This window comes from Lissotriton vulgaris, chromosome 10, assembly GCF_964263255.1.
Source record: "Lissotriton vulgaris chromosome 10, aLisVul1.2, whole genome shotgun sequence".
Lineage (NCBI taxonomy): Eukaryota > Metazoa > Chordata > Amphibia > Caudata > Salamandridae > Lissotriton > Lissotriton vulgaris.
This window is the reverse complement of record NC_141698.1, coordinates 387,276,806-388,430,238: the sequence shown is the minus strand read 5'-3', so window position 1 is coordinate 388,430,238 and position 1,153,433 is coordinate 387,276,806.

Sequence of the window (1,153,433 nt, the reverse complement as noted above, 5' to 3'; positions counted from 1 at the left end):
TCTTCAAGGATAGATTACTGCAATGCAATCTACCTTGAAACCAATAAGTACATTTTAGCTAAGCTGCAACTTGTGCAGAATGCATTGGCATTACTTACACTGGAAATTCCTAAGCTGCAGTCTGTTTCAAAAATACTACAGGAACTGCATTGGTTACAGTTAACCCCTTCACTGCTAGGCCTCCCCCCCCCTGTGCTAAGCCTTTTTTTGGGGCTATTTGGGGTAGTGCGCACTTAGGCCCCTGTAACTTTTTTGACCACATAAGGTATCCACACCAAATTTGTGTCCTTTTCTTCGAACATCATGGGGATTCTAACGGTACCCAGGGTTTGTGGATTCCCCTGGAGGGGTCCCAGAAATTAGCCAAAATACAGCTAAATGTTGTTTTTTGGGGGAAAATTGGAAAAAAGAGCTGCAAATGAAAGCGTCTGGGTTTTTCCTTGCAAATAGTATCAAAAAAGGGTTTGTGGGGCTGACATCACCATTTCCTCAGCTTTTAGGGAATGGCAGACTTTTTTTCAGGAAACCAACATTTCTTACTCAGTTTTGGCATTTTTCTGGGACATAGCCTATTTTCGCTATTTTTTGTGCTTTCAACCTCCTTCCAGTTAATAGTAGAAATGGGTATGAAAGCAATAATGAATCCTGGAAAGCTATACATTTGAAAAAATAAGACAACATTCTGAATTCAGAAAGGGGTCATTTGCGTGGATCTATCAAGGTTTCTTTATAGAAACTAATAGTTAAATATAGGAAACATTGAAAATTAGTTGAGTCTTTTGTGTCATCGTTTTCACCTGAAACTTCTTCTAATTATGACAACTCTTTAAAAGCAATATACCGTTACATCCGCTGGACCTTACTTGTTGTGGGGATATATAGGACTTGTAGGTTCACCAAGAACTCAACGAACCCAGAGTAAAAAACTGAGCAGCAGTTTGCAATAGCTTTTTATTATGTACCGGGTATAAAGCAATTATTGTGGGAAAATGTATACATGGAAACATTGGTATTAAAGACACCTATATATTTATGAAATGGGAACAAAATTTAGAGCTGAGAAAAAGTAGATATTTGCACATTTCCGAAATTGGGAATACTCATACTAGCATGAGAATTATCGGTCATTTTTCAAAATGACTTATTTTTTACACAATGTCTTTCCTTTGAAAGGCAGAAATCCATCAAATGTCAATAGGTAATACCAGTTTCTTGACAAATATGAATTACCTTAAGTCACCCAATAAAAATGGTACATCACTTGTGAGGGTAATCATAGTGCCCACGATAGGAAACGGCATAAAACGCAAGGTGGACACACCCGAATTTCACAGTGAAAAATGACCCTTTTTTGGCAAAGTGCCTAGCTGTAGTTTTTGAACCCTACCTCTGCCAGCACCTAGGGAAACCTATAAAACCTGTAAATGTTTCAAAACTAGACACCCAGGGGAATCCATGATTGAATGACTTGACTGCCTTTCACCAGGTTCTGTTACCCAAAAGCCCTTGAAGAGGATCATTATTGAAAAAACATATTTTCCTCACATTTCTGTGGTGGAAAGTTCTGGAAACTGCATGGATCCCCAAACTCCCACCCACCCCACGTTTTCCAAAGTTTTCTGAGAAAAATGGTATCTCACTTGTGTGGGTAGGTCTCGTGCCCGCAACAGGAAACTGCGCAAAACGCAACATAGACACACCCCAATTTCACAGTGAAAAATTACCCTTTTTTGGCAAAGTGACTAGCTGTAGTTTTTGAACCCTAGCACTAAGCATGGGCGGAAAATCCGTTACGCTCGCGGATTTTGCGGATTTTCGGGAAATCCGCAATCCGCGAGATTTGCGAATTTCCCGCAAAATCCGCAAATTCGCACGCAGCGGATTTTTTGGGCGGCGCGCGGCGTTGGTGATACAATTTTTGCGGCGCGCGGCGTTTATCATCGTTTGCCGAGTTGTTTTTTTCGATAGTTTGCGAGTGCTGCGCCATTTTGGATCTTGCTGTGTGATCCCGCGGGAATTGGCGAGCGCGATTACGTCATCGCGGCTTGCCAGCGATAGTTTGTCAACGCGAGTACGGCGAGATCACGTCTCGCGGTACTTCGCAATTGCGAGATTTGAGATGCGGCGAGAGAAAATATAAATTTGCAATTCTGCACAAGAAATCCACCAGCAAGCAGCATAAACCTTCTAGAAATGATGATTTTTATCTGAATAACTCCTTAGTTTGACATTTGCCTGCACTTTTTTAGCGAGGAGTCCATTTTGGGGAGGGGGGCAGGGGGGTGGGAGGAAGGAAGTGCCCCACAGTCTTCAACTTCCTGTTCCTGTTCAGCAGGCTCCTCCCAGTGCTTTGTCCATCTCCTGGTCACTTTTCATTTGGGTCTGGAGCTGGAAGGATTACTTTTTGTGGATGCTGCTGGATATTTGGATTTGAGGCCTTTTTGACTTTCTTTGGATCACTGTTGGATTAGAAATTTTACAAGTAAGTTTGTTTGGGGCATTACAGTTGCTGCAATTAAAATTTTGGAATTTTCGATTTTTGGGCTGTTTTGGGGCCTTTTGCCCAGGGGTACTCAGTGGTGGGTGGACTGAGTCTTTCTGTGGGTTGTCTTGAACTTAAACATCATGGAGGCCATGGATGAATTGGGATTGTGCTGATTTTTCTGTGTTTTTCGATTTTTGACCTGTTGTTGGGGCCTTGACCAGGGGTAGTGAGTGGTGCATGGGCCTAGTCTTTCTGTGGGCTGTCTTGAACTTAAACATCATGGAGGGCATGGATGGAATGGGATTGTGCTGATTTTTCTGTGTTTTTCGATTTTTGACCTGTTGTTGGGGCCTTGACCAGGGGTAGTGAGTGGTGCATGGGCCTAGTCTTTCTGTGGGGTGTCTTGAATTTAAACATCATGGAGGCCATGGATGGAATGGGATTGTGCAGATTTTTCAGTGATTTTCGTTTTTTGGGCCTGTACTTGTGGCCTTTTCACCAGGGGTATTTGAGTCTAGCATGGGCCTAGTCTTTCAGTGGGCTGTCTTGAACTTAAACATCGTGGAGGGCATGGATGGAATGGGATTGTGCTGATTTTTCTGTGTTTTTCGATTTTTGACCTGTTGTTGGGGCCTTGACCAGGGGTAGTGAGTGGTGCATGGGCCTAGTCTTTCTGTGGGGTGTCTTGAATTTAAACATCATGGAGGGCATGGATGGAATGGGATTGTGCTGATTTTGCAGTGTTTTTCGATTTTTGGGGGTGTTCATGGGGACAGGCCATGTGGGTGGGGGCCATTTTGAGTGCTGGTACAGGCAGGCCCTGGCCATGTGCTAGGAGGCAAGTGGCCATTTTGAATGCAGGCTTTGTTGTTAGGCCTCCAACCATTTTGCCTACTTTTCAACCTTTATTTATGCCCAGGGGTAGTGAGTCTTGCATGGGCCTAGTCTTTCTGTGGGTTGTCTTGAATTTAAACATCATGGAGGCCATGGATGGAATGGGATTGTGCTGATTTTGCAGTGTTTTTCGATTTTTGGGGGTGTTCATGGGGAGGGACATGCCATGTGGCTGGTGGCCATTTTGAGTGCAGCTACAGGCACTGGCCATGTGCTGGCAGGCAAGTGGCCATTTTGAATGCAGGCTTTGTTGTTAGGCCTCCAACCATTTTGCCTACTTTTCAACCTTTATTTATGCCCAGGGGTAGTGAGTCTTGCATGGGCCTAGTCTTTCTGTGGGTTGTCTTGAATTTAAACATCATGGAGGCCATGGATGGAATGGGATTGTGCTGATTTTGCAGTGTTTTTCGATTTTTGGGGGTGTTCATGGGGAGGGACATGCCATGTGGCTGGTGGCCATTTAGAGTGCAGCTACAGGCACTGGCCATGTGCTGGCAGGCAAGTGGCCATTTTGAATGCAGGCTTTGTTGTTAGGCCTCCAACCATTTTGCCTACTTTTCAACCTTTATTTATGCCCAGGGGTAGTGAGTCTTGCATGGGCCTAGTCTTTCTGTGGGTTGTCTTGAATTTAAACATCATGGAGGCCATGGATGGAATGGGATTGTGCAGATTTTTTAGTGTTTTTCGTTTTTTGGGCCTGTACTTGTGGCCTTTTCACCAGGGGTATTTGAGTCTAGCATGGGCCTAGTCTTTCTGTGGGCTGTCTTGAACTTAAACATCATGGAGGGCATGGATGGAATGGGATTGTGCTGATTTTTCTGTGTTTTTCGATTTTTGACCTGTTGTTGGGGCCTTGACCAGGGGTAGTGAGTGGTGCATGGGCCTAGTCTTTCTGTGGGGTGTCTTGAATTTAAACATCATGGAGGGCATGGATGGAATGGGATTGTGCTGATTTTGCAGTGTTTTTCGATTTTTGGGGGTGTTCATGGGGAGGGACATGCCATGTGGCTGGTGGCCATTTTGAGTGCAGCTACAGGCACTGGCCATGTGCTGGCAGGCAAGTGGCCATTTTGAATGCAGGCTTTGTTGTTAGGCCTCCAACCATTTTGCCTACTTTTCAACCTTTATTTATGCCCAGGGGTAGGTAGTCTTGCATGGGCCTAGTCTTTCTGTGGGTTGTCTTGAATTTAAACATCATGGAGGCCATGGATGGAATGGGATTGTGCTGATTTTGCAGTGTTTTTCGATTTTTGGGGGTGTTCATGGGGAGGGACATGCCATGTGGCTGGTGGCCATTTTGAGTGCAGCTACAGGCACTGGCCATGTGCTGGCAGGCAAGTGGCCATTTTGAATGCAGGCTTTGTTGTTAGGCCTCCAACCATTTTGCCTACTTTTCAACCTTTATTTATGCCCAGGGGTAGTGAGTCTTGCATGGGCCTAGTCTTTCTGTGGGTTGTCTTGAATTTAAACATCATGGAGGCCATGGATGGAATGGGATTGTGCAGATTTTTCAGTGATTTTCGTTTTTTGGGCCTGTACTTGTGGCCTTTTCACCAGGGGTATTTGAGTCTAGCATGGGCCTAGTCTTTCTGTGGGCTGTCTTGAACTTAAACATCATGGAGGGCATGGATGGAATGGGATTGTGCTGATTTTTCTGTGTTTTTCGATTTTTGACCTGTTGTTGGGGCCTTGACCAGGGGTAGTGAGTGGTGCATGGGCCTAGTCTTTCTGTGGGGTGTCTTGAATTTAAACATCATGGAGGGCATGGATGGAATGGGATTGTGCTGATTTTGCAGTGTTTTTCGATTTTTGGGGGTGTTCATGGGGACAGGCCATGTGGGTGGGGGCCATTTTGAGTGCTGGTACAGGCAGGCCCTGGCCATGTGCTAGGAGGCAAGTGGCCATTTTGAATGCAGGCTTTGTTGTTAGGCCTCCAACCATTTTGCTTACTTTTCAACCTTTATTTATGCCCAGGGGTAGTGAGTCTTGCATGGGCCTAGTCTTTCTGTGGGTTGTCTTGAATTTAAACATTATGGAGGGCATGGCTGGATTGGGATTGTGCTGATTTTGCAGTGTTTTTCGATTTTTTTGTGCTCTATAACTGAACTGATGTTCCTCTGTCTTCCATTTTTTTTAGGTGCACAAGACTCAAGAGAACCACCAGTGCCAGGAAGAAGTCCTGCAGCGGTGTGTGTGTGCAGCATAACGTCACGCGACGTCACGTCTGGCCTCAGACAACTCTACAATTCGTGCAACTGCGGCCTGCTGTCTGACCTGCTCTGAAGAAGATGGCCCCAAAGAAATTTCTCCGTAGCTCCTCTAGCAAGAAAGTTGCTAGTAAGGAGCAGAAGAAGCAAGTTACCAAGGAGGCTGGTGTGCCACCCGCCACGTTTTTTGGGAGCAAAAAAAAAAGTACGCCTGCAGCAGCAGGATCTGCTGGGGACCAAGCTGGGAGCAGCACCCCTGCTCCATTGGGTTCAGTGCCTACACCACCACGCCAACTTAAGTCAAAGCCCTTGAGTGCTTCAGAGGCAGTCAGTGTACTTCTCCAATCACCATCGACCAGTGATGTTGGCTCATCGCAAGAAAGTAGCAGCAATGTCCCTGAATCAACACAGGTTGTTGTAACTCATCTGACAAGTGTTGAACAACCACAGCCGCAACAACAACACCATGTGCAAGTACACGCCCAAGTACATGTGGAAGGAGAGGCAGCAAAAGGAGATGCGCAAGCAAAGGTGCATGGAGGTTCACAAGTGCCCACAATAGTTGTTCCTCCCGAAGTAGGGGCACATCAGGAAATCGACAATGAAGCCGAGGAGGTATCATTGGAAGCCACTCCTCCTGATGATCATTCATTGTCTTCCACATCCCTAGCAAGGAAAAGATCAAGGGGGGTGTCTACATCTTCTTCAAGCCCACCTCCTTCTGATGATACAGATCCAGCTTGGGAACCAAAACTGCGGTCTGACAGTGAGGCACACCATGATCTGACACCGGTACCTAAGCGTAAAAGGAAGGTCGTCCAAAAACTCAAACCTATGGAGTGTGATGAGGCTCAACAAGAAGTGACAGATACTGCTGGTGATGAAGCCTCTCACGATGACGACGAGCCAGTCATCACAAAGGTCACTGCAGCCCCACCGGGCATGCAGCAAAGAGACATTTTGACCCTATCCCGAGAAGCTGCTGAGCGTGATGATGATGTCGGCGAGGAGGCAATGGAAATGGAATCATTAGATTTGGAGTTAAGTAGTACACCAAAACCTACCGCTTCCATATTTCTTCCTCGCAAGAAGGTACCCACCTCGTCCTCGACCTCAATTCGTGGTGGTGAAAGTGCAAAACGTACTGAAGTTCGGCAATCCACATCCTCCACTTCATCTGGCATTAGCAGCAGGACCACCACCACCAGTATCGCCGCCTCCTCCGGCCCCCGAAGACATTTCAAGTCTCCAGTTTGGGACTTCTTTAGTGTTTGCCCAAAAAAGGAAAACGTAGCCATTTGTAGCCTTTGTAAGCTTTGAGTTAGTCGTGGTAAGCTTGGTTCTAACTATGGTACCGGAGGCCAGAGAGGTCATCTTGAGAGAGCGCACCCTGTCCAATGGTTTCCGCACCTAGAGGCGGTCAAGAAAGCCGGAATTGCACGTAATGAAAACGTTGATTTTTCATCTGATGATGACGAGGAGGTAGAAGACGATTCAAACACTTCACTTACACCCAGTTCCCCTGTCAGCAGCAAACCCCATGGGAGCCACCCTAAGAGTGTGGGAGAGAGTGAGACATCAATGCGGAAAAGTTCATCAGCGAGCGTAACTGGGTCGAAGAGATCATCATCATCCCGTAAATCCTTGGTCCAGGGCAACATTAAAAAGATGTTGTTTACAGAAGCGCAATATGAACGCAACCACCCAATGACCCGTCTGTATAACACTAAGCTGGCTAAAATGCTAGCTCTGGACCTTCTCCCTTTTTCTTTTGTAGAAGGGGTTGGTTTTCTAGAATTAGTGACAGCGCTCTGCCCTAAATGGAAGGTTCCTAGCCGGTTCTATTTTGCCCGAGTTGCGGTTCCAGCACTACATGAAGATGTTCTGAAGGTGATTGGGGCAGCTTTGCAGAAGAGTGCTGTTCACACTATACATCTGACAACAGACATGTGGACCAGTGGCGCAGGCGCTGATTACATGTGCATCACTGCACACTGGGTCTCTTTTTCAGGGGCTAAAGCAAAGCTAAACGCAGGTGTTGACACGAACATTGTTTTTAAAGGTGCTCGGAAACATGCAACACTAGCCATGTTTGGTTTGGAGAAACGTCACACAGCAGAAAACATTTTGGATGTCTTTAACACAAAGGTCCTTAACTGGCTGTCCCCACTAAAACGCAAGGTTGGTTATGTTTCCACGGACAATGGCGCCAATATAGTTAAGGCCATGAGGGACGGTTACTATTTCAGAGGGCCGTGTTTGGCGCACTGTATAAACCTGGTTGTCCAAAAATTCTTGGGTAATAAAGGCAGTGCAGCGTACAGTGTATTGGAGACCTGCCGAAAAATGTGCAAGCATTTCAGGCATTCTTTTAAGGCCCGGAAGCAGCTGAGGAGCCTGCTATATCAACGTCAAATGCCAGTGAAAGCACTCATCCAGGAGGTGGTAACACGTTGGAACTCAACCTTCTACATGCTTGAGCGTCTGTATGAGCAGTATACGGAACTCGATCAATATTTCCTTAAAGAGGGTACAGAGGAGCTGAGGATGGGTGGGCCGCAATGGAACATAGTTGAAAGCCTGACACGCATGCTTCGTCCTTTTGAGTTCTTCACGCGTGCAGTCAGCAAGGAGGACTCTAATTTGGGAAAAGCTATCCCATTGTTGTACATGCTGGAGGACCAACTGAAGGAGGTGTGTTCTGTGTTTGGAAAAGATAAAAACCAAGACTCTTTGCTTCTGGCTGAGAAATTATTAGAGCTTCTACAAGGTGATGAACGTCTTAAAAAGATCCACTCAGAACAGCATTACATTTGTGCTACTATTCTGGATCCACGCTACAAAAAGGTGCTGGCAGGCCAAGCATTCTTTCCTTTTGATGATGAACATGTTCCAAAGTACAAACGTTGGCTAGCCTTGTCAGCCAAGAAGTTTGAAACAGAACGGCTGGAAATTGAAGGAAATGGCAGTACATCAGCAGGCCATCCCCAGTCAAAACAATCCACTTCTGCGCCTGTGGCTGTGGCACAAGTGACCTCTCAGCCGTTAAAGACACCGGCAACCGGATCATCTGCACGAAAGACAACCGAAACATTGGAGGCTGAAGAGGATTGGCTAGCTCTGCGTGGGTTTGGTTCTCAAAAGGTCAGAGGCACAGCAAGAGCTAAGCAAAGTGGAGGAACCTTGGATGAGGACCTTGAGTCGATGGTGAAGGACTATCTGAATGACTCAACAGAGGTCTATGTTAATTCTGACCCATTGGCGTATTGGCATGGGAAAAAAGAATTGTGGCCACAGCTCACCAACCTGGCTTTAAACTACTTGTCTTGCCCACTCGCAAGCGTGTCTTCTGAACGGGTTTTCAGTGCGGCTGGTGGGATTGTAACTCCCAAACGGAGCCGCCTCTCGCCCAAAAATGTGGAGAGGTTAACAATGATCAAGATGAATCAGCACCTCATACCACCAGATTTCAGAGTACGAGAGAGCGTGCCGGATGAAGAGGAGGTGGCCAGCAACATAGATGAGGGAATTTCTACTCTGTCAGGTGACACTGAGCTCACCCTGCCTGAATTCGCAGAGTATGATGACGAAGCCTTATTCTTATTCCTGGACCGTGATACCGAGCCCTGAAAATGAGACAACGAATCAATAACTTTCTTTTTCATCCTTATTCACTTTTATTCCTGTGTGTCTGTCTTTCTTTGTTGTGCACAGTTAATATAATTCAAACTTTAATCAGATAATCACAAAAACAAGCCCATCAGCAGAACTGTCTTCACTTGTTTGCTAATTGATTTGAAGGTGCTGCAGTCTGCATTCCTCAGGTTCACAAGTTCAGAAGAACATGCCCCTCTATCCTCCTCCTTCAGACTCCTATTTCCATCAAAGCAGAGGGCTGGTTTACGCCCAATGAAGAAAGACTCAGCACTTGTGGGGGTGTTGTTCTACCTCTCTGCAGGTGAGTTGACGGGTCTGGGGCCATTGCTGGGAAGCACTAAAAGTGGTTTGGACCAAATCCGAGGCGGAAAATTTTTTGTGTTTTTGATGACTTGCTTGCCTTTGAGGTGCTCTTAGGGGGGGTTCCGTCTGTTTGTGGGTGAGTTTCGTGGTCTGGGAGCACTGCTGGGACACTCTAATCTTGATTGCATTTGCTTTTCAGGAAATCCGTCGTGGCAACCCCGACTTATGGCCTAGCTACGCAGTGCGTTTGGACCGAAGGCCCAGAAATATTGCAAGTATGAGATTTTGCTTTTGGCCTGTTTGGGGGTGTTATGCTTCTTGGCGGGTGGGTTGCCAGGTCTTGGGGCATTCCTGGGAAGGTCTAATACCGGGTAGAAGTGGTTGGGACAAAATCCAGGCCAAATTTTTTTTTGGCTATTTCTGACATTTTGCTCTATGTAGCGTTTTCGGGGGCATGTTTGGGGGGCTTCCTGGTGTTTGTGGGTGAGTTTCGTGGTCTGGGAGCACTGCTGGGACACTCTAATCTTGATTGCATTTGCTATTCAGGAAATCCGTCGTGGCAACCCTGACTTATGGCCTAGCTACGCAGTGCGTTTGGACCGAAGGCCCAGAAATATTGCAAGTATGAGATTTTGCTTATGGCCTGTTTGGGGGTGTTATGCTTCTTGGCGGGTGGGTTGGCGGGTCTTGGGGCATTCCTGGGAAAGGTCTAATACCGGGTAGAAGTGGTTGGGACAAAATCCAGGCCGATTTTTTTTTGGCTATTTCTGACATTTTGCTCTATGTAGCGTTTTCGGGGGCCTGTTTGGGGGGCTTCCTGGTGTTTGTGGGTGAGTTTCGTGGTCTGGGAGCACTGCTGGCTATATATACTTTACTTTGCAAGAGGTTTGAAGCAAATCCATGGTGGCAGAGGGGACTTAGGGCCTAGCTGCAGAGCGCGCGCGGAGTGATTTGGGAAATTTGTGAAAAATTGACTAAGTCCCCATTTTTGTACTTTTGCTCTTTGGCTGTTTGGGGGTCTTCTACTCATTTTCTCCTGGGTTGACGGCTCTGGGGCCATTGCTGGGAAGCTCTAATACCGGATAAAAGTGTTTTGGACCAAATCCCAGGCGGAATTTTTTGTGTGTTTTTGATGACTTGCTTGCCTTTGAGGTGCTCTTAGGGGGGGTTCCGTCTGTTTGTGGGTGAGTTTCGTGGTCTGGGAGCATTGCTGGGACACTCTAATCTTGATTGCATTTGCTTTTCAGGAAATCCGTCGTGCCAACCCCGACTTATGGCCTAGCTACGCAGCGCGTTTGGACCGAAGGCCCAGAAACATTGCAAGTATGAGATTTTACTTTTGGCCTGTTTGGGGGTGTTATGCTTCTTGGCGGGTGGGTTGCCGGGTCTTGGGGCATTCCTGGGAAGGTCTAATACCGGGTAGAAGTGGTTGGGACAAAATCCAGGCCGATTTTTTTTTTGGCTATTTCTGACATTTTGCTCTATGTAGCGTTTTCGGGGGCCTGTTTGGGGGGCTTCCTGGAGTTTGTGGGTGAGTTTCGTGGTCTGGGAGCACTGCTGGCTATATATACTTTACTTTGCAAGAGGTTTGAAGCCAATCCATGGTGGCAGAGGGGAGTTAGGGCCTAGCTGCAGAGCGCGCACGGAGTGATTTGGGAAATTTGAGAAAAATTGACTAAGTCCCCATTTTTGTACTTTTGCTCTTTGGCTGTTTGGGGGTCTTCTACTCGTTTTCTCCTGGGTTGACGGCTCTGGGGCCATTGCTGGGAAGCTCTAATACCGGATAAAAGTGTTTTGGACCAAATCCCAGGCGGAATTTTTTTTGTGTTTTTGATGACTTGCTTGCCTTTGAGGTGCTCTTAGGGGGGGTTCCGTCTGTTTGTGGGTGAGTTTCGTGGTCTGGGAGCATTGCTGGGACACTCTAATCTTGATTGCATTTGCTTTTCAGGAAATCCGTCGTGCCAACCCCGACTTATGGCCTAGCTACGCAGCGCGTTTGGACCGAAGGCCCAGAAATATTGCAAGTATGAGATTTTGCTTTTGGCCTGTTTGGGGGTGTTATGCTTCTTGGCGGGTGGGTTGCCGGGTCTTGGGGCATTCCTGGGGAGGTCTAATACCAGGTAGAAGTGGTTGGGACAAAATCCAGGCCGATTATTTTTTTGGCTATTTCTGACATTTTGCTCTATGTAGCGTTTTCGGGGGCCTGTTTGGGGGGCTTCCTGGTGTTTGTGGGTGAGTTTCGTGGTCTGGGAGCACTGCTGGCTATATATACTTTACTTTGCAAGAGGTTTGAAGCCAATCCATGGTGGCAGAGGGGAGTTAGGGCCTAGCTGCAGAGCGCGCGCGGAGTGATTTGGGAAATTTGAGAAAAATTGACTAAGTCCCCATTTTTGTACTTTTGCTCTTTGGCTGTTTGGGGGTCTTCTACTCGTTTTCTCCTGGGTTGACGGCTCTGGGGCCATTGCTGGGAAGCTCTAATACCGGATAAAAGTGTTTTGGACCAAATCCCAGGCGGAAATTTTTTTGTGTTTTTGATGACTTGCTTGCCTTTGAGGTGCTCTTAGGGGGGGTTCCGTCTGTTTGTGGGTGAGTTTCGTGGTCTGGGAGCATTGCTGGGACACTCTAATCTTGATTGCATTTGCTTTTCAGGAAATCCGTCGTGCCAACCCCGACTTATGGCCTAGCTACGCAGCGCGTTTGGACCGAAGGCCCAGAAATATTGCAAGTATGAGATTTTGCTTTTGGCCTGTTTGGGGGTGTTATGCTTCTTGGCGGGTGGGTTGCCGGGTCTTGGGGCATTTCTGGGAAGGTCTAATACCGGGTAGAAGTGGTTGGGACAAAATCCTCGCGGAAAAGCCTTTAGTTTTGGCACTTTTTGTAACTTAGGGTTCGTTAGGGTTAGCCCTAGCAGCAGGATTGCATGTGTTTCGGGGTGTTCTAGATTTTTCCAACTGAGTTCTGGGGTCTTAGAGCACTCGTGAGAATGTGTAATTTTGGTTGCAAGTCATTTGAAGAAAATCCATGGTGGGAAAGGGGGGATTTGGCATAGTTAAAGAAAGCCTTTGCCACTATTCTTAACTTAGGGTTCGTTAGGGTTAGCAGTATTTCTATTGCATGTGTTTGAGTGGGGGGGATTTCGAGTCTTGGAGCGATGCTGGCTATGGCTACTTTTGCTTGGTTGCTTGCAAGTGGTTTGAATGCAATCCACGGTGGGTAATGGGTAATTAGGAAGGGGGTACTTCGGCCTACTTTTACTTTCAAAGTAAGTTTTGTCACCAGTTTTCTGCTAGGCCTCGTTTTTTGAGATTTGATTGGGGGTCTTCTACATTTTTGCGACTGGCTTTAGTAAGGGTCTGGGTGGGAGCACTGCTAGGAAGATCAAATTTTGTTCTAAAACACAGTTTACAGTACACCTAGCTTGAGGGGCAAGATCCGCTACATTAATTTGCCCATACTTATTTATCCTTCAAAAGGTGACTCAGAGTACGCACTTTCAAAAATATTGTACTGTCTACTAGGAAAATCAAATTGTGACTTTTTGCACTCCACAGCCTACATACCTTATATTTATTTATCAGTGGTGTTGTAATATTATATCACTTCCTGTTTTTCGTTGAATAACTACAGGCCGGGTTTCAGTCTCTGCAATGGGGAAAAAAGGATGGAGTCAGGCTTCACAGTAGCGAGCCACAATTCAGCATCAGGCAGGCAGTGGACAGGGTGTCTTCTGGTGACCAACATCGATGGATGAAGCGTCGGCTGCAATGGAGGAGTGCCGCTAATAGGAGGATTTTTTTTCTACAGGCAACTTACTTACCACTTCCAACAGGACCACTACAACCACATAGATACAGTATCCCTTGCCTTTTTCTCTGACTGTGACTGCATTTCTTGGATCTCTCTCTGCTTCTAAATTGATCCCTTAACACATCACTTAGTCCACTCCACTATCACATCTGCACCACACATAGTCATTTGTAAGTGCTCCTACGTAATTCGCAAGTCGCAGCACGCCCCAGGCCGTACAGGACTGGGATGGCCCCAATGATGAAACATGTCACCAAGGGACAACCCTGGTGAGTGAGGGGACACCTAGAAAACAAGCAATTTCTCCTTTTCTATCTACTATACCTTCCAGACCAACCCCACTGAGTGTTGTTGTGAATGGATTTATAGTGACCAGCAAGGCTCTCGGGTATCTGGCTAAGTACAGAGACCTTATGTTGAATATCGTTATCAATAATTCCACACAGGCCCTGTACTGTCGCATTCTTTCTTCCACAGTTGTCGAATGTACTACTTACTTTTCACTGACATGCATGCAGTAGTGCATGCACTTTCAAAGATTGATGGATAGGTTTGTACCCAAAGAATTGTTTATGTTCCATTGTTTGTCTATGCTGTGCTTTTTTTTACAGGGTGTCTTCTGGTGACCAACATCGATGGACGAAGCGTCGGCTGCAAAGGAGGAGTGCCGCTAAAAGGAGGATTTTTTTTCTGCAGGCAACTTACTTACCACTTCCAACAGGACCACTACAACCACATAGATACAGTATCCCTTGCCTTTTTCTCTGACTGTGACTGCATTTCTTGGATCTCTCTCTGCTTCTAAATTGATCCCTTAACACATCACTTAGTCCACTCCACTATCACATCTGCACCACACATAGTCATTTGTAAGTGCTCCTACGTAATTCACAAGTCGCAGCACGCCCCAGGCCGTAGAGGACTGGGATGGCCCCAATGATGAAGCATGTCACCAAGGGGCAACCCTGGTGAGTGAGGGGACACCTAGAAAACAAGCAATTTCTCCTTTTCTATCTACTATACCTTCCAGACCAACCCCACTGAGTGTTGTTGTGAATGGATTTATAGTGACCAGCAAGGCTCTCGGGTATCTGGCTAAGTACAGAGACCTTATGTTGAATATCGGTATCAATAATTCCACACAGGCCCTGTACTGTCGCATTCTTTCTATTCTTCCACAGTTGTCGAATGTACTACTTACTTTTCACTGACATGTATGCAGTAGTGCATGCACTTTCAAAGATTGATGGATAGGTTTGTACCCAAAGATTTGTTTATGTTCACAATTGTTTGTCTATGCTGTGCTATTTTTTCTTGTCTCCCAAAACCTTTCCCAAAAACCCCCGTACCCATCCATTTTTCAAACCCTAACCCTCTTCCCCCGGGCTGTGTGGTTTTGATTGATGTGTGACTAAATGACAGCAATAAATCCACACACTTGCTGGGGAGGATAAGGTGATAGCAACAGGCTGGTGAAGAAATCCGAGGATATATTCTTACTCTGCTTGACAAAGAACCATTGCTAATGTGAAAGAACTTCAACCGAATTAGTAGTTATACTTTACCATTTGTTAGGCTACAATGTGGCACTGTTCTACTGTACTTCTGTCACCTGCTATATTCTCAGTTGTACCGTTGAATTGCTCAGGAGGACAAACCAGATTTCATTTTCTTTTTTTTCATAGGCATGCAACTGCCACTGTGTCACACCACTAGTACCACCGCTATGAGGAAATTTTATCCGACCAAGATTGCCAACCATATTCGCTGTCTCCCGTGGAGCCAGCCCTGGGTCTAGCCCTACTTTCAAACACAAATTACAGGTAAGATAAGCGTTTGGTGGTTTGGGGGTATAATGGAGTATTAGTACGAGAGACGAGAGACTGAAGGTAGTACTACTAAAGTCCTAGGACTCTTGGATTCACTTCGTCTGTGAGAGGCACTTAGTGTTGAAAACATTTGGGCATTTACACTTAAAGGAAGAAAATGGAACTAAACTTTCAGGAAAACAAAGTCAACGTTAAACCCCCACCCACCAGGCAAGCAGTAAGAAACGGGTATGCTCAGATAAAGTTTGAAAAAGTATATTTATATCCCTAACAAAATAATCTCCCGCAAGACCCTCCCTAACCCCAACGATTGTCCTTCAAAAGTCCCCAAAAACCCAACTCCCAATTCCCACCCCCCAAAAGTCTCTAAAAAAGGGGCAAGGGACACTATGGGCGGATGCTGTCAACTTTTTGGGCCAGGGCATCATGCTCCTGGCGGAGCAAGGCGTGCTCTACGCGGAGCCCCTCCAACTGGTTGGAAAAGTGGTGGAGCTCCTGCTGGAGGCGGGACACCATCAGGGTACTGCGGCGCAGGCGTGCCTTCAATGCCTTGTAGGTGCAACGGCTGTGAGAGGAAGCTGTAGCTGTTGTCCTTGCTACTCGGCGGTGGCGTTTGGCTTTGGCAGCCCGGCTCCGTCTGGGTGGACCACTGTGCTGGGTGGCACTGGCAGCCCGTGGGGGAACGGAGGCCGATGCAGACGACGTAGTTGTTGTGGTCGACTGCACACTTTCTTCGTCCTCCAGGGCCACCAGCCGCCGATATTCGGCCACAGTGGCATCGATCCTCCGTTGCCGGGCCGCTCTAGCCAGCTCCTTCCTCCTTGTTCGTTTGGAAGGAGAACCTATATGAAGAAAGAAAGACATAGTCTGTAACCAATGCTCCTTAAGATTAACTCAATCATTCAGCAGAAATTTGTGTTGCACTACAACTAGCAACTTGCAAACGCATTACATAACTATTGAGGCCAGTATCTATCTAACCTCACACTTCTTCATCCTTGCTCTAACATTAGTGGGAGTTTAAGGAACAAATTCTACGAGCACTATGGACTTCCATTAGAGTCGACTATGAAAGTACACCAGTCTTATTCTTCTTCTTGTCTTTTGTTTTGGAAAATTGGTACGTTATCTTCTGCAAGCCGGCATAATGCCAGCGCAGTAAACTTGCACCCGAGAAAAAGAGACGCACGCCATGAGGAGTGACCTAGACTTGCGTTGCGTTACTGTACCCGTCCAGTACATGCAGGTGGTGAAGCTCTTACTTTTCTATTACGGGTGGCACTGAGAATACTCTGTTACAACTCAAGGGCTACTCCTTAATTAATTTAACTTTCACCCTACAGTGGAAATGAGTACTAGAAATGGAAAATTGAAGAAGATAAATAATCTGATTATCTATCAGTTCAAATGGGATGTTTTTGCTTATATATGGGATGACTTTTGGTGCTTTGCTTTTTATTGAGTGACCAGTGATACATCCACACATGAATGACTGAGTACTACTAAACTTATTAAGAGAGGTAGGGAGTGGCCACCGTAATAACCGGATCTATGCAGTGCTTGCAATACAAACTACTGCTACTATTGATGGTAGTATTTGGACAAAATTAAAAGTTCTTTTCCTTGCCTTTCCTACACTGGAACGGACGTGCGGGTGCAGTGTTACATGCTCTTCAAAGTTACACTTAGTTCATCCACTGACCGTCTACTCTCTCTAGATCATGGGTACTCACAAACTTTCTCTCAGGGGCTACATTTACAGTGTAGTTTGGGGCCGAGGGCCGCACTGGTGGGGGCGGAGTCAGAGGGGGCGGGGCTAAAGCAAAACGATAACTTGTGACCATGAGGTTGCACACAGGTCCCTGCAGCAGATGCCCTCACCCACTGAGCCACCAGACCCAGCATTTACATACATCTCTATCCCTCCTGCTCTCCCTCTTGCCCTCCCTCTCCATCTCTCTCTCCCTCCTGCCCTCCCTCTACCTCCCCCTCTGTCATCTCACTGTGTGTGTGTCTATCTGTGTCAGCCTTCAGCCCGGGTTGAGACCGCTTCCTCAACGCGCACACACAGACAACAACACCAAAGTACTTAACAGGTCTTTAAAAGACCATTAACATATTATTGAGGCTTTGTTTGTTGTAGCGCCCCTGCTTCTCCACCCTGACAATCACTGCTTGCCCGGCCCCACAGAGGCTTTGTTCTATTTCACCTCTTTGTGGCCTTGCATCTCCACTCTGCTCTGTGGGGGCCGGGGGAGCAGTGATTGTCTGCAAGGTCTGCGCACCGCCAAGGAAGGCTTGCCGGGCCACCACCGGCCCGCGGGCCGTACTATGAGTACCCCTGCTCTAGATACACATATGCTATCTAAGAGTCAGATAGTAGCATGATCCAGGTATATGGACACATACAGTTTCTGTGTCACCCACCCAGGCTGTTGTCCTTCCACCCATCATTGCTTCATCATTCACCCAGCCATGCATCTCATATTCTTGCCTTCCCAGCTAGTCTTCAATCTCAATAAGTAAGGAATATATAAGAGCTTACCTCTGGCCGCCACCACCACCGTCTCAACTCTCACAGCCGCCGCCTCCTCCCCTGAAGAATCGCCCTCCGCCTCCGTGTCGAGCACCACCACCTCCACACTGGCCCCGCCACCAGATGTTCCACCTACAAAGTACATTTAAGAATGTTAGAATAAAGCACTCACTAGTCTTTGGTCTAGGAATGAAGACATGTGAAAACAATGTAATTTGTGACTGTCTACGTTAAAGTTAAAAAAAATGTCCCTTTTTCAAGGGAAGGTTGTCTTGCTGCACTTTTTGGCACAACTGGTGAAGGCTGTTTTTTTAACACGCACCATTTTTCTCCACACAGACAGAAGATGGACTTCTAACAACAAGATCAAGTTGAAACCAGGTGAGAGCTCGGCTCGACCACAAGAAATGTCTTCAATTAATCGTCAGCACTAACCACTTTTCCATTATCAGTTAAACGTTTAGTTTTATTATGACTTCATTTTAATAAATGTGTTTACTTTTAATAAAGCTTTTAAACTTAAATACAATCTGTGTATTTTGGTCCAGACTAGAGTGACTGAGCGAAAGGTTTTGCAATTTTTGCAAGCATGAGTCCAGATAGAACACTTCAAAAGACATTATGGACAATCCCAGAGGACTGCACTAAGTTGATAGAGCTATTGCTGACTAGAATCATGGGAGTTTCGCCAACCGTGCAATCTTAGTTAGCTACACAGACAGACTAATAAGAATAATCTAGTAATACCACAGGGAGTCATAGTAGAGGCAGGATAAGAATTTAGATACAGTCTACAAGAAGAGCAAAGACAATTTTGAAAAAAATCAAATGAGGAACGCTAGGAAAAATAGGAACTAGTCTAAAATGAAAACTTACTGGGGCCAGCAGAGGAGCCCTCGCCTGCCTGATCCTGGCCCTGTTGAACAGCATCCGCCGCCTGCTGCTCCTGTGTCCTCCTCTCGCCCCTGGGGGGAGCTGACGTACAACATGAAAGAAAGAACAGAAAACATGGATGATTGTTGCTTGTCAATGTCAACCAAATCAAACATTTCAAAAGAACAATAACAAAATATTTCCGCGAAATTATATTGATTAGGGTTAGTTTTCATTTATTTGCGGACCTGTGACTTCGAAAGTCACGTAACTCACTAAACAAAGTACTGAAACGTTCACCTAGGACTGGCAGGCAGCAGTCCGCAGGCAAGACGCAAAGTGACAGACAAACTCCATTGTGATTTCAGTCAGATCAGTGACAACACTAACAGTTGCCTGCTACATTACCAGTCATTGAAATAGTCTAACTATCAATCCACCGCCACTATTTTTCTTATTGTCAGGGGTACAAAGGAAGGGGCAGATTTAAGCCCCTTGCGGCTCTTTTGCGCCGTTCTTGCGTGACTTTTGTGACGCAGCAGCTAAACAAAAAAGGGCGCCATGGTGCGGCGTATAATATTATAACAACGTGACGCATTTGGGAGATGCATCCCGTTATAAAGCCCTGCGCCATCAAGGGGCGTTCCGGCGCAAGGGAGGGCATTCCTGCGCTGGAACACATCCTAATAGTGGCTGAGGGAAATCTACAAAATTTCAATCAGTCACCTTTAGGACAATGATGCGTCACACAAACCCTGCACCTGCTTGAAGCAGACGTACGGCTTGACCCAGCATTGGGGAGATAGGGTACCCCAGAGCATTGCTGGAGCTGCGCCATCGTTGTGACGCAACTCCAGCAGTAAAGCTTCGGTGACGTTTTGGGCCCATGGTGCGCCGCATTGCAAATACGGCGCACCATGTTTGGTGGTGGTAGCGGGCCGCACAATTAATGGCGCATCCCTGCTACTTTGCAGGGATGCGACGGTAATTGCAATTCTGCCCCTTAGGGGCATACTTACTTACGCGTTCTGGCGCATCTCCAGAGATGCGCCAGATCAAATGCGTCACGCAAAACTACCCTTGCGACACGGCAGATGCGCCTCATTTACAATGCGGCGCGCCCTGGCGCAAGGGTAGGCACTTGCGTGACGCATCTCGTCACGTAAGAGCGGCGCATCGCTGGAGTCACGTCGCCAACGCAATGCAACTCCAGTAATGCTCAGGGCCACCCAATACTTAACATGCTGTGTCAGTCCTTTAGCCTGCTTCGAGCAGACATAAGGAATTGAATTGACGTAGCAGCGTCGCAGAAGTGCCTGCGTTAAATCTTGTAGATTTCACGCAGGCAATTTTGCGAGGCGCACAGCCGCCGGACCGCCCACCCTGCGTACTAGGAACGCACCCATTGTGGTGCAGGCCCATGGCTTTATAACGTGACGCATCTCCCTAGATGCGTCATGCTGTAAATGACTCGCAGGGATGCGGCACGTTTACGCCGCTGTTGCGTCACGCAAGGCAACGTAAACGTGGCGCAAGGGGCTTGTAAATGTAATCTGCCCCCTAGTGTCTAGCATTACGCAGTTCTGTAAAGTACACTCATACATAATAGTTACTCAGGCCAATGAGACCACGAAATAGAAAACAAATAAGCATAGTAGCAACGCCACTGAGAAGGAGAGCAGTGCACCTGAAATGCACAGAAGATTTTGAAATATAATTTAACTATAATGTAATCCTCATCAGCGGCATTATTGGCTTGCTCCATGTAAAAAACAAATATTTGCAATACAACAACACAGAGCAGGAGAAAACATCATAGTAGTGAGTGATTAAATGGCTACTACTACTCACCAAGCCCGGGGATCTCCAAGCCGAGCTGGTCCAGCAGGTCGCGCTCGCGGTCCAGGAGGTCCGTCCAGCGATGGGTGACCTGGCTGTAGGTGCGCTGGACCCCGTAGAGGTGGGATATGGCCCAGCACACCTTCTCCCACCGCTTCCGACGCTCCCGCATGTTGTAGCCGCCGGCCGCGATCCTGCCGCCTCCCGCGATGGTCCTGGGCAGGCGGCGCTGGACGAAGTAGACCAGCGCGCCCACTTCCTCCGGGCTGAATATCCCCCGCGAATAGCGCGAAAAAAACCGAAAAACGATTTCAGCAAAAGCAAAAGCAATGAGCAGGTGCAAAAGGTCAACCTCATGATTTGTAACGATTCTTTGTAGTGCTTCCTGAGGGGGCCCTCCAGAATTCGGTTGCCTGCTTGCAATTATTGTGTGACCCTGCTATGACCTTAACTGTATGCCACAAAGGTCCTGATTTACAGCTAAAGGAGCAGACAAGCAGGTGCCAGGCTGGAACTTGAAATTCTTTCAGTGACACATTAATTAGCCCCTAATTCATTATTGTCAGTTGGGGCAGGGCAGGTGTTGTTAATAAACTAACCCCAAATTAATTCATGTCAGTTCAAGCAGGGCAGGTGGGCTTGCTTTTCCCCCCCATCTTCTACAGTGATGATGAACCAGAGGGTGGCATTGATGTAACAGAGGGTGGCATGGGTCAAAGAGAGGGTGCCAGTGGTGAAACAGAGGGTGCTGGGAGGCTGTGATGATGAACCAGACGTAGAAACAACATAGTCGCGACCGTTGCGAGCCGACAAGTAAGTTCGCAATTGCGAACTAGTACCAAATCCTCGCGAACTGGCAGAAACAATTGCGAACACACAAAAAAAAATCTGCAAATTCGCGGGAATTCGCGGATTTTGCGGATTGCGAGTTCGCAAATCCGCAAAATTCGCGAACGCGAGATCTGCAAAATTCGCCCATGGTTACCTAGCACTGCCGGCAACAAGGGAAACCTAGCAAACCTATACATTTTTGAAAACTAGACATCCAGGATGGGCTGACTTGACTGGTTCTAACCAGGTTCTGTTACCCAGAATCCCTTGCAAACCAAATTTTTTTTTCAAAAACACATTTTCCCCACATTTCTGTGCTGAAAAGTTCTGGAATCTGTATAGATCCACAAATTTCTACCCACGATGCGTTGCCCAAAGTCTTCCGAGAAAAATGGCACCTCACTTATGAGGGTAGGCCTAGTGCCCGTGACAGGAAACGCTGCAAAACGTAACGTGGACACACCCCAATTTCACAGTGAAAAATGACCCTTTCTTGGCAAAGTGCCTAGCTGTAGTTTTTGAACCCTAGCTGTGCCAGCACCTAGGTAAACCTAGCACAACTATATATTTTTCAAAACTAGACACCAGGGGGAATCCGGGATGGGGTAACTTGACTGTCTCCCTGCCGGTTCTGTTACCCAGAATCCCTTGCTAACCTAAATAATTGTCAAAGAAAACACATTTTCCCCACATTTGTGTGGTGGAAAGTTCTGGAATCTGCGTGGATCCACAAATTTCCACACACCCCGCGCTCCCCAAAGTCTTCTGAGGAAAATGGTACCTCACTTGTGTGGGTCAACCTAGGGCCTGCGACAGGAAACGGCATAAAACGCAACGTGGACACACCCGAATTTCACAGTGAAAAATGACCCTTTTTTGGCAAAGTGCCTAGCTGTAGTTTTTGAACCCTACCTCTGCCAGCACCTAGGGAAACCTATAAAACCTGTAAATGTTTCAAAACTAGACACCCAGGGGAATCCATGATTGGATGACTTGACTGCCTTTCACCAGGTTCTGTTACCCAAAAGCCCTTGAAGAGGATCATTATTGAAAAAACATATTTTCCTCACATTTCTGTGGTGGAAAGTTCTGGAAACTGCATGGATCCCCAAACTCCCACCCACCCCACGTTTTCCAAAGTTTTCTGAGAAAAATGGTATCTCACTTGTGTGGGTAGGTCTCGTGCCCGCAACAGGAAACGGCGCAAAACGCAACATAGACACACCCCAATTTCACAGTGAAAAATTACCCTTTTTTGGCAAAGTGACTAGCTGTAGTTTTTGAACCCTAGCACTGCCGGCAACAAGGGAAACCTAGCAAACCTTTACATTTTTGAAAACTAGACATCCAGGATGGGCTGACTTGACTAGTTCTAACCAGGTTCTGTTACCCAGAATCCCTTGCAAACCTAATTTTTTTTTCAAAAACACATTTTCCCCACATTTCTGTGCTGAAAAGTTCTGGAATCTGTATAGATCCACAAATTTCTACCCACGATGCGTTGCCCAAAGTCTTCAGAGAAAAATGGCACCTCACTTATGAGGGTAGGCCTAGTGCCCGTGACAGGAAACGCTGCAAAACGTAACGTGGACACACCCCAATTTCACAATGAAAAATGACCCTTTCTTGGCAAAGTGCCTAGCTGTAGTTTTTGAACCCTAGCTGTGCCAGCACCTAGGTAAACCTAGCACAACTATATATTTTTTAAAACTAGACATCAGGGGGAATCCGGGATGGGGTAACTTGACTGTCTCCCTGCCGGTTCTGTTACCCAGAATCCCTTGCTAACCTAAATAATTGTCAAAGAAAACACATTTTCCCCACATTTGTGTGGTGGAAAGTTCTGGAATCTGCGTGGATCCACAAATTTCCACACACCCCGCGCTCCCCAAAGTCTTCTGAGGAAAATGGTACCTCACTTGTGTGGGTCAACCTAGGGCCTGCGACAGGAAACGGCGCAAATCGCAAAGTGGACACACCTCCATTTTGGCAATGAAAAATGACCCTTTTTTGGCAAAGTGCCTAGCTTTAGTTTTTGAACCATAGCTCTGCCGTCACCTAGGGAAATCTAGCAACCCTATACATTTGTGAAAACTAGACACAGAGGGAAATCCAGGGTTGGGTGACTTGACTGCCTCCCACCAGGTTCTGGTTCCCAGAATCCCTTGCAAATCTAAAAAGAATTCAACAAAAACACATTTTCCCCACATTTCTGTGGTGGAAAGTTCTGGAATCTGCATGGATCCAGAAATTTCCACCCACCCCGGGTTCCCCAAAGTCTTCAAAGAAAAATGGTACCTCATTTGGTGGGTGGATCAAGGACCCGCGACAGGCAAGGGCCCAAAACCTATTGAGGCGGCATCAAACTTACCTATCACAAACCAACCTGGTTTTGCAAGTGGGGTCCCATGAGTTTTTGGCCCGGGGCTCGGTGGCCATCTAGGGAAACCTATGTAACCCACACATTTCTAGAAACTAGACACCCAGGGAAGTCAAGTGAGATATGGCTTGCGTGGGTCCCTCATCATTCTCCTACCCCCCTGCAAACCTCAAATTTTGCCGAAAATTATTTTTTTTCCTCACATTTCTGTGGTGGAAAGTCCTGGAATTTGTGTGGATCCACAAAATTCCTCCCACCTAGCATACCCCTAGGTCTCCCAATAGAAATGGTACCTCACTTGCGTGGGTGGGTCAAATACCCGCAACAGGCAAGGGCTCAAAACCTATTGAGGTGACATCAAAATTACCTATCACACAACAACCTGGTTTTGCATGGGGTCCCATGAATTTTTGGCCCAGGGCTTGGCGGCCATCGAGGAAAACCTACCTAACCTGCACATTTATGGAAACTAGACACCCGGAGGAGTCCAGTGAGGTATGGCTTTTGTGGGTCCCCCATCATTCTACTACTAAGAATCCCCTGTAAACCTCAAATTCTGCTGACAAATTCACTTTTTTCTCAAATTTCTGTGTGGAAAAGTTCTGGATTGAAAGTATGAATTCAAAAGGGTAAAAATAAATATACCCAACAAACACAAGACTAGGATTTGTTTGTTTCTCTTAGCTTTGGAGATAAAAAGTTAAGTGTGGGGCCAGCAACTTTTTGTGTATTGAATTATTTGGTCCAGCTGCCCCCACGTCCCAGGACCTCACTCCGTGGTGTTACAAAACCTATTGAGGCCACAACAAAATTACCTATATCAAACCAATCTGGTTTTGCAAGGGGGGTCTCATGAGTTTTTCCCCCGGGGCTCGGTAGCCATATAAGGAAACCTACCCATCCCATACATTTCCAGAAACTAGACACCCAGGGGAGTCCAGAAGGGTATGACTTGCATGGGTCCCCCATAATTCTCTTACCCAGAATCCCCTGCAAACCTCGATTTTCACCAAAATATTCACTTTTTTCTCAAATTTCTGAGTGGGAAAGTTCTGGAATCTGCTTCGATCTACAAATTTCCTCCCACCCAGTGTTCCCTCAGGTCTCCTGTTAAAAATGGTACCTCACTTATGTGGTTAGGCATAGTGGCTGCAACAGGAAATGGCCCAAATCATAATGTGGAGAATTCAAAATTACCTATAGAAAAACTACCTGGTTTGGGGGGGCACCTGAGATTTTGGCCCTGGGCTCGGCAGCCATCTTGAGAAAGTACCAAACCGAAACATTTCTGAAAACTAGACACCCTAGGGAGTCTAATGAGTAATGGCTTACGTGGATCCCCAACATTTTCCTACCCAGAATGCCATGCAAATCTCAAATTTAGCTGAAAAAACGACATTCTCCACGTATTTTTGTGTGGAATAACCATGCCAGACTGCCGGCACAAATGTCCTACCACCCAGTGTTCCCCTTGTTTTCCCGAGTAAAGTGATACCTCGTGTGTGTGGGTGGGCTAAAGGCCTGTTGCTAGGAAGAGCCCAAAACAAAGGTATTTAGCACCGAGAACTCTAAGCGCTACATTTTTTTAAAAATACGTTTTTAGCCAATTCTGCATTGGACTTCACGTTTGTCCCCTTCAACTCAGTGTCCAGTAGATCGCATTCAATTCGTAATGCCGGGGGCCTCCCGATCGGCCAGCCCGCCAGCAGCCACGACAGCACACACCAGGGCAGCGGGGGCCGTAACATGCTCGGGCCAACACAGCGGAGGCTCCCTCAGCGCCTGACACCTGACAGCAACAAAGTGGATAAAAGTCACAGAATCACTTGTGCACTGGTTTGTTGCCAAGCAGTGCGGCTTTACCGATGCGGCTGAGTCTCCATGTGGGCGCCGGAGGCTCAATTGGTAGCAGGAGCCGGTGTCGCGTTCCACAGTGCACAGCAGGACTCTTGCGGTGCCAGGAATGCAGGCGCCTACACAGTCACAGGGCTCCGCGGGTCCGCAATTTCAGTTGTAATGAGTTGCGGCAGGACTCGCAGGCTCGCGACTCGAGTCTATGTTAATGCATGTAGTCTAGGGCAGGATATTTGCGAGAATGTTGCTGGTGGGCTGCCAGAGCCTCACAGCAGTGCGGCCATGTTGGTCATCCGCCACATTTGCCCCCCACAATCACTGATCTTTATTCCTGTGCAGTTCTTGTTACAACAATTGAAATCCTATTTTTAGATCTGCTAGTGCTATACTGCAGGTTCCTAACCAGTCCTGACCCCCAGGTGCTCGTCCAGCGAAGATAAGATACTTGGGACTTCAAAACAATTTAATCAATAAGTGGCCTGCGAATAGTCAGGAGACCAATACCTACCTGCTTGCGCATCCAACCAAGGGGCATTGCTGATTGACCTGACTTTGCAATAGCTTCTGCTATGTTTTTCTCTGCTGCAGCAAATCCTGTTCAGCAAGACCTCCAAGCAATGGTGTCTGACCTCTTAGAGCCCTCGCGAACCACAGCCTGCAGCTTATTCCAGCTGGAAATTTTCTGGAGTATGGTAACTATCTGAAACATCAATCCACAATACCACCAAGCACTCAAATATCATTCAAAGTCCAAAAATAGTAAAGTTGAGATCCTTAAATTTTCTTCTTCTTTATTGCTTCATCAAAGTGCCACAGTAGTTCACAAACACAGCCAACACGTGTTTCGTCTTTTCAGTCTATGACAATTGACTTCTTCAGGGCTGTAAACATATACAATAACCTATGTTAAGGTCTTAACTTAAAATTCACTAAACCAACAGTACAACCACAGAATTAATATCCATGACAACCAATCTTGAAAGTCACTGAATAATGAAACATCAATCTGATTTTCCCGGACCCTGAAGGTACTCCACTTTTTTGTGCTTGAAAAAAATCTCCTCAGTTCCTTGGTCAACTTTGACAACTCTGTTTACCTGCAACCACCAAACCAATCGATACAATGAACACCACAATATGAGCAACGGCGTGTAATACTTCTTCCTAGGGTTTCGAAAATATTCCAGTGTAAATATTTCTGGGTTTAACAAACCAAGCCATTTTTGAGCATTTGTCTCTCTTCCCATGTCTTCAATCTACCTACATTCCATTCAAACACTGAACCTTGAGACCTCACTCTTATTTCTATCATAGTGTTGTGACCTGAGGTATAGGGGGGTTTTTGGTACCCAAAGGAAAGGCTCTCAGACGTCTCTTGTATGCAGTGAGTATTTATTATACAGAGTCAAAGAACAAAACAACTGAAGCAAATGGTCCGGTTAAAGAAGATCCTTTCTCGTGCACTGGTTTCATGATAAATCAGGAGGGCTAGGATCCGATTTGGCACTCCAGTTAAAGTCTGGCTTCAGATAGGTTGAAGGATGAAAAGAAGAAACAAAACAGACCACTGGTCAGTGGATGCAATCAGAACCGTCTATGTTGGGGCGGGGAGTGTGAGGGATACACCGGCCATAAAAAAAAGAGTGACCACCAGAATAGAGAGAGATGGTGTCCTCCCACAGGCCTACCCGTTCCCTCCCCGTGGCTTGGTGATACTCAGTATACGTTGCCGTACCTGATCTGGCCACCCTCTTCCAGGAGTGTGGCAGGACGTGGCATGGTGCAGAAGTCCTCCGGTTGTCATGCCTGGTTCCAGGACCTTTGGTGGAACCTCAGATTGCAGGTACTTGAGTTGCTTCTGCTCTGCTTTTGCCACCATGGCATCTTCTCTCCAAGTGCGTCTTTCTGCTCCTTCACAAACACCTATCCCGTTCCGGACACTTCTTCCTTGAACGGGCCAGGTCCATTGGATAGGCTCCCTGAGGCCGAAGTCACGCCTCTGGACTCCTGCGGCCGCCGGGGGAAATTAAAGAGACTGACCTTGTCCCGTACCTGTGCCAGCAGGATAGCAGCGTCATCAAGAGTTCCCGAGTCCAAATCCCCAGAGTCCTCCCGACACACAGATTCCATTCAAGGTTTATAAATTTGCCAACCACCTAGTTAACTCCTCCTTAGCATCCTCCAACAGAACCACCTTGTTTCTATAGCATAAGCCCTTGCCCATCCCTACCCTCTGCTTTAAAATATTGCAGAGCTCAATTTTAAAATAGTCTCAGGAACACTACCTAAATAAATGCTACAACAAGACCTAACACTTGGGACAGTATTTACAAACTGAAAACCTCTGGTGACAAAAATGCTTTCCTTCAACAACATCAACTCACCTTTCTTTGACTCTGCCATAAACTATAAGTACTTGGACTCATAACTAGTGTGGGCACAACTAGTGTAATTCTCTCTAGCATAATTACTCATAATTATGTGTATTTGTGTGAGATGCATAATCCAGCATTTAGCCCAATATTCTTCATGCAAAAGCAACTCTCATGTCCAAAATTAGCACAAATATGCATTTTGTGACAAGACAATAGCACTAAATTCTACAGGACACGAACAGCAGTAGCTATTGGTCACTCACTCTCCCAGAGTTCATTGCTCCTGTGCTTCTTCTGTAGGATGTGTGCCCCTAATTTCTCCTAATTACTCAATCTGGTGTAATAGGCTAATTCTGGTAATTTCACATCACAAAAGTAATGAGTACTCCGATTACTCTGGCATAGTTAACATATTGCATGGTATTATCATAACTACTTTGTCCTTGTTGCCTATAAAGCCTTGATCCTCAGCACATCTTTCATTAGCTTCAACTGATGCTCCTACTCCTTGTTAATATGACATTAAAAAAATGTCATACTGATATCTGATCAGATAAACACCTTTTTCTCTTAATTTTTTGCCATAGGAAAAATAACTCAGGCAAAACACTAAGGGCCAGATGTAGGACACCAAATACCAGTCGGTAACGGACGATTTCGGCCGTTACCGACCGGTATTTGGTGTTTTACATGTAGGGGGCCTTATATTTACAGAATCGGTACATTTACCGAATCGGTAAATTTACTGATTCTGTAAAATACCGAATCGGTAAATTTACCGAATCAGTAAATCCAGATGTAGGTGGCACTTCAAACAGTGCCACAGGCCATTACCGATTCGTTATTTACCATGTAATACTATTGCATGGTAAATAACGAATTCCTGTGTACATGCACATCTGTGCATGTACACCTGTGCCATGTGGCACACATAAATGCCCTAAGGGCATGTATGCGTGTCACATGGCACACAAGCCAAAATCAGGGGTGCAACAGGGTGTCAAAGTAACACCCTGTTCCCCTTGACAATTCGGTAATTTTACCGAATCGGTATTTACCGATTCGGTAATTGACATTGATTCCTATGGGCCTCAAGGCCCATAGGAATCAATGGCAATTACCGAATCGGTAAATACCGATTCGGTAATTGATTCGGCAAAAAATACCGAATTTTTAGCTACATCTCATTTTCCGAATCTAGAATACCGAATCGGTAAAATTCGGTATTTTAGAGTCGGTAAATGAGGATTACCTACATCGGGCCCTAAGGCCCTGATTATGACGTGGTCAGCATATTTTGACCTGTGCACAAACCCAAGTTTATGCATGGGTTTGAAATACGAATTGTTAGTTATTTAACGCCTCTGATAATTTCTGGAGGCGTTAAATAACTTACCCTTCATTACATTTCAGCAGGTGATATCTGCCGAAATTGTACAGCTGAAAACAACAGATCGTATTTATTGTATCATGCTGATTGTGGTGTGATCCTATTTTTATTCCACAACAATTCATAATGAGTGTTATTAATTGCACTCCATAAATGAAGCACCCCATGGTATCATTATTTATCATGTACAATAAATTCTACCTATGCTCATGTCAGGAATTTAGTTTGTAAATTGTAAACTTACAAAATGATACTGCTTATTTGACCATCTGATTTTAAAAAACAGCGATAGTCTTCAAAAATATTTGGTTCGGAACTGTCCTTATGGGTCAGGTGATCTTCATCAGGACCGGTATGTAAGAGGATTGAATGAATGAGGAGCATTTAGAATAGTACACAGCTCCTCAAAATAGAGTGTCCTGGCGCTGGGATTGGACAGTGGGCAGGTCTGAAAACCAGAGATTAGTTCTTAAAAAGCCATGTTTTGAGGTGTTTCCTGAACGTGGAAAGGTCAGCTGTTTCTCTCAGTGAGGACAGTAGACTGTTCCATGCTTTGGCCCCAAGGAACCCGAAGGATCTGCCTCCCAAAAGAGCCAGGCTAATTTTCTGAGTGTGAACGAGATCGAAATTTGAGGAACTTAAGGTCCTTGTTGGCTTGTAGTGACCCGTTTGTTAAGGTCGTTTGCACCTGTGCCATGGAGTGCCTTAAAAAGGATTACCAAGGCTTTGAATTTGAACCTTTCCTCCATACTTAACTAGTGCAGGGATTTCAGAATGGGCGCCATATGGGTTCTGGGCTTGGGTCGAAGAATTGCCCTAGCCTCAGCGTTTTGTACCACTGGCAGACGCTGGAGAAGGTAGTCAGGCAGGCCTACGTACAGACTGTTGGCATAGTCTAAATTTGATGGCACCAATGCTTGAACCACAGTCTTTCTACTGTCCAGAGGCAGCAGTTGGAGATTTTTTTTACGTTTAAGACAATCTTTACATAGTGTAGGTAAGTGGCTTCACTTACCACTCTTTGTCAGTGACCACCAAAGCTTGCACCGGTCTTAATGTTATGGGGGCAGACTTTAGCCCATAACTCTAGGGAAAACAAAAAATATAGTAGGTTATTTACTTCAAATAGTCCATTAATTTACACTCCTTGTATCAGTGCATACATTGTAAAATAAAACAGTGCTATGTGAATAATCAATCTCAGATAGGAGATGCGCAGGGGAACGTACTCACAGAATATTATGGGCCCTATTAAACAAAAATTCTGTGCAGTGCATCACATAGTACAAAGATAATGTTATGCTAATATACAGTTATGAATTATTTGAAGTATCCAGCCTAGATGTTTCTGTGCTTTGAGAAAAGACATATATTCCTTTTGTGAAGTCAAAGGAACAAATTCATCAACAGTCTTCAACCTTTTTCTTTTATACCAAAAAAGGATACTTTCAATAACCATGTTCTCCTGTTGCACGTTTACGATTGCTCCCTTCCCCAGTATCTGAAGTGCCTCTGTGGCCCAGTTTGTGAAAAAGTCAACGTATCCCTCATTTTTACCAGTATAGTCATAAAAACTATAATTGATCTTTAAATCGTGGCCAAAGCCTATTTTATTATCTGTGACCTTCTGTCTCCCACCCCAAAATAAGAAGGTACTGATTCTTTACACTCATACTGTTGAGACAGGCAATTACTGTGCAGTCTTTCATTTCTTGCTCCTGAATATCTTTTCTTTGAAGGAAGATGCCTATTGCAGCTTGAAAGCCTCTGAAAGCCCTCTTCCTTATAAGTAAAATGGGAACATTTTAAACACCGAAATGGTAAACTTCCCCTTCTTCAAATGTTGGCATTTGCTCCCATAAACTCTGCCCATGCTAACTTGTATGTTATCTCCGGCTTTAAAGGTGGATAAATCCTTACCTACACTTTTCACGAGATCCCCACCAACAAAGGCATTTTGACTCTGCTTGTTCCAGTTTAGGTGAATCTGCACAAGAACAACCCTTTGCTTCTTAGAAATCCTCACAAAATTGGGAACCATGACACTAAGCAACATTTTTAGCATTGTTCCAAAGAAGATTACAGCCACCTCCACAGGTTTGTATCTGGTCTAAAAGATAATTGATCTCATTAGATTCTAGCTCAGGAGTTTCCCATAATTCTTATACATCTTTATTTATAGATTTTGTCCAATAAACACATCAATCACATCAGATATATATCCTTGTCAAACAATACATGTTTCTTAATACGCTCACAATATTCTTCAGTAGGTATTCAACATGTACATAAGACATCCTTAGTGTGGTCTTTCCCCAACTTTTTGCCTGCATCCCTCCACTTTTTGCTGTATCATTTTGTTGGCCTTAGGATTTTGAGCACTTTACCACTGCTAACCAGTGCTAAAGTGCATTTGTTTCTCCCCTAAACATGTTGATATTGGTGTATACCTGATTAGCATATTTATGTTACCTGTAAATCCCTTGTACAGTGATATACCATATACCCAGGCCTGTAATCTAAATGCTACTAGAGGGCCTGCAGTACTGGTTGTGCCGCCCAGACAAATACCCTTTCAAACCTGACTCAGACCTGCCAGTGCAGGGCCTGTGTGTGCAGTTTCCTGCCCCTTCAACTTGGCATTTAAAACTACTTGCAGAACCTTAAACTCCCCTTTTAACACACATGTCACTACAAAGGTAGTCCCTAGATTACCCTAAGGGAAGAGTGCTGTGTAACTAAAAGGTAGGACATGCACTTTATTTTTACATTTCCTGACAGTGATATACAGCTAAATTTGTTTTTCACTACTATGAGGCCTACTCCTCCCATAGGCTAGCATTTTGAATTCCTTAAAACACTTATTAAGTTGTAATTCCTGATTACAAAGGAGTAGCTAAATCATTTTTCATTTCTGTTAAATTAAATTAAAGTTGTTGTATAACCTGTATTTCAACAACTCGTGTCATAAAAGCTATAAAGGAGCACCAATTATAATACAAGTAAAAATATATATGAATGTACAATTCATGCAGTACCTATTACATTAAACATATATACAATGTATTCCATCCACAGTAGTATAGGTTCAATATACTGCCTCTTATACTGAGATGTCGTATTAAAATGGCATATAATAGTAACTTGGAAGACTCAGTGCATTTGCATAAGATGCCTCTGGTGGGAGGCGGTTCAAATTATAAGGCAGTGGAGCGGCGCCAAGTCCATCCAGCACATACCATAGATGTTCGCCACCAAGCTCTTTCTTACAACATGAATACAAATTCATTTGGTTTGTGACTACAACAATTTATGAAAAAGAGAAATTCAAAAAGGCAGTATTAAAAACAAATAGAACATCATAGCAAGATTAAGAAGTACTTAAAACGGTATGGAAGGGGAAGAGAGACCATTGCAGTATAACAACATTCAGAGTCTCCTAAATTGATCTGCATACCCAGCAGTCATAATGGTTACCTTTTCGACCCTCTCAAGACAGAATTACAAAGTGATTATATACAATATACAATAACGTGCATGTGCATAACAACTGAAGGAATCAAGAACTTTGTGGGTTGGCAACCTATTGAATCCTTGGAAAACTAGGTATAGAGATCATCTTGCTAGTTGCTGTGGCACTCCTATTAGGCCATTCCTCCTAGTAATGCACATATGGCTTAAACACCTAGCCACTCCACAGGCGAAAAAGTAGTCTGGGATCCAATTTTACAATACGTAAGGCTTCCTGATGGTTTTGTGTGCCCAACTGCCAGTAAATCGGTTTTAGCTTATGACCTAGGTTTGACATAAGCCTGACAGGCAAACATAACTTGAGCAAAGGACTCCACTGGCACCTTGCAACTTGGGTAATTGCTTGCAGTTGGGTTTTGCCACTTTGCTGTTACCTCACAAAAATGGAGGGTACCAAACCTAAAATGAATATATAACATCCTGTTCTGAGGAACATGTATTATGTCTAAGTAGGGCTCCAGGAACCTGGACTGTTTGTAGAAATTAAATTCTGGGGTGAGTTTTCCCTGGTTGAGTTTATTAAATTCTTGTTGCTCAACCCATTCCCAATACTGTCTTTGAGTACCTCCTCTTGTGGTGGATCTTGTTTATCCCATAGGGCCTGAAGCCCTAATTCAGACATCAATTTCTTGGAATTTCTGATTCAGGCTACTATATCCTCAATAGAGCACCTGCCCAAATCAAGCAATAGGGGAGTGAGCAGGGTACTTTGGGGCAGCATCACAAGGTCCCTTAGGAATTTATGGTGTGATCTGCAGAGCTCAGATATCTTTTTGAAACCCCACAATTCTTCTCCGTACAGAGCTGGTCTGACTGCTTTTGTATCATAGACCTGGAGGGCAGGAGCTATGGGTCTACTATGTGAAGAATGATGTTTCTTTCCTAGGGTCCCCGTGACTCGCTTATGACCCAGGAGAATCTTGATTAGATGAGGCTACCTTGACATTCTGTCTGAGAGGCATACACCTAAATAATCAAAAGTACTGACTCTTTACAAGGTTGTCCCTCCTAGCATTGGATTGCCTTTATAAAACTTGTGAGGGTTAAAGCCATACATTTAGTTTTTGTGGTATTTATGACCAGTCCCCTAATGTTGCAGAAGAGATGAAAACTATTGAGTAGGGGCTGTTACCCTGTCGGGGCTTCCACACCAGCCGGGTGTCATCTGTGAATAGGAGAGTTGGAACCTTATCCCCCTCCTATGTTGGTGCGTCGGCTGTTTCTTGTTGCAAAAAGCTAACCACTCCATTCATGTACAGAGAGAATAGGGTGGGTGCCAAAACACAGCCTTGTTGAACTCCCCTGCTGACTGGAATAAGCTTGGTCAGCGGTCCCTGCGCACCGATATGATCTGTGCATAGTTTCCTTCATGCAGCTGAACTACCAAGCCAAGAATAGGTAACGGGATGCCCATGTCTTTGAGAACAAGCCAGTTTGTACCAGGGGACTAAATCGAAGGTAGTCTTTAAATCCATAAAGGCTAAGTAAAGGCTACCCTTGCCAAAAACTATTACTTTCCTATAAAGGAATAGGAGACGGCATGCCTGATCGATTGTCCCCGTCTTTACCCTAAAGCCGGCCTGGTATTGAGATAAGATTGCATTATTATCTGCCCACAGCTCGATCTTCTGCAGGAGAGCTCTACAGAAGACCTTTTGCAGGGCGTCAATCAGCCTAATAGGCCTATAATTGTAAGGTTCTTCTCGAGCTCCTTTTTTGTAGATTGGAACAATCTCTGCCCCCTTCCAAGACCCTGGGACTGGGGCACCGCTGGCTACTGCATTTGACAAAAGTAGAATATAATGGGCCCAACTTGAGCTATCAGCATTAAAAGATCCCCTGGGATACCATCGGGCCCTGCAGCTTTAGACTGAATTATTCATCCTATAGAGGCCTTGATTTCACCCAGAGTAAAAAAATCATCAATCGAGGGATGACTATAAAAGACAGCCTTAATTCACACACAAGAGGAGGGGTGAGAGTAACAGACTCACCTACTCCGGACGCCCATACAATACTTTAATACACCTGAAAGGTAGGAAGTGACAAAAGTGTCTCTCTTTCGTGTTGGGACGTGTTCTGTGTCCTAATACTACCCTCACTCACATAGTTGTGTGACATGCTTCATCATAGGGCTGCTACCAAACACCCCTGCGCAGCCAACGCCTGGGGTGGAGCCATATGGTAGGGGAAGACAAACCCAACATAAAAGAACTACCAAGCCAAGAATAGGTAACGGGATGCCCATGTCTTTGAGAACAAGCCAGCTTGTACCAGGGGACTAAATCGAAGGTAGTCTTTAAATCCATAAAGGCTAAGTAAAGGCTACCCTTGCCAAAAACTATTACTTTCCTATAAAGGAATAGGAGACGGAATGCCTGATCGATTGTCCCCGTCTTTACCCTAAAGCCGGCCTGGTATTGAGATAAGATTGCATTATTATCTGTCCACAGCTCGATCTTCTGCAGGATAGCTCTACAGAAGACCTTTTGCAGGGCGTCAATCAGCCTAATAGGCCTATAATTGGAAGGTTCTTCTCAAGCTCCTTTTTTGTAGATTGGAACAATCTCTGCCCCCTTCCAAGACCCTGGGACTGGGGCACCGCTGGCTACTGCATTTGACAAAAGTAGAATATAATGGGCCCAACTTGAGCTATCAGCATTAAAAGATCCCCTGGGATACCATCGGGCCCTGCAGCTTTAGACTGAATTATTCATCCTATAGAGGCCTTGATTTCACCCAGAGTAAAAAAATCATCAATCGAGGGATGACTATAAAAGACAGCCTTAATTCACACACAAGAGGAGGGGTGAGAGTAACAGACTCACCTACTCCGGACGCCCATACAATACTTTAATACACCTGAAAGGTAGGAAGTGACAAAAGTGTCTCTCTTTCGTGTTGGGACGTGTTCTGTGTCCTAATACTACCCTCACTCACATAGTTGTGTGACATGCTTCATCATAGGGCTGCTACCAAACACCCCTGCGCAGCCAACGCCTGGGGTGGAGCCATATGGTAGGGGAAGACAAACCCAACATAAAAGAGAAACAATAATGTCTAAAGTGACTGGTATCACCGGAAGTGAAAGTTCAGTGTAGATTAAAACTAGCTCTGAGGTGTCGCTGTGCCTATACTTTATTCCTGGACCCTCTGGCCAGTATTAAAAACGTGAAGGATGGTGGTGATTGGGAGATATATTGTGCGCCTAACACCCCTCCTTACTGCCAAATCATCGACATGTTATAGTCCTGTGTTTGCACCACTCGTTCAGTGTCACGCCGGCCTTCCTCAGGACACCGCTGGCCCCAGAATATATCTCTATGTATCTCTCACCTCGAATTTTGAGATAAGAGGCTATCAGAACCACCTGTTCTGGCTCAGAGGTCTCCTCTCAGCAGTACACTGTTGTGGTACTAAATGGGAACAAAAGGACAAGAGACAACGGAACCAAGGAGTCACTAAAAATTAAGTCCCCCTTCGTGGTTCCATGATTACAAAGACATATTAAAAATACATTCCACCACAGGCTTGGGTAAATTACCCTAGTTGTATTCCTAATTAAGGAATCAAGGCAGTAGCATGTAACAAGCAATTTGTTTATCCTACCCAAAGAGTAGGTGTAGATCTAAGTGACGTGTACACCAAAGTACGTCTTCAAACAATCAAAAATAGGGAAGCATAGCGTCTCATCACTTACCAAGTTTACCCCAAAAGAATGTTAAAACTGGCAAGCGGCAAGGAGAGACCCCCTGTAGTCACACTCTGGGGGGATAAAGTTAAAAAGAAAAAGAACAACATCGGCATAGTCAATGTTAATAATATAATTTCATATTGGTGTCTGGAGACATGTTTGCACATACACGTGTAGTTGTCTGAGGCATCACTGTCATATGGGGTATCGTTTTGGCCATAGTGATAGATTACATGAAGTAAGCAAGGCCTATATAATGAGTGCTGAGCGTACTGCACTCAGATATAAATCAACGAGCCAGGTGTTTAAATATCGGTATGAGCAAGGCCCAGGAGTCTCTCAAAAATGCTCCCATGTTCCACTAAGGGTAGAAGGAAGATTACCGGCTTGTCGGCCCCATGGGAAGAGGCATCCTCTTCAGAGATTAAGTGAATGGGGCAGAGCACATGTGGAGTGCCCCGCCGCGCCAGACTCCTTACTTCATCAAGGTGGGTGCCCCTCTTTAGGAATGCTCGTCTGCTCTCGCTGTGTAGAATTGTGGGAGGACGGCGAGTGAGTCCTGATAAAGTATCTTTGGATCCTAGTCTGCCTGGAGTGTTTCCGGTCATGTGGGCATTGTAATGATGTGCACGTTGCCAGTGGCTAGAGTGAGGAGGCACTGAGCGTCCTGTTTCCAAGGCGACCAGGCGGCTTGGTCACTTGCGGTGTAGCGAGGCAACTAGTTTCTCAACGGTGCATTACAGTGAATAACTTGTGTTTTTTTCTCACTAGAGTTGTTACGAGACAAAGACATTTATATTGGTGTATTTACAGTAAATAGTGGTAAATTACATCAGTCATCTCCTAGCAGGTGGGGGAAGACCTTGGCTAAAAAACGTGTGTGGATGGAGAGGCTTAGCTGAACACTAACTTGCGGTGCCAATGAGGTCTATTAGAATGACCCAAAGAAGACTTGAAAAAAATGCAGTTAGCAAACCAGAGTTGTAGACCTCCACTTAGTTGGTGCTGTCCAGAGTGTTAGTCGACTCTCTAGTACCTCATTGACAGAGACCCTTATTACTTATGCCAATACTTATATTGTGTGCTAAACCCTCACAACGGTGTTAATACTGTCCTGGAGACTACCCCAATTGTTTGTTCGGCATCCCCGGGGTAAGGATCCACACATCCGAAGAATGGTTATTATATCTGTGTACTGCAGCTGTCAGCGCTCCATATAGCTGTATCCCACATCATATTTTATCTTGTAATTCCACAAGTCATAGTCAAAGTTGTTGGAGCCTCATAAATAGTAGAGTGCACATGAGGTCCTCAAGTTGGCCAGGGAGTTTACATTGTGACAGGTGATCTCCAGTATCTCTATGTGGGGAGAACATCTACCTATTCAGGGTATGCCAAAGAATGTCATCGTTAAGACCCACCAGATGACTTTTCTGACAATATACCCATTTTTGCTCTCTAAGGAGGAAGCCTCTTGTACTTTCTCCAGCGGCAGGGTTCAGCAGGGTTCAGAGCAGGTTTTTCGGTTAGTGTCCAGGTCAAGTCATCGATGGTGTGGTGTTTCTCTAGATAGTGTGCTGTGAGCTTAGTTTTGGATTTCAAACACCTTATTGTGCTGCAATGCTCCATAATATGTGTCTTAACCTTTCTACTGGTCATGCCCACATATTGCTTGTGGCAGGGACAAGTAACAAGGTAGATCACAAAATCGGAGTTGCAGTTGGTCTGTGATCTCCGCTACCATCGATAGGTAAGTCCCACATCTATTGTTTTTATGTTTTCAGTGAGGTGACACACATTGCACATTGCATGAACCACATAATGAGTGCCCTTGTACAGGAGTTAGTCCCCCTGGTTTTATGGTCCTCCTCTGCTGTGCTGTGGTTGGTCTTGTGTGCACCAAAAGGTCTTTTAGGTTTGCGCTCCTCTTGAAGGAGAACAGAGGTTTAGCTAAATTCATACCATTGGACTTCATTATGCGCCAATGTTTTAATACCGCTTGTTTGATCTGATGAGAGGCCGTATTGAAAGTAGTGATACACACAGGTTTTTCTATTGGTGGTCTACTGGTTTTCTCCAAGAGGTGTTCCCTATTGATGTTGGTTGCTCTTTTCCTGGCTCTTGCAATTGTGTGCTCAGGATATCCCCTTTGGGTCAGCTTACTTGTGAGGAGTGCGGCCTCTCCCTTGAATGTGATTCTCTTGGTGCAATTTCACCTTAATCTAAAGAATTGTTCCACAGGCAGGTTATCCCTGAGGGATTTGGGGTGGAAGCTGTTGTATGCCAGCAGCACGTTCTTATCAGTTGGCTTGTGGCAGACTTTGGTATGGAATCTTCCTCCTTTGGGTTCGATCACTAGATTCAGAAAAGGTAACCCAGTCTTAGTTACTGTAGATGTGAAATGGAGCAGGGAGTTCCTCTTGTTTAGTCAATCAAGGAAAAGGGTGACCGATTATGCATCTCCTTTCCATATCACCAGGAGGTCATCAATATACCGACGCCACAGTCTGAAGTTATCCGTCCAAGGGCACTGAGGATTGTACTTTGCGATCCTTTCAAAAGCACCCACATACAGACCTCCCAGGCTCAGGCAAACGTATTGCCCACCGAGGTCCCGTGGGTCTGCAGGTAAAGTGTTCCCTCAAACTCAAAAAAGTTACTTGTGGCTATCTCCACCAGATTTGGGATGAAAGCTTGTGGGGCTTAGTATCTCCACACCTCCTCAAAAATGATCTCCACCAGTACCCTCAGAGTTTCCTTCTGTGGAATGTTGGTGAACAGGGCCTTGATGTCTAGGCCTAGTAGAAATTTGCTGTCTGGGCCGAAATCCATCTCCTTGATAAGATTAAGGATATCCAGAGTGTCCTGTAGATAGGTTTTTGGACCAATGGTTTCAAGTAAAGATCACAAAATTGTGATAGTGGTTCAAGGATCGATCCGATGCCCAACACTATGGGTCTGCCTGGCAGGGGTCTGGTTGGTTTATGGATTTTTTGCAAAATATGGCATCTTGAATTGGTCTCTAATGAGGTACTCTGCCTCATGTTTCGAAATCCAATCATTGACCAACCCCTCTTCCACCAGTGTTGCGATGTCCTTGGTTATCTCAGGTGTGGGGTCCCTGGCCAGGAACCTGTAGTTCCTTTCATCCGAGAGGAGGTGATGACATTCATTAGTATAAGTTGTTTTGTCCAAAATATCTATACCTCCCCCTTTGTCCGCTGGCTTGATGATGATGAAGGGGTTCTCCTTCTGTTCCTTGAGTGCCTCCTTCTCAATTTTGCTCATGTTGGCATACGAGCGTGTGTCCCAGCTTCCTAGCTTTTCAAGGTCATGGATGACTGCTTGCTCAAATGTGCCTACCTACTGTGGTAGCGTAGCAATATGGGGTGTAAACATCGATTTTGGCCATAGGGGTGTGTTCCCTGTGGTAGCATTTCTTTCTTCAGCATCTTCAAAGAAGATCTTCAAACTCACACTTCTGAAGAACGTGGCCAAATCCTGGCGCAATAGAAAATTACCTCAGCCACCTCCGCTGAAGGCACGTCCCCAGAGTCTGTATAAAGCTTCCAAAAGTGGTCATACCATGCCTGGCCAGTGATGTGATTGGGGATAATTGAGCCCCTGATCTATTGCCCCAGGTAACTAGGGACCCAAAGGACTTAGTGTTTTCCTCAGCATGTGATTCCTTAAGTTATTGCCACCGGGATTTATCCTACACCCTTGTTGCTTGTAGCAAGATTGCCGTATAGTGCTTCCTAAAACTCTGATTAGGGCAACATTTTTGGCTTTGATGGCTGAGGCTAAGATTGAGCAATCGCGTCTACAATCCCTTTTGTACCACAAGTACGTGCCCTCTAAGAAGATGCTATGCCTTCGATCTGTCCTTGGTGGTACATAACAAGAATTGGTCAAAGATTCAAGAGTGGGCTGTGACTACATCAGCCACTCCATCAGTGCTTTTGGCCAGAGACTGAAGCAGCTCCAGGGTGCCCTCTATCAAATCATGCTACATGTCCTTTTTAATGTTAATGATAAATCCTCTTAAGTGGTAAAGTTGGATTTAATATTACTATTTTAGAAATACCACATTTGGAAAGTGGACAGTTCTGTGTGCCTACAGTCTGTCTCCAATTCACATCTGAGGCAGGTGACAACTACACTGTGTGCACTCCCTCTAGACAGCCGCAGACACAGGAAGAGTGGATGTGACAGAAGACTCATCTGTATTCATCTACATTCTGGGAGAAGGAGTTGACACTTGCATCTGAACAGGCTGTGTCCGGAACCCACACAAACAACTGATTAATTCCTACAGGGCTTTGATCAAAGGGGACCTGTGCACTTCAAGAAACTGCAGTGAAGTCACCCCATTTCAAAGGCACATTTGGGTATAAGTACTGGGGCTTTGACCCTACCAAGACAGTACACTACTGGACCTGTGAAGAACTCTGCCAGGAGTGAGGACTTCTGTGCTACAATGATTGCCACTCTGCTGGACTGACTGTTCCAAGTCACTGTGCTAAGCTGTTCCTGCTGATCTCTACCCTGCTGAGGACAAGGACTTGCCCAATCTCACATGCTGGCTTGCCTCCTGTTTTTTGAAGTCTCTGGGTCATGAAAGACTTCTTGCAACTCTACTGGTGTTGCTGGACTCTGATAAGGTACCCCCTCTAGTCCAGGGTATCAAAAATTTATTCAGGTCCTCCAACCATGCTTCAGATTTGGGAGCAGCTCCTCTGCCCCATGTCATGGCTACTCTGCACTTTTCTAACAGTATTAAAATGCCCACAAATACCTATTTGTTTTAGGAATACTTTTTACATTTCCCAGCAGTGCCATATATGGATATAATTGTAGGACATATGATCGGGAAATATCTATCTCCAGTAGCATTCCCATGCTAAATTACCAAATTCCACTCCAGTGTACGCTGCTTTACTCACCTCTAGTCCACTCTACAATAATCCACTCTATGACATTAGAATCAGCGCCGTTCTCTTGTGCACCTCCAAAACAAACTCATGTCACCTTACTCACCACACTACGTTAACTATAACTCATTCCTTTTACATGCACTGGTTATACTCTTGCATGCAGTATCACTTATAACATGTGAAATCATAGCATTCATCACACTTATATCTTCTCGAATGACATTATTTGTCAGAATACAGTGCATGGTAGAATGGCGAACTATAGTTAATGTGGGCTGGTTAGAGAGCTGAAAAGAGTGTGTATTGAAGTGCTCTACTTATAATAATTTGAAGGTGGTGTATGAATTGTAAATGAGAGTTATACTTAGTACTGTAGAGTTTTTAAAGTTTGTATAGTTTAAGCTTGGTTTGTATTGGGAAAAGTCATTTCTGAACTATATCTAAGCTTTAACCTTTGTATTGTATTGAATATAACTACCTACTGGCGGTCGCCAGTAGGTAGTTATAGTTAGGACCTAGTTACCATCCGAAAATCACAACATTCTATTCCAAATAACTTTGGCGCTGATTGGCAAATCTTCGCGAAATTTTAAAAATGAATTCTGTGTTGATATCAGCTCCTATGTTGAAACTTTGGGGGTGATTTGTCATGGGGGGGCCGAGAAGAAATGGGGTCACAAAACGTGTTTTCTCCATGTTAATTTCCATAGGAAACTTAAGACAAGGCTACAGGTCGAACGAGTGAATGGAATTACCCCAAATTTGGCAGGGAGAAGGGTATTGGTCTAAAAAGCACGCTTTTGTTTATTTAGTGTGAATCCGTTCAGTAGTTTTTAAGAAATATTGAAATTTACAGATATAGATATTTGGGAATTCTGCCATCTGATTGGCTGAGGCTTTACGAGCACGAGCTTGCTGGTGATTGTGTGCGAGCGGTTGCAACTAGGAAGTGTTGGCCGCCATTTTGTGATTCTGTTGAAGCGAGTAAGGGGGGGAAAAAGGTCAGAAAAAAGTGGGAAAGAGGAGGGTAGGAGCACTGTGAGGTCTGTAGGGTGGTTAGGGTGTGCTGTAGAGGGAGAGTGAAGCGTAGTATTTACCCCTACCGGTGTGAAAGTTCTGTTTTGCCCACTGTGAGATGGTGCTGAGGTGAGGTGCCGGTACACTCCGGGAGGAAAGCGTGTGTTTAAACCGTGAGCTAAGTGCTGTAAACTGATGTGCTCTGAGTGGTGTAGCATACTGGCTGAAGCAAAGTATTTACCTCTACTGGTATGAAAGTGCAGTTTTGCCCACTGTGAGATGGTGCGGAGGTGAGGGCCCGGTGAACTCAGCCATGAAAGTGTGTGCCTAAACTGTGAGCTGAGTGGTTTGTAGCATACTGACAGAACCAAAGTATTTAACGTTACCGGTGTGAAAGTGCTGTTTTGTCTAGAGTGAGATGGTGCAGAGGTGAGGTACCCCTAAACTCGGGGATGAAACCGTGCACCTAAACTGTGAGCTGAGTGCCGTAAGCTGATGTGCTCTGGGCAGTGTAGCATACGGGCTGTTGTAGCATATGTGTGCAGGTGGTGTTAGTATGCGTTTAGAGAATAGCGGGAGTGGGAAGCAAAGTACTCACTGGTACCGGTCTGAAGACTCGGGGATGAAACTGTGAGTGTAAGTTGTGAGTTTATTGCTGTAAAGTGATGTGCTGTGGGGGCTGTAGGATACTGGCCGCTGTAGCATACCTTATAAGTAGTGTTAGTATGCGTTTATACTATACAGGGAGTGGGAGGCAAACTACTCACCCCTACCGGTCTGCAGACTCGAATGAAGTGTTTTAGGAAGCAGGAATAAAGAAATAATTATGAAGAATATAATGCAGAATGTTGCAATGCCACAGAAGAAAAAAGGTGAAATGTGTTGTGTCTAAGAAAGTGGCTGTGTGTAATAAAGGCATAGAGTTTGCAAATTATGTAGAAAGTGTCTTTATTTAAGTGCCATAATTGGACCCACTGGTGTAAGAGCTAGGGCATCCAGCTGATGCAAAGTTGAACCACTTCTGCTGTATTCAAACATAAGCTCTGCATCAGTGAATTGCATATTACATGTTACAGTTGCATGTGACATAAGCAATAGCTATTACACTTGAATGACTACATTCTATAAGGAAAATAACGTTAGGATACGATTACCACATGTAGGCTTTAAGAAAAGAAAGAAATAAAAAAGAAATTGCCAAAATGTAATCATTAAACTTTTTAGGTACCTTGGCAGTGCTTTTTGTAACAGAAATTATCAACAGTAGAATAGTTTAATTTCAATTTTAGTCTTCATTTGATCATAAACAATCATAAAATACACATATAGACAAATACAATCTGACATAAAAGGCATAAAATCTCATGCAAAGCATTATATTGAAAGAGCATATCATTTAAAATCCCAAGGGTAATTAAAACAATATTAATTAAAACAATGAATATGTTTAAAAGGGAGAATTCAGGAACACAGGATATTCAGGTCAAAATTAGATAGGCTAGGTTTTGGTCTCCAATATTTAACATAACTGGCTAGGGGGAACATAGGGACACCGAGATATAAGAAGCAGGTTATAGCTGCCTTGCGAGTTTTTCCTTCTGAGGACCCAAGTCCAACTCAGAAACTTAGCTATAGCAATGACTATGACTTCAGTAGTTCCGGTTTTTAAAATGCGCAAAGCAGTATGGCTTGATCTTGTTCCAAGGTTTTTACAAACTGGCTTGAGCCATTTCTGTCATGGGCCCTTGTATGCAGGGCACACAAACAATACACGTGATAAAGTCTCGTCCACTGTTACATAGGTATCACATTTTGTATCCCGGGCGTCCCCCCACTTTTTAGTGAAGGATTTTATGGGTAGTGTTCCTACTTTAAATTGATGATAGAGTTTTCTATCACCAGGACGTGTGATAGTGTCCCAATAGGCCTCCAGCTAATACTCATATTTAAAATCTAAAAACAGGCATGTAAGGGAACCACTAGAAACAGAGGACAAAGACTTTAAGTTAACCCTGCCCTTATAAAAGGTTTTGACATCGTTTTGTGATGGGAAAGAATTCCCTTCTGGGTCCTCCCACAAGTGGATGAGGCCCATGTCTAATAACAATGCCTTGATCTTTCCTAGCCAGGGGATTTTGTTTGCCTTGTCAGCATCCCCAATAAACTTAGCAGCTTTTGCATAGGGAGCTAACTCTGGGGTAGTCCAAAGTCTTCGCCAGTAGGCAAGTGGTCTAAAACCCGCAGCCTCCTCAAAGGGGATACATCCTAGGTCTAATAGTCGGGGCCTGAGAGTGGAAGATTGAGGAAGGCTGATCAATGCCCTCAAAAAACTTGTTCTGGGCTAAGACTAATGATGCTAAGTTTTCGAACCCCCATAGTTCCGCCAAGTATATTATTGAAGCTCTAACCTTCCCTTGGTATATGGATAGGGCCGGGCCAACTGATTTGGTTTGAGACAACCTAAATTCTTTTAACAAGGCCCCTGATAATTGGTTATGCCTTAAGACTAGTAGATCTAATTGTGGCTTCCAGTTCAGACGTTTGCCCAAAGTAACGCCCACATATGCAAAGGAGTCAGTTTGTTCCAGGGGCACATTATTCATTTCCACTCTAGCTTTCACTACTTTACGTTTATGCAAGACCATGAATTTTGTCTTGTTGATGTTAACTACTAAATCATGGTCATTGCACAACAAGGTGAATCGATCAAGGGCACGTTGCAGACCAGATTGCGTCTTGGACAAAATTAAAGTGTTGTCTGCAAACATTAAGAGCGGAAGCCTAGATCCCGCAAGAGTAGGTGCATCCATAGGAAAATCAATATAGTATGAGATAACATTATTAATGAACAATGAGAAAAGGGTAGGGGCCTGGACACACCCCTGCCTTACTCCCTTGCTCACAGGAAAAGGGTCTGTTAACTCACCCTGCTGACCCCAACGTACTTGGGCATATGTTGATTCATGGAGTTTTACAATAAAGAATAGGATCTCAGCAGGCATCCCTGCCTCCCTAAGGGTATCCCACATCTTGGGTCAGGGGACTAAGTCAAATGTAGATTTGAGGTCTACGAATGCTGCATAGAGTGTCCCCCTGCTAAGACCACTGTATTCCAGTATATCAACATGAATCTAAAAACTTGGTCGATAGTGCTAACATGGGAACGAAAGCCTGCTTGATAAGTGGTTGGTATTTCATTCTCATCTATCCACCTGTTTACCCTGCTTAGCACTAAACTCGCCACAATTTTTTGAAGAGTATCTATAAGGCTTATGGGCCTGTAGTTGGAGGGAAAAGCGTGATCACCTTTTTATATATGGGGATTATTACAGCCCCTCGCCAGGAGTCCGGAATAGGGGTACCTTTGGTCAAGCCATTAGCAAGGATATGAATGTATTTTACAAAGTTCTCCCGATCTGATTTATATATGTCCGCCGGAATACAATCCGGATCAGGTGCCCTACCTGCAGCCACACCATCAAGGGCTCTCACAATTTCCACTAATGTGAAAGATAAGACAGAGTCAGTCTCTACACAAGGCAGGTGCCCAGTACCTTCTTCGGATGATGAAAATTGGGCCTGATAATAAGCGCCCCAAACTTCTGGGGGAACATTATTAACTGGAACCGGGCCAGCACTGCTATTACCTCATTTTATTATGTGCCAGAACCGACACAAGTCTTTCCCATTGATTGCATCTCGAAGGTCCCTCCATCTATTTTCATCAAAGGCTTTCTTTGCCCTGTGTTGGGTGGCCTTATAGTCTGTCTTGAGTTTCCTTATCTCCTGCGTGTAGCCCACCCTTCGCTTGAGACAATTGTCTAAAAGCTACCCTACATGCCCCATCATACCATTTCACAGCCTTGTGGGTGGGAAGGAAAATAGACCTTTTAGTATTTTTTGTAAAATAACTTTTCAGCTTAGTAAACAGGGACTCATGGTCTAGCCTCACTGGAATTAAAATGCGGATAGGGCTACAAGGGACTCATCAAGAGTAGACCATATCTGTGCCATGATGCCCTCATCCTCCAATACCCGTGCCCATTTTAATCTTCGGCAGTCAAGGGACATAACAACATCGGCCATAGCACTCTCTGAGCCCAACCACAACAGTGGGCAACCCTTTACCTCTATTGTCAATGAAAATGGATAGTGGTCGCTCTCTGGTCTATTGAAAACCTCCATATCCTTTAGTCTCAATTAGAAATCTAAAGTAATAAAGATGTAGTTGATCATGCTACTTCTTCTCCCATTATTAAAAGTGGGATTTAGTTCACCCATTGAGTGCCCGGAACCCACCCTCCAGTGTCAAACTTTTTAATTGTAGAGCTGCCTCCGTCCATTTATTAATTAGAGGGAGGATTAGAGACGGGACAACCCAGCTCACATACTCTTCGCTAGTAAGACTAGCATCCTCTAAGCCAAGCGGCTCAAACGTACAGTTGAAATCCCCTGCAATGACCCAGTTACTTGATCCTTCCATTAACTTAATAAAGTGCTCTAGGCTAGTGATGGTTGGTGAGGCTTTCCCACCAGTCATACCTGTAGCGTAGACGTTAATCAATATAAAACCAGGGTCATAATCAAAATGTATTTCAAGTGCCTGGATATATGGGTTATCAATCCCAAGTTCTTCTACCAGGAGACCCACCCGCTGTCCTTATCCTGCTGGTGAAATTGTCGTCATTACACCAGCAGGAGAGGACGCTTTACGGATTGAGCATGTTACCGTATCGGCGCTCATTACAGTGCTGCTATAATCCTTGAGATAGCCTGAATCCTCCAAGGGAAGGATCTACCCATTCGTTCGAATTAGCTCCCACGTGCACAGTGAGCCATCGTGCGACTTTTGTCCCCCGCCTCTCCTGCAAAACCACCAGTATTTGATACTCCAGAGTCGAGGGGCCGACTCCATCATCAAATTGTTCCACTTACTTCACCCTCACCAGGGCTCCCGGCTAGGATACCTGTGAATTTTTTCCTTCACTACAATATCACGGTGCCACAACTCTTCACACACAAAAATAGCCAGACCCTTTCAGGTGTCCCCACTTTGTTCATTCCTAATGCAACACTACATCTCTAAGGGTCGAAACGCCGTTGACAGTTGAAAGAGGCAGACCGCATAGAACATTTGCCCACTTTTCAAATTGTTGCTGTTCTATTATATTTACTACATGGCCGCCTCTACTGGATGAAAACAAATCAAAAATAGAAAGCTCCCTTTTTTCATATTTGTCACTACAGATGTTATTTATGTAGTTTAGGTTCTTTTGATATTTTCACTGGGACACGCTAACACTTGTCAAAATTGTGTATGTATATTTTGTGCATATTTTGTAAAGTTTTCTTTATGCCTATAAAAATCATGAAATGAAATACCAAACTGTTTCAATGTGTAGACAGCTTCTTTTTCTGACATCCAAACCACCCCCCATATTGCCATTGTGCATTATTCTTATCATAAGGTTGTCTGTATTTTTCCACTGGAGCCATTGTTCTTCTTCCTAATCAGTTACAGATGAAGCTACAGGGGGCAGTCAATTGCATGAGTCAGCCTGACAAGGGAGCAAATCTATTAGCAAGGTTAAGATTGAGGGGGCCACCTGTAGAAAGTTGTGGTGCGGAACTATTCCTGCCCGCTTGCAAAGAGAGATGATTGTTTCTGTAGAAGAAACCTAGAGGCAGAAGTGAGATTTTCCCAGAGGGACGCCAATGGTTTCTACTCTCAAGATGACCCAGTAGAAATCTAACAACGTGAGCATTATTGAAGTTGGCAACTACACAAACACCCCACCCTTCCTTTATAGAGTGTTTAACCCAAGGTGCACGTCTAGCCATAATCATTTGGTTGCAGATATCCCATCCCGGTATCCCCTCCACCTTCAATTGAGCACTAAGCCATTGCATTGTTTTGGCCATTAGCTGCTCAGTGGATTCCACCTGCCCTTCTTGTAGGAGTGGTACATTCTTTAGGACCACCACCATAGGAGCAGCAGCCGGTGGGAGGAGTAGGGCCATAGAGCCATTGCTACAACCCAAGGGATTATGAATGGCTAGGGGGGTCAAGGTTATTATGCCCAGGAGCAGAACTGGGCTGGTTTCCAATCCCACAGTGAGAATAATGTTGGGTGTGATTACTCAGAGCCCTGGGTCTACTGCCATCCCCCCTAGGGGAACTCGGAATCAGCTGAGCGAATTCACTTGACATGTTCCCTAACTCACCCTCCTGATCCCCCAATGGGACTAGGACATCCTTAGGAGCAGTGCCCACCTCACCGTTCCTACAAAGGGGCACAGGCGGAAGATTAGGTGAGGGAGGTATGATGGGAGGGGATCTAAAGTTTACTGGGCCACACAGAACATTTGTTACAGTATCAAGTGGCCGATTAATTTTCCCCAAAGTGTCCTCAATCGAACAGAAATTATATGCAACATTCAGTTCAAAGTTGGTTAAAGAAGGTCTGTCGAGGATCGGTGACAAGGAGGACCAAAAAAGAGCCCCAACTTTAGCCAACGAAGCCTCATGGGCATTGGACCAGGGGCCGCTCAATAAATCTGCAGTAGAGGTTGCATATAGAAGAACTGGGGGCAATGGGGATGCTGTCCTGCCATTTCTATTGGTCCTTTGCACCTTGGGGTTTTTCTGCCTTTGAGGGCCCCCTCCCCTCTTCCTCTTTGTCGCCTGCTCCGGTGTTGCGACCATGGTCACAATAGAGGGTTTAGGGGCGGACATTGTGGCAATACGTGGATGTATGCCACCGGACACGCCCTCTTTAACCACCTCCACAGGTACTGGGCTTGTTGGCTCAACCAGTAATGATTAATCTTCTGGGTCTTCCTGCAAGGACTGACTAGTGCCTCTTGTTGGGTCATGGGAATCAATCACTATGACCAGGGGACGTTCAGGAGAGCGTGCAGATACCAAGCCACCCTACGACAAGCGTTTAGTTTGTAGGGGATCAAGAGAGAGTTGTTGCTCGCTCAGAGCAATTTTGTGAGCCAAGACAGAGCTGGCTCCGATTAAAAATTGGTCCAGGGTCTCAACAACACTTCCCCCAGTCAATGCCAATCTACATTTACCCTCAGTAGAATAGTTAGCAATCTGTTGTACAGTAGATTCAATGTGGTGCGTGCCAGAATTGGTACTAGTTCTACTCACATTGGAACTTTGAGGATGAATACAAACATTGCGCTTCTGAGAAGCACATTCGGTACCTTTATAGTCAAACCATACATTAGTGTGTTCAGCTTTTTTAAAAAAACATTCCTGTGTAGAGAGCTAAAGCATCGAGCTGAGACAAACTCCAGCCGCTTCTGCTATAGTCAAATTGAAGCTCCTGCATCAGTGAATTGCACATTATATGTCACAGTTCTATGTGACCTACACAATAGCTATTAGACATGAATGAATACATTGTATAAAGAAAATAAAGGTAGTTTACGATTACCACACTGTGCCAACCAGTTCCTAAACAAAGTCGTATTTTTTCATTTTTATTGTGAGGTTCTGAGCAGAGGTTGACTTTGAGTACATTTCTTTGAAAGAGCTTTGTGAATAACAGGGAGGCAGAGAGGAGTGTGCACAAAGAATAGATGTGGTTTCTAAATGAGTTTTGGGTTTAGGTTAATTTAGGAAGTAAATAGCGTATTTGCCTAGGCCATACATCACCGATACCTGGTTAAAGTGGAGACGTAATGGGCAATAATGAAGATAGAGTTCAAATGTCTGAGTATATTTAGAAATTTGTTATATCAAAGTAATAGGATTGAAGTGTATTATAAAAAAACTCAAGGAAAAAGTATAAAAAGATGAAAAAAAATCATTCAAGAATAACGTGAGTTTCTTTCAAGTCTTGGAGATTCCAGTACAGAAGTTCTTCAGCGGCTTGAGATGCGTAATGTTCCAAGAGGCCATTGTTGCCATCGTCTGAGAACAGTGAAGCTATCCAATTCATATCCTCGAAGGGACAGTAATGTTCCTCGAATGTTGGAGTGGCAATTTGAATTGACAGGCAATCTGCGATGTTGTGAAAGGTCACACTTTGCAGGAGATCTTTTGCGGCTGAGCAGAAATCCCATTCCACTGTGATTCCTTTTTGCATTGCATTCGTCATTGCTCCACTGCCAGAACAATCACGTTCATGGTTTTCAAAATAATGCATTACCGGGAAATATCCTTTACAACGTTACTGGTACAACGCAGTACCGTTACGACGCAGCTTTAACAACGAAAGTCGTTACAATGACTTTCACTGGAGGGCGCTCTAGGATAGGGGATAGTTTAATTTACTATCCAACACCTTCCCTACTATCCACGGGGACTGGTGTTGGAATAGTAAATTAAACTATTCACTATCAGAGCCCCCCCAATGCAAGTCGTTGTAACGACTTGTGTTGTTAAAACTGTGTCATAAAGGGGCGCGTTGTAACGGTACGCATTGTACCATCATACATCCTGCATTACCTGTTGGATATCGGGAGTGATTGTTGGGATGTTGGCATGGCATACATCCATTGGCAAGTCAAATGGGCAAGTTTTGCAATCAAACGATGGTTGTACGCATATTGCATAAGTGTAGATAAATGTTATGTTGTAGCTAGCTCTGATAATAGATAGAAGCAGGTAGCCGAAAAGTTCTTCCGTTTTTTTACAGTATTGATGTAGCTTGGCGTAGAGGCGTATTCTGTTGGACAAAGTTGTTACCACAGAGAGCGTAGCCATTTCTAGAAGTAGAATTAGTAGTAGGATGGCCGCAAAGAGAGCGAGAATTATGGGCACCGCTCCTGTTATTATTATTATTATTATTATTATTATTATAGAGGCTTTTGTAACGCGCTCTGCTACTAAATAGTATAGTATCCTGGCGCGGAGAGAAAAGGAAGGGGGCAGATCACAGTAAATGCAAAAGAGGGACAGCCATTAGGCGTTGGTGTTAAAGAGGTAGGTCCAGAGATGATCGAATGAATGTAGTCTGGTATTAAAAGAAGAAGTTTGAAAGCATGTTAGAAGGCTGTAGGAGACCGTGTTAAAAAAGTGTGCCAGACCTTGAGTGTGACATGTGTTGAAAATTGTGTAACAATTCACAAAGTGTAATTGGTGGTTCATATTTAAAAGGGAGTGTATTTTATTTGAAGTTCGTGGTATCTGCAGTCGATACATTTCTTTTGCAGAAGTGAGGGAGACTTGTGTTCTGAACAAAAGCACATTTAGTTTGGTTTGCTTCTTGAAATCTGTTTTCAAACTAAGAATTAAAGGCCAAGTTGAAGTTTGGGATTTGGTTTGTGTGGGTGGGAATAGACATTGCCACAGGAAGTTACTTTGTTTGAAACAGTAAGGACATGCGGTGTGCCAACTCACATTCCATAGGAGTGCATGTTATTGAGAAGCAGATAACTGCTGTTAGAAAGCTGTGCGAATGTTAGTCGGATTGTGGGAGTTGGCGTTCTCTCAAGAAAGGACGCAAGGTTGGGGGATGGAAGCTTAGAAGCACCGTGTAGTTGGACATTCTTGGATAGTAATGAATGACTGTCATTGTGGTCACACATTTTTTACCTGTGAGAAAAACTTCTGTATGCTCTTTAAGACAGTGATATGTAAATGGGAGAAACCACTGCTCGTGAATAAACACACTACCTTATATAATCACATACAACATGAAAAGCAACATGTGCACCTAGCAGACACAACAACACTACATACTGTGGGAAACCTGGCTATCCATGTACACAAACTAAACATGGCATGGCACATCTGCCTCACAATGCAGAATGCGGGGAGAGATGGAAGCAAAGTATGTGCGAAGGTGGTAAGTAATTATCGATTATAAAAGTATATAATGCAAAGTCTTGAGGGGATGTGCCGGACAAAATTGAGTATGCAGAGCACAGATATCTACATATCAACATACAATGATGGTCTATTGAGTGAAGTGGACGCAAACATTATAGATAGTACAGTCAGTAGGGAAGATTACGGAATGGTAGCGCATACGTCCCCGCCCCTAAATGTTTAGGGTAGTGGGCTGGCTCAGCGTATGCAAGGCTAGCATAGGTGTTTGAAGAAGAGGCACATTTCTCTGGGTGTGGTTCTCTTCCGGATTGGCAAACGTGTCTGCCAGGTCTGCACAGCTTACACCGCCACGAGGCTGACGCCGTGAGCGAAGGTGGCTGCATGAATGATGCTTTAAGCGTGCTGGTATCTAGAAAGCGTAAAGGCTGCTGCGATACATATATGCTCCACAGTTCACCTTTTGACACCGCTGAATGTGAATGAAGGCCCACCACGTGCCAGCAGAAGCTCCTGGGCAAAGGTCTCTGAGCTCGGAAGGCTCCTGAGATTAACGCTGGGTACCGCGATACAGGCACAGAGCACCCAGCCTGAGGCCCAGCACCATATACTACTAACACAGTAGTCCGACAGGGACCAAGAGTGGAACAGTGTTTTTGAGACCATAGTGGGCAATGCTAGAACTGTATCTGAGAGTGGAGATTAAGGTACTCCCTTCAAGTAGGTGTAAGAAACTCTAGGTCCCAACAGTGGAACAGTGTGTTGATCACACAAGGGAAGATGTCTGATATTACCTGTTGCTGGTTTTTCACAGAACTCCCTCTATTGAGGTGCATCAGACTCTGTGCTTCAGTAGTTAACTGCTGCACATGGGTATTGGGCTTAGTTGACTGCTATCGCTGGAATACACCGCGGTACAGCAGGTCCAAACAGTGAAACAGGGTCTTAATTCTATGATGGAGGATGTCAGAAGTTAAAGTTTGTGAGGATTTCTGTGTACCCTCTCAGATGAGGTGCAAGCAACTTTAGGTCCAAACAGTGGAACAGTGTCTTGATCCTACAATGGATGATATTAGAACTTTATCTGAGAGTGGACATGGAGGTACTCCCTTCGACCAGCAGCAACCAACTCTAGGTCCCTACAGTGGAACGGTGTCTTGATCCCACAATGGACGATGTCCGATATTACCTGCTGCTTGCTTTTCTCAGAAGTTCATTTGTTGAGGTACATCACACTCTGTGCTTCCATACCTAACTACAAAGCACACAAGATGATGGACAGAATGTTGCTCATTGGCAAAACATTCACCCCAGTCACAGATCTGGGTTGAATCCATCGTTATTTTGCTCACCACGCCACCCCAGTTTAGACATGGCCATATGCAGATCAATCTTGACACTGTGCCTGATGGGAATAGTCCAGCCTGGACTGCCAAGCCCTGTCTTCCCTGGACCAGAATCAAGCATCCTAGGACCGGTTTCTGGCTATCAGCCATCATCAGCCAGGATAGCTTGACCCCAGTGGCGTAGTGAGCACGGTACCTATGTCTGGGCATACCCTTCCCACATAGGGTGAACATAGCTAACTGCTGCACATGATTATTGAGCTTGGTTGACAGTAGTCGGTGGAGTATACTGTGGTGCAGCAGGTGCGAACAGTGAAATGGGGTCTTGATTGTATGATTGAGGATGTCATAAATTAAAGTCTGTGATGAATTCTGTGTACCCTCTGTGATCAGGTGCAACCAACTCTGGGCTTTCGGATCGAATGGTATGTGGCTGTGAGGTGTTAATGACCACTGCATGTGTTCTAGTCTGTGGTTTGCAGGGTTCACAATTTAGATTGAGTGGTGATTGTTTAATTACAGAATCCAGTAGTTAAGTAATTAGAACGTCTATTGAAACATACACAATATTGTTTTATTAGAACATTGGAATGTTGGGAGCTCCATTGAAAACAATGGAATAGGTCCGTTCTTATAATGGCTTGTATATGCCTTGAGCTCCAACTTTGCAAAGTTTTTTTGTTTACAGCTCTGGTTGTGAACAAATGCATCAGGGAGCCCGGACGGATTCCAATCCCCTTGCGCTCTCTTAAGGCTTTGCTTTATTTGTTAAAACATTCTACCCTCTAGTGGCAGAATGTTTAAATAGCCTTATAGCCCTTTGTAGCCGGGCTATAGTGGCTACTAAAGTCCTCTCCCTTGTTAAAGGCCCTTGCCTTCAGCTTGGGCCTTTAATGCTGGAGAGGGCCTTTAATAGCCGGTATAGCCTGCTACGGCGGGCTATATGTCTATAGTATACTTGCATGAAGAGGTTTTTTTGATGAGTTATAGGTTTAGTAAAATGACCAAATTCATCTTGCAAGTCGAAAGGAATAGTGAATAGTGTAGACAGATGACAGACTCTGGACAGATGAAATCCCAATTCGAATTGTTTTTATTTCCTTATTGTAGAGTTTTATGTAATTTATGTTGTTGTATTTTGTAAAGAGGGAGTGAGAAAAAGTATTGATGGTTGTGTGTGTGAGTTCTGTCTGCAATTAACAATGCAGACAGTAGTGTTCACAATTCAGATTGAGTCACTATTGTAGATGATGCAGTCTTGTAAGAGAAAAGATTGCTGTAGTGTGCTCTGGCTGCACCAGTTATACGCATCAAAATCAGAAGCTTAGAATCAGACCACCACCCAGTCAAGAGGGGAGTACCCCAAGGTTCAGTGCTCTCCCCCCAACTCTTCAACATCTACATGGAACCCCTCACCACCCTACTCAGAAAAGCTAATATGCCCTTTCACATCTGCGCTGATGATACACAACTTTGCTTGGAAATCTCCTCTTCTAAAGACATCCATAGACTTAATGAGCCACTAAAGGATGTCCAATGTTGGCAGTCAAGCAACCATTTAAAGCTTAACCCGGACAAAACCGAACTTTTCCTCATCTCGAAGAAAGAAGAGAACCCACGAATGATCAAATGGCTAAAAGACATTGATGCGCTCAATAGGAACCTCACCTTGGCTGACTCTGTTAAATCATTAGGCATCACGCTAGACTCCAAACTTGACTTGACCAAACACATCAAGATCTCGGCAAAGAGTGCCTTCCTTAACTTGAAACTACTAAACAAAATCAAACCTTTCATTCCATTCAAAGATCTCAAACAAGCCACCCAAGCATTGGTGTTGTCACAACTGGACTATGGAAATGCATTCCTCTCGGGAATAGCCAAAACTCATCTTGCTCCTCTGTAAATTGGATCACATCTCTTCGGCCTTAAAAGAAATCAAGTAGCTACCAATAGAAATGCGGGTGAACTTTAGAACAGCCTGCCTCACACACAAAGCCCTTCACACAGGCAACCCCGAATATCTGGCGTCCAAACTCAGAAAAGCGGGTCAGAACAGGACTCTCAGAAGCTCTAACACCCTACTTCTTATCCTGCTAAAAGCACGAAAATGAAAAAACTGCGGTCAGGTCCTTTGCCGGAAATGTTCCCAAAATATGGAACTCTATCCCCCCCACATCAGAACTATTCCTTCCTTCCCTAAATTCAAAAGCCAGCTCAAAATCCTTTTCCTTGACCGCTCCCTATCGAACAGATAGGAACTGCTCGGAGTTTTTAGAACGCCACTGCTCTCCTCTCCAATGCGGTTTGTCAAGACCTTGTTTTTGGAACTTGTCAGCTCCCTCTCTACTACGACTCGTACCCTGAATGTCTTGCGGACTGTATTATGTTTGCTTTCTTTTGCACTGCTCTGTACTTGTTGTGAAGCTCTCCGATACCTTTCGGTCAGGCTAGCGCTATATAAAACTTCTTAAATTCATAAAAATAAATAAAGCAATTGCAGGCTCTGCATACGTTTTCTTTGCTTCGCGTATTGCAAACTATAGAGCTCAAGTCAATGCTACGTGGCTGTGGGCCCTTGGAAAACGCTCTATCTTGCCTGTACTGCAGACTTCAGTTGTCACATTTGACATTGAACTGGTATTGTAGATGATGCAGTCCTGTAGGACAAAACATTGCTCCCGTGCGCTCTCTTCACCACTCATATGCATCATTGCAGGCTCTGCACACATTTTTTTTGCTTCGCATATTGCAAACTGTAGAGCTCAAGTCAATGCCACGTTGCTGTGGGCCCTTGCTGAACGCTCTCTCTGGCCTATACTGCACACTTCAGTGTTCACATTTGACATTGAGTCGGTATTGTAGATGAGGTAGTCCTCCAGGAAAAGACATTGCCCCAGTGCGCTCTGTCTGCACCACTCATACGCATCATTGCAGGCTCTGCACACGTTACTTTGCTTCGCGTATTGCAAACTGTAGAGCTCAAGTCAATGCCACGTGGATGTGGGCCCTTGCTGACCGATCACTCTGGCCAACACTGCAGACAGCAGTGTTCACAATTGAGATTGCGTGGCTATTGTAGATGAGGTAGTCCTGTAGGAAAATACATTGCTCTAGTGCGTACTGTTTGCACCATGCATACGTATCATTGCAGGCTCCGCACATGCTTTTTTGTTGCTTCGCTTACGACACACTGGGCAGCTCAAGTCACCTTATGTAGGTGTGGGTCGTTGCTGACCGCTCTCTGTGGCCAACACTGCAGACAGCAGTGTTCACAATTTAGACTGAGTCGCAATTGCAGATGATGCAGTGTTGATGGCAACAGATATTGCTCCTAGTACGGCCTGTCTACAGCAGGCATTATTGCTGGCTGTGCACATGCTGAATGCTTTTGATGTGGCTATGCGAGTGCACTAGAACTGATGGAGCATTTATGATATAAGTTTTTTGTTTATTATTTCAAATCTATTGATTGTCTGTCAGTATACCACAAGTTGTGGTTCTTTTACGATATAATTATTTCTGTATTATTTCACATCTATTGTCCCTACCTTACTGCAGCAAAAATTATCGATTCTTATAATATATTGAATCTCTGTGTGTGGTTCAATGATTACTGTTGTAGTTGATGCTAGTGGCAACCATTCCCTGAAGGCTGGTTTACATTCAGCCTACACGCATCCAGCACAGACGTCACTGGGTATGTGACCCTGGCAATAAAAAGGAGTCAAGCACATGTGCCTGTACCCACTTCCACTATCTATCTGTGTCCGTGTGTTCATTATCTATGCATGATACTGTCTCTGGGCTGTACTATATTACGTTGTGCCGTGGACAGCATATGCAACCATGTTACCTCTAGTATTGGAGAACATTTCGGTAATGTAACTTTTAGGTGTATGGCTATCACAGGTGGAAGGCTACTTTACAGAGCATGAATATTGATGAAAATGATGGTTGCATGTTGTGTGTACTTTAAGATATGTGTATATTGCATAAAGTTTAGAACAAAGCTCTCTAAGCAGAAGAGGTGTGTCTCATGAAATGCAGTACAGATACTGACTACAAAGGGTGGCATTTTCGAACTCTTACAATGGGAAATGTTATGAACTAATAAAATGTTTTTTTTTATGGTCACATGGCAATCGCGCAGCCAGTGCGCAATGAGATCGCACCCGATGTGATTTTGAGAAAATATATTTACTATAATATAAGTTTATTACAGTTAGAAATATATAACTGTTTAAAATATGTTTAATTATCGCTTGCTCTCATATACACTTTAAAGTTATTTAGATATAGTTTTGAGACAAAAATAAATGAAGGAATGTTGTATGCGGCGCAATAGTGTATGTCTATGACATAACACAGGGCGTGACAGCATGCATTCATCGCATTTGGAATGCGCAGTGATTGCCACTCCATATGTACATGACGTAATGCGCTGCTTGGTAGTGCGTACCGGTCACATACCAGAGTAGCTGCTGGCGCAACCTCATACGTACATGTTGTTAAGCGGGACGTGGTGTCACAAACCCGTCATATACAATATGTGCATCATTTAAATGTGGTGGATAGGATTCATGTCCTGATTGGTAGACTACCGGTACGGGACTGTAGTTTTCCCCAAAAAATAAAAAGTTTGATATGCATATTTTTTGGGGAAAGATATAAAACATTACATAATTTTTAAAGTTAAAAAAAGGATGGATAATAGAGTTGCAAAATATTAAATAACAATTTGAAAAAATATAGGTTTTATAAATATTAAATTATATGAAATTAACATTTAAAAAACCTTTGAAATTCACTGAAAAAAGCAATAGGTTTCAGGGACGTTATAGTTAGTTGGACATTTGACTCATATAAAAACATAGAAATTTGCCAGTTATCGTTAGTTGAGCTAACTATAACTTGCGCGCCTGCAATGCACTGCTGATGACATCACATATTACATCACTCATGACATGGTCAGTGACATCATGGATGACATTACTGATGAAATCTCAAATGACATCACTGATGACATCATCCACGTGTTAATCTGATGCACATACTGATGCCCTAATATAAACTATGATACACACACTCTAAAATACAGACTACTATTTTTGAAACCATACACACAAAAATGCCAGATACTACATACCACCGACTATTACCTAGGTCTATACACACATTCAGTGTCCTATACATACAGTTACTCATCAATACAGTACTATATTATGTACTGATACACCTATACATACAGTCACACGCTACCTCACATACCTAGTCAGTCATGCAAAGAATGAATTACATACTCATTTACTCATGTATACAGTGATGTACAGCAACTGAGTTATTGATATACACACCGCATCACTTATTTATGCAGATACTAAGACATACTTAATGTCTTATACAATCACCGATACAAGCAGGCAGTGATTTATACACCTACTCTTCAAATAGCTTACTCTCATGTATACTCATTTATATACTCTAACACTGACATACACTGCCTAAAAACATATGCAGTTATTTACACATATTCCACTGAGACATTCATTCACACACACCCCCAGCCATCCACACAGACACTCAGGCACCCATACAGATACTCAGACAACAAATCAGTAACCTATATGGACACTCATGTAGCTACTCATCAACTCATGCAGCCGCTTACACACCAACTGAGAGACTAATACAGACTTTCACACAGTTTAGTCACTAACCCCATGCATTCAGCAAGACACGTTTAATCAATCACTTATACAGTCAGTCATGCACCTACTAAATAACCCATTCAAGCACTAGTAAAACCACTCATTCTTCAAAACACCTTGGCATAGATATATATGAAAAATATTTAAACTTTACAGAAACACACATTCATTGGATGATGTCATCAGTGATGTCATGAGTGATGTCACTAACCATGTCATGAGTGATGTAATATGTGACGTCATCAGCAGTGCATTGCGGGCACACGAGTTATAGTTAGCTCAAATAACTATAACTGGCAAATTTCTCTGGTTTTATATGAGTCAAATGTCCAACTAACTATAACGGCACTGAAACCTATGTTTTTTTTCAGTGAATATATATATAGATAAGTGTAGCTTGGCATTTCAATTTCATGAACATCATCACAAAGGTAAATTCAGTCTTATTCTTCCATATCTGACTCAATTTATTAATTTGTGCCTTCCAGGAATTCACAATCAGATTATTGGCATCCATAAGCTCACTTATGTGTGTGGAGAGCTGTGACAGATGTGGAGAGTTTTCTTCACCCCTAAGTCCCATTCGAAAAATGGGAAAGTTGGTGTTTCAAGATGTTGATAGCCTTGGAAGTTTTCAAATGCTCACAAACATGGACATTTTGCTGACATTCATGAGATCCTCTTCCACTTTGGAAACAGTAAATTTGTGCTCAGTCAAAAGACTGGCCTATTCCCTTTCCAGGATGGGAGGGGAATGGATCACTACCTGATTTAGTAGGAGTGTGTGTGGGGGGGGTTGTTCCTATAGAGAAGAAAAATTGTGTTTACACAAAGGATCATGGTGCTGCTTTTTGTACATTTTCCTCGGAACGTGTTTGAGTTCCAAAAAGTAGGTAAATCTATATATACAGGTAGGTGTAAATCTGTGAGGACAGATGTACTACTTTGTTTGTGAATGGGGCCCTCAATATTCAGGTTGTTTACCAAGGAAGGTCATTATATTCCTACCACTCAGTTTGGAGGTTTATAGCACTGTTTAAGGTATTGACACATTTTATTCCATGTATTTATTATTTCATTAATTGCAAAAATGCACAGATTTCCTACAAGAAAAGCCTTTCTGAATGGCTAAAAAGAAGAGAATAACAAAGTCAATCCATTAGTCTAGAATATTATTTAAACTATGAATATACCTGACACTGAAAAGCGAATGTCAATATATGCAATGTACTGCTGTGGCTAGGACAATGACATGGTTCAAAGTGCCCGAATAAAGTAAGACAATCATACACTGGATTCTCTGATCTTGATAACAAATAGGCCCTATTCCCATTAATGCCTAAAAAGAGATTTGAGCCTGATTTTGACCTAAGAATTTTCAGCTGTTTAAATCTGGTGCAAATCATAGGGACGAATTATGCAGAAAGGCACTTAGTGCACCTTGCATTCATGTACATTTTGTACATAAATCTCCATTGGGACATGTTAAACTCAAATTGTGCTGCAATGTGTGCACCTGAGTTTCATCATGTAGCTTTAGGGTGGTATTTGGAATTTAAACCCCTTACAAATAAATGCATTCTTGACTTGGTAGTTGTGTGCGTGGACACTGAGAAGGGTCTGATGTGTCTGTGTTGGATTCTATTGTCCTGATTTCAATAAGAGGGTTTAACTTGTTCATTTTTTGGATCATAAACATATGTATACATACTGACTAATTTCCCAATAAATTGTGAATCTATGCCTTATAAATACTCTTGGAATGGATGCAAATGTATTGTTCTTTTGAATTCACAATCATTGGCAGTAGTAGGCTTGGAAAGCTGCACCAGTCTTAGGTTTCCTGGAATCCTACTTGCAATTAAACACCAAATCGTTGATGGGAGGAATGCTTGCAAATATTTTAACCACTGTCAATAACTCAGGGTAGTAGCCCAATTAATAGTTTTTTTAACACTGTGCCACTCTAGACCAAGGGTTGGATTTAGGGTTTGGCAGACAGAGTGAAGGCAGATAGAGTTGTGGAGTACTTTACATTAGAAATCCTGCTTTTACTGCACCCACCAAATTCAGAGATGTCTGCCACCCTCTGGACATCTCTATATATTGTCAGGAATGTAGCAAACATTTGCCGGACAGCTTAATCAAACATGATGGTAAACTGTCAAACGTTTCCTATTTTGATTTTATTTTTTAAAATTAAGTTAGAGTTTTTATTTGCAAAATAAACAGAAACTAATGACCTCCAGTTCATCAGAATTTTTTCCCATGGTTTGGGAGTTATTTTTCATTTTATTTGATGTCATTCATGACCATGATGTACCTGGTGATGACAGATAGTTAAAAATAAGCCACCAAACCATCCACTCTAAGTAGGGTAGACACTAAGATGGCTTACCTACACTAGCTTGAAACATTAAGAGGTGGTACATGGCATTAGAAAATAATACCAAATGTATACTTTGTGATGATAAAATTGTAAATAGGGTGGAAATAGAGATTTTTGAATAAAGCTTAAGGGGAGGGATCATTAGACAATGAACTAAAGAAAATTGACTGAAACCTGACGTGGTGTGATGATCATCCCTTTTGCCTGGCCAACCAGAATTAGGAGTTCTACAAGTTGAAACATTAAGGGGTGGTACGTGGCATTAGAAGAGTATAATTGAGGTAATTTAGTTAATTAAAAGGGACAGAGAAACCAGAATGCTGCGGAGCTCGAGATGCTGTCGGAGTCTTGAGTGAAAGCTGAAGAAGAATCCTATTACAGACTTAAAATTAAAGCCAAATAATTAGAAGAAGTTCGTGGAAGAATCGAGGAGGAAGATAGTGTCAGAGGGGGTTGTGAGGCAGACGTTGGATCTAGAAGAGGTCACCTTATCCTGTCCTGAATTCTGTCCTGAATCCTGTCCTGAAACCTGTCCTGAAACCTGAATCAATTGTCTCCTGTCCTTTACCCGGGGACTTTTGCCAACCTATTGGCTAATGGGTTGGTTCTCACATCATTCTAGGTAACTATAATGTGCTGTAGATCTAATTTGTGCTGCTCCCTCGATCCTCTCCTTTCTAAGTACCGCCATTGAAAGTCTTATTAATTTGAATCTTTTCCTTCCATAGGTGACGGAGACCGTTGTGTACTTAGATTTTGGCTCACATGAATTTCATTAGATAAACATTTAACATTTTTCCTGAGTCTGTGATTATTTCCATTACAAAGAAAGTAGATTTTATTTCATGTCATTTCACCATCAACTAGTTCAAATAATGGTCCATTGACCAGAGGAAATAACTTTCTGATCTGTGAAAGATTTAGTTAGAAGTATTAAATAAATAAATCTCAGACGGACAATTATAAAATTGACCCCAATAGATTAAACTGGCCTCTGTGAATGTGTGTGTGTTTATGGGCCCAAGGTGAGTATGAGGTATTAGAGTATCTGAGGCTGGTTTACCGCTGGATAAGGTGGACAGGGGTATCGTTTTATTTTTTTACAAGATCTCCATCGAGACACGAAGACTGTGGTCAGTTATTCTAGTGGTTCTAATGTTACTTGCTCTTTTTCTGTTCAGAGAGGGGTCCGACATTGAAGTAAGCAAGCCTCAGCTAGGCCTACCAGTGCAAGGGGTTCGGCCTTCTCTGCACAAAGCCCTCAGACCACAGGAAGAAGTTGGCACAGAAACTGGAAAATACAAAAGCGTAGTTTATTAAACCTTAAAAGGTGGTACTACAGTCCACACAACACCCTTCAGTATTGCATAGAGTAGCACCCCGAACTAAAGCACATGGCCCCTTTTATACACAATGAGGGGGCTCAAAAGAAGGAGGTACAGAATACAAGAGCAGTTTTATGTACATATAAGGGCATATTGGAAGGCACAATCGATGAGTGGGCGGAGTTAACAGTTTCCAGAAACCAGTCAACACATTCCTATCTGGAACTAATTAGTAACAGCTGCAGACCGTACTGGGAATGTCTGGGCATGCTGAAAGTGGGGGATACTAAATATAGCCTGTTGCTGGGCAGAATTCAAGAGCAGTTAACAAGGAGGTAGGACAAAGCACATGGTGAGCACATGGCGATGTATGGCATACAAAATGGCCGCTACGAATACAAAATGGAGTCGGTTCATTTGCTACAACAATGGTTAAATATAGCATGTCTTCTGCTGATGCTTAAACTAGCCGCTGCCAAATTACAAGAACAGGGCTGCATCTTGGCCCCTTTTTTATTTAATGTATATATAAACAATCTTGAGAAGGTGTTTTTGGAGACCAAGGTGGATTATCTCCAGGTGGGACAGCGTGGCCTTCCTGTTCTGATGTACGCAGACGACGCAGTCTTGATGGCCAGGACTGAGAGGGGTCTGCAAAGGCTGTTAAAACTCTTTTGATAAATTCATGGAAGATCAGGATCTGCTGGTAAACAACTCAAAGTCCTATGTGATGTAAGAAGGTGTCCGCTCAAGTAGGCCCTACACCTTCAAGTTTGGGTCCACCCTGGTCCCGAGGATGAGTGTTTTCTCATATTTGAGGCATTCTGCTGGATGCTAAGATGAACAGGGGACCTACTACAAATCAGTAAGAAGAATAACCTTACCAGGACGACTGCAGCTATTTTTAACTTTGTCTCAAGACTGCGAAAAACGCGTGTTGGGGCCCTAATACAGCTTTATAGGGCCAAGTTCATAACAAAAGTGTTGTATGGCTGTGAAATCTGGGGCTGCACCAAGTTTGATGACCCCAAATTGCCAAAAATAGCATTTTGAGACAGCTTCTAACTGTCCCACAGGGTACCCCCACCTTCATTGTACATGAAGAGTTCGACATGACTTATCTCACCGACCTTTTAGCCTATCGCCCGCTGTCATTATGATTAAAAACTGGACCAGCAAGGGGCCCACTTTTAAATAAAATTATCCTAAGGGACTGTATGGCCCTTGACCATGACTCCCATGTCCCTTGGCTCAAATACATCAAGGAGCAATATGTGATCCTGGGGAGAGTAGATCTTTTTGCTCACCCTGGAGTGAGCTACAAGAAGGATCTGGTTGACATTAAGGTGGCCTTCTGTAAACAGCAGTCTAAAGCCAGGGAAGACGAGGTGCTTTTGAAGCCCAACGTATGTCGCTTTATCATGTTAAGAACATCTGAGACAGTTGAACCGTACCTATCAGAGTTTGTGAATTTGTATGATTGTTTTTTACTGACTAGGTTCCGGTTTTACCTCTTTTACCTTTTACTCGCCCACCCAGGGGGCAGTGCAAGGGAAAAAGTTTGTTGCCCTGTGGCGGCACAGAAAAGTCTGCACAGGACATGCTCTATTTATTGTTGCTTTGTAGTTTTTACAACCTACGCAGAAAGTCCTTCATCAATACGATTTAGAAAAAGGCTAATTTTAGGCAAGTGCGTCCCACCTACATTTTTTTTACAAATGCTTATGGGTAGCCCAGTTTTCCATGTGCTTAGTTTTTAAAAATCTGCAGTCAAGCTTAGTAGGTCCAGTTGTGATTAATCAGTGTGCTTTAAATATATTATTTATGGCACAATGCACTTTGGTATGCCTTGCATAATTTTCTTGCCTCTTAACTGTTTTTACAGAATGTGAGTATCTGTTGTTAATCCGAGCTATTCTTCCTTACCTGGCCATGCTTGTGTGACCTTGGTGTTACATGTACCTTGTTCTTCACATTTAGCCTGGGTCACTTTCTTAATAGAAATGGTTTATTGAGGAATGTTTTATTTACACTATATGTGTGCTTTTATGGTTTTAACATATGAAACAAAATAAAGACTAATTTGATTTGATATGAGTGACCGACTGGGTTATTCAATGAAATTACCTAAAAAAGACAGGGAATCAAAAACAAAAAGCAGGAAAATAGAAAGAGCACAGGTTATGAACGAGTAAAGCAAATTCTCAATGAGAGAACAAGTTGACTGTAGTGATGAAACCCATAGGTTTGCAACCTGTGAAAAAATGAAAATGAACAAGAAAATGAAGACCAAAGGTCAAGCACCGATAAACCGAGTGCAGATGCAGTGGGCAGGGCAGTTCAAAGGCAGTGAATAAGCAATATGAATTTACTAAGCTATGTTTAATGTCCTATGCCACTATGAACTTTGAATCACTTGCTTCCCTGATTTTCAAAGGATTTATATTATTTTCGGAAAAATATGTATTCTCTTTCAAAATGTGTGCTTCATTCAGGCCCTATCAACTCAACAAAATTTGGTGACACTGAGAGGACACACCATCTTTTCATTTTCCTTACCCCCAATATTTAAAGCGGAAAAAACACAAATGATTGTTGCTTCTTTTGACACCTCTGCTAAAGTAAATGCTTTTCCGAACTACAGTGAATAAAAACTGAGAGGTGGTTCAGCTTGGCTCCGGAGCTTTGTTCAAACCGAAACAGCACACAGCGTGCTTCCACTCAACAAATCATAAGGGACATCTCTTAGGATACATTAAAAGACAAGGGAAGATGCCCAAACCTTGTAAGGAGCTGCGTTTCTCCGTGATAGACAGGTAACATCTGTGGGTATTTTGCTGGCTTAACAATGTGTCTGTCAGAAACTTGGCGATTCAGAAAATTTGCTAACACTCACTTAATGATTAATTACCCGTCTTTTGAAGAAATGGGAGATCTTCATTAAGCACAATGTCCCAAAAACTTCATGTTCTGTAGCAAAAAATAGCATCATCATGAGGAAATATAATAAGCCTAAAGGAAAAAAAAAGTTGAAGTTGATAAACGTTTATTTCGAAATAGAGATGTTAATCCATATTCTTTGATTATTCTTCAAACTTTAATAAGGAACAAAGGGATAAATAAAGAGTTAAATAGAATGCCTGTATCAGAATAATTTGTCAGTTAAAGTGTTTTGCATGGAATAGCCAGCACAGCTATAAAGCGGGTGTGAAATGTTTATGCTAAACATCTATAGGCCTCATCATCTATTGCCATATATTGATATTCTAGCTTTTTTCCCCAATCCTTAAACTAACCTAACTACCTCTACTTTTACGACATGCTGTTTCTTCTACAACATCCTACCTTGCCATGACTGGTCAATTCTTCATTCTAACATGCTCCTAGAAAGAATCCTGCTAAAGAAATCTGAATTTTTATTCCTAATACAAGAATTCCTTTAATTTACACATAAAGACAAACTTACACCTAAAACATGTTTACTCTCATGGCAATCGTTTCAGTATTAAAACCTGTTCATAATTAGAACTATAAAAAAAACAATGACATAATATCTCTAACTTTTATATAGTTCGTTGCATTTCAAACTTCTTGCTATGAACTAGTTCGACAAAGCATTCTTGCATTCTCAAATGGCCTGATTTGGGATGTCCACGACTGCAAAAATGCTTTTTCTGATGTACAAAGCCCAAATTGGTATTCGAACCGCAATTTGAGGTTTGCGATACGGTATGTGGAAGGGGCGTATTGAGGGCTTCCCTTCCTATTACCAAATATTAGTTTTATCTACAAATGTTTTATAGCCGAAAGGTGCTCGCAAACGATTGACAATTTACCGTCAACTCCAGCTTGGTGTTAACCCAACAGCAAATAGTAAGGGGTCACCAAGAGACTCCTCCTTCAAGAAATATTTTTTTAAGAGCAGGCAGTGGTCGAAGGGACCATTGCCTTCTATTAAAAAATTAAACTTCAGTTTCATTTTTTTTCACTTTAATTCTATTTAATTCTATTTCTATTCTTTTCTATTGCATGCTGATTTCCTTCAAGGAAAGCATGCTGTGATTAAAATAAGTATTCCTTTAGTTAAAAGCAATCACAGACATGGAGAACTGCTGAGCCCAACAGGCTACTATCCCTGTGATGGCAACAACTCTCATTGGGTTAGAAATTGCGACCTACCTCATTAATATTCATGAGGTAGTTCTATTTGCAACCCAATACGAATGGCTAATGAAATGCAAAATAGTTTCATAAATAAGGAATAGAAAATTCCAAATTGTGATTCACAAAATAAATTGCAATTAGGTAATCACTGTTCCTATTTTTGTACATCTAGCTCTAAGACACTTTTTACTACTGCATGTCTCTAAATAGATCAATGAAGTCATAAACTTTGCATTCCTCTTTCATTATATATTCCACATTTGCCCTACATGCAATATTGTTGTTGTATTTTGGGGCTGGGTTGTTTCTCTCCTTTATATATTTATCTAAGCTCTTCACCCTCAGTTATATACTTTAGAAACATAGGGCCAGATATACAAGCCTTCCGAATTGCGATTAGAAAATCCAGATTATTTGCAAATTGCTATTTAGTAATCACAAATCAGAATGTACGTAAGAAGGCTGCTGGAAATTAGCGACTCATAAACAACTCTCTTCCTTAGCGATTTCCTAAATTGTGAATGCAGTCACAATTAGCAAATGCAATCAGCAAGTAGTGCACATCTGAAGTTAGCAAAGCAGCCAGAGTGAGGATGGAGAACTGCTGTGCTAGTAAAGTAGCCTGGGGACCACCAAATAATAACTCCCTACAAAAAGAATGGCCACCCAAGACCCGGTGATGGCGGCGGGGGGAAAAAGTGCAAATTGAAGTGCTCAGAAATAGAACTTGAAATTCTAATGGAAGAGTTCTGCAACAATCATGACCTCCAGTTTGGTACTGTCATCTATGACTGTGCCAGAGACATAAAAGCGTAAACTCTGGCAGGAGATGCAGTAGAAAATAAATGCTGTAGAGGTGGAGCAGCACTCCGTTGAAGTGATAAGGAAGAGTTGGTTCAACCTCCAGTCCTGCACTAAAGAAAATGTCACACCACATGAGTGAGTCCCCAGCAACAGCAGGTGGACCCTAGATAAATTATGTCTACAGTTGGCAGAGGACAATGCAAATCAAAGGCGCAGCAATAGAAACAGTGCTGGTCATACAGATGCTTTAACAAGGTCTATTGGAAGGCTAGCGCATGTCACCTCTACCTAATCAATGCGGACTGTAACACTAGCGGTAGAAATAGGCCACTTCAGTGGGGATATATCCAGGTACCTCTGGCAGATTACCACTACAGCAGAAGCTACACAAACTGCACAAATTGCAAATGGGGTAGGTGCCGAACATCTTGATTGTGAGGAGTTGTACAGTATCAGCAGCATCTCTGCCACAGGTGCACATGTGCTATGACGCAGTAGCAGCCATACTCCTGCACTTCAACATGATGGCCCATCCCACTCTGGACGCAGTCACAAATAACATTGTGGGGAACTGATCAGGGAGTGCCTAAATTATTTTTTAAGTCACTGTTATAACCAACCTTCATGATCACATGCCTTTTCTTGTGAAAAATACAGATTGTTTCAGAATTGTTGTGAAACACCAGACATTAAAGATCATTGTGGTACCATTGTTTTTAGATTTTGTGGAATCATATATGACTTACCTTGAGAAGTAATGTGTGGCGATGGGGTCTCTGCACCTTCTTGCCTCCAATGCACTACTCTCATCTGTAGCTGCTGAACAGGTGGGCCAAGGCCTCCATCCTGTGAATCTGAGTTCGAAATTGTTATGTGTAGGCCTCTCCTGCTGGCAATATTGTGTAGGAAGGCCCATGTTGCAACTGTCTTACATAGAATTTCTGGTACATATTGAAGGCAAACCTCACTCTTATTTAGGCACCAGAAATGAGATTTCACGAAGGGTATATACACTGTCACCAGAAAAACATACATTAGTGTGAGTCAACAAACATTTTGCAAAGATTCATCAAAAACATATCTGTATTTACAATTGTTTTCAGAACCTAATAAGTATCCATCATCAAACTCCACTCTTTGCTGCTGTCTTTATATTCCACTGTTTCTAAACATAAAGAACTTATGGGTGCTTTCTGGATATTGTGGCACGATATCAGTTATTATATGGTGGCCATTTTATACCACTTGAAAATTGAAGGAATGTGTATTTTCCTGTTCCTAAAAAGATATTCAAGATAGGATGGAGAACATTTCGGCATGTGTCCCATCTATACACCCTATGACATGGGGAAATTTGGCAATCCTCTAAAATTATATTTGGTACTCTGCATTTCCCGATCATTCATGGGTAGGTATATGTGGTGGTGGATATAGACAACCAAGGCATTTAGAAAGTAACAGAAGAAACCTGAAAGCACACTTTGAGAGACCCCTCCTGCAACCGCAACTACTCCCTGGTAACTGCCAAAGGCCAATAGGTGTAACAAGCACAACACCTGAACATTAGTGGGGAGAAAATTGCTGGGCAGAGTACAGATTTAGATGTGCCTTTGAAAGGGCAACTAACTCCAATAGCTCATTGCTAATAGAGAGGGTCGTAGGGGAGGAGGATTGGGTATTCTCTACCTGCCGCATTAAATCTCTTTCCTCCCCTTCAGATTCCTTTCAGGCCACTTATTTTTCGATAATCTCCTCTCCCGCAGCTTCCTTTCCTGGTCTCCTGATTTATAGACCTCCGGGCCCTAGAGCTGGTTTTAGTCATAACTTACTTAAAATTTTAGAACCCTATTTGGGTAGATCCCATTTGACTGTCATGGGAGATTTTAACTTCCACTTAGAAGATGTAGGCTCCAGTGACACTCTTTCCCTGGTGGACTCCCTGGCCGCTTGCGGTCTCCTGTAACTGGTGGACAGCCCTACCCACCTAGCTGGTCACACACTGGAAAGGGGTTTTTTCCAACGACACCAGACTAACAACGGGTCCCGTCATTCCCCTTGTGTGGTCTGACCACCTGGCCGGCCCCTTGGAATTAAAATCCCCCTCTTTCTCCACTCTGTCGTGTTACCCGGGGAAAAGGGAACCTAAGCGGAACTACAGGAGAATTTCCAATGATACTCTGGCCCCTCTTATGGCCAATACTAGCATACCCCTTCGAGGGATGTCTGTGCCGCTGCGCTGGATCTCTTTAATGCTATTGCAAGAGCAGTGAATCTCTTGGTCCCCATTTCATACGGCTACTCTGCCAGAAAGAGACCCTCGCCCCCCTGGTTCTCGGAAACACTCAGGCTCTTAAGGCAGGGCTGTAGGAAGCTTTTGGATTTTTTTGGCCAATCCACCTGTTGTTAGATGCAGTATCTTAGCGCTGGGAGACCCTCACGGGTAGCTGTTTGCGCTTTATAAGTTTAAATAATAAATAAATAAAATAAATAGGAAGCAGGAGAGGCTCTGGAGAACAAGCTGGGATCCCAGGGAAAGGGAAAAGCACAAACTCCTGCTTAGAGACTATAAAGCGAAGGTAATTGAAGAAAAGCAAGCCCATTTTTCCAACTTAACGACTTCCCTTACTTCCCCTAGGGCATTGTTTAAGATTGTTGATTCCCTCTGTACCTTGCAAACACCAGACCCCGTAGTAGGTTCTCAAGAGTTGTGCGATAAGATCTCTTTGTTCTTTCACTCAAAAATAGTTGACATTTATGCCACTCTTGAATCACAAAGGGACCTGCTGGGCTTCCATCTTCCCCTGGCCCGTCTCTTACATACTGTCGGCCAAAGGATTCCCATAGTAGTTTGTTAAATTTTCCGCTTCTTACTTCTCAGCAGTTATATCTGCTTCTGAACAGGATTAACTTGGGATCCCCTTTGGACCCTTGCCCCCTTGGGACCCTGAAGGACTATAGGGAAGTTCTGCTGCCTCACCTCCTCGAATTGATGAACTGCGCTATTATTGAAGGCACTTTTCCATCCTCTTGGAAAAAGGCAGTGGTCAAGCCTTTGCTGAAAAAGCCGACACTAGATCCGGAGATACTAAAGAACTTTCGACCAATAACTCTGTTGCCGGCCCCAGCAAAGATGCTTGAGACACATCTCAACCAACATCTGACTGCCTTCCTTGACACCTCTGGCCATCTGGACTCATCACAACATAGTTTCCGGAAGTTCCATAGCACTGAGTCGGCTCTCAATGTGGTCATAAATAACATACGCTCGAAGGTCGACCAGGGCCAGACTACTCTTCTAGTCCTGCTAGACCTGACAGCAGCTTTTGACACCCTGTCTCCCTCCACTTTAACAGCTCGTCTCAGGGAGATAGGGGTGAAGGGCCGGGCGCTGAGCCTGCTGACCTCTTTTCTCAATCAGAGGGAGCAGAGGGTCAAGTTGGGAGAGTACCTGTCCCCCGCTAAACCTGTGCAGTGTGGGGTTCCACAGGAGTCAGTTTTAAGCCCCACTCTCTTTAACATCTATGTGGCCCCACTTGCCAGGTTATTAAGATCATTCAGGATGGAGGTGGTGTCGTATGCCGATGACACCCAAATTATGGTCTCTCTCTCCCACTCGGTGAGTACCTCCGCGTTCAGCTTCAGAAACTGCATGGAGGCAGTTTCACAGTGGATGATTCTGAACTCACTGAATCTGAACGGAGAGAAAACAGAGATATTGATCTTCGGAGGAGATCAGGATATTTGGTCAAGCTACTGGTGGCCCCTATCCCTGGGAGCTTTCCCATTGCCCGCAAAATCCGGAACCTGGGCGTGATGATTGACACCTCGCTTGCTATGGTTCAGCAGGTTAATAGAACGGTTTCCACTTGTTGGGGTGTTATCAGGATCCTGAGGAAAATTATACACTACCTTTCCTTGAAAGCCCATAAACAGGCTGTGGTTGCCTTAGTCATATCACGGTTGGACTACTGCAATGCGCTCTACTCGGGCATCAACAAAGGCCTGATACAACTCCTGCAGATTGTCCAAAACGCGGCTGCTAGGTTTGTCCTTGATGTCCCCAGTCTCTCTTCTGCTAGATCAGCTAGGAAGAGCTTGCATTGGCTCCCGATTCAGGCCAGGATCTCCTTTAAGATCCTGTGCCTTGTCCATGGGGCCCTGTTTGGAGATGGTTCTGAAGGCATAGGATCTCTGTTGGTTGCATACACCCCCAGCAGAACCCTGCGCTCCCCCAGCAAGAATCTCCTGTCTGTTCCCCGGGTTCGTAGAGTCAGGTGGGGAGGAAGGGCCTTTTCTTATCTGGCCCCTAAGCTGTGGAACACCCTCCCCCCGGAACTGAAAGCACAACCCTCTATGGTGCTCTTCAGGAAAGCATTAAAGACGTGGCTCTTTGCAGAGGCTTATTTGTAATCTGGTATTCGGCGCCCAAAATATGCTTACATTTATGTTACCTATGCCTCTATATGCATAATTACCACATTTAATGATTAACAAAGAGAAAACCACACTGTTAGTTAACTCAGACAATTGATTTATGTCTATTATTTTTGAAAAATTCAGAAATTGTACATTACTTACGACATGAAAGAATACATAGTCAACTTCACATTGAAGCACACTACAAACATTTTTTGCAAGGAAAAAACACAAAAGACAAGTGTGTAAACAATTATTGTGTGAATTGTGGTGAACATATCAACATAATGTACATATATATTGTACACAGTGATGAGCAATTATCTCGAAAAACAGTAGAAAACAGACTTGCATACAGTCAAATAAAATAATGAACGTTTGGGGGGTACGTCTTATTCAATACCAGCCCAACTTCCTGTGACACTATTTGTTGTCGTATCGTAATTGTGTGAATACAGGAAAAACCTAAACATGAATTAGGAAAAGCCAATAATTTTGGGCGAAAACATAGATGCTAAATGCCAACGCGTTTCGAATGCCAATGAGTGAATCATCGGATTCTCATCAGGGCGTGGAGTGTATCCATGGGTACTGTTTAGGGAGAGATAACAGGGAATTGGATTTAGTTTGGAGCTTTTTCCAATTGAATGCATCATCCGATGCAGCATACCTTATGTGACCAATGTTATGTTATGTTATGTTATCCGGATTTATTACGCGTGCAGCTGCCCCAGCAAAGGGGCGTCCTGGCGCGAGAACAGAACCAAGGGGACCGGACAGAGGGAGAGAACACAACACAACAACAACGGACCTAAGGTGCCAAGGGGAAAAGGAAGGTTTTTACCGCCTTCCTAAAAGCGAAGAGCCCCTCAATGGCCCGGATATGGGCAGGCAAGGAATTCCATAGCTTGGCAGCAAGGACTTGGAAGGAACGTCCGCCAATCCTAGATCTCTTAAAACGAGGGATAGTGGCAAGATGGAGAACAGAGGACCTCAGAGTGCGAGTAGGCACATAGGGAGAGACAAGTTGCTGGAGAATTGGAGGGGAAGAGAGTTTAAGAATTTTGAAAGTCAAAATCAAAGATTTAAACTTTATTCTCTGGGCCACTGGGAGCCAATGGAGATTGTAGATAGTTCTCCTAGCTGAGCAGAATTTGGGCAAGCCAACCAGAGCCCTGGCGGCGGCGTTCTGAATGCGTTGAAGGCGGGAGAGCTCAGCCTGGTTAACTCCAAGAAAAAGAAGCTGGCATAGTCCAATTTGGACAGGATCATGGCTTGCACGATAAGTTGGCGGGTGGGAGCGTCAAAATATTTAAAAGTGGACCGAAGCTGACGCAAAATCCCAAAGCAAGATGCAGCAGTCTTTTTAGTGTGGGTAGAAAAACTCAACTGGGAGTCAAACCACACCCCGAGATTTTTTACTTCAGTAACGGGGGTAGGAGTGGAGCCGAGCTCTTGAGGCCACCAGCTATCGCCCCACAAATGAGTTTGTTTTCCCACAATGAGCACCTCGGTTTTCTTAGCGTTCAATTGCAGGAAATTGTCATTCATCCACTGGGCCACGGATATAAGTCCCTCGCGGAACTTGGCTGCCTCGAGATCGGAAGCCCCACTAATCGCAACAGCCAGCTGAGTGTCGTCTGCGTAGGACACGATGGAAAGGTTCCCACGCATGGTGACATCAGCTAGCGGCTGGACATAAAGATTAAATAGAGTGGGGCTTAAAGCCGATCCCTGTGGAACTCCCTGGGCAATCGCATGTGGTTTGGATTTGAAGGGGGGAGTGGTGACCCTGAAGGAGCGATCAGATAGAAAAGATCTGAACCATTCGAGAGCCAGCTTGTCCACCCCGGCCTCAACCAGACGTTGGAGTAAAGTGTCATGGGAGACAATGTCGAAGGCGGCACTTAGATCGAGGAGCACAAGTGCCGCCGTGTGACCCGAATCCACCAACATGCGAAGGTGTTCAGCCATATACAGGAGCGCAGTCTCAGTACTGTGACCGGGCCTGAAGCCATTCTGCGTAGGATCTAAAATATTCGCAGAATGGAGATGGTTTACTAGAATGGTATTGACGTGAGCCTCAGTCAATTTGGCAGCCCACGGGAGGAGAGAGATGGGGCGGTAGTTTTCTGCTTTTTTGGGATCCAGAGCAGGTTTCTTCAGAATAGGGACCACCTGTGCCTGTTTCCAGGCATGGGGTACCAAACCCGAAGTCAAGGACAAATTAATAAGCTCACGAAGAGGGGGGAGGCAGAAGGAAGGGGATTCTCTAAATTGTGCAGGCCGCAGAGGGTCTTTTGGAGAGCCTGATTTCACTCTGATAACAAGTTTATCAAACTCCTCCATGGAAAGCTCTGAGAGATAGGATAATGACATAGAGGTTTTAGAAGTAGCTATGGTACTCTGTCGAAGATCAGTAGGGTTGGGAAAGGCGCGATAGATACCTTCCACTTTGTCAACAAAGAAAGTGGCCAAATCCTCGCAATGGGAGGGAGAGCAGATCACAGTGGTAGAGGTTCTACAGGTGGCAAGGTCTTTCAATGCTTTAAAAATAAGTTTGCTAGGGTTGTTACTAGTATTGAACTCACGAGCGAAGTGAGAGGCTCGGGCCCTGCAGATGGCTCTGTGATATTTCTTGGTAGTGGCGCGGTATAAGGCTTTGTTGACCGGATCATATGACTTGCGCCACAGTCTTTCGGCTTGTTTACACGATTTTTTTAGTAGCCGAAGAGTGTCATCATACCAGGGGCTGGAATGAATGCGCTGTTGTTTGGTCAGGGTGAGAGGAATAAGCTTGTCTAACACATTGGTGAGCCAACTACAATAAAAGTTGTAGCCGGATTCCACATCTGTAAAAGGGGCCAAAGGGACTTCATCTAGCAGCTGATGGAAATCATTGAGTTTCAACTTTTTCCAGGAGCGCCTAAGAATGGCAGGAGTAAGGGCGACTGCAGGAGGATCCTCAAGTAACAGATGGCATTCGATTAGGTGGTGGTCTGTCCAGGCCATAGGTCTAGGGGGCAATACTTTGGCCGATGTTATAGAAGTAAAAAAAGGATCTAGGATATGACCACCAGTGTGCGTATTATGTTGCACTAATTGAAAGAGTTGGAGAGCCTCTAGGTCAGCACATGTGCTACTGGCCGCCGAGGGACAGGGAGAATCAAAATGCAGATTAAGGTCCCCGATAATATTAAAATTAGCAGTTTTCAGGGCCAAAGAGCTAACCACGTCGGGAAGGGCGGCCCTGAAGGCAGCATCGGGGCCCGGAGGCCGGTAAATAAGAAGGCCCGAGAAGGTAAAATGCGGATTGACAGAGACTGAAAAGTAGGCGCTTTCGCATCCCGCAATATCCATGGCCTTCCATGTGCATGAATATCTAGTTTTAATAGCGGCAGCGATGCCGCCCCCTCTAGAATCACGATTGAGGGTATAGATAGTATACTCTGGGGGGAGTGCAGAGTTAATGGCAACTGATGTGTCGTTATGGAGCCAGGTTTCAGACATAAAAAGAATGTCAGGGGACTCATCGAGTAGGTCGTGGATGTCAAGGTGGTGTTTAACCAATGATCTAACGTTAAGATGAAAGACCTTAAAGATTGTGGTCATTTGAGTCATTTAGGGAATAGTCATCATATGTCATCATATGCCGTGGGCGTCAACCTGCAATGTGGTGACATTGGCAAGGTGAGTATTTAATGAAATATAGGCTTGCACTACATGCGAACATTTATATGGCCGGAAAGGATTACCTCTGTGTGTGGAGCAGCCGCTCCGAGGTCGAGCCCGGGGAGGAAACGGATCTCAGTTCAGTGATACCCCTTTGTAAAGAATCTACAAATACAAGAACATTGTGTGGTCTTAGCGAGGACGGGTGGTATATCTTAACCCCAAAAGAAAAGGAAAAAAGTGGATTGCTTACTGTTCTCCAAGAATTTTGACGATTAATTGTTTCTAAACATGTCCTGAAAAAAAGACAGGCGGGAGATTCAGAATGCCCTATCTATATTTATCAGAACAAGACGAAAACAAATTCGGTTGTACGCCGTGAGGCGTCTTACCGTGAATAGTGACCCTCGAGGTATCGGGTCACCCGTGTACTTGAGGGCAGGGGTCTTGGTCAGGAATAAATCCTAAAAGGGAAGGGAACCAGGCAGGTTAAAACCCGGTTGCGCCTGAGTGTGAGCGCGTGTATGCGCTAGCCACAAAGCGGGTCTTACCTTGGGTTAATAGATGACCGCGTTGTCTTTCGGAATCAGGGTGAACAAAACAGCTCGCCACCGCGAGTGAAAAAGACTAAGTTGTGTCTAGTGGTCACGTGATGCAGAGAACCAATCAGCATGGGGGTCCTCTCGCTAGGAGTTATGGTATTTGTAGTTTGTGGAAATACTGGTCTGTAGCAAAGGGAGGGGAGGAGAGTTAAATTCTGGTGACTTCACTGAGCACATTTAGCCCGTTATTGACAGTGTTGAATTTCATAATGAGATAAGCCTCCTTGCGTAGCAGTGCCGCCTCAATGTCATGTGCATACTGTTTTGGATCCGCCCATGTAAGGACCGTCCATTTAAAATCATTTTCACCATGGTTGTGATTTGTAAAATGTTCAACCATGGGTGCAGAGCACACCTTTTTCTTTATTCGGGATCGATGTTGTGTGATGCGGGAATTAACAGATTGACTGGTTTTGCCTATGTACACTTTGTCACAGGGACATACCACGGCATAGATGACATTTTTTGTACGACAGTTTGTGAACATGTCATGCTTCCATGTGACCCCGTCATGGTCAAATATATTACCTTCCAAGGTGGAGGAACACGATATACAGTTGCCACACTTATGGTGCCCGCTTATTGGTTTTAGGTTCCATTGCGAAATCAAATCACTTTTGGGTTTTGGAATATAACTGTCCGCTCTAATCAATTGTTGGCCAATGCTTCTATTTTTACGCATGGCAAAAATGGGTTTCTTTAAGGGACTTGGCAAATCTTCCAATAGATGCCAATTTTTCAGAATAATGCGTTTGAACTGATTTGTGTGTGATCCATAAGTTGTGACACACACCAGCTCAGTCAATTCATTTTTGTCTTTTTTTACCAAGAGATTCTCTCTCGGGGTGCATCTGGCACGTTTTTTGGAATGGTTAAGAAGTTTTTTTGGATAACCCCTTTTGGCCATTTCTGCGCAAAAATTTGTAGCATGGTGATCAAAGTCAGAAATTTCAGTACAATTCCTTCTTATTCTCAACATTTGCCCAAAAGGGAGATTTTCTTTCAGGCACTGTGGATGTGAGCTTTTAAAATGAAGAATTGTATTCCTGTCTGTTAGTTTTTTGTGTAAGGTCGTTGTTAGGATATTTTCGCGGACGCCTACTGTGATGTCCAAGAACGTCATTGTACTTTTACTAGATTCTATAGAGAAACCAATGTCTCTGTGCCTGGAGTTTAGCCAATTGTAGAACTGGTCTAGGTCAGTCTGGCTCCCCTGCCACAGGAGCCAGACGTCATCAATGTATCTAAGCCATTGGATTATATGGCCTGCAAAAGGATTGTTCTCATATATGAATCTTTGTTCATATTGTGCCATATAAAGTACCGCCATCTCAGGTGCGTATGGACAGCCCATAGCGATGCCTTTTAACAGGTCATGGCCTTTGAACAAGCCGTCCTCTCCTCCCTCTCAAAACTTGAAAAACAAAAAGATTTTGTACACAAAAATATGTCTAAAGGGTTAACATCCGCCATTCAGAACCTCAAATCGGATACGTCCATCTTAATCAAACAAGCAGACAAGGTAGGGGCAGTCGTTATATGGCCCCGCACCATGTATCTGGAGGAAGGAACACCGCATGTTAACAGCCCAGACTGGTACAGACCAGTCAAGGAGGATCCTGTGCATGCCATACAAAATAAAATCGCAACCATCACCAAGACAGGACTTGATGAGGGATTCCTAGGCCCTAAGGAATTTGAATTTCTGAACAAAAAATCACCAAGGACGCCTGTCCTGTACTTTTTACCAAAAATCCATAAGAATGATAAAACACCGCCTGGCCGACCCATTGTGTCGGGGTGCGATTCTGCACTGGAACCGGTCTCAAAATACGTTGACTTTTTTCTAAAACCCTTTTTACCGCAGGTCAAGTCATATCTCAGGGACACAACTGATTTAATCAACAGGGTAGAGGGACAAGCATTCAATGATGTCACCCAGCTGATGGTGACCTTAGACGTCACCTCACTATACACCCAAATCCCCCAAGATGAGGCACTACAGGTCTTGGAAATATACCTTGAACAACGAGAAAGACCGCACCGAGTCCCCACTTCTTTTATCCTTTCATTAGCTGAAATCACGTTACGCAGTAACTATTTCAAATTTGAGAATGTGTTTTTCATCCAAATAAAAGGCATCGCTATGGGCTGTCCATACGCACCTGAGATGGCGGTACTTTATATGGCACAATATGAACAAAGATTCATATATGAGAACAATCCTTTTGCAGGCCATATAATCCAATGGCTTAGATACATTGATGACGTCTGGCTCCTGTGGCAGGGGAGCCAGACTGACCTAGACCAGTTCTACAATTGGCTAAACTCCAGGCACAGAGACATTGGTTTCTCTATAGAATCTAGTAAAAGTACAATGACGTTCTTGGACATCACAGTAGGCGTCCGCGAAAATATCCTAACAACGACCTTACACAAAAAACTAACAGACAGGAATACAATTCTTCATTTTAAAAGCTCGCATCCACAGTGCCTGAAATAAAATCTCCCTTTAGGGCAAATGTTGAGAATAAGAAGGAATTGTACTGAAATTTCTGACTTTGATCACCATGCTACAAATTTTTGCGCAGAAATGGCCAAAAGGGGTTATCCAAAAAAACTTCTTAACCATTCCAAAAAACGTGCCAGATGCACCCCGAGAGAGAATCTCTTGGTAAAAAAAGACAAAAATGAATTGACTGAGCTGGTGTGTGTCACAACTTATGGATCACACACAAATCAGTTCAAACGCATTATTCTGAAAAATTGGCATCTATTGGAAGATTTGCCAAGTCCCTTAAAGAAACCCATTTTTGCCATGCGCAAAAATAGACGCATTGGCCAACAATTGATTAGAGCGGACAATTATATTCCAAAACCCAAAAGTGATTTGATTTCGCAATGGAACCTAAAACCAATATGCGGGCACCATAAGTGTGGCAACTGTATATCGTGTTCCTCCACCTTGGAAGGTAATATATTTGACCATGACGGGGTCACATGGAAGCATGACATGTTCACAAACTGTCGTACAAAAAATGTCATCTATGCCGTGGTATGTCCCTGTGACAAAGTGTACATAGGCAAAACCAGTCAATCTGTTAATTCCCGCATCACACAACATCGATCCCGATTAAAGAAAAAGGTGTGCTCTGCACCCATGGTTGAACATTTTACAAATCACAACCATGGTGAAAATGATTTTAAATGGACGGTCCTTACATGGGCGGATCCTAAACAGTATGCACATGACATTGAGGCGGCACTGCTACGCAAGGAGGCTTATCTCATTATGAAATTCAACACTGTCAATAACGGGCTAAATGTGCTCAGTGAAGTCACCAGAATTTAACTCTCCTCCCCTCCCTTTGCTACAGACCAGTATTTCCACAAACTACAAATACCATAACTCCTAGCGAGAGGACCCCCATGCTGATTGGTTCTCTGCATCACGTGACCACTAGACACAACTTAGTCTTTTTCACTCGCGGTGGCGAGCTGTTTTGTTCACCCTGATTCCGAAAGACAACGCGGTCATCTATTAACCCAAGGTAAGACCCGCTTTGTGGCTAGCGCATACACGCGCTCACACTCGGGCGCAACCGGGTTTTAACCTGCCTGGTTCCCTTCCCTTTTAGGATTTATTCCTGACCAAGACCCCTGCCCTCAAGTACACGGGTGACCCGATACCTCGAGGGTCACTATTCACGGTAAGACGCCTCACGGCGTACAACCGAATTTGTTTTCGTCTTGTTCTGATAAACATAGATAGGGCATTCTGAATCTCCCGCCTGTCTTTTTTTCAGGACACGTTTAGAAACAATTAATCGTCAAAATTCTTGGAGAACAGTAAGCAATCCACTTTTTTCCTTTTCTTTTGGGGTTAAGATATACCACCCGTCCTCGCTAAGACCACACAATTTTCTTGTATTTGTAGATTCTTTACAAAGGGGTATCACTGAACTGAGATCCGTTTCCTCCCCGGGCTCGACCTCGGAGCGGCTGCTCCACACACAGAGGTAATCCTTTCCGGCCATATAAATGTTCGCATGTAGTGCAAGCCTATATTTCATTAAATACTCACCTTGCCAATGTCACCACATTGCAGGTTGACGCCCACAGCATATGATGACATATGATGACTATTCCCTAAATGACTCAAATGACCACAATCCATTGGTCACATAAGGTATGCTGCATCGGATGATGCATTCAATTGGAAAAAGCTTCTTTTTTTATGTGCTCCAAACTAAATCCAATTCCCTGTTCTCTCTCCCTAAACAGTACCCATGGATACACTCCACGCCCTGATGAGAATCCGATGATTCACACATTGGCATTCGAAACGCGTTGGCATTTAGCATCTATGTTTTCGCCCAAAATTATTGGCTTTTCCTAATTCATGTTTGGGTTTTTCCTGTATTCACACAATTACGATACGACAACAAATAGTGTCACAGGAAGTTGGGCTGGTATTGAATAAGACGTACCCCCCAAACGTTCATTATTTTATTTGACTGTATGCAAGTCTGTTTTCTACTGTTTTTCGAGATAATTGCTCATCACTGTGTACAATATATATGCACATTATGTTGATATGTTCACCACAATTCACACAATAATTGTTTACACACTTGTCTTTTGTGTTTTTTCCTTGCAAAACATGTTTGTAGTGTGCTTCAATGTGAAGTTGACTATGTATTCTTTCATGTCGTAAGTAATGTACAATTTCTGAATTTTTCAAAAATAATAGACATAAATCAATTGTCTGAGTTAACTAACAGTGTGGTTTTCTCTTTGTTAATCATTAAATGTGGTAATTATGCATATAGAGGCATAGGTAAATCTTCCCCCTTTTTGGCATTAACAGGCCCTACCTACCCTCTTCCCTACAGGGCCAAACCCCTCCTTTCTTTTCATTACATTTATGTTAGGCGCCTTGATGCCCGCAGGGCTAAGTTGCGCAATATAAGACTGCTTTCATTTATTCATTCATTCATTCATTCATTCATTCATTCATTCATTCATTCATTCATTCTTTCATTCATTCATTCATTCATAATTAGTCAGTATTTGTCACATATTTGTCCTCTGTTTGTTGAAAATGGTCAGCCTGCCTCTGAAAAACCTCTCTTTTCTCTGCCTCCTCCTCTGCTGTGCAACCAATTTTCACATCGTCCTTGCAGTCACTTACAGAGCAGACATTGTGAAAAAGATGTTATACTTGGCACCCAGTTGCACCCAGGTGCTGCTCTGCATGAGAACATAAGGAAACCTCTAGAGTATTGAGTAACCAATCCATTCATACACCTTTTTATGGAGAAGACTTTATATATTTTACATCATTTTTTACATCACTCTATTTGGCCTAGAATTACACTCAGATGACTTACAGTATGTGCATGAAGACATGTTTTAAATATAAGCACCATAAAGCATAGTCATTTTTGTTTCAAAAAGTATGACCAAAGCCAGGGAAGAGAAAAACAGACTTTGTACCCCACTTTGGGTGCCGTTAGGTTGTGTACCCCCATTCTGTACTCCAGCTGTTGGAAAGCCCACTAGACACCAGAATGTATTTTTTCTGGGGTGAGAGGTGCTTGAGCAAGAGCCACTTTCCACCCACAAAGGGCAAGATAGTCTATCCACACCTTCTTGCAGGAAGATTAGAGGTTTATGTCCAAACTGCCCCCCATCCCCAGAAGTTTGTCCACTAGACAGAAGGTATAAGAAACAAAAATTATGGGGCAGCCCACTCTGGCATAGAGCTTTGCCCCCAACCAAAGGGATCAGTAGAGCTTCCTTCCCCCTCTGGGAGACTGATTGGGGTGTTAGCCCCATATTTACCAAAGGGAACAGAAAGTCCACTAGACCCCATGGCTTAGAAAAAAGGTGGAAAACAAATGGGGTCTGTATACCCTGGTGTTTGGCCATACACCCTCCACAGAAAGGGAAATACAGTTTTTCTGCCCTCATGAGAGCAGACAAAAAATTTGAATTGATTGAGGGTTCATCCGTAGGATAACCCCCAGGGAGTAGAATGACTACTAGACACCAGGTATTTTACATTGCTGAAAAAAAGTGGTGGAAGTCTCACCCAGCCATTAGGCCATCTTCTACTTCACAAGGGGCAACTGAGCCTTTCTTCACCCTTGTGGGAGATAAGGTGTTACCTCAGTAGATGCCAGGGATTTTGAAATAGCACCCAAAATTATGCCCCTCCCTCACCCCTGATAAAGCAATAGCTTCTTTCAGCCCTTCGGGGACACATACGAGGTTTACCCAGTTGGTGGTTCGCCCCTAATCTGCCCCTTGGTGGGTAAAAAGCCCACTACACAAAGGAAAAACTGTGAAAAAAAGGACTGGTGGAGGGGCCGCATGTCAAGACACATCAGGCTGTGACAATACCCCAGAATCAGCTAAACATTCTTTCTGCCCCTAGGATGTTGATAGGGGATTTAACCCAAATCTGCCCTTAAAGAGAGGTGTAGTGCACTGAGCAACAGGGATTTTTTTGTTTGAGTAAAAGAATATATGGGGTGTGTGTGTGCCGACCAGTTGTTTTTGGGCCTATCCTCCACTCCTAAAGCCCCAACAGTGTTTCTGCCACATGAGGGGCAGAAAAACCCCATCGCCATGGTTTTGATAGACGATGGACAGAGTGGGGATGAATCAAATTTTCCTCTTACTTGCAATGTTGAATGACTGCACTATTTAGGCCCTGGATCAACAGCCACCCAGGAAAACACACTAAACTCAAAGATTTCTGCGTGTGATTTGTTTGGTTTTTACAACATTTCCTTACCCATAATGCATTGCAAACCTCAAACTTTGGCTAAAACACACATTTTCCTCACATTAATGTGAGAGAGTGTTCAAGAAGCTGCAGGAATCCATGCATTCTTACCACCCAGGGTTCCTACACTTCCCTTTATAAAAACAGAACCCACTTGTTGGGGGTTGGCCCAGTGCTCCCTTCAGTAAAGGTTCAAAAACACAGTGTAGTAGAACATTTGGTATTACCATTTAGAGTTCTCTGCAGTTATTGCTTTCAAACGTAAGCTAATGTGCACGAAAAAAACACATGAATCATGATAGTATGGATAACTCCAAATTTAGATTTGTACTTCAGTCATACGTGGCAAAATGTCATTGGCAGGGAAGGGGGATGCTGAATGGGATACATCTGGCTCACTTACCAAATAGAGCAAGTCAAGGGAGTAGAACAAAGAATACAACGATACCCCTCACTTAGAACAATAGCTTTGAATGAGTACCCTAACATAAAACAAGTAAGCAAAATAGGTGAGGAGCATGATCCTGATAAGAAGAGCTGTTGTGCTTATTCATCTAAACAACCCAAATATTCATTCAACCTTTCATTCTAAGTCACCCATAGCCACCATGTTTAAGCTTTACCTTCTCTCATCCATTTTCCCCCAAATTTAAAATACATTATCCATCCGTTAAATAGCCACCCTTTCTTTAAACCATTCTTTCACCCACCCATCCCTTTGCCCACCCACGCACTCTTTCACACACCCACCCTTTCACTCATATAATATTTATTTTATTTTAAATTTCCATTCTTTCATGTCTCCCTCAATTCATCAACACTCATTATATGAGCTTTTGCTAAGTTGCAGATAGAAGAGGTCATAGTATTAACTCGACCACTGCTGTGGCAGGTGAAGCTGGTGAGGGTCAATTCACGTTCATATGTTGATGACAACGCCCAGGTACTAGTTCCTGAGCATAGTAATTTCAAAAAAGTATGTGATTTTCCAGTACCCATCCCTGCTGCTGCTTATCCCCCTCCAACTGACCATCTTGTCTTGCAGCAGCACTGGAGCAGGCATCACAGATGTTCTGTGTGGCTAGAGTAAAACATTAAACATATTTTAGATGCCAGATATACAACCCCAAATTTCACTGCAATACATCACTAGAGTTCAGTTAGCGCTACAGTATCTTCTAAATATGACTATGGGCATTTGATTGGTTGGTTCACAAAGTTAGATAAGCCAGGAGTGAAATAATGGTCAATGAGAGACATATGGTGTTGGTTGGCAAATGCAAAGAGAGTGGGGCCCCACACCTTTTTTCCAGCCATTCTGAACTGTTATGAGAAACTGCTGGTAGACTGTAACTATAAATGAATGAGACAGCAGCACACTACCTTAAGGGCAGGTGGTTCATGATGACCATGGCCCCTCTCTCATGAACTCAACTGTGTCAGAGCATGAGCAGCAAAAATAAAGCCTTCTCAAGAAACATAAATGATGAATTTTAGTTATAATACTATCTTACTTAGGCCTGCAATCTGAACCTTCACAATAGACAGCACTAACATTCCAATATCTGAAGATTCTACCATAGGAAGTCCACAAAAGCCATAAAAGGATTTAGTAGGGTCAGCAGAGCCCTAGGCAGTAACGCTGGTGGTCGGTGCCGGTTGACCAACTTCTCCTGGCCCTCAACAATGTCCCTCTTCTTGCCCTTGCTTGTGAATGTAAGAAATTGAGAAGATTAAGAAAACATAGATCAGTGATTCAGTTAATAATCTTCACACAATGTTTGATGACAAGCAAATGCAGTCACATTGTACTTTCCCAAAAACAGATGTCCTATAGTACAACTAGGTTCCACTTGAGTATATCGACTATCGTTGAGTTGCCCATACTAATCCTGAAATCCCTACACCAAATTTACTTAACAAAAACTACATTTGGAACTAATGCATTGCAGTAAAGGAACATTGATTTTAGTTTCATTTCCCAACCCCTTTGATGGACTAACTCAGTCTCTCTTTTTTGCAATGAATAGATGTATGCTACACATCACTCTGAAATAAATAACTTGGAATTGTACGGGCTTCATAAATAAAGTCACAGAGAGAATGCCCTATTCAGTGATTCACTCTAGTGACAGGAGAACAGTCTGCAATGGCTTCTTAATTAATCAGCCAAAGTTAGCGCAAATGATGAATACAATTGCATTGACGGTAGCATTGAGCACCTGCCTAGCAGAAACTAGAAACTGGATCACACAATATTATACCTGCATAAACTAAATATACCTTACCTCTGTGTGTGAGCAGCATGCTATTTGGAAACAAATGTTAGTATTGTAGAACACAAACACAACAAATAATTAATGCTCACCAAGTCCCGAAAACTCGTTGCTTAGCAAGTCAAACAGGTCCTATTCCCAGTCTAGAATGTCTGCCCAGTGGTGGGCCAGCTGCTGCATGGTATGCCAAAATTGGCTGATGCGCCACACATACTCCTCCAGTGCGGCTCCTCCAGCGCTGCAACGCTCCTGCAGGGGGTATCCGCCACCAGGCCTGCCGCCTACTACCAGCATGGAAGAGAGGTGGTGTGCACAAAAAAAATAGTGCTGTCACCTCCTTCCCTCTAAAGGTCTCCCAGGATTGGAAGCTATCCTTCTTTTCTGCCATGGCACTGGGTGGGGTAGAAGAAAAGAAAGAAAAGGAAGAGAAAAGGAAGGAAAGGAAAGCAAAGGAAAAGAAAAGAAAGGAAAGGAAAGGAAAAGAAAGGAAAGGAAAGGAAAGGAAAGGAAAGGAAAGGAAAGGAAAGGAAAGGAAAGGAAAGGAAAGGAAGAAAACAGAAAGGGAAAGGAAAGGAGAAATAAGGAAGTAAGGAGAAATAACAAACATAATATAAAGTCATAAAAACTGGGACAAATTTTCCAAAAACATACAATACACAAACACAAACATACACACTAATATAACAAATAAAAATGATTGGTAGATAAGTTTTAAAGGAGGAAGATTACAGAGATTAAAGAGAGGATAAGATTTAGGCCCTGCACCATAACTAGGGGTGGGGGGAATTTGCGAAATTGCCTTTCGCAAAATGTCGCAAAACGTCAGAAATTCTCTGTGAACACGTGGAATATCGCGTACTCGCAGAGATTTCAGGGGCAGGGCTTCTTTGCGAGTTCACATGCCTCTCTTGTGTTTATAAAAGGTCAGAGACCGATCAGAGCAGCAGATAAGGAGAAAGAAGCTCCTGGTGACAGGAACTGCACAGGGATTGAGCTCGTGAAAGTCAAGGATGCATAGGCCTCCATCAAGCATCACAGCTAATTTTCGACTGTAGATATGGGGAGAAAGCACACATGCCCAACCTCGACAAAACTCACAATTCTTTTGGGCTGATTAATGAGTTACTGAATTTGAGTTTGAACTCAGGCACCGGCTTTATTTATATCTGGACTGTAATTGCTTCCTGTTGTGACAGGAGCCTCGTGCCAGAATGAATCCTGCCATACATATTTATCCAAGAAGACGCCACCATTTTGTTCGAGACCTCTACTCAACTGGAGTACTTTCTACTGGCTAATCAGTAAGTGCTACCTCGTTGGGTAAATGTATAGTGCTTTTCCCACACTACAGCAGCGTAAGGGGCCAGAAGAGTTGGGTCCAGTGACCATGTGCGTGTGTAACTTTGCCATCATGCCAATGGGCACCAGGGTCCCTTGAGTGAGCGGTCCATCATAGTGGGTAAAGGGCGGGAAGATGGTGCATACTGCTAGTGTGTGGGGCGGGGCCAAACGGACAGGCTTCTATGCAAGTTCACATGCCTCTCGTGTTTAAAAAAGGTCAGAGACCGATCAGAGCAGCAGATGAGGAGAAAGAAGCTCCTGTTCACAGGAACTGCATGGGAATTGCGCTCATGAAAGTCAAGGATGCAAAGGCCTCCATCAAGTATCACAACTAATTTTCGAGGGGAGATATGGGGAGAAAGCACATCTGCCCAGCCTCGACAAATCTCACGATTTATTTTGGGCTGATTAATGAGTTACTGAATTTGAGCCTAAACTTGGGCACCTGCTTTATTTATATCTGTAAGTGCTTCCTGTTGAGCTTTAATTTTTGTGACAGGAGCACTGTGCCAGAAAGAATCCTGCCCTGCATATTATCAACGAAGATGCTTCCGTTCTGCCACGGATCGCAGAAGTTTTTAAATTTTTATGTTCCACGCGGAACACGAAGATGCCGAAATTTCACACGTTCCGCGAGCGGAACGGAATTTGCCGCCCATCCCTACCCATAACAGAGAGCAGAAAACCAAGATGGCGGACCGCTTGATGCCATTTGTGTGCGTTTTAGAACGCAAGAACCCGCTTGAGAACTGTGCAGTGCAGTTCACATGTGATTGTAAAAAGAAAAATGTAAATTGATACTTGTATAGTGCACTACTCACCCGCAAGGGTCTCAAGGCGCTTGTTCGAATACCGCTGTGGAACCCATCCTGGCTTTCCCTGTGAGGCGTCCACTCTTGGGCACCCCCAAGGTGGAGGCCAGGCATCCTTAGCGTTGTGGGGGCCGTTGTGGAGATTAAGCAAGCTATTGCCCAGAGTTGCAGAGTGGGACTGCATGATTGGAATAGGCTCCGAGGCGAGAATTATCAGGTCCTTGGAATTTTGAGCCCAAGACTTGCCGAGGCAGGGAATTGAACCCTGATCCCGGGCTATACCTCTGCATCAGGGTCTGCCACTCTAATCATTGAGCCACACTTGATTTGGAGTGCTAGGACACACTCCACATTCCTATCACAACATGAACTAGTGTGCTAATAAACTGAACCCTGCTAGCGGGATTCTTCCTAGCTCAGCAGAGTATTTTTGTGACTCTGAGGATCTCCATGTAGCAAAACTCTACAAACTCCACCCATGCCTACTCACGAGGAGACCTAGAGACCCTGTCCAATTCTGGGTTAATTAATGCATTCATATCAGCCCCCAGTATAAAGATGCATGTCAATCAATAGGGCACTAAGTGCTGACACTGTATCAGCATGACGTCTCTGCAGAACATACGACAAGCAAATGTTACATGTGTAGCCCTCCCATGTGCCAGATTGTGCTACATATCTGCCAAGTTGATCACCGTATGTGCATCCTAGAGTGTAGGGCACTGATGTTTTAATAAATATACATGTATCCCTTTGCCAATAGTGAAGCCTGCATGAGTTATGAGAGTATAACAAAATCTGTTGATCACCTTGTAGTGCTTGCTTTTCAAATGTGTTTCCTGCAGGAGGATCATGTCTGGAGCTTGCCTCCTAAGATACTGTAGAGCTATTGGTCATTTGATTCTATTGCCTAGGCCATTGATGTTTTATTACATGACATTGAAGGATGAGAATGGATGGGTCTCTATATGGCAGGGGTCTTCAAAGTGTGGGGCGTGACCCCCAGGGGGGCCGTGAAGTGATGGAAAGTGGGTCGCGCATTCCCGATCACACTTCTTCCCCGGGCCCATCTGACTACAGGGATTCAGCCCCCTCCTCCCCGCAGTGTGTCTCAGCTCAAGCTGCTGTGACCTCCGCTGGGCTGTGTCTGCAGTCTTATCTCCAGCACAGCCCCGCACCCCTGAGTTTTACACAGTTCGTTAACGACCATTTGCATATTTACATACCTTTTGAAAACTGGTTAGTGAGGCTTAGTTTTTTTTTATAGTTCCAGTACCCCCTGGGCCCCAACTTAGCCTTTTCCTTAAATTTGTATTTTACATTTAATGCAATAGTGTGAGAATGCATTCCATGAAAAGAAATAAAAAAAGTAGGGTTGCCAGAAGAAAAAAATACCAGCCATTTATTTTGTAACACACTGTTTGCTACCTCTCACATTTTGTTTGCTTTATATACTTGCACAAGTGCCACCATTGCATACGTAACGTTTGTTCTTGTGTTTGAGTGTCTGCCATTTATTGCAGTATTATACCTCTATTTGTACTTTGTACGCTTTTGTAACCTGCACACATATCACTTTTTCCTCCTGTAATGTACCGTTTGCTACCTCTTGTATTTTGGTTGCTCACTATTGTCACTATTGCCTCATGTGACTTAACGTTTGCTTTTGTAATTTGTTCACTTGTAATTTTCTCCTCATGTAACATTACTGTTCCTATTGTGAAGCGCTCTGACACCTTCGGGTAAAGTCCGCGCTTTATAAAAACGCATAAATAAATACATTCGCAATGTGACTTTTCTGTCTTTGTTCCCTTTAATTATCAGTCACGGATCATCGAGGCAGCCCTAGAACACAATTAAAAGTACTTTCCATTTAGATTTGCTGTTCCAAGTATGCACAGATCAGTGCTGAAATATACAACTTTAGTTGACTGCTTATTTTTGTACCTACAGGTTTAGAAATGTTTGTCAGGAGGGGGTCCTTACGACTAAAAAAGGTTGACAGGGGGTCTCGGCACCCACAAGTTTGAAGACCTCTGCCATATGGTTTTGCCTAAGCATAACAAGGCTCCTCCCCACAGGTAGGCTTCAAACCCCTTCTTTATGCAATCAAGTGACTCTCCCTCTGGTCCCTGTTGTCTAATGCCATTGAGTTAAAATCAAGTAAAACAAATAATCACAACATTGTACAGTAACAAATCTGTCACACCCTAAAGAACAACCCCCAGCCTGCTACCCTGCACTTTAGGACAAAAACTGCCCACTACCCCAATGTTCCTGTTGCCCAAACAAAAGCATTTAAGCTGTCTAGGGTTGGCCGGCACCACTATGTCCAGACAAGCAGTGGCACAACATACCCCATCAGCATAACAGATTATATTTAGAACTGCAAGAACTTGTTGATTGAATCCCTTCCCCAACCCCTTTCCAATCACCCTCATGGGCCTGATCACACTTGGAGTACCTGTGAACCATGAGTGTTCACCAATGTCTCACAGTGACTGGTCAGTCAACTCAGCCATGGTGTTATAGCAGCAAGAAATTACAATTGCTCCATGGGGACCCTTGATCAGCTCTCTTGTGCAGCCCTCTCCCCTGAGTGGTCATCACTGTGTGTAGGATGTTCATCCTCTTGTCTTTTGCCTGAGTTCCCCTTCTGCACCTCTCCTTATGGCCTGTGTCAAGGCATGTGCCAGCCCTTGAGCCAGTCCCAAGCCTCTTCCGGCGTGGTGTAGTGCCAGGATTTTCCCTCCACCACCGCTCGCAGCCTCACAGGATAGAGCATCATTTACTTAAGGTTCTTAGCTTGTAGCACTTTTTTGACTTTGTCAAAGCTGCATCACTGGTGCTGCACCTTCAGTGTGAAGTTCAGAAAGAAGAACATCTTCAAATTTAAATATGCTAGGTCCCCCTGGGTGTGAGCGGCCAGTAGGATCGCATCTGTGTTATAATAATTGAAGATCTTCGATATAATCTTCTGTGGTGGAGCGCCAGGTTTAGGTAGTGGTATCAGTGCCATCTGTGCTCATTCAACCGAAAATAAATTCAAAAGGCTCTTGGGTCCCAGGCTGTTAACTATAATGTCTTCCAAGATGAGATCAACACGGGGTCCCTCTGCCCCTTCATGGACCCCCACCACCCTGATGTTGTTTCTGCTAGCTCCACCTTCCTGATCTTTAAGTTTTGCTGCCATGGCAATTTGTTGTGTCAGCAGGTACTGGACTTGGTCTTCCAACCTTTTTGGAGGTGGACTGTAGCTGGTTTATATGAGTCCCTGCTGGAGTGAAATCTTCTGTCTTTTTCTCAAAGTCTCTCTTGAGGAGAGATATGTCTATTGTCACTGCATCTATTTTGGGTTCTGGGGTGCTCTTCAGGTCACTAATTGCTGCCAATATGGCCCCAAGGAAGGTCTTTGTCACCTCTGAGTGATCTGCATCAGGCCCAATCACTTCCGCACACTCTTTGAGCACTTTGTATTTGTCCATTTTTTTAGACTGTGTGTGTGCCATCCCTTTGGGCCTGACCATAGTTCCAGAGGAAAGATGGCTGGGGGGCCCTCCTCTCTGTCCGATCTATTGTGTTTCCTCAGCTGCTTACATTGCTGCAGATAGCGCCTCGTGGGTGTGGGGTCCCTAGCCTGTTAGGCATTCTCCACTTATGTATGTCATACAGGTGTCTTAGTCTATGGTCCCAAGGCTGCTCAGTCCAAGCTGTTCATCCTACCACGTTTAACCATTCACCTGGCACTGTGCATGGTTAAGAGGCACCAGCCATGATGGGTTCTTTGGTCTACCTCTGTTTCCCTCTGTGAGGCTGGGGCCCTCGCTTCCTCCTCCTTGGGTGCACAATTCTACAATCCTCAGCCTCTCAGTGGACAATACGGTCCACAGAATGAGCTGGCCCTGTATTGCTGTGTTAGCCTCCTGTGAAGCAGGGCGCTCGACTTCCAGAGTGTGGTACCAATTAATCGAATCCTCGTTTATTCTTGGTGGGACCCTTTGTGTTAACTACCTCTTCACAGCAGGCAGGTACACTCCCAACCCCACCCCTAGGGCAGCAGCAAGTCTGCAAGTAAGCATTCCCCCTGGGAGATGGCAATCCAAACACCTGTGTGCGGTGGCCTCCAGGCTCTATCCACTGGGGGCAGTACTTTCTGTTCACAAGGCCTCAGACTCCTTAGCAAGGCCCACTCCACTCAGGGCCCTGCCGCTGCTCTGGCTCCACGCCGGGCAGTTGTTTCTCCTGCAGTCAGGGCCAGGAGGAGTATGTGCCAGGGCCCTCATGTTTGCCACTCCGGCAGTTGCGTCTGCAGCTCCAGTCAGTCACAGCCATACTTTTCAGGATACCAACTCAAGGCGCCCTCTGTCTCCTACTGGTCGACTGTCCTGGTGTAGACCGCCTCTCCCTCCTAGGATCAGCACAGGCAGCTCTCAACAGAGCTGGGGCCTGCAACTGCAGGACCCTCACTCAGGCCTCTGTGCCCAAGCTAGCAAAGCGGGGGTCAGATGGAACCTGCCCAAAGCAGGAGCAAGGATGTCCCAGAGGGTTTGAATCAGTGCAACCACCTCTGCTGCTTCTATGTTCTTGCAAGTGGAAAGCCCTCCCTCTATGTGCTACAAGGCCTCTACCGAGAGGCAGACACTCAGTGTCCAGGACCTCTGCACTTCCCCAGTTGCGGCTTAGGGTGGTAGAAAAACACCCTCTCCCAGGGGCCAGACACTGTTGTTCTCCTTCGAGGCACACTTTACTCTAACAATGAGCGGAGATTTGGACGGATGATGGGGTTTATTTCAGTGGTCGCCATGGAGCTCTTTTAATGTGTAGCCATCATGGCTGGTGCCAAGCCATGTCATCTATGAAACATTTTATGTGGGTTTTTATATATGAATGATGTCTTTTTTAGCCTATTACATTAATTGTATTCCTATGCTATTTAAACCCTATGTCTGTTTGTAATTTTTATGTTGTATCTTGAAAACACAAACATATTTTATGAAGAAGGGATGATTCTCTTAAATAAATCCAGTTCCCGCTATAACACATTCAGCGTTTCCAATAATATAGTGTTGCTATTAACTTGAGAAAATATATTTTTTACGATATTTCAGACCTGGTAGTTGTTGCTAAGCATATTTTGATGCTAATAACTTGAGAGAAAATGTCATATTTTATGACATACTAAATTGTGCTTGTATGTATGATAGATGTCCTACAACGTTGTGGAACAGACTCAAAATCATCTTGTTTCCTAAAGCATATTTATTGAATGCAATGTATTTTTAAATATGTGTTTTTATGGTCAATGTTACGACTGAATAAAGACTAATATCAAACAAAAATAACTATATTCGGTTTTCTTGTGTGCAACCATAAAAGTTTCCAATATTCAAACACAAAACTTATACAAATTTCATAAAAGTTTACACAATTCATCACATATAAAAACCAAACCCTGTTGGGTTCTCATGCAAATCATAGACAAAGTACAATACAAAATACTTGGCACCTAAAATAAAAATTAAAACAAAACAATAGCTAGATGACTCCCAGGATCCTATCTGATAATTATGTCTCATCCGGGGGGACTAGATTAAGAGTGGACCCTCACAAATACTATCATTTAATCTAGGTAGGCTCTAAGCTTCAATGCAGATTTAAGGAAATTGAGGACAAATAAAATAGAATCTTCATGCAAAAGCTGTAGATAAATAAGAGCTGGTAGAGCCTGGCTGAATGTCATCCTCTTTAAGATAGGGAAAACACAATTTTTCCAAAGGAATCACATACAACCTCCAAAAACAATGGAGAGAGGTAGGACAATTATATCACGGGCCGTCCTTGTCCCAATGTAGTAATCAAATAGGCAACAGAGACGGGCCCCTTAAAGAGTGACTCATTTTCAAAGTGGTGTCAGACATCACAGAGGTTGTTTAAAAGAACCCTCACACAACAACCTAGCTGGCATCATGTTTCATCATCAGATTCTCAGTTGGGTAGCCGAATGCTACCCAACTGTGCTGTGACACCTGGTTACAGTGGAGCAGGTTTTTGTTTTTTTATGTGTGATGAAGTAGTGAAAGTGGTGAATATTAAAAATACCTATGGGAAACTCACTCTATAATACCATATTCCCAGTGGCCCAGGGTATGCTTAAAAATGCTGTGAAAATTAGACACTCTTTAAGTGGTCTGTTTCCGTTGAATATTTGATCACATAAAACCTACAGAATAGTAACAAATTAAGCAAGTCCTGGGAAGACTCACTGTCGCAGCCAGAAGATGCTAATATCTGTCATCTACTTCTCTCCCATGGCAAAGCCAGCAGGAGGTGAAAAAAACCCAGGCGAACCATAGTCAACAAAAAACTTTCACAAGTACTAAAAGATCCCAGAAGGTATGGCTCAGTAGTTAATGAAGTTTTAGTATTATCATTGTTCAAACACTAGGTTTCCTCATTTCCAACTCTTACCGCTCCGATTTCCTTAGACTGCAAAAAGACTATCTTGCCCATCCCAAATCCTTTTTAGATACTGATTATGGGTTAGTACATAATTCTACTCTACCTAGTCTTTCAAAGCTACTCTTTATGTATCTAAGCCATGGTATGTGATGGGCCTAATCAAGGGACATACACTCTTTCAATATCAATTGGGTCTAAGAAAATTCTTAATTCTGACAAATTTTTAACCAAAATGTTAGTGGACCGAGAGCTTATGTGTCCAAAAGATAGGGGTCCCAAGTTCTTCATGTAACACCATGTTGGAAGTTCCACTGGGCATGCCTAATAGACGATTCAGGAACGTATTCTCAGCCACTTGTAGAGCTTCTATAACTACATGCCCCCATATTTCACTATCGTACGAGGCCATAGTGCACAATTGGCCTAATATATCTTTGAAAGTGCAGCTATCGGTCTTTTGCCTCATTTAAAAGCAAAACCAAAACTGGCCGTATTTGTCTGCACTAAATCACCCCTCTTTCTCTGTTTGAGTAGGCCTCATTTCATCTGCTCATCTAATGTGACCTTCAAATACGAAAAGACATCAGTGTGGGGGGCCTGAGCAGTGCCTACCCTAAATTGAAAGGTCTTTTTCGTGCAAAGGCCCACCTGCATCACAAAAGATTTGGAGTCATTTATGGATAAATCCCGGGCCGTCATAAAGGCAGAGAAGGAGTCAAGCAGAATTTGTAACCCCCGGCAGTCCTGGATATAAAGACTGCGTCATCCGCGTATAATAAAATCAGTAAACCACGTTGTCTTACATGCGGGCAAATTTGCAGCTCTATAGACTTAGATTTATATTGTTCATCACCTAGGAAAAATTGGGGCAATTCTTTCTACTTCTGGGGGGCAGAATATACCCATCTGTAACCCCCCCCCCCCATATCTTCCTAGGGGTCAGGCAATGCTCCCTCATTCCCCTTGTATTCATCTATCACTTTTTCAGGATACAGTTTTGGTGCCTTCATCTTTTAATGGCCACTGGAAGAAAATTAAGCTGCTGGTGCCAGATTTTTTAATCATCCTCTTTGTAATATGTAACTTGTGCACAAAATACAATGATTGTGACCTCTAAATCTTAAAACTAATAAGTGCCACCACCTAACAGCAAATTGTCATTAAATGAAAATGCATACTCAAACCAGTAAAAAAGGCTACATTCTGAGTTTATTTTATTCAGTGTGAATATAAAATATAAAATAGGAACAGGAAATCACCAGTAGTGAGTCCTAGGTCCAACAAGCCCTGTGATAAGATTGCCTTGTGCAGGAGTGATTGGCCACCTGTGGCGTGTTGGGTGCAAGGTCCAGCCACAGGCCAGGCCTTGCCCCCATTCTTGCTCTCCTGACCACGGTAGGAGTATGCTACTGTTACTTATCAGGCTTTACATCAAGAGTCATTACATCACAAGACTGCAGCAGGAGTCATTACTTCACAGGTAAGATTTATTACCTTCACTTTATAGTCTTTTACTTCATTTAAATTGTTCTATTGCTGTAGTAGTCTAAATTAAATGTAACTAATTAATATGTTTAATTGAAGATATTTAAAAATAAAAGGTACAGAAAATAAAAAATAGGTTTTAAGGATTTTTAGGGTTCAGGAATAGGTCTTGTGTTGGGGGAATTTCAGGATTGGGGTTAGGTTGATGTTTGGGGTAGTCGGATTTAGGGGACATGATTGAGAAGGGGTTCAGGGTTAAGAGATATTTTTAGGGTTTTGGGGAGTGTTTGGATGTAAGGAGTTATGTTTTTTGGGCTTAGAGCTGAATTGTTTGTGGGCTAGTGGGATTTTTTATCATTTTAGGGATGGACAGGGTTTTTTAGTAAGAGATTTATAGGGTTCAAGGTTAGTAAAACTTCAGAATGTAGGGGGTAATTACAATGGCAGACAGATCACCACCAACGGGCAGGCAGTGGTGATCCACCTGCCATCCCAACTGGATTTACCCCGCCACATTATCATGGCAGGGGGTACCACGGCAGACGGAAAGACCATCCACCGTTTTTCCGCCAGTCGGCAATCGTTACGATTGCCAGCTGGGCGGAGCTGGGGCATAATATGGTGGAGGTGCCTGGAAGGCACCGCCATCCATATTATGATCCCTGGTTTGAAAGGCCTTTCCATGGCAGCTAGGCCGAGATGGAAAAGCTGGTGGGGATGTGCTTTGGGGGCTTGTTGCGGCTCCCTGGGGGTTTGGGGGCTGCAGGCACCACCCTTCATTGCCATGCACAAGGTGGCAGGCACCACTCGGTGCCTGCTACGTTGTACATGGCATTGCACAACATGCCTCTTTGGCATTGCGCGGGTGCTGCTGCCGCATGTCAAAGATGCGGAATGCGACCACCAAGGTGGCGGTCGCATCCTAATTGGTGGTGCAGGACTGCGGCACCGCGGGTGGCCGGTCCCAGCACCGCTAGGTTGGCGGGCGGACTAAAGTCTGCAGCCATCCAGATGGGCCCCTAAGAGTTTGGTGAAAAGAGGAGGGTTTGGATATAATGTGTAATAGTTTTTTTTAGAGGTAAGAGTTTTTTAGTTATGGCTTAATGGTGGTAGTGGGATTTAGGGTTCATCAATATTATTAATTAAAATATTTTTTTTTTAGGTTTCATCAATATAATTCATTTAAATAATTTTCACATACTAAATTAAATATTTTTCTACTTCATAATAATAATACTAATACTAGTAGCACTACTACTACTACTACTACTACTACTAATAATAATAATAATAATAATAATAATAATAATAATAATATTAATGATAATGATGTATTATTATTATTATTATTATTATTATTAATAATAATATTATTATTATTGTTGATGGTGTTGTGTTTGTTATTATTATTATTATTATTATACAGTCTTTAACTTTAGTTTATTAAATCTTAGAAATACCATTAGAAAAATATTTTATGGTAGCCCCCAGAAATGCAAGGCTGAAAGCTTTGGCTTGAGGGGTTGCCCACCTGTGATAGGTTAGGGTACCATTTGTAAGTTATGCTTAAGGCTAACTGTGCAGTCCACATCTCCCACAGGAGCAATGCAAACCATATTTCACACATCAAATACAAAGCCTATGATCTCATCACATTTAAAAACAATGCCAAAACATGTAAAATACAATGTAATTAAATACCATGTTTGTTGTCTTGATTTTTTCCTCTGGATTTGGGATGGTGAGTGTGTTTTCATTTGATGTTAGTTTTGTGGATGCATTCTTACTAAGGCTCCCTGTTTTCTATTTTTACTGATGTTTACAGATAAATAAAGACAGAAAACCATTTATTTTCTTGTCTGTATTTATTTTTAAATGTGGATAAAAAGGAAAATTGGTGCTTTTTGAGTGATTTTAAATAAACTTTGCTATGACTAATAACTGGGCGGATTGATAGGTAAAGGGGTAAAAAAATAAGGAATTTTAGTAAAGATGCTTAAACAGCAGTAGATATGCACAAGGCTGTTAATGAAATGTGCAAATTCTCATCTAATATATGGTTAAATACACATAAAGTTGTCAAAAAATAAATATGGATACATACAGACGGAAATGTCAAAAAAATATATGCCATAAAACCGGGAGCCCTAATTATAACAGGTATGTTGGCTTAAGATATTGGTTGTCTGGATGTATGCATGATGTGTGTGCACGCATATGATGTTGTTTGTGATGGTGCATGATGATGATTGTATTAGTATATGATGTTGATTATGTATATGTATGATTGTGGCAGATGCATCCATTTGTAGCATAACACAAAGTTGCTGCTCTACATTATGCGAGAGGGAGAAAGTAAGCACAGTCCTATATTACAAAATATGGCCTGCTGATGCTCTCATCCACTAGGCTGGCCTGGCACTAGGCACATTCTTTTGTGATTTTTTGCATAGGTTTTGCACTGGAATTGTGTTTAGTATTTATAAATATATATAAATATGCTAACAAAATTGTGCACCATTTTGCTTCACTTTGAATGAATTAGCACAAGCTCAAATCCTTAACAAATCTGCCAAGGGTGATTTGGCATATCATGTTTAATCAGTTGGTATATGATATTTTTTTCTAACTATGTTGATGGTTGTCTTGGCATATGATTGTGGTGCATTGGTCTATGAGTTTGGTTGTGTGAATGTTTGTTGTTGGTTGTGTGGACCTAAGATGGTGGGTCTGGTGCTAAATTATACTCAGTGTGTTGGTAGTGGTAAAACAGTGACAGTGAGGTTGTTGATAACTGAGCGAATTATGACATAATATTGGTGGTGGTAGCGATGGTGGTAATGTTGCTTGTAATGGTATGAATTTTGGTCTCCATGTTGGAGACATAATAATAAAGGTGCAATGGTTGTGATTTTTTATATAAATAAAGGTGCTTGTAATGATAGTGATAGTTAATATGGTAACAGTGAAGGCTCTAAAGGTGCTTGTAATGGGGTAACAGTGGTAGCACAACCCATTGTCCTGGGAAAAGGTAAGAGGGGAGCGCATGTAATGTGCCTCAACAGTTTTTATAAATGCCCCCTAATTGGCAAGCTTAAAAAAAAATGTTTCCAATTTTCTTCAAAATTGAGAGAGATTTTTAGAAAAACTGAGTAAGAAATGAGTGGGGACGTATTATTTCAGCACCAATCGCATATTTTTAAAAAAATGCCTGCTGCTGTTTATGAATTAAAATGTTCTGAGGGGTTCTCATTTATTTTCTAGCATTAAAGGCTGTTATCCCTGCCTTGTTTAGGGGCATGAAGGGTTCAGGGAATTAGGGAATTTTTTATCTTAAGTAACCCTTCCCTGCCAACAAAAGGAGCAGAGTCCACCCCACCTTGCCCAAGAGCACACATTTATATAATGTTACCAACTCCCTCCTTGCCCAGGGGCATGGATACTGTGTCCTGCCATGCCTCACTTGTTATCCTCTTTTTTAAGCCAAGAGCAGTAGCTGAGGTTATTAATGAAGAATCTGTGAGCTGTCACGTGATACTCTGCAGTGGCTGGCAACATCACACCGGTGCAGGAACCATGCGACTTTATGTTTGTTGACCCACTGCCACAGAAGAGTGGGTGTCAGGTGACCTTTTCCTCCATTGTTGGTGCACTGTGAAGCTCAGGATTGAGTCAGCTGGCACCCACTTCTGTACCCTGTTTGCCAGTTAGAACCTACCAAAACCATGTCACGGTCATTAAAATCCTCTTACACCTTAGTTATCCAAAGACTATGAGGTTAGGTTCTCAAATGAACTACTCCCACTTTCTAAAAGAGGGAGCAGATAGTGCCTGATTCACCTAGCCTTTCCCCTAGAGGGTGTAGAGGGGCTTCAAAACAGCTGCCACATGCTCCTGTCTCTTCCCATTAGAAAAACAGCATGTAGGGGTATGTGGCTAATGACCATCTTCTTTTTTTTAATCTTTACTAGGGCATCAAACATAGATACAAATAACTCAAAAAAGAAGAAAGCATACAATTAAACCACTATGCCTTAAGTCCTCTTTATCATTATTATAAACCCTAACCCAGTGGATCCCCACAGGGTACAGAGGACAGATACCAACATAAACTAATCAAGCTGAGCATTATTGTTCCTGATTCAACCAATTAGTAAGAGATCCCCAAATCCGTTCTCCCTCCCTCCGAGCCCTATTTCCTCTTATACTATATACAGAAATTTCCCAGTTATACACACATAGAAATTTGCAAAACCATATGTGTATCGTCGGGGGGACCGGGTCCGGGTCCAGCCATACCGTGGCTAAACAAAGCCGTAACACAGCCATTGCTACAAAAAGCATCTTTCGCTCTGGTTCAGCCATATTTTGATTAGAAACACCTAACATAATAACCTGAGAGGTCAATGAAACTGAATATCCCAGAACTTGTCCTAAACACTGTTCAATTTTCTCAAGCAGTTGACACAAGCTGGGGCAGGTGGCAAACATATATGTGCTGTCCACAGCAAGTTGCCCACATCGAGAGCAATTTGTCACAGAGGCCCCCCCCCCCCATTTGTAAATTCGAGCAGGAGTTATGTACAAATTGAACCAAGTCTTAAAACATTGTACCTGGAGGTTTGCAGAAATACAGGGTGTTTGGCTATACATAAGAGAATCTTCACACTCGCCTTGTCCTGATTGTAAATCCGATTGCCACCTGTCAAAATGCTTGGTTAAATCATCACTTCTTTTCTCGTTTATTATTTTATATATAGAAGATATTGATGCTTGGTTCCCATTAATCAATTCAACTAACAGAATATGTGCCCAGGTAACAGTTCTTTTACATAGAAAATCTCTAATCTGTAAATATTTAAAGAACTGTTTGTTCTCTATCCCATATTTCTGTTTTATAGCCTTGAAGGTCATAATACTAGTATCAGGTATAATATCCCCTATACACTTAACCCCTTTAACTGTCCACTCTTTAAAATAACATCACGGAAAATTTCTGGAAAAAGGATATTCCTTGTGAAAGGAGAGTAATTGTGAAACCGTCCAATTTCAAACATTTTACGGACCGCCATCCAAACTTTAAATGCGCTAAGCAAGACCTTAAACCTTACCCTTTTAAAATACGCAAAATCTACATGGCGAAACAAAAGTCCCCTAGCCTCTGCCCCATAAATTAAATAATATATTGACGTATCAGGACAATCCGAAATTCCTCCGTCCAATAAGTCCCCTATTTGTTTTAATGTGATGGGCCAATATTAGATTTGAAAATCAGGTACTGCCCACTCTCCCCTGTCTCTGGGCAGAGTTATAAATTTAGGAGCCCGTCTTGGGCATTTCCCAGCCCATAAAAACCATGAAATGATCCGATCTAACTTTTTGAACCAGGTTTGGTTTATCAACAAGGGAATAGCTCTAAAACAATATAGAATTTTAGGGAGGAATATAATTTTGATAACATTAAATCTGCCCATTAGCGTCAACTGCAAGGTATTCATTCGACGGGCATCCATTTCTAATTTATGTATAAAAGGCTTTAAATTAATCTCCACAATTTCCTCGGTTTTGAACTAATTTCTATGCCTAAATAATTGGCATTTCCTACCAACCGATGATCCATTAACCTAGCTCTGGCATTGCAGATTATGGGAGTTTTACCTTCATTTAGATGGTAGCCAGAGATCTTACCAAACTGTGATGTTAAAGTTTTAATTTTTGTAGAGCTAACTGCGGGGAACTAGTCAGAATCGCTAAATCGGCAGCATAGCCTAAAATGTTTGTGTCCCCACCTTTAGCCTGCACAGGTTGAATTATTGGGTCATTCAATATCTTCTTGATTAAGGGATCAATATAGATGGCGAATAACAGGGGGGAACAGGGCCACCCCTCTCTTGTTCCTCATAGTATATTTATTGTTGCCGATTGGGCCCCATCGCCGATACTTGGGCAGTTGGTTGTTCATACATGCTCCGATTACTCGAATATATTTCTCCCCTAAGCCATAGTGCTTCAGAGTAGACCATAAAAAAGGCCAGGAGACCCTATCAAAAGCTTTTTCTGCATCTAGCAGACTTAAAGCCATAGGGTCTCCTGTAACCTTGGTGTAATCGAACAGTGTGAGAGTTCGGCGTATGTGATCAATAGTTTCTCGCCCTGGAACAAAGCTATGTTATTGCGGAGAGACAATTTTTTTGATGACCACTGCCAGTCGGTTAGCAAATATCTTGGAATAGATTTTTATATCACTATTGATCAACGTAATTGGCCTGTAAGAACCAGTGTCTGTCGCTATCTTTCCTTTCTTTAAAAACGTTACTATCCTAGCCCTCCTCCAAGATTCGGGGGACTTGTCTACACACTGAACCACTCTGAACATCTCTAACATGATAGGAGCAAGCTGGAGTTGAAAGATCTTATAAAACTCTCCAGGTAAAAAGTCTGGGCCCACGGCCTTGCCGGATGGAAGAGAATCTATAGCTAAAGATAACTCTTCTGGATTGATCATAGCATAGAGCATATCATGGTCGTCAGATGACAATGAATCTACCTCGATCTCGCTAAGGTACCTTTGTATTGCCGCCTGTGTCTCATAATTATCTCTAATATAATTTTTGATAGAATTTCTGGAAAGCCAGTAAAATTGTTCCTTCCTCTTTGACCGACCCAACATCCGGATCCATTATTCTGGCTATCCGTGAAGCGACCGCTTTTTCTCTAGTCCTTATTGCTAACATTTGACCCACTCTCTCACTATTTTCATATATTTTGGATCGCCAGGCTAAATATTTACTTTCGGATTTTGCTAAAGAAATTTCAGTTATGTCAGCTTTTGCAATTATTATCCTAGTTTGTGCTCTTTCAGCCTCCCCACCCCCTGATAAAACCCTAACAAGATTGATCTCAGCATCTTCCAATACTCTATATAGCTCCTGTACTTTTTCCTTCTTCTTTATCTGACTCTCCCACCCATACCGAGTGGTCTCGCCCCTGATCCCGGCTTTAAGCGTATCCCCCACATTCTGTATATTTGTGCTACCAATATTTTCATTTAGAAATCTAGTTATCCTTATTGCCATGCATTCAATATACACATTATCTCTCAACAAACCCCGATTAAAAGTCCAGCTATCTTGTTTTTTTTCCCTAGATTGTATATTAACCACTAGTACCAACGGGTTATGATCGGACATTACTCTGTGGTATTTAGTTATTCTGGCACCCTGTGTCAAACTTTGAGAGATAAAAAATAATCTAACCTAGAGGGAATTTTATGTGGTGCTGAAAAGTAGGTAAACCCAGGGTCATTTCTCCTAACAAAAGCCCACATATCAATCAGGCCATGTAATTATTTCATTTGAGCCAAAGACTTAGAAACTTTAGGTTTCCGCCCAGAATACCCTATATCTGGGTGATTAGCTACTTCACTAGCTATATTGATATTAAAATCACCAGATAATATGATCGAAGCGGGCCAGCCGACCAACTCTAAATTAAGCCAATTATACAGTTCCGGGTCATCTAATACCGGACCATAGATAGATCACAGTGTGAATATTTTATTATGGATATTACCTTGTATAATAACCCACCTACCTTACTCATCGGCAGAAGAGCGAACTATATTAACCAAACCCGACGTGCCAATATTGCAACTCCTTTGGTTTTTGCTTCCAGCTTTGTCCAAGAAATTAGTTGAAATCCCTCAAATTCCAGAAGTTTATTACGGCTGGCTTCGATGTGTGTCTCCAGGAAGCAGATAATATCTGCCTTCAAGTATCGGACATCTTATCTCCCCCTACGCCGTTTTACTGAATCGTTTAGATGCAAATATTGATAGAGGCCATCCTAATGCATGCCATTTTGTATAAACATCAATTCCTTACAGAAAACCAAAGCTGTAAAAAAAGATACCCCCCGTGTCCAGACTGTCCTCTTACCCACAAAATGCCCAGCTATTAAATTGAGACTCCCCTTTCCCGGAAATGGATCCACCACCCCCACCCTGCCCCCCACAAGCTCCATTAAGGCAAAAAAGGTCCTCAAATCCTTGCGATGCCTCACGCGGTCCTGTGTGTCGCCCTGTCATTCCCCGACCCACAGAAAAAAAAGAAAAATGGGAGAAGACAAAAGAAGCTGTTAGACAAAAGAAATCCAACCCAATTAGGATCAGCAAAGACTTCAAATGAAGAACCCCACCAAAATACCCCCTGTCCATCATATACCCCTTCTCTTCTAACATTCTCAAAATTCAAACATCACTACATCAGAAACCATAAGAAAAAACAAGCCCCCCCAAGCAGGCCACTGATAAATCCAATAGGTTATAAACAATGCATAAACAGCTTGAGTCTCTTAGCCAGCTGTTAGTTCCATCAAATCGCTTTCAGCTTGAATTTCCGAAGTAAACACCCAAATCCTCCCTAGGTGTATGACCTTCAGCCGCACAGGGTTCATCAAATACATTTTGCATCCATTTCTTTGGAAGGGGGTAATCAACTGTTGGAGCCGCCATCTCCTCTCTACTGTTGCGTGGCAAAAATTGGGCTGCACAAAGAAAGTCTGGCCCTCAGCTGATTTGCTGGCGTCTGGCCGTGCCTTTTCAAATATGGCCTGTCTGAACAAAAATGTACCCTAAAAAATTAAAGAACCTGGATTTTTTTCATCATTAGGGGAAATCGGTGAACTCTCTGGATCTCGGTTTCCCAGCACCAGTGTGCTAGTTCTAGAAATGCAAATTTAAACAATCTCAGTACAAACCCTCTTACATCATCCCCTTCAGCTTTTTCATCAATCCCTAATAGGTGTAGATTATTCCTGCGCTGTCTATTTTCAGAGTCTTCATGCTTCCACATTTTGTCCACCAACCTTTCATCATTTGCAGTTGTCTATAATTTTGCATTTTCCAACCCAGCCTCCAAGCCAACTATTCGCTCCTCAAGGGCAGGTGTTCTAGCGATGAACTCTGAACAAAATTTGGTATTTTTACCAATCGCCCCTTGAATCTTCTTGGTGGCCAGCTGTTTTCTTTTATGCTCTTGACATGCTTCTATTTGCATAGTTTTGAGCGTAGCATATATCAGGCTGATTGAAGAAGGTGAATTTGATTTGTTACCGGGGGCCCCTTGATCATCTTCCTGCATTCCCCGCCCGCCTGTCCCTGCTAGACTAGTTGTGGAATAATTCCACTGAGAGGCTCAAACTGGAATGGCATGGTGAGCAAAAAAACGATGGATTTAGGCCCAGATCTCTGTACTTGGGTGAATGTATGACATTGTTCTGCATTCCGTCCATCACCTGTTGTTTTTGCATTTGTCACCCCGAGTGGGACGGGTATGCTCAGACGTGAGTCTCGTGCTCTCCATGCCACTGGAATCAAGCTATCCAGGCTGATGAGGGCTGAAAGCCCGAAACTGGTCCTTGGATGCTTGTTTCCAGACCAGGTAGGACCTGGCTTGGCAGTTCGGGCTGGACTGTACCTATGGGGCACAGGGTCAAGACTGATTTGCATATGGCTGGGTTCAAACTGGAATGGCATGGTGAGCAAAAAAACGATGGATTTAGGCCCAGATCTCTGTACTGGGGTGAATGCATGACATTGTTCTGCATTCTGTTCATCACCTGTTGTTTTTGCAGTTAGATTTTGAGTCACAAATCTGAAAATGCAACTTATAAAAAGTTGAAAAGACAACAAAACAGCTGTATTGCACTCAGTGTTTACAACATAAACAACTTGAACAATAGAAACAAATAGAATTCAATTCCAGTATGCATCCTTTGAAGCGGTTCTACCACACCAACTGTTCAAAATTGAGGGGGAAGGAAAAAGGACAAAAGACTTAGACAGAAAGGGCACTACTACCTGCACTCAATAGAGTGTCTCACAATTGTTACATTTCACTTAAATCAATTATTAAACAATACACATTGTGTAAGTTACGATGTAAACAGAAAACCCTTGAATAAGACTCCCAAACAATTGTCCATGACACAATCAATTAATTTCTTCATAAATCTCAGTTTATTCAAAGTCAAATCTTTCAAAAACAAGACTCCTTTATATGACATACATATGTTTCAAGTGAGGGTCAAATAAATCCCAATGCATTCCGGTTGATGAAGACACCCTTCATCAGGGGATCTACAAACAGATGATGAAACTAATGACCATGTTTCGAATGCTGTCACAATAATACATATGATTAATCAAAGGTTCTTAGTCCGGTGAGGTACTTAAGAGTAGGAAATGCCAAACAGGTCAGAAAAAAGCCCAGGTTTAGTATAAGCCTATAGGACAAAACAAAATTCAATACAGTGAATAACCCAAAGGAGGAGTGTGAAACAAAGAGAAAAGGAGAGAGTAAAGGAAAGTGAATCTCATGCAACTGATCGTACTCTAATGATCCAAGTGAAAGTGACACCCTGTCAGTGAGCATGCTCACCCTGACGCAAAACACTATTGCGCACAAGCTGCCCAGAATTTTAAACACGATGGGTGATGCCCGTAAACAAGTAACTGTGCACTCATGCTTTATGATGAAACAGCGTAATTTCATGGTAAGAGTTGTCAAACAGAATCTAAATGTACCTCCACGCCAAATATCCTCTCTTATGCTGACTGGAGTATTTGTATACAGTGCTGAAAACGACAATGATGCTGCAACAAGAGGTAATTATATCATTTGTGTAGCTGCCGGTAATACGTGTGGATTGACAAAACCTTTTCCGGTGTCACTCTGTAAATACAGCAATGCCTCATGAACTCTGCAGTGCTCCTTCTCGCTGAATTTCACCCATCAGTAATATTGTTGTAATAGTGATGCGATAACACCTGTTTTGAACACTGGGCACCTCCCTCTGGTTTAAGGGACACTCATAAGAAATACAATCCTCCTCAGCAAACGGACCGAACTGTTGGGTAAACAGTATTTCATAAGTATACTACCCTCTATACATGTATACACCATCATCTACACTAAAAAAACACTTACCTGACAAGTGTTTTGGGAGCATTATCAATACCACCATGTTGTGATCTGTATACTGCATACGAACTGGTGAGCCCGCCGTGTTTATAAGCGTAACCCGCCTCCTTTCATGAACGCTTCCTGACAGTGCATCATACCCCTTCACCAGTAGTAAAAATAGAGGACAGGAGAATAGTAGACCAAGTCAAAGCTAGGCAACATGTCCGCCAAAGCGGAGTTCGATGCCCTTACTCTGCTGTGCCTTGTGCTAATGCAGGCTTGTTGATTCCTCAATTATTTCTGAAAATATACGTCACAAAATATTGGTTAATTATTACCAAAACACTTAGGGCCCAATTCCTATCCTGCTGGGAAAGCCTTACGGCCCACTCGCGCCCGTAGAGCTTTCGGACCGGCTTGTGCTCCTGGGCTCCAAGCGACAGAGTATGATTCGCTGCAGCGCTGATGGACTCAGGTCACTCTGAGCCTCATTAAAGTCTATAGGATCCTGGTGTACATTGGCTCCAATTGACAAAAAATGCAAGTCTCGGAAAAGGGTGCCCCCTGTAGTGGGGAAGCCTTGGTTACGCTCGCACCGTGCATTCATGTTCAGGGGGGAACCATGGGCCCCCCAGTGATCGAGTCCCAGGGCCCCGGGTGAAGGAGGGTCTGCCACCGACCCCCAAAGTCTGCTTCCTGGAGCTTTTTTGAGTCAGAGGGTCCGAGTCGATCCAGCTGCTCGATGTGCGCATTGTACTTGGTCACTCGGGAATCGGACCCATTGCGCAGTGCCTGTCAATGAAGTCGGAGTCCTCCAGATGGCGTCGGTGACAGGTACGAGTCAGTCAGAGCGCGATGTTATCCTCGCATCGTACTTGCTCGCTCCTTAAGCCTGCTATATATGCCACACTGTTTATCTAACAGTAACCTTGTAACTTATCATCAACCAAGGTTAAATGCATAATACATCATTTTCAAATGAAGTAAGATTAAAAATACACTTGTTAGATTTTTTTATACAGGTTATGGTGAATACAATTGCATTCTACATTGCTTAATGCCCAGTCCTATATACTTGAAGTGCATGTTAAAGGTATATGTTCTCAAGGTATCCTGGCTTAAATAACTCTAAATCCACTAAAGCAGTAGTATACATGTTACCCCAGGTGTCTGTGATCTGAAATGAGAAAAGAATTGAATGGAACTATATGGAAACAATAATAAGTGAAAAGAAAATCTACAAGAAACATGCTAGTTCCAATTTGTCGTTTAGAGCCTTGGGCATTAGGGTATCCAGAAATCGAATCCAGACACTTTCTAGCTGAATTAAAAATGTGTACGTATCACTGTCGTGTCTGATCTTTGCTACTTCCAACCTTGTGAATCCGAGTTGAGCAATGGTGTGATGATTGTCAGCCCAATGACTAGCTAAACATGAGTAGCTTTTTTTTTATACAGGTCATAGTGAATACAATTGCATTCTACATTGTCTTAGTTGCAGTGTATGTTATGTATGTATGTTAAAGGTATATGTTCTCAAGATATCCTGGATTTAATGACTCTAAATCCACTAAAGCAGTATTATACTTGCTACCCCAGGTGTCTGTGATCTGAAATGAGAAAAGAAATCAATGGAACTATATGGAAACAAAATAGGTGAAAAGAAAATCTACAAGAAACATGCTAGTTCCAATTGGTCGTTTAGACTCTTGGGTATTAGGGTATACAGAAATTTAATCAAGAGACTTTCTTGCTGAATTAAAAACATAGGCGTATCCCTGTGATTTCTGATCTTTACTACTTCCAACACTGAATCTGAGTTGAGCAATGGTGTGATGATTGTCAGCCCAATAGCTAGCTAAACATGAGCTTGTAGTCCTAGTTCTAATCCTGCTTTTGTGCTCTGTTATCCGAGTTCGCAAAAATCTCTCAGTCTTACCCACATAATACGGGCTGCATGGGCATTTGATGGTATAAATCACATTTTGTGCATTGTTATTAGCAGTGAAATGTGAATAAACAGGTTTCCCTGTCCAAGGATGAGAAATAGAACAACCAAATACTACAGTGTTATAATGTGAGCAATTGTAACAGTTCTGCATCCCTCTGTGTTAGAAGGTTGGCATTGTCCTGTCCCAGCTTTTGTGCATTCTGCCAGAGTCATGGGTCACATGATTTTAAATGGCTCTGGGGATAGGGTTTGTATATTGCTTCCAGTCAGTCACACAAAGAAAACTGGACAGGACGAGCAATCGTGGCAGGATGACTGTGTTAGAGCTGTACCCAGTCCCACTTACAATTCAAAGGGCTTTGCCTTCTGAAAAACCAAAGGTATCCAACATTGGACCTGCCCTGTTTTTCATCACGTAGACAGTTTGGAGTTTTGTCAGGAGAAGAGGAGGAACTTTCCAGAACCAAATATTGTGGTAGGACAGGGTATCCCCCTACACAAAAGCTAGCGCTGAGTTGAAATATTGGAACTCCAGAGCCACTCATAAGAACACTTCTGTGACTGTGTAAGTTACAGAAAAAGGACTGTCTAGCTGACAGAGTTCTGCCTTGATGCTTTGAGGACTGTTTTGCTGTCTCAGAAGGAATACAGGATATGCTTACCTTCATCCAAGGATGACCAGAGTTACTGCAGTGGTTAGCTGGCTGGCCCCATGTGTGAGCAACAGATACCCACAAGATTCAAAGGCTTTTTCCTGAAACTACCCAGCTGACCTGCAGCAGCTGGACCTGGCTGGACCTGCAACTGTAACTGCCTGAGCCCTGCAGGCCTTTGCTGGAGTGAGTCCCTGACCCCCTAGAGGTGCTTCCCTAGGTCCTGGGGTGGCATCACAGTGTAGAAAACAAAGCAAAAGAAGGGGGCTCCCCGTAGGGTTTCTTAGTGATATAGGCAAGCCAAGGGGGGAAGAACAACTGTATAGAGAATGAGAGAAGGCACCCTGCCTGGGATTTGTAGAGGTCCTAGCTAGAGGATCCAAACATGATAGGAAAAAGGGGGGTGGTTAACCCAGAGGCTGAAGCTGCACAGGACAAGAACCAGGTCAATCCAAACAGACTCAACAACATATATTGGACGAATACATATTTTTTATTTTTTCCTTTTTAAATATATTATTTGTAATTTTCAAAAGACAAACATGTATAAATTAAATAGTCACAGTGATATTTTACGAGACACATGGCAAAATTCTTTTCTGAATTAAGATCTGCCCAGTACTAACCACACTTCAAACAAACAACCACACAGGAACTTAAAAAATTGAATGTCGCCCGTTCTACTGATAGGATTTCTGACATAATTTTGTTTTATAAAATGTCCTCTACTTTTGTAAATTGGATTCGCAATTTTCTTGTGTTGTGTTTACTGTATCACTGTAGTATTGTTTGTGTGCTGCATAAACACTTTGCATATTGCTTCTAAGTTAAGCCTGACTGCTTTGTGCCAAGCTACAAGACGGTTAAGCAAAGGGTAATAGAGGGCCTCATTACAATGCCGGTCGGACCGGCTGTCTTACCAGTGCGGCCGCGATCCTATCCCAACCACTGAGGCCTCAAAAGTTCTCCGCCCGTGTTATGTTGCAACTGGTGCTGCTGCATCAGTCTCATCTATAGTTGTGCACATACCCTCGAATATGTCACTGCAAGTGAGTATGAAATTTACAGGGAAAGTGATATACACACAAATTCAAGACATGTGTGGATATGCCTTGTGCTGCATGTACCCCATTGTGGGAGTGTGGTGCTCTATGCATAGTTCAGTCAATGCCATATACAGACATGCCACTAATGGACTTACCTGCAATCGAGCCCCCATACGTTTGTAGTCCTTGGGGTTCAGCTGCAGCGGTGTAGGGGGTACCTGGAGAAAGGGATCCACACTGGGTGTTGTCAGAGAGAAGCTGACTTGGGTGAGTGTGCACCCCAAATCCTCTCTTTCCATTGAGTCGAGGTAGCTGGTCAGTCCGCCATGGTCGGCTCATCAAAAATGCACATTGTAATCCAGATGGTGGTTGGGACTCTCTGTACAGCTCTATGTTTGCGTTTTTTTTCAGACCGCCATCTCAGCGGTCATAGAAAGGCTGCTGGAGTCGGTGGTCGGTCAACAGTTGTACAGAGTATACAATGCATGAATTGTAATCCGGCGGTCGGATTGACCGATTCTGATAAGACCGCATCAGTCTGACCACCTCCAAGAGGACCGCAGGAGCCGGTCCAACCGGCATCATAATGAGGTCCATAGTGACTTTTGTGATTCAACCTGATAAGGATTGTGGTAATTACCTGAGTAGGGCTCCCATTCCCCTAAGCCAATAACCCAATTTCTTACACCAACCAAATACTCCTGTTTAGTAGTGATTGTTATGAACATGATGATATCTTAAATTATGTTTCTTTCAATAAACAACAACATTAATGGCAATACTTTTATGTTTATGAAAATAAAAAAGTGAAGCGACGGATACTTGCATTAACCTCAGACATTGAGAAATATTTTGGGAGACATATCAGTGGTTTGCTTTTTTTGCCCAGTAGTCCAGTCTAATGCAAAAAGAACAATTGATGGACAGAATGCAGAACAATGTCATACATTAACCCCGGTACAGAGATCATGGCCTAAATCCATCTGTTTTTTGCACACCATGCCATTCTAGTTTGGACCCAGCTAAATGCAAATCAGTCTTAACCCACCACTCAATGGGAACAGTCCAGCCCAAACTGCCAGGCCAGGTCCTCCCTGGACTGGAAAAAAGCATCCTAGGACCGGTTTTGAGGTTTCACCCCTCTTCAGCAAGGATAGCTTGAATCCAGTGGCATGGAGAGCACGGACCCACGTCTGGGCATACCCGTCCCACTCTGATGACAAATGTACAAAGAACAATTGATGGACAGAATGCAGAGCAATGTCACACATTCAACCCAGTACAGAGATCTGGGCCTAAAGACATCGTACTTTTTGCTCACCATGCCATTCCAGTTTGGGCCCAGCCATATGCAAATCAGTCTTGACCCTGCGCCTAATGGGAACAGTCCAGCCTGAACTGCCAATCCAGGTCCTCCCTGGGATGGAATGGGTATGCCCAGACATGGGTCCCTTGCTCGCTGTGCCAAAGTTAGCCTGGCTGATGAAGGGTAATACTCAGAAACCGGTCCCAGGATGCTTGTTTCCGGTCCTTGGAGGACCTGGCTTGGCATTTCATTCTGGACTGTTCCCATGAGGCACAGTGTCAAGACTGATTTGCATATGGCTTGTTCTAAACTGGGGTGGCATGGTGAGCAAAAGTACAATGTAATTAACCTAGATCTCTTGTCTGGAGGTGAATGTATGTTTTATTCAGTGTTCTATCCATCATTTGTTTGCGGTCCACTCTAGACAGAGACTATTTATATGTATACTAGTTTTGGTTCTTGAGAAATAGTCCATCCCAAGTTACCAGACTAGGCATCCTCCGAAAAGGAAATCTAGCAACTCCAGACCAGTTTAAGCACCTGATTCACAATGTCTTGAAGGGCAGAAACATTCGCGGTTTGCTGGTGTATCCTCTACAGGGATCTGAACTAACAATTTTGACTGAATTGTCCTATTGAAGCAATGGCATCCATACCAGAGTAAATACAAGCTACAGACTACTATTTATATCTGGTCTTATATAGAGACATCAATATTCAAATGATTCATACATTTTTTGAGCCTTAGTCTGGCCACTTCTTTTTCATTTTGCCATCTGATAAGCAGTTGTAAGAGGTATCTAACTTTCCCAACTTCCCAAAATAATTTCAGGAAGTTTTAGATATAAATGTGCCTTCTCATTGGGTGACATAAATCTTTTGATTAACTGTACACAACTGGTTAACACGTCCAGAAAACCAGAGATAATATACTTAACCAACATACCATAAATCAATATCATCTGCTTCCAAGTAGGAAAGCTTAGTTCTTCCTGCATGTGCTACCTGTGCCAAGGAAAATACCACAATTTGGAGACCCTGAAAATATTTCTCTCATGGAAACAGCTGACATGTCTCCAGTATATCCAAAATGTAGCTTTTCAGCTAATATTTCTTAAACAAGATAGAGATCTCATGTAGAACAGGCACTATATTGATATTGATCAAATTCAAGTATATCATTAAAGGTACTTACTTTAATACATAAATGCATTGTTCTCTACCTACATTTCTAGACTCATTGATTCTATTTTATTGTCATTGTCACCTTTTTTTCAAAGCATTCTATTTTTGTTGACATTTCCTCCTTCCAAATAGAGATGCAATAGGGAGGAAGATTATACATGATAGATCCTCATATGCGAAATTGCCTTCCAAATCAGTAGAAAGAAAGTATTATTTAACTATTTTGAAGTTAGGTTTTAAATGATGTTTCTTCTAATTTTCTTTTGTTCTTTATCAATCAATCAATCAATCAATCAGGGGGTTTATAAAGTGCACTACTCACCCGTGAGGGTCTTAAGGCGCTGGGGGGGTGCAGCTCCAGATCAGTCGAAAAGCCAGGTCTTGAGAACCCCCCTGAAAATGTGCAGGGTCAGGGAGCATCTGATGTTCACTGGGAGCTTGTTCCATGTCTTGGCTGCGATGTAGGAGAAGGCTCTCCTGCCTGTTCTGCTTCTACAGATGCAGGGTGTCTCTGCCAGGGCGAGTTTGGCGGAGTGGAGGTTCCTCCTGGGTTTGTGGAAGGAGACTCTCTCGTTGAGGTATTCGGGTCCGATGTTGTGGAGGGATTTGTAGGCATGGATGAGGAGCTTGAAGTAACCCTCTTCTCGAAGGGGAGCCAGTAGAGGTTTCCTAGGTGTTGGGTCATATGCTTGTGATGCGGAGTTCCGAGGACAAGTCTGGCTGCGGAGTTCTGGATGGTATGGAGTTTGTGTAGGAGAGTTCTGTTGATTCCGGCATAGAGGGTGTTGCTGTGCTGGTTATGAGTGCATGGGTGGCGGTATTTATGCATTTTGGCGGGATCCATTTGAAGGTCTTACAGAGGATGTGCAGGCAGTTGGTGGAAGCGACAGCGTTAATCTGGCGGGGCATGGAGAGGGAGGAGACGAGGATGATGCTGAGGTTTCGTGCATGGTATGTGGGGATGGGCGGACTCCCAAGGGAGGGGGGCCACCAGGTGTTGTCCCAGGCAGAGGTGGAAGGTCAGAGGATGAGGACCTCGGTTTTGTTGGAGTTGAGCTTCAAGCAGCAGTCCTTCATCCAGGCTTTGATGTCCTTAATTCCTTCCTGGAAGCAGAACCTGGTGTTCTCTGGATTTTTCAAGAGCGAGAGGATGAGCTGGTGTCGTTGGCATAGGATACTATGCTGAGCCCATGCTGTCTGACGATGGCAGCAAGGGGGGCCATGTAGATGTTGAAGAGCATGGGACTGAGCTATGATCCTTGGGGTACTCCGCAGTTGATCTCCCTGGGTTTGGAGAGGAAAGAGGGGAGTCTGACCCACTGGGTTCTGCCGGAGAGAAAGGATAGGATCCAGTTGAGGGCGGCTCCTTGAATCCCTACATCGTGATGTCTGGCTGTGAGCGTGCAGTGTGAGATGGCATTGAAGGCTGCGGAGAGGTCTAGAAGGATGAGGGCTGTGGTGTGTTCCTGGTGGAGTAGCATGCAGATGTCATCAGTGGCGGCAAGCAGGGCAGTCTCAGGGCTGTGGTTGCTGCAGAATCCAGACTGGGAGGTGTCTAGGATGGAGTTTTCTTCAATGAAGGCGGTCAGCTGGGAATTTATAAGGCTCTCGTTGACTTTGGCCATGAAGGGGAGGAGAGAGAAGGGCCAGTAGTTTTTCAGGTCCATTGAGTTTGCTGAGGGTTTCTTGAGGAGGGGGTTAACCTCCACCTGCCTCCAGTCATCTGGGAAGGTTCCAGATCTGAAGGAGGCATTGATGGTCCATTGTAGTTCAGGTACGATGGCAGACGAGGTCCTGTGGAAGATGTGTTGAGGGCACGGTTCTGTCGGGCTCCTGAGTGAGTTTTCTTCATGGTTGTGGTGAAGTGTTCGGTGGTAGTGGGGCTCCAGGTTATGATGGTTGGCTTGTCAGTGGGGGTGGGGAGGGGGGTGGTATCCGGCATCCATTCACTGAAGTTGTCGTAGAGGGCCTTGATCTTCAGATGGAAGTAGGAGCGTGAGCTTGTTGCAGAGTTCCTGGGAAGGTGTGATGTCCGTGGCTTTGCTGGGGGGGTTTGGTGAGATGCTGTATGATGTTGAACAGTTCTTTGGCGTTGGTTGCTTTGGTGAGGACTTTGTTCCTGAGGTTCTGTTTGGTGTCTCTTATGCAATGGTGGTATCCGCTCCGGGCGCTTCTGTGTTTGTTCAGTGCTTCTGTGGTTTTCTGGTTTTGTCAGGTTTTCTCTAGGCGTTTGCAGGAACGTCTGACTTTTTGTAGTTCTGTGGTGAATCAGGTGGCCTTCCGGGGACGTTGTTTGGCGGGTGGCAGAGGGGTGCGAGCCTGTTGGCACAGCTGGTGATCCAGTGGTGAAATTCTTTGGCTGCAGAGTTGGTATTGGTCTTGGTGCTGAGGGGGTCTTGGAGGAGGGTGGTGATGAGGTGTTCCTCTGTGACCTTGCTCCAGTTCATTTTTAGCTGATGCAGGGCGGGCTTGGGTGCAGTGGTGGTGTTGAAGGTGATGTGTACATAGTGGTGGTCCATCCAGAGGGGCTGGGAGGTGTGGCTGAAGCAGGTGTTAGCACCTACTACGACGAGAGGGTCAATGGTGTGTCCAGCTCAGTGGGTGGTCGTGTCGATGAGCTGCTTTAGTCCCCGGTTGTCAAGGTTTTCCAGGAGTGTGGTGGAGTCAGGGTCGCTGAGCTTGTCCAAATGGAAGTTCAGGTCTCTGAGTAGGATGCAGTCCGTGGACGTGATGGCATGGGGTGCGACAAGCTTGGCAATGATAGTTGTGAAGTGGGTGTGAGGTCCGGGGGGTCTGTAAATGGGGGTGCTGTGTAGTGTGGTCCTGGGGCTTGTCTGGATCTGGAAGTAGAGGTGTTCTGTGTTGGAGTGGGGGTCCCTTGCGCTGGAGGTGGAGAGTCGGAGGGAGGTCTTGTGTATGATGGCGTGTCGGTGTAGAGAGTGCATGTTGAATAGGATGCATGTCAGGACTTCGGCAGTGCGTGCGTCTGGTGGGGTTTTGGCGGTGGGGGGCATTGTTGATGGTGAAGGAGCTTCGGCAGAGTCTGCAGGAGAACTGTCTGTGGGTGGTGTTTAGTGAGGATCTTTCCCATCGGTGTGTCTTCTGCGATTGAGTGTGTGGAGGGTGGCTGTATCATATCGGTAGGGTCATGGAGATCCAGGGTCCCTGGCGCTGGCCACGGTCGGCACACAGACGAGCGCAGACGGGCTTTCCTTTGGCACGCTGGTGGTGCAGCCGAGCAACGGCTTCCATAAAGTAGGGAGGGGGGAGGCTGGAAGGCAGGAACGGCGATTGGGAGGTGTGCGGTACTGAGTGGGTGCCAACAGGGAAATGCCGCCAAACAGCACTTGGACTTAGATTACAAAGAATTAATTATCCGCAGAGGCACTGAGACTAAGAATAAAAAAGAAGTAAATGTGCAGAGGCACTGGGACTAAGAATAAAATTAAGTAAATATGCGCAGAGGCAAGCAGATAGAGGAGCGGGTCAAGAGCAGTCTCGAACCCTGTTTTCCTAGTTTGGCGGCAGAGATGGCTGGGTGGTGCTGTGTGGAGGGGGAGCAGTTGCCCAGGCTGGGAGGTCAGGGCACTTGCTCTTTATGTATGTATTGTAAGTTTTTTATCATTTCTAAATATGGTTTCGTCAGCAGTGTGCCTTACACAGTTCAAGTTTAGGATGTGGCCCAGGAAACTAATGCACTATTAACACATGCCTAATTATGAGTGAATCATGTTCAAAGCAACCACAATGCATTTGCTGTCCTCTCAAAATACTGGAATGGAACATGCTGTCTATGCTTACAAATGTTTATTCTGGGAGTTATTTAACAATATAAAACACATACACTTTGGCACCTGAGTGATGTAAAAGCATGCATGCATGAGAAATCCCTGCAAAGGGAATCAGATTAACTCTGTTAAACATTAATTACACCAGCCATCTTTGGTGAGCCACGGATGTACGGTAAAATACCTGGTCATTCTGCTGGCTAGTCCACAACATGTTTACCCGATGAGTCTGTGTCAACAAGGTTGAAATGTTCCAGTTCAGAACTTTTCCTTTTATAAATCATTATTGTCAGATTTCTTAATACAAATGGGCCAACAATGTGCAATCAGACAACACTTCCCAGAATGTGTTAATTAATTAATAAGCCCCAAGAGTGAAACAATCCATTGTATGGGACAGAATCAGCAAAGCAGCCACTATAGCAGCTTACAAAAGCGATGGAAACCTATCCCAATGGAAATCTATCCCTTGCACCTATTCCATATATTACAAACAGATTGCGATGTGGTTCTCATTAAGGGTGGGTGGAGTTCACGTAGCAATGGTACGCAGAACTTTTAAAAGCTGAAAAAAACTATTGCTGTGCTACACAGAGTTCCACGAGTGGGCAGAGTTGCTTGTCTTGCCCATTTGAATGATGTTTCTGCCATACAACAACACGGATTGCATGGTTGATGTAGTGGAAAATGGTATGAACAGATACAAAAAGTTAAAAATGTAAACAAAATAAAAATATATAATTTTCCAAGTAATAACAAAATGGAAAGCATTAAAATTTAAGAAATTCAACATAAATGAAGTTATCCTCTAAGATATAACAATAAGTTATTAAACTGCTATCTCATTGCTCTGCTATCCATGCAGCCTATGGCAAAGGGCCACACTGGCTCGATGCACAAATTGGCTTCCAGCCAGTGCCACACTGTCATCAACAACAACAACACTGAGCAGGAAGGCATTGGGAACAAAGAGAAGACATGCAGGCCCATAGAGAAAGCACACTGGCTGCCTACACAAAATGGCCACCAAACACATGGTAACAAGATAACACATGCAGGCCTATGTGGAAAGCACACTGGCTGGCTAGTAGTAACATAAAATGGCCACCAGTCGAATGGCCACAACACCAAGAGGCAGCAAACTGCTATCTCATTGCTCAACCACCCATGCAGCCAATGGCAAAGGGCCACACAGGCGGGATGCACAAATTGGGTGCCAGCTAGTGCCACATTGTCATCAACAACAACACTGAGCAAGAAGTCATTGGGAACAAAGGGAAGACATGCAGGCCTATAGGGAAATCACACTGGCTGCCTATACAAAATGGCCATCTACCACAGGGTTAAGAGAACACATGCAGGCCTATGGGGAAAGTACACTGGCTGGCTAGTGGTAAAACAAATTGGCCACCAGTCACATGGTCACAAAAACAAGAGATAGGAGGGAGTTAGGACTGGAACCCAAGAACACATGCAGGCCCATGGACACTGACTGCATAAAAATGGCCCCTTGCGACATGGCATGTGGAAAAAAGGCAAATGGTGGCCTATGGCAAACACACACACTAGCCAGACAAAGGAGACATGGTAACACCGAGAAAACAGCATTATTTCAGCAATGCCAAAAAGAGAAATGAACAGGGCTAAATGTGTTTACAACACCCTTCCTCCAAAGGCATTACCTACACAGTGTGCATAAATAGTGAAATACCACAAAAAAAACAAATTTTGTATTTCAATCCAAATCCATCCGTGGAGTAAAAAAGCTGTTTCAACCAACAGACAACAGAGAAACACTTGTTTCATGCACTGATCGCTAGTACTGGACCTACTGGCTGTAAGGCCCACTGGCAGACTAAGCCACATAGTAAATTAAACTAAAATATTATTGCATATGTATTAGGAAGCAAGGAGAAAATGTACTAAACTGTGCACCATTTTTCCTGGACAAATAAGGAAAATGACATGCATAACAATAATAACAACCAGCAAGGAGGCATGGCCACAAGCAAAGAACACTTGTAAGGCTATGCCAAATGCACACTGCCTGCTGACGCAAAATGGCCACTAGCCACAACAAGAAGCAGGAGGGTTAGAAATCAAAGAATGCATGAAGGCCTATGTCAAAAGCACACTGGCTGCCTACACAAAATTGCTGCCAGCCACATGGTCATAACAACAAGCAAGAAGGCATGGCCCCAGAAGACATGCAGGCCTATGGCAAAAGCACACTGGCTAGAAACACAAAATGTCTGCCAGCCACATGTTTACAACAAGAAACAGAAGGCCTAGAAAAAAAGAACCAATTCAGGCCTTTAGCAAAAGCACACTGGCTGCCTACACAAAATGTACACCAGCCACATGGTCACAACAACAACCAGCAAGAAGTCATGGCCACAACAAAGAAGATATGCAGTCCTATGGCAAAGGCAAACTGGATGGATGCACAAAATGGCTGCCAGCCACATGGTCACTGTACAACAAGAGGCAGGAGGCTTGTAAAACAAATATCACATGCAGGCCTATAAACAGTCCACTGGCTATACAAAATAGCCCCTGGTCAGTGGCAACACGGCACAGGGAACAAAGGCAAATGGTGGCCTATAGCAAGCACACACACACTGGCCAGACAAAGGAGGCATGGTAAACCAGAGAAACAACATTAATTCAGCAATGCCAAACACAAAAATTAATAGGGCTAAAAGATTTTTTTACAACAACACACTTCCTTTGAATTCATCCATGGCCTAAATGCTGTTTAAAATTCAACAGACCCCACAGAAACAGTTCTTTCATGCACCCATAACTAGCACTGGGCCTACTATCTGGAATGCCAATTGTCAGACTAGGCCACTTATTGAATTAAATCAATATTGCAAATGTAATAAATAAAAACTGTAGAAACGGTAGTAAACTGTGCATAATCTTTCCTTTACAATAGAAAAACAATTAAATGCAATGAAATGAAATGCAAAGGCCACCCACCGTAATATTTTTCAAACATCCACTAAACGTAGAAATAAATCAAGATGCATTGCCCCAATCAATCACACAACACAAGTTTTTCAACTTACTTGTAAAATCTCAAATACAAAGTCCTTAAATCCAATGTGCAGCAGACACAAAGAGTGATTCTTCCAATTCCAAATGCAAAGTGACCAGGAGATGAACTTTGCATTTGGAATTGGAGCCATATCGTCAGTTCGGGAAATGTTTATGTTTCTCAAGGAGAGAATCTTCCCCAGTGTCAGCTGCAGAAGATCCTGCTCATTTGGGTTGCGAATGGCTGAAAACATCTGCAAGAAGTCGCTGGCATGCCCGAATGATGTCTTGGTGACTGAAAAATCTCGCTAGGGCATCCGGCTGGCTAGCAAATCTCATGGTGCCTGTAAACAGCCCTGAAAATCTCATGGGCGATCGCAAGCACCTGGCAACTCGCTCCCGCGTATGCAAAAGGACATATGGCTGAGATACCCGCCACCCCCTCTCAATACAAATCCCCAAAGATGGGAAGACGGAAACGGTTCTGAACTTTTGGAAGGCGGGAGGTAGTTACCCTTCCCGGCCGTATTTATTAAAATATGAAACAAAATGAAAATATTAAAATAACAGTTTCATATCATGTACAATTTCATTTATACAGTACGATGTTCTTGGCTGACCTTAACACATCTCTAATACAAAGGTTCTCCTAGCCGATACTAAACATCCTGCAAATGCATTTCTGAACATTGAAATTGTACATCCTAACGTTACGGGCCAACGGCAAGGTCGTAACCGGTGTCAGATCCCCAATACCAATTCCCCCCTCACTTGTGAGGGGCGGGCGCACAGAGGACTGTACCTCTGTGCCAACTTCCAATTTCCCTTGCCTTAGCGGGGGCCCCCTGTTAACTCGAAGCCATCTTAGTGGTCGTCCGAGGACTCGTGTGAGGTGTCTAGAAGGTAGCGTAGACCCCCCTCCCACCCCACACAACTTACCACACCTGCCGTCGCAGATGTCCGGGCCCCGGGAAATTCCGAGGAGGGGTCCGTAGCCCCTCCTCCCCAGTGAAGGGGCCTATGGCCGCCTTCCCTTTCGGCGTCCCATCCTTAGATGGGACCGCCTCCCGTTTGAGGGGCCAATGGCCGCCTCCCCCCGGGCGCTCCCATCCGTAATGGGTGACGCCCAAACCTCTAGGGATCTTCCAATTACTGCTCACCGATCATGACCTTACCGCCCGACCAGAAATAAATACGACATTTTGAACTAAGCTAACGAAAAGGAAATTATTACATTCAAACGATTTCACGTAGAACTCTACTGAGCATCACCATTAAACTTATTCGCCAACATTTCTGCTAAGAAAACATGTTAAAAACGAAAATCATCCTTTATTACACAACACATTATCAACTTTATTCCAAGACAACCTGTAAAGAAACCAATTCACGTCAATCAATTTTATTCCAACAAATTGCTGTCAACAGGGGCTGGTGGGTGGGTCAAAATTGGCTCTTCGTTCCGTCTCGCGCTCACGTGCAACGCGGGGGTGCAGCTTCAGAGCACAGGAACAAGAGGATGCTTCCTTGGCTTGTCGCTCCTTTTATCCTTCTTCGGGCGGGCGTAGACCCTCCTCCCATCCGCCCCCCGGGCGTGGCTGGCGGTGTCGGTGTCTAGGACAACCCCTTCTTGGGCGGGAAAAGGCGCGCCCCAGCTACGCCGCTTCGGGCATACCAGCCGGGACACGCCTCCCGCCCAAAATAGTTTCCCGGGGGGATCGGGGTACTCCACCATACGTTCGGGGGGACCGAGTGGTCGCCCCTTTCCATATGGCTGAGATACCCGCCACCCCCTCTCAACACAAATCCCCAAGGATGGGAAGACGGAAATGGTTCTGAACTTTTGGAAGGCGGGAGGGAGTTACCCTTCCCGGCCGTATTTATTAAAATATGAAACAAAATTAAAACATTAAAATAACAGTTTCATATCATGTACAATTTCATTTATACAGTACGATGTTCTTGGCTGACCTTAACACATCTCTAATACAAAGGTTCTCCTAGCCGATACTAAACATCCTGCAAATGCATTTCTGAACATTGAAATTGTACATCCTAACGTTACGGGCCAACAGCAAGGTCGTAACCGGTGTCAGATCCCCAATACCAATTCCCCCCTCACTTGTGAGGGGCGGGCGCACAGAGGACTGTACCTCTGTGCCAACTTCCAATTTCCCTTGCCTTAGCGGGGGCCCCCTGTTAACTCGACGCCATCTTAGTGGTCATCCGAGGACTCGTGTGAGGTGTCTAGAAGGTAGCGTAGACCCCCCTCCCACCCCACACAACTTACCACACCTGCCGTCGCAGATGTCCGGGCCCCGGGAAATTCCGAGGAGGGGTCCGTAGCCCCTCCTCCCCAGTGAAGGGGCCTATGGCCGCCTTCCCTTTCGGCGTCCCATCCTTAGATGGGACCGCCTCCCGTTTGAGGGGCCAATGGCCGCCTCCCCCGGGCGCTCCCATCCGTAATGGGTGACGCCCAAACCTCTAGGGATCTTCCAATTACTGCTCACCGATCATGACCTTACCGCCACAGGCCCGGATAGTTGACCGGCTATCCGGACCCCCCACAAAACTTCTACTTAAAGGTCATGGCTACAAATTCTTCAACCAAGCTATGAAGTCTCCTATGAGTAAATCATTCCCCACCCGGGACAAATGAACCCCGTCCTCCAAATACATCTGATCCCCCCTGATACACCCATGCGGAATAGAATGCAATGTATTTGTACGAAACAATCTACCAAGTTTGTTATTTACTTTCTTCACAGAATGATTTAAAGCAGACACAGAATTAGCCCCCCGCCACACCTTCCGTGGGATCATGTGGGACCATGCAATTGTGCACCCAGGGACCCTTTTTGCCAACCAACTTACAGTGGATAATATTACCTCGAGAAGCACTCGCCTACCAATGGTCACCAAATCATTGCCCCCAAGATGCACTATGAGTATAGATGGCGGAGACCTCGTCCGCCGTAACAAACCCTCCATAAAATCCTGAAACTGGTCAATACAGAGCCCGCCCCTTCCGTAGAAGGTCACCCTGCACCCGTATTCCCCAGCCATGTGAATCATGTCACCTGCTTTGAATACGTCTGCGGCACGCCTCACGTATGAGTGTCCCACGACCCACACCACTCTGTCCACAGCCGGTGTCCTTTGACCGCTGGTCCCCTGGTGTCGGGTCGACTGCACAGTCTGCCCCGCCTCGTAAGCTTGCGAAACTGTAAAACCAAACAAAACAAGAAGGGTGAGTTCATGATATTAGCTTCACAACATGTGCAACCGCACGTACCGTTTATAACAGTTCGAGGACCAACGCCCCAACTGTTTTACTTTATCAACACTCAGACCCCTGGCTGTGGCCTCAGTAGCAGCCCCTATCCTGAAGGAATGGGTCCCAAACTCGCACGGGTTCAAGCCTGCGGCTGTAATCGCCATCGCCAGCACCCATTGGAACTGAAACCTCGTCAGTGGGGTGGCATCGGCGTGCCTCAGTAAGCTTCCCCCCCATGATTGCCGCCCTCTGCACCAAATATTCCTCAACGCAGGCTACCGGGCACATGGGCGATCCGGGAATCCGGTGGACTACTACACAATCCCCGTTTGCTCCCTGATCGGTCTTGGACCTGGCAAACGAGACCACCATTGATTCCCCTTTAATTCGGATGTGCTCTCGGCACAGTCCCCCCCCCGTATCCTGCTTGTTCCTTGCTACCAGCTCGCTTATCCTCATAGCCCCATGGAATGCTAATGAAAAAGCGGCTCTAAATAGTACTGTCTCAGATTGAGATGAACATGTTGCAGGGAGTACTGACATCAAGAGGGCCAACCTTTCCAGACCTATCGGGTGCCTGTCGTCCACTCTGCGACCCTCCAGGCGTTGCCACCCTCGCAGCGCCTTCTGAACCACAAAAGACGCTGTGGGGTCCTGGATACCATGGGCCCGTGCCATGAAAGAAATAGCGGCCCGGTGCCTCTGTGCCGTGGCTGCTGATTTGCCTGCCTGATGTAAGGATAACAGAAACTTCCGGACATACTCCTCTTGGCCCCATAGCTCCCCCCCAGCAGACCCCAAAAAGGACCAATAGGAACGGAACGCCCCTTTGTATGCCTTCCTTGTCCTGGGAGCTAGACTCTCTCCCACGAGGTCTTGTAGTCCGGGGCACCGAGAGACCAGAGAGCTTCGGGAAAAGGTGCCGCCACCGGGTCCGCTGAGGGTAGGAAACCCCAGAAGGCCTGCATACGGGAACGAGAAAGCGCATCAGCTGCATGATTTAACACCCCTGGCACATGTCTTGCCCTAAAGTGGACGTTTAGCCTCATACACAGCAAAACAATTTCCTTCAGCAATCTCAGGATCCATCTGCAGCGGGCAGCCTGACTATTGATACACTCAACAACGGTCATATTATCAGACCAGAACACCACAGCGCGGTCACGAAATCCCTCGGGCCATGTTTTCAAGGCCACCAGAATAGGGAACAGCTCAAGAAATCATATGTTACCTGTGAGCCCATTCTCGTGCCACCATGCCGGCCAGGTCTGTGCTGACCAGTGATTACCAAAAATGGCGCCAAATCCGACACTCCCTGCCGAGTCCGTCCACAACCCCAACTCCTCCGAGGAGACCCCGGGTTTGTTCCACACGACCCGACCGTTGAAATCCGCCAGGAATGCCAACCATATGAGCATGTCCTGCCGAACCTCTGCCGAGAGCCTTGTGCGGTGGTGGCCTTCCTTAAGGCCAACCATGGCCTGCGCAATAGAGCGGGAAAACGGGCGCGCCATTGGGATCACTCTCAGGGCAAAATTTAGTTGACCCACAACCTGCTGTAGCTGATGTAATCTCACTTTCGTCGCGCTAATACATGCTTTAAGCGACGCCTCAAATTTTGCCACCTTTTCCTTGGGCAAGCGGAAGCACCCCTCTTCGGAATCGAGCTCTATTCCAAGAAACTCGAGCGAAGTAGACGGCCCCACTGTCTTACCGGGTGCCAATGGCACGCCAAAGCGCCTCATGAGATCACAAAATTCATTCAAAGCTCGTGCACACTCTATGTCCCCAGCTGCCCCCAGGAACAGAAAATGATCAAGGTAATGCATCACATGAGTAAACCCTGTTATTCTTGTGAAGGCCCATTGCAAAAAACAACTGAATCTTTCAAAATAAGCACAAGAGATGGAGCAACCCATTGGCATACATTTATCCATGTAATAGCGACCCTGAAACATGAAACCAAGGAGACGCTGATCGTCTGGGTGTACCGGGAGCAACCGGAACGCTGACTCGATATCTGATTTAGCCATCAGCGCTCCGGGCCCTAGGCGATTCAAAATGGCAACGGCCTCATCGAAAGATGCGTACCGCACCGAACAAACTCTCGGGTCAATCGCATCGTTCACCGAAAGACCCCTTGGAGCTGACAAATTATGTATCAACCTGAATTCCCCCGGATCTTTTTTGGGGACTACACCCAGGGGTGAACAAACAAAGTTAGCAACTGGCGGGTTGTCATATGGTCCAGCAACCCGACCTCGGGCCACCTCCTTACCAATCTTTGCTTGTACCACCGCCGCATTCTGCTGCACCGATAGTTGGTTCTTACATTGTGCTTCACCCTGAAAATCCCCCGCCGGGATGCGGAAACCATATGAGAAACCATCTCGCAACACCCCAGCGGAGGTATGATCTGGGTATTCGTTTAGCCAAGGGATCATTGCCATGATATCAACCGGGGTCGGTAGCGGCGCCCCCTGGACCATTTCAGACCTGTTTGGCGCTACCCCTACTCCCCGTATCACTAGTCTTGGCTCTGCACGTATTCTCCGGATGGGAGGACTGGCCACACCCCGAACATTCGTGCCTGAATTTACAAGAACCCTGTGGCCTAGTACATTTTCCCCTGTTAAAGCTCCAGCAGACCCCTTTTTTCCCTGTGCTGCCGCTATTCCTTGAGTTCCGGTCATTGCTGGAACTTGCTCGAAAGGGCGTCCCTGACGAATGGCGGGAATACTCGCCCATCTCACCCCCCAATGCTGGTGACTTCCCCATTTCCATATTTTGCCATGTAATGGAGTCAAAACAATCCCATGTCAGGGATGAATCATGTTCCTTGGATTTACGAAATATATTATCATAGGCAAACCATTGATTTCCTCCATAAGTTTCATAAAAACCCATGATACGTGTCTGATACACAGCCAATTCCCCCAACAAATCAGGCCTACGTTCCCCCATAATTGCAGTGAACATTCCGAACGCTCTGCCCCAATTGCCTATCGATTCATCGACTCTAAAACCGGCCATCCTGGCTCGCCACACACTTGGATGCAGAAACTCTTTCAGGTTTTTTACATGCTCGATTTCGTAGTGATCGGTCAACAAGGAAAATATGTTTACATATTTGTCTGCCCATATCCTCTCCTTTACCTCCTTCGGGATATGCTGCACAATTTTCTCCCTCCTCGAAGGTACCGATCCCTCCCCAACCATCGGCAATGGCTTACCTGAAGCTGCCGCTGTAACTGTCGACCCCGCCGTACCAACGCCTGATCCTGGTTGACCCAGGGCGCCTGCGGGGAAACAAAAGGACAAGGTGGTTTTGCGGCCTCCCGTGATTGCCGCAACTGCCTCATTAATTGCTTGGCCTCCTCGGCCGTGTCCCCTGGAGCAACGGAACCCACGCTGTTACTACCCAACCATGCCGCCAGCTGGGCGGCCAACTCCGGGGGCATGTCCCCCTCGTTCACAGGGGTAACCACAACAGGGATCGGCTGCCCCGCGTCGGGAACCGACACAAGAGCCTCCACCGGTCTGGGAGGGCTCGCCGGGGGAGCCTCCGGAACTGGGACCTCGTCTTCATTTACCCCGTTCCTGGCCCTCTTTCTTCTCCCGGCAGGGACCGCCCCTGGGATGGTTCTTTTTGGCCATCCTGTACCATCCCTGGCCGCCATTTTCCTCTTCATCTCCGCCATGTCTTTCATCAGCATACGGAGCATTTGGTCGGTGCTAACCTTCTTTGCGACCCTTTTGCCCGGCATTTTCCTCACGTAGATGGAAGGTCCTGGACAAGACTTGTAGCGCTAGAAGAGAAAAAAGAGAAATTACAAATTTCAAAATTGGCTCTTCGTTCCGTCTCGAGCTCACGTGCAACGCGGGGGTGCAGCTTCAGAGCACAGGAACAAGAGGATGCTTCCTTGGCTTGTCGCTCCTTTTATCCTTCTTCGGGCGGGCGTAGACCCTCCTCCCATCCGCCCCCCGGGCGTGGCTGGCGGTGTCGGTGTCTAGGACAACCCCTTCTTGGGCGGGAAAAGGCGCGCCCCAGCTACGCCGCTTCGGGCATACCAGCCGGGACACGCCTCCCGCCCAAAATGGTTTCCCGGGGGGATCGGGGTACTCCACCATACGTTCGGGGGGACCGAGTGGTCGCCCCTTTCCATTTAGAGCTTGCTAACCAAAAAAGAACTCCACTTCATTGCAGAGTGCAGAGGTAAACAGTAACTACGCATTCTCTGTGGAACACGGAGTTACCGAATTCCGCAAACTACATGAACTGGTTGGAATTTTACACCAGGGCTTAGTTCTGATTCGGTTCATTATCTCATCCCAACCTTGAAATAACGTTCTTCATTCTTTCTCCTCACATCCCAACCTCTAAATAGGGCACAATATGTGCTACTAATCAGGGCCAATTCTAGGGTGGTGTGATCGGTGCACCCCACCGGGCGCTAACTTGGGATGGGGGAGTCTTTTTTGAAAGTATATTCTCCTCTTAAGAGCACCTGATGCACCAAATGCCAAGATAATTCTGGTGATTAATCGTCTTCAAGGAAAGAGAACGGAAGTTTGTCTAGTGGAAGTTTTGACTCATTTTAAGGTAGTGCAGAGGGTTAAGATGCCTGCTGCTAAGAACGTGTACCATGCACATAATAAAGTGCACATAATGCAAATAGGTCAGTGCATTACTGATTCTGTAAGAGAGCTCCTTTTGTTACTTGTTTATAAGTAAAACTCCTGATATAGAACATTGAACTATTATCTGTCATCAAAGAACTCTGTGCAAACTGCAAGGAATATGTTAGAACTATGTTTGTTTGTAGAGTCTTCCATTATCCTAACCTTGCCAAATGGGTTAATTTGGGTAGAAAACAATTCTTATTATTAAAGAGAACCCCTAACAATGGTAATATTTTCAATAAATTCTGAATTTGAGCTTATCCACATTAAGGACTCTTAAACTATTATTGCCTTCCGTTATCGATGGCATGTCACTCCTACACAACACCTTGTAGTCTTGTCTGATGTAACATTTACTATGCACTAATTTAAAAATATATGATTGTCTCTGTGCAAGGTGTCCGTATGATGTAAAGTGCTCTGACTGAGAGACAGTGATTATCTAGACTTAAGGGGAACTGTTAAAGAGTACTAGTGAGGAAGTATTGTTAGGCGCCTTGATACCTGCGGGTTATTGTTCTGCGCGTTATAAATTTAAATCAAATCAAATCAAATCAGGTAATAAGTGTCAGTGGCGGTCATTGAGGGGTGGATAGGGTCGCCAACAAATATTGTCGTACGAGGCGCCACCGGTGTTAAAGCCGGCCCTGCTGCTAATAAATCATGGAACCTCCGACTTCTGAGGATATGTCTACCTATAAAACTGTGAAAATATGGAGGTCTGGCAGAAATACCACACATTATATCGACCTTATTACCCCATGTGAAATAGTACAGTATTTGCACCACTGGTGTCAAGTTAGTTTTTTGGGGGGCAGAAGTCCTATTGCCACCGTCTGTCCGTGCATCCATTAGTCTGTTCAAATAGGAACCATGGCTTATCGACGCATACCTGCTTGATTGCTGTTGGACAGGCTTTAGAGATTCCCTGGAACTTTACATATCAATATACATGTGTGTCTGTGTGAGTGATGGGTCTGTATTAATTGGACCTTTATTCCTGATTATCTTCCTATATGTAAGTGAGTCCATCTATGTGTATTTGCATAGATGTCTATATAAAATGTATTTCTGTCAGTCCATGTGAATATCATAGTGATTTATGTCAGATATTCGCTTTGGCAACTGGCTTTGAAAATTATGATTTTTTAGTCTACACTTACTTACACAGACGTGCCATTTAAAACCATATTATAAATTACAAGCAGGTGCTATTTTTTCGTTTTGCTTTGTTGGGTACACTATAATGGCAACACAAGTGAATGCTCGCATAATGGCAACACAAGTGAATACTCGCATATTGTGCACAGTGGGAAAAATACATTAATTGAAAAACATCACAGACGCACTGCCCGACCTGTTTATGTATTTCGACACCTAATACTAACATTACTATATGATTAAACACAATGGGAGAAATAAACTGCATTTGCCGATTGCTTAACTTTGCTAGAAAATAAATTGCATTTTTGCAAGCACAAACCTTCCTGTTGACTCTGTCCCCAAGCGTAATTAATCAATAATGCTTTAAACAGGTCACCGAACGGAACAATAAACAAATGACAGGAAGAGGTAATTAATTGCCAGCGGAAAGATGAGATGTTCACTCAACCTGGAAGTTTAGTCTTGTAAATAGGCTTCAGTTGGATAAGACACAATACCCGAAATATCACTACCATAGCTGGCATGCTGTTGGCTGCTGCTGAATCTAGGATGGAATGTTCATGCGTATGGCCACCATTAAAGGATTTATATTTAAAAACTTATAATGATTCTGTGCGTGGAATTTACATTGAAAACGTATGGCTATTTAATTAAACAAATATATTCCTTTTCAGTATGTTCTCCAAAGCAATTTATCCGATTGTTATCCGTTTATATAAACTTTTGTTGTGATTTTAAGAAAGCATGTATAAAGTAAAACCAAGAAGTGCAAGAGTAATACTGACCATCCAGAAGAAGCATGATTATAGGCCTCCCAAAACAAGTGTCCCGATTGGGGATCAATATTTCCCCTCACCCAACACACTACAGTGCCATGGGGTTCGTAATTTACCAACTGCAGGATGTAGAAGCTATTACAATCAATCAATCAATCATATCATTTGTAAAGCGCACTACTCACCCATTAGGTCTCAAGGCGCTGGGGTGGGAAATGCTGCTACCGCTTGAAAAGCCAGGGGCCTCATTTATGAAAAGTGACGCATCGCTGCGTGAAAACAGCGATGCGTCACTTTTCACTGCGCACTCCTTGCGACACTAATGATGCGTCATATTTAATGTATGACGCATCATATCGCAAGGACTTACAGATACGTCAGTATTTCTGACGTATCTGTAAGCGCAAAAGTGACGCATTTCTAGAGTGTGTCACAAAAGTGACGCAACTCCAGCATTGCGTCCTTTCACATGGGGAAAGCCCCATGTGAAAGGGCTTGCGTCAGTCTTACACCTGCTGTGAGGCAGGCGCAAGATTTTGACGCAACAGCATCCTAAAAGTGACGCAGTGAAATCTCATAGATTTCACTGCGTCACTATTACGAGTTTTTTTGCGGGGGAACGCCCCCTCTGCATACATTATACCTGATGCAGGTATAATGTGGCGCAGGGGTTTAAAAAGTGACGCATCTACCTAGATGCGTCACTTTTTAAATATGGCGCAAGAAGGCGCATATTTTACGCCGCTGGTGCGTCACAAAAAGTGACGCACCAGCGGCCAAAACTGACGCAAGGCCTCATAAATAAGGGCCCAGGTGCTTCTGCTCGAAAAGCCCTCGTGTAAAACTGGGGATTGCTTGTAAGTTTTTGGTGCTTTCCACACCAAAATGTTCAATTACGGGTAAGTACTCAAATACTTAAAATACTGATCCCTGTACAAAACAAGCATTTGCAATCCAATAGGTCTCGCCATTGGAGTGGATATCACAATATATTTTACTTATGTTTATAGTGTGTATATATGTGTTGTGCAGTGGAAATAGGTGTGCTGGATTGAAATTGTTAGTTGTGGAATTGTGTGGTGTAGACTAGAGTGGAGTGAGTTTTTGTAGTGGAACTATGTGGCGAATTGTGTGTGGAGTTATATTGATAGTAATTATGTGGTATTTATTGCAGTGAAATTATGTAGAGATGGATTGTGTGCCATGAAGTGTAATTGAGTGGTTTGGTATTTTGTGTTGGGAAGTGGAATGGAGTGGAGCTGTGTGCAATTGAGTTTTGTGGGATGATGTGGAACTGTGTGCTGTGTATTGGATGCATATGGTGTGTTATGTAAAGAAGGAATCAAACTGTACCTTGATCACACATTTCTTTTAAAATGAGTGTTCATTAAAAGCATGTGCTGCAGAACTGAGCTGGGAACACCATTAAATTTCCTCTAGAATGGAATAGATTTTTGTAAATGTGAATGTTCAAGGTATTCCAACAATTAAAACCAACATTGGCATTCAAACATTTTTTTAATTTGGAGATTAAACAATTGCATTTGTTTGAGGTAACTGCCCCTCCCTTGATCCACAGCACACGGGTCCCCCAAGGGCCTATAATTTACAGAGTGCTAAGTGCTGTTTGTGGTGTAGCCAAAACTGCCAGAAAGGCACCTTCCTGATGAGTGCCAAATTAACAGCCAACTATTTTCATTCTGCTATTATTTATGTAAAAGTGCAGTGTATCCACGTGCCCTGAAGTAGTCAAAATGTTCAACTTTGGTGCTATTTAAAAACACGCAAATACACAAATAAGTCACGTTCAGCTGCAGTCTTCATTCAGCTATATCAGCACAATGCTCTACTGTACACCTACTGACCTGGCCGGTATATTGCTGTAATAATTTTTGTACTTCTTCATTTCCTCCTTGTATAATAAAGAGCTCTGAAAACAATTGTTAAACATGTAAACTGAAATATGAATAAACGAATGGTAGTATTTGTAAAGCGCAACGTTCACTCCAAGGAGTATCTTGGCGCTAGAGGGAGGAATATGAAGGTCAATGCAGTAGTGCAGCGGGAGGGTCAGATCTAAAGGAAGAGAGAGGCTCAGATTAGGGCGAATACCAGATTATCAGGTGTAGAAAATAGCCAGGGGACATATTATCAAGGGGGTTTATCTCCGCTTTTATGGCTTTAAAAGCCAAGAAAGCGGAGATAAAATTATCTCCCTATTACCTAGCTGTCGCTAACACCAGTTAACGACAGCTAGTAGGAGATAGCGACCACCTTGGGCCCCACTTTGCATGTCAGTGATATTTATCACTAATGACATGCAAAGTGGGTGTGCCAAGATGTTAGCGACTGGAAACAGTCGCTAACATCGCTATCTCCTATTACCAACTTTTGGAGATATTCGCGCTAAGCGCGAATATCTCCAAAAGCTAACACCTGCCCTGAGCAGTTCTTAGCCATGTTATCCAATGGGAGGTGGATAACATGGCTAAGAGCATTAGCTCGGTAATGCAGGAATATCGCTGACTTTTCAGCGATATTCATGCATTGCGGCTGATTTTTATCACACTTGCGATAAACCTTGGTAATACCAAGGTTTATCTGCGATAAAAATCGCCGCAGCTCAGCGGTAAAAATATTGCCGCTAAGCCAACATAGCGATAATTATCGGTAGTTGTTGGTAATATGCCCCCAGGTTTTTAAAAGTTTCCTGAAGAGAAGTTCTGATTGTGTCAATCTCAATTGTAGTGGAAGAGAATTCCAGGCTTTGGTTCCTAATACCGCAATTGTTTTTTCCTCCTTTTGTCTTCAAGTGGTAACTGGGGTTTGCTAGGTAGTTACCTGAGGACGATCGCAGCAATCGCTGAGTAGAGTATGGGTGAATTCTCTGCCTGAGATAGGAAGGCCCTGTTGCCTTAAATGCGTGGTACATGATTGTTAGAACTTTGAATAGATTCCTTTTGTGGATAGGCAACCAATGCAGTTGATTGAGTGCTGCTCCAGAGGAGAAACCCCTTGGGAGCCGAAGTACCAGACTGACAGCCGCGTTGTGGACTACCTGCAGTTTTTTCAGCACTGATTTATTAGCTTCTGCAAAGAGGCTGTTGTAATAGTCTAAACGAGACAGGACCAGTGCAACAGCCACTTACTTCCTAGCGTTGATTGGAAGTAGGTCTAGGAACTTTCTCAGAGTTTTAATTGTGTGAAAGCACATATCTGCCACAGCAAGTGCTTGGCTATGAAAAGACAAGGTTGAATCAAACTTGATTCCTAAGATCCGTGCTGTGGCCGCAGTATTAGGCAGTGGAACAGTGATAATCGGCCACCACTGGCTGGGCGTGAATGTGTTAGCCTTCCCAAACAGCAGATCTCTGTTTTCTGACTGTTGCACTTCAGATGGTTGCATTACATCCAGTTAATGACTGCCGTTAGGCAGTGATGGAATTTCTCTTCGGCATCGGTGGAGTTTTTGTCTAGGGTAAGAATAATCTGGGTGTCGTCTGCGTAAGTTATAGCTTCAACACCAAAGGAGTCAATTAAAATAAGCAGTGGTGTCATATAAAGATTAAATAACGTCGGACTCAAAGAGGAGCCCTGTGGTACTCCGGCTGATAGATGTTTTTCGGGTGATTTGTGGTAACCAAGGGTCACAATGTTGCGTCGGTTATCTAAAAACGATGAAAACCAGGCAAGTGCCTTGTTAGTGATGCCACTCATCTGGAGTCTGTCTTTCAGAATGTTATGAGAGACCGTATCGAACGCTGCTGATAAATCCAACAGAATCAGTACTGCATTTCTACCATGATCTAAGGTCAGCTTTAAGGTTTCTGTGGCGTGGAGCAGCACGGATCCTGTTGAATGGACTGATCTGAAGCCAGATTGTTTGGGATGTAAAGTAGTTTCTTTCTGCAGGACGTCATTTAGTTGGTTATTAGCCAACTTCTCCACTGTTTTACTCATCCAGGGCAGCAGTGAAATGGGTCTATGGCTGGATAGAGTAGTGAGGTCTGCAATTTTCTTTTTTTGCAGAGGGTTTACCGCAGCAATCTTCCAGTTATCTGGTAAACAACCAGATTCAAATGAAGAGTTAATCAAATGGTTTACAGTTGGATTTATGATGTCAACAAGTGCATGTAGTACTCTAGGAGGGCAAGGGTCAAATGGAGAACCAGATTTACATGATAGGATGGCTTGTCTAGATTGTTCCATACTAATTTCGTGAAAACAAGAAAACACTCCTGTAGTCCTAGGGAGTGAGGAATTATTTGTCAAATATCTCATACCTAAGTAGTTAGATAAGACTTGTTGTTAGCAACTTTGTATTGTGGGACTTAAACAATTTAGCTTGGGACATATATATATATCGTAAAATATTGAATTGAACAGGAGGAAATGAAATTTCAGAAAACCATAGGCACAAGAGCAGAACACCAAAAACACAGAAAAAAACTAAATGCAAAATGCTCCTCATAAAATGTACCTGTGGCCCTATAAACATGCATGTGACAAATAATAAACAAACTATTCTTAATTTAAAGCAGGCTACGCACTGAAATGTAGGTGCACAGAAGCAGCAATACATGGAATTAAAATAAAACAGCAATCTGCAACATTTTGCCTACCTTGGAGGGGCACGCAGTATCAGCAATAAATAGATGTTTTGAAATTTTAAAACATACCCACGCATACTTTTCCTTCCTGATTATGTACACAGCAGCAACTGCCATATGAACCCCAGAACTATGGGGGAAACTGAAACAAGTTGCTGCAGCAAAGTGCACAGAAAGAATTTCAACAGGAGGAGGCACAGACCTTGTTTTCTTTCTTCATGGGTCTCTTTGATCACAGGTAGCCCCACATTGTCTGGGACATTTTTGTTTGCTCTGTGGAGCTGCCGCAAGAAGTGATAGGAGAGTTGGCTCCGGTTTCAGGGCCTGCCCCAAGAAGCGATGAGGAAATGATGTAACCGCAGTAACCGCCTGATTCATCATGCTCCCGTTTTGCGAGGAACTAATAGCGATTCATAGCGAATCGCTATTAAGGACTCGCAAAACGGGATTCATGTAGGAATATGCAATAAAAATGCGATTCCTTACAATTCCTTATTTGCGATTAGCTAATTGCTAATCGCAAATAAGGAATAACTCGCCATTCATTCCTAGGCCCATAGGAATGAATGGGGAGTATTCCTTATTTGCGATTAGCAATTAGCTAATCGCAAATAAGATTGCGATTTGAAGGGTGCCAGGGGTGTCCACAGGACACCCTGTAGCACCCCTCAAATGAAATTTCACACAGGTGTTGCACACACACATGTCCAAAGGACATGTGTGTGCGCAACATGCAACTTAGAAAAATGCTTTTAAAAGCATTTTTCTAAGTTTTCGCTATTTACCGAGAGGTCTGACCTCTCGGTAAATAGCGGCCCGAAATTGCGAATTAGCAATTTAAAAATGGTTGATGAATTGCATTTAAGGAATCTCAAATAGAGATTCCTTAAATGTAATTCCTCGCAATTTAGCGAATTAGCAATTACCGATTTTTGCATTTGGGATGATGAATCCCAAATGCAAAAATAGCGCTCGCAAAGGGCCAGATTCTCAGAATCTGACCCTTTGCGAGCCGATTTCAGCTTGATGAATCAGGCTGTAACTCTTTTTGTTCAAGGTGTCACTAAAGGAGGGAATGTGGAGACCACCGTCGAGAGGCTAGTTGGAAAACAAAGCACTCCCAGCCCTCTTGTGTTGTGGTAAATAGTGCATCTATAGTAAGTTACCCAGCCTATCCAGGTCAGCAGTTTTTTAATTGTGCCCAAAGATTGCCGAAATGGAGGTTCCGTAATCGCCAAGCCTTTTGCAACCAGGATGCAGCCTCTGGGACCAGGAGAACCTGGGAGGTGTAGCAATCGAAAGTGTTGGACAGATTTTTGCCAGCACTGAGAGGAAAAACACACAATAATAATGCAATCCCTTCCCATTCTAGGAGGCAATAAGCAGGATGGGTAGCAGCATGGGGACACCTCTCTTGACCCAGCATGCAGCTTATTAGAAAACTCCAGGGGCCTTATTTATGAAGGACTTGCGCCACTTTTACGTGACTTTTAAAATGGGAAAAAGACACGCACCGGTGGCGCATGGCCTTCATAAATAAGGCCCCAGGGGCGTAAGCAATATGTCTTCGGTGAGGTGAAAAAATAGAAAGACAGCAACTATTATTCGTAATTAGACATGCGGGGTAGCCCTACTGTTCAGCACGCCGGCATTGACGGCACATTCTTCATGCCGGATCATAAAGCAAGGCTTGTGCTGCTTTTATAAAAGTTAAAGCATGACATGACGCGCAGGGAAACATAAAAAATCAGATATATGGGGTAAGGTTGATGGGGGAGGGGGTTGTACAGGGCTGTCTCCCCAGCAGAGCTCTGTGAGGTAGCACAGAGAACAGAAGCATAGACAGCCTGCATCTTTCGGCAGTGCTATATTTGGAAGCTTCTGCTTAATTGAAGAAGTCCACAATGGAACAATAAAGCAGCTACAGCGTAAAGGAACTGTAGTTGGCTGGTGCTCCTGAGTCCAAAACAGAAGTGATGAATTGGCTGTGAAAACCAACGTGGAGCAACTAAAGAAGACCCATGCAGCAATCAGCCAATGGTAAACAGCAGGCACAATTTCCCCTTGGTATTGTCCTTATAACAGGTCTTGCAGACAGCGCATGCACTGTCAAGGCTCAACCTAAAAACGATTACTCAGATTGGATCTGCCATCAAGACATTAAAGAAAGTATGAATGGTGGATAGATTAATGCCTAGGATGATAAAATGATGAGAATGTATCATTTTCAAAATGAATAACAAAGGAAGGTATTCACAAACTACATTTTGTAGTGCATTTATTAGTACTCAGTCATTCAGTCAAAGTACTATATTTCGGTAACATACCATAATAAGGCCATATATACACAATAAGCATAACACAGTAGCAAAGGATAAAACAAGTAAAACCATGTATTAAAAATCACATACAAACAGTTCCTGCAAATATTAAAAGACATCGGATATTACACCGAAATGACGGTCTATAAAATATCAAAAATTGGATAAAAAGTGTGGCACCTCCTAAAAGTAGCCCTTAGTGTGAAATATGAGCTTCCAGCTTTAATATTGCACATTTCATGTACCACATAGATTGAAGAAATCTTGCTGTGGCAAAAACTATCAGGGTGGAAGTGTCGTTTTTAAGGATCCTGAAAAACCTCCCTGTAATCCCTAAAGCCCCTAGCCCTACATAGCTGTAAAATCCATTTCTCCCTAGCCCTAGCGTAAGTGGGGCAGAAGAGCAGACCGTGCAGATCTGTCTCACTGCCGCTCAAACACCCCGGGCAGGTGTTTGCCGATGAGGAGGCGTTCGCCATTTGTGCGTTACCCCCCTCAATGGCAATGCGCTGTGTCTGAACTGGGTGTAAAGTTTCTTACCCAAGGGGGGGGCTGGATATCGTCCAAAAAGACTTCAAAGCAGGGATAAGCCTTGATGTTCAGGAAAGTGCCCGTTAGCCTACCCGTCGAGAGATTGCTTGTTGTAGACTCCATGCGGTACCTCCTAAGAGCTACATTCAGTAGTTTTTTTAGAAAGCAAAGGACAGGAATCTTGGGGAAACGACCACATGTCTCCTCTGTCTGAAGCATGGCAGAGGTGCTTGATGTAATTCAACCAGGGTATTTTCCCTGAGGTCCCCCTCTGCAGAATGTCTCTCAGGTCATCCCTATAGCTCGAAAGCTCAGGAGTCGCCCAAAGACGCCTCCAGTACAGGAGAGAATGATTTGCTACGATTTCCAGGATTGGGACCAGGCCCAGGTCCAACCTCAGAGGGATCAAAGGCGAGCTCACAGGAAGACGTAGCAAGCGCCCAATAAAACTGTTTTCCGTGAGCATCAAAGGGGCAGCTGATGTATGGCCCCAAAGCTCTACGCCATAGAGTGCGCCCCCTCTTGCTTGGGCCTTATAGATCTCAAGAGGCGGGCTCAGGAGTTTCAATGAGGTGTCATTAAAAACCTTTAAAATACCACCCGATGATTGGGCCAGCTTTAAGTTGGTATTAGTACTTCAATAGTGCTATTAAAGTATTATACAATGGTATTCACAGACCCATAAGTGTACATCTCCACCTACATCTCCCCTATATTTTTCGTTTGGAATGATCCACACACATGTAATTTTACTATGAAGGGCCTGATTAGAGTCTGGGGGTCCAAGGCCCTCAAGAATCACGGGTGCGCAGCAATGGCGGTCTTCTGACCGCCCTATTACAACAAGGGCGATCGAGCTGCCATTGCTCCATCACAACCGCCAGGGATCAGAGATCCCTAACTGTTACGCAGTGGTCTGGAGGCCGCAATATGCTTGGCAGGACCACAGCAGTACCACCAAGACTATACAAAGATACTCTCTGCCACGGTTTTCATCAAAGTTTCTCATCCATAAGAACCGTGAAGGAGAGGAAACGCCCCATTGTCAGATGGACATAGGGTGCATGCAGGGGGGCACATGTTGTGCCCCCCTATGTGCTTGCACCCCAGTACCTGCACGGCATGGACTGCATTAGTCCATGCCGTGCAGGTACTGCCTTTGACGTTCCCATTGTGGTGCTTATTTCATAGACAGACAACGCCATGGGAACGCCAAAGTACCACCTGAGAGTGACTTTAAAGGTCATAGTATGACGGACAGTGCACAGACAGATTTGGCGGTGCAGTGGGGGGGGGCAGTCCTGCCACCTCACTGTCAAACTCACAATCAGGCCCTTAGTAGTAAATTTGGCAGGAACCAGCTGGAGTTGGGGAAAAAAAGTGGCGTACCCTCTACAAAATGGCAGGGTTTTAGGGAGGAGTAAGGAGGGTTTGGGAACAGATGTGCACCCGCCCCCAAAAGAGTAGGCTCATTGCTATTCATAAACTGCACATTAGAATTTACTAACACCAAAAAGGGACCCAAACAGTAGTAAATTATTCCGGGTCAGGGCTGTAGTAAGTAAAGCACCTCACATGGATGGCCACCATTACTGTGACACCCTCCCATAAGAAGTAATGGAGGTAGAGACTGAAGTGCTTTTTTATGAGACCCCTGCATACTTTTTTCACCCTGTAAAGTGGTGAATGCATGATGCAGGGACCTCATGAAGATTAATGAAGCCATTGAAAACCACCCTGTGTGGCTTTGAGTGGTGATTTAATTCATGAGTATGGAGACACAGCACAAATCCTTGCATCGATTACTCTGCACTGGGATGCATTCCATGGATGATGCAGTGGGTTTTCCCACACAACATCCTTGTATTTGACACTGCCACAGATTTACAAAGTGATAGAAACCTGGGGAAGCGTCAAATCCGTATGCCCCCCGAGGTGAAGAGTAGCATGAACAAATATGTTTATTTCTCCTAGTTGTTTCCTATTTCCATGTGTGCTGAATTCTGCAGCACACATCAAAAGCGGAAAATACCTCATAGGATTGATTTTGTGCAGGAAGGTGCCCCTTCCTGCATAATAACAATCCTGATTGCAACAGAGACAAGCTTGAATCATGATGCAAGGGTGCCTACGCTGGTACTAGGCTGCAAAAATGGCACCATCACAGGAAGAAAATACAGTGCATTCCTTCCCTTTCACCTTGGTGTACGGCAGCACAGCAAGGTGCTATAAATGAGGCCCTGAACGTTTAGGAAATAAAGTTAAATATATTTAAATGTATAAATAGATACAATTTAATGTTAACAATCAAATAATATTACATGTTTAGTATTTATAATATTCAAATAAATTTTTTTGAAATGAAAACATATTTTAACATTACTGTTTCATTAAAATATAATTACGTACATTCAATTACTTCTATACATTGCTTTTATAATTATTAAAGCTTAAAACAAAGGGGCATTTTATCAAGCCACCGCGTTAAAGAATTCCTATAGAAGGCCATGTTAACACCAGAACATGGGCTTCTATTGGAATTCTCAAGGGCATATTATCAAGCCCATTATCGCCGTTTTAGCGGCAGTTTCCTGCCGCTAAAGCAGCGATAATTTTAACTCGGTTCATTGATAATATGCCCCATCATCTTTTTCATTTTAGGTCGGAATTTATTTTTTAATTTAAACATCAGCAAAATCATTTTATTTAATATATTTACATTATTTAAAGACGTAATTGAAATTTAAGTTGTGAGTCCTGTATCATTGTTTTCTATCATTATACATTTAAAATAATTACATAAAATTAATTTACATTCATAAATCATATACAAATATGTGTGCCTTTTTTAATGAAATACGTTTGTTTACTTTTCTCTATGCATTAACAGAGGGAGACTTAGCAGTTGCATAGTATATTGTGTTGTTGTATCATAGGACACATGTTACACTGGACTTCACACATCATTTCTCACGTAATTGAGATCTCAAAGTCAAAGTCAAATGGTCTTTATTCGGATATAAAATATCCATAAACGTACAATCATCACCGCCAATAAGACATAAAATATACAATCATCAATAACAAAATACATAAAAAGTTAAAATAGGGTAGGGTAGGTCAGATCTAGCAATCAATAGATGGCATAAAACCAGTGTGCAAAGGATAGCAGTAAAGTGCAAATAGAATGCCATATAAACATGTAACACATTCAAAATCTAGTAGCATCATTGTGCAAAATCACAAGTTGTAAACTTTGAACTCATTGCAAAATAACCTCAGTATAAACTTCAAACTAAATGCAAAATAGGCTATTACATATTTGTTAAATCCTATTAAAAGAGCGATTACAAGTATATAACATGTTTTAAAGGTGTATTCATAGAGCCTCGTGAACGTACCACAGCTTGCAAAAATGAGCTTACTCGAAAAATCATGTCATCACATCCTAGCTGCAGTATTTCTTGATACGCCAGAGTATAATCAATAATGGCATTTTCCTTAAAATAGGGGATTAAGTATTGTTTGGTGTATCTCACATAAAATTAGCAAAAGAACAAAAAATGTAACAGTGTTTGTTTGCAACCAATGCCGCATGGACAACACAACTCCTCCAGATCATTATTAAAACCAATCGGGAAACAAAGTGAATATTTTATGCTGTTGTCCCTGAGACGGAAAAGCAAACTACTGTTCCATCTCCCAATATTTTTCCTGAGATAGTCCTGTGGCATATGAAAATCATTGCTTGATAACACCAGAATAGGAATATATCTAATAATTGATGGTTTGCAAAGCTCAGTATTTCCTCTTTCTTTACGGTATAGGTCATACAATGCCCCTCTCACTGTTTTTAGATTTATACCGTCTACAGCTAAGGGGTGATGAAAGGTATGCTCTAGCTGTACACTAGCTAGGCTGTTTTGAACTGCACTGAGCCAAGGTATACTTTTACCCCTATCACATTTAAGGCAATCTATAATAATTTCCAGAGTTAAAATTGCAGCAGGATTTTGCCATATCTTTAACCAGAATAATGCAGGTCGGGATTTAATAGAATCCTCCACATAATGTAAATTTAATTATTTGTGACATATGTAGGTAGGCAATGACATTTGTGCCCCTAGTACCTTTCTGCAAAATCTGTTTTCCTCGATTTGTGTCCCATTACAATTTACATGCCCCATGGGCATTGAAATCCCCCCCCCAAACAAATTCCATCCAATTTGCCATACTTCTCTTCGTCTACCAGATTGTCAATAAATTCAAATAAGTTAATAAAATTCTTATTGGGCAGTAATGTAAAATCATTTTTATAAACATTTATTAAGCATAACGTAATCCCCTGCGAATAGATCTTAGCTTGAAAATTCCCATCGTATGTCTCCAGAGGTTTTATATTACTGCCCGCAGTAATCTTTATCCATATGGATAGTCCCACCACTAGGTCGGCCAAATTCAGGGCTGGATACAATATTATTGTAACAGGCGAATCCCTCGAGTAACAAGCCACTAGTACACCATGTCTCTTGCAACATTAGGATGTCAAAATTACTAACCAGAATAATTCACTCCGCTATATTCAGTTTAGCTTTTAGACCTGCGATGTTCCAGCTAAGTATATTTAGGTTTTGGTCTAAAGGTCGTGGATCAATAGTGACAGGACAAATTGATGGCGGTTCTACCGGGGCAAACTTTTTGATCGATATCAATGGACCTAGATACAACAGCAGCCGAACAATCCAACAGCAGGACCACTGACCCTACTACAATATTCAAAGGTTTATTTGGTAGTCAGTCCTGTCTCTCCAAATCAGACAAAAGGGTGAACCTGTTATGTGTAGAATATAGCGGAATGGCTGAATTGCATGTTCTCGGGGGTGGGGGGGGGGTCTGTAAAAGAAACCCAATCATAGTACGGTAATATTTGAAGTGGTACTAAAAAGGTTGGTTGGGGTTTTCAATAGCCGTTTCACCAGGGAAGGGTGCCTAAAATTCACGACTATACAGCCACCCGTGATGTTCTTAGTTGAAGGTCCTACCCATCCCACCCATCGCACCATCAAAATATCGTTGGCGATCTCCCACCCCCTTATACTTGCATACCCAATCAATGCATTTGTTTTTGAGTTGGTCCCAAGACTCATTTTGGTCATCTTTAAGTGGAGGTACGCCAGCTAAAATTATGGCATAGGGGCATGCTTCAGGGGTAAAAGGAGAACAGCCTCAGCGAGTTTTTTAACCTGTGTAGCAATAGTAGGCTTATTATTTAAGTCTGACATCGGTTTTATGGGGCTAGCATGGACAATGCAGACGGGACTACTGTGGGGGATAGATAATCGCTAGGGGGCCTGTTCTCGACAGGTGCATTTAACAGAGGCGGCATACTAACCACAGTACTAGACATGACATTAGATAACAAACTGTTCTTTTTCCCATTACATTTTTCACATGCGATGTTTAAGCCAGAGGATGTACAAGTACCACTCCCCCCTGCAGTGCATTTATTAATTGCTTCCATGTCCTTTAAAAGCCGTTCACCCCTGATTTGTTCGATAATAGTAGCCCCTTTTCTTTTGGCATCCTCTTTCTTTTTTTAAGTTTGAAGTTTATTAAAGCATAAAGAAGCAAAGACAGTACCTGAAGAAACAGTCATAAGTTATAAAAAACAAGAAATCTCTCTTACAAAAGGATGGAATTGATCAAAAGAAATATTGTATACAGAAAAAATATGATAAGCAATAAATGTTCAGGGATATTGGGGATAAAAGGAAAACAATTGGAGTAATAAAACGCATAAGTGATATAAAAGAAACATAGGATGTAGTCAATAATCAGTACATATAATTAAAATAAATGCACCACGGTGGTTTCTGAACTTCAACATTACGTATCGGAGAAGTGGGAGAAGGCCTGACAATTCTGGATAAATATTCGGTTAGGGGAAGCCATAGAAGGTCACGTTTGATTGCTAGGGAAATAGGGGAAACAAAATTGGTGTCTAGGCGATGATTAAAACAAACTGCGTTCCACCAAGCGGAGAAGGAAACATCCTTAGCCTGATTCCAATGCGATGTGATATGGTGAAAGGCAATGGCTATCAGGAGATCAAGTAGCTTGTGTTTGTGGTGGGGCCCAGAAAGATCAGGAGAAAGGGAGCCTAGAAAAATATGAATAATTGAAAAGGGGAGAGTGAAGTTGAAAATTTTATGAAATTGGGACCAAACTAATTGCCAAAAATGTAAAATGGGAGGGCATTCAAAGAGCATGTGTTTCAAATCAGCCAAAGGGCAGGGACAGGACCAACAAGTGGAGGGGGTGTCTGGGGAGAAAGATGACAGAATTAAGGGACTAAATAGTGTACGATTATAGATAAAAAAATAAAGTTTGGGTAGTGTTGGCAGCTCTAGATGTACTATGGATTTTAGACCAAATTTTATCCCATATAGTAAAGGGCCAAATTTGAGAAAGATCTTTTTCCCAAGCCAACTCAACCTTAGATTTAGTGCGTTCAGCAGATGATTGTATAGATTTATATAGAAAAGAAGCAGAGGGGACTGGTCAAGAGCATTAGAAACAGAAAGGTGTGCTACAGGAATAGAGTTGGTAGCAGGGAGAGAAGAAAGGTACTGGGTAAGGGAAGGAATCAGCGATAAATATTGTTTTCGAGAAGAGGATGGTAACGAAAATTGGGTTTGGAGGAGGTGGAAAGGAAGAGTATCAGTATCAGAAAGAAGTTGAGAAATCCATTTTAAACCACGGGAGAGCCAAGATTTCCAATAGAGTGAGCGATTACGAATGTTAAGGTGTTTATTATGCCAGATAGGTTGGGAGTGGGTAGAAGAAGTAGACGGGTAGGAGGATAACAAATAAGGTTGAAGAAGAGAACGTGAGTGAGAAATAATAGGGGATCGGAGAGATGTTACATTGGAGGAAAAGGAAAGAACCTCAGTGAATTCATAAGGATGAAGGAAAGAAGATTCTAACGTCAGCCATAGTGGGGGAAAATAGGGAAGATCTGAAGAGAGCCAACGCAAGGCTTGTTTTAAGGAAAAGGCATTATGATATGATTTAAAATTAGGAAATTTGACTCCACCTAGAGATTTATCCTTCTTCAAAACAAAGAGAGCTAGTCGAGATTTTTTACCTTTCCATAAAAACTTTAACAGAATAGAGTCTATCGACTTGAAATAGTGATCAGGGATGCAGATGGGAATCATAGAAATAGAGTAGAGGACCAAAGGAGCTAGCATCATTTTGATGGATTCCAGACGACCCCACCAAGAAAGAAAGAGAGGGTTCCAACGATCGATAGATGCAGTAAGCTTGGTAGATAGAGAGTCGAAATTGAATTTGAGCGTATCGGAGAGACGAGGGGCGAACCAGACACCTAAATATTTAATCTTAGAGGGTTGCCAGGAAAAGCAGACGCATCAAATAGATGTTTTTGACAGAGAGGATTTAGGGGCAATATTTCACACTTCTCTGTGTTAAGTCGATAGCCAGATACATTAGAGAATGAGGAAACCTGATTAAGAAAGGAAGGTAAGGTTGTTTGAGGGTCTGAACAGTAAAATAAAATATCATCAGCGTATACCGATAATTTAACTTGCTGCTGGGGACCATATTGAAAACCTGAAATATTATCATCACGTCTAATCCTAGTTAAAAAAGGTTCCAACGCTAAAATAAACAGAAGAGGAGATAGAGGGCAACCTTGACGTACACCTCTTTGAAGCGGAAAATAATCAGAAGTGATACCATTAGCAAAAATAGAAGCATGTGGGCTAGAATAAAGTAAAGAAATAAAAGAAATGAATTTAGACGGAAACCGAACCAGTGAAGAGCTTGAAACATAAAGTCCCAACCTATTCTATCAAACGCTTTTTCGGCGTCAAGAGAAATAGCAGCTAAAGGAGTAGGGAGGGAGGTGGCCTTACTCAAAATGTTAAAGAAAAGACGAGAATTATCTGATGACAAACGGCCTTTAACGAAGCCAGATTGCTCAGGACCAATAAGTTCTGGTAACAGAGGATCTAATCTGAGGGCTATAATTTTGGCGAAAATCTTATAATCTGTATTGACCAGGGAGATTGGGCGATAGTTTTTACATAAGGTATGATCTTTATCTGGCTTGGGTATTAGACAAATTAATGCTTCTTGGAAAGTTCCCCGAGAAGATCCAGAATTAGCAAAGGATTGAAATAATAATAGTAGTTTAGGGAGGAGAAGGGAGGAAAAGTGATTGTAGAATTCAATGGTGAAACCGTCTGGTCCTGGAGCTTTACCGCGACGGAGGACTGAAACAGCATGTGAAATTTCAGAGAGGGAAATATCTAAATCTAATGATTGAAAATCAACATGAGCAGAGTGAGGGGAGGGAATATCTTGAAAATAAGCAAGAAGATCAGTAGGATCAGGACTAGATTCAGGAGTGTATAAAGTTTGATAGAAAGAAACAAATTGAGCTAATATGTCCTTGTCTTTAAACAGAGAAACACCAGCCGGATCTTGTATAGATTCAATCTTTGTTTTCTCTTTGCGTATCTTGAGATAATTAGCTAGGAGTTTGCCCATTTTGTTTTGGCCACCGTAGTAGTGGGAATTACATTTAAGGAGAGAGTTTGATGCTGCATTTGTGGTAAATTTATTAAACTCAAATTTGGCAGAAATAAGTTCGCGAAGAGAAGATTCAGAGGTAGAATTATAATAGGTATATTCTAACTTCTTAATTTTATCTAAGAGTAGAGTTGACTTGGTGATTGATTGTTTTTTCTTTTGAGAAACGAAATTGATGATAAAGCCTCTAGCAGCTGCCTTGAAGGAATCCCACACCGTGACAAAGGGAGATTCAGGGAGGTGGTTTAGTATAAAGAATTCAGAGGCAAAATCTGTAAATTTAGTGCAGAAAATGTGGTCGAGAAGTAAAGAGTTATTAAATCTCCAGCGTCCTGAGTGAGGAGAGAAGGGGATAAGATCAATATCAACAAAGACGGGGGCATGGTCTGAAATTAAAATGGAACCAATGTCTGAGTGGGTGGTAAGCTGTGCTAGGGGTTTGCTGAGGAAGAGGTAATCAATTTGAGATTGGGAATGATGGGTGGGGGAATAAAACGTATACTCTCTAAGGTCTGGATTACATAGTCTCCAAATGTCAACTAGAGCATTATTTCGAATAGAAGTAATAAATTGGGAATGCATTTTGGAGGGAATAAACTTAACTTTGGAATTCCTGTCAAGAAAGGGGTCCATAACTTGATTGCAATCACCACCGAAAATAACATATTGTTCATTAAGTGTAACCAGTTTGTCAGAAATAGCAGGCCAAAATAATTTATCAACACCTGTGGGAGCATAAACATTGAAGATAACAATAGGAATTTTATCGATAAGAAGATTAGTAAGAACCCAACGGCCATTAACATCGTTTTCATGAGATATAACTGAAACTGTTAACTTTTTATGACACAATATAACAGTACCATTTTTCTTACCTAAAGCAGGAGAGTGAAAAACATGTCCCACCCAGCAACGTTTAAGTTTGTTAGCCTCTTTGTCCGAAAGGTGGGATTCTTGGAGGAGGGCTACGTCAGCTTTAAGGCGTGTCAAGTGTGTTAGAACACGTTGACGTTTAATGGGGTTATTTAACCCCTTAACATTCCAAGTAACTACACGGAATATGAAACTTTAATAGAATGATATAAAAGAGAAGATATAGTAAAACGTGAGTTGGGAAGATAAGAGAATAGTAACGAGAATGGAAAAATAGTATTCGTAAGAGAAAGAAATCAGAAGAGAATGAAGAGAATATAGTGAGAAAGAGAAGAAGAAAGGATTGAAAAAGAAGATAGAAAAAGAGAACAGTAGAAAAGATAGAACAATGCATGTAGAGAATATAAACATCTTAACAGATATAAAACAAAACAAAGAGAACTGAGGGATGACGACGTCAGAAGAGGACGACATCGACAACGGAAACTCACACCGTCGAACACCTGAGGAACCAGCAGAGGATCAAAATGAAGGGGAGAATAGGTACACCGGGATGAAAAAACACGGGGAGAGGATCTGTAAGAAGATAAAAAATCAAAAGGGAATATTAGAGATACATATGGTATGCAAGATAAAGAAATTGCACGATAACACTGCACAAATTAGGCCAAAATACACATGGGTAGGAAGTACTCAATCATAGATAGAAAATAGAAACAAGATACGGTAGGGAAACAGAGAGGCAGACAAGTATTGAAACATGGTAAAACAGAGATGGTTAGACAGCTCTTGCAGTGTCCATGTTTTCGGTCTCATGACGACGAAGGAACTCTTCAAGGACGAGTGGATCTTCAAATGTTGTTGTCCTGCCTTTGTAGGTCACCTTGAAGAGACATGGATGAAGGAGTCCAAATCTGGCACCGAGGGCTCGCAGACGTGGTCTCAAATCAAGGAACTGCTTCCGACGATCAGCTGTCACTTTAGCGACATCTTGAGAAAGGTATAACCGATGACCTTCCCACATAACTTGCTTTTTAGCTTTTGCTGCTGAGAGTACCTGAAGGAGGTCAGTATATTTTAGGAACAACATGATGACTCCTCGGGGTTTGGTGGAAACTTTCGGGCCAAGTCTGTGCGCACGTTGAATGTTAAGTGAAGAGGAAGGGGGAAGATCCAACATTTTTGGTAAAAAGGTTTGGAAAAAAGCTGTTGGATTGGACCCTTCTGTGAGTTCAGGAAGATTATAAAGGCGTAGGTTGTTTCTACGGTTGCGATTTTCCAACTCCTCCGACTGTTGCTTCAGAAGAGAGACATCTTTTTCTAAGAGTGAGATTTTTGCGCAGGAAGATTGAAGAGTCTCTGTAGATTGTTCCACCAAAATAACCCGTGATTCAAGAGTGGACCATTTGTCATGGAGAAACTGCAAAGTTTTAGTGGTTTCGGCCATGAAGGGTTTGAGTGCACGAAGTTCTTCCAGGATAAGATCCATAGATGCTGAGTGCGATGAAGAGCCTGGAGAAGGAGGGTCTTTTTTCAGACGTTTCGTTGAACCAGGTTGTAAAAGCTTACTTGATGGAGTAGCCTTTGGAATTGCGCCGTGAGCGGCGTTTGGCTTGAGGGGAACAGGATCATCCATATTTTGTGCAGTGGAGTCAGAGTCTGAGGAAAGTTGCGGTTTGGCTTTAGAAGCAGTAAGTTTGAGGGTACAGAGCTTCCCCATAAAAGGCAAGAGAAGGAAAAAGCAGTGCCACCACAAAATCCAAAGGAGAAGTTTTGTATATAAGAGGCAGGAATTACGCTTTATGATGAAAAACTGTGAAAAGCGTATAGAAATTGCAACGAGCAATGATGAGATGCAGCCAAATGATAGTCGTAAAACATACAGTCTCTCCGCAGAAAAAACTTCCACAACGTTAAAGAGAAATTGTGTGAAAATAATATCACCTCATGTCAAGGAATAGAAGATTGATACGCCCATGTCAACTTGAGAAATTCTGTAATTGTCATGCAGGTTAGCGTATCATTATATTGTGAGGAGAAAAGGCGTCATACATGAGGAGTGAGCGCTGAGGTTATTTGAAAGAAAATGGCGCTTGCTCGTCAAAAAATAAACAATGAGTGTATCAAGTGGAGAGACATGATATACGTAAGAATTCTATTAAGGCATGAGGCTGATGTTGGGGATTTCTGCAGAAAGAACGCTGAGGCAGAAAAGCGGCGTTTGCCAGTTGAAGAAATATCGCGGCAGAATGGGAGAAAATGGCGGCCGCAGAAATAGCGAACCGCGTCACAGATGAGAGGAGCGCATAACGCTGGAGTAGAGGAAAGCAGCTTAGATCTTCCTGCTCACCTCATGTTCCGACAGCGAAATATGCTAGTAGTGTCCACAATTATATTTCGGAGAAATTCGCCGGCTCCGGTGCTCGATTAGCGGAGCTCCGGTATCAAGCCGCCATCTTGTGTGGCGTTCAAGCCACGCCCCCGGCATCCTCTTTCTTCACCAGACTTTCCGGTCTATCCAAACGTTTAAAAATTGCATTATTTGTTTATCCATTAGACTTTTCAAATGATTAAAAGTGGAGTCCACTATAGTGTCAATTAAGTTTTCATTTGACCTTTCTTGTGGGCCGTTTATAGATTTTGTTTCAGTTTGTGTACAAGCAGAAAGGGAAACAGCTTCTGCTATGGTCAAATCTACAGTACTATTGTTTAGTTGCACAGTCGGACTAACTGACACCCCACGTGTTCCAGTTGCTCCTCCTGACCACATGCTCAGAGGGGTAGGTGGAGATTTAATGCGGGGGGGTTGTTTCCTCTTATTAGTAAACAGTTTTGCAGGACCTCTCTTTCTTTTCTCCCCAACATTCTTTGTGGTTACAGCAGCAGATGTAATGCTGTTTTCAACTTGGAATCCCTGCTGAGAGTCTGGTATATCTATTACAACTTTGTCAGTCACAGAGACCTCAGGTAACTTTCCATGATGGGTAGGTTTATTAATTATTATAGTAGGTGATAACAGAGGAGGCACCATTAAGCCACCCTCCTCTAGTCCATCAGACATGTGTGGGTGAGATGTTAGTTGACCCATAGAAAGTATCCTCTCTGTGATTTCGATCTTCGTGTTAACCATGTTAACCGCGTTTTCCAGCATACTTTCAAATGAGGATGTGAAAATAGTGGCACTCTTGGGGACCGAGGTAGTAGTAGCAACTATACGTTTTCCCATTGTACTTTGTTAAGCACTCACCTTGCTCCCGTCCCGAGGGAATGCCTCCCTCGGGACGGGAGGCATTCTTTAATGGCGCCTCCGGGCGCAGCCAGTGATATCCCGGGTGCGCCACTCGTCTCTGGGGCACCTGGGAAATGTAGTTTATGGAGTCCGCGGTGTTGCTGCGGTCGTTGCCCTCACGGCGCTGGAAGGCTGCGCAGGAGTGTAGGAGTCGTTGCCCTCATGGCAGGATTACCGGATGCAGAGCTGCTTGCTCAAAATGCCCCCCATCTATAAGGTGCAAGCCCGATCTGCAGCTTTGCAAGGACCAGAATTATGGGGCCTTTAGGAACATTTTAGGAACACTAAAAGCTGCAGAATCGATTTTGGGTTGACCCGAGTGCAAATTTGAGACCGCTATTCTCCTGGGTCCTCATATGCAGAAAATCAACCATTGCCATGTGTGAAATCAAAGATATTGGAGACGCAAACATTCACCTATAGTTTTCTTACATTTGATCTATGTGTGAAAGACTGGGATTTTCACATCTTTGGCATTATCCAGATTCAATAAACTCTTCATCTAAATGTCTAATAAAACAATCCTGTTTGGCCTCTGTTGCAGTTCAAATGGGTGCTCCATAAATGGCTTTATCTTGCCTTTCTTATCTTTTAAAGCTATTCCCACTTTTGAAAAATGTATGCGGCATCACTCCAGCAGTACTGTCTTAGTGCAACTCAGAGGCTTCTCTGTAGGTTGCTGAATTTTCCAATGAAGAATACGTCATGTTAGGGCCTAGTAGCACAGCAGACCTTTGATAACCATTTAACAAAGTTTATCAACGTTTAAATCCATTTTAAAATCATTAATAAAAATAATAATGACGAAATGAGGACATCTTCCTATATTATGTGAAATATTTATTTGTTGTTGTGGTTCTCCAACAGTCTGATCTACAGCTGGTAGTATCAGTCCTGCTGTTCACAACCTTCATCCTGTTCCCTGACGTGACTCATGCCGTATCTACGTTAAATTGTAAATACAATGCTTTCGGTTTTCACCTGGGATTGCTGCCTTGCTGCCCTTTGTCCTTTTCTGCTTAAAATGCAGGCAGAGACTAGGATCACAGATACCACAGCAATGAAACATATAAATTAGTTATAGGCTGCTGTGCTAATATTGACATTTGACACAAGTATGCAGGTCTTTTGCTGTCAAAACCTCATCTCCAAATATCATTTGCTGTTCACCAAAGGATATCATGCATGCTTGAGCTGAGCAATCTGAAAATGAAACTTCTTTTGCTCGAGAGAAAATGGCATGCCGAAAGCCATCTGGAATTGGTTCGCTAAGAAACAGCGGCATATATGCTTGAAAGTACCGGTAATATGTCACTCCGTTGAAAAATTGATAGGGAGGTCTCTGTGTCATGTTTTTTCATCTATCAGCCTCTCAGCTGTGCTCCTCTTTCTCTAAGGTTATCATTCAATTAGGTATTGTGTGTAGCATTCCAGCGCAGTAGAGTGACATTGTGGCTGCAAAATAATTTCAGCTCCAAGATAGAGACGGCTCGTGGCCCCCGGATGCTAAAAGCAGCGTGCCTGAGATAAAATAAAAAGGAAGAGATAGGTAATAGGAAGAATAAGTAGAGATGCACCCACCAGATAAATACCCTACTGATATTCGGTATAATCTTTGAAGAAAGGTAGGCACCTCGCTATCATACTGGCCTTTTACAAATTCCGCAGGCCAAATCATAATAAACAAGCACTGGCAGAGCAATAGCCATTGCCTTGAATGCAATATTTTGACTTTGTCAATGCTTATTTGGTTTTGTCAGGGTATTTGCAAAGCGTTATTGTTGGGGAAGCTGGCCCTCATGAACCTAAAACAAAAAACATTTACTAAGAGCCAACTTAAGGCCTTATTACTATGTCGGTCGGAAAGGCTCCAAACGCCATTCGGATTCTTCAAAATCCTTTTGGAATCTATGCTTCCGACGGACTTAGAAACATTTTCGACTGACTGATTACGATGGAGAGGTAGCTGTTTGGTCAGTCCGTATTGGTTCGGACACGGCATTTGGAGACTCTGAGTCATTCAAAGCTGAATCATACAGCTCTATGGACCGCATTTCTGACCGACACATTACGACGTTGGATTCGGACAGTCTTTCGGAATCGGTCCGTCTGACACGGAACGGCGGTCGGAAACTGAATTTTGGAGCCCATAGCATGGCCCCCTTCACCCTGAGGCCTTCGGTTGGGGCCCGTGGGGGTATCCAAGGACCCCCCTTTCAAACCATGCACAATGTGGCAGGCACCATAGGGGTGCCTGCAACAGGGTGCAAGGTTTTACGCACCCACCCACCCCTTTTTTCAATAGGATCCTGTGTTGTCAGTCGGAAAACAGGCTCCATTGAAGTCAATGGGAGACTTTCGGAATGGTGTTCAGAACCATCGTATTCAGTTGGGAGAACCCGCTGAATGCGAGTGGGTCAGAACCAAATCCGAAACGGTGTTGGTCGGAGGTGTTTCTGACCAACATCGTAATGAGGTCCATAGTGTTTTCGTCTCAAAAAGCACGTTATAGTAGTGTCTGGCATTGAAGCCAAATATTTTGTAAATGGACGTGCTCCTTCTGAAAGGACAGAATGATGTCACTCACAGTTAAGTTAGCCAATGATTGACGAATCCTGACCTACTAGCTAATGGAGTATGTCGTGGTGGGCAGAAGAAAAATGTAAATGACAAAATAACAGACCATTGGATGAAGACAGCTATCTCAAAGTCCCTATGTGTGTATTATACATATCATTTTAGTAAAATCAAAAGGCCTTAGGTAAAGCTAGACCTAAAATAGTCACTTTTTAATAGGCATGGAAGATGAGAACAAAATAACTATAGAGAGGTGCAGAAATGTATATCTTAGACCGAGTTCCAACTAATATGCATCTTATGGATCATAATTTGTTACCAGGTCTTTCAACATTGTGAAATTTCTGATTGTTGGGATTTGCAGGGTATGAAGAATCTCCTGTTGTCCTTTCGGCTTCATGTGTGCATACTTTGTGTCTGCAGATAGGGTAGTGTGTGAATATTTTTCACATAGAGCAGGTGAAGAGGTTTCTTGCAGACACCGGATGTGCAATTGTTTTCTGTTTCTCTACTGACTGTACAAGATGTGCATTATATTTCCTTGTGAGGGTTAGCATGGTACTCAAACTTCATATGCTGTTTACTCACATGTTTGCTGAGAAGCAGAGTATATGCTGCTGCTCTTGCTATATTGTCCTCACAGATTTGAAACTGGAGTGTCATAGGAGGTTTACCTATTAAACTTCATTTTGTTATATTTTTGCGTGAGTTTCAATAGCAAAGCACAATTTGTAAATGTATACACTCACATCTAATTAAAACCTTTTTTCACAACTAAGAAGGCTCTTAAAGAGGAGAATGTGGTGGTGCATATACACGGGCACAGCAGCACCTCAGGTTGAGGAGCAATCATAATCAGAGGGGCTGGTGGTTTCACGAAGATTATTATTTATACATGGTTGAAATCGATTGCATTACTATGCTTTGCCATAAGCTTACTGCCAATTAGTTTACGTATTACGTGTAATTTGGGTCTGCTCACAATCTATTTTTCCTCTATCCTCACTTCTTCCTTTAATATTCATTCTTTCTCTTGGATTCCTTGATGTTCTAGGGGACGTGTACAACCCACATATATTTTCCTAATTTAATTTGACAATCTAGTCTGGCTATGGTTTAGGTTTGCTGGATTGTCTCCACTATTTGCATCTTGTGCACTAGTTCATCTCCATGATGCTCCAGGTACCCATCTTGCCACATATATATTACTTCTATCCAGGTGTTTGCTGGCTATGTATATATCTTTTGAATTTCGTGTGTGTGTCGTTTTTGTGTGACTGCTTATTAATTATTTAGCACCATTTTATTACATTTTCAAGTTTTCTTCTTGGAGTTCTGCTTGTGGTTGGGGCCTTCTGGTGCCAAATGGGAAGTTACTGAAGTTTATTTTATTGTTTATTTTTCTTGTTATGGTTCCTTGTTTGGTATCAGCCTTCTAGAGCCCAGAGATATTCACCAAGATGTTCCTGAATTTCTTCCATTTTTTATACCAGGGTCTTGCACTTTATGGACTCTGTGAGTGGTTCTAGATTTTCTCATGAATATCTGGGGGATGTATGTCAGTACAATGCGATCATTTTGATTGCGGTACTTTACATTGCGGAATCTACAACATAAGTCGTTACAACGACTTGCGTTGGAGGGCGCTGATTGAGGAATATTATAATTTTATATTCCAACACCAGTCCACGTAACAGTAGGGAAAGTGTTGGAATATAAAATTACAAAATTCCTTAACCAACGGCGCCATCCAGCGCAAGTCGTAGTAACGACGTGCGTTGTAATGGCAGCTTGGTAAAGGTCGTGCAGTGTAAACACAGCGTTGTAAACGACGTTTACCATATCTGGGTGTCTTTGCTCCAAAAGGCAGTACCTTGCTATGTGCGCTATGATATTTGTTAGCCTGCAGTTTGTCTGCCCAGGCAAATGATTCATTATCATGTGTTTGATGCTCCAGATGGTCATCAATTAACATGGATTTATTTTGGTCTTGTGTTTAATATGAAGGAATCTCATAGTGCAAATCTAGACCATTGGCCCATTAATTAATTTCCCCAAATTGTATTCACTTTTAAAGTCTTACAGCTGGAACCATAGATATAGAGGTAACAAACCAGGTGTGCCCATGTTGGAAAGTAGCCTATTATTAGTGGCAAATATATATCTGCCACTAGCAATAAGTCCACGAACACAGCATTGGACTCACAATAGGTCTTAGAAAATTATTGACAAATATCAAAAGGAGATTGAGGAACAGAAGTGGCTGGTTCACTTCCCCGTAGGAATATGATGATAATCAAAAAGAGCTAGCTGTACTGGTAGGGCTCATGTAGTGTGTGCAGAAAAACATATTTGTTTGTATGAAGGCCCTCACCCACCAACCTAGTTGGTGGCATGCTTCATCATCGGGCCCCACCCAAGGCACTAAGTGTGCCTCGGGTGTGCTACGATGTATGTTTACAGTGAAGCCGAAAGTGAGTGTGCAGTGATGGTGTTAAGGGTGTTAGTTAAAAAACTGTCCTAAGAGTCCCAAGATCCACAGGATAATTTATTTGTGGGCCCTTGGCAGTATTTAAAAGCAAGGCTGGAGGATGTGGTTGGAGAGACTTATGGGCTCCCAAATCCGGTGCGGTCAACTAGTTTCAGCCTGGCCTCATGTTAATTCTGGCTTTCATCAGGACCTACGTGTGAAGGTGAGTTAAAAAAGGGTTTACGAAGTATGTATATGCTCCTAAGTGACAGACTCGCTAAGGTGCGGTAAGTGTCAGAGGATGGTTTCCTCTAAGTTTGTACATGTGAAGATAAAAGGACAAAACAACATAAAGACACACACATATAGATGAGAATCAGGCTGGGCAATTATATTTTGGTGACTACATTGCGTCGTGCCTTAGTGATTTATCGGATAAAAACTTAAATGTTTGCCGGTTTGTGTCAGCTTGTGAGTTAAAATGCCGAAATGAGTGATTATGCGTTACTTTGGTAAAGGTTAAAAAGGCAGATTGGTAATACACTTTTTGTGACAAAGGTCGCTGACCGAACATCGCACACATTCCCTACATCAGCTCCCGTCATTTCATATGAACGACCCTTATAAGGACATTACCTCAAATAAGGAAAGATTGCCTTGTATGGACAAAATGCCTTATAAGGTCTGCAGCCTTTTATGGACTAAACCTTTCACCTAGTTCATGACGAGGGTGGGTTCTGCCTGATCGATACTGCTAAGACGTCATCCTTAGCACATATGAATAATTAATGAGTGTACTCTCCAGGAGGTACACTTCACATCTCCCATCGACTCTCAAGGTTTAATCCCCAAACGTCATCTTCATACTGAACAATGGGTAACACATGTACATAAACTGTATAAATACAGCACCTCTTGCTATCAGGAAGCAGGAGGGACCCGAGACTTCAAGGCCGACATTCTGACCAGAGACGCTGCGGCTGAAGCATAACATCACTCCAGCTGAAAGTGGTCTACCATCCATTGGGGGGTGTCCAACTCGAGACCAGGACAGAGTCCCACACTCTCACTGTCCAGGCATGGGGATTGGACTAAATCCTAGCAGGATTCTTGGCTCTTAGATTCTAGGATATCAGGCTATTAGTCTATTAGGATCATTAGCTCTTTCGCACCTAATCACATGCTCGGTACACTTAGTTATGACTAAACAGGCATCTTAGGAGCACAGACTTAATTTTAGAAATGCATTTTATATACATGTATAGGTTTGTGACCATTGCAAAATGGTAGAACAATACTATTTCTTCTTATTCACTGTACTGCTGGCTCTATATCTCTGTTACTGTGTTACAGTCGTAACAGCACACTTATTCTACATGAGAAGAACTACTGTACAATAAACTCCTATTGTAAACACTTTCAACTGTTTCTTCTCTGTATCTCAGAGTATCTAAAAAAAGCAAGCATGAGTGACTGGATAAAAAGTAGTATTTTGTGTCCACGAGTCTGAGGTTATTGTGTTCTAAAGTTGCACAAACTAATCTCTCTGATAACAGGAGATTCTGGTGGCACTGTGAGCTAGCTAATGCAAACCATAGGCGGCAGAGCTGAGAGGCTCTGCCCCTCTCAGATACTTTTTCCATGTTTTCTGGGTCAAGCAGGAGGGCACTCCTGTCTAATGAGGTGCAGGGCAACACTCAAAGGTAATACCTCATCTTCCAAAGTGTGGCACCGTCTTCTCCCAGGGGGGCACCAATTCCACAATATTAATCATGGCTGATTTTCCAGCAGAGTCAGAATAGCTAACTAAACCAGCCTACATGATGGTTCATCTACAAATGCTCCCTCCCTTTTGCATCTGGAAATGTCTGACTGCCATCTGGTTGGATTCAGAGGGTATGGCTGTAACAGGACCTGACTTGCAATGTCTGACGCCTCCTCTCTTTGAAGAAGTTGTTTGACAACCCCTCCCCCACCATAGCATTCCTATGTAACGGAACCCATAATTGCTCCCAACCTGGGCTACTTATCTAACTAATCTATCAACTTAGCAAAGCAGCCTGGCTAATTCACTTGTCTGTGGCCAATCAGATCAGAGCACTAGAAGGCTACATTTTGGCTTACAGAGAAGAAAATATTATAACTTCTTGACAATACATATTAGGAAAAAATCAACAATAGCATATTGTTGGAATAACCCCTTCGCTGCTAGGCCTTTTCCCCTCCTGTGCTAAGCCCTTTTCTGGCGATTTGGGGTAGCGCACGCTTAGATTCTTGAAACTTTTTGACCACATAAGGTATCCACGCCAAATTTGCGTCCTTTTCTTCCAACATCATGTGGATTCTAAAGGCACCCAGGGTTTGTATATTCCCTTGGAGGGGTCCCAGAAATTAACCAAAATATAGTGACATTTTTGTTTTTTTCAGAAAAATGGGAAAAACGGGCTGCAAATGAAAGCCTCTGGGGTTTTCCCTGAACAAGTTATCAAAAAAAGGGTTTGTGGGGCTGAAATCTCCATTTTCTCAGCTTTTAGGGAATGACAGTCTTTTGTCAGAGAACCAACATTTTTTACACAGTTTTGGCATTTTTCTGGGACATAGCCTATTTTTGCTATTTTTGGAGCTTTTCACCTCCTTCCAGTTAATGGTAGAAATGAGTTTGAAAGCTATAATGGATCCTAGAAAGCTGTACATTTTCGGAAAGTAGACAAAATTCTAAATTCATAATGGGGTCATTTGTCTAAATCCATGAAGGTTTCTTCATAGAAACTAACAGTGAAATATTGGAATAATTGAAATTTTGTTGAAAAAAAACGCCTTTTGTCTCAACGTTTTCACCTATAACTTTTTCTAATTTTGACAGCTGTTGGAAAGCAATATACCGTTACATTGGTTAGACCTTCCTGGTTGTGGGGATATATAGGACTTGTAGTTTCACCAAGAACCCAACGAACCCAGATCCAAACACTGAGCAGCAACTTGCAATGGTATTTTTTCATTTACTGGGTATAGAGCATTTTGTCTTGGAAAATGTATACATGGAAAAATCTGTATGAAAGACGCCTGTGTATTTCTGAATTGGGTACAAATTATAGAGTTCAGAAACAGTATATAATTGCACATTTTCAAACTTGGGAATACTCATACAAGCATGAGAATTATTGGTCATTTTTCAAAAATATTTGTTTTTTTACACAATGTCTTTCATTGAAAGGGAGAAATGCATGAAAGCTCATTTGGTAATAACAGTTGATTTACAAATCTGAATTACCCAAAGTCTCCCAATAAAAACGGTACCTCACTTGTGTGGGTCGGCCTTGTGCCTGCGACAGGAAACGGCGCAAAATGCAACGTGGTCACACCTAAATTTTGCAGTTACAAATTGACCCTTTTTTGGCAAAGTGCCTACATGTAGTTTTTGCACCCTAGCTCTGCAGGCACTTAGAGAAACCTAGCAAACCTATACATTTTTGAAATGTAGACACCCAGGGGAATTCAGGATGGGGTGACTCGACTGCCTACCACCAGGTTTTGTTACCCAGAATCCCTTGCAAAGCTAAGAAATTGACAAAAAAAACACATTTTCCTCACATTTCTGTGGAGAAAAGTTCTGGAATATGCGTGGATCAACCAATTTCTACCCACCCAGTGTTCCCCCAGGTCTCCCAAAAAAAATGGTACCTCACTTGCATGGGTAGGCATAGTGGCTGCGACACGAAACAGCGCAAAATGCAACGCGGTTGCACCTCAATGTCCCAGTGAAATCCTGCGCTCTTTGGACAAAGAGACTACCTTTTGTTTTTGAGTCCTAGCTCTGCCACCACCTAGGGAAATCTAGCAAACCTATATATTCTTGAAAAGTAGACACCCAGGGGAATTCAGGATGGGGTAGCTCAACTGCCTACCACCAGGTTTTGTTACCCAGAATCCCTTGCAAAGCTAATATTTTGACAAAAAAAACAAAGTTTCCTGACATTTCTGTGGTGGAAAGTTCTGGAATCTGCGTGGATCAACAAAGTTCCACCCACCCAGAATTCCCCCAGGTCTCCCGAAAAAATGGTACCTCACTTTCGTGGGTAGGCATAGTGGCTGCGACATGAAACAGCGCAAAACACAACATGGTCGCACCTCAATTTCCCAGTGAAATCTTGCACTTTTTGGACAAAAAGACTACCTTTTGTTTTTGCGCCCTAGCTCTGCTAGCACCTAGGGAAACCTAGCAAACCTATACATTTTTGGAAACTAGATACCCAGGGAAATCCGGAATGGGGTGACTCGTCTGCCTACCTCCAGGTTTTATTACCCAGAATCCCTTGCAAAGCTAAGATTTTGACAATAAAAACACATTTTCCTCACATTTCTGTGGTGGAAAGTTCTGGAATCTGCGTGGATCAACACATTTCCATGCACCCAGCGTTCCCCCAGGTCTCCCGAAAAAAATGGTACCTCACTTGCGTGAGTAGTCATAGTGGCTGCGACATGAAACAGCGCAAAACGCAACATGGTCGTACCTCAATTTCCCAGTGAAATCTTGCACTTTTTGGACAAAAACACTACCTTTTGTTTTTGCGCCCTAGCTCTGCCAGCACCTAGGGAAACCTAGCAAACCTATACATTTTTTAAAACTAGACATCCAGGGGAATTCAGGATGGGGTGACTCGTCTGCCTACCCCCAGGTTTTGTTACCCAGAATCCCTTGCAAATCTAAGATTTTGACAAAAAAAAACATTTTCCTCACATTTCTGTTGAGGAAAGTTCTGGAATCTGCGTGGATCAACAAATTTCCACCCACCCAGCGTTCCCCCAGGTCTCCCAAAAAAATGGTACCTCACTTGCGTGGGTAGGCATAGTGGCTGCAACATGAAACAGCGCAAAACGCAACATGGTCGCACCTCAATTTACCAGTGAAATCTTGCACTTTTTGGACAAAAAGACTACCTTTTGTTTTTGCGCCCTAGCTCTGCCAGCACCTAAGGAAACCTAGCAAACCTATACATTTTTGAAAACTAGACACAGAGGGGAAATCGTAATGGGGTGACTCGTCTGCCTATCAACAGGTTTTATTACCCAGAATCCCTTGCAAAGCTAAGATTTTGACAATAAAAACACATTTTCCTCACATTTCTGTGGTGGAAAGTTCTGGAATCTGCGTGGATCAACAAATTTCCATGCACCCAGCGTTCCCCCAGGTCTCCCAAAAAAAATGGTACCTCACTTGCGTGGGTAGGCATAGTGGCTGCGACATGAAACAGCGCAAAACGCAACATGGTCGCACCTCAATTTCCCAGTGAAATCTTGCACTTTTTGGACAAAAAGACTACCTTTTGTTTTTGCGCCCTAGCTCTGCCAGCTCCTAGGGAAACCTAGCAAATCTATACATTTTTAAAAAATAGACACCCAGGGGAATTCGGAATGGGGTGACTCATCTGCCTACCTCCAGGTTTTATTACCCAGAATCCCTTGCAAAGCTAAGATTTTGACAATAAAAACACATTTTCCTCACATTTCTGTGGTGGAAAGTTCTGGAATCTGCGTGGATCAACAAATTTCCACCCACCCAGCGTTCCCCCAGGTCTCCCAAAAAAATTGTACCTCACTTGCGTGGGTAGGCATAGTGGCTGCAACATGAAACAGCGCAAAACGCAACATGGTCGCACCTCAATTTCCCAGTGAAATCTTGCACTTTTTGGACAAAAAGACTACCTTTTGTTTTTGCGCCCTAGCTCTGCCAGCACCTAGGGAAACCTAGCAAACCTATACATTTTTAAAATCTAGACACCCAGGGGAATTCGGAATGGGGTGACTCATCTGCCTACCTCCAGGTTTTATTACCCAGAATCCCTTGCAAAGCTAAGATTTTGACAATAAAAACACATTTTCCTCACATTTCTGTGGTGGAAAGTTCTGGAATCTGCGTGGATCAACAAATTTCCACCCACCCAGCGTTCCCCCAGGTCTCCCAAAAAAATTGTACCTCACTTGCGTGGGTAGGCATAGTGGCTGCAACATGAAACAGCGCAAAACGCAACATGGTCGCACCTCAATTTCCCAGTGAAATCTTGCACTTTTTGGACAAAAAGACTACCTTTTGTTTTTGCGCCCTAGCTCTGCCAGCACCTAGGGAAACCTAGCAAACCTATACATTTATGAAAACTAGACACACAGGGGATTTCGTAATGGGGTGACTCGTCTGCCTATCAACAGGTTTTATTACCCAGAATCCCTTGCAAAGCTAAGATTTTGACAATAAAAACACATTTTCCTCACATTTCTGTGGTGGAAAGTTCTGGAATCTGCGTGGATCAACAAATTTCCATGCACCCAGCGTTCCCCCAGGTCTCCCAAAAAAATGGTACCTCACTTGCGTGGGTAGGCATAGTGGCTGCAACATGAAACAGCGCAAAACGCAACATGGTCGCACCTCAATTTACCAGTGAAATCTTGCACTTTTTGGACAAAAAGACTACCTTTTGTTTTTGCGCCCTAGCTCTGCCAGCACCTAAGGAAACCTAGCAAACCTATACATTTTTGAAAACTAGACACACAGGGGAATTCGTAATGGGGTGACTCGTCTGCCTATCAACAGGTTTTATTACCCAGAATCCCTTGCAAAGCTAAGATTTTGACAATAAAAACACATTTTCCTCACATTTCTGTGGTGGAAAGTTCTGGAATCTGCGTGGATCAACAAATTTCCATGCACCCAGCGTTCCCCCAGGTCTCCCAAAAAAAATGGTACCTCACTTGCGTGGGTAGGCATAGTGGCTGCGACATGAAACAGCGCAAAACGCAACATGGTCGCACCTCAATTTCCCAGTGAAATCTTGCACTTTTTGGACAAAAAGACTACCTTTTGTTTTTGCGCCCTAGCTCTGCCAGCACCTAGGGAAACCTAGCAAACCTATAAATTTTTAAAATCTAGACACCCAGGGGAATTCGGAATGGGGTGACTCATCTGCCTACCTCCAGGTTTTGTTACCCAGAATCCCTCGCAAAGCTAAAATTTTGACAAAAAAAACACTTTTCATGACATTTCTGTGGTGGAAAGTTCTAGAATCTGCGTGGATCAACAAATTTCTACCCACCGAACATTCCCCCAGGTCTCCCGAAAAAGATGGTACCTCACTTGTGTGGGTAGGCATAGTGGCTGCAACATGAAACAGCGCAAAACGCAACATGGTCGCACCTCAATTTCCCAGTGAAATCTTGCACTTTTTGGACAAAAAGACTACCTTTTGTTTTTGCGCCCTAGCTCTGCCAGTACCTAAGGAAACCTAGAAAACCTATACATTTTTGAAAACTAGACACCCAGGGTAATTCAGGATGGGGTGACTCGTCTGCCTACCCCCAGGTTTTGTTACGCAGAATCCCTTGCAAAGCTAAGATTTTGACAAAAAAAGACATTTTCCTCACATTTCTGTGGTGGAAAGTTCTGGAATCTGCGTGGATCAACAAATTTCCACCCACTAAACGTTCCCCCAGGTCTCCTGAAAAAAATGGTACCTCATTTGCGTGGGTAGGCATAGTGGCTGCAACATGAAACAGCGCAAAACACAACATGGTCGCACCTCAATTTCCCAGTGAAATCTTGCACTTTTTGGACAAAAAGACTACCTTTTGTTTTTGCGCCCTAGCTCTGCCAGCACCTAGGGAAACCTAGCAAACCTATTCATTTTTAAAAACTAGACAACCAGGGGAATTCGGAATGGGGTGACTCATCTGCCTACCTCCAGGTTTTATTACCCAGAATCCCTTGCAAAGCTAAGATTTTGACAATAAAAACACATTTTCCTCACATTTCTGTGGTGGAAAGTTCTGGAATCTGCGTGGATCAACAAATTTCCACCCACCCAGCGTTCCCCCAGGTCTCCCAAAAAAATGGTACCTCACTTGCGTGGGTAGGCATAGTGGCTGCAACATGAAACAGCGCAAAACGCAACATGGTCGCACCTCAATTTACCAGTGAAATCTTGCACTTTTTGGACAAAAAGACTACCTTTTGTTTTTGCGCCCTAGCTCTGCCAGCACCTAGGGAAACCTAGCAAACCTATACATTTATGAAAACTAGACACCCAGGGGAATTTAGGATGGGGTGACTCGTCTGCCTACCCCCAGGTTTTGTTACCCAGAATCCCTTGCAAAACTACGATTTTGACAAAAAAACACATTTTCATGACATTTCTGTGGTGGAAAGTTCTGGAATCTGCGTGGATCAACAAATTTCCACCCATTGAACGTTCCCCCAGGTCTCCTGAAAAAAAATGGTACCTCACTTGCGTGGGTAGGCATAGTGGCTGCAACATGAAACAGCGCAAAACACAACATGGTCGCACCTCAATTTCCCAGTGAAATCTTGCACTTTTTGGACAAAAAGACTACCTTTTGTTTTTGCGCCCTAGCTCTGCCAGCACCTAAGGAAACCTACCAAACCTATACATTTTTGAAAATTAGACACACAGGGGAATTCAGAATGGGGTGACTCATCTGCCTACCTACAGGTTTTATTACCCAGAATCCCTTGCAAAGCTAAGATTTTGACAATAAAAACACATTTTCCTCACATTTCTGTGGTGGAAAGTTCTGGAATCTGTGTGGATCAACAAATTTCCATGCACCCAGCGTTCCCCCAGGTCTCCCTAAAAAAATGGTACCTCACTTGCGTGGGTAGGCATAGTGGCTGCGACATGAAACAGTGCAAAACGCAACATGCTCGCACCTCAATTTCCCAGTGAAATCTTGCACTTTTTGGACAAAAAGACTACCTTTTGTTTTTGCGCCCTAGCTCTGCCAGCACCTAGGGAACCCTAGCAAATCTATACATTTTTAAAAACTAGACACATAGGGGAATTCGGAATGGGGTGACTCATCTGCCTACCTCCAGGTTTTATTACCCAAAATCCCTTGCAAAGCTAAGATTTTGACAATAAAAACACATTTTCCTCACATTTCTGTGGTGGAAAGTTCTGGAATCTGCGTGGATCAACAAATTTCCACCCACCCAGCGTTCCCCCAGGTCTCCCAAAAAAATGGTACCTCACTTGCGTGGGTAGGCATAGTGGCTGCAACATGAAACAGCGCAAAACGCAACATGGTCGCACCTCAATTTACCAGTGAAATCTTGCACTTTTTGGACAAAAAGACTACCTTTTGTTTTTGCGCCCTAGCTCTGCCAGCACCTAGGGAAACCTAGCAAACCTATACATTTATGAAAACTAGACACCCAGGGAAATTCAGGATGGGGTGACTCGTCTGCCTACCCCCAGGTTTTGTTACCCAGAATCCCTTGCAAATCTAAGATTTTGACAAAAAAACACTTTTCATGACATTTCTGTGGTGGAAAGTTCTGGAATCTGCGTGGATCAACAAATTTCCACCCACCGAACGTTCCCCCAGGTCTCCCGAAAAAGATGGTACCTCACTTGCGTGGGTAGGCATAGTGGCTGCAACATGAAACAGCGCAAAACGCAACATGGTCGCACCTCAATTTCCCAGTGAAATCTTGCACTTTTTGGACAAAAAGACTGCCTTTGGTTTTTGCGCCCTTGCTCTGCCAGTACCTAAGGAAACCTAGAAGACCTATACATTTTTGAAAACTAGACACCCAGGGTAATTCAGGATGGGGTGACTCGTCTGGCTGCCCCCAGGTTTTGTTACCCAGAATCTCTTGCAAAGCGAAGATTTTGACAAAAAAACACATTTTCCTCACATTTCTATGGTGGAAAGTTCTGGAATCTGCGTGGATCAACGAATTTCCACCCACCCAGTGTTCCCCCAGGTCTCCTTAAAAAAATGGTACCTCACTTGCGTGGGTCGGCATAGTGGCTGCGACATGAAACAGCGTAAAATGCAACATGGTCGCACCTCAATTTCCCAGTGAAATCTTGCACTTTTTGGACAAAAAGACGACCTTTTGTTTTTGCGCCCTAGCTCTGCCAGCACCTAGGGAAACCTAGCAAACCTATACATTTGTGAAAACTAGACACCCAGGGGAATTCAGTATGGGGTGACTCGTCTGCCTACCCCCAGGTTTTGTTACCCAGAATCCCTTGCAAAGCTAAGATTTTGACAAAAAAAACACATTTTCCTCACATTTCTATGGTGGAAAGTTCTGGAATCTGCGTGGATCAGCAAATTTCCACCCACCGATCGTTCCCCCAGGTCTCCTGAAAAAGATGGTACCTCACTTGCGTGGGTAGGCATAGTGGCTGCAACATGAAACAGCGCAAAACGCAACATGGTCTCACCTCAATTTCCCAGTGAAATCTTGCACTTTTTGGACAAAAAGACTACCTTTGGTTTTTGCGCCCTTGCTCTGCCAGTACCTAAGGAAACCTAGAAGACCTATACATTTTTGAAAACTAGACACCCAGGGTAATTCAGGATGGGGTGACTCGTCTGCCTACCCCCAGGTTTTGTTACCCAGAATCCCTTGCAAAGCTAAGATTTTGACAAAAAAAACACATTTTCCTCACATTTCTATGGTGGAAAGTTCTGGAATCTGCGTGGATCAACAAATTTCCACCCAACCAACGTCCCCCCAGGTCTCTTGAAAAAAATGGTACCTCACTTGTGTGGGTAGGCATAGTGGCTGCGACATGAAACAGCGCAAAACGCAACATGGTCGCACCTCAATTTCCCAGTGAAATCTTGCACTTTTTGGACAAAAAGACTACCTTTTGTTTTTGCGCCCTAGCTCTGCCAGCACCTAGAGAAACCTAGCAAACCTATACATTTTTGAAAACTAGACACCCAGGGAAATTCGGGATGGGGTGACTCGTCTGCCTACCTCCAGATTTTGTTACCCAGAATTCCTTGCAAAGTTAAGATTTTGACAAAAAAAACCACATTTTCCTGACATTTCTGTGGTGGAAAGTTCTGGAATCTGCGTGGATCAACGAATTTCCACCCACCCAGTGTTCCCCCAGGTCTCCTTAAAAAAATGGTACCTCACTTGCGTGGGTCGGCATAGTGGCTGCGACATGAAACAGCGTAAAATGCAACATGGTCGCACCTCAATTTCCCAGTGAAATCTTGCACTTTTTGGACAAAAAGACGACCTTTTGTTTTTGCGCCCTAGCTCTGCCAGCACCTAGGGAAACCTAGCAAACCTATACATTTGTGAAAACTAGACACCCAGGGGAATTCAGTATGGGGTGACTCGTCTGCCTACCCCCAGGTTTTGATACCCAGAATCCCTTGCAAAGCTAAGATTTTGACAAAAAACACATTTTCCTGACATTTCTGTGGTGGAAAGTTCTGGAATCTGCGTGGATCAACAAATTTCTACCCACCCAACGTTTCCCGAGGTCTCCCAAAATAAATGGTACCTCACTTGCGTGGGTAGGCATAGTGTCTGAGACATGAAACAGCAGAAAACGCAACATGGTCGCACCTCAATTTCCCAGTGAAATCTTGCACTTTTTGGACAAAAAGACTACCTTTTGTTTTTGCGCTCTAGCTCTGCCAGCATCTAGGGAAACCTAGCATACCTATACATTTTTAAAAACTAGACACCCAGGGAAATTCAGGATGGGGTGACTCATCTGCCTACCCCCAGGTTTTGTTACCCAGAATCCCTTGCAAAGCAAAGATTTTGACAAAAAAAACACATTTTCCTGACATTTCTGTGGTGGAAAGTTCTGGAATCTGCGTGGATCAGCAAATTTCCACCAACCGAACGTTCCCCCAGGTCTCCCGAAAAAGATGGTACCTCACTTGCGTGGGCAGGCATAGTGGCTGCAACATGAAACAGCGCAAAACGCAACATGGTCGCACCTCACTTTCCCAGTGAAATCTTGCACTTTTTGGACAAAAAGACTACCTTTTGTTTTTGCACCCTAGCTCTTCCAGCACTTCAGGAAATCTAGCAAACCTATACATGTTTTAAAACTAGACACCCAGGGAAATTCAGGATGGGGTGACTCCTCTGCCTACCCCCAGGTTTTGTTACCCAGAATCCCTTGCAAAGCTAAGATTTTGACAAAAAAAACACATTTTCATGACATTTCTGTGGTTGAAAGTTCTGGAATCTGCGTGGATCAACAAATTTCCACCCACCCAACGTTCCCCCAGGTCTCCCTAAAAAAATGGTACCTCACTTGCATGGGTAGGCATAGTGGCTGCGACATGAAACAGTGCAAAACGCAACATGGTCGCACCTCAATTTCCCAGTGAAATCTTGCACTTTTTGGACAAAAAGACTACCTAGCGCCATGAAACCGCTGGGTATGCGAGCGCTGTACTAGTGCCATTAAACCGCTGGGTATGCGAGCGCTGTACAAATGCTTTTAAATTCAAATTCAAATGTTTGCGCCCTAGCTCTGCCAGCACCTAGGGAAACCTAGCAAACCTATACATTTTTGAAAACTAGACACCCAGGGAAATTCAGTATGGGGTGACTTGTCTGCCTACCCCCAGGTTTTGTAACCCAGAATCCCTTGCAAAGCTAAAAATTTGACAAAAAAACACATTTTTCTCACATTTCTGTGGTGGAAAGTTCTGGAATCTGCATGGATCAACAAATTTTTACCCACCCAGCATTCCCCTAGGTCTCCCGATAAAATTGACATTTAATACCACCAGCTTTTGCAAGAGGGGTTACCTGGGTTTTTGGCCCCGTGCTAGACGGCCATCTAGGGAAACCTACCAAACCCACACATTTCTGAAAAGTACACACCCGGGGGCTTCCAAGGAGGTATGGCATGCGTGGGTCCGCCAACGTTACTTTACCCAAAATCTCTTGCAAACATCAATTTTTGCTTAAAAAAATCAGTTTTTCACACTTTTTTTGTGTGGGAAAGCGTGGCATCACTGGGCTCACAAAAATTTCCTCCCACCCAGCGTTCCCCCAGGTCTCCCAAAAAAATGGTACCTCACTTGCGTGGGTAGGCATAGTGGCTGCAACATAAAACAGCGCAAAACGCAACATGGTCGCACCTCAATTTACCAGTGAAATCTTGCACTTTTTGGACAAAAAGACTACCTTTTGTTTTTGCGCCCTAGCTCTGCCAGCACCTAGGGAAACCTAGCAAACCTATACATTTATGAAAACTAGACACCCAGGGGAATTTAGGATGGGGTGACTCGTCTGGCCACCCCCAGGTTTTGTTACCCAGAATCCCTTGCAAAACTACGATTTTGACAAAAAACACATTTTCATGACATTTCTGTGGTGGAAAGTTCTGGAATCTGCGTGGATCAACAAATTTCCACCCGTTGAACGTTCCCCCAGGTCTCCTGAAAAAAAATGGTACCTTACTTGCGTGGGTAGGCATAGTGGCTGCAACATGAAACAGCGCAAAACACAACATGGTCGCACCTCAATTTCCCAGTGAAATCTTGCACTTTTTGGACAAAAAGACTACCTTTTGTTTTTGCGCCCTAGCTCTGCCAGCACCTAGGGAAACCTAGCAAATCTATACATTTTTAAAAACTAGACACACAGGGGAATTCGGAATGGGGTGACTCATCTGCCTACCTCCAGGTTTTATTACCCAAAATCCCTTGCAAAGCTAAGATTTTGACAATAAAAACACATTTTCCTCACATTTCTGTGGTGGAAAGTTCTGGAATCTGAGCGGATCAACAAATTTCCACCCACCCAGCGTTCCCCCAGGTCTCCCAAAAAAATGGTACCTCACTTGCGTGGGTAGGCATAGTGGCTGCAACATGAAACAGCGCAAAACGCAACATGGTCGCACCTCAATTTACCAGTGAAATCTTGCACTTTTTGGACAAAAAGACTACCTTTTGTTTTTGCGCCCTAGCTCTGCCAGCACCTAGGGAAACCTAGCAAACCTATACATTTATGAAAACTAGACACCCAGGGAAATTCAGGATGGGGTGACTCGTCTGCCTACCCCCAGGGTTTGTTACCCAGAATCCCTTGCAAAGCTAAGATTTTGACAAAAAAAACACATTTTCCTCACATTTCTGAGGTGGGAAGTTCTGGAATCTGCGTGGATCAACAAATTTCCACCCAACCAACGTCCCCCCAGGTCTTCCAAAAAAAATGGTACCTCACTTGTGTGGGTAGGCATAGTGGCTGGGACATGAAACAGCGCAAAACGCAACATGGTCGCACCTCAATTTCCCAGTGAAATCTTGCACCTTTTGTACAAAAACACTACCTTTTGTTTTTGCACCCTAGCTCTGCCAGCACCTATGGAAACCTAGCAAACCTATACATTTATGAAAACTAGACACCCAGGGGAATTTAGGATGGGGTGACTCGTCTGCCTACCCCCAGGTTTTGTTACCCAGAATCCCTTGCAAAGCTACGGTTTTGACAAAAAAACACATTTTCCTCACATTTCTCTGGTGGAAAGTTCTGGAATCTGCGTGGATCAACAAATTTCCATGCACCCAGCGTTCCCCCAGGTCTCCTGAAAAAAATGGTACCTCACTTGCGTGGGTAGGCATAGTGGCTGCGACATGAAACAGCGCAAAACGCAACATGGTCGCACCTCAATTTTCCAGTGAAATCTTGCACTTTTTGGACAAAAAGACTACCTTTTGTTTTTGCGCCCTAGCTCTGCCAACACCTAGGGAAACCTAGCAAACCTATACATTTTTAAAATCTAGACACCCAGGGAAATTCAGGATGGGGTGACTCGTCTGCCTATCCCCAGGTTTTGTTACCCAGAATCCCTTGCAAAGCTAGGATTTTGACAAAAAAACACTTTTCATGACATTTCTGTGGTGGAAAGTTCTGAAATCTGCGTGGATCAGCAAATTTCCACCCACCGAACGTTCCCCCAGGTCTCCTGAAAAAGATGGTACCTCACTTGCGTGGGTAGGCATAGTGGCTGCAACATGAAACAGCGCAAAACGCAACATGGTCGCACCTCAATTTCCCAGTGAAATCTTGCACTTTTTGGACAAAAAGACTACCTTTGGTTTTTGCGCCCTAGCTCTGCCAGTACCTAAGGAAACCTAGAAGACCTATACATTTTTGAAAACTAGACACCAGGGTAATTCAGGATGGGGTGACTCGTCTGCCTACCCCCAGGTTTTGTTACCCAGAATCCCTTGCAAAGCTAAGATTTTGACAAAAAAAACACATTTTCCTCACATTTCTATGGTGGAAAGTTCTGGAATCTGCGTGGATCAACAAATTTCCACCCAACCAACGTCCCCCCAGGTCTCTTGAAAAAAATGGTACCTCACTTGTGTGGGTAGGCATAGTGGCTGCGACATGAAACAGCGCAAAACGCAACATGGTCGCACCTCAATTTCCCAGTGAAATCTTGCACTTTTTGGACAAAAAGACTACCTTTTGTTTTTGCGCCCTAGCTCTGCCAGCACCTAGAGAAACCTAGCAAACCTATACATTTTTGAAAACTAGACACCTTGGGAAATTCGGGATGGGGTGACTCGTCTGCCTACCTCCAGATTTTGTTACCCAGAATTCCTTGCAAAGTTAAGATTTTGACAAAAAAAACACATTTTCCTGACGTTTCTGTGGTGGAAAGTTCTGGAATCTGCGTGGATCAACGAATTTCCACCCACTCAGTGTTCCCCCAGGTCTCCTTAAAAAAATGGTACCTCACTTGCGTGGGTCGGCATAGTGGCTGCGACATGAAACAGCGTAAAATGCAACATGGTCGCACCTCAATTTCCCAGTGAAATCTTGCACTTTTTGGACAAAAAGACGACCTTTTGTTTTTGCGCCCTAGCTCTGCCAGCACCTAGGGAAACCTAGCAAACCTATACATTTGTGAAAACTAGACACCCAGGGGAATTCAGTATGGGGTGACTCGTCTGCCTACCCCCAGGTTTTGATACCCAGAATCCCTTGCAAATCTAAGATTTAGACAAAAAAACACATTTTCCTGAAATTTCTGTGGTGGAAAGTTCTGGAATCTGCGTGGATCAACAAATTTCTACCCACCCAACGTTTCCCCAGGTCTCCCAAAATAAATGGTACCTCACTTGCGTGGGTAGGCATAGTGTCTGAGACATGAAACAGCAGAAAACGCAACATGGTCGCACCTCAATTTCCCAGTGAAATCTTGCACTTTTTGGACAAAAAGACTACCTTTTGTTTTTGCGCTCTAGCTCTGCCAGCACCTCGGGAAACCTAGCATACCTATACATTTTTGAAAACTAGACACCCAGGGAAATTCAGGATGGGGTGACTCATCTGCCTACCCCCAGCTTTTGTTACCCAGAATCCCTTGCAAAGCAAAGATTTTGACAAAAAAACACATTTTCCTGACATTTCTGTGGTGGAAAGTTCTGGAATCTGCGTGGATCAACAAATTTCCACCCACCCAGCGTTCCCCCAGGTCTCCCAAAAAAATGGTACCTCACTTGCGTGGGTACGCATAGTGGCTGCAACATGAAACAGCGCAAAACGCAACATGGTCGCACCTCAATTTACCAGTGAAATCTTGCACTTTTTGGACAAAAAGACTACCTTTTGTTTTTGCGCCCTAGCTCTGCCAGCACCTAGGGAAACCTAGCAAACCTATACATTTATGAAAACTAGACACCCAGGGAAATTCAGGATGGGGTGACTCGTCTGCCTACCCCCAGGGTTTGTTACCCAGAATCCCTTGCAAAGCTAAGATTTTGACAAAAAAAACACATTTTCCTCACATTTCTGAGGTGGGAAGTTCTGGAATCTGCGTGGATCAACAAATTTCCACCCAACCAACGTCCCCCCAGGTCTTCCAAAAAAAATGGTACCTCACTTGTGTGGGTAGGCATAGTGGCTGGGACATGAAACAGCGCAAAACGCAACATGGTCGCACCTCAATTTCCCAGTGAAATCTTGCACTTTTTGTACAAAAACACTACCTTTTGTTTTTGCACCCTAGCTCTGCCAGCACCTATGGAAACCTAGCAAACCTATACATTTATGAAAACTAGACACCCAGGGGAATTTAGGATGGGGTGACTCGTCTGCCTACCCCCAGGTTTTGTTACCCAGAATCCCTTGCAAAGCTACGGTTTTGACAAAAAAACACATTTTCCTCACATTTCTCTGGTGGAAAGTTCTGGAATCTGCGTGGATCAACAAATTTCCATGCACCCAGCGTTCCCCCAGGTCTCCTGAAAAAAATGGTACCTCACTTGCGTGGGTAGGCATAGTGGCTGCGACATGAAACAGCGCAAAACGCAACATGGTCGCACCTCAATTTTCCAGTGAAATCTTGCACTTTTTGGACAAAAAGACTACCTTTTGTTTTTGCGCCCTAGCTCTGCCAACACCTAGGGAAACCTAGCAAACCTATACATTTTTAAAATCTAGACACCCAGGGAAATTCAGGATGGGGTGACTCGTCTGCCTACCCCCAGGTTTTGTTACCCAGAATCCCTTGCAAAGCTAGGATTTTGACAAAAAAACACTTTTCATGACATTTCTGTGGTGGAAAGTTCTGAAATCTGCGTGGATCAGCAAATTTCCACCCACCGAACGTTCCCCCAGGTCTCCTGAAAAAGATGGTACCTCACTTGCGTGGGTAGGCATAGTGGCTGCAACATGAAACAGCACAAAACGCAACATGGTCGCACCTCAATTTCCCAGTGAAATCTTGCACTTTTTGGACAAAAAGACTACCTTTGGTTTTTGCGCCCTAGCTCTGCCAGTACCTAAGGAAACCTAGAAGACCTATACATTTTTGAAAACTAGACACCAGGGTAATTCAGGATGGGGTGACTCGTCTGCCTACCCCCAGGTTTTGTTACCCAGAATCCCTTGCAAAGCTAAGATTTTGACAAAAAAAACACATTTTCCTCACATTTCTATGGTGGAAAGTTCTGGAATCTGCGTGGATCAACAAATTTCCACCCAACCAACGTCCCCCCAGGTCTCTTGAAAAAAATGGTACCTCACTTGTGTGGGTAGGCATAGTGGCTGCGACATGAAACAGCGCAAAACGCAACATGGTCGCACCTCAATTTCCCAGTGAAATCTTGCACTTTTTGGACAAAAAGACTACCTTTTGTTTTTGCGCCCTAGCTCTGCCAGCACCTAGAGAAACCTAGCAAACCTATACATTTTTGAAAACTAGACACCTTGGGAAATTCGGGATGGGGTGACTCGTCTGCCTACCTCCAGATTTTGTTACCCAGAATTCCTTGCAAAGTTAAGATTTTGACAAAAAAAAACACATTTTCCTGACGTTTCTGTGGTGGAAAGTTCTGGAATCTGCGTGGATCAACGAATTTCCACCCACTCAGTGTTCCCCCAGGTCTCCTTAAAAAAATGGTACCTCACTTGCGTGGGTCGGCATAGTGGCTGCGACATGAAACAGCGTAAAATGCAACATGGTCGCACCTCAATTTCCCAGTGAAATCTTGCACTTTTTGGACAAAAAGACGACCTTTTGTTTTTGCGCCCTAGCTCTGCCAGCACCTAGGGAAACCTAGCAAACCTATACATTTGTGAAAACTAGACACCCAGGGGAATTCAGTATGGGGTGACTCGTCTGCCTACCCCCAGGTTTTGATACCCAGAATCCCTTGCAAATCTAAGATTTTGACAAAAAACCACATTTTCCTGACATTTCTGTGGTGGAAAGTTCTGGAATCTGCGTGGATCAACAAATTTCTACCCACCCAACGTTTCCCCAGGTCTCCCAAAATAAATGGTACCTCACTTGCGTGGGTAGGCATAGTGTCTGAGACATGAAACAGCAGAAAACGCAACATGGTCGCACCTCAATTTCCCAGTGAAATCTTGCACTTTTTGGACAAAAAGACTACCTTTTGTTTTTGCGCTCTAGCTCTGCCAGCACCTCGGGAAACCTAGCATACCTATACATTTTTGAAAACTAGACACCCAGGGAAATTCAGGATGGGGTGACTCATCTGCCTACCCCCAGCTTTTGTTACCCAGAATCCCTTGCAAAGCAAAGATTTTGACAAAAAAACACATTTTCCTGACATTTCTGTGGTGGAAAGTTCTGGAATCTGCGTGGATCAACAAATTTCCACCCACCCAACGTTCCCCCAGGTCTCCCAAAAAAAATGGTACCTCACTTGCGTGGGTAGGCATAGTGGCTGCGACATGAAACAGCGCAAAACGCAACATGGTCGCACCTCACTTTCCCAGTGAAATCTTGCACTTTTTGGACAAAAAGACTACCTTTTGTTTTTGCACCCTAGCTCTTCCAGCACTTTGGGAAATCTAGCAAACCTATACATTTTTGAAAACTAGACACCCAGGGAAATTCAGGATGGGGTGACTCCTCTGCCTACCCCCAGGTTTTGTTACCCAGAATCCCTTGCAAAGCTAAGATTTTGACAAAAAAAACACATTTTCATGACATTTCTGTGGTGGAAAGTTCTGGAATCTGCGTGGATCAACAAATTTCTACCCACCCAACGTTTCCCCAGGTCTCCCAAAATAAATGGTACCTCACTTGCGTGGGTAGGCATAGTGTCTGAGACATGAAACAGCAGAAAACGCAACATGGTCGCACCTCAATTTCCCAGTGAAATCTTGCACTTTTTGGACAAAAAGACTACCTTTTGTTTTTGCGCTCTAGCTCTGCCAGCACCTCGGGAAACCTAGCATACCTATACATTTTTGAAAACTAGACACCCAGGGAAATTCAGGATGGGGTGACTCATCTGCCTACCCCCAGGTTTTGTTACCCAGAATCCCTTGCAAAGCAAAGATTTTGACAAAAAAACACATTTTCCTGACATTTCTGTGGTGGAAAGTTCTGGAATCTGCGTGGATCAACAAATTTCCACCCACCCAACGTTCCCCCAGGTCTCCCAAAAAAAATGGTACCTCACTTGCGTGGGTAGGCATAGTGGCTGCGACATGAAACAGCGCAAAACGCAACATGGTCGCACCTCACTTTCCCAGTGAAATCTTGCACTTTTTGGACAAAAAGACTACCTTTTGTTTTTGCACCCTAGCTCTTCCAGCACTTCGGGAAATCTAGCAAACCTATACATTTTTGAAAACTAGACACCCAGGGAAATTCAGGATGGGGTGACTCCTCTGCCTACCCCCAGGTTTTATTACCCAGAATCCCTTGCAAAGCTAAGATTTTGACAAAAAAACACATTTTCATGACATTTCTGTGGTTGAAAGTTCTGGAATCTGCGTGGATCAACAAATTTCCACCCACCCAACGTTCCCCCAGGTCTCCCTAAAAAAATGGTACCTCACTTGCGTGGGTAGGCATAGTGGCTGCGACATGAAACAGCGCAAAAAGCAACATGGTCGCACCTCAATTTCCCAGTGAAATCTTGCACTTTTTGGACAAAAAGACTACCTAGCGCCATGAAACCGCTGGGTATGCGAGCGCTGTACTAGCGCCATTAAACCGCTGGGTATGCGAGCGCTGTACAAATGCTTTTAAATTCAAATTCAAATGTTTGCGCCCTAGCTCTGCCAGCACCTAGGGAAACCTAGCAAACCTATACATTTTTGAAAACTAGACACCCAGGGAAATTCAGTATGGGGTGACTCGTCTGCCTACCCCCAGGTTTTGTAACCCAGAATCCCTTGCAAAGCTAAAAATTTGACAAAAAAACAAATTTTTCTCACATTTCTGTGGTGGAAAGTTCTGGAATCTGCATGGATCAACAAATTTCTACCCACCCAGCATTCCCCTAGGTCTCCCGATAAAATTGACATTTAATACCACCAGCTTTTGCAAGAGGGGTTACCTGGGTTTTTGGCCCCGTGCTAGACGGCCATCTAGGGAAACCTACCAAACCCACACATTTCTGAAAAGTAGACACCCGGGGGCTTCCAAGGAGGTATGGCTTGCGTGGGTCCGCCAACGTTCCTTTACCCAAAATCTCTTGCAAACATCAATTTTTGCTGAAAAAAATCAGTTTTTCACACTTTTTTTGTGTGGGAAAGCGTGGCATCACTGGGCTCACAAAAATTTCCTCCCACCCAGCGTTCCCCCTGGTCTCCCGATAAAAATGGTCCTCACTTGCGTGGGTAGGCATAGTGGCTGCAACAGGAAACGGTCCAAAACGTACGGTGGAGAGATTACAATAACCAATAGCAACATTACCTTCTTTTTGGGGGGGGGGACTGACTTTTTGGACCGGGGCTCGGCGGGCATCTTTGGAAACTACCAAACCCAAATAGTTCTGAAAACTAGACACCCGGGAGAGTCCAGGGAGGTATGGCATGAGTGGGTCCCCCAATGTTTTCCTACCCAAAAATCCCTGCAAACCATAAATTTAGGTTAAAAAAAACAGTTTTCCATACATTTTTGCGTGGGATCTCCGTGTCGGCACAAATGTTCTACCACCCAGCGTTCCCCTTGTTCTCCCGAGTAAAATGATACCTCACTTGTGTGGGTGGGCCCAAGGCCTGTGACTAAGTCAGGGGGGCTTAACTTGTAAAACTTAAATACTAATTTTTCAAAATTGAATTTCGGACTATTCTGCTTTGGGCCACCCACACAAGTGAGGTATCCTTTTACTCGGGAGAACAAGGTGAACGCTGCGTGGTACGGCATTTTTGCCGGCACCGAGATCCCACGCAAAAAAGTTTGGAAAAGTGATATTTTTACCTAATTTTAAGGTTTGCAAAGAGTTCTGGGTAGGAAAACATTGGGAGACCTACGCATGCCATACCTCCCTGGACTCCCCCGGGTGTCTACTTTTCAGAACTGTTTCGGTTTGGTACTTTCCAAAGAATACCACTGAGCGCCGGGCCAAAAACTCTGGTGCCCCCCCCAAAATCAAGGTTGGTTTGCAATTGGGTGTTGTAAATTCACCACCATACGATTTGAACCGTTTCCTGTTGCAGCCACTATGCCTACCCACGCAAGTGAGGTACCATTTTTATCGGGAGACATGGGGGAACGCTGGGTGGGAGGAAATTTGTGTGAGCCCAGTGATGCCACGCTTTCCCACACAAAAAAATGTGAAAAAACTGATTTTTTCAGCAAAAATTAATGTTTGCAAGGGATTCTGGGTAAAGGAACGTTGGAGGATCCACGCAAGCCATACCTCCTTGGAAGCCCCCGGGTGTCTACTTTTCAGAAATGTGTGGGTTTGGTAGGTTTCCCTAGATGGCCTTCTAGCAAGGGGCCAGAAACCCAGGTAACCCCTCTTGCAAAAGCTGGTGGTATTGACATTTAATACCACCAGCTTTTGCAAGAGGGGTTACCTGGGTTTTTGGCCCCGTGCTAGACGGCCATCTAGGGAAACCTACCAAACCCACACATTTCTGAAAAGTAGACACCCAGGGGCTTCCAAGGAGGTATGGCTTGCGTGGATCCTCCAAAGTTCCTTTACCCAGAATCCCTTGCAAACATCAATTTTTGCAGAAAAAAATCAGTTTTTTCACACTTTTTTTGTGTGGGAAAGCGTGGCGTCACTGGGCTCACACAAATTTCCTCCCACCCAGCGTTCCCCCAGGTCTCCCGATAAAAATGGTACCTCACTTGCGTGGGTAGGCATAGTGGCTGCAACAGGAAACGGTCCAAATCGTACAGTGGAGAATTAAGTTTTCAATTTGAGAGCATGTGATTCAAGGAAATTGTGACAGACAATTTCAAGTTTGCAGGAGATTCTGGATAAAAATCAACAATAGAATTCACCAGAAAGACATGACCATATACTTCCATGGTTTAACAATAATAACTAAATTTAGTAAGTTATTTATAGCTATAATGTACACCGTAACAGAGTTACTCAAAAGTCAAACATTCAAGGCACGGCTAACTATTCCTCAAAGACACACACATACAGGTTGGATTTGGCACGAGGGCGAGTGATGGTTCAGTACATACAATTTTATTAACAAGATATTTCAAAAAATGAAATGCTCTGTCAATAAATAAATGCATAAAAACCGAACCAGTGACTCGCAACTCGTGAGCTGTAAAGCCACGACAAGGCACCAACTGTTTTACAGGCCATTCACGCACCTTTCATACCTGATACAAACCAGACCATTGACACCATCCGGAAAGAACAGCAACACATTACAACAATCACAATAAGGGACTAGGTACACCCTACTTCAGAAAAAGATAAAAGACAAACATTACTGCACAGCCATCTAATCCGCAAGCACACACACATTCTGGTTGGATTTGGCACGAGGGTGAGTGATGATTCAGTACATACAATTGTATTCGCAAGTAATTTCACAAAAATGAAATACACTGCGTATAATTGAAAGTATGATAAACTGAACCACTGACTCACAGCTCGTGAGCTGTAAAGCCACGTCAAGGCACCAACCTCTTTACAGGCCATTCATACACCTTTCGTACGTGTGACACATACAAAACATTCACACCGCCGCCGCGGACCCATCACATTTCAACACTCACACCAGCAGACAGTGCCATTCAAGGGCCCATCACTTTCACACGCCCACATTTCTGACATTGCAACAACACAAAATGATGGACTGCGTGGAGTGTCACTCACCTAGCAGTGTGTGTAGTGACCAACAGAAAGTAACTACTCACACACCGCCAGCCGAGCGCCAGTCCACCGACACCACCATCCAAGCACCAGACCATGCACACCACTAGCCAAACACCGCTCAGCGTACACCGACAGCCAAGTACCACTCCACACACACCACCAGCCAAGCAACACTCCACGCACACTGCAAGCCAAGCGGCACTCCACACACAACGCCAGCCAAGCACCACTCCATGCACAGACAGCCAAGTACCACTCCACACACATTGCAACAACACAAAATGATGGACTGCGTGGAGTGTCACTCACCTAGCAGTGTGTGTAGTGACCAACAGAAAGTAACTACTCACACACCGCCAGCCAAGCGCCACTCCACGCGCACCACCATCCAAGCACCGGACCATGCACACCGCCAGCCAAACACCACTCAGCGCACACCGACAGCCAAGTACCACTCCACACACACCACCAGCCAAGCACCACTCCACGCACACCCCAAGCCAAGTGCCACTCCACAAACACCGCCAGGCAAGCACCACTCCGTGCACAGACAGCCAAGTAGCACTCCACGCACACCACCAGCCAAGCGCCACTCCACACACACCACCAGCCAAGCGCCACTCCACACACACCACCAGCCAAGCGCAACTCCACACACACTGCCAGCCAAGCACCACTTCGTGCACAGACAGCCAAGTATCACTCCACGCACACCACCAGCCAAGCGCCACTCCACACACACCACCAGCCAAGCACCACTCCACGCACACCACCAGCCAAGGACAAATCCAAACACAACACCAGGCAAGCGCAAGAGCACACACACGGCCAACAAAACACCAGACCACGCACACCGCCAGCCAAGCACCAGTCCACAGACACCGCCAGACAAGCACCAGTCCACAGACACCGGCAGCCAAGCGCCAAACCATGCACACCGTGAGACAATGGACACTACACGAAAACCAACATCATACTTTAGTTTTTTTTTTAAAATAAAACAAAAACAAAAACAAATTGCAAATTGATACAAATCTACTAACTCAACAACTAAACTAAAAAGACTACACAAATGCAAACTTTGAAACTGAACAATAAGACCAACCAGTTCACTTTACCACTCATTGATACTCCCAAAAATTCATTTGCGTGTGGTACAATCTAAAACAAGCAGGTACACACAGCCCGGGGTTTGAAGGGCAGTCAGGGCAGTACATACGAACCTCCTTCCGCAAACCTCTTCGCCAACAGACTCTACATCTCCGACTGGGAAAGTCTTTTGAGGTTGTAGGAGGAATTGGATCAGGAAAGTGGCGATCTTTCAATCTGGCAATATCCTCCACCACTCCAACTCTAGGAACACTTGCCTGTTGCACTAAAACAAGGCTGCCTATTACAGACTCCTGAAATTTTTCAAAAGACAACTTTGACTGGGGACAAGATTTCTGGAACACAACAAAAGCATTAAAGGTTGCCAAGTGGAAAAGATGGATAGCCAACTTCTTGTACCAAATGTAAGCCTTACGAAGAGCAGCATACGGTTCCAACCTCTGATCTACTCTGTCAACACCACCCATGTACTTGTTGTAGTGCATTATGCACACAGGTTTGCGCACTTCTGCAACCTGACCCCAAACAGCCACCGGTTCAGTGCTTTCATCATGTATTGTAGTCAACATGTAGACATCTCTCCTGTCTGAAAACTTCACAGCTAGAAGCTCCTCACAACACAATGCACTACACTGTCCCCGAGCAAGCTTCTGACACACAAGTTCTTTTGGGAAACCTTTACGGTTTGAGCGGATTGTGCCACAAGCAACAGTGTCCACTTTGCCCAATTCCCTGAACAACCGCACACCAGTGCAGAAGTTATCGACATACAAATGATGGCCTTTGTTAAAAAATCCATGACCAAGTTCCCACAAAATTTCCTAGTCACTCCAAAAGTCGACGGACAACCAGGGGGGTTAATCCTGGATTCCTTACCAGTGTACACCCTGAAATTAGAGACATATCCAGTCTCACTGTCACACAGCATATACAGTTTGATTCCATAGCGTGCCCTCTTACTAGGAATATATTGCCGAAATACCAAGCGGCCTTTGAACAACAGCAAAGACTCGTCCACTGCAATTTCTTTCCAAGGATAAAAGATCTCAGAAAATCAATCAACGAAATGATCAATGACAGGCCGAATCTTGAAAAGACGGTCACAATCAGGGTGATCTCGTGGCAAAGCAAGACTATTGTCAACAAAATGCATCATCCGAAGCAGAAGCAAATACTGATCACGACTCATGACTGCCGGAAATATAGCTGTTGCCATCAAGGGACTAGGGGAGGCAGGAGCTTTTCTCTTGGGGCGGCCGAGGCGTGGAATAAACTTCCTCTTGCGCTCAGACAAACCCAGAATCTGATGGCCTTTAGAAGAGGTCTAAAAACATGGCTCTTTACTCAGTAAGCTCGCTCCTTCACACCAGTCTATCCTCTAGCGCCAGGACACCTCCGGGTATTAGAGCGCTCTATAAATATGCAAAATAAATAAAATAAATAAAGTAGACCAATATGAAGCCATTGATGGTTTCCTAAGCAAGCCCATCAAAAAAGTTAAACCCAAAAACGTGTTTTCATCTCCTCCAAATTTGTGGGAGTCCACCGGGTAGCTCTAGCGTGGGGCTTAAGGCTGGCACTGTTCACCCTCAAAAAAATTTCAGCATACAAATTAGTCTGCTCTACAATCTCTGCCAAAAACACATCATCCATAAACAACTTGAAAAAATCAATAGGCAAAAAGTTTTCAGTGTTCACCCTACACCCTGGAACACCAGTAAATTCAGGCAATGCCGGCTGCACCATGCCTGGTGCAACCCAGAGGTCAGAACTTTCACCGTCAAGTCTTGCAGCCGCAGGCTGCCGCCCAGCTGCCTCTCGTCTCACTGCACCAACTGGAAGTCTAGCAGCCCCAGGCTGCAGCCCAGATGTCTCTTGCCGCACTATTGGCACAGGAATGTCCTCCGCAACCACAGGCACAACAATGTCCTCTGCAACCACAGGCGCAGCAATGTCCTCCGCAACCACAGGCACATCATCCACACCAAAAGTAGCTTCATCAGCACTCAGAGTGTCTTCATCATCAGATGAAGCCATGTGTAGAGAAAACTCACTACCTGAATCTTCACCTCCCAACTCTGGATCAGAATCAGAGTCAGACTCTGGACCATGGTCAGAGGAAGAATCAAAAAGCAATCCAACAACTTGCTGAGCAGTAATCCGGTGGCTAGCCATTATCCTTACAAATAAAGGAGTCTGCACAAACAACTCAACAACCCCAACACTGCGCAAAGTAAGATAAAAAATGTAAGCCTTTTTAAAAAAAAACTAATTTAGAAAATATATACAATTCACTTACAAGACACAATTACACTCACCAGCACCTACTCTGCAAAGACACAGCAAAGAGGCAACGATATCCCACTAGAAAGAAGAAGAAAAAAACTTACATCTACAGAAGGACACATCAAAAACAAATGCAAAACATGTTTTACAATCACAACAAACAGAAACCAAACATACTCGTATTTTACTACACACTTTGCAAAAAATACAATTACAGTACAATTGAACAAAAAAGAGGTCTCTTACCAAACACATACAACTACAGAAACAGCAGAACAGCAGAACCACCAGTAACGGAACCGCACACTGCAACACTCTAAAGAGAAAAAAAACAATACACATTAGAAGAAACAAAAACAACACACATTACAACAGGCTATGTCACAAATGGGGGGTCTGTCCCCAAGGGGGGAAGATTATAAATCATTATAAACGTGGGCCCCCTGGAAGCAACCCTACGGAGGGCAGAGAGCCCAAATAAAGACACGGCAGAACATACTTTTGAAATGGGCACAAGGAAGAAACCCTTGGCCAAGGGGTCGCTCCCTATAAAAAAAAAACCCTGAAGTCTAGTGGGCTTTTCTATCCCCCCTGGGTCCAGAAACGGTAAAAAAAATAAAAGTCGAGGGGGGCAGAACAGTCTACAATTTTTATAATGCCCCCTGGAAGCGACCCTTCCCCAAGGGGTCGCTTCCTTATCAAATACAAACAAATCCCTGGTGACTAGTGGGCTTTTCTGCCGCCCCCTGGGTGCAGATCGGCCAAAAAACGGCCAATCTGCCCCAGGGGGGGAGCAGAAAAGTCTGAAAAATATGTTATCCCCCTAAGGAAGCAACCCTTGCCCAAGGGGTCGCTTCCTTTATAAATATAACCCAATACCTGGTGTCTAGTGGGCTTTTCTGCCCCCCTGGGTCCAGATGCGGCCCAAAAAATGGCCAATCTGCCCCCGGGGGGGGCAGAAAAGTCTAAAAAAATATTAGGGCCACTAGGAAGCGACCCTTCCCCAAGGGGTCGCTTCCTTTTCAAATAAAAACAAATCCCTGGTGACTAGTGGGCTTTTCTGCTCCCCCTGGGTGCAGATCGGCCGAAAAAACGGCCGATCTGCCCCAGGGGGGGCAGAAAAGTCTGAAAAATATTGTATGCCCCTAAGGAAGCAACCCTTGCCCAAGGGGTCGCTTCCTTTATAAATAAAAATCAATTCCTGGTGTCTAGTGGGCTTTTCTGTCCCCCCTGGGTCCAGATGCGGCCCAAAAATTGGCCGATCTGCCCCAGAGTGGGCAGAAAAGTCTGAAAAATTATTTGCCCCCAAAAGGAAGCGACCCTTGCCCAAGGGGTCGCTTCCGATTTCAAAAAACAAAGTAATCCCTGGCTCTAGTGGGCTTTTCTGCCCACCCTGGGTGTAGATCGGCCAAAAAAATGGCCGATCAGCCCCAGGGGGGGCAGAAAAGTCTGAAAAATATTTTGGCCCAAAAAGGAAGCGACCCTTGCCCAAGGGGTCGCTTCCTACACACAATTGCGGCAAAACAAACAGTCCCTGGTGTCTAGTGGGGCATTCCTGGTGCACGATCGCGACGCTGTGCGTGATCGTGCACCAGGAATGCCCTGCATTGGGACATCAGGGGAGAGGAAACACAGTTTCCTCCCCCCCGATGCCTCAAGGCACCGAAAACCGCCCCCCACCCCACCGGAGCACCAAACACGCACCTGGATCCTGGACGCGCTGGAAACAAATGGCTTCCAGCGCGTCCAGCGCTTCCTGAAGACGTCGGCGCGCGCTGTGCGCGCTGACGTCACCAGGAAGCGTGGGGGGGCCAGGGGGTGGCAGCAGAAAGTCTTCCGCTGCCACCACTGCAAAAAAAAGAAAGATCACTGCACAGGGGGGGAGCGCCAGCGCTCCCCCCCAGGGCTGTACTGATGATGGAGCGGTTCCATCATCAGCACAGCCCAACCGATGCTGATGACGGAACCGCTCCGTCATCAGCATCGAAGGGGTTAATCAATAGCATTCGACTGAGTTCTTGAAGGATATTTTTATCACCTCTTTAACGTTAGTTATTATTTAATGATGTCTTGCCATGTTACTCTATGTGGCCTGGGATTTGCAATGGAAAAAATGACGAGCAATTCTTCCAACACCAGGGCTTATAAAATATGTTTTATAATGACCCTACCTATACCTACAGGACCCCACACCCCTGTAACACCTAATAGAGATGTTAGTGGTTCTGAATATGTAGAAATCTTGCGGATCATCACTCCACGGGGCTCCTAGCACAAAAGTCGATTTTGGGAAACACTTTGCCACAATGTTGGGAAAGAAATGTGCAGTTTTACTTAACCCAGGGCATATAAAACTCATTTTATAAGGTCGCTCCTTATAAAATACATGACCCCCACCCCTGGGATACCACGGGGAGACCCTGGGGGTACCTAATATGCTAAAACATTGTAGTTTATTAAGTTTTAAGTGACCCATTCACTAAAATTGAGTTTGGGCACAATTTGCATTTTAAAAGCAGACCTGGCACACATGGCTGCTTTAAAACTGACCTCAGTATCCAGCTGTTGACACATGCAAGTGCAGAAAAGCTGCTGGCCTTTAAACTGCCATGCCCTATTATACGGTAGGGTCTTAAAGGTAGTTTTAATCCCAGCCCTATTATATACTGGGGCCTTAAAGGGGTGGGCATGACTATCATAGGGGTACCCTAACCCAAAGGTTACTCTATTGTATGTTGGTGTTTTCACTGTATTCTAAGTGTCTTTTCAGCATTGCACTGGCCCCGGGCCTAATTAGGCAGAGACCAGGGTCAGTCAGAGTAAGTTACCACCAGTACCTGTCAGCTAAAAGTTGGAGATGCCCAGGGCACAGGATGACTTTGCAACAGCCCAGTATTCTTAGGTTTCAGTAATAGTCCTTCTTTATACTCTGCCCATAGTAAACTATCTATGCTGAAAGCCTATGTGTGTGTGTGTGATGGGCAAAATGACTTTCAGACATGGCCACACTACTTTTATTATTGTAAAAAAACAAAAATGAATTCTTCTGCAACATGTGATTTAATCCATTTCTGCAAGGACCAGGTCTGACAGAATGCCTTCTTGTTTCTTCTGGCTCTCTCTCCCTCACTTAGGGTGATGTTGGGACTGCTGGTGCTGCCAGTGAACATCTTTGACTTTTTTGTTTTTCAGAGTTTTGATATATCGCAAACTCGACCCGAAGGTATCAGGGCACTTTACGTGAGCACAAGTTGCATTACAGACAGACACATTCATTTTGGTAATCATGGGTAGATTAGGTGATTTACCTAGAGTCACAGGATGTTGAGCGTCTCTTGCCGAGACTCGAGCCCAGTTCCCCTGCTTTGAGGTCAACCGTTCTAGCCATTAGGCTTCTTGATGGAATGTCTACCTCTTGGCTTTCTAGCCATTGTGATAGACACCCACCCTTTATATGGAGGCGTAACTATCAATAGATTACCCTGCATGAGAACACCGTGCTTGGCATGACTACCACAGGTAGGGTAAAGAACAATCAGGGCCAGACTTGGAACCCAAAGCAGCCCTGGCAATTTTATTTTGAAACCCCCCCATATAGAGTATAGCGAGCGAATATATCGAGTGAGCCTGACCACTTCAAAGGGGCTCTCCCCCAAGAGCATTTAGGAAAACATGCAAAAATGGTGCAATCTACAGCACATCTTTTCATTTTATATTTAATTGTATTAGTTAATACAGCATAGCAAATGATGACCTCACAGTGCACCAGTATATAGCAATCTTTATTAGAGCTCTTCAATGATTTCCTCACTATCACCCTCCAGCAGTGCATCTTATCTCTCCATAGCCCCTATTTCAAATGTATTTAATTTGTTTTATAGCACCTCTCATACTAGTGTAGGGTCATCCATACTGGTAAAAGGCAAAACCAAAGGGGATGATGGATGGAGTGTTGAACAATGCAGGCACTCACCCCCAGTCAGCTGATTTGGGTTTAATCCATAATTTTTCTTTAGCTCACTTTGCCACCCCAGTTCAGACATGGCCATATGCAAATAAGTCTGACCCTGTGCCTCATGGGAACAGTTCAGCCCGAACTGCCAAGCCATGTCTACCCTGGACCAAAAACAAGCATCCTGGGACCGGTTTCTGGCTAATCAGCCATCATCAGCCAGGCTAGCTTGAATCCAGTGACAAAGTGATCAAGGGACCCACGTCTGGGCATACCCTGCCAACTTCAGGCGAACAAAGCAAAACCAGAGGGGATGATGGACGGAGTGTTGAACAATGATGCAAGCACTCACCACCAGTCAACTGACCTGGGTTTAATCCATCATCATTCTTTAGCTCACTCCACCACCCCAGTTCAGACATGGCCATATGCAAATCAGTCTGACCCTGTGCCTCATGAGAACAGTCCAGCCCGAACTGCCAAGCCATGCCTTCTCTGAACTGGAAACAAGCATCCTGGGGCTGGTTTCCGTCTAATCAGCCGTCATCAGCCAGTCTAGCTTGAATCCAGTGGCAAAGTGAGCAAGGGACCCACGTCTGGGTATACTCTGCCAACTTAGAGCAAACAAAGCAAAACCAAGAACCAGACGGACCCAGAGCCAATAACTGAGCAGAGTCTTGCAATCGGTTTTATTATGTACCGGGTTTATAGCAATTAATTTGGGAAGATATATATGGTGAAAAATTGGGATGAAACACACCTATGTATTTCTGAAATTGGAACAAAATATAGAGTTTATAAACAGTATCTATTTACTCATTGCCAAAATTGTGAGTACCCATACAAGCATGGGAACAATAGGACATTTTTCAAAGTGACTTCTTTTTTTACACATTGTCTTTCATTTGGAAGGCAGAAATGCATTGAAAGTCGATAGGTAATAACAGTTGCTTTACAATTCTGTGTTATCATAAGTCTCCCGATAAAAATGGTGCCCACTTGTGTGGGTAGGCCTAGTGCCCGCAACAGGAAATGGTTTAAAACGCACCGTGGATACACTTCATTTTTACAGTGAAAATGTACCCTTTTTTTGCGAAGGGCCTAGCTGTAGATTTTGAACACTAGCTCTGCCGACACCTGGGGAAACCTAAAAAACCAATACATTTTTTAAAACTAGACACCCAGGGAAAACCAGAATGGGGTGACTTGTCTGGCTCTCGCTAGATTCTGTTACCCAGAATCCCTTGCAAACCTCAAACTTTGTGCTCACATTTCTGTGATGGAAAGTTCTGGAATCTGTGTGCATCCACTAAATTCTACACACCTCACATTCCCCAAAGTCTTCCGAGTAAAATGGTACCTCACTTGTGTGGGTAAGTCTAGTGGCCGCAACAGGAAACGGCCTAAAAGGCAACGTGGACACACCACATTTTCACAGTGGAACCTGACAATTTTTTTGCAAAATACCTAGCTGTAAATATTGAACCCTACCTCTGCATGCACCTAGGTAAACCTAGCAAACCTATATATTTTCAAAAAACTAGACACAACACCAGTTTGGAGCGCCATTCCGCGCCAATCCGTCGCACAGCATCAATGCCTTCTGGCACATAGTCCATCAAGTATACCATAATATATTCCCTCTTAACATGCTTCTCAGTTCATCCATTATTAATCTATTCATGTTTTTCCATTTTCCTCAATCGGAGTGTTCATGCCATTTCATCCAGGTTACTAGTGATCCCACCGTGTCCATCCAGACCTCTCAGAGAAAACACGACTAGAGCATTTTGCATTCAGGACAGTGTTTATTTTGTAAAAACCTAATGCATTTCGAGCATGATTGCACTTCTTCAGGGGTCACTATAAATGCAAAAAATAGTACACGGACATCAGTTTGTTATCTTTACACCAGTGCACAGAAATTACCTACTCGTTACACAGAGCTACTCTTAGCACTCTACCCAATATACAGTACTTTTCTTATCAACTCACAGACTACAAAATAATTACTCTTGCTGCCTTCTACTAATGTGCGTAATTCTGGGATTGTATACCATGTTTTCTCATCGGTATCATTATCGTAGCATAATCGCTGTGAACTAACGCTTAACGTTTCCCTCTTCCCTGCATGCTTAGATGGCTTATATTCGGCTTCTCGTGCTGCAGAACTAATTAATAAACGCTTTAGATGCTGATTATTTATATCACAAATGCCCGACCCTAGGACTGAGTTGCTATGTATGCATGATGTAATCATAAACTGTTTTCACGTACCTGTGCTGAACGCTTATAAAGAAGCACCTTCCGTGTCGCTTACGGCTAAATCTTTTAACGTTCGTTAAATCTGCCTTAAAACCTTCCCTGTTACCCCACCCAATTCACACATCAGTTAAAAATCTCGCGCTCTTTCTAGGTTTCAATTGCTAACTCCCTGTTCAATTGTACTTGTATACTACATTTCCCACAGTTCCTCATAACACATATACTTGCACTCTGTAAGACTTTGTCCATGAATTTATGCATATAAAATAAAGTGTCCTCTTTTTAACTAATATTCTCTGTCCTTCCTGAATACACAATGTTATTTCCGAATGAGTAAATTACCATGATCTTAAAGAGTCTTTGATTTAATCTTAATCTTGTGGGTGCAATCCCGTGTAGGACATTCATCGTGAGTCAACATTCGGGGGGAACGGACTATGTGCCAGAAGGCATTGATGCTGTGCGACGGATTGGCACGGAATGGCGCTCCAAACTGGTGTTGTGTTCACAAAAGTGCATTTGGGCATTGCGCTTTAGAAGTCTGCGCGCAAGAAGATGGAAACATTGAATAAATGGTTTAAAATGTTGAAAAAGTGGATAATGTGAAACAGAGGAGTGCACCCGTTCCCCACGAATGTTGACTCACAAAAAACTAGACACCCAGGGGAATATAGGATGGGGTGATTTGTCTGGCTCTCACCAGGTTCTGTTATCCAGAATCCCTTGCAAACCTTAAACATTGTAAAAAACACATTTTCCTCACATTTCTGTTGTAGAAAGTTCTGGAATCTGCGTGATCAACAAAATTCCACACACCCGCATTCCCCAAAGTCTTCCAAGAAAAATGGTACCTCAATTGTGTGGGTAGGTCTAGTGGCTGTGATAAGAAAAAGCCCAAACGCCTGGAAACACCACATTTTCACAGTGGAAACAGACTCTTTTCTTGTAAAGTGCCTATCTGTAGATTTGTAGCCATAGCTCAGCAGGCACCTAAGGAAAACTAGACACCCAGGGGAATCAAAGATGGGGTCAAAAATATCATCATGCTATACTTATAATTTAAAGTACAAAAATATCAAACAAAATTATATCGTTGTCATTAAATATCATTTTCAAAATACATAAACTTAAAAATACAATATTAAATAGTAACATTAATTTAATAAAAATAAAATAGATTTTATATATATTTTAACAAATATAACAAGTAAACTTATTTTAAAAAAATAGGGATTGCCCTAAAAATTATAGGCCCATCTCTCTCTTGCCCTTTCCCGCTAAAATTGTGGAACATGTAGTTGCAGCACTCTCTCCAAATTTTTGAAACAATACAATTTACTGGAGGTGGTCCAGTTTGGCTTTCGGCCGTCCCATGGCACTGAGACGGCCTTGGTGACCGTGATGGACGAACTTAGAAGGCGGTCAGACAGGGGTCAGCCAGCAGTACTTATTCTGCTTGACCTGTGGGCTGCCTTCGACACAGTCAACCATGGAATCCTGCTGAGAAGGTTGAGAGAGGTGGGGGTAACAGGGTGTGCTATGAAATGGTTCCAGTCTTTTTTACTGGACAGGCAGCAAGCAGTGTCTCTCTCCCGTTTTCAATATGCTTTTACCAAAATCATGCATCTTGTACCGCAGGGCTCGGCCATCAGTCCCATTATATGTAACATCTACATGAAACCACTAATGACGGTCATCAAAAAGCATAATATTAACATCATAAACTATGCTGATGACAACACAGCTGATTTTCTCTCTTGAGGAAGAGCAGTCAACTTCATTGGAAGTGTTTCATAGTTGTTTGCATGACACAGCGTTGTGGTTAAGGGATAATTCGCTGCAATTTAATGCTGATAAAATGGAGGTGCTTTACTGTACTACAGAAAGGCTACCCTCCATGCTGCCCAGTAACTTCTGGCCCATGGACACCCCGGCTCCCATTCAGCCTGGAAAGACTGTTCATAACCTGGGCGTGACTTTTGACAGTAAACTAACTCTGGAAGTGCAGGTGACAAAAACAGCGGGCTGCTGATTGGCCATTATTAGATCATTTAGAAAGATTTTCCCTCTGCCTCCCCCTTTGGCTCGCTCATTAATAGCACGCAGTACTATTCTCAGTAGATTAGACTACTACAATGCCTTGTTGCTTGAGTCTCCTAACTTTTTATTGGATAGGCTGCAGAGGATCCAGTCAACGGCAGCCAAATTAGTGCTTGGCTGGCCTTGAAGGTCCTCCTCCTCCTTGGCTTTGGCTGAATTGCATTGGCTCCCACTGAGACAAAGAGTCCAGTTCAAATCTCTCTGCCTAGTGTTCAAAGCTTTGAATGGGTTGGGGCCCGTGTCCTTTCAAAATAAATTTGAATGGTATGTCCCGATGAGAACTTTGAGCTCATAGGGGGAAAAGTCAAAGTTAGTAAAGGTACCCAGATTCAGGAAAGTGAGATCAGGTGGCAGATCCTTTGAGTGTCAGCTGCGAAGCTCTGGAATGCCTTGCCTCTGGAACTGAGACAAGTTAGTGATCTCCTCCTTTTTAAAAAGAGGCTAAAAACTTGTCTGTTTCCGAAAATTTAGTTGGTTGTTTGTAGAGCATCCCTATACTTGCTATGTCTCTGAAGGTGTTAGCGCCAGGATGCCTGCCAGGTGACAGTGCGCTTTAGAAATACAATAAATAAATATATAAATAAATATATACATATATATATATATATATATATATATATATATATATATATATATATATATATATATATATATACATATTAGTTAAAAAACTATTATTAGACTAATACTTTTAATTTATATTATAATTTCTAAGAATTTCTTAAAGAATGTAAAAAATCTCTGGAATCACAATTTAAAAGTCAGATTTTAAATTGCTGTTTTGAAAATGCCAATTTTAGGAAGTTGGCTTTTCCTAGCCTTAATTACCAAATCTACCTCGCTGATAAATTAATTGAAAACCTAAACAACATAAGAAATCTCATTAGGAGTGTGGATACCCATCAGTCACCAACCGGTGCCACCCTTAGTCATCATCCAGGTCTCCTTTTGACAATTCCATAGTGAAACGTTGATGATGAGCATGGGACCTGTTGATCGTGTCCCACACCAACTCACGAGTCACTGGATGACCTACAGATGTAAACTGGTTATCATTTGCGATAGGAAGAAGCTAAATTGCAGTGTGAAACTCCATTACAAAAAGTGAATTAAAATTGGGCAAAAAAGAGAAAAAATATATTTATTAATATCGCTCAGTGCCCAAGACTAAAAACAGTGCAATAAAGGACAGCTTTCAACAAATAACTGCCATCAAAAATTGTGGGGTCGACATGTTTCAGCAAAAATGAGGACAAAGTATCCTCTGCCTTCTTCGGGACCTCAATATAGTTGCTACTGCAATGTGCATAAAGAATAATAATAAGTGAATAAAAATGGTACAACCATGTCACCTGGGATCCTCCGTGCACAGCAACACATGAAATGCCTGCAAAAGTACTTACGTTTGAACAGGCGGTGGGAAAAGAAGTCATGACACTGTGCCAGAAGAATAACAGACCTTACTGTAATCTACCTAAATCTGAACATCAAGCCCTTCTTGGCCTCACATCAGACAATGAGTTAACGATCAAACCGGCCGATAAAGTTGGTGCGATCCTGACTCAGTACTAGTACATATCTAGCTGAATGTTTGAGACAACTCAGCGATAGAAAATCATATTGCCTCTTGAAAGTTGACCCTACAGCTAGAATAAAAACTATAATTTCCCCTCTGGTGGAAGAAGCTGTAACAGAAGGATGGATAACTGTGCAAGAAGCTGGAATTTTACAAATGGAACATCCAGTTATGCCTTACTTTTATGTCTTACCAAAAGTGCATAAGACTCTGAGACCTCCACCTAGAAGTCCTATTATTTCAGGACTGGATTCTATTTTGGAACCCTTGTCCACGTTTGTGGATCATTTCTTGAGACCAATGGTGAGAGAGACGCCAACCTTCTTACAAGATACGAAAGATGTTCTTCGGCTATTACCGGAGGTTGATTTTGACATGACAACAGACTTGCTCGTATCTTTTGATGTAGAATCGTTATATACATTGATTCCTCAGGATGTGAACTTATAGGCCATCACAATTCTATTGATGGAGAGAAATTTGAGTTCGATAACACCTCTCCACTTCATCATGGCATGCACTAATCTTGCAATGAAAGAGAATTTCTTTAAATTCGAGGATACAGTCTATTTGCAGGTCTCTGGTACGAGCATGGGGAGTGCTTTTGCTCCTAGCCAAGCGAACCTTTACATGCACAGCTTTGAGCAGGAACATGTATTAACTCCAGTCAATCACTTTTGTGAATCAGTGTGTTTATGGAGACGCTATATAGATGATATTCTCGTCATTTGGTGAGGAACCATTGACAATTTACATCTTTTTCTGACGTGGCTTAATAGCTGAAATGATTTCTTGCGATTCACTGTGGAATACAGTAAACACAGACTAGCTTTTCTGGACTTATTAATAGTAGCCACTCCTTTGGGTCTCCAGTCTGAACTGTATAGGAAACCAATGTCAAGTAACTCACTGTTATGCTATGACAGTCATCACCCCAAATCATTGAGGGATAATCTCCTGTTCGGTCAATTTTTGAGGGTTCAGAGAAAATGTTCCACCAAAGAGGAATTTGAAGAGCATGCAACATTACTCTCATCACAACTTTGTGCAAGGAAGTATCCAGAGAAGTTGGTGCGCCGCTCTTTGAAGCGTGCAATGAACAACAACCAAGAAACTCTCCTGGAGCCACCGATGCCGAAGGAAGATCTCTCTAGGCTCACCTTTGTGAACACATTTAGTACAATGTCCAATGACATTGTAATAGCTGAAATGATTTCTTGCGATTCACTGTGGAATACAATAAACACAGACTAGCTTTTCTGGACTTATTAATCGTAGCCACTCTTTTGGGCCTCCAGTCTGAACTGTATAGGAAACCAATGTCAAGGAACTCACTATTATGCCATGACAGTCATCACCCCAAATCATTGAGGGATAATCTCCTGTTCGGTCAATTTTTGAGGGTTCAGAGAAACTGTCCCACCAGAGAGGAATTTGAAGAGCATGCAACATTACTCTCATCACAACTTTGTGCAAGGAAGTATCCAGAGAAGTTGGTGCGCCGCTCTTTGAAGCATGCAATGAACAACAACCGAGAAGCTCTCCTGGAGCCACCGATGCCGAAGGAATATCTCCCTAGGCTCAACTTTGTGAACATATTTAGTACAATGTCCAATGACAATCAAAAGATCATGAAAAAACACTGGTCTATACTGAATACTTGGCAGGATTCTATTCCGCCATCTCTTTTTTCATTTAAAAGAAGCACCAATCTGATGGATCAGTTGATCCATAGGAGACCGAGAAGTAGGATGTCTCACTCAGTGGGCACCATTTGGGACTTGCCTGCAGTACAGGGTCACCATCCTTGTGGCACATGTGCAGCATGCCCTCTAACACAAAAATCACTGACGATCGATATAGGTACTAGTCGCCCTTGGGTACAGAAGAAGTTCACAAACTGCAATAGCGACAGACTTATATATATGATAACATGTCCATGTAAGTTGAAATACGTGGGCATGACGACTCGAAAAGTGAAACTGAGAATCTCAGAACATAAGAGCACTGTGAGGTGTAAGAAGCAGGCAACAAGACTGACCAGCCATTTTCTAGAGACTAATCATGGCCCAACTGGTTTTCAATGGAGGGTTCTAGAACAACCATTCATCCCGGATCATGTCACAGATATTTCTAAATTTCAGTTGATCAAGGAACAGAAATGTTTTTTTAAATTGGGATGTTACAAAATTGGTCTTAATGACGAAATTCCTTGGGTGTTATTGTGGAAACTATGCTGAGTTGGTTTCTTACTATTCACACATCCCAAATACCATGAGAGACCAGTCTAATAGTAATATGACTAGAGTGTACCCAAGAAGAAATTGGTTCTCCTTAATGTCACAACAAGGGTTGTCAATAAAGTTTTGTTTGAAAACCTTTTTTCGCTATATAGAAATTATACTCTAAACGACACTTCCCAGAACTCGTTTGGTCTGTAGTCACCAGATGTAGGCTTATGTATGACCGTTGTTTGCCCCTTCGTAAGAATGGTGTTGGGCTGAAATGTTAACGCAAGGAAAATCTATGTCGATGCCTTTACCATCCTGCCTTTACCATCAATATACATTGAGCAAGGGGATATGGATTGGTAATGATCAGAATCCGCCCTTTAGCAAAACTGGGTGGTTCTTCTAAATTCTAACAATGATTGAAAACATTTTTCAATCAGTACATCTGACAGTAAGACTGGGTCTGCTTTTAAATAATAACAGATGCTGTAAATGGCTCCGAACTACGTTTCCCAGAGTCATGAGCTACTACACGACGCTGAGGAATAGATTTGTAATGATCAGAATCCGCCCTTTAACCCAAATGGGTGGTTCTTTAAAACACTGACGAAAGGTAAAAACACTATGTAATTACAGTAATTGACAGCAAGAATGGGTCCGTTTGTTCACAATAACAGATGCCTAATGTAGCTCTGAACTATATCACCCAGAGGCATGAGCTATCACATGACGCGATCATGTGATCACACACCGAGTGATAGAGACGTGCACAGGAATGAAACATGGCTTCCACAGATAACAAACACCTCCCGAGACGGCTTGGATGACCGTCTGGAGTACCGACGGCCTGGTGAGGGTTATACTCCTTTTTTATGTATCCCTTCTTTCATGTATTCCTTTTAGTGTGAACTGTTGGTTGGTGTGCAATACATGCGCAAGTCTGTCCAAGTTGGTGGTATTGTTCCGAGACTCTCGTGTTTTACAGTGCCTGGGGTACTTTGGCGAGATAGGATGTCACACTCACGGGTACACCCTCTTTGGTAACTTTTCATGCTAGTACTATCAGGTGAGGGCTATGCGCCTTGCCTAAGAATTCCTCTTAGCTTGCGGGGTTGGCTGTGGTGAGCGGTCTTTAAGTCATATTTACATGAGTCTCTCCATGCTGAGGGCATTGTTCAGAAACTCTTGTGGTGGAGAGTGCCTAGGGGACACTTGCGGAATTAAACAGCATTCTCACTGAGATAACCTCAGGACAATTATACTTGCTAGTGCCATCAATAGCACAAGTCTTTCATTGCACTTTGTTGAAGGAGGGTGGAGATAGGAGCTGGATTTGTAAAACCTCAATATGGGAGTCATAGCAGACAATAACAATGAGTTTGCTCTGATGAAGCAGTATGATGATTGTGGTATTTAAACATATAACCAATGTGATTTTGGAAGCAAACAAATATGGGCATTTCAGGAGAAGCAGGGCTTTGTTTACAATAGTTCTGTGTTTTTCTGATTTTTATAGAGCGGTGCTTCGTCTCCCTGAGCCGCACCGAGGTGAGGTGAGGTTTAATCCTCCTGCTGAGTAGGTAAGCTGGGAGGAATAATACATTACTATATAATGACGCACATGATGTTAATATTTACCAGTGCTAAAATAGATGGACATCTAGCCGTGATAGGATGTTGATAATTGTGGACATCTGATAATTTCTACCTAACAGATCAAAACAACTGAAATTTATAAAATGTATTTATGTTACAGTGGTCAATCAGTCCACATGCAGAGGCTTTGCTGTACACCTAGAATCCCAGGTGACATGGTTGTACCATTTGTATTCACTTATTATTATGCTTTGTGCACATTGCAGTAACAACTATTTTGAGGTCCTGAAGAAGGCAGAGGATACAGTGTCTTCATTTTTGCTGAAACATGTCGACCCCACAATTTTTGATGGCAGTTATTTGTTGAAAGCTGTCCTTTATTGCACTGTTTTTAGTCTTGGGCACTGAGCGATATTAATAAATATAATTTTTCTCTCATTTGCCCAATTTTAATTCCCATTTTGTACTGCAATTTATCTCTTTCTGATCGCAAATGATAACCAGTAACTCTTGAGTTGGCGTGGGACACGATCAACAGGTTCCAGGCTCACCATCAATGTATTACTATGGAATTGTCAAAAGGAGAACCAGATGATGATTAAGGGTGGCACAGGTTGGTGACTGATGGGTATCCACACTCCTAATGATGTTTCTTATGTTGTTTAGGTTTTGAGTTGATTTATCAGAGGTAGATTTGGTAATTGATTTAGACCCATGGACATTTTTGTGTAGTACATGTTGAATATGGGGATTATATTCACGCTAGGTCTTTAAATATTTCCTAGGACACTCCTTTAATTGTTTGTGTAATTTTATTTTAGTTTTTTTTCTTTCTAGCCTTAGCCATTTTGTGCCTGCAGCCTGTCTCTGAACCCATGACTGAGTGTAGTTGTCAGTTGGGTTTTGTGTATTTCTCCTAGAAAACCACACACAATGGAGAGCGTAAGTGTCATGCAATGAGCCATTGCTGCAGGATGAAAAGGAATTGCTGGGTACAGCCCAACTTTCACTTGAATAGGTTGTGTCCTGTCTCCACACAATAGGCCTAATGACCCTGCATTGTCTTCTCGGCCAGATTGGAGCCAAGGTAGAAGAGGCAGAGAATTCATGCACTTTAAAGCCACAGTGTAGAAGGTTCTCCCATCTTCCAGAACCAGGAGACCAATGTATATATGAAAGAGCTCAGACACCAACTTTCCAGTACACTTCAGGACCTGTGGAGACATAAAGAAGGATGGATGTGCTGCTGAAAGGACAGCCACTCTGCGTGACTGCTACTCTGAAGGAGCTATTGCTCTGCTGTGCTAACCTGCAGCCTGCTGCCTTCTTTCTTGGGGAGGAAGAACTGGACCTGCAGCTCATCTTGAAACCGGGATCCCAGCGTGACTCTAATGGCTATCCCACTGGCCTCTTGATCTGAGCCTTACTGACATAACAGGCTCCACTACAGCTCTTGAGCCCATCTTCAGTGAGTTCCTGACCCCCAGATGGTGCCACTCAAGTCATAGACACTTGTTGTGGTTCAATGGGCTCTTAAATCAAGCTTATGGGCTCTTCAAAAACTGGCCTATTCACACTGAACCATGCCACTTCCACCAAACATCAGCATCAGCTGCCACCAGCCTGTCTGTTTGAAGAGCAAGCATCAATCACCACTGCGGATCTCCAATACCAGGCTCCAGCCCAGTCATCCGGGATGCCAAGACTGCTTCTCTTGAAAGGTTGACAACCACCAACAACAATCTTCTTGTTCCCTGCGTACCTCTCCAACTCGAACAGGACTCTTGCCACAAATTTTGAGGAGGCAAACCTTTCCTTACACCAATCTGGGACTGTATCCGATGTGTTCTCCATTGCAGTTGGCATGATCTATGCAATGTGTCCCACAACTGTGATTGGTGCTTTATGTTTTTAGGGGCTATATTGCAGTTTATTTTAAAGAAAATCATAACTCTGGTTATTATGAATGGATTTTTGTCAGGTTGGTCTTTTTTTATTTATTCAATTAAGCTCTATTTGTCTCTTGGTGTGGAGTCTTTTTGTGTAGTATTTGCACTGTTCTACTGCTTGAAGTGTTGCACAAACAATTTACTCATTGCCTCTACGTTTAGCCTGACTGCTCTTTGCAAAACTACCTGAGAGTTGAGCACAGGTTAATTTGGGGTATGCTTGTACCTTCCCCGGACTAGGATTTTGTTTTCTGCCTGACCAGGACTCACATCCCAGTTAACTATTAACCCAATTTCTAACTGGCGGCAGTGCCTAAAGTCTGTATTTCTTGCTGTAGCAACTGAGGGTCTGCTTAGTACCTAGATGCAGAGATGGAAGGAAGGTGCCTGGCCCTGCAAGAGGAGAAACAGGCTAGGATGAGAAGCCCTGCATGTTGTGAGCATTAGGAACTAGATGAAAATGAGAGCACATTTGAAGGCAGTTGTGACCCACATTCTAAAGGGTGCCTTGACCAGCTCCTCCTGCAAACAGGCTAAAGAGTCTCAAAATTGAAGCATCTACGTATTGTCTGGCATCCTGCTGTGTGGCTGGGAGACTGGTGCAGCTGCTGAACAATGTCAAAGTTGAATATCCCTCATCACCATCGTGCCAGGTGCGCTGATCGACCCGGAGTCCACAGGTGCCGAAGATGCACACTTGCTAACCTGATCTAATTAATAAGTATACCCAATCTACATTTCATGGCTGTAGAAATTAGCAAACTCCTATAGCAGGGAGAGGGCAACTGAGTCTGTGTGGTCCCTCACTGAAGATTTAGATGAAATTAAAAAACTGTACGTACAATCTCAGTTGAACTGTGGAGTATTTCATGTTGCTATAGGCTTAAATTACTTTGTTATACCTAGAAGAGTAGCACTTGCTGAACAATACATTACTATGGCTATTTGTTGACGTTTGTGTTCTGAGCTCTAGCCATCCGCACTAACTCCCTGGGAAGACGTTAACTGCACCTCCTCACCATCCTAGTAGTTAAGTGCAGAAATAGTGCATTTGACCTAGTTTTCCAAGCCATAGTAGGACACACCACAAGACACCAGTAGCAATGACCCATACATGGATTGTGGTCCAGTCACCATCTGCCCCACGGCAAGGTTTGACAGAGGTGAATTGTTAAGATTCTGTTAAGATATCTTTCTATCATAAGTTTGATAAGTTCAGTAGGCCATCAAGTAAGACTAACAGGAAGTGATGTACAGTTGTCTCTATGGACAAATGGACATGAAAAAACCATTTTACAGTGGATACCCCTGTTACTACCTAAAGTAAAACAGATAGGGCAACCATGGCAGAGTATGCCTGTTATGTCTTTCACGGGGGAGAAAGCAAGAGACACACAACTGATGGACGGAATGTAGAACATATCAAAAACATTCACCCCCCAATCAAGAGATCTGGTTTAAATCCATCAATCTTTTCCTCACCATGCCACACCAGTTAAGACCTGACCATATACAAATCAGTCTCGGCCCTGTGCCTCCTGGGAACAGTCCAGCCCAAACTCCCAAGCCAGGTCCTCCCTGGACCATAAACAAGCATCCTTCTACCGGTTTCAGAGTTTCACCCCTCATCAGTCAGGATAGCTTGATTCCAGTGGCACAGTGTGCCCAGGACCCACGTTTGACAGGTATGCCCAGAGGTGGGTCCTGTGCTCTTCATGCCACTGGAGTCAAGCTATCCTGGCTGATGAGGGCTGAAAGCCCTAAACCGTTTCTAGGATGCTTGATTCCAGTCCAGAAAGGACCTGGCCTGGCAGTTGAACTGTTCCTATTGGGCACAGGGTCAAGACTGATTTGCATATGGCTAGGTCCAAACTGGAATGGCATGGTGAAAAAAACGATTGATTTAGGCACAGATCTCTGTACTGGGGTGAATGTATGACATAGTCCTGCATTCTGCCCATCAATTGTTCTTTTTGCATTTGTTATGTCATTCACAGCATAGGGCCACTCCAGTCACATTGATAATTTTCAGTTGAAGTCAAGTTTTGTTTTCTCACCGAAACCTCATGTGTGACTAATTCAGTGAAAGGGTTATGCATGCAAAATGCCTGCTCAAGAGGAATTTTGATCATAGCCTTATCTTTATATATATTTTGAGCGTGTCAGGCCACAGTGTGTTATTTGTTAGGTATAGTGTAAAACATTAGCTGTAAATGGTTTTGGGCAAGCAGAGTCTGTTACATGTGTAAATGCAGTTGCCTGTTAAAATTTGATGCACATACAAAGGTTTGCATCCATCACAAAATATGTAGAATGTTGCTAATTTAAAATGGCAAAACACTGCATTTAATGGGCATCAATGATGTATTTGCCTGTCTCATAATTGCAGTGAAAACGTAGATTAAGAGAGAAATAGGTCATACCTAGACAAAATGGAGGCAATATGTAAAGAACAGTTTAGCACCTTTATTAGGATATCACAAGTGTATCATTACCTTCATCTTCGGTATGAGAGACTGATATTTCAAAAAAGTGCAGGTCGAATTAGCTGCAGGCATACTTCTGAGAGACTGAGAACTGCTCATTATTTTGCGCTTCAAACAGAGCCAAAAGGTTAAAATATGAGCAGTTTTCTTAACTTTCACAAATAATTGCATTAATAGGAAATGATAACATTATGCCTAAAAAAATTAGGAAATGAAGAGACCAGTAGCATCACTTTTATTCTTTCTTTCATTTTTACAGTGATGTCTCATCTGTGTTTATTAGTGACTGTAGGTTAAGCATAAAATAAACAGATTTCACATATACATCTAATCGTAGCATGCATGGACGCGTACCCTTTGACTTTTTTGGGGAGTTTTTATATAGCATGAACTGGACCCGAAGGTATCAGAGCGCTTTATATGAGCACCAGTTACCTTATAGACAAACAAATTCATTTTTGTTAGGGACCGGTAGAATAGGTTATTTGCACAAACTCACATAATATTGAGCATCCCTGCCGAGACTTGAATGCGGTACCCGAGCTCCGAGGTCGACCGCCCTAGGCCCTTGCCGTTAGGCCACTCTCTGCCTATAAAAATACATTCTCAGTACCCTGGTCTTCGCACGGTTGCACATCCACTCAATCAATCAATCAGAACATTTATAAAGCGCACTACTTACCCGTGAGGGTCTCAAGGGGCTGGGGGGGGGTGCTGCTCCTGCTCGAATAGCCATGTCTTAAGGAGTCTTCTGAAGGTTAGCAGGTCCTGGGTCCGCTGTAGGAGGATGGGGAGGGTGTTCCAGGTCTTGGCGGTGAGGTGTCCTGGTCTTCACACAGTTGCACGTCCACTCGAAGCTGGTGCCACACAAACACAATGTACAGCAGCTCCCTTCTAGCAGCGCCATTAGCTGGTGAAGGAAAGGGAGCCATATTGCAGCTTAAACCTTTTGTTTTAGGAGGAAGGGTCGGCTGGCAAAGTGCATTTTTTCTGAAGGTATCAGAGCGCTTTACATGATCACCAGCTACCTTATAGACAAACAGAGTAGAATAGGTGATTTGCGCAGACTCACAGAATATCGAGCATCCCTGCCGAGACTCGAATGCGGTTCCCAAGCTCCGAGGTCGACTGCCCTAGGCCCTAGTCATTAGGTCACATTCTCTGCCTAGAAAAATACATTCTCAGTACCCTGGTCTTCGCACGGTTGCACATCCACTCAATCAATCAATCAGAACATTTATAAAGCGCACTACTTACCCGTGAGGGTCTCAAGGGGCTGGGGGGGGGGTGCTGCTCCTGCTCGAATAGCCATGTCTTGAGGAGTCTTCTGAAGGTTAGCAGGTCCTGGGTCCGCTGTAGGAGGATGGGGAGGGTGTTCCAGGTCTTGGCGGTGAGGTGGGAGAATGATCTGCCACCGGAGGTGGCTCTTCAGATGCGGGGAACTGTGGTCAGGGTGAAGTCGGCGGAGCGGAGCTGGTGGTTGGGTGTGTAGAAGCTGAGTCATCTGTTGAGGTAGGCTGGTCCGGTGTTGTGGAGTGCCTTGTGTGCGTGGGGAGGAGCTTGAAGGTGATCCTCTTGTTGAAGGGGAGCCAGTGCAGGCCTCTCAGGTGGGGTGTGATGTGGCTGCGGCAAGGGATGTCGAGGATCAGGCGTGCAGAGGCGTTTTGAATGTGGTGTAGTCATTTCAGGAGTTTGGCCAAGGCTCCTGCATAGATGGCATTTCCCTAGTCCAGCCTGCTGCTGATGAGGGCCTGGGTGACCGTTCTTCTTGCTACGGTGGGGATCTTGTAGAGCATGCGGAAGGTGTTGAAGCAGGAGGATGAGACGTGTTGACCTGCTTTGTCATGGAGAGAGTAGAGTCGAGGATGAACCCGATGATGCGTGCATTGGTCGGTGGGTGTTGGAGCTGCTCCCAGTGCGGTTGGCACCAGGAGTCATCCCAGGCCGAGGGGGTGGAGCTGAGGATGAGGACTTCCATCTTGTCTGAGTTTAGCTTCAGTCAGCTGTTCTTCATCCACTCAGCGACGGCTTTCATTCCTTCGTGGAGGTTGGTGCAGTCCCTCTGGGCGATCTTGTAGCCGTCCAGGATGGCTATGGCAATGTCGGGTGCCGAGGAGGGGTTCAGCCAGGTCTCTGTCAGGAAGGCGATGTCTGGGGAGGTTGAGTCGAGTAGGTCCCAGAGTTCAACAGCGTGTTTGTGGTCGGAGCGGGTGTTGAGAAGAATGCATCTGAGGTGGTTGCGTTCTTTCACGGTGGGTGGGCTTGTGGATTGGATGCTGGTGAAGCTGCATTTCTGGCAGGAGAAGGGTCCTTGTGTGCGTTTCGGGGCGGCCAGGAGGCAGGTGTGTAAACTTCCGATGTTGAGTGCCTGGAGGGTGCTGGCAACGTAGCGGCGTCGGGGCGTTCGCCAGGGGTCCTGGCGCAGGGCCAAGGGTTCTGGCGCAGGGCACAGTCAGGCACAGACGGGTGCAGACGGGCTTGCCTTAGGCGCACCTTCGGCGAAGCAGCAGGGGAGGCAGCAGCGGGAAACCACAGTAGGAACAGCGAGAAGGCAGAGAAGGGCGCAGAATGGCACAAGAGGCAACAGGAGAATTAAAAAGAAACAAAATAAACAATTACAGCAACAGAAGCAATACAATACGATCACAATGAGCAACCTACGGCTGAGGCGCAGGTGGTAGCCGTGGAGGAGGTCCTCGAACTTGCGTCAGAGTCAGCAGCAGCAAGCAGGGGACACGGGCAGACAGGTGGCACTGCTGTGTAGTGGGGAGCGACCTGCCAGTGGAAGGGTCAAGGGTTGCGCAAAGCTGGTGCACCCCAAACACAATGCACAGCAGCTCCCTTATAGCAATGCTATTAGCTGGGGAAGAAAAGGGAGCCATATTGCAGATTAAACATTTTGTTTTAGGAGGAAGGGTCGACTGGCGAAAATGCATTTTTTCTGTGGTGCTCATAATCATGCCCATGCCAGATTTCCACCTAACCTCAAATCGCACCTGCAAATCTCCTTTGGAACTGAGTTAAATGTTTTGATTGAAACACATTCATCCCCTAAAAGTGTGTTTCTCTGAGTTCAGCCTAGCTGTAAACTCTGAAATATTTTTATAAACACTGGAAATACCGGGGGCTATTTATGAGAGCCTTGCACTACTTTTGTAGCACCTAAAGTGGCACATGTGTGATGCAGATCTCTGAATCAGAGATGAAGCCGGCAAAAACCACCCTGCATGGCTTTGAGTGGCCTCATAAATCCTGAGGAAGGTGAAGCAACGCAAGTCACTTTGTCGCCGCCTTACTCTGCTCGGGCTGCGTTGGATGTTGCTGTTTCCACGCAACAACCATGGATTTTGATGCTTCCCTAGATGTAGAAAATCATGGAGACCCGGGGTAGAGCCAAATCCTCACGCCTCCTGAGCTGAAGAATAAGGAAGAGGAATATCTTTATTTCCACTCGTTTTTTATCGTTCTATGTGCACACATTGAAAGAGGAAAACACCTTTTAGAATTGTTTCTGTGAAGTAAGGTGCCCAGTCCTGCACAAAAAAAATCCTGCATGCAGAGGAGGCACCTTTACATCATGGTGCAGGGATGCCTACATTGGCGCTAGGGGAGAAAGGACAGGAACACAGGGCCCGATTCACAGAATGAACTTAAGACTCAATCCTAAACTTACTACTATTTTGGTATTCACAGAATGCACTTACTACATTTGGCATTCACAGAATGAACGTACTACTTTTGGTATTCACAGAAGTTAGGATTATGTCTTAAGTTTGTCTTAAGACAAACTTAAGACAGACTTAAGACAGACTTAAGACAAAATCCTAACTTCTGTGAATACCAAAAGTAGTAAGTGCATTCTGTGAATACGAAAATAGTAGTAAGTTTAGGATTGAGTCTTAAGTTCATTCTGTGAATCGGGCCCACACCGTCTTGTATAAATACGGTGCATTCTTGCCCTTTCACTTTGGTGAAGAGCAGCGCAGCAAGGTGATTTGCTCCACTGCCTTATGCCAAAACCCGTAAATGAGGGCCACAGTGCTTTGGAAGAAGCCTCAAATTACACGGTACATACACAAATTCTGTGAGGATCCTAATAAAGTAATCAGCATCGAAGCACTAATAGGGGATAGGTCCCTCTGTTCAATTTTTTTGTGTGAGTGAGTATTTCTAAGGTACAACTTTAATTTGTTTATAAAGCTTCCCAGGTAATGCAATACATTATTGTGACCGAGAGAAAGCTTTTATTTTTGAGTTTCATGTATACAATGCTCCTATTTTGCACAACAGGCTGCAGCAGCATGGCATCTCATTTTAATTGAACGCTCTTTTCATTAAGCTGTCTATGAAGCCATATTACACACGTTGCTCCCCACTGAGTCACGGCACCGGTGGCAGTTCTTTCAAGAACCCGTTAAAAGAGAGATGATTGTGCACTTTTACATAAGAATGAAAACATCTGCTTCAGTTTGAACAACTTCATCATTTTTCTCATTCTGCTCTTTCTCCCGTTCCTGCCGTCATCAGCAATATTTTTGAGCAGGGCACGGCATGACCTCCAGGAATTAGCAACCTGTTCAGTTCCAAATATAAACGCGAAGGCCACTGCTGAGCTATCAAAGGCACGTTTTTTTTTTAATCAACAGTGAGCATGTCAAAGAAAGCACCTGCGCTATTGCACACAATGGCAAAAGCGTGCTCGGAAAGAGGCAATCACTTCTCCACATGTTCTTGCGTTTTTGAGTTTTTGTTCGCGTGGCTCTGTGACGGGACTCTTGGTCCTTCTTTTTCCGAACGGTGCAAGCAGCCAGACTCAAAAACAAAACCACAACTGACGAATAGCAAATCGAGACATGTTCACACATGGGTATCCTCTTTTTTTTAAAGACCAGAAAGGAAACTGCTTCCGAGCATGTGTTGAATGTTGACAATTACATTTTGACTTCCGCACTGTATGCTACTGTCAAGGGACTCTGTTACGTGCATGCATTAGTACCAAGCTCTGGGAAGCAGAGTAAAACTTTGCTTTTCAAACATCAGGAGCCAAAAAGATTGCTTAATCGAATTCTAGCATAAAAGTAAAGTAAAAACATTGTCATTGACATTTAAGATGGAAAATTGGAGACTGCTAGGAACAGAAAATGTCTCTCGGTGAGATGTTTTCTGTGTTAACTAGTCTCTCTCTGGCATTTCATCTGACTAAAAAAACTGTTATGCAAAATCTCATTTTTTGTCAAATTTTGAGGAATTTCATATATTTTGTTCGGCCTGGGTGGCTCAACCACTTGAGCGGAGCATCACCCCACAAGCCCCAAAGATGTGAAATAAAATAGTAATAAAGTTGATTTATTACTGTTTTATGTTTCAGCAGCCGCCCCTTGGCTCCCTCGGTGCCGCAGCCCTGAGGCATCCCAAGGACCCTGTGAGAGCCTTCCATCTACCTTCTAGTACTTTTCTCTTTCTACTAGCTTCTTTGTGTTTGCTCCGCTACCCTCTCTCCCTTATGGCTGCAAAGCCTGTTTTTTCTTTTTTTAGATGTGGGTGGGTGGGAGTCTCGTTTTCTCTCTTGCAAGATGGGGGAAGGGATTGTACTCTCCTCTGGCCGTTGGCCCCTTCTTATCCCCCCTTGTACTTCCTAACCCTCCCCCTGATTGGGAGGGAGGTTCTCTTTGTCTATGGGGGCCGATCCTGGCTACCGCCAGCCCAGCCGGCATGCTAATAGGGGGCGGGCTCCTGCCTCCGGTCGGAGTTCTACCCCGGCCCCTATCGGGTCTGGCTTTGTCTTACCAGCCTGGGTCCAAACCCCTTCCAGGCAGCGAGTCGTCCTGCCTGCTCCCCTCCACTGTTTCCATCAACTGCACGCTTTTACCTTAAATCACCACCGACAACATTCTTTGGTGCCTGAAAAGGTTGCAGTTTATTCATCCAGATGACAGTTGTTATACATACAACTTTTTCATTTCAAACGTTCATGGTCATAACCACATTTAATGTCAATGTTCTTTCTTTTCCTCTGCTGCTCATTGCAATTCTTCCTCTTGCATTATGGACAGAGCCTCCTCAATATCCTGAGAGGGGCCCCTTTCCCTTGGCTTTGATTCATGTATCTGGGCTTCCGCTTACTACCCATTTGGAGGGTGTCCGTCTGGACCTGCCTGGGCTGCAAGTGCCCTCCCACTCACTCTGAAACCCTTTAGTGGGACCTCCCTTCTCCCAGGAGTCCCTGCCATGTTTTATCCCAAGGACCTTACTTGAGCATATGTAACAACCGGATTTTTCGGACCAGATAGAATCAGCTCACCAAGACACCACTAACCCAGCCGAAACGTAACCACCTCCCTCCTTAGGACCTATTTTCAACAGGTATCTGTGTTCCTACCTAAGGATGGGGAAATAGCAATATACAAGCTTAGATCTTCTAAAACACCACACTCATACAATATAGTCTCGCGGCCACATGGGACCAGATTAATCTACCCTGAGGCAGTTCTGAATACTTACCATTACACACTGACTACACCCAGTGATCGCTCAAGCCACAATCTTGTGGGTATATGCACTGTATCCTCCCAGTGCTCTCACTATTTCATACATACACAAGCCACAATCTTGTGGCTATACACATTGACTACAATCAATGCTCCCATTAACGCCGCTACACAACGACGATCACTTTCCTATGAATACCTTCAGCTCTCTCTCTCTCTGTTGGGAAGTTTCTCTCATACATCTAATATCTACTGGGGATGTAATTGTTATATTTTATGTGGTACACAAGAATGGCCAAATCACAGTATGCAAAAGTTATTATCAAATACAAGCTCTCCTCTACTCCCTTACTCAGTTACCATTTACCTGGACGGGAGTCGCATTCGTTCACATAACAGCATCTGGCTAGAAGAAAGGTTAGCTTTATTGTAAGAACAACATCTGCACAGCTGTTCATTAAGAACTGGGGTTCCTTTATTCACTAATAACATCAATAATATAACACTACAATATCACACATAGCCTGAAAAGTAAAAGGGGAATAGACACATACACAGATCTGCGGGGTCTCTTTATTATAATGGAAAGCTTTATTACTATAACACATCCACATGTAACTGACAGGGACTGTAGATAGCTAAAAAGGGAATGGATTATACTGCACACCGCTGAAAGAAAAAGGATTAGCAATATAGTAGGGAATCTAGCCTAGGAAATAAAAGACAAGATCAATGTTTATGGGCACTAATATAACAGGACAGATATCACCTGATTAGTATGAAGTCTTGCTCTAGCTGTCATCTGGGTTCCTCTCTCGTCTGTGCCTTGGCTCATCTCAGATTCTCCCCTGCACTCTTGGACACGCATCTCCGCTGATCACTCTGCACTGGATTCCTCTCCCCCACGAACTGTCTTCACCTTTCAGCTTCAGTCTAATGATATAGTTTCTGCCGCTCTGATAACCGTTCGCTCCACTAGCTTCTTCACTCTGTCTGATTATCCCAGCTCCAATGTCCAACTCACTCCAGCTGCTCCCACAGACTAATCCACGATATAACTTCAGTCTCTTCCAAAAGGCATCACTCCAGACTCCAGCTGTTAACTGCCTGCTCCAGCTGATCACAACTCCTTCTGATAAGTAACTGCTTCTGACTGCTTTCTTCAGCTCCAAACATCATCTGCCTTCTCTCTCCGGCTCCAAACACCATCTGCTCACAACTGCTTCTGACAACTCCAGCAACCAACTGACTGCTCTCTGTTCCAAACACCAACTCACTGACTGTTCTCTTCAGCTCCAAAAAACCATCTGACTGACTTCTTTCTGTTCCAAACACCAACTGACTGACTTCTCTCTCTCCAAGAACCGACTGACTGCTCCACCTCTTCTGCAATTCACTAATATGGAATGCTCTCTCCTCATGGAAAGTTCCAGTCATCAGCCTGCCGCCCATCAGATCCCTGCACCACTCCGTGTCAAGGACACACACCCAGCTGGCCGGCCTTTTGTGGTGTCTTCGACACAAAGAATAATACAGTCTACCGATAAGGGCCGGCCCAGGCCGGTTCTCTCCAAGTGAACAATACCTCATAACTAAAACATCACCTTTACCCTGCAAGCATCTCAGTCTGCAGGGACAGAAAGCAACATGGAGTCTCTCTAGTTCTGGGCCTTGTAGGCCCGAAAAGGATGAAATAACACTTAGCTCTGTCAGAGTACATACACAAACCATACCAATATGTGATATAAAGTCAGGACTACAGGATCCACCCTCTACTATAGGTAGGATGATGAAAGGACACATAACTATGTCAAAGCCAATAGGCAATAGATGGATTAGAGTCAGGAATAAGGGATCTATCATCATATAAAGCGGCTATCCTCTAGTTTATGCTTCTAGGTCTGAAAAGAGGCCTAAAAGGACCAAAACAAGCTAAGAATAAGGATCTAGGATGGTAGCAAGCTTAAAGTCCCCATCACTCAGAAATAGAGCCAAAAACCCGGTCACTACAGCATCTAATCTACCTTTCCAGAGGCTGAGTCCTTGCCATCTTCTCCCTTTGTACCCCTGCTGTGAGGCATCCCAAGGGTCCTGCGGGAGCATCACATCTACTCTTTCTATGGCAGCACGCCGCCCCTTGGCTCCCTCGGTGCCCCTGCCGTGAGGCATCCCAAGGACCCTGTGAGAGCCTTCCATCTACCTTCCAGTACTTTTCTCTTTCAACTAGCTGCTTTGTGTTTGCTCTGCCATGCTACCTATAGTTTTCCCGATTGGACGGAGCTCCCCCCTACCCCGGCCTCTCCTCTTTCTCCTACTTGAAGCCCATCTGCTCCAATCTCCCCACAATGTTCAGCAGGAACATGTCCACTGCCACCCCGTGAGGTGTACCCCATCTTCCAGATGGTACCCTGGAGACCTCAAGTTTATAAAACTGTGTCTCACGAAGCCCCAGGCATTAGCCCCACACACTTTGGCCATGATGATGTAAAGTTTTCTCCTGGATTTTTCCACTGCCCCCAGGTCCACTACCTCACCATGCCTTCCTCCCTATGATCTCCAAAAAGATTACTTCTGCTGAACGGATCAGGCGTGCTAAAGCTGTGAGGCTTTTTTGCATGTACTCTAGTAGCGCTCGCCTTCCCAAAGCTGCCAAGTCATTCCCCCCAGGTGGACCACTAACGCATCTGGGCTGCCTCCTTGTCTCAATGCTTCCGATGCCACGGGAAGCAGCTGGTCCCATCTAATTCCTGAACACCCCCACCATTCTATTTCAGTGTCCCGCAGCCATATCTGGCGGAATTCGCATCTGGCCACCGCACACTTCTGCACCCGCGTCAAATAAGAGTGTCCCATGACCCACACCTTCTTTTGCGAATCTCTTGGACCTAAATGGGGCAGGAGAAATCAGAATCAGTACACCGTCAGGCGTATGTAGCGCTTGAATGTGCCGGATGTCTAGCGCCCAATCCCCTTGAATATGCCATCCTTCAACCCAAGCCCCGCTGCATCGTGGCTGCCCCTATCCTGAAAGAGTGGGAGCCATATTCGGGCGCGGGAGACCCAAAGTTCCCAGGGTCCTCTTCATTACAGCTATTAACTGAAAGAGGCTGAGGAAAGACCCAACCTTGTGCCTGAAGAGCTGCCCCTGGCTCAGCTCCCCTTTCCCCAGGTGGTCTTTCAGTAAGCACACCGGGCAGCAATTTGCCTCCTTGGTGCATTATATCCTGGTCCACTTTCCCTTCCCTGCCTGGTCTGTCTTGAACCGCAGCAGCAGCACGCCCATGTGGCCTTCGCCTATCCCTACATCTTTTCTGTGTTTGCAGGCCGACCCTGGGTCATTCACTGATGGGGCCACTAGCTCTCTGACCCTGTAGGCCCCAAAAAATGCCATTGGGAAAGCTGTGCGAAACAGAGCTCCCTTGTGTCTCGAAGAGCACACTTTTGCTAGTGCTGCTGGCATCCTTTGCAGCATGCTAAAGTGGATGGGTCGCCTTGCGTCTTTCTTTGGCTGCTGAAATCTACCACAGCCTTTCATTGCCATTCTGCATTTGAAAGCCCTAGTGGGGTCTGCCTGCTCCCCCATTTTTGAGTAGTATGCCACTGCGTTTAGGTGTGCCTGAGTCCAGTTCTTTGTCTTACCTGACATAAATGCTCATTCAATGAACTATATGACCTCTTCCTGCGAGGCCCCATGGTCTCTTTCTAGCCCTGTCTTGGCTCTGAATGTGTCCCAGCACTTACTGTAATGGGTGCTTGTCTTTGTGGCCAGTGCATTGTTCATCAATGTTTCCAACCCTAATCCACCCATGACCACACCTCTTCTGGCATTGGGGTCATCCTTTTTCCAGCTGCTGGGGTGAGCTTTCTGATTCTGTCCCACTGAAAATGAGAAATGGCATACGCTACTGAGTTATCTGTCCCTGGGATGTGTCTTGCCTTATGCTCGATGTTGCCCTTCAACTGGAAGCCAACTAGTTTTCGGAACAGGGATGCGACTGCTGGCCATTTGCCTGCCCCTGTGTTAATTGTTTGTACCACTGTGTGGTTATCACACCACAGCGTAATTTGCCTATTTGCCACCCGCTGGTCCAGATGTGGAAAGCTACCACTATGGGAAACAGTTCTAGTGAGGATTTGTTTTTTGTCAGCCTGGCACTCTGCCATGACTCTGGGCACTCCCCTGCTGACCATGTGGTCCCTAGGATTGCCCCGAATCCGTAGCCCCTTGCTGAGTCAGTGTAGAGTTCCAGTTCACTTGCTTGTACCCAGGGGTCTCGCCATATCAGGGTGCCATTGAAATCTGCCAGAAAATTATCCCATTGCTCCAAGTCCCCCTTCACCTCTTGTGTGATGAGGACTCTGTTGTGTTTTTGTGTCATGCCCCTGGTTAGCCACGCTAACCGCCCTGCAAATGTGCGCCTGGCTGGGATCACTCGTGTAGCAAAGTTTAGTTTCCCTAGCAGCTGGTGTATCTTCCCCAGTGTCGCTTTTCCTTGCTGCCTGAACTTTTGTATGTTGCTGCGTAGGTTAATCACCTTTTCTGGTGGCAACCTGCATGTCCCGGCTACCGAGTCCAATTAAATTCCCAGGAAGGACAGCTTTGTGGTAGGGCCTTCTGTGTTATCTCACGCCAGGGGTTACCCTAACTCCTGCGCCATCTGTATGAACTTTTTTAGCAGATTGCCACACTCTTCTGTGCCTGCTATACCGATAAACAGGAAGTCATCTAGGTAGTGGACCCGCCTGCCCTTTGGTGCTGTCGCACCCAGCTCCCACTCTAGAAAGCTACTAAATGCCTCACATTGGCGCCTGAAATCGAGCAGACCATGGGTAGGCATTTGTTATAATAATACTGGCCTTCCAACTTGAAGCCCGATAGATGGTGGCTGTCTGCCGTTGGCCCCTTCTTATCTCCACTTGCACTTCCTAACTCACCCCCTGAATGGGGAGAGGCTCTCTTTGTCCATGGGTGCCAATCCTGGCCCCTGCCAGCCCACTCGGCCTGCTAATAGGGGGCAGGGAGGGCTCCCGCCTCCGGTCGGCGTTCTAACAGGGACCCTATCGGGTCCTGCTTCGCCTTCCTGGCCGGGTCCAAACCAGCTGGTCATTCCAGCTGTCTTCCGACAGGCTCAAGGAGCCCATTGGCCAGTTGGAACCAGCACCTAATCCCAAAGGGCGGGCATTTCTTTCCTTGGGATTACGTTGCACTGCTTCTGACATGGTTTACATGCCGGCCCGTCCAACATGAAAACCATTTCATAAAATATGTTTGGGGCCCCCAGCAGGACCCCCTTGTGTGTGCGGCCTCTGGTTCATGGCTGAGCATGCACCTATTGTGCATCCCGTTGATTCAATGTCAGATTTTGCCATCAAGGCGCCCCTCCCTTCCTGCCTAATCAGATCCACTGCATCATCTATGGACGTGTATACCACCGTGCAGGTGCCCTGGTCCAACCCATCATTGATGAAGTCACCTTCTGGGTGGGACAGATGGTGAATGAGCCAGAATTTTCCCAGCTCTTTTTTGGGCATTACCCCGAAAGGTGAGACCACCAGGTCTTTCAAAGGGGGAATCGAAGGGGCCGGCCACCTGCCCCAGATGCACTTCTTTCTCTACTTTTTCATTTGCCACTGTGGGGTTGTCTCTTACAGACTTTAGGTTCTGGCTCTCCAGTGTCCCCCAGGGCCCTTTGTAGGGGATTGGAAAACCCTGCGTGAAACCTTCTGCCAGCAGTTGTCTATCAGGTGTATTGTGGTAACCATGTAGTAACTGCAGTAGTCTGCTTGTCCTGATGGGTGTTGGAAGCGTCTGTCCTTTGCCCCTTGCCCCACTGCACCTGCTTGAAGGGTCCTGTGACTCATTTCTTTGCGCCCATCTTGTCTTTGTTTGTCCCTGGCCCTGTATTCCATCTGCAGCATATGGTGGGGTGTTTTCCCCCGCACGAACCACAAGCGTGATTCAACCTGCATGACATTCCCCAATTGCATTCATCTTTGTTGAATTTCCAAAATGGTTCATTCGACTTATTCCCTGCTTGATTCTTGCCCTTGAACTGTTTTCCTTGGCCCTCAAATCTGCCCTTACTCCCATAAGGACAACATTTACTCTCTTTGGAGCCGACCCTCTCCCTGGCCGCCACCATGTGTTTTTTGAAACCTTCCATGTCCTGGCAGTCCAATCCCTTTACTGGCTATTCTTGCATTTTTTCCCTAAAACCCTCATCATACTGCAGCCATGCATTACCACAATATTACTGCTGTGACTCATGTACCTTTTGCTCATATGAGATAAATGCTGCCGCACTTTGGGGGAATTTTTCAATGAACACACATGCTTGTGTTCTGAATGCCTTCAGACAGTTCTCTATTGATCTTTCCACTCTGGGTTTTGAGGGGCCCTTCTGTCATCATCTTTTTTGTCCTGCACCATCAGGTCTAGCCCTGCCTGGATCACCTCAAATAGTGAAAAAAGTGTCTATGAATTCTTTTCTCCAAATCCTCTCTTTTACTGTAAGTGGGATGAGGTTGGCCAGGCCTATCATTTTTGTTGTTGTGGGAGAATTGCTCGGGGAGGGACACAAGTACTCGCTGGCAGGCTTAACATTAATCTCTTGCCCTTCTCCAGCCTTGTTTCGATTTGGGCTCTACCCCTCTTGGGCCCCTGTACTCCTTTGCGGGGCTGCCTCAGTTCCTGATGCTTTCCCCTGCTGCACCAGGTTTGCCTCACCTTCCTCCTTGCTTGTTGCCCCCCCTTTGTGGCATCCCTTTGTCTGCACTTATCTCTGGTACCAGGCTGCCTCCTTGGCCCCCTGTACCCCATGCGGTGCTCCCAGGATATGGAGCCCCCATCCCTGGCCATTGCCCCAGGGCATCCAGGACGGTGGCTGTGCTGCCCCCCTGGACCAGGATTCCCCCTGGAACTCTGGTCACCCTTGTCCTAGCCCTGACTGCCACGGGGTTTGAATGGGCCATACTCCCTGCATCGCTACTTTATTCACCCCCAGTTGGGTGCACATATTAACATTTTTGGCTAGGCTTGCAAGGTGAGGGAAGGAATTGTGCTCTCCCCAGGCCGTTGACCCCTTCTTATCCCCCCCTTGCACTTCCTAACTCGCCCCCTGATTGGGAGGAGGCTGTCTTTGTCTATGGGGTCCAATCCTGGCCCCAGCCTACATGCTAATAGTGGGTGGGGGAGGGCTCCCGCCTCCGGTCGGCGTTCTACCCGGCCCCTAATGGGTCTGGCTTCCCCTACCCTGCCCGGGTCCAAACTGGCTGGTCATTCCAGCTGGCTTCCGACTGGCTCAAGGAGCCCATTGGCCAGTTGGAACCAGAACCTAATCCCAAAGGGCAGGCATTTCTTTCCTTGGGATTACGTTGCATGGTTTCCGGCATGGTTTCCATGCCGGCCTGTCCGTCATGGAAAGCATGTCATAAAGCATGTTTGGGGCCCCAGCAGGGCCCCCTTGTGTGTGCAGCCTCTGGTTGCGGCTGAGCAGGCACCTTTTGTGCCCCCCAGTGGATCCCGGCACCCCATGGCAGGCACCTTGAGGTACCTGCCTTTGGTTGCAGGGATGAACAGAGCCTCCCATTTCCCTATGGGAGGATGTATTTCGTCCGGTTTATGGCCGTAATGCATGTTCCCATAGGGAAATGTAGGAATGCGTCCGAACAGTGTTTGGTCGCATCCTAATTAGGCGTTTAGGACCACTGACTGGAGGTCAGTCGGTCCCAGTACCAAGATGTGTTGGGCAGACATTGTAATTAGGCCCTTAGAGTCAAGACGGGGTCGGGCAAGGGTTGCCCAGTGGCAGCAGCAGAGAGATATGGTTTTAAAATGTGCATGTCTCTTTGGCCAGGCAGCTAGACATGTACATTTCAAAGTTCTCTAACCCAGCTGTCTTAGACATCTGGGTCAGAGAGAGTCTGCTCTATCCCATCCTGGCACTGCTTTCATGTTGTGAAAGCAATGCCGGGATTGGGTAGTGCAGTTTCCTGCTCTTGGGCCTTCCAGAAGATGCTGGAGGGAGGAGGATGTTGTGTGGTGAAGAACGGAAGGTACGTTTTATTTTGTGCATCCCTCCCTGCCCCTCCACCCTCGGTACACGACAGCTGCCACTGTTAAAAAGTTAAATTGGAATTTCAAAAATGTTGCAGAGGTACTTAAAATTTCACCCAGGATTAATTATCATGGGATTCAGCACTATGCGATGTTGTCACGTTCAGTACAACACTCGCAACAACTTTTTATGCAAATGTTCTTTTCATACCTAAGTAGATCATTGCTGCCCATACATGTCATGTAGCAGTACTGTATTAAATCACACAAGTGCCTGCATTAAAGTTTAGTATATCTGGGCCTTGTTGTCAAGGACAATCTCTTAAAGCAAGACATACTAGGATTTGATTTAAGGAATTCTGCTATTAGTGTGCACGATCGTGAAATTCTGCACACATTGTAGGTAGGGAACATTTAAGTTTTAAGTAGGACATCCTGTACATAGGAAATTATCTCAATCCTGTCTTGAGAGGAATGAGTGAATGAATGAATGGATGTTTGTATTGCCTTCTGTCACCCTAAGGGTTTTCACTTAGACTTGAACACATGAAAAATGGATTGGAGTAGATGGAAAACAACAAACATTGTAAAACCTTCAAAAATTAGAATGGTCCCAAACATATCATGACACTTGTACCTCCATAAACATTGTAAGCTGCATTGAATATCCCTGTAAAAGGCTGTTTCCAGGCATGACTACTGAGGAGGAATGGAGGAGCATTCTCCAACAAGCATTCTCCAACACCAGTGTAAGAAAGCGGGTTAATAGTTGGGATGGATGTGGGGTTCTTCTCAAGCTATAAGTCAGCATCATTCTTTCTACTGGGAACCAGTAGACAGAACTAATGTAGCACCTAACACTCTTTGATCAGCGAGGAAAAGCAGTTTGAGGCCTTTTGTGGGAAGGTAGTGTGGTCTATTACTTGAGTCTGCTGGCAAGCAACACACGACACCCAATAAATCATTGTCTAGTCAGTGCTTTCACTTATAAAAAGAAAAAAGGGAAAACACTTTATTACATACACACTACTCAATGCTATGCATTAATTTACAATTATATACATGATGGCAGGTGTAAATGCCTAAGGTGACACCCTCTTAGCAGTTGACATCCCTAGTGAGCCATGAACTCCAAATTCACAATACCACCCACATATAACAGAGGCATTGAAATGGGGTACAGTTTTCAAAAGGCAGGCCTACTAGCTTTTTCAGTATGTCACCACATTAAACCAACACACACACACCAACACACACATTTCACCACTAAAGATTGCAGCATCTTAAAATGACATTCACTAAAACATATATTGATTCACTGTTAACTTTGTCATTGCAATCATGCATTTCAATCACCTTTATTAAGACATGGAATGATTAACTTTAACTTTGTCAATAAAACATTTACATTTTCAATAAACTGTGTCATTTAGTCTTTGTTCTGCATTTACACATGCTGCAAAGCAGCCTTAAGTCTCACCAACAGATGTCACTGTTAAAAAGACGAAAACACTGCATAAACAGAAGGAGTCTTTATTCAGTGTAACCACCACCACAGCTTCCAGTCAGCTGAAGGCAGCTGTAGAACCTTCATTACTTTAACAGTCAGAATGTTTCAAGGGAGAACAAGAGGGGTAACATAAGAGGGAATGAACCAAGTGAATTACAACACACCTCCTTGGGCAGGGAAAGGAGAAAGAGGGATTCGAAGGAAAACAAGGAGAATTAAGAGGGAAATACAACTTAACAAAATACTAAACATTACAGAAAGTTGAGCCAAATACAAGGCAGATATAATAAGATTACATGACAGAATTATCAGTATTCATAGTCTCTATGTCATGCAGGGTGAACAGTATCTCTCACAGACTACCGAGGAAAATCAGTAGACCATTCTAAACACCTACCCATGCCAGAAGATCCATCAAGAAGTGAGTGAGGAGGCTTGCATGCTTTCAACATGTCCATCCCCCATGTCTGTCGATTCGCTAACTGGACAACGATTCTCCCTACACTTACCATCTTAAAAGGTTCAGAAAAACAGCAGTAACCCTTCCTTCTTGCCTTAGAAGATCGATTCGGACCAAATCACCTTGTCTGACGAACTGAGCTTTGACACATTTGCCAGCATCATATCTGGTTTTGTATTTTTCCTGATGCAGTTCTATCCTTTTGGTAAGATTTGGCCTGTACACCAAACAAGAACTGTCCTTGCGTAACCATCCTGCAGTGAGATTAGGCTTCCTCCCTTTCAGGGAAATGTAAGAGGACACCCCCTGCAACACTGCTGGGTGTAGTGCGGAAGGCCCAAATAATTTCTAGCAAAGCCAACTTAGCAGGTACATATGTAATTTCAGCCCTCTGCACACACTCTTTTACCACTCTGTTCTTTTGTTTCACCAACCCATTTGCTCGGGGGGGAAATACAAAGATGTCCGTTGGTGACAAATGTGAAAATCAGATAGGAAATCTTTCATAAGATCAGAAGTAAATTGAACCCCATTGTCTGTGACTAGGGTGTCAGGTATGCCTTCTTCATAGAAAGTGTCCTTCAAAAATTGAATGAGGGATTTATTTTCTAATTGATGTACACATTTAGTAATAACATAACGTGTGATAATCAAGGAGAACTAAAATGAAATGTTCACTTAAGAATTTTAGGTTTAGAGGGCTAATGATATCCAATGCAAGTTTAGACCATGGTGTCATTGGTACTTGTACAGGGGATAACGGGATTTTCCTGACAGAAAACATTTTATCACTTTTACCACATTTGTTGCAGTTTTTGACAGAATTTTCTATTATGGTGTCCATGCTTGGCGACCAGAATTGTTCTCTTACTTTGTTCTTCGTAAGGCTGCGGCCTAAATGTCCAATATGTGCCAAATTGACAATTTCATTTCTAATGTCTTTTGGAGGTACAATTATTTCCCCTCGGTAAATGGTGTCCCCAATTATACTCAATTCCAACCTTACTTCCCACAACCCCCTCAGAGCCTCAGGTAGATTAAGCTTGTGGTCTGGCCAGCCTTCTGTAATGAATTTATTTTTTAAGTTAAGGCGCAGTTTCGTCTTGTATGATACAATCATCCCAAACATCCTTTTCCAACACTGCTACTATCAATGCAATGTCTCCTTCCTCCTCCTCTTGGCTGTCAAGACTCAAATTTAAAGGAGCACAAAAAAGAAAATCAGCTACTACATTTAGTTTGCCTCGCACATGTTCCACTCTACAATTGTAACCTTCTAACCCTACGATCATCTTAAAATCCTAGGGTGGTCCTAGTCGAACCTTTGGTTGTGAAAACATAAGTGAGGGGTTTGTGATCAGTCATGACAGTGAACCGTATGCCCCAAAGAAAAAAAGTAAAGTGTCTGATAGCCCAGAAACATGCTTGAGCTTCTTTTTCTTCTACTCAGTAGTGATGTTCAGCTCCCTTCAATGTCCTTGCAAAAGTAACTACTTGCTCCTTATCTCCTACCTCCTATGTAAGGCTGGCTCCCAATCCTTTATTTCTGGCATCTGTGGAGCGAGATGTGGCTTTATTGGGATCAAACCTGCCTAAAAAAAGGAGCGTTGGTGATACAAGACTTGATGGCTTCAAAAGCAGCTTGGTAGTCTTCATCCTATTCAAATGAGTTTTTGATTTGAGTAAGTTACATAAGGGATCTATCATGCTGGCATAGTTTTGTATCAATCAATCAATCAATCAAGGCATTTGTATAGCGCGCTACTCACCCGGGAGGGTCTCAAGGTGCTGGGGGGGGGGGTAGGTTACTGCTCGAACAGCCAGGTCTTGAGCTGCTTCCTGAAGGAGAGATGGTCTTGGGTTCGCCGAAGGTGGGTGGGGAGGGAGTTCCAAGTCTTGGCTGCCAGGTAGGGGAAGGACCTTCCTCCGGCGGTGGCTCTGCGGATGCGTGGTACAGTGGCGAGTGCTTGGCCGGTCGATCGTAGCTGGCGGGTGGGCATGTAGAAGGTCATGCGGTCGTTGAGGGACTTGGGGCCCAGGTTGTGGAGAGCCTTGTGTACGTGGGTGAGGAGTCTGAACGTGATTCTCTTGCTGATGGGGAGCCAGGGCAGGTCTCTCAGGTGTCCAGTGATGTGGCTGTGTCGGGGGATGTTGAGGATGAGTTGTGCGGAGGCGTTCTGGATGCGTTGGAGTCTTTTTTGAAGTTTGGCTGTGATTCCGGCGTAGAGGGTGTTCCCGTAGTCTAGTCGGCTGGTGACGAGTGCCTGGGTGATGGTCTTCCTGGTTTCCGTGGGGATCCATCTGAAGATCTTGCGGAGCATGCACAGGGTGTTGAAGCACGAGGATGAGACGGCGTTGACTTGTCTGGTCATTGACAGGGAGGAGTCCAGGATGAAGCCCAGGTTTTGTGCATGGTCCGTTGGTTTGGGAGCGGTGCCCAGGGCCGGGGGCCACCAGGAGTCATCCCAGGCGGAGGGTGATGATCCCAGGATGAGGACTTTCGTTTTGTCTGAGTTCAGTTTAAGGCGGCTGTTTCTCATCCAGTCGGCGACGCCTTTCATTGCTTCATGTAGGTTGGCTCTGGCGGTGGTGGGGTCGTTGGTGAGGGAGAGGATGAGCTGGGTGTCGTCGGCATAGGAGATGATGTTGAGGTTGTGCTGGTGTGCAATGGCAGCGAGGGGGCTCATGTAGACGTTGAAGAGGGTTGGGCTGAGTGAAGATCCTTGTGGTATGCCGCAGATGACTTCGGTGGCCTCAGATCTGAACGGAGGGAGGCGGACTCTCTGGGTTCTTCTGGTGCGGAACGAGACGATCCAATCCAGTGCTTTCTCTCGGATTCCGACGTTGCTGAAGCGCTCGACTAGGGTGCGGTGGCAGATGGTGTTGAATGCTGCAGAGAGGTCCAGAAGGATGAGGGCCGCTGTTTCCCCGTTGTCGATCAGGGTTCTGATGTCGTCGGTGGCAGCGATGAGGGCGGTCTCGGTGTTGTGGTTGGCCCGAAACCCGGACTGCGAGGGGTCGAGGGATCCGTTCGTCTCGAGGAAGGTGGCAAGCTGTTTGTTGACGGTCTTCTCGATGACTTTGGCCAGAAAAGGAAGGAGTGAGATGGGACGGTAGTTCTTGAGGTTGGTGGGGTCCGCCGTTGGTTTCTTCAGGAGGGCGGTCACCTCGGCGTGCTTCCAGCTCTCCTGGAAGGTGACGGTGTGGAAGGAGGAGTTGATGGTTGTATGAACTTGGAATACTACTCTGAAGGGCCTAAAAAGGACTTAAGTTCTTCAACACTGGTGGGTGCAACAGTATTTATGATGGAATCTACGAGATTCATTTTAGGTTTTATGCCTTCACTGGAAATTGTGTGACCTAAGTATTCTACAGAGCTCACCGCAATTTGGCACATTTCTTTCTTCAGTCAGTCAGTCAAGAATTCTTTATTTGATAAAATTAATATCATAAAAGACATGGTACAATCATTAATTCTTAAATAGCAAAAAAAAGGAGAAAAACATTTTCAAAAAGTTAAAACATTTCACTGGAATTATTGAGAAATACAATACAATTCATTCATTATCATTATTAAAAAATACAAAACATTTTAAGAAGAATTTATAGCACTAGAAATTTGGACCTTTAAAATCAGTTTAAACTGCAAACCTTACTACGCAAGTATATTACATATTTTTACAAAAAGTGTTACTCAAAACAACTTTGGATCTGTGGTAAGCTGATGTTGTTTTTCCTTACACGAATAGCTGCCGTCAAAAAACTAGCCACAGAAAACATAATGTAAGGGCTACCCAGTTGCATTGAATATACTAGAGCTCGTCTAACCTGAACAAAGCCCGCCTTCTTCAGGAGTGGTAGTAAATATTTCCGTCTACACTGTTCATAATGGGTACAAAACATTACAAAATGAAGCGTATCTTGTAATGAAAAACAATCACAAGAACAAGAATCTGCCTTGTCTGCAGTACACCAAGTGCGGAAGGAGCCCAAAGAGTAATACATCAGATTTAGGCGGAATCTCGTCAAAAGAAATCGGTGGTACCGATTATTTACCACAGATAAGTATGGTTCAGGGCCTGGGCAACTAACCAGCCCATAATTAGCTCTTACAAGAGGTTTTCTCAGCTCCATCTCCTCCCGGTCTAAAGTTAAAAGATCCATTAAAGCGTTTTTTGTTAGGGCAATGTCTTTTTTGGTTATTGTGTCGGGGGATTAAAACATGGCTGAGCGGCCTATCTTCTGGAAACCCTTTTTAATGTAATTCAACCATACAATATTATCAGCCCTCTCCAAATGTAAGCAGTCATTGATAATAGAGTGGTTTAGGGTAATTTCTTCGTTGAGCCAGACTTTTAGCCAATACAAAAGGGGTGCTATATTGATTTGGTCTGAGATGTAACCAATCCCCACTTCAGTTTGTGTGGTAAAAGTGGGGGTAGACTGGGGAACTGAGAGGAGCCCTCTTAGGAATTTATTTTCCACCAGTTGAATTTTATCTGTTGGGGTATGGCCCCATATTTGGCATCCATAAGAGGCCACCGCCAAACACTTTGCTCTATAGACCTTAATAATAGCTTCAACTGGTCTACTTCCCAGTTTTTTAGCAAACCCCATGAGGCTCGAAACACTTCTGCTAAAAGCCACACTACGGCTTGTGTTTTGTTGGCGCCATGTGCCCTTTTCATCGAATACTACCCCAAGATAGGGAAACGAGGGGACTCTGCTTACTACTTCATCATTACAATAAAAACTTTGTAGTTTCCCCTTATTTTTGCCCCTCCCTGCTATTAAGACCTGGGATTTTTTCGCATTAACTTTGAGATCAAGGTTACTCATGAAAGCACCAAAGGCGTTCAACAGTTTTTGGAGGCCCACCCCGGTACGAGCCATGAGTACAGCGTCATCCGCGTATAGGAGAACAGGTATAACCTGTTCCCCTACAAGCGGAATGTCCTGAGAGACCTCCCCAAGCTCCGCCTCAAGGGCATTTATGTACAGGGTAAACAACAGAGGTGCCAAAATTCACCCCTGTCTCACCCCTCTTTCAGATCTAAATGGCCTAGTGCATCGCCCCTCAATGTTCACTCTAATTTTTGCAGAGAGATTCATGTGTAGGTTCGCCAAAAAATGTACTAGGGGAGGGTCAAGACCTAGCTCAAGGAGTCCTATCCAAAGCTTCGACCTATTAACTAGCTCGAACGCCGAGGATAGGTCCATGAAACCCATATATAGGTTACCCTCCTTGGCCACTGTATACTTGCTAACTAATAGATGCAGGTTTAAACATTGGTCAATGGTGCCTCTCTTTGACCTAAAACCATATTGCATATTAGACAGGACCCCTTTCTCCTTCAACCATTCACTTAGTCTATGCAAGACCACCCGTCCCAAGACCTTTACTGAAGAGTCAATCAATGAGATTGGTCTATAGCAAGAGGGATCCTGCCTAGATCCCTTTTTGTAGACCGGGATGATAGTTGAAGTTAACCATGATGAGGGAATACTGTCTTTGCTAATGGAATTAAAAAGGTTTATTAAGATTTTTGACCACAAACTAGGGGCAGCTTCAAATAGATCGGCGGGCACCCCATCCGGTCCTGGCGCCTTGTTTTTGGACATTTCCTCAATGGCTTTCGTAACCTCTGCGGTTTCAAATTTCATCGGTGAGAAGGTGTTTTCAGAGAATTGAGCCTCAGTATTATGACATTTGGAGGGCAGGCTATAGATCTCCTCAAAGTGTGCAATCCAAACCTCGTCTGTGATATTGCAATCCAGGGACGCATTGTCTGAATTTGCAAAGAGAGGTTGATTGACTGCTATCTCTCAAAACTTCAGGTGACAATAATTTATGCCAAGCTTCGTCCCTTAATACCCGCTTTCTGTCAGATATCGCTGACTTATATGCCAGTCTGCACTTGATTACTAATCCCTTGTCCCTGGGGGTAGCTTCAAGGGCTTTAAGAAGAGCAGCATGCGCATTTGAGCATTTTTTGTCAAACCACCTCTCACCATGCCCAGTTTTTGGCTTTCCTTTAGCAGTTAAATTATCTTTTACATATGAGCAGATAACATTATAAGCATTAACAATGTCAGAACCATTTGCCTCATTATCTAAACATGTTGTTATCTCTGCCCTTGTTTTTGCCAACAGGTCCGCTATAAAGGTGTCAGGTACCACTTTCGTCCATTTCAGTCTTCTCCCTTGATCTTTTAAGACAATATCACTTTGTACCCTATGTTGTGAATTCCTAAAAGACAAGGATTCCCCCGTTACCAGATCCATTACCACAGGATTATGGTCGCTGAAAGTCGAAACCTCCACAAAGCATTTTAAAACAAAACATAACAAATAAGATGTACCAAAAACATAATCAATGATTGTACCCCTGTCCTTCCCCTTGAACGTGGGGTTCCTAAATTCTCCCATCCCACAGCTTGATTCGTAGAGGTTCCAATTAGCTAGGAATATTTCCAGGTTCTCCCCCTCTTTAGTGTGTTCAAAGTGGGATGGCACAGAGAACTGTGGACCCTCATATTCCTTGCTCTCACATTTGTTCAAGCAGGGGTGGATGTTTAGGTCCCCCATAAACAGAATCTCAAAAGAATATGACTTCCTACTATATCTGTAGACAAATTGATCTAACAGATCAAAATTATTATCTGTTTCTGCAGCATTATAAAAATTTAAAAATAATAGCTTATTTGCGTCAGACACAGAAAGTTCCATCGCTAAGCAGTTCTGACTACCCGTGTCTAGCTGCTTAAGAGAGCCTTTGAGCTCCAAGGAGAATAATGTCAGCAATCCACCCTTGGCTCTACCTGCAGTGCTTTGCCTAGCGGGAGCATACAAATTGCAAAAACCATCCAGTGAGAAGGAATTATGAGCGTCCCAGGTTTCTTGTAGGGATATAATATCAAATCCAGAGATATATTCCCTCCATATCTGGTCCCCCATTTTGGCCTTTAAACCAGCTATATTCCAGCTTATCATTTTGCATACAGGGTGCCGTGTTGCGGGGTCAATCAACAGTGGGCCCGGCTTATTTAGTCAATCGTTCTCCGAGAGATTCAAAAGTGGAGCAAAACGATTAGTCAGAGTGCAACCCAAGGGGTTAGATGTCTCCATACTGGAGGTGCCATCCCCCAGCAGTGACCTCTCTCTTAGATCAGGCTGGGTATCCAATGGGATGTATGTATTCGATACTTTTGCCCCACTCTCTGGACGGACCACAGTTAATTGAGGCCTCCTAAATCTATGGTGAGGGGGTGGGTAAAAGTAGCCAAGGGGGAGAGGTCTGATACCCGGATGCAATAAATCAGACCCATCCCAGAAGAGCCGATCCGCTACAGAACATGTTTTAAAATTTATCACTACACAATCTCCTTTTGTAGTTTTCTCCCTGGGTCCAAGCCAGCCCACTCTTCTTGCAGTGATTATGTCAGATGCAATGTCCTCATTCCCGCTACAATATTGTTTACACCATTTTTTAGTTCTTTCCAGCAGATCACTAGGTCTCTCCCTCATATTGATTTGCAGGGGTGGGACACCCACCAACACTGCTACCAGGGGAGCGGCTTGAGGCAGGAGGTGTAACTTGGTGCTACACTGTGTAGTCCTTATATTCATCTTTCTAGCTACACTCAGTGTAGATCCCTCTTTGGTAGCGTTCTTGTCTAATGGGTGTGCCCTTGTGGGCTTTTCACATACTGTCCCATCTACTTCCCTTGTGCCTAATGATAGACAATGATTTTCCCTTGGAGCATCGTTGGCAATAGCTGCAGTAGGGCCCCCCTCAGGCAGAAGTGATACTGCTAGATTATGTTTTAGAAGGTCCCGCTGCTCCTGAATGAAAGAATCAATAAGGTTACATTTCTTTAGCAGGCCTGACACACATGTATTAAGGACATCAACGATATCCTTGGCTATGTTAGTGAGTATTGGTTCCATATGGAGGTTTATAAGCCCTTCAATTCTTTTACTGAGTCTGTCTACCAGGTCCTCTTCCATCGACTCTGTAATGTTAGTTAGGTGTTTAGTCTTTTTGTGACACTTTTTAGAAGATTTGGCCCCACTGGCTTGTTTGATCGGTCCACTACCAGACACCCAGCCTTCGAAATTTCTCCTGAATGTCCTTCAGGCAAAGTTACGGGGAGAATGTCATGCTGTGTATCTGGTGATATAAGCACATTGTCTTGTGTATCCTCTATTAAAACAGGCTCAGGCAGCTGTGGAGCAGTGGGTGTAAATCCCAATCTTTTTCCGCTTGGGCAATCTCTTTAGTAATAACCCCGACGGCTGAAGTCAGATAGGAAAAAATTGTGTCAGCCTTTCGTGGGATTTTAGCCTTCTGCAACTGTAGGGACCCATTACACAAGTTTTTGCGCTTACCCATATCAGCGTCTTAGGGGGGATGCCCGTCCCATCCCCTGTCGTCCCCGGATGGCCACAGACGGCCCGCCCTCTGCCCGGGCTCCGCCCGGCGCCGTCCACGCGCGTCCGCGAAAGGAGGAAGGAGGAAGCCTTGAGTGTTTATGCGCCTCCGGGAGCGCTGGTAGGGAAGTGGGCGTCGGTGATCTGGCGCAGGGGTCGCTGGGAGCCGTAGTTCTTCCCCACAGCGGCCGGGTTTGATGGTAGCATCGGCAGCGGGAGTGAACTCACGGCGTGACCCCACCAGCACCCAGCGATGTCTCCTGTGCAGGTAGGCTCCTTCCTCGCCCTCGGGTCTCCTGCAAAGTGCCCCCGCTCCTCAGTGGGAGCCTTGAGTGTTTATGCGCCTCCGGGCGCGCTGGTCAGGAAGTGGGCATCGGTGATCTGGCGCAGGGGTCGCTGGGAGCTGTAGTTCCTCCCCACAGCAGCCGGGTTTGATTGTAGCAGTGGCGGCGGGAGTGAACTCACGGCGTGACCCCCCCAGCACCCGGCGATGTCTCCTGTGCAGGGAGGCTCATTCCTCCCCCTCGGGTCTCCTGCAAAGTGCCCCTATTTCTTTCTTGATTGTGAGACCTGCCTTACTTAATTTCTAATTATTTTAAGGATAGTGAAGGCGCACAATCACAAAGTCCAAACGAGCAGAGTTTATATGAAAATTATTCCTTCTTTATTTGTTAAAAATTGTAGAAAAATTCATCATTTCAATCATGCAAGAATCAGCCATGGACTTGGTGATTGTGCGCCTCCACTATCCTTAAAATGTTCTATGATCTGGTAACACAGTGAAGTCACTCAGCAGCATACGTCAGGGTTGGCATCACATCTACCAATACTTATTTGGAACTGGGACTAAGGTGCAGCAATTCTAAGGCCCGCTGCTGCTTTTGCTGTAAAAATAATTTCTAATTATCTTTCATGTCTTTCCCATGTATGAGAATATCGTCTTGGAAACATAAAATGCCTGGAATATCCTTGGGAATATGCTGCATTATCCTTTGAAAGGTAGCAGCGGCTGATGCCAGTCCAAAAGGCTTACATAGGTATTGAAATGCCCTCAAGGGCATAATTAATGAAGTAAGGTTACAAGAGTCAGGGAACAATTCCACTTGATGATATGCCAAGGATAAATCGGGGACACTGTAAAAACTAGCATCCTTAATGAAAGTTAATATTTCATGAATCCTCGGAAGTGTGTGTCTGTCCACCCAGGCAATCCTATTCAAATCCCCAGGAATCAATGCAGAGCCTCACATCATTACCCATAGATGTGGGAGTAATGATAATAGGAGCCAACCATTGTGAACTTTCTATGGGTTCAATCACACCCAATTCCAATAGTCTGTCTAATTCCTTTTGAAGGGGGATCTGAATGAGGTGAGGAATGGGTCTGACTTTGTGTGCCACAGCTCTGGCCTTGGCTTTGAGTTTTATGTGATGTTGTAAGTCCTTTAATAACCCTAGTTTGTTCGCAAAAAGTCACAAATGTCTTTGCCACACAAGGAGCTGTCCACTAGAAGTACTTGATCTGGGCTGTTGGGATCTAATTTGATGCCAAATTCCTTTTGGTGTTTCCAACCTAAAAGATTGGAACCCTTTTCAGTGATGTAGATTTTACCCACTGTGTTCCTACCCTTGTAACTGACAGCATAGTGGCCATCCCCACCCAAAGAATAGGATCCCCATTGTCCCCCATGGCTTAATATCTGCTGTCTGAAGAATTCTTAGTCAGTTGAGATTTTTTGGGGGAAAAACCTTCCTGTACAGGCGAGTGTCAGGAGAACAGGAATTCGCATATACATTGAGCTGTCTATTAGCCAGAGTGATGCAACGCTCAGGAAAACTGATGCTTTCGTCCTTGTTTTCGACTTGAAATGCCAATTTGGTTTCCACTGGGGTTGTAGCCTCTATCATAGATACAGTCTTCTCATGCAAGTCACGGCAATCCCTGGCCAAATGTCCCTGTGCCCACAAAATAATACAAACTGTAACAGGAAAACACCAAAAACAACGGTGAAATTTGAAGCAGAAGACAAAGTGCAAAGCACAATACCCCAGAAAAAAAAAATAACTTGTTTTCATAAGGACAAAGTATAGTTAGACAAAGAGAATGAAGAGAAAATGAAGAGAAAAAGTCTAGCACCAGCTGTGCTAGTCAGCGTAGGGATACCAATGAACTGCAAGAAGAAAGCAATGCCCGTCGGCAAGAATTTATTAGAATTGATCTTGCAGAGCTTATACAGGAAAAGAAAAAGAAACTTCAAACAGGTGAATGAAAAACAAAAATGTATTGTTCAGTTACTAAAAACTTACAATTAAAACAAATTTATACAATTCTTCTTATATTTAATACATTATTAAGACCACATAATTAAAAGAAACTTTTCATAAATGTATAAAACCAAATATAAATAAAACCATCCTCATTGTCCACAGTTAAGCAATTTCTTCTCCACTTTTCTATACACTTCAAAAGTCTACCCATAAATTGCAAGCTTTCTCCTTGTAAACTGGCTATGACTGCTTGTCGGCATGTTCATATAATTTGACTATTAAAGTCCGACCTTAACTGCCTCCTACGTTCCTCTGTTAGCAGTGCAGGGCAGCTACAGATGATATGACAAATATCTTCCCTCTTGTAATAACAGAGGCGACACCCTGTCACTACTCATCAATTTCCATGTAGGGGCGTCTCCAAGAAATTGGCTACTCCAAATCGGAGATTCATCAGCTTCAGCTTTGCCCTTTGGCTATTTGAGACTCCTAAATATCTTTTGGGTTTTAGCATACCGTACGAAGCAATAACTGTCCATGCATGGGATCTCTTTGCCCGTACTGCTTTATCCCATAAAGAGGACAATTTTTTGATGCACCCATTTATAACTTTATTAAAAGCCACCTGTGAAAGAGGTAAGGCCCATAGTTGTTCCGCATTGAACTTATCTATCGCCAGTTTGAAATATTCATGTGCCTGCTTATGTTTATTATCGTATACTGCCTCCCAAACCACTGTCATAAGCGAGGAATTATTATCCCTTCTAATTTTGTGGCAGAATTTTAAATAAGTTCCTAAACTATTTAGGTTCTGTCGTTTAAGTCCGAACTCAAGTCGGATTCGTGCCAGTGAAGAATGTCGTAGAAGATTAAACAGGCGTCGGTAGGTCCTAGCTTATCTATGATGTTGTCAGTACAACCTCTTAAGGTCTCTACTCCGTATGCAAGAGTTGGCACATGTTTAACTGACATAATTTGTAATAGTTGGTTAAGAGGAAGCCCTTTTAAGTTATTCTGAAGTTTGGAAAATGCAGCAATTAATGAGTTGTTTCTTCTCTGTAGTGCAGCACACTGGTTTTTACCCGAGCCCCTAGCATCTATTATAACACCGAGATATCTATATTCAGTGACAGATTCTAATACAGTCCCCTCCATTCTCAATTTTGGTCTTACAGCCAACCCTCTAGTCAACAGCATTGTTTTTGTCCTTTTTAAGTTAATCTTTAGGCCATGAGTGGAGGCGTACTGTGCACTTTCATTAATTAATCTCTGCAGACCCACCTTGGTATAGCTTATTAAAACAATATCATCGGCATAAAGTAAATGTGAAACATTAAAACCTGCAACAGTCAGAGAGTGAGAATTAATTTTACTAAGCCTTGATGAAATCCCAGCTAAATACAAGTTAAATAAGGTTGGGGCCAAAACAAACCCCTGCTTCAGCCCGTCCCTTATCACCATTTTTTTGGACAAAACTGTGCCCAACCTTACTGTCGTCCAAGTATTAGTATATAGCAATTGTATCGCTCTCAACAAACTTGGTGAGATTCCCATTTTCGTTAACTTGTACCAAAGAATATTTCTGTGCACTGTGTCAAAAGCTGAGCTAAAATCAATAAAACATAAGTAAAGGTTCATCCTACGGCTTCTGGCCATTTCCATTATAAGAACTAGCATTTGACTATTAATAATCCTCCCCATGCCTTTAATAAACCCTGTTTGGTTTTTTGGGAGTAAATTACTGGCAGCAACCCAGTCCGTGAGTTCTGTTAGCAGACACTTAGCAAAAAACTTTGCTTCGCAATCCATTAAAGCTATAAGTCTATAGTAAGTAAAGATCCGAGACTTGACCAGCTTTGTAAATCAGAGCCAAAATTGAGCTACTCCATTTGTCTGTTCTTCCTTCCATAAAACATTATTGAACAAGTTTGACAAGTTCTTTGCCCAATATTGTGGATTTTCTTTAAATAGTGCTTGTGGGAGGCCATTTGGCCCTGGTGCACTACTCCGTCTACTGGAACTTATAATTATTTCCACTGTTGTCCACTGAATCATTTGCTGGGTGTTTTTCCTTTCATTATAATTTACCTTTGTATTTTCTACTGTAATTACTTCTGTTGGCTTTATCATATTTCTAGTGTAACCTGTCATTGATCCCAAATTCTTCTCCCAGATTTCATCCGATATATTTGACATCAGTTGTTGTTGTTTCCCACCATTGTCTTGATTAACCAGTCTCCAAAATTCACATACATCCTTACATTTTGCTGCATAATTAATTTTACACCAGAACAGATCAAGCTCAGTTTTTGTTTGTATCCATACTTCTTTTTTATAGAGTGGCCTCACTTTTGGTAATATCGTACTCCTGACATTAGAGGATGGTTGATTTCTAAGGACCCTCAGTGCATTGTTCAATTTCCTTTTCTCTATCTTAAGTTGAACGGTCATTTTTTTGGAAAAGATGTAGCCGATGTTACCATGCATTTTGAACGCACAGCATTTTTTTCCACTAGATTAGTTATGAACTGCTCTGAGACGGTCAATGGATTTTGATCTATTCTATTTAACTCTTCCTCCCACTGGTCTTTTGCGTGCTGTTCGATCTTTTGTATATTATTTACAGTCCAGCTTATCCTTCTATAGGTCAGACCCATAGGTTCCCCTAACTCAGGGGGCGCTTTGTTCGTGTCGGGTAATATGAAGATTGAGGCTGATCATTTGTGGTTGGTGATCACTTTCCAGTCTATTTCCCATATTATAGCTTATTATTGATTGGTATAATGGGAGAGACACTAAAGTGTAATCAATAACAGCTTGGGATTGTGCCGTAAAATGGGTCGCCTGAGCTGGGATGTCCGGATCCACTCGGCAATTGAAAACTCGAAGGCCATGATGCTCCAGGTTTATCGCTGTATCTTTACCCATTTTGTCTAATCGTTGTTTAGTTGCATCAATTGCCGGGATATGCCAAAATTGATCCATCTCCTCCAATATTTGATCCCTAGGCGCCCCATGGGAGAAAATCATATTGAAATCCCCTGTCAAGATTATCCAAGGCACTGGATTCATTGTGCTTAATGTTATTAATAGGTTCAGTATTATCTCTATTGTTTCTTTTTTTTGCTGCCAAGAGGATGAATGTATACATTTATTATCATCAAAGAAGGGATCTTATTCCCTGTGCTAACTGGCCAGACCTTAATTGCTTGAATGTTTGAATGGTTAATTTCCACTTCTTTGATCTTTCATTTTAAGGCCACTGAAACACATATGGCCAAACCTCCTGCTGCTCGCTCCCTCAATTTTGTTTTAATTGCTGGTTTACTATAGCAGTAAGTATGCTGGTAACCTAATTTCCTCCCGTGCCCATGTTTCTTGAAAGAGGATTATCTGATATCTCCCAATATATGTTAGGAATTCACGATCGTCCACTTTTGCTGCCCACCCTCTATGTTCCATGAGCAGATGTCTGCATTTAGTGTCAGAGCCTCTACATTCCATGCACGGGCGTCACCTTTATTTTTGTGGTCAGCGAGACGGTTTATATCCTGTCATTCTCTTACACCTTTGTCTGTCCTGACATTCAAGGCACTCGGTAGCCAGGACCAGTCCGACTTTAAGTAAATATTTTTGCTCTCCTTGGCTTTAGTGTAGTTATCAGCCTTAAGGGTTGTATTGTCCCTTAAAGAGGTAATTGAGCTACTCCTTGCCCCTTTCAAGATCGTCATTGTACCCAATTGCTGATTGTTATTGCCCGTTTGTGGACTTTTTGTTAGTTTCTGTCTTCCCTTATCACCTTCTTCATTGACCCTCTTAAACTGTTTGTCTCCACCCTTCGGTTTTAGGAACTGTGGATAGGGTTCCTCCTTTTCTCTTATCATCTCAATACCCCATGTTTCAAATTTCTCCTTTTCAGCCCATAGTCGATCCGCTACCTCAGCAGTCGTCCATGTGATCATTGTCGCTTCCTCACCTCCCCACGACGGGTTACTTACAAATGTAACTGAATGTATATCCGTGGACTCTATGTGTTGTAAAGCCATTATTTCCTTGGTCATTCGAATCATAGACCCTCTATTTATTCGATCAAAGTGACCACTTGATTTATATTTTGGCACAAATGTCATTTTACAATGAATATCCTGGCAAGCTGTGCCGTGTTGTCCTGTCCTTTTGACCCTGCTGGATCGTGCAGACTATATCCTGCTGAATGTTCTTAAACTGCACTGTTTCATTTCGGTTGTTTCCCAATTGACGTTCCTCCTTTGATCGTTGCCTCTGTTCCCTTTGGGGCTCATCATCATTCCTTAGCGATTGTTCACATACTTGTTGCATTCTGATTTCCTTTGCATCTGTTCCCCAACAGGTAAATGAATAGCTGTGCCTGTCAGCAAACACAAACAGAAAGTCAAACTGCCCATAAATAGCAAATCAAAACAGAAGTGCTTGTGGTCACAAGACTTATTGTGCCTCAATGGAGTTGACAGGTTTGCTGTGCCTTTCAGCGTGAGGCAGGGTGAAGAGACAAGCGAAACTCTTAAAGAAAAGGGCGGAGAAGGACTGTTGCATCCGCAAGGTTTATCCCCCCTATGAAGAGTTGACAGGCTTGCTGTGCCTGTCAGCGTGAGGCAGGGTGGGGAAAACACCAAGGCGCTCCCTTGATGAGGAAATGTGTCAGGTAAGGCAGAGCCAGGAAATGCTCCAAGAAAAGGCAACAACTCGGTGACTCCCTCGCGGAAGACCCTCCTCACTGGTAGTCCAACGGTAATAAGAAGAACATGCCATCAAGGACCAGTAAAGTGGCTTTCCACACAAAGGACTTGCATCTCAGGCAATCTGCACTGGTAACACACGCAACTCCCAGCGCACGCAGCACCGGGGCAGAAGGATACAAAGGAAGCGTCCCCTCATGCCTTTCTACCAGGCATCTTGGAGAAAGTAAAGCACCAGGATGATGATCGAAGCACAGCACACAGAGAGACGCAAAAGTATTAATAAATGCTAATTAAAATACTTGACAGTACCTCAAGAACTTCAAAGAGGAATGAAGTAGATTCCAGGGGAAAGGATCTCCTCACCACGAGAGTACGATACGGCTGTCACTGGATGAAGACTGTATTCAGTAATAGATTACAGTTGGGGGTGGTGGTGTGGCTGTCCCCACACAGCAGGTCATTGCCAGTGTTAAAAAGACGAAAACACTGTGTAAACAGAAGCAGTCTTTGTTCAGTGTAACCACCTCCGGAGGTTCCAGTCAGCTACAAGTAGCTGTAGAACCTTTGTTACTTTACCAGTCAGAATGTTCCACGGGAGAACTCGAGTGGTAGCATAAAAGGGAATGAACCAAGTAAATTACAACAGTCACTTCACTCCCTCTTGAGCTCCTAGACTACAAGCCTATCTCGGAGTGATCAATAGAATTGCTTGGGAGACGTAGGGCTACACATTCGAATTGAGAAAACTGTCTCATTGCTCTTGGTGGTGGCCTCTAACCACCAGAGAGTTAATTTGCAATCTTCTGGGCTCTAACATTCACTTGGGCTTCCAGGAGCTATTGTTCTTCTTTGCTCCTCTCACTGAGGGAGAGATCAGAGCCTGCCTTCCTCTGCATAGCTACTGGTTCAGAATCTTCCCTCTGTCCAGTACCCTTACTGTGTCCATGCCTTCCCTCTCTAGTATATGATTCAAGCGTGTGTTTACCTTATTCAAAAACTGATGTGCCCCTGGCAGTCCCATACCATGTGAAGGAAGTCTACATGTATGTGAGAGCATCATGGGTATGTTACTGTGTAAGTGCCCTGGAGACCATTAATTGTTACAGGTTGTCATATAAGTTTTGTGTAAATACCTGAACTATGTGTACTTGAGCCTTGAATTTCAGGTCACCCTGTAAGCATATTCACTCGGTTTAATGGAGTTCCCTCCGCAGAGTGGTCTCCCAGTCTTCTTTTAAGCCCTGCACATTATGCATGTTCATTGAGAGAAAGGAAAACTAAATCTATTTTACTAACCTGTGGCAGTTCCCCAATTTGTGGAGCCGTGCATGCATTCATGTGCCTGAGGTTCATTTTATCTTGACCTCTGTGTCTCTTGTATAAATTAGATAACTGCATCATATGTCATAAACTTTGTGGCTGCGAGAGTATACTTTACTCAGAGTATCTCCAATGTTTTCAGCTTTCTTTCATAGAAGTCGTTTCTCACTGTAGTTATACCAGTCTCCATCCAAACTCCAAATCAACAAATTCTAAACACTCAATGCCCATTGGATACACTTGGAAGGGGAAGGTCCAGTGAAAAGAGCAGGATCAGCAAAGTTTTCTATCTGCATCTCTTCCGGCATTTAAATGCAGTTTAGACTAGTCCAAATTGGGCTCCCTCAGGTTTCTAATTTTCGAGAAGTGTTTCTATCCTCCCATTCAAAAACCTCATCTTTCCCAATTATTCCACTTTCCTCTGGTTTGGCCCAATAATACTACCAGGCCAACACTTTTGTATCTGAATTGTGAGACAGTCAAATATGAAACACCACTATCTTTGTCTACCACTGGCAGCTGTAGTTTGTCCAGAGTGGATCTGTGTCTGCCAATCTCCCATATTAGGATCCTTAAATAGATTTTTTTAAATAACTCTGAGGTACACACACTGGGATGTGGTGAAAAAGAACTGGCAGCATATTAAATTTGGCTAGGGCAACTCTTTCTATTACTGAAAAAGCTAAGGTCGTACAGAATTTGATGCATCCTTTGGGAGCTCAAATCACTGAGCCCACGTTTCCACTCTGAAGTCTTTTTCCATGTGAGACACTCTCAGTCCAAGGTAACAGAAAGTATGTTGTAACCAATGTTATGTTTAGGTAATTGCAGTTGCTCAATTCCCTCCACACCAAGTTCACTCTCAATCCTTAGATTCCCCTAAAGTCTTCAAAATATTGTACTATGGGTACTAGACCTGAACCCTTCATCTCTTAAAAACAACAGCACATTTACAGCATATAGGTTTATTGTTTGTGTTTTATCTGCTAAAGGTATGCTGCCTACTTTTGTCTCCCATCTCAATATAATCTTAAAGGGCATAGCCAGAATGAAGAGAAGGGGGGAAAATGGGTGGTACTGACTAGTCCTTTTGTGTACGTTGGATATTGCCTTCTCCATTCTCATGCTAATAGGATGCTTGTATAAGACAGAGATACATGATACTCATTCCTCACCCATCCACATTCAATTTAGTATGGTCAAAAGGTATCACCAATTCAGCATGTCTAATGCCTTTTCTAGGTCAATTGACGCTAGCATAGCACTGTGTTGTTAATGAATCTGAATAATCTCCTAATATGTATCTAGATATTTCTTGTGGGTATAACCCTGTTCTGATCTCTGTGAACTAGTGACATGGTACGGGGATATAGCCACCTTGATAACACTTTGCTGAGAATTTTGTAGTCCAAATTTAACAAGGGCAAGCGCCCATAGGAAGACATGTCCACTGGATCTGGTCATGGTTTCAACAAAGAAACTATCAAGTTCTTTCTAGGTGGGTCTGAGACTTATCTCTGCTGCCTCACAAATGTAACATCCGGATGAGTTCTGGTGCCACTAGGTCCGCATAAATCAAGTAAAATTTAGTTGTCAGGATGCCTGGAGTGTAGGCTATGGCCAATTTCCTTCAGAGATTCTTTTATTGTAACCTCATGTGCAAAGGCATTGAACGCCTCTAAGGCTTCCTCAGTGACCATCTTCAATGGTATTCTTATCGAGGTAGACTAAAATATTATCCTCTCCTGTTTCCTCTCTTTTTCCATCTATTTTGGGTAATACTCCAGAAATGTTTTGTTGATATCAGCCTGACAATAACAAATATACTCTGTTTATTAATATTCTGTATCAAAGACAAGCCCAAGCAATTCAAATTTATATTAGGGCACCTTTTGTTTTGTTAAATATTGATTATTGAAGATTCAAAAGAAGTTAAAACTGCAATAATGATACACAATACAAACAAGTTAATAAGAATTACAATTATATAATACAATAATTATTTTTATTGTAAGGAGAATAATACAAATCTAGATAAATAAATTAGATAGATTTTTTTATGAAAAGAAAAAAGAAATAAATGGAGGAAATTACATGGAATGGGAAGAGATAAGAAAATGAGAAAAAGAATGGAAGAGAGAAAGGGAAGAAAAGAGAAAAAGGAAGAAAAGGATATAGCGAAAATACAAGAGATAAATAAAGGAAAATAAATGATATTTAATGTAAAGGTGAGTGAGAAGAGAAATATGAAGGTAAAGGTAACCAAATAATAACAGGTTTATTTCCTTAAAGACCATTCCAATATAATCCATCGTGATATGGGAGAATCTTGAAAATCATTAGATTAAGCATAACATTGTAAAATTAAGAAAGAGGATTGATACAACTTAAAATTAGGAAAATGGACATCACCATTCTTTGAACATTTAATTTCAGATAAGGCTAGACGTGCATGTTTATTCATGCAGAAAAAATTGGTACAAATGGAATTAGTTTGAGAGAAATAGGAAGTGGGTATTTTGAAAGACAACATAGACACTATATAAAGGACGTGTTGTACAATCATCATCTTGATGGTAGAATGCAAAAGATGAAAAAGGCATTATTGTAAAACCAGAAATTCATAGGGTTTTAATCCCACAGAGGATGGAGAACAGTGTTGACAGAAAAGTTAAGTCTTTCACTCAGTGGTGTTGTAGATCCTTTAATTCATTATTTAATAGGGATGGGTGTAATTTGCGTAAGGGACTAACGTAGAGAGGCACGGAGATGGAACCAATCTCCGCACTGTCCCCATATTGCCGTTACGCACCGCCCGCCTCCCGCCCGCCTCTCGCCCGCAGTATTAAATAATCTTAAAAAGGAATAAATAACCTAACCTTATCAGCGGCATCCCCGGGCTTCCATCAGTCTCCATCGCGCCTTCTTCTGGGAACTGCGCATGCACGGGATCCCGCGCATGCGCATTCCTCACCAGGATTGTTCATGCACAGGCTCCCACGCAAGCGCAATTCCCAGAAGAATGCGCAATGGAGACGGATGAAAGCCCGGGGACGCCGCCAATAAGGTAAGGTTATTTTAAATGCTATTTATTGTGTTTTAAGGTTATTTAATACTGCGGGCGGGCGGGAGGCAGGTGGCGGGCGGGAGGCCAACTTCCGTTACTCCCCGAGTGTTCGGAGATTTACCTTGTTTCTCTGCCTACATTGCGAAAGGCGGAAGGGGCAAATCTCTGCACATTCCGTGGGCGGAACGGCGTTATCCGCCCACCCCTATTATTTAATACTCAACAGCCAACGCGTTTCACCCTGGCGGGCTGCTTCAGGGCAAGTAAGTAGTCCACACAGTTGAGATTGGGATTTCCTAAGGGTAGTAGCCCAAATCGATCAGCACTTTCTTAAGTTTTCTTTCAATCGGAGAGTCTAAAAACGGAATTTCAATGTGTCAAGATCCATAATGACTGTCCTATTCAAGCACCAGGGTGTGCAGAGTGTTGCACGCTCAGTCGCTGGCCTAATCATGCGGCCATCGTAGAGACTCCTGTTAGGTCGAGTGTTTCAAGTGCCGAACGATTTGGGCTACTACCCTTTGGTAGGTACAGCCACCCTGGTCATTTTCCTTTGACAGGAAACTATTGCTCGAGGAATCCTTTGTTAATCATATTCATCAGTGGTTAAGTCAATTCTTGGCAAGTAATTGTAATACTTCCACTTATATGGTAGTTTGGGATGCATTAAAGGCAGGACTTAGGGGGGGAAATTGTTAGCTTTGGTTCACATAGGCAGCGACAGCAAAGGCTGCTAATGCAGGGCTTATATGAGGATTTTCTGAAGGCAGAGCAGAGACTTATACAATCCTTGCAGGGGAAGTCTGATATCACCCTGACACAAACTGAAGTGGCATGTTGAAGTGATGGAATCAATGTGTACTGATCCAAGGAGAATGCTAAAAAATACCATCTTTTTAAAAGGGAATATTATGACTATGGGGAGGACACTGGTAAAGGCTTGGCAAAAAGGATTAGGTGGAAGAAGGCCGTGCGTGTATTTACCACTATTGACGATCCATCTGGGAGGTTGGTTGAAACACCCTCTGAGAATCTCAAAGTGTTTAAGGGATTCTTTGTAGACTTGTTTACTGAGGGCCACAATGGTAATTGTCACAGAGGCCATTAGTTCTTTGGCAGTCTGTAAGGCTGCAGGCCCTGATAAGTTGCCTCTACAATTCTATAAATCCTTTTTCAAGAGCTAAAATCATACATATTGATTACCTTCCAGAAGGGAGCAAAAGGGCCATATTCCAGCATCTTGGGAGTCAGCCAATATTATGATCTTTACAAGAAAAAAGAACAAGCCTCCTACAGTACCAGGGTCGTATAGACCTCTGTCTTTATTAAATTGTGATGATAAAATCTACGCAAAGATTATGGCAACACACCTAACAAGAGTTATTTCTCCTTTGGTTTCAGCCCATTAACACATCTTCATCCCAGGAAGAGGCACTGTCAACCATATTAACAGGTGGGTAACCCTGTTAGATTTGGGCAATGTTCATCAATCACCATTTGGAATGGTGCTACTCAACGCCGAAAAGGCTTTTGACGTGTCTCTTGGGAACTTCTATGGGCAACTATGCATTGGCAAGGCTTTAAGCTGGGCTTTTATCAATGTAATAAGAGTTATGTATAGGTCTCCCGTGGCTCAAATTTGTGCACTGGGGTTAGAATCTTAACCAATATCGATCTCCAGAGGAACTAGAGAAGGCTGTCAATGCCCCCCTCTATTGTTAGCTTTATACATAGCAATCCATTTTTCAATATGCTAGAAATTGCCCAAAGATTAAATTGGTACAACATGGACTGGAAGAGTAAAAGGTGCTAACCTATGCTGACGATGTAGCTAATGTCGACCCTGAACCAGCTGCCGCAATATCTGAGATTGAGCAGGGCTCTGGTTATAAATTAAATATAGCCACAACTCTGATTATTTGCACCAATCAAGCTTCTTTTAATGATTCTAGGATTACAGAGAAAAGACTGTATCTTGGTATTCGAATTAGAACATGTCTGGACAAAATGGTATCTGTTAATTGGGATCTTATGCTGAGAAAAGTGTGAGCTAGATATGGAATATTTAAACCTTCCACTGGTTGGAAGGTCTAATGTATTAAAAAGGAATGTACTACCCAAGGTCCTCTATTATTTTAGATCAGTACCCTTGGAGCTCAATAGAAATCAGCTTACGAAACTACAGGCGATTTGTAATAGTTTTATATGGGCCCAAGGGAAACCACGCAGGGCAATAAAATATATCAGTTTACCCAGAAGTCATGGGGGTTGGGCAGTACCCAACTGCACGTTTTGTTATTCGGCCTGTCTTCTCCAGCACCACAAGAAGACTCGATTTAAGGTTGTTCTATCAGCTAGCAAAGTATGGCAGCAGGTCCGAAGATATTTGCTGCTTAGCAGTATTTGTTACTATACGCCCACTTCAGCATCTCTATTACCACCTTCTATTTTTTGGGGTACCACTATGGCCAGATGGAGACAAAATGGTATAGTGATATTGTTTTTTTTAAAGATGGTATTCTGACTTATTCTATATTGGCAGCAAAGCACTCTTTATTAAAAATGGATTTCTTAAAGTATTTGCAGATCCGGGACTATCTACAGAGAAATCTAAATCAGGAAACTTTAGCCAAAAGAATAATTTGATTGAGGCAATTTGAGGTTGTTGGATGTTTGGTATTCTTTATCAAGGTCTTATTGAAACACAGCAGGATGACTAAGAGGTCCAAAATTTCAAATGAAATACCAGATTATCCCAAGGTAGAGAAATCCTACAGGATTCTATCGCAATGGGTGAGAAGATTTAGAATTCTTATAATCTTAAAGCATAGCATTTCAAGTCCATCTTCAACTCTATTACACTCCATTTAAAATCTCTCAATGGGGTGGGTCGAATATTAATAAATGTACACGGTGTGGGGCTGATTAGGTGGATAGCCTGCATTTGATCTTCATGTGGCTTAAATTGAGAAAGTTAATTAGGGGGATTGAGTCCTTTTTGACAGAAATAACTGGGGTGCAGATTTCTATCACACCTACAGTCATGCCTTTAGGAGTGCAAGATGAGTCTGTGATTAGCCGGAAGATGTATCAATACAGGTACTGATTTTTATTGCTGAGCAGTGGATCAGCTATGCATAGCCTCATTTTAGTTGTAAAAAGAACCTCTGTCGTTTGAAATATGGAGAGGAATATTGTATGCCATATGCAATCTAGTGTACAGTCTGGATTCCCTTCTTGCATAAACTTGATATAAACATCTGGGGGTGCAATGTTAGACCATATAGGATGATGTGATAATATACATACTGAGGAATGACATTTTCTCTTGCTATCTCTGAATCCATATTCATTCTATTATGTTTAATAAGATTGCATGAATTGTATTATACATGAAATTTACATATTAATGCTGGAAATGCAATCTTGACGGTTTCATGTATTTGCTCCAATCTTACATTTTTTATAATTGTGTTATTTATTGGCTTAGAAGAAAACATTTTAAGAAGAATTTCACCAGATAATATAATGTGATCTGGTAGTAGTAACCTTTTGAGGGGAATTAGTCTCTCTGGCTCCTCGGTGGAGGGGGAACAAGAAGGAGTCTACAGATTTTCCTCTCCCACGCCATATTTCCGATTGAATATTGCTGATGTGGGGAGATTGTGACTGTCTGTAGCAGGAGGGGACCGGAGGAAGAGAAAGAAACACTAAACTAAGGTTGCACTCATAATTCGGCTTGTCAACTGAGTGGCCAAAGACCCATAGGCCAACAGAGTCATAAAGGTCAAAACTAATAGGGCAGAAACAGCCTTCAATACTAGGAGGAGGAAAGAAAAGGCTGCAAAGCAGAATTCCTTCAACTAGCATTTGTGTTTTGATTTCACTGTCACTTGCTAGCCCTAGAGAGGAGTTGCACTTTATGTGCTTCTCATGCTAATAAAGTGTTTCTGTAGGTTATACGTCTCAGATTCTATATTCACCAAGAGCATAGCAAGCTCCGAGCCAATCAATATAATCATATTCTGCATGTTAAACACTTAAAAATGTCCTTAGCCATTAGTAAAATTTAAAAAAATTATAGTGTTGTCACTCAATTGAGATCCAGAAAACTTTTTTTTAAATCCTTAATGTTTTGATGGAAAATGTCTATTGTGGTAAATGGAGTGTATCTAGATAATTGTTCAACTAGCACGCAGGTATTAACAGGACTTCGGGCTTAGAAATTCAAGAAGAAACAGCAAAATGTCCTGTCTAAGAATGTTCCGCCGTGTATACACCAGTCAATGTCACACAATTCACCATTATTTTTCCCACCAAATCTGGTACACAAAATAAAAAACCTCAAAATCACCTAAGTGTAGTAATTAAGATGTCAGATAATGGGACTGTAGTCAATCTATCCAAAAACTCTGAATATTTGGCCTGAAAAATGCCCAGGAGAATTCCTTTAACATGGAATCTGATTTAACTGCGTGTAGTACTATATAAAAGGAAGGTCTAGAGGTAATTTCTATTTCTTTTACCTAACTACATTATCAGGTTTTTCAGTTAATAATGAATCACTAGGCTTTAACAGTTGCAAAAGGTGGAATACACATAGCCAATCATTTATTCATATCACGTGACACTAGTGCTCAGCTGGCTGATTTGTATCTTTAAATAATCTTTGAAGGAAATCACTGATGAGCAGGATACCCTCGTACTAGTTTACATAGATCATTTGTCTATGATATCCATGCAACACAGAAGGAGTTGTAAATATTTCCGGGTCACCTCCTGCCTAGTCTGCACTGGATCTCCCCTTAAAAAGGGCAAAGGAGCGGTGAGATGGTCTCTTTCTCCGCTCACCACTCATGTGAGCAAGACTCTGCTGGTCCCCAAGGATGGGGTATCAGAATCATTTTTTTGTCTTTCTGTTTTTTTACTCTTTAGGCAACTTCGTTGTACACAACGGCTGTGCTGTACATCTCGGACCAAGAACAGCTGATCTAGGCATCAGACCATTACTGCTGGGAGCAGCACAGGCTTGAGTGCTTACTTGCCTGACCTGTGTTGCCTAGCACATGGTGGCTGCTCTGGTGTGGAGGCCCAGGTGAGGGGGCAGGGAAGTAGGGTGCTGCAGTGTTTTTCATACATAAGTAGATGTGCCTGAGTGCAGTGCTGTATTTTTATTAGGCTATTTGGCAATGTTTTCTGGCAAAGTTTTTTTGCAATGAGTGGGGGCAGTTTCTTCTGTTGGCCCTGTGTTTTTTTAAATTGTTATAAAAAGGGATCATATTGAAAGTAGTCCCATTCTGTTTGGTGGCATATGGGTTATTTGTTTACATTTACTGGCCAGGAGCTGGTTTGGGGGCACTGGGACTGTTTTCCTCCTGTTTCACCCAGGGCAGAATGTGTGTGTAGGGATGGCAGGTAGTACACAGATGGGTGCAAAGCACGTGCACATGGAGGTGCTTTTGGAAGCTATGATGCACAGAATGGATTCCATGGATCAGTTCCTGGCTGAGTTGAAGAACCACCCTCCTGTGGGGGCAGGAAGCAGTGGGGGGCAAATGAAATGTCTAGGTGGGCAGGAGTTGCCCCTGAGGCAGCATTGCCCCCTGTGCCAAAGAGAGCTAGAGGAAAGTCCAGTAGGAATGGGGGCAGAGGCACCCAAGGCCAGGCTTGGGGAGGAGATAGCATGTCCCGCTGAGCTGGGTGAGTGGGTCCCAGTCGGAGGGGTCCTGGAGAATGTGCCTCCAGGGTCTGGGCCCCAGGTTTGGTGTTGGCACAGGGCAGTGTGTCTGCTGTCATGGGGCCAGCAGCTGGAGGGGGGATTGTGCTTAATGGCAATGGCTGTTTGGCAATAAGGGTGACTCCAGTGGGTGCCCCCAACCAGCACAATTCAGTGACCAATCAGGCCAGTGTCCTGCCGTAGCTTTCTAAATTTGGAATGTTACTTGCCTCTGGTTGGGGGGGTTATGGCCACTGAAGGTGATGATTTGGAGATGGCCACAAGGCTAGTTACACAACTGGCGGGGTCTGGGCTACAGGCCATCCAAACAGGCCTGCTGTTCTAACAGGGGCCCAGAGTCCAGAGGGGAATCAGGTCACAGGGGCTACTCAGCCAGTGACCCAGGGGCCATCATTTGTGAGCAAGACACATATTGAAGAGTGCAAGGTGGTGCAGCAATGGCAAGAGTAGCTCCCAAAGCACAGGATTCAGTGACTTCAGGTACGAAAACTCCATTGCCAAATCTAGGTTTGGGGGAGTTACAGACAGGGCATGATCAATTGGGCATGCACATCCCGTCTAGGGTGAAAGAAAAGCTTTGGAAGGGGTTAATGTTGATATTTTTATTTACTCCTTGACAAGCCTAATAGGGAGGAAACAAAACAGTGTAAAGAGTGTGCTCAGTCAAGGGACTGTGATCACTGGCCATGCAAGAAGAGTGTGGTGAAAATGTTTGTTAATTGGATTAAGGGGTTTTCCATTTACCAGGCAATCCTGGTTGAGCATTTTAATGGTTTGGGTGTCCAGACCGCATGCTACCAGAATAGGATTGCGTGCGCACATTGTGGTGCGGGTTGGAAAGGGTATGACAGAGAGTTCAGGAAGTTGAGGCAACTAGCAACCATTTAGAGTGGGATAAGATTGTTTCATGGTTTCACCATATGAAGTACTCGTGCCTGGATGCTGCCTTCAGTCAGCCCTTACCTTCAGGTTCCTCCTTCAGTGCAGGAAGGGGTGGGAAGGAATAAGCTGGGATATCAATAAGCGTTCGTGTTCCAAGCCTCTCAGGTTGTGTAAATTCAAGCATGCCTGCTCATTCTGCGGCCTGTCTTCACATTCCAAATCAAAGTACTTCAAGAGGTCTAAGGATAGAGGGGGCAAAAAGCAAGATTGATGACCCACTCTTAGTCAAGTGCCCCTCCCCAGTGCTTGGCGGGAACTGATCCCATGGCTGAATATGTAAGGTAGCCTGGTAGCAGCCCAGGTTCTATCAGAAGATTTTAGGGAGGGTTTCAGGATACCAGCCCTGGGTATGTGGGCATTGCTTATTGCAAAAACCAGCTGTCCCTGAGGTCTAACCGAGAGGTGGCTGCAGCAGCGAATGTCAAGGAGCTGGGCCTGGTAAGAGTGGCCAGCCCATTTGAGTCATTACCTCTAGAAAGGTTTTGTCCGCTCTCCTTTAGGGGTGGTGCCCAAGAAGGATCTGAGGAAATGTAAGTTATTACATAACCTCTCTGCTCCTAGGGGGTCAGTCTGTAAATTAAGCTATTGATGGGACCTTAAGCTTTGTCACATATACGTCCTTGGACCAAGCAATTGTGATACTCCAGGAGCTGCGGCTCGGCAACCTCCTTGCAAAGTCAGAAATAGATTCAGCCTTCCTAATCCTCATTGTGCACCCTTATGATTTTCACCTGTTGGGTTTTTAGTTTGAGGTCCATATTATTTTAATAAATGCATGCCTATGGGTTGCTCGGTCTCCCCCTCCTGCTTTGAGAAGTTCAGTTCTTTCCTCAAGTGGATGTTTGGGTAGAGTACGAGACTTCAATGGATCTTGCATTAGCTAGATTATTTTCTTTGCCTAGGTCCGCCCGGCTTACTGCAATGCATTGCGGTCTTTCTGTGCATTGATGAGGGAGTTTGGGGTTCCCCTGGCAAGAGACAAGACTGTGGACTGTCATTGAGTACCTGAGAATTGAATTGGACTCAGATGCTGGTGTGTCATGATTCCCCCATGAAAAAGAATCCACCTTTTCCCTGGCCTTGCAGAATTGTTTGCTTGCAAAGTAGGTCACGTTGCATCAGTGGCAGCTCAACGTTGCTTTAATGTTCATTCCCATGGGCTGCCCATTCCCACGATCCATTGCACAGGTGAAGTTGGGCCTGAGGGAGAAGCACCACCTCACCCCAGGTTGTTAAGCGAGGTGTGTCAGGACCTGCACTTTGGGGTAGAATTCCTGCACGACTTCAATGGCACTGTGGTGTAGCTCAGCGCTGTTGTTCCAGTGAGGAACTCAGTCTTTTCAGAGATGCGGCAGGCAGTGAAGGTTGTGGTGCCATCCTGGGCCTGGCGTGGTGAACGCAATGCTGGCCTGGTGTCTGGGTGGAGCCTGGACAGGTTACCAACATACGTTTCCTGAAGATCTTTACCATCCTGCTGGCATTGTCCATTTTGCTGGACCATTTCCGCAACCAGTTGGTCATATTTGGTCTGTTACCATGATGTTGGTTGAGTGCATTGACCAATAGGATGTCAAATGTATGATGATTCAGGTTATTGAAGGAGACCATGCTGCAATACATGAAACGTAATGTATTGTTTAGAGCCAAGCATGTCCCGGAGGCAACAGATGCTCCAACATACTTTCCGGACCATCTGTGGTGGCTTGGTGCCCAAACTTATTGGGCCTCATCACAGCAAGTTTAGCGCCCATGATGAGACAAGCCTATAATGTGGCATTCAGTGCATATTGTAGTTTCCAGCTTGTGCGTGATGCCACATGGCGTCAATTACCTTTCTCTCTAGAATTCTTGGCCACCAGGACATAATCAAAGCATTCATAGTGTAGAGGGCCTTGGGAGCACCATTCCCTCTAGGCCACGTGCGCACTTTCCCTGGCGTCAGCGCGCACCACCTAGCGTGGAGCGCGCACACAGGACGTCACTAGAGAGTCGCGCCGTCCACCGCTTTTAAAAAGCGAGCGGCGCGAACATGAGGCACTTTTCCAGTGGTGGCGGCGAAGCGGGCGTGAGGTGTGCAGGTAAGGAGGCGGGGGGGCTGGTTGGGATTTTGGGAATTATGGCGCTTGCGGCTGTGTGAGAGCGTGGCAGACTGTGGCCTTTTGTTTAAATATTGTTGTTAATCAGAGCCCCCAGCGTACTTTAGCACACGCTGTGTTTGGAAAGTGTCTACGCTTTTGATAGTAAAGCGCGGGGTAGACTTTGGCATTTTGTTTAAGTATTATTAAGGGTTCTACCTTTTGGGACGACGACGTGAGTGCTGCCTGCCTCTTGCTCCACATTTCATCCTTGTGTCCAGCGCCAGCAAAACCTTCACGCCTCGCGGCCCCCGCTCCGCGGGGGCCGCTCGAAGGCAAGACTCTTTCCGTGCACAGGAGCACCAACGCGATCTGAGAAGAGCAAAAAACCAACCCTTCTCCTCGAGGCGGGACTGCGAGGACCAGCGTGCAGCGCGGCGCTGATCGGCCGCAGCTGGTCCTCTTCCCGCCCCCTCCACCGTTAAAAATCGAGCGGTCTGACAGGAGTGTGGGTTCTACCTTTTGGGACGACGACGTGAGTGCTGCCTGCCTCTTGCTCCACATTTCATCCTTGTGTCCAGCGCCAGCAAAACCTTCACGCCTCGCGGCCCCCGCTCCGCGGGTGCCGCTCGAAGGCAAGACTCTTTCCGTGCACAGGAGCACCAACGCGATCTGAGAAGAGCAAAAAACCAACCCTTCTCCTCGAGGCGGGACTGCGAGGACCAGCGTGCAGCGCGGCGCTGATCGGCCGCAGCTGGTCCTCTTCCCGCCCCCTCCACCGTTAAAAATCGAGCGGTGTGACAGGAGTGTGGGTTCTACCTTTTGGGACGACGACGTGAGTGCTGCCTGCCTCTTGCTCCACATTTCATCCTTGTGTCCAGCGCCAGCAAAACCTTCACGCCTCGCGGCCCCCGCTCCGCGGGTGCCGCTCGAAGGCAAGACTCTTTCCGTGCACAGGAGCACCAACGCGATCTGAGAAGAGCAAAAAACCAACCCTTCTCCTCGAGGCGGGACTGCGAGGACCAGCGTGCAGCGCGGCGCTGATCGGCCGCGGCTGGTCCTCTTCCCGCCCCCTCCACCGTTAAAAATCGAGCGGTGTGACAGGAGTGTGGGTTCTACCTTTTGGGACGACGACGTGAGTGCTGCCTGCCTCTTGCTCCACATTTCATCCTTGTGTCCAGCGCCAGCAAAACCTTCACGCCTCGCGGCCCCCGCTCCGCGGGTGCCGCTCGAAGGCAAGACTCTTTCCGTGCACAGGAGCACCAACGCGATCTGAGAAGAGCAAAAAACCAACCCTTCTCCTCGAGGCGGGACTGCGAGGACCAGCGTGCAGCGCGGCGCTGATCGGCCGCAGCTGGTCCTCTTCCCGCCCCCTCCACCGTTAAAAATCGAGCGGTGTGACAGGAGTGTTGGTTCTACCTTTTGGGACGACGACGTGAGTGCTGCCTGCCTCTTGCTCCACATTTCATCCTTGTGTCCAGCGCCAGCAAAACCTTCACGCCTCGCGGCCCCCGCTCTGCGGGTGCCGCTCGAAGGCAAGACTCTTTCCGTGCACAGGAGCACCAACGCGATCTGAGAAGAGCAAAAAACCAACCCTTCTCCTCGAGGCGGGACTGCGAGGACCAGCGTGCAGCGCGGCGCTGATCGGCCGCAGCTGGTCCTCTTCCCGCCCCCTTCACCTCTCTTGCTCATCCAATAAAATCTGTGCAGCCCCAACGCGCACGCGGGACGCGCGCGGGGCGATCACCGGGGCGAAGACCGGGCAAAGAGCGGGCCGTTTAAGGCCGTTCAAGGACGGCAGAGGACGGCCCTGGCCCTGAACCCCAGCCTTTTCGCCCTCAATCATCATTAACGTCTAAGATGTCGGCCATGCGCAATAGAACCAGGAGTTGCGCGAAAAAAGCTACGGCGGTAGCACAGGTGACTGGACCTATAGATCTTTTTATTTCCCGTGTACATGAGACTATTGACCAAAGTATTGTTTTATTGGAAAAGAGAGTCTCCATGGACCTTGCAAATGCTAAGCGTTCATCTTTGGGTTCTCTGGCAAATGTTAAATCTCCCGCTTTGCAGTCTTTGAATAATTGTTCCCTACCCCTAACCATGCCCACTAATAGTGCTTCTACTGTACCAAATACTGTTGATTTATCGGTTGCCCCATCAGACTCAGACCCGTCTTTTGTTGACTTGGAGGCTACACCAGATCTAGAAGCCTGTCAGTCACCTGGCAAAGCGGCGCCGAGTCTGAGTGGGCCTAATGATGATGTGGAAACAGCTCCTGTACCTAAAGTTCCCCGGGGAAGGGCTTCCAATCTCCCAAAGGCTATATCTAAGGGTAAAAATAAAGTAAAAGCCTCAGTTAGGAATCACAATCTGATTTCCCCTACCCCACAAATGACAACGGGTATTCCTTGTTGGGTGCAAAACATGGTATCAGATTTAAAATTAGACCTTGAAGCCACATTAGCAGCACAAATCAAGCCTTTAATTTTTAAATTGGACAGGCTTACATCTTTAATACATTCTAAATGGCCACACAAAACGAATGGGCAAGGGCCTGATCAGCTACAAGGGTTCACAGAAGTAGCCCCCAAATGTTCATCGTGTATCCAGCCCCCTAAAGATGTATTAAATAACGTTCAAGTAACCGCAGCCCCTGGGAACCCAGTTATATCCCATCTGTCGCAAACAGGGAACAACTCTGTCCAATCCACAACTATACCCACTTCGAAGGTGAGGGCTCCTGTTTTGAATCACCAACACCCTGTTGTTGATAATAATACCACCACTATTCCAGTAAAAGATGTTGTAGGGAAATCTAATACACCTTCAGTACCTCTTGCCACGAATAAACCTGAAGGTCCTAAGCCAAAGCAGATACGTTTTAGGTCAATTAATCTACCACCAGAGGTTTCCCCTTTTGTGGTTGTGTTGACAGCAGTCCCCCCGTTAAAGGAGGGAGTAAAAGAAACCTTCACTGAGCTTAGAAATAAATGTGCTCAATGGCTCCACTTACATAAACCTCTACCTAACAACATGAACGGTGAAATTCTTACCGAGCGTAGAGGGGACTGGGTGGGCAGAAGCAAGAAAACAATAGCAGGGGACGTAATTACAGTTAATTTTAGGGATGTAGGGGCAGCTAGCTATATATGTAATGCACCCAAAAGTGGTCCTGCGACTCAAATTAACCCACTTCCTTTGTCTTATTTTTTACCGATGTCTTCAAGACCAAACCCTCCTTGTCCCACTTTTCAAAGTAATAGAGGATCTGTGTACCCCCCGCAACATGCTGCCAAACATTGGCAGCAACCACTACACCCGTCTTCTTTTCTTCCACATTATGTTAATTTTCAGCAGCAGCCATTAAATGCTCCATCTTTTCCCCTGCACCATGTTAATTCTCATTGGCAACATCCCCCCCATTTTCCACCACCCCTACTTCAGTCTGCCCATCAGTGGCAGCAATCCTTTCAGCCACTACAACCAGTTAAACACCAGTGGCAACAAACATGGCAGGACTTGCCCCCTCCCCAAGATCCCCTGTTTTCACAATTCGCCCATCCAAACAGATATGCTGTGTTAGACGAGGTAGATTGACTCAGCCCTACTGAAGCCCTGGATTCAAACATCTCTACGTCCTATTTAGATATGGCGAGTTCTTCTCCAGTCACACCTTTAGCTGCACTTCTCGAACCCTTAATGGTGTCATCGCTAATACCCCTCCCACGCATAGAAAATAGGGGTAGCCTTGATGCATGTACAGCTATTGTTAGCCCCAGACTAAGCCCAGATACCATCTCCCAGGAAGATGGTCCTGCCCTATTACCAGCAATTCAGCCGGAGTCGTCTGTTGTTGGCGATTCTGGTAAACCAGCAGGACTCTCTCTTGTTTCCTGGAACATTGCTGGCCTTGCCAGCAAATTAGGTACACCCTTCTGGACCAGCTTTTTGGAGGAGGGATTGGACCTAATTTTACTGCAGGAAACTTGGTGTCTGGACCCTATTAATATCGAAGGGTACGCATCTTACTGTCTTAGAGCAACCAAATCTAGCTCGGGTAGGGCTAAGGGGGGCCTCTTGTTGCTTTTATCCACCAAGCTGTGTGACTGTACGGTTAAATACAGTACGACTGTGGGGACTCACAGCCAAGTTATAAGGGTGGAATGCAGGAAGAACATTGATTTAGTGGTAGTAAACTTTTACAACAATATTTTTGATGCTACTAGAGGGGATATTTTACTGCCTCTAGAAAGGGAAATTGTCAAGGCCCTTGGTATCTCGAAAAGAAAGGCCGTGGTTGTCTGGGCAGGAGATTTTAACCTGCAGCCCTGCCATTTGTCTAACGGGAACATCTGCGGCTTCGGTGCAGCAACGAGTAGCCATTGGGGGGGCCTGGGGGTGAGGGAGGATTCTCCTCACTTCCAACATTGCAGTTATGCTTCCACATTAAATAATATGCTAGTCACACTAGATATGACCCTGTTAAACTGCAACACAAACAACCAGGCAATAACATGCCCTACATTTACAGGCAGAGATGCAGGATCATTTATAGATCATATTTTGTTGTCCAGTAGTGGAGACTTTACTGATCTGTATGTAAACGAAGAAAGTCTCAGTGACCATAACAGCCTTCGTGTTACCCTCTTGGGGCATGGTACCTCATTTGTCACAGGTGGAAAATGTTCAACCGACTTAGTACCTATTAGACCAAAGGGTCTAAGGATCAAATGGACTGGATTAAACTCTAAGGTTAAGCAGAAGGAGGTTCTTACCCAATGTAAGAATCAAATTAGTTCCTGTTTGGATGTTGATTGCGAATCCGGCCGCTTAATAGCTCACTTTGTCTCCATGAATAGTATTATTGATGGTATTTTTACTAAGGTCCCGTCAGCTAATAGTGGTCCGAAGCAGGGGTGGTTTGATAAGTCCTGTATAGTCGCCCTCCGTGATCTAAAGAATGCTTTAGGCACCAAACCACGCGTTAAGACGGATATACAATATTTTAGGGCTAGATATAAAATAGCAATTAACACTAGGAAAAAGGTGTTACAGACTGAGGCTTGGGATAAGTTGAAGGAAGCAGCCGAGACTAAAAACTGCAAACTGTATTGGGAAACAATTAACAGCCCGTTTCTCAATAAAGAAAATGTCCCAGAATTAACTTCTTATGTGGCTTGCAGCGAATGGGTTAGTCATTTTTCCAAAATATTTAATCCAGAAGGGTTATCCCTTGAGTCACTATCACCCGAGCCTACTCCATGGCTACCCCTTCCGTTGGGAATAACAATAGAAGAAAGCCATGAAGCAATTTCTTTAAGCAAAGGAGGCAAGGCTCCTGGCCCCGATGGGGTCCCGCTGGATCTATATAAAGATGAAACGGCTTTATGGGCTCCCATCTTGGCGAGGATATTTAATTGTGCGGCAGAAATTAATTTTCCATCCACTTGGGGCCAATCGGTCATTATTCCTTTACATAAGAAAGGGGATAAATCAGAGGCCTCTAACTACCGTCCAATTTCATTATTGGACGCCTCTGTTAAGGTGATGAGTAGGATTTTGCTCAAGAGGCTGGAAGACTGGGCAACTGATTTTAACATCTTAACTAGAGTCCAATATGGCTTTCGGAAAGGCCTGGGCACATTGGACCAATGTGTAAATCTGGACCTGTTAATCAACAAATATACTGTGGCTAAAAATGGCAACCTCTTTTTATGTTTTGCTGATTTGAGCAGCGCTTTTGATTTGGTTAACCATAACATTCTTTGGGGGGTTTTGCTTGATGCAGGGGCCCCAAGGGAAATAGTTCATTTTTTGGCCAGACTCTACGAAAAACTCTCCTGTAAAGTCCGCTATGGCACCCTTGGCGAATGTACCCCGTTTTTTAAAGTGTCTCGGGGCATACGTCAGGGATGTGTTTTGGCCCCGCTTTTATTTTCCCTCTTTATTAATGACGTCGACCGTTCCTTGGTTGACATCCCAGCAGATGCCCCCTTGATTGGTGGTAAACCTGTTCCGCTGTTACTCTACGCAGATGACGCTGTTCTTTTATCCCGAACACAGATGGGCCTTCAGCGCCTAATCGATAATTTTATGCAGTTTATTCAAGTTAGGCGGCTTCGTGTGAACAAAACCAAGACGTATGTAATGTCATGCGGTCAGGCAGCAAAGCAGGTAAAGCATGCCTTTTTTCTGGATAAGGAAAAGTTGACTTCTGTCAAGTCCTTTTGTTATCTAGGAATTACATACAACAATTGTGGGTCCTGGTCCTCGGAATTTGATTCTATCAGACTAAAAATGCTGCGGTCTACAAGCAGTATTTTTCGTTTTGCCTCTAAACTTGGCTCACGAAGCATTTTAGACATGATGAACATATACAATGTATGCTGTGTCTCCTCTGCTCTGTATGGGGCAGGGGTGTGGGGACATAGCGAGAGTATATCCCTGCAGAAGGAGGAAAATAAGTTTTTAAGGAGGTTGTTATGTGTTCCCCCTTCTGCCTCCATCCAGCTGATCCATGAAGAAGTCGGGATCGAGTTCATTTCTGACTTAGAAGCAGTCCGGCCACTTTTATTGTGGCGTTCTATTTGGGCTAAGCCAGAGACTCGATTCACTCAGGATATTATTCTGGACTGTATAGGCTTGGACCACTCTTCACGCATACTGTGGTTGAGATACATTCACCGCTGGTATCTCCTTCTGTTTAATATTGATGTGTTTCGTGAGCCTGAAGAGGTTGTTACTATCTCAAAAAAAGAAATCAAGACAACGTTCCTAAACTTCCGGAAGGCAGAGCGAGATAAAATCTCTGGCAATCTTGTTACCGTGAAATTTTATAAAGATTTAAATCTAACTTCGGGATTCCAATCCTATCTTGCGTATGTGACTCGTCCCTCTCATCAGTATGTTTTAACACGTGTCAGATTGGGTATTGTTCACCATCTGGTAGCTTTCCCAAACACAAGAACCAGTTCAGACATACCCTGTCCGTGTGACAGTATTTCCCGGCAGAGTAGTTGCCATTTCTTACTTTTCTGTAAATTTTTTCATTTTCTCAGGGTAAAATACCTTAAGCCAATTTTTATTAAATACAATATCCGTACTACAGAAACAGCACTGATATTTTTAACCTCATTAGAGAATGAGGAGATTTGCTTTTTTCTGGCTACTTTTATTTTGAAATGTACAGCTGCCAGGAAAAGTATCGTACTATAATATTTCTTTATACTTACCTGTCTGTACTTATGTTATACAGCTGCCAGGAATTGTTTTATGTTGCTATTATTGATTACATTCCTGTCTGTATATATATGCCTTCAAATTTTATCAAAATTCTGTAATTAAGGTATTATTCATATTTGTAGAAGCCCACAGTATATTATAATTATTTAAAACTTTGAATGTACAGATGCCAGGAAAGGCCTATTGAGTAATCCTTACCGATCTCCTGTCTGTTCATTTATGAATGTCTTGTATTTGATAATAGTATGTTGACTTATAGAGATAAGATTACTTATTCATTATTGCACTCTAACCTTTTGCACATTGTCGTACCGTCTTTTTCTATAAGTGTTCATATGGTGATTTTAAATATTTTAACCATGTACTTCTTTTGCTTGTATGATTTGTGTGTACAAATCGAATAAAAGCTTTTTGAAATTGTTTAAGTATTGCTGTTAATCGGAGCCCGTGAAGGGGCTCTGACTAACAACAATATTTAAACAAAAGGCCACAGCGGTTGGGGAAACGAGCAGAACAGAAGGCAAGAGGGCAGAAAGGCACAAAAACGAGAGGAACACAGGACAGAAAGGCAAAAAAACGAGTGGAACACAGGACATAAAGTCACAAAAACGAGTGGGACACAGGACATAAAGGCACAAAAACGAGTGGGACAGAGGGCATAAAGGCACAAAAAACGAGTGGGACAGAGGGCAGAAAGAGTGGGACAGAGGGCAGAAAGGCACAACAACGAGTGCAACACAGGACAGAAAGGCACAAAAATGAGTGGGACAGAGGGCAGAAAGGCAAACAAAACGAGTGGGATAGAGGGCATAAAGGCACAAAAAACGAGTGGGAGAGAGGGCAGAAAGAGTGGGACAGAGGGCAGAAAGGCACAAAAACGAGTGGAACACAGGACATAAAGGCACAAAAACAAGTGGAAGAGTGGGATAGAGGGCAGAAAGGCACAAAAACGAGTGGAACACAGGACATAAATGCACAAAAACGAGTGGAACACAGGACAGAAAGGCACAAAAACGAGTTGGACAGCGGGCATAAAGGCACAAAAACAATTGGGACAGAGGGCATAAAGGCACACAAAACGAGTGGGGCAGAGTGCAGAAAGAGTGGGACAGAGGGCATAAAGGCACAAAAACGAGTGGAACACAGGACAGAAAGGCACAAAAACGAGTGGGACAGAGGGCATAAATGCACAAAAAATGAGTGGGGACAGAGGGCAGAAAGGCACAAAAAATCAGTAGGGCAGAAAGGCATTAAAAACGAGTAGGACAGAGGGCAGAAAGGCACAAAAACGAGTGGGACAGAGGGCAGAAAGAGTGGGACAGAAAGACATAAAGGCACAAAAACGAGTGGGACAGAGGACAGAAAGGCACAAAAAACGAGTGGGAGAGAGGGCATAAAGGCACAAAAACGAGTTGGGACAGAGGGCATAAAGGTACAAAAAAACAGTAGGGCAGAAAGGCATTAAAAACGAGTGGAACACAGGACAGAAAGGCACAAAAACGAGTGTGACAGAGGACATAAAGGCACAAAAAATGAGTGGGACAGAGGGCAGAAAGGCACAAAAAACCAGTAGGGCAGAAAGGCACAAAAAACGAGTGGGATAGAGGGCATAAGGGCACTAAAAACGAGTGAAACAGAGGGCATAAAGGCACAAAAAACAAGTGGAACAGAGGGCAGAAAGGCACAAAAAGTGAGGGGAAAACGAGTGGAACAGAAGGCAAAAGGAGCAGAAGAACGAGTGGCACAGAGGTCAGACGGGCACAAAAAACTAATGGCAAGGAGGCAGAATACAGAAATATAGGGGCAGCTAAGAGCAGAATGGGCAGAGAGGCACGGGGCAGCGAGGGGAACAGAAGGGAAAACTGGGCAGAGACACGGGCAGCGAGGGGTACAGAAGGAAAGACCTGGCAGAGAGAGCATGGGGACAGCGAGGGGAACAGAGGGAAGAAAAAGGGCACGGGTTTTCGTGCTGTCTGTTTGCTCACTTTATTATATTATTATTATAGGGGTTTGTAAAGCGCCTGGTGACGCCTCCCGGCGTGTCCCCGCGCTGTGGAGAGAGAGTCCTTTAGGGAGGAGAGACAGAGAGCCTACATCTAAAGAGTAAATAGAAGGGTTTTCAATAGCTTTCTGAAATTTGACTCATTTTTTTCTTGCCTGATGTTCATGGGGAGGACATTCCACTTTCTAGCTGCAAGAGTGCGAAAGGACCTACCCCCCATTCTAGCCTTTTTAAAGAGCGACGTTTTAAGCAGGCCCGTTCCTTTAGATCTGAGAGATCTGTTGGGCTCGTACGGTACTGCAAGATCGGCCAGATATGAAGGGGCTTTTTGGTGGATAATCCTATGGCACCAGAGGAGAGCTTTAAAATGTATCCTCTTACTAATTCAGTGAAGGGTGGTCAGGGAAGGTCTGGAGGGAGCTCTACGAGGAAGTCTTAGTACTAGGCGAGCTGCTGAGTTTTGCAGGACCTGTAGTCGTTTAATGTTTTTTTCTGATGTGCCCAGCAGCAACACATTCCCATAATCTATTCGGGAAGTGATCAGTGCCTGTGTCATAGTACGTCTGGAATTCAGCGGGAGCAGATCCAGGGTACGATTGAGGGTTTTCATGACCCCAAAGCACTTGCCTACTGTCTTTTTGACATGGCTGTCGAAGGAGAGCTTATTGTCTATCCAGACACCCAAGTTTTTTGCTTCCTGATTGGGGGTAGGTAGGGGACCCAGACAGGTAGGCCACCAGTCCTTCGTCCATTTAGTGTCATTTCCACCTATTATTAGAACCTCCGTTTTTGTACCATTTAATTTAAGACAGTGTTCCGTCATCCAAGCAGCAAGCTTGCACATGCAGGATTTGAAATTTTCAGCCTCGGAGGAGGGGGCTTGAGACAGGGAGATTAAAAGTTGAGTATCGTCGGCGTAGAAGACAAGCTCTACGCCGAACTATTGTACCACTCCTGCCAGCGGTGCCATGTACAAGTTGAACAGGGTGGGACTCAGGGCAGAGCCCTGAGGTACCCCCTGTTCTAACGTCATACTGTCCGAGAGGAAGGTGCCTCTTTGGACCTGAAAGCTCCTGTTCGTAAGAAAAGCTTTCAGCCATCCCAGTGCCTTTTTGGTGACCCCCGCTCTGTTTAGACACTGTAGCAAGATGGAATGTGCTACAGTGTCAAACGCGGCACTGAGGTCCAGCATGATGAGGGCCATGGTCTTGCCCTCATCCGCTCCTTCCCGTAAGGTTTCAGTTGCTCTCAACAGAGCTGTCTCGGTAGAGAAGCTGGATCTGAAACCTGACTGAGAGGTATGAGAGGCATTCTGGGCTTCAAGATGAGCCATGAGTTGGACATTGGCAACTTTCTCCGCTACTTTTGCTAAATATGGTAGCAGAGAGATTGGGCGTAAGTTCTCCAGTATCTCCTGGCTCATACTAGGCTTTTTTTTTAATTGGGAGCACTATGGCTTGTTTCCAATCAGTAGGTAGACAGGCAGTTGAGAAAGAGACTTGAAGCATGTGTCTAAAATGGGGCTCTAACACGGGGATGGTCTCTGCCAGGATTTTAGATGGTGCAGGATCTCGTGGAGAGCCAGATTTAATGCTCTTGCATACTTTAGCCAGAGTTTCAAAGGGAGGAACAATAAATGCACATAGACATTCTTGAGTACATACAAGGTCTTCGCTCTCTATGAATTCGGTGCCAGGTATTATGTTATTGGAGAAACTGGCGTAGATGTTAGTAATTTTTCCTGAAAAATATTTAGCAATCTTATTACAGGTTTCTACAGAATCATTCTGAGAGGTGGAGTTGGAGTCAATTATTGAAATTTCTTTATAAATCTGATAAAGCTCCTTAGAGGAGTTTTCCGCCTCCAGGATACGGTTGTTATAATGAGCTGCCTTGGATAAGCGTACTTTTTTATTGTACTCTTTTTGCGCTGCTTTGTACTGGGCTTTGATTTCAGGACTGAAATTGTGACACCAACCTCTTTCGAGCTTTTTACATGCAGTTTTAAGAGTCTGAAGCTCCTTACTAAACCAGGGAGCGTTTTTTTTCGTTCTCAAGGTGTTGGTTACAGTACGAATCGGGGCTGTAATATCTAGAGCCTTGGTGATGCAGTGACAGAGGTGTTTGTAAGTTGTCTCACAATCAGTCCCTCTAGGAGGCCCTGCCTCCTGAACAATTTTACTAAATGAATCTGCCGAGAAGTTCTTCCATTTCCTTCGTTTATAGCGTTGAGAGTTTTGTTTTTGGTGCTCGGTCTTCTCTAATTGGAGTCGTATGGGGACAATAAAATGATCAGATCATGGTATGGGTTGGGGAGATAGGGTCTGAACTCCCTCCCAATTCCCAAAGACTGGGTCCAATAAGTGACCTAGTTGGTGAGACGGCTCGTTATTTTTTAAGTCTAGTTGTAGGGAAAAAAGCTCAGAGGTGATATCTGTAGCCTCCTTATCAAGAGGGTCATCAAAATGGACATTTAAGTCTCCTAGCACTAGTACACGATTTTTCCTTAGTGCTAGATGGGTTAAAGCTTCCATGAGAGTAGGAGTAAAATCATATAACCTGCCAGGAGGACGGTAAACAAGAATACCTGAGATGGAGTGGTTGGGACTGGTATTAATGGTGAAGGAACCTGCTTCACCAAGATAGGGGACAGGGTACATACTAGAGGGGTTTTAGTAGCAATAGCAATGCCACCACCTCTACCGTCCTTTCTATCCACTCTGGAGAGAGAGTATCCAGGAGGAAGGGCCTGAATGACATCGGGGTCTGAATATTCATCCAGTCATGTTTCCGTAAGAAACAGTATGTTAATGTCATCGTCTTCGAGTAAATGAAAGATTTCTTGAGGGTGTTTACGAAGAGATCTGCAGTTAAGCAGGGCTGCTGTAATAGTGTTGGTGGATGTACTGGTAGTCGCAGGATTGAACGGGATAAAAGAGCATATATTGCAAGGTTTTAACAAAAGGGCATTCATTGTATGTATGCAGCAAGTGGGTGTATGGGGTTGGAAGTCGAGCAATTCCTGTCTACCATACCTAATGGTGGTTGGTGTAGGAGAGCCAGGGTTTGTGGCCCCGCGCCCCGTCCGGCCGCGGACGGGCGCAGACGGGCTTGACTTTGGCTCGACTTTGGCGCGCTTCCGGCGCGCACGCTGCACGCGTCCGCTGCGCGGTCGCTGACCAAAGCACATTTATAGTTTATGGAAGGGGTCGCTAGTGCGCTGACCTGTGCTCCCTGAGCCCGGAAGTGCAAGGCTCCTCCTCGCCCTCCGCATCAAACGCCCATGATTGGACGCGGCGGACCGGGGCGGGAGTGGGAGAAAGACTGAGCAGCTGACGTAACTTTAACAAGAATACAGGAAATTTACCAGGTATAACCCACACTGAACGTTTTAAAATAGCCTACAATCGCTAATTAAAAACAGTCGCTATGGTAACAGCGCGAGCAGTGCAGTTATGACAGGTTAAAGCGCTAAGTGAATGGAGGCTGCCTCTGCCACCGGCAACACTCTTCTCCACAGCGCGTTAGGAGCCCATCTGATCTTAAATAGACTTTTACCTTCAGCGTCGCTAGAGCGCTGACCTGTGCTCCCTGAGCCCGGAAGTGCAAGGCTCCTCCTCGCCCTCCGCATCAAACGCCCATGATTGGACGCGGCGGACCGGGGCGGGAGTGGGAGAAAGACTGAGCAGCTGACGTAACTTTAACAAGAATACAGGAAGTTTACCAGGTAAAACCCACACTGAACGTTTTAAAATAGCCTACAATCGCTAATTAAAAACAGTCGCTATGATAACAGCGCGAGCAGTGCAGTTATGACAGGTTAAAGCGCTAAGTGAATGGAGGCTGCCCTTGCGTACCAATAAATAATACACTGCTGTATGCATACATGCCCATGCCAATAGAGCTAATTCAGGCTGTCTCCCTCTTGAAATTGCTTCTGCTTCAAAAGGTGTTTTTAAAAGGAAATTTAAATTGTACAAATTGCTTGGGGGTCCCCGGCTTCCAAACAAGTCAAGTCAAGTCAAGTCAAGTTATTTATATAGCGCACTACATACCCAGAGGGTCTCAAGGTGCTTGAGGAAGGGTAGAGAATTACTTGTCGAATATCCAGGTTTTAAGCTGTTTTCTGAAGGCTAGGTGGTTTTGAGTAAGGCAGAGGTGAATGGGAAGGGAGTTCCAGGTTTTAGCCACTAAGTAGGAGAGGGATCTTCCCCCCATGGTGGTTTTGTTGATGCGTGGAACAGCAGCGAGGGCTTGGTTGGAAGAACGTAGCTGGTGGGAGGGTGTGTAGAAGGATAGTCGCGTGTTGAGGCATTCGGGTCCAAGTTCGTAGAGGGCTTTGTGTGCGTGGGTGAGGAGGCGGAACGTTATCCTCTTATTGACGGGGAGCCAGTGGAGGTCTTTCAGGTGACCGGAAATGTGGTCTTTGCATGGGATGTCTAGTATGAGTCCGGCTTAAGCGTTTTGGATGCGTTGGAGTTTTTTCTGAAGTTTTGCGGTGGTACCGGCGTACAGGGTGTTTCCGTAGTCCATTCGGCTTGTGATCAGTGCGTGTGTGACCGTTTTTCTTGTTTCGGTAGGGATCCAGCGAAATGTTTTTTTGAGCATGCGAAGGATGTTGAAGCATGATGATGAAACGGCGTTGACTTGTCTGGTCATTGAGAGTGAGGAGTCCAGGATGACGCCCAGGTTCCGTGCGTGGTCCGTCTGGATGGGTGCTTTGCCTAGGGCCGCTGGCCACCATGAGTCGTCCCAGGCGGAAGGGGAAGTACCTAAGATGAGGACTTCTGTCTTGTCCGAGTTCAGTTTTAGACGGCTGTGCTTCATCCATTCGGCTACTTCTTGCATCCCTTCGTGTAGGTTGGTTTTGGCGGTGTTTGGGTCTTTGGTGAGAGAGAGGATCAGTTGAGTGTCATCAGCGTAGAAGATGATGTTGAGGTTGTGTTGACGTGCGATGGTTGCGAGGGGGCTCATGTATACGTTGAAGAGGGTAGGGCTGAGAGAAGATCCTTGTGGCACGCCGCAGATGACTTTGGTGGCCTCTGACTTAAACGGTGGGAGGCGGACTCTCTGAGTTCTTCCGGCAAGGAACGAGATGATCCAGTCCAGTGCTTTTCCTTGAATTCCGATGTTGTTGAGGCGTTGTATAAGGGTGCTATGACAGACTGTGTGGAAGGCTGCAGAGAGGTCAAGGAGGATGAGGGCGACTGTGTCTCCGTTGTCCAGTAGTGTTCGAATGTCATCTGTTGCTGCGATGAGGGCGGTTTCGGTGCTGTGTTTGGCTCGGAAGCCGGACTGTGAGGAGTCGAGGGATTTGTTGGTTTTGAGGAAGGCGGCGAGCTGGTTGTTGATGGCTTTCTCAATGACTTTCGCCGGGAATGGTAGGAGCGAGATGGGGCGGTAGTTTTTTAGTTCGGTGGGGTCTGCTGTGGGTTTTTTCAGAAGGGCGCTGAGTTTGGCGTGTTTCCAGCTTTCCGGGAAGGTGGCGGAGTTGAGGGAGCAGTTGATGACATCTCGGAGGTGGGGTGCGATGATGGAGTCTGCTTTGTTGAAGATGTGGTGGAAACATGGGTCTGTGGGGGATCCTGAGTGGATGGAGTTCATCAGGCGAATGGTGTCCTCAGTGGTGATTGGGTTCCAGTCATAAAGGATGTTCAAGGGGGGTTAAGGTTCGGAGGTAGGTTGGGTGGGTTGGTTTCCGGGTTGGTTGTCGAAGCTGTTATGGATGTCGGCGATTTTGTCGTGGAAGAATGAAGCTAGGGAGTCGCAAAGGATTTGAGAGGGAGTGATGTCGTTGGAGTTGGCAGTGGGGTTGGTAAACTCTTTGACGATGTTGAATAGTTCCTTGCTGTTGTGGGCGTTGTTGTCTAGTCGGTCTTTGAATGCGGATTTCTTGGCTGTCCGGATCAGTTGGTGGTGTTTACGGGTGGCGTTTTTGAAGGCGTCTCTGGTGCTAGTGTTTGGGTCTTTTTTCCAGGCTTTCTCAAGGGAACGACAGAGTTTCTTGGATTTCTTAAGGTCATCATTGAACCAGGGGGCGTTTTTGCTGCCTAGCTTGATTTGATGTTTTTTCAAGGGTGCTAGGTTGTCGGCGCTGTGGGTTAGCCATTGTGTGAAGTTGATGGCTGCTTGGTTGGGGTTTGACGAATAGGCAGGGGGGTTTTGAAGAAGCGATGTGGAGATCTGGTCAATGGTGATTTTGTTCCAGTTTCTTCGCAGAGTTGGTTGAGGGTGGTTGTGGATCGTGGTCTTTTTGTTGTTGAAGTGGACGCAACTGTGGTCCGTCCAATGGAGAGCTGTGGTGTGATTGAAGGAGATGTGCTTGCTGGAGGTGAAGATAGGGTCGAGTGTGTGTTGTTGGATGTAATGACCTCACACACCCTTTCAGGTGTCATGCTTTATCATCTGGGCTGCTCCTTGTCGGGTCGGCGGTGCAAAACCCAACGGGCTCACTTCAAATAGGTGCACTTTACCGGAGATCTTTTATTCAACAGCCGGTTTGTGAAGTGCGTGTGTGGAGCCAGAGGTGTGTAGACAAGATAGTGGGTTTAAAATAAGGCTGGGAGTACCAGTGAGAAGTTCTATTCTGGGGGTCTCCTGCCCTAGTTAAAATAGGAAGCTAACCGGCACTTAATGGAATACAATGTTTCCTACGTATGTGTCAGTCAGTGTGTGATTATAACGGTCAACATGTTTCTCGCGCTTGTGTTCAATAACTCGCGATTCATCAGGACCTAGAAAAATATTATTGTAATGGAAACTGTCTACACTAGAGGATCTACATAAGTATCCAGTAGGCTAAACTGAGTGTCACAAAAAGAGAAGGTGCTTAATGTGTCAATGTACCTGTGATGATCTGAATCTACCTAGAACAAGGAGACACAAAGGCATATAAAAACAGGTATAGGTTGTAGACCATAGTAATAGTGACACTGTACATTGTTCGGAACACGCTATTAAATGTGCAAGTAGCATCTTGATTAAGTAAAAACAGATAAAAAACAATGTGAAAATATATCCTCAGTGAGCAAAGGTGGACAGCATGCCCCTGTGGATAATACAGCAGAAAGGTTGTTGAAGTTGGCTACAGGACTCACCTGTTATGTCTTATTCCCAGGCTTCAACAGTACCCAGCGTTCTGTACAACAGGTTAGGCTTCCATAAAGTATGGCTGTGTATGGAAGGATGGAAGGATGGTTGGGATCAATAGAGTAGTAGTGGAGTCATGGTTCTCTCTTTCATTTCACTCTATTACTCTACTAATTAGAATGGTATTTGACAATGGCTTTCAATGTGACGGAAGGGGTTCTCTCACAAAATGAAGTTCGTGGAAACTGAAATTGCTCAAAAATGCGGTGCTTAGTTGTTGTACATGAGTTGGACGGATTCATGCTTAATGGAATGTGCCTAATGAGGGTGTCACTTGTTCCTATAGTACTGGCTGAAAATCAATCCACAAGGGGCATTGTGCCCCTCATATTGTGCCCCCTTAAAAACTGTATCTTACTTGGCCCATTATATGAAAGTCTCCAGGGTCTCAGAACCAATTAAGATGCAACTCGCAGCATCTCGGATCTGTCTCCGTATAGAGCCGTGTCTGCTTATGTCTCCATGTATAGCACACGGGTGCTGTTTACCATTGGAGTCGCGTTAAGCTTTACGGATCGCCACTCCTACCCGCAGTCATGGGACACTGTAATTTATGTCGGAATCTGTAGAAAGGCAGGGGTGGCCGGTGGCGGTGCACCGCGTCTATCATCCAAATGCGCATGCGCGGCCGCCCGCGCTTGCGCATTTGGATGTAAGATGCGGCGCGAAATAGAAGAGGGAGCCCCGGGACGTCACGGACCAGGTAAGTGCCTTAAATTTACTTTTCAAGTATTTTTAAGCAGAAATTAGTTAAGTAGAAGAGGGTGGGTGGGAGGCGGGTGGCGGGCAACTACGCTCCATCCACGGAGCGTGCGTAGTGTTGCCTACTATGTCTACTTTGCAAAATGCAAAGTAGGCAACACTACGTACACTCCGTGGGCGGAGCGTAGTCTTGCAACCAGGGTTACTTAATACCATAAACACATATGATCCTAATATTCATGCTGGAGTAACTAATAATTGAAAATAAAATTGACAAGCTCTGTTTGTTCAAAAGGAGACACTGATTAGACTGATACTTTCATATTTGGAGGACATTGCCAAGGACAACAACACTGTACTGTTATTCCTTGTTAATATTTTCCATTCTGAGGACAAAAATTCAAATCATTAGATTTTGAAGCAGGATACTACCCTGAATTAATGATTTAGCCTATCTCAATATCCCCATTCCAAAATTGGGCATATTTTTAAGGGTGTCCTTAGTAGGGGCTTAACTGCTGCCTTAATGAAAGTTTTGCTACATGGTAGAGCACTTTTATCAGCCATGTGAAACTGCAGGATTTTAGAATTAAGCCAGACAGGCACACTGGTGTTACAGAGGCTATGCAGTTTTAACTTATATAGGTGGGTAGTGATTTTTCAAGAAACTGCACCAAAATACCCACACCTTTCTCAAAAGTTGGACTGGACATCCGAAAAGCATGGTAGCCCTGTAAGCTTAATTAAAACATCTTTATTTTCTTGTAGTTAAAATATTTACAAAATTTCAGGTCTAAATATCCATTGTTTGAAGTACACAGCTCAACAGTGGCAACTGAACTTTGGCCAATAAGAAATTTGAGCTCAGATTGACTAAAAGGTAATGCAACGCAGCACAGCAACTAAAGTTGCTGTGCTGTGTTCTGTTGCATGAATGGTAGAGATTGGACCGGCCCCTTTTCTTCCAAGATGTGGTGCTGTTTTCCTCTCTCTTCCTGCGCTGGCACACTTTTGGCTGCCATGAGCTAATACACACATCCTTATGACATAGTGATTTTTGTAAGGAATGTTTTTTGTAATGGAAGAGGAACTGTCATGTTCAAAAACTACCCTTTAACACTTTTCCTGCTTTGTATGTGTGCTGTACAATGCAGCACGATAAAGCTAGCACAAATCGCTGAACTGCGTTACTGTAACAGGAAGGTGTGGTGCAGCGGCCTGAGCAGCTGACTCTGGAGCACTGGGCTCACTGTTCGATCTCTGGCACCAGTGGCAGCTCAGCTCAGTACACTGTGACTCTGGGCAATAGTTCAATTAATTTTCTGATGGCTCCCAGTGCCTTGAGACCCCTAGTGGTGATTTGTTCATGCTTTACAAATACCAGATACAGGAAAGCATTCTATGGGCGGAGCCTGGGGGTTCCCATGGATCCACCCATGGATTTTGGCACATTCCCATATTTGCCTGTATTGGTAGACCTGTGAATGTGTCAAAATGCCGTGCCCTCATTGAAGAATCTTATCAAGGAGAAATATGTTTATTTCTCCTCGTTGTTGTCTCTTTCTATGTGTGCGGCACACATAGAAACAGGAAAATGCCACAGAGGATTGTTTTTGTGCAGGAAGGTGCTGCTACCTTCACAAAAACAATAATGCCTGCAGTGCAGGCACCCTTACACCACGGTGCAAGGGTGCTTGTGTTGGAGCTAGGCATCAGTTTGTGTTCCAGTGCAAGGAAAGAACAGGAATGAGTTGTATAATGTTAAATATTGTGCATTCCTGCCATTTCAAGCAGTGCAGCAAAGTGGTTTACTGTACCATGTGAAAGTTTGATAAATCTGCCTCTTAGTTTGAAAATCTTTGAAAAATACAAGCTACCACTTTCTTTTAACGGACTCTATTTGGCTATAGCATCAGCCTTGGCAATTACCTTGTTGTGATATTACTGTGACTGGTCATATATGCTATTCTACCTCTATTAACAGAGGCAAATGTGATATTGGTCAAAGTTTGAATTGTACCCTTTCTTTTCATATTGATGTCAGCGCAATGTTGTACTAACTAAGAGTTTTAAACTAAATCTGATCTCCAAACCATCTTTAACAAATGTTATATTAACCAATAAACCTTCTATGTCATGGTACAATTATTGCAAACAAGGCAAATATTACTTCCCTTTTCGTTCCTTATCATTAGTACTAAAAGGATTGCGCTTGTTTCTTTCCACCAATGCGGCCTCATTATGAGAATGCCAACAGTTTTTGGTGTGGGTAGATCGGAGGGGCAGAATCCCTGATTCCGGAAGCTATTCCTGCACTAAAAACTGGAGAAGATGACTTTCTCTCCAGAATCGGGAATAACTGAACAGAACTGGTGACATTGAGGGCCTCATATATGGGGATGTGGAGTAGGTCAGTACAGCAAGTCACCTTTCTACACTGTCCTAAGTCAAGTGAAAGGACAGGAATGCACTGTATTTATCCAATACTACCAGCCCGCCCCAGCGTTGCCTGGGGCAGAAAGGGGCTGGGGGAAGCATTTGAGGCTTGCGTGCACTTCTGCCCCCAGCCCCCTCCCACCCCGGCCCGGCCCGTCCCGGCCCCCTCCCGTCCCGGCCCCCCCTCCTGCCTGATCCTTACCTCAGCCGCCGGTCCCACACCAGGTCCCCAGCCCGCACAGGCTGCCACTCTCCAGGCACCCCGCCCGCACAGGCCGCCACTCTCGAGGTGCCCCACCCGCACAGGCCGCCACTCTCCAGGCACCCCGCCCGCACAGGCCGCCACTCTCCATGCGCCCCGCCCGCACAGGCCGCCACTTCGCCCAGCAGCAAGCAGGGCCGCGGCAGTCCTCCCAGCAGGTCGCGATCTTCGGCGCCGTTTCCGGAAGTGTTGCCAGGGAGCGCAAACGCAAATGATGTCATCAAGCAGACGAAGTGGGCCGGTGCTACTTGCAAGGGACTACTTTATTTTTATTTCGACATTTTTTAAACAACATATATTTTTTATTTTTAATAGCCTATGCCCTTTTGCTTGCCCTGAGGTTTTCAAAGATGTCTTGGGTGTTTTGATTGGTGGTGTACTTTTCGAGTTTACCTGGCTCAAAGGTTTGTGTTCTCTCTTTATAATAGTAGTATAGATAGTGCATTCCTGTCCTTCCTCCTGTGCTGGCGCTGTTTGTGCAGTACCATGGTCCAAGGTTGCCTGTGTTGCCAGCAGGATTGAATTTCTGCAAGAAGGGGCATCCTCCTGTACAAAAATAATCCTGGGAGGGTTTTTTGTCTTTGTGTGCTGCACATGGAAAGAGGAAGAAACAAGGAGAAATACAATTATTTCTTGCCTTTGTGCCTCCCCTGGGTAGGCATACAGTTTTTGACACATCCCCAGGTTTATACAGTTTGTATATGTAGAGAAACATCAAAATCCATGGGTGTTGTGTGGGAACATCAACCGCAATGCCCATGGAACACCTCTCTATCACAGATTATGGCAACACAGAGATGTGTGCTGCTTTGCCTTACTCCATATCTATGAGGTAATTCAGAACCACACAAAGTAGCTTTGCTTGACCTCGTAAAAAATATAACTTTGCAGCTTGCATCGCTGGAGCGTCATAAAAAGTAATGCTACAGCAGCGCAAAGGGCCCATAACTATGTCCCTGAATCCTTATCTGTGTGGCCATCCCTGATCCAACTACTGACATTTACCATCTCAGAGTCATAGCACATGGAAACTGGGAGGGACAGTGGGTGAAGGAGAAGGGGATCAGGGCAGGATTCGCCATGTCTGAGGGGAGCAATATCTGCTGCCCTGCACTGCTTCAGAGGTCTTGCAGCACAGAAATGTGTGGGTGTCTATTGTCCAGGAATTTTTGAGTTTGTACCTGATAATTCCAAGGCCAGAGACTATCTCATTGCAGGTGGCAGAATACTCCAGATGAAATTCTGCCACTTGGAATGAGGGCCTTATTTCAAAGCAATGCTATTATGCAGTGGGTGAACAGGCTTCTTCATCACCCCTGGCAAAACTAAGGGTGGAGGACATTTTAATTCAGTGGCCACCTGCGTAAAAATTACGCAGTCATACTTTACATATAAGAATTACTGTTTGGGAACTGCTTTGATGAGAAAATCTCTTGTGGCTATTTCAAACATCCGACTTACAGTTCCAGAACTATATTTTCTGCTCAAAACGGTGTGCCACTGGTGAGAATTATAAGAAAAAGCAGAACTGGAAGGAAAGCAAAGACTGTGCAAAATACATAAAAATCAATAATTGGGAAAACTCGAGGTACTTTCCTCGGGTAAAAAAAAAAAAAAATACTGCCAGGAAAGGAAAAAACTGATTTCTATAAAAATGTTCATCATTTTTTTTTCAATAGGCTGAAATAGCCATCCCTACTCCTTGTATTCGGGTGTATCAGTTGCCCAAATCTGAACAGCCTCCATGCTAGGGAAACAGTACTATTCAGCGATTCATTGCTATAACCAGAAAGCTAAATTCTGGCTTTCACTCAGATTGTTTAAAAATCACCAAAGTTATAATATGTTACTTTAAAATGAAAGACATCAGGAACTTATTACATGAAAAGAACAAAGAGCGCACAATGAGTGTTTTATAGTGAGCTGGACGAAGGTAGATCATTCTTCCCTAAAATGGATTTAAGGGGGCGTGGCCAAGAATGGCGGAGTCATTCCTCTGCTCCGATCCCGCCGGGCCCCAAGCATTATCTCCTGCACACCCGGGCTCGGACTTACAAGTGCTCGGCGGACGTGGCAGTGAGTCCTGAGTCGCGTTGTTCTCCCGCGACGGGCCTCTCCGGGGGTTCTTTGGGCGGCCTGCAGCCTCAGCGCTGTGCATGGAGAGTTGGCCCGCCCTGCTGACTCACGCCGGAGCTGTGGTGCGGCTGTGTGGCCCCCCTCCTTCCTATCGGAGGACACAGGAATTGGACTGCACCATGTCCTGCAAGGGTGCTTGCCGACGCCTTTTGCGTCCTTGCTCTGGTTTCGCGAGGTGACCCGGTGTGAATAGGAAGTGAGGAGGTGCCCGCCCCTGGATAACGGCGGGGCGGCGCTGGGCAGAATCTGAGCGATCCCGTGGGCCTGCTGGACGTAACACCCCGGGCCTGCACTAGTGGTTGGCGCCTTCCATGACCTCGGGGAGTCAGGCAAGTGTCCCGTTGTGGCCCCCATTTTGTACTCCTGTGCCTGGGGCCCGCGTGAAGCATACCCTCCCTGTTCCCATCTCTGGCGGCCTGAGTGAGGCCTAGCTTGGGCCTGCCACTTTTTGGTGCATATCCAGGACATGAGGAGGCCTTCACCCATGGCAGACTCCGGTCCACGATGCGTCTGGCAGAGGGGTTCTGGTGGATCTGGCAGGAGGGGGCGCTGTCTGGTCCCCCTTGTGTGGTAATTTGGCCCCCGCTGACTTCCTGAGACTGGCGCATGGTCTGCCTGCTAGTGCTGGGGAGGGCCAGGTTCATCGGTGGAGTGCCATTTTCCCTAGGCAAAGCAGAACCTCAGACTTTTTTGCCCTGAGCTATACCTCAAGTGCGTAAGGCACCTTGGGTGTTGAAGAGAGGCACTTGTCAGCTGGGGTCACCGTGGATGGTGTGAGGGCATCACGATAGCTGTTGTGGCAGGGCACAACCGGGTCTTCTTCCTGCTTCTATTGGTATTACGTGGGTTTCCCCAATGTAAGTACTGTTTGCAGGAACAGCAATGGCCACCTCCAAAGGTAGAAAGGACAGGTCGGTGCGAGACCTCCTATTTAAAGCTGTGGGGGACGCATGGGGTGCTGGTTCGGTGCCGGTGGAGGGCAGCCCTGAGAGCACTGTCACCCGGGATATCCGGAGTCTCTCTTCGCCTCGCAGAGGGAGGACATTCTAGCTGTCAAGACCGACCTGCAGGCGGATCTCTGAGAGGTCAGGTGTGATGTGGATGTGGTAGGAGAGCGTGTGGCTGCTCTGGAAGGCTCCAGCATGGCGCAGAATGAGGAGATCATGGCGCTTAAAAAAGAGGTCCTGAGACTGCAGGAACAACAGCTGGACCTCCAGACACATTCAGAGGACTTGGAGAATCATTCCCGATGGAACAATATTCGCATCCGAGTGGTTCCTTCAGGGGAAGAGGGCGAGGATCTTGTGGGCTATGTGCAGGACCTCTTCGGCAGGATCTTGGGCTCTTCCTCGGATTCCACTGTTAAGATAGATCGATGCCATAGGGTTGGCCCTCCCCTTCAATCAAATCACCCTCCTGCTGACATCTGTATATGCGTTCATAACTTCACAGTGAAGGAGGGGATCCTCAGAGCTGCACGTGCCACGAAACCTCTCCGTTTCAGGGACCATACTCCGTAGCTCTTTCAGGATTTGGCAGCTAGCACGCTCCAAAAGAGGAAAGATTTTCGTCCAATCACAACTCATCTGCGCTCACAGAACATTTTTTATGCTTGGGGCCATCCTTTTCACCTTATTTTCTGGCTTGAAGGGAAGCTCATACAGGTCTCTTCTAGTTCTGAAGCCTGCAGAGCATTGAAGTTGTACCCCAACGACCTGCCCTCCTGTCCAGATGCTGCGGTGCAGGGCTCACAAAGATCTTGTTGTCGCGGTCCCCGGAACGCCGGGACTGCTGACCATCTTCACCCTGACCTGGCCACTATCCTCAAGGAACGCTCTGCTGTACTTTGAACCCTGACGGGCACAGATGGGTATTCGCCGGACACTAATGACTGAGGGTAATGTGCCTGGTGGTTTATACAATTTGTGTGCCTGGTGGGGGCGGACGGGATGTTTTTGTTCCTTGGGTGGAGATGATTCTCACTTCCTTGGCAGTCTCCTTGGAATACTGCCTAACATCCTCCTTGGACTCTGTGTAGTTTAGTTGTTTGGAGGTTTGTTTGTTTTGCTGTTTTGGGGGTGGGTAAATCCTCCCTATGGTTAGCTTTTTAATCATGTACGCAGTGCTCTATCTTGTTGTATTTCTATCTAGGACCCTAATTCGATATTCCCGATTCATGCCCTTATGTGGTTTTAATAAATAGTACCCTTATAAAGACATAAGAATCAGATCCATATTTAGTAAAAGCCCATGCAGTACAAAGCACGGCAAGGCTACTCCCATAGACTCCTCGAAAGCACAACGTGTTCTTTAAACACACCAAGCCTCCAGCAGCCTGGGAATCCCCCTCCTGCTTTTGTTTTGATTTGCACAAGAACTCCTAGAGTCCAGCAAGAACTGTTAGTTCTTAATGACGTCTTATGTCCAACCTTACGTCAAACCCGACACCTTTCAGGTATAAATATACCAACGTTGCCTTAAGCAAACACACGGTGGGAAGCAGAGCGGCGTTCTACTTGTCCGAGAGCCCAGCTGTTGCCAGAGCCGAAGGAAGCCGCCCCTCCCTTTTTGACGAGCTGGAGAAGCTGCCTTTTCTCAAGCCGAGAAATCCAGCTCTGGTGTTCCCGAGTTACCCTCGCGGGTTGCTGGGAGATCGAGTCCTGAGAAGCGAGATACAAGACCTCCTTCATTCTATAACCAAGGTACGGAGCTGATTAAAACCTTAGAGAGAATTCTTGATTCCGATACTTGGCAAAAACCTAACTTTAACTTAAAACTGCTACTTACTTACTCCTTCCCACGTATTAGGCTTAGGTCAGGTACACTGGGGTAGGCGTATCTTAGAAGCACCAGTTGAGTTTGTTTAGTCAATGTTTTTATGTATATATATATATATTTTATCCATTTTAAAGTATCATATGGCTAAGAAACCATATCAATGCTTTTACAGTATTATTTCATAATACTACTTTTACTGTACGCACTTTATTTATGATAAGTATTGCAATTGTGGCAATTCATTTCTCTTGCATGAGAAAGAAGACTGCTCAATAAAATAACACCTTTTAATGAAAACGCCCGTCTCTCTATTTCTCTGCACTCTGGTGAAACTAAGCATGCACGATTGACTGAGTGAAATAGCCGTCTATTGTTTTCACACAACTCTAGAGATACACTCTTTATTCTGAGGGAGCAAAGTTGTCATGTTTATGCGGTCGTCAGAAACAAATCCTTTCTTGTCTAAATCAGGACGGTTAACCCTTTCCTGAACATTCGAGAAAGCTTCTAGTGACATCTGAGCTAGCTGCCAAAACTAATTAAGTCTAACATAGTCAGTCGAGACCTAGATGACCTCAGTCCTACGTCTCCACTGCTGTTTATGTTATTCCAATGCACAGAGCCTATTGGGAATATAGGAACTACCCTACATGGCGCCCAACGTTTGGTAAGGCGATAATCTAACACAAGACACTAGAGTAACTCAGTCGTGCTTTTCACACAGACCCCCTTTTCCTGTAAAAACTCCAATAGACGTCTGGAGTGGGTGAAAGGTTAATATGCGCCAGAACTTAGTAGGATGAGAATCCTATGTATTAGTTCTTGGTTTAGTCAATGTTGAAGGATACAGTGTTCCAAAATATTGTGCACCTAATCTTTGTTTCTTTGAAACTTGATCTGCAACAAAACTTTCTGTCAGTAAAATGGGAGAAAGTGAAGACGAAAGAGAGAAAGAAGCATTAGCAGCTCGACTCTTAGCGGAAGACTCAAGTCTTCAAGAAAATGACCCAAATGCTATAATCATTCCGGTCAATATAAGAAGAACTATAACTCTTAAACTTATAGAGAATGGACTATCACCAAGTGGTGGTACAGTCATATTAGTGATAGAGGCACATGAATTTCTGCAGACAGAGGTATTCTATTCATGGATACATTTTCCAGCAACACAAGCTGTGACAAAAGACTTCCACTATTACAAAATAGAGGAACCTCCGGATATATACACTCCTTTCGAGGACGTTGAAATCCCACTAACATACCAAGAGCACCTGCTCTGGTTTAAAGGCGCCCTAAAACATCAAAATCACAACACAAGACACGGTCCGCTAGGTAGACCAGGAGCCACGCGGCCGGTTCTAGCCAGCTACACACCACACCCAGACATTGAAAAAATGTCAAGCGAAGAACTCCTAGTTAAACTAAAAGAATTAACCAAAGCATACAGAGAATTAGTTCAATTGGCAAGGGACGATATAAAGCACCTCCAGAAATTGAAGGAGACAGATATAACAGACCAACCATTTGAGCTTGCTAAAATCATAGAAAAATCCTATGAAGAACTAGGAAGATATAGTTTGGGTGGTAAACAGGTAAAACTCCAACTAATTGAAAATCCTGAAAAAACCTATATTAAAAATAATTTAAATACTCCAAAAAAGAGCTGGGATGGTAATAAACAATCCACTCCCAGAGAAAAACAATTCCAGTCTCCAACGGAGGAATAAATCACTGGTTGGAAGAGACAAATCTCCCCAAAGGGAACCGTCGGAAAAAAGATATAACCTTAAAGATAGGGATAAAATAAGAAAACCTGACAGATATCAAGACATGGATACATGTCCCTCTTGATCCTTCTCACTCAATCTTTCTCGATCTTCCTCACAGAAATTGGAAAGAAGAGGACGGTCAGAACACAAGGAAAGGCACGTCAAGTCCAAAGACAAAGAACCTGCTCATCAAAGTAAGAAAACACAATTTCCCAGAAAGAAGGTAGCAAGTATTAAAATTAAACATTCTGAGGATTCTGAGGACACAACTGAAAAACAGAGAGTGGGCCCAGACAATGCTAGACAGCGCAGCAGAAGTGACCATAGCTCGCAAGATCCTGATGAATCTTCTGGAGACAGTGGACACGAATGAATACATTTAGGTGGAAACTGCAGACACACGAGTTAGTGTGCCCCATAAACAATATGAAATAACATTGCGTATAGAGGGAGATAAAACTAAGAAAATTAAAGGTCTCTTTTTGGAAAATCTTTCTAAAGGCTATGACATCCTGTTAGCTGAAAAAGACTGGCCACCAGATTTTGTCAGGGAGTGCCCTCATGGCGAAGAAATGATTATGCCTGCCTACTCAAATCATATCCCAATTATTAAAAAATACACATTTGCAAGAAAATGGGTGGTGGCCCAAGCCCCTGCATTATATAAAAATCATGTAGGATGGGATGAGGACTCTCCTCACCACAAAATCCAGTTAAAAAATCAACCGACTGTACAAAGACAGTACCCAGTTAAACAAGAAGCTAAAAAGCAAGTCAGGGAGATCTCAGATTAACTTGAATATCACGGGGTGATTGAAACATGCACCTCACAAATGAACAATCCTTTGTTTCCTGTCTCCAAGCCAGACGATTCATAGTTTTGGACTACAGACATTTAAACTCCTGCTGTAAAACATTTGCAGTACAAAATTCACACAGTGCAGCACTAATGAACAATATCGTGTGCAAAAATATAAAACAACATTAGACATTTCAAATTGATTCTTCTGTCAAAACATAGCACCTGAAAGCAGGTACTTCACCGCTTTCTCAATAATGGGGTCGCAAAAACAATTTTGCCGACTCCCACAGGGATTCAAGAATAGCCCAGGATTATTCTCAGCAAGGGTAACAGAATTCCTACAAATATATGATGATGAAGCATTATCATATGTCGATGACATCTATCTGACAGACGATGACCTGGAGACTCACTTAAAAAGAGTGAACACCATAATTCTTGGGTTTGCATCAGAGGGTTACAAATTCAACTTTAAAAAGTCAAGAATTGCCCATCTAACAGTCCTATTTTTAGGATATTAATTATCAAGTGAAGGCAAAAGCCTGGCAGACAACTTCTTAGAGAAATGTGCAGTACTCCAAGCACCAAAAATGCTGAGCAATTTACAATCAATACTAGGCTTCCTGAATTTCGGAAGAACATACATTCTAAATTATGCAGAGAGGGTTAAACCTCTCTATGAATTAATAAAACCTGATTTCAAACCCATACATTGGACTCAAAAACACACAGAAATTTTGAGATCATTACAGACAGACACGTTAACTAAAACAAAAGTGCAAACTCGCGACAACGTACGCAACCTTGTAATCCGGGTAATTCCAGGAAAATGCGGATTCACATACCTGACCTTCAATGAAGGAGAAACGGTACCTATAGCTTACAAATCACACTTGTACACTCAAGCTAAAATGAAATTCAGCTCTACAGAAAAAATTCTGACAGAGGTTCAAACTGCTGTAGCAAAAGAAAGAGCCCTAGCCCAAGGCAAAAGAATACCTGTTTATACAGTAGAATCAGCCCTAGAGGCATTAACAAGTCCACCGAACTTGAAAACAGTGGCATTAGATCCAAAATAGAAACAATAGGAAAATTATCTTGCTACAGAAGAAGTGAAATACTATTTTGACGCGAAAATGAAAAAGACTAGATGATCTAGAATATGAACAAGAATATCCTCTGCCAATCGGAATTCTGCCTCTCGAACAATATACCTGTGTAATCTATATAGACAGATTTGCACACCATTACGATGTAGAGAAAAAATCCTACAATGCAGCGTGCGCGAGTGTTAAAGTTCGCTGGCGCTGTGGCAGATTTAAACCCATGATTACCAAAACTGAATCACTCAGAAACTGCTCAGCTCAGCAAGCTAAAATAAGATCTTTAAAGATGGCGCTTGAACATGCCGATCGCGAATTTCCCACACTAATAGTGTGCGATTCACATTACTGCGTCAAGTCATACAACAGTGATATGCAGACATGGAGCAAGAGCGGGTACAAAGATGACACAGGTGCCACAATAAAGCATAAAACGCTTTGGGAACAAGTAGTTCTTTTACAGAAAGAACTACAAAAGACTCACGTGATACATACACTGAGTCATCGACGTGATGGCGTTCACGATGCAGGGAATTCATTGGCTGATAGAGCCACAGCGGCGGCTGGTCAACCGGCTTCCGTAGCCACTAAAAAGCGTTCAAAAAAACAAATAGATGGGGAAACCATGCTGGTGGTCAAAGCCTCATTAAAAGGCGATTATGCAGCATTACCTCTCAACTATCCACTCAATAATACATTTGATGCAATACAATTGATGCAAACTCCTTTCCTTTTGCTCGAATCCCGGGAGTGGGGGATAGAGTAATTCCAAACACAAACCGGAGAGTTTTCTTGATTGAAGACGCACACATGGGATTGGGTCTGAGGCACCAAGAGATCCTGAAATCTCTGATAGAATTACAATCAAATTATTGGCGGCCGGGAATGAGCGTGGATATCTACAATTTTGCAAAAAATTGTGAGGACTGCAACAGTGATCGCAGTTGTGAACCGGACCAGACAACAGCCCATACACCACTATTAGACAACATCAGGCTATCTATGCGCAGACGTCCGACCGGACAAATGCGGTCCCATACTTATTAAGATTTGATTCACTAAAAATGTAGGCCCCAGCGCTCGACTGACGCCAGAACTGTTATAAAAGATTCGTGAGTCTTTATTGGCACATACGCAATTGGCATGCTACATTCTGACCAGGGTCCTGCGTTTAGCTCTCGAGCTTACAAATAGGCCATGACCAACATGGGCATTGCATTGCGGTACTCTTCTCCCTTCCATCCTGAGGGAAATGCGGTAATGGAAAGAAAAAACCGTGACATAAAGCAATCTATAACGGCGAGGGTATTAGGTTCGGGTGACGGGTGGGTCAAACATTTAATAAGTGTCCAACGTAGTCTTAATAACATGCCAAGAGATTCTCTAAAAGGTTTCAGTCCGTATGAACTTTTGTTTGGAACTAGAATGATTATCCAGGATTTGGATCGTCAGACTTCAGTGGTAGAAGAAAAATCTTTTGATATCAAAGATCGTTTGGCTGTTTTACAGGACTTGAATGAAACAAGAAAGAGTCTAAGTAACATAAAAAGAGTAAGCCAACAACCACTGAAGAACCACCTGTCCCAGCAAGAACTGTCTGGATTCCAAAGATTGGGGATCTGGTCAGAGAAAAGATCGTGGTGAAGAAGGAATTTGGGCCTTCTTACAGAAAAGCAGTACCTGTCTTAGCTATCAGCGGAACAAGATCAGTAGTACTACCGCCACTTGCTGTTAAGAAAGAAAACAGAATTGTTTCAATCGACCTGGTGAAACCACAAACATGTGGCCGATAATAAATAGCAGGCCCAGTGGACTCCCAAGAAATAGCAGAAGACCAAACTTTGCTACAATCCAAGAGGTTCAAACTGAGAGACTAATCACATTCGATAAACCGACAGTAAATAAAAAAGGACTATGCAACAAAGCCATGGAACTTGTGCCTCTTGAAACCCAAATTGCAACAATTTGTGAAGGTACACCAATCTACAACGATGTAGCTTCAGAATGTACAAACGTAACAAAAGAAAATGCAAAGATCGATGGAAATCCGGAAGCGATCCCACCAATTGACAGAAAGGCATCTGGCTATTTTATCAACTTTGATGACTTTTCCGATGATCCAAGTGAACATGGGGACAAGCCAGCAACAAAAGCTTTCAAAGACAAAATGACCGAGCTGTTTCACCAACTGAAAGAGACATATCTGATCTCACCATGGATTGAATTGTGGACTGTGTTAGGTGTACTTTTCCTCCTGCTTTGGCTCATCATGGTTTTATGTTTGGGTAGATTCATTGATGGAAAAAAATAGTACAATAGGCACAGCAAGTCAGAACATCAATTTGGTCCTAAAGTCGCACAGATCCTCTCACATCGAGAAAAGAGAACTATCATCAGTGAACATCACAGCCAATCCCATACCTGGGGGTATTGCATGGGACAGAACTGACTATGATATTTATGGCCTGATTGAGCTCTTGAAGTATCCACACCAGTTCAAGATTTCCTTAAGTGATTTTGAGAAACCAAGTTCCTTTTCAGATGATTGGGATTTTGTAAAATATCAATAATATGATGTCAGATTTAATAATGTCGGCTAATTTTACAGAACATGATTATTTACAGGGTTCATCAAATAATGAAGAATTATACTGTTACAATCACTGTGGTCATCACTATTTGCATAAATCTGCACAACCTAGAAATGTTTTTACTTATAATCAATGGGAACATTGTCCAACACCACCAAAAGGAAGTTCGAAAACATTTTTTGAGAAATTTCCATACTTCTCAGGGTTTACTAACAGTGATCCAGAAATGTTTTATTTTAAAATTTTAAATGAGACAGGAGTTAAAAACATGCTGACAAATACTAAATTGATTTATTCTGAAAAATTTTATGACAAAATGTTAACATTTGGTTTTGAATTTTGGAAAAACAACATTGAAACAAAAACCATCTGGGGAAAGAAAGACTGGCAGGTACATGGTCTAGAATCATTATTTAGAGCCTGCATGATCCCAGAGCAAATAATTTTCCTGAATGATACCATTCAACAAACTACTTGTCTTGGTTTAGCTAAGATAAAAGATTTAAACAAACCGTCTATTCCGAAGCCCATACCTGATAAAAACAGTACTACTGATATGGAAATAGACGTATCCCATATTTTTCACCAAAACAGAACAAATCCTGATTGGAAAAAATGGTTGATCTGGCCCATAGACACAAACAACTGTCAAGATAGATTCCTGAACAAACAAAAGACAGGGTTCAAAATGACTAGGCCAGACCCAAGATATTCCCAGAGACAACATCCAAGGATAGTTACAACACACAGTGTAGGGAAACTATGCCTTGAGTGGCTACAAACATCCACACTGGCTGAAATTAAGCAACACTTGACTTTACTTAAAGAAGGTGCTGACTTGCGAGATTTCATAATGGGACCTCGCAAACAGCGTCAAAAACGTTTTATAGTGTCTCTTTAAACGGGGCCATCTTTTCTTCAGCGTACTTTGTTTGTCTGAAGAATTAGAGCCTGACATTGACCCCTCCTCTGAGCTAAGATCGCTATTTCGAGTTTTATCTGTGTCCTCAAAGGGTGAAAAGAAGCATTCTCCTTCACCATAAACACCATTGTCTCTCTTTTCAAGCGTAGCATTACTCCCCCAGGTGCCTATAGCCTGCTGTGGCGCTTTGAGCTCTGCCTCAACCAGTAAGAGGGCCTCCAGCATGCCTGCGTTCCCTGTGCTGTTATTCACCGTCCCCACGCCTGAAACCATGTAATTTGCCCCCCAGTGGCCGTGCCCTTCTCATTGAGGTCTGAACATTCAGATTCAGCCTCTTTGCTCGCAGGCGCGCTGCTTCCAGAGCCATGATCCGAGACGGAGCGTTGCCTAGCAACTGCAACTTCTGCGTCCTGAACGTCCTCGAGGACGTTTCCTCTCTGACTCAACTTTCCATCGACTGGTGCAGTGTGTCTCGGAGTGAAAGCCTCAACCAGGGTAGGCTGCCTTAACCCCGTATCTTTGTTTGTTATTTTTTGAGTCACTTTCCCCTGCTTTTGTTTGACAGCAGAGCCGCTTTGATCCTTGGTAGGGCTGCGTTGTTCCGTCCGTGCTTTCTCCTTCGCTCGATTCTCTGGCTTTTTCTCTTTGGTTGCGGGGGTTATGGTCTTTCGGATCGCTCCCAGAGCCCGCTACGGGGGCCCGACAACATCACTGCCAGCCTTGCTTCCTACGTTGTTACTCGCGGTTGATCTTGCCGTGCTCGGCTCCATTTGTGCTTTTGTCTTCTCTTGCCTCGTGGATCGGGGAGGCAGGGGGGCATCTTTGCCAATTTGTATTTTTCCCCAGAATCTGATGACAGTTACCCAGTTGTTTAGTCTTTCTTTAAGCCAGTTTAATCCTTGGCTGACCGGTAGTCGATTATTCAAAGGCTTCCAATCCGATAATCTTGTCTGTATCCAAAGTGTTAAGGCCATCAGGTGCAGCACAGCATCCTTCTCAGTATTCCATCAGCGAGGGAGAGTGGCTTGATGCGACTGCTCAGCACAACCTCACGGCAGCCATCTTGCCCCCACACCCTTGTTCAGGTTCGGGCTCGGTGCCCCCTAATGATCCTGGGTGCAAGCTGGCATGGGATTATTCTGCTACCTCGCAGCCGCATCAGGAAGTCATCAATTCCTTGGATGTTTTTGAGAAAGCGCACCCCGAGGATGTCCCCCTCCAGGCCCCCTTTGACATAAGACTCAACACACTCAAACAGATGCAGGGGGAGGCAAGAACAGAAAGTCGCAGGGCAAGGCAAGCCACAAAAAATATACACAACACTCTGAAAAAAGTTAATAAACCATACGATGAAATGGCTGTTAGAGTCACCAAGGTAGAAGAGAGAACAGGGAAACTGGAGGAGGATATGAGTGCCTGGAAGGACTTTAAAGAAACACAGGAAAAGCTAACAGAGGACCTGCAGTGAAAAATCGAAGACTTTGAAAATCGCCAGAGGCGCAATAACATTCGCCTTTTGGGTGTGGAAGAAGGGTCAGAGGGACAGGACATTATGAGCATTGCGTTGAAATTACTAAGGGGTGCTTTCCCTGATTCTGAGTGGCAGTGGGAGAAGGAGGTTCGACGCGCCCATAGATTTCCCTTCACGCAAAAGAAAGAGCGAGGAGCAGGGGGTGGCGGGCTGGCGGGTCTGCCTAGTGCAATACTCATAAATGTAGGGAATTACCTCCTTAGACAAGAGATAATGGACAAGGCAAGACCGGATAACAAACGAACATTTGAGGGCATTACCTTTTTTGCCAGGCCCGACTTCTGCCACGTTACGGTGGAAAGAAGGTGGAGCCTTAGGCAACTAATAAAGCCATTTCAATCTATCGGTTCAGAGGCATACCTCCTATTTCCAGCCAGGCTGAAGGTAGTTATTAGGGGGAAGATGAGGATGTTTCTATCCTAGATTAAAGCACAGCAATTTTTGGAGGAGCTCAAATCTCAGAAGGGGGTTAAGTAGTTCAGTATGAATTAAGTACTAGGAAATCTGAAGAATGACAGAGTACCACAGTTCTGGGTACGGGCTCTTTTATAGAGGGGTGGGTCTATGGACTTAGCAGAAGAATAGGGGCACAAGGCACAAAGAGTGGGGAGAGCAGAGGGGAGCACAACGCAGTAGGATGTGGGGGGGAGGGCGGCGCGACTTACACAATCCAAAGCAGCCACACATAGGTCATTTCTGACATATTTGCCAGTAGAGGGGAGGGAGGGGGGTGGGGCAGATTGGGAAGGTGGGGGCAAGGGGTGTAAGGGGTGGAATGGAGTAAGGGGGGGAGAATTCAAGCAAGAAAGGATATATGTTGTGAGGAACAGCACAGAACAGGAGACAGCAGTTTAAAGACAGAACAACAAAAGCACTATGGCACAGCTTATTTATTCTCTGGAATTGTAACTATCTGTCAGTACAAGTATCAAGAAATGTGTTATGAATGGTTTTCTATGATGGGCAAGATCTTTGATGTATTTTAATGACCTGTAGAATAGCTACAATCAATGTCTGCGGACTTGATCTGCCTGCAGGAAACACATATTGAGGCATCAAGAGGAAACCTGCTGGACCATCTGGTGTTTACTGTACTGGCAAACTCTAAACAGTCACTAAGAACTAGGGGGGTCGCTGTATTAGGGAGAAGAAATGATGTGGTGATGATAAGAAAGAAAGAGGATTTATTGGGTAGATGGATGCTACTGGAGATAAGATTTAAAGGAGATAAATTAACACTTGTCACAATATATGGTTCAACGGAGGATGACCCGGAAGTCTTTCAATATTTAGATTCAGAGCTGGCCCAGTGGCCAGAGCCTATAGTATGCTGTGGCGACTTCAACATTCATGACCCTTGTAGTATCTTTCTTCACCCACAGGGCCATTATATAGGGAGGAAGAAGAGGGTACATAGAGCACTTTCGGATATGGTGGTGCATAACTCTCTGGATGACCCGTGGGTTAAGACCCACCCTAATATAGATGGAAGTACTTTCTATTCATTTCCCCATAAAGTTATGGTTAGGTTGGACTATTTTTTGATCACCAACTCCTTGATGACTGATGTACAAATAGAAAGGAAACCCCAAACCATCTCTGATCATAGCCTATTTATTTTGACAATTAGACTAGGGCAGGCACAAATAAGGGCCACCCAATGGACATTCGAAAGAGCACTATTGAAGGACGAGACTTATAAAAAACACATGGGCGGATGGATTAAGAGTTACTGGGAGATCAATAGAGGAACCGCTCCCCCGGGGCTGGTATGGGATGCCTTTAATGGGGGAGTTAGGGGCGAGACACTGAGCTTTGTACTCTCCAGCCAGAAAAGGGAAAAAGATAGAATAGAGGAACTTTCTAGAAACCTGCTCAAGGAAGAGGATGAATTAGCATTAGCTATACAGCAGCACCTACCCCTAGATCAGCATCTGCTGATAATAACAGCTCTCAGGGCAGAAGCTATGGAAAATATTGCAAAGAAGGCAGCAGAGAATTACCTGATTAAAAAAGAGGCCACATACGAGCTAAGCGAAAGGGTGGGCCACATACTAGCCATAAGAACCAGGCAGAGGCTAGCGGCGGCCGACATCAAGGAAATTGAGGATGGGCAGGGTAATACAGTCACTGAAGCAGATTCGGTAAGGGAGGTTTTTAGGCAGTTTTATACGGAGCTATTTGCCAGTGGTAACACAGGAGGACTAGCAGAGATAGATAGCTACCTAAGGGATATTCCCCCGCCATTCATCACAGAGGAACAAAAGGAGAACTAGACTCTCCCTTCCGCCTTGAGGAATTTATGCTAGCCTTGGTTAGCCTCCCCCTCTGGCAAAGCAGCGGGCCCAGATCAGCTGCCGGTGGAGTTTTATAAGATCTTACAAAGAGACATTGCTGAAGACAAGTTAAATGTTATGCCGCAGGCACAAAAGGGGGAGTCAATACCTGAAACATGGGGAGAAGCTGACATTATTGTGATTATAAAAAAAGGGAAACCAGTAACTATACCAGGTTCCTACAGACCGATCACATTAATGAATGCTGATGCCAAAACATATTCCAAAATGTTAGCTATGAGGATTACTGAGAATATAGAGGGGGTGGTAAGCCCCATACAACATGGGTTTATTCCTGGTAAGGGCACTACACAACATGTGAGGCAGCTGATTACAATGTTCGATGCAGCAGATACCCTAGGAAACCCTATGGCAGCGCTTTTTCTAGACGCTGAGAAGGCGTTCAATAGGGTCTCCTGGGATTACCTGTGGCAAGCATTGAAATTGAGTGGCATAGGAGAGGGCTATATAAAAGCTATCCAGACCCTTTACAAGGAGCCAACGGCAAGAATTAGGGTCAATATGGGACATTCAGCAGCAGTTAAGATATATAGAGAGACTGGGCAAGGCTGTCAATCATCCCCCCTGCTGTTTGCGATATATCTGTACCTTTTTCTACGGAGATTGGAAGGCAATCCTGGGATTCTCCCCATGAGAGAAAATGGTTGTGAAGTTAAGTCGTTGGCTTACGCAGACGACGTGGCCATTTTGACACCTAATCCATCTGCAGCTATCGGAGAAATAGAATATGAGGCGCAGCTATTTCTGCAGGTATCAGGATATAGTTTAAATAGAACTAAGACTCAGGTAGTAGGCAATAGGTTTGTAGACTGCAACAATCAAAGGGTGGTAAGCTCAGCAATATACCTGAGAGGGGCAATCTCAGCAGATTTCGATACAGTGGTACAGAGCAATATCGCCCCCCTAATGGATAGGGTAAAGCTAGACCTAGAAAGAATGAGCAAACTGCACTTATCTCTAGTGGGCTGTACCAATGTTATCAAGATGTTAATACTGCCAACATTTTTATATCTTTTTAGGGCGATTCCGTTATTTTTTGAAAACAGATGGTTCAATGCACTCGAGATAATCTTAAACAGATTAATATGGGCACAGGGAAAGACTCGGAGAGCCTATAGGTTCATATCCCTGCCAAGAGAAAGGGGGGTGGGGTGCACCAGATTTTAAATTATACTACTGGGCAGCTGCCATACAATATATGCAGGGGTTGGTGGGTGGTGATGGCATCAACCAAAGAATCACGAGCTATTCCACCAAATTCTACACTGCAGTGCTAGGGGCGGAGGCGGAAAACTGCTTTTTAAATTGCATCGACTTTGGATATTATAAAAGGACAAAGTTTAAGACAGTAAAGGCCGCCATCAAAGTCTGGAATGCTTTTCTAAAAATATCTCGCCTCGGGAGGTTCAATTGGTATACCAGACTGTATAAAAACAAGTCTTTTCCAGTAGCAGTCTTTGCAGATATGGTAATGGCAGGATGGGCAGAGAAGGGGATTCATCAGGTTGGCGACGTGATGGATACGGAGGGACTCGTGCAGTTTTCAGACTTGGTAAATAAATTCGGAATAGACAGGAGGGACTTCTTTAAATACTTGCAAGTGAGAAGCTTTTTAAACACTAAACGGGGAGGACCGGCGGGCTTTGCCAAAATAGATATACTGGAGAATATTAGACTAGGGGGGGAATGTACTATTCGTAGTTTCTATGCAAGTCTCTTAGAAGGAAAAGCTGATGATAGAGAGAAATACAGTAAGAAATGGGCAGAGAAACTGAATGGAGAAGAAGGCTGGTTTGAGGAGTCCTTAGATTTGGGGTGTACAGTTCTTTGCTCTGCCCCCCTACAATCACAACATTATAAAACCCTATATTCATTGTATTTTACACCAGCAAGAATAGCAAAATGTGGTGGTACTACGGGTACATTATGTCCACAATGTAATTCAGCAGAGGCAGATATGATACATATCTTTGCTACCTGCCCTCAACTGCACACTCTAATTAGGGACATAGAGAATTTCCTATATCAATCCCTAGATATTCAAATATCGCTTAATCCTACGAGAATTTTATTAGGGATAGGACCAGAGGCAAATGAGCCCCAGAGAGAATTTATGTTTATCGCTATGGCAGTATACAGATTAAGTATAGCCAGGGCTTGGATGGATAAAACCCCCCCAGCAATGCAAGTATGGTTGGCTAATCTTCTGGCGACATACAAATTGGAAAAGCCCATTTATGCACGAAAAGGTAAGAAAAGGAGCAGCTAGGCATAAGAATATGGGATCCCATTTGCAGATGGAAACAGCATCTGGAGATTAACTACTCTTCCGGATATGTCGGTCCTACGTCTTAGGGGTATCTCCTTCATTATCCAGGAGGCGGTGCCATAACTAAACAAAGTTGATGTAATTAATTGTAATGAAATGTAATTGCAAACAAAAGATACTGTTTATTAACTGCGGAGAAAGTAGGACAGTAAATGTGTTATGATGTGCAACTTGGAAAAATAAAACATATATTAAACAAACAAAAAAAACATTTCATAGCGGCCGGTTTATACGCTGCATACAACAAAGCTTGGAAAGTAACGCAAATTGAAACAGCAGAAAAAATACGAGAAATTGATCGTATAAATTTAGAAAAATCACTTTCTGTTGTGGACAATGGGTTAACGACTCTGTCTTCCAGAATTTATTCATTGGACAGTATTGTATCATCTGCCTTTGATATAATAGAGCAATACTTGCTAATGTTACAACATGGTCAGTCCCAATTGCGTTCTATTATACAGCTTGGCTGGACGTTGCAAAACCTACGTTCAGGCTACGTGCCATGGCGTCTATTCAACATAACGTCAATATTTTCTATCTTTAACCTTACTGATAAACAAATCAGTTTGGCACAAAAAGGAAAGGATTATACAATTCTGAGCATTGAAAAACTTGAGAGATTACCATTGACAATGTCATAGAGACCTGTCATTGAATGGATAATACACGGAACAATTACAATTCCAATAACAACTTTCCAGTTTAAATATTGCCAAGAATATATACCAGCAGGCCAGTATGAAAGGTTGGGTAAAGGTTACATCAAATCAACCTGGGATTTACCTTACACACACAAATCTTACAGTGAAAGGAAAAAGGAGGTATTCGTTAGTGGTAATAATTGTAAAAAATCTCTAAACGGTACACTTCTGTGGCAAGGTATTAACTTGTATGGAGCCTGCGAAGGGTCTTCAAATAACCTTTCATGTCACCTGCAAGGCACTCCTGCAACACAGATAGAACCATTCTTCAGACAACTCTCCAACGGTAGCTACATTATAATAACTGACCACAGCTGTTGTGGATTGGTGCCAGGAGAATGTTATCTCGTAACTGTTACTTCCAGGGTTGTTTGCTGTATGCAAGTATTGTATCCAAACAGCAATCCAGACATGGAGGCGGCAATATGGCCTTATGTGAATATCTCTTCTATTCGAATTGATACTTTAAGCAGAATGAAGTCTATTCTTTTACAGACAACTGTGCCTTTGACATCATCCAAAGAAACGTATGACCTGCAAGAGATACATACCCTTTTATCGACAAATTGCCCCATGCATTTTGTAGAAATGTTAAGTCAAAATTGTAAACATGTCTGATACCAGTGGCCTCGCACATGTATTGAAGACAATTTTTTGGGGACTGTTAACACCATTTGAAACAGTTCTGGGCATCTTCCTGAATTTTGTCCATTCTGTCTTTGGCGGCCTACCTTTAATTTTAGGACTCGTAGCAGGATTTTTTTCTTTTTTTGCTCCTTCTGCTCCGATATGGCAAGCCAATCCACAGACAAGACTCCAGCAACGATGGAAGAAAAGATCCTAGCAATACGATACCGAGACCGTATCACTAAGGTCCTCGGATTGGACCGGCTAAGAGATCTGAGTACAACTTGGCTTCTTTCATTCAGACCAATCTGGCAGGATTGCATCTTACCTGTGCTTCGATGTCTGCTATGCGGAGAAGAATGCCTGTTGGACGTCTGTCTTACACTACCATCAGCAGTACCAATGGATATCGATACTTCGCTAGGTCCGGTAAAGACTCATGCAATGTGTTGTCCCCAACGGCTACCTATTCTGATGACGGCATTCGTTGAGACTTCACCACTACGAGTAGGTGGCGGTGAATTACGAGAGGAAAGCAGCACCAAACAGGTACAACCTTCTGTGAGCATTGCTGATCCAAACATCGATGATAGCAATCATGCAGAGAACTGCACAATTTCAGCATTTTCAAACTTGGTTGAACTTTCACCTGATGTGGTAGACCAATTTTTTCGAGTCTGTCTGATATGATGTTCTCCCCTGAACAACGGGAATAACTTTTTAGAACAACTCTGGTATCTGCTTGGGAGGTGCTTAAGATATTTGCACGGTGGCTCTTATCTCAAGGGCGGCCTACGATAACAGCATTAGACGGGAGAAACGTCAAGAACTCGAGAGCCGGGTAATGGAACTTGAAGCCATCCACAAGCGCACGGGTGCCCCTCGTATCTGGCGCCAGTTAGAGAGGGAGCGACACCAGCTGAGGCGCTTGGACCTGGATAGGGCCGAATATGCGGTAATACGACAGAAACATAAGTACTATGTTGTTTCTAATAGGGGAGGCCGCATGCTGGCACACTGTCTCCGTTGTCAGCAGCAGATTCGGTCAGTGAAGGTGATCCGAGACGCCCATGGGTCGGACGTGACGGAGGATCGTGCTATAGCGGCTGCCTTTCGGGCGTACTATGCGGGGCTATTCTCCGCCGAGTCCCCAGGCCTTCTTGATCCTCTTAAGTACTTACGGGGTGCAACTGTCACCCCCCCTCCCGGACCTGGATGCGGAGGGGCTGGAGGCTCCCATCCGAATTGAAGAGGTGGTATTAGCCATAGCTCGGTTGAAACCTTTGAAAGCGCCGGGCCCGGATGGGTTTAGTGCCCTTTTTTATAAAACATTTTGTAAGGAGTTGGCCCAAGTGCTTAACCACTTGTTCAACTCCTTTTTGGACACAGGCACTCTCTTGACCTCTATGCTACAGGCCACGATCTCTGTTATCCCAAAATCAGGGAAAGATCCAGCGCTTTGCAGTTCCTACCACCCTATTTCCTTTCTAAATATCGACACAAAATTAATTTCCAGCATCTTAGCTCATAGCTCAACCCTCTTATGCCCGGCTTGATAGACCCGGACCAGTCGGCTTCATTCCGGGGCGGCAATGTGGGGATAATGTGAAGAGGATCTGCCATTTAATTGATAATGTACACCGGTCGAGGGAAGAGGCACTACTGCTGGCGGTAGACGCCAAGAAAGCCTTCGATCGTGTGCATTGGCCGTACCTATTTGCTACACTAGAATGTTTTGGTGTAGATCACAAATTCCGTAAATGGGTGGCTAGTATCTATAATCCCCATTCCGAGCAAGTCAGGGTCAATGGCGTACGTTCCAAAAGCTTTAGGATGGAGAGGGGCACCAGCCTTATATATGGAGACCTTTGCTCACCGGCTTTGGGACAATCCGCAAGCGCAGGGAATTCCATTTGGTGCCGAACGCCATCTTATTAGCCTCTACGCCCATGATGTTATTTTTTCATTGGCACATCCCCAGGCTTCCTTGCCGTCAGTCGTCTCAGCCCTGCAGGCCTTCAGCCAGGTCACTGGGTTTAAAGAAAACCTACAGAAATCGCAGGTCCTGAATCTCACCATGGGGTCCTCTGTGGTAGCGGACTTTCAAGCCCACTTTGATTTTGACTGGGTGACGGGAGGCCTTACCTAGCTTGGATTGACTCTGCACTCTAGCTTTGATAGGACAGCGGAAGCAAATTACTCCTCCCTACTCTCTTGCATTAAGAAAGACCTTGCTCACTGGAAACGGCTACCCCTGAATTGGCTCAGCAGATCAGCTGCGATAAAAATTAATGTCTTACCTCAAGCTCTCTCTGTTTTTCAGACTCTTCCCCTACTACCCCGTCGCATGCACTGACACGTATCCAGACTGAGATTGAGCGCTTTCTCCGGGGTCCCCTTTCACCCAGGCTGCTGAGGGTTGGCCCTACCTAATCTCATTCATTATTACCAAGCTTCGATTTTGCGATACCTTGTCGAGTGGAACCGCCCCATGACAGAGAAGCACTGGGTATTTATGGATCTGTCAGTAGTTGGTAGGCATATCTGAAGGGAATGTTGGTTACCCAGATCAGCGCGAGCATGGGGTCTTTACTCCTTACCTGTCACTCGCCCTACTATGTTGGCAGGGGATCGGTGTCTCAGTGTGTAAACCTTACCACTTTCCCCTCCCCCATGTCTCCCATCTTTTCGAATCACGATTTTCCTCTGGCATGGATAAGGGCGTTGGCTCACATTGGGTAGAGGGAGGATGTAAGCGAGAGGGGCATCTGTTTGACTTGGATGGCCTTATCCCTTTTCAGGAACTTCGAGAGGACTATCGCTTAACTGTCTCGGATGCTTTCCTCCATGCCAAAATGTGCCACTGGGCTTCAGGCCCCCTGCTGCGGCCTCTGGTCAGCAGGCCATTGTTTCCATTTGAGAAGTGGCTTTTCCTGAAGAAGGACCACCGTAGGCTTATTTCAGAATCCTTCGACTTTCGCACGCCTGGGTCACAGGGATTCCATTCTGCTGGACAAAAGCGGTGGGAGGTAGAGCTTGGCCGCCCCTTTACAGATAAGGGGGGGGACATTTTCTATAGATCGCATCATTTTGCACACTCAATGGGGCACATAGAAACTGCATACAAAATAGTTTCCTATTGGTACCACACCCCGGCCCGGCTTGCCAAGTGAAACTCCTAGACTGATGGCCTCTGCTGGCATGGCTGTGGGAGCCCTAGGACCATTCTTCACTTGCTTTGGAACTGCCCCAAACTAACACGATATTAGGACATCATCCTTGATAAGATTGATCGGGCCTTTGAAACTACTATTCCGAGGTTTCCTGCTTACACCATACTAGGCCTTCCCAATGCTTTGACTTTCCCCTTGCGTTCACTTAAAGGCAAGCAGATCGCCTTGGCTTTAAATGCTGCTCACCGGATTATGCTGTCGGCCTGGAAGACTGACAGGATCGCCGAGCGTTCCCATTGGCTGCTCCAGTTGTCGTCCCTTTTGGGTATGGAGCACTTATCCATGGCTCTTCTAGGGGGCACATCTGAATATTCTAAGATCTGGTCTCTTTTCACAGCTATTTTGTCTTTTGAATTTCGGGAACTAACTTGTCCTACCTATTTACGCTTGCTGAAATTGATTCCTGAGGATGGGGTCGTGGAGCAGGATAGCCGACCCTAACGTATCTGTCCTTTGGTTGGGGGGGTCTGTTCTTCCCTTTACAGGCTCAAGTGGGTAGGCTTTAGCTTACGGGTGGCTCACCATGGGGGAGGGAGGGTTTTGTGGGGTGGGGGGCCTAGGTTTGGATGTTTCTCCTTTTCCCCTTTGGTTGTATTTTACCCTTAACGGTAGTCATCCTCGCTTTACAAGTGCTACAGAGTGTTTTATTGGCACTTTAGGTAAGCATGGGTGGTGCCTTGGATCGGGCATTGTTTTTATCTTTACGATATTCTGCTTGTCTTTTTTTTCAAGTTGTCTCATGCTGCCAGCCCAAGTTGGGTTGTAGGTGACATGCTGTGTTTTATGACGAGATGATTGTTGGATAGACCAGGTACCATGCCCTCTTTGGCATGTTTGCTACTTCACCCTCCCATGGGGTTGTAGGCGCTAATGCTTTGTTTGATATTTGTCACGTGTACTGCCAATAAAAAACTGATTTATTCTAAAATGGATTTAAGTGCTAAAAATGATAAATGTGTTACAAAAGTCCTGTTTTATTTAGTCGCCCGTTTCCTCATTATGTTTATGTTCCCATCACCTTAGATAAATATTAAAACATGAACCGTTTTCCAAAAGAAATGTACAGTTGCAGAAAATATAGGTGCCAAGAAAAAAATAACTTGTGCCCCAATTACACTGAGTGCTATGGATAAGAAATAGATAAAACTTCAAATAATAGGTGTTGTGGGGCTTGCATTTATATTTTATTTGTTCATAAGATATTTGGATTGAAAGCAGTGAGTCAAGCAAAAAGTTCCATTTGTGCATTCATTGTTGCTTTGTACATAGCACCTCTTGCTAATGTGGGACTTTTTGCAATATTCCTATTTTACATGGTGTCCCAAGAGAACAGCTATGGTGAAGCCAATAAAGGAGACAATAAAGCCCGCATCAATAATGCATGCAGGGCTCTGAGTATCATTTTATTTGTGTGTACAGTGCTAGTTTAAGCACTCCCTACTCGAAAGTGACTGGACATAAACCATACTACATGACATGTTTTCCAATATTGCAGCATGCATTCTGACTTCAGCGTTTTGCCCTTTTTAGATCAGTTTGTTTGTTTAACACGCCGTTAATTTATTGTATACACTACGAATCCTCTAATTTGATTACTATGCCTGTAACATATAGAATTATCGATGCACAGGTATCAAAGACCGAGCTGCTATCAACAAGAGGTTCAACATGGAACCGCGAGGTCAAAAACTATTGACATCTACAAATGGACAATTTAAATTATGCATGCCCTTTCCCCCAGTAAAACCCCCGCTAGAGATCCAATGTACTAGGTATGTTGAGAGAGACGAGTCATTGCAGAGACAGGCAAAGAGTGTCTTTGTTTTACCTTCTTTAAGTTGCACATCCATCGTCCCATACTTAAGAAATACGTTATGAAGAGCTGCCACCCCACACCTCTGCATAGCCTCCCCTCCATGCTTCAGTAAATGTTCTTTAATATAAACAAATATACGGAATTATGACACTATTCGCTCCATATTCAGAAGTCTTCCCCTGTAAGGACACAATCTTTCTATTCACCTGTCTTGTTGAATGACATTCTGCCAGAGTCCCCTGCCTCATTCGGATCCGTCACTCCTGTATTCTCGCCCTGTGTGCTCCCCCCTCCATGTGAAAGCATTCTGATAGTGGCTGAAGGTGCTGTTCTGGCATTGTCCGAATAAAAATCCATGTGCTAGCAGTAGTTGTGGGAGAAAGAATGCTACCATTGAAATAAGTTGCAGTCTCCAATGGATCTGCTCAGACCACGGGTAGAGAGGGGAGACAATATCTGGTGGATCCCGGGTGTCTCCCTTCCTCCATGCCTTGAGTCTAGGGAAGCCTGACGGTGGCTGCAGAAGGCACTGAGGGCCAGACGTAGGTAAATATCAATTACCGATTCTAAAATACCGAATTTTACCTATTCGGTATTTTAGAATCGATAAATGATATGTAGCTAATGATTCTGTAAATTTTACTGAATCAGTAAAATATCCTGAATCAGTATTTACTGATTTGGTATTCCCCATTCATTCCTATGAGCCTCAATGAGAATAGGAATCCCTGAGAATTACTGATTCGGTAAATACCGAATCAGTAAAAGGGGGTAGACTGACAAGGGTGGCAGGGTGTTACATTGACACCCTGTTGCACCCCTGTATAGTGCATGGGTGCACATGTGGCACACATACATGCCCTAAGGTATTAAGGAAAGTACTTGGAGCAGCGGAAGCAGGTTTTGGCCGGTTATTTTATTTTAAAGATTTTTTAAGGTGATTGCTAAGAGGGCCCCTCACCTTTGAATTGTCTCTTTTTGTTGGTCATACGACCCCTTATTGTCAAAGATTATTCCTAGGTATTTATACTCTTTGACCACTTCAGGTTCACTCTCGCCCAATTCGCTCGTTTTTTTGCGCCACGCAGGTTTAGCACCATAATTTTTGACTTTTCTAAGTTTATTTCCATCCCGTTGTTTGTGGCAAAGTTATTTGTGGTGTTAAGTAAGTGCTGTAAGCCAACTTGGGTTTGGCTGATTAATAATAGGTCTTCAGCATACAGCAAATTTGAAAGGGGGAGGCCACCCAAATTTGGTGCATGATGATTACAGTTGTCTAGTTCAATTGAGAGGTCAGCCACAAAAAGGTTAAATAGATTTGGAGCAAGGACGCAGCTCTGCTTTAAGCCTCTGGTAGTTTGGATCCGCCTGGACATGGTCATGCCGCTCCCCAGTTTTATTTGAACCCATGTCTCAGTGTGTAATAAAATGAGAGTGATTCAAGAGAGCGGAGGGGGTTTCCCATCGAGCTAGCTTTGACCATAATTTTCCGCGGTCCGGTGGCTTTATAGTCAATAAAGCAAACAAATAATGGTTGTCTCGTTGCTTTTGTGGAGTCGGCTAGGAGAGAGAGGGCCATAATATTTGTAGTGGTTCCCAAGTTTTCCTGGAACCCTGTTCGGTTGATTGGGATTCATGTTTTTTCTCTGGCCCATTCCTGTAGTTCGGCCAATATAAGGCCTGCGTAATAATTAGCCTCAATGCCAATATGAGCTATAAGCCTATCATTTTTTTTGGGTCGCTCTTACAGCCTTTTTTATAAATAGGGGAAATAATTGAGCCTTTCCACGATTCTGGGATTGTTCCTGTGTCTGCGATGTTTTGAAAGAGGGGTAGTGATGCTCTGGACCAATATTTTGGGTCTTGTTTGTATAATATTGGTGGCAAACCATTGGGCCCTGGCGCTCCCTCTTGGTGGCTTTACTTAATTCTGCTCTCAATCATTTTAGGAGAGAAGCTGAGTGGTAATCCGTTCTCTTGGAGGGAGCGGGGTGGTTGGGCGCTGTGATACTCAGCTGTTTTTGTAAATTGCTGTGTGGTTCTAAATTGAAATAGGTTTGTAAATGTTTTGCCCAAACGTTCTCCGTTATATGTGAATAATCCCAGGTGCCAATGGGTTCTCAATGCTCTTAACTGTTTGCCAGGCTCTTGCGCTGTTATTCACTTTTGCGTCGTACAATAATTTTGCCGAGAGAGATTCAGCGTTGTTCTTTTTCGCGCACCAAATGATTTTGTTTTTCCTAGTCCGAAGCTTTCTTAGTACATCTGCGGTTCCGTCGATTGGGTCGTTTTGGCAGAGGATACGGATTGCTCTGTTTATATCCTCCCTTATTTGTCTTAGTTCTGTGTGCTGACTTAATGAAAGATGGATACGCTGGCTTTTTTCCACCCTAACGCTTTGTTTTTGCTGGTGCTCTCTTTTTGTGAGGCTGCTGAAGAGGCGGATTGACCTAGAGCTTTAGTGAAGGTTTGCCAGGTGGGGACGATGTTTCCTTGGGAGGGTTTAGTTCCCTCCCACAGGGTTTTGTCAGCGGCTGACAGCTTTTCTGGGTCTTGTATTTTGCATCTGATTCTCCTGTGTTGATATCGCATCATTAGATGGGAGTCCGGGATTGCATATGATAAGGCAGTGCCCTGGATGCCAAAAGTGAGCTCTTGTGGTTGATGGTCGCTGTGGTCTGACACCCCGATCCTAAAGTCCTTTGTTAAGCCAGAAAGTGGTAAAGCAAGGAAGGTGTAGTCAATTGCAGTATTAACTAGTTTTCTATGGAATTTTGGTGCTTGTGGTCTGTCCCCTAGCGTGTGGCCGTTTAGCGCTACCAGCGATAGGCTTTCCAACTCTCTCAACAAATCATTTGAGGTCTTAGTTGGTTTGCCCCACTTGCATTTATCCTGGGAGAAGATCCCCCATGCTCGGTGTTTGTTGTCTCCTGGGCTGCCTTGATCTGTGCCCTCGGTGAGAAACATATTAAAGTCACCTGTTATAATATAGCTCTAATCTTCCTCTTCCGTTATTAACTTTGTCAGTTCAACTATTAACTGCTGCGCGCCATTCCTCTTACACTGAGGGTGAATATAAATGTTTACCAAAATTAAATGCTGTGGTTTACGATGGCCCTGCATTTCGAGCTGCATTGTCATTATTTCAAGAGATGTAGTGTTTTTGCTTATTAGTTCTTTTCCTGTAGATATAACTTTGATCGAAGCATAGATGGTTAGACCTCCTTTACAGTGACAATAATTTGAATTTCGAACTGCGGGGAGATGGTAGGTCTTAAAACCTTGGAGATGGTGGGGATCCTCCAACCAGGTTTCCTGTAGGAGTACTAAGTCAAACTTTTGAAGATATGACTAGTGAGTGAGCGGTGATTTTGTTCCCGAGGCCATTTACGTTCCATTAGCAGAGGTTTAAATTCCCTTCATTGTTTCCAAGTTCGGTGTTGGGTCATGGGGTCCCTGTTCTTAGATTTATAGTTTTAGATATCCAGGACCAGTCAGTTGGGGATTGGCTTCCTTCTTGACTCCGACGACCCTCATTTGTGGTGATGAATGCATCTGGAGCTGCTATCGAGGTACTGAGGGCTCCCTTGAGGGCGGAGATGGCTTTCCCGCGGCCTCTCGAGCTACTGGGTAACATCTTGTTGGAGTCTAAATGATGTTGGAGGAGCGGGACGGATAACCAACTGGTCGGTGTTGGCCCACTCGGATCCCCCAAGCTTCTAATTGGGATTTTTCTCTTAGGATTCTCTCTGCTAGTTCTGATGTTACCCATTCTGTCTTGGTTGTCTCTTGATCCGGAAGATGCTTAAAGGTTTCAAATTCTACTGACAGTAGATCTTGGGTTCTGGTCCCAGCCAAACTGCTGATTACGTTTAGAATTTGAAGAATATTACCACGGTTTAGGGTGTCCCTTCGTCCTTTTGACTTGTACTCTGGGACGAACAGGAGGATTTTTGAAGTCGTTGTTTGACGGTTGTTCTCTGAGTTTCTGCTGCGTTGGCGCTTGCAGCCTCGGTCTTCGCTTACAAATTTAGTTTGTGATTTTTCCATTTTGTTGCCCTTGCTGGGGCTTCGCACTTTGGGATTACATTTTATGCTGGTATTGGGTTGTGGAGGAGTGATTGTTTTGATTTTTGTTTCTAAGTTGGATTTGACAGCTCAGGGTTGGTGCTGATTTATGTTGGGTGCTACTGGGTGTCCGCCCGTTGTGGGGTCCTCACTTCCATGTGTGTTAGGCTGATGGTTGCATGTCCCTTTTTCTTGATGGTAAATTGGGTGTTGGTTGCGATCATTAGGGTGGTCCTCTGCTACTCCTGATGGACTTGTTGGGGTCTGAGCATTAATTGAGTTCTGGTCCGATTGTTGGATTTTTAACATGCCAGGTCCTGTGTGCTCCTGCTGAGAGCCGTTCTGGAGGTTTGGTACGATTTGGAAGTATGATTTTATAAGCAAGTTCCTATGCCTCCCTTTTCTCCTTTGTTTCCTTCGCTGCTTGGAGGATTGCTCATTATTCTGCATAGCCTTTCCTTCTTTGGTAGTTTCTTCTTGTGTTTTTGGGCTACTGATAGTGGCTGCCTTTGGTTCGAGATTTGTGGACCCCACACACACTGCAGATTTGTAAAGTGGCAGGTTGAGTGATCCGGGAGGACCTTTGATTCCAGCTTCTGTGACTCGGCCGGCCTCGTGAGGGTTTGGGGCTGTAGAATGAATTGGTTCATGATTTGTTCTTTTGGCTGACCCTTTACCATTTCTAAATGAGTTACAAGTGATGGTTGGATTGGGGTCTTGAGTGGCCATTGCTTGCATCTCCTTAGATGCTCACTTGTTGGAGGTGGTTGGGCAGTCGGTTGCTGGACCTCTGATACAGAAGTTTGAGTTATCTCCGTCTAATTTGGAACTTGTGCCTATTTCTTTAAGTCGGTGAGGAGATCACTCATCACTGTCAGTAGTTTTGCGATTTTTTCCACTATTAGATGGCAGGTACAGCTTGGTGGGAGGATGGCCGCTTCACATTGGGCTCTTTCCATGAAGTTATTCATGTCTGAGAGCTTGCTGTCAATGCTGGTGAAGTGTAGTGTCTGACAGCGCCAGACAGTTGAGAATGGTGAGCTGTATATCCATTTTGTCAGAGTGGTATTCCAGGGCTTAGGTGGAGAGTTGCATGGTGTTTAGGAGTGAGGCCCATATTCCTGTTTCGCTTGGCTGAATGATAGCGTCGGCCTTTTTGAGGGTGATTCCCGGTCCTCGGAGGACCGTTTCTTTTTTATCCTCCGATGTGTATGTGGTAACCAGGTTTTCCCATTCTTCCTTTGTGAGGACAGAGATATTGTGACCTGCTAGGATTATAACCTCGGGTTCACCTTCCGCGGTTACCGTGCTGTTGGTTGGCTTGGGTAGGGGTACTTCCGAGTGGGGTACTGCCGAAGTCAGATTTGGGAGCTTGTGGTTTGTACTATTGCTGATGGGTGGGCCGTCTGCTATCGTCTGAATAGCTGTGGTTTCCTTACATTCCAGATTGAGTTTGTGATTGTTGAATTTGTGATAGCAATCAGTGAGATTAAATTTTGATTGTGGTGGAATAAATGTCACTCTGGATGGTTTTGTGTGAGTTTTGTCTTGAAGAGGGATGGTCGTGAGGCCTGTGAAGTGGAATACCTCTGACGTTGGGGCAGAGAATGCGGGGGGTGCTGCAACTGGGGGGGAAGCTTAATGTCTGGTGGGTCAATACTGTGATTTCGGGTTCTATGGGATCCTAGATGGTACAGTTGAAGCTTCCATTGATTCTTCTTGGGAAGACGGGGGATCTGGGAAAGGCACGGTTACATGACGCGGTGTGCTCTGTTCAGATGCACCCTCAATTGTTTTTCCGAGATGTGTTGGAGGGGGTACGGTGGCTAGCAGTGGCCCAGTTTCTTCTTTTAGAGCCCCTGTGGTGGAAATGCTCAACATGTTTGTAGAGCTGTGTCTTCTCCCCCCTGATTTTGTTGAATGCGTAAACAAACCAGGAGCTGGTGGGGCTGGTAGAACTGGTACGATTTCTGAGTACTGAGGGTTTAACGGAGAGGGTAGAATCAGTTGGTTATTGATGTTAAGGTTTAGTTAAGTTCCTGCGTCTTTGATGAAGGAAAATTTAGAGTCAATTTTAGGTTGATGTTGTTTTTTCCCTTGGGATGCTAACTGCTTCTGGGTACTTATTACTCCTTCTTCTCCTGGGTCGAGATCTAGGTCTACTAGCCTAATTCCTGGTGTTACGGGGTCCTTGTGGGCAGCCTTTTCCCTTACAGTCGGAAGGGTTGATATTTGGGAATTGCTGTTGGTCGACTCGTTTGAGGCCTTGGTATTTTTGATTTTCTTTTTCCTGGTATTAGTGGCGACTGTAATAGCTCGCCTCTCCTTGCCAGGCCTCATAGTCGGCTTGGCACCTCCTATGGCGGATTTGAGCTGAGATGATTGGGGGTTTTAATCCTTAGCTGTTTTTTTTCTTCATTTTTTTCTAATTGTTGATGATGTTTTGATGGTGTTCTGCGACACTCGGCCAATTCTTCCGGGCCAGTTCGGCTCCTGATTAGCAGTAACATGGCAGCTTGACGGCAGTGATGATGACGATGGTTTGATTTAATTATTGATAGTTGTTGGCGGGTCTTTCTCCCTGTTAGTGCTACTTTGATAGAATACTTTTTTCTTTTCCCCCAGTTTTTTAACGCTTTTTGGATGCTTTTTTTGATGTTTTTGGAGTTTGCGTTCGTGTTTGAGGAGCCTTTGTCGATGTTGTTACCCTTTGGTGCATTAAGGGTCTTTACATTGCCTTCCAGTGACGGCTGAGAGGATCTGGTTTTTAATTTTGGTTTAGGTTGTTATTCTGTTGATTTAACCTTATTTTGGCTTTGAGGTTTAGTTTGTTTAACTTCCAGAGATGTTCCTCCCCCTCAGTTTGCTCAGTAGTAGTTTACTTGCTGAGCCTTGCTTTTTCCTTTCTGGTGCCTCAGCCGTAGCTCAAGTTCTGGGCTCTGAGGCTTTCACATGTCCAGGTTGACCGGGTTGGCCGAAGTATCTGGGTTATCCTGATCCGTAGTTCGTGTCCCCCCCCCCCCCCACATCAACCTCTCCTCTGCCTCACGAAACGGGATAACAGGGATAGCAGAGACTCCCAGACCTACGGGCAGGGGCAGGGATAGGGCTGCGGTGTAAAGCACTGGTTACTCAAGAGGGCGGGGACTTGGCTACTCACTCGGCTGCATCGTCGCACAGACTTCAGCAGACTTCAACCGGGGGCCAGGGGTATGCCGCTGGGGCCGGGATTAGAGTGCCGAGAAGCGCTGAGAAACACCGGCCGCTCACCACACCCCAGTTCAGCGAGGCGCAGCACTCGCCCACTCGTCTCTTCAGCCCACTTCTGTCTGGGTTCTGCCCCTGGAGCTCACTGCCACGTACTTCGCAATTCACAATTCCTCCGGAGTTATGGCGACCCGCCAGTCGAGCCACGAACAGCGGAGCAGCAGTGATGGGGTCAACAGCAACGGCAGCGTCAGTTCATAACTCCTCCTCTTCCTGAAAGTCACATTAAGGGAAGGTGGCACTGGCACACGAACCAATTAATACATTCATAACACAATCTTAGACTGTGTTGGTACAAAAGAAGTGATAACCGATCTAAGTTTTCCACTTTTAAGGTCAGAGTAATGCTTATCTAGGTTTCAAATCCAATGTGTGGAAAGGCTTCCAGTGAAAGTGTAACATAATGATTGATTTATGGATTGTGTTACGATATTATGAAACAGGTTCAATCAAAAATTAAATATAAGGAGAGTCAAAGTTTTGGGACCGTAAAGTCCCATGCATGGTGACAGACATGCAGCCATGCCCTGAGTGTCCCAATATCTGGATCCTTGATACCGATTTTTGGTCATTGGCGAACATTAGACCTGCTGGGGTACACAACGTGCTATCACCGAGGTGAAAATACTGACCATACCAAATATTAAAAAGCACGAGGGTGGTGGTGGCATCATATTGCTTTTGAAATAGTGTTTAGTAGTGTGAAAAGGCCTTTTTTGCTGTGTCAATGGAGTGAGGCCTACTGGCCTAGTCATATGAAGTTCTGCTGCTGTATGCTTAACTTACCTTTGGCCTACAATATGTTAGTATGTAGCACAGTACAGTGCATGTGTGTGCATGCGTGTGCTGCAATGATCGTGTGAACGTGTGTGGTACACTACGTAGAAGCCTGTGGGACCCATGTTGAAAACCCAGGGTCTTGGAAGGGCATATGAAGGAAGATACAGTCCCAGATAGATTTGTGGATTGCCTACATTCCTAAGATCTGGGTTGGACACACACACACACACACACACACATACACACTGGAGTAAGGGAGAGCCATGCTCTCCTGTGCACTTCAAGCACTCTGAAACTGGAACATTCACTGGTCATTGGGGCCTGAGGGATGATGGGACTTTCATTTCAAAGATGGCAATACTAGATTACATTTGTGTCTGGAACACTATGAAAAGAGGAACTTGAGCCTCCCAAATTGTCCCATGGCCAAACTACATAAACTGTTTGGTTGTACATCAGTGTGGAGAATATCAGCACAGCGTCTGCCTGTTGTGACTAGGGTCCAAGATCTGTTAGTCTCTGCTGGGAGACCAGTCATCTGCTAGGACTATCACAACCACTTAAGCTGCCTACCTGCTGAGGCATTCGACTTTGTGAGGACAAAGAGAGTTCCTCAATCGAGCAAGATCCAGTAGGGATCCTGTCAAGTGGATTTCTTAAGCAAAGTGTGAGATTCACAGTCCAGTTGAGACCACAGCGCTGATACATCCATCTGCCCTAGTGCTGCTGAAGTCAGTAACCTCATGTGCCAAGATCAAGCCTCTGAGAAGATTGACCTCTACCCTGGTGCATTGCTGAGACAAAGGAGGGATGTCACTCTGTGAAGTGCTGTGAACTGAGACAGCAATATCTCTGTACTTCTGCTTCACATGACCCCCCCACATGGCAGGTGGCAGATGCGCAGATGATAGAGGGGTTTTTTGCAGACCTTGTGCAGTGTGTGACAGTGAAAATACAGAATTGTGACCCACATATCAAAAACATTTACTTTGCCATCAGGGACAAAAAGCTGCCTAAGTCCTGCAGCACAACTGTAGAAGTGCTGTGGACATCCAGCCACCTTGCCTGCAGCAACAGGACTACAGTTCATTGCCAGGCACCTATTCACATCAACTGGAATACTGAATTACTGGATGCTCCAGGACACTGAAGCGCCCAGCGGCTTCCCATATAACAACCCCAGGAGGAGTTGGTGAGACTGATCACTGGGCCGCAGAGCCCCTGGGGGTTCTTACTCTGACTAGAACATTACTTTTACTTTGAATGCCATTGTGGATCCTCTAACATTCTAATTTTCAGTAGCATGGTCTAGCCTCAATATTGCCTCACACGAATGCAGAATAACACAGTTGGTAACAAAGGAAGTCAGATTCAAGATGTTGCCCCAGTAAAGCTAAAGTGCTGGCCTCATGAAGACTGTGTATAATATTTGCTGTTTGCCGTATTTCACTTAGTAGTGATATATATAAATACGACCTTTTTCATAAAAGCAAGTATTTGCCTGAGCATTTGTATATGAGGGCTGCTGAGCATATTTTGAGTCCTGAGCCTGTGTAAACCTTGCAGCTACCTCCCACCAAAAAGCCTTGGACTGCTTGACCAGCACTAACGCTGGGAGTCAAGTGTTCCAGGACATAAGGAGTAAAAGGACTCATCCCTCACGGTTGGGCCGAGTTACTCCTGCTTGCCCTCATGGCCCTCTGAAATAAGCTAGGTCACAAACCAATTTCATTCAGATTCTGCTTTTAAAAATGCATGTTTGTTTATCATTGGAAATATTGGAAAAACTTTAAATAAACTGCAGATTTTCAAATTTTCTGAAATTATCCACAGCTTTTTTATTTTCTCCTGAATTGTTAGACTTTGCAAAGTGGGAACCTGGAGGGTCCTCCTGAGGACAACAATTATAAAAATACATATTATGCGTTTGTATGAGACCTAATGTGAGCCGTTGGATCCAGACCAGGGTCCATTGTCGCAAACATTTTGATCAGCTGGTCTCAACTGAAGCATTTCTATTACACTTCCATTACAGGGAAAAACTGCAAGATATCTGAATTGGAAGAGGGTGTATCCCGCAACACACAAGATAATGTGGGGCAGCATGAAGAAGCAAATACAGCCCCACATCTTAAAGAGTTTATACCAGCAAGTCAGTAGATCCTAACATAGTAACAATACAATAAATACAATTGTAAGTGGGTAGATCCTTTTGTGGCATGTAGGGTGGATTTGAAGATCTGACTATAGGCTAGGCTTTGTAGTCAAAGAATACCTCCAAAGTGTACAGCCGGTGGTGATGGTGGAGGTTGGCTGTACAAGCAGTTGGTTGCCTGCGCCGGTCAAAGGCCTCTCACAACAGGTGTTGAGCACACAAAAGGTTTAAATGTAGGCATGGCCCATGGCCATACTTGTGATCAAACCCTCCTCTGCATGCCTGAATGCTTTGCCAAGTGAATAATTGCAACATGGTGGACCTTAGGCTGTGCACAACAGAGGCGAGCCTCACAGAAGTTGGAAGCTGGACTTGACCACAATAGTGAGGTGGTATGTAATGCCATCATTGAAATGTGGGTCACCAGTAATGTCATTAATGATGTAAATTGCGATGTCATCTTTGGTTTCTTGTGTGAGGCCATGAACAGTGCATTGGGGTAAGTAATGACACAATGCTGAAGAATCCTACATTGCTCCTAAATCTTTCTAAGACCTGCCACTACACATAAGTGCATCTTCTTTGCTTATTGAATTCCACAAGAAGCTGTAGACCAGCTCTAGGTTTGGCTAGACTCACACCTGCTGAGCACCGGGATAAACTCCTGGATGATAGCGCACTCTACAAATATCCATAACATTACATAAAATAACTTGTCAATCTCAGTGTGTGTTTTTTGTTTATCATATCCCCATAACACCCCTTTATGTGGGAATATATAATATAGACACACTGACCGATATATATGCATGTTCACACAAACACACATACATGCACAAAGAAACACATCTACAAAAGCATGCACACACATATGTTAAAGATTGCAGGGATCGCTGTTAGCATGACTTTTATACTTGGCAGCCATCTTAGTTAGCCATGTGCTTGCCATGTGCTTTTTTCCTCTTCCAGACCTTTGCACATGCTCAGAAAGGCCTAGCTATTAGAATGCACCTGCTCCTAGTATAGAACTGTCAGGCTATTCTTGCTGATGTAAGGAGAAATGTATCTCCTCCCACTTTGTTGAGCAAGCACATTTTGTATAGCCATATTAGTCAGTAAGCATGCTTACATGTGCCTGGACCTCCCCTTAGTTTTATGCTGACTATGTAACCTATGCATATATAAGGCCCTTGTTCTCTGTACTTCTTAGAATGCCTCCTACAGTGGCCTGAGGGTACTGTATGACATATTCTTCCTCATCTGAGGTTCATAAATGCATTATGTTTATATTAGATCTTCTGTGCCAATCTCTTCTTTGTTGGTTAATAGGACCAGGTCTATCAGTGACCTCATTAGTAAGTTTATATTTCTTCAAATGGCGCCTGACGTGGACCTCATCAGAGAAGCGGCTATCCAGGGGTGTGGTCTTGACAGGAGACTGGAATCTCCTGAGGAGAACAGGACAGGAATCTACTAAGGAGGTACCCTGTGCACGGAGATTCTCTGTCTCTGCAGCCCAGTATATTTCTGGTCTTCCTGATTTGATCCTCCAAATGTTTACCGCTCCTGACTGAGAACCTTTTTGGTGTGAGCATTCTAAAATTACCTTTGGGTCATTCGGAACTTGGCAGTGAGAGGTTGGAGATTTGTGTTTGGAAAGGTCGTCGACATGTGATTTACTTTGGTTCGGCCAAAGATTTTGGAATTTGGAAATATATGAATTGCAATTTGGGTAGGCAGGTAATGAGGAGATTTTTCTCTAACTTTTTTAAAACTTGAACGGCACACATTGAGTTAAGTGCTACTTGCGAATAATATTGTATATGCTCCAATATTTTTGGCATGCCTGTTTCAAACGCACATCGAAGAATGTGTTGCTTTTTGGAGGTACCAATTTGGAATTTGAACGGAGTTAACCGGCTCCCCTAGAGGGGATACCTAAATAGGTTTAGGTATAAAAAATGTATTTCTTCCTTGGTGACTCAGTACCCCATGGATTTAAAATATGTACGTAAAAAAGGATTCTGTTCTGTGCACTTAGTAGTAATATGTAGAGCATTTTGGCATGTTCTGCCAGTCAAAACTAGGGAATTTGGTGTATTTTGGCTTCTTGAACATGGAACAGTCTTTGGGCTGTTTTTGTCCAGTCTTTTTGGGCTATTTTTGAGAGCTTTTGTTTCAAATATGACTTATAATTAGTATTTACAAATGGTTTGGTTGAAGTACAGTCTGTGGGCTGTCTTTTGTTTCTGTCCTAAGTGTTGATTTGTTGGTTAATTATGTGTTTAAATGTCTATATGATTTTTGATCTGACATTGGTGGTACTTGTGTGAGTAAGGAGCGATTGTGTTCTTTGTGCAAGAATTACTAGCTTAAGTGTGCTGTATTGTGTGTTCTGAGTGTATGACCCCCTTCTGTAAATATCTGAAATGAGCTCAAAGTGTTTTGTTTTTTTTGTCATCATTCTGTTATGCAAAATATCATTAATTAAAATACATTTAAAAAAAAATACAGCAATGAATTATGTAGCATATGCTAAGTAGCAGCACTCTATCATTAAAATTGACGAAGTAAGACACTATACATGTGTGCAAATTGCCACAATGCTACAGATAAAATTAGAATTCACATTCAATAGGATTAAAACACGCCTCATACAGAGGAAGAAATAGGAAATTGTGTGCTTTGCAATAAATCGACTAAAATACAAAATGTTACAGCATTCTCCTTAGAGATATTATATTGGATATTAAAAGGCATACCCATCATCTGAGTAAATTGGTTGTTGCTGAACTAAACACAACATAATAGAACAATAGATTTTGACCACCTTGAAATGCCTCCATTTTTAAATAGACTGTGACATGCTTACTTTCAGCACCAGAGTAAAAAAGCTTTTCAACAGCTGTGTTTAAACTGTCTCAATGGAGAAGAAGCTGTCTGACACAACAAATGGGGATTAAACTCTGTCAAGACATTACAAATACAGAAAAGGGTTTTTTTCTCCAGAGAAAGGTTCAGAATCCGATGCCTGCTGGTCAGAGCCACTGCTGGATAAATAGCACATGGCGTTTCCTGACCACAGGCCACAGAGGGGAAAATGCTGAGTCAACTAGATTTTAGGTCAGTGTAAACCTGGTATAAAGACCTGCATGATTTTAAAAGTTACAAAAGACAGCTTCATTATTTTGGATAACAGAGAAAAGATTAGAAGGGATTTCCTTTCTTAATGCCTTTTTACGTAAGCACATCCATGCATCTGATGTTTAATAATAACTGTCCTTTTCATATTTCAAGTAAGGCTTCTGTGCTTAGGGTTGTAAATTAGTACTTTTTAAAGGCAAAAAGGAATGAGGCTTGCTTTTCATATGTGCAACTGTCAAAAGGGTTGTCGTTATTAAAAAATAAATTAAAAAAGGGAAATTTTGATTATATGAAAAAATATTTCATTAAAATAAGTGCACTAAAAACGTTTTTATCTCTTTACTGCTTAATTATCATACTGTGAACTCCTTGTATCAAAGTTGAATTTAAATGACGTTTTATCACAATGGCAAGGGCAACTAAAATGTGAAATGTCATTTTACTCAGGCATACAAAACCTTTTTTTTATAAGGGTGTACCGTATACATTTCTGATCCCCCATTTCTGGGCTATCTAGAGAACACTTTGGGGATTCCTATTATGCAAACATATTGTAGGATATTCATTTTTAAGTGCCCCTTACATTAAAGTCAAAATTGGGCAAAATTCACTATTTAAAAGCAGTTCTGCCACTCAGAACAGTTTTCAAGCTGATCTTAGGCTTCAGTAAATGCACACATGCAAATATAGAATCAACAGCTGTGATCTATACTGCTAGAGAAACACATCGCAAACACTGCTTACAAATGTAAATAAATATAAAAACCAGCAAAAGTTATTTTCTTACCTCTAAATTACTGGCAAACAGGAATGAAACTGGACTGCATTTCAGCGTGATTCTTCATAGTTGCTTTGAATTGGAAAAACCACATTGAAAGCCTGGCACATAATAGGACAGCTGGTAAGGGTTAAAGGTCAAGTTCTGCATTTAGCAGCCTAGCAGGGCTCAGAGCAAGGTTTGTTTTGACACTTTGACCCCTGAAACTTTTAGAAACACGAGATGACAGCCGAGGGAGAGAAAGAGAAGTTTTGCTTACTATTTTTGGCAAATGCATGTTTTTGTGCATCCATATGAACAGAAGGAAATATAATGGTATAATGTGGGCTCTGATTAATAGCGTAGCTCTGCCATGTATATAGCACTAATGATTTTATTTGAAGATTACTGTGGAAGGGCTAAGATAAGTAGGCAATGGGATATAGTTTGAATTCATGCACTCTCATGTTACAACTAGTATAATTGTTAAAGGAATTGGTGGTCGGTTATTGATGTTTTCTAGCTATCTACATGTGCTATGTATCTCCTATAACTTTGTTTATGACCAGTTGCTACAAATAGGGGTTGATAGTATCGACAGAAGTGAAACCTGTTTCAGGTTTTCCTACTGTCAAAATGGGGGAAGGAGGCTAGCTCCTCTACAAATTAAGGGTAGGCAAATTTACATTTTCTCTCTCTTTTTCTTAATTTCTTTTGAGCCTGTCTAAGCTGTCCGTGAAACAGCCACGGTACATTTAATTGGCTATTCAGTAATACTGTTTTAAAATTGTTAGCATTATTAAAATGAATAAAATATATATGCTATGTTACTGCCCATCCTGTCTGATGAAATTATAAAAGGATGAGTAGGCTAGATTGCTGTTCCCTTGTTTGACCTTTAAGGGGAACTAGATGTGGGTAGTTTTTATTCTAAAATTCTCAGGTGATAACACCATTATTATTAGATAGTCTGTGTAAATAAGCTGACAGTCCTTATTAGAGCTGATGTTGCATAGTTTGGATCGTGAAAAGTAGAATGCAGGAAAGATGCCCATGGGATCCTCTGCAAAAATTTTTTTAAAGAAAATATTGTTTTATAGGAGTTTGTTTGTCACAACATGTTCTGCTGGAGAAATCTATGTATCCACTATGTTGACGTTTTTTTTTAGTTCTTTATGTAATGTGAATCCCTGTTAAATTAGCAGTTTTAGATTTTCCTGCTTCACCTATAACATGAGATCATGGTCCTAAGCGTACAATGTAGGTGCTTTTATTAAGAGAAATAATTTTAGAAGTGTCTGCAGTCCTGTACAAGTAATTTAAAGTCTATGAGTAAAAGTGTAGAACATTTCTTTTTTTCTTGAGGGTCTTCAGATGAAGAATACACAAATGTAAGGATTTAGAGTATTTCTGTATTGTTTTCTCTTTTCCTCAGAATTTAGTAAATGAACGCAGACTTCCTTAGCTGCTTCAAATAGAGTAATAGGTCCAGGTTTTTTACTCTCAGATAGATGAAGTGGTTCTTGGGTGCCTTGCTAATAAATGGGGCGTCCCAAGCCTAGGAAGTATTCTGAGACTATCCTCTCTGTTAATAGATTATTTGTATGACCTTTTGTTCTGGCCACCATTAGATATTTGCTGCCTTACAACCATTGCCAGAGGGGCCCGGACATCAAATCCAGCCTGGGGAGTTAGCACCAGTCCAGCTTGAAGTCAAGGTGAAGGTAACCAGCACAGGCGTTGCTGGCAACTAGGACCTCTGTGAAGGCGGAAGCATTGGTATGTGGAGTGTGCAACCCTGCCACTGTCTTGGGCAAAAGACAGGGTCACAAATCAGAAAGGAGAAACTGTGGATCAAGTTGTTGATGCCCAGCTGAGTCACAGACCGACAAGAATGGCAAGGAGGCTTTTACTTGAGGTGACCCCTTTTTAATGAGCGTTGCTTTAAAGATCCCAGTATTAGGCCCCTGAATCCTGGTCCCAAAATGAATGCAAGTTTGCACCTTTGTTTGTTGATTAAAATATATCTGGGCACACAGGATAGAATTTGTGGCCCCAACAAAAGAGCAGTGCGCCAGCAGAGCAATATAGGAGTTAGGAAAGGACTTAAGTTTAGTGTACAGATGCTGTGCCCTTGGTGCCTGTTAGATTGAAGTGAAGAAAACTGGTGTACTGCCTACGACACTGGACTGGATCATTGAAAGACTTTTTTCTTTTCAAACTGGGCTGTGATTCCTGATTTGCGAGTTGTGCAGTTCCACCATTGGAACAACAAGAGCTTGCCTGTGAGGCTCAAACGGACACAGGGAGAAGACTCCGCTCTGGCTGGTTTTACAACGGCTTCAATTTCCCAAGGACTTCTTTTTTTTTAATAGTATACCCTTTTGGACGTCCCATTTTTGAGGAGGAGCAGCCCTTTGCGGCTCCTCGTCCAAATTCCTATGACCCTGTGTAGTTCTCCTGGTCCCTTGGAGCCAGGATATTTTTGTAATAATTTATTTCACTGCTTTAATATGTGTATTAGGCATAATAATTGTTTTTGAAAGAGAAACATTATTCTGAGCAGTTAACAAATGTTACTTTGCCCTCCTCCTAAAAGTATATTAATTAATACTCTAGCCCTCATAAAAGGAACACTAGAAAAGAAAATTGAAAATGTTTTTACATAGAATTGGACTAGATGGTTCTAGGATTTGCTTTTTGCTTAGGGCTAGAAATAATTGATAATTCTGTTTGTGATAACAGTTATTATTTTCTCATGCTATCTGTACGTTAATTATGACCCAATGCTCTGTTCCCTTTGTACTCTATACCTTATATATACCCGCTTAATGAAATGTTTAGAATGAAAAATGCCCAACTAGCAATGAATTAGGATATTGATACATTCATGAGAATAAATGTGCAAAATATGTTCTATGTTCCTACTAGATCATAGGAATGTATTCAGCTCATGCTAAAAGGACTATCTGTTAAAGAATGCAATGATCGCTGTTAGCATGAGCTGAAAGCCATTTTGTACTTGGAAGCCATCTTAGTTAGCCATGTGCTTTCTGCCTCTTCCAGAGCTTTGCACATGCTCAGAAAGGCCTAACTATTAGAATGCACCTGCTCCTAGTATAGAACTGTCAGGATATTCTTGTTGATGTAAGGAGAAATGTCTCTCCTCCCACTTTGTTGAGCAAGCAAATTTTGTATAGCCATATTAGTCAGTAAGTATGCTTACATGTGCCAGGACCTCCCCTCGGTTTTATGCTGACCATGTACACTATGCATATATAAGGCCCCTGTTCTCTGTACTCCTTAGAATGCCTCCTACAGTGGCCTGAGGGTACTGTGTGACATAGTCTCCCTCATATGAGGTTAATAAATGCATTCTTTTTATTTTACAGCGTCTGTGCCAATCTCTTCTTTGTTGGTTAAAAGGACCAGGTGTATCAGTGACCCCCTTAGGAGGTTTATATTTCTTCACATGCAGATAGACACACACATTCACACACAAACATGCAAGGTTAACTGCATTTTTCCCCACAGATTGATAATATTTGTACACTTACATAAAATGACACACAAGCACACATATAGAAAAAGAAGTGCACACATACACTTTTGAAAGTGAACATACTCCCAATACTTGCATACTCTCAGAAAATATAATGTAGATGTTACTCTAAAACTAACACACATCTTGAAAAGAAAAATGTTTACCACTGAGCCAATTGAGTTTTACATAGTTACAATAAACGTAAAAATGAGAACACCACTGTGCCATGAAGAGTTGGGTTGAGGACTCAGCCACAGACTGGACCTTGTAGTAAGCCTCCACTCTGTACAGCCAATGGTCATGGAGGAGGTTGGATGAATATGCAATTGGGTGTAGGGCCCAGTCAAAGGGCACTCACAGCAGGTGTTAACCACAGAGAAGGTTGTGTGCAGGGCATGGCCACATGCCAGATTTGTGACTAAACTCTGCTGTGCATTCCTGAATACTATGCTAGTGTTTAACTGTCACATGGTGAGCCTTAGGCTATGTACAACATGAGTTGGCCTCACAAGAGGTTGGTGCAGGGCTAGGCCACACCCTTGAGGTAAACTTTGATGCCACCAGTGATATGTAATATCAACAGTGATGTCATTGATGTAAATTGGGATGTCATCTACAGTGTCAATTGTGAGCTCATGAACACAACGCTGGGGTGAGTTATGTGTTTGCATGGCTAAACATCAACACACATATTCATAAGAGAGCATATGCCATTGAGCACATGCTATTTCAAAATTAAAATATGGATATTCCCAACCTTCCGAAGGTACATGCAGAAAATCACACAAAAAAATGCACACCCTTACCCAAATCTAAACACATGAAGACATGTGTGCACATATGCATGTTTGCAGTGTGGATGTGTCAAATCATCATTCAGATGATTGCAAAGATCTCACACTTACTCAAAGACAAAAATGTTTATAGAAACATATACATGCACATACATGCAAGGAGGGGGGAGGTGCTGAGTGCTCGCATCTCTAGTCTGAAATTAAAAGGCAGATGATTGTCTGCATTACAAAACAAATCTGAAAATAGAAACAGAAACACATATCACTACACATACAAAAATGCATTCATATGTCAATATGTATAAGCGTACTTGTGCCTACTGGGCGCATGCTATGTATAAAAAGAAAGCATAGGTGAGGATAAACATCAAGCCAAGCAAATACAAATGAGGCACCAACAAACACACTCAATCCTACACAAACAAACAGACAGATATGGCACTTATAGCAATAAAATGCATATTATCACAAACATGTACACATACATACAAAGGGACATACACTTATGTATGCTCTCATTACTAAAAGAGCAGACAGACGCACACACACACAGTCACAAATAAGCCTGTGGCCATTTGAACCATGCCTTTATTACAAAAGATAAGTTTGATGTTCATAAACATTATTACTGGCGTATACTATGACATACAGATAGTCTGATTATCACAAACATTGAATAGAAAATATTTTAGTGTTCAGAATTTTTATTTAAAAGTTTGATTTTATGCCAATAAGGCAACACACATACTCTGACCATGAATTCTATAAAACATGATCATACATTTCATTGCTTAAAACCTAATACAATTACACTAATACAAATTCATAGTAACTGATACACCAAAATATATTAATAAAATCTATAAAAAAGATCAATTCAGGATGGCCAGCCACTCCGATACCAAAAACAAAAATGTACCTACAATGTGACACGATCACATGTTGTTGCATTTTCAGACTACTTTCATTAAATCACAAACCTGGTGGACCTGTACAATTTTAAAAACAGGCAGTATTTAACCTCTTCTTTCTTTATCGAGACATGCAAATTACAAATACCGACGATAGAAAGACAGGCACCTGCCCAAGCCGGGCCTTCAATAACCACTTTCTAGTGTTGGTGCTTTTTAAGTCACATAAATACAGCTGCCTATCCCCACCATAATCTCTATCCATTTAATGAAGAAGTGTTTCTTTTCCCCACATCTTCTAGGTCAGACTTTCCAGATTTGTCTTTTATCATACCTCTTACTGCTAATTTCTGCTGCAGCACTGACATACTCTGCAAATCTGGCACTAGTGGTGCATCAAGGCACCCCTGGATGATTTGAAGGTTGGCAGGTCATGGCAGGTCATAGGCCTGTATAATTCACCTATAAAAAAGATTAAATTAGTTGAATAGAAAATGGAATGTAACGTGCGTACAAAAATAAATCTAATAAGTTGGGACTGATAGGATAAGGGTGAAATGCATATGGGAAAGAGAACTTAAAGTTATGACTTTCGCTCTCTGCCATGCTTTTAGGGCAAAAGATAAGATGGGTGTCTGTACCATATTCCCAAACATCATCATTTGCTGCAGCAGAGCAGAGCTTGTCTTGCCAACGTTGTAGACCACATTAAACAAGCTTTTAAAATGCAATCGATCTCACCTTTGGGACCTTATATGTATTTAGCTGTGCAACACATTGGCCTGGGTGCTGAAACATCTACTGTTCTTTAACATGGAGAGAAATTAAGCACCAAACTGCGTGAAATGCCAGGTATGGGAACACATGGAGAGAAATATTGCCTTTCAGCAGGAAATGGTATAGTGCAAAGCTCTGTTTTTTAATATAAAATCAGGGCCTTCGAAGGTCATATCACTGAAAATACAATATTTGAAACAAATAGTATTGTCTACTGGTGCTTGTGAAAGACAATTTCTATGGACTGGAATCTAGAAAATGCTAAAGTGATTCTAGTATTTTACTGACCTCTGCTAGTCGTTTACTATCAAGAAAGTTAAATAGAGAGAGTTGCCAGAAACATAAAAAAAATAAAGTCCCTAAGCAGAAAGCAATTCTGGCATTTTACTGGCCTCTAGTGGTCATTTTCTATCAAGACAGTTAAATACGGGGCAGTTGAACAAGCAGAAAGCAATTCTGATATTTTACTGGCCCCTTCTGGTCGTTTTCTATAAAGACAATTAAATAGAGGCAGTTGAACAGAAAAACAGGCCTAAGCGGAAGCAGACAAGTCCTAGGGCTGATCTCCAAAGCCCACAAATCACATACACATATAAGTATATAATAAATTATATACAAGACGTCTCAAATACTCGACCTACAAACAACAAAAGCTGCAGCTAAACTATCAGCCTTATCCTTTGAATACAAGTTTGAAATAGAAAAAAGACATTGCAAAAACTTTCAAAAGAACTGTAGTTTTTCTTCCTGAGAGGCAAATGTAATTAGAACATGTGTGGAAATCCTTTGTAGCTTTCATGTACATCACAGGAAAATACAGTTCTTTTTGTCGCAAAGAAAATATATTAATGGCTTTGAAATACTGTAACTTAAAGGCATAGTTCAAACATAAAAGAATGATTGAAAAATATATAAAAAGGGTAAAGAAAATAAAAGAGAACAACATTTGCCAAGATAAGCAGTTTGGTCTACAGGCCCTGGCACTGAAGCACACTTCTTTTTAGGCAGACGTGCATGTGACTGGGGAAATAATATACCATCATACATTTACCATACAAAAACACTAAGAGAAAATCACAAAATCTAAGGAAGCCTGTGTCTTCCCTGAGTAAGTAGGGAATCTTAGATTTTCTGGCTTGTGTGGAGGTAGAAGCATTCATTGCAAAATTTAGCAGTGGTGTGTGATTGGTCTGTAGTTATTCTGGAACTGTCTAGTTGTTTTTGCCCACATAGCAAAGCCATTTCTTTTGGAAGAGTTTAGACCTGATACAAAGTAAAATTGATTAAATTGGTCAGAATCAAAAAGCTCGGTCACACAGACATCTCAAGATTGGCAGGTACATGCTTGAATAGCTCACTCTACCAAGTATTTTTCTTTGCATTCTGAGACCTGTAGTGCCAATTTTCAAACAGCTATCCAGGACTGTGGTTCCAGAAGGCAAAGAGAAACCCTAGACTGAATGCTCTACTTACGCATGGGCCTGGGAAGCTTGAAAGCTCTGAGTCAAGTCCTGAAGCCTGGATTTCAACCCCAGTGGTTAAAATCTGAAAATTTATGAGGCAGAATGTGTTGTAGGGGGCTAGCAACACCCGGGTTGATAAATGTTGCACATCTGTTCTGAAGGGCTGAATGTAAGTTTCTTAATTCCATGCATGAGTAGTTGATCCAGTCCAATTCTTTTTATTGCATCCGGGGACTTGAGGTCCTGTTGATCCTGTTATAAAAGTAGCATTATAAGTCTTAGGATGCAAGATAGTCTTTGACTTGAAGAGCTACACAAGCATTGACCTGGAACAGTGATGTAACGCAAAATGATGGGGCCTCTCATGCAAAATGTGATGGGAGGCCCTGAATCTTCCATATAGCACAGATATCCATTTTCTTTGGGCTGAATGGTGACCCCCTGAAGGATTATGGCCCCCCTCCAGGGTTGAAGGCTTCTCTGCACCGCAACGGCTATTGGAGCCTGCATTACGTCACTGACCTGGAAAACCGCCTTTGTGGGAGCTGGTAATAGAGGCACTACTCTGTGATGTACTGCGGGCTGTGGAAATTTTTGATGGGACTTCGGCTACAGGGAATGCACACCGGAGAAAGAATATTGCACGGGGCAGATACGACTCAAAGTATGTGCACTAGACAAAGAGACAAATTTGTTTTGTTTCCATGGCAGCTTCTTATGCAGAGGCAAGGCTCACACATATGTGACAGAGGACGGAGGTGCAAGCCCAGGGAAAGCTGTGCCTATTTTAGTCACTTCTGGGCTGCTCCCTCCCATGCTGTCAGTGGAATGTAGAGCAGACCAGCTGTCGGGGTTAGATGGGATAGTATACAAGTTAAAGGACCATCCTTTCAAAGTATGCGCAAGCTGCAGGGTTCTCACAAGGGTTTAAAGGGTACCTGGAGACATGTAGTTAAAAGCGGTGCCTCTTTAAATGACTGTCTCACCCGCTTGCCCTCTTCTCCCTCCAATCTGGTAGGAACTGAAGTTGGCATTTCTCTCTTAGGTCTGGTCTGCCTAGATATTTTTTATGTAAAACCTGTTCCTATTGTAGTCTACCCCATCCAGTTTGCTGCTTTTACTTTTATTTACACAGTGGCATATCTTACTTTTATTTGCAGAGTGGAGGGGTATTGGGGAGGTCGCTGAGTTATGTTTTAATGATTGGAATGGGTTTACTCTCCCGGCTGTAAAAACCTGAGCCGTTTTCTTTAAATATAGCATCTAATATCAGGCATGCTCATTTTTCCGTGAGCTCTTGGTTTTGACATTTCAGTGGGATGAAGCACAGGGAGCTATCGAGTTATGCTAAAGATAAAGCCAACATTTTAATTTGCACATTATAATAAAACACTGATTTCCACAGCAGACACCGCAAACACCCTGGGGAAAATTTTAAACCTGACCTTTCCCACCAAGATGGTGCATGGAGCTAAAAGAAGCAGCTAGCCGGGCATCCCTGCTGTGGGAAAGAAACACATGGGGGGTGAACACACGTATGTGCGGTGTTAAAAAACAGACCCCTTACCTTTACATGAAATCCTACTACATCACGTGGGGAATAAAAATAGCTAAAAATCACTTTACTTTCACTTTTTTCTACAGCTTCGGGTTATATAATGACAAGCAACAACAAGCATTTGCAGTGCAATAGGACTCGCATTTACGCGAGCTCTAGTGCATTGCAGACGGTAGCCATCACAGCCAATGGGAGGGAGGGGGAGGGAGGCACAGACAATGGGAGTGTGGGCAGAGGAGGGAGGGTGAAGGCACAGACAACAGGAGTGTGTGTGGGGGAGAAGGCACAGACAGCAGGAGTGCGGGAGGGGGATGGGGTGAGAAGGCAGGGACAATGGATGGAGATGGAGTAGAGAAGGCAGTAGGAGAACCTCATTAAAGGAAATAGTGTTCACAGTCTAAATAACACATACCGTGTAACACTCAAAGAAAACGGACCAGTAACTATGGGAGGATACAAATGATGACATGGCTGTAATAAGGAGGGACTAGCAAGCCTATAAACGAATCCAAAGGGAGTATTTACGAAGGACAAATACACAAGTCAATTAAAAATATGGGCGCGGGAGTGGTGGAGGCTTCCCTCACGTACTGAACAACAGCAGACCTTCACCAGAGCAGCGCTTGCGCGCTGACTCTTGGCTCGACCTAAAAAGTGGTCATAGTCATCTCTATTTCAGTCCATTTCAACAGATGGAGTTGGTTTATGACCTGCAGACTTGGACACATGGGGGCTATAGCAGAAGAGGACGGTCCATCATATTCCTCCACTCACATTTTTGTATGGCTGATGTACGCCAAATCAGAGACTTTTTAAGGCATGGGCAAACTGGCCTCTGGCCCAGGGCTGCAGCCTTTCGGTGGGGCCTCTGATAGAGCCAGTTGTGTTCTGTAGAGAGTCTTACCCTGATGACCTTGAACACTTCTTAAACATATTGTTTTAAATACCGTTTTTCTTTAACTTTTTAATGTGGGTGATGTGTGACAGTCTTTCACAGATATTTTGCCGAGAAATGTTGTTTATGATTCATGCAACAGCCATAAAAAAAAGTTATTTTCGATCAGAACAGGATTTCAGATATGAGAAATGGGAGGGGGTCACAGAGTTTATTTGCAGTTAGATCAATGAGTTGCTACTGTGTTAAAATATTGAAAACACACGTCACCCTCCCTGAATATTATGTGTAAACACATTTAGAATTTGGATGAGTGTGCATGTGCACCGTCAGTGACGTGACTAGGGTCAACATGAAAGTGTCTGTAGTGTCTAACGAGTTTTATGATGGAACTCTTTTAGTTCCTACTCAACTGCGTAGTGTGACATAGTTGTTAGAGCAGAATGCAATGAAAGCTTAGTTTAGAATGTTGAGTTTGCAGTTACATGCAGTGGAATAAAGATGTGTAATATTGAATTGTGTGTGTGGTATATTCATTGGTGGGTGCCCAGGCTTCGGCGGAAATTACACTGTCAGTGACCTGGCCAAGGCATGAAAGAGCTGAAACTGGATATTAAATTTAAAGCGGTCCTGAACATGTGCCCTTGAAATATATTTGGCCCAGGGCCCCAAAAATCCTTATGATGTCCCTGCACCAACCAGTTCTTTAAAGCCAGGCGATCAACATTCCTCTGCACCTGTGAATGGAAACTGAATGTAATGCAACCGCAGTAAAGTGATTGCACATGTCTTAGTATTAAAGTGGTGTCAATATGGTAAGGTTTATAGTTTCCAGATATTCAACACTTCGCCCCATTCATTTCAAATCGTAGATACTGCCAGTTGCCATTACACATTCTGCACAGAGCAATATAATTGTCACAGACAAGAATTAGTAGTGCCACTTCAACCAACAGTAGATGTTGCTGGTCATACACTCTTGCCAGAGCTATGGGGGGCACATCAACATCATCCTCACCTCTTGTTGCAGCACTTCATCATGATCTCCAATCTGTCCCAAAATGCAGTGCAATGCACCACAAGTCATGCAATTCTCTCTGCATTTGGGGTAATCTGCTACTGCAATCAATTCCTATTAAACACGTATAACTGGTTTCACAGACTTTTTTTTTAAGTTCCCTCCTTAAAATATTACAAAAGTATCAAGGTTTCAGCAAATCAATGAAACTAAAAGCAAATATATATTTTGACACAAAAGATCAAAAATTACAAAACACAAATGCTTTGGTCAAAACTGACATATTCTAGTTCTCTATTGCACACTGCCGAGTCAGTTTCACTTTGAAAGACTCACAGAGCACAAAATCCTGCTTATGTGCATTTTTTTTTTTGCTTCATGCAAAATTTGCATAAATTAAACATACATGAATTCTTGAAGTGTTCTAAATATAATATACCCATATTTAAATTGAGATTCGAATTTAAGAAAGATATATTATAATCCTATATTACTGTATACTTTCTTGAATAAAAAAATTGTGATTAATAATGTTGGCAATTAAGTATCTTTTCTTTAGTTTACACGAGATAAAATAAGCTCAGTTCATTTGTACATTTATTCATGTTTCCATACAAACTAAGGGGAGTTATTTATGAGAGCCTTGCATCACTTTTGAACTAGGTAAAGTGGTACATGTGTGACCCACAGCTCTGAATCAGATTTGTGAAGCCACGCAAAGCCACCCTGCATTGCCTTGAGTGGCCTCATAAATCTTGAGTAAGGCGATGCAGCGCAAATCGCTGCTTCACCTTACTCTGCTCTCAGGAGGAGTTCCATGGGCGTTGCAGTAGATGTTTCCACAAAACACCTATAGATTTTGCAGCTGCCCCAGATTTACATAACCATGTAAACCTGAGGTGAGGTGAGGTGTTATTTCATCTTTCCATGTATGCGATAATCCTGAATGAAATGGAGGTACCCTTGTACCATGGTTCAAGGGTTCCTACATTAGTGCTAGGCTGCAGAAATGGAGCGAGCACAGGGAGAAAGGACAGGAATGTACCGCATTATATATATACTGTGCATTCCTACCATTTCACTTTGGTGAAAGGCAGTGCAGCAAGGTGACTCACTGCACTGCCCTATAGCCAAAAATCCCATAAACGAGGGCCCAAAAATGTGGCTCTTCGTTAGGGATTCACCGAAAGGTTTTACACTATTTTTTTAACTGCAGCTCACACAAAACACCCGGAATTAACGTTCTCACTATGCATTGATTATTACCTCTTATTTTCCATCACTTATGATATGATCTATGAATTCATTGATAACATCACTGCAATATCCGAAATTACATTGATGATAATAGCACTGTTCTTGGTTGGGGTGCGAGTTAAAGTTACTTTAGGAAATTAGTTATAATAATAACCTTGAATTTGTAAAGCGCACAGCTACCTCCAAAGTGGTTTCCGGTGCTGAGGGCCCTTGGGAAGATTAAGCAAGCTATTGCCATGGTGCTAGGCTGACCTGCCACCGGCGCCGGGAATCAAACCATGAACCCCGTGGTCCGGAGTCAGGCACCATGGCCGCTGCGCCACACCTCATGGGCTGACAAGAGTGTGTTAAAAGGTCTACTACTTATAATAATTTGAAGGTGGTTAATAAATTGTAAAATGAAAGTTAAAACTTTAACGTAAGAATTTTTTACATTTGCGTAGTTTAAACTTGGGGACTCATTTTCAGGTTTTTGATACAGGGCAGTGCATCAAGTCACTTTGCTGTGCTGCCCGGTATCAAAAGAAAAAGGCAGGAATGTGCAGTATCTTTGTGATCCTATCTTCTTACACACAGTGGCACATTTTGGCTGCCTTGTGCCATTGCAGGCACCCTTGTACCATTCAGCAAGGGTGTCTGAATTGTATGAATTATTGTTTTTGTGCAGGGACACCTTCCTGCACAAAAATAATCAATGGGGTGTTTTCCTCCTTCTATGTATTCTGCACAAAGTAAAAAGTTATTTCTCCTCTTTACACCTCAGGCTTTTGATGCTGCTCCAGTTTTACATGAATTTGTAAATCTGGGGCAGTTTCAAAATGCATAGCTGTTGAGTGAGAACACCCACCTCAATGCCTATGGAACGCTGCTTTGACACAGAGTAAGGCAAGGCAGCAACTTCTGCTGCTTTATCTTACTCCATATCTATGATGTCATGCAAAGCCATGCAGAATGGCTTTTTTTGTCACCTCATATATATGATTGAGAGGCCTGTGCTGCTGGAGTATCAAAAAAAGTGACGCTCCGGCGGTGCAGGCCTCTTGTAAATTAACCTAGGTTTGTATAGAGAAAATACGTTTTCCTAACTATAGCTAAGCATTAACCTTTGCTTTTTCATTGCACTTTAATGTTTTTTTTAATAAAAATGTGTTTCAAATTCTAGAGTTCAGTGTTGCAAGTGGGGAGCTGTTTTGTAGAGTGTCATACAGTATAGTGAAGGAGAGTGTTGTAAAGTCCATTGTCATAGACTGTAGTATAGTAGATTGGAATTGACTCGAGTACAGTAGAGTGTAGTAGTAGTATATTGTACAGTGAAGCAAAGGTTTATATAATGTAGTGGCATGGTCCCTCATATAGTATAGCCAAGTATCGTAGACTGGATCAGAGAGTTGTACAGTGGAATGGCATGTCGAACAGTAGAGTAGGATGCCAAAGACTGCCATAAAGTGGAGTTCTGTGTTTTAGAGTTAAGTGGTGAAGCATATTGTCAAAGAGTGCTTTATAGCCAAGTGGAGTGCCATAGAGTACAGTGGAGGAGAGTGTTGTAGAGTGGAGTGCAGTGTCATATAGTGGACTGGTGTATCATAGACAGAAGTTAAGTGGCATGTTGTTGAGGGTCATACAGTGTACTGCAATGCTGGAGTGTGGATGGGCATAGAGTGAAGTAGAATGTCATTGGGTGTCATAGAGTGTTGTACAGTCTTGTACACTGGAGTTACATACAGTGGAGTAGAGTGGCGGACATTGGAGAGGTGTAGAGCGAGGTATAGTACATGCAAAGAGTGGGATAAAGTATAGTAGAGGAAAGTATAGTGGAGTAGGGTACACTGTAGTGGGGTAGTGTAGAGCAGAGTAAAGGGTCATAGAATGGAGTGGCGTATCATATGCTATGTAAATGTAAATGTAAATGTGCTTCGATTTATATAGCGCGCTTTAACCCAGGGGCCTCAAGGCGCTTGCTTAGGGAACCCGTCCTGGTATTCCCGTGTGAGGTATCCACAAGGTGAAAGCCAGGCATCCCGCCGCGAGGGGCCGTAGTGGAGATTAAGCAAGCTATTGCCCAGAGTCGCAGAGTGTGACCCCGTGAGTTGAGTAGGCACCAGAGCGAGAATTGTCGCCTCCGTGGAATTTTTGAGCCCGAGACCCGCCAAGGCGGGGAATCGAACCCTGGTCCACGGCCGATCTCAGCTTCTGGGTCTGCCGCCTCTAACCACTGAGCCACACTTCTCCACTATAGTGGCGTGGAGTGCAGTAGAGTGGCGTGGATTAGCATACAATCATAAGTTAGAGTACATTGTGATACAATAGAGTTTAGTAGGTTGTTGTACAGTATTAGACATTGATGTAGACTATTGTAGAGTAGAGAGGCATACAGTCTAGATGATTTTATAGTAGAGTAGAGAGGCATACAGTCTAGATGATTTTTGTAGAGTAGAGTGGTGAACAGTGTTGTAGAGTGTGGTAGAGTGGATTGGCATACAGTGCTATAGAGTACAATAGGATTGAGTGGCGTGAGTGGAGTGTCATACAGTGGATTAGTGAAATAGAGTGGGTACTGTATCAGAGTAGAGCGGAATATAGTGGGGTGCAGAGGCATACATAGAGTTGAGTACTACGTCCTATAGTGGACTAGATTATTGTAGAGTAGAGTGTATTGTACAGTGACATATATTATAGTGAAGTACTGTACAATAGAGTGAAGGAGTACAGAAGGAGTTAAGTGTTGGAGAGTGGCATACAATATGGTAGAGTGTTGTAAGTGAAGTTGCAAAGAGTTGCATGGGGTGTATTCTCGTACAGTAGAGTTCAGTGTTGTGCTGTATAGAAAAGTGTGGTGTACTGGAATATTTTTTTTGACTCTTTTATTGTATTTAATTTCACAGTACAGGTTCTGTTTTTATTCTGATCTTCAATGAATATGAAAGTTCAAGGCACCCAGGATTTAGGCGGTTTGGTGGAAAGGTGACCATCTATTATAAGGAATAATGTACCCACTGCTGCACCTGATAAGCACAGTGCAACACACCTCAGAATTCCATGGCCATATAGTTAATCTATATGATCACTGAACTCCTCTGTGACTTACAGTATCCTTATAATATGCAGCAGCGGCTACTTTATTTCACATAAAATACAGTTCTGTAATAATAATATTAATTTATTGGTCAGTTGGTTAAAACCATAACAATATGACATACACTATTGAGAAAAAGAAAATGACATAAAAATTACATTACTCTTAAATATTTCATAAAATATACATAATTGTAAAAGTATTCTTCAGGTTTTATCATTGAGCTGCATTAGCTTTCAGTTCTTGGTCATGAATGCGTAAAAACGTAATCAATTTGCAGTTCATTTGGGAATCGGTAGAGTCAAGTCCTCTTATAATAGCGGTTCTACACGACTTTGTGCCTCTGTCCAAGAAAGCTCTCCGTCATAATGCAATTTGCGCTGGTTGCAGTATCTTACAGTGGCATATAAGATGAACCAAATCTTCCTTTTTATATCCACAATACCTGCATTTTTCGTTCTCCGTATGCATTCATTGCATCCGCAAGAGTAGGGAACTGTCCAAACCACACTGCAATTAGTTGTCTTTTTACGTGGATAGGGAAAGTGGAGTGCAAATAGGCCGCTTGTTTCAGTGTTTTATAACTATTGTTCACTGTCCAAGAATGAGTTCTTTTAGAAAATATGCCTTTATCAACCAGCAGCGAATGGAACTTTGAGGCCTTGTTTAATGTTAACTGTTAATCAGTAGTGCAGATTACCTTTAGCGCATGTTCCAAGAATTTTTAGGCTGTCAAATTTTTATCCTGTTCCATTTTCTGCTATAAGTATTCGTTGAGACTATTGTCCTCTATATTTTGTTTTATCTGATACTACACTTTTATGTATGTGTAGAGTCTGCCCAATGTTTTGTTCAGTAACCCAAACTCTAAGCGCATTTGCGCTGATGAGGAAGTCTTTAGGAGCTGTAGAATCTTTTTATAAATACTTGTTATTAGTTTGTTTAGGGTTTCTTAATGCTTCCCATGCATAGCAGCACTGAGGTATGATGGTGTTGGCAGTGCTTTAGCAGAAATAGTCATCAATAATGGTTTTAATGAAGCTCCCTCCAGTTTCTTTACAAGTACTTTAAGGGCAAATGTTTGGGCCCCTGCTTGCTGTGTCATATCTTTTTTTCTGTTCTCGAAATGATAATCTATTGTCTACATAGAATCCCAACTATTTGTAGCATGATACATTCTCTATTAAATTACCTTTTAGCCTAATGTTGTGATGAGAGGCTGTTCGGTTTGTAATAAGCAATGATTTTGTTATATAAAATGTTATTTACAGTTTATTTACAGACAGAAATTCAGAGAGTTTGTTTAGTAGTCTTGTCAAGCCTACCTTAGTCAAGCTCAAAAGAACTATATCATCTGTGTAGGCAAGATGCGACAATTGTAGTTTGCCCAACTTCGGTGAATGTGAATTAATTCCATCAAGCTTTCCCGATAGTTAAGAAATGAATAAATTAAATAGGTGCGGAGCCAACAGGCACCTCTGTTTTAGTCCTGTATTGGTATGCACTTTTCTGGATCTCCTAACTCCATTCCCAAGCTTCACACATACCAAGGTGTAGTGGAATAGGGTGTTGTACATGGGGGTGTACTGGCATAGAGTAGAGTATAGAATTGGACAGTGTAGTGTGTGGGGATAGAGAGGAGTAACATGTCACAGAGTTCAATGAAGAGTGGTAGACTTTTACAGAGTGGAGCAGAGTGTCATACAATGGAGCGACCTAGAGTGGATTGGCATGCACTGTAGTGGAGTAGAGTGTATTATTTCAAAGAGGAGTAGCATAGAGTGGAGTAGCGTACAGTGGCATATTGTACAGTGTAGTGTAGAAGAGTAGAGTGTTATAGAGTGGAATAGAGAAGAGAGGAGTGGTGTACAGTGGAGTGACATAATGTGGAGTAGTGTGCAGTGACTTATCATAGAGTGAGCTGCCATATATTGAAGTGACAAATAGTAGAGCTGTGGAGACTGTTATAAACTGAAGTTGCGCCTCATGCAGTAGAGTGGAGTGCTGCCTAATACAGTTTTGGAAACTGTTGTAGAGTGAAGTAGAGCATTGAACAATAGAGTGTATAGACATAGAGTTGAGTGTAAATTTGGACAGTGGAGTGTACAGGGATATAATGTAGTAGAGTCATAGAGTGTAGTAGAGTTTTGTAGAGTTGAGTTATATAGAGTGGAGGAGAGTACACTGGAGTGATGTAGAGTGGAGTAGCCTAGAGTGGAGTGGCACATATTGGAATAGCATAGAGTGAAGTATCACAGACTGGAGTGGAGTACAGTGAATTGGTGTAGAGTGTATAAGTGTATTATCAGTGTACAATGTAGTAGAGGACAGGACTAAGTGTAATAGTGTATAGGGTAGTAGCGTACAGTGGAGTGGCTTACAGTGAACTCGTGTAGTCCAGAGTTGGGTATTGTGGATGGGGTAAAGTGTGATAGCATACAGTGGATTGGCATACAGTGAAGTGGGGTAGAGTGGAATATCATACAGTAGGGGGGTAAACATTGACAGTGCATTCAGTGTAATAGCATAGAGTGGGGCGACATAGAGTGGAATTGCGTAGAGTGGAGTATTGTGAAGTGGCGTAGAGTGGAAAAGCATAGAGTAGAACAGCATAGAGTAGTATAGTGTAGAGTGGCATAGAGTGGAGTGATGTAGACTGGACAAGTGTACAGTAGAGTGTTTTTTACATCAACGCATCAATGACTTTTCTCGACTTTGGAATCAACGCATCACCTGCAACAGCAATGCATCACCACCATATTTCACTTCATCATCCCCGAGCATCGGTGCATACAAGGAACTGTCAGTGGGTCTGCTTGACTCCTAAATTTGGCTTGTGCTCTATTGCGGTTGGACTGAACTTTTGGATTTGTGCGATCAGATAACCCCAGTTGGACATATTGCATCTATTGACTTCTAAGCACTTCATTTATATTTGATCTTGCAAAATTCATATCTTGACTTGTGTATGTTGGATTTTTGTTGTTGTTTTGGTCTTGTTTTTCTCAGATCAATATTGACTATTTGTCTAAACTGGTGATGAGTACTTTTGCAGTGTTTTCACTGTGTTACTATGTGCACAAATACTTCGCACCTTGCCTCTTTAGTTTAGGGTGATTGCTTTGTGCCAAGCTTTCAGAGGGTGAGGACAGGTACACTTTATTGTGTACTACACTTACCCTCACCAACATTGTGGTTCCAGTTTGGACAGGGTTTCTGCCAACCAGAAACTTAATTTCTAACAGTAAATCTATAATTATACAGAAACTACCAGAGCTGTTGATTTACACAGTTCCAATGACACTGACTGAAGAGACTCTCTTCATTTCTGTTGAACTAAAATATCCAAATTTGGCCTGTGGAAATGTGTAATTTCCTGCAGCATCACTTACAACTAAAGCATTCTCTGAAGACCTATTGGAAGAGCTCTGTGTTATTTCACTTCTCAGTTCAAATGCATTTATATAATTGTAGCACATCATTATTACTCCTGCCTTGTTTATAGACCCTCATTTGATGCATAAATTCATAAATTGCTTTTATCTGAAGTTCTTCTCGATAGCATTACACGTCTTCTTATAGGTCTTGTCACTTATGCTTGGTAACTTTCCCTGTCACAAGGTTTTCTGTAGTGCTCCACGCTTCATCATTCATGTTCTAAAACCATATGCAATTAACTTTTTATACATTTGTTAAAATACAAGCTAGATATTGGCTGATATTCAGCCATTTCCACATCCATATTAGTAGAGTAAGGACCGTATTTAACTGAAGACTATACTTTTAAAGCATCTAAGCCACCTGACCTTGCCTGTATTCCTGGAATCCCCAATAGGTTGCTCTTATTACTGCCATGTATGCCAAAGGACACTGCTCATAAGCAGCAACACCATATTCAGATTTGAATAAGACAACCCTGTCAGCCTAGAATTGCAGCAGGTGGGCAAAATTTAGATATTTCTACCATTTATCCCCAGACATTTTAGCTCACATGCTCCTCTTTATTAGTAGCAAAGTTATTTTGCTCATATGCTACTATACCCAGGCTCAGGCTAAGGCTCAGGGACATAGTATTCTCCATTCAAACTGCTGATCCCTGGAACCCTTTACTGAATCATACGTGCTCAGAAACATTTCTTGCATTCGAGAGGCAGTCATAAAAAAAACCTTAAGCCAAAAAATCTTGAATTCCCTCTATGATCATTTACGATTCAGAAAGTCTCAGAAAATTAGGTTTTTGATGGAATGTCCTGATGATGGAAATGTGGTTTAACCCCTTACTGTTCAAAGGAAATTCTTGTCATTCCAACTACCTGTGTGCAGGACGCAAATGTTATGTCCTCAAACCAAGTATGAAGAAAGACAATGGAGCTAGCACTAGAAAGCTTCACTTAACAGACCCCATCGTGTACTGCTGGGGAAAAGCCTGATGCTTTTTGCTTGAAAATTATGATCATTATGTATGGTGCACTGACGTTTGTTGGACGTTTGAGTAGGAGGAGCCTTCCAGCTGCTCCTGTTTACAATCTGTGCAGTGCTCAGGGTCATAGCTCATCACATGATCACTGCTCATACTCAAGAGGTGCTGTTGTAAAAGGGAAATTCTTTGAGCATGATCCACCCACTAGACACCAGGGATTTTTTAATATGTGGGAAGCAGCCCACAGTATGGTAAAATGTTCTGCCCTCCAAAGTCCCCAACAGGCTTTCTCCTCACTGGGGTGAGCAGATTGCATGCTTCACCCCTCAATTTGCCCACTTCATCAGCAGAAAGGTCACTAGATCCAGGGGAAAATATTTGAATCTGTGGCAAACCATTGTGTCTTGGTTTCCGACAGCCTCCACAACATGCCCTAAAAAGTCTGTCTGCACCCCAGATACCAGTAAAAATACTTTATATAAATGAATTGGGTGTGGTATCAGCCACACTTTGGTTGCAAAGTGGGGGCAGTTACCCCAATCTGCTCAACCTAGTGGGGGGACAAAAAGTGAAATGGATACCAGATATAACATTTTAAATCAATTTTTTGCAGCAGTTTTCACACTTCAGTAAGCTACTAGGTGACATTTGGACCTCATGCAAATGGGCATTTGGAGACTTTAGGCAGGGAAAGAGTAACTTTCTAAAAGTAACTTTTCCTCAATAAATTACAAATTCAATTTTACAATTCAATGGAGTTTTGAAAACTATAAAAATAGTCTTTGACTTATATTGCTAACCTTTTATTAACCAAAATTAACAATATTAAGTGTAATAATGCAATCCAGTGCTTTCCTATGGAACAGCCAGGCTTGTTACAGTGAAAATAGCTTTTGAGGCTTTGTCACCATAAGGGCATGTGTAACATTAAAGGTCCTACTTTTAAATACAAAGTACCCTGTCTTATGGGGAGGAGGGCTACTTAGGGGTGACTGATTTATATTTAAGAGGAAGATTTAGGCTTGTTAAAAGGGATTATTTTGGCAGGTCTAATTTGCTGCTTAAAACTGCAACAGCCAGGGTACAATGGTAGGGCTGCAGTCATGAGAGCACTGTTACTGCAGTGGATGTGACAGGTTTATATCTGCATTTATCTGCATACGGATGTTCATCCTGGGCTTGGAGAGAAAGGGGCTTCCACACTTTACATTTGTATAGGCGGTGTCCTGCCAGCACACAAAGCACTGGTTTACCCCCTATTAATGTCTGGAGCAAGGGCTGGGGTTGGGAGGGAGTGTTGTGCACTTCTACGGTTTCTTTTGAAGCCATCTCTTAAACAAAGACAATTTTGAAAGTACAGGGGCTCTGACCGCATGCTGTTATGCACTGAGTGGAACTTGTAACTAGCGTCTACTGGCTCTACATCAGAATATTTCCAAAAGAGCTGCTGTGCTGCTTAAAGGACTCATTTGGGCTTCTTTTCCGCTCGTTGCCCTGCTCCCTGCTTCTCCTTATGACTGTTTTGGTGCTCCCCCTAAGTGTTCTCCAGGCACTGGATGGTTTGCCCCAACCCTGGTCTTATAGAACCTTTAAGGATTCAGAAATAGTTTTCACTCAGTGCGTGGTAAGCACTGTGATATCTCTGAGGGTCTCTGTATGAGTGTGCTGAGCAAGTGCTTTACACCTTGCCTCTGATGATAAGTCTGACTGTTCTGCACCAAGCTGCCAGGTGCCATATTACATAAAGTGCTTCGGGGACGCAACAGGTGTTTGCGCCCATTTTGAATGCCCAAGGGGCACTTTGGTATTACAGCAGGGGTCCACAGATTCATGTGCATCCCTTCTGTAATACTGAAAATGCTGGTGTACATACAGCAACAGCACTGTCTCAAAAGGCCGTTCCCTCACATATTCACTAGATGGCGGGTGACACACTGGAAACTTCACTGTCTGTTCTCACGTGGAACGTCCATGGACTGGGGGACAAAATCAAGCGGGGGTAGTTTTGCAATATCTCAAAAGACATGCCCTAGATCTCATTCTCCTGCAGGAGACTTACCTTGTTGGAACAAAATGTCAGGCCCTATCATGGTGGGGCTACAAACTCCTGGTCCATGCGGGATTCACTTCCGGTTCCAGAGGTACCTAAATCCTTGTTTGGAAAACCCTTGCACTCACTCCAACCCGCACGTGGGCAAACCCCAAGGGAGATTCGCTGTCCTGGAGGCCAGCTGAGAGGGGAAGTCACTCACTGTGATTTCAGCATATTTGCCCCCGAATCTGGGTAAGGAGGTGCTTGTAGACTTGGGAAAACTTGTGGTGGATCTCCCGGTGGGGACCCTAATCCTGGGAGGGGACTTTAATATGACGATGGATGAACAAATGGACAGACAACCCCGACGCCCTCCTACCAGTCAGACAACGCAAATGATGGATTTCACCCAAGCCATGGGCTTGGTAGATGTGTGGCGCTCCCTAAAACCCGACATGACACACTACATGTTTTATTCCAATGCGCACAAGAGCATGTCTCGCATAGACTACTTTCTTGCAAACCTGGCAGATATTGGGCACTTTAGACACCCTCTGGCTTTACCAAGGGGTATCTCCGATCACTCTGCAGTGTGGGTGGAGCTCACTGATTTTCAGTACAGACACAGTAGTACCATATCTATTAATCTGTGGTTATTTAAGATCCCAGACGTTAGGGAGCACTTGACTACCCAGACAACCCGCTACTTTACTGAAAACGTTGGCTCCGTGGAATCGGCGCAGATTCTGTGGGAGGTGTACAAAACAGTGGTGATGGGGCAGGTGCCGGCACTGAAAGTGGGTTATATCCAGCAACAAAATCAACAATTGCTTGACCTGGAGATGGAGCTCCAACAGCTTGAGGAGAAACACGCACTCACCTTGTGAAGCCACTGCCCATCAGTTAGCCATTACACAGTTGGAGTACAGATCTCTGGCCAGGGAGAAAACTAGGGCCAAGTTGTTCTGAACACAGCACATGGTCTTTGAGATAGGGGACAGGGCGGGAAATATGTTAGCATGGTTAGAGCGGCGGGAACAGGGAGAACGCTGGGTGCCCAAGCTGACCCTGCCGGTAACTGGGCAAATTACTGACCCGCAGGACATTGCAGAGGCTTTTGCGGACTATTTGTAAGGGGTCTTTACCTCTTCTTCTACAGATACGTGAGAAGACTCCCATCAATTGCTAGCTGATTTGACACTACCTGCCTTATCTGATGTTGATAGGAAGGGGCTGGAGGAAGACCTCACAGAGGAGGAAATTTGCCGGGCAATAAACGATATCCAGTATGGGAAAGCAATGGGGCCCAATGGCATCCTGATTGAATTCCTTAAGACTGTGGCCACACGGGTTGCCCTCCACCTTAAAAATATGTTCACAAAAAGCTTTGGCAAGGGGATCTTACCTGATGATCAGCGACTTGTTTCCTTAGTGGTCATTCGAAAGCCTGGGAAACCGGAGGATAGCTACGGTTCCTATCGACCGATCTCCCTGATCAATGTTGAAGCCAAAGCCCTGGCCAAACTTTTAGCTAACGGTCTCATCCCAATACTGTCATCCCTAGTCCACGCCAACCAATCGGGCTTCATGCCAGGGTGGAACACAGCATTAAATATCTGCCGTCTCCACAATGCTTTGGGTCACCAGCAATACATAGGAGAAGATGCAGTGGTGCTTTTTCTGGATGCCTCTATGGCATTTGACTCCATAGACTGGCCCTATCTCTTCCAGGTGCTGCTGCGCCTTGGGTTTGGCCTGAAATTCTTTGATTGGATCAAACTGTTATACACGGGCCTGGGCGTCCTAGTCAAGCTTAACAACAATATATATTCCAAATGTTTACATTATGCAGGGGCATCTAGCAGGGTTGCCTGCTCCCCCCTCTTATCTTCTCTTTGATCATGGATCCATTGGCTTCCTGTGTGCGAGGAGACGTGCTTCTCAGGGGCCTGAAATGGGATGAAGGACATGAGGACAGAATAACTTTGTATGCCGATGATATAATGGTGTACTTAGAGTCCCCCCGTGTGTCCCTACACAGGTTCCTCAATATATTTACCAACTTTGGCAAATACTCAGGCTACGCCATTAATTGGACAAAATCATTACTATATGTCCTCCATGGCCAGACTCCCCGACTGCCCCGGGGCTGTGACTTGGAGGTGTCCCTTGACAGCTTACGTTATCTAGGGATTTTTATAATCCTCGACCCTCGCCTCTCCTATGAAAGGAACTTAGCTGTGCCATAGGCTCACAAAAAATGTTACCCACTGGAAATCCCTACTGCTGTCTCAATTGGGCCAAGAGACCCTCTTCAAGTTGCTTGCCCTCCCGCGGTTCCTATGTGTTCTCCAGAACTGCCCATACCCAATCTATGATTTGTATTTTAAAAATATTAATGGTGTTTTGAGGTCACTGTTATGGAGCAGAGGGACGCTGCGTAATGCACTACATAAACTGTCCAAGGTGTGGTACGATGGAGGAATTGCCCTCTCGGACATGCAACTCTACTATTGGGCTTCGCAGCTTGTAGTGGTGAACCACTGGTTGTACCACTCTCCGCTAGACCCTGCCTATATGCTGGACCGGTACCAAATGGGGCGGGAAGGGTATCTGGGTGCCCTCTACTCGAAGGTTAGGAAGGGGAGGCCCCACAGCATGTATGGTACATCTCTGGCACCAAGCGACCAAATGATTGGGCTGGACGGATGTACTAACTCCGTTGTGGTACACCCAGAAATTAAGACTCCTGTGCCATCAACAGGGTTTGACAAATGGGAAGCAATCTGCCTTTCCAATATAGGGCATCTTGTTAAAAAAGGCAAGATCCTCTTGTTTCAGGAACTGCAAGAGAAATACGAAAGGGCCCAGGCGGAGGTGTTTGCTTCCTGCAAGTTCGTCATGCTCTAACGACTGAGCTCCCAGACTTGAGCAACCTTCTGGAATCGGGTCCACTTGAGGACCGTCTACTTTCTGAATCACTCCCTGGCAAGGCAATCTCCCTAACGTACCGCAAGTTCTGTAATAACCTACATGACCCTTTCCTAGCTCTTTGCAGCTGGCGGCAAGCCGACATTGGTGACATTGACGATGACGATTGGCAAACTGCACTAACGTCGCCGGGGGGGGCATTTCACTTCGCTTAGGATTGATCCAACTAAAAGTCCTGCATAAAACGTACCTCACCGGGGTGACATTGGCTAAAATTGGAACACGACAGGATGTATTTTGTTTGAGCGGGTGTCACCAAGTTGCACCCTTTTACCATACTATTTGGAATTGCCCATTCCTGCGTCCCATGTGGTAGGGGGCAACCACACACATGCAAGATGCACTGGGCAAAACAATCAGCCTCACTCCACCACTGGGGCTCCTCAATATTTGGGAGCCAACCGACCTTACTGAAGTAGAACAACAACTAGTTACCTTGGGCTATGTGTTGAGAGAGCCATCGCGATGAAGGGGGGGATGGCAGGGCGACCCTTCATAAATGTCTGGGCGGCTGAGCTGAATAAATGTATGGTAGCAGAACAAGAAGTATTCAAATGCAGAGGATGACCTAAGAAATGGGAAAGAAAATGGAGTGGGTGGAATGCATACCCTGGAAATTCTTGTATATCTCCAATTGTAGAATTGGAAATGGCTGAGGGGAAACATCTCACATTTTAGATGACTGAATACATGTATGGTTATGTTCAGTAATTCATGCCTGGTATTTTAAGATTGAACTGTCTGCAATTTATACCTGTGATGATTGGAATTTTTTACTAATAAAGAGAACCTTTTTTTTAAAACAGGGCATTCCCTCATTTGCACGGGTTGTGGACCCAGGCAAATGAGGGAATCCCTTTGCCTCTGTGCCCGTGCGGTATTATAGACGCGGGCACAGAGGCAAAGAAGCTGTCAGTGGGCGCACTGTCAGTATGCCCCCTGATAGAGGGGGGAAAGGACATCCTCTTGCATGCGGGTGATATAACTCACTGCACCTGCCTTCAAGGGGATCTATTATCCCCTTTAAAAGTTCAGCGGGTTGCTGCCTGCACAGTGAAACACAGAGCGGCTGTTTTGTGTGCATTACTTGGTGTATAACATGCAAACTGTATCTGTACATCCCTGATAAGGCCCAACAAGGCTGATAGTTGACTCCAGTTGTTTGTAATCTCACAGTTTGAGCTGGGCGTTTTGTTTGTGCATGGCAAAGACAGCTCAGAATATTGTTAGCCCAGTAGCGGCTCGCAGAGGTAACGCTGTGGGCAGGGCGGGGGGGGGGGGCGGGGTGGTTGGTATTAGTGGAGTCGGACATATGACGGCAAAGGTGAATGTAAATAAATATCTGCTGTCGTATGTCGGACACCAAGACGCCCCCACCCTGCCGCCTCACCACCCCACAGCGTTACCTCTGCGTGCCGCCACTGGGTTGGCCCTTGTATGAATTAGATCTAAAAAATGCTATCCCATAATATTTACCAGTTGCCCCTCTGTGAGTTAACATTTGCATCGATAGTTTTTTCTGGTGTCTTTCTGGGGCGTGCTAACTAGGGTGACCAACTGGCATTGGTGCAAATTCAGGACGGTGAGTGTAAAAATTCAGGACAAAGGGTCAAAATTCAGGACACAAATTCAGGACAGGAGGTCAAAATTCAGGACAAAACTTCAGGATAATAGGTACGTTTTACAGACACATCAAAGGTCGCGCAATAGTATATGAGTAAGCCCAGCCATTTCCAAACATATTCAACCGTTTGCAAACCTATCCATCATGTATCCTTCCATCTATCATTTCACTCATCCATCCACTCATCCATCCTTTCACACATCTCCATTATCCATCCATCCATCATTTCACCCTATCCATCTGTACACTTATCCATCCACTCTTTATCCCATCCATCCATTCACTCAGCCATTCAGCCATTTACCCTTTCACCAATCCAGCCATCCTTTCACTTACTAATCCTTCCATCCATCCACTATTTTAGTCATACATCCATCCTCCCTTTCTCTCTCCATTGACCCTTTCACTTAGCCATCCTTCCTTCCATCCATCCATCCATCCACCCACCCACCCACTCACCCACCCATCCATCCATCCATCCATCTACTCATCCACTCATGAATCCATCCATTGATCCTATCACTCATCCATCTATCATTTCACTCCTTCACACATCTATTCATCCTTTTGTCCATCTACCCTTCCTTTCACTCACTCATCCATCCTTACATCCACCCTTTCACTCATACATCCATTCATTCACCCTTGCACTTATCAATCCATCAATCCATCCATCATTTCACTCATCCACCTACCCACTCATCATCCACCCAACCATCCACCCACCCACTCATCCATCCTTTCACCCACCCACCATCCAATCCACTGATCCATCCTTTCACCCACCCACTATCCACCCACCCAATCATCCATTCATCTATCCTTTCACCCACCCACTCATCCATCCATCCTTTCACCCACCCACTCATCATCCATCCATCCTTTCACCCACCCACTCATCATCCATCCATCCTTTCACCCACCGACTCTCCATCCATCCTTCTTTTCACCCACCCATCATCCATCCATCCATCCGTCCTTCCCCTCATCATCCATCCATCCTTTTCCCTCATCATCCATCCATCCTTTTCCCTCATCATCCATCCATCCTTTTCCCTCATCATCCATCCATCCATCCTTCTACCCACCCACTCATCATCCATCCATCCATCCCCTCATCATCCATCCATCCTTCCCCTCATCATCCATCCATCCTTTTACCCACCCCCTAATCATCCATCCATTCCCTAATCATCCATCCATCCATCCTTTCACGCACCCCCTCATCATCCATCCATCCACCCTTCCCCTCATCATCCATCCATCCATCCATCCACCCTTCCCCTCATCATCCATCCATCCACTCATCATCCATCCTTTCACCCACCCCCTCATCATCCATCCATCCACCCCCTCATCATCCATCCATCCATCCATCCCCTCATCATCCATCCATCCATCCATCCTTTCACCCACCCATCCATTCATCCATCATTTCCCTTTATCTATCCCCTCATCCATCCATCCCATCCATCCATCCCCCCATCCATCCATCCCCTCATCCATCCATCCCCTCATCCATCCATCCATCCCCTCATCCATCCATCCATCCCCTCACCCATCCACTCATCCATCCATCCCCTCACCCATCCATCCTTCCCCTCATCCATCCATCCTTCCCCTCATCCATCCATCCTTCCCCTCATCCATCCATCCATCCCCTCATCCATCCATCCTTCCCCTCATCCATCCATCCTTCCCCTCATCCATCTCTCCTTTCATCCATCCTTCCCCTCACCCATCCATCCATCCCATCCATTTATCCTTCCCCTCATCCATCCATCCTTCCCCTCCATCCATCCACTCCATCCATCCATCCTTCCCCTCATCCATCCATCCTTCCCCTCCATCCATCCATCCTTCCCCTCCATCCATCCATCCTTCCCCTCCATCCATCCATCTCCTCATCCATCATCCTTCCCCTCATCCATCTTTCCCCTCATCCATCATCCAGCTACCCTTCCACCCATACATCCAGCTATTTACATTTTCTCTCCATCCTTCCCCTCACTCATCAATCCATCCATCCTCTCTCATTAGCCATTTATTCAATCTTTCATTCATCCATTCACCCTTTCACTAATTTATCCAGCCATTCACCCATCCCTTCACTTACTTACTCGCCGACCTTTCCATATTAATTTTGAGCTGAGCCCTTTTGAGAAGAGGCCCATCAAGAACTTCACCCTCGCTCCAGGACTGGGACAGAAGCCACCCAGGGATGAGACAGGATCCACCACAAGGGGGGACAAGAGCCACCACAGGTGGGGGTGGACTGGAGCCACAACATGGAGGAACAGGAGCCATCCCAGGCGTGGGGTGGTCTGGAGCCACCACATGGGGGGACAGGTGCCATCACTGAGGGCAGGAGCCATCACAGGAGAGGGAACACAGGGGTGGGCATGCAGTATTCTAGTATCATCTTGGGCTCCTCTCCTGCACAAGACAACGACAAGACAGACTCTCTGTCCAAAATGCAATCTCCCACTGTGATGTACAGTACTTACAGGAGATACTCTAAGAGAACTGATTGTCCTCCATACTTTGTTAATCAGTGTGGGTGCGATTGTGCCATTTCTTTATTTTCTTACATTATAGACTGCATGTTTGAAGAACCGAGGTTTGCTTACAATTTAGTGACAGTAATTAAGCTCTGTGAAGAGAACCACGTGCTGCCTCGGTGTAATCAGGGGTGTAATCTGGCCGAGTCTCAGATGTTTGGGGCCCTGGGTTGAAATGGAATGTGTGAGCCCCCCTCTAAATAGCAGAGACATGACACATTCAGGGCTGTTTTGCATGTGAATAGATGTCGCTGCTCCTGACCCAGCAGCCCCTCCCTCTCAGTCACCTTCGAAGCACCTCTTAACGGGTCATCAAGGGCTGGAGGTGTGAGGTTTGCCCTCCCGCTGTGACGCTTCAATGCTGCGGGGCATCTGAGGAGCTTTGGTGCAGCATCAGAGTGAAGAAAAGAGGTGGGTGCAAGCTGTGCCGGCTTTAGGGTGGAGCAACCGGTGCCCTGTTAAAAGGACGGACAAATGGCGTCCGTTAAAGATTCCTTCACGGACAACGGACAGACGGCCGAAATTACGGACTGTCCGTGAAATTTACGGACGGTTGGTCACCCTAGTAACAGCATTAGCATTTGATAACTTACCTACGTGCCAGCGTGTCTTGAAACAGCGCTACTTTTTAATTGGACAGAGCAAAAGAATAACCGTTATTTCTTTTTTAGATTATTTTCGTAATATAGAATAATCCCTGCATCATCTCGGAGAACACGTTGTTTTCTCGGCACAATTCTTTTAGTTTTCCCTTTGTATGCAGACGGAAACGCCAGACAAAAGTGGCTACTTCAGCACACTTTGAGCCCCTGAGAATTCGAACACAAGGCAAGCTACGGACTAAAAATAAAGTGTCTTTCAACCTTTGAATCGCGGCTGTCCCGCGCGCTGATATTCGCTCAAAGTGGAAATGAAGCACTGCCGCCTTTCACCTCGTTCCCCGGGAGAGGTTTCTGGGCCGCGCTGATTCTGAGGAAAGTTCACGCTCCAGGAGTCTCGCGCTCCTGTGTGTGTTTACGCCACACCGCGGGCCAGCGCCATTTTTCTTAGCTGATAGCATGTTCATTAAATATGGCTGCAGCTGTTTAAGTTATTGGTATACCATTGTGAATTATTGTTAATTGTACTCCCCTCCTAGAATCAGTTATCGGTTTTCCAGAGGTCAGATCAGTTATAGGTCCTTGGAGCATCAGTGCATTTACTTCTGAGGCCTTAGATCAAATAGCAGTTGGCTATTTGACTTACCCACGGGCTTTGTTTGGGGATTATTGCTTATTCGTGTTTATATATTGTTTTCTGTCAGCGCATCTGAAACAACAACTACGGTTTCCATCATTGCTCGGGTGGCGTAGGGATCAATAGTTCCTCGCGCGCAATGTCAGGAAACATATTTTAGTTGTGTCAACTTGTTTGGATAATACCGGGGCAGCATGCACCAAGGGAATAGCTATTTAAACTTTGAGCTTCCAAGGAGAGGCCTCGCCATCAACTTAAAACCAGACAACTGAACTGATTTGAGCATCTCATCCACAATTTACCTTGTGATATACATTTGATATTGTTTTTGTCCATGCTATTTATTTTTGCGCATTTCTTTTTTACGTACTTTTAACACAATGCATGCATGTTTTAGTTGGTGTGAAAACTTTAATCTTATTTAGATGTTTTGTGATAAACCCTAATAAATTATTCATAGAAATTAAATTAAAGGACACACCTTGGAAGCTTCCAGAAATCTGGTCATGACATAATACACTGTGAACTTGTTTTACAACATATGTTGTATGCAAGTAGTGTAAATTACTCTAAAATACATGACTGATAGTAGTTACTGCGTGTGTTGGCTGCAATGACTGCTAAGAGTATGGAGTATGCTCTTTCGTAGCATCATCTTTAGGAAGGAGGTAGAGATATTAATAGTTCAGTGCATGAGTTCGTTGTCAGTGGGTCTATCCCATAGGGGCTACCAAGGCCTGGCATCAAGAGAAATGATTTCACTGGATACCGTCCAAAGAGGAAAGGCACATATGGAGTGGAATGATGCACAGGAAGCAGGTCCGATGCTTTCCAGCTGGGTTACCTTATTAGCAACGTTTATCATGTAAACTCTGGCTACACTCTTCAGAACTTTTCAAATATAGCCTACTATACACCTCCCCATCTCCCATGCTCGACATACACGCCTGCTAATTCAGAGTACATTGAAAAGTAAATGTGAATCGTTTTCCACCCTGTGAGCCTCCAATTGTTTGCAAGCTGTCACATACACTATAATCAAAATTCAATCAAGACCCGACGACCTGCAGCACCAATCAGGAAATTTGCACAAAAAACATGCAGAAATCATAATAGAAGCATATTAACCACTGAAATTTAGCATATTTTCAGATTAAAACAATACACGCTCTATGTACATAGTAAGTGGACCAATAAATGAAAGTTATTGCATGTATTACGATGTACTCATTAAAAGTGTTTTTAAACAATTTTTCCAATTAATAGTCGTGCTTCCTTATTTTTTCTCTCATTCACTAAAATATACGTGCCTTAATAGTGCCATATGTCAAGTATTTAGCACAGTAATAGACACGAGAGCACTGCTTTCATGTAGTGCAGAACATTCAAACATTGTTTGAAGTTCAACTTTTGTTGTTGTTTTATTTTCGGTGTCAAAAACAAGATAATTGGTCTGCTCCTTTCAAATTGTAGCATGCCCTGCAGCTATCCACTCAGGGAATTACCCAAACAGAAGGAGAAAGCGCTCAACGGTGTGCATCAAGCGAATGGTAAACCATAGAACATCATAGGAAAGTGCATTATGGATCAGTCTATGCTGTGCTGTTAACGATCCCCTGCATGTATCTCTTTATATCAATTCATGTGGTTCCTTTAGTACTCTTTACATTCATTGTTGGACTTGGCTACAGACAGCTTTAGCTGCTTATTGGAGACGAACTATTTGGGTACAAGGACATGCATATACATTGCACATACTTTAATTTGCTTTGTGTCAGAAACTCACTTTGATGTGATGCCTTTACTCGCTACAGTCTTGTGTTTTCCTGCCCTGGAGCACTTCCATATCATAATGTTGTGATTGGATGATGTTTCCCTGTACTGCTAACATCAAACCTTGCAAAACGGTGCTTCTGTCTTATCGCCTGGCAAACAACCATGTGCCCCACTAGCCACGTTGAGCTTTGAGGAGCGACAGCCACGCTAATGGTGGTAGGCTGTAGTAAAGGAAGGATGCAGAGTCCAACTGTGTAAGTAAGTAAATCCTTTATTGTAGATCCCTTCTAGGTTAGATGAGTAGGAGAAGATAGGAAGTACAGATATAACAACCCCACCAGGAGCCAGCTGTTAGCAGCTCAGCCTGAGTTGACCAACTGCCACAGTGAGGTAGAGAGAGACACTATGAGCCAGAGAGACACCCAGGCATTCTATGATGTCACAGATGTCATAGTACAGTCTATCAAGTGGAGGACAGTGCAGAAGTCATTTACTACACATCCTCTCTCCTTAGGGAATGACAACAGAATAGAGGAAAACATAGGCAAGATACCTCAAATATAACATTCGCAGAAAAGTACAAAAATGAGATAAGCAAAATCTAATAATGTACGATATGAGGTATCATTAGTATGAGCAGAATTACGATACGATGCTAAACATTAAATTAGCAAAAATACACAAACATGCCACATCCCCATCCCTTAGTGAAACAGCATGGTTTAGATGAATCAAGACCAAAACAGCTAAGAAAGGTGGTCACACTCACAACCTCCCCATACATGGGTACACCACAGGGTAAACACCCTTGAAACAAAAATGAGTGTAGACACAGACACTTGAGAGAGATACAACAGGGGTATAAGTGTAAACCCCATAACAAAAATTCACCAGAGAAAACACTCTGGAGAAAAAAACTAAAGAAAATTCCCCTGATAAAAACATGCTGACACTAAAAATAAGATAAAGCTCCCAACTCAAAGTCCTACCAACATGAAACCCTTGGCCACAAGTTCCAAGAAGGCAGACTTCGAGCAGAAGATAGTGCCCAAACAATCTCCACATGAAACAACTCAGTGAACTAACTTAGTAAAATACGAAAACCTCCCCTAAGTAGGATACGCCACAAGAAAAAAAATCCTGGGAACTAAAATGGGGCATAGACTACCTGCAAACACACAACCTCCCCTGAGTAAGGTACACCACAGGACAATAATCCTAGGAACCAATAATCCTGGGAACCAAAATGGGGCATGGACTACCCACAAAGACACAATCTCCCCTGAGTAGGGTATACTACAGGACAATAAACCTGGGAACCAAAATGGGGCATGGACTACACGCAAAGATACAATCTCCCCTGAGTAGGGTACACCACAGGACAATACCCCTGAATAGGGTACACCACAGGATAATAAACCTGGGAACCAAAATGGGACATGGACTACCCGCAAACACCACTACCACAGTAAAGTAATATAAATAGGGCATTGACTACCCACAAACACACAACCTCCCCTATGTAGGGTACACCACAGGATACCAACCCTGAGAACATGAATGGGGTATTGACTACTAACAAACACCCTGGAAAACCAAGACTACAACATCCCCTAAGGAGGGTACAACATAAGGTACAACACGAACAAATGCATCGGCACACCCAAAACATGCAGAGAGGTGTTAACCAGTACAAATCATGCAACGAAATGTCAACTATTACTGTAATAATGAATATCATCAGCTCCGGTGAGCGACCTCTCACCCGGGGTCTCTGTACACAGCTCCCTGCAGACGCAGCTGAGCTCCCCGCAGTCGCCGTTGAATTTCGCCAGAAAAGTAGAATGTCATCCAGTCTATGAGGAAAGTCCCTTCCACTCCGTTGCTCAGCACTGTCTCCAAACCATACATCTTGTTTGACAAATTGAAGGAAGATGTCCGATAATCAAACATGCACCCCCAAATCCATAATGGCGGCACGCTGCCTCACGTCGTGCCGAGTGGCTCACGGCACGTTAGAGCAGTAAAGTGTTGGTCAGCAGCACGTGAAGAACGGCGAAGTGTCACTGACGATGTCACGAAGGGAGCATAACAGAGGTAATTGCGCGCGCTATGGCGTGAATGAGGATATTTGAAAAGTACAGCTCGCACTGAATTTTAAGTTCAAACTACTACGCCGCAACGGATTTCTGCAAGCACCATGCGCAAAACGGAAGTTACCTTATTAACACTATCCAGGTCAGACAGTCACAGCATCAGTCTCTGCCTTTTTTAAATGTTGCGCAACATCTGAAAACAATTCAGTGAAAATAAACAAAACTCTCGTATGACACAAGTCCCTGAATGCGCTCACCCAGAATAGTGCTGCGGCGAGTCTTCCTCCAATAAGCGCCCGTTCCGCAAGTACTCGCCAACAAAGTGCCAAAATGACAGAAAATGCTACGCTGTTTTCTACCTCCCACAAACTCGAGCACAAGTCACGCTTCTCACCAGACATGATGCCTTCCTCAAAGGTGCAGGGGCAGTGCTTCGATTTTAGACAGAATGTCTCTCCATTAAGCGCCCGTTTCCAGACACAGGGCAGACACAAGCAGAGGCTGCTGTGAAGTCTCTTAGAACACAAAGCGCACAGTTTGCAGGCTGTCCATACACAAGCAGACATCAAAGTAAAGAGACACATGCCCAGGGTGCAGGCTGTCCAGGTGGAACAGGACACCGGTGGGGTCAGCTGGGCATTACCTTTTAGTTTCAATTTGAAGTTTTACTAGTTCTTGAAGTCTAAAGTTTCTTTCTTATAGTTGCTTAATTCCTTATTTGACCTTTGTCCTTAGTTCACGCGTAGGTTCATCTAGTTAAAATCATCTCCAATCAGGGCCGGACTGGGAACTGAAAGCAGCCCTGGCAAATTTCACCAGACCAGCCCCTGTCCCGCGCATTGCAAGTGAGCGCAGCGAGCGAGCACCACTGCTACTAGGGGGGTTTTCCCCCCCAAGAAAATTTTGGAAAATGACAGACCAAAATGGTGAATTTTACAGCACATTTGACCTTATATTCAATTATGTCAACTTTCAAAGCACAGTAAATAGTAGATGATGACCTAAAAGACACTGGGGAATCATGCGATTTTGAGGCTGCTGTGTTTTTAACAACAACAAAGAAATTAAGTTCCCACGGAACTAAAGTTAATAAAAATGCAGAAACGCATTGCAGCACAGTGGAGGGTCTTTCCTAAAGTTCGACTGGTCCCCTTTATGTTCCTTTTTTCTGTATTTGGAGTGTGAAACTGGTAATTCTGGTAATAATGAGGTACAACATTTGAAAAAAAGTGTTTACATGTGTTAAAAAGCAAAAATATTAAGCTTATGCTAACACAACATGTGCAGCATTATTTGCCTTATGCTGCCACATAATTTAGTCAACCTACTGCATACGTTGGTCCTCTCCTACATATAATTCCATTAGCCCTGGCTACAATATAACAGTTGTAGAGATTGGGTACAAGTAAGGGGACACCATGAGTTCCAGTTTCTTATAAAAAAAGAATGACATTTCCGACTCAAGCTGAGGGGGGCAGTGTCCGCTCTCTAAAATTAGTGAAGGCTGGGGACTCACTCTGTCCACCCAGGTCCTCGCCGCACTTGACTTTGATTCAGGCAATGCCAGCATGTAAGTCAACGAAGACTAACTAAGCGTCCCATGATTCCAAGATTTGTAAACTTAATAACAGCGAACGGGGTAAAAGCAATAACTGCTAATGAAAACACTAAGTAAGAGAAAAGTGTGTTAAGGAAGCACTATATAAAACAAGCATTAGCATAGCCAATAGGTCTCGCCTTTGGGACCTTATAAGTGTTTAGCCACGCAACAGTTGATGTTGTTCCACCAAGAATATTGTGCTGCGTAACTACATACTTATAAGGTCCCAAAAGCGAGACCTATTGGCTATGCCAATGCTTGTTGTTAAGTTGCATTTTGGGGGAATTGAGGGGGGTTGGATGGGCTGCTCTCTGGCGCCCACATTAGCCAAATACAGAAAACATCAACTAGCCACAAAACCAGCCATGTCCCTACCTCCTGTTGTCAACAAGCCATGAAGCCACGCCGCCTCCCTGTTTGTGTGTGTCTGTTTATGCGCACCAGGGAGAGTGTTGTTTGGCACATGGCTGCCAAGTGCCAACTCCCTAGCCAAGCAGAACTGATTGGGGCTGTTTTTGTTTCCCCACAGCAAAAGAGCAGGCCCTAGCAGGAGGCAGCGCCAGCACCCCGCATTAAACACACAAGTGCGCATTTTGACAGTGCAAACTCCTTTCTTAGAAAGGAGCTTTCTTGTGAAATAAATCCGGACTGAAATCCGGACAATTTTAAAAAATATAGGTCACGACACGAACTGAGCCAGCGTCAACTTGTCTGCTTAAAATATATTTTTCAGCACAAGCCCCAAGTCGGGGCTTGTGCTGAAAAATATATTTTAAGTAGACTTGCGGACCCCAACCTTCGCCCCAGTCTCTTACAACAGCATCACACTCACAACCACACCCCTGGACATTTGGTTCATGAACACAGAAGTGTGGTCTTATTTTGTTTCTATCACTACTGATAAAATGTGCACATTGCACTCTTGTATAATTCCACTGTTAATTTATCATTTTCACATTTCTATTTGGTGATAGAACTGAGGGGTTTCCCTATTTTCAATTACAAGGTTGTCGCTAATGGATTATGGTGAAGGTTGTTATGCAGAAAGAATGGTTTATGCCTACAAATGTCTTGTGATTGTTCCTTCACAGCCTGGCAAAAGCTCTGTGATAAATGCCAGCGTGATACACATGTTGCCTGCTGTTTTCTTCTAAGGATGAGTAGCAAAATCAACTTTGTCAATACTTCAATTACCAACTTTTTAGGCAGTACTGAGTGGAGGGCTACAAGTCTTCATACCTAAAATGTCACACATTATGGGTTTGAAAGGCAACTATCAAAGACATCACATGAGGTGCACCGAGCTCATTGACTTAAGGAGTTCAGTAAACAGTCAGCTTAAACTTAAAAAATATACGTTCATATACAATGCAGGTATAGATGCATGGATGGTTGGATGGGCAAATAGATAGATGGATTGGGGTGTGGCGGGATACACAATAGGCGCAGAGAAGTTGGCTTAATTTTTAGACCCCCTGCAGAGGAAGTAGTATTTTAGGTAGATAAAGGAATGGTGTGTCTAATCCCGCTGTCTTTTCAGTGTCTTGAAAAAATATCTTCTATTGAGTGCTAAAAGACATAGCCACACCGGCACTCACAGCTTAGCAAGAATACCTTGATAAATGGGCACACAGGCATTTGTGCATGCAGATCAGCAAGCAGACACAACCCGTGCACACACCTACAGACAAAGACGTACTCTGTTACTGACAGAAAAACACATATACAAAGACACATTGCAACTTACAATGTGCATCTAATCACAAACACAATATTACAGCATACATGGATTGACAGTTGAACAAAAGAGGGGGTGGATGGTGATAACACATCTACAGGCACCTTATGCACACATGCAGATGAACACTAGAGATACCTCTTCACACAGACCAACAAACACAGTCAGACAGGCACCTGGACACACAAGCATACACGTACATATGTATACCAGTGAAAAAAGACCAATCATCAGAAAAGTACCTATGTGCAGAGGCAAACATACAGGAGCTCAACCACACACAAAAGCCAAAAGATATACAAGAAGACCTCCATTCATGACGTATGGGTACTTATTCCCACAAACAGTACATGTACCTATACGCATAATCAGACACACATCATGCACCCATGCACGGAGGCCAAGTCAACAAGTATAGAGGAATTTTTGCACACATGCGAACAGGCATAAATGTTTCTATGCACAAAGAGAGAACAAAATATCGTGGCAACACAACATCCTTAGATAGAACACATGAAAGTACACTTTCGCTCACATAAAGCACTAATAAGGGCCCACATACAGGCACCCATGGATGGTGTGATGGAACACAAAGAGCGATACCACGGATGGAAACATGAATGGACAGCTCATTGGATGTATGCAACATTGGTGTTGGGCTGATGTATAAATGGAATTTAAGGTAGACCAAAGAGTGGATTTTCAACACCAATTCACTCTTTGTATAGTCACTGGTGAACGTACTTCTACAGGGAAATGGAATGCTTCGGTCTCCTTGCCCTTCCATGGCTCACACACCCGGGAATTATCACCTGTAAGCAACAAACCTCGCCATGCCCATTTGATCCCTGGTGTACCTGGTGTAAGCGTGTTCAAGTTGCACTGCTATTCAGTGTCCGTATCTCTTTAATAGTAACACAACAGGGATTCCAGATCACGCCATGTACCCAGAGAGGAGATTTCACATACCATTGTTATTAGACGAGTTGGGTCAATTCATGCCTAGACTACAACCCCCAGAGTACAATAAATTTTTAAATGAAGGCACATACGTGTAGCATAGTGCTTCTATGAGGGGCGATCTATTGATCAGGCGGTCATAGTTACAATGCATTCTGCATGCATCAACTTTAACAGGCTTAATTTTCTACTTAGAAGATATGTTTGGCGTGTAAGATATTGACCATTTCACATGTTTTCGTTTTCTGATCTTACAGGAATTAAGTTTATTTTCCAATGGCAGATGAAAAAAGTTAATTTGCTCCACGAACTGTTTCACTTTGCTCTTTTCTAAAAACATTCTGATCACCCCGCATTTACATTTCCTTACAGACGAGATGGGTGTGATGGAATAAATCTTGTCAGTGAGGCAGAATAGACAAGTTGTGCCAATTTAAAACGCATTTACTCCAATCTAGTAATACAGTAGTATGCACTTCGGTCAGCTGGCTTCAAATAGGTACTGGATGGACAGGAACCCTTTAATTACCTTGCTTAAGAAAACAGCAAATACCACAACAGCACAGCACATCTAAGCTCCATGCATTATGCCTGGCCTTGTGTTCCACTCTATAGTAAAACATATAATTATACAACGCAAAACAAGTCATTTTTCTTCTATCTTCAAAAGAGGTACAGTGGATGCTGCAAATATAATTTGTTAAGCTGCAAGTAAATGATGTACTCAGCAGCTATAGCATATAGATGACTTCTCTCTGCAGTCAGGGAAAAGAGAGAGTGGACAGTTCATCAGGTGAAATGAACTTTTAATAATGTATTTCTCTTCTCAACGCTAAGAGACCTGAACAACTCGCAGCCTCGCGCCAAAAACTAATTAATGCAGGTTTTGTGTCAGACGCTAGTTACGCAGATAACACTAGACACAGGTCGTTAATGTAATGTTTAATAACCTCTCTTTCCTTCACGGCACATCCTCGCCTTTGACTCAGCGTGCATAGCTCAGTGAGCGGAAGACTTGCCTAAATTAACGAAGATTCCATGAATATGCCTCTGAAAGATGCAGTAACTTACTCACCAGCGTGCGGCAGTCGGCAGCAGGCAGGGGCCAGGGAGTGGGACAGGCAGGCACAACAGGGCCTAGAAATAATGGTGGTGTGCCTGAGGGGGCTAGAAATAGTTAAAGTTTGGGGTGCCTCTCTCACCAAGTGTCCCCGTCTCAGTCTCTGATCTGGCGTACTTCTGGAATGCTCCTCGACCTGGCCTCAGTCACGGGTCACGTGCACTTTTTTGCCATAGCTCTAATGCGCATGATCACCACCAGCCACCCCACCCTAGGTTGGGTCAACTGAATAAACAGCGCAGACGCGGTGGTGACGGCATCTGCGTGGTGCGCGCTATCCATGCATTTAAATGGTGCACAGTGCTCGCATTCCATTATTTATGCAGATTACAGTGAAAGAATAGATTCCAGACTCGGAGATTAATAGAGTTGTGCTTTTTTCCCCCGCACAGAGCGCAGAACGAAAAGAGATGCATGCAGAGAGTGACTGGCTACTGTATTGTGAACTTCTGATTTTCTTTTCTGACTAACGCAGAGCCGCTGGACCTAAAACAGGCCCCAGAAACAAAACCGGCCCCCTAACTAAAAACCGGCCCCACCCCATCCAGCCTACCGGGGGATTGCCCGGTGCCCGGCATTGTCAGTCCGGGCCTGTCTCCAATTTGTAGTAAAGGAAGGATGCACAGTCCAACTGTGTAAGTAAGTAAATCCTTTATTGTAGATCCCTACTAGCCTAGGTTAGATGAGTAGGAGGAGATAGGAAGTACAGATATAACAACCCCACCAGGCGCCAGCTGTTAGCAGCTCAGCCTGAGTTGACCAACTGCCACAGTGAGGTAGAGAGAGACACTATGAGCCAGAGAGACACCGAGGCATTCTATGATGTCACAGATGTCATAGTACAGTCTATCAAGTGGAGGACAGTGGAGAAGTCATTTACTACATAGGCCTTCTTAATTTGCATTTTTACCCATTCCATGATGGCCGCTCATGAGTGGGCATGAGCATTCTGGCACAGTGAGCAAACTTCCATGTATTTTGTTAATAATTTATCAAATACATCCAAAATGCATTCAAAGATGGCCGCTAAAGATACATGCACATCCATAATGAGCTTATCAGAATGTGTTATGTAAAAGCATTAGCAAAATACATTTAGATCTTGCTGCCATTTATGTGTTCAAATCTACAGTGACTAGCTTTTAATGCATTATATCAAAGTATTATCAAACTTAATTCAAAGATGACTGCAGCAGATGTATATCCATCCATTGTGTGACCACTTTAGCCTAGGCAGAGTTGAGCCGAGGGACAAAGCCTGAAGTGTAAACAGCAATGGCAACGCTGATGAGTTTCACAACCTATATTACTGGATAATTCAATACTCTTTTAGTGGACATTAACAGCAATAGACAGTGAAAGAGAGTTATAGGGAAGATTTATTTAGGTCCTTTGATCTGCTGTCTCCATTGTCCCATTTTTAAGAAGGACAAAGTTCTGAGACTGGAAAGCGGTCCGGGATGCATGTTTGGAACGTCATTATCAGAGGTAGTTAACTTCTGGATGTGCTAAGTTTTCTGACAATTGCAATTGAATTTATATAGTGCTTACCACCCCTGACGAGACATTGAAGTGCTTTTTGGTGAGTAGCACACTACTCTAGAACTCAAAGGTGGATTAGTGGTCGATTAGTAGAGGGAAATATAAATTGTGTTTGGGAGTCGTCGGAGTCATAGACTTGTGAGTTTGTTAGTTTGATGAATATGATAAAGATGGATAGAGGAGGGAAGCGTTTAGAAAGCATTATTTGGGAGCTCATAGTAGTAAAAGTGTTTTGGGATTAGTCTGAGAGTGGAGGTATTTTGGAAGATGACTATTGTGAGTCTTTCGGTGGTGGTTTGGTGAGATTTAGGGAGAATGGTTAACTTGTTTTTCTCTGCAGTGGGAGGAAAATATTGAAATATGTACATACATACCCACAAAAAGAGGTATACATACATAGAGATATGAACATGATACTCGTATAAGAAATAATCAGGAAATATAAAATTGTACTAGATAAAGTCCCATTTGTACATGCATGAATAAATATTTACATAGTCAGGCTTTTCAATTTTGCTGTATATTAAGATTTGTTTTATTTTAATTTGCATAATTTTTTATTATTTGTTTTCTAATATTTCAGTTGTGAAGCACTTATCAATACAATTGCTATCATTATATTTACACAATGTGAAAGATATGTGTTATTACAGTAAAATAAACCTACTACACAAAAGAGAGGGGGGGCAAGGAGCTATTACAAGGTCCAGTGTCCATGCTCCCTATTTTTATATTAATTTCAAAAAAGGGACACTGTTCCTAATGCAGGGTGCAAAAAGTCACCAATGCACGAGGGTGCAAAAAGTCACCCATATGTGAAAAAAGGAAATGAAAAAAAGAGAAGAAACTGAATCCCTAGGTAAAGGGACCCACAGAAAACAGGGAAACCATTTTGTGTCCTCTGTTGCCCTCACACACCGCGAAAGGTGTCATGCTTTATCATCGGGCAGTTGCTCCTCGTAGGGCCGGTGCTGCAATTCCCTATGGGTCCCCCGAAGGGTCTCTTTGTCGGATATCTTTTGTAGGACGGCGGGATGGTGCATGCGGGTGTGCGGGTCGGGGGTCAATTGAGGGTGATAAAAAGTGCATGCAAGTGTAATGTGAAATTCATAATGGGTAACCATGCAGCGAATGTTTGGATCATGTACCCTAAGCAGACTCATCTGCTGAATAAAATCTAGCCCCAGTGGCATACTATGCCCGGGTATAGAAAGACATAGGTCAACATGTTTCGCGCCTGCGTAGCTTTGAAGGTCATTGGCGCTTCTTCAGGACCTGAATTATAAAATGTAAAGTGCACGTGAAAGACAAATTAAAATACCCTCATAATCGATCAGGGCGGGCAGTAACCTGTATACCCAACATCTGGCTACAGCTGCATGTTGTAACCGCTCCTGATCAGTACCTAGAAAACAAGACAAAACAAAATAGGATACAAATTTAAGCACCAGGAACACCTTGATGCCACATAATGTGCCACCACTGTGTGCACATCCAAAACATCAAAAACATCAAAAATAACAGGTGCATGAGACACAAGTTTACACCAGGTAATCAAAGATGCCTTGGCCCAGCAAAGCATAGGCTTTTGCATATGGGTGGGCCCTACAAAAAGGAAGCAGGCCCCTCACATGCACATTATTGAAATGCTGGGTTGATGGAGGACCCAATTACACCCATATATACTCTGTAACAAAAGGTCTCAACCACTATATAACAAGATACTCAAAAGGCCTCGTCAGAAGTAAGTGCTCTAAAGATGTTGTCTCTTAATGCGTGCTCCCCTCGCTATGCTGAGGAAAACCATCCGCTGGCACCAGGCAATGGACTCCCCCAATATACCAGGCTGTAAACATAACAGATCAACGGGAGTTTAAAAACAGACACGGGACGTCTTACGGTGGTGGTTTGGTGAGATTTAGGGAGAATGGTTAACTTGTTTTTCTCTGCAGTGGGAGGAAAATATTTAAATATGTACATACATACCCACAAAAAGAGGTATACATACATAGAGCTATGAACATGATACTCGTATAAGAAATAATCAGGAAATATAAAATTGTACTAGATAAAGTCCCATTCGTATATGCATGAATAAATATTTGCATAGTCAGGCTTTTCAATGTTGCTGTAAATTGAGATGTTTTTTATTTTAATTTGTATTATTTTTTATTATTTGTTTTCTAATATTTCAGTTGTGAAGCACTTATCGATACAATTGCTATAATTATATTTACACAATGTGAAAGATATGTGTTATTACAGGAAAATAAACCTTTAAGCATACGCTCATCACCTTATATGTAATTGGTGCATTGATCCATTTATATGTGATATAAAAACAAATGTATTTATATGTATGCATGTATATCATATATATTCTTTTAATTTCTTCCTGGTTTTGTTATATCTTTTTTTTCATTCCTTTTTGAAGTATAAATATATATAGAGACAAACATACCCATATTATATGTTTGTTTTCCCTAATTGATTAGTTAGTGTTGTTTGTTTTTACGTATTTATAATTTTTAAGTAAAAAGTGTATTGAATAGTTAACATTAACACATACTTTCTGGATATTGTGTATATGTTATGTTATGAATGATCATAATAAATTGAGGCTCATAAGCACATGGTCAAGTACTTATATGTTATTTATGTATTGACTATATATGATTTAAGCATACATATGAGGAATGTATAAAATTACCTGTAAGTAATATATACATTTGTTAAGCATAAATATAAAAAAGTATATATATTTTTAGTCAAAAGTAATATGCCCATTTGTATGCATATATCTGAATAAATACATATAATCATACATGTATAGTTGTTTACAAACACACATGTATGCACCTCTGGTGTCTTGTGCATTCTGTTGTTTATTGTTGTATTTGGAATTTGGTGGTCATGTAGGGAAGAGTCAGCTCTTGACTGTGTATTTTATTGAGGGTGGTCATCAGAGGCTGAATGCAAGAATGAGTCATTGGATTAATACATGGTTGCATGAGTGCATTTATGAGTGGCGTGCTAGATGTATGATGAATTATTCAGAGCCTAAACCCATAAACGGCCCAAAAGGCATTTTCATTCATAAGCAAGCTCTATTGGCATTGTCAATGTTATAGTGCCTGTTCTGGCCACTCAACAGCTGCTCAGCCTATGCAGTGCCAAGTGATAAGATGTAGTGTCCCTTTGAGACCACATGTTGATGGGTCCAAAAGTCCACCCTGGTGCCTGGAAGTTTCTCTTCCATCAACATTGCTGCCCTTGGCGGTCAAATCACACCCTTATCTCTGCAACAGGTCACGGGACATAGTTGCATTTACTGCTGTCTGAAGCTAGATTTGCCAGTACTGGGCTGCTGTAATCACCCTTTCTGCTTCCAATATTCCACCAAGATGCAGATGCTGTGTGGGCAGAGGTATTGACCCATATGCTATGAGGAAATGACAAAGGATTATCAAAAAAAGAGGAACCCTTTCAGACCAAAGGAATAGGGCACTATACAGTAATGAGAAAACAGTTTCCTTTGGACAATATTATATCATCTATACATCATCTGTTCTATATATACCATTCAAACCTGATTTCTCTCATCCAATTGCACCTAGTACATACTCAAGAAGTTAAACCATATATCCCCAACAGATAATCTGAACACATAAAGTTATAGAAAAATACAAATCGATTTATTGATTAAAAACACTTAAAAAACACAGTTTTAAAAAAAAGGTTGACATAATCCATAACATAGTTAATCGACAACATTCCGTTACAAAGTACACTGTCACAAAATGTTAAATATAAAGCTATAATCAAGTTAAAAAAGAGAGTACATAACATAGACAAAAACAATATGTCATTTACGTGATACACATCCATGGTAAAACAATTGCATGGCATGGAGCCTGGTACTTTTGAATTTATTAGATACTCGTTGGCCACAGCCCTTTTCACAGATTGTGTTGTTTTCAAAGTGTCGACGCGTTTCAATGGATATCTTATACCACCATCTATTTCAAGACAAAGATTTTGACTCTCTTTGGCATAAAACTTTAGCTTGATCAGTTAAAAATTCCTGTGTAGTAAACACAAGTATCAATCAATAACCCCTGAGAAGCAACGTGATTAAGGCTATCATATTACTGCAAGCCTATGCATTCTATGAATTGAGAAACAATTTATGACAATGCCTTCAAGTTATTTAGGCAGTCGCACAGGTTCCTATGTACCCTTATTCAAAAACATAATGCATAAGAACCCAAACATTACTAACCGGACATGCTAAGATGCTCCTCATAATTTATAAACATTTACTTTGCACACAGTATAAATCAATCCCCCAGAGATTATCTTTAGGTATATATGGCAATCTTCTCACCATTCATACACTCAAACTCATATATTCAAAAGTCTGTTTGAAACCACTCATGCCCTCGTATTACCCCAAACATTGCAACCTCTCTCTCAATCTAGTAGCATGGATATTTTAAGTAAAAGACCTCACTTCTCATTGGTGAGGAAAGTCACTTCAGATATACTATACAGATTGTTTCCACATATATTGGGGTGTTGCCTCCTGTGTTTTATCTAGGTTGCACTTTAATTTATCTATAAACAATGAATAATGCAATTGTTGTAATCTATACATTCTCATTGCCTATACTTGTCAAGATATGATAGGGCAATTAAGTCTCACCTTTGTATCCCTCAACTTAGCCACAAAGATGTACTAGTGCAACGTGGTGTAGCCAAAGGGCATATAATGCTCCAGGCCCGTTGATTTTGGCAATTCTGTAAAGCACATATTATATGGCTGAGTAATCCATATAGACATGGTGGGAGTTATTTGGGTAGGTTAAAGCGAAGCAAAACTCCTAAATGTACCTTTTAATCAAGGACCGCAATATCAAATTAAACTTTAGGCTCCTTAGAATAGGACCGTAATGGCGGTTACCTCGTATGCTTGGTCAAAATTATCGTATGCCGAAATGCCCTTTCATAATTAGGGTCTGAAAAGTGATTAAAAATTAATAATAAAAATCAATCAAATTAGTTAGTGGGACTTTTATCTTACTAGAATTGAACCCCCCTTTATCTCTTCTCTGAGGTGGCCCCAGGACTGAAATTACATGTGTCCTGGAGGATGGCTGATGCTGGGCCACTACGATTAATATACTTTGGTCGCTTACGTTATGTGTATTAACCGCAGCTACCCATCTCCCTCACCTTTTTATACCCACTTTTACATGATCTATGCAACATCCCGTAATATAAATACATTACAAAAGTATTTCTATTGAATGGAAATTGTCAGATAATTCACTCTGTTGGACCCTTCTCAAGCAATAGTTCTCTACATGCCGCCTATATTTTTAGAGACTAAAAGGAAACGATAACTACACTACCACTGGCCAGATACTATTGCCTAACCACTTACTTGAATAGATGCATGCTCCTGCATGATATTGTCTCAACTTTTTCTCTCTGCGTAACACAAAAATAGTATCCACAATGGTGTATTTATACCTCCAGGTGTCAGAATAACACTTGATTACAATCAACAAGGTGAATCCCACTCCCATTCACCGTGGCCACTGATTACGGATTGCAGCTACTTCCGGGTTATTGTAGACATGGGTAGACATTGTAAAGTTCCTTCCTCACATCTGCTGATGGCAGACGCCATCTTTGAACATGTTGAGTTGATATTCTCAGCATGCCTGTCTAATCATATTAGTGCAAATTTGCTCCCAACGTAAAATTTTATTGGGATCCCACTTTGTTATATTGATATAAGTGTAGGCAAATGTGCTCCCAACCTAAAATATTAATGGGATGCCACTATGTTATATTGATATAAGTGTAGGCCAGCTAGCGTTAGTGTTAAACTGAAACCCTTCTTTATGGATCGCAACTACTTCCGGGTTATCGTTGATGCGAATGGCCATTATATAATTCCTATCTCGGGTCATTTTGTGACAGTGTCCATGGTGACCTCTTTTACATATTTGGGGGTCCTTTTGATGACAGATGCTCTTGGGTCCCCCAATAGAAAGCTAAAGGAAATGCAGTTGTTAGATCAACAACAGCTCTACTGGGGTTTTCACAGCGTTTAGGAGCCAGGCCTTTTGAAGCTATACTTTCTATCTATAAATCTAAATGCCTGGCCATTGCTACATATGGTTCAGTCATGTGAGGCTATAAACAATTACTAGGTGTGCAGTTGGCCAAAAATAAATGTTTACATACCCTTTTGTGTGTACCACAATCAACCCCAACTTTTGCTATCCATCAGGAATTGGGGTTGGGCTATGTGACTGACTCACTGAGAGTGGCCCCATTGGTCTGCTGGCTTAAAACTTGTCTCAAGCCAGATATGACTTTGAATCACCAGATTTTGTTGGATTGTGCTTACCTGGATAAAGCCAGCAGTGTTCCGTGGCTGTCCTACCTTAAGCTTATGTTTCATAAACTGGGGCGACCCAAACTTTTTAACGCTCTGGACGGGATAAAAAAAGATGCGAAATGGGTTAAATCTCAATATTTGCATATGCTGATGATGAAACGGGAAGAACTGGAGCTACAAAAACCCTTGGTCAGGGCTCATTATTTGATAAATTCCTCCCGATTACTTGAGCCTTATTTGAGAATTGTGACCAAGCCTTTCCACCGCTGGCTTCTGACTGGGTTCCGTTTTAATTTAATTCATTTTTCGCGGGGTATCCTTCCAGGGTGGTGTAATCCAGAGGATACAGGCCCGTGTCCGTGCGACAATTTTTCACCTCAGGATACATTGCACTTTATGATGTTCTGTGATTTTTATAATGACATCTGGAGGAGGCTTTTAGTCCCCCTATTGAAGGGGAAGAGTTTCTTTCAGGTTAGACCAACATTAATTTATCTCCAAATGCTAAATGACATTCTGAATATTTTTAACATTGCTAGTTTCCTTGTCGCTGCTGTACTCCTCAGAACAAAATATATCCTATGCTTAATGATGCATGAATTTTCTATTCATATCACAATGAAATTGTTTTATCTGACATTTTTTAGCCTTTATCAATTATAAAACTGCTGCAGATGTTTTTATTCTACTTCTTTTATAGCATCGCTCATATGTATTTATCAATAACAAGTTTTGTATATTGCTTTGTGTATTGTACTTTAATTAATCGAATAAAGTGGTTTGACTGACAGTGTACTTTGTAACGGAATGTTGTCGATTAACTCTGTTATGGATTATGTCAACCGTTTTTTTTAACTGTGTTTTTAAGAATTTTTAATCAATAAATCGATTTGTATTTTTCTATAATTTTAGGTGTTCAGATTATCTGTTGGGGATATATGGTTTAACTTCTTGAATATGTACTATGTGAAATTGGATGAGAGAAATCCGGTTTGAATGGAATATATAGGACAGATGATGTTTAAATGATATATTATTGTCCAATGAAAACTTTTTTCTCATTACTGAAATGACAAAGGAAACAGGGTGGCATGGGGACTTCATAGCAAACTGCAAAATTACAGACCATATCTTTGTCATCTAGCGTGGGGCACAATCAGGAGCATAGCTCGGGGGGTGTTGGGGTGTAACATTCCCCTAATAAATATGTGTGGTTGGGTCCAGGGTCCTCCAGTCAGTGTCTACTGTCTGGTTTCCACTCAGATTAGCGGCCTTCATAGAACAGACACACAAGTTCATGAAACATTCCAGAGCTAATATACACCCACCCCACATCTTCCCACTCACACAAAACAGGCTAAGAATAATAAAAGGAAAATGATGCCTCTTTTGTGTTTCAGAGAAACATTTTACATTTATGATTATTATCATACGTTTTGTCATTGGAATGACAGTAATGGCTGGGGAATCTCTGTTTCACACACCCTGAATCTAACTGACTAAGCCACTCCCCTGGGCACAATGTTTTCTCAGAAGAAATGTTTAGCAAAGTGTTGCAGCTGCAATATGGATTTTGGACAGCTGCAAAAACTCCTCTGGAAAAAATGTCAGTTAATTTCAATTTCATCTTGAAAAGCCATTAGACATATACAATGTGCTAACGTATTGGGAACCTTTTGAGATTAGAAACATTTTTGTGTCCTTATTGGACAATCTACAATATTTTTTGATACTTGCAGATTCTTGCATCCAAGACAATGATCATTCCTGTCTAAGTGCCTAACAGAAGCTTTTTACAGGACATTCTGAAATGCAGCATACTTAGAGAAGTGTGCACATCTTCAAAGCTGACACCTTTGTCTACAGAACTACAAACGCTCTTCAGAGTGGATCAGAGATGCCCCAAGACTTTGAAGAAGGCATGTTTCTGAGTGTATGGCCAAAGGCATTGGAAAAAAATCATGGTGGTGTAGAGGTCTCAGACACACAGTCACAAAGCAAGGATCTAACACTGGATTTGCATGAAGGCTCAAAATATTTTAGGATTCGAGATTCGAGATGTTCCTGAGCATTACCCTTCAGATGCCCACCTTCTGCCAACACCAACTCTGCAACACTAAAGTAACCAGAGGTTTGGAGTTGCCAGATGAGGGGGAGGAGATTTGAGTTTAGGTACTGCACGGACGGAGATCTGCAAAATGATGGTAAATGAATCATCTGCCCAGCTGTGTTGGAAATGGCCCTTTTTGCAGGGTTATCCTGAAACTTTTGGCTTCTTTCTCCAATTTTTCCTAACCTGTCTTTGTTGGTTTTAGGGCTCTGAGCACTTTACCACTGCTGATCAGTGCTAAAGTGCATATGCTCTTTGTGCAAATTGTGGTATGGATTGGTGTTTCCATGATTGGCATATTTGATTCAGTGGTAAGTCACTAGTAAAGTACACCGAGAGTGCCAGGGCCTGTAAATCAAATGCTACTAGTGGGCTTGCAGCACTGATTATGCCACTCACAAAAGTAGCCCAGTAAAGGTAACTCAGGCCTCCCACTGCATAGTCTGCAAACAGTTTGTAATTGCCAGGTTGACTTGGCAAGTGCACCCACTTGCCAGGCTCTCGTCTTCCCTTTTCTTACATAAAAGTCACCTCTAAGGTATGCCCATGGTACCCCTGTGGGCAGGGTGCTGTGTATTTCAAAGGGAGGACATGTACTGGTGTGTGTGACATGTCCTGGTAGTGATTTTCAGTGCATTTCGTTTTTCACTATGGAAAGGCTATCTGTCCCATTGGGTAGAATGGGAGCTTATTTATAACATCGTATACATATAACTTTTCTTTGGGACAAGATGGGATGGTAAAGTTTAGTATGCCCAAACTCAGAATGGACAAATGCATCTTTTAGTAAAGATGAGTTTTATGTTCTGTGTTTGAAAATACCACTTTTAGAAAGTAGGTATTTTCTTGCTTAGCCATTCTATGTGCCTCTGCTGGTTTGTTTTTTGGACTGTCTGGATTTGGAGTGACACAGGTTGGGGAGGTTGATTCTCTCAGATTACCACACGGGGTGATGTGTGTCTTGCCTTTCCTGAATGAGTCAAAGCTGGGCTGAATAGACCTGGGCTGCATTCAGAGCAGTGGTAGGAGTTTTTACCAGCACCTGAAAAGGCATGGTCTGCATTTAGAGTGGTGGGAGGAGATTTCCCTACACCTGAATGAGCCTGGTCTGCCATGAACATTGCGATCTCCACCTCCTGCCAGGAAGTTGGGCCTGAGAGGACAGAACTGGTTTGGACTTTTGGAATCATTTTAGAACTCACTGGAATCAAGGATCCTGCCAAGAAGAAGAGCTGTTGGAGCTGCCAGGGGGAGTACTGCCCCTTTGCTGTGTTGTTGCTTTCTTGGGTTGGCCTTCAGTTGCTGCTTCTACCTTGGGCAGTGAAAGGACTGGACTGAACTTTCTTTACTTGTGCTGAGTATCTCCAAGGGCTTGAAGTAGAGTGTGCCTCCTGTTCTGAAGTCTCAGTGTCTGCAAAGACTACATGAACCTCCAGCTACCCCTTCTGGAACCTCTGTTTAAGTTGCCACGTAGAAGGGAAAAGCAACTGACTCAGTTGCTGGCTCTGTGTCATGATGGCACAGCAGAAGGCACCATCCACATCTTGCACTGCAACCCTGTTCTCACCGACGATGATGACCTACGCCGCAGACACCGAGCCACTGGTTGCATGCACCATGGGTATGTAACTGTTACCACGGATTTTTTACAACGCATACCATTACCACGCATACTATTACAACGCAGGTCATTTTACAACGACTACCTTTACAACGCATTACACTACAACGCACATACTATTACAACGCATACCATTACAACGTAAGTATAATTATAGGTAAGTTTATCTTACATTTTATTTTACATTTTTTAGTGGTATTTGGTTATGGGGTACAGGGGTATTTTTAGGTTTTAGGGTTGGGTTTGGGTTTTGGGGTACAGGGGTATTTTTAGGTTTTAGGGCTGGGTTTGGGTTTTGGGGTACAGGGGTATATTTAGGTTTCAGGGCTGGGTTTGGGTTTTGGGGTACAGGGGTATTTTTAGGTTTCAGGGTTGAGTTTGGGTTTTGGGGTACAGGGGTATTTTTAGGTTTCAGGGCTGGGTTTGGGTTTTGGGGTACAGGGGTATTTTTAGGTTTTAGGGCTGGGTTTGGGTTTTGGGGTACAGGGGTATTTTTAGGTTTTAGGGCTGGGTTTGCGTTTTGGGGTACAGGGGTATTTTTAGGTTTTAGGGCTGGGTTTGGGTTTTGGGGTACATGGGTATTTTTAGGTTTTTGGGCTGGGTTTGGGTTTTGGGGTACAGGGGTATTTTTAGGTTTTAGGGTTGGGTTTGGGTTTTGGGGTACAGGGGTATTTTTAACATAAATTTACAAATAATAAAATTTAAATAAATTTTATTAATAAAATTATTTAATAATTAAATAAAAAAATTAAATTAAATTATACAAAAATAATTATTTACATTATATATTGTTATTATATACTTACCTATACTTACATTGTAATGGTATGCGTTGTAATAGTATCTGCGTTGTAGTGTATTGCGTTGTAAAGGTTTCCGTTGTAAAATGACCTGCGTTGTAAAAAATGCGTGGTAATGGTATGCATGCTAAAAGTACGCGTGGTAACATCATATATCCTGCACCATGACCTGTTGGCACCACATTGTGCACCCCCTCGCTTCACTTCGTCATGCTGGTCTCATCGACGCTGTAGCTGCAGCTGACCTCGACACCTGGGATCGCATTGTGGCTGGGGGCACTGCTCGTAAGTTTCACGATGCACCGCCTCATCCCTCACATCAGTCTGGTCTGACCAATGCCAGCTCCTGCTAACCGATTCTGTCGCTTGCACAACAACCTACCAGCACTGCAACAAGCACCGTCTCACCCTCAACCATAAGCCTTGGTCTCACCGACGCCATCTGGATGATCATCACCGAGCCTCTGCCTGCACCGCATCATGAGGGCACCGCACCCTGCACTGCTTCCATTTTGAAACGCACACACAACAGTTATTATGACCTCCTCGCACCAACGTGCCAGCCACAATGAGAAAGGTACCGTTCATGAGTCTGTCCACGCTTTTGCTGGCCTGTACCGACACCGACGCAATCGGCTGGAACCGTTTGACTCAGCTGTTTTCAGCATTGCGGTAGCCCCGGACAGAGCTACAGACTCGTAAGAACTGTTTTTTTAGATATTTCTGCAATTTTAAAGCTATCTATAAAAGTATATGTTTTTGAGTACTGTATGTTGGCTTGTTATTGTTTTGGTCTTGTTTTGGATATATAAAAATATTGGATTTTTTACAAAACTGGTGTGGTGTCCTCTTGTTGTGATTTCACTTAATTACTGTTGGTTATGTGCAAATGCTTTATACACTCTCTCTGAGATAAGCCTGACTGCTCATACCAAGGGGGTGAGTAGGAGGGGAAACATCCTTTACAACTCAACTTTTACCACGCAGTGCCTTTACGACACAACTTTTACAACACAAACCATTAGAACGCATTACGCTGGGGGACGCTCTAGGATAGGGAATAGGTTTAATTTACTATCCAACACCTTCCCTACTATCCACGGGGACTGGAGTTGGAATAGTAAATTAAACTATTCACTATCCAGTGCCCCAAAGCACTATGCGTTGTAAAGGCATGCGTTGTAAAAAACGCATTGTAAAGGCATGCGTGGTAAAAGCATGCATTGTAACATCATACGTCCGAGTAGGAATTATTTTAGAAGTGTAACTCCCTCATCAACACTAGGAAGAAGGGTCCTTACTTGGACAAAGGTGCCTACCTCTGCCAACTAGAGACTCCCATTTCTAACAAGCTGTATTTTCATAGATGTATTTTCTCTAGTTTCTCTGAGCCTGCACCATTTTGATATTTATGCAATGGACTACATTTGTATATTCAAACACATGAGGGAGCACAAGATATTCCCAGGTTAAGGATTGCAAGTGGCTCATTGGCTTGCTTAGAAACCTTCACTCAGTAGCCGATGCCTTTGAGTTTCAATGGAAGTAAAAGCCAGTTCGATGTAATCACATAGTCTACCAAGTAAGCATCCTCCTGATATGACTTTAAGGAGATCAATACAATGTACCAGATTCTGGTTCTTAGCAACCCACTCTGCAATGTATAATGTATCAGAGTAAATATCTGGAAAGAGTCTTACTTTGATTCAGGGAGGTGGGGTGGGCTCACAAGCAAGAGCTGAAGGAGTAGGTTGCCTCAGGGTAGCACTACCTGACCCACACTAAATCGCGGTGCCCACAGATCACCATCTCTGGCAATACCAAACATAGGGCTCTGCTCCACTGTGAACTGCAACAATGACTAGTGCTGGAATACGGAAGCACTAGTTCTTTTAAAGGCGTAGAAAACGTCAAAGATTGTATCTGAGGTTTCACAAAATAACGTGAGATCTTGCTACTCCAAAGCATCTTGCGAGATCTTGCTAGGCACCGAGGTAAACAAATAAGAAATGTGCAAAAGGGTTAGTGTAGTAGAAAACATAGGCTCAGACATTGAAATAACTTGTTGCAACAGGAACAGCTTATCTATCACTGTTCTTCTACTACCAGTGAGTTGACACTATGTGCCTTTTGTATGACCGAGATGGGCTTTAATTCCCTGAAATGTGTCTTACTAACCAAAGGGAGTGTATATGGAGTATACTGTTACAGGGCACAGCAACACGTGTGAACATGTGCAGTGTATGGTGACCTTGAAAATCACTGCCTATGGCCTCCGCTTTTTGGGAGCAAGATCGGCCACTATGTTTAGAAATCCTTGCACAGGAGGTGGAGATCTCTGTGCCTTCAGTGGAGCCACTACTGTGCTGGTTCTGTCTCAGGCATTGTAGCCTTACTATGAGGTACAATTTTTGATTATACTGCTCTACAAAATATTTCTTATTTCAAAAACAAACTACACAAATTAGAGTTTGTTTCTTACTAACAAATAAACAATGGCCCTGATTTGCAGAGAGGTTTCTTACTGCGCATGGTGGACTATTGTGTGTTTTCTCTACTTGGGGATACCATGCCTTCTATGGGGAGGTTCTAGTTAGGAAAAATAAGTGATGCTTGCCTATCCTTAAATAGCCAATGGTGACCAATCCTTAGACATGATGCCCCAGTGGCAAATGGATCATTAGGTCAAACATTTTCAATGGTGGAGCCAGCAGAGGGTTTGCCTGTTGAACAACGTGCTCCCACCAACTCTCAATAGAGTGTTGAGTTTGGTGAGGTGGGAGTATATCAGAAATGAAAATGTGCTTCCATTCTGCCAAACTCTAAATGAGACATTAAAGCATTTTGGGCATGATTACAAATAGCCTGTTAAATTGCACACATTCTTGTTTGTATAGAAAATGCAAATACAAATGGATGTGATGTTTATGTACCCAGTATTTCGCAGGTTTAATAAAGATCTCACAATTTGTTGACTTTGGGCAGGTTAAGCCTACCAGGATTTAACAAGGGAAATGACTGTCTTTCCACAGGACATGCATATTTAGTGCGGTAAGCACCAACACCTGCATGTTAAACCCTATAAACTCAAATATGCAATAATTATACCAAACAATACATTCTGAAACTCTCAGTATCAGATTTTTATTGAAAGTAATTAGTATCCTGTTTGACTGGGTTTACTCAAAATTAGGCACATGGGAGCAAAAAGTCTGAAAACAATTAAGCTTTATTTAAAGTGGCTGGGATGCTATTGGATCTCACATTCTTGACCTGGTTTCCTCCAACGTTTTGCATTCCACTGAATTTGATTTTGCTGGCTTTTGGACTTTACATACTTTACCACTGCGAAACAGTGCTAAAGTGCCTATGCTCTCTCCTTTAAATATGATAACACTGTCTTACACCAAAATGGCATATTTGATTTACTTGAAAATCCATATTAAAATGGTATTACTTGTACCCAGGGCCTGTTTATTAAATGCTACCGGTGGGCCTGGAGCACCCATTGTGCCACCCAATTAGGTAGCCATTTAAACACGTGTCAGGGCTGCCACTGCAGCCTGTGTGGGCAGTTTTGAAATGCCATTTCGACCTGGTAAGACAAACCTCTTGCCAGGCCCAAACCCCTCTTTGTAATACATATAAGCACACCAAGGGTAGGCCTGAAACTGCTCAGTGGGCAGGGTGCAGTCTATGTAAAAAGTTGGACATGTACTGTTAAGTTTTATATTTCCTGGTAGTAAAACACTCCTCAGTTTGTTTTTTACTACTGTAATGCCCACCTCACCCGTTTGACAACATTGGGTTCCATTATTACATTTAAGAAGTGGTAACTTTCAATTGGAAGCAGACATGAATGTTGTGTTTGGTGTCTATGGAAGTTTAATTTAAAACTTTACTTAAAGGTAAAGTCTGATTTTAAATCACATTTCTGAAAATGACGCTTTTAGAAAGTTGGCCTTTTCTTGTCCAAATCATTTGGTGCCTGCAGCCTGCATCCAGGGTCCCATGACTAGGCATAGATTGCAGTTAATTCTTGTATATTGCTCCGGGACAGTTAGAAAAAGGCAATAGCTGTTGGCAGGATAGGCCATCTCTTACTTTAATAGGGGGTTAATCTGTCACCTCCCACCCTTGCACATCACAAAGGCTCTGCCAGAACCTCCTCACAAAGTGTTTGACACTAGTCCTTTGTGAACCCAGGCAAGCTGGGTGCATGCCAGGGAGGCTAGAAATGTCAAGAATCTCTGGGGGTGAAAGCCTCTAGAAACTTCTCCTTCTTCAAAGTTGGAACAATGTATAAATAATGGAACCTCAGACCCAACGTTGCTGTATACCTCTGAACCTGTGGATGCCTCAGAGGGACAGCTGTGTTACTCTACAAAAACGACCACCAATACTCTGCTGCCCTGCTGCCTGACCGAAAGGACTGGACCTGCAAATTGAACCCAGGACCACCAGAGTGACTTCAATTTCTAATTGGCTGGTCTCCTGATCAGAGCATCAGAGACAGAAAGGACTCCAACCACCAGGAACCCAGCCCCAGGACTTTTTCTGCTTTGTGTCCAACCCCCGAAGTGGTGCCACCCCAGTTCTGTACCGTTCAAAGAAGGCCTAACGGTGCTCTTCCAGCTTCTCTGTGGTTCTATGAAGCAGAATCAATGCAGCACAATATATCTCCTTGCATCTGCATCAGAACCATTACAGTGTGATGCATCCTCTTCATAGGTCTTTGTATCACAAGCCCCTCATTGACAGCATCCTCGATGACGAGGCAAGACTTCACAAATCAGCCCGCAGCTTTTTCTTCAGAACAATGGGTGCGTGATGCATCTTCAGCACAGGAATTTGCATCACAAGCCCCTTATTGACAGCATCCTCAAAGATGATACCGGACTCTGCATCCTCACCTCGCAGCTTCGTTGGAACCACTGCTGTCAAACACTTCTTCGACATGCAATCCAGGATTTAAGGTACTTTGTTCAGCGGGCCAAACTAGGTTCATTTATCTGACCCGTGCTCCATCGCAGTCAGGCTGAACTCGCGACTTTTTCCTGTTCTGGTGCAACCAGAGAGCCACAGCTGGTGCTTTGTGCTTCTAGGCACTATTTTTTACTTAAAACATTGAAATTTGATTTTTCTGGTTCTACTAATTGGATTTTTGTCATTTTGGTCTCAAATAATTTATTACATGTTACTCTATCATTATAAACTGCTCTTGCATTTTTATTGTGTTGTATTTTTATTTTATAACTATTTGAAGTGATGCATACATATTTTACACATTGCCTCTAAGTTAAGCCTGATTGCTAAGTGCCAAGAAAGCAGAAGGTTAAGTACAGGTTAAGTTGTGGTTTGCTCATGTTTTACCCTGACAGATATTGTGGTTGCTGCTTGAGTTCGATTTCACTCCCTTCAACCAGTAACCCAATTTCCTACAGAGTCCATCGTCCAGCTAGCAAAGTTGCATTCGGATTTGGCTGCATCCAGAACTTGTTTGTCTCAGTTCAGTAACTAAATTTGGTTCATATTTATCCAGATTCTTCTTTTGTGTGGAAATGGGTATCACAAGAGTCTTCTGGCCACTCTTATGTAGCAAAACAATATCATTCTCACCTGGTTGTATCTTTCATTGTACAATAAAGATGAGGCTCTGTCTTTGGGGGGTTTCACTGATCAGGGGCCTGATCTATGAAAAGGCAAGTTGCAATGAGTGGATACAAATTGTTTACGAGCGTTTTGAGACCTCCTTTTCAATAGTTATGCAATCTGTGTACTAATAGATTGTGTTGCAAAAAGTCCAATCACCGGCACTTACAGAACTACCTGCTTTGTGAATAGAAATTGGATCGCATTTTGTAGTACCCAGAGATGGGCTACTAACACACAGCTTCGGACTTGAAAGGTTTAGCAGACTACAAGGCCTGAGCTTGCGCTCCAAAACAAGAAATAGTTTATTAACCACTTGGATGCTAGGCGTTTTCCCCCCCAGTGCTGGAAAATGCCATTTTAGTGGCACCATGACGAGCTCAGCTCGTCATCAGCACACGACACCCGTGGGTGATGACGAGCTGAGCTCGTCATCAGCATCGAAGGGGTTAAAGCAGATGCTTCTTGAAAAACTGAAAAATTCCTCATTAAGGAAGACATCAGTTGGAGCATGCAGTTGGCCGCTAAAGTTCACACGGTACACTTTCCAAAGGGGAGAACCTCTCCGAAAGCAATACATTACCCATTGCAAATTAGTTACCATTTCCTTTCGGAAGTCACCAAGGGGCAGATTATCAAGAACGTTGTTAAAAATTATCGCTGGATATGTGTCAGAAAACTGCCGATAATGGGCTTTATAATATGCCCTTGAAAATTCCAATAGAAGTCCATGTTCTGGTGTGAACTTGGGCTTCTATTGGAATTTTCCAGGGCATATATCAAGCCCATTATCGCCCCTATAGCAACAGTTTTCTGCCGCTAAACCTGCGATAATTTTAACGCCGTCCTTGATAATATGCCCCCAACTTTTCAATGGTTTGAGACTGTGATTGCAAAATATTGCCCCATCTCATTGCAATTTGTAGATAGGAGCAGACACCAGTTTCATGCCACCTTCTTATTGCGCTTCGGAAATAATTCAAAAGGCTTTTTTCGAACTACAGAGGAGTTTAGATCATCGAATGAGTGATTTTGCATTTACAAAACAGATGTTTTTGTGAATCACAGGGTTTGCAACCACAAACTGGTTTTGTACCTCAGGTCCCAGGTTACCGAGCGGCTATACATGTAATGAAAATAATAAAGGTAGAAGCATCCCTATGATCCTCCTCCTCTTTCTATCACATTTCACCCTAATCATTCCCTCCATTTCTTTGCTAAAATACTTCTCTTCTTGCACCACTACAGTTACACTCCTTTATCTTCCCCGACCATTTCTTATTTAGTCTCGCCATCTATTGTGTCCACTATTTCGCTCAACATTTCTGTTCCTCTGTTCTTTTCTATCTTCTTTTGCTGCTTTTTCTTTTTCTCTTACCTTGAGTTATTCTTTCTCTCCTCTTTTCTTCCGACATTTTTTGTCTCTATTTTCGTTCTCACAATTCTAGTCTATTTATCTCTCTTTTTGTTCCACTAAGCATATTTCACCTAATACTCCATCACAATATTCAACATTTTATCAGACTTCTTCTATTACACCCAATTCAAATTTAAAGTATGTGTGTCCTGTCTGCGTGTGTTTTTCCACAAGTGATTTTGGTGCCATTCCGCAGCGTTGGGGAAGAGCAAGGCACCAAGAGTTGTTACCCCAGCAATAAGCTCTTATAATGTGTGTTCATGTTAGGAAATAAAAAATTACAGACCCATATGTCATGGATTAGTAGCTGAAGGGCTTTCTTTATAAGGAAAATATTTTCCAGTTAAAAAAAAATAAAGAAAGGACAAATTGTGCATTTAAACTTTTTGTACAAATGTATTCAAACAGAATATCTACTATGTAGGTAATCCACTGGAGTACACAGGGAGAACTTGATGAAACACATAATTTGGCTCCACACAATACTTCTTGCCGCCACTTGCAGATACTTTTCTCTTACTCCTTCAACATTATTGCTTCATACAACTAAGAGGAAGGCAAAAGTGTGGTCTGTGGTCTTCTGAGTGTTCAACGACTGAAGGTGGCTTGAAGCAGTGGAGATGGGCCAGAGTACACAGTGCCCTGCGACACGTTTCAGAAGGCAGGGCAGAAATACAGTATGCAAACTCTCACCCATGTCACAGCAATGAAGGTTGAAAAAAGCACCTTCCCGACCCATAGTGGAATGAACATCTCTACCACAGAGTGACTGTGAATGAATATCGCATTGCAATGGGACGCGAAGCACACCACATTTGTATCATATGTTTCTCAATTCAATTACCTTTTTATTATGATTTGGAGCTCCAAAGAGTTCCACATAATAATGTACAAGAAATACTCCAATATACCAAATCATCCAGAGCTTAATAACAGGATAAAATACATGCAAAGACCTAATAGTTGCAGATGTCATTGTAAAGTGCAAAATTCATAGCAGCATTAGACACACTCCACATACAATAAAAATACAAAAGGTCGAAAGTGCAAGTGCGCAAGTATAAAACCAATTTCACAAACCCTTTAAAATACAATGTTAAATCAGTGCAAATGGGATTATACCATTGGGTACTCTAGCAACTTGAACTGTACACTATAAAGACCCTAAAATTCTACTTATATATGCAAGGAAATTTGCCCAAACGGGACCCCTGTTCAACATACCACAGATAAGCAAAACACATTAGTTCTTTTCTTTAATATATTTAACAATTGTTTAAATATGTTTCTTCTAGCTGAACTGGTTAGTAGCACATATTATAAGGGTAACCAATAAGTACCATTTAGTGGATATGCCAGAACAACAAAGTACAGCAGGTGTATTTTTAACTATCAGACAACCGTTTACTGGGTGCTATAACTCTAGCTTCAGTAATGTGGAATCCTTTTTCAAAGTTGCAAAACTGGAATATTCAAGAATAACATCCATGCCTTATGTTTCCTTAGCCCATTAATCGTTTCGCCTATAGCCAATGGCCACAGAGCTAAATGCAGTAAATTAGAACTTTCCTCTCGCCAAAGGATTCAACGAATACCTTATCACATCTCTTTGGTAATATACTGTTAGATAATATATATGTTAATATCCTGAGGGTAATTGCCTATAATTGAAAATATGTTATTAAGATTACAGATATGTCCTACACTTCTCCTTAGCAGAGGTTTCATACTTAGACATCTGTTAAAAATCATTTTGCAGGATAATTGAATAGTGTCTCTTCATTTTTTACTTTTTAAAGAATAACTGTCAAAATGATATATTATATCATTGAGACGCTTGGTATTATGTACTTATGAAGGAATTGTGGCAATAAAAATCTCATTTGATTTATCATTATGAGAATAACAGAAGGGGAGCAAATGTTTATTATTTAAAGGCAACATTGTGGTTTAATAATTAGATCCTTGTTATCAGGTAAAATATATTAGAAATTGCCTTTTTTGAGGCGATAAATGAAAAATCTATGACGTTTAATTAGGGGGAAATCACAATATTTCAAGTCATATCGACGTGCCATGTGTATCAAGGCGTTATTATTTGTATGTGCACCTGAGGAAGTATCGAAATGCATTATTTGTGAAACATTTCTGATGTGAAATAAGCAGCTTCATTTTTGTTCATGATCAGTTTTCTCTTTTACATACATTTTAAAAAGGACTCTTTAGTTTGTACTCAAAGCAAAATAACAGTTTTTTAAATTCATTTTTACCGTTGGGTAGGACGCTTTATGTGATATGTGCTGGGTCACATTGTAATTGCTTCTTTCTCTGTTATGCAAATGGGAGGCGGTGCAAGGAGCATTGCTTTATGAGCACCGGTGCAAAGACAAAGAACAAGAGCGCTGGAGATGCTTGTATTATTAAGAACGGAAATACCTTTAATATTATGGCCGCTTGCATACACACTAGCTACCAGCTATACACACAGCTTAGCAGCTGTCCTGTTTTCCGCACATTATGTAAACACTGTTCACCGAACAAAAAGTAAAAACTAAAACTTTTTGCCACGTTTCATGCAGGCGCGCAGTCCGATTCCAAAAGCAATTCCAGCATTAATAACCAAGGGACGAGTGGGCGGGTGGAGGGGGAGTCAAACAGAGCTCTGATTTCAGAATATTGTTAGGCTGTCTGCCATGATCGATGATAAGCCCCTATATTGTGGCTCGGTTTCGAAGTGTGTTCTGGGTAGAAAAATGATCTTAACAAAGTTCCGTGAGGTTTAAACTGTTAACATAGTCTTATTTCACACACTGTACCTCGCTTTTGTTGGAGGAGGGCCGCTCTACAATTAGGCTGTTTGTAGCCTTTGTATTGTCTTCGGTGAAATATTCTCCCCGAAATGTGCCTTATTCTTGCACAATTTCTTTCTCAGCCTTATTTTGTATGTTTTAAATAAATATAAAGTAAGGATATGCGAAGATGCAAACATTTCTTTCTGCAAACTGTAATTTAAGAAAAAAAATAAAGGCTGTTATGTGGTAACGGGTTCCCAAGGCCTACATGCTCCGTAGATAACCCACTTACACTGAAAGAACTGTTGGCACGGAAACTGAAAAGTACAAAGAACAAGTTTATTAAGACCCCATGGGGTAGTGGTACATTCCTACAGCACCCTTCGGCAATGCAAGAAGTATCACACCGAACGTTAGTGTGATTCGTTCTTTTATACAGTTTACAGGTAATAAAAAGATAGGCGGTACAAGGTTTACAGAGTTTATGTACATATATGGTCATTTTTGGAACACAGCCAACTCATGGGAGGGGTTACAACCCCACTGGTCAGTTTGGCGGCACATTCCTGAGGGGTGACTGGTCAGTTGGAACTGCGCATGTACAGGCTTGACCGTTGCTAAAAATAGCCTGTTGCTGGGCAAAGTCGAGTGGTCAGTAGCACTGACAACGGACTAGAGGGCATGCTAACCACGAGGCGGCTCATTCTCTAAAATGGCCGCCGTACCATACAAAATGGCGTTTTCTAATATGGCCAAGTTAAGGAAAAGAACGTGTAGCACAGCTAAGCGCTAACTCGGCCATTGTCAAATTACGACAGACGACCCTTTTAGCGTTTAGCTGAAGCTACCTCATAATGGACGTAGTCGGGATGTTCATCTTCAATATCAATTAGCATTATTTGAGCTACTTCTTTATGAAGCATTATTTTGTTTTGAGCAAGAGCTCGTCTTGATGGTATGCAAGCCGATAAACACATGGAACATAAAGCTGGGCCACATTGTATACACAAACATACAAAAAACAGTATCCTAACAATGATACATAAAATCGTCAGCAGTTTCCAACCCCAAGTGGTAAGCATCGACCAGAACCACCCTGAGAGAGTCCAAGTTCCATTGTCCGGGTGTATTTCAGCAGCTATTTTGTGCAACTTAGAAATAGCATCATAAACAGAAGGCGAATTATCAGGCACATATACACAGCAACTGCTTCCAATAATTCTACATGCCCCCCCACGGTCAGCTAGAACCACATCTAGAATCATACGATTCTGGAGCGTAACAATCCTAGAAATTTGGAGTTCTTCTGTTATGTTCCCCAATGCAATAGCAGTATCATTGGCTACAGCCTCAACAACACGGGTCAGCCGTCGTATTTTCCGGCTATTCAATGCAGCCCCCACAAAGGAAAACAGTCCCTAATTAAAGTCCACATATTGCTGAAAGGCAGTATCAGTCTGATCGATGTCATCTAAGATCATGGCACGCTTAACACGATTTAGTACAAAATCATGGTAAAGGACGTAGTCATTATGGTACATTGGTGGGGCGATGAATACAGGGGGCAAGACACAAACGATATATAACATGTGCCTAACCATCCTAAAGGGAGCTGATGGTAACCTTTATTGCCACAAATAAAGTATGTATTTCGGGATGCCACAAATGATATACCGGTTGGACTGTCAAATGTAAGTGTAGTGTTACATTCACTTTTCCCCACCGGGATCGTGCCTTTATTACGAATGCAAAGGTCTGCCTTAGTAGTAATAACATTAATAACATGTGTACTGGACATATTAATGTTCCTTTGATTACTGTAAACACGAGGTGCAGACACATTATCGGGGCGGTACTCTTCCCATTCAAATCGAGTACCCTCAGCTCGTGGATACCCATCTCGATCATGGTAACAGACTTTGTTCAAACGGAAAAGCACCCCCCTTTCGTTGGCCATCGCAATGTGAAAAGAAGAGTGTACCAGGCGTTACAGGAACCATTATGCGAAAATGGGAGTGGAATGAGCGGAGTGCCCCCTTTTTTCTGATGCCCAGGCAACATCCCACACACCCAACAGTTTGAAGTGTTCGTCATATTGTGAGAATGATGCAAAATCTGAATGAAGCTATTGTTCAAGTAAGTCTGTCGGTGCCGTTCTTCATGGTAAGGCAAAGTGAAGTGAAAATGTTCAGATGGAGCCGGGGTAGTCGGCAGCAAATGTTCACGTACAGGCACCACAAGTTCCACTACCCAGGCTATTACCGCTATCACCACAATTGTCAAGACAAACAGGATGGCACCAAGTATTCTTTTGTCTCGTGATGCAGAAGACGCCATAGTTCAAAAAGTTCACAATGTCTCAAATGTATACCTAAAAAAAAGAAAAATACGGTGCTGAGCTCCGAGGTAGCCGTTGTTTTCTTCTCCGGGGTCAAGACGGGTGTCGCTACTCTTGGCAGAACTGACCCCCCCCCTTGAGATTCCCGGCTTCCGTTTCACAAACCCCAGAGCGGTAACCAACTAGTCTCGAAAACCCAAAAAAATCTTCTCCTTATCGTGGCCGCAGATCGTACCGCTGTCGTCCAGAAGCAGTGTGGTCCGGGAAGGCTCCTTCGACTTCGGCCGACGTCACAGCTGGGCTCTTTTCTTTATCCAGAATCTCCTTGTAGTCAGTCAGCACGGCAGGATTCACCAGGTCCGGAGAGACACGCCGGCAGTGAGTTGAGTGTACCCACCGCTTTCTGTTGGTCACTCGTACAGCTGTTCGGGTAGCCGGGAGGACCTGCTCAGGGCCACGCCACCTCGGTTCCAAGCTGTTCGCCCTCTCAAACGATCTGACCATCACAAAATCCCCAGGTCGGAGATTATGAGCCTCTCCAGTAGAATTGTCAGGGAGCGCTTCTCGAACCTGTTGATGAATAGAAAGTAAATCATTTGTTAATCGTGCCAAATAGTCATTCATCATTATACACGGCACATCATGTATCAATCGCGGCTTAGGCACTCCCCATATATTCAGAGGCCTTCCAAACACCACTTCATATGGTGTGAGGCCTGTTCGAGAGTGGGGCACTGATCTAAGAGAGAGCAATGCTAGCGGCAAGGCATCCGGCCACTTCAATGACGTGGACGCCACAATCTTAGCCAGTTTCAGCTTCAACGTAGCATTGTACTGCTCAACAAGACCTGCTGACTGAGGGTGGAACACAGCATGGAACTTCTGCTGGATCCCTAACCCCTTCAGCACATACTCCACAATTTTCCCAACAAAATGAGGCCCATTATCGATCCACAAAAATTTGCAAACTCCAAAGCGAGGAAAGTACTCCTTGAGCAACACCTTAGCTGTTGTTAAAGCTGTATTGTCTTTCGTGGGGAAGGCCTCAACCCATTTGCTAAAAGCGCATACCAACACTAGGATATACTTAAGGTTATTGCAGCGCTCAAGCTGGATGTAATCCATTTGGAGTACCTCAAATGGTGCAGAAGGTGGAACGAACCCTCCTTTCGGAGTATGGGTCCCTTTCGCAGGATTGTGTTGTAAACATATCAGACAGGTCTGCACTACTCTCTTGGCTGTATTGGCAATCTCGGGATGCTCCCAAACTCGTGATAACAATCGAGTGATCGCAAGAGCTCCCACATGTGCTAATCCGTGAGTCATCTGAACCATCGCTTGCAAGTAAGCTGCAGGCAATTTCCATTTCTCCATGTCTTTGCTTCTCCAACAACCCTCATCATCTAGCACCCCATCTGCTGCCCATGCCGCAAGTTCTGCTTCAGTCGCTGACTTTTGGATATCTAGTATCTCCGCTCTAGCATCGTACCATCGCTCAGCTTGTGATTTTGTTACGTACATGGGGGAATCAGTTCGGGACATAGCTGTTTGTCTCGCTATACTGTCTGCAAAAGCATTTCCTTGACCCACTTTATCAGTGATCTTTTTATGGGCACTGCATTTAATGATCGCTACTTTCTTTGGACAAAGCAACGCGTTTAGGAGATCACGCACCAGTTCTCCGTGCATAATGTGTACTCCATGAGAAGTCAAAAACCCACGTTCTCTCCAGAGTAGCCCGAAGTCATGTGCTACTCCGAAGGCGTACCGGCTGTCTGTGTATATGTTCACACAGAGGCCAGCACTCAATTTGCAGGCTCTCGTCAAAGCTATCAGCTCTGCTGCCTGAGCTGATTTTTGTGGTATTCGTGCTGTTTCTACCACTGTCTTAAGTGTCGTGATCGCATATGCTGCGGAAGTCATGCCATCTGGCAGCCTCAAACACGATCCATCAACCCACAGCTCCCCATCCACATCTGGAAGTGGCATATCCTGCAAGTCAACACGACCCTTTGTCTGTTCCTCGGTCAGGAAAACACAATCATGATGTTTTTCTTCCTGACCCTCCTCAACCGGATAGGGCAATAAAGTGGCAGGGTTCAGGGTAGCACATCTTTTCAGTGTGATGTGTGGCGCCAAAAGTGTAAGCTCATATCCTGTTAAACGTGCACTGGTAAGATATTGAGTCTTTGTTTGATTTAACAGGGCATCTACTGCATGGAGAACTAGCACCAACAGTTTGTGCGATAATACTATCCCCTCACTCTGCCGTATAGCTACTGCTGTTGCTGCAACTGCTCGAAAACACCCAGGTAATCCTAGTGCTACAGGGTCAAGAATGGCTGAAAAATATGCGCATGGCCTCTGCTTATCCCCGTGTGCTTGCACTAACACCGATAACACGCACCCATCTTTCTCGTGTACGTACAATGTAAAAATCTTGGAATAGTCTGGTGTACCTAACACGGGTGCAGAGCAAAGGGCCTGTCTCAGTTGTTCAAAAGCATTTTGACATTCATCTGTCCATTCAAGGGGCATTGGTGTAGTTTTGTACAGCAACGCTAACAAAGGTTTAATAATATGCGAAAACCCCATGATCCACTGTCTACAGAAGGACGTTAATCCTATAAAAGCAAGTACATCTCTCTGTGTGCAGGGGACTGGTGTATCTAAAATCGCCTGAATTCGATCTGATGTTAATGCACGCCCCTCCTTAGACAAAAGATGACCGAGGTAGGTCACCTTGGGTCTACAGTATTGGAGCTTTTTCTTTGAGACTTTGTGATTGTGCTGAGCCAGAAAGGAAAGTAAAGCAAGCGTACTCTCCTCACATTGCGCATAAGTGTCAGCAGCTAACAAAAGGTCGTCGACATACTGGATAAGGGCAACTCCAGATTGCAATTGGAAAGAATCAAGCTGTCTCTTTAAAGCCTGGCTGTAGATACTCGGACTCTCAGTGTAACCTTGAGGAACACGACAAAATCTATATGATTTATTATTTAACGTAAAACCAAATAAGTATCTGCTATCGGTATGGATGGGAATGGAAAAGAACGCATTTTTCAGGGTGATGACACTAAAGGTCGTCGCCGTTGGGGGGACCAATGTAAGCAATGTTGTGATATCAGACACCACCAGGTATTGGGGAATGACAATTTTGTTAATTTCTCTCAAATCAATAATAAATCGATAGACCTTGTCGTCAGTATCTTTCTTAAGGATTGGAAGAATAGGGCTATTGCAACCATTATAGGGGACTTCCTCCACTACCCCTGCAATGATCAGATCTTGGACAATGTGTGTCAAAGCAATTTCACCTTCCCTGGAGATCTTATACTGCGGTACACGTGGCAAAAGCACTCCCTCCTTTACAGTAATGCGAATAGGTGGAATGAGCATCTGTCCCACATCCGTATCTGAGGTCGCCCACAACGTATGAGGGAGAGAGGCTAATGCTTCACATTCTTGTATAGTAAAAAATCTGTCTGAATCTGGATAGTTATCATTCAAAATAACTCGCACTCCCTCCGGAGCGCAACGTATCGTCGCTCGAAAATATTTGAGCAAATCAATACCCAGAATATTATCTGGGGTATAAGGTGACAACAAAAATTGGCCAAAACTGAAAAATTTATCGAGACAAAGTGCAAGAGGCTTCGATAATGGGCTGGGAGTGGGTGTGCCGTCAAACCCAATACATGTAATCATATCGCCAGACAGGGGAGCCCTCGGAACCAAGTTTTTAGACAAAGCGCTACGAGTAGCTCCTGTGTCGACTAGAAACTGATCAGTAGAACCCAGGATGCCCGCTGATACATATGGACCACTCTGATCTACTGGCACTTCAACTGATTCCGTACCCCATCCTATGCAATCCTATGCATGTACATAATCCTGATGCTCCACATTCTCGCCCTCCGATATCTGGTACTGGTTCCGTCTATCAAAGGTATTACGCTCATCCTGGCCACGGCCACTCTCCTCAAACCTGCTACGATCACCTCTGCTACCTCTTGCCCCCGAATAACTTCCCCTCGACCGTCCACCTCCACGACCACGCTGACTACGCTGCTCACGAAGTACCGGGCAATCATCAGCCCAATGCCCAAACTCCTTACAATAGGCACATTGATCCTCCGCTATATCCGTACGCCCGTACGACGCATTACCCCCTCCTCGTCTGCCTCTATCATTCCCTCTAGATTGCGTTCCCCGAACCTGTGCCAACATCACCTTCGTTTTCAATTCCTTCGCTTTCTTATCAATACTTTCCTTAGCCTCCAATTCCTGCCGCTCATAATACTGAGCCATAGTTAACAAAGATGCAGGGGTCGCCGTGGCCCAGGAACTTTCACTCGATTTTAATCTTTTGGCAATCTCCGGTAGGAGATTAGCCACGTACTTATCTACAAACAAATGCCTACCCGTATCGTCTGTTAACGATTGACCACTGTAATCATGAAATGCCTCTTCAAAGCGTGTAAAGAAATCTGACACCGTTTCATCTGACTTTTGTTTGCACGAAGCTAACATGGTCCAATCAATCTTTTTAGAAGGAACAAGCGTTTTCAGTTTAGTTAAGATGGCCGCTGGGAGGTCTAAGATCAAATCACATGGCTTACATGCAGGTTCCCTGTTTAAATCAGCCTCGTTTATTTCTTTCCACGTTCCCCCGAGCAGTGTTTCATCATTGTTTTTACGAATCAATCTCCACATATCAGGCGGAAGAATTAACCCAAAAAATAGATCTATATCAACAAGAGTCATGACACAGGACGAAATAGCCCCTTCCACCCCTTCATAAAATGCTGCTGGATTTTTCCGAAGATCAGGCAAAGAATTTTTAAGCGCCATAACATCTGCTCTATTCCAAGGCGTATACACCCAATTATATATAAAATACCCCTTCGCATCCTTCGACATTTTATCCTCATCTGTACCCTCCCCCTTAGGGGGAACATACAGAGGTGCGGCTTCATGCATAGGCATAACATGCACAGTAGAATTCTTATCTGAACCCCGGAGAGAACACTCCTTAGCCTGTTCAGTGGTCCCCGGCCCAGACTCCTTATTCTTTTTCCGCTCGACCCGCAATCTGGACGTCTCATCCCGCAGCTGGATCAGTTGCTTGTAAAAGGCATCGACATCTGCAAGATCAAATAAACCTTTATCCAAATTCTCACGATGAACTGACACAGCCTTAGGTTCTAACGTGTCCGAAAATTTACGAAATGTAGTAACAACTTCATCAGCCAAAGTAGCCAAAAAATACAGCAATTCTCGCTCTGTCCATTTACCCCTTTCGGCAACAACCTCAGTCAGAGTAACAAAATTTGTATTCACTTTACGGGCCCAACTACGCAAGTTCGCGGCTTTCTCCGCAGAGAACCTGACACTGGACTTATCCCCTTTTCCTGGCTTATCCTGTCCTTCATCGTCAGATTCTGCAGTCGGAGCCGTAGGCAAAACGTACGGAGGCGGTGATCGATCTAATAATGAAAAATCATCAATTTCATTAGTAAGGACAGGATAAAGTGGTCGCCGAATAGGAAATTGACCGGTCGTTTGCAAATTTTGTTCCCGTTCCTCCCTTTCTTTCTTTTCCTGCGCCTCCTTTTCCTCAAGCTGTAAAGCCTTATCTCGAGCAGCCTTGCGCTGCTCCTTATCCGCCAAGGCAACTTCACGCTTCATACGTTCACGCACCGCTTTCTCCCACATTCGTACACAATCAAACATATTCTGTCTAGTCCTACGCTGAAACAAACATTGCTCCACAAACTGAACCTTTCGCAAATCAAACGACCCATGTAGTGGCCATTGCAATTCAGGATCTGTTTTGGTGTATTTATGCCATAATTTGCTGTACATTATAGGGGGAAGGCCAAATTTTATGTACATCTCACGATTTGGAGTTCCTTCTGGGGGAGTGATTCCGCTAACCTAATTGAGGTACCATTTCCAAGACAGCACATCCCTCGGAGTGTGCTTAAAACAGGCATGTTCGAAAAGTATCACGAAAGCGTGATACCGTACAAACTGGCACTTACAGTACTTCACACAAATGTGCCGCTCAGAGGAAAAAAAAACAAAATTAGAGAAACATCTCTACATGCCTGCCTATGTGAAGTGCACTACACATATGATTCAAAGGTCACAAAGTCACAAATGTTAGCTAACTCAAATCATAGACACAAATCATAGAACTTCGGCAAGTGTCCGAAGACTACCTTACCGATCGCAAATCATAGAACTTCAGTAAGCGTCCGTTGACTACCTTACCGATCACAAATCTTACCCAATTTCAAATATCCAGATTCCAACTGCCAAGGTCTTTAATCGAATCAGCTAAACAGGCACTGCACAGCAACGCAGACGATCAGATCTCAGTCGGGGACCGGCGCCACCTGGAAGGTCAGATCAGAAGGAAAGGAAAAAACACAGTGGGTGCCAAGACTCGGGTCACTCGGTGGCAGCGTACGCGTCCATGGCGAGTTTCCAAACCTTCGTCACGACCTCTCCTACGGGCATCCGAGTCGCCGATGAGTCCCTTTGTGGTCGCCAATTTGTGGTAACGGGTTCCCAAGGCCTACATGCTCCGTAGATAACCCACTTACACTGAAAGAACTGTTGGCACGGAAACTGAAAAGTACAAAGAACAAGTTTATTAAGACCCCATGGGGTGGTGGTACATTCCTACAGCACCCTTCGGCAATGCAAGAAGTATCACACCGAACGTTGGTGTGATTCGTTCTTTTATACAGTTTACAGGTAATAAAAAGATAGGCGGTACAAGGTTTACAGAGTTTATGTACATATATGGTCATTTTTGGAACACAGCCAACTCATGGGAGGGGTTACAACCCCACTGGTCAGTTTGGCGGCACATTCCTGAGGGGTGACTGGTCAGTTGGAACTGCGCATGTACAGGCTTGACCGTTGCTAAAAATAGCCTGTTGCTGGGCAAAGTCGAGTGGTCAGTGGCACGGACAACGGACTAGAGGGCATGCTAACCACGAGGCGGATCATTCTCTAAAATGGCCGCCGTACCATACAAAATGGCGTTTTCTAATATGGCCAAGTTAAGGAAAAGAACGTGTAGCACAGCTAAGCGCTAACTCGGCCATTGTCAAATTACGACAGTTAAGTTTGAACCAGGATTTTGAAAATATGTATTTAAGAGTGTTTTTGGCAAAAATATTCATTTTAGAGTTGCATGTTTTAGTTGATCTTCTGTTATGGATCAGTACACGTTCTTCTTACTGTGGGTCCTAAAACTACTATGCATGGGGAGTAGCTTCAATTGCAGTAGCAGGTTCAGTGGCACTGGGGCCCAAGGGCCCAGTGAGACCCTATGAACCCTGATTTGGGGTTCATTACACGATTTTCAGAGCAGACAGAGGGCCCATGTCTTTCATTGCACTGGCGTCTAGGACACACCGGCTACGTCACTGCTGCGCATACCTACTACTACTCGTCTGTCACATCCGACCACGCGGTATTAAGGTATATGGGCATAAGAAGAGAGCAAAAATGTATAGCTGTGCCTAGTGGAGGCTAGTGGATTTTCAAAATGGTGAGGCACAATTTTTTGTACCCGAGTATAATGAGGGAGCGACTGCAAAAGGAGGGCGCGGGGGGTTTCCCCCCGCAAGAAAATTTTGAAAAAAATGGATTCAAATTGTGGATTTTACACCACATATTTACTGCAAATTGTTAAAAAAATGGGATCCAAATATAGCATTTTACAGCACAAGTGTGAAGAAAACATTAGAAACAAAAAATTTACCAAATCCTCAAACTGGTCTGCTTGCAAAATGACCCCAAAGCCAAGCACACCCAACCAAGGGAAACAGGCCAGCCTGAAAAGCGAAGCATCTCTTATACTGCTAGATGCCATGTGTGCAGTGCAGCTACTGTAGGACGCAAGTGAAGGCAGGGTGAACAGACCAAAAGTCAGTGGCCAGATCAGTGCCTCTGAAAGGCTGGAAGGGATGGTATGGTGTCAGTCATATGTCAGATCGGTGCCTCTGACAGTCCAAAAGCCTGGGCAGGTTCAGCTCCTTTGTTTACATCATACAGTCTCTCAGATTTACTGAGGTTGAGGCCTGACTTGGTCTCCCAATCTTTGTGTTGGAGGCAGTAGTTATTTTGATGAGCCTGCCTGGTCCAAACATTGTTGTGCCCTATACTAACCCTTTAGAGGTTTTGAGCCTGGCACTATCCTCATGAGCTCAGGTGGGTAGCCGCCCTAGTGACCCGGGGATGCATCTGGTAAACATGGGGGCGATGCGGCCTTTCCTCTGGACTGTTTTTCTGAATTCTTGGTACTCTAGTCAATGCTTTCTGGTTTATGTCACAATAGTGCGGGATAGGGTAAGCTGCAATGGGTTGACAGGTCCAGTAGGTTAGGGTACTGCAAAGAAGGAGCCTAAGATCGCCCTCGGACTGCACATGATCGCAATTCGTTTGTGCACATTGGTGCACAGCAGTGTGCAAGCAAAGACGTGTACCAGCCAAGCTCAAACTGTGAGCTTACTTGACACATCCTTAAGATATTTGAGGGATAGTGTAATTTCATTTGTCTCAAGTTTTACCTCAAAATGAAATCACTTAGAATTTCAATGTCTGTAAATGAACTCCGCAAATATTTCAGAATTAGCAGAGCACAAATCAACCGTGTTTGTTTGTAATCCTGAAATTTGCTGGAAGCAAATATTTTAATACGATCAATACAAATGAATACAGAAGGTGCTGCCATTTCCTCAAATTTCTATTTTACCAATGCCTGTTTTTCCAATAGACCACAACAGTCACCTTAACATGCACTTACCCTCCCTCCAAATCAAAAGCCTTCAATGGCTTTTGTCGCCGGCCAAAATTGCCTTAAAGATTTTAAAAGTCACCAACAAAAGGACCAGGACCCAGCTACCACCTGAAAAAACCTAAAACAGTACCAATCACACCCAGTCTGATTAAGCCACCATCCTGTAGATCCACAGGAACACAAGGAAAAGCAAAGGAGATAAGTGAGTTTTGGATGGTGGTCCACATCTCTGGATAAACTTTCCTCATGAGATGAAGGGCAACACTGAAAATCCACATATCCCCTTTCATCACCAGAGTTCTGGATACAACATGTAAATCCTATTCCAGGTAAGAAGTCTATCATATGTCATATGTTATGACTGAAAAAAAGGAAGCATGACCTTTGTTTTGGGGGGGTTATATAGCACAAACTAGATCCGAAGGTATCAGAACACCAGTTGCGTTACAGACAAGCACATCAATTTTTCTTTTGTTTTTCGTTAGGCAGGGGGAGATTAGGTGACTTGCCCGGAATCACGGAATTTGCTGAGACTCCAACCTGGGTCCCTAGCTAGGAGGTTGACCGCTCTAGCTGTTAGGCCACATCCTCTGTCTGCCCTTTTAGCTTCTCCCACGTATCATTTAAAGATAAGACCAAAAAGAACAATACCTCATGCTCCCTTGACCACCCTCCAGTGGTCTAGGCATGGCCCACACTATCTCCCCAGATCTCTCTCTTTCTATTCTCACACCATCTTTCTTGTACACCACATCTCTCTTGTGATCTCTTACCATGTTCACTCTCTCAGGCGCCTGTCCCCCTCTTGCTCTCTTTGTACCTGTTCTGCCGTATCTCCCGCTTTCTCCTCCTCTTCCCTCCTCTCTTCGCCAATCTCGCTGCCTTTCTTCTCCTCTTGTTATTATCCTGCTATCCCACCTCTCCTTTGCTCGCTCTGTTACTCTCAGGCTTTATCTACTTTTGCCCCTGCTCCCTCTCCTGTCCTCTTGCTGTGTTCTCCTTTCTCTATCACTCTCTCTGTCATGCCCTCTCCTGGGACCTCATTTATGAAAAGTGACGCATCGCTGCGTGAAAACAGCGATGCGTCACTTTTCACTGCGCCCTCCTTGCGACACCAATGATGCGTCATATTTTCAGTATGACGCATCATGGTGCAAGGAGTTACAGATACGTCAGTATTTCTGATGTATCTGTAAGCGCAAAAGTGACGCATTGCTGGAGTGTGTCACAAAAGTGACGCAACTCGAGCAATGTGTTCTTTCACATGGGGCAAGCCCCATGTGGAAGGGCCTGCGTCAGTCTTACGCCTGCTGATAGGCAGGCGTAAGAAATTGACGCATTTGTGTCCTAGAAGTGGCGCAGTGAAATCTTATAGATTTCACTGCGTCACTTCCATGACCCTTTCTTGCGTCAATACACCCCCCTTGCATACATTATACCTGGCGCAGGTATAATGTGGCGCAGGGGTGTACAAAGTGACGCATCTACCTAGATGCGTCACTTTGTAAATATGGCGCAACAAGGCACATTTTTTACTCCGCTGATGCGTCACAAAAAGTGACGCACCAGCGGCGTAAAAATGACGCAAGGGCTCATAAATGAGCCCCCTGTTCTTTAATCTCTCCCCCGCTTTACCTGCCTTCCTTCTTCTTCTCTCTCCATGTATTCCTTCTGGTCTATATTGAATCCCGTTTTTTTTCTTTAATTGTCCGCTCTCCCGCTCACCACTCCCTCGATTTTGCTCTCTTTTTTCTCCATCGCGCCGTGGCAGAGGCAATAACAATTCTAAAAGGGACTTATGCAAATTACTCACCTAACACTCACCCACCTCTAACTTAACTAGATTGTTGTGCCTGGAGCACCTGCAGGCGAGCAACACCCATTGGACTCACAGGGCTTCAGCCCCCATCCCCCGTCGTGTGTGGCAGCCCAGGATGAGACAGATCCCGGGCACACACACAGCCGCACCCGATCGTTTAACAGGTCTTTAAAATACCATTTGAATGCTAATTAGGCCTTGCTGTTGTTTCACTTCTTGTTGGAGGCCCTGCAGCTCCACTCTGCCTACTGATTAAAGGTTCAGCCCCCCCCCCCGAAATATTTCCTTAGCCCCCCCCCGTGAAATTCGGCTCTAGTTGCGCCTCTGAGCACCTGTATTCCTGCCGTCTCCTTGCTTGCACGGCTGCTTTACCTTACATTTTTTTTTTCAGAAAGAGGTTACAATCACTTAAAACATTTTTATTTCATGTCCCTGGGTTTTACGGTTTTTCACCGGGCCCATCTCTGCTCCTGGAAATGGCAATATAGTGCACATCAGGTTACTGTAATTGTTCCGGTCATGGGCAGATGGTACATATATCTTCTTTCTCATCCCAGCAGTGGAACCGCTGCACTTTTTCACATACGATTCAAGGACACTCAAAAAGAGTTTGCTCTGCCATAACTTCACAATATGGTCTTTCAAATCCTGCACAACTAAAAACAAGCACTTGCATACTTTGATTAATAAGAATGTCACTGCTCAGGTTGTGCACAGCTTTTAGAGTCAGTGCCAAACCCTTGCCTCTTTAATGTTTATTTCAAAGACACTTGCCTGAAATGTATGCGTGTGTCTGGGAAGGGTCATCGGACACTGGGTAACGCTAAAACTCTGCAGCACAATCTATTCAGGAACTCCAGGCAGCATGATTGATAACGAGGGAAGCTGTGAACTGGCGTCTGCGCAGTGAATTCCATGAAACTCGGGTGGATTCACTGTGCAGAATCCAGTGCTCAGCTTCTTGCTTCCAGACTCTAACCCCAGCCTTGCCCAACTACTAACAGAGTGAGGTGGGGTCAGTGAGGCACCCTGACACCACCCCATTCTATGACTGGGGTGGGTGGAGTCGCGAGACTTCAGTCCTTGACTGACTTCAGTCCTTGACTGACGTGAAGTTCTGATGCTGCAGGGCTTTAACCTGAAGCGTCCAGGGCAAACTTCTACAAAATGTCATCAAGGGGTGGAGCCCAGCACAAGTGGATGGCAGGGGCGGATTGGCACTGCGGGCATTCGGGCATCGGCCGAAGGGCCGATGTTTCAGTGCCCTCTGTGATCCGTTTTTTTTCTCCCCTTTCCCAGTCCACAGAGAGTGCTCTCTGCTGTCTGCTCTCTGTCGACTGGGAAAGAGGAGAAAAAAACGGCCCACAGAGGGCATGGAGAAAGAGACAGAAATGAAAGCTCTTCACTGTGCGGCCATACAGCGATTATCAGCTGTGGCCTCTACTGCACCCCCTGCCCTGCAAAGCAATCACGCTGAGGCCGGGCTGGGGAGGGGTGATGGTTTACATCAATCGGCCTCCCTGGGGGCCAGGTGTTGCTCAGGCCTTTTGAGCCATTTTCACTTTGGCCCCCCTGGGGCCCCCGCACTGGGAAACAGTGTTAGTCTTAACACCTCGCCCACAGCCCCTCACATTCAGGGTACAGTGGGCGAGGAAGAATGGGTCTGGCTGTGGGGGGCAGGTGATGTTTTGAAGGCGCACAATCTTCACCTTAGCCCCCCCCCCTGGCTACTGTGGATGATCCAGCAGCTGTGTTTTGTGCTGATTAATTTACAAATTGCAGGGGCCTTACTGTTGTTCATGTGCTCCCGAGCTGAAGGTCTGGGGAGGGCTGAGTATGTTTAGTAATAACAGGGGCTTTGCTGCTTTTCAGGTGCTCCTGTGCTGGAGGGCTCGAATAATTTTGTGATGGAAAGGGCCTTGCTGGTTTTTCAGTTGCTCAGCATGTAGGCCATTGTCACCCTGGCCTTGTGTCCTGCGCAAGAACAGTATCCTCCCACTTTCATTCCTTGTCTGTGCATAGGCATAGGTGGCCTAATGCCAGAGTTGCAGAACTGGGGATTCAAGTTTGAGTCCCAGCGTCTGCTCAACAACCTGTGATTCTGGGCAGATCACTTCCTCGCCCAGGCCCTTAAATAAAAAATAAGATCATGTGTACTGTAATTTGTACTCATGAATAGAACTCAAATAGCCATTGTCTTGGGCTGAATTTACACTATATAAAACTGCCAAATGGTAAAACAACTATAAAAAATAACCATTTGTTCATGCTTTATGATTCTGCAAAGGGACCATGACAATTAAAGAGGACACTTTATAAAAACATGTCCATATTTTTTAACATAGCTTTTCTGATGCATTTTAAAAAAATGTAATTCCCCTTAGTGCCTCCCTGTCTGGTTTTCTTATGTTGTGGAGGCTGCGCTCTGACCCTTAAGTCATTCTGTACCTCTTACCCGATGCACCATTCTACTTCTATGTTCTTTTTGTTATTCTGGGAGAGTCTAAGCTTGCACTAAGATAACATTTCATAGTATTCATAATTTCCAGTGACTCGCTCCTCACTGGGGTTCTTGTTGGGTGATGTTTGTGGCTTTCCTTTCCCTCCCCAGCTCCTGCCTCACCTCCATATGGACACACCCCTTACTCACTGCCTGCATGAGTGGAAAAACAGCAGGCAAATAGGTTTCTGACTCACTGCTCTGACCACACCCCCTTTCTCGGTCAGCGAGTAAGACACACCTTCTGGATTGAAGAGGGGGTGAGAATCCATAGATTTCTTTCCCGCCTCCTGATGACCAGGCCCACGTTAGCCAGGTGAAGGACATAAAAGCAGCTTGCCAGCAGCTTTCATCAGACAACTTCAAATTGGACTCTACAGCACCCACCACCAGGAGGATTGTATCAAGAAGTTGCAGCAGGAGATCAAAGCAAAGACCTGCCCAGCCCTCAGGTGCCCAGAAAATTTGCTTCAACAGGCTGCTGCTTCGTCTTCATCTCCTTAGGTGCCAGTCTTTTCCTATCCTTCCCAGGTGAAAGGAATACATGTGTAGCCCTTCAGTGACCCAGTCCAACTCCTAAGACTCAGGAAGAAGACAGTTCTGACTAGGGTGACCAACTGACCGTAAATTTCACGGACAGTCCGTAATTGGAACCTCACGTCCGTTGTCCTTGATGATCCCTTTTACGAAGGCCTTTTGTCCGTAATTTTGGCTTTGGGGCACAGCACTGTTCCCCTGCCAGAAGCCTCAACTCCCTGATGGGGCCGCCTGGGACTCCTCTGAGCGCAAGAGCAGCCCGACCCGCCCATTTTCATTCTGTATGCGGCTGATTGCCACATACAGAATGACAATGGGTCAGTCTGGGCTTTAAAGCATGTGGTGGCCTTCTACTGCCTCGGGCATCCAGTCAGAAGGAAGAAATGCACAATAACATCCTTGCTGCTACAAGAGAATCCAGTTAATCAAAATAAGGCGATGCAAGAAGTTAAAAAAATGGGTTATAGTTCTTTCTCAGTGTCATCATTTTAGAACTCATGCATTTTCAATATTACATTCAAGGAAGTAATGGCTGCAGCTTTTCTATTTTATGCAACTAACAACCATTGACAAAACCTATAGTTCTGGCTTGTTGTAGGTGTAACATTACTTGCTGTATTATATCTGAATGCAATAAAAGAAGCAGCAAAATACCAGTCGGGCGGAACACTATGCTAAGCACAGATTTGTAGCTTAGGGGGCAGATTTATGAGTTCTGGCGCATCTCTGCAAATCAGCAGGGATGCGCCAGAACTGATGCGTCACGCAATTCCCTCCTTAGGGCACCATGGTGCAAGGAAGGGCAGATGCGTGACACATCTTGTGGTGTACGGGCGGCGCATTGTTGGAGTAGCGTCGCAAGTGCAACGCAACTCCTGCAATGTACAGAGGCCACCCATACATAACGTGGTGCGTCACTCCTTACGCCTGCTTCAAGCAATGGCAGCATAAACGTGGCGCAAGTCCGTCATAAATCTGCCCCTAGGTGTTTTAAGCTATGCCCTTAATTACATTGAACACCCCCTTTGGAGAGACCCCTCAGTTTTGTCATCCCACTTAAAGCCCTGGAAACAACACCATGTCACAGACACCTCAGGGCCTGGCATTGTGCATCATGCATGACTCATGACTTCCAAGGTTTCAGATTGACTATGTGCAGGGGCATCTTGAACCCCTCCCTTTGCTTTAGGAACTACAACGAGGGGTGAGTTCCTGATGAGTCTCTTCTGTATGCAACTCTGCGGACAAAGGCTGAGCTCACAATTATTGTGAAAAGGGGGGTGAGAGAGTAAGTGAAGGGATGGCTGCATGGATCAGTGAAAGGGTGAATGGATGAATTTCAAGGGTGAATGGATGGATGGTTAGAGAGAATGGGTGGATGGATGAGTGAAATGATGGATGGATTGGTTAATTGATAAGTGAAAGAGTGAATGGATGAACAGATGTGTGAAAGGGTGGTCGTAAGTGTGGCTGAGTTAGTGAAAGGAGGGTACATGGGCTAAAGATTGGATAGATGAGTGAAGGAGTGAAAGGATGGATGAGAGAAAAGATGGATGGATGATTGAAAGGATGGATGAGTGATAGGGTCAATGGATGGATGCATGAGTGGATGAGTAGATGGATAGTTGGGTGGATGGAAAGAAGGATGGATAGCTAAGTGAAAGGGTCGATGGAGAGAGAAAATGAGGATGGATGACTGAAAGAGTGAATAGGTGGAAGGATGAGTGACTGGGTGGATGGATGAGTAAGTGAAAGGGTGGCTGGATGGGTGAAAGGGTAAATGGATGGATGAGTGAATGGATGGATGGTTGGAAGAGTGGATGAATGGGTGGATAATGGATGGATGAGTAAAAGGGTGGATGGAGGGAAGGATGAGTGAAATGATGGATGGAAGAATACATGATGGATAGGTTTGCAAATGGTTGAAAATGTTTGGATCTGGATTAGCGGCATCTTATGTTTGCCACTTTACATATCATAATGACTATCCAAGCAGATCTTCCTGACCATTTCTCTCACCAAACATGCTTGCTCAGAGCCATGAATTGTAAACAAAATATCAGACTGGACAACCCAGTGCTGTAACCATATATATAGATTATTATCATATGAAATATCACAAAAAGACCTGCACAGTTGATCAAAGCTGCGTGCATACTGAAAAACCGTGAAGTACACGATTAGTTCAACCTGAGATAAACTTATTTTGACTAGTGCTTAAATGGTTGTCTATTTACTTACTTACATAATAATGCGCAATCTCCACTGATGGGTCTGTAAAACATACCTTTTGTCCAGATGTTTTGTTCTGAATTTTGACCCTTTGTCCTGAATTTTTACACTCCCCATCCTGAATTTGCACCGATGCCAGTTTGTCACCCTAGTCCTGACCCTCCCATACAGACCTACAGAGTGTTCACCCTGTTTTTTCTATTTGGTTACTCTTCTAACCAGATGCACCACACTGCCAAACTCTAACTCAAGAGGGGCCATCTAATCCCCTTGGCATCACACTCTCCACAGGGCTGACCAAAGTAGGCTGAGTAAAGCAGTACTCAAAGCTACATCTAGTGTGCCTCAATCGTCGTCCCACCGAATCCAGAAAATACTGCACTAGACTCAGTGCAGTAGGTCTTCCTCAAAGGTTTACTTGACTTGCCACATCCAGCACCCAGAAATGCAATGTGTTGCTAGCCGATCCCTTCCTCTGAAGCAAGAAGGAACAGGTAGGAACCATTTTGTTTACCATTTCTTTGCACAATTTACTGATTCATTTGTGTGCCAGTTAACAATGTAACTTTATTTTAAAGGCCTCATCCAAAATGTGCACAAGGGGCATATTTCTCTATATGCCCAAAATATTAATTAGTAAGTTTTGGTTAGTTTTTGTTTGTTTGTAGTGTGTAGGTCTGACTGCACTCTAATGTGGCAACATGTTTGTGTGTTGATTTCAGGACATGTATAAGACTTTGTGTAATGTGCTTTCTCAAAAGAGAGCTGTTTAGCTTCATTCTAAGCTAAGCCTTGTTCGAGGCTTAAGCAAAATTTGCAAACTTGGCACTTCTTTCTCTGTGCAGAAGAATTCACTTTTCTAGCATGTTCAGGTTAGAATTTCTTTTTGCAGATTTTCTATCATTTTCATGGTTAATTAGAGTAATCCTCAGTCTCCTCATGTCCCAGACTTGAAGGTAGCAACAGATTTGAATAAAACTGTGTTTTTTGTATATAGACATCACCTGCTGGCTGTGAAATAAATGTATGACTAGATTGCACAGATACAGTTTTTCAGCATTCTTTACAACCCTGACTGCCTTTACCTCATTTCTGAATTCTTACTTTTCTTTTGTTATTACATGTTCTGTTCCCAGAGATTCCAGTCTTACCCTGTCTCCTTGACTTTGTACTAGATTTCTGATTTATGTGATGATTAGAGTCTAGGACATATCTGGTTGGGAAAGAGTATCTAACGACATTGTGCAGGGCGTTAGGACTGCAAGTAAGTATTCAGTTATCAGAACTGCAGTGCTCCTAGTCTTTACCAACGTTACTTGCTCTGTACGCTTTAAAATGCTTAATTTACTAAATATTTCTCTACGAATTAGACCTCAAAGAGTAACCAAATAGTGTTTCATGAAAGGGCATGCCCCTTGAATGTGGGCCACGCCCCTTAACTGTAGGCCACGCCCCTTAAATGTATGCCACGCCCCTTGGACGTGGGCCACTTTTTTCGTCAGTGCCCGGGCCAAATTGTGATCCCAAACCGACCCTGGTGGATGGTGCTTTGCCGAGCTGATGACCTCACAGGCTTCAGGGCGGTGAGATCATCAGCCTGGCAATTTGTTCGGTAGTAGCCCTGTGCAAAGTGCGCATGCGTACCATCTGTTCATTTTAGGGATGGACTGGACTGATGGTGAGTTTTCTGCATGCATGCGTGTGTGTGAGTGAGTTGCTACGAGTGACTGGCCAAGAGTGTGAGAGACTGTAAGCGTGTGTGTGTATGTGCATTTTCCTTTTTATTCTCCTTTACGTTCCCCCCCCGTTTGGGACAGGAGTGTGTTTGAGACAGGAAAGCACCGGAAATAAACAGGGGGGGGCGCCACTCCAATGCCCTCTGGGCCAGCCGCCCCTGGCTGTGCTTACGATACCTTTTAAAGAACACCCGCCTCCGAAGAGAAATGTGTGTGTACTTTAATAGCTCTGCTGCTTTTTACAAGTGCACACTTCTTCTTGTCCTAAAGTAAAATAAAGTTAAATAATTTGATTAACTGAGTTCAGTGTGAAAGACACAAGTTGCCTGAAAGTTGCACGCATGACACTGTCCTTCATAAACTTTAAACTGCCCACCAAATGTTGCAAGGTGTTGTGGCTGTATTGAGGTAACACAAAGCACGTCTCATTGCACATTGCAGAAAATGGAAGGAAAGAGATAACTCCAAATACTGAAAGTACATAGTGAAGGTGTTATAGTTGAGTTCGGCCCAACCAGCTCAGAATGAGGAAACAGAGATGTTTATTAAAAAAAAAACAAAGGAAGTTGATATAAAAAATGTAGGGCATATTCACAAGGAGCTGTCACCGAATTATCTACACTTTAGCCAAAGTCGGGTTAAATTTACCTCCCCATTCACAAGCTGGTGTTAACAGCCCACAGCACCAGTTTTCCCGTGATAGCAGCTACAAAAAACATCGCCACAGAGGACATCCCGCAACTATCACTAGTGAGATGCAACAACACCACACCTCAACATTCACAATGACCAGCTAGATCGGCGATAATATCACGCAATAAGGCGCGTTAGCAGCAGGAAATTTACAAATGATCTGACCTGGTGTAAATTTGGACCACAGCGTGCTACACAAAAGGGAGCATAGCCCATAGCCACACCTGAAGCCAAACAGATGCCATGGAGCAACTGAACATGCAGCATGGGTACATGTCGAGGGTCATAAGAGGGCTACCACACCCACCAACACCACACACAGGCCTGCAACCCCACCCGGCCCACCCCCAACCCCGGACCAAGAAACTGCACAGCAACACCACGAATCTCAAAACAAACATTGTGCCTGATGTCACACAAGGAGGAAAATCAACATACATGCGTGGCCAGTAAAGAGATTCAGTCATACAGCAATGCAATCATCAACACAAAACACCATACAAACAAATGGCAGAACAACCATTCAGATGTGGCCTAGAGGATCCTCACTGGACAATAAGTACAACACAGCCTGGATCACTAAATCCAAGAGAAGAAGGTGTGCCATGCGCCCAAACAAGGACAGAAAGAGAGGGAGAGAGACAGAGTGAAATTGCAGAAGCAGCGCAAGGTCTTGCAGGGCACCTGGCTCCACATGCCAAGATGTGTGTTTGTGTGTTAGAAATGGGTAGCATGGTGCAGAGCTGGTGGGCCAAACTCCAGAGGACATGTGTGAAGCATCTACGCAGTAAACACAGGCGACACACAAGGCACACCACAAAAAGAGACCACACCAGTTTGGGTGAAAATAATAAGTGTATTACCAGATGAACACAGTAGAATGTAATCACAGTGGCATGTAAACGGTGCCAGTCGGCACTGGGTAATGGGTTGCTCGGGGACTATTTATAGGGCAGCGCCCAACGGCCCCCTGCCAGAACCATCGCTGGTACAGTTCGGGTGAAGGTGAGGGTAAAGGACGAGGGCACCGTCTGTCACAAAATATATAACATGGCAATGGACACAGGGCCTAAACATAAGGCTGGTACAACAGGCATTACAACTCTAGCGCATTAGGCATAGATGTATTGGCGTAACTCATGAGGCAAGAAACACAGTGCGCATAAAAATGGCATAACCACCTTGGGCATAACCTTATGCAGGTAAGTACATCATACCTTATACCCACACCAGTACCTTGGGTTGCTCCTCACTGGGACCATAAGGCCTTCCAATCGTGCAAGGCATCTAGCATACAATAAAAACATTAGGCGTAAATAAACAGTGGGTATGACAATAGCGTAAGTCAGGTTAGGCCTACACAGGTGCATGGGGCAGTAGTACAAGCCCACTAGGTATAATCACAGGAGGTCAAGCACCATTTGGAGGTCGGGAAACCCTAGGCCCAAAACCTGCATTGGCATGAACACATTTGGCATGAAAGTAGTGGGCCTGACCTGTGAGCATCATCTTAGGCAGTAGGCATAATTAGGACATAACCAACACATGTATGCAGCCTATCAGCATCTGACATCCTTGACCTAAACACATGAGGCCTAGACACACTGAGATCCAGCGGAAACCTAGATTACCACAGCCTGATATCAGGCAGACATGTTAGGCACAAATCCTGGGCATGAAGTATCCAACGGATTAGGCAGAGAATCAACATGGCAGCACCTAGAATAAAACGGAGCTCCCTATAAGTGTCTCCCCCTTGGAAGTCTGGGACACTATCCTGCCCACCGTTGCAACTGCCCACTGTCCAGCGGGGCAGTTTTATAAAGTACCATCAGTACCGTGCCTCCAGAGCCCCTGCTGGGACCCTAAGTACAAGTGAGTGCCACGTTGCAGCCGCCCCCTGTCCAGTGGGGACAGCCGGAGGAACCATGCTGGCCAGGACACTCTCGGTGTCTCCTGGGAAGGACCAACGGGGGGCGGGCACTGACACTGTGCCCCATTACCACCCCCCTCCACCAACATTTCTCCACTTAGGTCCTCACTCACGGGGGCTCCTCTCTGCTCATCCGGATTCCTGCGGCTGCTGCTCCTTCTCGTGGGGGTGCGGGCAGGCGAATTGGCTTGTGATGTCCTTGCGGGCAGGAAAGGCACCGACGCTGTGCCTCGGCTGTCCCTGCCCTCCTCTCTCCACACACGGAGCCTCCTACTGCTTAGGCTGCACACGTGGGTCTCTCCTCAGCGCATGAGAGCCACGCCTCCCGCAGCACTCTCCTCCGGCTACACGCAGCCGCCACTACACCCGCGGGGCTCTCCGACACCAGCACTCCTGCAGGCTTCCCGGGTTCCCTCCTGGGACCCGGGGCTTCAGTCGGCCTCTTCATGCTTCTGCCCATACAGGACGGGACTTCCTGGAGTTGCTCCCGCCTCGCCCAATCCCAGCGCGGCTCCTGTGACGACACGGGAAGCCCACGTTCCCGCGCCGGCGGCGGTGATCCCGGTCAGTGGCTTGGTATCTCAATGAGGGGTAGACTCCCTCCAAAGGCGAGACGCACTTGCGGGGTGAGTTCCCGCCTGTCTCCACAGGAAGGCGGGACTCGGCTCTCTCCTGTCTCCTGTCCTGGGCTGCGGCGGCGATTCTCCTCTCGGTGCCAGTGACAGTCGATAAGTGCAGGATAGATGCCCGTCGTGTTTCCAGGCAGCAGAGTGTCCTTACAGTGGGTAGGCTCCCGCCGGTTTCAATTAGACAAAAAGTGTGGCAATACGCGGGGTGGGCGCCCGCTCATTAGATATGCACACCAAGCGCCACCACTACTCAGGGTGGGCAACCTCAGCGCTTTCAACTAAACAGTTCCCCTTGGCCACATAATGATTCTAGATCCTGCAGTATAGCGCTTAACGGGCGCTAAGCAGCCTCACCAACTTCAGGAGCAGCAGGCAGTGCTCCTATTCTCCTGGCCACTCAATACCCAGTGCCGCCTTCACCAAGGGCCAGATTGCAGGCAGGACACAGTCCCTCCAAGCGTAGCGCCCACCTTGTGCAGGGAATGCAGACAGGGTCCCAGGAGGCGCTAGGGTCCAGGCAGGGAGCACAGTCCAGTCCAATATAGCACTCTCCTTCCTCAGGCGCTAGTCAGCAATCAGGGCCCAGGGGTACCAGAGCAACAGGCACTACTGGGCAAGGTCAGCAGTCAGTGGGCACTCATCAGCACAGGGCGGTAGGCTTTAGAAACCATCCTCCTCTGTAGCATGGCACTCCTCCTGTACAGCAGCCTTTACTCCTGCAGTGGGGATTTCACTAGCCCTGTGGACAGCAGAGGGGTTTCAGTTGGGTGCAGGGTCCAGCACACAGGCCTAGGTGGCGGTATCCCCTGGCAGCAGGTCCCCTCATGTTCATGTCCCTGCTCTGTCTGAGCACATGGTGGCACAGCCCCCCTACTTATACACCCCTCACCCCACCTCCCAGACAGTGCCAGACGCTTCTAGAAGCGGCCTGGGGAACTGGTTTTAACTGGCTCAGGGGGAGGAGTAGAGCACCCTGGGTGCCTGGCTTTCCTGCCAAAAGCTAGGATGGCTGGGAACTAACAACTTGACTGCTAACCCAACACAGCCAAGTGGCACAACACACAGCCATGGGATCCATTTTAAGAACAACATTTCACCAGGGTGCATTTTTACAATGGGGGGTTAACAAGTGCGCACAACAGGGCTAAGTATGGGCGAATTTTGCGAATCTCGCGTTCGCGAATTTTGCGGATTTGCGAACTCGCAATCCGCAAAATCCGCGAATTCTCGCGAATTTACGGATTTTTTTTTATGTTCGCACGGGTTTCTGCAAGTTTGCGAGGGTTTTGTACAATTTCGCAAATTGCGAAATTGTACAAAACGCGTGCGAACTTGCAGCAACCCGTGCGAACACAATTATATGAAGAGAAAGAAGCTCCTGGGCACAGGAACAGCACAGGGATTGCGCTCATGAAAGTCAAGGATGCAAAGGCCTCTACCCAGCATCACAGCTGATTTTCCACAGTAGATTTGGGAAGAGGCACACCTGTCCCGCCTCGAAGACGCTCATGATTGTTTTTGGGCTAATGAATGAGTCACTGATTTTGAGCATCAACTAGTTCGAGCGACCATGCAAAGGCCGCCATCTACCCAACATCACAGCTGATTTTCCACGGTAGATTTGGGAAGAGGCACACCTGTCCAGCCTCGAAGACGCTCATGATTGTTTTTGGGCTAATGAATGAGTCACTGAATTTGAGCATCAACTAGTTCGAGTGACCATGTGTGTGTTACTATGCAATCGCCCTGAAGGGCGCAGGGGTCCCTTGAGTGACCTGTGTAAGGCTGTGCCTGTAACTATTTTACAATGGCGCCAGCAAGCTGCCAGCGCCGTTGTAAAATAGTTACAAAGTTAGCTTGCACAGGAAGCACTTAGATAAAATAAAGCAGCACCTGCTTCGTTTTATCTAGTGGTTCCTGTGCAAGCTAACTTTGTAACTATTTTACAACGGCGCTTGCAGCTTGCTGGCGCCATTGTAAAATAGTTGCATGAGTGGGGGTTCAACTTTTGAACCCGTTACGCTCGCGGATTTTTTTTTGCGGATTTTGCGGGAAATCCGCAAAATTCGCGGATTGCGGATTTCCCAAAAATCCGCAAAATCCGCGAGCGTAACGGATTTCCAGCTCATGCTTAACCAGGGCATTACATTTACTATGTCATCTCACACCACACATGGCCTAAACAACTCTCTACCATGGGGGAGACATCCTAAAATAGGGGGGTGAAAAGCAAAATATTTCGGGAAAATGGGCCAAGTCCAACAGTGTGCATCGCCATCCGTACAGCATGAGCCCAAGCTGTGTCCCAATCTCAGCACCAAAGCCACATCACATTCCAAAAACGCAAGTAGAAGACAGACAAATATCAGGGATGAAAGCTCCATTGTCCCAATGCAGAAGGTGGAAGGACACCTGCACCTCAGACCTTGGTCCAGAATGGGCCTGGAACACCCTGAGAGAGATGCCATGGCAGCTGTGGACAACTCCCACACCAGGCATAGCCAAATTAACTATCCACACTCCACACAGAGAAGTCCCTGCCAAAGGTACCCCAACATGAGATGCCCTTGACACTCACGGAAACTGAAACCCATTCAGCCTACCTTTGCACACACATTCAAATCATTGCTCAGAGCTGTGGCAAATCCTCCACGCAACTGCCACAGTACAGAAGAGTGCGGGTTTCACGAGACGCACCAAGGCAATGGCAGGCCATACCGGGCACATGCACAACCACTGTCACGTGGAACACCACTGCGCACGTATGCTGCATTTTTCTGGGTGCAGTGCCACTGTCAGTGCTGCAGATCAGTTACCGGTTCAGCTTCCACATTGCCTACGTCACCTGCGTCCAGCCCTGGTTCAACAATCGAGTGTTCCATGGATGACTGCCTATCCAACACAACCGTAGATGAATTGGACCGTGACTTGAGTTTGCACTCCCTGTTGGAACACGGACATGAGTGTAACCGAGACAGCCGTGCATGGGATGCCTTGACATACTGTGTATGTATTGGCAGTTGTGCATGGGCGATTGTACAACTCCTCGTGTGCAGTGACCACATAGAGGCGCTGCCCTATTGGGCAGTATTGCATATTGATGAAACTGGGTGTGCTCAGTACACCTGCCTGGACCTGTTAATGGATTGGCTCATCCTTGTGTTTCTTGAACAGGACAACGACGTACTATTGGAACTCAGAGCACATGAAGCTACGCATGACATTCATGGACGAGTAACTACATCCCTGCAGCCACATCAGAATGTTACCCACAGCACTTGTCCCAACAACTTGTTGCTTCGTGGGGATTGTGCACATATCCCACCATAACAGAGGACACGTCTGCCATCGTCCAGGCTCTGGATGCTTGTGCGAGGCACAATGTGTGTGTGCACACACTCGTGCAAGGTGATGCAGGTCGATGGTCGGAGCAACACAGCGTCATTTACCAACGTTGCCAATTCGGACAGACTGCTGGGGGGGAGCACACACATGGCAATGTAGCACGACATGTGACCCTGTTGGACTCGTTCACCTGAAAACTGTCAGCAGAACAGACAATTGGAGCACTCGGGTAGTAGAGCACTATGCAGATCTCATGGGCAGTGAGTTGTGCCTCCTCACAAGGGGCAATGGGCAGACGTCAAGCAAACACATGACTCATCCTGCAAGACAAGGTGGGCTGGGAGCGTTGCCATCCGTGATGATTGTTGGACATTTTTGCACTACCATTTCCTGAACCTCGACATGTACCCATGCTGCGTGTAAGTGTCTTAAGCATGTTCCTGCCTTTTGTGGCCTTTGCCTCATCCACACTGACACGCACATCCCAATAAAGTCTATGCCACCCCACTGGTGTCTAACTTTGAGGTGTTTTGATTTGATTGTCCACTTGTGTGCTGCAATGAGCATCGTCCCTACACAGGGAGGAACTGACTGCCACATGTGCAATGGGGGTGGTACCTTTTGCAAGCTCAACCTCTGTGAGCCCAACATTGTTTGGGGATAGGTACTGGCCCACGTGTGCACTTACAAGACTTCACCAATGTGAGTATGGTGTCCAACCTCTGACCATGTGGAGCAATGTCAGGTATCATAACAGAATTTGTCCACACAGATGTGTGTAATAGGTATGCGTCGTGAAGTTCTATTGTCTCCTGTGATGTAGGACACCACTACTGGCCTGCTACAGACTTGGTCACTCCAACACCTAGCCCTATTCAACACTTGGACGTGTGCCTATGTTGGGGGTTCATGAGATTGTTGTTGATGTGCAATGGGGCCACATCTACTACTCATCTTCACAGTCATCCAATTTGTCATGTGTCTCAGGGATACACATGTGTACAGATGACAGTTACCATGGTGTACCTTCATGTGTAATCATTGTCCCTATATCCAGCCATACATCCATACGTGAGTGAACATAGTAATGACACATCTGTGTGATTCTGAATGTTTTATTCACATTCAGGAGATTAACGGAGCAGGAGCTGTACATGGCCATTCAAGCCTATATCACATGGAAGCCCAGTGGTGGACAAACCCCAGTACTTTGGGGATTGAGAAGTGATTAGGAAGTGGGGGGTACAGTTCACAGCAGGATTGCTGTGGAATTGGCCAGCAGTGTTGAAATGGAAGTCTGTGTAGGGGTCCGGGTGCATGTCGCTGAGTATTCCGGCGGTCATGCTGCATAGGTCATCACCAGGGGTTCAACAGGGGATATAGCAGTGATGAATGCTACTGCCACCTCCTCACACAGTAATTCCCCCTTTTTACTCTCCTGATATGGGTTCTGTGTCTGGTGTGTCCGGTGTGTGTGGCAGGGTGATGGCTGCATCACTGTGTGCAACTGACACAACAGACTGCGAGGGTGATGGGGCAGCATCACTGTGTGCCATGGACACATCAGGGGTAGGAGCTGTGTGTGTCGATGTTCCCACTGCAGTCATCTGGTGGCGGGTCAGTGGCAGCAATGGCAAGATGAATTAATGCAGGGTGTGAGAAGTTGGCCTAGTATATGATGTCCACTATTCTAGTGGGCACCTTGCACCAGTCCAAACAACATTTCTTGATGGTAGGTTGTAAAGTCAACCTTATAGAAAGCTATCCTAGTGTTCGCTGTGGAGAGCAGCCTTCAAGCTAAGACTTAGTGGCGAGTTAGGCAAGTTGTTTTTACCAATTATAATCTCTTGAATGACCAAATGAAAGCACACCACACAAGGTATATATCAAATATAAATGTATGTAATCTAAACACAACCCCTCTGGTCTCTTTATGAGGTCAGAGGTAAAAGTACAATACAAGGAACTTAATTAGCATACAATAAGTTGCACAGTATACGTTATGCATTACAGGCCTCACAAACCATATACTAAAATAGTGGTATAAGAACCACATGAGAGTTAGAAAGCAGGCCTAGGGCCTGGAGAACCAATGGGGCTACCTGGAACCATCAAAGGTTAAGATGCAGGAGTCCCACGGGGGGCACGTGAAGCGTCTAAACACAGCCGCGGATAACCATTGACTTTCTATGGAGAACAAACAAGTTGCCATTTTAAAGATTAAGGACACCCTGGGGCCGAACTACGATGGAACCCTTTGAGACTTAGATACTTCAAGAGTCAATACCCACAGGAGCACCAGAGTACTTGAGTTACCTCACCCATGGAAGCCGGGTGCATAGGTGTCTTTTGATGTTGGGTTGCGTCGTTGATTCCAATGGAGAGCTGGGAAGAAATGCTGCAGGTGACAAGATGAAAAGTATCCAGGTGGATCCAGGGGTTGATCAAAATGGGAAGAACCTGAAAGCAGAAGGGACAGAGTCTGAGTTACTAGCCAATGACCAGGATGGTGAGGAGAGAATGCCAGCCAATGTTGGGTGATTTCAGGTGAAAGAGGTGAAGCTTGACTCTTCAGCCATGAGGACCAGGAGGCCTCGACGATGGCCAGGAGCTGAGTTCGAGCTTTTCCAGTAAGAATGTCGAGTGCTGTAGCATCAGAATCTGTATTGGGTCCAACAAGCCTTGGCAACAGCAACCCACAAAACTCAAGAAATCAAAGATGGCCTTTCTTGGGGGCTCGCTAGCCAACGGACTAGGAACCGCGAAGGGGCCTCAAGCAGAAATTAACAAAGTGGGTCCACGGGACACTCGTGGAGTGTAGGTCTCTAAGCTTTGGTGCAAAAGGTGCTCGGTGCAAGGGCTTCAAATACTCCAATGCACAACTTTGGGATGCCTCGAGAAGTAGGTGCAGTTGCAAAAATGCAGGACGTCTAGGAGTTCCGGTCCCACGTCTCTCGTGTCCGCTACAGGTCTCAGCTTTGCTGGGAGTGTAGGTCAGCGTCAGAGATGTCCGGAAGTTCATGTCTTGTGTCACAGATTCTTCGAGATCCGGCGGGAGATTCGAAAATGCGGATCAGCAAAGATGCTGTTGGTGCGTGTTTGAACAGGGTGATCACACCTTGACCACAAGGGAGATTTCTTCCATCTTCAAGTCGATCTGGAATGTCCCCATGGGGCACAGGGTCAGAGCTGATTTGCATATCGCCATTGTCTAACCCAGGGTGGTGTGGAGTGCAAGAAAACGATGGATTTGGGCCCAGATCTTTGGACTGGGGTGAGTGTGTGACATTGATCCACATTCGGTCCATCACCTGTTTTGTTTGCATATTCCGCCCTAAGTGCGCTGGGGATGGCCAGACGTGGGTCCCAGGCACTCCACACCACTGGAGTCAAGCTAGCCGGGCTGATGAGAGGTGTTACCTCGAAACCGGTCCGGTCCTCGGATGCTTGATTCCGTTCTGGGAAGGACATGGCTTTTGTAGTTCGGACTGGACTGTTCCCATGGGGCACAGGGTCAGAGCTGATTTGCATATCGCCATTGTCTTACCCAGGGTGGTGTGGAGTGCAAAAAAACGATGGATTTGGGCCCAGATCTTCGGACTGGGGTGAGTGTGTGACATTGATCCACATTCGGTCCATCACCTGTTTTGTTTACATATTCCGCCCTAAGTGCGCTGGGGATGCCCAGAAGTGGGTCCCAGGCACTCCACACCACTGGAGTCAAGCTAGCCGGGCTGATGAGAGGTGTTACCTCGAAACCGGTCCGGTCCTCGGATGCTTGATTCCGTTCTGGGAAGGACATGGCTTTCGTAGTTCGGACTGGACTGTTCCCATGGGGCACAGGGTCAGAGCTGATTTGCATATCGCCATTGTCTAACCCAGGGTGGTGTGGAGTGCAAAAAAACGATGGATTTGGGCCCAGATCTTCGGACTGGGGTGAGTGTGTGACATTGATCCACATTCGGTCCATCACCTGTTTTGTTTGCATATTCCGCCCTAAGTGCGCTGGGGATGCCCAGACGTGGGTCCCAGGCACTCCACACCACTGGAGTCAAGCTAGCCGGGCTGATTAGAGGTGTTACCTCGAAACCGGTCCGGTCCTCGGATGCTTGATTCCGTTCTGGGAAGGACATGGCTTTCGTAGTTCGGACTGGACTGTTCCCATGGGGCACAGGGTCAGAGCTGATTTGCATATCGCCATTTTCTAACCCAGGGTGGTGTGGAGTGCAAAAAAACGATGGATTTGGGCCCAGATCTTCGGACTGGGGTGAGTGTGTGACATTGATCCACATTCGGTCCATCACCTGTTTTGTTTGCATATTCCGCCCTAAGTGCGCTGGGGATGCCCAGACGTGGGTCCCAGGCACTCCACACCACTGGAGTCAAGCTAGCCGGGCTGATGAGAGGTGTTACCTCGAAACCGGTCCGGTCCTCGGATGCTTGATTCCGTTCTGGGAAGGACATGGCTTTTGTAGTTCGGACTGGACTGTTCCCATGGGGCACAGGGTCAGAGCTGATTTGCATATCGCCATTGTCTAACCCAGGGTGGTGTGGAGTGCAAAAAAACGATGGATTTGGGCCCAGATCTTCGGACTGGGGTGAGTGTGTGACATTGATCCACATTCGGTCCATCACCTGTTTTGTTTGCATATTCCGCCCTAAGTGCTCTGGGGATGCCCAGACGTGGGTCCCAGGCACTCCACACCACTGGAGTCAAGCTAGCCGGGCTGATGAGAGGTGTTACCTCGAAACCGGTCCGGTCCTCGGATGCTTGATTCCGTTCTGGGAAGGACATGGCTTTTGTAGTTCGGACTGGACTGTTCCCATGGGGCACAGGGTCAGAGCTGATTTGCATATCGCCATTGTCTAACCCAGGGTGGTGTGGAGTGCAAAAAAACGATGGATTTGGGCCCAGATCTTCGGACTGGGGTGAGTGTGTGACATTGATCCACATTCGGTCCATCACCTGTTTTGTTTGCATATTCCGCCCTAAGTGCGCTGGGGATGCCCAGACGTGGGTCCCAGGCACTCCACACCACTGGAGTCAAGCTAGCCGGGCTGATTAGAGGTGTTACCTCGAAACCGGTCCGGTCCTCGGATGCTTGATTCCGTTCTGGGAAGGACATGGCTTTTGTAGTTCGGACTGGACTGTTCCCATGGGGCACAGGGTCGGAGCTGATTTGCATATCGCCATTGTCTAACCCAGGGTGGTGTGGAGTGCAAAAAAACGATGGATTTGGGCCCAGATCTTCGGACTGGGGTGAGTGTGTGACATTGATCCACATTCGGTCCATCACCTGTTTTGTTTGCATATTCCACCCTAAGTGCGCTGGGGATGTCCAGACGTGGGTCCCAGCACTCCACACCACTGGAGTCAAGCTAGCCGGGCTGATGAGAGGTGTTACCTCGAAACCGGTCCAGTCCTCGGATGCTTGATTCCGTTCTGGGAAGGACATGGCTTTTGTAGTTCGGACTGGACTGTTCCCATGGGGCACAGGGTCAGAGCTGATTTGCATATCGCCATTGTCTAACCCAGGGTGGTGTGGAGTGCAAAAAAACGATGGATTTGGGCCCAGATCTTCGGACTGGGGTGAGTGTGTGACATTGATCCACATTCGGTCCATCACCTGTTTTGTTTGCATATTCCGCCCTAAGTGCGCTGGGGATGCCCAGACGTGGGTCCCAGGCACTCCACACCACTGGAGTCAAGCTAGCCGGGCTGATGAGAGGTGTTACCTCGAAACCGGTCCGGTCCTCGGATGCTTGATTCCGTTCTGGGAAGGACATGGCTTTTGTAGTTCGGACTGGACTGTTCCCATGGGGCACAGGGTCAGAGCTGATTTGCATATCGCCATTGTCTAACCCAGGGTGGTGTGGAGTGCAAAAAAACGATGGATTTGGGCCCAGATCTTCGGACTGGGGTGAATGTTGTGACATTGATCCACATTCGGTCCATCACCTGTTTTGTTTGCATATTCCGCCCTAAGTGCGCTGGGGATGCCCAGACGTGGGTCCCACGCACTCCACACCACTGGAGTCAAGCTAGCCGGGCTGATGAGAGGTGTTACCTCGAAACCGGTCTGGTCCTCGGATGCTTGATTCCGTTCTGGGAAGGACATGGCTTTTGTAGTTCGGACTGGACTGTTCCCATGGGGCACAGGGTCAGAGCTGATTTGCATATCGCCATTGTCTAACCCAGGGTGGTGTGGAGTGCAAAAAAACGATGGATTTGGGCCCAGATCTTCGGACTGGGGTGAGTGTGTGACATTGATCCACATTCGGTCCATCACCTGTTTTGTTTGCATATTCCGCCCTAAGTGCGCTGGGGATGCCCAGACGTGGGTCCCAGGCACTCCACACCACTGGAGTCAAGCTAGCCGGGCTGATGAGAGGTGTTACCTCGAAACCGGTCCGGTCCTCGGATGCTTGATTCCGTTCTGGGAAGGACATGGCTTTTGTAGTTCGGACTGGACTGTTCCCATGGGGCACAGGGTCAGAGCTGATTTGCATATCGCCATTGTCTAACCCAGGGTGGTGTGGAGTGCAAAAAAACGATGGATTTGGGCCCAGATCTTCGGACTGGGGTGAGTGTGTGACATTGATCCACATTCGGTCCATCACCTGTTTTGTTTGCGTAAGTGAATTTAAGGCCTATTGTACTCTGGTTGAGGGCTTCAATGTATTCAACTAGTTTTTGCCTTGGACCTTTCCAAAGGACAGAGAGATCATCAATAAATCTCAACCAAAGTACCACGTCCGTGGTATACTCTTCATATTTTCCCCCCCTAGCTATGGTTTTCTCCCACCATCCCATGGTGAGATTAGCATAGCTTGGGGAGAAAGACACCCCCATTGCACACGCGATAATCAAAAATAAAATGGACACTGGTATCTACAAAACCTTTGGTTTGTATTCGAAAACCCTCATAGACATCCTGGTTTAATCGTTGCGGTGTATCTTTTTTCCGCCCCCTCAGGAGTCATGGCGTATTCATAGGGTAGTCGATTAACGTGCTGGATGCCTGCCTCACCCGAGGCTACCTCCGGTACAGGTAGAAGTGTCCAGAGATAAGGAAAATGTTAAAAAAGTAGGATAAAAATAGTGTCTCACCTAAGGATTAATTTATTGGAAAAAAGAGGGGTAGGCACTATTGATAAAGGAATTGCGATATGATGGTAATCGTGTTACTGGATTACCACATGTCTTAAAGAATGTGTCAAAAAAACTCCCATTGCACATCCACACACTTGGGCGTAGAGATTCTTGTTAAAGAGGAAAATGTTGTTGGTAAGGCAGAATGTTATCATTTCGATTAACATATTTGTGTGTTTTATTTCTGAAATTGGACGCTGCTGTAAAAAGTATGTTATTGCCTGTAGTCAAATGTCGTGCTGGATTGACGTATACAGTGATACGACATCTATAGTTGCCAACCAATATTCCTTGTGCCAGTAGGTGTTCATGATGTTACGGAGAAAATCCCCGGTGTCTTTTATGAATGAACTTAAGGAGGGGACAATTGGTGCCAAGAAATAGACAACATGGGAGATCCACAACTTGAAATAATCGGTCTAGCCGGCGGGTTTTTCAATGTTTTGTGGATCTTCAGTAAGAAGTACATTGTGGGTGTTGTAGGATGTAGCACTGTTAGAAATTCTTTTTCTTCTTTGTTTAGTAAGCCTTTTTCATACCAATCATTGATTTTCTTGTGTAGTGTAAACATCATTTCAAAACCCTGATTCTTCAGCAGTAATTTGTAGTTGTTTGAATCAGTTAACCGCCTCTCCGCTTCCTTCACATAGTCTGTTTTATTTTGAATCACAATATTTCCCCCCTTATCAGCTGATTTGATTTCAATAAGGGGGTTTAGTTGCAATGCCTTCAAAGCTAGACGTTCTTGTTTGCTTATGTTCTCTCTTTTAGTTGTCACATTGGTCATTGATTCTAATTCTGCGATCACCAGGTCATGATATACATCAATACGATTACAAGGATGTATAATGGGACAGAATTTGGATTTTTTCTTAAAGTTAGTTTTTGAATGCGAAGCTATATGGATTCCCATATCGGTTATTATTTGGGTGTTGGTCATGTCCATTTCTTCAGTTTGATTCACCAACTGGTAAGCTGTCTCCAAACTTGTAGCATCAGCTATCGTAAACGTTTCAAGTTGTGGTGTGCTCGGTTCTGTTACATCTCTATTTTTTTGGGAGAAGAACTTTTTTAACTTCAATTTACGTATATATTTATATACATCGATGCGAGTTTCCACATCATCGTGATGTTTGTCGGGACAGAAAGATAATCCTTTACTAAGGACTGATGTTTCATGTTGGGACAGGACATGATCCGATAGGTTCACAATTACTTTGGGATCCATTTTTGCAGATTTATTTCTTGTTTTTAGTATTTTTTTTAGGCTGTCCTGTTGCGCAGCGGATACTTTTGACTTCCTGCTTTTCCTGGTTTTCCTCCTTGGTTTGTATTCAATGTTTGTCCTCTTCCTCCTCCTCGTGTAGGTTGGTTGCCTCTGCCTCTTCCTGCTGTTTTTGGTGTTTGTTGATCCTTGTAGAGGATATCCATCTCCTCCATAAAAGAAAACTTTCTAAAGCCCGCAGCTATTTGCTCACCATCACTAATTTCCGATTCTGGCTCGCTTACTGATGTTGTACTGTCTGAGCTTTGAGGTACTGTCAATTTCTGTTTCTTTAAGACCTCGAATCGTTTTGCAAATGTGAAAATAGTTCCATTTTCAAAGTCGGATTCATCACGCCTGAATTTGCGCTGTTTTCTTTCTTGTATTTCAGAATCGTATTTGTCAAGATTTTTATCCTTTTGCGACCTCAGATTTTTTATTGTGTCTTCATTTTCACCAGAGTTTTGTATCTGTTGTTCCACATCATTTATTTTGATGAGTAGTTCATCCACACTTTTTTTGGCATACTTGTTTATAATGTGGATCATCCTTCTAGAACATTCCATATTATTTTGTCCCCACTCTTCAAGCATTTCCGGGCTTGTATCAGGATGGTTAGGCAGAGAAAAAATTCTTAATCCTCTGGGTACTAATCTGAGTTCAAAACATTTTTCCAACGTTATTATTTCCCATCCACGTGGTAATTTTTCCAATTGCTGGAATAATTGTTTTATTGTGGCATCTTTGCTTTTGCCGGTGGTTGTTTTATTTGTGCCATCCGGTTGGGTTTTCTGTTTTGAGAACATATTTTCGGCTTTTTGTAACCGATCAGCTGCTCGTATTTCCATAGTGAGGCAGCAGTATTATTTTGCAGGTCCGGCAGAAACTTTAGTATAGTTTGAATGTGGTTCAATTACCTTGACTAGTTTGTGAACTCTTGTGGGAGAAAGTTTTATGTATTCACATGAATAAAGGTTCAAATTGGCGCTTTATTCTTTGTAGCACTAATGAAGGTAGCGTTTTCTTAGGCTTTCATTATAGCAAAAGTAACTCTTCGGATTGGAAGTCAATATCGTTGAGCTCTATTAACACTCGCTACAGCATTCAGCAGAAAAGCGTCTGATTTGGACAAAACAAATGTACAGTCGTTGTCACTTACCATAAGACTCCTGTAACTGTTTGTGTCCTCCTACATTTCCAGTCGGCGCTCTACCGGTTGCACTATGTATATATATATATACATATATATGCTGATGATATCATTCATGTGATAATACGATGCACCTCCTCACACTCTAATATAACCTTTGATACACCCACTGTTAAATACAGACTACCATTCTTGAAACCATTGACACACCAATACCAGTTACTTCATACGCATTCAAAGAGCTAGATCACAATGGTTAAAACCAGTATGCAGGGAGTGGGGAGTTAGCGACTATAGGGTTGCCCTACGCATCCTCTCTACAGACACAACATCTCTGCTTATTGTATGTGGGGCTGAAAAATACTTATCAAGTGCTTGGCTGATACGTATGAGGTCGATAAACTAAAAAAAAAGCTGTGAATTTGCCTGTATAGAAAGTCCATATGCACATTATTATCTTGCACTTTATTCCTGTTATCAGGGTTTTTTAAAACAAAAATTGTATATAGATTTTTTTAAAGTCTTTTATTGTCCCTATATTTGTGAATTGGATATACTTTTGTATGGTGTTTTATGTATAGAATGTATGTACTTTTATGATATGTAATATATCGAATAAAGTAATCCAACAACAAAATGACATGGGGTCCACAAATTGACAAGGTGAATCTGAAGCTCACACAGGCAATTGGGGGACTACGGAAAGTGCAGAATGGTTGTGCTTCGAAGGCAATTAGTCCTCCCTCGGAAATCTATAAAGTGCAAGCATGCTCGGTCTCCATGTATGGGGTGGAACTTTGGGGGCACAGTAAAACAGCTATACTGACCATCACTGAAAATAAATTTGTTAGAAGAATTACAGCTTTGCCAACTAATGCCCCGTTGGTCTCACTTAGGATGGACCTGGGTATCCTCCCAGTAGTGGACTTAATCTCGAGCCGGCCATTGTTATGTTGGAGTCGGCTATGGAGTACAGTCGAGTTGAGACACTATAGGGAGGAACTCAAGGCATTATTACTGCTACAAGGAGCTGTTGGTGGTATACCATGGCTGTCCTTTGTGAGGGACTCCTTCCGTGCCATCGGCAGGGAGGATCTATGGGTCTCTCCGGAGGAGGCATGCCTAGCTACCCCCAAAAAAATCTAAAGAGTTGAGAGATTTCAAATTAACAAGGCTAATTCAAGTGGTTAGTGCTACAAGTCTGACTTACGGGTTTTTGAATTTTAAATCACACTATCATTTTGAACAGGCTTTGGATACAATATATCCCCTGCCTATAAGGACGCTTTTCCTTCAATTCAGATATGGGACCCTCCCACTATTTGCAACAACTAATAAGTGGTCGGATGAGGCCTGCTATCTTTGCCCTGGATGCCATGTGGCGGAGGAAACTGAAACTCATGTATTTTTCTTCTGCCCGGCTTATAAGCAGGCTAGGTCCAAATGGATATACAACTGTGTAGGAATTTGGGCATTAGGGATTACTCTGTTTTCTTTAGAATTTTAAAATCTGACATGGACCTATTGTATGTTACTGTAATCTCAAAATTCCTCCAGGCAATGTGGCTGAAACAAAGGCATCTCCTGGAAATTGATATTTAGTTAAATATGATAGTAGTAATCACTCTGGAAGTGGTTTTAACAAATCCTCTCAAAATGTTTAATAATTGTTGTAATGCTTTTTATTCTAAATTATTTTTTAAAAAGGGATTTAAATTTAAAACTGTTTTATTTTTTTGAACACCTCTGGAAGTTCTTTATCCTACAAGTTTTAATGCCATCAACTGAGTCCAGGTTACTTGTTTATGAAATTGTACTGCTGATTGCTGTTAATTTTTGTGCTTTTATGACTGTAATAGTTGCATAAAGTTATGATGATGATGAAAACAAGAAGATGTTTTCAGTTTTGGAAAACTTCGGGGAAACGTGCCGAGCTCGTCTGAACAAGCTTCCTGTTCCACTGAGTCTGCCAACATGATTCCAAAGGATGGAGAGGTCTTAAGAGGACTTCTTCCCCTTTATGAATCATGTAGGCATCCCAGCTCAGACGTCAGTAAATCATCAATGTTTGGTGCCCTCAAATGTGGTCTTAAATCATTGATACATTTCTTTTTCTACTGGAAAAGGGAGTGGGACGCCCTTTTTTACATACACTCTTGTTTGGGACTCAGTAAGGATAGCAAAAGTTCTTTTAAAACATGTTCTCTTTCATAAGAGGTGTTTTGCACATAAATAAAAGATCTTTTGTGGTTGTAAACCATGTGATTTCACGAATCATAGAGTTTAAGATTGCAAAAGGACTTTGTACATGGTGTCTTTGGTCTTTCTACATTGCTTTACATTTGTAGTAATATCAAATATGGTTTTACTTGTTCACATCACCATTGTAGAGTTATAACTAGCACACCTCCATTATTTTTTCATTGTCAATTTTTCATAAAGCAGTGCACGAGTGGATCAAAGTGCTGACGGTACAGAGCACAGATAGTGACTCATGAATAACAAGATGGTGAAAATTTGTGCAACAAGTCCCCAGGTTGAATCACATTCTGGATTAGCGCGCAACATTTCATCATCTGTCAGTGCTCATCTATATGGTATGTATTCAGTCAGAGGTGGCTATATTAGTAAACTTTATAAAACTCTATGGGATAGTCACAACCCTCATAGCATAATTTCCTATATTCCTATAATTCCCTATAGGAGTAAATGTACTAAAAGCTTAATAACAAGGGCAGTGCAACTTAGGTTGGTATTGATAATATGTGTTAACCTGGTTCTTCTATGGTAATGCACAAAATGCCCCAGATTCTGAATTTGAAGTACTTTACAACGATGTGTTAAAAACAAAGGATTATAAAACTGGGATTCATACTCAAACATAACCTCACTTATAGGTGATACCGGAGTCTCAGCCCTTACCTGTAATTAGCAACATTTTTCCATCATATCCATTTCCAAAGTAGAAGATAGCGGTTACAGATAAGGAAAACCCAAGTGTTCCTCCAGGAGCCTGCCCATCTTAAGGTTATTAAAGGCGGTCATACTTATTTCTTTATGGATGAGAGGGAAGCTGAGATCGCGCTTTCTAAATTTGTGTAGTAAAAGAGAGAACTGACATTTCGTTTACCAGAAACTTCTCTCCCACTTTTATTTCTCCTCGTTTTCCCTCCCTTTTTTTTATTTTCTCTCTTTTTTTCCTCCTTTATTTATGTAGGTTTGTAGGTTGAGCTCCAGGCTGCTCCTCTGTATGGCTGCCCATTCAGCGGCAGCAGAACAGAGAGGGATGTTCCCCCCGGAGGGGGAATAGTGAAGGGAGGGGGGTGGTTCCCTGGGTGGGAGGTTTTTTGAGGGGGGTAAAATTATGGAAAAAAATAACACGAGAAAGAGGTTTTGTCAAAACTGATAGAAGAGAGATTATTATTTGTTTGCTCATGCAGAATGGGAAAGACAACATATTTTTTGAATGTTTCTGTTAAGATGTTTAGCATGGAACGTTGCGAGCCTTAATAGTAAGATCAAAAGACGGTTGGTTTAAGAGGAATTAAAAATATTTAACCCACATTTGGTTCTACTGAGACCTATATTGCTTATAAGGGTAAAAAACTACTTGGCCAGCTGGGTTATGATGTAATCATTTGTTCTACATTAAATGCTTCAATTAGAGTATTTTAACTGCATAATGGACTATGATTGGGATACTACTAGGCATGGTGCTTTTCATTGTATGTGTAAATCTCGTGCTGCTATTTTAGACTTAGGCCGTATTCATAATATTAGGGATATCTGGCGAAGCATCCATCCGAATATAGCTGGATACATATACTAATCTGCGCCACATAAATTATGTTCTCGTATCGATATGGCCTGGACCACAGATAGGATATTGAAGACTTGCTCCATCGAGATATGCCCACGGGTCACCTCAGACCACAATCCTATTCTGCTTAGGTTTGATACCCCCTCGGCAACAACAGGGTCTTAGGTTGTTTTCCTTTCCTAGGTAATTATTATTGGATTTAGACTTTATTTCTCAGCTCAAGTTACATCTTACAGAATTTATTGAAAGAAATCTTAATTCTACTTCATGTACTATAGTTTGCGATGCCTGTATGGCGAGTATTAGGCGGTTCACCCAACAATTTGTTTTTAGATAGAACTCTGAGCATCGTGAAAGAAATAGAACACTGACCACTAATATCTTATCTGTAGAACAATCCATGGCCGATGCTTTACAGTCAGGCTCCACGAATGCTGTTGAATTGGGGTTAAAGGTAGGGAACTTCAAATCTGAGATGAAAACAATATTTAGGGAAAAGAGCTGTGTGAAATTACATAAGTATCCAGTATCACAATATGAGAGCGGGGATAAAATAGGGAACATTTTGGCTCATAAGGTTGCGGATGATAAAGCGAAAACATTTATTAAAACTTTAAAAGGTCCCAACAACATCATTTATGATCAGCCGGCTCAGATACTTGAACAATTTGTTGAGTTTTATAGAACTCTATATACCCCAGAAAACCACCCTAGCCTGGCTCAGTTACAAGACTATTTGGACAGTAGATCAACTGTCCGATAACATTAGTATGATCGTGATTAGGCAAGCAATTTTCTCTTTATCATCGGGAAAAGCGGCTGGGGAGGATGCTTTACCTATAGAGATATATAAAATTTGGATTGAGTTTTTACCCCTTTTCTATCAGGTAATCAAGTCTATTAGTGAGAATGGGAAAGCCCAGAGCTCTTGGAATACTGCTAAAATTGTATATTTTTTAAAAAAAAGGGTAAACTACCCAATGAGTGCGGGTCATACACACCCATTTCACTTATAAATACTGATGCTAAAGTTTTTGCCAAAGTTATGCTACTCGGTTGGCTCCATTTATACCGATGATTGTGAACCCACAACAACATGGGTTTGTTATTGGAAGGGATACCACAGCTCATATTAACATGGCCATTACTGCTTTTGATATAGCAGAGACGAATTCCACTCCACTCGGTATGATATTATTGGATGCTGAGAAAGCTGTCGACCGAGTGGGGTGGGATTATCTCTGGTCAGTATTGACAGTTTTCGGTTTTAATGGCCAATTTGTAAGATGGATACGAGCCATATATGATTGCCCTATAGCCAGAATCAGTTATGCAGGTATGATGTCAACCACCTTTGCTATATCCCGGGGCACTCTGCAAGGGTGTCCTTTGTCACCCTTGCTGTTTGCGCTTTCAATGGAACCTTTTCTTCATGCTTTAGAGAGACCGTCTCAAATAACACCGTTTCAATTTGTCCCTCATTCCTTGAAAATTACTGCATATGCTGACGATATAGCTATCTATTCCACAGATGTGGCTGAGGTATTACAGGGGATAACGGCTGAAGCTAATAAATTCGGAACTGTGTCCGGATACAAACTAAATATAAATAAAACACAAATAGTGGCAAATTATAAACCAGGGGTTCCTATACAAGGGATTAGTAGGACTGCTACCTATTTGGGTGTCAAAATCTCTTCCAAAATAAGTGAGGTTATTACATCTAATTATGATGCTTTAGTAAAATCAACTGCTCTTTTATTAAAAAATGGCACAATCTCCCGCTAAATATCATTGGTAGGATTAATTTGATTAAAATGAAGGTACTGCCCAAATTTCTTTACTTATTCCTTTCTATTCCATTATCTCTTAGTAATTATTTTTTTAGGAAACTTGATGGGATCTTTAGTAGTTTTATCTGGGGATATCGGAAAGCCCGTAGGTCAATGGTGTTACTTAAGCGCTCCCTAGATAATGGTGGGCTCAATTTTCCTGATATTAAATTATATTTTTCGGCAACCTTTTTCAGCCGTCTTCGTAGTTTACTTAATAGGGATAATCAACTTTATTTTCATACATTCATGTTAAATTTTGACTCTAATATGTTTCTACTAAGAGTCAATGACCGAGTTTTGGTCGGATCTGGACAAGATTTTGAAACAAAAACTTATTAAACCACCTTTACTTACCGCTTCAACTGTATTATTAGACATACATACAGTCACTATTCCGCAGAAAGATCTAGTAACCATTTTATTGTCATGTGCTAAATTGGTTGTTGCCCGAGCATGGATCTCCCCGAAATCACCCCATGTTCTGGAATGGTGGTCTTTGGTCAACTAAATATATACTATGGAGCATGCTTTAGCTAGAATTAGAGGTGTCCGCTCATTAGTGAAATGTGATAAAATATGGGGTACTTTAATATAAATTCTGCTATTACATTGTAAATTTCTTTCTTTCTTCTGTTTTAGGTAATCTTGATTATTGAATGTATGATTTATTATTTTGATTTTTGTCCTGCAATGCTCTTCATTATTTTATTATTTTGTTATCTTACTATTTTACTATGTTCTGATATTATTTAGTATTGATATGTACAGAAATGATTCCCATTCAGCTAACTGTTTGCTCCAAATGTTGAAATGTATTTTGTTCTGTTTTTCTTCCTTTTTCTTGTTGCCAATTAAAAAAAAAAAGAAAGCAACCAGTCAAAGTGAAAAAACCCTCTGAAAAGCAGATTGCTGAAGGTAGGCTACTCATGGATGTCTATTGTCTATATAACGAGTTGCTGTTTATATATTTGTATCCTTCTAACGTTCCACTTGCTGTACTTACAGGCAATATTTTATGCCTCTTGAAAGCACATCGGGCCCGGGTTTACAGACACTTTACATTGGGGATGCACTACTTTTGTACTTTTGTAATACAAACCCAACACAAAGAGTAGTGGGGGGGTTAACACTCGAACACAAATTGTGATTTGTGTTGAAGTCTAACCAAAAACAACGCAAAGCTGCACAATGCACTGTTTTGAATGACTTTATATCAGAGGGACATTCCATGGGTGGTGCGTGGCCATGTCCAGGTATCCACCCATAGGTTTTGACGCAAATCCATATCTGCAAAGATTTGTAGTCAGGGATTTGTGCCAAAATCCTGCGCATTCTTGAGAAGGCATAACAAGAAGAAATTCTTTCAGCTCTCCACATTTTGAACACTTTGCATGTATGCTGCATTGTGGGAAAACCATTAAAGCATAGTTGTTGTACTGGAAGAGACACCAATGCTTGCCACAACACAGACACACTTGCACACTTGAATTTCCATAGTTTCCTATTACTTGGATTCAGCTTTAGAGGTTTATTGCCTAGTGAGTGGTACATCATTGGCTAATCAACTGTACCCTTAAATATGTTTTTGAACTTATCTAAATCAAAAACAATATGACTGTTCTGAATTACATGTGCATAGTCAAGGTTTGCTGAGACATGACAATAACAAAATTGTAATTTTCTTATTTGTCTAAGACTTAACCAAGTGCATTTATCAACTAAATCTCATCTCATTGTATAATTGGATTGATTGCTACAGAACATGTAGACCAAACATTTATTTTAAATGTACAACAAAATAAAACATGCTACAGCACTATTAACTTATTTTGGAATAATTGTATTAATATAAATATATTAAAATACATTAACAATACTTTTTAAACATGTAATAATAAAACGCAGAAAGTTACTTGTTTATATGTATTTATTATGTGGTACCAAAAGCAGGGCGGTGAGGACAAAAAAAGTGTGCACTATAGTCACTGTTCAGTACTTTTCTTCAATGTTTCCAAAGAAGACGCTCGACTCTCCGTAGCCCACCGCTCCTGGCCACAATACTCAAAATGCAATCACAAAAATGGAAAGGAAAGTCTTATAGTAATGTTCATAGCAACAATTCATTAATGTATTTCTACAGCAAACAGTCAGCAGGCCAAGTTCCAATAAAATATTACAATTTTTATTCCAAAATTGTAGCAGATGAATCAATATGTTACATATTCATAAAGTCTTTTCTGCCTACGCATTTTGTCATATACCGGGCATCATTAGGGCTCTTTGTTCAAATATTACAACCAGTGTTGTTAGATTTCAGTCTTAATAATCATTCAGTTGGTTTCTTCTTGTACTCCAATCAATTAGGTCTAAATGATGAACAATTCTAATTATATATATTAAACTTTAATTATTCAGTCTTCTGGTGATCTCCACCGTAACTTGCTTTAGATGCAAGCTGTGTGTTTTGTATTATATGAGATTTAGAGACTGAGATCCCAATTGACAATGGGAATCAGCACTCGTGGCATCATAGTCATGGCAGGGGGCCCATACTCGAGGTGAGATCTCCGCAGTGAGAAACTGAAATGTGGAGGTTCCGTCATGAGTTGGGGGCCCTGAGCACGACAGCTTGGGCCTCTGACATGAGTGCAGTGGCCCTTCATGAATCAGGCTCCATAAGCGCATCATGCAATTGTGTAAGGAGCAGGGCTAAAGCAGTTAGTTGATCTTATTGGTAGTGTGTTGTAGGAGGCAGTTAGGCTCCTCCATGGACCTGGCCATTGCTAGTGCTTTCTTTTCGTACCATAATGCCTTTTCAGGAGCCATATTGAACATGGAGGAAGTCAGAAAATGGTTGTGTTCTCTCGTCATTATGTTATGTGATGTAGTCAAGGCGCAAAATGATATCTGCTCTTATTGCTTTTAAGATTCATAAGAATGAAAGAGAAACATGGTTTTCTTTTCTGACAAAGGTCTGTAATACAGTTCAGACATCGGGTGCTATCTTCTGTAAAGTTGCTCTAAATATTCCTATTGGCATGTGAACAAACTGTAGCTGTCTTGCCAGACTACTGTTTTTCAAAACGATTCATACATAACATACCCACCCCAGCCCTGGCAAAGTGCTTGGCCGGCCCCCGGGGGTTTGGGGGTGCGGCCGAGCTGTTTGCCAGGGCCGGTTTCGGCTGATTTTGTTACAGGTGACGATATTGCAGGCCCTGTAGGACTTGGCCCTAAACTTTTTGCTTTCCTTCTAGACCTTTGACATAGTGTTGCCAACTTAGATGCTTTGGACACTTTGCCACTGCTAAACAGTATCAAAGTGGAAGTGTTCCCTGTATAAAGTAATGGTAATTGGTTGTTCATGAATGGTATTTTTGCCTTACTAAGTGAATTCCCTAGTAAAGTGCACTATGTGCGCTAGGGCTGATAATGCAGCTTCTACTTGTGGGCATGCAGCACTATTCTTGCCACTCATATAAGTAGCCTTAAAAAGGGAACTCGGGCCTGGCATTGCAGGGCCTGTGCGCAGTTTGTTAAACTGTCATGTTGTTCTGTCAAGTGCATTCACTGTCAGACCTTACCCTTCCCTTTCTGTGTACACCAGACACCCCTATGGTAGGTCTAGGGTACCCCCTGGACAGGGTGCAGTACATGTGACAGGTAGGACATGTACTAAGGTGTGTGGCATGTCCTCACAGTGAAATACTGTCCATTTTCATTTTTCACTGTTGAAAGACCATCATTCCTATAGGATAGAATGGGAAGACTGTGTAATATGTTTTCCAGCCTATCTTCCTAAGGGCTTGAGATGGAAAGGTGAGGTTTAGTATGCCTGAACTCACAATTTAATAACATCTTTTTATGAAGGTGGTTTTTGCATTGTGTGTTCAGAAGCCACTCTTTTAAAAGTGGGTGAGGTTTACGCTCTAACATTTCTCTGTGTCTCTGCCTGGCTGTGCATTGACTGGATTTGACAACAATAGAATCTGGGGAATGTCTTTACCCAGGGGAGGAGGTGAGATAACAACAGGCTGACCTGCATCTGGAGTGTAGGGGGAGGAGAAGCCCTTAGAGGTGAAGAGGCCTGGGTTGCTGCTATGAAACAATTGGCTAATCTCCTGCCGAATGATTAAGAATCCAGACCCCCACTAATCAAAGGAAGAAAGGTGTCACTGGCAGGGAGTCACCCAGAACTGGTTTGAACAGGGGTCAGTGCCCCCTGAAGCACAATGACTTCAACGCCATTGAGGGGGTATAAATATGAGAGCTGAACGCCCTGAATTTTGGAGAATGGCTCGATCAAGTGTGAACAAGACTGGAGTTACTTCATGGTCAAGAGCACCTTTGCCAAGGAAGTAACAACTGAAGAGATTGAAGGATAGGACTGACCCTTGCTGTGTGATCTGGGGCTGGCCTGCAGTTTGCGGTGTACTGTGTCCTACTGCTTGAAGGACTTTGCTCTGTGCTGTGTCCTGAAGTAGCTATTCCCAAGGGCCAGAGGTGAGCTGGCTCCCTGTTTGGAAACACAGGAACATAAAAGTTTCCAGGACAGTCTCAGTGGTGCTGTGGGAGTGTGCCTTTTGCAGTCTGAGACCCTCGAAAGAACTGCCTGTGATCATGGGCACTTGGTGTCCAAGTCAGTCTCAGTGACGCTGTGTGAGTGTGCTTTGTGCTGCACTGAGACCTTCAGGAGGATTGGCCTGTGATCGGTGGCACCTGCAATCCAAGCAAGAATCAGCAACGCTGTGTGCGTGTGCTTTGTGCAACCTGAACCCCGTTGTGAAGATTGTCCAGTGATCGTGTGCACCGAAATCCAAGTGAGTCTCATTGATGCTGCGAGCGTGTGCGATGTGAACTTTGAGACCTTCAGCACAATTTGCCTTGTTATCGTGTGCACCAGGATCCACGGGGGTCTCATCGCCCCTGTGTGCGGGTCCGTTGTGTACCAGGAGACTTTCGGGTGGATTCCCCTTGTTACCGTGTGCACCGGAGTAAAGGGAGTCTCAGCAACGCTGCATGTGTGATATTCGTGCAGCCTGAGACCTGTGTGTGGAGTGCCCAGTGATCCTGCATCCGGAGTGAAGGAAGACTCAGCAACGCTGTGTGCGTGTGCTTTGTGGCGGCCTGAGATCTTCGTAAATGGAGCGGCCCGGACCGGCAGTCCTGGAGGAGCTGTGCTGCCAGCCAGAGCCTCCGTTGCCATTTCAAAATCTGCTTGGAGGCCCAGCCGCTGGACAAGGAGGGGAGAGTGGGTTTGTGCCCCCAGGTAATGTGTGTCGACTTCTGGGGTGGGGTGCGGGCTCAGAGAGAGTCATTCTCTGGCTCTCTCTCGTGTTGGCAGTGAAAGCCTCTGCTTCAGCTTGTGTTGTGGCCCGTATTGCCAAAGGGATTGGTGGTACAGGGGCCGGAGTGCAAAGCTGCACTTTGGAATTGCATCATACTGTGTTGCGGGCAAACTGTGAGAGGCTGACTGAAGGTCAGAAAAGGAATCGGTGAGACCTCCTAAGGCGCGGTGATCGGGCCTGAGTGTACTACATAGTATTCCATTTCTAAGAGCGGAGTACCTGACTGACGTATTACACATTGCAACATTTCTGTATAACGAACTACTTGATTGTTGTATGACGCATTCCCTTGTTCCTGCACAACGAACTACCTGATTAGCGTATTGCACATTGCATTATTCCTGCATAATGAATTACCTGATTAGTGTATATGCAGTGCCTTATTATTGCAGAACAACATATCTGGTGGTTGGATTATGCATTGCATTGTTTTACCTTGCAAAGTGCCTGATTGTTGGGTTACACATTGCATTCTTTTAATTGCAGAGTGTCTGATTGCTACGTTGAGCATTACAGTATTTTTACATAGCAAAAGTACCTGATTCTAGCATTATGAACTGTATGACATGTGGTTAGGAGTACAGGAGAATGTTTAGAAGTGGTCATTGACATCGCCGGAACTTACAAGGGCTGGCTGACCTATCAACCGGCCAGGAGAAATATTACACAATCTCATATGTTGGTTTTATATTGTTTGGTCTTATCGTATATCTTTTTACATAAAGTTTATACTTGTTTTATAAAACTTGTGTGGAGTCTATTTGTGGTGCCATCATTGGATTATTGGGAGGGAGTTTGCAAATACTTTACACATTTGCCTTGAAGATAAGCCTGGCAGCTCATGCCAAGCTACCCCGAGAGTAAGCAGGGCTACCTAAGAAGGTGACCTTCCTTTCCCTGACAATGGAACGTGGTTACCTACTTGGCCCACCTTACCCACCTCAGCCAACCAGGGATTCTGGATCTAACAGGCCCTGTAATAAAAATTGCCCCCAGGGGCCCAAAACCGCCCCTACCCTGGCGGCCCACCGGGGAAATGTTGGGGGCCTGCTACGCCCTGTCTGCCCCTGGCTGCCGCCTAAAACAATATACAGCATGGTGCATTTTGTCAACCAAATCTCTTCAGTTTGAGTGACTCCATTACGCAGGTGCATATTATTGCTCACATCCCGCTAAACATAGTTCCTTCCTTTTAATGACAAAGATGTTGCAAAATGTTCTTTGTTTATCAGTTTTTTTAGTTTAACTTTAAATATCAGATAATTTTTTTGATAGTACTTCTGTTGCACAGTTAGATTGTGATTTAACTGACTGCTTTTTAAAGTTGCTTTATAAAGTGTGTAATGAACAATGCAACATTGTGGCTCCCTGTGATTTGAGTGGATTGTAAATTCTTTGTTTATTCTTGGCTTCTTAACATACAAAATAACAATATGCATGGCACAGTTGAAAGACTGCTTCTTTAAAAAAACATGACTGGTAATACTACAACATCAATGAATGTTTTTCAAGTTTCTCATATTTAATAGACATAGGGCACCTTTTGGTGGCAGCATATTGTTTTCTTTTTCTGGCACATGCTTGAGGTAACAAATAAACAACCATTGCACAAGCTTTCCAAGCCCATATATTTTTACTTTTCCAATTCTTATTTAAACGTGAGGGCTGACACTCGCCGTCTGCCAGTAAGTGTATTTCTCATCTTGGATTCATACTGAACATTGTATGTTAAAATATTTTTGGTAGAGGACGTAAGTGTATTATTTCAAAAGGAAAATAATTTCATATTTTAAACTTGGTGTTAAGGAACATTCAGAAACATTAGACGAGGTTTTTGATTTGCACTGGCAGACTTCTAAGTGTATGAGTACAGAAAACATTGCCTCACCATATTCTCCATGGACATGAAAAAAGGATATGATTTCGTTACTTATAGCCCAGAGCTCTGCAGTCCCTTGAATAGACTGGGGGCCAGATTTATCATCATTTGACACAGTGCAATGCAGCAATACAACTTGCCTTCTGATTGAGCACCCGTACTGGGGAAGTAAACAGCAGGGCAATCTATTAGTAGGCATAGGTCGGCATTGTTCTCCCCACCTAGCGCAATTTCTGTGTTTGCGTTGCACTACATTTTGATTAAATCTGCCCCCCAAGTTTCAGAGTAAAGCTATACATCCAGCACGTGCACTGTATGATTCTATGGAAATGCAGATAACAAGATAGAGTCACAATTTTTTGCTTTCAGGACATGGACCAATATGTCTAAAGAAAACAAGGTAATGAATCTATTAAGGATCCTATTCTCTTGTGGGCTAAATTGTCTTATTTTGACTCTTCAATGACCCTTTTTTGGGTGTGGGAAAACTATTCCCGTCTTTGAATTGTTATTTTAGCTGGGTGTGCAACAACCCACTCCTGAAGGAGTATCCCTGCCCTAGTATAGTTGGATTAGGTCAAGTAGATGAAGATATTTAGAAAAGGGAAGTTTTCTGCTGTTTTTTAAAACCTTCCGAGATCTAGGCAGCAATGTATGTAAAAAGGAAGGCTATTCGTTGTGTGTTCAGGAGGCCTTTATCTATGGATAACAAGGGGCATATTATCAAGAACAGCTTTAAAAATGATAGCCGGTTTAGCAGCGGAAAACTGTCGCTAAAGTGGCGACAATAGGCTTGATAATATGCCCTTGAGAATTCCAATAGAAGCTCATGTTCAGGTGTGAACATGGGCTTCTATTGGAATTCTCCAGGGCATATTATCAAGCCCAATATCGCAGCTTTCGCAGCAGTTTTTTCCCACTAAACCGGCGATAATTTTAATGTCACTCTTGATAATATGCCCACATGTTTCCACCAGGACAGTGTCAAGAAAGCCAAGTTTGCAGATATGTGGAACTATTCCTGAGATGTGTTTTATGAATAAGGCACCAGAGTTTGAACAAATTGCGCGTTCTTACTGGCAGCTAGTGTGGTGCTCGTAAGGGGGGTACGGAATGGGAAACAGAATAAAGTTTAAAGGCCAGTTGGGCTGCAATGTTTTGTACCATATGTAATTTGGAGAGTAGAGTATCATTCGCTGCTACCAGGAGTGCATTCCCATAGTCTTGATGTCTCATCATCAGGGCCTGGACCAGCGTTTTCCTAGACCTCATACAAAGCCAAAGGAACAATTTTATAAGCAGTCGCAAGGTGCTGAAACAGTCACCTCAGGCACTATTGAGATAAGACATTGTTGTTCCATGCAAATAATTAGACATTTTCTAAGGTGCTATGATTTTAGGCAACACTATGGAGGTCCCACAGGAAAAGAATATGTGGAAACCCTGGATGGATTTGAGCTAAAGTAACAATCTCCACCTCTAATTTATGCGATTACAGGAAGATATAAGATGCTTTTCTGTAGGAAAAGGGTTTCTAGTTGAAGTCACACGAAAGAGAATTCCCTAATGACTTTAAACCAGTTTCAATTTAAGCAAGTAGAGTGACTCCGCTTTATATTTAGGTATCTAATATAGGGGGGAGGCAAGATGGCCGCCGTAGCTCTGTAGAGGATAGTCGCTTATTCTCCTCTCTCTCATCCTATGATGTGAATGGACTCGATTTAAGAACACGGGGATACGGGTCCTGGCTGGATTACTGACTCGCATCAAGGCAGGAATATTCAGTCCAGGTTTGCTAAAAAGTTTCTCGGTTAAATCAGGTGCGACTTTGTTTGGCTGCTGGAGAAGAATAATCAACACGGCTAAAATACCCCGCAAAATGTCTCAGCGAAGCAAGCTGGATAAGGATAAAGACAAGACTGTATCAGCTGGGCCGACCAAAGGTTCAGCGGTAAAAGAAGGTGCAATCCCTAAGGTATTAACCGCTGCTGCTGTCACTGCCAGAAAACAAACGGAACAACTTAACCGATCTTCTAAGAATGCCTTACTTAGGAAAACGGAGAGGCAAGAGAAGAAGACTGAAGTGAAGCCAGGGACCCGGTTAGCAGCAAGCAAGGCATCAAAAGAACTAATATCGGACATAGAAGGAAAAACCCATCGCGTGCAGATGGTGGCAGCAAAGGAGCAGTTACGACAATCAACCTTACCGGAATCCTTTTCTTCGAAATCGCTTCCATTGATTCAGATCCAGGCGCCTGACCAGCGGCAAACCGGGGGTGCGAGTGGAATCTCACCGGGAGAACAGAACAAAAACGAATTGGGATCTCCGAGGCCTCTAGCTGAGCTGAACGCGGGCGCCGGAGAAGCAGCAAACCGCGAGGACGCCAGCGTCGTGGACCCGGTTGCTGGGCAACCACTGAATGCTGCGGGAGACAGTACGCAGCAAGCGTTACAGAGCACAGAGGCTGAGAGCACAGAGGCTGAGAAGGCGGACGAGGGGGAAGAAGTGAAAGTCGACCCAAAAGGTAACGCGCTAGAGCGGCTGGAGAGGCAGAACAATTGTCAAATGCTAGACGCATTACTGAATGTCGAATTAGACTTAAATAAAAAAACTTTACAGCACCTTGACCCGAGTTGGGGGAGTGTACAAAGCTTAGGAGATCAACAGGGCTGTATGTATGAACAGGGGAATGGCAAAGGAGGCACAGAAGACAGAGCTATGAGGGGAGGTTCCCCTGAATTCTTTTCAGTGAATGAGGGTTCCGACACTACAGACATCAGTGAACCTGAAAATGAGGAAGAGGGGAGTAGCACGGACCAGTCGTCAGGCTCAGCTACAAGCAAAGACTCTAGAGATTTAGCGACCAAGAAGAAAAAAAGAATTGGAGTTAGAAGAGACGGAAGGGGGTCCAGAAGCAGTATGAACAAGAAATTATCGTGGGACTACTCAGCTACGTCGGAAACTTATCAAGAAAAAGATCAGAATGAGGGAGGAAATGAGGAGAGGGCAAAAACTCAAAATGTAACTCTGGAAATGCTGTTTGGTACTTTGAACATAGAAAAAATTGCCTATGCCCCCAAGTGAATTAAAGTACAAACTGACTTCCAGTACGAGTAAACCACAATTTGTTAGTTTACACAAAACATTTTATGTTTGTTAATTGAATGCTCAGTTTACAAGAAGAGAAAAAATCACAATAAGCAGAACTCAGATCACTATCAACCTCATGGTTGAGTCATAAACACGCACGCATATTCTTCTTTGAAGTGCTTCACATGCAGTGACCCGAATAGCCCTAAGGGGTGTCTAAAAATTACCACATGCACAGATGATGCGACCTTCTGTAAAACAGAACTCTCTATGTCAGACGGATTTTTGAATGCTCAGAAGACATGCTCGTCTACCTGTTCGCAATCCAAAGTCCCTGGTATTGCGGCTATGTGTTGCAGTAAAGACCTTTGTAACAGGGGGCCCGAATCTGGGCACAAGAAGATGAAGTCCTGAATAAGTAGAACTTGTCATTATACACCAACTTAAAACAGAGTATAAACGGTAAGGAGGGCACTGCAGCCTCTTCGCTTCTTTCTGCTTTTAGGGGCCTCTTCACAAAGGTAAATCACATGTAAATCTATTCCTGCACCTTTGTGCAAGTCTCCCCTGGAGACACCGAGTTCAATTCACAGTGCAAGTGGCAAATCTAGATTTAGGAAATGCATGGGTACAGATTTATGACTAGTTTCATTCTCAAAACTTTACAAAAGAAAGCCCTCAATGCTGCAATAGTCACAGGTGTTTGGAGAATACTCCCGGAAATCTTTAAAACAATTGGGGCAATATAGAGGCAAATGGCAAATGGTGAAGACCGAATCTCCTGAGACGGAAAGCCGGGAGAAGCACCAATTGCTTTTTACTGTGTTTGCTGTGTTTTTAAAACCAAACCTTAATCTGTTGATAAGCAGCACTTCCGGGCTCGGGCGGACAGGTCAGCGTCCTAGTGGCCCCTACGGCCTATAAATGTGTATAGGCCAGCGACCGCGCAGCGGACGCGTGCAGCGGGCGCGCCGGAAGCGCGCCGAAGTCGAGCCAAAGTCAAGCCCGTCTGCGCCCGTCCGCGACTGGACGGGGCGCGGGGCCATAAACCCTGGCTCACCGACATCGACCATCACAAGGTATGGCAGGCAAGAGCTGCTGGATATACGCTCCAACATCCCTTTATGTGATAAACAACCGATGCATGTCCTATCGCTAATAAACTGCTCCTCTTGCACTTTTTCCCCTGTCACCCCTGTCACCATTCAGAAACCGGCCAGTGATATTAATACAATAAAGTCAGCTCTGTTAAATTGCAGATCCCTCCGAAAACATAGCTTAGAAATTTTTCATCTACTGGAGGACGATACTATCCAAATTCTGTTTCTTACAGAAACATGGCTGGATGAACACTCCGAGCCTGATATCATACAAACCCTTCCTCCTGGCTTCGTCCTTTCCAGATTGGATAGGAAAGATGGCAGAGGGGGGGGCATTGCGATAGCCACTAAAACCCCATTAGAATGTACCCTCTCTTCTACCATGATTGACCACTGTGAAGCGGCCACTTTCACCATCACCACTGGTCCCAATCATTCCCTCTCGGGTATTCTGGTGTACCGACCCCCTGGACAACTGTATGATTTCACTCCTACTCTGGTAGAAGCCATCACTCATCTTGCGCTCAAAAAAACCCGCATTCTAGTGCTTGGTGACTTTAACGTCCATTTTGACGACCCACTCAATAAAGAGGCGGCGGATATCAAATCAGAGCTACTCTCCTTAGAACTAGAGCTAAAAAATACCGATCCTACCCACCACCATGGTCATCTACTAGACCCAGTATTTGGAAATTGGAAGGGAATTCAAACCTCTGCTCCTCAGCCAATTCCTTGGTCTGATCACTTCATAGTGCCAATATCCATTCAACTAGAAAGGTCTGAGCAGTACAAACAAAGCTCTCAACGTTTCAAGCGTAGAAGATGGAAAAATTTCTCCATTGACTCCTTTTCTAACATCATTCAGGATGCTGGCCCCCCAAAAGGATCTGATAGTGAGACAACCTATGCTCACTTACAGGATAATATCACTAAAGCGCTGGATGCTACCGCTCCCATTCGTACTACCACCAATGCCACAAGAACTAGAAAAACTGCCCCATGGTTTAGTCAGGAGCTCCAGATCGCGAAAACAGCGTGCAAAAAGCTCGAAAGAGATTGGCGTGTCAATTTCTGCCCTGAAATAAAAACCAGATTTAAAACAGCACAAAAAGATTACTACAGAATGGTACGTACATCTAAAGCTTCCTACTATAATAAGCGGATCCAGGAAGCTGAGAACTCCTCTAAGGAGCTTTTTCTGATCTATAAGGAGATCTCTATAGTTGAGTCCAACCCCACTCCCCAGAATGATTCAGTGGATATTTGCAATAAGATTGCCAAGTATTTCTCCGACAAAATCACCAACATCTATGCTAATTTTTCTAGCAACATAAAATCTGGCAATGACTTCATAGAGAATGATGCTTATATAAGCACTCCCATCCATCTAAGTACCTTTTCTGTACCTCCAACCGAAACTCTAACTAAAATCTGTAAGAGTATTAAGTCTGGTTCACCACGCGATCCCGCCCCTCCTAAAATTCTAACGGCCAGTCTCCCGGCCCTGGAACCGCATTTCAGACATATGTTGCAAGTATCATTCTCTACAGCTACTCTCCCCGCGGACTGGAAAAGAGCTATAGTATTCCCTATTAAGAAAAAACCTAACCTGAGCCAGGATATATTGGAGAATCTACGTCCAATTTCTCTACTCCCTTACCTCGCTAAATTAGCTGAGAAGGTAGCTAATGCCCAACTTATGAGACATCTTGAAACACAAGAAACCTTCCATCCCTCACAATCGGGCTTTAGATCAGGCTTCTCCACAGAGGCAGCACTCCTAAGAGCTACTGAAACTCTGCGGGAGGGAGCGGACATAGGCAAAACCATGGCCTTGATCATGCTAGACCTCAGTGCCGCGTTTGACACTGTAGCCCACTCCATACTGCTACAGTGTCTAAACAGAGCGGGAGTCACAAAAGAGGCTCTAGGATGGCTGAAAGCTTTTTTAACCAACAGAAGCTTTCAGGTCCAAAGAGGGACCTGTCTCTCGGACAGCCTAACCTTAGAACAGGGGGTACCTCAGGGCTCGGCCCTGAGCCCCACCCTGTTCAATTTGTATATGACACCTTTGGCAGAGGTGGTCCAATCGTTCGGCGTGGAGCTTGTCTCCTACGCCGACGATACACAACTCCTGATCTCCCTGTCCCAATCCCCCTCCTCGGAGGCCGATAACTTCAAATCCTGTATGTGCAAGCTGGCCATATGGATGAATGAGCACTGTCTCAAATTAAACGGAACAAAAACAGAGGTGCTCATTATAGGGGGAAACAACACCAATTGGACCAAAGATTGGTGGCCTACATGTCTGGGACCAATACCTACCCCCAGTCAGGAGGCCAAGAATTTGGGTGTCTGGATTGACAACAAACTCTCGTATGACAGTCATGTTAGAAAAACAGTTGGAAAATGTTTTGGAGTTATGAAGACGCTCAGCCGCACCATGGACCTACTCCCATTGAGTTCCAGGCGCACCATGACACAAGCTCTGATCACTTCCCGCATTGATTACGGGAATGTGCTTTTGTTGGGCACTTCTGAAAAAAACATTAGAAAGCTGCAGGTCCTGCAAAACTCAGCGGCACGCCTTGTGCTCAGACTCCCGCGCAGAGCTCCATCTAAACCTTCCTTGGATGCTCTGCATTGGCTGCCCATTAGAAAGAGGCTAATTTTCAAGGCACTCCTCTGGTGCCATAGGATCATTCATCAGAGAGCACCCTCCTATTTGTCCGACCTAGTTTCCCGTTATGAACCCTCCAGATCTCTACGTTCTAAGGGAACAGGCTTGCTTAAAACCACACGCCCAAAAAAAGCCAGACTTGGAGGCAGGTCCTTTCGCACTCTTGCGGCCAAGGAGTGGAACACCCTCCCCATGAATATTAGACAGGAAAAAAGCGAAACATCTTTTAGGAAACTTCTAAAAACACATCTTTTCATCAGCTAATTTCACTGGTTGCTGCCTGTCTCTTCTTCCGCCCAAGTAATACTCTCTCCTAAGCGCGGGGACACGCCGGGAGGCGTCACCAGGCGCTTTATAAACTCCTATAATAATAATAATAATAATAATATATACATTCACAAATAAATCAAAATCACAAGTGCAATACCCAACAAAATAGTGAACAATTTACAAAAACATTAGCATATTCACAAATGCCAACATCACCTTGAATACATGGACCGTAAAAACTTATTACATTTGAAAAAGCTGGGTTCTTTGTAAGTGTCTAGGAACCCAGAGAGAAAGTGAGAAACATTTATTTGAACCAATTGTTATGCTCACAGAGCCTGAATGGGAGCTATTCAAATGAATTTCAGGAGAAAAAGAAATTTCCGCAATAAATGGCAATTTCCAAAATAAACGACTGCCGACGCGTTTCGAATCCTGATTAACAGCTTGCAGGATTCTCATCAGGGCGGATTCTATCTAGTCCATGGGCACTGTTTAAAATGAAAAACAAAAGCATATTTTTACTAACTGGCGCGACTTCTAACCATTAACCTCCAGGCAGTTAGGTAACACAAACAGTTTGTACCTTGTCTGATTCCTGCCCACAGTTAATCACGAATTGGAAGAAATGTCGTCTGTGCTCGGTGGCCCGCACTGCAACAAAGTAATGGAGTCAGTGAGTGTTGGCCAGATGCGCAGGGAGGGGAGGTTGGATAACCATATGTTACACAATTACCTGCATTTGTGTGGGAGCCAAACCACATCTATGTCGCTGATGGTGAAGTTCTTTTAATTTTCTGTAAAAAAAGGGAGGGCGGTGGAATGCGTCTTAGTGCACTGTGTATTCACAACTTAAATGCACGCATGGGCCCCTTGGTGTTCAGAAAAAAACTTACTTAGACGGTGGTCTGCAACAGCCTCAAGGTGGGTTCTGTTATGTAGTCCCTGTTCTACCATGCAGAGAGACAGTTGTACCTCTGTTGGGAAAAGCGGAAAGTGTCCTGTTACCGCTTTGCTATTTAAATTCTATTACCCGCACTAGTCGCGTTTAGATTGGAAAAATCAAACCACTTACTTGAGCCAAAATTCACTGTGCCCAATATGGGGGTTCTGTTACAAGTCCTTCACCACGCGCTCGAATCAAGATCTGCGGGTGAATGGGAGGGGGATGCATTACCGCATTGTAATGTCAATGTTACATGAAAAGTTTTCAAAAACGGCTGCTTCCATGCTTACCACAGTGTCAGTTCCAAACAAATGAACTTGCTCCACAGCGTTGTCTCAGAGATGTGAATGTCTCAGGGCATCGCCGGTCAGGTGGCCGAACCAACACACTTGTGTTGGGCCAATCAGGCGGAAGGCTTAGTAATGGGGCATGCTGGGACCTGTAGTGTGAAACGTGAATTCAAGTTTTGGCTGACCATAAAAGTGCATTGTGGGACATGTATGCACAAAATGATTATGCTCTATTGATTTCACTGAGGCTATTGAGACCCCTATTTACACTGTCAAACTTTAGGATTAAGTACGCTTCTTTGCGCAACAACATTGTATCCACATCACGAAAGTGTTTAGGGTCAATCCATGCCAGTACAGTCCATTTGAAATCAGACTCAGAGTGGCCATTGCTGGTAAAATGTTCCACCATGGGGGCTGTAATGACTTTTTTCTTAAGCCGGGAGCGGTGCTGGGTAATCTGGGCATTAATCGGTTGGTTTGTTTTGCCAACATAGACTTTGTCACATGGGCAGACCACCGCATAGACGACATTTCTAGTCTTGCAATTTGTGAAGCTGTCATGCTTCCATCTGATGCCATTGTTTACAAAAACGTCACCTTCAATGGTGCTTGAACAGGAAACACAATTGCCACACTTATGATGTCCGCATATGGGTTTCAGATTCCACTGCGTGACTAGATCGCTTTTGGGTGCTGTGATATGACTGTCTGCTCTAATTAAATGTTGTCCTATGCTTCTGTTCTTACGCATCAGATGGAAGCATGACAGCTTCACAAATTGCAAGACTAGAAATGTCGTCTATGCGGTGGTCTGCCCATGTGACAAAGTCTATGTTGGCAAAACAAACCAACCGGTTAATGCCCGGATTACCCAGCACCGCTCCCGGCTTAAGAAAAAAGTCATTACAGCCCCCATGGTGGAACATTTTACCAGCAATGGCCACTCTGAGTCTGATTTCAAATGGACTGTACTGGCATGGATTGACCCTAAACACTTTCGTGATGTGGATACAATGTTGTTGCGCAAAGAAGCGTACTTAATCCTAAAGTTTGACAGTGTAAATAGGGGTCTCAATAGCCTCAGTGAAATCAATAGAGCATAATCATTTTGTGCATACATGTCCCACAATGCACTTTTATGGTCAGCCAAAACTTGAATTCACGTTTCACACTACAGGTCCCAGCATGCCCCATTACTAAGCCTTCCGCCTGATTGGCCCAACACAAGTGTGTTGGTTCGGCCACCTGACCGGCGATGCCCTGAGACATTCACATCTCTGAGACAACGCTGTGGAGCAAGTTCATTTGTTTGGAACTGACACTGTGGTAAGCATGGAAGCAGCCGTTTTTGAAAACTTTTCATGTAACATTGACATTACAATGCGGTAATGCATCCCCCTCCCATTCACCCGCAGATCTTGATTCGAGCGCGTGGTGAAGGACTTGTAACAGAACCCCCATATTGGGCACAGTGAATTTTGGCTCAAGTAAGTGGTTTGATTTTTCCAATCTAAACGCGACTAGTGCGGGTAATAGAATTTAAATAGCAAAGCGGTAACAGGACACTTTCCGCTTTTCCCAACAGAGGTACAACTGTCTCTCTGCATGGTAGAACAGGGACTACATAACAGAACCCACCTTGAGGCTGTTGCAGACCACCGTCTAAGTAAGTTTTTTTCTGAACACCAAGGGGCCCATGCGTGCATTTAAGTTGTGAATACACAGTGCACTAAGACGCATTCCACCGCCCTCCCTTTTTTTACAGAAAATTAAAAGAACTTCACCATCAGCGACATAGATGTGGTTTGGCTCCCACACAAATGCAGGTAATTGTGTAACATATGGTTATCCAACCTCCCCTCCCTGCGCATCTGGCCAACACTCACTGACTCCATTACTTTGTTGCAGTGCGGGCCACCGAGCACAGACGACATTTCTTCCAATTCGTGATTAACTGTGGGCAGGAATCAGACAAGGTACAAACTGTTTGTGTTACCTAACTGCCTGGAGGTTAATGGTTAGAAGTCGCGCCAGTTAGTAAAAATATGCTTTTGTTTTTCATTTTAAACAGTGCCCATGGACTAGATAGAATCCGCCCTGATGAGAATCCTGCAAGCTGTTAATCAGGATTCGAAACGCGTCGGCAGTCGTTTATTTTGGAAATTGCCATTTATTGCGGAAATTTCTTTTTCTCCTGAAATTCATTTGAATAGCTCCCATTCAGGCTCTGTGAGCATAACAATTGGTTCAAATAAATGTTTCTCACTTTCTCTCTGGGTTCCTAGACATTTACAAAGAACCCAGCTTTTTCAAATGTAATAAGTTTTTACGGTCCATGTATTCAAGGTGATGTTGGCATTTGTGAATATGCTAATGTTTTTGTAAATTGTTCACTATTTTGTTGGGTATTGCACTTGTGATTTTGATTTATTTGTGAATGTATATATGACTCAACCATGAGGTTGATAGTGATCTGAGTTCTGCTTATTGTGATTTTTTCTCTTCTTGTAAACTGAGCATTCAATTAACAAACATAAAATGTTTTGTGTAAACTAACAAATTGTGGTTTACTCGTACTGGAAGTCAGTTTGTACTTTAATTCACTTGGGGGCATAGGCAATTTTTTCTATGTTCATATTGTGAGGCCCTGCCTACCCTCCTTCCCATTGGGCCCAGCCACATTTGTGTGTTCCTGTTTGGTACTTTGAAGCAGATGCAGTCTGAGGCTAGAGCAGAAAGCCGAAGAGCAAAAAGAGATACAAAAAAACTTCAAGCCTCTCTCAGAAGGGTAAACAGAAAACAGGAAGAGGTTGAACTGAGAGTAACACAAGTAGAGGAAAGGACTGGCAGAGCAGAAGATGAGATAGCGGATTGGAAGACTTTTAAAATGGAACAAGAAAAGGTAGTGGAAGACTTACAATGGAAGCTAGAAGACTTTGAAAATCGCCAGAGGCGCAACAACGTAAGACTTTTGGGACTTGAGGAAGGACGGGAGGGGCAAGATCCTAGAGGGTATGTGATCAAAGTGCTATCAGAAGCCTTCCCAGAGTCAAAATGGCAGTGGGAATTTGAAGTACAAATGGCCCACAGATATCCTCTGTTTGTAAAGAAAAACCGGGGGGGACAAGAGAATGCCTTACGAAGGGCAATGTTGGTCTTCTTAGGGAACTTTTTGGCAAGGCAAGAAATAATTGACAAAGCAAGACCTGATTCTAGAAAAACTGCTGATGGTAACACATTCTTTGCCCGCCCAGATTTCTGCCACGTTACCGTGGAGAGAAGGTGGGAGCTAAGGCAGATGAGAGCTCCCTTCCAAAAGCAAGGAGCAGAAGCCTATTTGTTGTTTCCGGCAAGACTGAAAGTTACTAGGAAGGGGTACACAAAGATGTTCACTTCGGAGATAAAAGCGGGGGAGTATCTCGCAGAGATCACGGAGTTAGACAAAAGAAAGGAAGGTAGAGCCAAAAGCCCACCAAAAACCCCAGCAGACAGCCCACAAAAAACCCCGTAATGGTAAATGCAAACTAAAATACGGATAAAAATGGATAGAAGTATCTGATAGTTGTGGGAGCAGGATGAGAGAGAGTAGCGACTCTGCAGACTACAGGGGCTACACATAGGTCAGGATTGACCTATTTGCCTGTAACAAGGGGGGGGTGTTCCAAAGGGGAGGGAAGCGGAGGGGGAAAGGGGTGGAGCTGGGGGGGGGACAAGACTTGCACTTAGGTGGAGGGTACAAGCACAATACACGTTGGAGAGTAAAGAATGACTTGGGGGTAAGGTAAATAATAGTGTTGTAAAAAAATCTATTGGCAAGGAAGGAATGAAGCTTATTGAGTATTGTTGGTATAGGTGTATGCAGAAAATAGGAAATAATAAGAACTATAATGACTTGTAGGATAGTCTCGATAAATATTTGTGGACTGAATGAGTTAAATAAAAGGCTTAAAGCTGTTGCCCTGTTAAAATCATTAAATCCCGACCTGGTGTGTCTTCAGGAAACACACATTGAAGGAACTAAGGCTTACTTATTAGACCAACTTGGTCTTAATGTATTAGCAAAAACTAACCAAAATACAAAGACGAGAGGAGTGGCTATTTTAGGCAAAAGGTATGACATACAGGTTAAAAGAAAAAAGGAGGATCAGTGGGGGAGGTGGGTCATAGCAGAACTAATATTTAGAGGAGAAAATATTACGGTTGTTTCGGTTTATGGGTCTACAGGAGATGATCCTGATATCTTTCAATATTTAGATACAGAACTAGCACATTGGCCAGAGCCTATCATACTATGTGGTGACTTGAACATACATGATGCAGATAGTAGTTTTTTAGACCCTGGTAGGAAATATTCAGGGAGGAAAAGGAGGACCTATAGAGCCGTAGCAGATATGGCAATGAATAACTCGCTGGAAGATCCATGGTTAAGATGTCATCCCAATTTAGACGGGAGTACTTTCTTTTCAGCCCCCCACCAGAGAATGGTTAGGTTGGACTATTTTTTAATTTCAAGAGCTCTAATGCATAGAGTAAGGATAGACAGGGAGCCAAGGATTATTTCAGATCATAATCCATTAGTTTTAACTGCAATAGTGGGACAAAGGAGAAATAAAGAGATAAGACAATGGACCTTTGACAGAGCATTATTACAGGACCAGTCCTATAGAGAAAGAATGAATATTTGGATTAATGAATATTGGGAGATAAATAGGGGTTCAGCATCACCAGGGATAGTGTGGGACGCTTTTAAAGCCGGTATAAGAGGGGAAACCCTGAGCTATGTTATTAAGAAGCAAAGGAAGTCAAAGGCAAAAGCTGAACAAGATAATAAACTAATCAGGGAAGCAGAGGAGGCACTTACTTCAGCTATACTCAGACACTCTCAAATAGACCAGATATTATTGAAAATAATCGAGTTAAAAAATGAAGCTATGGATGGGATAGCGAAAAAGACAGTGGAGAAGTACGTAGCAAACAAAGAAAAAGTATACAAACTTAGTGAACGAGTGGGGCATATATTGGCAGTGCGAGCTAGGCAAATGGAGTGGTTGGCTGACATTAAGGAGATTAAAAACTCTCAGGGAGTCACGGTCAAGGAAGCTGAACAGATTAGAGAAGTTTTTAAACATTTCTATACGGAACTCTATTCCTTAGATGGTCAGGAAAGGGATGAAGACATCAGGACTTACTTAAGTGAGATAGAGCCCTCAGCGCTAACAGAGGAGGATAGAAATGGACTGGAAGAGACAGTGCAGTTGAATGAACTGGTGGAGGCTTTGAGGGATTTACCATCTGGGAAGGCAGCTGGTCCGGACCAAATACCGGTAGAATTTTACAAAATCTTTCAACCATCTCTTCTGAAAGAAATGTTTAATGTAATGTTGTTAGCACAAAAGGGTGAGTCTGTTCCAGAATCATGGGGCGGTGCAGACATTATTGTAATACCAAAGAAGGGCAAACCTGTAGATGCTCCAGGGTCATATCGTCCCATTACTTTAATGAACGCAGATGTTAAGGTATTCTCCAAAATTTTGGAAAAAAGACTATCCAGGGTAATCGAAACAATGGTAGTTCCTTCTCAGCATGGCTTTATACCGGGCAAGGGAACAACCCAGCATACTAGACAAGTAGTCACGGCATTCGACGTAGCAAATACCCTAAAGGATCCTATGGCTGCTTTGTTCTTGGATGCTGAGAAAGCATTTGACAGGGTCTCCTGGAGGTATTTGTGGGAAGTTTTGAAATGGAACGGTATAGGGCCAAGATATATAAAGGCTCTACAGTCCCTATATATAAACCCGATGGCCAAAATAAAGGTTAACAGAGGACAGTCAACGGCAGTTAACATTCAGAGAGGTACAAGGCAGGGGTGCCCTTCTTCCCCCTTGCTCTTTGCTTTATACCTTGATCCCTACATAAGAAAGTTGGAAAGTAATGCTCAAATTCCACCACTAGTGTTAAACGGATGCAGATTTAAAACGCTAGCATACGCCGACGTCGTGGCCATTCTGACTGCAAGACCTACAGTTGCTTTAAGTATAATTGAGGAAGAGGCAGGGCGATTTGGACAATTTTCAGGATATAGTTTAAACAACACTAAAACCCAGATTGTAAAAAACCAGTGGGTAGTATGTATGGATGATAGAGTGGTGGGAGAGGCAACCTATCTAGGGGTCCGAATTACAGAAGAGGTAGATAAGATTGTTAAAAATAACATGGACCCTTTGATTGTTCAAGTTAAAAAGGACTTGGAAAAAATGAACAACTTACATCTATCACTGGTAGGATGTACAAACATCATCAAGATGATGATTCTACCTAAATTTTTGTATTTCTTTAGGGCCATACCTCTGTTGTTTGAAGCCAGTTGGTTTAATGGTATAGAGGCCTTATGTAACAGGTTTATCTGGGCACATGGTAAGACCCGGAGGGCCTATAGATTTATGACACTTCCCAGGGAAAAAGGGGGCTGGGGTGCACCAGATTTTCGTTTGTATTATATGGCCACTGTTATGCAATATATACAAGGACTAATTGGGGGGAATACTGATGATGCAAGAATGCAAACTATGTCTACTGAGCTACATGCTGGTGTACTTGGGCCTAATGCTTGTAATTGTTTTCTAAAATGCACAGATTTCAGCTATTTTAAGAGAACCAGGTTCAAAACTGTTATGGCGGCAGTTAAGGTATGGAATGCTTTTTTAAAGAAAGTCAAGATGGGGAGATATAATAGATATGTCTCCCTGATTAATAATAGATCACTCCCAGTGGAAATATTCGCTGGTCAAACTATGGCAGAATGGGCAACAAGAGGGATTACGCAAATAGGAGACTTGTTTACTCAGGATGGTTTCAAACAGTTTTCAGAATTACGCAGGACATATGGTATAGATAACAGGGGCTTCTTCAAGTACCTGCAGATCAGGAGTTTTTTAAAGAACAAAGTGGGAGGCCCAGCAGGCTTTAATAAAACAGAAATAATGGAGAAAATAAAACTGATGTGGGATCGCACGATAAGGTCCTTTTACGCAGCTCTGCTGAAAGAAAAGCAGGATGATAGAGAAATTTAGTCAGAAGTGGGCAGGAAAATTGGGGGTAGAAAGTAATTTGTTTTTGATTCTTTAAATCTAGGATGCACAATATTAAGTGTAGCCCCTTTGCAGTCCCAGCACTATAAAACATTATATTTTCTTTATTTTACGCCGGCAAGGATTGCAAAATGGGGTGGGAACACAGGAATTAATTGCCCCCGGTGTAATGAGTTGGAAGCAGACAGCATACACATCTTCGCAACCTGTCCTCAGCTGCAATCTTTGATTAAGGAGATAGAGGGGATCTTAGCAAGGCCCTTGGATATCGCGATCTGTCTGACCCCATCCTGGATTATGTTAGGAGTGGCTGACCAGGAGCATGAGCAATACACAGAATTTCTGTTTGTATTAATGGCAGTTTACAGATTAACAATAGCCAGGGCTTAGCTAGATAAAAATCCCCCAAGATTCCAAAATTGGCTGGCAAATACTCTATATGCTCACAAGATAGAGGAAAATATGTATGCCCGGAAAGGGAGGAGAGGAAGACGTTTGAGGAAAAGAATATGGGAGCCATTAAGTAAATGGAAAGAAAAGCAAAGAAAGGTTGATTAGGGGATGGATCGGAAGACTGGTTAATTTGTGCCTGTTTTATTTTTTTTAAGTTTAGTTTCAGACTCATTTACTGTGTAAAATGTCCTAAACTTATTTTGGTGGAAGCTACCCTTTGTATGGCATATTTCAAATATGATATTTAGAAATTAGAAATTAAGTAAATTACTGTAATTGTTCAAATGTAATTTGTGTTAGTAGAATTGTGCTTATGTTTGTAAAAGAAAAATAAAAACTTTTAATTAAAAAAAAAAAAAAGTATCTAATATAGTACACATAAAGCTCAAGGTGAAGTGCAGTACTTTGAACAACATTTTTCTTTTAGCAGGAACATATCATTCATGACTTGCTGCACACAGAGCAGTTTTGTGCATAGGGTGTCAAAAGAGATCAAAACATTGAAACCTATATTAATTGGGAAGGGTGAAGGATGTGAAATAATCATTTTGACGACATGTAATGCAGAGCTCTTTGTTAAGTAGGACCAAAAACACTTGCAGACCAGTCATCTCAATTGGGCCAGAACTATTTATCGAGAGTGTTTTGGTCTGTTAGTATGAAGGATCCCTTTCTGTTACGGGATGTTAATTTGGGCCTCAACCTTCAGGTGAGTTGGACCTTTAATGGCAGTCATTCTTTAAACAGCCATCCACTAAGTTAACTATGTTATTGTGGTACATCTGTTTTTTATCTTGTCTGTAGTATGGGCTTTTAATTGCATACAGTACGTTTTTTTTTATCCCAGAAGAGTTGGTATTTTATGGTCTAACACATACACCATGTCATCTTCTATTTCGTCCCTTACAGTCTGAGCTCTTCCTGAGGGGTGCAGAATTTTTTTATTGTTGTGTCTTTAGGTTTCAAAATCTTTAGTTATCATTTTTTTCAATTTCTGCTGTGTGAGTTGCAAAGAGGAGTTATGCTTATTTTTCACCTCACTGTCTTTAATAGAAATAAGAACCTTGCTGAAACTTTGAACTATGTTCTGAATCCTAATTGATAATATAAATACGCATCTGAGCTCCCTTCCAATGTTTAAGCTCCACATTCATATGAGAATGATATTTTGGGGTTCTTGCATTGATTGCAACCCTCAGTTTTAATATTAGGGAGTTCGATACTGCTGCATAGATTATCAGTTTTAATAAAAGGAAAATTCCAGTCAGCTTCGATTTTTGCAGTCTTCAGCTTCAATAACAGTGAGATCCGGTAATACTGTTATGTTGGCGGGTCTTCAGTTAATGACTTTTGGGATCTGACCTGCTACTAATGTCTAGATGTCCCTTTTTACCAGCTCCTGGGTTCTGAATTCCTGCCACTTTCTGCTAGGTTTATTTTTGAAGCAGGTGTGGTTCTGTCGTATGTTTGTGTTTGGAGCCCTTTTTTCATTGGCAGTGGGTTTCAAGCCAGCTGACAGTGTATGTGTGGACATCCAATTTACCAAGAGGAGTCTCATCTCTGAGCCCCTTGGTTTAAATGACAGTTATAGTCCTGCCTCCACTGTTAGAACCCACAATAGTTTGTCATAAGAGCAGTTCTGTACTGGCTGGCAAGTGCATCTATTGCTATAATGTTTAATAAAACTGGAGTTCTGGCCTACTTCCAGTGTTTCAAGCCATCAGTCTTAATGCCAGGAGGGATCTTTACAGCTTCCGGGGCTACTGTAAACTGATTTGGGGATGTGGAGGAGACGGGGACACCCAATCCGACTAAACATCTGGGTGCTACATCATTGGCTTCTAAATAAAGTGTAATCCTTTATCTGTAAGAAAAAAAGGTCAAGGTGTCAGAGTATTTTTTCTTCAGTACATCAAAGGGAATTTCGCAGTCTTGAGCGAAACCGATCAATGATTTCAAGACGGCAGTTCAAGCGCTAGTTATCCCTAGGGTGGATTATGGAAGTATCGCTCTTTGTGGCCTCCCCAAAGCGACAACAGCACCACTAAGAGCCTCCATAAATGGTGCAGCAAGACTCATCACGGGTTCGAAAAAAGGTCCCACATCTCCCCTGACTTGAAGCCAGAATTCACTTGAAAATTGCCTGCATGACTCATAAGGTTATACACCACAATGCACCCAGCTACCTCACTCAGAAATTGACAATCTTTGGCGGTATTAGATCCACAATAAGTGCTGAAAACCTACTATTGAAACCACACTGATTCAACAAGACGAAAACTTATAAACGTCCCTTCTCAGGGATGGCATCTAGGATTTGGAACACTCTACCCGTAGAAACCAGACGTATCACCTCTATGGCATTTTTCAAAAAGGAAGTAAAAGCGATAATCATGGAAAAATTCACATGATCGATATCTAAAGAAACTATGAGTTCACTAGTACCTCCTCCAGTAGTACTTTTATGACACGGTTCCAACCAGACAATCTAGGCACCACAGTTGCCACTGCCGTATCCCAACCGGACTTTTCTGTTTTGTACCTTTTTGCTTTACTTTGCACAATATGTTATGTATACTTGATCTACCTGTTTCTATATTGTGTATAATTTTCTTCACTTATTGTGAAGCGCTCTGATATCCTTAAGGGTCTTGTTCGCGCTCTAGAAAACTTTCAAAATAAATAAATACATTTAGATAGCTCCTGTTAAGGAAAATTTGTTTCTTGTGGCATCACAAGGGCGCTGATTCACAGAGAGCCCCCGCACTCATGACAGAGGCTTCACAGTCATAGCAGGATTTCTGCACTTGTGGCAGGATCTCTCTCAATGCAATTACCCATTGCCTAGATCCTGCAACAAGTGCAGAAATCCTGCCACGACTGCAGATCCTCCACCCTGAGGGCAAAGACTCTTTGAGAATCAAGACCAAGGCTTTTAGGGGGCTGGAGGTAGTGTTGGAGTACCTGGGCCAAGCCTGGCCGTGGCGGTTGCCAGCACACAAAGGTGAGGTGTTAAAAGTGCTGCCTGATCCTGCTTGACCACCTACTTGAATATGGCCAGTCCTCTGACCAGGTCCAGCTCTTTTGGACCTCTGCTGCTCACCTGAGGCCTCCAGTCGCCTCTTGCATTCTTTCACCTCTCTTTCTCTCTCACTTTTTACCCCACTTTCAATCTTTCAGCTCTTTTTTGATTTGTCAGCTCTTTTTCTCTTTGCTCCTCTAACTTGTAACTCTTGCCGTCCTCGGCTCTTTTTCAATTTCTAAGCTCTTTTTAAAGTTTTTAGCTGCTTTCTGTCCTTCCTGCCTGCCCTAACTTGTACCCACCAATCCCCACTTCCAACGTGAATCACACACACTACCACATTATGCCATAGATTATGGGGGAAAAAGCAAGCACACCTGCCCTGCTTCAACTGACATGAATTAATTTGGGGTTGATTTATTAATGTGTCACTGTTTTAAAATTCCAGTCTGGCACCTGCTTCCTTATCTGTAATTTGCTTTCTGTTGCAGTGCAATTTTTTTTCCAGGACCTTTGTGGCCTACTTGTAGCTATTCTATGATCTGGCTGTGAGGGTCAGAGCAGGGTCATACAATTGTTGCAACTAGCAACTGAACTCTGGAGGGGCCCCAGTCAGGAAGCACTACAGGGAATGGTTACTAATGATGAATTTGAACTTTTGCACCTGCTGAGTGCTTTCAGTTTAGCAAAACTCGTTTTTCTGCAGAACAGCAAATGTAATGCCCCAAACAAACTTACTTGTGAAAGTTGATTTCTAATCCAAAAGTGATCCAAAGGAAGTCAAAATGCCTCAAATCCAAAAAATGGCAGGCAAATGTCAACCTGATGAGTTATTCTGATAAAAATCATCATTTTCAGAAGGTATATGCTGCTTGCTAGTGGATTTCTTGTGCAGAATTGCAAATTTTGTAATTTCGCGAGTGCGAGATTGTTGCTGCCTGCCGCACCTACATGTGCGCAATTGCGAACTTACGCCGCACGCCGCAAAATTGTATCACCAAGAAAAAAAAATCTGCTGCGTGCGAATTTGCGGATTTTCGGTAAATTTGCGAGAGTTCGCGGATCGCGAATTTTCCAAAAATCCGCAAACTCCGCGAGCGGAACGGATTTTCCGCCCATGCTTAGTCATGAACCCTTTCGCCATATGTCTACAGGAACCAGCAATCCGAAAAACAGTTCGACATCTGCTAAGGTCATTACAGCCGATGCTGCAGCTTCAGTTAGTTCTTTATAGTAAGCGGTGGGGTTCTTACGAGGGTCAGGCAGTTGTGATTTTAAAGCAAGGACCTCGCTTCGTTTCCATGGTGTATATACCCATTTTTCCTGAACCCGTGCATCTACTCGAGCTCTTGTAACTGGATTGTTATCATCACGTGCTTCAGGCACTTCAGTATGGAAAATAGGATACACTTCCCCCATGGGATGTTGAAAATCTCAGTTGGGACATTTCACAAACATTCTGCCCCGGTATTTCACCAAGGTTTCTACGTTTTTGTACACTTCCACCGGACTCAGATCAAACTTATGAGCTCGGTCCAAGATGTCAGACAAGATTTGAGGGGCTAATCCGTCCTGAAAGCATTGTTCCCATGCGTCAATTAGGTACCGGGACATTTGATGCAAAGCATGTTGCTGCATAACAGGTTCGAGGTCCCTTATGGTACTCCATAAATTGGCCACTGTATATACATCCTTCCGCACCCATTTGACTGCCTGTTCTGCTATATCCTCCTTCTCACTATAGCCCAAAGAGGCTCTCGTAAACAGCCGCCTAGCGTTCTTTCCACCTGGATCCACCAATGGAGTACGCTCCCTCCCCTCAGGGGTCGCACTAGCTGATTGAGATATCCACATGGGACTCGGGGTTGCCAGAATAATACAGGTAGTACCCGGGGGTTGCCGTGTGTCAGGGATAAGGGTAGCCGTGTCTCTCAATGAGGTAGTGGTGGCACAAGTAGTACCTAGGGGGTTGAGAGACACGCCTGCCTCCAGGGCATAGGCTAAAGAGGCAGTAGTCGGATGAAGAGGCACAGCGGGGTATATGCGCTGAGGCGCATAGGTGGCGAAGGCCGAACATTCAATAAATCCTCTATCTCATCTTCTACTTCATTTTGAGTCACATAACTCTTGTCTACCTGCAACCTGAACTGTCTATCTAAACATTCAATATTTTGCTCGGTTTGATTTTTATCATGAGCAATGGCTTTCTGAGTCACAGTTTATCCTTGCTTTATCTTTATTAATTTCTCTGCCCCGATACGTCTCTGCTTTGCCTCCTTCTGCCATGTATTGAGAGTATCGAACATGGCCTGTCTGCTGTGTTTAGCAAACAGATGGTCTTGCAAATACTGGATCTTTTTCTCATCAAAAGATCCTGTCAGCGGCCACTGTAGTTCTACATTATCTTTGGTGTACTTATTCCATAAAGTATTGAATAGGAGTGGGCCAATCCCATGTTTACAATACATATCATGACTGGGACTTCCCTCTGGAGGGGCTGGTTGGCTTTCATCCAGTCTCGTACCTCTCTGGCAAATAAAGCCGAAGCATAACTTACTAAAACACGGCATTGCCCCTCCTCTAGAATCTAACTACTTATAGGTGAAAAGGAAAAGGTTAGTTTACAACCCTCTCACACACATGGACATGTTTTCAATCAAAGTCAATTACACACAGATAGATCGACCACAACCTTTACATCGACATAAAAAGACAAACAAACTTATATCAGACAGAAGGTGGAGCCCGTCGACTCCCACCTATGGAGAACTCTTTCCAATATTTCCAAAATGAAAAGACCCAAAATCAAGCATCAGAATCAAAAAGTCTTGTCCTTAGACTGTCCAGAGATAGCCACACAGGTTTCTTCAAACCACTGATAGACCTAAGGACCTTCGGGCAACCTTCATGGTTCACCTCCCGGACTATTCTGGCTGAGCCCGCTTTTCCAAGCGCTGCTCCAGATCTGTCCAAGGGCTACCCAATCTCAGCTGTCAGCGTTTCTGAGAGCAGTCCGGCCGGGTGTACACTTCACAAGTTACACCAAGGCGTCTGGTTCCAATCTCTATTACCCTCCATATTATTCCAAGACAGGAGCGTCTGCCCGTGCAGTCTCAATACTGCCTCCTTAGACCCCCTTCTGAGTTCTCCGTGGCCTGAAACCACCAAATTCCAAATTCAAATCCAAAGGATATCCAACAAAAAACAAAACAAGTCACTCACCTGGTGCACTCAGGTTTGATTACGCGATCTCCACTGCCAACTCCTGTAGACCAACGTGGTCTGTTCCCGGGTTACACCCGTAGGACTCTGGCGTGAGGTCACTAGCAGCTGGGGCTCTCTCAATCAGGAGAGCGGAGCAACCCCCAAACTTTTCGGTTGATCCTTCCCCCCGATCAAGATCACCCTTCCCAATGTCCCGTTCCTTTCTGATTACAGAGGGACTACCCCAACGCGGAGTCCCGGCGGAGTCGCCAACTGAAGTACCGAAAATTATTACAACCCAATAGAGCTATACTTACAAATAGCCCTAATACCATTTACCAATAATCAGTCAGTTGGCAGTGCAGAAGGTCCAATCGTTTCTTATACAAGCAAACTCTGCCAGAGGAGCCTCTCGCGACCTAACCCCTCGAGGTCCGCCGAGAAGACTGCTGGTACATTATCAACAGATCGCATATATACTGTTACATTTCGAAACCGTTACCTAAGAAGGAAAAATACAACTTGGTACAGGTTGGTGCAAAGGAAAGACCATATATGGCACACAAAGCATCCTTAGTTTTAGCTCAGCTCGTTATAGCAAGGTGGAGGAGTGTGACTCCCTTCTGCCAGCTCTAGGAGAGTCCGCACAGTGCCTCCTGAAATGTGCTTATCCTGCCTACCCCCACCTACAACCTTGACAGGCCTGACGTGCAGAAGCAGCAGCTTGTTACATTTGTCAGACTATTTCTAAGGAGAACGGCTCTTACTAAGTGTAATGGTAGGTTTCCACTAATGCTGCAAGTGGATTAGGCCCCAAGATGGCGCCTGTTGAATCAAACTATATTGTTAGTGAGAAGACGAAAAGCGAAATCATGTGTACGTTAATCCCAACGATATTACATATGTGAGCTTATTAATACTCGAACACCTACATTAGTCTAATAGGTACATCACGCTAATTTCTAACCGTTTTTATGTGTTTTACTAGGCCTAATTCAGATTTTGGTTCCTCACCCTTGGGTATCATCCCCAGCTATACACAGCTCAAGAGACTCTTGTGGGACCAACTGTCCAGAAATCAATAAAATGTTGACACATTCAAGACCACCCCAGCTCCTTATTGAACACAAGTTGGTTGAATGAACTTACACGAAATATCAAAAGCACATTTTCTGAGTGAAGTTCTAACTTTTTCCAAATTTGACGCAATTCTGTTCAACAGTTTTTTGTATTGCTTCCCATAATTTCAGTTGCCACTTTTTAGTTATAGTTTGATCAGAGATTCCATAAATATCAGCCATGCATTGTGGGCACGCGAGTTATAGTTAGCTGAATTAACTATAACGGGAGAATTTCAAAGGTTTTGTATGAGTGAAATGTCCAGCTAACTATAACATGTATGAAACCTATGGTTTTTTCAGTGAATTTCCAAGGTTTTTTAAATGCTAATTCCTAACTACAATGTGTGTCAAACCTATGTTTTTTTCAGTGAATATATATATATTTATATATATATTTCAGGGGCGTTATAGTTAGTGGGACATTTCACTCGTACAAAACCATAGAATTTCCCCGTTATAGTTAGTTCAGCTAATTATAACTTGCGGGCCCGAATTGCACTGCTGATGACGTCACATATTACATCACTCATGACATGGTCAGTGACATCACTCATGACATCACTGATGACATCATCCAGTGAATGTGTGTTTTTCTGAAAATTAAATATGTTTTATATGTGTATATCTCAAGGTCGATGGAAGAATAAATAGGTATATAAGTGTCTAAATGGATGATTTTTTTTGTAAAATTGATTGTATAACTGACTGATTACGTGTATCTTAGTGAATACATAGGTTAGTGAGTAATGCTTCAATATGTGCATATCTGTATCAGTCTCTCACTTTGTGTATAAGTGGCTGCATGGGTGTGGTAAGTAGCTTGTGAGTGTCTATATGGGTTATTAGTTGGTTTTTTGAGTATCAGTATGAGTGTCTGAGTGTCTGTATCGTTCAGTGGAGAGTATTAATTAGTGCATAGATGCATGAATGAGTGACTCACTGTTTGTATGTGTTGAAGACAGCATATGTGCAGGACTTTATGGGTGCATGAGTGTGTGGATGAGTGTGTCTATGGGTATGTTAGGGTGTGAATGACTGTCTCAATAGTGTCTTTATGAGTAAATACATATGTTTTACACTAGTATATGTGAGTATTGGTGTAATTGAGAGTAAGAGATTGGAAGAGTTCCTGTATAAATAAGTATGTGTTTCTATAAGTGATTGTTTAAGAGAGTATGTGTAAGTTTCTCTAGAAGTAAGTGTGTTGGTGTGTGTATAACTGTATATGCAAGTAAATGGATGTTTGATACTTGGTTTGCATGTGGAACTATGTGTGTAAGTAACTCTATGAATGAGTGTCAGTGTGTAACAGGATGTACAGGTATATGAGTACATATGATGAGTGAGTGCATGTATGAGTGACTGTATAGGACTGTGGGGGAATGAGTGGATGTGTGTGTAGATCTTGGAATTACTAAATAGGTTGTTTTAACTAGTATTGGTATGTCCATTGTTTTGAAAATGTTCATTTCTATTTTTGAGTGTGTATATTAAAGGTTATATCAGCGTGAGCGGAGGTCTGCCACTCTATCACAAGGATGATGTAATAAGGGATGTCATTTAAGATGTCATCAGTGATGTCACTGACCATGTCATGAGTGATGTAATATATGACATCATCAGCAGTGCATTGCGGGTGCACGAGTTATAGTTAGCTCAACTAACTATAACGAGGGAATTTCTATGGTTTTGTAGGAGTGAAATGTCAAACTAACTATAACGCCCCTGAAACCTATGTTTTTTTCGGTGAATTTCAATGGTTTTTTAAATGCTAGTTTCTAACTATAACATGCCTGAAACCTATGGTTTTTTCAGTGAATTTCAAAGGTTTTGTAAACAATATTTTCAAACTATGACATGCCTTAAATCTATGGGTTGTAAGTGAATTTCTAAGGTTTTTTAAATGCTAGTTTCTAACTATGCCTACAGAGGTAGGCCATGTGAAGAAAGAAGAAAAAACGCACAGAAAGAAGCAAAAGAAATGCAGAAAAAATCAACAGAAGTCCACAAAGACGAAGAAAATGGCAGGAAGAAGCAAGATGTGCTGAAAGAACAAACAGAGGAGCGGAAAGAGGCCTTGTTGCAAAATCATCCTGTGCCCTCAATTTTTTCAGATGGGAACTGGTGGTAACTGACTCTGACTAACCAGGCCTAGAGCCAGTGCTATGTTAAAAGACACTGTAAAACTGTGAAAACACCTACATACACTAGGGAACACTATGCGTTGGGGTATCCCTGTGATTAGTAAGGCCCTAGTACATAATAGGGCGGGGATTAAAACTACCTCTAAGTCAGAGGTGCAGAAAGGACCACTCTTCACTACTGTGCAAATGTGCCCAGTGGCATGTTTTAAATTGGGGGATTAAGTCCCCTTGAATCCTGAGGGTCCCTCGGGTCCAACTAGCCCACCAGGTACCTCCAGTAAGCGCCACAGAGCTGCGTTGCAGAGAGGTGTAAAAAGGGGCGTGGCCTGGACCACCTCTCTGCAACGCAGCTCCCTGGCACATACTGGTGGTTCCTGGTGGGCTAGTTGGCCCTCAGGGACCCCCAGTATGCAAGGGGAATTAGTTCCCCATCTAACAACCCGCTAGTGTAACGAGAAAAGTGGGAAGAGGGGCCGCATGGCCCCCCTCCCTGAGGCTGAAATATGCCCCGGGGACCCCATCCCCCGGGGCATGGCCACATATATGTATTTATTTTTTTTAGAAAGGAGGGGAGCCACGTGGCCCCCCTCCTGAGGCCTCTGTTAGTTACAGGGACCCGATCCCCTGGGGTTCTGCTTTGTTTTTTTATTATTTAATTTATATTGGGGAGGGGGGCTGCATGGCCCCCTCCCGTGCCACTTCTAGCCCCGGGAACCCATCCCCCTGGGCCTGGCCCTCTCCGTGGGGTACCGTGGGGGGAGCCCCAAAGCCCCCCGCGGTCCTTGACGGCTCCCCGCATCCTGCGGGAGTCAGCATTGACATGCAGCTCCCCGTGTGGAAAAGCAATCTGGTTTGCATTTTGGAAGAGAGAGCAGGTTTCCTGCTCTCTCTTCCAAAATCCAAACCAAGTTTGCTCCGCCCTGCCAGAGCAAACAGCAGTTTCCCGGGGGTGGGCATCCTGGGACATTGCAGAAGCCAGCCCTGGGGGTGGTGGTCCCTAGGACCATCACAGGCTACAGGAGGGGGCCTCACGGCCCCCTCCCAACATCTACACAGCCCTGGGGGGTGGTGGTCCCCGGGTCTTGGGGGGTCCATTATGGACCCCAAATTTGAATAATTAGTGCCAATCCGTCGGGCATTTGGGGGGGCTCGAGCCCCCAACACCGTTTGTTATTTTTTTAGAAATAGAAGCCCCCAGGAGGTGGCGGTCCCCAGGGCTGTGGGTGGGCCATGTGCCCCGCAAATATTTTTAAAAACCCCAGGGGGTGGCAATCTCTGGGGTTTGAGGGGGCCTTGGAGGCCCCCCATAGATTAAAAAAGAAGCCCCGGAGGTGGCGGTCCCAGGAACTGCAGGGGGCTGCATGTCCCACAACTCGGTTATCTTGCCCTGGGTTGGTGGCAGTCCCCGGGGCAGTGTGGGGGTTTGGGACCCCCCACACTTTTTTTATTCACTGCTCTTGGAACCTGGCTCACCCGGGGGCTAAATATTAACAAAGCGCGGGAGCCTGCACTTCTCTGCCGATTTTCTTTTTTTAAATGCCTTTTTTTGCCTTAGTCTCCTTGTGGGACCCCCTGAGCAGGCCTAGGGGGTCAGGGTGTTTCTACCCTACCCCCTTTTCTTGTTTTACGCCTTTGTTTTTCTGTTTTCTTGTGCCTCGGTTACCGAGGCATAAGATGGCTGCCAACATTTCCTGGTTTGGAGTGTTGACAGCCAATTAGAATGCAACTTGTGATCGACAGGGTGCGCCGATCCACAGCGCCTCTATATATCAATATTTAAATTTTTTGATTTTCTCAGCAACTACTAAACGGATTTACACCATTTAAGAAAAAGACTTCTTTCTGAGGCAAGGGCTACCTTTATGCCAAATTTGGTGTAATTCCGTTCAGCAGTTCGAGCTGTAGCCGTGTCTAAAATTTGCTACGGGAAATGCTTTTTTTTAATCTTTTTTTTTAACTTCTCAGGAACTATTGAACAGATTTACACCATTTAACAATAATAGTTCTTTTTGGATCATGGGCTACATTTTTGTCAAATTTGGTGTACTTCCATTTAGCAGTTCGGGCTGTAGAAGAGTCTAAAGTTTCTTGTGGGAATTAACGTGGAGAAAATAAATTTTAGAAACCCCCTTTTTTTCTCGGGCCTTGCTTGCCGAATCACCCCGAAACTTCCAAGATCGGAGCGGATCAGAGCGCCCCACTAGTTTTGAAAATTTTGCAAAGATTCCTCAACCAGCGCCAAAGTTGTTGGGAAAAGAACAAATGCATTTTGAATAGAAACATGGTCCTAACTATAACTACCTACTGGCGATAGGTAATATATATATTTTAATCACTCTTGCTGTCAGTGCATTGTACACCAGTATTAATCATTTAGACAGTCTACGGGCAGCTGAATTTTATAGAAATTACTAATTGAAAAATGTGTTCCCAATGCAATGATTCTAGAAATTATAGACTTTTGGATCCATAAGAAGTTCTTTTTATTCAACAAGGATGTTTACCAACTGCTCAGAGGAGTTGCCATGGGAGCCTGCTTCTCCCCCAGCTATGCATGTTTACATGTGGGTTGGTGGGAGCAGCAGGTCCTAAGGGAAGTCTACAGGAAGGACTGGGAAGCTCATATTTTATGTTGGATGTGTTTTATTGATGACATCTTAGTTGTGTAGAATCCTATCTTATGATAGGGCTACAGCGTTTATTAACAACATCAATGACAATAGATTGAGTTTACAATTTAATACACTTATAGACAACAGAGCAATAGACTTCTTGGACGTGCATGTAGAGGTAGTAAATAATTCTTTGGAAACAATGTTGCACAGAAAAAGCACTGCTGACAATTCTACCCTGCATACATCCAGTTTTTACCCACACCACCTAATAAAAAGCATTCCTTACGGCGAGTGCTTGAGATTGAAAAGAATATGTAGTACAGAACAGGAATTCCATAAATGGGCTATGACTGAGGCTATGGGTAGATTTACAGATAGGATCTACAATAAGCACAATATACACTCAGCCTTAGACAAAGTAACTTATATTTCTAGAGAGAATTTGTTAATGCAGAAAGCCTCGAGGACTCCAGAGATGTCCATAGTGGACGAGGAGTCAATGGCAACACCATTGAGACCCGCCTCATAACCACATACAGCAAACAACACAAAATTTGAGGGAACATTTTAGGGAACATGTTAACATCACAACCCACGTTGACCTTCAGAAAGGCAAAATCTACGACCAACACTCTGGTCAGAATTAGTCCTGAGATACCACCCTGTGACTCTAAGCCCAAGGCCACATGGCTAGTGCTAATGAATAGTTTCTATAAATGCAGCTTGTGCAAAGCCTGCAAATTTGGCAGCAACACAACCGAGTATACATCTGTGTTTTGACCTGCCATTAATCAACTAAAGGTGGTTTACATCTGCCATACTGAATTTGCAGTATATGTGTTGACCTGCTCATGTGGCCTGAGATATGTTCGGAGCACAACATTTCAAGTGCATGTCAGGATCCTCCAACTTTTAAGGGCAATAGTGAACTTGGACACCACATACCCTGTGGCCAGGAACGAGATATGTTCGGAGCACAACATTTCAAGTGCATGTCAAGATCCTCCAACTTTTAAGGGCAATAGTGAACTTGGACACCACATACCCTGTGGCCAGGAATTTTAAAGCGGTGCACAACAATTATCTGAGCTGCCTTAAATATTTTGTAATAGTTGCAGTACCTCCATCTAGAAGAGGAGGCAATAGAGAGAAGTCACTCTGACGTTTGAAGTCAAAATTCATACTGGAATTTGACTCCAGCATACCTAAAGGACTTATCACTTGTGAGGAATTGTACAACTGCCTCCAATCAACTGACTTAATGGAAGGTTCTGATGAGTCATAAGTTAGCTGATATGGTCCTTCTGCTAGTCACAATATCTGTATTTTGCTATAGCTGAATAGGAATTTAGTGCAATGCCCCCATATGAGAAACCGTAAAAGGAGAGGGCCGTCCCCATTTATTTAATCTAAATTCAGTAATAACACCTCAATAATATTTTTTAAGTTGTTTAATAGTATTGGTGCATGGGGTACCTTTTCACAAAATTAGGGAGTTTTATCAGGGCTAGTTGCCTTATTTGAATATACACCATACTGCTGCTCCATCCATTCCCTGTAGTTAATAGGGTTTTTTGAGCACTCAAGCATTTTATTACACACTTTCGCACTTTATAAATATTCACACTGATTTTAAGGAGAATATAGGCAGGTCTATTTTTGAGAAAAGTTATGTATCAATGTTGGTTCTCATGATTAGTACGTTTCTTTGAGCATAGGCCTTATTATAGCAGGGAATGTCATGTTGTTATGCTCTAAGTGGGAACACATTGTGCGTATAATAGGCACAGAGGCTCTTAAACAAGGGACAGGCAACATAACCAATGGATTTTAAGCACTAGGCACTTTATATCAATCCATTGTGGCGAAGGGCACTATTTCATTAGATGTGTATTTATAATCAATTCTGCTCAGCTGTGAAAGGTTGAAGTAATTTGCTGCTATATCTAATGTTCATGCATTTGAGCAATTTCAGTAAATTTACCTCGTAGCATATTTGCGCATTATTTATTGATTATTGAAGTGCATGACAATTTTGTCAACAGTAGTGCTTATATATGGGTGTTGCATTCCGACTATATTCCCAGGAAGGAGTGATATCTTGGATCAAGAAGTATTTTCATTATACGAACATATGGGCACTGCCTCCAGTAGCGAATGTATTAAACTGTCATACTGATTAAGTATGGGCGTAAAATTTATTCCGCTCGCGGAATTTGCGGATTTTCTGCAATTTTCACGATCTGCGAATCTCGCAAAATTGCAGAAAAATCAGCGAATCATGCGGAATGAATTTTGCAAAACTGAAAGCACTTAGCAGGTGCACAAGTTCAAGCAAATTTGTAGCCATTCCCTGTAGTGCTTCCTGAGGGGCCCCCCCCAGAGTTCAGTTGCCTACTTGCAACTTTTCTCTGACCCTGCTCGGACCCCCAAAGCAGGGTCAGAGAATAGTTACAAGTATGGCACAATGCTCCTGTAAAAAAAAAAACTGCAACAGGAAGCAATTACAGCTAAGGAAGCAGGTGCCAGACTTGAAGCTCAAATTCAGTGACACATTAACCAGCCCCAAATTAATTCATCTCAGTTGAGGCTGGGCAGGTGTGCTTTCCCCCCATAATCTACAGTGATGAACCAGAGGGTGATGTGATGAACCAGAGGGTGGCAGTGCTGAACCAGAGGGTGGCAGTGCCGAACCAGAAGGTGGCAGGGGTGAACCAGAGGGTGCTGTGATGAACCAGAGGGTGGAAGTGATGAACCAGAGAGTGGCAGTGGTGAACCAGAGGGTGGCAGTGGTGAACCAGAGGGGGACAGTGCTGAGCCAGAGGGTGGCAGGGGTGAACCAGAGGGTGGCAGTGGTGAACCAGAGGGTGCTGGGATGAACCCGAGGGTGGCAGTGGTGAAACAGAGGGTGACAGTGGAGAACCAGAGGGTGCTGTGAAGAACCAGAGGGTGGCAATGATGAAACAAGGGGTGCCAGTGATGAACCAGAGGGTGGCAGTGGTGAACCAGAGGGTGGCAGTGTTGAACAGGAGAGTGGCAGTGATGAACCAGAGGGTGGCAGTGGTGAACCAGAGGGTGACAGTGATGAACCAGTGGGTGATAGTGATGAACCAGAGGGTGGCAGTGGTGAAACAAAGGGTGGGATTGATGAACCAGAGGGTGGCAGTGGTGAACCAGATGGTGGCAGTGATGAACCAGAGGGTGGCACTGATGAACTAGAGGTTGCCCGCAATGAACCACAGGGTCGCAAACAGGCTGGACACATGGAAACAACATGGTCACGACCGTTGCAACCACACAAGTAAGTTCGCGTTCCCGGACTTATAAAAAAACCCTTGCGAACTGGGAAAAACCCTCGCAAACTATCTGCAAATTCGCACGAATTTGCGGATTATGCGAATCGCAAATTCGATTTTGCACGAATTTGCGGAACGCGAATTCGCAAATTTTGCCCATGCTTAATACTGATGCATTAAAGTACTTTCAAGTACATATGTACACCGTACAGCCAATTTGCACTTGAGTCATGTTCACATTTGCAGCAGTACTGTCAAAACTAGCATTGAATATTGTTAACAAGTATAATCTGTTGTGATTTCACTTTCAACAACAGAAGCAAAGGGTGAACAGAAATTACAATATTCCTCATGTTATAGTCTGTTTTTCATGACCATACATTTGAGTTATCACGTGGTGTGTTTTTTTAATTTTAAAATGGTGGTTTCGTGGTGCATCTGAGTATGTGAACAAGACAAGTGAGGTGGGCTAAACACGTAATCTCATCGTGTTGCTAATAAAAGAAATCTAAGCACAGCACAAATTTAGAAGTCTGTGTCCCGTACTTGCAAGAAAGTGCATTGGGATCTAACACATATAAATGTATGTATATATATATATTCACAGAACAAACCATAGGTTTTAGGAACGTTATAGTTAGTTGAAAATTTCACTCATACAAAACAATAGAAATTCAGCTGTTATAGGTAGTTGAGCTAACTATAACTCGGCCCCCGCAATGCACTGCTGATGATGTCACATATTACATCATTCATGACATGGTCAGTGACATCACTGATGCCATCACTGATGACATCTCAAATGACATCACTGATGACATCATCCAATGACTGTGTGTTTCTGTAAAGTTTAAATACATTTTATATACATATTGGCTAAGGTGTATTGAAGAATGACTGGGTGTATAAGTGTCTGGATGGAAGATTTAGTAGGTGTGTGACTGACTGTATAAGTGAGTGAATAAATGTGTTTTAATGAATGCATGGGTTAGTGACTAAACTGTGTGAATATCTGTGATCGTCTGTCTTTTGCTGTGTAAGATGGTGCATTGGTTGGTGAGTAGGTAAATGAGTGTCTATATGGGTTATTGATTGGTTGCTTGAGTATTTGTATGGGCGCCTCAGTGTGTGTGTGGATGGGTGGGAGGTGTGTGACTGTGCATAGATTTGTGAGTTCTTTATTTATTGGGTATATGGGTTCAAAAGTGCAAAAGAAAACAGCTGTATGGGTGGTTTAATGGGTATGTTGGTGAGTGGATAGATATCTCACTGCAACATGTCCAAGTAACTAAATATGTAAAACACAGTGCATGTGAGAGTTGTAGTATATAAACGACTATACATGAGAGTCAGTGATTCTGAGAGTGGCTGCGTGGATGAGTGTGTACTTATATCAGTGATTGTATAAGAGAGTAAGTATATGTTAGCATCTGTATGAATAAGTGAAGTTGTCTGTGTATAATAGTATAGGTGAGTAAATAGAAGTGTTTTGTATTCTTTGCATGAGTGTCTAGATGTGTGAGTAACTCTGGATGAAGGAGGCTTGTGAGTGTTTGTATAGGTGTATGACTGCCTATAATAGTATTGTATTGTTGAGTCACTGCATGTATGAGTGACTGTATGGGTGAATGAGTGGATGTGTGTGTAGACCTAGTATTCAGTGAGTGCGTACATAGTAACTGGGATTGGTGTCTCTATTATTTTGAAAATGGTAGTCTATATTTTAAAGTGGGTGTAGCAAAGATTTTATTAAGGTGTGAGGAGGTGCATCAGATGTTCATGTGGATGATGTCATCAGTGATATCATGTGAGATGTCATCAGTGATGTCACTGACCATGTTATGAATGATGTAATATGTGACGTTATCATCAGTGCATTGCGGGGCCGCGAGTTATAGTTTCAAAGTATCAAAGTTTATTTATTTATGATTTGGAATTCCAAGGAATTCCACATAAAATACAAAATAAAAAACAGCTTATACACATCATGTTAGTTAAAAATCATTCTCAGAGTTACACTTATTAATACAAAGAAGTTAATATCAAAAACGCCATTACAAAAGAACGAAGAATGTTTTACCCACAATTTTCCTTACTTTTATAGCAATTATTACTAATCTATAGTGTCACGATAAGGGGCATGATATAGCATTAACCTTGATTTTAACAGAACAAGTACACTTATCACCAGAAAAAACAATTTCAAGAGTCCCAGAATGTCAATATTTAATTTGCTTTGGAGGAGACCATTAAAAAGAGAGAACCATGAATAATTTCCAACAGTACTTACTGAAGTGCAAGCGCATCAAAAGAAAAGTAAGAGTGTTTAAAATACATCATAAAAAACATCAAACAGAATCAAACATCATTATTACAGGTACAGTAGAAGTAGTGTGGGCAAGTTTAGGATATTACTCTTACGGGTCTTTTAAAGTGTCTATAGTGCTTCGAAATATGTCACCTTAAAAATTAATTAGATAAACACAAACATTCCTTAAAGATCCCGAACTTCACACAACCCATACCATTTTCAATAGACATTTAAAAATTCTTTAAAAAAACAAAATATTTTATAACACATTAATTCAGATGGAGGAAACATGAGGAAATTGCGAGCCTGTACTGCCGTAGAGATATTATACTGAAGAAAACCAAGCCTTAAGTATTTACGACGGACAAAATGGAGTGCCGGACATATAATTAAAACACGATTAAGATCTTGTACACCACCATTACAAAGATTGCAAAATCTTTCAGTTTTGGGGATACCTTCCCAGGCACCTGTCACAATCCTTAGAGGAAGAATGTTCAGTCTCAATAAAAGGAGCACTCGACGTGCTCCATGATACACATTCCAAAGAACGTATGGCTGAGGTTTTTTAACAATGGAGCTCCCTGAGATGCAATCAAGTCTTCCATTCATATTACATGATTGCTGATCTCTTTTACATGAGATCATGTATATAGATTTTTTAATAACAATCTTTAAGGATAATTTATCTAAACGGAGTACGTTTTCCATGTCAAGTTCAAAAATATTTAACGATTTTAAAAAGTTCCTAAAAATTACACTTTTCTTTAGCAGATTTTCAAAAATTTCCTTGTGCAATGCAGCCCTTAGTAAATTCTCCTGGCCATTCACCAAAGCATTACACCACCGCAAGCAAGCTGCCATCGAGAGCACATATGTTGAAAGAAGACCGAATTCAAGTCTAAGTGCTGCAATGGGCGCAGAAGAATTTAAGTTACATATTTGGCGCCAAATTTTACCTTCGACCTTCTCAAATAAACCCCACTCCCTTTCCTTAATAGTTTCTATCGCATAATTTAATGTGGGCGGAATCTTTATTTTATATACCGCAATGGTATGAGAGAAATGTCTTTTTCCACATTGCAGATAAAGTCGATTAATACCAGCTGCTTGAGAAATGGCTTTACTTTTACAGTGGCCCAAATGTCTTTTAGCAGAGCACCTATTTGTAAAGATTTTTCCTAAGTACTGATAAAATTTTACAATTTCCATTCTCTTGTCTCCTATAGACCATTTCAAATTTGGTCTCACCTTACATCCACTATAACTAAAAATCATCACTTTGCACTTTGAAATGTTTATTTTTAAAAAGTTTTCTTTAGTGTACCTAATCAGTTCCGTCAATCGCCTCTGAAGTCCAATTGGAGTTAGATCCATTATTAAAGCATCGTCCGCATATAGCAGACTGCTTAACTTTAGATCACCCAGTTGGGGAGAGTCCCCCTTACATTCCCCTAACCGGCTCGGTAAATCATTTATATAAAGTGAAAAAAGCAACGGGGCTAATAGGCACCCTTGCTTTAAGCCATTATTTGTGGGAATTTTCTTTGATAGTCCCTGAGACCCTCCTAACAAGACTTGAGTCCAAGTGGCTGAGTGCAATGCTATTATTACGCGCAATAGGTTCCCCGGTATACCCAGAGCGAGCAGTTTCCTCCACAGCGTCCCACGGTCCACCCTATCGAACGCTGTGGAGAAATCGATGAAAGCAGTATACAAAGGGGACCTACGACTCATCGGATATTTATCAATGAGAGTTTGTAAAACAGATATATTATCCAGCGTTCCACTATTCTTTCTAAACCCCGATTGCTCTAGAGGGATTAAATTATTTTCAGAGGCCCACTCTTGCAGATGGATTAGAATACTTTTTGCAATAATTTTCCTGTTGCGTCTAGCAAAGAGATTTGCCTGAAGCTAGATGGATAATTTTTTGGGCCCTTTTTGTAGAGTTGGACTATTACACTTCCCTTCCATGAGTAGGGGATGGTCCCGTGGCTATAACAATGAGCGAACAATGGATACAGTAATTTTGCCCAATCGGCACTATCATTCTTTAGGATGGCCACGGGAACATCATCTGGACCCATTGCCCCTGAATACCTTGCCCCCTTAATAAATCCCTCAATTTCCTTTATTGATGGAGCTACAACATCAGCTACCGTTTGTGGGATATTACACGGTCCAACATCTTCTTCAGACCCTATATTTGCAGCATACAATAAGGAGATGTAGGTAGACCATTCTTCCTCCGGAATTAACATGGGTTGAGATTTTTCTATACTGTCACAATATTTGGCAATTAACGCCCAATATTTCCTAGTATCCCCTGAGAGCGCCACTTCCCGGAGTTTTACCCATTTTTCATCTTCTGCCGCCCTTCGGACTGCTATTAATTTCCTTTTCCGTACCTGTTTTAACCTGTATATCTCCCGTTGTCTCAATGCCGCTGGAGTTTTAAATTGAGCTCTTATTAACTCATTTATTTTCTTACTTAATTTTTTACTATCACTTGACAGGATTTTTGGGGGGCCACCTCCATCACTATGCTGCTTTTTACCCAATGCTTTTATGGCACTCATAAATTTCTCATATCCCACGATCAAGTTCTCCTCAACAAGGCCAGGTAAAATATGTTCAAAGACCCACTGAAAATTCGGGAGATTCTTAAATGACCAAAAAGTGCGACCATTCTTTCGAGAGTAAGATATATTATCCTTCCTCTGATTCCAGAGTTCTGGTTTCCCTAAGCTTATTGCTAGGTTTACCATCAAAATGTCATGATCACTCAGCTTTGTTGGCATCACGTTAAATTGTGAACATTCCCCAAACATTTGGAGAGACACGGCCATATAATCAATTAAAGAGTGGCCAAATGCCCCATGAAAAGTTAATGCTGCTGGTTGATCTTCTGCAAATCTACCATTTAACAAAACAAGATCTAACTCCCTAAGACTTTGTAGCAATAATAACCCTCTTTTAAATTTGGCGGGAGAACGAGATCGGGAATGCACCAGACCTCCTCCAGATCTTCATTGGAGAACGTCTTGATAGAACTACCACTTATTTTAGCGTTGAAATCACCAACCATTAATATGTCTCTGTCTTCGCTCCTACATAAATCATATACATAAGCGCAAATGGAATCAATCAAAGGGGTAGAGGCCTTTCCCGGAGGAATATACACGTTTACCAAAAACAGGGACCCACCATGATCCTTAGAATTACTATCCAACCTCAACTTAGCACACATACAACATTTTGAAGGGTGTATATCTATCACTGCATCCCATACAAAATCACAACTCAACATAATTGCTAGTCCACCACTTGCGCGACCTCTCTGTGATTTTTTTGCAGCAACACAATGCACATAATAGTTCTCCAGCTGGAATTCTTCCCTTGCCCATGTTTCCTGGAGGCAGATTATCTTTGGGTCCTGGGGGATCAATGATTTAAGCTTCAGATTATCTTTACCTAGCCCAGCAATGTTCCAAGAGGCAATGGTACACGGCAGGCTACCCCTGCGTCTTTAATTTTATTGAAGCTGGATTTGCCCCATTAAGGGTGCTTGCAATCCAACTCCATTTGGACACATCATCTGCTCTGTCTGCACCAATGACCTCTTGGACCACCAAGTCCGGGAGCTTAATTGATCTTACTCCTACTGCCCTACCCACTGTTATTTTAATATTATCGTATTGAAAGCACGGGCTTTCTCCCTTATTTTCCCAGTTTTCAATCCCTAGCCGACTGCTAAAAACCATGTTATTTTTAATTGAATCATCAGATGAAAGTGAACTAGTAAGGACGTCGATTCCTCTCTTCCTAAATCCATCCGCATTCGCTAGGATGAATGAGGACACTACCATTGATGAAAAAGTAACTTTTGTTACATATGACTGATACCTCCGGTCTATGTGGACTAATTCAATATCTTTACTAGAGATTAACTTTAGATCTTCTATTTCGGAGATGATTTTTAAGAGGACACTTCTGTTTAGAATTAATGATTCGGCATCGAAAAGGGGAGTGAAGATAATAACCCTATTCGCTTGCCCAGCACAAGTCACTAAAGACTTTGCCTGATTAGCATCATACTCACTTCTATGTGCATCATCATCTAAATTACCCCCTTTATCCTTATTGCTAATTAGGCACATTCTCCGATTGCCACCCCCATCTTTACTTATGTTCAGAGTCATTGTCAATGGAGTTTGAGCAACCGGATCATGTGCGGCACCATGTATTTCTATTCTTGGGCTGTTTTCAGAGCTGTTTATTTTAATACTATCGTGCAAATTAGAACCACCTCCGATATTTTCTTTGACTCCCCCAAAAATAACCGGAGCTGTAATCAGCCCACTCGATAAGCAATCCAACTGGTGCCCAAGAGGTTGTGCGTTACCAAGATTCTTATTTAAATTCTGATTATCTACAGTTGTTCTACACCTTTTGTCGTCTAGGCTAGGGATTGATGTTTCATTAATACTTATCGGTTCAAAGCGCAACTTTCTTTGTTTACGCTTTGGAAACCGACGGTATTTCATCGATTTTTTCCTCCTCCTATGACCGTTTCTACTGGATCCTTTCCATGCTAGAGACTCCCCTGCATCAACAGAGCTCTCTGCAATATCAGATACTTCGACAAATTTTTGAGGTGAAGTATCCTTCTGCTTGCTCAAATTGAAAATTGCGTCACCCAGATCTACCTTTTCAACTATGCTCACTAAGTTAATCTTTGATTCATCCGTTTTTTGTACTATTGGCTTATTTAACTTACTCTTAACAAAGATCGGAAAAAAACGTACAGCATTTTCCTTAAGGCAGGCATCTACAGATGTTTCATCCCCCAACAGGGGGACTTTTGCAGACTCATTATGATTTACTTTAGATACACCTAAAGTTGTTTTTCCTTCGCATGATATTTTTATTAAATCTGCCTGCAGAGCTTCTGATTTATCTGGCTCTAAATCTCTGTCGGAATTAAAAGGTACATTTAGCGTTTGGGCTGATTTACAAGCAGTAGAGGTGACACGGTTCTCGTGTACCGGTCTATGGATTTTAAGATCCAAAATCCCTCCTAGGATTGGCGTAAGGACTTTCAAGATGTGATCTGAATTTAAAGTACTTTTCTCCAAAAGAGACAAAATTGCAAATAATATTTTTTCTAAATTGGAGAATGTACTTAATAACCCATCTACCCCTACATTCTCATTTAATAACGAAGAATGTACGGGAACCTTTACTTCATTAATAGAAGTCATTAAAGGGTCTACACCTGATAGATCCTGTAGGTCCGAAATCATAGACAAATCTGTAGGAGTACTACTATACAGAATGGGCATGTTAGTTTGCGTTCCTATATTGGTGGACAATAGATGTTTATTTGGGAGCACTTCTGAACCCCCACCCTGCGTGCGCAATTTCTCTAAATATCTTACTCGTTCAGCGTTCCTTTCTAATGGAATTGCTAAATCCGGGACGGTGTAGTCCTCGACTTTAGCCTGCCCATTTTGCGTACTATATTCTTTCAAATCTTCTAATTTTTCAGAAACACCATCTAGCCTTAATAGTGAACAATCCCTCGGGCTCCTATGTGTAACATTTACATTATCTTTACTATTATCCATGTAAGTAATTACGTTTGCTAAAGGAGAGTATGATACAACATCCCTGATTTCAATTTCTTTCCCCTTAGCATATTCTATTACCTCTGATTTTTGATGGTCCATTTCCATTTCCGTAACAGATTTATTTTCCTCGTTTACTACATGCTGTATATCTTTCATACTAGCTACCAAAGTGGGCGACATTATACTATTACACCCATTCCCCTTTAAAATGGTAACAACAGGGTAGAGAGTCTCCCGCCCTGTTGTACTACCATCCAGGCTTAACTCTTTTATATCATCTGTGTCCATTGACCCCACCATTAAATTCCCGTCCAACTCTCCATCACCATTATTTTGCCCCATACCACACTTATAACTCCTTCCTTTTTTTGCAAAAATTGATTTTACTGATGGATAGGATTTTAGTAAAGACAGATGTGCGCCTGATCTATGACGTTTAATGGTTTTTTGAGGTTTGATAGGACACAAACTGCTCAGACCAGAATTACTGAGGGGTACTAAAGAGTCTGCCGCTTTAGCTTTAGTCTGTGAGCGTAATCACCTCACAGACATTACCATTACGAGAAAAGTGTAGCAATAACTAAAATATTTGACCAACCCGCTATGGATAGCACAAATTCGCTGGGAACAGAAAATGAGCACACAAACAATTTACAGCACAATCCCCATAAAATTCCGTGAAAAAGGGTCACGTACCACTATGTCCAAGGGCTAGACCAATCCGCAATGACCTAACACGGCCAAGCGTCGACCCCTGTCTAGCAACAGGGACTAATGCGAATATAGTCACCGCTAGAGGATAAAATGGAATTAGTACACAATCCGAGTCGGAAGGGAAACGTCAATGGGGTGGGCCGACCGGCCTCAGATAGTCTCTGAGGGCCTCAGAAGGCCCGCTCTTTGTCCGGTCTTAGTCCCGTGCTAAGTCCCGTGCGTCCCGCGACACAGTAGGCCTGCGTCAATTAAATACGTAGAGGCTGGGGGTGTGGCCACCGAGGGAAGAGGCACCAGCTCAGCAACGTGAAGGATGCTGGTCCTCGCAGTCCCCCGGTAGGTCCTCGGCCAGGTAAAGCCTCCGAGTAGTTCCTGCTAGGCACTCTCTTGCTGGGAGCGTTTGTTAATCCGCCGACTGCGGATGCGCTCACACCAGCGGCGGTGCCTCGCAGAAAGAGCAGAATACTTCGGTAACACTTGATGGATCTTGCAGCACTCCTTCAGGCGGCAAACAGCAAAGGCGACACACAGAGGTCAGTGAATGAGCGGCACCGGCGCAGCAGGTGTCGCGAAAGGTTAAAAGGCTGCAGGCAGGCGGGGGTGTGGCCGCCGGGGGAAGAGGCACCAGCTCAGCAACGTGAAGGATGCTGGTCCTCGCAGTCCCCCGGTAGGTCCTCGGCCAGGTAAAGCCTCCGAGTAGTTCCTGCTAGGCACTCTCTTGCTGGGAGCGTTTGTTAATCCGCCGACTGTGAACGCGCTCACACCAGCGGCGGTGTCTCGCAGAAAGAGCAGAATACTTCTGTAACACTTGATGGATCTTGCAGCACTCCTTCAGGCGGCAAACAGCAAAGGCGACGCACAGAGGTAAGTGAATGAGCTGCTAACTAACTATAACAGCGGAATTTCTATTGTTTTGTATGAGTGAAATATCCAACTAACTATAACGTCCCTAAAACCTATGTTTTTTTCTGTGAATGTCTAAGGTTTTTTTAAATGCTAATTCCTAATTATAACGTCTGTAAAACCTATGTTTTTTCAGTGAATTTCAAAGGTTTTTTAAATGCTAATTTCAAACTATAACGCACCTGAAACTTATGGTTTTTTTCATTGAATTTCAAAGGTATTTTATATGCTAATTTCTAATTATAATTTTCAATAAACATATCTTTTTTCTGAGTTTTTTAGTTATCATCCCATTTGCAACCTGGTGAAAACTGCAAATCTCACCACTCTTCCATTGATACCTTCTGCCAACTAAATCGCCACAAACGAGAGCCACAACTAACACTAAAGATATGCAAAGTAAGTGTTCCTCTGCAAAAAAAACACAAAAACACCACTTCCCCATGTGTTCAACAACCAGCCAAATCTGCAATGCGATCTAAAAAGCAGACGATCAGCTGACTTACCAGTAACAAATTGACATCAACCTTTAACTGGTGTAAGGAGGTTGACTATCTACAGCGTGAATTAGACCCAACTCACTGCCACATCTAAAGACCAACATGTGATAGAGCTACTGATCATGCAGCTCCCACACCCAACAACACCACAACACCCAGCGCCACCACACCAGAACCTCACCGGACCACCCCCCGCTACTACCACAGAGGCAGCGCAAAACAGGACAACGGACCTTCCCAAAATACCATGGCTCCTCAGCCACACAATAGCTGCATGTTGGGATATGTGGCAACCAACTATATATGAAGAAGGCAAGTCACCCATCACTAATAATGCACACAATGCCAAGTGTAACACTGATGTGCTGCACAGACATCACTATGCAAACCACAAACATGCTAAGTACTGCAGGTGCCATTAACTGTACAGCTCAACTCAATGCCACGTGGCTGTGCACCCATCCTGACCGCTGCCTCCGCCCTACACTGGGCTTACACGGTCAAGATTAGTAGCAAAGTAAATTGTGTAGGAGACTATAATGGGTAAAGAAGACCAAAATGCTCCCAAATTGTACAGCTCAAGTCAACATCACCTGCCTTTGAGCATTTACTGACCACTGCCTCCGGTCTACACTGTGGAAGACCGGCAACACCTGGTGCCAACTAACCCTGTTCAATGCAAGCCAATCCCACATGTGTAACTGTGTCCTGAGTCCTGAATAGCAGTGACCCCAACTCTGTGAGATAACTACAGCAGCAGACTCCATTCAATCAGTGAGGCATATTAACATATACAACGGCGGCAACACGTGGGGCCACTTACTTTATTCAACACAAACTGATACCACATGTGTAACTGTGTCCTGAGTCCTGAATTGCACTGACCCCAAGTCCGTGGCAGCGACCACAGCACCACACTCCCTCCGATCAGTGAGGCATATTTTGATATGCAAAGCCGGCGACATGAAGTCCCGCTAACTCTCTTTAACACAAGTGTGTCCTTAGTCATGAATTACAGCGACCCCAACTTCGTGGCAGCGACCACGGCACCTCACTCCCTTCAATTAGTGAGGAGCATTTACAGATTGAAGTCTGCTGACAAGTGGTGCCACTGAACCAGCACTATGCAGGCCGGTGTGGCCACAAACGTATGCACATGCCTGTGTACACTACAGTTAGCATGCCTCACAATTCATATACAGTCCTGATCCCACATGATGCAGTCCAGTACGCAAGACACATTGCTTCCAGTGCGACCCGTCCACATCAACCATCATCACAGGCTCATACAGTCTCAATGCTTCTGGTACCACTAACCCTAGTTATCACAAACCAATCCCACATCTGTAACTGTGTCATGAGTCCTGAAGGACAGTGACCCCCTACTTTGTGGCAGCGACCACATCACCAGACTCCCTTCAGTCTTATTTGTTGTTCTTTTCTTTAAGTAATTTTTTTATATGTAAATCTCTACATGACTTCTTCTTTCTCCAACCGCACAGGGACACTTCTGGGCCCAAGAAGGTTGTTGGGGGTATGTTGGTAATGAGGGAAGAGGGTACGTTAACTTCTAATGTGGGGAGTGGGAGCATCAAAGGGGTATCACTCACAGATAAAACTCTGATATGTTTTCACAAATGCCTCGAACAGATGCCAGCTGACGGACTGAATCACAAAATGTTCTTTTAGTATTTATATAGTGTGAGTTATCAACAGTTTGAACCCAGGCTGGCAGAGGGAAAGTTGCGGCCCTTTTGCTCGACTCCCAGATGCAGTACTGTGAGCCGTGTGCGTCATTGTGTCTATCCGTGCCCTGTTCTGTTGTACGCCATGCCATGCCATACCACTCTGATTACGTTCTAACGTTGGCCCCACATAGCTACCTGTCACAGGCTTACTCGCTGTTGGTGTGCAGGTCAGTGGTCTAGTGCTCAACATCTCATGGCCACCCCGAGAGGGCAAGTTTGCACACACACCACACCCATCCGGCACATGCGGTACAGGCCATGTGACCACGCTAATATAATAGATCGACAACGTCACATCCTATATTGCCGGTGCTGACTAGCTGGCGATCGCTCCATGGGTCTCAACTATAAAGAGTCCATGAAAAGTTGCACAGAAAGTTAGTCGCACCCTCGGCTGTATGGCCGGCAGCGGCCTACCATCCCCTTGGCGCGGACGTCATATGCATAGGGTTAGTGCTACCCCAAACCCATGTGGCCATTAGGAGCCTACCACCACTTGGCATGAACTTGAGTTCCACAGGCTTAGCGGTACCAAACCGTCTCCGCCATTGATGAACTCAGGACTCAGCGGCATGTGTGAGATCTGCCAGGCCGCGTAGAAGCTGTAGTGGTCTCCACCATTCAGGACTCAGTGACATCTGGGAGATCCGCAAAGAAGCTTATGTGCTCTCCGCCATTCAAGTCTCAGCGACATCTGGAAGATCCACGCAGAATCTGGTGTGCTCTCCGCCATTCATGACTCCGGACTCAGTAACACATCTGAGATCGGCGGGGTTTTGACGGGCACGTGGACTCGGCCTACTGGCACGTGAACTCTGCCTACTGCTGCACTCTCCGCAAACACCAGGTAATTATTTGCTTATGGAAGCCCAGAGGCGACAGTCTCTCTCTCTCTCTCTCTCTCTCTCTCTCTCTCTCTCTCTCTCTCTAAATTCCCTCTCTTCTCTCTCTCTCACTATCTTAATTCCTTTCCTTCTATCTCTCTCTCTCCCTTCTCCCTTTCTCACTCCCTTTCTTTCCTTCCCTCTCTTTTTCTCTCTGGCTTGTTTTTCCTTCTCTGTTTCTCTCTCTCAGTCCTTTGATATGCGCATTACACACGTCCTCATTTTGTGCTTTATTTTCCAAGCTCTGTTGTCGACATCCATGGTCCCCACAGCACTCTTCCATCTTGTTCTTTTCTATTATGTTTGTTACATTTTGTTTAGTAGTTTATTTTTTTACATATTTATTAATAAAAAAATAAAATCTTACCACCAGGAATTTTACATCTGCTTTCTCCTGGTGTTAAGCAGGCCGACTACTTGCAGCATGAAAGAAAACACAGCTAAGAGACACACCAGAACACCCACAGGTGCCATAGAGTCAATGAGCACGATACAGGGATACCCATGAGGGCCACAAGACTCATCGCAACAACACCAGGACCACCAACGCTCCCCAAACCTGCATCTGAGCAGGTGTGTACGTGTAGTCATTGTGTTAACATGATATGAACCGCCCCTGCAACATCACAGTGTGCAGTCTTCAGCAGTCATTACAATGTCACCTCAGCATTGGCAATGACCCTGGACATGTAGCTATGCACGCGTCCTCTAGCAAGCAAAATACACGTGTGCTGGTCCGGCGTACACAGATCAAGAGTGTGCATATCTGGCAGGGGAAACGGGTGTCTCTGACATGTCCGTGTGCATGACGTGTGGTGAGTGTGTCTCTGTGTTCTGGTGTGGCCTGCCATAAGAGCCACAGCAGATGATATTGTAAAGTGGGATACACCACCGCCAAACGGCACTCTCATGGTGTAGTTCGAATGCCGCAGGACATGCCGGAATTGACATTAGAATGCTGTGCCATATGAGTGCACGGGATGCAACATCGCAGAGCACAAAAAGTGTGGGGGCTGGCAGGAGGGAGGAGTAGCTGTTTGGCAACGTAACACACAGTGAACCAGCCGATGTGCCAGTGGCTGGGCATCTCATTTGTGATGACCACAGTCGCACATATCCCACAACACCCACGACCGGCCTTTCTACACATCCTGTATGAATGCAGAGTGGTTTCCACTTCTATGCTCGTTCAGTGGTGTGATGTTCCTAGGTTGTGTGACTTATGCTCCTTGTTGGTGTGTTTCATTTTGGCCATTCTTTGTCTATACTTGTGCTGTACTTCATTGTACATGTGTGTCATTGTGCCCATCTCCCCTTCCCCCTACTCCCTGCTTCTTCCTCTTCCTGGTGCTCTTTCTATAATTATGTTCCTTTATACATAAATACAAGTAACAAACAAATTAAAATACTTCCTTGATTCTTTTACGTTTCAAATCTTCTCTCTATTAGTTTCGTTTTAATTTTCCATATAAACTGTTTTTTTCATATTCAACGACACATATCGAAATCAGCAGTGCAACGTTTTCTATCAACACACATTCTAGAACATTCTACAACATGTTCAGGTTAAAAGTTCATCAATTTTTTTAAACCTAACGATATTTTTTTGCAACATTTTCTCGAACATTTAACGGCATGTGAAGGTTAAAAGTTCTTGATTGTTTTAAGTTCGAACACTGCCTTCCAAATGTAAGTAGCAGGTGTGGTTGAGTTAAACAGATTTTATCAAACAATATGTACTCCTAGTTCAAACTGCTTTTTCTTAACTAATCACAAAGATGCTTTTCCACAAAACGAATATGCAATCTACTTTTAAAAAACAATGCTTTTCATCTCCCAATCAGGTATTGTTTTGTATGTGAAAAAAAACTAGTTCTTCATCTTTGAACATATCTCTTATTCTACCTAGGAACTGCATGAGCTACAGACATCTTTCCGTTACTTTCAGCCATACCTTCAAAATGCTAGTGTGGATCATTGGACATAGCTAGGTTTTCTGGTGCAAAAGGTATGCAGAACAGAGACGTATTGATTTAGACCTAGGTTTACAAAATGTGGACATTAATTGGTTTCCTCAGAGAGGATTGAAGTGGCACCAATTGTACCCTTTGGTTAAAACCTGTTTGCATCTCTAACGCCCTGATCTCATGACTGTGCACTGTGGTGCAAACCACCGAGGCACATTGACTGGGGTAGGTTTGGAAATGCTTACGAAGGACACCTTTGGACAAATGATGTTTCTTTTGCTTCAAATTGTCTTTGTATATTCCAATATATGCCAAAGACAGAAGTGGAAATGGTCAAAACAATTTTGTCCTCAGATTGAAAAATCTAGGAAGAAAATCAACAAAGCTGTCTCTGCATACCTCAGAGACCACAAAATGGGGTCCATCTACAACAAGAACATACATTTTGATTTGGCTGATATCTACAGAAATGATGGAGTACACTTCACAGATCAGGGAAATCGAGTTTTCTTAAATAACTTGAAGCTGTGCATCCACACTTATATGTAGCTCCAACTAATGAACACAAGGGCTCTTGTTAGAGCCACCCTATAACTTACAACTTAGCCCCTCTATTTTAGGGCCAGGTAACGGCAACTCCCAGACCCTCGCTAAAATGTATTCTCCACACAGCTGTGACACAGCGGCCACACAATCTCACTTTTCAGCACAGAGCTCTCGCTTTGATCACCGGCTTTACTCACCCATAGGGGTCAGTAGTTTGCACTTTACAAAATACCGCACTCCTTATACAACACCACCTAAGCACAATATACAAGTTGGAGAGGTGTGGCACAGCGCCCAGAGCACATGACTTCACAACATAGGACACACAGTTTGGGCTCGTTCCTTATGCTGCGGCGATTTTCAGCACCACAGCAGGACGTCCAGCCCGACGCGTTTCGTGCAAGTAGCACTTAATCATGGGCTAAGGGCTTGTAGCTAAGGACCTCTGGCATTTTCAGGCTTATAAAAGTCACGATACATGCCCCACTGGGCGTGGCCACACAATGGCTTCATGGTACTCGTAGTTTAATAATAACTCATGTGAATCGCCTCGTTCATAGCAAGTCTTTAAGAAGTATTACCCAAGTGGGTGGGTGTTGTTACCATCTTGCTGCACACCCCTCGTAGTACTCTGCATCACTGGCATCCCGTTCCTTATGCCGCTGCGAATTTCAGCGCCACAGCAGGACTGCTGACAGCAGCAAAGCTCTCTCCGCGGCCCAGGGGTGACCGCTCCATATCCACTAAACTTTCGCCCACAAAGGAGAGGCCCAAACAGGATTGGAAATCAGCCGCACTTTAATGGAAGCAGGTTAGGTATGCTGGCAGTAATTAAAACTTCACCCCAAAGTGGAACGTCCAGCCCGAAGCGTTTCGTGAAAGTAGCACTTAATCATGGGCTATGGGCTTGTAGCTAAGGAACTCTGGCATTTGCAGGCTTATAAAAGTTACGATACACGCCCGCTGGGCGTGGCCACACATTGGCTTCATGGTACTTGTAGTTTAATAACAACTCATGTGAGTCGCCTCGTTCAGTACAAGTCTTTAAGAAGTATTACCCAAGTGGGTGGGTGTTGTTACCATCATGCTGCACACCCCTCGTAGTACTCTGCATCACCGGCATCCCGTTCCTTATGCTGCAGCGAATTTCAGCGCCACAGCGGGACTGCTGACAGCAGCAAGGCTCTCTCCGCGGCCCAGGGGTGACTGCTCCATATCCACCAAACTTTCACCCACAAAGGAGAGGCCCAAACAGGATTGGAAATCAGCCGCACTTTAATGTAAGCAGGTTAGGTATACTGGCAGAGATTAAAACTTCATCCCAAATTGGAAGGTCCAGCCCGACGCGTTTCGTGCAAGTCGCACTTAATCATGGGCTAAGGGCTTGTAGCTAAGGAACTCTGGCATTTGCAGGCTTATAAAAGTCACGATACACGCCCCACTAAGGCAGAGTTTTAAGCATTTATGACCACATACAGTAATAAAGTGAATACACCACAAATGGACACAACACAGAAGGTATTATAAAAATAACGATGTTTATATAAGGCTTAGCAAAAGACCAAATAACGACAAAAATATACCACAATCTCAATAAATACTCTTTGGAAGGTTAAATAATAGTTCAGGTAAAGTTTCTTCTTAGTAAATAGTTCTCTAGCAACAAAAGTAACTCTTGTTCTTTAAAGCACAGTTCTTGGCAACAATGTTACCCCCCACCGGAGTCACACAACGATGAGGCAAAGCTATTCAAAAGGTTCGGCGTCAACCGCGAGGAGCGCTAAGTCGAGCCCGGAGTCGAAACAGACTCCAACAACACAGTACCTTTTAGAATGAAGAAAACGATGATCCCCGGCGTTGAAAAGTGTCGGCGTCGAGGCGTCGGCATCGATCGAGCCTCGGGGTCGGGGCGATCCGCAGCGGCGTTGAGAGATGTCGGGCCGGAGCAGAGCTCACGGTGGTGAAGCAGGATACGGCATCATTGTCGATGTCATTGGTGCAAGAGTGAGCAGCGCTCACGGCGTCGAGAAGGGCTGCAGCGTCGATGCGATCAGCAGCGACGTCAAGACGGGGTCACTGGAGCTGGAGCCGAACTCGCTACTCCTTGGCGTCGCTGCTGGCGTCGATGGGGCCCGGCGACCGGCATCGAATGTGCAGGACACTGGAGTCGTACTCACAATGTCGAGCTGGATTCGACGCGTCAGCAGCGCCGTGATTGCTGATTTCGTTCTGCCCACTGGAATACCACGTCCCAGTAGTAAGCAATTCAGCAGATGGTGAGGTCCTTTAACCCTGTGACTTCAACAGGAGACTGGCACGCTTCCAGCCCTTGGAGATTTTCTTGGCAAAGCTTGAGAGTACAAACTTAGTTCCGCTCTCCTGGTTCCTTAGCAAAAATAAAGAAGCAACTGCAGGGTTCCCCCCAGCAAACAGCACACTGGCAGAAGGGGTAGGCAAGTCCTTGGATCAGCAGGCTTCTCGTCCTTGGTAGAGATTTCCTTGTCAGAAGTGATCTAAATACTTTGGTTCAGGTTTCCTTCTCTTATACCCCTTTTCTGCTTTGATCCCTTTGTCCATGCAGGGAGATTTCCCCCATCCTGGGTCTGCTGTGGGTGTTGCCGGGCCGAGGCACCTGGCCTATTCACTGCGCAGGGCAGGGTCGTCAGCCGCCCGGCAGAAGGTGGACCCAGTATTGTCACTGGCAGGGGCAGGGCCATCAGTCGCCCGGCAGGAGGTGGAGCTAGCATTGTGTCAGGCAGGGCAGGCTATCAGGAACTACTCTTCCCCCACTCTAAACGCACATTCCTCATTCACCCCACACTGACTCATTCAGACTTCTGGAGCCCCCCAGCTTCTGTCACACACACAAAACCAGCAGAGACCGGTAGATAGTTAGACAAGAAACTAGTCACTTTCTAAAAGTGCTAGTTTCAAACCCAGAATCTAGAAACCATCCATCCTAATGGATGCGTTATCAAATTCTGAGTTCAGGGATACTAAACTTAACTTTCCACCATGCTCTCTGAGTCTGTTGGGATTGTATAGTGTAATAATTCCAGCAGCCCATTCTGGCCTAAGGAGAGCAGGTAGCCTTACAATAGTGAAAAACGAAGATGGCTGTAATTCACTATTAGGACATGCCACACACATCAGGGCTTGTCCTACCTTATGCTTACAATGCACCATGCCCTTGGGCCTACCAAAGGGGTGACTAACATGAAGTTAAGGGAAGGTGTTAGGGACTGGCAAGTAGGTGCACTTGCGCAGTCAGCATGGCAGTACCAGACTACACGCAGGTTCTGCAATGGCAGACCTTAGACATATTTTACTAGGCCTCATATGTGGGTGGCACAACCAGTGCTGCAAGCCCACCAGCAGCATTTGTATTAACAAGCCCTGGCACTCCTGGTGCACTATACTAGGGACTGACAGTAAACCAAATAAGCGAAACATGGAATCCAATTAATGTACCAACTTAACATAGGGAGAACTTGCACTGTGGCACTGATCAGCAGTGGCACAGTGCCCAAAGTGATATTCCAGCAAAACGTCGTAAACAGAGGAGGCAAACAGACAAAAAATGGAGGAGAGACTCATGCCAATGATGCCAGGTCTAACAGGAATGATTTAAAGATTTGTGACCTTAAATATGGTTGCAAACTAAAGAAAAAGGACTACCTTTCATGTTGATTTGGTAACCAAGTGTAAAGTGTGCAAAAGCTTCCCAATTTGGCAATTGTGTGGAATGGCCTCAGAACAGCAAGCACTCTCCCAAAAATGTGTTCCCAATAGGTTAACATTTATGTTAAAGCATCGCTAGTCTATTTGCTGGATGTGAGTTGCTTTCAAAAACGTTTCTCATAAGATAAAGTAAATGCATTTGTCTTGGTCTTACTTACCACAATGCCAATGAAGGGGCACTTCGCAGTGTGACCTATTAGTACACAGTGGGCATTGCCAATTATAATGCAGTTTGCATACCAATTGGCATAAGATTTACACATCACTGGTTTATGAACAAGGACAGTACACGAGGCCCATTCTGAAACAACGACATAATGCTTAATATGATGGTGTTGCTTTATGGTGCCAATGAAGCCAAAACAAAAAGGTTTTTCAACACCAGTTCTTTTGGGACCCACCAGTGGGTACACAACATTCTTGAAATGTCAATGGAAATCTTCTGATTGAAACATGGGATGCAAGGTGACTTCACTTCGACTTGTAAGCCCATCTTGAAAGTTCGGGCATTAGTGATTTCAGACAGCATTAAATTGCTTGCCATGATATGGTTGGCATTAAGGTTATGTCTACATGACTCCGAAAGCACAAAGCTCTCTATGGGCTAGATGTACAAACGTGTGGATTTGTGGTTTCCTAATAGTGAATTCACTATTAGGAACTCTTAAACTGCGGTGTATTACAGTGTGTTTAACACTGCCTGCGATTCCCAAATGGTCAAAAGGGACCTGCCTTATCAATATTAACCGTGGGCGGAGAGCTCTGCTTCGCCCATGGAGTGTGCGGAGATTTACATACTCCGCGTTCAGCTGAGAACGCGAAGTAGGCAAATCTCTGCACACTCTGTGGTGGAGTGGAGCTGGCCAGCCCCCGCCTCCCACACACACTATTTACAATTAATGCAACTTTCAAAAAAACGCCTTTAAAATAAATAAAAAGAACCTTACCTTATGCTTCTGTGTCCCTGGGCAGTCCTTCATATATTCTCACGAGAACTGCGCATGCGCGGGTACTAGCGCATTCGCAGTTTTCACAGATACTACGATGAATATGAGGAGGGCTGCCCAGGGATGCTGCAGCATAAGGTAAAGTTCTTTTTATTTATTTTAAAGGCGTTTTTCAAAAGTTGTATGAATTGTATATAGGCGGGTGGGAGGCGAGTGGCGTAGCGGAGCTACGCAGAGCGCCACCAATTTTTTTCTCAGCTCTGTGGCGCTCCGCGTAGCCCCACTACGCTAGGCTTAATCAATATTCACGAGGCACGTTGCAATTTGTAACCCATTGGGAACAGGCTGCACTCACATGGATGGTGGCCTGCTGGCGTTAGCGGTCCACCCTGACTGTGATCGTTTTTTCAATAAAGCATTTATTTTTTTGTAATACAGCCAGTTTTCCTTGGAAGAAAACAGTATGCATTTCAAAAATAAAAACGAAAGGCTAACTTTTCTTTTATAAAGAGTAGGCTGTGGCCCATGCCTGCTTCTAAAAAATGTTGGCACCCACATTCACAAAAGAGATGGGGTCCCTTGGGGACCTCTTATCGTTGGCGAACGAGTTGCCATCTCCTTCACGGAGTCTGTAAAATATGAATGTTTTGCAACAATATTCCGGCCACATAACGTACAGTCATGCCTCTATGACTTGCAATTCGGAAGGTACATTGATGAAACGCCCCTTCCTAATACCGACTTGCATACCCTATAGGGTTAGTACATGCCAAACTACTCTTTAGCGGTCACAAACGGCCCAATTCTCTATTTGCGACAGCTAAAATGTGTTGTACATCTGGCCCTATATTCCTGTGAATTTCTTTTACAAGTAAATGTTTCAGGCGTTTTAGTTCACGTGGCTCAAATGAAGGGACCATGTGTCACAAGTATCAGAATGTGTTAGCTGTCAAACTAAAACCCAGGACATCATCCCTGCGTCCTTGTTGACACTGTTTACACAGGGGTATCTGATAAACCTTATTTAGATAGGTAGTTAATTTAACTTCAAACCAGCAGGTTAGATTACCTGGGGGTATGTGCTTCCCTCACTCTAAACATGTTTTAAATAATATATGCTGCGCTGAAATTGTGGGGAAAAGGTGTTGAGTCTTTAGTTCTTGTAAGTTTTTAAAGAACATGTATATCTCTGTATGTGGCTGTCTTCATGCTAGATACACGTAGGAAGCGTGCCCATGACACACAATGAAACATAAGCCATATATGGCCATTGCATCCCTCCAACACCGTCTAGATTCCAGTGTAATGGTGTACATAAATAAATAAACGAGAAGCCTTAGGGTGAGTGCAGGGAATGTAATACTGAAAACAGCAGCTTAGAGAGCAAGGCTATTTAAAAAGAATCTGAGCACCACATAATAAAGGCACTATCAGCAAATACCAGGCTAGCATCTCGGCTAGCAATACGGAGCTATGAGTTATTGCCGTGGTCAATAGATCTCTTTTCAGTAGCATGCTGCTTATGTCGGTGATACATCTTAAAGTCTTATGTGAATAGGGTCAGGCTTCTGCAACACTGCCCCATTATTCTCCTCCTGCATCATTTAGAAAACCGCTGGAATGGACCATTTTTGGTGCATTGGCTTTTTGTTCAACTATGTACAAAATTTTATTGTGCATATTAAATATTGAGCTCGAGACCACTCTTTAAAATGTACTTCGGGGATAGATGAGGGAAAAATGGAAACTAATAACCAGATAAGCGTGAAAAATGGAAAATAAATGCAGCATTTTATGGTATGGCGCAAATGCTCTTGAATAAAATGTAGCATCCATTTTGCTGACTTAAGTATTGTGCTTTCCCAATACTTCATGGAAACATTATATTTATGATTGAATAATATAAGGCAGTGACACCAGCACAATGGTTAAGCTCATTTTAACATAAATCCATCGAAAGCTGCTTATAAAAATAAAATGATACCTGGGCTTGACTTTTTCATTCTGCAGAAATATTATTCCATTATAGATGAAACGCCATCGAATGTATCGCTGCCGTATTTTCGACTGGAGATGTCAAGTCTCCAACTTAATGTGAACAATGTTTATTTTGCAAAGTTATGGAATTAAGAGACATTTTTTTCATTCAGTATGGATACATTCACAACATGTTATTTTATCGGTACTTATATTTAAGACCATGTCGCATCTGTATGAAATGCCTGTAATTTTATATTTACCTAAAAGTCCATTGTTACTGAAAATAATATTCGAACCATAACCGAGGAGAAAGGATAACAAGATAAAAGGCCCGGATTTGTTTTAAGGGAGCTTATAGAAAGAAGAGATTGCCAGAAAAATAGACAACATCATCCTCACCTCTCCCTCACCTCAGCCCTATTTTATTGGCAGCTCGCTGTCATCATATGGCTTCCTGTTCTCCTTCAATGCCACAAGGCTTCTGCACGCTCTATTAGTCACAGTTGCCACAGTATTGCTCCCTGATGTGCCGCTGATGGCTTCTTCTTGCCATCTCTCATCTCATTCCCCCAACACCATTCAGCCCTGACCCTTAATGGACCATCTCTGGGCAGCACTCAGACTCAACTTGCTGTCTAAGCCAGCAGACTTTCTCCTGTGGGCAAACCATCATGGGCATAGGAATTGGAGGGCAACAGGGGAGATTTATCCCCTCCCATATTTTGGGGTGAGCTGGGTGTGGAGCGCAAAAAAAAGGGCCACATTTACAATCTTTTCAATGCAAAGCATTGAAGCAATGTTTGCTCTACTGTGTTGTGTGAGGGGCAGAGAGCAGATCAGTGCCATACGTAAGAAATGGTGCTGTTTGTCTCTCCCCTGTGCTGGTGCACTTACGACTGCCTTGTGCCAATTGTACCCTTCCTGTGCAAAATACTATGCTTCAACATACTTTGACACATTTCCCACTTTCCAAACATGCTGTACAGTGCATCACACAGGTAAAGTTAGAAAAGTTTTGATAAAATAAGACTTTTCTCAAGCTGTATGCCTGCCTCAAGGTGGAATTATTTTTTGGAACAAAAACCTGTCTATCAACGTTAGCAAGAAAGGATTTGAGTCAAAAGACGCAGGTGGCTGCATGGGAATAGCCATGTACCATCTATGGAATACAACCGTGATTCAAAGTATAAGAAATATGTCCAAGCAAGAGGCTTTGTCATCAAGAACATGCTAGATGAAGTTCTGATGAAGATCTCTACCTTCAGAATTAGTCCCTTTTTTGGAAGTCAAAAAATCTCAAGTTGAACAAAGCTTTAGGCAGTATCCGATGAGTGCTCCAGGATGCCAGATACCCTTCAAGAGAGGTGCAGCTGAACTGGATTTGCTGCTGCAGAGAAGAATGTAGAAGAAGCTAAGCTATGGTAAAGTCAGCCCAAGCAGCAATGCACCTTGGGTGGATTAGAGAGCAAGTAGGTTCTGGTCTCCTCTTAGTTCTCAGACAACATTTTGGCAAAAATATTTCCAATTCCCAAATTTTGGATTTTGACTGGTTGAGCACCTTTAGACACCACAATGATCAAGGACTGGGGGGAACCTGCTTGGAGGGTCTGCACTTTATAAGTTGTTGGTGCATATTGTGTAAACAACATAATGTCCATGGGTCTAATCAAGCCTAGAGATCACTCTTAACACACTGGCACATCAAAAAGACTGGGGAAAAGAAAAAATTTGAACTCTCCGGTGTTATCTTATGGAGATCCTTTTAAAAGGATGGAATCCCATCACTCACCGTGGTGACATGCTTCGTCATCTGGGATATCCTCTTGGTTGCAACCTAGTACAACCAAGGGCTACAACCACTTCTCTGAGAGGGAGGAGCTCAGGGATGTTTTGAAATGAGAAGTCTCAAGGATTTGCTACAATCCATCAGATGTGAAGGACAGAGAGTTCTAAGAGTGATGGCTCAGTGCAAAAGTATAATTTGTGATGTGCAGATTAAAATCAGTTAGCAATAGAGTACATCTTTATTCATCATCTATTGATAACCAAATAAAAAATAGTGCAAAAGCAGTTTGATATATTAACTGCAGGAGTTCAGATCAAGGTCCACATGTTTCAGCCATCTAGATTAAATATAATCTTGGCCTTCCTCAAATTGGAGGAACAAGACACCAGTTCAACAACACCCCCAGTGGTGGCCCCAACCCAGTGGAGCTACCAGAATACGCCTTATCCACCACGGATGGGACACTTTCAAACAAATTTTCAATATCCCCCGCAATTTGTTAACAACCAGCCTTTATTTAGGGTTTGGCCGCGGTCGCTCCATAGGGGGGAGACGGAGTCAGCTCAGGTACATTGGAGCCCTCCACCCTCACCGAGGAGCCTACACAGCAACAAGAATACTCAACAGCAACCAGGGGCCAGTACAGAAACAACTTAGTGGTAAACCTCATTAATCACACTATGTCACTAGACGAACAAGCAGTACTAAACTGAGGGCTTGGATTCATACCTACTTTCAAAGGTGATCCATTCCAGATCCAATGCGAACTGGTGAAAGTCTTTGAGAAGATACAGCTGCACTTTTTCTTTAAAGACAAGAACCAAGAGAACATCAATACAGAAGAAGAGCTAATCAACACGAGCCTCAAAAAATGCTCTGTATTCAATCCATCCCTCCCATACCGTTCCAGCTCAAGTCCTGACTTTTTAGAAGGCAGTAACAGATGAGGTGACTACACTCTGTTCTAAAGAACAGGGTCATTTTCAGAACTTACCCAAAAAAGAACGGCAGGTATTACGGACGCTTATTTTGGATGAAAATATAACTATCAAACCGGCGGACAAAGGAGGTGTATTTGTCATCTTTGATACCAGCACCTACCGCGCGGAATGTCTCCGCCAGCTGCAGGACAGGAGATTCTACAGACCGTTGAAAACAGATCAAACTGACAGGTTGAAACGTGAAATCACCCTCCTTGAGGAAGAGGCAACCAATGAAAGTTGGATCACCACCTAGGAGGCCACATTTCTGATGACCGCTCATCCATTAATGCCTTATTTTTATGTACTTCCTGAAGTGCATAACCTTAAAGAACACCACTGGGTCGTCTGAATATATCAGTATTTGGCTCCCTCCTGGTACCCTTATCTACTTTTGTTGACCAATTTTTAAGACCAATGGTCAAGGAGATGCCCATGTTTCTACAAAATACAAAGAACATACTGAAATTTTTACCAGAAGTGGACTTTTACATACATTAAGACTATTTAGTCTTGTTTGATGTCGAGTCCCAATACACCTGCATCCTCCCAAGATGAGACATTAGATGCCATCGGATTACTTCTGGATGAGAGAGATCTGGATACCATTTCTCCCTTACATTTCAATATGGATTGTGCCAGACTGGCCATGAAGGAAAACTTCTTCAGGTTCAAGGACACTATTTATCTTCAAGTATCTGGGACCAGCATGGGAAGCGTTTTTGCGCCTGGTCTGGTGAATCTTTATGTTCATTTGTTTGAATAAGAACATATACTTAAAGATTCCAATCCATTCCACCAATCAATTTGGTTGAGGAAACTCTATATTGACAACATTTTTGTCGTATGGCGAGGAGATCCAAACAGTATCAGCACCTTTCGAACCTGTCTATATTCAAGAAATTAATATCTCAAATTCACGGTTGGATTTCACAAACACAAATTGCCATTTTTAGACCTATTGATTTTCTCAACGCCCCCTGGTCTTGAGAGTGAACTCTACAGGAAGCCAATGGCAAGGAATTCTCTTCTGTGTTGCGATTCCTACCATCTTAAATCACTACCTGACAACCTGCCTTATGGGCAATTTCTTAGGATATGGAGGAATTGCTCCACTAAAGATTCTTACAAGACTCATGCAAAAGCACTCTCGAAACAACTTCAAGAAAGAAAATACCCCAAAATTCTGGTACGAAGATCCTTATAAAGGGCATCTAATAACAACCAAGATGCTCTTCTAGATCCACCGATACAAAAACCTCCCAGGACAAGATTGACGTTTGTGAACACTTTTAATACCTTATCTAATGGGATACCAAAATGTGTGCGGAAGAACCGGCGGATACTCAACATTGGTAATGAGAATATTCCTCCCCCTTTGTTCGCTTTTAAACAAAGCTCTAATTTACGAAATAACCTGGTACATACTGGATCTAAAGATAAACCAGCTGGTACTCAAGAGACCCTTTGGAACTCACCAGAAGTCCAAGGACATTTTCCTTGTGGGTCATGCGCTCCCTGCTTCCAAATTAAGCACACGACCACCATAGACATTGGCTCAACAAGACCATGGGTGCTACATAAACATACCAGCTGTAACAGTGACAAGCTTATCTATTTATTCACATGTTCTTGTCAGCACTGATATGTTGACATGACCACATGGAAAGTTAAATTAAGGATCTTGGAGCACAAGGGCACGATACAGTGTAAAAAACAGGCCACCAGGCGTAATCAGCATTTCATAGATCTGAATCACAATGCCGATCAATTGAAATGGACTGTATTAGAACAACCATTTATCGCTGCACATATTACGATGTGTACACATTTTTTTTTTAATAAAGAACAAAAATGGGTGTTCAATCTCCGGAGTGATAAAATTGGTCTTAAAGATGAAATTCCCCTGACCACATTGTAGGAGGTCCAATAGGTTGAATATTTGTGTACTCTCCCTTCCTCCTCTAGTCCAAACGAATGCACTGAACACCATGAGTATTTTTGGCCCTGTGACAAAATGCATTTGTAAAAGCCTACTTAGGTCAACTACTGTAATGCCAGCAGGAAAGTGCACACAAGAGTTGCAGTAGGCTTTCCTTCATTTTCCGCACCCCGTAAGTGTAAACGGGTGCCATCATTCAGAGTATTCACAACATTCTTTCAAAAGCAGCCAAGTCTCGTGTGAACGAGCATACACGCAAGGGATTTATAAACAGAAATTCATTTAACTTGCACAACATTGAATGAGACTGGTATACACCTGTTACAACGCAACTTTTACAACTACCTACTATTACAACGCAACTTTTACAACGCATACCATTACAACGCATTGCGCTGGGGGGCGCTCTAGGATAGGGAATACGTTTAATTTACTATCCAACACCTTCCCTAGTGTCCACGGGGACTGGAGTTGGAATAGTAAATTATACTTACCACTATCCAGCACCTCTAAGCGCTATGCGTTGTAATGGTATGCGTTGTAATGGTAGCGTTGTAATAGTAGGTAGTTGTAATGGTATGCATTGTAACATGGTACATCCAATGAGACTACATTACCCATCATGCCAGCGTTTTTTGTAGTCCAATAGCAGTGTCTGTTAATCAACGTAATCTGTCAGAGACCTCTGACCACTAATGAGTTACCGTGGAGTTTCTCCAGGCACATAGATAAAACGCCTCCTCCTCTCGCAAGTTACCTCCTGAAAAATGTCTCAGACGCGGCACGAGGTACCGCTGGAGAGGTAGGCTCTACTATCATCATTCTTCTTTGTTTATTTAATGGCATGTTACACTATCATTGCTTCAGCATCTCTGCTGTGCCGCGTAAGCATTGTTACATTCCAATGCCACATTTTGGCTTGTTGTAAGAAGTCTGTCAACTAGCGCTCTAAGTATAACATAGTTGTATTCAAGTTCACTCCACCACATGTGATATCCGGCATCTTTACGCCCCAGATACCGGCCACTCACCTTGTCTCTACTAGCGTATTTAGACCTACTCGTGGGAAAGATCAGGGCAATTGAGTACTTTCAAGCTTTTCTCAAAGGGCCCCATATCAACGGATACATGACATTCATATTTTATAAACACAGCTCCCTCGCTTGGACCCAGTGTTGATTGCCCTCAAGGAGGGTGCTTTGTTTATCACACTGGTTTATCCACCAAGTGCATTATGGAGCCTTCTACCAGCACTTAATAATGTCATGCCTTGACAAATACTCACATCAGAATATTGAATTGTCCAGCTACGCACTATTGTTTGTTTTTTAACATATACAGGTGGCATAGGATTAAAAGACCATGTGGCTTGCCCTACGCCTCATTATCAACTAGGTTTTTGCTTCTCTCTTTTCTTTTCTGCTTCTTAGAGTGGGGCCTCCTTTCCTGAGCTGTAACCAGGGGAGGCGAGGCTATTCTGTTGTGCATTATAGGTAAGCATGAGATGTTTTATATTTTGACGAGCTTTCTACACTGATAGTAGACATGAAGGGTCATTTGGACCCCCATAGAGCATTTGGCACGCACATTTGACTTTGTTGTTATTTTCTGTTGCCTTCTCTCTTTTTAGTTTAAGTGCCATCATTACGCCATATTTCACAGAGAACCAATGTCAGGTCACTGGGTTGTAATCTGTCCAATTTATCATGATGTTTTTTCACGTTTGACACGCAGTAGCATATCTTAGCATACTTAGGTTCTGAGGAAAGCCAAGATTACATTTAATCTAGATGGCTGAAACATGTAGACTTTGATCTGGACTCTTGCAGTTCTTCTTTCAAACTGCTTTTGCACTATTTTTTGGTTATCAATAGAGGATGAATAAAGGTGTTCTCTATTGCTAACTAATTTTAATATGCACATCACCGTTTATACTTTTGCACTGTGCCATCACTCTTAGAACCCTCTGTCCTTCACATCTGAGCACCTCCCTCTCAGAGAGGGAGTTGGAACCCTTGGTTACACTAGGTTGCAACCAAGAGGAGATCCCAGATGATGAAGCATGTCACCATGGTGAGTGATGGGATTCCGTCCTTTTAAAAGGATCTCCATAAGATAAACCAGGCGGTTCACGTCTTTTCTTTTCTTCTGTCTTTTTGTTGTACCAGTTGCGTTAAGAGTGATCTATAGGCTTGATTACACCCATGGACATTATGTTGTTTGCTATTTTACGTTTGGGGAATATGTCCATGCAGGGTTCTTAAAATGTTCCCTTAGACCCTGCACCCTCTACACTGTTGTTGTTGGTGCATTTTGTGTCACTGTAGCTCTGAACAGGAGGCTAGCTAACTAGCCCATTGATTCACTTTGATGGACATGGGTCTAAGCAGAAAAGCAGGTCTCAATCATCACAGCAGTCCTCTGAGTTCACTGGGCTGGCTTCAGGCAGCATAGCAGACCTCTTGGAGCAGCAGGGCAGTTCCCTAAAGTACACAGCAGGACTCAGACTCTGAGAGTCCTCCACATGTCCAGAAGTGAACTGAGGAGCAGATCTACGGGTCAGATTTTATACCTCATTAGCATTTTGAGTATTCATAGGGGACCCCTCAGCCATTATGTCCCGGCATAGCTCCCTCCAATGCCTTAAGACATCTTCTAACTTCTCGTCTTCCCGACATTTCTACATGTGCATCTCTTTGGCCAATGTCCACTCGTGTACATCTCGCAACCATGCCTGATACTCCAGTGCACGCATTCCCATCCACACTATTGCAATTCTACGCCTTGCCAGTACCAAAAGCAACTGCTGTAGCCTATATCCCGTTTTGCTTTGTTTTTTGCTTTTGCGCTTCAAACCTAAGAGTTAGTGTTTTGACATCAACTAAATTTTGCTGTTCAGTTTTCCCTTTATTAGCTCCACTACTTCCGCCCAAAAGCTGCAGACCTCGGGACATTCCCAAGCAAAATGTAAGAAGTTTTTCCTGCCTTAAGACATCTTGGGCATGAATTAGGCGTACCAGGTGACATGCAATATATCCTCACTGGGGTCCTGTGTGTACAGTGAAGCTAATTGTAATGGATCAGGTGAAACAGTGCATTACAGGAGATTATGTGTGTGAGCGCTCCTACCACCTTTCAGCAAGTAGGGAGGCACCCGTGTCTGCCCTCATTGACCTATGTAACAAAGATACGATGTGCTTGCCTGTCCACTGGTGAGTAGGGTATATAGTGTTTGTGTGAGTTGTGGTAACTGTGGGTATGTGGGCCATATCTCTTTGATTATATTGGCTAAGGCTGCATGTTGTAAATATTGTCCCTGTCCTAGCCCAAAGTCCCTGCAAGCCTGTTAGAATGTGATGAAGCACTCACTCAGGTAAAGGTCCGCAAGCGAGTTACAGCCCCACTCCTGCCATGCCCTGAATGACACGTTGGCCACCACTGTCCAGATTGCTGCAACTCCCACACGCTTAATTCCCAATGGAACAAGGCATGCCTAAGGATTCGTTCCACAAATAACTGCCAAACAGATGCCGTCTGCTTGACTACGGAAGGTGCTGTCTCCGGGGAGCCTGCACCTTAATAATAATAATAATAATAATACTGAGCTTATATAGCGCCTGGTTACACTAGCCAGTGTGTCCCCGCGCTTCCAGTGGCCCAAGTACTCCCAGCCAGACTACTGACCCAAGAACAAACTAAACCCTAGGAAACCGCAGAGTTTTAAGCTCCCTCCTGAAGGCTGACTCCACAGGCTCCATACGGAGCCTGAGGGGAAGAGTATTCCAGCTCCGCGCCGCCAAATAGCGGAAAGATCTGCCTCCCATTCTCGCCCTTCTAATCTTGGAGACCTATAGCAAAGCGGCACCCTGCGACCTCAGTAGCCTAGTAGGCTCATACGGTGTTAACAAGCTGTGCAGGAAACTGGGACCGGTTCCCTGAACAATTTTGTGACTGATACACATGACCTTGAACTGAATCCGCTCTTTAATAGGCAGCCAGTGCAGTGCCCCCAGCGCCTGTTTGGAAGAGCGTCTCCTAGGGATCATAAGTATCAGGCGTGCAGCAGCATTCTGTATATACTGCAGTCTCTGGAGACACCTCGCACTTGCTCCCAGATAGAGGGCATTCCCATAGTCCAGCCTGGAGGTAACCAAGACATGGACCAGGGCCCTCCTAGTTGACATCGGGAGCATGTCGAGTGTTTTCCTCAGACTGGGAAAAATGCCAAAGCAGGTTGCTGCCTCACGCCTAGCATGGTAGTCGAACGAGATTTTAGAGTCGATCCACATGCCAAGGTTTTTTACTTGATCCCTAGGAACCGGCAGGGGCCCTAGGTCCTGCAGCCACCACGCAGAGGTCCAGACCGATGGGGACTTGCCCACTATGAGCACCTCGGTTTTATCCCCATTCAGTCTGAGGCAATTCTTGGCCATCCAGCTAGCCAAATCCTGCAGGCAAGACGCAAACCTACCCGCCGCATGCTCAGCCGGCTGTGTCAGAGCCACAACCAGCTGAGTATCGTCGGCATAGGTTACAACCTCCACCCCATACTGTTCTGCAATAGATGCTACCGGACCCACGTACAGATTAAAAGGATGGGGCTGAGGCTCAAGCCCTGTGGGACCCCTTGATTCAGGTCAAAAGCCTCTGACCTGTGGGGCCCCTGCTGAACACAGAAGCTGCGCTCATAGAGGAAGGATTCCAGCCATTTCCATGCCAACCCCGCCACTCCCCCCTGCCTCAGACACTGTAGCAGGGTGTGATGCGCCACAGTGTCAAACGCGGCACTGAGATCGAGAAGAATCAGTGCCACTGTCTGACCCTCATCCACGTGTTTGCGCATGGCTTCCGTGGAAAATAGGAGCGCAGATTCTGTAGAGTGGCAGGCTCGAAATCCTGCCTGTGTGGGATGTAAAAGCCTGCGAGCCTCAATGTGTGCAGAGAGTTGCTGGTTGACCATAAATAAGATCAGCAGTTCAGATGCTGGCACTCTGTCACACATGAGCCTCTTCTCCCAGTTATCCTCCTCAGCAAACTACTTAATTGCGTGCTGCAGCTGAGCCACATAGTGATATAATTCCATTCTAGGGGCTTAAAGCGCTCCTCCCTCATATGTGCGATTTAATGTTAAAAACGATACTCTTCTTCGTCGTCCCGCCCAGTAGAGGTCTATCAAAAGGGAGTTTTTAATATTCATCTTGGTATTGGGCACATTGTGTTCTGTAACATATGCAGGCAGCGAGGTAGCACCAATATTTTGGCTATTACCAGTCTTCCCATTAGGGATAATGATATAGTATTCCAAAATTCAATCAACCTCCTTAGAGCCTGCAAAGGTTTGTAAATATTCAGTTGCAACATTCGGGAATCATCACTTGCCACCTATATGCCCAAGTACCTAAAGTGCCCAGCCTCCCATTCCCCTGCCCGCCTGGTCAACTGAGCCTGTGGAAAAAGTAAAGATTTACTCCTATTGAGACTCAAACTAGAGCATTTACCATACTCCTCTAGTAGTATCCGCAACAGTTTCGGAGCTGCTTTTCGGGGTGTAGAGACAGAGAATAATGCATCATCCGGATACAACAATATTTTTAGGGGTATTATACCCACTGGGATGCTCCACACAGACAAGTCCCTCCACACCCAAATCGCCAGCGCCTCTATTGCTAGTGCGAACAGGAGCGGCGAGTGCGGGCAGCCCTGACGTGTACCCCTCTCCAGCCTTTACTCGCCTGACCTACTCCCTCCCACCCTTAACCTTGTGATAGGTGCGAATATAGGATCTGCACCCATCTTCTAAACTTTGGGCCGAACCGAGCCACCCTTAGCACCTCCAGTATCCCTAGTCTACCGAATCAAAGGCCTTTTCAAGGTCAAGTGACACATAGGCCAACTCCTCGTCCCCGTGTCTCGTTTCGTGTATGATATGGGACAATCCCCGAATATTCATGCCGGTATTGGGAGATGGAAGAAAGCCACATTTATCCTCGTGGACCAAACGTGTCAAGTGAGGGGCCAGTCTAGTAGCCAGGACTTTACAGAGAATGTTCATGTCCGAATTGGTCATCGTGGTTAGTTGATAAGCTGAGGGATCCTGTGCGTTTACCCTGGCTTAAGAATCATGACTATTTCAACCTCACCCATTGATGGAGGCAGGTCCCCCAACTCAAAGGCCTCCTCATACAGAGGCTGCATCAACTGTGCTGAGTATTCCTGCAAAAAAGCCATTGAAAACCCATCTGTGTCCAGGGCCTTACATCCCCGCATTGCTTGAAGAGCCTCCTCCATTTCCCCGACAGTGATCTTGGCATCTATTTTATCCAAGACCTCCAACGGGAGCAGTGTTAGTGCAAATGTCATAATTGTGGGAGCCTGCTCCTTTTGTAAAATCCATGCCAACAAGCATCTCGACATGTCGCCCTCAGCATGTAGCCATTGGCGATAGCGCATTAGCGTTTATCTGTGCAGCCTGTCCCAAACATCAGCTAAACACTTGCGCCAAGCACAATCGCTATTACCCTTCTCTGGGACTGCTGGGTTTTCTGCCTGTACTGCTGCCAGAGGCTTCTCCTCCCTATTGAGATGCCAGAGTAGTGTTCTCCTTAACCCTCATACAAGCCCCATGCCTACTCCTAGTAACAGCCTTTAGAGCCTCCCACTAGGTAGCCCTCCCAGTCTCACCCCCTCAGTTCAGGTCCAGATAATCTGTAATAGATTGCGGTAAAGTTGCCCTCCCCACTTGATCTTCCAAAATATCTGGCGGGAACCTCCAGCGCCTGGGGCCCAGGGCAGGAGTTCCCCACCTCACCGTGCACTGCACCAGTGAGTGATCAGACTGAATATGCGCCAAATGAGTCACCTCTGCCTCAGGGTACCCCGGCTCCTCCGACACTAGCACTCTATCTAATCTACTCTGAGTTCCATGCGTCAGGGACTGACAGGTAAACAGTGGGAGTGTGGGATGCATCTCCCTCCAAATATCATGAGCTTCTACATCCTGAATGATCCTGCTGAACATTTGTGTCATCCTTGGTTTCATGCCAACCTTTGGGGGGGCTCTATCAAGTGCCAGATCCAGCACGCACTTAAAGGCGCCCATCCAAATAGACGGAGCATCTACTACATTAGTGAGTAATTCCAGTGTGGCCTGGAAAAAAGAGGGGTTATCTATGTTGGGGCGTACAAATTCAGAATGACAAAGTCTCCACCATCCAGGGACCCTTGCAGCAATACGTCTCAGCCTCTCACATCAGAGTCACTGTATGTCATCGTAAATGGGTTGCCCGGGGCCACCCAAACCATAGTGCCCCTATCGTAGTTAGAATAGGAAGAATAGGAAGAATGATACAACTAGCCTCGCCACTTGTTAGCTACTCAAGCTGCTCTGCAATCTTCCAGGTGCATTTCCAGGAGGCAAGCAATCAAGATATGGTGCAGATTAAGGGAAAGTTAATACCCTGTGTCATTTGGTACAAGTGCCCAGCCCCTGCACATTTCATGTCAGAATTGTATACTCCCTGCCCATTGTGGAGTGTACTTACTTCGGGAGCCACTGTCGACTCCTGCCCTCCCACATCCGCCGCTGTAGTGCACATCATTAAAGCTAACTAACTAAAAAATACAACTCGGCCCCCCCTCCCTACCCCATCCCCCCATGGACATTTTACACACAACAAACTGGTCAAAAATGTCACCCCCAAAGTCGTGCCAGGCCACATGCCTTCTCTTATGACGCCTAACGGGGCAATCTTTCTCAAGCCTCCTTCGCTACAGAAATCCGAAAGCATCGTCCCCCCCAGACATTTGTTCATTTTTAACACTCCAAGATACACTGTGTCCTACTAATGTTCACAGCAGACTAAGTAAATGTCTTCTTATTATTGGGTCCCCTACCCCTGCAACCCTCTCGAGCCCCGAGCCATCTAATAGTGCATCACATGCCAACTTGCACGCATTTGATCATCAATACACAGATTGAGCCAATTCTCTGCCACCCCTACACTTTCAACCCCCAGCTCATCTCTTGCATTCTCTTCCTGCTCAAGCAGCATCTCTGAGACCACGTCCGCTGATGTATTTTGGCACTCTGATGCTACACCATTGTCTGGAGCCCCAATATCTCTTTCAGCTTCCTCACTCATATGCAAAGCTCCATCGCTTCCAACCCTGATCCTGTTGTCTGAGCCAGCATTCTTAACAGATGACCCCTCCCTCAAGCCCTCCTCCTGTGACCCTGACAAGGGTCTGGTGCCTCATCCCTCAGTGCGAACTCTAATGCTTATGGTGTGAGTAAGTCCCCCCGTAACTCCAGCAATTCCCACCCTTTGTCAGTAGTTCAAAGAAATATGCCTTCCCCTGCATTAGGACCTTAAGCTTTGCGGGATATAGGAGCATGTACTGCAGGTGGAGGTCTCTCAGTTTACTCTTCATCCCTAAGAATGATTTACGCTGTTCCTACACATGCCTAGTATCAGGGAAAATAGATTTCTTATTGTTTTCAAAGCAAATGTCATGTCCTTCTCTAGCGGCCCTCAGCATACAATTTCAGTTTTTATAATTCGAACTTTTTGCAATATGTATGCAGGGAGCGGATCTCCAGGAGGCGGATGAGGCACCAGCACCCTCTGTGCTCTTTCAATGACAAACACATTTGGCAAGCCCTATGGGCAGACCTGAGTCTTAATCCAATGCTCCAAAAAGGATTCAATCGACCTCCCCTCAACTCTTACAGGAAAGCCCAGTATGCGAACATTACTGCGCCTGGCCTGGCCCTCCGCTTCCTCTGCCCAGCACTTTCGTTGTGGAGGAGAGCAGTGACACCTGCTGCTTTAGAGCAATCACTTCACCCTTTCAGCCCGATAAATCTTCCTCCACAACTGTGACCTTATCTGCCACCTTGTGAAGGTCCGCTCGCAATAGGGTAACATCTAGAGATACAGTGTCAATCGAGGACTCAACTGCTTTTTGGGACCCCTGTATGTTGGCTAACGGCTCTGCCCCCCCCCCCATCCTCCTCATCGGTGCAAGAGTCTGGCACATCAAATGCTGTGAGGGTTGTCGCAGCGTAGTATACTGGGTTAGAGTATTGGAGGACCCCACTCGAGCTGCTTTATCCTTGCCCATGATGATGGAGAACCAAGGACTCCTGGAGGCTAGCTATATCCCCGCACTTTTTACTGCGCTGGCACTTTGATGCAATCCTACTTGAGAGTCTGGTACCCAATGCCCTCAGGTCCCGCTGCCAGGTTTCTCAGCCCGATCCCATGGGGGTCTGCCTTGGATAGGGTTCAAGTGGGTATTGCCTGCCTCACCAGAACTCTGACCCAACACAACTGCTTCTGCTTACCTCAGGGTAACTCTGGCCCCACTTTCATGTCCTGCCTTCATACCTCGCTGACATTGTGTTCTTGGATGCCCAGGTCCATTGCCCCTGCGCCTGCCCTGGACGGTTCCACCATTCAGCAAGGTCGGCTTGGAGCTTTTAAATCACTCCCCAAGGGCTCTGGACTTTTTACTGCTGAGTCATCTGCATACAGGTCCCTCTTTGAAGCAACCACTATGCTCAGTGTTCCCTCGTGGAGCAGGCCGGTACCACCGTCACCTCCAGAGCCGTGCCAACAAGTGTTGATACCCCCTCCTCAGCTCTTCTCTTGCACCAGAGCTGCACTTACTGCTGCCTGGTGCCCTCTCAAGTCTGCTCCTCCCCTAGGCCCCTCATGGACCTAAAGGATGGTTTCTCTGGCATCTCTGTGGGCCAATTCTCCTCCAAGCGTTCTCTAGTGTCCCCTCTGGGGCTCCAGGTGAGGTCAAACTCGAGGCCCTGCTGCAAATTGTCCCTACCACCGGCGAGTGGCCACGCAGCTTCCCCGCACTGCCTCACAAAATGGCACCCAGTTTGAAATCTGCGATCAGGCCTATCTGGCCCCAGCACTGCACTGCTCACTCACGATGCCCCCCTCCTTACCACCATGCCATCACTTTTTCACAGCAAGCTAGAGAGGGGGGAAGGAAACCTGCTCCGGGACCCTCTGCGCTCCTCTGACGCGTACCTTGCTCTGATGCAGTCTCCTCACAGCCACCGAGGGTCCCGCTCCACCGGGGTTCTCTCTCTGCTGCAGTTGCACTGACTCCCTGCCCGCAAGAGGGAGAGGGGAGGTAAAAGCCCCTGACTAGCTGTCCGCCTGCCGCGGTCCACAGTCGTCTCTGGCCGACGTCTTCTCAGACGTGCTTCCGCTCATGGCTGTTCCCCATTTGGCCCAAGTGGCATAGCCTCTGTGTCTGCTTAGGCCCAACAGCAGTACGTCAGCTGTTCCTTTTCATAGCTGTTCTACCTGGGAGAAGACTATTCCCAGATGCGCTGAAGTCTGCTGATCACGGCACAGTAATCTAGGGGGTTGGATGCCTCTGGACTTCAGGATGACTCTGGATTTTCACACCGGGCCGGCCAGGAGCTCAAGAGCTCTCATTCTGACGGCCATGCTTCCAAGCCATGCCGCAATATTCGACCTTCCTTAGACAACAAACATTCCCACATGTTCCCAAACAAAAGTTATCACTTATTAAATGTTATTATGTTACCCAAGGATATCTTGTGGGGGAGGTAAGCATCACAGTAGTGAAAAACATATTTGTGAGTTTTTCACTACCAGGACATGTAAATCTTAAAAGTACATGTCCCACATTTTAAATATAAGGTTCCCTGCCCTAAGGGCTCTTCGGGGCCTACCATAGGGGTAACTTAAATGTATTAAAATTGGTGTTTAATGCCTGTTAAAGAATTATTTCACCAAGTCAATGTTGGCAGTATAAACTGGCAGACCTCAGACATGTTTTAAGGGGGTATTTGTGGGGGTGGCACCATAAGTGCTACATGCCCACTAGTAGCATTTATTTGACCAGCCCTAGAGATATGGTATACCACGTTACTGAGGACCTCTAAGTAAATTTAAGAAGCCAATCATGTGTAAGCTGATTTTACCACAGTTTAGGGAGTGCTCACATAAACACTTATAAGCAGTGGTACAGCACACAGAGCTCTAAGGCCAACAAAAAGAAATTCTGCAAACCTGGAGAGGAGAAGACAAAAAGTTGGAGGAAGTCCAAGTTAAGGCTGACAGGTATAACAGCATATAACTCCAACATAATGCATCGAAAATCTAAAGCTTTGAAGTTCTATGGCCCAGGCCATTCACAGCATTTCAGAGTTAAAGCTTTCTAGTTTGCATGCAACTGAGCATCTGAACATTTGTAGTTTGTCCATCAATGAAAAACAACAACAGAGTAAGATAGTGACAGAGAGAAATAGAAAGTGAAATGGAGGGAGAGAAACAGCATGCAAGAGAGAGAGATACATTTGGAAAAATACATTGAGAAAGTGGCAGAGAGAGCCAGGTTGGGGTGGAGAGAGAGGTTGGGGAGAGGCAGAAAACAAGGAAGAGGGAAACATGGAAATAGAAGCAAGGAGGTAAGGACTGGCAGAGAAAAACATTTGGGTCCAGTGCAAGCAAATAAGAGAGCGAAACACTCACAAAGGCAGGGACAAGGAAATACATATTGAAAGGCAGGGCGAGGCAGGAAAAGACAGATGTAGGAAGAGAGAATATGAGATGGGAGATACAGAATAGACAAAAACAACAAGATACGGAGACAGGAACAGACTGAGAGATAGGATGAGAAAGAGAGAGAAACAGTGAGAGACAAAGGAGAGAGAGGGATGAAGAAAGGCAGAGAAGCCATAAACAGGAAAATAGATTGGCAAAGAGAGAGGCAGGAAAAAAGAAAGACAGGGAAAGACAAGGAGCGAGATAGAGAGAGCAGGAAAACAGATAAGGAAAGACAACGACAGAAAGAGATGAAGAGATAGAAAATGAGGTATAGACTGGAATTAGAAGTGAAAAAAGAGACAGGGAGTGATAAGGACACACATAAAGACAAAGGGTGGCCAAGCCTACATAGTAATTATAGATCTAATGGCAATGTTTGACCTCATCCGAAGGGGACGCCTATGGGCCTTATTAAAGAACCAAGACATTCCAGATGATATTTGACCCAGAAAATCTGGTTAAATCAAGGCAACTATGCCATCTTTCCAAACCAATTCCCATTAATAGGAGAGCCAGGCAGAGATGCATACTTGTACACAACCTGATCTCCCTTTATATTAACAATGTTGTCGGCCATCTCAAACAATGTAGTCATGATTCCCCCAAGTTACCCGGGACCCTATCCCCACAGTCTTTTTTTGAGGATGACACCATCCTGGCTTCACAGCCATCATGGGGTCTTTAAAATCTACTCAGCAGCTTTCACATCTGCTGTATCAAAAAGGGATTAGCAATAAGCATCAGTATGACAAAATACATAGCAGTGAAACCCTGTAGGACTTTTAGGAAAAACATCACAGTTGGCAAACTAAATTTAGAGCACATATTCAAGTTCAAGTATTTGGGTTTAACACTAGAATCTACATTATCGTGGAAGTCTCAAATAAATTACACAAAGATGGTTATAACATAAGGTTCAAGGGCAATTTCCAACAAGTATATTATGTCCACCTCCAAGCCAATTACACCAGCCTTGGAGATTTACAAACACAAGGCAAAAGCAGCAGCATTATATGGGACTGAGTTGTGGTGACGTTATTCTAGAGAACAAGTTTTTGAGAGGGATATTAGGTCTACCAGTAGCAGCGCCATTAATATCTATGCATTTTGACCAAAATATCAAACAGATAGAGCAAACTGCTGCCTAGGGACCTGTTCTCCAATGGATAAGATTGTGGACAACACAGGAATTTGCCTATTCAGAGTAGGTCTTAGGGAACTTCTGGAACTAGGCAAAACCCTAACCTTCCCCTGGTCAATTTAATTTTTAGTCTGAGCCGATATTTGCTTACAGTTGGATTTGTACGTAACAACGTTCCCCCAAAAGATTGGGTTACATATTTTCAGACCCAATTCTCTTCTAATACATACAACTCAGGACAGTATCAGTGTGCAGTTTCAGATGTAACATTAACGTTTACCCCATTAGAAATAGAGTGTGCTTTCAATGGAGTGGCTGCAGGCAGAGCTGCGGGGCCGGATGGCATCCCTGCAGATATATTTAAATCTGACTGGTAGAACTGGTTGAAATAGATTCTTATTCTGGTCAATGGTTTAGCTGGAGGCGCCCCCATCCCAGAATCATGGCAAAAAATCAAAAAGTTGGTGGCTAGATTAGTGCTTAGTAGGGTAAATAGGTGGATTGATGATAACGAGATACTATCCACCTATCAAGCAGGATTTCGCTTCCATGTTAGCACTATTGATCAAGTCTTTAGATTTATGATGTTATATTGGAAAACCGTGGTATTAGCTGGGGGCACCCTTTATGTGGCATTCATAGATCTTAAGTCTGCATTTGATCTAGTGCCCCGCAATAAACTTTGGGACACTCTTAACAAAGCTGGGATGCCTGCAGAGATCCTTTCATTCATCATTAAACTATATGACTCTACCTATGCCCAAGTTAGATGGGGACAACAGGGGGAGACACCAGAGCGTTTTTTGGTAAACAAGGGGGTGTGGCAGGGGTGTGTTTTAGCCCCTACCCTTTTCTCCCTGTTTATCAATAATGTGGTCTCATACTTCTCTGATTATGCCACGGCTGCTCCGTCTCTCGCCGGTTCGAGGGTTCCCATATTAATGTTTGCAGACGATACTTTAATTTTGTCTAAAACACAAGCTGGTCTGCAAAGAGCCCTTGACCAATTTGCTCTTTTCTGTGATGACCATGAGCTTGTAGTCAATGTTAATAAGACCAAGTTTATGGTCCTGCACAGAAGTAAATCAGTGAATGTCAGAGTAGAAATGAATAAGATGCCCCTTGAACAAACTGATTATTTTAGTTACTTTGGGGTCACAATCGGCAAAAGACTGAATTAGAAGCCACAGATTGATTTAATGGATGTAAATCATAATCAACTAGCTATGGCCCTCCTGAAAGAACATTGTTTATCTTTAACCAAACCAAACCAGTGGCCCCGGTTATGGCTATTTATCAAGGGAAGGTTAAAGCCTCAATAATTTATTGAGCTAAATTATGGGGATTCGAAAATTTATCACCTTTAGTCCAGACACAGAATACTTTTTTGAGGGCACTGACTGGTCTCCCGCTGTCTACACCTTTATGGCCATTATTGATGGATCTGGGGTGCATTTCTTTCGAAGAGGCAGCAGGTTTTAGAACTCTTACCTACTGGCGACGGCATTGGACCACCCCGGAGTTGGCTCCCTCTGCGCAGGCACTCAAACACATCAGAGATGCTGATTAATCTAATACAATTTACATTAGATTAAGGTTACATTATTGGACATAGGCCTCAATCATTTATGGCTGGACCCAGAAGGGAATTCTTTCCCCTCAAAAATGGAATTCAAATCACTATGCAGGGAGATGGTTTGGCAGAAGTCCTTTTCTCAGGTGAATGGAGATTCCTTAACAGGCCTCTTTCTGGGTCATAAAATCGAGTACCGAATGGAGGCCTATTGGGACACCATTACCAGTTTTGGTGACCGGAAGCTTTACCACATATTTAGAGTGGGAAGCCTCCCTATAAAATCGTTCACCAAAATCTGGGGGACTGATCTAGATCTATACTACCACTCCTGCCCATTTGTGGAAGAGACCTTGCCGCACATCCTCTTTGTCTGCCCTGCTTATAAGGTGCCTCGCCAAAAATGGCTTCAGTCAGTTTGTGCCCAAATGGGATCAAGATCCTCCCATCTAGCTTTGCGTATTTTAAAGTCTAACACCAGCGAAGTTATAATTGTTGCCATGGCTAAATTTTGGAGCTGGACATGGGCCATAAGAAGGATCAGGTTGCAGGGCATCAAATAATCATGTAATCATCTTAACACCTATTTGACATCCTGTAATAGGAGCTTTTGAGCTTTGGTGCTTTAGCATTCTCTAACTTAACCACGCTAATATGTGCCTATATGTTTGCAAATCCATGTCATATCCAATTATGGTTTTACTCTTTCGTCATGATTTTATTAATCTTTGATGATTAAAGTCTTTCTACATGTATTTGAAATTAGATATGTAAATGGATTTTATTTAGTTTTATCTTCTGCTACTATATATGTTTTATTAAGACAAATCTGGTTTATAATGTTGTTTGTATATGCATCTTTTATGATTGTTTATAATCGAATAAAGACTAACTGAACTGAACTGGATTTGTACGTAAGAAGGTGGGCATGGATGTTTAATATGTAGTTGATTGATTATTTATTCATTTTAATCAGAACATGTAGGCATGGCATTTGGCTGGCTGGATGAATATTCAGAGAATACTTAATCTGCGTGCTCTTTTTTCATGTGCAAAAAGTATATTTTTAGGTGCGCTTTTAATGGTTTTTACCTGAAATAAAAGTATTTGGGCTGACAAGGAGAAGGAGAGAGAGAGGAAGGAAGGCACATGGATACCCTTCAATGCTTCTTTCTATCTATCTATCTATCTATCTATCTATCTATCTATCTATCTATCTATCTATCTATCTATCTATCTATCTATCTATCTATCTATCTATCTATCTATCTATCTATCTATCTATCTATCTATCTATCTATCTATCTATCACTCTCTGTTCCCCATGCATTTGTAAATAAAAATATTGGACGCAGCTGAACCATTGGGGGCTGCTGGGAGGACCTCACACCCCAGATCACACCGCACCAAGAGGACCACCTAGAAATTGCTTGCCACTTAAAAGTGCTCATAAACTCCCGCAGTGCAGGACACAGCTAAACTGCTGGGGGATGCTGGGGGGTACCAAAAGCCCCAGATCACACTGCGCCAGGAGGCACTGCCTACAAATTGCTACATGCTTCAAAGCACACAGAGCTAAAGCACTGGGGGCTGCTGGCGTGACTACAAACCCCAGATCACTCCATTTCAGGAAGAGCCACCCATAAATTGCTTTGCGCTTAAAAATACTCACAAACTTCAGCAGCGTGGGACACTGCTGAACCATTGGGGGCAGCTGGGGGAACCACCAGCCCCAGATCACGCCACTCCAGGAGGCACAACCCACAAAATGCATTGTGCTTAAAAGTGCTCACGAACTCCTGCAGTGCAGGATGCAGCTGAGCCATTGGCGGCTGCTGGGGGGAACACAAGCTCCAGATCACACCATGTCAGGAGATGCTGCCCACAAGTTGCTTTGCACTTCAAAGCATTCATGAACTCCTGCAGAGCAAAACACATGCAGGATGTGCCCGGGCAAGCCTGGGCCAAGGGTGAGCTAGTGCAGGCCCATCGAAGCCAACGAGAGGCTAGGCTGGGCAACCTCTCTCACATCTTGCCCAAAAAAGTACTACAAGTATAACTTTATTTTAATTTGTCCTTCCTGATCTAGGTATGCTTTTTTAAGAGACTGTGTAATAGTACAAGTGAGTGCTCATTGTTGGTATCTCTTTCCTGTTTTATTAGTGTTTACAATGTGAAATACTAAATGGGTGAGAGGAAGGTGGCAGACGTGGCCAATGGCCCCCCAACTGCGAAGAAAGGTCCCAAATCAGCAAGAGGGAACTACTCTATGAACAGAACTGATGATCTTTTGGGGGAAGTAAAATGATACTGAACTAACTGTTTCTCCAAAGACACATCTCCACCCTGTACAGAAGAAAAGGCCAAATAATAGGGTCCCAGACATGCTTACAAAGACAAAGAATCTAGTCTTATCCCCCTAAAGCTCCCTGAAGGTCTTTTGAGAACTTATATATCATTGATCAGGGGACTGGGGTCAATGCCTTGGTTTTAGTTAATTCAGAAGTATCATGTAAAAATAGGTTCTCTGTTCTTTGTACCCAGGGTGATGGCGAGTTTGGAGTGGAAAACAGGGTAACCAGCAGCGATGATAAACAGTCTAGTGTGTCCTTAAAGGTTGACAGACTAGTGGAGAAGATTGAGGGGCTAAGGTATGAGGTTTAGGACCTAAAGCTGGTCATAAAAGCTTTGGAAGGGAAAATTAACAAGGTAATGTTCTGAAGTTGTCAAAAAGTCCTACCAAGATGGTGTTGCTTGTTGAGGCCCATAGGTTGGACATGACTCCAAGACCCCGCATTCCTCTACCAGCATAGGTGAATATGCCCTCAAATCTCATGTTCTCCACCCTGCACAAGATCATGCAGCCCAGCCAACTTCTCCCCATATTGAAAGACCAGAGGCGATATCACATATGCAAGTGTTCTAACTGGGAGGGATGGGGAGATGCTGGTTGGATAGGTGTGACCTAGTCTGGGGTCCAGGCATACACAGTGGGACTTTAAATGGGGAACATAATATCCATGGCAAGTCCTCCCACCATCATTTACTGAGGGGGTTAGGGTCCAATGAAATCCAGCTACTTAGGTTACAACTCCTTAATAAGGGAACAGATTTTTCTATCTCAAGTCACTCAGTGGCATGGGGAAGGCCATGATTCCTTAACCAATTAAGTTATCTATTGGTTTCAGAATGTAAAGAAATGCTATTCAATCATCAGGAGAGATATTGTGAGAGTTGAGTGGATTGTGACTCCTGTAAATCACTCTGACCTTCTGAGAGTAACTTTGCGGACCAGGACTTAATCGATGTTCATCGGTCTACGAATGCTCAGAGAATTTGCATTGCTAACACCCAAATCCAGATTAAATATGGGATGACTTAGAAGTTCAACATGCCCCAAGATTAACAGTCCAGGGTTCGCACTGGCATATCAGGTTGGGTGACATTGATTGACCGAGCAAAACAGATACTTGGTTAAAGCCTGTATATAGCCTATCTAGTGGGTCCGAAGCTTTAGAAACAGAGCCCATGATAAGTGTGACAACTTTGATGGCTGAAGAAGGTCAAAATGCAGTTAGATTAAGAGCACCTAGCTCATCAGTGATCAGCCTCCAGTCGACCTCTGATACCTTGGTTAGATCTTAAAAAATAGAGGGGGGCTTTTGATCCTTGAAACCAGGTAGTACCTTTAGATTGCAACAATAAGTTAATGAACATTCTTTCTTGGATCTTGGCTGGAATCGGGCCTAAGCTGGGGGACATATATTGGGGCAGTTTATAGATGGGTATGACATATGCCTCCTCCAGGAGACTTGGAGCACTTTCCCAGTCCTAGAAATGGGTATACCTCATTTTGCACCCATGCAATTCAGTTACCAAGGTGAAGACCTTCGAGGGGCCAGGTGATATGGGTAAGGCCAGTACTGCAATCCTAATTAAGGGGCTTATTGGTGAGTTAGTCAACAAATACTTTATTTGGCTAATTAAAGCCATACAAACAGCATGAAACCATACAATTAAAATGAAAAAACATTAAAAAAAATTCTTACACATCATCATAAAACATCAGGTGAGCACCCTCAATAAAATATTCATCACAATATCTACAGTACAATATAAGAATATAAAAAATGCAGATTTTAACATGTATCACAATGCTTTTTGACCATAATTACATAAAGATTTCATGTCACCCAACACCTTTTCTGGATTATTAGTGCTCCAGCAAATAAAAACTTGTCACTCCAAGACATACCAGTGGGCTATCAAGCATTTTCAAATATATTATGGCAGGTTGGACTTGGACAAAATATCTCCCTTTTACCAAGGGGACTATATACCTTTACCTTAAAGTGGTCCTGTCCTGTGGTGAAAAATTGTCACATGCACGTAGGGCAATCTCCTCTACTCTGAAATGAATGACAATGTGACTCAGCCAGAAACCGATGTATAAGGTTGAGCCTGAACCTTGTCAATAAATCCCAGTGATGCCGAATATTGACCATCACTAGATAAGACCCTAGTGATGTAGATGTTCTTAACAACATCTGAGTTTGCACTGTGGGTTTTGCGATTTCAATCGCTTCTCTCTCTACCAACTTATACATGAGGAACTCTTTTCTTATCTCCTTTAAATCTTCTTTGGCAATGGATTTTGGGTTTTTAAGAAGGTTTGGGTGTCCCAGAATACATGCTTTGTTGATAATGTAGTTAAACTAAGGAATGTAAGGAATGTAGGTAACGCCCTCTAGAGTTCAGCAGTCCTCAATTACTCTGATTGAGTTCATGCTCAGGGTTCACCTATATCCTGGTCCATATCCTAGTCCTTTACAGTACAATAGTGTGGCCAGGGGCACAAGGTCAGAAATATAGCCCATACCTGTTTCCTCATGTACGGTGTATGAGGGTACTCCCTAAGGAACAGCTTGCAATGTTTGCAAGAAATTATTCTGCTTTGGCATTCTAAAAGTGCTACGTAAGATCTGGGCCTTCTCCCTGAAGCAACCAGGAAAATGGTAATCCAGGCCCTATGGATCTCTACACTGAATTCCTGTAACATGTTACACCTTGGAGCCACTCAAGGCAGTGTAAGGATGCGCCAAAGGATGCAGAATACAGCAGCACGGGAGCTGCTGAATATCCCTGGATTCTCTTCTTTGGGCCCGGCCTTTGCCAATGTTCAGTGTTTCCCACTCAGAAAAAATGCATCCTTTAAAGCTTAATGCTTTTCTCACAAAATCTTGAAAGATCCTCGATATCTTCATCCTTTGATTAAGCCCTATCGATCTAACAGATATCTAAGAAGCAGTGCTCACTGTGCTTTCAAGAGTGGGCAGAGCTCTCATGGGCGGCTGCTCATTCAGTTTCTTGGCCGTAAAACTGTGGAACTTCCTCTTTGTTAATCTGAGACAGGAACGCTCTGAACTGGTCTTTTGGAAAAAACTCATGGCCTGGTTATTTAGACAATCTTAACCAGGGCTCAGTCTCGTGGCTCTGGGCAACTATGCCTCTCGAAATACTAGCATGGGGACACTCCCAATGGAGTAACCAGGTACTTTACAAATATCTTTATTATTATTCTTACTATTATTAGTATTTGTAACTCACTGATACACCATACATCACACCTGAACCTCTCCATTGCAATTCATTGGCTTGATATACCTTGAGCAAGGCCTGAACTGGCTTAGCCCCCAATCTTTTTGCACGGTCAAACACAGCCCCAACAGCTCTGATTAATATATTTGTCCTGAGATGCTGGTCCCCATTAAAATCGATAAATGAGTCCAGCAAATGCTGGAGCCCTACCAGCTATCTCTGAAATCGACGCTGCCTAACTCCAAAATGGCGCCTGCAGAGGACATAATGCCTCCTGATAACTCCGGACCATCTCAACAGCCAGTCCCTCGCCAAGGAATATTTTCCTGTGCTGCGTCCCCCCTCTGACTCTATTCCATGGAATAATGCTCTCTGTGTTCTTCTTCTGGATTCTTGACTTTCCTGACTTTTGTGCTTCCCACCTGAGATGGTCTCCGTCTATACCCACGACCCAGACCCCCCATTTTGTCTGACCTTTGTTCCCTTCCTTCTTCCATCAGGACTCCTCCTGATGACCCTTGATCGTTTTTCTCTTTTTTCCTGGGGGGCTTTAAATATATATGTAAATATGTATTATATAATTATCCAAGCCTAATTGCTGTTAAAATGTAATCCTGCGTGAATTTACTATTTGCTTATATAGAACTCTAACCACTTGTATATGTAGTAGACTTTTGTACTTACTACCATTCCCATGTGTTTTTAGAGTTTATGTTTGTATATTTTCCTTGAGTGACTTTTAACTTGTACATGTGCAATTATTTCCTTTTTTTATCTCTTCCTTGAGTGACTGTACACCTTGTACATTTGCAATTATTTTCTGTTTGTATCTCTTATGTAACTCATGTAATCCAAAGTCCTTATGTAACGTAACTGGTTCTTTTGTCAAGCGCTCTGACACCTTCGGGCTCTATTAAATCGCATTAAATAAAATAAATAAAAATAAAAAAATTAAAATCCTCATTTAAAAGTGCAGGAATGAGTAGGGAACCTGTCAGGGGGATATCCTTACAGGCTGTGCCTAATATTGACCCCAGATTGTTAATATTAAGAATGAACAATAACAGAGACAAATTGCACCCTTGACTAACCCCTCTTTGGACTTTAACTATAGCAGAGAGGCACCCATCTGTGTTATACTTAACTGATGCCTGTGAGATCAGGTGAAACTCAAGTAAGAAATGTACTATATATTTGTCCATACCCATCTCAATGAGTAGACCCCAGAGTTTGAATCTATTTACTCTGTCAAAAGCAGACATCAGATCCATAAACTCTAGATAGAGTCAGTTCCTTTTAGATACAGTATACTTGCTAAGAATCAGCTGGAGATATATACATTAGTCAACCGTCCCTATCCCTGATCTAAATCCATATTGAAGGTTGGAGAGGTCATTATTTTGCTATAGCCACTCATTCATTCTTGCTAAAAGTAAACTCCCCAAGATTTTCACAGCCAAATCCATTAGTGATATTGGCTGGTAACACTGGGGCTCAGCACTTGATCCCTTTTTTTAAAAAAAAATGTTTTTTTATTGGCATTTGGTTTACACATCGTTACAATACCATGGACCATGGCCTTTCTCTTTGAAGTCTATACTAATTAATGCAGAGTTTCCAACATTATAAAGGCCTGGAATATTGCAGAAAGGGCAAAAAGAAGCATACATACCCCACTCGTCTTTATTTTGTGAACGTGGAAGAACCCTCCCTCTATCCCTTTTTAAATATCAGGACTAATATGGACCTTGACCAAGATGATAGGAGGCCTTTACTGCAAGCAGCAGTAAACACTTGCACAAGTATTTTTGCCCAGAATGGTGGCTCTGCCTTGAATAAGTCTGCAGGCAACTTATCTGGACCTGGTGCTTTGTCACTAGGCATGGTTACAATGGCATCTTAAACATCCTCCTCCCCAAACATTTTAATGAAAGTACCCTTGGGAAAACATGCTCAAGTTTAGGGGTCCTCTGTTGTGGGCTTGCCATGCATACTCTGGATGTGCCTGACCAATTATTCTGGGGAAATGGTGTAGTCCATACCTTTCAGCCTGGCCCCTGCAAACATAGGTCTATTAACTATTTTCCAGAATGTGACACTATTATTAGTATACTTATTTCTATTTCTATTTAAATTTGTAACACACATGATCACTCAGAGGTTTCTAAGCGCTTGACAGAGGGTCCACACTGACTAGAAGGGGGAAGGGGGACTGCTAGGACGTACCCCATGCTTCCAGGAAGCTTTTGGCCGCCATAAGTGTGGCAGGGTATGCTCAGACGTGAGTCCCTTGCTCACTCTGCACCTGGATTCAAGCAAGTCGGGCTGAAGACGGCTGGAATGCCGGAAACCAGTCCTCGGAAGCTTGTTTCCGGTCCAGGGAAGACATGGCTTGGCAGTTCGGGCTAGACTGTTCCCATGAGGCACATGGTCAGACTGATTTGCATATAGCCATGTCTGAACTGGGGTGGCAGAGTGGGCTAAAGAATGGTGATGGATTAAACCCAGATCTTTTGACTGGGTGTGAGTGTTTGATTGATTCAGATGCTCCGTCCATCACCAACCCTTTTGTACCGCTTTTGGCCGCCATAAGTGTGGCAGGGTATGCTCAGACGTGAGTCCCTTGCTCACTCTGCCACTGGATTCAAGCAAGTCGGGCTGAAGACGGCTGGAATGCCAGAAACCGGTCCTCGGAAGCTTGTTTCCGATCCAGGGAAGACATGGCTTGGCAGTTCGGGCTGGACTGTTCCCATGAGGCACAAGGTCAGACTGATTTGCATATAGCAATGTCTGAACTGGGGTGGCAGAGTGGGCTAAAGAACGGTGATGGATAAAACCCAGATCTTTTGACTGGGTGTGAGTGTTTGATTGATTCAGATGCTCTGTCCATCACCAACCCTTTTGTACTGCAGCAGGTATGGCAGCGTTTTGCGGGGTAGGTTGGGAGACGGGGCTTCTCAGCTCTGTGATACTGCTTGTTTGCCTACCCAAGTGACCGCAACAGTACACCTCGCTATCCTAGTGTAAATATACCCTCCCTCGCTAATACCGACACACCAAAGCACTAAGAACTGTTTTCATTGTACAGCACAGTATCACTGGTGTCCCCGTCACTTCCCCGGTTTCCCTTTGGGCAAGTAGATAGAGAGTCACGTTCCTGACAGTCTGTTTCTAACTCTCTTCACAGGTTGTGTCCGGACGGCATCCGAGTCCAGAGCCCTGAGCGACCCAAGAAGACGGTTCCAGTATAGTTACCAAGGGAGCAAGGACTGTGCCTTAAGCCACCATGGATCCCGGGGGGTTTCAGAGGGACAGACTTACAACACGATATAAAAAAACCTTAACAAAAATAAAACCGTACTTACCTCAATATAGTCTTCAGCCCCTTTCTGGTACCATGCCACAACTTACAAAATTAGATGTGTCAAAACATAATGCCACTTGAAAACAGGTGCTAAAAATGAGAAATGCTTTTATGTCTCATAACATTTCTCTCTTTGCTTGTGATGCACTGTATATCAAAGTGGTAACATTTTTAAAGCTTATCTATGCATAGTATTTGTACTGGAAGAGCACACTACCAGTAAAATACCCATGGTAGACTCACACAAACACCTTTGCACTATAGCACAAAGATGTGTGTGTGGCGTTTGGCAGCCTAATTGTGCACCAGCACTAGTGACAGAGAAGAATAGTGCCATATGTTTGAACATATGGTACTTTCCTGCTCTACCTCTCATGCAACACACTGCAGAAACTTTGAGTGCTCTGTTATGGTGTGTGAAAGTTTAGATAATCTGTGCCTACATATTCCAAACTGTGAACCATTTAACTCAGAAATTTTCACATTAATATATGCACTGCAGACAGTAAACTCAAAACGGTCAGCAGTGTTTACCATTTTGCTGTTTCAGAACTGTGCAGTATGCAGTACATTCATTAATTATCTAACATCCCAAATTAAATGTATTTGCTTTAGTAAGTGAAATTGCACACAAAAAGAGCAACAGTTCTTCCATGCGTTAGAACACACATTTAACATTCTTGTCCCATATTCAGAAGGTTTGGACCATGGGATTAGCTCGGATCAAAATATTGAAAAATCTATAGACAAAGCATAACAATTACATCAATCTAAAATATAAAAATCCCAAGAAACATTGCAATAAGAAAATGCTCCATGAGCATCAATAGACCACAAAAATCACATTAAACAAATTTAACATAAAAAATGTGAATTGATTATGGAGAAAGCTTTTATGAAAACAATGAGGCAATAAATTATTTTTTAGTGATCAAGTTATATGATTAATTTGTTTAAATGTACTGCAATTCGGAATAAGGAATACAAATACTTATGCGTATTCAAGGGAACAGAAAGGGTACATTGTTGATGAGTAATTAATTTTTATAGATTTTGTTTTTACTCCAAACTGAACATGATTTGCTTGCTAATGAACTGAAATAGCAAAGACTTTAGGTAGATAAGGATACGGAGGAGGCATTGATATTTACTTCTGCAATGTAAACCCTGCCCTCAATGTGAAGGAGCTACTACCTTTAGTCAAGATAGTATCTAGTATTACACAGTGGTAAAATCATTTGCCATTCCCCTTTCCACATTGTTTTCTGAATGCACATTTTCCCATGTAATACGTGGAGAAATTTCCTGGGAGAAACCCCCCAGGCGGAAAAGTATATTGTACTAAACACAGAATCTGAAGTATTTTGAAAACCTCTGTCATGATTTTTTTCAGAATTTGTTTGTGGCTTAGATTAAAAATGATTAAATTCAAGTCAGCATATATTGCAAGCCTTTGACATATCGGCCGGATACTGTGTTCTGTAGCAGATACATAAATCCACTAAGCAAGTTTGATGAGTCAAAGCTGGGAAAACAGATGCCGATTTCTCTAGCAAGTCTGTTAAACATCAGATGCATACCCAGTGCGTTTAAATGTCCGCAGCAAATGGGTAACCATCAAATTCATCTCAAAATGTGGGCAGTTTGTAACTAAGGGCCAGGTGTGTGGCCATTTACTTTTGCAAAGTTGTATTTTGGAGCAACTAGTTCAACAACAACGAGTACACTAACAATGAGGTCTAAACCACGATTTATTTTTACCAAGCATTCCTTTACCACGATTGTTCGTGGTAAAGGCATGCATGGTTAAAAAAAATGCATACCAACTACTTCCCCGATTTCCCCAACCCCTCATGCCCTAAAAACGAATCCCAACCCCCACCCCTTAAAAATGAAAAAAAATCACCCACACCCTTAAAAACTAAGACAACCCCCTGGAAACTAAAAACTAATCCCAAACCCCGCACCCCCTAAAAATTAACCCCAACCACTCCACCCCCTAAAAACTAATCCCAACCCCCCCTAAAACTAACCCCAAACCCATACCCCCTGAACACTAACCCCAAAGTCCATGAAAACTAACCTGAACCCCCTAAAAATTAACAAAGAACACCTCTTACCTGTTCCTGTGGGACGCAAGCTGAACTCCGCACTGCCTAAACACTAGACCGACTCAGCCTTAACCACGCACATGCATGGCTAAGGCTTTGTCGTTGTTCGGCTTGCTTGACTCCGGAACTCTTGTTCCGGAGTTGTGGCAAAGGTTTGTGTCCCCTTTTGCAAGACGCTAATTGCAATTTATTGTGACTCTCAGTTAGAGACTCGCCAAATAAATGTACTAATGTGTTTCCGACACATTTAGTAATTCCCAATGGGATCGCAAATGACCTGCCTCAATAATTTTTATGAGACAGGTTGCAATTTGCGACACATTAGGAATGGCCTGCACTCACAGGGATGGTGGCCTGATGGGGTCAGCAGACCTCTGTGGCTGTGATTGTTTTTCAAGAAGCCATTTTTTTTAATACAGTACGTTGAAACTTGAAAGGAAATTGGATACATTTAAAAAGAAAAAAGTTTCTTTTCACTTTTTAAGAGTAGGCACTGGTCCGTGGGACCATGGCCTGCTTTTAAAAAATGTTGGCGCCCTGAATGACAAATGGGAAGGGGTCCCTTTGTGACCCATTCCCGTTTGTAAGCAAGTTACCACCTCCATCATGGATTCGGTAAACTATGAATATTTTGCAACCACTTTCCCGTTGCAAAACATTCAACATGGCTTACAAGAGATACCTCACTGGCTACATGCATTTATTTGCAGCAGGCCCATAGGCTATTTAACATGAATAGAAACTTGTAAATAATATAAATAAGGATCTCTGCAACAGAGACATTAACCCTCTATTGTGAACTTGTAAAGCTGGAGCAATGGTGTTTCACGAGGACAGATTTGTTTTCACTTAAAGCTCTGTTTAGCGTTCCTTTCTTAGAAACTTTAATTTTCATCTCCACCATACACATATGTTCTGTGCTCATCTTTGATAATGTTTAAAATAGGGCTTATTTTCACATTTCCAGGTTCCTTTTTTAGCAAGCATATGAGCATCTATTATGAAGAGCTGCTAATCAATGAACATCTTCTGAAGCAACCTGAACACCTCATTAAAGTTACTGTAGGAAATAAAACTGACAGTCTGCTGGTCTAGTCTTGTGCAGCAGGACACGGGCGCAAGGTCTAGACCAGCTGTGAAGAGCATTGGTTGATTTCTAAACTGCGCACTTCACCAACGGAATTTCAGAGAGAAGTTGCTTGAAGTAAGGTATCCTGTTAGATAGGAACTAGAGTAGAAAATTCATGCCAGGCTTAGGCGTAGGTTAGAGCGCCTCATAACGTTGGTTAGTTAGACAGGTTTTAGGACTTATTATTGGAATTTACAGTCATAGAATAAATATTTATTTATTTATTTAAGGTATTTATAGAGCGCGTAATCACCCGTGAGTATCTCAGCGCTATACCAAGTAGTCGGGCAGGGACACAGGACAGGAAATTAAGAGGGTTTGGGGAAAAGGAGGGTTTTGAGTGATTTTCTGAAACGGAGATGGTTGGATTCCGTTCTAAGTTCCCGGGGCAGCGCATTCCACTGCTTGGCCGTATGCAACGAGAATCGGCGGCCTCCCGCCCGGGCTTTCTTCACCCTCGGTACCACTAAGAAGTTTTCGTGGTCCGATCTCAGTGCTCTGGCCGGTCTGTAGGGGGTGATGCAGTTTTTAAGGATTGGAGGGCCTTTTTCGTGCAGCGTTTTGTGGGCCAGGCAGAGCGCCTTGAACACCACTCTTTCCCTGACCGGGAGCCAGTGTAGCTTCGTCAAGGCGGGTTTCGCAGATGTTCTGGCCGGTGTGCCCGTGAGCATCCGGGCAGCAGCGTTCTGAATTTTCTGAAGAGTGTGAAAAGTTGCTTCTGGGGCTCCCAAGTAGATGGCATTACTATAGTCCAGCCTGGACACAATCAGGCCCTGGATCAGTAGTTTCCGAGAGTTAAAAGGCAGCAGGGGGAGAACTTTCCTGCATGCCCTGAGAAGGCCGAAGCAGACGCCAGCCGTCTTCTTTGCCTGTGTTTTAAAAGTGAGATCCTTCTCCAGCCATACTCCTAGGCTCTTCACCTCAGTTTTGGGGGAAGGTGGTTCACCGAGGCAAGCCGGCCAGATGTTAGGGGGGAGGGAAAGGTCTCTGTGCCCCAGGAGTAGGATCTCCGTTTTAGACCCATTGAGTTTGAGGGCTGAGTCATTCATCCACTGATGAATTTTGGTGAGACAGCCGTGAAGGTCCGAGGGGTCTTGCTTCGGGTGGGAAAGCGTAACCACCAGCTGTGTGTCGTCAGCATAGCTGATGGTGGTTACTCCAAATGGGGTAACCACTTCCTCCAGTGTGGCCATATACACGTTAAATAACGTGGGGCTAAGTGACGAGCCCTGGGGCACGCCACACTGGAGGGGGATGGTGGGGGAGCGGCTGTCACTTTCCCAGACTTGAAAGGAACGTTGATCGAGAAATGACGTCAACCACTCGAGAGCTTTGTCCCTCACTCCGACCTTCCCCAGGCGTTGGATGAGGACCTGGTGGCTGACAGTGTCGAAGGCCGCACTGAGGTCTAGGAGGACCACTGCCACTGATCCTCCCGAGTCCAGAATGTCTCTGGCCTTCTCCACTGCCGCCAGCAGTGCGGTGTCCGTACCTTGGCCCGGTCTGAAGCCGGTTTGAGAGTTCTTGAGCAGATGGTTGGTTTCCAAGAACTCCGACAGTTTTTTGTTAACCAGCTTCTCCGCGACCTTACCCACCCAAGGGAGGAGGGAAATGGGTCGGTAATTGGATAGATCTGTCGGGTCAAGGGAAGGTTTCTTAAGGAGACCTTTAACGACCGCCGCTTTCCAACTCGGCGGGACTTCTCCTAGAAGTAAGGAGGTGTTGATTAATGCGGTCAGTGGGGGCAGTATGGTCTGGATGATTTTTTTTAGGAACCGTATGGGCACCGGGTCGCTAGGGGCGCCGCTCTTGACCGATGCAAATGTGGAGGCTACTTCCTCGGTAGTAACCGGTCCAAATGAAGACAGGACCGGGGAAGAGGATTTCCGGGAGTACGGGGGGGGGGGAGTGGCGTTATCTCCTTCATTGATAGCGGCAGTGGTCGCGGGGAGGGAGGCAAGAATCTTTTTTATTTTGTCATCAAAGAATGAGGCCAAATTAATACATTTGTCCTCCGCTTCTTTAGGGCTCAGATGTTTCTCTGGGGGGTCAGGGACCTGAAGGAGCTCCTTAAGAATAAGGAAGGTTTCCCTAGCAGAGCAGGAGGCATTTTTTATTTTTTCATCATAGAAGACGCTTTTGGCTCTGCGGAGTGCCATTTTGTAATTTTTCAAGGCTGTCTGGAATACCTCTTTTTTATTCGCAGACCCATCCTTCCTCCATGACCTTTCTGACTTTTTGCATTCCTTTCGTAGGATATTTAATGCAGGGGTGTACCAGGGGGAGGGGTTGATCCTCTTGGTATGTTTGAGCGTGCTGGTGAGGGGGATGAGCTCATCTAGGGAATGAGTCAGCCACTCGGTAAATTCCCTGTCCGCAGTTTTGGGGTCTAAGGAGGGGGAGGGGGTGGATTCTCTCAGCTTCGTTTCCCATATCTCGGGTGCCAGCTTATGCCATCGCCGAGCAAGGGTCCTGGCTTTGGGGGTTTGCGTCGGAGTTGTTTTAAAACACCAGTGCATGGGGATCAAAAAGTGATCAGTCCATGGGTAAGAGATGGGTGCATCAGTATTAAAATTATTAAGATTCGTGAAAATCGGGTCCAGCAGCTGGCCTTTTTCATGTGTGGCTTGTGCATTCATAAGATGTAGGTCGACTGAGGAGAGGTCTGTCAGAAGGTTGGCTGCCGGGTGGTCCGTGGGGTCGAGGAAGTGAAGATTAAGATCCCCAAGGAGGAGAAGATTAGAGGCAGTGGATGCCTTTAACATCACATGCTCCATCAGGGAGCTGGAGAATTCCCCAAGTGGGCCTGGCGGTCGGTAGACTAGCAGTCCGGGAAGGGAGATTGTAGGCGAGATCTGTAGGGTGAAGTCGCAACTTTCACAGTCTTTGATATTACCAATGTCAATCCTACAGGTGAGATGGTCTTTGTAAAGGATGGCTAGGCCTCCGCCTCTGCCGACCGGTCTATTTGCGAGACGTATTTGGTATCCGGGGGGGACGGCATTGACTATATCGCAGTCACTGTGCGGCGTTAGCCATGTTTCTGTAAGAAACAGTATGTCCAACAGAAGGTTTTGGGCAAGTAGGTTTATCTCATGGGCGTGTCTAACTAAGGACCTGCAGTTAAGAAGTCCGAGTCGGAGGGTCTGTTGGTGCGCCAAATCCTCCGGTGGGTTGCATAGGGTGCAGCCTCGAAATGGATTGTCATCCCTGAGGATGTATGAGCAATTAGGGTGTTTGTTCGGGTTCAAGGCACGGAGCGTGTCCTGCGAGTAGGATATGTGGACTTGGGAGTCGGGTATAATGACTGGGCCTAAGGCCGTCTGGGCCCGGACGGGCCCAGACGGGCTTGCCTTTGGCGCGCCTTCGGCGCGCAGACGGCGCGCCCGCTGCGCCCGTCCGCTGCGCGTCCGGTGGAGACACATAAGTTTATGGGGATGTCGGAGGGAGTGGCTTCAGCGAGGGAGGCGTGTCCTGCACCGGGAATCCCTCTCCCGCGTCAGCGCTGACCTCGGCTGGGCGGGGGGGTCAAGTCTGAAAAAGTGCCTAAGTGTAGCAGCGTTTTTGTCAAGAGGCAGTAGTAAAAACACAGTATACACAAGTAAAAGCAGACAATTCTACAATTTAAAAAATCTCCCGGCTGTGCCTCAGGAGTCTACCAGGTATTGTGGCGCGGCTCGTAATCAGCGCGTTTAAATACTGGAAGGGGGCGTGGCTTAGCTCAAGGGGCGTGGCTCCACGGCGGGCGGGAACTGTGCCTGCACCGGGAATCCCTCTCCCGCGTCAGCGCTGACCTCGGCTGGGCGGGGGGGTCAAGTCTGAAAAAGTGCCTAAGTGTAGCAGCGTTTTTGTCAAGAGGCAGTAGTAAAAACACAGTATACACAAGTAAAAGCAGACAATTCTACAATTTAAAAAATCTCCCGGCTGTGCCTCAGGAGTCTAATAGGAAATAGTAATTAAGAAAACCACAATACTCACCTCCCGGTTCTTCAATTCCTGATCTCCTCCGCTGTCCTGTTGGCGGCGAAGGGTCGTGAAGAATATCTATGGAAGAAATTAAAAGATTACAGAAGGAAAAAAAGTAAGTCAGAGAGAGAGTGGGTGTATTTATGAATGTGTGTTAATAAGGGATATATACGGTTATAGTAATTAAGAATCCTAAGGTTTTGAATACAGGACACAGATGTAATTATCTTGAATAGAAGAATAGAAGAGGAGCAAAAGCCATAGGCAATCTGGGTAAGAAAGGAGAGAGAGGGATAAGGAGCTAAGAGTGGGTTGAAAAGGGAATGCAAGAAGAATTATAATGTTGTGCTTTCTGTTACAGTATTATCCACGGATGCTAAGAAGAGAGAGAGAGAGAGTAAGAAAAGAAAAGAGCATACTGCAGGAAGAAGGAAGCAGAGTGGAAAAAGGACAGGAAGCCTTGCAGTCTCTTCTCTGTCCCATTCCCCTTTCCCCTGACAGGGTTCGCCCGGCCACTAATTTTAGTTGGTGGCAGTGGGAAGGTCTGTGGTGGGAATCTGGAAAATCTCTCCATTCTGCTCCTGGGAGTGTTGGCATAGTGAGTACCATGAACCTTGACAGAGTAAAGTGCCCACTGCCTTACTCACCCAAGCAAAATGGCTGAAGGGTTCGATTTAAAAAAAATGTTCTTAAGGAAATTCAGCAAGAGTTAATGACTGTTAGGGAATCAAATTTGAGATGGAGGCCACTAGATGTGAGCCAAAAGAAATGACAGCCCAGTTGAAAAGTGAAGAGTCTGGGAATAGGTTCCATTCATCTCCCTGAGTATGTTCAATCAGAGTTCAGCAACAAGTGTGGGGTCCTCTACTCAGGTTGTTCATTCTTTGGCCCCAGTAATTCCATTGGCCCCCTCCAGAGTGCTTCAGTTGGGATCCCCAAAAGGCTCACATTTTCTTGATTCAGTGCTCTTTGCATTTCATGAGTCGGCCCACTGTATTCCCAGATGCACAGTCTCGAATTGTCTTTATCTTATCTTATTTCAATGGAGACGCAGCTTCGTGGTCTATGCCCTTGGTCACTCAAGATGCACCTATTTTATATAACTTCAAGGAATTCATGAAAGAATTTCTGCGCATTTTTTGATCGTCGGAAGGTCGCACAGACTACGGATAATGAATTGCTGGAGAGGGTCACCGAAGTTGTGAGGGGGCACACAGACCTACCTCAACACTCCACGCTCCTGGGGCCCTGACGTTGTTTGTCTCCCCTGCTGCTGCTGCTTGCATCTTCGCACGGTCACAGAGGGGGGAGACTACAGCTCCCAGCCTGCTTTGCGCCCAGCACCGCCCACTTCCACATCAGCGCGCCCGGAGGCGCTTAAAGATAGGCAGCTTCCTCGGTGGAGCGGGGGACACCGAAGTTGTTAGGGGGCACACAGACCTACCTCAACACTTGCTGCACTCCACGCTCCTGGGGCCCTGACGCTGTTTGTCTCCCCTGCCGCCGCTGCTTGCATCTTCGCACGGTCGCAGAGGGGGGAGATACAGCTCCCAGCGTGGTTTGGGCCCAGCAATGCCCACTTCCACATCAGTTCACCCGGAGGCGCTTAAAGATCAGCAGCTTCCTCCGCGTCGCGGACGCGCGCGGGCGGCGCCGGGATAAGCCTGGGGAAATGGCGGGCCGTCTGTTGCCGTCAGAGGACAGTAGAGGACTGGACGGCACACCCCCTCTTGGCCAATGTACTAAGTTTTCCTTTGGCCAAGATATTGGAGGACAAATAAGCCCGGAAAAGAAGGTCTAGAAGGCTCACTGATTGGGACTCTGAACATTGTACCGACCAACACAGTAAGCCAGAAAATTCAAGGGGGTTTTTGTACTGTGCGTTTAGGCTTTGCCTTTAGTGACTGGGCGTAGTCGTAAAATTGGACTCTTGGGTGGTTGTAACATGGCCCCAAAGGTTAACACTCGTGCCACAAGACTGAAATCAACTATGCCCTTAACCCCCAAGGTAATTGTGTAGGACTGTAACTTAGGGACCCCCTTCGGCATACAGCCAACTGCGATTGATCTAATGCTGCGGAAAGTCAAAAATGAAATAGAGCGCACTGAGAGAAGATTGTCTATACCTCCATCATTAGATATCACTACCCCACCACAGGTCATTATTTACGAGCTGACAGTCAACTGCTCAAATGCTGCTATAGAGTCCCTAACCCAAGAAATTCCCTGTGCCCAACTAGCCACTTGCACACCGGTGATGACAGTTACATTAGACAAGAAAACATCCGCTAGTAATAAAAGAAAACTGCCAGAAGACTCAAGGCCCCAAAAATTCCAAATCCCGTTCGCTAGTCGAGCAAAGGAAACCCAATGAGGTAGAAGAAACTGAGGTTACCGAGGTGCATCAAATAGGTCCCCCATCTTGGATGGCTGATGTAGTCATAAGCCTACAAAAGTCCCTTGAACTTCTCATAGCAAGTCAGATCAAACCCATCATTAGTAGACTTTACAAAATCATAAATGAGTTAAATAAGAGAGGAATGACCCAGGCTAAAACTGCAAACAACTGTGTTAACAGCAGTATTGACACAACAGTCACTAGCCCACTCATTCAGCCGGCCACAGCAAACGACCACACCGAGAGCAGACAGCATAGTGGAGTGCATGACATCACATTAGATCCTGTACCATCGATGAATGCAGTATCATGCCAGGGCAAAGGGTCTAGTGTAACTGAAGGGGGGCCAAGCTCGTTAACAACATGTGCACAAACGGGAAAACGAGTACCGCAAACAAGATGTGATGCTAATGTAAGAGTAGTAAAATCCCTCCCCAGCATAAATCTGCCCCCTGAGGCTTGTCCTTATGTAGTGGTTCTCGGGGGTGTTCCAGAACTAAAACCTGAGCAGAAAGAATCTTACCTCAAGCTTAAAAATAAGACAATTGCATGACTAAACAAAAATAGACCATTAGGAGGGAACGAATGTGCAGAAATTATGAATGTCAGAAGGGTGCACTGGATAGGCAATAAAAATAAAGATCTGGCAGGTAACTTCATAATTGTGAATTTCCGGGACAAGAGACAGGTGGATTATATATTGTCAGGGAGGATTATCACAACCACCAAGTAACATCAAAACACTGCAATTGGGATACATTTTCCCCTCACATCGAGGCACTTTTGAATCTAGAAATTTCCCGGGGAGAGCAGGCATGAACCATCTCATTTATGGGAGGGGAGGGTTAGATACTAACGCCGTGAGGGCGCAAGTACAAGATGATGCCATGCGGGAGAATAGATTCAGCCCCCTACTGAGCCTAGATAACTACGATTGACCACGAACACACCAAGCATCAGTCATCGAGGGTTTAGACACGAAGGGTGAGACAACCACAGACAGGGAGATTGCCAAGGAGGCCGAAATACATCAAACCCCCCGAATTATTCGAACTCAGGAGGAAAATGGGAGGGGTCATTAGCTCAGCAGCAGATATATAACTTTGGAACTCGCAATACATCTAAAAGGTCAGAGGATAGACCATTGCCTGACTGTCAGAGAAATAAAAATCCAGCAGCGGACCATGAGGGAGAGCTAAAAATGTTATCTTGGAACGTGGCGGGCCTGGCCGGAAAATTCCATAACAAAGAATAAAGAGAGTTTATAGGGGGGTTTCAGATAATTTGTCTGCAAGAAACCTGGGCACTTGAAAATAACCCTTTTCATATGGCGGGTTATAAAATGTTTCTTTGTGCCAGCACAAAAGGCTAGCTCAGAAAGAGCTATTGGAGGCCTGGTGGTATACACAGACCTTAACATGAAAGGCGCATGGTCAAGCCCCCTGTGGATAGCTCATAATATACAGGCGCTACGGTATATAAGGTCGGGGCTCAGACTAACATTATTTAATATATATAATGCAGGGACTGTGAACTGGGAAAACCACACATTACAGGAACTAGATAACAGACTCCAACAGGAGTTAGATCATAGAAAAGGGGCCATGGAAAAATCTCTGATAGTCCTGGGGGACTTAAATTGTCACCTGTGCCCAACACTGTTCCCACTGAACCCAGATTGGTCTAGATGCCGCTTGGAGAAGGGCCCACACTTTGAACATTCCACTGAAGGTTTAGCTCTTAGTAACCTTTTAAAGAGTTATGACCTGAAACATACAATTGATTTGGTAAGCCTGGTAGAGGACGGGTCCCTTACCCCAACTTTTAAAGGTAGAGGTTGCTCCACCTACATGGATTATATCCTGGTGTCAAGACACGCAAAACAATCAATTAGTACAGTAGGGATTGAGTGGAGTGGATTTAGTGACCACAACCCCTTAATTTTAACTTTCAAACAGTGGGGCCGCTCTAAGTTTTGTCCCCCGAAGGATAGTGTGTTGACAGTCACAGATAGAGGAAGGCGGCTTAGATGGGCAAAAATTGATGGAGAAGAATTTTATAAAGAGCTAATATCACCATGGACTCTCCATTGTATTATGAACTTCCTGAGGCTTACCGTGAGGCTAAGAAATACAAGAGGAGTTAGCTAAAACTATGTGATCTTTAAAAAAAAAATGTGTATGTGCCTTTTTTAACTTTTTAACTTTTTTATCTATTTGTAATGGTAATTCCAGATGACTGTTAGCTGTAATTTAATTCTATTTTTATCTTGTATATATTGTGTACTTTTATGATGTATATTCTTCATTGAATAAAGAATTACTGAACTGAACTGAATTGCTGGAGTTGAAGCAAGGAAATCGAGAACTAGTCACATACCTTGCCCAATTCAACAAACTTGTTGTAGAAGCTGAATGGCCGGAGGCCTAAATGGCGGCCTTGTTCTATCGGGGCTTGAAAGATGACTTAAAGGATGCCTTGTCACAAGTCCCAAATCACACTACAGTAGTTTCAGCCTTGATTGATCTGGTGTTAGAGATAGACTGTCAACAAACTGAAAGAAGGGGCAAATTTTGTCCCAGTGTACCTCGTTTCGATCGGGTTAGATCCGAAGCAGTAAAATCTGGAGATAGAGAGCATGGTGTCGAACCTATGCAAATAGAAACAATTAGAGGTCCTCTTTCCAAAGAAGAGAAGAAAAGCATTGACTAAATAACCTATGCCTTTATTGTGGAACTAGTGGACACTTTGTAAAGAAATGTCCCAAGAAGCCAAAAACCTCCAAGAAAGAAAAATCTCAGCACTGCCAGTAGAGGGAGTTGGGCTGGTGGTTGCTAACAAGAATACAACTCAGATTTCTAACCAAGTTGCTAATACACTACAATCTTCCTCTCCATTCCTAATTCTGACGATGACCCTAAAGTTTTGAGATTGTGTTCTATCTGGAGTGGTCGTGAAGCTGGACTGGAGCAACTGGGAACTTTTGTGACCTTAAGTATGCCTTGAGAATTGGTTTGAAGGCTTTATCTTCCGGTCCCATTACCAGTCACACAGAGGTTGTGGAGGTTGTCTCTGTGGAAGGTCATAGAGAAGAGATTCAATTCAATTTAATTGATGCCCGCAGTTTGGAATCATATTGGGTCTGCCTTGGTTGACGGAACGTAAACCAACGATTAACTAGAGTGATCGAACTGTGAAGTTTAACTCATGTTATTGTTTGGAACATTGCTTTGGCAAAAAGCATAAAGAACAAGATGGAGACCCAGCAGCCTTATTATGCGAACAGAGGATGATGGTGTGTGCGGTGCAAACTGTGTGTCTACCAGTTGAATACCAGGAGTTTGCAGACGTTTTCAGTGAATCGGGAACAAAGAAGTTGCCCTCATATTGATTATATGACTACAAAATCGACTTGGAACCTGGATCCAATCTTCCTTGTAGTCCAATGTATGCACTTACCGAAGCTGAGAACCGACATTTGAAGGATTACATTCAGAAATATTTGGAAAATGGATTCATACGACCATCCCAGACCCCTGTTTCATCTCCATTATTTTTCGTCCCGAAACGAAACAAAGAATTGAGAGCTTGTATTGATTATCGTGCCTTGAACAAGATTACTATCAAGAACCGTTATCCTCTCCCCCTGATTCCTGTTCTTCTGGACCAACTAAAAGATGACAAAATCTTCACGAAGTTAAATTTGAAGGGGGCTTACCATCTAATCCAAGTGACAAGTGGTGACAAATGGAAAACTGCCTTTAGAATGAAGTATGGATTGTATGAGTACCAAGTCTTGCCCTTCAATTGAAGGAACGCCCCTGCAGACTTCCAATACTTCATTAATGATGTCCTGAAAGAGTTCATTGATCAATGGGATATAGTCTACGTCAATGATATTTTGATTTACTCTTCATCAGAAGAAGAACATCTACAAAAGGTCAAGAGGTCTTACGTTGTCTGAAGGAAAACCAGCTCTACATAAAATTGGAAAAATGTGCTTTTGGAGTTAAATCTATGGATTTCTTGGGATTCGTGATTGCACCAGAAGGCCTAACCATGGACAGTAAAAAAAGTGAGGCAGTGTTAAATTGGCCTCCACCAACCTCAGTGAAAGAATAACAGAGCTTCATCAGGTTTGCAAATTTCTTTTGTAGATTCCTTTGAGATTTTTCTCTGAAGGTAGCACCCATCACTAGGTTGTTACGAAAGGGAGTCCCTTTTCAATGGACTTCAGAGCAGACAATGCTTTCCAGTTCCTGAAGAAGAGCTTTACCTCGGCACCCATTTTGCTACATGCGGATCCTCCTCAACCATTTTACCTGGAGGCTGATGTCTCCGAGCAGGCCATCGGAGGGGTGCTTTCACAGAGAAACAAAGAAATTGGACAGTTGAATCCAGTGGCATACCACTCCAGAAAACTACAACAGGTGGAGATAAATCATACCATTTCAGATTGAGAGGTCCTCGCTATCAAAGACGCCTTCCAAGAGTGGCAACATTACCTTCTCGAAGCTAGACATGTGGCTAGATATGTGGTGTCTGAATTCACCGATCACCAGAATCTCCAATTCCTGAAGTTAGCTAGAACTCTCATGCCACGTCAACTTATGTGGTCCCTGTATTTCACTGACGATGATTTTGTAATAACTTATCGGCCAGGAAAAAATAACCGGAAGGCAGAAACTTTGTCACAAATTGACACGGATGGAAAAAAGAATCTCATTTGTGAACAAAAATAATTCCAGAAACTAAAATCATTGGGACCACTTGTGAATAGACTCTAGCAGACAAAGAAAAAGAAGTCTTAACTTCAGAAGACATTTGGAATTGGGCTCTGAAAGATTACATTTGAGAAATTCTCAATGGGCTACAGTTTCATTCCAAGGCCTTGTATTTACCAATTCAAGACCTTCAACAACAAGCGTTAATCAACTGCCATGACTATCCTTTGCCTGGTCATCCTGGAATCCATCGAACTAAGGAGTTGTTAAAGAGACAGTTTTAGTGGCAAGGGTTATCCAGAGACGTTCAAGGTTATTTGGAGGGCTGCTAGATTTGTGCAATGGGAAAGACAGATAAGCGGGCTCCTCAGGGTTCATTGAGGCCTTTGCCTACTACTTCATACACCTGGCATACAGTAACTATGGATTTGATAGTGGAATTGCCCTCATGTCAGTGGATTTTCTTCAGTATTGGTCATGGTTGACGCCTTTTCAAAGATGGCACATTTTGCTGCCCTGAAAGGAAATTCATCAGGAAAACAAATTGCCACACAATTCAATCAAAGTGTGTTTAAGATACATGGCATCCCAAAGGTTTTGATTACTGATCGTGGTACTCAATTTCTATCCCATTTTTGGAAAGCTTACACTAAGGGTTTGGGAATTGAGACACGATATTCTGTGAGTTTTCATCCACAAACAGATGGTCAAACGGAAAGGGCCAATCAAGAACTAGAAAAGTATTTTAGATTGTTTCTTTTGGATCAAGAGGATGAGTGACTTGATCTTCTTTGGACTGCAGAGTTTGCGCATAACAGTGCAAAGAATGCCTCTACTGGTTATTCCCCTTTTCACTTGAATTACAGAAAGCATCCAAATTCTGTGGTTTCCTCTCAAGAAGTGTTGGTGCCTGCGGCAAATGAGTTTGTACAACATCTTAGTGAGGTACACGAGTCTGCCACCAAGAACTTAATGAAAGTAAAGGAACGTTATAAGCAGAGTGCTGACAAAAAGAGGAGACCAGAACCAGATTTGCGTGCAGGAGTCAGGGTTTGGTTAAATACTAGAAATCTAAAACTCAAAAGAAATTAAAAATTCCAACCCAGTTTTGTAGGCCCATTTCCTGTGGAACAAGTAGTGAATCCAGTGACCTTCAAACTAAAACTACCTCCATAGCTGAAGATACACACTGTGTTTCATGTTTCCCAAACTTAAAAAGGTTTTACCCCATTTGAAAGAATTGAGGAGTAAAGAACCCCTTTTAGTAAAAGGACAAGAAGAATTTGAAGTTAAAAGAATCTTAGACTCAAAGTCAGTTTGAGGTAACATTTTCGATCTTGTAGACTGGAAAGGTTATGGCCCAGAGGATAGGTCCTGGGTGGAACAATCAGATGTTCATGCTCCCCAATTAACCAACATTTTTCACTTGCAGTATCCTCACAAACCTCAGCCCGGAGGCTTAACTTTGCGGGGGTACTGTCAGGATTCAGAGAAGAGGAGCTTATAAACTCTAATGCTCCTCTGTATCTACAAATTAGCCTGTCTTAAAAAGATCACTTGCTCGTAAAAGTCACGAGTGATCGTTGCGCGCAACTGAGCATTTCACCCAGTACTGCCAAAATGGAGTACTGCAGAGGCAGTTGTCGGTCTAGTCTTGTGCACCTGGACACGGGCACGAGGTCTAGACCAGTGCTGAAGAGGGCAATGGAAGAGGTAATGAGGCACTGGAATGACGTCAAGCCCAAAACCAAGCTGAAACTCGTCAACAACTGTAAGGCAGCAATGCCGACTGAAGGTGGCAGTCCTGCACTACAGGAGGAGCTGGATGATATGGAGGAAATGGTGTTCACAATCATCAGTGGGGAGCCAGTGGCCTGGAGTCGGGGGACCAGACACTGCTCAACGTGACCGGACACAACAGCAGCAGGGTGAGTATCGACCAGGGACTGGGGATACGGGGGAGATGGGCACAATGGTACACATGCACAATTGAGCGGAGCACATCTGTGGACAAACTGTGCCCCAGCCCCTAACTCCCACCAAGAGACCAATATACCCAAGTATGTAACATCTTAGCACTGTACAAGCACAGAAGTCAAAGGCACATCGCAGGAAAGGGATATGGGGCAACAAAATCAGATCAGCAGGGGCCACTCTCCCAAAATGCAGCACACACACATTACATGCAGAGCACATCAACACTGACAATAATGTGGCACAAACCGCAACACCTCCATGACTGAACACAGGAAACAAGTTGTGCCGACTGGGTGTAGATACTGGCCAATCACAAGTGGCATTGAAGGGAAATGTGAGTTGTTAATGTACACGTACAAACACACACACGTCTGTTGTTGAAATGTCCACTGTCCCCATAAAATAGGCTGCTCCTCCCAAACAGCCACGATGTACACAGTCATGAAGTCTGTATGAAAACATATACAATGCCACAACATACATGTGAACACATTGTTAAACTGCATCTCCTATTCGCATTGAAGTGGGACAATCAACACCTCCTGCAGAGCAGCCCGAACCTCTATTCTCTGATGACAAAGAGGACCACCACAGCTTCAACTCCGACGCCCCCCAAGAGTTCATTGACAGCATCCGCAGCCCACCTCCAGGAGCAGGGCAGCCCAGCTGCAATGATGACACCCCACTTCCTGCACAAACCACACAGCAGGCAGCTCCGACCACCACAGCTGCCTCCCATGACCCCCACGAAGAACACATGGCCTTCCAATACTGTATGTTGGGGTGCCAGGAGCAGCTGGCTGAAAAGGTGTGGGCAGGCTTCAAAAGCATGGCAGACTAGAGATATACATGGGTGTCTAAGTCCATCAGGGACCAGTCACAGTCCCTAACGTACATCCACAGTCTACTCCATGCTCTCTAATGGACCATGGCTGACATCGCCGGAGCCCTGACTCAGAGACTACAACAACTGTCTAGTCAAATTGGCTCTAGCGATGTCACACAGGAGTTGGGAAACATGCAGAGGTTAATGGAGATCATGGAGCGGGCGAATGCGGAAAGAGTGGCTGCCACAGCTGCATACCAGCGAGTGGTAGCTGGATTCCTCAATGACCTCAAGACCATCCGCATGGCATTGCTGCCACAAGGCCTGCCGCTGATGCATGCTGCTGCTACCACTCCATCCACATCTCCACCCCCTTAAGTGTCAATGCCACACAGTGCGGCAGACATTCCACCTCCAGCCTCTGAGGTGTCACTGCCATGCAGTGCTGGAAAAAGGACAGCACCACCCACATGTGAGGCACATAGAACAGCAGAGGACGAAGATGCGGATGAAACCGCCTTCATGGTAAAAAGGACGCAGTTGCATGCATCTCCACCATATGGCTGGTTTCAGCTTGGTTCTGCCCTCTGCATCATCACTTTCCACTGTCCCCTGATGCACTTTGCGACACTCACCTTGGACCTCGCAATGGGCTGCCATATTCTGTTTGATCGCTAATGACACAGCAATCAGACTATGGACTGAACTCTTCCTCGTCCTTTGGACTTGTCATTCCCTGACGTCCTCTGGCTGGCCCTCCATGGGCCAACATCGTCATGTGGGGTTTGCATGGCCCTGTACTGCGCCAGATGCAACACTCCACTGAATGTGCATTAAGCATTCCGAATCACAGATGTGTTGTGTCTTTGGTCTTTCAAGTGTGGTAGTATGGATGCATGTAGGGTCAGTAAATTCTTCTTACTTCTATGTGGCTCATGTCGTCGAACTTGGGTCACAGGGTGACAGATTGCCGAATGTTGTCCGGGTGGCGCTGATGAAACAACAGCGACATACATCATTTGTTACTTCCTTGTCTAGCCCTTACGGAACAATGCCCAGAGTCCCGGGGTCATCGTTCAAACACTTATGCTACACTGGCATACGCCAAGCCAGCCCACGACGGTTACGCACACAGGGGGGATGACAACCCTACATGTGCCAGGACTTCCCTGTAGTGATCTGCTCACCACAGGTTTAATTGTCAGCATGCCACAGCCACTCCCTCACGGCAGGTTTATACCCACACCACATCCATGCAGCACATGCATCACAGGACATGTGACCCTGCCAATAAAAATGGCTGGGTGCACGTGCTCCATGCCATTTCAAACCTCTCTTGGGGTGTATCCGTGTGAGGTGTCATGTAGGCATGGATGCCCAGGGACCTACTAACATCACATTCCGCCGGCCCGGAGGTGACACGATGGCATCCGCTCCACGATACTCAATCATAGAGGGTCCATGACTTGCGAGGCACAGACTTAGTGGCACCAGATGCTCTGCGACCGGCACAGGCACACCGCCACGGGACAGTGACTTTCAGTGCACTGAGGTAGAAAACCTTAAGTGCTGAGCGGGTGTGCAGCCTGCGATGATGCCCCATCCCAGCGGTGCAGACTGCTCAAGTTTTGTGTGCCCTTCTGGACTGCAGTATAGGCCTGAGCCAGCGGACAGTGGGGATCTACCGCAATGTGGCATGGGCTCGCTGTTCACAGAGTTAGTGGCACCTCAAGGGCTGAGCAGGTGTGCAGCCTGCAATGATGCCTCATGCACTGGCATGTCCTCTGCCATGGTGAAATCAAGACCCAGCACCAAATGTGAGACCTGGTGACCTGGGGAGTGGGGCTGCATGATGTGGAGGGTGCCATGTCCTTGGGCCCCGGGCTTGGGGCTTGCATTGGCACGTGGTGGGCCCTCTTTCCTACACAACGGTGGTGTAAGGTGAGCAGTGAAGCCTGGGTGCGCAGGGGTGAGCATGTACCGCTGGGTGACAGGAATGGCTGGGGTGTAGCTGCCTGGGTGCGCAGGGGTAGGCATGCACTGCTGGGCGGTGGGAGGGGATGGGGTGCAGCTGCCTGGGTGAGCAGGGGCAGTCATGAGCTGATGGACAGCGGGAGGGGCTGGGGTGCAGCTGCCTGGGTGTGCAGGGGCGGACAGGTGATGATGTCATATGCAATTGTATCTCCTTTGCCATTTATGTATCTGGACTCTGTTTCAGATGGCGTATCTGTTTCAGATGTGGGACCAGGTGAACTGCACTACATGCCGGCACTTGGTTGGAGACACACCAGTGGCAGCAGAAGAGCAAGTGTGGCCTCGGTGTGCAGTGCTGGCACTCTCTCTCCCTGTCCATCTCTTCTGTTATCTGTGTCTCACTCCCCCTCTCTGTCTGTCTATCTTTCTCTCTCTTCTTCTCTGTCCATATATCTCTCTCTCCCTCTCATTCTCTCTCTCTCCTTCTCTCTCTCTCTGTCTCTTGCTGTGCGCAGGACACACCTTCTAATCATGATTTTTGTCTTGCAGGCTATTACCTATGGATTGTCCCGAGGGGAGCCACCATGTGTCTTCATTTCTGTTCTGTGTTTCTTTGAATGCATTTTCATTTGTTGATTCGAAGGTGAATGTGTAATGCTAATTTTTGTGACGAAACATGCATGTCAGCAGATGTGATTGTGCGACATCAGGCAGATTATTTGGTACATGCTTCCGTGAAGTTGATGTGGCATGCCTCTGGCCGGGGAAGCCCGGATTGGGGGGTTCCTGGGGGTGGTGGCGGTGGGTGTAGTGGTCCTCTTGGGTGTGCGGCATGCATGATCAGTGGCTCCAGGGCATCTGTTGCCCTTCAGGTGTGGCTCTTACCTTGGCTCTATTTTGTGGTGCAGACTGTGGTCCGACTTTATACCAGGTCAGAGCAGTTTCCAGCTGCTAACTGTTTTGTCTCAAGCTGGGCTTTCACAGCTCGAGCACTCGCTTGTGTTTACCTCATGCCTGGGTAGCGCAGTAGCGCAGCTCGAGTACTTGCCATTTGCATCTTGTGCTGCCTACTGTCATCCTTGCTCATGTGTTGACAATTGAGTTGTATATGTGATTCTAGGGTTTGCAGTTGAGATATAGAAAGGAGGGTTGAGAGTGAGACGGCTGCGTCCGTGCATCATGAGCTGTTCGAGGGTTTAAGCAAATAAAGAATTATTGTACTTCAACTGGTGTATATCATCTTTACAACACAAACGTGCCTTATTGCATGTTTTGTGCCGTATCGCCAATCTGGATGGTCGTTGCTTTTTGCACGGGAACCCCTACTCTGCATCTCATTAGCGATAGTTACGGGGGCCATCTGTGGGGATGTTTTTTGCAGCTGCTATCACAGGTAAACTGGTGCTTTGGGCTGTTAGCACCAGCTTGTGAATGGAGTGATAGATTTATCGCGACTTTGGCTGCGATAAAGTGCCGTTAACTCGCCAATAGCTCCATGAGAATATATCCCACAGTGTTTAGAGACAACACTGCCCCTTCTAACTGTAATGAAATACATTATTACAAATCAGAAAATGTTTTGGATCCAGTCAATGATTTCATTAGTTGTGAAAATATTTCATACGTGTGAGCCAATGGGCAAAGATATGATTAGATTGTGATTGATTGTTTTTGTGTGATGTCTGCCATAATGGTATCTCAAGGTTTACGAGCAGAAGCAGTGCAAGTTTCCGGCACACTCGTGTGTACACACACTTGGTAAAGACTACATGGAACGTGGCGCAAAATATACATGCTTTGATCATAACCAGCGGTACAAAAGGGGGTGGTGATGGATGGAGCATCTGAATCAATCAAACACTTACACCCAGTCAAAAGATCTGGGTTTAATCCATCACCGTTCTTCAGCCCACTCTGCCACCCCAGTTCAGACATGGCTATATGCAAATCAGTCTGACCCTGTGCCTCATGGGAACAGTCCAGCCCGAACTTCCAAGCCATGTCCTCCCTGGACTGGAAACAAGCTTCCGAGGACCGGTTTCTGGCATTCCAGCAGTCTTCAGCCCGGCTTGCTTGAATCCAGTGGCAAAGTGAGCAAGGGACTCACATCTGAGCATACCCTGCCACACTTATGGCGGCCAAATGCGGTACAAAAGGGGGTGGTGATCATAACAAGTGCATTTACCTGCCTTCATAAATTCAGCTTTAGTTATTCATTGTAAGTCCCTTCATTGTGTCCAATCCTTATTCTTAACATAAACCAATTGTTGAAACATATATTTGAGGATTGGTTGTGTGAGAGCAGTGCAGGGATGTAAGCGTACATGAGTGGTTGAAATGTTGTTAAATATTGTTCTAATGCCAAAAGTGAACGATAAGCTAAATATCAATAAAAAATGACTTTAAAATATAAATAACAGTGATTTGAATTAAGTGTACTTTATAATAAGTATGTGTACTTCATGATTACTTAATAAACAATGTCACCCTGCTTTCCTGAAAACAAAGAGGTGGTGTATTTGGTCGGAAGTGCAACTGGCTCGCACCACAATATATTAATTTAACTTGTTTTTCAACTTCTTGCAAACTATAATCAGAAGTTTGGTTCACCCTTTCACATTGTCAGAAGGGAATATTTTGCATGGAGCTTCGGTGTTGACCCTTTGCAGCAATTAGGTTCCATGGGTGCTTGAAGTTTCTTTATATGTATAAATTGGGAGTGTAAACTTTCCTCCATGCCTTTTTAATTTTAGTAATGAATACACTTATTCGGAATGCCCTTTTTGAGAAGCGGTAGTGAATATTTAGCAATTACCACATATACATAATCCTATCTACTTTTGTATCACACGCCCCCTAATTGTCTATCCTCCTAACATCACCATTGGAACATTTTTGTATCTATGATCTGTTTACTTGCACTAAGTACTGTTTGCTCTTGACAAGCAACAATCCACTTCTTTATGTCCCTAATATTTCTGCTTTGCTCATCATTCTGTTGACTGCATTCCACATTGAGCTCCCGGTTAGACCTAGTCTATACTAGGCCTCTACATAGCAGTTTCATTCACAGTTGTGGGCTCAACTGACCACTGGGTAGCTCCCGATACAGATAAATACTCTCATAAAACATTACTGAAGTCTGAGATTAAATAGGTGTGCAGGCTAGATCCTTACATTGCTGGATTCCACATCAAACATAATTATGCAGTTAATGTTAGTCGTTGCCAAGCAAGTTGCCATTATTTTGCAATCAACTTTTCTGTTGATATGTATTTGGGACCAACAAAATGTTCATATATATTTTTATAATTGTTAATGTTTGTCGTTTATTTTTAAGCAAATTGCACTTAGACACTACGTGGGTACTATGCCATTAGCATGACATGTGTAAGATGTATAATTTTATCACAGACAGACCAAAGTCAGCATTTCCTTGCTGTAGTGATGTTGTTTTTTTAACAGAAATTAGGTATAATTGTAAAATTTCATTGTGAGAAACCAGAGCTTTTGCTTTGTCCTCCACAATTTCTGTCCCAATGCTTGTTTGATGACTGTTGTGCCCTGGGTTCTGCAAACCAGACCTAGGACCTGTGCTCTGATTAAAAGTACATGGTGATTAGGTTTAGTTATAATTAGAACTGACAGCCTACCTGTAAATCCCTAGAATATGGTAGGACATGCATGTTTAGAAGTCCAGTAGATTTAATGCACTTACTTGAGCACGGCTGTGTTCCCTGTTGTAATTTTAAAGGCAGCCCACCTTCCAATAGATTATATGCAAATTGAACTTTAGAATTAAAGCTACTTCTAAAGTCTTAAACGACCTTATTTTTTACAAATGAGACACCCATAGGGTCTCCCCTACCTGCCCGATGGGTAGGGTGCCTTCTAACTATAAGCAGGTACATTACAAAATATGTTTTATATGCCCTGGTGAGTGAAAAACTGCCAATTTTGTTTTTCCCGGTTGTAGTGCATTAGCTCAATACCCTAACATGGGAAGGTTTTAATAAACTTTCAATGATTAAAACTATTGACAGAAGTGAGCTAAAATGTTACTTCAACGTGTCTAAACGATAGTTAGAATAAAACACTTTGCTAAGGTTAGATTTATTATAACTTTGAAATAAAATAAGCTATAAAACTTGATTTTCTTTTGTGTCACAATCAAACATTTTAGCAGCCTCTCCTAGTTGGCCAGCCTTTGAAAGGCTGAGCCAAACTGCTCAGATGAGGTGTGAAGTGGTCTACATTGAGACAAAGGAGACATCTGGTGGGAGGAGGACAACTGCTTCCGAGCACAGGACAGGAAGGGGCCTGGGTAGTTGAACTGGGCTTCAAAGAGGGAATAATAGTTTAGGGCAGGAACAGACCCGCTCCCATTTGTTGCACTCCCAGCTAGGTGGGAGTCCCATTATTTGAATTAGCAGAGAGACTGAAAGGGAAATGTTAGGGAAAGTTAACCAAGCCATTAGGATGGCTTAGCCTGAGCCTGAGCTCCAGGACAGATTTTCTCCATTTTAGATTTTAAAGAATAGTGCTTTCTGGGACATGAATATGTCACACGTTGGTGGAAGTTGTCATACCTGAGGGTGGTACCTTGCACTCCATTGGTCAAAGGTGCCCCCCTATTAGTCACCCAGAAGCATGGATAAATATGAGAGAGCTGCCAAGCAACTACAAGAAGAAGGCCTGCCCTTCTGGACCTTTGGACTGCACAAGAGAGGACTGCTTTCATAGGGACTCTACCTACTGCACACTGTGGTCTTCAGCAAGAAAAGGACTTTACCTTGCTCTGTAGGTTGGAGTGGACTCCCTCAAAGCAACAGGTTAAAAGAGCTCTGCCTGCATCATCTCTACCAAAAATAACCCAACTGGACAGCGTTCAGTGGCCTTTTAAAGATTTGACCAGGTGCAGTGTGGGTGATATAGTTCCAACTTCCCAAGGAGCAAATCAGATATTTTAGAACCTTGGATTGGTGTTGTGAACTCTCAAAGACCCAAAAGAAATGTCTGGAGAAGAACAACTGCCCTGCTGGATCATTGGTGGTTATGACGAGTTTTTGGGCCCGTCAAATCGGGCACTGTTCACTTGGCGCTCCGCGCTTTAAATATTCTTGACAACTTTTTCACTTTGTACTTATTTTTATTGTTGTTATCTTTAAATTTTTTACTTGATTTCTCTTTTCCTTTTTTCATGAATTATTTGCATTTATCGTAACAAAAACATTTGATTCAATTCATCAGTGTTAACATTGGTTCATGATAACATATTCAATAATTCAGCTTCATTCCTTATATATGCTACAAACAATGTGCAAACATTTTATCACAAAAGAGCCCTATGCATTTCGGCGCCTCTGCGGTGCCTTCATCAGGGGCGTGTCTGGTATTTAACCTGTGTGATGATAAAAGGACTACGCCTCACTCGCTGGGTTTGGTGTTCAGTTTCTGTAAAAGACGATCTATGCTCGCTTGTCTTCAAACGGAAAAAATCTTGTCTTCGAACGAAAAAATCTTAACGACCAAAGATTCCCGCCGTATAAGGGGCTCCTCTTGCTCTCGATCCGGAAACGGATCCCCTTATACGGCGGGAATCTTTGGTCGTTAAGATTTTTTCGTTCGAAGACAAGATTTTTTCCGTTTGAAGACAAGCGAGCATAGATCGTCTCAGGTTCCCTATATTGGAATTTTGTTGTGTTGGTGTCATTTTAATAATACAAATATTTCCTATGTTCATAAAACGGTGTTGGATTAATGTATTGGTGTTTTTAAATGGTTTGCACACCTCTCCTAAGTTAAGCCTGCCTGCTTGCAGCCATCTACCAAGGGTTGAGCAAAGGAATATTTATTAAGACCTTGACTTGTCCTTATATTGTGATTGTGGCCTTGTTACTAATGGTAGGTACCTACTTACCTCTACGAATAAACCACATTCTAACATTTAGTAAACTGTAGATGAAAAATGGGTTCAGTTCAGAAATATTTAGGTCTTTGTTTATAATTTGAGTGTACAGTAGTAATTCTATATGTGATGTGTGTATCTACAATAACGCCATATGGTATCCCTTCTTGTGATACCACTGATTATTATAATTATCACATAGCAGCTGAAAAGCTGTCTCTGTCCCTAATATGTTAGTGTCTCAAATGCCCAAGCATGCCCAATTCACTAGACCTGAAGAGTTTGGGAAAGCAAAGTTGGAGCTTGATTTAATTACTTAGATCCACTGCCTCCATTCACTTTGTCCTCCTGTCTTATAGGCACTTTTGACCTACATGGTTTGCCTTGAAGCATGCAAGAAGCATCCATTAGTCAGTTTATTAAGCCTGCCACTCTGCCTCTACATCCCCACTACCTAATCTGACACATCTTCCCTATAAAGTGTCTGATCCTTGACTCTCTACACGCTGAAACCATGACACCACCCTAAAACATTATGGCTTTAACCCTCTCCGGATTTTGCAAGGCCTTGCCTGCCACTGTCCCAGCCTGCACTAGTACCATTTGTTTCCACCAATGTAACAGACTCTTAAAAGTGCCTTTATGTACTCAGGACAGACGCTTCAAGTTACCCACCTGTAGGCTATTATATCAGTGTTTTTGTTTCTATGCCTTTAATGCCCCCCCCCGCAGAAAACAGTCACCACTCTAGTCCTTTCAGTGTACTCCTAAAGAAAGCCCAATTCCCTTTTTTTAGATCCATATCTGTCCATTTGTTTAACAGATCCGTGCAAAATCTCCAATGAACCCCGGCACCCCAATCATTCTGATACTGTAAACAACCTAAATGTTATTTCTGATAAACAAATTTGAATGAGCAAATCACTCAACTGAAGCTGACAGTTTTGATAGAAAATCCTGTCCAACTTAAAAGAAATATTCAGACTGAGAATGTGAATTAGAAAAATGATTAATTGATATACATGGTAACTAGTGAAAATATTGAGTTTTTAATTTCGACTAGACATAATATTGAGTCAAAAATATAGAATAGACATAATATCGACTAGACATAATATAGACTACAAAAATATCGACTAGAAAAAATGAATATCGACTAGAATTGAAATAATATCGAATCAAAAATATAGAATGGACATAATATCAACTAGACAGAATATAGACAGCAAAAATATCGAATTTAAGGTAAGTTAATATTAATGTTTAATTTTTGTGTAATATAATTCTGTAGCGGGTTGTGGGTTTATAGGGGAATAGGGTGGGAAGTAATTTAATTATAATTAATTAAATATGTAATTTTATTTATTAGTATTTAGTTAGAATTAATTATTACATTATTATTAATTGGTAATTAATTAAAATATAATTGCTAATTAATTTTAATTGATTAATTGATTAATATTTTATTTTTTGTAATTTATTTTCTGTAGCGGGTTGTGGGTTAATAGGGGAATAGAGTGGGAAGTAATTTAATTATAATAAATTAAATATGTTATTTTACTTATTGGTATTTATTTAGAATGATTTTTGAATTAATTGAAAATTGGCAATTAATTAAACTATAATTGGTAATTCATTTTAATTGATTAATTGATAAATATGTTAATGTTATTAAATTTTTTTATGTAGCGGGTTGTGGGTTTACAGGGGAATACTGTGGGAAGTAATTTTATTATAATTAATTAAATATGTAATTTAATTTTGGGGTATTTATTTAGAATTAATTGTTAATTAATTATTAATTGGCAATTAATTAAAATATAATTGGTAATTCATTTTAATTGATTAATTGTTAAATATTTTAATGTTATTAATTTTTTTATTTAGTGGGTTGTGGGTTTATAGGGGAATAGGGTGGGAATTAATTTTATTATAATTAATTAAATATGTAATTTAATTTTTGGGTATTTATTTAGAATTAATTGGTAATTAATTATTAATTGCCAATTAATTAAAATATAATTGGTAATTACATTTTTTTGATTAATTGATAAATATGTTAATTTTAGTAATTTATTTTCTGCAGCAGGTTGTGGGTTTATAGGGGAATAGGGTGGGAAGTAATTTAATTATAATTATTTAAATATGTAATTTTAATTATTGGTATTTATTTAGAATTAATCGTAAATTAATTATTAATTTGTAAATAATTAAAATTATTTTTGTTATTTATTGTAAGTGATTAATTGATAATTATGTTACTTTTATTAAATTAATTTCTGTAGTGGGTTGTGTGTTTTTAGGGGAATAGCTTGTGAAGTAATTTAATTGTAAGTAATTACATTTTTGGATAAAAAATGTATTGAGTTAATTTTTAAAAATACTTTTAAAATTGTTAAATTTTTTATTTTTAATAAGTAAATAATTACTATTAGTAGGTAATTCTTATTATTACAATTGTTTTATTTGTATTTTAAATTGATTATTTAATATATTTTACACAATTGTAAAATATTTTAATTAATTTGTAATTTGTGTTATTATTTATAATATTTATATTTAAATAAAAAGTATTTAATTGCCCTACTGTTGCACTCACTTGAGTGGGAATAGTAATTTTTACCCCCACGCTATCCAACGCTTTCCCTACTGTTGCACTCACTGGAGTGGGAATAGTAAATTTTACCCCTACGCTATCCAACACTTTCCCTACTTTTGCACTCTCTGGAGTGGGAATAGTAGTTTTTACCTCTACGCTATCCAACGCTTTCCCTACTGTTGCACTCTCTGGAGTGAGAATAGTAATTTTTACCCCTACGCTACCCAACGCTTTCCCTACTGTTGCACTCACTGGAGTTGGAATAGTAATTTTAACCCCTACGCTATCCAATGCTTTCCCTACTGTTACACTCTCTGGAGTGGGAATAGTAATTTTTACCCCTACGCTATCCAACACTTTACCTACTGTTGCACTCTCTGGAGTGAGAATAGTAATTTTAACCCCTACGCTATCCAACGCTTTCCCTACTGTTGCACTCTCTGGAGTTGGAATAGTAATTTTTACCCCTACGCTATCCAACGCTTTCCCTAGTGTTGCACTCACTGGAGTTGGAATAGTAATTTTACCCCTACGCTATCCAATGCTTTCCCTACTGTTGCACTCTCTGGAGTGGGAATAGTAATTTTTACCCCTACACTATCCAACGCTTTCCCTAATGTTGCTCTCTGTGGAGTAGGAATAGTAATTTTTACCCCTAAGCTATCCAATGCTTTTTCTACTGTTGCACTCACTGGAGTTGTTACAGTAAATGTAACCCTTTCGCTATCCAACGGTAAAAATATTGTACATGTTTTGTAAATCATATGTATATATATATTCACTGAAAAAACCATAGGTTTCACACCAGTTATAGTTAGGTGGAAATTTCACTCGCATAAAACCATTGAAATTCCCACGTTATAAGTATAAATAAGTATAAGTATAAGTATAAACCGTTTTGTAATGCGCTCTGTTACTGGTGAGTATCCTGGCGCGGGGAAAAAGACAGAGAGGCAGAGAACAAGACATCAGGGGATCCTCCTAGACTGCACTCTTGAATAGGTGAGTTTTCAGGTGTTTTTTGAAAGCAGCCACTGTCGGCGTGGAGCGTAGATGGAGAGGGAGGGCATTCCAGGCCCGAGCCACCACAACAGACAGCGACTGGCCGCCCAGTCTGGCACGTTTAAAACGGGGAAGGGACAGTTTAAACAGAGAGGCGGATCTCAGGGTGCGTGCCGGGATGTACCTTGTGAATCTCTTTCTCAAGTACGAGGGGCCCTGGTCATGAATTGCACGAAACGCCAACACCAAAGATTTGAACAGAATGCGTTGCAATACGGGAAGCCAGTGAAGCGAGCGCAGCTCAGTGCGAACGCTCTTCCACCTGGGGATGTTAAATAGCAGGCGTACAGCCGCATTCTGAATAATTTGGAGGCGTTTGACCAGGTATGCCGGAATGCCACTGAACAGTGCATTTGCGTAATCGAGGCGAGCCAGTATGAGCGCTCTGGCAACCGACTCTCTGGCCTCCCTAGGGAGCAAGGGGAAAAACTTGCGGAGCATTTTCAGAGTGGCAAAACAGGTGCCTGTAAGTTTTTTGATGTGATGCTCAAATCTGAGATCCTCCGTAAACCAAATGCCCAGATTTTTTGCTGGTCTCCCCATCTCTTTTGGGCAGGGAATGTTAGAAGGCCAAAGTGTGCTCTTAAATGAGGGGGGGAAGGAGCCATAAAAGAGCACTTCGGACTTGTCCTCATTGCACTTCAGCTGGGCCTGTGTTAGCCAGCGAAATACCGAGGACAGACACAGATGGACTGTAGACGTGTCCAGATTGTCATCTGGCCAGGTAAACAACAATTGGGTGTCATCAGCATACCCTAAGATTTTAGCCCCAAACTGTTCAGCTAGGTATACCAAAGGTGTAATGTACACATTGAACAGTAAGGGGCTAAGGGTGGACCCCTGCGGGACCCCTGTAAGCAAAGGCTTTTGCTCAGAGGCATGCGGAGGCATCCAGACCTGCTGGGTCCTATCAGATAAAAAAGAGGACAGCCATTCCAGCACCACTCCCCCAATACCTATGGCAGACAGCCGACCGAGAAGGAGGTCATAGGGGACAGTATCAAAAGCGGCAGAGAGGTCCAATAAAATTAGGACCGCTCTGCCACCTCCGTCTAGACATTCCCGAATTGCCTCGGTCATCTCCACCAGGGCCGTCTCGGTGCTATAAGCAGCCCTAAAGCCCGATTGGGCAGGGTGGAGGGCATTAGATGTTTCGACAAAGCTCTCCACTTGTTGAAGAACTACCTTCTCACAGATTTTCGTGAGAGCAGGTAGAAGGGAGATGGGTCGGTAGTTTCCCGGAACCGACATGTCCAGTCCTGGTTTCTTCAAGAGTGGAAGGAGTTTGGCGTGTTTCCAAACCTGGGGAACCGCGCCTGCGGCCAGGGAGAGGTTCACCATCTGCGTGATCTCACTACAGACTGTATCCGCCACCTCCGAGAGCACTCGGGCAGGGCACGGGTCGGCAGGAGAGCCCGATTTTAGGGACTGGAGAAGATGGAGAACATCACCCTCCGCAACTTGTGCGAAGGTAGTAAGTTGGTGCCCAGAGGATGAGGGAGAGGGTGAACAGGGGCCAGCTACAGAGCAGTCGGCAGGAAGTGCCTCTAAAAGGCCCTGCTGAATCTTCGCTATTTTAGTTATAAAAAAAGTGGACAGCTCCTCGCACCATTGCGCAGAGGACGGGAGGGGCATAGCTTCCGCAACAGGGGACACAAAGCTTTTAACAATCGCAAAGATCTCTCTGCTGTTGTTATCGGCCTTGTTAATGCGCCCAGCATAATAGTTACCTTTTGCATCCCTAATGGCTGCATAGTAGTCTTTTTGAGCAAGCCGTAGGGCGGACTTAGCCTCGGGGCTGTACTCTCTCCTCCAAAAACGTTCTAATTTTTTGCAGCCCTGTTTCATCTCTCTTAGTTCAGGGGAAAACCAGGGTTGGGAGGGCGAGCGTCTGGCTCTAGTCAGCATAGTTTGCTTAGTAGAGGCAGTCGCCGCCTGCCGTATCCATTCATTAAACTCCCCAACTGCTTCGTCCAAACATCCCTTAGGTTGTGGACGAGTGTTAGACAAGGCAAGTCTAAACGCGGGTAGGTTAATTTTTTGAAGATGGCATGTAGGGGGCGGGGGGCTTAGCTCTGCCATCTCCCAGCTGAACCTGACCAAGTCATGGTCAGACCAGATTGTTTTTTCCACAAACACTGACTGGATGGGGGAAATTCGCGCACACCAAGTCAAGTAGATGGCCACCCGCATGCGTAGGACCAGAAACCAATTGTTCTAACTGGGCAAGCTCAAGAATTTCCCCAAGCCTGCGGGCTTCGGAGGAATCAGGGGCATCCATGTGAATATTTAGGTCACCGACCAAAAGAAACTTAGGAAAACCTAAGGCCCGCGGCACTAAATATTCCTCTAAGGAATTCAGGAATTGGGTAGCCAGGCCCGGGGGCCTGTAAATCAAAGATCCACCTAAGGTAAAGTGGGGAGAGGTTTTAATGGAGAAGTGAAGAGCCTCACCCCCTAGACTCTCAGTCAGAGGCTCGGATTCAAAACTCCATCCCTCCTTGAACACCACTGCTAGTCCGCCCCCTCTACCCAGGGGGCGATCCACTCTAGCTATCTTGAACCCCCTGGGGACCGCAAGTTCAACACTAGGAGCGGAGGTACAAGTCATCCAAGTCTCCGTGAGGAACAGCAGCTCCAGTTGGCCGTCCGAAAGTAGTTCAAAAATATCGGCCGCATGCTTAACCGCCGATCTAGCATTAATCAGTCCCGCCCTGATGTTGGTAGTGGTGGCGTTGCTGACTGAACGTGGGGGGGGGAAGGGTTGGGGCTGGAATGCACACGTAGCACACTTGCACAGAGCATTGGCTAGATTTGCACGTGTGCAAGGCAGGCCCTTACTGTGAGGGGCAAGTCTCAGAAGATCAGCGCGTGAGTATTGCCGCGTCTCTGAGCTAGTCAACACCAAAGGAGGCCGGGCAGAGTAGCTGGCCCTGGGCCCGTCCGAGGCACGGACGAGCACAGACGGGCCCTCCTTTGGCGCTCCTTCGGCGCGCAGACGGCGCGCCCGCTGCGCGCGACCGCTGCGCGATCTAGGAGGCATCCCCATTTGACGGCCAAGCCCCTCCCCGAGCTGGAGCGCTAACTCCGTTCCAGTAGGGGTCCGGGACACCCAAGATGGCACCTAACCTGTCCCTCCACACAATCGGCACAGGCAAGCCGCGGTGGACCGGGGACCAAGGGGACCGGGGAGCAACAATGAGGTATGACTATTCAAAAAATGGCAGACAGTTTAAAAACACCACACAATTATTTAAATCAGTTGAATCAGTGAAAAACGCGAGCGTTTTTAAACAGGTTAAAAGAGCATTAAAAGTGCCAGCAGCGATCGTGCTTCACAGAAAGGCAGTGCAGAAGAGCTTAACTCGCAGTCTGCCCGCCTTCGTTTCCCAGCGCTATCGCAAGGCGCTGCCACCACCTCGTTCAAACGCACAGGACTGCCCAAGCCGATCCTATTTGACGGCCAAGCCCCTCCCCGAGCTGGAGCGCTAACTCCGTTCCAGTAGGGGTCCGGGACACCCAAGATGGCGCCTAACCTGTCCCTCCACACAATCGGCACAGGCAAGCCGCGGTGGACCGGGGACCAAGGGGACCGGGGAGCAACAATGAGGTATAACTATTCAAAAAATGGCAGACAGTTTAAAAACACCACACAATTATTTAAATCAGTTGAATCAGTGAAAAACGCGAGCGTTTTTTAAACAGGTTAAAAGAGCATTAAAAGTGCCAGCAGCGATCGTGCTTCACAGAAAGGCAGTGCAGAAGAGCTTAACTCGCAGTCTGCCCGCCTTCGTTTCCCAGCGCTATCGCAAGGCGCTGCCACCACCTCGTTCATAGTCATTTGAGATGTCATCAGTGATGTCATGAGTGATGTCACTGACCATGTCATGAGTGATGTAATATGTGACGTCATCAGCAGTGCATTGCACGCGCAAGTTATAGTGAGTCCAACTAACTATAACGTGGGAATTTCAATGGTTTTATGCGAGTAAAATTTCCACCTAACTATAACTGGTGTGAAAACTATGATTTTTTCAGTGAATTTAATAGGTTTTTTAAATGCTAATTCCTAACTATAACTGGTGTGAAACCTATGTTTTTTTCAGTGAATTTATATATATATATATATATATATATATATATATATATATATATATATATATATATATATATATATATATATATATATATATATATATATATATATATATATATATGTGTGTGTGTGTCAGGCGCTGACCGGTTCCTATAGCATCCAAAGCGCCTACATTGATTCCTTCCTGCGTCCTGAACTACAACTCCCAGAATTCCTGGCAGGGGAGGAGCAACTTCTATATAGCCCAGTCAGGTCTGGGAAAGGATGCGCGTAATCTGTTGATTCTTCGTTGTGTTTGAGCCTCGAGTCTCACGCTGGCTGCGTGGAGACTCTCTCTCTGGAATACACTCTGGATCCTGCTGTGAGGGAGCCGTTTCGGATCATCACTCCGCGCTGAAGGAGTCTTCTGCCTTTTTTGTTGATTCCAGTAATTCTTTCCCACGGACGATGAATTAGTGCACGTTTCATTTGGAGGAGCCCTGTCAGGAGATGAGGCGGAGTGACAAAGACTGCTGTTGAGGTATCGTGCCGCGCTTTAGAAAGCGCTTCTCATTTCCTCTCTCTGACATTTCTGTGTGGATTGTGCAAGGAAGCCTCCTGTATAATTCCAAACACTGAAAGGGAGTTTGTTTGTTTATAGCACTGTGGATGCGCTTTGACCCTTGGGAGTCAACACGAAGACTACTGTGAACCTAGCTATCGTCCTTTGCTCTAAATCGGAACTGGTGGCTGGGTTTCTATATTCTGTGTCTCGGTTTCTTCCTGCTTACTGCTGCGCTGAAGGAAGCATGGTGGGCTTGTACATTGCAGTGGAATTCTGTTTCTTCACTTTATGGACCCTGAGTTTATTATTTTCAGTTCTCATTTCTCTGCTCTGAACGGGCGGAGAACTTATGTTACGGGCTCAACCAAATCTCTTGCTAAGTGAGAAGAAAGCCCTATTTCTGGGAGATGTGTTTATGTTAAACTCGGATAGTTGGTATATATGATGAAGTACTGCAGTTTGTACGTATGTGGTATTCCTGAGGTATATGTTTTATCAGTGTAGTTTCTTGTTGTAGATATCTAAGCTGATACTGAAGTCCCTACCTGTGAGAAGTACCCTACAGGAAATCACTGCCAGTGGAAAGGTATTAGCAAGTGCTAGCGAGAATACATGAGAGTAGTAAGTTGGCTTGTATATGTATTAAAACTATGTTTTATATTGCAGGTTCTCCCGCTTCCCACTGGTCCCGGCCTTCTTTACTATTTTCCCTCGCCTGACTACCTCACTACTCTGAGTTGCTTCTTTCCAGAGTTGGGGAAGTCTGGAGGTTGACCCCATTTGGTATCACACAGGAACCCGGGGAGTGGTTTGATACTGACAGAATTACGCGCCCAAGATATATCGCTCCTTTGGATTCTGGTGATGCGCAAACATGGCTTCCTTAGACGATGTCTTAGGAGCGCTTGTGCTGGTACAGCAAGAGTTGGCAGCCTCCAAAGCGGAAACTGCCGCTCTTAGAGAGAAAGTCGATAGACAGGCAAGAAACCCTTTTGATGCCAATAAAGGGTCTTCACAGATACAGGTGAATGTACCCCCTCCCATTCCATTGGCTAGCCCCGAAAGATTTACAGGTGATCCAGCCAAGATACAGACCTTTCTCACACAAATTCTGCTGCACTTTTCGTGTAAAACTGCTTCTTTTCCGGCTAACCATTCCCGAGTTGCGTTTGCCGTTTCGTATATGACCGGGGATGCAGCCAATTGGGCTGTGCCCTTGGTTAAATACGATGATCCACTCCTGTCTGATTGGGACTCTTTTCGTCGTGAACTGGAAAGAGTGTTTGATAGGCGTGCTACCACAATGTCAGCTGACAGGGAATTGCTAGAATTAAAACAGGGGAAACAGGACTTGGTTACCTATCTGACTAAGTTCAACAGGTTGATCGCAGAAACCGCGTGGCCAGAAGAGAAACGTATGTTGTTGTATTATCAGGGGCTGAGAGACGACATGAACGATGTTTTAGCGCAAATAGATCCCCAGCCCCATACGTGTACGGATTTGATGAATCTGACACTGCGTCTGGATCATAGAATCGCAGAAAGGAGAGGGGAAAGGGTTTATGGTCAGGGGGAGAAAACTGAGAAGAATACCAGACATGTTTCCTCCACCCCTGATCAGAAAGCTGAGCCTATGGAGATCGGAGCCGTTAGAGCCCCTTTAACCAGAGCTGAGAGAGAGAATCGCAGAACGTTGGGGTTGTGCATGTATTGTGGTAGGAAAGGACACTAAGTGAGAGACTGCCCCACGAAACCGAAGAAACGAGGTACATACTCCAGCAGCAAGAAAGTGGCCGTTACTACCATGTCTCCTCAGAGACGGGTCAGTGTAGAAACCTTACCAGAGAAGGAAACAGAACCTTCAACCGCGTTGAGAGTCCCATCTCTGGCCGGAGTTGAGGTTGTTCCTTCTGTGTCTCACATTGTACTGCAGATGAGTCTCGCAGATAACAAGGGCTCGCATAACATAGAGGTGATGGTAGATTCAGGAGCTACTGGTAATTTTATTGATAGCGGGTTAGTGCAACGTCTGGAGTTACTTCGGGTACCTAGGGACACTCCTGAAAGGGTTTTAGCTGTGGATGGGAAGCCGTTGAAGTCAGGGCCCATTACTGAAGTTACAGAAGAACTAGAACTGGTCAGGAAAGGAGAGGAGGACATGCATATGGAAAAGATAACCTTAAACATTATTGAAGCACCCCAATATGAGGTGATATTGGGTATGCCTTGGTTATGGAAGCATAACCCCAGAATTGATTGGACAAGGAAGTTGTTATATTTTGAATCAGAACAATGTTTATCATCCTGTGTCCAACCGCTAAGCACTCATGTGCTAGCCCTCACACAAGTCTATCAGGTCGCTACCGCTGCTGAGAAAGAAACAGAACTACCCTCGGCATATGCAGAGTTCAGAGAGGTGTTTAGTGAAACGAAGGCGGAAATACTACCCCCGCACAGGGAGTACGATTGTCAAATTGATCTGATTCCTGGAGCGGTACTGCCTTCTTGTAGGGTGTATGCACTATCAGACCCCGAGACACAACACCTTAGGGAGTATCTGGATCATTATGTTGACATCGGGTTTATTCGTCCTTCCCGCTAACCGGCAGCTTCACCTCTGTTTTTTATTAAAAAAGCTAATGGTGAATTGCGAACGTGTCTGGACTACAGGGTGTTGAATAGGAGCACTGTAAGAAATCAATACCCTCTTCCACTCATCCCCGTTTTGTTAGATCAGGTTCATGAAGCAGTCATTTACACCCGACTAGACTTGAGAGGGGCTTATCTGGTGGGGATCTGAGAAGGAGATGAGTGGAAGACGGCTTTTAAAACCCGTTATGGCCTTTTCGAATATATCTAGTGATGCCGTTCGGGCTTTGCAACGCCCCAGCGGCTTTTCAGTTCTTCTTGAACGATGTGTTAAAGAGTTATGTGGACAAGTTCGTAGTCGTCTACATTGACGACATTTTGATCTACTCTCCAGACACAGACAGTCATGGTAATCATGTAAAGCAGGTTTTGCGAAAATTGCAGGAGAACAGACTGTTCTGCAAACTGAACAAGTGTGAGCTCCATGTGCAACAGGTAGAGTTTTTGGGTGTGATTCTGAGCCCCTCTGGGTTGTGTATGGCTGAGAGAAAGGTTTTAGCAGTGCTAGAATGGCCTATTCCAAAGAATGTAAGGGATGTGCAGTGCTTCCTTGGATTTTCAAATTACTACCGGAGGTTCATTGCACACTTTTCACAGTTGGTCTCCCCTTTAACACGTCTGCTAAGAAAGGGACATCCTTTCTGTTGGACCCCAGAAGCCAAGAGAGCTTTTGAGTACCTCAAGAAGGCATTCACATTGGCCCCCATTCTCCAACATCCGCAGATCGAGGTGCCTTTCGTGGTGGAAGCAGATGCCTCAGACATTGCTATTGGGGCGGCGCTCTCACAGCGAGATCGCCTCTTGGGACAATTACATCCAGTAGCCTTTTTGTCCAAGAAGTTGAGTCCAGCCGAGCTGAACTACACGACGGCCGAAAAAGAACTCTTGGTCATCAAGAAAGCCTTTGAAGAATGGCGGCACTACTTATGGGGAGCCAAACACCCCGTCACGGTCTACACTGACCATTGTAATTTACAATATATGAAGACTGCCAGACATCTAACATAACGTCAAATGCGATGGATGCTCTTCTTCGCAGAGTTCGACTTCGTAATCACGTTCAGGCCAGGGTCAGAGAACAGAAAAGCGGATGCCCTATCCAGACAGGAAGATGTGCTATCAAAACAAGACATTCCACCAGAGGCCATCATTTCACCCGAGAAGGTGTTGTGTTCCCTTACCACAGAGAATTTCCTAGAGGAGGTAAAGAACCAGAGAAACCAGGCAGAGTGGAAACTGTGGGCCAATGATAGTGCCTCCCGAACTCTTAAACATGGGTTGCCATTCGTGAACAACAAGTTGTATCTTCCCTCCAAGGAAATCAGATTGAAAGCCTTCAACTGGTGTCACAACGCTGTAATAGCAGGACATTCTGGTGTAAAAAAGACACTACAACTTGTACAGAGACAGTTCTGGTGGGAATACATGAAAAACGATGAAACCAATGGATTAAACAGTGTGATGTGTATGCTCGAGCCAAAAGCGAACATTGTAGAGGTAAAGGCAAACTGGTTCCTATGCCTACACCAACTCAACCATGGCATACCATCAGTCTGCACTTTGTGGTAGGCCTGCTGAAAGATCAAGGGTGCGAAGCCATTATGGTGGTGGTGGACAGTCTTACGAAAATGGGACATTTCGTCCCATGTAGAAACCTGCCCACTGCCGGACAAACCACCCAGTTGTTGCTGTCACAGGTGGTGAGGTTGCATGGACTCCCAAGGGTCATTGTTTCAGATCGCGGGCCACAGTTCATAGCCCGGTTCTGGAAAATGTGGTGCAAGGTTCTCCGAATCGAGGTGGCTACTTCGACGAGTTTCCATCCGCAGACGGACGGCCAGACGGAAAGACTAAACCAGACCCTCAAGACATAACTACGCTGTTATGCTAAAGAGGCGAGTGAATCATGGGTCGCTATGTTGTGGTTAGCGGAATTGTCATACAACAATTCATGGCATAGCTCCATCAAGGATTCTCCCTTTCGGGCCAATCATGGTTTCCATGCCAAAGTGCTACCTCTTTCGATACCCCGTGACATTACCAACCAACCCACCGTGGCTACGCTGATCAAACGCCTGCAGGATATGCATCTCAAGATTCGTCGCAACCTGGAGGTTGCAAAAAGACTGTATAAGTCGTGGGCTGATGGCAGACGCCAGGATGGTCCTACCTACAAGGCAGGCGATAGAGTGTGGTTGTCAACCAAGAACATCCGTTTCCATTACAGGAGTGTTTTTCATCCCCATTTCATTGGGCCTTATCCGGTGGTGCGCCCGGTGGGTTCGGTGGCGTACAAACTTAAGCTGCCTGCTTCTTTGCGCATACACCCAGTCTTCCACTGCAGTCTGTTGAAACCGGCGTTGGGAGTGACTAGACACACCGTGCCGCCGGTGGTTCGGGAGGGTCAGCTGGAGTACGAAGTTCGTAAGGTGCTTAATTCTAAGATCAGGAGCGGGCAGCTCTGGTATCTCATCTCTTGGAAGGGATACGGGTCTGAAGACGATTCGTGGGAGCCTTCATCCAACGTCCATGCACCCCGGGCGGTGCGCGAGTTCCATGCCCGTTGCCCTGATAAGCCTGGATCTAGGAGGTGCATGGGAGGAGGGAATTCTGTCAGGCGCTGACCGGTTCCTATAGCATCCAAAGCGCCTACATTGATTCCTTCATGCGTCCTGAACTACAACTCCCAGAATTCCTGGCGGGGGAGGAGCAACTTCTATATAGCTCAGTCAGGTCTGGGAAAGGATGCGCGTAATCTGTTTATTCTTCGTTGTGTTTGAGCCTCGAGTCTCACGCTGGCTGCGTGGAGACTCTCTCTCTGGAATACACTCTGGATCCTGCTGTGAGGGAGCTGTTTCGGATCATCACTCCGCGCTGAAGGAGTCTTCCGCCTTTTTTGTTGATTCCAGTAATTCTTTCCCACGGACGCTGAATTAGTGCACGTTTCGTTTGGAGGAGCCCTGTCAGGAGATGAGGCGGAGTGACAAAGACTGCTGTTGAGGTATCATGCAGCGCTTTAGAAAGCGCTTCTCATTTCCTCTCTCTGACATTTCTGTCTGGATTGTGCAAGGAGGCCTCCTGTATAATTCCGAACACTGAAAGGGAGTTTATTTGTTTATAGCGCTGTGGATGCGCTTTGACCCTTGGGAGTCAACACGAAGACTACTGTGAACCTAGCTATCCGCCTTTGCTCTAAATCGGAACTGGCAGCTGCGTTTCAATATTCTGTGTCTCTGTTTCTTCCTGCCTACTGCTGCGCTGAAGGAAGCGTGGTGGCCTTGTACATTGCAGTGGAATTCTGTTTCTTCACTTTATGGACCCTGAGTTTATTATTTTCAGTTCTCATTTCTTTGCTCCGAACGGGCGGAGCACTTATGTTACGGGCTGAACCAAATCTCTTGCTGAGTGAGAAGAAAGCCCTATTTCTGGGAGATGTGTTTATGTTAAACTCGGATAGTTGGTATGTATGATGAATTACTGCCGTTTGTACGTATGTGGTATTCCTGAAGTATATGTTTTATCAGTGTAGTTTCTTGTTGTAGATATCTAAGCTGATACTGAAGTCCCTACCTGTGAGAAGTACCCTACAGGAAATCACTGCCAGTGGAAAGGTATTAACAAGTCCTAGCGAGAATACATGAGAGTAGTAAGTTGGCTTGTATATGTATTAAAACTGAGTTTTATATTGCAGGTTCTCCCGCTTCCCACTGGTCCCGGCCTTCTTTACTATTTTCCCACGCCTGACTACCTCACTACTCTGAGTTGCTTCTTTCCAGAGTTGGGGAAGTCTGGAGGTGGACCCCTTTTGGCATCACACAGGAACCCGAGGAGTGGTTAGATACTGACAATATATATATATATCAAATTTCTATGGCAAAATGAAACCCCTCATTTTGTTCCTTTTCATATTAAATGTATTAAGTGTTACCACTATATTCCAATCAAGATGACTTCAGGTGTGCCATACTTTTGTCATAAGTAAGACTGTAAGCGTTCCAGTTGTTCTTTAGAACACTCTGGGACATTCTGTCATTGGGCTATAGTTGGGCTACATCTGGCTGATATTTGGGCTACATTTGGCCTCTTTTGTCTCTGGTGGCCATGTTGGGAGACTGCATATCAGAATTTTTTTAAATGAAATATAAGAGGATTTGAGAAGTCACTCAAAATGTGCCCTAATTTTTCTTTCTTCAGCACTAATCATAATTTCTATGACAAAATGAACCCCCTCATTTTGTTCCTTTGCAAATTAAATGTTTTAAGTGTTAACACTTTATTCCAATCAAGATGACTTCAGGTGTGCCATACTTTTGTCATAAGTAAGACTGTTAGCGCTCTAGTTGTTCTTTAGAACACTCTGGGACATTCTGTCACTGGACTATAGTTGGGCTACATCTGGCTGATATTTGGGCTACATTTGGTTTTTTTTGTCTCTGGTGGCCATCTTTGGGCAACATTGGGCTACATTGGGCTACATTGGGCTACATTTGGGCTCTAACATATATATAGCCCAATGTAGCCCAATATATATTTTTTCAAAGTTAATTTTCGTAAAAACCACTGGAGCACATATGTTGAGACATAGAAAAGGCACATCAGGCTACCAGTCCCTACAATTTTGCCAAGTTTGGTGGAAATCTATTCACCCGTTCGGGCTAAAAGTGAGGTTGACCGCCCTATAGAAATTAACATGGGAAAAACATGTTTTGGGACCCCCCTTTTATCTCGGCCCCCGCTTGACAAATCCCCCTGAAACTTTCAGGGAAGGACCGGAGCTCCGTGAAGCAAATTTGAGGACATTTTCAGGCAGATTCGTCAACCGGCGCCAAAGTTATTCACAATAGAATTTTGAGATTTTGCATTGAAAAAAATCCTAACTATAACTACCTACTGGCGACCGCCAGTAGGTAATATATATGTATTAAAAATATATATTTTTTTTAAGTTACATTAATTATTTCTCAATTTTACGTTTATTTAAGTATTTTAAATATGTTTAAATTAATTTAATTTATTATTATATTACTTTGAATTTACTTTTAAGACATTTAAAAAATTCGATATTTTGACAGTCTATATTTTTTACACTTGATATTATGGAGTCGATATTTTTGTACTTACCTGTTTGAAGATAGGAAGTCGATATTTTTGCAGTCAATAGTTTGACCTCGATATTTTGTCCTCTCGATATTTTGTCTGTCGATGTTCTGTCAGTGATCCGATATACATGACTGCAGCTTAAAAAAAACAGTGACAAAGAACAGAAAGAATACAATTTAGACAGACAGAGAAAATAACCTGAGAATATTGCACTACTTATGGATCTTCATCTTGTGAGTTTTTTTAAAGACTCATGCAGAAACCCCTACAGAACCTGAAACCACAATCATTCTGATAATGTGAACACTTTTAATGAAATTTCTGCTAAACATACTTTGAATAATTAAATCAATGAACTAAAGCAAGCAGTTGTGTTAGAAAACATTGTCAAAGATGAGAGAAATACAGTGCTTAATTTGAGCAGGTGGTTTCGATACTCAGTACCAGCACTTTATTATCAACACAGTCTCTAATGACAGTCTACCACATGGTGGCACTTTCTATTACATATTTTGATGAGCAGACAAAGAGAGCCTGATTCACAAAGGGCCTCCACACTTGTGGCAGAGGCCCTGCAGTTGTCGGGGAGTCTCTGCAATCAGGGATGACTCCCCCAAGACTGCGAACCCTCCACCACAAACGTGGAGACGCTTTGGAAATCAGTCCCCCAGTGTTGAGTGATTCAATATACTTTAAAAATAAATACAATCGGCCACTAATGCCATTCTTGGGTGTTCAGAAATAGTCAGAAATGCAACCCTTATTGAACTGAGAAGGCTATTAATTATGTTGGTACTGTCACCAGTGGCACTGATACAGACAATTGGTGGATCAAGTTGCACCTCTTGAATAACGGCCGAAAGCTATCAAGAGGTGCAACCTGGCACCAAGCGGAATTGTTACTTAACCAAAAGCCTCAAGTGCGCTCCGGCACTGACATATATTGATATCAGGAATTAAACCATACAAGGAAGGCCCATAGCCCATTGATGATTTAGTGGCTGTCAGCCCCTGTTACGGATCTACTGGGCCGTATTACAAGCTTGTCATTACCGTTGAACCTTGTTCATCCTTCAAACTAATGCGATATAGGCAAAATATGTGAATAAGCTTAAGACAACAATGAACTATCCCTTGTCCTGCAGATGATGCTTTATATTGTTGTGAATAGCATCGAAACGTCGTCGACACTAAAAGCACCATATGCAATATGATTTCATAATATCGTAATGATCAATGGTGTGAAAATGGATATTTAAGTCTGTCATAGTGATTACAAACAAACAGACACATCTTATACCCTGCCTTTGGCCATTCTGTTTTTCGTTGGTTTGTCTTGTGTTCTGTGGGTCACGGCTGTGCCCACTTGTCATTTAATGTTTTGAATCACAATCAACTGAACTTATATAAAAATAGATTCATGTCCGGCTGGACGAAAGACATTCGATCTATTTAAGCATATGATTAAAGGAGGTATGGAATGCAGCTCAATTTTTAGTGCGGTTAATGTTTATTTAGAGACCTTCCTGTTTTTGCTTGGATATAATAAAAGGCCGATACGGCCCTGCCCAATAACATTTTTTACGAACTGGTTTGGACATGCTACTGCTGCAATTGAAGTATAAGAAGACCTGACTACAAAATATCCCCTGCATGAGCTCAGTCTTGTGATGCCTTCATGGAGGGTGAGGCAGTCGTGGCAAACATAATTAGTGAGGACATATATGCATAGAAAGGCAGCTCGGAATGTGGGCACTCTGTGTCTGATCGTGGACTTCCAGAATTCCGCCTCCGGACATAAAGCAGAGGTTTTTTTCCATTTGCGTGCTCAACATTTTTTTGAGCTTGCTCGTAAGCACCATGATATTCTCGGGCCACTAGAGAGTGATACCAAGACTTCGTTCCTGCTCACACTGCACCAATGCAGTACAAAACATGGTCGCAAACGCACCACTTGAGTATCTTTGCCGTAGAAAAGCAGATAAAGAGGTTTTAGAGTGGAGTTTGTTTTGTGTGAAAAGCCTTTTTTAAACTTTTTTTTCTAACAGGAAGGATGTTCCTAAAGACTTAAACTTCCTGTTCCTGTTCAGCAGGTTCCTCCCAGAGCTTTGTCTCACTTCTTGTCATTTATTGTTTGTATTTGGAACTGGAAGGATCACTCTCCTTGTATGCTGCATATATACAATTGGATTTAAAGACTTTGTATTTGAGATTTGTCTAGCAGGTTCAACAACTCTTGCATGAGGGCGTTGTTTCTTTGATAGAGGGCATGTACTAGCATTTATTTTTACCTTTATTCAATTCTGCAAAGTTATTGTGACAGGTAGCCTGGATTTTCAACAGGGGCTATTGATATTTTTACATTACATTTTTCTTCTTTTGTAGAGGAACAATGTTGCGCAGGTCAGTACATTTTCTCCATGTTTGTTAAATTTGCCATATGTATATATTATACTCTATGGCTTAGTATGCCAAGGTGCCATCCAGTAGGCCCAGGCCATTGCTAGTCATGGGTGCATGACACACCTGTTTCTGTGGTATATGGTTTTAAGAAACAAAGTAATAGTAGAAACAATGTGGACAGACCCACAAAAAAGTGTTACCACTTGCATTGAATTAATGACCAGTAGCAGAGTACATACATCCAATGGATTTCTAAAACGACCCCTCACCCATCAACCTAGATGGTAGCATGCTTTGTCATTGGAGTCCCAGCTGGGCTACTGAATGCAACCCAGCTGTGCTTCAACGCCTGATTACAGCTACAGCAGAGCTGGCTTTTTATTCAGTGAGGTGGGTGCTCTGGGAGTTGGGTGCTCAGAGATTGGTGAGATTAAAAATGTCTCTAAGAAGTGCAGAAGGTAAAAACTTAATTTAAAGGTTCTTAGGACCTGGTTAAAATAAAGTTGGGAAATAGTGAAGATTAAAATTATACTTCAATATCCCTTATATGTAGGTCAACATGTTTCAGCCTTTTAGGATACTCGTAACGTTTTCTTCAGGACCATAGTTTGAAAAATGGTGAGGTAGCTACAAAAGTGGAGGAAGCCCCGTGAGTGAAATATCAGCACACACGCTAAGGTGTGCTGTGAATGTAGTGGGCAAACCATACTTCAGAACCCACTTATTGGTTGAAATCTGTAAGAGAAAACACACAACATAAAGGACATACAAAACATATATGTATTGAACATGTGACTTTCCTTACCTGCATGCTGCGTGTTTTACATTGCTTTGATGCTCTTGATGAGTCGAAAGTAGCCGTGAAAATACCCTATTAAATGTGTTGTATATGCTGAACATAGGTATATTCAAAATGTCGTGCATGGTGATAAGTTTAGCATGCATGATATATGTACTAGCAGATACCATGCATGGTCACAAGTATGCGCAAAAATATAGGCCCATCAGTAATAGTTTAACTGGGTTAACTTAATTAATGCGTGAGACCCAGGAGTCTATAACTTAGAGCGCAGGAGAGTGGGCACGCCTATACCGCCAAAAAAAGGAACCAGGTATTCATAGCAGATTAATGCATGAGACACATACGTTCTATAACTGTGAGCACTGTGGAATTGTAGCACTTATGCCAGCAAAAATAAGCGCAATGTTCATAGGAACAACATTGGTGGGTGGGTCCAGGGAAGACCAGATTAGAGAAGAAGAGAGGGAAAGAAGTCATACTTCAGCCAAGTTTAAAACGATCAGATGGATCCTTCAAGGGGGAGTCTCCTGTAATCAGGCGTTGTAGCACAGCTGGGTTGCATTCTGTAGCCCAGCTGGGACTCTAATAATGAAGCATGCCACCAACTAGGTTAGTGGGTGTGGGGTCTTTTTACAAATCCATTGGATGCCTGTACTTTGCTACTGGACATTGAGTCAACGCAAGTGGCAACACTTATTTGTGGGTCTGTCCACTTTGTTTCTACTAATATTTTGGGGAAGAGGATGCACCCCGTATTTTTCCTCACTGTCCTGGTGTTTTCTGCGTATATGGTTTTAAAAAATCATTTAGGGCTGAGATGGCAATGAGTCATTGAAGTGCAATGTAGGTAGTTTAATAATAATGGTCAATGAAAGACATATGGTGTTGGTTGACAAATGCAATGGGACCTCATATTTTCCAGTCATGCTGCACTGTCATGGGAACTGCTGGTATACTGTATAAATTAATTACACGGTACAACATTGAGGGTTGGATGAGGGGGTTCCTGACCATGGCTACTCTCTTGTTAACTGTTAGAGAAAAAGAAAGCCTTCTCAACAAACATAAATGGTGAATATTATTTACAGTACCAGTTTACTTGGGCCTCCAATAAGAGGTTACAACAAGAGAACACTGTTCCTATGGTCGGGTGTAAATAGTCACCCAGACCTATCAAATGAAAAAAAGATAAAGGGAGAGACAGAACCCCAGGTATTGTGAATGAACCCACTAGTAGAGTGGGCAAAACACATCCTTTTACTTGTTGCCCTCACACACCAGAAGGATGTCATGCTTCATCATCAGGCAGGTGCTCCTCGTTGGGCCGACGCAGCAATTCTCAAAGTGTCCCCCGAAGGGTCACTTTGTTGGAGATCTTTTAAGGACTGCCGGATGGTGCATGTGGGTGTGTGGGGGAGGACCAAAAATTAGTTTTTAATCTTACAGTACCACAAGATATATAGGGAAGAGGGAAATTTGAACAACAAATCACAAGAAAACTACAGACTAATACAGACCAGGAAAAGCCAGCTAAACAAATAAAAAAACACAACATAAGGAAATAAAAAGATAATGCAGGGATAACAGGATTGGATAGGGGAGTTGGAAAAAAGGATACAGAATAAAAAAAATAAACAAAACAAAATTAAAAGTAGTATATTAGTGGGCTGAGGTAAAAGTTAGGGAAATGTAACTTACCTTTGATTGTTAGCAAAAATGTTATCATTGTAGATTTCAAACACAAAAAATAATTAAAACTCACTAAGCACTCTTCAATCTCCATGCCTACCAGGTTGAGCAGGTCTAGCTCCAGGTCTAATATATCAGCCAGCAGTGCATCAGCTGATTGGTGGTGCGCCACACACACCGGTGCGCCCTCTCCAATGAAGCTGATGCTTCTGCAGGGGGTACCCAATGCCAGGCCTGCTGATTGCTGCCCACATAGAGGGGAGGTGGTGCTGCGCTCACAGAAGATTGCCCGGGACGGAACCCTTTGGCGGAGCTGCCGTCCGCAAAGTGGGTGGCTTCTGCTGGCTGTTTGGGCTGCCTGGCGCCATCACTCCCCTGGTTCACCTTCTCTGTCATGGTGCTGTGTGAGGTAAAGAAAATAAACAAGAAAAGAAAGGAAGGAAGAAATAAGGAAGTAAAGGGAAAAATGAACAAAATTTTAAAAATCATGAAAAAACATTAGGATTGTTAAAAAAACATAAAATATACATACACAAAAACACACACTAATACAATGAATAAAAATATGGGGTAGATTAATTAGGAGGGTGGATGACTGAACAGATTAAGAAGGGAATACAAATCAGACCCATCACCATGAACATAGTAAGAAAACAAGATGGCTGCACCCATGCAAACCACGTGCTGCCATTCACGCACGATTTTGAGCTCATGGTCGTACTCATTAAGTTGGAACTTAAAACCGCAACACAAACGGGTGCATGGGGAATCTTTGCAGAGCACGGCTGAGTTTTTGACCACTCTGCAGAATATTGCGTAGCACCACTCCGCGATGAATAATCAGTAAGCCAGACTAGGTTCTTTTCATTTTTTTGCTTCAATTAACATGGATTAAATCTGTCCTTGAAGAGCATACAGTGTCACCTCAGGAGTCGGTCATATGAGGATTAGGCTTTTAGGCCTGTACATGTACCGCACAAGTCTGTTCAGTGTGCATGAGGAGCACTGGCGAGTGAATATCTGGCATTTCCTATTCAGGTCTGGCTTTTGAGACCGCATTAGCTTTTGGAGATTTTGGTCAGAAGTCTTCATTCGTTGGTATGTTAAATTGCATTCATATTTTTATTCTGCCCATCACAGCATGCTGTTTGAAGTTATTGGTCAGTCAACTTTAGCCATTGGATCCTTTCACTTTGAATGACTGTACAAAGCCTGTGCACATTGTTCGTATCCAACTATAATAGTTGTTTTAATTTTGTGCGTTTATTTTTGTATATTGACCTAAATTACCAGCAATTTATTTTGCCTGTAGTTTGACCAACCAGTTAAATGGTAATCCACTTTGGTATTTAGACAGAATATTGGAAAAAGAAATGTTGTGGACCAAAATATTGTGTCACATGTATTAAGGTCACAAATATGGTGAAGGTAACTTTTTATTGGTAAGCTAAGGTTTACTATATATAACTCCACATATATGTACCTTCTCGATATATGTCTTCAGGGTATGTAGATGTAGCATTAAGAATAATAAATCTATACTTGCCTATCTGCACTTACATTCTAAATATTTTGGTCCTCAATATTTTTGATAAGATTTTATGTCCACACTATATTTCTGCTTCAGATATTCGGTCAGTGATCTATTTACTTTCCATCTATGTGTTATACTTGGTATTACAAAGAGTTTAAGAGACTTTGTAACATTGTATCTGCCTGCATTTTGAGTGCTCGGTTAAATGGTGAATAACCATCACAACAGCTTGATAAGAGCTGACCTATTGGAACTGGCAATGCTTGTTGTCAGGAGTTATTGTGTCCCCTTGAAGGTAATCCTAGGGATTAACATCAACCCTTGAAGTGACTTGGACATGGTGAATCTCATATACACTGTATGTATATCATACAATGTCACCGCATGAGTGATGAAGGCAAACTCTTCTGTCAGTAGTAGAAGAGCACAATTGCAGTGGCGGTTTTTCCTGCAAAAAAGTAAAAACGCTAGCAGCAACACATTTTTACAGTTTCGGGGCCAGAAAAAGAAGCATAATTCACAACAACAACAAAATGAAAATGCAGGAAGCCATACCCATTATCGATTGACATAGTCATATCCTAATTTGACAGCCAGAGAAGCCTGAGGAATATTGCCAGGACCATTGATGATCTGAAAAGGCACCAAGTTTTTGTTTCCAATTGCAGACTGCATATTCATCTAGTTACTAACATTAATGGAACATGTTTTCTTAGCTTCTTATTTTTATAAAATGCCAGGACTGCAACAAATTATCCTCTAGAGTCATTTATCGATTTATTATTTGCAAGAACATCCTTTTTACTAGCGTACATTCACGATCAAATAAAGAACTAGTTTTGCTATTTTTAAAATTGCCAAAAGGCTTGACCAGCTCCCCATAGATTTAGATTACTGCTTTTTGAAAGCAGAAGTTGCTGAAGAGATATAACAATTACAATAACATTGACAATGTGTTCAATGTTAAGAAGAACATGTGCAGTTATTTCTGTGGCTGCCACTTTAAGGAAGTTTCACCATTTCATTGACTTATTATTCCTACTAACTTCACGCCCACTAAGCTGATTTCAAGAGGAAGCTACTGTGAGAAAGTTAGCTTGTATATTTTGTGAGGAAAATAGGGATAACGCTAGCATACGAGCGCCATGATCATTCTCAGCTCTAATGGAACATTCCGGAAACGACCACAATATGAGACCTCATGCATATGTAATCGAAAGAGAACCGAGCAATAGCGATAATTATCCCTATTGCTTAGAGACAAAAATTTACCGCTGAGCTGCGGCGATTTTTATCGCAGATAAACCTTGGTATTACCAAGGTTTATCGCAAATGCGATAAAAATCGGCTGCAATGCATGAATATCGCTGAAAAGTCCGCGATATTCATGCATTACCGAGCTAATGCTCTTAGCCATGTTATCCACCTCCCATTGGATAACATGGCTAAGAACTGCTCAGGGCAGGTGTTAGCTTTTGGAGATATTCGCGCTTAGCGGGAATATCTCCAAAAGTTGGTAGTAGGAGATAGCGATGTTGGCGACTGTTTCCAGTCGCTAACATCTTGGCACGCCCACTTTGCATGTCATTAGTGATAAAAATCATTGACATGCAAAGTGGGGCCCAAGTTGGTCGCTATCTCCTACTAGCTGTCGCTAACTGGTGTTAGCGACAGCTAGGTAATAGGGAGATAATTTTATCTCCGCTTTCTTGGCTTTTAAAGCCAAAAAAGCGGAGATAAACCCCCTTGATAATATGCCCCTAGATTGTTGGACTAATGAATATCATAATCCAAGAGCAAGTTTGCAACTGTTGGCATGACTATATTAGAAATCAGTGGGTGCCTCTTTTAATATGTCTCCTTAAAATCTCATTGGTCAGCGAATAGGAAAATTTAGTGGGCAGGTCATGTACCCACAGTGTATAGACCTATTATTCTGGCCCACAGCAGTAGTCTGATCCCTATTCCATGGTAAATTTTCTATGAGTTGGAAGACTTTAAGCCCACAGAAATGATTTCCACGTCTGGTCCAAAAGTTTTATACCCAGAATCTTGAAGCAAGATGGCCGCTACATAGGAGCTCCGGTGAGAGCTCCTGGGTCAAGGATAACTATTTCTAGTTTAAATCCTTCTAAACCCAACCAAAAAGTCATCCTTGCCCCCTCCCAACGCCCCCACAACACAAGGAATAAGTAATAAGCGTCAACATACCTCGGGTTGACGGGTGGGGAGAGACGAGTGTCCACCACGATTGACCCCTGCTGGACCGGACCACCAGGGCTGCGACTCGACTGCCTGGACGACCGACCAGACTGCCTTGACGGAGGACCGACGGCCTGGAGGACCGAATGCGGCGCTTCAATGCCCATTGACTCGTGAGGGGAAGTGGACAGGGGGGCACCGACCGACCCCCACGCTGGAGCGGTGGTCACGAGGGAGGTAACGTTCAGGGCGCCCTAGCTGCTCGATGTCCCCGGAGGTGGTCGGGAGATGAGGGGCATTGGCGCCGACGACAGAGCGCCACTGATATCGGAGGTCCGGGACCGGGGTCTGGCTGAGGTGCGAGGCGGTGAGGGGCGGTGACAAGTGAGCACTGCCGGTGCGGCTTGAGACGCGGGAGAGGAGCGGGAGCCGGGAGCGGAGGAAGAACGAGTTGAGGAAGCGGAGAGAGCCAGCGGGTGAGCGGCACTACGGGAGGACAAAGGGAAAGAACTTTGCCTAAGAAAACCAACGCGGGAGCATTCAAAGCGGCGCGCCTGACCTTAAAATGGTGGCCGCTTGAGACATCGAACCTTGCCCACACTGAAGGAAGTAAACAAACGGAGAACTAGAAACTGAAAAAGGACAAAAGAACAAAGAAACACTAAAGAACACTGAGACATCGAACCTTGCCCATGCAGAAGGAAGTAAACAACCAATAAAACTAGAAATTGAAAAAGGACTAAGAAACACCAAACAACACAGAGAAAGTAACCTGCAGTGTCACCAGAAATTACAACATACAAGGCTCAAGAAATGTATTGGAAGGGGAAGTATCAGCACTGACCCATTGAATAAACTAAAGTTAACCAAAGCCAATTATATTGTCATATTGAAATAACGAAATGGAAATGAAAGTATCACCATTGCCATATTGAAAACACTAAAGTTAATTATACTGACACAACGAAATAACCATAGTCAATATTCAGTCTGGAATGAGTCACAACAGTGAACTACTCAACCCTAATAGGCAAAGGGCTGCTGGAGACCCACAACGTGAAGGAGAAGCGGAAATGGAGGGCAGATACCACGGGTCGCCCGGATCGCATGCAAAATATATAGAATATCCTTCCACCCTATCAAAAAATGCAGCCAAAAAATTCAAACACGCAACTCTGAGAAAAAACCCGGACACGTTGTTCGTGGACCCATACTTTGATAGAGTTAAAGGTATCATGATGAATGACCTAATATTCCACACAGACAAAACAGCTAAATGGCGTAATATCATTACAAAAAGACTGTTCATAAAAACGGTAAAAAATATACCACATGGCACGAAAATAACGACCTCAATAACTCAAAGAGGTAATACAGAAGTATGCGTTACTATATACAAAACGGGAATAGTGCTTATACAAGGAACTAACAAAGAACTTGAGAAATTTGAGATAACTTTCCAAGCCTTAAAGGAATCCATAGTAGGACCAAACCGCCTGCAAAATACAGTGAGACCAAGTCACCAACAAAACGTGACCCCTCCTGAGACCACATCTGACAACAACTACCCAGTCAGTAGAGATGTCAATTCAACTGACAATCAAACATCTTACGCCGGAGATCTACCCGGAATTGTGATGACAATACCGGAGAATGGTAATGAAAGGATAACGGTAGATAATATCATTGGAAACGAAGAGAAGAACTTGACAGTCCTAGAAGGACCGCTGATACCATCACGCGTGGCCACTCCAACGGCAGAGGACAACTCTTATCAGAGCGAGCCCCCCGATGACGAGAATTACGAAAGGAACATAGTAGAGAATATATACCTTCCCCTACACCCTTCGAATACGAGACTAAAGGCCCACGCATCCTCACCCACAAAAACACCCCCCAAACTTAACAATATAGAAAATAATGATGCCACCCTTAATAGAATCAGGAAGCACAACCAAATTAAGGATACAACGATAAATTATGGGACACTGAGAACAGACCGATCACGGAGGAGATCCAAATACAGAACGCAAACTGCCAGATCTATCTCACTTAAGAAGCTACCCCGAACACAGAAAGAAATGAAAGAGCTTAGAAAACTAATAAGCAACATGGCACAAGACTCAATAAAAGTCTCACAGACAATTGAGAAAATCTGGGAGATGACGATAAACACGAACTCCAAGATCACACACATCCAGAATATAATACTACGACCCAACCGACCGAACAGGACCAACCCCATTCCAAACGAAGAAGCTCATGCCCTACTTCGATCTTACGAACAACAGGCCTCGAAAAAGGAAGAGAGTATCGAAGTTGTACCTATTGACCCTAATAGAAAGGCCTCATCAAAGGATAGGAAAGCAATCCTCCACAACCTACAACCCATCCAGATAAATTCAACCGAAGCTGAAAACGGAAACAACTTCAACTCACTGAAAACATTGAAGTGCCTACTACTTAACTGTCGATCGGCTAATAAACATGCATCCGACATAGCCGCTCTAATAATCAACAAAGAAATCGACCTGGCCATCTTCACGGAAACATGGCTCAATGAATCATCTTCCCCAACCATGGATCTTCTAGTACCACCACAATATAACATTATCAGGTTAGACAGACCAAGGAAAGTGGGAGGAGGTATAGCGTGCATTCACCGCTCAGAGATAAAGGTTAACCAATTCCAATCAGACCCTATAGAATCATGTGAATACCTTGGCCTTAATATAAGATCACCAAATAATCAAAACTACAACCTACATGCGTTCTACCACCCACCTGGAGATAATGCAAAGTTCACAGAGCATCTCATGGAGATCATAACTGCTAATTCTAACCCAGACGCTAACAACATATTCCTAGGTGACTTTAACCTCCACTAGGACGATGGCAATGACAAAATGGTTAAATCGATCAAAGACTTCCTCAATGAGCTAAACCTCACTCAAATATGCACCCAGCCTACTCACTCACTAGGAGCGACTTTAGATTGGATAATTTCTAGAAACAAAGAAATTCTAATTACCGCTATAGGCCCATGTGACTGGTCTGATCATCACGCTATAACTTTCATGATACCTACAATGAAAAAGGGCAGGAACATGCAACCGCACAGGGTCAAAAAATTGATACGAGATACTAAAGAAGCTAATATTGAAATGTTGGTTGAAAGATGTGAGAAAGACCTCAAGCCTCCTAACAACTGGCAGAGTGTGAATGAGCTGACTGACCACTATATAACCTCAATCGGTAATATTGTCAATGACACCTTGCCTCAAAAAATGAAAAGAGTCTCGGAAAAACCCAAAAATCCTTGGTTTAATGAGGCTCTGAACGAGGACAGGCGAATACTGAGAATGGCTGAAAGGAAATGGAGACAACATCCCGCCTCCCCTGAACTGAAGGACCTCAGAAAAACGAGGAAACAATATAACTTAAAGATAACCAACGCCAAAAAAGAATTTATAAGGGCTGAACTGGACAATGCCACAAACAGACCCCGAAAACTCTTCGAGATCCTAAAACAACAGTCAAACAAACTAACTAAAACCGTCCAAGAGAACCCAAAAAATCCTATAAGCTGTGAGAAATTCTCCTCATTTTTCACGGACAAATCTAAATTGCTAGAAGCTGAGCTCAAAAAATCAGCGGCTAACATCACGACCCTTCCCCCTTCAAAAAAGGAGACGAATGCGCCATCGATGGATTTTTTCACAAAAAAACAAGGCAAGCTGGGACACATTTGAACTATACAACCAAGAAACGATCGCCAAAACGCTAGCGAAACTTAAACCCAACAACCACTACCAAGACCCGCTACCCGCAAAATGTGTAAGAGAAATCAGTCACACTCTAGTTCCAATCTGGACGGAGATAATAAATGCCTCACTAATACAAGGGACCCTTCCGGACTGCCTAAAAACGGGGCAGGTAGTTCCCATTATCAAAAAACCGACAGCTGATGCAACAGACCCGAACAATTATCGACCAGTGACCAACATCCCGTTACTGGCTAAACTTCTTGAGAAATGTGTACAAGGCCAACTGAGTCAACATATCGCTAAGTTCTCACTACTAGACGACTGCCAATCAGGTTTCAGAACAGGTCACAGCACGGAAACTGCGATATTACATATTGTTGATGACGCTCTACAAGCCCTCGACCAAAATCATGCTTGCCTACTGATTCTACTGGACTTGTCATCGGCATTCGACGCGGTAAATCATGCGATTCTGATGACCAGACTACAAGACAGGATGGGTTTATCTGGTAACGTACTGAAGTGGTTTAATTCCTTCCTGCAGAACAGGACTCAGCTATTCTTGGTCAACGAGGCAACCTCTTCTCCTCGCCCTAACACAATAGGGGTCCCTCAAGGCTCAACGCTATCCCCTGATCTATTCAACTTGTATGTAGAACCTCTCACAGAGATTCTTCGGATCTCACAGATATCTTACCACATGTACGCAGACGACACCCAAATATACATGAAGATTGCCTGCAGTGAAGACATTGATCTTATGAATGAAACTCTAAAGAGAGCATTGCAGTGGCTTACAGATAATCACCTGAAACTGAATGCCAATAAAACTGAATTCCTGTTAATCTCACCGACAAGGAGTTACACAGAGGCAAAGGAATGGGCGAAATTGGTGACAGCACTGAACTGCACCCCGACCCTAGTTAATTCAGCTAAATCATTAGGAATTACACTAGACAAGAACTTAGACATGAAAGAACACATCAACTTGATGGCCAAGGGCGCCCGCTTCCATTTAAACTATCTAAGGAAACTGAAGCCCTTTATCTCTGAAGCAGACCTAAAACTTGCCATCCAATCGTTAGTTATCTCGAGGATCGAATATGGCTGTACCACATTAGCTGGCCTACCGAAAACATCCACTGCACCACTAAAAGCCTGTCTCAACGCAGCGGCAAGACTCATCACAGGAACTAGGAAATTCGACCACATATCTCCTCACCTGAAGGCTCTAAACTGGTTACCTTATGATGCTAGAATTAAAATGAAGATGGCCTGCATCACACATAAAGCGGTCCACTACAACATGCCGAGGTACCTCGCCAAGAAAATTAAGATATCGGGAGGCAACAGAACAACAAGAAGCTCTAAAGAGCTACTATTGCGGCCGGCATTCTTCCAGAAAAAAAAGACTTATGACCGAGCTTTTTCAGGAGCGGCCCCCAGAGTCTGGAATTCACTCCCTCCTTACATCAGGAGGATTCAAAATACCGCAGCTTTTAAAAGGGAACTGAAAAGCCACATGATGAGTAAATACCATATATAGAGATGCCCACAGACTTGTGATACGAACATTTCTGCCAAAAAGGACTGGAGTCACCACGAACACTTGGAAGACCAATAAGACAAACGACTGATGCCACTCAAGCATCGGCTCTACAACCTATTACTACCTCACTATTAGGTGATATCTATGCTATACCGTTCACCGGAAGATATCACCCTTACCTTGAACTTGTTAATATTTATGTTCGATGCATCCAACTATTCCCTCACTACTCTTATGGCTTATTACGCCGATATTGACTTGTTAATAATATACAATACTACCTCATAGAACTTGACTGCATGACTATGACACTACCTAAACATAGGCACTCCCTAATACTAACTACTTAGGCGTTAGGAATATATCTTACCTTAATCACCGTAGACAGCACATTACCTCCCACACCTGATTTGTTTTTGCTGCTATAATTGCTATTATAATGTCAACTGTTTAATTCTTCTATGTCCCTAGGTAATCCCCTTTCTAACCTCCCTGATAGCTCTCTGCCCTACCTCTATATATGTTTTGTTGCTATAAATGTTACCACTATGTCAATCTGTTTTCCATATGTTAAGCGCTCTGATACCCACGGGTCATGTCCGCGCTATATAAAACACTATAAATAAATAAATAAATAAATAAAGAGGTACATTTTTAATTATTAATGAAAGCCTTATGACTAAAACGTGAATTTTTTTAACCTCAGAGTATATAATGCTGATTTATAATGGAGTAGAATTTGTAACCCAGGTCCTAAGACCCCTGGATGTCAATCCTTAATAGAGAATTGCGATGTTGAATATTTTTCTCTAGTGAAGTATGCGTAATTCTTACAAGAATAGCATGTTTTATGCACAAGAATGCAAAATTGGGCTTCAATGTTCAAATCTATACTTTTGCAATGCTTTTTTGTCACAAGAGCTAAATTTTCATCGGTCATTCACATGCAAAGTACCTCGAAGCATAAGGTATGCTAAACAAGACTTTGCAGCAAGTGAGAATTACCATTCATAATCAGTAATTCACACATAAAATATTGCTAACAAAACGCATCTTAGTGATACGCAAAATAAGCAAAAAATTGTGAATGCAATTTAAGGGACAGGCTATAATTTTAAGCGTGTGATTGGCCACAATAAAGAGACGCTTTCTTCTTTTCACAGAAATATAACCATGCACCCATCCTATATGGTACAATTCAGATATAACAGAGTCCCTCTAATTAACATACTGAGGGCCAGATGTATCAAGGCTTTTGCGACTCGCAAACGGCCTTTTAGCATTTTCTGGTATGTATGAAATTATCGCAATTTAAGGAATCGCAAAAATTGTGATTCCTTATTTTGCCATAGCATTTAAGAAATTGCAAATTTTGCGATTCCTTAAATGATATGTATGAAACATTTGAAAATTGCGATTTTGTGTTAAGAAATCGCAAATTACCACCAACTTGTAGTTGGTGGTAATTTGCGATTTCTTTTAAAAATGCCCTATTTGGCATTTGTGAGGGTGGCATGTGACACACATACATGCCCATAGGGCATGTATGTGTGCCACATGCACACACATGTAGATTTCAGGGGTGCAGCAGGGTGTCTTTGAGACACCCCTGCACCCTTGAAATAATTCTCAAATTGCGATTAGCAAATTGCGAATTCGCAATTTGAGAATTATTGCACTCTCATTCCTATGGGCCTCCTGGCCCATAGGAATGCATTGGAAATTATTCTTTATTTGCGAATTCGCAAATTGCAAATTCGCAAATAAAGAATAATAAGGAATCGCAAAAAAATAGAGATTTTGTACATACATACCGTTTTGCAAATTCTAAATAGCGATTCGTAAAAAAATCGCTATTTAGGATTCGCAAAACGGAATCTTGAAACATCTGGCCCAATATCTCATATGAACATTGTCATGTGAAATTGGTTTAGCCACTAATATTGTTTCAATCAGCAAGGATAATGAGGCTAAACATGAAACTTGAATGCATTACGTCATACTTAACCAACCTGTTCCAATATGATAATCTTTGTCCATCTTTCAATCCATTTAATCCATTTAGCCCAATTTTTATTCGGATTATCCTATTTCAGCACTAGTACATAAGATGCATTCTCCTCATTCACTAAAAATGATTAATGCCACTGTGAAATTATTCTACCGGTCTAGGTATTTTCCTTCCGGTCTACAGATTGGACAATGTCTTACCTTTATAAAATAAATCTCATTTGGTTGCTGAGGATCTCAAAATTCATTGCTCAAGTAGTTGGTGTCCCAATATTGGACAGATTCATGAGAAAGTCATGTATTTGCAGCTTCTTTTGTTCTTTGAAAGTTATAGGGTTTTGCTAAGATTCAACATTACATTAGATATCAGTGTACATGATTTCGGTGCTAGATGACATCTGGGCCATTCTGGATAGTTAAAGTGCCTATATATGTATGTTGCTTGATTTCTTAGCATCTATGGTGGCATATGTGCTACTGCTTTCCATTCTTGTGGAATGTATTTGGAATCCTTCTAACCTCAAATGACTTGCCTCCTTTTTGCTTCGAATACTTCAACGTGTTCATGCTGGTGGTTTCTGTCTTACCACATCCCTAATGCAGGTGTCATGCCCATGGCTCTACAGATTTAACATCTTTATGCACTGCTTCTTGGGTGAGAGGTCTGTCTCGATTTTGCAGAATGACAGTAGTATCCACATTTATCGTAATCAATAAATAATGATGAGTAAAATATTTGGAAACCTCTTGGTCACTGGCAATCACTCAGGGCACTTTCTAGTTCATCTTTTTGACTGTGCCATTCCAGAAAGGTAGTAACAATATTCAGATCATCTTGGTAGGAGCATACCAGCCAAACTACCAAGCCAAACCACTTCTGAATGAGAAGGGAAGCGACCTCCATAGGTTTTCAGATTTGTTGGGGCTCATAAGAAAATTGTTGCTTGGACCTTATGACACAGCAAACATGGCATTCACACATGGGCTTACCCATCACACTAACCGTGGAATTCAAAACAACAAAAGGCGATGAGCCTAATGCTTGCAAAACGTCTCAGCTCATTGCAAGAGCTGGGGCTGTATTCAAACTAATCCAAGTGTATTCTAAGAAGTTATTTCAGTCTGAGGTACACTAGGTTGCCTTTCTGCTGCTGAGTCTAGAGTAGCAGATATTTTATCTACATTTATCACAATCACATATGAAAATCTTAACTTGTCTTTGATCATTACTCACAAGAGTCTCACTAGTGGTGTTTGAAAGGGATTACTTACACAAGTGATACCCTGGAAAAGTCCCTAGACTTCCTACTTGATGCTCTGCTTTCTGTGACAGTTCAGATTACAGCAGTTACTATGCCAGTGTCATCTCCTTAGACATAGTCATTTATCCTGCCTTAACCGTTTTGATCGGTGGTTCAGACATTGGTTCAATCTCAGTTATACAGGAACAGAGATGTTCTGTTCTGCATAAATTATACCTCACCTCTTTCTGCATGGTTTTATGTCACACATGTCTGTAGATACAAGGAAATAGGAGCATGCCACCCATCCATTGTCTTTCTTTTGATCAGGTATTGTCCAAGGTGGTGTGCTTTGTGCTTTTGTATAGGTATTTGCTAACAATTTGGGGAAGCAAACATTTTGCTGGTAAGTCAGTTACATGGTGGAGATTCTACACATAAAGTAAAACTTGAACCAAGTTTTCTCCTGTGCTCATCATGGCTTTAAAACAGTCTTTCATTCAAATTGCATCTAGCTCCATTACCCATGGAATTAAGTTTTTTATGCTACATAAGCTACTTTGGCCCCTGCTATCAGATTCTTTGGAATGGTTTGTGAATGTTTCTTTTTATTAGCATTTGTATTAGTAATGTTTATTTTCGAATTGTTATGTATTCACTTTATAATACATGGGATTCTGTAATACCTATTTACATGGAAGTAACTTATTTCTTTATAATCAACAACTTGTGATGCATCAACTCAACAATTATAAAGAAAATATGTTAGAACGCCTCTATTAAAATGATATTACAGTCGAGGTCTGAGGTCGCAATGCCTGCTACCACAGCCTGAAGTAGAGGTGAAAGACAGGTTAGGTCTTTAATTATGCATAATTAATGCAGCTCTTTAAAGCAACAAACAGAACATTGCTTTTCTTTCTTCAGCTCAATTTTAATAGCTTACAATGACAAGCAGAGAGAATATGTTTATTTGTTGCACTCCTTAGATAGAGAAAAGCTAGAATCTCTCTATATGTTTCCACATGTTCTGAGCTACTGTAGCCTTTCTTTTTTAAGTTCCTTTTAAGTAACTGCTCAGTGACTTGCAATATCCTTATAATTTACAGTAGGGTACACTTTATCCCATATGTAATATACAGTGGCTCTGTTGTGTTTGGGCTGATTTCACATGAGAGTATTATAAAAGAAAAGAAAACGCCTGGAACCTGCCCACATTAACACCACCATCTCAAACCTTCGAAATATGTCATCTGCATAAAGAGCCCATCTGTCCTGCTGATAAGTCAGCAGAACATGGGGGATATTTACAATGAAATGGGCAGTGCGTCGTCGCAAATAATTTTGATGTGCCAAGTTGCGTCATTTAAAAAATGCAGGGATGCGCCTTATTTACAGGAATATGGGGAACATCTCTGCTCTCCCCTGTACTGGTGCTAAAACAGCTGCTGTGTGCCAACGCAGGCACCCTGGCACCATGCTGCAAGTGTGCCTGCATTGCAGGGGTGATTGTTTCCCTGCACAAAAACAATCAGTAATGGAGTGTTGCTCCTTCTATGTGTGCTGTAGAATGCAGCAGAGATAGAAAGAGCAAGAATCAAGGAGAAATAAAAGTATTTCTCCTCGTTGCACCACTTTAATGCCTCCCCCTAAAAGGCGTTACTTTTTGGCGATACCTTAGATTAACCAATCTTTGCAAATCTGGAGCAGTATAAAAAATCCATGGGTGTTGCATGGGAGCTCCGCGGTAGCACCCATGACAAGTCCCTAAAATGCAGAATACTGCATGGCAATGTAAATATGGGACAGCCACAGCACCACGGAAGCATGGATATAAGTGTTGTTTCTGTGACACTAGGGGTTTGTAAATATGCCCGCATTTCTTTATTCTCTTCCTCTGCAAGGCTGACCGTTCTTGTACTGAATATGCTGCCATTACCCATCACCTAACATGTCACCAAAAAACACTGCAAGTACATTGTCACTTCAAATGTATCCATTCTTTCAAAGCCTCAGATATACCAAGAAAGCATTGTTACAAGTCCACTGGAGAAGCAGTTATTAAGTAGTATACTAGGTGTGTGTGAAATTGTGTCTTTAAAAAAAATCTTAATCAAATTTTGGAAAGTTCGTGAAATACGCTTCATGATTTCTTAAGTGAAAATTGTGCAAATTATGCTAATTACAACAGTGTCATGGAAATGTTGTACTGTCATAGAATATTTATTCAGATGGTCAAACAGCTTGCTTGTCTGTATTGTTTTTTTCCTGCATGCACATAATTCACCTGCTAGTATGAATATATAATGTAACAGCAGAAAAGTCCTTTCCACTTGATCAGTATTGTAAATAACATACAGCCATGAATGTAAAGAAAGACAAATAATAGCTTTAGTTATGATATGTTAGAAATTGATTAAGTGTGTCATGAAACCATAACATTCTATTTGAAGCTTCTGCTAATGCAGCCAACTTTAGGGATCCAAATGCCACAAAGTAATATCTAGATTTTTTATTAAGTATTTGTCTTTCTTTGATCATAGCTCTGTACCCCAGAGATGATTGTCACTTAAAACTCATACATTAATTTCAACCTCCACCTCACTTCCTTACCAGACCAGATCATTCCACCTCATGTGTTAAAACGACATAGATGATATGTACAATACTCTAACATTAAAAAATCATAAGAAATTAACAAATCTCATGACACTAGTGCAGCCAAGATATTTGCTACTGATGGTCAAACGTTCTTCCTTTCAATATATTGCATTGCCTACAGTGCCATATAAGGGAAAGACTCTTAGTACTCACAAACGAAATTTCTAAGTACTCTCAGTACACCCTACACAAGCGCCTTGGCTCATCATACATCCCTGGGAGAAAAGATATTGGTGGAACAGCTTTCAGTGGAGGCAGCAAAACTATAGAACCCATTATCATTCAAAATATGAAATATACAAGATCCTCTAAATTGCAGGAAGGAAGTAAAACCTGGATCTCCCAGGGATGCCGCTGAGATTATTGGGACACCATGACATCAGAACCGCAAAACATTATTAGCCAGAACACCATGAGCAAACTGCCTGACAGTCACAGGAATAACACAGTTGGACTGCCAGTGGTGGCCAAATGTCACATGAGTAATCAAATCAAGCTGACCAGCAGTTATGTCCATTAAATGGTCCTCATAAAGCCCCTCTAGCTCCACTGGTGATTAACGTAAAATACCAGACATGCATTTGGAAATGTTTATTCCTTAGCAGAAGCAGTATTTATCCATTGGAATGGAATACTAATGAGGAAAAGCACCAATGAACTGGAAGAGATCTGTCAATTAAGACTTTAACCGCCATATTCATGAAAATCGGCATTTGCGATTCTGAAATAGCGAAAAAAAGCGAATCGCTATTCAGAAATCGCAAATCCGAATTCATGAATAATTGCGATAAAAAAAAGCGATTCGCACGCGATCGCAAAATCCGTTAGCGATGACCGAAAATCGCAGAATAATCGCTATTTCCGGCTACCCTCGCCTGGACTGCGAGCTCGCAAATAGCGATATCACTATTTGCGATATCGCTATTTGCGAGATCGCAAACTCGCGAGATCGGGAAAACGGGAAGTCGCATTTCGAGCCCAGTGATGACATCGCAACCAGGAAGCTGCCGGTTCTCACCACCATTTTCCACATTGAGGCAGAGAGAGAGGGAGCATATTGGAGAGCTGCAGCTGATCTTGAAAATTACACTCATCCACAACCCTATACCATGGCTGAGGAACCTGCACCTGGCACCAGCAGCTCGTCTGGGCGCAAGAGAAAATTGAAGTTCTCTGAGCAGGAGCTGGAACACCTAATTGAGGGGGTTGTGGCCAACTATGACCGACTGTTTGGCGCAAATTCTCGGAGGGTCCCTGAGCAGGAGAAGCGGCGCATATGGCAGGGGATAGCCTCGGCAGTGAACTCCGTGGGAGTGGCGGCCAGGTCCCTGGAGGAATTAAAGAAGAGGTGGTACGACCTCCGAGGCTGTGCCAAGGAGAAGGTGGCGGCGCGCCTTGGGGAGTCCTCGGGCACTGGAGGAGGAGGACCAACTGTACCACCCAACACTCCCATGGAGGACGAGGTCGAGAACACCCTGGAGAAGGAGGCCTGTGTCGGTTTTACTACACTGGACTCATCCCGCACCACCCAAGACACCCAAGGTAAGTGGCATGCGACTGCGACCCTGCCCCCTATGGATGTCCATGACCAAATAGGCACCCCCAATGTCCCAAAGGCATGCCATAGTTGCACATCAAGGAATGTCCTGAAGCATTGTGGGAGATGTAGTCTGGCCACAATGTTGTAGTACCACAATGCAGCCAGACAGGTCCCAAAGCACACAAAGCCACTGCCATTCAGGGAATGTCACCCAGCATGCATGTAGCAACTGCACGTCTGCCAGATACAAGCAACTAATGATCCACCACTTACTCCCACAGGTGGCGATACCAGCGACAGCGATAGGCTGGAGATCGATGAGGGCGTCCCGGAGGTGGAGGTGCCAACACCAACCCAGGCACCAGCCCCTGCCGCTGCATCTACACCAGCAGCAAGTACCACCCGCAGCGTCCCCCCTGCAACTGGTGCAGCACCCACATCCGCTGGCAGGCCAGCCCCCATTGTGCCTCGTGCCACCGCTGCTCCTCCCACAGCCGCAGCCAGGGCAGTCACTCCTGTGCCCCCTGCATCGACTACAACAGGCGCACCAGCAGTCACACCCCCTGCGTCTGGCGCACCTGCAACACCGGCGGTCATACCCCCAGCAGCTGTCGCCTCTACATCCGGGGCTGCGCCAGTGTCCACACAGCGGGCAGCCTCACACTCAGGCCAGCAGGGCAGGTGTGGCAGGTCACGCCAGCACTCCACAGCAGCTAGCAGGCGGGCCAATGCTCAGGGACTGGCGCGGCTCAGCTTCGAGAGACGCATGCTCCGCATTCACCAGCGCCAGGCTCAGCAGCAGGGGGCTATACAGCTGCAACTGCACATGATAGGATGCAATGTGGCCACTGTAGCAGGCCACATGGAAGGCATGAGGGCAGAAATGGCAGGTGTGGGAGAAGGACTGGTCTGCATGGCTGCAGCCTTGGAGGCCAACACCGCGACCATGTCGAGAGAGCGCAGTGGAACACGCCGGCGCCACCGCCAACTGATGACCCGGCTTGACACTAACAGCAGGGCAAGTTACGTGTCAGCGAATGCTGCATCTCTGTTGGCGCGGCGCGCCCTGACCCACCAGCACCAAACCATTCAGTACAGCGAGGACATGACAAGGGTGCTGGAGACCCTCACCACGGCAGTCATTGCTCTTCACACTCCAGCTATTCCATCTGTTGTGGGGGGTGATGATGCGAGTGAGGGGGCCTCCAGCGTCAGCTCTCAATCTGCCTCACAGGCCCCACCACACACCAGCAGCACCATGCCCCCCCCCATTGCCTGAAGCCCCGGAGGAGGATGCCCCTCAGAGGAGCTATGGCGGAACGCGCACTAGGCGCTCCTAGAGAACTGCAGTTTATCTATGGCACAGGCTGAGGTTAAGCCTGCCATGTACTGATGCACAGCAGTATGGCGTAATACTGTTTGTTGGGCTTATTTGGACAGGAACCTTATTTTTATTTCTGTGAAATTAACAAATACATTTCTTTTGCTACACACATTAGCGTTGTGTCATCATTACATTTTGCATGCATTGTTGATTTGTGGGGTGATGGAAGTGGTTGTACTAGAAACTGTTCACTGTGATGTGGTTGCGACGTCTGTGCCCTTCTGCTGGGTTCTCCCCATGTGCATTGCGCGCTTGTGCAGGTGGCCGGTTGTCCCCCTCAGATTCACTGCCGGAGATGTCAACAGGTATCCGGCGCTTGGTTGCAATGTTATGTAGTACTGCGCAGACAGCTTAATGCGGCAGCACTTTTCTGGACTGTAATACATGGCCCCACCTGTCTTGTGCAGTATGCGGAACCTGCTCTTGAGCAGGCCAAATGTCCTTTCTATGCAATTCCTTGTCCGTATGTGTGCAATATTGTAGCGCCGTTGCTGGGGTGTAGCAGGGTTGAGGTATGGGGTCAGGAGGTATTCACGGAGGGCGTAGCCACTGTCACCTGAATGAGAGGAGCAGATGGTGATTGCCTGTGCTGCGCTGTTACATCTTAGCAATGTGACATTTACAACAAAGTGTACTTACCAAGTAGGTGTCCTTCCCCAAACTCTCCCCTGACCAGTCGTGTGTGGAGGCCGCTGTGCCGGAAAATGAAGGAGTCATGGGTACTCCCTGGGTACTGTGCGACAATGTCAGTGATGTATGTCTTAGCATTGCAGACCATCTGGATGTTGAGGGAGTGGTAGGACTTTCTATCGCGGAACATATACTCCATGCCAGCTGGTGGGCAGATGGTGACGTGGGTACAGTCTATACATCCGAGCACATGTGGAAAATGGGCTACATTGTAGAATTGTAGCTTGGTCATGTCCAATTCCTGTTGGCTGGCGGGGAATTTGATGTGACGGTGTAGCTGGGTGAGCACGGCGTCAACAAAAGTGTGGAGGCAGCGTGACATGGTGGGCTGGGATATCCCCCCAGCAGCCGCTACTATCCCCTGGAAACTCCCGGAGGCCAGGAGGTGCAGGCTACACAATACCTGCACATGTGTAGGCACAGCATTGGTACGGCTTGTTGGGTGCTGCATCAGGGGGTCAAGGTCCTGTATTAGCTGCATTATCATTTCCCCATTCAGCCTGTATTTAGCATATATCTGCTCTCTGGTTTGGCCCAGCAAGGTGACCCGCTGGCGGAATATCCTGTCCTGGATCCTGCGTCTCCTCCGTGCTAATCGCTCTAGCCTGCGACGCCTCACCACCATGTACATTCCTGGCATTGTGGGACTCCTAATGCTGCTGCTGATGATGGTCCTTATGTGTGATTGGTCAGGCCAGTACCTGTTGGTGATAGGACAACGGTTTTTTGAAAGTTTTTTTTCCATGGCTTTCATGGTTACCACCTGCTTTGAGTTGTCCTTTTTTTGCGCGGTGCAAATAGCGATTTTGGGTTTTTTCGCTAATTGCGATTTTTCTTGAATACCGATTGCGATTCTATAGCAAATTCGCAATTTCTTTCGCAGAATCCGTGGTTTCCCGCATTTTCCGAATCGCTAACCCTTCTGCTGGGTTCTCCCCATGTGTATTGCGCGCTTGTGCAGGTGGCCGGTTGTCCCCCTCAGATTCACTGCCGGAGATGTCAACAGGTATCCGGCGCTTGGTTGCAATGTTATGTAGTACTGCGCAGACAGCTTAATGCGGCAGCACTTTTCTGGACTGTAATACATGGCCCCACCTGTCTTGTGCAGTATGCGGAACCTGCTCTTGAGCAGGCCAAATGTCCTTTCTATGCAATTCCTTGTCCGTATGTGTGCAATATTGTAGCGCCGTTGCTGGGGTGTAGCAGGGTTGAGGTATGGGGTCAGGAGGTATTCACGGAGGGCGTAGCCACTGTCACCTGAATGAGAGGAGCAGATGGTGATTGCCTGTGCTGCGCTGTTACATCTTAGCAATGTGACATTTACAACAAAGTGTACTTACCAAGTAGGTGTCCTTCCCCAAACTCTCCCCTGACCAGTCGTGTGTGGAGGCCGCTGTGCCGGAAAATGAAGGAGTCATGGGTACTCCCTGGGTACTGTGCGACAATGTCAGTGATGTATGTCTTAGCATTGCAGACCATCTGGATGTTGAGGGAGTGGTAGGACTTTCTATCGCGGAACATATACTCCATGCCAGCTGGTGGGCAGATGGTGATGTGGGTACAGTCTATACATCCGAGCACATGTGGAAAATGGGCTACATTGTAGAATTGTAGCTTGGTCATGTCCAATTCCTGTTGGCTGGCGGGGAATTTGATGTGACGGTGTAGCTGGGTGAGCATGGCGTCAACAAAAGTGTGGAGGCAGCGTGACATGGTGGGCTGGGATATCCCCCCAGCAGCCGCTACTATCCCCTGGAAACTCCCTGAGGCCAGGAGGTGCAGGCTACACAATACCTGCACATGTGTAGGCACAGCATTGGTACGGCTTGTTGGGTGCTGCATCAGGGGGTCAAGGTCCTGTATTAGCTGCATTATCATTTCCCCATTCAGCCTGTATTTAGCATATATCTGCTCTCTGGTTTGGCCCAGCAAGGTGACCCGCTGGCGGAATATCCTGTCCTGGATCCTGCGTCTCCTCCGTGCTAATCGCTCTAGCCTGCGACGCCTCACCACCATGTACATTCCTGGCATTGTGGGACTCCTAATGCTGCTGCTGATGATGGTCCTTAAGTGTGATTGGTCAGGCCAGTACCTGTTGGTGATAGGACAACGGTTTTTTGAAAGTTTTTTTTCCATGGCTTTCATGGTTACCACCTGCTTTGAGTTGTCCTTTTTTTGCGCGGTGCAAATAGCGATTTTGGGTTTTTTCGCTAATTGCGATTTTTCTTGAATACCGATTGCGATTCTATAGCGAATTCGCAATTTCTTTCGCAGAATCCGTGGTTTCCCGCATTTTCCGAATCGCTAATGCTCACCTGCCGGGATTCTGCGAATATAATAGCGAATTCGCTATTCTGTGTTTGCGATTTCGCTATTTTGATGTTGAATGCGATTACGGAAATTGCGCCCGCAATTGCATTTTCGCAGCGATTGCGGGCGCAATTTTACTTCATGAATCAGGCTGTAAGATACTGCATGCCAGCAGATCCTACCTCCACCCCTTCCAAATGAATAAACTGGACACCCTAAAACATTACTTACATAACGATTGTGCTGATGCAGACCATCCAGGTGCATGTCTGTCCTCTCTCTTCATTCTCTCTGCCCTATCCTTCATACTAAACTCACAAGATAAACATTCTGAAAGGCCTAAATAATGTACACAGGAAGTGGATTGAAATGTGTCTATAACCTCCGTAAATTCAAACTGGGACGTGGAGAGCAAGATATAACTTCTAGCATATTTTAGAAGAGGTATATTTTTTCTCTAATTTATTTTACATTTATCACAGCACAAAGTACTACGTCCCAGGGCACAAGAAATAATGAAAGCACCACTCTGGTCACTCACACATGTCAATAAAACAGTCCACACATGGGTTCACAGAAAATACAACACATTTCAAGTCAAGCACTCCCCCCACACAGTAGAGTGCGTCCTGTCCAATAAAAAGTTTGTTAGCCCCCTGCAATGCTTTATGAATCACCATATAAAGGCAACTACAGTGAAATACACTACCCATAGATCAAAATGTACCATCGCTGTAGTAGAAAAAATATGACATGTTTTTCATACTTCATGTAAGAATTATCCTTAGTTGCACAGGCAGGCAAGTTGTCTTCACCACCCAAACACAAGCCAAGTGTCTGTAAGCCTGCAGCCACAAGGGCGGCCTCTATTGGTAACAATGACCTAGGCTCATGTTGCCAAACATTAAGGCCTAGCTTTACTGACTGTTTGCACTAGGTTTGCGTTACTTTATAATACAAACCCTGCACACATTACTCAGTTAGTTTTTACTTTCCGGTGCAAATCAGGTTTGCTTGGAGAGTTGTCCAAAGTCACATCAACCACTACTTTGTGCTACTTTGCATCAAGGGAGAGTTCCATGCATGATACGTTGGCATTCCCATGGAACATTCCATGGATTATGACACAGATCAGTATCTACTAATAACTGTACAGAGGAATTGGAGCCCAAACGTTAACTTTGCATGTATGCTGCATTGTACAGCACATTTAGAAAGTGTGAAAGGCATTAATGCATCGTATTTTTTATTCTGGAAGACAATCCTTCCAGTACAAAACCCATGCTTTACAGAATGTACACACCCTTGCACTATGATGTCAAATGTGTTTTGCTAGCATAAGGCAGCCAAAAAGGCGCCACTTCAGGGTCCAAGAAGAATAGTGCCATATCTTAGTAGGTATGATGCTGTTTTTCTCTCTCCACAGTGCAGCAACACTGGTTCCTGAGCTGCGTAGTGCCATAAATCTGCCCTTTTCTCTATAACATTAGCCTCTGTGTATTATCGGACAGCTGTCAATCGGGAGCAAACACGTGGTACTATTAGCTAAGCGGAAGTGCACTTCCAGGTAGGTATTGACTGGGGAGGATTCGGAGTTTCCCAAATGGACTGCATGTTGCTGTTTAGCAGATCTTTAATTTAAAGTGTTTCCAGTGGTATAGGCTGAAGTAAATGAGCCTTGAGGTTTGAGGTTTTAATGCAGAGGTGGTACCAGCTGGTTAAATATATGTGAGGACTGGTATAGAGTTAAATTAATTAATTTATATTTTAAAGGGCTAAAATAGATAATAAGAAAGATGCGTACCTTAATCTATCACCTCCCTTTCCACATCTGTTTCCTCACTATCATCTCACTCACTTATACTTTCTTAAATTTAAAATAGTAACATTTTGGTAGGTGTTTTAATATTCCATGTAAATGTGCAACAGTGAATTTTATTGACGTGCAGGATGCTATTTGCAAACTGATCTCATTTATAAAATGAATGGATTTCTGTTCTTATCAGTAGTGGACCCTTCAAATGGGATGGTATTTGGATGTTTCATTTTTCTTTTTAACTTTTTTTCCACTTCAGAGGCGTGGCTTGATGAGCCAAGATGGCGGTCACACCCTGAGTGCACTCCCGAACCCCTCCGCCATCCACCCGTGAATCCACCCGCCAAGAGAGCTATCTTACCTCCTTTCAATGGCGGGGTCACTGTTGTGCCCCCAGCTGAGATTCAGGCGGTTCGTAATCCATCTGCGAGGCAACTCCGCGCAGAGATCGACCTGCCCCCGGAGACCGGCACCTAATATGGCGGGCACCCATGATGATCGGGCCTCCGGAGCAGCTCCATTGCCTGTGTTTTGTGTAGGGGCCGGGGCGGGCCCCCTGACACTTGGAGGACTGCAGGTGTGCCGTGGAGCCCGGAGCGGTGTGCAGTAAGTAAGTGCTTTATTGTACAGTTAATAGAAACCATTACAAGTAGCCATTGGTAATAAAAAAAGAGCAGGTTGTAAAAAAAAAGAAAGAAAAAACAGTTAAAAAACAATTAAAAAGACAGAATAAAAAATTGGAAGTGGGGGAATGTCCATCCTCCACGAGATACATATGTGTTTCTTAGAAAAGGAATTTGTGTGTCTATCCTGGGTCTTGCTCACTACTGGCGTGGTGTTCTGTCAACTCCATTCCCCATTTTGCCTTTTGAGGGACAGTCTAGCACTCTCCCTAAGTGTTCATAACTCTTTGAGATTGTCCTTCAGTGTTGCGGGTCAGTTTAAATCTCAAGGCCGGCCTGATGTTTAGAAGCTGACGATGTTGGCGGAGTGGTGTCGGTATCCGTTTGGTCTTAAGTTGTTTTGGGCCTTGTTTCTACCACTCCGAGGTATTTTTCCAGTCGGCAGGCCATTTGCATATCCCCTCCGCTGAAGCAAGTCAAGGTTGCTTCTCTGCAAGACCTGATTCCTTTTTTTATAAATAGGGGTCTCAATAAGTTCTTACGGTCTTGCTGCAGCTCTTTGCAGATAGTAATGAGGTGTGTAATGTTTTCCTCGTGCGTACCTCACAGGCGGCATCTTGCAGGTGTTGTTGGGCGCAGCCACGGGGCCATGTGAACAGCTGCTGGTAATACTCCCAGTCGTAGTTTTAAAAATGATTCTTTTGTTGTTTTGGTGAAACTGGTCAACAGATACGCCTGTGGAGTAAGTTTGTTGTAAGTTTGTACTGTCAGCCAGCCATGTGCTCTCTTAACTAGTGAAGCTTTATCTTGAAGGAGGGATTATTTCTTAACAATTTTGTTTACAGTTTTTTTAAAACCCGCAAGGTTCCCTTGCAGTTCCCATAGCTGCCTTGCCCCCAGGTGGTTGATGGCGTCCTCCAGAAAGAGTTTGGCTGGACAGTCATTTTTGCTTTGTAGGTCTTTCCAGAGGAGTGCGTTAAGGGTGTTTGCTTCCCCTCTGCTTATTTTGTACCAGGTCTTGAGGTATGTTCCTTTTCGTGCAAGCTCTTCCTTAACCAACCCAAATTCAAGACGGATCTGCGCCGGAGAGGTATATTTTGGGAGACCGAACATTATCCGCATTGATCTTGTGCTTACTCCGTTCAAAGTTCCCGTGTCCCTACCTCTCATTGCTTTGCGTCCATAGGTGATGGATGGAATCAGTTTTGCTTGGATCACTTGGAGGAGTGGAGTAAAGTTTGGGCCAATGATTTTGTTTTTGAGGTTCCTTAGAGATACTGCTATCATTAGGCCTCTCTTCTTTACCTCCTCCAATTGTGGTTTGAAGCTACCCCTATCATCTATGATCACTCCTAGGTAACAGTATTTGTTTGTAATTTCCAGGTTATTTGAGTCCAAATGCCATCTGAATGATGGTTTCTGCTTGCGATGGTTGAGGCGCATGACTTTTGTTTTGCTATAGTTGATACTGAGTTTGTTTGATTTGGAGTATTCCGCAGTGATGTCGAGAAGCCGCTGTAGACCGATCTGAGGCCGGCTAATTAACACCAGGTCATCAGCGTAAAATAGGTTGGATAACTGGATGCCCCCGAGTTTTGGAGCATGTGAATTGTTGTAATTTAATATAGTTGATAGTTCAGCCATAAAGAGATTGAATAAGGTTGGCGCTAACACGCACCCTTGTTTTACTCCTGTGCAGGTTGGGATTTTCTTAGTTAAGAAGTCTCCGGAACCTAGTTTGACCTGGATCCACGTGTCACTATGCAGGAGGATAAGTTGGTTCAATAGAGCTGCTGGAATATCCATTCTCTTCAGTTTTGTCCACAACAGATTTCTATCTACGCGGTTGAATGCGGCGATGTAATCTATGAAACACAGATACAAGGGATAATTTCCCTCTAGCGCTGAGTCGATCAGTAGTGACAGGGCTAGGATGTGAGTGGACGTCCCCATATTTTTCCTGAAGACGGTTTGATTATATGGGATTGCTGAGGTTTCTTCTGCCACAGAGGCCTGCAAAGTACTTAGCCTCATTGTCTAGAAGGGCTATTAGCTAATAACTTCTTGTGTCTTTTCTGTCTCCTTTTTTGTAGATCGGTGATATTATGGTCCCCTTCCATGATTGTGGGATTGTCGAAGTTTGCCAGATTCTATCGAACACTGGTTTAAGAGTGGTGGCCCAGTCGAGGGTTCTTGACGTGGGGACAGATTTTCGTTAACTTTACCAGTTTCTTTCCCTGTTTCGTTAGTGACACTGAAGTGAGTGCTGAAGTGGATTATCCAGTCCTCTTCTGTCACCTGGGATACTGTCCCTCGGTTTTGTTAATTGATCTGGCCATTGATCTTTTGTCAGAACTGTGCACTGCGGTATGATTTGGCGTCATATAGGAGTTTTCCCCAAAATGCCATATTAGTTTCCTACGCTCTCCTTTTAGCTGTGTAAGACATTGGTAGGAGGAGGGGTCTGTTTTTGCTCTTCGTAGGGTCCGATTAATCAACGTCTTCAGTGTTTTTAGCCTGCTGTTGTTACAGAAGTTGTGATGACCCTTCTGTGTCGTGTTACAGAATTTCCTAGATCGTATTGTGTGCTCTTTTCTTTCGGCAGAGTCTCTCATTTGTTTTATGAACGCCTCCCAGCTTATTATCGGATTTTGTGTGGTAAGTTGCGCTTCGATGAGAGAGCGTTTCGCTAGCTCTAGTAGATTTTGTGGGTTGGTGACATTGCATTTTACCCGTCTTTCGTTTGATGCAAAGTCTATACCTAAGTTGTTCAAGCTAGGTGGGTTTGGTATTGCTGATATGTTCATTGTTGTTTTCTGGGGCAGGTGGTCGCTGCAGTCAGTTGAGCCAATGCGAAAGTCTTTAACTCTGTGGTATAGACTACGAGAAACAAAAGTAAAGTCAATAGTGGAGCTTGCCTGAGTGCTATGGTATGTTGCTGACTGCGGTCGGTCTCCTGGGAGTCTTCCGTTAAGTGTCCTGAGGCCCAACTCCTCTAATTTGGCCAGCAGGGTCCTTGAGGTTTTTGTGCTTCTGCCTCCTGAGCTGCGGTCTTGACAGTTAAGTTCACAGGCGAATGGGTCCTCGTCATATTTGGTGTCCGTGTCCGTGTGGCTCAGCATATTTGGATTGAAGTCCCCTGTGATGATTATATTGTTCATGGGCTCGGTTTTCACTAGTTTCACGAGTTCTTCCTTCAGTTGTTGTGCTCCCTTCTTTTTCTCCCTTGGGTGCAGGTAGAGGTTTATTAGAATGAAGTCCTCTTTTGGGTCTTGCGCGCGAAGTGAAAGTCGCAAAGCTTGCATTGCGTTTGGGGCGGCTATGGTGTAGTCTAACTGGACTACCTTTGATATCAATGAAAGAGCGCTGTATGTGGCAAGGCCACCTTTCTTGTGGCCGAACAGAGAGCTCTGGGTGGGCGGTAGCGAGTTCAAAGTGTACCCAGACAGCACTGGAGGCGATTCGGTCCAGGTTTCTTGTAAAGAGATAATACTACATTTTTGCAGATAGTTACCTAGGTCAGTATCTGTGAGCTTATCGCCTGTGCCATTAATATTCCATGAGCATATGCTTAGGAGGCTAAAGATGTTAGCTGTTTTTGTTTTAATTTGTCATTGACTTATCTCTTTTGCATTTAAGGACTTTGCGAGCCAACTCCAGTTGGGTGAAGAACTCGTGTTGTTGGCCAGTGATCTAATTTCAGCATGGTTTGAGTGCAGTTGTCTCTCTGGCGTTTTACTTCGAGCTCCTCTTAGGACAGTTCTTTTAGGAGATGGCTCCTTGGGCTTCTTTTGAGGACTGTCATGTAGTAAGGGCTCTGGGTATCTTGAGTGCGGGAGAGTTTGCAGTTTTATTCCCCAAGAGTCGAACTTTACCTTTTCTTTAAATATTCTCTCTTGGAATTCTCCTGTGGTCCAAGTAGTTTTTGTTGACTCTACGCCAGGGTGCCTCAGAGATTCAATGAATTCTACGGATTCCAAATCGGCCGATGTGATTGTTTTGAGGCTTTCTATTGTTTTCAATAACCACAGGAGGTTTCCCCTGTTCAAAAAGTCTGTTGGGCCTCTTGAATGATACTCTGGGTGGAATATTACTGTCGTTGTTGTACCATTTGGTCCTTTCTCGATTGGCTGAGTATTTTCGCGGTCAGTGGATTGGTTTTCCCTTTATTTGGGCGATACCATGGGTGCTGCTTTTTTAATTTGGTCATTCGTTGTACTGCTTTTCCGTGGTTCTTGTCCTGGGGGATTTAAACTCGATGTTAAAATCAGCTCGGGCTTGCTGAGATTTGTTTTTCGCACCTGTTCTCCGGGGATTTTTAATGTGGTTTGCCTTACTCTGTCTTGTTCTTTCTTGTTTTTCTCTATCTGGTGAGTCTGGAGTTGTTTGTGAGTTATTCCTCTTGTCGGTCTCGTCTATACCAGTGTTTTTTCCCGCTTTTAGCATGCTCAGCGAGTCTTTCAGAGTTTTGGGTGAGGTGCTGTTAATAGGACAACTATGTGGAGCTGGGCCTAATACAGGTTTATTCGCTGGGCTGGCCTTTTCACGGGTTGTACTCTTGGGGATTGGTTCTTCATCCTTCCCTGACGTCCCTGCTTGTGGGAGGTGTGAATTAATAGGTAATTTTGGAGACTCTTGCTTTGTGGACTGTGGTGTGTCTTGCCCAGGTACTGCAATTTCTTGCATTCTCTCCGGTTGATTATAGGGATGGCTGTTTTTTACTGCCATCTTTATGTCAGATAGGAGGTTGTCCAGAGCTGTTGGTAGCGTTACTAGTTTGTCCACTATGGTGATACAAGAACAGTTTGATGCTATCAGCTTTGTCTCTGCTTGCGCCCTTTTCATCAGTCCATTCAGGTCTGCTAGCTTACCGTCTATGTTAGAGACGAATATTGCCAGGGAGTTGAGGACAGAGAGTTGCAAGTCCATCTTGTCAGATTGGTACTGGATAGCATTTACTGAAAGTTGCATTGTCTACAAGAGGGATGCCCAGATATCTCCATTGTTCTTAGTTCTTTCTTTTCCCTGGCTGTCACAGATGCTGGCTCTTTGCTTTTCTTGCTCCGATTCCGCTGGACAAGATGCAGCCAGAGCTTCCCACTCTCCCGGAGTGAGGGACGGGCTATCCGGATTGTGTGGCCTGGGTGTTGTGAGTCCTGTGCTGGATGATAGAGAGGTGGCTGGGTGGGGCAGAATATTTGTGCCGGGTGGTTGTGGTGCTTGCTCACCGCCCGCCTTTTTCGGCTCGATTTGTCATGGTTCAGATGTTCTTGATCAGTGGTGAGGGATGTGCTTCGACCGTTTTCCATTTGCTTCTGTTTTGTTTTATCAGTTGCTTGCCTGGCCTTGTCATGGTCCGCCTCTTCTCTCGGATCATGCTTATTGCCGCGGGCAAGGTTTGCTTGTGTCTCCACTGCCATTTTCCATGTGTGTTCGCAGGGTGATGATTCCCTTTGTCCCTCTAGGGCTTTGGTCGTTGGAAGTTTGATCGTGTCGACCCAGAGAGGTTCATCCATGGACCCCCTATTTTTTGCGCAATCTGGCGCCATTACTGAGTCGTCCAGAGCCTCAGCGGTCCCTGGGGGTCCCTGGGATCTCAGCTGGGGTGCTTGATATTCGCATTTAGCTCCGTCCCTCCCTTTGTTTGTTTCTTTTTGTCTTACTGGAGTTATGGGGGTTGTATTGTAACTCCCATTGGTTGCTTTTGCTGCATGGTTTGTAGTTGGGCTCTCCGTTGAGTCCACCATTGAATCCTCCTTGTTTACACTATTTGAGTTGTCTTGCACATTGCCCTTTGCAGTCGCTTCTGGGTCGCTCTTCTCTTGTTTTGTTCCGTTCTCCAGTTCCAGTTCCGGTTCCAGTTGGCTCGCCTGGATTCCTGAGCTTGCTTCGTCGGACTGCGATGGAGCCCACTTTTGGGGATTTGCAATATCTCTCTCCCCTGACCCCGCTCTTTCCTGCCTCTGCTCCGTGGAGGTTATTCTGTGTGTTTTGGATGGGTTGAGTGGTGTCGGTAGGTTGGTTTTGCTGGCATTATTTAGATAGAGAAGCGTGTTGGGGTCTTTGATGAATGCGAAGTTTGTATACATTTTTGGTTGAACACAGAATTTATTGCTGGTCTGGTTGCGTAGGTGCTCTTGTGCTTCCGAACCTCCCGGCCCTCCGGGGATGGAGAGCAAGGCGAGCAAGGGGGAGAACTGAGGGAGTTCGTCCTCTCCTTCTTTCTCCCCTCCACCCTCCGTGCATTCATCACTCGTGTCCATCAGGTCCTTCTTAAGCTTCTTTTTTGATTGCCTTGCCCTTTTCGTGGGATTTGGGGTTCCATATTATCCCTTTGCCTCCCCGACCTCATTCTGTAGTTCCTTTTTTCTTGAGGCCACGAGGCCACAAGTCCAAGTGTCTTATGTCTTTTAAGCCTTTGTTGTTATGTCACTTGTTGTGCTGCTTGGGGACCCACTGCTCGCCTTTTTTGCCACCTTTTACCACCACCCTTCTGAAATGGGTAGTGGGTTAGTGGAGGATTTGTGGTTGATAGTAGCGGCAGGTTGTAAGAGGCTGCAGGAGGCTGTAGGAGCGGCTGGGGGGCTGGGGCAGGCTTATTATTGATTGCAGGAGTGGGGAGTGGCACCTGCTGTCACTACCGCCTCTGATTTAGTCCTTAGGACTCTGAGGTCGCTAAGTAGGCTCTGCCAGGCTGCCCAGCTTGAGGCTTGAGTCCTGGGGGGGCCAGAGAGTCTGAGGGGTGATGGCTCCTTACCCTGCTCCTGACCTCCTGACCTCTGACCACTGGTGAAAATGCTCGGCCGCTTCCCCAGCCCCTGTCGCTCAGACTGCTTGTGGCTCACCCTCTCTCCGTGCCAATCTCGGGACAGCTGCAAACTCCGGGCCAGGTCCTTTGACTTAAGATCTCACACACAGACAATTAGTCAATTAGTCAGTCAGTAAGGAGAGCTGTGCGAGCTGAGCGGGGTTCTGGACAATGGGTAATGAGGTCTGAGGCACAGACCGAGAGTGCCTAGAGTGCTGAGAGTGCTGAGGTGACCTGCTGAACTGACCACCACCAGAGTCTCGCCGGGTCTCGCCGGGTCCTGTTTCTGAGCTCCAGGCTTCTGGCTACTGTGTGAGTATGTGATGTGGGGCAGTACGAGGCGATACGAGAAGCCTAGGGGCAGCAGGGCTTGGGGCTCTTTCCTCTTCCCGCCCGCCCCCGCTTCTCACCTCTCCTCTGGTTCTGAAGGCTGCCGTCGCACCGGATGCCGGGTGCCGGGGGGGGGGGGCGCCGCCACCTCTGTTTGGCCTGGCTCAGGCTCGGGCTGGCTAAGACTCAGGCTCCGCGGCACCCACGCGGCTCTCACAGCTTGTGGCAGTTCACCCAGTCCCCCCAGTTTTCACCTGGGTTTCGTCCGTTTCGCCCGGTCTCGCCCTCACAGACGTGGACGCGGCTTCACTGCTCGTTCTGCTGGCTTGCTGGCTTGCTGCTCTCTAGCGCCACCGGAAACTGCTGTATGCGGTATGCGGCGGGGCTGGCAGAGGCTGTGTGGGCAGTTGGCCTGGCGGGTCCTCTCACCTGGGACTCCTGTTGCTGCTCCTGGGTCTGCACCGGGGGCATCATCGACTGCTAACTTGTAAGCTGGTGGCTGTCTGGACAAGGCGTGTGCGGCGCATCAACTCACACCAGATGCCGAGGGTCCTCTGCCTGCACCCGTGCATGCCTCTGCCTGTATCGGCTGTCGGAGGGGGAGTCCATGGCCTGAAGGCCAATCGCTGCCCTGCACTCAAGCGGTAAGTCCCAGCGGCGGGCAGGAGTCCCGGCGCTTTCTGTGGGGGCCCCCCTGCATGCGTCGGTAGCCCATCGTGAATGCTTGGAGGTACTACCTGCACCTTGCAGCCCTCTCTTGGGCTCCTGGGAGGCCTTAATTCAGCAGCGGGCCCCGGTCCTGGGGGAAAGGGAGCTGTGGAGTTGTTTTGACCGCTTTCTCGAGCGGCGTAGGAGGAGATAATGGTGGAGACACGTTCTCCCTGCCCTCTGTACTGTGGCCCTCGGCTTATCGGCCCTACACTCTCCCGGTCTGGCTGTTACATCAGGCCCGCTTCCTCTGGCCCCCGGGTTGGTGTTACAGGGTTTGGGTGTGTTTGGGCGAGTTTGTCCAGCGGCACGGGGGTCTCCCTCTTGAGTCCTCGCCACCCACGGGCTCAACGAAATTGTGTGCACCATCCCCCCCGGAGGCTCGACTTTGCTCCCTGGCCCACTTCTCTGCCCTCAAACCGGGCGACTTCAGGTCGGCCGCAAGTGTCGTGCGGCGCAGGTCTATTTGGATGGCCTATATGTTCCTGAGCCTTCCCTGGCGGGGCATTTGAGCCCTGTGATGTGCCAGCCCTGAAACAACTGGGGTGACACCATGGGCCGGACCAGATCAGCCAAGACCCCGGCCAGCCAGACTAAAATAGACCGCTTCACGACCTGGCTCGGACACCGGTGCGACAGGTTCTGCAGGTGGAGATGCACCACCGGCGACGCACCTATCCACCATCCTCCAGGCCATCCGCACTTCACAGTCCTCGACAGAGGGCAAGATCGCGGACATCCGGGTGGACATGGCCCTCATCTGGCAGGACCTCTGGAACACCACGGCCAAGATTAAGGAGCCTGAAGCCTGTATATCTTCGGTAGGGGACGAAGTCCAGCAACTTGAGGGACAGGTGTTGCGCCTCCAGTCAAACACCCAGGAGCTGCACCGAAGGGCAGATGTTGCAGAAAACTGGTCCCGCCGCAACAACCTCCGTCAGGTGGGATTCCCAGTGGGGGCGGAACAGGGCCGCCCAGCCAAATTCATTGAGAAATGTTGAGATCCTGGCTCCCAGAGGGTTCTCTTTCCCCCTGGTTAGTAATTGAACAGGCACATTGATCCCTTGCTCCGAGGCCTCCAACGGGGGCACCGTCCGACTGGTCAGTATGCACATCCTCAACTACAAAGATGGAGACTCTATCCTGGGCGAGGCTTGCAAGCAACAACACCTTCCCTATGAGAACCAATTGATCATGATCTTTCGTCAATGGCGTTCGTTTGGTGAGGTCAAACAGAAACTACGAGCACTCAACATCTAGTATCAACTCCTCTTCCCGGCACTCCTGCGTATGGTATTCGCAAACAAAACTTTTCTTTGACTCTTCGATGGAGGCATGAACTGGGGCCATGAAAGAACGTCCTCTTTGGCCCAATGGTCAGATTCCTCTGTGGGACAGTGCAGAGGATGGGCCCGCTTCTACTGGACCTCCAGAGCCTCTGCGCAGCACCTCCACTCACGCAGGCATCATGGGCACAGGAGGGCTCGCTCGGACTCCTCATTGACTCCTTCTCAGCTACCTGGGTCGCTGCGGGGGCATCACCGGACTGTGCGGTGCTCAGGCTCCTCCGGTCATCTGTGCTGTGGGGGACCTTTGCCTGCTTCCTCTAAGCCTGGCCTCCCAGATATTGACCTCTCCCACAGCCCAACACTTCTCAACTGCCCTGCATGAGCCCGTATCTGCCCGCTGGGCCTGACTCCACGGCCGGAGGCATGGTGCTGGCTCACCTTTGTTCTCTCTCTTGTTGGCTTTGAATATGAACATCCTACCATGAGGAGGGATCCTCCACACTTCACAAGTTCCCAAGAGTTTTAGTTTGGTTCTGTGATGTTATTGTTGATAGGGTGACAGAGAATTTTGTTTCCGTAGTATTGGGTGGGTGGTGGGGATTGGGTATTGGTGGGGGGATCATTGTCCCATATTTGTTCTTTTTTCTTTTTTTGTTGTTCCTATGTCTCACCCCACCAGCACTCACAAGGTGTCCTATTCCACACATCATTGGGCATGGTAGCTGACCTCTGGGATCCCAATCGTGCACCTTGGCGTCCCTGCCGCTAGCCGAGCTTCCCTCCGGGGCCTCCCCCCTCTTCCGCGATAGTCTATTGGGATGGCTGATATAAACCGAAAGGGTATATCGTCATGCCTCCTGTCATGGAATGTCAATGGTTTCCTTGACCGCCTCAAGCGTATAGCGGTACTACGATATGCACAGAGCCTGAGGTGGAGGTCTTTATGCTGCAAGAGACACATTTACTGGGTAACCATTGCCCTTTTTAGCCCGCTATGGGTACAACAGGGTCGGGCACTTGGGCTGCACACACGGTTTCTGGGTGTGGATATCCTGGTACAACACTCCTTTCCCTTCGTGGCCACACGTATCGTACTTGATGATCAGGGCACATTATTGGCCCTGTCAGGCACCCTGAACGGCATACCCCTTAACTTGGTGTCATTGTATTCTCCCCCATTGCGGTTGAAAGCGACCCAGGCCGCTCACGTTGAGCTCCTGGCTTCCCTACCCCTGGGCTCCACCTTCCTGGGGGGGGACTTCAACACGGTCTCATCTCCGGGCCTGGACATGACTGGGGCCCATTCCCATGGCAGACTGGTGCAAGCGAAACACCTAACGCATTGGGCTGAATCCCTTGGTCCTTGTGACGATTGGCGTACATAGGACCCACACTCGTAGCAATTCACTCAGACTTCGGCAGCGCATCACACACCCTCGCACATAGATGCCATTTACATTCCCTCAACTGACTGCCTTATGCTTCAGAACGCCACTATCCTTCAACGGGGAATATCGGATCACTCCCCGGTGCAGCTCACAGTGGTCGCCCCCCCCTGCCTTCATGCGTCAGACATGGAGACTGAACACGTGGTTCCTCCAGGGCAAAGAGTTCCAGAAAGTGGTAGGGTGGGCACTCCAACACTACTTTCAAACTAACGTGGGATCAGTGTCGTCGCCCGGTATCTTATGGGAGGCCGGCAAAGCCACGATTCGTGGAGTCGCCAAGGGGCACCTCAAGATCCAACCGCATGTGCAGCTAGACCAGATCACCTCACGCGAGGCTCCGGTCTTGCACCTTGAAAGATCCACCATCCTGAACCCTGACGCCTCAGACGTGTGGTTCGTTATACAGATCCGCAAAGAGATTCAGCAATTGTCAAGCCCTCCTCTGTTGCCAGGGTGTATGGTTGGGGAGACAAGAATGGTTCACTTCTCCATAGACTGGCCACCTACTCCAGAGCGAACCGCATAATTCCTGAGATTATAGATTAGGACTGTCTAATATGCAACTCCTCAGCCTCCATGGCCCATGCCTTCGCTCTGTATTATTGCTAACCATACAAGGCTGGGACTCCCTCCCTGTCTCTTTCTGACATGTTATGAGCTAGAGCCAGCCATCTCCCTCACCTGGACCCAGTTGTCGAGGATGACCTGGACCGTGCCATTACCCAAGATGAAATTGGATTAGCGATTACCCTTACCTCGTCCGGCAAGACACTGGGTCCGGACGGCCTCCCCAGGAATACTATGCCCTATTCTGTGACACCCTCACCCCTCACCTCGGTCAGCTATTCAGTGAGACAGTGGAGAAGGGTTCCTTTCCATCCAAGACTGAAATAGCCACCATCGTGGTCCTTCCCAAATCCCAGCCCCCCCCCAACAGATGCGCGGACTACCATCCCATCTCCCTTATAAATACGAAGCTAAAATTGTATGCCACAATACTTGCTCAGCGCCTTAAACTGTACTTGCACGCAGTGTTCCATCCAGACCAATGTGGGTTCATGCCATTGCGTGGTACCCGGCATTGTCTGCAGAGGCTTCACTCAGCCCTGGCCCACTGTAGCACGCTTACTCCCTACCCCCCTACCAGTGAGTTGGGCCTGTCCAATACCCAGTTGAGGATGTATGGGGCCCCGGTCCCATCCTGTCTGACGGAGGTGACGCGTTCTGTGTTACTGGCCTGGCGGACTGCATTGCGTCATACCAAGTGGACCCACACACTGACCTGGTGCACTCCCTTGTGGCACGGCACCTGGCTCAAGGAAATCAATGGGCTACATGGCTTCAGGTCTTGGGACCTTATAGGCATTTCCAAACTGGGTGATGCTTGGGTGGGTGACCACATGCGTTCCTTTCAGGACCTCCAAACTCGGTTTTCCCTACATCACTCACAGTTTTTTAGATATTTACAGCTGCGACATGCACTTAAAGCGCACCTTACAACCAATAAAAGACTCCCAGACCACAGCCCTCTTGAGGAACAAATCCTGCTGGGGATCTGGGGAAGGGGGGCATTTCACGTATTTATCGTACACTCATTAACAATACCCCCACATCACCTGATCTACTGCGGATTCAATTGGAGGGCTGGGTGGGCACCTTGGAGGAGGAGGATTGGTGCGATGTCCAAATGGCCCCCAGGACAGTCACTGCCTCCGCCAAACTGGGCATGATACAGCATTTTTTCCTACATGCCGCCTACCTGACACCGGCGCGCCTACATCGCGCGTGGCTCCAGCCAACCCCTGCTTGTGCTAGGTGCGGTCACGAGTCGGCCGACTTCTTCCACATGGTGTGGCAATGCTCTGATTTGGCACAATTCTGGGGGATATAGAGGAGGAACTCACTGAGGTACTGCGGTGGGAGATCCTGCACAACCCGAAACACGTGATCCTAGGCATCATAGATGGGCTGGATGGGTCCACAAATGACAAACTATTTTAAACCACGGTAATGGTGGTGGCCAAGAGAGATATAGCGACTGCTTGGAAATGCAATGACCTCCCCACCATTGGGAAATGGTGGTCTGGGGTTCACTGGTGAGCCGTGCAGGAGAAGACAATGTGCGCAGCATATGGCTGCCCCAAGAGGTTCCGTAGGGTCTGGGGAAAGTGGTTGGGGGGCATGGTTTAATTTCGCCGATGATGTTCAGTTATGTCCTTTTGATTCTATTTGTTCATGATTTTTGGGTTTTCCTGATTAGTGCATGTATTCATTTGTCTTCCTGGAATCCTGATAATTTGCGGTGCTCTTTGTGAAATCAATAAAAATTTGTTTGTCAAAAAACAACTTTTTCCCACTTCCTTTTATCAGTAATTGCATCTCCTTGCATGAGTGTGCACTGACTTCGAAAATATTTTTATTGTGAGTTAAATATGTGATAACAGAAATTAAAAATATATGTTTATTGTCTGTTATCCTTAAAAATGTTGCACTGTATACCTTATAAATGATTTCATTGAATGGTAATGGAAATTAGCATGTAAAGTGCACATTCACACTTGGTGCATCTCGGTGCCAAATGACAGGAGCTTATTGCTACCTAACTGCAACAATATCATTCATTAGCATCAGAAGAAGGAAAGGAGGAGTGGAACTGCAAGGATTTGACCATGTGATGAACTTAAACACAAGTTTTTAGAGTGGTGCAAAAGGGCCATATGTATGAACACATTTTCCCATAGACACAGAATGGGTAAAACCCTTTGATACATCTGGCCCATAGTTCATTGAGACAAGAGATTCAGTTTTGCTAGTTAAAGCATTTTAAAATAAGTAACATAGATCAGACAAACATAGAGGAGACTTTTTTTTAAAACAGCTGCTGATGTATAATGAATGATAATCCATTTGCGACTTACCCATGCCACATACATTTTGAGTGATGAACATCAATCAGTGCAAGGTATGTCTATTGGTATATTCTATTGAAACTATCCTCTGAAATATACAATCAAACTTCTTGTCAAAAAGTCATGGACAGAACATATGAGGTCACATGCGAATTCTATAGGCACATCTGTAAGTTTGCAAAGGCCTTCAGGAGGATGGCTGCCAAATACCTGCAAGCAAAGGCCGGTGGGAGCTAGAGGAGTGGGACCAGGTCACCAAACACAGCACCACCAGCCCCAACAGGATTAGAGGGTGCCAGACAGCAGGCACATCCAAGTACCCAGCCCAGAGCTGGACCCTCACATGTGTCTACCGTGCCGCATACTACAACGTAGGCTTCAGCAGGCCCCTCTACTCTGCAGTACCAGTGAATATAACCAGGCCATGCAGGAATAACAACATCCTCAGATAATTATGGGATGGTGTGACGGATGAGAAAGCTTAACCAGGGAACGGGTTGCATAGAGAGGGAGCAGGACAGCATAAGAGAAATAATGCTAACTCTACAGGAGGCCATGGAGCAGATTTCTGGGCAAATCTGAGACTCTCTCCCTCTTTCCATTGACTTCCCCAGTATTGTATGTGGTAGTATTAGTTATAGTTAGTTAGTTTAATATTAGTTTGGGTGTAGTATAGGAATAATGTAGTTAAGTGTTAGAAGTTAGTAGTTTTTTAAGTCTGTTTTTATAATGTCAGATTAGTAAGTGGATTACATGTATAGGTAGTATATGTTTAGGATGTGGATGCTGTTTTTATTCTACAGATCTATGTGTGTTGAGGGGGTGGGAGGGTAGGTGTTTAACTTGTCATGTGTGTTATACTTAAGATATGTTAAGATAGTTTAGGCTAGTGTTCATTTAGTTAGTCTAGGCTAGGTAGGTAAAGGTAGGTTTAAGAGTTTTGATACATCAAATATTAAATATTTGTCTACTTTCACTAGTTCATCATCGGTACATATGTAACATTTGGCACCATTGTATGAGTTGAGTCGAGTTGAGTACATGATTGATCTGCGGTCTATGAAGGTATGTGTAGCTTTGTCAGAGGCCTATGGACCACTTGTAGTCTACCTCTCATTTGAGTAATGTATGCACCCTTTTCCATACTTTAGACAATGTAAGTGGGGCTCAGTTGGTGATTACACACAGCACAACACAGGTAGTTTCTCACTGTTACACCCTGTGTGTAAGTGATAGGGCAGGTATAGTTAGCATACTTTTGTCACTACAGTTTGCTGCTCCCTGGCCGTGCTCGAACAAAACACTGGTGCCTTGTACTACCGCACAAACCCTTGCACCAGTGTGCAAGGGGATCATTGTTGTTGACCGATTACTAATTGTGAATGTAGTCATACCTGCCAGGAGAGTCAGGAGATTGTCCCTCATCAATGGCATTGACTACTTGCTAAGTGTGGCACATCATGTAGCTAACGTTGGTAAACTAATTTCAAAGTTGCATGCCCATATATCTCCTATTTGCTCTTCCCCTGGGGAGGTGTAGCAAGGTTTATTATTACGTGATCTGGCACTTATATAACAAATGTATGCAAAATGTACACTATATGGAATGTGTAATTGCACTCACACTTAACAGGTATTAGACCTATCAGGGTTAGAGGAACACATTTTCTCTACTTAAGCCAGAGTAGTATTTTTCAAAATGTATCAATTGGCATGGGTCCCCAGCAGGAGCACTTACATTTCTTGGTTACTCACATTCAAGATATTGGATTGGCCTTGTGCATCCTTGTGTTGCACATTTATAATGCTAATTTATGAGGCATATGGGAATGGGTATCTTTCTAATATTAGTAGAACCATGCAGATTTATGTACTGTAGAATCTCTTCAGTGTGAGCTGTAAGGTTATCATTTTAAGATGGCAAAGTTGTTATGTTCACTGAGTGCCATTTATGTGGATGAGTGGAACAGTGTTATGGCCTCACATGCCTGAACCCATCCCGTTTATAGGGTGTTAGTATTTGTGTGATTCAAAGGAGTTTCTCACTGTTGGTCAGTCAAGTAACTGCAGCTTGTTGTTATACTCTGACATTCCATTGGGAGACAACACATTGCTAATTACAACATTGCAGTGATTGAATTTTGGTGTAGGTGCATGTCCAAACACAGCATGTTCAATTAACTTTAGCTCACTCTTCTTGAGATGCAAACAAGTGAGTTAGGATTTTACACGTACACCTTGGTATAAGTAGTCTTTTCAACCCAAAAATTACAATACTCATTATGGATTTCCCAAAATTGGTAATTATAAGTAAATTATACTCAAGATTTAAGCTCCCTCATAAAGTTTATTGTGAGTCTAAATGTAGTTTTTTGGGCTACAACAACATTTTGTAGAAGCTAATGATGACCAGATGGAGTCCATTTGGGTAATATGTCACACAACATGTGGATGTAAGTAGTATTTACGTGAGGAGGTACAGATTGCCATTTGGGATGGTAGGCTTGGTGAAAAGTCCACAAGTGGATAATATTAACAAGTGCATAAACAACAAGTACAGTACTGGAGGTGGCATGTTATAAAACAAAGGACAACTAGGAAACTGGCCAGGAGGTGCTGACATATTTTATCTGCCAGTTTGCTGACAGAAACTGGTGAAGTTCACCTCTCCCTCCTCTAATGGGTGTTGTGGCTCCCCTGCAGTTGCTGGTGTTTTTATGGGAGGCATCTGAGGCACACATACATCAGAGGCAAAAGTCAGATCTGGCTCCCCTGTCCCCCATCAGCATTTGTCTGTGCCAGTAAGGTAGCCTTGAAATCCCTAGAAAAGGTTAGGTGGCTTTCCAACAAAGCACGGACGTTGCTATTGAGGACACCCATTGTTGCCATGTAGGAGTCCAGCAAGCAATCCAGGGATTCCATGATGCTACTGATGACCCCCTCTGCATGGCAACTTCACTGGTATCAGATATAATGGCTGTTGTTGGGCCATCTGCATCATGACACCAGTGATGTCAGCTAAGGAGGCATCAATCCCATGGAGCCAAGAGTAGGTGTCTGAATTAGCCTTTGTTATACCCTCATTAGGGCTCAAACACTTAGATTCCTTCTAGGATGCCCGCTTTGTTCTTCATCACTGCCCGCACCTCACCAACTATCCAGTGTTAGACTCCTACCACTTGCCATTGAAATTCAACTTGAGAGACCTCAGAGTCCTCAGCTGGGATTGTACACCCTGTGGGTGACAGTCCCTCTGGAGACCCTGCAACATCACCTTTCCTTGCCACCACCAGAGGAGGAGTTTCAAAAGAGGCCAAGAGTTGTTAGAAGGTGCCATCATCCATAGGGGCCAGGACTGCATTACCAGCAGTTTGGTCATCAAGGACAGGCTGCTCTACTGGAGGTGTTGTTTGTCGCTATTGAAAGAGTTAGAAATATGTCAATAATTATACATGATAGATGTGTACATAGATGATTTTGGTGATATTCAGACTGATTTTGTATTCACTTTTTCGTACACAGGGACATCTGGAACATATGTTATTGCAGGTTAATGAGGCCATGTTACCCTATTGGTGTCTTTCACATGCATATAACTTTACATTGTTCACACAACCTCTGTATAAACAAGGGGTCCTATTTGTGTAATGACACACAATGCAAGGTAGCTAGGCAGCTTGCTGGCCTGCTCTATCTGGAAGAGCGAGTGCGAGTAAGGGCATCATTTGACATTATACTTTGCCTTTCTGGTTTGTGCCTACATTGATGTGACATTAGCTTCTTGACACCAATATTGAGAACATTGCACAATGTCACCAGGGTGACTGTATTCCATCTAGCCTCCAGTTAGCACTGACCAAGTAATGTTATTTTGGCATGTATTACATATAATCTGCAGTGTGACTTTAACACAGTACAGCCCACCAATCTGGTTTGCTGTACTCTCTTGCTTCCAATGTGTGCGATATTATGGCCTGGAGGTCATATTTGACTCACAGCCACACAGCTCCACACAGCAAGTAACCTTGCTACACTGCAGAAATGGGTAAGGGCATGTATATACCATACTTAGCATATTTTTGTGGAATCCAGTCCTTCCCTAGTGCACACAGTCATCTCTAGAGTCCACTGAGAAAAAACTCTGAAGGCAATAGCCAACGTCACAATTTGAAATGTGCAGCAGCTCAAGCTCACTTAATTTCCTCAAGACCCAAGATTGTAATCTGCAGAGTCCCACAAATGTCGTCACTCAGCCCCACTCATTTGTACTTGTACATGACTCCTCTGGCAATCATCGTTTAGACCTAGAAACTCACTTTCATCTGACACACTGACATCCAGATCATACATTGACTCTCAGGAGACAGTAATACCACCATTTGTTACATTATCCATCGATCAACATTCCTACCTGTATGTGAGAGCAATTGTTCATACTGAACCTCACAAGATGGTAGTGAAGATATTTAGCAACATGCAGCTACCCTGGTTGTGCACACGGCTAGGCCCAAACACTTCACCCTACAATGATCCCAGAAACCTGACCCTCATCCTGGACACCTAACCCACTCTGAGACTTCACCATTCCCTGTTTCACCTCCACCTTGTTTCACAAATTTAGCATAGTAAGACTTTTTTTCTTAAAGCTTCCTCTTAACACTTGTGAGACCATTGTCCAGGCCCTAATAACATGAAGACTGTAGTACACCAATGCCCACAGCATCTCTGCACAGCTGCTACACAAGTGGCATACTATCAAATACATCTCTGACAGACTATTGCTCAGCATACATTGTGGCGCACATCACAATTCACCTCGTTAAGATATAATGGCTCTCCATTCAGTCACACTGCCAGTTTAATATGCTTAGCCAAGCATACAAGGCACTACACTATGAAGGGCTCACCTAGCACGCATACCATCTATGCTTCCAACGCCTTCTGTGAATCACTTGCATTTCCCCCACCCCCATTATCAATTTGAGCAAAACAGGAGGTGTGGTGTTCACTTACATGGCTGCCAACACACAGCACATCAGGACAGCTGCATGCAATATGGTTTAGTGCTACTGACTTCACACCTGGCTCTTCACATGATCCTATCTGGAGAGCCTGCACATACTCCGCACCTGGATACCTTTCAGCTGAGAAGGTAATCCTCGGGCAAACAGCATTACTTTACTTTACATTCCACTTTTGCCTGCCTAGCTTCAAGACAACCACAATTGCTTCAAGGTACAAGAGGGCCCTCATTGGCACTGACATATCTGAAAAGTTTCCAAGGTCTATGCATGATGTGATGCTCCAGCTCAGCTTGTTTCCTATGCCTTTTGGGCTGGACAGAAATTGATTTGACTGGACAATAACATCACAGTTATGTGAAGGAGGAGTTAATATGTGAGATATTCCAGCCCTTTCCTTTTTCCCACATTGCAGCGCATTGCAGTCAACTGTTTTGTTGTGCTGAGCTGCATGATAGTTTGAACCATATGGTCCATTTTTTCCACTTACCCTATAGTTCTTACTGGTCCTCAACAACAGGACTGTCCTGCCTGGCAACTCCTACCGCTAACTCTGCTGGGATGAGTGACTCCACCTGCTCTTCCAGTGGGTCCAACTCCTCCTGAAAATCAGGTCCTCTTCTTGTTCCGATGGCTGCCCTAAGGTTTCTGCCCAGTTTCTCTGTGGTCTTTTACTTGTAATCATGGCACCTCTTCTCGCACTCCAGCACTGTCCTTTTTGTTTGCCCTACACTGTTGATTGTAACCACTATGGATTGCCAATAGCTTCCTTCTTCCCTAACGGCAATGTTGAGGTGACAAAGAGAAGGTGTTCATTCTTTTCCACCTCAGAAATTAATATTTAGTTCTCCTCCCCTCTGAAATTGATCTTCCTCTTCCCCATGGATGGTCTCTGGTCATCTTGGCTGGGTATGGTATTGGGTCCCTCCATTTTCCCTTCTATTTTGGTATTCAGAAGTGCTATGGATTGAAATGTGTAGTTTTTTAGCTTCCTACCACACAACACACTCCTGCATGATGCAAAAAAAGATTTTCGGCATATAAAGGTGCTTTGAAACATGTAAATCAGCTTTGTGTCACATAGGGACCAATTACATTAAAAAACTTTGTGCCATTTTTCTGACCGATGCGTCAAATTTTTGACACACCTTAAGTACTTGCGACATGGTGCACCATACCATAAATATAGTGGATCCGTGTCGTAGGGAAGTGCTGAAATGTAGCATACGTTTTTCTAATGCAACGCTGACGCAACACAGTTTTGCGTCAGTTCTCATAAATATGCCCCTAGAATCTTATTATCTAAATTTGTACACAAATATAATTGTGTTAGAAAAATTCATTTGAAACAGTCATTACAATATATAATTATTCATTTAAGGCAGTACAATTACTTGTTGATCCTAGCTTACTCTGGCCTAGCTGATACAGGATTCAAGCAAAAAGCTCTGGGCAATTTTTTCAAAGTCTTCAAGATTTCCAAATTATTAAAATTGATTTGAGTTGGTGGGATTTTGCCCAAACATTCGAAACTATCAACCTGTTTTTAGTGTCCTTTTAGTATTCATGCTTAGTGCATGCTTTAGTTGTGATCCAGTTTTTAATCCCCATGCTGTTTCACTTTAATGCCACCAGCAGCCTAACCTTTGTAACCAAGAGATTCAAGTGCAAAAGTGCAACTGCACCGAAAGTGCTCTTAAAAAACGTTTTTTTTAGAGAAAACGAGCTGGATTTCCAAAGAAACATTTACAAATATTGTATATTTGAGTACAAAGCAACCCTTACCATACTGCTCCTTAGCAACCTAGTGCAAACTGATGGTGTTAATTCAGCATGTAGGCAGAGATACCCATTCGCTGCAACTGCAATGTAGCACTTGGAATATATCACAGTGGAGCAGGTGCTGTTCCTGCCAAGTGTGCTTGAAACGACCACACTGCTAGACAGGACATTTTGCTCTTTAGCGCTTTAAAGAGCAGGTAGGTTGCAGTCAGTACATTAGCATCATTTTTCATTTACAAGGACTGTCGGTCTACATTCTCATTGACACAGTTGCTTTGTTGTAAATGAAAAATAAGCCCTGGGCATGCTTCTGTTTGGGCACAGATAAGGAACACACAGTGCTCTGTACATCTGTTCCGTTTGACACTTTGCTGTCGGCTATATCTGGTTGGATGATGGATTTCCACCTTTTCCCACTAGTTTTCTTTGCCTTTGGGTATTGATGTGTTAAACTCCTTCCCTGTCACCTATTCTGTTGTTTTGTAAAGCACTCACAAAGCGACACAGTTAATCGTTTTTAGGACTGTTCTTAAGATACATTTTTTGGAAATACAGATTAAGCTTTCGGTATAGCAGTATTGTTTGCGGTTTATTGAGCAAACATGGCCCCAGTGGCATAACAAAACCTTAAAGCCCTTCCCTGCAAAGAATGGTGAAGGGCCTCCCAAAATGCCATACCCTCACAATTGTCATCCACCCTGTAGAAGGCTTTCACCTTCATCGCCTCCATCCACCTGAAATAACCAGGAGATTATGTGACACATTTAAAGTCAAAGAGAAAACATTCTGGGGTGATTATGGTCTACATACATGGACCCTGAGTTGTGTTGATATTTTTTATCATCATATTATTATTAAATTTATTAACAACATTAAACGTCATGGCCTGGTGTATGCTCTGTGATGCTTAAATAACAGAGTCATTTTGTAAGGGATGTGCAGAAGCAAATTAAATCCAGCCACCAAAAGGTGAAGATTGGGCAGGATCTTTATATTTTGACAGAGGAGCTGGAGCCACTCATTCATTAGCCAGTGCTCTAGGCAAGGAGCAGCCCATAACGCCCTGCAACAGTTTTTAAGTGATATATTTTTGTCCTGTTGGGCATCAACCAGCTTTTTTTTTAATATTGATTGTTAGCAGGGAGCACGGCAGGCCCTCTAGTAACATGTAATAAAAATCACAGTGAGTCTCCTGGGTGATCCCAAGAGAGCTTACTGTTATTTTTTCAAATATTTGAAGCTGGAGCTATATGCTCTTCAGCCAGAATGTAGATTCCTTTGTGGTTGGTTCTACTGCTGCTCTTTGTTGCCTGAATTGGTTTTTTTTAAACTTAAACACATGTTTATGGCTGTTTAAAAAAAATACCTAATTAGAAATATTTTGTTATGATAAATATTGTAGTGTGCGCATTGATGAAATATTTATTTGACAATATGTTAGTGACTTTTTGACAAAGTCAATAGGTCTGTTTTATAATTGTTGATATGCTCAACTCCTGAAAAAGCATATAGTCCTGCCTTTTATAATTTATAGTACTGACCCTTTGACAACTGGAATAGATCTGCCTTACTAAAATGACACCACTTTATATTGTTACATTAAGTTAAGTAAACACCTCTAAAACTGAAAGTTAAAGTGATACTATAGTTATTGAATGGTAGCTGTCATTTCAAAGGATTGCACATCTACTAACATTATTGGTATGTTTGTCCCAAACCAAATACATGTCCAAATTAAGAAGAATATCTAAAGGTGCTCAAAAACTGTGTAGTACACTCTGCCACCATTCAGGTGTAAATCAGATTGGACAAAACAATTCCAGACAAGTAAATAACATATGACACTGACACAGATATTGTGTACATATATTCACTCAGACACTTCAAACAGGGTCAGCTCCTTCCTACTCTTGTTTATCATTATACATGCTGGATTTTTTTCTTTATGGGCAGTTTTAGGCTTTTATTTTTATATTTCCCTTTTCATGACGGTACTAATATATTCTATATATATTTTTATTTTTCTTCACTATTTCAAAATGGTGACACCCCCTGAAAACCTTATGACCACATCCGGTAGGATCCTAGTTTGATTTCCTAGGACCATAGAATCTTTCCTGATGTACACTACCAACGCTGTATACTCTCATTTGGACGTTTTATGCAAGTCTGTGCACATTGATTTTCTCTTTTTATCCTATTTTCCCTTTTTTCAAATGTTATAGCACCTGATGCTAAAAACACCTGCAAAAATCTGTACCCATCTTTGAAAAAAAATCACGGACCAAGTCAATGCAGTGTTATCATCATCCACGTGTGGAGGATGATGTCAAGAAACATTATTAGGAACTGAAGAGAGGGATATGTAAAATTCTGTCGTGGAAGAATGACACCATGGCATGGACGCCATAGATATGTATTTCATACAGGTATATTCTTCCTAACATTTATCCATTTGTTTAGCTAGTAATGGCTACACATTTATGACTTGTCTAATTTTGGTCTCTTTTGTACTTGTTCTTTGTACTTGTATGGATAGTACTTGATTTGCTTTACTGAAGGTAAGGCTTATCTATCTTTGAGCCCACAACGATAAGAGCATGCAGACACACTTTTTGACAGGTTATTGATAGCCCTCTATCAATGATTTACACTGTGTGTTCGGCTCCCTTGACTTGGGTAAATGCAGGTGGCCTGATGACTGTCTGTCACCATCAACGTGTTTGTATCATTCTCCCAAGATGGTCACAGTTTCTGCTGGGCTTCTAGATAACTATTGGCTAGTTTTGTTCCTGTAAAGGGACTTTGAGGGCATGTAGTTCTTGGTGGATCGTTGAAGGCAGTAGTGCATATGGTGTTCTTCACAGTAGTGGTGTGCACACCTGTTCTTGAGCAGATCTGTGCCAATGCCTTAAAGACTTATTCTTCTAACAGTTTGTCTATAGGGTACTCATCTTTCCGTTCTAGTGATTTTTCTAGCTACTGCTACTTTTTTCACCGTTTTTGTCTCTGCAGCAGTACTAGTGAACACTCCAGTGTGTTTGTCTGTCTCTCCCAGGATCACAGAGGAGGGTAGGTTACATGTTAGAAGTGATTTTTCCTTTAATTGAACTGAAGATGTAACCCTAAATGGTCTTGCTCACAACTGTGCCTTTGACAATGCAATGGAAAACGGTGTCACTAAAATAAAGGGTGACACTAATGCAACAGCATACATTAAATTATCCATGCAACAACTTTGCCAGATCTTGATGATGTATAATATGCCTTCCTCTTAGTGGCAGGAATCAGTCAAGTGTTGCAACCATAATTGGCTCTGCTTCTAATGTTGTCTTCTTAAGTTTCACATTTGTACAAGGAGATCCAGAGGGCTCTTCATTGGTAGTCGTTATACTGTAGATGATTCCAGGTTGAGAATTGAGTCTTCATAGACTCAGATGATTGTCAAATAGGAATTGAATTCCTTCTAGCTAATTCCAGGACCAAAGATGTGAAACTGTCTGTTTATGAAGTATTTTGGAAATTATGGATTTGTTTCAATTTTAGGCTGAAAAGAATAGGATGTTGAGTGATATTTAGGGCTACTTAAAGGGTTAGGATTGGTATACCTATGCTGATGGCAGTAAGGTTTGAATTGCTGGACTGGTACTATGGTGATCTCTTTGCATTAAAATAGTGTCCATGTTGGGTATATTCTTAAAGTATTTATTTCTTGCAGCTAAAGATTTCAGTACACAAAAGTCAGAATCTTTGCCTCCTTTTTTTAATAGAATCCAAACATCTTGTCACAATAGTGAGGGATATCATTCACACTTTCATGTGAATGAACATACAGAATACACACTTCTACTGGTAGGTTTTCTACTTAAGACATGGTTGTAATTTGTGCATAATATTGCAGAGCATAATGTGCATAATATTGCAGAGAAATATTGCACCTGTTATTTAAAGACATAGGGCAATTTTGTGATCGCAAACACCGAAAATCGGAGAATTTTGGCGTTTGCGATCGCAAATCAGCAGTGTCCAATGTATGAAACAAAACACCCCTCACAAAATAAGGAATCGCACATTTTGTGATTCCCTATTTTGCGATTGCATTTAAGGAATCGCAAATTGCGATTCCTTAAATGCAATGTAAGAAGCACAGAAAAAGTGCAATTTGGACATAGGGAATCACAAATTACCACCAACTTCTTTGGGAATGTATGTGCGCCACATCTGTACCCATGCTCATTTCAGGGGTCATTTTTGGCCTTCATCGTCGGACTAGTGCCTCTAATCTTCTTGCATCCCTCCACTGGCTTCCGGTGCGGAAGAGGATACTGTTTAAGACCATGACTCTCGCCCACAAGGCCTTATATGGCACTGGGGCCAAGTATCTTCAGAGGAGGCTTGATTTTTACCGACCGGCACGCTCCCTTAGGTCAGAAACCTTGGCCTTGGCTCGGGTCCCACGTATCAAAAAGGCTCGGCTAGGCGGCCGGTCCTTTAGCTTTCTTGCTCCTAAGCTTTGGAACTCGTTGCCGTTGTCCCTGCGGAGCATTTCTAATCTGCTTGTCTTCAGGAAAAACTTGAAAACTTGGCTGTTTGCCGGATTATTCTCCCCTCTGTGGCCCTTTTCTCTGTTATTGTTATGTTTCCTGTCCCACTTTTGGTTTGGAGCTCAAAGCGCCGGGACACTCCTTTGGAGTAGCCGTTGCGCTATACAAGTCCCAATTTAACATAACATAACATAACAGGGGTGCAACAGGGTGTCCTTTTGACACCCTGGCACCCATGAAATTGCATTTGCAATTTGCGATTCTCTAATTGGGAATCAGAAATTGAGAATGTCTTCCCATTCATTCCTATAGGCCTGTAGGCCCATAGGAATGAATGGGGAGGTATTTTCTAATTGCTAATTCCAATTTGCGATTCGCAGTTAAGGAGTATGTAGGATTCGCAGAATGTATTGCAAATCCTACATACATAGCGTTTTGCGATTCTCAAATAACGATTCGCAAAACATCGCTATTTGACAATCGGAAATGGACATTTTCATACATATGGCCAATAGTGGTATAAATAGTGTGTGATTATGACTTTTTACCATACCCCCAGACATTGTTATTTAACTGGTGCATGAATCACTGCATAGGCTAAATATGTCATCACAACAGCAGGGGTTTTCTGCGTTTGATTGTTAACTCAATGCGTAAAATATCACATGTTGAAAATAATGTGCCTGCACTAAATTACGGGAAGTAGTAACTTCACAACCCATATTACCAATTATAAGGTTCTTTATAGAACAATAAAAAATGTGCATGCACACTTTATTTTATCATCTGGAGCCTGCACAAATATCGCAACATGACTGGATAGCAATATTGGAAGGAGGCAGCCATTTTGTTTACCCATTTGAAATCTACATTCATCCTTCCAGAGGATTAATCTGTTCAGCAAATAAAGGACATATATCATTAGGATAGATGGCAGAAAGCCATGTATACATACATTTTCAGAGCATAAAGCAATTGCTAATAGTAATAGTAAAGCACCGGAATCGAACTTTATGGCACCTAATATAAAAAACACATCCCAAACTAAGTACCCATCTTTCATAAAGAAATCGCAGACCAAGTCAATGCAGGGTTATTATTATCCATGTGAGGTGGGGGACGTGAAAAAAACATTACTAGGACCTGAAGAGTGAAGAGAGGGGTATGTGAAATTGTGTTGTGAATGAAGAAAGACGCCTTGGCAACTGGTGGGGGTACCCAATGTAATTCCCTTTAAAACCTTGAGAGTAGAACGTGCTTTCTACAATGAAGATGTCAACGTTCAAAGTCATTAATGGTAGATTAGAGGTTGAAGGCTATGAAGAAAATACGGGTAAGATACAGTCTTAACTTCAGCAACGTAATGTATGGGGATGTTTTTTGTATGAATTATAAAATACATACTGACAATAGCGCATCCAAATTCGCATTTATGGTTGCAGATGGTAATACATTTAGATATGGTACATTTTTAGTTATTGTAGGCTTGCACAAAAAAATCATGTTTTGTTGTTATATTTTCAGTTCGAGATATAAAATCACATTCGGAAATATAATTAATATTTGCCCATCATTACAAGATGCCTGGCTCTATGCAATATGTGTATTAGTTCCTTGGCTCACAAATGGAGTACGGTATGACTTGTTGCTTGATATGCAGCTTTTTTTAAAATGTTATTTCATCATTAAGTGCACCAAGCATCTTTTGAATTTAATTTTTTGTACACATTTTGCCCACTAGTTTGTTCAAGAAGTAGGGGCCACATTTGGGAGCATTATGTGAGGAGTTCGAATCAACAAACTTGAGGAAAAATGTGCTAAATGTTTATTTTTAATTGACCGTTCATGTACATTTTTCATTTTTCTTTTCCAGTTGAAAGTTGGCTGAAAGAAATGCAACTTATCTGTTTCCTCTGATGCACACGTTTATGTAACCATAGTATATAATAGTGGAAGAGTAAGCTTGTAGGACTATACATGATGCACGCTGCTTGTTACATTGGCAAAAGATGGGTGTGTGGTGCTAGGCAACATAATTATTCACAGCTGATAGTGAGTGAGCACAACAGTGGCATATGTTAGTAGATATGGTGCAGTCCTTCTCATTTAGTCTCATGCCGCATAGCGTCATACAGCAACGTCATTACCTGTGTTATGTGGTGTGTGCACTATGAATATTTGGCCTTAGCCCCGTTCCTCATCTGTAAATAGGCTGATTTCTAAAAAAAGGTGGTACAATATTCATAGCAAAACTAATTATCCAGATCATTGCATTGATTGTACTCCCAAAACGCAAATATTGAAATTTTTGGGCATTACTTTCCTATATTACTTTAAATAATAATATGTGGTCAGAGCTTTGTAGTAATGTTTATATCCTTCTACAGAGCACTGTCCCCTGAAGTCGAGGATAAACATGGCGTGTGTGGCTTGACATCAACAAGTGGCCCATACTCAGCTGTTATGATATCCGGCAATACTACTACGATCATGTCAGCGAAGAAGACAGCTGCTACTTCATTGCACACTTCCAACTTCATCACAACAAACAAATCATGAGGTGCTTTGGGGATAAAACAAAGAAACAAATGTCTCAAGAAAATTGTGCCATTTCAAAGAAAAATAAAGATTCTGCTGAAAAGTCCATGACCGATTTGACATCACAGACAACACATTTGAAGAAACAAAATTACCCACCACCAATTTGCAAACAATGGAAATGTAGCAGAATGCTGTTTTGTGAGTATGTGTGAAAATACAGTACATCATAAAAGACTGCATCAATACAACTTAGTGATGACTAACACAATATCACCAATAAAGGTAATTACAGGAACGGAGGGACTGTTAGCACTAAGGAAATTATCCCAGTTGAATTTAAACATGCTGAGCCATAACCAGAGTGCATAGTTGACATCCAACTAACTGATGAGGAATTGACCCACCACTATTTCAAAATGAAGCATTATATAGATAAGCAGCATGAAACAACATCTGGACAAATGCATCAAGTTCTAAGCCAACACAGAACAAAACTAGAAGAAAGAGAAAAACAATTTTTGGAATCTTTCAAAAGACTTTAACAGTCACATTCTGCTATTTCTCAGATCAAAGATACCCTAAAGGAACAGCTGCAGCACATGAAGCATTCAGATGCACAACATGGGCATCTTCTGAGGAACAACACCCGTACCATAAAGCGCATGACAGCATCAGAACTCACTATCAGTATTTCGATGGTGTAAGGACATACTTTTACTGGGTTAGCCTTAACTACCTTGGGCCAACTGCTGGAAAGATAAGAAATTACAAATGAAACAATTTGCCATCCAGCCCTTCTACTACATCCACATCTCCATCCTCTCAAACATCTCCACAAAGAATACTTAGGCAAGCAACAACAACAACAATCAATCAATCAATCAATCAATCAATCAGGGGAATTTTAATCGCGCTACTTACCCATGAGGGTCTCAAGGCGCTGGGGGTATGCAGCCCCGATCAGTCGAAGAGCCAGTTTGAGTGTTTTCCTGAATATGTTCAGGGAGGGGGCGTGTCTGATGTTGGTCGGGAGCTTGTTGCAGGTCTTGGGCACGATGTAGGAGAAGGCTCTTCCACCTGTTCTAGCTCTGTGGATGCGCAGGGTTTTGGCGAGGGTGATGTCCGTGGATCCAATGTTTCTCTTGGGTACGTGGAAGGTGATTCTCTTGTTGAGGTAATGGGTTCTGGTGTTGTGGAGGCATTTGTAGGAGTGGGTGAGTATCTTGAAAGTAACTCTCTTCTCAATGGGGAGCCAGTGGAGGTTTTGCAGGTGTTGGGTGATGTGTTTGTTTCGAGGGATGCTGAGGATGAGTCTGGCTGGGGTGTCCTGTATGGTCTGGAGCTTGCGGAGCATAGACTTGTTGATCCTGGCGTAGAGGGCGTTTCCGTAGTCCAGTCTGCTGGTTATAAGCATGTGGGTGACGGGCTTCCATGATTCAGGAGAGATCAATTTAAAGGTCCTTCAGAGGATGCGGAGGTTGTTGAAGCAGCTGGAGGTGACAGTGTTGACCTGTCGGGTCATAGAGCGAGAGAAGTCGAGTTTGATGCCAAGGATTCGGGAGTGGTCCCTGGGGAGGAGGGCTGCCAACAGCGGTGGGCCACCAGGTGCTGTTCCATGCAGAGGGGGAGGGCGAGAGGACGAGGACCACTGTCTTCTCTGAGTAGAGCTTCAGGCAGCTGCCGCTCATCCAGGATGCGACTTCCTTCATTCCTTCCTGAAAGTTGAGTCTGGTGGTGGTAGGGTCTTTGGTGAGGGAGCGTATGAGCCGGATGTCCTCCGCATAGGATACTATGCTGAGTATGTGCTGTCTGATGATGGTGGCGAGGTAGGCCGTGTAGATATTGAAAAGCGTGAGGCTGGGTAATGATCCTTGGGATACTCAGCAGTTGATTTCCGTGGGTTTGGAGAGGAAGGGTGGCAGTCTGATTCTTTGTGTTCTGCTGGTGAGGAGTGAGCGGATCCAGTCGAGGGCGGTTCCTTGTATGCCGGCATTGTGAAGTCTGGCGGTGAGCTTGCGGTGGGAGATGGTGTTGAATGCTGCCGAGAGGTCAAGTAGGATCAGGGCTGTGGTGTGTCCTTTGTCGAGGAGGGTGCAGATGTCATCTGTAGTGGAGAGTAGAGCGGTGTTGATGCTGTGGTTGCTGTGGAATCTGGATTGGGAGGGGGCGAGGATGGAGTTTTCTTTGATGAATTTTGTTAGTTGTGCATTGACAGTCATCTTGTTGACTTTGGCCGTGAAGGGGAGGAGGTAGATGGGTCAGTAGTTCTTGAGGTAGAGGGATATGCTGAGGGCTTCTCGAGCAGGGGTCTAACTTCTGCACGTTTCCAGTCATCGCGAATGATGACGGTCTTGAGGGTGGCGTTGATGGTGCATTGTAGTTCTGGCGGCGCTCTGTGGAAGATGTGCAGGGGGCATGGGTCCAGCGGGGCCCCTTAGAGGATGCCATTCATGGTCAAAGTGGTGTTTTCAGTGTTGATTGAGTCCAGGAGGAGATGGTGGGATGGCTGGTGTTGCTGGAGGAGGAAGTGGTTTCGGAGTCAGGTGTCTGGTAGTTGAAGTTGTTGCAGAGGCTCATGATTTTCAGACGGAAGTAGGATCCAAGATTGTTGCAGAGGTCCTGGGAAGGGGTGATGTTCGTGGTTTTGGTTTTCGTGGTCGGCTGTGAACCGGGTGACTTTCCACGGGTGCTGTCAGTCGGGTTGACATAGGTGTGCAAGCTTGTCTGTGCAGATGGAAATCCCTCGGTGGAGTTGTTTGGCTGCGAAGTTGGCGTCAGTCAAGGTGGTGGGGGTCGCAGTGGAGGATGGAGTTGAGCTGCTTCTCAGTGACTTTGCTCCAGTTCCTTCACGGTGGGCGTAGTGCCGGTCTGGCCAGCGTGGGATTGTTAACGTGGAAGTGAATGCAGTGGTAGGTCCGTCCAAGGTGGTTGCATAGTGTGGCTGAAGTGGATGTTGTTACCTCCTGCGAATATGGGGTCAAGGGTGTGTCCTCTCTTGTGGGTGGGTGTGGTGATGAGCTATTTCAATCCGATGTTGGCTAGGGTGTCCAGGAGGGTGGTAGAGTTGGGGTCACTTGGGTTGTCGAGGTGGAAGTTTGGGACTCCAATGAGTATGTAGTCCATGTAGGGGATGGGGTGGTGTGCGATGAGGTAAGTAATAGTAGTGGTGGACAGAGTGAGGGGTCTGTGGGAGGTGTAGGCGAGAGTGCCGCAAAGTGTGGTTCTAGTGCTGGTCTGTATCTGGAAAGGGAGGTGTTCGGTGTTGGAGAGGCAGTCACTTGTGGTGGAGGTGGAAAGTCAGAGGGAGCTCTAGTTTGCAATGGCGAGTTCTCCTCCTGGGCAGTTGGGGCGGTCCTTCCTCTAGATCTTGTATCCGTTAGGGATGGTGGTGGTGATGTCGAGGTGGAGGAGGCATTGGTTCAGGTTTCTGAAAGAAAGGCGACGTCTGGTGAGAGGGTGTCGAGGAGGTTACAAATTTTTACAGCGTGTCTTTGCAGGGGGAGCACATTGAGGAGGATGCACCTCAGGGCTTCGGCATTGTTGACGTTCAGTGCGGGGGCAGTGCCCGTGGAGCCGTGGACAGTGGTGAAGGTCTGGCAGCAGTGATGTCAGGAGAACTGTCCGTGGGTGGTGCTCAGCATGAACCGCTGGCAGTTGTTGCTCGTTCCCGGGCTGAGTGCGAGGAGGGCACCTGAGTTGTAGCGGTGGAAGATCTGTGAACCAGGGTCCCTGGTCGTGGATGGGCGCAGATGGGCTTGCCTTTGGCGCACCAGCGGCACGTCCACTGCGCGACCGCGCATTGGCCACCATTAAATAGGGGAGGTGGGAGGGACGTGCAGCTGGGAGGCAGGAGAGGGAAACCAGCAGGGGGGAGTGGCTGCAGGGGCAGCAGAGGCAGGGAGAAAAACTGGCACAGAATAAAACAAAACTAATAAGGCACATTAAACTGACAGGCACAATAGCTGAAAAGCAGGGACAATCACAGAAGTAAACCAGAAAAACAGGACCAGAGCAGCAGGAAAACTGGCACAATACCGGGCCTGGGCAGTCTCAAATACCTACAAGGGGGAGATAAAACGGGTCAGCGGCACAGACGGCGGAGGAGCCGCTGGGGAGCGAGCAGGTCTCAGACCAGATGTCATGCTGGCGCTCGCCCGCAGTGGCCGCAATTAAATAGGGGAGGGGTGTGCAGATGGGAGGCTGGAGCAGTAAACTGGCAGGGGGAGAGGCCACAGGTGCAGAAGCGGCGGGGAGGTAAATGGGCATGGAGTAAAATTAACTAACAAGGCAAAATAGCTGAAAAGCAGGCACAATCACAGAAGTAAAACACAAAAACAGAACCAGAACAGCAGGAAAACTGGCACAATACCGGGCCTAGGCAGCCTCAAACACCAACCAGGAGGAGGTGAAATGGGGCAGCAGCACAGATGGTGGAGCTTCTGGAGAGAAAGCAGGTCTCAAACCAGTGGTCAGAGGTCTTGCACCACAACACCACTACTTGACCCGGTCTATGAGCCTGCTCTCAAAAAAACACTACTTGACCCGGTCTATGAGCCTGCTCTCAAAAAATGAATCGTGTACTTTGTTAGGTTAATATTGCTTCTCCATAATTAAAAAACTTTGCAAGCTATATATGCCACAAATTATCTGACTTTTGTTCAAATCCATATATCTCCGGTTTGTTAAAAATAGCTTTTGTGACTTGTTTGACATTGGTGACAATTGTGCACATATGTTGTTTTGCAGTGCACTAACATGAATAACATTGCACATTTAATTAAATGTTATCAAAATATTACTATGATTTTTTTTCTTTTTTAGCTTGAAAGCATACAGATTCATTATTAATTCATGAGGAGATGTGTTACAGCACAATGTTGTCCAAAATGTAGTGTCTATTTACACATGAAATAATTAACACACAACCTATTATAAATAGTATTCTGAATTTTTTTCAAAAATGCAAGACTTTAAAAAAAATGCAACCTGGTTATTGGTAATAAATAGTTGTATTATTTGGTGCTACATTTCGATCACTTTCACAGGACCACCTCACTTGGAATTGAGCTTTATTTATTGCATGCGAAAAAACGAGTCACGTGCTTTATCACATATGGTAAACATTGGATGCAGTAACTAAAACATGCAACAAAATGGATCACTCAACATTTTGAACATATTAATTTACAGAATGTGAAAATTAACATGTAAATATGCGCAGTTTAACATATGCATATTTTATTTAGACATTCGCTAATATTGATATCACACAACTCATAATCAGGCCCTTAGCTTCATCAATTACTGAGAATTACAGCTGAATATAATAGTGATCAACTACAATTCACACTTCGCTACAGACGTTACTTTGCTGAGAGTAGCCAAAAGCATTAATCACAAATAAAATTACTCAATTTATAAAGCATCGAATTCAACCGATTTTTGTATGATGTAGTGGCAGGCTATATGAGTAAGGGAGGCGGTGAGGTTGATTGGAAGTGCCTCATGCCGGGGAAACCGGTCCATCTATATTCCTATTCGTCGTATCTGTGGCGCTGCAACAAGGTCTCACACGAGGGTGAGTGACGCTGTTAATAATTACACACACTCTGGTCATAGGGTTAGCCGGAAAGACCCCGAGCGGTCTTCCGCATGTTTATTTATACCCCCGGCGCGAGCCCGCCCCTGGGTGTGTGTGCATGCGTGCAGGCAAAGGGATACAATGTAGGGGAGAGCCCGAGTGGCTCTCTACATCCCTCCTTCAATTTAGTTCTGTTCACGCTGCAGACACCGGACTTCGTTTTACGGCGATGTCCAGGCAAAGTCTCTCAGACGCAGGTTAGGTCTTGGGTTGGGCCTCAGACTGTATCTTGGGTTTCGGGCCCATGGTGGCTCGACAACCCCGGCCAGGGTTGCCCCAGTGCTTTCACTCACATCAGTCGCCCTTGGTTGACCTTGCTCTGCGTCCGGGTCCTGTGCTGTTGGCCTGGGCTGACTCTCATGCCGTTGCTGTATCACAGTTGACCTTGGGGGGCTCCTGCTGAGGTCCAGATCTTCATACTCCCCAGCTTCCGTTCCTTCTTCGATTCTTTGTCCTCCAGTTGTCTCGGTTACTTTTCTGAAGAATGACACGTTCTGCGTCACTACTTGTCCATTCCGTTTCGCCGTTACCATATTCCCTCGGACCTTGTCCACTCTCCACACTTCCGACTCGAACGGAGTTCGGAACTTCCATCCTGGATGGCGGTCTTTGACGACCACCAAGTCTCCTTCTTTTATGTTCGGTTCTTTGGCACGACGATGTTCGCTCACCTTTATGTTGGTGTTCTGTCTCCTGGCTTGAATGGTCTCGGCATTTCTCTCTGCTGGCACCCACGTGCTATCGGTCGGGATGCTGTCCCGGGGTGCTCCCTTAAACAGCACATGGGCAGGAGCGCACTTTGTCGTTGAGTGGGGCGTTTGTCGGTACGCTCCTAGGAATTGGTCAAGGGCTGTTTCCGGGTCTTCCCCGTTGTCCACCGCAATCCGGAGTGCTCTGTTCAATGTTCGCATTAGTCTTTCAACTTCCCCATTTGCCTGGGGCCACAGCGGAGTGATGTTTCTGTGTTTGATCCAGAGGGTCTCCAGGTATGACTGAAATTCTCTCCCTTGAAAGGGGGGTCAGTTGTCGGACTTGATTTCCTCCGGGAGCCCCATCGTTGCAAAGACGCGGCTCAGCACCCTCTTGACTTGCGGGAATGCCGTTGACGATATGACTTCAACTATTGGGAATTTTGGGAATGAGTTTACTAACACCAGCATGTGTCTTCCGTCCGGAAAGCTGCCAAAATCTATGCTGAGGTGTGTCCAGGGTGTCTGAGGGGCTTCCTCCGTGATAACAGGTGCTGGGGCTGTGTGTAATTATTATCAGCGTCACTCACCCTCGTGTGAGGCCTTGTTGCAGCGTCACATTGGCGACGAGGCCGGTCTGCCACCACGCGTGCCCTGCAATATCCTGTGGCACCGTGTCGCCTGCCTCCAGCTGCGGTGCCCACCCGCGTTGCTGTGCCGAGCCCCTAGTCCCGAGACCCACCCACGCATCTCCCGCGAGGGAGCGCCTTCAGCTGGCAGGGCTCGAGGGTGTCGGCGTGCTGCCTGGAGATCCTGCGGGTGAGTCTGCCATCTGCCCCGCTTGCGCGACACCCGTGTGTGTCTCTCCCCCGGCCTGCGCGGAGGCGTGTACCCTGGGATGGGTCCCCCGCCCGCCGCGAGGGAAGATCTCTGCACACGGCTGCACCACGTGGCCGAGGCCCATCGCGGCCCCCGCCCCCTCCTCGGCAGCGAGCGCGTGTACTGCTCGAAGAAGACCACGTGGGAGCCCAAGCCTCTGCCACAGCGACATCGCGCTGAGCCTCTGCGCGCACCGTCTCCTACTGCAGGCTCCCAGCGGCAACAAGCACTGGCAAAGGCAAATCGCCTCCTGCTCTCACAAAGCTTCCCAAGCACCCGGCCTGCAACATACTTGGTCTACAAACAAAAATAAAGAGCAAACAAAAGGCCACATCGCTCACATGGTGATTCACACCGCAACAATCATTGGCAAAACCAAGTGACTTTCACACGTGCCATAAGGTACGCTTCGCACTGCAGTGACAGAGCCCAGTCACCACACAACGCCACGACACCGGAAAGTTCCAGAACCACACAATTAAGGCCGCACCATGAATACAGCCACGACAGGAGTGGCCCAGGACGGGGCGGGTCAGAACCCACCTCCAGCAGTCCAGCCGCCGCCAGTGGTACCAGCACCACAACCACAGGCCGAAGCCCAGACGGGAGCCCCCATGCCAGCGGCGCCTGCCCACCTTCACTCCGGCGCGGCGCCCATTCCACCCTTCATTGAGACAGCAGACCCGGCGACAGCGGCGCTTAGGTGGAAGGCGTGGGTCGGGAGGCTCAACCTCTACTTTAAGGGCACCAGGGAAACAGATGGTACGGTGAAGAGGTCGCTCCTCATATTATACGGGGGACCTGAAATCTACGATTGTCTGAGGGGCTTCCTCCGTGATAACAGGTGCTGGGGCTGGATCTCCGCCCGTGATCGTGCAAGCATGGCAGGACCGTATCATGGCATCTACTTGGCTGTCCATGGTAGGAAACCACACTTTGCTCCTTAGACGTGCTTTTGTCTTGGTCATGCCTTGGTGTCCCACATGCGCTAGACTCAAGGCTCTCTGTTGGAGGCTTTCCGGTATGACGATGAGGTGTCCTCGTAAGATGATTCCTTCATCCCCCACGCTCAATTCGCTGCGTACCTGCCACGGTTGTTGTCTTGCGTGGCTCACCTCCGGCCGGAGGCTTGAGGCACCATCGAGGAAGTGGACCCATCAGTTTTCATCCAGAGCTCAGCGGACTTTCATCAGTGTCTCGTCCACGGCGGTGGCGTCTCCAATTTCTTTGAATCGCTCCCCAACACAGGGCCTGAGCACGACTACAATGCCGCGGTCGCGGCTTTAAACGCGCCCTTTGATCCCCAGCTCAATAATGACTTTATAAAGTTTAAGTTTAAACGCGCCTGGCAGACTGACTCCGAGTCGGTTGATATGTACTATGCCCGGCTCCGCCGGCTAGCAAGCACGTGCCCGTTCACCAACCCACGGGAAGAAATAAGAGATCAGATCATAGTGGGGTGCAAGTCAAAGCTGCTGAGAAAGCTAATCCTCAGACAACCGGGCATATCGCTCGACGAGATACTAATCCTAGCCAGGTCGCACAAATTGTCTGACGCCAGGGCGGAGGAAATGGAGGCAGCGCTACGCACGCTGGTGATTGCCCCGCCTGCTGCGAGAACAACGCCGATCAAGGAAGAAAGGATCGACGCGATACAGAGGAGGTTCCCACCAGCAAGACAACGGAACACTCCGCCGAGAGGGAACCAATGCGGATATTGCGGAGAGGATCACCCGACCACAGCCACATGTGGCGCGAAAGGAAAAGCGTGCCTCAAGTGTGGGCGCATGAACCACTTTGCTGCCATCTGTCGGGGAGGGAAGTTCAGGTCAGCCAGTCCATGAGCCAGGGCAGTGATGCAGCGCATCCGACAGCTGTCCCTCGACCATGAACCGCCTCCTCCGGACACTCAGGCCCAGGAAAGACGACCACGGTACGAGGACGACGAGGACGACGAAGTATACGTCGTCTCTTACGTAAGCAGAGCGTCCACAAGAAGGAGGCCGCCGCCCATGTGCTCCATAGCAGTGGATGGCACCGAAGTCAGTGCCTTGATAGACACGGGGGCGTCCGTGAATGTCATGGACTCGGACCAATACGAGAAGATGTCTCCGAAGCCCATACTGGCACCCTCCGTAGCGAGGATCTACACCTACGGGGGAACAGAACCGCTACCACTAAGAGGAGTAATTCAAACGACGGTAGTCAACGGCGAGTATTCCACTGAAACCAAATTTCACATCACTGAAGGAAAGAAAGGTACACTTCTGAGCTGCCACACGGCAGAGGACCTCTGCCTGGTATTCTTTGCCAATCAAGTGCACCAGGCGCATGCGGATTTCATGCTGAAGGATTTTGCGGAGCTGATCAAGGGCCTAGGAAAACTAAAGGGGCGAAGATTCAAGCTGCACATAGACACGTCAGTCAGGCCTGTAGCACTCCGACACCGGAGGGTGCCCTTCAACCTAAGGCCACAGGTCGAAGAGGAGCTCCGGAAGCTCGAAGACCTAGGAGTAATCGAGAAAGTGTCGGGGCCGACACCCTGGGTCTCCCGCTGGTAGTCGCACCAAAGCCGAAGCAGCCAGGGGCAATCCGTCTATGTGTGGACATGAGGCTACCCAAAACAGCCGTCAAACGCGAAAGACATATCACTCCTACCATGGATGATATAGTAGCAGACCTAAACGGGGCGAAATGGTTTTCAAAGTTAGACCTTAACTCAGGTTCCCATCAGCTTGAGTTGGAACCAGCCAGCAGGTACATCACCAACTTTTGGACCCACGTGGGGTTGCGACGCTACACCCGACTCAGCTTTGGTGTCTCCTCCGCGGCGGAGGTCTTCCAAAATGCCATTCGAGAAGTACTATCGGGACTGAGGGGGGTGATCAACCTTAGCGATGATATTCTGGTGTACTCCGCGACCCTAGAAGAACATCACGTCAACCTGAGGGCAGCCCTTCAAAGACTTGCGGACAGTGGCCTGACCCTGCACCGAGCAAAATGCTCCTTCTACCAGGAGTCAATAGACTTTTTTGGGTACATCTTCACGAGGGAGGGCCTGAAAGTAGACCCCAAGAAAGCGGAGGCGATCAAGGCAGCCAGCACTCCCAGAAACCCAACCGAGGTACGCAGCTTCTTGGGCATAGCCACTTATTGTGGTCGGTTCATACCCAACTTAGCCGCGATCGCAGAACCTCTCAGAGCACTCACCAGAGCCGACCAGAAGTGGGACTGGAATGGAACCGCAAACAAAGCGTTTCAAGCAATCAAGGCCAGCCTTCTGGATGTTACCACCATGGCCTACTTCCAGCCACGTCGCCAGACCGTGTTAATCGTTGATGCCAGTCCCGTGGGCCTGGGAGCAGTACTCCTGCAAGAATACGGACCCGGAGAGTGGAAGCCAGTTGCATATGTCAGCAAAGCACTGTCAGACACCGAAACCAGATATGCACAGATAGAAAGAGAAGCCCTGGCCATCAAGTGGGCATAACATGAGAGAAACAAGGACCCCCTGGGTAGTGATTATGGAAACTCCTAGGGCAGGGTGAATGAAATATATGTAAAAAATTCCTAGGCAGTCTCAATAGTAGACAACAAATTATATGGACCCAGTAGTAATAGGAACAGGCAGTACAATTTAAGAATAAACAAAGAAACATTAAAAAATATGAAACATGTTTTTAATATACTTGATAAAAATCATATAAAGAACAAGAGATTTCAATTTATATGACAGTACAATAAAATAATATGCATTTAATACATACATATACACAATCTACAATCTTTATATATAAAAATATATGGGCCACCATGCAGAGTTCAATGGTGCCCACAACCAGAATGAAGAAACAGTACTCGACGCGCCTTTCGGCGGAAAACGCCTTTTTCAGGAGACAAAAAATTAAAATTACTAGTCACAGGATATAGCGACAATGAGATCTTCTAATAGTCACAGGATATAGCGACAATGAGATCTTCTAGGGGTAGTAAGTACACACTGTACCTGTTAGAGAAGGTGCACAATATCCTTGATAGAGGTAGTACGAATTGGTGGCAAAATAGTCCCAGGTTCGTAAATATCAATGTGATAATAACCTTACGTATTATCTCACGGGATTAAGAGCTGGAGGTAGGTCCCGTGTATGTCACTACTGAGTGCCAAGGTATAGTGCTGTATAGACACTAAAGTCAATGTGTGTAGTTGTTGTTACTCGAAAACCACGTGTTAAAAGGATAAAACAAACGAGGTATCAGTGCTTGGCAGGATGATAACTAAAATCAATGTACGTAGTTGTTGTTAGGTGAAAACCACGTGTTAAAGAATAAAACCAACGAGGTATCAGTGCTTGGCATGATGATAGCTGATAAAGAAGGCACGAAAAAGCCAGGATATGGCGTGCAGGGATGTCGAGATGTGGCGTGCCGTGGGTCGAAGTAGTGACATACACGGGACCTACCTCCAGCTCTTAATCCCGTGAGATATTACGTAAGGTTATTATCACATTGATATTTACGAACCTGGTAGAAGATCTCATTGTCGCTATATCCTGTGACTAGTAATTTTAATTTTGTGGCTCCTGAAGAAGGCGTTTTCCGCCGAAACGCGCGTCGAGTACTGTTTCTTCATTCTGGTTGTGGGCACCATTGAACTCTGCATGGTGGCCCATATATTTTTATATATAAAGATTGTAGATTGTGTATATGTATGTATTAACTGCATATTATTTTATTGTACTGTCATATAAATTCAATTCTCTTGTTCTTTATATGATTTTTATCAATTATATTAAAAACATGTTTAATATTTTTTAATGTTTCTTTGTTTATTCTGAAATTGTACTGCCTGTTCCTATTACTACTGGGTCCATATAATTTGTTGTCTACTATTGAGACTGCCTAGGAATTTTTTACATATACATCAAGTGGGCATGCCAGCATTTTCACCTCTACCTCTGTGGGCAGGAATTCACGGTGGTAACTGACCACAAGCCACTGCTACCCCTCTTTGCGGGGTCATCCCGGCTAGCACCCCCACGCATTGAACGCTGGGCAGTCCAGCTGCAGGGATACCACTTCAAAATCGTGTTCCGCCCAGGGGCCCACAACCCGGCCGATTACCTGTCCCGGCACCCGGATGTCATCAACCAGTGTCCACCCAAAGAAGAAGGCGGGGAAGTCGAAGAATTTGTCCACATGATCACGCAGGCCGCGTGTCCGGAGAACATGTCGCTCAAAGAAATTGGAGACGCCACCGCCGTGGACGAGACACTGATGAAAGTCCGCTGAGCTCTGGATGAAAACTGATGGGTCCACTTCCTCGATGGTGCCTCAAGCCTCCGGCCGGAGGTGAGCCACGCAAGACAACAACCGTGGCAGGTACGCAGCGAATTGAGCGTGGGGGATGAAGGAATCATCTTACGAGGACACCTCATCGTCATACCGGAAAGCCTCCAACAGAGAGCCTTGAGTCTAGCGCATGTGGGACACCAAGGCATGACCAAGACAAAAGCACGTCTAAGGAGCAAAGTGTGGTTTCCTACCATGGACAGCCAAGTAGACGCCATGATACGGTCCTGCCATGCTTGCACGATCACGGGCGGAGATCCAGCCCCAGCACCTGTTATCACGGAGGAAGCCCCTCAGACAATCGTAGATTTCAGGTCCCCCGTATAATATGAGGAGCGACCTCTTCACCGTACCATCTGTTTCCCTGGTGCCCTTAAAGTAGAGGTTGAGCCTCCCGACCCACGCCTTCCACCTAAGCGCCGCTGTCGCCGGGTCTGCTGTCTCAATGAAGGGTGGAATGGGCGCCGCGCCTGAGTGAAGGTGGGCAGGCGCCGCTGGCATGGGGGCTCCCGCCTGGGCTTCGGCCTGTGGTTGTGGTGCTGGTACCACTGGCGGCGGCTGGACTGCTGGAGGTGGGTTCTGACCCGCCCCGTCCTGGGCCGCTCCTGTCGCGGCTGTATTCATGGTGCGGCCTTAATTGTGTGGTTCTGGAACTTTCCGGTGTCGTGGCGTTGTGTGGTGACTGGGCTCTGTCACTGCAGTGCGAAGCGTACCTTATGGCACGTGTGAAAGTCACTTGGTTTTGCCAATGATTGTTGCAGTGTGAATCACCATGTGAGCGATGTGGCCTTTTGTTTGCTCTTTATTTTTGTTTGTAGACCAAGTATGTTGCAGGCCGGGTGCTTGGGAAGCTTTGTGAGAGCAGGAGGCGATTTGCCTTTGCCAGTGCTTGTTGCCGCTGGGAGCCTGCAGTAGGAGACGGTGCGCGCAGAGGCTCAGCGCGATGTCGCTGTGGCAGAGGCTTGGGCTCCCACATGGTCTTCTGCGAGCAGTACACGCGCTCGCTGCCGAGGAGGGGGCGGGGGCCGCGATGGGCCTCGGCCACGTGGTGCAGCCGTGTGCAGAGATCTTCCCTCGCGGCGGGCGGGGGACCCATCCCAGGGTACACGCCTCCGCGCAGGCCGGGGGAGAGACACACACGGGTGTCACGCAAGTGGGGCAGATGGCAGACTCACCCGCAGGATCTCCAGGCAGCACGCCGACACCCTCGAGCCCTGCCAGCTGAAGGCGCTTCCTCGCGGGAGATGCGTGGGCGGGTCTCGGGACTAGGGGCTCGGCACAGCAACGCGGGTGGGCACCGCAGCTGGAGGCAGGCGACACGGTGCCACAGGATATTGCAGGGCACGCGTGGTGGCAGACCGGCCTCGTCGCCAATGTGACGCTGCAACAAGGCCTCACACGAGGGTGAGTGACGCTGATAATAATTACACACACTCTGGTCATAGGGTTAGCTGGAAAGACCCCGAGCGGTCTTCCGCATGTTTATTTATACCCCCGGCGCAAGCCCGCCCCGGGGTGTGCGTGCGAGTGTGCAGGCAAAGGGATACAATGTAGGGGAGAGCCCGAGTGGCTCTCTACAGTATCAAATACTGCAGAGTTTGCTCCCCCTAAAAAACAATGTTTTTCAAAAGGCCTCCCCGCTGCCACCATTGCAGCTACAATTGTAGACAAGCTGCGCCGACGCCCTCTCTCTCGTCTCCACTAGGTGTAAGACATTGCAAACACATTAAGTTTGCATAATATACATTTTTGACTTTTAGACAAGCAGCATCACTCCCCTGCTCTTTCTAGATTATGTACTAGTTAACCAAGTATTATCATACAGGTCCGCTTATTCTTGCTGTATTGAAGAAAGAATTGAACTTTCCGTTCATAAAAATATTTAACTTCATCAAGGTATAAAGGTGTCCTGACTTACAAACAGATAAACTTCAAACTTGAAATCTAGAGGAAAAATATTTCACTTAAAAAAGTAAGTCATTATTTTTTACTGGACTCCAGATACTCCTTATTATTTAATGGTTCTCATAAACGGTCTTAATAAACAAGATCCTAGCAGAGTTACCAGGGAGTCTCAGAAGCAAAGCTGTGGAGGCTATTGCATTTAAATGAGGAAATAATTAGCGTCATGAGGAAAAGATGTCGAAGTGCTCTTAGCTTCTTAATTCTCATAAAAACCCCACATTTTAACAGGCAAAGAAAGACAATTACAAAGAGCCCCGGTGCCACGGAACGGCTAAAAATAGGACATTTGATGTCAAGAATGTTGCTCTCCTGGCGCTGAACCTATTCCCTTAGTAGGCTCCTTGGAGTGAACAATTAAAGATATTGCTACCACTGGTGGGGATGAGAACTCACACAAAAATGAATGTATCTTGAAAGGCAAAAATAAAATAAAACTTAGATTGCCTCACAATGAATTTTCTGAATTTCTCAGCATGTCAGGCTGTGGGAAATTGTATGTTCTTTTTTTATCACAAATGAACGAGTAGTAAAGAACGTTAGACTGCTGCTGTATATGTTGTAAAGCTCACCATATAGAATTTAATGAGGTTGACACAAAGTTAGCATGAGAGGGGATAGGAAAATATACTGCTGTTGATTTAAAATTGCTGTTCTGTTGAATCCTGACAACTTAAAGGCAAGCATTGAGGGGCACACTTAAAATGTGTTAGTAATGTGACACAAAAAAACTTCGACTATATCATGACCTTATGGTGCATATTCTTTAATGACTTGCAGCGCAAAACCGGTCCCCAGATAAAGGGCACATAGAAGGTGAGACAGGGATGCATCTTTCCTCCCTTCCTTTTGTAATATTATTAATGGAATTTCTAATTATTTCGCAGAGGTAGGGAAGAGCATTCCTCGAATAGGTAATCAATCAATCCCCATTTTACTTTAGTGGATGATGCGGTGCAAGTAGCCCACACGGAAATGGGCTGTAAATCTTAGTGGACGCTTTAGCTTCATATATGGGAAATGTAGATCTTAGGATATGATACTCTATTTTCACAAGGACACAACTCCAAATTATCCCCACTGTAACACAACAAATGTGGAGCTAGATTAACATCCCATTCACAAGCTGGTGCAAACTGCAGACATCGCCTGTATTCCAGCGCTAACTGCCCCAAAATGTATCTGCACGGTAGACACCACCGAGTAACCCTAATGAGATTCAGAGTAGGTTTACCCATGCAGAATCACACAAAAAAACCACAGCACCACTTTCACAACAAAATGCAAGATCTGCGATGCGAACCGCAGCAGGTATTTAACACCACACCCGAAGAACAAACAACGTCATGGAGCTACTCATCATGCAGCTCGGAGCCTCAACAGGCCCACAATACCCACCGCCACCACCCCCAGGACCCGGACCGCCCACCCCCGGTCCACCACAGAGGCAGCGCAGAGTAAGATAGCGTAAGATTAAGACCGTGGACCTACCGAAAACGCACCAGTCTCACAGACCTAACGCCTGAGGAAATCATTTTCCACTACGGGCTCAAAAGGACAACCAACATCCACATCATGACCCACATTACCCACAGGTTGACGGTCCCAACACAGCAGAGAATCAACATCCCTCCGCAGACAAAGCTGCTGGCTATGCTGCACCTGTTGGCCTCTGGAACCTTCCAACCAACAGCTGCCAGAGTCGGAGGGGTCTCACAGCCAGCCCTATCAAAGGTCATCACACCTGTCCTGGATGCCATCCTCAACTTCATACTCCAGTACCTTCACTTCCCCCACACTACACAGGAACAGCAGGAGACCAAGCAAGGCTTCTACACCATAGCCGGATTCTTGCCCACTGTGGATACAGCACACCACTACCGTAACAGAAAGAACAAACACATTCCATCAATGTGCCGGCAATAGTGGACCACTGGGGACTCTTCCCCAATTTCGTCGCAAACTGCCCAGGCAGTGTGCACAATTCCTACATCTTTCGACAGTCCATCATCAACCAGCGCTTCCAGGATGGCACATATGGAACCTGACTGCTAGTTGGTAAGTGCCAAATCAACACACCACACACCTCAAAGCCACCATCACACAACACACAATTGTGGGAATGAACACGTGACTAAACCACATACAACATGCCAAACAACATGCCCACCTAGCAGACATAACAAGACCACTCCATGGGGATCCTGACCTAACCCTTGACACAATACTGACATATCATGGCACCACAGCCACACAACAGCTGAACTTGTGTAGATGCGGAATGTAGCCATGTGCGAAGTGATGCGTGAATGGCAATGTACACAATGACAAGTGAGGCGTGGAGGTGCAGGACAGACATGAGTAGGCAATCCACAGATATGTCCATGCAGACCACAACTGCTGGTGACTGGAGAGTAGCGAACAGTGGACGCAACCATGTCACACCAGGCCGGGGCACAGATAACGGAAATGTCGCTCTCTTCCCCACTCCCTGTGTGCATGAGCGTAGTGGGTGGGCCCTGAGTACGCCAGGCCTGGTGTGACCTGGTGTGACTATGTGGACAAAAACTCTGGGGCACAGAGCGTGGTTCTCTCCCGGAAAGGCCAATGTCACTGACAGGGCGGTGCCTCGCAGTCCGTCACAATGCCGACGCCATGAGCAGAGGGACCTGCGACCCTGTGCTCCTGCTGCACCCTAGGACGCTGAATCCCAGACCAGGCATGCCCACACCAGTGCCCCAAGGCCACACTGCTCACCTGCCGACACCGTTGTGTGTCACAGAGGCCCCCCCTCGAGCCGGGGCAACCTCAACACCCCAGTCCCGCAAGCTCTGCAGCCTGCACAGACTATCGGTGGCCCCCAAAACACTGGCCCGCATTACTCCTTTCTCATTGACATACTCAACCGGCGTCCCCTTTGTCACAGTGGGCCCCACATGTGGAACTGTGTTCTGAGTCCTGAATGGCAGTGACTCCAAATCCGTGGCAGCGGCCACAGCACCAAGCCTCCCTTCGATCAGTGAGGCATAATTCCATATGGAAGGCCATCAACACGTGTTCTAGAAAGTTGTGAGTAGGGAGCTACCCTTTCTAACAGGAAAAGGATTGGGTCAACAATCATACAAAATACAGAACTCCTTCTCCTGGATTTAATAAATCATAGGTGATGTACATCCCTAGAGGGACGTTCTTGTTGGAAAAAGGGGGATTTGCAATATTGTACGGGTTACCAAATTTACAACTAAAAGTCTGTTGGACCCACAAGTACTATGGAAACCTCATGCACACGGACAAAATTATTTGTAAAATGTCATTCATTTATTTTATAAAAGTTAAAAATTCATAATAACACAGAACTGTTATATGAAACAACAAGAAATACACTTTCAATTTTTGCAAAAATATACACTCAAATGTTAAAAAGTGTTATGAGATTTAAAAAATGCTATCATAGCATTATCTACATCAACATGTTAAAACATCACATTTATTGATCAAACAATGAAAAAGGAACAAACTGTCGACGCGGCGTTTTGGTGCCCTTTTTTTTGTTCTTGCACCTTCTTCATGACTCGTTCCCTGTATTGTCACATCTACAAAGATCACAGTACATTTCATTAGGTCCCATTTCATTATAACATCAAATGCACTTAGATTGCTACATCTATTCGGTTTTGCCCTAATATTTGGTAACCCTCACTCATTACAATCCAAGGTTCATTTATATTGTTCTAATGCATCTCTAGTTTACTGCATATTTTCTTAAGGATTTATATCAAGGACATATATCATGGTCTTATACTCTAGATACATGTTAGATGTTTGTTTAATTAGCATCAAGGGCTGTTTGCCTTATTGACTATGCAGTCCCACCCGTATGTTGACTTACCCAGGTAAATTAGTATCCTGGGTCTCTTGTGTTAGTCTCTATGAGCCTGTTGCTATCCGCTCTTTTCACTGTATCTTTGTTTGTACTAGAATGAAAAACGTTATCGTTTAATTACTGGTTCTATCTTATATAGTCGTTCATAGGAAAACCTATGGTGCTGGTTTTTACCTTATATGTTGGCATTTTCGTGTTTTCACTCTGTTTATATGGAATGGACCCACTTCAATCCTAATTGGGAAGAGACATCCTTTTGTAATTCTATACTTTTCCCTACATCAGTCAGACATACTGATATTCTCAGTTCTTACCGGTCCTCTTTCCATATCCCTTTGCGTGGTGGGAAGAACGCCTCTGGGAGCTACCTTTTCTTCTTTCTTTATTGTTGCTTTATCTAAGAGACAATGTTTGTTCTTAATCTAAGTCATTCTTGTTTACTTGATACTATGTCTCATAATTACATTGATAATCTTACCTCACTGGTTAGACAAGGAGTTACTTTCTGCTTAGTTCACTCTCTTATTTGTCCAGTTTTTTGGATTCTGCAGTATCTCAGTTGAAGCTTTTTTTAAAATTGGCTATCAACTCTAGAAACACAAATAGATAAAAGAATAGGGAAAATTATATTTTGTTTGTGCCTACTCTCTTTCTAAGTAGAGCCCCCTCTTTTTGTCCTACTTACTTGATGCTGGTAGCTGAACTGCGTGGCGCCTTCCTCTTCTCCGGGAACTGGTTTACTCACATCCTGTCTCCAGTTTATATATCCTTGTTAATTGGTTCATTCTTTCCACCTGGAATCTATTTATTATTAGCTAGTTGGTTCGATTTGGATTCTACAGCCGCCATCTTGTAGTGTGTCCATTTGTTTACATTTGTGGTGGCAGCCGGCCTCTATGGTTTATATTGCATACTTTCTGACTAGGATTTGCTGTTTCAATGATTTTTAGTCATCCGATCCTATTTATATAGACTGGATATTTGATCGTTAATCATCTCGTGGATGTCGTTATTATTTCGAATGGGATTTATCTAATTATATTTGCCCTTTGTTATTGTGTTTTTACGTCTCTCAATTGGCGCATTTCACCTTCAGGGTTACTGTCACCCAGTTCCTGAAGCGTTTTTTTAAACCCGGTTTCCCGAAACGGACTTTGCTCGTATCCGCCATTTTGGATCGGGCAATCGACCTTTCTTTAAACGCGGCGATTATTTAACTCCCTGTAAGCATCTAAATGTTTTAGTTAATATATACATGAATCTCGTTGTTGTTCAGTATTATTTTGTATCAATCCTAAGCCCCGGTGTCCCGTTGTGGGCGGCGCTCGTTGTGTTTACATATCTACCGCGCCATTTTGGTTTGGGAAAGGCGAAGGGATGGTTGCCTCTTATATTTGTTTTAATTTATCCCTGTTTCTGATGTCATGGCAAAATAATTTTGAATTATCGTTCTTTGTTGGGACCTCTTATTAATTATAGGATTGTTCTTTCCGCAAATGTAAATTCGGTGGTTTCATTATTAACTCCCCATATTACGCTAATTAGTTGGCGTTCTTTGTTGGGACCTCTTATTAATTATAGGATTGTTTTTTCCGCAAATGTCAATTCGATGGTTTCATTATTAACTCACCATATTGCGCTAATTAGTTGGCGTTTATAGACGCTTGTTTTTAAAGAAATTTTATGGAAATTTTATTTAGTGTCATGGATGCTCGGGTAACGGTTATAGTTCCGATTGACTAGGGGGTCTGCGCTGCTCCTTAAGGGATAGTGCCCTTCCGTTTGGCTATTTAAAGATTGGAAGGGGGTTGTTCTATTGCATCTCTTATTGCTTACATCCCTATACCTCATTAGTTATTCCAAAAAGGATGTAGGTCTACTGATTTCCATGTTGGCCAATTCAGTAGGATGGTTCAGTTCTGGCAAAAATCAATAGTAATGTGGATATAGACTGAATCTACACGTGTTGCCACTAACCCTGTTCAATGCAAGCTGGCGACACATGGTGCCACTAACCCTGTTCAGCGCAAGCCAGCAACACTTGGTGCCACTGACCCTGTGTGCCGTGAGTGACCGTCAGCCTCCGGCGGAACATCATTGGAGTCTGAGCCTGTGGAATGGGGGTTGTCATCAACAAAGGGCAGGGACATACTTGGTGTTTGGCATAAATCTGTGGCATTCATTTCCTACATGCTGCAGGATACAGCTGGCATATGCCCTCTGCACCATGCCCTGGGGGTACACATTCCACTGTCCACCGAGTCAGTCTGCGACACGCTCCTTCAACTTCAACGAGAACCTGCTCCAGTCTCCCGCAGGTCAACATCCGATGGCGGTGGGCGCGTGTCGGCTACTGTGCATTCAGGGCCCCTAACCCTGGCGACTCAAGTCATTCCCCTTGCATGTCATTCTGCTATTGCTTGTATGAGTGCCTGATGACTGTTGGAGTTGTTGCCAGCACATGCTACTCCCTGAGGGCTGGCTTACACTCACCCCACACACAGCCAGCACAGGCGTCACTTGATTAGTCGGCCTGCCATCACATCCTGCTGAACCAAGTATTGACTCTTTTCTCCCTGCACTGTCACAGGTGATCAAGGATATGCACTCTGCCCTTGGATGATGACACCCCTCCGAGACCTGAGCACACCTGCCTAGAGGCAGTACAATGTGGCCCACAAACATACGAGGGGCATCGTTGAATGCACATTTGGCGTGTTGAAGTCACGTTTCAGGTGCCTGGACGGCACGGGTGGAAAGCTCCTGTACAGCCCAGAGATTGTGTGCAAGATGATCGTTGCATGTTGTGTCCTGCACAACATCTGTGTACGCACCAATGCCCCTTGGATCACAGTTCCAGAAATCACGTACAATGATGATGACGATGGGGCAGGTGGCCCACATCCGACTGCAGCTGCGGCAGGATGTGGGCCACTACATTGACAATTACTTCTCATGAGCATGTGACATTGTTGCCGTCCCTGGCAAACATGAACAGTACAAAATGTCAAAAATACAACATGTGTGAATGAAACATATTTGCAGTTTACATGTTGTACTAGTACATTATGATGTCATGGTTCCCTGCTGGGCAAGATATGATTTGCCATGTGGAGCACATTTGCAGCACCAGTTTTGGCCTGTGTTCTGTTGTGGAGGTGTTGCTATTTGTACCGGGATGTTTTCAATGTCGAGGTGCACTCATACTTATGTGCGTATTATGCACTGTCAGTATTTTGCTCCTGCGGCCTTGATTTGTCTGCCACTGGTCCCTGTCATGTGGTGTACCTGTCAGTTCAGTGCCTCCATGGTGCTGAGATGTTGCAGACTTGGTTAACTTGTTCCCTTTGTTGAGTTGTGACACTTGCGCATGGTTTGTCCACAGATGTGCCATTGATGTCAAGGGTTGTTTGTGCAGGTGGTTGTGTCCGAGTGTGACCTGCTTCATTCCGGTTGTGGTCCGCATTCAGCCACCTCAGAAAGAACCCTTTTTTAAAATGGTTTAAATCCGTTTAGTAGTTTCAGAGGAATTAAAAAAAGAAAAGGTTCGATATCTGAGCACCGAGGAGGAGTTGAGACCTCTCCCGGGCACAAGCTTCACTCTGATTGGCCTTTGGAGGGGGGGCCACATGGTCCCACTCCGCATAATAAAAAAAATAAGGGTGCCAGACCCCGAGGGATGTGTTCCCCAGGGCCAAAAGTGGTCCCCCTCCCAATTTTTTTTTAAAGTAAAAAAAAAAGGAACCAGCAAATCCTTGGATTCTCTGCCCCCTCCCTGCACCACCGTGCAAATGCCTCTGTGGCACATTTTAGGTGGGGAATTCATTCCCCTTGAATCTTGAGAGTCCCTGTGGGCTATCTAGCCCACCAGGTACCTCCAGTACTCTCCACAGCGCTGCGTTGCAGAGAGGTGGTCCGAGGCCATGCCCCTTTTTAACGTCAGAAACCATGTCTGTAGAGTGTTGTAAAAAGGGGCATGGCCTTGGACCACCTCTCTGCAACACAGCTCTGCGGCACCTACTGGAGGTACCTGCTGGGCTAGTTGGCACTCAGGAACCCTCTGGTTTGAAGACGACTTAATCCCCAAATTTACAACGTGCCAGTGGGTACATTTGCACACTTGTTTTGTTAGGCCCGGCCTCCTCCCTGCACCACTGTGCAAATGCCAGACACTTACACACCCACTCATTCTTCAATACAACTTGGCCAATATAAAACATATTTAAACTTTACAAAAACACACAGTCAATGGATGATGTTATTAGTGATGTCATCAGTGATATCATTTGAGATGTCATCAGTGATGTCATCAGTGAGGTCACTGACCATGTCATTATTGATGTAATATGTGACGTCATCAGCAGTGCATTGTGGGGGCGCGAGTTATAGTTAGCACAACTAACTATAACCGCAGAATTTCTATGCTTTTGTATGAGTGAAATGTCTAACTAACTATAACGTCCCTGAAACCTATTGTTTTTTTCAGTGATTTCAGTGATTTCAAAGGTTTTTTACATGCAAATTTGTAACGACAACATCCCTGAAACCTATGGTTTTTTCAGTGAATTTCAAAGGTTTTCTAAATGCTAAATACTAATTATAATGTTCATTAAACCTATGGTTTTTTCTGTGATTTTAAATTATCATTCCATTCTCAACCTAGTAAAACAGCGGATATCCCCAGTTTTCCAGCAATAGCTTCCGGAAAAAGAAATTACACAAATGAGAGCAACAACTAAAGGTAATAATATGCAGAGTAGGCATTCCTGTGCAAAAATGATACAAAAACACCACTTCCCAATATTTTCAACGAGCAGCCAAATCTGTGGTGCAATCCAAAAACAGGCAATAAGCGAATCTAACATTTGCCTTTGACTGGTGTAAACCAGGATGACTACCTGCAGTGTGAAAGGGAGGCCAGCCTAGAATCATATCTGAAGGCCAACACATGTCATAAATTTACTGATCATGAAGCTCTGCCACCAGCCTCAGGATGTCCTCCCCGGACCACCCCCCTCCCTACTACCACCGAGGCAGCGCAGAACAGGTATAGCGATCGCTACCATCGACAAGGCCAAATGTAAAAGATTCCGTATGGACAGTCCCTTGCGGAAGTACTACAAGTCCCAGAAGGCCATCCGGCGCTGGGGGTTGGCTCAATGGGAGGACCTTATATAAGCTCCACCTCCGGAACACAATGGGGCTTGTCAATCGTGTTCTGTCAATGCTCATAGCAGATGAGCCATCTCTCTTCGAGTAGTATTCTTGAGGACGACGCCGAGGAAAAGCCAGCATGGTCAGTTGTACTCTGTTCTGCACGTCGCCGAGGAAGAGCCAGCGTGGTCAAACGACGTTGGAGTATTCAACGCCGATGAAGAGCCAGCGTGGTCAAAGTATCCGGGAGAGTCTCTGTTCCAAGTCATATTCAGTCGTGCAAGTATCCCTGAGGAGTGCGGGCTCACCTCCTGTTCTTTTGTATACTTTTACTGTTTAAAGCGGTACCAAGTCTGCCGCCATTTCTTGTTTACATTGCGGGGAAGTTCCTTGTTCTCAGTCAGTGGTTGCTGACATTACCTGATACTTGGTCTATACAGTTCCACAAGGATTATTGTGGTTCCTGAAAGCGTGACGCTTTTAACGCTTGTATTTCGTAGTCCTGCAGATCTACTTTGTGCCTACTACGGGGTAGGCAGAGGAGTGAAGTTAACTTCTCCGTACTTCTGGTAAACTTTTCATTAGTGTGCTTTGCGTATGCTTGGAATTCCTTCAAGGATACATGGGGTGGATAAGCTGATGAGTGTGGGACCCAAGGGGGGAATTCTTGGTTCACATAGTTACCTCTGCGGCATTAATCTCTCGCTCTCTGTCTCCTCCTCTACCTGCAGTGTCACAGTACCAGTAACCTCATGGTGTAGCGACCAGACAATACCAGAATTACCTTTCCCCCATTGCCAATCTACCTCCCGGCCCCTGTCCGTACAGGCTCAAACAGTGGGTAGATTCCATTGTTGGGGTTTGTGTGGTGCGGAGTCGGAAGGACTATCGTCTATCGTCTCTGCTGGCCATCAGAGTAAGGTTAGTGGCGCTTGCGTATTCTTGCGCCGCTCTCAATCCCGACAGATTGACAAGCCCAAGAATACAGCCCAGCCTAGACGATGGATACGAATGCTATTCTCACCTCCTTGTTGGAGAGCTTTACAAGCCTTCAACAGGAGGTTCAAAACTCCCGTGCAGAGAACCAGGCTTTGTATAAAGAGGTCTCTGATTTACGCAAAGACGTGTCAGACCTTGCCATGAGAGAGCCGGTGGTGAAACCATTGATTAGACCGGCCACCCTGCAGCCGCCTCCTTCCTTCCAAACAGGGGGTTCGCTGGCAGCCCCATCCACTTCTACCGAGACCACTCCCACGGTCCATATAATCCAAAACCATGGGATACCCCTAGCTCCCCCCGAAAGGTTTTATGGAGACCCACGTAAATTTGAGACATTTCTGAATCAATGCCGTCTGCATTTCCTATGCAAACCTATGGTCTTTCAAGACAAAGCTTCCAAAACTGCTTTTATGATGTCCTATATGGGGGGGAACGCGTCCAGCTGGACTATTCCTTTATTGGAAAAGAATGACCCTGTTTTACATGATTTTTCTGCCTTTTGCCTAGAACTCCGTAAATTGTTTGATCGGAAGTCCCACATGTTGCCCCTAGATCATGAATTAATGACCTTGAGACAGGGGCCCCAAGATCTGTTGTCCTACATCACCACCTTTAACCGCATTATCGTGGAAACAGATTGGCCGGCTCAGAAACGGATCTCCTTGTTTTACCAAGGACTCCGGGGAGAACTGAAGGACGTATTAGCTCAGGTGGTGCAATTACCTACTACCTGTGAGGAATTAATAGACTTGACCGTCCAACTAGATCACCGGTTGTTGGAACGAAAAGGGGATAGAAAAGGGGGGGATTATAGATACTCTTACCCCTTGGTCAAACCCCGGCAGAAGGGTGAAGAAAAAGTTAAGACACCAGAAGGACCGGAACCCATGCAAATAGGGGGAATACGTGGTCCACTCACCAGGGAAGAAAGAGACAGGAGACGGCGGCTCAAACTCTGCCTATATTGTGGCAAAGGCGGGCACTTCATCAACGACTGCAGAGCTAGGAATTACGTTCCAGGAAAAACCTCCCTTCCCCGAGGGCAGGCTGCTCTTAGTTCCAGTGAGCCGGCGGAAAACTGACGGTCTTGGATCAGATAGAGACCTCTGATTCGAGACAACCTCTAGATGCGGTCTCCCCCTATGTCGCCAATACCCTACACCCTGCAGTCGCCCATATGAACGTGAGTGTTTCGCTATGGGTTACCAATCAGGACCCTGTAAGACTAGATGCCTTGTTAGATTCCGGTGCAACTGGAAACTATATAGACCAGACCTATGCCTTCAGCATGGGTATCCCGTGTGAAAAGAAATCGATACCTGAAACCGTTAAAACCGTGGATGGTACGGTACTAACTTCAGGCCCTGTCTCCTACCATACGCTGGCCCTGTTAATGAGATTTGGTGAGGATCACTGTGAGTACATCCAGTTCGACCTGATCGATGCCCCTCAGTTCCGTCTCATTCTAGGTATGCCTTGGTTGACATTGCATAATCCTTTGGTGAGCTGGGCGTCCCGTACAGTAAGTATGACGTCCGAGTATTGCAAGGAACATTGTTGAGAAGGTATACACCAAGACTTCCCCCTTGTTCCCTCACCCGCTACCTTCCTAGCAAGTGAATGTACCGTTGATTCCTTTTGTTGTGCCACTGCATTACCTGATGAATACAAGTCTTTTCACGCCTTGTTCAATAAGCAAAAGGCTACCCAATTACCTCCTCATCGCACCTACGATTGTCGGATTGACCTCATTCCGGGTGCGGACATCCCTTGTAGCAGGGTATATGCCCTGACAGAGAAGGAAACACAGTATCTCAAAACCTATATAGAGGACAATATAGCGTCTGGGTTCATAAGACACTCCACCTCCCCTGCCTCGTCACCCATGTTCTTTATACCGATGAAGGATTGTGAGGAGTTGAGACCATGTATTGACTATCGAGCCATTAACAAGGTGACCATCAAGAACCGCTATCCTCTGCCCCTAATTCCTGTGTTGATGGATCAGTTGAAAGGTGCTCGATATTTTACAAAACTTGATCTCCGCGGGGCCTACCATCTGGTCCGCGTAATGAAAGGGGATGAATGGAAGACTGCTTTCAGAACTAAGTTTGGTCTCTACGAATATCGAGTAATGCCCTTTGGCCTCTGCAACGCCCCAGCCGCCTTCCAGTTCTTTATGGACGAAGTGTTAAGGTGGTGTTTGGAGACATTTTGTGTGGTCTACATAGACGATATATTAATCTATTCTGTGTCTCTGTCTGACCACATAACCCATGTGAAAACTGTGTTAGAAAGGCTCCAACAAAACTCCCTGTATGCCAAACTGGAGAAATGCCTTTTTCATGTCCAGCAAGTTTCCTTCTTGGGTTATGTTATTGATGCTCAAGGGTTTCGAATGGACATGAGTAAGGTGAAGGCCATCATAACCTGGAAAACGCCACGGAACGTCAAATCTGTGCAAAGCTTTCTCGGTTTTGCCAATTACTATCGGCGTTTCATTCAGGATTTCTCCAAAGTCATCCATCCCATCACTTCCCTTTTGAGGAAAAATGTCCCTTTCAAATGGGGAGAGGCTGCCGAAACCTCATTTCAACTCCTAAAAGAGAGGTTTACACAAGCTCCCATTCTTCAACATCCGGACCCAAAGATGCCATTTGTGTTGGAAACTGACGCATCTCAGTTTGCTCTGGGTGGGGTCCTGTCCCAACGCCACCCTACCACGGGTCAGCTCCACCCGGTGGCATACTACTCTAAGAAGCTCACCCCGTGTGAGGTTAACTACACCATAACGGACAAAGAGCTCTTAGCCATCAAACGAGCATGTGAAGAATGGAGGCACTACCTCCTAGGGGCGTTACATACTGTCGAAATCATCACAGACCATCGCAATCTGTTGTTCTTAAAGACGGCGAAGGCTTTGACTCCTCGACAACTGAGGTGGACCCTCTTCTTTTCAGACTTTGATTTTGTGATCAAATATAGACCGGGGACTCGTAACGGAAAAGCAGATGCGCTCTCCAGGTTGGGTGAGGAAGAAGCGGGAGTCTCAACAGAACCCCCTTTCATTCTAAAGGGGATCGAATATCCAGAAAATGCTATCGCCTTGATCACCTCTGAAGATTTTCTGGATGACGTTAGAGTCGCTCTAACGGATCAGGATATCACTGCTTGGGTACAGGAAGAGCCAGGTAATCAATGCGAAAAGGATCAGTTAGCATATCATTTCCATGCCTTATATGTACCCTCATCTGCGTTGCAACACAAGGTCCTGGAATGGGCACATGATTCTGTTCTAGGGGGACACATGGGCATTCACAAAACAACGGCTAACGTGGAACGATCCTTTTGGTGGCCTGGGGTGAGACCTGATACTAAGAAATATGTTACGGACTGTGCGATCTGTGCCCAGGGTAAAGCCAGTCACATCAAACCACCGGGACTATTGCAGCCTTTACCGATTCCACCCAAGCCGTGGCACACTCTGTCCATGGACTTTATCGTGGAAATGCCCCCTTGTGAGAAACAAACGGTTGTTCTGGTGGTGGTGGATCATCTTACAAAAATGGGACACTTTATCTCTTTACCTGGTCTGCCTTCCTCCAGTGAATTAGCCAAAGTCTTCCTACAACACATCGTCGATCCACACGGATTGCCAAGAGTGTTGATTACGGATCGGGGGACACAATTCACCTCTCGTTTTTGGAAATCTCTATGTACCATTCTGCAGATAGATGCTCGTCTCTCATCAAGCTATCATCCGCAAACGGACGGTAAAACGGAACGTCTGAATCAGACGCTGGAACAATACCTGCGTTGTTTTTCGTTACAGAACACCACTGATTGGACCATCCTATTGTGGTTGGCGGAGTTCGCCTACAATAACGCGGTACATACCACCTTGGGTTGTTCTCCGTTCTTTTGCCTTTATGCATTCCATCCGAACATGCTTCCCTTTGAATGGCCGGCTGAATCCTTGGTTCCTGCCATCCATGAACATCATGCTCATCTTCGGGCTATTCTGATCGAGGCTCGGAACAATTTGGAAAAAGCCCAAGCAGCCCAGAAGCTGTTCGCTGATAAGAGGCGTACCCCTGAACCCGAATATAAGGTGGGGGACAAGGTTTGGCTTTCTACACGCAACCTGCATATTAAGGGACTTACGAAGTTGAAGCCTAAATATAAATATGTTGGTCCCTATGGCATTTGTGTGGTGATAAATGCTGTGGCTATGAAACTCTCGTTGCCCGTGTCATGGGCAATTCATCCTGTATTTCATGTATCGCTCCTACGTCCTTGTCTTCCGAGCGTGAGGTTGCCTGATCGTCCTCGTCCGGTGGAAATCGAGGGCCACGAGGAATATGAGGTACAGTCTATTCTGGACTCTCGCTTGGTCCGAGGCCGGATCCAATATCTTGTGGATTGGAGAGGGTTTGGCCCTGAAGACAGGACCTGGGAGCCCGTGGACCATCTCCATTGTCCCGATTTGGTGGAACAATTCCATGAGGGGTTTCCTGGGAAGCCGGGACGTCCGCCGGGACGGCGGTCCACGAGAGGGGGTTCTGTAGCGATCGCTATCATCGACAAGGCCAAATGTAAAAGATTCCGTATGGACAGTCCCTTGCGGAAGTACTACAAGTCCCAGAAGGCCATCCGGCGCTGGGGGTTGGCTCAATGGGAGGACCTTATATAAGCTCCACCTCCGGAACACAACCGGGCTTGTCAATCGTGTTCTGTCAATGCTCATAGCAGATGAGCCATCTCTCTTCGAGTAGTATTCTTGAGGAGGACGCCGAGGAAGAGCCAGCGTGGTCAAACGACGTTGGAGTATTCAACGCCGATGAAGAGCCAGCGTGGTCAAAGTATCCGGAAGAGTCTCTGTTCCAAGTCATATTCAGTCGTGCAAGTATCCCTGAGGAGTGCGGGCTCGCCTCCTGTTCTTTTGTATACTTTTACTGTTTAAAGCGGTACCAAGTCTGCCGCCATTTCTTGTTTACATTGTGGGGAAGTTCCTTGTTCTCAGTCAGTGGTTGCTGACATTACCTGATACTTGGTCTATACAGTTCCACAAGGAGTATTGTGGTTCCTGAAAGCGTGACGCTTTTAACGCTTGTATTTCGTAGTCCTGCAGATCTACTTTGTGCCTACTACGGGGTAGGCAGAGGAGTGAAGTTAACTTCTCCGTACTTCTGGTAAACTTTTCATTAGTGTGCTTTGCGTATGCTTGGAATTCCTTCAAGGATACATGGGGTGGATAAGCTGGTGAGTGTGGGACCCAAGGGGGGAATTCTTGGTTCACATAGTTACCTCTGCGGTATTAATCTCTCGCTCTCTGTCTCCTCCTCTACCTGCAGTGTCCCAGTACCAGTAACCTCATGGTGTAGCGACCAGACAATACCAGAAGTACCTTTCCCCCGATGCCAATCTACCTCCCGGCCCCTGTCCGTACAGGCTCAAACAGTGGGTAGATTCCATTGTTGGGGTTTGTGTGGTGCGGAGTCGGAAGGACTATCGTCTATCGTCTCTGCTGGCCATCAGAGTAAGGCTAGTGGCGCTTGCGTATTCTTGCGCTGCTCTCAATCCCGACAACAGGACAGAAGACCTTCCAAAAACAGCATGGTCCCTCAGCCACACAATACTTGAATGGTGGCAGATGTGCCAACCAAGTATGTGTGTAGGACGCAAGTCATCCATCAATAATAATGTACATAATGTACGGTGATGTGCTGGACAGACCTCACTATGTGGAGCACAAACTTCTCCATGTGTACATATACTGCTGGTACTTGTAGTGTTGTGGACAATAGATGCAACCATGTTACCTCAGGTCAGTGGGAAAGACCTCAGTAATGTAGCTGTGTAGTCCCCCCTGGAAGCGGAAGCGGAGTAGGCTGGTCCAAAGTACACCACTCCAGCGTAGGAGTTTGAATAAAAAGGCTAGGGCTCTGGGCGTAGTTCACTTGTGAGAAGGCCAAAGCGCCTGCCAGAGCGGCGGCCCTAACCCTGCCAGTGGCTGCTGCCATGACTGTGGGCCTCCTCGACACTGGCCCCCTATGAACCCAGCACCACAGCACCGCAGACTTATGTCTGTACAGACTACTGACTTGGATCTACACTGTGTACAGCAGGGCTCACAATTCAGATGGACTGGCAATTGCAGATGACGCAGTCCAGTAGGCAGGACACATTGCTCCCAGTGCGGCCCACTGGACCATGCATCATCGCAGACTGCGCACAGTGCCACTAACTCAGTGCACCAGAAGTCAATGCCACGTGGCCTTATTAAGGCAGAATTCATTAGACAAAAGACATTGCTCCCAGTGCGGCCCGCCCGGACCACGCATCATCACAGGGCGCGCACACGCTGAGTGCTTTAGGTGCCACTAACTCACTGCACCATAAGTCATCGCCACATGGACTTAATAAGGCAGAATTCAGTAGGCAAAAGACATTGCTCCCATTGCGGCCTGCCCGGACCACGCATCATCACAGGGCGCGCACACGCTGAGTGCTTTAGGTGCCACTAACCTACAGTACCATAAGTCATCTCCATGTGCCCTTATTAAGGCAGAATTCATTAGACAAAAGATATTGTTCCCAGTGCGGCCCGCCTGGACCACGCATCATCACAGGGTGTGCACACGCTGAGTATTTCAGGTGCCACTAACTCACTGCACCATAAGTCATCGCCACATGGACTTATTAAGGCAGAACTCAGTAGGCAAAAGACATTGCTCCAAGTGCAGCCCGCCTGGACCACACATCGCAGGGTGCGCACACGCTGGTTGCTTCAGGTGCCACTTACTCAGTGTACCACTTGTCATCGCTGGCTGCACACACTCTGAATTGCCAATAACTGTGCAGCTCAACTCAACGCCACATGGCTGTGGGCCTTTGCTGAATGCAGCCTTCTGCCTACTTTGCGGTCATCAGGGCTCACAATTAAAATTGAGACTTCATTCATTAATTACAAAGTGCAGTAGGCAACTAAGTATAACGTCCCTCAATCCTACACAATATCCTTTTAGTATCCTTGCTTCAAGAACTTGTCTTATATCAGTTATAGCTTTACTACAATGAACAAATTAATCTTGCAAATCCAAATGAACACTGAATGGCAGTCTACGCTGCAGACAGCAGGGCTCACAATTCAGATCGAGTTGCAATTGCAGATGACGCAGTCCAGTAGGCTAGAGACATTGTATCACCGCAGGCTACACATAAGCTGAGCGCCACACCTAACACTAACTCAATGCAGCTCAAGTCAACGCCACGTGGCTGTGGGCTTTTCATGACAGCTGCCTCCAGCCTACACTAACATCAGCAGGGCCATTAGGCAACTAACGACAATGTCCCAAAAATCTACATAATATCCTTTTAGTATGCTTGCTTCAAGAACTTGTTTTATATCAGTTATATCGTTCCTACAATGAAATATATACACATCTTGCAAGTCCAAATAAACACTGAATGACAGTCTACACTGTGGACAGCAGAGCTCACAATTTGAACTATAACGTCCCTGAAACCTACATATTTTGACTGTGTATTCCATAAATGTTTCATCTTTTGTTCCATACACCTACACTGCGGTCAGCAGAGCTCACAATTTAAATTGAGACATGATTTAATTATTGCAGAGAGAATTGAACTCTATGTCCTCAAATTTTGTCAAGACGAAGTGACTAAAAGCATTCCTTGATGTCTGTGCTGACTACTGCCTTCGATCTAAACTGCGGATAGCAGGGCTCACTATTCACATCAAAAGCAATTGTAGATAACTCAGTCCAGTAGGCAACAGACATTGCTCCCAGTGCAGCTCGCCTGCCCCACGCATCATTGCTGCCTGCGTACCGCTAAATGCTTCTGATGCACTATCTCAGTGCAGCGCAAGTCCTGGACCCTTTATGATACAATATTTTGTGTATAATTTCACATCTGCTGCCCCTACCTCAGAGTACCACAAGTCATGGACCCTTTACGAGATAATCTTTTGTGTATTATTTCACATCTGGTGCCACTACCTTAGGGTAGCACAAATCATTGACCTTTTATGATTGAATCTTTGTGTCTGAACCAATGATTTCTGTAGTACTTGTTGCCAGCACCCACCATTTCCGGAGAGCTGGCTTACACTCACCCCATATGCATCCAGCACAGACGTCACTGGACCCTGGTACCCTGGTAATAAAATTACCCTGGTAATAAAAAGGAATTGAGCGCATGTGCCCGTACCCAGTTCTACTATCTATCTGTGTCCGTGTTTTCATTATGTATGCAACATGCTGCCCCTGGGCCCTACCACATTACATTGTGCTCTGGACAGCATATGCAGCCATCTTACCTTTGACAATGGGGGAAAACTTTGGTTATGTAACTTTGTCTCGGTCATTGTACAAGTCCATACGTAGAGACTGGATCATTAGAGTACTACAAGGAGAGTGTATAGTGAATTTATAAGTGTGTGGGGATTGGCTGAGTGATTGTATAAGTACATATGTTGGCGCAGCCTAACACCAACAAATAGATTTTCTCTAATTGGCTGCCCTCCATGTGCCAAAAACTGAAACTTGAACTTTCCATGGCCCTGTATTGCTACAGCTGCAACACTCCACTGAATGTGCAATAAACATTAATATCCACACAGATGTGTCATGTCCACCATCTTTCTTGTGTATAACTATGGATGAATGTAGGATCACGTATTCCCCGTACCTTTAATGCTGGTCATATTGTGAGACTTGGCTCACAGAGTGACACATTGGGGCTTGCGACCCGGGTGACGGAAGCACTATAACACGGACACCCGCATCAGTTGATTCCTCATACAGCTCACAATGGCGCCATGTCCATAGCTCTGGAGTCATTCTTCACAGCCTCAGGAAGGACTGGCGTACGCCAGGCCAGCCCACTCCGCTTACGCTTACAGGGACAACAATGCTACATGGCCCAGATTTTCATTGTAGTGATCTGCTGGTCACAGGTCCAGTTGTCCCTATGCCACAGCCACTCCCTTACAGCTTGTATATACCCACACCACACCCATCCAGCACAGGCATCACAGGACACGTGACACTACAAATAAAAAAGACCGGGCACACCATTTTAGTGTTGCTCACACCGGATGTATTGGGCGCCGGCACAGGCACACCGCCAAGGTGATGCCCCGTCCCGGTGGTCTGTACATCCATGTTTTGTGTTCCCTGCTGGACCACAGTGTATCCCTGAGCCATGGAACAGCGGGGGCCTACCACGATGTGCGTGGCCTCACTGGTCACTGAGTTAGTGGCACCACAAGGACTGAGCAGGTGTGCAACCTGTAATGATGATGGGTGCAAGTAGTATGTCCTCTGCCATTGCAAAATCAAGATGCAGTACCAAATGTAAGACTTGTTGGCTAGCGGATGGGGGCTGCATGATGTGGAGGGTGCCCTGTCTGCAAAAAGGTGAGCAGTGAGGCCTAGGTGCGCAGTGGTGGGCAGATACATCTGGGCAGAGGGAGTGGATGGGGTGCAGCAGCCTGGATGCACAAAGGCAGCACAGCAATTTAGGCATACGCAGTCGTATATACTCTGCCATTACTAATTCTGTAGTATGCTTCATATGTGGGTGCTCGAGGGCTCCACTAGGTCCTGGCACGTGGTTGGAGACACAGCGATATCGTAAAGGTGAGCTGTGAGGGTTTTGTCCACAGTGTGGGCACTCACTGTCCCTCCTCTTCTCTTCCTTTCTCTCCCTTATACTCTTTCTCTCTCTCTTCCTCTCACACTGTTTCTCTCTTTCTCTCTTCCTCTCTCACTCTTTCTCTTTCTCTCTTTCTCTCTCTCTTTCTCTCTCTCTCACTCTTCCTCTGTTTCTCTCTTCCTCTTTCTCACACTCCTTCTATCTCTCACTGTTTCTCTCTCTGTTCATCTCTCTCACTCTTTCCCTCTTTCTCTCTGTCTTCCTCTCGCCCTTTCTTTTTTTCTCTCTCTCTCTTCCTCTCACTCTCACTGTTTCTCTCTTTCTCTCTGTCTTCCTCTCACTCTTTCTTTCCTTTCTTTCTTTTTCTCTCTGTCTTCCTCTCACTCTTTCTTTCTCTCGCTCTCTTCCTCTCTCCTTTGTTGGACGCATGACGCACAATCTTATCTTGCTTTTTATCTAACAGGCTGTGATTCACAAAATGGCGTGCCGCCAACATGAAACTCCCACCATTCAGTGCCACCAAAGCTGAACGTGTGTGGAACCTGCGATGATGCGTGGCCATCCTGACAATTAACACCCACTCAGACTTGTGCGCTCTGCTCTACCGCGGGTACGCAACGCCTGAGAAGTTTGCTTCCGCATGTGGTGGACCCTCTTACACACACACCGGTAGCAGAAGGTGGTACAAAAGAGGGTGGTGATGGACAGAGCATCTGAACCAATCAAACACTCACAGCCGGTCAACAGATCTGGGTATATTCCATCACTGTTCTTTAGCCCACTCTGCCACCCCAGGTCAGACAAAAGGTTCAGCAGAAGGGGAGCAGAGAGGCTTCTTTCCGCAGCAGTGGGCAAGCACCTCTGGGCCATGGAAGTGGATAGTGTGCAGCAGCCTGGGCACACAAGAGCGCCCAGACACCTCCGAGCATTGGGAGTGGATGGGGTGCAGCAGCCTGAGTGCGCAGCGGTGAAACAAAGAATTACACTTGTGCATTTGTATGTACTCTACAATTAATAATTGTATACTATCTTTTAGATGACTAAACTTGAGGGTGCTTTATGTCCCAGTACATGGTTGGAAACACATCAGTGGCAGAAAGGTGAGCTGCGAAGATTTTCTCCAGTGTCAACACTCCCTCTCCCTCTCCATCTCTTCATTTCTCTCTCTAACACTTTCTCTCTTGCTCTCTCTCTTCCTCTCTCTCATTCTTTCTTTCGCTCTCTTCCTCTCTCTCACTCTTTCTCTCTCTCTTCCTCTCTCTCGCACTGTTTCTCTCTCTCTTACTCTCGCTCATACTGTTTTTCTCTTTCTCTCTTCCTTGTATCTCACTCTTTCTCTCTCTCTCTCTTTCTCTATCTTCCTCTCTCTCACTCTTTCTCTCTCTCTTCCTCTCTCCCACTCTTTCTCTCTCACTCTTTCTCTCTCTCTTCCTCTCTCTCTCACTCTTTCTCCCTCTCTTCCTCGCTCTCACTCTTTCTCTCTCTCTTCCTCTCTCTCACACTGTTTCTCTCTTCCTTGTATCCCACTCTTTCTCTCTTTCTGTCTTCCTCTCTCTCTCACTCTTTCTCTCTCTCTTCTTCTCTCTCATTCTTTCTATCTCTCTTCCTCTCTCTCACACTTTCTCTCTCTTTCTTCCTCTCTCTCTCACACTGTTTCTCTCTTCCCTGTATCTCACTCTTTATCTCTTTCACTCTTTCTCTCTTCCTCTCTCACTTTTCCTCTCTCTCTCGTCCTCTCTCTCACACTGTTTCTCTCTCTTCCTTGTATCTCACTCTTTCTCTTTCTCACTCGTTCTCTATTTGTCTGTCTTCCTCCCTCTCACTCTTTCTCTCTCTTTCTCTCTCCCTCTGCCTCCCTCTCACGCTGTTTCTCTCTTTCTTGTATCTCACTCTTTTTCTCTTTCTCTCTCTTCCTCTTTCTCTGTCTTTTTCTCTCTCACTCTTTCTCTGTCTTCCTCTCTCTCACTCTTTCTCTCTCTCCCTTCCTCTCTCTCATCTCTCTCACTCATTCTCTCTCTTTCTTCCTCTCTCTCACGCTGTTTCTCTCTTTCTCTCTTTCGTGTATCTCACTCTTTCTCTCTTTATCTCTCACTCTTTCTCTGTCTTTCTCTTTCTCTGTCTTTTTCTCTCTCTCACTCTTTCTCTGTCTCCCTCTCTCTCACTCTTTTTCTCTCTCCCTTCCTCTCTCATCTCCCTCACTCATTCTCTCTCTCTTCCTCTCTCTAACACTGTTTCTCTCTTTCTCTCTTCCTTGTATCTCACTCTTCCTCCCTTTCTCTCTCTTTTTCTCTCTCCCACTCTTTCTCTTTCTCCTTTGCGGGACGCATGACGCACCATCTTATCTTTTTTTTTGTCTTTCAGGCTGTGATTCACAAATGGTTCAGTGATGACACGCCATGGCTGTACATAGTTTTATTTGTTGTTGTTTTGTTTTAATAAAATATTTTATATGTAAATCCATACATGTCTAAGATTCTTATTTGTCCAATCTCAAAAGCATCTTCTTATTAATAATTGTACGACATTACCCAATTTTTTACTTTCCACATTCCCTAACCTGACTGTCACATTTTGTGAGGGTGGGGGTGAGGGGAGATGGCGGAAAAGGAGCTCCTGCTGCGGGATGTCGGAGCAGTGTTGGGTGTAAGAACTGCATGATCGTTGCCTCCACTGGATCTGTTCTCAGAGACTTATGAGCGGGTAGGCTGGCTCGTAGATGAAGAACTGCGAGTCAACTGGCTGGCTCATAGAGGGAGAACTGCAGCCCATCAGTTCGCAGAGGGAGAGCTGCGGGCCCGCTCGCAGAGGAATACCTGCGGGCCAACTGATATAGAGAAAGGTGCGGGCCATCGGCTTCCAAAGGGACAACTGCGGAACAGTGATGTGGGGAGAGGGAGCATGACGGAGGTATCTTGCAGAGAGAGACCTGCGGTATATTTCCTGTCTTTGCTTCACAGATACAACAGCGGTCCAGAGAAGTCACACCCGAAAACCTGCAAGCTGACAAGTGGTTCGCAGAGGGAGACTTGCGGGCTTAAGATGGTTTTTGTGGGTATGCTGGTGATGTTGGAACAGGGTGCGTTACGTGCTGATGTGGGGAGACGCAATGTGAAAGGGGTATCTCGCACAGACAGAGCTCTGGTATGTTTTCAGAGATGCCTTGATCAGATGCCAGCTGACGGACTGAATCACAAAATGGCTTTTCAATGCTCATGGAGTGTGACTTATGAACAGTTCACACCCAGGCTCGCAAAGGGACAACTGCGGCCCGTGGGCTCGTCTCCCAGAGGGAGAACTACGGGTAATCCGCTCCCAAAGGAACAGCAGTGTAGTAGCTCACGGAGGTAGAGGCACAGCAGCGTACTAGCTCGCAAAGGTAGAGACCTGTGAGCTGACGGACTGGCTTCTAAAGGCATAGCTGCAAAGTGGTGATGTTGGGCAGAGGGAGCGTGAAAGGGTTATTTCACACAGACAGAGCTCCGGTATATTAAATTGCCCCTGGGACCTTTCTTTTATATTTTCACTCGATGCGAGGCACAAGATGGCTGCTAACACTTCCTGGTTTGAAGTGTTAGCAGCCAATCAGAGGACACTTCCTGGTTTGAAGTGTTAGTAGCCAATCGGAGGCAAGCTCGTGCTCGGGAGTTAGGCTGCGCCCAGATATATATATATATATATATATATATATATATATATATATATATATATATATATATATATATATATTTTTTTTTTTCCTTTAGTATCTCAAAAAAACTACTGAACGGATTTACACCATTTCAACAAAAGCGCGTTTTCTGGATCAAGACCTTTTCCCTGCCAAATTTGGCATATTTCTGTTAAGCAGTTTGACCTGTAGCCTTGTGTAAAGTTTCCTATGGAAAATGCATTGAGAAAACACGTTTTGGGACCCCCTTTTTTCTCAGCTCCCACTTGACCAATCACCCTCAAACTTTACAAAATAGGAGCTGATCAAAAAAGAGAAACTTTTAGAAAAATGTTGTAAAGTTTTGTCAAATGATGCCAAACTTATAAGCACATGGAGGGCTCCAGGAGGGGGGACGCGCAACCCCCTCCCAACATGAGTGAAGCCCTGGGGCTGCAGGGACCCTAGTGGGCCCCTGCAGTCCCAGAAAGCCTCCACTATTATTTTTTAAGAAATGCCCCCGGAACCTAGCCATCCCAGAGGCCTCATTAAAATAAAGCTCGGGAACCCGCGACCCCAGTGCGAATTGCGCCAATTCTTTTTTTTTTTATGCTTTTTTGGGCTCTGGCGTTCCTTCTGTGACCCCCTAAGCAGTCCTAGGGGGGCAGGGTGTTTCTACCCTGCCCCCTTCTCTTGTTTTATACCTTTGTTTCTCTGTTTTCTGGTGACTCACTTCTACTGAGTCACAAGATGGCTGCCAACACTTCCTTGTTTGGAGTATTAGCAGCCAATCACAGTGAAGCTCATGCTCGGGACTTAGGCTCCGCCCAGATATCAAAACTATTATTTTTCTAATTTCTCAGCAACTACTGAACGTATTTACACCGTTTAAAAAAAAGGTCGCAAAAAAAAGTCGCTTTCTGATCCAAGCACTACCTTTTCGCCAAATTTGGGGTAATTCTGTTCAGTAGTTTTGGCTGTATCCTTGCCCAAAGTTACCTATGGGAAATTGATTTTTTGACTCTTATTTTCTGATTTTCTCAAAAACTACTAAATGGATTTACACCATTTAAAAAAAGGTCACTTTCGGCACCAAGCTCTACCTTTTTGCCAAATTTGGGGTGATTCCGTTTAGCACTTTGGGCTGTACCTCATCGCAAAATTTCCTACGGAAATTAACATATGGAAAACGCGTTTTGGGATCCCCATTTTTTATCATCCCCTGCTTTACAAAGACTTTTTTTGGGGAGAATTTTGAAAACATTTGTCAAACGACGCCAAAGTTATTAGCAAATCAATAAATGCTTTTCCTATGGAAACTAGGTTGGAACTATAACTACCTACTGGCAAATATACATATTCACTGAAAAAAACTTAGGCTTCAGGCATGTTATACTTAGAAATTAGCACTTAAAAAACCTTAGAAATTCACGGGAAAAACCATTGGTTTAAGGGACATTATAGTTCGTTGGACATTTCTTTGGTACAAAACCAAAGAAAGTCCCCCGTTATAGTTAGTTCAGCTAACTATATCTCACGCCCCCGCAATGCACTGCGGATGACGTCAGATATTACATCATTCATGACATGGTCAGTAACATCACTGATGACATCTCAAATGACATCACTGATGACATCTTCCAGTGACTGTGTTTATCTTTAAAGTTTAAATATGTCTCATATATATGCCAAGGTGTATTGAAGAATGAGTGGGTGTATACGTATCTGGATGGAGGATTTAGTAGGTGTGTGACTGACTGTTTAAGTGACTGATCCATGTGTCTTACTGAATGCATGGGTTACTGACTAAACTGTGTGAATGTCTGTATCAGTCTGTCTTTTGTTGTATAAGCTGCTGCATGTGTTGGTCAGTAGTTACATGAGTGTGTATATGGGTTATCAATTGGTTGCCTGATTATTTGTATGAGTTTCTGGGTGTGTGTGTGGGTGGGTGGAAGGTATGTGAGTCTGTACATAGAAGTTTTAGTGGTTGATTCACAGTGTGTATGGGTTCAAGAGTGCACGTCGAAACAGCTGTATGGGTAGGTGAGTGTGCGCATAGGTGTGTTGGTGAGTGAATGGATGTCTCATTTTTACATGTCCAAGTAACTACATATATAAAAAGCAGTGGTTGTGAAAGTTGAAGTATATAAATGACTATACGCTAGAGTCAGAGATTGTGAGAGTGGCTGTATGGATGAGTGTGTACTTGTATCAGTGATTGTAGAAGAGAGTGAGTATGCATTTGTTTCTGTTTGAATAAGTGAAGTGATGTGTGTATAACTGTATAGGTCAGTAAATGGAAGTGTGATTGATTCTTTGCATGACTGACTATGTGTGTGAGTAACTCTAGATGAGTGGTGGTGTGTGAGTGTCTGTATAGGTGTATGAGTGCTTATGATAGTGTTGAATTGATGAGTGACTACATGTATGAGTGATTGTATGGGTGAATGAGTGGATAGGTGTGTAGTCCTAGGAATCAGTGAGTGCATATGTAGTAACTGGTATTGGTGTGTCAATGGTTTCGAAAATGGTAGTCTGTATATTACAGTGGGTGTATCAAAGGTTATATTAGAACATGAGGAGGTGGATCAGATTTTCTCGTGTATTATGTCATCAGTGATGACATAAGTGATGTCACTTGAGATGTCATCAGTGATGTCATCAGTGATATCACTGACCATGTCATGAATGATGTAATATGTGATGTGATCAGCAGTGCATTGCGGGGTGCAACTTATAAATAGCTGAACTAACTATAACGGGGGGATTTGTATGGTTTTGTACAAGAGAAATGTCCAACTAACTATATTATCCCTGAAACCTATATTTTTTTCTGTGAATTTCTAAGGTTTTTTTAAATGCTAATTTCTAACTATAACTTGCCTGAAACCTATGTTTTTTCAGTGAACTTCAAAGTTTTTTTAAAAGCTAATTTCAAATTATAATGTTCATTAAACCTATGGTGTTTTTAGTAATTTTGGATTTTTTTAGTAACATTTTGTAACTTAAATATCTCAACAATAGTTTTGTAATTTTTTTTGTTTGTTATTAAAATGATATAATGTCTTCTGTTTTCTTATATATATATATATATATATATATATATATATATATATATATATATATATATATATATATATATATATATATATATATATATATATATATATATATATTATTTTATTTTAGAAAAAAGTGAAGTTGTGCACCCATCGTGTATCTATCTCCGTGGGTGTGCGGATAAAAAACGCCATATTGGTAAAGTCGTGAAGGATGCGCATTTCAGCCAGCCTACACTTTTACTCTTACAGGGAGGGCACACCAATGCTACATGTCCCAGGTCTTCCCTGTAGTGATCTGCTAATCACAGGTCTAGTTGTCAGCATGCCACAGCCACTGCCTTGCCGCTGGTTTACACCCACACCAAACCCATGCAGCACAGGTGTCACAGGACATTTTACCCTGCCAGTAAAAAGGGCTGGGCACACTTGCTCAACGCCATTTCCACTCTCTATCTGTGTGTATCTGTGTGCTTACTATGTTGGTGGCAGCCGAGGAACTTTGGCCGACATGGGCCTCAGCAACGTGGTAATGACTTGAGGTGCACAGAGTTGGTGGCAGCGGAAGCACTTTGCCGGACACTGGCCTCCTGCCACGTGGCTATGATTCGAGGTGCAGAGTTGGTGACAGCCGAGGCATTTTGGCCGACGGGGGCCTCCTGCCACGTGGCGATGATTTGAGCTGCACTGAGTTAGTGCCAACAGAGCTGAGCGGGTGTGCAACCTGCGATGATGCGTAGGCCTCGATACATCCTCTCGGCAATCAAGACCCGAATTGAATAGTGAGCCTGGCTGGACCATGAGTACGCCAAAGGCAACTGGCTGTACAGACATGACTCCTCGGCACAGTGCAGCAGGATGCCCTTGGGGCCTGTGCCGCAGAATCCAGTGATGGCTGAGGAGGTTACTCCGGCACGTGGTGAGCCCTCTTGGAGACACGCCGGTGGCAGCAGGTGAGCCCTGAGGTCAGGGTGCGCAGGGTCAGGCAGTCATCGCTTGGTGGCGGATTGGTCTTGGGACCAGGGCTGGGATGGTTGTGAAAGATGTAGGAATCATGTACACTACCTGAGAAGTTTGGGACAACATTAGTGTACAGGCCCTGGTGGTCCAGTTTTGCCTGCACATTGTTGGAATGCGTGCGATTTCTGTTGCGGTGATTGTGTGCAGTATCAGCAGGGGGCACGAGTAGCAAATGTGTGCAGTTAATTGCTCCCAACACGTGCAGGAAGCCTGCTATGTTGGGGTTCCCTTGCTTGGACTCCAGCTGTTCCTGCGCAGTGTGGGTGAAGTGAACATGCATGTGTATCAAGCTGAAACAAACCGCGATGCTTACAGGTATGATAAATCCTGCATATTGATACTGTAACAGAAGCTTTTGTCGCTGTACCATTTCTTTTCTTTACAACATGGCAAAGACTTGAGCTGCACTGAGTTAGTACCACAAGAGCTGACTGGGTGTGTAACCTGCGATGATGCGTAGGCCTTGATACATCATCCTGGCAATCAAGACCCGATTTGAATAGTAAGCTCGACTGGACCGCAAGTAAGCCAAAGGGAACTGGCTGTACAGGCATGACTACTCTGCACGGTGCAGCAGGATGTTCTTGGGGTCTGTGCCATGGAATCCAGCAATGGCTGAGGAGGTTGCTCTGGCATGTGGTGAGCCCTCTTGGAGACACGCCAGTGGCAGCAGGTGAGCATTGAGGTCTGGGTGCGCAGGGTTGGGCAGTCATCGCTGGGCGGCAGACTGGCCAGGGGACCAGGGCTGGGATGGTTGCGAAAGATGTAGGAATCATGTACACTGCCGGAGAAGTTTGCAACAACATTAGTGTACAGGTCCCGGTGGTCCAGTTTTGCCTGCACATTGTTGGATTGCGTGTGATTTCTGTTGCGGTGATTGTGTTGAGTGGCGGTCGGGGGCACCAGTAGTACATGTGTGCTGTCAATTGCCCCCAACAGGTGTAGGAAGCCTGCTATGGTGGGGTTCCCTTGCTTGGTCTCCAGCTGTTCCTGCGCAGTGTGGGTGAAGTGAACATGCAGGTGTATCAAGCTGAAACAAACTGTGATGCTTACAGGTATGATAAATCCTGCATAATGAGACCGTAGCAGAAGTTTGTGTGGTTGTAACGTTCCATTTTTTTCCTACGACGGTTAAAACCACACAAACTTCTGTTACAGTCATTTTGCGCAGGATTGATCATACCTGTAAGCATTCCTGTTTGTCCAAGTGCAATACATTGTACCATATTACATTTGTGACCTTACTAACGCTTGACCATTGTCTTCATTTATCCAACAGATTTCTAAATATGGAGTTTTGGGATTTCCAGGAAGATCTACAGTTATTTCGATCCACAAGTTGATTTTTCCCATTGGAAATGTCACTCGTTGTTTGATGTTTTAACAGTTCTGTTGACTACTAGACTTCATGTCCTGATGCACCCCCATTTCAGTGACTACAATTGTGGATCTGGAGCACAGAGGCATCAAACAATGGCATGGGTTGGGGTTGGTTGTGCAGGAATACTACAAATTGGGACGAGCGGCTGGTGCGTATACAGGGGCCCTACGTTGCTTTTGTAGACATGCATCTAAGACGTGTGAGGAAGTTTATTAGGGCTGGCTGTGACACTTCTCCAACTCTCGCAGTTGTTAATTGGAAGGTAACAGAGGCCAAAAGGTGCAGCATAGCCAGTAGCTTTGTCTGCGGAAGGATGTTGATTGTCTACTCTGTTGGTACCGTCAGCCTGTGAGCAATGTGGCAGTGTGCACCAACATGAAAATTGGGCGATAAATCCTTCACCAATTTTGCTGCGCTAAAGTGCCGATAACTCGGCAATAAGTCCCCACTGTTGGGTTATAGGGGGACTCTAAAATGAGCCCTTGTGTTTATTAGGACTTTGTTGTAGCTACATGTGAATCACAAGAAAAAAATGAAAACACAAGAAAAGTGGGCAGGGTACAAAAACCAAGACCCCTAGGCCTGCTCAGGCGATCCCACAAAAAGCCCTAAGACCCAAAAATGACTAAAGCATTTTTTTTTTAAAGCGGCTGGGTGCACAAATCCACACAAAAAAACCAAAGATGTGGCGTATTCTCAAGGACTTATCCATGAGTTATCAGCATTTTAGCGCAGCAAAAGTGGCAAAAGAGTTATCATCCCATGCTCAACCTGGTGAAAACTGCAGATTCACCAGTTTTCCTGTGATAGATTCTGCAAAAATATTGACACAAATGAGAGCGACAACTAACGCTAATTATATGCAGAGTAGTCGTTACATACAGTGCAAAAAAAACACGAAAACACCACTTCCCGATATTTTCAATGACCATCCAATTCTTCAATGCAATCCAAAAACAGGCAATAAGCCACGTTAGCTGTAAGAATTTAACATCTGCCTTTTGCTGGTGTAAAGCAGGATGACTACCTACAATATGAAAGGGAGCCCACATCTGAAGACCAACACATAGAGCTACTAATCATGCAGCTCTGACACCCAAGAAGGCCATAACACCCACCGCCACCACCCCAGGACCTACCCCGGACCAGCCCTCCCAATACCACTGAGGCAGTGCAGAACAGGACAGCGGACCTTCCCAAAACAGCATGGCCCCTCACTCACACAATAGCTGAATGTTGGGAGAGGTCAGAACCAATTATGTGTGAAGAAGGCAAGTCATCCATCAATAACAATGCACACAATGCCAAGTGTGGTGGTGATATGCTGTACAGACCTCACTATGCAGAGCACAGACCTCTCCATGGGTACATATACTGCTGGTGCTTGTAGTGTTGTGAACATTGGACACAACCATGCTACCTCAGGCAGTGGGGAAGATCTTGGTCATGTAGATGTGCCATCCCCCCTGTAAGCGGAAGTAAAGTAGGCTGGTCCAACGTACCCCACTCCAGCGTAGGATTGTGAATAAATAGGACGGGGCTTTAAATGCGGTTCACTTCTGGGAAGGCCAACGTGTCTTCCAGAGTGGAGGCCCTCATCCTGTCAAAAGGCCACTGCGGTGACCGCCGGCCTCCTCGACACAGGCCCCCTGCAAACCCAGTGGCACAGCACTGCAGAGTTATGTCTGTACAGACTACTACCTTCGATGTACACTGAGGACAGCAGGGCTCACAATCCAGATCGAGTCACAATTGCAGATGACGCAGTCCAGTAGGCAACAGACCTTGCTACCAGTGTGGCCCTCCCAGACCACACATCATCGCTGGCTCTGCAAACAGTGAGTCGTTCAGGTGCCACTAACTCAGAGCACCAAGAGTCACTGCCACGTAGCCTTATTGAGGTAGAATTCATTAGGCAAAAGACATTGCTCCCAGTGGGGCCTGCCCGGACCACGGATCATCACTAGCTGTGCACATGCTAAGTGCTTTAGATGCCACAAACTCTGTGCAGCTCAAGTGAATGCTGCATGACTGTTGGCCCTTGCTGACCGCTGCATCAGGGCGACACTGTGGTTAGCAGGGCTGTCAATTCAGATAGAATTGCGATTGCTGATGACGCAGTCCAGTAGGCAACAGACATTGCTACCCGTGCGGCCCACTCGGACTACGCATCATCGTTGGCTGTGCACACTCTGAGTGCTTTAGGTACCGCTAACTCATTGCAGCTCAAGTTAACGCCATGTGGGTGTAGGTTTTTGCTGACCGCTGCCTCCAGCCTACACTGTGGTCAGCAGAGCTCGCAATTCAAATGCAGTCTTTATTTATTAATTTCAGAGTCCAGTAGGCAACTAACGATAACGTCTCCAAAACCTACATATTTCATCAATGTATTCCATACATATTTCATCTTTTGTTACATATGCCTACACTGCAGTCAGCAGGGCTCACAATTCGAATTTAGTTAGGTTGTTTTTTTTTAAACCTTTATTGACATTTAAATCAAATACAAGTATGGGCCTACAACCCCGGGGGCCGGCCGCTAAGCAGTTAGATTAACAGAGAGCAATTTTAATCACATGCAGCACCTCGGCTAGCAGAATCTCCACGCTAGCGTACTCTTGGCCACTGAACAACACAATTAGAAAAACAGGATATAAAAGGTTTTCATTTTATAATATAAGATGGAAGGATCAGGTGCCGAACAATTTCCCAGCAGCGAAAATGGCAGGCAGAATAGTAAACGTATCGACAATAAACAGTAATCGATCAAATCAATGGCGCTGAAACAAGAGGTCAGGATGTGAAGGAATATTACGGTCAATTCGCGCCTGCAGTTACCTGCCCTAAGACCCCAAAAACACCACGAAAATTGAGGCACAGATGAAAAAGCAGGGATTGATACCAAAGGTAACCCACTGCACTGACCCAGAAAAGAAAAAGACAAAGAAAGATAAGAGAAGAGAAAAAAGGCCATAGAAACAAAAATAAAAACGAAAGATCCCCTCCCCCAACCCCCCACCCTGCACCCCTGCAGATGACTACGGCCCACCCCTAGCAGTGTGCCTGTCGCCCGAGAACCAAACCCGAAATATAGAAGAAGAAGAGAAAAAAGAGAAAGAAAGAAAACCCCACCTAACGGGGAAGCGGAGGAGGGCGATAGTCTTTGCGCTCCCGGTCTCTCCCCCCGCCCTATCAAAGGGGCCCCCCTAAGCCAACACAAGTAAAATTGTCCCCCATACAAAAATACCCCGGGGGGAACCACAAACCCCCCCGCCCCGGAATCCATCCGTCGATGAAGCAGTCCCGTTACCAATAGATCCATCGTAAACGATTCAACCCACAATCTCAGCCTTGGCCCCGTCTAACAAAGTTGCTGTGTCCCTCGGATAAGAAAAGCCACATCCCCGGAAAGTTAAAGTTCACACAGAAGCAGCCGGAGCTTGAGTCAGCAATTAGGAGAGGAGTAGCAGGTCCCAACGCACACAGATTGCACCAACGATGTCCCTCCCCGTCCCCGAAGCCAAGCATCGGTCCATCCGCCATATTGAGAGACCGTTTGGGGAGGGGGTACGACTCGTGTTGACACAGATCAAAGTGTGGGCCAACAGTGTCCAGGATGGGGGAAGCAGTGGAATGCTCCGATAACTGTAGGACCGATGATTCCGAGAACTAAAGAGAGTCACCAATCTCAGCACACACGATGAATTCCGTTTCTTCGGGGGCAGGCACAGCTTCCAGCACCGGGTCCAAACACACCAGTAGGGCTTCCAACAGGGGGCAAGTCGGCTGCCGGGTCTCAAAGAGCAAGTCAGGGCTCGTTCCCGGTCCTATGATTCCATCTGTTGCCGACAGCCAATGATTGACCTGGGCCCTCACCATCGCGTGAAGCGCCGCAACTTCCGCCATTACCATCCACAAGGAAGGGCCACATTGAGTCCGTTCCGCCGGGTTCCATTCGGCCGCAGGCATAAAGATCCCCACGGAGAGCCGCCCTCTCCGGGGCAGGATACACTGGAGCAGAAACAGGCCGTGAGGGACGGGCCAGCAACATGCAGCAACGCGCGGCGGGACCCCTACCCCGGGGCACCAGCGGTGCTAATGCCGGGCCTCCGGGCCGGGGCCCCCCGCGACGCACTACCGCGCACCACCCGTCACCTCACCTCAGGTACAGCACCAGGCAGCAGATGGTTGCAAAGTAGTTCAGAGAAATTTTCGAGAGTTCCATGGACCGGACCCAACCACCCTCGGCAGTCCGTTGTTGTTCACTTTGGACCCGGGTAGACCAGAAATCGAGACCCCGGCTTCCAGTCTGGGTTAGGCCTCAAAGCATTTTCGATGTTACTTCACACCAGAACATCAGAAAAATTCCGCGATCACACCATCGGGATGCAGACTAGTTCACCCACACGAATCCGGGGCAGGAGATCAGGATATTCGACAGGATAAGCGAGCGGAGGACGGGGGTCAGCGGAGCAGGGAGACTATGCGGCCATCTTGTTTGGTGTCGTAGCTCCTCCTCGAATTTAGTTTTGATTCATTAAATGCAGAATGAATTGTGCTCTATGTCCTCAGATTTTGTCAAGAAGAAGTGACAAAAAACATTCCTTGATGCCTGTGCTGACTACTGCCTTTCATCTACACTGTGGACAGCAGGGCTTACAATTCAGATCGAGTCACGATTGCAGATGACACAGACCAGTAGGCAAACAACATTGCTCCCAGTGCAGCCCGCCTGCACCATGCATCATCGCAGGCTGCGCACATGCTGAATGCTTCTGATGACACTAACTCAGTGCACCACAAGTCATCACCAAGTGGCCTTATTGAGGCATAATTCATTAGGCAAAAGACATTGCTCCCAGCGCAGCCCACCCAAACCACGTACCTTCGCTGGATATGCACACGCTGAGCGCCACTGTTGCCGCTAACTCAGTGCACCACAAGTCAACACCACGTTGTTGTGGGCCCTTGCTGACCGCTTGCTCCAGCCTACACTGCAGTTAGTAGGTCTCACACATATCCAATCAAATCCTAACCTGCAAGGACATGCCATCATCGCTGGCTGCGCACACGCTGAGCTCTTCAGGTGCCACTAACTCTGTGCATCACAACTCATGGACCCTTTATGATTGACTTTCATGCTGTAGACACCGGACGCAACAATGTCACCTCAGGCAGCAGGAATATCCCGACATTAACAATTTCCTCACATGAGCCCAGTCATCCCTGGTGCCCCTACCTCAGTGCACCACAAGTCATGGACCCTTTACGACATTCTTTGGAGTGGGACTTAAGATCTGGTGCCCCTACCTTAGTGCACCACAAGTCATGGACCCATTTTGATTGAATCTCTGTGTGTGATCCGATGATCACTGTTGTAGCTGTTCCCAGCACCAACCCTTCCCTGAAGGCTAGCTTACACTCACCCAACACGCATCCGGGGGGGGCTAATTCTTCCAGTCATAGGCAGAGTGGAGATGCAGGGGCTCTGAGAAGAGGTGAAAGATCACAACAAAGCCTCATTGACAGGTAAATGGTCTTTTAAAGACATGTGAAGTACTCATGTGCTGCGCTGAGAGCCACGCACCCAGCGCGTTCTCACTAGGGGGTCGCGCTGAGTGCCGTGTACCCAGTGCATTCACACTAGGGGCCGTGCTGAGCGTCAGGTTAGGATCGCCACTCCAAACTTTTCTAAAAAAAAAACGGTCCCCTTCCATTAATTTATATTTAGCCTGAGGATCCCATTTCACGGGGCATGCCCAATTCTTGAATGTTTTTATTAATCATTAGGAAGGGGGGCCGCGTGGTCACCCTTCCCATGTCAACTTATGGCCCCATGTTCCCGCCCTGTCACAGCAAACAGCAATGTCCTGGGGGTGGGCTCCCCGGGACATTGCAGGAGCCGGCCCTGGGGGTGGCGGTCCCCAGGGCAATCAAGGGCTCCAAGAGGGGGCAGCGCGCCCCCTCCCTCTATTTTCAAATCCCGGGGAGGCAGTGGTCCCCGGGGATTCTGGGGGTGTGAGCCCCCCTGCATATTTAATGAAAACCCCCCAATAATTATAAAACAAGCCCCGGGAAGGTGGCATTCCCTGGGGCTGCTGGAGGCCCAAGAATTGACAACGCTGTGACTTGAAAAATATCTAACTTTTATTTGTCGGCTGATATGGAAGAAGATTTATATACACTTTTAAAATTAGTGGCTAATAAAAACCATAAAGAAAAGGGCACTGGAGAAGTATATCTGGACGAAAAGACATGGATAGACCACTTTACTTCCTTATATGCAGCCCCGAAATCCGAGGTTGAGTGGGACTGCCCCGCAGTGTCCAACCAGAAAGAGAGTATCCTGGAGTTTAACTTAGAGGAAACAATTTCAGCAATAAATATGGTGAAAAAAGGTAAAGCCCATGGCCTAGACTCCATCCCAGGAGATCTGTACAAACACGACCTGAGTATCTGGGGGCCGTACCTTAATTATTTGTTTAATTTTATAGCTGCGGGAGCTGATATACCTGTTTCATGGAGGGGGGGCAGAAATTATTTGCATCTATAAAAAGGGGGACAGGAGCGATCCCGCTAACTATTGTCCTATTAGCTTAATAGACATACTGCAAAAAATGTATGCCAGGCACCTTCTAAATAGAATTAACTTATGGATTGAAGATGGGAATGTACTTTCTAAATTCAGAACCAAAATTAGCACAATAGATCAATTGTTTAGGTTTTGCTGTTTGAGCTGGAAATATGCCAGCTTAAGGAATGGCCATTTGTACTTGGCATTTATTGACCTAAGAGCCGCTTTCGACCTCATCCCCAGGCATCTGCTCTGGAAAAGCACTTGACAAACAGGGATTACCCACCAATATCTTAAAGCAGTTAATAAGATTACATCATGACAACTTTGCTAAGTTAAGGTGCGGCCCAGGAGGCGAATTAACTAGTTCTATCCCTATAAAAAGATGAGTGCGCCAAGGCTGCGCCCTGGCACCTACCCTCTTTTATTTGTTTGTTAATGATGTTCCCATTTATTTAAGTAAATGCAGAAACAATTCACCTAAATTGGGGGGTGAGGTGGTGTCGGCCCTATTGTTTGCGGACGACACCATTTTAATATCTCAAACTGCAAATGGTTTACAATGTCTCCTCAACTCCTTTGCCTCTAACTGTAGAGATAAAGGATTAGAAATAAATGCCAGTAAGACCAAATATATGGCTATAAATCCCCACAGTTCTTTTAGGGGAAATCTGGTCCTAGGCAATCAAAAATTGGAACATGTACAACATTTTAATTACCTAGGTGTCTCGCTCGATTCCAAAATGCAGTGGAAAACTCAAATTGAAAAAAAGTAAGCTGCTCCTCAAACAGAATAGTCGCCCAATACTAAAAAGGCACGGGGACAGCCAGAATAAAGCAGTGCTACCTGCACTCGAGGTGTACCGAGCCAAAGCACAAGCGGCTGCCTCATATGGGGCAGAATTGTGGGGCCCTGCATGCAAAAAATCTTTTGAGGTGAAAGAAAACATATTCTATAGATCTCTCCTAAAAATACCTGTGCGCACCCCTATAATTCCACTGATGACTGACCTTAATATGATGCGCGCTGATCATTATGCCATACTCAGACCACTAATGTTCTGGGTACGGTTATGGACCACACCTGCACTCCTTCACTATAGAGCAGCTCTAGAGGAGTTAAAATACCTGGATATCTCCAACTGCATCACATGGTTTACACACATAAGAGTATGGTTTGAGACGGTCAGACTGCTAAATTTTTGGAAAAGTCCTACTGTACTAACCCCTTATTCGAGAAGGACATTAAAAGTTTTTGGGTCTATATTAATGAACATAGAACCAATGATATATCAAATGGCTCCCTAACTAGAGAATTTCTTCTGTTCAAAGTAGACCCTCAATATGAGTCCTTCCTGAATGAAGTGAATCCACCGTTAGCCAAAACCCTATACCTTAAATTTAGGTATAGAATACTCTTGTTAAAAAGTTGTGTTGCAAGGTGGAGCAAAAATAGTGACGATAAATGCACCATGTGTAGTGGAGGTGGGAGGGAAGACCTTACGCACATTCTGTTCTTCTGTCCTGCCTATAAGGCCCAAAGGAAAAAGTGGATTAAACCTCTATGTATAAATCTAGGAGTGCGGAGGTTCAGAGAAGCAGAAAGAATCCTACTAACAGGCATGTGCCAGGTTTTAGTTTTTGATATTAGCAGGTATCTGCTTGCAGTGTATTTCATAAGGAAAAAAGCGGGAGAAAAACTGAATTTTTATAACTCTCCTAAATATAGCTGGAATTGATTATGTCACTAGGAAATGTTTACATAGGGCTTTTATAATGTAAAAAAATCATTCTTAAACTATGTTTTTATACCAGGATTAATCTGACTATTCAGGTCATAATGTAACACCCGTATTAAGACTAGCACTGATGTATACAATGGTTTTATAATACTTTTTAACTGTATTTTACTGTATTGCCTATGCACTTTTATGATACTTTGTATCGAAATAAAGTTAACTGAATTGAATTGAATATACACTTTTATTAATTCTCTGAAAATGTAATCAGCTAGAACCATTGTAATAGGCAGTAAGCTCCTCAAAAATCTCTGTTCCTAATTTTTAATATTTTGTTATCACATTTGCAAGTATTGGTTACACTAATGACCTTCCAGTACAGAAATGAATTAGCTTGAGGAATAATGTTGGCCCACTAGGGCTGTATTAGCTCGAGTTTGTCTGAAGCATATGAGAAATAAGCCTATTGGGGCATAATTGTTAAGAGGGGAATTGCCAAAGCTTGAATCATTGTTATAATTTCTGCACTATGAGGCCAGAAGCCTAAGGAAGGTCCTTTTAATGGCCATTAGGCTTCAAGCTGTGTCGCGAGTATTATGGTAACTGCTGGTTTTGATATGTCCATGCAAGATGTTGGGATCAATAGTGAAATTAACTGATAACGCATTAATTGGAATCAGAACGGACAGTTTTTCTCCCAGTGTATTTCTCATTATATGTAGCCAATTAATTTAGTTTGGTATAACATTTTTGTGTAATGCACGGCTGTTTTGAAAAACTTCTGCGAGCGTGTCTCTCTGTTTTCTATGGTACTGTGGAGGTAGTTTTACACGTGACACATCAAATGCACAACATTAAAAAAATGGTTGGTTTTGGCAAAACGTTGTTGGTGAGCAAGCCTGCTGGTACAGGTGAAACGAGTCCGATCAGCCGACAAACAAAGGTTTGATATTTGTCAAGACATGGCGTCGCCAATCCTTGGCTGCTGAGGAGTGTGCTGTGATGTCACATATTACATCATACATGACATGGTCAGTGACATCACTGATGACATCTCAAATGGCATCACTGATGACATCATCCACGTCAAAATCTGATGCACCTCCTCACACTTTGATATAACCTTTAATTAACCCACTGTAAAATACAGACTACATTCTCGAAACCATCCCCACACCAATACCAGTTACTACATACACACTCACTGATTCCTAGGTCTACACACACATCCACTCATTCACCCATACAATCACTCATACATACAGTCACTCATCAATACAACACTATCATATGCACTCATACACTTATACAGTCACTCAAACACTGCCACTCATCCATGGAGTTACTCACACACCTTGTCAGTCATGCAAAGAATGATTCACACTCAAATGTCCTTACCCATACAGGTATACACACACCACCTCACTTATTCAAACATATACTAACACATAGTTACTCTCTTATACAATCATTGATACAAGTACACACTCATCCATACAGGCACTCTCACAATCACTGACTCTCATGTATAGGTGATGAAGCTCAGGAAAGACTGAGCTTGTACTCCCCAGTAACAGCGCACTCAGTTGGGGCCCCCACTTCTGGCCATCCTCAATGGGCACTCCCCCATCCCCCTCCCAGTCAGTAAAAAGCATTGGGGTCACTCTTTGCGCCGACCTCTCACTGAAAACCCAGGCCGGAACAGTGATCTCCTCCTGTTTCTTTCAGCTAAGAAAGATTAAGAAAATCGCCCATCTGCTGACCCATTCTGCTCTCATCCAGGTAGTACTCGCATTGGTTCTCTCGCGATTAGATTTTTCCAACTCCATCTACCTGGGCCTACCCCTCGTCATTGCCAAACGCCTGCAGATTGTTCAAAATCAAGCGGCCAGATTAATATTCAAGAGCAATCGCAGGAAGTCAGCCAAACCTTTGTTGCCTCCCTTCACTGGCTCCCCATAGCCCATCGGATTACCTTTAAGATAGGCTGCATAATTTTCAAGGCCCTCCACGGAAAAAGCCCCAGGTTCGTCAATCAACTCATAAATAAACACGAACCGACCCGAGACCTTCGCTCTGCCCACCTGTCCCTCCTCACGGTGCCGACATTTAAAAAGAAACGACTTGGCGGATCCTGTTTCGCATACCTCGCCCCAAAAACCTGGAACTCATTGCCCTTGTCTATTCGGAACTGTACCAAGCTGACAGAGTTTAGGGGAGCTCTGAAGACCTGGTTATTCAAACAAGCGCACGGTTAGAGCACTGTTCCATCTGTCTCTTCATTTACCATCTGTTTCTTTCAGCGCCATGAAACCCCTGGGTGACCGTGCGCTTAACAAGTTCCATATAACATAACATAACATAACATAACATATACTCCAACTCTGACATACATTGCCTTTTACATATGTAGTTACTTGGACATGTACACTGAGACATTCAATCTCTTACCAACACACCCATATACACACTCACCCACCCATACAGCTGTTTACACATGCACTCTTGAACCCATACACCCAGTGAATCAACCACTCACACATCTAGACACAGTCACACACCTCCCACCCACCCACACACACACTCAGTCTCCCATACAAATACTCAGTCAACCAATCAATAAGCCATATAGACACTCATTTAGTTACTGACCAACACATGCAGCAGCTTACACAACAACAGACATACTGATGCACACATTCAGACAGTTTAGTCACTAACCCATATATTCAGTGAGAGACATTTAATCACTCACTTATACAGTCAGTCACACACCTACTAAATCTGTCATCCAGACACTAATTCACCCACTAATTCCTCAATACACCTTGGCATTTATATAAAACATATTTTTAAAAAATATATATTTTTTATTGAAAGAAAAACAGTTCCATATAAATACACATTTTGGAGCAGTGAAAAAGCACTATTAGCTTACAGTGTGAAAATCACTTCAGTCCAATCCTAAACATTCATTGGGATGACCCACCTCAAATTCAGTGTACCCTCTAGCTCGACCCCAGCCTTCAGTCCAACCCCTGCCCATCTAACTGACCCTCCCACTGGATCCTCCCTCCTCCCCTTCCCCTCCCGCAGAACTTCAGATCGCAGCTAAGCCTTAAAACCACAGCCTCCCTGGAAGCAGGGAACACAGGCATGTCACGGGCTATGCCCGATAGGGCTGGGCCCCACTATTCATCCTCCAAGTCATCCAGCCACTCTCCTCTGTATCTTCTCCAGGCCTGCCAGATCTTCTCCCACTTTCTGGGGCACCCCCTACTGTTAGATATGACCCTCTCCACCCTCTGGCACCAATCCAAGTCCCTTTCCCTTTCCTCTATCGTTGGCAGCAGGTCACTCCCCCAGAGACGTGAGATATTTCTTTCAATGATAAAATGTGATTGTATACACTAATAGTTCATGCTAGTGTATGTAACCATGTATATATGTACATAGTAAGAATCTTCTTCTTATTTCCTATTTCCTCTCCTTGTCACCCCTCCCTTCTTGTTTTTAACCAAGGTTTTGTAAATATTGAAGCACTGAATGTATTTGTAAACTTTACTAATAGGACACTGTACTGACACTGATATGGATTTTTTATGTATTTTGTATTTGCATAGGTACATTTGGAATATACATCATGGCTTCCTGATGAAGGCTAATAGCCGAAACGCGCGTAGCAATTACCAATTACCTCTAGCCATGTTCTCAGATTAATACTAAGCTATTTTGCATTTTTGCACTTCTTCTGATCTATTTATCTATTGTATAAACATTTGAAATGTACTGTGACCTAGAGAAAAAGACTACAAACTGCACAGTAAGAGATCCACAGTTGAATCTAAAATAATGAATGTGTACAATATTATGTATTTATAAATTATATATTATATAAGAAAAATTTCATTCTCAAGAATACTACTAAATAAAATAAATCTACTTTTTCTACTATGCACACTGTCAATCCATAGTCATTAATTTCTGATGTCAGTCCATGTCCATATGAAATTTATGTTCCTAATTTCCTGTTTTTTCAAATAATATTTCTTTTTGCCACCATGCTCGCAAAGGCCAACCACACCTTATCTCCCTTAGGCCATGTTACCTCTCCAGTGACTCCTAAGATATGCCACCTAGCCTCAAGCGGCACCTCCGCCCCAACCACCTCCTCCATTATGTCCTTCAGCTTGACCCAGTAGGAACGAATTTTGGGGCAGTCCCAGAGGATGTGGAAGAATGTGCCCTCGTATCAGTACCCTCTCAGGCAGAAGTGTGACGTTGCGTACCCTATTTTAAATTGCACCGTGTGCGGGGTGTAGGACCTGTAGAGTATACGGAGCTGTACCAAACGTTAACGTGCCCGGATCGCAACTTCCCTGGGGCACTTCAGGGCCTCGTTCCAGTCATCGTCTTCTAGTAAGCCCAAGTCCGATTCCCATTTTTCCCGTAGTGGTCCGAGAGTGTCTGGGAGGTTATTGATTAGTTTCTTGTAGGTGAGCGAGATAGCCTTATCATTCATTGGGTCCAGAAGCAGCCTGTCTTCGAGTGGGGCGTATTCAGGCAGTTGGTCCCCCTGTGATAAATGCACATGCAGGGCATGTGTAAATTGTTGGTAGTGGAGGAATTCTCCATTCCCCATCTGGAATTCAGACTGCAGAGCCGTGAATTCCACTACTCGCCCCCTCTTCCAGACATCACCCAATAGATCTATGCCGATAAGGCTCCATGGATGCAGATCACAGAGTTTAACTACTTCTCTCAGGAAGTCGCCCCTCCACTGGGGCGTCTGGGCCATTAGTTTCTTCTCCCAGCCGAGGAACTTTGTTGCCCGCTTCCATATCTGGACCACCAGCGCAGTCTGGGGGGGCAAGGGCAGACTACGCCGCATTCCGGAGTAAAGGGCCGCCAGATAGGTATCCGTGCCCAGGGTTGCGCGGTCCACCCGATACGCCGGCTCCTCTTGCGGGGCAAAGACCCAACCGTTAATGTTGGCCAGCTGAGCCACCCAGTAGTAGAGGCGGATGTCAGGGACCGCCAGACCTCCCTCATAGGGACCGCTCTGCAGCTTACTAAGGGCAATCCGCGGGCATCCACCGCTCCACAGAATGGAACGTTGCTCCGCCTCCACTGTTTTAAAAACCTGGTTCGGGAGCGGGAAGGGGGAGCTCTGCAGCACGTACAACAGTCGTGGCAGGGCCATCATTTCGAAAAGTACCGCTCTCCCTCTAAGGGAGACCGGGAGGGCACCCCAGTGTTGCACGTCTCCGTGCAAACGGTCAAGTAGCGGCTGTACATTAAGCCGGTAGAACTCCGAGGCCGTTGGGGTAATCCAGATCCCGAAATAGCGAAACGCCTCCTGCCACATAGGCCCTCACATCCTCAATCAAAGGCATTTATATAGCGCACTACTTATCCGGAGGGTCTCAAGGCGCTAGGGGGGGGGGGGAGTGCTGCTACTGCTCGAATAGCCAGGTCTTGAGCTTCTTCCTGAAGGAGAGGTGGTCTTGGGTCAGGCGCAGGTCGGTCGGTAGGGAGTTCCAGGTCTTGGTGGCCAGGTAGGAGAAGGACCTTCCTCCTGTTGTCGTTCTTCGGATGCGGGGGACAGCGGCGAGTGCGTGGCTGGCTGATTGGAGATCCTGCAACCACGGGCGGTTGGGGTCCCGACAATACATAGCCAAGGGATTTACTCCAGTTGATCCAGTACCCAGAATATTCCCCAAAAGTGCGTAATATAGTCATTAGGCGCCGGATCGATTCCGCCGGCCTCCGGGTGTATAACAAGATGTCATCGATGTAGAGCGAAATACGCTCTTCCCATCCACCATCTATTTCTTTCCCCCACACCCCAGGGTCCGTCCTTACCCAGTGAGCCAGCGGCTCCAGTGCCAGGGCAAAGAGGGTCGGTGACAGGGGGCATCCCTGTCTCGTGCCACGTCCCAATCGGAACTCACGAGACGTGGCCCCGTTAACTCAGACTCGCGCCAATGGTTCCGCGTACAGCAGTTTCACCCACGAGCAGAAGTTTGCTCCGAAAACCAGTTTCTCCAAGACAGCGTAGATGTAACACCATTCGGCACTGTCGAAGGCCATATGGGCGTCAAGGGAGAGCAAGGACGCCGAAGCTCCCGCGGGCTTGGAAACTGTCTATAGAACCACAAACAGCCGGTGTAGGTTAAGTCTCTTGTTTCGGTGGTGCATGAAGCTCGACTGATCCGGGTATACCAGCGACTGGATCATCGCTCCCAGGCGTGTAGCGAGGATCTTTCCAAGAACCTTCGTCTCGTAGTTGAGGAGGGAGATAGGCCTGTAGAGGCCACAGGCGCCCTGCGTTTTCCCCTCTTTGTGGATCACCACGATCGAGGCTAAACGAAGATCCCTCGGGAGGGGACCAACATCCCGCGCCTCACGGAGCATACTGCATAGATGTGGCGCAACGCGGCTGGCCACACAGCCGAATGCCTCCGCCGGAAACCCATTGGGTCCCGGGGCCTTCCCTGTTTGTAAATCCCCCATAGCCTCTCCCACTTCCTTGACAGTGATGTCGGCCTCCAGCACATCCCTATCTACCACCTCCAGGACCGGAAGTTGCAAGGGGGCAAGGAATTCACAACATTCCTGGCCATTACGAGACGAATGGGAGTGGTAGACCTCTTTGTAATAGCGTGCAAAGTCCTCCGCTATGGCCCTGCTCGTGGTGTTCACCAACCCATCTGGGTGCTCTATATTCGGCACCCAACTACGGTCTCGGTCACGCCTTTCCAGCCGCTCGATCATTCTGTTCGCCTTATTGCCCATATCATAGACTCCACGCTGGGTGGCTAGTGCGTGCGCCCGTGCTTGTTCCGTCTGGAGATCCTTCACTTCCTTGCTAAGTAAGCACGCCCTATGCAGTCTGGCCCTGTCCCGTTCCGAGGTGAGCCCCGTCTCATTGTTCAGAGCCATAATTTCCGCCTCTAAACGCTCCACCTGTGCATATTTATCTTTGCGCCTCCGCCCTACTTCCGCCTGCACAAAATCCTTTGCCACTGTTTTATATGCCTCCCACACTATCCCGGGGGAGTCCACAGAGCCTACGTTATCAGCAAAATATTGATCCACTCTCTCCCCGAAGCGCTCTTGAAAGTCCTTATCTGTAAAGAGAAAAGAGTCAAGCCAAGGGGGGACGCCCCAGTCCCGGGTGGGGCCCAACAACTGGACCCCCGCTGGTGCATGGTCTGAAATACCCCGAGCATGGAGGTGCCCATCCCGAAACAGGTTCATGCTGTCCACGCGCGTGAACATATAGTCAATCCTAGAGGAGGACCCATTGGCCGCCGACAGGTGTGTGTACTGTCTGAGGTGCGGGTTCTGCGTCCTCCACAAATCAAGGAGACCCATTGCTTGAGTAAAGTCCCTGATGTGGTGAGTCCCCCCCCACCCAACGTGGGTGACGACCTATCTATGTCCCTAGCTATTATATCATTCATATCTCCACCCAGTACTAACGTCCCTTGGGGCAGTTCCAGCAGCAACATCCCTCCTTCCGGAAGAGTGGACGTGTGTAATCTCGGGGTGTATATAGTGAGCAAAAGGTCGGAGGGCGGCCCTCCCATTGCGCAGAAAGTGCCACATAGTGACCCAGGGGATCGTACCAGCTTCGTCCCAGAACCAATGGCAGAGAATTTTTAACAAGTATACTCTCACCCCTGGAGCCTGTCGTGAACCCAGAGTGTGCCCGGAGTGTGTACCCGAACCTGTCCAGGGCCCTACAGTGATTCCCCAGCAGATGTGTCTCCTGTAGGAGGACGACATCAGGAGCATATCTATGGAGGTACTGCAGAACGACCGTCCGCTTGATTTTATTCTGCAGGCCTTTCACATTCCAGGATAAAATGTTTATATGTTGCGTCTTGTGTGAGTGCGCGCCTGCCATGTCTTCCACCAGTCCTGAATGTGGAAGGTCCATCCCTTCCCTCCACCCGCTCCTCCCTGCCCCGCACGTGTGTCAATGGAATCAAAACCATGATAGAAAGCGGAAACCACAAGTAAATAACTGAACCAAACCCCCTGTGTCCCCCATAACAACCCCCCACCCTGCTACCCTGCCACTCCAGCCAACATTGCCGGACAACCCCAATCAGCAGAGCGCCTGTAGCCGTTAAAAAGGATAACCTTAGGGGTGAGTGGTGCAGCCAATCCCACCTTCCGGGGATTTCCCCTCAGACCCCCCATGAAGCATCATAAGTGATCCAACAAACATCCCCGCCAGAACCAAAGGCCCATGACGGATAAGGAGCCCTCCCCTAATGCAGACAGCACCCATTCACTTGGGCGAGGGCGAGCCTCCATCACCAGCACATTAGTCCATGCAAAACCCCGTACATACAGGACCCCTGCTCAGAACAGTTCCACCGCCTCCCCCACAGGAGAGAGCAACATGAGGAGTATGCATAATCACGGCCAGTATTACAATGTCATCATACATTACATGTCCATAGGAGTACTGCAGCCAGAGTTGAGATAGTTAGACCCCCGCACTCCAGATCTGGAGACACCGAGAGGCTGCGGGTCCGCCTCCAGGTCCCAGGGGACGGATCCACCCGGTGCTGCCGCTTGTCCCCTGGCATCTCCATGGAAGAGGCCGGAGACCGGGGGGCCGAGTCTCTCCAATTACCCTCACCATCCGGGCCTCGCCGCCGCCCACGCCCCTCCAGCCAGGCGTGCGCATCCTCCGGGGTTGTGAAAAAGAAGGACATGCCCTCCGCCAGCACCTTAAGCAGTGCCGGGAAGAACATCATGTAACGAAGGTCGCACTCCCTCAGTTTCTTCTTGACTGCGTCAAACGATCTGCGCTCTTGCTGGACCTTGAGCGTAAAGTCTGGGAAGAAACATATCGAAGTGTTCTCCACCCGCAAGTCCCCGTGCCGCCGTGCCGCCTGCAGGATTGCATCTCGGTCGCGGTAGTTGAGCACTCGCGCAATGATGGCCCGCGGCGGGAGCCCCGGGCGCGGAGGTGTGACAGGCGCCCTCTGCTCTCATTCTATGACAGAGAATTTAGATAGCCTCTTGGGTTTTAGAGTGTTCAGAATGAGGTCCTCTAGGAACAGTCCAACGCAGTCCCCTTCCATTTTAAGGTTGTTCCTTCGGGCTCTCCCTTCCTGGTCCTCCAGCCGAGCCGTCATCTGTAGGTGTTGGTGCGTGAGGCGCTGGACCTGCTGTTGCAGCGACTTGTTAGCCCCCTGTAAGTCTGTAATAGCTGCCAGGTTCTGTGCAACCTTTTATGACGCTTTGTTCAGGTCAGCCCTCTGAAGCGTCAATTCGATCGACATTTTGTCTATTTTAGATTCCAGCGTGGTGCCCAGGGATTGAATGGCCTGTATAATGGAGGAGAGGGATGGCTCACAGGGCTCCTCAGATGGTCCAGAGTGGCGCAAATCGTCACCGGCCGGGCCCGCCGTGTAGTTGTCCATCGTATTAGTTTGAAGCGCCATGTTCTTCTTGCCCCGCATGGTCGCAGTGGATGTCAGGCGTTTGCTCACCAGCCATTCCACCAGGTCGCCACCCAGACAGGGCCAAGCAGTTCTCAAGGTCAAAACGTGCGTTACTGGATTCCATGGCTGGTATGGGTCCACTTGCCCGCAAAGCGGGCCCTTCCCGCCCGCCAAATTGAGTATCAGAACGAGAGGACCAGCCGGTGCAGCGGACCCCAGCAAAGGCCCCCCGTCAGTCAGTAAGGAGCGCGGGCATCTTGTCAAATCTGCCTTCACGTGGCCCACCGCACATATATGGGCTCAATCACAGGTGTCCAGTGATGTGACCAGCTCTCCTTGCCACAATGTGCTCTGCCCACCAGGTCACTCTGCTCTGGCCGGGGCTGATGCCCCCTCTCCACTGGGGCCCAACACTCCAAGCATAAGGGCCAGCCGTACCAGCCCCACAGGTGTAGCACCTCGTCCCCCGGGGCCGGCAGGTCAGGAGCCTCCCGCCAGCGCCCCCGCTGTAGGCCGCTGAGCCTTGGCGCCAACCAGCGGGCAGAGCCCCACTCAACTCTCTCGGCCAGCTCTCAGCATTTCTAGGCCCTCCAGGAGCTTCGATGGATCCTGCGCCGCATCAGCCGCCCCCAACTCGGTGGGACGCACAGCGGCCAAGGGTGAGTGCGCCGTGTGTCCCGCATGGGTCCTTTCAGGAGGCACGGGCCGCGAGGCATCCACAGCTTTTCCAGCCATCCAGGCCACTCGCCGGGGGCTCAGGCAGGTCGCCTCCCAGTTCCTCAGCCGCCACTATTCAGGCCCGGCCCCAGGTCAAGGCTTGGTGGCAGAAGGTGCCGCGGTGTGGGGCGCCACCCCCGACCGCCATCCAACGCTCCCTCTCCGCGCCCCCACTCACGCGAGGCCGGTGCTCCACCGCCGGGCCGCAAGGCAAAGGCCGCGGCAGGCCAGAAGATCTCAACTCCCGGCTCTCCGCTCCCCGGGCTCAGTCCCACTCCGGTAAGGGGACAGCAGGCGTTGGAGGAGAAGGGCTCCTCAATTCTGGCATCAGACGCCGTGCATTAGGTGGATTAGTGCCGGATTGTGGGGGCCGATAGGATCGCCTCCGGAGCGCCTCGCAACTAGGCAGCCATCTTGGCTGCTGCCAGGCCACACCCGCTATATAAAACATATTTAAACTTTACAGAAACACACAGTCACTGTATGATATCATCAGTGATGTCATCAGTGATGTCATTTGATATGTCATCAGTGATGTCATCAGTGATGTCACTGACCATGTCATGAATGATGTAATATGTGATGTCATCAGCAGTGCATTGCGGGGGCGGGAGGTATAGTTAGTTGAACTAACTATAACTTGTGAATTTCTATGGTTTTGTACATCCACTCATTCTTCAATATGTAAGACATATTTTAACTTTACAGAAACATACAGTCACTGGGTGTTGTCATCAGTGATGTCATCAGTGATGTTATTTGAGATGTCATCAGTGATGTCATCAGTGATGTCACTGACCATGTCATGAATGGTGTAATATGTGACATCATCAGCAGTGGATTGCGGGTGCGCGATATATAGTTAGTGCAACTAACTATATATGCGAATTTCAATGGTTTTGTGCGAGTAAATTAAGGTTTTGTAAATGCTAATCCCTAACTATATATGGTCTATAACCTATGGTTTTTTCAGTGAATTTTCAAGGTTTTGTAAATGCTAATTCCTAACTATACATGGTCTATAACCTATGGTTTTTTCAGTGAATTTCAATGGTTTTTTAATAGCCAATATCAAAAGCTGTAAAATGTCAAGTACGTGGTAGGTAAAAACATTTTCGTATTTATGCACGCTGATGTGCTTTGAACGCTGCCCCCCCTCCTCTTTTCTGTTAGGAGTATTCTCTCTTTGCAGATAGTGAAGGGTAGGTAACCCAGGCCTTTGCCCCCGTTGTAATCCGTCGTGCCTGCTTCCCTCTCCATTTGATTGATTGTTTCCTAGCATTTATTGGTTTGGAATTGGTTCTCATTGGTTCATTCTCTATTTACAAACAAGCACAGAGTCGCAATACTCTGTTTAGTCTTTGCAGATAGTGAAAAATCGTTAAAAAAACAAAAGGAATCAAGCAAAATCAGTAGCCCACTAATGGGATTTCTTTTTCACCTCGCTAAAATAGAAACATTATGAACAACCCCTCATGACAAATACGAAACTAGTGAGAGGAACTGAGCTCGACACCATGATGGCTGCAAGACAGCTCGGCTCCGCCGCCCACCCCACCCAAAATAACGACAAACACTATGCAAATATTATAAATATATACAACACACCAGCAAAGTAACAGGGTAAATTGTTTTATTAAATAACTATTTACATGACAGCCTGCTGCAACATCGATCCAAACAAGGCTTTGTATTTTGGGCTCAAAATAAACCATCAATAGTAAGATTTTTATAGGTGAGTGTAGGTTCATGGTTTTCCATCCACAGACTAAAAGCCTGGAGTGGCAGTGAAAGAACAATAACTAGGTAAGAAGGAAGGCAGAGGTTGTGGGAAGGACTCTGGATATGGTATGTTGCTTGGTCCCTGAGATGCTTCGATGTCACTGCCTTGCACAAATGGCATAAGTCCTGGATGTTGGGTGCCATCGTTGAGGGTTCGGAGTAGCGCTTGTAACACTGTCTGAAGCTTATTTGCACCTGCTGCAGCTTCATTATTCTCAAAGTAAGTGGGGGCTGTTTGTGGACCTGACTGCATTGGAAAACAATGTGATGCGGTGCCTCCCTGAACCGCTTGACGGAGGCCCCCGAGATAATTGCGCCTGCTCCACACCTTGTCCCACAATCCGTTTGACCTGAAGACACGTCCTGCGGTGCCCTGGTCCGACCATCACATATACCTGCGCCAAGAGACGGCGTGGGGTGCAGTAGAAGGGAGAGGCGGCGCGAACGAGCCTCCCCCACCTCCCCAGGTGGAGGTTTCTCAGCTACACCCCAGCGCTTCACTCGACCAGCTGACTTGCGCCCGCTCTTGCGACACAGTGCCTCGCTCGGCCAGCTGAATTGCGCCAGCTCTTCCTATTACAACGTCTCACCCACCATCCAACGGAATTGCACCCAATCTTGCGGTACAGTGACAGGCGGCTGCTACGGAGCTCACGAAATGGCGGTCGGCTCCACAGACTTGGGCCTGGCCTGCAAAGATGGCTCTGGGCAACCGTGGAACTCAGACACTTGACTGCTAGGGCATGGGCCCCATTCCCAAAAAAGTCCCCTCAGCCTTGAAGATTCTACAACAGTCACCGGGACCCCCGACTCCCGTAGACTTCCGGTGGGGAGCGACTGCCATGATTGCTCGCGGAATGGCCATAACGTAGCAACGAGATGGTGGTGCTCTCATGCTGACGCCAGCTTCAGTCTGAAACATCCAGAAACACTGTAGACTACCAGTTCGATCAGTTCCGGTGGAGCCCCAATGTGACCCGGTAGAGAAGAACTTGCCCTCCCCTCTTTGACTGATGGTTCTTGTTGCCTGTCCCTTCTCTTGCCATTTAACAGAACTTTTTGGACTGCTGAAAGGGGTTGTGTTCCGACCGCTGGTTGGTGGAGACATTTTGACTATATTCTGGACCTGCATTGTCGCGTAATGCGTCATATGACGCGCCGCGTTAGCGCACCCGGAAGTGCTCCGGTGCGCGAGGCGCAGCTTCCCGGAAACGATCCAGAGTGCGGCGTGCAGCGCGTAACGTAAGCATAACAGGTCATGTGACTTGTTAATAAAACTTTTCATTGGTTCATTTTACTTTTGTTATTCTAATGATAAAAGGCTTGGTCATATGACCTAAAAATAACACTTTTCATTGCTTTCGAACATTTTTTTTTCCCAAATGATGAAAGCCCCACCTTTTTTTTTCTCACTCTGACTTGTAAAGCAAAGGACCCAGATGCATTTACAGTTTATCACTAACAATGTTCCAGGCTAATGTATTTTCCCGGGAAATTTACAACTGTCCTGCAAGTAAAATATTCCTATTTCGAGAAAAAGGGCGTTTCTTCGTCCCATGAGGGAGCCGTTGAACAAAAGAGGCTTGGCCTGCTGTCTTAGTCGCTGATAGGCATGAATATCGGATTCTTATCGATCACTTTATGTTGCAGGAGTGGAAAACACAACAGCCCTGGACCATTTATCCTTACTGCATTCCTACGTATTATACCTTTTAACCGTCATGTAATTGGGCTGCTTTATTTCACTTGCCTTTTACTGATTCGAAAACAGTGGCTATTATTCAAAACTTTACCAATCTAGGTACTACTACCATGTTTTGTTTTAAAAACCTTTATTGTGAAAATGTCAGTATACAAATACGGGCCTATAACCACGTGGGCCGGCCACGGAGCAAACTGGAATCGTATATGATGAGGGGACATTTACACTGTAGAAGAACGTAACGGGCGACCCATTAGGTTGCAAGAACTAAGGTGTCTAACATTTGCGGAATCGGTGGACGTACATTTTATAATTAAAGTACGACAGGGCCAGTTACAATAAAATTATCTAGATATACATTTGCGGGCAAGTACCATGGGTGACGTTAATTCGAACTTTCAATAGTACAGTAATCAATAACACATCAGAACTTAATATCAATAGGGATGTGCAAATGTTCAATCAATACTCGTCCCCGCCCGCCATGTGCCTCAAAACTGCATATGTATCTCGTGATATCAAGGTTGGGCAACCAGTACACAACAAGGAGTTACGAGTCCCATTTATACCGGCGCCATTTTGGGCGAGGCCGGGCAGGTCCAGGATATAGTCAAATGTCTCCACCAACCAGCGGTCGGACCAGAACCCCTTTCGGCAGTCCAAAAACGTGCCGTTAAATGACAACAGAAGAAATAGGCAACAAGAACAATCAGTCAAAAGAGGGGACGCTTTAATGAATGGGGCCCATGCCCTAGCAGGCAAGTGTCCGAGTTCCAAGGTGTCCCAGGGCCATTTTAGTGGACCAGGCCCAAATCCAAAGAGCTGGCCACCATTTTGAGAGTCCTGTTGCAGCCGGCTATCGCTGCACTGCAAGAGTAGCCGCAATTCAGCTGGATGGCGGGTGAGTCACTGTACCGCAAGAGCGGGCGGAACTCAGCTGGATGGAGGGTGAGGCACTGTGCCGCAAGAGCGGGCGGAACTCAGCTGGAAGGCGAGTGAAACGCTAAGAGGCGCCCCACTGCAGATGAGGTGCCTCCACCTGGGGAGGAGGGAGAGGCCCGTTTGCGCTGCCTCCGCCCCCCCCCCTCCCGGGCACCCCACGCCGTCTTTCGGCGCAGCATTGTAGGATGGCCACACCAGTGAAAATTGCTGGACACCACCTCGGTGCCATCCAGATCTCGGCGCTTTCGAGTCACTGTACCGCAAGAGCGGGCGGAACTCATCTGGATGGAGGGTGAGGCACTGTGCCGCAAGAGCGGGCAGAACTCAGCTGGAAGGCGAGTGAAACGCTAAGAGGCACCCCACTGCAGATGAGGTGCCTTCACCTGGGGAGGTGGGAGAGGCCCGTTTACGCCGCCCCCCCGGGCACCCCACGCCGTCTTTCGGCGCAGCATTGTAGGATGGCCACACCAGTGAAACTTGCTGGACACCACCTCGGTGGCATCCGGATCTCGGCGCGTTGTGCTGCCTTCGGCCTACTGTAGCAGCAAGTGCGGGCGCAACTCTGGTGGACGGCGAGTGAAACGGTAAGGGGCGCCGCACTGCACAGGAGGTGCCTCCACGTGGGAAGGCGAGAGAGGCCAGTTCGTGCCACCTCCCCCCCCCGGGCACCCCACGCCGTCTTTCTGCGCAGCATTGTAGGATGGCCACACCAGTGCGGCAACTTGCTGGACACCACCTCGGTGTAATCCGGATCTCGGCGCGTTGTGCTGCCTTCGGCCTATTCGCACATCGGTCCGCTACTGACCCCGCCTCACAGGCCAACAGATTTTGTAGGCTTTTTATAGTTCAAAGCTGCATAACAGGTCATGTGACTTGTTTATAAAACTTTTCATTGGTTCATTTTACTTTTGGTTTCCTAATGATGAAATGCTTGATCATATGACCTAAAAATAACACTTTTCATTGGATTAAAACATTTTTTTTTCCCAAACGATGAAAGCCCCACCTTTTTTTTTCTCACTCGGCAATCCAAAAAGGTTCCGTTAGATGACAACAGAGGGGACAGGCAACAAGAACCATCAGTCAAAAGAGGGGAGGGCAAGTTCTTCCCTACCGGGTCAAGTTGGGGCTCCACCGGAAGTCATCGAATTGATAGTCTACAGTGTTTCTGAATGTTTCAGACTGAAGCTGGCGTCAGCATGAGAGCACCACCATCTCGTAGCTCCGTCGTGACCATTCTGCAAGCAATCATGGCAGCCGCTCCCCACCGGAAGCCTGCGGGAGTCGGGGGCCCCGATGACTTTTGTAGAATCGTCAAGGCTGAGGGGACGCATTCGAGAATGGGGCCCAAGCCCTAGCAGGCAAATGTCCGAGTTCAAATGTGTCCCAGGGCCATTTTAGTGGACCAGGCCCAAATCCGAAGAGCCGAACGCCATTTTAAGAGTCCTGTGGCAGCCCCCTATCGCTGCACCGCAAGAGTGGGCGCAATTCAACTAGATGGTTGGGCGAGACGCTGTAGCCGCAAGAGCGGGCGGTAAACAGCTGAATGGCGGATGAGGCACAGTGCAGCAAAAGCGGGCGGAAAACCGCTGAATGGCAACTGAAACGGTAAAGGGGCGCCCCATTGCAGCAGAGGAGCCTCCACCTGGGGAGGCCCATTCACGCCGCCTCCCCCCCCCGCCCGGGGCGCCCCACGCCGTTTTTCGGCGCAGCATTGTAGGATGCCAAGACCAGTGCAACAAGTAAAGGACATCACCTGGGTGCCGTCCAAATCTCAGCGCGTTGTGCTGCCTTCGGACTATTCGCACAACAGACAGCTACTGACGCCACCTCACAGCAGCCCATTGTTGCTTTGTTTTGAAAAAATTTTTTTTACGTGTTTACTTTGTTGGAGCGTTGTATATATTTATAAGTTATTAAAGTGTTATAATCCTACTACTTTGTTGGAGTGCTATATATTTTTAATGTGACACATAATTGTGAAGACTTTGATGTACAAAAAGGCACCCCTGGAATCTTCCGCTTCAGGCTCGGTCCCACACACCCTCACAGTGAGAATCCCCTCCCCAATCACAATACAGGATCGTTATCAGATAGTAGGAACGCGTGTGGTGTGACGGATCTCATGGTGTGGGGTCCTTGATCTACTGTAACTCCTTTAAAGAGGGGTGATTCTTTACAGTTGGGGCCATAAACTACATCCGCAGGGCTAGGTGATAGCCTGGGACCAGCCTGGACAATCGGACACAGAGGAAGAGGAGTGTCAGAGGGTACGGTTTATGGCCCATGCATGAGAGAGAGAGTGGGGGTGACCAGTGCGTGGGGGAGATGCTTGCGAGGGTGGGGAGTCATGCTGAGGATCGGCGGCGTGCAGAGAGTGGGTCTGGTCAAGGCATCTAAAATGGCTGCCGTGCACGACAAAAGTGTGGCATTGGAAAAAAAGCAAGATGGCGCAGACAATGTTTATCAATACGGATTAATTTATAACAATTATTTTTAACAATATATTTACTCGCAGTGTCAAAATGGCGGTCAACACTTCCTGATTTCCTTCTAATCGAACGTTAACAGACGTCACGCAGCAAAAAAAAAAAAAAACGCTCACGCGCAGCCGCTGGAAGACAAGTATCAACATATATGAGCATCCTCAGCCACCCTCAGAAAACATAGGGGGTCAGGATACGTCTCCCGTACCCCCTTATACCCATTTCTCACATTGTTTTTCCTCCATCTTGTAATTTAATTAAAACGAAACACAAGATGTCGAATTCCCGTTTCGTGACCTGGTTCGCTACCCGGTTCGCGAACCGGAAAGCGCTTCTACCGCGAAAAATCAAATTTTTTTTATTTGCCCCACGGGACCCTTTAATAACCCCAACATCATTCCTAGGGGGTCAAGAAGGGTCTACCTTGCCCCCTTTCATTAAATTCCCCCCTCGTTTTTCTCCTCCTCTTGTCTCTCGATCCTACCGAGAGACAAGATGGCGGCCGTTCCGGACTGTTTAGAATGTTGACAGACACCGGAGAGCCAATCAGCTTCGCTTCGCAAAGTTCCGTAACGCGAAAAGTTTGCGAACCGGAGCGCTACCCGGGACGCTGTTACAGATATATCTGTTTTTTTAAACGTTAATTTCTCAAAATCCACTGGAGCACATATCTTGAGACCTAGCAAAGGCACATCGGGCTAACAGTCCCTACAATTTTGCCAAGTTTTGTGCAAATCCATTCAGCCGTTCGAGCTAAAAGTGAGGCCAAAAGCCCCATGGAAAAATGAATGGGAAAAACGCGTTTTGGAACCCCCCTTTTTTGTCGGCCCCCCTTGACAAAACCCCCCCAAATTTTCGGGTGCTGCACAGAAACAAAACGTGCCATTTTCCTGAAAATTTCAGCCGATTCCGTCCACAAACGCCAAAGTTATTAGACATAGAATTTTCAAAAGTCCCATAGAGAAAAAATCCTTACTATATATACCTACTGGCGACCGCCAGTAGGTAATATATATATATATATATTCACTGAAAAAACCTTAGGTTATAGACCATATATAGTTAGGGATTAGCATTTACAAAACCTTATTTTACTCACACAAAACCATTGAAATTCCATATATAGTTAGTTGCACTAACTATATATCGTGCACCCGCAATCCACTGCTGATGATGTCACATATTACATCATTCATGACATGGTCAGTGACATCACTGATGACATTACTGATGACATCTCAAATGACATCACTGATGACAACATCCAGTGACTGTATGTTTCTGTAAAGTTAAAATATGTCTTACATATTGAAGAATGAGTGGATGTATAAGTGTCTGGATGAAGGATTTAGTAGGTGCATGACTGACTGTATGAGTGAGTGATTAAATGTGTCTCACTGAGTGCATGGGTTAGTGACTAAACTGTCTTAATTTGTGCATCATTATGTCTGTTGTTCTGTAAACTGTTGCATGTGTTGATAAGTAGCTATATGAGTAACTATATGGGTTATTGATTGGTTGCCCAAGTATTTGTATGAGAGACTGAGTGTGTGTGTGGGTGGCTGGGAGGTGTATGACTCTGTGCATAGATGTGTGAGCAGTTGATTCACTAGATGTATGGTTTCAAAAGTGCATGTGGAAACAGCTGTATGGGCGGTTGACTGTGTGCATGAGTGTATTGGTGAGTGAATGGATATCTCAGTGCTACATGTCAAAGTAAGTACATATGTAAAACACAGTACATGTGAGAGTTGACATATATAAATAACTGTGCATAAGAGCCAGTGAATGTGTGAGTGGCTGTATGGATCATTGTGAACTTGTATCAGGGATTGTATAAGAGAGTAAATATGTGTTAGTATATGTTTGAATAAGTAAAGTTTGTATAACTGTATAGTTGAGGAAATGGAGGTGTGATTGATTCTTTGCATGACTGACTAGGTGTGTGAGTAACTCCATGGATGAGTGACAGTCTGTGAGTGTCTGTTTACACTGATTGTATCTAAGGTTATATTAGAGTCTGAAGAGGTTCATCGTATTATCACATGAATGATATCATCATTGATGTGATCAGTAATGTCAAATGAGATGTCATCAGTGATGTCATTTGAGATGTCATCAGTGATGTCATTTGAGATGTCATTAGTGATGTCATCAGTGATGTCACTGACCATGTCATGAATGATGTAATATGTGACATCATCAGCAGTGGATTGCGGGTGCGCGATATATAGTTAGTGCAACTAACTATATATGTAATTTCAATGGTTTTGTGTGAGTAAAATAAGGTTTTGTAAATGCTAATCCCTAACTATATATGGTCTATAACCTATGGTTTTTTCAGTGAATTTTCAAGGTTTTGTAAATGCTAATTCCTAACTATATATGGTCTATAACCTATGGTTTTTTCAGTGAATTTTCAAGGTTTTGTAAATGCTAATTCCTAACTATATATGGTCTATAGCCCGTGGTTTTTTCAGTGAATATATATATATACATACATATATAAACATATATCATCTGTATATCTATATAAATACAAACATAAATGCATGCATACATATACTTATATGCATACAGATGCATGTTATTTACATGAAAGTTGAAAAAACACTAATAAAAGCAAAGCTAAAAAGCCACCTCATTACAAACAGAATGGCTTTAACTTAAACGAGGGCGAGATCTATTGCATTTTCAATGCTTGTTTACTTTGGTTCCATCAAGAAGGCATTCAGATGTGTCACACATTTGCCATAAATTCTGAATGTTAGCACTCTAGTTGCACATTAGATCACTGTAGTAAAGCTACTGCTCACCAGGGACGTCTGCTGCTGGTATTCAAAGTGCATGTTTCAGTCTGCATGTCAGAATCTTTTTAATGAAATAGAAGAGGATTTGAGAAGTCACTCAAAATGATCCCTAATTTTTCTTTCTGAATCACTAATCATACTTTCTATGGCAAAATTAACCCCCTCATGTTGTTCCTTTTTAAATTGAGTGTTTTCAGACTTACCACTTCATTCCAATCAAGATGGCTTCTGGTGTGCCATACGTTTGTCATAATTAAGACTGTTAGCGCTCTAGTTGTTCTTTAGAACACTCTGGGACATTCTGTCATTGGGCTATACTTGGGGTACATCTGGGTGATATTTGGGCTACATTTAGGCTCTTTTGTCTCTGGTGGCCATCTTGGGAGACTGTATGTCAGAATTTTTTAATGAAATTGAAGAGGGTTTGAGAAGTCACTCAAAATGTGCCCTAATTTTTCTTTCTGCAGCACTAATCATAATTCATATGGCAAAATATACCCCCTCATTGTGTTCCTTTTTAAATTAAATGTTTTAAGAGTTACCACTTTATTCCAATCAAAATGGCTTCAGGTGTTCCATACCTTTGTAATAAGTAGGACTGTTAGCGCTCTAGTTGTTCTTTAGAACACTCTGGGACATTCTGTCATTGGGCTATACTTGGGCTACATCTGGGTGATATTTGGGCTACATTTGGGCTCTTTTGTCTCTGGTGGCCATTTTGGGAGACTGCATGTCAGAATTTTTTAATGAAATAGAAGAGGATTTGAAAAGTCACTCAAAATGTGCCCTAATGTTTCTTTCTGCAGCACTAATAATACCTTCTATTGCATAATATACCCCCTCATGTTGTTCCTTTTTAAATTAAATGTTTTAAGAGTTACCACTTTAGTCCCATCACAATGGCTCCAGGTGTGCTATACCTTTGTAATAAGTAGGACTGTTAGCGCTCTAGTTGTTCTTTAGAACACTCCTGGACATTCTGTCATTGGGCTATACTTGGGCTACATCTGGGTGATATTTGGGCTCTTTTGTCTCTGGTGGCCATTTTGGGAGACTGCATGTCAGAATGTTTTAATGAAATAGAAAAGGATTTGAGAAGTCACTCAAAATGTGCCCTAATTTTTCATTCTGCAGCACTAATCATACTTTCTATGGCAAAATATACCCCCTCATGTTGTTTCTTTTTAAATTAAATGTTTTAAGAGTTACCACTTTATTCCAATCAAGATGGCTTCAGGTGTGCCATACCATTGTAATAAGTAGGACTGTTAGCGCTCTAGTTGTTCTTTAGAACACTCTGGGACATTCTGTCATTGGGCTATACTTGGGCTAGATCTGGGTGATATTTGGGCTACATTTGGGCTCTTTTGTCTCTGGTGGCCATTTTGGGAGACTGCATGTCAGAATGTTTTAATGAAATAGAAAAGGATTTGAGAAGTCACTCAAAATGTGCCCTAATTTTTCATTCTGCAGCACTAATCATACTTTCTATGGCAAAATATACCCCCTCATGTTGTTTCTTTTTAAATTAAATGTTTTAAGAGTTACCACTTTATTCCAATCAAGATGGCTTCAGGTGTGCCATACCTTTGTAATAAGTAGGCCTGGTAGCGCTCTAGTTGTTCTTTAGAACACTCTGGGACATTCTGTCATTGGGCTATACTTGGGCTACATCTGGATGATATTTGGGCTACATTTGGGCTCTTTTGTCTCTGGTGGCCATTTTGGGAGACTGCATGTCAGAATGTTTTAATGAAATAGAAAAGGATTTGAGAAGTCACTCAAAATCTGCCCTAATTTTTCATTCTGCAGCACTAATCATACTTTCTATGGCAAAATATACCCTCTCATGTTGTTTCTTTTTAAATTAAATGTTTTAAGAGTTACCACTTTATTCCAATCAAGATGGCTTCAGGTGTGCCATACCTTTGTAATAAGTAGGACTGTTAGCGCTCTAGTTGTTCTTTAGAACACTCTGGGACATTCTGTCATTGGGCTATACTTGGGCTACATTTGGGTGATATTTGGGCTACATTTGGGCTCTTTTGTCTCTGGTGGCCATTTTGGGAGACTGCATGTCAGAATGTTTTAATGAAATAGAAATGGATTTGAGAAGTCACTCAAAATGTGCCCTAATTTTTCATTCTGCAGCACTAATCATACTTTCTATGGCAAAATATACCCCCTCATGTTGTTTCTTTTTAAATTAAATGTTTTAAGAGTTACCACTTTATTCCAATCAAGATGGCTTCAGGTGTGCCATACCTTTGTAATAAGTAGGACTGTTAGCGCTCTAGTTGTTCTTTAGAACACTCTGGGACATTCTGTCATTGGGCTATACTTGGGCTACATCTGGATGATATTTGGGCTACATTTGGGCTCTTTTGTCTCTGGTGGCCATTTTGGGAGACTGCATGTCAGAATGTTTTAATGAAATAGAAAAGGATTTGAGAAGTCACTCAAAATCTGCCCTAATTTTTCATTCTGCAGCACTAATCATACTTTCTATGGCAAAATATACCCTCTCATGTTGTTTCTTTTTAAATTAAATGTTTTAAGAGTTACCACTTTATTCCAATCAAGATGGCTTTAGGTGTGCCATACCTTTGTAATAAGTAGGACTGTTAGCGCTCTAGTTGTTCTTTAGAACACTCTAGGAGGCTGCAGTAGAACACAAAGGAATCAACTGACAGTCTCTGTCCTTGTTGGATGTACATGTTTTACTGAGAATGTCAGACTTCATTTTCACATGACTGAGAAAGATAATGTGAATTTACAGAAAACATGCTTTCAGTTTAGCTTATAGATCCCCTTCCAAACCGCTGTGGGAAAATCATGAGATATTAGGTTTCTTTCAAACAATATTCATGATATCACAGCAGAATGTTTTTTCACATGGTAAAATCACCTTAGAACCCACCACAATTCCTAAAACGAGTATGGTACCATCAACAAATGATTTATAATGTAACTAAAGTCTTAAAACCCTCTATTAACTATAATGCTTTTTAATGAGGTGCTATCATGTATATTGGTCCCAAGATGGCTGCCAACACTTCTTGGATGAAGTGCTGACAGCCAATCAGATCAGATGTGTGGTTAAGCTCCGCCCAGATATATATCTTTTTTTGAACCTAAATTACTCAAAATCCACTGGAGCACATATATTGAGACCTAGCAAAGGCACATCGGGCTAACAGTCCCTACAATTTTGCCAAGTTTCGTGCAAATCCATTCAGCCGTTCGAGCTAAAAGTGAGGCCAACCGCCCTATGGAAATTAACATGGGAAAAACGCGTTTTGGGACCCCCCTTTTTTCTCGGCCCCCCCTTGATGAAACCCCCCCAAATTGTCAGGGGCTGCTCAGAAACAAAATGTTCCATTTTCCTGAAAATTTCAGCCAATTCCGTCCACAAACGCCAAAGTTATTAGACATAGAATTTTCAAAAATCCCATAGAGAAAAAATCCTAACTATATATACCTACTGGCGACCGTCAGTAGGTAATATATATATATATATATATATACATATACATATATATATATATATATATATATATATATATATATATATATATATATATATATATATATATATATATATAACCTACTGGCGGTCTCCAGTAGGTAGTTATAGTTAGGATTATTTTGAATGCTGAATCTCAACATTCTATTGTGAATAACTTTGGCGCCGGTTGAGGAATCTGCCTGAAAATTTCCTCAAATTTGCCTCGAGGCGCCCCGGTCCTTCCCTGAAAATTTGGGATTTGTCAAGCGGGGGCCGAGATAAAAGGGGGGTCCCAAAACGTGTTTTCCCCATGTTAATTTCTTTAGGGCGGTCAACCTCACTTTTAGCCCGAATGGCTGAATGGATTTCCACCAAACTTGGCAAAATTGTAGGGACTGGTAGCCCGATGTGCCTTTGATATGTCTCAAGATATGTGCTCCAGTGAATTTTGAGTAATTTAGGTTCAAAAATATATATATATCTATGGCCACGTCCCGGTACGCGCACCAGGGAGCGCACCGGGCGCGCTATGCGACTTGCGCGCGGAAAGCTGATTGGCTCTCGGGTGTCTGTAAACATTCGAAACAGTCCGGAGCGGCCGCCATCTTGTGGCTCAGTATGATCGAGACACAAGAGGAGGCAAAAACAAAGGGGGAAATGACCATAAGGGGGCAGAGTAGACCTCCCCTGATCTCCTAGGTTTGATGTGGGGGCCATAAAAGGGCCCCGCGGGGCAAATTATTATTATTTTATTTTCGATTTGTGCGGGGGGAGCCCCCGGTACGCGCACTGGGGAGCGTACCGGGGAGCGTACTAAGGGAAAACCCAGTGAAACAGTAAAATAATTATGTAAAGTGCTTAGAGGTAGGGTAGCTCTGAATAGAGTTGTTGTGTTGTGTGGGTGATATAAGTACCAGCATGTAGGTACCAATGCAGAGTCTTAAATTCAATGTAGACTGTCTCCTCTGTAGATAATTTGAATGTTGTTACAAAAGTTATTGTGGTATATGGAATCTATACTATAGTCTGTCAGGAAAGCAGAAACAACATGGAGGCAGGAGATGAAAAAGAGATGTAAAATACACACTGGAGATAATATAGTGGGAGAAAGGAAGTAACTATGAGCAAAATTACTATGTAACACAAAAAAGTTGAACAGTATAATATAAGTTTCACTTTATATTATATTCATTTTTGTACTACTTCATGATTTACATATAAAAAAGAATAATGTCTCGAACAATTTTTAATTATTAAATAAAAAATGTTTGCTGTGATTTTTCATAATTTAAAAGAATTTCCAACATTATATCATCAGATATGTCCTCATTTTGATTCGATGATTCCATTTCTTCCACACAATTAAGTAACTCTTAGTCCAGAGACTGATCCAAAAAGTCTAAATCATCAATCTCTCCCTTAGGATTGTTCTCCAGATCAATTTCGAATGAAATATTAAATTTGTTTTGTTCTCCTTCCATTTTCTTGCTGTAAATTGCATAATAAATACATATATCAGTAGAGATAGGGCACTGTTGGGTTTAAGTTCAGACAGGTACCTGTGAGTTTCTAACAGTGAAGTTATCTTTGGGCAGTGTATGGTATGAGGCAAGAAGTAGAAATATAAAAAAGTGTATGTGAAGAAGCCTAAGAAAATTCATATTTATACCAGAGAAGCCTAAGTCAATCCATAATTACACCAGAGAACCCTGTCAATCCATAATTATAACAGAGAAGCCTATCTCAATCTGTAACTATAACAGAGGGACAGTAAATAACTGTCAGAAAACGTTTTTACAAATGATCTTAAAGTGCCCCTTACAAATGTATAACTTACCTTATAGAAAGGTGATGAAGATAAATGAGAAAATCCTTTAAAGATGTGTTTCAGGTAGTTGTAGTCAAAATGGCCATGTTTCCCTCTCATTTTTCATTTATATTCATGTACATAACCAATCAAATGTCAGGAAAAAAAGTAGAAAATGAAAGTAACATTTTAATTGGTTGTAAATTGTAACTCTTCATATGTGTTTTTGTCATGTAATTTACCTCAGTATATTTAGACAGGGCTACAGCCTAAATGGCTCAATGGAATACCACCAAATTTGGGAAAATGGTAGGGACTGCTATGTAGTAGGGCCTATTCTATATTTGGTGTAAGTGTCTCCAGTGGTTTTTATGTAAATTAACTTCCCACATTTTTTCGGGGAGCGCTTACCGTTGCGCGTCCGGTACGCACACCGGGAGCGCTACAGGAGTCCGCCATCTTGTGTTTCGGTGCAATTGAAACACAAGATGGAGGACAAACAACGTTGGGAATGGGTAGAAGGGGGCACGGTAGACACTTCCTGACCCTCTAGGTTTTCTGAGGGGAGTTTAGGAGGCCCATATAGGCCAAAATAAAAAAAAAAGAATTTTGCGGGGGGAGCGCCCGGTACAAGCACCTGGGAGCGTACCGAGGAGCGTACTTTGGTGAAAAATAGAGAAAAAAGTTAGAGAAAGATAATAATTTTGAGTGATCATGGGTAGGGTAGCTCTGAAAAGAGCTTTTGGGTTCTGTGGCTGATTTAGGTACCTACAAGTAGGTTCTAATACACAGTCTATTCCCCTCATCTGAGAAGTGCACACCATCTCCTCTGTAGATATCTTGCATGTTGAAACGCAAGTTATTGTTGTATATTGAACCCATTCCAAAGTCTCTCATGTAAGCAGAAACAGATTTATTCACATGTTTCCGTGCTTTCTCAAATTGTGGACAAAATTGGTTGGACCAGTTCCATTTCTGTATTTGACATATATTGGAATATACCAAGGTAGTTTGTGGAAAAAGTGCCATCAATTGATCAAAGGTGTCCTTTAAAAGCATTTCCAGACCTACCCCAGTCAAAGTGCCCAAGTCATTTCCTCCACAGTGCACTATTAAGAGGTCAGGGTTTGGCAGATGCAAAAAGGTTTTCACCAATGGTATCAATTGGTGACATCTCAATCCTCTCTGGCCAATCCATTTGATGTCCACATTTGGTAAATCAAGGTTGTGAAAATTTCTGCTAGCTGCATACCTTTGAGCCCAGTGGATGTAGCTATGTCCAATAATCCAGAATGAATACATGGTGAGAGAAGGTTCTGGTGCAGTCAGATGAAATGTGGGAATGAAATGGCAGTTGGAACAGTAGGAGTTTAGAAAAAAATAATTGTGGAGTTTCACTGCACTTGAATCACAAGCAATGATTGGTGGTTTCAGATAGTTGAAAACTAAATGTTAGGGTGCATGGTTGTGTTTTGTGAAAGAAGCAATTTGAATGGTTCAGAAAAGTCAATTAAAGGAACATTTCATCGGATAAGCTGGTGTATTGAGAGGTCAAACATCCTTGCTTAGTTCATTTGCAACATTGTAGAATAAAGTTTTGAACCTGAGAGTTCAGTAAGGAGGGAGTTGCTATGGTAACAGATAGAAAGGCCTGAGGGGGGAAGGGTGTTGGTTTGAAAATAGTGAGGGAAGAGTTTTGATTGGTTGAAATGAGGCATATCTGTGTAGAATTAGAGGTTTTCTGTGCCAGTCATGGTTGCAGTGTGTGGAGTGCATACCTTTTGCTCTGCTAAAGAAAAGTTGGTGTGTGTGTCTGACATTGCTCTCTATCTCCCGAAGCATTTGTAAAGGTAAGAAATGATTCATTTAATTTAGATAGATACTTGTATGCTCTTTGGAGAAGATTTGGAAGCAGATTGTTTTTTTATGTTGTTTTGTGTCATGTTTTTAGATAATGCTTGGTTAAAACATTTTACTGCATAGAGGAATTGTATTTTGTGAAATAGTGAAGTTTCAGTAGTTAAATTGAATGCTTGTACATAGGACCTGTTTTGTGTTTCTATAGTGTTATTTAAAAAACGATTTTGGGGTAAATGAAGAGTTTTATATTTTTGAGAAGGAATTATTAGTGTTTGCCTCATTAAATAAATATATTTGAACCTTTTAAAATGATGTCACCTGCATTACCTCAGATTAGGATGCAGATTGAGTTTCTTTCTGGTTGGTTTGTGTCATGTTTTTGGATAATGCTTGGTAAAAAAGCTGACAGGCACCTGCTTTGCCACGTTGAAAATGCTCCGCAAATTTTTTCCTCTGCTCCCTAAAGAGGCTAAGGAGACGGTTGCCCGAGCTCTCATACTGGCAAGGCTGGACTACGCGAATGCTTTGTTCAGCGGTATTCCGGCCTATCTGGTGAAACGCCTGCAAATCATCCAGTACGCGGCCGTCCGTCTGATTTTTAACATCCCCAGATGGAAGAGCGTACGGGCTGAGATGAGCTCCATTCATTGGCTCCGGTTGCGCAGCGCATCCTGTTCAAATCTCTGGTGCTGGCATTCAGAGCCATTCACGACCATGGCCCCGTCTATCTGAGAAAGCGATTTATTTGTTATGTTCCAGCACGCTCTCTTAGATCATCCACGTTGCTGAAACTGTCCCTTCCCAGTTTCAAACGTGCCAGACTTGGTGGCCAATCAATCTCTGTGATTGTGGCCAGGGCCTGGAATGCTCTACCTCTTCATCTGCGTTCCTCCCAAACTGTGGCGCTATTCAAGAAAAATCTAAAAACACACCTATTCAAGAGTTTAATATAAGTTGTTCTCTCTGTGGTTCTGTTTCCCGCCTTTCCCCTTCGCGCCAGGATACTCCCAAGTAACGGAGCGCGCTACAAAATAGTTTATACATACATACATACATACATACATACATACATACATACATACAAATATGTTTTGCAGCATAGAGGAATTGCATTATGTAAAATTGAGAAGTTTCTCTAGTGACATGGAATGGTTGTACATAGGACCTGTGCTGTGTTTCTAAAATGTGATGCAAAAAACGATTTTGGGGCAAATGAATAGTTTTTACTTTTTTGTGAAGGAATAAATAGTGTAGATGAGGTGAGGCCTGTCCAGGGGTGTAGATGAGGTGAGGCCTGTTCAGGGATGCAGATGAGGTAAAGCCTGTTCAGGGTTTTAGATGAGGTGAGGCTTGTTCAGGGGTGCAGAGGAGGTGAGGCCTGTGTTCAAAAGTGTATTGGGAGAGAAGTGTGTCTAGGGGTGCAAAGGAGGTGAGGTCTGTGTCTAAGAATGCAGTGGGGGAGAGGCTTCATGAAGTCAAGTCCACTGCATTCTTAGACACAGGCCTCACCACCTCTGCTCCCCTGGACAGGCCTCACCTCATTTGTGCTTTTGGACAGGCCTCACCTCATCTGCACAATCTGCTTCCTAATCTGAGGAAACACAGGTGAAACGTGCATTCATGTACACAGTTTTTGAATCTTGTGAATAATGTAAAACCAATTCATGTGCTGTAAAACAATTTTTACATAACTTTTAAAAAGAGTGCACAGGTCATATGTAGAAACATTTCATTACACTACTGAAACCTCACTTTTAATAAAACAATAACAAAAACAAAAACATGACATAAACCAACAAGAAAAAAGCTCAATCTGCATTCTAATCGGAGGTAATGCAGGTGACATCATTGTAAAAGGTTCAAATATATTTATTACATGAAGCAAACACCAATAATTCCTTCTCACCACATCTGCACCCTGTCACCATTAATTATACCCAATACATTGTGAAAGGGGGCACAGAGGAGGTAATGCTTGCCCAAGGGTCAGAGGAGGTGAGTCTTGTCTATTGCACTATTGGACACAGGCCTCACCTCCTTTGCACCCCTGGATAGGCCTCACCTCATCTGCTCAATCTGTTTACTAATCTGAGGAAACACAGTTGACATGATTGTGAAATGTGCTAATATATTTTTTGAAACATGCAGATACTATCTAATCAATCTTTTTCTTTGTAATATTCTCTTTTTGATATACGCCCTATTACACCTCTTGTTTGTTTTACACCTTCTCTCCCTCTTTCTGATTTTTTTTCTCTCTTCCTGTTACACCCTCTGTGTGACCTACTTCTTGTAACATCCTCTCTCTGATTTAGTTCCTCTTACACCCTCTCTCAAACTTACTCTCTGTCTCTCCTTTTACAGGCTCTCTCTGTTTTAGTCGCTTTTACAACCTTTTCCCTTCTAACACCCTCTCTCTGTTTTACATCCTCTTTCATCCTCTCTCTGTTTTACACCCTGTTACATCCATTTTCTGACTTACTCCCTTTTTTGACTTACTCCTTCTCCCTATTACATCCTTTTCTGTCTTACAACATATTATACACTCTCTCTGTCTTAGTCCTTCTCTATGATTTACTTCTCTACCTGTTTCTTTGTCTGAGTCTCCCTGTGTCTTTGTGTTACTCCCTCTAGCTATTTTTCTCTGTCTTACTCTTAGTTATATAGTTGCTGTAGAATAAACTTAGATATGTTGTAAATTAGTGTTTATATCGTTTGTTTATTGTCATTGCTTTGTTGTTTGCTAATAGTGGTCTATAATGTGTTATTTTTTTCTTTACCACAGATTCAAATTACCATTTCAAAAGTAAGCAAATATGCCGTCAAGGCAAAGGAGAAGGAAAACTGCCATATGGAAAAAAACAAAAACTGCAACGGAATTAAAGGACTCACCTACAACAAGTACTTCAAGAAACACAAAAAAAGCTCCTGGTAAGACAACTAAGTCTTTTTTTGGAACATATGTAGAGGAAAAAAAATGTTAAAGAGAATGTTAATATACCAAAGGAAAGAGCAAATTTGAAAAGGAAGGAGAGGCCCCTCAAAATTTTTAATACTGGAGCAGGAGAGAAGAGTATGGATAGCAATAGAAGGCAAAATCAATTTAGGGACATTCGTAGACGAATGTTTCGCAATAGAATAGTTTTGAATTTGTTAAAAAATATTAAGAAAGGTAAACAGAGAGCTGAATTTTACAAAAAAAAGAAAAGTATAGAGAAGATTGTTGATCAGGCTTTTGAAGTTAAGAAAAAATTATTTATTTTCGTAATCAATAGAATTAGGATACTTAACAAGGCAATTGATGTTTTGAAATTGAACAGTAGATGGAAAAGAATAATTAATCGGACTAATTTTTGTGAAGTATTTTCTGGAGAATGGATGCATAGTTCAAGTTCTTAGCCATTTTTTAATGAGGAGAGTTACTTCCAGGAAAATTATTTGGTGCATGCAGTTGACACCAGTGGTCGAGCATATGAGCTGAAAGACGGTTGTCCAATGGAAAAAGAGAAACTTGTGTCTAGAGATGTAGAAGAGGTGTTAGCTGATGAAGTTTTAGGGAGACGTACTAAGGGTACAGTATACACATGGAAGTGTAGTAGTATTTGTAGTGTGCGACAGGATTCAATCGATTTGCTTAGTAATTTCTTACGTACATATAGTAAGAAAAGTGTAAAGCAGAAAATGAAGATTTTGCAAGAGTTAGATCCTTGCAGAGTGAGAGAAAACACAGGTTTGCATGGGCATTCATTGGCTTGTCTTTCTAGAAAAGTATGTAAGAGTGTTTTTCATCATTTTAGGATGTTAGCATTGCATCATAATAAAGTGAGGAAATTAGTGAGAAGGCTGTATTATGCAAAAAGTCCAGCACTTAAGCTTAAACAGTTAAACAGTGCTCTTTTGCATAGATCTGAATTAGATGTGAAGAAGATTTGTGAAGAAATTGAGTTTTGTTATTTTGGGGACAAAGAGGACAGTGTAGAAATGAATATAGTAATAGATGGTAATTTGGAAGACAATGTACAGATTTCAAGTATAGAAAAGTTTGACGAGGAAATTACCAAGTTTAAGGTGAAATCAAGTGAAAGGCCTAATTTAAATTGTGTGTGTTGTCGACTGACTCATTATAAGATTCAGACTAGGTTAGTTGATTTATATGCAAAAAGTGAAATGGAAAACAATAGTGAATGGAAGGATTTTGTAACTTATTTGTTGGTGGAGAATTCTTTTGATTTGAGTTTTGATCAGCGTATTTGTAATTATTGTTTTAAAAAATTAAATGAAAACAGAATGCCTGCTAGAGCTGTTCATAATAATCTTCAGTTGATAGATATTCCTTCTGAATTGATGGATTTAAATACTTATGAATCTATTTTGATTCAATGTGTCCATCCTTTTCAGGCTATTGTTCGCATGGAGCCTAAGATAGGGAAAATGCCTCCTACAGATTTTGAGAGAGGATTAAAGGGAAGAGTTGTTTATTTGCCTCTAGATGTCAAGAAAAATATTGATACAATTGGTGTAGAAAGAGTAGAAGAGGAACCTCTGGTTATTCTAGTTAAAGGGGTACCGACAAAGAGTAAGAAAATCTGGCAAGATTTAGTGGATGTTAGTTAAGTCAAAAAGGCAACGTTGTATTTGGTCAAAAACAATGAGTACTATAAACATGTATGTGTTGGAGTAGAGGAAACAGCTACAGAAGAAGACAGTGAGTGTTCAGCCGGCCAAATTGAAAAAGTTGATGTGTCTAGAAGTGAAGAAATATATGAACATTATACTGTTCATCCTTTGCATTCCAAAGAAGTAATGGGGAATGCAATTGACTTGTTTCAAATGAAAGCACCAAAAGGAAGTCCTATTAGTGTATGGGAAGAAAGTTTGGAAGCTCGTTGTTTTCCACAGTTATTTCCACCAGGTCGAGGTGGACGATATGACGATCAATCAGTTCAAATTCCTTTAGCTGAATACGGGACTTTAAGATTATATGCTGAAGATCCAAGGTTTTGTCAATGCATTCCGTATTTGTTTCTTCTACTGTATGAAAGTGACTTGTCTGTGCTTTCTTATGCAGTTAATCATATACTGAAAAGTGGAGCTAATCTGCAAAATGTTTCGGCAAGGGACTTCAGGAGAAAGTCAATCTGCAAGACAGTATTTTGGAATCTCAGCTAATCAATATCATGGCATGTCAGCGTGGAACAAACGAGTATTGGTTCCGTCGTCATGGGGAATTGAAATATATTCTATGAAACTTAGGAACTCCTACATGGTTCCTCACTCTTAGCTGTGCTGAGTATGCATGGGATGACTTACTTCAATTTCTACGAGAGGCAAATGGAACCATACAAAATATAGAATTCAAAACACCTGGAGAACTGTGTTCTTTGGATCCAGTGAATGTATGCAGATATTTTAATCATAGATTTGAAGCTATGATGTCTTTTATTACCAACAAAAAAATCCTCCCCTTGGAGAGGTTTTGGATTTCTTTTGGAGGAAGGAGTATCAAACGAGAGGTGCTCCTCACATACATATGTTGTTATTGATTAAAGATGCACCCAAATTTGGAACTGATTCGGATGACACAGTGATGAGTTTTATTGAAGAGTATTCAACATGTGCTGTTCCGAAAACTACTGAAGCAAATAGTTTAAGGCAACAAGTTTTACGCTTTCAATCCCATCGTTGTGGAAAGTACTGTCATCGAAAATTTAGAAACAAGGATAGGTTCTACACAAAATGTCGTTTTGCGTTTCCACGACCAGTGATTTCTAAAGGAAGAGTAAATAATTTGATGTCTTCTCTGCGACATACTGTGAAGAGGAAATCACCAACAAATACATATAATTTAAAAAGAAACGAAGAGTCCAAGTATATTAACGACTACAACCCAGTAATTTTGTCCATGTGGAGTGCTACCATGGATATTCAGTTTGTTGCTGACAACTCTATTGCTGTAGATCGATATGTGACGTCTTACATCACAAAAAAAGAAAAGACAGAACTGAAGGAAATGTGTGAGGACATTTCACATGAAAAGAGTATAAGTAAAAAATTATACAGTTTCAGTCTGAAGATGTTGTCGCATCGAGAAATTGGAGCATATGAATGTTCTGATCCGTTATCATCAGCAAGTCTCTATGCCAAATCTAGATCAATCCTTTGGGTGAGTCTAGGTCTTACTGCAACATGAAACCGAGTATTGAAATCTGTACAAGAAATTGAGTATTTGGCGGAGAAAGAACCAAACAGTACAGATATTTTGAAGACAAACATGTTGCATACATACTATCCAAATAGAAGTATTCACCTTGAGAACACTTGTTTGTATGACGTTCTGCAAAACTATAGTTATAAGAGGAACATCACAGAAGATATCAATAATGGAAAATATGCTGTCATTGGGTATGAAGGATGTCTAGTGAAGCAGAAAAAAGACCATTTGATTAATCATCGGAAATTGAGTTGCGAATCTCCGGACAAAAAATAATTTTACTATTTAGCTCTTTTGCAACTCTTTTAGCCATGGCATACAGAAGAGGAACTACTTAGAGATTTTCTCTGTTACAAAGACTTTTTTAATGCAACCAAGGATACCATAGAATGTCCTGTTTTTCCAAATTATCTGCAAATGTTGAACGAAGAAATAGAGCAAGAAGCCACAATTGCTGAAGAGATTGCAAGAGACAGTTCTCAAGACAGGCAGAGTTCTACTTCATTGAGTCAGGATCCACTAGGAGGACCAATTATCCAAAATGAAGCTGCCATTGCCATGGATGAGGTGGAAAGAGCTATGGAACAAGCTCAAGAGGATGTAGTTAAATTAAAAGATTTGGTAAAGCAACTAAACATTGAGCAGAAAAAGATATATAACGAAGTCACAGAACAGATAGAACATGGATTCAGACATGAGAAAAAAGAGTGCTCATGTACATCATTTAAGCCTGTCCAACTGTACATAAGTGGAGAAGCGGGAACAGGAAAAGGTTTTCTGATTAAAGCCATTTCAACTTATCTGCAGAAAAGGACTGAATCACCGCTGTCTTGTGTTGTAACCGCTCTAACTGGACTGGCAGCACATAACATTAAAGGGATTACTCTACATCGTTTACTGATGCTGCCAGTTGAGCATGATAATAAATTGCATTATAACAAGCTATCTGGAGATGCGTGTTCTGAAGTTTCCAGAGTCCTGAAGAAAATGAAACTTCTTATCATTGATGAAGTAAGCATGGTCTCAAATCTAATGCTTGCTTTCGTGCATTTGAGAATGCAAGAAATTCTTAGAACAGAGTATGCTGTGTTATTTGGAGGAAAACACATTATTGTTTTTGGAGATCTACTGCAGTTGACTCCAGTAAATGGACAGCCAGTGTTTAAAATGCTCACGCATGAAGATACCAGGAAGTCCCTTGGAAGCATTGAAAACGTTAATATATGGTTAAATTTCAAATATGCAGAACTGCTTCAAAATATGCGACAGGCAAAGGATGAAGATTATAAAAATATTCTTCAAGATGTAAGAATTGGAAAAGTAAGTGAGCATGGGAAAGAAGCTTTACATGCTCGATTAATTTCAAATTTGTATCCAAATGAAAACATTCTTCCAGAGAATATTTTTAAGAAAATTACTGAGAAGAAATCTGGGATATGTTTGATGCCAACTCTACAAGAATGTTACATCTTCAACAACAAAATGTTAAAGTTAGAAAATGAAGAGATTGTGAAACTGGAAGCAATAGATAAAATAGAGCATATGGGTGCAACAATTATTTTGTCAGAAAATGTAAACACAAAATTGGATTCATTAGAGAAGAGTATATCTAAAATAGCTGGTTTTGAAAAGACTCTGAATGTGTGTTTAAATTGTCGTATCATTTTGAGAAGAAATTTAAATGTTGAAAGAGGTCTGGTAAATGGAGCTATGGGTCATGTTGTTGATTTTGTGAATTACCGAACTAGAGATGGAATTGAATTTTTTAAAATTAAATTTGATGGAATTGAGCAAGTACAACAAATCAGTTGTTGTTCTGCTAGATTTTTGCTTGTAAAAGATTTATATGTTCGCTGAAAACAGTTTCCTGTTTGTTTGGCATATGCGGTGACAATTCATAAATCTCAAGGTTTAAGTGTAGATTGTGCTTTTTGTGAACATTGGAAGTTCTGTGTTTAAAGAGGGTATGGCATATGTGGCATTATCACGAGTCAGAACTTTATCAAGAGTGTACTTGATTGAGTGTGATGAGACAAAGATTTGTACAGATTTAGATTGTGTTAAAGAATACAATAGGTAAAGAAGAGAGTATGCTCCACATTTGCCTCAATATCCTCTGTTTGAAAAACGTGTGGAAAGAAGAAATGAGAATAATTGCAGTGAGGTACTAGCAAAAAGACAAAAAGTAGATGAAACTGTAAGTGTAAGCAGAAAGAAAAATAATTCTGTTGAAGATGTTGTTGGATTTCAGTCTGAAAACAGTTCTGGTGTCAACTGCTATGCTAATGTAGTGGTTAATGTTGTTTTTTTCCTTAAAACTTTACAAGAACAGATTGTTGAAAATCGAGATCAAAGATTCTGTGGTTTATTGAATTCTGTGTTTCAGAAATGTAGCAGTGATAGAGCAAAAACAGAGAGTGTTTCAGAAATTAGAAATCTTTTAGACATATGTTCAGGTCAAAAAATAAATTCACAAAATATTCAGCAGGATTGTCAGGAATTTTTAATGTATATGTATGGTGTATTGAAAGAAGAAGGTGTAGATGTAGAAAATCTTTTTAGCCTTTCTTATCAATGGCAGCATGACTGCGACAATTGTAGTTTATCAAGTAGTACTAGAATAGACACTGAAAGATTTATATATTTGACTTTACCAGATTGCAAATCGATGTCTTTTAAAAATCTAGTGAAAGCAGCTGATCATAATATGGTGTGTACCCAATGTAAGTGTCCAATGCTGTACACATTATTTATACAAACTTATGGACAGTATGTCATTTTAATGTTTCAACGATTTAGACCTTACGGAACTAAATTGACAACTTATATTAAAAATTTTGTGGCTTCTCAGTTATCAATTTCAGGAAGAACCTTTGTAACTGTAGCTATTATTTATCATGACGGTCCTTCAACAACATCAGGACATTATACAGCTTATTTAAAATGTCGAAAAGGTTGGTCTTTCTGTAATGATACTCATTTGACTTTCAAACAACGTTTGCCTTTTGACTTAAAAAATTCTTACCTAGTGTTTTTAGAACCAATATTTAACTGAAGGTAATTGGCCTATGAAGACGGGAGCAGTTAATAAAAGTTACTCTGCTATTTAAAATTATATTGTGAGTAAAAGTGATGAACATAATATAAAAAATATAGTTCTCATATAGGTACTGTAAGTGGATCTCATAGTAAGTGATATCAGTATTATAGGAAATGTTGAACATGAGTGATCCAGAGATGGGAATATGAATAGTTAATCATTGTGAAAATGTTGTATGAGCTTTTCTTTGAAAACATCGGGTAAACGGTAATTTCAGAGTTTGAAAATAGACTGATAAATCTGACACTATTTGGCCGTAAGGAATAGTGTTAAAATGAGCAAAGAGTCATAACTTAACACAAGGAGCAAATGAAAAAATTGAGACATATTTCAGATGTTCTTAGAGTTTTTTTTATAGGAAGTCGATGAAATGGAAGTTTTAGAGAACAGCAGAGTATTTTCCTACAAAAAGGACCTTCACGAGCTACTATTTGGCCTCAAGGAAAAGTAAGTGAATGAAAGATTAGTGTAAATATGTGATTTGTAAGTTTATATGGGTTTTTTTAAACACAATCTTTTAGATTGTGTTTTTTTCCCCCGCTGTTATATGATGAATAGTTTGAACTCACTGTTTTTAGTGAAATTCAATAAATTCTGAGAACAGCAAAAATAAGCTATGTAACATGTTGTAGAAGTTATTATATAGTTTATTTTGTAATTTATATTGTATTCCCATTGTCTCACACTCACTTTCCTTTTTCCTCCCATTTTCTGCTCTCTTTACTCACTCACACTGCCTTTCTCTCACTCTGTTTCATTCCCGTTCCTTTACTCCACTTCTTTCACAACCCCTCAATCCTATTTCAACTGTCTGCATCCCCTCTGTCCTTTGCACCACTTTTCAGCTTTCAGTCTCTCTGCTTTACTTCCCTTTTCCGTCTTTTCCTCCTTTGTTCTTTTACTAATTCCTCTTTACTCACTCATCTCTTTTTTCATACTCTGTCACTATAACTTACCCATTCTCTCTCACTTATCTTTCTTTGCTTCTTACTTTCATCCTCTTTTTTCGTTTACTACCTCTGTGTCCTCAGTCTCACACTCTCCTTGTGTTATGATCATTTGTGTTTATCTACCTTCTATCTTTTCTCTTACAACAACTTAACTGTTCCTCTCATCATTCTTCACCCCAGTTCTTTTACTCCGGTTCCGTTACTACCCCGCATTTCCTATCTTTCAGTATCCTTCTCTTTAGTTTCATTACCGAATCACATTCTCTCAGTACCATTGCTTTAGTCCTCTTCCCCTCTCTTTCCTTGTTTTGCTCCCTTACACATTTTCCTTTCCTTACTCATTGTACTCCACTTCACTCACTCCTTCCCTTAGTCCCTCTGTGTACTTACTTCCTCACTCCTTTTCTCTCAGTCCTTCTATATTATCGTCACTCCCTTCATCCCTTCATTCTGTGACTCCCCTTCACTCACTGTCAGTCATCTTCCATTCCTCTTTCTTGTAAATGAATTCTCAATCAGACTCCTTTCCTTCTCACTAATTCCCTTTTACTTACTCTTCTTTCTTGATTTAGTTTTGCTAACTCACATTCTTGTAGTCTCTTACTTACCTTCACTTCATTTCTCTCATCTTGTCTTCCTCTCTGTCACTGAATTTATCTGACTTACTCTTAGTAATTTGCTCTTCTTCTATTTTTTTTCCCTCTTTTTGTCCTTCTACATTACTTTATTTCCCTTTCTGTATCCTTCACTCTTGCTTTATTTCTTAGTAGACTTTTATGATTTTTAACCTCTTCACCTGTCTCTTTTATTTTAATATATATTCTACTAATTATAACTTATTTTTCCTTCTCTCTTTGACAGATACAAAGTGTAGAAAAAAATGTAATTAAGTTTACATTAATTATATGGCAAGTATGACTAAAAAATTTAGTTTGTCATCATCCTTTGCTTTAACCTCACTACTTTTCTCTCACCCTACCTCACCCCTATTTCCTTACTCTGCCTCCCTCACTTATGCTTATCCTCCATGTTTACTTCTCTTTTCCTTACTTTCCTACCACATTCAACTTCTTTCAGTCCTCCTGCTCACCCACACTCCCTCACTTTCCTTTCTTTTCTGGTTCACTCAGTCCCTTTCTGTCACTCCTTCCTTTTCTCTCTCTGTCCTTTGTCTCTCTCACTCCCCATGTCTTTCCTTTTCTCAGTTACTTCCTCTAACACCTTTTCTTTGTCTTACTATCTATTACACATTCCCTTTGTGTTCCTCCCTCTAGCTCTCTTTATCTTTACACCACTCTTTCTGTCCCCTTTTTTTATGCTTACTTGTTCATTCTTTTTTTTCTTTTTTTTGGGTGATCTAACAAGACGCGCCCCGGTACGCGCACCGGGGCGCGCCGGAATACTGCGCTCTCTGGTGCGCTCACAGGTACGCGCACCGGGAGCGCTCCAGGGCAAAAAAAAATAAAATATATATATATACATTAAAAAAATATTATTACATAAATATATATTATAGGACTCATTTTAAAAAATATTACATTACATATGTATAGAAATTTGCTAATAAAAAACCTTTGAAATTCACTGAAAAAAACACAGGTTTGAGGCCCTATATATATTTAGGAATTAGCATTTAAAAAACCTATGCAATTCACTGAAAAAAACATAGGTTTCACACCAGTTATAGTTAGGAATTAGCATTTAAAAAACCTTTTAAATTCAATGAAAAAACCATAGGTTTCACAACAGATATAGTTAGTTGGAAATTTTACTGACATAAAACCATTGAAATTCCCACGTTATAGTTAGTTGGACTCACTATAACTTGCGCGCCTGCAATGCACTGCTGATGATGTCACATATTACATCACTCATGACATGGTCAGTGACATGACTCATGACATCACTGATGACACCATCCTTGTGACAGAGTGACAGACCTGTTTTCAGTGTAATGTAACCCTTGAAACACATATTCAAAAATAGAAATTAAAATTTTCAAAAAAATTGAGATACCCATACCAGTTACAACAACCAATTCAGTAATTCCACCATCTAAATACACATCCATTCATTCACCAACAGTTCAATATAGTCACTCATACATATACTCACTCACCACATGTAGTGATATACCTATACATCCTGTTACACACCGACAGTCATCCAAAAGTTACTCACACACATACTCACACATGCAAATAAACTATTGAACATCCATTTATTTGCAAATACAACTATACACACACACTACCACCTTACTTCTAAGGAAACTTACACATATTTACACTCTTAAACAATCACTTATAGAAACACATACTTATTTAAACAGGAACTCTTACAATCTCTCACTCATACTCATTTATATACATCAATACTCACATATACTAGATTAAAACATACGTCGTTACTGATAAAGACACTAGTGAGACAGTCATTCACTCACTAACACACACATATACACACTCATCCACCCTTACAATTCTGCACATATGCTGTCTTCAAAACACATACAAACAGTGAGTCAGTCATTGATGCATCTATGTGCTAAGTAATGCCCCCACCAAACCATACAGACACTCATACTGATACTAAAAAAAACATCTAATAACCCACATACACACACATGTAGCTACTCACCAACCCATGAAGCCACTTATACACAAAGTGAAACACTGATACATATATTTAAATATTTAAAAATTACTCGCTAATATATGTATTCACTAAGATACACTTAATAAGCCAGTTAACCAATCAATTTTTATTAAAAAAAACATCCATTTAGACACTTATTTAAACATTTATTCTTCTATCGACCTTTACATATACATATATAAAACATATTTATTTCTCAGAAAGACAAACATTCACTGGATGGTGTCATCAGTGATGTCATGAGTGACGTCACTGACCATGTCATGAGTAATGTAATATGTGACGTCATCAGCAGTGCATTGCAGGCGCGCAAGTTATAGTGAGTCCAACTAACTATAACATGGGAATTTCAATGGTTTTATGTCAGTAAAATTTCCAACTAACTATAACTGTTGTGAAACCTATGGTTTTTTCAGTGAATTTAATAGGTTTTTTAAATGCTAATTCCTAAATATAACTGGTGTGAAACCTATGGTTTCTTCAGTGAATATATATATATATATATATATATATATATATATATATATATATATATATATATATATATATATATATTACCTACTGGCGGTCGCCAGTAGGTATATATAGTTAGGATTTTTTCTCTATGGGATTTTTGAAAATTCTATGTCTAATAACTTTGGCGTTTGTGGACGGAATTGGCTGAAATTTTCAGGAAAATGTAACATTTTGTTTCTGAGCAGCCCCTGACAATTTGGGGGGGTGTCATCAAGGGGGGGCCAAGAAAAAAGGGGGGTCCCAAAACACGTTTTTCCCATGTTCATTTTCATAGGGCGGTTGGCCTCACTTTTAGCTCGAACGGCTGAATGGATTTGCACGAAACTTGGCAAAATTGTAGGGACTGTTAGCCCGATGTGCCTTTGCTAGGTCTCAATATATGTGCTCCAGTGGATTTTGAGTAATTTAGGTTCAAAAAAAGATATATATCTGGGCGGAGCCTAACCACACATCTGATCTGATTGGCTGATGTCATCAGTGATGTCATCAGTGATGTCACTGACCATGTCATGAATGATGTAATATGTGACATCATCAGCAGTGGATTGCGGGTGCGCGATATATAGTTAGTGCAACTAACTATATATGGAATTTCAATGGATTTGTGTGAGTAAAATAAGGTTTTGTAAATGCGAATTCCTAACTATATATGGTCTATAACCTATGGTTTTTTCAGTGAATTTTCAAGGTTTTGTAAATGCTATATATATATATTTATATGTTACACCAACACTTCCTCACTCGAGAGAGATCACCACGGACACCTCATATGGTTTGCAGAGAGTTTAATCATAGACTGCTCAGCAACGCGTTTCGACTTAACGTCGTGATCAAGACATTAAGTCGAAACGCGTTGCTGTGCAGTCTATGATTAAACTCTCTGCAAACCATATGAGCTGTCCGTGGTGATCTCTCTCGAGTGCGGAAGTGTTGGTGTAACATTGTACAGGGCTCCGGTGCCCTGACCACGGACCGCCCTGCAGACGGCTTCTTCTATACCGGAGTTGGGTTGCTTTATATATATATATATATATATATATATATATATATATATATATATATATATATATATATATATATATATATATATTTCACCCGATGGAAAACACTGACTGAGGGGACTGGATAGCGGCAACCACTATTTATATGATACCAACTAAGAACTTCATGTACCAGAATGCCGAGTTGGCGGCATGCCCATTGGGGTGGATCAACACTCACCTGAAAACGAACAAAAGAGACATGGCCACTCTCTTCCCACATTGCAATTGCCAAGCCATGATTAAGGAAGACATTTTTCCGAAACGCGTAGGCATCATTTGGCAGACACTGTTTGATGGCGAATCCTTGCACGCTGCTGCTACCCTGCGATAAAAGGAGGTAACAAACGCTGCAAGGGTATCTTCATTTGCAGGGCAAATACTTTTGAAACATTTTATGGCCGGTCCGGGTCACGAAGATCACCCCACCGCCGCCTGGAGGATCTGTATGCTTCATGAGAAACACGAGATGCGAATCAACGTGCCTTGTGGGGATCAGCGCAAGGAAAGCAGTTGGTTTGAGTTCGCCCCATCAGTGACCCGATGGAAAACACTGATTGAGGGGACTGGAGGCCATCCCTCCTCCCACCCAAGAACAAGTTGTTCCCTTTACCAGGACCCATTCACACTTCCTTGCAGGATGTCAGCAGACTGCCAGGTGACAGTTGAGCATTAGCTCTGAAAAGGCTACCAGAGACTTTAGCCAGAAAATGGTTAGAAGTAGTTAGACAATTGTGGCCATGGCATTAGGTTCAGGTTTTGTTGAACTATACAATTGTGTGGATGAAATATTTTTCGAGATAGTGAAATTAGCTATATTGATTTTAATAAGGTAACAGTATGTTTTCTATAGCACAACCATAATATAAGGACATGTAAAAACATTAACAACATTTTGCCTACTTTTAAATTCGAGCGAGATTGGCACCCCTAGCATGATTTTTAAATGTGCGTAGTTGCAGGTGGTTGTGAATGGTCAAGGTCAGAGGGCTGTTTGTGAGTAGATTTGCTGGTGCTCAAGTAGATTTTCTATCAGAGTGGCAGAAAAATTCACCCGAATGACTGTGCGCTCTTGCATACTACATGGTGCCATTCGTGCTGATTTTTCAGCGCTACTCACTGTATCGCTCTAAATTGCATCACAACATCATATTTTTTACCCACTGGAGAAACTATATGGAATCTGATTGAGTTTTTAAGTAACTCTGTGGATTTATAAGGAGTTTAATTCTGTGAGTTCCGCCCACTCCTACTCTAAGGATGACTCATTACTATTTAAAAGGAAGGTCATTGACAGGTCGAAATCATAGTTTTAAAATCAACCAGCTAGGCTGCTGTGGCAGGCTAGGTGATGTTTTATCCTGTCACTTTAGTGGTGGCACAATAATTGCTAAAGTCCATTAGTGACATTTAAATTACAGGTCCTGGGCTCAAGGGGCACTATAAACCAGAGGCTTACATTTAAGTTAAATGTGCCAATGAGGGATTTTAATCAATTCAACAAGTTAGTGGTAAAAGTACATGCACAGGGATCTTATTAGCAAGGTCACACAGTTCAAAATAATGAGGGTGACCAGGCCAAAAGAGTAATTTTCTTACAGTTGTGGAATAAGCAGCACTTTATTGTTAGACCAGAGAGCCTCGGGATTGTTTTCCCCACAATATTTTCCCGTTTTCCCTCCTATTTTTGCTGAAATACATTTTTGTTGGCCCTAGAACTCCCTGCACTATACCAATACTAAACAGTGCTAAAGTGTTTGTGCTCACTCCCTTAAACATGGTAAAAATCACTTACACTTAATTTGCCTTCTTAATTTTCTTACTTATAAGTCACTTATAGAGATATATACTATATACCCAGGGCCTGTGAATCACATGCTACTTGTGGGCCTGTAGCATGTATTGTAGCGCCCACTTAAGTAGCCTTTAAAAACATCTCCAAGGCCTGCCATCACAGTTTGAATTTAGTTTTAAACTGTCAACTCAACTTTGCAATGCACCCCCTTTCCAATCCTCAACCTCCCATTGTTTGCATATAAGTCACCCCTTAGGTAGGCCCTAGGTAGCCATGGAGGGCACTGTAAGGTTGCATATGTACTTTTAAGTTTTATAAGTCCTGGTAATGAAAAACCCCTTAGTGCGTTGTTCACAACTGTGAGGCCTACCTCTCTAGGATAATATTGGGTCACCTTATTACAATATTATTAAGTGCTAACATCTAATTGGGAACAGATATACATTTCATGTTTGGTGTCCGAGAGTTGTAATTAAAAATCCTCTTTAATGAAAAAGTCGGATTTTAGTTACAATTTTCAAAAATGCAACTTTTAGAAAGTTGGCATTTTTCTGCCTTAACTACTTGGAGCCTGAGCTAGATCACATATAGGGGTATAGTTGGTAGCCAGACTTTGTTTATTCCTCCCATACAGCACTACAACAGAGGGATTAAACCCAGGCCCATACTTGCCCCAATCATAATGGCAGATGGTTTAAATAAGAGTCTGGAAAATTGACATCCCCATTAGATTGGCAAGTTTTCAATTTAGATAACTAATTTATAGGTCTTGTAACGTATCACAAAATTTGTACAAAATATACGTAATCAATTTGAACAGAATTTGGGATTATTAAGAGGACTCACAATAAAGAGAACATTATAATGTGTATGAATTTAATTCTAATGGTATTTAAACAAATCACAGTATAAACAGAATTTAGAAAGCACCCAAGCACAAACAATGCAACACAATACACCAATGTAAAACAATACTAGTGCTGTGAACCTGTAATTTCACAATGAGAACTCTAATCTCATGTTGATACCGGCCAGCAATTACAGTAGATGTTAAACATTACAAAGAAATGCAACTCCATCACAGCAAAAACAACAATACAATGTACATGATTACCTTGATTGTCTGTGGCTTCAATAGCATGGACTTTGTTGCTTGTAGTCTGATGAAGTAACGTACACACCTCACCGGAGCTTCTAGATCAACAGATTGAGTAGGTATTTGGACATGAAGATGCAAACAAGGGACCGTTCCTTAACATTACCCTAGAACCCAGGTAAAATTAATAACAGGTAAGAATGGAAGCAAAGCACACACTCTATATTTACCAGTAAAAACATTGATTCTGCATATCCTTCATACTAATCAAGAACATACCCTTACCTCCCTATTCCCTTTCATGACTCATTTCATAATGGCAAAGAAACAATTGATGGACGGAATGCTGGACAATACAGACATTCACCCCCATTGATAAGGATCTGGGTTAAATCCATCATTCTTTTGCTCACCACACCACCCCAGCTTGAACATTCCAGCCTGAACTGCCAAGCCAGATCCTCCCTGAACTGAAAATAAGCATCCTGAAACTGGGTTCAGAGAATCACCCTTCATCAGGCAGGCTGGCTTGAATCCATTGGTGTAGTGAGCACCGAACCCACGTCTGGGTATACCCTACCCACTTAGGGTGAACTATGCAAAAGAAACAATTGATGGACGGAATGCTAGACAATGCAAACATTTACCCCCAGTCACAAGGATCTGGGTTAAATCCATCATTCATTTGCTCACCACACTACCCCAGTTTGGACCCTGCAATATGAAAATTAGCCTTGACCATGTTTCTTGTGGGAACAGTACAGCCTGACCTGTCAAACCAGGTCCTCCTTGGACCGGAAACAAGAATCCTGGGACTGGTTTCAGGGCATCACCCTTCATCACCCAGGCTACAGTGAATCCAGTGGGGTAGAGAGCACCGGACCCTCTTCTAGGCATACCCTTCCCACTTATGGCGACATATGCAAATGAAACAATGAATGAACGGAATGCTGAACAATGCAAACCCTTACTTCAGTCACAAGGATCTGGGTTAAATCCATCATTCTTTTGCTCAACACACCACCCCAGCTTGGACCCAGCCAAATGCAAATCAGTCTTGACCCCGTTCCTTGTGGGAACAGTCCAGCCCGAACTGCCAAGCCAGGTCCTCCCTGGACCAGAAACCAACATCCTGGGATCAGTTTCAGGGCATCACCATTCATCAGCCAGGCTAGCTTGAATCCGGTGCTGTTGTGAGCACAGGACCCAAGTCTGGGTGTACCCTTCCCACTTAGGGCAACAAATACATAAGGAAAAACTGATGGAAGGAATGCTGGACAATGCAAACATTCACTTGCAGTCACAAGGATCTGAGCTAAATCCATCATTCTTTTGCTCATTACACCACCCCAGTTTGGACCCAACCATATGCAAATCAGTCTTAACCCTGATCCTTCTGGGAAGGGTCAAGCTGAATTGCCAAGCCAGGTCCTCCATGGACCAGAAACAAGCATCCTGGGACCGATTTCGGGGCATCACCCTTCATCAGTCAGGATAGCTTGAATCCAGTGGTTTAGTGAGCATGGGACCCACGTCTGGCCATACCTTTCCCACTTAGGTTGACATGTGCAAACGAAAAAATTGACGAAGGGAATTATGAACAATGCAAACATTCACCCCCAGTCAGAAGGATCTGGGTTAAATCCATTATTTATTTGCTCTCCACACCACCCCAGTTTTGACCCAGCCATATGAAAATCAGTTTTGACCCTGTTCCTTGTGTGAACAGTCCAGTCTGAACTTCCAAGCCAGGTACTCCCTGGACCGGAAATAAGCATTCTGGGAGCGGTTTCAGGGCATCACCCTTCATCAGCCAGGCTAGCTTGAATCCAGTGGTGTAGTGAGCATGGGATCCACGTCTGGGCATACCCTACCCACTTAGGGCGACATATGCAAAAGAAACAATTGATGGATGGAATGCTGGGACAATACAAACATTCACCTCAAGTCACAAGGATCTGGGTTAAATCCATCAATCTTTTGCTCACCACACCACCCCAGGTTTGAACCAGCAACATGCAAATTAGGCTTGACCGTGTTCCTTGTGGGAATAGTCCAGCCCGACCTGCTATGCCAGGTCCTCCCTGGGCCAGAAACAAGCATCCTGGGACCGGTTTCTGGGCATCACCCTTCATCAGCCAGGTTAGCTTGAATCCAGTGGTGTAGTTAGCCCAGGACTCTCGTCTGGGCATAAACTTCCCACTTAGGGCGACATATGCAAAAGAAACATTAATGGACAGAATGCTGGACAATGCAAACACTTATTCCCAGTCAAAAGGATCTGGAGTAAATTCATCATTCTTTTGCTCACCACACCACCCCAGCCATATGCAAATCAGTCTTGACCTCTTTCCTTGTGGGAACAGTCCAGCCCGAACCGCCAAGCCAGGTCCTCTCTGGACTAGAAACCAACATCCTGGGACCAATTTCAGGGCTTCACCATTCATCAGCCAGGCTAGCTTGAATCGAGTGGTGTAGTGAGCACAGGACCCATGTCTGGGTGTACCCTTCTCACGTAGGGCACACATGAATAAGAAAAAACTGAAAGATGGAATGCTGGACTATGCAAACATTCACTCCCAGTCACAAGGATCTGGGTTAAATCCAACATTCTTTTTCTCAACACACCACCCCAGTTTGGACCCAGCCATAGGCAAATCAGTCTTAACCCTGTTCCTTGTGGGAACAGTCAAGCCTGAATTGCCAAGCCAGGTCCTCCATGGACCAGAAACAAGCATTCTGGGACCGGTTTCAGGGCATCACCCTATATCAGCCAGGCTAGTTTGAATCCAGTGGTGTAATGAGCATGGGAAACACGTCTGGGCATACCCTTCCCACTTAGGGCGACATATGCAAAAGAAACAATTGATGGATGGAATGCTGGACAATGCAAACATTCACCCCCAGTCACAAGGATCTCGGTTAAATCCATTATTCGTTTACTCACCACACCACCGCAGTTTAGACCCAGCCATATGCAAATCAGTCTTGACCCTGTTCCTTGTGGCAACAGTACAGCCCAAAATGCCAAGCCAGGTCCTCCCTGGACCAGAAACAAGCATCCTGGGACCGGTTTCAGAGCATCACCCTTCATCAGCCAGGGTCGCTTGAATCCAGTGGTGTAGTGAGCATGGGCCATATGCATAAGAAACAATTGATGGACGGAATGTTTGCCAATGCAAACATTCACCCCCAGTCACAAGGATCTGAGTTAAATCCATCATTCTTTTGCTCACCACACCATTGCTGTTTGGACCCAGCCATATGAAGATCAGTCTTTACACAGTTTCTTGTGGGAACAGTACAGTCCCTACTGCCAAAAGCCAGGTCCTCCCTGGACCGGAAAAAAGCATCCTGTGACCGGTTTCAGGGAATCACCCTTCATCATCCAGGCTAGCTTGAATTCAGTGCTGTAGTGAGCATGGGACCCACGTCTTGGCATACCCTTCCCACTTAGTGCGACATATGCAAAAGAAAACATTGATGGACGAAATTCTGGACAATGCAAACATTCACTGCCAGTAACAAGGATCTGCTTTAAATCCATAATTATTTTGCTCACCACACCATCGCCGTTTGGACCCAGCCATATGCAAAACCGTCTTGACCCTGTCCCATGTGGGAGCATTACAGCCCGAACTGCCAAGCCAGGTCCTCCCTGGACAGGAAACAAGCATCCTGGGAACGGTTTCAGAGCATCACCCTTAAACAGCCAGGCTAGCTTGAATCTAGTGCTGTAGCGAGCACTGGACCCACATCTGGGCATACCCTTCCCACTTAGGGCAACAAAAGTAAAAGAAACAATTGATGGACGGAATGCTGGACCATGCAAACATTCACCCCAGTCACAGGGATCTGAGTTAAATCCATCATTCAGTTGATCACCACACCACCCCAGTTTCTACCCAGCCATATGCAAATCCGTCTTGACCCTGTTCCTCATGGGAACAGTTCAGCACATACTGAAAAGCAATGTCCTCCCTGGACGGGAAACAAGCATCCTTCGACCGGTTTCAGAGCATCACCCTGCATCAGCCAGGCTAACTGGAATCCAGTATTTGGGGTGTGCACAGGATCCAGGTCTGGGCATACCCTTCCCACTTAGGGTGACATATGCAAAAGAAACAATTGATGGACGAAATGCTGGACAATGCAAACATTCACCCCAAGTCACAAGGATCTGGGTTAAATCCATCAACCTTTTGCTCACCACACCACCCCAGTTTTGACCCAGCCATATGCAAATCAGTTTTGACCCTGTTCCTTGTGTGAACAGTCCAGTCTGAACTTACAAGCCAGGTCCTCCCTGGACCTGAAATAAGCATCCTGGGACCGGATTAAGGGCATCACCCTTCATCAGCCAGGTTAGCTTGAATCCAGTGGTGTAGTGAGCATGGGATCCACGTCTGGGCATACCCTACCCACTTAGGGCGACATATGCAAAAGAAACAATTGATGGATGGAATGCTGGGACAATACAAACATTCACAACAAGTCACAAGGATCTGGGTTAAATCCATCAATCCTTTGCTCACCACACCACCCCAGTTTTGAACCAGCAACATGCAAATCAGTATTGAACGTGTTCCTTGTGGGAACAGTCCAGCCCAACCTGCCATGCCAGGTCCTCCATGGGCCAGAAACAAGCATCCTGGGACTGGTTTCCGGGCATCACCCTTCATCAGCCTGGTTAGCTTGAATCCAGTGCTGTAGTTAGCCCAGGACCCTCGTCTGGGCATTCACTTCCCACTTAGGGCGACATATGCAAAAGAAACATTAATGGACAGACTGCTGGACAATGCAAACACTCATTCCCAGTCACAAGGATCTGGAGTAAATTCATAATTCTTTTGCTCACCACACCACCCCAGCCATATGCAAATCAGTCTTGACCTCTTTCCTTCTGGGAACAGTCCAGCCCGAACTGCCAAGCAAGGTCCTCTCTGGACCAGAAACCAACATCCTGGGACCAATTTCAGGGCTTCACCATTCATCAGCCAGGCTAGCTTGAATCCAGTGGTGTAGTGAGCACAGGACCTATGTCTGGGTGTACCCTTCTCACTTAGGGCAACACATGAATAAGAAAAAACTGATAGATGGAATGCTGGACTATGCAAACATTCACTCCCAGTCACAAGGATCTGGGTTAAATCCAACATTCTTTTTCTCAACACACCACCCCAGTTTGGACCCAGCCATAGGCAAATCAGTCTTAACCCTGTTCCTTGTGGGAACAGTCAAGCCCGAATTGCCAAGCCAGGTCCTCCATGGACCAGAAACAAGCATTCTCGGTCCGGTTTCAGGGCATCACCCTATATCAGCCAGGCTACTTTGAATCCAGTGGTGTAATGAGCATGGGAAACACGTCTGGTCATACCCTTCCCACTTAGGGCGACATATGCAAAAGAAACAATTGATGGATGGAATGCTGGACAATGCAAACATTCACCCCCAGTCACAAGGATCTCGGTTAAATCCATTATTCGTTTGCTCACCACACCACCGCAGTTTAGACCCAGCCATATGCAAATCAGGCTTGACCCTGTTCCTTGTGGCAACAGTACAGCCCGAAATGCCAAGCCAGGTCCTCCCTGGACCGGAAACAAGCATCCTGGGACCGGTTTCAGAGCATCACCCTTCATCAGCCAGGGTCGCTTGAATCCAGTGGTGTAGTGAGCATGGGCCATATGCATAAGAAACAATTGATGGACGGAATGTTGGCCAATGCAAACATTCACCCCCAGCCACAAGGATTTGAGTTAAATCCATCATTCTTTTGCTCACCACACCACTGCTGTTTGGACCCAGCCATATGAAGATCAGTCTTTACACAGTCTCTTGTGGGAACAGTACAGTCCCTACTGCCAAAAGCCAGGTCCTCCCTGGACCGGAAAAAAGCATAGTGTGACCGGTTTCAGGGAATCACCCTTCATCATCCAGGCTAGCTTGAATCCAGTGCTGTAGTGAGCATGGGACCCACGTCTTGGCATACCCTTCCCACTTAGTGCGACATATGCAAAAGAAAACATTGATGGACGAAATGCTGGACAATGCAAACATTCACTGCCATTAACAAGGATCTGCGTTAAATCCATAATTATTTTGCTCACCACACCATCGCCGTTTGGACCCAGCCATATGCAAAACAGTCTTGACCGTGTCCCGTGTGGTATACACCTGTTACAACGCAACTTTTTCAACTACCTACTATTACAACGCAACTTTTACAACGCATACCATTACAACGCATTGCGCTGGGGGGCGCTCTAGGATAGGGAATAAGTTTACTTTACTATCCAACACCTTCCCTAGTGTCCACGGGGACTGGAGTTGGAATAGTAAATTATACTTACCACTATCCAGCACCTCTAAGCGCTATGCGTTGTAATGGTATGCGTTGTAATGGTAGCGTTGTAATGGTAGGTAGTTGTAATGGTATGCGTTGTAACATGGTACATCCGTCCCGTGTGGGAGCATTACAGCCCGAACTGCCAAGCCAGGTCCTCCCTGGACAGGAAACAAGCATCCTGGGAACGGTTTCAGAGCATCACCCTTAAACAGCCAGGCTAGCTTGAATCTAGTGCTGTAGCGAGCACTGGACCCACATCTGGGCATACCCTTCCCACTTAGGGCAACAAAAGCAAAAGAAACAATTGATGGACGGAATGCTGGACCATGCAAACATTCACCCCAGTCACAAGGATCTGGGTTAAATCCATCATTCTCTTGCTCACCACCCCAGTTTCGACCCAGCCATATGCAAATCAGTCTTGACCCTGTTCCTCGTGGGAACAGTTCAGCATGAACTGAAAAGCCATGTTCTCCCTGGATGGGAAACAAGCATCCTCGACGGGTTTCAGAGCATCACCCTGCATCAGCCAGGATAACTGGAATCCAGTATTTGGGGTGAGTACGAGATCCAGGTCTGGGCATACCCTTCCCACTTAGGGTGACATATGCAAAAGAAACAATGATGGATGGAATGCTGGACAATGCAAACATTCACCCCCAGTCACAATGATCTGGGTTAAATCCATCATTCTTTTGCTCACCACACCACCCCAGTTTCCTAATAGTTCACCTCCTCGGACCAGGCACCCTGTGCAGGCAGAGGCAGTTGCTACCTGTTAGCAGCAGTGGGGAATGGGGGGCCAAATAGGCTTAAAAGAAATCACTTAGCTCCTAGCCGGCCGGCTGGCCATCAGCCTCTCTGATGTCTTCTTCCTGGCTTCTTTTAAAAAAAAAAAAAATCTTTTTTATTAACATTGCTCAAGAGAATTGAAGACACAGTATGCCTAATCAAGGTTACACAATCAGGCGCAGATACCATTTTGCAAGAATGATACATTCATTGAAAGATAAGCGGTATACAACAATTTCTGCATGGGTCAGTTTCTTAAGTTCACCCTCTATATTTCTGTCGGGCCCCCAGATTTTCCCCCATTTTTTAGCAGCCCCCTGCTTTTGTAAACCCTTTCTTCAGCACGTTGGCACCAGTCAAGGTCGCATTTCCATTCCTCCAATTTTGGGGATAGAGGCCCCCCCACATTCTGGCGATGTTCCTTTTTGCAACCCCTTCTGCAAAGAGCCAACCACATGCCCTTGTATCTGGACCAGTCAGCCAGCGTCTGTTGTAATCATCAACAGTAGCCACTTTGCATCAATGGGGACTGTCACTCCTATTACCCTAGTCATAATATCTGTGACCCCACGCCAGTACTGTGCAACCTCAGGACATTTCCATAGGATGTGCAGGAAGGTTCCCTCCCCCTGACATCTCCTAACACACTTTGCATCAGGGTTTTTCCCCATGTGTAAAGGTGAATGTGCGGGTAGTAGGTGCGGTGCAGTATCTTAAGTTGAACCAGTCTAAATCGGGGGCACATCGCTATTTCTCTGGGGCTGTAATCCCCTCTTGCCACTCCTCCTCGTCAATCGGCCCCAGGTCCTTTACCCATACATTTTGGAGAATCGTCAGGGGATCTGGCAAGTTATTTATCAGCTTGTGATAAATCGTGGATGTCGGTTTCTCATTAATGGTGTCAAGGAGCACTCTGTCCTCCAGTAGGAGTAGTGGAGAAGTGTGGCTCAATGCTTAGAGCGGCAGACCTTGATGCAGAACGCTGGCCAGGGACCAGGTTTCGATTCCCGCCTCGGCGGGTTTTGGGCTTAAATTCCTCAGACCGGATATTCTCGCCTCAGTGCCGATTCTAAGCATGGGTCCCACGCTGCAACTCTGGGCAATAGCTTGCTTAGTCTCCACAAAGGCCCCCTGATACACAAGGGATGCCTGGTTTCACCATGGGATGCCCAGTAGTGGGCACCCCACAAGGAAAAGCCAGGAGGGGTTCCCTTGTGGTAGGAATACAAGCGCCGGGATGCCTCCGGGTCACTGTTCGCGCTATACAAATACGCCACATTTACATTTACATTCTTGGACAGAAGTGCCACGGTGAATGTGTGTGCGCAGCGTGTGGACGAGTCTCAGGTGTTGGTAATTCTGAGTCTGGTTTAGATTATATTCCACTGAAGAATCTCGAAGGTAAGGGGAGAGTCGCCCTTCCATACATCTCCCAGGTATGCAATGCCTATCATTTTCCATCCTCTGAAGCCCAAAAGGGCTGCTACTTCGCATAAAAAGTCCCCTACCCAAAAAGTGGGGTCTTACCTGTCAGCGTCCCCGCCCAACCAAGTAACTTATTGGCCTCCCTCTAGCACTGTATTACCACCCTGGTGTGATCCAACCACTCTGGTCTGGACTTTCGGGAGTAAAGGAGGTGCTCCCAGTTTCCTCCTGGCATGGCAGCTCTGTCTGCTTGGTACACCGGCTCATCCATGTCCGAGTACACCCAGTCATTGATGACCTGCAGCTGCGAGTCCCAATAGTAGAGTCTGATATTGGGGATAGCCAGGCCACCGTTGTAGACCCCCCACTGCTGTTTATGCAACGCTATTCTTGCAAACCCCCCTGCCACAAAAGTGTTCTAACTTCCTGCGCTATCTTTTTAAAGACCATCGGGCGGACCGGTTATGGAATGTTCTGGATCACATATAGAAGGCATGGCAGTGTCATCATTTTGTATAGGGCTGCCCTGCCTATAAATGAGAGTGAAAGGGAGCGGCAGAGGCCAACATCTGCACAAAGGCGTCTCATCTGGGGCCCCAAGTTCCTGTCGAGGAACACCTTCTGGTCCCGAGTTACATAGATTCCCAGATATTTGAAACCCTCCAGCACCACCAGGACCACACACAGCCTCAGGATCCTAGGAGGGGAGCCCGACAGAGGAAACACCACTGACTTGGACCAATTAGTAGCGTAACCTGAGTAACTGCTGAAGAGCTCAAAATTGAGGAGCTAGAGTGCCATGGAATAATATGGCCGCACTAGACATAGAACAACATCGTCAGCATTGAGCAAAATTCGCTCTTCCCATCCACCCCGTGCAGCTATGCCCCATATCTCTGAGTCCCGTCGGACCCAGAAGGCTAATGGCTCCAGTACAAGGGCAAACAGGAGCGGGGACAGGGGGCATCCCTGTTGAGTACCCCTGTGCAGTGGGAAGGATCAGGATAACACCCCATTTGCATGCACCCAAGTCGTCAGCGCCTCATATAGTAGTCACACCTACAGAAGTTAGGGCCCAAGCCCAACCTATGAAGCATCGCCAGAGGTATGACCACTCAATGCTATCAAAGGCCATTGACGCATCTAGTGCCATCAAAGCCGTCTGCTGAGCCTCAGGGTTGCTTCTTCCTGGCTTCTTTAGGGAGACGTGAAGCAAGAAGCATCAGGGCTTCAGGCTTCCCGCAGCCAATCAAAATGCTGCAATACAGCATTGCGATTGGTCTGAGTGCCGTGACATGGCACACAGCCAGTGGCTGGAGGGATGGGCAGGTTCACCATGCAGAGTGTAATGCAGCCTGCATGGGGAACAAAGTATGTGCACATGACTGTTTTGGGCAGCCCAAAAGGCCCGACCAAACCATGATTGCATACTCAGGAGTGGGCAAACCACTCCTACCCCTGCTCGGAGAGCAGCCCCGCCCAACAAAGACAACGCAACAGGGAAAACTAAAATGATAATAACCTCAGGTTATTTTCATTTTACTCTTCCTTTTTCTACAATGCAAATTACAGTGGGGCGACACTTCTCGGCCTTAGCGGAGCAGGCGCCACTGCTTGCAGCGGTCCCTTAATCCCTTAAAAAGTAGACATAAGTCTTTAATTGGAGTTTCTAGAAGTGTGACATCTGTCAAACAGTGGCAGATGACCCATCCGCCATACTGAGTTCAACTAACACCAGTGCCCTCTTAATAACTCAGAGAAAACACCTGCCACGTTTTAGCAGATATCCTGCATTTGCCAAATTATAAATAAGACCTGTAATTTTATGCTGATCCCACACTTCATACATGGCTGGTAAAGTGTGTGTGGTACCTCTTAACGAACTTAGAGGCAGATTTCCTAAGCTTTTGTGCTGTGTTTACTTCACCAAAGCGACACAAAACAAAGCAAAATCTTTTCTTGGTAATTTACTTTCCAGGACTAAACTTATTTAGAGCTGGAAATAAGGTAAAAGTAATGCAAAGCAGCGTTACTTTGCTGGGGGGGGGCGTACCCCTGGGTGGTGCATGGGCGTTCCCATGCAACCACCCAAGGTTTCTCATGCTAAAGCCAATTTACTAAAAACAGTAGATTGGGTTTAGCATGAGAAAATTGCGCCCTTTTCAACTAAGCACAAGGAAGGAGAGATTCTTTTGTCTCTCCTTCCTTTTCCGAATTTGCATGCATGCTGCACTATGCAGCACGCATACAAGGTGGGAAAAGCTTTCCTTTGTGGCGAGCATAGTATTTTGTACAGGAGTGGTACCCTTCCTCTACAAAACCTATGCTGGACTCATGCACACACACTAGCGCTGCATGCATGGTGGACGGCAGCTGTAATCAGGGCCGGCGCAAGGGAATGGGGAGGAGAGAGCCATTTTAGATATGACGCTCCCCTGCTCCCTTCATGTCGCGCAACGCAGCGCATACTCGCAGGGGCTGCGTAGCATTGCACAATTTTTTTGTAAATCTCCCCCTATGTGCCTATACAGCTCTAAGCATAGCTCAGGATGGGAGGGTAAATTAAGTAGTGGGACAGAGAACGGTAAATCAGAGTTATGACGATTACCGTAGTCTATTCAGCCTTTCTTTACATTTGAAGAAAATACGGCTTACCAGGAGTGAGTTAAAAAAATCTATCAAATGCACAAACCTGATATTTGCGTAGTTAGTGAAATGCCATGACTCCTGCACATTTTACAATGCCTTAAAGGATCAACCTTGGTGTTCTGGAGTTATTTGAAAACCTCAGGCACCGCGAGGTTAAGCTACATTCAATCAGGTTCATTGATCTGCTGAGGCCAGAAGCATGAGCTGTTTCTGCTATCAGAGCACCTTCCTTAATTTCCCACTCTATACATAGCCCTTTAGCCTTTTTAATGCTATCCAACGTGCACATGCTTGACATACAAAGTAAACACATTAGCCTTTAACATCGTTTTTCCCTTTCGGAAAAATGTGCTCAGAATGCTGATTCTTGCGAAGGTATAGGCTCTTGTTTCTTTTATTCCACCGAAAGCCGCATAGGCTGCAATCAGATAGGGCAGCTTTAAACCTTATTGTAAAACACTCTCAATCCTCTCTTATAATCATTTAAATCGCCTTCGCATGCTTTCTTTCTTTGCTTGTCATATTTGATGTCCTTTGCCCAGCAAAGCATTCTTATTTGTGGATGAAAATGTAAATGTTTAACCTTTTGCGCGGATGATAAATACTTAGCTTTCAAAGGCTTTCACACGTGAGCGACCTTTGAACCCACACAGCTCTCGGGATCACGCGGGGTCAGTAAGATTGGTATCCAAATCCGTTGAGAAAGCGCGCTCAGCTGTTTTTTTTTATTTCCAGCAAGGCTTATGTGAACTGCAACCCAGTGCTTTGGCTGCCAGAAAAATGACCTACTTAACAGAGATATTGCAGTGATTCAGTGTTTCTGTTGAAAATATAAAGTCAGTTTGTTCTCAGATTTCCAATAATTCCTTTCATATTATAATCGCATGAAAGTATTAGTTAATAAATCCTTTCATTTTATAATCGCATGAAGGTTTTAGTTTTAAACATACCAAATAAATGCATGGTGTGGTGGAAAGCAACAAGCTAATGTCAGGGCTGGATTTCTAACCTGCTACGAACAGGTGCCAAATGTTCGTTGGACCCTATAGGCGAGGATAATGGTAGTAGGACAGCAGTGCTTAATTTGTAAACAACCTTAAGTGTTAGGGCCCTCGTCAGGAGGCCACTGCAGCTTGCACCATGTATTGCGCCTGTCAGCGCTGCTAATGACAGTAATATCACAACCACTGACCATCACACTGATTCAAAAGTGACATTTCATACTATTCCAAACCCCCAAAGCTATAAGAGAGACTCGGGTGACAGGTATTAGTCATTTTTTATGAATAATACATTACTAAATAGATGTCATGGTACTCTGTATTAGACAACAGCACCACCTTGTGTACCAATGTCATAAGAACCCGTGTTGATAATTAAGTGCAGGTGCTGAGCACTGGAAACCAGCGTGCTCAAATTAAGAACTGAAGGGGCAAGTTTCCCCATCCATAAAAAAAAAACAGGAATTAAGTTTCTATGTTGCTGAAGCCAAAGCCTCATAATGTCTCTGGCTGTACTTACAACCTGGAAATATAAGGTATGGTTTTCCCTTACCCAAGAAACCTAGTAAACTCAGTACCAAATTATGCACATTCCGTGTTTGCACCGAGTTGCACCTTTCAAAAGGAGCGTTGGGTCAAACAGGGAAAGTGTGCCCTATTACAATGAATGCACTGCAGGGGGACCTTTCTGCACCAAGGAACTGACCTGGGAGCTTTCCCCTGGGGTCCTGGATCGCCGCAGCTCCAGCGCTGCTTCACCGCTGCCCATACCGGGCTTCCTGCTTCATTGACGCCGGAGACCGGGGACCACATCCCCCAGCACCCCTTGCGCCGAGGAAGGCGCGCACGTCCTGTCCCGCCCCTGGAGGTGCTCAGAAGTACAGCGTGAGCCCCTGGGGAGCAGGGGGACCTTTCTGCACCAAGGAACTGACCTGGGAGCTTTCCTCTGGGGTCCTGGATCGCCGCAGCTCCAGCGCTGCTTCACCGCTGCCCATACCGGGCTTCCTGCTTCCCTGATGCCGGAGACCGGGGACCACATCCCCCAGCACCCCTTGCACCGAGGAAGGCGCGCACGTCCTGTCCCGCCCCCGGAAGTGCTCAGAAGTACAGTGTGAGCCCCTTGGGAGCAGGGGGACCTTTCTGCACGAAGGACCTGACCTGGGAGCTTTCCCCTGGGGTCCTGGATCGCCGCAGCTCCAGCGCTGCTTCACCTCTGCCCATACCAGGCTTCCTGCTTCCCTGACGCCAGAGACCGGGGACCACATCCCCCAGCACCCCTTGCGCAGAGGAAGGCGCGCACGTCCTGTCCCGCCCCCGGAGGTGCTCAGAAGTACAGCGTGAGCCCCCGCATCGCGGGACCACGCGCGGGTCGGCGCCTGGGGCTAAGCCCGGGCAAAGGGCGGGCCCTCTGTGGCCCTCCGAGGCCTGAGGAGGAAGGGACGGCCCATTCCATTGCTTTTCAATTTGTTTTTATTTTGACATTGTTTGGTTACCTTATTGCCGTATCAATCGACCAATATTCTCTATATTCTATCACCTTGGTATCATGACACGCAAGGGGCCTCACATAACATTATTCCCCCAGCAGTGCACGGGCTCGGGACAAAAAGATCGTACCACGAGCTCGAGATAACTGCCCACCCCCAGTGGATCAGACAGCGTTGATCCATGTCCCTCCTCAGACAGCACCCAATCCCCTCCACTTACCTCCGATAGACCACAAAACCTGTCCATCTGGGAGGAACTTAGTGCCTTGTGCGGTACTAAGTATGTCCCGGTGTCATCACCCTCACCCACAAAAGACACTATTTTAGTAAACTCAAATGGCAGTCCGCGGGAACTAGCTTTACCACCTAAGAAAGATAAAACCCAAGCTACAGTACCGCCCCAGGGTCAAAAGACCAAAAGGAAGTATGATGGGGTAAATGACAACGAGAATCAATTAAAAATTCAAAAACTGTGCGCTAGCCCCACATTACCCCCCTATAACTCCACTGTACCTGAGGTGGATGTGGGAAAACCAGAAGAGCCAGTATCGTCTCCCCAACTGGCTTTACTGTCTCAGTTTGAGCAAATGCTATCATATCACCTTTGATGATAAAAATTAATAATTTGGGGGATAGGCTGATAAGCATCGAGGAAGCCATTAAAGCGAACTCCACACCTACTAATAATATGGTAACATCTAATTGCCCTTACCCACCTATTGCGGGTAAGGGACACAATTCAGGCATGCATGCCTGTTGCACCCCTGGAGCACAAAGTATAGTACAAAGTATAGTACTGCCTGTAGGAAGGTGGATATCTGACTATGGTTACCCCCAAACTTTTTGCCTGGTGTTTAGCTGGTTTTTGACATAGTTGGCCTGGGATCCTGCTATTCAGGGCCCCAGGCTAATCGCTCTCTCCTTAAAATGGACTCCATGTACCTTAGGTGCATACACAATTGGAACTGGTTCACCTTATAGGCCCCTGTAACAGTGTACCATAGGTACCCAGGGCATAGGTGTTTCCAAGGCCTACCCGGTGCTGCAGCATGTATTGTGCCACCCCTGGCCTGGCCTCCATATTTGACACAACTGGCTGATCACTCAGCTGGGGTAAGTTGGTGTAATCACCTCTTGCTTAGATATAGTATCCCTATATCTAACCTTAACTGGACACATATTAACTTATAAGCCATTCCTATGGAAGGCCCCTGCAATCCTGGGGGCAGAGTGCGTGGTTTCATGTGAGATGGTGCTCTAGCATGAGCTGAGCCTGTCTGTAGCTGTCGGGAACAACTCCCTTAGCTGTTCCGGGATATTGCCATACCATATACTCTTAAGTGCATTATAATCCTCGCGGTTATATGCTAACTTTGGTTTGGCTTTATCAAAACATGTCGAGTAAGGTGTCATACGATTTGGAATACTATCCCCTCGACAGTTCTGTCGAAGGGGATAGCATTCCATTCTTCTAGAGGAACACAACATGTACCTAGCCTTAACCCCTGTTAAAGTTAACCAGAGCCTCAGCATCAGAAAATGGATGCTGCCACCACAGACACAAGTCTGACCTCCTGCTGCTGGGAGTCCTTCCAGCGAGGGAGGCTTGGACAAAGGGTTTTCTGCCTTGGGAGGTGCGAGCACCACCCCAGACAGGATTTTGTGTATTGGGTAGGACACGGCTGAATAGAATCAGACATGCCCGGGGCACACAAGGTGTCCCCGTGCATAAGCCAGTCCAAACCGGTCCTGGGACTTTCCAGACCCAGGCCTGGCGAGGAGCTGGACAAAGGAAAGGGGATGTAACCGCCCCCCTTCCTGGTCCCACCCAGAGGAGGGACCTAGCAGGTGATCCACCCCTCAGATTGGGAATAAGAGTGGGAGCAGTGCCATAGCACCTCAGATCATCCTGAATCAACTTGAAAGTAAGAAGACGACTGGACTTCGACATTCTGCTGCACAGAAGACTGAAGGGCATCTCTCTTGTGGCCTAGGAGTGGCCACCCTGTGAACACAGGCACCATCCAGCAACTCAATGTCTGCTTTGCCGCCTCCTCCCGCCAAAGCCCGAGCCCAGAGCCTGACAAGACCCAGACTCCCAGACTTCTCACAGCCCGATTCACAGTCCCTGCAAAGAAGGGACATGTGGAGGCACTGAGAGACGTGGGACCGGACCTCTTAAAAGACCCCTGAGACGCTGACTGCGCAGCACCCGAGGCACCCTCGATGCTGTGCTTTGGGGTTTAAGAAGCTCCACAACCGAGCAGCCCTTGCACCGAAGATCAGCCCCTCAGCATCTCCACGATCTGCGTGGGGCTCTTTTGCATCGTGCCACTCGACGCGCCATCCCGGCCACTTGCCACGTGGTCAGCGGCCATCTTGGCAACAAAACCTACAACTTACACTGCGGGTCCGGTTGCTTTAGACTTGCCCTCACTCCTGTAAAAGGGAGCACCCGCTCTGACCTTGCTGGTCCGAGTGATAAGCCTTTTTTGATTCCTGCGTGGCTTGCATTAGCCAAAGCATGTTTGCTCCAATCAAGTTGCCAACACCGCCAACAGCGAGAAGCCTGCGTGGGACAGTTCCTGATTGACTCCTGGACGTCCTCAACCTCTTCGTGTCCACGTGGCTGCAGAGAGAAGCTACACCTCATCACCTGTTTGCACCCGACATCGCCTGGTTCCATCCTGGTTCCCAAGGTCCTAGGCCTGTTTCCTTTTTGAATGGTATCTCTTATACCACTTTCTTAGTATATGGTTTAGGTGGCCCCTAGGGCTCATCCATATTGTGCAACTTTTTTGTATTTCAACTGTGTTTTGTTTTAACGCTTGTGCTTCTGTGCTCATAAAGAGTCCAGGGGATATTTGTAGTTAATAAATATATATATATTTTCAATATATATCTGTGTGGTGTCCTTTCATTTGGTATTCAAGGGGGTTGAATATGGTAAAACAGCTTGCTTCACATGCCTTTCGGAGTTTAGCCTAAGACTGCTTTGTCCACGCTACCACTAGGATAGCTGGTCTATAAGGTTGACTTACAACCAATCATCATAAGTGTTGATTGGCATGGTACAAGGTGATCACTAGAATTAGTGAGCATCACATACCATGCCAACTTCTCACATTGGTGAGCAGCGGATTGGGATCTGAGCTTGCTGTTTGTTTTACCATTACAATCTTTGAGAGTATCATTTGAAAGATCATACATGTACCTGTTAGGTACATATAAAACAAGACTAGTATACTTAAGTTCTACTGAACTTAGTTGTTGTAGAGGATAGGGAGTAGCACACCCTGACTACAACTACTAGATAGGTCTAGTAGGTAAACACCAGTGTAGGTAGATTGCAACATATCCACCCACACTAGAGCAATGTCTGGAGCAGAGGGTTCCACTGGGAATGTCTCTGTTGAGAGTGACCCTCCAAGGGCACCATCCAAATTTGCTATATTTTCCTTTAAGGAACTAAGGCAGCTTTGTGCCTTAAGAGGTCTGAAGACAGGGCCTTCCCCTACTACAGACCATCTTAGAGAACTCTTAGACCAGTCTGAGACTCTAAAGACCTCTAAAGCAAACCCCACAGGGAATGCTGAAGGAGGCTCTCCCACTGAAGATGACAATACTGATACCCCTGTCCCTGTAGTCCAGTTAGATGAGGATAACAAAGTCACTGGAGATGTTTAGCCTAATGAGGAGGAAGATAAAGAAGAGACAGAAGGGGGAGCAGTGATTCTGATGATGGCAGAAATAGCCAGGTGCTAGTCAGCAGGCTTAACCAGGCTAACTTAAGTGTATTTGGGACTGAAGCAAGGATGACCTTACCCAGACACCCAGGTGGACTTAGGAGCATAGGAGGAGGAAGAATCACTCAGGTGAATCCAATACCTCCCAGGCTTCTAGAGGTTCTCATGGTCACTCCAGAAGGGGGTTGACTAGCCCTCAGAGAAGGGAACATGAGGCCAAAATGAGAGAGGCTGAACTTAGGATCCAGAAGCAAGAGTTAGAGGTTGCCCTGGCCCAAGAGAAACTTGCTAGAGGAAGACAGCCTAGAGAGAGCGGGGTAATAGAACCCACTGGTGGCAGCATTATCCACAAGGATAAAGACAGGTCTTTTGATAACAGAAACCTGAGCAAGATTGTGCCCCCCTACAAAGCTGGGGATGATATCCACAAATGGATGACTAACTTGAGAGAGCCTGTAAAGTACAGCAGTTCCCTCAGGAGCAGTGGGCAGCAATCTTATGGCTCTTCTTTGAAGGTAGAGGCTGAGACAACTCCTCACAGTTAGTGATGGGGATTCTAGAAACTACCTGGTCCTGAAGAGTGCTCTGATTGATGGGTTAGGCTTAACCACTGAACAGTACAGGTTAATGTTCAGAGATACCCAGAAGACACAGACTCAGGACTGGTCTGAATTTGTTGAATGTGCCACTAAGGCTCTGGAGGGCTGGTTGCTGGGAAGTAAGGTTACTGACTATTAAGCATGGGCGAATTTTGCGAATTCGCAATCCGCAAATTTGCGGATTTGCGAATTCGCGATCCGCAAAATTCGCGAATTTGTGCGAATTTGCGGATTTTAGTTTTTTTGTGTGTTTGCGGGGTTTTTTGCGTGTTCACAGGGTTTTTTGCATGTTCGCTGGGCTTTTTGCGTCTTCGCGAGCCGCTTGCATAGCGAAGTTACCCATGCAGTCGTTTATGGGAGAGGGAGAGAGAGATAGATAGATAGATAGATAGATAGATAGATAGATAGATAGATAGATAGATAGAAAGAGAGAGAAAGAGAGTGAAAGAGAGAGGGAGAGAGAGAGAACAAGAGAAAGAAAGAGAGGCCGGATCTCTGAAGGGCCAGATTCCTGAGTTGCCCCTACAGAACATACAGCTTTTTATTTTTAGCAAAATGCATATGAAAATTGTGCTGTAAAGGTCTCTTTTAGTTTAACCCCTCCTGACAACTCAAAATGGGTGTATTTGCCATCCTCTCCCTTCTTCCTGTTTTTTATATCTGTAAGTGCTTCCTGATGAGGTTTAATTCCTTGGACAGGTGCCTTGTTGCCTACTTGTAACTATTCTCTGACCCTGCTTCAAGGGTCAGAGCAGGGTCAGAGAATAGTTGCAAGTAGGCAACGAGGCGCCAGGAAGCAATTAGCAGCAGGTGTCCAAGTTGAAGTTAATATGTTTGTAACCCTTTTGTAAAAGGTTACAAAGAAATTAGGTTCAACTTTTGCACCTGCTGCTGCAACCCTTGCTTGGCTGAAAATTCGTCCCTGCTGATTCGCGGATTTTACCGCGATTTCGTGAGATTCGCGGATCGCGAAATCGCGGAAAATACACAAATCCGCCCGCGAAACGGATTTTACGCCCACCCTTACTGACTATACAGGATTGTATAATTTAATTATGAGAGAGCAAATCTTAAGTAATTGTCCAAATCAGCTTCTACATCAGCACCTGGTTGACTCTGATCTGACCTCCCCACAAGAATTGGGTAGGAGGGCAGACAAATGGGTCAGAACCAGGATCAGGCCTAGGAACCAGGGTGGTGTCCAAAAGAAATAGACTACCAAGCCTCAAGAGACAGGTGGGGATAAATCCAAAAAGAAGACTTCCCCGGGGCCCCAAAACTCCAATGGAAAGGGTGGGTCCCAGAACACTTCCTCTACAGAGAAAAAGCCTTACTGCCATGCCTGTAAACAGGTTGGACATTGGAAATCAGACAGCTGCTGTCCCAAGAATGGTAATAAGGAAAATATACCTCCAAGTAAGGCTCCAACACCTCATGTCACTGTCAGCAGTGGTCCCCCAGGTGGTGGGAGCACCCCCAAGAATTTGGGTGGATTTACCTTTGGAGCTCAGGTGGATTCTGGCCTATCCAGGTCCCCGATACTCTTGTCTATGAGACTGGCATGGGGTTTGCCAATTTCACTGCTTGCCCAAACACTTTGAGCAAGTATAAACAGGAGCCCCTCATCAATGGCTTGAAAGTTGAGGCCTTCAGAAACACAGGGGCTAGCATCACCATGGTGGCTGAATGCCTAGTCCCCTCAAGGCAACTTTTACCTGATGCCACATATCAGGTGACAAACATTGATGGCATAGAAACCAATCATCCCATGGCAGTAGTCAATCTTAGCTGGGGAGGTGTCACTGGCCCAAAGAGAGTGGCAGTGTCAGCAAACTTGCCTGTAGATTGCCTACTTGGTAATGATTTGGAAGTCTCAGCCTGGGCTGAGGTTGAACAGCAAACCCATTCTAGAATGGTAAATCTCCATGGAAAGGTTAGTGGGGCTGTGATGGCCACAGCCCCAATCCAAGATGTCCTTCCTGAAAAGGTTGGGAGGGCTGAGCAAACCTCAGCCCCATCTTTAGCTAACTTCCCTCCTGAAAAGATTAGCAGGGCTGTGATGGTAACAGCCCATACCCAAACTGAGTCTCCTCCTGAAAAGGTTGGTGGGGCTGTGATGTCCACAGCCCAAACTCAAACTGATACATGGGTAGTGAAGCCTGAAATGATGGATCACTCCACCCAAACTGAGAGCATGGAGGAGGAAGAGAAATCTCCCCCTCACCAGACATTAGGAAAGGATCAGCCTCCTCAGGGAACTGATCTTACCCCTGATGAAGGAACTGTCCCAGAGGTTGTTAGGCCTGGCCTGACAGAGCCTCTGATGGCAGTGGACCCTTCTCAGGTGGGACCCAGTCTGGAGCAGGTAACCTGCCCCTCTCTACCTTGCCTTAGTCAGCCCAGGGCTGCAGAGGACAAGAAGGATAGTGAGCCCCAAAGGGCCCCCTGTCAAATAAAGCACCCCGATCAACAGATTAGGGGCACCAAAACTAGTAGCCCTAGTGAGGTGAAAACTTTAAAAACTCCTGAGGGAGCCCCCTTAAAAGTAGTTAGGGATCTCCCACAGATGGATTTTGTTGGGCACAGCCAAACCTGGGACCCCAAGGGCCCAAACCCGAACTGTCCCTCCAGTAAGCCAACAAGAGGGACCCAGCCTCCAGCTTTAGGTAGCCAGAGGTTGACCCTGAGAGCACAGTGCAACTCAGTCAAGGAAAGAAAGGCACACATGGTGGAGAGTGATTGGAGGAAGCTGAGTCCTACAGAGGAATCTCACTTCAGTACTCCATCCCAACACCAGCCTTTAACTTTGCAAAGACACCCCACAGGTAGAGATTCCCTATGGTGGAGACCCTCAGATACCCTTAGGGTGAGGTATTGCTTAGTGGACCATGAGACAGGGGGTAACCTAGCCAGAGCTGGTACTTCCTTATATGGCCACTAAGGCAATATAGGCTTACCTGGTCAAGGATAGCCTTATCTCCTTTCGTTTGGGGGGGGTTGTGTAGGAAGGTGGATATCTGACTATGGTTACCCCCAAACTTTTTGCCTGGTGTTTAGCTGGTTTTTGACATAGTTGGCCTGGGATCCTGCTATTCAGGGCCCCAGGCTAATTTCTCTCTCCTTAAAATGGACTCCATGTACCTTAGGTGCATACACAATTGGAACTGGTTCACCTTATAGGCCCCTGTAACAGTGTACCATAGGTACCCAGGGCATAGGTATTTCCAAGGCCTACCCGGGGCTGCAGCATGTATTGTGCCACCCCTGGCCTGGCCTCCATATTTGACACAACTGGCTGATCACTCAGCTGGGGTAAGTTGGTGTAATCACCTCTTGCTTAGATATAGTATCCCTATATCTAACCTTAACTGGACACATGTTAACCTATAAGCCATTCCTATGGAAGGCCCCTGCAATCCTGGGGGCAGAGTGCGTGGTTTCATGTGAGATGGTGCTCTAGCATGAGCTGAGCCTGTCTGCAGCTTTCGGGAACCACTCCCTTAGCTGTTCCGGGATATTGCCATACCATACACTCTTAAGTGCATTATAATCCTCGCGGTTATATGCTAACTTTTGTTTGGCTTTATCAAAACATGTCGAGTAAGGTGTCATACGATTTGGAATACTATCCCCTCGACAGTTCTGTCGACGGGGATAGCATTCCACCCTTCTAGAGGGACACGATATGTACCTAGCCTTAACCCCGGTTAAAGTTAACCAGAGCCTCAGCATCACAAAATGGATGCTGCCACCACAGACACAAGTCTGATCTCCTGCTGCTGGGAGTCCTTCCAGCGAGGGAGGCTTGGACAAAGGGTTTCCTGCCTTGGGAGGTGCGAGCACCACCCAGACAGGATTTTGTGTATTGGGTAGGACAGGGCTGAATAGAATCAGACATGCCTGGGGCACACAAGGTGTCCCTGTGCATAAGCCAGTCCAAACCAGTCCTGGGACTTTCCAGACCCAGGCCTGGCGAGGAGCTGGACAAAGGAAAGGGGTGTAACCGCCCCCCTTCTTGGTCCCACCCAGAGGAGGGACCTAGCAGGTGATCCACCCCTCAGATTGGGAATAAGAGTGGGAGCAGTGCCATAGCACCTCAGATCATCCTGAATCAACTTGAAACTAAGACGACGACTGGACTTGGACATTCTGCTGCACAGAAGACTGAAGAGCATCTCACTTGTGGCCTAGGAGTGGCCACCCTGTGAACACAGGCACCATCCAGCAACTCGATGTCTGCTTTGCTGCCGCCTCCCACCGGAGCCCGAGCCCAGAGCCTGACAAGACCCAGACTCCCAGACTTGTCACAGCCCGATCCACAGTCCCTGCAAAAAAGGGACCCGTGGAGGCACCGAGAGACGTGAGACCGGACCTTTTGAAAGACCCCCGAGACGCTAACTGTGCAGCATCCGAGGTACCCTTGATGCTGTGCTTTGGGGTTTGAGAAGCCCCACATCCGAGCAGACCTTGCATCGAAGATCAGCCCCCCAGCTTTTCCACGATCTGCGTGGGGCTCTTTTGCATTGTGCCACTTGACGCGCCATCCCGGCCACTTACCACGTGGTCAGCGGCCATCTTGGCAAGGAAACCTACAACTTACACTGCGGGTCCGGTTGCTCCAGACTTGCCCTCGCTCCTGTAAAAGGGAGCACCCGCTCTGACCTTGCTGGTCCGAGTGATAAGCCTTTTTTGATTCCTGTGTGGCTTGCATTAGCCAAGGCCTGTTTGCTCCAATCAAGTTGCCAACACCGCCAACAGCGAGAAGCCTGCGTGCAACAGTTCCTGATTGACTCTTGGACGTCCTCGACCTCTTCGTGTCCACGTGGTTGCAGAGAGAAGCTACACCTCATCACCTGTTTGCACCCGACATCGCCTGGTTCCATCCTGGTTCCACGGTAGTCACTGGCTAGTGACTTTGAACATTGTCCCCTCTGCTTTCAGGTCTTCACAACTTCAGATCCACCCTTGGATCCACCGGAACTCTTCACATCGAGCCGCCTGCAGCATCTTCAGCTCCAAGCACCATCGACCAGCGTGACGAAACCCGACACTACTTCGACCCTATGCACCCGCGTCCTATGGGTGAGGTAACTCAGCAACGCCGGTGTTCCCACACTGGTACACACCTCTAGTGTATTTGTCTCTAGTTTCACTCCTCTAGGTCACTCGGAAGGTTGCTAACTAACTAACTTTATAACTTTTACGCTCCATAGACATTGCATTGGTGAGTGCCTGCACTTTAAACACTGCACCCGAGTCCCGCAGGCCTTTCCCGACGTAGTCACTGCTAGTCCCGATCAGCTCCAGCGATTCCCAAGGCCCTAGGCCTGTTTCCTTTTCGAATGGTATCTCTTATACCAGTTTCTTAGTATATGGTTTAGGTGGCCCCTAGGGCTCATCCACATTGTGCAACTTTTGTGTATTTTAACTGTGTTTTGCTTTAACGCTTGTGCTTCTGTGCTCATAAAGAGTCCAGGGTATATTTGCAGTTAATAAATATATATATATATTTTCAATATATATCTGTGTGGTGTCCTTTCATTTGGTATTCAAGGGGGTTGTATATGGTAAAACAGCTTGCTTCACAAGCCTTTCAGAGTTTAGCCTAAGACTGCTTTGTCCACGCTACCACTAGGATAGCTGGTCTATAAGGTTGACTTACAACCAATCATCATAAGGGTTGTTTGGCATGGTACAAGGTGATCACTAGAATTAGTGAGCATCACATACCAGGCCAACTTCTCACACTGCCCCAGGTGTGGAAAATCTTTACCCACTCTGAATCAGTCATAGGGAAATGTTATACAATAATTATGCTTAACTGACTTAAGTATCAAGAAACATGGTTGTGCTCTTTTTTAAGGACTCATTAGTAAGTACCATGCTGGTGAAAAACTTTTTGGGCGGTTACGTTCTTTAACGCCATATGTGTCACTCTACAATGTCCAACTACTAAAGCACAAAGATGCTGCAGCATTTATGGACAATTCAGAAAAGGGGGTGGTGATGGACAGAGTGTCTGAATTAAGCAGACCACTCCTACCCAGTCCAAAGATCAGTGCTTGATCCATCACCGTTTTTTAGCTCACTGCACCATCCCAGCTCAGAACCTGGCTACATGCAAATTAGTCTGTTCCTGGCCCAGTGCATCATGGGAACAGGGCAGACCAAACTACCAAGCCAATTCTTTTACTGGAACGGAAACAAGCTTCCGGGGACTGGTTTCTGGCATTACAGCCATCTTCGGCCGAGCTTGCTTGAATCCTGATGGTGCAGTGAGCAAGGGACTCATGTCTGAGCATACCCTTCCACGCTTATGGTGGACAAAACGATTCAGAAAAGGGGGTGGTGATGGACAGAGTGTCTGAATTAAGCAGACCACTCCTACCCAGTCCAAAGATCAGGGCTTGATCCATCACCGTTTTTTAGCTCACTGCACCATCCCAGCTCAGAACCTGGCTACATGCAAATTAGTCTGTCCCTGGCCCAGTGCATCATGGGAACAGGGCAGACCAAACTACCAAGCCAATTCTTCTACTGGAAAGGAAACAAGCTTCCGGGGACCGGTTTCTGGCATTACAGTCGTCTTCGGCCCGGCTTGCTTGAATCCTGATGGTGCAGTGAGCAAGTGACTCATGTCTGAGCATACCCTTCCACGCTTATGGTGGACAAAACGATTCAGAAAAGGGGGTGGTGATGAATTAAGCAGACCACTCCTACCCAGTCCAAAGATCAGGGCTTGATCCATCACCGTTTTTTAGCTCACTGCACCATCCCAGCTCAGAACCATGATGCACTGGTCCAGGGACAGACTAATTTGTATGTAGCCAGATTCTGAGCTGGGATGGTGCAGTGAGCTAAAAAACGGTGATGGATCCTTGAATTGATCTCTGTTCCTGGTGATTGCTCAGGTTGCAGACCAGCCCATTGTTTTTCAATTACTCTGCCATTCTGGACAGTCACCTGCCATATGGTTATCAGTTTTGGTTCTGCTCCAAAGGAATTAAGCAGGTGGAGGAGGCAGAACTTTGAGTCTCCCAAGAAGGCCGATGGCTGTTAGAGCTCTGTGATGGCACCAGACTGTATCCCCCGTTCACATTCCTGAATGGCTCACGGGGTTCATGGATGCCACTTTGACCTGGGGACATTTGCTGCCTGCTCCGCTACCCTGAAGGACAAGCTTGCACACCAGCCACTGCCCAGTGGGTGGGTCTGTGTCCTTCAACTAATCCCGGCTCACAATCTCTCCCATACACTGTCAGAGACCTGCTCCTTTGGTTCTACACTGGGGTCTACCCAGCCACAGATGCATGCTTGCTCTTCTGTTTCTTGGAAGTTGTGCAGAGCAGGGGTCCTGCATCCAATAATGGCAGGTAAGGGTAAAGGGGCTCAAGGGTTGTTGTGTGGCCTTGTTTTGTCTGGCCCACATACCACTGCCATTCTTCTATGGCCTGGTTAGCATTGCAGGCACAATTGGTCCCTGGACCCTGCTTCTCTAGAAATGCTGCTTCAGCCCTTGGAGATCCCATAAAGGACTTCTGGCTGGGAGTGCACTATGATTACAAGTTGGACTTGAACACCAAACACCTCTTCCTCCCACTGACTTCTCTCCTGCTCTCCACCCTTCCACAATACCTCTAGGGTTCTGCCCCAGGCTGGAGGCCACTACAATTACTCTTTGTCTCTATTGGACATGCAGGACCCCCCTCTACACAATGCTGATTCATCCCTTGGAGTTTTCAAGCAGGGGCTCCCAGATAGGAGGGTCCCTAAGCTACCAGGGGGATGCAGCCATCAACTGGGAAGCATTGGCACTGCTTATTATCACTGCAAGGTTGAAAGCTTCCTCTCAGCTTTCCATGTCCATATCCCTGCCCTCAACCCTCACAGTGTCTTTTTGAGGGGGCAGGAGTGATTTCTTTCATGCTGTGTTACTGAGTGGTGCCTCCCCTTCTTTTTGATCCAGGACACCTTAATGTGGGGACACCACAACCCAGCAATGCCTGGTTGTATATGGATTCTCATGGGAGCATACTACCTATGGCAAGTTGCAGCCTTTTGTTTGGGCACGGGCCCTGAAGAGCATCTTCCATACACACCAAGGGATGCTTTTCTTGTTTTGTCTACTCCTCCAGCCTCCATTGCAGGGACCAACATCCGGATCCTCTCCTCTGTCTCTTAATCCCTATTGCTTTGATCAATAAGGGCCCTCAAGCTGTTGGATAGCTGGGTAGAGCATGAGTTGCCTCATCAGGCCTAGATGTTGTCCCTAAAGCAACTAGAACATCTGCTACATTTTACTGAAGTTGTAAGACACTCTCAACTTTCTTCAAAACCTACCTCCGTGGCCTCCTTTGACAGCAATATGGGTGCACTCCTCTAAGATTTTTTGGCCATTAACACCACTCTCTCCATGATGGACTTAAAGACAATGGACCTTACTTCATAGGTGAAATCCATGCTGCAAGAGATGTCCTCCATACATACCTTCCTGGCTAGGAAGTAAATCATAGACTGTATGAGGTAGAATCTCAATGCAATTATCTATCAGATTGGAAGAAAGATAATACATTCCTGCATTGTAAAGTGTCAGAGTTGGAAGATAGAACGTGGAGAGATAACATCTGGATTTATGGTGATCGAGATGGGACAGAAAAGAATGTTATACCTGGGTACCTAACATCATAATCTCTAACCTCCTTCATCTCCAACTGCCTGAACGCCTGGAATTTCAGAGAGCCCACCAGGTCTAAATCCATTCAGTCTCCCATTCCAATGCTTTTGCAATCCATTATAGCATGTGCCCTCCATCACCAACACACTATGGCCATCCTCTTGGTGGCCAAGAAGCTATCAGAACCGTTGCGTATTGATGGCAACCAAATCATCTTGTTGGTGGACTTTTTCACAGCTGCCAATGCCAAGTCCTCCACAGTCATCTGACAGACAAATAAAATAAACTTGGCCTGATAGAACCAGCAAGGACGGTGTGTTGACCTTGGACAGTAAAATGCGGGAGTTCACAGATACGTCGGATCTTGATCTTTTTCTGGACACCAGTGGACTCCATGAAGGACACAACTGTTAGTGTACTGCTGGCTTCTGTGCACCAGGAGAACTCCCTATCCCCAGTAGCCCACTTGATACTAGCCCAGTCTTCGGCACATGGGTGAATGCCGAGGAGAACATTGGATTGAACTGACCAGCACCAATTAGTGGAGGCTTTACACAGAGACAGTTAGAAATTGAGGTCTCCTCTGAAGCCAAAAATGGGCGCTGTAGGAAGCAGAGGAGAGACCTGAACATATATATTTCCTGGAAGCCCTTTGTTACCGTTCACTTTATGGCAATTGATGTGTCTCAAATGTTCATCTCCTACCATGTTATCTCTGTCTAAGCTGGGTTGCCTCCTTATCCTGTGTCCCCTGTTTGGGGTGCTGTCTTCCACCCTCCCCGGTGGGTGGAACTTAACATCGTACCCGATCGGCATGTAGACATGCATATTCAAAATGATAGAGCCCTATTCAGAGATGTTGCAGAAGATCATGCATTGATGGGCATCTGGCGTCTGCTACACCCAGGCAACAGGGAATACCAATTTCTCTCTTGTCCTCATGAGATCTAATCTCATATGGACTGCTACCTTTTCCATGAGCAGCTCCTGCTGCATGTTTCCCAGTACAACATTCTAGAAGCAGGTACACTGGACCACAACCCACTTCTATTGGGCCTTGACATAGGGTGAATGGCACCAACCACAGTCAAATGAAGGCATCCACCTACCACTCACCCAAGAGTAAAGATCAGAGGCATGGTCACAAGTGTCTTACCTGACAGAAATGAATGGAAGAAAACTCAACAAGAAAAGGTTTAAAAAAGAAAACAAAAGTTTGATAATGAAGAGGCTGTCAGTCACACTAAAGTAAAAGTAGGTCATATGGTGAAAGTGGGACTTGCACAAAAAAGTGGGGTTTAAATGTTTTCCTCTACATTCTTGGTTTAGTCTGAATTGTTTTGATATGTACTTGCCCAGTTAATGAAGGTGTGCATTTGGACATGGGCGATGACAGTGAACTAAGACATGTCAGACTTGTGGTGCTTCCCCCTAAATCCAGGAAAGATTATGTTTGAATGTTATTCAATATTTTTATGGATTTTATTATAGTTTTTTAAAATAATTTTGTGTTTTCTTGTTTTCTTCCCTTTTGTGCCTAGAAAGAAAACAATTACAAAGGGGAGAACTGTGTGGTATATTTGCCAGTGCTTGGTGTATAGAATGTTTACTAAGAAACATAGAGAAATGAGAATTTAGACTGTGAAATTTATGTGAAGAGACAACTCATTTTAGTTAGTCTCTTGCTGAATTAGGTTGCTCATTGCGCCATCAGGATTCAAGCAAGCCGGGCCGACGACGGCTGAAATGCCAGAAACCGGTCCCCGGAAGCTTGTTTCCTTCCCAGTATAAGAATTTGCTTGGTAGTTGGGTTTGCCCTGTTCCCATCATGCACTGGGTTAGGAACAGACTAATTTGCATGTAGCCAGGTTCTGAGCTGGGATGGTGCAGTGAGCTAAAAAACGGTGATGGATCAAGCCCTGATCTTTGGACTGGGTAAGAGTGGTCTGCTTAATTCAGACACTCTGTTCATCACCACCCCCTTTTCTGAATCATTTTGTCCACCATAAGCATGGAAGGGTATACTCAGATGTGAGTCCCTTGCTCATTGCACCATCAGGATTCAAGCAAGCCGGGCCGACGACGGCTGAAATGCCAGAAACTGGTCCCCGGAAGCTTGTTTCCTTCCCAGTATAAGAATTGGCTTGGTAGTTTGGTTTGCCCTGTTCCCATCATGCACTGGGTTAGGAACAGACTAATTTGCATGTAGCCAGGTTCTGAGCTGGGATGGTGCAGTGAGCTAAAAAACGGTGATGGATCAAGCCCTGATCTTTGGACTGGGTAAGAGTGGTCTGCTTAATTCAGACACTCTGTTCATCACCACCCCCTTTTCTGAATCATTTTGTCCACCATAAGCGTGGAAGGGTATACTCAGATGTGAGTCCCTTGCTCATTGCACCATCAGGATTCAAGCAAGCCGGGCCGACGGCGGCTGAAATGCCAGAAACCGGTCCCCGGAAGCTTGTTTCCTTCCCAGTATAAGAATTGGCTTGGTAGTTTGGTTTGCCCTGTTCCCATCATGCACTGGGTTAGGAACAGACTAATTTGCATGTAGCCAGGTTCTGAGCTGGGATGGTGTAGTGAGCTAAAAAACGGTGATGATCAAGCCCTGATCTTTGGACTGGGTAAGAGTGGTCTGCTTAATTCAGACACTCTGTTCATCACCACCCCCTTTTCTGAATCATTTTGTCCACCATAAGCGTGGAAGGGTATACTCAGATGTGAGTCCCTTGCTCATTGCACCATCAGGATTCAAGCAAGCCGGGCCGACGACGGCTGAAATGCCAGAAACCGGTCCCCGGAAGCTTGTTTCCTTCCCAGTATAAGAATTGGCTTGGTAGTTTGGTTTGCCCTGTTCCCATCATGCACTGGGTTAGGAACAGACTAATTTGCATGTAGCCAGGTTCTGAGCTGGGATGGTGCAGTGAGCTAAAAAACGGTGATGGATCAAGCCCTGATCTTTGGACTGGGTAAGAGTGGTCTGCTTAATTCAGACACTCTGTTCATCACCACCCCCTTTTCTGAATCATTTTGTCCACCATAAGCGTGGAAGGGTATACTCAGATGTGAGTCCCTTGCTCATTGCACCATCAGGATTCAAGCAAGCCGGGCCGACGACGGCTGAAATGCCAGAAACCGGTCCCCGGAAGCTTGTTTCCTTCCCAGTATAAAAATTGGCTTGGTAGTTTGGTTTGTCCTGTTCCCATCATGCACTGGGTTAGGAACAGACTAATTTGCATGTAGCCAGGTTCTGAGCTGGGATGGTGCAGTGAGCTAAAAAACGGTGATGGATCAAGCCCTGATCTTTAGACTGGGTAAGAGTGGTCTGCTTAATTCAGACACTCTGTTCATCACCACCCCCTTTTCTGAATCATTTTGTCCACCATAAGCGTGGAAGGGTATACTCAGATGTGAGTCCCTTGCTCATTGCACCATCAGGATTTAAGCAAGCCGGGCCGACGACAGCTGAAATGCCAGAAACCGGTCCCCGGAAGCTTGTTTCCTTCCCAGTATAGGAAATGGCTTGGTAGTTTGGTTTGCCCTGTTCCCATCATGCACTGGGTTAGGAACATACTAATTTGCATGTAGCCAGGTTCTGAGTAGGGATGGTGCAGTGAGCTAAAAAACGGTGATGGATCAAGCCCTGATCTTTGGACTGGGTAAGAGTGGTCTGCTTAATTCAGACACTCTGTTCATCACCACCCCCTTTTCTGAATCATTTTGTCCACCATAAGCGTGGAAGGGTATACTCAGATGTGAGTCCCTTGCTCATTGCACCATCAGGATTCAAGCAAGCCGGGCCGACGACGGCTGAAATGCCAGAAACCGGTCCCCGGAAGCTTGTTTCCTTCCCAGTATAAGAATTGGCTTGGTAGTTTGGTTTGCCCTGTTCCCATCATGCACTGGGTTAGGAACAGACTAATTTGCATGTAGCCAGGTTCTGAGCTGGGATGGTGCAGTGAGCTAAAAAACGGTGATGGATCAAGCCCTGATCTTTGGACTGGGTAAGAGTGGTCTGCTTAATTCAGACACTCTGTTCATCACCACCCCCTTTTCTGAATCATTTTGTCCACCTTAAGCGTGGAAGGGTATACTCAGATGTGAGTCCCTTGCTCATTGCACCATCAGGATTCAAGCAAGCCGGGCCGACGACGGCTGAAATGCCAGAAACCGGTCCCCGGAAGCTTGTTTCCTTCCCAGTATAAGAATTGGCTTGGTAGTTTGGTTTGCCCTGTTCCCATCATGCACTGGGTTAGGAACATACTAATTTGCATGTAGCCAGGTTCTGAGCTGGGATGGTGCAGTGAGCTAAAAAACGGTGATGGATCAAGCCCTGATCTTTAGACTGGGTAAGAGTGGTCTGCTTAATTCAGACACTCTGTTCATCACCACCCCCTTTTCTGAATCATTTTGTCCACCATAAGCGTGGAAGGGTATACTCAGATGTGAGTCCCTTGCTCATTGCACCATCAGGATTCAAGCAAGCCGGGCCGACGACGGCTGAAATGCCAGAAACCGGTCCCCGGAAGCTTGTTTCCTTCCCAGTATAGGAATTGGCTTGGTAGTTTGGTTTGCCCTGTTCCCATCATGCACTGGGTTAGGAACATACTAATTTGCATGTAGCCAGGTTCTGAGTAGGGATGGTGCAGTGAGCTAAAAAACGGTGATGGATCAAGCCCTGATCTTTGGACTGAGTAAGAGTGGTCTGCTTAATTCAGACACTCTGTTCATCACCACCCCCTTTTCTGAATCATTTTGTCCACCATAAGCGTGGAAGGGTATACTCAGATGTGAGTCCCTTGCTCATTGCACCATCAGGATTCAAGCAAGCCGGGCCGACGACGGCTGAAATGCCAGAAACCGGTCCCCGGAAGCTTGTTTCCTTCCCAGTATAAGAATTGGCTTGGTAGTTTGGTTTGCCCTGTTCCCATCATGCACTGGGTTAGGAACAGACTAATTTGCATGTAGCCAGGTTCTGAGCTGGGATGGTCCAGTGAGCTAAAAAACGGTGATGGATCAAGCCCTGATCTTTGGACTGGGTAAGAGTGGTCTGCTTAATTCAGACACTCTGTTCATCACCACCCCCTTTTCTGAATCATTTTGTCCACCTTAAGCGTGGAAGGGTATACTCAGATGTGAGTCCCTTGCTCATTGCACCATCAGGATTCAAGCAAGCCGGGCCGACGACGGCTGAAATGCCAGAAACCGGTCCCCGGAAGCTTGTTTCCTTCCCAGTATAAGAATTGGCTTGGTAGTTTGGTTTGCCCTGTTCCCATCATGCACTGGGTTAGGAACAGACTAATTTGCATGTAGCCAGGTTCTGAGCTGGGATGGTGCAGTGAGCTAAAAAACGGTGATGGATCAAGCCCTGATCTTTGGACTGGGTAAGAGTGGTCTGCTTAATTCAGACACTCTGTTCATTACCACCCCCTTTTCTGAATCATTTTGTCCACCATAAGCGTGGAAGGGTATACTCAGATGTGAGTCCCTTGCTCATTGCACCATCAGGATTCAAGCAAGCCGGGCCGACGACGGCTGAAATGCCAGAAACCGGTCTCCGGAAGCTTGTTTCCTTCCCACTATAAGAATTGGCTTGGTAGTTTGGTTTGCCCTGTTCCCATCATGCACTGGGTTAGGAACAGACTAATTTGCATGTAGCCAGGTTCTGAGCTGGGATGGTGCAGTGAGCTAAAAAATGGTGATGGATCAAGCCCTGATCTTTGGACTGGGTAAGAGTGGTCTGCTTAATTCAGACACTCTGTTCATCACCACCCCCTTTTCTGAATCGAATTAGGGGCTGGGACATTTCATATGAACTGCTGTATTTTTAATACAATCTCTTTTGACTCTACTCCCTGTGTGTGTGCGCCATCTTCATCACAGCATACTTATATTATTTCACGGAGTACAGCAAGGCACCTTGCTGCGCTACTCTGTGTGAAAGGGCAGGAAAGCACCTTAATAGCATTGGTGTCCTGTCCTTGAACTAGCACACAATGTACTGCCTTTTGCTTATACATGCACCATTGCATCATTGTGCAAGGGTGCCAGCATTGTAAGCAGGATTGTTTTTGTGAGGAAATAACACATACCTGCACTAAAACAGTCCTCTGGGGCATTTGCCTCTTTCTGTGTGTGCTGTAGACTGCACACATAGAGGAAAAAGTGAGGATAAATAAAAATATTTCTCCTCATTACACCTCACCATGGAAGGCGTAGCATTTTGACACATTCCAAAATCTACCAGTAATGCTAAATCTGGATATCTGTAAAAATCCATGGGTGGTTGCACGGGAACACTCATGCTACACCCATCAAATGCCTTCCTGGGGCAGAGTAACACAATGCAGTGATTTGCACTGTGTTGGGTTACTCTAGATGTATCAAGCCACTCAGGGCCACGCTAGGTGGCCTTGTATGGATTGAGAAGTTTGACTATAGTGTTGTATTGCCCTGGCCCCCCACCGCGTGTTGCAAGGGCAATGCAGCACTATGATGAATTTGGCCCTTAGTCTCCCATGCCTAAAAATGCAAAAAGATGAATGTTGCCTGGTGTCATTTTGCATAAAAAAATGTTATGCTGTCAGTAGGCCAGACCTAAAAATAGGGGTGGGTGGTAAACTCCGCTCCACCTGAGAAGTTTGCAGAGTATTGCCCAGTCCGTCTGGAGCATGGGGTGCCAGAAGAACTCCACAAAAAACAGCGTGGGAGAGTATTTCTCGCATGCGACTCACAAACGTTAAGTTGGTGAGTGAGAAAATCAAGCACTATTAGGAGTCTCAGAACAATTGGGAGTCTGCAAAATTTCTAAACATGGGCGATCATGGTAGGTCACTACTGTTCGTGTTGAGACAAAAAGAAGAATTCTGGAACATGCCAGAGCAATTGAAAGCAAGGACTTTTCATACCCCGTGGCAAGGCACTTTGCCCAATATCACAATAGTGATAGGAATCTCCTGAAATAATACTGCGTAGATCACATTCCTGCAAGTGACCGCAGTGAAAACCGCGAACTGAAACTACGCAGGCTTGAGTGGGGAATTATCATAGACAAGCAAACTGTGATCCCAAACTGAAAAAAACCTTAGGTTTCAGGAACGTTATACTTAGTTGGACATTTCACTCGTACAAAACTAGAGAAATTTTGCTGTTATAGTTAGTTGAGCTAACTATAACTCGTGACCCCACATGCCCTGCTGATAACGTCACATATTACATCATTCATGACATGGTCAGTGACATCACTGATGACATCTCAAATTACATCAATGATGACATCATTCAGTGACTGTGTGTTTCTGTTAAGTTTAAATATGTATATGTGTACATATATATATATATATATATATATATATATATATATATATATATATATATATATATATATATTCACTTAAAAAACCATAGGTTTCAGGCCTTATATAGTTAGGAATTAGCATTTAAAAAAACCATTGAAATTGCTCCTATATAGTTAGTTGTACTAACTATATTTCGCGCACCCGCAATCCACTGCTGATGATGTCACATATTAGATTATTCATGACATGGTCAGTGACATCACTGATGACATCTCAAATGACATCACTGATGACACAGTCACTGGATGATGTCATCAGTGATGTCAAATGAGATGTCATCAATGATGTCATCAGTGATGTCATCAGTGATGTCACGGACCATGTCATGAATGATGTAATATGTGACATCATCAGCAGTGGATTGCGGGGTACGCGCACGGTACGTGTACCGAACGCGTACGGTGCACGTACCCCGCTATTTTGGGTTTTTTTTCTGGGTTTTTTTGTCCTTGGGGGTCCTTTTGGGACCCCCTGAGAAGGGCTATAGGGTTGGGGTGTCTCTACCCTGCCCCCTTTTTGTGTTTTCCACTCTTGTTTTGGGCTCTCTTGTGCCTCAGTTCTCCTGAAAAACAAGATGGTGGCCAACACTTCCTGGTTTGGACAGTGGAGGGATTTTCACCAAATATAGAAAAGGCACTACTGCATACCTGTCCCTACCATTTTGCGAAGTGTGGTGAAATTCCGTTCAGCCGTTCGGGCTGTAGCTGTGTCTAAAGGTCCCATAGAAAATGCCATTTGAAAAATTTCAAATTCAATTTTCTCAAGAACTACTGGAGGGATTTTCACCAAACATAGCAAAGGCACATCTGCATACCAGGCCCTACCATTGTGCCAAGTTTGGTGTAATTCCATTCAGCCGTTCGGGCTGTAGCCATGTCTAAAGGTCCCTATGGAAATTAACATGGGGAAACACGTTTTGGGACCCCCCTTTCAGCCCCCGCTTTATGAATCCCCCCAAAAGTTTCAGGGAAGGAACGGAGCGGAGCCGGCCACAATTCTGGAAAATTACACACAGATTCCTCAATCGGCACCAAAGTTATTCCCAATAGAATGTTGAGCGCATATAGATATATAATTTGCTCAAATTCAATTTTCTCAACAAGTACTGGAGGGATTTTCACCAAATATAGAAAAGGCACTGCTGCATACCTGTCCCTATCATTTTGCCAAGTTTGGTGTAATTCCGTTCAGCCGTTTGGCTGTAGCCGTGTCTGAAGGTCCCATAGAAAATGCCGTTTGAAAAATTTCAAATTAAATTTTCTCAAGAACTACTGGAGGGATTTTCACCAAACATAGCAAAGGCACATCTGCATACCAGGCCCTACCATTTCGCCAAGTTTGGTGTAATTCCATTCAGCCGTTCGGGCTGTAGCCGTGTCTAAAGGTCCCTACGGAAATGAACATGGGGAAAACACGTTTTGGGCCCCCCCTTTTTTCTCAGCCCCCGCTTGACAAATCCCCCCAAAACTTTCAGGGAAGTAGCGGAGCAGGGCGAAGCAATTTTAAGGAAAATTACACGCAGATTCCTCAATCGGTGCCGAAGTTATTCCCAATAGAATGTTGGGGATTTCCTATGGTAACTAGGTCCTAACTATATATACCTATTGGCGACCGCCAGTAGGTAATATATATATATATATTCGTCACATGTGGCCCACTTTCAGGCTCCCGGGTGCTCTTTGGCCGTGAATAAGTAGAGCGGCAGAGCCCAGCCACAATTAAATCGTACTTAGTTTCCCCCGCAGGGCAGTTTTCTTTGTGAACTCCCAAGCTTACAAACGATATTCAGTCGATGTATGGAGTTAAAATATTTAATAACAGCAAGCCAGCAGCATCACCTTACGATATGGTGATACTGCTGGCTTGCTGTTATTAAATAATTTAACTACATACATCGACTGTATATTGTTTGTAAGCCTGGGAGTGCACGAAGAAAACTGTGATCCGTTGAAAACCGAGTATGATATATATATATATATATATATATATATATATATATATATATATATATATATATATATATATATATATATATATATATATATATATATATATATAGATATAGATATAGATATACCAAGGTGTATTGAATTATGAGTGGTTGTATGAGTGTCTGAATAGATGAGTGAGTGATTAAACGTGTCTTACTGAATACATGGGTTAGTGAGTAAAGTGTATAAATGTCTGTATCAGTCTGTCAGTTGGTGAGTAAGTGGCTGCATGGGTTGATGAGTAGCTTCAGGTGTGTCTGTATTGGTTATTGATTGGTTTTCTGAGTAAATGTATGGGTTTCCTGAGTGTCTGTGTGGGTGGGCGGAGGGTGTGTGACTCTGTACATAAATGTTTGAGTGTATAATTCACTGGGTGTATGGGTTCAAGAGTACATCTGTGAAGGACTGCATGGGTAGGTGTGTGTGTGTATGGATGTGCTTGTGAGTGAATGGATGTCTCAGTGGTAAATGTGTGAGTAATTACATATGTGAAAGGCAGTATATGTGAGTGTTGGAGTATATAAATCACTACATGTAAGAGTGAGTGATTGTGAGAGTGGCAGTATGGATGAGTGTGTGCTTGTATCAGTGATTGTATAAGAGAGTAATTATGTGTTAGTATGAATAAGTGAGCTGTTGTGTGCATAACTGTATAGGTGAATAAATGGGTGTGTGAATGATTCTTTGCATTATTGACTAGGTGTTTCAGTAACTCTATGGATGAGTGGCGATGTGTGAGTGTCTTTATAGGTGTATGAGTGCAAATGATAGTGCTGTATTGATTAGTGACTGCATGAATGAGTGACTATATGGGTAAATGAGAGGATGTGTGAGGAGACCTAGGAATCCGTGAGTGGGTATGTAGTATCTCGTATTGGTGTCTATGGTTTCGAAAATGGTAGTCTGTATAATTTAGAGTGGGTGTATCAAAGTTTATTTTAAGGTGTGAGGAGGTGCATAGATTACCACATGGATGATGTCATCAGTGATGTCATTTGCGATGTTACCAGTGATGTTACTGACCATGTCATCAATGATGTAATATGTGACATCATGAACAGTGCATTGCAGTTGAGCAAGTTATAGTTAGCTCAACTAACTATAACAGGCGAATTTCTCTGGTTTTGTACGAGTAAAATGTCCAAATAACTATAACGTCACTGAAACCTATGTTTTTTTTAGTGAATTTCTATGGTTTTTTAAATGATATTTTCTAACTATAACTTCCCTCAAACCTTTATTTTTTTCAGTGCATTATTAACGTTTTTTAAATGCTAATTCCTGACTATAACACACCTGAAACCTTTGTTATTTTCAGTGAATTTTGAAGGTTTTTCTAACTATTCCCACAGAGGTAGGACATGTGCAGAAAAAGGAGGAAAAGCACAGAATGAAGAAAGAGAAATGCAGAAAGAGGCAACAGAAGTCCAGAAAGACAAAGAAAGGTGAAGAATGAAAAAAGGAGGTATGCAGAAAGAACCAATAGAGGTGCAGAAAGAGGCCTTGTTGGAAATTCATCCTGTGTCCTCAAATTTTTGCTGACTTGAACTGTTGGTAACTGACTCTGACTATTCAGGCCCAGAGCCAATGATATGCTAAATGACACTTAGAATACAGTGAAAACATCTACATAACTAAGGTAAGGCCCTAGTACATAATAGGGCGGGGGGGTTTAAACTACCTCTAAGTCAGAGATGCAGAAAGAGGCAAGAGAAATGCAGAAAGAGGCACGAGAGATGCAGAAAGAGGCAAGAGGGGTGCAGAAAATGGAGATAGAAGTATAAAAAGAAGCAAAAGAAGTAAGGAAAGAGGCAAGAGGGGTACAGAAAGAGGTAAGAGGAGTGCAGAAAGAACCACGAGATGTGCAGAATGAGGCTAGAGATGTACAGAAAGAAGCAAGACAAGTACAGAATGAAGCAAGAGAGGTGCAGAAAGAGGCAATACAAGTGCAGAAAAAAGCAGCAGAGGTGCAGAAAGAGTCAAGATGTGTGCAGAAAGAGGAGTGAAAAGTACAGAAAGAAGCAAAAAAGGTGCAGAAAGAGGCAATAGCAGTGCAGAAAGAACCAAGAGATGTGCAGAATGAGGCAAGAGACATGCAGAAAGAGGCAAGGGATGTGCATAATAAGGAAGAAGGGTACAGAAAGAAGCAAGAAAAATGCAGAAAGAGTCAAGTGAGGTGCAGAAGAAGGCAAGAGACCTGCAGAAAGAGGAAAGAGAGTTACAGAAAAAAGGCAAAAGGGTTGCAGGACGATGGAACAGGTTTGCAAACAGAGGCAAGAGAGGTACATAAAGAGGGAAGAGAGGTACAGAAAGAGGCAAAAGGGAAATAGAAATGTGAAACTGAGGTGCAAAAAGAAGCAAGAACAGTGCAGAAAGAACCAATAGAGGTGCAGAAAGAGGTGAGAGGGGTACTGAAAGAGGAAAGAAAAGATCAAAAAGCAGCATAATATGTGAAGAGGCAAGAGAACTGGAAAAAAGGCAAGAGAAGGGCAGAAAGAACCAACAGAGGTGCAATAAGAGGTGAGAGGGATACAGAAAGAGGCAAGAGCGGTGTAGAAAGAAGCAAGCGAAGTACAGAAAGAAGCAGCATAGCTGCTTAAAGAGGCACAGGGGGACAGCAAGAGGCAAGAGAAGTGCAGAAAGAAGCAATAGAGGTGCCAAAAGAGGCAAGAGAGGTACACATATAGGCAAGAAAGGTACAGAAAAAGGGAACAGGGGTGCAGAAAGAGGTAAGAGGGATACAGAAATGTGCACAAGAGGTGCAGGAGGAAGCAAGAGAAGTGCAGAAAGAAGCAACAGAGGTGCTTAAATAGGCAAGAAAGGTTTAGAAAGAGGCAGGAGAATTGCTGAAAGAAGCAACAGAGGTATAGAAAGAGGCAAGAAAAATGCAGAAACAGGAAGGAAATGTACAGAAAGAGGTAACAGGGGTGCAGAAAGAGACAAGAGGGATAAAGAAATGTGCAAAAGAGATGCAGAAAGAAGCAAGAGCACTGCTGAAAGAACCAACAGAGGTACAGAAAGAGTTAAAAGGTTGCAAAAAGAGGCAAGAGAAGTGCAGCATGAAGCAAAACAGGTGCAGAAAGAGGCAATAGAACTGAAGTGAAAGGCAATAGGGGTGCAAAAAGAGGAAGGAGAGGTGCACAAAGAGGCAAGAGGGGTACAGGAGGAAGTAAGAGAAGTGAAAAAAGAAGCAACAGAGGTGCTGAAAGAGGCAAGAAAGGTGCAGAAAGAGGCAAGCAAAGTGTAGAAAGAAGCAACAGAGTTGTAGAAAGAAGAAAGAAAGGAGCATAAATAGGCAGGTGGTGGTATCGGGGGCTGGGGGTCCGTAACTGATCCCAGAATTTAAATAAACAGTGCCCTGGGGTGGTTTGGTTGAACCCTCCCACACATATTATTTATGTCATCCCCAGGGAGGTGGTGGTCCCAGAGGCTAGGGTAGTCCTGGGAGGCCCCCCACCAAATTTTAATAAAGCCTCGGGGAGGTGGCAGTCCCCAGGGCTCTGGGGCCATGAGGCCCCCCCACCCTATTATAATAAAGCCGCAAGGAGGTGGCAGTACCCAGGGCTACAGGAGGGCCACATGCCCCGTGCATAGATGATAAAGCCCCGGGGAGGTGGTGGTCCACAGGGTTGCAAGGGCCCCTGCGGGACCTGCTGCAGAAATGAAATAGCCTACTGGACTGGGCCCACCCAGGGGCTTTAAAAAAACAAAGCACAGAAGCCCACGCTTCATGTTTTTTTGTTCATTGTTGACCGGGTTTACGCACCTGAGCAGGCCTGGGGCGTCAGAGTGTTTTTACCCCGCCCCCTTTTCTTGTTTGTAATTTTTCTCTCACCTTGTTCATTTTCACTCGATCTGAGACACAAGATGGCTGCCAACACTGCCTGGTTTGAAGTGTTGGCAGCCAATTAGAGGCTAGCTTGTGCTCGGGGTGCTCAGCCAATCAAATCTCACAATTCTTAAATATCGATATCTGTAAATCTTTAAATATCTCAAAAACTACTGAACCAATTTACACCATTATAAAAAAGTGTGCTTTCTGGACCATGACCCATCTCTTTGCCAAATTTGGTGTAATTCCGTTCAGCTGTTTAGGCTGTAGCCATGTCTAAAGTTTCCTATGGAAATGAACATAGAGAAATTACAGTTTGGGTCTCCCCCTGTTTTCTTGGCCCGCTTGGCAAACCAACCCAAAACTTTCACAACAGGAGCTCACCAGAGCGAGCCATCAATTTTGAGAATTTTGTGAAGATTCGTCAAACGCCGTCAAAGTTATTGGCAAAAAAAAAAAATTGTAGGTAATGTATGTATAAATATATATATATATATTTCTCTCGCAATTCCTCAATCACCTCCACATTCAGTTTTCAAAGAAAAACGGCACACCAGGTAGGTCCAGGCACAATTAATTTTTAATGTGCACTCTCCAAACAAAGACGACGCGTTTCGGATAAAGGCTTCACCCCGAAACGCGTCGTCTTTGTTTGGGGAATTGCGAGAGAAATACAGTGTGGAGACTGCGGCCACCCACGGCACCAGCGTTGGGAGGCTGCGGATCGCTGAATGCAGTGGTGTTTGGGAGATATATATATATATATATGTATATATATATATATGTATATATATGTCCTCCTCTAGGTACCGCCCATACAGGAAAGCTTGTAGCTTCCATACTCCCCCCTCCAGGAGGAGGCGGCTCTCCCCTCGCTCTCTTGGGAGTCCTTATTTTTGGCCATTTAGCTTCCCACTTCCCTAATTCACTCCAAATTTGAATGTTCTGGATTATTTCTTTATTTCCAGAATTTGCATCTTCATACCTGGTACTCTCATATGGTCTATGTCCTGACCACTAACAGCGAGTCGGTGAGTCATCTGTAAAGCCTTTGTCCCCTCCAGTTCTACCTCATATTTCTAAGTAATTTGTCATGGGCTTGTCTCCCTCTTTTAGAAAAATCCGTATTTGTTAAGAAATGTTCACTCTGCTGATAAGTTTCTATTAAATCCAATGCAAGAGAACCATTTATCATTTCATCCAATTCCAACTTCAATTTTCCAAAATCTACCAAGTTTACTTTCAAAGTGGACTGTACAGTTCCCTGACTCACATCCATACTCCCACTATCATTTGATGTAACATTAAGAGCTTTCAAAAAGATTTCCAACTCCTGGATATTAAGCCCATGTTGTGCCTTTGAAGCTTTAGAATCTGCCTTTACTTCAGGTGCACTGCTGTGCATATTTAAAGGTGGTTCCCTGGTAAGTGAACCAGACCTGGTAACCACCAGGAATAACCTGTTTGATGCAAAGATGGGTTCTCACTTGTACTACAAGAAAACTTGCATTAATATGACTTAAAGGAACAAATTCCCCTACTCTCTAATGCCTGGGTGTATTTTTTGATGTTTGTTGTTGAGCATGAGCAGCTGAGTTTTGAATCCTGTTTTCCCCAGGACCAGGTCCATATATAGAAACCATTGCTCCAATGGTAACAGAAACTGTACGTACATCTGGGACTGTACGAATAAGCCTCCGGGGCCTGGAAGTCCCCGGATACCCTATTGGGTGGTTAGTTGTACTTTATAAATCTTGATTGATTGATTGATTGATTGATTGATTGAATCAAGTACCCTAATTTCCTTCTATCATGTTTAGATTCACTGTGATAGTTCCATCATACTCTGGTCCTTTTTCTTAGGAGAAATCGCTATCATACCAGAACTCCTACTGGTGCGGTTGGAAACCCAGGATTCACAACTACAGCGTCACTTCCACCTCCTTCATTTTAAATCTCATTGTACAGAGATGGTCGCTCAGATATTCAGACACCTAAAAGACTATCACTAACATCACTCTCTATGTTTTCATCTTTGTCTCCAGATTCTCATATTTTATCTTTCTTTCTCTTTTCAGTCCCTCTTTCGACTTCTCAGGTTGACAATAATGGGTATCATTTTACTCATGCTATCGTTCAGTTCTCCACATTTTCTGCTCTGCATCCCACCTCGCATCTGCATAAGTACTCACTTCATTTTTCTCGTACAATGGCCGGGCACTCCCAAGCAAAAGGCGCTTTAAATTTCATTGGTCTATGTTGTGGCTTCATCTCATATAAAATTCCCCTCACATTTTCAATGATTCTCAACTTAAATGTACCATAATGTGGAAATGCCAGTACACCTTCTTTCTCAGTGATCTTGTACCATTGTTCTAGAAAAATACATGTGTGTTACCTACATTTATCACCATAATATGCCATGTAATGTCTTCGGGCAGGACTTATTCCACCCACTATATCTTAATGTCTACTCAAAACAAATCTCATACAACCTTAAAACATCTCATGGTCAATTAGGATATGTTTGTTTTGACACAAGTATCAATATTTTCTTTAAATCTCTCTTTCAATATTCAGCCAATACCAGCGTGGCACTACATGACATAGACATCCAATAAATGTTTGGCTTCACACCAACCAACCCATCCCAGGGCAGCACACCTAACTGCAGTTCACCCTCCTTTACAGTTTGTGCGTACCCACTCTTTTCAGCAACGCCCTTGCAATTAAATACAATACAATAGCAATAAACAACAATTTTCTGCTTTACTAAAGAATTAACAGACATCAATCATACAAAGTAACACAAACACACATTCAAGTGAGACACCACACAATTTCCACAAACACAGTAAGCTAAACATAAGCCGTTTATACACAACTTTATTGATATTAACTCCTCCACTGGTAAAATCTGTTCTCAAACCACTGGAACATCACCAACACTGATTCTCTAAGTTGAAACATGGGTACTAGGGACTGAGATTGGATCTAGGCCAATCTAAGGTAACAGTTTTCTAATCCTTCCACTTCAGGTACTAACCGTCCTCTTTATGCTACCATCTGAGAATACTCTGGAACACTTCTTCCAATTCAAATCAGGTTAATAGGCCTTTATAGCAGACTGAGAGGAGAAGGGCTTAGCTACAATTTAAATCCCAAAGTACAGTGTGGATCATTATGGCCACACATTAAAAGTCCCAGTCAGTAACTTAAAGGTAAAAAGATTATTAGAAAGTCAAAGCCACCCTAATATAGATCAGTCTCAATAACATAGTATAAAAGTAAAGAATAACCAAAGGGAGACCAAAGCATCTTAAAATATTGGGCCTCAACAGTAATGAACATATAAGCATCTCAGTAGCCACAATACAGAAAATAAAGAAAGGAGTTTGACGACTCTTCAAACTATTTTGCTCCTTCTCATACATGGAAAATATTTTCAGCATCTACTAAACTACTAAATCCTACACTAACCTAAAGATAGGGTAAACACTATTGATGCAAAATAGCAATAAAGGTGTCAGCATCAAAGCCTCTTTAGATGTTCTGTAACAAAATAATCATGGCATAAAGCCACACAATCAGAAATGTCAAGAGAGTTCTGTGCCGCTCCAAGTCTAAGTGGAATCTGACGTAACCCAAGGTGGGTTTACTAACTAAAATGCACAAAGAAAAATTGAAAACATATGACCTCATACACATCACACTACTCACATTTTCCAGTCTCCACTTCAAAAGCATCCTTGGTTCTTTCCTTCGTCTAATAGCACCTACTGGTAACACTCCCATTGTTCTTCATAAAAATCATTTGAGCTTGCCCGATCTTCCTCACCTCTCTCTATGAAATCTAATGTGCTTTTTGACTAACTAGCAAATGCCTTTAGTCTGTACCTAAAAGAAGAAAAGCAAGAATAAAAACTTTCACATTAGTATTAACTATCTCGACTGTAAGCTGAGGGCATACAATCACACTAACTTAGCATTTCTCTCTAAAATACATGATTTCTACAACCTACATGCAATCCAATAAATTAAATCTTAAATAATCAATCAAGCTATATTGTGCTGTAATCTTATATGTGGCACAATATGCAATTCATTTTATTAAGCAAAAACAGCAACTAGTCACAATATATAGGGAAAACATTAACAAACATATGATTCATTTTAACTAATAAATGGTGAATGCACTGTATTAAATGCATTTTACAATGTAAACCTTAGGAAGATTAAAATCAGCAGACAAGATGTTTCTGAAAAGAAAAATGTCAATATGCACACACACACACACACACCCACACATATATATCAAAACACACAATAGATGCACTTCTATAACTTCAGTGCACCAAATCTCTTTGGTGTTACTGTGTCACTCCAGTACATGAGCCCAAGTGTAAATACATATATATGGGGCCTAGCCAAATGTAGAAGGATGGGGCTAAAATGATGCTATTCCACTAGCTTCCCGTTACATAAAGGTGCGGTTGGGTGGTTGCGTTTTTTAGGGCCACCACTGCCTAAACAAGCAGTAGTAGCTTGTATTTTTCTTTTGTTTGTGATACCACTGACACAGGTGACTTAAGGAGAGATTGACGAGGGTAAGACTCAATATGCATCTTGGAGGAATAATATTATGTGGTGAAGGCCTCTGCATCTGAGTCTTATACCATTTGGAGCTGGCTGCTTGCTACTCATAAATAAGCCTCAAACTGTAGAGGATAACCTTTTAGTATCCAAACACATAAAAGAGGAGTAGGAGTATAAACAGGCAGACAAATAATGTAATTAGTGGCAGGCGCTTTGTTTTTTGAAAACTGCCCTCACCCACAAGTTGTGGTGTGCTTTATAATAGTGCTTGCTAATAACACCCCCTGCACAGAACAATGCCCGAGTTGGAGCAACTGGGAGGGGCAAGATACTACAAACAAAAAAGTTTAGGCGAGGAGTGTTGTTTTAATTCGGAGCATCGAGGTGCTTCCTCTGATTTTTTCTTTTGTTTGGTTTGAAGAGAGCGGTGCTCCGTTTTACCTTCACTATGGCCAGGTGAGGGGGGGCAATATTCTCCTGCAAATTGGGTGAGTGTAAATACATATGTTTATAAAGTTCATATGATTAATAGATACTATGGAGATCTAGCTCTCATGGCACACCAATACAGGGTAACATGATATTTTGCAGTATGCATTTGTGACTGGATAAATTAAATCAGCAGATGCTTGTTGAGATGATATTTCCATTAACGATATGTACATTTCTCTCTTCTATGTGTATGTGTGTGTCTGTCCATTTGGTGCACTCCGACAATTTGAACACAGGAGATTCTCAGGTGATATTTACTTTGTTCTCCACATTGTTTTTCACTTTGATTCACATCACCATACCTAGCAGTAGCAAAATAGGTCCTCATGAAGCAGTAAGGTAACCCATGGGCCCATTATAAAACTGCAGAAACATGTCGACCACTTTTTTCATCTGCGTAGTTATTTGTTAATACTACCATTTGCACTGTTTTTATCATTGAGAAAAAGGAGGCGTTCATTACAAATATTTTCCTCCTTCTTACTCAATTTTAGATACTTTCACTTCACACACTTTTTGGTTTACACAATTTAGCACTGCTATTCAGCTACCTCCTGATACCTAATACATATTACATCACAGACGGTTTGGGATTGATGTGTTAGATTCGGCTGAGTCTGGCCAAATCTCGCACTGGGTACTTTGTTCCCCATGTGCTGAATGAAGGTTCCCAAACGATGTAGGGCGGTACAGGTTGGGAGTCTGATGGGATCTCTTTGAGCACCGATAAGGGACCCAGTGACAGATTTCGCTATTCATTGGTCATAGCATAGATCATCACCTGATAAGACACATGCCACTCATTACTTTCTGACCCCTTGCTATTCTTTAGTTGGTATTCATGTAGTTATTAGGGCTGTAGCATTGGCTGGTCGTAAAATATTCCCTTGGACCCCCTTTGTTTGTTATAATTAATGATTGGTCTACACCTGTTTGGCTTATTTAATGTACTAATAACTCCCTTGAACAGTGGTATCCCATACACCCAGGGCTTCTCAATTAAAACTTCAGCGCTGCTTGCACCACCTACAGAAGTAGCCTTTCAAACCTGTCTCAGACCTGTCACTGGAGGGCCTACAGGCGCAGTTTACTGCTACATTGACTTGGCTTTTGAAGTTACTTGCCAAACCCAAACTACCCTTTTGCTAGTTGTAGGTCACCCCTAATGTGGATCCTAGGTAGCCCTATGGGCAGGGTATTGTGTAGGTAAAAGGTAGGACATGTGTCTTCATTGTGTGGCATGTCCCAGCAGTGACAAACAGCCTATGTGTTTTCTCACTGCTGTGAGTCCTGCTCCCCTCATAGGTTTGCATTGGGAATTATCTGATATGTTTCTCAGTGGCCTTTTCTGATCTGAAAGGAGTAGCATTGAAATGTTTGCTATGTTTGGAATAGTGGTGGTAAATCCTGCTTATTTGTGAAGGTGGGTTTTTCATTACTATTTTTTAAAGGCCACTTTTAGAAAGTGAGCATTCTATGTGCTTATTACTATTTGTGCTTTTCAGCCTGACAACAATCCATATCTAAGGTAGATTGACAACTGTGCTTGTGCTTTCCAGACAGCCATCACACAAGAAGGTTTGGGTGTAACAGGATTGCATCTGAATTGATCTACATACTGAATGGTCTTCCTGGACTGGGAGAGAGGGAGGTGAACCCTGCCCTCACACAAAGGACTCAATTACCCCCTACTGATATCTGGAGCCAGAGCTGAGATTGAATGGATACTAGAAATAATGCAAACAATCAGACATGACATGAAAGCGAGCTTCAGCCGACAAGCAGCCATTAGCATACAGGGCAAAAAAAAATGCATTGTCAAATTACTATGTCAACACATATGCAACAATCTGATTGTGAAGATTGTTGCATATGTATTGACATAGTAATTTGACAATGCATATTTTTGTATATGTGTATCAATGTGCGGTACCAAGTTGTTGGTTATTTGACTGCTTGATTTTATTAAATCCATTATTCAAGTTAGCCTTAAAAACAAGTGTGTATGAATAGATCATGGTCTGAGTGGTCTGTCGGCGCCATATATAATACTATACAAACTGAAATCAATGCACAGTCTGATGTCTCTTGCAAAATGTCCCAAAACCAGTGCAGAAACTCACGTAGGGCCAGATGCATAAAAAAAATGTTTTGCGATTCCCTAATTGTGAATCTTACGCTTCACAATTAGGGAATTGCAAAACGGCATGCATGAAAGTGTGCAGTACACTTTCTGCGATTCCTTAGGGGTCGCAAATTACCTACCTCATGAATAATAATGAGGTAGGTCGCAATTTGCGATCCTCTAGGAATCACAAAAATCACAAGGATGGTGGCCTGTTGAGATCAGCAGACCACCATTTCTGTGATTGCTTCTAAATAAAGCAACCATTTTTTTTGTAAAGCAGCCCGTTTTCCTTAAAGGCTACCAAGATGCTTTACAAAAATAAAAATCTTTTCATTTTTTAAGAGCAGGCAGTGGTGTGTGAGACCCCTGCCTGGTCTTAAAAATGTTTTTACAAACATTCACAAAGGGGAAACGGTCCCTTGGGAACCTCTTTCCATTTGCATATGTTTTACCACCTACTACTTGAAGTAGGTGGTAATATGCGAATATTTGCGACCGGTCACAAAACATTCATGCATACAGTCAGGATTCGCTATTTGGAATGGACGCCCTAAACAACCTCCTTCCAAACAGCGAATCACAAACCCCATTTTGCGATTAGGTATAATAATAATACTTTTATTTGATTTGCTAAAATCATTAAAAAGAGTGAGACTTACCACCATGATGAAAACGATATATTTCAGATACAGAATAAAAATTGCAATAAAACATTTTTAGTAGTCATGACCCTAACATGATATGATACCAAGGTACAACAGGTTATTGTAGCAGCAATGTAAAAATGTCAGTGCTTTCTATTGTAAATAAAGTAGAAATGCCAAATGGGGAAAGAGGAAAGTGCAAAACTTCCACAAATAACCTTCTATCCAGTTTGTTTTATCACTATGGCTTTTTATCCCAGAACATTTACTAGTATGAACGTGTTTTCCCTTTGCGATTAGGTAAAAGGTTACCTAATCGCAAAATTGGGTTGGATACATCGCAAAAGCATTTTTTGCAATTGCAAAAGGACCGATTCTGCGCATCAGCCCATTTGCAAGAAGAAAAATGCTTGATGCATCTGGCCCTTAGTAACTTGTGCAGCTAAATGAAGGCAGGTGCCAAGACAGCCTTGACACTAGACTGTGACCACAACATTCTTTTTGCTTCTCTTAAAATATACCACTACTGTGCACCTCCTTCTGCCACTGCAATTGAAAAAGCCTGAGCCTGAAAACCAAAGCCCGTATTTACTAAATTATCATGCAACGTAGTGCAGCAGCCACAAATGCTGCACTGCACTGTGTGAAATGGAGAAAGGAGGAGACTGCCGTATTTACAGAAATATGGCTCGCTCCACTTCTCTCCCTAGCGCCAGCGTGGAGCTGTGCTGCTGTGTGCCATGCACGCACATTTGCACCATAGTGCAACGGTGCCTATGATTTGACTAACTTTAAAACTTTTCCCACCTTGTATGTGTGCTGTATAGTGTTTCACACATGCAAAGTCAGAAAAGTAAGGAGAAAAAAAAGCATTTCTCTATGATAGCGCCTGGTTGAAAATGGGCGCTATTTTTTTTGTAAAAAAACCCTATCTACTTCTTTTAGTAAAGTGGGTTTTAAAACAGAAACATTGGGTCGCTGCATGAGAACACCCATGCTCCACCCATGGAACGCCCCCTTGGTGCAAAGTAAAGCAAAGCAGCGCTATGCGCTGCTTTGAACTACTTTCAAGTGATTTTCCAGCTCAAAACAATTTTTGCACTGAAAAGTAAATTAGTAAAAAAAGATTTTGCATCACTTTTGTGATGGAAATACGGAGCTAAATCTTAGTAAATATACCCTCAAGTGTGCATGGATTGAACATGGTCTCTACTATCTGTCTGCAACATACATAATACTTGCCAAATCGACATTAGCGCACAGTCAGTCCAATGTTTCTTGTAGTGTCCAAATACAGCGAAATTTGAGAAATATTCTTGTGGATGGTTTCGTGTTGGTGACTTCCAAGGCAGAGATCAAAGGCCGTTGACCAGGGGGCTGGGAGACACAGTCTGGAGCTTTTTTTTTTTTAAGTTTGAAGTTTATTGAAATAAAAAGAAGCAAAGACAGAAAATGAAGAAACAGTCAAAAGTTATGAGAAACATGAAATCTCTCTTACATCATGGCGAAACTTATTAAGGCTATCTTATACATAAAAGTAGAATAAGCAATAAATGTCAGGAACATAGGGGAATGAGGGAACATCTTGAATTATAAAAGTATATAAATGATATGATAAACAGTAGATGCAATGGAGAACAGTATAAGCAAATAAGAAAATGCATTCACGGTGGTTTACAAACTTCAACATTACGTAGCGGAGAAGTGGGAGGAGGTCTGGCAATTTTAGATAAATATTCAGTAAGGGGGAGCCATAAAAGATCACGTTTGATTGCTAAGGAAATGGGGGAAACAAAATTAGTGTCTAGACGGTGATTAAAGCAAACTGCGTTCCACCAAGCAGTAAAAGAAACATCTTTAGCCTGTTTCCAGTGCGATGTAATATGGTGAAAAGCAATGGCTATAAAGAGGTCAATTAATTTATGTTTGTGGTGTGACCCGGTAAAAGCAGGAGAAAGGGAACCTAAGAAAATGTGTATGATGGAAAAAGAAAAAGTAAATTTGAAAATCTTTTGCAATTGGGACCAAACTAATTGCCAGAAACGTAAAATGTGAGGACATTCAAATAACATATGTTTCAAATCAGCCAAAGGGCAAGGGCAGGACCAACAAGTGGAGGGAGTGTCTGGGGAGAATGATGACAGAGTTAATGGAGTGAATAGTGTACGATTGTAAATAAAGAATAAGGTTTGTGTAGTGTTTGCAGCTCTGGATGTACTGTGAATTTTAGACCAAATTTTATCCCATAAAGTAAAGGACCAAATTTGAGACAAATCTTTTTCCCAAGCCAACTCAACTTTAGATTTAGTACGATCGTTAGAGGACTGCAGAGATTTATAAATAAATGAAGCAGAAAGAGATTGGTCGAAGGCATTAGAAATCGAAAGATGTGTGACAGGGATAGAGTTGGTGATCGGGAGCGAAGAAAGGTATTGGGTAAGGGATGGAATTAGTGATAAATACTGTTTATGAGAAGAGGAAGGCAACGAAAATTGCCTTTGAAGGTCATGAAAAGGAAGAAGTTGAGTGTCTGAAAGAAGTTGGGAGATCCATTTTAAACCAAGAGAATGCCAGGTTTTCCAATGTAAGGATCGGTTACGGATTTTGAGGAGCTTATTATGCCAGATAGGTTGGGTGTGAGTGGAGGAAGTAGAAGGGTATGTGGATAATAAATAGGGGCGAAGAAGAGAGCAGGAGTGAGAAATGATAGGGGAACGAAGGGATGATACCTTAGAGGAAAAGGATAGAACTTCTTCAAATTCATAAGGATGAAGAAAAGAGGATTCTAACGTGAGCAATAGAGGAGGAATATGAGGAAGATCAGAAGAAAGCCACCGCAGGGCTTGTTTTAAGGAAAAAGCATTATGATATGATTTAAAGTTAGGGAATTTGACTCAGCGGAGGATTTATCCTTTTTCAAAGAAGAGAGTGCTATTCGAGATTTTTTACCCTTCCACAAAAATTTTAATAGAAGAGAGTCTATCGACTTGAAATAGTGGTCTGGGATATGGATGGGAATCATGGAAATAGAGTAGAGAACTAAAGGTGCTAGCATCATTTTGATGGAGTCCAAACGACCCCACCAGGACCGGAAGAGAGGGTTCCAACGATTGATCGATGTAGTAATTTTATTGGAGAGAGATTCGAAAATAAATTTAAGAGTGTCGGGGAGACGAGGAGCGAACCAAATACCTAGATACTTAATCTTAGAGGGTTGCCAGGAAAAGCCAGAGGAGTCAAAGAGATGTTTTTGACATAAAGGGTTTAAGGGTAAAATTTTGCATTTGTCAGTATTGAGGCGATAGCCTGAAACATTTGAGAAAGAAGAAACTTGGTTAAGGAAGGAAGGGAGAGTTGTTTGGGGGTTTGAACAATAAAATAAGATATCATCTGCGTAAACCGATAATTTAGCTTGTTTTTGAGAACCATAATGAAAACCAGTAATATTATCATCGAGTCTGATTTTAGTTAAAAAGGGTTCTAAAGCTAGAATAAACAAAAGAGGGGATAGGGGGCATCCTTGACGCACCCCTCTTTGAAGGGGAAAGTAATCGGAAGTCATACCATTTGCAAAGATTGAAGCATGGGGGCTAGAGTAAAGTAAGGAAATAAGAGAAATGAATTTAGGGGGGAAACCAAACCAACGAAGTGCCTGAAACATAAAATCCCATCCTATTCTATCAAAAGCCCTTTCAGCGTCTAGGGAGATGGCAGCAAGGGGAGTAGAAAGGGAGGCGGCCTTACTCAAAATATTAAAGAAGACACGAGAGTTGTCTGACGATAATCGACCTTTAACGAATCCAGACTGTTCAGGGCCAATAAGTTCCGGTAGTAGAGGATCTAATCGAAGAGCTATAATTTTGGCGAAAATTTTATAATCAGTGTTTACTAGGGAGATAGGTCGATCATTTTTACAAAGGGTATGATCTTTATCTGGTTTAGGTATTAAACATATTAATGCTTCTTGGAAAGTACCCTGAGAAGAACCGGAAGCCGTAAAGGATTGAAATAACAAAAGTAATTTAGGGAGAAGAAGGGAGGAAAAGTGATTGTAGAACTCAATGGTAAAACCATCGGGCCCAGGTGCTTTACCTCGACGAAGGATAGAGACTGCATGTGAGATTTCAGAAAGGGTAAGATCCAAATCTAATGATTGGAAGTCAAGATGAGATGAGTCCGGAGAGGGGATATCCTGAAAATGTGTAAGAAGATCGATAGGGTCAGGATTTGATTCGGGAGTGTAAAGAGTTTGGTAGAAAGAAACAAATTGAGCTAATATGTCCTTGTCTTTAAATAAAGAAACACCAGCTGGGCCTTGTAAGGATTCAATTTTTGTTCTCTCTTTTCGTATCTTGAGATAATTGGCTAGAAGTTTGCCCATCTTGTTCTGTCCACCGTAATAGCGGGAATTGCATTTAAGAAGAGAATTTGAGGCAGCATTGGTGGTATATTTATTAAAATCAAATTTGGTGGATATAAGTTCACGAAGAGAAGATTCAGAGTTAGAATTATAGTAAGCATATTCTAGCTTCTTAATTTTATCTAAAAGTTGAGTTGATTTAGAGATTGATTGCTTTTTCTTTTGAGAAACGAAATTAATGGTGAAGCCTCGTGCAGCCGCTTTAAATGAATCCCATACCGTGACAAAGGAAGATTCTGGAAGATGGTTAAGTGTAAAAAATTCAGTAGTAAAATTTTTAAATTGGGTGCAAAAGTTGGAATCAAGGAGTGAAGAGTTATTAAATCTCCAGCGTCCTGAGTAAGGGGAGAAGGGGATAAGGTCAATATTCACAAAAACGGGAGCGTGGTCTGAAATTAAAATGGAGCCTATGTCTGAATGAATGGCAAGTTGTGCTAATGGTTTGCTTAGGAAAAGGTAATCAATACGGGATTGGGAGTGATGAGTGGGGGAATAGAAAGTGTATTCTCTGAGGTCCGGGTTACATAGCCTCCAAATGTCAACTAGAGCATTGTTCTGTATAGATGTGACAAATTGGGAATGCATTTTGGAAGGAATAAATTTAACTTTTGAATTCCTATCTATAAAAGGATCAAAGACTTGGTTGCAATCACCGCCAAGAATAACGTATTGTTCATTGAGGGTAACAAGTTTATCAGAAATAGCAGGCCAGAACAATTTATCAACACCTGTAGGAGCATAAATATTGAAAATAACTATAGGTATTTTATCAATAAGAAGATTAATGAGAACCCAACGACCATTAACATCGCATTCTTGAGATAAAACTGAAACAGTTAACTTTTTATGACATAATATAATTGTACCATTTTTCTTACCTAAAGCAGGAGAGTGAAAACGTGACCCACCCAACAACGCTTAAGTTTGGTAGCCTCCAATTCTGTAAGGTGAGATTCTTGGAGGAGGGCTACATCGGCTTTAAGTCTGGTCAAATGTGTTAAAACTCTTTGACGTTTAATGGGGTTATTTAACCCCTTAACATTCCAGGTAACTACTCGGAATATAAAGTTTTAGGAGAATGATATAAAAGAGAAGATGTAGTAGAAAATAAGTGGAGAAGAAAGGAGAGAAGTAGTAAGAATGCAAAAAAGAATCTGTAAGAGAAATAGTGAAAGAGAAAAGGTTGAGAGTAAGGTAAGTGAAAGGTTGAGAAAAGAGTAAAGAAAGAAAATAGTAAGAAGAACAATAGAAAAAATAGATAGCATAGAGAAAATAGAAAAGGGTGGAAAGAAAAGAGAAACATACCAACAAATACAGAAGAGGAAAGAGGGGTGACAACGCCAGAAGAGGACGGCACGACAACGGAAACTCACGTGACCGAACACTTGAGGGACCAGCATAGGAGCCATTGAAGAGAGCGAAAATACACCAGGGTGAGGAACATGAGGAGGGGATCTGTAGGAAGACAAAAATTGAAAAGGGGAGGTTAGAGAGACATATGAGAAACCAAATATGTAAATGCACAATATTAGACACAATAAATGAGGACTAGGTGTAATCACTGGGATGGAGGAAACAAAAACTAGATACGGTAGGATAAGAAAGAGATAAACACTCTAGTCAAACAGGGTAAAAAACATGAATAATTAAACAGGTCTTGCAGTGTCCATGTTTTCGGCTTCATGATGACGGAGAAACTCTTCAAGGACGCGTGGTTCTTCAAAAGTCGTGGTCTTATCTTTGTAGGTCACCTTGAAGAGGCACGGATGAAGCAAACCAAACCTGGCACCAAGATCCCGAAGTCGTGGACGTAAATCAAGGAACTGCTTCCGACGGTCAGCTGTTACTTTAGCTACATCTTGAGAAAGATATAAACGGTGACCTTCCCACATAACTTGTTTTTTTGCTTTTGCTGCTGAAAGTACTTGAAGGAGGTCAGTATATTGCAAGAACAGCATGATGACTCCGCGGGGTTTGGTGGAAACTTTCGGACCAAGTCTGTGTGCGCGTTGAATGTTGAGTGAAGAAGAAGGAGGAAGATCTAGAATTTTCGGTAAGAAGGTTTGGAAGAACGCAGTTGGATTTGACCCTTCCGTGAGTTCCGGAAGATTATAAAGGCGTAGGTTATTTCTACGATTTCTATTTTCCAACTCCTCTGTCTGCCTTCTTAAGAGAGAGACATCCTTCTCTAACACCGACATTTTTGCACAAGAAGTCTGAAGAGATTCCGTAGATTGTTCCACCAAAAGAACCCTTGATTCAAGTGTAGACCATTTGTCATGAACAAATTGCAAAGTTTTAGTGGTTTCGGCCATGAAGGGTTTAAGCGCACCAAGTTCTTCAAGGATAAGATCCATGGACGCTGAGTGCGACGAGGAACCTGGAGAGGGAGGATCTTTTTTCAGACGTTTCGTAGAGCCAGGTTGTAAAAGCTTACTGGAAGTATTAGTTTTAGGAATTGCCCCATGTTTAACCTCCGGTTTAAGGGGAGCTGGATCATCCATGGTCTGCGTCGTGGAATCAGAGTCTGAGGATTGACGAGAAATGGTCTTGGAAGCAGTAAGCTTGAGGTTGCGCAGTTTCCCCATATAAGGCAAGGGAAAAAATACAGCAGTGCTACTACAGAATCCAAGAAAAAAGATTATGTGAGGAATGCAGTCTTTGAAGTGATATTATAGAAGAAAGAACAAAGATTGCGTGAATCGAGGAGCAAAAGTTAGTTATATCATGTGGCCTCTTTTTGTATGAAAATCCTCTTCAAAATAAGTAAAATAGTATAGAATGCGCCAAAAGCATGAATGCCGTGAAGAAAAGGCGCCAACCACGTTGAGAGGTCATTGAGGTGAGGAGGCAAGTTAGTGAAAACAGCGTGGAGCCTTGAAAACATAGAAGACGAAAAATTGCAGCTTTATAGGCATGTTGCAGTAATATGAGGCTGATTGAGGAGGAGGATTCATATGACAGTCTCTAAGAAGGTAAAACGAGGCTTACAGAGGCGAAAACCGCTTGTGAAAGGATCGCGGTAAAAGAAAAAAGGCGGCCGCCGGAATAGCGGACCGCGTCACTTGTGAAAAGAGCGCATTCTGGTGGAATTGACAGACAGGGAATATAGCGTCCTGCTCACCTCACATTCCGACTGCTGATTCTTTGCAGTGTTCCAGGGAAGTCCCGGTGTAGGCTGAGAAAATTGCCGGCGCTCGTGTTTCGTCAGCGGAGCCTCGCCGTCAAGCCGCCATCTTGTGCGGCGCTCAAGCCACGCCCCCAAGCTTTTTTAAAATAGAAACTAAAGCCACAGGTTTGAAACATTGGGATTTTCGAAAACATATACATTTGTACTATGGCCAAGCAACTGTTTCACCTATAATATTCACCTGCAATAAACTAATGTACCTACAATACACGTATTTGATTTGCCCAAAGTGATCCAAAGTATAGCTGGTGGAGTTACCAAATATCAAGTGCAGAATATCGACTTCCCTCAATATTGTTTCCAAAATATTAAAGATCCAAATAGTGACAAGTAAGCATATATAGGTAAGTATATGTCTGCTAAACTTATCTTCACGTTCAAGTATTCTTTAAGGTAAGTAGCTGTGGATTTGAGAATCTTATATGTATACTTAGCTGTGTGCACTTACCTTCTCAGTACTTTGCTTCGTGATATTTTGGACCTTGATATTTTGTGAATGATACTCAGGTGAATACATATTCCCCACTGGATAGTACAGACTACAACCTTATGCCTTGCAGTCATACAGATATTAAAAAGTGTGTATTCTCCATTCACCATGTCCAGTTAGAAATCCTCTAATTTAGAGTATTGTGTTTTATGTGCCTAACAACCAGGGCTGCTGTAGTGTCCAACCACAAACAATGTCCCACTTTGCAGCTCTATTAACGTTGATATCAGCCTTGCTAGCTGGCATTACTATAATGACAATTGACTATTTTGGAGCACAGTACATGGGTTTTTCTTTTTGGGAGTATGCATAACTACATCATCTTAACAAAACATAATTTTCTTAAGTCGCAGCACAGCCCAGTAGAAAATTCTGTTTAACCACTGGTAACTTTTGTGCAAGCAGCAGACATTTTCCCAATGAAAGGTCTTATAGTTCAAACTGTACTAAATAGCATTCTTTTTGAGAACACAACCCAATATGGTTCGAAAAACAATTACATCCTTTGGATATTTTAGATGACACAACATGGTTGCAACAGATAAAAGAGAATAGAGGTATGCATTTTTCAAGTTTTAGCGCAAAAATGTAAAACGATGCCCAAACGAACATGGAAAGTGTAACAGACACTTTTAGTCTGCGTACATCACCCGGAACTGCTCTTACAGCCAGAAAGAAAAAATAAAAGAAAAAGTTACTTGCAACTGTTCTGCTTCACAGAGGTTGTGATATAAATGGTCAGTTATCTTTCATGATGTTAACGTTTCAGTCTTTCTGGCATTCTTCTGGCATCCAGTCAGAGCTGCAATTGTAAGATAGACCTTTATGCCACTACTTCTTGATACACTCAAAAGTGCCAAATTCTTGAAGATGTTTGAATAGTCACTTCCAGTCTCTCTTGCAGCTCCTTAATGAAAGGGGCAGACTTCTAAGCCTCAGGTCTCTCCCCAGACAGGGCTCCCACAGTGTCAATTGCAAACCTCTTCTAACTGTAACTTAAATAATGGCTCAAAGTAGATTTTGCTACATAATATGAAATATGGTATTGCAGTAATATGAAACCCTATCCAGCCAGGACATAATGGTTTTCTTAAAGCCATACATTTCTTTGAAATACATTTGAGTAGTGTAAGTGTACACTTCAGTCCATATTTGACTTTGAACTACTGGTCCACTGACGCATTACCTGTGCCTATATACCATGGTCTTCCTGTAAAGATGAATTTAGTATAGTCCAACCAATTTTATCTAATGTTTTAAGGGAAATAGTCCCTGCGCCACCAAAAAACAGTCCATTAACCCCTTCCCTGCGGGGGTTTTTCACCTCCTGTTTGGGGGGGGGGCGCGCGCGGCTCCACCGTGCTGGTGACGAGCTCAGCTCGTCATGAGGCACAGCGGAGCTGCACTCATGGCGAGCCGAGCTCATCACGGCAACACCGATTTTTCGAACGTTAAGCACAGCGGGGAAATTATCCCCGCGTGCGAACATTCCAACGACCGTGACGAGCTCAGCTCATCTTGAGTGCAGCTCAACCGTGCCTCATGATGAGCCGAGCTCGTCATTAGCACGCAACGGGTTATTATGAAACCAATCTCATGAAATCATGAAGTAAAGACTATGGGCCATATTTATGTGTTGGCGATGTATATACTGCACACCTCAGGTTTGGCTACAGCAGTGACTACTGCGCCACTGCGATGGACGAACCTCTCCAAAAGATTGACAGAGATAGGTGGGCATTTAGCTATTTTTTCACTTTCTGTCAACGCCATGCAAACCCTGGTGGTGAGGGTCAGAAAAATGCAAATAGTACTCCTGCGCCAAGGGCGGTGACTCCCATGGCGAGGGGAGAGTTACTATCTTTTATTTTCTAAAAGGAGATCCTGTTTCAGGATTTGATTTTTGAAAATAAGAAAAGGAAAACTGTTTGGTGTAGGGTTACATCATGCTAATGCTGCCCTACACCTAACAGTAATTGACAGGAACCCCTGTGAAAGCAGTTCCTGCCAACGCATGAGAATTGAGCGCATGCTTGGTTTTCATTTATAAATTCAACGGGCTGTCCCTCCATCTTGGTGACATAAGAATTTTCTCTGTCCCCATGTGCAGAATGGTGGGTCATCCGTCAGTATATAAACCTGGCCCTAAATTGATACCTTAGAAATTAACACTTCATTTGTATTCACCTGCATGCAGAAGTTGGAACATAGTGCATATACAAGTCTATTACAGCAAAGGTGTCTGACACGGAAGTGCTATGCTTGCCTTATATTGTTCAATATATAACACATCACCCCATGAGATGGTTTAAGGTTCCCACCTTATGACTGAAGGTAATGGTAGATTGTGTGATACGAGTGGAATGTGATGCTTGCAACTGAAAGCTGCCACTCTTCCATATGCACATGGATGTGTTGAGCATAGGTGGTGGAGGCAATGGATGCAAGGGCTATGTCTACCAATCTCTTGCCCAATGTGTCTCATATTGGTTCTACTGGAGACCTGTGTAGTGTGTAGAATTGCTCTTGGTACAGGCCAAATATGGGTAGCACCAAAGTAGCTTTCAAGCACCTATGCTGACTTAATGCAAGGAGTCCTCTGGTATGATACATAACAAACCATGGATCTATCATTGTAACTGTGTTTGTATATGAGGTAGTTTCTGCTGAATGAACCAACTCGTGGTCGAAGAGTTGTGTATTTGGTAGGCAGGTAAATGGTGGTATTTTTTTTGGTGATGTCAGCTCCCCACTTCATTGTACTCAATTTTTCTTTAGTTCTTTTTGTGATTCTTAATAGTTTTCTTTTTTCCTGTTTTTTCCTGGCCACCAATTTGAGACATTATTTTTGAACCTATAACTACAAATTTTCTGTTATACAGAAAGATTAAAAATTCCATTTTTTAATGTAATGTTGGCTACGCTGTGCGTTAATATTATGTTTATGCTGGTGTTATTCTTACTGCTCTTTTCTCAATGAGGGCCTACATTACGTTTTTCTTACAAAAAAAGCTCTCCCTACTGCTACCGCTGAAGTGTAGCTTACGATCCTACTTGGAAAGAAAAAATCGTTTTAGTAATTCCTTTAGTGAACCTGTGCTCCCTGCAGAGTATGCCTTGCAGTTTTCAGTTTGCTTTGATAGGTCTCTGGGGTGTTGGTGGATAGTTCTCTTTTACTTGCTATGATAGCAGAGTACCTTCTCCTCAAAGGCAACTTGAAATTTACAAGTTAACTTGGTTTGGTGTACTATGATGGGAAATGTGAAAAGCTGATAGATGTTCCTAACGGATGAGACTGTTTTACATTTTCCAGCAGTGTGTGGTGACTTGGCAATATGTGTTTTACTCCAATTGGTTGTTCAACAGGTCAGGCAATAAAGGATCTGCAAGAGACAGGAGTAAATAGAGTTAAAGGGCCTGTCCGTACATATCATTGACAGTGATAATTTAGAGTTGTGGAGGTCTGATAAGTGGGGCCTCTCGCAGGAATTCATGCTGTGTGATCTGCATATCTACAATATACAAGCAGTGTGTATTTGTTGTCAACATCGTTTTCACATCTGTTCATTAACTCTAACCTCGATTAGGAATGCAATGGGATCCCACATAGATGTGGCTCCGCAAATAGTTGCAATATTTAGAAATCTAGATATGTGCATTGGCAAATAAATGCTCTTTCTTTGACTGCAAGCACATGATCACATTTATGACTGCACAACCACCAGCCATGTGGTCATTACATTTCTTCATGTGTAACAGGCAGACTGGCCCTCAACATTCCTCACTGCAGCCACATCTCCGAACACCTACTAAAACTCAGCTGGCTCCCAGTCAACAAAAGAGTCACATTGAAGCTCCTCTCACACGCCGGACCAGCATACTTGAACCACTGCCTCTCATTCCACGTATCCACCAGACATCTCTGCCCTGCCTAACTGGTCCCTGCCACCATCCCTCGGATCCGCAAGACCAGGACTGGAGGGAGATCCTTCTCCTAACTCACCACCAATTCCTGGATAGCTATGCCTCTCCACCACAGGCTCTCCACATTACTGACACAATTCAGGAAGGATCTCAAGACCAGGCTCTTCAAATGAACCACAGTGCCCAGTCGGACCTGAAATCCCCCCTCTCCCCCTGCACCTTGAGACCCTCACAGGTGAGTAGATCCGCTCATCAAGTACTGATTGATTGATTGACTGATTGAAGTTTGGTCTTTGATGCAAGAGTACTACCATGACATATATGCAATGGTCATGCACCTCGAAGGGCATTTCTATGTGTGCAATGAATTACTTTGTCAATAGATTTGAAGTAGAAAATGTGGTTATGTATGTGCTCCGGGTTATTGTGGTCAAATTTGGAATTATCTAGGTTATGTGACTTAAGATCACCGATTCACAATTTTTTACATAAATGTCTTTTGTTGATATTCATGTGTGTCCTCTTGTCGGCCAGTTTGTTACTGCTGGCATCCCAGAAATGTAAACATGCTTCTGCACAATGATGAATGATATTCAGGGTTGTAACAAACACCCCTGCAGCCCCTGCGGCACGTGGTAGCCCCAAAAACTCAGCGGGCGGGCCCCATTCACCCAAAGACCAATGGATATCTGTAAGGCAGTGGAGACTTTGGGGCCCCTCATCACATTCTGCAAGGGGGTCTCATCATTTTGGGCTATGCCACTGGACACAAATGTGTTCTACAGACAGGCCTTCCTGATATGTGGACAAAATGAGAATGCGTCTCCTGGCGTTGACCTCAGGACCTACTGGTCCCAGGAATGCCAAACATACATGCAAGCAGGTGCCCTGGGAGTGTGGCCTGTTGTTCCACATGTTGATATACTGCTTGAGCTGCTTTCAAATTGCGTTCCTATTAAATCCATTTTTTGCTTGTGTTGCAGTGAAATGCTTCTCTCTTAATGATACTTAATATAAGAAGGCTGTGCACTTTGAAGTTATCTTGTCGCTTGTTTGATAAAATGTGTTTCGTTCCCACCGCTCTTTTTGGCTTCGGCATGCCTATGCGCACCTACCGATGTAAAGCATTGCTTTGACCCTTTAAATTTTTCTGGTTAATAAGCAGCATTACATTTTCATTACATATAATTAACAGCCTTAACAACATAAGCACAAACCAATCCTCTAAATCTTCAACAATAAAATAGACAGCAACCGAAAAAAGTCGTACAATATTTATATCAGGCTAAAATTGCACAATTATTAAAGAAATTAATTATTGTTAGTCATAACACTTCTTTACTATCAATTTAATTTCCTTGTAACATATAGAGCTCATAGAAGTAACACAATTATGAATTGCAATGCGCATTAAACATATTACAATCATGAGCTCTGTTGGTATCTTTAAAAAGGACATAATAACAGACATCTGTGCCAAATCATATACCCCTAGATTCATCATCGGCATGTTTTGCGAGTCTGTAATAGTGATTAATGAGGAATCGCTATTACAGACTCGCAAAACGGGATTCATGTAGGAATCGCAATATTTATTGCGATTCCTACAAGTTCCTTATTTGCGATTAGCTAATTGCTAATCTCAAATAAGGAATAACTCCCCATTCATTCATATGGGCCATAGGAATGAATGGGAAGACATGTCAATGTGCGAATCGCTATTAGCGATTCGCATTTTGAGTTTACGATTTCAAGGGTGCAGGGGTGTCCAAAGGACACCCTGTTGCACCCCTGAAATGATATTGGATGCTGGTGTTACGCACACACATGTCCCAAGGACAAGTGTGTGTGTAACATACAACTTAGAAAAATGCACTTAAGTGCATTTTTCTACGTTTCCGCTATTTACCACAAGGTTTGACTTCGCGGTAAATAGCGGCCCAAAATTGTGAATTCGCAATTTTTAAATGTTTCATGAATTGCATTTAAGGAATCTCAAATAGAGATTCCTTAAATGCAATTACTCGCAAATTTGCGAATTCTGTAATAGCGATTTTTGCATTTGGGATGATGAATCCCAAATGCAAAAATTGCGCTCGCAAAGGGCCAGATTCTCAGAGACTGGCCCTTTGCGAGCCGATTTTCCGTTGATGAATCATATTCCAGCAACATGCATATTTGGTTACATTTTCAAACACCATATCGAGTAATTAGCTCTAGATAATAGTAAGCTTCTTCATTCTATGAGCGTCATTTACCTATGGATCTACCTTTGCACACACAGAAATATACCTTACTGAAGTCACCTCATCTAGACCTTGGTAGATCCATACAATTCACGGTCATCTGGAGGTCCATGATCAATTGTCGCAAAGTTAACCGCTTTCCTACAGTGATGGAAGCCATGCCAGTGGAAGCCACTTCAAAGTCTGCATCCACACTCTAGAATCAAAGAAGAGCATACACAAATAATATGGGTAAAGGGTTCCGTTGCATCACACAAAACCTAGCATAAAATGCATCTTTGTGTCCAAAATGGAAGGGATCAAAAATAGTATGATATATATTTTGTGCTAAGAAATAACATTAAATACCAGACAGCATTTCGCATAATTTTATATAATTTACTGGTCATTTTACTTAATTTCCTTGATGAAAGTTAGGTGAATTTCGCAAGTCCTTTTTCCCACATAGCCGGCAGAGCCCATCTACATGTGTGCTTAGTGTCCCACCCTCTCCTGACCTCCCAAATTGAAGTCGACAAAACCGCAATTGTACAAAAATCATTCTTAATCACCTTGTAGAGTGTATCCCCCATATATGGTATAACGTTTCCCACACAATATCTTGAATTAATATATTTCCTCATGATCTCCCAAGCAAGAAAGGGACATGGGAAGCATTGGCCAATACATTTAAGAGGCGAAGGTACCTTGCAGCTCTCGTGTATCCACAACCTTAAAGTCCCCAAAGGACTAATTTAGAAAATCAGTCCAGAGATTACAAGTTTAATTTATTTTATAACCTCTTTGCCGCCCAACTCAAGATGTTATTAAGCTCAGGGGGAAAACATGGAGACAGTCTTTAATTGGCACCAAGAGTTGTGATTTGCCAATTACACTTTGTATAATATTGTTAAACTCAAAGGTGCAATTGGGCCTGAGAGCTTGAAAGGCTCATTTATGAGCCCTTACAACACTTTTGCGCCATCAGTGCATCACTTTTTGTGATGCACCAGTGGTGTAAAAAATGTGCCATGTTGAGCTCTATTTACAAAGTAACACATCTAGGCAGATGTGTCATTTTGTAAACTCCTGCACTACATTTGATCCCGGTCAGGTATAATGTATGCAGGGTGGGCGTTACCCCATATCCAAGCCTCATAGAAGTGGTGCATTGAAGTCTATAACCCTTCTAGGACGCCATTGCATCAGCAATGCCTCAGTTTTGAGCCAACAGATCCATCAGTAATACTGACGTATCTGTCATTCCTTGCAATATGATGCGTCATACAGTAAATATGACACATCCATCATGTCGCATGGAGGGTGAACTGAGAAGTGATGCATTGCTGTTTTCATTCAGCAGTTCACCACTTATAAATAAGGCCCTGAGTTTTCTACAAAAAATGTCAATACCTGCCTCCGCTAAGTTTGCAGAAGTACTTTTTTCGCAAATGTATGTATCGCTATCACATGCACTTGCTCCTGTTTCATTAAGGCGTTCTGCCACCTTTCATGGGTTCAACACGTAGAAGGATCCTTGGATTAAGGTTTATTTGTGTTGTTTCTATTCTAATATTTGATGTTTTTTTTTGCATGATGATCTTCTGCTCATTGCATCGACCACAGCTTGCTTGTTTAGTTACAAGAGGCAGTGATCAAATACAAGAACTATTTTGACGACAATGTGTTGTTACTAGGTGCTCCAAGTTAGCTATGAGTTTGGCTGCACAACAGTGAGACAAAATATTGGATTTTAGTTCCGGCTCACAGTCGCTTGACCTAGCAGGTAACTGCAGTTTCGCGAAATTGATATTGCCTTCCTGTCGAAGGGAAGGAACATTTTATCGCTCATAAAATAATTTGCTGCCTGCCAGAGTGATGTCATAAGAAATAAGAGATCAATTTACAACTACTTCCTTCTCTTCCATCATATTTAATTTCCACAAGTGGAGACTCCGCCATGGAAAGGCATGCAGTGATCACTGTGGGGGCTTGGTGCGGGCCCCCGGGAGGGGTCGGGGGCTGCACTTGGGGTCTTCCTATGGTTCCCCCTACATTGGCATTCAAAAGGTGGCAAGCACCGGGTGGTGCTTGTCACATTGTGCATGCCAATGCACAATATGCATATTGTGCAATACGGTGGGTGCTGCTGACAGCACCACCAGCCACAATGCATAATATGCAGGATGTGACTGCCAGGGTGGGGGGTGCATCCTAATTGGCACAGCTGGACCACCCCACCTCTGGCGGTTGGGCCCGTTCTCTGCTACGGTTTGTCCCCCTGCCATCGTAATGGGCCCCTTAGTGTTTCATATGTCCAAGGTCGATAACTTGAACACTATTGAGTCACCAGATCATCTGTTACTTAAGGTGCCAGCATGTATTGTATTGTATTGTATTGTATTGTATTTATTATTTGTAACGCGCAACTGTCACCCTACGGGTATCATGTGGGCTGCACACTCTTTTTTGGGGGACACAGGCTTACTTTTAATCATCAGTTTTTGACCAAGAGAAAGAGTGAGAAAGACAGAAAAGAAAGACATAAGAGGAAACTGGAAAATAGAAAAACTGTGACGAAGGGAAACAGGAAGGATGAAAAGAACCTGCAAAAATGAGGGAAAGCAAGCAGTAAAGCAGCCATTTTAGGACATCCTCAATACCAGCCTAGTGAAGCATAGCTATTCATTATTTTTCTCTGAACACCCTGCCCCTATAATTGTCAACCCCATGGGTTTTTTGTCCTTCGTTGCTAAAATGTATTTTGATTGAAAAAGTACACTATCTCAGCGAAACTCAGTGTAAATCTGAAATTCTTGCCAAGTGCCATCATGCTTTGGTCAGTGGGGAATTACCCAACCAGTCTAAGCTGTCCATGGCCCTGTAGCCTGTTTCTTTAGAAAAGTGAAATATTTTAGCACAGTCTGAAGACTGTAGATGAGATATTTTTCATATCAAAGATGGCTTTAATTTGATATCATTGTCTATGAAGGTCACCATCAGTCCAGCCAGCACCAAAGAGTGTGTTGCAGCTATGCCAGCTTGTGGCGCGGAGAGTGTTTGCAATTGGTGCCTCACTTCAGACTATACAGATGCTGTACGGTTTGCTGCAGGGGACTAGTAAGGCAAACTAAGAAAAGAGTCAATAACATCTCTTTCCACCTTACGCTTGCTCACACAGAGCAACCCAATGTTGCCAGGGCAGCAATAATGACTGTATGAAGCCCTACCTACCAGTGCATTGCAACCATCAACAGTTACCTAATCATTATTGTTGGTATTGGATGTAGTACACCAAGGCCACACCCCTCAAATGGACTAGAGATACAGTAGCATCATGCTATGTGCCAGATGTATTCTTTGAGGCTAAGCCTGTCTCTGCTATGACATACAGATAATGAATTAAATCATTGGCAAGATCAGCTCCTTTATGTCTCTTTATCCTTGGAGACTGATGAATTTATTGCACAATATTAAATATGCTAAGAGTAACTTTTGAAATGTATAGCAGAAGCATGCAAATATGTCCTTCTAGCTCTTCTGTCAAAAATAAGCACTGGCAATTCCAATCCATTTTATGTTTAGATAATGTAAAGATTTGTAATGAGTTTTAGTTACAAATGTTTAGAATGGACAATGGGTGAATAAACTTCCCTAAGTCAAAGAACAGATGCATGGCAGATGTCACATTAGTCTATTTTTTTCTCACACATACACTCACCTGCCCCCACAAGTAATACAAAAGAGGTAGCTCCAGTAGTGCTGCATAATTCATCACTCACAAAGAACGGGTAGGGCATGTGTAACAAATGTCTATACTTCATTCTCAGTAATAGCAGCAGCATTGCAAGTGTCCTCACACCACATTGATCATGTTTAAAATGTTCAACAGCAAAGTAACTAACTTTCCCTCCGTGTTTGAGTGTGTGGTGTTCAGATGTTATTACTATGATGGTGTGTGTTGATATGTGGTATCATGTTTTGGTGTAGTTTTGAATGTGTAATTCTCTAATTGCTTGTTTGTATTGTGGTGTGATGGATGTGTGAGTGTGAGTGTATGTATGTGTTTGTGCAAGTGTGTGCTTAGTATGTGTCCCCTTGTCATGTATAGATTTTGTTATGTCTGGAAGATTGTGTTTGAAAAGCTGCATGGTGGTGCAATAGTGTGATGTAATGCCTGCATGAAGCTACCTGTTTTGATGTATAAATGTTGTGTGTGGGGGGGGTGTTTGTGTGTGATTGATGGCGTGTGTTTGTGAAGGTGTCATGGAAAATATGATGTTTGATACACGGACTCTCACTTGTGTGGAAGTGAAGCACATCTTCACAGCTGGTGTATTATGATGTATGGGTTAGTTATAAAAGAACAAGAACATGGGATAGTGTGGGAAAATGTCTATTTGTGCATGATTTTGTTTGGACTGCTTCTGGTTTTTGACCCTATGCTCAGGGACTCTGCTAACCAGGTCCCTGTGCATGTCTTCTGACAGATAAAATATTGAAATTGACTATACTCCAAATTGTCAATTTAACTTCCCTATCAGTCCATACTATATAGTGCACACTGGCCCCATGGCCTGTAAATTCAATATCAATAGTGGACTACAGCACTCATTGTGTCACAAACTAAAATGAATGTGCACAAAGACTGTAGGTCTACCATTATAGCCTGTATGTGCAATTTTAAACGGAAAATGTGACCTGGCAAAACAACTTCTTGTGACAGGACTAAACCCTGGTTTTAAATTATAATATGTCACCCCCTAAGTAAACCTTACTGGTACTGGTGATAAGGTAGGGGGCACAATATTAAAAAAAGGAGGACATGTAAAAGTCGAATGCTTATCATGTCCTTACAGTGAAAATATACTTAAAGCTATTTTCACTGCAGCAGGATGAAGTGTGCCATAGTAAAGCACTAAGATAAAAAAATTACATTTAATAATGTTATCTCTGGCTAGGAAATAGGCACAACATTTTTTTGTTGTAACTTGTTTGAAATACTTATTGCAGGATAAATTCGGTGGTGAATCTGGATTTGTAATACACATTTTTAAAAAGTTACTTTTAGGATTTGTAATAAATATTTTAGTAAAGGTACTTTGAGAAAGGTACCTGTCCCTAGCTTAAAGCCTCTGGAAGCCCATTTGCATGAACTTCAACTGTCACATAGAAGCTCCTAATATCTTGAGAAACCTCGGATGTTTTGGCTTTAAAGACCTACCGAGTACCGGGACAAACCTTCCAGATCAATCTTAAAAAAGTTTGTTGCCAATCGGCCAAAGAATCACGTTGCTCCCACATGAAGCTTTTTAGCAGCAGTACATTTATTTCAATGGGACATCAAAGAGAGGGTATCTGGCCTTGTGGAACCCTATTCGGCTACAACTTGCAGCCTTACTGGTTGGAGAAATCCGGAAGCCAAAAAAGTGAATACGTCCAGACACAGAAATCTCCCTGGGCGAAGGGACTAAACGCCCCCGGCTGTGAGGGACCTTTCTTGGATGCAAATTTTGACAGGATCTCATTTGATAGTTATACAGCTTGATAGAGCCATTCTCAGCAACAGCATTTTGCCTTTCCTTGCTGAGGTTGTTTGACCTCCTTTTCAGAGACTAAGTCAGAAAGTAAATCTTCCAACCAGGATCCTGGTTTCTATAGCTGACATGATCTCCATTGCAGTTGGCCTTAATTCATGCCTAGGCACCAGTCAAGCATAAAAAGATGACTGCTGTTGGTGCTGAACACTTTTTGTGTTATTTTTCAATATAAACTTTAAAAATTAATATCTCTGTATCCTTTATTGGATACTTGTTGGTTTGATGTCATTTTGTTCTACATATTAATCTATATTTTTATGAATTGAAGTAAGATTGTTATTGTGTTGTGTTTTCAACTTTTTAACTGTTTTGTTACATCTAAATTCTTTTCACAGTTTCTTAAGTATGGCCTGGTACTTTGTACCACAGCAATCCAGGAGTTGAGCTTAGGTTTACATTACTGAAACTTTTACTGGACCTAACAAGAAGATTGACATTACTACTTGTAGTGAACTACTGCCATCCAGACTGATTATTCACTTTCTCATATATAGAACACGATCTAAATTTACAAGGCAGGAGTAGTGCAGATAACAATATTTCTGCTCTGGATGTTTCATGCAAAAGCAAAACACTGGTCCAGTGATAGAAAGATTAAGGGAATGAGGAGAATGCGAGTGAGAGAGAGAGATAATGAGAAAGGAGGCAAACGTTGAAAGAATGTAAGTACAATGAACAAACAGATAGAAGAAAAGAAGAGCTGAAGGAAATTGTAGAGAAATCAATGGAACGATAGGGGTAAGGTTAGTAGTATGCAGGAGGTAATGTGAGAGAGTGGAAGGAGAGAGGGTGCAATGCAGAGGATGATGGCGGTAAAAGAAAAAAATAGATTTGCATGAGAGCAAAGCAAACCCGTCAGGCTGGATCAAAAGAAGGAGTGTTAGGTCCTGAATCTCGACGCATGATATCATGTCTGTCATAATTAATGTGATTATGGGAACCATATTTAAAATTGGTTTATTGCGTCCACCTATTTCTCATGATCCCATGACTTGCTAATCTATATCAGTCCCTTGCTTCTCTTCATTCTTGTGTTTGTACCACCCAAAGAACATTTTCGTCTCACTGTGTTTGTTTGGAAGGGCTGTATGCTTTCACTGCTGTTGTCAGAACTTTGTGCTGCAATTAATTAGTTGGTATGTGTTATCCCTCTGTCTCTCCATGCTACTCCTCCTCTTGGACCTCCTGCTATTTTAATAAATAGTTAATGCCTAATACCCCAGGGTCTTTGTGTTTCTATTAAGGGGAAGGGACACACAGTTCCCCTCTATGAGTCACTAAGGGCATTTTGTTTTTAGCTCAGGGGAGGGATGTACACAGCACCATTCTGGGGTTAGTAGTGGCCATGAGACCCCCACCCCCTTTGGTAACAAAATATATTACTAAAGGAGAGGGGGACCTGCTGATCCCTCCTCGAGCCACAAAGGGCCCCGGCGTTACTATTCCGTAGGGCCATCTTTTAATTACAGGGAGGGGGGCCTGGCCCCGCTCCCCAATCCTCTCCTGTGGGGCCAAAACATATAGCTTAAGGGGAAGGAGCATGCAGTCACCCTTTGAGACCATCTACAGGCCCTGAGGACTGCATCCTAATGCTTTAATTATTTAAATGGGTGGTCTAGCTACCCCCTCTCTGAGCCTATAAGGGCCCCAGAGACCCCATCCCCTGGGTCTTATAGTGCTTACACACAGTATGTTGGCGGCTGTGTGGAGAGCCCCTGGAAACATCCTGGGTGCTGTGTGGGCTGTTTTTGTTTGCCTCCACTGGGAGCAAGGTGTGTTTTTCTGCGCACTAGAGGCAGAGAAGGCATGCCTGCTCCCACCCGGCGGGAGCTTTAAAAATGCACCTGCAAGGTGGACACAGACATATGTTCCCTGCCCATGCTATTGCAGGCAGGAAAACTGCTGTGTCCCAGGGTGAGCTCCTTGGGACACAGTCATTGAGGCAGCCCCAGGGAGATGGATTCACCAGAGTCTGTACAGGATCAGGGAGGGAGTACTTGCTCCCTTTCCCCTTTGAGTTAAGATCGGCCCTGGTGATGGGGTCCTTGGGGCCTAGTAAGTCATGGAGAAGGGAGTTGTGCGCCTAATTCCAGTTTTTAATGCAATTAGGCCCCGGGGTATATTGAGGCTCAGGGGGGAGGGCCGTGAGTGTTCCTGGGGTCATGACAGCCTCAGGAAAGAGGGTCCTTCGGCCATGCCAGATGCCCAGGGAGCGGGGTCCATTTGCCAACCCACCCAAAAGAATGTTTGAAACTGTCCTTGGGCCGTGGTCCACCCTTGGTTTTTTCCAAGTAGTAGCATGAGTTAGTGGCAAATTATAAAAACATTTTTGGCACCAGGTGAAATGTCTACCCTGCCAACTTGTGTCTTTTTTTAACCTTTTTTTAAGGGCTCAGGACTGAGTCCCGAGTGTTTAGATGGCTGTTGCCACATGAATGGATTTATATCAAAGCGAAAGCACTTAGGTACTTTGGGGCAGATTTATGAAGGACTTGCGCCGCCGGTGCGTCACTTTTTCCCATGTTAAAAATGACGCACCGGCGGCGCAAGGCCTTCATAAATCTGCCCCTTTGCCTTTAGCTGTGTCCAACCATCCTATGGAAAAATTCAAGTGAAAGATGCTTTTTGTGAGATCCCCGTTTTCTCAGCCCACATTTAACCGAACACCCCAAACCTTTGGTCCTAAAAGTTTAGGCCTCGATATTTCGGCCCCATGGTGTTCTGTATTCTGTGGGGTGCACTATGCATATTTACTATACGCCATTTGTATATCACTTTTTCCTATTTCTCACGATTAATTGTGCGTTTGTCTGGATTTATTAGGCCTTAACTCACCTTTCACTTTCTGTGGAGCTGCCATTCCTCAAACAGTGGAGTAGCCACTCCGGTCAGTTTGAAGGACCAGGAGCCATTCTGTTTTGCCACACAGGGTGTAGGGTGCGACCTTTTCCTCGTGGTTATATCTTGGAATTGTGCTGTCAACAAGATACAAGTCAGACGCAGCATTACATTTTCACAGGAGGAGCTCCCTCTTCCTGGTAATATAATTTTCTAATAGGTAAAAGCATGCTTATACAATGTAAGCAGTGTCCAGTAGCAGAAAAATGCTTATGGATGCATTTACACTTCAGATATGGTCTCCGATATAAAACGATCATATTTTCCAATGATTGCTTTTATTGTATTTTCAAAATCAATTTTGAATGTACAAGCTCAGTGTAATCAAATGACATCCTGCCCATTCAGTTAATATAGTTCATCTCGAAGCAATACATATAATGACAAATATTGTGTTCCTTTAAACGTACAATTAGGCTGTCTAATTTACCGTTCCTTTCGTCTCAATTCTTTGAGTATCCCACTGATTATATTGTAAGGGTTTAATAAACCTTTTCCCCTCACCCTAAGAGCTTATTTACTAATGATGCTGGGGAATCATTAACCACTACAAGAGCACAGCGTTCCACTAATATAATAAACGCCCAAATTGGCCTAAGAAATAAGTGAAACAGAAAAATGAATCCGTTCCAAGCCGCTTAATAACTACTTTCTGTACCAATTAGCTGTGATGAACAGTGTTAAATTGTATGATTAGACTGTTGCACAGCTAAAGCAAACTTGCCTCGTTGATGTTTACTTCCATGACTCGCTCGAAAAGGCTATGTACAAAGAACTTTTTTTTAAAACAATTCTTGTGTTTACTGGCTCTGAAATAGAAGCACTAGAGTCTGAAAACTATACGAAAAGAGACACTTTCCGCCGATCTTCCAAACCACGTGGGCCTTCGTTATGAGTAGCCCTGTATTATATGGATAGGGGGGTGAGGTATAATAAATACCACGGCGTGTGTTGACCCGTATTGTCTGTACTGAACATACTGTTAAAACATGGAGATCTCAGGTCGTTTCCATATAAGCTCCTATGCACTGGAGAATGCCATTGGTGTTTGAGAACCTATCACCCAATGTGAACATGTAGGGGTATGTTTCCTAAAATTTTGACCTGTTTGCGTCACAAAAGTGACGCAAATTGATGCAAAATCTTTTTTAACCTATTTACTTTCCGATTGCAGAACTAGGGATGTGCTAGAAAATCACTTGGACGTAGCGCAAAACAGCACATAGTGCAGCTTTGAATTAGTAAGCACCAACCACCCAAGGTTTCGGGCACAAAACCCAATTTACTTAAAAAAGTAGACAGGGCTTTGCACCAAAAATCTGTGCCCATTTCAAATAGGCGCAATGCAGTTTTCAACTTTGCATGTGTCTTACACTGTACAGCACACACACAAAGGGGGAAAAAGTTTAAAGTTAGTCTAAACATAGAATTATGTACTGGAAGTGTTGTGTAGTTCCTTCAAATCTATATAGGAACTGCATGTTTAGACAACATAAACTAAGGGATTGATATCCAGACTGATTCCAGACACCCCAAAAGGATATGTTAGTCTGTGGGCCAGCCAGCTCACAGTGCCACTATAAGCCCTACAACCTTACCAAGGAGCGAATAGTTTTTGGCAACTATCAAGCATGACAACCCTGACCCCTCAGGGATTGTGGAAACAGTAAAGTATTTTTCGCTCAGTCACTCATGCTCCTTTTGTCCCAGAGAGATGCACAGAATAAAAGGTGGGGACATTTTCAATAAGTATTTATTGAACCAGCGTCATTCTAGTATAAAATACATGTGCTGCAACAACCATGACACAGAAACAGATATTGGAGAGAGGATATAGCCTAACGGCTAGGGTGGATGATCTCTAGTCTGGGAAACTAGTTTTGAGTTTCAGCATTGACGCTCAACATCCTGTGATTCTGGGAACATCATTTTATCTCCCCTTCCCTAACAAAAATGAATGTGTTCTTGTGTAAGCAACTGGTGCTCATGTAAAGCTCTCTGATACCTGATACCTTTGGGTCAAGTTTGCGCTATATAAAGCTCTGAAAAAAAAGATATAGATGAATACAAACACCAACAGAGTAAATAAAAGGCAGAATTCTATATTAGTGCCAAACAGTGAATATATGCAGGCATATAAACACATAACAGTAATATTGCTTACTTCTATGATGCTAACCCTTACTATATGTACCTAACTGTACCTAGCAAAAGGTAGGTGAATAGCCAAGAATCACCATGGGAAAGAGCCAACCCCATGTCCTGATGTGAGAGAGCGAAAGACATCGTCTTGGTCTCGAGTTTGACACCCCTCTAGGGATGTTAGACCACTGCGCCCTGGAGTGTCTGTATGCAGAGACTTCAGCGTCTCGTGTCAGCATGTATGTTTCTTTCTTCTCTAGTTTGCCCTGTGAAGATGTGGTGTATATGTACCCGAAAGGTATCCTCAGAGGTTCTACCTAGATGTGTCATGGTACTGTGGGTATGTCGGTCAGGGATGACGATAGTGGTGACCTTTATTCAGAGTTAAATATGCAGATGGTAATCCTGCTGTGATACTGAGAATCCTCATGCATAATAAATGAGGCTAGTTTTCGGAGGAAACCACACAAAATGTATGCAGCATCTAACTAGATAAAAGGTCAGTGCCATACCTGTTATGTAGAACAATGGTAGGACAAATGTAGGTAAAAGGTTGTGCAACTACCTAGGCCTATATAGGGATACATTGGGGTTCATAACACACACTCCTCATTTGACTGGACAACAAAAAACCAAATGCTAAAATATGTCTGTTTAAAAAGCATAAAAGAAATTGCTAAAATATGAGTATAATAATATCTAAAAACATGGAATGTGTTAAAAAATAATGTGAAAGTTAAAAAGCTCTATAAGTCCTCCAAATAGTCAATATACTGTTAGGACAAGTTAGCACGCTGAAAGCCTTAGTGCTTAGTAAGATCAAAAGAGGAAAAATAAAAGAAAAATGATGTTTTCAAATTCCAATTTAGCTTGTTTTTGGAAAAAAGGCCAAATTGTTCCCTTTACACGGAGAGCCAAATGTTTATGTGTCCTGTGTGGGAGTCGCAACATCACTGCAACTTGCCTTTGTAGATGACGGTCCCTGTAACACCTCTTGGATCAGGTCAATGGAGCAAAGGTGATCTTCTCCGGTTCCCAGAGCCATTGCTGAAGAAGCACTAGATGCCTGTAAGCCTGGTATAGAGCCAGTGTCCATTCCGACAGGAGCAGAAGCTTCCCATGGTGGCTCTAAGAATGCTGACATCATGATTGGAATACGCTGAGGACAGTGCACTACATGGCCCTTTAAGGGGTCCAGCAGTGCATCCACGGCCAGAGGCGCAAATGATGGAAGTGTTAGACAGATGTCCAATATGTATTTGTGTCCACAGAATAAGTAGCAGAGTGCAGGCAAGACACAGTCGGCCCAAACTGATCTGAATGACAGAAACCAATGTTCGCTTGGTCTCCGAAGCTGAGTTGTGCTCAGATGGAGTACCGTGCATTCAGGGCAATGCCGCTCCAAGAATGCTTTTTTCATCTCTTTGGAATTTGGGTCGTGCATTGCGTAGCAGGAAAATTACAACCAGGATACGCACTACAGGTAGTAGGACCAGTGGAAACCTTCCAAAAACGCTTCCCAACACAGAGTGTATTAATGATGGAATTACTCCGAAGATCATCTCAAAGGTGCTTAATTGCCCAGAACCTATGCTCTTAAATAGGTGTCTATCCCGCTTGTATCAGAAATGTTAAAGATACGATGTACAATTTCCCTGAAATGGAGCAGGAAGTTATTTTGGACTAGTGCCTGTATCTCAGCTGAAGTCCTTCAACCTGGAGATCAAAAGTCACTCGAGCTGAGGTTAAGGCCACCACCTTCTGAAAAAAGTATGTCTTTCAGTCTGCTGAGAGAATCATTCCGTATAAGAGAAACATTCAACGAAGGCCATGGCAGCACCTCCCTGACTCTTCGGGTCATTGGAAACAATGCCTGCATACAACATGTAACCTTGGAACTCATTGTAACCAGATAGGCAATGCCTGGTAGCATCTCACAACAACCTTGATCATTTAGCATCAAATAACTCCCATTCGAGAGCAGTTTGAACAACGGATGAATCACAGCTGGTGGCGATCCTTTTAAGTGACATGGTAAGTTTCCAATTGAAGTATTACAGGCTTTGTGAAGCATGATATCCTGTCAAATTAGAGATCCACTTAACAAATTCTCACAGTCAGACCACTGAGAAAGACTTCAGAGTCCCCATTCCTGAATCTAAATCTGCACAGTAATTCCCAAGATTCATGGATGTATTCCATACACAATGCTTCATACCTGCCTACTTGGCGGTACTGTAGGCAATATTGAAATATAATGTTGTGACTGGCAATGTAATATGGCCATGGATTAACCATTCTGTGGAAGGTGACTCAGCCACGGTGAAAGGTAATTGGTCCAATTTTTCAGTGTGCAACATTGTATACTTTGCATCTCTTTGTACTATTGTTGCATGCCTTTCTGTTAGATTATAAACAGAAAACAGAGACATACTGTTGATATATCGCCAGGGCACGTAACCAGAGCACAATGATTGCAGCGTCCGACTTAATAATAGAATGGATCGTAACTGCGATTGCCCATGTTGAGGAATGAACAGATCCTGTTCCATTATATCTAATGCAACAGACACAATATCACAGTGTATACATCCTGGATAGTAGTGTGGTCATGTCACTGTTGACCACTGCCAAAGCCTTTTCTCAGTTAACCCTGTCAATTTCATGCACTCTCTCCACAGCTTCCTGTTGAGAGATTTTCCATACTTCAGTGTAAATAGAGTATAAGAAGTGCTTACGACGTGATTTCCAGGGACCTAGCAAAAAATTCCTTAGATCCATGTAATCTTAAAGTAAGGCCAAGTATTATTCCACCAGGGACAGTGTTGAGGTGCCCAGCCACTCTAGGCATAACTTCTCAACACTGGTGGATGTCACAACCCCCGGATGTTCTCTCGAACATAGTGTTGGTCAGGCCTATGGATACCCCTGAATCTTGACTGACACCCATGTGTGTCGCTAGGCTAGACCAACCATCCCTTCCGATTGAGGTCTGAGGAATTGTATAACCCTCATGTATAATGTCATCTAGTGTATCCTCACTATGTTTTGTATAGTTTTGCCATCCCTCAAAGTGTAAAACCGAGGGAATCTGAGCTGTTCCAAAATCCTTGATCTTAGCTAGTCCAAGACAGGAAGTCTGTTGCACTGTGTTGTTTAGGAAGATAATCTGCTGTGGTGGACATGCACTAAATAATGCCTCAGTTTCCTGAACTATCTTAAGTCCCCCAGACATATTTTGTGTCTATGTTGTCCTTCCAAAAGTTGAAACCTTGTAAAGACAGCTGGGAATGAAAGGAAGCAGAGTATATCTCTTTTGTATTAGTGAGCATATTTTTCTCTGCAGGTGTAGGTGCAACAGTATAATAATATGTGGTCAGGTCTGAAGTGTTAAACCCAGATAAACAAGAAAACGTTTTTGCAAACATTTGTGAACTACCTTTCGGTGGTGTTGGGCAATGTTCCCTTTGATGGTAAGTAACAACATTGTGCATGAAATTATGACCATAATGTTGGTAACAATACACAGCATCAAAATCAGATGTATCATCATACATCTCATTTTTAAAGAATGCAGCAGATTGTTCCAAATACCGACAGCGTACTATTCACAGTTTCAAAGTTCCAATCATCAGAGAAAGGACTGGAGGTGATGATATCATTCAAAGAAATGTTAAATACATCAGTTTTTTTCAGTGGGATCAATACATCATATAAAACCTTTTCCCAAACTATTCCTTCAGGAATCAGAACTTCTGTAATGTTCACAAAGGACAGGTCTCTTCGTTCAAGATAAGATGATGTCTGTGGTTTCAGGACCAAGTTCACATGAGAGATTTTCCATACTTCAGTGTAAATAGAGTATAAGAAGTGCTTACGACGTGATTTCCAGGGACCTAGCAAAAAATTCCTTAGATCCATGTAATCTTAAAGTAAGGTATAACCCCAGGCATAGTGTGCGTAGCGGGGATACGTGGAGGTCCACGGAGTTGCATACAAACTCTGTGGAACTCCGCTCCCCTACGCTCTCCGCCTGCACCCTCCTATGAAGAAGTAAGTTAAAATTAATTAAAAATAAACTTAAAACACTTACCTCTGTACTGCGCTGTCCCCGGGATGCCCTCCTCGCAGTACTGGTAATGCTTCAGAAAACTGTGTATGCACGCATGCCCGCGCATGCACTTTGTCGCAAGAAATGCACATGTGTGGGCGCGCTCACAAGTGCAATTTTCTCAAGCATTACCAGTATGACGAGAAAGAGGAAGATGGCAGCCCGGGGACACCACAGTATAGATTTAAGTGGTTTTAAGTTTCTTTTTAATTAATTTTAACTTACTTCCTAATAGGGGTGTGGAGGAAGGGGCTGGCCAACTCTGCTCTGCTGTGGAGTGTGCAGAGATTTGCCTTCTCCCCGTTCTCCGTGGAATGCGGAGAAGGCAGAGCGGAGGTCTCCGCCCTGGTTAATGTTGTACTGTGGAGCGTTCTGGGAGGTAATGTCCATTCAGGAAGAGGAAAAAAAAGTCAGCACACCCATCCAAAGGATTAGGAAAATTAGACCAATTGCCTTCCAAAGCTGTAGCCAGTGATAAACAAAGTAACCCTTGTTCAGCCAAAGATAGAGCTTAAATATTTTTTCTTTGAAGGAAACAGAAGCTGGCGGTGACTCAGGTTCACTCTCAAAATCAATGAAGTAGCCAGACGCTATTTGGTCTATCCTTGAAAGCTCAGCAGGTTTTGTAGAACTGGCTGCTGACTCCTTTTGAGACATGTTCCCAGGAACCCACATTGCCTGCTATTCGGTATTGGCCACATAGTGTGGTTTGATCAGATCATTGGAGACAAATCTTTTATCATTTTTGGCAGCAAGGGGCAGAAGAGTACTGTTTTGTTTTTTTGACAGTCAGGAAAGTTACAGATCCTCTGTAAGATGGCCCAAATTCTTTCTTGTCCCCAATCTTTCCTCTGACCCGGTCCCCGATCTTCGGGACCCAGGCAGGTCTTGCTGAAACAGCTTTTACTTCCCCAGTGGCGGGGCGTTTTACTTAGATGTTGTTTTGTAGTGCCTGGAATTCATTGAGTTTTTGTACAACAGCCAAACGATTATTGATGCCAAATGCGTTTACATCCGCCACTGTGCTGCCACAATTTAGGTTAGTTACCCACATTCTTATCCCAAACAGGACCGCATATGGTGTACGACCTCCTAAGGAACTTCTTGGCATGGTATTTAGTGATCTCTGGACCCCGTACATGTGAGTGACCAAACTACCACTCAAGCCTAATACCCTTACTTTTAAGGATTGCTTTACGTCCTGTTTTTTTCCTCTCAACAATTGAATTTCCCTTGGGATGATATGGAGAGGAGTACCGCAATGCAACACCCCAACTTTCCATATCTTCTTTTTAAGCTTTAGAGCTAAATGCCAGGCCATGGTCACAATGTAATATGCCAATTGCGTATGTCCCTATAAAAACTTGCAAATCCTTTATAACAGTTTGAGGGTCACCCGAGTGCTGGGGTCCAACCCACAGGAATCTAGAGCATGAAAACACTGCCACCAAGATGTGCTTGTAAGCCCCATCAGATTGTAAGGGGCCACAGTGGCCCAAATAAACACATGAGAGAGGTCTGTCTGATATCACTAGTGGTGTTTGTGGCGGTCATGCTACGGTGGAACCCTTCATCTGCTGACAGATATCGCACTTAAGGACAAAGCCAGTGGTCTGTTTCGTAAGACCTGGCCACCAATAACTTTTCGGTAGTGAAATTGTTGCAGTAATACCTGCTTGTGCTCAACCCAGACCCTTGTGTGCAGCTAGAAATAAACCTAATCTGTGATCATCATTTAGCATTACTCTATCCTCCCACTCTTGGAATTTGAGCATATGGAATATTTTGTGCATCTACACTATAGGAGTACTTAAGTAGAAAACCTTTTGGCAAGCTGAGCTGTTTTTACACAAAGCAATGACATCTACCAGTATCTGTCATCTATCCTCGTGCTAGAACAAGTGATTGCAGCAATGGCAGCAGCCTGCACTGTCACTTTAGCTGCTTCATCATTCAATGAATTCCTTCAACGTGTACGCCAACACGCGGATGAATCATATGAATCACGTGAGCCTGTGGGAAGCCCTTTTTCAGCTCTGCCACTTGTCCCAGAAGTAATTTGGGCTTCATTGTGCAACCTTTTGAATCATTAAACCCATTTTGGCACCAGTAGTTAAGATATTCATTGTAAGACTCGGGAAATATGAATTGCACACAATAAGTGTTGGGTATTCTCGATCCGTAAGTTTTAGTGCCAGTATCATGGCTTTTAGTTCTGCCAGATGTGCTGTGCAATCTCCTAGAAACTACAGCTGCTGATTGCTAGGATGGAACTTACCGTCCCGCATACGTCCCTTTACAATCATGCATGCAGCACTGTATTGCTGTTCACTTCCTACGGCAGGTTGAGCAGACTGTCAGTGTAAATAATATATTCATACTGATCTAGAGGCATTATTTAGTTTGGAAGAGGATATTATTGTTCGTGCTGCAGAAATGCCTGTGTGTTTAATGTAGAATCAAATTTGTAGTCTACATATTTTTCAATGAGATAATTAGCCCTTTGTGTCCATTGTGAATGCAGTGCTTTAGCATTTGGAACGCTTGCTTTCGTAACAGCCTCTTAAGTTGGTACTGGAGTTACAACAATTATTTGTTTCCCCAGAGCAAGTGCTCTTTCTCTCACTACAGCAGCCTGTACTGCTGTCAAAATCAACAGTCTGTACTGCTGTCAAAAAAATGTCAGTGGATTCATAGCGCATCTCAGCGTTAGTGTACAAATGAGATTTGTATGCAATGGGTACAGTTTCGCCTTCATTGAAGGTGAGGTAAGTGTACCCAGATTGACCCGTGATTACATGGATCACCCATTTCATACCCCTCCCTTATTCACGTCAAATATTGTGGACCAGTGCATGCAGGGCTCTCCACACTCAGGGCTTAGAACACGGCATAAATGATTTAGAGAGAAAAGGCAGGCAGATATTTCTGGCAGGAGATTAGTGAATAGCATTTCTAAGTACATAAGCTAGTAATACATAGTAACTAATTAAATACTTAAAATGCTTTGCAGATTAGACTTCTTAGGTTTTTGACTTTGTCACTGTCTGAAAAGAGCTCAGCAATTTAGTCTGGACACCAACGAAAACTAGCCATATTCTGTTTGGATATCCACATTTTAGAAAGGCAGCCGTTTACATACTGCACACCAAGCTGAATTTCTTTTGAGTCTTTTATATTTTTTACTGTAAATCAATGTGGGCATGATACCTAGAGTCACTTAAAAGAGGTTCAACTATTAAGCTCTGATGCAAAATCTCAGGTGTAATGAAATTCAAAATCTCCTTGGTGATACAGGAATGTCTTTCAGAAGATGGTGTCCTAACCAACCCTAATATATGAATAATATCAGGCTGATTGTTACTTCACCTGAATTTATAATTTGTAACTGTATATTTAAAAAGAAAACATTACAAATCTATATCATTTGAGTGAAATCGGTCTTGGGTTTGTGGAAAATACCGATCGGTGGTAAGCTATACCATGTCCGGATCTCACTGTCATAATGTCTGCTTAAGGAAAGATTTACAACTTGTTTGGCGATTTTAACAAAAAGGTGCTTATCATGAGTTAATGATTATTAGTTCTGCCCTGGCTGTGTCAGCTATAATATGTGACATTTTTGAGAGATATTTCTTAGACATTGTGATAGCGGATTACTGGGCAGTGAACGAAACCAATTTCTTTTCAATACCAAGCCTCAGAGAACTAGAAGTAGTTTCTTTATTCGATTATTGAACAGATAATCATAAAAGAACAATAAAATACAGGCATTAAAAACCACAAGCATGTCCAAGCAGGATTAAAACATCACAGCATTTCGATGGGCCACCTCAGTTTTCAAGACACTCATAAGGAAAAAGCAAACCAAGTTGTGGCTTAGAGTACGTACAAAATAAAGTGGAGGTTTATAAATAAATAAAATTGTGGCGGACTGAAATCACCCGGTTTGGGGTTAACACAAACACCATATCCCCTTACAAGCAAGGAAGGAACTCTGATATTCTTGGAAACTGATTAGTCTAACTTTGCCCTCTACTTTTGTACTCCTGAGTTTTGTAAGTCACTCTAGGTTTCGTATTGCCCACAGCAATGTACTAATCATCTGGTCTATGGCATTAAAGAAAGTGGATTAATAGATCCTAGGAATCATGTTATATTTGTTATATTATATTGCTGTGAGTTGTATTTTTGTAAAATAACGCAATGGGAATAGTAATGAAAACAGAATTATCAGCAGAGTTAAAATACCGCAAAGTAACTGCACAGTTCTGTGACTAAGAGAGAATAGAATATTGGCCGAATACATTCATTTGTTTGAGACAATGGCTATGAAATAAAAATGTAGCCAAACACTCCACCTCAGGGACTTGGGTAAAAACACCACTCAAATGTCTGGCACATCATGGGAGCGTAATTTCCTCAAACTATATATGGTGATGTGTACCTTAGTATCCCCCTAGGGCGTAGTCAAATGAAGTTATTTAGATTGTGCAGTTGTGAACTGATACAAGAATAATGATGCATGATTGCATTGTACATTGTATGCTGTACTAAGGTAATAATGAAACTCATATACTAACACTTTCATGTGTTAAACTATTAGCAAGATGTTAGGGTGACTCTCACATCATTTCTGGTAGTAGGAGTATACATCCCATATACAAGAACATGTTTTATAATATTGAAGTAAATAACTGCCTTCATCCTATGACATGCCATACACAAACGTTTCATCCGAGTTCCATCAATTGGCATTATAGTTTTACGTTTAAATCAACTGTAGTCAACAATAGGGGATGCCAAGAAAGGGATGAAATCGGCCATGTTGAATAACCATTTTTCAGACTAAAGCAAAATGGCAGTGCATATCAAATACACATCTATGTTAGTATGTGTGCTGGCCTACAAATACTGTCCTTGTGAGAATTCCCCAATGCACAAGTAAGTTCTTTCTAGCATCACCATCCCAATAATTAGAATATTACTTAAAGATTTCAGTCTTTTAGGTTATTCTTAAGCCCAGAAAGTTTTGTGCGTGCCTTTATTGCAAAAGCCGATTGTTCTGCAATATATGGAAATCAATCAGAGATAAATACATTTCCACGTCAACTTATATAACTAAATATTGATTTTTGCCTAGAGTAGCAGTTCTCACAAGTTTAATTGGACATTTGTTCATACTGGTCTTTCCCTCATAGGGAATACACAGTTGTTGACCTAACATTTCTCGTTTTCAATTCGAAAAGGTGCATGAAAAAGGACCTCCAATAGTGTTCAATCTTGAAGGAATTGTTTTAAGAGAATCAAGCAAAATAATAGTGAATTTAAAGTATGCACATCTATTTCTCCTGTAAAGGTAAAGCAGGCAATCCAACAGAATAGTTATTGAGGGTTCATGAACATATTTTATATTTATCATGTTTATAATGAAATTATATTTGAAATGATTTGATCAACCCAGGATCTTAGAAGTACTGCCGGATGAGAAATGCTAATTATGGGGTATGTTATGTGACAATAATGAATTAATGAGACATCTTCTGTTGCATATATAAGTTGACTATTATTACACTGTAACACGTTTATTTATTGCTAGAATACAGAAACATTCCTTAGAAAAGGATTTATTCTATACATATGTATTAGGCAGCGCACAAAATATTTGACAAGTACACATTTTTTTGTATTACAAAGGTGGACTTCACTGAGTCGGGCATTCACTGCCATATATTAAAGTCTGTCTCGTTTGGGTCATGAGGGCTTTACTTTGTTATCGCAATGGAGAGTTTAGGAATTTGGCTTTCTAACAAGAAAAAGCTTTAGAAATATGACACAGTGTGAGTAAAGTGTGCCTATCTAAGTGTAAGGCTTAAAGCTGATGACCATCACATCATCTGTACCTCCCCTGTCATTTTAATTTGCACTCAGATATTCTCTTGGGTTTAGCTTCTCAAGGAAACCTCGGTGTGCTGTAGGAGCAGGGAGACACCCTGTTGAAATCTGAAGGTCGCAACCCTCTTTGATGCCCCTCTGCACAACCTTAGCTGATGACAGGTGATTATTGTGTTTGGGTTGCCTGGCTGCAGCAGGGGGAGCTGCCTATTGGTGTGCCGATGGAAACTGATGTACATAAGAATGGAATAAATAGAAGTTGAAGTAGAAGTTGAAAGTACTTAATAGAGCGCACTGTGACCAAGCGGCTTCCTGGCTAGTACTCCTTCCTAGTTAATTTGTTATGTGTAAATAATACTGCTAATGTGATGTATAGCTACCACTGCACTGGCAAACATTGGAACAAGCCAGTAATGGTTTGCTAACATGCTGTAGGACCAATATGGGGACATTTCTCTTTAGGCTTGTCTGCAATAGTTCTGAACATTTACTTCAATGTAATAAAGGTATTTCCAAGATGGAGAACGAGTGCTGTCTACACAGGACTACTACCTCATCTTCTAGTGTCCTGGGGAGACTGTGTCCTCGTTTAGAGGAGAAAGGTGTTGGTGTAGCGAGCGGCGGCCAGATATTGCCTTTGCCCACAGGCCCTCACCCTCCTCACCTGTGGTTTGACCAATTCTCACCCAAAAACACGAGGTCCAGCATTTTCCGACACATTACATTAAAGTCTGGTAACACCTAACCATCCGTTGCATGGAGGATATCCTTCTGGAGTATAACTCTCCAAACATCTCATAAAGAAGGTAACAACTGTTAGCACTATGGGAAAGGCTAGATATCTACTTACAGAGGTGGGCTTTCAGTGACCTAGTGAACTTGATAATGTCAGTTTCCGCTTTTTGATTCCGTGATAGAAAATTGGCGAAATTCCAAAGCAATGACCATCCTCCAAATTTCCTGTAACAGATGAGTAACTTTCGATTCACACACTCAAGTGGGTGAGGAGGAGAAACTCCTACTTCGACCTCCTCTATAATTAATTCATCACACTAAAAGAAGTAGGGGTGGAAAAAAGATCGCGTAAAGAGTTACACATGGCAAAGTCAACATGTTTGAAAAACTGCCTTGTAAAAACGAAAGTGCCACACAAATGCGGCACTTTCATTTTCAAAGAGCCAGTAGACTGACTTCAGGGCAGATGTGATGTACTATCGATTTAGGCCTCAACGAAGGTGAGCAGCATGATTCTCGATTCTTTGAAAAGGCTAGTGAAGAGGCTAATATTGAGATAATCAGAGCAAGGATGAAGGTTTTTTCTAAGAGAACTGAATGAGTGTTAGAAAAACTCTTGCCAGAAGTACGTTGTTGAAAACATGTTTGGGAACAGCAGCCTGATTTAGAGTTTGATGGATTGGTTATATCCTAATACAATTGTAATAGTGCTGGGGAGATGCCCATTACATTTATGACTGAGTATCCATCCCCCATACTGTAAATCAGGTCCTGTGTTTTTGGGGGGTTTGATGAAGAGTTCAGTTTCGAAATTCACAAGATTCAAGGCTTTCTCTAAAGGTTGTGAGAAGATTTCAAGGACTCAGACCCTGTCAAAGGCAGGGACTGGGGTGACAATCTGCAATAACAGAATTTCAGTTTTCTTACCACCCGACCGTAGATATTTAATCTGGGCTGAGTGGTAAACTTGTTATAGTCTGTTTGACAACTTGAAAGGTATTTTGACATTTCTTTTCACAGCAAATCCAGAGAAGAAAAACAATCTACATTTTTTGTTTTATTACATTGCACTTTAAAGTCCTTTTTTGATTCAACAGGTGCAGCCAAGGAAATCTGGATGCGTAGCATCAGAACAGCGGTATCTTTGGTCTTGATCCCATACTTCGTCTAGTCCTACAGAAATGTCCATGAAGAGCCGTCTGATGACTCTAGGTATATTTACGCTCTGGGTGCAATGACATTTTACAGACAATGAGGGGGTGCAGTTTTTGGCATGATAGCACACATTTTGTTTGGACTGATGTTCCTGTTTTTTTTTACTCTGTGCATGTGGACACTGACACTCATGCCCCTGTGCATGTACTCTGACCACTCAAATATGGTAACACTGGCAAATTCTTAATTGGCATATTTAAAGTTCCTATAAGTCCATTGTATATGGTGAAAAAATACACCTATAACAAGGCGTGTAAAATGTCACCTGTGGATTTCAACACTATTGTGCAATCCACTAGTATGTAAGTTAGAATATAATTCCCTTTGGGCGAATTACCGTAGAAAGACAGGTTCTTACAGACAAACACAAATAGACTCACCAATATCAAATCATAACAAGGAAACAATATGAACAATGTAAAAAATGTGAAAACACTATATTAAAAATAAATCTGGACAGTTTATTAACATACACTATATTTTGCTAAAAAATGGGAAACATATACAAGACGAGACATTATAAAATGAATACATCCAACATTCCAATAAAAAGGAGCTACAGGCAAAGGACTAAATTCCAACAAAAAGTTCCGAATTTTTCCTTAATTTCTTATTCCAGTATTACTCCTTAGGCATCGACGCGTTTCGGCGGTATCATTAATATTTAACCACCTTCATCAGGACAATTGCAATAAATGTTTCCCAATTGGTTCTGAAAATTCAAACAGGACCAGTCTTAGTTACATATAATAATGAAATAACATTTTCTTTTCTTTAAAAAAACACAATGTATACAAATTATTTAAAACCTAAAAAACACATTGACATTGCTTCCATGTTACACTGAACAAACAGTACATTCTGTTACCACATAACAATATGCATATCTATATATATAAAAAACCAACCCATAAACAGTGCATTCATTTAGTTTGGTCACACTAGGATATTACTCGTGTTGGAAATATCTCATAAAGCTTATAAAAATTAGTCATCGATCAATGCATGCCCTGTACAATGTTCAAGTCACCAAAACAACTGCATTACATCCACATTGATATACTACATGAGAGCACAAAAGGGCTAATAAGGTTTATTTAGGCCAGAGAAGCGGCTCTTTGAAATGAGCAAGGTATATCACCTACCTCAATTATTCAGTATCGCTCAGAATTTGATAAGGGGTACTCTGCCTCCTTCTCAATCAAACAAAAGATATTCGTCCAGTGAGTTATCTCCTCAGCATTAAAAAACAGTTATATTCTACATAGGGTAGATAAGTGACTTGTTTTATTATCCTCATAGAACCCAATGTTTAAAGAGAACGATGTTTATCGACAAACTAGGAAAAATTTCAAGATAAGCGGGTTAAATTTGATAGTAACTTCAAAAGATATATGCGCGTCAGATTCATAGTAGGCTGTATTAATATCAGTCCTCACATATGTTTAAAGGTAGCAATATCAATCCTACCGCTTTAAGATTTGATATCACCATATATCGTACATCATAGAATCTATGCATGCTAGTAGTCTGAAGGTTAACGCCCTACGTACTGCTCAAATGACTAGAGGCTTGTGAATTGGTATCTTTTGTTTGATTGAGAAGGAGGCAGAGTACCCCTTATCAAATTCTGAGCGATACTGAATAATTGAGGTAGGTGATATACCTTGCTCATTTCAAAGAGCCGCTTCTCTGGCCTAAATAAACCTTATTAGCCCTTTTGTGCTCTCATGTAGTATATCAATGTGGATGTAATGCAGTTGTTTTGGTGACTTGAACATTGTACAGGGCATGCATAGATCGATGACTAATTTTTATAAGCTTTATGAGATATTTCCAACACGAGTAATATCCTAGTGTGACCAAACTAAATGAATGCACTGTTTATGAGTTGTTTTTTTATATATATAGATATGCATATTGTTATGTGGTAACAGAATGTACTGTTTGTTCAGTGTAACAAACATGGAAGCAATGTCAATGTGTTTTTTAGGTTTTAAATAATTTGTATACATTATGTTTTTTTAAAGAAATGAAAATGTTATTTCATTATTATATGTAACTAAGACTGGTCCTGTTTGAATTTTCAGAACCAATTGGGAAACATTTATTGCAATTGTCCTGATGAAGGTGGTTAAATATTAATGATACCGCCGAAACGCGTCGATGCCTAAGGAGTAATACTGAAATAAGAAATTAAGAAAAAATTCGGAACTTTTTGTTGGAATCTAGTCCTTTGCCTGTAGCTCCTTTTTATTGGAATGTTGGATGTATTCATTTTATAATGTCTCGTCTTGTATATGTTTCCCATTTTTTAGCAAAATATGGTGTATGTTATTAAACTGTTCAGATTTATTTTTAACATAGTGTTTTCACATTTTTTACATTGTTCATATTGCTTCCTTGTTATGATTTGATATTGGTGAGTCTATTTGTGTTTGTCTGTAAGAACCTGTCTTTCTACGGTAATTCGCCCAAAGGGAATTATATTCTGAGTTACGTCAATTGTGGAACCCTATCCCTTTGGTTTTGGGGTCCCTCTCTCTTTTATTAGAGACAATCCGCTAGTATGACAGAGGAAACATGGTTGCAGACTGACCAGTGTAGCTGAACTGTTACAGTTTAAACCTGCAGTCCAACATTTTTGACTGGGAAAAACCTCCTGTGGCTCCAACGGCGTGCAAAATTTTCCTTGTTTGTGCCATACTGCACAACATCTGTGTGCGGACTAATATCTCATGGGACGAGCAACTAACAACAGAGGGATCGGATGGACGAGGAGGAAGCGATTGGTGGGGACATCTACAATACAATGGGTGGAAATCATAGAGGCACACACACAGGACCGTGAAGCAACATGTAATGAAATTTCAACATGAAAAGAAATGTTTGAAACCATAACTTGTCTTTTCATTATATCATAGTTCCTGGACTCATCAACTCAACCACCTCTCGACAACTAAAAGTCTGCCTCAAAAATCTACATTCATGTGATCAGCAATACATGTGGAAAACAGGCATAAATAATTTAATGATTTGACGTAGGACAGTGCTATGAGTCTTTTCGCTGTACTCTGCCCTATGCCAAATGGAAAGGGCAGGAAAGCACTGTATTTACGAGAGTCCAGTCCTTTCAGCCAGCACCGGTGCACAAAATGATGCCTTGCTCCAAAACAGGTGTCAGCACTGTAGTGTGTGGGAACACACAACGCAATGCCCATGGTACACCTCCCTGACGCAATGAGAGGCAACACAGCAACTTGTGATGTGTTGCCTTACACCATATGGAAGGGGCATGAAAAGCCATGCAAAGTGGCTTTGTGGGGCCTCATGGATATGGGTTTGCACTCCGCACCCTCAGAGCATCATAACATCTGAGGCACCAGTGGCGCTAGGGCCTTGTAAATATGCCCCACAATGTGCATGCATACAAACTCAGGGGCTTCTTTTACAAGAGGTCTGTGCTGTTGTAGAGTAAATAGCTTTTTCACTCTCCGGTAGACCAAGCCTCTCAACCATAATCATGGGCTATGCAAATACACCCTGTGTGGATTTGCATGGCCTCATATATATGGAGTAAGGTAAGGCAGCAGAAAATGCTCTGTTGAATTACTCTGTGTTAAGGATGCATTCTATTGGCATTGTGTGGGTTTGCTCTTGCAACACCCATGAACCTTGACCCTGCCACAGTTATAATAAATCATGTACACCTGGGGCCATGCCAAAACTTCATGTCTCCCCAGAGCAGGCATAAAGAGGAGAAATGTTTAGATCTCTTCTCGTAATTTTCCTCTTCACATCTTTGGTACAATCTGCAGCACACTTAGAATGAGGAAAGCACCACTTGAGACTGTGTTTGTGCAGGAAGGTGTTCCTTCCGGCACAAAAACATTCACCCCTGCAATGCCAGCAGCTTTGCACCAAGGTGCAAGGGTGCCGGCGTTGGTGCAAGGCAGCGAAACCTTCCCTGACAAATGGGGAAAGGATAGGACTGCACGTACTTCTTTAAAACCCTGCTTTAATGCCAACATCACTTTGGCATGAAGGAAGGGCAGCAAGAAGACTAGCTGCACAATCCTACTTAAATTAGCCATAAAAATGTCCTTTAGTAGGTCACAGAAGTCGCCCATTAGAACGTATTGATATGTGCATAGCCTTTGCATACAACACCGATATCTGCACACATCGCAAAAGTACTACACAGCTAGCCACTTTCACCCAAGCATTATACAACCCAATTGACATAATGATAATGTAAACCTCTCAATAACACACAACATGTCAATCCATTTTGTATTGATATATTGCAGGTCCCAGTCTCCACACCAGTAATGCAATCAGAAAGACATATGCGTACTCTTAACATACACATGCAACACACTCCAAGTCATCAAGCAATGCCAGCCCAGGCATTTACTGCCAAAACACTTATCCCTAGGAATGTTATGATACATTGCACACTACACTACACTTTAAAACACACATTTGGCCAATTGTGTCAATTACAACTGATGCATTAGCCTAATGCATAATGGATCGCACCAGTCACGTCATCGAGAAGACACGCATCCACGCCAATGGATCAAAAATGAAGTACTGTGCATAGACATGCGTTGTGCGTAAATCACGCATGGGTTAAATTTGCAAGAATGCATCAGAACAAAATGATGCTTTATGTGAAAATTTGACGCATCTTTCCAGAAAATGATGCTGTTGCTCTGCCGTGCTGAAAACCAGGAAGTATGAAGTTATGTTCACTTTCACTTACAGTCTTTTTGTCTATACTGATTGCTGGTGTTGTTTTTTGTTTGCTGGAGAGTTTGGTATTGTTTTTTTGGTCATGATGGTGTCACTTTTATGTTCCCAAACTGTCATTTTTGCCTTGTAACTGCATTTTGTGTAGTGTATTTTTGGTAATGACCAAACAATGCATCAGCTTTAAGATCGATGGGCAGAGGTGGTCAGACGGAAGGCTTACTTCACAGATCATCTCAGCCTTGAAGTTGGCGGAGCTGTTGGAAGGTACATATATGCCATGAGCTCATATCTTTCTCTCCTTATCTAAATTCTATTATAGTTTTTATGACTCTAAGCATCATATATGTTTCATGGTTAGAATGCCATACTATAACCTAACTCTGTTAAGAGAAAAAAGCATGCAGCAGAGGCTCGTTAACAGCGGTCTGGCACTGGCTCGTGCACCCACCGGCACAGTGCAGGTAGTGCAAACATGTGTGGTCCAAACTTTATGTACTGGGGAGCACACTCGCATGCAATCATGCCAAAAGTTTTACAAGCTGTTTGGGCCACACCTAACAATTTTACATATGTGTAATTGGACAGATCTTCACAATTTCTTAATGTGCCTGTACAGGGCATGAATGGACAATGTCTATTGACTGTGCAGTATTAACATGTAATGAGCATAGAAGCAAAGAAGCATGGCTACTGTCTCATGTGTGGAGCATTCTCATGGACATCTATAGATCTGAAAAGGTGACAGCTAAAGTGACACCTTGCAGAATGTGATATGTCAATTCATTGTGTTTACAGACCCATTCAAAGAAGGCACACTTGCACCATTGTGTAAGCATTTAGCGAGGAATGATGTATTTGAAGTTTGCCTACACTCTGTGCACCTGATTTGTGATTTGACAGATACTATGTCAACTGTGCCATATGCTACATGTTCAACGTGCAAGCTTAAAAAGAAATTTACAAAGCGAATGTACTGTGCTACTTATGTATACAGTGTATGTGTTAAAATTTCATATTGCTGTTTACCATGTCAATGTTTTATAGATGGACCAGCACCCTACACTATGGGCAAGGTGTACACATTCAAGGATCAGAAGGCTACCAGTGAGTGTCACCTGAATGTTTTCTGTGTTCTGTACGGATAGGTCCATCGTCATCCCCCTGATACATGTTTTTCCATACATTTTACATCACAAATAAAGTTGGACAAAGGGACATGTGCACTAGATAGGGACTACTGTTATTGTGCCTACAACCTAAGCAGGCCCACATGAAAGATGGGGTGACAGTGGAGCAATGTTGGAGCAGAGTTCTCAGTGAACAAAGCTTTGGATGGTTGTTCTTCAAACTGCCTGTCAGATGCACATTGCTAGTGTATTTGCCCACATGGCAACCAATATACATTTAGTAGGGCAAGTCCAGACAGGATGTGAGGATTCACATATCAGTGCAGACTGCATATGTATGGATAGATGGGCCAGATGTTAGGATTCCACCCATGGTAATGCAGTTAAAGTCCTCACTCATGTTGTCTTATACCCCATCTTTCATATGCGACACATATTCATACCCTTGTGCGGTTTTGTTACGAAAAGGCTGATGCGTGAAGTAACGAAGGCATGTCTGCACCGTGTTGTCAGCATACAATTGATTACACAGTAAGCCTACTGGTGGTGTTACCCATACCAGATTTTAAAAAGTCACCTTTGATAAACATTTGCCAAAGACGTGCAAGATACAACACAAGACACTTGTACATATGAGATGTACAGCATGCATTCACACATTCATCACATGGATATGCTGTGAGGTGATGTGTATCATGATGACATTCCTTGCTGACATGTATTGACAGACAATAGGCTGTATAAAGCGACGAATGCTATCGCTTAAATTGCATGAAATCAGCCATGTAATGGTCCTGCAGGTAATTCTATTGTTCACTATATAGAAGAAGTGTGAAACATGTCTGTTTGATGCGAGGAAGCTAGCCAGCCACCATCCATGTTTAAAATACCTGGCACAGAGTAAGTCTATGAATCAATGTGTGTGGACTTGTGTCCCTGCTAACTTGAGGATTTACTCCTGGTTTGTGACTCCAGGCCGTGTTTTCGTGTTTGCTCCAGCCAGCCAGCCTCGCACTCGAGCAAAGAGCAAAGAGGAGGAGGCCGCTGCCGCCGCTGCCCATGCCTAACCTTCACCTTTGCCGCTGACCCCCTCAGAGCCCCGTAGAGCCCTGCAGATCCCTGCTCTGCTCTGCTGCAGTTCCTGCCCCCGCCCTTGCTTGCTCTAAGGTGGTGCTCTATGGTGGCAGATACGTGGCGAGGACGTGAGGATGCAGGCTGCGAGAGAGGGCTCAGGTGGCCAGGGTGGCGGAGCCAGAACCGGAGGTGAGAGGGGAGAGGGTGCTTAACCTTGAAGAGACTGTTCTAGTCTCCTTACAACACCTCCTCTCAGTTTCTCGCTTCGGCTTCTTCAACGGCACGGTCCACTGCGGCATCTTGGGGGGGGATCAAGGTTGGCACGGCTGGCAAGGCAACAGTAGTGTGTGAGGCTCACTGAGGCAGTCCAACTAGTTCAGGTGTTTCCTTGCTGTTCCTCTGCTGTCCCTTCTGCTGCCGTTTTTCCTCTTGCCTTCCTTCTGCCGAATTAACAGTAAATACCAGCGGTCTTTCAGTGAGCCCCAGTGACCCCCCTGGTCAGATAAATTCCAAAAATCCAACTTTCTGTGACACCTGAAGGTTACTGATGGTGCTACGGAGGAGTGATTGACACACCTACATGTGCTCCTTCATTCAAGACTTTCCCATTGTTTTTCTAATTGATTTCTCATTGAACGGACTCACTACAACTCAACTGAATCTCCATAGCCCCTTGAGCTTAAAGAAAAACCAAAAATAATTCAATTCAAACAGGGGAAGTTGATAAGCTGGTCGAAAAGGTAGTCACATTAAGGTGGTCATCAAGGCTATCAAGGCTACCAAGGCGGCCACCATGAGATCCGGCAGAGTAAGGAAAGCACTGGCGAAATCTAAATCACAACCACAACTTAAGGCAACCAAATGAAAGAACGAAGGGAGGAGGGGGACTAGCCCATTGGACCTCACCCAAGATAGCTCCAAGACAGAATGTAGGAAATTGACAACTAGTTTGACGACATACAGAACAATTTGCAAAATAATCTCCCACTTACCTGCAACCTTAAAAAACCATCTGCAACAGCAAAGGGCAATGTAGTTAACAAGAGCCAGGGATCAGAGGCCCAGGACATAATCTATGAGGGGGGGTTGTTGCCAAGGAGAAACCCTTTCTTCTTTCAACCGAAAATATATACTATATTCACCTTCTTGAAAGATCCTGGCACAGTAATATTCTCAAAAAGTACCACCATAGAAGGATTACAATCCCCTCTCCTACCTTTAGCTCCACATACCCTTGGCCAAGAGTTGCAACCTTTAACGCCGAAGGTGATTACTCCATAAATCCACAACAATGGGAGCCCCCAAACAAGCCCAAAAATTAGTCTCAAGGGAAATATTAGAGAGGAAGAGCTGCCCTTACAAAATAACCATAATGGTAAAAATGGAGTAACACAAGGTACCTTCGACCCAGCCGAACTAAATGCACCAAACACACAACAAGGGACAAAAGAGCTTGAAAGGATGCTGGAGCACGTCCCGCTGGAGCAACAACCTGCTCATCAAAGGGTTCAACAGAGGGACAACCACAACAAGCAATTAATTTCCTCACAACACAACTCATTGGTTAGCTTACACAATAATCAAATTCCCCCTCCCATTCCCATTCAAATTCTCACTCTGTATTCTCATTAGTTTAGGCCTATTGAGGACCAGACAGAGACAGTAACTTCAAAATCAAAGCAGCAACGCAAATTTACTTTGGGCCAAGACCTTCAGTGCTTTCAACGTTCTCCTTATACCGCAGAGTCTCACTTGAGTGAGGACCTAAGTGAGGACGCTGAAACCCAGATAAATCTAATGAAGCCTGACACAGTATCTGCTACAGCGCTCCATCAATGCCTCTTACCGACAGCACAGACAGCATACCAGACAAAGGAGCATAATACAAGGGAACTGGCACCACAACAAAATAATCCTTCCCTTCAATTGTCGCCGGCAACTAGCTCCGATCGAATAATTCCGAGGCCAAGTCCATTGGCATTCGACAAAAATAAAGGCAACTTCAAAGGCAATTCCAATGGCTTACCCTCTTTAGAGCAATGTCAATCACCGCATATTGAAAACTTGCCAGCGGCAACTGGTGACGTGTCCTTCCTAGTTTTCCAAGAGTGGGAGGAATTAGTTGCCTCTTACAGTCAAAACTACAACATTCCATCAAAAACTGTACAGAAACGAAGAAGCAAAATCTCTGATAGCAATGAATCTTTAATATGGGAGTCAATACTAAGTACCATGCAATGTTTGACTGTAGCCCTGCTATATCTCCAACTTACAGTTCTTCAAACCCTAGCTGACTTTACCTCAGGGATCGATAGGCAACTGGGTGAGCTAAATGGCCTAATAAAAAGAGGGCAAGAAGGGGCTTTCAAATCACAGCCCGTGCAGCAGGAAAGCTCCTGTGCCCCAATAGTGGACAAACTATTACCGCTCCCGACAATACTTGGTGACATGTTGATCGTCCTGAAACAAACAGCTACATCCCAGAACACAATCTGTTATAAAAATCTCCAGGTCGTCGGCAGCATTCATGGTCCACAAATACCAGGGCAGCACTCGCCAAATAATGACAGCATAACAGGAGGAAGCAGCTCCGCGCAAGGCAAAAAAACTGGACTGCCATTAAAATCTGGACGCAAGTATAAAAGGAAAGACAGGAATAAGAAGTTAGCAACTCATGCTCAATACCTAGCGACCAACTTACAGTCAGATCCAGCTGGAACTGACCTAATAAGCGATGAAAATTTAAATTCAGCAACACCATTGGTAGCTAAAAACAAAAGGGTTAGGCCTACAAGACCTAACCCCACAAAGGTACAGCTAAGGGGCCTAAGCCACTTGAATAGCGTAGCAACAAACTGGAGGACGGACATGAGCCATCTGGAAAATTATCTGGTAGCACATCTCTTTCAATTCTTACACATCCGAGGCAGCTTCCGGCCTATACCAACACAAGGCCTGATCTACCAACAACGGCTCCAGAAAGAAAGAAGCCAACAGAAGGAGCACAAGTGGCAAATTTGAAATTGGGTTTAATCCCACAGGAAGTCTGCAATGAGCCCTTATTACTCTTAGGCCAAACTCATGGGCAAGGCATTAGCTTGCATGACACACCACGACCCTCATCTGACCACTTGTTAACATTACACATTAGTAGTAACAACAAAATAATCAAAGTACATCCTCCTAAACAAGGACTGGAGGACCGCATAGAATTATCCATCACTGGATATCAGCATCTTACTGAGGGAACACTTGGCCACAAAGCAACCAGCAGTGGCAGTATGCAGACTCAATGCCAGGATCCAACTCTGGCAGAAGAGACTGATGCAATATTATTCCTCCCCCAGGATCAGTCACGAGGTCGTGTGGACATTCTAAATAGAGGGAACATGTTACTACGCCTACATTCCAACACATCCCTAGCTAACTTTGAGACTTCTAAGTTAATGTCAATTGAATTTTTGCCAGGATACAATGGTCAGAGTGCTGAAGCAACCAAAACAACGTGGAGATCTCTAGTGGTTGCTGACAGGATTCTACGTGAAAGAAACAGATTCCAAAACTGGGGATAACTCTGATACAAATACCTAAGCCATTTTATCCAACAAATTTTCTTAGTCTAGAGACAAATTCCAAAAGCCTGACAACTTCTTCGGTTCTAAAAGGAGCAAGGAGTAGAACTCCAGGCAGAATGACTGAGGCTAACTTGAAAATCGCTCTGTTACCAACTCAAAGTCAAACATCACTATCTCATCCACTGACAAGTAACAACTGGTCTGCCACACACCGATTAATAGCATCAGTATCCCCAAATTGACAACAGACGGCAGCAGCATATCCATTGCTGACAGATCAAGATGGAATCTCCATATGCACTTGGATCATTAATGGCTTGGCATCTAAAATGAACGACCAGAAGACCTTAAGCTACATGACATCTTTTGAAATAATATTGCTACAGGAGACCTGGGACGACAAGCCCTTCCACTTGCAAGGTTATACCTCCTATTCTCTTCCAGCAACCAAGGAATCTGCCTTTGGTTATCGCCCGGGTGGTCTGTTGCTTCTGGCCTCAATAACCAGAATAGGTGAGCTTTCACCAGTAACAATACACTTAACACCTCCAAACTGCATTTTGGCAGCAAAATTAATGCTCAGGTTAAACCAGATCAAACAGGACATAGTAATAATAAATGTATACCTACATCCTAAACATAAAACCAAAGCAGCAAAGGAGCTTTCTACGGAGCTACAGAGAGTGATGGATGATGAGGCAACAGACCTCTTCATCTTGGCTGGTGATTTCAACATGCATCTCTTAGGGCATACTCAGGACAATGATTCAATACGGGACCTCTCAGGTGCATGGGGAATCCCAATGCAGGGCAAAATAGAGACCAGGCATCAAGCCTTCCAGAATAGCAACAAATCTGCTTCGGGATTTGGAACATCTACATATGAGAGCTCTAAATGTCCGGTTTAAAGAGGACAACCCTCCAGCAGCCACGTACCACTCTACAACATCATCATCCCATCTAGATTATACCTTCACAACTTTGGCAATGTTTAACGAAATTGTCACCTTTAGGATAGGCAATTACGAACTCAGTGATCATTTGCCATAGGAGCTGACCCTCCAAACTGGTCCATGTTGTACGCCGTAAACTATCAAGACCATTTTGCAGGAAGAAACTAGTAACTTAAAAAGAATAAGGTGCAAATCTAACAACATTGAAGAAATATGGTCTAAAGCTAAAGACCTGTACACCCAAGGAGGTGTTAATTTAGAGCAGTCCGAGGAAAGTTGGGAAAACTTTGTTACATCCTTAAGAGGAACACTAATTACAAGTCAAGGCCCAAACCAGAGGGGAGCTGAAGTCAATCCAATTAAGACGGCAAGGAGTAAATTCTCAAAAACACTTAAGCAAACAATAAATCTAAATTTAAAGCAACATCGCAAATTCCCAAATGATTGGAGCCTACAAGATACCCTCCGTACGCTAAAGAAAACTTTGAAACAGAGGAGATGGGCTAACAAAAGAGCAAAAGATAATGACCAATTGGCCAAACTCTATCATGATGCAAGCAAAAAAACTGCGCAAAATGTTGGCATTAAGTTAATAAACTGCAGTGGCCCAACCATCCAGGCATAGCCTCAAACATCACTGAAGCCTCTTGGGTTGACTATCTTTTTATTCACTTTTATTACTTGAATGACTCAACTGTAGAAACTACCATCCCCCTTCAACCAAGAAATCCCTTCCCCAACAACTTAACACAGGTAGACTCAAACCAGCATGAACAAATTGATGACGACAGAGGTTCATTAAAGTTAATGCTTCGAGAGTCGGAACAGCGAATGGGCTCCCAATGTCAACTAAATGCAGCAGATAATCAAAACGGCCCCCTGGCTACAGCTATAAGGAAGCAAATTACAAGAGGAAGACGGGCGGGAGCACCAGGCCCAAATGGTATACTGCAAAAGGTGTACAAGCAAGACCCTGAGTTCTGGAGAAACGCTTTAGAACCAGTGTTATTATATGCATTAAGAACTACAAAATTCCCTGAGTCATGGAGAGGCTCAGTCATCAGCCCAATATACAAGCAAGGAGCAAGGTCGGACTCAAACAGCTATCGACTGATAGCCCTCATGGATACAGAGGCCAAATACTTTGCAGGGATCATTTTAAACAAATTGACCAGCTGGTCCTCTATGAACAATAAAATACCCATCACTCAAACAGGCTTCTGTCAAGGGCATGGCACAACAACCAACCTCATGGCCATAACCATGCTTATGGATGCTGCGAAGCAGGGAAAATACCCCCTATACCTACTTCATAGACTACTCAGCAGCTTTTGACCACGTTGATCGCATTAAGCTCTGGCAAAAGCTAGACAAATGGGGGATACCACCACCTTTATTAGACCAACTGATCCAATTGCATACCAACACCTAGATTAGAATTAAATTAGGCGCCGGGAAGCACCTCTCAACGAGAATTACAACTACAAAGGGTCTAAAGCAAGGCTGTGTTCTAGCCCCCATGCTATTTAGCCTTTTTTTGGCGGATTTACCGGGGGAACTGGATAGCTGTCTTTCACACGCTCCGAAGCTAGGGGGCATGACATTGACAAACCTGCTATATGTGGATGATCTAGTTCTGATCAGTAGGACTCCCATTGGTCTCCAGCACCTCCTTGATGCAACATACAAATTTTCGAATTTGAACGCACTGGAAATTAATTTAAAAAAATCTAAAATCCCAGCAGTAAATCACCGGAAGAAGGCAAATCCAAAGTGGTACTTAGCAAGCAAATGTCTTGACCAAATAGCAAGTTACAAATATATGGGTGTCCTGCTAGACCACAAGAACTCTTTTAAGCCTCAGCTAGAATCTCTAAGAAGAAAGGGAGCCACAACTTACCTAGCACTAAAACCTTTAAAGAAGCTACTGCCGGACCTTACGCTCGATCCTTTCTTAAAAATATTGCGAGCAAAATTGCAGCCTACACTCAATTATGGCAGCGAATCACTGATGGGCAGAGATGCGGTAAATCTCAATATCATATTAGCAACTGCCTATCGAGCGATCTTCCAGCTCCCTAAATATGTTTCACCGGCCCAAATCAGGTTGAAATTCGGGATCCAAAACCAGGTGAAAGAAACAAAAGGGGCTTTTGTTGTGTATTTTGTCACTCTCTATTTGTAAAGAATCAGATAACCTTACTACAAAGAGCTTATACCACTAGGACCTTTCACTGCCTGGTCATCCAGGAATGCCTCCTTTAATCATGAGATATCTAAAATAGTTAATAGAAAATAATGACTCCTTTTTGTTAACGGAGGCAGGTGAACAGGTCCGCTGTTGTGTTTAGGCCCACCTGAGAGGTTTACAATCAAGGTTTAGTATATATCTGGTTTCAAGTTTCCTGAGGGTTCCCTCTCTATCTCCTCCTCACCTATTGATTGGTACATCGCCTAGTAGGTAGTATGATAAGTACACCAGATTACTTTTATGTATTTCATTAAAGTGGCATGCCACTGGATACGTTGGATCTTGATTAGTAATGGCCAGAATGTGCTGCAAAATTCTTTTGTTTGCCGGTAACTTAGTGCTTCCTACATATTTTCGATTGCAGGGGCGTTCCAGCACATATATGGTGTGGTCAGTTTTGCAGTGTAGGTGTTTGGTTATTTTGTGTTGCCTTACACAGAAAGGAGCTTTATATGTTGTTTTATTGATTCCATAATGGCACGCCTTACAGCTCTTACATTTAACAAAGCCGTTGCCTAGCTTCAAGCAAGTGTGATTGCCTGTTGTTTCCGGACTGCTCTTGACCAAACATGAGCTCATAGATTGGGCACGTCTGTAAGTGATTCCCATATTATGTGGTAATGTCGCCCCTATAACTGGATCACTTTGTACAATAGGCCAATTGTGTCTCATGATATTTCTGATCTTTTTATCTGGTTTATTGTATGCCAAAATTAGTCTCAACTTCCTTAGGGTCTTCTATTTGACTACTGTTTTTGTCATTGGCAATTAGGAGATTAGATCTATCCAGGCCAATAGATTTATTTATGGCAGCATCAATTGTCTTTGTGGAGTATCCCCGAGCTAAGAATCTCCTTTTGCTTGCTTGTTGTGCGATTTGTAATTCTTTGAGGTTACTGCACACTTTTTTAACCTAAGCATTTCCCCGTAGGGAATGCTTTCAATTAAATGTCTGCTGTGGAAACTTGATGAGTGGAACACTAAATTACCAGCTGTTTCCTTGCGGTATATTTTTGTTTCTATTTTGTTGTTCTTTACATATACTTCTACATCTGAAAAATGTACCCTTGTATCACTGACAACTGATGTAAAGCTTAAATTGATACCGTTACTGTTAATAGCTGAAACAAAATTTGTGGCTTCCGGAAAAGTTCCATCCCACACATTGAACAAATCATCAATGAAGCCTAATAACTGTTTGACATTCTTCTCCATGTAAGTTTTATGTGTGTTGCCCAAGACCAGCTCCTCCCACCAACCCATGTGTAAACATGCGTTGCTGGGGGAGAAGCTGGCCCCCATGGCAACACCACACATTTGCTGATGATATGTTTTACCAAACATGAAGATGTTGCTATTTAAGCAAAAGTTGACCATGCTGACTAGCATCACACTGTGTGCGGTCACGGTTGTCGTACTTTTCCCCAGATAGTTTTCAAGTGCTCGTATTCCATCTTTGTGGTAAATGCTGGTATACAAAGACCTTTTTAATAATGAGAATAACTGAGTCAAAAGATGAAAGACTAGTTGCATTGTCTCCTAAATCAAGAACACAGTAAATTATATCTTCTCTTGCTTTCTTTGCTTTTGTAGCCATTTTGTTTTCAGGTTCTGTGGTCTCCCGTCATCTCTTTAATTGCACAGTCAGATCCCTATAATAGGATTTCAACGTATTGTTATCTAATAATTGGGAACATATTCAAGTGCAGGCTTGCAAGCTCTTTACCTTGCTACAAATTATATTGTTGTACCCCATTACCAATTCCAGCACTAAACTGCAACTCACAATTAAATTCCTCAGATGAGATGCCACCTACTCCTTCCTTGGTGCAAATTACAGTCTACAGGATCAATTGAAATTAAAAGGTAACTTATCGGGACATGCTAGTGAACTATCACTGCTGTCCGGTATGGACGTCACCTCAAATTTGTCAAACCTACTAAAAAGCTATAGTGACCAGTACAAAATCCACCATGTAGAATACCACTATACACTGGTAGATGGCGATTTAAAGATAGAGAGTTGTGTCAGAGAGTCTCTTATATCAATCCTGACATCATCTATCTGCATTATTGGTAGATTCCCAATATGCCTCACCTCATAGTCTTTATCAGTCCTTCTGCAGGGCGAGTCTTTGCAGGAATGAGTAAGATATATGGTTTGGAGTACAGGCCTTGATTCGTATTCCATAGAGGAACTAATTCAACAGGTTGATGGAAACTGTTCACTGTATTAACTTTTGTGCTGAAGGACCACCGTGTGTCATGATGGAGTATGATCTGTCAGCCAGTCCTCAGTACTCTGTCCTCTGTTCCACAGACCACCGTGACATATAAAACGTTGTCTACTTTGGTATACATTCACCATATTTAGAGTTGTCTACCATCACAGTGGTAGAGGTGGAAAAACCCAATAGTCCAGCAATGTCAGACATGTTTTCAGATGGCATGCATTGCTATAATACTCGTGAATGAGTCCATCAACACATGCACTCTATATCAACTTACCAATCGCACCTGCACCTCACACTACAAAAGCCACTACTATAACTAAACAATGTTTGCCACTCTCAGTTCACTCCAGCAGAAGCAGCAGCAACCTGTTACCTGTTTTCCCTTAAGACAGCTTTTAACATAAAGCAATTGGCACAAGTCAAACATTCTACTTTGAGCATACTTCACGCACTCTCATAATCAAGGTAGTTTGAAAGAGGACTTTTATGAGGTGTGGACAAGTATCACTTCAAATAATAAGACACCCATCTCACCTCTTGGATGTAACACAAATAACAAAATTGAACCTGTGCTCATTCCCTCATGATATCACACAAAGCAGTCCGGTCTAAATCAAAGCTAATATATTAATTGGTTAAGCAGAACATAATCAGCAGAATTTTTGTTACAAGCCTAAATAACAGGAAAAGTAAAACAATCCTTAAAGGAGAATGAGAGATATGAATTAAAAAGTTATTACATTAAAAAGCATCAAGAGAAATATAGCACCCAAATTAAGTTAATGAAGTCAATGGTTATGGTGGCCTGGAAGTAAAAGTAAGCTGCAATTTCTGTCGATTGCAATGAAGGTCAGGTCGGATACAACAAGTAGATTGGTCCTACTGAAGCCTGGAAGTTGAAAAGTTCCAAAAAAATATGTAAGTCCCAATCCAGAAACTAACCTTCAGGAAATTTCAGCTTTTTTCTTTAAAAATGACAAATTCCCAGTGTGTCCCGCTCTGTTGCACAATCGTTTCTTGTTTTGCTCAATAAAAAGATTTAAACCTAAAAATTACAAATTTCCTTTATCCATTGGGACTGGACTTAGGGCCAGATGTACGACCATTAAGTTTAGCGAGTTGCAAATTGCGCAAAATTGCGACTTGCAAGTTGTGACTAGCTAAACTTATTGACAACAGTGCCTCCGACACTGTTTGTGATTCCCAATGGGGTCGCAAATTGCATGCCTCATGAATATTATTGAGACTGTCGCACTTTGCAACCTCATTGGGAATGGCCGGAACTCCCAGAGATGGTTTCCTTCTGGGGCCAGCAGACCACCATGTCTTTGACTGCTTTTGTAATAAAACAGTTTTTTTTAATGCAGCCCATTTTCCTTAAAGGAAAACAGATACAATCAAAAAAGGAAAATTAAACTTTTCGTTTTTATTTTTTAAGGGCAGGCAGTGGTCCCAGGGAAAATATATTTGCAATCCTATTCACAAAGGGGAAGGGGTTCCCTGGGGACCCCTTCCTGTTTGCGAGCAGCTTAGCACCGTTTTGTAAAGGGAGGTAAATTGCGAGTGTTTTGCAACTGCAAATGCGGTCACAAAATAATCATACATAGGTTTGAGACTTGCTATTTGGAAGGGACGCCCTTGGCATGCCCCCTCCCCATAGCGAGTCGCTAACCATATTTTGCGAGTCGCTAATAGGTTAGCGACTCTCAAAATAGCGGTTAGTACATTGGTCAGACTTTTTTTGCGGTCACAAAGGGGCCAAATTCCCCTTTGCAACTGCAAAAAAAGGTCGCACATCTGCCCCTTAGAACTTTTTTTCACTAAAATCCTCAAGTGCTCCTGAGCTGCAGGGGGACCTGCTGTAAAAAGTATCTGAACTGCAGTTTCACAGCATTAGATTGAATTTCATATTCGTCCCACTCCTGCGAAAAAAAGATAGATCTTTCTGAACAAAAATCCTCAGAAGCCTCAGAAGGGCCCGATCCATTTGGCGTATCTGACCCACACTCAAATATGGGAGTATAGCTCCCAGTCTGATTGGGTTTTTGCCCTTTTAGGTGCTAGTTGTATCTATAACTTCATAAACCATATCTCCTTCTTGTTTTTTTTTTTGCATTTTGTTCTCATTTTATTCTTTCTATTTTTATTTCGATTTTTCTTGTTTATGGTTTTAACTCAATACCATTTTAGTACACATTGCCTTAATTTACAACTGTCTACTATGTACCATACATACCAAGGGACTAAGCTCAGATTCATTTAATTTTCACCCTGGCAAGATCTTTTATTATTTCTTGAAGTAAACATTCACCCACTCTAAATAAAAATCCTTTTTTATTTTTTTTTATCAAATTCTGTTTATTGTTTTTTTCTTTGCAATTGATACAGAAATGCAGTACACATGCAAAAGTTGTCAAATGTAAGCCAAGAGTTACAGAACTCACATGTAGGTTACAGCTTGTTCACGAGGTCTGTGGCATAGAAAACGTATAAATCATTACAATCATATCTTGTTGCATTTAGTATTCCGCAACCTGTCTGTCAATCCACCCTCCGAAGAGAGTAACATGAGAAGGAAACTTACCATACCTAAAAAAACAACAAAACAGTGATGTCATGGTGCAAATAATAGTGAGGTGGTCATGAGGGTTGGGTTATTGGGCCCCTACTAGGGAAACCTCCGAGCTGCCCGTTGCCAACTGTGCTTATGTGGAATTAGATATGGAACAGGATGAGAGCCCTAAGCCCTGGGGCGCAAGCCGTTATGGAAAGCCTTCCGACAAGTAGCTCACCAGCGGGGACCATATATCTTCAAAACCTTTTCTGGTGTTGTCTACTATGTCGGCCATATGCTTCAACGCCAACACCCTCCACAGCCTTGTGTGCCATTGGTTAAAGGTGCTGCCTCTTGGTTCTTCTACGCAGCAGCTACTGCCATTTTAGCAGCCTCCAGGCAAAGCCACATAACTCACCTATCACTCTGTGTTTGGCGTTTCAGGGTTGGGTTTCTCACCCCCAGCAAGGTGTCTTCCAGGGACATAGGAATTGGGTAGCCTACAATGAGTTTAATTTGGGACAAAGTTTCTTTCCAAAAAGGCTATATGGAGGGACAGTCCCACCAGATATGGCAAAAGTTGCCCAGCAGACCACAACCCCACCAGCACCTATCTGAAGTGTTGGGGAAGATCTTGTGTAGTTTCTGAGGGTATAGGTACCAATCGTACATGCTCTTATAGTGTGCCTCCCTTAGATACAACGAGCTGTTAAATTTCACTATATCCTTACTTAAATGCTCCCACTGATTGTCCGCTAGAGGGGTATCCAAGAGTGCATCACAAAAGCGTTTATAACGCAGGGTCGATCTGGGGCTCAGAGTTTGTATGAGAGCATACAGAAAGGAAATGCATCCCTTGGAGGTGGACCAAGATTGGGCAAACTTCTCTATTGGTAGCAGGTCCCTGGCGGTGGCCAGCTTCACCAGGAGCTGCTGTACCCACTGTTTACTCTATGAATAGCAGGGGAAACCCATTAAACCAAACGGTACCTGAGTAAAGAAGACTAAATTAATATGAAATTGGTACCTTGGTTCTCGGTATATATTCTGAATTGAAATAAGGAATAAAGAAAAAGTATTCCCTATTTAGTATTTATATTACTATGGCCACACTTTATCTATTTTTACCTTTTACAATCTCCTGTCTCGTCATGAACCACAACTACGCCTTGGAATATTACTGAATGATTTTTTATTTTATCAAATAAAAAGATTTTTGAATATTTCTTGTTTTCAATTCAAACACATTTGTATATACAAGTAGTTTTTACATATATACAATAGAAGCCCTTCATTTCCAAACTAGGATGTCACAATGAAAAAATAAATCTTTCCGTTCGCTTTTGGTAGCTTCCTATTGGCCTAGAAAATCGAATTCTTGTACTTCAGAGATCTGAATGATGTTAAAAAATATTCTCGAATCTTGTATATGAAGGATTAGTGTTAAAAGATCTCCCTGCCTGAGGATGGTCGGCAGGGCTCTCTATATGTCCGGTGGCGGGTAAGTACGTCTGGCAACAGCAAGCGCGGGGAAATGATACGTTGCTAACAGATCATATCATAGAACGGAAGCCTAGGCTCAAGATATCAAGAAAACATTGCAAACTTAATAGATACCCAGAATATCCCTGGAAGAAGTCAACCTTGAATATTATCCAGCACTATTCTATATAAAGGGTTCCGGTTGGCGGGCAATAACTATTTAACTTCCAAACCAATCAGCTTCGGCAACACCTGACGTTGAAAGAATCATAATAAGAAGCAGAAACCTTACTTGACCGTTTCTTTAAAACAAAAATTTCCTACTAATATTACGTGGCTGCTCGAGGAAGAAGGCGCTGGCCGCCGAAACGCGCGTAGAGACTTATATTATTTTTTTGCCACCTATCTACTATAGATAAAGAATCCTTTTATACTGTTTATTAACTTCTGTGTAATGGTGTTTATGATAATGTACATTGTGAATTTTTAACCCTAATTTTGTGTTATGTGAATGATTTGTCAACTGTTTTAATTACTAAATAAAAAACTATGTCTTTTAGTCAGCTGTAGCCAACTATTCATCATTTTTTTACCATTAGGGTATTTTAAATATTAGTTGCCTAGGTTGTTATTTTTCAATAGTAAATGGATTGATCACATTTACTATTGGGGGCGGTTTATAGATGACTGCCTCCTTATTTGGAGAGGTACAGAGGATGAACTTCATGACTTTTTTAATTACTTGAATAATACTGACGTTAACATGAGATTCACAACTCCTTATGATTTGGATCGCTTAACGTTTTTAGATATAGAACTGTTTGTTGAGAAGGAACATTTTTGCAGTAGGATGTTTCACAAAGAGACCAGTTGTAATGCTTTACTGCATGCCGGAAGCTGTCATCCGAAGAGTCAGATTAATGAAATCCCATATGGGGAAATGTTAAGGGCACGCAGAAATTGCTCAGAACAACGTGACTTTGAGACCAATTTGGAGGATATGGTATCCAGGTTTGGAGCTGGGAATATAGTAAGAAAATTATTGAACAGGGCAAATCGAGGGCACAGAAACTGAGGAGAGAAGAGACTCTCAAAATAAAGAAAAGACCTTTAATGTTGGGCCATAAGACAGAGAAAATCAGAGTAATCACAAATTTTGGAGATGGGAGTCATAAGTTATGTACAGTACTTGACAAATACTGACATATTCTGAAATATGATAAAGACATCTCACCATTTTTGAAAGACAAGCCGAGCATTACTTTTAGGAACGAAGTTACACTGTCTAATATTGTGAGTCCTAGTTACCCTAGAGTATTGCCTAATGAGAATTGGCTAGGCAATCAACTGAAGGGCTTTTATTGTTGAGGAATATGTAGCTCATGCAGGTGGGCAATGAAGAAAATCAAAGTTTTTAATTACAATGATACAGGGATGTACAAAATCAATTCATTTATTAACTGCGATACGACATTTGTTGTATATGTCATTGTGTGTACTTGTACTAAACTTTATGTAGGAAGTACCATTAGGCGGTTAAAAGTCAGGATGGTTGAGCATTTTCGAGCATTGAGGAATGGGGACACAAGGTACCCAATCTCAGCGCATGTGGTGCACAATTGGGAGGACAGTGACAATCATAAATTCAGTTACCATGGAATTGATCATGTTAAATTGTATAGGAGAGGTGGTAACAGGATTCTTAAACTGAGACGGAAGGAGGCTATGTGGATTATGAAATTAAAAGCAGTTGAACGGAGGTTGAATTTTGATACTGAACTGCAATATTTCTTAGGACAATGAGAGTGAAAAATGTATGCAAAAAAAAGGGGGGTTGCATTACTTGTGGAATATATACGGCAAGCCCTATTTGAGATGTAGAAATGTATTTAAGTTGTTTTTATGATGAACAGGTAGATGTTAGCATTAGACAGAAAGGTCTAGTATGAGAACATAAATATTTGAATGCCTGTAAAGGAAATGTTTGAGAAGTAAAATTAATTTGATCTGTGTTTACGGTGGAGAGGTAGATGCCAGTATTAGACACAAAAGTTATAAACATCTGAAATACTATATAAGAAATGTTAAGTAAATATTGTTTGCTGGTATGTAATATGCTTCATATTCAGAAGTGTTATAAGTTTTATTTTCGTGCCCTTGTTACAAAATTTATCATATATGTTCGGAATATTCTTCCTTTCCATTCTACTCCAATCCTAACTCTTTGATGATATTAATCTAATAAAGTTGTGGTTCTTTCCCTTACCTTTACGTTTATAGCATGTGAATACCAGCCCGAGTAGCGACTATTAGATAGAATTTCTTAAGTAAGAATATTTGAGAGCTTTGGTTGAGGAGATAAATCTGTATGGTGCATTGGATATGACCTTGCCCTTCATACTAGAGGTTCCAAGTTCGATACTGACCAGCGGTAATGGTCGGTGTCGTTTGCATTGAAATAAATATAATTTTTTGGTTTTTAGTTCAAGTTGCAATAATTGTGTTTATGGATAATGAGGATCAAAATATAAGTGGCAAATGATATTATTCAACGTAGAAAGGTACCGTAGTTGTACTACAGAAATGGATTGTTCTTTTTCTACGAGTGACGGCTGCAGGCATAATAGAAATGGACAACGGAAGATAAACAATAAACTTCGGCAGATCGTACTAATGGGACAAATGGCTAGTAAATGTACAACATTTTGAAGGATAATATAAAAATGTGACTGGTATTGTAAGGGATTGTAATAAATGGTGGATTAAGGACAGAAGTAGTGGATTTCAATGTTGAAATTATCTACTAACATTCTCAAATATGGCGCCCATCATGAGAGTTCATATAAAAGGGATTTTGTTGGACCTTCAGCCCACTCTCTGCCATTGACCGATCCCTAGTCGCTTTTGCTGCTTTTCCCCTTCTGTGGCCCTTGAAGCTGCAGCACCATTAGGCACAGGAGCTGTGATTCCCAGGATGTCCATCTCCTCCAACAATTCAATGCAGTGCAAGTGTTTGTTTACCCATTGGAAGGCAATCCCAAATGGGTAGGTCCACCTGTACTTGTAAACAACAAAGGTACCAGAGGGTCTCAAGAGATGTGCCCAGAAGTATAGAAAAGCCACCCAAACACCCAAGACTCTAAAAAGATGCGGCACAGAAGGCTCTCAAAGGATGAGGAAAATACCCATCAGTCACCATACGGATCCGCCTGTACTTGACCTTCTCCCTCAGGTAGTCAGTGATCGGTTGGAACTGCTGTCGTCGGAGGAGATTGACTTGTGCCACAACGTGTTAGAGTGTATAGGTGTTGTTCTGACCAGCGACTGCATCGATGTTTCTAGCTTTTTGTAGGACCCAATTCTTTGATTTTAAAGGAGCAGAACATTGCCAGAATGTCTCAGGGTCTCCTACCCTTCTCAGGGAGTCACGGCCCCACTCTCTGTACTTTCTACAGCTAGATTCCGGGGCTGCCCTCTCTCATAACCGAGAAGAAAATGCCCACCATGAAGGCTTCCAGATCCAGTCCCTCACAGTCTTCCTCCAGGCCATGGACTCGGATATTGTCACGGCGGACCTGTTTTCTAAATCCCCTCACTTGAGCAAGGTGGTACGCAGCTGTTCACTTAAGTCCACAGTTCCTCTAGGGGTTGAACGCGATCTGTCAATTCCTGGATTTTCGCCTCGAGGTCCAGCGTTCTGGTGCCCACCGAATCCATGTCGGCCTGCAGAGTCGACACCTTCTACCTCTTTTCCTCTCAGAACGACTCGAAGGAGGAGCCCATGTCAGTCTTAATGTCTGTGCAGAGCTCCTTTTTAAATTCCCGCGGGGAAGCCAAGAGGTCCTTTGTGGTGAGCACCATTACTCCTGGGGATGGTGTCAATTCATCACCATTCGCCCTCGTACCTGTGGTTGCAAAGTAATTGGAGACCTTGTTGTTGGGGGCATTTTTTGGTAGCACAGGTAGTTGCTGTGCTTGGTCAGCTCCTGGCTGCCCTTACATCACATGGAACCAGATTGTGCTCCCTTCATTTGGCTTAGGGGCTTACGTCTCGCCGCCGGCCCCTGCGAGTGGATCCCCAATGCTCAATGTATAGGCTCCCCAGGTATGTCAGCGGGACTCCTCAGGGATGACGGTCTGTGTGCTCCTGTTTGGTCTCCAGAAGAGCGATGCTTTTCTCTGGCTCCACTCAGCGTATGAGAAGACAGGAGGCCTGCTTAGTTATCCCAGTAATGCTGCTGGTGTTCTTCTATGTTAATCTCAGTGTTCGGCGGCCATATTAGGGTCAGGCAACAGGCACCCAGCGCATCTCAGAAAAGTTGGTTTTAGGCCCCCTCCACTAGTAGATTCCTCGAGGGGACAGGGCTTCCCATGCCCAATAATTCTGGACCCCGCTGCTGCTCTTGCCTCACCATCCAGAAGTTGCTGCTAGGTGACCCAACCAACAGACTCAGGGGCCGCGCCTTGCCACCAGTGCTATGAGAGAGGCCCCCCTACTGCATGTGTCATCCCATGCTGGAAGAGGGGAGCCTGCCCCCAGCCTCACCTTGTGCCTGTGGGGGCTTCTGTGAACCGTCAGTCAAGAATCACTTCCCCCGGCATTCATCAAGTCCACAAACACCCTGCTGCCGGCCGTCTGTGCATTTCTGCTGCTGCTTCTCAATTGGGGGGTGTGAAGTCTGCAGCATGGAGCTCAGCGCACCTTCAATCCCCCTACTGTGGGCCAACGGACCCGACGGGGCACTCCACCATTTTGTGCAGCGTGTGAGTCCGCCCACCACCTCTGATGTCCCCACAAGGGCAGAAAATCTCCTGGAACACAAGCAGGGTCCTCTCACCCGTGGTGGCCGGCGAACCCGATGCTTAGGTCCATTAATAGGGGCCCCGGGATCTATGACGCTACTTCTCTCAGTGTCTGCCGTAAATGCGGCCACCATTTTTATCTTCTCTCTGTGCCTGGCTAGCGCATCACGCTGGAGCTCCTCCGCCACACTGCGGGGACACCACTGGGTTTCAGGGCAGTCCCCCATCATCACTGCACTTCTGGCTGCACAGTTCGGTGGTCAGGATGTCTGGAAATATGCCTTGTACTAGGAAAGATACGGGGCCTGGGACGGAGTCAGATTCACGTCCGGTCGGCCTTGTTAGTTGGCCATGCCTCCAAAATCCAATTTTTTACATAATTCTTTTCTTTTTCTTGGCTTTCTTTTTACAATTTTCTGTGAATTCAGACATGGGTGAAAAACATTTGGGCACAGCTACATGGCAGCAGAAATTGCTAGGCCAGATAATAGAAATTGGAAGGGTTCGGTGTGAACTCCTGAGGGCCCAAAATGATCTACCGTAGTGACGCTTGAGTGTCCTCACTTTACCGTCTGGGGCGGTGCAGTATTTCTTTTACCCACTGCATTTCCACTGCCCCTGTTGTTCCCAAGGGGCGATCCAAATGATTACAATCAAATCTTCTTCCCACTGTGGATTGCACCACCTCACACCGGTAACACAAGTACAAATCAATTAAGAAATATCCATCCAGTGTTGTTATGATTTAACGTTTTCTTTTAATCTTCTGTTATTCATATGAATTTCATCGGGCAGCCAACACGTTTCGTTCTTTCAAAGAACTTCGTCAGGGCGATGTCAATATCCGATATTCACTGATCCCGGAAGTGTCAGCATTTGCTTGATAGCTGCATAATATATGGCTACTGTGCCTGGATCGCGGCGTGTCCTTGTGGCAACAATGTATCCCCTCAAGCATTCAAAGAATAATGCTATCGAATATAAACATCGCCCTGACGAAATTATTTCAAATAATCACCATCTAGAGATATACCATATACAATTTTACTTAATATGCCCATCCTTATTCATCACATTTTAAGTATATCATAAAGTTCTTTCAATAAATTTGCCCTAAAAATGTTTTCATTTATGTAAAAACAAAATATTCGGTAAACATATTATAGCAATAGTAGCATGGACTGTAAAAGAAGATACGTCCAATTTTTATGTACATGTTGTCATTGTATTTCAATACACTTACCATCAGGCAACTGAGTTTTCAAGGAGTTCACACCTGAGATCACTGCTTTCGTCTTCATCACTGTCACCTTGCCGAAACATCCCACCAGCATCACACTGGAGTTCCCATTAATAGTCATCATCAAGGATGAATGGGATGTTCCTCTTCAGGGCACTGTTGAGTAGCATACAACCCAAAACCACTATGTTGCTGACATTCGCAGGAGAGCATAGGTGAGCTATCCCAGAATTGACCCGACACCTGAATTGGGCATGCAGGAGCAAAATAACCAGCTTCACATGCCCCCTTGTTTGCACATGGACTCCATTGAAATTGATTCCCCCTGGCATTGTTGGCTTTCACAGTGGTGTAAAAAGCTATGTGCAGCTAGGCTAAGCTGAGTACCCTGAAATACAGAAATCAAAATGCAAGCATAACGTTAACTATGCATGAATACCAACATTTGAGCTCATAATATCACTATATTACTTACCGACAATCCAGGATTACAGTGCTGAAAAGTTTGTCATCTGTTGTGGTATGCAGCTGTTGTGTAGCACTATCAACTTATGGGTTACGCCAGTAAATTTTGGACACACACACTAGTTTTATATAGATGTGGCATGCAAACAATGAAGTGGTTGTGCTTCCTATTGCAATACACTTACTTTTGGTCTTGAGGTAGTACCAAAGCAATATGAGTTTTATCTGTGGAACCAACAACATGAGGTGTTCCTTCCAAACCATTGAGTAAGCCCTTGATATTGTACAGTGTAGCATTGCCTGTAGGCACTTGGATATACTCATTCATACTTTTGAGCACAGCATCCAGATCTTGGCGGAGGACAACAGAAAAACTCGGCCACATCGCATTGGAATTGCCAACAATATAATTGAAGGTGCCAGTCAAAAAGAAATGTAACTCTGCCCTTATCTTAACAGAAGTGGGGATGGCAGTTAACTTTCTATTATTCAACATCAGTTCTGATTTAAATTGTAGAGCTAAGGCTTGAATTGTTGCATGGTTGAGCCTATATTTGATGATTTGCAATTTTTGCATGGTTTCCAGATCAGGAAGTGCTTTGTAGACCAGTAGCAGACCAGTAGCATCTTCTCGGGTCACGGGGCGGGGGAGGGGCAGGGTGGGGGGTAGTAAACTTGGCATACGGCCAAAGGGAGTTAAGTAAAGTAATAAAACGAATTGCAGTGGGCGTGCTGCAATGCCAAATGCCACTGCCCCGCCCTGCCACACCGCCGCGCAGCGCTCCCTCAAGGAGCAGCCATTGTTGTAGACTCTTTGTTTACTTTGCCTTCTTTGCAATCTTCCCTGTACTGATAGATGCACATTTCTGCAAAATATACAGTGTACACTATGTAAATATTCTATGTTTACACACCAGTGTTAAACATTAAAAAATAAATACCCAATTATTCACAAATCATCATTAATACATATAACATCAATTTTCACATAGGTCACTTACTGTTTTTAAAGAAAATTATAGTTTTCAACTCTGTTTTGCAAACTACTTTTGAAAAACTGATATTATGGGCTTAAAATCCGTTTCGCGGGTGAATTTGCGGATTTTTGACGATTTCGCAATCCGCGAATCGCGCAAATTTACCCAAAAATCCGCAAATTCGCAAGCTATGAATTATTTGGCTTGGTCGCGCTTGAAAAATACAATATCGCGCGCGCGGCATTGACTTACCGTGATTCTGACTCGTTTTTCTCCTGGTTTTGCGTGTGCTGTGCCATTTTCGATCTTGCTGCGTGATCGCACGAGAGTTTTTCGAATACAATTACGTTATCCCGGCTTGCCATCTTGCACAGCGAGAGTTTGACAACGCGTGTATGTCATAAAGGCCCGTGATCACGCATTGCTGCAGTAAACAATGCTGAACACGTAGATGCAGCGCGCAACTGACTTCCGGCGGGAGATTTGAACAACTCGCGTTCCCGAAATTGCAATTCTGCACAAGAAATCCACCGCAGTAAGCATAAACCTTGTGAAAATGATGATTTTGATCAGAATAACACCTCAGATTGACATTTGGCTGCACTTTTTGGTGCAGGAGTCCATTTTTTGGGGTGGGGTGGGGTGGGAGGAAGAAAGTGCCCCAGAGTCTCCAACTTCCTGTTCCTGTCCAGCAGGCTCCTCCCAATGCGTTGTCCATGCCCTGGTCACTTTTCATTTGGCTGTGGAGCTGGAAGGATTTCTTTTTGTGACTGCTGCTGGATATTTGTATTTGAGGACTTTTTGGACTTTGGAGTTTGGATCACTTTTGGACTTGAGATTTTACAACGTAAGTTGGTGTTGTTTGTTTGGGGCATTGCAGTTGAGGCAACTACAGTTCTAAAACTTTTTTCACAACTTTAACAAAATATATATTGTAGTGGGTAGCCACAGTATCCAGTAGGCCCAGGGTTAGTCATGGGTGCATGATACAATTGTTTCTGTGATTTTTTAAAAACTTTTCTCTCATTTATGTCATGGAATTTTAGTTCACTGTTATATGTTGATTTTTTTTAATTTTGGGGTGCCTGTAAAGCCTCACTAGCCAGTAGGCCCTGGTGTAGTGAGTGGGGCCTGGGCCTAGTCTTTCTGTGGGGTGTCTTGAATTTAAACATCATTGAGGGCATGGATGGCATGGGATTGTGGTGATTTTTGAGTGTTTTTCAACTTTTTTGGGTGTTGTTGGGGCCTGGCCATGTGGGTGGGGGCCATTTAGAGGCTTGGTACAGGCTGGGCCTGGCCATGTGGTGGGGGTCAAGGGGCCATTTTGAAGCCAGGCAGTGTGCTCAGGCCTGCACCCAGTTTGCCTTGCTTTCGACCATTACGCCCAGGGGTACTCATTGGTGCATGGGCCTAGTCTTTCTGTGGAGTGTCTTGAATTTAAACATCATTGAGGGCATGGTTGGCATGGGATTGAGGTGATTTTTGAGAGTTTTTAGACTTTCTGGGGTGTTGTTGGGGCCTGGCCATGTGGGTGGGGGCCATTTTGAGGCCTGGTACAGGAAGGGCCTGGCCATGTGGTGGGGGTCAAGGGGCCATTTTGAAGCCAGGCAGTGTGCTCAGGCCGGCACCCAGTTTGCCTTGATTTCAACCATTATGCCTAGTGGTACTCAGTGGTGCACTGGCCTAGTCTTTCTGTGGGGTGTCTTGAATTTAAACATCATTAAGGGCATGGATGGCATGGGATTGTGGTGATTTTTGAGTGTTTTTTTACTTTTTGGGGTGTTGTTGGGGCCTGGCCATGTGGGTGGGGGGCATTTTGAGGCCTGGTACAGGCAGGGCCTGGCCCTGTGGTGGGGGTCAAGGGGCCATTTTGAAGCCAGGCAGTGTGCTCAGGCCTGCACCCAGTTTGCCTTACTTTCAACCATTATGCCCAGGTGTACTCAGTGGTGCATGGGCCTAGTCTTTCTGTGTGGTGTCTTGAATTTAAACATCATTAAGGGCATGGATGGCATGGGATTGTGGTGATTTGTGAGTGTTTTTCAACTTTTTGGGGTGTTGTTGGGTCCTGGCCATGTGGATGGGGGCCATTTTGAGGCCTGGTACAGGCAGGGCCTGGCCATGTGGTGGGGGTCAAGGGGCCATTTTGAAGCCAGGCAGTGTGTTCAGGCCTACACCCAGTTTGCCTTGCTTTCAACCATTATCCCAGGGGTACTCAGTGGTGCATGGGTCTAGTCTTTCTGTGGGGTGTCTTGAATTTAAACATCATTGAGGGCATGGATGGCATGGGATTGTGGTGATTTCTGTGAGTTTTTTTACTTTTTGGAGTGTTGTTGGGGCCTGGCCATGTGGGTGGGGGACATTTTGAGGCCTGGTACAGGCAGGGCCTGGCCATGTGGTGGGGGTCAAGGGGCCATTTTGAAGTCAGGCAGTGTGCTCAGGCCAGCACCCAGTTTGCCTTGCTTTCAACCATTATGCCCAGAGGTACTCAGTGGTGCATTGGCCTAGTCTTTCTGTGGGGAGTCTTGAATTTAAACAACACTGAGGGCATGGATGGCATGAGATTGTGGTGATTTTTGAGTGTTTTTCGACTTTTTGGGGTGTTGTTGGTGCCTGGCCATGCGGGTGGGGCCATTTTGAGGCCTGGTACAGGCAGGGCCTGGCCATGTGCTGGGGGTCAAGGGGCCATTTTGAAGCCAGGCAGTGTGCTCAGGCCTGCACCCAGTTTTCCTTGCTTTCAACCATTATGCCCAGGGGTACTCAGTGGTGCATGGACCTAGTCTTTCTGTGGGGTGTCTTGAATTTAAACATCATGGAGGGCATGGATGGCCTGGGATTGTGGGGACTTTTGAGTGTTTTCTTACTTTTTGGGGTGTATAACTGATGTTCCTCTGGCTTCCATTGCTTTTAGGTGCACAAGAGAACCACCTGTGCCAGGAAGAAGTCATGCAGTGGTTTGTGCAGCACAACGTCATGTGACGTCATGTGTGGCCACAGACAAGACAACTCTGCAACTCGTGCAACTGCGGCCTGCTGTTCTGACATCTCAAGAAGATGGCCCTAAAGAAAGTTGGCCGTAGCGCCTCAGCGAAAAAAGTTGCCAGTGCCACTGTCAGTAAGAAGGAGCAGAAGAAGCAAGTGGCACCACCTACCAAGGAGACTGGTGTGCCCACCGACACCTTTTTTGGGAGAAACAAAACTACGCCTGCAGCAGCAGCGGTGTCCGCTGGGGACCAAGCTGGTAGCAGCACCTCCGCTTCATTGGGCTCAGTGCCACCACGCCAACTTAGGTCCAAGAACATGAGTGCTGCTGCAGCAGCCTCTTTGGTTGTTCAATCACCATCGACCAGTGATCCTGGCTCATCACAATAAAGTACCATCCAATCAATGCCGAGTGGAACTCAGCTGACGAGTGTTCAACAATCACAGCAACAAACACAGGTGCAACTAGTACAAGCGCAAGTACATGGGCAAGGAGAGGCGCATGGACAGGTGCATGGAGAGGTGCGACTAGAGGTTTATGGAGATGCACAACTGCCTGCAACGCTTGTTCCTCCAGAAGGAGGGGCACATCAGGAAATTGATATTAAAGAGGAGGTATCATCCAAGGAAGCCACTCCTCCTGATGATGATTATCCATTGTCTTCCAGATCCCCAGCAAGAAAAGGGCGAAGGAGGGATACTACTACTAAAACAAGTTCTTCTTCAAGCACCCTTCCTTCTGATGACCTTGATCATGATTGGAACCCAGCCATGCAGTCTGAGAGTGAGTCACGCCATGAGCCGACAAAGGTAGCTAAGCCTAACAGGAAGGCTCACGCAAAGCTTCGACTTATGGTTGATGACGATGAACAAGAAGTGGTGTCTTCTGCTGCTGATGAACAGTCTGACGATGACCCAGTCATCACAGTCGTCACTCCAGCCCCAGCAGGCATGCAGCAGACAGACATTTTCACCCTATCCCGAATGGCTGCTGAGCAGGATATGGGCGGCGTGGCACTGGTACCACCACCGTGAACTACAACACCAACAAGACCTATAGCTTCCATCTTTTTTAGTCAGAAGGGCCGGCATGGACCTCCATCCAGCTTGACCTCAAGTAGTGGTGCTGTAAGTGAACAACAGAAACGAATTCAGCCACGCCCATCCTCCACTTCATCTGGCATTGAAAGTCAAAGTAGCACCTCCACCTTCAGCAGACATCACCAGTCCCCATTTTGGGACTTCTTTACTGTTAGTGCAAAGTCAGAAAACATGGTTGTTTGTTCGATTTGTAAAGCATGCGTTAGTCAGGGTAAGCTTGGTTTCAACTATGGTACCGGAGGGCAGAGAGGTCATCTCAAAAAACACCACACTATCGAGTTGGAGGCACACATGAGGAAGATCAAGGAAGGTAAAAGAAAAACAAATCCAAATGTATCCATTGATATTACATCTGATGATGACGAGAGGCTGATCGTGCAGGGGGGAAGTGAAGAAGCGACAGACATTTTTTCTGGTACACCCAGTACCCCTGGCAGCAGCACTGCAGTGGTATCGCCCACACCCTCTACCCCTGCAACATCTATGAGACACACTAAGAGTGCTGGAGAGACACCAATGCGAAAAACTACTTCACTGGGCCTAACTGGTTTGAAGACGCCATCATCATCATCATCACGTAAATTGATCCAGCCCACCATTCGCAGAATGTTGTGGTCGTAGGCGCCATTTGAACACAACCACCCAATGGTACGTCTGTATAACGCAAAGCTGGCTAAAATGCTAGCGCTGGACCTTCTCTCTTTTTCTTTCGTGGAAGGGGTGGGGTTTCTAGAATTAGTGCCAACAGTCTACCCTAAATGGAAGGTTCCTAGCCGGTCCTATTTTGCCAGAGTTGCGGTTTCAGCACTACATCAAACATGTGGTCCAGTTGCCAAGCCCTTGATTACATATGCATCACTGCACACTGGGTCTCTTTTGCAGGGTCTTTTGCAGGGGTTAGAGACAAGTCAAGTGCATTTGTTGACCTGGACACAGTTTTTCAAGCTACTCGGAAACATGCAACATTAGCCATGTTTGCCATGGAGAAAACTCATACTGCAAAAAACATTTTGGAGAAGTTTAACAGTAAGGTCTCTGAATGGCTGCAACCAAGAAATTGCATAGTTGGTTATGTTTCCACGGATAATGGCAGTAAAATAGTTAAGGCCATGCAGGACGGTGAATATTTCAGAGTGCCGTGTTTGGCGAACTGTATAAACCTGGTTGTTCAAGATTTCTTGAAAAATGAAAACCCAGTCAAGAAGTTACTGACCACCTGCCGAAGAATCTGCACACATTTCAGCCATTCTTTTAAGGCCCGGAAGGAGCTGAGGAGCATTCAACATAAAGTGCCAGTCAAAGGACTCATCCAGGAGGTGGCAATACGTTGGAACTCAACCTTTTACATGCTTGAGCGTCTGTTTGAGCACTGAATGGTAATGAATGACTATATCTTTTCATTGGGTACTGCTATGAAAGACATGAGGCCAGAGTTGGAGGAATGGCAGCTAGTTAAAAGCCTGACAGACATGCTTCGTCCTTTTGAGGTCTTCACGCGTGAAGTCAGCAGGGAGTACTGTTCTTTGAGCAAAGCTATCCCATTGATGGTCATGCTAGAGCACCAACTGAAGGCGGGGTCTTCAACGTTCAGAGATGATATTGGAAAATAAGATGCATATCGGTTGGTGGAGAACTTATTAAGCCGCCTAGTTGCCAATGAAAGGCTTCAAAAGATACAAACAGAACAATATTACATTTGTGCCACTATTCTGTATCCACGGTACAAAAAGGCAGTGGCCAGCAAAGCATTCATTCTTTTTGATGAAACAGATGTCTCAAAGTACAAACATTGGCTAGCTGTGTCAGCCAGTCGGTTCAAAAAAGATCGACAGAGAATTCAAGGAGCTGTCAGAAGTCCAACTTAATCAGCAGGCGATCAAGCGTCAAGTCCCACTTCTGAATCTGTGGGAGAAGGGAGTCACTTTCCCTCACAGCCGTTAACGACACCAGTAGCAACCATATCATCATCCTCACCTGCACCAGGCCCAGCCATAAAATTGTCGGAAGTGGATTGGCTAACTCATCAAGGGTTTGCTAGTTCCAGTGCTGAGAAGGCCACAGATGGTACGCAAAGCCGAGCAACCGTGGAGAACCTTGAGTTGATGGTGCAGGCCTATCTGGGTGACCCAACACAGGTCTTTGTTAATATGAACCCATTGCTGTATTGGTACAGGAAAAGGGCTCTATGGCAACTGATCACCTTCTGAATGTGTTTTCAGTGCTGCTGGTGCAATTGTAACTTCAAAAAGGACCCGCCTCTCGGCCAAAAATGTGGAGAGGTTAACACTGATCAAGATGAATCAGCACTTAATACCACCAGATTACAAAGTACGTGAATGCACGCAGGAAGAAGAGGACACCGACTTAGGTGACGGAAGTTCTTCTCTGTTACCTGATGTACTCCTGTCTCAATTCATGGAGTTTAAGGACGAGCTCTACTTTCCTGACACCGAGCCCTGAAAATGACTTCCTTTTTTTTGTCCTTATTTACTTTTATTCCTGTGTGTCTTTCTTTGTTTTGCAACTTTTACCACAACAAAACTCTAATCACCTAATCACAACAAGTCCATCAGCAGCACTGTCTTCATCTTATATTCCTTTTTGATTTGAAGGTGCCGCAGGCTACATTCCTGAGGTTCACAAGTTTGCAACTCAATCATGCTCCTTTATACTCCTCCTCCAGACTCCCCCTATCCATTTCCCTCAAGGCAGATGGATGGATTACGACGAGTCCCCTCAAGTGGGACTGAAATTACTGACTGACTACATGCTTGCTGATTGCTGACCGAGTTACTTCTGATATTGACAGGAGAGGCTGCCCTGTGGGCCCTCACTTTCCGAAGAAGATGCGGACAAAAAGTAGAACAAGTAATGAATAATTGAGAAGATGGCATGCAGTGGACAGCAATGGCTGTCTGGCTCAATTGCTGTTTGTTTTTTGTGCATGAAATGATGATTCATATGTCTTGTCTTAGTTATTATTTAATCTTTCACACAGTAATTGTAACTCATGTCAACAACTCTGTGTTTTTTACCTTGTGTAATTAAAATTGTTCTTCAAATTCAGGGGCCACTATATTGCATTTCACAAAATATGCAAAATGTCCTTGGAGCGGACTCACTTGCCAATATACCATGATGATTGATTAAATAATATATATTTTTTCTTCACAGTCACTCACTGTGAGATGGATCATCAGCGTCAATTTACGGAAGAACTATGGCCAATTCTTGAGTGGCAAACAAGTAAACCAGTCTACAACAACTACTACAGCAAGACTACATGTCTGTCTATTCGTGGTATGTATTGGTCGAGGGTGAGGCAGTGTACTGTTGTTCTTATGCCAGGCAGAGTCCACTCCAGACAGTAGTTCATGTAAAATTGGGGCTATGTGGCTTGCTGCATACAATTAAATATGCTTTGCCTGTCTGACAAAGAGCCTAGGTATGCTACATCAGGTTGCTTCACTCACTGGTGCCTGCCTTGATCCTCTGTATGGCACTGCCTCAAGCTTGGGCCAAACATCTGTTATGTTTGCAAAATTTGCTGTTTTTCGGTATTTCGCAAATCTTGCGAATGTACAGAAAAATCGCAAATTCTTGAGCGGAACGGATTTTTGGCCCATGCTTGCAGCAGGGCCATGCAGACGATCAAGACAGGCACCACTGAGTGAACCATCCTCCTGATGTAGCATGCCTCGGCTCTTTGACACAGACAGACAAAGCATAACTACGGTTTAGGGTTCAGTGCGATTTACTAGGGTTTTTGCGTTGAAGTTGGTATGGTTCATGCTGATTCTAGGGCTCGGGCCCAATGCAGGCTCGTTCATAATGATGTTGGCAATGTTTTAGGGGGGTTTGGTGTTCTTTGGTCCAGAATTGGCAGGATGTTTGCCTTTTTGGGTGTTTTGCGGGCGCGGGTTTTGGGTGAAAACTAAGTGAAAACTAGTCGTAGACCTTCTTCTTCTTCTTCTTCTTCTTCAAAGAGCGCAGTGGTTCGATTTTGTTCTGCTTTGCTGAGATTCTTGTGAATCACTGGAACAAGTGACTGTCCAGGTGAGTTTCAAGAGGATCGAAGTAGTGGGAGTGCTGAAAACAGCAATGTTTTGTGAACAGCGCAATTTGCCATGTTTTGAATATACCAGTATTGCATGTTTTTAGGGGGCTGTTTGGGGGTGTTCTAGATTTGTGGGGGTCTGGGAGCACTGCTGGGATAGCATAATTTTTATTGGAAGTGATTTGAAGAAAATCCATGGTGAGAAAGAGGAGTTACGGCCTAGCTGCAGAGCGCATTTGGACCGATGTTGAGATTTAGCATTTTTGCTTTTTCCCTGTTTAGGGGCGTTCTGCTTTTTTGCGGGTTGCTGCACGGGTCTGGGGGCATACCTCGGAAGGTCTAATATCGGAATCAAGTGTTTTGGACCAAATGGTGAAAAGGTTTTTGCATTTTTGCTCACTTGCCTGTCTTTGGGGGGCTTCTAGGGTTTTGTGGGTGGGTTTTTCGGGTTTGGGAGTACTGCTGGCACAGTCTAATGTTGATTGCATTTGTTTTTCAGGAAATCCATGGTGGAAAAGAGGAGTTAGGGCCTAGCTGCAGAGCGTAATTTGACTGAATTGAAGGTAGGCCCATTTTTGCTTTTTGCCTGTTTGGGGTGTTCTGCTTTTTGGCGGGTGGCTGCAGGGGTCTGGGGGCATAGCTTGGAAGATCTAATATCGGAATCAAGTGGTTTGGAGAAAATCGGAGGTGAAAAAGTATTTGCGTTTTTGCTCACTTGTCTGTCTTTGGGGTGCTGTGTGGGGGGCTTCTAGGTTTTTGTGGGTGGGTTTTGGGGTCTGGGAGCACTGCTGGCACAGTCTAATGTTGATTGCATTGTTTTTCAGGAAATCCATGGTTGAAAAGGGGAGTTAGGGCCTAGCTGCACAGCGCATTTGGACTGAATTCCAGGTAGGACCGAAATTTGCTAAGTCTCACTTTTTATGGTTTTGCTTTTTGGCTGTTTGGGGGTGTTAAACTTGTTTCCGCCTGGGTTGACGGGCCTGGGGGTCTTACTGTGAAGGTCTAATACCGGATAAAAGTGGTTTGGAGAAAATCGGAGGTGAATTTTTTCTCCATTTTCAGGCATTTCGCTCACTTTAGCGTTTTCGGGGGGCTGTTTGGGGGGGTTCCTGGTGTTTGTGGGGGGGGGGTTTGGGGTCTTGGGGCAACACCAGGTATGGATACTTTTGATTGCAAGTGGTTTGGAGAAAATTCATGGTGGCAAAGGGGAGTTAGGGCCTAGTTGAAGAAAGCGTTTGACACTATTTTTAACTTAGGGCTCGTAAGGGTTAGCAGTATTGCATGTGTTTGGGGGTGTTCGAGATTTTGGCAACTGGGTTCTGGGGTCTACTCTTGAAGCACTTGTCGAGATGTAGTAAATAAAATATTACCCTGTTGGAATTTCTATACTTAAACAATGGGTCATGCATATAATGGGAGGCAAAGTCCATGGTGTCCGATTCAAAAGGGCTTTATTTCAGTAACTCGAGTTAAGGGAGAATCGGGTTCCATCACCACTAAGGTTCAGGAAGGGTCTTCTGAACTTTATTCACAGAGTACAATATTTATACATGGGATATACATTACATTGCATAGAGCAGGAGGAGCGCTCCAGGCAGAGCAAGAGAAAGAGAGAGATAAGAGCATATGGGCGTTCAAGAGGGCGCGTAAGAAGGCGTTCACTTGAGAAGTCATAGGTGAGTCATAGGTGGGTGGATACATGGAAGGGGTCTGCATGGCCAGCTGGAACCTTTATCCTACTTGTGTGTGCATCTTGGTCATGGCGTGCAACTAACGTGTAACTGGGGGAAGCTGGGGGGAGCTGACTTTCGATCTAGTAGAGAGACCTTCAGTGTCAGGACGACCTGCTCGTCTGGTATTATCTGATATCTTGGATCCGGGGATGTATTATCTGAAGTAAAGGTCGCTCAATCAAAGGCTTGGTCATCACTAACAGCCAGTGTGTGCATATATTTCTTCGTGCATTGCGTGGGGGCCATGGGCTTTCTATGGATGCAAGCTCTGTAAATCACTTAAACGGAGACAGGAAGGCTAGGCTCTATCTCTGCAGACGGGTTCTGTTTAACTTCTTCACTAGGCAGGAATGTGTTTTCTGTGGAGCAAGCAGATAACTGTGTGCAAAATACTGTCTTGGCACCCCGGGCTGGGCCCCTCTCGGCTGAGCCAGAAGTATGCGAGAGGTCAGGGATACGTAGCTGAGCTGCAGCTTTCAGAGTGTCTGGAGGCATGGAAAACCTTAATTCGGAAACTGGCTCAGGCTGAGCCACAAAACGGGTTCATCTCAACTTTTAAACGTGCACCATGCAAATACATTGGCAACATAGGCCTCAATGCAGAATTAACGTTTCTTTCATGGAAGGCTTGGTAACTGACATTCTAATGTGAGACGGAAATGCAGAAGCATCCTTATTACAGGCATGAGAGGGAAAATGCATAGGTGACATACGTATACACTAAACGTGGGGTACAAGCAGGGGACACATTGACCACGTAAAATTTCTATTTCCTCATTCCCTCCTTGTCCCCTACTGTGCCCTTCAGGACACATCTATATTCATGAGACCGTATATCTGATCATACAGCATCATTTGTTCGTCTTTTTTCTTTTGTATACGTGGATGTGGAACACAGGCAGTGGCACACAAGCCGCAAATCGCCGGGCCACATTGCAGACAGAGACAGCAGCTGAATATCATTAGCAGTATCATTCCTAGGAACGACAATACTTTCCATCCCCATGCTGATATTACACTCCAGAGCCAACCGGACCAAGTCCATGTGCCTGGGTCTTGATGTATCTCGTGCTACCAGTGTCTGTCATCTATTCTCGTGCTAGAACGAGTGATTGCAGCAATGGCAGCAGCCAACACTGTCACTTTAGCTGCTTCATCAGTCAATGAATTCCTTCAACGTGTATGCCAACACGCGGATGAAGCATATGAATCACGTGAGCCTGTGGGAAGCCCTTTTTCAGCTCTGCCACTTGTCCCAGAAGTAATTTGTGCTTCATTGTGCAACCTTTTGAATCATTAATCCCATTCTGGCCCCAGTAGTTAAGACATTCATTGTAAGACTGGGGAAATATGAATTGCACACAATAAGTGTTGGGTATTCTCGATCCGTAATTTTTAGTGCCAGTATCATGGCTTTTAGTTCTGCCAGCTGTGCTGTGCAATCTCCTAGAAACTACAGCTGTTGATTGCTAGGATGGAACTTACCGTCCTGCATACGTCCCTTTACAATCATGCATGCAGCACTGTATTGCTGTTCACTTCCTACGGCAGGGTGAGCAAACTGTCAGTGTAAATAATATATTCATACTGATCTAGAGGAATTATTTAGTTTGGAAGAGGATATTCTTGTTTGTGCTGCAGAAATGCCTGTGTGTTTAATGTAGAATCAAATTTGTAGTCTACATCTTTTTCAATGAGAGAATTAGCCCTTTGTATCCATCGTGGATGCAGTGCCTTAGCGTTTGGAACGCTTGCTTTCATAACAGCCTCTTAAGTTGGTACTGGAGTTACGACAATTATTTGTTTCTCCCGAGCAAGTGCTCTTTCTCTCATTACATCAGATCGTACTGCTGTCAAAATCAACAGTCTGTACTGCTGTCAAAAAAATGTCAGTGGATTCAAAGTGCATCTCAGAGTTAGTGTACAAATGAGATTTGTATGCAATGGGTACAGTTTCGCCTCCATTGAAGGTGAGGTAAGTGTACCCAGATTGACCCATGATAACATGGATCACCAAGTTCATACCCCTCCCTTATTCACATCAAATAATGTAGACCAGTGCATGCAGGGCTCTCCACACTCAGGGCTTAGAACACTGCATAAATGAGGTAGTGAGAAAAGGCAGGCAGATATTTCTGGCAGGAGATTAGTGAATAGCATTTGTGAGTACATAAGCCAGTAATACATAGTAACTAATTACATACTTAAAATGCTTTGAAGATTAGACTTCTTAGGTTTTTGAATTCATCACTGTCTGAAAAGAGCTCAGCAATTTAGTCAGGACACCAACGAAAACTAGCCATATTCTGTTCGGATATCCAAATTTTAGAACGGTAGTCGTTTACATACTGCACACCAAGCTGAATTTCTTTTGAGTCTTTTATATTTTTTACTATAGATCAATGTGGGCATGATACCTAGAGTCACTTAAAAAGAGGTTCAACTATTCAGCTCTGTTGCAAAATCTCAGGTGTAATGAAATTCAAAATCTCCTTGGTGATACAGAAATGTCTTTCAGAAGATGGTGTCCTAACCAACCCTAATATATGAATACTATCAAGCTGATTTTTACTTCACTTGAATTTATAATTTGTAACTGTAAATTAAAAAAAAAATCATTACAAATCTATATCATTTGAGTGAAATCTGTCTTGGGTTTGTGGAAAATACCGATCGGTGGTAAGCTATATCATGTCAGGATCTTACTGTCATAATGTCTGCTTAAGGAAACATTTACAAATTGCTTGGCGATTTTAACAAAAAGGTGCTTATCATGAGTTAATGATTATTAGTTCTGCCCTGGCTGTGTCATCTATAATATATGACATTTTTGAGAGATATTTCTTAGACAATGTGATAGCAGATTACTGGGCAGTGAACCAAACCAATTTCTTTTCAATGCCAAGCCTCGGAGAACTGGAAGTAGTTTCTTAATTCCATTATTGTACAGATAATCATAAAAGAACAATAAAATACAGGCATTAAAAACCACAAGCATGTCCAAGCAGAATTAAAACATCACAGCATTTCGATGGGCCACCTCAGTTTTGAAGACACTCATAAGGAAACAGCAAACCAAGTTGTGGCTTAGAGTACGTACAAAATAAAGTGGAGATTTATAAATAAATAAAATCGAGGAGGACTGAAATCACCCGGTTGTGGGTAACACAAACACCACATCCCCTTAGAAGCAAGGAAGGAACTCTGATATTCTTGAAAACTGATTAGTCTAACTCTGCCCTCTACATTTGTACTCCTGAGTTTTGTAAGTCACTCTAGGTTTCGCTTTGCCCAAAGCAATGTACTAATCATCTAGTCTATGGCATTAAAGAAAGTGGAATAATAGTTCCTAGGAATCATGTTATATTTGTTATATTATATTGCTGTGAGTTGTTGTATTTTTGAAAAATAGTGTCAATGGTAGTAATGAAAACAGAATTATTAGCAGAGTTAAAATACTGCAAAGTAACTGCACAGTTCTGTGACTTAGAGAGAACAGAATATTGGCCGAATACATTCATTTGTTTGAGACAATGGTTATGAAATAAAAATGTAGCCAAACACGCCACCTCAGGCATTTAGATTGTGCAGTTGTGAACTGATACAAGACCAATGATGCATGATTGCATTGTACATTGTATGCTGTACTAAGGTAATAATGAATCTCATATACTACCACTGTCATGTGTTAAACTATTAGCAAGATATTAGGGTGACTCTCACATAATTTCTGTTAGGAAGAGTATCCATGCCATATACAAGAACATGTTTTATAATATTGAAGTAAATAACTGCCTTCATCCTATAACATGCCATACACAAACGTTTCATCCGAGTTCCATCTATTGGCATTATAGTTTTACGTTTAAATCAACTGTAGTCAACAATTGGGGATGCCAAGAAAGGGATGAAATCGGCCATGTTGAATAACCATTTTTCAGACTACAGCTAAATTCGTTAGTATGTGTACTGGCCTACAAATACTGTCCTTCTGAGAATTCCCACATGCAAAAGTACGTTCTTGCTAGCGTCATCGTCCCAATAATCAGAATATTACTTAAATAGTTCAATCTTTTAGGTTATTCTTAAGCCCAGAAACCTTTGTGTGTGCCTTTATTGCAAAAGCTGACTGTTCTGAAATATATGGAAATCAATCAGAGATAAATACATTTCCACATCAACTTATATAACGAAATATTGATTTTTGCCTAGAGTAGCGGTTCTCAAAAGTTTAATTGGACATTTGTTCATACTGGTTTTTCCCTCATAGGGAATACACAGTTTTTGACCTAACATTTCTAGTTTTCAACTCGAAAAGGTGCATGAAAAAGGACCTCCAATAGTGTTCAATCTTGAAGGAATTGTTTTAAGAGAATCAAGCAAAATAATAGTGAATTTAAAGTATGCACACCTATTTCTGCTGTAAAGGTAAAGCAGGAAATCCAACATAATAGTTATTGAGGGTTCATGAACATATTTTATATTTATCATGTTTATAATGAAATTATATTTGAAATGATTTGATCAACCCAGGATCTTAGAAGTACTGCCGGATGAGGAATGCTAATTATGGGGTATGTTATGTGAAAATAATGAATTAATGAGACATCTTCTGTGGCATATATAAGTTGACTATTATTACACTGTAACACGCTTATGTATTGCTAGAAAACAGAAACATTCCTTAGAAAAGGATTTATTCTATACATATGTATTAGGCAGCGCACAAAATGTTTGACAAGTACACATTTTTTGTATTATAAAGGTGCACTTCACTGAGTCGGACATTCACTGCCATATATTAACCCCTTGTGTGCTTGTGACAGAACCGTTCCGTCACAAGCCTCAGGTGGGCTGTGCTGGTGACGGAACGGTTCCGTCACTGCGCGCTCGCCGCACCTGCGCGGTGCAAATTCCGCGCCTGTGCTGGATGTTCTATTAGGCGGGCGGGCCGTGACGGAACCGTTCCGTCACAAGCACAGCCCACCCGAGGCTCGTGACAGAGCGGTTCCGTCACGAGTATGGGAGTGCCGCGCCACCCCCCTCCCCCTTAGCACTGCGGCGGAATAGCCGCCGCAGTGAAGGGGTTAAAGTCTGTCTCGTTTGGGTCACGAGGGCTTTACTTTGTTATCACAATGGAGAGTTTAGGAATTTGGTTTTCTAACAAGTAAAATCTCTAGAAATATGACACAGTGTGAGTAAAGTGAGCCTTTCTAAGTGTAAGGCTTAAAGGTGAGGACCATCACATCATCTGTGCCTCCCCTGTCATTTTAATTTGCACCCAGATATTCTCTTGGGTTTAGCTTCTCAAGGAAACCTCGGTGTGCTGTAGGATCAGGGAGACACCCTGTTGAAATCTAAAGGTCGCAACCCTCTTTGATGCCCCTCTGCACAACCTTAGCTGATGACAGGTGATTGATGTGTTTGGGTTGCCTGGCTGCACCAAGGGGAGCTGCCTATTGGTGTGCCCATGGAAACTGCTGTCCATAAGAATGGACTAAATAGTACTCCTTCCTAGTTAATTTGTTATGTGTAAATAATACTGCTAATATGATGTGTAGCTACCACTGGTGCTCCCTTTCGCAAACATTGGAAACATTGGAACAAGCCAGTAAAGGTTTGCTAACATGCTGTAGGAACATTTCTCTTTAGACTTGTCTGCAATAGTTCTGAACATTTACTTCAATGTAATAAAGGTATTACCAAGATGTAGAACGAGTGCTGTCTACACAGGACTACAACCTTATCTTCTAGTGTCTTGGGGAGACTGTGTCCTCGTTTGGAGGAGAAAGGTGTTGGTGTAGCGAGCGGGGGCCAGATATTGCCTTTGCCCACAGGCCCTCACCCTCCTCACCTGTGGTTTGACCAGATCTCACCCAAAAACACCAGGTCCAGCATTTTCCGACACATTACATTAAAGTCTGGTAACACCTAATCACCCGTTGCATGGAGGATATCCTTCTGGAGTATAACTCTCCAAACATCTCATAAAGAAGGTAACGACTGTTAGCACTATGGGAAAGGCTATATGGCCGGGATGCCTGTCACCCCCTCCCAACACAATCCCCAAGGATGGGAAGACGGACACAGTTCTGAACTTTTGGAAGGCGGGATGGAGTTACCCTCCCGGCCGTATTTATTAAAATATGAAACAAAATTAAAACATTAAATAAAAGTTTCATATCATGTACAATTTTCATTTATTACATTTCGATGAAGACATGTTCATTGGCTAACCTTAACAAATCTCTAATACAAAGGTTTTCATAGCCGAGTCTAACATCCTGCAAATGCATACTTTCTAAATTAAAATTGTACATCCTAGCATTACGGGCCAACGGCAAGGTCGCAACCGGTGTCAGATCCCTACTACCAAAACTCTCGCCCTCACGGTGTGAGTGGCACATGCGCAGAGGACTGTACCCTCTGTGCCAACTCCAATTTCCCTTGTCTTGTTGGGGGCCCCCCATTTCAACTCGACGCCATCTTAAAGGTCATCCGAGGACCCGTGTGAGGTGTCTGTAAGAAGGCAGCGTGGACTCCCCCCCCACCCCACACTGTCTATCACATCCGCCATCGCGGATATCCGGGCCCCGGGAAATTCGTAGGAGGGGCATATAGCCGCCTCCTCCCCTGGAAGGGGCCTATGGCCGTCTTCCCCTAGGCGACCCATACTTAGTGGGTGCCGCCTCCCCGTGGGAGGGGCCAATGGCCGCCTCCCCCGGGCGCTCCCATCCATAGTGGGTGGCGCCCCCCTCTAGGGACCTTGAAATTACTGCTCACCGATCATGACCTTACCGCCACAGGCCGGATAGTTGACCGGCTATCCGGCCCCCCCACAAACTCCTCCTAAAGGTCATGCTTCCTTAAACCCCTTAGCCATGCTGTGAAGTCTCCTATGAGTAAGACATTCCCCTCCCGGGACAAGTGAACCCCATCATCGAGATACATGTGATCACCCCGAATACACCCATGCGGAATACTGTGCAATTGCGCCGAGCGAAACAACCTACCAATTTTGTTGTTGACCTTCTTCACTGAATGGTTCAGTGCTGACACCGAGAGGCCCCCCCGCCATACATTCCTGGGAATCATGTGGGACCATTCAATCGTGCACCCCGGGATTCTTTTCGCCAGCCAGCTAACGGTAGACAAAACTCGCTCGAGTAATACTCGCCTACCGAGTGTCACCATGTCATTGCCCCCCAGGTGTACTATGATTACAGATGGCGGTGACCTCTGCCGCCCTAAGAGTCCCTCGACAAAAGATTCGAACTGGTCAATACAGAGCCCGCCCCTTCCGTGGAAGGTCACTCTGTACCCGTATTCCCCAGCAGCGTGAGTCGCGTCACCTGCTTTGAATACGTCCCCGGCCCGCCTCACGTATGAGTGGCCCACGACCCACACCACTCTCTCCTCAGCCGGTGATCTCTGACCGCTGGTCCCCTGGTGCCGGGTCGACTGCATATTCCGCCCCGCATAACATGCTCGCGAAACTGTAAATCAAACAGAAGACAAGAAGCGTGAGTGCATGTAACTTGACTTCACAACATGTGCAACCGCACATACCTTTTAAAACAATTTGATGACCATCGTCCTAACAGTTTCACCTCTTCGGCACTCTGACCCCTGGCTGTAGCCTCAGTAGCAGCCCCAATCCTAAAGGAGTGGGTCCCAAAATCGCACGGGTCCAAGCCCGCCGCTGCGATTGCCAATGTTAGCACCCTCTGAAACTGAAACCTCGTCAGTGGGGTGGCATCGATGTGTCTCAGCAGACTCCCACCCCATGTATCTGCCCTCAGCGCCAAATATTCCTCAATGCACTTTACCAGGCACATGGGGGACCCTCGCATGCGCTGGACAACAACACTGTCTCCCATAGCTCTCTGGTCAGTATTGGACTTAGCTATTGTGACTACCATTGAATCATCCCTAATCAGGATGTGATCCCGACACAGACCTCCCTCCACATCTTTCTTATTCTTTGCGACCAGTTCGCTCACCCGCATAGCCCCATGGAACGCTAATGCGAAAGCGGCCCGGAACAGAACTGCTTCGAATTGGGAGGAACATGTCGTGGGTAGTATCGCCATAAGCAGGGACAACCTTTCTAACCCAATCGGGCGCCTCTCGTCTACTCTACGACCCTCAAGGCGCTGCCAGCCACGAAGGGCTTTCTTTGCCAAAAAGGAAGATGGCGGGTCCTTGATGCCATGCACCTGCGCCATGAATGAAATGGCCGCCCGGTGCCTATTGGCCGTTGCCACTGATCGGCCTTCCCTGTGTAATGCTACCAGAAACCTTAGGAAGCAATCCTCCTGACCCCATTTCTGATCCCCTGCCGGACCCAAAAATGCACAATAGGAAAGAAACGCTCCTTCGTATGCCTTCCTCGTCCTGGGGGCTAAGCTTGCTGCCACGAGGTCTTGTAATCCGGGGCACCGAGTAGCCAGAGTACTTCGGGGAATGGTGCCGCCGCTAGGTCCGCAGTAGGTAGATAACCCCTGAACGCCTGCATATGTGAACGAGAGAGTGCATCAGCAGCATGATTCAGTACACCCGGCACATGTTTCGCCCTGAACTGTACATTCAGTCTCATGCAAAGTAGTACAATTTCCTTCAACAATCTCAATATCCACTTGCAGCGCGCTGCCTGATTATTTATACATTCAACAACAGTCATATTGTCGGACCAAAATACCACAGAGCGATCTCTGAACTCGTCCGGCCATGCCATCAGAGCCACAAAAATAGGGAATAGCTCGAGGAACCCAATGTTACTTGTGAGACCGCTGGTGTGCCACCATGTCGGCCATGTTTGCGCCGACCATCGGTTACCAAAAATGGCGCCAAATCCCACGCTCCCCGCCGAGTCAGTCCACAAACCTAGCTCGTCCGAAGACGCTGGTGGCTTGTTCCATACCACTCGACCGTTGAAGTCCGCCAGAAATGCCAACCAGATGCGCATGTCCTGGCGAACCTCTGCAGACAGTCTCGTGCGGTGGTGTCCTTCCTTGAGACCGACCATAGCTTGTGCAATAGAGCGTGAAAAGGGGCGGGCCATTGGTACCACCCTCAGGGCAAAGTTAAGCTGACCCACTGCTTGTTGTAACTGATGCAGGGTCACTTTCTCCTTACTAAGGCACAGTTCCAGGGAAGCCCTAAATTTCGCTACTTTCCCTACCGGCAAACGGAAACATCCCTCCACAGAATCGAGCTCAATTCCCAGAAACTCCAGTGAAGTAGATGGTCCAACCGTCTTACCTGGTGCCAATGGCACTCCGAATTCCTTCATGAGGATGCAAAAATCCTGTAGCGCCTGCGCACGTTTTGTGTCGCCGGCTGCCCCCAAGAACAGAAAATCATCTAAGTAATGCATCACATGGCTATGCCCAGTGGCCTCGGTGAATGCCCATTCCAAAAAACAGCTGAATTTCTCAAAATAAGCACAAGAGATGGAGCAACCCATTGGCATACATCTATCCATGTAGTAACGTCCTTGAAACACAAAGCCTAACAGACGCTGATCCTGTGGGTGTACCGGGAGCAACCGGAATGCCGACTCGATATCTGACTTCGCTATCAGCGCTCCGGGCCCCAGGCGATTCAACATGGTGACGGCATCATCGAAGGATGCGTACCGCACCGAACACACTTCCGGGTCAATCGCATCGTTCACCGAGAGACCCTTCGGAGCTGATAAGTTATGGATCAGCCTAAATTCCCCTGGGTCTTTTTTGGGGACCACTCCTAACGGGGAACAGATGAAATTTGTTACTGGCGGGTGCCCATATGGGCCCGCAATCCAGCCCAGGGTAACCTCTTTTGCAATCTTCCTCTCTACCACCACTGGATTATGCTGAGCCGATAGTTGGTTTCTACAAAGTGGTTCCCCACAAAAATCCCCCGCCGGGATGTGGAAACCATATAAGAATCCATTCCTCAACACCCCAGCGGAGACATGATCAGGGTATTTGTTTAGCCAGGGGATCATTGCCATGATATCAACGGGGGTAGGTAACGGTACACAGTGGTCCCCTTCAGTCTTGTTTGGACCCTCCTCTACCTCCCGACCCGCCATTCTTGGATCTGCACGAACTCTCGGGGTGCGAGGAATTCCCACAACCCGCACACGCATGTCTGAACTTACATGTCCCTTGTGGTCTGGTGCAGTTGCTCCTGTTAAAGCTCCAACAGACCCCCCTCTTTCCCCCATTCCCACCGGTCCTTGCTTGGTGGTCGCCACCGGTGCCCGCTCGAAAGGGCACCGCGGGCTGTTGGCGGGAAAACCCTGACCCATTCCCGCCTGGCGAGGACGTCTTCGTCGCGCTCGGCAGGAGCTGCTTCTGCCAAGAAATCGAGTCGAGACAATCCCACGTCAGAGATGAATCGTACTCTTTGGCCTTACGGAATTTCATGTCGTAACCCATCCATTCATTCCCCTCATACGTTTCATAAAAATCCATTATTCGTGCCTGATAGCAAGACAATTCAGGCAAAACCTCGGGCTTCCGTTCCCCAATAATTGCAGTAAACATCGCAAAGGCCTTGGCCCAATTTGTTATTGTCTCATCAACCCTGAATCCCGCCATCTTGGCTCGCCAGACACTCGGGTGCCACAAATCTTTCTGCGTCTTAGCATACTCCATCTCGCGATGGTCAGTCAGAAGAGAAAACATATTAACATACTTTTCAGCCCATATCAATTCTTTCATGGCCAACGGGATATGTTGAACCACTCTCTCCCGCCTTGAGGGCAATGTGCCCTCCCCCGCAATTGGCAATGCCTGCTTACCCTGTTCGGTTGTCGTTCCCGCTGTTTTTCCGACGCCAGCTGCCGGTCCTTCCGGGGTCACCTGTGGGGGGACAAGAGGGAGATTCGCCTTTGCGGCATCTCGCGACTGCCGCAACTGCTGAATTAGTAACCTGGCCTCTACGGCCGTGTCTCCAGGTGCCGTAGCACCCCCTGTTTTTCTGCCGAGCCATGCGGCCAACTGTGCGGCCAATTCAGGTGGCATGTCCTCCTCGTTGGCGGGCGTAATCACAACTGGAATCGGCTGACCCGTGTCCGGGATTGGTACCGGGGCCTCGACTGGAATGGCAGGGCTTGCCGGGGGTACCTCGGGGACCGGAACCTCCCCCCCTGCCGCCCTATTCCTGACCCATTTCCCCCTACCCTCGGGGGCGACTCCCTGCAATGCCGGGCCTATTACCTTCTTTGGTTTACCCGGATTGTTCATCGCAGCCATCTGCTTCTTCATGTTCGCCATATCTCGGCCAAGCGCTGAGACCAGAACAATGTTTCGTTCGATCTTCGCCATTCTGCTTACCAGCATGCGAAGCACCTGGTCAGTCGCAGACCTCTTTCCTGCCTTCTTGCCAGACATCGTTTTCGAATATTCGCTCCAAGTCGATCAACACGGTCCTGAATCCTTAGCCTCGAAGTCGCTGAAAGAGAAACACAAGAATTATAAGTTCTCAAAATTGCTCCTTGTTCCGTCGAGGGCTCACGTACAACGAGTGGGTGCAGCTTCCAAGCACAGGAACCAAGAGGATGCTTCTTTGGATTCCCGCTCTCTTTATTCTTCGTCGGGAGGGCGTGAACGCTCCGCTGGTACGCCTACTGGGCGTGGCCATCGGTGTAGGTGTCTAGGACAACCCCTCTTGGGCGGGAAAAGGCGCGCCCCGACTACGCCGCTTTGGGCATACCAGCCGTGACACGCCCCCCGCCCAAAACGGTTTCCCGGGAGGATCCGGGCCCCCAACCATACGTTCGGGGGGACCGAGTGGTCGCCCCTTTCCAGATATCTACTTAAAGAGGTGGGCTTTCAGTGACCTAGTGAACTTGATATTTTCAGTTTCTGCTCTTTGATTCCGTGATAGAAAATTGGCGAAATTCCAAAGCAATGATCATCCTCCAAATTTCCTGTAACAGATGAGTAACTTTCGATTCACACACTCAAGTGGGTGAGGAGGAGAAACTCCTACTTCGAACTCCTCTATAATTAACTCATCACACTAAAAGAAGTAGGGGTGGAAAAAAGATCGCTTAAAGAGTTACACATGGCAAAGTCAACATGTTTGAAAAACTGCCTTGTAAAAACGAAAGTGCCACACAAATGCGGCACTTTCATTTTCAAAGAGCCAGTAGACTGACTTCAGGGCAGATGTGATGTAGTATCGATTTAGGCCTCAACGAAGGTGAGCAGCATGATTCTCAATTCTTTGAAAAGGCTAGTGAAAAGGCTAATATTGAGATAATCAGAGCAAGGATGAAGGTTTTTTCTAAGAGAACTGAATGAGTGTTAGAAAAACTCTTGCCAGAAGTACGTTGTTGAAAACATGTTTGGGAACAGCAGCTTGATTTAGAGTTTGATGGATCGGTTATATCCTAATACAATTGTAATAGTGCTGGCGAGATGCCCATTACATTTATGACTGAGTACCCATCCCCCATACTGTAAATCAGGTCCTGTGTTTTTGGGGGGGTTTGATGAAGAGTTCAGTTTCGAAATTCACAAGATTCAGGGCTTTCTCTAAAGGGTGTGAGAAGATTTCAAGGATGAAGACCTTGTCAAAGGTAGGGACTGGGGTGACAATCTGCAATAACAGAATTTCAGTTTTCTTACCACCCGACCGTAGATATTTAATCTGGGCTGAGTGGTAAACTTGTTATAGTCTGTTTGACAACTTGAAAGGTATTTTGCCATTTCTTTTGACAGCAAATCCAGAGAAGAAAAACAATCTACAATTTTTGTTTTATTACATTGCACTTTAAAGTCCTTTTTTGATTCAACAGGTGCAGCCAAGGAAATCTGGATGCGTAGCATCAGAACAGCGGTATCTTTGGTCTTGATTCCACACTTCGTCTAGTCCTACAGAAATGTCCATGAAGAGCCGTCTGATTACTCTAGGTATATTTACGCTCTGGGTGCAATGACATTTTACAGACAATGAGGGGGTGTCGTTTTTGGCATGATAGCACACATTTTGTTTGGACTGATGTTCCTGTTTTTTTTTACTTTGTGCATGTGGACACTGACACTCATGCCACTGTGCATGTACTCTGACCACTCAAATATGGTAACACTGGCAAATTCTTAATTGGCATATTTAAAGTTCCTATAAGTCCATTGTATATGGTGAAAAAATACACCTATAACAAGGAGTGTAAAATGTCACCTGTGGATTTCAACACTATTGTGCAATCCACTAGTATGTAAGTCAGAATATAATTCCCTTTTGGCGAATTACCGTAGAAAGACAGGTTCTTACAGACAAACACAAATAGACTCACCAATATCAAATCATAACAAGGAAGCAATATGAACAATGTAAAAAATGTGAAAACACTATATTAAAAATAAATCTGGATAGTTTATTAACATACACTATATTTTGCTAAAAAATGGGAAACATATACAAGACGAGACATTATAAAATGAATACATCCAACATTCCAATAAAAAGGAGCTACAGGCAAAGGACTAAATTCCAACAAAAAGTCCTGAATTTTTCCTTAATTTCTTATTCCAGTATTACTCCTTAGGCATCGACGCGTTTCGGCGGTATCATTAATATTTAACCACCTTCATCAGGACAATTGCAATAAATGTTTCCCAATTGGTTCTGAAAATTCAAACAGGACCAGTCTTAGTTACATATAATAATGAGTAACATTTTCTATTTTTTAAAAAAACATAATGTATACAAATTATTTAAAACCTAAAAAACACATTGAAATTGCTTCCATGTTACACTGAACAAACAGTACATTCTGTTACCACATAACAATATGTATATCTATATATATAAAAAAAAACAACTCATAAACAGTGCATTCATTTAGTTTGGTCACAATAGGATATTACTCGTGTTGGAAATATCTCATAAAGCTTATAAAAATTAGTCATCGATCTATGCATGCCCTGTACAATGTTCAAGTCACCAAAACAACTGCATTACATCCACATTGATATACTACATGAGAGCACAAAAGGGCTAATAAGGTTTATTTAGGCCAGAGAAGCGGCTCTTTGAAATGAGCAAGGTATATCACCTACCTCAATTATTCAGTATCGCTCAGAATTTGATAAGGGGTACTCTGCCTCCTTCTCAATCAAACAAAAGATATTCGTCCAGAGAATTATCTCCTCAGCGTTAAAAAACAGTTATATCCTACATAGGGTAAATAAGTGACTTGTTTTATTATCCTCAAAGAACCCAATGTCTAAAGAGAACGATGTTTATCGACAAACTAGGAAAAATTTCAAGACTAGCGGGTTAAATTTGATAGTAACTTCAAAAGATATATGCGCGTCAGATTCATAGTAGGCTGTATTAATATCAGTCCTCACATATGTTTAAAGGTAGCAATATCAATCCTACCGCTTTAAGATTTGATATCACCATATATCGTATATCATAGAATCTATGCATGCTAGTAGTCTGAAGGTTAACGCCCTACATACTGCTCAAATGACTAGAGGCTTGCGAATTGGTAGCCTCATAGACTAATCGGATATGCTAACCTTTGAATGAGATTTAATAATGATATACTTCACATAATTCAAGAGGTAACAATAGTCGTGTCTACCCCCTTTGACTTAAAGGAAGCGATAACAGGTTAGCAAAACATTTTTAATATTACTAGCCACATAGAGACGCTCACCTTTTAGATAGTCTTTATTGTAAATCAGAAAGTAACAGTGATGTTGTTTCAGAGCTTCATACGAAACAACTTAAGTCTGTGGGCAAAAAAAACCCCATTATAGGCTGCCGAAATTACATAGTACAAACAGCTATTCTTATCCCTTCCATCATTGTACTTACATAAATCTCGGGTAATATGGGCCAAACACGCGGTATTAGTGTGGTTATATACACACACTTTCTGTAGAGTCTGTATTTAAAGATTCACTGGAGAAGGGGAAGAAGAGAAAACGAATCCATGTCTTACTCCTTTCCTTATGCTAATATTAACACTATCAAGAACAAGCCCAAAACATAAAGGAAATAAGGCTTACTTGTAGATAAGCAGTCACAGGATAAGGAATCCTTAATCGCACGTGATTCTAATAGCGTGCATTCCCTGAGAAGTATAAAGATAAACACGGCACATATTAGGGGCTTACTTTAGAGATCCGTCGCATTTAAGCAGACGTTGCAACTAGACTAACGGTATGACATCCATTCCTTACCAGTCGGGGGTGAAATAAAAGTGTCCCGCGTGTAGGCATCCAAGGCTCGAAACGGCAACCAACAACGCCGTCCCCGCCGCCAGTTTAAATACCCTGTCTCTTCTGCTGATCTGTGCAGAGTTCCTGTCACATGATCAGATGTGATGAAAACAAATAACGGACTATAGAAGTGGAAGCATAGATGAAAGTACACACTTCCTTTCGATTATAGACAATATGCCCTACCTATGATGCGCATTAGATATCAATGACGGACTGCGACATCGAGGTCGCGCTAGAAATACTCACTCCCTCGTCTCCTCCTGAATTCGAAAAGGAGCTATAATTGCTGAAAGCGATCATTTATGTATAACGGACTGTAGAAATAGAGGCATAAATGAGAATACTAACTTCCTTTCGATTATGGACACCGTGCCCTATATTTAATGTGCATTAAATATAAATGACGGACTACGACATAGCGGTCGCACTAGAAATACTAATTTCTTCGTATCCTCCTGAATTCGAGAAGGAGCTACAATTGTAGAAAGCAATCACTTCTATATATTGAAAAGATAATACACTGGGGATATTAACATAGATATTTTTATGGGTATTCAAAATATAAAGCAGCAACCAATAATCTACTAGATTTTTGCTTTATAAAAGAATGGTTTATATCTAATTATACAATGCAATAGGAGTGGTACACAGAACAAACCTTTCAGTGTACCCTGACATTGGTGTTTAGTAGGATTGCTAAACATTCCCATACTCATCTTCATGGAGAGGATGAGTAGATAGTAATTGAACCTCAGTCTGAGATTGAGTATGGATCAATATCCATCCTACCCCCAACAAATTTTGATTTCATTATATTATAGTCCAAATCGTGGATGTCGGGACTAGTCCGACAATCCTGTATATAATTCTCCTATCAAATTCTCTTAAAACAGAGAATATAAAGGAGATTGCTTTCTACAATTGTAGCTCCTTTTCGAATTCAGGAGGATACGAAGAAATGAGTATTTCTAGTGCGACCGCTATGTCGTAGTCCGTCATTTATATTTAATGCACATTAAATATAGGGCACGGTGTCCATAATCGAAAGGAAGTTAGTATTCTCATTTATGCCTCTATTTCTACAGTCCGTTATACATAAATGATCACTTTCAGCAATTATAGCTCCTTTTCGAATTCAGGAGGAGACGAGGGAGTGAGTATTTCTAGCGCAACCTCGATGTCGCAGTCCGTCATTGATATCTAATGCGCATCATAGGTAGGGCACGTTGTCTCTAATTGAAAGGAAGTGTGTACTTTCATCTATGCTTCCACTTCTATAGTCCGTTATTTGTTTTCATCACATCTGATCATGTGACAGGAACTTTGCACAAATCAGCAGAAGAGACAGGGTATTTAAACTGGCGGCGGGGACAGCGTTGTTGGTTGCCGTTTCGAGCCTTGGATGCCTACACGCGGGACGTTTTTATTTCAGCGCCGACTGGTAAGGAATGGATGTCATACCGCTAGTCTAGTTGCAACGTCTGCTTAAATGCGACGGATCTCTAAAGTAAGCCCCTAATATGTGCCGTGTTTATCTTTATACTTCTCAGGGAATGCACGCTATTAGAATCACGTGCGATTAAGGATTCCCCATCCTGTGCCTGCTTATCTACAAGTAAGCCTTATGTTCTTTATGTTTTGGGCTTGTTCTTGATAGTGTTAATATTAGCATAAGGAAAGAAGTAATACATGGATTCGTTTTCTCTTCTTCCCCTTCTTCAGTGAATCTTTAAATACAGACTCTACAGAAAGTGTGTGTGTATATAACCACACTAATACCGCGTGTTTGGCCCATATTACCCGAGATTTATGTAAGTACAATGATGGAAGGGATAAGAATAGCTGTTTGTACTATGTAATTTCGGCAGCCTAAAATGGGTTTTTTTTTGCCCACAGACTTAAGTTGTTTCGTATGAAGCTCTGAAACAACATCACTGTTCCTTTCTGATTTACAATAAAGACTATCTAAAAGGTGAGCGTCTCTATGTGGCTAGTAATAATAATAAAAAATTAATAACCTGTTATTGCTTCCTTTAAGTCAAAGGGGGTAGACACGACTATTATTACCTCTTGACCTATGTGAAGTATATCATTATTAAATCTCGTTCAAAGGTTAGCATATCCGATTACTCTATGAGGCTACCAATTCGCAAGCCTCTAGTCATTTGAGCAGTATGTAGGGCGTTAACCTTCAGACTACTAGCATGCATAGATTCTATGATATACGATATATGGTGATATCAAATCTTAAAGCGGTAGGATTGATATTGCTACCTTTAAACATATGTGAGGACTGATATTAATACAGCCTACTATGAATCTGACGCTCATATATCTTTTGAAGTTACTATCAAATTTAACCCGCTAGTCTTGAAATTTTTCCTAGTTTGTCGATAAACATCGTTCTCTTTGGACATTGGGTTCTTTGAGGATAATAAAACAAGTCACTTATCTAACCTATGTAGGATATAACTGTTTTTTAACGCTGAGGAGATAATTCTCTGGACGAATATCTTTTGTTTGATTGAGAAGGACGCAGAGTACCCCTTATCAAATTCTGAGCGATACTGAATAATTGAGGTAGGTGATATACCTTGCTCATTTCAAAGAGCCGCTTCTCTGGCCTAAATAAACCTTATTAGCCCTTTTGTGCTCTCATGTAGTATATCAATGTGGATGTAATGCAGTTGTTTTGGTGACTTGAACATTGTACAGGGTTTGCATAGATCGATGACTAATTTTTATAAGCTTTATGAGATATTTCCAACACGAGTAATATCCTATTGTGACCAAACTAAATGAATGCACTGTTTATGAGTTGGTTTTTTATATATATAGATATGCATATTGTTATGTGGTAACAGAATGTACTGTTTGTTCAGTGTAACGTGGAAGCAATGTCAATGTGTTTTTTAGGTTTTAAATAATTTGTATACATTATGTTTTTTTTAAAAAAAGAAAATGGTATTTCATTATTATATGTAACTAAGACTGGTCCTGTTTGAATTTTCAGAACCAATTGGGAAACATTTATTGCAATCGTCCTGATGAAGGTGGTTAAATATTAATGATACTGCCGAAACGCGTCGATGCCTAAGGAGTAATACTGGAATAAGAAATTAAGGAAAAATTCGGAACTTTTTGTTGGAATTTAGTCCTTTGCCTGTAGCTCCTTTTTATTGGAATGTTGGATGTATTCATTTTATAATGTCTCGTCTTGTATATGTTTCCCATTTTTTAGCAAAATATAGTGTATGTTATTAAACTGTCCAGATTTATTTTTAACATAGTGTTTTCACATTTTTTACATTGTTCATATTGCTTCCTTGTTATGATTTGATATTGGTGAGTCTATTTGTGTTTGTCTGTAAGAACCTGTCTTTCTACGGTAATTCGCCCAAAGGGAATTATATTCTGACTTACGTCAATTGTGGAACCCTATCCCTTTGGTTTTGGGGTCCCTCTCTCTTTTATTAGAGACAATCCACTAGTATGACAGAGGAAACATGGTTGCAGACTGACCAGTGTAGCTGAACTGTTACAGTTTAAACCTGCAGTCCAACATTTTTGACTGGGAAAAACCTCCTGTGGCTCCAACGGCGTGCAAAATTTTCCTTGTTTGTGCGATACTGCACAACATCTGTGTGCGGACTAATATCTCATGGGACGAGAAACTAACAACAGAGGGATCGGATGGACGAGGAGGAAGCGATTGGTGGGGACATCTACAATACAATGGCTGGAAATCATAGAGGCACACACACAGGACCATGAAGCAACATGTAATGAAAGTTCAACATGAAAAGAAATGTTTGAAACCATAACTTGTCTTTTCATTATATCATAGTTCCTGGACTCATCAACTCAACCACCTCTCGACAACTAAAAGTCTGCCTCAAAAATCTACATTCATGTGATCAGCAATACATGTGGAAAACAGGCATAAATAATTTAATGATTTGACGTAGGACAGTGCTATGAGTCTTTTCGCTGTGCTCTGCCCTATGCCAAATGGAAAGGGCCGGAAAGCACTGTATTTACGAGAGTCCAGTCCTTTCAGCCAGCACCAGTGCACAAAATGATGCCTTGCTCCAAAACAGGTGTCAGCACTGTTGGCAGGATTGTTTTTGAGCAGGAAGGGGCATCTCCCTCTACAAAAAAAATCAATGGAGGCTTTGTCCTCTTCCTCTGTGTGCTGCAGAATGCAGCACACAAGAAAAGAGGAAAAAAGGAGAAATTAACATATTTCTTCTCCCTGTGGCTGTCCGGGGAAGGAATACAGTTTTGATGCATTCTGAGCTGTACAGATCCTTGCAAATCTGGGACTGTCACAAATCTCATGGGTAGTGTGTGGGAACACACAACGCAATGCCCATGGCACACCTCCCTGACGCAATGAGAGGCAACACAGCAACTTGTGCTGTGTTGCCTTACACCATATGGAAGGGGCATGAAAAGCCATGCAAAGTGGCTTTGTGGGGCCTCATGGATATGGGTTTTCACTCTGCACCCTCAGAGCATCATAACATCTGAGGCACCAGTGGCACTAGGGCCTTGTAAATATGCACCACAATGTGCATGCATACAAACTCAGGGGCTTCTTTTACAAGAGGTCTGTGCTGTTATAGAGTAAATATCTTTTTCACTCTCCGGTAGGCCAAGCCTCTCAACCATAATCATGGGCTATGTAAATACACCCTGTGTGGATTTGCATGGCCTCATAGATATGGAGTAGGGCAAGACGGCACAAAATGCTCCGTTGAATTACTCTGTGTTAAGGATGCATTCTATTAGCATTGTGTGGGTTTGCTCTGGCAACACCCATGAACCTTGACCCTGCTACAGTTATAATAAATCATGAACTCCTGGGGCCATGCCAAAACTTCATGTCTCGCCAGAGCAGGCATAAAGAGGAAAAATCTTTAGATCTCTCCTCATAATTTTCCTCTTCACATCTTTGGTACAATCTGCAGCACACTTAGAATGAGGAAAGCACCACTTGAGACTGTGTTTGTGCAGGAAGGTGTTCCTTCCGGCACAAAAACATTCACCCCTGCAATGCCAGCAGCTTTGCACCAAGGTGCAAGGGTGCCGGCGTTGGTGCAAGGCAGCGAAACCTTCCCTGACAAATGGGGAAAGGATAGGACTGCACGTACTTCTTTAAAACCCTGCTTTAATGCCAACATCACTTTGGCATGAAGGAAGGGCAGCAAGAAGACTAGCTGCACAATCCTACTTAAATTAGCCATAAAAATGTCCTTTAGTAGGTCACAGAAGTCGCCCATTAGAACGTATTGATATGTGCATAGCCTTTGCATACAACACCGATATCTGCACAAATTGCAAACGTACTACACAGCTAGCCATTTTCACCCAAGCATTATACAACCCAATTGACATAAAGATAATGTAAACCTCTCAATAACACACAACATGTCAATCCATTTTGTATTGATATATTGCAGGTCCCAGTCTCCACACCATTAATGCAATCAGAAAGACATATGCGTACTCTTAACATACACATGCAACACACTCCAAGTCATCAAGCAATGCCAGCCCAGGCATTTACTGCCAAACACTTAGCCCTGGGAATGTTTTCATACACTGCACACTACACTACACTTTTGGCCAATTGGGTCAATTACAACTGATGCATTAGCCTAATGCATAATGGATCGCACCAGTCACATCATCGAGAAGACACGCATCCACGCCAATGGATCAAAAATGAAGTACTGTGCATAGACATGCGTTGTGCGTAAATCACGCATGGGTTAAATTTGCAAGGATGCATCAGAACAAAATGATGCTTTATGTGAAAATTTGACGCATCTATCCAGAAAATTGTGCTGTTGCTCTGCCGTGCTGAAAACCAGGAAGTATGAAGTTATGTTCACTTTCACTTACAGTCTTTTTGTCTATACTGATTGCTGGAGTTGTTTTTTGTTTGCAGGAGACTTTGGTATTGTTTTTTTGGTCATGATGGTGTGACTTTTATGTTCCCAAACTGTCATTTTTGCCTTGTAACTGCATTTTGTGTAGTGTATTTTTGGTAATGACCAAACAATGCATCAGCTTTAAGATCGATGGGCAGAGGTGGTCAGACGGAAGGCTTACTTCACAGATCATCTCAGCCTTGAAGTTGGTAGAGCTGTTGGTAGGTACATGTATGCCATGAGCTCACATATTTCTCTCCTTATCTAAATTCTATTATAGTTTTTATGACTCTAAGCATCATATATGTTTCATGGTTAGAATGCCATACTATAACCTAACTCTGTTAAGAGAAAGAAGCATGCAGCAGAGGCTCGTTAACAGCGGCCTGGCACTGGCTCGTGCACCCACCGGCACAGTGCAGGTAGTGCAAACATGTGTGGTCCAAACTTTATGTACTGGGGAGCACACTCGCATGCAATCATGCCAAAAGTTTTACAAGCTGTTTGGGCCACACCTAACAATTTTACATATGTGTAATTGGACAGATCTTCACAATTTCTTAATGTGCCTGTACAGGGCATGAATGGACAATGTCTATTGACTGTGCAGTATTAACATGTAATGAGCTTAGTGAAGTCAGGAACGAAGCATGGCTACTGTCTCATGTGTGGAGCATTCTCATGGACATGTATAGATCTGAAAAGCTAAAGTGACACCTTGCAGAATGTGATATGTCAATTCATTGTGTAAGCATTTAGCGAGGAATTAGCGAGGAATGATGCATTTGAAGTTTACCTGCACTCTGTGCACCTGATTTGTGATTTGACAGATACTATGTCAACTGTGCCATATGCTACATGTTCAACGTGCAAGCTTAAAAAGACATTTGCAAAGCGAATGTACTGTGCTACTTATGTACACAGAGTATGTGTTCAAATTTCATATTGCTGTTTACCATGTCTATGTTTTATAGATGGACCAGCACCCTACACTATGGGCAAGGTGTACACATTCAAGGATCAGAAGGCTACCAGTGAGTGTCACCTGATGTTTTCTGTGTTCTGTACGGATAGGTCCATCGTCATCCCCCTGATACATGTTTTTCCATACATGTTACATCACAAATGAAGTTGGACAAAGGGACATGAGCACTAGATAGGGACTACTGTTATTGTGCCTATAACCTAAGCAGGCCCACATGAACGATGGGGTGACAGTGGAGCAATGTAGGAGCAGAGTTCTCAGTGAACAAAGCTTTGGACAGTTGTACTTCAAACTGCCTGTCAGATGCACATTGCTAGTGTATTTGCCCACATGGCAACCAATATACATTTAGTAGGGCAAGTCCAGACAGGATGTGAGGATTCACATATCAGTGCAGACTGAATATGTATGGATAGATGGATGGGCCAGATGTCAGGATTCCACCCATGGTAATGCAGTTAAAGTCCTCACTCATGTTGTCTTATACCCCATCTTTCATATGCGACACATATTCATACCCTTGTGCGGTTTTGTTACGAAAAGGCTGATGGGTGAAGTAACGAAGGCATGTCTGCACCGTGTTGTCAGCATACAATTGATTACACAGTAAGCCTACTGGTGGTGTTACCCATACCAGCTTTAAACAAAAGTCACCTTTGATAAACATTTGCCAAAGACGTGCAAGATACAACACAAGACACTTGTACATATGAGATGTACAGCATGCATTCACACATTCATCACATGGATATGCTGTGAGGTGATGTGAATCATGATGACATTCCTTGCTGACATGTATTGACAGACACTAGGCTGTATAAAGCGACGAATGCTATCGCTTAAATTGCATGAAATCAGCCATGTAATGGTCCTGCAGGTAATTCTATTGTTCACTATATAGAAGAAGTGTGAAACATGTCAGTTTGATGCGAGGAAGCTAGCCAGCCACCATCCATGTTTAAAATACCTGGCACAGAGTAAGTCTATGAATCAATGTGTGTGGACTAGTGTCCCTGCTAACTTGAGGATTTACTCCTGGTTTGTGACTCCAGGCCGTGTTTTCGTGTTTGCTCCAGCCAGCCAGCCTTGCACTCGAGCAAGGAGCAAAGAGGAGGAGGCCGCTGCCGCAGCTGCTGCCCATGCCGCTGACCCCCTCAGAGCCCCGTAGAGCCCTGCAGATCCCTGCTCTGCTCTGCTGCAGTTCCTGCCCTGCCCCTGCTTGCTCTATGGTGGTGATGTATGGTGGCGGATACGTGGCGAGGACGTGAGGATGCAGGCTGCGAGAGAGGGCTCAGGTGGCCCGGGTGGCGGAGCCAGAACCGGAGGTGAGAGGGGAGAGGGTGCTTAACCTTGAAGAGACTGTTCTAGTCTCCTTCCAACACCTCCTCTCAGTTTCTCGCTTCGACTTCTTCAACGGCACGTCCACTGGGGCATCTCGGGGAGATCAAGGTTGACACAGCTGGCAAGGCAACAGCAGTGTGTGGGGCTCACGGAGGCAGTCCAACTAGTTCAGGTGTTTCCTTGCTGTTCCTCTGCTGTCCCTTCTGCTGCCGTTTTTCCTCTTGCCTTCCTTCTGCCGAATTAACAGTAAATACCAGCGGTCTTTCCCTGAGCCCCAGTGACCCCCCTGGTCAGATAAATTCCCAAAATCCAACTTTCTGTGACACGTGAAGGCTACTGATGGTGCTACGGAGAAGTGATTGACACACCTACATGTGCTCCTTCATTTAAGACTTTCCCATTGTTTTTCTAATTGATTTCTCCTTGAACGGACTCACTACAACTCAACTGACTCTCCATAGCCCCTTTAGCATAAAAAAAACAAAAAAAAATTAATTCAATAAAGGGAAATTGATAAGCTGGTCTAAAAGGTAGTCACATTAAGGTGGTCATCAAGGCTACCAAGGCGGCCACCATGAGATCCGGCAGAGTAAGGAAAGCACCGGTGAAATCTAAATCACAACCACAACTTAAGGCACTCAAATGAAAGAACGAAGGGAGGAGGGGGACTAGGCCATTGGACCTCACCCAAGATAGCTCCAAGACAGAATGTGGGAAATTGGCAACTCGCTCGACGACATACAGAACAATTCTCAAAACAATCTCCCACTTAACTGCAACCTTAAAAAACCATCAGCAACAGCAAAGGGCAATGTAGTTAACACGAGCCAGGGATCAGAGGCCCAGAACATAATCTGTGAGGGGGGGTTGTTGCCAAGGAGAAACCCTTCCTTCTTTCAACCGAAAATATACACTATATTCTCCTTCTTGAAAGATCCTGGCACAGTAATATTCTCAAAAAGTGCCACTATAGAAGGATTACAATACCCTCTCCTACCTTTAGCTCCACTTACCCTTGGCCAAGAGTTGCAACCTTTAACGCCAAAGGTGATCACTCCATAAATCCATAACAATGGGAGCCCCCAATCAAGCCCACAAATTAGTCTCAAGGGGAATATCAGAGAGGAAGAGCTGCCCTTGCAAAATAACCATAATGGTAAAAATGGAGTAACACAAGGTACCTTCGACCCAACCGAACTAAACGCACCAAACACACAACAAGGGAAAAAAGAGCTTGAAAGGATGCTGGAGCACGTCCTCCTGGAGCAACAACCTGCTCATCAAAGGGTTCAACAGAGGGACAACCACAACGAGCAATGAATTTCCTCACAACACAACTCATTGGTTAGCTTACGCAATAATCAAATTCCCACTCCCATTCCCACTCAAATTCCCACTCTGTATTCTCATTTGTTTAGGCCTATTGAGGACCAGACAGAGACAGTAACTTCAAAATCAAAGCAGCAACACAAATTTACTTTGGGCCAAGACCTTCAGCGCTTTCAACGTTCTCCTTATACCGCAGAGTCTCACTTGAGTGAGGACGTAAGTGAGGAAGCTGAAACCCAGATAAATCGAATGAAGCCTGACACGGTATCTGCTCCAGCGCTCCATCAATGCCTCTTACCGACAACACAGACAGCATACCAGACAAAGGAGCATAATACAAGGTAACTGGCACCACAACAAAATAATCCTTCCCTTCAGTTGTCGCCGGCAGCTAGCTCCCATCGAATATTTCCGAGGCCAAGTCCATCGGCACTCGAGAAAAAATAAAGGTAACTTCAATGCAAATTCCAATGGCTTACCCTCTCTAGAGCAATGTCAATCACCACATATTGAAAACTTGCCAGCGGCAACTGGTGACATGTCCTTCCTAGCTTCCCAAGAGTGGGAGGAATTAGTTGCCTCTTACAGTCAAAACTACACCATTCCATCAAAAACTGTACAGAAACGAAGAAGCAAAATCTCTGATAGCAATGAATCTTTAATATGGGAGTCAATACTAAGTACCATGCAATATTTTACTGTAGCCCAGCAATATCAATGTAACAAGCTGGATCTCCAACTTACAGTTCTTCAAACGCTAGCTGACTTTACCTCAGGAATCAATAGGAAACTGGGTGATCTAAATTGCCTAATAAAAAGAGGGCAAGAAGGGGCTTTCAAATCATACCCCTTGCAACAGGAATGCTCCTGTGCCCCAATAGTGGACAAACTATTACCGCTCCCGACAATACTTGGTGACTTGTTGATTGTCCTGAAACAAACAGCTACATCCCAGAACACAATCTGTTATGAAAATCTCCAGGTCGTCGGCAGCATTCATGGTCCACAATACCAGGGCAGCACTCGCCAAATAATGACAGCATAACAGGAGGAAGCAGCTCCACGCAAGGCAAAAGAAACAGGGCTGCCATCAAAATCTGGACGCAAGCATAAAAGGAAAGGCCGGAATAAGAAATTAGCAACTCATGCCCAATACCTAGCGACCAAATTTCAGTCAGATCCAGCTGGATCTGACCTAATAAGCAATGAACATTAAAATTCAGCAACATCATTGGTAGCTAAAAACAAAAGGGTTAGTCCTATAAGACGTAACCCCACAAAGGTACAGCTAAGGGGCCTAACCCACTTGAATAGCGATAGCAACAAACTGGAGGACGGACATGAGCCATCTAGAAAATTATCTGGTAGCACCTCTCTTTCAATTCTTACACCTCTGAGGAAGCTACCGGCCTATACCAACACAAGGCCTGATCTACCAACAACGGCTCAAGAAAGAAAGAAACCAACAGAAGGAGCACAAGTGGCAAATTTGAAATTAGGTTTAATCCCACAGGAAGCCTGCAATGAGCACTTATTGCTCTTAGGCCCAACTCATGGGCAAGACATTAGCTTGCATGGCACAGCACGACCCTCATCTGACCACTTGTTAACATTACGCACTAGTAGTAACAACAAAATAATCAAAGTACATCCTCCTAAACAAGGACTGAAGGACCGCATAGAATTATCCATCACTGGATCTCAGCATCTTACTGAGGGAACACTTGGCCACAAAGCAACCAGCAGTGGCAGTATGCAGACTCAATGCCAGGATCCAACTATGGCAGAAGAGACTGATGCAATATTATTCCTCCCCCAGGATCAGTCACAAGGTCGTGTAGACATTCTAAATAGAGGGAACATATTACTACGCCTACATTCCAACACATCCCTAGCTAACTTTGAGACTTCTGAGTTAATGTCAATTGTATTTTTGCCAGGATACAATGGTCAGAGTGCTGAAGCAACCAAAACAACGTGGAGATCTCTAGTGGTTGCTGACAGGATTCTACGTGAAAGAAACAGATTCCAAAACTGGGGGATAACTCTGATACCAATACCTAAGCCATTTTATCCAACACCTTTTCTTAGTCAGGAGACAAATTCCAAAAGCCTGACAACTTCTTCGGTTCAAAAAGGAGCAAGGAGTAAAACTCCAAGCAGAATAACTGAGGCTAACTTGACAATCGCTCTGTTACCAACTCAAAGTCAAACATCACTATCTCATCCACTAACAACTGGTCTGCCACACACCAATTAATAACATCAGTATCCCCAAATTGACAACAGACTGAAGCAGCATATCCATTGCTGACAGATCAAGAAGGAATCTCCATATGCACTTGGAACATTAATGGCTTGGCATCTAAAATGAACGACCAGAAGACCTTAAGCTACATGAAATCTTTTGACATAATATTGCTACAGGAGACCTGGGACGACAAGCCCTTCCACCTGCAAGGTTATACCTCCTATTCTCTTCCAGCAACCACTGAATCTGCCTTTGGTCGTCTCCCGGGTGGTCTGTTGCTTCTGGCCTCAATAACCAGAATAGGTGAGCTTTCACCAGTAACAATACACTTAACACCTCCAAACTGCATTTTGGCAGCAAAATTAATGCTCAAGTTAAACCAGCTCAAACAGGACATAGTAATAATAAATGTATACCTACATCCTAAACATAAAACCAAAGCAGCAAAGGAGCTTTCTCCGGAGCTACAGAGAGTGATGGATGATGAGGCAACAGACCTCTTCAACTTGGCTGGTGATTTCAAAATGCACCTCTTAGGGCATACTCAGGACGACGATTCAACTCAGGACCTCTCAGGTGCATGGGGAATCCCAACGCAGGGCAAAATAGAGACCATCATGCCCTCCAGAATAGCAACAAACCTGCTTCGGGATTTGGAACATCTAAATATGAGAGCACTAAATGGCTGGTTTAAAGAGGACAACCCTCCAGCAGCCACGTACCACTCTACAACATCATCATCCCATCTAGATTATACCTTCACAACTTTGGCAATGTTTAACGAAATTGTCACCTTTAAGATAGGCAATTACGAACTCAGTGATCATTTGCCGTAGGAGCTGACCCTCCAAACTGGTCCATGTTGTACACCGTAAACTATCAAGACCATTTTGCAGGAAGAAACTAGTAACTTAAAAAGAATAAGGTGCAACTCTAACAACATTGAAGAAATATGGTCTAAAGCTAAAGACCTGCATAACCAAGGAGGTGTTAATTTAGAGCAGCCAGAGGAAAGTTGGGAAAACTTTGTTACATCCTTAAGAGGAACACTAACTACTAGTCAAGGCCCAAACCAGAGGGGAGCTGAAGTAAATCCAATTAAGACGGCAAGGAGTACATTCTCAAAAACACTTAAGCAAACAATAAATCGAAATTTAAAGCAACATCGCAAATTCCCAAATTATTGGAGCCTGCAAGATACCCTCCTTACGCTAAAGAAAACTTTGAAACAGAGGAGATGGGCTAACAAAAGAGCAAAAGATAATGACCAATTGGCCAAACTCTATCATGATGCAAGCAAGAAAAACAGCACAAAATGTTGGCAATCAGTTAATAGACTGCAGCGGCCCAACCATCCAGGCATAGCCTCAAACATCACTGAAGCCTCTTGGGTTGACTTTTTTTTAAATCACTTTCATTACTTGAATGACTCAACTGTAGAAACTACCATCCCCCTTCAACCAAGAAATCCCTGCCCCAACGACTTAACACAGGTAGACTATAACCAGCATGAACAAATTGATGACGACAGAGGTTCATTAAAGTTATATAGACACTAGCTCATTGGACATATTGGCACTAAAAATCACAACCAGTGAGGGCAAATTACTTTATCTAATTAATATCTATGATAGACCCGCTCCAGCACATAAGAAATCATTAACCTTGACAAAGCTGGATTCCTTCTTAAGTAGAATAGTTGATAAAGAAGCAGCCATTATAGCTGGTGATCAAAATTGTAACTACGAACCAATCCCAGGGCTGAGTGATGTTTTCGATGAAGAAGACCAGGCAAGTAACATTCCCCTGCTGGATAATAATAAACTGTACAGCTCTGGCAGTTCAATTAGTGAAGTTGTCCGCGGAACATGGTCTCAGGGCCTGTAACGGTCGTCTTCCATCAGATACGATCAAAAAACCAACATTTCATAGGAACAGTTGCAAAAGCAACTTAGATTTTGTAATTGTTTCATTGACTATTTGGCACCGTATGATTTACCTAGAGGTGAAGGACAGGATAGAGAGTGACCATTGTCCTTTGGAACTTCAGCTAGAAGCATGTTTGGTAATAGGGGCTGGGAGTGTAAAGATAACTGATTCATATACTTGCCAATGTGATGAGATTCTTGTTAGTAACAACAGACGTGCTTTAAAGTGGTCCCACATACTGGAACATGGTGATATTCTTGCTGAAATGTATCTACAATTTGCAAGCTCATTGTCGACCTTTATAAGTTCACCATCTAAGGCAGCTAACCCTGGCTGCTTTATTGCTCTTCACAATGAGCTCTTTAATACCTTAAAACTCCTCGTCACAAAATTACCAAAAAAGTGCCACCAGAAATCGCAAAATCTGTCTCATTGTAAAACTTGGTATGATAAAACGTGTAGACAGCACAAAGCAAGTCTCCTACTAGCAATTAAAACCAATTCCTTGGACCAGGTTAGGTTGGCAAGGAAAGCATACAGGGAGGTGCAGGTTGCTTCAAGGAAAGCTTGGTAGGAGAAAAAATGGGCGGACATGCTGGTAGCTGTAAAGGCCAAAGACAATATAGGCTACTGGAGGTTAGTTGCTAATGGGAACCATGAGGAGAGAATTGTTAAAGATGTTTACCTTGACGAAGCGACGTGGGTTAATCACTTTACTACTCTCTACAAGAAATATGATGATACCTCCAATGTAACCAGCGAGGAGGTTTTATAGTTTATACCTTCTGGCGCTAGCATGGATTTTACTTTAGAGGAAACTGAGGCAGCTATTAATTCTGTGAAAAATGGTAAAGCACCTTGCTTAGATAAAATCCCTGGGGACCTCTACAAGCATGATTTAAAGGTCTGGGTACCTTATATTAATCATTTGTGTAACACGCTGTCTTGTAGTGCAGATTTCCCTGAAAGCTGGAGGGGAGCTGAGATTGTTTTAATTTTTAAAAAGGGTGATCAGTCGGAGCCCTCTAACTACCGACCAATTAGCCTAATGGATATACTTCAGAAAATCTATTCTAGGCATATTTTAACTCGTGTTAACTTGTGGTTGGAAGATCACTCGGTCCTCACAAACTTCCAAGCTGGGTATAGGAACAAAGTGAGCACCATTGACCAAGTTTTTAGACTTTGCTGTCTTTATTGGAAATATGTTCAGATCAAAAAGGGACTTTGTCGACCTCAGGGCAGCCTTCAATCTAGTGCCACAAGATCTTTTATGGAGGTCACTTCATAAGGCAGGGCTTCCCAACTGTCTGTTGGTTCAGATAATTGGGTTACATGCCAAGAATTTCGCCAAAATAAGATGGGGCCCAAATGGGGAATTGACCCAGAATATACCCATTGAGCGTGGGGTTCGCCAAGGCTGTGTTTTGGCCCCCACTTTATTTTCCATCTTTGTGAATGATATTCCTGCTCACTTGGAGGATTGCAAAAACGACTCGCCAAAATTAAATGGGGAAATGGTACCGTTATTATTCGCAGATGACACCATTTTAATTACCCAAACTAAGAAAGGTTTACAGGCATTACTACATTCATTTAGCGAATATTGCAACAAGAAAGGTTTGGAAATTAATGCCAAAAAAACTAAATGTATGGCCTTAAACCCCATCAAACCAGATAGAGGTCACCTATAATTAAATGGCCAAAGACTTGAATCTGTCTAAAACTTTTCCTATTTGGGGGTCACAATCGACTCTAATTTCATGTGGAGACCCCAAATTGAGAAAAGTAAGTTAATATTCACCCAGAACACCACACCCGTTCTGAAGAAGCAGGGTGCAAGTATTAGCAAAGCTGTGTCACCAGCACTTGAACTGTTTAAATTCAAAGTTCAATCAGCTGCACTGTATGGTGCTGAGATCTGGGGGCCAATGTCAAAGGATGTGTTTATGACTTCCGATAACAAATTTATAAGAAGTCTTGTAAGGGTTCCAAAAGGCACCCCCCTAGTACCATTACAGTTGGATCTAAATGTCAGAAGAACTGACCACTATACCATTATCCGACCGTTAATGTTCTGGGTAAGACTTTGGCAAACACCAGAAGTGCTTGACTACAAAAATGGGATAAAAGAGGTAATGGGCATAGATGGATCGAACTCTAATGTGTGGCTAAAACATGTCAGGTTGTGATTAACTAAAATAGGCTTATCACAATTTTGGGAGAACGCGGAAAGGTTGCCACATAATTTGAAAAAAATGGTGAAAATGGCCCAGTGGTGGGACACTAGTAAATAACTTTCTAAGGTTCAAGGATGAACCATTTTTTGAGAACTTTTTAGATGAAGTTGAGCCTCGCTAGCTAAAACCCTTTTTTTGAAATTTAGATATGGGAACCTTGTGACCAACACAACCTTGGCACGCTGGTCTAGAAGGGGTAATGTTGATGAGGACAATATGACTAGTGAAACATGTACTATGTGTGAGGGTAATTACAAGGAGGATGACCAGCACATCCTATTCTTCTGTCCAGCCTATGTGTTGGCCAGAAGGAAGTGGATTAAACCTTTATGTAACCTATTGGGAATAAGGTCCTGCACAACGGCACTGAGAATGATCAAATCTGATACAACGCAAGTAATTGTATTTAGTGTCAGTCGTTTTTTGCACTCAATCTACATTGTGCATAGGAAAAAAGGCCTAAAGCTATAAGGTCTAAATCATTAACCAACTGTTCACTCGGTTTTATCTGTTTTGTGGTGTAAATGTATGTATTTATATTGTATATTTCTCGTCTCCGCGCCCCTTTAAAGCTAGAGATGTACCATTTTTCACATTTGTGTTCTTTTTAAATCCATATTGATTTTAATGGCACATCAATCAATTGTTCTAACCAGGGGATTTAATATGTATATTTTTAATGAAATGTATATGATGTGTAAATCTTTTATGGCAAAGTTTTGCCGAAATAAAGATCAATTGAATTGAATTAAAGTTAACACTCCGAGTGTCCGAACAGTGAATGGGCTCACAATGTCAACTAAGTGCAGCAGATAATCAAAATGGCCCCCTGGCTACAGCTATAAGGAAGCAAATTACAAGAGGAAGACGGGCGGGAGCACCAGGCCCAAATGGTATACTGCAAAAGGTGTACAAGAAAAACCCTGAGTTCTGGAGAAACGCTTTAGAACCATTGGTATAATATGCATTAAGAACTACAAAATTCCCTGAGTCATGGAGAGGCTCAGTCATCAGCCCAATATACAAGCAAGGAGCAAGGTCGGACTCAAACAACTATCGACTGATAGCCCTCATGGATACAGAGGCCAAATACTTTGCAGGGATCATTTTAAACAAATTGACCAGCTGGTCCTCTACGAACAATAAAATACCCATCACTCAAACAGGCTTCTGTCAAGGGCACGGCACAACAACCAACCTCATGGCCATAACCACCACCTTTATTAGACCAACTTATCCAATTGCATACCAACACCTGGATTAGAATTAAATTAGGCGCCGGGAAGCACCTTTCAATGAGAATTACAACTACAAAGGGTCTAAAGCAAGGCTGTGTTCTAGTCCCCATGCTATTTAGCCTTTTTTTGGCAGATTTACTGGGGGAACTGGATAGCTGTTTTTCACACGCTCCAAAGCTAGGGGGCATGACATTGACAAACCTGCTATATGCGGATGATCTATTTCTGATCAGTAGGACTCCCATCGGTCTCCAGCACCTCCTTTATGCAACATACAAATTTTCGAATTTGAACGCACAGGAAATTAATTTAAAAAAATCTAAAATCCTAGCAGTAAATCACCGGAAGAAGGCAAATCCAAAGTGGTACTTAGCAAGCAAATGTCTTGACCAAGTCGCAAGTTACAAATATCTGGGTGTCCTGCTAGACCACAAGAACTCTTTTAAGCCTCAGCTAGAATCTCTAAGAAGAATGGGAGCCACAACTTACCTAGCACTAAAACCTTTAAAGAAGCTACTGCCGGACCTTACGCTCGATCCTTTCTTAAAAATCTTGCGAGCTAAATTGCAGCCTACACTCAATTATGGCAGCGAATCACTGATGGGCAGAGATGCGGTAACTCTCGATATCATAATAGCAACTGTCTATCGAGCCATCTTCCAGCTCCCTAAATATGTTTCACCGGCCCAAATCAGGTTGGAATTCGGCCTCCAAAACCAGGTGACAGAAACAAAAGGGGCTTTTGTTAAAAGCTGGCATAAAATAAGAGCTGCTGAAGTGGGATCCTTGAATAATCACCTTTGGACAGAGCTTTCACGCTCTGGAAAGCTAACCTCTAACATGTACCTTCAAGAGTCTATCAACACGTTAGGCTTGACAGATGCCTGCAATAAACCAATTGGCAACACAGCTTTTAAGAAATTATTTACCAAGACAACAGGACTAATTCCATCAATAGAGGGCAAGAAAGCGCTATCTAAACGAGCTCACGGTTGGGCTGTGCTAAACAATTACGACGTTCTCAAACCTCAACCCTACCTCAAAGCTGGTATAAAAATTGCGACCAAGGAAAGATTTTTGTGGCTCCGTATGAGAGTCAGAGCAATAAACTCGCTTCTACCACCTTGGGAAAGAAGGGCGGTGACCAGCCCTGTCATTTGTGCACCAGTGGTGTGGAGAACCTTATCCACATCATATGCATCTGCGAGAAGTTAAAAGACCTATGGAAAACTTTTTTGAAGCCATTCTTTAAACAGCACAGTGTCAGGTCTTGTAGGCAGGCAGTTATGCTGTGCTTTAATCCATCTTTAGTACAGCTAAACTGCCACTTCATAACATTTTTTGCACTGACGGCAACAAAGCTAAAAAAAAGCTAATCGGTAATAGCAATATCATTGAGAACTGTTTGTATCAACTTGTAACCCCAGCTCTCACAATGGAATCTGGTAGCAAAGGAAAAGAAACATAAAAAACAAAAATAAATAAATAACAGTTGCTACAGGTCGCCTTACTTGTCAAAAGGGAATATAGCACCAATTCAATATAAAAAAAGGAACTCCTTATTGAGCTGCCGTTCAAAAGACCTAGCGCTTACTGTTTCTAGGGTCACATGCTCTTTTGATATTATCTTAAAAGCTCTTTGCATACATAAAAGTGCTTTATTTTAAAACCTTTACATTTTTATCCTTTTAATGCAATGAGATTGATTTTATTGTGAAATGTACTGTAAGCAACGGTTTTAATTAATCATGTATAATAATAAATAAACTTAAATACATTTGTGTCCCTGCTGCATTAGATACACAATGCTGAGGCACAATATCTGTACTTACCAGAAATAACTAATTTTCAAATCGGTTATTGGGATTGAAATCAAGTACATTTCATGCTGCATATGAAACCGCAATGTATAACTAGAAGGAACATGTGTACTATACTATCTGTAAACAACAGCATGGTATCTAATCTGTTACAGTGTTTGCATTGCATAATGTAGGTTTGGACAGACAATGCAATTTTATGTGCCTACAATGGCAATGCCTGATTACTTTGGCTTTGTTACATTGAGAGAAGTTAAGTTTTTTAATGATGGCAGATCAGATTTACCAAAACTGTATGTATTTTGGGTATAGGTGATGGCACATTTGATGTTACCAAATAGATTAAGTGTACTATTGATTGACACAGTTCATAGTTTAGCTATGTATGATAGATATTGCCTACTGCCCCTAACAACAACATGGCACCTGACCAGATGAAGGCCCACCTCACTCGTTTGGACCAATACTGCTAAAGTAGGCATGTAGCAAAGTCTTACCGGTGCATGCCTTAAAAATCCATTGAGGAGAGGGCCAATAGGACATGAAAGTTCACACCCCAGGTCCAATGAACACCAGAAAAGCAAGACACCAGCAGGATGTTGCAGAGGCCTAAGGAGCTGGATTGGTTGCTATTTGGGCCCTTCATATACTCAGCCAGCTAAACCACCAAACCTATGCCCCCAACCACTGGAGAATCTACTGACCTGCAGGGACTGGCCACAAAGTCATATCAGGCTTTAAACTCTGTGTTTCCGGTTTGGAGCACAAGGTACACACTCTGATCCACATGGTCTAGACACTGCACATTGTGGACCAGATTTAGGCCCAGTCGGACTTGTTGCCCCTCTCCAGTTATTTTACATATTGTTATTTTATAATGGTATTATAGTTTCGTTTAGGATAGGTTTTAGTGTAGACATAGGTTAGTTTGCTTTTAGTAATGTTAAAATTTGATGTGTGATTTGTTCTTAGTTGGGTATATAAGCTCCCTAGTGGAGTGAAACGCGTCATCTTGAATTAAATAAACCGTCTTCCTGCAAACTCACTTGAGGAGTGATTGTTTCTTGGTTGCATTTCGCTGTACTGTGTGAGGCTTTGGAGGTTCAGACCTACTAGGTTCCACCGTTCATAAACGGAATAAGGACTGCTGTCTTAATAAATAAAGGACCTCAGCCAATCGCAGAGGAGTGACCTGTTGAAAAAGTGGACATTTGAGAGCATTCGAGACTGAAAGGCATTTGAAAAAGTTTGAAGACGAAACGCGTCATGCCCTGAAAGCCCATTAAAGCGTGCTGGGCCTGTTACCTGTGTGTGGCTTGTTCTTCTTTGTTTGGAGGGAACCTGGTTCCTGATGTTTAGTGCGCTGCCACAGCGCACTTGAGCCCCCACCCCACAAGCTGTTCAGCGTTATGTGGCAAGTTGCTTGGTGTGCCCCACGGACTGGGGAAACGCTGAACCACCACGTCTCACAGCTGCAGCCCACCTTTTGGAGGGACCGTGACTACATGGGGGAGCGTCTTGCACTGTTAAGATACTCCGGGGTTATGGCTGTGTCATGTTTGGGGGGGTGAAGGTCCAGGACAGCCGCTTGCCCACCTGTAAGATCCGGGCGCTAGAGGAGAAGAGGCAGTCACCGCCCACTGGGGCAGTACCAACGCTGACTGACTGCCTAACTGGAGACTCGGGACCACGAGTTTTGAGACACTCCCTAGCACCTGCAAAGGTCCTCAGCCAATCGCAGAGGAGTGACCTGTTGAAAAAGTGGACATTTGAGAGCATTCAAGACTGAAAGGCATTTGAAAAAGTTTGAATACGAAACGCGTCATGCCCTGAAAGCCCATTAAAGCGTGCTGGACCTGTTACCTGTGTGTGGCTTGTTCTTCTTCGTTTGGAGGGAACACAAGGTTAGTGCCCAAAAAGTTCCTTCTTTATTTGTTGGTCTTAACGTGTTTCGGTCCAGCCAGACCTTGATCACATGACAACACCGCCATAGTCTTTTCCCTTTTTAAAGTGACGTGTGCATAGAGTAAACAGTGACTAGGCATAGACAAAAGAAATACCACAAGAACGTTTGTATTTGTGGACCATACACTCAATATTTAATGGTCAGTCGCAATGTGAAATAAAAATGTGATAGTTTCAATGATTAAAAAGCAATCGATATGTAAATATATAGACAACTACATCATACTAATAAATATATTTTTTTAGAGCAATACTAGCTGTAAGAGCAATATTTATTGTAAAAACAGTATCCCTTGCTTGTTTTGGGGGGGTGCATTTTTATATATCATTGCATAATGCATGATTGCATCCCTGTAGCTTTTACCCCTGTTTCTGGCCTTTGTTAGTACATAACCTGGGTTTGTTGTACCTCTCTAGTTGTTGTTTATCAATCCTATCTACTGTAAAACCACCCACAGTTAAAGTGCTTGGTGCAGTGTTAATCTGTGCATCACATCTCATTATTAAGTGATGACCTGTCTTATTCATAAAGTGCAAAAGTGCTAAAATTGATTAAAAAACACTGTCATTGTGGTTCAGGTTGAATTGGCAGCTTCCTACTGTAAACATGAGAATCAGTTTCTTCTAAACCCCCCCTCAATGAGCAAACTACATCTGGGAATTAGTGCATTTTGTCACTCTCTATTTGTAAAGAATCAGATAACCTTACTGCAAAGAGCTTATACCACTAGGATCTTTCACTGCCTGGTCATCCAGGAATGCCTCCTTTAATCATGAGATATCTAAAATAGTTAATACAAAATAATGACTCCTTTTTGTTAACAGAGGCAGGTGAACAGGTCAGCTGTTGTGTTTAGGCCCACCTGAGAGGTTTACAATCAAGGTTTAGTATATATCTAGTCTCCAGTTTCCTGAGCGTTCCCTCTCTGTCTCCTCTCCACCTATTTATTGGTACATCGCCTAGTAGGTAGTATGATAAGTACTCCAGATTACTTTTATGTATTTCTTTAAAGTGGCGTGCCACTGGATACGTTGGATCTTGATTAGTAATGGCCAGAATGTGCTGCAAAATTCTTTTGTTTACCGGTAACTTAGTGCTTCCTACATATTTTCGATTGCAGGGGCATTCCAACACATATGTGGTGTGGTCAGTTTTGCAGTGTAGGGGTTTGGTTATTTTGTGTTGCCTTTCACAGAAAGGAGTTTTATATGTTGTTTTTTTATTCCATAATGGCATGCTTTACAGCTCTTACATTTAACAAAGCCTTTGCCTAGCTTCAAGCAAGTGTGCTGGCCTGTTGTTTCCGGACTGCTCTTGACCAAACATGAGCTCATAGATTAGGCACGTCTGTAAGTGATTCCCATATTATGTGGTAATGTCGCCCCTATAACTGGATCACTTTGTACAATAGGCCAATTGTGTCTCATGATATTTCTTATCTTTTTATCTGGCTTATTGTATGCCAAAATTACTCTCAACTTCCTTAGGGTCTTCTATTTGACTACTGTTTTTGTCTTTAACAATTAGGAGATTAGATCTATCCAGGCCAATAGTTTTATTTATGGCAGCATCAATTGTCTTTGTGGAGTATCCCGAGCTAAGAATCTCCTTTTGGTCGCTTGTTGTGCTATTTGTAATTCTTTGAGGTTACTGTACACGTTTTCAACCTAAGCATTTCCCCGTAGGGAATGCTTTCAATTAAATGTCTGCTGTGGAAGCTTGATGAGTGGAACACTAAATTACCAGCTGTTTCCTTGCGGTATATTTTTGTTTCTATTTTGTTGTTCTTTACATATACGTCTACATCTGAAAAATTTACCCTTGTATCACTGACAACTGATGTAAAGCTTAAATTGATACTGTTACTGTTAATAGCTGAAACAAAATTTGTGGCTTCTGGAAAAGTTCCATCCCACACAATGAACAAATCATCAATGAAGCCTAATAACAGTTTGATATTCTTCTCCATGTAAGTTGTATGTGTGTTGCCCAAGACCAGCTCCTCCCACCAACCCATGTGTAAACATGCGTTGCTGGGGGAGAAGCTGGCCCCCATGGCAACACCACACATTTGCTGATGATTTGTTTTGCCAAACATGAAGATGTTGCTATTTAAGCAAAAGTTGACCATGTTGACTAGCATCACACTGTGTGCGGTCAGGGTTCTCGTACTTTTCCCCAGATAGTATTCAAGTGCTCGTATTCCATCTTTGTGGTAAATGCTGGTATACAAATACCTTTTTAATAATGAGAATAACTGAGTCAAAAGATTAAAGTCTAGTTGCATTGTCTCCTCAATTAAGAACGCAGTAAATTATATCTTCTCTTGCTTTCTTTGCTTTTGTAGCCATTATTTTTTTCAGGTTCTGTGGTCTCCCGTCATCTCTTTAATTGTACAGTCAGATCCCTATAATAGGATTTCAACGTTTTGTCATCTAATAATTGGGAACATATTCAAGTGCGGGCTTGCAAGCTCTTTACCTTGCTCCAAATTATATTGTTGTACCCCATTACCAATTCCAGCACTAAACTGCAACTCACAATTAAATTCCTCAGATGAGATGCCACCTACTCCTTCCCTGGTGCAAATTACAGTCTAGAGGATCAATTGAAATTAAAAGGTAACTTATTGGGACATGCCAGTGAACTATCACAGCTGTCCGGTATGGACGTCACCTCAAATTTGTCAAACCTACTAAAAAGCTATAGTGACCAGTACAAAACCCATCATGTAGGATACAAGTATCCACTGGTAAATGGCGATTTAAAGATAGAGAGTGTTGTCAGAGAGTCTCTTATATCAATCCTGACGTCATCTATCTGCATTATTGGTAGATCCCCAATATGCCTCACCGCATAGTCTTTATTAGTCCTTCTGCAGGCCGAGTCTTTGCAGGTATGAGTAAGATATATAGTTTGGAGTACAGGCCATGATTCGTTTTCCATAGAGGAACTAATTCACCAGGTTGATGGAAACTGTTCACTGTATTAACTTTTGTGCTGAAGGACCACCGTGTGTCATGATGGAGTATGATCTGTCAGCCAGTCCTCAGTACTCTGTCGTCTGTTCCACAGACCACCGTGACATATAAAAGTTTGTCTACTTTGGTATACATTCACCATATTTAGAGTTGTCTACCATCACAGTGGCAGAGGTGGAAAAACACAATAGTCCAGCAATGTCAGACATGTTTTCAGATGGCATGGATTGCTATAATACTCGTGAATGAGTCCATCAACACATGCACTCTATATCAACTTACCAATCGCACCTGCACCTCAGACTACGAAAGCTACTACTATAACCAAACAACGTTTGCCACTCTCAGTTCACTCCAGCAGAAGCATCAGCAATCTGTTACCTGTTTTCCTTTAAGACAGCTTTTAACATAAACCAATTGGCACAAGTCAAACATTCTACTTTGAGCATACTTCACGCACTCTCATAATCAATGTAGTTTGAAAGAGGACTATTATGAGGTGTGGACAAGTGTCACTTCAAAGAATAAGACACCCATCTCACCTCTTGGATGTAACACAAATAACAAAATTGAACCTGTGCTCATTCCCTCATGATATCATAAAAAGCAGTCCGGTCTGAATCAAAGCTAATATATTAATTTGTTAAGCAGAACATAATCAGCAGAATTTTTGTTACAAGCCTAAATAACAGGAAAAGTAAAACAATCCTTAAAGGAGAATAAGAGATATGAATTAAAAAGTTATTACATTAAAAAGCATCAAGAGAAATATAGCACCCAAAGTAAGTCAATGAAGTCAATGGTTATTGTGGCCTGGAAGTAAAAGTAAGCTGCAATTTCTGTCGATTGCAATGAAGGTCAGGTCGGATACAACAAGTAGATTGGTCCTACTGAAGCCTGGAATTTGAAAAGTTGCTAAAAAAAATGTAAGTCCCAATCCAGAAACTAACCTTCAGGAAATGTCAGCTTTTTTCTTTAAAAATGATAAATTCCCAGTGTGGCCCACTCTGTTGCACAATCGTTTCTTGAATTGCTCAATAAAAAGATTTAAACCTAAAAATGACAAATTTCCTTTATCCATTGGGACTGGACTTAGGGCCAGATGTATGACCATTAAGTTTAGCGAGTTGCAAAAATTCGCAAAATTGCGACTTGCAAGTTGTGACTAGCTAAACTTATTGACAACAGTGCCTCCGACACTGTTTGCGATTCCCAATGGGGTCGCAAATTGCATGCCTCATGAATAATATTGAGGCTGTCGCACTTTGCAACCTCATTGGGAATGGCCGGAACTCCCCGGAACTCCCAGGGATGGTATCCTTCTGGGGCCAGCAGACCACCATGTCTTTGACTGCTTTTTTAATAAAGCAGTTTTTTTTAATGCAGCCCATTTTCCTTAAAAGAAAACAGATACAATCAAAAAAGGAAAATTAAACTTTTCGTTTTTATTTTTTAAGGGCAGGCAGTGGTCCCAGGGAAAATATATTTGCAATCCTATTCACAAAGGGGAAGGGGTTCCCTGGGGACCCCTTCCTGTTTGCGAGCAGCTTACCACCGTTTTGTAAAGGGAGGTAAATTGCGAGTGTTTTGCAACTGCAAATGCGGTCACAAAATAATCATACATAGATTTGAGACTTGCTATTTGGAAGGGATGCCCTTGGCATGCCCCCTCCCCATAGCGAGTAGCTAATAGGTTAGTGACTCTCAAAATAGCAGTTAGTACATTGGTCAGACTTTTTTTGCAGTCACAAAGGGGCCAAATTCCACTTTGCAACGGCAAAAAAAGTCGCACATCTGCCCCTTAGAACTTTTTTTCACTAAACTCCTCAAGTGCTCCTGCGCTTCAGGGGGACCTGCTGTAAAAAGTATCTGAACTGCAGTTTCACAGCATTAGATTGAATTTCAAATTCGTCCCACTTCTGCAAAAAAAAGATAGTCCCTTTCTGAACAAAAATCCTCAGAAGCCTCAGAAGGGCCCAATCCATTTGGCGTATCTGACCCACACTCAAATATGGGGGTATAGCTCCCAGTCTGATTGGGTTTTTGCCCTTTTAGGTGCTAGTTGTATCTATAACTTCATGAAGCATATCTCCCTCTTGTTTTTTTTTGCATTTTGTTCTCATTTTATTCTTTCTATTTCGATTTTTCTTGTTTATGATTTTAACTCAATAACATTTTAGTACACATTGCCTTAATTTACAACTGTCTACTATGTGCCATACATACCAAGGGACTAAGCTCAGATTCATTTAATTTTCACCCTGGCAAGATCTTTTATTATTTCTTGAAGTAAACATTCACCCACTCTAAATAAAAATCATTTTTTATTTTTTTTAATCAAATTCTGTTTATTGTATTTTTCTTTGCGATTGATACAGAAATGCAGTACACATGCAAAAGTTGTCAAATGTAAGCCAAGAGTTACAGAACTCACATGTAGGTTACAGCTTGTTCATGAGGTCTGTGGCATAGAAAACGTATAAATCATTACAATCATATCTTGTTGCACTTAGTATTCCGCAAACTGTCTGTCAATCCACCCTCCGAAGAGAGTAACATGAGAAGGAAACTTACCATACCTAAAAAAACAACAAAACAGTGATGTCATGGTGCAAATAATAGTGAGGTGGTCATGAGGGTTGGGTTATTGGGCCCCTACTAGGGCAACCTCCAAGCTGCCTGTTGCCAACTGTGCTGTTGTGGAATTAGATATGGAACAGGATGAGAGCCCTAAGCCCTGGGGCGCAAGCTGTTATGGAAACCCTTCCGACAAGTAGCTCACCAGCGGGGACAATATATATTTAAAACCTTTTCTGGTGTCGTCTACTATGTCGGCCATATGCTTCAACGAATGCCAGCACCCTCCACAGCCTTGTGTGCCATTGGTTAAAGGTGCTGCCTCTTGTTTATTCTACGCAGCAGCTACTGCCATTTTAGCAGCCTCCAGGCAAAGCCACATAACTGAACTATCACTCTGTGTTTGGCGTTTCAGGGTTGGGTTTCTCACCCCCAGCAAGGTGTCTTCCAGGGACATAGGAATTGGGTAGCCTACAATGAGTTTAATTTGGGACAAAGTTTCTTTCCAAAAAGGCTATATGGAGGGACAGTCCCACCAGATATGGCAAAAGTTGCCCAGCAGACCACAACCCCACCAGCACCTATCTGAAGTGTTGGGGAAGATCTTGTGTAGTTTCTGAGGGTATAGGTACCAATCGTACATGCTCTTATAGTGTGCCTCCCTTAGATACAACAAGCTGTTAAATTTCACTATATCCTTACTTAAATGCTCCCACTGATTGTCCGCTAGAGGGGTATCTAAGAGTGCATCACAAAAGCGTTTATAACGCAGGGTCGATCTGGGGCTCAAAGTTTGTATGAGAGCATGCAGAAAGGAAATGCATCCCTTGGAGGTGGACCCAGATTGGGCAAACTTCTCTATGGGGAGCAGGTCCCTGGCGGTGGCCAGCTTCACCAGGGGCTGCTGTACCCAATGTTTAAGCAGCAAATATTGGTATTCCTCCTTGGCAGTCAGCTCAAATTGTTTCTTGCATTCTTGGAAGGTGAGACGCTCGCCTTTAGTAAATAAATGGGAAATCATGTGACAACCTCCCTCCCTCCAAGCCTCGAATGGCCCCTCCTGAAGCGCTGGGGGGAAGGCAGCATTGAAATGTATGGGCATGTTGGGGTAAGGAAAGGTAGTTAGCTGTAACCTCCTAGTAAGAACATTCCATACCCGTAATGTGGTGTATGTGAGTGTGCTGATGTAAGCATTGGGCGGTCTGTCATGTTTTGGCTTCCATAATAAGTCCCAAATGGTGCGACCTGTTATCTGTCTGTCTATATGAAGCCAGTGCTTCTCGGAGGCGAGAAGCGACCATTCTGTAACTACGCGCAGCTGAGCAGCCCTGTAGTATCCCTGAAAATCCAGTAGTCACAGGCCCCTTCCTTTCATTGCCATGTGAGCAGATGGTGGGGCAAGCGAGCCCTTTCCCCCAACCAGATAAATTTAGTAAGCATTTGTCGCAACTCCGGAAAGAGATCCTCTTCCACTGGAATGAGCAGCCCCTGAAAGGGGTAAAGCAAGTGGGGGAGTGCATTCATCTTGATGACATTAATCCTGCCCAGCCAGGAAATGTATGCATCAGTCCATCTCCCCAGGTCAATTTTTAACTGGTGTAGAAGGGGAGAGAAGTTGGTCTTGTAGAGATCTGAGATACAGGAGTGAGCTTGACACCCATATAGGTAATCTCCTTAGTTGTGCAACTAAGGGTGACGCCCCCTCTACCCGCCTCCAATCCTCTTTATATAGGGACAGATTCAGTAAAAAGGACTTGGCCAGATTGGTCTTAAACCTCGCTGCCTACTCAAACAGCATGAGCTCCTCCTTGATAGCGGGGAGAGAGATCAATGTTTCTGTGACTGGGAGAAGCACATCGTTGGCAAAGAGCGATATCTTACGGTCATCTGTGCTAAATCGTATCCCCCAAATGTCTGGGTTTTCTCAAATTTTATGTGCTAGGGGTTCTATGCTTAAGGCAAAAAGGAGGGGGGGGCAATGGATATCCCTGCCTCGTCCCGTGCATCAAGCCAAAGGAGGGGAAGCAACGCCATTGACCAGGACATGGGAGCTGGGAGAGTGATAACTGGAATGAATCATCCTTATAAAGGGCTCATTAAATCCAAAGCACTAGAGCACTTGAAATAAAAAGGTCAACTCCACAGGGTCAAATGCTTTCTCCACTGGTTTAAGGGCATCTCAGGTAGTGGCATGGGAAGTAAGCTCATGGTCATGCTGCACAAAGAACTCCTTAATAGTTTGCCTGGGGTCATCATGTAAAAGTCGATCCCGGAAGAGGAAGTTGGGGAAATACCAGTGCGCATGTTTTGGACGTGGGTTCAGCGAGGTGAGTGTCATCTCGTGGGGGGCATGGTCAGACAGGCATATCGGGTGGAAGTAAGTTTGCAGCACCGAGGGGACCAGAGACTGGCTCACAAAGATGTGATCAATGCAGGAGTATGTTCTGTTGGAGTGGGAAAAGAAGGAGTAGTCACGAAAGGTGGGATTAGTATCTCTCCATATGTCCAGCAGGCCCAAGAGTTGGAGTTGTGACTTAAGTGCCTTGCCAAAAACCCCTCCTACCGCCCTATGTAGATGAGTCGTGTCTACCCCCTGATCTCAAACGAGGTTGAAGTCTTTCAAGAGGAGAATGTCCCCATGTGCAAAGTTCTCCAAAGCCATAAGGAAGCAGAGTATAAAGTCATGTTGGACCATATTTGGTGCATAGATTACTGGAAATGTGCACTGCCGCAACCTTAGGTCCCCTGAACCATAACGTACCTCTCTGCTTTGTCAGCTTTGATGTCCTGTGCATGAAACGGAAACCCGCTTGGAGAAGTAGAGCCACTCCGTTCTGTTTTGAGGCGTGACAGGATCCAAATATAGTAGGATAAGCTTTATGGTGCAAACAATGCATCTCAGATTTTTTGAGGTGCTTTTCTTGAAGGGCCGCCACTTGGACATTGTGGTCGAGCAAGTATTTCCAAAAGTGTTGTCGCTTGTTAAGGAAATTTAAGCCCTAGGCACTCCAGGTTATTGTCCTGCAGCCATAGGTATCTGGATGGGACTTTGCCCCCCTCAGGAGGTCCTCTGTATGGACTGAGCTCCCAATCCCCCCTCCCTCTCTCACCCCAGCACAGAAACAATATAAAAAAGGCACCATGACATCTAACTAAGTTAACAAAAAAGAAAAAACAATAAGATCAAGTGTGGAAAATTCTCCTTATCAGGGATTGGGGGACCCACAGAAAAACATTCACAAGTCATTGATCTATATTTAAAACCGTACGTACAGAATTTGCCCACTGACATTGAGGACACTAAGCATATAATGAATCTGATAAGTGATATTGTTTGGGAACCAGGGATGATATTGGCTACACTTGATGTAGTATCCCTTTATACGAATATAGAACATCAACTGGGATTAAAGGCAATGGAGAGTTTTCTTAATAGGAGTCCAGCAGAATATTATGAGCATACTATAATACTACTGGAAATGACGAAAATAGTCTTAGAAAATAACATCTTTTTATTTGAAGACAAGTGGTACAGGCAAAAACTTGGAACGGTTTATAAATGACTGCCTCCTTATTTGGAGAGGTACAGAGGATGAACTTCATGACTTTTTTAATTACTTGAATACTACTGACGTTAACATGAGATTCACAACTCATTATGATTTGGATCACTTATCGTTTTTAGATATAGAACTGTTTGTTGAGAAGGAAAATGTTTGCAGTAGGATGTTTCACAAAGAGACCAGTTGTAATGCTTTACTACATGCCGGAAGCTGTCATCTGAAGAGTCAGATTAATGAAATCCCATATGGGGAAATGTTAAGGGCACGCAGAAATTGCTCTGAACAACGTGACTTTGAGACCAATTTGGAGGATATGGTATCCAGGTTTGGAGCTGGGGATATAGTAAGAAAATTATTGAACAGGGCAAATCGAGGGCACAGAAACTGAGGAGAGAAGAGAACTCAAAATAAAGAAAAGACCTTTAATGTTGGGCGATAAGACAGAGAAAATCAGAGTAATCACAAATTTTGGAGATGGGAGTCATAAGTTATATACAGTACTTGACATCTTCTGAAAAATGATAAAGACATCTCACCATTTTTGAAAGACAAGCCGAGCATTACTTTTAGGAAAGGAGTTACACTGTCTAATATTGTGAGTACTAGTTACCCTAGAGTATTGCCTAATGAGAATTGGCTGGGCAATCAACTGAAGGGCTTTTATTGTTGTGGATATGTAGCTCATGCAGGTGGGCAATGAAGAAAATCAAAGTTTTTAATTACAATGATACAGGGATCTACAAAATCAATTCATTTATTAACTGTGATACCACCTTTGTTGTATATGTCATTGTGTGTACTTGTACTAAACTTTATGTAGGAAGTACCATTAGGCGGTTAAAAGTCAGGATGGTTGAGCATTTTCGAGCATTGAAGAATGGGGACACAAGGTATCCAATCTCAGCGCATTTGGTGCACAATTGGGAGGACAGTGACAATCATAAATTCAGTTACCATGGAATTGAATATGTTAAATTGTATAGGAGAGGTGGTAAAAGGATTCTTAAACTGAGAGGGAAGGAGGCTATGTGGATTATAAAATTAAAAGCAGTTGAACGGGGGTTGAATTTTGATACTGAACTGCAATATTTCTTAGGACAATGAGAGTGAAAAATGTATACAAAAAATGGGGAGTGTCATTACTTGTGGAATATATACGGCAAGTCCTATTTGAGATGTAGAAATGTATTTAAGTTATTTTTATGATGAACAGGTAGATGTTAGCATTAGACAGAAAGGGCTAGTACGAGAACATAATTATTTGAATGCCTGTAAAGGAAATGTTTGAGAAGTAAAATTAATTTGATCTGTGTTTAGGGTGGAGAGGTAAATGCCAGTATTAGACACGAAAGTTTTATTATCAGAATATAAACATCTGAAATACTACATAAGAAATGTTAAGTAAATATTGCTTGCTGGTATGTAATATGTTTCATATTCAGAAGTGTTATAAGTTTTATTTTCGTGCCCTTGTTACAAACTTCATAATATATGTTCGGAATATTCTTACTTTCCATTCTACTCCAATCCTAACTCTTTGATGATATTAATCTAATAAGGTTGTTGTTCTTTCCCTTACCTTTACGTTTATAGCATGTGAATACCAACCCAAGTAGCGACTTTTAGATAGAATTTCTTAAGTAAGAATATTTTAGAGCTTTGGTTGAGGAGATCAATCTGTATGGTGCAGTGGCTATGACCTAGCCCTTCATACTAGAGGTTCCAAGTTCGATACTGGCCAGCGGTAATGGTTGGTGTCGTTTGCATTTAAATAAATATAATTTTGGGGTTTTTAGTTCAAGTTGCAATAATTGTGTTTATGGATAATAAGGATCAAAATATAAGTGGCAAATTATATTATTCAACGTAGAAAGGTACCGTAGTTGTGCTACAGAAACGGATTGTTCTTTTTCTACGAGTGACGGCTGCATGCATAATAGAAATGGACGACGGAAGATAAACAATAAACTTCGGTAGATCGTACTAATGGGACAAATGGCTAGTAAATGTACAACATTTTGAAGGATAATATAAAAATGTGACTGGTATTGTAAGGGATTGTAATTATTGGTGGATTAAGGACAGAAGTAGTGGATTTCAAGGTTCAAATTATCTACTAACATTCTCAAATATGGCTCCCATCATGAGAGTTTATATAAAAGGGATTTTGTTGGACCTTCGGCCCACTCTCCACCATTGACTGACCCCTAGTCGCTTTTGCTGCTTTTCCCCTTCCGTGGCCCTTAAAGCTGCAGCACCATTAGGCACAGGAGCCGTGATTCAGAGGATGTCCACCGCCTCCAACAATTCAGTGCAGTGCAAGTGTTTGTTTACCCATTGGAAGGCAATCCCAAATGGGTAGGTCCACCTGTACTTGACCTTCTCCCTCAGGTAGTCTGTGATTGGGTGGAACTGCTGTCAGCGGAGGAGAGTGACTTGTGCCACAACTTGGTAGAGTGTATAGGCGTTGTTCTGAACAGCGACTGCATCGATGTTTCTAGCTTTTTGTAGGACCAATTCTTTGATTTTAAAAGAGCTGAACTTTGCCAGAATGTCTCAGGGTCTCCTACCCTTCTCAGGGAGTCACAGCCCCACTCTCTGTACTTTCTACACCTAGATTCCGGGGCTGCCCTCTCCCATAACCGAGAAGAAGAGGCCCACCAGGAAGGCCTCAAGATCCGGTCCCTCACAGCCTTCCTCCAGGCCATGGACTCGGATATTGTCGCGGCGGACCTGTTTTCTAAATCCTCTCACTTGAGCAAGGTGGCACGCAGCTGTTCACTTAAGTCCACAGTTCCTCTAGGGGTTGAACGCGATCTGTCAATTCCTGGATTTTCGCTTCAAAGTCCAGTGTTCTGGTGCCCACGAGTCCATGTCGGCCTGCAGAGTCGACACCTTCTACCTCATTTCCTCTCAGAACGACTAGAAAGGAGGTGCCCAAGTCAGTCTTGATGTCTGTGCAGAGCTCCTTTTTAAATTCCCGCAGGGAAGCCAGGAGGTCCTTTGTGGTGAGCACCATTACTCCTGGGGATGGTGTCAATTCATCACCATTCGCCCTCGTACCTGTGGTCGCAAAGTAATTGGAGACCTTGTTGTTGGGGGCATTTTTTGGTAGCATAGGTAGATGCTGTGCTTGGTCAGCTCCTGGCTGCCCTTGCATCACACGAAACCAGATTGTGCTCCCTTCATTTGACTTGGGGGGTTACGTCTCGCCGCCGGCCCCTGCGAGTGGATCCCCAATGCTCAATGTATGGGCTCCCCAGGTATGTCAGCGGGACTCCTCAGGGATGACGGTCTGTGTGCTCCTGTTTGGTCGCCACAAGAGCGATGCTTTTCTCTGGCTCCACTCAGCGTATGAGAAGACAGGAGGCCTGCTTAGTAATCACAGTAATCCTGCTGGTGTTCTTCAATGTTGATCTCAGTGTTCGGCGGCCATATTAGGGTCAGGCAACAGGCACCCAGTGCATCTCAGAGAAGTTGGTTTTAGACCCCCTCCACTAGTAGATTCCTCGAGGGGACAGGGCTTCCCATGCCCGATAATTCTGGACCCCGCTGCTGCACTTGCCTCACAATCCAGAAGTTGCTGCTAGGTGACCCCACCAACAGACTCAGGGGCCGCGCCTTGCCACCGGTGCTATGAGAGAGGCCCCCTACTGCATGTGTCATCCCATGCTGGAAGAGAGGAGCCTGCCCCAGCCTCACCTTGTGCCTGCGGGGGCTTCTGTGAACCGGCAGTCAAGAATCCCTTCCCCCGGCGTTCATCAAGTCCACAAACACCCTGCTGCCGGCCGTCTGTGCATTTCTGCTGCTGCTTCTCAATTGGGGGGTGTGAAGTCTGCAGCATGGAGCTCAGCGCACCTTCAATCCCCCTACTGTGGGCCAACGGACCCGCCGGGGCACTCCACCATTTTGCGCAGCAAGTGAGTACGCCCACCACCTCTGATGTCCCCACAAGGGCAGAAAATCTCCTGGAACACAAGCAGAGACCTCTCACCCGTGGTGGTTGGCGAACCCGACGCTTAGGTCCAGTAATAGAGGCCCCGGGATCTATGACGCTGCTTCTCTTAGCGTCTGCCGTAAATGCGGCCACCATTTTCATCTGCTCTCTGTGCCTGGCTAGCGCGTCACGCTGGAGCTCCTACGCCACACTGCGGGGACACCACTGTATTTCAAGCAAGTCCCCCATCATCACTGCACTTCTGGCTGCACAGTTTGGTGGTCAGGATGTCTGGAAATATGCCTTGTACTAGGAAAGATACGGGGCCTGGGACGGAGTCAGATTCACGTCCGGTCGGCAATGTTAGTTGGCCATGCCTCCAAAATCCAATTTTTTACATAATTCTTTTCTTTTTCTTGATTTTCTTTTTACAATTTTCTGAGAATTCAGACATGGGTGAAATACATTTGGGCACAGCTTCATGGCAGCAGAAATTGCTAGGCCAGATAATAGAAATTGGAAGGGTTCGGAGTGAACTCCTGAGGGCCCAAAATGATCTACTGTAGTGACGCTTGAGTGTCCTCACTTTACAGTCTGGAGCGGTGCAGTATTTCTTTTACCCACTGCATTTCCACTGCCCCTGTTGTTCCCAAGGGGCGATCTAAATGATTACAATCAAATCTTCTTCCCACTGTGGATTGCACCACCTCACATAGGTAACACAAGTACAAATCAATTAAGAAATTTCTATCCAGTGTTGTTATGATTTAACGTTTTCTTTTAATCTTCTGTTATTCATATGAATTTCATCGGGCAGCCAACACGTTTCGTTCTTTCAAAGAACTTCGTCAGGGCGATGTCAATATCCGATATTCACTGATCCCGGAAATGTCAGCATTTGCTTGATAGCTGCATAATATATGCCTACTGTGCCTAGATCGCGGCGTGTCCTTGTGGCAACAATGTATCCCCTCAAGCGTTCAAAGAATAATGCTATCGGATATTAACATCGCCCTGACGAAATTCTTTGAAAGAGAGAAACGCGTTGGCTGCCCGATAAAATTTATATGAATAAAAGATTAAAAGAAAATGTTAAATCATAACAACACTGGATGGCCATTTCTTAATTGATTTGTACTTGTGTTACCTATGTGAGGTGGTGCAATCCACAGTGGGTAGAAGATTTGATTTTAATCATTGAGATCTCCCCTTGGGAACAACCGGGGCAGTGGAAATGAATCCTATGAGAGCTAGAAGCTCATAGTTCAATTTTTACATTGGGAGGGCGGGCGTGTTGTCATATGAGAGGTGCATCACACACAACTTGATTGTGTGTAGTATTGTGTTGTTCCCTTGTTAGGTTGCATGGCTTTAGATCATTGTCTGCAGCAATGTTACAATTTTCTGGTCCTTTTTATAGTGGAGCAACACCTTCTAACAGCTTTGCTCCAGACTCATCTCCAGCTCAAAGTTCCATTGAAAGGGAGAACCTGTTGCTTATGTGGTCACCTGTAACCATCTCCAGAGACTTCTATGGCCTCTAGGATGCGTTTTTCATCTGGCCTGGTTGCGAACAACACCCAACAATCTACCTCCAAGAAGTACAAAAATGTACTCCTTGTGTGAGCTCTGAACTATACACCCTATCCTCCATCTGTCCACACATTTCCAAGCCACATGTGTACCGTTGACTAAAAAAGGACACTAAGCAATTGCAGGCTCATCTTTCATTTCCCATCCAACATACCTCCTAATTTATTAAGACTGTTAATTTGTTTGTATTTTATTTTGCATATAACAAAAAATGAATGAATATAGTATGTGTTAGGACATTAGTCTAATACAAAGAAAATATATCTTTAATGATATTAATCACACACCAAATGTGTAATTGAGGTAACTGTTAAAAGTCATGTTTAATGACTACACAAAATACACAATTCGCCCCAAATCATTACAATGCAAGAAATTAATTGCATCTTATGTGTTCGAAGTTCAGCTAGAGGAATTTATTAAATGTAATGAATATAATACTTTTGGAGGTACAAAATACAACAGACAGGAAGCATTATCCATCATTTAATTCTACCAACACTTGTCAAACTGGAAGCCAGGCAGAAGTGAAACAACGCTAGTAAGTGCTCAACTAACAAAAGAAATCAGCGCATAATGAAACAAGAAAAATTGGACACCTGTTGTTTAATAAGAAAACCACCTATTGTAATGAAATAAATCATTGTTTCAATATTGTAGCAGTTGGCCCTCTTAATACATTAGCAGCACAAATAGGAGTCTTGGATCGGTCCTCATGATTTTTACACAAATTATTCAATACATCCAATTCCCTCAGATATGCTACAGATTAACTAACCAAGATCCAGTTCAACATTTTGTAGTGCTCCAGGAGATGATAGGATGACATGATGTAAGAACGATTAAGCAAGGGGCATTAATATGTTTCTGACAAACTCTTGCATTTTAAAATTGAATTCACAATTTATTTCAAAAAATCACCATCTAGAGATATACCATATACAATTTTACTTAATATGCCCATCCTTATTCATCCCATTTTAAGTATATCATAAAGTTCTTTCAATAAATTTGGCCTAAAAGCGTTTTCATTTATGTAAAAACAATACACTTACCATCAGGCAACGGTGTTTTCAAGGAGTTCACACCTGAGATCACTGCTTTCGTCTTCATCACTGTCACCTTGCCGAAACATCCCACCAGCATCACCCTGGAGTTCCCATTAATAGTCATAATCAAGGATGAATGGGATGTTCCTCTTCAGGGCACTGTTGAGTAGCATACAACCCAAAACCACTATGTTGCTGACATTCGCAGGAGAGCATAGGTGAGCTATCCCAGAATTGACCAGACACCTGAATTGGGCATGTAGGAGCAAAATAACCAGCTTCACATGCCCCTTTGTTTGCACATGGACTCCATTGAAATTGATTCCCCCTGGCATTGTTGGCTTTCACAGTTTTGTAAAAAGCTATGTGCAGCTAGGCTAAGCTGAGTACCTTGAAATACAGAAATCAAAATGCAAGGATAACGTTAACTATGCATGAATACCAACATTTGAGCTCATATTATCACTATATTACTTACTGACAATCCAGGATTACAGTGCTGAAAGGTTTGTCATCGGTTGTGGTATGCAGCTGTTGTGTAGCACTATCAACTTATGGGTTACACCAGTAAATTTTGTACACACACACTAGTTATATATAGTTGTGGCATGCAAACGATGAAGTGGTTGTGTTTCCCATTGCAATACACTTACTTTTGGTCTTGAGATAGTACCAAAGCAATATGAGTTCTATCTGTGGAACCAACAACATGAGGTGTTCCTTCCAAACCATTGAGTAAGCCCTTGATATTGTACAGTGTAGCATTGCCTGTAGGCAATTGGATATGCTCATTCATACTTTTGAGCACAGCATCCAGATCTTGGCGGAGGACAACAGAAAAACTCGGCCACATCGCCTTGGAATTGCCAACAATATAATTGAATGCCAGTCAAAAAGAAATGTAACTCTGCCCTTATCTTAACAGAAGTGGGGATGGCAATTACCTTTCTATTATTCAACATCAGTTCTGATTTAAATTGTAGAGCTAAGGCTTGAATTGTTGCATGGTTCAGCCTATATTTGATGATTTGCAATTTGTGCCTGGTTTCCAGATCAGGAAGTGCTTTGTAGACCAGTAGCAGACCAGTAGCAGCTTCTCGGGTCACGGGGTGGGGGAGGGGCAGGGTGGGGGTAGTAAACTTGGCATACGGCCCAAGGGAGTTAGGTACACACCGCTGCGCAGCACTCCCTCAAGGAGCAGCTACTGTTGTAGACTCTTTGTTTACTTTGCCTTCTTTGTAATCTTCCCTGTACTGATGGATGCACATTTCTGCAAAATATACAGTGTACACTATGTAAATATTCGATGTTTACACACCAGTGTTAAACATTAAAAAATAAATACCCAATTATTCACAAATCATCATTAATACATATAACATCAATTTTCACATAGGTCACTATACTGTTTTGAAAGAAAATTATAGTTTTCAACTCTGTTTTGCATACTACTTTTGAAAAACTGATATTATGGGCGTAAAATCCGTTTTGCGGGTGAATTTGCAGATTTTTGATGATTTCACAATCCGCGAATCGCGCAAATTTACCCAAAAATCCGCACATTCGCAAGCTACGAATTATTTTGCTTGGTCGCGCTTGAGAAATACAATATCGCGAACGCGCGGCATTGACTTACCGTGATTCTGACTCCGCCGAGTTGTTTTTCTCCCGGTTTTGCGTGTGCTGCGCCATTTTCGATCTTGCTGCGTGATCGCACGAGTTTTTCGAACGCAATTACGTTATCGCGGCGTGCCATCTTGCACAGCGAGAGTTTGACAACGCGAGTACGTCATAAAGGCCCGTGATCACGTATTGCTGGAGTAAACAATGCCGAACACGTAGATGCGGCGCGCAACTGACTCCCGGCGGGAGATTTGAACAGCTTGCGTTCCCGAAATTGCAAAAATTGCAATTCTGCACAAGAAATCCACAGCAGTAAGCATAAACCTTGTGAAAATGATGATTTTGATCGAAATAACTCCTCAGATTGACATTTGGCTGCACTTTTTGGTGCAGGAGTCCATTTTTTGGGGTGGGGTGGGGTGGGAGGAAGGAAGTGCCCCAGAGTCTCCAACTTCCTGTTCCTGTCCAGAGCTGGAAGGATTACTTTTTGTGACTGCTGCTGGATATTTGTATTTGAGGACTTTTTGGACTTTGGAGTTTGGATCACTTTTGGACTTGAGATTTTACAAGTAAGTTGGTGTTGTTTGTTTGGGGCATTGCAGTGGAGGCAACTACAGTTCTAAAACTTTTTTCACAACTTTAACAAAATATATATTGTAGTGGGTAGCCACAGTATCCAGTAGGCCCAGGGTTAGTCATGGGTGCATGATACAACTGTTTCTGTGATTTTTTAAAAACTTTTTTCTCATTTATGTCATGGAATTTTAGCTCACTGTTATATGTTGATTTTTTTTAAATTTTGGGGTGCCTGTAAAGCCTCACTAGCCAGTAGGCCCAGGTGTAGTGAGTGGTGCATGGGCCTAGTGTTTCTGTGGGGTGTCTTGAATTTAAACATCATTGAGGGCATGGATGGCATGGGATTGTGGTGATTTTTGAGTGTTTTTCTACTTTTTGCTGTGTTTTTGGGGCCTGGCCATGTGGGTGGGGGCCATTTTGAGGCATGGTACAGGCAGGGCCTGGCCATGTGGTGGGGGTCAAGTGGCCATTTTGAAGCCAGGCAGTGTGTTCAGGCCTGCACCCAGTTTGCCTTGCTGTCAACCATTATGCCCAGGGGTATTCAGTGGTGCATGGGCCTAGTCTTTCTGTGGGGTATCTTGAATTTAAACATCATTGAGGGCATGGATGGCATGGGATTGTGGTGATTTTTGAGTGTTTTTCGACTTTTTGGGGTGTTGTTGGAGCCTGGCCATGTGGGTGGGGGCCATTTTGAGGCCTGGTACAGGCAGAGCCAGGCCATGTGGTGGGGTCAAGGGACCATTTTGAAGCCAGGCAGTGTGCTTTGGCCTGCACCCAGTTTGCCTTGCGTTCAACCATTATGCCCAGGGCTACTCAGTGGTGCATGGGCCTAGTCTTTCTGTGGGGTGTCTTGAATTTAAACATCATTGAGGGCATGGATGACATGGGATTAGGTGATTTTTGAGTGTTTTTCGACTTTTTGGGGTGTTGTTGGGGACTGGCCATGTGGGTGGGGGCCATTTTGAGGCCTGGTACAGGCAGGGCCTGGCCATGTGGTGGGGGTCAAGGGGCCATTTTGAAGCCAGGCAGTGTGCTCAGGCCTGCACCCAGTTTGCCTTGCTTTCAACCATTATGCCCAGGTGTACTCAGTGGTGCATGGCCTAGTCTTTCTGTGTGGTGTCTTGAATTTAAAAATCATTAAGGGCATGGATGGCATGGGATTGTGGTGATTTTTGAGTGTTTTTCGACTTTTCGAGGGGTTGTTGGGGCCTGGCCATGTGGGTGGGGGCCATTTTGAGGCCTGGTACAGGCAGGGCCTGGCCATGTGGTGGGGGTCAAGGGGCCATTTTGAAGCCAGGCAGTGTGCTCAGGCCTGCACCCAGTTTGCCTTGCTTTCAACTATTATCCCCAGGGGTACTCAGTGGTGCATGGGCCTAGTCTTTCTGTGGGGTGTCTTGAATTTAAACATCATTGAGGGCATGGATGGCATGAGATTGTGGTGATTTCTGAGTGTTTTTTTGACTTTTTGGGGTGTTGTTGGTACCTTTCCATGTGGGTGGAGGACATTTTGAGGCCTGGTACAGGCAGGGCCTGGACATGTGGTGGGGGTCAAGGGGCCATTTTGAAGCCAGGCAGTGTGCTCAGGCCTGCACCCAGTTTGCCTTGCTTTCAACCATTATGCCCAGGGGTAGTCAGTGGTGCATTGGCCTAGTCTTTCTGTGGGGTGTCTTGAATTTAAACATCATTGAGGGCATGGATGGCATGAGATTGTGGTGATTTTTGAGTGTTTTTCGACTTTTTGGGGTGTTGTTGGTGCCTGGCCATGTGGTTGGGGCCATTTTGAGGCCTGGCAAAGGCAGGGCCTGGTCATGTGCTGGGGGTCAAGGGGCCATTTTGAAGCCAGGCAGTGTGCTCCGGCCTGCACCCAGTTTGCCTTGCTTTTAACAATAATGCCCAGGGGTACTCAGTGGTGCATGGACCTAGTCTTTCTGTGGGGTGTCTTGAATTTAAACATCATTGAGGGCATGGATGGCCTGGGATTGTGGTGATTTTTGAGTGTTTTTCGACTTTTTGGGGTGTATAACTGATGTTCCTCTGGCTTTCATTGTTTTTAGGTGCACAAGCGAACCACCAGTGCCAGGAAGAAGTCATGCAGTGGTGTGTGCAGCACAACGTCACGTGACGACACGTGTGGCCACAGACAAGACAACTCTGCAACTCATGCAACTGCGGCCTGCTGTTCTGACATCTCAAGAAGATGGCCCCAAAGAAAGTTGGCTGTAGCGCCTCAGAAAAAAAAGTTGCCAGTGCCACTGCCAGATAGAAGGAGAAGAAGAAGCAAGTGGCACCACCTACCAAGGAGACTGGTGTGCCTACCAACACCTTTTTGGGAGAAAAAAAACTACGCCTGCAGCAGCAGCGGTGTCCGCCGAGGACCAAGCTGGTAGCAGCACCTCCGCTTCTTTGGGCTCTGTGCCACCACGCCAACTTAGTTCCAAGAACATGAGTGCTGCTGTGGCAGCCACTTTGGTTGTTCAATCACCATCAACCAGTGATCTTGGCTCATCACAAGAAAGTACCATCCAATCAACGCCGGGTGTAACTCAGCTGTCGAGTGTTCAACAACCAGAGCCACAAACACAGGTGCAACTAGTACAAGCGCAAGTACATGGGCAAGGAGAGGTGCATGGACAGGTGCGACTAGAGGTTCATGGAGCTGCACAACTGCCTACAACGCTTGTTCCTTCAGAAGTAGGGGCACATCAGGAAATTGATATTCCAGAGGAGGTATCATCCGAGGAAGCCACTCCTCCTGATAATGATTATCCATTGTCTTCCAGATCCCCAGCAAGAAAAAGGTGAAGGAGGGATACTACTACTACTACAAGTTATTCTTAAAGCCCCATTCCTTCTGATACCATTGATCATGATTGGAACCCAGCCATGCAGTCTGAGAGTGAGTCACGGCATGAGCCGACAAAGGTAGCTAAGCCTAAAAGGAAGGCTCCCGCAAAGCTTCGAGTTATGGTTGATGACGATGAACAAGAAGTGGTGTCTTCTGCTGCTGATGAACAGTCTGACGATGACCCAGTCATCACAGTCATCACTCCAGCCCCAGCAGGCATGCAGCAGACAGACATTTTCACCCTATCCTGAATGGCTGCTGAGCGGGATACAACACCAACAAGAACTAGAGCTTCCATCTTTTTCACTCAGAAGTGCCGGCATGGACCTCCATCCACCTCGACCTCAAATAGTGGATTCTGTAAGTGAACAACAGAAACGAATTCAGCCACGCCCATCCTCCACTTCATCTGGAATTGAATGTCAAAGTAGCACCTCCACCTTCAGCAGACATCACCAGTCCCCATTTTGGGACTTCTTTACTGTTAGCGCAAAGACAGAAAACATGGTCGTTTGTTCGATTTGTAAAGCATGCGTTAGTCGGGGTAAGCTTGGTTCCAACTATGGTACCGGAGGCCAGAGAGGTCATCTCAAAAAACACCACACTATCGAGTGGGAAGCACACATGAGGAAGATCAAGGAAGGTAAAAGAAAAACAAATCCAAATGTATCCATTGATATTACATCTTATGATGACGAGAGGCTGATCGTGCAGGGGGAAGTGAAGAAGTGACAGACATTTTTTCTCGTACACCCAGTACCCCTGGCAGCTGCACTGCAGTGGTATCGCCCACCCTCTACCCGTGCAACATCTATGAGGCACACTAAGAGTGTTGGAGAGACACCAATGCGAAAAACTACATCACTGGGCCTAACTGATTTGAAGACGTCATCATCATCATCACGTAAAATGATCCAGCCCACCATTCGCGGAATGTTGTGGTCGGAGGCACCATTTGATCGCAACCACCCAACGGTACATCTGTATAAAGCAAAGCTGGCTAAAATGATAGCGCTGGACCTTCTCCCTTTTTCTTTCGTGGAAGGGGTGGGGTTTCTAGAATTAGTGCCAACAGTCTGCCCTAAATGGAAGGTTCCCAGCCGGTCCTATTTTGCCAGAGTTGCGGTTCCAGTACTAGCACTACATCAAGATGTGCTGGAGGTGATTGGAGCAGCTTTGCAGAAGAGTGCTGTTCACACTATCCACTTGACAACATACATGTGGACCAGTTGCCAAGCCCTTGATTACATGTGCATCACTGCACACTGGGTCTCTTTTCCAGGGTCTATTGCAGGGGTTAGAGACAAGTCAAGTGCAGTTGTTGGTCTGGACACAGTTTTTCAAGCCACTCGGAAACATGCAACATTAGCCATTTTTGCCATGGAGAAAACTCATACTGCAAAAAACATTTAGGAGAAGTTTAACAGTAAGGTCTCTGAAAGGCTGAACCAAGAAATCGCATAGTTGGTTATGTTTCCAAGGATAATGGCAGTAAAATAGTTAAGGCCATGCAGGACGTTGAATATTTCAGAGTGCCGTGTTTGGCGCACTGTATAAACCTGGTTGTTCAAGATTTCTTGAAAAATGAAAACCCAGTCAAGAAGTTACTGACCACCTGCCGAAGAATGTGCACACATTTCAGCCATTCTTTTAAGGCCCGGAAGGAGCTGAGGAGCATTCAACATAAACGTAAAGTGCCAGTCAAAGGACTCATCCAGGAGGTGGCAACACGTTGGAACTCAACCTTTTACATGCTTGAGCGTCTGTTTGAGCAGTGCATGATAATGAATGACTATATCTTTTCATTAGGTACTGCTATGAAAGACATGAGGCTAGAGTTGGAGGAATGGCAGCTAGTTAAAAGCCTGACAGACATGCTTCGTCCTTTTGAGGTCTTCACACGTGAAGTCAGCAGGGAGTTGTCATATGGATACTTCATTACATATATTGCGTTAAGTTAGCATGAGTGTATTACATGTTTAAACAGCCGCTTTGCCTTCGGCTTCAGTTTTGCACACGACACGTACTTGTTGTTGTAGCTTTCACCCTAGAAGCGGTGAGGTGTTTTATTTGAGAATAATATGTTATTCCTATGCTATCAGCTTTGCCTCGTACACTTGGTACAACTGTCTGCACACTGAGAGCTGCACACTCTAAGATTAACCTAACACAAGGTTGCTGGGAAGTCTGATCCTCGCACCACATTAGACATTAGACATAACACATATAATGTTGATGCCAACATTTTGGGCTCTACGCGGGTTTAAGATAGAGTTACACGGAATGAACGTAGACACTTGGTGCTGCGCATGGAGAGAGCTGGTAGCTGTTGATGTGAACTGCTCCTACTGACATTGAGAGGTATGGGGCCGCCCTGCTAAAGCCCGAATGAGACCTTCTTAGATATAAAATAATATACTAGATAGGGTGCGCGAAATATAGGTGATATCGATTCTATAGGTTTTGCATTATAACATGCTAGCACCTTTTGCTTACTATGGATTAGTGACTATGCTGCTAACTCTGATTTTTATAATCTGCATTTTGGTATTATACAAGATACTGCGTTTGAGAACTTTGCATTGAATAATAAATATTTCAAACTTGCATTTGTGTTCTTTGACTCCCTGTTTTGGTTTGAAATGATTATATAACGAAAGAGTGTTCATGTGTTCCACGATTCCTGAGGTATTCTAAAGATCATGTTCTGGTTTGTCTAAGACATGGTTCATTACATAATGATCCATGAGACACTGTAGCTAGCTAGGTAAGGAGATTTCTGACACTGAGATGAGTTTTGGATCATCCTAACTCACTGAGGTTCTAGATCTCTATGCACAGTTCTGTGGGAGAACGGAAACCATGCTACATGGCGCCCAACGGATTGGTTGGCCGTATTTCATGACACTCGAGTAGTATATCATTCAAACCTTAACACCTTCATTCCCGTTTCCGGTAAACGGTGGTGTCGGAAAAACCTACCTATTTTTGACATAGGTCTTTTCAAGCTTGAATTCTACATTTAAACGGTTTCTTTGAATTACTACCCAGTTGTGCTACAAAGTGTTCTTTGTCCTTTTTTCACTTCCGGTGCTACCATGGCCGTGGAAATAGCGCAGCATAGCCGCGTCGCGGTTCGCAACCACTTGAGGGCATATAATGTCCCTGCGGAAGGTTTGGCTGTGGTTCTAGTGGTGAGTGCGGAACATGCGTACCCGTACGAATTGTTTTATTCCTGGGTGACGTTTCCGGAAGTAAACGCTAATTCGGGCGTCTACCACTCGTACACTGCCTCGGCTGTTCCGGCGGCTTATGCTTCGTACAGAGCACTGGAAGTACCTATCGATGCTTGGCAGCACGGAGTTTGGTTTGGTGGCGTCCTACCCCACTCTTTAACGGCTCCGAGGTTAGGTCCGTTGTCCATTCCGGGCACAGCTTGGCCCGCCTTGGGCGGATTTACTCCTCATCCAAATCGCGCCACTTGTAATGTGGTTGATTTGCGACGTCTGCATGATGTCGCGGTTGACGTGATTAGAGCGCTTGTTCATTACATTGGTCGTAATATACATGGCGCTGCCCCCGCAGGTGCGCAGCTTCGAGCGGAACAGGCTGGTTTGAAAATCAGTCCTGTCATGGTGAATTCCGTAATGGGCAGAAAGCCAGAAAATAAGGATGATTTTCCTTACTGGCTTGCCGAGAAATTCGACCAGCTAGAGGCTGTGTTTCCTAATACGACTCCGGGTGAAAAACACCGGATTCTTACGCTTAGTTTACCGAAGGATTTAGCCCCTGAACTTGCTGACTGTGAAACATGGGGTAAGACTTTTGCAGCGGTTTACTCGAGGTGCTTTGGCACACCGACAGTGTCGAACCTGTCTGCGATCCTCAAACGTGTTCAAGATGATCACGGACCTGAGTCGGCGGTTGAGTTGGGTATGCGCCTGAACGGTTCATTTGAGACAGTTTGCGGTATTATCCTTGCCAATGTAAAAGGGGATGCTGTGAACTTTCAAGTGGCCAATGGTCTGGCGTTAATTCCCGATGCCGAGAAACCCCGTCAGCTGGCAAAAATTATTGTGGCGGCTTATAAAACGGTTGGCCGCAATTCTAAGGGCGCAAAGGTTTTTCTTGAAAAAGAAAAGAAGCAGCCCCAGGGACAGTCTTCGGAAACAGGTGGACAGCCCAAGTCCAAAAAACAAAATTGGCCTAAAAAGCAGAATCAGGGTAAGCAACAACAACAACAGACACAGGTTTCGAGTCCGGCGCCTTCACAACCTGCGCAGTCAGAGCGAGTTTATGAATTGCGCGATCGCGCTACGATTAAATCGCCTGAAAGATATCAGGCATCTGACCAACGCTCTCCTCGTTCCTTTCAGGACTCATCGGCTCCGTCAACCGGTGGTGGAGGGGGCGGCAGGGGCAGGGGTGGCCAGCAAGGACGTGGCCAGCCCCGCACACGAAGTGAAGGGGATCAGCGGGACGACTCTACGCCAAAGAGACCGCAGTTTGCCAAGAAGAAAGTCGCTGCCTTAACGGCGCATCGATATGCCCCAGATAGTGAGAACGCGGCTTCGGAATCTGACGTGGGCTCTGACGTTGCTGGACAGCGCGGCGGAGATTACCATAGTGAGAGAGGCCCTCCGTCCACTGTTGAAGGTGACAGCGACTGAGACTTTTATTGTGATTGAAACAGCTGATACACATGTTGCTCCCCCTGAAAGACTTTTTGAAATTGTCCTGTTAATTGAAGGTGACATGCAGCGAACTGTAAAAGGGGTATTTTGGGAAAATCTTTCGGATACGTATGATATTTTGCTTTCGGAGGCTGACTGGCCCCCACCTTTTGTTCTCGCAGCTCCGCGAGGGGAGGAGGTAATCCTCCCCAGTTTCGCGCACACTGTGCCAAGAGTGGAAGCGCTGCATTTTGCGGAAGAGTGGGCTCTGGCGCTTGCGCCGGCTGTGTACCGGAATCAGTGTGGCTGGGATAAATTATCCCCGAGCCATGAGATTCCGTTACGGTCACAGCCGCAGCCACAACCCCAATATCCCATACGACGTGAAGCTAAGGCTTCAGTCGCGGCTATCCTTGAACAATTGGAATATCAAGGTGTAATTGAAACGTGTGTGTCACCGATGAATAATCCCCTTTTTACTGTTAACAAGCCGGACGGATCATATCGTCTGGTTTTGGATTACCGGCATTTGAACTCGCATTGCCGTAACTGTGCAGTACAGAATACTCACGGCTCTGCCCTAGTGAATAGTCTTGAGCGTAAACGGTTCAAAACCACGCTTGACATTTCAAATGGTTTTTATGCACATAGATTAGATGGTCTGAGTTCCCAATGGACCAGTTTTACGTGCGGCGGCGTACAAAAAAAGTTTAATCGACTCCCAATGGGATATAAAAATAGTCCTGGAGTGTTTTCCGCCCGCATAGTCTCTCTTTTGGAGAGTTTCGATCCAGTTGCATGTTCATATGTGGATGATATTTATCTCACAGACGACGAGCTTTGGGTGCATCTGTGTCGAGTAAACAGCATAATTTGTAACTTTGCAGATATGGGTTACAAGTTTAACTTTGCAAAATCGCACATTGCGGAGTACACAGTGTTGTTTCTAGGTTATGAACTTAACCATGAAGGAAAGGGATTGGCTCCTCAGTTCCTGGAGAAGTGCGCGCAGTTGCGCTCTCCGACAACGCTGAAAAAATTACAGTCTTTGCTGGGTTTTTTAAATTTCGGGAGGACATACATTCCGGAATATGCCCAGCGTATCAAGCCTTTATATGCCTTGGTACAACCATCTTTTTCCAAATCATGCTGGCTGCCTGAGCATTCAGCCATTCTGCAGTCCTTGCAGGCTGATATGCTAGCTTCTGACTACTTACAGACTCGTGATAACCAGACCAACCTGGTGATAAGAATTATCCCTGGGACGGTGGGTTTCACGTACCTGACTTTTAATGAAGGGGATACTGTACCTATTGCTTACAAGTCACACTTGTACACTTCGGCTGAACTGCGTTTTTCCACTGTGGAGAAAGTTTTAACGGCTGTGCAGATGGCAATTCTTAAGGAACGTGCCCTGTCGCAGGGAAAGCGCATGTTGGTTGTCACCCCGTGTCCAGCCTTGGAGGCGGTCACGAAAGCCAGTGTACCAAATTCTAAAGCTTTGCACCCTCGGTGGATTCAGTGGGCTACATCCTTGACATCTCAGGATGTCACGTTTATTTTTGACGCCGCTTTACGGTCGCAGGAGTATTTACAGTATGAATTTGTTCATCCTGCTCCTTTAGCAATGAGACCGTTGGAGGATTTCCACTGTATCATTTACACGGATGGTTCGGCGCAGGTTGCGCATGGCTCTAAACATGCCTACGTTTCCGCTTGCGCCATTGTGGTCGGTGCCATGGTGAACGACGAGTTCAAGTCCAGTGTTGTGCACACACAAACGCTAGGGGACTGCACCGCACAGTTGGCAGAGCTTCGTGCTCTTATGCTTGCATTGGAGTACGCTGATCCTTGTGTGACGACTTTAATCGTAAGTGATTCTTACTACTGTGTCCAGTCTTACAATGAGAACTTGTTTTTTTGGATTCAGAATGATTTTCGTGATTCCAAGGGTAGCACAATAAAACATAAAATGATCTGGGTCCGAGTGGCGGAACTTAAAGAAAAACTGCCGCTCGTGTTTGTGATTCATACTCTCGGCCACCAGCGCGTGGGAGTCCACGCTGTTGGCAACTCGCTTGCTGATGAAGCAGCGAAGTCAGCGGTATCAAAATACTTAGTTGCAGCGGTCACGAGGTCCAAAAGCAAAATAGATGATGACATCTTGGCGGCTGTTGCTGCCACAGCGAAGGGAGGTAAATATCCTGCGGGGTTCCCTTCGAAGTACACATACCACTTAAGTCCCGATAAGGTTCCTTATGTGAAAATTCCTGAGGTTGGAGAGCGTTTAGTTCCCAACTCGGATCGCAGAGCTTCTCTGATTACAGCGGCTCATGAAGGTGTGGCGTCTGCGCATGCGGGCGTCTCAGCCACTGTATCTCAGCTACAACAGAGGTTCTGGTGGCGGGGACTGTACAAACAGACGCGCGATTATGTCCTTATGTGTGACATTTGTCAGCAGATTAAGCCTTCTACTGCTGCGCGTCCGCCTCAGACACAGTTGTGCATCTCTAATAAACCGCTTGGTTGCGTTTATTTGGATCACTGTGGTCCTTTTTCTTCTGATACTGCTTGTAAATACATCTTAGTAGCAGTTGACTCATGCACACGCTTTGTATGGGTATGGCCGCATCGAAGCGCTGATTCGCGAACTGTCATTAAGGATTTGCGTGTCTTTGTGGGAATCTTTGCTTGTGGTACTTTCCATTCGGACCAGGGTCCGGCTTTCGCCTCTAAGGCGTATAAGGATGCTATGGTTTCGTTGGGAGTACAGGTGAAGTTTTCAAGCCCCTACAGGCCTGAGGGCAATTCTGTAGTAGAAAGAATGAACCGCGACTTAAAGCAATCTTTGACAGCCCGTGTTATAGGCACTGGTAGAAACTGGCTGACCCACCTCTATGGCGTGCAGCGTGCGCTTAATAATCTCCCTAGAAGGTCTCTGGGTGGGCGGACCCCATACGAAATGCTCTTTGGTATCAAGATGTACGTCCCTGACCTTGATGGTGCAGACTGCCAGGCCCAGGCCGCGGCCTTTGACGTAGATGAACATTGCAATGTTTTACAGGATCTACAAAAGACCAGAGACAGTCTTGCAAAGGAACACTTGCCCTCCACATCGGATGATGCGTTGCAGATCCCGGTAGTTGGCTGGCTACCCCAAGTTGGAGAACTGGTTCGAGAGAAGATCGATAACAAGAAAGAGTTTGGTCCCTCATATCGACCGCCGGTTCGAGTCCTTGGAGTGAAGGGCACAAGAACAGTCATTTTACCACCACTTCCAGGTCGTAAAGAAAACAGATTTATTTCTATTAACAATGTCAAGACACACAGGGTGGCCGATTCTTCATAGCATGACACCGGCTGCATCCTGTCCTTCCATGGTGAGGAACTCTGTGCTGGCTATTACATCTGGTACAGATCAGGAGGTGTCCCTCGAGATGCCTGCTTTATCCAATCCTTTATTAAATACTATTCCTCTTGCTAACATTGATGAGCTGACCTATGCAGATCCTGCTGATTTATCTATGTCCGACCTACATGCCCGTTTGGCTAACCAGTCCAGATTCTCTTTTGACTCTGATTCGGAACTTTCAAAGAAACCATCGACTATTGCAAAATATGCCACGTTGTTTAAAAAACATTTTCTAATTCCACCTTGGACATACGTTTGGCTGATACTATTTTCATTTTATCTTTTTATGTCAATTGGTTTTGTGTTTTATTTTTTCCGCATGATCGATGGCCATTATGTGATAGAAAGAACAGGAATTCGGTACCTTAATGGAACATTGGCCCCTCTGTCCTCCTCACATTCAGTACACAGACTAAAGAGAGACTTACATTCAGTACAGATTACTGCTTGGCCAGTCCTTGATGGGATTGTGTGGGATGCGGTTAGGTTTCAGATACATGGCCCCACAGAAGTTATTAATGTTCCTAATGTGCTTAGAGTAAACATGGGAGATGTGATTAAGCAAAATATTCATTCTGATGACTGGGATCTTCAGGCTGTAGAAGCATTATTCTCTGATTTGAAATATTATGCGGCCTTTGATGCTGAGGATTTGTACTTAGATTCTGTCAATTATGGTGATTTGTTTTGCTTTCAACATTATGGGAATCATTTCTTACACAAGACAAGTTCCAGGAGGGTTCCTGTGAATTACACTCAGTGGGAACATTGCCCTGCTCCTTTACAGGGGAGCTCAAGTACGTTTCTGGGAAAATACTCTTATTTTACAGACTTTAATCAATCAAATCCTGAGTCGTTTTATTTTAAAGTAAACCAGAAATTCATGCCCAAAGTCAGACTTACTGATACAAAATTGCTGTATTCAAAGTCCTTTCTAGAAAGGTTATCTGTAGATGGCTATGAGTTATGGAAGGATACTATTGACCTTAAATCGGTTTGGGGTACCAAAGATTGGCAGGTACAAGGCACTGAGGCTTTGCATCGTGCATGTCTCATCCCGAATCACATGTTGTTTTTAAATTCATCTATTTCCCAAACAACATGTTTTGGATTGGCTACATCTAAAAAGTTAAATACCCCTGCTATCCCTGATTTGGAAGAATATTCAGGTTGGAGTAATTTCAGTACATTGTCCATTAGTGAGATACAAGCACTTTTGCAGAACTCCTCCTTTAATGTTTCCCATTTCGACCCGGAGGGGTGGCTCTTGTGGCAAAGGAGCTCTGATGCTTGCCAACGTCGTTTTTTGGGTTTGTCTGAAGGGTTTACACACGTCAGGCCAGATCCCAGGTTTGAAACAGATCACACTGTTACTACTTATTCAGTAGGAAAATTGTGTCAGAACTGGTTACAACATTCCACTTTGGCTGCAGTTAAACTGCATCTGTCCCAGTTGAATGAAAATATAGACCTAAATGATTTTATAAAAGGCCCAGCTAGGGGTAGATCTAAACGCTTTCTTTATGCTATATACAATGAGATTTGGAAATTTTCACAAGTTGAGGCAGCAAAGCGCCTGAGAGCTATTGATCAAGCAAATTTGGAAAAAGTGCTTGCAGTGGTCGATAACAGTATTAACATGCTTTCTTCCAGAATTTACACATTGGATAATATTGTTTCTTCTGTTGTTGATATTGTACATGATGAAGTGTCCACGTTATACCATGGTCAAAATCAATTGCGTTCTGTGATGCAGTTTGCATGGACGCTACAGACTCTTAAGGCTGGTCGAGTTCCCTGGACCTCATTGAACGTTTCATCCCTTTTTGCTCCTTTTAATCTTACTGAGAAACAGCGCATGCTTTCAATGCGTGATGCTTCATTTTCTATGCTACATATTGAAAAGCTAGAGTCCTTGCCTTTCTCTGTTGCTGAAACCACTACTGCCACATGGCTTATTCATGGATTAATTACATTACCATTCCCTTTATATAAATTTACTAACTGTATGCGTTATATTGCTATAGGACGATATGAACCGCTAGGCAATGCATTCCTACATGAGGCATGGTCATTACCATACACATACAGATGTCTGAAAGATGGAAAAGAGGTTAATCTTAATGGTGAGGAATGCACACAGTCACCTGACCATTCATTAATATGCAGACACATTCAGTTACACGGTTCTTGTAATCAGGACCGCCCAAATTTAGCATGTGTTTTAAAAGGCACGCCAGTTCCAGCAGTAGTGCCCACATTTACATTATTAGCTAATGGGAGTTATTTGCTTTTAAACAACGAATTATGTTGTGGTTTATTAATTGGTGTGGCTTATATAGTTACTGTATCAGAGCGTGTAGTGTGCTGCAAGAACGTGCTATACCCACCCACGCATGGCTCTTCAGATGTCTCCATCTGGCCACGGATCCCAACCTTGGAAGTGAAATTCAATGGTTTAAGCAGAATAAGGGCCCTTTTGTCTCAAAAACAAGTGACCCTGAGTTCGGCCCGGGAAACTTATGTCCTTCACATAGCCAACACCCGCACAGAGGTGCAGGCGCTCTTAAACACTGATTTGCCATTTCATTTCTGCGAGCTGGTACAACAGATTTTTAATGCTTCTTCAACGACTGGCCTTGCACATTTTTTTAAACTAGTAAGCAGTGGCCTCGTGACTACGTTTGAAAAAGTTTTTGGTATCATTCCCACGTTTTTCCACACTATTTTTTCGAGTTTGTTTGGTGGACTACCTGTTTTGCTGGCTGTGGCCGCAGGCTTTCTGTTGGTGTTTTTCTTCATAAAACATGGATGCCCATCCTGCGCAAGACGACGTTCAACGCCTCCTGACCCTGTGTCGTAATCGGATGCTCAATTACTATGGAACATTGCCGCTTGCAGCATTAAGCACGGCCTATAGATTGTCATTTCGGTTCACCGACTTCACGTGTGTCCAACCTGTCTTTCACTGCCTGAGCTGCGAGTTCGATTGGGCCATTGATTTATGCCTATGCTTGAGGACTGCTCCTGACGTCGATTTTGATCAGCTAATGCGTCCCGTTGTGGCTCACGAGCTGATCTGTTCTGGCGAGAGAGTTATGGCCTTGGCAGCAATAAATGGAGTTCTGGGCCAATGGGAGATCTCTGCAGCGGCGAATGCCTTTCTGACACACAGCGAGCTGGTGAACCCACCGAGTTGTCCTCTGACGTTGCAGGAGGATCCGATGCTGGAGGAGCACGTATGTTCTTTCCCATTGCTAAATTGGATGGCTGAACTATTTTCGGATGATGGCAGTGATTTCATACTGGAGGCTGTTGCAACTTTCTTTGCATATACTTTCCAATCGTGAGATGCCTGGAGGGAATGCTTTGTGGTGATATATAACTTTCCCCTCGCTGAAGTGGAGGGATGGACTATGTTCAGCTGATGGAAAGTTCACTCACGTGATGTCGCTGGAGATAACGTCTAGGTGGCACATGACTTTGGATATCGGATAAGTGCCTTGGTTTTTTCTCTTACAAACATTTGAAAGGATGCGACCTGGTCATACATTTCATAATTTTTGGACCTGGCGGTAGACTTTTGGTTCAAGACTTTTTTTCTTTTTTAGATTTGAGGCCACTGTAGGCATTCATACATATTCATTCATACATATTCATTCATACATATTTTTAGCTTATTTTAGCTCAAGATTATTGAATTTTGCTTTCAATTTTTGTATCTGATTTAGTATTGCCTTTTCCCTTATGATTGGCGGTGCTCGGACCAATGGGGGGGTGTCATATGGATACTTCATTACATATATTGCGTTAAGTTAGCATGAGTGTATTACATGTTTAAACAGCCGCTTTGCCTTCGGCTTCAGTTTTGCACACGACACGTACTTGTTGTTGTAGCTTTCACCCTAGAAGCGGTGAGGTGTTTTATTTGAGAATAATATGTTATTCCTATGCTATCAGCTTTGCCTCGTACACTTGGTACAACTGTCTGCACACTGAGAGCTGCACACTCTAAGATTAACCTAACACAAGGTTGCTGGGAAGTCTGATCCTCGCACCACATTAGACATTAGACATAACACATATAATGTTGATGCCAACATTTTGGGCTCTACGCGGGTTTAAGATAGAGTTACACGGAATGAACGTAGACACTTGGTGCTGCGCATGGAGAGAGCTGGTAGCTGTTGATGTGAACTGCTCCTACTGACATTGAGAGGTATGGGGCCGCCCTGCTAAAGCCCGAATGAGACCTTCTTAGATATAAAATAATATACTAGATAGGGTGCGCGAAATATAGGTGATATCGATTCTATAGGTTTTGCATTATAACATGCTAGCACCTTTTGCTTACTATGGATTAGTGACTATGCTGCTAACTCTGATTTTTATAATCTGCATTTTGGTATTATACAAGATACTGCGTTTGAGAACTTTGCATTGAATAATAAATATTTCAAACTTGCATTTGTGTTCTTTGACTCCCTGTTTTGGTTTGAAATGATTATATAACGAAAGAGTGTTCATGTGTTCCACGATTCCTGAGGTATTCTAAAGATCATGTTCTGGTTTGTCTAAGACATGGTTCATTACATAATGATCCATGAGACACTGTAGCTAGCTAGGTAAGGAGATTTCTGACACTGAGATGAGTTTTGGATCATCCTAACTCACTGAGGTTCTAGATCTCTATGCACAGTTCTGTGGGAGAACGGAAACCCTGCTACAGAGTACTGTTCTTTGAGCAAAGCTATCCCATTGTTGGTCATGCTAGAGCACCAACTGAAGGCGGTGTCTTCAACGTTCAGAGATGATATTGGAAAACAAGATGCATATCGGTTGGCGGAGAACTTATTAAGCATCCTAATTGCCAATGAAAGGCTTCAAAAGATACATACAGAACAACATTACATTTGTGCCACTATTCTGGATCCACGGTATAAAAAGGCAGTGGCCAGCAAAGCATTCATTCTTTTTGATGAAGCAGATGTTTCAAAGTACAAACAGTGGCTAGCTGTGTCAGCCAGTCGGTTAGAAAAAGATCGACAGAAAATTCAAGGAACCGTCAGAAGTCCAACTGAATCAGCAGGCGATCCAGCGTCAAGTCCCACTTCTGAATCTGTGGGCGAAGGGAGTCACTTTCCCTCACAGCCATTAACGACACAAGTAGCAACCATATCATCATCCTCACCTGCACCAGGCCCAGCCATAAAATTGTCGGAAGCGGATTGGCTAACTCATCAAGGGTTTGCTCGTTCCAGTGCTGAGAAGGCCACAGATGGTACGCAAAGCAGAGCAACCGTGGAGAACCTTGAGTTGATGGTGCAGGCCTATCTGGATGACCCAACACAGGTCTTTGTTATTATGAACCCATTGCTGTATTGGTACAGGAAAATGTCTCTATGGCCACTGATCACCAACCTGGCTATAAATTATTTGTCTTGCTCACTCGCAAGTGTATCTTCTGAACGTGTTTTCAGTGCTGCTGGTGCCATTGTAACTTCAAAAAGGACCCGCCTCTCGGCCAAAAATGTGGAGAGGTTAACACTGATCAAGATGAATCAGCACTTAATACCACCAGATTACAAAGTACGTGGAAAGGGGCGACCATTCGGTCCCCCCGAACGTATGGTGGAGTACCACGATCCCCCCGGGAAGCCATCTAGGGCGGGAGGCGAGTCTCGGCTGGTATGCCCGAAGCGGCGTAGCCGGGGCGCGCCTTTTTCCCGCCCTAGAGTGGGCTGGCCTAGACACCGGCGCGGCCGGCCACGCCCTCGGAGGCAGGCGGGGGCGGGTTTACGCCCGCCCTGAAGACGGATAAAAGAAGCGGAAGCCAAGAAAGCATCCTCTTGTTCCTGTGCTCTGAAGCTGCACCTCCCCGCTGCACGTGAGCTCGAGACGGAACGAAGAGCCAATTTTGAGCGTTGTAATCTTTCTTTTGTCTTACAGATATCCCGTCTGAGAATGCCCAAGAAAGTCGGAAAGCGGGTCGGTACCGAGCAGATGCTCCGCATGCTCATGAAGGAGATAGCCGATCTGAAGAAAAAGGTGGAGGCTAAGGACGGGGCGGGAGGACCGAAACGGCCTTTGCAGGGAGCAGTCCCCGGTGGAAAAAGCAAGAGGCCCAGAAGGGGAGCACTTGGGGGATACCCCACGTGAGGAGCCAATCCCGGTGCCAAAAGAGGGGAATCCAATTCCTGTGGTGGTCACCCCCGTGAACAGGGAGGATATGCCCCCCGAGTTAGCGGCACAATTGGCAGCATGGTTGGGAAAAGATAGCGAGGGCGCCACGGCTGACGACGCCCGGGCAGTAATGAGGCAACTGCGGGAATCTAGGGAGGCTGCGAAGGCAACATCTTCTGTTCCCCCACAGGTTCCGGTGGCTGGAAGTACAGCAGGCCCAAGTTCGGCGACAAGCACGGGGTCTACTTCAGGTAAGCGGCCATTGCCGATTGCGGGGGAGGGGTCTGTACCTTCTCGAAGGGAGAAGATTGCCCAGCATGTCCCACTAGAAATTAAGGAATTGATTTGGGCGGATAAGTATGTAAACATGTTTTCATTGCTTACCGACCATTACGAGATAGAGCATGTGAAGAGCCAAAAGGAGCTCATGCATCCGATTGTTTGGTGCGCAAAAATGGCCGCCTTTAAGGTTGACGAGAACATTGGTACTTGGGGCAGAGCGTGGGGCATATTTACCGCCATCATGGGCGAGCGCAGGCCCGAGTTGCTGACCGAGTTACCCATTTATCAGTCACGTATTATGGAGTATTTTGTGGCATATGGGGGCAATCAGTGGTTCTGCTATGACAATCTTTTTAGAAAAGCTAAGGAACACAACCCATTGTTGACTTGGGATTGTTACGACTCCGTGTCATGGCAAAAAATGGAGAGTACAGGAATGTTGAAGGTACCATTGGTGGGGAGTAACGGAGGAGAATCTTCCCGCCAAAACTCTGGGACGCCCTTTCGGACGGGTGCAGGTAATGAGTACCACTCGAAACCGAGTGGCAACACAGGGAAAAGGGGGATCTGTTGGAATTTTAACAGAGGGAAATGTACGAGGCCCCAGGGGTCATGCAAATTCAGACATGAGTGTGGGGGGTGTGGGCAGCCATCCCATCCTGAGTCCTTGTGCAGAGCCAAAACGGGTGATAACGGTGGTAAGGGAGGCGCCAAACAGGTCTGATATAGTCCGAGGGGCGCCTTTACCTACCCCGATTGATACCATGGCAATGATTCCTTGGCTCAACGAATATCCGGATCATGCTTCCGCTGGGGTGTTGCGAAACGGGTTCTCATATGGTTTCCGCATCCCAGTGGGGGATTTTCAGGGTGTAGCAAACTGTAAGAATCAACTGTCGGTCTTGCAGCACGCGGCGGTGGTACAGGTAAAGATTGGGAAGGAGGTGACTCGAGGTCGTGTTGCCGGTCCATTCGATTTGCCACCGGTTGTTAACTTTGTTTGTTCCCCTCTAGGGGTGGTCCCCAAGAAGGACCCGGGTGAGTTTCGGCTGATACATAACTTGTCAGCCCCACGTGGTCTTTCCGTGAATGACGCGATAGACCCGGAAGTGTGTTCAGTGCGGTATGCATCTTTCGATGAGGCCGTAGCCATGTTGAATCGCCTGGGGCCCGGGGCGCTGATGGCGAAATCAGACATCGAGTCAGCGTTCCGGTTGCTCCCGGTACACCCAGACGATCAGCGTCTTCTTGGTTTCATGTTTCAGGGTCGCTATTACATGGATAGATGTATGCCAATGGGGTGCTCGATTTCATGTGCCTATTTCGAGAAGTTCAGTTGTTTTCTGCAGTGGGTATTCACAAGGAAGACAGGTTTTCAACATGTTATGCACTATCTCGATGACTTTCTGTTTTTGGGGGCATCCGGGGATCCTGAGTGTGGACAGGCTTTACAGGAATTTTTTGTCTTAATGAATCGATTTGGGGTGCCATTGGCGCCAGGTAAGACTGTGGGGCCCTCGACCTTGATCGAGTTTCTGGGGATCGAGCTCGACTCGGTAGAAGGTTGTTTTCGATTACCCAAGGAAAAGGTGTTGAAATTTAGGTTATCCCTTGAGACATGTATTCGTGCAACAAAAGTAAACCTGCATCAATTGCAACAGGTGGTGGGTCAGTCGAATTTTGCCCTAAGAGTGATACCAATGGCGCGCCCCTTTTCCCGCTCGATTGCACAAGCCATGGTCGGCCTGAAGGAAGGACATCACCGCACGAGACTCTCGGCAGAGGTTCGCCAGGACATGCGCATTTGGTTGGCATTTCTGGCGGATTTCAATGGTCGAATTGTCTGGAACAAACCAGCGGTGTCCTCCGAGGAGCTGGGCCTTTGGACAGATTCGGCGGGGAGTATAGGTTTTGGTGCCATATTTGGTACACAATGGTCGGCTCAAAAATGGCCGTCATGGTGGCATGAGTACGGGTTGACGAGTAACATTGCTTTTCTCGAACTTTTTCCTATTTTGGTGGCCCTGAAAACGTGGCCCGGGGGTTTCCGTGATCACTCTGTGGTGTTCTGGTCTGATAACATGACCGTGGTTGAGTGTATCAATAATCAGGCAGCACGATGCAGATTGATTCTGAGACTGCTCAAGGAGATTGTGTTGTTATGCATGCAACTGAATGTACTGTTTAGGGCAAGACATGTGCCGGGGGTGATGAACCAAGCGGCTGATGCGCTTTCTCGTTTCCGTATGCAGGCCTTCTGGGGTTTTCTGCCCACAGCGGACCCGGTGGCGGCACCCTTTCCCGAAGCTCTCTGGTCTCTCGGTGCCCCGAACTACAAAACCTCGTGGGAGAGAGTTTAGCACCCAGGACGAGGAAGGCATATGATTGGGCGTTCCGTTCCTATTGGGCCTTTTTGGGTACTGCTAGGGGAGAGTTTTGGGGTCAGGAAGAGTTTGTAGTACAATTTCTGCTCTCTTTACATCAGGCAGGCAAATCAGTAGCTACGGCCCAGAGGCATCGGGCCGCCATTTCCTTTATGGCAAAGGCTCATGGGATCCAGGACCCGACAGCGTCTTTCGTTGTGCAGAAAGCGCTACGTGGGTGGCAACGCCTTGAGGGTCGCAGAGTGGATGAGAGGCACCCGATAGGTCTGGATAGGTTGGCCCTGTTATCCTCTGTACTCCCTGCAACATGTTCATCCCAGTATGAAACTGTGTTATTCCGAGCCGCATTTGCGCTAGCATTCCATGGGGCTATGCGGGTAAGCGAACTAGTGGCGAAGAACAAGAGGGATACGATGGGGGGATTGTGCCGGGAGCACATTCAGGTCAGGGGGGAGACGATGACGGTCTCATTTGTTAGGTCCAAATCCGATCAAGGTGCAATCGGGGACTGTGTAATCATTCAGAGGATCCCCGGGTCTTCCATGTGCCCTGTGGTATGCATAGAGGAATATTTGGCGCAGAGGGTTGCAGCATGGGGGGGGACCTTCTTGAGACACGCTGACGCCACCCCACTGACGAGGTTTCAGTTCCAGAGGGTGCTTGCGATGTCGATTTCGGCCGCGGGCTTGAACCCCGGCGAGTTCGGGACCCATTCCTTTCGGATAGGGGCTGCTACTGAGGCTACAGCAAGGGGTCTGAGTGTGGAACAAGTAAAACGTGTGGGGCGTTGGTCCTCGAACTGTTATAAAAGGTATGTGCGGTTGCACATGTTGTGAAGCTGTAATGATATACTCACGCTTCTTGTTTCTGTTTGATTTTCAGTTACGCAAGCTTACAAAGCGGGGCGGACTGTACAGTCGACCCGACTCCTGGGGATCAGCGGTCAGAAATCACCGTCTGCGAATAAGGAGGTGTGGGTCGTGGGCCACTCATATGTGAGGCGTGCCGCGGACGTATTCAAAGCAGGTGATATGATTCACGTGGCTGGGGAATACGGGTACAGGGTGTCCTTCTACGGAAAGGGCGGGCTCTGTATTGACCAGTTTCAATTCTTTTTTGAGGGTTTGTTAGAGCGGACAAGGTCACCGCCGTCTATAATCATAGTCCATCTTGGGGGTAACGATCTGGTGGCCACTGGTAGACGACTTCTTCTTGAGACAATGCTTTCCACAGTAAGTTGGTTGGCAAGGAGAGTTCCAGGGTGCACAATTGCATGGTCCCATATGATCCCACGGAAAGTGTGGCGGGGGGCTATTTCGGTTACTGCATTAAATCATTCAGTAAGGAAGATAAATAACAAAGTGAGTAGATTGTTTCGTTCAAATACACTGCATTCTGTTTCGCCTGGTTGTATCAAAGGGGACAGTATGTATTTGGGGGACGGTGTTCATTTGTCCCGGGTGGGGAACGAGTTACTCATAGGAGACTTCATAGCATGGTTAAGGAGTTTACAGCATGACCTTTAGGAAGGAGTGTTTTGTGGGGGGTCCGGATAGCCGGTCAACTATCCGGCCTGTGGCGGTAAGGTCATGATCGGTGAGCAGTAATTCGAAGATCCCTATGAGGGGGCGTCACCCATTACGGATGGGAGCGCTCGGGGGAGGTGGCCAATTGGCCCCTCAACGGGGAGGCGGTCCTGTCTAAGGAGAGGCCGCCGGAAGGAAAGGAAAGGTGGTCAAGGCCCCTTCCTGGATAGGAGGGGCTATGGCCCCTCCTGGGGAATTTCCCAGGGCCAGGACATCTGCGACGGCAGATGGGTAAGTTGTGTGGGGTGCGGGAGGGGGTTTACGCTACCTTTTAGACACCTCACACGAGTCCTCGAACGACCGTTAAATGGCGTCGAGTTTATTGGGGCCCCCGTCAAGTACAAAGGGAAATTGGTAGATGCACTTGAGGTACGCCTCTGTGCGGTCGCTCCTCTCACAAGTGAGGGGGGTATTTCTGGTTTAGGGATCTGACACCGGTTACGACCTTGCCGTTGGCCCTTAACGTTAGGATGTACAATTTCAAGTCAAATGTTTTGTAGGATGTTAGTTCGGCTAGGAGAACCTTTGTATTAGAGATCTGTTAAGGTTAGCCAAACATCGTAATGTGGAAATGAAATTGTACATAATATGAAACTGTTATTTTAATGTTTTATTTTTTGTTTCATATTTTAATAAATACGGCCGGGAAGGGTAACTCCCTTCCCGCCTTCCAAAAGTTCAAGAACTGTTTCCGGTTTCCCAATTCTTGGGGATGATTGTGTTGAGAGGGGGTGGCGGGTATCTCAGCCATATGGAAAGGGGCGACCATTCGGTCCCCCCGAACGTATGGTGGAGTACCACGATCCCCCCGGGAAGCCATCTTGGGCGGGAGGCGAGTCTCGGCTGGTATGCCCGAAGTGGCGTAGCCGGGGCGCGCCTTTTTCCCGCCCTAGAGTGGGCTGGCCTAGACACCGACGCGGCCGGCCACGCCCTCGGAGGCAGGCGGGGGCGGGTTTACGCCCGCCCTGAAGACGGATAAAAGAAGCGGAAGCCAAGAAAGCATCCTCTTGTTCCTGTGCTCTGAAGCTGCACCTCCCCGCTGCACGTGAGCTCGAGACGGAACGAAGAGCCAATTTTGACCCACCCACCAGCCCCTGAGGACAGCGATTCGTTGTGAATACAGTTGACATAGTATCTTTTTTGTTTTCTCTGTTTTCTTACAGGTTGTGATGATTGTCGTGAAATTCTTAAGATGCAATAAAGATTGGTTATTTTCAGTATGTTTTGCAAATAAAGTAATTTGGAACAAGGATTGATCAGTATTTACGCTTGGTAATAAGTGATGTTTGCTTTGTAATCTTAGTAACTTAGGTAGAACTGTCGTATTTATTTTGGTCGGGCGGTAAGGTCATGATCGGTGAGCAGTAATTCGAAGATCCCTATGAGGGGGCGTCACCCATTACGGATGGGAGCGCTCGGGGGAGGTGGCCAATTGGCCCCTCAATGGGGAGGCGGTCCTGTCTAAGGAGAGGCCGCCGGAAGGAAAGGAAAGGTGGTCAAGGCCCCTTCCTGGATAGGAGGGGCTACGGCCCCTCCTGGGGAATTTCCCGGGGCCAGGACATCTGCGACGGCAGATGGGTAAGTTGTGTGGGGTGCGGGAGGGGGTTTACGCTACCTTTTAGACACCTCACACGAGTCCTCGAACGACCGTTAAATGACGTCAAGTTTATTGGGGCCCCCGTCAAGTACAAAGGGAAATTGGTAGATGCACTTGAGGTACGCCTCTGTGCGGTCGCTCCTCTCACAAGTGAGGGGGGTATTTCTGGTTTAGGGATCTGACACCGGTTACGACCTTGCCGTTGGCCCTTAACGTTAGGATGTACAATTTCAAGTCAAATGTTTTGTAGGATGTTAGTTCGGCTAGGAGAACCTTTGTATTAGAGATCCGTTAAGGTTAGCCAAACATCGTAATGTGGAAATGAAATTGTACATAATATGAAACTGTTATTTTAATGTTTTATTTTTTGTTTCATATTTTAATAAATACGGCCGGGAAGGGTAACTCCCTTCCCGCCTTCCAAAAGTTCAAGAACTGTTTCCGGTTTCCCAATTCTTGGGGATGATTGTGTTGAGAGGGGGTGGCGGGTATCTCAGCCATATGAATGCACGCAGGAAGAAGAGGACACCGACTAGGTGACGGAAGTTGTTCTCTGTTACCTGACGTACTCCCATCTCAATTCATGGAGTATGAAGACGAGCTCTACTTTCCTGACATTGAGCCCTGAAAATGACTTCCTTTTTATCGTCCTTATTCACTTTTATTCCTGTGTGTCTTTCTTTGTTTTGCAACTTTTACCACAACAAAACTCTAATCACCTAATCACAACAAGTCCATCAGCAGTACTGTCTTCATCATATTTTCCTTATTGATTTGAAGTTGCCGCAGTCTGCATTCCTGAGGTTCACAAGTTTGCAACTCAATCATGCTCCTTTATACTCCTCCTCCAGACTCCCCCTATCCATTTCCCTCAAGGCAGATGGATGGATTACGACGAGTCCCCTCAAGTGGGACTGAAATTACTGACTGACTACATGCTTGCTGATTGCTGACAGAGTTACTTTTGATATTGACAGGAGAGGCTGCCCTGTGGGCCCTCACTTTCCGAAGAAGATGCGGACAAAAAGTAGAACAGGTAATGAATAATTGAGAAGATGGCATGCAGTGGACAGCAATGGCTGTCTGGCTCAATTGCTGTTTGCTTTTTGTGCATGAAATGATGATTCATATGTCTTGTCTTAGTTATTATTTAATCTTTCACACAGTAATTGTAAGTCATGTCAACAACTCTGTGTTTTTTACCTTGTTTAAAGAAAATTGTACTTCAAATTCAGGGGCCACTATATTGCATTTCATAAAATATGCAAAATGTCCTTGGAGTGGACTCACTTGCCAATATACCATGATGATTGATTAAATAAAATATTTTTTTTCTTTACAGTTACTCACTGGGATGGATGGATCATCAGCGTCGATTTACGGAAGAACTATGGTCAATTCTTGAGTGGCAAACAGGTAAACCAGTCTACAACAACTACTACAGCAAGACTACATGTCTGTGTATTCGTGGTATTTATTGGTCGAGGGCGAGGCAGTGTACTGTTGTTGTTATGCCAGGCAAAGTCCACTCCAGACAGCAGTTCATGTAAAATTGGGGCTATGTGGCTTGCTGCATACAATTAGATATGCTTTGTCTGTCTGACAAAGAGCCTAGGTATGCTTCATCAGGTTGCTTCACTCAGCTGGCCCCGGCACTGGTGGTCATCTGTGCCGCATCAGATGTTGTGACGTCTAGGGAAAACATGTCATATTTTCAGATGCCATACACAACCCCCTATTTTATCTCGTAATGGAAAAAATGTTACATAACATATTTTTTATTACTGGGATTGAAAAAAAGTAATGGTTTTGGGGAGGAAGTGTTAACCTTTTATATGCTTATTCCATTAAATGCTAAACTTCTTCTTATGATAACTGATGAATGCTTGCTTAACGTGCACCATTTGTCTCATTACAGAAAGGAGATTCCGTTGCCCTTCTGCCAGACGATTCACCAACTACTAGTAAGTCATCACCAGCAGTACTTTAAGTACTTTAAAGAAGGTGGGGGCTCCCGCACAGTTATTCTAATAATGTTATGTGTCTGTTAACTATTATTATGTTTGAGTCATAGTAATTTAATTCATGGGAATGTGGTTTAAACTTTACCGTCGTCTTCATCCATCACCATTGCTCGCTCTGAATACTACGCTATTAAAAATAAAGAAATAATGTTTTCTTTTCTTAATTGAAAATAAAACTTTAAAACTAACAAACACTGTGTGGTTTTTTTTCACGAGTGAGTGAGCGGAAGGGTTTGAACTACTGCACTTGGCAGTCATGTTTCAGTGGCTCAGATAGGCCGGGACTCGGCGGTAGTCTTCTTCTGTTCTTCTGGGTCATAAAATCATTGGTCAGACACACGAGATAGTCGGTCAGGGGATTGGGGTTTCAACTTCTGTTCGGACTGAGCTATGTCGAAGGTCGAACTGCACCTATCATCAACAATGTCCTATTTCTCTTGTCCATGCTTCTTTGTGTGCAGAATAGTCCGAGAAACACTAGCGGTATGGGATGTGCTCCTCTCAAATCAAAAAGGCACCTGCTACCTTTTACTTGGTGTAAACAATGACATTTTGTTGTTGGAAATTGTCAAAGCACTTACATTAAGAAGACTGGAATACACAGCAAGGGCAACCCAGAGGGGGAAGATGGCGGCCGGCTGAAGACGCTGGTCGCGAGCTCCGTGGAAGAATCTCCAGGTAACCGTTATACATGCTTCCCGACCAACGAATCCCCCGCAGAAGCAAAATGATTAAATACGATTAGAACGTGCTCTTGCAAGTTTAAAGAATATAAGGAATAACGAGCAACCCTAGTTTTGGTAGCGTTTGTGTCCCACTAACTCCGTTACTCACTATCGCCATCACCACCGCCCTCTGACACCCGATTCCCGCCATCCGTTACTGGGAACCCTCAGACAACCCACCGCTACCCCGTTACCTGCTCTAAGAGAGTGAAGAGTCAGCCGTGGTTCACCGTGGTGTGCGGCCGCTGCTGCGGTCGAGGTGTGGGAACGCACCACGGGTACTTGATCTTCGGATTCTTTCTTTTTTTTTTTTTTTTCCCTGGAGCTGTGCATGCAGAGAGGAGGAGGGGGAGCCTTCATGACGGGCTTGCGCCCGGACTTTGCGCAGATCTTGGCCCCGGTCCCGATAGCATTTCAGCTGCAGCCCTCCCAGGCAGCTGACCCGTCAGGTGGGCTCTGGAAGAGAGCTCGCGAAGCCGCCGGTGAGAGCAGAAGGAAAGCCCTCAAAGCAGGATTCTTCTTCCGGGGCAAGAGTGGAAGAGGCGGCAGCAGCTGTAGCGAGCAGAGTCGCGCTGCTTCAGTTTCAGTTTCTGTGGTGATCGGTAGCAACATTACAGAGGGGAGAAGAGCCGGTGAAAAGCTTACTGAGGCAGATTTACAAGAGAATTTTCAAGCTTACTCTGTCAAGGAGGTAAAGGAGGTCAGGGTATTTAACCGAGAAATCCTCACTCAGAGGACTACATCTGGCATTTTCTACGACATACTCTGCAACAAAGGGTATTGCTGGAGAGAGAATAAAGTAAAAACAGAAAAATCCATATATGTTTGCTGGATGAGTGAAAGAATTAACGAAAGTCTCTGGCCCTTTCTAGTGGAAGAGAGAGGAGTACACAGTTGCACAGGCGAAGCGGAACCAGTTATACAAGAACCAGAACCAGAAATTCAAGAAAATAGAGCCCTACAAATTAAAAACACTGAAAATATTCACAAATATCACACTACCTCAACACTAGGAGTAAGCGAAAATAGTAAAGGCAAAAAAGAGGAAACCCCTCCGAACATCAATTATTTCACTAGATCCAGAGCAAGGAAGGGAACAGGAAATCCCCAAGGGCCTCTTTTTTCGGTACAAGAAGGATCGGAAGAGGGGGAAAGAAAATCAGCATACTGTCTTAGGAATCAAAGTTTAAGTAAACAGAGTCTATTACAGCCAATAAAGAAGAAGTGCATGACCCCTAAGAACACCAAAAAGGCTGTGAAAATCCCCTCGCGATTAGAGGATTTAACGGAGAGTATAAAAAGTAGAGGATCAAAAAAACCTAAAGAGAAGAGAATAAAGATCACTCCTTCGTTGAGATCATATTTTAAAGTACAACAAGTGGTGCAAGTGAGAGGTGGAAACCACGATCAAGCTAATAACACGACCGACACAACGAATACAAAAGGCACATTAGAAACATTGCCTGTACAGCTTTCAAGTGTTACAGCAGGTATTTTGAATTCTAACCACAAGTTTGGAAAAGAAGTGGGAGAGCCTGCAGGTAAGGAAGTTTTGATAGGAGGAAATATGCAGTCGGTATCTCCTCCTGATCCTTTTACAAATATGACCTCTTCAATGGAACAACCATTATCAACAACTCAGCCAGCACAGCTAGCCTCTTTAACTCAACCAAGCATGAGTGCTTCACCACAAATTGAAATCGAAAATGACAAAGAGTTCCAAGAGTCCCAAGAGACTTACGAAGACGAGCAAGAAACCAGAGACAAAGGTGCGACAGGAAACTTCTTAGAACTGTGTTTGGGTAAAATGATGGATAAAATAAAGGGGGAAATGCGAAAAAAATTCGCAATTTCTGAGACGAACCAGAACAGAATACAAGAAGCAGTAGAAAGCCTAGATCAAAAAATAAATGACTTAGGGGTCAGAGTCACAGCTGTAGAGAGCGAGTTAAGCTCACTAAATAAAAGAGTAGACAACACCCAAAGAGAGATAAGACACTTGAAGGATAATGATAAAATAGTCAAAGAGAAACTTGAATCTCTGGAAAATCAAGGAAGAAGAAATAATATTCGCATCTTGAACGTCCCTGAGAATTCAGAGGGAACGGACATTAAGGCCTACGTAATATCTCTACTAGAAGAATTTCTTCCATGGACAAAAGAATGCAACTTAGCAGAAGACATCCAGAGAGTACATAGAGACCCTTTTAGGAAAAGCAAAGAGAGGAAAACCCCGAGGAAAATCTTGGTAAACTTCAGAACATACACCCTGAAAGAAAAAATACTGAGCGAGGGTTTAAAAATTGGAAGTTTCAACAAAATGAGCTGGTCTTTCCGCATCAGATCAGATATATGCAAAATTACACAAGACCGGCAATGGGAATTGGGGCAATATATGCAGGAGTTAAAAACACTTGGAGCAAGCGTACAGCTAAAATTCCCTGCCTCACTCAGAATAATGTGGCGAAACAAAATGCATAACCTAAGGGACCCAAAGGAGGTAGAGAACCTTATTCAATTAATAAAAGATCAAATTGAAATTGACAAACTAAACAAGGAATAAACCACCAAATCAAGGGCTGGAAAAAAAAAAAATTAGACACATTCGACATATTCGATATATTAAAAATAAGAATGAACCAAAATTCATAAAGACGTAGAAAAGAAAAGACAAATAGAAAATATATGGGGTGAAGCAATCACCAATCTAAACTTAAAGAAGAAATTACCTGGAGAAAACGGAGCACGAAACCGGGTGAAATAACACCTGGAAGGAGAAAAAAGGAGGCTTCCCTGGGGAGGGAAACCAAAAGGAAATCACAAAATGCAGGACTGTAAATACACATGGGTGGGGAGCAAAGTAGGGAAAAAAAAACAAAAAAATCCTCAAAATTGGAATACAAAAAGATTGGCAAGGGAGATAAAAGCTGCCTCAAATGCAAAATCAATTTAAAATGGCAAAAGAGAAATCTATAAAAATCCTAACATGGAACGTTAACGGGCTCAGAACACCATCACGAAGAAGAAGAATTATGGAATACCTCAAAGAAATAGAGAGTGAAATTATTATCTTACAAGAAACCCACTTAACAAATGAAGAATGGTCTCAGTTAGCAAAAAACCTAAACTGGATGGGAGCAAGTATACATACTACGCAAGAGTGTAATATAAAAGGGGTAGTAATTATTATAAAGAAATCTCTCAAAGCCAAGATAGAGGATGACAAGGCGGACAACAAAGGCAGATGGGCAATCGCCAAAGTCAGAATTGAAGATCATACATTGACTATTGTGGGATACTATGGTCCCAATAGGGACGATGCGGAGCCACTCCAAAAACTGTATTCCGAGCTTTTAACATACCCAGCTCCAATCATAATGGGAGGGGATTTTAATCTCATAGGAGTCCTAAAACAGATAGATCCCCACCAACAAAACAATGGAACTTACCGAAGATGAGGGAGTGGCTAGGGTTCTACAAAAAAGATTTATTGCTTGAAGACATGTGGAATTTAAAAGGAATAAAAAACTACCCATACACTTTCCATAATAAAAAATTAGGGCATAAATCAAGAATAGATTTCTTTCTACTAAATAAAAATCTGAGAGATAAAGTTAAAAGTATCGAACATATACCCGCTCACTTATCGGACCATTCTGCCGTTCAGTTAAATATAACATTACGCAACTACAAATACCTAGCAGGTGGACTGTTGACCGCACAATTTTAAATGACGACCGATACGTGGAGGAACTTATATTAACTACCCAACAATACTTCCAAGATAACACAAACAGCACAACAAAAAGAATGATATGGGATGCTTATAAAGCGGTAATCAGAGGAAAATTGCTTAGTCTAGGCGCTCACAAACACAAAGAAAAAAAACAGGAAATCAAAAAATTGGAAACAGAGATCAAAGAAGTTGAATTACAATTGGAATGTGATGTCTCACAAATACAAAAGGAAAATCTGGAAGAAAAACTTCGTAACTCAAAAGAAAATCTGACAGCTTATTTAGAGAATATAGTTAAAGAGAAATGGGAGTGCAGTAAATTAGCAAACCATGAGTATGGTGAAGGATGCGGAAAACTCCTAGCTTGGAAAATGAAAACAGATCAATCCAAAAAACAATATATTAAATATATATAACCAAGATCAATCATCCACTCTTTCAGATGATGGTGCAATTAGAACGGAATTCTTTAATTTCTTCACTTCAATATACAAGGAAGATACAAATCCTACGGAGGAAGAAATCAAAAATTATCTTGAGAAGATCCAACTCCCGCGTCTGACAGAGGAAGAAGCGGAATCTGTGAATTCTGAAATAACAGCAGAAGAAGTAAGGAGCGCCATAAGTCACCTAAAGAAGGGAAAAGCTGCAGGCCCAGATGCTTTGCCCAATGAATTTTATATCGCATTGAAAGAAACATTAATCGAACCTTTAACTGAAACAATTAATAAAACTTATATGGAACATGAAAGGTTCCCAGACTCATGGAACGACGATACGATAAGCATATTATTAAAACCAGGGAAAAACCCAAAGAACTGCGCTTCTTATAGACCAATATCGCTCCTAAACTGCGATTATAAGATCTTCATGAATATAATAGCGAAAAGAGTATCTAAGGTTATGGCTAAATTAATTGATACGGACCAAAAGGGTTTTATTAAGGGAAGACAGATACAAGAAATTACACATGAGTTAATAGCAACAATTGATATAGCTGTACAGGAATATCTTCCCCTTACACTCCTTACTTATGATGCTGCTAAAGCTTTCGACCGAGTTAACTGGGCTTTTCTAACCAAAAGCATAGAGAAAAGTAACTTCGGGATTAATTTTAACCACATGGTAAGTGAAATATATTCAAGCCCAAGAGCAAAAGTAGCTGTTAATGGCAATCTCACGGAAAATATTGAGATCCAAAGAGGTACACGTCAGGGATGTCCCCTATCTCCGCTACTTTTTAATCTATATATTGAACCCTTGGCATGCTCTATCAGAAATAATACTAACATCACACCTTTTAGATACTCACAATGGTCAAGAAAAGTAGCGCTCTACGCAGATGACTTAATGGTCCTCACAGATAAATATAATAATTCTAAACTGGCAATTGAGGAAGAGATGGATAAATTTGGTAAAGTATCTGGATATCTGGTTAATATCGATAAAACGGAAATAATGAGCTGGAACTCACAATTAATTTCACCACTCTTGAAGGATAAAATAAAATACTTAGGAATCATCATAACACAAGATCTTGGAAAACTAGCAGAAACAAACCTCAACCGAGTCATGAATGAAACGAAAAAACTTTTGAAAATCTGGTCAGGTCTACCATTAAGCTTCTTAGGTAAATCTAATATAATCAAAATGTCAATCATTCCAAAATTCACCTATCTTTTTAACAATATTCCATTAGAATTTAAAAAGGAAGCCCTAAAAAAGATACAAGGAGAAATAGCTAGCTTTATCTGGTCATCCAAGAGCACAAGAATCTCCTGGAATAAACTTAGGAAAAAGAAGGAACAAGGGGGTATTGCAAGTCCGGATATATATGAATATTACAGATCCTTTCAATTCAAAAACATCAGAGTCTTACTAAAAACACATCAAGCATATCCAACACACTTGCTTCACTTGACAAAGGGGGAGGATCATTTCCTCTTCAAATTCGGCCATCCGAAATTTTTCAAAAAAGTCAAACTAAAGGTTCTGAACAATGCTGTTAAGATCTGGAATCAAATAAGATCAACCCCACAGATTCCATATTATAGTAACTTGGCTCCAATATGGGACTCACCAGGCACCCCTGACTGTTTAAAAGATTCTTTATCAAAACCAATTAGGCAAGCTGGAATTGAAAAATGGGGACAACTTCTATCTGGGAATTCCTTGTTATCATGGGACCACTTGCAAATAATTACAGATCGTAAAATTTCGAGGTTTAAATATTACCAATTGAGCAGTTGGGCAAGCACCATTCCAAAAGGAGCTTTAGACCCGGAGAATCTAGAATCAGAGATGATTAGCGAAACGGCAATAAAGAAAGAAGTATCAAAATGGTATTGGGCACTAATTGAAACAGAAAAAGAAGATCAAACAACTGTCGAAAAAACATGGAAGAAAGACTTGCAAAACGAAGTCTCAGATCTCTGCCAACTTTGGAACAAATCAGTAGAAAAATGTTGGTCATGTGTAAAGGCCGCTCCATTAAAAAGAAACCACCTTTTCTCCATACATAGAGCGTACTGGACTCCTAAAAAGCTGTCAAAATTCAAAGGAGCTACAGTAAAATCATGCAGTAAATGTAGAGAGGAAAAAGCGGATGATATACATATGTTCGGTGGGTGCCCTTCGCTTATACAATATTGGCAAGAAATTGGTAAGACTCTAACTGCAATACTGGCAACTCCAATAACTGTGAGTATTATTTTAATTATTTTTGGGATACACTGCAATACACAACTTAACCAGACAAAGCTAGATAAACATCAAGAAAATGTATTATTTGTTATGATTCTTTTAGCACGTAGAGAGATATGTATTAATTGGATAAAACCATCTCCCCCAACACATGAAAGCTGGTTAAACACTGCAATAAGAATTAGTAACTTAGATAGAAAAGGGAAACAAAATAAAAATTTGAAATACTGGGAGATCTTGGAAAAGTATATCGAATCTAGACAATAACTTATCTTTCTATACCAGAGGCCCCGTTGCTGTGTTTTTCTTTTTTCTTTCTTTTTTTCTTTTTCTTTTTGATTCCAATGATTAAGCGGACAATAATTCCTGGCATGACTTGAAGTCTGTCAATTATTTAATGGGTCAAAGATCTCCCGAAACGTTGGAATTATTGAATAAGATGGAGGTATGCAGTGGAGAACGGATCAGACCAAGAACGAGGCTTACCCCTTGCACCTCCCGATAGACAATCAGGGGCAGCCCAAGTTAAACACTTGGCTCGTTGGATGCTGGTCTCCCAAATGCCTGTCATTCTTTTCTCTCAACCCGCAATATGAGGATAAAAAAAAAAAGAAAAAAAAAAAAACCCAGAGGACTGCATTCAGTGCCTAGTGCTATTGCTGGATCAGAGTTTTGTTTCCCACCATTTACAGACTGTGCAAGCTATGCTACCTACACACACCGACTCATAATCGTAAATAGTAGTAGCACAGAGAGTGATGGTAGAGCCAGGATAAGAATGTAGAAAGTAGTCTACATTAGAAGAAGATCAAAGACTATTGTGTAAAACATAGAATTATTATAGGAGCTGTAAAAGTTAGGGAAGTATAAGTATTAATATAACAATAGAACAACTTACTGGGGCCAGCAGAAGTGCCTGCAAGGGACTGATCCTGTCCACCTTCTTCCACCGGAGTCTCAGTCGACGCCGCCTTGCCCCTGGGAGGTTCTGGTGAACATGAAATAAAGAAACACAACATGGATGATTGTTTTTTGGGAAATATTTGAGTTCTGGTCAACTAGGAGGATAGTAGTACAGTATTGCAGGATTCGCAGACCGTTTAATAGGAAAGTTATGTAATTCACTAACTGCACCAACAACAAAAAGGTTTTACTACGACTGCCATCACTCAGCAGCACGAGACGTTGCGTGACAGACACAGTCCGTCATCATGATTGCAGACCACTAACAAATGTCCTATAACAAGTAATAAATAATATCTCATCGTATCAATCAACCACGATCTCTTCAAAGTGGCAGCAGCTGGAGTACAAAGAAGGACTAGACTTGAGTCTACTGTCTCTACCATTACGCAGTAATGCTCTCAAATGAGTAAAAAGTTGCAAACAAGTAAGCATAATAGCAACACCAATAACCAGGCGAGCACCTGCAATGACAGAAGCTATTTAAAGATTAATTTACCTGCAATGTAATCGAATCAGCAGCATTCGTACTCTTCAGGAAAAAAATAGATTAGCAATATAACAGAGCAAAAGAAAAAAAGTAGTTATTAAATAGCTACTTACCAAGGGCAGGGATCTCCAATCCTAGCAGGTTGAGCATGTCATGCTCCCGGTCCAGGATGTCAGTCCACCGGTTCGTCGCTTGCTGGTAGGTGCGCCGGACCCCAGACTCCTTCCACATGCGCTGGCACACCTTCTCCCACAGCTGGCGACGCTCCCGGAGGCCGTAACCGGAAGCAATCCACCCACCTGCTGCCACGGTCTTAGGGAGGTGGACTTGGACAAAAACCATCAAGGCGGCCACCTCTACCGCAGAGAAGATCTCCCTGGCCTGGACAAGCTCCCCCCTCAAACGCCCGCAAGGGAGCCGGGTACGGGGTGCTGGGCCCTTCCCCTTGCCCATGTCGGCTCCCTTTGCCATGGTCATGGGCACAAGAAAAAGGAAAGAAGAATAGGTGTGAAAAAATAAGAGAGAGAGAGAAAGAAATAAAGTAGGTAATAAAGTAACAAAAAGTTTAAAAAAACACAAAATATAGATGTAGGACATTGTAGAGATAGATAATAAGCAAAAAAAAGCAAGAAAAAGTTCAGAAAAACATAGGATTACAAAGATGTAAGATGGATTGAAAGGTAGCATGCCCAAAAACCATAGCAATGAATGAAAAACAAGATGGCCGCGCCCATAGAGGACCGCGTGGGTAAGTATGCGCAATATTTTCCCCGCGAGCACGCAAAAACACAGGCGAACTCGTAATAGCGCGCCGCAAACAACGCGAGATTACCAATAGCGCCCGGAACCGGAAATACGCAACACGCACAAGATGGCCGTGCCCATGTACGACCGCATGGGTAACTTCGCGGTCGGTGCACTGCAAGCGGCTTGCGAAGACGCAAAAAACCCAGCGAATACGCAAAAAAAACAATCCGCTAATTTGCACGAATTCGCAGATTGCGAGTTCGATTTAGCATGAAGTCGCGCCCCGCAAATCTCGCGAAATTGCAGAAAAACAAATTTTGCAAAACTGAAAGCACTCAGCAGTTGCAAAAGTTCAAGCTAATTTGTAACCATTCCCTGTAGTGCTTCCTGAGGGGCCCCTCCAAAGTTCAGTTGCCTACTTGCAACTATTCTCTGACCCTGTTCTGACCCTCAAAGCAGGGTCAGAGAATAGTTACAAGTATGGCACAATGCTCCTGTAAAAAAAAATTAAACTGCAACAGGAAGCACTTACAGCTAAGGAAGCAGGTGCCAGACTTGAAGCTCAAATTCAGTGACACATTAACCAGCCCCAAATTAATTCATCTCAGTTGAGGCCTCAAAAATCTACAGGGGTGAACCAGAGGGTGCTGTGATGAACCAGAGGACGGCAGTGATCAACCAGAGGGTGGCAGTCTTGAACCAGAGGGTGGTAGTGATCAACCAGAGGGTGGCAGTGATAAACCAGAGTGTGGCACTGGTGAACCAGAGGGTGGAAGTGATGATCCAGAGGGTGGCAGTGGCAAACCAGAGGGTGGCAGTGATGAACCAGAGGGTGGCAGTGATGATCCAGAGGGTGGCAGTGCCAAACCAGAGGGTGGCAGTATTGAACCAGAGGGTGGCAGTGATGAACCAGAGGGTGGTAGTGGTGAGCCACAAGGTGATGAACCAGAGGAATGCAGTGAGGAACCAGAGGGTGGCAGTCTTGAACCAGAGGGAGGCAGTGGTGAACCAGAGGGTGTTGTGATGAAACAGAGGGTGCCAGTTGTGAACCAGAGGGTGTCAGTGATGAAACAGAGGGTGGCAGTGATGAACCAGAGGGTGGCAGTGGTGAACCAGAGGGTGGCAGTGATGATCCAGAGGGTGGCAGTGGCAAACCAGAGGGTGGCAGTGATGAACCAGAGGGTGGCAGTGATGATCCAGAGGGTGGCAGTGGTGAACCAGAGGGTGCTGTGATGAACCAGAGGGTGGCAGTGATGAACCAGAGGGTGGCAGTGGTGAACCACAAGGTGATGAACCAGAGGATAGCAGTGATGAACCAGAGGGTGGCAGTGATGAACCAGAGGGTGGCAGTAATGAACCAGAGGGTGGCAGTGATGAACCATAGGGTGGCAGTGGTGTACCAGAGGGTGCTGTGAAGAACCAGAGGGTGGCAGTGGTGAACCAGAGGGTGGCAGTGGTGAACCAGAAGGTGACAGTGGTGAACCAGAGAGTGACAGTGGTGAATCAGAGAGTGGCAGTGCTGAACCAGAGGGTGCTGTGATGAACCAGAGGGTGGCAGTGGTGAACCAGAGGGTGATAGTGATGAACCAAAGGATGGCAGTGGTGAACCAGAGGGTGGCAGTGATGAACCGGAGGGTGGCCGCGATGAACCACAGGGTTGCAAAAAAGCTGGACACGTAGAAACAACATGGTTGCGACCGTTGCGACCACACAAGTAAGTTTGCGCTCCCGAACTTGTAAAAAACCCTCACGAACTGCAAAAACCCTTGCGAATTCAAATTCGCAAATTCGCAAGAATTCGCAAATTTTGCGAATTGCGAGTTCGCACGAATTTGCGGAACGCGAATTCGCAAATTTAGCCCATACTTAATTATCTGTAGTAAAATCATAGACCTGATAGCCTTTGATGTGCTCTTTCTCAAAACATATCCTGTCTCATCTCCTGTCTGCTGAAATGCATTTTTGTTGGCTTTATGACTTTGTGAACCTTTCCGCTGCTAACCAGTGCCAAAGTGCTTGTGCTTGTACCTTAAAACTTGGTACAATTGGCCTGTACGGGACTGGCGCAAAAAATGAGACCCTGTGGTTTGTTTTTGCGAGAGGGGTCAAAAATGCTGACTCTAGAAAGACGTGTGGGGGAATTTGGTCTAAGGAGAGTCCCTAGTCTTAGTCGAACTATAGTGGCAAAGGAGTTTAGAACACTTATCGTACTGTATACCAAAACATTTTCAATAAACAAATCCAACAAAGATATAAAAACAATTTGCACAATTTATTATGGTACCTCCCTTTAGGGTTACATTCTAAATTTTTAAAAAAGCATTGTTAAAAAGAATATCTTCATGGTAAAAAAATGATAAAAAACAGTCAAAAGAAAGAGTCGACGCGGCGTTTCAGTGTCTGTTTACAATAGTCAGGGTCTCATTTTTTGCACTGTTTACTCCCCTCCCTGTGTAAATCACTAGGGGAACCTTCCAATAAATTTGTTGTGTCACATGTACAGCTTGTTAGCTGGGAAGGAAAGTATATATCCTATTATCTGATTTATAACTAGTCAAGGTAGTGTTCTAAATTGAGAATGGACACTTTAAAAACAAAGGGGTTTTCCGAAGAGGAATTTAATAAAATCATAAACGGAACCTCAAAAAACTATTAATCCATCTCTACAGCGAATTGCGATGAGGAAAAATGGCGAGAACTCTGGAATAATAAAAAGAAATCATTCGGAACAGAGCTACATGCAGACTTTTTAATCGAATACTGCAAAAAAGGTATTATCCATAGAGGATTACAAGTAAAAAAGGAACCAGGCATATTCATACGCCATGCAAAATTTATTGAAAACTGTACCCTTATCGCAAATCGCTGCAGTAGGGACTGGATGTTGCTTATTATTGAGACAGCCAGTGCTATACTCATCATAGAAAATAAAGGAAATTGATGAACTAGAAAGCAAACTAATGGGTAACACTGTATTAGATGACGAAAAGAAAAAACTAGAGGACATCCAAAATGATGTCTCCAGCTATAGAGACTATCTTCTGAATAAAAAATCTAATAAATTCAGAAAAGATGTCGCTAATTATAACCTAGCAGCAGTTTATCCATACACCCAAAAAGATTTTTTTGATAGACCAAGAGAAGATCATTACAATCGCAATCAGTGGCAGAAACCCAGAAGAAATTACCCAAGGAAAAGAGTCACTTTCTCGGATTCTTCTTATACCAGTATTGAATCCGATAATGAAAGGAACCCAGAGAATAAAAGTGGGGGAGAAACCTCCTCAAACCAAAGCTCTCTCCTTTTTTTAGACCATCGACCACAAAGGGGCAATCAGAGTCGAGGGAGAGGTAGGGGAAGAGGGAACTTTTACCCTCAACCTCCACAAAAAATGAGACCCTATATGAAAACTCGGAGTCGATCCAAATGGGACTAAATAAGAAAGCAGCAATTATAAACCTATCAGACACAATTCTTACTAAAGATGAAACGTCAGTATTAGAGAAAGGTTAGGGTTCGCTATCACTACACAAATAGACAAATTTAATTTAGAAAGAGACCTTCAAAGTTTCTTCAGAAAAATCAGAATACAGGATTTTTTTAAAGACAAAGACCTCAGGGACCGCCCAGTGAACAAATCAGGGCTTAAACCAAAATCAAAGTGGACACCTGCAATAGGTATGGTTCACAAAAAAGTTGACTTATTTGAACAAGTTGTTGAAAGCAATATAGCTGACTTGCTAACACAACCATTAAGAGGAAATAACAACCTAAATAAAGCAGAAAGTATAGCCTTGAGGAACCTTGAAAAAAACAACAAACTTACAGTGAAACCAGGCGATAAAGGTGGCAGCATTGTCCTCATGAACACAGAGGACTATAATAGGAGAATGATGCTACTTTTAAACAACACTGAACACTACTGTAAATCCAACAGACACGAGTGGAATGCATTGATTCTAAAACTGAGTACACTATTAGACTATGCCAAAGAAGATGAAGTCATCTGTAATGATGAGTATAGATTTCTTAAAAATGAAGCCCCCATCATACCAGCACTGTACGGATTCCCCAAAGTCCATAAAAACTTACTAGATCCACCCATGCGACCCATCGTGTCAAGCATAAACTCAGTGACAGAACCACTTAGTAAATATGTCGATAAGTACTTACAACCACTAGTAACTGCCCAAATGGGCTTATATCACCACTTGTATAATAGAGAAAGTGGAAGGTCACCCTTATAACATCCAGAACCAATGGTTGGTTACTTTAGACATAGATGCCCTCTACACTAACATCCCTCAGGATGATACCATCAAGATGTTAGAGGGCCTCCTAAACACCCGAGAAGGGGATCTCATTAATCATGCAACTTTCATAGTCGAATGTGTGAACATCATTCTAAAAAATAACATCTTCCTTTTTAAAAATGATTTCTACAAACAGGTGAAAGGCACCAGCATGGGAGCCACCTGTGCTCCCAGTCTAGCCTGTTTGTATGTGGCGGCCTTCGAGAATAAGCATATTTTCAATAGTGCAGCCCCTTTTTTTGAAAATATCACCTGTTGGTCAAGGTTCATAGATGATATTTTTTTCATTTGGACAGGAACCGTTGAGGATTTGACTGACTTTATTAGTTGGCTAAATCTTGGAGACGTGAACTTACATTTCACCTCCAAGTATAATAAAGAAACAATTGAATTTTTGGATATTAGCATTAAAATTAGGGGTTGAGCTCTACACTAAACCATCAGATCGCAACACACTATTGCATTACAAAAGCAACCATCCGAGAAGCCAAAGGGATAACATCCCTTTCGGCCAATATTTAAGGATCAGACGAAATTGCACAGACATCAGAGATTTTAATATATATGCAGACAAATTATCTAATAAACTTAAAGAGAGAGGCTATCCGAACCATTTAATTAGGAAAGCCTATAAGCGAGCGAAATACTATAATAGAGACTCCTTGTTCTCAAATGAAACTAAAAAAACTGAAAATCCAAATGATAGAATGATATTCGTCACGAACTTCAGTGCAGCTAGTAATAAAGTAAAAAACATAATCAATTGAAACTGGTCGCTTTTAAATGATAAAAATGGCACAAAATCCCTAAACCCATGTTTAGCTTTAGAAGGAACAAAACAGTGAGAAACTGTTTAGTCCACACATTCAGGGAGGATAGAACTGAAAAACAGAATACCATCGATAAAAGGCCCTTACCCGTTGGTAATTTTTGTTGTAATATGTGCACCAACTGTGAGAACCAAATGAAGGTGGATACTGTAACGAACAATGGCATCACGCACAGAATAAAAAGCTTTATAAACTGCAGAACTAAAAATTTAATTTACTTCATCCTCTGTCCATGAAATAAGGCCTACATTGGCGAAACATCTAGAGAAATTAAAACGCGAATCACAGAACATAAGTCAGCAATCAGGACGAAGAAGAAAACCGCACCTTTGGTGGATCATTGGCTGACCCACAATCACAAAATAGAGGATTTCAAATGGTGTGGTATAGAAGTAATGCAACATAGCATAAGAGGAGGCAATATCCAAATTAAGAGAAAAAAGAGAGAGCAATTTTATATGTCCCTCTTTAATACTTTTAGGATTGGCCTTAACAACAAAGAGGAATGGGAAAGATTGATTCTGTAATATGGATAACAATTACTGCATTCAACGATATGAGATGACTATAATGAGGTTTATGATAATGAAGCACTAGAGACAATAGGAATGCATTATGCGATATATGTCAATACAGTATTTATTGTATCATATGGGCAATGTACATTGACTTCAATAAGTGTTAAACAACTAAAATGTTACATGTCACTTTTTTTCATATCTATTGGTCAATATGGGGATCTTTGAGTGAATATATAAATGAATTGAGTTTAAAATCGGGAGGGAATGTTGTTTACAAACAATCCTGTAATGTCATCACTGATCTGTATGTAACTACATTGAGTGAAACTCTGTTTATGAACGTCCAACGCAGATAAAATTAATCGTTTACAAATGTGAAGTATATTCTCTTCTGGTATCAAAAACGATCTACTAAATTTCCCCAATCCAATATGGCCGCCACAGAGGAGTCACGACCCATCAATAAATACATGACCTCATTTAGGGTCCACATAAAGAAGTTCATATTATACATATCTGGAGTAGTAAAAAGTAAATAAGAAAGAAAAATCGTCTTAATTTTTAGTTATAAAATGTAAGTAGACAAGAACGGCGACATCCGGGTCACGCCAATAATAACACACACGAAGCTTGCAAGTATTTGATCCTTGTAGATGAGACCCTCACTAGAAAAAAAATTCGAACATAGGAGGTGATTGAGATTAAATCTAAAGTGTGTGTGAATCTAGTTTTAGTAAAAACAATAATAAAGATAACTATCTACTTCCGGGTCAAGAACACGAGAGTCAGCATAAAAACAAGTACCAAATTCGGGGTAATATTATCCTGGATGACACGAACACGGAGGAGCAGGGAGGCCGAATCCATTTAACGAGGTATGTGATCTATTGCCCTGCTTGAGCCCCCTTTCGTGGTAAAATAGTCATACTACGGAAATAGTTTTTGCGGTAAAATAGTCATATTACAATAAAAAGTTAGTTTTCGACCTGACCGAAATACGGACAACCGATCATACTCTATAGAGTGTTTGTCCGCCTTTGGTTACCTAATGACTAGGGTCTTGTGCCAGATACATCCCCCCGGATTAAATCTACTCCCAAGTAATACACAGGGAGTAATGACACCTCTTAGTGACTTCTAAGTATCTTAGATAATTTTCGGCACATAGAATGCCTTGATAACAATAGCACAAGACAGCAGACATACGAGTAAGACTAAGGTCCTCGTGCCAAAATTAAAGCAATCTCCCTTAAATTATTTCCATAGATCTATGCGGAGACAAAAATAAGTAAATAACAACAGGACTAGTAGATTTATTGTATATATCATTTACTTCAACAGGCTGATGAAAGACAGGAAGTGAATCAAGCTCTCTCGCATTGGATAAGCATATATCTAATCTCACTGATCGAGTAAAAACGAGCACTTAACTCGGTGAGTAGGCTGGTAAAAATACGAAGTATACATTAAAGTGATGGTAAATTCGTAAAATCAAATAGAGACCTCTATATAATGTGTCTTTTTTGTATCCAGTGATTACAATTTGAAGAAGGGATCCAATAGTTTTATTGAAAACGGCCACATATTAAATTACGGTGGCTCCTCCGTGCCGAATTTTAAGCACAGACGCTCCTAAGAAGGTAATAATAATAGAAAAACTACAACATAAGCCAAATGATTTATTGCAAAATAAGACTGGTAACTGTGGAAATTCTGTTTTCCTCCTTATACAAAAGGTATCATACTACCAGATGAAACAGAATGATACAAGTCTCCAATAGATTTAGAAGTCTTTTAACATAAACAGCTTCGACTTAAGGTATTTGTTTATAAGTTCCGGGCAATGTTGAGGACATTATTAATCACACAGTTGCCCCCCTTTTTTCATTAACATAAGCATGTGGAGGGGAGGGAATAAATGGTTTTCCCCATAAAGTAATAGGTCAGGGAGTTTACTGGGCAAAAAGAAAGAAAAAAAACGGTATGTATGTAATACTATATATAAAAATAGGTATCTAAAATATTGTTTTTCAATTTTTAGATTACAAGTCAATTGTCAAATGTCCTGATGAAGGTGTGACTATTGTAAACAGACACCGAAACGCCGCGTCGACTCTTTCTTTTGACTGTTTTTTATCATTTTTTTAGCATGAAGATAATCTTTTTAACAATGCTTTTTAAAAAATTTAGAATGTAACCCTAAAGGGAGGTACCATAATAAATTGTGCAAATTGTTTTTATATCTTTGTTGGATTTGTTTATTGAATAATGTTTTGGTATACAGTACGATAAGTGTTCTATACTCCTTTGCCACTATAGTTCGACTAGGACTAGGGACTCTCCTTAGACCAAATTCCCCCCACACATCTTTCTAGAGTCAGCATTTTTGACCCCTCTCGCAAACACAAACCACAGGCTCTCATTTTTCACACTGTTTACTCCCCTCCCTGTGTAAATCACCAAGGGGACCTTCCAATAAATTTGTTGTTCTGTACGGGACTGGCACATTTAATTTTCTTATTGGTCTCTATTAAAATGGTAAAACATTTACCCAGTGGCAGTAAAATTAATGCTACTAGTGTGTCTGCGGCACTTACTGTGCCACTTGCGTAGCTCTTTAAAATATGTGTCAAGCCTACCATTGCAGCCTGTATGAAGTTTTAAACTGCCAATTCAACTTTGTGAAATAAATCTTTTTCCAGGCCTAAACCTCCTATTTTAGTTCATATAAGTCACTCCTAAGGCAAGCACTAAACAGCCTATAAGGCGGGTATAGGTAAATTCAAAAGTTTGGACGTGTACACTTAAGTTTAAGGGAAAGGGTGTGGCATGATGGCTAGAGTGTTCGAACTCGAAACTGGGGACCCAGGTTTGAGTCTCGGCTGGACTCTAAACATACTTTGATTCTGGACAAATCACTTAATCTCTCCATGCCCCAAAAAATTAATGTGTCCATCTATAACACAACTGGTGCTCATATAGAGTGCTCTGATACCTTTGGGTCAAGTTTGTGCTATATAAAACTCCAGAAAATAAAAAGTTCTATGTGTCCTGGTAGTGAAAATCTCCCAAATTTGTTTTTCACTTCTTTGAGGCTTACCTCTTTCATTGGATATCATTGGGTTTCCTTATTACATTTAATAAGTGCTAACCTTTCATTGGGCACAGGTAGAAAAGTCATGTTTGGTCTGAAAATAATTGTAATTTAAAATTCTTTAATGTTAAAGTTGGATTTGAAGTCGCAATTCTGAAAATGCCACTTTTATAAAGTTCAAAAGGACGGGGCTGGGCCCTTAATTAGCAGGAGAGAAGACAAGGCCATAAAACTGAAAATATGATAACTATAGCAGTCCCTTTAGGTGTATTCAAATATTTCAACCGGTACAGTACACCTAAATCTATTGTATGAATGCAAAAACAAAACTTTTCAATCAACTATTTTTTTTATTCTTCAGAAAATATTTTTTTCATTTGAAACAATTGATAGGTGAAAATACCACATCTGCTCCTATATTGGCCATGGCAAAAATTACAGATTCAGTACAGCAAATTTATTTGAAATACTCAAACATACAGCAGTACGTGTGATGAACATGTATTGCATGTACAAAGAAATCCGAACACAAAATAATTTGCCATTAAAAGCCACTCAAACACTTGAAATAATCAAACATGTGACCCTAAACGTAGTTTTAAATAAAGCAATATCAAACCTTTATGTCTAAAAAACATGAAAGTGCTGTGTGCCATTCTTTAATGTAAAACTAATCAGTCTTTCAACACCAGCCCTATATATGTTGTCACTCTATTCAAAATATATTTAGACTTCCCTGGGCATGTGAATGTCAATGTGTTTCAATCTCATATGAATATGAGATCTCTTTAGTCAAGACAGGAGCTGGGGATGTTTAGATCTTTATGAAAACAGAACCAATTGGGATACAGATAAGTCTGCCTTTTGCTCTGTTATGGCCTAAGTACTAATAAAAACATACTGGTCTTTACAAAACGTTTTCCAGGTCACCTGCAGCTCACACTTGTCCAATACAGCAAGAAGAAAAATCTTAGCTTATCATGCTTTAAATGATAGTCAGATGAGCCCACTGCAGGTATTGTGTTTTTGAGAAAATGCCATTCAGTGTCCTGGCTTCCTGCCCAGCACAAGGAAAAAGAAAAGAAAATGTGGTGATTTAACTTGCTGACCTTGCCTCGAGGAAACACCATTGTACACCTGATGTTTTGCCTGCAGCATTTGAAGCAGAACAATATAAGAGCTTTATTTTTGCTGTCCGTTTTTTACTGGATAAGAAATTAAAGTGGTCATAGGTAGAACATTTCCCTTCCATTTGTTGGCTCTAGACCATGCCCATTGATTAATATGTGGGACTTACTAATTGGACTCTTTCACAGCACCCACTTTTTGACAAAATACTAGGACTGGTGCTGAAAGACCGAGTTGTAAAAGCTTCCTATGCAGGTCTTTGAGAACAACATGTCAACACAGAGTATTACACTGCCACACGTTTTGTTGTGTGAGATGAGAGGAGAAGTGAAAACACACATTGTGACTGCTTCAGGAATTAACATGGTGTTCAGGCCTATGTCTGACCTAGTTGAGTAACACAAAGGAAACTACAGTTTTACAAGGTGCAGTGATTTTGTTTAAGTTAAAAAATGTTGAAATGATTAGGCACATATTTTTAATACATTAAACTCATCTGCCACACAAATTAGTACGGATTGTTGAATTTACCTGCAGCAAAGAAATTTGTGAGGAGATAGTGTGAGTTATGTAATACTGCTTAAGTATAATTTGTCATCCTACACATAACATTGTATTTCATTTTGTTTTGCATTAGGTGTTTCTCCTTCTGCTCTATCAATGTTCTATTTACATTTTAGTAGGGTGCCAATATTGATTGTGAACCAAAATTATGATTTTCATTACTTTTCATAATGTATGACAGCCCTAAAGATGTGGTCAAATTGCAAAATATGTGTTGGCTGTTACAACTTAAGAAAATGATGGCTAACATACACATGACTGATATATCTGACATCATGAGTTTGGAATGAAATGTTAGACCATAAGAATAAAAAGACTACTTTAAAAGAGAATAATTAAGTATTGGTGCCCGATTTAGGGCCAGATTCACAAAGGATTAGCCTTGGGTTAGAGTTACGTTTGTAACGCTAACCTGACACTAAATCTATATGGGGATTACCAAGCCAACTCTAATTGATATTAGTGTTGGTTTGTGTAGTAAAAATTGCTTTGCATTACTTTGTGTCAAGGGGGCATTACATGGGTGGTACATAGGCATTCCTTTGCAACCACCCATGCTTTTTTGTTCTAAGACCTATCTACTAACATTAGTAGACAGTGCTTAGTGCCAGAAATTAACACCACTGTAAAGCAAGTGTTACATTTTTTTTTATTATTCAAGCTTTAAAAAGACAACAACATAGTGACAAAGGAATATAAACCATGGCTTCACATTGTTCATACACAAAACTTTGCAAAAAAGAGAAAAGGAAACAGAAAGAGAAACATGGAAATCAGCAAGAAAATAATTTAAAAGAGAACTGAAATTAAATAGGGCATCAGGAACCTTTCCACTAAGCTCCAAGTCACTCCTCCAGCGGGGCCAGGGTCTTCTGGCCCAGCTCCCGCCTCCTTCTGCCCCACCCCTGAAAAACATCTGACGCTAAATTGTGAAGAGCCAGAATCCTCGCTCTCCAATTTACAAAGGTGGGAACATCGGGACTAATCTACTCTGATGTTATACAAAGTCGCACTAAAGACATAGAAATAAAAAGAAGGGCGATGCATATCTCGATCTCTCCAATGCACAATTGTTCTCACAACCAAAAATGACAAGCTCTGAGTAGAGAACAGGCGGAATGTTAAGTCTAGAGTTGATAAACAATTCTACCTCCTGAAGGAATGTGGTGAGACTAGGGCAGTAAAAAACATATGTACATCATTGGTGGCTGTCAAACCACATCTCGGACAGCAATGACCCCCCTCTCCCTCCCCATTTAGAAATTTTATAGTAAAGATCGAATAGTGCCATGTAGCATTGAGAGCGTAGGCTTCCTGATATTAGGACACTGTTTGACAGTTCTAGAGCCTGTGAGATATCTAGCCCTGTCTTGCCCAGCTTTAACTCCCACTTAGCATTTTGAGAAAGAAGATCGTCAGGGAGGCCAGAAATCTTTTCGACTATAGCTGTAATTTTGACCCCGAGATACAGTGCACTTTGAACAACTGGAGCTTCAGAGGGGCCCATAGCTGCTGATTGGATAACCTGAGTTTTGATAACATTGAGTTTACATCCAGAGAACTGGCCGTATTGTTCTGCTAGGTTCTTAATAGCTATAAAGGCTGATGCTACATTGCTGGTCAAAACTATAATATCATCAGCATAAGCCAGAACCTTATAGTCCAACATATTAACCCTAACTGAGAATATATTCAACAAACTCTTGATTTTGCTTAAAAAGGGGTCAATATATAAGGCAAATAGCAGGGGCGAGCAGGGGCACTGCCTAGTGCCCCTGCTGATGCTGAATGGCCTTGATCACAGCCCTGAAATGGAAAGAGTAGCCTCTGGGGTGATATAAAGTGATTGGACTGCTTGAATAAATTCAGGGCTGAACCCCTTCCACTGTAGGACCGCCCATAAGAACCCCCCGGTGACCCTGTTGAATGCCTTTTCGGCGTCCAACATGATAGCACATAGGGGAGATTATGTATCTTGGGCCCAGTCAAACAGTACAATTACACGGCGGACATGGTCAGCCATGTCCCTGCCTGGAATGAAGCCATGCTGGCGCAAGGAGAATAATGGGGAGATTACCGAGGACAATCTAGTGGATAGGATTTTCAAATACATTTTATTGTCTGTATTGATCAGAGATATCGGGCGAAAGGAAGATGGGTCTAGATCCATTTTCCCTTTCTTTTTAATTAAGATAATGGTAGTTTGGCGCCATGTAGCTGGTATGTGCCCGAGCTGTGCCCCTCTGATAGTTGCTAACAAATCGTCCCGAAACTCTGAATGAAATAAACTATAGAATTCCAGAGGAATGGAATCAGGGCCGGAAGCTTTCCCATTAGCTAATGAAATAATTGCCAACTCAACCTCAACCTCATCCCAATCTATAGGGGCAGAAAGAACTTCGTTCTGCCGAGCAGTGACCTGGAGAGTGTTGAGGTCCTGTAGGAACGCCTCAACTTCACATTCTGAGCTAAAATCTCTGGTTTCCTCTGTATATAAAGAACAGTAGAACTGCCAGAAAACCTCCATAACTCCCTCCGATGTATCCTGAATATGCCCCTGGGAGTCCTGGAATCTAGTAACACAATTAGCCAACCCTCTCTGCTGGAGTCTCTTGGCTAAAACCCTACCCGATTTTTCCCCAAACTCAAACATCATAGAACGGAATTGCAGGTACTTAGCAGCAAGATCTTCCCCAAAAAACTCCAACAGAGAGGCCCTGACCCTGGCTACCTGTAACTGCCCTTGAGTTGTATCTCGACCCTCCTTAATCGCATACATGAGTTGAGCCTCTGCCGACCCCAATTCCACAATCCTCCGATTAGTCTGATCCTGTATAGACCTCTGCCGAAAATGCGAAAAGCTCTTCGATTCCCCCTGGACTGCTGCTTTTAACGTATCTCAAACAATGGTACAAGAGGTTAATATTTAAAAATTCCAAAATCCAGTTCCCCATGTGGTCTCTATATGATTTTTCCAGTAAAAGCTTTCTCTCAAATGTCCAAGTTCTTGGGACTCTTAGGAAGGACTGAAATAGATGTAGGAGCTACCAGTTTCTCAGAAATAAAACAATAATCTAACCTGACCATCTTATTATTGGGGGCAGAGAAATATGTGTAGCCATCATGGTGTTTATTATGGTAAAACCAAAGATCTGTAAGGTAATGTTCTTGAGCCAGAGCTTGAAGGGCCCTAACAACTCTCCGCTTTTTGCCGACATAGTTTTGACCCCCCACTAAATTGAAATCAGCAGACAGATTAATGTTCAGATCCCCACAAAGACAAACGGACCGGGTCCAAAGAGCCAACTCGACATTCAGATGATGCAGCACTGACGGATCATCCAGGTTTGGGGAATAGACTAGAAATGGTTAAAGATCTACCGTTTATTGCAGCTCATTAATTACCCATCTCCCACTGCTATCTTGGGCGGTCTTCTTACAAAGCCCTGATCCACGTTTTAATAGAACTGCCACCCCTCTAATCCTAGAGTTCTGGCGAGAGCACCCAACTAAGTCATACCCAGGAATTTTCCGATAGTCATGAACACTCCAAGATACATGCGTTTCCTGCAAACAGAGTACCTCTAATGGTAATGATTGAACAACTCTCGAAAACAACACCCTTTGCTTACCATCGCTCAGCCCACAAATATTGCATGAACCTATACTTATTCCACCCTGCGCCATCGATTCTCAAGAGAAAAAAACATAAGCTAACTAGATCAATAGCCACACCCCCTCGAGAAAGTAAGAGTAGTATTAGTAAATAGCACAGACATATGCATACATACTTTCAGGAATATTGTGAGATTTACAACAGAATCATGTGTAGGTTCGCTACTTTATATATGGGTAGACCCAACACTTTGAGTAGTTGCAAAATGGCGAAGCTTCAGCACAAAACTAAAAATAAAGACATGTTGCCAAATGGTTTAGTGATTAGGGCACTTTGTATGAGTCTATGAAAAAATATTGTTATAGAACTATTACTTGAATTTCTACGCCAAGCAAATTCAAATGTAAAAAACATTGAATTGAAGACAGCTGGAGAACTGTGTTCCATGTATTATGTAAATGTGTGCAGATATTTTAATCATAGGTTTCAAACTATGATGTCTTGTATCTGCAATAAAAATAATCCACCTCTAAGAAAAGTTACTGATTTCTTTTGGAGACAGAAGTACCAAGCCAGAAGGGCTCCTCTTTCACACATGCTATTATTGATCAACAATTCACCTACATTTGGAACTGATACTGATGAAACTGTTTTGTCTTTCCTTGAAGAGTATGTTACATGTGCCATTCCTAAAAAAGGAGGAGAAAACAGCTTGAGACAACAAGTTTTATGATTTCGAAGTCATCAATGTGGAAAATAATGTTGACAAAAATACAAGTCAAAGAGAAAACTTTATACAACATGTCATTTTGGATTCCCACGTCCAATAATTTCTAAAGGAAGATGCTTTCCCTTTTTTATTTTTTTTATTTTATTCAAACCAGAGTAGACAATTTTACAAGAATACAGATTTGATACATAGATTCAGAAAAAGAAAATCAAAGAGGTAGTTGCGGACTTAGTTCACTTTTCACAGTACAGGGTTAATACACATTCATCGGGAGATCAAACACCAATGCATAAAACTAGTATAAAAGAATTTCATACAAATACCTCCTACATAGATGGATCTGGTAAATTTGATAACAATTTTAAAAAGAGAAGAAGATAAGTACAATTTGATCGCAATACAAAAATTCATCATATCAAAAGTTTAGGCAAATATGTCCCTTTAAAAGTTAATAAGAATGCTACCAGAAATACATACAAAAATAAAAAGGCAATTATTCCATAAATAATTCATGTAAATTCCCACTTATTTGGCTTTTATTTTCATAGACATTTTGCTTTCATTATGTACGCTCCAGCTATTCAAGACCCCCGGCCTCTCAACTCCACTCTGCTATACATGCCCATATTTTTAACCTCCGATTCCAGCTTTCCTCCCTCAACATACGTATAAGGCTGCCTCCTGTTTCCACACTCCAAGAAGTCTGGCTAACCACATCTGAAAAGTGGGTGGCTCTCTGTCTTTCCAGCGGGCTGCTAACATTATTCTAAAAAAAGCTGTGCCTAAAAAGAGGCAATATTCTTGTTCTTTATTACATCCCAGAGTGCTGTCACAACCCAAAATTGCTAATGTAGAGGTCAGCTCGAAGTTACTACCAAATAAGGTTTCCAAAAGTCGAGGATTCCTGATTTTAAGACGGTCAATTCCCCACAATCATAGAACATATGTATCAATGTAGCCTGGCCCACCCCACACCTGGGGCATTTGTCATCCACCCTTTTCCCCCATGAAAATAGCTTCGCCGGTGTAAAATAAAGATTAAATATGCAATTGTGCTTTTAAATTGGAAGATATAAAAATGTCAGCAGTTCACTGCCCATGATGTCTCATTCTTTTCTAAATCATCCGGTAATGCTGCTAATAAGAGACTATATAAACTTTTAATTTTACAAGACTCACTTCTAATCTGATCCCTCGAAGGAATCTTCTCAATCTTCACACTTGGTCTATATGCTGTTAGGATACTCTTGATCTGTAGAAATGTAAAAAACTGGTTAGGGAGTATCCCGAAGTCATGTTGAAGTTCAGAGAGTTGGGGTTGCTGTTTTCCATACTATCATAAGCATCCCTCGGGAAGAACGATACATGCCATAGGGGGGTATATTGCATGACCCTGGGAATTTCCATGAATTTTGATATCTGCTTCCACATCCTCCATGCACTCAGTATGATTTTAAACTGAACTTTTTCATAGTAACTTTACTCCAGAGGCCTCATTTCCTACTGCCAGTTCGAATATTGTTGGAATTATCTTGATTATGCCTTTGCTGCTATTCCTATCTATCTTCAACAAAAAGGATATTTGATGCAATAGGGCGGCCCAATAATATAATGTAATATTTGGAACTGCAAGCCCTCCTCAATCTTGTGGTAATGTCAGGAACTTTACAGCCCTCCTCACCTTCCCATATTGCCACATAAATTTAGAGAACATAGAATTAATATTTTTGAGTATATGATCCTCCAGAGCAAGCGGAATTGACCTAAACAAGTATAAATATTTGGGCAGGCTACTCATTTTCAAAAAATGGCCCCTCCCAATAATCGACAAGTGCAGCCCATTAACCCTCTTCAGTTCTGCAGCTAAGATTTTAACAAGTGGGTCAAAATTCCATTTAAATATATTATCCACTTTTGCCAAAATTCGCACCCCTAGATAAACTACCGACTCTACTCGGCTTAAATCATTAAAACCCACAATATCTGTAAAGACAACAATTGTTTTCTCTCTGTTCAGAGAATATCCTGATAACAGGCCAAACCTCTCAGTTATACAATTAATTTCATCAAGGGCCTCTTTTGGATCCGATGTTAAAATTGCCACATCATCAGGATAAGCCATTAATTTGGTTTGACAAGCCATGGTACATATAGATTTAATTTTACATGACTGTAAAAGCTTTTGCACTAATGGGTTGATATATAAAGCCAATAGGATGGGTGAGCAGGGACACCCCTGCCGGGTTCCCCTGGATATAAAAACCTCTCCTGTTCTGTATCCGAGCTTTTGGGTCACGATACATTGCTTTGATTGCTCTAATAAATCCCTGGCCAAACCCTTTAATTCCAGAATACCCCAAAAAAATTCTCATGTAACATGATCAAATGCCTTCTTGGCGTCTAGAAGGCACTTGGCCATCTGGCCCCCCGTTTCAATCACAATATCGAATAATGAGATCGCTCTACGGATATGGTCTGTTGTTCCTCACCCTGGTATGAAACCATGCTGCCACTGGGAGACCAGATGGCCACTGACCCCTCCCAACCGAGTGGCTAAGATCTTGGAGTAATGTTGTACCTGTGTTAATTAAAGAGGTTGGTCTATAAGACCCTGGATTGTCTGGAGGTTCCCCTCTTTTGGAAAGATTACAATACTAGTTTTTTTCCACGACTCTGGAGTATTCCCATTATATTGAATACCTCTGTAGAGATTTAATGAGTGAGGCAGTATTATCGTACCCAGGATTTTATATACCTCAAGGGGTATTGCATCAGGGCCTGTGGCCTTCCCTGCAGCCAAGCTCTGCAAAGCTGTTTGAATCTACTCCTGTGAAATCTCAAATTCTAGCTCTTCCTTAAAAGTTTCATCTAAAACCTCTCCCAGCTCCCCTGCTGTCACCATCTGGCTAATATCATTCGATGTCAAGAATTCCTCCCTAACCCATTTTTCAGAATACAGTACTTGATAGTAGTCTTGAAAGGTTTTAACTATATCGTCCAGGTCAGTATGTATCGCTCTCCAGCGTTCTGCGCTGTCTTTTTTCTGGTACGAAGAGCTAATCTCTTCCCAATTAATTCTCCACCCTCATATAGGTTATTATGTTGGGACTGAAACTCCTCTGCTGATTTTTGCGCAAGCCATCCGTTAATTTCTGCCTTAAGAGCCGCAATTTGCCCTGACTTTGCATTATCTCTTTTCCTTGTTTGATTAAAAGAGAATGCACTTCCTCTGCCACTTTGAATTTACACATTAGCTCTTGATTTCTCTCCGTACACAGTGCTCATGCTCTTGCAGTGTAGCTAATAGTTTCTCCCCTCAGACCCACTTTAAAAGTGTCCCAGATAACTATTCTAGAGGCACTGTACCTATTGATGTCAAAATAGTCAACTTCCATTTATTATTATGCTCAATATTATCCCTGTTAACCAATAACTTATTTTCAAATGTCCACTTCCCCCTTTTTTTAATAAAGCCTAGAATTTCCACCCCCAGAATTAACAGATTACGATCCGTTATGACCTTAGGTAAAATGTGAATGCTAGCTGTATTAAGGAGATCTGTTGATCCAAAAACGTAATCAATTCTGACATATTTTTTATGTGGAAATGAATAATATGTGCTTCCTCTATTTTGAAATGTATTTTCAGCCAGCCATATATCCACTAAACCATGACTCTTGTTAAGTGAGGTTAGTGCCATGTATACCCGCGATTTTCATCATTGTCTTGCTACATTAATTAAACAAATGTTTATTCTCCCCATCTTAATTTAATTTTGGTGCTTCCTTGTATTTCTAGCAATCGTCTTTTCCCATTCGTTCTCTGCAGCGCTATACCATTTATACAGATCATACTCTGAATTACACATATTACTTTTAGTTGTCTACATATTTTGTCTTCTCCTCTGGGTATGTTTTTTTTGCATTTTATCCCCCGTTCACCCCCCTTCCCCTCTTAAACCCCATGCCCCTCCTAGAGACACACAGGTAAGTGTCTGCCTGTGACGGATGCATTGCACATATCTAAGAGCCAGTGTAATTACTATAGACTACCCCCCTCAGTGTTTTTAGTTGTGCTACCCTACAAAAAAAACTAAAAAAAACCAAGGGGAAAAAAGAAAAGATAGCCCTGAGAGGAAAGGAATAGACAATACCCCTGATTTTAATATCTTTTTATCCTTCTCACCCCGTTAAGCTATCCAAATATTCCTTAGCTTTTATCTCGGACGTAAAAAACATGTTTGTTCACTCCAGATAACCTTTAACCTGGATCGATTATTCAAAAAGGCCTTGCCTTTTTATCCTGGAAGGGTTTAATCATCTGCTTCAGCCTCCACTGTCTTTCGACTGTGGTATGGCAGAAGTCTGGGCGAACAAAATAGGAAACCCCATTTCTGGATCATCTTGCCTCAGGTCTTGCTTTTTCAAAAACACCTTGACGTAACAGAAAGCTGCCAAAGTATACCAAAATAGGTCGTGGCAATGCCCCTGCTCTTACTGTCTGCTTTTGTACAAAGGGCACGCTATGCACCCGCTGAACCTCTAATGACCAATTCCAGTCTTTGAGCACTGGGAACGACTCTCTGAACAATTCAATAACATACCTACAGGTATCCTCCCCTCCACCCCCTCCGGAACACCCAGAACTTGTAAATGATTGCGCCGTTGGCGGATCTCATGTTCTTCTAGTTTCCACTGGATATTGGCTATCTGTGCCTCCTGCGATTTAGTCTGCTCCTGAGTACTTGCCAGATCTGACTATGTGGTGATAATCCTAGCCTCCAAATCCATCATCCGCTCCCCAAACACACTACATATTTTTGACATTTTTCGCACCACTCCCTGTACTTTTCTCATCGCAGCCTGAGCCTTACGCCTGTCTTGCCGTGTCTCCTCACGGTGGGTGGATATTACCTGAAAGATAGTCTCTAATGTCAGTGAGCTAGGTTCACCCCCCTTCTCCCCCTTTTCTTTATTTACTGGGGCACCCATAAGCTGGACCGAGGGGGTATAGTCCCATGTAAGATCTCTCTCTCGCGTTTTTCCTTCTACTCTGAATCGTCCTAGGCTTTCTACCATCTGATAGCTCGAGCTCAATATCACTGTGGCTTAAGTTGGCATTGCTGCTATCCGTAACCCCCTCTGACCATTCTCCCCCATCCAAGACAGAGAGTTCCTTTTCAGAAGACTTTTCGGGCTTCCTGCCCCCAACTGAGCTCTCCTCTTCTGTTTCTATTTCTGTTCGTAGTATCGGCTGCGCTGACACAACAACCGCGTGAGTTACCGTGGCAGCATGCTCCACATTGTCAACTTTATCAGTGATATTAGCCTCAGGGGTATTATCCTCAGTAGGGACAGGCCCTATTTCTGTAGCACTCAGTCTCACATCAACTTCAACCTCACCCCCACTTATTCTCGCTGGGGGTAAAGGATCACCCCCAAGTCTGTCTCAAAGGCACCACTTAATACCAGGATGGTGGCGGTTCCTTTATAATTTTCGCCCCTCTGGTCTCCGATACATTAGTTACCTTCCCACCATTGCCCCTCATGAGATCCAGGCCAGTTTAGCCATTGTTCCTCCTTTCCTTTTTTCCGAGATCACTCCTGTGCCGGCCCCTTCACCTCTGTGGGCCCCCGCATGCGTTGAAGCCAGTGTATCAGCCTCCCCCGCGTCCGTGCCTGCCACGGCAGGAGAACTCTTCAGGGAAACCCTCGCCTGTGCTTTTGCCACCACCGCTGATTTCGGGGTAATTTCTACAGCCTCCTTGGCACCTACGAGCTCCGCCATCTCCAGAGCAAGCTCCTCGGATGCCACCGCCGCCGGCTCAAATGTTGAATCTGCCACCCAGAGACCCGCCTCCACACCAACGCAGTCTGCACGCAGAATCAAGACCGCCGAAGCCGCCAAAGATGCCGGGGATGCCAAGAATGTCCTCCTTAGATTTTGGCTATACCTGAGCAGCCTCAATCTGATATATGCCCCCAGCAGCTGGATATTTCACCCCAGCGGGGTTTGCGGGGTACGGATAAACTCTGCCTGCATAATTCCAATTCTCTGTCTCTTCACCCGGGAAAAGTCACAGCATATTGATTGAGAACATCATCAGTCTTTCAGCATAGTGCAAAGCTACGGCCTCAGTCGACCGCCATCTTGCCTCTCACTAAGGAAGATCAGCAGGATGCTTTGCCATCGAGAGATTGGATCCTATGAATGTTCGGATCGGTTGAGCTCTGCCAGTTTATATTCAAAGTCAAGAGGAATGAAACTTCTAATCATTGATGGGGTGAGCATGGACTAAAACTTAATTCTTGCCTTTATACTTTTACAAATGCAACAGATTTTAAAAATAGATTATGATGTTCAGTTTGGAGGAAAACATGTAATTGTATTCTGCGATCTACTAGAACTTTCTCCTGTAAAAGGGCAACCAGTTTTTAAAACATTTGTCCATGAAGATACTAGGAAATCTTTGGGAAGTTTTCGAAATGCGAATATTTAGTTACATTTCGAATATAAGAATATGCGACAAGCAGGTGATGAAGATTATGGAACTATTCTTATAGATATAAGAATTGGTGTTTTGACAAAACATTTTAAACAAACTTTAATAAGTCGGCCACTAAGGAACTTGTTTACAAACAAAGACATAGCACCTGAAATAATGTACAAAAAAATTGGAGAAAAGAAGTCTATAGTTTGCCTAATGCCTAATGCCAACACTGCAAGAGTGTTCTACATTCAATCAAGAACTTTTGAAATTGAAAAAATAACCAATAGTGAAAATGGAAGCTCTTGATAAATTGGAACACAAAGGAATTATTAATATTCTCTCAGAGAAAATACAGTCAAGAGAGGATTCTTTGGAAAAGTCGGTACCTAAGACTGCAGGTTTAGAAAAGACTTTATATGTATGTGTAAACTGTTGGATAATTTTACGGCGTAAATTGCGCATAGAAAAAGGTTTAGTAAATGGAGTCACAGGAAAAGTTGTTGTTTTTGTAAATTCTCAGAATAGAGGTGGAATTGAATTTTTTAATGTTAAATTTGATCATATTGAAGAGGTAAAACAGATTGGACGTTGTGCTGTTAGTTTTTTTCTTTTAAATGACTTGAATTATCGTAGAAAACAGTTTCCTCTTTCATTAGCAAAACAGTAACCATTCATAAATCTCAAGGTGGGCATAGCATTGTCTCATGTAAGAACATCATCTGGTTTGAAATTCACTGAAAAAAACATAGGTTTTAGGGATGTTACAGTTGGAAATTAGCATTTAAAAAACCTTTGAAATTCACTAACAAAAACATAGGTTCCAGGGACGTTATAGTTAGAAATCAGCATATAAAAAACCCTTAAATTCACTGAAATAAACATGGGTTTCAGGGACGTTATAGTTAAAAATTAGCACTTCTTAAAAAACCTTTGAAATTCACTGAAAAAAACATTTGTTTCAGGGACGTTATAGTTAGAAATTAGCATTTGAAAAACCTTAGGAATTCACTGAAAAAAACACAGGTTTCAGGGACGTTACAGTTAGTTGGACCTTTACTCATACAAAACCAGAGAACTTTGGCTGTTATAGTTAATTTAGCTAACTATAACTCGGGCCCCGCAATGCACTGCTGATGACGTCACATATTACATAACTCTTGATATGGTCAGTGATATCATTGATGAGATCACTGAGGACATATCAAATGACATCACTGATGACATCATCCATGTGATAATGTGTTATACCTCCTCACACCCTAATATAACCTTTGATACACCCACTCTAAAATACAGACTGCCATTCTTGAAACCAGACACACCAATACCAGTAACTACAAACCCACTCACTGATTCCTAGGACTACACAAACACGCTGTCACTCATACATGCAGTCACTCATTAATGGAGCACTATCATATGTACTCTTACACCTATACAGACACTCACACACCTCCATTCAACCTCAGAGTTACTCACACACATATAGTCAGTCATGCAAAGAATCAATCATGCTCCCATTTACTTACCTACACAGATATACACACACCATCTCATTTATTCAAACATATACTAACTAAGTATGGGCGGAAAATTTGTTCCGCTCACAGAATTTTGCTAATTTTTTGCAATTTCGCGATCCACGAATCGCGTGCAATTGCCCAAAATATCCACAATTCGCGAGTTGGTAGATTTTTTTTTCTTGTTTGCGCTTCAAAAATACAATCTTGCGCGCAAGGCATTGACTCACCATGATTCTGCGTTCTCTGATGAGTTTCCTTCCTGCTCATGTGCGCTGCGAGATTTTGGTAGCTGGCCAAGCGACGCCACGTTCGTGTAAACGTCATTGCGACCGGAAACATGAAATTGTGAATGCGAACTCGTCATTGTGACCCGAAACAGGAAATTGCAAACGCGAACACGTCATTGTGACCCGAAACAGGAAAAATGCATTGCGAGCAGGCTGGTTAGGTGGAAACAACATGTTTGCGATGCCTGCAGCTTTGCGCATGTGCACCCCCCACCCCCGACACCCTGGGGGCCCGCAAGGGCCCCCCAGAAGCTATTGTTCACATGCTTTTCCATGGCGGTAAATCCGCCACGGAAAAGCATGTTTTCAAACCCATCGTAATTTGGCTTGCGGTGTCTTGCAAATTGCAGCCAACACCCTGCGAATCAGCGGCGGACGGACCTACCGTCCGCCGCTGATCCCACCGCCATCATGATCTGGCGGTGGGTGTTTTGAAGGTCCGCTGCGGTGATTCCGCATCCTCCGGGCCGGCGGTGGCTTCCACCGGCCCGGAGGATGCGGAATCCCCACAATCATAATCGACCCCTATGATAGGTGACGCATCTATAGTTTTTCCCGAAGAAGTCACTGCATGGAAACTCATCAGAAAACACAGTGTCTTTCAACCCGCCAAGTGTGATTGGGAGTAATTTCACTTGTGGAACGAAACTACATTATTTTAAAGTAATATTGGATGATATATCGATATGGGTACATTTGCAATAACCTTTTAGATTGGAGTACATTGACCACTACCCTGAGGAAGCCCTATTCAGGGCAAAAAGTGTTGACTGCACTTTTGGTTGCATTATTCCATTGCCTTACTTCGTGTGTGGTCTGAGTATCCATTAAAAGATCAGATATAACATCATTGAAGAGTCTGGATTGATTCTATTGTCTTGCATTTGTGCATTTCAAAACGCTTAGATAGACAGTCATGTAGCTATTCACTAATCCATGCGGCCGCTTACACACCAACTGACAGACTGATACAGACATTCACACAGTGGAGAAGCGTGGCTCAATGGTTAGAGCGGCAGACCCTGATGCAGAGGTCTGGCCCGGACCAGGGTTTAATTCCCGCCTCGGCGGGTCTTGGGCTCAATTTCCTCAGACCTGATAATTCTCGCCTCAGTGCCTATTCTAACCATGGGTCCCACTCTGCAACTCTGGGCAATAGCTTGCTTAATCTCCACAACGGCCCCAACAGCGCTGGGATGCCTGGCTTCACATTGGGGATGCCCAGGAGTGGGTATTTCACAGGGAAAAGCCAGGAAGGGTTCCACAGCGGTATCCATACAGCGCCAAGACGCCTCATGGTATAAGTGCATTATACATTACGAATTCATTTCATTTCAGTTTAGTCGCTAACCCATGCATTCAGTAAGACATGTTTAATCACTCACTTATACAGTTATTCACGCACACACTAAAACATCCATAAAGACACTCATACACCCACTCATTCTTCAATACACCTTGGCATATATATATATATATACATATATATATATATATATATATATATATATATATATATATATATATATATATATATATATATATATATATATATATATATATATATATATATATATATATATATAACATATTTAAACTTTACAGAAATGCTCAGTCACTGGATGATGTCATCAGTAATGTCATTTGAGATGTCATCAGTGATGTCACTGACCATGTCATGAGTGTTATAATATGTGACGTCATCAGAGTGCATTGCGGGGTTGCAAGTTATATTTAGCTCAACTAACTATAATGGCCGAAATACTCTGGTTTTTATAAGTAAATGTCCAACTAACTATAATGTTATTTTCAGTGAATTTCTAAGATTTTTTAAATGCTAATTTCTAACTATAACATCCCTGAAACCTACGTTATTTTCAGTGAAATATATATATAAAAAACCTTAGAAATTCACTAAAAAAACTATCGGTTTCACACATGTTATAGTTAGCTGGACATTTCACTCATACAAAACCATTGACATTCCCCAGTTATAGTTAGTTCAGCTAACTATAACTCGCGCAACCGCAATGCACTTCTCATGACGTCACATATCACATCACTCATGACATGGTCAGTGACATCACTCATGACATCACTGATGACATCTCAAATGAAATCACTGATGACATCACTGATGACATCATCCTTGTGAAAGAGTGGCAGACCTCCTCTCAGCGTAATATAACCCTTGATACAAACATTCAAAAATGTATCAATATTTATATATATACATACAGTTGCTACCGCGGGACAAACGTGGGCACAACTTCTTCAACAAACTTTATTTTTATTGCAGCACATCCACCACTGATGTATTTGGCTGTCCCAGTCTTTCTCAACATGTGCAAGGACCACCACCCAGTAAACATTTAGTATAATGAAAACAGGTAACACCACTCCACTGATATTAGAATCGAACATGGGACATTTTGGCTGGATCCCAAGCCTTTTGTGAACTGGTGAGACGCCAATTTAGATATTTTGTGAAAATACATCATGTTGAATGTGAATGATGAACTATGGCACGGACGGGCGGAAACAGAAGCAAGGAGGCCATATTGGTTTAATAATGGGGTGTTTTATTTCAACTGAAGACTTGACATTTACAGGTGGTTGTTTTTCCGAAATAATATTGGATTGTACATCAGCAGGAATTATTTTCCCATGAAACGTAAATTGATTAGAAGTTCCTTCACTTTTCCTCTGCTGTTTTCTTCTAGGCATTTCTTCATCCTTGAGGGGGTCCTGAGAGGCTTGCAGAGGGGTAGAACAACAAAGGAGATGAGTGGATAGTATCACTTGATGACTTGTAACAAACTTTCACCACACCCAAGTGGAGGAAATGGTGCCAGAGTGAAAGAGAGGGAAGATTGAAAAAAAGATTATTATACAGAACAAAATATATGTAATTTGTTGTCATGTGCCCCATTATCAGACTTTTGTACAACCTAATCATCAGCTTCCATCATCAGCTTCCAATTGCAAACGCGAACACGTCATTGTGACCCGAAACAGGAAAAATGCATTGCGAGCAGGCTGGTTAGGTGGAAACAACATGTTTGCGATGCCTGCAGCTTTGTGCATGTGCACCCCCCACCCCCGACACCCTGGGGGCCCGCAAGGGCCCCCCAGAAGCTATTGTTCACATGCTTTTCCATGGCGGTGAATCCGCCACGGAAAAGCATGTTTTCAAACCCATCGTAATTTGGCTTGCGGTGTCTTGCAAATTGCGGCCAACACCCTGCGAATCAGCGGCGGACGGACCTACCGTCCGCCGCTGATCCCACCGCCATCATGATCTGGCGGTGGGTGTTTTGAAGGTCCGCAGCGGTGATTCCGCATCCTCCGGGCCGGCGGTGGCTTCCACCGGCCCGGAGGATGCGGAATCCCCACAATCATAATCGACCCCTATGATAGGTGACGCATCTATGGTTTTTCCCGAAGAAGTCACTGCATGGAAACTCATCAGAAAACACAGTGTCTTTCAACCCGCCAAGTGTGATTGGGAGTAATTTCACTTGTGGAACGAAACTACATTATTTTAAAGTAATATTGGATGATATATCGATATGGGTACATTTGCAATAACCTTTTAGATTGGAGTACATTGACCACTACCCTGAGGAAGCCCTATTCAGGGCAAAAAGTGTTGACTGCACTTTTGGTTGCATTATTCCATTGCCTTACTTCGTGTGTGGTCTGAGTATCCATTAAAAGATCAGATATAACATCATTGAAGAGTCTGGATTGATTCTATTGTCTTGCATTTGTGCATTTCAAAACGCTTAGATAGACAGTCATGTAGCTATTCACTAATCCATGCGGCCGCTTACACACCAACTGACAGACTGATACAGACATTCACACAGTGGAGAAGCGTGGCTCAATGGTTAGAGCGGCAGACCCTGATGCAGAGGTCTGGCCCGGACCAGGGTTTAATTCCCGCCTCGGCGGGTCTTGGGCTCAATTTCCTCAGACCTGATAATTCTCGCCTCAGTGCCTATTCTAACCATGGGTCCCACTCTGCAACTCTGGGCAATAGCTTGCTTAATCTCCACAACGGCCCCAACAGCGCTGGGATGCCTGGCTTCACATTGGGGATGCCCAGGAGTGGGTATTTCACAAGGAAAAGCCAGGAAGGGTTCCACAGCGGTATCCGTACAGCGCCAAGACGCCTCATGGTATAAGTGCACTATACATCACGAATTCATTTCATTTCAGTTTAGTCGCTAACCCATGCATTCAGTAAGACATGTTTAATCACTCACTTATACAGTTATTCACGCACACACTAAAACATCCATAAAGACACTCATACACCCACTCATTCTTCAATACACCTTGGCATATATATATATATATATACATATATATATATATATATATATATATATATATATATATATATATATATATATATATATATAACATATTTAAACTTTACAGAAATGCACAGTCACTGGATGATGTCATCAGTAATGTCATTTGAGATGTCATCAGTGATGTCACTGACCATGTCATGAGTGTTATAATATGTGACGTCATCAGAGTGCATTGCGGGGTTGCAAGTTATATTTAGCTCAACTAACTATAATGGCCGAAATACTCTGGTTTTTATAAGTAAATGTCCAACTAACTATAATGTTATTTTCAGTGAATTTCTAAGATTTTTTAAATGCTAATTTCTAACTATAACATCCCTGAAACCTACGTTATTTTCAGTGAAATATATATATATATATATAGATTCACTGAAAAAACCATAGGTTTCACACACGTTATAGTTAGGAATTAGCATTTAAAAAACCTTAGAAATTCACTAAAAAACTATAGGTTTCACACATGTTATAGTTAGCTGGACATTTCACTCATACAAAACCATTGACATTCCCCAGTTATAGTTAGTTCAGCTAACTATAACTCGCGCAACCGCAATGCACTTCTCATGACGTCACATATCACATCACTCATGACATGGTCAGTGACATCACTCATGACATCACTGATGACATCTCAAATGAAATCACTGATGACATCACTGATGACATCATCCTTTTGAAAGAGTGGCAGACCTCCTCTCAGCATAATATAACCCTTGATACAAACATTCAAAAATGTATCAATATTTATATATATACATACAGTTGCTACCGCGGGACAAACGTGGGCACAACTTCTTCAACAAACTTTATTTTTATTGCAGCACATCCACCACTGATGTATTTGGCTGTCCCAGTCTTTCTCAACATGTGCAAGGACCACCACCCAGTAAACATTTAGTATAATGAAAACAGGTAACACCACTCCACTGATGTTAGAATCGAACATGGGACATTTTGGCTGGATCCCAAGCCTTTTGTGAACTGGTGAGACGCCAATTTAGATATTTTGTGAAAATACATCATGTTGAATGTGAATGATGAACTATGGCACGGACGGGCGGAAACAGAAGCAAGGAGGCCACATTGGTTTAATAATGGGGTGTTTTATTTCAACTGAAGACTTGACATTTACAGGTGGTTGTTTTTCCAAAATAATATTGGATTGTACATCAGCAGGAATTATTTTCCCATGAAACGTAAATTGATTAGAAGTTCCTTCACTTTTCCTCTGCTGTTTTCTTCTAGGCATTTCTTCATCCTTGAGGGGGTCCTGAGAGGCTTGCAGAGGGGTAGAACAACAAAGAAGATGAGCGGATAGTATCACTTGATGACTTGTAACAAACTTTCACCACACCCAAGTGGAGGAAATGGTGCCAGAGTGAAAGAGAGGGAAGATTGAAAAAAAGATTATTATACAGAACAAAATATATGTAATTTGTTGTCATGTGCCCCATTATCAGACTTTTGTACAACCTAATCATCAGCTTCCATTCATTCTCCTACGTGCTCTTTATGGGGGGTGACTCTAAGCGGTGGAAAGATATGGTTAACCTTTTTTTATTTTAGATAAAGTCTGCGATGTTGCTAACGAGGTTATAAGGGATCTGTCACTCAACCTACCACCCGACCTTTCAAACTGTACTCTCTTCCCATATCATGTACAGCGTCTTGCCGCGAATCTCCATAGTTGCAACAGCTACTGGACATCCTCTGGAGACCACCACTATTCGCACCAAATGTCTGTATTCCCTCAGCTTTGGCATTTATGCTGGAGGGGCCTTCCCTGGCAAAGTCTTCTCCAGTGACATCTTCTTCGACAGTGTCTCTCTTGACGGTCTGCTTCTCAATAGCTGTTTCCCCGATGTCGTAATTCTGTTGAATATTTTTTTCGTAATTTAAGAACAGCATTTTTAATATATCTCGGTCCCAAAATATTCCACAGAGGCGTAGCGCGCCAAAAAAAATGCTGTGATTGAACAGTCGTAGGGTGGAAAGTTGTGGCTGCCAATTTATCACTAAGGAATGGTTCTCAGGGATGACAATCTGTGTGAAAAGTGGTATAAGGGGTCAGAGTGGAGGTAGTCTGACCACATGTTTGAGAAATGGGTATGGTGATGAGGCAAGTTTTGTGTCCGAAATGTTTTGAGCATGTGCGGTATTCCAATAGCTGATGCCAGGGAGCCACTATGTAACGTCACAGCCACACCACAACTATTGCGGTGTTGTCGCGAATATGGTGAACATCTTTCAAAAATATATATGTTCACCCACACACACACCCTTAGTTTTACTTACATACTGATAAACAAGCACACACAGAAAATTATACACCTACTAATACTCATCTAGTCAAAGACTTTACACCCACTCACAATAACACATCTACTACAACACTCATGCATCCATTTGTAGACCCACTAAGAGACTCATACTCCTATCTACAGAACATTCAGAGACTCCCACACCGATGTACAGACCATCTCAGAGTGACATACCAACTCACAAACCCAGTGGGAGACTTATTGATCTACACACACATCTAGTGATTCATTGATGGATCTACTAACAGACCCACACAGATACTGAAGCATTCATTGGCTTACCCACTGAAAGACTTAGACACCCAGTTAAGAACCCACTCACTGACCCATGTATCCATTTCTAGACCCAGTCAGAAATTCATGACATTTTTTGCAGACCCACTCATACACTTATGTATAGACCCACTTAGAGGTTCAAACAGTCATTTACAGACTCATTCAGAGATTCACACATCTACTGACAGACCCACTTAGAAACTGGGACACCTATTCGGAAACCCAGTTAGGAGTTATGCACCCACTCACACATCTACTCAGACACTGATGCACCCACTAACACACCTAACCCAGACAATGATGCATTAATTGAATTACCCACTGGAAGACTTAGACACCCAGTTACAAACGCACTGACAGACTCATGCACCCATTTGCAGACCCCCTCGGAGAGTCATGGACCGACTCGCAGACGCACTGAGACACTCTTACATCCATGAACAGGCACTAATCATGCACTTATCCAATCATCCAGACACTGCTCCTGCTTTCATCTAATCACCTGTGGCACTACCTATGCACTCATACAATCAGCCAGGCCCTTCTCATGTACTCATCATGTCACCCAGGCACTATTCATTCACACATCCAATCACCCAGGCACTACTCATGCACTCATACAATCACCCAGGCACTGCTCATGCACTCATACAGTCACTCTGACACTACTCATCCACTCAGGCAGTCACCCATGTGCTCCTCATATACTCATCCAATCAGCCAGGCACTACTCATGCACTCATAAAACCAACAAGGCACTACTCATGCACTCATCCAGTCACCCTGGTACTACTCATCTGCTAACGCAGTCACCCAGGCACTACTCATGCTCTCATCCAATCCCCCAAGCACTATTTGTGCAATCAACCAATCACCCAGGCACTACTCATCCAGTCACCCAGGCACTACTCATCTACTCATGCAATCACCCAGGCATTGCTCATGCATTCATGCAATCACCCAGGCAGTACTCATGCGCGCATCCAGTCACCCTGGCACTACTTATCCACTCATGCAGTCACACAGGCACTACTCATGTGCTCATCTAATCAGCCAGGCACTAAGTATGCACTCATCCAGTCACCCAGGCGCTATTCATGCACTCATCCAGTCACCCAGGTAATGCGCATGCACTCATCCAATAACCCAGGTACTCCTGATACACTCATCCAAACACCCAGGTACTACCCATGCACTCATTCAGTTACCTGGTACTACTCATCTGCTCATGCAGTAACTCAGGCACTACCCATGCACTCATCCAGTCACACAGGCACTACTTATGCACTCATGCAGTCACCCAGGTACTTCTCCTGCACTTATCCAGTCACTCAGGCACTACTCATGCACTCATCCAGTCACCCAGGCAGTACTCATATACTCATCCAATCACCCAGGCACTACTCATGTACTCAACCAATCACCCAGGCACAACTCATGCACTCATCCAATCATCTAGGCACTACTCATGCACTCATTCAGGCACTAAGACACTACTCATCCACTCATCCAATTACCCAAGCACTACTGATGTACTCATCCAATCACTGAGACACTGCTTATACACTTATTGAATCCTTTATCCACCACTCATTCAATTATCCCGAAACAGTCATTAAATCATGCAAGCACCAATTGTGCACTTAGATATAAGGCTGGCATCTCAGTACTTCAGATGGCACTGTGGTTACTGTTGTAGGCGGTGCTACTGCATATGTGCTTGGCTGGTCTTTCTCTCTTTCCCTTTGTGACATTTTCAATTGCCTTTTTTAGTATGTGTTTAAGTGGTATATCATTGAGGTAGTTCCAGAAGAGTAGTTCTTGGCAATACCATGTGAAAGTGTTTTCATGCACAAAGATTATTTTACGTTTTTACAGTAGTCTTGCTCTCACCTAAAGGTTTTGTAAAAAATCTCAAGCCACACTCTGCTTCTAGGGTGGTGGCTCCGCATTATCAGGGTCTTCCTCTCCTGCTGGCATCTCCTGCTCTTGTGATTGGCTGGGCAGATGTTCTTCCTCCTATGTTGACCCTGAGACTATTTTATTTTTTCAAAAAGCACCAATAAAACTGACCAAAATGCTCCCTTTTTTGGCAATCCCCACCAGAGCTCCAAAAGTGTTCCTATCCCACAGAAGAACATTCAAGAAGGAAGACCGAGGTGGGAACGTCCTTCCAATATTATAGAAAACTGATTCCTTCAATCAAATGTCTTAATTTCTAAATCACATGATGTTCATGCGTACCGGTGTATTCATGGTAATCGCGGTGACCGGCACCATTGTGAACGCGTGAAATACCAACTAAAAGTAATTGCGTTAAATGATCTTTAATTATGTACACGTTTAAAGACCATACAACTAAACAGCTAGTGTCAAAGACTGCTTCAAATATGTGTTTCAGACTTTTCGCAAACAACGTGCTCTTCAGTGTTACCGACTTCATCTCGGAGACTGGCATCATTGCGAAAGCCGGAAAGACCAACTAAAAGTCAATTTGTTAAAAATGTGTTAAATATGTACAAATTTAAAGACCATACTGCTTAACAATGGTGTTCAGACAGAATATGGAATTTGAAATGTCACCTTACACAAATATCGAGTTGGAAATATCGTGACAGAAATATCGACAGAAAAATATCGTGGCCAAGAATATTGAATTTAAGATAAGAAATATAATTTTTTAAATATAGAAGTCATTAATACGTTTGCAAAAATATAGTTGTTTAAAATATTTATTTTTTAATTAGTGTTATGTGTTTTAGTTTATATTCTAAATGTATGTGATGTATTTTTTGTATAAGTGATGTTTATGTTTTTTAATATATGTGTGAAATGTTTAGTAGTTATCAATTTTATTTTATTGACATTTTGCATTTTTTACTTCCATATCAGGTTGTGGGTTTATAGGGGAATTGGGTAGCAAGTAATTTAATTATAATACATTAATGATTAGTTTCTATTTAGTAATATTTATTTAATTTAGATTTTATAGTATTGATTGTGGGAAGTAATTTATTTGCAACTATTATTAATTGGTCGTTAATTAATATTAATTAATTGATAATTAATTATGGTAATTGTGTAATTTGTTAGGTGGGGGTTGTAGGGATTATAGCGGTTAAGGGTGGGAAGTAATTTAAATTTGAATAATTAATAATTAGTTGTTAATTTATATTAAGTAATGAATTGAAAAGTAATAATGGAAATTGTGTAATTATTTTAGGTGCTGCTTGTGTGGTTTATAGGGGTAAAGAGTGGGTAGTAGAACACGTTTAATTAATTAATAAACAGTTGGATCATTAATAATGATTAATTTATTGATATTTAATTAGGGTAACTGTTTATATTTTTGAAGTGCGGGTTTTACTTTTATAGTCGTAAAGGATGGGGAGTAAATTAATTTTACTTACTTTATTATTAGTTGTTAAATACTATAAGTTTTTTAGTTGGAAATATGTTTTGATTGTGTATTCATTTTTTACAGTTTTATTTTAGCTGTGGTTTGTGGGGATGATAGGGGTAAAGTGAGAAGTTTAATAATGTTATGAGCTTTAATTCATTTTTTTTCATTAATAATATTTCCTTAATTGGTAAATAATAGGTTATTTATGTAAGTCAATTTTTAAAAAACATTAAGATGTGGGTTGTGTATTGAGTGGTGTTATAGGGTAGGAAATAAAAAAAGTAAATATATGTAATAAATCATGTTTTTGTTTCTAAATATCTTCTAACTCAAAATATGTATTTGCTTGAAAAGTATTTTTTATTTTATTTAATATAATATATGTAAGTATTTGTCATATGCATTCAACAGTATGTTTTTTTATTTGTAATATTAAATATATTAGAATTTGAATTTTTCACATATTTATATATTTTTTTATTTTGTTTTTTAAATATTTTTGTTGGTGTTAATATTTAGTTTGTTTTTAATTTTGAACTGACTGGACTGAGAAAATTAATTGTTATGCCTCCGCAAACCAACATTTTCCCTACTGTTGCACTGATTGGAGTGGGAATAGTACATTTTATTCTGCCACTATCCAACACTTTACCTACTGCTGCACTCACTGTAGTGGGAATAGTAATTTTAACCCCTCTGCTATCCAACAATTTCTCTACTGTTGCACTCATTGGAGTGGGAATATCACTTTTTACCCCTCTGCTGTCCAAAACTTTCCCTCCTGTTACAATATTGGAGTGGGAATAGTACATTTTATCCCTCCTCGATCCAACAATTTCCCTAATGTTGCACTGACTGGAGTGGGAATAGTCATTTTTACCCCTACGCTATTCAATACATTCCCTACTTATGCACTCATTAAAGTGGGAATAAAAATGTGTACCCCTCCACTATCCAACACTCTCCCTACTGTTACACGTATTAGAGTGGGAATAGCAGTTTTTACCCCTCTGCTATCCAACACGTTCCCAATTGTTGCACCCACTGGAGTGCTAATAGTAATTGTTACCCCTCCGCTATAATACACTTTCCCTACTGTTGCACTGACTGGAGTGGGAATAGTAATTTTTACCCCTCCTCTATCAACCACTTTCCCTATTTTTGCACTCTTTTTACTCCTCCGCTATCTAACACTTTCCCTACTGTTGCACTGACTGGAGTGGGAATAGTAATTTTTACCCCTCTACCAGCTCGCACTTTCCCTATTGTTGTACTCACTTGAGTGGGAGTAGAAAGTGTTACCCCTCCGCTATCCAACACTTTGGCACTGACTGGAGTGGGTAAATGTAACTTTTAATATTTTTAAACATTTTAATATTTTAATTTATAATAGAATGTTTTTTAATGGATTTTATGATATTGGTATATATATACACACACACACACACACACACACATATATATATATATTCACTGAAAAAAACATAGGTTTCACACCAGTTATAGTTAGGAATTAGCATTTAAAAAACCTATTAAATTAACTGAAAAAACATAGGTTTCACACCAGTTATAGTTAGCTGGAAATTTTACTGACATAAAACCATTGAAATTCCACGTTATAGTTAGTTGGACTCACTATAATTTGCACGTGCAATTCACTGCTGATGACGTCACATATTACATCACTCATGACATGGTTAGTGACATCACTCATGACATCACTGATGACACCATCCAGTGAATGTGTGTCTTTCTGATAAATAAATATGTTTTATATATGTATATGTAAAGGTCGATGGAAGAATAAATGTTTAAATAAGTGTCTAATTGGATGTTTTAAAAAAAACAAATTGATTGTTAAGTGTATCTTAGTGAATACATATATTAGCGAGTAATGTTTAAATATTGAAATGTATGTATCAGTGTTTCACTTTGTGTATAAGTGGCTGCATGGGTCTGTTACTGACTCACTGTTTGTATGTGTTTTGAAGACAGCATATGTGCAGGACTGAATGGGTGGATGAGTGTGTATATGTGTGTGTTGGTGAGTGAATGACTGTCTCACTATTGTCTTTATCAGTTACGACATATGTTTTAATCTAGTATATGTGAGTATTGATGTATAAAAGTGAGTATATGTGAGAGTGAGAGATTGTAAGAGTTCCTGTTTAAATAAGTATGTGTTTCTATAAGTGATTGTTTAAGAAAGTGAGTATGTGTAAGTTTCCTTAGAAGTAAGGTGGTAGTGTGTGTATAGCTGTATATGCTAATTAAGGGATGCTCAATAGTTTATTTGCATGTGTGATTATGTGTGTGAGTAACTTTTGGATGACTGTCGGTGTGCAATATATAGATGGTGGTATTACTGAATTGGTTGTTGTAACTGGTATGGGTATCAGCACTTTTTTGAAAATGTTAGTTTCTATTTTTGAATATATGTTTCATGGAGGTGAAAGGTGTGAAAGGAGGTCTGTCACTCTGTCATAAGGATGGTGTCATCAGTGATGTCATGAGTGATGTCACTGACCATGTCATGAGTGATGTAATATGTGACGTCATCAGCAGCGCATTACACGCGCAAGTTATAGTGAGTCCAACTAACTATAACGTGGAATTTCAATGGTTTTATGTCAGTAAAATTTCCAGCTAACTATAACTGGTATGAAACCTATGGTTTTTTCAGTGAATTTAATAGGTTTTTTAAATGCTAATTCCTAACTATAACTGGTATGAAACCTATGGTTTTTTCAGTGAATTTCAAAGGTTTTTTAAATGCTAATTCCTTTCTATATCGAGTTTCTAACCTATGTTTTTTTAATAAATTTGCTGTTTTGTGTAAGTATTAATTTGTAAGTTTTTTTTTTAATAATTTTTTCCTGGGGCGCTCCGGTTGCGCGCTCCGGTAAGCTCTCTGGAAAGCGCACCCTTTCGTTCGTGAAAAAAATATGAATGAAAAGTTAATAATAATGCAAAACATTTTGTACCATACAAATAAAAGCAGTTTTTTTCTTATAAGGAAATGAAAATGATTTTGCATTTCCGTGAAACTATCAAAATGTCACTTCGGCGCGCAGCGTAAGCGCCCCCGGAAGCGCCTACGTTCGCGCCGCGTGTGCGCACCCGGAAGCGCCTATGTTCGCGCCGCGTATGCACCCCGGGAGCGCCTACGTTCGCGCCGCGTGTGCGCCAGTAGGTAATATATATATATATATATATATATATATTACCTACTGGGGGTCGCCAGTAGGTATATATAGTTAGGATTTTTTCCCTATGGGATTTCTGAAAATTCTATGTCTAATAACTTTGGCGTTTGTGGACGGAATCGGCTGAAATTTTCAGGAAAATGGCACATTTTGTTTCTGGGCAGCTCCTGGAAATTTGGGGGGTCGTCAAGGGGGGGCCGAGAAAAAAGGGGGGTCCCAAAACGCGTTTTTCCCATGTTAATTTCCATAGGGCGGTTGGACTCACTTTTAGCCCGAACGGCTGAATGGATTTCCACGAAACTTGGCAAAATTGTAGGGAGTGTTAGCCCGATGTGCCTTTGCTAGGTCTCAATATATGTGCTTTAGTGGATTTTGAGAAATTAACGTTTAAATCAAGATATATATCTGTAACAGCGCTCCGGGCAGCGATCCGGTTAGCGAACTTTTCGCGTATCGGAACTTTGCGATGCAAAGCTGATTGGCCCTCCGGTGTCTGTCAACATTCTAAACAGTCCGGAGCGGCCGCCATCTTGTCTCTCGGTAGGATCGAGAGACAAGAGGAGGCCAAAACAAAGGGGGAAATTACCATAAGGGGGCATAGTAGATCCTCGTTGACCCCCTAGGTTTTATGTGGAGGTTTTAAAAGGGCCCAGGAGGGTCAAAAAAAAAATTTTTTTTTTTTTGCGTGATAAGCGCCAAGTTCGCGAACCGGAAAGCGTTCTGGGCAGCGTACTATGAGGATAAAAGAATGATAGACTTTTCTAATACTGTATGTTAATTATATGTTGTTTTTGTTCGTTTTTTTTTATTTATTTATTTATTTTGATTATAAAAAAATTTATGAGTCAGAATTTTCATAGTTCATTAAAACTTCCAGCATTACATCATCTGGAATCTCCTCAAACATGCATGTTTCTATGTCTTGTAAGCTTTCAATAAATTGTTCATCAAAAGATTCAACCATAAAAACTTCATCCAAATTTTCTTCAGTTAAAATCTCTTCTGTTGTAATGTCGAAGGAAACATTGATTTTTTCGTGCTCCCCTTCCATTTTTTTGCTGTAAATTGCATAAAAAAATAATTATATTAGAAGAGTTAGGGCACTGTTGGGTTTAAGTTCAGACATGTAGTTCTGTTTTTTTAACAGTGAAGTTAAAGTAAGTAAATTCATAATTATAGCAGAGAAGTGTAAGTCAATCAATAAATATAACAGAGGAGCTTATCTGTATCTATAACTATAGCAGGGGGACAGTAAATAATTATCAAAAAACGTTTTTACAAATTAATTTAAAGTGCCACTTACACATTATCAATTTACTTTACAGGGAGGTGAAAAGGCTCTTGAAATGTAGTTCAGGAAGTAGCAGTGAAAATGGCTGTGTTTCCTTCTCTTCCTTTATATATATTCAGGTATATAACCAATCAAATGTCAGGTAATAAAAATTGAAAATGAAAGTAAAATTTTCATTGGTTGTCAATTCCAATACTTTAGATGTGTTTTGTGAAGTAATTTACCTCAGGGTATTTAGATAGGTCTACAGGCTAAATGGCTAAATGAAATTTCAATCAAATTTGTGAGAATGAAAGGGATTGTTATGTAGTATGAGCTAATCTATATTTGGTGAGAGTGTCTCTAGTCATTTTTCTGTAAATTACTTTCCCACCTTTTTTTAGGACCGCTTTCTGGAAAGCGACCCGGTTAGCGAACCTTAAGCGTCACGGGAGTCCACCATTTTGTGTTTCGGTCGGTTTAAGATACAAGATGGAGGGCAAATAATGTTTAGAATGGGTAGAAGGGGTCATGGTAGACTTATCTTGACCCCCTAGGTTTTCCGAGGGTGGCTGAGGAGGCTTATATGTGCGGAAAAAAAACATTTTAAAAAAAAATTCCGCAAGGTTAGCTTTCGGTTAGCGAACCGGGTAGCGCCCCGGGGAGCGTAATTTGTGGAAAATTAGTGAAAAAAGTTAGAAAAAAATAATAATTGTGAGTGATCAGATGAAGGGTAGCTCTGAGAAGAGCTTTTGGGTTTATGGTACATTTAGGTACTTATAAGTAGGTACCAATGCACAGTCTTAAATTCAGAATGAAAATTCTGTTGCCCTCATCTGAGAAGTGAACTCCATCTCCTCTGTAGATATCTTGCATGTAGTAACGCAAGTTATTGTTGTATAGGGAGCCCATTCCATGGTCTCTCATGAAAGCTGAAACAGATTTGTTTACATGCTTCCTCGCTTTCTCAATTTGTGGAGAAAATTAGTTGGACCACCTCCATTTCTGTCTTTGGCATATATTGGAATATACCAAGGCGGTTTGAGGAAAAAGTGCCATTAATTGCTCAAAGGTGTCCTTTAAAAGCATTTCCAGACCTACCCCTGTCAAAGTGCCCAAATCATTACCTCCACAGTGCACTATTAACAGGTCAGGTTTTGGCAAATGCATAAAGGTTTTCACCATTGGTATCAATTGGTGACATTTTAATCCTCTTTGGCCCAACCACTTAATTTCCACATCTTGTAAATTGAGGTTGTGTAAATTTCTGTTCTCAGCATACCTTTGAGCCCAGTGGATGTAACTATGTCCAACAATCCAGACCTTAAACATGGTGGGAGAAGGTTGGGCTGCAGTCAGATGAAGTGTGGTAATGAAAGGGCAGTTGAAACAGTAGGAGTTTGTAAAGAAAAAAAACTGTGGATTTCCAATGCTAATGATTCATTAGCAGTGATTGGTGCATTTCCATTTCTGAAAACAGAAAGTTAGGGTGCATGGATGTGTTGTTTGAAAGATGTAATTTGACTGGTCAAGGAAGAAACTTTTAATGAAAGATTGCACTGGATACGCAGGTGCACTGAGAGTTCAGAGTTCAATTGAAACATTGTTGTGTGAATTTGCAAACATGAGAGGTCTTCCAGGAGGTCGTTGCTATGGAAAAAAGGCAGAGAGGGCAGAGGGGGGAAGGGTTTTGATTTGAAAAAAGTGAGGGAAGAGTTATGATTGGCTAATATGAGAGATATGTGAAATGAATATCTGTATTTCTGTGCTTTCAATAGCTGCAGACTCTGGAGTGCATCCTTTTTCTTCTGCTGAAGACAATTTGGTGTATTTCTGAGACTGTTTTCTAAACTCAAAAAGTATTTGCTAAGGTGAGAAAAGATTTATTTATTTTAGATAGAGAATAGTATGAATTAAGGAGAAAATGATGAAGAAAGCTGTGTTTTTAAACTGTGGCTTTGTCTGTAGTGATATAGAAATAGATTTTGTTACTTTGAGAAATTGTAATTGCATATTCGGTGTAGCATTCTGGAATGCAGTAATACAAGTTATTGTTGTATATGAAGCCCATTCCATGGTCTTTTATGTAAGCTGAAACAGATATGTTGTTTTTAAAAACCATTTTTGAAATCAATTACATTTCTGGATATGTACTGCTAGAGCTTCATAGGTTGTTTTGGGTCATATTTATAAGGCATTTGAGTGTCTTTGATGTTATTTTTTCCTTTTTAAATGGAAAGCATTCCTCATGGGGCAAGTGTCTTGTAAATACGCTCCCACCTGCGCTTGGCAAATTTAGATTTTGATTATGGGAGTTACATAGCCATGTTAATAATGTAGAAAAAATGGTGCTAGGGCATTCCAGAAAACGCTTTCATGTGTCTCAAGGACATTTTCAGTCATTTCCTCTTGAATGCAGGTATACAATTGATTTATATGCTGTGTTTAAAAACGATTCTTTTCTATGATGTTATTTTTTCCTTTTTAAATGGAAAGCGTTCCTCATGGGGCCCTGAGCAGTTCTTAGTCATGTTATTTAATGGGAGGTGGATAACATGGCTAAGAGCATTTGCTGGATAATGCATGAATATCGCTGACTTTTCAGCGATATTCATGCATTGCGGCCGTTTTTTTTCGCATTTGCGAGCAGTTCTTAGCCATGTTATCCAATGGGAGGTGGATAACATGGCTAAGAGCATTTGCTGGATAATGCATGAATATCGCTGACTTTTCAGCGCTGATATTCATGCATTGCGGCCGTTTTTTATCGCATTTGCGATAAACCTTGCTAAGGAGAAAATGATGAAGAAAGCTGTGTTTTTAAACTGTGGCTTTGTCTGTAGTGATATAGAAATAGATTTTGTTACTTTGAGAAATTGTAATTGCATATTCGGTGTAGCATTCTGGCATGCAGTAACACAAGTTATTGTTGTATATGAAGCCCATTCCATGGTCTCTTATGTAAGCTGAAACAGATATGTTGTTTTTAAAAACCATTTTTGAAATCAATTACATTTCTGGATATGTACTGCTAGAGCTTCATAGGTTGTTTTGGGTCATATTTATAAGGCATTTGAGTGTCTTTGATGTTATTTTTTCCTTTTTAAATGGAAAGCATTCCTCATGGGGCAAGTGTCTTGTAAATACGCTCCCACCTGCGCTTGGCAAATTTAGATTTTGATTATGGGAGTTACATAGCCATGTTAATAATGTCCAAAAAATGGTGCTAGGGCATTCCAGAAAATGCTTTCATGTGTCTCAAGGACATTTTCAGTCATTTCCTCTTGAATGCAGGTATACAATTGATTTATATGTTGTGTTTAAAAACGATTCTTTTCTATGATGTTATTTTTTCCTTTTTAAATGGAAAGCGTTCCTCATGGGGCCCTGAGCTGTTCTTAGCCATGTTATCCAATGGGAGGTGGATAACATGGCTAAGAGCATTTACTGGATAATGCATGAATATCGCTGACTTTTCAGCGATATTGATGCACTGCGGCCGTTTTTTATCGCATTTGCGAGCAGTTCTTAGCCATGTTATCCAATGGGAGGTGGATAACATGGCTAAGAGCATTTGCTGGATAATGCATGAATATCGCTGACTTTTCAGCGATATTCATGCATTGCGGCCGTTTTTTATCGCATTTGCGATAAACCTTTAAAAATCGCCGATGTGCGGCGATAATTTTTGTCTCTAAACAAGTTATCGCTAGTTGTTGGTAATATGCCCCCGGGTTTTTGTTTGCAGGAATCGGGAGGCGGGAGAGTAGCACTGAAATCCGTAGTCTGACGCCTGAATCGGGAGGGTTGGCATGTCTGGATTCTCTACAGCTAGGGCCATAAACTACATCCGCAGGGCTAGGTGATAGCCTGGGACCGGCCTGGCATGTAAAATGGCTGCCGTGCACGACAAAATTGTGGCATTGTAAAAAAGGCAAGATGGCGCAGACAATGTTTATCAATAAGGATTCATTTATAACAAAATATTTTATCGCACTGACAAATTGGTGGTCAACACTTCCTGATTTCCTTCGAATCGAACGTTAACAGACGTCACGCAGCAAAAAAAAAAAAAAAGCTCACGCACAGCCGCTGGAACACATGTATCAACATATATGACCCTCCTCAGCCACCCTCAGAAAATATAAGGGATTAGGATACGTCTCCCGCACCCCCTTATACCTAGTAATTTAATTAAAACGAAGCACAAAATGGTCTCCCGCACCCCCTTATACCTAGTAATTTAATTAAAACGAAGCACAAAATGGCGAATTCCCGTTTCGCCAGCAGTTTGCGGCCCAGTTCGGTGTTTGGGAAGCGCTTCTACCGTGAAAAATATATATTTTTTATTTTCCCCACGGGACCCTTTAAAAACCCCAACAACATTCCTTGGGGGTCAAGAGGGGTATACCTTGCCCCCTTTCATTAAATTCCCCCTTCGTTTTTCACCTCTTCTTCTCTCTCGATCCTACCGAGAGATAAGATGGCTGCCGCTCCGGACTGTTTAGAATGTTGAAGACACCGGGGAGCCAATCAGCTTCGCATCGCAAAGTTCCGTTTCGCAGGTGGGAGCGTATTTACAAGAAACTTGCACCATGAAGAACGCTTTCCATTTAAAAAGGAAAAATAACATCATACACACTCATATGCCTTATAAATATGACCCAAAACAACCTAAGAAGCTTTAGCAGTACATATCCAGAAATGTAATTGATTTCAAATAATGACTTACTTCATTGGTTGGCCTTCACATTTATTATCTCTTTTGTTTTCTTAAGTGAAAATCTTATCTGCAACCATGTGTTGGCCTCACCTCAAATAAACAAAACAGGCGATGGACTGAATGAGGATCAATGACACACATTCACCCCAGTCCAAAGATCTGGGCCTAAACAAACCTTTAGATAGGCCACACCTTATCGTCATCCTGAATTAATCATTTAAAATATTAGGGAGAGATTTATGATTGTTGTATGCCTGTTTTGTAGCACTGTGTGTCATTTTTGTGATGCAGTGCTGGTGCAAAAGATTTGCTATGTTAAATAATAAGTACGGCATTAAGTTTTTGATGACTGTTATTCATTTACTGTTTGGTAATAGTGGTTATTAACATTTTTTATTATATTTTTCCACAGATTCAACTGCAGATTTTTTCATATTTTGAAAAATGCCTACGAAAAATAGAATTAGAAAGGCTAGAAAACGTCAAAGACAGCAGGATGATGTTTTATTGCAGCAGTCCTCTTCCCCAAATACTTATCAAAACACCAAGAAAGCTCCGGGTAAGAGCACAAAATCATTCTTAAAAAATATTTTTAGTAAAAAAAGTATTTATCGCAAAAATGTTTCAGTTCAGAAAAAGAAGAGTAATTTAAATGGAAAGGAAAGACCCATCAAAAATGTTACTGTTAGAGGAAGAGATAACTCTGTGCATGATAGTAGAAGGAAAGAACAGTTTAGGGACATTCGAAAACGAATGTTCCGTAACAGGATAATAGTTAATTTATTAAAAAATATTAAGAAATGCAAACAGAAAGTGGCATTTTATAAGAAGAAGAAAAATGTAGAGAAAATTATTGATCATGCTTTTTGAAATTAAGCGAAAGTTGTTTATTTTGGTAATCAATAGAATTAGGAAACTAAGCAAGGTAATTTCAAATTTCAAAACAAACAGTAGATGGAAGAGAGTAGTAAATCGTAGTAACTTTTGTGAAGTTTTTTCCGGAGAATGGATGCATAGTTCAAGTTGTGAGGCATTTTTTAATGAGGAGAGTTATTTTCAGGATAATGATTTGGTGTTTGCAGTTGACACCAGTGGTCGAGCTTATGAAGTGAAGGATGGTTGTCCAGTTGAAAAAGAAAAACTTGTGACAACAGAGACAGAAGAGGCGCTAAGTGATGAGGTTTTAGGAAGACGTCCTAAGGGTCCTGTGTACATTTGGAAGTGTAGTTCTATTTGCAGTGTGCGACAGGTTTCCATCAATTTGCTTTGTGATTTCATACGGACATTTAATAAGAAAAGTTTGAAGCAGAAAATGAAGTTGCTGCAAGATTTAGATCCTTGCAGAGTGAGACAAATGACAGGTTTGCATGGTCATTCACTGGCTTGTCTTTCCAGGAGAGTATGCCAGAGTGTTTTTCATCATTTCAGGATGCTAGCAGTGCATCATAATAAAGTGAGAAAATTAGTGAGAATGTTGTATTATGCTAAGAGTCCAGCAATTATGCTTAAACAATTATGTGCTGCTCTTTTGCATGGTTCTGAAATAGATGTGAAGAATATTTGTGAAGAAATTGAGTTTTGTTACTTTAGTAGTAAAGATGAGAATGTTCAAATTGACCCTGAAGTAGAGGATAATGTTGAAGATAATGTACAGGTTTCCAGTACAGATAATTTTCAGAAGGAAATTGCCACGTTTCAGATCAAATCAAGTGAGAGGCCTAATTTCACTTGTGTATGTTGTCGACGCACTTATTATAAGAATCAGACTAAGGTAGTGGATTTATATGCAAAAAGTGAAAGGGAAAATAATAGTGAATGGAAGGATTTTGCCACATACTTGATGGTAGAAAATTATTTTGATTTGGGATCGGATCAACGTGTGTGTACTTATTGTTGTAATAAATTAAACCAAAACCAGATGCCTGCTAGGGCAGTTCATAATAATCTGGAATTGGTTGAGATTCCTTCTGAATTGAAGGATTTAAATACTTATGAATCTATTTTGATTCAAAGTATCCATCCCTTTCAGGCTATTGTAAGAATGGAGCCAAAGACAGGGAAGTTGCCTCCAGCAGATTTACAGAGAGGATTAAAGGGAAGAGTTGTTTATTTGCCTCTAGATTTGAACAAAAACATTAACACAATTGGAGTAGAAAAAGTGGAAGAGGAACCTCTGGTTATCTTGGTTAATGGTGTTCCGACAAAGAATAAGAAAATATGGCAAGATTTAGTGGATGTTAGGAAAGTCAAAAAGGCAACAGTGTATTTGAAGAAAAATAATAAGTACTATAAGAATGTATATGTTGCAGAAGAGGAAGTAAGTGATGAAGAGGATAGCGATTTGTGTGCTGGCCAAATTGAGAAAGTAGAGGCCTCTAAAAGTGAAGAAATATATGAACATTATAGTGTTCATCCTTTGCATTCCAAGGAAGTCATGGGGAATGCTATTGAGTTGTTTCAAATGAAACAAGCCAAAGGGAGTCCCATTAGTGTTTGGGAGGAAAGTTTGGAAGCTCGGTGTTTCCCACAGCTATTTCCCACAGGTCGAGGAGGAAGATATGATGAGCGATCTCATCAAATTCCTGCGTCTGAATACCGGACTTTACGATTGTATGCAGAAGATCCTAGGTTTCGTCAATGCATTCCCTATTTGTTTCATCTCCTGTTTGAAAGCGATCTGTCATATGCAGTGAACCACATCTTAAAAAGTGGTATACAGATGCGAAATATCTCGGCAAGGGACTTTATGCATAAAGTCAATGTTCAAGACAGTATTTTGGATTCTCACTTAATTAATCTCATGGCGTGTCAGCGTGGTACTAATGAGTACTGGTACCGTCGTCATGGTGATTTAAAATGTATGCTGAGGAACTTAGGAACTCCGACATGGTTCCTCACTCTGAGCTGTGCCGAGTATGGCTGGGAAGACTTACTTGAATGTCTACGAGAGGCAAATGGAAATATTGAAAACATTGAATTCAAGACACCTGGAGAACTGTGTTCTTTGGATCCTGTGAATGTATGCAGGTACTTCAATCATAGATTTGAAGCTATGATGTCTTTCATCACAAATAAGAAGAATCCACCTCTTGGAGAGGTGTTGGATTTCTTCTGGAGAAAGGAGTACCAAGCAAGAGGTGCTCCTCATATACATATGTTGTTGTGGATCAAGGATGCACCTAAATTTGGAACAGATCCGGATGACTTAGTGATGAATTTCATAGAACAGTATTCTACGTGTGCTGTTCCAAACACAACGGAGAAGAAAAGCCTAAGAGAACAAGTTCTACGTTTCCAAAGCCATCGTTGTGGAAAGTACTGTCGTCGTAAATTCAGAAACAAGGACAAGTTCTACACCAAATGTCGTTTCAACTTTCCACGACCGGTGATTTCTAAAGGAAAAGTGAACAGTTTGATGTCTTCACTGCGACATAATGTGACGAGGAAATCACCCAAAAATACATAAAATTTGAAAAGGAACGAAGAGTCCAAGTACATCAACGACTACAACCCAGTGATTTTGTCCATGTGGAATGCTAACATGGATATACAGTTTGTGGGTGACAACTGTATGGCTGTGGCTCGGTATGTGACATCTTACATCACCAAACAAGAAAAGACAGAACTGAAGGATATGTGGGAGGACATTTCCCATGAAAAGAGCCTCAGCAAGAAGTTGTACAGTTTCAGTCTGAAGATGTTGTCGCATCGAGAAATCGGAGCTTACGAATGTTCAGATCGATTGTCTTCAGCAAGTCTCTATGCCAAATCCAGGAGTATCGTTTGGGCGAGTCTTGGTCTTGCTGCAACGCGAAATCGAGTTCTAAAACCTGTCCGGGAAATTGAGTATTTGGCAGAAAAGGAACCAAACAGTACCGACATTTTGAAGACCAACATGTTAGATACATATTATCCAAATCGAAGCAGTCACCTTGAGAATGTTTGTCTATATGAGGTTCTACAAAATTATATATTCAAGAGGAACTTCAAAGAAGATATTGAGAAAGGAGTGTATGCTGTAATTGGAAGTGAGGGATGCCTGGTCAAGCAAAGAAAATGCCAATTAGTAAACCATCGAAAATTGAGTGGCGAATCTCCAGAAAAAAAGGAGTTTTTCTATTTAGCACTTTTGCAACTTTTCAAGCCTTGGCGTGCAGAAGAGGAACTGCTTGGAGATTTCCTCTGTTACGAAGACTCTTTCACTGCTGCTAAGGAGACCATAGAATGTCCTGCTTTTCCAAAATATCAAGAAATGCTAACTTTGGAAATTGAGCAGGAAGCAACGATTGCAGCCGAGATTGCCAGAGACAGTTCTCAGGACAGTCAGAGTTCTGTTTCATTGAGTCAAGATCCACTTGGAGGACCTATTATCGAAAATGAAGCTGCCACTGCTATGAATGAAGTGGAAAGAGCCATGGCACATGCTCAGGAGGATTCAGTTAAGTTAGAAGACTTGGAAAAACAACTCAACGTTGAGCAGAGGAAAATATATGATGAAGTTACCAAGCAAATTGAGCACGGATTAAGTCATGGGAAGAAAGAGTGCTCATGTACATCGTTGAAGCCTGTCCGACTGTACGTGAGTGGAGAAGCGGGAACTGGAAAAAGTTTCCTCATTAAAGCAATTCCTTGTTATTTGCAGGAAAGGACTGAGTCATCGCTGTCTTGTGTTGTCACCGCTCCAACTGGACTGGCAGCACATAACATTAAAGGTATTACTTTGCATCGTCTACTGATGCTGCCAGTGGAGCATGACAACAAATTACAATACCACAAGTTATCTGGGGATGCTTGTTTTGAAGTTTCAAGTGTCTTGAGGAAAATGAAACTTCTTATCATTGACGAAGTAAGCATGGTTTCCAATGTCATACTTGCCTTTGTGCATTTGAGAATGCAAGAAGTACTTAAAACTGAGTATGATGTGTTATTTGGTGGCAAACACATCATTGTTTTCGGAGATCTTCTGCAGCTGACACCAGTAAAAGGACAACCTGTGTTCAAAATACTCACGCATGAAGATACCAGGAAGTGCCTAGGGAGCATTGGCAACGTCAATATATGGTTAAACTTCAATTATGCTGAACTGCATGAAAACATGCGTCAGGCTAAAGATGAAGATTACAAGAATATTCTACAAGATATTAGAATTGGAAAAGTGACCGAGCATGGAAAAGAAGCTTTAAATGCACAATTACTTTCAAATTTATATCCCGAACAAGAGATTGTGGCTGAGAATATTTTTCAGAAAATTACTGAGAAGAAATCCGGAATATGTTTGATGCCAACTCTTGCAGAATGTGCCATCTTCAACAACAAAATGTTGAATTTAGAAAAGCAAGAGATTGTGAAACTTGAAGCTATTGACAAAATAGAGCATATGGGATCAACAATTATTTTGTCAGAGAATTTGAAATCAAAATTGGATTCATTAGAGAAGACTATATCTAAAACAGCGGGTTTTTGAAAAGACTTTGAAGTGTGTTTAAATTGCCGAATCATTTTGAGAAGGAATTTACATGTTGAAAGAGGTCTGGTAAATGGATCAATGGGTAATGTTGTTGATTTTGAGAAGTACAGAAATAGAGATGGAATAGAATTTTTAAAAATTAAATTTGATGGCATTGAGGAAGTACAGCTAATTGGTCGTTGTTCTGCTAGGTTTTTGCTTGTTAAAGACTTATATGTTCGCCGTAAACAGTTTCCTGTTTGCTTGGCATATGCGGTAACAATCCATAAATCGCAAGGTTTAAGTGTAGACAGTGCATTGGTGAATATTGGCAGTTCTGTGTTCAAGGAGGGTATGGCATATGTGGCATTGTCACAAGTTAGAACTTTATCAGGATTGTACTTGATTGACTGTGATGTCACAAACATTTGTGCGGATCTAGATTGTGTTAAGGAATACAATAGGTTAAGAAGAGAGTATGCGCCACATTTGCCTCAATATCCTTTGTTTGAGAAACGTGTGGTAGGCCGGAAACGTAGAAATATCAGTAATAGTAGGGAGGTTGTTGCAAAAAGACTAAAAGTCAATGAACCGAAAATTGTTAGCAGAAAGAAAGTGGATTCTGTTGAAGATGTTGTCGGTTTTCAATTTGAAAACAGTTCTGGTGTCAACTGCTATGCAAATGTAGTGGTTAATGTTCTCTTTTCACTAGAGAGTTTAAAAGAACAGATTCTGTTGAATTCAGAACAAATTTTATGCTGTTTGTTGAATTCTGTTTTCGAGAAATGTAGCACTGATCGAACAAAAGTAGAAAGTGTGTCTGAAGTTCGTTATCTGTTAGATGAATGTTCAGGTCAAACAGACTTCTCTGAAAATAATCAGCAAGATTGTCAGGAGTTTTTAATGTATATGCTTGATGTATTGCAAGATGAGGGTGTAGATGTAGATCACCTGTTTGGGCTTTCTTATCAATGGCAGCATGACTGCGAGAATTGTACGGTATCAAGTACTACTAGTGTAGACTCAGAAAGATTTATATATTTAACTTTGCCAGACAGTAAATCAGTCTCCTTTAATAAGCTAGTAAATGCAGCGGATCACAACATGGAGTGTAGCCAATGTAAATCTGAAATGATGTCAACATTATTTATACGTAGATATGGACAGTATGTCATTTTAATGATCCAACGATGTAGGCCTGATGGATCAAAATTGTCAACTTTAATAAAAAAAATTGTGGCTTCTCAGCTTTCAATATCAGGAAGGACTTTTGTAACTGTAGCAATTATCTATCACGATGGTCCTTCAACAACATCAGGACATTATACAGCTTATTTAAAGTCTCGAAACGGCTGGTCATTCTGCAATGATTCCGTTGTAACTTTCAAAAAAATTCTTACCTGGTGTTTTTAAAACCAAAATTTTAATGAAAGAGTCTCTGGATTTCCTGTGAAGAATTGCAAAAGGTTCATGAAGTAGAGGGAATGTAAGTCTGCAATGCTGTCTAGATTATTGGTCCAAAACTTTTAATTATAATGTCAATTTAAAAATCCAACTATATAAACCTGATGCAAGTAAGTCTGCTTCATAGTAAGCAGTATCAGTGTCATAGGAAAAGGAGAACATGAGTGACAAAGAAGAGTAAGATATTAGTAGTCCAGGATTGTGAAAATAATCTTAAATGTATTCTTTTTGAAAGTTGCGAAAATAGAAAAAGTCGGGATTTGATTGGAAGAATTACAAGAGTTGCGAATCGCGGCAACATGATTTGGCCTAGTGGAAACATGTGATAGAATGAGAGAAGTGTTTTCTTGTATGTAACATATTTTTCGAATCGATGGAGGTTTTCTTTCAGAAAGTGGCGGGCTGAAAATATTTATAGCACAACAGAGTGGACGCTGTTCATAGGAGATCCTTCGACGTCATTGAAAGTAAGTTAATTTTAAGGAGTTTTGAATTCAGATTTCTTAGGTTGTATGGGTTTTTTAAACACAATCATTTTGATTGTGTTTTTTTCCCCGCTGTTACATGATGAATACCTTCAAGTCACTGATTTAAGTGAAATTTGATACATTCTGAGAACAGCAAAAATAAACCATTAAACATGTATAATTAATGTTCTGCTTTTTGTACTTATGATATACATTTAGAAATGTGAGGTAGATATGGAGAAACTGAGTCTTCTGTAAGTGTCAATTTTAATGCTTACAGTGCTGTACTTCTGGGTACTGTTTTTTTTAAAAAAAGGAATAGGCCTCACCTCAAAGAAAGCTCTTGAAAGCACACATCTTATTTGCATCCTGAAACAATCATTTAAAATATTAGACACAATTTTATGATGGCTTTACATCTTTTTTGCGCTGCTATTGCATCACTATTGTGAGACATCAGCAGTGCAAAAGAAGTACCATGTTCCAAAATAGGTCTCAGTTCATCAGCATGAAGATACTGTTTGTTTAAAATATATATCTTTAGGATTGTGTAGGGGACGTAGAGAAGCAGAGGCTTCTGTAAATGTCAAAGTTGTTGCAAAACTGTTTCTTCTTGAACCTTTTCCCTTTTCTTTTCTAATTTTTAAATACATGTTGTAATATTTTTGGAAATGTTTGTTCTCTCTTTTACAGATTGAAAGTATGAAAAAATATTTAAAAAAGGTAACAAGAATTATAAGGTAAATGTTTTCTACTCTTTTTACCCGCAATGCACTGCTGATGATGTCACTGACCATGTCATGAATGATGTAATAAGAGGACATGACTTACTTCATTGGTAGGCCTTCACATGCTTTATCTGCTCTGTATTCTTCAACAAGTGTAAAATTGATCTGTAACCCTGAGTAGGTCTTACCTTAAACAAACCTCAGGAGACATCACACCTTATCGTCATCCTGAATTAATAAATAGATCTATTAAACAGTATCTCTGGTTTACTCCCTATAGCTGTCTTTCTTTTTACATTACTCTCTGTTTACTTCCCTTATACTAACTCTTCTTTTTTTTTTTTAAATATTTTTTTGGTTCGCTTCAAGTTCGCGAACCGGGCAGCGAACTGGAAAGCGAACCAAAAGAAATAGAGCTTGCCAGAGTGCTAAACATTCTAGCAATTTTATTTGAAAGGGGAGGTAGTTCTGAAAAGAACTTTTTTTTATGTTTTTGTTGTTTTATTTTTATTTATTTTTTTTCTGAACATTTTTTGTTTTTTTTGTATTTTTGCACAGTTTTATATTTTTTTTGTTTTTGATGGAGGGGAAACAACAAAAAACAGGCATTGAAAAAGGCTCAACAGGAGCAAAAAAAAAATTACTGTTTGGGTGGGTTAGGGCAATTGTGATTCTCGTAAGCAATGTTCATTAAGTTTACGCTCATGTTCCCACATGAAAGCAATGTCCCACAATACAAGCAGGTTAGCTTCATGTGTTTGAAGTTCTTTTGAATGTTTGGCACGGTTTCCTGTGCCTCTCCTCCAGTCAGAGAGATATGCAAGGTTGACCTGGCCACAGGAGTTGTTGAGGGATTATCCTGCAGGTCACGCAACTCTGCACGGCTGTAGTTGAGTGGATGCCACCTGGTCATATGGCGATGCATGGTATAGTTTCCCATGCTATATTTTTTTTCAGTGCCTCTTGATAGCCTTTTTTTACAGATAAGACAGGTGGCATATTTTGCATTGACTTTCTTCTCCCCTCGAGGGATTGAAAAAAACTGCCAGATAAAACTAGTTTTCCGACGGGAAACACGGGGCAACTCCTGTATGAACTCTTGTTCTTCTCTCTCCTCTTCTTCAAGTTCATTCTCTTCCTCCTCCTCTGTGTTGGCAATGAACCGAGATGATGGTCCTCTCTTCTCATGAGGAGGTGAAGGTGGTGGTGGGGGTGCACCAGCTGAAGCAAGTACAGAAGCCATTGCTCAATTATAGGTAAATGGTCTTTCTCTCACCAAGATGAAAGTCAGAGTGAGGAAAGAAGGAGGGGTTTTCATCATTTGGAAAAAGCATATGGCCGAGATACCCGCCACCCCCTCTCAACACAATCCCCAAAAAGGAGGGAAACTGGAAACAGTTCTTGAAGTTTTTGGAAGTGGGATGGAGTGACCATCCCGGCCGTATTTATTAAAACAAAATTAAAAACATTAAACGTTTCATGTTATGTACAATTTCATTACCACATTGCGATGCTTGGCTAACCTTAACAGATTCTCTAATACAGAGGTTCTCCTAGCCGAACTAGCATCCTACAAAACATTTTCTTGACATATTGAAATTGTACATCCTAACGTTTAAGGGCCAACGGCAAGGTCATAACCGGTGTCAAGATCCCTAACCAGACTTACCCCTCCCACTTGGGAGGGGCGACAGCACGGAGGCGTACCTCAAGTGCAACTACTACCAATTTCCCTTGACTTGACGGGGGCACCTAAAAACTCGACGCCAGTTAAAGGTCGTTCGAATACTCGTGTGAGGTATCTAGAAGGTATCGTAGACCTTATCCCAACCCCACACAACTTACCGCATCTGCCGTCGCAGATGTCACTGGCCCCGGGAATTCCCCAGGAGGGGGCTGTAACCCCTCCTACAAAGGAAGGGGCCTTGACCGCCTTTCCTTTACTTCCGGCGACCCATCCTTAGAAGGGACCGCCTCCCCATTGAGGGGCCAATGGCCACCTCTCCCGAGCGCTCCCATCCGTGTTGGGTGACGCCCACTCATAGGGATCTACTAATTAGTGCTCACCGATCATGACCTTACCGCCTACCAAAATAAATACGACAGTGCTAACTAAACCTAAGAATACATCGGCCACTATGCCCGAAAGAGCATACTTAAAAATTCAACACTATATCTGAATCATTTTAATGGCAAAACGTACTCAAAACAGACCATTCTTTATTATACTCAACATCAACATGACACTACAACCTGCAAACGAAAGAGAGGCAGAATTAATCAACTTTAATACAAACAACTGGCTGTCTTCAGGGGCTGGTGGGTGGGTCAAAATTGGCTCTTCGTTCTGTCCCGAGCTCACGTGCAGCGAGGAGGTGCAGCTTCAGAGCACAAGAACAAGAGGATGTCTTCTGGTCTTGCGTCCCTTCTTATCCGTCTTCGGGGCGGGCGTACACCCGCCCCTGCCTGCCCCGAGGGCGTGGCTGGCTGCGTCAGTGTCTAGGCCAGCCCACTCTAGGGCGGGAAAGGGCGCGCCCCAGCTACGCCGCTTCGGGCATACCAGCCGAGACGCGCCTCCCGCCCAAAATGGCTTCCCGGGGGGATCGAGGCACTCTGCCATAAGTTCGGGGGGACCGAGTGGTCGCCCCTTTCCATATGGCCGAGATACCCGCCACCCCCTCTCAACACAATCCCCAAAAAGGAGGGAAACTGGAAACAGTTCTTGAAGTTTTTGGAAGTGGGATGGAGTGACCATCCCGGCCGTATTTATTAAAACAAAATTAAAAACATTAAACGTTTCATGTTATGTACAATTTCATTACCACATTGCGATGCTTGGCTAACCTTAACAGATTCTCTAATACAGAGGTTCTCCTAGCCGAACTAGCATCCTACAAAACATTTTCTTGACATATTGAAATTGTACATCCTAACGTTTAAGGGCCAACGGCAAGGTCATAACCGGTGTCAAGATCCCTAACCAGACTTACCCCTCCCACTTGGGAGGGGCGACAGCACGGAGGCGTACCTCAAGTGCAACTACTACCAATTTCCCTTGACTTGACGGGGGCACCTAAAAACTCGACGCCAGTTAAAGGTCGTTCGAATACTCGTGTGAGGTATCTAGAAGGTATCGTAGACCTTATCCCAACCCCACACAACTTACCGCATCTGCCGTCGCAGATGTCACTGGCCCCGGGAAATTCCCCAGGAGGGGGCTGTAACCCCTCCTACAAAGGAAGGGGCCTTGACCGCCTTTCCTTTACTTCCGGCGACCCATCCTTAGAAGGGACCGCCTCCCCATTGAGGGGCCAATGGCCACCTCTCCCGAGCGCTCCCATCCGTGTTGGGTGACGCCCACTCATAGGGATCTACTAATTAGTGCTCACCGATCATGACCTTACCGCCACAGGCCGGATAGTTGACCGGCTATCCGGACCCCCCACAACTCCTACCTAAAGGTCATGTTTCAACGTTTTTAACCATGCTAAGAAGTCTCCTATGAGTAACTCATTTCCCACCCGAGACAAATGCACACCATCCCCTAAATACATACTGTCGTCATTAATACAACCATGCGAGATAGAATGCAATGTCTTGGAACGGAACAACCTACTCACTTTGTTATTAAGTTTTCTAACAGAATGGTTCAAAGCAGGAATCGAAACAGCCCCCCGCCACACTTTTCGTGGGATCATATGAGACCATGCAATTATGCACCCCGGAACTTTCCTCGCCAACCAACTTACAGTGGAAAGCATTGCCTCTAGGAGAAGTCGTCTACCGGAGGTGACCAAATCATTGCCCCCTAAATGTACTATGACTATAGACGGCGGTGACCTCGTCCGCCCTAACAAACCCTCAAAGAATGCCTGAAACTGGTCAATACAGAGACCGCCCCTTCCGTAGAAGGACACCCTGTACCCGTACTCCCCAGCTACGTGAATCATGTCACCTGCTTCGAATACGTCCGCGGCACGCCTCACGTATGAGTGGCCCACGACCCACACCTCTTTTCTCACAGCCGGTGATGTCTGACCGCTGGCCTGGTGTTGGGTCGACTGCATAGTCCGCCCCGCCTCGTAGGCTTGTGCAACTGAAAACCAAACAAAAGACAAGAAGCGTGAGTACATTATTACAGCTTCACAACATGTGCAACCGCACATATCTCTTATAACAATTGGAGGACCAACGCCCCACTCGTTTTACTTGTTCCACATTAAGACCCCTGGCTGTAGCTTCAGTGGCAGCCCCTATCCGAAAGGAATGGGTCCCAAACTGGCCCGGGTCCAAGCCCGCTGCGGTAATTGACATCGCAAGCACCCGCTGAAACTGAAATTTCGTCAGTGGGGTGGCGTCCGCGTGTCTCAACAATGCCCCTCCCCATGATGCCACCCTTCGTGCTAGGTAGTCTTCTAAACACTTTACCGGACACATGGAGGACCCTGGAATCCTGCGAATGACTATGCAGTCACCTATCCCACCTTGATCGGTCTTGGACCTGACAATGGATACAGTCATCGTCTCACCCCTGATCTGAACGTGTTCCCGGCACAAACCCCCCACCACATCCCGTTTGCTCCTTGCCACCAGCTCACTTATCCTCATCGCCCCGTGAAATGCAAGCGTAAAAGCAGCTCGGAACAAAAAGGCCTCGTACTGAGACGAGCATGTGGCGGGGAGTGTGGCCAGCAACTGGGACAACCTATCCAGACCTATCGGGCGCCTCTCATCTACTCTGCGACCCTCAAGGCGTTGCCACCCACGCAGCGCTTTCTGTACCACAAAAGACGCTGTCGGGTCCTGGATATTATGAGCCCTGGCAACAAAGGAAATGGCAGCACGATGCCTCTGGGCTGTAGCCACCGACTTCCCAGCCCTACGCAAGGACATCAGAAAATGTACTACCCAATCCTCATGCCCCCAAAGCCCCTCTCTCTCAGTCCCCAAAAAGGCTAAATAGGCCCGAAACGCTCCTTCATATGCCTTCCTCGTCCTTGGTGCTAGACTCTCTCCCACGAGGTGACGAAGTTCGGGGCACCGAGAGACCAGAGAGCTTCGGGAAAGGGTGCCGGCTCTGGGTCCGCTGAGGGAAGGAAACCCGAGAAAGCCTGCATTTGAAAACGAGACAGTGCATCAGCCGCCTGATTCATCACCCCTGGGACATGTTTTGCTCTGAATACCACGTTCAGTTGCATACACAGTAAGACAATTTCTTTGAGCAGCCTTAAAATCATTTTACAACGTGCTGCCTGACTATTGATGCATTCTACAACGGTCATATTGTCAGACCAAAATATGACAGAATGATCTTTGAACCCATCGGGCCAGGTTCTGAGGGCCACCAAAATGGGAAACAGTTCAAGGAAAGCAATATTACTCGTCAGCCCCTCTTCATGCCACCATGTTGGCCACCTTTGTGCCGACCATTTTGTGCCGAAGATGGCGCCAAAGCCCATGCTTCCCGCTGAATCTGTCCATAGACCAAGTTCTTCAGAGGACATGGCTGGTTTATTCCAGACGACTCGACCATTGAAGTCCGCCAGAAATGCTAACCAAATACGCATGTCCTGGCGGACCTCAGCCGATAGTCTTGTGCGATGATGACCCCCCTTTAGGCCAACCATCGTTGGGCAATTGAACGGGAGAAGGGGCGGGCCATTGGGATCACCCTCAGGGCAAAATTCAACCTCCCCACCAATTGCTGCAATTGATGCAGCGTAACTTTAGATGCATTTATACACATTTGCAGGGCTGCCCTGAATTTCGACACTTTGGCAGCTGGTAAACGAAAACAACCCTCACTAGAGTCCAACTCGATCCCCAGAAACTCGAGGCAAGTCGTGGGACCCACAGTTTTACCTGGTGCCAATGGCACGCCAAATTGATCCATTAACACACAAAATTCAGTCAAGGCCCGGCCACATTCGTCATCCCCAGCGGCCCCAAGGAACAGAAAGTCATCAAGGTAATGCATTACATTTCGGAAACCCGTGTCCTTCGTGAAGACCCATTGTAGAAAACTACTGAATTTCTCGAAATATGCACAAGATATAGAGCACCCCATCGGCATACACCTATCCATGTAATACGAACCTTGAAACATGAATCCCAGAAGACGCTGGTCGTCCGGGTGTACCGGGAGCAATAGGAACGCTGACTCGATATCTGATTTCGCCATCAGCGTCCCGGGCCCCAGGCGATTCAAAATGGCTACGGCCTCATCAAATGATGCGTACCGCACCGAACATACCTCTGGATCAATTGCATCGTTCACAGAAAGACCATGAGGAGCTGATAAATTGTGGATCAATCGAAACTCACCTGGGTCCTTCTTGGGGACCACCCCTAAAGGAGAACAGACAAAATTCTGTACCGGGGGTACACTAAACGGGCCGGCGACCCGACCTCGGATAACCTCTTTCCGGATCTTATCCTGCACTACGGTCGTATGCTGCAAGACGGAAAGTTGATTTTTGCACGTCCCGACACCCTGAAAGTCCCCCACCGGGATGCGGAAACCATATGAAAAACCGTTCCGCAGCACCCCAGCAGTAGTACGATCTGGGTATTCACTGAGCCAGGGAATTATCGCCAAGGTATCAATCGGGGTTGGTAAAGGCGCCCCTCGGACTACATTAGACCTGTTTGGCGCCTCCTCTACCCCCATTCTCACCCGTTCTGGCTCTGCACGAGGACTCAGGATGGGGTGCCCCACAACCACTACATTCGTGCTTGAACTTACACGATCCCGAGGGCCTAGTACATTTACCTTTGTTGAAATTGAAACAGAAACCCCTCTTCCCCGTATTGCCGGCAGGTCTCGAATAATCGTCGGTACCCGTACCTGACCGAAAGGGCGTCCCCCCATATTGGCGGGAGGACTCACCAACAGTGCCCCCCACCAACGGCATTTTTAACATCCCTGACTCTTTCATTTTATCCCATGTCAAAGAATCATAACAGTCCCAGGTTAAACTTTTGTTATGCTCCATCGCCTTCCTGAAAAGGTTATCATAACAGAACCAATGGTTACCTTGGTGCGATGTCGAGTACCCCATAATTCGTGACTGATAGACTGGAAACTCAGGGAGCAATTCAGGCCTACGTTCCCCCAGAATCGACGTAAAAATTCCCCATGCATTGCCCCAGTTGCCAATATTCTCATTCACTTTAAAGGCGGCCATTTTTGCGCGCCAAACACTTGGATGCATCAGATCCTTTTGACCCTTAACAGTTTCAACCTCGTAATGATCAACAAGCAAGGAGAAAATGTTTACATATTCCCCCGCCCAAATCTTTTCCTTTATTGCCAAAGGAACATGTTGCCCCAATTTTTCTCTACGAGAGGGTGTTGACTCATCCCTCGCGATCGGCAATGGCCGCTTACCTGCACTGGACGCTGCTTCCGCCACTCGTGGCTTGTCTATCACTGCAGCCGGCGCGGGCACCTTGGCTGCATCACGTTTCTCGCGCAACTGTTTCATCAGTGCTTGCGCTTCGGCAGCCGTGGCGCCCTCGCTACTGTCGCCCAACCACGCTGCTAGCTGTGCCGCCAACTCGGGAGGCATATCCTCAGTGGATGTCGGGGTGACTACGACGGGAATCGGATTCCCTTCCACCGGTACCGGGGCTGGCGCTTCGAGCGGGGCACAGGGAACCGGGACGTCTCCCCCGGCTGGCCCCCTTCTTGGCCTCTTTGGCTTCCCTCCAGCCGATGGACGCCCCGATCCCTCCTCCCCGTCTCGCCCTGCCAACCGCTTCTTTATTTCGGACATCTCCTTCATGAGGACTCGAACCATCTGGTCGGTCGTCATTCTCTTCGCGCCTTTCTTGGGCATCTTTCCAACGAAGTATCTGAAAGACAAAAGGAAAGATCAAAACGCTCAAAATTGGCTCTTCGTTCTGTCCCGAGCTCACGTGCAGCGAGGAGGTGCAGCTTCAGAGCACAAGAACAAGAGGATGTCTTCTGGTCTTGCGTCCCTTCTTATCCGTCTTCGGGGCGGGCGTACACCCGCCCCTGCCTGCCCCGAGGGCGTGGCTGGCTGCGTCAGTGTCTAGGCCAGCCCACTCTAGGGCGGGAAAGGGCGCGCCCCAGCTACGCCGCTTCGGGCATACCAGCCGAGACGCGCCTCCCGCCCAAAATGGCTTCCCGGGGGGATCGAGGCACTCTGCCATAAGTTCGGGGGGACCGAGTGGTCGCCCCTTTCCAAAAAGTTCTGAACCAATGAAAAGTGTTTTTTTTAGGTCACATGACCTAGTCATACATCATTTGGAAACCAAAAGTGAAATGAACCAATGAAAAGTTTCATAAACAAGTCACATGACCTGTTCCGCTTACGTTACGCGGTGCGCGCCGCGTCCCGCATCGTTTCCGGTTCGCGGTCCGGAGCACTTTCGGGAGCGCTAACGCGGCGCGTCATAAGACGCATTACGCGTCAACGTGATACGTTGCGCTTCCGCGACGCGTCACAGTTCCGCTAACGAAACGTTTACCGGTTCGCGTACTAGATCGCGGCATCAAGATGAGCTAACGGAAAGCTTCCCGGTTCGCTTACCGGAAGCGAAGAAAAAAAATATGTAAAAAAAAATTATCAATAAACATCTAAAATATATTTTGGGTCTTAAAGAAGAATACATTTTACAGCTACAGATGTTAGCTTTTAAAAAACCAATGAAATTCACAGAAAAAACCATAGGTTATAGACCATATATAGTTAGGAATTTGCATTTACAAAACCTTGAAAATTCAATGAAAAAACCATTGGTTATAGAACATATATAGTTAGGAATTTGCATTTACAAAACCTTATTTTACTCGTATAAAACCATTGAAATTCCATATATAGTTAGATGTGCTAACTATATATCGCGCACCCGCAATCCACTGCTGATGATGTCACATATTACATCATTCATGACATGGTTAGTGACATCACTGATGACATCACTGATGACATCTCAAATGACATCACTGATAAAATCACTGATAACATCTCATTTGACATGACTGATCACATCACTGATGATATCATTCATGTGATAATACCATGAACCTCTTCAGACTCTAATATAACCTTAGATACAATCAGTGTAAACAGACAGTCACAGACTGTCACTCATCCATGGAGTTACTCACACACCTAGTCAGTTATGCCAAAAATCAATCACACCTCCATTTTCTCAACTATACAGTTATACACACCTTACTTATTCAAACATATACTAACACATATTTACTTTACTCTCTTATACAATCCCTGATACATGTTCACAATGATCCATACAGCCACTCACACATTCACTGGCTCTTATGCACAGTTATTTATAGATGTCAACTCTCACATGTACTGTGTTTTACATATGTACTTACTTTGACATGTAGCACTGAGATATCCATTCACTCACTAATACACTCATGCACAGTCAACCGCCCATACAGCTGTTTCCACATACACTTTTGAACCCATACATCTAGTGAATGAACTACTCACACATCTATGTACAGAGTCACACACCTCCCAGCCACCCATACACACACACTCAGTTTCCCATACAAATACTTGGACAACCAATGAATAACCCATACAGTTACTCATATAGCTACTGATCAACACATGCAGCAGTTTGTAGAACAACAGATATAATGATGCACAAATTAAGATAGTTTAGTCACTAACCCATGCACTCATTAAGACACATTTAATCATTCTCTCATACAGTCAGTCATGCACCTACTAAATCCTTCTTCCAGACACTTATACATCCACTCATTCTTCAATATGTAAGACACATTTTAACTTTACAGAAACATACAGTCACTGGATGTTGTCATCAGTGATGTCATTTGAGATGTCATCAGTGATGTCATCAGTGATGTCACTAACCATGTCATGGATGATGTAATATGTGACATCATCAGCAGTGGAGTGCGGGTGCGCGATATATAGTTAGCACATCTAACTATATATGGAATTTCAATGGTTTTATGCGAGTAAAATAAGGTTTTGTAAATGCAAATTCCTAACTATATATGTTCTATAACCAATGGTTTTTTCATTGAATTTTCAAGGTTTTGTAAATGCAAATTCCTAACTATATATGGTCTATAACCTATGGTTTTTTCTGTGAATATATATATATATATATATATATATATTCACAGAAAAAACCATAGGTTATAGTGGATATATAGTTAGGAATTTGCATTTACAAAACCTTGAAAATTCAATGAAAAAACCATTGGTTTTAGGCCATATATAGTTAGGGATTTGCATTTACAAAACCTTATTTTACTCGCATAAAACCATTGAAATTCCATATATAGTTATAAGCGCTAACTATATATCGCGCACCCGCAATCCACTGCTGATGATGTCACATATTACATCATTCATGACATGGTTAGTGACATCACTGATGACATCACTGATGACATCTCAAATGACATCACTGATGACATCACTGATGACAACATGCAGTGACTGTATGTTTCTGTAAAGTTAAAATATCTCTTACATATTGAAGAATGAGTGGATATATAAGTGTCTGGATGAAGGATTTAGTAGGTGCATGACTGACTGTATGAGTGAGTGATTAAATGTGTCTCACTGAGTGCATGGGTTAGTGACTAAACTGTCTTAATTTGTACATCATTATGTCTGTTGTTCTGTAAACTGTTGCATGTGTTGATAAGTAGCTATATGAGTAACTATATGGGTTATTAATTGGTTGCCCAAGTATTTGTATGGGATACTGAGTGTGTGTGTAGGTGGCTGGGAGGTGTATGACTCTGTGCATAGATGTGTGAGCAGTTGATTCACTAGATGTATTGTTTCAAAAGTGCATGTGGAAACAGCTGTATGGGCGGTTGACTGTGTGCATGAGTGCATTGCAGAGTGAATGGATATCTCAGTGCTACATGTCAAAGTAAGTACATATGTAAAACACAGTACATGTGAGAGTTGACATATATAAATAACTGTGCATAAGAGCCAGTGAATGTGTGAGTGGCTGTATGGATCATTGTGAACTTGTATCAGGGATTGTATAATAGAGTAAATATGTGTTAGTATATGTTTGAATAAGTACATTTTGTATAACTGTATAGTTGAGGAAATGGAGGTGTGATTGATTCTTTGCATGACTGACTAGGTGTGTGAGTAACTCCATGGATGAGTGACAGTCTGTGAGTGTCTGTTTACACTGATTGTATCTAAGGTTATATTAGAGTCTGAAGAGGTTCATCGTATTATCACATGAATGATATCATCAGTGATGTTATCAGTCATGTCAAATGAGATGTTTTCAGTGATGTCATCAGTGATGTCATTTGAGATGTCATCAGTGATGTCATCAGTGATGTCACTAACCATGTCATGAATGATGTAATATGTGACATCATCAGCAGTGGATTGCGGGTGCGCGATATATAGTTAGCGCTGATAACTATATATGGAATTTCAATGGTTTTATGCGAGTAAAATAAGGTTTTGTAAATGCAAATCCCTAACTATATATGGCCTAAAACCAATGGTTTTTTCATTGAATTTTCAAGGTTTTGTAAATGCAAATTCCTAACTATATATCCACTATAACCTATGGTTTTTTCTGTGAATTTCACTGGTTTTTTAATAGCAAATATGAAAAGCTTTAAAATGTCAAGTACGTGATAGATGAAAACATTTTCGTAGTTATGCACGCTGATGTGCTTTGAACGCTGCACCCCCCCTCCCCTCTTTTGTCTTAGTAGTACTCTCTCTTTGCAGATAGTGAACGGTAGTTAACGCAAGCCTTTCCCCCCTTTTTAATCTGTCGTGTCTTCTTGTCTCTCCATTTGATTGATTGTTGTCCAAGCATTTACTGTTTTAGAATTGGTTCTCTTTGGATCATTCTCTATTTACAAACAAGCACAAAGTCGCAATACTCTGTTTAGTCTTTGCAGATAGTGAAAAATCGTGTAAAAAAAATAAAAGTAATCGAGCAAAATCAGTAGGCCGCTAATTGGATCTCTTTTTGACCTCGCTAAAATAGAAATATTAGGAACAACCCTTCATGAGAAATACGAAAATAGTGAGATGAACTGAGCTCCACACCATGAGGGCTGCAAGACAGCTCGGCTCCATCACCCATCCCGCACAAAATAACGACAAACCCTATGCAAATATTAAAAATATAGACAACACACCAGCAAAGAAACAGGGTAAAACATTTTATTAAAAAACTATTTACATAACGTTGGTTTATAAGATGATATCAGTAGTGGACCGATGTGTGAATAGATCAAAAGCAGCACAAGGCTCCAAGATCCGGATGGCAAGCTCCTGGATGTTGGGTGCCATAGTTTAGAGTTCTGAATTTGAGCCTTTTTCAATGCCTGTGCTTTGTTGAATCAAAATGGCGGCTTGACACAAAGCTGACTCAAGCGTTGCTACTGATGCTATGCAGACCAAAACTGGTTTTCAGTTTGTACATTTTTCTAGATTTTTCAATCCAAGTTTGGTTGACTTTGTAGAACGATGGCTTCAAATTTTCAACATACGGTGTGGTGGCGCTGACTGGGAGGGGGCGCTTCGCTCCTGCCCCCTCCCCAAGTAAGATTTTCATACGTGAAAGTACGTTAATGGTTTTGGTCCCTGAGATGCTTCGATGTCACTGCCATTCTCAAATAGCATAAGTTCTGGATGTTGGGTGCCATAGTTAAGAGTTCTGAGCAGTGCTTGTTATACTGTCTGAAGCTTATTTCCACCTACTGCAGCTTCACTATTCTCAAAGTAAGTGAGTGTCGTTTGTGGACCTGACTGCATTAGAAAACAATGTGATATGTTAGCTTCCTAAACAGCTTGACGGAGGCCCCTGAGGGGCGGTGTGATGGCCATGGACTCGGAGAAGACGCTTGGCTCCGACACCCTCCCCAAGTCTTATAGCACTGGTGTAGCCTGAGATCGCCCCCGACATAGGCGGCCGGCTCCCGGGGTCCGGCGGAACTTTTTGCCTTTTGATGACTCTTCAATTCTGGACCTTGTCCCACAATCCGTTTGACCTGAAGACAAGCTGTACTGGGGCGCCCCTTTACCGTTTTAGTTGCCATTCCGCCCGCTTTTGCTACACTGTGCCTCTTCCGCCATTCAGCTGTTTACCGCCCGCTCTTGCGACTACAGCGTCTCGCTCATCATGTAGTTGAGTTGCTCCCGCTCTTGCGGTGCAGCGATAGGCGGCTGCCACAGGACTCTCAAAATGGCGGCCGGCTCTTCGGTTTTGGGCCTGGTCCACTAAAATGGCCCTGGGACACCTTGGAACTCGGACGCTTCCCTGATAGGGCTTGGGTCCCATTCTCGAAAAGCGTCCCCTCAGACGTGAAGATTCTACAAAAGTCTTGGGGGCCTCCGACTCCCGCAGGCTTCTGGTGGGGAGCGGCTGCCATGATTGCTCGTGGAATGGCCACAACGGAGCTACGAGATGGTAGTGGTCTCATGCTGACGCCAGCTTTAGTCTGAAACATCCAGAAACACTGTAGACTACCAATTCGATCAGTTCCGGTAGCGCCCCAACATGACCCGGAAGAGAAGAACTTGCCCTCCCCTCTTTGACTGATGGTTCTTGTTGCCTGTCCCCTCTGTTGTCATTTAACAGAACTTTTTGGACTGCTGAAAGGGGTTGTGTTCTGAACGCTGGTTGGTGGAGACATTTTGACTATATTCTTGACCTACGTTGTCGCGTAATGCGTTATATGACACGCCGCGTTAGCGCACCCGGAAGTGATCCGAGGCGCGGCGCGCAGCGCGTAACGTAAGCATAACAGGTCATGTGACTTGTTAATAAAACTTTTCATTGGTTCATTTTACTTTTGTTAATTTAATGATGAAAAGCTTGGTCATATGAGCTAAAAATTACACTTTTTATTGTTTTCGAACAATATTTTTTTTTCAAACATATGTTATAATATTCCAGGCTAATGTACTTTCCCGGAAAATTTACAACTGTCTTGCAAGTAAAATATATTCCTTTTTCGAGAAAAAGGGCGTTTCTTCCTTCCATGACGGAACCGTTGAGTAAAAGAGATTCGGCCTGCTGTCTTAGTCGCCGATACGCCTGATTATCAGATTCTTATCGATCACTTTATGTTGCAGACATGAAAAACACAACTGCCCTTGACCATTTATCTTTACTGCGTTCCTACATATTATACCTTTTATCCGTCATGTAATTGGACTGCTTTATTTCACTTGCCTTTTACTGATTCGAAAACAGTGACTAAAAGTAAAAACTTTACCAATGTAAATACTACTACCGTGTTTTGTTTTAAAAACCTTTATTGTGAAAATGTCAGTATACAAATACGGGCCTATAACCACGTGGGCCGGCCACGGAGCAAACTGAAATCGTATATGATGAGGAGACATTTACACTGTAGAGGAACGTAACGAGCGGGCCATTAGGTTGCAAGAACTAAGGTGTCTAACAGTTGCGGAATCGGTGGACATACATTTTGTAATTAAAATAGGACAGGGCCACTTACAATAACATTTTCTAGATATACATTTGCGGGCAAGGAGTTACGAGTCCCATTTATACCGGCGCCATTTTGGGCGAGGCCGGGCAGGTCCAAGATATAGTCAAAATGTCTCCACCAACCATCGGCCAGACCAGAACCCCTTTCGGCCCTTTATGCTACAAGATGGTGTCTTCCATTCAGAAAATATTGTTGGCAGCATTTTGAAAGGAAACAGAAACAGCCGTTCTCCTAGTGAGTTTCACATTGTTACATTTAGGAAGAATGTTGAAGAGTAGTATGTGGAAAATCTGAAGCCATTTTTTTACAAACTCTCAATCAGACTTGGATGGAAAAAAAAAACCTGAAGAATATACAAACTGAAAACCAATTTTTGTCTGTATAGCATCAACAGTAACGCTTGAGTCAGCTTTGTGTCAAGCTGCCATTTTCATTCACTCAATAGCGTCCCCCTACACACATTCAGGGACCTGGTCGTGTCTTCAGATGAAACGGATTGTAGGAAAAGAAGCAGAAAGGAAAAGGAAAAAAGTTCCGCTGGACACCACCTTGGGCAATAGTGAAGCTGCAAAAGGTGCAAATAAGCTTCAGACAGTCTTCAACTTACTCTGATTCTTATAATAAACTTCAGATAGTCTTACAAGCACTGCTCAGAACTCTCAACTGAGGCACTCAACATCCAGGACTTGCCATTCGGATCTTGGCGCCTTGTGCTGGTTCCGACCTATTCACACATCGGTCCGCTACTGACATCACCTCATAAGCCAACGGGGCACCCCACGCCGACTTTCGGCGCAGCATTGTAGGATGGCCACACCAGTGCGGCAACTTGCTGGACACAACATCGGGGCCATCCAGATCTCGGCGCGTTCGACTCACTGTACCGCAACAGTGACCGCAACTCAGCTGGACACGCCGTCTTTCGGCGCAGCATTGTAGGATGGCCACACCAGTGCGGCAATTTGCTGGACACCACCTCGGTGCCATCCGGATCTCGGCGCGTTCGAGTCACTGTACCGCAACAGTGACCGCAATTCAGCTGGACACGCCGTCTTTCGGCGCAGCATTGTAGGATGGCCACACCAGTGCGGCAATTTGCTGGACACCACCTCGGTGCCATCCGGATCTCGGCGCGTTCGAGTCACTGTACCGCAACAGTGACCACAACTCAGCTGGACACGCCGTCTTTCGGCGCAGCATTGTAGGATGGCCACACCAGTGCGGCAATTTGCTGGACACCACCTCGGTGCCATCCGGATCTCGGCGCGTTGTGCTGCCTTCGGCCTATTCGCACATCGGTCCGCTACTGACGCCGCCTCACGTGCCAACGGATTTTCTACGCTTTTTGTAGCCCTATGCCGCATAACAGGTCATGTGACTTGTTTATAAAACTTTTCATTGGTTCATTTTACTTTTGGTTTCCTAAAGATGGAAGGCTTGGTCATATGACCTAAAAATAACACTTTTCATTGGTTTAGAACATTTTTTTTTCCCAAACGATGAAAGCCCCACCTTGTTTCTGGATCATTCAGACTGAAGCTGGCGTCAGCATGAGAGCACCACCATCTCGTGGCTCCGTCGTGGTCATTCCGCGAGCAATCATGGCAGCCGCTCCCCACCGGAAGCCTGCGGGAGTCGGGGGCCCCCAAGACTTTTGTAGAATCTTCACGGCTGAGGGGACGCTTTTCGAGAATGGAGCCCAAGCCCTAGCAGGCAAGCGTCCGAGTTCCAAGGTGTCCCAGGGCCATTTCAGTGGACCAGGCCCAAAACCGAGGAGCCGTCCGCCATTTTAAGAGCCATGTGGCAGCCGCCTATCGCTGCACTGCAAGAGTGGAAGCAACTCAACAACATGGTGAGCGAGACGCTGTAGCCGCAAGAGCGAGCGCAACTCAGCTAGATGGCCGCCACCTGGGGAGGCCCGTTCACGCCGCCTCCCCCACCCCCGGGCCGCCGCACGCCAATTTTCGGAGCAGCATTGTAGGATACCAAAACCAGTACGGCAGTTTACTGGACATCACCTGGGTGCCTGTCGTACATGTTGTGTCAGCCATGTGACACTGGACACAGTCCCATCAACATCTCAACGCGTTCTGCTGCCTTGGGACTATTCGCACAACAGACCGCTACTGACGAGGCCTCCCCCCGCACCACCCGGGACGCCCCACGCTGTTTTTCTGTGCTGCATTGTAGGATCCCAAAACCAGTGCGGCACCCAGGCGACATCACCTGGGTGCCGTCCAGAACTCTGCACGTTGTGCTGCCTTGGGACTATTCGCACAAAAGACAGCTTCTAACCATTGTTGCTTTTTGTGTTGAAAAATGTTTAAATGTTTTTAGTTTTTGTTCCGTTCGTTATAGTTAATAGTTAATAAAGTTTTATAATCTTACTTTGTTGGAGTGTTATCTATTTTTTTAAAAACGGGTGAATGGGGCCTTGAATCGGGTTATTGTCATGTGTGGGCTTTGGAAGTGTGCTGCTGCAGGATCGGACATTTCAAACTCAAATGCACGTTCTTTTTCTTACCTTTCCGAAGCATGGAGCGCAATAGCAGGCAGAGAAAGGGTGATGCACGTGTTGAACACTACCTGACCTGGCAAGTTGCTGGCAGTGCCCCCCCCCCCCCGCCCGCTCCTGAAAGAGGACACACACACACCGCCGCCCGAGTACTTCACAAATCTTTAAAAGACCATGCGCTTGTTCATGAGGCTTAAATGGTTTATCACCTCTTCTAGAACCCCTGCATCGACCCTCTGACGTTTCCTGGAAAAATTACCATGTAACACAATACCAAGCCCTGTCAGCTGAAACCCCCAAGGAATCGTGGGGCATATTATCAAGGGGGTTTATCTCCACTTTTTTGGCTTTAAAAGCCTAGAAAGCGGTGATAAAAATATCTCCCTATTACCAAGCTGTCGCTAACACCAGTTAGTGACAGCTAAAAGGAGATAGCGACCATCTTGGGCCCCGCTTTGCATGTCAGTGATACTTATCACTAATGACATGCAAAGTGGCGTGCCAAGATCTTAGCGACTGGAAACAGTCCCTAACATCGCTATCTTCTATTACCAACTTTTGGAGATATTCGCGCTAAGCGCGAATATCTCCAAAATCTAACACCTGCCCTGAGCAGTTCTTAGCCATGTTATCCAATGGGAGGTGGATAACATGGCTAAGAGCATTTGCTCGATAATACATGAATATCGCTGACTTTTCTGCGATAATAGCAAGGTTTATCTGCGATAAAAATCGCCGATGTGCGGCGATAATTTTTGTCTCTAAACAAGTTAGAGACAAAAATTATCGCTAGTTGTTCGTAATATGCCCCCGGGTTTTTGCTTGCAGAAATCGGGAGGCGGGAGACTAGCACTGAAATCAGTAGTCACACGCCTGAATCGGGAGGGTTGGCATGTCTGAATTCTCTACAGCTGGGGCCATAAACTACATCCGCAGGGGTAGGTGATAGCCTAGGTCCGGCCTGGACAATCGGACACAGAGGAAGAGGAGTGTCAGAGGGTGCGGTAGTGAATAGGGTGAAAGAGAGGTGTCGGGAGGGCACAGGGTGTGATTCTCAGAGAAGAGCAGCGCAGATGGGGGGAAGTATATGGCCCATGCATGAGAGAGAGAGCGGGGATGACCAGTGCGTGGGGGAGATGCTTGCGAGGGTGGGGAGCCATGCTGAGGATCGGCGGCGTGCAGAGAGTGGGCCTGGTCAAGGCATCTAAAATGGCTGCCGTGCACGACAAAATTGTGGCATTGGACAAAAAGGCAAGATGGCGCAGACAATGTTTTTCAGTAAGGATTCATTTATAACAAAATATTTACTCACAGTGACAAAATGGTGGTCAACACTTCCTGATTTCCATCGAATCGAACGTTAACAAACGTCACGCAGCAAAAAAAAAAAAAAAAAAAGAAAAAAGCTCACGCACAGAGCAGTTTTTAACCATGTTATCCAATGGAAGGTGGATAACACGGCTAAGAGCATTTGCTGGATAATGCATGAATATCGCTGACTTTTCAACGATACTCATGCATTGTGGCCGATGTGCGGCGATAATTTTTGTCTCTAAACAATTAAAACGAAGCACAAAATGGCGAATTCCCGTTTCGCTACCAGTTTGCGGCCCAGTTCGCGGCCCGTGAAGCGCTTCTACCGTGAAAAATCATTTTTTTTTTCTTTTCCCCACGGGACCCTTTAATAACCCCAACAACATTCCTAGGGGGTCAAGAGGGGGATACCTTGCCCCCTTTCATTAAATTCCCCTTTCGTTTTTCACCTCTTCTTCTCTCTCGATCCTACCGAGAGACAAGATGGTGGCCGCTCCGGACTGTCACGCAGCAAAAAAAAAAAAAGCTCACGCACAGCCGCTGGAAGAGATGTATCAACATATATCAGCCTCCTCAGCCACCCTCAGGAAACATAGGGGATTAGGATACGTCTCCCGCACCCCCTTATACCTAATAATTTAATTAACGAAGCACAAAATGGCGAATTCCCGTTTCGCTACCAGTTTGCGGCCCAGTTCGCGGCCCGTGAAGCGCTTCTACCGTGAAAAATCATTTTTTTTTTCTTTTCCCCACGGGACCCTTTAATAACCCCAACAACATTCCTAGGGGGTCAAGAGGGGTATACCTTGCCCCCTTTCAATAAATTCCCCCTTAGTTTTTCACCTCTTCTTCTCTCTCGATCCTACCGAGAGACAAGATGGCGGCCGCTCTGGACTGTTTAGAATGTTGACAGACACCGGAGAGCCAATCAGCTTTCCGCGCGCAAAGTTCCGAAACGCGAAAAGTAAGCGAACCGGATCGCTGCCCGGAGCGCTGTTACAGATATATATCTTGATTTAAACGTTAATTTCTCAAAATCCACTGAAGCACATATATTGAGACCTAGCAAAGGCACATCGGGCTAACAGTCCCTACAATTTTGCCAAGTTTCGTGCAAATCCATTCAGCCGTTCGAGCTAAAAGTGAGTCCAACCGCCCTATGGAAAACTCAATGTAAAAAACGCGTTTTGGGACCCCCTTTTTTTCTCAGCCCCCCCTTGACGAAACCCCACCAAATTTTCAGGGGCTGCTCAGAAACAAAATGTGCCATTTTCCTGAAAATTTCAGCCGATTCCGTCCACAAACGCCAAAGTTATTAGACATAGAATTTTCAGAAATCCCATAGGGAATTAATCCTAACTATATATACCTACTGGCGATAGCCAGTAGGTAATATATATATATATATTTATATATATATATATATATATATATATATATATATATATATATATATATATATATATATATATATATATATATATATATATATATATATATATATATAGTTAGTTAGTTAGTTAGTTAGTTAGATAGGCTTTATTCGATAGAAGATTTATCATAAAAGCATTTTATATAGATATACACTGAAAAAAACATAGGTTTCACACATGTTATAGTTAGCTGGACATTTCACTCACACAAAACCCTTGAAATTCCGCTGTTATACTTAGTTCAGCTAACTATAATTCGTGCGCCCGCAATGCACTGCTGATGACATAACATATTACTTCACTCATGACATGGTCAGTGACATCACTCATGACATCACTGATGACATCTCAATTGACATCACTGATGACATCATCCAGTGAATGTGTGTCTTTCTGAAAAATAAATGTTTTTTATATATGTATATTTAAAGGTTGACAGAAGAATAAATGGGTAAATAGGTGTCTAAATTGATTTTTTTTATAAAAAAGATTGCATAACTGACTTACAAAGTGTATCTTAGTGAATACATGTATTAGCGAGTAATGTTTAAATATGTTAATATCTGTATCAGTGTCTCGCTTTGTCTATAAGTGGCTGCTTGGGTTGGTGAGTAGCTACATGAGTGTCGATGTGGGTTATTAGTTGTTTTTTTGAGTATCAGAAAGAATGTCTGTATGGTTCGGTGGGGGATATTACTTAGTGCACAGATGCATGAATTACTGACTCACTGTTGGTATGTGTTTTGAAGACAACATGAGTGCAGGACTGTATAGTTGGATGAGTGTGTGTATGGGTGTGTTAGTGAGTGAATGACTGTCTCAATAGTATCTTTATGAGTAACTACATGCTTTAAACTAGTATATGTCAGTATTGTTCCAACCTCACTCACCTGAATACCAGGTACAGCAAGAACAATGAGAGCCTCCCCTCTCCTCCATAAAGCAATCCTTCACACAGGTCAAGAACTGAGAGGGTAATTGCTCTCCAGGGGAAGGGGCAGAATACACCTCAAGGATGAGAGGTGTTTTTTGGTAGGAAAGGATGACTCAAGTTAGGAAGGGGTAGAGGGAGCTGGGTTCCTTGGAAATACCAGGATGTTCAGGACGTCAGGGGAGTGTTATTCAGCCGGTCCCGGAGAAAACAGCAACAAACCAACATCCTTAATGCACAGTTTCTGTTTGCAGTGGTAAATTAGAACATATTCCCGCACCATACAGTACACTGAAAACAGGTCTTCCCCTTACCCTTTCCGGAAGATTCTCAAGCCCGGAAGGAGGGTCAACAATATCCAAGGAGACGCTCTCTCAGGACCAGTAATAGGAGTCCCCACCTATAGCCAGGTGTAGTCCTTTAACGTGGGAGGCGATGCTGCCGGCTCCTGCCGTGCGCCTCTAAAGAACTCCAGAACAGGAAAGAAGATTTCACTTGGCACACTGGAGGCGGTGCAGCCGGCTCCGGCCGTGCGCCTCGAAAACAACTCTGGAAAGGATAGCAATTCAAAACAAAAGGCGATGGAGGCAGTCCTGCCGGCTCCTGCCGTGCGCCTCTATTGAAAGGCTTGGTTGAATATTCACCAAGCATTTTGTCTTACCAGGAGAACTGTGTTTCAGTTTCTGGATACTTAAGCTCTCTCCAGGCCTAAAGTGATAATGTTTCACCCAGGGGCATAGAGCAGTAAAGTTGAAAAGAAATAAAAAAAAACTGCAACATGAAATCAATTATAACTCCCTCATATATCAAAGGGAAGGGAATACTCATTCTCGAGGTTTGTTTCTCAAAACTTCATTTGCCCAAATGCGTTTTACCCCAGCTGAATGTCCGCAGGAGGTAAAACACTGTCTCTCCTTTTCTACTTGTAGGCGGGACAAGTGTAGACTAACGATGTTCGTTCTCTCTGTAGAAAATGGTGCGGCTGTGACTAGGACTGCATTTCTCTTTCTCTTGCGGCGCTGCTGCGAACTTTGGTATCTCAGCAGCGGCTCTGCCACTTTAATTCCTTGAATGGTTTCAGCCGTCTAGCACAGACAACGGCAACGGCCGCGGCTGGAAGGAAAGTCGAGAGCGGCTCCTGCCGTGTTTAATTAAATATGTAAATCCAGGGCTCGCAGGTTCGAGTTCTCCGGGTTAAAAGTTCTCTGTATCCTTCGAAGTGGAGAGCCTTGTGGGAGCATGCGCAGAACTAAAGGGGTAGTGGGGTAGCAAGGTTTAAGGGAATGGTAGATTCGGGAATCAAGGAAAAGGTACGGGTCTGGCCGGGAAAACAAGGATACACACTATAAAGCCAAGCACCGGCTCAGCAGAGAGGAGGGACTTATATACCACCTCCCTCGATTATCCATCTGGGAATTAAAGGGGAAGTACTCTTCAGGCAGAAGAAGTAGGCACAAGTCCCTACTTACCATAAGAACACAGAAAAGGTGGGAACAAGTATAGATGTATATAAGGGAGTATATGTGAGAGTGACAAATTGGAAGAGTTCTTGTATAAATAAGTATGTGTTTGTATAAGTGAGTGTTTAAGAGAGTAAGTATGTGTACGTTTCTGTAGAAGAAGTGTAGTGGTGTGTGTATAGCTGTATATGCAAGTAGATGGATGTTTGATAGTTTAATTGCATGTGTGAGTATGTGTGTGAGTAACTCTTTGTAGGAGTGTAGGTGTGTAACAGAATGTATAGGTGTATGAGTACATATGATGAGTGACTACATGTATGAGTGACTATATAGTACTGTTGGTGAATGAGTGTATGTGTATGTAGATTTTGGAATTACTGATTAGGTTGTTCTAACTGGTATTGGTATCTCCATTGTTTTGAAAATTTTAGTTTCTGTTTTTCAATGTGTGAATCAAAGGTTATATTAGGGTGACAGGAGCTCTGCCACTCTTTCACAAGGATAATGTAATCAGTGATGTCATCAGTGATGTCATTTGAGATGTTATCAATGATGTCATGAGTGATGTCACTGACCATGTCATGAGTGATGTAATATGTGACGTTATCAGCAGTGCATTGCGGGCCGCGAGTTATAGTTAGCTGAACTTACTATAACAAGGGAATTTCAATGGTTTTTTATGAGTGAAATGTCCATCTAACTATAACATGTGTGAAACCTATGTTTTTTTCAGTGAATTTCTAAGCTTTTTTAAATGCTATTTCTTAACTATAACGTGGCTGAAACCTATGATTTTTTCAGTGAATTTTTAAGGTTTTTTAAATGGTAATTCCTAACTATAACGTGGCTGAAACCTATGGTTTTTTCAGTGAATTTCAAAGGCTTTGGAAATCATAATTTTTAAGCGTATTAATTGTTATATTTTTTATACTAATTTACAACACTGTTTTAAAGTATTTATTTTTAGATATTTTATTTTTTAAATTACATTACATATTTTTAATATAAATTGGAAAAAATGACTTTAAAAATATTGAAATTGTAATGTTTATTTTTTTTATTTTATATTTTTTTAATTTATATATTTTATATAGCAGCCATAGATATCCTATGGAAGGAAATTCAAGTTACTGGTAAGTAGTTACATTTACTTTTCAGGAACAGTAGTAAGCTGAAAGATGCAGCACTGAGGTCTCTTCAGATAACAGGTGAGTAAATCTGAATTCGTAGTTTGGCTGATTTTTGAGGAATTTTTTAAACTTCCAAAACTCCACACTTAGAACAATTTCCAAGTGAAACCAGTCAATATTAGCCTATGGAAGAAAATTCAAGTTACTGCAACTACGATTAGAATTACTTTTCAGGATCAGTAGTGGGCTGAAAGATGCAGCACTGAGTTCTCTCCTGATAACAGGTGAGTAAATTGGAATTCGTAGTTCAGCTGATTTTTGAGGAATTTTGTAAACTTCCAAAACTCCACACTTAGAAAAATTTCCAAGTGAAACCAGTCTATGTTGGCCTATGGAAGAAAATTCAAGTTACTGTAAGTATGGTTCCATTTACTTTTCAGGGTCCGTACTGGGCTCAAAGATGCACCACTGACGTCTCTCATGATAACAGGTGAGTAAATTAGAATTCGTAGTTTGGCTGATTTTAGAGGAATATTTTGGTCAAAAGTGAAGGAAGGGGGCGGGGCCTGAGGTGACATGTGTGCAAACATGCCCTGTGGCGCATTTTAGGTTGGGGAATTAATTCATCTTCAATCCTGAGGTCCCATCTAAGCTAACTAGCCCACCAGGTACCTCCAGTATGCGCCAGGGAGCTGCGTTACAGAGAGGTGTTCAGAGGGCACGCCCCCTATTTACAACACTCTGCAACGCAGCTCTGTGGCACTTTACTAGAGTTACCTGTTGTACTTGTTGGCCCCTAGGGGACCTCTGGATTGAAGAGGAATTACTTCCCCAACTTAAAACGCTCTACAGGGCATGTTTGCAAACATATCACCTCAAGCCCCGCCCCTACCTTCACCACTGTGCAAACACGCCCTGTAATGCGGTCTAAGTTGGGGGATTAAGTCTCCTTGCATACTGGGGGTCCATGGGCGCCAACTGGCCCACCAGGAACCTCCAGTATGCACCAGGGGGCTGCATTGCAAAGAGGTGTTAAAAGGGACGTGGCCTCATTACACCTCTCTGCAACACAGCCCCCTGGCGTGTTTGCAGAGGGGGAACTAATTCCCCTTGCATACTGGGGGTCCCTGGGGGCCAACTCGCACACCAGGAACCTCCAGTATGGGCCAGGAGGCTGCATTGCAGAGAGGTGTAATGAGGCCACGCCCCCTTTTTACACCTCTCTGCAACGCAGCCCCCTGGCGAGTTTGCAGAGGTGGAACTAATACCCCTTGCATACTGGGGGTTCCTTCAGGTACCCCCATGGGCCCCAACTGGAGGACTCAGGGTGAAGGGGGGCCTGCTACGAGCCTCCAAAGTAAGTTTCTGAAAGCCATTCCATGTCAGACAGACTGATTTGGAAAGGCTGTTGGAAACCGATTCGGATTTACCCAACGGTTACCTTTCCATTGTAATCGGTCGGTTGGAAATGTTTCAGAGTCAGTTGGAAACAAAGGTTCTGACACGGTGTAGGAGAATCCGAATGCCCTTCAGAGCATTTCTGGCCAACATCGTAGTGAGGTCCTGTTAAAAGGTGGTTCTGACCATTAGAGCTGCCTGGATTTTTTGCTTTTTGAACACCTATGTGTTGAACTTTTACTACGGGAGAGCCTCATAAGTTGGGACTCACACACAGTGAACTCCTGATGAAAGGAACTTCATGTGCATTTTACCGGTGTCCCCCTGGCACGAGTTGGCCGCTGTGCTGCAGCCAGAATATGGGGCACCATCTGATTACATGCAGACATGTGTGTACATGCATGTGCACAAGTGTAAGGGCTGCCCAGGGGAGATTCCTAGAGTGCACAACCCCGGAGAAGCTACAAATTGAATGGTGTGGCAGGACTTATGCAGAACTGGGAAGTGACATGGAATAGGCTTTCTACAATGAGAAGAAACATTTGAGGGAAAGTCAGTGTGCTTTACTGTTTTTATTCCATTATTCTCCTATGAGAAAGGGGAGCCCCTGGGCTAGTTTTACTTTCGTAGGGCCTACAAATACCAGACAGGCACAAACGTCCACTGTAACTTATGAGAGACGAAGTTTTCTGCAAAGTCCAAAGCCATATTTGTACTGCTTTTGGGTCATCCAGAAATGTCATATTTGTCTGAGTCAGCTACTAATCAGTGCCTGGCTGGGGCTACCCATGTCAAGCTGAATTAATGACCTTCCTCCTCAAGCTGTAGCATCAGAGGCCCAGCCCTGCACAACAAGCATTCCATAGGTGAAGGCCTCCACTCCAAGAAGAGAAGATGGGTGGAGCTACAGGTTCATCCAGTACGGCTGACACCTGGTGCCAGGCACCAAGCTGCTCGGAAGAGAAGGCAGCGAGGAGGGAAGAGGCTCTCAGTGACCATGTGGCATGAGACCCCTGTAAGATGCCATTTTAAACAGACCCCAAGGCCTGGGCAGGAAGGAGAGAGCAGGGGCAGAGAAGTGATGTCTCGCAGTTTCATAGGGCAAATGGAGATTTCCTGCCAGCCCCTCCATATTCTTTAACAGTGTTTTCACAGGACGAGGAGCTCTCTCTGGGGTGGGGTCTGCTGAGGACTACTGGTACTGGAGCCTGGGGCCATGGGCAGTTAGAAGGAGGAACCCCCTGACTGCCCCATGATCCTGAATAGCACCAGGAAAGGAGCCCAGGACCATTGAGCAGAAGTATGGGCCTCTGTGCAAGAAGAAGAGAGTCCCAGGAAGAGAGCCAAGGGAAAGACTGGCGCAGGGAGCCAGTGTGAACAGCTCCCTGCTGAATACACGCTCTTGGAGACCAGGAGGGTGAAGCAAATTCCTCTAGATGGCAAGAGCTGGCCACCAGGAGCAAGAAGAGGCCAAGATTGTCATGATCGGCAGCAGGGGGGAAAAGATATGGCCCCCAGAAGGTAGGCGAACTTTGATCCTTACTGAAGACTGACAACAAAGCATGTGGGGCTCCGCTGCCAGTCTTGGGTGTGCCCTCAGGGTAGGTCAGGGCCCGGGGCTGTCCTGGAAGGAGGAGAGGCTGGAAAGGCAAGAAAGGTGCCTACGGGGCCCTCGTGTCTGCTGGCCCCCAACAAGCAAAGTCGGGGAGCGCCATCATTCTCCCCATGACGGTGCCCCGGGGGGTACCAGGAGCCAACCCTGGACCCCCAACAACCTGAGGAGGGCAGGACACATCATCACACCCCCACAACAAGGCTCCAGGTGCCGGGGACCCCCAGCTCCGGGCCCCACCAAAAAAGAAGCCAGGGAGTGAGCTCCCTTTGAAGACCGTGGGGGCCCGGGACCCCAACTCTGGGCCCGCCGAAGTCAGGAAGCACCGACGCACTCCCCATAAAGTTGGGCAGGTGCGGGTGCCAGGAGCCCACCCTGGCACTGAAGGAGAATGGAGGCGTGGTAGTGCCGTTCCACTCCCCCAGATGAATGAAAGGGGCCCGGGACACCATCTCCAGGCCCCAACATGCAGGAGAAGGTCAGGGGAGTGCTGTGACACTCCCACAAGGTCCAGGAGGACCAGCAGGATTCTCCACGTCTGCCCGCCAGAGTGCACCGACCAGAAGAGGAGTGCCGGCTCCTGCCGCAACACGTGAGTGTGCTGAATGGGTGGGTAGCTGGTGGGAGCCGGGGGTGGGCTCTCCGAGTAGCTCTCGAGCAAGCCTGCAGCGAGGGGTCCGTGTGGGACCGGGCCCCCAAAAAACAACCGGAGCAGCCAGGGGTGGGCTCACTCACTTTTGTTCTATGCTGGGGGGGTGCTTTAAGAATTGCCTCATTGTGTGGAAGGCTGTGCTGGGGATGTCTGGAGAAGGGCATCCCCTGGAGGAGACGAGGTGTAATTGCCCCAGAAATGCATTTACTAATGTTGTTTCTTTTAGAGGGACTAAAAGTCACATGTGCTATGTGAAGTCCCTGTGTAAGGTGGATTAATAAGCCAAATGGGGTTATGTTGCCAGACATTCCTGCTAGAGTGTCTGGCTGTATTTGCATAATCCTGTAATTTTAACTGTGATGCGTTTTAGAGACTGTGATTGCAATACATTACAACTGTTATCAACTGTGATGAGTACCTCATTTGAAGTGATGCCCAAACATGTATTCTTGCTACTGCATTAGGGGAGGAACAAGCAAGACTGATAGCTACTAAGTTGTAGAGGTGTATAGTGTACGGTCAGTATACAATGCTCAGTCAGGGGTATGTGTCCCCAGGGCAGGTAAACCTATTTTTAATTCTTGTTATGAAGAGGGGATGGGTTGCCACTGGGATGGTGCCAGTTGGCAAGGCCCTAGCTCCAGGTTGTGTGAACTCACTGCATTAGGGGGCAAGAGGATGTGCATACCTGGGAGTGGTGGTACTAGACCCCACCCCTCCTGCGGGAGGGGTGGGGATGTTATGCAATGTCACAAAGTAATTCTAACAGCTTATGTATATTTGTAAATTGGTGCAAAGTATTAAGTAGTGTGTGTGTGTTTAATAAATGTACTCTTACTTTTACAAAGCAAAGTACAGACTGGACAATCAATTACTGAGTGTTATTTCTGCAAACCTGTAATGGTGATTACTATCCCACTCCACCTCCATTGAGTAAGCCTTAGACTGCTCTGCAAGGCTACCCTCTGAGAATCAGGCGCTACACTAGGGTGTTTGGTTCCCAGTGAAGAACAAATGTGACCGCCAGAGTGCACTGACCAGAAGAGGAGTGCCGGCTCCTGCGGCAACACGTGAGTGTGCTGGATGGGGGGGAGCTGGTGGGAGCCACCGGGGATGGGCTCTCCAAGTAGCTCTCGAGCAAGCCTGCAGCGAGGGGCCATTGTGGGACCGGGCCCCCAAAACACAACCAGAGCAGCCAGGGATGGTCTCAATCACCTGGGGTTCCGGGTGGGACCGGGCCCCCCACCGTGGCCTGATGACATGGCTTGGGGCCGCCAGCGATGCAGTAAGGCATTCATGTGTCCATGTCCATGCCATTCTTGGCAAACCTTATTATGGAGCAGTGGGGGATCCGCTACTATAATTTGCTCGGGCTGGATCGAATTGCCCCATAATGTATTGCAGGCCTGGACCGACCTGCAATGAAAAGCGGACCGTCCTCGGCGTGTGGTGGCCCCAGGAGGATGGGGTCACTACCATGTGGGTGCAAAGGTACAGGGGGAGATGCTGAAACAAAGCAGTCTCCCCCAGCACAAAGTGGTGAAGTCCTGCCCTCAGTCTCTGAGGGACTGAAAAGAAACAACCTCTCAAGGGCTAAGCCAACAATCAACCTTCCTCTGGGCTGGAACATTTGTTCTATGCTGGGGGGGGTGTGCTTTAAGGATTGCCTCATTGTGTGGATGGCAGTGCTGGGGATGTCTGGAGAAGGGCTTCCCCTGGAGGTGAAGAGGTGTAATTGCCCCAGAAATGCATTTACTAATGTTGTTTCTTTTAGAGGGACTGAAAGTCACATGTGTTATGTGAAGTCCCTGTGTAAGGTGGAGTAATAAGCCAAGTGGGGTTATGTTGCCAGGCATTCCTGCTAGAGTGTCTGGCTGTATTTGCATAATCCTAACTGTGATGTGTTTTAAGACTGTGATTGCAATACATTACAACTGTTATCAACTATGATGAGTGCCTCATTTGAAGTGATGCCCAAACATGTATTCTTGCTACTGCGTTAGGGGAGGAACAACCAAGACTGATAGCTACTAGGATGTAGAGGTGTATAGTGTACGGTCAGTATACATTGTTCAGTCAGGGTTATGTGTCCCCAGGGCAGGTATACCTATTTTTAATTCTTGTTATGAAGAGGGGATGGGTTGCCACTCGGATTGTGCCAGTTGGCAAGGCCCTAGCTCCAGGTTGTGTGAACCCACTGCATTAGGGGGCAAGATGATGTGAATACCTGGGAGTGGTGGTACGAGACCCCACCCCTCCTGCGGGAGGGGTGGAGATGTTATGCAATGTCACAAAGTAATTCCAACAGCTTATGTATATTTGTAAATTGGTGCAAAGTATTAAGTAGTGTGTGTGTTTAAAAAATGTACTCTTACTTTTACAAAGCAAAGTACAGACTGGACAATCAATTACTGAGTGTTATTACTGCAAACCTGTAATGGTGATTACTATCCCACTCCACCTCCCTTGAGTAAGCCTGTGGCTGCTCTGCAAGGCTACCCTCTGATCGCCAGGCGCTACACTAGGGTATTTGGTTCCCAGTGAAGGACAAATGTGACTTGTTATTTGTGCAGGCCTCACAGATTCTGCCTCGTTTTCCAACAGGCCCTTAGTGTTTGTATGAATGGGTGATACTTCTGTGTGAGTATATTTATCTAACATGAGAATAATGGTGAACACCTAGTATGCAATGTCTACATCTACAGTAGTACCTGACAAACAGAACAGGATTATTTTCTTAAATGGTCTATGTGCATTTTGTGTTATAGTAGTATTTAACCATGTCTATTGACATAAGACATTGATGGATTGTCAGCCACACTTGGATACAATGTTCAGCATTGACACTAAAATCAGAAAAGAGTAGTTAAGAAACTACAATAGCTACATAGTTGCAGTAAAAAAAATATTGAAACAAGCATCTGACTTTTTGAAGAAGGTGAGTGGCTAAAACAAACAGTATTTTATTCACATATATGTTATATATTATATCAAATACAGAACTGAAAATCATAGTGTATGATATCTTTAAAGTTTAGGGCCAAATTGTTTTGGGTAAATATCCATTTTACAAATCTTCAAAAGGCAAATGTAAGAATAGAGTTGTCTCAAGTGACACAGTTGCTGCTGCAGAGGAGGAAACGACTTGTGCCTCTTGATGGTGGTTTTGTTGTAATCATTTCACACTAGTCCTGACAGTCAGCCCCTCCGGAGAGTGATCAGTGGCTTAGTAGTTTCAGGGTTTGAGGCAGGTGGCTCCGTCTCTGCAGAAGAGAGTGTTGTCTGATCCTATAATGGTCTAGCTCCACAGAAAAGGGTAGTTGTTTCCTGTATGTCCATACATATGTCCCAAAATCCATCCTGTACAACCCCAGATTGTAGCACAAGATGGATATATGCCATTCCAGGAGGTAAGCATGTTCCCTCTGCAACTGCCTAATTTCACCCTTTGCTTCTTTTTGTCTTTGTGGAGCTGCATTACTTAATCCATCTGTTCTTCATGCCTGGTGGCTGCTCCTATGACAGTGGGGCCCTTAATTTCCCTAAAACTATGGGCATCAGTGGACTCACTCAGCTGTGCCACTGGCAGTCTCCCCCTAACCATGCTACCCAGTGGCCATGGACGAGTTGCTACCATCCTACTGGGTCTCGGCTCACCTAGAGATATAGTAGCAGCAGTAGTTTTCATAAACTATACTAAGAGTACAGAAACTATAACTCAACACTCTACCATGCTCATTGTTCTCACAAATTATGTTATTTCAGATGTCAAGTGTTATTAATACTATAATTTCACATTACGTGCTGTAATATAAAAAAAACTACAAGCAGTGCATCGTAAAAGTGGGAGTTATTGTTTATGTACTGTGGCTACGAATTGACAACACTCTGTACGGAGATGCATGAGTTATAGTGATTTAAAGGAGGTAACAAATTATAAAATTAAGGTATAACTATAACTTTAGGATTTTAAATGTTTGTGTAGTTTACGTTTCGTTTGTATAGAAAGAAATCATTAAGTTATGGTAAGCTAAAGGTGGTGCATAAATTATAAATTTAAGGTACAACTATAACGTAGAATCAACTTCCACGTACCCAAAAGAAACCTCCGATCCTCCAACCTCGCACTGGCCGAAACCCCGCACATCCACAGAACCAGAGCAGGCGGAAGATCCTTTTCCCCCATGGTGGCAAAAACCTGGAACAAGCTCCCAGCAGATATCAGATGCGCCCCCTCCCTGAACACCTTCAGGAAGACTCTCAAGACCGGGCTCTTCTGCTAACTGATCTGTTGACCCCCTCCCCAGTGCCTTGAGACTTTCATGGGTGAGTAGCATGCTTACAATCCCCTGATTGATTGATAATGAATTTCTAATGCTTGTTTAGTTTCAATTTGACTTGTATAGAAAGACTAATTAAAGATGTACCAATGCTAACTAAGCTTAAACCTTTGTTTGTTTCATAGAATTTCAATGTTTTTTAATATAAATGTGTTACAAGTCATAGAGTGGAGTGTCATTGAGATAGGGGTTGTTAAGTGGAAAGGCAAAAAGTACACTGCAGTAGAGTGTTGTAGAGTGCAGTGTCATACAGAGTAGTGTCTTTGAGTGGAGTACATTTGAGTGGCGTAGAGTGGAGTTGCATAGGGTGGAATACCATCTAGTGAAGTGGCATAGAGTGGAGTGAGTGGTGAAGAGTGGAAAAGCATGCAGTGGATTGACGTACAGTGGAGTGGCATATTGTGGAATATCATAGAGTGGAATGGTGTAGAGTGCAGTGGCATACAGTGGAGTGGCATAAAGTGGAGTGGCACACAGTAGAAAGGTATACAGTGGAGTGGGTTAGAGTGGAGTGGCATAGAGTTACGTAGTGTTTGGTGGCATAAAATGCAATAGCGCTGAGTGGAGAGGCATAGAGTGAAGTGGCATATAGTGGAGTGGCAAAGAGTGTACAGAGCAACAGCTTAGAGTTGGGCGGCGATGAGTAAAGTGGCATAAAGGGGAGTGGTCTACAGTAGAGTGGCATACAGTAGAGTGGTGTACAGTAGAGTGGCATACGGTAGAGGGACATAAAGTGGAGTGGGATACAGAAGAGTGACATACAGTGGAGTTGTGTAGAGAGGAGTGGCATAGAGTAAAGCAGCATAGAGAGGAATATCGTAGAGTGGAGAAGCCTAGATTGGAGTGGCATGAACTAGCTTAGACAGAAGGGGCACACAGAGGAGGGGCATACAGTTGAATAACGTAGGGCGGAGTAGTGTAGAGTCATATAGAGTTGAGTGTCATACAGCAGAATAGCATAGAGTTGAGTGGCCTAGAGTGGAGTGACAAAGAGTAGAGAGGCATTCATAAAGTAGAGTAGCATAGAGTAGAGTGGTGAAGAGTGGAATGATGTAGAGTAGAATGACACAGAGTGGAGTAAAGTAGAGGAGCATAGAGTTGAGTGTCGTAAAGTGCAGTAGAAAAGAGTGGCATGGCATACAGTAGAGTGGTGTAAATTGGAGCAGCATAGAGCTGGGAATGTACAGTGGAGTGTCATTTACTGGAGTGAGGTAGAGTGAAGTGATGTAGAGTGCTATAGTGTAGAGTGGAGTGGCATAGAGTGGAGTGCAATAGAATAGAGTGGCATAGTGTGGAATAGCGCAGACTGCAGTGGCATACAGTGGAATAGTGTATACTAGAGTAGCTTAGATTGAAGTGGCTTAGAGCAGAGTGGTGTCAATAGGAATAGTGTAGAGTGGACCGGTTTAGAGAAGGGTGGTGAAGAGTGGAGTCACCTAGAGCTGAGTGGCATAGAATGGAGTGGTGTACATTGGGGTGGCATAGAGTGGAATAGCTTAGAGTGTAGTGGCATAAAGTACAGTGGCACAGAGTGGGGTGGTGTACATTAGAGTGGCATAGAGTGGAATGAGGAGTGTAACAGCGTGGAGTAGTGTAGACTGGAGTTGCAAAGAGTGGAGCGGTGTAGTGTAGAGTGGAGTAGCGTGGAAAAGCATAGAGTGCAGTGACATACAGTGGATGAGCATATTCTGGTGTGTCCTAGATTGAAGTGGCATAGAGCCAGGCCCAGATTGGCTACCGGGCTTTCCTTAATAAACAATGCAAAACAAATGATTTCAAAAGTATGCTTTAAAGCTATTTTTTTGCATTGTTCATTTAAAAGCGCCGGCAGCTCTCCAGCAACAAAATCAGCCCCTCAGCAGTGAACCTGGACCCCACCCTGCCACCCCAACAAACAACGCCCAATAGCTAGTCCGGCCCTGCATAGAGCGGAGTGGTGTCAAGAGGAGTAGCATAGAGTGGAGTGGCATAGAGAAGAAAGGAGTGGTATAGAGTGGATTGGCGTACAGTAGAGTGGTGCAGAGTAAAGTGGCATACAGTGGAGTGATGTCAAGAAAAATAAAGTAAAGTGGACTGGCATGTAGTGGAGCAGCATGGAGTGGCATAGAGTGGAGTGGTATAGAGTGGAATAACATAATTTGGACTGCTGTACAGTGGAGTTGTGAAGAGGTCAATAGTGTTGAGTGGAGTGGTGTAGAGTGGCATATAGTCTAGTGGTGTACAGTGTATAGCATAGAGTGGCGTGGTATGAAGTGGAGTGATGTAAAGTTGAGTGGGATGAAGTGGAGTGGCATAGAATGGAATGGTGTAAAATGGAGTGGTGTAGAGTGGAGTGAGGTAGAGTCAAGTGGAGTTTAGTGGCATGGAGTCAAATGGCATGCATTGCAGCAGTGTAGAGTGGCATTGTAGAGCAGAATAAATTAAAGTGGTATAGAGTTGAATATGTAAAGTGGAGAAGCATAGAGTGCAGTGGAATCCAGTGGAATAGTGTATACTGGACTTGTCTAGGTTGAAGTGGTGTAGAGTGGAGTAGCATTGAGTGGAATAGCGTAGAGTGGAGAGGCATAGGTTGGAGTGGCTTAAAGTGGAGAGAGTGGAGTGGCATAGAGTGGAGTTGCATAGAGTGGAGTGGCATGGAGTAGAGTGGCATAATGTTGAGAGAATGGAGTTGCATAGAGTGGAGTAGCATAGAGGTGAGTGGCGTTGAATGGTGTGCAGAGTGTAGTGACGTACAGTGGAATAGCGCAGAGTGCAGTGGTGCAGAGGGAGCTGCCATATAGTGGACTGGTGTGCAGAGCAGTGGCATAGAGTAGAATGGCATACAGTTGAATTACATAGAGCAGAGTGGCATATACTTTAGTGGTATTGAGTGCAGTGACATTGAGTGGAGTGGCTTAGAGTGGAGTGGCTCAGAGTAGAGTGCAGTAGATTGGAGTGGCATAGAGTGAAGTGGTGCAGAGTGCAGTGGTGTAAAGTCGAATAGTGTGGACTAGTGTCATAAGGTGGAGTGGCACAGAGTGGAATAGTATGGAGTGGAGTGCATAGAGTGAAGTAGTGTAGATTGGAATGGTGTACAGTTGACTGGTGCGCAGTGGAGTGGTGTATGATGGACTGACAGGTTAGAATAGCATAGAGTTGAGTGGCATAGAATGAAATGGCATATAGTGGAGTGATGTACAGTTGTATGGAGTGATGTGGAATACTGTGTAATAGCATAGAGTAGGTGACATCGAAAGGAGTGGTGATGAGTGGAGTGGCATTCAGTACAATGGTGTGTAGCGGAGTGGTGAAGAATCAAAAAGCATATAGTGGAGAGGTGTACAGTGGATTGTCATTGAGTGAATTGGTATGCTGTGAAGTAGTGTAGAGTGGAATAGCTGACAGCGGAGTGGCATGGAGTGAAATAGTAGCATAGAGTGGAGTGGTGTAGGGTGAAGTGGCATACAGTGGAATAGTGTAGAGTTGAGTGACATAGAGTGGCATATAGTAGAGTGGTGTAGAGGAGAATATTGTAAGGCATAGAAGCATAGACTGAAGTGGCATACAGTAGAGTGGCATATAGTGGAGTGGCGTAGAGTGGAAAGGCATACAATGGAGTGACATACAGAGGAGTGGAGTACAGTTGAATCTCATAGAGTGCAGTGGTGTAGAGTATCATACAATTGACTGGCAGACAATGGAATAGTGAACATTAGAGTGCTGTAGAGTGGACTAGCATAGAGTGGAGTTGTGTAGAGTGGTGTTGGGAGAAATAGGGTAGAGTGGAGTGGTGTAGAGTGCAGTGGCATAAATTGGAGTGCATAGAGTAGAGTGCCATAGAGTGATGTTTCATAGAGTGGAGTGTCGTAGAGTTGAGTGGGATGGAGTATTGTTGAGTGGACTGGGCTGTCATAAAATCAAGTGAAGTGTTGTAGACTGGAGTGACATGTCATAAAGTGGAGTGGTGTGCCGTACAGAGGAGTGGAATGGCCTGCTGTGTCGTAGAGTATTGTCTAAAGAGACATAGGGGGAGATTTACTAAGATTTTGTGCCGTGTTTGCATCACAAAATTGACTCAGAACATCAAAAATCTTGTTTAGCACGGAAATAACATAAAAGTAATGTGAAGCAGCGCATTGTGCTGCTTTGCATTACTTTGCGCCATGAAGGTGTACCAAGAGTGGTATATGGGTGTTCCCATGCAACCATCCAAGATGTCTCACCCTAAACCCAAGTTCCTAAAAACAGTATACTGGTTTAGGGTGAGAAAACTGCACCCTTTCAACTAGGCGCAAGGAAGGACAAATGCTTTCAGCATGCATTGCAGCACATTTGCAAAGTGGAAAAGCTTTGCATCATGCTTTGCATAATATTTTGTACAGCAAGTGTATCCATGCAGTACAAAACCTATGCTACATTCATGTACACACCCTATCGAAATGGCGCTGAGGTGTGTACATGGCGCACATCAGCTGAAATAGCGCTGACACAAGGGAAAGGAGAGGAGAGAGCCATATCTTTGAAAATATGTAGATCTCCTGCTCCCTCCCTGTTAGACAATGTAGCGCAACCTAACAGGGGGATGTGCTGCATTGTGTGGAGATTTTGTAAATCTCCCCAAAGTGTGAAAATAGCTGTATGGGTGTAGATGAAATGTGTCAGATAAATAGATTATGTGATGTAAAGTGTCCTTGTTAGTAGTAGTTCTAAATTGTTTGTGCACTTTTAAAGTTATAGGGCATGAGTAAGTTCGCAGAAATCTCAGGACTTCGGGTAAACGTGGTCAAGTCCTGATTATAGGCGTTTGATAGCGGGGTGGACAACCCAGAGTACTGTCTTGGGGGCACAAGAGTCCAATGGAGGGCTGATACCTTTAAGTACCTGGGGATCCAGATCTATCGCCAACCAGCTGACCTGTTCGACGAAAACCTGGGGGGGGGGGCGGTGGCAGCACTCAGATCCCAGATAAGCTATTGGTCCACGCTTCCGTTGACAATCACGGGCAGAGTGGCCCTTGCCAAAATGGTCATGCTTCCATGCTCCTATACTACTTTGTCAATTTGCCCCTATTCATCCTGGCCCCCTTCTTCTCAAAACTCAATGTGGTCCTGAGGGACTTCATATGGTGCACGTCCCGGCATCGTTGACGAAACTGTTTCTGCCAACGGACAGGGGAGGACTGGATGCCCCTTGCTGTGACCACTACTACCAGGCTGCGCAGCTTCAATGGATTGCCCGCTGGTTGGCAGATAAAGGTAGGGAAGACACTGCTACGATCGAGCCACCATACTCTTTGTGCCGTGTCACTAAGCTCTTCCACCTTTTGAGGGCGCCTGAGAAGCCCACTCCACCGCTTCAGGCGGTGGCATACAAATGCTTTCGTAGAGCCCTGTTCCTCACATGAAAGGTGCTCTCATACCTGCCTGCTATACCCTTGGAGGGCTCTGCAGGGGGGCGGGGGGCTATAACGCACCCCATGTTGGAGAGAGGCCAATATCCAGACACTGGGCGATCTTTTCAGAGATGGAGCACTAGTGGCCTATGAGACACTGGTATCTGAGGACGGGCTACCTCCTGGGGGGTTCCTACTACATCGCTCACTCGTAGCAAAGATGGCGGCTAGATGGGGAGACATGGCGACAGAGCCTGAACAACTTTTAACCATACAGTACCTACACGTTATGGGGAGGGGTAGGCACCTGGTCCGTTGGTTTGCCGCATCACTAAGGACTCACACAGAGATCAGTTTAGCTGATCTATATGAAAAGAGACTTCAAGTCAGAGTGCAGGCACAGCAGGGCATGAAAGATGAAACACATCAGCTTTGCGGGCCAGGAGGCCCACTGGGTTATTTAATTGTTTTTTATTTGTCACACTTTGCTCGGAACCCACTGGGGAATACCGTGCATTCGCAGCATACATAAAAAGAGGAATATGCCTCTCAGGATTATTTTTGTGCAAGAAGGTGTCCCCTTGTGCACAAAAACAATCCTGCATGCAACGTAGGCACCCGTGCACCATGGTGCAAGGATGCCTGTGTTGGCGCTAGGCTGCCAAAAGGGCACCAGCACAAGGGAAAAAGACAGGAATGCTCTGTATTGCCCTAAATCAGGCACATTCATGCCATTTCCCTGTCACACAGCGCAGCAAGGTGTCCTGCTGCGCTGCATTGACTGACTTTCCCATAACTTAGCCCCTCAGTGTTTTAGCTGGTGCTAGGGTTTGTAGACAAATGTACTAATGGTGATGTGCTATGAGCCATTTAAATTCCCCTGTCGACAAATTACGTTGATATGACATACACCATTGTACAATCCAACCATTTGCTTTCACACCTCGTTAGAATTTCATTAACTGGTTTGATCTTTCCCATCCTTTTTTCATGATGTTGGTGTAGTTATGGACTTGTATCTTCAAACAATTTTTCTGCCCTGTGATGCTCATTTAATTTTTGCTTTTGCATGTTGGTGTTTTCAGTTACCTTATATCTGGAACAGTTTTTTCTATGGTAATCTTTGACAAAAGTACCCAATAGCTTCTTGTTATCTGTCCCAGACATATCCTTGCTGTCAGCAAAAGATTAGTAATTGGGAAAGGTATTCTACATGTTCTTGTGATTGACCCACAATCCTGATCCCAAACGGGCTTGTTCCATCCCCATCTTTAGCCAACTTGGTTGACTTAACACTCGATTTCCTATTTTTCCACCATTGTATGCTTTCCCTATTCTACAACAAGGTTTCAGTGTGTTTATGGGGCCTGATTAATAAAGGTAAACTTACATTGTTTGTGCAAGCTTACGTTTTTTTGGTATTGGCAAATTAAGAATTAATATCAGGGGTCTCCACAGTCAGAGTGGTGAACTAGGACAGGCATATTTTTTACGTGCGAGTTTTCCTGCCCGACATCGGCGTCTCACCAGTCGTAAACTTTCGATTAATTCGTAGTTTGTAAATACCCAAAACAAGTAAAGTTACACAAAAGTGAGTTATGCCCACTATGTTTAAGTTCGATAATAATTCCTTCATAAACATATCCCGGCATCTTCATGAGAGCTTAAAACCTCCCCTGCTAGACAAAAACCTACTCCTTTTTCACAAACTGGGATGTCTGTTTCTGTACGGCGTAGACATCTCTTTCCCAAGTGATTCCTTTGACCTTGGCACGTGGCTTTTCCTTTTAAACCCGTTCTCGCTTTTAATATTGTTTTGAGTAGAAAGAAGCAGCTAATTTGCTTCCGGCAATCTGCTAGATACTTAAAGAACTATTTATTCTAAATGAGAAAGTAAAGGAAGAGAGCGGAGTATAAAAGATAAACTGCATGAAAGCGGCACCCTTGCGTAATATTCAATCATTTCGCTGCACTCTAATATGAGAAAAAAGAATCAATTGCTTGGGCATAAGACTTTCAAAGCTGATCTGATTGGCATTTATTTTTCCCCGAACTCAAACTCATACGTAAGAGTAGTTTGCTCGTGGCAGTTACTAGGAAAACATATTGTCTAGTTGGAATGGCTCAGCCAAATAAACGTATGGCTGCAAGGATGAATCATTACACAGATGCAAAAGGGAGCACTGCTAATCAATGTGAAAATCTGTTGGTATGCAAAAGGGTGTTACATATTGATATTCAAGTTCTTTTTTTTCTTTATTTCGTGCTGCATTTCCTGGTCTTTCATTCATGTTTTCATACGTTGTGGAGGGGGCATCTGGGAAGATTTTTCCAGTACCCCGATGGAGGGACATATTAAAAAAAATTTGGACAATGCTCAACAGAGAGGGGAGTTTGGAAGAATAGAGGGGCATATTACCAAGCAATAGCAATAATTATCGCTATTGCTTGGTTAGAGACAAAAATTTACTGCTGAGCTGAGGCAATTTTTACCGCAAATAAACCTTGGTATTACCAATGTTTATCGCAAATGCGATAAAAATCGCTGCAATGTATGAATATCGCTGAAAAGTCAGCGATATTCATGCATTACCGAGCTAATGCTCTTAGCCATGTTATCCACCTCCCATTGGATAACATGGCTAAGAACTGCTCAGGGCAGGTGTTAGCTTTTGGAGATATTCGTGCTTAGCGCGAATATCTCCAAAAGTTGGTAATAGGAGATAGCGATGTTAGCAACTGTTTTCAGTTGCTAACATCTTGGCACGCCCACTTTGCATGACATTACTGATAAATATCACTGACATGCAAAGTGGGGCCCAAGATGGTCGCTATCTCCTACTAGCTGTCGCTAACTGGTGTTAGCGACAGCTAAGTAATAGGGAGATAATTTTATCTCGGCTTTCTTGGCTTTTAAAGCAAAAAAAGCGGAGATAAACCCCCTTGATAATATGCCCCAAAGTTGCTGTGGTTGTTAAAAGTGAATTAAAAGAGTCAAGAAAGTAAAAGACACATGATGAATTAAAAACGAAGGCCATTATTTTTTTGTCAGGTAGACCACCAGAGACAGGCCGTCAGTGGAGGTCCACCTGACATCCAGGCCATTAGTCCGACCGTCGGATTACAATACGGGTGGTCGAAGTGATGATACCGGGAGGAAAGACTGCCACCTCTGACAGGCTCAAGGAGCCTGTCGGGCAGTGGTCAGACTCTCATCCCTTCGATGGAGGTGGTGCCTGTGCAGGCACCATCGTAGGGATTTGAAAGTCTCTTTCCGACTGCTTTTTCATGGCGGTCCCATCGCCATGAAAAGTCAGACAGAAGCGGACTTTGGTGGCCCAATCAGGGCCGCCATCCCCAGTGGAGCCCTGCTAAGTGACCTGGGGGACACATGTGGTGCCCCCCCACACATACATGTACTGTGTGCCAGGCACCACATGGTGCCTGGCACACGGAGCATAGATTTTTGTAAAGTGTTTTATTCAACTATAGCTTGTGCTGTAGCCCTTTTCTGGGCTGCAGTAGAGGCCATGGCAGAAAAAGGCATTTTACGACCAGCTACACGGCATTCGATCCGTATTAGGGTGGGTGGGACCACTGATACATTGTTTGACGTTCACCTGCCGCAGCAATGGCAGTCATGCACTTTTCAGACCGCCTTCGTAATCAGCCCCTAAGGTGCATATGTGGTGCCTGGCACATGGTGCATGGATATGTGGGGGGCACCACTTGTGCCCCCTGGCTACTTAGCAATGGTCCAAGGGGGACGGGGTCCCTCTTTGGGGCGTCCAAAGTCTGCCTCTGTCTGCCTTTTCATGAGACCACCATGAAAATGCTGTTGAAAGAGACACCCTATTCTCTACGGAGGTGGCTGCGCAGGCACCACCTGCTTTTTAGAGATTAGAGTCTGACCGCCACTACAAATAGCTCTTGGAGCTTGTAGGAGGCTGAGTTCTTCCCCCCCAACATCCTTGGTCCGACCGCCAGTATTGTAATCCAGTGGTTGGACTGACGACTTGGATGTCGGGCGGACCGCGACCGACGCCTGTCAGCGGTGGGCCACCAGACATCAAATGAGGACTTAAATGAGAACAGAAGAGAGAGACAATTGAAAGAAGCACAACTCTACTCATGCAACATAACCCCCTAAAAAGAGGTTACAAAAAAATAAGTGGTTTCTGCCAGAAAATATTTGTTGTACATTTTTTTAAGATCCGTCATTGAATTTGAAAAATTTACTAGACCGCTAGTGTTTGCACCAGCGTGGGGACTTATATTTGGATATGGGTGAAATTCCCTTTTACCCAGTCTGTGTACAAGCAGATATGAAACTGTGGGGAATTTATTGGTTTTCACATCCATATGCTTCAGATTGGAAAAAGGAAGGAGTGCAGGTGAAAAGACTTGCAAACAAGGCTTTAAGGAATAAGGAATTTTTGGGCACCCAGCACTGACGGCGGCCAGTCTCTACAGTTACTTATATTAAGTCAGTCACAATGGCCACCACCTGAAATTGCTCTTAAAAAACTGCCTGTTAAACGGACCATCTAGGCAGGCATTGCGCACAGTCTTCCCTACAATGGATGTTGCTTTGAAGTGTACTGCCTGGTGTGTTACATGGTATTTACCTTACTGAAGTTTCACTACATTGCCCAGTCCTAACAGGATTAATTCTGAATATAGAGTAGAAGGCCAAGTCCAATTCTGCTTTATGGTAAAAAAAAACCAAATGGGTGAAATGCCTGGACTTTGCTTACCACACAGGAATTATGCTAATTTAAAAAGTGCTTTCACTTCCGTGTTATGAGAAATGGTCTACCCAATGACACATTGTGAAATATAATGCATTGTGTAAATCGAGGTCATTGATCCTACAAGGCGCTACCCACGTCAAACATTTCCACTAGACAGGGACAGCTGAACATAACTGAGAGCTACTGCCTAATATAAGGAGTACTTACAGTACATGAGGGACAAGTAATTTAAACACTACTGCGGGGTAACAAAGCCCTGCTTTAGTGAGCAGAAACCATTATTGACACATCAGCTTTATTGATAGAAGTTTTGTAAAGTTGATCGAGTTTCTGACAGCTCTGAAAGGTGAGTGTCTCATTGGGGCAGGTGATCTCATTGTAATGCAAAGAATGGGATGAGATTGCTCTAACAAGCAGACAAGAAAGTTATTTTCTAACATATTTTTTGCCCCTTTAACTGAGATTGTTAGTAATAATACATGTGGAAAGGAACATGTAGACTCATAGCTGTCTACAAATAATCCAATGTCTGCCCTCTCCTCCCTTGGTAGACCTAACAGGCAACCATGACAAATAAATTCATGGATGAAACAATTGATTTACAAACTTAAGCACTCATAAGGAAGAACAAAATGTAGAATGACAGGAAGATAGAAAGAGAAACGCTGGAGAGGAAGAAAGAGAATAAAAGGAGAGGAAGGTAGAAGATGAAAAGGAAAGAAAGGAGGTGAGGTAAAGAAATAGAAAGCTATAAGTAGGATTGATATAAAGAGGGCAGTGAAGAAAAACTGAAAGTGAAAACAAAGAAAGAATTAAAAAAGCAAAAAGGCTGGAGAAAAAAAACAATTATAAGAAAGAAATAAGAAAGAACGATAATCAAATGAGAAAGAAGAGGAACAGGCAGATATGATGAAAGTAAGAAAGAGGAAGTAAAGGAAGACAGGAAGAAAGAGGTCAAGAAGGAAAGGATGAGAAATGAAAAGGAGTAAACAAATTCAGAAAAAGAAAGAAAGAAACAATCTAAGGAAATAAATGAGAACAAGAAATGAAGAAAATACGAGAAAGGAGCAACAGAAAGAGAAGAAAAGAAAGAAGAGAGAGAAGAGAGAAGGAAAAAAGAAAAATTATGGAAAGTAAAAATGAAAAAATAAAATATCAAATGAAACAGGGAGAGTGGCTAAAATTAGAGAAAAGTAGACAATGAAAGGATAAGGAAAAGAGAATGATAGCAAGAAATAGAAAGAAAGAGAAAGAAAGAGAGAGAGAGAGAAACAGAAAAGGTAAAACATAAAGAACGGAGTAAAGGAATGGAGGACTTTTCAAAAGAAGTAGAGGAAAGAAAGAAAGAAAGAAAGGGAAGAAAGAAAGAAAGAAAGAAAGAAAGAAAGAAAGAAAGAAAGAAAGAAAGAAAGAAAGAAAGAAAGAAAGAAAGAAAGAAAGAAAGAAAGAAAGAAAGAAAGAAAGAAAAAGAAAAAGGGAAGACAGAAAGGAGAAAAATAAACGTTGAATTTTCTCAAGAGGCTGGGCTGCATGGCTCTGCACCGTCAACATCCCCTGCATCAGAGAACTGGACGTCCAGTAAGATATAGCCACCCAGCTCCACATCAACTACATTATTCATTTGGTGGTAGTATGCCTCAGACATGTGGCTTTCCATTTGTGAACAAACGTTGAAGCAAACTCCAGAAACTACAAGAGACTAACAAAATCAAGCGATTGGATGGGCATATAACCAGGGTCTCTCCCATTGCAGCAGCCACAAACTGAGAAAGCACAGCAAAATATGCATTGGTGTCAACATGTACCTTCCAAATGCTACATTATAAGAAAACCCTACCTCACGCATTCTGTGGATAATTTAGTAACAAAAGTCAAGGAACATGTATATTCTCCATGGTTGCCAAGAAATTTGGGACCACTAACTTCTCCTTGACTTGGAATAATGGTACAATGGTACACCACACACTTCTCTACTCATACATGTCTCTGGAGATAACATAATATCAATTTAAGCATTTTGAACATTTGGATGTGTTCCAAAACTGTATACAGGTGGTCTTACCAGTTCTTGAAGGGGGTATCCTGGTGCATACAAGGACAATCAATAAGCACAACACAATACTGTAAGCCACACTGCAATACCCAAAGGACAGTGGTTTGGTGGTCAATAGGAAGAAAGTAATATTTCAATTTTTCTGCAGATGATATGACCTTGCTCCTGATCCCTCAACTTCACTGATGTCAATACCTACCCCAATAAAACTATGTCTCTGAGGTCAACATTGTTCTTGGCATGGTGATCTGCTGTGCAGAGTTCATCAACAATCTCTCGTCCCTCACTGTTTGTTTGAAAGATTTAATATAGTCCAATACCACCTGGTACTGGATGCATGAACACCAGCTTACTATTCAAGCTATGAAACACATCCTGTTGGCGGAAATCACCCTGCAATATTACAAATTGGCAAAGCTTCTATCCCATGTTCCATGGGCAATGGAGCTATTTTAATCCTGCCCCAGAGGTTTCAAGCCATTTTGCAGATGTCTCCCACCTCTTGTGTCATCTTCATTTTTTTCAATTCATGGCACATTGTGCAATATATGCTTGCATATGATGAGACCCTACTCTTCAGCCTTCCCACTTGTGTTCCATTACTCCTATGTATGGATCAGAATGAACAATGCATGAAAACAACTCAAGTAGTGTTGAAATTTATGTTTGATCCACCAACTCCTTGCTCTACATTTAAGCAGAAGTCTTTTTAGCCAGAGAACACACCCACACCTCCTGCACCAAGCTGCCCTCCATTAAGTATTCTTGCTGTTAGGGGCACAGCAACAATCCCAACTACTGATGTAGCATGGCAAGACTTGGACTGCCATCTTGGGCATAACCTAAATAAAATATGCACAAGCACGGTTTTAGTGCTTAGATTTTTTGCTTTGACAGAGACCTCAATGCACCTTGGATCCCCTGTCTGAGCCACTCTTCCCCCAGATTGATTCCCGGATGCCATCCTCTGATGAAATTACCTCTGGTCTTCAGTGGGGATCCTTTTTTTATCAAACTCTGAGCATCCTGAGTCTGCAAAATGCCTGAACATGAAAACCACAATATTTTAGTAGTAATGCATGGAATACTCTAAGATAATGCCTCAGCCAAGATAACAATTCAAAGAACTGGCACAAGATTCATGCTTACTGTGAAAATATAAAGTTGTATTTCTATTTCTTTAAAAGTAATGTCTCTCTACCCCTGTAGATCGTGACAGGCACTGATATATTTGATATCAAATGTGAATTCTGTTCCCTTATTAACGGGAAGTGCTCTTTAACCCCAATATACTTTCTAAGTTTCATGACTCTAGTAGGCTTAGAGGTCATTTTATTAGAGATTGCACATTTACAAATTTCCTATATCTTGTAGTAAAGAGTATCCTTGCTTTTGATAAATGGTAACCAGATGCACCATTTTAAGAATAGTAGTCAGCAGTGGAATCAAGCACTGCATCTTTGCATAGAGGATAGCTTGCATTTTGCATGTGAGAAGATTCTGTCACCTACACATTAAATCATTTTTGCAGAATATAACACGTTTCCGCCATGTGTCTGCACCACGCAGACTGATATAGAGAAAAATATATATAAAATGTCCAATTTTGGAGGGTGTTTCTATGAGCTTCAAGATGGTGGTTGCACTCTGAGAGTGCGCCGGACCCCTAGGTCATCTGCTCTAACCCATGCTCATTATCATAATCCTGAATGAGATTGCGGGCTCCTCCACCTGCCTGTGAACAGCAGGGACTGATCCTGATGGTCGCTGCAGCAGGGGTGTCCGTACAGGCTGCAGAGAACCTCGTCATGAAATGGTGGCTACCCAAGAGGAGAGGGCAGACACTGAGGCCTTCAGTGTTAAATTCTCCAAGGAGTACGAGCCCACCAAGAGGGAGAGTCACTGCAGGGGTAGGGATGTCCACGAGTGGAGTGCACTGACCTGTTATTGACTGGTTACTGTGGGAAGATTGCCAAGGACTCGCCACTTGTTGTACTGTCTGGGCACAGACACTGAGGCCTAGTCACGGCTGCTGAGTCCTGGCAACCTGCCCTGAGCTTCGGTGATGCTGGAGAGTTGACAGTAGGCCCCCCTCCCCAGGATTGTTGGATCCTCCTTAGCCCTCACGGAAACATTGGAAGGGGAGGAATGGAGGAGTGATGCCATACCAGGCCGCTCCCCCGGACTGAGGTACGAGGCCTGATCGGGGAGGAAGGGTGGTGTGGCCAGGCAGGAGGAGCTCCCTCCCTCCTTCCTTCGGAGGCCAATGATGGCTTGGTGATGGCCCGCCACATGAGAAAGAGATTCAGAGGAGGTCCCAACATTTTGGAGGTCATCCGGGCCCTGTACTTCCCTGTCTGAAGGAGACCCCACCCACCACCACAACTTTACCGGCCTGGAAGAGGTGGAGGCTGCTGGGGCGTTCCTGTGCTGGCTGTGTGGGTGAAAGAGCACCGCCACAAAACTGCTTGCTCCTGAGTAGAGGGGGCGCTGGAGTCACTTGGAGTGCTGGGGAGGACCTGATGTCGTGGAGATCTTCCGAGCCCTACGCTGTCCTGGCCAGAGGAGGCCCCCCTCTCAATATGCTGGCCTAGTCAGAGTTGGAAACGTGCCTGACATTGAGTCCCCGAGGCTGAAGGAGACCATTGCAACCCCCCCACCCCCCACCGGGCGGACAGAGGTCCATGAACCATGAATGTCTTCACTGGCATTGAGAGGGTGATCCTGACTGCTTTCCAAGAGTCTGCCCAGGGCATAGGCATCAGACAACAAAAAACAGCTGAGAAGCATTGACCCACAGCTCTTTCTTTCTGTGGCCCTCCTTTCTTCTCCCTTCTTGATCTCCCACCACAGCTATAGTTGTATTTCTTGCAAACAGGGGAACACAGAGGACAGAGACACCCCACTGGCCTTAGAGCACCATATGCTGGATGATGGCGGTCCATTCACCCATGTCAGGGGTGAGGAGATGAGCCAGGAAGATGAATATTGTCATGAAGCAGTGGAAGCACGATCCAAGCCCCCTCAGTGACCCCTGATTCAAGGTCTGTAGAGTGCCCAAAGCGGATACCTGCCCAATGGAGTGTCCAGTCCTGAACGCTGCTCCTGTGCGCACATGTAGGGTCTATATGAGAGCAATCTAAGAAAGGAACGCCACAGGTGAGGGGCCCGTGAACAGGGCACTGGCTACCTCGGAACAGGGATCCAACCGAAGAGGCATGGCAGCCTGAACCCTGCCCAGAGATGAACACAGGCACACCATCTCGAGAGGACCTGACGGGATCATATGCTTGCGACTGGCACTCGCTGATATCTCCCATACATCACGAGGCTCCTCTTAGACACAGCCCGGCCACTTCGATAGTGGGTGTCGGACTGTCCCGGATGGTGGTGCTCTCCCCCCTCCTTCCTGCAGCTGGGAATCAGGACAAAGTCTGACTCTGCAAGCATGGGCAAGGGTAAGGTAATGAAACCGTCTCCCTCTCAGACTCCAATGGAGCACTTCGCAACCAGTAAACCCGGTGCCAGCAGCATAGTACCTCATTACGATGGTGTTCGGATGAGTATCCCACCGCCATTGCCTCAGACAGGTGTCCGACCGGCTATATGTCAGTAGTCCCACCTAACTGATTACAATGTGACCACCCTGCAGGCAGTCAGAAAACTGCTCTTTTCCTTTGCAGCTTGTGCTGCGGACCTAGAAAAATCCAGCAGCACAGACCACAGTGGAAATGGGCAGTTCTCAAGCATGCATGCAATATGTGTCTTGTCATTATGTGGTGCCTGGCACACAGAGCATGGCTGTGTGGGGGCACTCACTTAGCCCCCCACAGTCTGTTTCTGTATTCCTTTCCATAGAGGTCAGACCACCATGAAAAGGTGGAGGGAAAAGGATATCATTATCCTGATGGCAGTGACTGTGCAGGCACCACCTCCATTCGGGAATTGTAAATCTTACTGCTCCCCCAACAGGATCTTTGATCATGTTGGAGGTGGTGGTCTCTCCCCCCGACTGCTGTGCTTCAACCGCCAGTACCGGATGGTTGGACTGCAACCTCAGTTGTCAGTGGGACGGCCACCGACGGCCTTTCAGTGACGGTCCCACCGACATCATAGTGGTGCCCTTTCTAGTATAAACCTGAGAAAAGTCTGTGGAGATAAAGAGATTCAGCTAAGGAAGTGGGAGAATCTCCCACAAATTTTATATATCAGAACGAATTTGGTTAAGATGATGACCCTTCCTAAGCTAACCTTCCATTTTAACACCATTCAGGAAGATCCTTTATAACACCATTCAAGAAGATCCAGGGGAGTGTCAATGGTTTTATATGGGCTTCAAGGGAGGTCACACTTTCTTGAAAGAAGCCTAGGAGGAAATTGGGGAAGGGGGAATAACTCCTCTAAATATTCATTTATAGTGTCAAGCTTTTCCAATTAAAGAATTGCAGGATGTTGGCGGAAAGCACTGTGTGCCACTGACACATCAGGGGCCGGAGGTGGATTGTCAACCACACATTGTGCCACTGACACATCATGGGCCGGAGTGGTTAGGCCTGCCACACTGGATGGCAGAGACACACCAGGGGGCAGAAATGTTGATGGTGTGGGGGCAGCAGCATTCATCATCACATCCCTAGTGGCAGCAATGCCATGATGAGGATCTGCAGTGCATGGTAGATCCCAGCTACATGCCGTTGATGTGCAGTGGTGGCTACCTTCCTTTCTGCCTCCATCCACACCATGTCCTCCATGAGCCTTCGCATGTGTGCCAGCTCATGTCTGGAATCGTTGGAGCCACTGTGAGCGGACAGGGGTTTTTCTTTCTCCCTGCGTGATGACTTCAGAGATGTCAGTCAGGGCTCCTTGGAGACCATACAGTGGGCCTACACACCCAAGGATAACGTCAAGTTTGGTTGCCATGATGCTGAAGCCTAACCACACCTGCTCTGCGGTCTCCCTCTGGCACTCCAGCAAACGGCGTTGGAAATCCATGTGTTGTTCCGGGAGGCCTTGGGGGAGTGCCAGTACTGTAGGTGCCTCCTGTTGGGTGCTTTAGGTAGTGGGTGGGGTCTCCTTGATGTAGCTGGGCTGCCCTGATCCTGGAGGTGAGTGGCGGGTGAGGTCAATGATGTCTTGGATGCTTTGGGTGTTGATGCTGGTGTTGTCCTCCTCATCATCAGTAAAGAGTGTCTGGGACTGCTCTGCAGGAGGTGTTGACGGTGCCCCTGCAATGTGAAGGGGAGATGGTGTATTTCAATCTGTCCACATGTAAGTAGCCGCATGGACCATGTTGACATTCAGACAGCATGGCATTGTACATTTTGGCAGTCTGTAGATCTGGGCGAGGACCCAGAGTCATTGTGGGTGTGCACTGTGCTTTGCTTGATTGTGCATGTGTGCCATTGTGCCCACCTCCAACCGTCCCCCCAGTACCTGGTGGTCACTCACCCTGTTGCAGTTGTGTGTGTCCTGTTGAGCAGAGTCTGATCCTCCGACTCCGGCCACGGTCTCCACACTGATGACTGTCGACACCAGCTCCTCCATGTCATCCAGCTCTACCTGTGGAGCTGGGCGACCACCTCCAGTAGCGTTGCTGCCTTTTGGTTGGCGGAGAGTTTCTTCTTGGTCCTCCGAATGATGTCATTCCATCGCCTCTTGACCTTGTCCATTGTCCTATTGTGCTCACCAACGGCATTCACCTTGTCCATGATGTCCCGCCAGATTCCATTTTTGATGCCCAATGATATGTTGGAGATGACAAACAGTTGTTGATGGTGTTCCGTCACCTCCATGACTAAGATCCTGTGTGCCTGCGGCCTGAACTTCAACTTCCTCTTCTTCTTGTCCTTGCCCTTCCCTGTCCCTAGGTCCTGAGCTGGTTGTTCGGGGTGATTGTGAGGTTGCGCTCATCCACTGCACCTGCTTCGGCTGCCTCCATGGTGCTTGAGTGTTGGTCAGATTGTGTTTGGGCGTCCTTTCTACTTTTATGGTGATTTTTCCCGCCTGCCTGGTGTGTGTTGCAGGCCTGGTGCTGCTTATCGCTGATTTCCTCATTGCGCTTTGGCCCATCGCAGGTTTTTTGGTGTTGTGGTTTGTGTTTTTGTCTCCATTGAGGTGGTTGTATCGCGGACATTGTCGGAAGGCTATCGCATGCTACCGCCGCGATGTGAATTCCACGTTGCCACATGATTATTTTCCTGCCATAGGCTGCAATGTTGGAAGTTGCGTTACGCTACGCTTGCGGTAGTTATCACACGTTCTTGTGAATATACCGCATAGTTGTTTAAAATATCGATGTTTTAATTAGTGACACATATTTTAGTATGTATTTTAAAAGTATGTGTTCTATTTTTTAATATATGTTTTACATTTTTAGTAGTGAATAATGTTATCTTAATTACATTTTGCATTTGTAAGTTCTGTAGAGGGTTGTGGGTTTATAGGAGAATAGGGTGGGAAGCAATTTAATTCTAATAAATTAACGATTATATTTTTATGCATCAGTATTTATTTAATGTATATTTTATAGTGTTCATTGTGTGAATTAATGTATTTTTAATTGTTTATTATTAGTTGTTAATTATTTTTCTTCAACTAATTGACAATTATCTTAATTGTGTCATTTTTGTTGGGGCGGGTTGTGGGTTTATAGGGGAATAGGGAGGGAAGTAATTTCATTTTAATACATTGAATATAATTTTTTATGTATTAGTATTTATCTAATTTAGATTTTAAAGCGGTAATTTTGGGAATTAATGTATTATACATTATTAATTAATTGGCTGTTAATTATTATTAATTATTTAATTGGCAATTACTGTTAATTGTGTCATTTTTTAGGAACAGTTTTTGGGTTTATAGGGGAAAAGTGTGGGAAGTAATTTAATTATAATAAGTGTATTCATATTTTAAAATAATTATTATTTAATTAATGTATATTTTATAGTTATTTTATTATTAACTATGTATTATTTGATCGTAAAATATTATTAATTAATTCACTTATAATTAATTATGTGAATTGTGTCATTTTTTAGGAGTGGGTGATGGGGTGTATAGGAGAACAGGGTGGGAAGAAATGTATTTATAATTATTTATTAATTGTTAATTAATGCTAATTAATTAATTAAAATTAAAATATGGCAATTGTGCAATTACTTTTTGATGTAAGTTGTGGGGTTCATAGTGTTAAAGGGTGGGGAGTAAATTATTTTAAATTATTATTAAGTTCTTGTTAATTGATATTAATTTATTTATGTACAATACGTTATCGAAATTGTGTAATGATTTTTAGTTGTGGGTTTTGGTGTTTATTGGGGTAGAGGGTGGAAATAGATTTTTCTTAATTAATTAATATTTAGTTGATTATAAAAATTAATGTATCAATTGATGAATATTTATAGTAAGTGTTTATTGGTTTTTTGTGTTTGTTTTGTTTTAACAGGGTTATGTTTGGGGAGTAAATTAATTTGTATTTGTTCAAAAAGGAACATTAATAATAATTGTTTAATTAATAATTAATTATGTTAATTATGGAGGTACATTTAAAAAAAATAATGTAAGTTGTGAATCGTGTGGGGTTATGGTTAGGAAATAAATAATTTTACATTTATGTAATAAATAATGTTTTTTTTTGATTTTTCAAAAATTTGTATTTCCAGGTATTTGTTAGATCTTTTTAACATTCTAATCTGTTTCTATGTTTTGTAATATTTAAAACTTTTATATAAGTTTTATTTTTTGTTTTTTAAAATCTTTTGTGTTGTTTATGTTAATTTGTTTGTTTTTAAGTTTGAACTGACTCTAGTGGAAATAGTAATAGTTACCCCTCTACTATCTAACACTTTCCCTACTTTTGCACTCATCGGAGTGGGAATAGGAATTTTTACCCCACTGCTATCCAATTCGTTCCTGATTGTTGCACCCACTGAAGTGGGAATAGTCATTTTTCCCCCTCCCCTATCCAACACTTTCCCTACTGTTGCACTTACTGGAGTGGGAATAGTCATTTTTACCTCTCTGCTATCCAACTCTTTCTCTACTGTTGCACCCACTGGAGTGGGAATAGTCATTTTTACCCTTTTGCTATCCAACACTTTCCCTACTGCTGCACCCACGGGAGTCGGAATAGTAATTTTTAACTCTCCGCTATCATCACTTTCCCTACTGTTGCAACAAACTGGAGTAGGAATAGTAATTTTTACCCCTCTGCTATCCAACATTTTCCCTGTTGTTCCTCTCTATGGAGTGGGATTATTACGTTTTACCCCTCCGATATCCAACACTTTGCCTACTGTTGCACTCACTGGAGTGGGAATAATAATTTTTACCTCTCCGCTATCCAACATTTTCCCTACTGTTGCACCCATTGGAGTAGGAATACAAATGTTTACCCCACTGCTATGCAACATTTTCTTTACTGTTGCACTCACAAGAGTGGTAATGGAAAGTTTCACCCCTCCGCTATCCAACACTTATCCTACTGTTGCACCCACTGGAGTGGGAATAGTAATTTTTACCCCTCCACTATCCAACACTTTACCTACTGTTGCACTCCATGGAGTGGGAATAGGAATTTCTACCCCTTCGCTATCCAAGACTTTCCTTACTTTTGCACTCAATGTAGTGCAACATTTAATTTTAAAGACTATTAAATATATATAGTTTTCTTTATCTGCAACTCTCTGGCCACCTTTTTTTACCGTAAGATTGTCGACATACACAACAGCTTCGGCGCTCCTAACACTACCTCACCACCGAACCTACACCCCCCACCACCGCCATGTTTGCCTGGACTCAGGTCAGCACGGAAGATACCACTCACACGATGAACACCATCTACTCGGGCTCCCCAGCCGATCCCTGCCCACACCACATCTTCAACAAAGCCGACTCCATCATCACACCCAAACTTCGGGACATCATCAACAACTCCTTCATATCCGCCAACTTCCCGGAGAGCTGGAAGCATGCAGAGATCATCGCCTCCTGAAGAAACCCACTGCAGACCCCTCAGACCTCAAGAATTTCTGCCCATCTCGCTCATCCCCTTCCCTGCAAAAGTAATTGAGAAAACCGTCAACAAACAGCTGACAGGCTTCCTGGAAACAAACGGCTCCCTTGACCCATTGCAATCTGGATTCCGAGCGAACCACAGCACCGAGACCGCCCTCATTGCGGCCGCCGACGAGATCCGGACCCTGCTGGACAACGGAGAAACCGCCGCCCTCATCCTGCTCGACCTTTCGGCTGCGTTCACCATGGTCTGCCACCGCACCCTGACAACCCGCCTCCGCCACGCAGGATCCAAGGAAAGGCCCTGGAATGGATCACCTCTTTCCTCTCTAACAGAACCCAAAATGTCCGTCTCCCGCCCATCCTCGCAGAAGCCACCAAGATCATCTGCGGCGTAACTCAAGGCTCCTCGCTCAGCCCCACCCTCTTCACGTCTACATGAGCCCCCTTGCAGCCATCGCACACAAGCACAACCTCAACATCATCTCCTACTCCGATGATACCCAACTGATCCTCTCCCTCACCAACGACCCCACCTCCGCCAGAGCCAGCTTCCAAGACGGAATGAAAGACATTGCAGACTGGGTGAAGCTCAGCCGCCTGAAACTGAACTCAGACAAGACGGAAGTCCTCATCCTCGGCCCATCCATCTCCGCCTAGGACGACTCCTGCTGGCCCCCTGCTCAGGGCCCCCCACCCAAGCCCACGGACCATGCACGCAACCTGGGCTTCATCCTTGACTCCTCCCTCACGATGGCCAAGCAAGTTAACGCCGTTACCTCCTCCTGCGTTAACACTCTCCGCATGCTCCGTAAGATCTTCCGCTTGATCCCCACTGGAACCAGGAAAACGGTCACCCAGGCCCTCGTCACCATCCGTCTGGACTACGGGAATGCCCTCTATGCTGGGACCACCGCCAAACTACAGAAAAGACTCCAGCGCATCCAGAACGCCTCAGCACGACTCGTCTTGGACATCCCCCGACACAGCGACATCTCCGCTCACCTGAGGGACCTGCACTGGCTCCCCGTCAGCAAAAAGGATAACATTCAGATTCCTCTCCCACGCACACAAGGCTCTCCACAACTTGGGCCCCAAATACCTCAACAACCGCCTCACGTTCTACACGCCAACCCGCCAGCTCCGCTCTGCCAGCCTCGCCACCGTCATATGGATCCGCAGAACCACCACCGGAGGAAGATGCTTCACCTACCTGGTGGCCAAGACCTGGAACACCCTCCCCACCCACCAACGACTCACCCAGGACCATCTCTCCTTCAGGAAGCAACTCAAGACCTGGCTTTTCGAGCAGTAGCAGCCTCCCCCCCTGCGCCTTGAGACCCTAGCAGGTGAGTAGCGCGCTTTACAAATACTCTTTATTGATCTTAATTGATTGATTATTGGAGTTCCATAATGAGACCAGAAAAAATACATGTCGCCATTTAGGGCGATTGCAACAAAAAACCACAATCAACAAGCTTAAGTTTATGGTATGCAATACAATTTACACATTGAACATTGATGTACAGGACAAGTTGTAGTCTGATATATATTTACTCAGATTTGCATATTTTTACAACATTGAAATTATATCTCAGGGTGATGTGACCTCCCTTTGCGCTTGATGCACAAGATATTGCCTCTGCGGTTACCAAATGTCCTTGGGTCGAGAAGTTATTGGCAGCTCCTCTGCATACAATTCCAGGGTTTCTCTGCTGTACACAAAGGGGCTCATTAGTATGGCGGGCGGACCGCCCGCCATAGCTCCGGAAATGGGATCACCCTCATACATGCAGCAGTCCTGCACGTACAATTAGGATGAGCTCGCCACACTGGCGGGCGCATCCTGCATTTTTATCATTGTGGCTGGTGGTGCTGAAAGCACCGCCCACTGCAATGCCAAAAATGCAAGTTGTGCATTTGAATGCACAACGTGACAGGCACTGCGCGGTGCCTGCCACGTTGTACATGCAAATGCAGAGGGTGCCATAGGTACCCGCTTGTGCATCCACACCCCCCAGAATAACTGGGGGCCCGCCAATGGGCCCCCAATGTTAAAGACCACAGGCCACATGCCATGTTAAAGACCACATGCCTTTCCGTGGCGGTGCTGCTGCCACAGAAAGACAAATGCCCGCTTGCATCCTAATATGGATGGCGGCGTCTAACAGACACCGCCACCATATTGAAAGCTTTTCCGTCAGGTCGACTCATCGACCGGGTGGAAAACCGGTGGACGGTCTTTCAGTCCGCCGGGGTCTCCCCGCCATAGTAATATGGCAGGGGAAATTTGCATGCAGGCAGGACTAAATGTCGGGCGGATCGCTACCGCCATGCGGGCAGTGTTGATCCGCCCATTATTCTAATGGGCCCCTAAGTCTTTGATCCACCAATCAATCCGAGGGCTAAACCTGCTCTCCCATGTTATTGTTACCCTTCTTTCGGTCAGCAGAAGGGTGATTAAAACAAATCTATCCACCACTCCTTTCAACTGGGGAACGTAAGCAAGCAAGCATGTGAGTGACGTGCACTGGAGTGAGGTCCCTGTCATAATGTGTAATCGGTTAAGAACCTCCTCCTAGTATCTGAAGACTGATCCACACCTCCACGCGAGCAGATAAAAATCAGCTTTCCTTTGCCCACATCTTTTACATTGATCTGAGGAGGTACAAAGCATATATAAAAAGCGTGGTTGGATTTGTAACAAACCCCAAATCAGCATCGTCTATATATGTACCAACAGGGTAGAGATCGCGCATATGTATGATCACTACTTTCTTCAATGATTTCAGAGGGCCAGCGGCTTGTGTAACAGATAGTGCCGCATGTCCAGCTAAGGGCAGAACTGGAGGATAAATAGGAAGTTTGCCAGCTAGTTTCCCAATTGTTTGCCTTGCCTCAACAGTAGTGTCAATGGTGTTGATCTCCACTTTGGGTGTGCCGCTGTGAACGTGTGTGATTATCCCTGTTAAACTTATGAGATGTGCGTCCTAATCTTCTACTGCTAGATGCGGAGTGAAGGCATGTGGACTAAACCAATTATAGGCATCCTGGGCATGCGCACACAAATAATATATATACAGATCTGGTGCCCCGAATCCCACTCGGGCATATGAGAGTGTCAGCGTAGCCCAACTAATCCTAGTCTGTTTGCCTCCCCACACCAGTTTCAAGAGTTGGGATTTGATTGTAGAGAAGAATTGCTCGGTTAGGTTAATTGGTATATTACAAAAGAGATACAAAAACGGGGAGAATGACCATCTTGATTACAACAATGCGGTCTGCAAGAGACAATCCGGGTGGGCCCATTTCTCCACCTGGTTCACTAAAGTGTTATATGCTCTTCCGTAATTTTCCCTGATGACTATCTCTGGATCTCGATGTACCCAAATCCATAGATATTTGACGGGGTCCGTTGTCCAGACTAGAGGGTACTCCAACGGGGGAGGGGGCTTGCAAATCGTCAAAGGAATTACCACAGATTTTTCAAAATTGATTGTGAGTCCGGAAAAGAGGCCAAATCTAATGTAGTCACGAAGTACTGAGGACAGATAAACCTGTGGATCTCGAATGAAAAAGACCATGGCATCCCCATACATCGAAATACCGACTGGTCGTTGATTGAAATTAAGTGCAGTGTGTCTTTGTCGCTGACGTATTATACAAGCAAGTGGCTCCATCTTGATAGCAAATAGAAGGGGCGAGAGGTGGCTCCCTTGATGAGTGCCTCAATCTAAACGGAATGGTTCAAAAGTAAGGCCGCCCACCCTCACCCTCGCAGATGTGTCATTGTACAGTGTTTGCAGCCAACACAACAGAACATTGGGGAAGCCTATTCTCCTCAAGACATGAAACATATAACTCCATTCAATTGAACCAAATGCTTTAGCAGCTTCAAGCATGATCGCTGCCGCAGGGAGATCAGGGTTTAAAATTTGATACATGTCGAATATTGTATGAAGATTATTGGGCGTGGAGCATTCAGGCACGAAGCTGGACTGATCGGGCAAGACCATAGTGGGTAGTAGGGGTTGTAATTTTGCAGCGATAATTTTCACCAATATTTTTGCGGCTAGGTTGATCAGTGACAAAGGGTGATATGATTCACATAGTGTAGGTGCCTTGTCCTTTGTAAGAAGATTAATAATAGCTTGTCTGAGGGATGGAGGTAAAATACCAGAGTTGTGAGCCTCTGCATAGACTTCTAGCCAATAAGGGGTAAGAAGGTCCGCATATCGTTTATCAAATTCAGCTGTAAGCCCGTCAGGTCCCTGGGCCTTGTTATTGGGCAAAGACATGATCGCCTCTTTAACATCAAACTCATCTATAGGTTGACTGAGATTTTCCTGATGCCTATCCGACAGCCACACACAGGCAACATCAGCAAGATAATCATTCAGGGCAACTTCGTCGTATCCCCCAGTGCAGTGTATAAATCTCTATAGAAGCCTCTAAACTGCTCTACTATTTCTTGTGGTTTATAGTGATTGACACCCTGAGCATCCACTATTTAAGTAATGTGGTGATGGTCAGACCTAAAGGGTAATGTGGCAACGAGCTTCCTACCTGGGCGCCCGCTTCTCCATAAGCCCTTGCCACGATGTGTCATGTAACATGCTTCTGATTCAGCCAGCGTGTCATACTCCATTAGTAAATCCTGGACTCTGGCAAGGTGGGTTGCTGTCGGATTAGCTAAGTACTGTGTTTCTAGCTCACTTAACAATTGTCCAGTCTTGGAGAGATGACCTCTGATATTCTTCAAAATACCCGATTTAGTCCTAATGCAGACGCCCGTATTGTGACATTGAATGCCTCCCATAGCACAGCTGAACTCTTCTCCACCGGTCCCACATTTAGTTCAAAGTACTGTATTATTGCCTTCCTAATAGTGTCCTCATATACAGGATCAAGTAGGGCCTCTGCGCAAAAGCACCATGTGAAGGGGTGATGTATGTTTGCAGGGATTTGGATGTTCAGCAATATTGGATTAGGATCTGATAGTGTATGCGGAAGGTTGTGTATATGTGTTACCCATCCATTAGCCTCCAATAGTCTAACCGCGACCGGAGTATTGTGTGTGCCTACTTTAGCATCAGCATTACGGAGTAGCCAAACATCGGCAAGTCCCATGTCCGACAAGGCGTCTCGAACACACTGTGCTACTGTGATGGTTCACACACCATGTGGGTTGGATTTATCCAGACTCGGATCAAGCTGTGTGTTGAAATCGCCCCCCCAAAGGACTGCCATCTCGGCAATACTTCTAAAAACTGTATGAAAGCTTGTGGATCATCCACCACCGGTCCATATATGTTAATGAACGTTACCAATGATTTACCTAGTTTACCCTGTGTCAAACCCAGCGTTCCTCACTGTCAGTGTGCGATAATATAGGGAGTAAAGGAATACCTCTTTCAATCAAAAAGAGGACACCCCTGGCTTAGGTGAAGAACGACGACACTACCTTAAATCCCGCCTACTTGTGTTCAATGTTAGCTTCCTTCTGTTTGCTCAAGTGCATTTCCTACAATAAAGCTCAGGATATAACACACCAAACAGAGAGCGGAGGGTCATAGGGAAACAGAGTTTAAAGACCTACTACTGGTTCACTTCCCCAGCTACACAATATGAACAACACAAGGAACCTAGGAGGTCTGTAAGCCAATTATTCTGGCCCAACTGACTTGTATTACACTATGTCAGTGGCTACTACAGTCACCGTTGAGCTAATTTCTAAGGAACAAGAAAAAAGGGGGGAAAAGCACATGTGCACTGAACTTAGAACACATAACAGGGAGCTAATTAAAAAACTGGTCAACAAAATCCAGATCATCTCATAGTGGATAACCATCAAACAGACCAGGTGATCAGTAATATCATTTGGCTGTCCAAACTGTGACCTGGCAGGTCCCTTGATCATCAAGACCCTCTGCCACACAGTAAGTTCTTGATACTGGATCAGGTCCACAGTTGACTATGAACCACTAATTGTTAGCCAGTTAATGATGGTAGACAAAGATAGAGAAAACACAGTGCAACTAACCAAAAGTGGTGAATTAAAATAGGGTGATGTGTCTCAACAAACTTTTTTAACGGAAAACAAGGCACATCCCCTAATTAAAAAACAGGAACAGTGCAATCGACAGTATGAAACAAATAACTGTCGCAATATGGGCCAACGTGTTTCTGTCTACCGGGCAAAATGTCCCTTGGCTTTCATCAGGGCCACTGCTCTTAACTTGTTGCTACTGTTAACAATTGTGTAAACTAAATAGTACACCAAACAAATCAGTGAAAAAGATATAATAACTGTTGAAAACGATACAACCTGTACCTACAGTTATGTACTTATCCTCCTTGTCAGTGGATCTCAAAAGTAATCTGAGGGAAAAACAATTCTCCTATTAGTACAATGTATGTCATAATTCACAAACACATGTGCTCCCATAGAATCTTGTATATCTAAAAATAAAAATTGAATATATTTTTCTCTCACCCAGACTGACAGGGGACTGGACCTCACCTCACCTGGACCGTGCTCAGGTATACAAGGCCCGCTCTATGGATCAAATAGATGCAAACAACTTTTGTGCAGTTCAAAGCTAAGACGGGCTGTTTTTTTTTTCCGGCCCATGATATCAGCTCGCAAGCATTGTAAGATAGGGCCTATGCTGCAAATGCACCAGTGTCACCCACCAGCAAAATCGTGCCAGCCACAGCTCGGGTGTTGCATGTCTTTCTGCCAGATAGTTTTTATCCACATACACCACTTGCTTAGATGCTGATACACAGGCTCTGCAGAATTTGTAAGACAAAGCAAAGGGAGCGCCCAGCACACTCCTAATAGCAGCCAGCAGCCATTTTACAGTTTAAAGCCGGGCGCTAGCATTACACACGCGTCCCCGGGGGTAGTGCGACTGCCCCCAAACCCAGCAAATGACATGCAGGCAATGCGCCGCTCACCCGCTCCGATGGTTTCCACTTCAGGGGACTGATACGCCTGCTCTCCAGCTATGATACAGGATTCTGCAGCATGTTCGCGGCCGTGTCTAAAACCGCGCGGCCGCCATCACGGAGTCTGCTGCTCACACCAGAGGACGCAGCTCAGGCTCCCCAGGCACCTCACACCAGCTTAAATCTCACCGGATGGTAGCGCAGCACTCATGTATACTCTCAAGTCTTGCTGGAATCGTGGGTGGCCACAGGATAATATTGACCGCCGGCAGAGCTACACTACTGTGCAGCCATCTTGCCGTAAGACAAGCCATGCCCCAAAGACTATAAAACATTTTAATGTTTCAATTTATATTATAATTTTTTTATTAGATTTTATGTTATAAGTGTATGTAAATATACATTTATCTGTAAATTTGTATATATTTATAAAATTATAAAATAAATTAAAATTAATAGTTTATTAACAGTTTTAAAGGAGATATCTATATATATATATATATATATCAACGTCGTCATTTCAAAATCACAGCGCGCTCTCAGTTGCAGTTAAACAGCAGAATTTTATTTCCAATGTTACACTTTTCGAGAGTAAACTCTCTTGATCACACATCTGGCATTTATGACTTGTTGCTATACATAAATACTCGTGCTCTGCATAGAGAGAGGACTTGCATGCTAAAGTCTGTCACATATTACAACTCAATGGCGGCCATATTTGAGTATGTGCATTACATCAATGTTGTCTTCACATATCTCTGTAATAGAGCACCTACTAATTTATATTTATAGAAATAACTCATATTAACGAACGTCAATGTTAAAAAGGAAAGACAGAAGGATACACAGTAGAAAACGGTAGTTATTAAACTCCTGTAAGAGTGAAAATTATATTAGCCAGTTCTGTGTTCATGTCCCACTGAGCTAACGTGATAAGTGGTGTAACTTTAGATTTCGGCGGATTAATCGCCCAAAAGCTCGGCTGGCTGATTTTGTTCACTACGCTATACTTGTGCATACACAAGCCGGGTGGCGTATATATAGTATTGTATGGGAAGAAAGCTATATATTTTTAACATTGGATGTATGTTTATTATACACTATCATAGAACACAAGCAAGGGATCAAAGCTTGCACTCAATATCTAGGAGAGAAACATATAACGTACCTAGAACACACGGAAACGCTAACAGACATGATGGACATGTGCCTCCAAAATATCACCTTTATGTTTAACGGGGAACTGTATAAACAAATCACTGGAACATCTACGGGGACAAGCTTCCCGCCCAGTTTCGCGAATCTGTTCTTGGGATTGTGGAGGGAGGAAATACAAAAAGATGCAAGTATACCGCCCATTTAAAAAAAGTAGTCAGATGGTTAGGTTACATCGACAACCTTTTTATAATGTGGAAGGGCAGCAAACATAAAGCTCATGAATTCATAAAGCTTCTGAATCAGAACAACTACAACATCGTGTTGACCCACAATGTAAGCAAGGAACAAATAGAATTGTTTGATGTAAAGGTAAAAGCTACTGCGAACACCTTACAGACCAAGCTCTACAGGAAAGACGCAGCAGGTAACAGTCTCCTTCATGCTCTTAGCTGCCACCTATAAACGCTCAAATGGAGCATTCTGTATGGGGAGCTGCTGAGAGCAAGAAGGAACTGCAGTGAGAACAGCGGGTGCTAAGAAGAAGAAAATACCATGATACAAAGATTCAGGGAATGAGGGTACCCGGAGTGGGTCCTAGACAGGGTGGTGTCCAAAATGAAGGAGATGGCTTGTGAAAAGACACTAGGAATCAAAACAGGGGATGACACTGTCGTGACCGGGTTTTTGGGTCTATTTCTGAGTGATGGTGACTTTAGCTTGCTACCATCCTAGATCCCTATTCTTAGCTTGTTTTGGGCCTGTTCAGGCCTCTTTTCAGACCTAGAAGCATAAACTAGAGGATAGCCGCTTTATATGATGATAGATCCCTTATTTCTGACCCTATTTCGTCTATTACCTATTGGCTTTGGCATAATTATGTGTCCTTTCATCATTCTCAGGCCTGAAGACCTATAGTAGAGGGTGGATCCTATAGTTCTGACTTTATATTACCTATTGGTAGGGTTTGTGTATGTACTTTGATAGAGCTATGTGTCTATTTCATCCTTTTCGGGCCTACAAGGCCTAGAACCAGAGAGACTCCATTTTGCTTTCTGCCTCTGCAGACTGAGATGCTTGTAGGTCAAGTGTGATGTTTTAGTTATGAGGTGTTGTTCGCTCTTTGCAAACTAGAGAGAACCGGCCGGAGCTGAATCTTATCAAGAAATGTCCCTGGGGCTCAAGTCTCTAGACGAAACAAGCAGCTGATCACTGTGAGAGCGTCTGGAGCAGGGAGCCTGGTACATGGATTTGGTGGGAGGAAGCTACTGGCTGGAACTTTCCACTAGGGGAGAGCATTCCATATTAGCAAAGTGCAGAGAGGTGGAGCTATCAGAAGCAGTTGCAGTCAGAAGCAGTTGCAGTCAGAAGCAGTTGCAGTCAGAAGCAGTTACTTGTCAGAAGGAGTTGTGATCAGAGGGAGCTGGTCAGGATGAGATGCAGTCTGGAGAAAATGCAGTCAGAATAAGCTGCTTTGCAGTTGGAGTAAGATGCTTTGGAGACAGAAGCAAGTTGACATGAACAAAGTCAGTTAGCCAGCTGGGACTGTGAATTGGAGGGCTGATCTATGGAGTGGTTACCAGGCAGATGGAAGACCTTGGAGAAGTTAGAAGTTCAGTTGGAGCCAGTGGAATGAAGCCGTGGTGACAGAGGGAGAGAGCCCTGATTCCACCAGAGAGAGAGAAACATTCCTTTCTTATAGGGTGAGGTATTCTAAACTAGTTTGCTTTATACTTAATCATTCACTTTCCTTTATTTCCTAGGCTATATTCCCCACTGTATTGTTGCACTGATTAATACCTTTTCTTTTAGCGGTGTGCAGTCTTGTTATAATCTATTAATTTCCTTTTCAGCTATCTGCAGTTCCAATATTCTTTCAGCTATATGTGAATGTGTTAGTAATCTGATAATAAAGCTTTCTTGTTTGCCATTCTAATAAAGAGACCCCGCAGATCTGTGTATTCCATAGATGTGTCTATTTCCCTTTACATTTCAGGCTATGTCTAGATTGCTAGTTATTGTGATATTATAATTTGCTATTGTGTAATAAAGGGACCCCAGTTCTTAGTGAACAGCTGTGCAAGTGTTATTATTCATGATAAGACTAGCCTTTCTTCTAGCCAGATGCTGTAATTGTAACTGATGGATTAAAGGGGAGAAGGAGCGCCTAAATAAGGGAATAACCTTTGCATATAGTAATTACATTTGGTTGTTATCTTCTAGGACAGAGCTAACCCTTCTTTTTACCCAAATGCTGACAGGAGAAGGATGTGACATTCCATTCCCTGCAGATAATTGAGCATGGAAGATTGTGTGTAGATCAGGTCAGGAGATAACCTCTGAATGCTACAATTTGGCCATTCTTGTGTGAGAGGATTGGATCTCCTATTCACCACATAAGGGATAATATTGTGTATGAAACACCCTCAGTAGATATTAGACATATAGAGAAACTTCCCAACAGAGAGAGAGAGCATTGAAGGTATTCAGGTATTCATAGGACAGAGATTGCCGCTAGAGAGAGTGGCATTTGTGAGAGCATTGATTGGGGTCAATGTGTATACCCGCTGGATTGCGGCTTGTGAGAGATTGCCGCTAGAGAGAGTGGCATTAGTGAGAGCATTGATTGTGGTCAATGTGTATCCGCACCAGATTGTGATGGAAGTGAGAGCATCAGGAGGAGACGATGTTTAAACCCACCGGATTGTGCCTTGCGTGAGCACCGATTGGGGTTGGTGTGTAATGGTAGATGCATTAGAACTGCTCTCCACCATGAGGAAGAGAGTAGCATAGTCTGGGCCAGATTGCCGTGAGACTATAAGGTGAGATCATAGGATGTGACATGGAATTCCTTAGTAATCAGTGAGTATCTCTAGTAATCCAATGGATTTAGTGGTGTTTTTGATGATATGAGCTTGTATATTGCTAATTCCCCATTCCCAGGAAGGTACCTAGGTACTGTGGTAAGTAGGCTCTGGGGAGGGAGATGGTTACGTTTCGGCTGGGTTGGTGGTGTCTTGATGAGCTGGTGATATCTGGTCTGAAAATCCGGTCGTTGCAGACACTAAGGAGACCTCCAACACCAGAGTAATCCTAACCTACAATAGGGACTCCCAGATAATACAGAAGATTCTCAGCAACAACTGGAAAAGCCTTTAAAGCGATTCAGCCATAGGTCACCATATCAGCGAGAGACCAAGAATCACATACCGGAAGAGTAGGAGTCTCAGGGAAATACTGGTGCATGGGGACATAACTGAACGTACTGACCGCAACAATCATAACCTGAAAGGGTTTTACCCATCCGGCCATTGCAAAGAATGTAGGAACAGTAGGATGGTACTAGAATTCAGTGCACCCCATAACAAGAACAAAAGAAAAATAATCCCGTTCCTCACATGTAGCACAACATATGTCATTTACATTCTGGAGTGCCCTTGTAACAAAAGATATGTGGGCAATACAACCTCGATTGCAAAAAAGAGGGTGCTTGAACACCTCAGAGCTATCACCAACAAAGACACCCAATACCCTGTAGCCCGACACTTCACTGTATTTCATCTATACGACAGCAGTTTTCAGAGATATTTTGCCATAGAACAGGTACATGTGGGTCACAGGGGAGGCAACAGGGAACTCACCCTTAGGAAGAAATAATCTAACTGGATTCTTGATATAGAAAGGAAACAGCCTAGGGGCACAATCAGGATGAGGAGATGGCAACACACTTGACAGAAGAATAACAAGACACATGAGGACCTCCCACTACCTTTGTTATCATCCATGGTTCTTTGGGAATGTAATGCAACAGTATTAACCTGTGTTTTTAATAGGGTACGTGTGTGCTCTGATTTTAAATTAAACCTTCTTATCTTCTTCTTTTTGCCATGTCACAGGCCTTCCACCATTTTCTTAATCAAAACAGGGTATGCCCTCTAGGAAGAATACATAAGAACTTTTCTGTCTATATCTTATTTTCATCAATTTTACTGATGTTAACCTAATGTTTTATGTCAATCACATAAGTGTGAGGCAATGCCACTGGGCGAACGCAAACATTATTTTAGCAACGGTGAATGCATATACAGAATTGGGGGTATGCCTTATGATGCCACCCATAGACTACATGAACCATATGTTCATGTAGTTTTTAGATAAATATGCCATTTGGCACGCGTATTGAATAAATAGGACTAGATGATATGGGCCACGCCCCCCAGGACGCCACCCGGCATGTGTATGCACAAGAATAGTGTATGGGACGAAATCAGCCAGCCGAGGTTTGGGGCGATTAACCAGCCAAGATCTGGAGTTACACCACTAATCAAGTTAGCTCGGTGGGACATGAACATAGAACTGGCCAATATAATTTTCACTCTTACAGGAGTTTAATTACTACCATTTTCTACTGTGTATGCTTTTGTCTTTCCCCTTTAACATTGACGTTGGTTAATTTGAGGTATTTATATAAATATGAATTAGACAGTGCTATAATACAGAGATATGTGAATACAACATTGATGTAATGCACATTGTACATGCTCAAATAGGGCCACCATTGAGTTGTAATATGTAACAGAATTTAGCATGCAAGTTCTCTCTGCATGCAGAGTACCAGTATCTATGTATAGCAGCAAGTCACAAACGCCCAATGTGTGATCAAGAAAGTTTACTCTCAAAACGCGTACCATTGGAAATAAAATTCTGCTGTTTAACTGCAACTGAGAGCGTGCTGTGATTATGAAACTACGACGTTAACTACGGTCGGCTGGTCGGCTGTGGCTCTACCGACTTTAAGAGAGGCATAGCTTTGTCCAGACACACGGGAGCACCCAGTATAAGTTATTCATAGAGTGACGAATACATTATGCAAAAAATAAGCAGAGAACTCTGGGTAGTTCTTAAGCTGAGGTGGAAAGCAGCTCCTGCATGGAGCACTCTCAAAACCAGAAACACTCTAGATCTGCTCACCTCAAATGTCTGCTTTTCTATCAAAGTCTTTAAGCGTAGGATATAATACTTAATTAAATATCGAACCAAACCACATTCACAGGTTGATGTCATCAGTGATGTCACTGACCATGTCATGAATGATGTAATATGTGACATCATCAGCAGTGGATTGCGGGTGCACGAGTAATAGTTAGTACAACTAACTATAAAGGAGGAATTTCAATGGTACGAGTGAAATGTCCAGCTAGCTATAAAACCCCTAAAACATATGATTTTTTCAGTGAATTTCTAAGGTTTTTTAAATGCTAATTCCTAACTATGACATGTCTGAAACCTAAGGTTTTTTCAGTGAATTTCTAAGGTTTTTTAAATGCTAATTCCTAACTATAACATGTCTGAAACCTAAGGTTTTTTCAGTGAATTTCAAAGGTTTTTTAAATGCTAATTCCTAACTATAACATGTCTGAAACCTAAGGTTTTTTCAGTGAATTTCAAAGGTTTTTTAAATGCTAATTCCTAACTATAACATGTCTGAAACCTATGTTTTTTTTCAGTGAATTTCAAAGGTTTTTTAAATGCTAATTCCTAACTATAACATGTCTGAAACCTATGGTTTTTTTCAGTGAATATCCAAGGTTTTGTAAATGATTTTTTTAATGTATTAATTGTTGTATTTATTTTTTTGATACTGATTTACTACATTTTTTAAACTATTTATTTTTAGATTTTTTTAAAATTACATTATAATTACATTATACATTACATTAAAAAATATACTTTCTCAGAATTAATTACTTTAGTTTAAATACTTTGCAAATAGGAAGTCGACTTTTAAGTACAGTAGTTACAGTAGTTGCAATGGGCAACACAATTTCAAACACAATGCAACATTGAGCTCAAATGGGTATTTCTAGTTAATTACAGTTAGTTACTTTGTGGATTACTTTTCCAACCTGGACTGGATCCTGAGTAAAAGCGTATTGGTTACATTAGTGAATTTTAAGGAATATTATTGTATTTTAAAAATTTACTCTTAGAAGCTTTTTCACATAGAATCACCAATGTTATCTTATGAAAGGAAATTCACTTAGCAGGTAAGTAGTGTTTTCGTTACTTTTTCTTACTCAGTGGTGGATCCTGGACCCAGTACGGGTGCATCTAATGTAAACAGTTAAAAGAATGCATTTAAGTCATACAGGCATTTTCTAAGGAATATTTGTAGTTTGTGAAAATTGACACTTAGAAACTTTTCTTGTGAAAACCACACAATGGATTCCTGTGGAAGGAAATATAACTTACTGGTAAGTAAGGTTAGAATTACTTTTCAGGGTCAGTACTAGGCTCAGAGATGCAGCACTGTGGTCTCTCCTGATAACAGGTGAGTAAATCAGAATTTGTAGTTCAGCTGATTTTAGAGGAATATTTGTAAGTTGCAAAACTCCACACTTGGAAGAATTTCCAAGTGAAACCACTCAATGTTAGCCTATAGAAGGAAATTCAAGTTACTGGTAAGTACGGTTAGAATTCATTTTTAGTATCAGTACTGGGCTTAAAGATGCAGCACTGAGGTCTCTCCTGATAACAGGTGAGTAAATCGGAATTCGTAGTTCGGCGGATTTTAGAGAAATATTTTAAAGTTCCAAAACTCCACACTCAGAAGAATTTCCAAGTGAAACCAGTCAATGTTAGCCTATGGAAGGAAATTCAAGTTACTGGTAAGCATGGTTAAAATGACTTTTCAGGATCAGTACTGGGGTAAGAGGTCCAGCACTGTCGTCTCTCCCGATAACAGGTGAGTAAATCAGAATTCGTAGTTAAGCTGATTTTAGAGGAATATTTGTAAGTTCCAAAACTCCAGACTTTGAAGAATTTCCAAGTGAAACTAGTCAATGTTAGCCCACGGAAGGAAATTCAAGCTACTGGTAAGTACGTTTAGAATTACTTTTCAGGATCAGTTCTGGGCTTAAAGATGCAGCACTGAGGTCACTCCTGATAACAGGTGAGTAATTCGTAGTTCGGCTGATTTTACTTTGGTCCACTATATATAGAGCCACTTTCCTACACCATCTTCTCCGTTCACCACTGTGTAAACGCGCCCTGTGTCCATTTTAATTTGGGAGATTAAGTCCCCTTGAACCCTGAGGGTCCCTGGGGTCCAAGTAGCCCACCTCTCTGCAACGCAGCGCAGTGGCACTTACTGGAAGCACCTGGTGGGCTAGTTAGCCCACAGGGGCCCTTAGGATTGAAGAGGAATTATTTCCCCAACAATTTTTAGTAGCCCTGGGGGTGGTGGTCCCCGGGGATGGGGGGGCCTGAGAGCTCCCACCCAATTTAAAGATGCCCCGGGGGTGGCGGTCCCCGGGGTTGTGGGGGGCCATGAGCCCCCGCCTATATTATGATAAAGCACCGGGGATGGCAGTCCCCGGGGCACTGTGGGGGTGCATTGGGCCCCCCACACTTTTTTTGCAGCATGCCCCCAAGATTTGGCCCCCGGGGGCTAATTCGCCTTGAAGCTCGGGAGCCGGGATCCAAAGGAATCGTTTATCGCGGCTACAGTCCAAACGGCTGAACTGAATTACACCAAATTTGGCGAAGTGGTAGTTCTTGGTTCAGACCTGTGCCTTTTGCTTAAATGATGTGAATCCGTTCAGTAATTCCTGAGAAAATGACAATTAAAAATAGATAGATATCTATGACTTCGGTGGATCACCGCATCTTGTGCACACTCTAAGTGCACCGTTCTGATCACACGCTGAATGCTAATTGGCTGTCAAGCGGTTGTTACTATTCGAAACCAGGAATTGTTCGCAGCCATTTTGTGCCTTTGTAGAAGCGGGGATCTAGAAAATAGTGGGACAAGTGTTCAAAACGTATAAAGGGGGCATGTAAGAAATATTTTGATAATCTAGACCTACTTAGGGTGTCCCACAAGGACCCCTAGGGTCCCCCCAAATTTTATGTTGAAAAAAAACTGAGAAATGTTCGTTGGGTGCATGTATCTGCTGTAATAAAAATAAAAACGAAGTGTGGGCTTGTGTGCTTGTTTAAAAATTAGCTACCTTGGAGGGTCTAAAATATTACATTTGATGGGGGTCCAGAGGGGCCCTGTAGCCCGGGGACCGCTATTCCTCGGTGCTACAAAGTAAATGGGTGAGGGATCTCAAAAGTTTGGCTAAGCCCCGGGCATTACCACCCTCTGGGGCTTTTTATATTTTAAGAGGGGACTGCGTGGTCTCCATTCTGAAGCAGTCAAAAGCCTTGGGAAACACCACCCCCCAGGAGCAGCTCCTGCTGTGTCTCGGGTGTCAACCCCCTGGATACTTCTGTTTGGTATGGCAGGGCGGGAGTCGAGGTTCCTGTTGTGTCATAGCAAACTTGAGGGCATATTAACAAGTGCCATTTCTCTGCAATTTTTTTTTAAAAAAAGCTAAAAATACAGTGAAAATTATATCGCCCTATTTACTAGGTGACGCTAAGATGCATTAATGCATGTTCGCAGCCGGTTGCTAAGGGCTCGCCTCGTATCTCCAATGAGTTGCAATGTAGGTGTTCTCAGTGGCAAGATAGGTGTTTCTATGAGAATATAAAAGGGAAGATGGAGGTTTGACAATAGCCTTGCATTTACAAGACGGCCTTGGATTTGAGGACCAATAGGAATATTCTCGCTAATTGGGGTTTATCTCAGATCCTAACATCTGTTCTGAAGTAGACTCAAGCATGTTTAATATGCAAGGTGGATTGATATGTTGAGTTCACAGTCTTATAATAATAAGCTTTTCACTTGCGAACACAAATTATTGCTGTATTTCTCGTGATATTGGGGGCATATTTACAAGGACTGCGTTAAAATTATCGTTGATTTAGCGTTAGGAAAGTGTTGTTAAAGCGGCCATAATGGCTTAATAATACGCTTTTGAGAAATCATGAGAATTCCAATAGAAGCCTAGGTTTACACCAGAACATGTTGACGCTGTTCTTGATAATATGCCCCCAGGTTTTCTATGGCAGGGCGAGAGCCTCGGCTCTCACTCTTGCATAGCAAACAGCAATGTTGAAAAAATCTTCAGGTAAGATAACAAAGGAGTTTGAAGTCCATTATCTCAGTTTTAGTTGTAGTTTGCTGCCGTTAAGGTGGCGACCATTTTAACGCCTGCTTGTAAATATGCCCCTAAGTTTTGTAATGTCGAAAATCCTTTCTCCCATTTAAATAGGCATGAAGTATTTAGTGAAGTACATTGTAAATCATGAAGCAACACTGTCTAATTGTGATCGAATTTAAAGAGTTGTGTACTTCTTTTGCTCGTAATGTACATAGGGGCAGATTTGCAAGTCCCTTGCGTCACAATTGCATCACTTTTAACATGGGAAAAGTGACGCGAAAGTGGCGCAAGAGGCTTGTAAATCTGCTACACAGTGTTCTGTCTTAGTTTGCTTTCCTCTCTGTCATGTAGAGGATCCTGGGTAAATATAACGATTACTGTACAGCCAGTACCTTTCAACCCTACACCCAAACAGCTTACTGCCTGTTACCATAGTAACAGTTCATGGAAAACTTAAGTGAGCACACAGGTTACAAGTTCACCACACAATCTTGCTAATCTAAACAGTTACTGTGCTGGAGTTTTTAAACTTTTCCATAGGAACCGTTAATTGCAGCTACAGACTCTGGTAAAGAGCTGGTAAAGAGTTAACCTCAGTATTATACTTCTAGTTATAAACATCATTTCTATTTTTAATTGTTTAATGTTTTCCAAGCATATGATTATCACACTAAATAATAGGGAAATGTTGTCAGAAAAAGAAGACGTATATACTTTTTTAAATTAACTTTTAGTAAAACAACAATAAATAACTGGAAACGTAACTTTAAGAAAACAATATATTAAATAACTAGAAACATACCTTTAACATAACAATATAATAAACAAAATGTAGGAGGGTAGGAAACTTGCAAAACAAAAATGAAAATAAGTGTTGACTGAATGTGGTCAAAGATCACAAATTAAGGTAACACTTGGCAATATTTGGTAATTTGCACGTCTGCAGTGTGCCTGATACATTCCACCTCTCTTATAGGCCAGCGTCGAAGAGGTGTCTGTACGGAAGTACCTACTGCGTCAGATTTACTGTATGGGCCAACAGATCTTTAAAATGATTCAGAGATGAGACAGAATTAGGTGAGAGATCACGTCATTATGCAGGTCAATATTGTTTATTTCGAACACATTTAATTGGAGGCATTGTGTATCTAGGCCGCTCTGCTTACCTTGTGTATACACTGTGGCGACCAGAGTTCACAACTTGATTTTTGCTTTGGTTCTACACTGCAGACTGTATTAAATTCAGCCTTGATTTGTTTATCAGCTGAGTAGACAGCAGTGTCCATGACTTTAAAAGAGAAAGATAAACAATTTGAGACAGAGAGAGAGAGAGAAAGCGAGAAAAAATGACATTAAAAGTGTGAGAGAGAGAAAGTAATAGATGGAGCAGGAGAGGTAGTGTTAATACTGAAGAAAATCTTCGTAGCTCACCTTTTTGCCTCTGTTGTGTGTCCAAGTACGTGCTGGTTCATAGTAAACCCTCAAGTTTAGTGATCTGAAAGATAGTATAGAGTTATTATTAGCAGACTACATACAACTGCACAAGTATATTTCTGCTTTATGTCTTTGCACACTCAGGATACTGTATTACATCAACTTCCACTGCAGGAGGTGTCTGTGAGCTCTTTTTCTCCCAAAGTACTATACCCCATGCACTCCCACTACATAGCGGTGAGTTCCTATTACTGTGCACCCCATTGACTCCCAGGTTCCGGAGGTGAGTGCCTTTTCTTGCACACTTAGGGGCAGATTTACAAGCTTCTTGTGCCACTTTTGTTTCACTTTTCCCATGTTAAAAGTGATGCAAAAGTGGCGCAAGGGCCTTGTAAATCTGCCCCTCAGACTGTTGCGACCTATCTATTCTCACTGCCCTGAGGTAATTGTACATTCCTAAGCAGTCCTGCTGCTGCACACTACCCACTCTCTCCTCCCACTGGTGACTTCTTGTTGCTTCGGAACAAGCTTCCTGCTCACTTTGTGCGATTGGCGTGATTTAAAGAGGGTTCACCACGTGTCGAAGCAGCCTACTCAAATGTTGTTACGATGGCCACGCATCATCGCATAATCCTTGAATGTTGAGCTTTGGAGGTGTTGGGGGGTCACCAATTTGTGAAACACAAACTGTTAGATAAAAAGGAAGATAACATTGTGCGTCATTTCTTTATCAAAGGAGAGAGGAAGTGAAAGAGTTACTGAAAAGAATATTTGCAGCTCACCTTTCTGTCACCGGTGTGTCTTTCACCACGTGCCAGGACATAATGCACCCTGAAGCTCTACATCTAAAAGATAGTAAAATAAAGATGGTATGATTGGTCGTTGTTATTATCTTAATGTGGAGTAGAATTACATCGCCCTTTCACACACCTTTCCTCCCGCATTTAAAAAACAACTATTTGTACAGTTCCAACTTGTTTAATAGACTTCGATTTTTGGAAAATTAGTATAGTAGGAATGTTTTTTATCTGGTTGTGAAAGCAAGTGGTGCGCAGCGATATACGTGGTTTCGATCATCACCAGCGACGGACATTTGACCGATTATAAAAACTTTCCTGCTATTGGAAACAAAAATACAAATGCAATAAGATACGGTATATAGGACTGCGTACGCCTAAATCGCTGCGTCGCCTTTTTGTATCCAGTCTGCTGCACCCCATCTACTCCGTCCGCTGCACACCCAGGCCTCACTGCTCACCTTTTCGCGGACAGGGTATGTTCTACATCATCCAGTCCTGCTCTGCCACCAAGAAGTCTCACATTTGGTGCTGAGTATTGATATCACTATGGCAAAGGACATACTTGTGCACCTATCTTCATCGCAGGTTCCTCACCAGCTCAGGCCTTGCGGTACCACTGACTCAGTGACCAAAGAGGCCAAACACATGGTAGTGGGTCCCCCTGTTCGGTAGTTCAGGCCTACATGAGGCTTCCGAACCACTAGGACGGGCCATCACAGCGCTTGCGATGGGAACAACTCTAAAATGGCGTAGAGCACGTGAGCCCCATCTTTTTTTTGGTAGGGTCACGTGTGTAGTGATGTAGGGGCTAGATGGGTGTAGTGTGGGTGTATACCAGCCATGAGGGAGTGTGTGTGTGCCATTCTGACAACTAGTCCTGGAAGTAAGAAATCACTACAATGGAAATATGGGCCATGTACGTAGCATTGTTGTGTTTTCCTGGAAGCGTAAGCCGAGTGGGCTGGACTGATGTATGCCAGTGCAGCACGAGGCTGTGAATGATGACTTCCGAGCTATGGGCGTAGGTCCATCCTGAGCTATGTGAAAAATCTACTGATTTGGGTGTCCGTGTTGTAGTGCTGCTGTCATCCGGGTCTTATAGGCAAATGTGTCATTATGTCTGTAAAGTCCCACAATATGGCTAACATGGAAGGTACGGGGTATCAGTGACCCTATATTAATCCATAGATGCACACATAAAAGATGGTGGACATAACGCATTTCTGCAAATATGAATGTTTGTTGTACATTCAGTGGAGTGTTATAGCTGTGGTAATACAGGGCTGTTAAAGGTTTGATGCAGTTTTCGGCACATGAAGGACACATAATTTATATTTGTATGTGGTCATTCAGGTATACTGTCGAATTTGGTGCTGGAAGTCAGTGTTTGAGGCTCGGAGTCACGTCCACATCCAGTTATTGTAGAGTAATGATGTAATAAAAGCATTATTGAAAATGTACTGTTAATACGGTGGTCATGTAAATTGTTGATATAGTTTTAGGTTGACTTCACGCTATATAAATATGCTACAAAAAAAAGAAATAGCACACATTTATAAATTGACTATACAGTTTCTTTGCAGTATTGTAATGAGCCACTTTGTACTTTGTATTTGTAGAATGAGCGAGAGAAAGTTATATAATCAAAGTTTTTGTAATTGTCAGAGGTAAGATGGTTGCATAAGCTGTTTACAGCTCAATATAAAGTAGTAGGGCGCAGGAGCAGCATTTTTCAGACATAATAAAAACACAGACACAGATAGATGAAGTGGGTACGGGTACGTGTGCTCAACTCCATTTTATTACGTTGCTGTTGGTAACAAGTAGAAAGTAATCATGATATCATACACAGATATTCAATCATAAACGGTTTATGACTTCTGCTGTAGAAAGGTAGGAGCACTATATGTGAAATAATACACAGAAGATTCTATCGTAAAGGGTTCATGAGTTGTGGTGCACCAAGGTAGGATCATTTTGTGTGGAGCCTGCGATGATGCGTGGTTCAGGCAGACCGCACTGGTAAGAATGTCTTTTAGCAACTGAATTTTGCCTTAATAAGGCCATGTGGCTAATATGAATGTTTGTTGTACATTCAGTGGAGTGTTGTAGCTGTGGTAATACAGGGCTGTTAAAGGTTTGATGCAGTTTTCGGCACATGAAGGACAGATAATATATATTTGTATGTTGTCATTCAGGTATACTGTCGAATTTGGTGCTGGAAGTCAGTGTTTGAGGCTCGGATCGCGTCCACATCCAGTTATTAAAAAGTAATGATGTAATAAAAGCATGATTGAAAATGTACTGTAAATACGGTGGTCATGTAAATTGTTGTTATAGTTTTAGGTTGACTTCACGCTATATAAATATGCTACAAAAAAAGAAATAGCACACATTTATAAATTGACTATACAGTTTCTTTGCAGTATTGTAATGAGCCACTTTGTACGTTTGTATTTGTAGAATGAGCGAGAGAAAGTTATATAATCAAAGTTTTTGTAATTGTCAGAGGTAAGATGGTTGCATACGCTGTTTACAGCTCAATATAATGTAGTAGGGCGGAGGAGCAGCATTTTTCAGACATAATAAGTACACAGACACAGATAGATGAAGTGGGTACGGGTACGTGTGCTCTACTCCATTTTATTACGTTGCTGTTGGTAACAAGTAGAAAGTAATCATGATATCATACACAGATATTCAATCATAAACGGTTTATGACTTCTGCTGTACAAAGGTAGGAGCACTATATGTGAAATAATACACAGAAGATTCTATCGTAAAGGGTTCATGAGTTGTGGTGCACCAAGGTAGGATCATTTTGTGTGGAGCCTGCGATGATGCGTGGTTCAGGCAGACCGCACTGGTAAGAATGTCTTTTAGCAACTGAATTTTGCCTTAATAAGGCCATGTGGCTATTATTTATGGTGCACTGAGTTAGTGGTACGTCTGGTGCTCAGCGTTTGCTCACCCTGCGATGATGCGTGGTTCTCGCGTTCTGTACTCTAGGACCGCTAAAACCACGCTAAGACTTATCAATTGCTCTGCAAACTAGGTCTACTGATTGCTCCCTATAACAAATTAAACAATTGCATTTGACACAGTGCATTCTAACTTTCTCAAAATGGAGACGTATGTTTGGTGGCGATGTTGAAGGTGATACCCCAAAGGTATTGCCGGTGGTGGAGGTACATTTTGGTGCTGTGGTCTACATTCGTTGTTAACATAGTTCACAGGATGCAGGGATTAAAGGTGCGTGCGCATACTATTAATGCCACAGGAGTATTTCTTGTCTGGCCCTAAATAAATCAAGGCTAAATTCCCTACTGTCTGTAGTGTATTTACAAAGCTGAATTCAAGTTGTGAATCCTACTGTCCATAGTGTACATCGAAGCCACTAGTCAGCACAGTTATAGAATAATGCTTTTTTTTCACTTATTTTTACAAAATATGAATACAAACAGTATAATTGTCTCTGCATTAAGTAAATCAAGGCTAAATTCCCAACTGTCTATAGTGTAGATGCAAAGCTGAATTCAAGTTGTAAACCCTGCTGTCCGCAGTGTAGATCTTAGGGTGGACTGCATCATCTGTTATCATGATTGAAATGAAAAATAGAACATGTATAGAATACATTATTGAGATATGTATGTTTCAGGGACATTATAGTTCAAATTGTGATCCGTGCTGTTTTTAGTGTAGACTGACATTAATTGTGTCTTTGCACTTGCAGCATGATTTCTATTATTCAACTAAATCTAGAAGTGATATAAAAGACATTTTTGAAAGAAGCATACTAAATTTTGTAAAGATGTGATAGGTGTTATACTTAGTTTGCTTTGCACTGAGTTAGTGGTATCGGAAACAACAAGGTACTGTGGAGCCTGCGATGATGCATGTTCCGGGTAGGCTGTACTGATAGTAATGTTTTTTGTCTTGTGAATTCAGTCTTAGGAACGCCACGTGACAATGATTTTTCATGCACTGAGTTACTAGTACCTTTGGTGCTTAGCATGTACGTATCCTGCGAGGATGCGTGGTCGGGGCACAGTAATTGGAGTAATGTGTTTTGTCGATTGGATTCTGCATGAATTCCATTTAAAAGGGACAGTATGTCTAACTGTGACATAAAACTGATCACTCTTCTTTGCAATGATTTATGGTGCACTGAGTTAGTAGCATCTTTAGAGCTGAGCTTGTACGTATCCTGAGATAATACGTAGTGCAGGGAGGCTGCACTGGGAGCAATGTTTTTTGTCTGGTAAATTCTGCCTTAATAAGGCTACGGGGAGATGACTTGTGGTGCAATGAGTTAGTGGTACCGAAAGAACTCAGCGTGTGCGCACCCTGCGATGATTCGTGGTTCTTTGGGGTCACAGTGGTATAATGTTCTTGTCTACTGGAATGCGTCATGTACAATCGCCATTCTACCTGAATCGTGAGCCCTCACAATGTAGATCGAAGGCAGTAGTCATCACTGACATCAAGAAATTCTTTTTGTCGTATCTTTTAACAAAATCTGAGGACATAAAGTACAATGATCTCTACCATAAAAAAATCAAGGCTACATTTCATGCTATTCATAGTATTGATTCAAAGCTGAATTCAAGATGTGAACCTTGCTGTCCGCACTGTAGATCGAAGGCAGTAGTCAGCAGAGATATCGATGAATAATTTTTGTCACTTATTTTAACAAAATCAGAACACATACAGTACAATTGTCCCTGAATTAATTAAATCAAGGTTGAATTCCCTACGGTCCTTAGTGTACATGCAAAGTTGACTTGCAGTTGTGAACCCTTCTGTCCGCAGTGTAGATCGGAGACAGTAGTTGACACAGTCATCGAGGAATGCTTTTTTGTCACATACATTAACAAAATCTGAAGACACAGTACAATTGTCTCTGCCTTAAAAACATCAATACTGAATGCAATGTTGTCTGTAGTGCTGATACGCCACTGGTATCAAGTGGTAAGCTTTGTTGATCGCAGTGTAGTGTAGTGCATTTGAAGGCAGTAGTCAGTATAGCTATTGAGGAATATTTTTTGTGGCATCCTTTAACAAAATTGTCTCTGCCTTACATAAATCAAGGCTAACTTGAATGCTGTCCGTAGTGTAGATGGAAAGCTGAATTCAAACTGTGAACCCTGCTGTCTGCAGTGTAGATCAAAGGCAGTAGTTGACACAGACATTGAGGAATGCTTTTTGTCAAGTATTTTAACAAAATCTGAAGACATATAGTACACTTGTCTCTGTATTAAATAAATAAAGGCTGAATTTCCTACTGTTCATACTTTAACAAAAACTGAGGACATAGTACAATTGTCTCTGCCTTAAATAAACCAAGACTGAATTCAATGTTGTCTGTAGTGCTGATGCGCAACTAGTATGAAGTTGTAAACTTTACTGACTGCACTGTAGATCGAAGGCAGTAGTCAGCAGAGATATCGACGAAGAATTGTTGTCACTTATTTTAACAAAGTCTGAGGACATAGAGTAGAATTGCCTCTGCCTTACATAAATCAAAGCTAACTTCAATGCTGTCCGTAGTGTAGATCCAACGCTGAATTCAAGTTTTGATCCCTGCTGTCCGCAGTGTAGATCGAAGGCAGTAGTCGATACAGACATAAGTCTGCGGTGCTGTGGCACTGAGTTTGCAATGGACCTGTATCGAGAAGGTACGTGGTCATGGCGTCAGCCACGTGTCAGGGTTAGGACCTTCGATGTGGCAGAATTTTTTTTCTTCGCAGAAGTGAACTACGCCCAAGTGCGTAGGCTAATTATTTATACTCTTACGCTGGAGTTGCGTACGTTGGATCAGCCCACTCTGCTTCTGCTTTCTGCTTCAAGGGGGAGACAACACAGCTACATGACCAAGATATTCCCCAGAGTCTGAGATAATATGGTTGCCTCCACTGTGCAGTACACTACACGTATCAATGGTATATGTACACACAGAAAAGTTTTTGGTTTGTATAGTGAGTTGTGTATAGCATATCAGCGGTAGTATTAGCAGTGTGTACATTATTGTTTATGTGCGAGTTCCTTCCCTTATACATAGTTGATTGCCACATCTCAGAACATTGAGCTAGTGTGCTGTTGAGTAGATATATTATTTTGGAAATGTCTGGTTGTCCTGTTTTGCGCTGCCTCTGAGGTAGTAGGGGAGAGGGATCGGGGGGTGGTTGTGATGGTGGTGGAGCTGGGTGTTTTGATTTTGCTGGGTGTCGGAGGTGCATGATTAGTACCTCTATCACATATTTGTCTTTAAATATAGGTGTGAGTTTGGTGTAATTCATGCAGTAGATAGTTGACCTCCTTACACCATTTAAATGTTGATGTTAATTTGTTACTGGTAAGTGGAGCTATCGCCTGTTTTTTTAGTGGTTTGTGGCGATTTTGTTGGCAGAAGGATTCAATTGAAGAGTGGTGATATTTGCAGTTTTTACTAGGTTGAGATTGGGATGATAATTAAAAAAGATAGAAAAAACAGATATGCTTAATGAACATTATAATTTGGAATTATCGTTTAAAAAACCTTTGAAATTCATTGAAAAAACCATACGTTTCAGGCAGGTTATAGTTAGGAATTATCATTTACAAAAACTTAGAAATACATTGAAAAAAACATAGGTTTCAGGGGTGTTAGAGTTAGCTGGACATTTCACTCATACAAAACCATTGAAATTCCTCTGTTATAGTTCTCCTAAAAAAAAAATCTTTATTTTGGTTGTGAAACCATACAAGACAACATTTCATGCCAAGAATTAAAAGAGATTTAGAAAAAAATTATTAAAAAATAAAATGAAAAATACATTAATAAAAAGAAAAATGTCTTTCATAATTTATCAGTTGACCTCAAATGAAAAATGCATTTCATTGCAGTTATAGTTAGTTGTACTAACTGTAACTCTCGCGGCCGCAATCCACTGGTGATGATGTCACATATTACATCATTCATGACATTGTCAGTGACATCAATGATGACATCTCAAATTACATCACTGATGACATCATCCAGTGAATGTGGTTTGGTTTGTTATTTAAATATATATTATATGTATATAGCAATCTGCATTTAAGAATCAGTGAATATATACATATCTTGAGGGAGAATTTACTAGCAGTGTGATTGACTGTTTACTTGACTAATTTATAGTGTCTCACTAAATATATTGGATAGTGACTAAACTGTGTGATTATCAGTATTACTTGGTCAGATGATTTTAGAAAATACCTAGGGACAGAGGTGAGTCTCTTCAGTGCTCCAATGTGGTTAGATTTGTCTCATAATGGGTTTAACATAATTAACAATTTCTAGTAGAGATTAGCTTCCCCATTCTCATTTGTTTTGCCATCGCTTCAGAAGACAGAATTATCTGCGTATAGCATGGGAGCCTTTCAGTAGTAAGATTGATAAAAATGAAGTTTCAAATTTAAACTGGTGCTGCTGGGTCACGTGGGACACTTTTCCCAGATAACTCTGAGGGTTGCCCTCACGAGCACCACATGATCCTCCAAGCTGACACCTTCCTACTACTGAACACCTCGAGCTGAGGGGGCCCATCCTAGGAGGACCAGTGTGACAAGCATACCAGCGTCTTAGGGCTTACTGGCCCATAAAGCAAAGGGAAAGATCCAGAGAGGTGTTCCTTCATGCACAAACTGTGTTTGCTTTGTTTTAATTTTGGGGTACCTTTCCTAAATAGGTACTTAAACATAGTATGTAAGAAAAGACCTTTTCAGGACCTTTCATAAGATCTTCCCCCAATAACCAGATAAGATCTGGAGGTATCCTTGTTTATTAAATTATTATTATTAAATTAATCAAACAAACTGGGAGCATGAGATGCATGGGGGCTAATTCTGAAACCAAGGCTGAGGAAAAACGAATCACCTGATGTTCAGGCACATGAGGTTCACACCTTCCCTCTTGCACTTTCTTGCCCACACCCTTGGGCCTTGGCCGGGGGCTGAGCTACCAGAGGTAAAAGTTAAGTTGATGAGGCCAAGAACAGGTCTGAATACTTCCATCATTGCGGCAGTATATGGGCAGGGAGAAAACCACTGATGGTCAAGAAGGTAGACAAGAGCATTATCTAAGTGAAGCAAAGCAGGGCGAGAAGTGAGGGGGACACAAGTCACAGTGGCTTCCAAGCCAGAAACTTCGCATCCGTATGACTCCCAACCCTATGAGTAAGGAGCCTAATGCCCCAAGCTCGCTACTGCCTTGTACTTAGATGCACTTTGGAATAACATGGATACTGCTGCAGCCATGTTCTCTGAGCCGACTGTGGCTGTCTAGGAGGAATACACAAAGCCGGACTGTCAGCTACATTCAGTCATGTGACCCAGAGACAGGCTATAGGCACTAAATGGCTGAGGCAGGAAAATGCCCACTCTCTAGAAGTTTTCTCTAGATTTTCTCACTAGGGGTCAGGATAGAGCCCCCTCACAGAGTGCACACTAAGTTTCAAAAGATTTACACGTATAATTTATTTACCTTACACAAGCTTTGAGATAGCTTTGAGTGCAACACAACCCTTCTTGTTGTTGTTCAACTCTCTAGAAGTGGCATTTTTAAAATTGTAATTTGAAATCCGACTTCTTCATAAGTTATGATTTTTTCATTACCCTGCCCAATGTCACCAAACATGAACTGGGTACCTGTTCCCATATGGAAATTACAGCCTATTAAAATTAACAAGGTAATTCCAATGTTAACCCATGGGAGAGGTAGGCCTTGCAGTACTGAAAACCGAATTTAAGAGTTTTTTCACTCTCAAGACATAAAAACCATAAAATAATATGCCCCACTTTTTAAATACACTGCACCCATGCCTCTGGGCTGTCCAGGAGCTACACTAGGGATGACTTATGTGTACTAAACAGAAAGGTTTGAGCCAGGTTAAAGAAGTATTTTGCCCGGTCAAAATGGTAATTTAACAACTACACATACAGGCTGCAATATCAGGCCTGAGACATGTTTAAAGGGCTACTTAAGCGGGCGGTACAATAAGTGCTGCAGGCCCAATGTAGCATTTATTTTACAGGACTTGGGTATATGTAGTACCACTTTGCTAGGCAATTATAAGTACATTAAATATGCCAATTAGGGGTAAGCCAATGTTACCATGTTTTAAGGAGTGGGCACATGCACTTTAGCACTGGTTAGCAATGGTAATGTGTGCAGAGTCCTAAGGCCAGCAAAAACATGATCAGCAAAAGTTGAGGAGGAAGGCAAAACGTTTGGGGGAAGACCGCCCTAATGCTGATAGGTGTAATCAGAGTTCTGAGTGAAAAAAGAAAATGTAGTTCCCTGAATGTGAGCAGTGGAAGAAAACAGGCTGTGTTCCAGAGAAGAAACAAATGTATGAAGAGGAAGGCAAACTTTCCATTTAGAAGCAAACAAATGAGATTGGCAAATTGGCCCTACCAATTGGAAGCAATAGGTGGACTCCAAGACAATTGTAAGATTTTGTTTTGGTTCACAAGATAGATAGGCAAGATCTAAAAAGTAATTTTCAAGGAACAGTGCAACTTAATCATTCTGTGTGTCTGTCTTTTTTCTTCTATGGAAGTAATTCAGAATTATTTCTGAGGTAGTAAAACTCCCTGCCATTTAGGATAGTGAGTAGCAATGCTACACTGATAAAATGACTGTGTTCAGAAAGCAGACACAACAAGGCTCAAAATAATAGTTGAAGGAATAGGGCTCAATGTAATATTTGAAGCAGAAGGTCATGCCCTGTCAATTATGAACCTACATATGCTTCTCTTTCCCACAATTTTCCATATACATTAGACACTCACCACTAGTCATACTTCGTGTGCCCTTACCTGCCTGCGCAATACTACCCAGTGGAACTGTGATGGATTGCCTGTTGTTGGCACTCAGCGAGGAAGGGGGTGGTCTCCCACCACTTTGGCTGTTGGTCTTCTGCTTGTTATCTCATGGAGAGGAATTGACATTGAGACAAAGGTGGTGGCAGTGGTTAGTCCTCAAGTCCTCCTCATGATTCTGAGGTAGTCTTGTAGGAGGGAAAGGGAGGCCGAGATGCCACCCTTCATGGTGTGCTTGGAAGACAAATCAGCATGAGGACAGGCACTCTTCAGATCCCTGTGTCATATACCTCTGCCCCCCCTGTTGGGGATCCACTGTCTCTACTTTGACTTTACCTACTGTGTCTACTGTACCTACCGCCCCTGCCAGGCCTACTATGTTTTTGTCTGGCTCGTTAGTACCTTTGTTAGGGATTAATACCGAAACTGCCACCAACATTAATGGTGCAGTTAATACCAAAGCTGGGCCAGATGTAAGCACTGGGGCAGTAATGCCCAGATGTCATTTGTGCCCGCAATGGACACCATTCTCATCAGACAGTTGGGACTTAGCTGACTACTCACCTAGAGGGGACTATCTGCTCAGGGGTTTATAGTACTAATGAGTCTCACAAAAAATAAGAGGCTCTGGAAGCTTTTTTTGACTTTCACACTTGTCTGAGACTGGCAGTTTTGTTACATCTGAGTGAGGCTCGAACGGCAAATACAACCTTACTGTGAGTGTTAAAACACCCGTTCCTTGAGCAGTGGGAGAAAGTGGGACTGTAGTCCCCTCAAAGGATCCAACCCATACTTAGTAGCAGAAAGAAGCCTCAATGGTATCTAAACTTTTGAAGAGTCCAGTGAAGAGGAACAACTTTGGGATACCACTTGATAGCAAAATTGGGACAGTCTGGGTTGGGCTCTAGTCCTGCTGTTTATATAGACTCAACCACCCCTTACTTGCATCAATATTTAAGTTGCTCCAACTCCACCAGGAGGAATACAAAACCAGATACTTTTGTTCTGAGGACCTCCCATTTGGAAACACAAGTCATATTGTGAAAAATATCTAAAAACAGGGATATTCTCCACTGTCTCCTTAACAACAGTAAATCTCAATCTGCCAGTCGGGTAGAATCCAAAAGACACACAATTGATGGACGGAATGCAGAACGAATCAAAACATTCACCCACAGTCAAGAGATCTGGGTTACATCCATCATTCCTTTGCTCACCATGCTGCCCCAGTTTAGACCTGGCCATATGCAAATCAGTCTTGACCCTGTGCCTCATGGGAACAAGCCAGCCCAAACTGCCAAGCCAGGTCCATCAATTGTGTGTCTTTTACTAGTCTGGTAGAATCAGCACAAGGTGTCAAAAAACAAATAAAACAACATAAGGGCAGACTGCAGGTCATGTCACTGAAATGTAAAGATGTTGAAAACCAGATACAGCTGAACAATCTTTGCAAACTGGGGATTCCATAGGGCAATGAAGGGGTGAAACCAAGACACTATAATGTGTACCTATTTCAGCAGTCTTTCCCCCAAAGTGACTGGTACATTGCCTGCCAGATATAGCAGGGCTATAGATTCCCATTCCACTAGCCAAACAAGGGTAGGGCAGCCAATTATTCATGAGCTATTCTGATAAACATGGGGCATTTTTTTTTGTTCAGGCAACACATATTTCAGCTGGCCCACCCAAAAACCCGATGAAAGCCTGTGGAGTGGAGTTCTTTGTGAAACTGGACTTCTGCTGAGAGTCTGCAGAATGCAGATGCCGTCTACATGAAACTATCTCATCATTTCAGAAGTTGTGTGCCATGGTCTCCTTTTTGGAGCCTACCAATCTACACATTCACTTCAAGGGACAAATGACATACTTTCAAGACCCAGCAAAGATCCAGGACTTTTTTAAACAGTGGGGTGAATCTAATGAATCTAAAGATCTAGGTGTTGACTCCATAACCTGATTTGTATACTATGGGTTGACCCGAGAGGGCATGGTACTGTGTTTTTCTTTTTTAGAAAAAAAGAGTAAAAAAAGGTAAGAAGAAAATAAAAATTCTCACAAATGATTGCCTAGGCCACTTTCTCTTCTTCCATTCCAGCATGCTAGTTTGGGGTATAATCACTTGTCAGAATGGGTCTATTCTGCGCTGCACTTTGTTTTCTCCTTATCTTTGTTATTTTTTCTTGGGGATACTAACACTACTAGAAGTGTTGGACACCCCTGGAGATGGGGGGCCTGCTGATAGACAGGTTGATAACTCATCAAAGGGGGTGGGGGACCGTGTGATTTTACATCAAATGTTTCAAGTCCCACTCAGCTAAGTGGGTCAGGAATGGCTTTGGGTGGGGTGGGAAAAGGATGGGGGAGTTAGGTGGATGGTTCTGTAGGGAAGGATAAGTGCTAACCCAGATGCCAGGTTATAGTAAAATAACCTTGGTGGGTCAAGGAAGTCCCACAAGGTTAAACATAGGAGATATAGTACTAAGCGAGGCTGTGGAGGCTTTGGAGTTTTATCAAGAAATCATGTGTAGGAGTAGGCTTTTACCTACCAATAGATAATATTGACCGTGGCAGCAACCAGGAGATTCATATTCTTAGTTGGAATCTAAGAATCTGGCTAATCTGAGGTTATGTATAACAGAGAAGGACTTTGCACCCATCTTCTCTCTATGCAGGAGACCCATCTCACTAATAGGGAGCTTTGTAATCTTGTATCTTAGGCTATCATACTCTGCATCAGGGATTGACATTCCAAAGAGGGAGGGGGTGACATTACTTTCCAAGGCTAAGCTGTGGGATGGGCTTATTAGACTGGAGTTGGAATACTCATTATGATACAAGTACTCAAACTGGCAAGATAACATCTCAGATACATTCATACAAATAACAATGCTACAGATTCAGCTCCTGAAGATAATCTGGGACAGGCATGCTCAAAATATCGGCCAAAACGCTTATTGTGTTTCGAGAATAGTGCAGAGATCGGTCATTTATTGACCTTTAAACTTAAGGAAACAAAATATAAAACTGTAATTTCTGGCATAAAAGACGCTAATGATGAGATGCTATCTTTCTTTGCTTAATATTATACTAATCTGTACAAAGAGAACTATTGGGCCATTCACAGTATGATCGGCTGCTATTTACAGGTTGTGAGACTCAATCAAATCATAGATAGAGAAAGCTGAGCTAGAAGCCCTCATAACCAAGGTAGAGATTGATAAGGCTATCACACAGCTAGCAATGCCTAAAGCAGCAGGCCATGACTCCATCCAGTCAGAATTTTATAAACTGTTTAAAAATAATCTAGCCATTCTCTTTTGTTGACTTGTAAATTCCTCTGCATTTTTAGTATCACCACCAAACCTCTTGGGGGAAGCTATATATCTATATTCATAAAGAAGAACAAGGATCCTCTCATTTATACATCATATCGCCATATTTCTTAAATTAATTGTGACTCTAAAATCTACACTAAGGTATTATCGATTCAGCTTGCTGCAGTTATAACTTTACTAACTGACCCGATGCAACAATGGTTTGTTCCTTCACTGGACACCACTTCTCATATTAATCTAGCCATATCTGCTTTTGATGTTGTGCTGCTGAGAGGATCTTGTTGGATGCGAAAAAAGCATTTGACAAGGTGTCTTGGCAATATTTTTGGACAGCTTTATCCGAAATGGGATTTTCCCCCAGATTTTTTCTCTAGGAGCAAATTGCTCTATTCCTCCTTAATGGCCAGGATCACTTGTGTTGGGGCATTCTCCGTGCTTATCCATATCAATCGGGGCACTAGACAAGGATGTGTTTTTGCTTGCTCATATTTGCTCTCTATCTAGATCTATATATTCAAGCTTTAAAATTATCCTCTTCAATTTCACCCTTGAGACTGTGCAACTGGGGTGTTAATCTCCTAGCATAAGCAGATGACATTTCCAACCTCATAGTGTCTTGAGCAAAGGCATTGTTGGCAATCGAGGATGCCAGGAACACCTATGGCCAAGTCTCAATATTGAATTTGGATAAGACCAAGATTATAGTCAACTTTGATCCTGACAATTCTGATTCTGGGTATGTGACATGGACTTGGTATCTGGGGTTGATATCTCTTTTGATATGGAAACCATTATATCTCTAAGCTTTGAAGCATTTGACGCTTAATCACTTGCCCTGTTCAGAAAGTGAGCTATATTACATTTAGTCCTAATTGCTAAATGTAATATTATTAAGATGGCCATTTTGCCACGTTAACTTTACTTACTCAGGTCTATACCCTTGTACCTCTACGTGAACTTTTTTCAAAGAGTTGAAAGTAGCTGGTAAAAATGTATATGGAAGTACAAGAAACCCCGAAGAGCCATAACATATTTTCAACTAACAAGTAATGAGGCTGGGTTTGCTCTTTCACTCTTGAGGAGCTATCTCTTAGCTGCATTTATATTTAGGGTTTTCAAGGTGGTTTTGACAGATACTTGGAAATGTACAGGTTCATTTCTGAAGTACCACATTTTAATGCATTTGGTTATACCTCGTGAAGGTCTCATTGATACTGCTTACTTTAAACACACACAATTAAAGACTGTTTTGGTCTGTCATAAGATCTGACTGAATATTTGGTCTATCTGCCACATACCAGGGTTCCATCAATTCACTTCACCTTTTCAATAATTCTAGCCTCCCTCAGTTTTTCCAAACTAGCTATCTAAAGTACTGGCACGAGGCTTATCTGAGGTCCCCCAGTCAATTCTTTAAGGATAGCAATGTCCGCACCCTTCAGGAAATTAGCAGAGAATAATGGCTCCATCAAATAGTCTTCTTTTATAAATTACAAATTAGGGAATTTTTGTCACATCTATCCTCCAGTTAAATTAGTATAAATTATGATGTATTCTTCCAGAATTGCATCAAAATGTCTAGATGTGGGTACATTCCCACATGATTAACCATTTTTATGCTCTGTCTGTCAAACAGTCTCATATTTTGCGTTGTAATGTCTCTATTGCTTATATATATAATACCAACTCTCTTGCTCAGAGTGTCTTAAATGTCTCCAGGCTTAAGCCCCATTCCTTTAAAACCCTTTAGGATCTATACTCTACTCGATACAATCTGTAGAAATGGGTTCTAATGGAAACATTGGACTGCTTTTGGTGTTTGGAGCGTGCAGCAGATATGGTCCATATCTTTGCAACTTGTGGTATAATTGCTCAATATTGGCATACCGTATTTACATTAATTAACCGACTCCTGAAGACCATAGTTAAATTGTACCCCAAAATCATATTTTTTGATCACGTCCCTAGTATCCCGCGTGATGTGGGGGAGGGGCTTTCTTTTTTGCTATACCATCTGATAGATTGGTGATTGCCAATGTGTGGCTCCAGAGGGAAGCCCCAGACCCTCTATCCTGGTGGCAGGAGTTTGTATCTCTCTGGGGTCTGGAACAGGCGGTAATTTAGAACCACCCAAGCCGCCGTGAACTGAGAAAAATGCGTGAGCATATCTGGCTGGGTTTTTCAGATCTTATACCTGGTGGCGACCCAGAACTACGCAGGAATCGGAATATTTAGTGTTTTTTATTTATTATTTAACTTTTTTCATATATTGACAAATGAATTGCGTTGATCAACTATGAATGTTTAATGGGGTAACAAACGTACCTTATTTGATCAGATGTTTTAGATTGGAAATCCTTCTCTGCGATGATTCATGCCTGGATGAAAGCTATAAAAGTAATATATCTTTGTAAAAGAATTACAAAAAAGTGTGCTGATTACGCAAGGTATGTTTTATCAATTTAGGTTCTCTTTTGGAACCTCCAGAGAAATAAGTGCTTGAAATGGATTAGACCCGCGCACACCTTCGAATTTGCTGAGAGAAGTTAAAAGATTCACCGAGTATTGGAATGCAAACGGTGTAAGTGCAGCTCGTGGGCGATCAATACACACTCAAACCAAGAGCAGACATGCGCTGAATGGCGTAGAAAATGAAACTGAGCACTTCTGATCAAGGAAATATTTTCAGAGTTTGCCTCTACTGCTTTTCATCTTATGTTGACCAGAGACATTTTTGCTCAATTCTGCTATCGATCTTGCGTAGCTCGCATGTCTGGCAGGCCGGTGCTCTCATTAGAAAGCACATAACATTACAGAGAGATGGTCGGAAAATCAAGGGTGTAAAAAACATTTGAATCCTGCTTGCTTGCCGTGACCCTGAAGACGTGCCAGTAAAATGAGAGAATCAACGTGAAGCAATTTTACAAAAAACTAAAGCATGAAAATCTAACAACCGGGGCACAGATATTCATTGTGCTGGAGACCGGGGCTCTGAGCACTCAAGGCCCCAATGAACCCCGTAAATTGCCCAGCAGCAGTCAAAGGTGACATTTTGCTTACATGCACCACAGCCAATCGCATCCTTGCTACGCTCCTGCCTAAAAACGGATAAACACTAAGGGGCAGATTTATGTTAACTGGCGCATCCCCAGGGATGCGCCAGTTAACATGCGCCACAGTTCCGCCAGCCATGGTGCGCCGCATTTATAATGCGGCGCACCATGGTGCAAAAACGGCACAGATGCGTGACGCATCTGTGCCGGAAATGTGTCGCATTGCTGGAGTTGCGTCGCAAGCGCGACGCAGCTCCAGCAAGGCTCGGGGGTGCCCCATTTTAACAATGCTGCGCCAAGACCAACGCCTGCTTCCAGCAGGCGCAGGCTTTTGACGCAGCATTGGCTTAAAAGTGACTGAGTGAAATCTCATAGATTTCACTCAGCCACTTTTGCGAGGCGCACCTGCCCCGGAACGCCCACCCTGCGCCGGAACGCCCACAAGCGGCGCAGGGCTTTACAACGTGACGCATCTGCCTAGATGCGTCATGTTGTAAATCATTCGTAGGGATGCGCCACGTTTACGCCGCCTTGCGTGACGCAACAGCGGCGTAAACGTGGCGCAAGGGCCTCATAAATCTGCCCCAAGCACATAGGATCAAAAAACTACTTAAAGGTAATGAATATATTTTCAACAAATAAAAGAAAACAAATAGGCTCAGAGCACATAGGAAACACTTAAAATAAGCTCAGAGTCTGAGAGGCTGGAAAGAAGTAAAGGAACAGAAGACCAATTTAATCTGTCATCTTTATTTTATTGCTGTGTATAGTGTTCAAAGTAATTTCTAAGGAGGGTCTACGCGGTCCTGTTTTTTGCTTTATAGTCACTATGAGGGATTCGAGAAAGGCGAGAAACAGAAAGCGTCTGTTTTCTCATGAACGCCCAGACGAAAAATAGAAAGAAGACAGAGATGTCTAATAACCCATGAAATTGGCTAGATGATATACCATCCACTGGCCCCATAAGACACACTAACTTGAAACAAAAAGTCTGCAAGCTCACTGGTTGATACACATGGAAAGCAGAACTTACTTTCATTGGTGAAACATCTTTTTTGTAGTTAATATTCAGTGGCATGTAAACATTACGAGCCATTGTGGCAAACTGCTGCTTGCAATCTTCCATTCCATTACAGCAATTAGAATTCTACAACAAGCCAAAGACACTACACAATACTTAAGGGCATATTTATGAGAACTGACGCAATGCTGCATTGCAGCTGTGTTGCTTCAGAAAAACTTCCTTGCGACATGAATGCGACTTATTTATGGTACGGCACCATGTGACAAGTATCGAGGATGCATTCAAAATGGCAACGCACTGTTGAGAAGAACGATGCATAGTGTTGTAACGCAACTGCTCTCAACATGACGCAAGGCTGATTTGTATGTCATGAAGCACCTTTTCTTGCCGCAAATCAGCTTTTCCGTAAATGTAGGAGTGTGTTGAATGGGAGGAAACTTTGAAAAATGACACACAAAATCTAAAGCACTTCTGAGCGCCAAAGTAAAAGGGAAAAATGGAGTGCAAAAACACCAAGCGCAACCAAGATAACCAGACACAGCTCAGGGGAAGTGGGAGAGAAAGACAAAGTTCAGTGAAGACGAGAACCAAATATTAATAGCTGAAGTGACAAAGAATGAACACCTTCTCTTTATCACCTCCAAATTATCATTTGGTAATGTATAATGGATAAAATCTACAGTGTAGGCCCAAAAAAAATGACAGTACTGGAGTGCAAGAAGACGTGGCATGAATATAAGGGCAGGACCAAATAGAAAATGACCAAAAAACTTAGGGCAGCCATGGGGGTCGGAGGAGGGCCTGATGTCCAAGAGGAGTTGGATCTATTGGAGGACGACGTGGCAAAACTCATCCCAACAGAGTTGGTGGCTGCTATTTCCGGACAGGATGGTGCTGCAGTTGAGGACCAGGAAGAACTACAGGGTACGTGTAAAGAAGGGGCCATATGGTTCAAACTGTCATGCAGTGCAGCACAGCAAGACACTTTGCTGCACTGCTCTTTGAAGACGATTGGAGACAGCACCAGGTATGAAGTCACAGTAATCAATAGGATATTTGCAAGTCTCTTTTATTCTTCTTTGTGTTAAAACAACAGCCAACACATTTCGTTCCGTATATAGGAACTTTATCCGGGCGGAGAGAATCTTGTATAGATCACGTCCCACTTTGATTATTAGGGCGATAGTCAACCCCTCGATATGACAGTGTAGGGTCTGATTCCAACCAAAGCGTGTAAGTGACCCTGAATAATGTCAATGGCATATTTATATTGAAGTCAATTAACTGTGGTGGTTCCTGCCAAGATTTCTAGCAATAATTCAGCACGATTAGAAGGATCAGAGAAAGAGCCACCCAGCCAAACAGATTTGTAACTGTGTTTAAATATTCTCATACCCAGAGATAATGTGGTTATTGACAAGTACCACCTGACAGCTGTCTTCTGGAATAGTAGTAGGTGACTTTATCCCTGGTGCTGTCTCCATTCGTCTTCAACTCGTGTTTCTGGATTACCAGTGGGACAAAACTGCAGCGGGTCTCGGAGGCTATTGGCACAGGACATTAATATTTTGTGGATACTGTGATTGAGGTGCTAAAGGTATAGTCAGCTGCAGTTTCAATACAATTTGCTGCACTGCTCTTTGTGCAAGTGAAAAGGTAGGATTGCATCAGGCATTAACTCTTCCATTGCATTACTGTGATTTTATTGCTCTGTCACATTTATTTCTGTCCAGCCCTGCCAAAATTCACTGGACCATGTGTGATGAGTTGCTCCAGTCCAAGATGTCCTCTGAATTGTAGGACTTGTAGTGTATTCTACAATATGATTGACCAGGACTACAAGGGGCAACACCTGGACTAGAGCAGCACATAATAAATAGAACGTAGAAACTTTGCATTAAACCATATTGCTCTCAGCTGTCTTGATGTGCTGGGTGACTTTTTTACAGATGTTGTCTGCCATGTATGAGACCACCCTACCTGCTGTTTTGCTCCATGGTGTTGGGGTAAATGCAAGTGATGCACAGCAGAGGTCCATGATTATTTTTTGGATGCATAGATGGTGTGTGAGCTAGATCGGCTCCTGGTAGTGTAATGCCTTTTAGGTGCGGGTGCCATAGTTAACTGGCAGTGTGTCGGAATGGGATCACTGATACAACATCGACTCCTATAACCTAAAACTACGAAAATATTGAGTCAACAATTTCGAATACAAAAATATCGACACTCAATACACAAAACAGAAATAACACAAACATCGATACATAAATATCGTTAATGACAATACCAGTCATGAAAAATTAGTTATTATCTTTGCCAACAACAACAACATACAGAAATTTAAAAAATTTGAAACGTGGATGATGGATGGTACATTCAAAGTTGGCCCCAAGCCTTTTTTCCAAGTATATACCATCCACAGCGAATATGAAGACACTAAGGGACTCTTTAGGATGGCAGTGTTTGGCACATCCGTGGAGCTGGCTGTGGCGGAGAACGTCCTTTTCCGCACTCCTGTGATGGTCCACACATATGCCATATTAAAATTGGCAAATATAGCCCATTTCCAGTCCACTGCAGAGTTTAGGAACCCACCAGATATTTCCATCTGCAATAGAGGCGGAGGGAGCCAATAGAAAATCACAGCCACGTGGAATGACGTACGACCGCTGGACAAATCACGATGCCTCAAACAGCCCATCAGGATGGCAGAAGCACTACTGCGGATAGCGAAACTCAAATCCCAGTCACCTCCATGCGTTCCTGACCGCTATAGAACCAGCTCTTCAAGCCCTTCCGCTGCTGTACCTAATCCACTACCAGCATATAAGACGTCGCTGTGGTCAACACCGCAGGCACGTAAATAACACATCTCCGCATTCTACCACAACACAAAACTCTTGTGCTTAAATACGGTTCCTGTCTACATCAGACACCCTGGTGGAGACAGGAATATATCCCCCTGTGTACTCAGACATGTCCTGCTTGCTAGAAAATAACACCTCCGCATCCCCATAGAAATCACTGCAAAGTTCCGTTCATGTCACCGCAGCGGTGAAGACGTGGGAAGACCTGTGCACAATGTAGTAGACAGGGCCGGCGCCAGGCATGTGTGGGCAGCTGCCCAGAGCCCCACCTTCACCCTACCCACATGGTAGCCCGCATCAGTTGGTCACAGCCCACAGCAAGCTACCCACCTCCATTTCTACCTATGATGTGTGCCCCTCTTGTGCCATCTCAATGTACTATTTAGCAGCCAGGTGTGGCTCGACTTCACATATCACACATCAAAGGACAAGGTGGATTGATTGGGAAGGTGGCGGTGAAGATGAACACCCTACACAGAAGTTCAGGGGCTGGACAACCCTCCTCCTCCCACCTGCCTTCCACTCATGAGAATCAAACTGAGTAAATAAAAAAATGAAAAGTCACTCTGCATATTAACAACCACTGAACAGTTCACACTGCATGTCAAGTTCCTCAGACAGATCCCACACTGACACTCGGCCACATACAAATACCATTGGTCGCAGCAATGTACGACAATAAATGTACTAGCCCAAAGTCGAGTGCTGGAAAACCATGGAGCACACCACATAGCATTTGTACATGACATGCAAGAGGAGGAGCATGTCACACTGCCCTTAGGCCATCAAATCAGACATGGGTGGCACAGTGATTGACCTTAAACTAAACTGACATATGTGCAATATCTCTGGGATACAGCAATGCAAGCTATGCATAGGCACAGGAATGATAGGAAGTATCAGAAGCAATACAGTGACCAGCCCCACATCTGTGTCAACTACCTTGACATGTGTATGCCACCAGGACAACACACATGGCTCATTGTCACAAGGACTCAATGATAGGATAGAATTATCATGTTTTCTGTAGAATGTGTTTATTACCCTGCACACAGCTCATCACTAATACAGTTGTTTATAAATTTAGACCATTCCAAGATGGCCGACGATCACAAGATAGTAGGCTATACCCCTGATTTACAACTTTTCTAACAAATGGGGACTGTAAGAATCAGTTATTTTATATGCAACATTTACCTATATTGCAGCACGATTGATGTTAACATTTTTTGATGTACTGATCGTTTTTGTCCAGGACCGCATATCTTGTTATTTGTTTTTTGTTTTTTATTTAACCGTTAAATCTTACAATGTCCAACATCATAACACAGCCGATCTTTAGATACAGTTACACCGATTAAACTCTGATTTAGAGATACATAGAGCCACTTTGGCGTTTCCGCATGATCGCGATCACGTGGGTATACGGTGATCCAATTAAAGTAGAGGATATAAGCTCGCAAATAGCTTAGTCTCTTAGCAAGATCCTGATTGGCGAATGATCGAGTCACACTTCTGCTTCCATACCGTAAGTGTTTGGGGACGGTTTTTGGTGTTTTAAAAGAATTGAGATTTTGGTTAGATTAGCGATTTACATTATTACTGGACAGGAGAGAGATAAGTATTCAAAACGCGCGTTAGTGTTGTCATTCTACAAGTCCTTGGTCATTGTAGAGAAAAGGGGCACTGTATTTGGCGTTTGTCGGTCAATACAAACTAGCAGACCGCTTACAAAAATCTTGACTTATTAAGTACGCAGTGAACATGGGCACATGAACAATTGCATTTACTCATGGATTTTTGTAAGTACCAGTGTAATATAATGGATACTCTATGTTATGATGTATATAAGGATGCAAAAGAGGCTGGCTCAAAAATCCTTGTTTTTTTCTGTTTTTTCTTGTATACAGACCCCTGAGGAAGGGTCCCATATGACCCGAAATGCATAGGGTATATGTGGAATCATGAAGTGATATGATCACAAATGAATAGACTGATATTGATGAAGAATGAAATTGGAAAATAAATTAAATAAACACTTTTATGTTTGAAATGAAATTCTCGTATGAATAATTAATTGGATATAGAAAAAATTGAGGAAGACCAGATGGTCGAAGTATAATTGTGCACACCACCACCAAAGGTGGAACCCCCCACCTTTTCTAGAAAGTTATTACGTCATAGTGTTTCTAGACAAAACACTTGGCAGGAGTTGCACAGAAATTACAACTGATTCAATTTCATGAAATAGTGTACATAGAGTGAACTGACGGACCTTCAAAGCAGCTGCATGAGAAACTGCACATCAAATGGGTAACACCAACCACTGCCATGGGAATCACCACAGCTCAGGAGCTACATATGGGCACTCAAGGCACCGCTGTTGGTGAAATGGTGTGGGGAGGAGGACTTGGCTTAAATATTTGGCTTTAAGTTGAACTAGGAGGGTATTGATTGTCAGGGCCATTTGGAGGACTGGACCTGGGAGAGAGAGATCCAGCTGAGGTAGAGGCATTCGTGGCTGTGGGAGCCTGATGGCTGCTTGGATCGGGTGGAGTGGTGACACAGAGAGGTGGAGACATGCTGCATGGAGGCACAGTGGTTGAGGGTGAATGTTGAGGGCTGGGTCTCAACTGTTTGGGGATGCAATAGCCCACAAGTGTCTTAGCCTGAGTGGGAAGTGAGGTGGGCACAACAGCCTCACTCTCCACCAAAGGTGTATCAGGTGCAGGTGGCTCTCCCCATTGGGACTTGCTGAACCTAGTGGTACGCTTGGGGTGGCCTTGCCGCTTCCCCTGCATCCAATGTTGTTTAGGTAAACCTCCCACTTTCCTCTCTTGTCCCTGCTTCAATGAAATGTGGGTGGGAGTTGACATTTTGGGTGAATCTACCTTTGAAAGGCACGTGAGCACATATACGGGAACAGGAAACATTTCCATTCCATTAATGTGCAAGTGGTATGTGAAGTGGATATGATTATCTTTCATGTCTCTGCTAAATGCCCCGGTTCTTCTCATGACTCCTACATACTGCGTAATAGCATCATCTCACAATTGATGGCAGATCTGCATCCGGAGTGTGTGTGGCTTGTTGGTGAATATGCAGTCAATTAGTGTGCTGTATGTGTGACATGCTATTCTCAGCTACTGTTTATATTAGTAAATTGCTCTCTGTATCGCACACCTAGGTGACTCCGCATATTCCACCGGCCTTGGTTGCTGTTGCTGAGCTCACTCCCCATAAAGAATAGATAAATAATAAAAAAAACTTCCAAAAATTAAATGTATATCGTAAAAAAAAACTGTTACAAAATATTGATAAAAATTTTACAATATGTATTAAATATTATATTATAAAAAAGCTAAAAATATAATATTTAATATATTAAAATGTTGTTTGTTTGATGTACTCACCTTGAAAATATAAAAGTACAATATGACTATTGTAAACATGCAACCAATATACCAATGTTTGATAAAAAAAATATGATACAAAAATATATTTGTAAAAATAATAGTAAATTATTTAATATACTAAATATTATTTATCTAATAATATTGATTTTACTCAATAATAAATACAAAATATAGAAAATATAACTTTGTAAAATATATATTATATAATTTTGTAACAAAAAGAAAATGGTATAAAATGTAATAAAAATCATGTCAAAAGAAATGTTCTAAAATGTTTTCTTATTTTCATAAAAAACAATAAATAATAAAGATCAAAACTATTGCAATGAAAGAACTGAAAATAAATTTACTTTACTATTACATGACTATACTTCAACAGAACGTACTATTTGTCAAAACTGTTAAAAAAATGTATGTAAAATATATTTTTCATTTTGCAAATGTACATACAAATATATGTTAAAATATTTCATACTTTATAATAAATTCTGAATAAAATAAAAAATGCTGAATCATTTTTTTCAATATTTTCATAATTTTTATAGCACAATCAAATAAAATTAATTTAATTGTAAACAACTAAACAAATACATGTGCAAATAAAAATCTTGACAGTAAAAACTAAAATATGTCTCATTTTTTATTTACATATACACACAAACTCTAAAAAAAACTACATAATAAACCATAAAAAAGTGCTATTCCATCTCCAAATCCAACAAAACTCAGGGAAATAGCTGGACAATAAACCAAAACAAATTACTATTCCAACTCAAAAACTAACAAAACTCAGGGAAAGTGCTGGATAATAAACCAAACAAAATTACTATTTTAACTCCAAAACCAAATAAACTCAGTAAAAGTGCTGGATTATAAACCATTGTTGCAGGGATTCTGCTCAGACACAGAACTATGGACAGAGACTCAGGACCTCGGTGAATTAGGGTATGCCAAAAACTCACCTTAGTACCCAAAATCCCCTTCCAGACTAGCATCAGTGTCTCTTCGTCCTATAGCAAAGTTACCAATGATTAGACTACCCAGAACAAGCGACTTAGGATACCTCGGGTAAGGTGGGAAACATGAGCACTCTTTCGTTATAATCTCATACCAGTCCAGAACAGGGAGTAAAGGGAGACACGAGCAAGTTTAAAATATTTATTTTAACGATGTGATCTCAGGTGTAGCATCTTAGCTAATACAAGCTGACATATGAATAAGTATGGGCGAATTTTGCGGATCTGCGTGCCGCAAATTTGCACAAAATCGGCAAAATATTTTTTTGCTGATTTTCGCGCGAACTTGCGGATTTGTGACCACGTGTGTCTGTACCTTTGCCACCGCGCCCATAGGCGCAGAGGTCCCTCGAGTGAGCTGTCCAACATAGTGAGGAAAGGGCAGGAAGACGTTGCATACCCTAGTGTGTGTGGGGCGGGCGAACATGACAGGGCTTCTATGCAAGTTCACATGCCTCTTGTTTATAAAGGGTAGACCGATCAGAGCAGCAGATGAGAAGAAAGCAGCCTCCTGGATACAAGAAGTACCCACAGGGATTGTGCTCGAGAAACTCGTGGATGCAAAGTCCTCCATCAAGGATTACATCTAATTGTAGGCGGTAGATATGGGGAGGAAGCACACCTGCCTAGTCTCTACCATGCTCACTAGTTGTTTGGGGTGATTATAATGCGTTACTGAATTTGAGCTTCAACTCGGGCACAGGAGCATCGTGCCAGAATGAATCCTGCCTGCATATTTATCCACGAAGATGCCACCCAAAAAAAAATCCGCAAATCCGACAGCGGGCGGATTTTTCGGCAATTTTGCACAATTCGCGGACCGCGAAATTGCTGAAAATCCGTGAGAAATAAGATTGTCAGAATAGTTACTATTCCATAACATACAAAGTGAGAAAGCATGTTATAATGCTAAATGAAAACAGGTTAAATATATACCTATATTTCACCCTCCCTTGCTAGTAGGTTAATATATGATTAAAGAAGGTCTCTTAGGCTTGCAATGGTGACCCCATACCTCAAAGATTAGCAGGAGTGAATCACTTTGTGTTATGCACAAGCTCTCAGCATACGAATGTCCTAAAAGTGTGTTCAATCGCACCTACACAGTGCATTGTTAAAGGCGCCAGTACCTGAGTTGGTCACATATATGTTATGGTTAGAACGTGCGCTGATCAGTTCGAACAACAGCTACAGTTTTGAGATAACCTTGAAGGCCTCGGCACTCACTGTTCAGACTAAGCTCACGAAGCAAGTCTAGCAATGTAGAAAAACACGATATTCTCATGTGAAGCAAAACACTAAGCCCTCCTCTAAACAATAGCTAACGTGTGTGCCGTGTGCAAAAGAAAGCAAAAGGTAAAATGGTGTTTAAACTTCTAATAAGCTCATTCTAACTTAACACTGTATGAATCCAAGAATCAGCCCCACTACACCATTAGAAATTACTATTTGAACTCCAAAACCGACTAATCTCAGGGAAAGTGCTGGATAATAAACTCTAAAAAAGTTACTATTTCTAACTCCAAAACAAATAAACTAAAAAAAATTAAGACATAAAATAACTACCACGAAATTAAAAAAACAACATTAAACAAAAATAAAAAAGATAAACAATTGATATTATTTACACCAATACATTTGCCATCGATATTTCCAAAATCAATATTTCTTCATTGCACAAAAATCAATATTTTTAACAACAAAAAAACAGGGCAAGGGAAAGACAGTGGAGGTCTTAGTAACATGCCTCTAGGTGTGTCCCAGGTGGCCTTTAAACTCATAACCCCTGTTGAGGTACCCACAAATGATGGTGGCGTAACATTAACCACAGAAACGCTAACTATTCCATCTGGTAGTAGGGATGAAACAATCTGCAACCTTGTCTCATGGAACATTGCTGGTTTGAGTTCTAAGCTAAGCAATTGTACCTGGTGTGATTTTATAAAAGTCTATGACGTATTATGCCTCCAGGAAACATGGACTAAAGAGGCAATTCACATTAATGAGTACAAAACATTTCACACCCCAGCGGTTGTGGGTCTAAGTGGAAGGGCAAAGGGAAGGCTTTGCACCTATATTTCAAATATGTTGAATGTAAAAAAGAAAGATTAGTACCTGGAGGAGATCTATTACCAGTTAATTTTAATTTACCTTGAGAGAAGACAACGTATTTTGTTGGCACATTTTTATTATAATATTCCCCCCTGAAAAAGTGGGGCTGGTAGCGACAAAATTGACGAATTATTTTAAAACTTTATGTGGTAAAAGTACTAAAGATACAATGGTTATTGTGTATGGGAATTTTAATTATGCTCTCTGTCCAATAAGGATGGAAAACCTTGCGGTTTTACATATTAAGAGGGGACTAGTAACACCCATTTTTGCCATTCTGTACCAGGGGACCTGTATAATGAAATGGTCTTTAGTCTTGATTTTGGTTTTGCGAATGAGACATGTGATCGATCTGCTCCTATGTGTATACCTTCAATGGTAGAGGTCTACATAGTACCACAAATTATGTATTTTTGTCAAATAGCCATACGTTTAGATTTTGCTCTTCCACTATTGGTGACAATTCGCTAAATGACCACTTTCCATTATGCTTTTCTGTTTAATTGCTGATAAGTAAATCTGTTAGGCATTATAAAAATGATCAGGCCCTAGCCAATATTATAATGGATAAGACAAATGGATATACCTTGCACTGGTCATTGGTGGACCCTCTCCTGATCACAGAGCAACTTCTAGGGAACTGTAAATCAGCCTTTGAGATTTGCTGATGCAATTCAGCAGCCCAAAATAGTATCCTGACCTCCTTTCAACTTACTTCAGCTGCTGTAAGGGAGGTATTATTTGTTCTGAATACTAGAAAAAGAAAAACTCAGAGATGGTTTGATTCAAACTGCACTCAAGCCTATACTAACCAAAAAAATGTATTGCACGACACCCATAGAAATACAAATGAAGTGAGGCAGCAAGAGCTGGCTATAGATTAGCTCTTAAGAAAAGAAAATTCGCACTGCAAAATGAAGCCTGGGAAGCCCTGCATAAGGCCTCATTAATGGGAGACAGCACAACTTTCTGGAAAGCTGTTAAAGTACTCTTCTTGATCCCCTGAGGTGGTCCTACAATAGGAATTGCTATAAGTGAGGCCCAATGGGTTGACCACTTTGCAAGGGTATATGATCTTGTGGGTAGCCCTGAGACTAGTCCCGAGAAAATTTCCTTAGATTCTATAACCCAATACTCTAATCCCCAGTTTACACTGGATGAAGTTAACCAGGCTTTCTCTCGAAGCCTGGGTGGCAAGGCACCTGGTCCGGACGGGGTGCTGGTCGATTTGTTTAAGTCAAATTTGACTCTATGGCACCCAAATATTACCCAGGTAATTATTGCCAGTTGTTCTGCTCCCTTTTTGAAAACTTGGGCTGAATCCACTATTTTGCCAATTTTTAAAAAGGGGAATCGTCAGGATCCAGGATGTTATTGGCCCATCATTACTGGACTCTTTGATCCAAGTTGTGAGCCGTATAATTTTAGAACGTTTACCCGCCTGGGCTGAGGATAACAAAGTCCTCTCTGATATCCATTATGGTTTCTGGGAGGGCCTGGGCACAACTGAACAGAGCTTAAACGTAGCCATCCTTGTCGAGAAATACACAAGGGTGAAAGGGGTAGGTTCTTTTTAGCTTTTGTGGCTCTCACCGCTGCTTTTGATTCTGTGCTGCACAAGAAGCTTTGGGAGGTTCTTGAAGTGATGGGGGTGGAACCTCAAATAATTATTTTTCTCAGGCGCCTATATAGTGACGCCCAGGGGCGAGTACGATTTAGTCTGAGGGGCAAATTCACTGCCCCATTTTCTATAAAGAGGGGGGTCAGACAAGGATGTGTCTTGGCCCCCTTTCTTTTTAATCTTTATATTATTGGACTGGAAGAGGTGCTGATTAAGTATACCTATGATTTTCCTCAAATAGCTGGATGCCCCATACCTGCTATCCTTTATGCTGATGCTACGGTTCTAATGTCACGCACACAAGTGGGTCTGCAGAATGTTAGATAACTTTGCTAATTTTATGAGGGATCTTGGCCTTAGGATGAATATATCAAATACTTTCATCAAGTTTTAGGGATTAGACAATGTCGTTCAGAATTCATTGCTTTACAATTTTGGATAATGTACATAGTATCTGGAACATTGGAATGTTTTTAAAGCAATTAGTTATCCTTAGGAAAAGTATGATAATCCAATTTTAACGGTCATATAGACGCATAGGCCACATTTGCATTATCATTAAATCTACAAACTATTTTAACTATGCTCCAATTGCTATTTCATGTAATAATGTGTTTGCTTTTAGTGACTTTATCATTGCATGAACAATCAATTGAATAGTGATTTATGTACAGTATGTTCACTTTATATTACTTATTATAAATCATATGTATGTTTTAAATATGTGCTTTTATGATAGTATGAAATAGCAATCGAATAAAGCTGCATTTGACTTTGACTTGATATTCATGCAATTTGATATTTTGATGTTGATGTTCTGTCTCTGCACTGTCAATATGGGGTGCCATTGTATCTTCTGGAGATGAGGTTTGATGTGTGTGCCACAATGTAGGCTGACTAATATTCTCACACTATTGTGTTGATAGTTTTCCACCTGTGTAGAAACTGTGTAGAGATGCTGTGGTAGAGATCATTGGTATCAGACAGTCTACATGTCATGCGGGCATGGATAATGGTCTCACAGCCCTTAGTATGGAGCCATAAGATGAAAAGTCAGGCTATGCAAAATATGTGAAAGCTAGTGGAGGTGAAACAGGGAATTGTGAAGTATCAGGGTATGGTAAGTGTCCAGGACGATGGGAAGGTTTCTGGGATGGTTGGAATTTGAGGTGTTTGGGCCTAGTTGTGTGTGGAACCAGGGTAAATACATGTTGCTGAATATCCTCACTATTATGTTGTGAGGTTCACTATGAGCCATTACTCTCACATATAGGTAGGCAGGTTGGTCAAAGGGATAATCTAACAAACAGTGGGGTTGGAATCTCCTGAGAGTAAATTGGGAGTCATCAGGATTTGAGATGAAGTAGAGACTCTGGGTCTGAATGATGATTGCTAGAGGAGTCATGTAGGAGTACAAGTGAGTGTGGTTGAGTAAAGGCATTTGCAGGACTCTTTAGATTACCACCTTGAAGTCTGAGGAAAAGGAGTGAGCTTGAGCTGTTGCATATTTCCAAGTGAGAGGGTGGCTATCCCTTTCAGAGATGCTTCTCAGTAGCTTCTGTTCTGGACTCTGAAGACGACTGTGTGTGTGCTTGAAAGCTACTGGATCCCAGACGAATAAGCATAGCATGGTATATACATGCTCTTACCCGTTCTTGCAGTATATCAGGGTTGCTGACTGTGTAGAGTCATGTGGATGTATGTTAAATATGACCCCTAGGCTACACTATTGCAACAATTGCATTCAAGACACTACAACAAGCCAGATTTGTGTGCTGTACTTTGGGAAAGTCACAGTGCTGGATAACATGTAATACATAACATAATAACAATACTTAGTTAGTGCTGGGGTGCTAGCTGAGGGCTAGAAAGGAGGCAACCACCGTGGTTACATGGCCCAATGGCCTCAGCAGTGGTGTCAAGAAGCTAATGTCACTTTAGTTCAGGCACAATCAAGAAAAAAATCCTATTATGTCAAATGGGGGCCTTACCTGCACTCACTATTTTAGGTAGGGCAGGCCATAAAGCTGCCTCGCTGTGTTGTGTGTCATTACACAAATTCCCCCTTGTTTATACAGAGGTTGTGTGAGCAATATAAAGGTATTGCCAATTTGCATTGTGAAAGGCAACAATAGTCTAACATGGCCTCATTTACTTGAAATAACATGTTCCAGATAGTCCGGTGTACTGGAAAGGGAATACAAAATCAGTTTGAATATCATCAAAATCAACTATGTATGCATCTCTCATCAATCTTTATTGACATATTTCTATCTCTTTCCAGAAGAACAAACAACACCTCCTATAGAGTCGCCTGTCCTTGATGACCAACCTGTGGGTGATGTCAAGTTTCAAGTTTCAAGTTTATTATGATAACGGAACTCTTTACGAGGTCCACATAAAAGGCATAAAATATGCATACAAAAAAGCATTAAACATAAAATGACGAACATGCAATAGTATCAAATACACAACAGTTTAAAAATTACCATCTTAATACAGGTCCCAAAAACATTTGAAGAATTTGTACAGTTTATAACAGAACATTTCATTTGGCGGGTTAATCATGGCTGCCCGAAAAGCAGAGGCTGACAAAATGTTGAGTTGTAGGCAAATTGGTCTTAACCATCTTCGCCTAAAAGTCATCAGAGCTGGACAAACGAAAATGACATGAACCAAATCTTGGTCATACATCTGACAAAAATCACAGACCGCTGAATGGGCATACCATCTGGAATAAAGAGATTTCAACGGAAGCAAATCCTGTCTTACTAAAAACACTAGGCGTCTAACGCCGTGAGGAATGTTCCATTGAGTGTACGGCTGAGCTTTCCTCAATAGACAGGACTCAATAACAGGAGTACAGCCTTTTTTCAGCAACCGGAAATCTCTATCCAGTCTAAATCCAAGTTCCCACGTGGAGGACTTCAAAAGGGTTTTTAACTGATAGGAAGATAAAGAAAATAGAGCATCTTTATCTAATTGCATTTGACCCACAGCATATCTGAAATTTTTTACAATCGAAGAATAGTTGTTAAAGTTTCCCAGCAATTCATTTTTTATGAGATGTCGTAAGGTATTGGGCTCACTCTTTGCAAGACTTACAACCCAGCGTATGATACCAGCCAAACCTTGGACCCAGCTACTGCGTAAGCCGAGTTCCTGTCTTAAGGTAGCAGTTGAATTTGCTGTACTAACGGATAATAAACTACGTAAAATCTTTCCTTCCGATGAATTTAAAAAGCTCCAATTTTTTGGGTCAATTAACTCTATTCCGTATAGTAGGGAGGCAGGTACTTTTGCTCTGAATACATCCAGTAAAATAGAAAAATGCCTTCTACCTGTGGCTTTATACAAGGATACCAAACTCTTTCCCTGCGAGATAGCCTTCCGGGAATTATTGGCCACATGAGCTTTCTCACTTAAATTACTCATGACAATTTTACCCAGGAAGGGATAAGAACTCACGGTTTGCAATTTTTGACCCCCTACTACCCATGGAAAGTTAGGAAATTTAGGTTTCTTCCTTCCAGCCATGCACATCACTTTGCTTTTTGCAGTATTTATCAACAGATAATGGTTTCCAGCGTATTCATAAAGACCTTGCAAGCGATTATTCAGGCCCTTCGGAGTAAGATCGAGGATGAAAATATCATCTGCATACATGAGGCATACAATCGGAACGCCCCCCAATGTCGGGGCAATACCGGAGCATGCTGAGAGCGCTAGAGGTAAATCAACTGTGTAAAGTGAGAAAAGCAGGGGAGCCAAAAGGCAACCCTGCGTTAACCCGTTGGATGTGGGTATTATTCTAGATAAGCCTCTTTCACCACCCAGCAGCACTCTGCACCAGGTGTCTGAATAAAGGGCACGGATTAATTTATTAAGAAATGGTGGCATCCCTAAATCAAATAGCTTTCTCCACAGCAATGTTCTGTCCACTTTATCAAATGCCGTGGAGAAGTCAATAAATGCACCATATACATGCCCACCACGAACTTTCACATATTTTTCCGTAATAACCTGAAGTGCAGTCAAGTTGTCTAACGTTCCATGCTTTTGCCTGAAACTAGTTTGTTCAAAAGGCAGAATTTTGAACTCAGTTACCCATTCATTAATTAAAGTGAGAATACATTTTGCGAAAACCTTCCCGATGGCATCAAGTAAAGCAATTTGACGATAATTTTGAGGAAGGTCTCTTGCCCCTTTTTTATATAGAGGAACAAGGATACTTCCTTTCCAGGAAGGAGGGACTATTCCGCTAAAAAAGCAAGATTTAAACAGAGGAAAAAGAATTTTGCTCCATAGCTCACTCTGTTGTTTTAATACAGAGATGGGAACTTCATCTGGTCCCATCGCACCAGAGGAGCGCATGTTCTTAATAGCAAATTCAATTTCCTTTTCAGATGGAGAATCGTATACACGCGAGTCAACATAAGTTACAACATTGTTTAATTGTAAATTATTATTACTGTACAAATTCTCAATATATTGGACCCAGATCTGTTCATCAATGGCAATAGGCGGAGGATTGACTCTAGTACCACAGCCTTTGCCAATTAATGACCAGAATGTCTTGGCTTGGCCGTTATATGAAGCTTCCCTAAGTTGAATCCATACTGAATCCTCCTTATTTCGTTTTAAACGGGCCTTAAGCCTGGATCTCCTTCTTTTTAAAAGTGCTAACTTCTGGTTGGCTTCCTCGCTAAATGATAAATATTGCCCCCGTATTACTTTATTTATTTCTATGTTTAATGCCCGAAGTGATTGAGGGACTACTGAAGGTTTTTCGACGATAGAGTTCTTTTTAGCTGTAGAAATTACTAATTCTAAAAAATCAGCAAATCCTAACAGTTCTCTCCCCTCCCAGAGGAATAAATTCTCCACAGTAGAAATCAAGAGAGTCAACAAGCTCTCAAAAGAACGGAAATTCCAAAAACATTTCCCCGAGTTGGAGTCAAAATTCACCATATCCGTATCGATGCTCCAAGAATCTGCCATTGGTGGACTGAGGGAAACTGTGAGCATCAACGCATTATGGTCACTAAGATTAGTATCAATAACCAAAAGGTCTTTTAACAAGGGAAAGAAAGCACTATCTGCAATGACATAATCGATAATAGAGTTTCCCTTATTTGAATTATGCGTAAAAGCTGCCGGAGTATCAGAGGGAAGTCTCCCATTTACTATTAGGCAATCCACATTATATAGACCTTCCAGAACTAGTTTACCTCTTTTATTAGATTTGACTTTAGGCGGGAACTGGGCCTGAGGTATACTCAGAGACTCTTCCCTAAGTTTGTTTCTAAACAAGTCAAGCCCACGATTAGATATGTTACAATTTAGGTCCCCGAGTACTAATATATAAGGGGAAGGGGTAGTGTCCATAATTTTAGTTAAAAAAGAGAAGAGTGATTTTAAACCATCATTGAAGCAGCAGTTTGTGGGAATATAAGTATTTATCAAAACTAGTGATCTATTGGGGCAATCAATGAATACATTTTTAAAAGTTATTGCCTGGAACAATTTCCCCGGATCAAGATAGTGAGAGTAGTTCCAATTAATTCTATTTGATAACAGACATGCTATTCCTCCCTTCGCATGACCTCTCCTAGAAGGGATTGCACTATCTTCTAGGACAAAGTACTCTTTTTCTAGTATTAGTCTACCTTCAACCCACGTTTCTTGTAGACAAATTATGTCTGCCTCCAGGGAACGCAAGAAACATAATTTTTCCTTATGATCTTTAAAACCAGCAGTATTCCAAGAAATGAACTTCAAGTCTCTGTTAAAAATTTGAGGGCGGTTTAGGGCAGGAAGAAGATTTACTGGACAGAACTCCTGGTAACCAACTCCATTTAGAATGATCGTCCTTCAAAGTTTGTTTAAGAGGAGGAGGGTTTTTATACAGGACTTGCCTTTCATTTCTAGACACACATATTTTTAAGTCCTCAGATCTAACAGAGGACCAATCTGAAAGCATCAAATTAATATTAGAGGAAGATGACAAATTGGAGAGAGCACTTTGACTTCGTTTTTCCCCGAAGTATGGAGTAACATCTATCCCTCTGATTTGTAGTTCCTCAGCCCACTGTAAAATATGATTTAGCACCAATTTAGACTGAAATTTCACCCTTGTTGTTCTCCCTACTGAAGTGTTAAGGAGAAATACCACATCCAGGTCAGATGTTTGAATTAATTTTAAGCCTTCGATCTCTTGAAAACAGATAAATAAGGCAGATCTGTTTAGAATTAAATCAGTATCAAATAGAGGCGAAAAATCAAGAAAAAAAGTATCTACATTAATTTTTTCCCTAGAAGGCACCAGGGGAATAACTGCAGTTGTGGATGAATCTTGAAAAGGTCTTGCTGAAGGATTAAGAGAGGAAGGGAGAGGATTAGCAGAGGGTAATAAGACTTTAGGAAGGAAAGGGTTAGTAGAGCTTATAGGACCCGACCCTATGGATGTTAAATCTACCTTAGGAGAAACAATCATATCTTCCTGTGTAGCAAAGGACTGCTCAGTCTGGGAGGAATTTTCTAGTATTATATACTTTTTTCAAACAGGAGTTTCCTCTGTCTTTTTTTAGAAAATCTTCGAATGGGTTTTCTCTTTTTTATTCTATTCTTTTTTTGTTTAGGGGGAACCGTTTTTTCAACATTTCCTGGAGAAGCTGTAAGGGCCTCGTCCTCTTTTTTTGTCGGTAATGAGAATATAGAAAAAGAAAGGGAGTTTCCAAATTTTGAATAACAGGGGAGGCGGATACCACATCTATCTCGTCATTGAGAGTAACTATGCAATTAGCTCCGGCCGAAGCCGCCTTGAAAACCTTAGGGTCAGCTGATATAGCTACTGGATTGTTTATTTTCTGACCTTCAGGATTAGGTAGCGTTTCAACTGGGTCTAATATAACTTGTCCACTCGGGGATCTCTTATTAGAGATCTCCAAGGGAGTAGTGGGCATTGAAAGACATTCAAGAACTGACCCGCTCTTTTTCTGCAAAAGTACTCTTAGGATTTGAGTTACAGTATCAAAGATACACTCCGAGCCTCCAACAAATTTTTCAAGTAAGCTCAATATAGAAGATATTAGAGATTCCAACGAAGATAATGAATTGGAGATTAGCTTCCCGTTACTACTTAAAGGACTCTCAGGTAAAATGTTCAAATTGGGGTCAGAACAGGAAGTAAAATTTAACTGAGCTAGGGAAAAATCTAATTTGTTTGAGGGGGTACTACTAAGAGGACAAGAACTCGAAATTGTTATAACTTCGTTAGTATTGGGATTAGCCCTGGGATTGTCCTGAGAAGGTCTCAACAAATCTTTATGAGCTATTAAATCAATATCTGGTAGTGTAAAATGACCCTCTGGAATGGCAGAATTAGTTGGCAAAACTGAAGAAATACTAGTATTCTCTATGGCTTTAGGAGCTGCCATAAGAGAAGCTTGAGGAGGGATGGTAATGTCAGATTTCTGAACATTACATCCTGAGGTCTCGTGAGGCGGCTACAATTTCCGTTGTGAATCAGTGGATACCAAAGGTAAATCCCCCACTGTTTCAGGACTGAAAGGTGCAAACTGAGACTGGACAGGAACCAAGCTCAGACTAGAGTTATCCTTATTAACAATGTTAGCTGGTTCAGGAACATTATTCTCTAAAGCTTCACTGGGGAGGTGGATCTCTACAGACTTGTCCTTCCCTTTATCCCATAAATTAAAAAGCTGACATTGGCCTTTCAGTTGCAATGCAGACGTAATTTTATTACGTAAAGGGTTCGATTTCGTTTTGGAACCAGATCTCCTAACTAAGACGCGACCAGAATGAAGTTTTTTTGCCGTCATGTGTAAATTAGGGAAGATACTATACTATAGGAGTTACAAAGCAAAAAGACACAATACAACCCAAACAGGACTAAACCGCTGTATGAAGGAAGATTGACAAAATCAACACTATTAATTACAATGAAAATCAAAGGGACGGGGCCCAGCCCAGCCTACTTCGGCCTCTGACGGCCTCAGACGGTCCCGCCCTTGTCCCGGGCTTCTCCCGGTGCACTCCCGCGCGCTCCCGCGCCGCGGGACCTTGATGATGGTTTATAGTAGGGAAAAGAGGGGAGAAGCCAGCAGGGAGAGCGTCGCAGCTGATGGTAATGCAGAGGATCAGGCGCTCCTGGGACTTGGAGTCCTGCGCCTGCCCTCGCTCGCAGCCCTGCACCTACCGCCGCCCCAAAAAGGAATTCTGCCTGTTCAGTGATATGGCTCGCAGAGTCTCAATGTCCCAAACAAACAAGCAGCACGGTCCATAAATGCTGCTGGCGAAGCGGGACCCGCGTAGCGGGTACCGCAAGGAGTTGCAGCAAAGAGAAGAGCAAGCAGCAAAGAGAAGAGCAATCCGCTATGAAGGTGCTTGCAGTCTCCGACCTTGGCAAGTGGCAAAAAGAGGTGAGCAATCCGACGTGATCCACAGGCACAGAGGGTTTTAGCAGCGCTGAGGCGGGGGAGGAGCCAGCAGGGAGAGCGTCGCAGCTGATGGTAATGCAGAGGGTCAGGCGCTCCTGGGACTTGGAGTCCTGCGCCTGCCCTCGCTCGCAGCCCTGCACCTACCGCCGCCCCAAAAATGAATTCTGCCTGTTCAGTGATATGGCTCGCAGAGTCTCAATGTCCCAAACAAACAAGCAGCACGGTCCAGAAATGCTGCTGGCGAAGCGGGACCCGCGTAGCGGGTACCGCGAGGAGTTGCAGCAAAGAGAAGAGCAAGCAGCAAAGAGAAGAGCAATCCGCTATGAAGGTGCTCGCAGTCTCCGACCTTGGCAAGTGGCAAAAAGAGGTGAGCAATCCGACGTGATCCACAGGCACAGAGGGTTTTAGCAGCGCTGAGGCGGGGGAGGAGCCAGCAGGGAGAGCGTCGCAGCTGATGGTAATGCAGAGGGTCAGGCGCTCCTGGGACTTGGAGTCCTGCGCCTGCCCTCGCTCGCAGCCCTGCACCTACCGCCGCCCCAAAAAGGAATTCTGCCTGTTCAGTGATATGGCTCGCAGAGTCTCAATGTCCCAAACAAACAAGCAGCACGGTCCAGAAATGCTGCTGGCGAAGCGGGACCCACGTAGCGGGTACCGCGAGGAGTTGCAGCAAAGAGAAGAGCAAGCAGCAAAGAGAAGAGCAATCCGCTATGAAGGTGCTCGCAGTCTCCGACCTTGGCAAGTGGCAAAAAGAGGTGAGCAATCTGTGGGTGATGTCATCCTGCCCCCCCATGGATGATGACACCTTCCAACCACTCCTGGACACTTTTGAATCTTCTCCTCTGGTCATGGCAAGGGTAGACTATGTTGCAGGGTCTCCAGAGGAACCGTCTCCCACAGGACATGTCCCATCTAGCTTTATAATCCATGCTGAGAACTCTAAGGACCCCCAGGTTGAATTTTAACAGCAAGTGGGAGGAGTCCAGTGCTAATGGCTGATGAAGTGCTGGCTGGGATCAGGACCACAGCAGGCACCCTAGAAGTAGTCCATGGCTGTTCAAGCCCTTTGAGGGTATAACACAGAGCTATCACAGACTCCTGCTCTTAGAACCATGGGATTGATGAGTCCCTAGTTGAATTCACTGGTATCATGATGCAGAGGACCCAACAAAAGCCCTCTACATATGACACCAGTGAAGTTACCATGCAGCTGGAGGCCATCTGTAACATCATGGAATCCCTGGAGCATATGTTTGACTCCTACATGACAACAATGGGTGCCCTTAATAGCAATATCTGTGCTTTGCTGACAAGCAACCAGATCCTTGCCAGGGATTTCCAGATTGCCTTTCTGGCACAGACAAATGAATGGTGGAGAGGACAGGGGAGCCACATCTTCTGCCTCTAATATGTTTGAGCCTCACATGCCTCCCATGCAAACACCACTTAACGCAAGGGAGGAAAAACACATATTAGAGGAGGAAGATGTGGACTTCACTAGTTTCCATAGGTGAACTGGCAGATAAGATGTGTTAGTGCCTCTTGGCCAGCATCCTAGTGATCCTGTGTTTGATAACATGTTACATTGCAAATAATTCTAGAGCACACAGTAACTGATCGGTTTAATGGCACCAAGGTAACTGAAACATAGCATGTGGCAGGTAGTTACTCAAATGCCAGCCTATAGACCTATGCCTTAGTAGTTTCCTAAATGCAGTATAACAGGAGATGAACCTGATTTCTGGAGGAAGAACATTCCAGATGTGGAAAGCCAGTACTGCAACCCGGGAGCCACTGAGTGTTTTCTTTTTAAAGGTAGGGATGGCAAGAAGAATAGCATTCAAAGACCTCAGGTTACGCATGATATGTTTTTATATAGGGGCAGAAACAAAAGCGGGACTGACAGTATGAAGTGATTTAAAAATATGACACTCTGCCTTAAAGATAGAGCCTTGTTCTATGGGCAACCAGTGAAAATTCTTCAGTAAGGGAGTGATGTAACAATTACAAGGTTGAAGGAACAGCAGTCTAGCTGCTTGATTTTCAACCAATTGAAGTCTGCGGTTTAAGCACTTAGGAAGACCAGATACAAGGAATTAGCTTAATCTAGCCTAGAAAAAACGAGTGCAATACCAACCTGCGTAAGAGCCTCAAAGGAATGAAGTTTGCTGGTCTTTCGATTTTTCTGAGTAATAAAAAGCACGACAAGATAACAGCCCCAAGCTGAGGTTTCATGGTCAGATTAGCATCTATCAGAACTCCAAGGCTCTCGACTGATTTCTTTGGCAAAATGGGGGAGCCCATGGCTGCAGGCCAAAATGTAGACCTCGATAAATAGAGCTTACTTTCGAGTGTGGTATCTCCATATTATCTCAATTGATTTTAAGCTAATTGTCATTCATCCAATCATGAATAAATAACATTGTGTTTTGGAAGAAGGGTACACATCCCAAAGAGCTTTCAATGGTGAAGAACAATTGCAAGTCATCTGCGTGTCTGTAAACCTTGACCTTCCTTTGATTCAGGTACTGCACCAGCAAACAAATGTACACGTTAAAATGGTAGGGATAAAAAGAGGAGCCTTGAAGGACACCGCAAGACAAACTGACAATATAGGAGCAGAAGGTGGAGAGCCTGACCATCTGCGAACGGTCTTTCAAAATAACTTGGCCCAGTCTTGTGCAGTACCCTGGAGGCCTGCGACTTTGACCCTGTCAACCAGAATATCATTGTGTACCATGTCAAAAGCTGCCAAAAGATCAGGAGCACCAGCGCCTGGGTGGTGTCCCTATCTGCCTCTTCACAAAGATCGTCCAACATTCAGAGAAAGACTGTCTCTGTGGAATGGGCAGATCATAAGCCTGGTTGCTGGCTGTCAAGAAAGTATGTTGACTCCACAAAAGAGCAGATACATTTGACATTGACTCAAGTACCTTAGCCAAGTAGGGAAGCAGAGATATCGGGCAATAGTCTTTCAGAATGAAGGCTCAGCGCCAGCTTTGTTTAGTAAAGGGATTACAATCACCTGATTTTACTTTAATCAAGAGGTCCATAAGGAGTTGCAATCTGACATAGAAGAGGTTGAGGGACTGGGAGAGATACTGGCTTTAATGTTAGTGATCTTATCAATGAAGAAAGAATTAAGAGCCTCACATAAGTTCTGTGTGGGAGCGAGTGTAAGAGTCACTCTGTAGCATTGAACAATTCCTCCAGAGATTAAAAAATGTCCTTCTACTTATTAGTTATGTTAGTAATTTTATCTGAAAAGTAGATAGGTTTAGCTTGTGTAATAAGCATGTTATATTGTTTGAGCAGTGACAGACAGACTTCTTTTTTATGAGTAGATTATCTCACCTGAGCCTGCAGGGGGCCATTAATCACCTCGCCGCTCCCGCTTGGCGGTACGCGCAAGGGCGCGCGCCGGGCGAAGCCCGGGCCAAGGGCGGGCCCGTCTGAGCCCGTCCGAGACCGGTTGAGGCCGGGCTGGGCCTCCCCCACATCCAGCTTGCTCCAAGTTTAGTGTTGCTAAGTCTTTTTGTGCTATTATTCAAAAGTACACTGTAATTCTGCTGGTGTCAAGGCGGAACAATCTGTAACTACTCACAGAAAAATGAGTAAGCGTGATGGGAAAAGAGCAGAGGCACCCAGTGGAGGAAGTATAACATGGACTCTAGACCAATTTATAATTAGGCTGCCGCAGTACTTGAGAAAGAGATGGCGCTAACGGAGCGCCGCCTGTCCCTTGACCCGCATTTCACAAAAAGATCATCTTTGGGCTCAATTGTTGCAGCTCCCTCTCCGGTAAACCATCAAGTTGATCACCAAGTAAATAAATCTTGGACCCTAACTACGAATGAGGGCAGCAATTTGTGGTCCTCCCCACCAAATCTACAGGGGAACCTAGACAAGTCACCAACAGCCACTATTTTAACACTAACTGCCCCTGTGCGTACTTCAGCTAGATCACAGGAAAAGAACAAAGTAATTACAAATAAAAAACCGGATCCCCCAGCTAAAAGGAAAAGAGGGGGAGGATCCCAGAGATCAGCTACAGCTAAAGTACCCAGGATTTGCAAAAAGGGTGGCCCAACATTATATATTGCACCAACCGTTGTGCCAGGTATTATCACTTCACAGGCAACAACCCTTCCAGATTTCGAGTTTGCAGTACTGGGTGATATCAGTTCGAACTCTAATGAAGACATGTGGAGAAGGTTAGAAAATCTTTTGTCAACCCTGTTATCACCTATAACATATAGATTGACCAGAATTGAAGATCGCTTGGGCACATTTGAAACTAAACTGAACTTAAGCTTCTCGGCACTTGAGGACTTGTCCGCAGATATTATCGGCCAGATTCATGAAAGACCCGTTTTGCGAGTCTGAAATAGCGATTCATAAGGAATCGCTATTACAGACTCGCAAAACGGGATTCATGTAAGAATCGCAAAATTAAATGTGATTCCTACAGATTCCTTTTTTGCAATTAGCAAATTTCTAATCGCAAATAAGGAATAACTCCCCATTCATTCCTATGGGCCAAAAGGCCCATAGGAATGAATGGGGAGTATTCCTTATTTGCGATTAGCAATTTGCTAATCGCAAATAAGATAGCGATTTGAAGGGTGCCAGGGGTGTCCAAAGGACACCCTGTAGCACCCCTTAAATGCACATTTCAACAGGTGTTGCGCACACACATGTCCTAAGGACATGTGTGTGTGTAACATGCAACTTAGAAAAATGCTTTTAAAAGCATTTTTCTAAGTTTTCGTTATTTACCACGAGCTATGACCTCGCGGTAAATAGCGGCCGAAATTTGCGAATTCGCAATTTTAAAATGTTTCAAGAACAGCATTTAAGGAATCTCTAATAGAGATTCCTTATATGCTATTCCTCGCAAATTTGCGAGTTTCTAAATAGCAATTTTTGCATTTGGGATGATGAACCCCTAATGCAAAAATTGCACCCGCAAAGGGCCAGATTCTCAGAATCTGGCCCTTTGCGAGCGCAAATATGATTGATGAATCAGGCTGTAAGTCCCTTTCTGTAACTATGTCCACCCAATCAGCCAAGTCACAGCAAAACCTAAGCGCACAAATCGGGGAACCCAACACTTACCTGTATTGGAGCCTAGTACAAGCTCAGCAGTAGTAGACATTTGGGCCCCAATTTTTAGGGCAACCCGCGAGACCACAACTGGACATTTGTCGAATGAATCTGCTCAGACGATTATCGGTCCCTCTGCAGATGGTATATTGGAGACAAGAACTGAGCCAGCAGAGGCTCTTACTGGTGACTCCTGCCCTCGTTCTAGGCAATCTATCGTACTGGTAGATGCTCACCGACAAGGAGACAAGGAACATAATGTTGTACACCCAGGAAGCTCGACCCTTCATTTACCCTCGGCAGCTGCCCCGTTGGTGATTGTCTTAGCGAACGTGCCTTTGCTACGACCAAAGCAAACAGAATCTACAGAGCAGCTCATGTCAAAGGTCTTGCATTGGCTTACTACTAACCTAAGGGACGCTGGCATTTGGGAGGGGGGCTTGAATAGGCACATGATTATGGCTAGACGTACATCTTGGATTGGCAATTCGATGAAAGTTGGTGGTAGTGACTGTGATTGTGTAATTGTAAATTTTAACAATGTATATATGCCTAGGTTTCTACTTTATAATTTGGGAGGGGTGGATGGCAGACATAGGGACAAGGTATTTGTTGTACCCTTAGGGTTTTTCTATAAAACTGGCCCTTACCAACTAATTGGTAGGAATTTCCACAGAGAGGGTTGGTACCCCCAGCCCCCCCAAAGCCATATGCCTAAATATTGTGAGGTCCCCCTGTCCAATAGATATACTCATCTCTCCGGCCTAGACCAGTGGGACTGACTGCCCCAGCTACCTGTAGAATCAGACGAACTACATGGAAGTCCTTCTACTTCTTCATTAAGTTTGGACAAGGGCTCCCAGCAACATGCATGCGTGATTTCAGAGGGCTTGGAACTTACTCCTCCGGAGGCTCCCCCATTGGGCATTACGCCGTCTCAACTTTCCTTTTTTATCTTGGAATATAGCTGGCCTCTTGACCAAGATCTAGTCTACTGACTGGCTAAGTTTCATCGAAGGTCAGAATTTTATAATATTACAAGAGACATGGTCTGTAGAGACGATTCATCGCCCAGGTTACTTGACCTTTGCCAAATCGACAATTAACAATAGGAAGGGGAGAGCCAGTGGAGGCTTGTCTATCTGGGTAAAGCAACAGCCACTGTTTCAAGCAAAGGAATTACACAGAGATAGCCCAGATATTCTTGCTGCTAAAGTGATAGTTGAGGTAGTGATTGATTTTCCTTTGTTTAATGTCTATGCGAGAGGAATTCCGGGTGGGAAAGAATCGCCAACCATCACCCATATGGAGACTATCCTTAATGATTTAAGTTCACCTAAATCCCTGGTCATTGCTGGTGATTTTAATTGTACCTTCAAGCCCTTAGGCCCTTAGGACCATAGTCTTTCTGAGGAGGAAGATCAGATTTGGGGGGTACCGTCCCTAATGTTGCCACCGGTCACCAAATGGACCGAAGCGGCACTACAACTAAAAAGCATGACTCTCGGGAGGGGGTTAAGGGTAGGAAACGGTAGATCAACGTCTGATATGGAAGGCACTAATAATTTTTCCACTGGCCGTAGAGGTAGTAGAATTGATTATGTTCTAATTTCTCTTGAGTTATGGTCCAGATTGGGTGACATGCAGATTCATCAAAGACCAGAGAGCGACCATGACCCCTTGTTGCTAACTATTGCTGGGAAGAACATAGTGGTCCCAGGGCCAGTGGAGGAATTAGTACTAGGCGAGGTACACCTATCCCAAGATTGCCGCCACTTGAAATGAGCAAAAGTTTCTCAAGATGAGGCCTCTGTTGCCCAGATCAAGGCAATGGTAGAGGAAGCCATAACACTAATTGGCTCGCTCGATCCATCCGACTCTGGCTCTTCCGCCCATAAACAAGTGCATGAAGAACTATTAGGAAAACTAAAAAATTTATTCATAAAAAAGGTTAAGTCCCATGGTCTAAACTTAAAAAAATCAGTAAATTGGTACAATGATTCTTGTAAAGTTGCCTTTGAGGAACTGAAGAAGGCTATTAGAGATGGGACACACCAAGAAGTCAAAGTAGCGAGGTTCGCCTATAAAAAAGTACAACTAGAGGTAAAGAAGAACTTTGTTGAGGAGACGTGGGAAGCTCTGCTTAATGCCAGTAATAGGAAAAACTGGACCACATTTTGGTACTTGGTAAAGTGGGGCAGTGGGGCACAGAGTCCTGCCCCAGCGAATAACGTAGCTCCCGAACTGTGGGTAGAATATTATGAGTCCCAATTTGCCGCCTCTTGGCCCGGTCAAGCTCCCTATTCTGAGATTACTATTGACTGGGTTTTATGTTTAAGAAAGGGGAGATTGAACGAGCTCTGGAAAGGATTCCTTCAGGGCGGACCCCGGGCCCGGATTGCATCCCGGCAGATATTTTTAAACACGACAAGGGGATTTGGATAGACTACATCTATCTTTTTACAAATGCCTTAACTAGGGGTGCCCAGCTTCCCGATACTTGGCGTGGGGCGGAAATAATCCTCATCCACAAAAAGGGTGATTGTGCTAATCCTTGCAACTATAGACCTATAAGTCTAATTGACACGCTCCAGAAAATAGTTGCCAGATTGGTTTTAGGTAGAATTAATGATTGGATCTTGGATTTTGATGTTCTGTCAATCTACCAAGTGGGTTTTCGCCCCCATGTAAGTACCATCAATCAAGTCTTTAGATTTATGCTGCTATATTGGAGTACAGTGGTTATTGCGGGAGGCACTCTTTATGCAGTGTTTGTTGATTTGAAATCAGCATTCGACTTGGTCCCTCGCCAAAAGCTGTGGGATGCTTTAAAAGAGGCTGGGATGCCCCTAGAACTTCTAAGCTTTGTTATTAAGCTGCATGAAGCAATTTACGCCCAAGTTAGATGGGGACAGCAGGGCCAACTCACTGATTGTTTCCCTATAAATAAGGGGGTGCGGCAAGGGTGCGTCCTTCCACCCACACTATTCTCCCTATTCATTGATGAGGTCATTTCATATTATCATGATTTTCCAACGGACGCGCCAACTCTTGCTGGCTCAAGGGTGCCTCTGCTAATGTTTGCAGACGGCACGCTAATTTTATCTAAAACATAATCTGGTCTGCAACGTGCCCTTGATAGATTCACAGAGTTTTGCAATGACTATAACCTTTGAGTAAATGTTGATAAAACCAAGTATATGGTGTTGCACAAACATAAACATATCAAAAGCAAAGTTTTAATGAATGGCGTGCTTTTGGAGCAGACGGATACATTCAGATATCTCGGTGTGACCATGGGTAGGAGGATGAATTGGTCCCCACAGTTAGACGTCTTAGTACTCAGGCATAATCTGCTAACAGGCGCCCTACTTAAAGAATATAGACTTTCTAGTACAAAACCTTTTGGCTCTGTTATAGCGTTTTATAATGGGAAAGTTAGAGCTTCCATTACATACAGCGCAGAACTTTGGGGGAATGAAAACTTAACCCCTCTTGTGACTGCGCAAAATAAATTCCTGAGACTATTGACTTCCTTGCCACAATCCACCCCCATCAAGCCCCTATTGCTAGATCTAGGATGTGCATCCATTGATGAAGTGGCAGGGTTTAGACCCCGAGCCTACTGGAGGCGGATCTGGATTACTCCCGAACTGGCACCATATGCCTGCGCCCTCAAGCATATTAGACAGTCTGTCCAGACTGCCAAAAGTAAATGGCTCCAGAAGATTAAGAACAACTTGATTGATATGGGCCTCCGCCACCTGTGGGATGACCCGTCAGGGAATTCTTTTCCCAGCAAAAATGAGTATAAAAACTTATACTGGGCTAGGATTACTAGGAAAACTGTGTCATTGGTAGATAGTAGTTTGCTTACAGCTTTTTTCATGGAACACAAACTCTTGTCAGGATTAGAGGTTTATTGGAATCTAATTACCATCCCTGGTGATAGAAAACTCTATCACCAATTTAAAGTAGGGAGTCTCCCCATAAGATCTTTTACCGCTAAATGGAACAAAGCCTCAGTTACTGTTTGCCCCTCATGTAATTTACGGGAAGAAACAATAACACATGTACTTTTTGTATGTCCTGCATACAAGGGTCCACGTCGTAGGTGGCTTAGGCCCTTGTGCTCTAATCTAAGCACTAGATCAAGCATAACGGCCTTCCATATCTTGGGCGAATTTTGCGAATCTCGCGTTCGCGAATTTTGCGGATTTGCGAACTCGCAATCCGCAAAATCCGCAAATTCCCGCGAATTTACGGATTTTTTTTTTATAGTCGCACGGGTTTCTGCAAGTTCGCGAGGGTTTTGTACAATTTCGCAAATTGCGAAATTGTACAAAATGCGTGCGAACTTGCAGAAACCCGTGCGAACACAATGTGCCCAGTAGGGTATGTGCCTCTTGTGTGAATAAAAGGTCAGAGAAAGATCAGTTCAGCAGATGAAGAGAAAGAAGCTCGGGTATTGCGCTCGTGAAAGTCAAGGTTGCAAAGCCTATTCAGCATCACAGCTGATTTTCCAAGGTAGATTTGGGAAGAAGGCACACCTGTCCAGCCTCGACGACGCTCACGATTGTTTTTGGGCTAATGAATGAGTCACTGAATTTGAGCATCAACTAGTTCGAGCGACCATGTGTGTGTTACTATGCAATCGCCCCGAAGGGCGCAGGGGTCCCTTGAGTGAGCTGCAGACCTGACCTGTGCCCAGCCATGCAACTATTTTACAATGGCGCCAGCAAGCTGCCAGCGCCGTTGTAAAATAGTTACAAAGTTAGCTTGCACAGGAAGCACTGAGATAAAATAAAGCAGCACCTGCTTCGTTTTATCTAGTGGTTCCTGTGCAAGCTAACTTTGTAACTATTTTACAACGGTGCAGGCAGCTTGCTGGCGCCATTGTAAAATAGTTGCATGAGTGGGGGTTCAACTTTTGAACCCGTTACGTTCGCGGATTTTTTTTGCGGCTTTTGCGGGAAATCCGAAAAAATTCGCGGATTGCGGATTTCCCAAAAATCCGCAAAATCCGCGAGCGTAACGGATTTCCCGCTCACACCTACACTCGCCCAGACATAGTTATTGCAGTGTTGAAATTTTTAAGTTGGTTTTGGGCCTTGAGATGGCAAGCTTGAAGGCCAATTAGACTGTACTATTTGGTTAATGTTTATTTTCCATTAGGGCTGCCTTATGGGATGTACTTTTGTATATTAACTTGTCTTTTTTATCTTATTGATTCATTTTTTTCTTACGTTTTAAATTTTAGGAATATTCGATAATGATGATATTAAATTTCTTGAGTAGGTGTGCTCTTAAAATGTATTTATTGTTCTAGATGACACCTGTCGCTGTGTCTTTTATGATTGTAAAAATATCAAATAAAGACTAACTTGACTTGACTTGACTTGAGGAGAGTATTTTTTTCACTTGCTTCCAGCATGGCATAATTCCAATTTAGCTGACTTCAGGTTCTCTAAAAACCATTTTGAGGCGTTATGATGTCTTGGTAGTCTGGCTCTTCGAAGAAGAGCATAAGAGTCACTGGTGTTTGTCAATCAATTCAGGATACGCTCCTCCATTCGATCAGGATTATCCTTAGTGTCAGATAGGTAGTTAGCTAGAGAACTGCAGAAGGAGTCAATATTGACACGGTCCCAATTTCGGGAAAAGTTGACAGCGCTGGATTGAGGCTTGAGAGGGATCACATCAGTGAGTAGGAATGTAAGGGCTCATTAGGATGGCAGACAAACTGGAGTCCGTCGCCATCATGGTGTAAACCGGGACCATCCACCACACATGCAGTGGTCCAGCACACCAGATCAGGATGCGACCATCACTGTGGTGATCAGATCCTGCATCTTAACATTGCGGCAGTTGCTGCTGACAGCAGCACCCAACGCGATGCAAAAATGCCACTCTGTGCATTTCACAGCACTACGTGGCGGGCACCACACAGTGCCTGCCATGTAGTGCTGTGAAATGTAGGGGAGTACCATGGGTACCCCCAAGTACACCCTGGCCTCCCCAAACACAAGGGGGGCCCACAACGGGTCCTCAAACCCAATCCCAGCCGGCCTGCATTGTAATTTAATGGATGGTGCCTGCTAGGCACCAACGCCATTTTACCAGTGAAGACCGCTCCGCCAGGCAATCCGGAGGATTACCTGTGGCAGTTCCGTGGTGGATGGTCTTTTTGACTGCCACAGTGGTGGTGAGATTCCCCCATCCTAACTTGGTGGGGAGAAGCTCACGGTTGGCGTATGGAAGGACTACCACCGCATGGATGGCAGTGGCGGTCCTTCCACCATTGTAATCGACCCCAAAATTGGAAAGTGATCTGACCATTTACATGGCAAAACAGCTATACAGAGACTGAGAGATTGGTAGTTCAAACTTGATCTAAAGTGTGACCCTTATAGTGGATGGAGGAGGAAACCTGTTGTATAAGATTTAGACTGAAAAGCAGATCAGTGAAATCGAGGGATAGTTGCCTCCGGTATCCTCATTTGTTCAGTAATTGAAATCACCTATGATTATAATCTTTGCAAACTCAATTACAAGTAAAGAGATCTGTTCCACAAGGACATGAGGGAAATGTGGCATGTGACCTGGGGGTCTGTACACTAAAATGCAGATTAGGGGGATGTAGGAATGTCGAGTTTGATTATGGGGCTGTCAGTCTTTGGAAGATCAAGGGTTGTAAGACTGGAAAAGTTAGGTACTTGTATATAATGGCTGCTACACCACCTCCAGTTTTGCCAGTGGGGTGATTAGTAAAAAGGATATGATAGCTTTCAGGTAGAGCTGCAACAATGTCGGAGGCTTGTTCAACTGTTAGCACGGTCTCAGTTAAGAATACAATTTCAGGATTCATCTTCTTTGTCATCAGTACTGTACTTTTTGTTTGTTCACTTGTTCATCTTATCAACTTGTGGACTTTTCAACACGCCTAATTTCCTAGTGGCAAATTGTACCTCCTCACTGAAATACCACTCACCTCCACATGTCGTACAGCATGTCTCACAAATGGACACTGCCTGGTCACCTATAGCTTCCAAATGTTTTTGTTGTTGCCCAAAATTCTACAATCAGGCTCACAAAAAAACATTGTAAGGGACCTTAAATCTTGACTATAATTTACTCATAAATACCAATTTTTGTAAATTCATATTGAGTGTTGTATTTTGAGTACATATACCATGGTGTAAGTGTAAAATCATAACCCACTTGTTTGCATCTGAAATGGAGTGAACTAAAGTCATTTGCACATGCTGTCTTTGGATATGCACCTACTCCAATTACAACCACTTCAATGGTATACTGAACAATGTGTTGTCTCCCAATGGAAAGTCACTGATACACAGTGAGAATCTTTTTCTAATCACACAGATTCTTACGACCTATACATGGGCTGTGTGAGACATGTGAGGCCATAACACTGTTCCACCCATCCACATAAATGTTGCTCATAGAGCATTACAACTTTATCATCCTAATAGGGTGAACTCACTGCGCACACTGAAGAAATTCTACAGTACACACATTTGCATGGTTGCACTAATTATAGGCAGCTACCCATGTCCATATTCCTGAGGAATTAGCATCATACCTGTGCCACACAAGGATGCACAAGGCCAATACAATACCTTGAATGTCAGTAATCAAGAAATGCACTGACTCCGTGTCGCGGATCTGTGTCAACTGATAATTGCCCAAAAATGCTACACCGGGATAAGTTGGGAAAATATGTACCTCTGCTCTTAAGAGGTCTAATATGTATTGAGTGTGAGTGAAAGCACACATTACAGCTATTGTACATATATTTTTACAATAAGTGCCAGATCACAAAACCAGACACAATGGAACCCCTTCTAGGTAGAATTAATGATTGGATCTTGGATTTTGATGTTCTGTCAATCTACCAAGTGGGTTTTCGCCCCCATGTAAGTACCATCAATCAAGTCTTTAGATTTATGCTGCTATATTGGAGTACAGTGGTTATTGCGGGAGGCACTCTTTATGCAGTGTTTGTTGATTTGAAATCAGCATTCGACTTGGTCCCTCGCCAAAAGCTGTGGGATGCTTTAAAAGAGGCTGGGATGCCCCTAGAACTTCTAAGCTTTGTTATTAAGCTGCATGAAGCAATTTACGCCCAAGTTAGATGGGGACAGCAGGGCCAACTCACTGATTGTTTCCCTATAAACAAGGGGGTGCGGCAAGGGTGCGTCCTTCCACCCACACTATTCTCCCTATTCATTGATGAGGTCATTTCATATTATCATGATTTTCCAACGGACGCGCCAACTCTTGCTGGCTCAAGGGTGCCTCTGCTAATGTTTGCAGACGGCACGCTAATTTTATCTAAAACATAATCTGGTCTGCAACGTGCCCTTGATAGATTCACAGAGTTTTGCAATGACTATAGCCTTTGAGTAAATGTTGATAAAACCAAGTATATGGTGTTGCACAAACATAAACATATCAAAAGCAAAGTTTTAATGAATGGCGTGCTTTTGGAGCAGACGGATACATTCACATATCTCGGTGTAACCATGGGTAGGAGGATGAATTGGTCCCCACAGTTAGACGTCTTAGTACTCAGGCATAATCTGCTAACAGGCGCCCTACTTAAAGAATATAGACTTCCTAGTACAAAACCTTTTGGCTCTGTTATAGCGTTTTATAATGGGAAAGTTAGAGCTTCCATTACATACAGCGCAGAACTTTGGGGGAATGAAAACTTAACCCCTCTTGTGACTGCGCAAAATAAATTCCTGAGACTATTGACTTCCTTGCCACAATCCACCCCCATCAAGCCCCTATTGCTAGATCTAGGATGTGCATCCATTGATGAAGTGGCAGGGTTTAGACCCCTAGCCTACTGGAGGCGGATCTGGATTACTCCCGAACTGGCACCATATGCCTGCGCCCTCAAGCATATTAGACAGTCTGTCCAGACTGCCAAAAGTAAATGGCTCCAGAAGATTAAGAACAACTTGATTGATATGGGCCTCCGCCACCTGTGGGATGACCCGTCAGGGAATTCTTTTCCCAGCAAAAATGAGTATAAAAACTTATACTGGGCTAGGATTACTAGGAAAACTGTGTCATTGGTAGATAGTAGTTTGCTTACAGCTTTTTTCATGGAACACAAACTCTTGTCAGGATTAGAGGTTTATTGGAATCTAATTACCATCCCTGGTGATAGAAAACTCTATCACCAATTTAAAGTAGGGAGTCTCCCCATAAGATCTTTTACTGCTAAATGGAACAAAGCCTCAGTTACTGTTTGCCCCTCATGTAATTTACGGGAAGAAACAATAACACATGTACTTTTTGTATGTCCTGCATACAAGGGTCCACGTCGTAGGTGGCTTAGGCCCTTGTGCTCTAATCTAAGCACTAGATCAAGCATAACGGCCTTCCGTATCTTGGGCGAATTTTGCGAATCTCGCGTTCGCGAATTTTGCGGATTTGCGAACTCGCAATCCGCAAAATCCGCGAATTCCCGCGAATTTGCGGATTTTTTTTTTATAGTCGCACGGGTTTCTGCAAGTTCGCGAGGGTTTTGTACAATTTCGCAAATTGCGAAATTGTACAAAATGCGTGCGAACTTGCAGAAACCCGTGCGAACACAATGTGCCCAGTAGGGTATGTGCCTCTTGTGTGAATAAAAGGTCAGAGAAAGATCAGTTCAGCAGATGAAGAGAAAGAAGCTCGGGTATTGCGCTCGTGAAAGTCAAGGTTGCAAAGCCTATTCAGCATCACAGCTGATTTTCCAAGGTAGATTTGGGAAGAAGGCACACCTGTCCAGCCTCGACGACGCTCACGATTGTTTTTGGGCTAATGAATGAGTCACTGAATTTGAGCATCAACTAGTTCGAGCGACCATGTGTGTGTTACTATGCAATCGCCCCGAAGGGCGCAGGGGTCCCTTGAGTGAGCTGCAGACCTGACCTGTGCCCAGCCATGCAACTATTTTACAATGGCGCCAGCAAGCTGCCAGCGCCGTTGTAAAATAGTTACAAAGTTAGCTTGCACAGGAAGCACTGAGATAAAATAAAGCAGCACCTGCTTCGTTTTATCTAGTGGTTCCTGTGCAAGCTAACTTTATAACTATTTTACAACGGCGCAGGCAGCTTGCTGGCGCCATTGTAAAATAGTTGCATGAGTGGGGGTTCAACTTTTGAACCCGTTACGTTCGCGGATTTTTTTGCGGATTTTGCGGGAAATCCGAAAAAATTCGCGGATTGCGGATTTCCCAAAAATCCGCAAAATCCGCGAGCGTAACGGATTTCCCGCTCACACCTACACTCGCCCAGACATAGTTATTGCAGTGTTGAAATTTTTAAGTTGGTTTTGGGCCTTGAGATGGCAAGCTTGAAGGCCAATTAGACTGTACTATTTGGTTAATGTTTATTTTCCATTAGGGCTGCCTTATGGGATGTACTTTTGTATATTAACTTGTCTTTTTTATCTTATTGATTCATTTTTTTCTTACGTTTTAAATTTTAGGAATATTCGATAATGATGATATTAAATTTCTTGAGTAGGTGTGCTCTTAAAATGTATTTATTGTTCTAGATGACACCTGTCGCTGTGTCTTTTATGATTGTAAAAATATCAAATAAAGACTAACTTGACTTGACTTGACTTGAGGAGAGTATTTTTTTCACTTGCTTCCAGCATGGCATAATTCCAATTTAGCTGACTTCAGGTTCTCTAAAAACCATTTTGAGGCGTTATGATGTCTTGGTAGTCTGGCTCTTCGAAGAAGAGCATAAGAGTCACTGGTGTTTGTCAATCAATTCAGGATACGCTCCTCCATTCGATCAGGATTATCCTTAGTGTCAGATAGGTGGTTAGCTAGAGAACTGCAGAAGGAGTCAATATTGACACGGTCCCAATTTCGGGAAAAGTTGACAGCGCTGGATTGAGGCTTGAGAGGGATCACATCAGTGAGTAGGAATGTAAGGGCTCATTAGGATGGCAGACAAACTGGAGTCCGTCGCCATCATGGTGTAAACCGGGACCATCCACCACACATGCAGTGGTCCAGCACACCAGATCAGGATGCGACCATCACTGTGGTGATCAGATCCTGCATCTTAACATTGCGGCAGTTGCTGCTGACAGCAGCACCCAACGCGATGCAAAAATGCCACTCTGTGCATTTCACAGCACTACGTGGCGGGCACCACACAGTGCCTGCCATGTAGTGCTGTGAAATGTAGGGGAGTACCATGGGTACCCCCAAGTACACCCTGGCCTCCCCAAACACAAGGGGGGCCCACAACGGGTCCTCAAACCCAATCCCAGCCGGCCTGCATTGTAATTTAATGGATGGTGCCTGCTAGGCACCAACGCCATTTTACCAGTGAAGACCGCTCCGCCAGGCAATCCGGAGGATTACCTGTGGCAGTTCCGTGGTGGATGGTCTTTTTGACTGCCACAGTGGTGGTGAGATTCCCCCATCCTAACTTGGTGGGGAGAAGCTCACGGTTGGCGTATGGAAGGACTACCACCGCATGGATGGCAGTGGCGGTCCTTCCACCATTGTAATCGACCCCAAAATTGGAAAGTGATCTGACCATTTACATGGCAAAACAGCTATACAGAGACTGAGAGATTGGTAGTTCAAACTTGATCTAAAGTGTGACCCTTATAGTGGATGGAGGAGGAAACCTGTTGTATAAGATTTAGACTGAAAAGCAGATCAGTGAAATCGAGGGATAGTTGCCTCCGGTATCCTCATTTGTTCAGTAATTGAAATCACCTATGATTATAATCTTTGCAAACTCAATTACAAGTAAAGAGATCTGTTCCACAAGGACATGAGGGAAATGTGGCATGTGACCTGGGGGTCTGTACACTAAAATGCAGATTAGGGGGATGTAGGAAAGTCGAGTTTGATTATGGGGCTGTCAGTCTTTGGAAGATCAAGGGTTGTAAGACTGGAAAAGTTAGGTACTTCTTTATAATGGCTGCTACACCACCTCCAGTTTTGCCAGTGGGGTGATTAGTAAAAAGGATATGATAGCTTTCAGGTAGAGCTGCAACAATGTCGGAGGCTTGTTCAACTGTTAGCACGGTCTGAGTTAAGAATACAATTTCAGGATTCATCTTCTTTGTCATCAGTACTGTACTTTTTGTTTGTTCACTTGTTCATCTTATCAACTTGTGGACTTTTCAACACGCCTAATTTCCTAGTGGCAAATTGTACCTCCTCACTGAAATACCACTCACCTCCACATGTCGTACAGCATGTCTCACAAATGGACACTGCCTGGTCACCTATAGCTTCCAAATGTTTTTGTTGTTGCCCAAAATTCTACAATCAGGCTCACAAAAAAACATTGTAAGGGACCTTAAATCTTGACTATAATTTACTCATAAATACCAATTTTTGTAAATTCATATTGAGTGTTGTATTTTGAGTACATATACCATGGTGTAAGTGTAAAATCATAACCCACTTGTTTGCATCTGAAATGGAGTGAACTAAAGTCATTTGCACATGCTGTCTTTGGATATGCACCTACTCCAATTACAACCACTTCAATGGTATACTGAACAATGTGTTGTCTCCCAATGGAAAGTCACTGATACACAGTGAGAATCTTTTTCTAATCACACAGATTCTTACGACCTATACATGGGCTGTGTGAGACATGTGAGGCCATAACACTGTTCCACCCATCCACATAAATGTTGCTCATAGAGCATTACAACTTTATCATCCTAATAGGGTGAACTCACTGCGCACACTGAAGAATTTCTACAGTACACACATTTGCATGGTTGCACTAATTATAGGCAGCTACCCATGTCCATATTCCTGAGGAATTAGCATCATACCTGTGCCACACAAGGATGCACAAGGCCAATACAATACCTTGAATGTCAGTAATCAAGAAATGCACTGACTCCGTGTCGCGGATCTGTGTCAACTGATAATTGCCCAAAAATGCTACACCGGGATAAGTTGGGAAAATGTGTACCTCTGCTCTTAAGAGGTCTAATATGTATTGAGTGTGAGTGAAAGCACACATTACAGCTATTGTACATATATTTTTACAATAAGTGCCAGATCACAAAACCAGACACAATGGAACCCCTTCTAGGGGGTAGAGCGAATAGGAGATATATGGGTGTGAAACTTTGAAAGTAGTTTAGCAAAGTGAGCTGCATGATGCACCACACATAATAAGTAGTCTATGCCAATGATCATGGACATTCTCCAGGCTGGTGTGACTACATTCACTATTAGTAGCCTATCAATTCAATTCAATTCAAAGGCCTTTATTCGATTTTCATAAAATTCATAAAAGCAACATATACAACAAAACAGTCCCAAAATCTTTTTACAAATCTATTTACAATACACAGAATTTAGAGTTATTACAGCTCTCATACATTTAGTTTTCACGGATTTTCCATCATTTTGCGGGCATGCATTATCAGTTTCAAGAAAGTGCTGGTGCGAAAAACCAATTCATCAGTGTCCAGAGAAAGCAACATTAAATAGGAACCCCCTAAGGAAAGGGGTCTTCGTTTTCTAAAATATGATGATTAAAACCATGTAATATATTTTAAGTAAAATTTACAGAAAAATAGGAAATTCAAATCATTTTGTTTGCTTATTCCGTCACAGGGGCAAGGTTTAAGATGTGATGTCTGATAAAAACCCAAAGGGAAACACAGTAAAAAGTTTACAGTACCAGCCCTTTGGCGAAACAGCAACAGTCTTTCCCAGTTGGTCATAGGGAGGGTAAGATATAGTGGAAGTGGTTGCCTAATCAAATCATTTCCCATATAAGTCACAACTGATGTTTTGAGTGTTTCCTTTTCCATTCTTTCAAGATTATAAAGGGCGTATAGTGCGTGTTTTAACTCGTTTTTGTTTTTAGGCTCTATTCTGGATGGATCAGAGAAAAGGTCACCCCTGCCCACGGCGCACAAGGTCTTAGAGACTCCTATCAACAACAAAGACCCCCTTACACAATGGTGCAGAGGTGTGTGCGGTAGTGCAAAGCACCAGTGTGTGTTCCAGAACAGCCAGTAAGCAGCAATCAGTAGTGACAAAACTATCCTGAATTTAACGGCCTCTAACAAAGCTACATCTAACTTCATAGACCCCAGGTCAATTGCTGCATCATGTACTCAACTCAACTTAGACAATGGTACAAACTCCTACATATGAATTGATGATGAACTAGTTATAGTAGTAAAATATGTATTGTATCCCAAAAATGCAAACTACCTACACATACCTAGCCTACATTAACTAACCTAACACTTGCCTAAACTATCTTAAATTATCGTAAACTACCTTAAGTACTATACACACATGGCAAGTTAAACATCTACTACCCACCCCCTATTAATGTACATATCAGTACTCTTAAAATAGCAACTACATCCTGAACATATGCTACCTATAAATGTAATCCTAAACAAACATATATAATTTTGGTATTTATATTTTTATATATATATATATGTTTTTCCTTTTTTTTTAAACACACTAGTCATCATTATCAAAAAACTTTAATTCGGTCATACAACAATAAAAGTGCAGTGTGCAGTACAGCTCGAATACTAAGACATAGGGTATAATAAAACATACAATCAATGATAAAATTCATTCAGTGAAGACTAAGAGCAGATTTACAGTCGTCATGGTGAACAGACCTCTCTGTTGCCCAAAAAGACAGATAACAAGAAAAACCTCAGGATAGCCATAAAACACTAACAGGGTCCGCTATGTTGTCACTGTTCACCAGTTACACTGCTACTACTAGTCCTTAGATACATCCCAAGTTAAAAACTTACAATATCATTTGGAAAAAACAGATAAAAACAGTGATGGGCATCTACATCAAGACTTCGTCAGCCTCCTCCTGATGCCCCACATATTACCCAAAAAGTTTGCAATGGAACAAGCAAACAAGGGTCATGGGTTGAATCTAAGAATTCTTAGAGCCTCACTGTGGTTACGTGTCCCTAGTGGCTTGCATACTGGCATGAGCCACTGAGCCCTGGGTGTGTATAAGCAGGACAAGCAAATAATACATGCATAGATGATTGAATTGAAGCTGTACAAATAGAGCAAAACTGTGATGACACTAGAGTGCTGTGCCAAGCGCTTGTGAGGGAATTCTGGGAAAGCGTGCCTCTAGGCCCATAGGAATGAATGTTGAACTATTGTCAGGTCAAAAGCAGTGTATTGGGTCAGCAAATTAAGGTTTCCATGGTCGGGTGCAAGTTATGATGTTTGCAACTAACCACAACTGGCAGACTTCCCTGGGTTTAAGGTTTTCCTTCATAACCATAACTGCTCTCTTTCTGTAGGGGTGCTGCTCGCAGCAGTCTGGTGTTTGCATTGGGATTTTACGTGGACACAGAGGCGCATACTACAGGACTGCGAGGACCAGCAGCCTTTGTACCACCGTCAGCTGGCTCCTCTTCCCGCCCATCTCCTGCCGTGTTAAAACTCCTTGCGGCCCCTGATCCGCAGGAGCCGCTCGCAGCAGTCTGGTGTTTGCATTGGGATTTTAAGTGGACACAGGGGCGCATACTATAGGACTGCGAGGACCGACAGCCTTAGAACCACCGTCAGCTGGCTCCTCTTCCCGCCCTCCTCCTGCCGTTTTAAAACTGCTCACGGCCCCCGCTCAGCGGTAGCCGCTTGCAGCAGTCTGGTGTTTGCAATGGGATTTTACGTGGACACAGAGGCGCATACTACGGGACTGCGAAGACCAGCAGCCTTAGAACCACCGTCAGCTGGTTCCTCTTCCCGACCTCCTCCTGCCGTTTTAAAACTGCTCACAGCCCCTGCTCCGTGGGAGCCGCTCGCAGCAGTCTGGTGTTTGCATTGGGATTTTACGTGGACACAGAGGTGCATACTAGGGGACTGCAAGGACCAGCAGCCTTAGAACCACTGTCAGCTGGCTCCTCTTCCCGATCTCCTCCTGTCAGAGGTATATAAACAATGCCTATTTCCGGCCCCGCGGGACGCGCGCCAGTGCGCGCCGGGCAAAGCCAGGGCCAAGGGCGGGCCCGTTTAAGCCCGTTGTAGCCCAGGGGAGACCGGACCGGGCCACCCCTCTTTCATCTGGCCTCCAATTTTGCAGTTGTCCTGTAAGTACCTGTTCATTTGTCAAACGTACCTGGAAAATGGCGGGTAGAGAAAGTAGGAGTAAGGCTATTACTTTGGGAGGAAATTTAGTCGGGACACTGGACAATTTTATCATTAGAGCCAACTCTGTTATTGATCATGAACTAATCCTCATGGAGCGTCGCCTTTCCTAAGACCTCGCCTTGTGGAAAACGATCCTCCTTGGCGCACCTTGCAAATGCCCGCACACCCCAGCCTACACCGCAACTGGGAACTGCGGAAGTCCCGGTGACTGTGCTTAGCCCAGAGGAGGTCCAGGTTCAGGGGCATCCACCTCAAGCTGGCGTTTCTCAGCAACTATCACCAATAGGGTCTACTGACGTGTCAACTGCGGACATTACCCCTGAAAGGCCTAATACTCACCAGCTACGGGGAAGAAGAGAGGGGGCGATACCCAAAAGGAAGCGAGGGGCTGCTGTTACTGGTGGTGGCAGAAAGCCCAAGGTTGCAAAAGGCACTAACAACCAGGAGTCTACTACCCAGTGTAAGGTCCCAGAGGTTTCAAGTGCAGTGGATAAAAATGACTTTCCATCCTTAACTGAAAACACTTCAGGTGTTGAAAATTCTATCACTGCAACGCTCGCACCGAGGATTCGCTTTGTATAAGACTGGGTGCCCTCCTCAGGTCATCACTTCAATCTTTTGAAAATAGACTATTGCACATCGAGCTACGGTTGTCTAATATTGAAAAAGCTACATCGGCGACTGTGGACTGTCTAAAGTCTAACTATGTGACTCTGGGCAATGTACAACCTAACAAAGGCCAGGGGGGGATACCACCACAAAATGTCACTTTCGCAGTTGAGCCACCCCCTGTTAATGTGGCTAGTACAAAGCAGGTAATATCCGTGGCTGCCCCTGACAATGTACCACCGGTGGCTATTATTGATATGCCAAGGGAGGATCGCCAAGACCTGCACGATAGAGGTTCCTTTAAGGAATTTAGAATAGACTTGCCCCCAGAATAGAGCCCGTATCTTGTGGTCCTAACAGGGGTCCTCGAACTAAGCGATGCCTGCAGGGAATCTTTTAGTTCATTAAAAAACAAAGTCTCTGACTGGCTTAATAAAAACAGACCGCTTCCGGGTTATATCAGTAGTGAAATTTTGATGGTACGCACGGTGTCTTGGGTGGGGCGCAAACAAAAGTCCATAAAGGGTGATTGTGTGCTGGTCAATTTTAGAGATCCTTGGGTAGTGGCGCACATCTGTGACGGGATGAGTCACACCCCTGGGTCAGCTATTCAACCCTTCCCGCTGTCTTATTTATTTATTTTTTTAAAACCTTTATTAAACAAATGCACAGTACACAGCGTCTGCCTACAACCCGAACGGGCCGGCCGCTATGACATCAAAGTGAATTATAAACCACAATACATTGCGGAAAAGTCAAAAGTCGATTCAGTACGGTGCAACGGTATAAACATCATATAAAGGATAAGGAAGGTTCAATTTTGTAATTTTGTTGAAATTCAAACAAACAACAAAGACACTCACATAGTGGCAACAATATCCAGGTCATGGGGGGGGTAGGGACGGGGGAAATCAATATATAAGAATGGAACCAGTTCTGCAGGGGGCTGGGAGAAAGGAATGTTGAAGAAATGGATGCTAATCAAAGGGAACATTAACTACGGGGATGAGGGAATAGTCTCAGTATAGTCAAGTGGTGGGGTACAAATGGCTCCCCGGTATTCATTCCACTGTGCCCAGATTGTACCCCATTTCTTAGGACGACCTCGAGCCTCATAGACTGTCTTTTCCCGAAACATGCACCAGTCCATGTTGTCTTTCCAGACACTTACTCCCGGTGGTCTGTGGGAGCCCCAAATTTGCGCTATGTCTCTTTTAGCAATCATGTTGCCTAGGGTGACCCAAAAGGTCTGGGCGGTTGTACAGTCCGTGGGTTCCCACACATTAAGCAGGCAGCGTCGTGCCTCAGGAAGGAGGGGGACCCCAGTAACTCGCCCCATCACATCATGCACCCTAGACCAAAAGGCGGAAATAACCGGACATTCCCACAAAATATGAAGAAAGGTACCGTTCATGCCACAGCCACGCCTACACAGTCCATCAGTGGCGAGCCCCATCCGTACCAGACGCACACCAGTCACATACACTCAGTGGAGGATCTTCAGTTGTACAAATCGCAGCCGAGCTGGAATGGCCACCTCCTTGGGAGAGGAAATCGCCATTTGCCAGTCTTCATCATCTAATTCGAGGCCATCCGCCACCCAGGAGGCCCAAGGTTTCACTAGAAGGTCCGCCCTGGTGTTAATGAGCTTTTTGTAGATTAAAGAAATCGTACTATCCGGGACATGGCCATCCAGAATACGGTCTTCCAGCGGGGACGACTGGGGAATTTCCGTCCCCGGGGGGAAGGTTGAAAGCAGGGCGTGTCGTACCTGGAGGTAGCGAAAATATTCCTTGTCGTCTAATTGATATTCTTACTTCAGGGCCTCAAAGGACTTGACTGTGCCTTTGGCCCAAAGATCCTCCACCTTGCTAATACCAATCATATCCCATCTATCAAACCCTTTCGTACTCCACAGGTTACCCAGTCGTTCAGAATCATACAGCGGGGTCATGCGCGTCAATCTATCACTCCAACCCGTAGCCACAGTCGCGTCCTTCCAGGCACGCACGGCACACCTCGTCGGGCCAGTCAGAAGCCGGAGTGGTGGCTTCGAATATAAGGCTCTGTTAAAGTTGCCGCCCGGCAGTAGGAATTTATCCATGGCGAAAGCGGGAGTGGGCCCTGGAGAATACGTCACATGGTTGATCGCACTCAATTGCGAAGCCCAATAATAACGCCTGATGTCAGGCAGAGCTATACCGCCATCATACCATGGAAGCATGAGTTTTGATAGGGAGATACGGGCCCGTCCGTCCCAAATTAACTGCCTCTGAAGGCTTTCCACCTCACGGAAATAACGGGAAGGAACAGGATCGAAGAAATTCTGTAAGGCATATAAAAACCTGGGGAGGGACATCATTTTAAAAAGTGCCGCTCGTCCTAGCGGGGATGAAGGCAAATCACGCCACCTTCATACATCCTGCTTGAGGCGACGAAGAGGAGCATAGAGATAACGGTCATAGCGGACGGAGGGGTCCATAGAAATAAAAATCCCCAAATATTTAAAGCCATCCGCAGCCACTTGAATCGGGAATCTACGGGGCAGCGGAGGCAGTACCCCCGCTATAACATAGACGCTTGATTTGGTCCAGTTAATAACAAGCCCGGAATTCTTCCCAAAGGAGGTGAGAACATCGAAGAGCACGTTGAGAGACTTCTGAGGTGAAGTGAAATAAAGAAGGATATTGTCTGCGTATAGCGAGACGCGATCCTCCAGATCCGGTGTCCACCGGATCCCTTTTGTCGAGGGCTCCCAACGGAGCCACGCTGCGAGGGGTTCCAGCGCCAATGCGAAAAGAAGTGGAGAGAGTGGGCACCCCTGGCGGGTGCCACGTCCCAATGGAAACGATGCAGAAGCTCTGCCGTTTACTCCAACCTGGGCCAATGGCTGCTCATACAGGAGCCGCACCCATGAAATGAAACCAGGACCGAAACCAAACTTAGAAAGGGCAGCCCATAAGTACGGCCACTCAATGGTGTCAAAAGCCTTTGTGGCATCCAAGGACGCCACCACTGCGGGTTTAGAGAGAGTCTCAGCTCTCGCGAGGACACTGTGGAGCCTGCGGAGATTGAGAGCCGTATTCCTGTGTGGGATAAAACCGGACTGATCCGGATGGATCAAGTCACAAATCACTGTTAATAAACGATTAGCCAGAACTTTGGCCAGGATCTTAGGCTCAGCGTTAAGCAATGAAATGGGGCGATACGAGGCACAGCGGTCACGAGGTTTGCCGTCCTTGTGAATGACCACTATGGTAGCAAGGCGCTGTTCGGGGGGAAGGAGGCCCTCTTCGAACGCATCAAGAAACGTAGTACGCAGATGGGCGGCCATTTTGTCCGGTCGCAGTTTGTAGAGTTCGATAGGCAAACCGTTGGGCCCCATTGCTTTGCCCGATCGCAAGGACCTAATGGCGACGGCAATCTCATCCACCGTGAACGGCGCCTCTAGGGCCAATCTATCCTCCTCCGACACACTAGGCAGTGCAATGTCGCGCAAAAGCAAACAGGAATCAGCCTCATCACGATCAATCACAGATCTGTATACTGTTCGGAAATGGTCCACAAAACATTCAACAATCTCGCCCGGGTCAGTCACACTTTCACCCGTTTCACGGATTATTTCTGGCACCACACGATTCAGTCTATCAGCTTTGTCCAACCACGCCAGGAGCTTACTAGCCTTATCACCCACATCATATAGACGGCCTAACTGATTCATACGCATCACCTTAGCTGCGTCAGTGACCAGGGCTCTATAATCTGCCTGTTTCAGCTCCAGGGAATGTAAGAGCGCAGGTGTATCATCTCTACCCAACTCAGTTTCGAGTTCCGTTATTTCGGCCTCAAGAGCTGACACAGCTTCCCTCCTCGCCTTCCTATCGGCAGCAATAAGGGACAACGCGGAGCCCCGTATGACAGTTTTGAAGGCCTCCCACAGAATCGTAGGGGAAGCGACCGATCCCACATTTTCATCAAAATAACAATCGATCGCCTTAACCAAGTTCGAGCGAAGCTGAGGATTCCCAAAATGCCAGGGAGGAATAGGAGGGACCATACAGTCAGAAAAGCCGCCCACCGAGACCTCAAGTAACAGAGGGGAATGGTCAGAAATACCCCTAGGGTGATGTCGGATCCCACTAACCAAGGAGGAATTGGCAGTTACATCAAAAAGTAATCAATTCTCTAGAGGCTACCATGAGCACCGGATTGAAAAGTTTACTGAGGGTGCAACATCCGCCAATTATCCATCAGCCCAAAGGTCTCAAGCAAGTCAGTCAACCACATCTGGGACAATGGGAGAACCCTGGGGGGCAGCCGGTCACACTCGCCAGATATTACAGAATTAAAATCCTCACCCATAATCAGGAGACCATCTGGAAGCCCTAGAAGAGTCCTACCAAGGTCGGCATAAGTGGTGGCCTGCAGTCCCGGGGGAATATAAACAGCAACAAGTACAACCAACCTCCCCTCCCATCTCCCGGAAACAGCAGCATATCGGCCCGATCATCGAGGGTGACATCATCAATTGCAAGGGCCAAAGAGGATTTCACCATTATGCCAACCCCCCTGGAACCGGATGTAAAGCCAGCGTGAGCCACAAGTCGGTAACCTCGGCGGTCAAGAGCTTTGCAAGCATTCCCTATCAAATGGGTCTCTTGGAGGAAAACAACATCAGGGGAATGGCGTCTAATGAATTGAAGCACAATACCACGTTTAATCCTATCTCCCAAACCATTAACGTTCCAAGATAGCACTTTCATGTCACCCCCCATTCCAGTATGACTCCCATACCACCACCTCCCAAAACCTCAGAGCAAGAATACATGTAAGCGATAAAGTACCATGTGATAAAGAACATAGAACATAAAAACAACCTGAACCCCTCCCCCCGCCTCCCAACCAAGAACCCGTTACAACACCCCCCACCCTGCACCCCTGCTGACTCATAAGCCACCCCAAACTGCAGTGTGCCTGTCGCCCCTTCCAAAAATCTACACAAAGAACCCCTGAGGAGGAAGGGAGAGACTATCCCAACCCGCCCCACCCTTGGGCCTAAAAGTGAAAGCATATAAAAATACTCTGCAGATAATTGCGACCCAGAATCAGACCCCAGGACCCAAAGTCATTCCTGCGCCGATGCACCTCCGTCTGCGCCTCCGGGGCCTCTGCTCTCGGCGTCGTCTTTCAGCAACGAATCGAGCCAGTCACTAGCACTGTCCGGTTGATCAAAAAAGAAAGCACGTTCTCTGTACTCAACACGTAGACGAGCGGGGAACAACATCGCATATTTGAGTCCCATGTCTCTCAGGCGGCGTTTCACTCCCAGGAATCCAGATCGTTGCCGCTGCACCTGAGGAGTAAAATCAGGGTAGATGGAAATGGAGCTGTTCTCAAATTTCAGCGGGCCGTTTCTATGAGAGGCCTGGAGGATGGCGTCCCTGTCCTTAAAGTGAAATAGCCTAGTAATATTAGGCCTCGGGGGGGCCCCCGGTTTGACCTGTCCACCCGGGAAGCGGTACGCACGCTCCACCGCAAAGAACTTACTAAGGCCTGCGGGAGCAAGTTTGCCAACAATCAACTCCTCGACCAGTAAATCGATCGAGGCAGCACCGCTGTCCTCCGGCACCCCGACCAGGAGAATGTTGTTCCGTCGGGCCCGGTTATCGTACTCCTCCATACGTCTGGTCAAGAGATAATGCGATGACCGGAGATTCCCGATCTCCGATTGTGCTTCCGCCATATCGGTAACCAGACTGGCAGCCTTAAGGTCCAATTCCTTGACCCTCTCATTAGTTTTAGCCAGGTCGGCTCGAATAAGAGTGACATCGACCGCCACCGTGTCTATCTTGGACACGATGGCCTCATATTGTTGACCCATATCCGCCTTGAGTCCTGAAATGGCGGCCATTAGATCTGGAAGGGACACCTCCGATGTAGCCACCAGGTAGGTCCTCATGTCCTCAGTACCGCGGCCAGCAGCGCTGGGGAAGCCTCTTGGCTGAGTATAACGGTCTATCACGTTAGTCTGGACCGATCCCCCACGATTGGTGACTTTCCTGCGCTTCTCCAGCTCTGGCTTCGTCGCCATGTTGGAATAGGCACCTCGTTGGGTCTTCCTGGTCGCGATAAGATGGCAGCGGCCCTCTGGACTCCAAAGCCTCACTTTCGCGGAAAATTCACAGATTGCCGGCCCAAGGCTTGGTCAGACGTATAGCTGGTCAGACCACCGGTGTTAGAAATGCAATGTAGATCCTCGGCAATCAGTTCGACAGGAAAAGAGAAACCGAAAGTGAAAGTGGTGACACCACCGGTGGAGCAAATGCCAGGCGACCGTTGTTGTTGGATTACTGCTCGGCCCTTCTAAGCAGCAGAGTCCCCGGTCCCGTCCGGGGCTAGGCCTGAAAACTTAGGACGGCATAAAATGGGTTCCCGAAGTCCGATCTCGGCCCGGAAAAATGTAGCAGCACCAGGATGAGTAGTATTTCAAAAGCCCATCGAAGTAACCAGGATATCAGAAGGATAGATCAAGAAGGGCGGCGCGGGTCTCGGGAGCTCTCTGCTCACGCGACCATCTTGGATGCCCGCGTAGCTCCTCCTCCCCGCTGTCTTATTTTTATCCTCCATCTGACACATTAGTAACGGAACAGGACTGGACCTTAGTAGAGCCTCGGAGGGTGGGCAGGGTGGACAGGGGCAGGTTTGTACAATCTTATGTACCGAGCTACATATGCACTCAAAACATATATAGCACCCTGGATATGGTAGACTGACTGCAGAACAATTGGGGGGGGTTCTCTGGTGGCTAACCAGGGAATGAGCCACGCTTCTTTCAGTGGAGACGTGGAGGTTGGCAGTAGTCGAGAAATCAGGGAACTTCCAGATATACAATCCCCTATTATGGGCACTACTATAGGCAGTAGTGATCAAACGTCCAGCAGAACTGGGACAGGCCACAATACCGATCCCATGAGGATAAGCCTGTGTGAAGTAGGACCATTGGGGAGTTGTGATATTAGTGTTAGGGCCTGCAATAGGCGCTCCCTAACTTTATTGTCGTGGAATGTGGCAGGACTACCTAATAAATTAGCCTGCCCAGAGTGGTGTACCTTCATAGACAAGTACGACATCTGTCTTTTCCAGGAGACTTGGGCCAGAGAGGAACAGTTTTATCAAGGCTATGCTGCATTTCATGTCCCAGCTTGTTGGGGGGGAAGGGGCGACCGTCGGGAGGTCTTACCACCTGGGTGGGTGCGAATCTGGGTTGTACTGCTAAAATTCTGAACACCTATTCAGAGGACGTCCAGTGCACAATTCTTGTCTGGTCAAATGCCTTTAAGCTTGCCCTCGTTAACGTTTATTCATGACCGGTAAGTGTAGCCAGTGAATCAAGAACTATTGAGGAGTTGTCGCTTTTTTTACATACCCTCCCCAGTGATATTCATCTCTTGGTAGGGGATGACTGGAACTGTCACTTTGAGCCCCTATCAGGGATGATGGATGGCGCTTTACTGACGGAGGATGAACACTGGGCAATACCACCGACTCAGTCCCCATCACCAAAGACATGGTCTCTCTAGCAATTCAGATCACGGCCCTAACTTTAAATCACTCTATTAGGGCCTGCAATGGTCGCCCGCCCTCGGACACTCCAGCTAAGTGTACATTTAATAAAACTGGACAGGAGTCTTCCCTCGATTACATCATGTTCGAGATGCGGTTGTGGGCAAAGGTAATTGACTTTAATGTAAGTTCAAGAACTGAGAGCGACCATAATCCTTTAACCCTGGAGCTGGTTTTTCTGGGCCCTAAGAAGAATGGCAGTGTAAACTTGGGGGATTTGGGTGAAGGGATCATACTATCAAACGACAGACATAGAGTCAGGTGGGACAACATTGTGGTAAACCTGGAAGAGCTCAGCAAACCATACAAAGATATTGTTCCCCTGTTTATGGAGGTCAAGGCCTTAAATATCCAACCCCGACTTCCCGACTATGATGTTAAAATGTTGGCTCTCCACTCGAATCTAGTATCCAACCTTATGGAGTTATTTAATCCCAAGGTGGCTAAAAGAAGAAAAAGCGCCCCTGCAAGCTCATGGTACAATGCAGCATGCAGAAAGGCCAAGTACAAGTTAGTCCAGGCCTTAAAGCTATGTAGCAACAAACTCCAAATTCAAGCTAGGAGATTACAGTACAAAAAGGAAATTGTTTTCGCAAAGCAAGATTGGGATCAAGATAAGTGGTCTAGCCTAACTGTGGCTCTTGAGACAAGGGATGTACGGAGATTTTGGTCAATAGTTAATACAGGTAGTGGGGAACCGAAATCGGCTATTGAACCAAATATAGATGCCAAAGTCTGGGAAGATCATTTTCAAGCTCTGTACTCTACAGAAGTAGACACGGCATGCACACTGGCACTCCCGCTGCTGACCCCCAGTCTGAAGAATTAGAGTTCACTCTAGTGGAGATGTTGACTGCAATCGCTAAACTTGCTGTGGGAAAAGCCCCGGGCCTTGACAAACTGCCGGGAGACCTTTTCAGACATGAACCGAAGATCTGGGGCCCATACTTACAAATACTTTTTAATGCAGTCCTGAGGGACATGGGGGTTCCCTGCACTTGGCTAGGAACATAAATTGTTCCCATATTCAAGAAGGGCTCTCCTCTGCTCCCAGCCAACTACAGGCCTGTCAGTCTAATTGACGTCCCGCAAAAATGTTTTGCATGACTCATTCTGGACCATCTCCAGGACTGGATTGAGGAGCACGCCATTCTTAGCCCGTACCCAGCGGGGTTCAGGAAGAACACCTCCACCATGGATCAAATTTTCCCATTAGCTTTACTATTCTTGAAAACGGTGAGGATAGAGGGTGGCAGCCTCAACATGGTGTTTGTGGACCTGCGCTCTGCTTTCGACTTGGTGCCCCGGGGAAAATTATGGTCTGTGCTCCTTGACCTGGGGACAGCGGTTCAACTTTTAACTGTTCTGATGAGGTTACATGAGGCGAATTTCACCCAGGTCAGGTGTGGCAAGAATGGGGCCCTATCAGCTAGATTCCCCGTTGACAAGGGGGTAAGGCAGGGGTGCGTACTGGCCCCCACCCTGTTTTTGCCTCTACGTTAATGGGGTAATCGCCCACCTAGATGAAGTATACCACAATGATGCCCCGAGGCTGGCAGGCAGTAGGGTGCCGGTGAACATGTTCGCAGACGACACCCTCCTGTTGTTGAAGTCTCCTATGGGGATTCAGCGTATACTGGAGTGTTTTGAGGAATTTTGTAGAGGCCGGGGCTTGGAGATCAATGCCAATAAAACAAAATGTATGATCTTTAATCCACCCGCAACCACTCGTCCAAATCCCAGCTTGGGCTCAACCACATTAGAAAGGGTAACGACTTTTGAATATCTGGGGATTACCATCAGTGAGAATCTGTCATGGGGCCCCCAGCAAATCAAGTTGCAAATTAAATTGGCTCAGCTTGCTGGGGGGATCCTCAAGCTCTCCAATTCATCGACATATAAACCTGTTGCTCCCCCTCTGGAGATTTATAAAACGCAAGCAAGGGGTGCAGTCCTATACGGAGGAGAGCTATGGGGTTTTTCCTTGTAGACCCGAAATTGTCAAAACAGAGAATACATTTTTAAGACAATTGCTGGCTCTCCCATCTAGCACCCTGCTCCTCCCTCTGAGGTTTGACCTAGGGATGAAATCTATCGATGACGAACTAGCACTCAAGCCCCTCAGGTTCTGGCGCAGGATCTGGATAACGCCAGAGCTGCAATATTATAGGCTAGAACTTAAAGAAATATTAAGCTACCAAAATGCTGCTAAAATCCTTTGGTTCATGTTTATAAAGGTCAAACTCACAAGATTGGGATTACCCGCCTTGTGGCATGACCCAGAAAAAGTCCCTCACCAGGATATTTGCTGACAACAAACGTACTGCTGCTTTGTCCAATCCGCACGTCGGCACATTAACTGATTCATTTTTTATGACCAAAGTATTTTATCATTTCGGGCCTTTTATGGATGATATTTACCCTATTTTAGCCAGGAAACTCTATCCACAATGGAGATATGGTACTCTACCGCTAAGAGCCTTTACTAGTAAATGGTCCGCCTCTGCAGCGAGAAATTGTCCAGTGTGTAGCTGTGACATAGAAAATGAACTGCATGTCCTCTTCTTTTGTCCAGTCTACTGTAAACCAAGAAGGTATTGGCTCGTACCCCTCTGCAAGAACTTGGGTTTTGTACAGTGTATGCATGCTTTTAGAGTTTTAAAAACTGATACATCCAGGCATATTGTATTTGCTGTTTCGAAATTTCTGGCAGCAATGTGGCACAAGCGAAGGTTCTTAATCAGTAGTGTATGAAATTATTACTGGTGAGCTGACTTGACTTGTTCGACTAAAATTATGTATTATTTTTAACTCGCTTCTCAATTATTTAAGATCCTTGTAACAATGAATTGTATTTCTGAAATTGTTGTTCTATGTGTTTCTGTTTGATAGTGATTAGTTTTTAGCGGTCAAGATGTGTCTCACCTAAATCAGGTGCCATTCTAGAACATATGCTTTAAATATACTGACAAGTATGCAACACTGAATTGAATTATCATCCTTGTATATTGATTTTTATCTGTTTTCAAACTCTTTTATGGCTAATTGTCGAAATAAAGATTTTATGAATGAATGAATGTAGTTTTTTAGTAGGATTTTACTCAATTTGGTTCAGGATAATATTGATGTTATTGTTATTACAACTACTAGTAGTATTTTAACTGTTAGTAGTAGTTTAACTGATAATAATAATAATAATAATAATAATAATAATAATAATCACAATACTACTACTACTACTAGTACTACTACTATACTACTACTACTAATAATAATAATAATAATAAACATCAATTTCTCCCGTTATTACCCACATAATTCTTTTTAAAAGGGAATCTTTTGCCTAGTTTTCCTGGACTGTTTAATACAGGGGTTTTCAACAAGGCAGTAAAACCTTTCACTCAAAATGTTTAAAAAAATCCTTGCACATATTGTTAGAAAATTATCATTTGCTAAACATGTTTTCACTTTATTTATTTCTGGTGAAAACACACTCCTGTAGAAGCGCAAATAAGATAACTTCAATACCCTTCAAATCAACCATTTATTCTTCAAGTGGAACATTTTCCTCTGTCGCGAACCCAGTTTGTGTCTGTCAACTTATGAATGAACTTTCTTTTACCATTATTCAGTATCTTTATAATCTGCATTGAAACATAATTATTTGAGTTGTAGTAAACACCACTATGTTTTCCAACATCTCCCAAATTCCTTTCGCCAGTGAAGTAATTAATATACATTTTAGATATAAGGACATATGTCTAATATAATAATCAATGGCTAAACCTTCTCCTTTTAACTCACATAGCCAAATGAGAATTATTATCAAGATAGAAGCAGTAAGTCATAGAATACCTGTTTTGTTGACACTTGGGAAGTGCTGCCTTAATGGAGTAATATTTAGAAGCAATCAGTTGAAATTGAGTTACAGGCAAGAGAAAATGGTGCAGCCGTAAATGTTACCTTTTTAACTTGAACAAAGATTTATTGTCTTTCGCTTCAAGAATCAGGATTGTAAAACTTAATTTTCATTATTTCGTTGAATGGCTTGAATTGTGGTAGCCGGAGTAAGCTTCATGCATTGAAAGATTGATGGGAAAAATAGCAAATTATAAGGAACAAATCAGTCAAACACAGAAGCTCTTGGGTCAGACAAATGTTTGCTGTTAAATAGAGTAGCAGAATGCAAATCCACTTTCCTATAATTACTTACAGAGTAGATGTTGATTTAAACTTGCTTTCTACTGTCTGCTATGATTTAAAATATTTTAAAATGTAAGCAAACTGAAGTATCCATATGCTGGCAATAACAAATAAATTAACAGTTATGTTTCAAGGTATACGTGGAGCATCAAGTTGCAAGACCAACACTTCAGGGCATATTTTCAAATTATCAAACCATTTTTTCTGCTCTGTGTGATAGGAAAAGGGCAGGAATGCACCATACTTAACAATATGCAGTGCATTCCTGCAATTTAACAGCGCTGGTGGACAATGTGCTGCCTAGCGCCAATGCAGGTACCCTTGTACCATGGACAAAAATATTCCTCTGAGTCATTTTCCTCTTTCTATGAATGCAGCACATATAGAAAGAGGTAGTACAGAGAATAAATAAAGATATTTCTCCTTGTTACGCTTCACATGGGGAGACGTAGCATTTTGCTGCATTCCCAGGTTTTGACAGGATTTGCGCTCCCTTGTGCTACTCCAGATTTATCAAGCCATGCAAGGCTGTGCAAGGTGGCCTTGCTTGGCTTGATAAATCTCACTTAGGTTTTGTGTCACACTTGTGCCCCCAAGAGCAACGCAAAACCTTGATAAATCTGACCCTGCATGTTTAATAGACTGCTTAACCTGTTTTGTAGTCAAACATGTGTTTGTAAAGTGTATACACCTCTTATGTTTGACTGGAAAACAAAGGGTTTTATGAGAGTAAAAAGTAGTTTCTTGTAGTTTCACACTTGGATCTACCTGCAGGATTGAGCCTGACTTGCAGAGTGTGAATTAGAGCTTGTTAGAAATGGGATTCCTGGTTGGCTGAGGTATGCACCCAGGCTAGGCAGGAACCAACACTTTAGTCAGGGTAAGCTAAATGCACAGTAAAAGATAACCAGTGCTCACCCTCTGGTAGCTTGGCATGGAGCAGGCAGGCTTATCTAAAGAGACAATCTGTAAAGTATATGTGCAACACGCACAGGCACAACAACACAATCAATACTCCACAAAAAGACTCTGCACAGGTTTAGAGCAAATATTATTATATATGGAACAAAACAAGACCAAAACAACAAAAATCCAATGTACAGATGTTGAGATATTGAATTTTAAAAGAATAAATGCTGTAAATGTGCTTAGAAGCAAGTAGTGCTAAAAGGGTTATTTTATGTCGTGCTGGACTGTGGCAAAATCAAAGCTCGAGCCAACTGTGATGGAGCACTGGCCGGCTACAGGACCCACACTGGCCCCAGTGAACAAAGTACCTTTCTGGTCGCAAACAACAATATGCGGCACAGTTGAGTCTCACAGGTGCAGGATGTGTTGATCTTCTCCACGAAGGTGATCTAGCAGTTCCGTAGACGGATGCAGAAGTCGAGACACATCGAGTGATGCACCGGATTCTGACGCGTTGCCAAGTGGATGGACCCATTTCACCAAGCTGCAGTGAGTATGATACGCGGTCTGATGTGTCGATCTCTGCAGGCAGGAGACAGGAGATGACCTGCAAAGAGGAGATGAGTCAAAATCTGTGTTGCAAGTATCTCAGCCACTTCCACCGAGCCAGGCACAGGAGCAGCGGTAGATACTGTGATATCCTTGAGTCTCAAGCAAGAGGAGGCAAGCCAACAGGCCCTTGGAGATCACTTGAAGGAAGAGTTCAGCTGTTCTTCGGCAGAGTCAGGTTGCAGCAGGCAGCAGGGCAACAAGCAGAAAAGCAATCCTTCCCGAAAAGCAATCCAGTTGAGTCCTTTATGCAGCACAGCAGTCCTTCTGACTGAGGTTCAGTTCAAGATCCAGAAGTGTCTGATTTTAGGAGGATTTGAGTTTGGTTAGCTGACAGGGCTGGGGATATGATTGTTTTTTAGGGCTAGGGTTTCAAATGGATTTAGGGATTAGGGTCGGAGTTCTGAATGACTGGTAGGGAGTTGGTGTTGATTAGTTCATAGGGCTAGGGTTTCTATTGGACTTAATACTTAGGTTATGAGTTCTGATTGCCTAATAGAGCTAGCATTCTGATTGGTTCCCAAGTTTAGAATTTCTATTCAACTTAGAGTTTAGGATTTGAGTTTTGACTGGTTACTAGGGCCGGGGCTCCGATTGGCTCTAGATTTTAGGGCTGGGGTTCTGATTAGTGGAAGATCACCTGATTTATGGCTATTTCACCTTAGGTGTCAGAGATTCTCAGCTTGGGCATCAAGGCTAAGGGCGGAGAGGGCAAGGGCAGTTACATGCTTGAGCCTTTTCGAGCCTAGGGACAGAAATGCTGCCCTTTTTTCTTATTACCAGTCACCACTGTAACATTCACACATCATTAAATATACAAACACATTCTCAGCATATGCACACCACTTATTTAAAACAAAGACCCTCAATCCACAATTCAATTTCTCATCAAACCCCACAAAACACCCAAAACACATCTATATACCTTTCTACACCTACTGACACACAATGGCACCTTTACTCTCACACAAACCAGTACTCTGCCCTATATCAATTTCAATTAGCCATATTACAACACTAAAACCACATTACGCATAACATTAATCTCCTTGAGCATACTCTCCCTTTTCATCCACAGAACATTTCTACCCTCTACATACTTCTAGCAGACCTCCTTCCAGCCTCACAACTTGTGCGGCCCTGTGGTGTGGCTTGGTAAATCTGAGGTAATGCAATGCAGCACAAGATGCTGCCTTGTGTTACTCTGCCCTAGGCAGGTATTCCATGGGTGGAGCATGGGTGTTCCAATGCATTCACCCATGGAGTTTGATGCATTCCCAGATTTAGCATGAGTGGTGGACCTGAGAATGCGTCAAAATGCTATGCCTTCCCAGTGGTGGTGTAATAAAGAGAAATATGTTTATATCTCCTCATTGTTTCTTGTTTCTACATTTGATGCATCCTGCAGCACACATAAAGAAAGGAAAAAGCCTCAGAGGTTTATTTTTGTGCAGGAATGGTGTCCCTTGCTGCACTAAAACAATACTGTCTGAAACACCCTGGTGCAAGGGAAGCTGCATTGGTGCCAGACATCACATAGTGCACCAGCACAATGAGAAGACAGGAATGTGACACATAATGTTACATATGACACATTATTGCCCTCTCCTTGTCTAGCAATGCAGCACAGCAAGGTGTCTTGTGGCACTGCATTGCAAAACATGTTGCTAAATCTACCCCACAGTCTATAAACTGCCTACTAATAAATGCATGTTCTGTTTCTAAAAAGAAAACACCACATCTAAGACCTAATCACAGACACAGAGCCTGTTTTGCTCTTCATAACAGAATCATAGTTGGGGGGTGATATGACACCAGTATTGCACAACGCTGTTCCTCCAGGCAATCAAACACCTACACGTAATCGCATAGGCAAAAGAGGAGGTGGTCTAGCTGTTACATTGAAGAAAACTTTAAATCTCACCAAAGCTGGGAACAGTTCCATACAAGGTTGCAAGACCATCATCTCCAGTTACACCCTACCCCACCTTTCTCCGGGCACTTCCTCTTCTTTACAGTCCACCATTTAGCAATGCAACTTTCTAAGACATCCTTGTGACATAGCACTCCAAACTTTACATTCTAGGTGACCTAAACTTATGGTTTGATAAAGCTAATATGACCCATTTCAGAACTATCATCACTAACATAGACACACCTAACCTACATCAGATCATTCCCAAACCCACACAGATTGCTGGACACATTCCAAATGTCATTTTTTCACGTACAGAACAAGTAATCTTAAATTGATTTCTCCAGTCATGTCATCAAACTGCCATCTGGGGCCATTCCAACACAAGACACAACAGCTCTCCACACCGAAGGTCACCTTATCAGTAAGCACATATTGACCTTGAAACAAACTGAGGACCTACAAACACAACTAACATCCAACACAGATCTGAACACAGTTAAATCAGTTCATAAATGCTTAAATAAATATTTTTATAAAATTATTTCTGAATTTCATGCGGCTAAATGCACAGAAGGAAGCCAGCCTGTTTCCCATGAACTTGCTGACATATTCGCAAATCATTACACAACCAAAGCAGACAGGTTGGATTCCTATTTAAAATAAACAAAAACCACCAGCCCTTTGCCAACAATCCTGCTAAGGATAAATTAACACAGCCTCTGAATTCCTTCAAGCAACTATCAAAAACTGAGTTTATGGATCTTGTCAAAACAAGCAGGTCAGCAGGCTGCCCCCCTGATCTTTGCCTACCACAGATCTTCATAAGCATTCTTTTAATAACCTATGCTGCCACCCCAGTCAGCACAATCAACAATCATTCCTTGACAACATAAGTGTTTCCCAACGACTTAAAAAAGACGTAACACATGCCCATTATTTAAAAAAAAACCTAGACCCAATCAACTACAGACCTATTACAAATGGACCAACTTTTCAGCAAACTAATAGAAAGAGCAGCGTTTACCCAGATGTCTCAATTTATTGAACATAACTCCATACTTTCCAACTTCCAGACAGGTATCCGTCCAGAAACATGCACAGAATCTGCCCTAATTCTCATCTGAGATGACCTTAAAAACACAGTACACTACAATAGGATTGCTGCACTACTTGTCTTTGACCTTTCAGCTGCCTTTGACACAGTTGATCATAACACTCTAATCCAAAGGCTTTGAAGCCGGCACAGGGAGACTGCTCTCTACTGGTTCACATCCTACCTTCAAAACGGAACAAATGTCATCTATACTCCTTCTTTCTCATCCAAACCCTCCATCATAAAAGCAGGGGTCTCTCAAAGCTCTTACATCTCGCCCATACTTTGCAACATTTACATGAAGTATTAACAGCAATGATCAATGCATTTCAGCTCACCCGCTATAACTATACAAATGACTTAGAAATACTTCTGAAAGTGGAAAACCCAAAAGACATTGGGAACTCAAAAATCTTCAGTTGCCTCTGAGTAAATTGATTAATGGATGACATAGACCCATCTCAAATAGAACATGTCCAAATTTGAAATACTCACCTGTGGTGATTTGAAGAATTATGACCCAATCTCTGCGTGGCCTGACAATCTGGGGCTTCCTCCTAAAGTATCCAACGGAGTAAGTAACCTTGGAATTTCCATGGACTCTAAGCTATCAAAGAATGCCCAAGTGGATAAGTTAGCAAGATCAAGCTTCATTACTACAACAACTCTGTGATGCATTTTCCCCCACCTTAGATTGACATACAAGTTCCAAACTGCTATATCTCCTGTGTTTTCTAAGCTTAATTACACCAATGGCCTCTACAAAAGATCACCTCTATCACCTACGATAAGGATACAATTAATTCAAAACTCTGCTGCCAGGCTACTCCTAAATATATAGCAACAAGGCCACATCTCCCTTGCCTTGATAGCCCTACTTAGGTTATGATTGCTAGAAGATCCACTTTTAAGCTGCTTTGTATCATCACCATGATTAGGTATTTACTTTCTATAATAACACATATCTGTCTCAATGTGTAAATATGATTATAGTAAATGAATCTATAGATGCTTCACTATTAAAATCTCAAGGATCAAATATATTAGAAAAACATAATTTACAGCAAAAACGGAAAGACTGAGCTTGACGATATTTATCTATGCATGTACATGAGGGACGTTATCAGTACAATTTTATGTCCCTTGTTTTTTTCCATAATGTATTATGTTAAAATCTCTACAAATGTATACTTGTTATGTGTGGTCATGTATCTATATATTCATATATTTTCCTCCCACTGCAGAACATAACTAATCTCCAGAAACCTCATCAAATTACCAGTATATGCTTCATCCTATTCCTCTTCCAAAATATCCCCTATCTTCACTCTTTGACACATTCCCAAACAACTCTTTCCAAACTCTTCCCTCCTATATCCATCTGTTATCCTATTCATCCAATTAACAGACTCACTGATTCTTCCTAAACCTCTTTCACTACTATGAACTCCAAAATGATCTTTTCTAAGCTTTTTACTCCTCTCTCCATTCTCAACCCTATACATCCAACTAACAGACTCACATATCATAACATTTTATATATCCACTACTAATCCAGAACTAATCCCCCTTTGGGTACCATAGTAGTGTGCGACTCATCGAAATGCGCTTCCAAACCTTGTCTTGGGTACTAAGCGCTATATGAATACAATAACAATAACAAAATAAAAGCCCAGCACGCCACTCGCAATCATCTGGTCATGCTAGTCCCAGGGAAAGTCACAAGTACATGCTCACTCCAATGGAGCATGGACCGGATATAGGCTTGTCACGCTAAAAATTCAATCAATCAGTCAGTATTTATACAGCGCAACACAATCACTTCTAGGGGTATCTGAGCGCTGCAGTTGCTGCATCTCATCAAAAAGCCTGGTCTCGAGTCTCTTTCTGAAGGCTGACAAAGAGGGTAACATTCAGAGGTGGAGGTCATTCCAAGTCTTGGCAGTGATGTAGGAAAAGGAGCTGCACCCACTGTGGCTGCAATGAATGCAGGGGACATGTGGGTGGGCAAGGGAGGCAGAGCGCAGGTGTCTCAAGGGTAGATGGAAATTCAGCCGGTGGGTGATGTAGGATAGTACTTGGACAAGGAGAGTTTTGTATGCATGTGTGAGCATCTTGAGCTGGAATTTCTTCTGGACGGGGAGCCTATGGCGGTTTCTGAGGACTGGAGAGATATGGGTTTGTTTGGGGAGGGTCCATGATGAGTCTGGATGCAGCGTTCTGTATGATCTAGAGTCTTATGAGGAACTGGGTGGAGATCCCAGTGTAGAGAGCATTGCGGTAGTAATGCCAGCTGATGACTAGGGCTTGTGTGATGATCTTTCTGGTATTTACTATGATTCATCTGAAAATGCTGAGAGCACGCACTGGGTGTGGAAGCAGGAGGGGCAACTGCGTTGACTTGTCATTTCAAGGCCTGTTGGCTGTCAAGGATTATGCTAAGTTTGTGCACGTGGTTGGTCGGTGTGGTTCAGAGTTCTTTCAGCCACCAGCAGTGGACCCATGTGGCGGTGTTCTTTTGAAAGTTCAGTACCTCCGTTTTGTCTGACTTGAGCTTGTGGTGGCTGTTTCTCATTCATTTGGCTATGTTGTTCATTGCATTGCAGAAGTTGATTCAGGTGTTGGAGGGGTCCTCGGTGAGTGAGAGGATAAGCTGGGTGTTGTCAGCACAGGAGATAATGTTGAGTTCAAAGGCCCTGAAGATGTCTGCAAGCGGGGTCATGCAGATGTTAAACAGGGTGGGGCTGACGGATGAACTTAGGGGCATGCATCATATGATGTCCTTGGGAGCAGATTTAAAGGGAGGTAGATGGATGCTCTGTGTGTGTCTTGAGAGGAATGAGATGATCCACTTGAGGGCGTGTTGCTGAACACCAACGTTGTAGAGTATGTTGATAAGGATGTGGTGGGTGGGAGACATGTCGACTGCTGTGGAATGTTCAAGGAGGATAAGGGTCACAGTTTCTCCTCGGTCCTGATGTCATCGGTTGCAGTGAACAGTGCTGTCTCAGTGCTGTGGTTGGCCCAGAATCCTGATTGTGAGGTGTAGAGTAGATGATTCCATTCAAGGTAGTCAGTGAGCTGCAGATTGATGGCTTTCTTGAGTACTTTGGCTGGATATGGTAGCATGGAGATTGGCTGTTAGTTTTTGAGTTCGCTGGGGTCGGCGGATGGCTTCTGTAGGAAGGATCTAACTTCTGCATGTTTCCATCCATCTCAGAAGGTTGCTGTGGTGATGGAGAAATTGAGGATGGTGGTCTGTTCAGTGCTGAATATGTTGGATCCAAGGTTGAAGAATGGGCGGGGCAGGGGTCGGTGGTTTCCCAGTGTGGATGGAAGACATGATGGTTGTGGTGGTCTGTATGTCGAGCAGAGACCAGGTTGTAATGGCTGGGCTGGTGTTTGTCGGTGGGATAAGGTTATTGCTGCTGTGGGTGGGGGTTTGGGGGTCGAAGATGTCAGCAATCTTGCTGTGGAAACAAAACAGTCCGGTGTGGTGTTGCAGAGTTGTTGGGAAGGGTTGACCATGTTTTCCATGACTGCCAATTTGGAGAACTCCTTGTTGATTTTTAAGAGTTTCTGTTTGTGGTTAGCAGCAGTATCTATGCAGTCAGTGATATCTGCTCTTTTGGCCTTCTTGATGTGCCAGAAGTAGTTGTGGAGTGCTGTTTTGTTTGCGGCTCAGTTGGAGGGGTCCTTGTTGATTACCTGTTGCTTCTCGAGTAGGAGACAGTTGTGCTTTTCCCAAAGTTATGTTGATTTTGTCAGCTTCAGAGGAACAACTCTGTCTGCGCATTTGTTGATCCAGGTGGAGAAGTTGTGGATGTCTTTGTCAAGGCCCACTGACATATCATATGGTGTGGCGCTGAGAGTCTGCATCCACTGGATTTCAGTTATTTTGCCCCGGCTATGGTGGGTGGCAGTGTGGTGTTTGGTGATGGTGTGCTGGGCATTGGAGATGGTAAAGTGGACAATTGAGTGGTCAGTTCTGGTGAGCTCTGTTACATGGGTGAATTTGATTCTGTTGCTGGAGGAGAAGATGGTGTCTAGGGTGTGTCTGGTTAGGTGCGTGGGTTCGGTGACTAGTTGGGTAGTCAGATGTTATTGAGGTTTACCAGTAGGGAGGTGAGGTTGGTGTCCTTGGGATCTTCAATATGGAAATTGAGATCACAGAGCAGAACATAGTGGAGGGTGTTGGTGGCGAGTGGGGCGATGATGTTGGCTATGGCGTTACACATGGCTGGTTGTGGTCCCAGTGGTCTGTATGCGAGGGTGCCCCTTTTAGTTGTCTTGGCATTGAATTGTAATCAGAAATTGTGGTGCTCAATGAGAGGCATTGGCTTGTCATTTGTGCTGGTGCATTGAATGGATTCCTTGAATAATATGACAAGCCTCCATTGTGCTTGATCAGGCATGCTCTGTTTATCATCTTGTGGCCAGCAGGCGTGGGGTTGACTATATTGGGGTTTGATGTGTGGTTGAGCCTTTTCCCAGTGATTAAGGCCACATCAGAGGTGATGGTGTCTTAGATTACCATCGTATGTTTGCCTAGGGGTTGCGTGTTGAGCAGGATACAGTGTAGTGGTCCCTGGCTGTTGGTGGTCTTCCGGGAGGTCGCAGCACTGGGTCCCATGTGTGTAGGCGGTCCTGTGGGTCAGGAGAAGCAGCAGTGGTGAAAAGTGAAGGGTCCTTTGGTGGAACGCAGGAGGATATGAAGCAGCAGGCATCGTGGTGTCCAAGTTTGAGTCCAGGATCTCCTTAGAGGATTAACAGCAGATGTTGGGGAGACCAGGTGTTCTTGGCACTGGGTGTGGTCCAGGCATAGAAGGGCATAGATGGGCTTGCCTTTAGCTCACCTTCAGCATGCCTGCTGTGTGGCCGTAGTGGGAGGGGCTGGCCAGGAGGGCAGGATCAGCAAAGGCAGGGAAGGTGGTGTTGCGACGATATGCCAACTGTTTGCGTCACTTATTACTATTTTTTCTGAGGTGCTCTGTCACCCTGTACCTATAGTCTTGACACAGTACATCAAGAACTACAATTAATACCAATATAAATAAAAATAAATGCATCAGATCTAAAAATATGTGCATTCAAAATAGCTGAAGGTACTCTATGACAGACACATGCCCATACTTGACTCCAAAACATCTTTCCAACCTGCCATCCAGGTAAAGAATGCCGTCTCTCACAATTTATGTCCCCCAGTGTTCTCCTAAGGTTATTCAGGGCCCCAATCAAGACATATTTTAGCGGCCGCTTGTTCATCATATTACTGTCATTTTCTGCTTACTGAAGCCTGCATGACAAAAACTTAATTTCAGAAACAAGGTTCACACTAAAACAGTTGCAGTATACCTTTCCAGGACCCCCAAACAATTTTAAGATGCCACTGGACAAAGAGAGAGAGCCTCAAGGGTAGAGGAATGCAGAGAGGAGAGCGGCTGAGCTAAAAAATTAAATTAGGTGTGCTAGATAAATTGCCCTGGACAATTGCCTACTTGCCCATGCTTTAAAACATCTCTGCCTTGCAAATATGAATCTTTGCTTGAAGTCTATATTTTATACCAACTTTAAACTGGTCTGTAACTCTGTTCAAAAGAACAATGTACTTGCATCCTTAATCTCTCATAGCGCTGGTGCACTTTAGGCAGCCTAGTACCAATGTAGGCATCATTGCATCATGGTGCAAGGGTGCCTGCATTACAAGTAGCGTTATTGTGCACACACAAGTAAATCCTTCCTGCACAAAAACAACCCATCAAGGCGTTTCCTCGTTCAATGTGTGTTGCAGAATGCAGCACACATAGAATGAGGAAATAACAAGGCGTCAAAAAAACTTTCTCCTTGTTACACCATCCTATGGGAGGCATAAGGATTTCACACAAACCTTGGATTGTGTAAAGTCCATAGGTGGATGCAAGGAAAGGCCCATTCTCCACCTGTGGGCACCTCCCAGAATAAAATGTGGAATAATGCAGCAAAAGCCACTGCGTTGTGTTACATTTCTTTACAAAGTCATGGAAGGCAACACAAATCACCCCATGAATGGCTTTGTAAATATCTACTAGCACTTTGCGTCATGGCTGTCAACAAAAGTGGTGCAACCATGAAGGAAAATGGTAGAAAATAGCCCTTGCACTGGAGTAATATGTGCAAAGTGGATAAATCAATGTTTTTACCTTGACCTCAGAACTTTTAAACATTTTTTTTAGCTGAACTGTCTTGCGCTTTGCTTGATAGCTGAATGATGCAAAATATGGTCTGCAAATACACATGCAGACAGAGCTGAAATTTCATTTGAATCCATGATATTAAACCTTTATATGCTGATGACGGAACCGCTCCGTCATCAGCTGCGGTGGCGCTGTGCTGATGATGGAGCGGTTCCGTCATGGCCCTGCTGCCACGCCTGCGTGGATTCCGCACCTGCGCTGGGCGTTCTATTGAGGGGGCGGGGCCATGACGGAACCGCTCCGTCATGAGCACAGCCCAACTGCGGCTGATGACGGAGCGGTTCCGTCACCAGCATGTGGCCCCTGTGTGGCCGCCCCGCCCCTTAGGACTGCGGCGGAATAGCCGTCGCAGTGAAGGGGTTAACCATCTAAAATGAACCCAGTCCCCAAGTAAACAAACAATAAATCAGGTTGTCTCCTGCTTTCACGTCATCAAACAAGACACTGTACATATAGGGCCTCATTTACAATATTTTGTCATAGGGCAGAACCTCAAGCCTTCCTGCGGTGCTGCCCTACGGCACAGGAAATAGGCAGGAATTTGCCACATCTACCAGATTCGGTGCATTCCTGTCCTCTTTCCCTGTACTGGCACTCATTTGGCTGCCATGCGCCAATGCAGGCATGCTTGCACCATGGTGCAGTGGTATCTGCATTGCAGGGATGTTTGTTTTTGTGCAGGAAGAGACACCTTCCTTCATAAAAACAATGAGTAGAGGCGAATTTCTCTTTCTATGTGTGCTGCTGAATGCAGCACATATAGGGACCCATTATGATCACGGGCGAATCGCCACCGCCGCGCCGGCAGTGGCGATCCACCCAACAAATGACCCATTTTCACCCCCACCATATTAGTATGACGAGGGGCACTGCAATGGACAGAAAGACTGTCAGACTCTTTTCCACTGGTCGGATTGCCGGCTGGTGGAAAAGGCACAGGTAACGGTGGTGGTGCCTGCAAGGCACTGCCATCCATATTAGGATGCATGCCTTTCCTTGGCAGAGAGCCCGCCATGGAAAGGCATGCAGGAAGTCACTGTTGGGGCCCATTGTGGGCCCTCGGCGTGCGGGGGGTGGGTGGCTGCACTGTGGGGTACCCATGGTACCCCCCATCATTGCCATGCACAAGGTGGCAGACACTCCGCGGTGCCTATCACGTTGTGCATTTCAATGCACAACACGGGCTTTAACATTGCAGCAGGTGCTTCTTACAGCACCCCCCTCTGCAATGTTAAAGTCAAAGATGCGCCTGCCAGTGTGGCGGGCACATCCTAATTTGCCTGGCTGGACCGCTGCAACTTCGACGGTTGGTCCCGTGCTCCGTTACGGTGGCGGGTGGACAAAGTCCCCCCGCCATCATAAAAGGCCCCTAAGTAAGAGGAAAAAGCTTCAGGTGGGAGGGATTGGAGGAATTTGGCAACTCCACCTTGCTTGTGTAATGCAGACTTAATATTAAAATGATGCTGCTCCACCGGCAGAAGTGAAAATTGGCACTGAATGAACAGCAGCACAGTTCCCATAAAGAAAAGGCACCTCCTTTCATCTGGGGTGGCAGGGTTATAATCATTTCCATTGCTGTGCGACACTAATGCCTGGGGCCTCAATGAGCAGACACATTTAGAATCATACATTAGTTCTTGAGCTACGGCTTGCAGAGAAGTGCATTCAGGGCCGGATAACATCATGTGTTTCATATTTCAAAGGCACAATGAGAAAAGAAAATGAAGACACCACAAGAAGAACACTAACCAAATAGAAGATTGGCTCCTGCAAGTCCCACCAGAGCAGTGCCGTTCCCTGGCAATACGCTGAGGCCGTCCCGGCTGTCAGTGTCATTCCAAATGATGCTTCCCGACAGAACAAGATCAATCAGCAAAGACCACTGGGTTCCCAACATCTGCAACATACCACCTCCCCATCAGGCTGCAAGGTGCATGAAAAACCCAGAGTGGATCTCCCCGCAACTCCAGGGAAGTCAGCCTACCATTCCATCTCCGGCTGCGTTTTCCATCATGGGATCCTCCTTGGAAGTGCCCGCTGCATCTCGCTTTGGCTTTGGTCTACTGGCCTTGTGTTCATTGATGTTGCCCTGCTCCCCACTCTCTGCCCCTCCATGTAATTCCACTGAATTCCCTGGAGTGAAGGTCCACCAATTTCGCCCAGGCCTAGAAATAACATGGAGAAATAAAGTAATCTCTCCTTTGTATGCCTTCTCTAGGGATGTGTAGGCTTTTGACCAGGGCACAAGTCCTAAAAAAAGAAGTAGGGGGGCTAACCAAGCTAGCATCACAGGAAGTGACATCTCAACCATGACCTCACAGAAAGGGACATCAGGTCTTAACACTTCACTCATGTTTCACATGTCTTTTACAAGCACATTTGAGCATATTATGCAATTTAACAAATTAGATTTTGTGTCTGGGTTGTGCCAGAAAAGTGACGTAAACCAGATGCAAAATGTGGTATTCAATTTGTACATTGAAGGCTCATAAACAACTTTTTGGTGCAGGGCAGCGCAGCAAGACTTCTTGTGGTGCTGTCCTGCTTCAAAAGGAAAGGGCAGGAATCCACAGTATTAATGAAATGCAGGAAGGGATAGCTTCCTGCACAAAACCAATCAATGGAGGTGTTTTCTTCTTTCTAAGTGTGCTACATTTTCCAACACACATAGAAAGAGGAACAAAATAGGAAAAAAAGTATTTCTTCTAATTACTCCTCCCCTGGGGAGGTGCACAGTTGAAATGCATTCCCAGGTTTACAGATCCTTGTAAATCTTTAAATGTGCCAAAACCCATGGGTGTTGCATGGGAAAACTCACCACAATGTCCATGGAATGCCTACTTGATGTAGAGTTAGGCAAAAATAGCAATTTACGCTGCTTTGTCTTGCTCCACATCTATAAGGCCTTGCAAAGCCACTCAGAGTTGCTTTGCGTCGCCTCAAAGATATTATTGAGAGGCCTTCCGCATTGAGTGTCATAAAAAGTGAGGCCTCTTGTAAATGAGGCTCTTATTTTCTTTTATTTAACACTGTCAAAAGGAAGTTGAAAACAAGGAGACTGGTAGCAGTAAATCAAACCCGCTTAAGTGCCTGAATACTCAATGTGTGAGTTTGTGAACTTGCTTCAAGACATCTGGACTGGGAGGCTCACAAAAGCAGGACGTTTGCAAGCTGCTCCTCTGCCCTTCCCTCTTCCTAGCCACTGCTGCCCGCTCTAGCTCTGGCCTATGCTTTTGGTTTCAGGTCCTGTGGTAGGGACCAACCCCAAGTCTCAGTGGCACAGGGGGGTCGAAAAAGGCAGGGAGAGCAGGGTGCGCTAGGCATGCCTGAGGGCAGCCACTTTGCTTGCCATGCCAGTGAGTGATCTCAAGCCGGAGTTGGTGCTCACAACACACTGCAAGTAGTGAGGGGAGAGGAGCAGTGGCCTGTAGTGCTTGGAGCTGCCAGGAGTCGGCATTGTGACGGCATTGCAGCACCTGGCTTCCTGGAAGAGGCAAAGCTCATCTCTTCATCCTGCCAAGGCGCCTCAAGGCACTTTCTCAAGCAATCAGTTCCTGCAAGTGCAGGAGCCGTACTCAGCTCCTGCAGAAAGTGAAGCCCCATGAGATCTGTGGAGGTGACCCAGCTAGGACTGGGTGCAGCTTGTGGTCCGCTCGGTGAGCCCCACTTGCAGCTCAGCCTATGAAAGCCCAGAAAAGAGAGGATGGTAGATGACATTAATCACATTAATGACATCGAGGACATTAAGGAGTATATTGAGCACAGCCAGCAGCCAGCAGCTAACAGCAGCTCCAACCCAGCTCCAATCCGGCGGCTATAACCTTGTGTGTACTAACTCTGTACCTTCTCCACCGTAGAGAAGTAAGAGTGGCACTGCCCCAGAGGCTCTCCCCCGGAGGCCTCATTTCCCCCACTTCTTGACCTTCACAACCTTGTACCAGCAGCCAGCTTGGCTGACCCTTAGCTCTCCCCTTCACCCCCGTGCAACTCGAGCTCACTCCTTGGGCTTCCCGCACCACCTTACCCTCCTTGGTAAGTTAGGTCTCAGCAGGCAGCTGAGGCAGCCTGTCATTTCCTCGTCAACTGTTTACCTTGTGTTGATTGTAGACTCCAAATTAACATTCAAAGAGCATCTAAATAAATATGAAAGATGAGCCCAGGTGAACAAATTGGTTTTCACACTTAACACATTATGCACAAAACTAGAGTGCCTGTCCAATTCTTACCTTTTACAAGTAATTGCCACTAAATCACTTCCAGCACTCACATATGGCTCAGAACTTCTTACGGGTAAAGTTGCTAAATTTTTTATCCTACAACAATATGCCTTGTTATAAACATATTTTTTGAATGTCACAATTCATCCCGACTTGAATTCAAAGTATGCCACCAACTTCCTGTTAGGTCAATTGCAATAATTGAACTGTGCTGGAGAATGAGAGTGGCACACCCAGAATCCCTATTAGCACTCTGTTGGTCACAATTAAAGAATCAGCCCAAAAGCAAAAACGACTGCCCAGCTTTGCTCCAGCCAGCTCTAACCACCCTCAATCTGAATGGAGTTTGGGGTCTAAACATCAGCATCCCGGCATTCAAAAAAATTGCTAATAAAGCCGCAAAACAGTATGCATGGTCACTTGACAAAGCTGCAACAGCAAGAAAAAAATTCTAGCAGCAAGATGGCCACCAGGAAGCTGCCGTTTTCACCCAAAAGCCCTCTTCTTCCCCATAGTTTGCCCCATAATCGACAGCGGATGGCGTAAGGACATGACCGATGCCCGGTGGAGCCGCTTGGTTCGGCTAAAGAGGTGTTCGGCCCAGGTTTGTCCCGCAGCCAACACCTACCCAAACGGACATCGGATCATGGCATCCCCCGTCCCGCTGCTATCATTCCTTCACCCCTCCTATTGCACTTGGAATCGAATTGCCATGGACTGCTGATGTAAGATCAGCCTCGGCTAATTGATCTGTAAACGTCGGCAGGCTCCAGATGGCGACCGATTGATCCGGGGATGAGTTCCTCAAACCTCTGGGACTCTGAGACAAAATGGCCACTGCCCAGAGGGGCTGCCTGGTTCGGCCATTGAAGAGGCTGGCCCGGGTCCTCCTGTGGCCATCTCTTACCCTTCTGGACATCAGGACAAGTCAGGCTCCATCCCGTTACCTCTGTTTTTCTCCCCCTGCTTCCTCCCTCACAAATAATTTACGTGGATTCCTGATCTTTCTACCAGCCTGGACGCAGCATTTTTTACCATCGCAATAGCCTCTAAAAGCGGAAATTTCAACAGGATGAGATTCTTTTCTACGGTACAGTCCCTCTTTCCACTGGGCCACAACTTCATGCCTTTCCGATGTTGAGTGCTGCAGCTCTGCTTGCCCCGTTGTACCTGCTTTGCTGCCTGCAGTCAGCCATCCTGGAAAACTCTTACTCCTATCTCACCCTGCTGCCTCGCTATACACCATGCTGCCAGTACCTGCAGAGGTTTCTCTACTTTGATCTTGTCTGCTGTGACCTGGGAGCCCTTTACAGGTATGGGGAGACCGAGCTACGCTGGGTGGACTGCCACTGCGGATGCCCCAGGGATCCGGAGTCGCTGCATTCTACTGTTCCCGTCCCCCTGCCTTTGACATTGGATCTACACACCCCCCTTTGACTTCCCCCCCTTTTCTGCATAAAATTTTTTCTCCCTGGTCCTTATCGGGGACTTTTTGTTCCTCTGACTTTTGAGTCGCCAGCCATTTTGTTGTGGACTATCGATGATCCCTTCGAACTGGAACCATCATCTTGTTTTACTTGTGGCACTCCCCTCCGCTCCCACTCCGACGATCAACAAAGTTTATCTCCCTCCCACTGGTCTACCTTTACTCAATCCTCTCCCTCCTATCCCCTCTCCCGTTTCCATATCATTACTGTTGTCCCTTTCTTCCTCTCTCCCCCTTCCTAATTCTCGACCACCAAACCTATTAATTCCACGCTAATCTCACTCCCAATTACTATACCCTGAACTCACCCTTTTCGTCGCTTAGTTTTTCTTTTCCCTTGAGGTAACGTCTTTCTCTTTCTGCCTGCTCTGCCTATACCCCCTCTGGTTCTCTCCCTCCGCCCTCCTATCCTTCTAGTCTTTTCCTGATCCACCCTTCCCCCTCTCTGCCACCCATGATCTTTGCTTTCACCTTTAAATTTGCGTGTTTAACGTATTATTGACGATTGCTGTAACTTCTTGTTTCTCACAATGTAAAGTGCTCTGATACCTTCCGGTCCAGCCAGCGCTATATAAAACTCAATAAATAAGAAAAAATATGGATGAATGGTCCTATAATTGTACAGGAACTGGGCACTACAGCCATATCATGCAAACCACATTTCTTCAACAATGCAGCATTTCCTTCTTCTCATTCGATGTTAGACCTTCACTCACCTGAAGTCCAGGTTGTTCAACTCAAGCGATTACAAGGATATTTCTCACCTACCCCTATGAACCTACTCCCGACAAACTGAAATGATTAAAACAGCTTAGACAGAAGTAGACTCCTAAGGGAAGGGGGAATTGGGACAAAATAACAAACAGTAAGAAACACTCCAACTTCTTGTTCCACTCAAGATTAAATACTCGAGCATCTTTGGACTGTGCTTTGAAAAATAGAATACCAAATTATTAGCTAGATCTGGTTAAGGTGCCTTATTACTTTCCTATAAATCAATCAGTGTTTTAGATACCTTTGATAATCTGGTTACAGATTCACCAGAATACTATACACCATAATGCACAGCTTAAATTATTGCCTACACCTCTCCTGCAAGAAAACAAACAATGTCTGAGTAAATGTCACCATTAATTCACTTCTAGCATGAATATTATCATGTCCCACTTCTTCAAGAACTTACTTTGCAATAAATGGTATATTGACCCAAAAGAAATTGTTATTCAAATAATGTGTCCTTCTGTTCCTTTTTGTTTTACAGATTTGCTTTGCTGGATTTCCTTTAAACACAAGGTAAGTAATTATTTCACAGTTTCACAGGTTGGCTTAAAAGTTCTTGCTCCATAATGTTATTAATTATTCCAATGTCTTTCCAAAAATAAAATGTCACAAGGTTAATTGTCCTCCAATATAAACTGTTGCACTGTTCAATGTTCGATGTGCCTTTAATAGAATGTGTGTCATGTACAATGCGAATTGCCTCTTTAACTGTTTTCAAAATAGGCTAATTAACTTACTTGATCATTCGTCACACGCTTCGAGTTTCACAAAATATAAACCTTACTTCTTGTTTCCAGCGTAGCGCTGCTATAAATGAGACCGGGAGAGCTGGGGCTAAAGTTTCCATGGTGAGGGCAGGAAGAATAACAATGACGGTCCTGAAATATGCTCAGCGCACCGCCGGGGATTCCAAAAGACTCCTGAAGAGTCAGGAAGTCGCGCTGGAGAAGACGGGACACTGACCAAGAAGAGAAGGCTTCAGGTGAGGAAGATAGGGTAACGAGCATAAGCGCCTCTGCTTTCTCGTTAAGGATTTAAATAGTCTTTCAGGAGGGTGGGGTTCCTTGATGACAGAGGGAGAACCAACGTGCTGAATGTAGGCACGAGGATTAACCGGCTGCTTTAACACATGGGCACATGATTTAACAGTACCAAACAAGAAGAGAATGCACAGTTCCCCTGATTACAAAAACTAGGAAAAGACAGTTGACAACTAAAAAGTGAGTGAAGGCACACCGGAGGGGATCCTCCTTTTCGGAATTAAAGGCCTCACACACCCAGCAAGCTAGTTGTCATGCTTCATCATATGGACTTGCCCCTTGCTGGGTCGGCGGTGCAATACCCTACGGGCACCCATAAAGGGGCTCTTTGGCGGGGATCTTTTATTCCTGCAGTATGGTGTAGTGGGTGTGAGGGCCCTAGGGGGTGGAAGTGAGTGGTGTAGATGTACTAAAGTGATGTTAAACACAAAAACCTTTAATTAAGTGGTAACCCACCTGGGTTAAAAACAAAGACAGAGATTGGTTGCTTAGTACGGCTCTAGGGTCCGTTGAAGCAATAACCTACTCTATTGAATGGTCGACATATTTCATGCTCTTTGAGTTCAAACCAATACTCAGCAATTCCTCAGGACCAAAGATGGGGAAAACTATCTACACTACTAGAAGTCCAAAAGTTAATCTAATTCAGATATGCGCCTAGTTCCGCCATGTGGAAACCTGTAGAGAATGACATGAAGAAGAAATTTACACATTGTCATCCACAAAGTGCTCACTAATGGGGGTCAACTGTCTAATGGCCGAGTAAAAGGAATGTGAATACCATTTCAGGGATGCAACTACTAAAAAGAACTAAAGTGAAGTGATAAAAAGGTTTAAAAATTCATGATGACTAGTATCTAGCTGGGACATGAAGTAAAACAGCTGCAGCAATGATTTTACATGTGTACTCAGACTCACCCACCTAATCTTGGAGCGAGTCCTGTCACAATTGCCCTCGGCGATAAGCACCATGTTCCTGATGTCCTGTATAAGGGTGAAACAATGGGGTGACAAGCCCCCTTTGGGTGGTGAGTGATGCGGTGACTATATACTATTGCATGTAGGCAGGAATGCCATGGCTAGCGGGCATGGGTTGTCACTTGGAATCACAGGCCAGTGTTATGTCAATACAGCTCCCCCCAAGTGGATAAGGGCCTCAGCCATGGTGGCAAGTGGATGCAAAAGCCAATTCACTGAGAACCCTGGGTCATATGCGCCCCGACCACAAGCCGGTGGAGTCACTGTGATGACTGCACACAACCCAGCTCACGGACGCACCAGAACCCACGACACAGCGGTAACTGGCCGTTGATGAAAGGATATACACCGCATCTTGCGCAGGCCACCAGCGAAGCCCCTAGTCTTAGCGGGGTGTGTAAGAAACATACTGGTGTCTCCCCGATAATTAACTAGCTCTACATGGAAGGCCAAAGTACGCCCTTCCTCAATAGGGTGCCGGGACCCACTCAGAAAATGCCGCCATGCCGCTTACCTCTTTGCTACATGAGCCGCGCCAACCTCCTAGTCGTGCTCCCGCCGGGGATTCGATGCAGCGTGTAGTAACGACTGACACATTATATCTCCAGCGGGGGCATGGCATCGTGGGTCTGGTCACGTGGGCCCATGACGTGTCAGTAGGCACGCAATTAGTCATGGAATGCACGGCGGCCATCTTATAGTGGTGTAGAGACATAGGAAAGTCTGAAGACCCATTGTATCTTCAGTGTCAAAGCATGTTCTAAAATTAAACCCTAAAAAGAATTACATATTTAACAGTCTTCATCCTCACGTGCCCCCTATGCAAATAAGTTTATCGAATGTGGTCTGCTCTTTCTAGATAAACAAGCACTGGAAAAAACCTTTAACAATAGTTTGACATCACACTGTATAAACAAGCTTGGTATAAACAAGCCTTGGTAAAATCAAGAGAATATACATACATTTCCCTATTCTCTGCTTATGGATTTACATGAGGTTGAGCAGATTCTTACTACAAACCCGAACATTCGACTGGGAGATTTTTCCTCAAAAGATCAGGTTCCATCGTGGAAGCAAACTTGGCTGAACAATCTTTGCTGGCTCTGTGGGAGAATGGAAGAGACAATTCAAGATTTCCTATGCATTTGCCCCGCTGTTAAGCAACTGAGATGGCTACTCTTAGTCCCGGTTCTCCGTTCACTTCATATAAGATCATGCCGACCCGCTGTGATGGCTTTGCTGAATAGCCAGTTGTTTCAGCTTTCCTGTAGGAAAACAAAGTTTCTTCGACAAATAAACAAACAGTTACAAACACAGCAGGTGTATAATAAAGAGCTTGATATTTTTAAAAGATACATTTCTGAGATACGGGTGTAATTGATTGCCAAATAACTTTAATGGAATTATTTTATAATGTTTAACATGTTTAAACATTAATTAGAACTTAAAATGTTCTAGGTAGCACAAAGCACTTTATAATCTCGATAATTCAGTTGTATGGCATTACAATGCGGGCTTTTACCCCGCGTGTCATTACAACGCTATTTTTGCATTGCAAGTCATTACAACGACTGCGCTGTAAGCTCTGGATAGTGGAATAGTTTAATTTTCTATTCCAACTCTGGCCCACGTGACAGTAGGGAAGGTTTTGGAATAGAAAATTAAACTATTCCCTATCCAACAGAGCCCTCCAGCGCAAGTCGTCTTGCGTTGTAAAAGCAGGGTTGTAATAGCAGCGCAGGGTAATGCCCGCATTGTTATGGCTGTTTACCTGATAATTCAAGCCAAAGCATGTTCTGCATATTTGCAAATTGAATCTGCTTTTTTAACTTTGCACACTGTATACTACTTTCAGACAAATGAGTAGTATGAATTACATTGATAGAGAAGCTTGTGTCCTTAGCCTTGCTTAGTTTCAACACCAAGAGCTCAGACTATACACATAAAAGGATTTAAAGGCCAATCATGATCTGATCCAAAGTCTCTTATTAGTAAGAAATTGTTTTTGATGCATTCTGTCCACTCTCATGATGTTGACCGATGTCTCCTTTTAATTAAGAAATCGTATTGTTGTGTTTTGCCCATTTTTGTTATAGTATTAACTAACTAAACAATAAACTAGGGTATGTATGTAATCCGCCTAATTGGTTGCAAAGTATGCATTTTAAACTATTTTATGGGTTAAGGCACCTGCTTCAGAGATCGTTGTGGGCCTAGTAAATCCCAGGGAATAATAATAATAAGAATAACTTTCCAGGGTAATGCATGTGCTGGAGAGACCGGTGTTTTCTCTAGTCAAGTTTTGAGAAAGGTATATAGAGGGTTAATGCATCTCCTGCAAAGAACATCATCTAAAATGCATATGAAAGACTTATTTTATGTAGCTAGGTTAGTTAGTGCTTTAAACACTGAGATCCTTTAGTTACTTCCACTTCATGAATTGTAAACCTAATATAACACAGTGAGCTAGGAAGGACATGAGACTCCTTCACCTTGTAACCTTCACTGTCTTTTGTAACACATGTTGTACATTGATTTACACAATTAAATAATTTATTGTCCATGCATAATGTGTTGGTGTGATGCAAATTACTCTGACACCCTGCCTTGGGATGAGTAGCACTATAAATGAAAAAAAAACAAAATAGTGGTAATTGTTATTTGTGTAAATACTGGGGCTGAACGCCTTATCTGACATTCTTGCGGTGCATGCATATCAGGGATTGATCAACGTAAAAAAGTATGCCTCTCAAGTATTTGTGAAGCGATAACAATCTGTGTGCCTTTGTTTCCCATCCCTTGCATTTGCATCTAAGTGTGAAGCTCAGATAGCTCCAACTCAGGATAGTGAAACAAAAGGAGGCCTGATAGCCCCTTAAATTCAGGCGATGGTTCTGTCCAGACTTGATTATGCCTCCTCTCTCTATCTAGGGTCCAATAAGGCGGAGGTCCTGAGGTTGCAAAGGGCATAGAATGCAGCAGCAAGAACCAGTATAGGCTTGCGCAAGTCGTGCTCTGTGTCCAACACCATCCGCCGTCTTCATTGGTTGCCTGTGGCCAGGCGTATCGAATTTAAAACCCTATGTACTTCTTTTAAGGTTTTGAAATTAGGCACTCATCCTATTCTGGCCAACCTTCTTTTGCCATATGCTCCATCACGGCTCCTTCACTCACAGGGCCAGCATTTGTTGGTGATTTCCCGAATGCGAAGAGTTCATGCCGGTGGCCGCTCCTTTCGCTACAGAGCCGCCACTTTATGGAATACACTCCCTGTGCAGATTCGGGGCCTCAATAATTATTCAGAATTTTGGAAGGCCATTAGAACTTCACTTTTTCCTTCAGCTTAGTTTGTGCTTGCTCTGTTTATGTCAGCTCTTTCCTTCACCAGCGCAGGGACGCCCCTTTGCTGAGGCAGCTGTTGCTCTTTATATGACTCACTCGACGCTTCCCAGCTGAGTGGTCGCTCCCTTTGGCTCCGGTATCGTTGCATAGCGCTTCCTGCTGAGAACTATTTGAATTGAATTGCCTGCTGTGCGCTTTGTGTACCGCTTTGCTTACCGCTTTGCTTGTTTAATTGTTCAGATTGCCAGCGCGACTTTCGTGATCTTTGAAGTGTATTCCCCCAAGCGCCCTCCATTTTGTTGTTGTTGTCCTCTTACTTAGCCCGCCCCGCCTCCCAGCTGAGCCGCCCTCCCACAGACTAGATCAGCGCTCCGTTACCTGGAAGCGCTGTGACTCACTCGACGCTTCCCAGCTGAGTGGTCGCTCCCTTTGGCTCCGGTATCGTTGCATAGCGCTTCCTGCTGAGAACTATTTGAATTGAATTGCCTGCTGTGCGCTTTGTGTACCGCTTTGCTTACCGCTTTGCTTGTTTAATTGTTCAGATTGCCAGCGCGACTTTCGTGATCTTTGAAGTGTATTCCCCCAAGCGCCCTCCATTTTGTTGTTGTTGTCCTCTTACTTAGCCCGCCCCGCCTCCCAGCTGAGCCGCCCTCCCACAGACTAGATCAGCGCTCCGTTACCTGGAAGCGATGTGACTCACTCAACGCTTCCCAGCTGAGTGGTCGCTCCCTTTGGCTCCGGTATCGTTGCATAGCGCTTCCTGCTGAGAACTATTTGAATTGAATTGCCTGCTGTGCGCTTTGTGTACCGCTTTGCTTGTTTAATTGTTCAGATTGCCAGCGCGACTTTCGTGATCTTTGAAGTGTATTCCCCCAAGCGCCCTCCATTTTGTTGTTGTTGTCCTCTTACTTAGCCCGCCCCGCCTCCCAGCTGAGCCGCCCTCCCACAGACTAGATCAGCGCTCCGTTACCTGGAAGCGCTGTGACTCACTCGACGCTTCCCAGCTGAGTGGTCGCTCCCTTTGGCTCCGGTATCGTTGCATAGCGCTTCCTGCTGAGAACTATTTGAATTGAATTGCCTGCTGTGCGCTTTGTGTACCGCTTTGCTTACCGCTTTGCTTACCGCTTTGCTTGTTTAATTGTTCAGATTGCCAGCGCGACTTTCGTGATCTTTGAAGTGTATTCCCCCAAGCGCCCTCCATTTTGTTGTTGTTGTCCTCTTACTTAGCCCGCCCCGCCTCCCAGCTGAGCCGCCCTCCCACAGACTAGTTCACGCTCCGTTACCTGGAAGCGATGTGACTCACTCAACGCTTCCCAGCTGAGTGGTCGCTCCCTTTGGCTCCGGTATCGTTGCATAGCGCTTCCTGCTGAGAACTATTTGAATTGAATTGCCTGCTGTGCGCTTTGTGTACCGCTTTGCTTGTTTAATTGTTCAGATTGCCAGCGCGACTTTCGTGATCTTTGAAGTGTATTCCCCCAAGCGCCCTCCATTTTGTTGTTGTTGTCCTCTTACTTAGCCCGCCCCGCCTCCCAGCTGAGCCGCCCTCCCACAGACTAGATCAGCGCTCCGTTACCTGGAAGCGCTGTGACTCACTCGACGCTTCCCAGCTGAGTGGTCGCTCCCTTTGGCTCCGGTATCGTTGCATAGCGCTTCCTGCTGAGAACTATTTGAATTGAATTGCCTGCTGTGCGCTTTGTGTACCGCTTTGCTTACCGCTTTGCTTGTTTAATTGTTCAGATTGCCAGCGCGACTTTCGTGATCTTTGAAGTGTATTCCCCCAAGCGCCCTCCATTTTGTTGTTGTTGTCCTCTTACTTAGCCCGCCCCGCCTCCCAGCTGAGCCGCCCTCCCACAGACTAGATCAGCGCTCCGTTACCTGGAAGCGCTGTGACTCACTCGACGCTCCCCAGCTGAGTGGTCGCTCCCTTTGGCTCCGGTATCGTTGCATAGCGCTTCCTGCTGAGAACTATTTGAATTGAATTGCCTGCTGTGCGCTTTGTGTACCGCTTTGCTTGTTTAATTGTTCAGATTGCCAGCGCGACTTTCGTGATCTTTGAAGTGTATTCCCCCAAGCGCCCTCCATTTTGTTGTTGTTGTCCTCTTACTTAGCCCGCCCCGCCTCCCAGCTGAGCCGCCCTCGCCCCTCCCCTCCACTATCCATATATGACAGTAGCTCCCGCGCGCAGCGTTCACGCGCAGCGATCGCGCCCAATCCGTGCCGAAGGTGCGCCAAAGGTAAGCCCGTCTACGCCCGTCCGCGCCTGGACCGCGCCCAGCGCCAGACCCCCTGGCCCCCGTCCCTCCCAGCCCCCCCGCATTACCTACGATGCCGCCACCCTCCTAGCCCTCAACTCCGGTCGCGCCCCAAACTGCGTCCAAGCCGCTCCTGGACACACCCATGGACCTTTCTCCTGCTACTCCTGCAAATTCAGCGGCAACAACAACTACTCCGCCACGACCACTCCACAGACTCCCGACCCCAACCACCTACAATGCATCCTTCTCAACACCCGCTCGGTCCACAGACACGCCATTGACCTATGGAATCTACTAGACACCATCTCTCCAGACGTCGCCTTCCTAACAGAAACATGGATGAACGCTTCCTCCGCCCCAGACATCACCATTGCCATCCCTGAAGACTATAAGATCACACGCAAGGACCGTTCCGGCCACACAGGAGGAGGAATCGCTATCGTCCATAAGAAATCAATCCGCATCTCAACCAGCTCTGACGCCAACCTTGCCAACTCCGAACACCTTCACTTCCAAATCCACACCGACCCCAAGACCACACTCAGAGGCACCCTCCTCTACAGACCACCAGGACCCCGCGCAAAATTCAGTGAAGACATCACGGACTTCATCACTCCACACGCGCTCCCCTCCAAAGACTACATCCTTCTGGGAGACCTCAACTTTCACCTTGAAAAGATCAACGACCGCAACACCACCACCCTGTTGGACAACCTCGCCAACCTCGGACTTAAACAACTGGTCACTTCCCCCACCCACATCGCAGGTCACACACTCGACCCCATCTTCACCTCCAGCAATCATGTCTCCTTCAGCCACACTACGGATCTCCTCTGGACTGACCACAGCTGCGTTCACTTCACCTACAACAAGCCAAAACCCACCAACCACCTCCAACCAACTCTGCAAAGAAACTGGAACAAAATCACCACCGACCAGATCTCCGCATCGCTCCTTCTCAACACCCCAGCTCAGTCTTCTAACCCAAACCAAGCCGCCGCCAACCTCACCCTATGGTTATCCAACACTGCCGACACCTTAGCACCACTGAAAACACGTCAAAGCAAACCTGGCAGCAAGAAGGCCTCATGGTTCAACGATGATCTTAAGAAGTCCAAGAAACTCTGCCGCTCCCTTGAAAAGGCCTGGAAAAAAGACCCAACCACTAGCACCAAGGACACCTTCAAAAACGCCTCCCGCACTCACCACCAACTAATCCGAAAGGCCAAGAAAGCAGCATTCAAGGATCGACTTGACAACAACGCCCACAACAACAAGGAACTTTTCAACATCGTCAAGGAATTTTCCAACCCCTCGGCCAACTCCAACGACATCACCCCCTCTCAAGCCCTCTGCGACTCCCTAGCCTCATTCTTCCACAACAAGATTGCAGACATCCACAACAGCTTCGACAACCAACCCGGAGACCAACCCACCCAACCATTTGCTGAACATTCTCCCCCCGTGAACACCCTCAACGACTGGAACCCAATCTCCACTGAGGACACAATCCGCCTGATGAACTCCATCCACTCAGGATCCCCCACAGACCCATGTCCGCACAACATCTTCAACAAAGCAGACTCCGTCATAGCACCGCACCTCCGAGACGTCATCAACTGCTCCTTCAACTCCGCCACCTTCCCGGAAAGCTGGAAACACGCTGAACTCACCGCCCTTCTGAAAAAACCCACAGCGGACCCCACCGAACTCAAAAATTACCGCCCCATTTCGCTCCTTCCATTCCCGGCCAAAGTCATCGAGAAAGCTGTCAACAACCAACTCGCCGCTTTCCTCGAAGCCAACAAATCACTCGACTCCTCACAATCTGGCTTCCGAGCAAAACACAGCACTGAGACCGCCCTCATCCTCCTCGACCTCTCTGCAGCATTCAACACAGTCTGCCACAGCACCCTTTTACAACGCCTCAATAACATCGGAATACAAGGAAAAGCACTGGAATGGATCACCTCGTTCCTCACCGGAAGAACCCAGAAAGTCCGCCTTCCACCATTCAAGTCCGAGGCCACTGAAGTCATCTGTGGAGTACCACAAGGATCCTCACTCAGCCCCACCCTCTTCAACGTATACATGAGCCCCCTCGCGGCCATCGCACGCCAACACAACCTTAACATCATCTCTTACGCGGATGACACTCAACTAATCCTTTCTCTCACCAATGACCCCAGCACCGCCAAAACGAACCTACACGAAGGAATGAAAAAAGTTGCCGAATGGATGAAACAAAGCTGTCTGAAACTGAACTCAGACAAAACAGAAGTCCTCATCTTAGGTACATCCCCGTCTGCATGGGACGACTCTTGGTGGCCGGAAGCCCTTGGAAAAGCACCCATCCCGACAGACCACGCACGGAACCTAGGCGTCATCCTGGACTCTTCACTCTCAATGAACAGACAAGTCAACGCCGTCTCCTCATCCTGCTTCAAAATTCTTCGCATGCTCAAAAAAACATTTCGCTGGATCCCCACCGAAACCAGAAAAACAGTCACCCACGCTCTGGTCACGAGCCGACTGGACTACGGAAACACCCTCTACGCAGGCACTACCGCTAAACTCCAGAAGAAATTCCAACAAATCCAAAACGCCTCAGCCAGGATCATATTAGACATCCCACGCAACGAACATATCTCTGGTCACCTGAAAGACCTCCACTGGCTACCCGTCAATAAGAGAATCACTTTCCGACTGCTAACCCACGCACACAAATCACTCTACGACATCGGACCAGAATGCCTCAACTCACGACTGTCCTTCTACACCCCACCCCGCCAACTACGCTCTTCCAGCCAAGCCCTCGCCACGCTACCTCGCATCAATAAGACCACCATGGGAGGCAGATCCTTCTCATACCTGGCTGCCAAAACATGGAACTCACTCCCCGCTGACCTTCGCCTTACCCAGAACCACCTAGCATTCAGAAAGCAACTTAAAACATGGATATTCGACAAGTAATCCTCCTCCCCTTCCTAAGCGCCTTGAAACCCTCTGGGTATGTAGTGCGCTATATAAATTTTCTGACTTGACTTGACTTGACTATAAGAGAAAATAACATATCAAAATAACATAATAATTCTTATGGGCCCAACTGAAGTCTTAAATATGAAAGCCCCCTTTGCCGTCTGCACGTTGCTGCTTTAAACGAAGGCAGACAACGTGCAAGTACTGCTGCATCTGTCCCAGTGTCTGAAAATTAGACCTGGACAAGTTCAACATATTTGAGTGGGGCCCCCTTCTTAAAGGGTGGGCGGCCTCCGCCCTGTGAAAATAGTGGGTAGACGCTGTGTACCTGAATGTACCCCCGACATGTGCACTGCTTTTGATGCATACCCAGGATTACAGCTTGTTGTAACTCTGGAAATGTATCAAATGCCATGGGTGTTATGTGGGAACACCCACCATAACGCCCATGGCATGCCTCCCCATTGTAACGTGAGGCAAGCCAGCAACTCGCTCTGCATTGCCTCACTCCATATCGACAAGGCCATGAAAAGCCATGCAGGGTGGTTTTCCGTGCCCTTGTAGATATGGCTAAGCTTTGTGTACCACTGCGATATCACAATAAGTGACTCACACAGGGCTTGTACATGTGCCGCTGAATGGGGATTCATAATCTGGACAAAGAAATGCACTATTGGATAGGCTGTAAGATATAACGTATTCCACATGATTACTTTTTCAGGAATTTTCTTGTCAAACAAGTACTGTTTAATTGACTTGCGAATAAAACCGATTGGGTGGACTTCTGGAACCGAGAGAGGGCGGGTGGAGGGTTGGGATGGGGTTGTCCCTCATGCAGCCTTGTACACTCTCAACAGGAGCTGATGAGCTGCTCCACTGGCATGTGGGGACATGCATTTGTTCACAAGGTAATTGGGAAGGAGGAGCTGCACAACAGAAGATGTCCTGCTAAAACATAGCTCTACAAACACTTCTGCCTTTAGAGCTGCTAATAAGGAGAAATGCGAACACCTCACCTGCTGTGAAGAGGCCCTGAACCAGCAGGGGACTGCAGGCTGAGCAGCTATGAAGGAAGGTGGCAGTTCATTAGCTCACAGCATCTACACCAGTTATTCCTAGTAGCTTGAGTTTTCACATGGATGCCCAGTGCCCACAGTTAGTTCAGGAGTGTGTGAAATGAAAGGAACACACCCACAAAAGGGGCAGCACATTCAGCGAAGAGCTGTCGGATCAAGGCGGAATTCTTCCTATTACCCTTGACTATGTATGCTTCTAAAATCGCTAGCAGAATATCGCAATTTAGCAAAATATACAAGAGTTCAAAAGAAGCAGGCACAGTCACAAAAAATTACTCGTATATATTGTGCTTAATTGGTAAGCAAACGTGTCATGTAGGTTAGCATACAGAAAGTGTGCATTCGCACCGATGAAACCTCTGCCTTTTCTTCTGAGCTGGAGAAGGTTTGTTGCCAGTTAAGTCTTGTTTCCAAGTTTTTCTCACCTCATTTATTATGTTTGGCTTTGGCAGTATGGATTTAGGCTGGAGCAGAGAGGACGTACATGTGGGACTAGTGCCTGTGATGATTTTTATTGCATCATATAAAACAATAAACAACAGAATATGTAACCACATTTTTAAGATGTGGCTGCTGCAAACAAAACGTTATCTGTACAAAGATTATGAAACTCTGGAAAACATTAACTTTAGAAATTATTGTAATGTCGATAAAATAAAAACTGTTTAAAAATATATATATATATATCTTTATTCATTTGACAAGGTATAATCACTAAGCAGTACAAGTATTGACGCTTGTGAAAAATGTAAAGTATTGTAAATCATCAAATTCCAGGCATTTACCGTAGCGTCCAAACAGTAATCATTGGTTACGTCATTTACCCCTTTTATTTCCGGTAACTTTTATTGAGAAAGCCTTAAATCATTTTTTATACAACAAAAAATAAAACTCGACTTCTAACAGTAAAAAGAAAGAAACCCTACAGAGATGAACCGATGGGGTAGCATTAATATTCCTGTGTGACAAGGAGCACCTAATCATGACAGTATTGTAAATAAAAGCTGTGTCAGCTGCGGCCTCTACAGAACTCTTCTCAAGGGCACTGCTGGAATCTTTTCCACTTGCATTACGTAAATCGACATATAAGTCTCCATCTTGAGCTAGAAGAGGCTGACTGAATCGTGGCCCCCATCGAAGTTGATAATTCAAGGGGGTGTCGTGTTTAGGCCTGGGGAAGCCAACATAGTGACACACAGAGGCACAGTTTAGATTAGTGGCTAGCTCCAAAAATGAGCCAAGCCCAGAGCCCTGGGCTCTTTATTCATTACATTACGTCATGCTGGCGTACGCCGAACTGATTTTTAAACTTACGCTAAAAGGGGGAGGATGGTCCAACGGGACCACACCCCAGCACTGTGGGGGACTTGGCAGATTCCACTGTCCTTACAACATTACAGGGGGAATCTCATCGTAGATGGCTTCTAGCATGGTTAAAATTATTATCCAATCAGCATTGAGTATAGGTTTATCTGTCACTCTTTTTCTTAAAGTTTTGCGTAGACTCGGCACCAGCCCATTTGCGCCCTTCACGCAGGCAGTCTTCTTCACTTGGGGCGCTCTCGCTTTCCATTTGATCATAATCTTACGCTTTGCCAACACCCACACTTCGTCCACAGAGCTATACACTTGTTTTTTTTTTCTTTATTTCTGTACATTTTACCTCCAGTGACTCATTTAGGGTTGTACCTGTAAATTAGCTGACGCTACAATCCCATTTCAATATTGGCATATTGCTCCAGAGCCACACACCCTATGATAGAAATCAGCGTGTTAAGGTCTGCAGCACAGGCTTGTATGGGAGGCCCCCTAGGGAGATCCTGGCTATCCTGCCCCGGGCCACCGACGTTGAAGTACATAATTGAAATCTATGATCTTTACTTTCACAATTTTCTTCTTTTCTATTGGTTATCTTGTCACATATTCTGATTTTTGTGTGGTTATTGGTTTTCTCTACATGTATGCCTAGGCACCTTGTGAGAAGAGTGAGACGCGTTAGTATTAATAGCGTTTCCCTCGTGGCAACTATCTGACTTCATGAGCACTTTGCCTGGTCTTTTTCATCACTATGTCACGTAGATACTGTAAATAATGTATGTGGCATTATAGTTGTGATACATATTAGTTTCATGTTCATTGAGTTGTAACATGATGTCTATATATTATAATTTCGAGCCCTGAGGAAGTCTGTGGCTTACACCACACAAGACGAAACACGTGTTGGCGGCTAGACCTTTGCATTAAAGAAGTGTTGTGAAATAAAAAGAAGATTGAGAAGATCATCTTGTGTTTGAGGACTCTGATTAATGGGAAAATGAGCTCAGGATATATTGTTTATTTGCTTTAAATAATATGGTTTTCTATACCACCTGGTGAATGGTGGATGGCCTTTACATTATCCTTCGAGCTATAGATATTTGGATTGGTTTCACTGTTTCACAACTGTGCGCAATTGTCACCCAGCCGTCCCCCTTTTTGTATGATATTATCCTCAATACAGGTGTATACTCCCAATGGGTCTATGTCTTAACCCTCATCCGGCTCCAATTAGTTGAAGAATGCAGCCACTTCTTTATAAATGTGCACTGTTCTTTGTTTTTGAAATGTGATTCTGACAGTCCTATCCCTTCAGTAATAGATCTTATTCAGTGTGTGTGATTGATTAAAAGTGTCAGTCATATGAAACATCAAATAGTCATGGACCTAGTAGGACAAATGATTACAGTAGCGTCCACCAAATTTCATCGTTTCATGAGTTGCTATGAAGTTTAAAAACCCATTGTTGCTCCTTCCTAAACAGGAATTTAGATATATCAGTGACATGCGGAGGTACGTATGTTTGTGTAAGAATTGTCCAAACCATATCATCTGGTTTGTGTTGCATGTCCACAAAATGGTTTGTCAGTCTCATCGATTGTTTCTTGCAGAGAATGGTGATTTTGTGTTCCATGATTCTCCTTTTAATCTTTCTAGCCGTCATGCCAAAGTATTTCTTTTGACAAGGACATGTTATTAAACAGATAACCTTTTCACTGTTGCAGTTGGTGTGTTTTATCTGTCTCCAAGGTCTGCTGGTACCGATGTCTATCTCTGTTGTATGTCTTGTTTGAGGACAGACCACACACGTGCCGCAGGGATAATGTCCTTGGACAGCTTTTAGACTCCAAAAAGTCTCTTGACTGGTAGGTACTTCCAACCGTGGTCTAGTATGTACTAAGCTATCGCGCAAATTGGTACTCCTTTTAAAGGAGAAAAGAAGAAGAGGTAAATATACATTTCCTACATTCAGGATGTGCCAGAGCTTGTGCACACTCCTCTGATTCTTGTTGGACAGTGTGCTAAATGTGTTAACACAGTTAAGCCTTGCCATCAGTGGTTTTGTTCCTGCTGGTTCTAAGAGTGTTTCCCAGTTGTTATTGGTTGCTCTTTTATAGGACTGGCGTATCCGTTTCTAGGGATCCTTCCCCTCATGAAGGTTGCGAGACAAGATGTTGGCATGGTGTTCACAATTTCCCTGCCCAGAGTTGTTACCAGGAGTGGTGAGGAGTCCGCCCATATCCATACAGGTAAGAACAATATTTTATTAATATATTACCTTATGAAGAATGCACTGCATTGATGGGCACACCAATTGGTGATGGTCCTTTGTTATACTCAGTCAGTGGTCAAAGTGGGGGAAAAAAAGTAGGGGAACTGTGGGCGGAGATCAGGGGGCGGGATTAACCTGAGGCTTGGGTCAGTGGCCGGAGTCAGAGGTGTAGCCAGAAAGAGCAAATCATTCAAAATTTTAGTGTTTGTGTCACGATCGCAGTTTACCCGAACTACGTTTCCCGGCATGCTCTGGGCCGGAACTACAATTCCCGAGATCCTTCTCGACGCGCTACATTCTCTCGATGAACACATTTAAGGAGAATGGCGGCCGGGGATCGGTGTCGGGTATTCCGGTCCATGAATCTGTTCTGTATTGGAATTCGCTGGTCCTGGTGCGGTAAGGGTGCTTGCACCACAGCCCTTCGCAGCAGATCGCTGGTTGTTATATTTTGTTTCCTGTTTACTTTGGGGCTTAGCGATAACGGCTGTTATCGTGGTGCTAGATCTAAGACTTGGTTTTCTGTGGAAATGACTCGGTTGGCATTTTCGGCCAATGGTGGGGATACTGTTTGGTGCTAGCAGACTTTGGGTAGCACCAAGTGCATTTCTGGGTTGCTATATTGTACTTTGAGATTACGCCTTGTACCCAGCTAAGAATCATTAGTTGGGTGTTGTGAACCACCAAGAGTTCAAGAAGGATCTTTGATTGATGGCATTTGAACTGTGTTTAAAGGCAATGTGCTTAACTTTTCTTTAGGTGTTAACTGTGTATTTACCTCTTCTAATTAACAGGGGTTCGCGAGGTGTAGGCTACACTCTTCCCCTGTGAGGTTTAGTGGAGACAATACTTAGGTATGTTCATATGTCATGTATAGCAGGATGTGTATATGTACGTAGCATCTTCTTTCCCGAAGTATATCACGTTTTTTCCCTGTCTTTGTGCCTTGCTTTAGTTACACCGTATCAACCCCTACGTTGCCTCTACACATCTACAAGGCTTTATTATTCTTTTACAGGTATATCTCTTTACAGTACTTTCAGGAGCATTGTGATGTATAAGGCATAGGAATCTAGTTTTATGTGTGTGTTCTGTTTGTGTCTTTCAGATCTTCCTCCCTGCTGTCCCCTTCCTTTCCTCCCCATATCTTTTCTATTATCCCCTCACTTGATCCTGTAAATGCTCTGTGCCATTACGGCAATTCAGGCGTTGGCGCGATCTAGAGGTGGGCATACCAATCAACAAACCGATCCTGAGGACTATTCATAACAGTTTGTTTGGCATTTCACTGCCTAGTTGCAGCTTATTATGTTATTTAATTCAACCAATGGATAAACATGTATTTAAGGTTTAATGAGTTATTGACATTAAAATACATTCACAAATTGGGATTCGTTTCCAATCACAGAATGTCCCAAATACGCTTAAAAGTGGAATCACAAGCCATTTGTCTCTGAGCTATGGAGTTTCTGTCATCAGCACGTCTCCCTTTTTCCACAAGAGCAGTTCAAACATGAATGGCAAACAATTATTCGACACGTTTATACAAAGCAATATGCATATATAGGTATATATCTACAGTACAAATAAATGCTTGTGTACAGAGGGATATCCTGTATATTTCTGTTTGCTTATGGTGGTTATGTGAGGAAAAGTCAATTCTTGGGTAGTTTTCTGAAGCTAAGGTGGCAGTCCATGGATCTTATCTTCCACTTGACAAAACTCCATCCCTCTCTAGGAAGAACATTAATCACAGGAGTTATGAGTACATTTTTATTGTTGCAGAAAATTTCTGGAGGCCAGGAAGGAGGCAGCATGTGATTTTAGAAAAATAATATACTTGCGAACATGACGCCCCCACGCGAGTCAGTATCTCCAGGAATGGTGCACTTCTCCACCCATGAAAAACAATGTTGTTCAAAGACAGATGACAAACAAAAGCAGCGCTTCACTTTCAAACTCAGTAAAGTGCTGCTAATGTGTTTGGGTGAATACAATCAATATGGTCATTTTGACTCCACCCTAATTTTTATTGTATTGTAATTGCATTTATATAGCATGTACTACCCTTGACGAGGCGTCAAAGCACTTTTTAGGTGAGTAGCAAGCTTCTCCGGAACCCATAAAGGATTAGTGGTGAATTTGTATAGTGGAACATTAAAGTAATTTGAGTAGTGGATATATCAGTCAGCTTTTTGGATTCAGAAGGATAGTGTAAGGATAGAAAAGGGAGAAAGGTTTGCATTTATATAGCGCTTGCTACCCCTGATGGGGTGTTGAAGCACTTTTTTGGGGAGTAGCATGCTACTCCAGAACCAATAAAGGATTAGTGGTGAATTAGTATAGTGAAAAATAAAATTCATTTGAGTGGTGGATATGTTAGTCTGTTATTTGGATTGAAAAGGATAGTGGAGGGATGGAAGAAGAAAGGATTTAGAAATCTTTTTTGTTTTGGAGTTGGGAATGAGTAAAAGGGTGGTGTAGTGGGAAGAGTCAGAAGGGAAAGGTTTAGAAAGGCTTGTTTTGGGGGATCGGAACAGTGAAAGAGGTATAAGATGATGCAAGGAGGCGTAATGCTGCTGAATCCCCTCCACGACTGATTGCCACACTCGTCGGGAGTAGGAAGTGCTATATAAATGCATCTACAATTACAATTCTGAAAAGGACCTGACAGGCCCTTTCCTCAGCACTGTCTCCTGTGTGGCGATCTAATTAATACCCTAGATAGAGTGCATAGTGTGAGAGCAGGCAGGCATGCGGCCATGCCTGATGGTCATGCAAGCCTTCCCTGATGTCAGTATCTATGCCACAAGGAACAACAGCGTGTATGTGTGGGTTCCAACTATAGCAGGACTGCGCTATGGAATGAAGGCTCTGTGGCCCTGGCATAGGCTGACCAGGTGTCCCGGATTTGCTGGGACAGTCTCGGTTTTTCAACAGCTGTCCCCGTAGATTTCAGCAAATTTGGCTCATGTCTCGGTTTTTAGAGTGAGTCAACTGTAAACAGTGAAAATCACTTTTTTAGGGGTTCCAGAGCAGGGTTAGTTAGCATCTTTTATAAGTAAGTAAATTAATGAACAGGCATGATGCTGGTTTTAAAAATTACGTTATATATGTCTTCTCAGTGCGTCTTCTGTGCTGCTGATGGCTGTCATTCTATGCCACTTCGCTATTGTAGAATTGTGGGCCTTCCTCTATTTTTGCGAAATCTCCCAGTTGTGGGGTCCTAAGATGTGGTAACCCTACTCTGGCAGCATCTTACACCCCCCAGAAGACAATAGCCCCTCTTCGACTGGTAGTGCAAACAGCGGTGGGGGCAGTGCAGGACTAAAAGGCACAACAGCTGCTCTGCACAGTCCAGCATGCGTGTGCCTCAAAGATTTAGCATGCTTCACAGCAGGGTATTCTAACCCTTTGAGGCCTGCAGCAAGACGGAGCAGTCTGAAGGTATGTTTATATGTGCAGCCTGTGTTGGTGCACATGTCATGTCCTCTCAATGTACACACCTCCTCCCTCATCCACATAACAAGGTGTTACTTACAGATCGGTAGAGTTTTCCTTTGTTGTTCATAGCCAGGAACAGACTGCTCTTGACGCTCAGTACACTGACCACTCTCTTTTCCACAGGAGAGATTTCTAGCCCACTATATCGCTTTTTTATTATTGTATAGGTTATTTCGTTATTTTCCACATTTTGAACCTTTATTTTCTCTCCTTCCCAAGGCTGCACTTTGGAATAGAAAAATGGCCCAAAAAGATGACATTTCCAGAGTGATTTATTTTTTTGGGATCCATTTCATGGAGAAACAAATAAAGGAAAGGAGAGGAAAGAGAGAGTACTAACTGTTGTTTGAAGTCAATAAGTGAGGAGGAGCAAGACAGAAAGAGAGGGAGGCAGAGTAAGAAAGTGTGTGAAGGGCAGCTGCTGCTGGGGGGGGCCGCTGCCAGAAGCAGAAAAGGAGACGTGGTCACTGTCCTTGTCTTCTCTGGGAAGGAAGGAAGAAATAGGGTCCTTTTCCTTGTCTGCCTGTCCCGCCTCCCCAAACGGCCACAAACTCCAAGCCTTATCTATAGATCTTGGCTATTTTATGGCATCCTGGGATGCACGTTTAAACTAAAAAAGTAGGGGAACGGAATCTCTTAAATGAGAGAAGTAGGGGCACACCGTGCCCTGTCGTTCCCGCCCACTTCTTTCACTGTACTCCGAACAAGCAAGCAAAATATTCATTCTACGATGGCATGGTTATTGTATTTTTCTCTTCACTGGTGCGTACAACAATCCTGTAGTTTCTTCAAAAAGTGGAACACAGGTGATTTTGGGTTGTATTGTTTACTTTATCCATATACACTTGATTTTTGCAGTAGTAGTACCATCTAAATCTTGAGGAAGGCCACGATCTAATAATGATCCTAATGGCTGAAACATATAGACCCTCTATTAAGACCATTGCACTCAATAATGTGTTCAGATCGCGCTTGCACTGCTTTTAACAATTGACACTAAGAGACACTTAATAACACTTTTTCTCTTGGTAGCCAATTTTAGATTGCACTTCGCGTTTTCTACTCTTCACACAGGAATACATCCACTTACACTTTGTCCTGCTCCATAGATCTTAGGAGATCTACTTCATTGAATCAATCAAAACACCTGTGAGCTCCTCCCTACCAGTGAAGGAGTTGTAGCTCCTTGGTTGCACTAGACCTGTAGCCAAGAGGAGATCCCAGATGATAAAGCATGCCACTTCGGTGGGTGATGTGATTCCCTCCTCTTTAATAGGACTTTTTTTCCACGCTAGAAGAGATTCTTTGTTCCCTGTACTGTTTATGCTTGTGTCCAGACCCGCAGATTTTTGTGTTTATTATGTACTGCATTGGAGATTTAGTCTGCCCTGGTCTGAAAACCTTCCCTTAGACCCTTATCTCTCCCTCTTTCATAGGTCAAACAGCAGTGCCTTTTAAAAAGGCACTGCAATGGGAGCGTCAAAGACAGTTCTTGCAGGGCATGTACTGTTAAGTCCATGCCCTGCGGGAACCGGGGCTGCATGAAGATGGGGGGCAAAACATGTGCCTCCCTAAGTGCACCCAATCGCACAGAGGCACAAGCCCATGGCTATTCGCACCAGTCTGAAAAGTGCGTCAGTAAGGAAACGTGTAATATGCTAGGTGGGTCCACAGCAGCCCTGCCAAGTATATTGTGGCCTCAACAACGCCACAACACCACAACACTGCCAGGTATCTGTGATCCCTGGTGTTTATGGTGGTGCAAATGCAGTCCAACCATCCAATTTGTAATGGGGCTGTCAGACCACTGTTGCGGTGGTGGACGCATTGCCACCATGCCTACGACGATCCATTGGTCATAATAAGGCACTCATCCATACTCCCAAATACTTGATGGAGGAGTCTGCCAGGTCAATAGTAATCTATCTGAAATGTATTTGTGCAGGGTGTGAGGAGGAAGATGTTTGACTTCTCCCACTTAATGGAGTGTCCTGACCATTCTCCAAAGGGAAGGAACTCCCTGATAAGGGGGTGGAACCCACTCTGCTGGTTACGCACATATAAAGCAATATCATTCACCTGAAGCAAGATCAAGAAGTGTCTGCAATTAAATCTCACACTAGGCACTGAGACTTGCCAATTTAGGTATAGTCTGGCTATTGGTTTAGTGTAGAGTAAGTTACCTAATGTAAAAAGTAGAAAGGAATACTCATATGTTGTAGTGTGGAGAACAAGAAGCCCCATTCAAGGCAATCAAATGCCTTTGTGGCATAGAAGAAAATTTCCACAGCCACTGTTACCGGAGCAATTTGATGAATTGGAGCAAAGAGACTACGCAGATTATATGAAGTTGATCTTCCGGAACAAGCCCTGCTTGGTTGGGAAGGACCAAGCTTGATTGCAGTAGAATAATCTGGCTTGCTAGGATTTTTGCAAGTACTTTAACATTGCAATCTATCAGTGAAAGTGATCAATGTGAGTCATATTCAGTATCAGGCTTGTTAGTCTTAAGCAGTGTAACAATAATGGCTTCACGCATTGAGTAAGGCAATTCACCTCTATCAAGGGCTTCCATATACACAGCATGCAGGCGGGGAGCCAATAGATCAATATACATTTTATATATTTTAGCAGACAGCCCATCACCGCCCTGCACTTTATTGTTAGGTAATTCATTAATGACAGCCATAATTTCTCCCATTGTTATGGGACAGGACAAACATGTCTGTGTGCATCATTTAGCCAGGCCAGCATGAATTTATCCAGGCAGTCAGCCAATAGATCGAATCCATTCTACTTGCATGAAGCATACAATGTCTCAAAGTGACCTAAAAGCACCACCTCAATGTCCTTAAGAATATACTGCAGGCTGCTTGCACAGTCGTATCTGTGTCCCTGATGCAGCTGCCCAGAGTTTCCTTATAGCATTGGCTAAGGCTTTCCCCAGTCTGCCCACCCATGGTATAATTGAACCCCTCAATTTTTACCTGGATAATGAGCCTCCAGTGACCAGCAGCATTCTTCTGCCACCAGTGGCACAGAGTAGATTCCAGGATCTTCACATGGCCAAAGTCACAAGCTTGGTGTCAGAATCTGGAGGAGGGCAGTCAGCCCCCACCATTCCTTTGGGCAGTTGAAGAGCAGAGCATTTTGAGATAGCCATCTGCTATGGCTCAGCCAAGATCTTTGTTGTTCATTGATGGGATATGTATAGCTGCGCTAGGTGTAGCGTGTTATATTGAATATTAAGGTCTTACCCTTTGTTTCTGATTGGCAGGAACGCACATCATGGTGCCTGAACCAGCAGGGTGACATGTGTATATAGGGATATATGATCTCCACTGTGTTGCAGGACATTTTTCTCTCTCACCAATTGAAGCACAGTGTCTCTATCTTGTGTGCTGAAGTGTGCTGAATCCAAAGTATAGAGACCTCAGCTAAGTGTGCGGATGACATTCATTCCATGACAGCCATAATGTTCGAGTGCTCACGGGTGCTTCCCACAGAACCCACCAGCAATAAGGAGGCACTTCTTTCAGAGGTTACATTCTATGCTTTATTTTAGGAATTCCTCTCTCTCGTGCAGCCTCTCCCCAGGTTTCTAGGCCAGTGAGCATCCGCTAGCTGCATAGTTTAGTGCACAGTCACAGCTATACTCTAGGCACTTGGTGCACAGTCACAACTGTACTCTAGGCCCTTGGGACTCTCACAGCACCTAGACTGTCCACCATGTACCACCAGTATGAGGCAATTTCCTTAGGCCCAGGTGCTAACAGAGATTCTGATGATGGCTGCATGCTGCATCAAAAACATTCAGTCCTAAACTAGGCGTGTGTGTGACATTCATTTCACAGCCACCATTTTGTCTGTGCTCATGGAAGCACGCTGCATGGAGCACTTTGGTAATTAGGAGTCACATTGTGCCCCTCTCTTCAGTCCAGGATATTGAGGGTGATCGCCTGGGTCCCAGGACTAATGGCATTGTTAGGATTCTGGATCCCTTACACCTCTTAGTTATAAGCAGGGGCCCCAATCGCCGGAGCTCCCGGGTCATGCAGCCGTCTTCACTCGAGGCAGGCCACACCCCCCAGAAAAACTTATAGTTAAATAGGCCTGAGTGAAGTTTGCCGAGTACTGCAATGCAGAACTGTGCTAATTGACCAAAAAACTCCACCATGCCACTAAGAGTTCTGCAAGCAATGTAGTGAGTTAGGTCAAGCCGTTCATGCTGAATTTTAGTGCTCGGTGTTTGTCCCATGCTGAGAAATCAGCATGAATTGCACCATGTGCAGCACAAGAGGGCACTACTTCTTTCTGCTGCTCATGTAGATGTTCTACTCAAGCAGCCATTTCTTCAAATGAATGGAAGGTTTCTCAATGTGAGCACTTGCTACCATCTGCGACCGTCCGCATTGAGAAATTTCACTCGGAGGTGATCTAGCATTGGAAAAAACTCTGCTCCTCCTAGTGCAATGTAGTTTTTAGGAACTCTGTGTGCTCTGCAGAGTGCAGTAAACTCTGCAAACTCTGTGAACAGAGAAGAATTTCACTCCCAGGTCATATAGTTAAACTAGAACTTGGAAGTACTCTTAAAATTGTAATATTGTAAATAATTAACAAAACACTGTCCAAGTTCTATCTCTTTACATTCACTTCCTAACAAAAACCTACGACCTCTAAAAATGTGAAGCTGCAAAAAATTCATTTATCACAACCCAGCAATACGATATAACAAAGTAAGTACACACAAATTATTAAAAAATATAAACTCACGTCAATAGTGAATAATTAGTAAACCTCCAAAGGAAAAACTGCAAAACAGTATGTAATCTTTAAAAATGAATATACATGTCAGAATAACAAATAGAAATAATTGTGTAATTTTAAGCATACAACACAAAGGTATAAAACTTTGAAAAAAGTGTGTTTATTCATTCTACTATACTACTATCAGATGTAATTGCAAAAGAGTCAAATATATAACACCCCAGAAAGGAAAGCAGTTACTAAGTCACATGGGCTACACCTATAACCAAGAAAGTGTATCAACAGAAAATGTAAATCGTAAATGTATCAAATAGTGTTCTAACAGTAGCGGTCGGCAGTAGGTGTTTCTATAGGGCGGTGACGTGGGCAGGAGGAGGGGCAGGGTGGGGGGAAATAATGTATGGATTACGGAGTTTTACAGGTAAGTAAACATTTAAATACATAAAACGAATTTCGTTGCGCGCACTGCATCACATTTGGTGATGCAGTGTGCGCAACGAAATTCGTTTTATGTATTTAAATGTTTACTTACCTGTAAAACTCCGTAATCCATACATTATTTCCCCCCACCCTGCCCCTCCTCCTGCCCACGTCACCGCCCTATAGAAACACCTACTGCCGACCGCTACTGTGTTCTAATGATTGCTATGGGAGGGCCCATACAAAAGATGATGTACTTCATATAAAAGAACTCAACCACCCCTCAAATGAGACAGAACTAAAAGTAAGGGAGGTATTGCAGGCTATAATAGAGGCAAGCACTGGCTCCCAAAAGTCCAAAATTCAAAAAGATATATTGCATAAAGTCCACCAACATATCACAGGCCAACTACCACCTATACACACTTGAAAACATTTAATTGCATGAAGTAAAAATCCACCAGCATTACTCCTCTTGCCCATAGAAGTTACAAAGACATAGATATTCCCAAACATTTAACAATGACACATATTGAGGAAATATCCTTTTATATGACAACCTAAACAATGACAAAGGAATCCTAGTATTCCCTATAGCAGATAATATACTTAAATTAACCCATTCACAAACCTGGATGATGGAAGGGACCTTCAAAATGTGTCACTAACATTTCACTCAAATGTATGTCATACATGGTAAATATTTAAAAGCAAATAGTCCAATTATATATGCCCTTCTGCCAAATAAACAAAGAAATACTTACTTCAAATTCTTAAACCACATTCAATAATAAACAAATAACTACTACCCACAAAAAACGATTATAGACTTTGAGCAAGTAACAATTCAAACCATTTAAAAAATGTACCCAGCCACACAATACTGTTACTATCATGTCAATCAAAGCACATGTAGTCATCTACAAACAGACAATTTTTCATTGAAATAATAAGAATCATAGCACTGGCCTATGTCCCTGTCACATAGGTAACTAACCATTACAATTTTGTGGTAAAAAGCCCTTTCTACCAATAAAATGAAGACAAACTAAGCCCCCTTATGGATTATTTTGAAGACACTTGTGTTAGCAGACTGCATTGCTCTGTACGTAGACTCCAATCCACATTACAAATATCATGGTGGAATGTCTATGACAGCACCTTAGCACAGATATCCAAAACCAACAACGCAATGGAAGGACAGGACAATGCCTTCTAATTCACACTAGGAAGCTACTCAACCCGAAAAGCTCAATGAGCAAACTCAATCCATAACGTAAAATGAATACAACACATAAACCACACAATTTGAAATAACAACCATATAATTGTTATTTATCTTACATTGTGCCCAAGACATGGAATGACCTCAATCAAATCAACACTTCAGAGCCTCCTCCTTACATCCTGAGTTCCGCAAGAAGCTGAATACTTGGCATTTCCTATAAGCACTGTGGGGATAACCGCTTGGGTAATCAGTATGCTACACAAATCAATATAGCATAACATAACATAATATGTACAAAAATATAACAGATAACATTTAATTTCCACTGAAAAGAAATGAAAAAATATGACTTACTGTTCTGTAACTACAGATCTTCCTCTGTATCCATGTATTCAAAAATAATAATCAGCGAAACGTAGGAAACGTATTGTCCAAAGAGTCACAAAAAATGCAGAAATAAATAGGCCTCGGTGGAGCTCACAAAGTTTTAATTTGCGGAATTCCATGGAGTTGCTGAAAAACTACACAAAATTACAGGGAGTTCCGTGAGTGGGGGAGAATTGCTCAGCCACTCCTAAGGAAGCCTCCTTGGCTGATGAGGGTTGTTGTGGGACAAGAACCCCTATTGCTGTGACAAGGAAGTCCCCCGCATCTGGATTGCTGAGAAGTCATCAGAGATGCCAACACTCTTTCTGAACCACTCTGCAAAGGGCTCCTGGTGCACTACTGGTTGGGGGATAAAGTCCCCTTACCTTGGCAGCAGAGAGTCATTGGGCTCAAGAACCCCTATTGTTGCCAAATGTAAGTCCCCCACAGCAGGATTGCTGAGACGTAATCAGAGACCCGCATAATGGCATTGCTGAAATGTTGTAGATCCTGCCCCACTTCTCAACCACTCTGCAAAGAGGCTCCTGGTGCACTACTGGTTTGGGGATGAAGTCCCCTTGGCTGCTGAGGGTCATTGGGGTCAAGAACCCCTATTTTTGCCACAAGTGAGCCCCCACAGTGGGATTGCTGAAACATCGTTGTAGGCCCCCTTTCTCAAACACTCTGCAAAGGGACCTCCTGGTGCACTCCATGTTGCAGCTGTGGTCGCTCGCGCTCGGTCGCACATTCTAAGGCAAAAAAGAAGCAAAGGAATTCACTAACATGGCCTAAAGCTGCGTTATCGGGCACAAAGTCTCATAGGCGCCTGCAGGCGGCTAACAAATCTCGTGGGCACTCGCAAGTGCCCGTCAAGTCTTGTCACGCTCCCCACATGCACCAAATGACATGAAGAACACCCACATCTGCAAACTGATCTAAAAACTAATACCTTACTGAGACTTAGATCCGGGGAAATAGACCAACAATGACATTAATAGACAACAATATAGAAGGTTTCAGTAATAAAAACGCCCGCTAAATAAAACTTAGAAAAAGACTATCTCCGCAGAAATAATGTAAAATATTGAATAAATATCTTAAAAATGTTAAAAGTTATTATAACTGTAAAACATGACAAAATGTTGCAAAGTATGTTAAATTATAAAGTGTAAATTAAATAATAGTAGAACATATATATATACATTTAAAATATACTGAAAACACTTATGTTAAAATGATGCAGAAAATATGTATATAAAACAATTTAAGAAATGTAAAAAAAACAGTGGAAACAAATGTAGGAAAATGTACAATGCAATACTATTCTATAAACATGATTCAATTTTAACTTAATAATGAATTACATTGCAAATGGTTATTTTTAAGTTTAAAAATATGGTTAAAAATATGAAAATCTACATTTAGGGTATCATTATGATGTCGAGCGGAAAGCCTTCACACGACATTCAGAAGCTTTCCAACCGCATCGGAGCCCCTCATACTGACTCGGTTGGTTTGCAGTCCAACTTCCCCATTACGATGTTTGCAACCAGAACGTAAACAGTCCAATCATTCTGACTTGGTTACCGACCGACTCGCAGAGTATTCATGTCAATCGGAACAGCATCTTACAAGTCTATGGGCAGCGTTTCCACAGGAATTAAGATGTGCTATCAACCACAGCGAAGGACGGACTTGGCCCGGGGAATCCCCATTCTGCATCCAGTGTCATTGACTGGAGCAACATACATGGTATGTACTATACATTATCTTCATTCGTTTAAGAATTTTTGTCCATAGGCCGTACTTGGCCTTGTGGACCTCCACAACGGCCAGCATATGTTTCTGGAGCGCCACGTCATATATTGATGTAATATTATTGATACGACATTCGCCTTCATTTGAGTCCTCTTGAAGTTCTCCATGTGAGAACAAAACACGTTGGCATATTGCATGAACTAATTAACCTGAAATAAAGACTTTTTGAAATTATACATCGATTCTCTGGACTTCATTACCTGATGTACGCCCACCCCTCGGTTCGCGATATTGTTATGTACTTGTACTTGTAATAGCAAGATTAATTTGATTTTCTTGTATATATCCCAATGTTATTATGACTTGTTCATAGATGTTTTAAATGTATAACCATTAGGCACTTTATTAACTAATAGCTTTAGCACATTAGCGAACAGAGTACTATACCAAGATCTATAGTCACCTACAAAAATGAAACAGCCAGAGGCGAATGTTGTCATGACTGATGGACAAGAAAAAGGTGTTGGACATCATGCAATTAATCGTATATTTCCTTAGGAGCACTGGATGTGGAATTTGCTTCCTTTCCTTCCCCTCCCCACTACCTGTTTGGAATGTATCACCTAAATGTACTGTAAATGGATGTGCTTTTATGGCTTTTATAATGAAATGGAATAAAGATATCTGTCTATCGACTATTTCCACTCCAATCTAAACCAAATTGGGAAAGGTGTTGGACATTAAAAGGAGGAAATTTGATTCTTCCACTACAATCTAAAACATTGTATACAAGATCCTACAGATGAAAAAAAAATATATAGACAATCTTTTGCAACACTCAAACATAGTTTTTGATCTATAAAATAAACTAAAATAACATTAAAAAAATACACTAATCAATACTACAAACTTCTGTATTCATTTTTAAACAGGAAAATAAAAAAAATATTGTTATCACTACCAATAATAAATATATGTTTTAACATACTTACTACCATTCCCAAAACGTTGATCGTTAGAATAAAAATAAAACCATAATACAAAATTAACAATCATAAAATTAAATATACATGAAATACTTTGATTAACAAACATGTTAAAAAATACAATAACATATTATTCAACATTAATTGTTTTAAAAATATTTAACTATGATGTTTAAACAAAATTAAAAAGTGTAAAATTATCATTTAAAAAAAATCTAATTATTATTTTCATGTAATTTATTTTTATATATTTTCTTTTGTAATGAAATTTAAATGTAAATTTTATTAATTTAAATACAATAATGTATTTATTTAACATATGTCTATATCGTTTATTTTATTATAGATTATAATTTATAAAAAAATAACAATGTAAAAAATGCATGCACAAATGCTACAACACTAATTTGCATATCATTAAAAAGTTTACATTACATTTACATTAACATATCCACTTTTTAAAAATGTCCCCATACTTATCCCCTAAAAATCCAATTTCCTGTGACTAAAAGCAATACGAAATACATTTAATACACATCAATACAACAGAAAAATACACATTTCAGCAATTTCATTATTTATACATTAGTTAATAAACATATAGAATCAAATACACTAAAATAAATTACATGCTATTTAACACTTACGAACAATATTATATACAACTATATTTTCTAAATTATTATTTTTTAGAATGATATAAAAACAAACTATGTTAAAAACAATATATTTACCTTTGATATTCCTGTTTACGATATTTTTTTGACATTCCAATATTTTTGACACAATATCTTTTTCTGATATTCTGTCCAAACACCAATAAGGGTCAATTAATCAATAAAATCTTTATTCTAGCTATTAAATACAGATCATAAAAGCACAATTAACAACATCACGCTCCTCGAGAACACCAATTAATTTCAATGTTAGGCCCTATCCTTTCCCAAAATGTTAGATAGATAAGTAATTATTTAAAAGTTTAAAAATATTCAGTAAAAAAGAGAACCTGGGAACTTGTGTACATTTCGTCTCTCAGATCAGATCAGATCAGAAAAACATTATTCGTTCATTATCAAGGAAGATCATAAAAGTAAAAATACATTACAGATAAAGTTTTAAATATACACCAGTAGCCAGCATACCATGACATTCGTCACTCATACTTATGCACAAGGTTACACATTATCCATGTATTATTATTCAGTAGGAATAGACCCTTATGCCAACTGATGATCTTGCATCTTTCTCCTTTTTATGCAGGCTCCCAAAAATGGAGCTACTGAAAAACAGATAAAAGGGACAGGGATATATTTTAGAAAGTAAAGTGCCACCCTGCATTGCCTAAAATTATAGCACCTTAGGATCGGTAGAGTAAGATCATCTTTTTTTCTGATATAGCACATGAACAAGACAAGGTGCAGGTCAGATTGGGGGGAGTGATTATCACAGGGGCACGGGATCAAGTCGGAATGTTTGAACCTTCTCTAAGGGTATCCAAGCATCAATGGTAGAAGGTTCAAACAAAATCTGAGTAATATATATCTGTGCTGTACTATTGAGATGCGTGCAAGGTAAAAATATCCACCCTCAAGCCTGTGAGTAATCTACTGGTAGGCGAGGATAGTCTGCTTAGTATGGTTCCTTTGCCTTTGGATATAATGTGCCCTCAGCATAAATATGTTAATCAATTTCTTCTTTGAAATACTCCTGCACGCATTTTGGTCCTTAAATAGTTCACCTTGCCCAATTGCAATACATTCTGACTCTGCATATCTCAGCCATCTGATCTTATTGTAATGATCCAATTTAAGACAGTTTTAAAATATGCTTTGAGTTAAATTTACTGGGTCCCTACGCCATAGAGAGAACCACAGTAAAATCAATGCTAATCTAATGGTGTCTACAATGTAGGGAAGCCTCAATTCTGAGTGTAAAATATAATTAGAATAGGAAGATGGAAGGCACACTAGGGACTTAAAAAATCTATCTTCAAGTATTTGAAGTGGATAGATAAGCACAATTCCTCAAACCCCGGCCCCATATGTGACAGCTGACTTCGTCTTGGCTTGATATATGTTTTTTATTGGGTCTAAGGGCCTTGCACCTAACTTTTTACAAAAGGTCTTAATAGCTATCAGACTCCTCCCAATTCCTAGAGTTCTTCCCACAACCAGGTTTACCCAAGTTTGGTTTTTGTCAAATAAAACACCCAGGCATGGGAACGACTCTTTCACTTCTATTTCACAACTGTCCATGTAGAAATGTTGGGATTTATCACTTTTGTCAGCCCCAGCTATGATGACAAAGAATTTACTTTCATTGACTTCCAAAGTCAATGAGGCCATGAAAGAAGAGTACAAACTGACTGTCAGGTAACCAGGTAAACCAAAGGTCGCTCTACTGTATATCTGGGGCACGTATCAAAACAATCTTAATCTATACCAGTGATCTGAGGGGAAGAAGAGTTGGTTACCTCACAACCCCACCTCAACCTGCATATGCAGGTAACAAGTAAAACAAAATAACCTCCCTGAGCACACCAATCACAATATATATTTCAATGTCCATACGTTTATTCTTCTTCTGTGTAAATCAAATGTTCTTCAATCGGTACAGCACTCTGGTCCATAAGTCCAAAACTTTCAATGAGGTTTATTCATCCAACATAAACCATATCCTTAGCAGCCAACACGTGTTTCGTCTAGCTACATCAAACAATTATGACTTCTTCAGGGCTGCAAACCCAAATAAACAATATGTAAACAAAGAATATTATTATATTTTATTAAAAATATGATACCTTTTTAGATAGAAAATTATCAAAACTGTGTATTCAAAAACACCATAAGCAACCATCACCCAGTGTTACAAAGGGAAAAGTCTCCAAAGTTCATAACCCGAGGTGTGTCCAAACACCAAAATGTTGTGACAACCCAAGAGCAACGGTTATGTTAAGGTTTGATTCTCAAAATGTATAATATCAGTTTTTATTAATAGTAGTTATAAAGTTAAAAGCATGAAGTCACCTGATATATAGTAGCCAACATTTCAACTTCTAAATTGATCCGTAATTGTCAAACAATAAGCAACTCTCTCTCTGTAAAGTCAAAATCGAACATAAATGTAACCATCCTTAAAAATAAGCTCCAACCATTACAAAACAATACCCCATCAAAGCCGTCATTGTCATGTATTATACCTTATACAAGCTTATACCAAGCTATATCTGTGAATCTATTGAGTCCCCATATGTAATGTCCTTACTCAGACAATGTCCGTACTCGTAAATAAGCAAAACATATGCCACAAAACATCCAACAGGACCTGAAGTTATATGGTTTTCCAAATAAAAACAATCCACCCTCTTCGACACCTGCAGTAAAGTAACAATCACATTATATGATTGAAGTGATAGACCACTTACAAAATGTACCCATTTTATCCTCCTGGAATAATCCCAATCCTCCTTTCGTAATGTTATGTGGTCAGTCAATATGTTAATTAGGCAGTACTCCCATCCACGAAAATATCCGTATGGTGGGCGGTTTCAATTTCTATAAATAACACAGGACACAAACCATGAATAATAAACAGCCAAAACGTTTTCTAAGCATACTCTATTCAATAAGTCATAAACTATACATGATGCTGTTGCTCACATTTTTGATGTACTGAAAGATTTTATATACTTGACCTTTCCAAATAATATGATGGAGGTTTCACTTCCTTGTATACTTTATACTTAATTATTTACGAGTATGGACATTGCCTGAGTACGGACAGTGAGTTTGCCTATTACATATGGGGACTAAATTGATTCACAGATTCAGGGGCCTATTACGATGGAGGATTTTCAACATCCTCCGGGCCGGCGGAAGCCACCGCCGGCCCGGAGAATGCGGAAAATCCTCTGCGGACCCACCAAAGACCCACTGCCACATTAGGATGGCTGGTGAGTCCTGGTTTCCGTCCGCTGCTTTTCCGCCGCGGTTGGCTTACAACCGCGGCGGAAAAGCTCCAATATGGTGACGGTGTCTCTCAGACACCGTCAGTCATATTAAGATGGCCTGTGAAACATGCTTTTCCGCGGCAGGTTTTCCGCCGTGGAAAAGCATGTGTAACTTCACTGCGGGGGCCTGTTGCAGGCCCCCTGGGTGAAGGGGGGTGGGGGGTGCACATGGGGGGTACCTATAGTACCCCCCTGCATTTGTATGCAGAAATCAGCAGGCACCGCACGGTGCCTGCCGCTTTCTGCATACAAATGCAAAGTATGCATTTTTACCATTGCGGCAGATGCAGCTTGAAGCCGCACCTGCCGCAATTCTAAAAATAGTGGATATGACCGCCAGGGTGGCGGTCACATCCTAATTGCACAGGAGGGAACTCCGCAGGCCATGCGGAGGTTCCCTCCTACTCTATGGTGGCGGACGGACTCAGGTCCGTCCGCCATCATAATCGGCCCCATAGCTTGTTATAAGCTTGTATAAGGTATAATAAATGAAGATGACAGCTTTGATGGGGTATCGTTTTGTAATGATTGGTCCTTCTTTTTAAGGATGGTTACATTTATGTTCGGTTTTGACTTTACAGAGAGAGAGTTGCGTATTGTTGAAGAATTACGGATCAATTTACAAGTTGAAAATGTTTCTACTATATATCAGGTGACTTTTAACTTTATAACTACAAATAATAAAAACGAATATTATAAATTTTGAGAATCAAACATTAACATAACCTTTGCTCTTGGGTTGTCACAACTTTTTGGTGTTTGGACATGCCTCGGGTTATGAACTTTGGAGACTTTTCCCTTTGTAACACTGGGCAATTGTTGCTTTGAGGTATTTTTGAATACACGGTTTAGATACTTTTCTATCTAAAAAGGTATCATATTTGTATTAAGATACAAAAATATTCTTTGTTTACATATTGATTATTTGCGTTTGCAGCCTCGAAGAAGTCATATTTGCTCGATGTAGCAAGACAAAACACGTGTTTGTTGCTAAGGATATGGTTTATGTTGGATGAATACACCGCATTGAAAGTATGGCGTATGGACCAGAGTGCTGTACCAAATGAAGAAAATTTGATTCACTCAGATGAAGAATACACTTATGGACATTGAAATATATCATTGTGATTGGTGTGCTTGGGGATGAAAGAAGAGTAAGCTGTTTCAAGTCCTTGGAGAGCTATCCCTGTTCTGGCGATCAACACCACATTGTCAGCATAGGCAAGCGGCAGGTGTCAAATACAGGAACATTCGGGGATGAGTCCGAGAGGACTACCTCAACCCCGTTCGTGTAGATGGAAAAAAGGAACCGGGAGAGGACACATCCCTGCATAACCTTCTTGCAATTTTAAAGGGGCATGTACATTCCCCGTTTTTCCCATGACAAACACAAGGAGTGGCATTGACATATAGCTGGTGAATTAAGTTGATTATGGGTGGCTCAATCCCCATCCTCTCCATTATATACTAGAGTTTTACTACCTTTCGCTCTGGTATAGTTGTCTATCTTAACATTAGATTCAGACACTGATCTATAGTGCCCTTTATCCTTTGGAAACCATATTGCACCTGCATTAGAATGTTCTTATCTTGGGCCTACACTTCCAACCTATGTTGGAGGAACCGGCCCATAAGCTTGGTGGTTGTATCCACAAAGGAAATGGGCCTGTAATTCTGTGGGCTTCCTCTGTCCATTTTTTTGTAAATTGGGAAGATGACACTGTGCTTCCATGAGATCGGAGGACCAACTAAGGCTATGCTGTTAAACACATTTGTTAACAGTGGGGCCCACAGATCTTGATTCCACTGAAAGAGATATATCAGCACCCCATCCAGACCTGGTGCCTTCCCAGGAGTACAGGCCAGCAATCATTTTCTCACCTCTGTTAGTTAGAAGGACACATTTCCCTGGGGTTGGAATCTGAGTAAATGGGCAATAACACAGAGGAGGTATTAGAGGCGAAGATATTTCACAGTGTTCCACTCAAACTTCTTCACCTACATGTTTGTCCGGTGTCAGGTCCTTGGAGTCTTTAAGGCATGGAGCATTTATTACTTTACCAAAATCCCTGCTTTTTCTCGTCATTACATCCTGTTCGAGTTTGTCCCAGGCCTCCCCCCTCATATCTCTTTCTTCTTTCCTATGGGCTATTTTGTAGTTATTACATAGCACTCTTTAAGTGCTGCATTTCTTGGATGAGTTTTCAGGGCTTTGGTAAGAGCTTTCCTAGATTTATTGCAGGGGGAGTCAAACCAACTCTTTAAAGTTAAGGTAGATGCTGATTTGTTGCAGGTCAGGGCCAATTTCACTGTCCATAAAAAGGTCTACAAAATGTGATACTAATAAAGAAGGGCAAGTATCATGCTCCAGACACTTAAAAATGTTATCCTGTCCGTTCATTATAATCCCCGGGACCAATTTCTGCTTCTCAATTTAGGCCCATTTTACTTGGAAGCCATTATTCCTTGACAGGATTAGCTTTTCTACTGTCAGATGTGGCTCTACTTTATTATTTCCTGCGCTCATGCTTGTACTTAATATAGCGTGATCGCTGAAGCTTGTGAAGAAAATGTCTACCTCATTCATCTTAATACTGAGTAAGATGGTAACTAAAATGAAATAAATAGTGGATTTGTTCTCATTTTGCCTAAAGGTTTTCCCTAGATGGACAGAGCTCACTTTATTTGCCTCTACCATATTCCTGGTATAAAGCATCCTGTATCTTCAAGACCACAGACACGATCTTCAATGTGCTTGCAAAGGTGTATATTAAAGTCACCCACCCAGATGATATTAGGTGGTCCATTTTTATAGTGTTGTAGAATATATATATCTTCCTGTCCAACTCAGCTACCACTAAGTGCATATTTCCCCCAAATTCATTATTATAATAGATGATTAACAACCAGTCACCTTCGTGGGAGTCACTATGGGAAGCAGATGGAAATGGGTGTCCTGGTATTCAACCATCCTGACTTTTAATGGAAGGGTACTGGAAATTATTGTTAGGAGGCCCTTCTTTGCTCTACCTGACTCTGATGGTGTTGCCATGGTGTGGAATGAGCGATAGTCGTTTACAAAGACAGGATCCACGGCCCAGGTTTCCTGAAGCCATATGATATTCTGAGATTGCCAGAGTTTGTGCCACTGTTCATTGCCTAGTTGCACGGCAATACCAGCCACATTCCAAGATGCTAGACTTATAGAGTGTTTGTATGTCTCATTCATGATATTGCTAGATTTGTGGCTCTCTTGGCTGACGGGGTCTGGATTAACTGGACCAACCGATCGCTCTTCAAGAATTGCTCCACCTTGGGGTAGTCAATTACAAGCTTTCAGGTCTAACAGTGCGGCATATCTATTTTCCAAAGACAACCCTGGAGGGTTAGTGCTTCCCACTTTGTGGTTCCATAGTGAGCTTTTCCTTGCCTGAATGCCCCTGACATTTCCATGTGGTGCACAGTGATTATAAAAAAATTCCAAGGACAGGGGAACTATCTGAGTACTTTTTGGGGGAATTTTGTTTAACTGGCTTAAGAGTGATCTGACCACATGTGCATTATTAAAATGTATTACTACACAATTACCATGGAAAGTTTTACTGGATGTACCCAGCCATCCCACTCTCCTTGCCATAATAATTTGGTTGGTCAAAGGTTCAAACCCCGCTCTCAGATCAATTACGTGGCGTGAGAGCCAATGGAGACTTTTGTCCATTTGTTGAGATGTTGCTTGTGTTGTTTTCCCCGCAGGATTGGTAAATTTGTCAGTACAAGTAAAAGAGGAGATGCCGCAGTAGGAAGATGCAGGGCTTGGTGTGGATAAATATTTGTCCCTGTTTTTAGATTTTCTAAGTTCTGGGATTTGACCTCCCTCTCCCTGGCACTGGGACCCCTGCTTCATTTCTTATGCCAGATTGAATAGGTATTGGACCCTCAGGTACCTTATTCAGGGGTAGGGGTGCATTGGTTTGTACTGGGGGCACAAGCTGCCATGGTGATGGTCCATTTTTGGGACAGGGATTTAGTGGTGGCACCAGGCCCGAGTTAATTTATGCAGGATGTTGGTTGGGGTCCAGAGCTTGCCCAGCGGGCCTAGGACACAAAGTTTCCACAGGGCGTAAGCTACCAGTTCCCTGCACCCCAATACCAGATAGTCTCTCCTCAATCCGTGACAATTTTATTAGAAGCGGATTCAATAAAATGGACAACTTTCTTTCCACAGTTTCCCACATAAGGTCATCGGGCTGCCGTGGTGACAGGGTTGGGAGCAAAGATGTAGGAATGACATTTACCATGTTTGTGTCTCCCTTTCATTTCATCGCAAGGGTAGTTCTAATTAGCTTTAGCTTCAGGGCCCGCCACCCTTTCTTCTCTTTACTGGTGGTTCAATATTAGGGTCTGTGAGGTAGCGACGGTCAGACCCTCTAATATGCTTTGCAAGGAGGGAGATGCCACAGGCAGCGATGATGCCTGACTAGTTGTTGGGCAGGTTAGAGAAGTGGTTAGGGGTAGATGGGTGGTAGCATTTTCTGCATCAATACCACCTAAAGAGGACTGCTTCAGAGAAGATATGGGGTCCAATGACAAACGCTGCTCTGTCAGCTCAATTTTGTGTGTAAGGACACTCTCCGCTCTTGTCAAAAATGCAACCAATATGGCTACTGTCCTTCCACCCACTTGCTCACTATGCCCTTTCCACTTCATAATTTTACATAGCAAAAATGCCCAAAATAGTCACTTCTAAAAACAATACATCATGAGGATTCCTGACATAAGATGGGGGGTCAAGCCCAACCTCCTCCATGAGTGGACGGGCGTGGAAGGGTGTTAACGGGCATGGACAGGCCTGCCCTTGGCCCAGGGGCATCCCTGTGCACGTCCCATGCCGCGGGGGTGCAAGCGGTTTTTAAGCTTGGTGAAACTGTGGCTGCGGAGGCTCCTGGTCTTTGGAATCCCTGTGCTGCAGTAAAGGAGACACAGCCCATGAACATGCATTGGCAGCTACGCCGGCCATGGCGGGTGGCAGACGCTTTTTAAGCATGGTGTAACTGTGGCTGCAAAGGATCCTGGTCTTTGGAGTCCCTGTGTGGCAGAAAAGGAGACACAGCCCGTGAACATGGATTGGCGGCAATAAAGGTCATTGGTTGCTTGTTTTCTGGTTCAGGGAGGACCCAGCGTGGCAGTTTGGGCTGGACTGTTCCTACTGGATGTGGGTCAGGACTGTTTTGCATATGGCTCGGCACCAACTTAGGTGGCATGGTGTGCAAAATAACTATGTATGCCTAACAGCCACAATAAGCACCAGACCCTTTAGCTGGGATGGGACTACATCCCCCAGGCAGCAGTTCTTCCAGGAGAGGGTGTGCTGATGTTAAATGCTCTGTAAATCGCTATCTGCACACCACGGCATAGGACACGCTTGTGCCCGGGCAAAGAGTGAGCCAAGAGCGGGTCCATCTGCCCTGTCCAGGGTTGGATGAGGCTGGGTTGGAACTTCCCTCTTGGCCGCCAGCTAGTTTTCAGTATTGACAAGCTAGGACTTTTTTCGCTCCTTACCTTTACTAGCCCATTTTATTTCTATATATTTTTTATCATGAGAAAGAAAAAGGCCACTCAGCCTCATCAAATTGGATCTACAGGAGGCACCTCATCCCCTCTAATTACTTTGTATGTGTTCAGTGTCATGGGAGCCATCCCCATGGAATGGAAACTAGTTGAAACTCACATCGATGAGGTGCAAACGCTGATTAATGTTCCTGAGTTCTTCACCATCTCCATCATTTGAGGGAATTCCTGCACCTTTGTGAAACCTAATAAAAGACTTCCAGCAGGCCATTCCTGTCCCAATACAAATCCCTGCGTCAACCCCGTTGATGACATTTCTATTGTATGTTCCACTATATCTCCTTCAAATGACCCCAAATCGCCTCCCCTTAAACAAAAACGTAATGAAGGTAAATCAAAAAAGGAAGAGGCCAAGAGTGAAAAGTCCAGTCCCAAACTCTCTACTCCATTTCCCTTTTTATCTTCCAATACCATTACTGACACCGATTTTAGATCTGCAATATGGTATGTTTGCAAACCCTTTTTTGATAATGTTTGAAGTTTGAAGTTTATTATGCATAGTTAATTAAAACATTTTTTGATAATGTGGAACTCATATTGAAAGAATTCCAACAAGCAGTACTGTCATCTTTTAACCGATTAAATTAAGACGTGCAAAGTTTGTGCTACTGCCAGTGTAATTCTCAACAACCCCACTCTCATCAGCCATCACAATTTAGATCCTATCAAGTACTTAGAACTAATGCACCAAGTATACCACCAGTTGCTTGGTCTCTAGATCATCTGTGTTGGACCACTCAGTCCAACCATCCACCCCTTCTTTTCAAGCCAACATTGTGTAAGGTGCCACTTCAAAGGATAAACTGCAGCGAGTGAATCCTAGAGGATCGGAAATCACGGACTCAAGTCGTTCTGTCGATTTTCAAATGCCCTCCGAAAGTACGTTATTGTTTTCACAAGCGTGACTTCTATGAGTCACGGCCCTCTGCAAAACACTTAAACAAAGAGTTGCTCATTGGTGTGTGTCCAAATCTCATCAGGATGTGATTTGAGGGATGATATCCTTATGGTACATAGGGTTTGATGGGATGGCTATGCCCCAAAGTTGATTATACAAGACTGCTTAGTTGTAAAATTCAAAAGCCCCTGGCTGGTGCACTCTTATTCCATTGCCTGGACTATCTAACTGCAGGAAATGCTAAGATTCATGAATTTCCCCTTGGCTATTTCTATCATCCAGCAATGTGTGTGCATAAGAACTGATTTGCACCACTCTCCAGCTTTTGAGATAATGAGTGACTTGTCCCACCAATTTCATCGATAACTTCCAGTTATACACATGCAATGTTTAAACCTGTTCCCCCAGTAGAGTCCACTTCATCTGATACCACCACTTTCCTCATGTCAAACAGGCCAGGTGGATTACGTTTTCTCTCCGGGAACGTTGCTGGCATTAATAAGAAACTGAACAATGTGGACTGGTTGGAAACTATTAAAACAGTCCGATGTGGTGGGTTGGCAAGAAACATGGGCTTTAAACACCTTCTATGTAAATGGTTATCAATCTCTCTGTGCTTCAGCCATGCTCTCTTTGTCTGACCTGCCTCTTTTGCTAGCCCCGCAGATTTACAACATAACAAAACATAGGATACGTATTGAGTCAAAAACATGAACCCGGCTATGTTTTTTGCTCATTTAGAAAATGATAGGAGGGAGAATGCGTTGTGTTGTCTCTCTGATTCAGTTGAGCCTCAACTAGTCTTGTGTAGTTTTAATGACATGTGTAAAGCAATGTCCAGGTTGATGGCAGTTAAGAAAACCACCATTGAACCTCTTGCTCAATTATGGTTCAACCACACCTGCTTGGTTGCTTCTAAGAGTTTGAAGTCGACAATTAAGCCAGTCTCTAAAAACACTGAGGAAATTATGCATTCTAGGAGGTTTTATAAAATGACACTTTAAACAAGGGAGGATGCACTTATTGCCGCGAAACATAGGGATTCTAAAGCCTTTTGAGATGTGATTAACCATCCCTACTTCTTAGATCATAATGATTGAAAATTCCATTAGCGGACCATGGTTGGAGTGCTGCTGGGTACTGACGTGGGGTGGGGGTAGTAACCTACGGATTACGAACAATTAGAGGTAAGTAAACATATAAATAAATAAAACAAATTTTGTTGCAAGCGCTGCATAGTCAAATTTATGGTGAATTTAAAGGGTTAATCATAAAAAATCATTTATTATAACTTATGCCCCTATAAATGCCCACACATGCAGGTTTATCATTGATGTGATTGCTATTACAAAGGTTTTACATTTTAACTATACAGGATTTTTTTTTGCTAGGTATTCATTTTAAGTGGGACAAGCTCCTGGTCTAGAGAGGGCTTAAAATTGGTTAAACAGCTGATGAAATTTTCAAATGTTCTAGGAAACTCAAACAAAACTCAATCAGAGAACTCAATTATTTTTATAAAGCAAAATGTTTGTCCCTGCATACTTATGGGGGTGAGTGTCTGGGGGCATGTGAACTGTGGCTGCTTACACCAGCTAAAATGTATTGCTTTCTAGATTGCTGGCAGTTCCTGAAAGTACTGTCAACAATATTACCCATACTGAGGTTAGTCTTTTGACGGAGATGCTGTGTACAACCATTTGCCTCTCAGCTGTGGGGTCCCCCAGGGATTCTCCCTGAGCCCGCCGTAATGTAAAATCTATTTGACACCCTTGGGGGAGATTGTCTATCCATTCAACATAAAGATCATCACGTATGCAGATGACACCCAGCTCGTGGTGGCATTAAACCACCCCGAGAGGTCATCTAGCACCCTAGGTCCTTGCCTAGAGGCGGTGGCCGAGTGGATGGAACTCTCATGCCTTAAGCTCATTGGGGACAAAACCGAGCTCATGCTCCTTGGCAACTCACCCTCCTTCAATCCTGCTCTCCTCTGGCCGGATTGCCTCAGCCCTGCCCCAGATCCAAAAGCCCATATCAAGAGCCTTGGTATGTGGCTTGACTGTTCTCTCAGCTTCAACCACCAGGCCACCAAGCTCTCAGCTACCGGCTACTGCCTGATGAGGGTGCTGCGTAAGATCCTCTCCCTCCTTCTCTTCCAGGTGAGAAGGATCATGGTCCAAGCTCTCATTCCTTCTCGTCTGGATTATGGGAACACCCTCTATTTGGGAGCTCCCCAATTCACTATTCATAAACTCCAGACGATCCAGAATTATGCTGCTCGCCTGCTCCTCCAAATTCCTCGCAGACAATCTGTGACACCAGCACTAAGGAGCCTTCACTGGTTCCCTATCATGGCAAGGATACAGTTCAAGACCATGTGCCTGGCTCATAGAGGCTTTTGTAAGAATGGCCCGGTCATTACTCACTGCTTCATCACCCCCTACCATCCTCCCAGAAACCTTTGCTCCAGCTTCTCCTATCTTGCCACCCCGAAGAAAATATGAAGAACTAGATGGGGTGGGCTCTCCTTTTCTTTGAACACCACTAACCTCTGGAACACCCTTCCTTCCAATCTTCGGAAGGAACCTAACCTGCTGGAGTTTAGAAAACTCCTGAAAACCTCTCCTTCAAGGATTTGCTTTAACTCTTTGCTTGTGTCTATCTGCATCTGTCCTCAGCGCTGGGAGGCTTCAGGGTAGCCATGTGCTATACAAATATAAATTCATTCATTCATTCATTCTTCCGTACATTGAGGAATTGATTAACTTGGCACCACTCTCATTATGGGTAAATAGATAGTTCTGCATTTACTAATTTCTTCCACCTAGTTCTTGCAGATTGTATTAACTGAGATCATGGAAATGACATTACTTGGCTAGGGTATATCAGAAGATCACTTTTAGATCTAGGTGTTCCACAGCATTTTTATTCACCCAGAAAGATTGATAGCAACACGAAGACCAAAATATAGTCTCTTCTTCAAACTAATAGTGATCTAAGGAGGACTAATAAGTAGCGGTTGATGGACACTGTACATTATCATATAGAGGTCACTTCCTTAGAATGTGTTGGACATATTTAGTCTGGATTCCCAACCAGGAGCAGAGATTTTATCTAACATTCTTCAGGTTGAGCATTGCTCACTTCCTGGTCACCTTTCCACAAAATGAAAGCTGGTATTCTTCTCTGCACTTTTGCCCCACAACAATATTAGTTGTAGATCTTATGCTATTCCCAAAATTCAAATGGATGCCCCATTGTATTCTCTAATAATTGCAGATTGGCTAAACAAAACCTTACACTTTTGCAGTTCCTGATAACTGAACCTGTTTGCCAAGCTGTTATTAGCTTTATACATAATTCTCTTAGGATCAGAAAAGATATAAGAACATTAGCAAATGTCTAGCCTGGAACTGTTTTCATTGTGTTTTATTACAATGTCTGTATCTAAATTGTTTTGAATTGTATGTTTGTTGTTGCTACTCTTTTATGGCCATCTTGGCCTAATATAGCTCTTATGAATTGAACTATAGACTGGGATGCGGTCTGAGAAATTACCAGTGGCTGAGATGAATTCAAGCATTCCATCCATCTCTTTGTTGTATACTTAAGTAGAAAGTTAACTCCAGCAGACAGCAGACATTCACGCTCTGGTCCTGTATTCTTGTGGTACGCATTTCCCCTAAATTACTCTAAAGTATGCAAACAGGTATAAGCACATAATGTTCAGTTAACTGTGTCACAAGACTAATACAAACATACCAGAATTACTCAGGCATAATTAAAATTTTGCCCAGGCAGATAGTGGCATAGCTAGCATCTCTGCCTGAAACTGCGCGAGACTCTGCTTTGAAATTGGTTTTAAAAAACCTGAAATCTAAGTCTCGTCTAGTAAGAATGGTGTGGAATTTAGGATACAGATATGGTAGTACTGCTCAAAAACGGGATGTATGTCACTACAACGCATACTTTTACAACGCATGCCATTACCACAAAACTTTTACAACGCAACATCCATTACAACGCATTCCATTACAAGGCATACCATTACAACGCATTTCACAAAACTACCATTACAACGCATTCCATTACAACGCATACTACCTTTACAACGCATACCATTACATAGCATATATGGTAAGTATTGGATAGTGTAGGGGTATAATTTAATATTTTAACTCCAGGGGGTGCAACAGTAGGGTAAGTGTTGGATAGTGTAGGGGTAAAAATTAATATTCTTACTCCAGGGGGTGCAACAGTAGGGTAAGTGTTGGATAGTGTAGGGGTAAAAATTACTATTCTAACTCCAGGGGGTGCAATAGTAGGGTAAGTGTTGGATAGTGTAAGGGTACTATGCGTTATAATGGTATGCGTTGTAATGGTAGGCATTGTAATGACTGCGTTGTAATGACATGCGTTGTAGTGGTATGAGTTGTAGTGTCAAGCATTGTAATGGTTGCGTTGTAATGGCATGCGTTGTAATGGATGTTGCATTGTAAAAGTCTTGTTGTAATGGTAGTGCGTTGTAAAAGTTGCGTTGTAAAGGTTGTTTCCCTCAAAAAACATATGTATTTAAGATTGCAAGGTCAATATTTCACCTCTGTTTAAACATACAGCACACAGAGGTTTCCAATCTGCATTGAATCTAAGCATCCAGGCAAGCAACCTCCTTGACTTGTGTCCATCCCAATGACTTCTGTTCATTTTTTTTTTTTTTTTTTTTTTATTGAACGAGAAAAAAGAAACACATTACAATACACATTGCAGAATAGGTTTTAAACATAAAGTAAGAAGAAAAAAAAACCATTATTGAAAAAAAAGCTTTGCACATCCTTATAAATGATCAGATGAGGAATACTAAAGTGGCAATTTTAAAACATAGAAAAAAAATCAGTATTAACAAGGGGATAATAAACAATATTCCTAAAGAATAAAAAGAGACATATCAATCAATAGCCAATAATGCAATGAATCTTTAGCCAACCCATTCAGCCACCGGTGCCCAGATTCTAGTTGCCAATAGCCGGTTCCTCCCCCCTTTGCCCGAAAACACAGAAAATTCTAGCCGATGGAGGGCTAACAGTCTTGCTCGCCATTGTGCAAACGTCGGGGCTTCAGCAGATAGCCACTGACAGGTAATACATAGACGTGCCTTGGACATAGCAATGAATAGCAGAGCTAATTGGTAGAATGAATGGGTACCAACTAAGCTATTACCCAAGTCAACCCCGAATATGACTAATGCAGGAGTCACTGAGCAACTTATCTTAAGTATAGAATTGA